This window comes from Ammospiza caudacuta, chromosome 4, assembly GCF_027887145.1.
Source record: "Ammospiza caudacuta isolate bAmmCau1 chromosome 4, bAmmCau1.pri, whole genome shotgun sequence".
NCBI lineage: Eukaryota > Metazoa > Chordata > Aves > Passeriformes > Passerellidae > Ammospiza > Ammospiza caudacuta.
The window spans coordinates 18,948,069-20,101,501 of NC_080596.1; the positions used below are offsets into that span (position 1 = coordinate 18,948,069).

The 1,153,433-nt window shown below is 40.8% G+C and overlaps 1 protein-coding gene across 1 annotated transcript; it reads right to left on the reverse strand.

Annotated features, from left to right (window-relative positions):
* Positions 1-174,823: 174,823 nt before the first annotated feature.
* Positions 174,824-656,986, reverse strand: ADGRL3 (adhesion G protein-coupled receptor L3). The gene is made up of 24 exons (XM_058804039.1): positions 656,738-656,986; positions 567,601-567,667; positions 481,732-481,978; positions 428,716-428,929; positions 375,550-375,659; positions 338,220-339,020; positions 308,143-308,223; positions 270,156-270,461; positions 268,363-268,466; positions 258,782-258,967; positions 256,057-256,095; positions 243,395-243,578; positions 242,453-242,575; positions 240,092-240,300; positions 238,747-238,923; positions 229,166-229,375; positions 228,444-228,664; positions 221,583-221,649; positions 220,067-220,158; positions 203,738-203,906; positions 200,883-201,008; positions 198,203-198,299; positions 182,580-182,708; positions 174,824-177,068 (listed from the first exon to the last, which is right to left on the reverse strand). Exons 3-24 carry the CDS (start codon positions 481,784-481,786, stop codon positions 176,263-176,265), a joined length of 4,506 nt encoding a protein of 1,501 aa, XP_058660022.1. The 5' UTR covers positions 481,787-481,978; positions 567,601-567,667; positions 656,738-656,986; the 3' UTR covers positions 174,824-176,262.
* Between the last annotated feature and the right edge of the window lie 496,447 nt (positions 656,987-1,153,433).

Sequence of the window (1,153,433 nt, forward strand, 5' to 3'; positions counted from 1 at the left end):
GTTCCATGGGCAATTTATTCTAGCGCCTAAACACACTTTCAGTGGTGGGGCTTTTTTGTGATTTTTTTTGGTTGTTTTTTTTTTTGGGGGGGGGGGTTGGGGGTTGGTTTTTTGTGGGGTTTTTTGTTTGTTTGTTTTGGTTTGGTTTTTTGCTGGTTTTTTTGTTTTTTTTTTTTTTTTTTAGTTTTGTTTTGTTTTGGTTTTGGTTTGGTTTTTTTCCATAAAAATCTAATCCAAACCTCTCCTGGAAGAATACAAATATGGAAGTGAGTTTCTCACCCTGTAACCCAGTTAACAGTGCAGCTCTGCTGACCTGATGCACTTAACACCAAAGTTTATCAACACTTGTGTGAATCCTAAATAAGAGAGCAGAGAGCAGAAGGCAGTATATCCCCCCAGCACTACTGAACATAAAGAACCTCCTTGATTGCAGGGCAGAATATTTTGCTCTCATCTCAACTCTACATTCAGCTCCATGCTGAAAGAAAGGGCTGAATGCTGGCTCTGCCCTGACTGTGCACCCACATCACAACAGCTTCTTCACTGCTTTTGAGTCTCACACAAAGGATAGGAAGGAATGAGGATCTGTGGCTCTGCCACTTACGTGACAGCTCATACCTGCATTTGCCTCCCTGGCAATCTCCGCTACTCCTGCTCCCTAGGGCTGAGAGCCTCTCTGCCACACACAGACACAATCCAACCTGCAGCAGTTCTCATCTCAGCACATAACTTGGGGAAGCTGCAGTTCAAGGAACAGCTTGGGAAAGGCACTCCCCAGAAACATGGAGAGCCTATTGCCAGCTGGGGGTGTATGTACAAATCACAAACAGGACAGGCTTGCTGTGGAACGTGCCTTGAGCTTTTTTATTTTTCAGCATCAGTCTCGTTACGTGGTTATGACAATGGGAAAACACCATCAGCTCACATCCCAGGCAGCAGACCAAGAACTTAATGTTACAACTTATAGAGTAAGTTTTTGGACCAATCACACAAAGCAAAAGCATACTGACAGTAGTTCTATCCAACCACTATAGGCATACGTACCTTTAAAACCATTGTTTTAAAACAATGCTTGCTTATTTCAAATACAATACCTACTTGTAAGCCTTAAAAATACAATGCACAGAGCTCCATTATTAAGCTTAGCACTTCCTAATATCTTTCTAGATAAAGTTTTCTGTAGCTTAGGGAGGTATGGTAGACAAGCATTAATACACAGACCATTGTTCTATTTGTCCTTACTTTTCTACTTCTTACATAATTTTTCTGTTGACCTAGCTCATGGCTACTGCTTAGCTCTAATCACAGTTCTGCTGTCTCTGAGGCCCACCTTTTGCAGCTTTCCCAAAAACCTCTGATTTTATGGATTTCCACAGAGTCTTGTGATCTTAAGTGTTTGCACTGAAGACCAAGCTCCTGGAATTCAGTTCCACGGGAATCTGAGCTTTTCCCAAAAAGGAAGCTGCTAGTCTGCCTAATTGCAGGGAAATCTTGAAGACATATTCCGAAGCTTGAAATGTCAGAGAAATGATAGATAAATAAATAAATGGTTTGGAGAAGGATGAGTTTTCAGCAGGTTAGTATATTGTGTCAGTCATCTACTTTAGATTCTGTAAGAGCAGAGAATAAAGAAATAAGGTGTTTGATTAAACATTGGGAAACTCAGACTAAACAGGTATATTAGAAACAAGAACTGCCTCCAGAAATGCAAATAAGGCCACATGCAGCCCTGCCACATCCTATAAGCTCCAGCAAAACTCAGGAGCTGGTCTGGGATGACTGTCACTCAGGCACCATGTAACAGATGAGTGCTGTGTACCAGGGCTCCCAGAAGGCAAAGACAGTGACACTGGGTATTATTAGCACAAGGAAAAACAGCCTTCTTTGAAAAATGTGCCTCTCCCCTACTCAGTAATCAAGGCATGGGTGTGGAGTGCGTTTATTTGATTTATTTGGTTTGGTTTTTTCATTCTGTTTGGGGATTTTTTTGGCAGGCTGTGCTTAGGTATTTGCTTGGGATTTGGAGTTTTGGGGATTTTTGTTTGGGTTTGTTGTTTTTTGGGTTTTTTTTAAGAGAGATTGTGAACTGCAGTTCAAGATCCAATTACATTTTTTGCAAAATTCTGCCTACATTATTGCTACCTTTTCTGCTTCACTATTCCTTTAACTGTGGAAAAATATCTTGGCAAGTCAGTGAGCTGGAGCTCATGACTTATTACCCATGAATTATGGGATCCATCCCCAGTTCAAGTGCTTCAGCTCATTTCTAGAGACAACAGGTGCCAGCAGCTGGAATTTCAGAGCCATATTTAGTCTAGCAGTTAAAAGAAGTTAATTCTTCTGAGTTCTTTCATCAAACTGATAAAAGCTATCCTGAATTTTCAGAAATACCTAGGTTATGAATTTCACTGAAGCATGGATTAAGCTGCTGGAAAAAAATCATTTCCCAGTCTGAAAAAGGTGGTTTCCCTCATTAGAAATAAATACATATATATAAAATTATTTATTGCCCCAAGAAAATTTTTTTAAAGCACAGAAAATCAGGAAAAACAGAATTTTACTGGAAAGTAATTCTATCTGGCTCAATTTTCCGTTTTAAGAAGTTATGGTTTTGATGCAGAACTGACTTTTGAACTAAAACCTGCTCAAAAAGAACATAGTGCTATATCATCTCCATTCTTCTGTGTCAAAGAAACTTAAAGTTGTACTTGAAAAGGACAATGAAGACAATGAAGAGTTAAAAATATGCACTATTTCCTGAGAAAAAGTGTAGAATTTCTGTAGAGAATAAAGCATAATTGCCAGGCATTGATAAATTGTGTAAGAAACGCTATTGATGATTCATACCAGTAGAACTTGCTGCTAAATAAACTCTGACCTTGATACTCCAGAGACCCACTTAGAACATCCTGCAAGACAATGATGTATTTCTCCACACTAACCTTTGTTAGTAGTCTGCCTCTTCAGCTCCTTGAAACAAGCTAGCTCCAATTAAAGAGGAGAAGTGGAACTGTTTCATGCATTTGTTTTAGTGACAGGACACACAGGGGTTATGATGTCACAGTGCCAAGAATATTGGGCAAGAAAAGCTGGGTTTGGGTTTTCTTTAAATTTCAGATATTTATTATTGCAACACTGCAGAAAATATTTCCTTCTTTATGGGGAAAAAAAAAAAGAAAAAGGTAGAGCTGTTAGAAGGAGGGAGAGGAAACAGCATTAGAAGCTGAAGCTTAGAGCTGAAAGGAGGCAGTTGTGGCCACTTTCCCAACCAGTTCTCACCATGCAGAAACAGGGACATTATTTCACTTTCCACAGTTTAGCTTCTGAACTAAAATGTGGAGAGAATACAAAATTTCTCTGAATTCCAGCTTGTTAGGTCCCCATCTGCATGGGAAATTCACATACAACAGAGTTTGGATCTATCCCACCCAAAGGGCAACTCCCAGTAGAGTCACCAGAGAAGACCACCAGAGTCTTCAAGGCAGAGTCTTCAAGGACAACTCAAAGAGAAAACTGAAGTCCCTCCTGATGAAGGCAAGATAGACACTGGGGAAAACGAGAACAGAAAAAGACCAGCACAGTTTAGATGCTGACCTGAACTCTGAAGTGGAGTGAATTGAAAACACTCTTCACCACAGAACACAAATCCAGCAAGTGCTTGAGAACCCCACTAAAAACATCACAGAACACTTGACAGCACCAAAACAAACCAAAGCTTTCCCAGCAGTCTTTGTACAGACCTTTAGTACAAAACACCAAAAAGCCACACCATTGCCAACAGAGCAGGAGAGGTATGGAGTGGCACCTATAGCCTGTGTCACTTTTCCTTTGAAACTGAAAAATTAATCCATACATGTCTGATTAGATATATTTAAGGTCCTCCATTCCTTGTTTGTTTCTGAGACAATCGCAGAAGAGAGACAAGACTTCCAGTGGGGGAAAAAATGTGAAGACTTTTAGACACACTTCTTAATCCCTGGATCTGTGTAGCAGGGAGAAAGGTGGAGGTAGTGAATCTGCACTCCAGCATGTAAACTTCATCTCTGATGTACAGAGACTCCATCCTTTCAGGAAGAAGTTCCTGAGGAAGCAAGCTGTGAAACACAGCCTTTTATCCTAGAGCTTCAGGCAATTTAGGATCAGGATGCAAAGAACAGCCAGGATGGACTCAGTGTCGAGCAGGGAGCCCACACAGCAAGTAGAGCACAGAGGCAATCTAGTCATGGAAGTGAGCAGCTAGCGAAGTGTGCCATGGTGCAGTTTGCCAAAGGAGATGAAACACAAAGGGAGGCAAGAACAAGGGAAGAAGCAACTGTGATGGAAGCAGATGGGATATAGAGGATGTTTCATAGGGTAGCATGAGAGAGACATTAACATGTTTGAAAGCAAAGAGAAAAGACAATGACTGATGGAGAGAAGCACTGAAGGGATGTAGGAAACAGCATGGCTGGTGAGAAGAGGGAGTAAGCAGAGTCAAGGGATTTGCTTTCATGCTCATATATGCTGAAAGGAAGTCTCAAAACATTTAGTTTTTCCTGTGAAGGAAACTTTGTTCTCCTATCACATCCAAAAGGGAAAGCAAGCCTGGTGAGGAGTCAGTTCTGAACTTCCCCAGTGTGCAAGGCAATCTGCTTCAGGCTGACTTCCCTTTGTTTTTAAAGCCTGAGCGGTATCCTGCTACGCCTATGACTATCAAATAATGATGACACAATCAAATTACAAATGAAAGAACGAAAAAATCCCTTGTGTTATGGCATTTCCTTTATGAGTAATTGGTGTGCCTGCAAATGAAGACTACTTGCTGTATTCCCAAAACACAGGCAGTCATTAGCATTTCTGGTTCTTGCCTCAGTTGCAGTCAAAGTGAAGCAGGAAAAACTCAGCTCTTGGAAGAAGTGATGAAGTTAACTGACAACTGTTCTCGTTACCTTGCTATTTATTTTTTGAGATTGGTCCTGCTTGCTATTAAAAATGAATTTCAGGTATTCAGGATGGATTCCACAGTAACTCTATTTGTTTAAGTGAAATAAATGAAACTCTCTTTCTCCTGCAAACATTCAGTGATGAAAAAGGCAAAAAAACATTGATTGCTTGTTTTACATATAGAGTTGTAGCATGCATAAACAATAATGAGCAGTAAATAAAAATTTCTTCCTGGCTGCATAGAAAAAGTAATTTTAGCCAGTTGAATACTAAATCTCTTTCCTCCACCTCACAAGTTTTGCTTTTGTTAAGGACACTGCAGGAAATTTCATTATGAAATGAAGTTGGTGAATGAAACTTCAGCTACTAGTTTCTGTAGAAGAGAACCACTGACCTCTTTGAACCCAAAGGCTCTTATTACAGACACTAATTGTTGCTCTTTCCTACTTTCCAGCTCTGCTGTGCCATTATCAGAAATTAATTCACCTCATTTGTCACTAGCCCTTCTCAGAACAGACTTTTATACATTGCTGATGGTTCAAAAGCTGCTGCAGTAGGTTTCCACAGTGACTTTTATGTCTTTAAAAGAAAAAGTGCACTTGAGGAGGAGTACATATAATGCACAGAAACCTACTATTAAGCATGGACTTTTGAGTAATCTTCCCCATATTTTAAGGGATCGTGCATTTTCCATTTCACTTTATCATAATCTTCAAATCTTATAGGGTTTTGCACTCATATGTATTAAAGGGAATAGACTTCCTTATGTTTCAAGTCTAGAAACAAGACAAGGACCAAAAGTATCTCTAGCTCTTAGGAAACCATGTCTTGTTGAAACTCCATGTTCAGTTTAAGATGCAATATTACAAGATGCCTATTTTTTAATAGGGCATACATTATGTTTCTATTCCCACAATATTGTTACTTCCAGTATATATCATTGTGTATACTTCACTCATGAAAATGTCCTGAAAAACTGCTGGGAGTAGTCCAAATGAGTGTGGGAAAAAGGTTGAAAATGCATGTTCTTTTGAAGAATTTTAACCAGAATGCAGGAAAAGTTTCAAAGCCTGACCTGTAATAAAACCAAAACATCTCATCAGCTGCATCACACTGGTAGTGGTAAAGACAAACACCACCACACATATACAAATATAGTTCAAATAAAAAAAAATGGCAAAAAATAGTACATTTTGTTCTGGTCTTCATCCTTAACTCCACCCTCTAATTAAAGAATTCTGTAGACCAGAAAGTGTGAGACATGGACTACATTAATTTTTTCAGAAAGGTGCCACAGTATTAGCATTATCTACATCCAGATCAGCAAGTTCCAAAGCCTCCCAAGTATCTGCTTTATATCCCTAATGCAGTCTGCAATGTCCTTGCCTAAAGTACAACATCCCTACAGCAACTTGAACATATTCCCCCAATACTCTATGCACCTCAGCTGCCTCATGTCAGAAATTAGTGTTAAATAAGGGTTGGACATATTCATACCATATAAAGTGGGCAAAAGGTAATCATTTCAGTGTCAAAAAATTGAGACAAAACTATCTTTCATGTCATATCCTTGAATGTACATAAAGCAAGCAAGTTTGCTAACAGAAACCCAGAGGAAATGAAAACTATTTCAGATAATCAGTAAGATTCAAAGGAACTTCTACTTTGACAATAACTTAATTACAGTGTCCTGCCCAAAAGGGTCTGCACAAAGCAGCAGATGCAGGAGCCATTGTAATCCCAAGGAAATACAATGGGGAGATTTTTCTCATATTATCTATGACTTTGCAATAAAAATGGACCACCTTTGAGGCAGTGTATATCTTAGTACCTTCTATTTTGGGGAAATAATAACAGAGTGCTGGACCTCTTAGAGAGTTAATTTAATACAACACAAAAATTATTATACTCACAACAAGAAGAATCTATAGAGATGAAATAATGAGGCACAATGCAGTGAATTACAGACATTATATTAATAGTGTTGACATTATTTGTGATAATACTGTAACATGCATTTCACAACATCATGCCCTAGTTTATTACAATAGAGAAGTGAATCTAATAAAAGCAAATCATCTCTCACTGGACCTGAAAATATTTTTCATTCCCCAAAGGAGCGCTTCAATCCTTCAAATCTTCTCTTTAAGGCTAGATCAAAATTGCTGTTAGGAAAGCTGGCCAAAACAGTGTTGACAGCTGAGGAAACGTTAGGGGCTGGAGTTGGAAAGTAGAGATACTTGGTGGGTTTCTATTTCTTTTTAAACTGGGTTTAATCCTGAGTTGAAAACAATCTTCTCCCTCACAGAAAATAACATGTCCACATGAGCTCCAGCTCCATGCACACACACAGGCAGGGCTGAGGATTTGTGCCCCCACTATATCGATTCTACAAAGGTCTGCTGCTATCTCTCAAAGCTGCCTGCCCTTCACCCAGGGACCCCAAAAGTCCTGCAAAGAAAAACCAAACAACTCAAGAGAAGCAGGGTAATTTCTTTTCTACATCTACTTTCAGTCTAAGCCATAAAACACAGAGAAGGCAGCATGGCCAGTAACAACAAACAAGAACATTTGTCTGCAATCTCAGAGAGTTTTGAAGTGGCTTTGTAGAAGAAGGTCAGCCCCTAGTGATACTGGTCTTACATCCCCACTAACGAGGCCATTCATATGAATTTGGTAATGTTTGTCCCAGAAGGACAAGCCAGACTCACATGGGGACTGGGTTTCACTGCAGCTGGAGCTTTTACTACCAGAGACAAGGGAGTACTCAAGTAGATAAATGCCCTCCTATTATAAATCTCTTTGCTTTTTGGACACAGTCTCAAAAAGAGTGACATGAAAGATCTAATCCATATGTAGCTATGGAAACAGAGGTATGTTGTTTCTTTTCATAGCAAGAAACAGCACAAGGACAGAGAGGAAGACAGTAATCTGGTCATGAGCAAACCTACATTTGGAGAGAAGGCAGGGTATGGTCCCCCCTCTTGCCCTGCTCCTCTGGAAACATGGTACAAGGCCAACACAACAGAGTGCAATGCGCCTACTCCCCTTGCATCTCTGACTAGAACAGAAGTGGGGAGAGGGGGAGGAAAGAAGAAAAGATACATCTGGGAAAAGAAAATGAAGTCAGAAACAGAAGCAGCATGGCCTGGTGAACTTCCTTTGTCAAGCATGCTCACTTGTGTTTTCTGACTAAGCCAATTTATTTTTATTCATTACAGAAAGAACAGAGAAGACTCCACAATTATTCACTAGAAACAGACATGGAATAAATTGATCTTTCCACATGATATCACTTCAGACTTAAAATACAGAGAGACATGTGATTAAATCAATATTCTCAAAGGAGACAACACTCTCTAATAGCTGGCTTTAATAATCATAATATTGCAACCCACTGTGCTTTGAACATAGCAATGAATTAGCCACATCAGAGACAAGGACTCACAGGAAGAAGGTAGGCATTAGTATATCATTGTCTTTTTTCAGCTGTGGAAACTGAGGCCAAGGGTTTACTGGCAGCATTTACTAAAGAAGGAGGCACTTAAATACCATGATGCCCCTAACTTTCAGTTTACTCTTACAAGAATAAATGTCTTCTGAAACAAAGGATTTCAGGAAACAAAGCCTAATAACCCAATTTCTGTAAGGATGATTGAAATCACTCAGGATACAGGGAGTCATCTGAAAGGTAACAACTTCTTTAGCTGTCTAATACTACCAGGTACACTGTTAACATCTGTTACCTTTAACAACCCACCTGAGACCAGGTTTGCCCCTGCTTTTAAAAGCATTGCTTTGTCTCATTTGCAAGACACCTTGCCAAGCAGCCCTGGACACACAGGGTTTACATATCTGATGGAGGTTCCTGTTGGTGAGGCTCTCTAATGTCAACACAGACAGATAGGTACAGCCTGAAATCTCAGTTCCTTTCTTCCACACAAGTTCTTGTCCCTCAGTCTTAACTCTGAACACATCTTAGGCGTGTAAACCAAACAAGTAAAGAAAAACATCTACTCTACACCTTGCAACAGGGGAAAATGCCAGCTGTGTGCATATGCAAGGTTTGAGAGAGAAGGAGGCAAGGAAGATATCATCCTGGAAGTTAAAGAGCAACTCAATATAACAGGGGACTGTAACTCTCAGGTGATGATCTCTACACCAGCACACCACACTTCCAAGCATCTGCAGAGCAGGAATGACTGCACATTCCTCTTCTCTGTCAGTGTCTTGCCCCGTAGTGCTCAGGGACCTTGCTATTCTTATGGTAATACCTACATGACATTCAAGCACTTCTTTGTTCCCTAAAAGCTTCATGAGGGAAACACACACTGTCTGAGCAGCAACCAAATCCTGGAGGTCTGTGGTTGCCAAGGAGGAACATGCCAGAGATGCCTGTCCTCGCTGTGTCTAGGCAAGATGTCATATTACTGAAAGCTCACAGAAGCTGCTGAGAGAGGTCTTACTATGCATCTTGCTTGATTAACCAACAAAGTCCCTCCTAGAGGCCTCTGAAGTAGGAGCATTGCCTGTGAACTGAGACTGGATTTATCTGCCTTGAATTTTTTGTCCCTTATCTCCACTTGAATTATGCATTCCAGTCCGGAGCTGCACTCTCGGAGGCTAATCTCCTACTGGTTCCTTTGCTAGGCAACTCAGACCCCATCTCCAGTTTTAATAAGTACCAGCATGTGACATTTGTGGATCAGGATGTAAATAGATTTAATCAAAGTGGCACCAGAGCAGGTAGATTCCAGAATAGATACAGAATTACCAGAAAATTTATCTGAAGCTTTCTATAAAGCTGACAAAAACAACAATAAAAGTCAGAAAAGCCTGAGAAGATTCTCAACCAGAGCATCTTTACTACACACCACACTGTAAAAGATTTCACTATCTTCCATAGGGAAATTTATTAATAAGAAACAGGAAGATTACATCTAGGAAGATTTTAACTATAGCACAGGAAAGCAAACACTTTTTGTTCTTGCTTTGTCTTTTAATCCTGAGCTCAGAGCTGCATTTTTTAGCAATGCAGTTTATTTGGGAGAATTTTAGGTTAGGATGCACAGGATCCCAGTTCTCTCCTTGCTTTGGGCCCAGTGTAATGCTTGCCTTGGTATTAAATACTTCCTTGGTCTCTTGTTTCCCTAATATGGCCTTCCTCTTTATCTTTTAACAAGCACCACGATAAAAGCTTCAAGGGTTTAAGACAGATTCTTTTGTAAATGCTGGTGTTAGGATGATCCTGCTGAGACATGCTGAAATTATGCTGTCTTATGTAGCTTAAGAGTTCTATTATCATTATGGTGTTTCGTACCTCCTCGATGTTTCTTATAGGGAGCTCCTCTAAGCACTGACTGTTCCTGGTCCTTGCAGTAGTCATCATCTGACTCCTGATCCCACCAATCCACTCTTTTATACCACTTGTTCTTATTTGCTATAGGTGTGGCCTGTTAACATCCGTCCTGCTCTTAATCTTTAGTAATTGGCTCAGCTGCAACTCATTGGGGGATAAGATTACATTCCATACCATCTTCATTTACCCATACTGTATCCCCCTACAAAATTACAATAAGGAGGACATGACAGCCAGTTCAGAATTCAGACACAAATACTGACAGTACTCTGAGCTAATAATAGGATTGTATTTTTAGTAGTTAAGCCAGATTTCTGGTTTCAGAAATTCTTGGACAGGGTGCCTATCTTCCCTAGATATAAGCATCTGGAGGATTAGAAGGGAGGCAGGGGCCAGCTGTGCCAAAAAGTGGGGGAGCCATGCTTAATATCGTCAGGAAATATCTGCCCTGTGCAATTGGTGACAAATAATTTACCTGTATGAGAAGAGGTTGGTGTCTGCAAGCAAGCAGTAGCAGACAAGAACAAGCAATAGAATCACATTTTCAAAATGAAGTATCATTCATAAAACACAATCCCCAAATTACCTATCTTGTAAGTCCAGTTTGATCCTGCATGTGTTCAATTTTTAATAGTGCAAATAAGTTTCCAATACATCCAAAAACTCTATACGTATTCCCTGACTTTAGAGCTGAAACTGTTTGAGGTTTTTCTAGTGCCTGATAGCAAATGAAAGCAGCAAATGTTCTGTAATCTCTGCAGCAGTGAAAGATCCCACTGAAGCAGCCTGCTGCTATGTCATGGACATTTGCAATAATCACATTTAGGAAGGGAATGTGACACCACTTGTTCAGAGTAATTGAGCTGTTGCAGAGGTTCGTGCTAGCTAATTAATCACCAGGACTGCTGAAGGGGAAGAATCTTTTCCAGACAGATTTCAAAGCATAGCTGGAACGAGCCTGAGAACTTTTTGTGCTTTCCCAGTGTGTGTGCAGAAAGCAGCAAATTGTGAGGCTGGCATTGGTCCTTGGTGATCAGCAGTGGGCTAACAGTGAAGCACTATTCTGCTGGGGCTGGAAACCCCACCCCAACACTGAATAAACAATACTCTGCCATGAATTTCCTCTGGTAAAAGGAAAATCAAGACAGAAAAACCATAGTAAATATCACACTATGAAGTATCATGACAGGTAATCTGTGTAGTATTTAAAATATTGTAAAATTCACAGCTATTTTTGAAGTTCCTGGTTTTTTTTTTCTTGAGAAATACATGGATTGACAGTAGCTTCCTGTCATTACTTTAGATACGGTCTTGTTTTGTTATCATTAACAATTAGGTGTGATGAGTACATTCAAAAAAATCTTACAAAACACTTTTCAGCTCTTAAGGCCCTGATCCTATAAAGCTTTATTCACATGCATGATGGTAAGCTCACAAACAGAGCTTCTCTGTGCGGCAGAAACAGCAGTAATCCAGTTTTCAGTACATTCCTATAGGGTAAAAATACTCCTTCTCAGATGACTCAAATTCTGCTCAGTAGGGGTTTTGAACTGCAAAAACTGAGTGTGCTTTCATCAATGCGGAAATAACAAAGTAGGGAAAATACTGTATCAAAGAGGAAAAGAGAAAAAATGCTTTCTAGAAAGGATAAACATCCAAGCAATAAGTCTGACACCAGCTCAGCAAGCTGTGTCCAACTTACAGCCCTCAAAAGGCTGGGCTGCTTGGAACCTGTTCCATCATCTTGCAAATCCAGAAGGAAGTTCTCCTATTGAATTAGTGGATAGCAGATTAGGTTTAGCACTTAGCAGACTACTAATTCCATACTCCATGAGACGTTTGCTACATTGAGCCACTAAATCAAAACAATTTGCCAAATCTAGTAAGTATCAGTAGAGATGCAAAAAAGTAGACCAATTGCCAAAGCTTTGGGACTCTGATGGAAATGTCTTTCCTGTTATTCCAGGGAGATTTTCCTGATTAGTCCCAGTGTACACACATGTTCTCAGCCTCTCAGTCCTCCTTCCCCCTTGCTGATACTGCATTCATGGACTTCCTCTAAATTTCCCTTCTGGCAGTTCTACCTTAAGAACACTGAATTTTTTATTTTTTTTCTTAGATCAAAATTTCCTATGACATTCCAAAGTGGAAATTTTCCCTTTCCAGATGACCACTGCTGCTTCAAAACAGACTGTACAAATTTTGATTATGGAAACAACATGTCAGATTTTTCAAAAAACATGACAGTGTTTTCTCAAAGAGGTTCACCCTGTCTTGGGGCACATCAATTGTAATTTTTTTTATTAAACCACAGCACAAATATCTCAGGGTTTATATTCTATTTTGGATTTAAAATACTCTACCACATTGGAAATGGGAAGAAGGGGGGGGGGGGGGGTGCAGGGAGGAGTCTATTCTGTTGCTCTTTCCTCTTTCTTTTCCTTCCCTCACTGTTCTGGGGTGAGGACAATTTGCCCTAAACCAGGACAAATAGCTAACACACACTATTCTGCACCACTTTCCAATGGTGTAGGAGGACCATGAATACCTGTTTGCTCCTGAAGGCTCCAGGAAGAAATTAATATGCCAAAAGACATATTTACCTGAAGGCTAATTCCAAGCAAGCATTCTGTCTCAGGGAAGCAGTAAAGATTGTGCCTGCTCCAAAAGGCATCATTACATGCTTCAGTAACTTTCTTACACTGAGGTTTGAAGGATATAATCTTTAAAAAATTCTCATGCCCATATCTAAGTCATTTTCCTAACTGGCAAAAGACATTTGCTGTTTCAGTATGTATTGCATTCCGTAGAAGGTTAAGCTGAATTCTTTCTGGAGAATTCTTTCTTTTCCCCAAAGAAGCACAGATTTCCTTTATCCAGGCCCACTGAAATGGCTACTCAAGTGGAAAGACACTACCCAAGTTATTGATCTAACTCAGATGAAGCAGGATCTCCTCACCCCACATTAATCAATCCCTTCATCAGCTACCAGCAATTGCAGGGAGGAGGAGGGGAGACACTTCTTGATTTCACTCACAGACTCCTCTCTGGGTACAAGGGGATTATCTTGCACCAGAATTAGGTACAATGGAAAATACCACACTGGATTCAACCCTTGAACCATCTGTATGAAGGAACAAAATGCACAGGAGGACTTCCTGTTCTAGCTCCTTAACCCTACTCCAGCAAAAGGCAATTATTTTAAGTGTAATCCACCTTTTGGGAGGAAGAGGAGGATTATCTGTGTTGCAGTGCACAGACAAGGAGACTGAGGTAATGGAACACTATTTGGTTTCCACCAAAAAAGAGCTGTAGCATAAGAAAGAACCTCTCCCCAAGAGCAATCTGTGAAATGTATTTAAGATGCATTTGAGAATGGTTACAATCACATTTCTGAGCCTCCTGCCAGTGGCAGCTATCAGGATGAAATAGTATCAGTGACACAAACAGCATGACAGCATTATGTAAGAGATTATGAAGCCGTTTCAAACCTGCTTTGATACGGCATTAACAATCAGCGGGAAAAACTTTGTTTAATATTTCAACAACATGTTTAAAAGTTAAACACTTTCATTCCTCTGATGGTGCAAAAGCCTGAGCAGTACAGAGACAGGAAAAGGAGGAGATATTTCAGGTCTTTTGCCTACAGTCTGACAGAAATCTTGTACAAAAACATCCTTGCATCCCAACAAGATGGCCAGAATCAGCAGGAGACCTGATTTGCATCCATTCCCAATGCATTTCCTTATGGGCACACACTGTTTTCCCTTTCATTCTCATGACTTGAAAATAAAGTTTGGGCCTAGGCAAAGAAAGCAATTTTATAGACGCCAAATAGGGACAGGGAACCTGTCTCTAGGCTCTGATATCTTCTGAGCCTGGGGCCCAACCATGGACAAAATTTATTTCCTTGAGAACCTGCAGTTCTCATTTGAGAAGGACTCACTCTTCCACCTCAGGAAAATCTGCAAGACAGTAAGAGGGCAAGGCAGCATATTAAACCCTGGGGAAGATGGGACAAGAAAATGTACCCCTTGAAACATATTGGAGACAAATCAGTCAGCTCCCTGCTTAGAGACTGTGAAACCATAAATCAGTCTGGGTGAAAGCGAGAGTACCATCATTCCTTTTAATGACTCCCTCTCTCCACAGACACACTGGCAATTCAGGGCAAATATTTAATTCCCTTATGATGTTAGAAATTCTTCCAAATATCCTCTGCATTCCTTTCAACTCAAGGCATGCTTCCTGTTCCAAACAACTCCTTTTCTTTTCCAGCTGTTCCGTGCTTTCAAAATGAAAGCACAGAAATACTCTGAAAATGCAGACAGACTTTTAGAGGAGTAATGATGGAAGTAATGAGGCTTAGAGGGAAGCTATGAGTCATGGCAGTGCTCCACATAATTTCCTACAAATGCCAGATATGATGAGAACAGTTAATTCTGGCCGTCGTATCCGCAGCCTCATCCAATGTGTGAGTGATGGTGAAGAGTATCCTCATGGTATCATTCAATCAACAGGCTTTTTTTCTGCCCCATCATCTCTTTGGACTGATCCCCTCATTCTAGATGACAAGTACATATTCTCTCAGTATTTTAAGCATATGAAAAGCAGTAACTGTTTCAGAATGGTGTCAGACATTTTTAAGTACCCTGATAAACTGTATGATATTTTGAAACCATTAGACTGACTTCCTATCCAGAATTTCATAACAAAATGAGAGTAACGTACAAATTAATATGTGGGATTTTTCTGTTATTGTGGGTGAATAACAATAAACCAATTACCCTACTCCATCAGTCAAGTTTACCACTGTCAGGACACGTTATCATCTTGGTATTCAAACAATCTTTGAGATCCTTTTCTGTTCAAAAATTTAGCACATCTGAAAATTTGTTTCTCTCCTTGGCATATTTCTGGCAAAGTAAATTCATGCTATTAACAGGAAATGGTCTGAATTTTTTTCATTACTGTTACCACTGGAATTGTGATTACTAGAACAGAGATCTACCTCCTGCAGAAAAGGTCACAGGTCTGAAGTCTAGATACTGGTGGGGATTAAAGAACACCACTGCAAATATTTCCCTGTCATTTACTCATGGAAACACAGCCTCATCCTTTCAAATGTAGCTGTCATACTTTATTCTTGCACTCTATTAATCAAAATCATCAGTCACAAAACCATGATCACATTGTTGTACAATTAACCAAGTTTAGATAATTTGGGTAATGACTGCTGTATTATTTGGGTATTGTTACTGCAAGGAGATATGTGAACAGTCAATTTCCTACTGAATGTTTAATACATTTCTAATAGGCTGTTTATGCAGTTTTTGATGGCACACTAAATCATCCAGTATTTAACTGTGGCACAAAGATTGATTCAGCTTTGCAGTGGGTGTAGAACAACTGAATCCAAGCAAGAGCTGAAAAATGTGTAAGTTAAGATGTAAGGCTGCCATGCTAGACCTTAAAAGAATATGGAACATTTTCCTATAAAACTAAGATCTAGTTGGGTAAAGTCACATGCTGGATCTAGAGAATGAGTCATGGCCAGGATTCTTGACACGCTCCTGTTTTCTTTCTTTCTCTCCCCTCCCAGTCTGTCCATTTTGGCATACCTTTTATTTTCCACAAATTGAGCTTATTTTGACAACATGCCAAGTAAGGCACAGGTAACTGTTAAAATATTATTAAAAAAGAAAAAAGTAATTTCTGTGTTCTTTGGGACTTCCTACAGTGCCTTTAGCTACCTCTCTCTCAGCTGTGTAGCTGGATGCAGTAAAGATGCCACCAGGTCTATATTCCTCCACCAGGACAATGCCCACGTGGCACTTCACAAAAAGGAGAAAGGGCAGAAAGGGCATCCCCTGGATACAGTCCCACCCTGCACCCTGCCCCAGCCTGGCTGGCATCCAGGTAGGGACACAGGCTATCCCAGCATGATGCATCGCCCTGGGCTCAGCACACTGTAATTACCATCACACAGGTTCTACTCAGCTCCAGGTAAAACTTGAGGAGAAATCAGTTATGCCTTGTTCATGCCACATGAGCAGGAAAAATGAGTGGTTTCAATCTCCCTCACTGCCTTGCTGGTCAAAATGACTTTGTTGCTTTCCACCACCTGCATCTCTCTACACCTCGCCTTGATATCCCAAGACAGGAGCATCAGCCCTGACACTCAGCTAGAAGCCTCCAACTTCCTCCCTCTTTCCATCCTGATTGTATTAGGAGCTCAATGCCTCAATAATTTCCAAAAAAAGTTTGGTTTTCCACTAGTTCTCAAGAACATGTAGTGACAGGAAGGGGTGTAAAGGCTTCAAACTGAAAGACAGCAGGTTTAGATTAGATATTAGGAAGAAATTCTTTACTATGAGAGTGGTGAGGTACTGGAACAGGTTTCCCAGAGAAGTTATGTTTGCCTCATCATTGAAAGTCTTCAAGGTTGGATAGAATTCTAAACAACTTGGTCTAGTAAGAGTTTTCCCTGCCCTTGAATTAGATGACCTTTAAGGTCCCTTCCAACCAAAACCTCTCCAAATATTCTAGGACCCTAATGAAGAAAATGCAAGCCCTCAATCAGAATTAAGGAAATCCTGATGCAGTAGTGTTTTGTGCATATCACAATGTTTATGTGCTGCAGAAAAATATCACAATTCACTCGTACAAGGGCCACATCCTTAGAGATATTTAGGTACTAGACTTTTGCCTATTTATCAAGTGCCTAAATATCTGGAAAAAGATACCTACCCCTAACTGCCAGGGCATAGACACTAAGCTGTACAGTTAGCATTCCTCCTGATTTCACTAGGAGCTCTGTATAGTGAAGCCTTCCCTCCTCCACTGGCACATTTTGTATTTCTCTCCTAGGGAGCTGAATTGAAAATGTCAGTCATCCCCCGCTTCAGAAAAACTTTGACACTCTAGGTTTAGAGAATGCACAGAGAGAGTCAGTAATTATTTATTCTTTTATGTATCTTTTATTTTTCATCCTTTGATTTCTGAGAATCACCAGCTAGATTTCCTGGCACAATAATTATAAATACTTCATGATAGTGTATGGATGTAAAAATTCTATTTGAAGTTTTGATGAGAGTCTGTGATGAAATGTTGGCGCATTGTTTTACTCATCTAGGGACTTCGATGCTACAGTAATTTTCAGAGCATAAAACTTCTGCATTTATACATTACTTCCCACTTCGTCCCTCATTACTTATCATTCACTTTTTCAGCTCAGAGTGTCATCTCCCAGCAGATAATTCCACCAATGTTTTTAATGTGGCACATACTCCTTAAAACTAGAAGGAAGAGAGCCAGACGAGGGGACATATACTTGGCAAGAACACACACATATGAAAGCTTATTGCAGTACTAGAAACATCAAGCAAATGACAAGCTGAAAGTTACCTGTACCCCTGACAAGCAGAGAATGCTGTACAGCACAGGAGGGAAATGTAGCCTGCTCTGCACACAGCTCCACAGAGGAAAAGAAAAGCAATTTCCAAGACTAAACTGCTGTTTAGTCCTGAAAGTCACCACAAAGGTCTATACTTTTGTTTCCTACATTTTCACCTCTAGTTTCCAGAGGCTGGATGACAGGGTTCTTAAATATGTGATGCCAAAAATCCAAAACAAAGTACTTTTATTTTAAGTTGCAGCTGCTAAAGTAGAACTGTAAATTTATCAGCAATGCAAGGCTGGTTTTCAGTTCTGAAATTCAAGTTGGAAAAGCTCAGGCTGTGGCTGGAACTGGTGTCTATCACCTCCCCTGCATGCCTCTTGCAAAAGGCATGCAAGAATATTGAGAAGAAAACTCATCCTTAAAGGAGCACCTTGGACTAGAAAATTACAGCAAAACAGTGGCAACCCAACAGCCTGGCAAAGGCAACATGGAGCAATCTACAGAACATGAGAGGGAAAAGCATACACAGAGTATAAACTCCTAATCTTTTGTCAGTGAAAAATGTATGCAGCAATTAACTCTATGCTGAAAAACCTGTAATTCAAAGATAAAAAACACTAAGGTTTTAGTCATGAGCCCTCTGACACAGCTGAGAAATATATCAGAGAAAAGATACAGCAATATAGTGCTTAGCAGATGCAGCTCAGGAGGAAAGCAGCAGAGATCCGATGGTCAAGAGAGCAGGGTCAGAAACGGAGCCAGATCTGGCCCTGCTGCTCTGCAAGTACAGCTCCAGCTGAACCAGGACCAGAGGTGACTTCCCTGCAAAACGGGAAAACCATTTACTGCCTTGCACACAGCCACCCATCTTGGTTCAGCAGCAGCCTTTAGAAGATGAAGAACTTTTCACTTCACCTGAAGCCTGAGGTGAAGTGAAAAGTTCAAAAGCAGCCCATGTGCCTTTTCTTTCCCATTTCATACTTAACACCCATTCATCAGGCCATTAAAAATTTGCAGATCACACAAGCAAACGGCTTGAAGCAGGGATGCAGAAGGATCAGGAACATAGGCCTCTGAAGTAATTATATCAAAAGCATTGGCAGCAATGAGCTTCAGGAGAAGGAAATGTTACCTTAAACAAGGGCAATGACAACATGGATTTCAGGAAAAGAAAAAAAAAAACCTCGGTTTTACTTCATCCCTTCAAAAATCACATCAGTAGTTCTGAGGCAGAGACCAAAGTGTATGTGTAACTAATATTTCTTAACACTATTAGAGATTTTATTAAAATTGTCACCTAAACTTAGTATTTAATTTTTACATTTTACTCAATGCTTATGATTTGTTTATAATGGTGGCACTTTCAAATCCACAGAAGGAGATAGTGAACAACCAATACAGAAACTTTTATCAGAAAGGTACCTAATTCTGCCAGAGTTCAGGAAGAAAGATGGCAAGAAACAGCTTTGTTCACTTCACAAATTACCACCTCTTTCTGCTTCTTCCCTGAACTGATCTACCTCAAATGTGCTTTTCAGGCTTGACTCAAGAAAACATTTCCATCACGTTTAAATTAAAATAATAAAAACAGTTCCTCCTTTGAAGTCTTGATTAGCATGCATTATATCACTTTCCAGCATGGAAATGACACTGACACTTTTAGATTTTCATTATGAATGTCACACTCAGAACTAAAAACCACAATGAGATGATTCAATGTGAAAACAGTCTTTAAAAATAAAAGACAGAGAAATTCTGATGAGAATGGGGAATAAACCAGTCAAATCTTGATGGGAGAAAGTGCTATGCAGAATGGAATAGGGGAAAGCCTTCTCTTATTAAAAAACCTTTAAAATCATACACTTGGTTGCAATTCAGTTGCTTTCTGTCTTAGTCATGAAAAGTAAACACTCAATCCCATATGCATCAAGACTGGAAAAATCAGAGGCACTTTTCCTTATAAAGCACTTGATTCACTGGACCTTTACATAATTCACTGAAAGTGCAGAGGATATCCAGAGAACTGTCACTCAAGACACTTTCCATTGCCCCATTTGTAAAAAAGCCCTTACATGGGATTATGTAAATTATGTTAATATGAACACACTTATGTATGAACACAAGCCTGTGCCATTTCTGAGGCCCACATACTCTCTCACATTTTTTATTTTATGAAGAACACAAAAACATGACTGCCAAGTTTTCAAGTTATCAACACTACAAATGAGCTTTTTCCATTTGATCATTAATAAAAAAATAGAAATGGTAATAAAAAATAGAAATGGTAATGGACTATATGCTAGTTTCAGCCCATTTAAAAATACCTTTTACTTGATGCATTATGTTTTTATATATCCCAGTCAAATTAAGCAGAGGCTGGCAACTGCATATGGCAATCTGATTAATGCCATAATATGATTTATGTGCTTCATTTTAGTACATTGGGTCATTCTGATTTTTTAAACATATTCCTACAGATGTGAATGAGCACCACATTAAATTCTGTCTCAGACAAAAATCTCCCATTGAGATTGAAATGGCTGAACATTTTCATTTAATGGGGATTGCTTAAGGGACTTGAGTCAGATATTTTTTTAAAGGCAGCCCAACTGCCATCTAAAGGAATTTCCAGAAAAGGCAGTACTAGCAAATAGCAGACATTTTAAAGACACTAAATAGCCATTAAACCGTGCATGTAGCCACATGAAACCTGCAGAGGATACAGATATTTTCAGGCCTGTCAGTCTTCTGGGGCTACACCTACTTGTACCAAAGCCCACTGGCATCAGTTTATCCCAGCTGAGATTTTGATACAGGCCCCAGTGCATTTCCACATTTGCATGAGCAACAGAGCCAAAGACCATGCATCCCAGACAAAGGTGAGATTCCAAATCACTCAGCACTGAGGATCAGCTAGCAAAGGCACAGAACCTCATTGTATTTCTTTCCCCTTACAGCAGCTACTAATAGCACAAGATGAATCTACTGGATCAAGCATCCCCAACCACTTTCAGCTATTTTTTGTACTAAACACACGCAGGAACCTGTCAAGATGGAATGAAATACCTCTTTTTACTGCTGAGCTCTTGGAATGTTAAGAGAAGTAATAACTTGGAGTAATGGAACTTTTTTTTTGCTGTGAGATTCTGTCAAGAATATTTTTTAAAATTTGTTAATCATTACTCTTTTTAACAAATCCACAGAACTGAAGGAGAAGGAATAGTTTTCTAGTCCTTACCTTGGAGTTTTCAGGTGTCCCTAACACTGCTTCTTCTCATGCTGAATGGCAAACAGAATTAAGCCATTACTGAGTGCTGTGAAAATCCAGCTCACTAGTGACTACTTGAATCATCCAAATACTTTCCCATTCCAATAGTTTCAGAACTAACATGGGAAAGTGAGCCAAAAACAGAGTAGGAATGGATAATCAAAATATTTTTTAGATTTCTGAAAACTTTCAACAAGCCTCTCTAACCAGGGGATGGAGGGTGACAACAAGCTAAAAATGCATCTAGACCATTCTGCTGACATTTTTTAGTTTACAAATACATGTTTTGTTCAATTTCAGATATTTCTGTTTTAAAGAATGAGCATGTCACATTTACCTTTAAACTATCTCTGCAAAAGCTTCCTGTTTTATCTCTTCTCCTTGTAGTTTTATAAATGTTTAGGCCTACCTAATACTAAAGACAACTCAATTCATTAACTTTAATTATAAGGGATTGGAGTCAGGAATTAATTTATTGCTTAAGTGTACACAGTAATTATTACTGATGTTAAAAAGGATATTTAATCACTAAGAGGCTCCTATTGAATTATTGCTGACAGCATTGGCACCAGATTACCAAAACTGTGTCTTCAAGGTTCATCAGGATCACACAGACATATGGGGTTTTTTCATTTCTTTATTTTTACATTTTTCACTTTCCCTTGTTTTGTGAGCCAACAGAAATTTTGGCTCCTTGCTGCTGAGATGCCACTGCCAACCATCAGCAAAACCATCCCTCTCTCCTTTAACTGTTTAAATTGTATCTGAGCTGGTTTCCTAATTCATTCCCTATCATTAATAAAATTATTTATTATTCCTATTTTGCTTTTCAATGTTTTCTCCTCTAAGAAACTAAACACAAAGTAGTCAAAGCAATACAATCTTCTCTCCAGTATATGTTATTTTGGACAGACTGGTAAAAGTTGTGATCTCATGCTTATTAGACATATCTAGGTTAATTAAAGGATCAAGAGACGGTGGGTGGTATCAGGAGGCACGACAAAGTTATTACAGCTGCAACACGTGCAACATGTCTCAGCAGTGCAGCATGCAATGTCTCAGCAAGACCAAAATTTTGGACTGCTGACCAAGCAAGAGGTTACTCTGATACTCTGCAGTGAAGATCATCCATCATGAATCTACAGTTCACCCTTTCATTCCCTTTCCTCTGTCAGAACAGGAAGTAGCAACTTGAAATAAGATCATTTCTTCCATGCCTTGGAGCTTCCAAAGTGTTTATAACATGATCATTATGACATTGCCTTTTTCTGTTCAGGAGAGTGGTGTAATATATATCCATTTCAAAAGGCATACAACAACAGAACTTCACATATCCTATTCTATCTTGTCTAATTTTGCCTAGGAACTTTCTACCTAATAGATACACAAAGCTGTTAGGTTCTAGAAAGCAGTCTTCTTTTTGTCAGCTCTTGTTCTGAAAGAGAAAGAAAGAAAAAGAAAAAGAAAAAAGAAAACTCAATCAATCCTGAAATCAGGATGTGTGTTAATATTCTAAGGCAAAACTAGGAAGGTGCATTGTTCTTATGCAGTGTAGAATTAAGGGTGAGGTTATTTAGGGAGTGTGTTCTTACAGCAGGAAATGTTCCAGCTCATTATTCCTCCATTAAGTCACAGAAACAGTTAAAAAACAAGAATTATTCTTTTACTCACCTGTGCTTCATAAACTCATTTGACTGGTAGCAAGCTGTCTAAAATATGTTACAACAAATAATGGTAAGCGACTTTACAGGCATAATTATTATACAGCATTTACGGATTGTTTTCCCTGTGAATAAGAGGTTGCTTAGCTGTTTTATTTTAAAAAATCCAAAAAGTATAAATAAAAAAATGGGTTTTAATATTTATGAAAAATCAAAATAATAGTCTTTTTTATTTACATATATAAAGAATTCAATGCTAAACTAAATCTTGCTTTTCCTATTATTCCTTAACTACTTCGAAAAGCTCTGTTGTACTGAGATAATTTTTAAATTAAAAAAAAAATCCTAATTAATGCAAGAAACTAAGATATTTCTAAAATCTTTCCTTCATTTCATTTCTATCAGCTTAGCTCTCTAGCCAGCTCAGAACATATCTCTTCCCTTTTGGGGAAGTAGAAATACTAGATTGTTGCATTCAGAAGCAGAAGATCTAGGAGAAAAACCTTAAAAACTATCCAGGTTCTCAGTCTCATTTCCCTTTCCCTGGAGACTGAGCACCTGTGTGTTTTATCTGGTTTTCCTGCAGATACATGGCACAATTTCTCAGGAGACCATGAAATGGCTTAAGCCATGCCTGTGCCAGCCACAGGAGGAGACTGCTGAGTTCTTATGGGAGTAAGAGAAAATAGAAGCCCAGGCCAGCTACTCCTGCTTCTGCTCTCAGAAACATTGTTTGTAGAGGCTTTAACCACTCTCTCAAAACCAGATGCAGTTTGCTTCCACTCCATCCTGGCTATGTCACAGGCCAGTAGCATGATTTTCCCAAAATTTAGAATAAGCAAGGAAGGCAGTGCAAAGGTTGTGGCAATTCTCCGGCCAGAGCCAGCCCTTCCTCCCTGCACTTTTGCTGAACTTGAACCAGTATCAAGCTTAAGTGCCTGGCTACGAACATGATATGTCTTTGGCAGACAAGTTATTTTTCTTCAGTCTTCTGGAAATTAAGCAGGGCTTTTTTATTCAGCCTAATAAAGATATGCCAAATCAGAAACAAAAATATGACTCTGGGGCAAATAAAAAACTTTAATTGCTCATGAAATGGCTTCTTGCAAAGAAATAAATAAATTTGAAAAAGAGAAAAAAAGAAAAGAAATATTTTACCCAGTGGATTCCTTCTCTCTATGTTTTATGGGAAACTGAGCAAGTCAGTAAATCTCAACAGGAAGCAGAAATCACAGAGAGTAAGAAATTCTCTGCTGCAGTGAGTTTCTCACAAAGCCTTCCAAGCTTAGGAACCAGCATGTGTATGGTATTCCAGTATTTGCCAACATGCCTCAAAGTCTGCAGAGGTATATTACAAAATTGTGCTTCTCTATAACTGTGTTTTTCCACCACAGCCAGTACTAATAGAAGAGAACTGTTAATAGACAAAAAATATGAGATCACCACCAGTCTACTATTATCCTACAATTCTACTAACTGGTTGTTATCAAGGTGTTTATTTCCTATACACTACACAGCCAGCCTGTAATTTTTGAGAATGCTTTTTGGGAAAACACACAGTTGGCAAGGCAGTCCCACTAGATCAGCTCCCAGAGGTGATCCATTCCTACCCATCTATGCTCACTCCTTGTCAGACTCAGTGAATACTAAATTCAGGAGAACACAAAGATGCCTTAAAGCTTCACAATGGCACACATGGAAAAGAGGAGTTGCCTCCCATTAACTGTGTTAATTAAACATTGAAAGGAGAATCACATGGCCTTCAAGGGCCCATTACCTATAAATACATAAAAATTCAGGAAATGCACAGTGCCTAAGACAAGGAAGCCAGAAGAAGGTGATCACCATCTCCTTCATCTGATCTTTTTTCAATCCACCAATCATGGCCCTCACCTCCTAAGTGACAAACAAGCTCATAACATTTGTCAGACCCTTAAAGGCTTCATCCACATCACAGTTAAGTTGTTCTGGTGCTTAAATACATTCCCTGCCAAAACAGTCCCTGCCTTATTCCTAGCTTCTGGCTAGTCTGTGTTCTGCAGAAACATGTAAACTTCAAATTAGTTTTTTTTGTTGTTGCCAAGCTTTTGTGTCTTCCATATGTGAATGAATAAAATGCATCCATTTAACTTGCAAAATGGCTCCTATTGGGATAATAAAATCTCTATATCAGCTGACATGGTGACCTGTAATTCCAGAGCTGAATTGGACATCCTTGATCAGGACAACACTCAAAAGAAAAGAAGCAGCCAAGTTGTGGGGAGGAAAAAAAAATTAAAGTAATTTGATAAGAGCTGCAAGTGATATAACTTTTGCACAGGTCCTAGTGACTTGGAAATAAGTTTGATTAATTATCTTCACTTGCCAATATTTTTAGAGAAAGTGTAAAGTATGTGCAGAAAGTGTGCAGATTTTATATAAATGCACATACTTGGCTGTGTAAATGATGTCTTTGTCCCCCACTTAAGAATGAAGGCGATAGCATCATCCAATCAAAGAAAGAAGCAAGAGCAGTTCAAGGGGAGAATTATTTTTATTGTAAATTTCCAGAGGGAATTAACCAATTTTCTGTATTATGATAGAATCAGCATATTGTAGATTGAACCTGTAGATAATGTCAGAGCAGAAGAGACGCTTTCAGCCTTGTGTGCCTGCTGAATCTCAAACACAAAGGGCTGCCGTGCTTCTGTTTGCTCTGCAGTTTTCTCATCAATGTGCACATTATTGGACCTTACTGTGGTTGCAATGAACACTTCAGCCTGGCTGTTGAAAGAAGTGAAAATACCCCTTGGATCTTATGCGATGCAGAACTTGGCAATGACTGTCCCTCACTTCAGTGCATGTGTGATGGTGAAAGAACAGGAAGGAAATGAGATCATGGTCATATTCAAAGAATTTTTTTGAGCATGGATATATGCCATGCTGTTTAAAATATTCAGAAAGTCTTTTATTATTATTATTATTATTGCTATCCTACAATCTAATGCTGAATATGATTACTTCAAACAGAAAAGAAGTTGGCAGGGAACTGACATGAAAATAAGGGAAATACTGAATATATAGGAAAAGCAAGAGAGAGCTCATAACCTTCAAATCCTGCTTCCCTACATTCAATTAGCATTCACATTTTAATATGTCTCCTGCAATGCTCAGGAAAATGACACAGTGCCCTTCTGGATATATTTTATTGAAATTGGTGGCTTCAGTCCTAGATGTAATGAAATAGGCATTAGAGATGATATTTTACTCTTCGGGTTTGAATTAATTTTGAGAAAAGCAGGTGTGAATGAATAGGAAAAAGGATGGTACAGAACTACTCACATAGCAATCACCTAAACCTAGCATACAGGTAAATTTGGTTTTGCTGCAGAAAGGGCATGCCTCCCAGTTTCCTACTGGAGTTTCTACCTGTTATCCTGGTTTCTTAAGAAGCAGATAAGGCAGACCACCACAACTGCTAGTCTTGAGGGCACTGAGATAGGTCCAGTTTTGTAAGGCTGGAAATACATGATGCATTTCACATCCAGGAGGCAAAAACAAAAACAAAAAAAAAAAAGGAAAATAAAATTGAGTAGCCCCAGCCTCGGGGGCTACTTGTTAATTACTGGCCCCAAGACTCAGGTATTACAGCTGTTGAGAATCCATTCTACCTTCTAATTTCAACTCTGGTACAACACACTTCCTTATTTAATCTTCAGTGTGGAGTGAATCTGTAATTACTCTTGAATATTTCAGTCATTAATTATCTTGATCATTCAAAATGAAGCAGTGCTTTCAACTTTTCATTACTGTATGTTGTTGTTCCTTTGCTTGAAGGCTGGACACCTGTTACTGTATTTATCAAACATTCAAAGACACATTACTAGACTGTGATCAGGTTTTCTTTGAGGAAATATAATTCATAACCAAGCATGTTTTTAAATAATAGCTTGGTTTTCAGGTCCTTAGTTATCTTCCTCACAGTTCTCCTCAATTTTCTCACTGATTCTTTTGCTATCAACATGAAAATCAAAGATGCATTCCAGCAGTAGTCCTAACAGCAACAAAGCACAGTTTAAACCTTGTACCCCTGTGGTACAATTGATCTTTATACACTTGGAATTCATGTAAGTATCTTGACTCATAAGCACTGTAGGACATCCATCATTCAATATCCCATTCATAAACCAGAGTCCCCAGCTACCTTCTGGAGATCTGATGTCCTAGGACAGAGCACCCACCCGTGTATGTACAGGGAGCATTCTGTGCCTTTTCACAAAATTGTGCTGGAACGCACAATGTTTGCAGATCTGGAATAAGCTGCATACAGCCTGCTATGATTTCCACTTCTTTTTTATTTGCTATTCCTTTAGCCTTAATGTCATCTGTAGATTTTATCAGTAAGGATTTTAGCTTTGTTTGATGAAAATGTCATACAGGCAGAGCCAAGGAGTAACTCATCCAAGCCCCTACCCAACAATCTTAGATTTACACTTTCATTATAAGTTGTTTAATATCGACCATATTGATATTACTTATTTCTGCCTCTTAAGTAAAATGTCATGCAATACCATGTCTGTACTCCATCTTTTCTGCAAACTAGATATAGAAACACTTTTCTGCTTTTCAGAGATATGAGAGTCTGTACTGAAGCACTTTGATACCATGACATTAACAGGCAACAAAGAAATGCAGATATCTGCTTTTAAACCACGTCCATTCAACTTTCTCACAGGAAAGTAACTGTTGAAAAGCATTTACTGCCTTAGCACAAGACTTCACCGCTGGGAAAACAGAGTGAAGATATCACTATTTTTGAAAAGTCAGCCCCAAGAGTTTCTGTAAAGAAAGAGTCCTGAAATCAGAGAGACCAAGAACTGAAGGTAGGGCTCACTGCTAGAAAAGCAGGCAAAGACCTTGTCATGTCAGAGTGCAAATACTGGGGGAGAAATATAAATATGTGGAAGGCTGGGGCTTAAAAATAGGTATGAATGCAGCAGGCCTGTACTAAACAGCAGAGATAATTTTTCAGTCTGGAAACAAATTCTTCAGGTCCTGGATTCTTGGAGGCACACTTTCCAGTATGCCCTAGTTTGCCCAGCTGAGGAAAAATAAGCATCAATTCAAATCCCTTGGTGTTATTGCCTGCTGAAACCAAGTCTTTCTACTGTAACCTTCAGAGAGAATCCTTAACAAAATGCACAGTCTAAAGCTGTATGGATGAAGTTTCAAAACTGCTCAGCACCCCACAGCTCCCTTTGTTCTCGATGGGGGAGCTCTTCTCCCTTGTTCTGAGCAAGAGCAGCTATGAGCACTTCCAAAAGACTAGTCCATAATCTCAAAACCCCTTCAATTTGCAGGATCGAAAATAACTTCTGCAATGCATGCGAATTATAGTGAAAGGGGTGTAATTCACACCAAAGCTGGGTAAATTATTTGTTTATTTATTTAGTGTTGCCTCTTAAGCAAAGTAACAAGGCAGTTTTAGTACCGAGAAACAAATTGCAATAAAGAGAAGTAATACTGAGACACTACAATTATAGAAATAACTGAAAAAATTTTGAAACCTTTGGTTTTTTTTCTGAAATACAGTATATAAGCTTGCAGAATTGCTTCAAGCATAGCAGTTGTTTACTGAAAGAAGCGATTACCATAAAAAGACAGGGACATTTCTAACATCTGAGGAATTGCGCAGTGTCCTGTCCCTGTAATAGACACATGAGAAAATTCTTGCAGTCTCCCTGATCAGCAGCATCAAGAAGTCATGCAGCATGCTAGCAATATAACTGGAAAGAAAACACAAGCCCTTGTATGCACCCATTAGTGCTCTGTCCACTGATAAATCAATAATTCTGAGAGGGCATCATCTCCTTGAAGGTTCAGAAAGGCAGAGATGCAGGACAACAAAGCACCTTAGGAAGATGTCTAGAGTCATCTTTATCCTCTGCAAAAGCATGTCCAGGCTTTTCCTACAGCATCTCTGCTGCCTGAGACTCTGCATCATACCCAGGCAGCACAAGCTCTTACCAGTCTTATTGTTAGGGTGTTTCACCTAACACATCTTATCTAAATCATCCCTTTTCAAGTTCAGCCTTATCACTGCTTGTCCCATCAGTGCAGCAGCCTTTCATAAACCTGCAAACAGTTACAGCTCTCCTTGATTTTCCCTTCACAAGGAAACCCTTCCCTTCACCAATGGCAGAATATTCCTTCTCCACAGTTAAACACAAGAACCTATGAAATGAAACGGCAGAAGGTGCAGTAGGTAGGACAAGGGTCTTGCTCCTCTAGGTCCTGTGATCAATGTGCTTTCTTTGTGTACTTAGGTGCTAGTACTCAGCTAGTGTTTCTAGATGTCATTTTAGCAAAAAATCCCCAAAGTGTAGGTTGGTGTTTCACCCTAGCTGGAGAATCGTGACTGGCCTCAAATGGCTGAAAATCCTCTTTAGCTTGTGATAATACACAGGTCCAACTCCCACAGAGCACTCACAGAAAGTCAGGCAGAGCCAATATTTCCTTAGGAAACTGATTTTGTTTCTGCTTGGTTCCCTCCACAAATTCCAATATAGTCAGTTCCTATCTAAAATTTTCAAGCTAGAAACATTACACAACAATAAAATTGGGAGGTGAGGGATGTGGGGGGTGTGGAGAGGAAACAATTAGTTCAAGAATCCACTGTATAATATGCAAGGTATGTGAATAAGCATGCTAATCCTTTCCTGGATTTCTTTTGCAGGAACTCAGCACCAGCCTATGCAAATGCACTGTAATTATTCTTGTAGTCTACAAAGAGCTCAGGTGTCAGTATCTGGTAGAAAACTTACAGAGCAGGTAGCTGTGATTTTTCTCTCTTGACATGTTCCTTTTTGCTGAGGATTTTTTTGTTAATTGGAAATTTCTCTGGTGCGGGAAAAATGTTTTAATCAGGCATCAATCTTCAACTTAAAGATATAAAGTAGAAAAAAAATGGATTGTGAAACTAAAGTACTTTGACATGATAAATTTCCAAATAGGACCATTCAGGGAGAATTTATGAGCAAAGATTTATATATTAAGCTACCTTTTTTAAAAATTAAATAATATGTCTTCTGAACATCTTGCTTTTCCTTCTCACCTAGCAAAATAATCTATGGCATATTGTCTGCACATTGTCTCTTATCTTGCTATGTGGGTAAGGAGAGCTATGATTTTAAAGACAGTTTCTAGGTGAATTTCCAAAAAAAAAAAAATGGAAAAAAGATATCAGCTACCCTCATAATCAGGTCTGTAAAAGACAGGTACATAGATTGCACCGTATTGCATGAGACAATCTTGCTTTGGGCAAGAAATCATGCTTGACATTCACAGCTTTTCTTCTATACCCAGCTTTATAAAATCACTTTGCAAATGGAGTTTTCCAGAGTAATTTATGGCAAGAGGCTCACAGTCAATTCTGTATGCTTTGGAAAACTCCTCCAGCACCACCCATATCTTCATCCATCATAAAGTGGCTTTCAGAATCTCCTGCTCTCCTTACTTGTTCTGCAGCAGAGATGCTAACAAATGGCTAACAAATTTAGGTTTTCCTGTGGCTGCCAAGATACAACTTAACTTTTCCCCACAGTAGTTGGATTCAGGGAAATCCTTTCACCAACATGTATAAAGACAGGTAGCCATACAGAGGAAGAGGAAAAACCATGTGATTTTGTTTTCCACCTTAAATACAGCCCAAATATTTGTTTGACACATGGAAGGACTAGAATATTAAATATGCTCCAACAACATTTTGGATTCTGGGATGAAAGAATCTGATTACCATAAAAACAAATGGGCTGTGGAGCTCCTCAGGCTGTGATCCTGATAAGAGAGCTGCTGCTCTAAGGAAGCCAGACTACTCTCATAAACTAGATTTTATCAATTCAATTTTTTTTTAGAAACTAATTTGATTTTTCTTTTTCATAAAAGATGAGATCATGGAAGTGACCTGAAGTTCAACAACAATGATAAAAGTGTAGTCATCTGTTGACAGAAGCTCAACATGGCTGAGAGAAATGTAGCAGTGCCAAGTACCAGGGCTGCTATCCCCTTGTCATGCTGTTCTAGTGCCATTACACATTTCCTACAGCAGATGACAGAAGCTGGAATTAATCCAAAGAAGCACCAGCCAGGCCAGTGGACATGACCTTCAGATCCCTGGTTAAACTAAAATAAGGGAGAACAAAGGTGATGAAACCATATTCCTAGGCAGGTCCTTCCAAGTGCTCCTGCCCCTCTGTCCCTACCTTTTATCCCTTTGGGCCTCTCCTTCAGCATCAAGCTCAACAAGCAGCCTAAGCATGGCTGGAATGCGTGAGCACCACTGAGATACAAGGAATAACACAAGCACAGAAAGCTACAAGGAGCAGCTGAGGGCTGGTAGAAGGAAATGCACCTGAGGTGAAGAGCTCTGCTATTGCACATCAGAGTGGCACAAGCCAACCAGAGCATTTGGATTCTGGGATGAGAGTCCCAGAATGGCACATGCAGCTCAGGACTAACACAGGGAAGGCACAGTGATCTTCAGAAGGAAATTGTCAATCTAGAAGACACCACAACATTCTGTTTGTATAGCAAATCCATGAATTTAAACAGTAAATCTGGAGATGAAATACCAAAGCACACCTCTTTATCTTTGGAGCTCATTTCTGCAGTCTGCCTTTGAAGTTCTAGAGCCAGACTTCAAAGATAAACGAATGCAAAAATCCTATTCCTACTTGGGCAATTTTTTAAATTTTACCTTGTGACAATTAAATGAAATCTAGGTTTTGTGATTCTCTGGAGCCCCCTTGTAGAGGGAGTATTTCCAAAGCATTTAAGTAATTTAAGAACTTGGGTAACTTAAGGTAAATAGCTTTTGGCAGAACTAGGAGGCTTACAAAGCTTAGATTCCATTTGAAAAACCCACCATCTCCACACAGCAATCTGTTTTGATCACTATCAACAATTTTCTATTGTTAAATTGCCTTGTCAAAAGTAGCAAAGTAACTAGCTTTGCAGACAAGGCACTGCACATATCAATCATTTCAAATTGCTGTGCTAATGTTTCTGCTCAATCTGTGTAACTCATCTCAACATAAAAGTCTCTCTGTTTGTAAGGACAGGGTAACCAGTGCCAGGAACTCATAAATGTTTGTGAAGAAAGATACGCAGATACCCAGGGGTTGAAGTTAATCCTGATGAGATTTGACACATTGACACAGCAGAGAGCTCCTAACATTTCCTAACATTTGTCTATTTGTTCATAAGAAATACAGCAGCAGCTCTGTTTGCAGATGTACTTAATTTATTTAGATTTCTTCACCTGTGATAGACACTTAGAGAAAGTTCTTATTTGGAATAATGAGCAGATGTAATAAGTCAGCATAGAATACAGCTGTAAATAGTGCTCAATTCTCAGATAACATGTAAATGCAAAAGGAGAGAGTGATCAAGTTCTTAAGAAGCTAAGCAAATGCATTATTCACTTATCTGTTATTTAGTTCACCCTCTATTTTTCCTCACCTCTTCCCAGCAACTGCTGGAGCCAACAGTTAATTTTGACACACATCCCCACCAGAGAGAGGAGCACCTGACTGCTGTCAGATGGAGCTATCTTGTCTGGGGCATTTAAAAGTTCCCCATTAGGAACCAAGGAGGTGTCACCAAAAGCCAGCTAAATTCATCCACTTTGGATGTGTTATGCCCGAAGAGAAAACTCCTTTAGCCACAGAAGGAGCTCTGACTGTTGGCTTAGATGATGTAACCAGTACTGGGGGAGATCAGTTTGGCTCTTGGTGACTGAATGTGCTCCCTGGTTTCTGCAGTATCAGCTGGGACCATCTGCTGTCACCATAGCAGAAAACTGATGGGTCAGTTCCTGGGGCAGGGAAGAAAGGACCATGGCTTTTCCTGTATTACAGCTCTTTTCCAGCTGCTCTTCAACATGCCTCAATGTGAGTGTACACAGGGAGAAAATGACCTCTGCGGTGCTTCACTTATCCTGAAAATTGTTAAAACTCCCTACTGCTTTGACTGCATTTAAAATCAGTATACCACTTGCATTAATAATGGAGTTTCTTGTGTGCTTTCACAGTAGAAGTATCACCTCACATCAAGAACAACACTTTTATTCAGTCTTGCTACAGCGCCATTACCAATTTTCCAATGCATCAGAATATCATCATCAAACCTAGTGACTTAATTTTACTTGCAACCTAACACTAAAGCATGCCACATTTCAGAAAACTCAGCTCTTCCACAGCAGTTTTTCCCTGTGCCACAGGCCTAGGGGTGCATCTCTGCAAGGCAGTAAAGGTGCATGCTTCTAATCACTCCATGCACCCTTCTCCTCCCACCCACTAATCAAACTAAGAGAAGAGAACCTTTGCAGACCATCTCCTGGAAAATAAAGACACACTTCAATAAGTCTGCCTGTGATGAATGACGCCTGGGGGGATTCCCACATCCTATTAAAACTTCTGTGGTTTATAAGGAAAATATGTATAAAGGGCAAACACATATATGATACAAAATTATAGAAGCTATTCAGGCAGGTTTCCATATATCTGAGTTACTACTACACTTTACTGTTTTTTGGTATTACTGCCCATTTCAAGTTGCAAGTACTTGCATTATAATAATTTGCCTGTAACATATGTTATGGGACAAATCATCACATTTGACCAAGATCAGCTGTGCTGTGTTTCAGAGAACAAGATGGAATTACAAAGAAAGGCATCAAGGACTCCAAACTTGTCAGGTTGATTTTTCGATGAGCACAGGCAGCTGACCATGTCAAAGATGCAGGCCTTGTACACCAGGCAAAACAGATGGAACTGAGACGCAAAAATATCCTTATCAAACCCTAATTGGAAATTTTTCTGGATCAAGTCAGCTCTCCCAGAAATTTGAATGTGACAGCAGAATCAAAGCCTGATTTTAGTCCCTTCTTTGGTTGTTTTCTGGCAGATAATTCCTAACAGTAGATCATTAACACTGTACACAGAGGCATATGCTGACACTCTGGAGACAGCAGAAGGGCTGGAAAAGCTGGTTTCAAGGAAAAAGGAGGTAATTGCATCAGCTTCAGCTGGACCAAGATTTCCATCCAATATTGAAGGGGCTGCACTCAGAATTCAAGCCTTTTTACAAACACCTACTACTCAGGTTTGGGTACTTCAGAAACACTCCACTCAGAATATCTAAAATTAGTAGGATTAAATACAGAATGACTATAAAGCTACTATATAGTGCAGTAATATAAAGCAGGCATGCTTAAGCAACAGTTTAGGAAGATTGGCTTGCTGCCCACTGTTTTTACAGTGAAAAACACATAACTTGCTTCACCCATAAAGTGAGCCAACAAAACTCCAAATTTTGATCTACTCAAACAAAACCATCATGCAGAGAGCTGCAAGAAACATCTTCTCATTGACCCACACACAATGAAATTCACTCTATTTTAATCCAAAGAAGAATTCAATTCTATAAAAACACCACATTCCAAGTAGTGCAGTCTCCTGTGTTCCCTGTGCAAGTCCTACTGATAAGCCTAGAGCCTCAAATGTTTCAACTTTTCTTTCTGACCTAATAACATTTACCCAAAGCTTAGAGATTTTTTTTTAATAGGACAGTCAGCTGAGAAAGTAAAACAGCATAATCTTAATTTTCAAGAGGAATGAAAAACATTTTTAAGATAGAAAATTATTTTTCTCCATAGTTTATGTACCTAGAGACCCGTGCCTTGCCAGTGGATCCTCCCTGCCACTGGCACCAAGAGAAAGTAAGGATGCTTGGGTGTCCCACAATACAAAAATCACTACAAAAGGCCTTCAAAACGTATGGAGGGAGAACAACTGGAAATACTGAAGCAATTAAACATTAAGTACCTGCTGTTAAAATGAGAAAGACATTGGCAGCAGGACTTTTGGGCTCAGTTGTCAGTCAGGAATCCACAAGTTCATTAGGAGTAAACTTGAAAGCAAAACTAATCTTTTCACCCTCTCTGCTGATATAAATGCTCCCTTTCCCATTTGATTATGTACAGTTACAAGTGGTTTTCTTCCCTAATTATCCCTACAAAACACTTTTGCAGGATACTTTCTTTGGCATTGTTTGATATTTTAATAGCACTTTTCAGTTTTTCTTCTTCTGTTTAGTCTATACTATTAGATTAGATGAGCATCTTTATGAAGTGTTCTCCAAAGTTCTTTTTTCATCCCTGGCTTTTCTCAGCACTTTTAAGTACAATCTAATACAAAGTAAAGGGTAAGGCAGCTATTGATTATAGCACCGTAACCACCAATGCCACCTCCATAAAGAAGAGATGTTAACAAGATGACCAAAGGTCAAAATTGACATGAGGGGCTCTGATGTGCCAAAGCGTGCCCACACATGCAAGGGCTAGAGAGCACACACTGCTCACCTGCAGATTTACCAGTTATGCTGCTGTGGAAATTAACAGAAAATCCCAGGCAGCAGCCTAAGAAAGGAGAAAGAGATAAAACTGAGGCAGAATGAATAAACTAAAAATATCTGTTGTGCTGGTGCTAGGTACCTGCACCATTTTGTTCTTTCCTCCTTGGATCCTGTTTCAGGAAGCTGAATGTGCACTGGCATTATCCACCTGAAAATATTCCTCCCTAAAACCTGAAGTACTATGGATATCTTGGGAGAAGCAGGGAGAAAGAAGTCCAGAAAGAACACGCTGCTTTTTTTTACTCCTCAGAGCACATAAGGGGTTATGCAACCCCTGATGCACCAAAAGCACTACTCCTTTCACATCAGCTGTAAAAACTGCTGACCACTCAGCACTATAATCCAGGCCACGAGACACACTGAATTGACAAAAACCTGCTGGAAAATGGTACTTTATGGCTTTTTATTTACTGGGCTAAATCCAAATGCATGCAAACCTTTGTAGCGACACACTTTAAACCCAGCAGCTTTATATCAGCCAACTGCTCCTTTTTATGAGACCAACAGTATTTCCAACTAATAAACGAGGAGTCCTGGTACCAGACGAGGTTAGTGCTTGCACAGCAGGCAGCTCAGGGTACAGAGGCTGTTTCTGTGTGAGGGCACTGCTGACCTCCTCTCTGGTGGAATTAACTCCACAGCAAAGCCAGCGTGTGAACCCACCAAGAGGTGGCACTGGAAGGACATTTTATGGAAGGAGCCAGGAAAGCTTCTGCTCCACGGAAGGATGCTGAGAATCAGCCGGCACACAGAAAAAACCTCAGGAACAGCCCGCGGTTCATCTCTTTCAACAGGCAGCCTTTCTACCTCGTTCTACAACTTCATCACACTAAGCCTACTCGCACAGAACACCACACACCCCCTCCCAAAAAAATATCATCAGGATTGTTTTCCTGTTTTTATACACTGCTGAGAATGAATTGAAAAGAATAAAGCCACTAGCAAAACGTTCACGCACAACTCAAAGCTGCTACCAACTTTATGACTCTCTGCAAATCTGTGACAATCCCAAAAACCACCAGGAAGAGCAGACATGTTTTTAGAGAGCTTAAATCTACCACACATGGGGATCTACAGCTGCCATGGAGTAATGCTAGCAATCTACAAATAACAAAAGAAAAGAAAGAATAAAAAATTGCAAATCATGGTATTAGAAGAGTATCTGTAATACTACATATGGTACAGCACTCATGCTTGTAGAGTGTATTTTCACACAAAACTATGCACAAATCTATAAATACATTATGTAAATTCAATTTTAGACACTTTCCCAGTGAAACACTTTAATACTACCCATGATAATATGGGTAGTAGTCCTGAAATAATATATTGGATATTTGTATTCTGGGGAAAGTTTCAGAGTCAAGTTTTTCTTACCAGCAGGTATACAGCAGCTCTCATTTTACTCTCCCTCTCTATCCTTCCTCAGATTCTCCACCAAAGGAAAACAGCAATTTCTGGTTAGCCTGGTTTTGTTTGTTTTCACCCATTCCAACAAACCAATTTATCACAACATATTTAAGGTTGAGTGGATTTATGCACAGTTCAATTCATTATTAAGTAAAAACCTGCTGCAGTTAATGTACTCATAAGTAAACCTAGGTGTGTACATTTACATGACTGGAGTCTAAAATTACGTTACTCGAGGCAAAATTTTGGCTAGGTACAATCTAATTGCTTGTAATATCTTCTGCATATTCAGCATTTGAATTATTTTGGGTAGTTTATTTCTGAATAAAGGTTTTGTGTGCTGACTTGTGTGCAGTGGCCCAATCAATCCTCACACATATTATAAGATGGAAGTAAAAAGGACTTATTTTAACTGACACTTCACATAAGCTTGGTCATTCTGTTTCATTGCCATAGCTGTAACAGCATTTACAGAGGTTTACAGAATATTGTACAGCTCTGGAGTCTTTGGTGCCTGCAGAGGTTCAGAATTCATCACGGCCAAGAATTACTAGATATTTTATTTGTAAATACTAGCATGTCATAATTGCAATGGCACAGTTTTGAGCTGACATAAGTCCATTATAATCTACATCTAAGTTGCTAAAGGGCATCTAATTCTGGTTTACTGTCATTGGGCACAAACAGCCCTGTTGCTGAATTAATTAGCTGGGGAAATTGAGGTTTATTTGTTTGTTTTTTCTTCCAACAGACATCATAGTTTAAAAAAAAATTAAGACCCAGTGCAAAAAGATTAAAAGCCTCATAATATCTGTATGTCAAGCAGCTGAAAACTCACATTTCTTTTGCCTTTATGAAGGCAAAAAAATATATCTGCAAAAAAAGTTGAACTCACCAATTTGTTCCAACAAAATGTTATCAGAGTCTGTCACATTTCAATTACCTGTGTAATCAAATCATAAATGAAAATCACACAGCATTCAAAATACCTCTAATGTTCCAAGTCAAAATATATTCTTTATAGAGAGAGGCAACTCACATCGTTATGCTTCAAATTGATTACCACAAACAGTACCTATAATTAGATATAACTAATGCAATTTAAGGAAGAGAAAACTAATATTTAAAGCTAAACACTGAAAGTAATCTTGTTGCCTTCCAGTCAGTTACTATGCAGAAAATGCACTGTCTCACTAATTTATTATTATTAGAAACATCAGACTCTTAATCTATTCTAAGGACTTAGCAACATATTTAAGGTAGTATTTCCCAGCTGTATTTCAAAGCAACAAGCTTGTTTGATTTTTGCTGAAATAAGAAGCACAGAACTCCTCCACTATTACTATAAATAGATGAACCAGAAGAGGTGGAGCAGGAGTCAGCTGAAGACCACTGCAGCATAACTAATCAACAGGATCTCATTTTAGCTGTCCACATAGAAACAAGTAAAAAAAGAGAAGGATGAATTAAAAAAAAAAAAGTATAACTTTTGAGAAGTGACAGGTGTTATAGAAACAAAGCAACATTTGGCATAATTTCAGCTAATGCATCTTAGGATCCCCAACTAATGTTTGCATCAGGCAAATGACAGGACTCACAAATGTGCAGGCAGCATTCCATAACAATGCCCCCCTCCAAGTCTTTGGGATTCTTCTCTAGCATTCTCAGATGGTTATTTTACACAGTTAGGCCTTTACCCACCCACAGTTTTCCTTCTTACAGCAGGCACTGTAGGTCCCACTACATTCTTGCTGACCTCATCCTATGTTTTTATCCACCCAATAGGCTTCTATAGATAACAGCACCACATGTTTACTGTGGAGACTCATACCACAGCCTCCTTCCCTCCAAATAACTCCAGGGTAAGCACAGGCTTTATCCCCTGAGCTGAAATATCAAAAAGAGATATTTCCCAGTAACTACTCAAGTAGGAGGATGGGCAGAAGTTCCCCACCACTAGGACAACACTAACAGCATCTGCTAAGTGTGGAGGTTTCCCGCTGCTCTTAGCCACCTCCCAAACCCTGCAGAATTCTCTCTTTGCCCTCTCTCAGCCACGCTAGGAATAATAGCAAAACAAGGAATCGCTCTGTTCTCCTCTGAGCAGCAGCTGCTGTTGCTACTCCCTGCTGCCTCCCAAGGGCTTTTCTATCTGGTAACAAAACACAACACATAACCCAAGGCAACGAGGCAAATAGAGCTACCTCAAACTGCAGCTCTCTGAAGCAGGAGTACATGAAATTTCAGCATAACCTCAAGAAGCGAGGGTGCTTGCCCCAGCACACAATTTAGCTTCAATCACACAGAAGAGCCTCACTGATGCTTTGTACACATTTGCAACGTGGTATTTTTCTCATTTATTGCTAGATGATGGTAACAATATGTCCCCTCCCACACTCTAGGAGTCATCATCCCTGTCGAGTTGCCCAGCGACAGAGAAAAGTCACATAAATATCATGTACCACTAGTTACCATGACAAAAGGAGCCTGAGAAGGAGGCAGAAGGAGGTTGGTCCTATACTTCAGACCTATCCTGGGAAACCTTGAAAAGAGCCAGAACTTAGACTAGATTCAGAAGAATGAAAAAACAGCCTACTATGTTATCAACGCACACAAGAGGGCCTGTTCATGCTGGCACCATAAGACGTCTGTTCTCCAGAGCTAAGCTCCAGCTCAGGGACATGGAAGCCTCCCCTGCAATCTCCCAGACCTACTTGCTGTGTGTTACACTCATTGCTGGCTGGTGGGCCTGAGCTACTGTGGTTTCCAAGGTGATTTGTGGGCTGAAGGCCTTGCACGTACAAGCAGGAATACCAGTCATTTAAGCTTGCCTTATTTGTCTCAATTTCCAAGTCCGGAAACACAAGCCCACGATGCAACTGCACCTCATATTGAGCATGAGTCACCCACCTATAAGGAAATGGTCCAAGATCACTTCTACAGAGGCCATTAAACAGCATCTCCCAGGAAGTAACTCACCAGCGTGACTAATTAAAACTTTTGATATCACACATAATGCCTAGTTTTGTCACTGCTTATAATAGCAACAACATTCTGAGTAGTATGTTCATAATCTTTATTTAATGACCAGTATGGCATGTAGAGCCCTATTCCCACACAGTAAGAAGTGGAAGAGGAAATCTTATTACAAAGAGGACTGTCATATGAACAGTAGTGAGCTCTTGTAAAGACACAAAGATCACTTTAAAAACCAGTTCTACATCACCAAGAGGAAAAGCTGTGCTTTTCCATGCAGAGCTTCACATTCTTTAAAATTTAACAGGAAAGAATACTACTGTGTGGATGCTAATCTCTTCCTTTGCACAAAGTACCCAAAAGAAGACTGTTTTAAAGAAGCAATCTGGATTTGGCAGCAGGACAAACCATTCATTTAGAAATCCTTCCTATTGCACCCACATAGTCTGATCCAGCATCCAGGCTAAGGTATTTTCTGGAGGTGCTTAGTGTTTCCTTTTTTACTCTGCAAGACTAAACACCTGACAATCCAAAAAGGAAAAGAGCTGCAGTGGCAGCAGCAATTCTGCAATTTTTACTGTAATGCGAGCTTCAGCAATTTTACTCAACTGACCCACAATTTCACATAGTGCCATCAGCAGCTCTGAGTAAACACCACTGCCTGCTGCCAGGCCCAAATCTAAAGCCTGCCAAGCCCCAGAGTCACAAAAGCATTTAGGGTGGAAAAGACTTCTAAGATCATCTAGTTCAACCTTTGACCAATCACCACCTTGTCACCAGACCATTGCACTGAGTGCTACATCCACCCATTTTTTGAACAACTCCACATCCCTGGGCAGCCTGTTCCAATGTTAGCAGTCTTCCCATGAAGGAATTCTTCCTGAATTCAAGCGTCAGCCTGCGTCATACAGAGTTAAGAGCAGAGAAGTTGACATACAAGAGCATGTACATTTGTGTTTGCATCTGCATGTGTGCACAATGTTTGAGAAACACAGATGTTGAGAGGTACAGATTCACCCTCTGTGCTCTCACTTCAATGTTAGCCTTGGGCAAAGCACATATGAAAGTCACACATGTGAAAATCTGTTAGAAAGCTCAAAAAGATACCTCTAGTCCTCTCCTGTTTAAAGGCATCTAAAGGTTGCACATCTAGTATAAGTTCTTGCTTCTACTAATGTACCAAAAATGTTCAGAAGAGGAGAATACAAGAAGGCCTTGCTGAATGAAACTGGGAGTGGATAAATACCAAGATACACTATGAAGTCTCTCAATACCTCAGTTCCACACTTTCCCTGTGTCCCTGTGGCAGGAGGTAACACAGATCTAAGCAGGTACTGAGCAAGTCATCTCAGTATCCATCAACAGCTTTTCTGCTAGGCTGGATTCAATCCCATGGACAGCAAGGTAAGAAATGTAACAACACATAGGTACAGCCCCAAACTGAAAATCCCATTTGTTTTCTACCAGAGAAAAAAAACAAAACAGCACAAAACCACAAAGCAGCACTATGCACATACGTATCATCTAAGAGATGACCACAGAGATATGAAAAAAATTAGCTATCATGCACTGATATGAGGAATGTAACCAGAACTCTATTCAATAAGAAAATATAATTTTCTCTTATATAAATGGGGTGTGGAGGAACAGCCATGGAAATGTCCTCTGGGAAAAAAAATACATTGGTATGAAAGACAAGAAAGCTACTGAGGATTATTATTGCTCCAATACTTCATTTGATGGTGTTACCACTGATGTTCTTAGGAACTGCAACTTGTCAAACTCTAATACACTTTGTCAATCTTGCGAACAAACCAACCTTAATCTAACTGAAGGTCATCACTCAAAAAAACCAACCCCAAACCAGAGATTGCAATTAGGGACTATAGACAAAGAAGAAAAGCCAGATGTGGAGAAATTAGCATTATGCTTTTACAGCTCCTATGTTGATACTCAACAGATGATGTTGAGTTTTAGTGGACACACCATTGGTTTGTTAATAGCAGCAGTCATAAAAGCCCTAATGAAGCCCCATGAGCACCCTGGCCACAGAAGATCTTGTATTCTTGCATCAGCACCTTGGAAAAAAAAAATCACATCTTTCCTGTATGATCTGCCTTTTAATTATTATTTTGCTGTGGAGGTTGGGTTCCCATTTTGTTTTCTTCCACCTGTCACTACCCTTCACTTCCAGTATTCTGACATCTTGAACTGTCAAGAGTCAATGTGTAAAAGCTCTCAGACTTGATTGTCAAAATACTGAAACAATTTTCTTGTGTTTATCTTCTTTGCTCTCCGAGTGTTTGCAATAAGCCTGCTTCCAGATTCAATGTTTGTGTTTAAGAGGCTGTAGCATTAGCTAGAAAGTTTCAGAGTGCAATCCTAGTGGTATTACAAACTATGAAGCAAGCACAAAAGAAATAACAGAGCTTTCTATAGTCATTTTTTTGCCATGTAACTTAGGAACAAATACTTTTTCTCTCACTCTCTCTCTCTGAGACAGTTCATTTAAAAAGCATCAGAAATTGCTTGCTTTTCTTGTGATGGATTTGTGCTCATGAGAAGAGACAGATAATGCTGGTGCTGCTGTTTAGTCTCTGGGATGTTAGTCTGCCTAAGAGGCCATCCCAATTCCCAGTTGAACAGGCAGGTTTGTAAACTGGACAGTGGCAATAATTGTTAAATGGAAACACTCTCAACACAGACCAGCTCACAGTCACAGTGGCCAGGTAACATCCACACACTCCATGATTTATGTTAATTGCAGCAAAGCCTCAGTGGTGCCAGGCCCTAAACCACAGCATGGGGCTGAAAAATGCACTTAAGATGTTCCTACCTCCTGAAGAAATCTAATAATTAAATCAGTTCATGTTTATATGTTAGTGTGGAGGTAGAATAGTGTTTGCATTGACCTTCTCAGCTGGTTCATCAAATCCAGCTTTCTGCCACTGTAAACACAGTGGCATTAAGTGATTCAGCTCCATTTAGAAGTGCCTTAGCAAGACTGTTGTCCCCTTTACATAAACATACTCGCTGGGAAGCTGTTTTAGAAGCTCACTCCCCTCACTCTGCAATATCAAAATTTCTACCAGCTTCCAGTCTAAGCTAAATTTTTAGGCATTTATGGGCTTTTCTCCCACTACCAGCTGCTGTCATAGGACTTGAGTAGTTAATTCCTTTCCCCAGAATTTATCTCCTACTATTTAGATCCTTTTTTTGTCTCCATATCATAATATTATTGGTTAGAAAGCCACTTTTTCAGTTCCCTAAAATGAGGACATTCTTTCCTTCCAGCCCCCTTGTCCTGGAATCCATCTTCTTTGATCAAGAGACCAGCACAGTGTGGGTGCACACACTTCCCACATCACCCCCTTCTCCTGTGTTTCTTCTGTAATTATATCATTTTTGGAAGAACAAAATGGTACACCGGTGGAAAAGAAGCAGCCTTCAATTGTGGAACACACTGCGCAATTCCTACTGATCACTGATAATCTTGCACTCCACCAACCCTTCCCATACATAACTAGTGTAAAGAACCTTGGGCTTATCATTTTGGCACAAAAGTGCCTTGGTTAAGGCTTTTGGATTAGAAGTGAGGAAAGGGCTGGGAGTGGATTCCTGAAATAAAGCAAAAGAAGATTTGCATTTTGAAAAAGATAAAAAGAAGCATCTTGAAAAACCCCTTTTGAAACCACTTGCATATGGAATCTCTTGCTGAATCTTGTTCCAGAGCTGTTTCTGCATAAACAAGGCAGTGTACACATGGACCCAACAGCACAAATGTGCCTTTTCTTTGCATAGCAGAACTGAATTCAAGTAATGGATAAGCACAGATAGGTTGGGTTCTAGCCAGGGAGATAAATCTGAGCATAGATATAATCTAAGCTGTCTAAGTTACGTAATTTATGATCACTTTATTAGAAAAGTATTGTTATCTGCAGTCGGCTTCTCTGGAACCACAGCCCTCAGCACAGGATATAAATGTTAGCTGCTTCAACCCATACCTGAGAAAACCACATAAGAAGGTCTGACTGCTGGTTTTTTTCATCTACCAAAATTACAGTGGATGTGTGAAACGCTCTTTTTTCTCCATATGAGCACTTTAACTCTAGAATGCAGGAATCCTTAAGGTACTCCTCATTTATCCATTGACACCACAGCAAAATTTTGAACTGGTGTCTCACAGAGACTAGAAACTGAATACTATTTACACTGTACAGGCACAGGTTCATGAGCCCTGCACTTTGTCTTTAAAGCAAGCACTCCATTTATCCAGAACTATGGAGTGTGCAGTTTCACACATCTATCAGCCAGAGTACAGGCTGCACTGAAGTGCTGTGTTTTCCAAGATAAGAACATTTTGATGAACACTGTACGAGTGACTAGCGGGATCACCTATGTGTCCAAACAGGATGTACAGCACTCCAACTCACATCTCATTCTTAAGGGCCATCACAGCCTGTGGAGGGAGCTCAACAAGTCACTGCTCCCACCTCCTACATGGCAAACAGTACAAGTGCTTAATATGTTTGGTTAAATTTTATCATGACGGTGAATACAATATCTTTATTTTTGCCTATTTTCAGAACTCTCCCTTGCATCTAATTTACTTTTTTTAGAAAGGAAAGGAATCTTCCTTCCGTAAGGGTGACTGAGAATGCTCTGCAAGAAAGGATGATGAGAGACCAAATAACCAAGGGAGAAAGTCTGACTGTGGCATGCAGCACAATCTCATGTACATCTTTTCAGGATCTCATCACCCTGTTCTGTCCTTAGCAAAACACAGCCATAAGGACCAGAAGTCTTCACTTATTATGTCCTTTCTAAAAAAAAAAAAAGCCAATCAGAGAATTGCAGGACACACCCAACCTAGAGACATGATAAAATAGGGTGGGCTCTGTCCCTCTGTGTCTGCAGTGTACTCAACTCTTCTGCCAAAGCATGTGGGCTACATACTTTCAGTGCTTAAGGTGAAGAAGTTTTTCCTAATATCAAGCTAAGATCTCTATTGTTTCCAATTAGATTAATTACTTCTTGGCTTAACCTCAAAGAGAGATTCATTTTTCATTGTTCGTTGGCCTTCTCTTGTGAGTTCTTTATGCATGGGAAGAGGGTTTTTTTTAGACTGAACAAGCAGTTTTCTCTTCTTAAAGGCAACATTTACGGCTTATAATTCTCGGCAAAAATGATAAGGAATCACCATGGGACTCTAAAGATGAATCTCCATGTTCTCAGGAATACCTAAACCAGTAACACAAACAAATTCACACTTTTGTCAATTAGAGCAGATTAACTACAACTACCTCTCACACCTGACATTAACCACTCCTGTTAGCATTCCAGAATATTAACAACTGCATTTCCTGCATCACCTTGTTACCTCTACTGTGTATGCAAATAAAACAAAGAGATGGTTCTCTCTCCTCACTCCATATCCCAAACAGTTGTGAGATTCCAAGGGATCACATGTGTCTGAACAGAAAACAAATGTCTGAGTGCCTTTAAGTCAGACCCTCTCTATGGCTTCAGGTAATTGTTTTGTACCACTCATCAATTTACAAAGGCAAAAAACAAAGCAAGAGCTTCTTTATAAAAGGAGATCTGGAAAGAGCATGGCAAAAATTGATGGTGTGGCTGCACTTAAATGCAATTTTCAGCAAGGAGTGCTGTAACAACTCCTTCAAAATAACCCATAGCTGACCACTCCTTAATACTTGTCAGACAAGATTCAGAGCTAGCAGATAAATTCACTTGGCCATTTCTTACATTTACTATGTGTCCACAGAATGCATGCTAGCAGGTATCAGGAAAAATATGTTCACCAATAACTAAATTACTTTTTTAAACCCAGTTCACTTACCTGTCTGAAATCAAAATAAGGCTACACAACCTTTATATTTGCAAACTAATGATCTCCCTGCAACTTCAGTCCATTCTCCTATTGTTGCAATGATTTCTCTGTGGGCTCCATTTAGAGAGCATCAAGGTAGCTGTGTGAAATAGCCAGCAGTCATGCTAGAGAAAAGCTACATCCATTTATTCTGCTGAGAACAAGTAAATTGGCTGGGAAGGTGTCAAGTGTTGAAAATCGTCCACAGGAGTTTCCCCTTACTTTGAAGAATGCATTAGTCATTTGATCGAGGTTTTTAAAAACAATGAGATTTTTCAAAATATCAGAAATATACACATTCTTCATTTAGACACAAGACATATAATCCGAGTATTTGAATGAAATTAAACCAGTTCTTGGAGACAAGCCAGATTCAATAATCTGAAAGGCTCTGTCCTGTCACCCTTTAGAGCTAGTTGAACAAGCATGGAAAACAACTCTGGAAAGCAGCCCTACCCCAATTACAGTCCAAACTTGAATTAATCCACTCAAAATTTAGCAGCTGGGGTTGCCTCAGAGCAGGGACCAGAGTGCTCTGAGTTTTAGTGCAGTTCAAAGGGCAGGTTGTTCGGGCAGCAGGAGCTGCTAGACACTAGAAGATGACCTTTTCCCAGTTGTAACCTTTCCAACTTCCCACCTCAACAACAGAAGCACTACAGAAAGCTGCAGCCCAACTATACAGCAAACTGTGGCCCTGGATTCTGAGAGGCTGAGCAACGCCCACATCCAAGCCCAGGGAGGAGACAACATTCATTCCCACAAGTGACAGCTTTTCAAGCTTCTGTCCTTGTGACATGTCTGTGAAGCAACTGAGAACTGCTATCCCTTTATCATATGGGGCAAATGACACCAAAAAAAACCCCAAAAGTTGTCCACATGTTAGGATCAAGAAGACATATAAACTTAATAGCATGACTGGTACATTTAAAAATCTTTGTGGAACATAAAAAGCAAAGGTTCTCACATGCTGTAGCTTTTCTGCAAGATAATTAACACAGTTGTTCACTCCTTGGCTACTCACACATCACTCACTGGCAATTTCCCACACAAAGTCCAAGTAAAGCACCTGCAATCCATAAGAAATCTGTGCCAAAGCAAGGGCAACTGCCAATATCCCAAGGAAAGGCCATAAGTACAATGCTGTCTTGCCATGCAGCTCAAGTGTGTGCCAACAGTGGAAGGTTCCTAGCTTGGAGGTCTATTTGTAGATCAGTTCCAAGAACAAGGCTCTCTCTTGACCAGGATAGTCTGTGTGCTGCTCCAGGCAGGTGAATATAGTTCATATGACAGCAGTTTCACCTCCTGAAGCCTCCTATTTTCACTGCAAATAAAATTCACAGATAAAAGGCTTGTAGCTACAGCTTGATTTACGAGGCTTGATTTATACTGATTACACTAGAAAAATTACACCGCGGGTGTTGTGCAAACTCCTCAAAAGGGAACGGTAAATTGAGACTTAAATTTGAGGTGTTAGCTATAGAGCAGGTTTGGACACCTTTCCCCTTTTGAACTGAAGAGCGTTAACGTCAAAAGTTAAGAAGCTCATCATTAAAATCAGAATTTTAATCTAGCCTCCTAACCACCACTGATATAAAAAAAGGCAGGCAAGAAACTCTAAAATGCACTTTGACTCCTCATTATTATAATGCAGAGCATTTAAAGGCTAACTTCTCTCAAAGCACCACAAAGATAGGACCCCATCATTGACACAGCAGAGGCCACTCAGGTAGAGGTTCCATCTGATCTGTCCAGAGGATCAGAACAGAGAACACAGCAATAATAACCAATACCTTGGGAAAGTTTACTGTGGACTTCAGCCTGCTCATACTACCCCAAGCAGATGGAAGACCATTTCTGTGTGGATAAGATATGTGAGATGATGAGCAAATCATGATCAAGTTCAATAAATGGGCTCCATAGGCTATAACTTGGTAATGAGTAGTACTGCTAGAAAGGCCAGATAACTGGATCTGAAGGACTAGACATGAGAGTCCCCATGGCTATGTTTCTGTTTCTAATCCATTTATATGCTCACACTTTGTGTGAGGTGGTGCCTAAGCACCAGTCTCCTGCAGGACATCCCAGTGTCAGATGGACAGCATGCAGATCCATCTCCATGTGGGACAGGATTCATTTTCACTGTGGAATCTAAAAGGAGGCAAGATGGTGTTTTCAATGCTGTCTCAGATCACAGACTTTGGAACACAAGTCCAGTTAATTTTAGAGCCTTTACACCACTGAAAAGCATCTAGCTAAGAATGATTTCTTAGATCACTTCAGCTGTGGTTTGGTTTTAACTAAATTAGGACTGTATTTCAAATACAGAAATTCACTGCCCAGTGCCACTGCCAAGCACAAGAGAGACTTACTCAGGGCAAAGATAATTACCATCACAACAAATCCTACAGAAGATTTCCTGAGGCATTGCCACAGGGTAATAAAGTTATAGTCACCAGCAGTGATAATTACAGCTAACACAGGATTCCAAAATGCAAGCATGCCTTCATCTATCTAGCATCACCAGTCTCAGGTCATTGCTATTGACAGAACATGATAATCTGGAAGAATTAAGACATTTCAACACTGCTTCATCACAACATGCTTGAATTATTTAGATCAAAACAGTTGCAGCCTGTAAATCATTTTTACCATAAGTCATCTAACAGAAGGGATTTTATTATCGCTAGTTAATGTATGTGGCAGTCTCCCAGGTAGGAGCATAGCATACAGCAAGCTGCATCTGTATCCAAGCTATTTCAGACCTTGTTTAGCACGTTTTATTCAAGCTCTAAGTTTCCAGAAGTGTGATAACAGAAAGAAGCAGCCTTTTCCAGTTCTCAGAGAAGGAACACTGAGGTATGTGTTGGTGAGAGGTGCAGGGGGAGGAGGGGTACATCCTACCTGTGGGAATGCAATCTTAAACGTCAACAAGTCCTCAATCAGTCATCTGTAACCCATCATTTCTGATCACTGATTGCTCCTAAGTTACATGGCATACAGAGCACTTGATAACAAATTATGCCCTTCATCTCCTAGCCAGAAGTAAAAAGATGTCAGTAAGTCAGCATCAGTAAATTTGCTATAGAAAATATATTTGGTCCCTTAAAAATGAATCCACCTTATCCAAGTTTGAACGGTATCTGAAAAAAAATCTGCCATTTACCTAGTTCAGTTAAAACAAACAAACAAAAATTCCCCCAAAAAACCAAAACAAAAAAAACACCAAAAAACACAATAAAAAAACCCCGCACATACGTTGCAATAACAAACCATTAAAATTTTATATTTAAAAACTTACATGGTTATTGAAGATATAGGATTAGATTCTAAAAACTCATGCCTGATGCACAGATTGACTAGTATACACTCCCAGGGAATACATGTCAAAAAACATATCATATAAAAAATTGACTGAGATGAGAATGAAGAACCAAAACAAGCCTGTCATTCCTATTCCTGGTATTGGAATGCTCAGCATTTGACCTCAAGAATTGGGAAAGGGCCAAAGAAAGACTTGCCTTTCTTTCCAGTTCCATTGGCGTGGAAATCCCTCTTTTGCTCCTCAGAACCAGGATCACCCTCTGGATGGGGCAAGAGACTGACACTGAGCTATGGAAAATGAAAATTTTAGTCCTGTAGCAGGCAGGACTCGAGGGCATATTCAGCCAGAGACTAAGGTACCTCTATGACAATCAGTGGGGACAGAGGATCTGCCAGCTCTTTGTAAATGTCCCATTTAATACTTCAAACCTGTTGATTTGGTCTGTTTACACTCAGAGGATCCAGAAAATCCAAAAGGAGTATATCAACATCTAGAAAAATATTATACTGACTCATGACCCTAATGGAGGGGAGATATGCAGACTGTATTGAACATTGCAAAAGAAAAGAGGCTGATATCAAAGAGTGCAAAAGGATAGGCAGAGGTTCTGGGGTCCAAAAGGCCTCCCCCACCTTGAGCCTGAATCAATGAGCTCTTTGTAGGCAGTAAGGGTCAATTAGAGCATGTTAACATTACGATGCAGGAGGATTCTGGTGAGTGAAGGAGACTGAGGGAAAGTATCAATGCCTACCCAGCAGATCCTGTACTTCCAATAAAGCTGGGGAACAAAGAAATAGAGCTTTTAATAGGCAGCAGGGCCTCACATTCAATAATAATGAGCAGTAAAGGCCTGTAAGTAGTGTCACAATACTGATGGTTGAAGCAACGGGAAAAAAAAAACTTTGCAGCCATTCTGGCAACCTACAAAATGTACAATGGAGACATTTAATTGCCTTATGAGTTTATATATAGATGTAGATATATATATATATGCAAGGATGTCCTTTGCATTGTCAGGATGCAAGTTAAATGCTCAAAAAAAAATTTTTTTTGAAGTCTGTACAAGTTATACTTCCCACAGGAAACAGCAGAGAAGGCTTAACTCTGTTTACTAATGGACCAGACCTTGTGTGAACCTGAGACTGACATCCCAGATCCAGTTGTGAATGTGGCAATCCCTCTGGGGGATGGGCTTCAGAGAAACCAGGCAAAGCAGGGAACATGAACTTCACTTCAAGCAGAGCTCAAGCCAGGAGCCCAAACAGTGAGGGTGGATCAATACCCTATTAGGCTGGAAGCGCGTGAAGGATTGGAGCCCTTGATAAATGCTGCCATGTAGTATGGACTGCTTGGGGAGTATCAGTCTGAATTAAATACTCCTATTTTACCAGTAAAGAATCTCATTCCCAGGAATATGGACTGGTACAGAAGTTAAGAATCATAAACCAAATAATTATGAATATATACACATACATACATACTCCACCATACCATTTCTTACACTTTGACAGCCTCAGTTCCAGAAACAAATGCTTATTTTACTGGTTTTGGATTTAAAAGGTACATTATTTTTTAAATCCCATTAGACAACAAAGAAAAACAATTTTTGCCTTCAAATCAGACAGCCACATAATGGGAAGAAAGGTGCAGCTGTGCTGCACTATGCCACTTCATGAATTGAAAACAGCTCTACTCTGATGGGTAACACATTAGCAAAACACATTGCCACTGGAACAATGGCAAGGTTACAATAACAATGTAATTTTGTTGGAATATGTTGATGAAAGAAGAAAAATCGATTGGTAGAAATACCAAAATATTAGAAAACAAAACAAAAAGCAGAATGGTGGAGAAGTCCAAATCAACACCTTCTCAGAACTGCTAAAATGATGAGATCCTTCTCAAAAAGTTGCATGAATAAATTCATGTGGGAACAGATGTCCAAGGAGTATCAAATTTTCTGCAGTTTAATGGGATTTACATCCCTCTGTAGGCCCCAGTCTAGCGATAAGGTAAAGACCACAATTAAAAATGAAAACAACAACAAAATTTTTCAAGGTTTTGCCTGGAAATTCAGATCAAATGGGTTGATGTCTTGCTGACTGCCTTGATGAGACTCACTTAACGAGTCAGTGAAGGAGTGAGTCCTTTCGAAGTGTTGTAGGGGAAGTCATATCCAGCTAAAACATTGGGCAATTGAAGCAATCAAGTGCATGTTAAAGGGGAAGGAATGATAAAAGCTGATTTGGTGTGTATTTTGCACATTTTACCATCTGTACATGGGTACTTCAGCCAGCAAGCCCCTGGCCATGCCAGTACACAATTTTCAAGATGGAAACTTTATATCCACACTTGGAGAGAGAGTCGCAGAAAAAAAAGTGAAAACAACTTTACATTGCTCTGGTGCTTATGCAGACAGCTGTAGGGCCATTAAAGATTATAATGAGGCACCAAAATCTATCACAAAATCAAAATCTATATGTTTATTGTGTTCTTTCTTGTTACTTTAACTGTGCCTTTTTCAAACAGAGGGTGTGACTTCTAAGAAACGTTCTATGGGTATGTTCATAAGTTTCAAAGGGAAGAATTTGATGTCAGCTAAGGTTAAAAATCCACAGAGAAGTTCACAGTAACTCTGGGTTGGTCGTGAAACCATGACAACAGTGTACCAGAGCAATGGAAGAGTGAAGAGTCCCCAGGAACAGAATATTATAAATCCTTATTTCACTGACAATTAATTGTTCAAATAGACTCAAGCAGAAACTGTAATTGAGTATATGATTAAATAATAACTTGGTGTTAGCTCATAGGATGAAAATATAACCTGTCAAGTTACCCCAGATTATTGTAATGCTAGAAAACACACATGCAGGGAAATTTATATATGGAAATACAGCACAATGAACCAGACCAAGCCCACCACATGCGCATAAAGAATTTAGTTATATAATTGTGAGTGACCAGACACCTCTTTCTGCATTATTCATTCTTTATTCTTTTTTTGGATAAAAGGCTGCCTACTTCCTAGAAGGCCTGCTGGCAGCATTAGATGCCTGGCATCCTATTCTGCAGAATGGTAATTAAACCAAATATCTCAACTCCTTTTGTAGATTGGCTCTTGAACACTGGGTGAAAGAACCCTGCTTTAGGGACAGCAGTATTAACTGGTTGCCTGTTGCTCTATTCAGTGGCTCCATCAAAGCAAACATCACAGTTGGATACCTCACTTTGGTTCCAAATCAAAGAAATGCACTGAGAAAAGCACCAGTGGCCAGATCAGGTTGGCCAGATTAAAACAGGAGGTCAGAAATAGAGAGGTTCATTTTTCATAAAGCATTGTGTGATGTTCTTGTTCAGCAGGAGCCAAAGATGCTATTTTTTGACTGCTACCAGAAGCACTGCATGATTATTTCCATTTCCAGAAAAATTTGGAGGATGCACATTTCCTGTGTCAAAGCCTGCATTTCTGGGTATCCTACTAGTAACAACTGCTGCAAGAGCTCAGAATATGAAGGACTGGGAAGAACAAGGTGTCAAGCTTCGCCCTAGTCCTCCTGTGGTCACTTCACAATTAAAAACACAAACCAGATACCAACAATTATTTTCTTTTGCTTCTGAAAAAAAAAAAACCTGCTAAATCAAGAAATTACTTCTGATTCTGTTTTTATACTGAGCTGTTAAAAATGCTAAATAGTTATCATGAAATTTTTGATTTTTTTGAAATATAAATGCACTCCATATAATTTCCAAATAGTCTGTAACTCCTGAATCACATTCCTCCCACCTATTTCAAAGTTTATTATGTTCCAGGCTTTATACCAAGGTCATCAGTTTGCACACAATGTAGATGTTAGGCTATTTTATTGGCATTTCTGAATGGAAATGTCTCTTGACTATTGATTTGCAAACTCTTGAAAAATCTATACTTTCTTCAGCAGCTGAGAAACAGAGACAATATGGTTGACACAAACACTTTATGGTGTCAGGTACACACAACTATTATTCTGGAGAGCTGTGTTTCAGTGGCTTTCAGTCTGGACTTCATTCAGCACAAATCCTCTTGTCTCTATGGCTTTCATGGGTTCGGCATCCCCTGAAACCATTTACTTAAGTGCCTACAGAAATGTAAACAAAGCCATGAAATACGTCAACAATTACTGTACCTGACCTTCAGAAAGCTATTCTTCTAAATTAGAGTACTCTTGAATGAAGAAATCTTGTGACAAAACATCCAGTAGGGATTAAAAAATGTCCAGAACCAGAGATTCTACCAAAGTCTTTGGCAAATCATGCAGTGTCTCATTACCCTGCAGTAGAGTTCTCCTTTAAAGGTTTCTCTATTAAATGTCTCACAGAATTCTACAAACAACACCAGTGCTTGGCCTTTCCATTCCAGTTTGCCACGAGTCACACAGCTTGGAATGTGACTGTGCTGGCCACATGCAAAGGGTGCATGAAATAAAGGGGTGTTTGAAATGAGCCTATGAAACACATGTTAAATTACTGACTCTCCATGTGAATCTCAGAGCAACTGAATGTTCAGCTCTCATACCTTGCAAGGATCAAAGATTATCAGGACACTCCTGAAAAATTTCATACTCACCAAGACAAGGAGACCTTTAAGTGAAACATGCAATTGCCAGCTTCCCAAAATGCAGCTGGCAGTTCTAGAAGAGATGGTTATGGCCTGCTGACCCAGGAGAACAGCCTCACTTACTACCTTCATTTCTTAAGGAAACTCCTTCTCCATCTTTTCATACACTCCAGCCTTCCTTTACCCTTTTCTTTCCTTCGTCTCCCTTGAAGAATTTACCTATCTACTATGGAATCTTAATTTTTGTGCAGGCAACTTGTGCATCACAATTTATTTCCCTCTGTGGAATATGCTACTGAGTAGCTAAGGCTAGGGACAAGAACAACAAATAAAAGCTCTGGGAAAAAAATTGATCTCGCTGAGAGCAAGGTAGAAAACAACTTCCATTCTAGTCCAGAAATCTCTTCTACTACAAAGCTAGGGTAGTTAAAGAAATAAATAATATTAATAAATAGTCCCATGCATTTTAATGAATGAAAACACAGGTGAATGCAATGCCACCTTTAACATTAACAGCAAAATAAATATTTTAAAAGCAACCCTCCTGAGAAGTCAAGAAAACACTAGGATCCTGGTAAGTGATCCTCTATGACACCCACAGAAATAAGCAGAACAAATCCCTGGATCTAGCTGCAGGGCACTTCATAGCTGAACAACCTTTCCAAACAGAAGGGGATTCAGTTACCCCTGGGGTTCAGCTGTAGAACACCCATCTGTATCTACAAACTGTCAGAGGCAGCAAGCTTCAGTCTCAGCAAACATCCTGATGTTTTGGTTGATGCCAGCACTTCAGCTAAACCAGCATGGTAAATAGCAAGGGTTTATGCAAGGAGAAAGGAAAATGTATGTCTAAAAACAGCAAGTGAGCCCAGGACCTGCAAGTCAGTCAGCACAGCACCTCCATCGAAATCTCCACACACTGAATGTTACAGATGGACTACCATTGCTCTGTGGTAGAGGGATGGATTTAAGCACATGCATTAAACATTTTGTTAAGCTTCAGCCTGACCTGCTGAGATGTATAAACAGACAGCTTCCACTCTGTTTAATCCATTTAAAACATGTCTGACACTTTCAATGCTGTTAACTCTGGTCTTCAGTTGCATCACTCAGCTCCAGTGGCTGAGCCAGCACTCAGGGTCCTACACATATACAATTATCTCTGCTAAGAAAATGTAAGCACAGGAAAGGCCAGCTGGCCTTGGGAGTGCAGCTGGGGGGGAAGTCTGGGGGCCTAGAAACAAACCTTTTTCCCTATTGCTGTGTGCACACAATTCCACCACCACCCTTCTGATTACTACACAAACCCCCTTCTATAATGGGTTTACTTTATATCCTTCTCTTTTCCCAAGAATTCTTGTTAAGCAATCTCCATGCTCTTGTAAAACCAGAGCACAATCTGGTTTCTGTCACAGAAATCACAGTGCAGAGATGGATTTGTTTTCTGTTTTGTCTATGTTACCTCTTAGACTATGCTTTGTATTCCTACAGATACTTTAATTTGGCTTATAATTAGACCCTGCCTCCCTACCTCTGTGCACCTTTTCTCAGCTTCCTTTTCTAAGTGTGAGATCCTAACAATATTAACATTCTCCTCTGGAGCCTCTCGAGATCTTAGCAGTAATTTCATGCACCAATAACGTTTTACTGAAAATAAACAGACCTAAAACATGGGTAACCTGGGAATAATCAAGAAGTCACACGTGTCCTGATGCAGAGCCAGGCTGCCTGGTGACCTCTGTAATTACGTCACTCATTACCATACCCCCAGCCAGCCACTTTCCCTCTGGGTGATGGAGTGAATACATGTCCAACCAGGCAGGCTGAAAAGGTGTGACTGACAAATCAATGAAATCTAATGGGATGGAACTCAGGTGCCACAAAGATTTAGGCTCACCTGTTTTGTTGTAGGAGCTGATGATCAGATTCCAGGTCCTGCAGCAGGAAACTGATTTTTACTCTTGCACAGCTATAACATCATACACTTCAAAGGATTCAAGGCATCTCTTGCATTCCTACTAATCACAGGTCTACCCTAGTAATACCATTCTGGACACAGGCAGATGGGTCTCCACTACTGCCTAAAATAAGACAACTATTCCCCTTAAAATCACCGATGTTTCCACAGCCAAATATCTGTCCACAGGCAGCAAAGAAACCTCGGTCATGTGCCAAGGAATGTGCAAATGTCAAAATAATGTATTTAAGACACAACCAAAATCAAACACCACACACATATACACAACAACACACCATGCACCTCAATTTTAATCCTGCAAACACTGAGACAGATGAAGAATTGGATAGTCTTCTGTCTAGGTACACACAGTAAATCTCTTTGCAATAGCAAAACACTTCCAGGAATCCTTACAGCATACATGCCTGGTGGTTCTTCTACAAATTACAAAACTTGGCACAAGTGCGCACAAAAAAAATCACAAGTTAGCTTTTTAGTTTCAAGACCATCTTCCTAATTGCAACTGGAACTTCAAGGTGCCCGAGATCCCTGAAACAGGGAAACTGATTATTCTGTGGTATTTGGAATCTTGGCTGCTGGCACCTTTTTAAGACGTTTTCAAACAAATGTGCACCAAAAAAACCTCACAAATATATCCTCTCTCAGATAGGAGAGAAATAGGATGAAATTAGTAACTAGCCATTGAGATTCATGCCTGAACAATTTTTCTGAAATTCCATGCAATTGCCAGAAAGAGAAATTTAAAACCCTAGATGTGCAATATTTATTTTCTTAGACATTACTCCTCGTTTTCCTAAAACTTAAATATAATACATTTCAGTGCTAAGCATTCATGTTCTGAGGATTAACTTTCTATTCTAAGGTGGTCCAATAGAGAAAGAAAAGCTACACCAAAGTTCAGTTCATTCATAGCCTTATAAGACAAGTTGAATTATCCTCTGGGACTGATCTCTCCTGTTCACTGGCTTACACCAAAATCTACCTGCAAGCACAAAGGATCTCTGTACGTCTGACTAAGTCAACAGGAAACTGGAAAAGATTTGTAATGCTAGAAGACAGAACAATGCAGTATACTCTCCATCTTCAAGCAAATTTCCTTATCCATAAAATATTTTAATTCAATTCTGTTTCTTTGGTCTTAAACACAACAAAGTCACTTGTCTCAATTTCAGTAAGCAGCTATATTTCTGAATTTGCTGTTAAACTAAAAGAGAGAGTGAGTTTGTGGTTTTCAAAGTTGGGTTTTTTCCCCTTGTTTTAATGGCTTGTTGAAATCCACCAAAGAACAAGTGTTTGCTCTCATTATGTTTCAGTCTTCAATTATAGCATGACAGAGGAGCAATCTTATTTCAAAATTACCTTTTTAATGGGAATAAGTCAATCTCATAATTTATTGAATTCTCAAACTTCAGCTACAATGGCAAACACTGTACATAAGTTAAATCAGTAAGCAATATAAAACCACAGAAATGTAATTAGACAATTTCAACAGTTTTCCTTGTCAAGGCAATGGAAAGCATGCAGATGAATCTGAAATTATACTGAATTTTGTTGTGTTTAACCTACAAACCACCTCATGTGATAGAGAACTCTATGCCTTGAGGTCAACCTATGACAGACAAGTTCTTCAGGAAAAGCTGTTTAAATAGCCCTCACATCCAAGCCTTCATGGATTCATTCCCATTGGCACAAAATGGATTATTATTAATTTCTCCTTCTGGACTTCTCAGTTCTTTTAAATAACACCACCTTGGGTATTAAAGGGAAACCTCCAGTCTGTCATTTTGGCATTAAGAATTCCAAAAAGATGACAACTCAGCTTTGCCAGAGACTTTTCTATAACCCTAAGCAAACTGTTTTATCTTTTCTTCTCTCTTTATCACAGACTTAGATTGCAGCTGCTTTAGGAAAGAACTCCATCTTAGTAGACAGAGTAAGAGACCCTCAACTTAATTTGATCCTCTAGGCACCACTGTAATTACAAAACAACAATAATCAGGGGAAATGATCAAATAATTAATGTGAAAAAAACCCAGAGATGCATCGTATAAATTATTAAAGTAGCTGCAGTTATTAATAACTTCCTAGATTATTGAAACAAAGCCAACAATAAAAATCAAATTTATTTTTGCTACCACTTCCTTCTGTTACCTTCACCCTGTAAGCCTGAAAACTAGAATGGCACATTTAACCTAAGTGTGGAAGCCACCACTGCCAAGTGCTGCCTTTGCACAGAAAACCTTGCAGGGGAGCTTTTCCATCGCAATGATTTGCAAAGTCATAACAATATTTCTATGTCCATATTAAATTTTATAGAAGCCAATTTTTTATTACCAAATGTAAATTTGGGGCCTCTATTACCTGCCACGCTGTCTTGAAATTAGTTCCAAGGTTATGCTGTCATCCCATAACTCTAGAAATTTGTAACCCTAATTCAAGCATTGGAAACAGCACACAGAATGTACAGCAAAAGAAACAATGTACCACTGAGCACAATTTTCTACTACAATAAGCTGGGGAGTGTCTGAGCAGAAAATTCATCTTTCATATTGTACGCATCAGTAGCCCATAAGTGAAGATCTCACTTCTATCAAATGCTCGAATGGTAATGGCTCTTGTGGAGCCCCTTCTGAAGTGTCAGAAGAGAACAGCAATAGTTTTCTGGAGTCCTGAAGCTAATTGTTTGGCTATCTGCAAATAAATGTAAGAGAAACCTGCTTCTGCTCCCAGTCACTTGGCTCTCAGTGTATCCAGTCTTGGCTCCAGGTCCCCTAGCCTCAGCTTCATGCATGAAGGACAAAGCAGCAGTCCTGGAAGATGCAACTTTCAATCCAGTACAGAATAATAGCAGCTTTCAATCCAGTACAGAATAATAGGAGAAAGCAGCAATAAAGCTATAAATCTCCTTAGTTGCCAGATATTAAGTAGAGCAGGGAACTTGGCTGGGCTTTGTGTACCAAAACTGCTAAAAGGTCAGGAACTCCATGGAAAATACTCCACAGAAACAATGTCTGGCAAGCAGCTTGTTAAAGCTTGAGTTTTGCCCGAGCAGGACAGCCCATGCACTTAGCATTTCCCAGCCCCACAATTCAGGTTGCTCTACAACAGAGGGGACCAAGGACTCCAGACTTGTCTTGCACCGCAGCCACCGCACACAAATCAAAAGCGCAGTTCACAAAGCATCCTCACCTCTGTATCACACAGAAATGTGACTCCACTTGGTGGGGAGACAGCAAGGCACACCAGAGAACTTGCTGGCAAGCACACGGTTCAGCTAGTAACTCATAAACAGGATAGCAATAGACTGCAAAGGTCTAAATAGCAATAAAGTAACAGCTTTATTAAATACATTGGCCTCTGGATGCTACCCATCTTTGCATGGTGAAACAGCATGTTCTGTGGCATCTTAAGAGCTCTATCTGTGCACAAGTCTGAAAGAGATGGCCCATTTGTACACATTTCTCCAAGGCAGAAAAAAATGTTAAAATACTAAAAAGAAAACCAGGAGAAAATGTTTGATAAGTCTCTGTTTTACAGAAATTACTGAGTCAAAATCATCGGCTGCTACACTGGGGATGGCTCCACTATTCTTAGCAGCCTAGGTTTCATAACTGTACATAAAATATGCTCAAAATGGATCTCACAACAGTGTCTCTGCCTCCATCCCAAGGCAGTAAAAGTGTTATTAGGTTGTTTTTCATTATCATGCAGGAACTCTACAGGAGTAGGAGGCCCAAGCCCTGACCATCCACAAAAACACAGGGAAATATCAATAAACAGAACACAGGAAATGAAGCAAGGGAAAAAAGCTCTGCTCAACTGAGCAGAACCTAGTCACAGTAGTAAGAGAACCTGCAATCTTACATCAGAAAGGCACTGTTTCATGAGTTACACATGAGGACAAGCCTCTGTGCTAACACCACTGTTTCCTACAGCATCAAACACCTAAGAGAACGTAGCTGACAATGAAAAAAAAAAAATACAGTGAACTCTGGGCAGAGACTTGTTGGCAAGTCTAACATTAGATGTACTGAAAAATAGCAGTGCAATTGTATTCCCCATGTTTTGCTTCAGTCTGTGACTTGGCTTTAATTTGTTGGCTGTGAACATCCACCCATGAACTGGCACACATGGTGATATCGCCCTTTTCCCTGGAGCTGCTTTTCAGGACTAGGAGGAAAATAAAGCACAGTAGCACCCATGTCATGGCTCTTTCATTTTTGTCCACTAGAATCTTAGTGGCGTGAAGAAGAGAGCATGAAGGCCATGACTTGGGACACTACATTTTTATATGCATAATGTTTGGCAACCATAAAGTTTTGCATGATCTTTAACAGTGTGAACCTCATTTTCTGAACACTCAGGTTGAGCCACCTTGTCAAAGAGCAGCAACTAACTCAAACTTCTCTGTTGCCTAGAGACTGCTGTTTGACACCACAGCAGAAAATAACAATTTGCACAATCAAATAACTGAATTGAAATAATAAATTAACATTTTTACTGATTTTAGCATGTCTGTGTCTCTGACTGTATGTCAAGTGCAGGGTGAAGATAACAGTGAGTTGCACTCATGGATAATTTAACTGATTATTCAGTATTATTGCAGGAAACAACACTGGAAATAAGTTTTAGAAAATAAAGATTGTTTTTATAGCAAAATACAGATGGAGTAGAGAATGTACAGGGACTGATTTTGAGCATGAAGAACAACCAACAGCAGGCTGCTACCAGTTCTGCAAGCACTGCTCAGGCCGAGACAGGATTTCTACAGGAAAAACACTAAAGCTAGATCATTCAGCTAAAGCCCAATGAGAAAATATGCATAGAAAAGGACAAAAGATCAACATAAACCCATGTAGAATTGAGACTTTTATAATGAATTAGCATTTGATTTGGGAATTTATCCAGTTTTACCTTTTTTTTCCTTCTTTTTTAATCAGTTTATTAAACACATAGTTAATTCTCTGTATAGGGAGACAAAAACCACACATATCCGACGAGAAGCAACAGCTGTCAGGAGGATAAGCCCATAGTGCAGGGAACTATAATGCACCCACAGGGATGGAAGGGACCTCTCGAAGTTACAGGGCAAACGTACCTCAAGGCAAGCTCAGTTTTGCCCGTGTCAATCCTGATCAATGTCTCTGCCTGACTGGCAATTAAAGAGCAGCCACAGAGACTTCAGATCCTGAGCAGAAAGTCTAATCCCCTGTCCTTTTCTGTTGGAATGCTTTTTCTTAATCTTTTCTTCCAGAAATGTAAACAAATTCCCATGTTACCCACTACAAACCTGGGGTATAGAGAATGAGTTTCCTCCTTTATTTAAAAGGAAGATTATTTCAGATATGTTGATATTCTGATAATCATCACTAGCCTTAAAGTGGAGAAATTTACCTGGGAGCTGTAATACATCTCCCCAGAATCCCAGTGCAAGATTAAGGAGGCAATGAAATAATTTCTGGGGAATGTCCACCCTATTTAAAACTGCAATATTTTCACTATTGTTAAAAAAGAAATTTGCACAAGAAAGTTTTGCCTCTTAAAAATAATGCCCCTTATTTTCTGGTCAGCATAAGATCAGTTATGAAATCTTTTTCCATAAGACAAGATATATTTATACTAAGAATAAAACAGAGCCATTTCATGCTACAAACATAATGCAGCCAGAAGTTTTTGTTCTGCTTTTAGCAACAAATGCCCCAAAAAGACTAAACATCTTTTGCTATTCAAAGAGATCTTTACATCTCTGAAGACAAATTTCCATTGGAGACAAGCCGGACTAGCCAACTTTCTCATCTGAAGGAATAAAAAAACAACAGTGGAAAATCCTGAAGAGAAGCAGATCATAAATAATCGCCCTGCTTGCTTTGCTTTTACTGCATGTCTCCAGGGGATTCAACCAAACCTCCAAGGCTCTCTGCAAATTCAACGTGAGCCTTGGGGTCCCCACAATGTGTCCACCTGTCACAGCAGAGGCTGAATTATGCATTTCCTCCCTGCACCCTGCAGACCCTGTGGTGACCTTCCCTCTTCTCAGCAGCCTGAAGTCTTCTAGCTTTCTCTCAAGGAAGATGAGTGTCAATTCTTTTTCAGGGACTGATTCATGCATGCAAGGAAAGGTAAATTTCTGTATGCATTTGTATAAGCAAGCTCTGGGTAAGGGAAACGGAGAGGAGGATTTTCTGGGAGGCTTACTGCAGATCTGAACAGAAACAGAGCTAAGCCAGTGATCTCTACAGCACAAAATCCACCAGTGTTAATTGTAAAACATAGCACCAGTAAAGCCAAGAAAGCTCAGTGAAGATTAAAGGAAACCATTTTTTAAACCACACTGTCAGCTCTCCAAAGGATCTAACAAACCTCAAGGCAAACAAACAAGCAGTCCAAATTCTGTCCCTCTGGAAAAGTTAGAGCAGCAGATTCTGGGAATTTTGTCACATATGTTGTAAAAAGACTAGCAACATGTCCCAGACTTGACTTACGTCTACACAGAAATGGCAACAGGCCTTATTGGGCAGAGCTTTTTTTCTTGAATCATCATCAAAACTCTCCAGGTCCAACTGAGTGGTCCAGAGTCAGGAGTATTCATTGCTTAGATGAGGCCTTTCTCTTCAAAAGCATATGCCTGGCTTATTAAGCCAGACCCCATTCCTCTGGGGGATGGAACAAAAGAATCCTTGTACAAAAGCAAGAAAGAAAGACAAGCATTTCCATCTTGAAGTAACTCTGCTCAGAAATACATTTGCGTTCAAGGATGAGCTACACACACATCACATGTATAATTATCCTCAAGAAGCAGGAATTCAAGAAGCCTGCTTTTGCAAAACAAATGTGGAACAGCATAATCCAGCATCAAGGACAGCTGTGCTACTACTAGCCCAGGGCCACAAAGGATGGACACCCAGCTCTCCACTTGCACCACCCCAATGGTCCAAGTCCAGGTACAGATTGCATCCACTGCATCTACAGTAAATCTCACTGGGACAGGAGCACCTATCACTGAGACAATACAGGCCTTTAACGGCTGTAGTAACAACATTTCGTCATTCCAAATGACAGAGCAACATTCCAACAGTGCTCAACATGAAGACGGTGAGCTCTTGTAAAGTTCTGCATTGGGAGCAATGGTGATATCAGCTGGTTCCCAAATCAGGCCCAGTCAGCCACTATGGAGGGGAGCATTCCCAAAAGAAAGTGCACTGCCTTCTGAATGGAAGAGCTTTAACAATTTACTGGCATAAGAAATGCAATACTTAAGGGTACTTACTTACAGCCTATTTGATTTAGAGATCATAGAAAACACAAACTTCTGTTTCTTTCCTAATATGACCCTTGACCAACCTCCCAACTGCATTTTAAATTTGAAAGAATCCTTCTTTCAATTTGACACCAAAATGAGGCTGTGGTGATTCAAGATTACCTTATATTAAGTGGAAATTCCAGATTAGCTTTCAGTCAAAAATACCGTGGGACTGTGGTTCACAGTTCTACACTCAGCTTGCAAACATACTCTGGAAATATAAGACCCTAAACAACAGATGATATGGCAAAGCTAGTGGGTGCCACATGGCGAGACACACAGCCGTCAAGGCAGGAAGATGTCTCATAAAAAATTTTTTAAATGTAGTACCAAAAATTGACTATATTTATTTCATACTCCATAGGATTTGGTTCCATTCCCAAATGTTGCTATACCAATAAATCCTCTTTCCTAGGAAGCTGCAGTAACACAAAGGATAGAGGAAATGACACATAAACAATCTGTGTGTTGACAAGAAGGCAATTTTGTAATATGTTGTTATTTATGGCCAACACTCCAGCAGATGGAAGATGCATCAAAATGAGAGTTTCATTTAGAACATGCGGGCCAGGGAGAAGTCTCTGCAGGAGATGTGCACCATGGGAAAACATTATGCACTTCACAGCTAGAGTTGTATTACAATGCTTGTGGTGACATGCTGCAGAGCAGGTAAAGACGCAACAGAGAGAGAGTCTTTTAAATAGGTGGCAAAAGGAGAAGTAAGAAGTGAGACCTTATTCAGAAGTGCACACACCCTGAGCAGCCCTCCTGCTTCCTGAAGGAAGTGGCATATCCCATGACCTGTCCTGCTGGAAGTCTGCCCTTTTGCTCTTTTTGCCCCAGGACTGGTAACATCCCTCACTTTTATGGGCTGAGGTGCTGAACTACGATGACAAAAAGCAGCTGCACAACTTGGCCCTTGCTCTTTCTGCTGACCAAATTTGCATGTCACCCCACCACATTCATTACACTTCCCAGGGGCCTCCTGCCTCAGGCACTGCTGTGAGCACATGGTGATACAGTGCAGGAGAGGAATGGACTGGCCAGTGAGTGATTTCCAGCCATAGCTCACAGCACAGCACGCAGCTCCCAACAAATGCACTTATTTTAGCTGCATCGCTTTCCATCGCATTAGCTCATGCACAAAAGGGGAAAATAAGTTAACAAGGTGAAAATATTTATGCCTCCTCCTCTCACTCCCCACTATTTCATTTCATTCTAAATCAATTTGGAAGCCCTGCTGGCATCAGGGCCCTGGAGTGCTGACAGCCTCAGGGACCTTTCACTATCTGAGAGTCCAACTCTCCGTTTCCCTCTTGAGTGGCTAGGCACCTTAGTCATACCATGGGACACAAAATGGAGCAAAGCAGTTTTAGAACAGCAGTCTTTCTCTAATAACTGATTTAACTTCCCAAACAAAGCTGAAGTTTAGGAGTTTCCCACACACTGAGGCATCCCTATGCATGCTAGGGTAATAAACCCCTCACATCCCTCCCACACCCACTGGCAATTCAACTCCTCACATCAAGTGACTATGTTCTCCAAGGATTAAGTTTGTGGTTTGGCTTCCAAAGCAGTTAAATGGTCTGAATGTGCCTTTTTGCCTCCCTCTGCTGACTCTGAGCTCATTAGCCAATTTCCGTTGCCTTTGGCAGGGAGGAAGCTCCCTCAGGAACATTCATGTTCTTTGCGGGAATTAGTGGGAGAGCAAGTGAAAATAGCATGTAAGACCCTGGCTGGGAGAAGACTGTACCACAAATGCTCCCTCTGACCAAGCCCCAGCGAACCTATGTGGAGTGGCTCCTCAAAATACAAACACATAGGAAATCAGGGTTCATTAGCTCTGCTTCTCTTGAGCTATTCCATTTTTTTTTTTCTAGGCTTCCTACACCTTCATCCCAATTCCATGAAGCTCACCACAAATCCTGCCTGCAATTTTTATCAGTATTCTCTCTGCCTGGCAATGTACCAAGGTGTCCTCCCTTCCTAGCACTTCACTGCCTGAAGAAGAGGGATATAAGCACCATGTTCCAGCAAAGATGCACGTAACAGGGAAAAGATTCAGCACAAGGGGTCACATGGACAAAACAAGGGGCAAAAGGCAGAGGTTGCACCAAGAGAGGTTCCATTTTGATGCAAGACATTTCTTACAGTGAAGCAATCAGCCAGTCACTGGAACAACATCCCCAGGGATGTGGCAGTGTGTCCATCACTGGAGGTTTTCAAGGTGGATGGTCTCATCTAGGCTCCCCTTCCCTCAAAGGTTGGGCCAAATGATCTTTCAAGGTCCCTTCCAAACTTTTGCAATTCTGTAATGCCAAAAGAAAGGGTCTGTCCCTTGCATCAATACCCAATCCCTCACACACCCCCAAACACAACTCATGCTGGGACAGAAACACCATAAAGAGGTTGGGGAAAAAGTCAGGACTAGGGAAGGACTTTGCTTTTGGAGATGCAGGTGGCTCAAATGCACAGCAAATTTCAGTTTCAGGGGTTATTTCTGGAGGTCATACCTCAGCTCTGTTATGCTAAGAGTTGCTAGACAACAGTCTTCATATGAATATAAAATCAACTACCAAGCAAAAGAAGTCTAAAATATTGTTCTGGTTTATCTAAGAATATCTGAACATTCAAATTAAATTTAGCTAACAGGCATGTCCAGGTAAAAGTAGAAATAAAAGTGTTCAAACAAGCTACTTTCAAAATTAAGCATTTCAATATTTCTTTCCAAAATGTTTCTCCTTCCTCTGAGAAGTATTTTCTTTTTGGTTTTGGTAAAATGCACAATTTTCCCTTTCCTTCCACTGACTGAAACAATATTTCACCTAATACTTTTTCCAGGTTTTGATTGGCAAAAAGGTTGCACTTCCTGCTTCACAAAAAATAGCAAGAATAAAAATTTCTCCATTCAGACCAATGAATGGCTTAGGCATTTTTTTTTTAACAGAAAAGAAATCTGCAATTCTGTGAGAGTGTCTGTTTCTTTCCATACAGCTCTTCACAACTTTGCATAGTTAAGCTGCAAATTAGGCTTGGAAAAGTTATGACTTCTGCTTTGCAAAAATGCAAACAGGACATTTTTAGGTCTGAAACCTCAGCAGGCTTAGCTTCACTTTAACTGGAGTTAGGTCACTGGCAGTATTGAGACTGCAAGGATACAGACACAGCCAAACGCACGAGCTAAAATAATCAAACTGAAATGAAAAACTCACAATGTTACGGTAACAGCTAGAGTGGAAAATACAGACATCGCAGGATTCATTATTAAAAGGTTATTCATTATTAAAAGGATTCATTTAAAAGGTTATTTAGAAAGCTCACCAGAGTTGTTTTGGTAGTGAACACACCGATAAGCACCCCTAAGGTGAATTACAGCAACGCTGCTGATGTCAGACTTTCTGTAGAGAGCACTGCCTGATGGCAGAGCAGGGCACCTGACCTGGGCTGCTTGGAAGAGACATCAGCCTAAAATATGCCTAAGAAGTTAGCATAGAATAGATGGAGCAAAACTAGGTAGTTGTTTGTAGTTTTTTTTAAATTAGAAGTCACTTTTTCCCTGGGGATGATTATTAAAAGCCTTGTTTTGCTAATTATAAAGGTTAACCTAATTTTAAACCCATGGAAATTATTCAGGATTAAATTTTGTAAGCTACCTCATCTTATTATCCTACACATCTTTATAGCCCTGACTGCTTTTTCTTTTGCAAGGATCTGGAACCCATTTACCACCATGCCAGTGCCCTTGTTTCAGCCAGCCCACACAACCCGCTTCTTCCTTGGTTTTCCTGCAACAGCTCCAGAGGCACCTGCTTGGAGAAAACCATGTGGTGCCTGGCCTCTTTTGAGACATGGTGCCACCCTCAATCTGTACCTCAGCAGGAACAGTGGCAGCTGGTGGCCCACTCAGCCAGGGTCCCCAAGGTGGTAGTGCACAGAGCCAAGCAGCCATGGGGGCCTCAGGAAGTTTTCCCAAGTGACAGGAGTCAGAAAGCCTCATTTCTACCCCCTCAAAATGGAATGAATAAATAACTAAAACCTGGCACATGTCCCCCCTAAAACATTCTTTTTACACAACTTCTCACCAACTCTCTACAGCCACCTCCATGATTTTTCATAACTTCCCTATCCTGGGAAATCTTAAGCATTGAGTTGTGGACAGGGAAAACCACAACAACCAAAAAAGGCTCTAAATCATGGCTGAAGACAAACCAATGAGTGAGTTACTCACTTTGAACCTTCAGGCATTGCAGCAGCTTCCATGTGTGTAAAACAGCACAACACTCACCTACATGTTTAATAGAAATAAAAATACTTCTGCCAGCTAAACAGCCAGGGAAGCAGACAAACCAACATATTTTAATACAAACAGGAATTGAGCTGTTTTAGCTATTTTCACCTCAAGGATTTATAACATGCCCTGTCCCCCAAGTGTATTTCCTTCTCCAATTTTATTGTTAGCCAGAATACTATAAAAAGGTTTACCAAAGCTTTTCAGATGAAAAAATCAGAGAGGAGAGAAGGTCATGCTCTGCTCATGCACCCAGCATCTCACATCAGGCAGTGAGCTGGGTTGCTCCCTCCCCATCCCCTCTCTTTTGTTCATCATGCCTGCTGTCCCAATTTTTCACATTTAAAATGCACAAGGCAATTTTTGGAGGCTGAAACCAAGAGCCAGGATGCAGGGAAAGCAAGCTGGTGTAAATCCAGAGGTGTCATGGAGCCGTGGTGATTTACACAGGCTGTGCCCAAGGCTCGCTTTGCCTCCTCCGAAGCGCAGCACTACTCGCGTGACCATAAAACAATAAATAACAATAATAAAAATGCCCTGCACGCATTCTGACTTGAATAATTGCTTTCTGTCTTTTCCATTCCCCTCAAAGTGGCAGCAGGACACAGCTACTCCCATTACTTGCTTTGCTAACCAAAAGAAAACCAAGCTCTTAAAGTCATACATCCTGAGAAACATTAGGAATGTGTTTACACAACAAAGCAGAGGCACCTTGGCAGCAAAAGATAACATCTTTATGCTGCCTTGCAAGATCCAACAGGGACACAATAGCAGCAGAGTAGGTTTTGGCACATTAGCCAAGTACTAATTTCTGAGGGAAACCAGGAAGGCTTTCAGCACCTGCTCTAAATCTCCACCTCTTTCTCCTCCACTTCCAGTGCAGAGCCACTTTGTTGCCTCAGACACCAGTAAGTGCCTTGCTGGCTGGTCACACCAGACTAGCCTCCTTAGTGACCAAAACAGATATCCAGCTCGCTGGAAGCATTTGCACCTTGGCTGTGAGCATCTTCAGTGGCTGCTTTACCTGTGTCAATGCAGTACCTACACATTTGCTTGGGCTTGCTATGGTCACACTTATTTTGTTACAAAGAGCCAAAATAAAATTGCCAAAAAGGTCCAGACAGAGAAACCACTGGCAGCCCTGTCCCACAACAAGTGCCTCATTACACAATGACAAATGGTGACAGACGAGTCTGCTGGCTTGCTGACTTCCAGCTGTTGCTCAAGCCTGTCCAGGGTCAGGAGGATAGAATTGCTATCTACAGCTCTAGAGGTCTAACTTTGGCCTAGGACATTCACAGTTTCTCTAATCCTTTCCCTTCTTCTGATACAGCTTCCTGACCCAACCTCTCCTGTAAGTGCAGACATGAGCACAGTGAAAGAAAGAAATCAGTGAAGACCCCTGGGAAGCAGAAAAGCAAAGACAGTCTAAGGGCCAGAGATTCATGCATGTAAAAATCACAGAGAAAAAGGAGATGAGTAACAAATGGTGCTATGAGGGGAAAAAAAACTTGAAATCCATGCAGATTTATACAGCTGGGAGATGAAAGGCAGACTGTCAGACAGGTCTGGCCCTTCTGTTTATCTCTTTGATAGTGCTTTTACCAATATCAACCCCAAGGTTAGTGGTAAAGAGCTTAGGAGCACCTCGCAGGGAATGTGCCACACAGATTAAAATGAGAGTGCAGAACTGGAGGAAGAGGGCCTGGAGAAAAGATAAGATGAAGAACAGAAACCTGCTGCTTCAACAGGCATGTGTGCCTGTGTGGTTTTACCTGCTCAGTGACATGCTGTTAAATTTCCTCTCTATCTTCCAGAATGGGAAAGTCCATACCTATGCAACCATGACAACAGCACAAACACAATTATCTGCACAGTAAAACATGAGCCTTAAGAGACTGATGAAGTCTGATAAAATCCTCTACAAGGTTTGCAGCATGAGTCTCTTCAGCCACTGGAACACGAGTATGAAGTCAACAACTACTGCATGTTTGGAAAAAATTTAGAGGCTCATTCAATATTGTTGGGAACAGCTGAAGGGTTTTTGGTCTAAAAGAATGTATAAAAGAAGCAAGTAAACAGAAAAAAAACACCCATTAATACTAAGCTATCACTTCCCTCCAAACTTGGAAATACACTGACATTTTTGGTATTGTCATTATAGCTTCACCCTGGTATAAGTCCCAACACCTGGAATAACTGCATTTATCCCTTCACCATCACCTGCTGCCAGAAAACATTAAAAAATACACTAATGGCACTTAGCTTTGTTTGAATACTGTAGGAAAAACAAAAGCCACCTTCCCCAAGGTGGGAAACACCACAACAATTCAGAGAGTGCAGTTTTCCCTCTGGCTACAGGACATCTGGAAGTAGTGGTTTTAAGGACCTGAGCTGATTTACTGATTGCTCAGGCCTGCCAGAACCTGGTGTGAAAGTACAGCTCTGCATTAGGCAGAAGTATGTGGAGCCAGTCAAATACACCTCAGAGACGACCCTTCAAGGACTCTTTGTGGGAATAGCTTTGCTAGGCTGTCTGTAATGAGTTATTCTTGCTAACCTTTATATTGCTTTAGCAATCTAGAAGCTCTGAGCAAGATCAGGGCCCCACTAAATTTTTGCACAGCATTCTCAGGCAGAATCCCTGCTGCAAGCCTCCCTGGCTGAAAGCTTGGCATGTTTCAGTGGAGCCAAGGCACAACTCCGACCCAAGCAGAGAGCAGAAAGTCACACAATGCTGTAAGCCTCTAGAGGAGCTTGACATAGAGCACAGGACTCCAGATTCTGCACCCTGCTGCACTAGGACCTGCAATCCTGGCAGACCAGGTTCCTTCACAAGACCCACATGCTGGGTCAGTAGGGTGACCCCTGTAGTAGCAGCTTTGCAGAAGGGCAGCACTGTGCAACACAGGTAATTCTCATGAGCGCAGAGACATGAAGTCAGGTACCAAACACCATCTGCCTCTGACAATTTCCACATCATAAGTGCTTCCCAGCAGGGCAGCTCCAATGCCAACACACACCTTTTGCATTATCTCACCACAGGGTGCTTTACATTTTAGTGTCTCTGTACAGTAGGAGTTACTATGGCTTCCAAGATCCTATATTGCTGTTTTTAAATATCACCATGTCAACTAAAACTCTAGAAGGGGTTGTTGTGCTTCTCAAGGGGATTAGAAGTCCATGCTTTATGACAATAATTATGTCTTTTTTCCTGCCATTGGTATACAGTGAAATGCAAATCAGAAATGGCAACATGCACAAAATTGCACTTTTGGGTTTTCAAGTCACCCTGATTATTTTTCATGCCTTGTCATCCTTCCAGATAAACCATGTCACATCCTCCTCTGTAAAATTTAGCTACCATATACTGATAATTTTATACTACACAAAGGAAAGGTTGTTGTTCCTATGACAATATAGTGAAAAAAACTAAATGGTGATTTCCAAGTCTATGTAAACCCCATTCATCCCCATATCACTTCACATTTGAGGCACAAGCTTACTAAGAAGATGCACTTATTTTAAAGCCAGAGAGGGGCTGAAGGAATGTACAGGCTTTACTTGCAGGACCAGGAGATTAAAGCTTGGGAACTCAAGGAGGGATTTTCAAAACAGCTCAGCTCAGCTTTGGAATTGCTCTGCTTTTAACACAGCAGTGATAAGACTCCCATTGTCTACAAAGTGGGAAGTGCTACTATTTGACTTGGAGAAAGAGGATCAGCAGCATGTGATTTAAAAATGCCCAACAGTTTTGAAGTTCCTGGTACCAGGAAAACATGTTTTACCACTTCTTTACAAAGCCAGCAGGTTGGGAAATGTGGATTTGGGAGGGCTGCCTTGTTTTAAACATGAAAGCTCAGAGCCTCACTGAAACACCTGCCTTAAGAAGATGGAATACTGAGCTGACCTTCAACTTTTGAGACATCATACAATCCAGAAAGTCAGCAACCATAACAGGGGACTGTGATAGTTCACAGAAGCTTATCCTCTTCTTTTCCTCAGTCTTCTTTAAGCTAATTCCTATTGCTATGCTCTGGGAATAAAAAAACTCCTCTGTATGAGAACATTGTGACATTATATTTTGTCCTTTACCTTACCTTGGGTAGAGACAAACTAAATGAAAAGAATGGAAAAGAAATGTCCTTAACATCTGTGTCTTTCTGGGATAAAGTCCTTCCTCTGCTTTTCTAACCCAACAACTTCTTGAGCTGAACTAACTCTATCTGTTGCTGAGTGCCAAAAAAGAAAAAAAACACCTTGCAGAAAAGTTGAGAAAGAGCAGCAGAGCACTGTTAGCAGCAAGTGATTTTATACTGTGGCCAACTGCAGGGGTGGGGGAAAACTTTCAATGGCAGTGTGGTGAAGAGAAGATCAAACAGAAATTGGTAGGAACAATCTTCTTCTATTCCCAGCTCTGTGTCCTATTACACAAGGATGGCAAACCTTGATCAGCATAAAAAGATGTAATAAATGGAGGAGCTTCTGCTCTTGGAAAAGCTCCAGGTTAGCTGACTTGGGGAAAGGTAATAAAAGAAGCCTATTTGTTTTGATATGTTAATCCATCTATCCAGTTTCTGTGGAAGATCAAAGACAGAATTCTGGTCCAGAAAGACTAGTGGACAAGAAGGCTTATCAGAGCACAGGAACTGTCTGACAGAAACAATTCTTTTAAACCACAAACTCAGGGAGTGTGGAGCAGATCAAAACACCAATTTGCATCTGGTGAAGGTGCAATTTTGCTCACTACCACAAGGCACCCAGCTGTACCTTCTGCATTACTGTGTGCATGGCAAGGGATCACAGACCCCCTCCCAAGGGGTCCACCAGATGCACATGCTTCCATCTGAGCTCAAAAATGCCTGAGAGACTGAATCCACTGGTTTGGCACCAGGGGAGGGAGATCAGTTCACAGTGACGATGAGGGACGTTCTGGCAAATGAGCTTTATTTACCCTTCCTTCTCCAGAATGGATGAACTTAGGCACACAGTAAACACCAGCAAACAGCCCTAACAAATGCAACAGAGATTCTTTACAGGCAACCAGGTTCACCCACAGCCCAATTTGAAAGAGCAGGGCCTGAGCAGACAGCTCTGGATACCATGCTCTGCGCCCTCAGAAACACAGAGGCTACCACAGATCATGGTCCATAACTTGGGTTAAATAATATCTATTCATATGGTAAATGGATCCTGTTGTGGCCGTGGTAGTGGCTTCTGGGTACCTCAAATTCCTGAATGAAAGGTTTGCTTTCTTCCCTGTGTTGTTTTCCCCTGCCATATCTTTACAGTTTTTTTCTTTGTTTGCTTAAAAGGAAATGAGCCTAAGGCTGTGCTTGGTTTCTGCATATTTTATTTGATCACACTGTACTTCAAGTATTACATGCCTTCAGTGACATCAGCCCTTAGTAGCTCTGCTGGAGCTCTCTCACACAGAGAGGACAGATTCACTGCCTCCTGTATTTTCAAAGGAATTTTTCCTCTCCTTTCACTGAGAATTATGCAGGAAGCTCAGCAGAACCCTCATATATTCTGCAGAGACCTTTAATTATAAGTTTCTACTAGGTTTTCAGCTAGTACATTGTATCACCCAATGACAAAGTAAGAGTACTTGGTGTCCCTTTGCCCTCCCACTCATACAAAATCACTTTGAGTAGTTAAATTTACACTGTATGTCTGCCCTTAAAGGAGTGCTCCATCTTTAACCTTGAGGTATGTGCATTTCCAGCCTTGTCTGGGCAAGCCTCTTGTTCTCACCCTAAATGCAGCCCTGGTCAGCTTTTCCCAGTAAATTAAATGGGCATTTTTCACATGTGATACAGGATTCTTTTAGCTTGTCCCCAATGCCAAGAAAGAGAAGCCTACTGTACCTCATTTCATGTGGATCTAGAGACTAAGTACTTGCTTTGATACATTACCATATGAAATCACAGAATTAGAGACTAAATCTTTGCCTTGATCCATTACCATTGAAGATCAAGACCATTGAGAGATCACAAGGTAAGTGTGAATTCACTGCTAAGGTTAAATCTTGATCTTGCCTTTTTCCCCCCCTTTTTTCTGTCAGACTAGATTCTTTTCTATAGCCCACACATGGCAGATGAAATATTTCATTTCAAATGTACTTGTTTGAATATAGTTGGTGTCACATGGGATTTCTGATTTAGTGGAGGAATAGAAAACACAATACAAAATAATACAAATGTATGCTACACTTTGCAAATTATAGCAATTGCAATGCCCAGTCCCCAGTCACAATTCCAACATGACTCCCACTTTTGAGCTCCGTAATAAGCTGGCATGACAACAGGCATCCCTGATCATCAGGAAGGACAAGGTGGGTTGAAGCCATTTAAAACCCATTGGACTCCTCAACATTCTTTTTCTAGCTGTCTAGTTTTTTAGTGTGTGTTGGGCTAAACTACAGATTTGCTCCAAACCCCCACCCCTGAAGGTAATGGTTCCCTGCAGGGGGATAAACCTCTTTTAATGACATCAGGGAAAAATTCTGGAAAAATGGACACATAATACCTGGAGCTTTCAAGCAAATGGATAGGGAGATCAAAATCCAGTGAAAAATAAACAAAGACATGAAGAAAAACTCTGGAGAAGACAGATGTCTAGGGACAAAGGAAAACAAACACAAAATCTGTCTCTTATCTTTTCCAATTTCCAGCCACAGCAAGAAGCTGCCTCTGCCTTGAAGGCAGAAGCAGCCACTCTAACAACAAACAGCAGAATGGTTAACACTAAGGAATTCCAAGTTATATCCAACTTTCAGGAGCTCTTTGCAAGAGCATGCAGCTATAATTGCACTGTGGCACACATACATTAAATTGAGATCTTCAAACTATTCATGTAAGCCAAAGAGACAAGTTTAAGGGAGACCAAAGAACAAGAAATTATAGTAGAAACCTTAAAAAAAAAATCACACTGCAGGATGCAGAAATTACATTAAAATCCAAATTATTACTATTAGCAATCAAAAAGAGCACTGACACCTAACTGGCTTTTAGAGCAAGCTTGATTCACGTACTAGCTTCAGATTTATTGAGTCAATTCAGACATAGCCTCCTTAGCGTCAAATAGAAATCTAAACCATCATTTCACCTTACCTGGTGGTGCCAAACAAGGAGCAAAGATTAGTCCAATCCTCTGGAAGTCCACAGGAGACACAAAGCTGGTTGGGAAGCAGAATTCCATGTTCCAGAGACTGAGGAACTTTTGCTTTATGAGACCTTAGTTCTCAGCATCAGTACTGATCTCACACCATCAGACACTGGAATGAGAGCTGGCCAGGGTTTTCTTCTGCTGCTGGGACCATCAGCTGACCACCTTAAAGTTCAGGTGAAAGCAATCTGCAGGAGCAATGCCCTTGATGAATCCTAATGCCTGAGAGGTCTGGAAGGAATCTAGTTTAACTTATTTATAATGCAGGGCAGCCTGAGATGCGGTAAAAATAAGATTTCATCAGTCCTGCTTATCACAAGTTACACATCCACAAATAAGAATTTCACTGGAAGATCTGATGAGCCTTGTTATCTGGATAACTCTAGGCAAAAGAGCTGTGCTAGAAGTAACCAAATCCTCAAGGGCTCCTCTTGTCTGTTTTTGAGTTGAAATGACCTGAAATTGATTTCCTTTTTACATTATTGAAAAACTTAATTTTGTATTCAAAATGGAAACACTGCTGGTTTAGGAATATCTTCCAGGCATAAGCACACCTGGAAAAGCAGCGTTGCCAGCCTCCATGTCCATCCCCACCCACTTTTGCTTCAGCTCCATGGAGAAGATTCAGACATGCTTAAAAACTCAGATAAGAAATGGTTTACTCCCACCTTCCACTTTTAACAGATAAAGTTCATTTGACTAATTTTGTTTTATTTTGTTTAGTCATTTCATTCCTGCTACTCCTCATGGGGTGAATTTCTTCCAAAAGTTATGCATTAGGCAGAGTTTCTGCAGGAAAAGGAAATTTGATCTGCAATCCACAGACACTACTGCTCAATACCAATAAGCAGCATTTTTACTAACAAAAGCACTGTTCAGTTGAAAAATTTGGCATTGCATTAAGAAAAATTAACACATGATTTTGGTATAACTAGAACAGAATTGTAACTAAAAATCTCATCTGTATTAAGAGGGGTAATGTTATGGAATGATATTGTTGCCATCACGGAGTTGAATTTCACAGTGTGTTGGCTGCAGAGGTTAACTATTTTCTCATTTTGTGTACTTTGAAGAACTCAAGCTACACCTCTTAGGCTTAGGTTTTACAAGGAAATAGAAGAAACTTTTGTTTCCAGTTTATTAGGAAATATGGAAAAGTCTAGTTTTAACAATAAATGCTGCTAGAAATAATATCACTTGCTGAGAGCAACTAAATTGGGCTGAAGTTCTTAATCAAGAATTAGACCTGAAATTCCCCTTGATAACTGGACTAGGCCTAAATTACAGGATGTGAAAAGAGCAGGTAAAACCATGTGGAAGAAAGAAAAGTGAGAATGACCATGACATGAAGGGGAGGACAAAAAAATGGCATCCTAGCAGCAGATGACAGTCCCATACAATACATCACCCTCTTTTTTCCTTCAAGCTGTCCCAATAACACACACAAAAATGAGTAAAACAGAAACTCAGGATTAGAAACACATCTACCATTGCCTTTGTCACTTTGAACACTGCAGCATGCAGAGAGCACAACATAAATGTGTTCTCCTGCCCTCTTGTTACAGAGCCTGCACTGAAGTGAGTTCTGTGGGCTCATGGTGTTGCTGCATCAATCCCTGCATTAACCCTGAGGGTTAATGTGCAGAAACTCCCAGGTTAAGCCCTCCCTGTCTCAGTGCCTGATGTCAATGTACAACAGAGCCATCTCATGGCATCTAAACTTGAGTTGCTCCACGGCTGGATGAACAGCATAAAGCCCTGTGCTGGGTCTGAACTCAGCCTCACACTTTTCTTTGGGGCTTCAGAAACTCTCTGATGGATTTAGATCTCCAGCTTTCCTGAATGGTTTCAATAATAGCCATCCAGAGACTGCAGTCAAACTCTAAGGCAGCCTCTGTTATGCAAGGGCAAATATTTTGGGCAGATTTTGGATTTTAACACCAAAAATTTACATCACACCTACATGCATTTGCCAGTTCTACTAAAGTGTATATGGCTCAGAGATGCTGTGTTAAAACATTATCAGGGTGGGGGGGATAAATAATTATTACTTATCTTTTAAGATTGAATATTTTTACTTCAAGGAGAAAAACACAGCCACAATGGAAAATCTGTCTCCAAATGCTGCAATGTGACTACAATCTCTGAGGTCAAGTTGGCCCTTCCCAAAATAATTAAATTCTAAGTTCATATGGAAGGAAAAGTTATTCACCTATGGCACAAGAGAAAGAGGGCTCTAGCATAAATGTTATTTTATATTGTGAGCACTTAGCAAACCCATGCAGCAACTTTGTGCTTAGCAGTGTAACTATCTCTGTACAGCCATGCAAAATAACACAATTATCTTTGGAGGTAAAGGCAAACTGTCAGCTACATCAGGGGAGTTGCTATTAATTTTCATTATAAAAAAAGAATTTCTCTTCACCAACATATTTGATTTTTCAACTCAAATTGGGAATTCCTCTTTGGAAACCACTGCTGTCAATAATCCTTTTAATTAATAATATCCATAATACAATATTTTCTATATTCTGTACCTTAAATCAACTGAACCCTTACATATTGCATTTCTTTCACAACATAATAACTTTCTGGTCAGGTGCTCCAAAAGAATTTAAAGATGAGGAGCACTACCCTAAGAAAAGCAACAGATAATGCTTTAAGGTCAATCTTCAAGCCACAGTGTGGAATGAATTTGGCATCCACTGGATGTCAACGGCGGTCTGCTTTTTATCTGTATGCAGGAGATGGATGTGTGTTATTTTAAAACTAGATCTCATTACTGATTTTATTAGGATAATTTTGCAGGTTTTTAGAGGGGATGGCTCTTTTCCCAGTATTATTATTCAGTGCCTTCTGGTAGCTGATAGAGGGAGCGGTTATCACAAAATGTCAAATGCCAGGAGTGCAGAGACAATGTCCATTATCTCTCTCATTTCCACTACAGGACAGATTCAACAAGTTTGGTGCTCAGTCAGGACTGGGAGGTGCAGGAAATACTGAAGGTAGTCGCAGGCATGGCAGCAGTGAGACCAGCATGATGAGAGAGAGGTTTTGCACTGAGGTGGAACATGCCAAACTGATGCTTGGAAACCATGAGAAGTATCATGTTTAATTAGTGTGGCTGTGCAAATGATGTAATGAGGCATTTGAGAATGAATTTGAATAGCAGTTGGATAAAAAATTAGTGATCAAGATGTCTGCCATCCATCAGAGGCCCAGGGGAGGGGTGCACGAGATACGTTGTCATATGCATCAGAAATGTCAAGATATGGAAATACACACTGACACAGGATGTTGCAAAGAGATGGTGGAGTAGCCAGTTGTAAGGAAAATCTGGGCAGCTGCAAAGTGGAAAGGTGAGAATGGGGCAGGACCCCATAGCACCTAGAAATCCAGTGGTCCCCGATACACCAGTAGTTACCAGTGTGACAGAGCCCAGCTGTGGCCCGCAGCTTATGATGGCAAAATTCAAGATTTCACAGAGTGTCTTGTAGCAAATGCACAGTTCAGGGAAGGGAAGGATAAAAGATGAGATTTGCACAGAGGTACTTCAATGAGGAAATTGCAAATTGCTGCTCTGCAGAAATTTCAAAGTGGTAAAGGTTCCATTATTCATTCACTAGCCAAAAGCAATGGCCAAAAGCTGGCAGACAGCACCATCCCACTGCTCTGCAAGGTCTGCAAGTCAAAACAGATAGTGAGTTATTTGGTGAGGGAGGGAATATCTTTATTAATATTAAATAAATTACACCACACCTCCGTTAGAATTCAGCTGATGGGCAATGTCCAGACCTAGCTACAGTGATTAAAAGACCTCATTCATATCTAATGATCACACACAGTAATAATCTCATTGTAAAAGGCAATCAGACACTTGTTCACTCTTCTTATCTCTGCTCCACATTTGTAGTTACTAAGAAAGGATCTGCCTTTGATCATCTTTTCCTGTGCTGCTCTTTAAGCCATTTCATTAAAGAGCCAGAGTTTCCTGGATTAATGGCCATTTGTCATTTCCCCAAATCAATTTTGCCTTGAGTCTGTTGAGACCTTACAAACATTTCCTCAAATGTTTTCTTTTTTCAGAATTACAGTAGTTACTAATGCTGTGCTCCGATGAGGAGGTTTTATTTAAAAAGACAATAAAAAAACAAGAACAAAACAAAAAAACCCTGCCAGAGCAGCTTCTATTTTTTATTTGAAGGTATGGAAATCTTAAGCAAACTTTTATTTTAAAAATAAATAAATGTATTGATTGACTCCAGTTTTGTCTGCAAATGTAAGAAGTCTTAATTCTTTCAACTTTTCAATTTTCAATCTGATTTTTTTTTTTTTTTGAGTTGCCTCCAGAGCCTGGGCTCAGCCCATCTGTCACTGTTGAGCCCTTTACTATTTCTATTTCATTTATATCTACCACATCTGATTTTTAGGCTCAAGCCTGACTGGTAAACTTTTTTTTAAACTTTTTTTAAAGAACCAAATATTTTAATAAAATCAGTGCCATGCTAAAACCTCATTTTTTTGGAGGGGGAAGACTGCCACCTCCCCTGTCTCAGGGAAGCATAGCCATTTGTTTGTTCATAAAGGAAATTCAGTTGTCCAGACCAGTGCGGGGCTGAAGTTCAGTGCCAGAGCTTTTTTTCAGCATTCAGATTTACCTGGGAGATGTTACTGCCATCCTAGGCTGAGGAGGAATTTTAATATTTAGCAGGAACATGAATTTTGATTTGAGGTTTGTGGCTTTTTCCTCTACAGACAGAAACAACTTCGCAGTTCTTCAGTGGCACAAGACTGTGAAGTGCCATTGGTCATCCCCATCCCGTGCCAAGATTGCTTCCCATGCAACTCCAGCATGCTTGCTAAGAGGCATAACAAATTTAATACAAACCACACAGAGACCTCTGACCCTTTTCAATCAATCCATGCGTTCTTATCCAGCAGCTATAATTTACTCCACTTTTACAGTGGTGGTCTAGAGATGACAAGACACTAAACATTCAGTAATTGTGTCTCAGCTCCTGGATACTAATACAAACAGTGCTGTTTAGGCAGGTGATTCCTTTGCAGAGCTGCTAATGTGTTAGTCATTAGGGTGACACCAGAGACCTAACTGAGGCTCTCAAAATGGTAATTCCAGAGTTGCTAGGCTATGACTGGTATCAGCTAAGACTATTAGCAGGCCTTTCTCCTAAGCAATGAGATCCAGGCAGAAACATTCACCATCCAGATGAAGTTCCTGCAAGTGACAGGTATTTCTCACCTCTCCAGATCAAGTGGATGTGTAATTCCTGTGTAGTTTGGACAGCGGGAGTGCCAAAGCTGTAGCCTTGGTTTGACCTATCGGGTTCATTATTCCTGTCCCTAACTGGGGTAAAAGCACAAATGCTGCTGCTAGCAAGCAGTAGAGGGCCATCACAATTTGACTTGCTCCTGGCACCCCTCTTTAGTGAGCTTGTGCCACAGAGGAACCCCACACTCATCACATTCAATGTGAACTGGCCCTCTTGAAGAGTGGCCTGTCAGGAGAGTTTGCTCCTGCTCCACCTCAGCACTACATTCTGGTTGTCTAATTAGATACCTCCATCAAACACAGCTACAGTTTGTAAATGTGATTGCACTGCTTTGATTTTTCCTGTTTTAATAGTAATTCACCTGAGTGACTCCCGTTCAATGGAGAGGCGCACACAGGTCAGGCTTCATTCAGCTGGGGCGGCTCAGTTCAATCAGCATTCAATTCTCACAGTGAAACCTTCCACAATCAGGACCTGCAAGATGAAATTGTGATAACAAATGGCATTCTTTTTGAAAGAGGCCTGAAATGCCTGACTGGCAAGGCAGAAGGCAGCAGAGAGCTGAGGAATAAAACTTCACAACAGCCCTTGTTAAACCCACAGTGATGTAGCTACCATGCATCTTATTGAAACAATAAAAGCTGTTTTATATGGATCCAAAAAACCAGGGGGTTCAAGGAAATGTTTCTCACAGCTGAGTGGGTATTTCCCAGGACTTGTTGGTTTTATTACCTCATCTGTGTCCTTAGCTATGAGCAAAGCAGTGCTGAAAGCTCCCCATTTAAAGCAGGCCATAGCAAACAGAGATTTACCATCACTCTAAAGCTTGTATAAATTTACTGTGGGCACAAGCTCAACAAAAGCTTACAAAAGAGGTACCTGTGGCTCCCAAATTAAGCCCATTTTCTCTAATTAGCCTCCTTCTTCACAATTTTCCTTTTTCCTCTACTCTTAAAACAGGAAAAAAAAAAAAAAGCAACGGCGATACTGTGAAGGCCATAAAACCCATGTGCTTATACTGAGCAGGGACTTGACATGTTGGAGTTTTGCTGGAAGAGAAGTAAAAATTTCAACTGCAAAATGGACAAGGGAAATTGAGTGTTGTGGTTGACTTGGACATGGTTGTGAGAAACCTTAGCCATTTGCCTAACATTAATTTCCTCCTGGTTATATTCTGAAGGAGTTTGTCCTCTCCTTGGAAGTTAATTCCCAGCATAACTGCTCATTGTTTAGAAGCCAGTTTCTTTTAACTCCTCCTGCTGACAGAGCAAAACCTCATTTGATCCTTTAATCTGATGAAAGTTTTACTGAAAGCAACTAGCACAGAGGTAGTTTATGGCAAATGCTGTCCTTGCTAGGTTACCATTGCAAAGAGCAGGTACAGGTAATTTGTTTGTTAATGTTAAGCAACTGCAACTAAAAGACGTCCTCTAGGACTCTTCTGCAACAGAGGAGCTCTAAGCTAATAATTTTAACAAGTAGACTAAGAGTGAATGGTTCTAGTGATTAGAAATTATTACAGAGCAAAGAACATGGTTCACGTACCCAGAATTAAATCTTGACTCTCCACAAGCTCAGTTCATCTAGCCCTGCTCCAAACTCTCTCAACAGCATTGGGAGAGTGTGTACAGAGAGTGCAAGGTGAAAATCCTCAGTCATCTTTGGGTCCCTGTTTGAATTCTTCAGGACTAGGAGCATCTCATCTTTCCCAGCTCTGTCACATAGGCAAAGGATACCTGCTGCCACTTCCCTGGGGAGCATGAAGCATAAATTGGACCATGCACAGCCTGTGCCAAGCAGCAGAACTATCCTATCCTTTATTTTCAGCAACTTAAAATTTCAAACAGTTCTCCTGGAAGACAGTGATATTTAGGGATCAGAGAGCTGTGGGTGGGGGGGAAGAAATTCCATCATAGGCATGGACATTCAAGGAATTTGTAGTTTCTAAATCCAGATCAAAGGGCCTAATAAAAAGTGCTTCAGATCTGAACAATGACCCAAGCACAGCACTAGGAATTATCTCTGTGTTTTACTTAGCTGAGAAAGAGACATGTTTCTCTGGAGAAGTATGCCAATGCCTTAGACAGATCCTACTCCTGAGGATCTCAGAAAGTTTTTCTTCATCCTCTTGCCCGGCAGATTTATGTACACTTATAAGAAAAATTCCTTTCTGTCGGGTGTGCACTGCTGTTTGCCTCAAAAGAAGGGTGAGCATGGCCATGGCACCTGGACCTATTGGCACATCAGTTCTTGGCAGGAGTTCTGCTGTCTGGAGAGATTAGAGCTCTTCACCTCCCCTCCTTCTCACCACTGGGGCAATCCTGCAGCTAAGCACAGGGTGAGAGGCCACTCTCTGCTGACCATACTGCTCGTGGCTGGAGCAGGGTGGGAGGGACAGGGATGTCCAGGGGGCAGAGGCATTAACCAGGGCAGGCTGGCATCTCTGTGTGCAGCACCTGCAGCCTCAGGGGCTGACCCAAACACACTCCCAGTCAGCCAACAGCCATTTGTCTCCACAAAGCAGTGAAAAAGCATCGTGCTTTCAAACAGTCCCCTGTCCTGAGTTAATTGCAGCAGGGGAAAAAGAAGTTCTACCAGAAGGACAGGGAACTGAACTGCTCACAACTTACAGCCTGCAGCGATGAGCCTGGATAACCAGGGAGGCTCTTTTTGCTTCTAAATACTCATTGATCTATTCACTGCATGCTGAAAAACTTCATGCTTTTATTCTGTACCAACAAACCGTGCTGTCATTTAGGTTGCAGCAGATATTTATCCCCTTCCTGCCTCTCCTCAAAGACATGAATAGTGTTATGAATGCAAAGAAAATACCTGTGAAAAATAAAAGGTCTCACCATCAGTGGAGCCCAAGCTGAACTAAACAGAGCAGGCCTGGAAAATCTTCAGTTCTCCATAAAGACATCATATAGAGGCAACACATGTGTAACACAATACTTGACAGCTTGTTTGTTTTAGCAAAAAGAATTATTATCAAATTACTTTGAAAAGTTTAAACTGAATGTGAGGTTTTTCTCTATTTGTTGTGTGCAAAATGTGGTCATCTTTTTTCTTCACACAGAGACCCTGATTTTTACCTTTATCCAAAGTTAGCAACACTAACCCAAAAATGAATTCAGTGAAGGTGCTTAATAGGACAATAACAATAAATTCCTTCAAAATAGCTCGAGAAAATAAGGACTATTAAGACATGGGAATGATGGCTCAGATAGGGTTTAAGTGATCATCTAGTAGTTGCTAAGCCTAATTTAAATACAAGAAGAATATCACGTTTCATCAGCTTCCATCTTCAGATTTAAGAGCTTCTCAAGTCCTCATTTATACCTGAAGTGTCACTGGCACATACATTAAAGCTGACAAAATCCATTTACTGCAGCAAGCTGTTCAAGTTCATCTCCTTATTTTCTCCAATCATGTTAATTTTCCTTTAGTGTTCTTTGTTTATAAAAAAAGAAACAAACAAGCACTTTGTGTTTATTAGTCTGAAGTTCTTCCACAAACATTTATGTGCATTTAGGAGCTGCACTTGTGAGCATTGCTGGCATTCAGTCCAATTGTTCTTTAAAACTGCCAGCATCTCTGATCCTCTGGACACTGCTGCTCCCCATCTCACAAAAAACCCAAACCACCAGCCTTATAAAACGACCTGCCCCAAATAAACACCTTTCCATAAAGGATGCTCAAAGTCTTATAAAGCCTGCAGCCATCTGATGCCTAAACAGAAAATTAAATGAGAGCTTTATCTGAGGCTTCTAGGCATTACTGTTCAAGGAAAGACATGAATCCTTTCTCACCCTCCCTCAGCCATGGGAAGAAACTCTGTAGAAGACAACCCACACCTTTTCCAGCATCCTCATTATAATCCTTTTTTTTTTTTTTTCCCTAGGAAAAGTAAAACTTTTTCCTGCTCCTGTCTGGGAAGCAGAGACAGCAGCAGCCTTATGATTGATTCTTTGGTATCTAGCAAAGCACATTGCTCCAAAGAAAGCTCAGCACTGGTTTCCTGCCCCTGCATCCCCTCAGGTCCCATGAAACACATATCCTAACACATCTGCCACCTCACTTATATGTGTGAGTCTGACCAGCTTGGAAATATGTTCTTGGGGAAGGACAGGAGGGAGTCAGACATAGAAAGAAATGTCAAAGCAGCCTCATATCCTCAACACAGAGATTAAAAAAAAAAATAAATAAAAAAAAAAAAAGTATTTTTCAGGGGCTTTCTCATTAGGGAAAGAGTATTTTCCCCCAACATAGGCAGAGCCCTCAAAATCCATTTACTTTTCAGAGAATCACTCAGAGTGGTCACACCAGCCCATCCCAAAAGACACATGAAGAAAAACAAGGAAACTTCTTAAATAGTGTCAATTCATCACTGCATCTGAACTCCCTTGCTAGAGAAAGCACAGCACCTCACAACAGCAGAAATACTGGGCTGTGTCCCTCACTGGTGTTAATGAGCTGCCCTCTGGTGATTTATGCTGGCTGTCCTTGCTCCATCCAGCTGTATTTTCAGTGCTGTTAAGAATACACTCCTGGTAAAAATCTTCAGAAATTCCCTGTGGTAACATGACTATTTCTCATTAAGGTATATCCTATCTGCAGGTATAAATCCCACTGTCTCTGCACAGCACCCCACAGCCATCCCTGGAATCCCAGTACCCCCCAGTGCCTTTGCAAGAGTCAGTTTTCCTTCTTTTGCTCCTTTTTCCCTGTAGTCTCACCTTTGCCCAAACTCACCTGTCTCTTGAAGGGAGCCCTGCTCATCTCTCCTCTGTCTTTCTTTGCCTCTTCTTCCTTGGGAGCTCAGCAATCAGGTGAACTTGAAAATGGTTCATTGCTGGAATTTTTCACCCTCAAAGACCTGTAAAGTACATTAAATCTTTTCTTTTAATTTGGTGGTTGTACTTCTATGTGAATGAATGCCTCCAAGGGACCTGAACAGTGGGCATCTCTACCAGCCATACCTCATACCATGCATGGCTTTGAGCAGAGACCTGATTCTAAAACCTTATACTACATCCTAGGTCTTATTATTTGATTTAAAATAATGGTGCATTCCTGCCTTCTCTATCACCTCTCTGCTGTGCATCTTCCATAAAAATCTTGGCTCTCCAAAACATTAATTTCTGTCTCAAGCCTGAGCTTGCCCCTTCCTCTCACACCACAAACCTTGCTGGGCTCTCTCTCACTGTCAGACCACATGTGTGAGAGCACAGTTTGCTTGCAAAAATGATGCTACTAGGGGACAGTTTCTCTCACTTACAAGGGGAAATAAAAATTAAACATAACCCACCAAATGAAGGGATTTTTTACCCCTTAACTTTTTTCTTTATTTCCCTGACAGTTTCCTTTACTTTTTTTTTTTTATCCTCTGCATTTATTCAGGGCTCTTCTCTTCCTGCTGTCTTCAAAACTGTTATGCTCAGATCACATGTAGATCTATCTACATGTCTGAAGATAAGCACCAACAGAAGTGCTCATAAAATCAGCACCCTGACGAGATGAGATCATTTCACACATGCTGTTTGTTTCCTGTTATACTCAGGAATTTACAGTGGCTGCTGGCCACTATAAATACGGAACCATCAAGACAGCTTTTTCATATATTTCACTGCAATAGTCATTGCTGCATTTTTGTCCTTAGAGTAATTTGATTTGTTGTAATCGATTTGGGTGGGTTTTCATTCTTAATTAACTGCTGTTATGATGCAATGATGCAATCCCTGTTCACAAACCAGAGGCCAGAAATGAAATTCAGAACAGGGTAATAGGAAGGGGATGGAGGAGAGCCTTACCTGCAGGAAGGTGAAGCAGTGAGCTGAGGAGCCAATTAGCCACGCTGTTGATTGGTGTGCTCTCATTAGTGCTGTAAGGGGACAAGCTCAATCTTCTCAAGCTTGTGGCCAGCACCCTGCAAAATTTGTAAGGCTTAGTAAAAAGGACACATATCAGTAAGAGCTCCCCAGTGCTGTTTTGGCAGACCCTGCCTTTTGCTGGCAGCTGGGCAAATCTGCCCATCACTTGGTCAAGCAGTGGAAAGCTGAGCCATGGGACTTTACAAACACACATTCACTGCCACCACTGCAAAATCCTCACTTGCAGACAGAGCCCCCAGCTGCTCACCGACACACAGGGCAGAAAGATCTCCAACCATCAGTCTGCCAGTCAGGCCAGTCTTTATTACCTGGAATTATGCTGTTGTATCTCTTCTCTTTTTTTGTTGTTGTTGGTTTGTTTTCATAAGACTATTAAGACCACTTAAAGTTTCTTAGGTGGAACCCTTTTCCATTGCCAATCTTGATTTTGGGAGTGGACCAAAGCTACACTGTCACAGATATCTTTTATGAAAATCCTTTCCTTAGGACTTTTCCTCCTGAGAAGCTGAGAGGCCTCAGGAACAAAATGCAAACAATGATTATCTGCTGCTGTGGAATGCAACAGGTGGATCTGTGATTGGTCTCATGTGGTTGTTTCTATTAATGGCCAATCACAGCCCAGCTGTCTGGACTGTCTCGGTCAGTCACAAGCCTTTGTTATCATTCCTTTTCTATTCTTAGCTAGCCTTCTGATGAAATCCTTTCTTCTATTCTTTTAGTATAGTTTTAAAATAATATATATCATTAAATAATAAATCAAGCCTTCTGAAACATGGAGTCGGATCCTCGTCCCTTCCCTCATCCTCAGACCCCTGTGAACATGGTCACACCATATAAATTCTTCCAGCATACATTAATTGTGATAGTTATTTCAGAGATGTCTTTTGAAAATATTGTTGTACAAGTCAGAAGGTTCCATAAGCTCAGACTTGAGATGAAAAGACTTTATTGGCAGCACTCTAAAATTCTCCACTGCGTTTGCAATGCTGTAGCAGCTGCTACTGTACTGATACAAGGCGTGTTCTGTTAGTCTTTTCCTGGTATTTCTGCTTCAATCAGATAACAGTAAATGCAAAAACACCTGTGTATACCACTTGAGGAACTAAACTAGGTATTATTGATCACAAACAGCACCTAGTTCCCTTTATCTTTTTCCCCATGGAGAAACCAGTCTCCATGAATACTAGGTGTTTTAATCAAACCAGAAAAATGTTTGCATTTGGCAGTGATTTTTGCATGGGTTTTGGCACCCTATGGTTCAAATGCAGTGGGTTGTCATTCTTTTCTGCAGAAAAAGCTTTAAGCTAGTTTTTATGAGGCACCATGGTCCAGATGTTCATGATACCACGGACCTCCCTCCCTGCTCAGGAGTCAAGAGTGGCTACACAGATCAAGCCAGGTAATTTCTGTATCTGATCTTTCCTGTTTACCCCAGAATTGCAGTTTCCATAGGGTAAAAGAGTATTTATAAATTAATTTCTTTCTGGATTTAAGCCACAATATTTCTGTTTCCCACTAGAACATTCTAATACACCATTTTCCACAGGGGAGGGAAATAATCTTGCTAAAAAAAAAAAACACAATACTTTTATAATCAGTCCTAATAAATAGCTCTGGGCACAATCTTCCTTTGCCTAGAATGTATAATATTATGGAAGTTTTTTTCATCTAGTTTCAAGCAGATAAGCTGAGCTGAGCTAAGATAATGGTAAGTTCTCCAAAAATCACAGCCTCCAGGACATTAGCAATTTTTTATCTTTTATGGGGCTGTCCAGGTGAGGAGTAGACAGTTGTCCCCATCAGAAACATTAATGGATTTACAAGGAAGAAATAATAACATTAACAAACTACTCAAGCCATGTATTGTAAGGAGCATAAATAATGCTTTCCTCTTGGAAAAATATCTTTCTGATCCTGGGTTTCAAACTGTGGCATGTTTGTGAAGAAGGCACAGAAAAAATAAATGCACACACTCTTGCCCTGTTTCAGACCTGAAAAGATGCTGTTTAATTAAGTAAGAGGAAACGCTTGCATCTCCAATGAGAAGCTGATCCTCTCTTCTTATTTCCCTTTGCCTCTCCAATTCCTTAATAACAGATGGCCACAGAGGTGTTAATAATATTCCCAGCATGCCCAATGGCAATCCTGAGGAGATCTATATGCTGCTATTTACATTAATTGGCAACATTGCCCCGATGGACAAGCTATTATCTCCCTAATCTTTAGTTGTCTTTGTCTGAATACTTATCTTTATCCAGCCAGTAAAGTCAAGGTCCCACTCTATTGTTTTCTCCCACAGAGGGTGATTTATTTGATAATGTGGTTTCAAACACAATCTCTTCCTAAATTATCCTATCCATTCCATTATTTCTTTTCTATTATCCTGGAAGTCCAAAAGACTAGGTAAAAAAAATTAGGTGCCAAATTCACTGTAAATTTAGGAACTCAGACTGACATCTCTAAATCCTTTTGATGGGATTTTGTGATGTCATTCTGTCTTTCCAATTAACTTGGAGTGGTGTACTGGTGATAAAAAGATTTGGTCAGTATTTATCTTCCAGATATTGAGTAAATACAAGTCTCTCTACTTCATCTACACTTAGTCTTTGTTGCAGAAGCAATGAATATTTTTTTTATTTGATAAAGGTCATGCTTACTTTCTTTCCATGCCACAAGAACACATTCTGTATGTGTGGAAAGTGTCATAACTGAAGAAAAAATAAAATAGTCTGGAAAAGGACTAGTCAAAAATGCTCTTGGGGAAAGCAGTTACATTTATATTATCAAGACAGGCAAGTCTTTTAATGCTGTGATACTGTCATAGCAATTCAAACCTAAGCCACTTTATAAATATTAAATTCCTAAGGAAATGGAAATTCATGGTGTACTAGTTTCAGAACGTTACTTCCACCTGTCACTTAGATCCTGAATGAACAGTCTCTGAACAGCAAAGGACTTTTCCAATATTAAGATGTAGGTGCCAGGTATTTCCTTGTAGCTATGTATAAGAACTTCTTTTTTTTTTTTTTTTTTTTTTTGTTGCTCTGCTTTTCTCCTGAAGGATATGTAATCAGATTTCCTCTCGGCATCATCCTCTGCTCACAAGAAGTGAGCTGTGGCCCTGTTCTGCTGTTGCGTATCTCAATCAACATCTAACACCCAAGTTTAGCAGAAATTAATTTTAAAAACTCTCCTGGCTATTTAAGGAACAGATATTTGAGGCCAACACTCTTTGTTGACCAGTGCTCAAGGCCAAAAAGCAAACTCATTTTTGCCTGGCTAGCATCATAGCGAGCAGGCTGGAGTGTGTGGATCCTGCAGCATTGCACCTTTGGCACTGTTCTCTAGACTGTGCTCAAGACAAGTCATTACAGAGCAGGCAGAAAGGCTGGCAAAATTTCAGCTTGAGATCTCTGCGGAAATACCTGTGGCATCATCCCAGAAACAGCCGTACAGAAATGTCCTTTTGTTGTCATATGTGTAGAGTTACTCCTGAGGGGACCTCTGACTTGCCTGAGCAGCATGTGAGCACCTGCCTGAAGAACAGCTCTTAAAAGTCTCATACAACTCATGCCTTTTACTAACACAGTCCCCAGGTGCACTTAGTTTGCCCCTTTCACATATTCACCCTGAAGGACTTAGTCTATTTATCTGTGTAGTGCTGAGTGAAACTCCTTGTTACTGCCTTAAAAGCTGTGAAATAATGCCTTACTACTTCTTGTCTGGGGTGAGAGCCTTTCTCAACTTTCAGACAACATTTTGCAGACAGCCAAGTAGAGATCTGTGTGCTCAACATCTTGTAATAACTTGAAATCTTTTGCCTCGAACCCACAGCTTTCTCAAGAGCAGGGTCACTGTACTGAAGCAGAAGAGAGCAAAGCCCCAAGCTATCAAGCAGAGTACAAGCAGATTAGGAAGAAATGAAATTCATCAATACAGTGCCCTCTTGGTCAAAAGTTCACTGAGAGAGAAGGGAGCTGTACAATGCACCCATCTTCTTTTAATTGGCTTGAAGCTGCTTCCTGGCACGCTCAAGAAGATGTGGTGTCAATGGAAGCTATGCTAAGGCAGAAACTTTTAATTATTTTAAAATAGTCCACTTCATCTTTAGGAGCTGTGGTTAGGACTCAACAGAGAGAGAGAAAGAGAAAATTAGGGGAAAAAAAAAAAGAGAATAGGCTAATCTTTTCTGGAATAAATCTCTGAATTCACTTCCAAAACTCTTGTGTCCAGCATTATTAGTGCAAAGGTAAGTTCTTCAGCAGCACACGGGAAGAAATAAAAATGCTGTGAACATTTTTGAAGCCATGTATATTTGTGGCTGACTCATTGTGTGATTACATGGGATTTATTTATCTCCTTAACTCAAAAAATAGCGTCTGTCAAGAGGGAAGGAAACAGGCAACATAGAGCTTATAATAAACCACAAAACAACTGTCTGTGGATTGGATATTTGAACCATTAGTTATAAGGCAGAAGTTAGACTGGAATACTGTCACATATATATGACAACTATTATTCTTGAGCAGACATAATCTCTCCTAGATAACTGATGGACAAACAAACAGCAGCTAAAGCAATTAAACCTGTTACTCACCATGAGTAGGTCTGCAGTGGATAACATGGTTTAAAATTATTTTCATTACCTTCAACCTCCCACAGTATGATGTGCGGAAGCAGATAGGGATGTGCACTTTTGCTGAGGTACAATTGCTGTACTCTGAGCCTCTCCTTCTCTCTGAAAAGGGCTGTGCTAAGATAATGGTAAGTTTTCAAAAACCAGTGGAATGATTCTGAGGGGTTGCTACCACAGGGCAAAGATGTATTGCCACTCTGAGTCCTGGGGGGCAGGGAGAGTCCAGAAGACACCAAAGTAACTGAAAGAAAAAAAAAAATGTTTGAAGGCACAGAAAATAACTTTGCAGTTCGTTTTGCAACGAAGAGGCAACAAAAAAGCTGCTGGCCAGAAAGAAAACCCTCTGCAACAACATCCTATAAAGGGCAGAAATGCCTTTATAAACTTTGTTGATTGAATTTTCTCCTACATCTAACAAAGCCTAAAAGCTGAAAATAGAAGTCCCAGGATGTGCCTGGGATCTGCTCCTTTAAACCTACAGTTCTAGAAGACCCATCTTAGAGATGAGACCCTTGTGGAGTGGACACAGGCCCATGATATGTTCACATGGCAAGTTTTAAACTTTGCTGGAGATACCCCATGTAATGATAAACATCATGTAGTTCTTAGCATGGACTATAATGTGTGACTAATGAGGAGTTAATAAGTGTTAAAAGGCCAAACCAACTTTCACTGTACTGTGCTGTTAAAAGTTTTTTCACGTGCTGATTTGTCATTTCTCCCAAATATTTTATTGACCCAAACTTCTTGGCATGGTGAAATTAAGCCACAACTGTTACCCTCTGGCAGACTGCAGTTCCATGTCCTCCTACATTGTTCTGGTACCTATAAGCAATAGAATGTTTGACAGATCCCAACCTACCTTTGTTTTCAGTCTTACGAAGCAAGAGTGAGATCAGAGGAAATACTTATTGCTAATCAAATATTGATGTATTACAATAAAAAAAAATCTGGCCAATTATGAAAAACAGCCTGTTTGTTGTGTTTTTGCAGGGCTCCTCTTCATACCTGTGCCCACTGGGGTTTAGTTTAGCACATCAAAGTGTCTGTCAGGATCAGCATTTCTTCATAGTGCTAACATGAACACTAATTCCCCTTCAGCGCACATGTGTGGAGCACGCTAGAAAAATATTTCTCATTAAAAAAAAAAAAAAAGACAAATTTGTGCTGGAAGGGGAAATCAGACAGAAAAAATAGAAAAAATCCCTGATGGCTTGAACTTTACCAATCTGACAGAATTAATGACCGCTTGCTACAAAGTCTCCATAGATTCTCTCACATGACAGATACCTTCTTTTTGAAGTTACCTGTAACTTTTGGCAGCATGATGTAGCCCTGTACCATCTCAGAGAAGTGTCATATCTGCAAATGTCCCCAGAACAGACGCCCTCAGGCAAGCCTTTCTGCACTCTGCAGATCATCTTGTCCATCCAGATGGAGGAGAAGGTGCTTTCCTCCTCATGGGCTTGCCATCCTGACACCACATTGAGTTTCCAGCTCTGCTGAGGCACCCAGATGGGTCTTGGATGGTGTCTAGGTACATTCAGTGATGCCTGAGCCCAGACTTGTAGCTCACACGTCTGTTCTAAGCACAAACCTCCTTGCAAAGACAGCCCTGCTGGCATGAGGGAGACTGGGCTAAGAGCAGCCCTGATGTGTCAAGTGCAGGACATCATAAAGCATTCAGAGTTAGGGCACTGCTTCCCACTAAAAAGCTCATAACCATCCTGAAAGCCGAACTGCTCAATGCTATAAATAACTGGTTTCCCTTTTCCCCCGTGACTGTTACTGCATTTCTTCAAGCTTCTCAGTTTAAAGTAAGCACAGACAAAAACAATGCACTCCAAGGTGCCAAATTGTACATAAGGGAAAAGCATGTGCAAGAGTGCAAGCTATTCCTGCCAGTCTGACAGACTCACACAATGTTTCCCTCAGTTCAATAATAAATAATCATAACACTCAAGGCACACGTATTACATTAACAAGCGCTGGATAACATAAAAAAAAGATGCTCTTTTTTTTTTTTTTTGGTTGCTGAGACTTAGTTACACAAACTACTTGCCAGAGCTGACAGCTAGAAAGAATATGGAATGCATCTTCCTGGATCTTGGGGGCCTTTCATCTAATTTCCAACTACTGCGGATGCCTCTCGTTTTGCTGCTCTCTTCTTTTGACCCATTTAAGTTGATATGGCTTCTGGAGTTATGGGATAAGGATCACTAGAGTAGATGGAGAGATTGCAGCTGAGTGAGGACCTTCTAACACAGAAGAAAATCCAATAACTTGACCAAGGTGCAGCTAAGGCCAGAAGTCTGAGCAATAAGGATGACCTGAGGGTGTCCAGTGGTCAAGAATGGTCAGGGATCTTTAAAATCATCAAGCAAGGAGCAAGGCAAAGAGACAGTCTTGGTAAAGGGAAACCACAAAGAACACAGTATAACTGAGTCCAAAATAACACAGATAAACCAGGTGTGAGGAAGAACAAGCCTTCAGCAGCAGAAAGCAAGAATAAAGACAAATAAAGACAAGAATAAAGACTAATGTACATTAGTAGATGCAAATGCAGCTACAACCAAGTAGTGGATTGAGAAGCCCGGAGAAATTCCTCTTGCTAGGGGAAGTTTTGTCAGACTTTTAAATGACAAGAGAGGCAACATTTTAAGCTCCCAGGTTCTTTGTTCTCTCAAGTTGTGGAGCATTGTAGATCAGGACATAAGCAGATGGCTCCTGCCCCTTTGGACAGAACATCTGTTATCCATGACAGCAAAAGTATTGACCCGTCTGTGACAAGGCTGTGTCACTGGGTGAATTTCAATTTACTTTGAATATTCACTGAAGGCAAACACATCATAATGACACATCATAACACGCTCTTGTTCTTGTTGCACCACATCTTCCCACATTCTTTATGGTCTCAGAGATCCTGGCAGCATCCAGTAGTTGCTGATCCCAATTCACCTTCCTTTCCTTTCCTTTTCCTTCTGGCTTTTCTTCCAGCTCTGGAAATCAGTGCAGCCATTTTCTTTTGCTCCACACATATGGCTTTGCATTTTAGATAGAAAACCATGCTGGCACTAATGTGGAGTTTGTTTTATTCAGCTGTTTTCCACTCCCATATATACAAAAAGCTGCTTTTAATTCTCACCTCTCATTCTAATGTTTATATATGCCTCTGCTTTTCTGACTTATACTTGCTTTATGACCTTCTGCTCAGCCAGAAATTTGGCAGGTATTTGCTGCATTCCTATGAGGAATATTTCTCTTATCTTCAGCAAAACTGCCCTGGAGATTTTTATCTGGACTGCAGGAGATTTTTATCTGGATTATACCTATGAACATGCTGTCCCTGTGAAAGAAATGGGAGAAATTTCACCAGTGCTGAACCACTTTCTGGGCCTGGATTTCTCAGTCATTTTCAGAAGCTAATGAATAATGAAGACTTGCCTCAAACAACAGAGGCCAACAGGTGAGGAGGAGAACAAATCAGAGAGGGAGTGAGGGAAGCAGGAATAGTTTTGCCTTCAGAAATGAATGCTGAGAGTAATATCATACTCTGACACTTTACTGGCCACAGCTGGAAAACATTCTGCTGCTTTTTAAATATGAAAGTCATTGTATAGTTATATTTCATAATCATGCACACCTTACATTTTTAACATTTCCGGGAAGACTGTTTAAATGTCTCAGCCCAGAGGGAGTGTTTGCCATAATACTGTCTCCTGAAGAGACATAGCCCACAAAGCTCAGGATGGTCTTTGCTGCCAACTGTCCTTTTAGCAAATGAATTCCCATGTGTGGGGGGTGAGGGCTGTGCTGAAGAATTTCACAGAAGGATCAGTAGATAATTCTCCACCAGAATTACAGTTAAATAAAATTTGGTGTAAACTCAGTCTGTCCAGCTTAGACACCAGCTCCTCAGTTTTGCAAACTAGTCTGCCATAGTTATCATAGTTACACACACGCACAGTGCTTTGTATAATTTTCTTTAACTTTTTCAATTACTGAGAACAAAAACAGTACATTAAAGTTAAGATTTTGCACACAGAGCTGCTAGCAGTAAGGCTTCCCTACTGATTTCATGCCATTTATGCTCAGTTGTCCCTTCCATGCTTTTATACAAAAAAGCATGAGCACTATTGTACACTAAATTTAGATAATGCTTTGAATATAAACCTGACCAGACAGGAAGCTTGTACACATTTCATGGTAGGTCTGAAGGTCTTGAGCCATAGTGTGGAGCATGACCACACTACCCAACAGGTAACTTTTGTAAAAATGGAATCCCATCGTTGTGGGTTCCCTCACCTTCACACTAAACAAAATTTAAGCTCTTCCTGCATGCAGCCTTATAGCTACAGCATTCATCTAAGTCTTCTCTCTATTCTTTAGTCTGAATCAGGGCAATTTTTCTCTTTGGATGACTGCAGCTCAGAGGGCAAGGGTATGAACCTGCTTCTTTTTTTTTTTCATCCAAAGCTGGTGTGCTGAACCCCATGAGTTTAAGAAAACAAATATGTGGAAACATCACTAAAAGCAATACATATCTCAAAAAAGTTATGATGTGGCATACATCATATTCTCACAGCAACTAACTCAATCAGAAATGTTCCTACTGGTCCCCATATAGTTTGGCTGAGGGCACCTCCTGTAAGCATCAAAGGTGGCTATTGAATTGCAGACCACGAAACAATTTCTTTGGTACAGCACAGGTGCCACTGCAGTAAATCAGAATATTTCCATGCAATTTTACCAGTTGTGTACCTAACCCAAGGTGTCCCTCTATTTCTGTTACTTATTTATCCAGAGGGTGAAACACAGATATTTTGAGGGTGGAGTGTATATTATATTAAGTATGAGTAGCCCACATCCCTTGGGTATTCACCCAGTGGCAGATTTGTAATTTCCATTTGGAGCTGACCCAACTCAGAAATTTGCCTGGCCGTGACTGTCAGCTGGGTTCCCCATTTCAGTCAAAAGCAGCTACACTCTAAAAGCCATCCAGATTTGTTGGGAAAAAGACTTCACATTCTGCCTTAAAATAAGTTACACAGATGGAAAAATACAGCCCAGGTCTTTCATCATTTGTTCACGTTGTACAGACAGGAGTCCTTAGCATGCTGGAGCAGAGCTTGGAGTACCACGGTTTTACAAAGTCAGAGTAAATTAGAAATAAAATGGATAAAATCTCCTCATAGTTCACTGTTAAAGAATAATCATACAGCATCTGCCTTCATGTCTATAGCTGCATTACAATGAAGGACACAATCAGTCTCTCAAACATACATTGCTAGCTTAGCTTATCATCTCCTACCTCTCAAACTGATCCTTCTGCCTCTATTAAGTAGTTTTCCATTGACATTTTCTGTTCTTTTTCAATACACCAGGAGCTTTTGATGACATTGGCTGTTACAGGACTTTCAAAACTCCATCTTTTTTCATATGAGGAAAATCTGACTTTCTGCTATCTTTTCTTCTGCATTTATCCTTGCATGGTGCAGGCTTTTTGAAACTACTGGATTTCTCTTAATGGATTTCTCTGGAGTTCCAGTCTGCTTCTGTAAAGTTCAGAAAGTATAGGTTGAGAGGAAGAGGAAGGTATTGCTGAATATGAACCTTTTTTTGAAATTTACCTTCCCTTAGGGTGGGGAAGTGAGGTGAGCTGATATTGCTGAAATATTTCTAAAACCTCAGGGATACAAAACTTTGCATTTAATGATAGGTTTTAATGGGACCTTCTACCTGTGAAGTACCTGTAACCTCTCCTTCTAATTTAACTTTCATTTTACCTCATGTATTTATTTGTTCATTTTATGTAGCTGGTTTCTCTTTAACATCACCTATTCTGAGGAAGGTTGTTAACCTGTTATAGATCAGTTGAGTCATTATGCCCATCCTCACCTGCTCTTAATAATATTGCAATTCTGAAATTGGTAGTAAGTCACTCTAGACTTCTCTTCCACCATGGTGCTGTTACAAAACTGCCTGGCTGCTTTCAAAAAGTCAATATTTACCTGTTGGATTACAAAAAACAGAAGGCAGTTTCCATAAGAAGCCACCTCATTCCTCTTTAGGCTTACAATGGCACTAAAAGAAAGTACATAGGAATTTTCCAAGGCTGTAGCTCTTCACCCCACGTGCAGTGCTTACAAGAACAGAGGCCCTTACTCTTGTTGAGCTCAGGTGTTGTTAGCAGTGAGGGCCAGCTGGCACTCAGGAAGGACAAGTGTGGCCTGCAGCTTGCATGCCGTGCTTCTCTGAAGGGCTGGGGCACTAAAACCCCCAGCTCATGGCATTTGCTGCAATCTGAAATGCAGTTCCCCACATGCTGCTTTAAAGTCACAATCAGCAGACAGCAAGAATCACAACTCCTGTAGTGATGACTCCCTCTCTGTGCTCTAGGTAGTTTGGTAATAAGCCTCTCTTCTGGATTGTGACGTGTATCAGGGAGGTTGGACCAGATGACCTCCAGTGGCCCCTTCCAACCTTAAATCGCAGCATCTCAGAATCAGTAAAGTGCTGATAAGTAGGAATCAAAATACTTTGACTCAGAAATGTGAGATGACCAGTGAAGACATGCCGAAATACAGGTATAAATTTAAATACCCTCTGGAAGCTGAGCCCAAATATTTGCAGATAGAATCTGAGCTGATTAGTACCCATAACCATCTTAGATTTTTACTGAGCCCATAATAAGCTCCTCCTTAATGCTGTGGCAAGGGACTAGCATACATTCACTTCTTATTCAAACACTTTGGAAATTATTTTGATTCCAGAACTAATTAACTGGACTATATCTTAATCATTCCTACTAGTATCATACAGACATAAGCAAACTACCATATGATTCCCTAACAGCCTGATATATTTTCAATTTCAACGTAACTAAATAATTGCAGTACCAATTAGTTCAAATGTAAGTAGGAAAAAACATTGGATGGAGACATCTTAATTTAAATATAATCCATTAAGTAAAAACTGCTATTCTAATTAGTGATAATGTAGCACAATTAGGAAATAAAATTTGATTGGTACATTGGAATTTAAACTTAATTAGTAACTGCTATCCTAATTAGTAAATGCAATACGGTTCAAGCAGTGTTTTGTTGGGGGAGAAGTGCATGTACAGTAGAGATGATGGTGAGGAAAGAGGCACTGGGAGAGCTGAGGTGGGGACTGTGGAGCTCAGGAGTTCAGCCAGTGTCAAGCCCAAAGTCCTGCTTCTGAACCAGCACTGACCTCAGAGCAGAGGAGTTCGATCCCACTCAAAAAAGTTGATGCGAGGGATGGTTTGCTGTCACCTTTGGGCAATCTCTCCCTGCAGTTAATTACTTCCACTGACCAGATGGAGTGTCTCACTTTGACATCTACAGTTTTCTGTGTCCAGATCTGGACTGGAAAATTTTGATAAACTAGGGAAAGTAGATGTGGAAGTCAATTAAATTGAAGAGTTCAGCATTTTGCATTAGGAAAATGCAGAGTTGTCCCAGACATAAAGGCACTGCCGTACCATGGGTCTGTACTCTTGTAACAGGGAGGATATGGGAGGAAGGAGTCGAGACCTAGCAGGATCTACAGTCTTATAAAAATATTGTAACATTTATTTCAGTGGGAGAGGGGAGGTGAAAAAAGTTTTCCTGTTGTTTTCATTGAACTCACTATAATTTCAACCTCTTTTTCCTGGAAAACATTTCACCTAAGCCCCTTATTATGTACACATACTTAGCACCATTCTCCATTGTATTACATTGCCTTTATTGACACTGGATTCTGTCTGCTGTTTTATCAGCCAGTCACTTAATGGCTTCAACATTTCAATGGCAAGTTTAGATTTGTGTTTCTGGATTAGCATGAAAATACCAAGAAATTTTATTGTTTCCTAATCACTCCTTTTGCAATCACCTGTGACTATGCAGAACATGCCAGGTTCATGGTTTAGGAGCATTGTATAGACTGCCATTACCCCTTCACTTTGTTATTTATCTTTTAAGAGAAAAAAAATGTATTTGGAATAAATGAATTGCAAACAATTGATAGATAGGAACAAGATAACCAAATTAACTAACCTTTTTTCTCAACCCCTGATATCTTTAAAAGACTAGCCAGAGAATCTCTGTCAAAAGATTATAAAAAAATCTGGTACTTTGTATTGATATTAATATACACATAGCAGACAGCTTCAATAGATTTGTATAGTAATGGTTTCTTTTTATAAAAAGAACTGCATAGTTGTTTTTTTCCTTACTGGATTAATTTATCCAAATGCCTGCTCATTCCATTCTTAATTACAGTTTACACCAGATGCTCCAAGACTTTACTTCAAAAATATTTGTTATATTTACCACTTTCCATCCCTATGGTACCAAGAGCTATTTAAAGAGTACATGAAAAGAACAGAGCTGGTGGGTCAACACTTTCATACTTACATTCCTTAACACCTCTTGTGTGAATATTACCTAGCTTTTGCAATTGGTTACTATTCTTCCTGATAATTTACTTGGAAACCTTTTCAATCAGTAATTTAATTAGATTTAGATTGTCAAAAAAGCACCCCAGAAAGAGATGTTGCAATATGAGAAATCTCTCTCACTTTACTCAAAATGAATTTTTTTAATGCCTTTTTATTACATAGTCTGATCCTCTCTGGTTGCCCCTGACTGTGCCTCAATCATTTATTATCCTTCAGTACTGACAGCAACATCCCTTTTTCTGATGTATGTAGGAGGTGGAAAGTGCATTTAGCAGGCTCAGCTCCACACCCAACCCCCTCTCCTCCTTCTTTTTTTTCCTCCATGGTTCTTCTTAGGGTTTAGCAGTTAACTTTCCAGAATTTGGACATGTCTTTTTGTGTGTGTACATTGAGCATTGAAACATCATTTCTAGCTTACCTTAGTGGGTTTTTTTACCGCACTGTTTGACTGTAATCCATTTAATTTTTTTTCCTCATGGGTAACACACAGTTACTCTGAGCTTCTACTTAAAGCATTTATGCTGTAATCCAAGAATTTGACCCTTTTGGCAGTTCCTTTTATGTATTTATTCCTTTCTGGTTTGCCTGGATGGCTAGAGAGTAAGCTTTTTCATTCTTCCACATTCTCTTTTAATTCTCCCCTTTGAAGTTAAAAATGAAGCAGCACATTCTCTGTTCCTGAATGCAAAGGTGGAGAAGCAAAACACCAGCATGCATCTGCCAAGTACAATGTGGATGTTTTCTCTGCTCAATGTCCTCATAAATGGGTTACACAAATATCAATCAGGAATTTTATCAGGATGACAAGATTGGCTTTGAAATGAGGGTAAGGACTACTTAACCATGAATGTTTCCCTGCAATGCTGTTTTTCTGTAATTTTACAAAATATTTGAGGGCAATAAACACCAGGGGAGAAGGAAAAGCCTCTCATGCTGAGGGTTAAGGCTGGAACAAGAGCAAATACATTCACCTAAGTCATTAATAAATTAAGACTGGCAATTCAGAACATGGTTCATGTCTGTGAATAACAGATCTCCAATCAGAAGAGTAGGTTAGGAAAATGCTAACTAGTTTTAATAGGGGGTCCCTAAATCCTTGGATAAGATCACAAGAGTCCCTTTCTGTGGCAAGGGACTTAAGCAAGGGCTTAATTTGCCAACTGAAAAAGGTGAAAGCTTTCCTAGGTGATTCAGGACATTTTTGTGCCTTTTTCTGTTAGAGGATCCTTCCCTCTGAAAACTTCAGTTGTTGCTCCCCAGCTTGAAAGACAGCTCAAGATCTCACTCCATTTTGGCAGTGACTTTGGCAACATAATTTACAGGAAAAAAATCCAAAGGTTTCTTTTGTTTGTACCAAGTCTGCTACTCTATAATCTCATTTGATGTTCTGGACTCCTGAGTTATAAGACCAACCAACTTTCCCCTCTCGACCAAACTACTTCTAGAACTTTCCCATGTGTCTTTCCCCCAGACACCTTTTTTTTTTCCCCCACATCAAGCAGCCTTGGACCATTTAATCACCCCTTAGAGAAAGCTGTTCCATACTACTAAAATTCCTTCTTGCCTTGCTTTGGAGGTTGCCCAGATCTGCTAGATCATTTTTGAGCTAGACAAACAAATTTCATGCAGCACTCAAGATGTAAAAACACCATGTATTTAAACAGCAGCCTGGGGGGATTTTCTATTCACTTTTCCTAATAATTTTTAGCATAACTACTAACGAGGACTGAGCAGATGTTGAAGCTCTAAAACCTCTTTTCTCACTGGCAGCAGTGACTTTAGAGCCCACAACTACATGTGTTAATCTTTGAAGGTTTTTTTACCCCATGCTGTTGTTTCCAATGTGTTTTTAACATCCTGCAGAAAAAAAGGCTTTGAGTCATCCCAAATGGCAAATTGTCATCTGCAGCATATCAGTCCCTCCCTAATACAGACCAGAAGCCATTCACAGACACACAGCTGCACCCACCCAGTGTTCCAGACAGCTTATCAACCCAGATTTGGGATGTTTTCCTACTGCAGGTCCCTCTCAGATTTCCATTCAAGAAAGTCACGCAAGCATCTGTTCAATACCACTCTAGTTAGCTAAATATTTCAGCAGAAAGCAACCATTACACACCTAACAAAACCTTTTCTATTCAGCAGGATTTCTGCATTTGCTTGAATTTGAGTATAAACTTGGGCATTTTGCTGAGTGGAGATGCCTTCTTGAACAAAGCTTTTATCAAATAAATTAACCAAACAAACCAAGGAGATTTCCTAAATCCTGGGCTTTCACCTACTGGAAATGGGTTGAGTGTGTGCATAGCTTAAGAAATAAACAGATGTGGGAGTTGTCCATCAGAATTATTTTCTGCCAGCAAACATAAACAACTGCTTTATTTTTCCTGTGTGTGAATTGAATTGTATTATTTGTGCTTCACCTGAGTCAAGCTTCACTGAGCAAGAGACACAGACCAAGGGGAGGTCTGGAAGAGAAAAGCAGCAGCAGCAGCCCACCAAGCACACACATTGCCATTACCAAATTTGAATTGAGATAAACCATCAGCATTTCTCTTGAGAATGCCCCTCTGACCTTGGCTTACTGCCACAGGAGTCCCTTGAGGTGTGTGCACAACATTACGGTTTTCAAAAAAATGTAATTATTGAGCTTTAGATTTCCTCTGATAAGTCAGTAATAAAGCCTGAATGCTGCCCTGCAGTTCTGCTTGCCCTTTGGCTGAGAGAAGCAAGAGCCATTTAATCTGCCAGCTTGTGTTTTAACAGGGAACTATTTCCTTCTGGTCCTCTTGTACTGCCCAGGGCATGGAAAACTGCACTCCGCTTTGGGACCTAGTTTGGAGCAGGGACAGAGGTCTTCCTGCAGCATTTCTGAGTGCTGGCACCATGGTACAGCTGCAGCAGGCACAGAAAACATAAAAATCATACCAAAGGAGAAGGTGTTGCTGTGACTGGCAGCTGGAAGCCTGCATTGGGTTACATATGTGCATCTTTGAACAAGCATCAATAGTTTTACCAGTACTGTATAACAGTACTGTTATTTCCAAAAATTACTCTCCAAAGTCCTTTTTTACTGTGCATTTTTATAGCCTCTGTGCAACAGGGTTTGAGCCCCTGACCTCAGCTCTCAGGTAAAACCATGATTCAAAGGCCTAATGGGCAGCCAGCAGGTCCTGCCAAAGTGGCAGTGCTTTTCTGCAGGCTGCCAGGAAGAGCAGGGACACAGGTAAGTGGGAGTAAGGGGCTCACTTAGAGTCACATCATGGACTAATGCTTGAGGGAAGAACATTCTCTGCCTGCTCTGGGCTGTACAAATTGCATTTCTGCTGTATCTGCATGAGCAGAAATTACAGTTTGCCTCATACAATGGACCTGAAATAAGCATAGTGCTCATAGTGAAGGGCTTTTACCATTAGGCCCTAGTGGGTGAGTAGTATTTGTTCCTAGAAAATGATGGTCATGCCCTCTAAACACCCTTTACTATAATACATTTTGATTAAGCATTCTGATAAATCCCCTGATGAAGAGGCAGCCTGCCCTCATGCCACACTAAACACTGTGGAACAGCTCAGCTAATTTCAGCTGTCAAAAAATTAACTACTTAGACACAGCAGTCACTGGGGTATGCTGTGCTCAGGAGAGATTCAGGGCTCAGGCAGGCTTCATTTCCCTCAGAGCTACCTGCCTCACCATGGGAGAGAGTGATTCATCCTAGCCTAAAATAGGTATGTAAACCTGGGATTTGCATCACGCTCTGCTAATGCTTTTCTCTCCTCCTCAGCTCCTGATGACTCTCCTGGGAGCCCAGATATTCAGCACTGACCAGCCCTGGGGCCAGCAGGCTGATTTCAGATAAGTGCCAAGCAATGAGCTTTTTCCCACCCCAAGTAGCCAACCATCTAAATTAAGGAGTAGATTTTCAGAAGAGAGGTTTGCAGCTGTCAGGTCTGCTCCTGTGTGCAAGACAAGTGCCATCCTTCCTTACAGGCAGGGCTCTGAATTGCATTTCAGACAGGATTTTCTATCCTCATCTCTGCCGAGCCACGGGGGGATGTTCTCATTTCAACATACAATGGAGTGTGGCTTTGGCATGTTCTGTGCACAGTGTATTTGACATTTTAATTGATGCCATTTGTTAATTAAGAAGGATAAATGATGACAGGGAGAGAGGAGGAGATCTTATAAAGAATGAATAATAACCTTGTTCAAAAGCAGGTAATGAGACACTGGGTTAAAATTATGTAAGCACTTGCAAAAATGTCTAAATGTTTTTCAGAAATTAGGTGCTGCCCATCTTTTCCTTATCGCAGAAATGTCAGGGAGGGAAATTCATCAGCTACTTACAATGTGTGCTCTGCACTGAAGGGTTTTCTAGCAGAAAAAGCTGTGCAGCCCTGAGTTAAGCAACAGCTGGTCCCCTGCCAGTGTGGACTGGAGCTCACCATTCCCTTTGTCTCCACCTGCCATTGCCACAGCTACCCCCAAGGTCACACCACTGCCAGGCTCAGTCTATCCAGGCTGGGCTGGCCCCCAAGTATGCACAGGAAGATTCCAGGCAGCAGCAACAGCAACTCCCCTCAGCAGTGAGGAAGAAAACAGAGGAGTTGGTAGCATGATGCTCAACACCGATCCCCTTTTCAGATGCACCAGCAGCTGTGTTTGGGGCTTGTTTTGCCTAAATGGTGCCTGTGTTTTATGCAAAGCCCTTTAATAGAGGAGAACAGAGCAAGTCTGTTAGCCAGGAGAGCAGCTCTGCAGAAAAGCAGGTCCAAAAAGCCTCCGGTCTAGCTCCTTTCTGTGCAGATGCACATTCAAGCAGAGACAAAAGGAAAGACCAATCAGAGGCTGGAGACACAGGAAAAGCAATTTTCATCATCTGATGTAGAGAGTAGAGAGAAAAGCTGTCACATCCAAATTTCCAGTGTCAATCTCTGGAAACAGAAAACTCCCAAGCTTGCTGTTTTGGACTGAGAAGGGCTTTTGACATCTAGCAAGAGACAGATTTCATCTAGACTTTCTTGTCCAGTTTGAAGTGGCATTTCTGTCTCCTGCTCCTCTGCCCACTCCGACAGAAGCACTAATACCAGTGTCAGCATCTGTGCAGAACATACCATAAATCCCTGTATCCAACAGACAGCAGAAAAACTGTACAGCTGTGGTAGCTATTTACTGGGGTCTATAACAAGTATATTCTGTGTGTCTCCTAGGATGGAAGGTGAGAGAGTTTACAGAGAGTTTCCATGTTCAGGAGCTCAGCAGCCAAACTGCAGTTTTGGAGGAGCACCTAAAAGATGCTGATTCCCTAATCTGACTCTCCTGCAGAATCTGGGTTACACCTTGAGCATGTTTCCTGCCTTCCCCAGCTCTCAGTTTCCTTCAGGGGGTGAGAAGGCAGCAGTGAGCATTACAGCAGCCTTGTCTGGACTCTGAGATGAGCACCAGCACTGGGGCAGTGGCAGGGATTTCCACACAAAGGTACACTGCAAATTTGCCAGAAAAGTTCATTTTCAACCTCTATTAAAAAAAAAAAAATCTGAAAATTTTGGGGAGGTGATTAATACCAGCTCCAGACTGGTGCAGGCTGATTGTTTATGGGTTTTTTCCTATTTATTTAAGGTTGTTTACTCAAAGCACTCATTTGTTTACCTTGTTGTTTTCTACTCCTTGCATCTGTTCATTTGTTTAAATATGAGCCTCTGTGTTTTCCACTTCTGTTTCCTCTCATTACAGCGGAGCATCTGCTTAGCACTTAAAAAAATAAATCAAAAATGATCTTATACCATGGAGCAGAAAGTTTTTGTAAACTATGAGTGAAGAATTATTATTGTCTGCATAATCCCTTTGATTATTACTATTCATTTAGACTTCAGTCTGACAATAATCTGCATGACCTTGACAAATATTTCTGGGGAAAAAAAAGGTAGGAATGCAGCCTAAGAGAACATCTGAGAGAATCAGCCCTCCCTGAAAATCAAAGGAACAACATTATTGCCTTTCCCTCCCTCTGCCAGTGATTTTAAATTACCTTGAGATGGGGATAGCCTAAAAAAGTTTACATTTTTCCCTGCTAGCCAGAAATCCCAAGAGAAGTTGAACCTGGCTAGATGCGACCCAGCTGCAAAACCTGCGCAGAAAGCTCAGATGGGCACGTTTGTGCAGTGTTTCACAAGGAATGCAACATCACGGTCACCTTCACCAGCCCCGCAAACCTGGCCAAAACTCTCCTTCCTTCCTTTACCAGCGGCTGCTGAGGGCTCTCAGAGTCCTGTGCACTCTCCCCTCCCTATGAGGGGAGCTGGGGAAAGCATCCCCTCTCCCCTTTGCCTCCCTGCCTGCACAGGCAACCTCAGCCCTCCCTGGCTCTTCACCATGAAGAATGCCATCTGACCAAGTGACATTCAGAGGAAATTGTCCTGCTGGTTAAAGGTAACACGCAGTAGCTGTGGAAAAGATATCAAGAGCACATGAGAGGTGAGGTGAGGCTGTGTGTCCCCTTGCTGACTGGCAGCTGCAGGCAAGAGTTATTCATTCATGTAATCAAGCCCCATTCCATGACAACGTTGGGGAGTTTTGCACGAGTGATTAAACCAAGCAGCAGGTAGATGAGCCTCTGTCAGGTTTTCCAGCAACTGCCTAAATTGCCTCTAGGTTCAGCTTTAGGTCTAAGAGGTGATCCTGGTACCAGCAATCCGACTCTGAGTTCCCTCTCCCCATCTCTCCCTGCTGTTACTGCCATCCAATAAATCTTAAAAAAAGCAAGCAAACAAATTTAAAACAACCCCAAAAAAACTCCCACAAAGCAACACCATTGGGACATCATCACATTAGGAAACCCAGCGCCTATGATGAAATATTCAGATAAAAAGCAACTGGGTTGAGTTGAAGGTGGACCAAAACATTATGAATCAAAAATAAATTTGTGTATGCTCCTGCCTGTTTATGCAAACATTTCTTTCTCCCCTCACCAGACACAAGAAAAGGAAGAGTTTCTGCAAAACAAGATAATACTTGTTGCATAAAAGTACCGTTATTCTAATTAGCAGAGGTATTCATGGCAGCGAGTGGAAGAAATCTTTTTCCCTTGCCCTATTCTGCTGTAAAGATGTGCTATCATTTAGAACATCACTTAATTAAATACTAGAAACAAGGACACTTTGGAATTGAATAATTCTTTTCTCCAACAATTTTTTCTAGTGTTCAAATATTGGTCAGAAAAAAACCCTAGCCTTGTCACAGTCATCTGGTAGTTAATTGGTTTTTTATTTAGTTCAGTATTAAAGCATGAACTTTGAGGAAAAAATTAATTCATTGCTCTCCAGTGTGGACAAGTGGCAATGAGTGATTGTGGGGAAAGAAAGAAAACAACTCCAAGCCTTTTTAAAGCCCAAGATCTGATCTTGGTATCACCTCTCATCTTTTACAAAACTCTAGCTGACACAGGAAGTACATCTTTTCTCTGTTAGCATTAAAAAGTAAACTGAAGGTAGGATTTTTCAAAGGCACTCACTTCTTGCTGCTCTCTTGATTCCCATTGAAACCACTGGCGAAATTCTTTACTCCCTGCCCAGAGACCAGAGCATGCCAAGCACATCTGAGCACCCCACACACACAAAAATCAATAAATGCTGGTTTGTGTCATCTAGATTGTGTCAGGTCAATGATGTGGAGACCCAAAGGTCACCTTGACCAGCCAAATCCACTGGGGGGACTCCTCCCCTCGAGTTGCCTCTTTAGCCCCACCACACATCTCTTCTCATGGGCCATTTTTGGGAAGCAGGAGAGATCCTGCTGGTGCTGCCTTTTCCTTTCAGCTTTGCTCCAGTTCAGACAGTTGTGGAAGAGGATTAGCAGGATTCCCCATGGCAGGAGAAGGGAGTGGTGGGATTGCTCTGGCCTGCCACTGCACAGGGCAACACCAACCTCCATGCCAGGGCTGGGCCAAACTGGAAGTCAGTTGTAGGAGCTGGCAGGGCATTTGGGGGCTGGCCCCAGGAGCCACCAGTGCACTTCTTTCAGACAGCAGGCATAGGCACAAGCCAGATCAGTTGGAAAGTGATAACAAAACTTGTATTGACACCAGGAAGAAAGGGCTTAATGCAGGGGATAAAGGACAAAGACCATCTCAGGCATCCAGGGAAGCTTGATTTTATCGAGCAGCTGCTGTCCCCATCCTACCCTTGCAACTGTCTTACACAGCTGTGTCACAGAGATGCTGGTCCCCATCCCACTGATGCTCCTGCATCAGTGATGTCCTGCCAGGCAAGGGTGACTGAAGGCAAGTCACATGTGTGAGACTCTATTAAACTGGAAAAAACCCTGACAGCACATGCCTCTACCAATATTCTCTTAAGAGAAAGGCAGCTTGATAGGGATTTTGGCCCAGTGCTAAAGCCAGGTTAGCAAGGACAAGGTGAGTCTCAATTTCTGGACCCCTGTGGATCACTGTGATCATTAAAAACTACAGCCTACCTTGTTTTATTTGGCTGGTTATCATACAGCAGCTAGCATGGACTGAGGACAGCACTAATCCTGGTGAGAGGGAGTAAGGGAGCGACAGGGATCAAAAAGCTGCTGCAGAATCAGTGGAGAGTTAACACACAAGGAGACTGCAGTCTCTTCATTAGCACCAAATAAGAGCAGTTTTGAAACACATGAAACGCTTTGCTGCACCATCTGTTTTGTCCAGCTAAATTCTCACATTAATCATCTTTATTCCTTGTGAGTAATTCCCTTATGGGAAATCTACTGAGCATGTTTAAATTTATTAAAACTATCACAGTTTATTAAGAGTCCACATCCAGTGTCTTCTGCCTTACACACCTGACAAAGGGGAGAGAAAAACAACTGTAATCACAAAATGGTTTCTTTCATCTCTGTATCTCCCAGTGTCATTCATGGCAGTAATGGGTATTGGTTGCAGTGACATTTCTTGCATGCCCACTGCAGTGTGCCAAGCACCATGATTCTCCAAAAAACATGTGTGAAAACCTTTAGAAGAGATGCAGATGTGGTTACATCTCGTTTAAAGAGGAAAGCTCTCACCTGCTCTCCTCTAAGTTAAAGTACATAAGCCTGTAATTTTTATCCTAATTTTTAACACAGACAGATTTACCAGCCAGCCTAGGTAGGCATCAGCCACTTGATCAACTCTGGATCACATCTACCAAGACAGCAAAAAGAGATTTTGCCTTCATTACTCTGTGCAGGTAACCAAAGGGAGGCAAAGAACAAGACTGGCATCATGAGGAACCAGGGAACGTTTGATACATGGCAGAACTTGGTATCCCAGAGGTCTTCAAAAAGTTCATTTCTGACAGGACAAGGAAATACTGAAATGGTTTCCATTAAGTTTGTGTTGCAGCTGCATGAACAGACAGGGAATTTTTAATGACCGAGGAGTGACTCATTTTTCTGGTGTGAATCATCACACTATCTCAGTTTCCTCACATTAGGAATACCAAAACATTTTTTTCTCATCAGTAACAGAAATTATGTAATGTGTATAAAGGGCTGTCAAGACTGCAAAATCCAAGCCCCTTCTCTTAAGCCTGTCCAACCCACAAGTGCTGTCAGAGGAGGAGCTGTGCTATCCCATCAGCCACGCTGGCAACACAAACCCATCCCACAGGGACAATAGCTGCTTCACCACGCCCTTGGCTGAAGCAAGGGCACTGCAGGGGGATGGCTCTTTCTGCCCACTTTGTACCGAAACCAGCAACCTCTGTGAGGTGCCACATCCCAGGTCCCCAGCTTTTGTCCTCCCTAGGCTGTTGGCCTGATGCACAATTTAGTAAAGCTACCTCAGCTTGGTTTGCATGGTACAGAGAAATAGGAAACTTGAGCACAGCCAGTTCTTTCCAGCCAAAAGCAAACACAGAGTCAATTATCCCTGCAAAACACCCTTTGCAAGCTGAACACACTCCATCCAGGCAACCTCTTTAATCTCTACTGGCTAGTTACTCCCTGCTGAATAAGCTTGCTTCTCCTTGAGGGGGTTGCCAGCCTAACTCAACTCATGTGCCTCAACTGGCAAAACCCACTGAAATGTAAACAGTCCATCCAGGGTGTTCAGAGACACACTCCTGGGTAATTGGCTTCCATAATGATGCATACACACAGGAAACACAGGAAAGCTTCCCCTCAGGTTTGCTCAGAGTACATACAGCTTTTCACCTGTGATGAATAATAAAGAGTTTGTCCTTTTATTCTCCTGCCCATGAATTAATCAGGTAAGGAAAAAGGGGGATCTGGATGAGTGCCATGGGCTAAAGGATAAAAATCCCATGCACACACACAAGGAGCAGGGACATGCAGAAGTGCCATATGGAGAGTAAACAAGCTGTAGTGACCTTCTCGGGCTTTATCAAGTATTCATGGGAAGCAGGCTCATGGGGATGCAAAACTAATAATAATGAACCCACCAGCATCCTGGCATGTTCTGGTTCTCCCTCCTGGCAGCACTGGCTCCCTGTTTGTGTGCCAGATGCCTGTCAGCCCAGCCTGCCTGGTGGCCTTCAGCCCTGTGCTGTTACTTGGAGCTAAAGCAAAGGAGGCTGCAGCCACGTAGAGGATTTCTTTGTATCCAGGCCTTTTTAAATAGAAAAGGGCAGACAGTATCAGACCTTCAGGGAGAGCTGGTAATCCATGGACTCTGCTAATTTAAAAGGTGAAGACGAGCACCTTGCAGCACCAGTGTCAAGTTTTATACTCTCGTGCCTTCAGCACAGACCTTGGGGTTTTTTCCAGCCTCTGAGGAGCGTGGTCATTAGGCAGTTTCTGGAGATCAGGGACAGCATATGTTGCCAAGTCAGTGACCTCAGACATGAAAGGAGTCATCTCATTAGAAGCCGGCCATTCAACCACAGCAAATTACATTTCTTAAAGGATTTCAGCCTTGAATTTTCATTTTACAATATATTTCAAAGGAAAAATGGGACCTCCTAAACAGATAGCTGGAAGAATGAACTATGCAAGATGGGATGATTTTTCTGAAGGACAATGATCCTTTTAAAAGCAACACAAATACACTGAGTGGAAGCGATCCAAATTATGTTGATGTGACTACTTAAGAAAGCTAAATGCAGGCAAGTCTTTACATCATCAGTGCTTTCAGTTTTAATCTCTCAGAAGTAACAAGAAAAAACGGCAATGTTGTCATTTCTTGAAATATAGAGGCAGTATCTTGATTTTGGTATTCTTTGCTTCTCTTGGAACTGTTTTTTTTCTCTCCTACATACTTCAGGTCTCAAAAAAGTTATTTCAAAATAACAGCTGTAATTGCTCAGAGGTGAGATAGAAAGGAGGCAAAGAAGACCTGTATAAAGACTGAGGGGAAGAATTGCTGGACAGCCTCTATAAAAACAACCTGGTCACCGATAAAAACAGAATTGGAAGGTTTTGAGGGCTTATATGCTGCAGAAAGCAACTTAGGTCAGTTGCAGTAACTACCTGAAGGTGAACATTACAGCCATTTCAAAGAGATTTGGTGAGCTCAGAAAATATGTACAGCTCTACAGGGGTAGAGCCAATGCCTTCTGGAGCTGCCATCCCCCCATCCCTGCCCCAGTGGGCAGCCGGGGTTTTCCAGGGTGAACAAACCATTCTACCACAGAGCTGCTGATTTGGTCTCCCCCCTATAATTTCAAATTACTCTTCTATCTCTCACTTTCTCAGGCTATAAAGTGTCCCTGTGATAAGTTAAACAGTGGTGCTGTTTAACACAGAGATCTACAACTTGTGCTTGGGTGGCTGGGGGTAGGGTGAATATGTGTCATGGGGTAAACTGCATTTCTCCTGTACTTTTAACCACTTCCATCATGCTTAGCCCATTAATCCAATATATATGGACACACTTCTTATATTCCAGACACCTGAACAGGTCCTGCAGCTAATAAAAAAAAAAAAAAAAAAAAAAAAAAAAAAACAAACAAAATAAAGAAACAGGGATAAAAGCAGATTGGTTTTTTCTTTGCCCTCATGAGAAACTGCTTCAAGAAAACCACATTCATTTGTGTTTTATTGGTGAATAAATTGGTATTACAGTGCTGGGAAATGCTGAGTGAAGAAGGCCAAAGAGGAAGCAAAACAAAACTCAGCCCTTCAAATACCTGGGAAGGCAAAGCCTGAGGAGAGAGGCAAAGAGAAGGTGGTAGGAATGGATGGAGATCTGAGAGGTTCCAGGGATGAATGGGAAGACAAGGACAAGGAGGCAGCTGTACACAAGAGGCAGTGCAATAACACATTAGTGATTATGACACAATTCTAACCCTTGAGGTTTTTTGCTCTTACTCATTACACACAAGAATTTTTCCTCATGAGCAGGCACAGGCACTCAGGCACGTGTCTGCATCCCAACTCAAGACCAGCATCCATCACCTTGCCAGAAGCAGTCTCTGCCTTCAGACTGGCACACCAGCACTCGCGTTCTAACAACATAATGCTACAATTCCTTATTTTGTCCAAACCATCTCCCCTTTCCCTGCACCACAGGCTCCTAAACACAGGGTTGTATCCCACCTGACCCAGGGGAACACGACATGCTTCAGTTTTAATTCAATCCAACCTTTCTGCTTGCTTTGGTGTTCTTTGCTCAATGTCACAGCAAGAGCAGCTTCCTGATTGCCTTGCTACATGTTTATAATTAATTTCTCTCAGGAGGATTACAGCCAATATTATTACCAAATGCATTTACTAAGTATTGAAGCAGGATTGGTTCAAAAAAGTACATGTGATTTATTTTCTCCCTAGGGAGCAGACATTTGTAAGTAGCAGATTACTGACATGCCACAACCAGAAAGCAAAACATAATAGCAATTAATACAGCATTGTGAAGGAAAGCCTGCCTGCTGCAGAGACTCTCAACAGCAGCAAGCTGACAGCACCCGTGTCACAAAATCTGTTGCAGGACTCAAAATACCAAAAAAGATTAAGAATAAGAGTGTGGCATTTAAACTCCTTGCAGCAGAGACTATCCTTTTATTCTGCTTTTGAGCAGCACTGGGCAGGCAGAGGTCCTGCCCTACAATGGGTGCTACGAGCATCAGCACTAGGGATGAGGGGTAACGCACACCCATATTAAACACCGTGGGTGTTTCAGAGGAACCAAGGCCTTTTGATGGGATAAGTTTCAGAATAAATTTCAATTTTCTCCTTTTTTAAACCTTCTTTTTTTTCAGAGAGAAAAAGAAGAGAGGTATTTTTCTTTTTATCCTTAAAAATTCATGAAGTTGGCCCTCTCCCCCTGCTTTCCATACTTGTTCGCTTAAAATTCCCTCAAATGTGTGACACGGTAACTTCAGCTGAGATTGTCCTTAGGCAAAAGTAGCTTTTCCTGGGAAAATTGGCTTCTGGAGAATATACCTTTGACCAGCCCTGAAGGAATAAAACAAGTGGCCATGGCATGATTTTAAATCACTACTCTCTTAACACAAATCATAAGAAAATGTGTCATGGTCCTACACAGTTCAATGGCCATTTAGCCCTATGCTTCCCTGATGAGCTGCTCTGTGAAAGGAGTGGAGGGGTCTTGCTTAATCAAAAAACCACTGCCTTGCCTTGCCAACCCTACAGGTGCTTGCCAGAGGCAGCTCTGCACACACAGAGAGAACCACAGCATTGCAGCAAAGCTTCAGCTCACCTGGCCTCACAGCCAGGTGTCCCCTTCAGGACAGCTCCAGGTCACATCCCAGGCTCTTCTGTGAGGGTCCTCCAGGAACCAGATTGTGCACAGCTCATCTCCTGCCCCAGGGCTGCCTTCATGCCCTGGAAAGGGCACTGCAAGGTGCCTGTGGCTGACTTGGTGACCCTGAGCCCTGTAACTCTCTAGCCTCTCTCCCTCATTAGCTCCAAAGACAGCACAAGGATGATGACAGAGCATGGGGGCAAACCAGCCACCCTGAAACCCAGAGCGGCAAAAATCCATGCTAACAAGGGCTGGCAAGCCCCTGCCTGTGGGTGATTTGAAAATCAATTCCTAATTGCCCCTGCAGGTATGACCTCAATTGTTTCCCAGACAAAAAACTTGAGATCTTGTGCAAGACAACTGCTTTCACTGAAAAATTACCAGTGAAGATTTTCAGCTCTTCCCAGCAACCCATGGCCAGCAGGGTTGAAAAGGGATAAAGAGGATCTGCCAGAGGATGGGAAGATCCCTCCATCCCCTTCTAATTTATTCACCCACCTGTATAAACAGCACTTAAAAGTTTACTATATGAAGAGGGTAGTCTGCAAATGTTGGTAAAACATTTTTCAAGGCACAGAAAGAAGAGAGAATCAAACTTTTAAAAGCGCATTTTTTTCCATTCCACTGTAGCTTTTACAATTATTTCTATGGGCAAGCATGGGGCTGATATTTGGGGCTGTGCTTGTAGAAATTCTGGACATTGTTGAGATCTTTTCACAGATAACCCAGTTATTGCAGCATGAAAACTTTCACTTAAAGAAAGTGTTTCTGCCTGTGAAAATAACTTTCTGAATCTTGAAATAACCATGATAATAAATATAGAAACTTTCCACCCATGCTTTCCAGCATAATGACCTACAAGGTTTTTAGAACCTAATTAATAATGTTAAAGTGTCAACAGCCTTAACCTTTTCAGTGTCTGACACAGAATATCCCACCGCTGCTGGCAGCTTGTGGTTGCCACAGTTGCCTTTGATGAGCCATGCATTTGAAAGGATGGCATGCTACAATTAACTCTGTGGGTCTGCACTATGAAAAGAAGTGCTGGGATGGCAGGAAAAAAGTGAACTCTTCACCTCCAAATTATACTAGTGGGACTGATTATGGTAATGCCAACTTAATAATACAACAGTAAGCTTGTTCTTCCACTTTCCTGACTCAAAAGTCCACTTTACTTCACAGTGTCTTTTTTTGATAGCAATGAACTTGGAGCCTGGCTCTCAGCCAGGTTTGTGAGCTTTTCCTATCTTTTCTTTTTTTTTTTTTTTTTTTTTAAGTAAACTTCACTCAGTAATGAAAGTAAAGCCTTGATAAAATCATGACAACAACCCAGCTTTTCTATATAGCACTGGCTACCATCAAATTATGGGTATTTAACTGGAGAACTTCTGGCTTTTGGTCTTAACTCTTAGAGTACTAGCTGGGAAGAGACCACTGTATTCAAGTCTGCTTCTTCATCTTCTTTTCCCATTTCCTTTTCAGTTGGGATAGTGAGTCAGATGGACCTGGTGTCTCACCCTGTATGACAGTTCTTCCACTTTTTAAGACAGGACAAAAGTTACAGGACTTTTGATTTGGCTTAAAATTTTTTTCCAAATGCCTCAAAGTTTGCCTTATCTTTTCCTTAGTTTAACTAACTGAGAAGATTTTCCACTTTGTGATGCCTTGGGTTATGGCACAGGTGTGCATTCATTTTGTGCCACATAGCAGTGGCTAGAGCTTATCAGAAGTGTACAAATGTAAATGCTTCCCTGTGTAACCTATAAAGTAGGGGGAACTTGACATCCCTAAGGACAATTTAAAAAGAAAGAGATTTGTTAATAACTCAACTGTTTGCCTGAAAGCCTTAGAAAGATTAATTTCTGTGTTGTTTGTGAAGGCAGAGCAAGAGGGTTTTGCTTGCTTCCTCAGCACTGTAACCCTGAATGTCTCCCAGCAGCAACAGCATAGTTTTATATTGAAATTTGAAGTCATGAATAGCTCATTATAAAACAGCAAGCTGGTCCTCCTGGAATCAGGAAAACAGGGCATGATTTCAAAAATAACACATTTTGGGTTGTCTGAATTATCGGTCTGAAAATTTTGGAATCATATATTTGAGTTTCCTTCCTACAGCGTAAAAGCAGGCCCCTGGCTAGCAGAACCCCTAAGCTTTGGGTCTTCCTACCTCCTGTCTGCACTTGTAGCACTCCTAAAAGACCACAGATATATGTGGGAATCCTTAAGGGGGAGGTAGGTTTTTAAAAGGTGCCTCTGGTGGATACGACTGCTGGTCTCCACTCTCCAAGTGGTAAAGCTATTTTTGCACTGTGTTCCTCTGACTTAGGTTCATAATTCCTGTGGTTTGTTTTTGTTTGTGGTTTTTTGGGGTTTTCTGTCACCCTCTGGAAAATACTTGCAAGGACAGGAGAATGAGGCATGTTCTGTGGGTATCTCTGAGAGACACCTGCACTCTTTTTATCATAGGCTGACTTCATTAATGTAACACCCAGTTTATTCCCTCATTTATAAGTGAAAGTCCAGTTCCCTATGTATTCTCTAGAGAGAAATATTATTTTATTAATTTCTAGTTGATTTTATATACTGATACCTAAAACTTATTCTAATTAGTCTCAGCTTGAATAAAAAAATGAGTCAAATTTCAGCATGTTAAGACACATGAAGCTGGATCAGTTGCAATCTATACCAAGCATGTACATTACCCCATATAGACCCATCTCATAACCATAACTGGCTAATCTGATTGCTTGAGTCCAATTATTTTAAATACTCCTGGCAATCAATAGAGATTCATCCCTATAAACCTATTTGACCCCTTTCCTCAGTGAGACATGATTACACACATAAGAGTCCTCTATTAACCTTTGACAGAGGCAGGAATTAGTGATCAAGTCTGACATACAAGTGGTGGAAAGTTGCCAAGCAGTCTCAAAAAACATCCATCTTCAGAATGAACGCAACACTGTGGCCTCCTAAGAGAACAGAAATTCACCTCACAAGGTGGATACTAAAAGATAAGAGAGGCTTCATTGATCTTTCATTTCTCCCTACTGCACCACTGTTAATTGCAAATGATAAGAGGAAGAGCATTCAACATAAGCAAAGCTTTTCAATATTAACTTCAATAAGTGAATTAGGCAGCAATACTTCGCATAAAATTAGAGATCACTAACGGGTCAAGAAATGCAATTCATTCTCGCTCTGGGCAATCAGAACTCTCTGATGATAGACCTCTGCAACTTACTGGGAGCCTGGTAATTGCTGCCCATTACTGCAAGAATCAGAGTCTGACCTCAGGGATGAGCCAGACCAAAATCTTGGGACGAACCACACCAAAATCCTACTGGATTTCAGTGGCATCAGGGCAGCAGCCTCCACCAGCAGTCCCATCCATTGAAACATCCCAGTCAACGATTCATCCTATGCTCTTGAATAAGACTAAGTCATTTAAACTGCTTCCAGAAGAGCAAGGGGTTAAATCCATCCCAAGGCTATCCTGTTGAAATAATGATAAATCTGGAGCAGTGTTAATTAACAACTGTGAGAGATTCTTTTCCTATTAGCAGTAAAAAGCCCATGACTATTCACAGGCAGCTGTATTTCAGCAGTAAAGGTGTAATTGATATTGAAAATTTCCAGTTAGCTTCTGAATCTCTTAGGCATTGCAAAGCTCAAGGGAGAGAGTAATTCTCTTTCTACAGGGGAAGGCATCAAGAGCAGCTGTGCAGAGGTCAATGAAATAAAGCTAGTGGAGAAAGAGACACAAAGCTTAGAGTAGTAAATATAATCTTATTCCCTATCCCAGTGCAACTTGGTTTAGCATCATGGGGGATTTGTCATACCTGATTCAAAGGTCCAGTGATGCCAATAAAACAGCTTTAACAGAAGCCAATGTATCATGCTTTGAAAAAAACCAGAAACACCCAGAACCTGTGAAAGCACTCAAAAAAACCCCATCAACCTGTACTTTCTGAGAAAAAGAGAAAGAACATACCTACAAAAGTATATTGCAAGGTAGGAAAATTCCATCACAGTCTCCCCCACTTTCACTGTGCTCACAGAGGTTCTCTGAGGGCTGTTACAGAGCCCTGGGTGCTCTGTGTGTGAAGAAATGGGTGCATGCCTGGCCTCAGCAGGAGGGAAGGGCTAATCAATGGTATTGAAAACAGCTGGAGCTGCCAAAGCAGTGCTTGTAACAGCTGAAGGCTTCTGCTGGTGCCTCTTCTCCATATGGCCATGAAGGAGGCAAAGGAAGACTGGAAGGGATTTCTAAATAGAAATCCTGATGACACCTGTAGAAGGACTTCAGTGGCACATATGGGGCAAGCCTACACTGATTTTGTGCTTGGTTTGGCTGTCAGAGGTGAAAAGCAGCTGCAATATATATGTTCATGAGTTTTACATTTTGAGGTTACCTGCAAACTGCCATGTTATGGCACTGAGCCAGTAAGGTCAGTTCTGTGAGGAGAAACCATAGCAGAAATATTAACCTCTAAGGTAAAAAAAAAATTAACAGAATCTTCCTCACATTTGAGCACACACTTTAATATCTGGGTTGGGCTGTGAACAGTAAATGAGCAGTAACTTGATCCAAATTATTTTGTTGATGTGCAGTGAGCTTGCTCTGTCCTTTCCAGTGCCCTAACCAAGCCTGACAGCTTTTGATATTTAACCTCACATCATCCCGTAATGTAAAGGAAAGCTATTACTCCTTCCTTACACAGTTGAGAAATTCACGCAAAAAAAAAAAAAAAAAAAAAAAAAACAAACCCAAAAAAAGAAGTAAAATGGTAGGCTGTCAAGTATTTTTAAATTGATGGGAGTTAGACACCTAAACCACTGGGTGAATTCAGACATTAAAAGTCACCTACTGTCCAGCAGTAATTCCTACTAATTTACAGATTTGAAGGGCTCCCTCCACACTTGCTCTATTTTTTTATTTTTTTATCCTGCAGTCCTGGATTTGGACTGAGCGGAAACAAAGAGTGGGACACAAAGAGTGTGCTGCTGTGTTTTAATGATGTTGAACTCCTGGAGCAATTGTCTGGGACCATGGCAGTTCTGGGATACCCTAGAATAGTTCCTGCCATTTCCATCCAGGAGAAGAAACCATACTAAATCTCTGCAGACTAGTGAAATGCTAAATTTTTTCCCTGCAAACACAAGGAACTAAGAGGTGCTCCGTCTCACTTTTTAACTCTGCAGATATTTTGTGTCCTTAATGTTGCTGTTTAAAATATTCAACACCATGCTTTAAGTATGAGCACTCTGTGCTTGCAGACCTTGCAATAAAACCGATGGTGCCCTCAAAAAAACCTCATCTAAAAGTTTATTTCCAGCAGTACTTTAAAAAGAAGATAGCAGGGTAACAATTCTAGAATTCTGCTGTGAAATAATTACATATTTTATACCTTTTATCTTCCTCTGACGCTGATCTTGTGGGCTTCAACATAGTGGGGTTCTCTACAATTGAGTGGCATGAATATACAAGCATAATTTCTCTCCAGCTCCAGCCATCTAGATCTTTTTACCTGCAGGAGTGGCCACTTACATTTGGGATGGTCACAGAGGTATCCTTGCTGACGTTCAGAGAACGTGTTGTTCACCACAGCAAACTCTGCAGGAAATCAAAGAGCTGTTTTACATCCACCTGTCTGGTGCTGTTTTGTGTATATGACTAAATCCCCTATTAACTTCTTATCTCCAGTGTCCCGGTTTCATCTCCCCCTATTAAATTGTCTCCCTGCAGTCAGTTATGATTTCAGAAAAGTCTTTCAAAATGAGATTTTTTTCTTTGGAAATCAATTCCCTCACAACGGATCAAGTGGGGAAAGCAGGCGCACATGGTGGGAAGTCTCAAGGGAAAAAGAACTGAAAGAACATGTTTAAAAAAAGTTGCTTATGAAATTCATTCATTTCATACTTGACTGCTTCTCTTCCAATAAATAATTGCAGTATGCCAGAGACAGGAAAAGGTCTTGTTAGATCTCTTGGGTCTTCAAAGCACAAAACCTGCACAGCACAGACATGATTCATAAAGGGCTTTAAGGCAATGCAAACACCTTGGCACAACAGGATGCTCTGCAACCTGGTTGGAAGCGCGTGTGGAAATCATGACAAAAGCACATAATGAAAGCTTCCCACAATTGTGTGTGTCCCCACCTCCAAAGTGGGTAATAAATCCCTTCTGCAAGATCTGTGTTCCTCCCTCCCTGTTTGCACTCTGTCCCTCACTGCCTCTCTTGGAAAGGACAGCAATTCATTGTGTGTGGGCAAAACCAAAGGTGCCTCAGGAAACTGTTCTCTCACACACACTTGTGGTGTTTTATCTCTCCCAGTACTGCACATTTGGTTGCATTTTGCAGCTTTCAAGAACTTCAGAGAGAAAGGCCCAATACCTCATCCCTCTAAATAATGCAGATTTTTTTTTTTAAGGTAGTTTGCTTTCAAACTGCTTTGCTGTTTCCTTGTGTTGTGTCCCTCATCCTATCACCAAACTGGTAAACTCTTTTCGATCTCATGTAGACAGATTCAAGTACTGGGCAGCAATGTCCTAGGAAGTCCTAGGATGTACACTCATTATTCTATGTTTTTTGCAGCCTGTGGCACTGTACAACAGCAAATAAGGTGACCCAAGTTGTCTAGGGCATTTTACATATAATTAATCTCCCCATCCATCTTTAATGACTTTCCTTCTCCTCTTAGCCTTCATGTGTCTGCCTATACATGAGCAATGACTGATAGGGATCATTCCTGAATTGTATTGGTGAAAGGGAAAAGAAAATCAGGCTCAAAATCCAGTAGGTGCTTTGGGCTCTCCTGACAGGTACTAAGTGCACACCAATTTTATTAGTGAGTCACACATCTCTAACCTGCTTTCCACTAAGTGGTTGTTTTAGTATGTTTTGACCCACGAAAAAATGTCATATAATTAGGAAAATGATCAACTGAAGTGCAGGCACAGGTGTCTCTGCTTGTTATTCACCCATGCAGCATGATATTTAGATGGGAAACAGCAGATGTGTGTGAGGTGCAGCCTGCAACAGCCCCAGCATCACCATGGAGGAAAATCTCAGGAACAACACACAGAGGTGGCTTGGTCCCACCCTCTGCAGAGCCTTTTCTTCTCTCTTAGGGATCCAAAGCCCCAAGGAAAGCACCTTCACTTCCCTCCTTGTATTTCACTTTGGAGACCAATCAGACCAGACTAATCTTCCTGCACATTGGGTCCTTTCTAGCACATGCCCATGACATTTCAGGGATTGCACCAGGGCAATGGGCCTGTGGCACTCTTACACCATCCTGCCCATGCTGAAATCCATCCTGCAGTTACTCTGTAACTGCTGCCTTGGCCCACCTCCCTTGGGAATAACTGATCACTCTGCTCACAGGACAGAGAAATGCTCCTGGAGCACCTCCTGCACCCAGAAGGATGGGTTCTCAGAGCTGGGAGCAATACTCTACACTATGATAATGAGTGTAACAAAAAAACCAAACTAATTTTAATTAAATTGTATTAACTACACTAGGGAGCTGCTTGGAGCATATGACTTCTGGCCCACACAATTTCACCAGTCCCTTCCTTCTTCCTTCTCAATTTCTTACACCACAAAATTAATTCCTTTGGAAAGAAGAGAGAATTGCCCTTTATATTGTGTTTTAAAGATGACCCTGTGATTAAAAAGCAGATCTTATTTACTTTCAGATCCCAGTAGGATAGCTATACAGTTTCCTGTGCCTTGTCCCTGTTTAAGTACCCAAAGCGATTCTATTTAATCTTGTAAAGTACTAAATAATGGGTGAAGAATGTAAGTTGATGTCACTTTTCAAACCTGCTGCTAAGAGGGGAAATAAAGATACAAAAGCAAGATTCAGCAGCAACTCCAAGCTGTCTCTGACATGGCCAGTGCAATTTCTTCCAGTTCAAGGATTCTCCATTCACTTCAGGATGAGAGCAGCACTCCCAAGTAGCCTTTCTCTGAGGAGAAGGCATTTATTTCAGAGCTGCTTTTGTCTCCTGCCTGCAGAGTAGAGAGGCAGTGCTCTGTTAGAGGCTACTAAATACAAAGAGGAGGGATGGCTGCACCTTGAACAAAAGACACAAACCAGGAGGTGGCAGATGCACCAGCTCTCCTTCCTGGACTGTGTCCTTCTAACCGTGGCATCTGCTGTCAGCAGGCATCAGCAGAAGCTGAGAGAAGTAACATGGAAGAGACTTCATTTATACCCACTGTTACATATTTGAAAGGAAAATTGGGTCTGTTTCTCTCATCTCCACTACCAGCAGGATTTCTGTTGAGCTAGCTACAAATTTAAGACTGCTTCTTTAAAATGTTCCTTGCCAGCATCTAGGAGTCCCTTCATCTCTCCTTTAGCTTCATCTTCCACTTAGCTCTTTGAAGAAGAAAAAATCAATCATTCAGATGCAGCAACTCCTACTTTGGACCTACCCTACTTGGTTGATGTCCTGGGGCCATAAAGGGTGACACAGTGATCAGACAACAGCAAAGCTGAGGATCAGGTCTGAGATCCATCTTCAGCCATACAAATCATCTTTGATGTCCCACAAATGTTCTCCCCAGAGGCACCTTTTTTCTCCAGAGCACTTCCAAGATGCTTCACCAGCTTCCTTAGAGCCTGCAGTGCTTAGCCCCTTTGGGGAATTGCTCTCTGTCACTGATACTCCTCTTCCCTGATTCATTCCTACTCAGAAGCTGGTTAAAAGGGCAGAAAGAACAGGGAAACAGGGAGCTGGAAGATCTGGCTTCCTGGTCTCAAGTCCTGCAGTGTCTGGACATCAAAGGAAGGGCAGCTCAAGCTTTGTACTTGTCTCCTGAGCAGCAGCAGCTCCCATGGACTCTCCTCCAATATACCTTAGTCAACACCAGCCTTGATTTCTCCATGAATTCTTCCCAAATCTGCCATCACATCAGTGTGTTACTCACTGAGCCACTTTAAATGAGCAATTCAGCAGATTATACCTGCAGAAATCTCTGAAGAAAACTTTTATTCAAATTTAAAGGTCATTTTATTTATATAAATGCAGAAAACTTTCAAAGTAGCTCCTGGAATCTTCAGTAATTGCAGATAACATTTCTAGTGAGAACTACATTGGATCCACACAGGTTACACTTCACTACACCTCTGTGCAAAAGAGAACAATCTCAGAAACAAGCTGTTGAGTGGACTTCAGGGAGAACACTTGTTCAGGAAAGAATAGATCAAACTTTTAAAACCCAATCCCTGATGCTTCCTGTCAGGAATGCAAATGTGACTGTAATTGGAAGCTGTCAGCTCCCAGGTAACAGTGGCAAATTAGGGTGAGGAACCAAGGTAAGAAAGTGAGGTTATAAATGGAGACACACTTTGCTGTGGCAGGCTGACACAATCATATGTGAAGGCTGCATTGCAGAGCACTATTTATAACAACACTCATTTGGAACAGCGCTTAACACTATGCCAGGTAGATTTAAATTTAAGAAAAAAAGAAAAAGAAAATGGTAGAGGGTGTATTTTTTTCATTGAGTTTCCTTCAAGTCTCATTTCCTCCCTTCCACCCCCACTGTGGAATTTTCCCTGTGCCTCTGCTGTGTCTTGTTCCATGGTGTTGGACAGGTGCCTTCACACCCGATTTCAGTCTTTTCCCATCCCTTGTTTACGCAGTGCATAACACAGGTCCCACTTTTTTTTCTTTTTGCAGAGGCAACAAGAATTGAAAATGGAAAAACGGCTCATTTTCCTCCAAAAATCTGTTTTAAATACAAATTCACACACTCTAGAGGCTTGTGGTTTAAGCTAGAGTATATCTTACCAAGATCCTGGTTTTCTGAAGGAGGATCAGAGGGTTTTCATGAGGCACAGATCTGTAGAAAAAAAAAGTATAATTATCTTCTCATGCCGCTTTAAGCATTTTTTCTCAGTACTTGGCCCAAAATAAGTCTGTCCATTGTATGAAAACTACTATGGATAGATAACCTCTGAATGCTGTTGAAGATAAAGAACAGGTCAGCAAACAAAGACAGACTTGAATGGGCCAGTCACAGTAACACTGTGGGTAACACAGTTTGGTGGTGTTACCACTCAAAGCCATCTCTGTGCAGGCTCAAATTGTGCCCCTGTGCATACACACCACACCTTTGGCTGCACACCAATTGCTCTCAGAGGTGCCTTGAACTTTGCATCAATCACATGGGGAGCCTAGAGGCCCATGGGGTACAATATTATTAGATGGCTGATATTAGGTTAGAAGGTTCCCACTGTTTTGGCCAGGTCCAAGGGCTCCCACACCATTAATGTGGTGCAGTCCTACCAGTTTAGTACCAGCTTGGCACTGCAGTGTTTATGTGAGGAATGAAGCACTGGAGATGGGTTTTATTACTGGAATTTATTGTGGGGAACAGAACCCTCCTCCTTCTAGGGTGGGACCACTGTCATGTTCAGCCTCCTTTTTTATGGCTGGGAAACATCTCAACATGGTAAGGCTATAATATTTACAGAGAAAAGCTACACAAAAATTTATTAACACAGTAAAACACCAATTTCAGGGTACATTTTATTAGCAATAATAATTACTAATCAGTTAACTTGCTATTTCATATTACAAGACCTGCATTTGCCATCCACTGTCATCGGCTCCCTAAGGCTGGCATAGGTCAGCAATGCAACTCTTGTTTTAGATGGTGGTGCACATTTCTCCCAATTTCCATTGATTACGACTAATTAAGAGTTTATATCATAGAAAGACCAGATAAAATACACTTAGAAGCCATTCTAAAGCTTATGCCAGCAGTGAAATATTTCAAATTAAAACTGAAGAGTATTTTCCACAATATATTACTGGTTATGTTTTTGGGCTTCCCTGCTTTAAAGAAATTTATTAAGATGGAAAATGTCCAGCTTTGAGTCATTTTTATCCCAGATTAGTTATATGTAGATAATTATGCAGCCAGAAGGGCTTGCAGATGCATGTCCCCATGAAATGGCTAAGTCTCTTTGCAGGGTGACACAGCAGTAGCAAGCTTTATGGAAGGGAGAAAACTCTCAGAAAATAAGAGGAAAGATTTTGTCTTGCCCTGCAAGTGTGTGCATCTTCTACATCCCAGCTGGCCACAATAAACTGGTCAACACTGGGGTTTCACCTTAGGAGCCAGCAGGAGACCCAGTGTGCATTTCTGTCCCCTACACACTTTATTTCACTCCCTCCTGCTCTGTGTTAATACCTCAGCCAAATATTTAAATGAGCTGAGACTGAGAATGTCCCACCAATCTGTGTGGAAGGAATAACACAGCTGTGGTTTCAGGGGATTTAGCAGGCAGGGGCTTTGGGGAGCTCACTCTGTCTGGCATGGAGTGTCGGCCTGTGGAGAGCAGCACCTTGCACTGCTGCTTTGATTTTAGCACTATGCTTTTGGGGAAGGTTAGGGCCCTGGGGCTGTGACTTTGCCTCTCTGTGCACTTTTACATCTCAGCCTCAGGCTATCATTCTCTTCAGGTGGGACCTGAGCTACTTAAATCCTTCAATGGCTTCTAAAAACCATTAGATACACTCAACACCAAGGTCTCCACAAGCTCTCTTAGGCTGAAGATCAGACAATAGATGGTATGACAATTAAAGATAATGGCAGAGTATATCTTGAGTCCAGATTGTTCTTCCTTGCCTCTTTTCTAATTTGGTGATTTCATGTCTCTTTCTCTCTGGGCTAGGCACATGACATGAATGTTTCAATAAGAAATTTTGCTCACAAGTTGCATGTGCACAGTCCCACAGGGTGAAGGTATCTCATGATAAACATCCTCACTTACTGTTTGTTATCACTATATGCCAATTTCCTGTTTAATTTAAAATATCTCTTCCTTCCATATTCCATAAAACTGCAATAACCTCTACCATTCCTGTTCTGAACATCAAAAGTCACATCAATTTCTGACAGCTTTCCTTGGTTTACTGACAATATTTAAACAGTGCATATTCTATAGCACTTGCTGTTACTGATTTGAGTTTCACATTTGCCTTCTTGGACACAGTGCTAGAGGAGAACACAGCCTACAGGATCTTGGGTTGTGGTCACATTTTCCACCACAGCTCTCAGCAGGTTCCTGATCCATCATACAGCCAAGGGTAAGCACAGGTTAATAAATAAGTCCATCTATCTCTGACCAGGGTCACTCAGAGTGGTTCCACTTTTTTTTTTTTTTTTTTTTGTTGTTGTTGGGCTGACACAAAGCAGGAGGATGTACTCACTTTACCCACTGCACTAGGTGTCCCAGGCAAAAAAGTAAATTATGGGATATTCCTATAGTTCTCATCCCATGAATGTTCTGCACTCAGGAGTTCTGTTGTGCAGGTTTTCTGAATGGCTGTAACCTATGTTATTTTTCCTTTAGAATTGTTTGTTTGTGTTCCTGCTGAGCAGATTTTTCTAAGCATCCTTTTCTTAGAAGTCTAAAAAACGTTCAGGCTATATGTACTGGTTTGTGTATGTGGATAGACTGGGAATGCTGCCACAGTACCATCCAGGAAACACTTCATGATTATATTCTTTCCAGTTCCCCCAAATTTACAGTCCATAACATCAGAAAATACACCACCAGCAGCTTCCACAAAGAGGCATTTTGTGCCTTGCACTGCTATTGTGATACTGAAAACTACAGCCCTATGGCACAGTCCTGAAGGATATTTATCTACCAGACTCCATAAAATTACTAGTTAGAATTGCTAATTGTTATCATGTGGAAGACACTTAGAAGCCATGGATGGCAGTATATTACCAAAAAATTAAAATTCAAACTCAAAATTGGTACAGCAGAGCTCAAATCCATCCATTTTCTGATGCGTTGCAAAACAACTCACTCTGCTTCAGAATGGCTTCCTCCCCAGGAGACTCCTGCCACCAATACTATAGCAGAGGAGGTCAGACTGGAAGGAAGCACGAAGCAGGCAGGAAAAGGTGCAAGAATCCATGCCCATGTCTATTCACAATGAAAAGGAAGCAGATTTTTCTGAGCATAATAACAACACGTGCTGGAGCCTGTGCATCCTGACGTGGGTGAATGTACCTTTGCAAAAGCAGGTGAGAGCCTTGCCAGCTATCAGGCCTTTCTCACAGCAAAAAATGATTGCTCTGGCCCTCCAGTGTCACCTCCTTGGAGCATCCTGCTGGGAAATATCATTAATGCAGCAGCCCCACTGAGAGAAAAACCAGTGTGGATTCACCACACATGGCCAGTGCCTCGGTGCCAGGCACTTCTATCATTGACTGCAAACATGCCCTTCCAGTCTGATTTTTCCCTGAAAGGAATCATTATGGGATCTCACTGTACATACCCTTGCCTGTCTACCCAAGGGTTTTTAACCTCTCTGGCAATTTTTAGCTACACACAACAAATGTGTGTAGCTCTCACACACATTTAGCTCCTCCACGTGTGTGACAGAGTTGGGTTGTAGGTAGGGAAAAATTCCTCTCTCCTTAGCCCCTGGGGTAACGTCTAATGAGTTTTACTAAGTATCAGCATATCTGCACAGGAAAAAGGCAGTGGAAACCAGGCTTCCTAACTCTCAGCATGAGCAAATGAGTCTGGTTTAATATACCTATTTGCAATGGTCTGTCTGGGCAGCCTGATCCTAGAGGGACTGCAGTGTCAGTGGATTAAGTGTGCAGCACAGGTCCTGTGGATTATAAAGATGCTCAGCCTCAGTGGATGGAGATCCTTAACTTCTGCACACCTCCTCTGGCTTTCTCAACACACAGCTGCAAGGCTGGGGTTTGCAGTGGGATCACAACTAAGATGTTTCTAACAAATCCCTAATGCAATGCACAACTGGTGTTTATTCTGCCTGATCTAGCAAGGGGCTTTGCCTGGATAAAAGGCTGATTGGTTCTGATGAACTATCTGCACATACCTAAATAGAAGCAGGGGTCGAAGGCTGTGCTTCCGAACACAAGAAGTTTCTGTGCACTTTAGAAACACTCATGTTGCTTGTAGCAGCAGCACCTCTGTGGCTCTGGAGAAAAAGACAACTAGTTATTCACAAAATATCCAAATACTGAAATACGAAGATGATGGGAATGTAAGGCAGGGTTTATCAAAAGTCTATTGCAGACAGATGTTGTGCAGTTTTCAGCAAATACTTTGCATTTTGGTTCTCTTCAAATGCAGCTCTGTAAACAGTGAATAGTCCCACTGTTAATGACTGGCTTGCTGTATTTATAGAAAGCCAGATGTTATTTAGCTATGGTGGGATTTAACAAGCAGTCTAATAACTGGGGGCTTTTTTTTTCTCTTCTAATTCCCAGCAACTAAATCAGCAAAGCTTTGTTGCACCAACAATCTCAAATGAGAGGGCATCTACTCAAGGTTCAGCGACACCAACATGACACAAGACAAGGAGGTGGTGCTTTTTCTAGAATAAGTTATGCAATTTGGAGAAAGAAGACCCAAGTGTAAATAGAAACAAATGTTCTAATCCTGCAGTGATTCACTGTAAGATAATTAATCCCCTCTCTGACTCTTTCCTGCTTCCTCTGAATAGAGGCAGTGTTCCCACAAGAGATACACAGGAGCATCAGGCACATTGGGGCTCTACTATTGGCAGCATCATTTGACATTGCTAAGACACTGATAATAATAATTTACCTCTTTTCACCAATCCTGCTGGTGTGGTTGCTCTTCATTTATTTGCTGAGAAAAGGATTTGAGGCCCCAGCAGCTCCGGCCAGCTGTTGTCCATTTCATGCACTCTTCTTCCAAGCAGGTAGTGCCAAGACTCAGAGACAAGGAACAGACAAGGGGGTAGGAAAGAGTAAACAAATGGACAACAGAGGAGAAGTGGTCCTCCAGATTCATTTACCCCACACTGGGGGGGAAAAGGAGCAAATAAAATCAAAGGTATGCTGGCTCTGGTCTAGACTGGTTAGATATTACATTAAATGTTGATGGCAAACTGATGAATACGAGCTAATAGTGCTCTAAATCTTAATTCTACAAGACCCTTCACCTTTGCCATCCTTAGGAGAGGTGGCAGCCTCCATGCTGCAGGAGCTGCAGCTGCCCATGGCACCCAAGCAGCATTTGCTCCATGACCTTCCTGTCTTCCTAACACAGCACCACTGAACTCTAGTGCTCTCCTGAGGCCAGGGCCAACTCAGGCATCCTTTCTAAAATGCCACTTCTGCCTGCTACAATTTCATCACTTCCTTTGATAGTGGGAAGAACATTAGCTCTTGCCATCCTTCTACCACCCACATGGAGCAAGAGGTTGGGGTTCGGTCACTTTTACTTTTGAGAATGCACTGACAGAGCACTTCCTCTACCTCCTTCAGGACGACTGTAAATTTACCTTTTCAGGTGCACACCTCAGCCTTTTGTCCATCTCAATGAGGAATCCTGCTCTGGTTGAGAAGGTATTTTTATTTTCAAAGAGCTAAAGTTTTTAAGGCAAGGCTCTATCTCCATTTACTGGCATTTGCAAGGCTCTTTCATTTGGTAGGGCTTTTTCTATCTCCTTTAGAAAGTCTTGCACAAATACATTCATGGCATTTTGTCCTTGCCCTGAGCCTTGCCTGGAAATATTGCTGCTTTTTCCCAATCAGCTTCTGGCTGGGTATGTGAAGAAATAGAGCTCCCTCTTTCAGAACCTGAAGCTGATTCCTTTCCTTTGCACAAGAAATATCCCAGCAGATATTAGCACAAGGCTGACAAGGCTGCCTTTCTTTCTGGGTTTACTTTGAACAAAGCAGAAATCCATACCTCAAATCTGTGATATATGTGGCTCACACTATCAATGTATTAGCCTGGATTTAAAGAAAATACTTGATCACACCTCCCAGGGGATCTTGAAGCACAAGCTAGGAATGATAGGCCATCTGTCCCCAGATCAGGGAGAAACCTGATGACAGGAGCTGTGTTTGCCCTGCTGCCTTCAATGTCTCATTTTGCATCCTTTCTTTCATTACACTCTTTTCCTCTGTTCCTTCAGACTCCAGCACTCAGGCTTTTGTTCACTCCTGTGGCAGGTAGGGTACGCTTAGCGCACTACCTGTACCCCATGGGAGAAGGATGTCAAACAGTAGCCAGTCTCTCTGGGCTCAGAAGGTGCAGTACTCCATTAAATAGATTAAATAAATTATGTGCTCAGTCTGCAGGGCAAGGCACTGAAAAACAGAAACTAAAAGGGAGCAAAGCAAGGAAATGTAGATGTGGAGCTGAAGAGCCTGCTGCCCTGCCCCACAGAACAGTACTTTCCTTGTCAGGCAGCAAGTCACCTTTGGACAGCTCCATAACAGCAGCTATTAGCTGGATTGTGCTCCTTATTCTCAGCCTTCTCTCCCTTCAAGCTCAGCTGATTTTGCCACTCAGTGCAGAGGAGTCAGAGGCAGATGAACCTGTTGTTGTTAAGAGCCCGATTTCCAATCTTAAAACCCTCTGTTCATGCACCTACATCTGCACTTAGACCTAAAATTGGCACTTGACACCCACTGTAAGAGGTAAGTGCTGACAGGCTTTCTGAATAATCAGTGTGCAGGTGTTTAATTGCTGAATTAAAAACCTGATTTTGAAAATTGAGCTCTAAGTATCTGTATTTCTGTAACCAACTCTACTATCAACTTCAGACATGCATCATGGGAAAATAGTCTGGCTATGAGGGCCTCTCCCATCCCATATTCCTCAAGTGCCCTCCCCTTTCTGCCTGCTCAGATGCAGGGTTGAAAATGGCAAAGGGAATAACCAAAAGCAACTTAAAGCTCTCATCACTTCTGCTTCTGAAAGTCTTCCCATGGATTCCTGTCCTTCCCAGCCCATGTGAAAACTTGGGAGAAGCAGGTAGAACTGGGGTTTATACCTCAGTTACCATTTCAGTGTTGTTTTTCAGCTGCTCTAAATGGCCTCTTTTTGTTGAAAGACTGCAGATGGCATTTGAGCAACCAAATTCTTTTTTTCTTATTTCAAAGACAAAGCCTTGAGAACACTCCTGGTTAAAATCAAAGCTGGAGGACGTCAACTAAGAGTGAAATACAAGATTTCTAATGGCCAGACAACACTGTGACTTTTCTTCTTTTGAATTCATATAATCAGGACTATTGATCTTCATGGAAATTATGTTTTAGGTAAAGAAGCTTTGCCAGGCGCATTGACAGGAAGAGCAGAATTTTGAAAAGGGGTCAGCAGATGATACTGGTTCTGTTCTGGCTCATTTTAGCACTCCACTGTAAAGAAAAAATTGTTCTACCCCAAAAAAATATTTTAAAAGAAACAAAGCCCATTTCACCATTAAACAGCACAAGATTTCCAACACTTCTCTGGAAGAAAACTTTAGGATCTGCCTATGAATGTTGGTTTGTCCAAAGATAAACTGTCTGGAGACACTTACTATTAAGAGAAAATATTGAGATTCGTGTTACCCAACAGCTACTATAAATAAAGCAGGGGAAAGAAAGAGATATTTTAGAAAGGAAGTTAGTGATGTAGGTAAGAGTGTTCTACAACAAAACCAAAACCATCTGTACAGCTGAACGTGATCTCAGGATAGAGAAAAAGCCTTTTTGTTTAAATATCTTTTTCAAGGAAAGGAATCTAAACAGTTTTGCTGGCATTGAGAAGGCACATTTGGGAAAAACTAAACTCCAAGTGCTAGAGATGTGAGTACATAAATTCCTGAGCATCTTTGCTGAACATTCCTACATCAGACTCATATTTTGGATGCTGATGGATATCATAAGTCTGTTTTTGAAGTTGCATAGTTGTAAGTGTTTTGGAATTTTTTTTAAACTAAGTACTGGCACATTATTGGCCATTGCTGGCCCATAATGCCAATCAGCTGCTGGAAAACAACATTCTCCTGTTTCAGAATTTGCCCTTCCACCCATACACACGCACATAAGTTTAACAGTTACCATGGCAGTATACACTAAGATTTCAAAGGCTGTAGATAATAAACATTCTTGGATTCATTACACACTGAAAACAAATGGTTTAATTTACATACTTAGCTTTACACGTGCACTTAGACATACCTGAGTGGAGCAAGACCTCAGGTTTCATTTCCCAAGGTCCCTGCAGATGGTTTAAGTTTAGGGCAGGAATGTTCCAGCTGCCAGGAATATTTCCTCTTGTTGCCATGTAAAACTGTCTCTCCTTGTCCCATCCACCACAGAGAGCAGCTCCTCTCCTGCCTCTTCACAACAGCCTTCATACCTGGCCACATAGCACATCCTAAAGACAAGCTGGAGAGCAAAACATGGGTCCAAACTCTGACCTCAGTCACCTCCTTAAGCAGCATAGCTATTACCTAACACAAGAACTTCTTACAGTGGAGAGTCTTCCTCCATCAGACCATTGTGTGAGAGTGACCATGTTTGACTCTGTATTTTATATTATTCTCTTCTGACCTTCACCTTTCTTTTCAAACAAGGAAGTTTTTTCTTTTCAAGAAATGCCCTTCCAGTGCCACTGTATCATGCTTTACAATTTTACACAATTGCCTTTGTAAGGAATAGTCAATAAAACCCATACAGATATTTCTTCCCATTCTGCATAGCTCCTACTCAAGGTCCCAAAGGATTTCCTCATCCCCACATCTTGACTAGTCCTTTCAACAAACCACAGCTCCCTTCTTTACTCTTCTCTTCCTGTTTTGAGCCTGAGCTTCATCTCTGAAATGACTCCCCACAGTCTCCCAAATGGAAAAATTCTGAATTGTCTCACCAGGAAGTGGCAGATGTGTTTGAAGGAGAAACCAAAAAATTAATGGCACAGGTTCAAAGATTTGTACTGGTCTTCCTTGACTTCTGAACAACCCTTGGGACAGAATCCTAATTCCAACTGCTAGCCCCAAGATTTTGTACCTTCTCCCATGAAATAGATAGATGTAATTTTATAGGCATTATGGCATCTGACACTACCTGTGCCTTCACAAAGGACATGCAGGGAGCTGCCTCAGAAAGTGACAGCAAAGCCCTGCCCAACCTACTGGTCATTGTCACTGCTGTAATGCCAATGGCATGGGACAAAATCCAGCTCATTTATCTCTGATTTAGACACACAGGTATGAGGGACACATGCAGCCTCTTAGAAATAAGTAACTCTCAGCCTTGGAGATGAGGTACAGCTCTCCTACCTGGACAATGAGATCAAGGCTGTCTTGTACACAAAGTCTTTTGAGCCCTAAAGGCTAAATTCAGAGTCCATTTTTTACATTTCTTTCCTCCTCTTTCTAAACAAACTGTTACCCTCTTTCTCCCAAGCACCATCTTCAGGTTTCCTCACTGCTGCACGCTCCTGGCAGCATCCTAGCTCCCCAAGACAGACTTGAAGTGTTTGTCCCTTAGCCCTGAGAAGGTAACTAATAATTGCAATAAGCAGTGAGAGTACAGTGTGTTTTTTACAGGGCCTTGTTGCTCCTCCCTCCATTTCTAAAGTTATTTTAATACAAATAGCAAACATATTTCCTTTTGTAACACAATGCATCCTATTTTGATGAAATATGTACTCAAATTATTCCAAGTTATTCAGGAGCTTCGTTGCTGTTTATTTTCTAGTAATTTTCCTATAAGGAATACAAGCCTGCTTTATTGTATATAGCTCACTCTGCATAGTAGTTCTTGTTTAAATTTAGCTTAGTCTTACCTTACACACATTTAACTTTTCTGAAAGTTTCAGAGTAGAGATATCACTTATTCTCTTTGTTGCTTACACAGATACACGTCTCTAAGAGCAGCTCAGTGAAGACTCAGACAGTGGCTAATTCAATCTTCTGGGTCCTCTGGAGCTTTGATGTGTTGTCAGAGCAATGGGAAAGCCATGGCTAATCTGAATTTGGTAAGGAATTTAATATCAAGCTTAGATGAAATAAATCAGATGGAAAAAATATGGCATCAAACACACATGGTGGGGTGATCATGGGGGTTAACTGGCAACCTTTCCCTTTGATCCTGATCCAAGCATCATTGAGCCTAAAAAACCAGATGTTTGGTTTGCTACCTTAGGAAGAGGCATGGGGTATGTGCAGTCATAAAAAAGAAGTAATGATTTTTTAAATACTGACTACAATGCAAGAACTTTTAAAACTTTCTTTGTACAAGTCTTGTCAAAGACCTTTCAAATCAAGCAGGCCACAGATGAGGTGAATTTAATTGATGGTTTGGGTTGTGTGCAACTTTTCTACATCAAAGTTCTCTTTGGATAATAAAACATTGACTACTTCCATTCCCTTTGGTTCATATTTTTTTAATTTTAAAACTTCACTATTCTTGTCAGTAAGAAACTTTTTCAGGCTCACATGTGGGATCACATGCCTAATTATATTCTGAGGACAGAAATGCAGGAAGAAATTCTGCATTGTGGCCCACCAGCAGCTCTTCTATGCCACAATCCACACACTGTGGTGGGATTTCCCCTCAATGTCTCTAATGCTGCTCAGTTTTATTTTTCATGCCTTCCTATGGGCAGCAGTTCAGTCACTAACACAGTGATTTGCATTGCTGTATAGGAAGAATAGATATTTATGACGATAGGATGGGACCAAAAAACACTGGCAGAATAGTTTGAGTTGAAAGGGACCTTAAAGATAATCTAGTTTCAAAATAGGGGAAACTACCAGCAGCTTCTCAGAGAAGCCACCCCTGTAGCCCCTTTGCTACCAAAACCTTGTCATACAAACTTAATCCAGTGGGTTTCTCTGATCCATCCAACAAGGCAAGCTCAGTAACTATAATTCCAGAAAATACATCAACTAATTCTGTCTCCAGAAACAAGGGAATCGAAATGCTGCTTTAGATGGCAAATTCTACCATGTAGCCTCACTGCCAAACTCCTCCCCTTTATTTATGCCTGTTCCAGAGACCACACTTATAAGAATTCATTCATTTCTTTAAAACGCACAAATTGAGACTAATAACCTATTGTAAGAAGACTCCTGCATTGTATCGCCAAAACAAAACAATTGCAAGACTTTTAATGGGATATTTACAAAACAGGTCATAATAGATACAAAAGAAATGCTCAGCCTACATAAAAATGTCTCCTAGAACATTTTAGAGGTCTGAACACATGACACAGGCGGTGGAAGCCCAGCCTGTTTCTGGCATGCTGCAAAACACTGGTTATAAGATCCCCTTGGAGAACTCCCAGACAATCTGATAACAATCTGAGCTTCTGGTGCTCATGTGAACTGAAGCACCCCAACCCTTTGATGTTTTCTCATCATTAATTAATTCACCATCAATGTTAATTGCCTACACAACACACAGAATTGACAGTACATCGAGGAGTCAGCCTGCCTGTTTTGTAGCTGGCTAACTGGGGATGCAAATGCTTTGCTGCTCTCATTACTATTCTTGTCAGGCCAGACATGAAATAAAAGCAGTGACACTCTTCCCCCCCTAAACACAGTCTGTTGTGGGTGCAAGTCAGATCTGATGGCTACCAACAAGAGAAAATGGACTCAACTGGCATCATGACAGAAACCCACAGACAGTATTTTTTCCCTTTTAATTATTAGCTTCAAAAGATAAACACTGACATTAAGGCAGGCTTAGAAGATGCAGCACAAAACCTTTGTACAGACTCTCACTGTGGGGACCAATTTGCAAAAAATTAATACAAACTGGAGACAAAATAATAATATTTGACAGATGTAAAGCAAAACTGTCCTGGAACAAAGAAGAAAGGACAAAAGGCTTCTTCCTTCACTGCAAAGAAAGTGCATCATTAGCACCATGAATCACACCAAAGTTAGTCCAGGCTCAAGCAGCTCCAGCAGCTCAGGAGCCAGCACAGTGACCCAGTGTGCCATACCCCTGTAATTACAGACTGCACAGCTCTCACACGCTCCAGATGTGCAGCTCTCTGTGCTTTGCCCAGTGAGGTGATGGCATTCTAACCCAAAACATGTGTTGTAGTGTGTTTTTATGTTTTATAATAGTTTTGTCTTTGTATAGCCTTATTTTCCCCAAATGGTTTACCCCAGATTGTACCCCCTCCCTCTACTTGTGTAATCCCTTTCTTTTGCTGAGATCATACCCAAATCCCCACCCTGGCTCTCTGTCAATCACTCAGAATCCCATCCCCTCCATCCAGAACCTTCCATCCAGGACATCAAGTGATTAGCCAGAGGTAGGGGTCAGCCTTCCAAGTGTTGCTCCATACGCTGTCCTAAAGGTCCATTTCCCAGTAATTATACCTTAATTTTTCTTATTGGTCAGTAAAATGTTATCTACTTTAGGTTTCCACCTCCCTTTAAATGTAAGCTTGGCACCTTTCCTGGCACTGTCAGCAGAAGGCCCCCTGAGGTGTGGGAGCTCCAAATAAAACCTTGAATTAACCCCTGCTAAGATTCAGCCCTTTTATCCTCTACCGATGTCTCTGGTGTCTCTTCTGTGGCAAAGGTGACCAGCCTGGCTGCCCTCAGTACCCTCAGGGCACCAGAGAGTGTCCTCCCACTGTCGGCCATCTTGGGGCTGGCTGGGGTTCCTGAGCGGCTCCCAGAGAGACGGAGACAAACATGCACATTCCACAGGCCATGGCCCTCCTGTATCTTCCCCGTGCTGAATTGCTGTGACATGGGACTCCACAGCAGCTCCCCATCCCAAACTCCTCTCTGGCAGCTCAGACTGAAGGGAGGCTCTGCTCCTGTCCAGACCTGGCTGATGTTGGGCAACCCCACAGCTTGGCCTCAAGCTCCTTTGATTTTTCCAACAGTGTCAAATCATCATCCCCCAAACCATTTCAAGGATGGGCCATCAGAGACTGACCTAAACCAGATAAACAGGTTTAAACAGGTTTATCTTGATCTGTATTTTTCACTAAGCCTGACTGTGGGTGCAATTACACCGTGGTTGGTGGTTGCCTTGGCTGCATGAAAAGAATGAATGCCTGGCAGCAAGAGGTGAAGAGAGGGGAGGGATCCCAGGATGGGGGAGTGAATGGCTTCATCCATAAAGCTGCAGCTGGAGCAGGATGTGTGAGCACAGCCTGGATCCTGTTTTGCCAGCCCTGTGCTCAGCCATTCCTAACTCAGCATGGCAGATGAATAAAGCAAGCAATACTGAAGCTATTTCCTTCTGCAGAGATTGCAAAAGGTTGGCAGCCTGATTCTCTTCAAATAACTCAGTCAATCTTTTGCCCTGGGAAGCACGGTTTCAATCTTTCTGGAATCTAGGAGTCTAAAATCCCACTAATGTTTGTGTGCCCAGTGGCAGGGGAATGCAAGCTTCAGAGGAGATTTTGACATCTTTTATCTGTTTCTTTTAGACTCCAAGGGAACGGCAGAGATACTTTACGGCATAATCGACTTTCCCCTGCTGTGAGAAAGGCATGGCAGGGCAGGTCCAAGATGCCCAGAGATCACCAGAAAAGCTGGTTTCAACAGCTATACAAGCCAGTACTCTGTACTACAGGACTCTGCTTGACTGTACTCTAAATGCCACAGCAGCTGGCACAGGAGCTACTCAAAGGCCTCATTTTTCTGCAGAAAGGCAGTGTTTCACACAATCACCTGGTAAGCCAGCAACATTTTTCCCAGCTCCAGAGAACTTGAAGACAGGTTTTCTGCCTCCACTGACAGTGCAGAGCAGATCTACTCAACTACCTCTGTGCCAGTCCTGTCCCTGTTTGACTTTGGGTTTTTCTAAGGCTAAAATTGCAGAATCTCAGTTTCCCCCCTATGTCATCCTTAACACACAGCTAAGAGGCAAACACACGCTCATTGCCATGCTACTTTCTTCCAACACCACATTTTTGTGAGCCAAATGTTGCTCTTTGCAGGACCATCCCTCTTACCATGCCAATTACATGGGGAAGGTTTTGAGGGGTCACAAAAATTTCACTAGGCACGGCTCAAACACTTTGACACAATTTTGTTACTGATTAAATCCCTGTAAAACTGGGCTGACTGCTGTAAGCTTCTGGTTTGTGACACTTGTCTCTACACCTTTCCTGCTGTTTCTAAATCAAGTTTCCAGATTATTGTGCCAGTTTCTGTTTAGATGCTTAGAAGGCCTTGAAGTTCTATATATTTTAATCTATCCCAAATTTTGGGGGGGTTAATCTCATCTGCTCTGGCTCAATAGTAACCCAGTAAACCTTGCAGCCCTGAGGCTGGAGTTACTTTGACATCCCACTTGTGGATGTTCAACAACCAGCCAATAACTAACTGCATTCATTTTCCCCAGCCTAGGAGAAATCCCAGCTTCAGTTTGACAGGGATTATTAGCAGAGATTTTAGGCATACCTTTTGTCTTGCTTTGGTTTCAGGCTTTTATCATCACAGTGCCACTTTGGTCAACTGGTTTGCATCTTCTGTGCTGCAAACAAGGAAGGTGATAATTTGCAATGTTTGCACTTAATTCATCACCTGTAATTGTTTGTGTCACCTGAAGCCTGTGGCACAGCATGGCATCAGTTTGTCCACTCTCGGTAAATATGAGCCACACATACACTGAAAGAAATACCTGTGAGCATTTCATTTGGTGGCACAGTGTAATTTCCTAAGTGCACTCTGAGCAGGAGACGGGTGATCCTTAATGTTTTCTTGCAGCAGCTGCAAAGCCAACATGTGCCAATGCAGATGAGACAACTCTGCCCCAAACAACACAACAGCCCAGGCAAATATTGAATGTTGAGAAAATTCAACTTTGTCTGAGTGCTGTCTTCCCCTTTTTCCAACATATGAGCATCCAGTGAGGAGTCACTGCATCCTTCCAACTCCCTTGTCCCCCATTCCTACACATCTAAGCCAGCCATGGACAGATCAGCACTCCAGGTTCCTGGGCAAGGAAGGAGCAATTAGAGCTACAGCAATAAGCTGCAAACCCTCAGAGTTTCAGCTCTAGAAATGAAGCTGCATCCATAGGCAGGATGGACAACCTGCACATTTGGACATAGAGAGAGCCCCTGGCTTGAGGACCAGGGGACAGAAAACCATTCTGGCAGGGAGATTGGGTACAAAAAAGGAGGACTTGAGTAAGCTCAGAGTAAAGTCACATATAAAACACACAATTTTTGAATCTTAAGCAAACAGAGGTCCTGTTCACCCACTTACTCTGTTTAGGAGCTGGAAATCTCTATCAGCATCTCTTCTGGGAAATACCTGTGTGCCAGCCCTGTAGCTCCACAAGAATGAAAATCTTTATTTACAACTCAGTCAAAAATGGCACTAACCCCAAAGTCATTAACTGCCTGCTTTCTAGTCCATGCCCACAGAACTAGAACAACCTTCCCCCAAGAAAACCTATGAATCCATAGAGGTTAGCTCCAACCCAAGTGACTATTTGCTGGATCAGGTGCTCTCTGTCCTCCTAAAATGAACACAGAAGTGATATCCTGCTCCCCAGCTGATTTAAGGGAACTCTAACCTCATGTATGGCAAGGAGATCCTACAGCACTCAGCTTTGGCACAAACGAGTGAAGTCACCACCATACTTACCTGCCAAGGCTTACTGTAGTCACAGAAATAGATGATTTGGATTTCCAGGAGGATGCACCTGCTTCCCTTTTTTGATTAAGTATCTCATATATTACATGCCTGAAGTCTCTGTGCCATGATTATCCCCTTTTGGGAGGTACAGTCCCTTACAAATAGGTATCACCATTTGGAAAAAAACAAAAACAAACTTGAAAAGCCAAGGTTAAGTGGCACAGAAAGGTAAAATGCCCTCTCCAAAAGCATCCAAGGAACTGGTAACTATGCCAAGTAATTGCCTGTCTTCTCTTCTGCCTCATGCTGCCTTGCAGCATGAATTAGCCATCTGGCCTTCCCTTTCCTTGTGCTTTGCTATGCCAGCAGAGCTCGGCTCCTCCATGTGTGCAGAGTTATATTTAGAGAGAAATGACTTCAGCCCTGTCCAGCCAAACAGGCAGGAGCAGGGGTTTCTGATGCCTTGCTCCTACACAGTCAGACAGGGACAGCAGAGCTGGCCCTAGCTCTGGGCATGCTCCTCTTCCATGGCCTCCAGCCCTGCCAATGCCTGGAAAACAGGGTGGTACCTGATGTAAAAGAGATAAAAAAGGGGAAGGAATGGCAAGAAAGGGCAGTGGCTGTCATGTGCTTTTCCAGAGAGCTCTGGGGAGGAGGCATCTGGTCAGCCTCTTGCTGCAGCCCTCAGTGTCTACAAGCAGAGCATCCCGCCTGCTCTCAGCATCTCCACACAGCCAAAGTCTCTCTGAACAGGAGCTACCTGCTTGGACTGTCTCATGGTGTCACCATACACTCCCCTTGCCCTGGGAGGGCTTTTCCTGTCCCTTAAATCCTGCTCTTGGGCCCTGTCACTCTCCATCTCCCTCTTAACCTATGCAGAAGGAGCACTTATTCCTGCAGCCTCTCTCAGCTTGTTTTCCTTCCCCTGCTCAAAGCTCTGCACCCCTTGCACTTCACTCTTAACAGGGTTTGCAGCTTTGCTTTGGAGCAGGAGGGGTGGGGAAGGATAACAGAGCAGGTTCCTGCCAAGCCAAGCACAATGTACACAAAAGGAGGCATAGAGATGGCAGAGTGCATTTGCAAGCCTGAGAGACTTCACAATAAAATGCCTTTTCTTCTTTTTTGTTTTGTTTTGTTACAGAGAAATAGCAACTGGAGAGGATTCTCCTGCAAGTTTTGTGTGCTCTGTTTGCTGACAGATGGATGATGTCTTGATTTTGAAACCCAAAGACCACAAACAGCATCTGAAAGGCCTTTTTCTCCCATTATATCCAGCAATCTCCTGGCTTTGAAAAACACGTGTAATCAGAGAGGCAGTTGTCAGCAAGCACCAGATGCTGAATTACAGCCAGTGGCCTTTGCAGGCACCTGCCCTTCCTGCTGCTGGAGGGAACATGCAGGGCATGACCTTGGCACACCCCTGATACCTGCCAGGCCCTCTAGTGTGTCTGCAGAGGGTGAATTGCTTGTTTAAGGGTGCTAGGCTTGCAACAAGGGGAATTTCATGCCCAGGGAAGGACCAGTGTGATATTAAACGCATGGTGACAATTATCCCTGCTTGGGATTCACAAAACTCCCTCATTTGGATATGGGGCCAGGAGTGACTTCTACTGGGATTCTGCTCCCCATATGCTGCCTCTTCGTGCCTTTTCCTCCTGTCTTTGAAGTGGTCTGTGGATGCTCTGGGGATGGGTATTCTCTGCATTCTCTGCCCAGAGATGTTGATTAGAGAGCCATTTAAATGCAAGATGTGCACCTCAGTGCAAGCAGCACCTGGCCCCTTCCTGGCAGCAAGCAGGAAATGCCATGCTTCAACATAAGTATCAAGAAAATTTTAAAAAGTTATCCCTGGTTTTCACTTTTTGTGCGCTCTTACCATCACATCATACTAATGTAAAGCGTGTGAGCTTCCAAAGTCACAGTAGCCCAGGTTATGCAGATGGGTCTCACTGCACTAATTCAGGCTCATCTCGTGCCTGCCAAAGATTTGTCAAGTCCCCTTTTCCTTAATGCTTTAAAAACCTCCAAAATTAAGGAAGTAAAATGCAAAACCACAGCAAAGTAACAAGTACAAAGAAGGATTTATCCTTTTCTTAAGCATATGCACCATCCTTTCTCTTTCCTTTTAATCTCTCAAGCTCATCTGACTGCAAAACTCCAAAGGCTACATTAGCCTAACTTGTTCTGTTGTTTCCCTTCCTCTACTCAATCAGCAGACATAACTTTCCTCTGGAGCAGTGAAGCTTTACAAGCTTTTGAAAACTAATTCCTAATAAGGATAAATGAACAGGCTGCCTTCTCTTTCTCCTCAGGCAGCTCCCAGGGTGTCTTCAGAGGAGATTTTGTGGGTCTGAATTCAACACACCACCACACCCTCTGCATTAACTCCTTCTGTCAGGAGCCTGGCACAGCCCAAGTGTGAGCAGAGACCACATGAGATCCCAAGGCCTCAGATCTCACCACTAACCCATAAGGACCCAAAGCCATCAGTCCCCCCAAACCTTCATGAGTTTATCTCCTGTAAGCAAGGCATTTGGCTCCTGGGGAATTCTCAGCCAAAGCTCTTGCTTGTCAACAGACAATATCAATTTTTTTAATCTCTTGGTCCAACGCTGATGTTTTTGTTCTAAAAGCTCAGAGAATCTCCTTAATTCATTAAAGTATATGCACCAATATTCAGGACTTAAAAGACACCCTCTAACTAATTTGGGTTTTTTCACTTGAGGTTGCCAGGCAATATAAACACACATTTCTCTTGAAAACCCAGGTGAAGAAGAGTTTAATGTGAATGCACCCCAGAAGGCACTAAGCCCTTTGTCTGCTGCAGACTGGGCTGGCTCTAAAGCCTCTTCTCCACCATCCCTTGGAGTTTCTGCTGGGGAGGATGCTCACACACCATTCCACAGATGTGTTACTTGCTCCCAAATGAAAGTATGAGGATCATCACACAACTAATATTAACCAGATGTTCAAAGCATGATGCAGGTACCCTCTGCTTCCTCAGAAACCAACACAGCTCATCTGGGGAGATGGCAGCAAATCCTGAGTAACTAACAGGCAAGGGTACCATGAAATCCCCTTCCCAAAGATGCCTGAGACTGAAAGCTGACAGAACATTAATTTAACTTTTTAACCAAAATGAAAACAGCTTATAGGATCTTTTTTCCTACTCAATTATGCAAGCAAGGTAATTTTTTAAAAAGGATATTAGGTTACTAGTGGGTTTTTATTTTAAAAACATATCTACCTGATATCACAGAGCATCACTGCAGAAAGCATATCTGCAGGGTCAAATGGCATTTGAAATCTAAGTAACAAAGCCCACTTCGACAGTTGTTTTCATTGAGCTGCAAATTGATTGACAAATTATTCATTGCACACTCAGACATGTCTATCCTTCAGAAAGGAGAAGCAAGTGTAAAGTATTCTCTGCTGATTTTTATCCCCAAACCATTTTCCTCCTCAAAAGTGTATTGCATTCAAAGAACTCCACGAACAGAAAAGTAATAAAATACCACTTCTGCTGACTTGTATAAAAAAACCCTTTTAAAAGGTTCAAATTTTGATTGTAGAACTGAAATACTGCAAGCCCACAGCAGTTGGGAAAAATACATATAAATTGCAGTTCAGTGTTTTACAACAATTATATTTCAGCTCTTAAACTGACTTGCAATCCCGACAGATTTACTGCACATTCAAATTAACATACCATAGCTGAATCTTACTATTGCCATAACTTTTATTCAAACAGTCATATTTCTAATGGCAGGAACTATGCTTTTACTGTTGGATAATTTTTGCTAAGTAAAATAAATACCCTGTTAGACTCAGGCTTTTCCCCATAACTCAGATGGTAACAGTGCCACTCAGCACCAAAAGCTAAATTGCTCTTACAAAGAAGTTGTGGCATCATGTATTTTTGCTCTTTGGGGGCTGGAGGCAATAGTAATTTAAGAGTGGAAAGAGGTCTGGGAGTTAAAACCATTACCCTGTTCTGGCCTGGGGGCCATTGTCTACTAACATAAAAATGAGTGATGTTTCTGGAGCACCTCAGTGGGACCACACAGGTTTTTGATTAGTTCAGCAAAGTGCCACCAATTTTCCTTTTTGGTCAAATTTTGGGTGTAGGCACAGTGTTGAATGCAATTGGGTTATGGCAATACACCTTGTTACCATCAGCCAGATCCAACTCTATAACCAGTCATGCCCACAGATGTACTTAACTCCAATGGTAAAGGGAAAATGCAGGCTGTTGTGCCTGGGAATGGGCAAAAGGACAAGTGTGGAGAGTGACTTCTAGCATGGTTCATGCACTGCTGTGAGTTTATCACATTTAAACATGTGCCCATTTAGTTTTCCTCTGAGCTTTTACACAGCTGATGTAAGCTCTGATCCCTGCTAACCTTTTGCTCTGTCCCTGCTCCTCACAGGCAACTTTGGCTTAAGGATTTGGCTGCTCTGAGCCTGCAGACCAATACTTGTAGTTGGAGATAATATAAAGACTTTAAAAGGTATTGAGGTGCAGTTTCATGGTAATGCCAACTTATTTTTAAAAGACAAAAAAGCTCACAAAACTTTGAAAAGTATGCCATACCTATGACAAGCTGAAACTTTCTAAGGCCTCCAGAGAGAGTACCTGAAACAAAAGTTAGACAGAATTAAATGAATAAAGGAGCCTTCAAAGGATACACCTTGGCAAATACAAGAGCCCAGCTGTGTCCATCTCACCCAAGACGGACGACAGGTCACAAGTTTTCGCACTTTTATAAGTTTTGGTCCATTTACATATTGGGCTTAATTGTCCAATTACAGCTTCAGGTTGTGCAGTCACATCCTCCCAGATTACTCTCCTCAATTTGCTGTTGTTTACACCTTTTGGGCCTGAAGCTGCAATGGTGTCCTTTGTTCTCAGGCTGGTAAAGGATTATTTTGTCTAACTACCCTTCTCTTCTCTGTGAAGAGAACTTGCTACCATTTTATACGAAGTTCAGAATTACACAATAAGGCAGCACAGAATCCAAAAAATATGAAAGCTAAAACTTGAGGCACCATCTCAACTGTGGGGTTAAAAACTAATATTTACAGTTCACCTGGCCAGAGCTACCACACAGTGATACACATCATACAAAGATTAGTGGTTTGACATTTCAGACTGAAGTCATGGCTCACAAGGCAGAGTCTGCTCTCTTCTCCATGAACCAGCTCAGCCACACCCTGCAGCACTCACACTTCAACACAGAGAGAATCAAGGCCAGTATCTGGAAGGATGTATAAAGATCTCCTTTGTCTCTACGTAACACACATACTTGAAGTTAGCAAATCTAAAATGCAGGTGACTTTCAAACCTTACTGTTTAGGCACTCAAGAACTAAAATACTCAGTATCATCAGTTGTTTAACATGATTGATATGTTCCAAATGAAAGGAGATAGCTTTGGGGTTTCGGGTCAGGTACAAATGCATCCAGCCTCTCTATAAAAATAAAATAGTACTACCATGATTTGACAGACACTATTTCCAAACCTGCAGTCAAAATGGGCACTTCCTCAGCTACAGTGTCTTCCTTTGTCTTCACTGCTAAGAAGCATCACTTTATTACCTTGGGCCAATGCTGAGAAAGGGGAATTTAATAATAAATTCAAAAGATGACTTCATTATAACCTTGCTGGTCTGTTGATAGTTCATACATAAGCTACCATAGGCATACATCAGCCAATTTTTACCATTTGTCAATTTGGATGTCCCATATATCAGTACAGATGGGAGAAAAAAGTTATTATGTCCAATGTCCCTTGCTTACACAAAAGTTCATACTGAATTTGATGTTTCAAATCACACACTTGACAATTTTATTGTTGTCAGTGATAAAGGAAAAAGCTCAAATGAAACCAGTGTCCTTTGCTGTCAAACACAAGGGTATCTCATGTCTTGAATGCCATCACAGGCAGGAAATTGCCTGCCCTGGTTTCAAAGAGAGATTTCTGGAAGAAGAAGGGAATGACTTCTTGACAAACCACACTCTTTTTGAAAATTGTCTGTCAATCAAGGAAACCAAATCTCTGATTAGATGTTAACTCTTTTAAGTTGTCCTAATGTTGTCCACACAGCAAATTTAGGTTTCTATATGCTTTCTTTAGGACAGCATATTTTTATATATGCTTTCTTTAGGACAACGATATTTGTCAGTTGGTTTAGTCTCAAAAACATTATCAAAGTTTTTCAGTCAATGCCTTCAATTTACCAAAAAAACTCCTTGTTTGTTTTAGTCACCATTTATTTAGCATCTCTTGTGCCAAATGTGTTCATTCCCTCAATGCTCAAATAACCCCTTGATTTGATTCAGAAGCCTGTGAAGAGGCTACAACAGTATTCACAGCTCACACCACACTTATGGAAACATGGGGTACAGGAGCCAACTGGCAAAGGCAAAACTCAATAGCACAAGCCTGGACAACAGGAATGCTCAGCAGGGGTGCTGTGCAACAGCATCTTAGCTTAAAAAAAACCCAAATCACACAAAGAAAGAGGATCCCAGCACAGGGAAATCAGATGATACGTGTTTGCTTTGTGATTGCAAAAGCACACATCTCTCATAGGCAGCAGCTGGATCAGTTTTGGCAAAGCCCCTGTCTGAAAACCTGCCCCTTCTGTTTAGGAACCCCACAGCTCCTGCTCCCAAAGATGTGGGGTTTGTTATTTGTGTTTGTACAGTACCTAGAGGAACAACACTAAGACTTTCACCAGGAACATCTCTGGGCATGACTTCAAAATAAATTTAAGCACTGAATACAGAAACTGTGGAGTTACAGAAGAGAAAACAGGGAGGGTCACAGCAGCCCTTCCCTCTCCTCTCTGGGACATCAATTAGAGGACTGACCAAACTGTGTTCCAGGGAAGGTAGAAGGGAGATTTTTTTCTCCCAAATAGCACAAGATATTATTGAGAAATGTAAACTTGAAGGCAGTGCTAAAAAGAGCAGCATGTCATACAGTGAAAAGAGTTAGGATGTTGCCTACAGTAAGATGTTAAAAAAGTCAAAACAAAATCAGGGATCAGACACTTGTGCTGCACTTCAAAGCTGCCACAACAAATACTAACAGGGTTATATAACCTTCTGCTTCAGGATTTAAAGTAATCTCTATGATAAAATTAATATAAAGGTCAGATTAACCAGTTTCTGCCCACTCCACTCTCTCCCAAGGCAACTGGATAAAGTATTCAGAAGACTCTAAAACTGCTGGGAGGTAACTCACTAAATCTTTTCACAGCATGCTCTGGGTCTGATTGGAAGTGGGATTTCAGCCCATGCATCATTTAGCTGCTTTTGCAATTTTTATCTGAGTTGCTCTCTACTCTGAGACCACATCTGGCAATATCTACAAACTCTCTCTACTCATGAAAATGTGATGAATACCAGGGTTTGCCAAGGAGATTCATATGAAATATAACAGCTTTATAATAGTCAATACCCTACCTGTCAGGTCCAAGTGTTTTATTAAAGACCATACTAATGGCTTTTCTCTAATATTACAATATTGAATTCCGTAGGTGGGCTGCACCATGAAAAGAGAGAATGTCACCTTTTCTATTTTTGTAGCTAAATAAATACATATATGCACAGGGGAAATCTACATTAGTTCACTGCGCACTTTTGAAACATCACATCTCTCCTGACACACAGAGTGCCATTTATACCTGGCATTTATACTCCTCCACAGACTTTGATTTCTGGGCTGCCTCTCTGTGTTTCCCTCTCTGCTGAATCTGGTCTGGGACAACCTCCTACTAAAATTGCTCTGTTTCACTCACTGTCAAAAATATTTTCCTCCACTTCCTTTCCAGTAGGGTAGCATTACTCTTGACTAACACCAGCTGCTGACTGCATGCTTCTTTGGAGCATCCTGAAGTGGTGATAGTCAGTGAGACAAGCATGGGATGGGCACAGCTGGAATCTGATCCAGTTGGACTATTCATTAGAGGGACAAAAAGTAAAGCGCCATAATTTAGGCAGCAGCCCCTTGCTCTATCTCCTAACCAAGTCTCTCATCACAGCACCTAATCTCACACTACTGCCCAACACAGTTAATTCCTCCCATCTCTGACCCTTCCTGGTGAAAAACATCTGGTCCTCCCTTGAGATTATATTGCAGACTTCAGCTTCCCCAAAAAGCTCAGATTTCTCCCCAAAAGGCATCTCAGGGAAGGAGCAACCACTTGCAAATGATTCTTGGGTCACAAACACCCCAGTACATCACATCATGCTCATAAACAGAACAACTGCTCCCTACAAACCCAGGACAAAGAAGTTCCTACCTTAATCTCTGCTTGTTTTGCAGGCAGCAGGGCCAAGGCTTGGCCACTGGACTGTAGCATTGACTTGCACTCTCTCACACCACCAGAAGCAAGAGGAGATGCAGCTGCTCTTGAACTCCCCTCACTGCCATTAAAGGCTCATTCAACCTGCATAATTCCTGTTGGAGACAAGTACATACTCCTACAGACTCACCTTGCTCCATAACTTACTCCCCAGCACCCTCAGCCATGGCTAGGGCCAGAGCTTAAGTGGGTGGTATGGGTGGACACCACAGCTGGAGACCCTGGTGAAGCTGGAATAGACAATTAGGTGCCCATTAATTAATGCCATAGTGCCCTGATAACTTTCTACACATGGTGCACAAGCTTGGTACAGCTTGGATGTCTTATTTTAAAGCCTAAATATGGCAGGAAAGGCTGCAGAAGCCAAAGTTTCAGGCTGGAGCAGAAAAACAGTGGCTGAGATCTAGGAGACCACCTTTGCTGTGGTGGTGGGTGGGTCCTGCCACTGTCCCAGAGCAAATTCCTTGCTACAGTCTGGCACTTAGGACTCCTAGGTGTGGCTCCTCCTGTCAAAACTATATTTTTTCCATGTAATACAATCATTACCTCAGGTTTTTTGCTGGTGGCCAGAGAGTTCTTACTCATTTCCACCAGATACAGACAGCATGTAAGGGTGAGAAGCAATAGCTAGATAAATTAGTCATACATGGAATATGAATAGTAAAAAGAAAAAAGAATAAACGCCAAGGGTATTTTTTGGTGCTAAAAAGGTGTGAGTCCTGCCAGCCCCTTCTTCTTTGATCACTGTGGAGTCAAATTCTTCCACATGCTTTGCAGAAATAGTGTGTTTTGAGGGGAATAAGAAGGGAGAGAGAGTTGCAGCTGAGTCGTGCTAAATACTGCATGCAATGGTCCCAAATTGTCTCCCTGACTGACCCCAGTGTGAATGGCCTGCCTGACATAGGGCTCATTTGGAAATGCAGGTATTGAAACCAGGCAGGAACACTAAAGGTTATGGTTCCTGAGCCAACAACAGAAAGTGCCCCATGACACAGCCCCTCAGGATGCTGCCCAGAAGCTGGCAGAAGGAAGCCTACATGTTTTTCTGTAGGTACAACATGTGCGTGCATGCATGCAGGTGAGTATATGCACATGTGTGAGCGTGTGCACACTTGATCCTCTTGTGTTACTGTGAACAGCATGAGAAACAGCAAGGCTTTGAGCCACCAGTCCCAAGGAACAGAGCTGTTCACCCTCTCAGTGCTTAGGGAGGGACAAATCCCTGTCCATCTCCTAAACTGTCCTCTCCAGTCAACAGCAAAATGGAGACCCCTCCACAGGCAGGCTTCAAACAGAAGCAGAGAATACATAAACTAAATGCAGGCCAATGCTCCTTTTCCACTCCTCACCCTAAATGCAACAACAAAAGGTTTAACTGAGGGCAAGCCTCCTCCTTGTGATGCAGCCCTGACCCCAGAAGCAGCTGTGCCTGGATGAAAGGCAGATGTTTGCTCCAGCCAGATGGGGTCAGTGATTCAAAACAGCTGCCCACCACCAGCAGAGCCCATGGGAGTGAGCAGAGCAAACCTCCACAACAAAAAACCAGTAAAAATATCCAATGAGTTGACTTCCCAAGGGTCCCAGCAAGCCTTGGTGCTGTGCTGGGTCTGCCCTCTGCTTTTGGTGGAGCAGCAGTGGGTCCTGCTTCTGTCTTTAATAGGGGGAAGTGGTTTGAGTTGATTTTCTCATTTGTATTCGCACTCAGAAGCAAAAAGCAGATCTGTTCTTCTGCATTCACATCAGGTATCCAGCCAAACCACTGTGTGCCCTTTAGATGGATTAATCTACCTGCTCCCAGCACTGCTCTGCAATTCCCTCTCTGCCTGAGCTACATGGTATTCCTCATCATGCCACAGGAGTTGTGTTCCCACTTCCTCTGCTGTCTGAGCACTCCCATTGGACTGCAGGACACAAGAGAACAAAAGCAAAGAGCTGTGCTGGTGTTGGAGGCCTTTTTCCTGATGTAGCCAGCAGGATTAGTTGTCAGCATGCTCCCAGGCCACCCAGCCCCAAGATGATCAGCATGGCCTGCTCCTTCCTTCTCCACTTCCAAAAGCTAATGCCAAATGAGCCATCAAAACTCACAAGAAAATTCTGAATTCACTTTGCAGCAACTAAATCTTTCCTTGTTACTATGCTATACAGAGAGAATAATTATTTCTGAAAGGCCTTTTCATACTCCATGGAGTTTTAAATAGGCAACACTGGATTTCCCTGAGTTGAAATTGCTTCCTCTGTCAAGGTAAACCCTATGCTCAGCCCCCTCCATCTAATCTTCATTTTGCTGGGTTTAGCAGGCTGCTTCTCCCTAAATGAAAGTGTCCACTGTAACTAAATCAATCATCCATCTAGAGGTAGATACCTGTATTTATTTATCGGGATCAGGAATGCTGTAGATAATGGGTCATTAAAAATTACACTTTTCAAGCCACAGGTATCATGAGCCTGACTGGAAAAGAATGAGCTTTTAGATAAGAAAGGAGGCTTAGGAGGGTCAATTAGGTTAAATTGGTTTGGATCATCATCCTCTGATACACAGGCTTTATTAAAGCCTGTAGTTGGAGACAATAGCTTATCTTCCCTTCAGCACAATTTTTAAAATGTGGCTGCACAATTTGGGGATTGCCAACACACGATATGTACTACCAACAAATCTGAGATTATCAAACATTTGAGCCCATCAGATTACAAAGGCAAAGGTCATTTTGTAGAAAAGATAGGGAGGACAAAAGCACTGTTCTTCTGTCAAGCTATGCTCAAGCCTCTGCAGAGCATGGCTGGCTTGTGAAATAAAACACTGCAGGTCTGAAAGGAGCCAGTCAGCCATGAGTTACCTGAGCCCTTCCCCTCAGCACTCAGATGGGGTTTCCCTAGCCTGAAAATGTTTCAGTGGCTCCAGCAATACCACAATGCAATCTCCTGTTATGAGCATTTGCTCTGGGGAAGGAGAGAGAAACCCCTCTTAAGTCTTTCTCAAACACATTTTCTCATCTGTCTTTCTAGACATCTGTTTCTAAGCAAAAGGAAAAAATATGCTTGCAATGAAGCTGGCCATTGAGCCCAAGGCCAACAAGATGCTCATATGGTTCTCTGCTCCCCAGGGCAGAGAACAGCCCTTTCTTTGACAAGACCTGCAGGAGAAGGGTTCCTCCTTGTTTTCATACTGTCCATCACCTGGTTTTGCTGGAGGGTGCCTCACTGCCCCTCCTCTTCCCTGCTGAGCCACACATCCCTGCTCTGTGGGATCTGGCAAGTGCATTGCAGATGATTTGCTGTACCTCTCTGTTTCCAAACACCTGAGGCCAACCCTTAGGTATTTCAGACAAGAGGGAAGCCAGATTGCTTGAAGGGAAACATCCAGAATCCCATCAGAATGAGTACACAGCACCTGGTGATCATCAGCAGCATTTTTCTTGTTGTGCTGTTGCTCTCACACCTCATCTTTGTGTGACAGGATTTGTAGGAAAGGCATGGGAACTGGGAGCTCTTGAATCCCAGCCTCATTTCTGCTCCCTGCTTGCCATTTGGCTCGGAGCAAGATATCCATAACCTCACACATCCGCTCCTGAAGGCATCACAAGGACTCATCACACATCTATGTTTATAAATAATGGCTTCCACACACAGTATTGTGTCGTTTGCAGTCAGCACCACAGTGGGCTTGGAAAGGGCAGCTCAACCCTTTAACACATCCAAGGAATCCTGAGGACCACTGCAAAGATGCCTTCCAAATAAATCCTTGTCCTTGGAAAGAGACTCTAGGATGGGCTTGGAGAGTTTCCTGTGGTTTTGTTTTATTCATGACATTCCCTCCTCTGCCCCATTTTTCACATGCACTTTTAATATTGGGGGAAAAATAGATTACAAAGATCTATCTTTTTTTTTGTCACTAGAAAGTGCAAAAAATTGTTGAGGTCTGCTCCTTATTTAATTAATCCCAAATATACATGCATGATATAAAGATCAGAGTGTGAGAAAAATATCCCTTTTATATAGAGAAAGTATGCAGTCATAGAACAAGTTTTCTGTAATAAATGTCTGTATTTTTACCATATATTTTATAATGTCAGACACATCTTACATGTATGTGCAATAGGCACACATTTAAAAAGAGAGAAAATGCATGCATTTTTTACCCACATTTAGCCTGAAGTGGCTTCATTATTTATTACTTCAGTTTGCTGCTGCTGTGATTGAGAGCTGGAGAAAGGGAAGCCTCCAAGCAGGGATCATGGGAATATAAAGGGAATTGGCATTCACAAGTTGCTGAGAAAGTCTTGGACTTGTGGCCTCATTTTGACTCCTATCAATGCCAAGTGTAAAATAATAGTCCGATTCAGAGCTAAATACCATCTAGATTTCCCACTGAGTCCATTAATTCTCCTCCTTTATTGTGGCAGAAAGCATTAAATACCTCAGATTAGAATCAGGGTTTCATGCAGGATCTGTATTCCAATTACACTGCATCCTTTCCCAATTCAAGACATTGTATTGATTTGTTTGGGGGTAGGGGGGATTTTTTTTTTTCTGCCAACTTAAAAGAGCAATTTATTCTTTCTTTCTTTTTAGATCAAATTGCAGATGTTTTTGTCAAGCTGCTCCCTATCAGAACTGGTGCATGAGCAAGGAGAGTGGCTGCTCCTGAAGGAATATGTGAGTAATGGATCTATTTTGTCTGGTCAAATCACCTCTCTGCGATCTTTGAGGATTATCATCACCAAAGAGCTCCAAAGTGACACCTGCTAGGCACTGTCTAGCTAATTATTTGAAGCTCTTCTGTTTCTGATGAAGCTTTGGCAGCCAGCCTGTAAAGTATGACTCTGAGCTGTGTTTCTACAATATAATGCTTCTAGGAATGAGACTAACTGCTTTTTCTAGCCAGTGCAAGAGACATTTGCCTCTCTACCACCACAAACACAATATTAAGCAGCTGCTCAGCGCTGCTTTCTGAAGGCATTTCTGTCACTGATCAGCAGAATTTAATAACATCCAGATTTAATCCCTCAAACTCAAACTGGGCTCCCAGCAGAGGCACAGGGTGTATCAAGGGGGTATTTTGAAATTCAAGTTCTCTCACAGGCAAGTGAGCAGCTGGAGCTATTCTGGGTTGAAATAGTTAGCCAGATGAACAGATCTGACAGGACAGTGCCAATTTCTGCTTTAAAGTTTACTTTTTTTTACTTGGTGCTTCACTCTTGTAAGAAGCCCAGAAAAGAGTTCCCTCATCAATCCTTTTTCGTTTTTTTCCTTTCATTTGGCAAACTCAGGGTCTCATTTGAGAAATTCAAAGAAAAGGACTAGTTTGGCTGGAAAAATGAGCAGTCTAGATGATGCTCAGAATATCAAGAAACAGCATCTTTGGGGAACATCAGTTTCTGTGAGGGGACATTATTCTAGAGCATCAATGAATTTCCCAGCAGATGGGAAGTTGCTCTGAGTTGTGTAAGATAGCAGACTCACCCTTCCAGGCTTTGTGGTTCCTGCTAGGAGGTGAACACCTCTGAAGATGGTCAATGCACTCAGTGTTGTCCCAGGCTCCTAAGCTGGGGGCTTCCAGTGGTGGTGAGAACCCTCCACATCTCCTATTCACCTCATCCTTCTCTGCCCAGCTACAAAATAAATAAATAAAGTCATTCTGACACCAAAGTAATTCAAGAAGACAAATGGCCATTAGCTACTCTTCATAAAATTACTTCTGACTTGTGGTGGAAGATGCTTCCTAAGGTGGGTGGGAAGAAATATGGGTTATGCTGAATTATTCATAGAGATTTGCATAAAGCCCAATATGTATGTTACCAAGAGTTGGTCCTATAGGACAGATGGTATCCCTGCTCCTGCTTTATTTTTTGTTACTTTGACCCACAGCATCCTCTCTCCAGCCTTCATTTTGCAGTCTGTGCTCTGCTCACTGCTTTCACAGTTATGTTTGCTCTCTCTTCAGCCCTTCCAAATCCTGACCACTCCTCAGCTGCCAGCTGAACCTCTTCACCCAAATCTCTGTTTCTCCAGCCTTTCAGGTGACCCTGTTTTGGGTCATGGTCTTGTTCTCACAGCCATCTTCTTGCTCAATACACCTGGACTCCTCCCACCTAAACAAGGAGTGTTTGCCAGGTTGGACTGGACTTCACCTCACCTGCAGCATACTGTGAAGAGAACTCTGGAGAAACATCTCTCTTCACCTCAATGAACATATAAATAAATTCCAGAGTGGTGCTTTCTCAAAGTTTATTTTAACAGTGAAATAGTTTGCAAAGCTGACACTCTCAGCCAAGCAATGGCTGTTCCTTTTCACTGCTTACCCTGTAATGAACTCCCTGCTGGAAGGAACCCTCAGCCTCGGGTACAGTGCAGGGTTTTGTACCCTTTCCCCCTCAGCTGAAGCTCCTTGGCAGAGCAGAGCAGAGCCAGATGTCCTTTTTGGCTTGAAAACAGGCTTCCTGGGGGAGGTAGTCCAGTCCACAGCTATTTTTATAGGAAGGAGATGTGGAACTAGAGAAAAATAAGACATGAAATACCTCCAAGGTACCACCTGAGGAAGATGTATTTTAACCTGAAAAAATGATCTCATTTTTGTTTTTAAAACCCACTATTTTTCCTTATTTTTGGGAGTCTTAAAGCCTACCTTAGACACCTCTTCCCTTGCTATCAGTGGTTTGGTAAAGTCATGCCACAATTTTGACATTCTTTGAATGTAAATGAGAGATGCCAAGAACCTACCTCAGGTGTCCTTCACTTGCCATATTACTCCATAATTATTCTAAGAAGAGTGAAGTGACTTCTCATCACTCAGAAATAAGCAAGGCTGTAGGTTTTGTTGGCAAAAAGTAATTTATCCTTGTTTCCAAAACAAATAAGCAAATCTGCATACCTTTTTCTTAATAGTACTGAGCCAGAAGTTCAGCAGCTGGTATAACTCCATGGTTTTCACTGGAGCTGAGACAATTCCCACTGGCTGAGTAATGAATTGTCGTGAGTGAATGAGGAGTGATCAAAGAAACATTTGGTTTCAGTAACATAAGATTACAAGTGACAGATCCTCATTTGGGATTTTTTTTTTCTCTTTCAGTCTCAGCCCTGCATATGGGTAGGGAGATCTTAGAGATATCTTGGCTTTTGCAACCATTTATTTTTTCCCTATGAGCTTGTGTTCCACCTGCAGATAATGGTCCCTGAAAATTTTCCCCCAAAGAAATAATAAATTCAGCATTCAAACTCATCTCAGCAGTAGATGGCACTGCGGGGACTGAAACCTGAAAGGGAAAAACCAAGACTCAAATTTTGCTCTCAGAAAGGACTGTCAGGATTATAATTGCAGTAAAATATCCCATAACATGCAGGTTACCCTAATAAGCATGTATTGATTATAAATTGTTTCCATAATTGCAATTTTAATGCATAGAGTTTCTAAGGGCTTTGCACATGCTTTGTTGTGGAAGAAAGGTTGCATGACTGAGAGCAAATGGGAAGCCTACTAGCAATTAAATTCTAATTTGTGTATTATTTATCACAATACATATCTTATTGTTAAGCTTTTTTGGAGCATTTATCTGGCTTAAAAGGTAATGAAGGAGCTTTCTATTGTAGGAAGCATTGGATTTATAGCCTGCAAAATATTCTTGCTCTTACATAACAGGATTACACTGAGGTTTTTTCTAGGCATAATCTCTATTAGGTATTGTTATAAAATGCTGTTATACTTTCTTTAAGGCATGAACATGTGTAAAAGTCAGATGGACAGAAGCTGTTAACTGAATGTGCTGTATCACTTTGAGAGAAAAAAAGGGTGCCCATGATCTAATCCCAGAGAAAACAAGGTGGCTTCCCATTATGAAGGTGGGCTCATTCCCTCCCTCACAAGAGACCTCCATTTGATTTCAGATTCAAGTGATTCATCTTGGTCTCCTTTATCTTCAATGGCTTTCCAGGGGGAGATTTCATACCCCAATGGCCAAACCTAAGAAGACCCAGGGCTGAACTGGCAGATGTTTATGGCTGAGGAAGCGTGGAACCTGCAGCTGTCATTAAGGCAATTGCTCTAGCACACCTCACTCCAAGGATGCTCTTCCATTCTTTTGGCTTCCCAGGGATTTTAGGGTTTGGGGCAGAAAACTAACACCTCCATTTGGATCTAAAAACCTCAAGTCCAAGGAGGAGCATGTGCCTCCTTTGCAAACCCATACGCAAGAGCAGAAGAAAGGATAACTACACTTTTCTGTATCACAATTATCTATGTAAGTATCAGGCTGTGCTAGTTCTTGGTAAGCAAGCATTTGCTTGGAAGAGGTGGGGTAAAAGATTAAAAAGCTGGAAGTACTTCCTCATATATAAAAATTAAAAAGATCAAGCAAGACATTTTTTCAGTGGCACAACCCTGCCTGCATTTGCAGCTGCAACACGTGCGAAAACAAAAAGCACCACTTAGGGCAAACTTTTCCAAAATAAGATAATCTTATAAAATATGCACTGAAACAAAAGGAAATTAAACCAGTGTGCTCACTAATGATGTGTGTGCCAGCAGCTCGCTCTTCTAGGTGCTGCTTGCAGAAGTCACTGGAAAATAAACAGAAAGCAGGGATGAATGCTGCACCAGGATTAGCTGGGCATCCCACATGCACTCACCAGCACCACTAGGCTGAACACCAATTTTGGGGTGGCTCATCTCATGCCTATACCAACATTATCAATCCCTTTGCTGTTCATCTGCTCATCCTCATTCCTGAGGAGTGAAGGGCTGCTCAAGGAGATGGGACATTTTGTACCAGCTAGGACATTCTAAGTGGTCATTTTATTATTTCTTCTTCTATTTTTTCTTTGCTTTTCAGCCTGTGAGTTCCTGAAACTGAGAACAAGGCATTTTTGTGTTACAATCATTGCTGTTATTTAACCAAAAAAATTTAAAAACAAAACAAAACAAAAAAAAAAACAAAAAAACCCAAACAAAAAAAAAAAACAAAACACCAAAAACAAACCAAAAACCCCAACCAACCAAATGGCAAAACAAATCACCAAACATCAATCTGAGCACACACTGGTAACTTTTGTCACCCTGCCAGCACACGATTAAAAACAACACAACAGAAATTACCTCTGAAAATAACTTACCATTTCCTCTTCAATCTTTTCATCTCCTTTCACTTTGTTTTGGTTGAAAAGCAACAATAGAATGTCAGAGGTGGGAGGAAAGACATTTTCATAACAGAATTGTGGATTATGCAGTGGCTTGGGGAAAAAAACACTTCTTGCCAGTCTCATTTCTATTCAAAAAAATCAGTAGGCTTTCCTATTTTTATGTACACATATACATGTACAAATGTGCAGGTGGTGCCAGCATAATTTTATCTGCATTTACAGAGCATTTCCTACTTTGCCTTTGTCATCCTTGTTGTTTATAAATAATAATCATTATCCCGAATTTTCATTTGAGAAGCAGGTCATGCCAGGAATATAAAGATGCTGGCAACTCATTTACCTGTGATCTTAAAATAAAAACTGAAATGTTCTGCCCTTGAATTGTGTTGCATTGCAAGAAGAAAAAGAGTGTAGTGTTGTTGCCTTGTTTCAGTTTTGGATTTCCCCTGCTTCCAGAGGAATAAAGGGACTGAAGCGTTAAAGGCAGCTGGGTAGCATGCATTACTGTTGTTGTTCTCAAAGAACAAAGCCTTTCTTTTAAAAGATTTTAAGGTGTTTTACCTGCTTACATCCATCTCCAATTCTCTTGTTCCTCTGTCTGCCCTAAAATTCCACAATAATATCTTATGTAAAGGGAGCTTTACTAAATATCATTTCAGAATGGATAAATTGAGCCAAGATCTGGAGCAACACATGGGGTTTCCAGGTGTGGAGATTGAATCACTTCTTTTGCACCCATTTATCAGACCAAAACCAAACCAGGGCTGTCAACTGGCTGCCAAAACATCAACTTGGAAGTTTTCATATCTATATTCATATGTAAATACATGTGATAGGTATCATTACATATTAAATGTAATATATTACAATTTTTGTAATATATATTATGCATTTTATCTTACAATACTGAACACAGTTTTAAGGTTAGCCATTTAAACCCAAAAATTTTAATTTCATGGAGCCCTGGACAGAAGAAATGAGTGTGAAACCTTTTCTTTATTAATTTAAAAAATTCTACCCTGGAGAGTTCTTTTTGATTTTAGTGGGGTTATTCCTGATTTACAGGAGGAGAGAGAGGTTAGTGGAATGTCTAGGGTGGGTGTTCCTGGTGGAGTTTTCCTTACTGTCCATGGCACATCCTCCCTATGGAGCAATGGGGAGAGGGAAGGGAGCTATTGACCGTATGGGGAACTAAATGTAGCTAGTGAGTTGGAATTTGCTGGCAGACATTTTGGTGATCTCACTTTCACTTCTGGTGATGTCCTTTACACAATGTTATCCGTGCCTGTTCACATGCATCCACTCCTTCCCCTTGGTAATTGTGATTCAAGGTGACTTCAGCACAAATCAAATCCACTTCCAGCAGCACAATCTGGTGAGTTTAGCAGTGATGGGCCAGATGTTGGTGTGGGTATGACACTAACAGCTGTGAGAGCCCCAAATCTACCCCAACACCTGGAAAAAGCATTGCAATCTCAGCATGGGTGCTGGCAAGCACTGACCAAGAGATATTCTCATAACCCGCCACTACTTTGTCCCCATGACTCATCTTGTTCCCCCTTCAGTGGGAACTGTTTGAGAGGAGCCAAGACAAATGAAGAGGATCTAATTCCTCGAGAAAAAAACAGAATAATGTGCTAAGCAGTGCGTAAACACTTAAAAATATTTTTCCAGATTCATACATGCCCAGCTAAGGAACAAGCAAGAGTTCAGCCCAGCCACAGATGCAGCACTAAAAAGCCAAACCATGGGGAGCAGCAGACTCAAAAGGAATTGCACATGGCACCCACAGCTTCACACACACTGGGCATCCCTGCACTGCCAAGTCCAATTCTGGTGCAGACAGGGTGTAGCCCTCACACTGATAAGGAGCTAGAGACCAGCTGAAACAGTCCACCCCAAATCTGGAAAGACAACATCTTTAATATATTTTATCCACATAAATATGGATATTGGATTTGTCTGAAAGGCAACATCTTTAGTATATTTTATCCACATAAATACATAGCTAATAATAATCAATATGATAAATGTTTAGATAATAAATGTTAAAATCAGTTTAGGAATCAGCAACAATTCAAGGTGAAGGCACAAGCAAAGCAGGTAGTCAGATTTCACAGTGCCCAACTAATGGTCCTGTCCCACAGACTCCCTTATAAGAGCAGATGGGACTCTCTTCTGCCTTGAATGACTTCAGTTTTTGCTGACAGCGAGTGGGGATTTTACCACTGATAGCAAGCAGGAATCCAGCCACATCAGTGTACATCAGCTTTTACTAATCTTGCTCATGCTGCACTCAAGTGCAAGTCCTCTCCATCTCATTTCTATAAGCATTGAAAGGTACTTAATAGAGCCAGAAGGTCAGGGCTCTTTCAGCACTGACCAGCCATCACAGGCCCTAACCACCCTACTCACAGAGGACTGCAGATCCAATTTTACATAAGATGAATGGCAAAACACTGAGCCTTTGGCTTATCAATTTCCCTCGTTTCCTCATGTCCCTGCATCTGTAACAAAGCAGGGGATAATACACCTTTCCTGCATCCATCACCTGCTGGCTCTCGTGGCTCTTGCCCAGCCTATCTAACAATCCTGGCACCCAGCCTCCCCTTCTCTACAGTGGCCTCTTTTGTCACTTGTCAACTAATTAGACCTCGCAGGCACATTACCAGCGTGGGCAGACAACAAGGCCTAGAACAACTACAGGTTTTTTATTTTTTTAAAAAAAAGCTACCAGATGTTTACTGAGTCTTATCCAAAGGGATTTAATGGCAGCCTCAGCATGCTCCCAACAGAACAGCATCTGCAAGTCTCCAAACAGTGTGATTTCATTAATTCCCCAACAGGCTCAGGTTTCTACCTGGGGCCCAAATTTTTCTTGTTTTCCTCCAAACATTGTGACAGATATAAACAGAGGGGGATTGCCACTCACGCCACTTTGCAGCTAGAAATTTTGCAAAGTTTTAGTGCATCACTGCTCCCCAGTATCAGAACCCTAGTGAAGAATGCCATTGAATTTTGGGACTGGCAGGATATTGAGTCTTTTTATGAGTGTTGAATTGCACCTGCAGGATGAGAGACTAATTGGAATTATCCTTTAAAAAAAAAGGCTAGAAACTAATATGAAAAATGTTGCAATCACTATAGGATGTGGTAGTGAAGGAAGGAAAGGGCACAAGACATATGGCAAGGCTATGGTCTGTACAAATCCTGCAGTCTAGTTCATTAGCAAGGTAGTTCATCTCCACTAACAGTGCATTATTGCCCATTACTGTGGAGAAAGATTGGTCAGCAAGTTATCAAAAAAGAAAGATAAATAAAGGCACCTGTCTGTAAAGTATTACTCCTGTATACCAGTCATGTGCCAAAGCTGTGATCCCAGGTCTCCTGACCATTCCCAGTCTCCAGCAGTTTGACATCCTCCATGCTTGGACTGCCCAATGTTGGCCACTGCAACACATCACAAATGATTTATGAAGCTAAACTGGCTCAGGAAGCCCCTGTTAGCCCACAACAATATTCACACCTCTGTTCCAGGCCAGGGAGACTGAGACCAGGCAATATCTGCTACAGCAGGGCCCAGAAAGCTGGAACTGCTCATAAATCACTGCATCAAGGGAGAGGCCTTTATCAAAGCAACCTTTTTGTCTCTCCTGTATCTGATAGCCACGATTCTGCAATAAAGGCAGAAATACGGCTGCCTTCCACAGGAATTTACTGCAGGGAGAAATCAGGTGGTAAGTTCGATACAAACGTGACAGATATAACTAGCACTCAGCTCTGTGCTGAGGGAGCTTGACCTTACCCCACAGGAAAGGAAGGCAGGGCTGTTTGTGGTGTTTTCCTCCTGTTCCTCACCTGTCACTGCCCTCCTCATTGCCTCCCAAGTTCCCCTAGATTTTACATATATAGCTTTTGGCACTTCTCTTTCCTCCAGCCTTTTGTCCAAGAGAAGGAAGGGAAAAAATGCACCTCCCAAAGGAAGGATTGCCAGACAGCTTGCTGGAGACAGATCTGTGATTTCTGAGACTGGCACAAGACAGAAAGAGTGGTGGCATCCTTAATGTGAAATGTGCATGCAGAACAGGAATTCAGGGGGCCAAGAGGATGCAGCTAAGTTCAGGCATACCTTCCCAGTGGAGGACTGCTGAATACTTTACTGGGATTTTTAATTAACCTATTATAAGCTCACAGTGATTGAAAAAAAAAAAAACCCACAACCATTCAGTGGCTGAAACTAAATTAAATCTTACCTGCACATGTCTTTCACCTGATGCAGTCTGATAACAGGTGGGATACCTACAGTAAAGATGTTTTCCTCTCCCTTGATAGTCTCCCATAATTTCCTTCATCTCAGCACCTTCTTTCTGCTTGCCTATACTCCCTTACAGCTTTCTCCATGCAGAGCCTCTGGCAGCACAGAAAAAACTAGAAAAGTAATATCTATAGCCAGAATGTATTTCATACCCTGCTGGCAACTGGGTAGAATGTTTTCCCACCACATCTGTAAGACACAGTTTGCAGTATTAAAGAGGGGGAGGTCATCTACAGTTGGAACATTGTGATGGAAATTACACATTTTGATCCACAGGTGCTCCACAGACTTATGTGTCTCCATGCAAGTTTGCTTGGAAAAAAGGCAAAAGCTAATATATGGGACACTTTTGGGCAGCCTGTGGGCAGACTGAGTGAATCACTTGCTTTACAAGATGACTGAGTGGTAAACATGGATGGAGGGAGGGTCAGCAGAGCAGTTGGGTCTTGACATGGTGCATTTGATGCTTTGTATGCCCGAGGAGGAGAGAGATGATCCCATGGGTTCCTGGAGTGCTGTATTACCCAACGTAAAACAGGCTCACACTGTCCAGAAGCCAAAACAGTGTCCACCCCATGCCAGGGACCAACCCTGGCACATTAGGCTGTGACCCAGCTGTGCTCAGCTTCCAGCACAGGACCCTGGGCAGCCTTTGGCCTGGCAAAAAGGCATTGCAGGAGGCTCAAGCAGTACCAGTGTTTTTTCTCCTGTAAATGCTTAGCTGCTGTTTGGGGACCAGCTTCTGGTATCCCATTTCATTTAGAAGTCAAGACACACTGAAGCACTGCAGGCTCAAAGCTCTCTTCTTCAGAGGAGGTTGTGATGGGAACAGCAGCTTTCACTGCCTGTAAATGTCTAGGAAAGGAGATACAAAGTCCTACTTTTCCTCACTCTGTGGTTCGACATCTTTCCTTTTCCTTTCTTTTCTTCAGAGGCTGAACCCTGGGCTCATTTGCCACACTTGAAATGAAGGGATTTTCAGAAGATCATCACAACCCCTACAAGTCTCTCTTTGGCTCCCAACATATTTCTTCAGCTGATGGACTCAGGGCACACTGCAAACAGTATTGCACTGGCTGGTAACTCTGCACCTACCTCCTTGAAGACACTGAGGTGCTCAAGAAGCACCTCTTCATCTCTTCCACTACTAAAAAGTGCTTGTGTGACAGCTTTGCGAGGAGAGCAGAATGCAGGAAACCAGCAGGCTGGCACTAGCAGTTCATATTCATCACACAAGCTTTACAAAGAGAAAAGGGAAGCAGAAAACTGGAAAGACTAACCATTTTGGGACCTAAATCCCTCTCAGCTCACCACTGGCAAATATCTTTCTCTGAATTACGACAAAGGAGCACCTATCCGCCTCTTCTTCATACAAACCAGAACAACGTTGGAGCAGATCTGGTTTCAGACATCTAAGAGCACAGGTGCCCAAGGATCTACAATCAGTGCAGAGGGAGCACTTTCAAGGGAAACTGAGCCCAGCTGGCTTTGGACCCATCTCAGGACAGCACTGCAACCCTCAGGAGGGCCTGGTCTCACCACTGGGTATCAGAGCTGGGACATGGTAGTCCCTTCATATGCTCCCTACCTCAATAGGAGCTGGAGGGCTCTGCAGGTCTTGTAAGGTCTTGATACTTCATCCACCTGCCAAAGCAAGCAGGCTGAGAGCCTTGCTCTTCAGGTTAAATCAAGAAAAAGTGAATGTAAAATTGACAGCAATAGCAATTTCAGTGGAATGGTGTATTACTAGCAGTGTTATTGCTTCCACTGCCTTTATTAGAGTGTATACACAGTGTGCAATAATGTAATTAGATTTCACAATGTGTAATAATGATTTTTATGCAATGCAACAACTGTGCATTAGAGAGGGGAATTGGTTCCCATTACAGAGCCAGCACGAATCTTGGGCCAATACTTCATACCTGACAGTGCATCTGTTGGGTCTCAGGTCTGGGCTATAATCCAGTAAAAGCTGGAGAACAGCCTAGTGCAGGGCTCTTTCCACTGTGACTCCAGAAATGCCTCTGTGCTTCCTCCTGCCCCCTGCCCGGGCAGCACCACCAGAGCCCAAGAGAACCCAGTGCACTGCTCCTTCATGACTGGAAGGCTCACAGGAGAGGACAACCCCTTTCTGTAGAGTAAGGAACATCTTTATCTGCCTTGGAGAGAACTATTTAGGAGCTAAGGTGTAGCCACAACACATGAGCCTACCCAGGTGGGAAGAAAATCAGCAGCACAGCCTGAGATGAATGAGGAAGGATGAACCAACACGGGACTAAGGACTACATAGGGCCCATTGCAGAGATAATAAGGAGACAAAAGGTAGAGGGATATTAAAAGTGCTCCTGATCCACAGATATTCACTGCTCCCAAGTGCAGCTGCTGCTGTGTGAGTGGGCTGACATAAAGCCTGGCACATTTTACCCCTTAGCACAGGTGGGGCCAAGTAATTTCCAGTATCACGTCTCCCACTTCAGCCCCTGATGACTGGGCTGGAGCACTTGTGGCATGAGCCAGAAAGGGCACAGCAGTGGCCACTCAGCATGTCCTGCAAGGCAGTGGAGAGCAGCAGCAGAAATGCAACCCTTGGTCCCAGCACACCCAGAGCTTGGCTTAACCCTGCCTGGACAATGGCACCCCAAAGCATTGTGACTTGCTCTTGAAATCCAATTGTGACAACAAATATTTGATGCCTTCAGAATAAACAATTGTCACTTTCCTTTTGAGTGGACTTGTTTTAAATGCCACTTACTCTGTCTCTGCCATTAATGAGCACAAGCTGACCCACTTATTCTCAGCTGCATTTTCCACAGCAAATCATGACTTTACTGCAAAGGTACAGAATATTAGAGACGCAATTTCATTGGCAAGATTTTTTCTGTTAATATTTTCCCTGAACATTTTTTTCTCCTCATCTTGCTAGAATAGAGAATTGCTCTTTTGCAGGTCTAGTCTCACTGCTATTCCCTTGGCTTGAGTGAAATATATATGAGATGACTCAGAGTTTGAACTCTCTGTATATGTTTCTAATACAAAGTCTCTGTGTGTCTGGGGACTTAAAACAGATATTTAATTTTAGATAAGAAATACTGGTGACATCATGCCTTTGATTTCTTTGCTGGATATCTGTGCAGCCTGCACATGGTGAAGCTGTTCAGCCGTAACAGCCTCATTGCTTTTAGGGAGCTGCTTAACATTCAGCAGAGGTGCAGAGCAGCAGGCAGCCACTGGTTCTCACAGGTGGGGCTTAGGGGGAGCAGACCACACAATAATACATATGTAAGGGTAAATAAGGATATCACAAAGAAAACCAGGGTCTTCAAGTCTCATTTTTGTGCAGCTGCTGTGCCTCAAGGACAACAAAGTTCTAAGCAGGGCACATTAGCTTGAGGGTCAGCTAGTCTTACCCCAAAGCCACCTTGCAGATGTTGGTTTATGCCCCCTCAACACAGACATAGGAGAGGTTTAATTTAGCGTCACCATCAGTGACTTCAGCTTCCCACAGCAGCAGATGCTGGCAAGTGCATCCAAGCAGAAGGAAGCATGCACGTAACAGCTTCATTTTTAGCTTTACAGATGAAAAAAAAAAAAAAAGAAAAGGCATGTCTTCATCTTATTTTGAAACATGACTAAAAGCTCGTATGCATGGAGGGAAGCTTGAGAAAAAAAAATCAGACAGACTCCTGCAGCAACACCTTTTAGTCAAGACCATTTTGATGACATTACAGTGACAAATACTCAGCCCTTCCTACAATTTTATACCTTCCTACACAGCAGGTGTTTCCAAGAAGATCTAGGAGAGCTATTAGCATGGATAAACAGGGTGTAAGACAGGAAATAAAATTTAATTGCTGAGACACGAGTCAAACTGCCATACTTGCACATCAACAGAAACGCTTAGCATGTGGGGTGTCTTACCAAGGGGTCCAACAGAGTCATCATTCTTCAGAACTCCAGTCATTATTGAAACACCTTCCAAAAGTTTAATCTCCAGTACAGCCAGGAGTTATAAAACTGCTGCAAGCAGCATCAGCTCCATCACTTTGACCTGCACGAAGGAAAATCCTCCTCAGCACGCCCCCTTGAGCTTGTTAAGGGCTCTTTATGCAACATCCACAGGTGTTGCTGTTACTTCTCTAATTAGGGACCAGAGTTACACCCAGGTGGGCACAGAGCTGATTAAAGCAGCTCCTAGCCTTCATACAAAATACTTATGGTCTGTTTACTTCCCCCCCCCCCCCCCCCAGCCTTTGTCAGGTGCTTCTCCTACTTGCTCTAAAAGAATGATGAACAAACCTGTGGAGTGAGAGAATTTGGTTTGTTTGGCCTGTAAAACAGAAAGCTTAGGAGTAATGTAATAGCAGCCTCTTGTACCTGAGAGAGCCAAAAAGAAACATGGACAAAGACTATTTGCTGCCACCAGTTCTGCAGTGATGGGTTCAATGGCTGTGAGGCACAGTAACCCCTCAGCATCGCTCTCTTATGATCCCATGCTCTTGAAGGTACAGCCCAGGGTGCTGACATGCAAAGGTCACTCCCCTTTTCACACTGCCAGCTGGCAAGTGATATTCCAGGCCTACCTAATACTATTGTAATTTTTTATGTTAATAAAATATGGTTTGGAAAAAAAAAATCACAGGTGTGAAGTATGGCTGAAGACTCAGCAGGGGTGTTTCTGCAGTTCCTCAGGGAGCCAGCAATTCCTTCTGACCCTGAAACCAGAGCCTGTAGGTGACAGGCTTCTCTTTTTTTTTTTTTTTTACTTTTTTTTCCCTCTTTCATTCTTTAAACTGTGGAACAGCATAATATCTAACTAAAGCTCATTGTACATCACCTTACTGGTGTATCGGGTCAGGGAGTCCGTGGGTTAATCCCAGGATGTGTAATGAAACATAACTTATAACTATGTTTAAAACTTCACCTCTTCATTGCTCCACATAGTGCCACTTGCTGTATAACCTATGGTGAACTGCAGCACTCAATTCACCTTCTCTGGACACTACTCATTATTTTATAGGTCTCTAACATGTCACTTCTTCTGTGCCTTTGCACTAAAAATATATCTAAATGGCTCCTAACAGGAAAGTCTCTGCTTTCATTTAATAAATCCTTTATGTCTCCTTATTCCTTGGTCCCCGGGAGAAGCAGCGTGATCCAAGGAAAACACGTGCAATCGATTGGGAACCTGGGATTAAGCCTCCCTGGAATGTTATACCTTTAAACACTCATGGTAGCCCAGCCACTTTCCCAGCTGCAAGGCACAGTGAGCAGATGTTTTCCTTGCCCCCTCTGACCAGGCTTTCCTCAAGCAGGGGATATGGCCCATGTGACTGAAACACAATTTACCTGGAACTGGGATTTTCTTGTAAGATAAGGCAGCAGAAATCACCACACATGTCCATAAGCTCCCGCCTCTGCACTGGCAGGTGGCTCCTTGTTGTTTTGTTAAACCTCCAGCATTTGTAAGCATTGGGGTATTTATATTGACTGTGACACACTACCACTCAGATCTCCTGTATTAGGGTTGCATTGTTTTTTATGTGAAATATTGCAGCAGCTAATTGCAATTACCAGAAAGCATATACAAGAGAGCTTGTTGATTGCCAGTAGACAAAGACACTTTGGAAATCTTGGATTTTGCTATAGATGAAAGCCTGTAAATTTTAAAATAGAAACCACGTTATCGTTTACAATTTCCGTTTGCGAACAAATTCTGCTAAACAAAATTGGCGGCTGATTAAGTAAACATTTATACATAAATAAAACAGTGAAGATCTCTTCAGTTGTTGAGATGCAGCCAGTTCAGTCTCTCGTAAATAATACAGTGATGAATTCTGGCGTTACAGTGCATGATAAAGCTACCTTGCCTCAAAGTCTTAGGCAAACTAATCCATACGCATGAATCAATCAGTTCATTTCAGTCATACCAGCGTTATATAAATGTCACCAAAATCAATGCCTGAAAGATATAACAGATTAATAAGTCCTCATGCGGTACATCTAACTGGGATGCAAACCTACAGCAGATAACTTCACGCTGAACACAGCTATACAAGTAGTTTGAATAAGTCATTTTAAAAGAAAACTCAAGGGCAGGCCTGTAATGAGCAGGCGTGGATGAGAAAAATCTGGTGCATTATTAATTTCAGACAATGCCGAGTTCTTTTTCATAATGTACATTTTATTAATGCTTTCTGTGATAGCTTTTCATACCGGTTCACCACCAGGAGTACAGTAATTACAATGTATTAAGATTCATTCCATGCCTGAGGAGTAAGGAAGTCCAGTTACGATATGGAAAGCGAGTGAAATGTCAATCAGTATTGACTCAGGGCTGGATTAAATCAAAACTCTGCCAGGTGGGTTTGGTAACAGCACCTCCCTCACGCAATCTTCAGTGATTATCTGCCTCCCCCTCCTCACTGCTCATCTCCATGTGTGACCTGTGTGACATCAATATGGATGCAGTGGATGGGATTCATCATTTTTATGAGGACTTGGGGTTGGTCTGGCTCATCTTCACAACTGTCAGTTGTGGGGTGTCAGCCTCTTTTAGGGTTGGAGAGAGAGAGAAACTTTGAAGGTTGTTGTAAACGCCTCCTAACTCCTAACTTCTAGACATAAAGGGTTTAAGGTACAGGATGATGGGATTGTCTGGGAAGAAGAACTACTAGTGAGTGCTCCAATGGAAAAAAATCCACCACTCAACCCAGCTAGGGGATTTCTGCTTTCCTGCAATCTAGTAAAACCAGGGAATATCTTCTTTCCTGTAATTGCTGCCCCTAAGTTTTCCCCATGCTGCACCTCAAACCTCCCCAGGGTCAGGAAGCCTTGGCTTCAGGATTTAGCATTGCCCTTAAGGGCCCTAGAAACCATAAGAATGGTTTCTATATTTCCTCATATCTGTGAAAGATTGTGAACTTTGGAACATTTTGGAGTTACTTGTTTTGCTTAATACACTGGCTGACTTTCAGCACATTTCCAGCACAAAGTCAGGGTGTGTTACTCGTATCTTTCACTATTTTTCTCCCTGGAAAAAAGATTAACAGCCTTCACTGGGGAGGAAACCACATCCCCAATATGATGGTCACCTTGCCTGGGGACACTATACAAGGCTAGAGAAGTGGGCAAAGGAAGAGGTGTCCATATGTGGCAGATGAAAGCACAGTGCCTCCCATGCACTGGTTTGATAAATTAAAACATGTCCTGATAAATATATAAATCACTTGGCACTGGCAGTTGTTAGGTGTTAATGGTAACACACACAGCTGGATGACAGGAGGTATTCAAGTATTCAAGTGGAAAAGACTCCCTGCAGCTCACCTTGGGCCACTGCAAGCAAATTACCACTCTAGATGCCCAAATCCCTCAGGAATTTGAGGCAGCTTCCAATTTCTGTTGATTGCCCACTGCCCATTCCTTGCAAAGCTAAAGGTGCTTTGGCCCCAGTGCTGTGCTAAACAGTGTTTCATGCTATCTGGCTTTTTCATGGGGAAGACACTTCACCTTGGCACTACTTTCCTGCAAAATGCTAAGCTAAAGAGAGACTTCTATGTCCAGAGAAAGTTATTGGGGGTAACTTTCAAAAATATAATGCATGGGCTTTTTCCTAATTTCAATTTCTAATTTCATTCTCTTTTCCTAATTTCCCTGCACTGCATGAATCCTAACAGACTCAGAGTAAATAAGCCTCATTCCCTGGAGAGGTGTGGACACTACTCTGCACTCCTGCTACTGAAGCTGGACCCAGCAGCATTACCTACGACTCCTGGAACGTGTTTGGGTGGATAAAGGGCAGTACAACACACACATCCATTCTCTCTCCTCTCTCATGGACACAGCTACACAGACACAGGGACCTGCAGTGGCTGGCAGCCCCCTGAACCAGACACAGCCTTGCACACGTGTTTGCACAGACAGAGAACTGCACAGACAGGCACTGGCTGACATGGACACAGAACATGTCTAGGCATGCCTCCATTTACCCAGCCAAACAGTTGGCCCAAAGCCATTAATAAGCCTTCAGGGTTTGGGATTTTTTTCTTTTTTTCCTTTTTTTTTTTTTTTTTAAACTAATGCTAAAAGCCTGAGGATCACCACGCTGATGGGGTTTGCATCCCTCTGATGACTTCTGCCCATCCCACCCTCCCCCCTCCCACAACTGCACCAAGCAGTCCAGGTCCTCTGTGGGCTGTAGCTGATTATTTACATCAGCGGAGACCATGGGACCGATGAGTTCACCCTGCTGACAGGGACTAGGGAGAAATGTCTGCTGAATCCTCTGCAGGACAGGTCCATCCTCCTTCAGGTGTCTCCTGCAGTGATGGCAGAGCTTGGCTGCAAGAGCCCACGCCAGCCTCCAGCAGGCAGATCCCGTGGGTTCCCATATATCCATCCCCAGCTGAGCTGATTGACAAACGCTATCTTCAAGATACTAAGGCTCTTTTCTTTTTTTTTTTTTTTTCTCAAAAAAATATTTCTATTTACACAAGACAATAAAATCTGAGCAGCTTTCCCCCGAGAAGCTTTGGCCAAGTGGAGCTGCTGCTGGACACATGCGCCAGTCCCTATTTACAAGCAACAGCTTCGCTTGACAGTACTCTGCTGGCACGTTCAGCTTCTCCTGGTGTAAGGACTACTTCTCTGTCCCTCTGGTCCTTCCCTGGTTGGCTCTTCGCACTGACAGGTCTGTATTTACAACAGCAACCTGGATCCGGCAGGTTCCCCTTTTTACAGCCCAGCCTGAGGGCATGGAGAGAGGCTCAGGTTGGTGGATCAAGCACACTCGGCCATTTTTAAAGTGTTATCAAGTCCCAAAGTCAATGTTCTGAGCAGCTGAAACTAATTTCTTATTACAAAAGACAATTTTCACCTGCTCTGCTCATCTTCAAAAAAGAGACGAGTGGCCAAACACCGAGGGCCCATCCCAGGGTGCTGCCATGCAGTGGGAATGTCAGCTGGCTGCTCTCTCCATGGGGATGCGAGGGTTTGGTCGAGGCCAGCTTCTCCGGCCTCTCCTGTAGCACGATCCCAAGTGAGGGACAGGGGGCTGAGGCACAGAGGAGCTGAGGTGGTGCACTGGCACGGGCTGGCCGGGGCAGGCTCAGGGTCCCCAGGTGCTAGATGACACTGTCCTCCATGGTGACTCGCCTGAAGACCGGCTCCTGCTTGGGCGTCCTGACGCCTTCTGTGAAAAACAAGGGGAGAGCAGGTAAATCCCCGGACTCTGCAACCAACAGCAACTATTTTCAAGATCATTCCCATCCCCAAACAAAGCAGAGGATGCCTTGCTTGCCTTGAAAAGGAAGGCTTGCTCAGGGAAGTGAGTGCATTTATGGGTGAGCATCCCATGGCGAGTCTCCTTCCACCCTTTTTGCTGAATTTGTATGAGCCAGTAGTTTGTTGTACAGCAGCATCAGCCACTGCTGCCCACTGCTCTGCAGAAGAGTGACACCGTGGTGCCTCTTTGCTCCTCTGTGTTTTGCACATCACTGAGCTGCAGCCACCAGTTTGTGTCAACACAACAGGGCTTGTTTGAGCACACTGCATTTTTTCTTGTGTCCCCCTCACCCCTTAATAATAAATATTCAGTATAAATGACTGTAGAGTAAATAGATTTGTTTTGATATCAGACATTATCTGAAGGGCACTTTGCATCCTGAGTGCTCTGCTTTACCGCTGCCTTTATAATCCCTGCAGCCCAAGGGGGGAAAGCACCTCCTTTCACAAGCTCACGTCGGGAGGACACAGCCACACGCACTTTGGGGTGAGCTCATGCAGGCTTTTTTATAGATAGTATTTCAGGGAGATGTTACGGTAGGCTAATCACATTCAAGAAGAATCAAGAGTTATTCTGGAGACATTTTCTAAGCATAAATAATTTCACCCGGTTTCTCACCCTCCCAAATAAATGTTGCTCTTTATGTCATCAAAGGCAAAGTGGTGGGGGCAGAATCAGCAACTTTTCAGGCATCTCCCAGCTTGGCCATTTTGGCTGATCTTTTGGGGTTTTTCTGAGGAGGAGGGACTTTTATCCTTTCCTTGTTGCTCATCTATCTTTTCTTCTTTTTTCCTAAGTAGTAGGAGCATTTTCTTTCATTTCCACTGCTGTTAGTTCAGTGGGCTGCTTTGCACTGCAGTTCAAACTGCCAGCAGTGGAAAATGCCTGGGTGCACAGTGTGTAAAGAAAATAAAAAATCCCACCTATTTAATATGTAGCACTCTACCTGGCTGATATCAACAGCAGCTTAAGCAATGAGGCCTTTTATCTCTAAGTTTGAATAAGCAAGCAAGGAAGTGGGTGAGGGGAAGGTGACCAAAGGGCAGAGCTGAGGTGTTTGCACTGGAAAAAATAATCCTGTTCTATTTATCAGGAAGGGACCCTCTCAAAAAAAAAAAAAAAAAAACAAAAACCCAAAACAAACCCAAACCAAAAGGCTGCTTTGTGGCAAACCATTTAAACTTATATATATATTTAAGGTGAGGAAACCAGGGACTGACCAGAGTAGGCATCTGATAGCCACAGCAAAGATTTTAGCTTGCCTCAAATATGCCTTCCATCACACATGGTTCTAATTCCATATGACTTTGCACTTCTCTCCAGCTGCCTGCAGAAAGCACCTGAGAAGCTCTTTTTGGCATATTTCAGCCAGAGGACAAAGCCTTGCCAGAAGTTTGGGGCTTTTTCTTTTAATACCCTCCCACCCAAAGTTCCTTTCCCCACACCCCCTTTGCAGCTTTTGTGCAACCAAATCCTCAGAGATGCACCGTGCTTCTGCTTCCCAAGTGGAATCCCCAGAAATCCTCCACCCAGTTTGTTGACTGCTTGGTTTTCACCATTCACCCTCCAAAGCCATTTTTTAGTGGATATTGCCACAGACTCGTGCCCACTGAAAGGTGAAGCCTTTGGTGCTGGTAGGACACAAAGGCTGCAGAGCCACTGTCTGGAGTGAGGTTTTCTGCCACAGGGACCCAAATCTAACTCTGCCTGAGATGCCTCCAGGAGAAGTGGGAGAAGATAGGCTGAAAAGAGTTTTATTATTGCTGTAATTTACCCACCAAGCACCCTTCTGCTGGAAATAACCTTTCCAAAGCTGTAACACAAGATGCAGTCCATTGTAAGTCGCAGTCTGAGATATTTGGTCATCTCTACAAATATTGCCATCACACCAGCTGAGGAGGTTGTGCAGCAGCTATGTTTGTGTCTTCAAAGTTGCTATTTGGGGTTTTAAGCAGCACTGCCAAAACACCAAGCATTTGCTTCCAACACATAGTAATTGCTCCGTATACCAATATTTCTTGTTTATTTAGTGAGGCTTTAGCTTGGGTTTTCACATGTGTACAGTGTATTTAAGGAGTAGAAATATAAGAAAAGAAAATATGTGGAGGGTAAAGAAATAAAAAGACAGAAAACAGTTAGGATGTTTTTTTTTTTTTTGTTCTTGGCATTTTCCTGAAGAAGACTATCACCATCTGTCTGGTGTACCGAATACAATAAACAGTAAGCACCTGTAAAAAGCTATTTTGATGAGAAAAAGGAAGATTTCCAAGCTATCCTGGCAAGTCTTGATATTTCAGCTTTAAATAGACTGCCTTTTCTGAACTGGGATGATAAATGATCTGGTGTATGATCCATGCATCCCAAAGCCTTTGGAAGAGCAAAAGTGGCTCTAAGCCAGCTACCTGTGCTGAAGGAAATGTCCCTCATTCGGGAAAGGGAAGTGCTGCTGCCTCCAGTACCTCCCCTGACTGCAGTGCTAGTGTCCCCACCCAGGACAGTCACTGAACAACCCATGGGAGCATTAATGCCTTCCCTGGGAGCACTAATCACAGATTTTATCTGGCTTCAGCTTCACACTGCAGGATGTCCTCCACGCCGTTACCAAAGAGCCCGCAACAACATGACATTGATATAATGTTCATGAGCCCAGACTATTTAAACCCTAAAATATTAATTAAATGAAATTTGCATAGAGTGTAGCCAAATGCAGCAGATAGCTAAAAATAAAGTACTTTTCTCTCTAAAGGTAAGGAGGAGATCAGGGTGTGACAGATGACCAAGCTTGTGCTCTTAGGCTTTCCTGAGACAGGTCTTTAATAAGATGAGCTATCTTTCTATCCCTGTTGACTAGGCAATTCTGCAGGGTATTACATTCTTCATAACCGAGTGAGATCAAGGGCACATGGGGTGTGACAGAGAGGCCAGCTGGTCAGGGAAGGGGGATGCAGGCAATAGGGACACACAGACACAAAAGGACCCCCAGGAGCTCAGTGCCTCCCCCCATCACCACTGTTTCCCCTGGCCCTCTGAGGTAACCCACTGCTTATTACCTGGGGCAAGGAAAAAGATTGGTAAACAACTACAGATTTCAAGGAATTAAAAGCAATCAATAGGCAGAAATGAACAGGACCATGGTAAGCACTACTGCCTACACAGTGCCTCCAAAGCTGTGATGGATAACCCCCATTGCAAGCAACCCTCCAGCCCACATGGTCTTTCTTGGCATGTCTTTTGCCTTGTATTTTTCTTTCATGTTTCAGGGAGATCTTACAGTCTCTGCTGGCCCTTGCAGAAAATGGGTGGGAATTGCCTGCTGTAGTCAAGGTGTCCCTAAGCAGTAAGCTGATGTGTCAGCTCTCTATGGGGTGGTCTGCAATGGGATTATACAGGAAAAATAACCCAGTCCTGCACAAATTAGCAGTGAGTGAAAAAAGGTGTTCATAACTTGTAAAGCATCCTAAGATGATTTTCAGGAAAATGCAAAGCATGGAGCCTTGCACTTCTCCATCCCACTCTTCCACCTGCAAGAAAGGCTTTCTGAAGGGGCAACTCAATCAATGGATTAACATTAACAATCCTCACTCCCAGCATGCCTGGCATCTTAAGCTTCCCAAAGGTGGCCCTGTGTTTCAGAAAATGGTCTGTGTATCAGCTGATGTTCTCATCAGCTCAAGCACTACCTATTTGCCTCTATTTTGTCTGTTTTCAGCTGAAAGTGGGATGCTTGTTGCACTTGAATGATGAAGCTTTAATCTTCTCCCTGTAAGCCAAATCTGGTTTGGTTTTCTTTCCTTTGTTTTGTTAAATGGAGCCCTAGAAAAGATCCCTTGAGTACAGGGCTGATTATCCCCTTCAACCAAGCCTACACAGTTATGTGCCCCAAGCATGAGTATGGATTTAACATCATAATCACTACTGCATTTTCATCAAGCTTTTTTCTCACATTCTTGCCTTGGTTCAGCACTAAGAAATGCCTTAGAAGTTTTCCAGCTCTCCCTCATACCCCAGGAGCATTGCAGGCACTGAGGACTTAACAGTGAGTTGATTTTCACATGCTGCAGTCTGCACAGAAGAAACTGCTGCTAGTCACATAAGAATTGTACATAGTGAGCTACTGATCAACAAGCACCAACCCTCACCATGCCCATAATCAACTATCTGACACAACAAAATCTGTTTTCAAGGGGAAGAAAATGCCAAAAATAATCTGTGTCCTGCTCCCCTTCATAAAACATCCCCACTATATTACCGTCTTAAACCATTTTTGGCTTAATAAAATTAATAATATATATTTTCCCTCTATTTTGTGATTCAGCTGTTTCCTAAGCCATAAGAAGCACCAACAGTGAATCCTGTGATGTCAGAGCAGCCTGGGAGCAGAAATAATCAGCTTGAAAATAAACAGCATTTTTTTGCTATCAAAGTGCTAATAGGCATGGGTAGGCTGCCTACCCATGCATCCCTAGAGAAGGGATGGAGAAGAGGGGAAAAACGCCTGCACATTGATAAACCTGAAATACATAAAAGGGCTGGGGAAGAATGACCATTGGTAGTAAAAGAAGGTAAAGATTTTTCAGTAGGACAAAACCATCCCACAGCAAATCCACCACTGGTTTGTTCTTGCAGTTTCAGAAACACTGGTAAATGCTGTGTTCATCATCTGCCTCCCACTTTATCATGATGATATTTGCTAGGGTGCATCTCACCCTCTGCACACACTCAATTCCACCATACCCCTGAAAAACTATTTTTTGAGTCTAATACAGTAAAAGAGTTTTTATTTTCCCCAAAACAAGAGGTACCTGTTATTTCAAGCCTCAGCAGCCTCTCTTGGGCTGCTGGATGAATTGCTGTGACCACACAGGTGTGAGTAACCTGCTGTACCTGCAACAGTGGATCCACCATGCACTATCCACTTCCATCGCTGCTGGTATGGATAATAAAATCAAACAGGGAGGCAGCATCAAGAGCAAGAGCATAACCTGGCTGGCCAGTGGCTACTCTGCTATGAAGTCAGGTGATTCTCCACTGTTCCAATAGGAAACACTCCCTTGCTGAAACCTAGACCCGGCAAGAGGCACTGCTGCGATCAGTGCATGGTCCCACATGGAGTTTCTTCCCCAAGATATTTTGGCCAGAGTGGCTGCAGGAAGGACTCAAGTGGCTTGAACCAGAAGGCCAAGAATATCACCAAATACCACCACCCCTGGTTCTCTTGCACAACCAGACTCTGCTGAGAAGCACCAAGCAGCACGGCCCCAGTGCGAGGACAGTCCCGGGATGGGGCAGAACTGCTCCACTTTGCTGCTGCTGCTGCTGCATTTATCCTCCAGCACTGGGAATATCTTGTTCAACGGGTGCCTCACCCGCCTGCTCCAAGCCTTTTGGCTTTTATCCAGCATGATAGGACTTGGGTAGGCACAGTTTAGATGGAGGCAGCACCAAGTCCCTAAGCCTAGGCTGTGGGAGGGCTTTGTGAAAAATCACTGAAAATTCATTACCAATCATATCCAGAGGTGGTTATTTCCCCTGTCAACCTTTCCAGTCTATTTTGTGGCTTCCTGTATTCCTGACTGCACTTAAGAGATTTGATGGGGGAGGCTGGAGGGGAGCAGTGAAGTGCCAGTGGGCCATTGGCAGAGGTGGGGCAGGAGGGACCATGTGGCCAAGGATGGTGAGGGTGCTTGGCATATGCCCGGAGCAGGAAAATAAAGAGACAGCAAACAACGACCGAGAAGGCCTAACGGGGACTTGTTTTACTCTTTGACATGCTACCAGCAGTTTTTAATCTCAGAAAACCCAAATTAAAAAAAAAAGAAGAAAATTAATAAAAGAAAAAAATTACAACGATTAAAAGATATGACACGTGAAACACTATACTCAAATCATCCATGTGTTGTTGGCTACTTTATACAGTAGGCACAAAACAGACCTAGAATCACCTGCAACAAATGTCAACCAGTGTTGTTCTTGCCCCTAAACAAGTACCACCAGCCTGATTTTTCTAGTCAGCCACAGCTGCAAAACCTTTGTGCTTAAATTTCTCAGCTTAGGCCTCCTTTCTTCGGCATTGCTCACCCATGCTGTAAAGGAGCGGAGACTCATACTGAAGACATTAATGGAGAGAGGAAGAACAACGACAAAATAAGAGAGATTAATTGTACAGTACATACATACAGTATCTTCTAAATCGTGATCAGTTGTTTATTGGTTGGCAAACAAGCTTCACTTTTACAACAAATATTAGTAATGAGGTCATTCAACTGCTGAGACCGTACAAAATGGATCATAAATTAAAAAAAAAAAAAAAAAAAAAGAGAAAAAGAAGAATTCATATTCCGTGCTGCTAATTTACCTCCAGAAAGCCTATGTTACTTAAAAATCCGGTCAAATAAATAAATTTCCTGTTAGGAAAAATAATGAACAGAGGACTTTTTTTTCTTTTTTTTTAATTAAAAATCACCGCAAAGTACTTTTTAGCTCACTACGCGTCAATCTATTTTCTTCTTAAACCACTGCAGTACAAGTGCCTAAACCGGGGACCAGACTGAGGCGAGAAGGCCCTTTGCTCCTCCAGTCTCCTGCAGAACCCCCACTACAACTACAAAACCTCTCCTCAGTCCCTGGATGTGACCTGAGGGCCTGGCTGAGGGGCTGTCGGCCAGAGATGCTCCACAGGATTATCGTCACCATCGGGTTGTGCACTGACAATGAGGAAGTTTGCCCTGCTCTAGTCTGCTGAAAGGTCTGCTGGCAACATGCCGGCTGAAAAAGGTTATACAGCGAGGAAATTAAAAGACTGCCTTGGCTGAAAAGAAATGGTGATGGTGTTACTAAAAATGGTCCTTAGAAAGTGATGTTTGGGGTTTTTTTTGTTGCCCAGTGAGTTTTTTTTTTACTGGGATGGGAAAGGGACAGAGAGAAGGAGCAGTGGACGAGGCAAAACAAAATTTAAAAAAAAAAAGGAAAGAGTTATGAAAAACCTTGCTCCTACTGGTAGACAAACTTACAAGACCAGCACAACAGAAAAAAGTTCTTATTTTTTTTCCACTACATTAACAGGGACGCAAGTTCTGGAGGAACAGAAAGCAGACTATATGTGCAATGCTAGTATCTGTACATTACATAGAAATTGTTCGCTTCTCTTTTTCTGCCATTAGTTTTTATCATCCGTTAATACAGCAAAATGTAAAATATGCCTTTAGCACAGGATTCTAGGATTCCCTTCCGTCTCATTAAATTTGTTTACGTTTTGTTTGCTCCCGCAGCAAAGGGCGCTGCAGTGAAACCAAGTTGTGAGTGACCATAACCCATGGTGTGATCTGAATTGGTAAGAAAGAGTTTTGCTAGCTTGTTTTACGCAGCGCTCCCACCTAGATGCGTCATCGCTACTAGTTTCAAACGCACATTTTTGGCCTTTTATTATTTTTTTTTCCCTCTTAAATCAGGTCCTTGGTATTAAGAGCAACACAGCATCAAGGATTGTTTAAACAAACACGGCATAACTTGAGAAGGCCACGAAGTGTGCCGTTATCTATCTCTTTCATTAACATAATGAAGTCTGTCTGGAGGGAAGAAGGATAGGAAGATAAGGGGGGCACAGCAGTTACTGTCCTCTCCGGGCCAGCCTAAAAATTCCAGTAAAAAAAGTCTGAGAATTTCCTTTTGAACAGCATGAAGATTTAGGAGTACACACAATATTACCACTGTTTGGATTAACTCAGAACAGTAAACCGAGTGTTACGGAGAGGCTTTTAGTTGTCTCTTTGCTTAATTTTTGCTGAATCTTCTATAGACTAGTGACCAAGTGAGCGGGTCCTTTTGCATTGCCGTCCGGAGAGGTTCCCTCTTTGTTTGGCGGGACTATAAAACCGTCGCTGCTGCCTCGACCTAGCTGGTAGTAAGTGTGTAGCTGATGGACGTGGTTCCTGGAGCCAAGATTGGGCATGCTTTTGTAGTAAACGTCGTCGGCATCGCCACCGCCGCTTTTCGCTGGTGGAGGATCGGTCTGGGTGCTGGCGGTGACGCTTTCCGTCATGGGCATGCCAGCCAGCGCGGGCATGCTGGTGTACAGAGAATCCCTGTTGGGCGACTGCAGGTCGTCCGTGTGCTCGTTGGTCAGCAAAGGGAAAAAGCTCTCGCTGTTGTCTTGAGGGATGCGACGCCGGCTGTAGAGGTGGGGCTGGTGGTTGTCCGCCGAGTACACCCGGGGAGGCAGCAGGGGGGCGTCCGACTCCTCATGGATGAGCTCCAGGCCCAGGCTCTCCTCGTGGGTGAAGGAGGTGGCGTCATCCAGCACGATGGCATCGTCCTCGCTCCCGCCGCCCACGCTGTTGACGAGTTTGTTCATCAAGTTGCGGCTCTGCTCGCTGGAGCGCTCATGGTTGTTCAGGTAGGAAGGGATGTAGTTGGAGGTGAGTTCCTTCAGGATCTTTTTCTCGAGGGCGTTCTCCGTGTGGTTGTACCCACGGTCAAGGATTTGCACGCAGTTGCTGAGGTACTCGCCGCTGGCGATGCTGTAGCTGTTGCCGTGATTACCATTCAGTGGTAGAGTATCCGTGACACTTGTATCCCTGGCATTGTTCAGAAGCCCCTCTGAAAAACATTACACAAGAGAGGGTGACTTGTACAAACAGGACACTCATGCGGGATGTGCACACTCAAACCCCCTTCCTAGGCTGCCGCAGTTGCTGGGGCTGGGCAGCAAGGAGAGCGTCGCGGCCAAAATGGGAGGGCGCAGCTCCATCTAACCAGCTGGTGGTCCAGGGCTTCCCAAAAAAAAAAAAAGGAAAGCACTGTCAAGTGTGTGACTTGATGTGGCAACATCCAGCTGGAAGGATAACCTCTCCTGGCCAGCATTCTCCTACAGCTCTTGCACTCTATGTATTCCTGAGGGAGCTGAAAAATTCATGACCCTGCGCTGGTCCCAACTGCCCTGGCCCTAGGAACTTTGGAGGAAGGGGGCAATTCCTCCCAGCTAAGGAAAAAATATTTGCAGCCCAGGCTAATCACTACCAAAACTTTGTTTGGGAGTGTAGCCTTTCTAGAGGAAAAAAAGTCTGCTCTCCCCTTTCGCTGGGCAGGCTGTCAGGATAAAGACATAAGGACTGAATGGCAGGATTCAGGGAGTAGCAAGGGGGAGGCACAAAGTGTTTCCTGGCCCAGGATTTTCTGGAACAAGGCTAAATGCCCTACCTCTTCTGGCTGAAGGGCACAACCAAAATTATTTACTCCACACTGGCCAGGTGGGGACTTTCTAAAACAATTCATGTTGGGGGCAGCTGTTCTGGGGTCTTGTGAAGCCTTTAAAAATTGCTCCTATTCCACCTGCAAAGTTAAAGCAGTGGGTTCAGCAGAGGGTACAGCAAGTACCATCACTGCCATGGTAAAGGTGGGCTCATGGGAACCTGAGAGGAGTAGCAGGGTCTTGGGGTGTCCCTGCTCTGCCTGTTGCATCTCTACAGGTGTCTCAATGCTGACAACATGAGGCTGGAGCTCAGCTCTTTCCCAAAGCACTACGGGAGATGGCAGGGAAGTGCTTTGAGAGCAATGCCAGCATGGGTGGGGGCAAACGAGAAGAAAATCAGGCCCAGCAGTTAAGCCACCACGCTTTCTTTTTTGGGATCGCTGGTCTCCTTGGAAGGAGAGCAGGCATGGGGACGCATGAGATAACTTATCGACCTCTCAGCTAAGGGCTTCAGGCATTGCCAAAAACTGGCAAGCAACTCCCAGCAAGGCACAGTGGATCAGAGAATCCATTAAACTGACAATTTCAGATGAACAGTTGCTCATACCATGCTTAGTACATGGCATGTGTACCTTCTGAAAATACAGGATTCAGTCTATATCTGCGATGGAGTAGTTGCTGTATATGTCAAGGGCTGGAAAGCGCTACTGAAGGCTTCTTCTTGCTTTTGAATGAAATGCCCCAAATGTGTCGGTCACCTTTTGGGTTTCTGAAGCTTAGAGGGTGCTGCTGTATCCTGGGTTTCCCAGCAAATGAGGGAGCTATGCCAAAAAATCAACTAGCCATCACAGACATAGAGCAAAGCCGTTGATTTTCACGGTGAAAGATCTCCAACCGAGTCACGATGCTTGGGGAGAAATGAAAAGTGAGCATTTTTGGGGGAGGGCTGTATGTAATGGGTGAAAGGTACAACAGCATCTGTTTGATGGTTATGCTGAGTAAGGTATGCATTGAGGCACTGAGCACTGTGCTCCTGCTGCCAATGCATAGATCTGGGGTTTAGTGCAGAAATAAAATGGGAGGCATTGCAAGTGAGAACAGAGTGGGGGCTGCAATGAAACACACCATATAAAAATGCCATGACCTCGCAAATAAAAACACGAAGTTGGGAAAAAAAAAAAGCATACACAACTAAACAATAAACTATGCTGGGTAAACAATACCACAAAAATGAGAAATAAACAAAGGAAGCATCATCTAATCTCATCTATATATATATATATGTAAACATACATATATATATACATACATACATTCACACGCATACACATATATATACATGTCTATTCATAGTCTTTTGATTTCAAAACTGTGAGGGTAATTTCCTTTATTAACTACATCATCTATATGTGATGCAATAAAAGTGAACTAAAAAAAATTACATTTGATATGCAATGTTTAGCTTTACTCCCATACTTGTCTCTCTGTAGGGCTCTAAACGACAGCATGAAGAAAAGGAAAGAAAAAACAACAAGTAAGCTTACAGCGACAGTAGGAGAACATGAGTAAAAAGCAAATTGATGATATGCAGAAAAGAGAGTTAACGGAAATAATTTCCACTGCCCAGAATACATGAATTTGTTATAAGGTTTATTTCAGGTTAAAAATATTGACATTTTAGACAGAAAAAAAATATTTTACGCGCAATAGTCAATAGTCTACATTTTTATTTAAAAAAATTATCACATTTAAACTGTTTTCCAATGCCATTATAAAATGTTCAGCGTGCAACACAAATGAAGAAATAATGCCAGGAAATTTAAGAAAAGTTTAAAGTTGGTAACGGTCATGCTTGAAAAGACAGGCATTGTCAATGTTACTTCCAAAGTCTTAAAATGAATGGCTTTACTTACTGTTAGGTATAATAACCCCTGGTAGCTGAAACTGAATTCTGTTTCCTTACTAAAAATGTTTTGCCGTCCATCTTTTGCAACAGTGCTTTGTAAGAGTATGATTTTGCTCATCATGGGGCTGCTGGCATTTTACAAACTTTGGTAAGTGTGATTTTTACTTTAACCAAACATATGGCAAACTACATGGACTTGGCAAAAAAAGAAACAAACAGAAAAAAAAAAAGAAGAATAGTAGTTTGGATAATGGCATTGCTAGAGGAAACTATTAAGAAAGGCTTAAAACAAGAAAAGTCAGAGAATAAGATGAAGAGGCAGTGATAACGCTCAGCTTCCCACTCCTCAGCTGTCTGTTGGATTTGAAGTAGAGCTTGCTAATGGTCATTAATGCTTGTGGACACCTTCTCTCAGAATTAATTCTGACCAAAGGTGTTGGGATGTTTTCCTGCTTTGGAGAGACTGAGCCAGTGTATGTCCCTCAGCTTCCAATGACAGTGAGCACTCGGCCCCTGACCTACCACCTCCTCCTCCCTCTACACTCTGTGTCCTATCAAGGAATTGCTTATGTCACCGGAATTTGGCCTTTTAGGGTCTGATTCCCCACCTCTTTTCAAGGGTAAGTTTTAGAACTTCCTGCCCCTGGTGATTGCCTGCCACAGATGTGGCAGCTTTGGCTTAAGCAGAGACAGTATTTTAAAAGACGTATCTGGGGAGGGGAAAAGAAACAGTTGGAGCAGATCAGTCCCTTGTTCCTTGGGGTGCCCTGCCCCATCCATGGCCAGCACCAGAAGTGGTAAATGAACGTGCAAAAGAAAGTCACGGCCTTAGTGATGTGGAATGAGTTAGTTGGATGGTGTTAGCTTGCAATGCTCACTGCACGCCAGCCACAGCCAAGGCACACCCAGAGATGATGACAGCATCTACTTTTACAATGCACTCTCCTGGCTTTAGCATTCCTGCTGGTGCAGCATCCCCAGAGGGCCACCGAGACCACTAGGCCTGGTTGGTTTTGCTACCCTTCATTTCTGCCATGGGATCTCCTAATATTCACACTTTGTAACTGTCCAGGGACCTAACCAGTTTGAAAACTAATAGCTATAGCAGTTCTGTGGTCATTAATTAACTCACAGCCTCCTGAAAACAATGGGTTAGGTTCTGCTCCCTCTGAAGTCAATGGCAAAGCTCCAGGAGCTTAAATGGGACCAGCGTGGTCCCATTCTCTTTCTTCACTTCCCATGGATGAAGCCTGGACAGGTTTCTCCATTACTTATCTAACTGTGTTGAACAGAATTGCACTAGCAAAAAAATTATGCTTTTTTTTGTGGAATAACATTCTGTTAGCTCAGGTAACTGTATCAGATTTTAGTATTAAAAATTTGAAGACCATAAAATTATTAAAATAAATGTAACACACATATATGCCCATATTGCCTGGGCAGTAGCACCCAGACCTGAACATCAGGATTCCTCTTAAGGTGAATGCTGACTCAGCATTACCTGTTGCCATTTGATTTAAAAGACTCCCATAACTTAAGGTTATCATGCAAGAAACTAGTCAGAACATCAAAGTTAATTTCCACATTTGCAGTACACCGAAAATCTTAAAACTCAGAGCATTTCATGTTTAACAGTAGCCCCTTTTCAAAAAAGCATTCTTGGAAACAAATTTATTGCACAAAGTTAGCATAGTTTTGGAAATTAATAAACAGCAAAAAGGATAAACACATGTGCTTTCCTTGTGCTTTGAATGCAAATACCCTACTGATACAGTTCAACATCTATTTCTGTCATAAACAACATGCTGCCATAGAGTACAAAGGGGGTTTTCCTGCTTGCATTATAACCATCTGTCCTGGGTTGACTACTCTGAACCAGGACACCATCATTATTTTCCCTCTCTTGGATATCCTTTACTGGGAAGTGATGCCTTCATTGAGAGCTGACAGAGTGCTGGCACACTTGCACTGGAATGCAGTGCTACTCTGCAGTGATTCAGCCACCTTACAAGGAAGACCAAAAAAATAATCCCATGGAAAGGGCAGAGCAGGATGGAGCCACTAAGAGACAGGAGCTGTCAGAGCTCACACTCCCCACCTCCTCAGGCCCTACTTAAACACATCTGCCTCTCCCTCACAGAAGCACCAGGACATCAGCTTACGAACACTGTCCCTTCCCACAGAAGCCAGAGCAGAGACAAACATGTAGGTGACAAGAGAGTGATTTCCATAGCAGAAAGCTCCATCAGGTACAACTGATTCTGCCTGTCTCTTTTCTGTTGCCAAAAGGAGGATATCAAATATTATCTAGATTCACTACACCTTCTTTCAATTATTTTTTCCCCTAACAACACAGATAAAATGTACAAATGCAAACGGCAAAACATTTCTTATTTCAGCTCTGCTCTTTGGAGCTGGCCTACACTTCTTGCTTCAACTGTCATTTTTCTTAGAGATCAAGGGCAGTTTTGTTTTATTTTGCATTTTACTCCCTGTGCAAACCAGTGCACTGCTGGCCACATTTCTGCAGGCCATTTCAAATGAGAGCAGCTTTGGTGGCAAAGGCCAGTTTAGCTTCACTTACCTTCAGTGGTGCTCCTGTTTCTGAAATGAATGGTTTAACAAGGAAATGCGCTGACAACAAAGAGAGGAATGAATGTGTCTGACAAAACACACACACACACACACACACAAGTCCAAAACAATACAAAAGCAAGGAGACTGAAAAAAAAAACAAAATCAAAATACTGTGAATGCTTTGAGAAAAACTGACAAAAGTCTTTCAAAGTGAATTGGATTGCTCATGGAAAAATAGCATCTGGAAGATGGAAAGATGCATTGAAATGAAAGGGAGGGGAGAGGATCTTTTTTTTGTGCCCAGTTCCAAAAAAAAAAGTGTGTGTGCGTGGGGAGAGAAAAAGTAAAAGGAAGAAAAAAAAGAAAGAAATGGGCCAAAATAAGCCACAGAAAATGGAATTCTCACTAGAAAAATTAGAGAGGAACTCCAGCACACCTTGTGCGTTGTACATGCTGACAGAAGGGTTGTTATAGACCGCCGATTCCCCGAGCAATGTATTATAAGGGTTGTTAGTGCCATGAGGACGAAGCAGAGCATTGGTTATAAGATGATTAGCCATGGCTCCTGGAGCAGCCCGATAGAAAGACAGAGAAAAAAAACAACAAAAAAGGTCAATCAGGCAAATGTGGTATTAAAAAAAAGGGAAAAAGAACATTCAGAATGACAACAGTTGAAATAGTCCTGATTACAAGCAGCCAGCTAATTAGACTCAGAAAACTGTATGCCACTAAAGCAGAACAGATGTTACTGACGATGCACAAATCCAAACCAACGCAAAAGAAAATGTATCAGAAAGCGGATAAGCTACATTTATGGTGGTTCCCCAGTTGCTTGGAGTGTAAGCAAGGCTGCGCCCACATGCTTGCTACAAAGAAAGAAAGGAAGATGGCAGCCTACACAATGTGGGGGGAAAAACTCTCCGGAAAGTGCCAAATGAATAAAAAAATATATATATAATGACTAACAGACAACAGCACATTCAACTCCCACTATGTGCTAGGATCTCTTTTGCCAGACCTTCACAACGCATCTAAATCAAAAAAGCAGAATTAAAGAGAAAGGATGGAGAATGCAGCCTCTCCAAAGGCTCTCAGCATTTTTCAGACAGCAGCTGTTTGTCATGTCTAAGAGGGCAAGTTTCACTTCAGCTACTTCTCTGATATCACCATCAAGAGCATCACAACCACCTGAATCCATCCTGGAAGGTGAGAGCACTACAGCTCTGCCAGGCATTTCTACCAGGAATGAGAGTGGCCACAAAGTGCATGTCTCAAGGCTTTCTGTGTGCCCCACAAACACCTTGATTCACCACTCCAGCACCTCTTTGCTGCTATTTCCAAGCACTCAGCCAACAGCTGTCCTTTGATCTTTGGTTTATTTCCTTGGAGACACAGCCTCTGGACCTGTGCTTTTTGGGATCATCATGGCTTGGCAGGTGGCAGCAATTCCTATTGCACGCATCAATCCAGCAAGCAAAGTCTCCCCCTACCTTTTAGCTGACCTACAGGATGAAAAACCCTTAAGCCCTTGCTCTGAACCTTGTCTAATCTCCAGAGACATGACCAAATTAAAAAAACTTGCCCTTCAGGGCCCTTCCTACTGAGTTCTATAGCAGGAAGAATGTCCATGGTTTTTAATCTCCAGGACTAAACTGTAAAGACAAAACCTTTCCACCAGGAAAGTAAGTAATTGGTGGGGCAACTAGAGCTGGTTAGCACAGTACTGTCAGAGGGCTCACATCATCTGGCTGTCACCAACATCCGATATCCTCAACCCAAAGCAGTAACTGAAAAGCCAATCCTCAAAACCAGTAACTCTTTCAGGAACGCTTTTACCAGTGTCTGAGGCATGGAGACCCCCATTTGCCTCTTTCAGGTGTGGAGGTGCCTCTGTGCCAAGGTGAAGGCTGTCTTTGTGGGGCATGTAGGGCACTGGGTACAACTTCTTTGCATGGAGTTGCTGAGGATATACAAGCCCTGAGGTCTCTAGCTAGTACAAATCCCCTTAGCAGGGAGTTCTCTGAAAGCTCACACCTACTAATTATTTACAGAAAGGCAAAACCAGGCCAAACCTCAGGTTAGGTGGAGGCTGCCGTGCTTATATGCAGGCCTGGGATGACATTTCCCCATGTCTCTGCAGGTAGAGGAGGGAGCAGACAGTTTCTTGCCTCTCCCCCATCATCCCCCAGCACTCCCCAGCCCCAGGCGTATGGCATTAGCAGGTCACTGAATCGGTCTTTTGAGCACAGGACAAAGTAGAAGGCAGTGTTGTATGGGGGCTGCATGCCAGGGAGGCTCCTCGACACATGCAGCTGGAAAAAAACAACTTGTTTTCTCTCACCTGATATTTTTGTCTATGCTGATGGAAAGCAAGATGAGCTGCTGTGTTTGAAAATAAGGAAACAAAGCTGTCTCCTGTAAGAAAACATTATATGAACGCTTAACTAAGTAACCTTGAATGTAACTAATAGGTAAATGAGTCAATTCTTTTTTTCTGCTAATGTGTTTTCTCTCAATCTCACATTCATCTGGCATGAGAGACTGTAGGAACAATTTCTCTTCTTGTGCTACTTTTATACCAGTGAGCACTAAGGCCATTAAAATTGTTTCTGCTTTCATCCCACTTTTAATCAAGCCAGGCCATAAAAGATTCAAAAAGGGGCTCACTTTTATACAAGTAATGAGAAAGTCCAGAGTTAATGCCAGCCATAAACTCATGAGTGATATAATCCTCCCATCTGAGATTTAACCCAATCTCCAACTCAGTCCCTATGAGAACTGATATGAAAAATATACCCATAGTGGGCTTTTGAGCACTTTAGCTCGAGGTGTCTTTAAATGCCATCTGCTAGAAAGAGCATCTCACCAATATATCCACACTGATCTTGTCTAGTGAACCCCAGCAGGCAGGAACAAGCTGATCCTACCAGGGCTGGGCAGGAGAAGCTGTTTTGCATGAGGGATGCTCTCAGACTGTGACAAGAAAGAGGGGATCAACCTGTGTAAGCACTTAAATGTAGGTTTGGCTTGCTTACATTTGCCATTTGCCAACACGGCGGGCTCTGCAATGAGCTGAATTCACACAAATATGGCTCTTTCAGACAACTTTTAATACATATCCATGCTTGACTAAAAACTTGGCAAAAAAAAGTTGAAAATACAGAATAAGTAAGTAATTTTTGCTCTCAGATGTGTAAAAGATAGGGCTTGGTACTACAGTGATCCATTCCTGTATGGGGCAACCGAGCAAAAATACTCCATCTTCTGCTTTCCTCTCCCTTGATTTCATAAAGATTTTTTAATTTACTGTTCAAAATGCCACTTTCAGTGGCAGTGCTGAGTAAGTCTACTTGTGCAAATCCAAAACAAACCCTCAGCCAACATGTTTTCATATCTTTCACTACATTCAGAGACCAAACTGGGCCCTAAGCACTCTGCAGCTTAGGTTCCCCTTGTGATGAAGTGGCAAACTTCTTACTCTGTGCACGACACAATAAATGTAACTTTGGCATCTTAAATACAAAATTCCATGTACCCTGTATTCATAAATTTGGGCTCTTGTTTCTTACTACCTGCTCTTGAGTTGCAAAATTCCCAGCCTAAAAGGGTGCTGAGAGAGGATTGCATCCAGGGTCCAAAAAGCCCACAGTTAAAGCTTTTGATAAAACAGTAATACACCACCCCCCCCCACCCCCCAAAAAAAACCCAAAAAACCCCAAAAAACCAGCAAACCTCTCATTATTTGGTTTCTCTTTCCCAGGAGAAAGAATGAAAAACGTAATACCAGACATACATTTAAGTATCATCCTGGCTTTTTTATACCACTTTATCATTGCTATAGCAACCAACGGGACTATTAGGAAGAGCGGATTAGGTCTGCAGATGAGGCAGGAGCAGAAGGAGCAGGTAGACTATGGAACTATGAGCTCATTTGCATGAAAATAGCCTTGGTAATAGAAAGCCAACAAAACCCCAATAAAGTAAGCATGGGATCATAGCAGCATGCTCTCCCACAACACCATGGGCGACAGCAAGGAGGGTTATTCTGCAGTCCTGTGTGCGGGTGTGCATCGCTGGGGCTGCAATACAAAGGTCAGTGCATGTCCAGGTGCCCAAAACCCAGAAAGATCAGGGCTGCAAGTGCCTGCTGACCACCTGGAATCTCCTCCCTGTCAGAGCACTCTTGGGAAGGGATCCCTGGCAGCCATCAGGCCCGGCGTTGGCAATGTGCCTAATATCTTCAGCAGGCAGCAGTAATCATCACTTACTTTTATTTGTTCACTTACTGCTGGATCCTTGGCTCTCAGCATCTGTGGTGCAACACAGACCTCTCCCAGCAAACCCCATGGGTCTGTGTCATCCATGCTTTCCTACATTCCAGCAACAGCAGCCCCTATATAGATCCCTCCTTTGCCATCTGCTGCACCACCTAAGGCCAGCCCACAGCCTCCACTCTTTATTTAGTTAGGGGAACTGCCTTCTATCCAGCTGTGCTGAATCACCTCCAGTTCTGCCAGTCAAAGGCACCCTACTGAAAGCAAATGCATTCTGTCTCCAAACCCCTATCATGCTGTATACGTGTGGGGGCATGGAAAAAAGATGGGCTCCAACCCACAGGTTCACCTTTTTTTACAGCATGATGATATCATCACAACCAGCAATCGTTTAACAGCAGAACTCACACCTCTATAAAAATATTCCCTGCAACCACATTGGTACAACTATAGTCCCAAGTCTCCTTGTTTCCACTGTTATTCAACCAAAGTTCAGAACAAAACACAGCTACCAGGTCAGCTCTAATATCCAAAATTACATTCAAATTTGGGTTTCTGGAAAGGCCAGTGCTCAGCTCAAGGCTTCCTGAGGCTAGATTTCCTCAAGTGGAGGATTTGCAGGCTGTGATCACAAGTAGAAAGAAATGATGGTCTTTCAGAAGGCAAGTATTTCCTGGGTAACATGCAGATGCTCCTGCTCCTCTCACAGCACCGGTGATCCTCACGATCCAAGCACCACAGATCCAGCTGTGCTGGATTTAAAAGGCCAGGAGAAGCCATGGCCTGTGCTCAGGGTGCAGGGGGAGATCTGGAGGGTTGCACTTTTGACTCGCAAACTGACAAAAACTGTTAGGAAAACTAACCAGGACAAAGATTAAAATCCCACAAGTTTTAACATCACTGTAACCAGACACAAAGGATTCAGATAGCGACACTTAGCTGCCTTCTGTGGCTATGAAAGTAGGTATTATTTTAATGACAGTATGCAACCAAATAGAATCTTTTTCTTTCCTTTCCAAGGCAGAAATTGATGTCTTTGATGCAGGACAACATTGAATGCAGAGATAATTTTTTGGAAGAGATTTGTGTAATGACTGTATGGGAAAACTGCACCTTGTTAAACATAAGCGTGGTTTATTCACTCACTGAAAGCAAAGGATGAAAATTATGATGACAAGCACATGTTGCCAGACTCCAGAATGCATCACTCAGGAATAAAATTCAAAAAATTTCTTGTTGGCAGCTGGCTGACAAAGCCACACAGGTTACCTTGAATCATCTGCATAGTCTACCCAGCTGGAAGGGAAATGGATTCAACTGCTCCTCCAGATTTTCTGAATAATACTGTTACTCACCACTGCTCTGCCTGGCTGAAACGGTTTGAGCAGCACTGCTTTAACTGGGATCATCTGTCTGCACAGGCAACACTACCACCATGTATCTTCCTTGACTTCTGGTCTTTTCAATTGCATACCAAAACATTTTTGGTATGTGCATTTTAGCAGGGGACTGGAGAGATTCTCCCACTACTGAGCAGATGTGACAGAAGAGCAGTTTTGCTGAGAAAGGAGAATGGACCAGCTTACAAATTTAATTGGATGAACTATTCAATGCTTTAAAAATGTCCATACAAAATCAGTATTTTCCAAATTAAATGTTTTCACTTTTTGTTCCAGAAGAGTGGCTGGTATAAAAGCTGACTTTGACTTTTTGTATTATTTCAACTTTTTATTAGAGTAGAAACAGAAATAATTTAGAAAAAGCACATCTGCGTCATAACAAAATGTTTCATTGCCTCTGACCCAGCAATTCCAAAATTTAGATTTTCTTGGGCTTTGTTTGTTGCAGGAGGAATTACATGTACTGCTGTGTTTTCAATCAATCTCAGTCCTGCTTCCTCCCTGCTTTGTCAGCAATGTGGCTCCCTTTCCACAAGGTAAGGGCACAGTGCTGTACTCCTGCCTGCTCTGACCCCTGGAACACCCAACTTTTCTTGTGGTTCACATCCACCATGAACCAGGTCCCTCAGCTTCTTGCACACCATGTCCTTGACTTCAAACTGCCCTGCAGGGACAAGTGACAGCCAGGAAGAACATGGACCACTCCCTGAAGGTAGAACAGTTCCTGAGCTGTCAGGAGACATGGTTTAGCTTGGACACAAATGATGTGGTAAGAGCTCAGTCTTCCTCTAAGTGTCCACTAAAACAACCCCATAACACACTCTGCCTTACCCAAAGTGCAGTGAATAGCTCAGACTTGAGTGTCACTGGAATGGCCTCTCTGCAGTGATTTCAGTTTGTAAATTCTGGCTGGTTTTATACTTCATTCATTATAAACTTATTCCATTTTGCTCCCAGGGAAACAAAAGTAAGTTTTTAGGAGTCAAAGCTCTAGTTTTCTTTGAGACTTTCCTTACCAGCACTGTGTTCTTTTCTACAGGTAGAGCTTTCAAGTATTTAATGAATCCTGGTCTTCTATGTGTTCAAAATTTGTTTTTACAATAAATTCAATTATGACAAGCAAATTCACACATTTGCTGGAGGACAACAGGTATTTTCAGTATTTTTCCAAGTTCCTTCCAACAAATGTGCTGACATTTATATTTATCAAGCTCTGTTGTTACAATAGCCAACAGGATTCAGTTAATAAACTTCAATAAACTTCCCTATTAAATTTCTCTCAAATAGGTTTGTTGTCACTTGCAGCATCTAATCTATTCATTGTCAAGCTATTAATACTGACTGCAGTGAAATGGAGTTTCAGTAAATGAGGTTGTTAAGCTCTGGGCCATCTTCTGCCACATGAAACATCCCGTGCTTTTATGCAGAGACAGGGGAGTGAAAGTATTTCTTTGTCTCTTTTTTTCCCCCTTCCTTTCTTTGGCAATGATTTTAGATGACAAACCTTTGCTGGATTATAATCTGCAGGCCATGTTCAAAACACACAGCTAGTCCACATCCATTTATAAGTATTTTCTCACTTGCTAATAACTTTTTCACTGCCTGGAGCAGAAACATTGTTCCAGGATGGGACATTTCTTTGTAACACCACTACCCCTTACAAGGGTTTACACCACATTGTATCTTGACTATAGAAACATGCATTATCCCCAATTGTTCCTGTTTACTTCTCACCAAACCTGAGGCCTCACCGAAGATGTGCAGAGAGCCCTGCCTGTGGTGAAAACTGGACCATGCTTCCAGGAATCTATAAAAGCAGCTATGCTTTCTTCCTTCCTCCTTCACAGTCACCATATCAAGCCTGCTCTGCAGTAATACTCTGCCAGATCTAATACTCCCCAAAGCCTGCTCTGATTTCAGAAATTGCCTTGCCCTTACTTTTCCTCTTTAAAGCTGATCCACCTAATGACTGAACTTCCAATTATATGGCTGTCAATCCTAAAATCAAAGCCAGTTCATAATATCTCCCAGAGGAAGAATGTCATGTCACTCACTGAAATCACTGCAACAAATCTCAGCTAACTCAGTCCCAGGCAGCAGAGAGGCAAAATAAACCAGGAGAATATCAACAATGGGATTAATTTTGCACATAGGCAGAAATAAGAGTTAAACTCCCTAAGTTTTGATCCCTGATGCAGAAAATCATAATTTTTCTAGCATAAAATGTACAGCTGATTGAGAAGGGTGGGGCGGGTTGAAGATAAAAACCACCAGAAGCAATTTCCTAGTCCAAAAGGCTGATGACTTTACCTTACAAAGAGAAAATATTCTTCCGCTGTCACCTACTTGGAACTTCTCTTTACTTCATATGTGATTATCAGGACGGGTCATTTTGAGGCCAGTTGCTGACATTTAGCCAAACCAACAGTTGCTTAACAGGGTTGCAGAGATTTCTTTGGTTTACAAACAGGAATCCCTTGTGACAGAACTGGTGCAAAGGCATGTGGATTACTCCCTCCAAATACACCCTCCATCTAGGCAGTGGGTTCCAGGAGGGGGTATCCATGGGGTCAGGGGAGAGTAAGTGTGTCTGCAGGAGTCACAAGAGGGAACAGAAGCAGCAGAAGGGGGGGAGGATGAAACCAAAGAGCTTCATCAGGAAAATGCCTAATGGTGGTAGGGACATGGAGAGGTAAAGGAACAGCTTCCTGCAGTGGGTAGACTGGAAATTTTTAAGTTCTGATATAAATGGACTATGCTACTTCTTTTGCAGGCTGTCCCTGGAGGTGTGAGCACTAATACAAGCACTCAGGATGCTGGGACAGTGAGCACCCTTGAACACCAATCTGCCCAGTGAAGAGTAGGATTTGAGCAGCTGTGGATGGATGAGAAGCTGGAAAACAGGCCACAGGCTGCCTTTGGATTAGCAGGGCAGTGCTGTCAGGAATTCTACCCTGCTTTTTACCCCTCAATTTCCCCCAAACAAGCAGCACCTCCAAAAACCCCCTTCTCAAGTAGCAGCCTTGACTTCAAAAAAATTAGAAACTGACCAGCTAATCATATTCCAGAGGGGGAAGAGACTGGCACTGCTGCTGCTGTTTGTGGCTAAACCAGAGGCCTCCAGGCTCCAGGACCAATGGACCCCTTTGACACACAGAATAAATTTCCCAGGACTAAGGGCTTTGCAATGTGAAGTATGATGCTCAAGGGCAAGGACTGCTGCATCCCTCAGGTTCGTGCTGCAGGTTGCCCCTGCCAACTCAGCAATGGTCAGCACAGACAACATTAGGCACTGACACCTCTCAGCACTCTGCACAAAGGGACAGGTTGGGGGGAGAGTGCTTTGTTTTAGATTTGAAGCAATGACAGTGAAGAAGTGAGATTTGCATGTTGACAGATGATGGTCTCTGAATGGTCACTGAGGCTGCTGTCCCTGCCAAAGGCCAACACAGGTTCAGCTTTGATAATTCCTCTGCATTTACATCCATCAAACCCTGAGCATGACTGCAAACAGAGCTCAAAGCTTTTACAGCATCTGCAGGGGGTATTCAGTTTTAAACAGATGCGGCTCTTGCTCCACATCACATACCCAACTGTGCAGTGATGGTTCTCACAAGACCAAAGTGTCTGCAGAAGATGGACACTTTTCTTTAGCCCAATTGTCTTTGAGCTGTTAAGTGCTCAGAAACCAAGAATAACGTGCATTTTCATGTCCATGAATATTCTGGTGAGTTCCCTTCATGTATCTACAGATGCATTCATTATCAAGGAGAGCAACTGCAGGCACCTTGGACATCCTGTGAGTCCTCTGCACTAAAACTGCTTACCCCAGAACCACAACTGGAACAAGACATAATGGGGAAAGAAGTGACCATTAACACTGCTGCCAACATGCATGTTCATATAGCCACAACTCATTAATTTGAGTAAGTCCCCACACCCTAAAATGATCTCTCTGAAAGAAATGACATGAAAGCTGACTGACTTAACAGGAGAAACTGGGGCACTGTTTGCTGCCAACTATAAAAAAAATACAACAAATGCAAAGAAAACGGAGGAAGTATTTATTCTCTAATATCTTCAAGCCACAAGAGAAGCCATAAGTGTTAGAGTAGATAAGAAGTGAGACAGACTGTGATAGATTATTTAGTGGTGTCCTCTGAATATCCTACCAAGATGAGCAGAGGCACTTCCATCTCTCCTAGAACTTGGCTATTTGTTTTACATGCAACATAAATTTAGCAGAAATCTCTGTCACACTGGTCACATTAATCCATCAAGGAGCAAACAAGCATCTTGAGAAAGGCTGATGCATGACAACAGTAGCACTTCCACTGTCCAAATTTCCACCTTCTCTCTGCTTTATCTAGGCAGCAAAGGGTCAGCACTGGCAAATGGGTTATAATGAGCAGCAATTGCACTTTGAAGTGTACCAAGGATGGGCTTTGAGATCCCTGGGGAATCCAAATTCTGCTCCTTCCTTTTTTTTTTTTCTTTTTCCCTCCTCCCCTGCTTGCCTGTGCTTTTCAGCACACCAAATTCCACCCTGTTTTCACTGCTGTATTGGCCAGTTATGTCCACACCATGGCACCCATCATCCCTGCAGACAGCTAAAGTGAAACTTCTTGATCTTGCAGCACTGAGACACATCCAGCAGCCCTCATCTCTCAGCAGAAAGGGCAGATTTGGTGACCAAAACCTGACTTACTACAGTGTCTCAGGGCTAACCTATACCTCCTGTCTTCCAGAGTGACAGTCTCCTACCAAAGGAAGAATTTAACCTTCTACTGGTGTTTTCTAAATAACTGCTTCTGAAAAATGCAGGAAAGTAAATCCACCTGAAAACAACACACACAGCTGTCCCTGCTGAATTCACAGTGCAGCTACGATTTCAGCCTGGAAGTCACAGCTTAATTATATTTTTGGGTGGGTGGAAGGAATTTGATGGGAGATTTCATTTAGAAAACAATCAGGTCTCGGTTGGGCTAGAAATCAGGATATTAATGTTCTTCATTTTAATTTTCCTCTCTGACTCAGATTCCCACTGTTTGAATTTGAGCTCAATTTGTTCTGTTCATTATGAAGAAATCCACATGAATTTGACATTAAACTGCTTACCTCTGAAAACAGTAGCAATAATTTCCCTTTTTCCTGTGTGTGTTTCAGATTAAGTCTTTGTGGTTGACATAAAAACACAGAGGAGAAATAATAAAGCAAAGGGAAATCAAGTATTTATTCTGGAATGCTACCCAGAAGAGGAAACATGCAACAGCACTTATGCATTGGGACGAAAAAGCAAGGGGGAGTGACAAACAATACCATATCTCATTTCCATATCCCATTTCAGCCCATTTGCATGGCAGCAAACAGGGAATGAACAGAGCTTTCCTAGTCAGGGATTATATCTGTTGTGCAAATACAGGGGATGCGAGGGCTTTGTGATGGCCCTGACGCGGTTTGCTGGCAGGGGCCTTCTCCCTCATGAATGGACCCTTAGGGCCACATGGATGAATTTGTATTCAGGACTTACCATCCTTCAGGAAGAGCTGCCAGGGGTCCTGGGCTCCCATCTGCAACAGCTTTTGAGGTCCTTATGACCCCCATAGGCCTTGGTAATCTTGATGAGATACACCAGGAAGGCACAGCCCTGCTGGCTCTGGCACCCAGCCCTTGCCTTGTGGACCTTGGACCTGCCTTGTAGCTCAGTTTCCAGCCCTGTCTCTGCCAGTATCTCCTGGTGGTCTGGACCAGGCTCATCCCCTCACCTTGTCCAGGGCTCCTGCCTTAACCCCCTGTGGCCCAAAGAACCATCACTGAGGTTTTGGATGGTGCATGACTCTCCCTCAGCTCCCAGGTGCTCTCTGTCATGACACAGCTCTGCTCTTAGAGCTCCCTGCTGTTTCTTTTCTTTCACACTACTGGAGCAGCAGGAAGTGCCTCCAGAGGACCTCCATGGATGAGAGTGATGGGGATGGAGAGCTATATATATATATATGAAGACAAGAGTGTACATACTCATGTTTCTATTCCAAGACTGCTATTGGGATAAACTATTAAATTTGCTGTCTAGTTTATAAACTAAGAGCTAAGAGTCGGTGCATTACAGCAGGAGAACAGCACTTGACCCAACACAACACACTTCTGGAGCAGTTTCTATTCTCTATGAAATCTGGTGGCTTTACCCCTGCCCCAGTTATTTCTCTGAAGAGGGAAAAACTACTCTGTGCTAACTTGAATTGATATACACAACTCCATCTGAGCATTTTCGTTTTACAAAACACTGCCTTGCACCAGTGACACAGCCCTTTGGCTCTGCTGCTCTTGAGCCTCCCCAAAACAAGGAACAGGCCCTTCTTAAACAGATAACTTCCACTTTTCCTCTGGAAAAAAAAATCATACCACCACTTCCCTTCCCCCAGCTTGAAAACCTGAAGAGTAACAAAGCACCACATAGTTCATAAAGATTTTTTTTCTCACCCAGTTGTCTCATATCCAAAGAGAGACAGTAATTACTGTATTACCTCTCACCTAAGACATGGATAAAAATAGGCTGGTGTCACATTGCTATGACTGCTTGTTTGCAAGGCTGGCTGAGCTATCCCAGAGCTTTTTGACATTAATACTTCAAAAGTACAAACAGACCCATCCCTCACGATCCTGAGGTGGCCAGCTGGATGCATCCAAAGCTCAGACAAGCTCTGTTGCTTCTCCTTCATACATTCCACTTTTGAGCCTGCAAAGCACTGAACTCCAGCAAACAGTCCATCCTACAGGCACTCTTTTTGAACTACTTTTTCAGCACTGCATCCCAGTGCCTGCATTAAGATCACACACCAAACACCCTGCAGGCAAAGGGAAACTTCCTTTTCCTACTTATGAGGTAATCAGCTTGGTTCAGCTTTTACACCTCTGAAGTTTTCAGCACTAGGAAAATAAATGTAGAGCACAGGTTGGATGTGAAATACACAGAAAAAGTATGCAGCCAGACCCAGGGTGTGAAAAATTGGACAGAGTTGCAGAGTGGGAATGCAAGGAGCAGAATTCCCCCTGGATGCTGAAACTGAGACCATGATCATGGGCTGGACAGGCATGCTCTTCATTCGACAGTAAAAAAGGAAACCCACAGCCAGTTTCTCTTCCCTTCCTCCTGATGTCAGTGATAAAACAACCCCAAATTTACATCACTACAAAGCTATAATGAGCAGCAAGGGGAAACAAAGGCAGACATACTTTTTATTAATCAATAATTAGATGCTACCTTCAGGAAATAATCTGAAATAGTCTTATATGCCTTAGGACAGAATAAAGTTTTCATTACAGACCACATTACATCAGGCATATTTGGGGTTATGCATGAAATTCCTGGTGTGATAAATTCAAATAAGTAACATTATGGTCAATTACCTTGGCAGGGAGAGGGCAGAATAGAAGATAAAAGAGAATATGAAGCTGAAAGAGCCATAAGCAGTGTGTTAGCTGCTAAATCAGAAAAGGACATAGCTGTATGTCTAAAGGAGGCATACACTAACTCAGATACCATGTTCCAGACTGATGCCCAGCAGGTTCATGAACGAAGAAGGGATGAGATGTCATACAGAAATGCAGGTCATCATACAGGAAATACAGATAGCTAGAGCAGTCTTGCCTGGGATGTTACCATGTGGCAGGAGGCTGTGAATATGATGAATGGTATCAGGGAAAAAACAGGTTTCAATGAGATAGTACCCCAGTTAGAGGGTGTCTCACTGCTTTCAGCTCCCCCAGCAGAAATATTAAAACTCAGTGCTGGCTCAGGACATGGAGAAATGGAGTCAAGCTCCAAGACCTGGATGCTAGGACAATTCTGGGGACAAAGGACCATTTTCTTCCTGTTTTAGAACACAGACTGCTCTTTGAAGGCTTTGGGGAAATTGCCAGCACATATAGAATGTTTAACTTGGGACAATACAGATAATTTGTGCAAAAGGTGTCTAGGCTGGGAGAGCTGGAGTGGGAGTTTTGAACAGAAATAAGACCCTGTTGTATCAACCTCAGGCAAGGAAAGCTACTGACCATACAGTTCAAGGCTCACATTTGAATCCTCTGAGTCTCAATAACGTGCTTGTAAATAAAACATTAATGAAACAGCTCCTTTAAAGATGAATATATATGTAAATATTAGGAGTAAGACAAGAACTGTGAAAAACACATTGCCTCACTGCTCTGTTCTGACTGCAGTTCTCTGGAGAGTTTTCTTTGTGGAAAGCCCTAAGACCTCAAATGTTGCTTTTCAGCTGAAATAAACAGGATAAAGGGAGAAATACCTGGAGAGAATACTGTTGATGTCAGGTGTTTTTCCATGTGGAACTGACCACCTGCTGCTTTGGAGATGCCATCTCCCATAGACATATTTTTAACCTCCGCTTTGCAGATACTTCTGTTTACCAGACAAAATCCCCCAAAACACAACAACAACAAATATTGTGCCTGCCTGTGTGAAAAAGAGGGAGGATGACCATAGAACTGTAAAACTTACTCAGGTCACTTCAGTGTTCTACCTAAAAGGCTTCCCTTCTAGGACACTTATCAGGCTGTTTCTGTAGCCAGTAGAGAGATTCAGGCCCTTCAGGTGATTCACCTCATCCAGTGAGGAAGGAAAGTATCCTTACACAAGGAAAATATCTGGAGGAAACATGCTTTGAAGATGCTTCCTCTCCCAGTTCATTTCCCAACTGACCTTTAAATAACAGGCACATATTGTAACGGGCTCTCACCACACTGGGATGAATGTTGTCCACTTGAAACCTCTTTGCTTGTCCCAGATGACAGACATACTTGCCTCTTGGCATAGAAAAAAGTACACAACCAAAAAAGGAGAGACACTTTTCTTTTGGTAACAAAGGCAGGAGATCCTGTTTGCTAAAACACAGTCCTTGGTAACCTCAGATGCATCAGAGAGCAAGTTCAACTTCTGTGCTAACTGGAGGAGCAAATATTTAATGCATAACACATTCTGGTTTGCCACTGAGATGGAGCAGTGGGATGGGTGGCTGAGGGAAACAGTGGCTCTTGCTGGAACCTCTGTGTGACAACCAATTCCTCCCTCCATTAGACCCAGACTGCTGCTCTGCAGTCTTTAATGCAGAGACAGAGAGAGATGTGAAGGCCATGTGTGTGGATAAATCAGGGATGTGCAGTAATGAAATGTTATAGTCAACTTTATTAATGCATCTTCAGTGCAAAGGGAAAATATCCTGGCACAAAAGAAGACCAGTGAGTTGAAGAACACTACAGCTCCATGTTACACTGCCTTCCTCCTTTGCACTGATTTGGGCAGTGCATATAATGCTCAGAGAACAGAATCATGTACCCCTTGTTCCCCCACCACTCAATATTACTCAGCACAGTCAGAATCCTTCAAGCCTACCCTCAGGCAAAAATCACCCTAAAATCAGTGAGAATAAAGACTGAATAGGAACCAAAGTACCAGCTCAATTCTCAGCTGAGCTTTGCACACCAACCATCAGGACTGGAAATAAATTGGTTTTCATCGCCATGAGAGAACAGCTAGGCCCAGTAATCCCAATTCTACCCTCTCTTAATTTCACCATCAACTGGACAGATAACACAAAACAGAGTCTGGCATCTGGTTGCTGAGGGTTAATTCATGAAGTAGCTGTATGGAAGAGAAAGGAAACAACCTCTCAGGCTCTTTTTCTTGTATTCTGTTTCCTACAACTCTCTGAAAAACACTTGGTTTAAAAAAGCTGTTCATATTTCCCCTTGTGCCAGACACCACATTTTGTTTGGCATATACATTTTTGATAGCCTTTCCTCCACAGATGTCTGTAAAGTTCACATCAGTCACTTCTTCAAACTAGGTATATTAACACCAACACAGACAATTTTGTTCCAAGCACAGTTTTTCCTTACGTCTGTGTTCTGCTGTTGACTTTTGCTTCTGTAAAGATGACAGTATTGCTACATATGCAGGACAATCAGGACTCCTGTGATGCTTAACACAGGCTGTACAGTGCTGCAATGGCCCATTTTCACTGTCAGCAACGAGGCCTGACACGTCAGCAGCTTCTGGCACTAGCAGCTTTCTGAGGGACAGGGGAGATTTCAACTTTATTTCATTTCTCTCTTTCACTTTTTCTACCTTCTTTCCAGAAATGACAATTCTTGAAAACACACGTGTAGAAATAAAGAAAGAAAAGAAAAAGAAGGCAACAACCACCATAACATCTCCTCCCATTTATCACTGTAACATTTCTTGGGTGGTAGAACAGGATCCAGTGACGTTTGGGGCGAGGAGGAAAAGGCAGGGGACAAAGAGGTAGCATATTTCAGACTCCTTAAAGCCATCAGAAGAGTTAGAGATATGAAAAACCATTTATAATTACCTCTGTTGAGTGAAGCTGAACTGTTTATATCTCCAGTAATAAAGGAAGACTCGGACTGCTTTCGAACTGTGTCATTCCACATCCTACGAATCCGGCTCTGAAGAGGGATTGAAGCACAGCAGGCAATGAATTTTTAGCAGCTGTAGAGAGGTTTCTTTCTGCCTCACTAAGGATGGCTACTGGCATGTCTAGCTCAAGATGAGACTTGCTTCTAGCCAGCTGTAAGCAAGCAGTTGCTGTTTTGTTGTAACCTGCCTCATGCATGTCAGACCCTGCCAGACTTACTTCGTAACACAAATGCCTAGCTCAAAGAAAAAGTGTAGATTTTAATTGCTTACATCTTAATTAAAAAAAAATAAATCATGCATGAGAGAAACTCAGACCCTATGCCAGCTGCAGGTTTACCAATATAGCACCAAATAATGGAAAAATAACGCAAACACAGAAGCACGTGTGCTTCTCATACTCAGACAACTTGTTTCTTATTTTTTGTGAAGTGTAACAGAAGACTTGATTTGTGTCTTGGTGTCCCTTAATGAACTATAGAAGTTTTCTATAGCTATCTTCCATCTTGGGGATTTTAGGGGGGCAAAAAAATTTCTCACAAATGAATGACTTCTGTTCCCATACTGAAAAATCTGTGATGCTTTTGCCACCTGTGGTATAGCTTCTGCTACTGGCAAAAGTGTCCTGAATATGTTGGCCTTCTGTTTTCTTCCTCAAATATGCTGTGAAGTATCTGCTTCTGTGGCATTTACATGACTGTCTCACTCCTCCCCAACTAGACCTTGCAAAAGATATCAAAAAATCAGGCAAAATGCATCTTGTGAGCAGTTCAATCCCAATTCCTGCATGAAGGTGACTGGAGAACCCAGGTGTCCCAGGGAAACTGTCCCTCACCTCATGTCTGTGACTCTGATGGACGTTTTCTCTGGCTGTGTGAAAGTGATGGTAGGTGGTATGGGGGACTAGGAAGCCTTTTTCCCATTGTGACAGACCAAGTTTTTCTTAAGTGCCAAAATTCCAGTGGTTTCTCTAGTGAGATTTTAGCCATGAGAGATTTACCAAGGCCTAATCATATGGTCACAGACTGAAAAATCCTGGATTACTCATTAACCATGGCATAACAGCATCTCCTAATAATGCATTAGCTCTCTATAAATGGAAGTACCATGTGACATGAGGCCCATGATCTTTCAGAGTAATTATTTTTCACCTGGACATTTAATTTATTCTATTTCTCTGACATGATCCATTGTAGATTAATTATTCTGTATTCTATGTGCTTCTCAGAGAATAAAGGCATCTTTGAAGCTTTCCTCCTCATGGTCTTCTCTATTTAAAGTTAGGACCCAATGTTTTCAACAACTTAGGCTGATCTCCATCTATTCTCCATCACCTGTGTGAGGTTTCTCCTGGCTACAATAGGCCTTAGGAACTTCCATCCTTTCAAGAACACACTTCTGCAGGCAAAATAAGACTCAGTTCACCCTCAAAAGGGCTTGTTCTCTTGTCCTGGGACTGGTGAGAGGGGGGGACCATTGAAGTCAACCCTTCTTGGAGAGGAGGGCACCAGCACAGCAGCTAAGTTTTGTAACACCAGAGGCTTTCAAATCAGCCACCTAAATGCTGCTGGATATTTTGAGTTTTGGACATTACTGGGGTTTGAAGGCCTGCTGGAGAGAGATTCTATATTCTATTGCTTTTATTTGCTCTGCATAGCTACCAGACCTTTGAAAACACCAAAGCAGAGCTTTTGGATGACATCTTGGAAACCACTGCAAATAAATAATGATTTGCTCTGAGACATAAATTGCAAATTAGGTTTTCCTGGAAAGTTATAAGCTGTTACTCACTGCATGTATTTTATAATTTAATAGTGGAACTGTCATGTATAATTACTTCCATTACTAATACTGAATAAATTTGTGTTTGGTTTCTATTGATTAAGAAATAAGCTTCTTCATTTTATATGAACTCTTCATCCATAAATCTGCATCTCTACACACAAGTTAGCTTCAAAACTGCTAAGTGTGCAAACTGCACAAAACCTGAATTTTCATGTGAACAAAGGCAACAAATCTAGTAGCTTAGTGAGACAGTCTGACCCCAATGGCTTTCCCTAAGAGGTCTATAGGCTAAGACAAATTGAGTGAGGCACAGAACACACCAAACTACTGCATGTCAGACAGCTAGCTCTTTCACTGGGAAGTCTGCTACAAGACACTTGTAGCCTTTAAATTTTTTTACAAGAAAAACACTCGGGGCTTATAGCATCATTCTTGTACATATTAATAGTTAATAGTGACAACCTTCATCTCATGATTAAAGGATGTACTGGAATGCAGCACAGCTGACAAAATGCTTCCACCTCCTGCTTCCGATGGAGAGCAGGCAGGACACCTCAGGTGATAACTACCAACCTGCCTCTGGAAGGCAAGCCTGCACTTTTTATTCTCAGCAGAACTATTCAGAAGGTTCTTGGAGAGGCATTTAATTGCCATCACATCTCATGGGAGACCACTGTGTTGAGTTCAGGTCTGGAAGTGACGGAAATCTCTGCAGGGGCACTGGGGAGTGGCCTAGGGCAGCTCCTTTGGTGCCGAGAGGAGCTTTCCTCCCAGAATAGCTGAGAAGGGTCTTGGCATGGCCTTGGGACACAGACAAAATTGTGGGTTACCTGTGAGCCTGTAGAATATCTTCCAGGCGTCCTTGACCCCGAGGTTTTTCCTGAGCCGATGGAGCTGTCTGTACTTTTCCCACTACAGCAATGTGTGCGCAGGCATTTTCCGTACTCCTTACGGACCTGGCCAGGGAAAGAGCAGAGGTGGTGAGCAGGCAGCTCCTCCTCCAGCCCACTGCCTTCTGATTGTCAACACAACCCCTGGTTTTTCTTCAGTGTTTCACTGACACAAAACCTGCTGCAGTGTGTGGGAAAGCAGCCTGGTACCCCTTGCAGCTGAGCTCCTGGCTGAGGATGCCACAAGAGACGTCAAAGCTGCTCATGGGCACCAGCCAGCTACAGCATCCTCTGAGGCACATCACAGGAGCATGGGAGAAAGTGCAGGTACACTATTTATGACTGAAAATTAATACTGTTGTAGATTTGATGTAAACTAGCATATTGGCTCATCAAGGCACTAAAAGTTATTGCTTCTGGCAGGGGACTAAGAAAGAAGAATTGCAAGAGAAACATATGAAAGCTATTGATTTTTTTATTAAAAAAAAAGTTTCTTGCAGTCAAATTGAAATTTGAGGAAACAGTAGAACCAGCAGCATTAGAGATTATATTCCCAATGCTCAAGGATGGCTGGAGCCTGCTTTTCCACAGCACTGTGCAAGCCAATCATGCTTTAAATGGGCATTGTAGTCAAACCCGTGCCACATCCTTTGCTTCAGAGGAGCTACGCTGACTTGTGCCAGGACAGGATCTAACCTTCCACCAAGCTTCAGGTGTGACTTTTTATGGGCAGCAATACCCAGAAACCAGATGGGATAGGGATAAAGGTGAGCAGACTGTACTGAAGAAGCCAAAAGAGGGTTATGTTTCCCATTGACACAAAAAAAACCCCCAAGCCATCATGCATGTCCAAAACACCAGTTGCAATTCCTTGAAGCACACGGTTAGCTGTACAGTTTTGCCAAACTCTCCATGAGCATTTCACAACTCTGTGAAGCAACTGTTTAAATAGCAAATTACAGTTTTTTCATTAGGCTCTTCCTTAAGCGCTTGAGACAAACACATACCACAAGTGCCCAATATGCTCGAGTGCCTAATCAATCCTTTGCTGAGAGAAAATAATTCAATTGCTTTAATTAGCCACCCACTGCTCGCCTCTCTGCAGCACTTTGCCAATTTTCTAGGCCATGATAGATAGGAAAGGAAATTTTTTTTTCTCCCTTTAAATAATACCTCCCTCAGCTCTTAGGTCAGAGAGGTGCATCCACCCCACATCAAGGTACCAGCTGCATTCTCCTTCCCTCTGCGCAGCCGTAAATCAGGAACAATTCCACCATTATCAGTGGTGATTTAAGGGTGTAAATTGGTTTAAGACAGAAAAGAGAATGGTTCTGTCATGCTGACTGAGAACCCCACGGGCAAGGAGGCTGTGGAGCAGTGCAGGGATGCTGGGCTAGGGACTGACCCTTTGCGGGGTGCATTGGAGCTGAGAGGATGTACCAGTCAGAAGAGTGCAGAAAAAAAATTCAAACTCCTCACAGAGAAGCACCTGCAGGTTTAATAAGCAATAGTGATGCTTCCTACACTCTTATTATCATTTTGCCTGGAAACTTTCCTGCTGAAAGGTTTGGGATCATCAGCAGGAAGTTGCATCTAGATAAAGCTTTAAAGCTTCTTAAGATGGACAAATCTGAGATGCAACAAGGATAAAACTCTTAACCCCAAAAGTCTTCCTTTGGTTTCAAGAATGACATTTGCACATAGCTCTGTAGATCCTTACGAAGGCATCACTTGCAGAGCTCACTTTTTATAATTTTGATTATGTTCTCATGGGTCAGATCTCCCTTGCCTGTATAGGAAAATGTGAGTAAGAGAGGGGCAAGCCTGTGGCTCTCAACACAGACCTGACTTTACTCAATAGCTATTTCACCAAAAGTTACTGGTTACCCTGAGAAACTGGCATCAGTGTATCCACATAAAGTCTTCCCTACCAGTTCAGTAAACTTTTGAAACTCAAATGCAAATTATCAGCAGACATGCACAGAATTGGAGAGCTCTGTATAACAAAATTTAAGTAGAGAACAAAAAGGTTCTTAAAAATACTTATTACTGATTGTCAGAGGCTGTAAATTTGATCTACATAAACACCGAATTTTCATTCTGTTGTGTTTACTTTTTCCCCCTGGAGTTTATCTAAGTGACTCCACTGTAATCTTGCAAATGTTAATTGGGGCATACTTCAATTTCCACCAAGAAGCACTTGCTGTGCTTGCTTTGAGGAAGATTTCCAAAACACTGCATCAGATCCAAGCAATACAAAGGCCAATGAACCACTGCAGAACACAGGTCCCTCACTTCTCAAAAAAGCAGGGGAAGCAGCCCCTATTACATCCCATCAACCCACATATGCTGCCACAGAAAGGGGCAATTTCCTGCAGGGGCTGCAAATGAGGATGTAAAGCTCCACTTTGCTGTAAGCACTCAGCCACAGGAGCACTTTCTGGATGCTGGTGGATTCTCTTCCCTCTCACACTGGCATGCAAGGAAGGACAATATGGCTGACAGAAGGGAAAGCCCTGACAGCAGGACACTGCAAACTGACAGCTGCCTTCTCCCTTGTCTCTGACACATCTGCCAGGGCCCTGGCTGCTGAAATGCCACTGACACAGGTCCTTGTTAGAACCTCATTCCCCAGCACCTTGCTCGTTTCCAGTCTAAATACCACCCTTATTAGGTGCACGGAGATAAATCTGTGTGATAGGAATTCAGGGCCCACAGACGATGCTATGCTATGGTTGTTAGGCAACAAAACACCTCGTTACCACCTCTCTTGCTGCTGGGAACCATCATCTTACCTTTTTCTGGAGGACACAATGGAAAATGAATATAAACATTCCCTGCAGAGAATTGAATATGGTGAAGAGATACGCCATGATGACTGTGCTTTCATTAATATACATGAGTCCGAATGCCCAGGTCAGTCCTAATAGGCAGAGTAGGGCTATTGCACCTATAACCCAGGACCTGTCAGGAGAAACAAAAAAAAAAAAAAAGAAAAAAAGAATGGGATTGGTTTTTCAGCTACACAAAAGAAGGCATGTGTCTACAGGCAGGAAGATTTTGCCCCTGGTTTTAGCAAGAAGAAAACAGCATTTCAAAATAAATCATAGGGAGCTTTTGTCTTCAAGCTGAATGCAGTTTACAAATCTTCAAGCTTGAGGAAATACAAGGAAATGGAAGTGTTATGAGCATAGAAATCTATCATAACCAAAGCACATTTGTAACCACAATGTCTCTTTTTCAAATATGTAAAAGCAGTGTGCATGTAAATGACATGTAGATGTTATTTCTGCAAATGGAGGGAAAGAAAATAAACCAAATGAAATGACAACTCTGATTGTCACTTTTTTTAGTGTCCACTGGTTTCACAGGACTGCCAGCTGGATTAGCTTCTTTATTTACACTTAACACCAAGACACATGTATTGCTGCATTTTAGCTTGTCTCCCATATGCCTGTAAGCCAGATAAACAGCTACAGGCAGGTGGGCAAGCCTTCCCTGCTTGCCAGATCCACTCCACACAAGGATGTTCTTTGCTATGCTGCTTCACACTTCTTCCACCCTGCGACGAGGGGAAGCGTGTGTACTCGTACAGGCACTCACACACTACATTTGCTAACGTGGGAGCTGCTGCCACACTTCTGCCTGGAGAAAAGGAGGGGCAATCCTTCTTCACATGGGCTGTACCACTAAATCATCACTTGCTCCACCTCAGGAGGGCAGTGGGAGTAGAGGTGTAGTAGCGGTGTGCTCGGCCCCAGATGTTGTTCCAACAAACAGGGGGAGCAGGAGGTTTTTGCTTGCTTTCTCCCACTGACTTTCTACCTGGACAACAGAGCTGGAGACATGGGGTGGCTGCTGCATCTTAGGGGTTTTGGGTGTTTCAGGAAAGCTGGAAGCTCTGTTGGGATGGCCGGTGGAGTATTCCATGTTACCCTGCTAAACAACATTTAGTCATCTCCTAAATTACCCTTTCAAAGACTGATCTTCAAACACCAGGACAAGAGAAGAAGTGTGAGAAGCAGTGTAGGAACTCTGTCCTGCTCGTAGCCTAGTTCTCACATGATGTATTACCTACAACTTTAAAGGAATTGCTGCTGCACAGAGGAGGGAGTCCACTTCTAGCTGGGAAGCAAGCAGCACTTTGAATATCTGCCCTTTACCTGAAGGCTTTGGTTTTCTTCTGCCATCCTCTGTTACCATGAGGTGTAACATCATAAAAATGAATGCACTGATATCCAATATTTGCACCCCTTCCTCCCTGTTTAGCCCTTCTATATCCCAAATGAGACAAGACTGCAGTGAGCCAGCACTTCTGTTTCCTTGTCTGCCCCAAGGCCCCCTGAGGTGCTCCAGGAGGCTCACAGGGACAAAGACCTGCCTATGATTCCAAGCCCCTTCAGCCTGGGTTTGGGCATGTTTGGGCTCCCATCTGCTAAGCAGAGCATGGGGCAAGGGGGAGAAAGATGAAGCAGCAGCAATTTGGGGGCACAAAGCAGCCCTGCAGAGGTCAGACAGACAATCTCAGCTATGGAGATGCCATGGCAGCTACAGCTTTGAATCCTTTGTCCTTTTAGCAGGGGTTGTCACAAACAAAAGCATACCAATGTTGTATTCAAGTCTTTTGTTGTTTGTTTTTTTTTTTCCCTTTAGGTATTGGAATGAAAACACAGCATTAAGTCTTCCACTGAAGTTTATAAAATATGTATTATTTAACCACATGACCAGAAGAGCTCCCTAAGGTAACCGCTTATTAAGACAGTTCTTTAAAAATCACTATTATGGACCTAGCAGACCAGAACAGCTCCTTTGAAGCATTTCCAGTCAATCCCACTAATAAATATTTAGCGTGATGCAAATTGAAAATACACTCTTACAATTCTTCAGGAAGGTACTCACTACATAAAGTTTACAGCTTTAGTCACTTGGGATATTTTTTTCCCCAAGATTCCACCATCAGTGAGAGCATGCTATTGTCCTAGTTGCATACCAATTAATAAAATACAAATAATTTTCTTTTTCACCAAAAAAAAAAAAAAAAAAAAAAAGGAAGAAGAACAAATTAAGTGGAAACCCCCCTCCCTTTTTTTTTTTTTTCCAATTTCCTCTTTTCTCATGCCCAGATAAAAGCTTCCTGCATTTCCAGAGTCTTTTCAAAATTATTCCCTGGAAATCAGAAAAGTATTCTGCTTTAAAGCACAGCCCATTCTTGAATCTGATTAAAGAGCCTTTGGCTGCAGATGTGTGCAGGAATGAAACAGTTATTTAGTGAAGATATTCTACCTTCAGTGATGGAAAGGAATCTGTGGGTTAGAAGACCCCCAACAGTGCAAACTGCACACATTAACAGTGTTGTGCCTCAGAAAACAAGACCTGGTGATAAGAGGATGTGGAGATTACTGTGAAAAGCTCCATCCCGCATCCGCAGAAAAAACCAGAGCCAAGCGATGAAAGAGAACATGGGAATGGTGCTGAAAGGACAAATACAAAGGACTCTTCACCAGAAGAACAAACTGAAAGTCTACTGCAAAGTTGATTTGCTCATATTTTGTGCTACTGCACGTTAATTTTTTGGTTGCAGGAGAAAGAGCGTGGGTGCCCTAAGGTATATAATTTCTAGGCATTTTTGGCTTTCTTCACAGGTTTTTTTTTGGGTTTTTTTTTGGTGCAGCTTGAGGTTTTTATCTTGCTCTTTGTACAGACTTGCTGCTGCTTTTCCATGGCTTTTCTTTCCTGTAGTGAAATTTTATTGCAATAAAGAGACAAAAATATTCATTTTTGATGCCTTTGAAAATCAGTGGTTTACAATTAGGGACAATTAGGAGGTATTCCAATGAGTAAGGAGCTACCAATGCACACAGATTTGCTTGCACTACTCCCATTAACTAGAAAGGGAATCATGGGGAATAGCAGCCATGCACCTTTTTGAAAATTTGCTTCTGTATTTATACTGCCATAAAGCAATCCCAGTGACAGCACAGGGGGGCCAGAGGCTGGTATTGGTAGAACAAGTCTGTACTATGCAGGATTAAATTGGGAGCTTTCACCCTGAATTTAAGTAACATCCAATTACAGAATATAAAACAAATAAGGTGACAATTGGTTGGCAATACACATGCAGCACATTTACTCTGCACCTTAGCTGTATGCCTGACCATATTCCTGCACAGTTTGCTCTTCTGCCTCAAAAGCGAATGACAGAAGCTTTAATGATTTTTCAATATTGATCTGACAGCTGGTTCATGAGACCACACTGATAAATGAAATTTATCAGCCATTCAGGTCATTCTTACTTGATGAAGGGTCTGTTATCCTCATAGCTAAGAATGCATAGACATAAAGACAAGAACACCAACATTAGAAATATAATGACATAGAGAATTGAGTTTACTGCTAGTTCCCCTCCCTTCTCCCACCAGCCATCACCAAAACCAAAGGGGGACTGGCACCAGGTGTGCCTGGAACACACCAGCCAGCCTGGCTTGCTGTCCCAGGGAATTGAAACATGACTGGGAATGCTGGCACAGAAGCAGGCTGTGTGCTGCAGCTACCCCTCCTGGCCACCATCCCACAGCTATCAATGGACTTTGAAATATCTTCCAAATGTCATGGCTGTCACTGGAGAAGACAAGTTTTGAAACCCCAGCATAGTCACCACAGGCAGCTTTCATGTGTTCAAGTGGCAAAACTGAAGCCTGTGGGGCTGGAGCATGTTACAGGAGTATCTTGACAGCCATTTACTTTTCCAAAGTGGAACTTCCAAATTGCCACATTATGAGTCAGACTGCAGCATTCTTGAGGTAATGGGATCAGGAACTTCTAAAGCCCTGAGTGACACAACATGGACCTATTTGCTACCATTTCATGGGGCAGAGCAAAGAAAGGCCTCTGCCAGGCAAGGGTGAAAAGCAGCTCAGTGCAGTGATGAAGAAACCAAGCTGGATCACTCAGCTCCTGTCACTGTGGGGACACAAGATTAGCTGCAGCCATTTTCCATGGGGACTCTCCCTGACCTTCTGACACAGGCTGTGTGCCTAACCCTGCCTGTGTGGCAGGCAAAGTGCAACAACTCCCAGGCCTCCTCTCCCCACTGGCACAGAGCTTTTGAACCTGAGATCCCTCACAGAAACCCCATGGGTGCCAGAGATGGAGGATGGCTCAGTATGTTCATCTCATTACCCCTGGCAACACAGACAGGGCCAGTCTATCCTGCTGAGACCTCCTTTGGTTAACACTGGCAACCTGCAGCTCCCCTACAATGCAATTAAATGAAATGAAGATATGACACAATCTGGACTTGTCAGCCCAGCAGCGTGGGCAGGAGCAGGGCCTGGATTTCTATTGCTGTGTTCACAAACATGCAGGTTTTAGGGTAAAGACTTTATACTGAAAAGCAACCTGCACAAGATTATAAAAGTACAAAATTTGAAGGGTTTTTTTATGTTGCTGTTACTGTCCAGACCCTCACAAAGTTTTTCAGCAACCCATAATAGCATTTCTTCAAGGCAGCTGAAGGCTCCATTTTATCTTTTGTAGAGACAAAATGCAAAACTGGTAAACTCGGATTCCCTTTGAGCTTGAGGCTAACACTTCAAAGCAGCTCAGGAGAAAACCACCAAAAAGACCTTAGCAGTTCTTCCCCTATTTCCAACATGGATGTGTCTAGGCAAACAGGTGACTGTTTGTGAGATTTTCAAAGATGCCTAACTCCCAGTTTAATTCTCTACACACAAGGGCCGTAGAATTTAGTGTCTTGTAGCTCTCATGAAATACAATCCTTTTCATTTTACCAGCTCAAGTGTTGTAAGAAGCTTAACTCTTGTGTTAGCAACAATTTCTGACAAAAATTACTTCAGAATGTTTTGGTTTTTTACCCATGGTGAAGTCTGTGAAACCTATCAATGCTGCAGTAATACTGTGTCATTATCTGCAATACGTAAAACCCATCACTTAGACAAGAGAAAAGCCTTGGAAGAGCCTCAGTTCCCAGAAAAATGGAGGTGCTGACTGGAAAACTGAGATTATATTCACTAGTAGTAAAGGCAAGTAATTGTTGAAGCAGAAACTGTTGGAAAATTTAGCCTAGCACAGCCTGAGATGCTGCATCTGAAGCGCTATCTCCAGATTTGGTTAAATCCATCCAATAGCTGGCAGTAAGGGATATAGCCCACTGCATTTAAATTATGTGACTCTACTCCCCCCACAGATAATGTCAGACTAGTACCCCCAAAGAGGAATTTATCCCTTAAAAGAACAGGTATTTAAGGTAGGTATTCCCTGCAGAAATGCATTTCTCTACAGACTGCAGAGGAAACCTGAATGATGGCTTAGGTGGAGGCTTCACTTTCAAATACCTGAAGGTAAAAAGCTGATCTTTAGTGGCTGCATTATTCATTGAACCTGTGAAATCTTACCTCACCTCCCCTGTGTTTCTTTGCAGCCCAGATGATGGATAGTGGATAGTCTACCAAGCTGTATAAATACCTAATTCATTTTCTAATCTTAAAAAAGCCCTGACTTTACCTTGGGGCAAAGACTTCTTAAGGTTAATTACACATCATGTAAAACTCTTTCAAAATCTTATTTAAGTTAGCTGTCTTTCAATTTCCCAGAGTACCTTCTCCTTCACTGATGAGAAAGGATTGTTCACATTACCTTCTACATTCCTATATTTGGTCTACATTTCCAGACCAGTACTTTTTTAAAAAAAGTTGTTAAAATTAGCTACTTATATCCTTGTTTAGATGCTTAAGGAATTTCAAAATCAATTCATCTTAAGCTCAGGAACCCCTTTTACACTACCTATCCTTTTAAAATCCCAAGAAATAGCTTTTTGTCACCAGAAGACTGAATTGCTGGGATACACATGGACAGCCCAAAACAGTCACAGACAATCTGCAACTTGTATTACATGAAGCAAATTACTTTCATGTACCTGGATTACCAATATCATAAAATGTTAAAGCTTTCACTTTTTCTGCAGCAGGAAGAGTAAGTCAAGAATTTACCTTCATATGAAGATTGGCTCTAAAATGCTGCTGAACACAGAAAGTCTGTTTTCAAAAAGCAGCTATTGAGCTCTCATTTAAAAAGAATAATGGCTGGTCTTCTTATGCTTTGAAGAGCTTTTTTTTGTTTGTTTGTTTTTAATGTAACAAACTGAAGTTTTGAGCCATATTTAGAGTAAACCTAGGCCTTTAATAAGACCCTACATAACTAATTGACTTTACATATTATAATTTTGTACAACCCTTTACAGTTTAACTTAACTTGAATTTATCACTCTTTTGACAATTCCAAGTATTTCCCTATGTCTGTGATAGTAGGAAAAGGCTCAGTAAGCACATGGACTGATGCCTTGGGCCCCAAAATAACTGTTTGGATAGGAAGTAAAAACACCAAAGTGAGTATACAGGACCTTTAGTAGCTGTTAGGGGTGATGAAACCCAAATAAACACAGATGGATGATGTGCCCCCACAAAAGAATTCAGAAAGACCCATGGAATTAATTTTAACATGGTGCAAATAAAGCAGAGAGGCAGATGTTTCCGGCAGGCAAGCAGGAGGGAAACACAAAATAAAGTGTGCTATTGTGTCTCCCCACTGCCTGCCAATATGAAGTAGTAGGGATGCTTTACTTTCTTTTTCTTTTTTTCTTTTTTTTTTTTTTTTTTTAAATTTCAAGGATTAGAAAAGATTGATTTATTGAAGGAGCTGGAAAGTCCAGCACTCCCCTCATAAAGCAAACGGGTTTATCGTTAATTAGTGAGGGAGCATCTTCATGGCAAGAAAAATCAATAGCAAGCAATAAAAGAGTGCTTAAAGGATTTTGCCTTTGCATTTTGTGACAAAGTTACCACCTTGATGGCATGAAGCCAAATGACTTCCTAATCTCCTTCCTTAGGCTGCTGGTGTTCATCACACAGCCTTCCAAGTCATCATTTACCAGTCCCATCTTCTGGCTCCCACACTGTCTCTGACAGTAGGTAGCCAGTCCCCTCAAGACATCTGTATCCATCTCAGGGGTCAGTGAGCCTGCCACAGCTTCATTTGCAGGAGAAACTCCTGCCTTTACATGCCTTGAAGACCCGGCAAAAGGGTAATTTTATATATATTGAAAGCCATAGCCGCTTTTGATTTCCATCAGTAGATCTGCAAATGTTAATCACACAAATGAGGCCAAACCTTCCTTGGCTCTGTGTGATGCCTAAGCCTATGATTTGGGGCAACCAGTGGCTAGACTTTTCTGCCACAGGCAAAGCATCATCCCTTTCTTCTCAACTCACCCATGGAAGTCATGTCCTGCTTTCTCAGACTTGTCCTTAATTATTGCAATTGGAAAGAGCAATTCTGTTAAGTTCATCTCATTTTCTGTAAGTAATTAATTACCCTCAGAATTGCTTACCCTGTTTATTTCCTTCCTCCTCACTTTGCAAAGGCATGGCACAATTATTCAAGCCACACTGATGTGTAACCACATATCTAATTGTTTCCACACTATATGGATTCAGCAAAGCCTTTAGACACATTTGTATTATCCAAATAGCACCATCAGGGCTTGCTGACAAAGTGCTTAAAATGCATGGCCTTTTAAAACAATAATCATGATTTATGGGTTCACAGAAAGATTGTAGGTATTAAATATCTTCCAGGACACTCTCTCAAATCAATAACCACTGATTGATTTTTTTTTTTTTAGATTCAGAAAGGACAACACCTGTCACTGAGAAGATTAGTGCTATACCATCACCATTCAACATTAACACAACCATCACAAAAGCACAGGTAAACAACCAAACCCCCAAACCAAAACAATCAGATATCAACCAAACCCTCCTGTAAAAAACTCAAACAGCAGCAGATTGCAACAAATGAAATCAGGTGCTGCCACCAACATCTCTGTGGGAAAAAGGCACGCAGACAAAAGTGCAGTCTCGGATGTTTTTCCAGCACTAGCAGGGTTTCTGCCTCTGAGGTGCTCATAAACTCGGCCCTTGGGCAAAATATAAATGTGCCATACCTTTTCTTGGTAGGAAGCTTGTACATAATTTGTTCTGTGCCAACTCCCAGTGGTTTTTCTGGGTTTGCTTTCTGCTGCCTGCTCAAGTTTGCTCATGCAGAGATGCAGATGAAGGTTACATTGGAGCAGCACTGAGTTACCAGGAGACTAAAAGGCAGGGTGCTCTCTTACATAGGATCCAGGGAGATGTGAGACAACTTTTGGCTTCCTCAGCCTGATAAAGAGGAGGCTGAGGGGAGACCTCACAACTGCAGCTGCAGCTTTTTCATGGAGGGGAAGAGGAGAAGCAGACACTGATCTCTTGTCTGTGGTGACCAGTGACAGGACCAAGGGAATGGCCAGAAATTGTGTCAGGGGAGGTTTAGATTGAATATCAGAAAAAGGTTCTTCATCCATAGGGGGTTTGGGCACTGGAACAGGCTCCCCAAGGAAAGTGGTCACAACACCAAGCCTGACAGAGTTCAAGAAGCCTTTAGAAAATGCCTTTTGAGTGTTCTCCTGTGTAGAATCAGAAGCTAGATTTCAATGATCCTCAAGATACTCTATCAATCTATGATTCATTGACCATCAGGCTGTGAAGACATGGTGCTCTCTCTAAAGGCCATATGAAGCACAGAGATCATGGCCTGAGCTCTGGGACAATGAAAATGAGGGAAGACATTTCTAATGCCCAACTCAGTACTCCATGGCTGATATCTAAACTTTGCAGGGGGGGAGGTTTTACAAAGGAGGAAAAAGCTATTCCTCATCTTCCAAAGTGTCCAAATAATTGGTTATCCTTGCAAAACACTCCTCTTAAGATTTTTGGTGACAGAGAATGTGCTGTCTGCATGTCCCAAGCACTCTTTAAGCACACTTGCTTCTCATCCAAGCTTATGCAGACCAAACATTGGCTTGGGAGTCCTCTTGGTTCCCTAGGATCAGATTATCCTCTCCATGGATGATTCCTTTCCAGAAGCCATCCTGGAGCTGCTGTGCTCTGAGCCTGCAGTCCCCAAAAGTCACAGGAGTCAAAAAATGCTGCATATAGCACAGCTGGGTGGGAAGGAGAGATTTTTCAGTGTCCTCTTCCTGAACAGCCCACTCAGTTAATCTTTCTATTTTTTTAGTAGGGCTGTATGAAAATCTTTTTAAAGAGATTTAAAAAGATTTAAATCTCACTCTGTACAGGCACTGTTATTTTATTTAAGTTTTAGGTGATGTCCAGTCAGGACATGGGTGCATGAAAACTTCCTCTCCACACCTGCTGCTCCTAATAGGGAGTGCTCATGTTGCCAGACTCTCAGCCCTTACTCCACGAATCTGAGAACTCTGAAGATAAAGGAATGGACCTTTTGCACCTAGATGCTGTGCTGGGCAAGCTCCCAAGAACTGGGCCCTCTCATTGTACTGTGTCCTCCCTCTGCACTCCCAAGCAACCACAAACCCAGAGGTAAGGAAGGATTAAAGTGTTACTGTCCTGCAAGTCCAGTCCTCTGGGTGAATATAATGCAATATTCAGTTCCAGACCCTTTGTCATCACAAACTATTTCCAAGTTGGAGCATTTTATGATTAAACAAGGAAGATCTGGAAACCAATAGAGGATCTTAAATCTCCATAGAAAAAGCTGGAATAATCCTTATTGTCTCCTACTTTGTTTTGTTTCTAAAATGGCTAGAACAAAACACAAATTAATCTTCCATTAGTAAAAGCTTACCTGCTACAAATTATTGTTCTTCCTTGGTAATGTAAGCTCTTCATATCAAAGGAGGAAAAAAAAAATCTTGCATTTTCAAAAGTCTAACTCATTCCCCACTGCATCAAACCCAGGATGTTTACTTTTTTCTGCATTTCAATCAGCTGAGTAAATAAAACTAGACTGGTAAACCTCTGTTCCTGCCAGCACAATACCGCTGTGTTGAATCAAGGATTTAATTTAAACATTTCTGCAGATGATTTTTGGAAGTTCTATTTAACCTTTGTTTTCAATTCTCTACCTAACTCAGGATTTTTTTAATGGCTTAAGCAAACCCACAGGACTGAAACAACAAGCTAATCTGGAGGCTGGGATTAGTCATGTCTCTTTAAATAAAGTACATATGTTGAAGCACGAAAAAGAGCAGATAATCACTTACACCCATACAACATATGGGGAGAGCGGGCTATGGCAACAGTTTTAAAAGAGGCATCTCTTCAAAAGGGGCTTCTCAGTTTTGTGCCTGGTGCTCCCCATCCTTCACCTCCCACAACCTGGGCCAGACTCCCTGAAAGAGCCCAGACTGAGCTTTGCAAGGTTTTATATAGTAATAATCAAGGTTAAATCTTTACATTTGGCTCCCACTTTTGGCTGTTAAGTTGTGCATTCTGAGATTTATTTCTTGCAAGCCTTTGAGCAAGAGACTTCTACGGAAAAATACTACAAAGTAGAGGAGTACGGTGTGAGTTTTGTTTCCACTCAGAAACTTGAGAGAACATATACAATTTTGCTTAGTCTTTAATTCAGGGCTGTGTGCCTTTAGCCGTGGCCATTTGAAACTTCCATGGCAGCCAGCAAACTGAGGAGGGCTCATTTTGGTCATTTGAGGATTGATTTCTGACGGCTGCAATGCAGGACATTTCTGCTTTGTCCCTATTAATGGGATTTGAGCATGTGCTCTTGTGAATGTGGTCACAATGCCTAAAACCAGTATCTCCTGTGTCCTCAGAATAAATACATGTTTTTCTAGGGAATTCCATGTTTTTCTTCTTCAATTTCATTTCATTTTTAATCTTCCATTGTGGAAGATGGGATGGGAGCAGGTTTCCACAAGAGGAAGAAATGTGCAGCACAACTACAGTGATTAATGCCAGGATTAAACTATCTCAAGGTCCCTAATTAATACTGTGCCTCTTTTGCAACAAAAGGTGCTCCTAGCTAAGACCCTGGGCCTAGCTGTCTGAAGGAAAGAAAATTAAATTTCCAGGATGACTTTCAGGTGAGTTTCTACTGCACTAAATGAATTTTTCCAACAAACCCAGGACTACAGCCTCACAACACTCCTCTTTGAAGGGGTCCTCACATGTTGTGCTTTCTAAAGAGCATGCAGGTGGTCTATGGCACAACCCAAGCTAGGCCCTGACTGAGACAGTAACACAATAAAACAGGACAAAAAGGGAAACAAACTGGCAAAGCCCTTTGCCTCTTGCCTTCTTTCTCATGGGTCTGCAACTGCTCTTGGCAGCTACAGCTGATGTATTGCTCTTCCAAAGTAAACAAAATAAAATCTAGTTGCCACATACTACAGCGTAGAAGAATGTCAGGAAGTCTGGTCTGGCCTGGGGAAACACTAACAGCCAGGCAGCACCAGGGAGAGAAGGGATGGATGTCTGTGGGAACTTCAAAGGAAAGGTCCTGTCTGTAAGGAAGAGAACATGATGGCTTCTGGTCTCTGCTGAGAGAGAACCTCTTCCTTCCAGCCATTTGGAAAAGTCCACTGTAACTTCAGGTGCAGCAGCTGCTTGGCCCCATTGATGAACCCTCTTAATTTGCTTGTAGGACCTGAATTTTGTTAGCTGAATGACTTCTCTCCCCTCCCAATTTTCCAGCAGTTTTTCCATGTCATTAACACGAGAGCTTGCAGCAAAAACAAGAGCTCAGATTTCACTAGATACCCTCAAGAGTGCATCTGGATTACCATCAGTGTAGCTTTTCATTTTTTCCCTTCACTATAACCAGGATGATTTGAATGAGCAGTATTTAAATGGCTGCAGAACAAGCACTGTACTGCCATGCATTGCAAAGGCTTTGCCTGAAACCCTGTTTTGCACAGAGAATGGTGGTTAAGCATCTGGAAATGGGGATGGTTTGTTGTGCTGCAGCATCTGGCATGGGGTGGATGGAAACCTGGTGTGCAAGCTGCTACAGTGCACACCTGACCACCTGGAAAGGAGCTGATGGATGGATAATGGAAGAGCCGTGCTGGACTATTTAAATATAATGTATTTTCTGTTGTCACATAAGGCTTCCCACAGGAATGTGAATACGAAAAAGATTCAGTGCAGTCTTGTCTGTGACAATCTGAGACATTTTGCACATCCAGCATCTTCCCAGCACAATGGAAAAGCACGAAGGAGAGCCTCTGAGCCGCTTGGCTCCAGAAATCACTCCACACAGCAGCAACCTCCAGTGAAACAGCCTCACAGCTGCTCCAAAGAATTCCAGCTGCTAACACATCCTCATGAGGAGCCATCTGCTAGCAAGAGTGCATCAATACTGCGCTGATATGCCTACAGCCTCCACCTCACAGGGTACAGGTGCAAGCAGCACAGCAGGCCTTCGCCATCCAAAAAGTTTACGTAGTCCCTGGCTTGAAAGATGAGCCTTCCCTGCAAGCTTGCAAAGGCTGGGGGAATCAATCTTCCAAAACAGCATCTTCCTGGGTACATTTGTTGATAGTAAATTAGTTTGTGCTCAAGAGCCTTTTTGTGCACCCTCTGCATCCCACTTTTAGCCTCAGATAGGCCAGGAGTGAGGTACGTGTGACGTGGGCAGAGCTGCCAAGGACTAAACAATGCTCCTCTCCGTCTCTGCTCGCCTGTGTTTGCCAACAAGCCACACACAGATGAAAGAGCAATGGCCACAGTGGACTTCAAGCACCCAGAAAAAGCCACAGTAAAAGGCTGGGAAGGAAAATCCCCTCCCAGTGTGTGTTTGGGGAGGCATGGTGAGAAGCTACACACACCACCCCAGAGGCAGCTTTTTGGGGTCACTTCATACTAAAGAGATCTTTAAAGGGCAGAAGAGATCCCCATTCTGGATGAATCCTTAAAAATTCTGTGTAAATATACTGAAGACGACATCAAGCAGAACTTCTTCATACGGGCCTAGGTAAAAGCATGCTACTTTTGGGGATGGTACCTCTCATGAAATGGAAACCAATATCTTCCTGCAATCAGCAGCAGGCACAGAAAGCTCTTGCAGCTCTGAACAACATATCTGACATACACAGGCTTACATCTTTTCCTGGCTACATGCCTCAAAAGCAGGACTAGAGCACGAATCTTGCTGTCTAAGTGGGCACAACCCACTGAACTGGCTCAGTGCCAACCTGTCATATAGGGAGGATGCCACTGGCACAGGGTGAAGGACCCACATATGTGGCCACCCTACTTCTCTCCTGAAATGCTGGGCTAAGCCAGAAAAGTTAACAAGGACAAAAATAAACCAGCTCTGTACTCATCAAATCTCTTGCTGGGTAACCCCTAGGTAACCAGTGCCCCACTGCAGGAATGTCACAATCTCCCACGCTGGCACAATAATCCAGGGACTGTTCCTGAAGGTTAGGGAAGTTTATTTTTACAACTTTGCACAGTGCCTACAAATCTATCAGCCACACAACATCTGGTTCAGGCACTGCCCTTTGAAAGGTTTTTCTGTTGGTGCAGTAATTAAAGGTATCCCAGGTGACACCTGATCCCTTATCAAGTTCATTAATTTAAGTGGAGTTATTTGGCTCTCTATTTTCTATACTTCATAATGTATTTCTAACCTTTAAAGTGACATAGGCAAGGACCAGATTGCAGGGGCGCTTATTAACAGCCTATTAAAATATTTTATGGCCTTTATTTTTACGTTGCCATAGGGAATCAAGTATTTTGCTGTTGTTAAACAGGCTCAGGATTTATGTTGCGAGAGCTTCACCACAGCCTAACGCAGAGTAATGCTAGGAAATGAGCTGGGAGAACAAGCTCTCATTCAGCTCTCCATGTGCTGTAAAGCTGTCACATGCAGATGGCAGCAAGGGGCCCTCCAATGCAGGCCCTTGGTTTGGTTTGTTTTATTAAATATAAACTGATACAACGAGACACAAGGCTCTGGGACCTGGGTGCCTTTTTACTAACCCTGTAGACCCATGGAGGGTTGCTCAGATAGGATCTTTGTGGTCCCCTGTGAAATAAATATTCTGTGGCTTTTTATTCCAGAGCTGCTGTAACACATCCATGTTTTGCAACTGACTTAGAGCCAATGACTCTGCAGGAACTCCATGATCTTACCTCCAACAAGACTATGATTGTATCTAGAGGACAACTATGATCTTACTGAAAACTTTTCTCAAGATTGCAAGCCCCTTCCTCCCTAGGAAACCCCCCTCCAAAGGGAATTCCCCTCTCTGTTACAAATCTGTACTTCCTCCTAACTCAAGCACACCCAACACTAAGACAACACATGTCTTGAATTTAGAGAGTTAATGATGTACTGCTTAGGTATTCAGAAATTACAATCAAGTCTGTTCTGAAATGCTTGGTTTGATAAACTTCCTGGGGTGAGCCTGGGGTCTTCCCGAGTTTATATTATGTTGCTCTTATTTTCTCAAGCATAAAAAGTAATTTGTAATGAAGCAATGCATTTGGAAGAGTATCAGCAACATACTTAAAAGTATTTTAATTGCTTGTGTTTTCAAAACGTTTTAATGAAGTCAAATCAGGAATAGACACTCATCTGCCAAAGAGCCTATAAAATATTTTACAATGACATTATAATTGATGCAACTGGTTGTATAAATTCCTGGCATTTTAAACAAAGATACCAGAGATTAGCTCAAGAAGATTATTCAGTAGGCATTTATTATTTCTGCTTTAATTATAAGGGTTTTGTTGTTTTTCTTCTTCCCAGTTTTTAATTTAAATGTCATACTGTAAGATGATTTTGTGTGGGTAATCTTAAAGAGACTGCTCTCAGCGAGCAATCCCACAGCACTAATGCATGACAAGTAGCCATATTAATAAATATTATTAAATGTACCATGCCTTTAATGCCTCATCCAAGACCAAGACAGACTCTCTTTCTGGGATCAATCCTGGACATCCAGGAGGGATTTCTCCTCTAATTTCATTTTACAGCAGAGCAATGGCAGGAAGAATTGAGGCTTCCTGCAGAGCAGACTCCCTGTAACCTGGGTGAACGAGGGCTCTGAGGATTTCTGAGCTCACTGGGGTCTCCTGCATTTGTGCAGACTCCAACTCCCTTTCCTCCCAACCCTTGAGGGAGAAGCTGCACCTAAGACACTAAAACTCCACCCACAGGACCATGCCAGGTCATGGCACACCAATGGCACTGCAAACCCTGCCTGCTGAGAAAGCTTTTTGGGGGGGCCTTGACCTGGTTCAAATTAAAGCTGCATCTGCAAGAGCAGCTAAGCAGTAAGAACAACAGCCTTGCTGAGAGCTGCCTTGCAAGTGTGCAATTCAGACATCTTCTAAAGAGCTCCCCTTATGCCTCTTCTCCCTCTCCTACCACGAATGAGAGAGGAGAACCCACTTCAAGCCGTGCTGCACCACACTCTCCTTTCCTGGGTGAGCACTAAAGCGCTGACTCCCAACAATTTCCTCCTCCTGAAGCTCATTAGATGGTTTTATTAATTAGCAGGCTCCCAGTCTTATCATGCGCTGCACCTGAAATCTGGCTTGTGTTTTTGAAGAGAGTAATTAAAGGCAGAGGTAGCTGAATAAACTGGCACTGACAGAGACTAATACCCTACCAATATAATGAAGCAGCTTGCTAGACAGTAAGATACCCAGGCTCAGATGTTAACCCAGTGCAAGGGCAAAACATTCTTTGGCTGGCAAGCACATCCACCTGCTGATGTGGGCACCCCCAGGAAAATCCTGGATAACTTTGCTGAAAGCAATATCAGACTCCGGGGGAGAATTTGGGTCATGGAATCTGTCAGGGGCCAAAACAAACAGAAAACAAGTAAGGCAGCTGCCCTCAGAGCACACAGAAGTAGTAATAATCAACTGTTTCAACACCTTCCCTGTAGAGACTGCAATAATTAGCTGGTAATTATTTGGCATAATTTCCTTTACGTAGACTAGAAGGTTACCTGCTTCAAGGACAGAAAATGTAGCTTTGCCTCCTTCATGCAAAACTGAATGGAAAATGCCAACAATTGCAGCCAAATCCCAGTATAGTTCTTCATCATCAGCCACTTGGTGTCTTTTAGAAAGCACTCTGCAGTGCCATAGCCCAAGGTATTATCCCTGGTTAGCACTGCTGCTGCCAGAGCTGGCTCCCCCGTTTCGCACCTCAGAGCAATGAGGGAATAAACAGCAAAAGACAGAAACAGGCAGAGAAAAACCACTTACTTGATATTGTCAAGACATCCAGATTCAGGTTTCAGTATGGCAGTATGATGAAACATTTTATAGAGAGCAATCCCAAGGAAGATGACATTAAGCTGTAATGGAGGGGGAAGAAAAAAAAAAGGATTATGTGACACAGCACAACAGGGTGGGGAGAAAGTCAGCTCCTTCTCTGTAACAGATGGGTTACTGTAGGAAATTAGCTTATGGTACAGTTTTATAGTGACTGAATGACAGAGAATTTCTAAGCATTTTATAAGGTGACTTGGGCTGTAGATTACAGGACCGGCGATGCCATAGCCTTACCACAGCTGTGGCACTGCTGATACAAGGCTGGTTCTAACCTCAACGGTACTGCTTCAAAGAGCAGTATGGAAAATTAAAAAGAGTAAGGGCTTCTCTGTGTCTGAAACGTGTACAGGCGTGAAAAGTCACTCCCAGCATCTTGCTCAGCCAGCCCCATTGTAATGAAGCAAAAAAGCATCTTTTTTTGGTGAATACACCTATTAAACACATTGGAACGGGGCAGGTAGGCAGGGAAAGCACAACTGATTGTACTTTGCACAATGCAAAGTTGAAAAACAAAAATAAAAAATTGTTTGATTTTTTCTGTAAAAGATGCGATGGGGTTTCCATGCCTCAGCGCTCACAAGGCGGCCAATTCCTGGAAAGGAGTTTCCCAAAAAGCCCAGTCTAGGATTTGAGACATAATCAAATAGGGAAGATATCTTTTTATGAATTAATTGCTTAAGGGGGGAAAAAAAACCCCAAGAGCTGTAGTTGGTGGCATGGCCCCCTTCCTGATGTGGAAGGCTGCTGAAATGGTTCCCAAGTTGCAGGAGAAGCAGCAGAAGCACAGACAATGTCTTCATTGAAGTCAGAGTGCCTGGTTTTCTGTGCTAGCCAAACTGTAGCCTAGTCAAAACAAAGGATGGTTTATTTAAGCCATATTGTAGCAATTAAAGTATAAGAAAACTCCAGCTGTCTCTGAAGTTGGGTTCTCTACCTTGTTGCTGTGTTAGCTGATATGCTGGCAATGTGCTAAACATGAAGTCACACAAGTTTCAACTTCTGCTGGTTAGGAAAAACCCTCAACAAACTTCTTTTCCAGTTTGGACTTTTCTTCATTCCCCCCTCCCCTGCTCCCAGATTTCCCTTTTCTTTTTTTCTTTTTTTTTTTTTTTTTTTTTTTGCATTATCAATGCAAAACTTCACTCTGGAATTTGAAAGGAGTGTGAGCAGTGAGTGGCATCAAAACAGTGTGGCACCTCTAAATGTCCAGTGGTAAAAACCAAACTCTGCAAGTGCCTGTTCTGAAGCTCTCTGGTCCATTTTGATCAAGTATTTTGCAATGCCAAGAGCCTCTCATAATGAGGGTCTAATTGCTATGCCAGGTAGGGTCAGAGAAGAACATTCCTTTCTCAAATTAATCTGTGTAAATTAAAGATAAAGAGAAAAGGGACAGCAAAAGTTTTATTTCTTGACCTGAGAGATGGAGTAGTTAATTAGGAGTTCTTACCATAATTATCAAGGTCGCTGGTCCTATAAAGCTCCAAATGAAGTAGGTGTCAAGTCGGAGCCAACATCTGTAATGAAACACAGGGGAGAGAAGGCATTCAAGGACTGCACCCAGGACATACATCAAGAGTGAGAGAGTGACAGAGAAGAATGTGAGCTGCAAAACACGCCGGTGGGAGACAGGAAATATTACATTGCTTGTTCATTTAAATGCTGAATTATGTGCCCAATTTCTGACAGCGCTATTGATGGAGTAAGATAATTACCTCTAGAGGAAGCAGGGAGAAAATGGCACAAGGCCTATTTGCTTAGGCCTTCTGCATCTGTTGGAAAAACTCCTTAAACTGTGGTTTTTTTTAAGGAAGGGGTCTGATGAACATCCACAGAACTTCTTTGCTTTGTGCTGCTCTTTGCTCTCCAGCTCTGATGCAATGCAAACTGTCAGCTGTCAAGCAAGATGACATTTCTCTAGCAAGTATATCAGAGAAACTTTGGTGCAAATAGGAAGCATGAATTGGATAACAGAAGGCTGAGGTTTAATTAGGTTCAGCAATTTCCCCTTTAAAGTGTTTTATTTCCCTGAACCTCCTGAGTATTTTGTTTCCACTAATGTTTCCAGGGTTGCATATGGTCTGTGCTATCACAAGAAGTTGATTCATGGCCTAAAACTAAATTATTAATCGCTTAATTTCAACCGCATTTAATACTCCCCACATTTTTTAAAGCCCCTGGGAAATTACATTTCCATTCCTAGTTCATTCCAGGCGACAGGAAGATAAAATGGAAGTGACTCGTTACAAGACAGACAAATGTAAATTCCAAGAAAGTTCCACATGATGTTTAAAATAATATCTTGTCGTCTTTGTAATGCTGCAAATCACAGTTCCGTTTATACACAAAGGACTGAGAAAGCATAAAACCACTCTTCTACTAAACATCCGACAGAATTTCATGATTACGCAAGTGACAGGAACTGTATATATGAATTTATCATGGTGGTGGAGATAGCAGTTCTCACAAATGACAGCTCTAGTGTATGTGGCTAATGCTTTTTCCCTTCCAATGGACTTTGCAACAGGCAGAAAGGTCTGTGCCAGCAGCCCCATGGGAGATGATCAGCAGGAGATGCCTGATGAGAGAATAAAGCATGCCCTGAACCTCTGTGGCTGGGAGAAGCCAAAATATGAATAAATTCAAATATGCAGAGAAAACTTCTCACTTCCCTTCCTGACCATATAAATTTCAGGTCTCATCAGCGTTGGAGATGTATTGATATATACACACACTCATAAGGCTATTTGTCACAAATTAAAATACTGTCACTTCCCTAACTGTCATTCCTGAACTGCCTCTGCAGTTGCTCATCCAGAATCCTCACGTGATAGCAGCAAAATCTTAATGCAAGAGGCAGGCAAACAGAGGCTTTCAGAGCTATTGCTGGGAAATCTTGTTTCCTCCCTGGCTGCTGAAGTTCAAGGTGATTTAGATGCAGCTGGTAATGGAACAACATGAGTGACTCGAAACTACTTGAGTCTGATTCCCTATAGGAAAAGGTTTATGCCATCATGACATCTGTGTATCACCCATAATGCTATCTGAAATGTCACCCAATTGCAACTAGATTTGACAAAGGAATAGAGGTTTCAAGGATAATGAAGTCCCTGTAAAAAGTGCCCCCCCATTCCGAAACAAGGATGTCCGCATAGCAGCAGCTCACATATTTACACGGCGTTTCAGACTTTATACCTACCCCATCCCCCTCAGGAAAAATGAGTAACTGGTGCTTATGCCTCAGCTGCTGCATATAAATCACAGAATATGCAGCCCCATCATTTTTTTCTACTGATAATGAGTGCTGGTGTGTGGGAGAGGACTCAGAGGGTTGTGGGGGTTTTATTTTTTTTTAATGAAAATATTTTGAACTTTTTTTTGACAGTTTAATATTCAAAACATTAAAAACAGGGCAACTCCTGCTGCCCAGAAGTTGGGAACACTGTATTTTAGTTACCATCAACTTAGTTTTCCTTCAGCATAAAGAGTGACCTGGATCTTGGAAAGTTTGGGGAAGAGGAAAAACATAAAACCCTCTCTTTACTTCTTGAAGCACAGTGATCACCCTTCAGTCACATCTGGTGCAGCTGGTTTTGAATGCATATAGATTGGGACATGGGGAAAACCAGGGAAAGCTGAAATACAGAATGAGCAAAAAGCTGTGCCAGGCTCAGCAAAGAAGAGCAAAGCAACTGGTACCTTTTCCAGACAGCAAAAAGAATGAAATTTTCCACCCCACTCCCCTAAAATATCTGTCTCTTCATTTGTAGAAAACAACTGAGGATGTTGTGGATGAGAAACAGCAGAGGAACCAGGTCCTGCCATCAGGGTAAGCGGGGGGCCAGGTATGGAGCAAAAGGAGCCCTAGGAGAGATGCCTTCACCTAAGCTGAAGCGCAGCTTGTGAGAAACAGAGGCGGCTCTTTTAGGCCTCTCTGCACACTTCAAAGAATGCAATGTCATTTTTTATTTGTTTGAATGGAAAATTTGCCTTTCTATGAAACTGTGTACAATACTCAGCCTTGGGGGACTTAAAAAGAAATGGGGTTCTTGGTGGTCATCAGGAAGAGATGAAACTCTGAACCTGTTTAAGTCATACCTCATTAAAAATGCAAATTAAGACCAAAAACATCAAAACACAGGCATCCCGCCAATTGCGTTATGGAGCTGTAAATTGCTAATCAGACAAGTACCACACTGAGCTTTTCTTGCCTTAGAAGACAAAAACCCACACGCACAATGAGCTGCATAAATGAGCTCCTCCAAACAAGGAAGCAATCAGGCAACTCACTTCCCAGAGTTGCTAATCTTGGGCTGCTGAGTTACTTGTGACCCTCCACAAGCAGCTGCGCTGTGAGCACGGACTTGCCACATTATGAGTTTAGGCTGTGCTGCCATTGAGCAAACACTGAGCCTTCAGGGCTCAGTGCAAGGCAAGGGATTATCAGGAAATGTGCATATGTAGGGAATACTGCTCAAAACCCCACTGCTTCTTCTAGGAGTCACCCCAATGCATTCACTTCTCGTGACAAGCTCTGTGGCACTGCTCTCCTTTACTTTTTAATTTCCTCCTTTTCCACAGTGGCAACTCACAATATTCACCTAAGGCTTTGCCCAAGTAATAAAGACTACAAAGAGTTTACTCTATTTTCTGCATGAAGAGAAATCAAATACTAAACTATCCCCGGTGTGCATTAAATATAACCAATAAACAATCATTAGCTGCCATTGGACCATAAAATTTGAAGAGCCCTAAACATATCATGTCGTTCATGGGAGCTCAGTGGTTTGTTTCATGTGGCTGTACAGCCTCCTTGTCAGGGTGCAGCAATGGGATATGCATGCACCAGACATGCCTTTCAAGGGTGCAATATAGGTTCTGCTTAATGGAGTTCAGCATCCACATAGCTCACGCTTCCTCCTCCAAATGCTGGCAGCAGCACTGCAAATAAAACAAGTTCAGTGGAGCCACCCAAGACAGAGCACATTGTTAGATGCTATTTTCTGAGCAGCATTTACATGCATGAAATGTTGGCGCCTGGCTGATGGACTCAGAGGCTGTGTACATACACAGGGCTTTCATTTTGCTTTCTGACAGCTGGATTGCTTACCATGTATATCCTGCTTTATAGCATTCCAAAAGGGGGGAGGAAGGGGGGAGAGACAAAAGAGAGATCCCTGCCATGATGGATTTGATCACCAGTGAATGAATATACCTACAAGTTTCTAAAATATATTGAACAACTCAAAGCGTAGCTGCTTTCCTCTTCAATTTGTGAGAGGCTTTGATATAAAACCCAGGGAAGTATGGAAATATGGAATAGTTTCTTGCTGCTGATTTGGGATGGCCTGCTTCTAGCATAAGTCTTCTCAAAGGCCACTAAAGCCATAATTGAGCTTTTACTGAATTTTAGATGTAAGTTATTTTCAAACACTAACTACAAATGCAAATACTATTTTTTATACTATTTTCCTTGCATTTTGCAGCATTGCCCACCATGACCCTTGACATCATATCCATTGAGGAAATGGATGGACTTGATTAACACATGGGATGAGGCAAATTATTTATCTTTTAATTTATTTATTTTAAGTACAATACCAGGATCTTCTTTTTTGCAGCCTAACTTGAGCTGTGGCCATTTCAGTCCCAGCAGCTGAAGATATGGCCTGCAAGAAATAGTAACCTGGAAGTTTATGAGAGCACTGCCAGAATCTCTTTGGCAATGTGGGGGAATCACACTATCTACAGTGGGGTTTCCTGCTTTTCATCTTCATTTAAGAGATTAGAATCAGAATAAGGTGAGATGCAACATTTCTGATTTATCTCAAACACAGTTGAGCTAGCCTGAATGGGATGATCTTTTAAGGGAATTTTTGCTGCTGCTTAGTCACAAAAGCAAATTAATCTCCTAATATAAGGGGTTTGAACTGTTCTAAAACAAACAAAAAAACAAACAAGCAAACAAACACAAAGAACTAGGAAAAGGATCAATCCCTATCCTTGAATTAATTATAAGTGTATAAGAATATCTTTATGAAGTAGCTACTCCAAAATGCCAATATGAATAATAGGACATGGGATACTTCAAGAAAATCACAAGCACCAAGTGATGAGTAAAGCAACAGAGGGAGGAACAACTGCCTGTTCCTGGCTATGTAATCTGGGCATGTGTTACAGGAGGGTTGGATTTAGAAAGGAAAATGAAATCAAGAAAACCCTAGACTGTGTGTTTAAGCAAATCATTCTGAGATGTATGAATGGTGGCACCAAATGCCAGGCAAAAAACAAATAACACTAACAGCTCCATAAGTCCTGCTTAAACAAATGCAGTAAATAATGGAGGGAGGCAAGTAATATATTCCAGAGGATGTTTTACAAAACCTGGCAAAACCAAGCAACTTCTTGCAATCAAATTATGCATGCCTGGCATACAGTTCACTACAAATTCTAATCAGTTCTACCCTTCTAATAACATTATACTGAAAAATACATCATCATCCATCAACCAGATGGAGCATGATAGTTATACAAAACATATTGTATGGTTTTTATTTTCCTCTGTGAGAACGTGATGAAATTGTACATTCTGGAATTAAAAATTATAAATAAATATTTTAGATTTGCAAATCTCTGTAAATATTTATTTGCAAAATATTATATATACATGTTTAATCATTTAAAATACCACTTAGTGCTGTGGTGAGGGAGACATATTTTATTGGCACACACACAGGACTGCTGCCTCTTCAATGCCAAGATAGCGAAGTGTTCGCCTTCAGGGAATTTCAGCCAAACTTTCTGCCTGCACCTTCCATGCCGTGGAAATATTTTGGCAACGAAGGTCTATTTGCAAAAGCCAAAGGGTGAACAGTGTGGAAAGTAGCCACAAAATACTACACTGTAAACTGGACAGGTTAGGACAGTGCTCCAGCAATGGCAGATGTGCTGTCCTTTCCAGACTACTGGAGTATGTTTGAGGCTCAACGTGCCTGATGTAGGCCACTGTGAAGAGCAATGTCCTCCACAAGAACACCATAGTTAAGAATAAATTTGTCTAAAGGGACAAGGCAAACTGTTTCCATACCTGATTTAATAGGTGCTTATATAATGCTCAAGAGGGGGAGTGAATAGAAGAGTTTGTTGGGGCAGGAAGCAGGTGGCAACTGATGGAAAATCTCCTTCAGAAATGGCAATCAGCTGTTGTGTTACCTATTCTTTGCCCCCTAGGCCTGTAAAAGTCAGTCAAACTACTTTGGATAAATTGGTAGAGATCCTAAAAAACTTACACCCTCCTACCCTTATCTGTAGGAGATTTCCTTTCCTTTCCATGAAGTGTGACATTTATACAAATTCAGGTCGCTGCTCTCCTACTCATGGGAGGAACACAACACAAATATCCATCTGGGAGCCAAGCTTGCCTGCTGGCATGGTAATGGATCATGAGCAGCTCCACTGCTCTACAGATCTGCTTTTTCATAAAATAAAGGTTCATATATACAAATAAGGTTTCAGGCAAAAAATCTGCTGTTGAACCTAACAGAAAATCAAATGCTGCCATGGCCTGACCTGATCTATGCCAAAAAAGAGCTTCAGAACCAACAATGGCTCTTTACTATACATGCTTTCATACTGAGCCCTTAACTCAGTTAAAATGAGACTGGAAAGGCAGACTGACTGAAAAGGAAGAAAAAAAAAAAAGTCACTAAAAACACACTGTTAATCCTATTGTAGCAAAGATGGCAAAGAGAATCAAACATTCAATCTTCCCCTTGTTTTCCATTCAACAGTGTTGCATGATAATCTAACTTGTGCTTTCATACCAGCTTCAGCAATGTTGAAAACACTTAAGAATACTCGTAATGATAAATGATATAGCTGCTCTGATTTGCAAAGAGCCTAATGCATTCCATAGTCACCACCTATTTTGCCTGCAGGCTCTGTTAATTTGATAGAACGGTTTTAAAAAAAGAGGAAGAAAGCAGTATCTTCATCCAAATATGAAATACTCTTTGGTTAGAGAAGGAGGATCTTGCTGATATAGTACCAAACTGAAACTAGGGACAGTGACCTCTGCTGATGTTATGCAATGATGTGACAAAATTTTCCTCGACTGACTTCCCTAGAAAATACCTTTGCAAATCATTTCATAGTGTGGAATTTGTCCTGCAAGAAACACAGAGATAAGGCAAGGCACGCCTCCTGGCTGAGTGAGTTCTGCCTGAACAACTCCTCTGGGCTCCCCATGTCCATTTGTTGCTCCCACTCCCACCTCTCCTGAGCAGGTCCAGGCAAAGCCATGGTCACTCACACTTTGTCTGTGCCGTAGCTCCGGTAGTCCACTGCTGCCGACACGGCCACAATCAGCGCAGGCATGCCGTACCCCACCAAGTAGAAATACTTCCTCCGGGAATGCTCGCTCTCAAACACCTCCACCAGCATGATGTACAGCTGCACACCCTCCAGGAACATCCAGGTGAAAGCTGCCAGGAAGAAGAAGTGCAGCAGGGCAGCGAAGACAGCACAGGCAATCTGTGTGAGGATTGAAAAGAGCAAGGAAAGGTGTTTGTAGCATGATTAATTAATGCAACAGTCAGGTGTACTCTTACTTGGAGGCTTAATAAAAATGAGGGTGTTCTTATCTTCCCTCTCCAAAGGAAGAACTTTTTTACACTTGGGAAATATGTGTGAATTGTTTTAAAATAGTACAAGCATATATAAGTGATACTAAAAGATACAAAGGCAAGCACGTACACATTCATGCAAATAAGCAGATGAAGATGCACACAGTATAAGCTCATTTTTAGAACCTGCTTATTAAACATACACACACATTGACAAGCAACACACATACAGCCCCTGAAATCACAGCAGGCATCAGCATGTGAATCCCAGTTATTAACTAGGGGCCCAGCCCTTTGAGGACTCGTGCATGGCATGAAGACAGTGCTGGAATGTTTTTCACTGGTCAGACACAGCAGATGCACTGAGACAAGAGCCTGTGACAGAAGCAGAAAATGCTTTGTCTCTTACCGGCTGGTCAGTCCGGTTGATGCCGATGAGGAAGAGGAGCTCAGCCACGAAGAGGCTGATGCACAAGTTCTTGTGAATCGTGTTGCGGTCGCTCTGCAGCCCACGGAAGAAGCAGAAGGTGAAGATGCAGATCAGGAGGCAGACCAGGGAAAGCAGGATGCCAACCCATGTGATGAAGTCCAGGAGCAGGTCGTGGACTGCATCGCTGTGCTGAAGGTAAAACAAAAAAATCTCATCAGGTGCATGATGCATGACTTCTAATGCACACAGAGTGAGGTTGTCTGTGGTACAAGGCATGAGTAGCAAAAAGATTAAATGCACCTAAACTTGAACCCTGCAGCAAGAAAGCTGCAACCTGGAACACAGACTCCAAAGCATCTTGCAAGCTGCAGGTGCCCTGAACAGACTCAGACCCCAAAACCTTGCAGAAGCATAATGGTGTTGATGAAAATACTGAGATATCAGGGCTAGTCTTGTGTGCGACTCAATCTTGCACAAGCATGGCAAAGGAGTGCCTGGACACCCAGTATACAGAACCACTGAACAGAGTGATTCAAGTGTAAAAAAGCATTTCATGCTAACAACATCATGTCCAACAAGTGCAAGTCCATTACAACCATTTGCCAACAGTGAAAAAAGACTCTCTTAAAATGTTCAGAGATGTATGAGCTCAGAGGCTTTGGAAAGAAAGAGATTGCTTAATTTTTTTTTCTTTTTCCACAGGGGAAGGAGAAAGGAAGTTTGATTTTTCTTTTTCAAACCCTGGAGTTATATTTTAGAACTCCTGGGAAGTCAGATTGATCCAGAGAACATTACCCAGAAAAAAAAAAGACAGACCTTTTAACATGAATTTGCTTTTAAACTGTAACAGAACAGTGATTTTAAGACAGCCTGGCAAGTGACTGATTCCCTGTGATGAACTTTTAACATGGATGTACTTGAAAGCCATGCAAACAAAGCCAGTGCAAAACTAGGCAACAAAGTTTTATGAGAGTCAGGATAGGTGAACCTTGGCTCTGCTGACAAAACACTGCTGCATTGCTCCTGATCTTACATTGCATGTCCCTCATGGAAGGAGGAGGCACATGATGAGACCTTCCTGGTGAGAGCATTGCACTTCACTATTCAGGCTGTTAAACTCATCCGTAATTCCCCAAGTTTCCACCAGATGTGGTGAAATTATAGATGTCATTACTTAACAAAATGTAAATAAAACACAAGGAATACACGATGAGCCATGAGAAAACTGCTTGGGTAAGTAGTTAGAGTCAATGACCTCGGGAACAGACTGGCTGGAAATCTCTGGGGGCATTTCCCAAAGATCAAAGTAGCTCAAAGCCCAGATTTGTGATCCACCAGGTTGTGTTATAAATGATAACCACATTCCCCACCATTTCTGGCATTTTGATGACTTGGGCATTATGTAGGCTGGCAAACGCAATAGTGTCACACTTCAAAAAGCCAGGGCAAAGTGGAAACATTTTTCTCTCCATAGGATAAAAGCTTATGACAGATGGAGGGAAAAGGTGATTAATTTATCCACTTTCTTTGCCTGCTTGCCAATGATAAAGTTGCATCAAATGTCAGGCCTTTCTCGATATGCACTCTGCTATGTCGGCACACGCAAGAAACATCTCAAACCTTTCAGCTCTTTGGCTTTACCAGCATGAGTGAAAGGCATCAAATGATAATGAAAGATGGGGAGTGATTCTCTGCTCCATCCCTTCCATGCAGGAAGTTTTGTCTCCAGGAAGACTTGGAGGTAGAGAGATGGAGGGCTCCTTTGCCCAAACCCCCTTGCATCTCTTTCCAACTATTTCCAACACCTAAGGAACTAGAGGTCACAAGTCCAATGGGGAGACAAGAAATCATTGTGTGCTTTCTGTGGCTTATGACAGAAATGCCTATTCCAGCCAGCTCATCCAGCAGCGCCCAGAAACCTGACAAGATGAAGCACATCATTTCCCTGGCAGCTGCGCATTGCTTTATCTCAGTGTCATTCCAGATCATCCATCCCTCTTAACTCTGCGGAAAAATGTTAATGCAAACCTTGCACCTTGCAAATCATTCTTTCTTTTCTCTGAGGCTGCAGGGGGATGGCATGAGAACATCTCCCTGAACAAACCCTCGTCTGATTAAATTGGCCTGCCAGGCTGAATGGACCAAGAGCTCTTGGAGAAGGCAGCTAATGCAGGTGGATGCAGGGAGAAAGAAACCAGGCAGACTTTGGCCAGATGCACACACCCCACCCAGATGGGGCCAGATTCATCCATCCCAAGACAAATTTAGCATGGTGCAGGGAAAATTCTCCAAGGGCTTATTCTCTCACAGGTCCCAGCTCCTGCACCTCTTATCACAATACCACAACTCTGCTGAATTTAAGACATGATGCAGGAATTAAAGGTGGTTTTGCTCTTGGAGAGAGATCCCACCATCTAGGTTCTATGCTTTCTTCAGGGAAGGGCTGCTTGCCCAAGAAGCTCACCATGCTTAGCAGTAAATATGCTTCATTGCTGTATCATTATTATTATTACTATTATCACTCTTACTGCTTTTCTTTTTAATATTAATCGTAAAGATAATACTGATTTTATGTAGGCAACACTCATCCCTGGAGTGCTGGGAAGCAACCATAAAAACAACTTCTCCATAATTACAAACTCCCTCCCCAAACTCAGCAAACTCACAGAAGAACAAACAGAAAGGAATGATAACAATGAACTGGGAACAAGAGCAATTTAAAAACCCCTCAGGGGGAAAAAATATGAATTTGTACCTTTTCTAGTAAAGTCCAAGAGAAGAAGTGAGCTGAATTTTAAAGGCTGGGTACACTCCAGCCTGTTTGAGATGCCAGTTTCAGGTGCTACTGCAGAGCAAATGGATCAGGGAAGACTTGATAAGCACTGGCATCCTTCCCATGGCAGTGCCAACTGCTCCCTCAGGGCAGGCACATCCAGAGCTTGTACACCAGCAAGTACAACAAAAGGCAACTTGCCTTTTGCTGGAGACTAAAACCAGTAAATTTCCGCACTGTTATATCAATTGGAATAATATGGGAAAGGGAAGATTTTCCTTGCCATCACCTGATCGCTGTGTGACAAACAAGAAGCAGCATAACCTGGCTTACACAGGTGGTATATGGAGTTCCAGGGTTAAATATGATACAGGGCATACCAAGATTTTGTATGTAGGTCTCAGCCTTCAAGCCTGTTCTCAACCACAGAAAAATGCAAGAAGAGCAAATTTTCTCTTTACCTGTCCAGCACAGTTCAAAACTCCTTGACTGAGGATAAAACAGCTCAGATGTGCATGCTAACCACTGAGTCACAGCATGGTGAAGGTTGGAAGGGACCACCAGTGGGGTCATCCAGTCTGAGCTCCCTGCTCAGGTCCAAGTGGACTCTGTGCCTCTGATCATGACCCTCTGGGATCTGCCATTCCCAGAAGATCCCTAGGAATATCTTTCCAGCACAATGAAAGCCCTAGGGTCTCTAAAGCATCCAACATACATCTGAGACCACCAGGGTATTGACTACAGTCACCTCTTGCTTCTCAATGATCCTCCCAAATACTTGGGCAACCAGCAGAGCCCATGATAAATACCAGACATCAGTCCAAGACACAATTCCTGACAGCATCAACCAAACAACTCCTTGTCCAAACGCACCATGGCTCTCCAAACTGGAGCTACATGGCATAGCATGCAAGACACTGAGGTTTGTTACCACTGAGCTACACTCAACTTCACAGAATAGGGTGACACACATTTTTAGCACAGGAACAACTTATTAAGTTGTTCTTTACAAAAAACAACACACTTCAGTGACAGGGTTTCTATAGTAAGTATGTTTTTTACATTTATGATTTAGAAAATGCAAAGCCCAGTGAAAAGAGATGTCTCTGGCTTTGGGATAAAGACCTGGTTTTTTTCCAGAGGGGCTTAGAGCAGTAGGAGGAGAGTGCTGACAGGGATTTGTGCAGGAGGAGTAACAGGAACACTGGTAGCAACCACAGCAGGGTGAGCAGGCAGCCCCAATATTATCCAGGCTGGGAAAATCAATAAGCAGCTCTGGCAGTGTCTGTACACCACAGCTGAGCTAATAAAAACAAATCCCAGGGAATGTCAGCTTATGACAGAATGGCTCTCTCTGAGATGAACAGCCATTTCCTCTCTCATTAAAAACATCAGCAGAAAAAAACAACAGCCAAACCAAGCTGCCAGCAGCAAAGGACACATTCCTTTGCCTAATCTGTCCTTCCAGGAATGGGAGAAGTAATATCTTTGGGGATGGAAGAATAAGCAAGCAGTAAATAAAAACACAATGTCATCAAACTAGCTCAAATATGACCGCTCTGCGCCTGGTGGGAGCTGGCAGAGTGCTGGGCTGGGCAGAAACCCAAGTGGGACAGGTTTGAACTTCTGTGTATTGCTGATGCTGCTTCTTGGATTTGTAGGTCTTTGGAGGCATGCAGGGTCTCTCTGCCCTTTTTGCCCCATCTCTGGTGGTGAGAGGATTTACTGCTATGACCTGGCTGTAATGCTTTGCTGGCTATGTGCAAAGGGTTACTGAAGAGCCAGATGGTTTTGTATATGTGTCAAAAGCACCAAGCTGGGGTACATGGACTGGGAGGAAACCCCAAGGATTCCTGAAGCGCAGCCGAGCTGGCTAAAGGCATCCCCTGCTATGGCTATGAAAGCATGAGAGGCTTCAAGGGAGATTTTTCCCTTCTGTGGCCAAGAGGACGATGAGCTGAGGGGATCCCTTTGCTTTAGCACTCATCCTCTCCATCTTCCCCAAGGATGCACCCAGGGAGGTAGGCAGCTGTGCTCCACAGTGAATACAGCACCCATGGACCTGGTGCACATTCCCTCTGTGCTCTGCAAATGTGATGTGATCATTGGCACCACCGGGTCCTAACCCAGGAATAAAGAGAGAAAATTCCCACCTGAAGCCTCTGTGCAATATTACTGTCTTCTGACTTTGGCCATTTACAACAAGGCTCAGATCCCTGAGCGTTCCTAAAAGGTTGTTTAGTCATCTTTTCTCTCCTTGCCTTAGTCTGTGAAGCTGCCTTCATATTCTGCATGGGCAACACAGATGAGCTTCCTCCTCTTCTACCCTCCTCAGCAAGACGAAGTCCTCCTAGCAGAACTCTTTCCCACAAACTTCTCCCCAGAAATGGAAAGCCTTTCAGCGACTGCCAGAAGCAGCAGCCATTCTAAGTCCTAGAAACCTCTGTGACCAGAACACAGCTGTATGGGGACAGGTGTGCGTAAAGAAATGGGAACAGACCTCACCTCACCATGTGTCACAGACACTACTGCAGACACAACATGTGGCAAGAGCCCACTAATTCCTCTGTACTCACCAACCCCACTGCAACTGAGAGCCAGCTAAGGTCAGATTCAGTCGCTGAGAGGAGGTGAGGTTAGGAATAATAATTGCATCCATCATGCTGCTCTCCCATGATGGCTGGATTTAGGCAGCTCTGATTACTCACATGGCATCCCAATCCAAGAAATGAGCTACAGAAGTTGTGCCAAACATGGTGTAGACATCCACCCAGCCAAGCTGCCAGAAATGTGAGTTTCTGGAAAAAGCCTGGTCACGGTGTCATCAGCTTCTGCTGTCACAGCAATGGTCCTACTCAGCCCAGCGCCAAGGGACAGCTGGGATGTGGTTCCACCACAGCACAACCACTACCTTTGCTTTGGTCCTCACATTCACCCTGCTCTTGGTCAGAAGGGAAGGGTGCAGCAAGACACAGATCAAGGCTTAGCACTTGCCAGTGTGAGCTACATGAAGTTCAGAACACAGGATCAGCCTGCAATAACTCCAGCCTGCTCCTCTGCTGCTTTAGGCAATGGACTGCTACATTCCACTCAGACTTCATATATTTCTATTCCTTTCTCTCCTCAGCTTGCCTTATGCTTCCACTTCCAAAATAATTAGCACAGTGTAACCTTTTTGTGGTAAAGAAAAACACCTGAAACTTTCCTATTAATTGCAACAGTAAAACACCTTTCTTTTTTTCCTCCTTTCTCTTTGTATTTAAAAAGAAGAGTAAGATCTGGCACTCACTACATACTGATAAGCAACATTTATCTACCCTGGGGGTACCTTTGCTTATTCTGGTTTGGGTGTTTTTTTTTAATTGCATTTTCCCACCAGCTCTGAACTTGTTTTCTGGCTGCATAATTTTCCCATGACACATTTAAGATGCATCTGCTATAATTAGTATGATGCAAAGCACAAGCTTATGAAAAACAACTTGTAAATTTTGAATAATTCTATAGCAATTACATAGGTAGGATGGCTTATTTAACGATGGGATTTGTTCCACAGCATGGAAGCCACCACATTTTTTTTTCAGTGGCTGGAGGGGGACCTGCAGGTGAGGGTCCACTGCTCTTCCCAGCAGTTATGCATCCTGCTTGTGTACACAGCCAGCTCTTGGTCTTGGATGCTGTTATTTTACTCCAGTGGGTGAATAAGAAACTCTGAGTCCAACTTATTTTAACAGGCAGAAAGCATCTTCAAATTAAATTCTCCTCTTAATCAGCTACTGTCCTAGTCAGACCAGAATTGATTCCAGCAACTCCTACTCTTCAAGCACACCAATAAATCCCTGCTGCCATGGTCAGCTGGTGGCATTTTCTGTCCCTTTGCACAAAGACATATTGCTTTTTCACCCTGCAGAGCCAGATGGCCATCAATCACCTCTCCTCAGCCACGCTACCTTGCAGCTCCACCTTGCCACACACACTCTGTTAATAATTACACCTCAGCCCAGAACTCCCAGAGCGGCCACCGAGACCCCCTCTGGAGAACAGGCTCTTGTGCCATGTTACCAGGCAGGGACGTCATTCATGAGCAGATGTGACACTTGTCAAACTGGTGCTGGTTTTTGATTAGCAGGACTATGATGTCTGCTCCCCATGATGCCCAGTTTTCAGTCTCATTAGGCAGGGTGCTGTGGATACTCTTAAAGGCAAAGGATCTTCCCTATGGATCCAAAAATTCAAACAATTGAAGTAAGGAAACTACAAATCTCAATCATGGGAGAAAACTGTTTCTGTTGCAAAACTCCCAGAATATTATTAATTATTGTGAGAGATCCTGGTCATTGCCAGAACACTGGTCTAAGAGGTCTTGCAGAAACACACTACGTCATTTCCCCAAGGATCATTCCACCTCCAAGAAGACTAACAGGTCATGGAATGACTGAGGAATGCCTTTTTGAACCAGCCACAAGATTAAAAAATGGCTCAAAAGCATATCTTTGAGGAGTGAGCATGAGTCAATGAATGACAACAATCCCCATTTGTTTTTAAACCTCCACTATTCCAAACTAGCAGATACTGTGCTGCCAAGACTTTAAAATCAACTCATTACAATGGCATAAGCAATGTCACATAAGCCACCTTCCGTGCCAAGAGCCACATGGTCACCTCCACCATGGAGTGAGACCGTGCCACCAGGAAGAGCAAGGTGACAAGCAGCTGGCAGGACAAGTTGCAAATGTCTGTGTATTTATATCTGAAATATGTGCCTGTGTTATGTGGGAGGAAACCCTGCCCTGCCTTTGCCCTCAGGCCAGGATGATCACTGAGGTGGACATGCCAGGAAGCTGTCCGGTTGTATCGGAGTCAACACAGTGGAGCCAATTTGGCTCCTACAGCAATGGTACTTTGGCTGCAGCCAAATGATAAAACATGACCTGAAAGTCTCGAGGGCAGTTGTTAACACCCAGGAACAGCCACTAGCTAATAGCACACTGGCTTGGCACTCGGGAATCTTCCAGCTGCAGCTCTTTCCAACCTGCAGGATGAACATGGGCAAGGAAGGGTCTTACATACTTTTCCTGCAAGCTGAGATAACAGCAGCTCTACTTGTCTCATGAGGTTTGGATGGAAGTGCAGACAAGGCTGACCCATTTGTAGTCTGAGAGGAGGCTTGTTGAGCACTGGGCTGTATCTGCACCACGCAGCAGGGATTGCCCCCATTCACACCAGTGGAGCGGATCACTGTCGGCACTTCCCAGCTGCAACCCCTGACTTCAGTGACTCAGGCATATCTGTAAATTCCAGGTGGGTGATAATGAGCCAAACACACATTTCTTATGACAATTCAAGCATTTGTAGGGAATTGGCAAAACCAGACCTGGTCTGCAGAATGCCATTAAGCTGTAAATATGTGCTCTGAATAGGCCTTTTCTTCAGGCATCTCCCAAGACAATGGCACAAACATTTAATGGCATATTTCCTGGACTAGGACTGACTCCAGCAGAATGAAGTGGTTACCACAACTTGCAGGAGCAACAGATATATCCTGCCCATCTCAGCTGGACCCAGCTGTTGTGTGAAATGTACCCCCAGGCTCCCAGTTCTTTTTTTGCAGAACTTTTGTCATATATGATGCTCATTTAATACACATTTTATTGCAGCTCTTCACATTCCTCTTCAGATTATTAAGTGGAACAGAAATACACAAAGCAGTGACAGGGGAAGACTACTTGAGAAAAAGCAGTTTTAAAACCATAACAGCTTTTGTGGTTATGCTGGTTATGGAAGTGAATCTGGAAAGTTCTGCCTGCATGGAAGATGCCAGTTCCATATCTAGATCAGAGCTTTGGATTTTGCTGATGTGCCAGGCACATGAAATGGAGACACCACAATAAAGAAAATGACTAGGCCAAAATCTTTTGGGCATCAGGGCCTTCTCTTCTTTTTCCAGCAGTTTAGACTGTTCTCAACCAAAGACAGCCAAGGCAGCTCAGGAAATGGAGGATCATCTTGTCCATTCTCCTCTTCTTGAGTAAAATCCCAAATGTGTGCTTTGGTCCCAAAACCACTGCTACCACAAGGAACATCTACCTCCAGGATTAATTTCTTTAGCTTCAGTGGGGTTAGTCATGTGAAAAGCAGATTTACACCATAGACATAAATGCACGCAAGGGAACCAGCTAGTCGTGTACTGGCCTCAAGTAGATGCCCAGTCTATACAGGATGGTATCAGAGGCTTCCCTCTCATCTGTCACACCCTGCATCTCTCTGTCACACAGTGAGATGCAGGCAATGTATTTTCCCCTCAGCTGGAAGGAGGAAAACACTGTTGGCTCCACACATGCACCTCACACAAACACTTCTGGCAGTGTATCTACAGCTGCCACCAGCAGGACACCCAACCTTGCACCTCATGAGGCGGACTGCACACTTCTGTCCCCCATATTGCTACTCCCTGGTGACACAGGGAGTACCCTATGAGAAAGAACCCAGTCAGGAGATGTTCTGTACTAGTTAGCAAAGGACACAGCAACAGCTAAACCTGCTCACTCACTATTGCCAGCTCAGAGTTGCCCATGCCAAGAGCCCAAGACAGGTTTTGCATTGGTGTGACTATTTTCTGTTTCACCACAGAGCAGAAAGAAGACTTACACCAGATGGTTTCTACTTTCAGAGTTACTGTCACACAGCAACTTCCCTGCTCAGCTCCATAGTAGTAACAAAATGGTGCCACACATTGACCACTTTTCCTGCCCAGTGCATAGGCATCAGCCTGGGAATCTGCAATGCCTACCTTAACTTCCACATGTGCCATCAGGACTGCAAAGTTGGTGAGGTGGTTGCAGGAGCACGTGGTGTGTGTCTTGTTAGTTGTCAGGAGGCGACAGCCCTGGGTGGACCAATACCCTGTCATTGTACGCTTTGTGTAGCTCCAGAATGAACAGTTTGGGTTAAAATTTTCTTCTGACTGCTGCAAGGAAGAAATTAATAAATGCAGTAACAATGATAGGGTCTCAGAGATTTCTAAATGCACTACTGAGGCTCTTTGTAACTCTCACCCTTTAATTTTAGATAAACAATTAGCAGTGGTTTATTCGTCAAGTATTACTTGCCAATACCAGAGAAAGTTAAATTGTTGCTGCACTCTTTGCTAATGCAAACTTACTTCTTTGTTCTTGATTAATTTCAGACATTGACTAAATCCAGCTCTTCAAAACCAGACTGCTTCATTTGCATTGCAGAGCAGAGAAATTAATTGCTTTAAGCAATCAACTATTGCAACGACCGAGCTTGGCTAGCAGGAGGACTAGCTGTCCTCCTTTGTCGGGAGTTTAGTTCAAGTATGGCTTAAAGAAAAAGGCCACGAAGCCATGCAGCTGAGAGAAAAGTAACAGGTAGCTGTGAAGCAGTTTCAAAGCAGTTTCCAGCCTGACTTCTATAAACAATTAGTCTCTCTCAGGCATCCTTGTATAAGCAATAAAGTTCTCAGGCAGTCTTCCCATAACAAAGGTAACATCCTCTCTGGGAAAAGATGGCACCCTGGGAACAGTTATGGAAGTTTTGAGAACCGTTCGTATCACAGTGAGAACACTGATTTTGTTTGATGTAAACAATCTACGGTATTGTAAAACAAAAGGAGTGGTTAGAGTTTTCTCTGTTAGCCTATCATAAAGCTGTATTTTGGAATATGCATGAAGTTAATTAACACTGTTATTTAAAGTGACTGATCGATCAATAAATTCGGAGTTCGATGCATTATAGGATGGTCGTTCTCCCCCTCACTTCAACACTCCTTCACTGTAATTCCACTTCCCTCTAATATCCTCTGCCACCATGATAAAATAACATTATGGTCTATTCTAATTTATTGGTAGTTTTTAATTACAGAATGATGCGTGTCAGCAACCGAGCAATGGGCATCAGCTCAAAGGAGACACTTTCTTTACTTCTACTAATGCAATGTAAGAGACACCTTCTCCATAAATAACACAAAGTGCAAAGGAACAAAAGTATAATTCAAAATCTAATCAAGGACTGCTGGGGGCCTCACAGCAGCCAACTTTTGCATCATTTCATTTCAGAAACAAAAAAAAAAAAAAAAAAAAAAAAAAAGAGAAGTGCTTTCTGAAGTCACACACCTTGATGTGCTTTACAGTAAACACCACAGGATCAGCCAGGTAAACCTTATTGCTGAACTCCTTATTTATTGCTGCTGTGATGACAGGGGAGTTGACAATGACGGAGTGATTGGTCGACATTGCTTCTGTTCCCAACTTCATGCTGGCATTCTCCGTGGAGAGATAGGTGCCCAGGTTGTTGTACAGCACAAAAGCCACCCTGATCTCACCTAGAAGAGAGGTAAGAGGTTAGCAAGCCAGGTTGAGTCACTGGGGTGGCTTTTTGTTTTTCACATTGCAAATCTTTTCTCTTAACCAACTTCAAAACTGCACTGAGAAAATGTGAAAGGACCAGGATGTGGCATATGAAAACCCATCTCTTGCCAATTCAAGTGAGCACCAAGAGGTGCAGCAAGCAGTCCTTGGATAAGAAGGGCAGAGCTCCTTCTTCCAAAAGAAACTTTTATAAGCAAACAGATGAGCGGAAGACAGACAGGGAAGGTGGGCTTATTTTTGGCATCAGGAGGTGTAACTGGCTTCAGAAAAAAAGAGGCCAGGTGGTCCATTTCCCACCTGACATCACTTTATTCTCCTGGATATACCTGGGAAACATGTTTCAAGCTAACATGTTGCACAGATGCAGTATAAAACGATAATTTAGTCTGGTAATAAATTAAGACTATCTCAGGAAAATGTAGGGACAAATCTGGAAGAAGAAATCAAAACCATTCCAACAGAATTCCAATCTCATCTGACAGGTAAAACAAAATTTCAGACATTTCATTTAAAAATATATCTATTCTCTTAATTTGGCAATCAGATAATCAGAAAAACACCATTAGGGAGCCTGCAGAAATCTGAGTCTACCAGCCAACTGTTTTTAACTGAAACCATCTAGTTTGGCTTCTGCTTTGCACATTATTTCACAGTCTATAAATAAGAATGGAATGTGATTAGTTTACCTTAATATGTATTAGTTGTGGAGAGGTATGTTTTAGTTTCTATATGAATCACCACAGCATCTGAGGAAGGTGAGACACTGATGACTCCAAAGGTTCCTCCCAGCCTAAATCCTTTTATGATAATTCCATTTGTAGCTCTTTGGTGACCTCTGGGCATGTGTCAAGCTGGTGAAAATTGATGGGGTTCTGCTTTGAACAGAACTCCACTGATACTGTGTCTCGAAATACAAAACTTCCCTTTCATTGTTGACAACAAATAGCAAAGTCCTGCCCTGTTGGAGTTTTGCTACACATCTTGAGTTTTAAACTGCCTCTAAAAGAGGTACTTCTCCTCCATTCCTATGTGCAAGCAAGACAATGGCAAGACTTTGTGTCTGAACCATCAGACTGAACTTTGTCTAAAATTTTTATGTTCAGACATTTTAACACATCTGGTCTGGTTGTAATGCTGCCCTATCATTCCATGGTTTTTTGCTTTACACAGAGGAAGGTTAAGCACTGGCACAGATTGCCCAGAGAGGCTCGGAATGCCCCATGCCTGGAAGTGCTCAAGGCCAGGTTGGATGGGGCTTGAACAACTTAATCTAGTGGAAAGCGTCTCTGCTCATGGCAAGGGGGTTGGAACCAGATGATCTTAAAGGTCTCTTCCAATCCAAGCCATTCTATGATTCTGTGTTTTGCCTGCAGTGACCAAAACCTGTATATGAGCGTTGTCCCCTGCACATAGATTACATTTTAAAGCAACTCAGAAACAGGACCATGTTGGGCCCACCAATAGAAGCCAAGGAGTTTAAGGTTGGCCTGCACTGAGGCTGTAGAGATCAACAAACGTGTCTGCTCAAACTCCTGATCTGGAAATAAATGGCTTGGCAGGATGAAGACTGCTCGCATAAAACATCATCTAAAATTTATGCTGCACCAGGAGGTTCATAAGATACAGAAAGGCACTAAAGATTTAGACTCATAACAGTTAATCAACCTTTTCTGCCATGTTGGCTCATTATGATATTTCCTACCATTATTTCTTCCCTGTACTTTTCCAGATATTTGTATGATGCCCTGCTGTGAAGCAGTTTACTCAAATGAGCCTCTTATCCCATCTGAAGCCTCCTACTGCAGAAATCAGCACTTAACAGCACTTCTCTGGATTCAGCACTGTGCCCCAGAAGCCCCCTAATTTGAGGATCTGATGCATTTTTACCATCACAAAACACTCTTGAAGGCTGTGAATCACTTATCAATAGAATACATTCCTAGTCAGCCAACGTAGCTTGCAGTCAAGGGCATGAGCAAATGACACCACTGTTAATTTAAATATTAACACAGCAATTAATACTTTACTTATAATGGTTAAACACAAAACAATGCCTAAGGCATGGCTGCCTCATGAGGCTGGAGTGGCCTGAAGTGCCAGACCTACCATTTCGACCATTTTGCTTCAAGGTATTTGCTGACAGCTGAATGGCGCTTCCATGGCCCATGTTCTGGGGAAACTTCAGATCCTCCAGATTCCCATCTGTGCTCAGTCTCGCAACTTCCAGCTCTGTGTGCAGGAGAGACAGACACTAAGAAAAAAATCTCTGCCGAAATGATCTTCAACATGGTATTTCAAAGCTACAAAATGGTGTTCCAGACCAGCTGAGAGGAGGGGAATTAACTTACAATGCTGCGTGCTAAAATGTGTTTGGGCTCCTATTTCTTTTTAAATCTTTGCCCTGAAGAAGTTTTAAATTTAATTAAAAAAAAAAAGGCGCACAAATAAATTCTACTCTCTGTGGAAGACAAAAGACAACCGGTTCTTGTAAACAAGAACCTCAGGATATTAAGGACAACGGTTAAAATGAAAATCTGAGAATACTAGTTCTTTGCCACTGGCGATTGGTACTTTCTGTAAATGTTATCAGTGCTCAGGATCTGTATTCATGGAAATAGAAAGAAGAGTTGTTCTCATTTTACATATGCACAGTGGGAGTGCTGGTGCTTTCCATCATGCTTGTTTTTTAATTAAAATCAACAATCAGCTGAATAAAGACACAAATTTGTATGAAATGAAATACAATTGCCTTACGATGAACAATCCCCCTGTGAAGCTCTGCTCTCGTTGCTCTAGCACAGATTATACCCTCAAAGCCAGCAGTAATAAAGACAGGTCAGACGCTCATTTTCCATGGGATTTCAAGGGTAGAGAGCTGCCTTACTCCTTTAGGCTCTTTTGGAAAGACTTTGAAGTCCTTCAGACAGAGGCCCAAGACATATCTAACGAATCGCTCTCCAATTAATCTAGGGACCAAACCAAAGCCAGGCTTCACAGCCTTTACTCTTCCACTGTCTGCTCCCGGTACTGATGGGATCTGCCCCTTACGGATGTTGTCAGTGTTCTCCCGGACGATGTCTGTCTTCAGCAGGTTGTCAGCCAGCACGAAGGCGCTGTCCTCCACCGTGTCCAGCAGCTTGGTGGCCGCGCGCTGCTGCTCGCTTGCGTTCAGGTCCCTCCACGCATTCAGAGCCTGAGGCTGCAGGAGGTTGTTCACCGTCTCCACCATGGCCTGCAAGGCAGGGGGATGGAGTGAGAAAGGGCTCCAGCAAACCCAAAGCACCACAGACCTCCGACATATGCTCAGTCCCATCCTCCACACACATCAGTTTACAGGGGGATGACAGCATCTCCTTCCCCCACCCATTAGGGAAGCCTGCAATGGAGCAGGACAACTTTTATACCATCAGATGGGACAGGGAGGAAATACTGATATTATTATAAATGCAGGCTGGGAATGGTGCTTTTCTGCTTCCATAATCATCAGCTCTGGGTTTGGAAAAAGGAGGAATTAGGGCAGGTGGGGAAGGAGGGGTAGGAGGAAGATGACGGTTAAGGAAAAATGCAGGAAAAACCCATCTCAGCATCAGAACTCAAGAGCAGGGCTGGGGCACACAAGGAAGGTGTTTGGTATCTGCAAAGGCTACGGTCCCTCAAATATTTCCCAGCACAAAACCTCTGGCAGGCAGCCATGAAGACACAGAGATAGCTGAGTTACACCACTTCATCCAGAGCAGCAGCAGCAGCAGGTGCCCGTAGAGATTTAGATAAGACACTACATCTCAAATCACTGCATTCAGGAAGGAGCCAGCCCTGCGGAAACTGCTTCAGTCCCTCCTACAGTGCACCTTCTGCCCTGGGCTGCCACACAAAGAGCTCTCCCATGGATAACTTCCCACAGGTTAATCTGGATGCACACACAGGATCACACAAAACTGCACTGGTCTCATAACTGCAAAATTACTGCAGTAGAATTTACCCAAACCAAAGGCTTTTCTCCACCTAAGTCCTCTGCTTCCTTACTAACCATAGCTGACTCAACCCCTTTTCAGTGAACATTTTTTAATGAGACCAGCTGTACCAGTTGATAGAAATGATTGTGCAGAGGAAAAGGATAAAAAATAAGCTACTTTGATCATGCTTTCTTCAGCTGGTTAGGGTCTAGTCACCAGGCAGGCCTACCCCACAGAGAAACACCTCCACGGCCAGCTAAGGCTGACTGCAGAAATCAACCTCCCATTCACTTGCTGTTTGTAATGATTTTCTTTATGCTGAGCACATAGGCATCAAACCCACACCTCTGCTCTGCAAGCTGATGACAGTCCCATGGGACTTCAGCATTTTCCAAGCCTAAAGTGTGCCCCATGGGCTCACTGTCATGGGAATACTTCATAATTTATTCCTGATACTGTTGCTAAACCCATGGGTGGAAAGAAGCTGTGGCACAGACCATTCTCCATCAGAGCCCTCAGGAAGAGGGCTACAATGGCAACACGTGGCACAGAGAATCCTGACTCACTCACCAGTCATGGTCAGGTGCAAACGAGCAACGGGAGGATATGATCACATCAAACTAGAATTTATTGCTATATCCACATGACCTTAACAAGCATTTCAATTACAGCAAGGTTCGAGGAGAAAAAAGGCAGCTAGAACTGCCACTATTGGTGCTTTTAATCCCAGCAAAGGTACCTTCTTTGAGTATGGAAGGTTTCTCACACCATCAGGTTTCCTGTTGGGAGATTGCACCATAATTGGGCTCCTCTGACAGCACAAAGCTTCTACTTTCACAGTTACATTTATTCATGGTCAATTAACTCATTTGTTCTTATGCCAAACCTCTCCTATACCATAAACAGAACAACACACTCATTTGGTCTTAAGTGGAACTTGATAAGCATAAAGCAATTTTTTAAACTGATTATTAAACTGATGTTCCTGAATAGTCTAAAAATTATCTTAACACATTTGCTATGCACTTGCAACAAGCAGGTTAAAATTAGTAGTCAAGAAGAAATAGAAAAATCCATAGCATTTAAATCTCATATTTTTCTGTGTTTTAGAGTTTGGAAGCCTGATCTCTGCAGCTCTTAATAAAATTCTGTAGTATATTATGGTAGCTTATCTCTTCACAGGCAAAAAAAAGGTGGTGTTCTTTCCCAGTGACCAAAAAGCTTGATTATTTTGTGGTGCAGCTTCTACACAACATGGTGTAAAGACCTTTTATTCCTGGAAAGCAGAAAATGAGGATTTTTCTCCCCTTTCAATGTTATCACACAATTTGCCTTACCTCCATTTAGCTCAGCTCTTACCATTGTCTTAAATTCTCTGCTAAAACAACATCCTGCACACTTTTATCAATATCTGAATGGTGGAAAATGTCTTTGTAGCAGATCCAGCTCCTGGCTCTGGACAGAAAGGTAATGTCTATTCATCAGAATATGAAACAGATGCTGAAATATTTGCATTACAGTGAAACATCTGCTGCAAAGACCTTACCTCAGAAAAAACTATTTTATCTAATGCATTAGTTTTTTTTGTTTTACATGTGCACATATGTGTGCATGCAAGTTTGAGAGAACACCAATTAAGCCTAATGTGCCGCTTCCTGCACCATGTGCACTCCCCACACAATGCTGAGCATCCATCCTCTGGAAGTGATAACCTGAAACCAGCCACTTCACATTACTTTGGGTCTGGGGTCAAACACAAAAGCTCCAGGAAGATTTCCAAGGACTTTGGGTCACATCCTTGCCATGCATCTGAGCAAAGCTGGTAGACTGTCTTTGTTGGCATTACATCCTAGATTAATTTAGTCCTCAGCTTTTCCCAGAGGGTCATTCCCCTCACCTGTCTCAGTGCATTAATCAAGTGTTCCCCACATTATATTTCTGAGTGCAGCACTTCATTATGGCCGAGTGCTGTGGGCTGAAGCCAAGGAGATGAGGTGCTAATGAAATGTTTGCATTTTGGACAGGAGCTGAGGTAGGTGTTTAAATGAAACAAAACAGCTGTTATAGCAACAGTGCCTTGTGAGACAGAGATGCCAACTGGGAAAAGTTGGGCAGGGGAGTGGGAGTTGTGGGAAAGCAGGCACACACGACAAGGATAGGCCTGTGTTTTTACATTTAAGCTAGGCCTTTGTGATTTACAAGGGTTTGGCACCTGGTCCATTGACTCTGTGGTCTGATGAAGCTCCAGCATAGAAGAAACAGCTGTGCCAAACTTCCAGGAAAACCTCTCAGTGACCAGCTGGAGGAGGTTTAGCCCTGAGAGAGAACCTTCCAAATGCAGAAGGCATGGGATAGGAGAGCTTGGGAGCTGATGGCTTGATAGGTTTTACCTGAGATCCCTGGGGATCCTGATAAAAGTGGGACTTTCAGAGGCAAAGTTCTGACCTAGTTTCATCTCACCCCACTTCTAGCATTTAATGTGCAGCCAAGTAGGGAGCCCAGATACTTTCCAGTTTCTCTTTCCCCATTGAAAGTAGAAGAAACTACCTCAAGGATTATCTCCATTTCACACAAAACCACAAGAGACCAAACCCATTGATAAAGAACCAAACATCTGTTACAGGATGCTGCATGACCTTGATTGAAGACCCTGTCCTTGCTTCCCAAGCTAAAGAACTACATCTCCCGTGGTTTTCTGCTCTTCCTCTGCCTCATCCCTCTTCCAAATGCAACTCATCTGAGCTTCTTGCAAAATAAAAATGCGGGGCTTGGAGCTCAAACATACCTCAACACCACACACAGCACAGCACCAAACCAATGCTGTGATTACTTGGACTTAAAGAGTAGACAGCACACGCACACAGATGCACCAGGAGAAGGACAAAAGTAACTCAAATTAGATCAAGAGAAAGCTTTCATAAAGCACAGCTCGCTTGTTTGTAGGCTAAGATCAAATGAGGGAAGAAGAACATGGCAGAAGGGAGCCAAGAGGGCAGAGTTTCCATCTTTCTGTGCTGAGATACACAGCACAGCTTTATGCTCTCTGTGATGTCAGGGTATCTACACATGCAAAGCCAAACCCTCTAATTACCAGCCTGTAAAGAGCAACCATCCTGGGTCACTGAATTTTAGACACAGTGGACCTTTCATGTCCCCAGCAATGACTGCAACTGGACATCAAGAGAAGAGCAAGACCCTGCTGAGCACAGAAGACAAATCCCGTGATGGTGATGCCTTTCATTATGTGCTTATATAGAACCACAGACTGTATGTTCAATGCAAATAAATGTTAATAAATTGCAGACAGAGAGAAAAAAAAGGGCATGTGCTCATGGTTTCTTGGTTCTATCCTAAGGTTACAAAGAAGAATCAAAATGTAAACCTTCCTTCTTAGACACTTACAAATTGGTATTAAAAGATGCATTGTAAAAAGGAAATTAATTAGAAGCCTTACAGTAATTATGCATTACTAAAAGGCCAGTTGTACGTATCCCCATTGATTTCCTTTGTGACAGCTGCTACATTTCATTAAACTGAATTTTGCTTGTTCATTTATTCTTCTCTTCTCTTCTCTTCTCTTCTCTTCTCTTCTCTTCTCTTCTCTTCTCTTCTCTTCTCTTCTCTTCTCTTCTCTTCTCTTCTCTTCTCTTCTCTTCTCTTCTCTTCTCTTCTCTTCTCTCTGGTGAGAGTACCTGGCTATGTGGCACACAGTTAAAACCCAGGAGGTTTGAACTCTGTATATATCCAATGATACCACATCTGTTTAATTTTCTCTCACTGTACCAACATCCAAGACACCACTCTTTGATTAAAAAGAATTTTGCAATGTAAAATCTCTCTTTAACTGGGACTCAACACTGAAAATCACTCAGAGATGTTAGAGGTACTCAGATCATTGCCAAATTTGGCACTAGACTGCAATGTGCCATGGTGCTTAAGTACAGCAGCCCTAACCTTAGAAAACCAGCAGCTTTTCTAGAGTTAGGATCTCTTTAAACCTTTTTTGTTCATTTTGGCCTCTTGCTGAGCAGCTGATGGAAGATCAAAAATCTCAACAAACCTACAGCTGGAGAAAATAGTGCTTTATGGCAAGTGAATACCAGCAGGTCCTACAGGGAATATTGGTTGAATCCTTCTGTTGAGTAGTTTTCAAATATGCAGTTTGTCCTTCCTTACAAAGGAGCATCTCCTTAAGAAGAGACTGAACACACTTTATTTAGCATGAAACTTACATCAAGGACTTAACTCCTACAGCAGCTTTGGGAGAATAAGACAGTGGCACATGGCAATAAAGTACCACTTTTGCAATGACATCTCTAATTAAAACATCTGGATTTTATAACCTGTAAAGCCCTGCCTCATACCGCTGATGCTTCCTTGATCTCACAGGAGTATCTCATGCAGCACACTTTCAAAAATTAGGATATAAGGAGCTGCAGCCACGTGGCTTTGCATAGGCAGGCTAAAATCGTGGCTGGTGCATGAAGCAAGCAGTGCTTTGGTACCCCTGTGCCAAAGGTGTTTGCCAGCACAGACTTACATAAAGAGATTTGTTCACTCTTCCTGAAAACAGCAGTGCTCAACCTGCAGAATGCAATCACAACGGCACAGCCTCAGGCCATGCTTAAGGCCTGAGTTTCTGGTCCTGCCTGAAGTCTCCCCACAGAGCTCCAAAACAAATGCGTTGTCTTTATCTGAAAAATGCAAACACGTAACTCACCCACTTGTTATAACAGCTTGAGGTTTTGTGGCAAATCAGCAAGGAAAAAAAGCACAAAACTCCTTTCAGGCCCACACTTCACAGTGAAAATGAAAAACCCATCAGAGAGCAGATGCACTGAAATGTTGATATTGTACAATGATCACAACGTTATGCTCTTTTTTCCTTTTTCCTGACTGGAAAGCAGTGGTACTTGAAAAAAGCTTACTTGTCTCCTTGCTCAAGAATAGCTGGTTTTGCTCTGTATTCGTATTAAACACCCAGTGCTAAAACAAACCCATTTCTCAAGCTATCAATATTTGCAAGCCTCCAAACTAATTGAGTTAAAGGCACAATCAATGCCATTGACCACAAATTCTGCCAGCAAGTTCTGCTGGAAGTTGTTTGATTCTTGCCTCTGGCCAGAAAAAGCACCAGTACAAGAGAAACTCCCTTTAACTCTGAATGTACCTGGCACAGTAGGAGGAGAGGACCAGCATCAAAGTATGGATGTGAGGACACAAATACTTCTGGAAAGGCTATTGCATTGAGAGAGACCAATTGAGGAAATGACATGTCTTTTTGGAGTGGTAAATGAACAGCACCTCAATCCCACTACACAGGGTTAATCAATCAAAAGATTACACTCATCCACTGTGTGGGACTTCAGGACAAAAAGAGATGCACATGTCACTTCTTCAAGCTTTCTAAACAAGGAAAATGTCATTTGGCTACATGATGGCTTTAAATCCTACTTCTTAGCTGAAAAGTGCCTTCAAATCTGTCTGACAAGGCTCTTCACTCTTGGATGAGTTTTTTCCTTGACATTTATTATTTTAATTCAAAATCAAAATTTGTCTCTGGTCAAAGTATCAGTAAGCACAATAGAGACAATTTCTTACAGGGAAGCCCAGCCACTGTGTAACGTTTTTTAAAAAGCAACGCTGTCATCACAAAACTGTTGTAACATTCAGTGGAATGGACAAACATATTTAGACTGAAAGGAGCTCAGCCACAGTGAGTGCTTGAAAATAAATAAATCATTAGAATATCTACTGCTAATCTTTGTTACTGCCTTTAAAACTAAGCCAGAAGCACCAGCCTACATCTGGCACCAGAGTGGTGATTGGCAACAAGAGAACTTCCCATGACCATGCAGAGGAATTTCTAAAATTGCTCCACAAATTGAGAGCAAAGGCTCCCAAGAGAAAGCATGCAACCCTCTCTCTTCAACTACACAGAAAATGTTTATGCTGTGGCTACAGGAACTGTACTGACTCGGAAATGGCCTGAATTCCAGCAGTGCTGAGAACTCACTGTAGTGAGAAGAAAGGCACTGACCTTTATTAAAATTAGGCCATCTACAAAATGCTTAACTATGGAATTAATGGTCTATTACTAGGTATGCAAGGTTTGCAATCTTGGCCTTGAACTACTAATAATCTCCTAATGGGAGCATGCAAAAAATAATAGGCAATATGAGAAAGAGAACAAGGTTACAAATTACAGGTTATGGTTTTGCTTTACTTACTATACGAGGAAGAATATTTTAAGGTCAGAAGGCATCCGTACAACTGACATAAAAGGAATTGATTGGGAAGAAGGAAATAACATACGATCTATTTCATCTAATGAGATCTTCCCCGCAGAATAAGCTGAGAACTGCATTTATGAATCATCTGTATTTGCTGCCCTACTGTTTGGGATTTGAAACCATACAGGCAACTGCTACAGTAATTACACTAGGGAAGCAAGCAAGGCTGTTGCAAGAAAGGAAAATGCCTCTGACAGGATATCCACAGCCTTCAAGAAAACTCCTGGGGAGTCTGTGAGGCTCATCCTTTCCTCCAGCGGTTCAAATCAAAGGGACATCTCCCGCTGCTCCCTGTGCCAATTTACATTCAGACTTTTTACCAGGGACACCAGATACCAGGAGTGACTCAGACTCAAGCAGAGAGTAAGCACAGAGCAACACAGAAAACACTAGATTTTTTTTTTCTCAGTTTTGCCATGTGAGAACCTAACCATAGGTATAGCTGAGTTGTAGGTGGATGAACATGGGATCACCTTCCTTTTTAACATTTATTTAATAAATTTTGGAGTCCGGTCACAAACTCAAGGCTGCTGCTTTGATCCTCCTCTCCCTTAACAACAGGCTCACTGCAGCAGAAACATGCAGGGTGAGGATTTCTAGTTTCACTCTTGCTGACACAAATCAAGTGCAGGTTTCTCAAGCTGTGAAGTATATTAAGTTCACAGAGTTTTAACAAAGGACTACCAAACCACTGAACCTCACCATGAGTCACACTTCTTTCAGATGTCCTTTTAATTATATTAAATGAAAGTTTTAGGCACTTTGATGCTGATGGGCAAACATCTCGATCTCTTGAAAAAGCAGCTAAAAGTACTCCCTGTAGCTATAGTTAATATACAACATTGTATGCTCACTGCTAGCCAATTTATTCCAGCCACTTTAACAACGATACCTCGCCTGACAGGCTGTGCAGAATAGCATCAGGAGTCAAGCAATGCACAAATCATCAGAGAACTCTCAGAGTTGTGTGACACACACTGCAGAGCTCTCTGTCATACAGCCAATTAAGTAACCAAACAAAGAACTTGAAAACCTTCATTAATTTGCCTCTTTTTTATACAAATGGAGGTTAGAGTCTTTCTTGTCAGAGGGGCAACAAGAACGCAAGGAAACACGGCATAATTCAATTTGTGCTCCCTCTCAGAGTTGCAAGTTTCTTTCGTTTAGTCTTCATGGAAGCTGCGACCAATCATGCAAGCAAGAGAGAAGTAGGACAAACAGAATTAATACACTTTAAATAGTACTGGCTAAGTCCCAGATGCACCTTTTATCTGATGAGAACTACTAGGTTAGCAAAGAAAAAAAAAAAAAAAAAGTCTCTTCTGCTCAGGTCTAAACCTAATGCCTTGAATCCTCTGAGGAAAGCCTTTCAAATTTTGCTTAGTGCAGCAATTCAAACAGCACATGTTTCAAACAAGAAGTGTTCAGAAAACTTCCAGGAGAACCAGAAGGACAACTCTGCAACCTCCTGCCACTGTCTGCTACCAGGAGCCTGCCATCCTCTCAGCACTGTGGCTTCATGTGTGGCTCTGATGACACCACACCCAGAAGCTCTTGTAATTACCAAGGGGCAGGTGGCACCTCCATCATTGCCATTTGCTATCCAGACAAGTGCAGAGCTACAAAAGAGGGCAAGCTGACTTACAGGGCAGCTCAGAGGATGGCAGGAACCAAGAGCAGCCAACTCCATTAGACGAGGAAGATGCTGCAAGAAGCAACCCTCTGCTGCCTCCTTCCACCCTTTCCACAAAGCTGCCATTCACACTATCTGTTGTATTCACCAGCCTCTGGCTTTAAAACCACTCATACTGACTTTATAAAATAAACCAAAAGAATGGGAACCCTGTGAAGTTTTTGTCTTCCAAGATGCTCATCCCAAACACAGCATGCAATTTCACAGGGAAGAGGCCTCTGCTTTGGCACTGCAGGGAAATTCACTGGCCTCCTGATGCCCCAGAGCTGCAGCCCACAAATCCAAGTGAAGCAAGCAGGTGAGCCCAGATTTGCAATCAGATGCATGAACATGACAAAGAGACTGCAAGCACGGGTGTGGTAATGAGCCTTTAATAAAACCTGTGTTTCCAGCTACTAAATCAGCAAAATTCTCTAATTTTTCCCCCATGTTTAAGTTTTCTGGTTTAATACAGCCTCACTTACTACATTATGTGAGTACTTAGCCTTTTTTTTTTACTTTTTACTACCCCACCTCTGTTCCTAGAGGACAGGGGAATTGCATCCATGGCATTTTATGCTGGGGACCTGAGAAATACTGAGCACATGACACTTAATGAGGGGCATGAAAAAAATCTGTGACACCAAACCCAGTTTCACAATCCCCAAAAGTCAAGGGATTTGTTTTCTACAACTCCAGTGCTTCAGTTTAAGTACAACAACTTTTGGAAAATGAACAAACATCAATTCTGAAAAAATTGAAGAAAATTCATACCAGCTTATATCACAGACCAGCCACCAAACCAAGCCATGCTAATCAAATGCGTCACCTATTGTGATTCACTCTCCCACATGATGACTTTTCCATCCCCTTCCCAAAACAGAGTGCAAGAACTTCAGAAAGGTGGGCAGAGGAGATGTAGATCTCTGCTCTCTAGAAGGCCAACCTCTTTGCCAATGGAGCACCTTGCTGAGGCCACTCTGCCACCTTTTTATACACCTTGCTCAGCTTAGTCTCAGCTGACTGTTCATTAGTATCACCAATTAAAACTCACTTAGCAGTTTCTTGCTATCACCATGACTGAAAAATCTTCCAGCAACTGTCCAGTCATTGTATTAATACATATTCATCATGCCACCTGCTGAGTTGGTTCTTGCTGGATTTTTGAGACTAAAACAGATAATTTACCACATGTGAAACTCAAGAAGCAGCATTTGTAACCTCTATCTGCAGTCAATAAAATCCCTGAGCTTTTAACTCAACAAATACTGTGAAAGTGAACAAATTAAATCCATGTTTGTTTTAAAGGCACCCAAAGAGATGAGGTGATAATCTGATAATGCATTCCCAGTTTTATGTTTGAATAACTTGCAAAATTTCTCCATCCACTTTGCATATTTATTTATAGTAATTTATTTTGGGCTTAAGAGGACTTTACACATCGATCGCTACAGGGGCTCTGTCCTGGCTACCTAAATTGGTTAGCTCAATGAAAACAGTAAGACTGATTTTAGCAATTATTATCTTCTCAGGTCACCCTCCTCCTTCCAAAAAATTACCTTTCCTCAATGGCACTTTTGATATTCACAGTTCCTGGACATCTCCTGCATAAACTTCATACTGCACCTTCCTTTGTCTAGGGAGCACAGAATTGAAGGTACACTTCCAGTCCTCTGAGCCAAATTCAGCCAGGGATGCTCTTCACAGTGATGGGATCAGCATGAGGAGATCATGCCAGCAAAGTTGAACACTCTATTGCTCTGCCATCAACATCACATGTCCCAGTGACTTCCCATGTTCCACTGACTTTACAAAGCCCAGGGGGTCACCACTTAAGATTTGTTGAAAAATCTCTGCTAAATTCCCTCAGTGAGCCCAGACATTTCACTTCCTGGTAAAGGATGAGTAGCCTGTAACAGGACTATCTGCAGTCACATCTAATTGCCACTACAGACAACCTTTCCCTCACTAGATTTTTCTATGACTTTAGCCACACAATTTTCCACCTGGAAGCATACTGTATGAAAATATGTCGAGATACGTTACTTTACCTCCATATAGTACAAAGCAGAGCTGAAAAGGTTCAATTAGGTCATCTAATTCATTCTTCAAGCCCTCTTTTACAGGACTGTCCTCTTCAATATATATAGCAGATTTGTCCATACCCATACTTAACAACTCAAGCAATGAGCTTTCATCAGTTTTTATCTACTGAAGAAGTAGATGCATGATTAATGCTTAAACATGCAAGCAACCTTTCCAAGTGAAAGGAAAGGAGTCCTTGAAATTAAGGGTAAGTTGAAGTTTTTGCAGAGTATTCAGGCTTTATTCTATCAAGGCCAAGCTTTCTGTAGGGTGTATTAAACTCACCAATCGCTACTGTTTGAAAAAAGACAGAAGAGCAGGAGTGTGCATTGGCTCTGTGGAGAATGCCTGTGCAGCCAGGGGAAAGGACAGCTATGGATCAGGTAGCACACAATGTCCCCAACAGGACTGTGCAGCCTCACCATGTTTCCAGTGGTACCAGTACACAAGGCAGCTAGCTTGGGAGTGAGCACTGCACTGCAAACTTTCCTAAATTCCATCAAATGCCTGCTAGTTGGTTTTCTCTGGGATCCCAGATAAGGGATATGTAACTCCATAACTCATCTTTATCCATCAATGTGTATGGAAGGGAACATGTGACTTTATCTTGTGACATTTTCCAAAGGGAAGACAGCCTACCAGCACAGAGGGGTACTGTTTCATTTCTAACAACCTAGAAATCCAGACCATCCAATCCCATTTGCTAAATGAAATTTGTGCTCACAAAATAAAGTCAGTACAGACTGTAGGAAGTGCAATTTTGCAGGAAAATGCAGGTACAAACAGCCCCCTCCAGAAACACAGAATTCATTTATGCATGTTTCACATATGCATATAAATAATGATCAACCACCCATAAGAACAATATCAACATTCACAAGCACAAGACAGAGATTAGAAGGTAAAACATTCACATTTCTTAGAGCAGCATTAACTGTCCTACAGTATACAAATAGATTTATATTAAAAAAACAAACACTGGAGCAAATATTATAAGGCAAGGTGACAGGATTGATAAAATAACTTGAGGTCCCACTCCTGAAAAACCCACAAGTGTGAACTTTCCAGAATGCTGGAGCTTGACTTTGTTCACATCAAACACAATGAAAGCCTATGAAAGTCAGGCCAGACCTGGGTGAACTTTATGGGATGTTATGTTCATCACCCTATGCACTGTTTGCAGCACTCTCCTCCTTCCAACATCTCTCTGTAAGACACTCTGCATTTCATTACAATCTTACCTCCTCCCTCCTGCTTAGTGCTGCCACTTTGAATTGTTCTCAATTTAGAAGTGTATAAGGGGAAGAAGGAAAACTAAGGAAATGCAGGTGGCAGTAGCATGAATGACATGCTGTAAGCAAAATCCAGTTGGTCTGGAGACACCTCTGTGAGCAGCAATTTTGTGTTCTTTACTTGCACATCTCCACACTGTCCTGCTCATTCAGTTGGCCAGATGAAACTTCTCAGATCTCTCTTGTGGTTTTTTTTTCACTTTCTGATTCAGAGATTTTGTCCCAAATTTTTGTCAAGTCTGAGAGAAATGGGGCAGATCGGTGAGGTAAAAAATGACATTATTATCCTGTAACCTTAACCTTAGAACTTGCTGCCACAAAGGTGGTAATAATCAGATTATTCACAGAGACAAGACCCACTTCACAGTCATTCAGTCAAACAACTGGACACGTGTATTAAAAACACAAGAAATACCTGGACATAGGCCCTGCAAGAGCGCTCCCTTTTCTGAAGCTGAGTCCATAAAGAGAGCAGATTAAAGACGGAATAGAAAAAACAAGTTAGTGACAGAACAAGGGAAAAAAATAAAGAAGAAAATGCCTGTGAAAAACCCCTCATTTCTCTCTTAAACAGCTCCTGAAAAACCAACCAAACTAAAGAAGTGAGCGTGAGTTAGTCAGCAGTGGAAAACTGGAAGGACTGGCTCCAGAAATGTGGGTTAGTCCTTTTTCAGTGAAGTGAAGCACACCGGCAACTTTGCAAGAGCAGCTGTTAGATGGCGGAAGACTCTGAATTCTAGTAGAGATACTCAAGACATGGTGTTTTCCTTACAGCTTGGAGATCACACATGACATTTCCATGTCAAACAAGGCTGGAAAGGATGAGGCTGATGATTATTTGCATAAGAGGAGCATGGGCTCTGCAGTCAGACAGTGAAACAAAACCAAGCTTCAGATGAGCAGGACCAACCCCAGGGAGCAAGACTTGGGCAGGACTGCACACTGATACAGCCTGGACCTGCATAGACCCATCCTGACAGACCTGGCAGGCATTCAGCAGCAGTGAGCTGGAATTGGTGAGATCTGCATCACTGCAATGAGAGCTCAGAAAACCAGGCTGTTCAGAGCCACTGGCTTGGCTGGGTTTGTTTTTGCTGATGTACCTGGCTGAAATTGCGCATCAACAGAGATTCAGGACAACTTGTGCTCTCAACACACAGCAGTGCCATCCCATTAGTGCAGCTGAGAGCCAAATTTGTCCTCGAGAGTTTTGAGGCTCTGAAATAAACAAAATACACCCAGGTATCAAGCAATGCCTAATTTCAATTTCTAATTCATCAATTTGGAACAGTAGAAATCTTCCTCTGGGTAAATCTGGCCAGTACGAAGACTTTACAGAAACAAATGGAGATCAAAGAAAGCCTTGCTGAAAATTACAGAGCTATCCACTCGGGGGTCTTCCCAGTCTGAAATGGAACAATTATCACCTTAATTAAGCCTGATCCATTGGAAAGCATAAAGCTTTTAGTGACAGAAAAGTGGTTCCTGAAAGATGACGTCTTTTAAAAATTCTGATTATGCCAGTTTATTTCAATTCATTCTACATCACTTGTAAAAAAACCCACCAGTACAAAACAGCACAGGTGATTACTCTCGGATCCCCAGCACATTTTCTTTAATGATTAAAAGGATATTTAATAGCTAGTGCTTACTCTATTTCTTCTTTCTGACTAAACAGCACTAAACAAAATTCTTTGCAAATTACTTTTTTCCTATTTTTTTTAAATACTCTTGATCAGTGAAGGGGAAAATGGAGCAGTAACTCTGCCGCCTTTTGTTTGCCCAATACTACTTCCAAGTTGAATTCATGCATTCTTAAATGAACACAGAGCAGTTGCTCTTCTAAAGAATTAAGTGGGGAATGAGAGCAAGTAAATTACTGAGCCTGTCATTTGGATCACTGAGTCGCATCGCTGTTTTGCAGGACTTCACGTGGTCCAGAATTTTAATGTGGAATGCAATTGATTTGTATGTGTTGCTTGTGCAAAGCGGATGGCAGGGGGGAGAAAACTGCAGTGGGGACCCCACAAGTGACAGCTGAGCTGAGGAGCTCTGCCTGGCCCAGTCTTCCCCTCCCCACAGTAACTCATTCCTGCCCCCATGATACAACTCCATTTCATGTAACTGAAACAAAAATCATAAAGTAAGATAAAAACAAAGATGAAAAATATGTGCTTGCAAAGCTGAATTGGCAAATGTTGTGTGTGGCTGGGATGCACCCAGAAGAACAAACAGACTAAAACCATGAAACCTGTTAGTAAGTGACATTAATTGCTGGCTTTGCCTAATACTGTCAGACATCACCATCATTTCAACAAAAAACCATGGTATGATTATAACAAATAATGTTATGCTGATGTAACAGTTAATACAATTATCACCTAGGTTGTTATGAAATGGCTAGAAGCAGCACTAATTAAAAGCATCAGGATAACCCAATTCTCAGCACATGCAAAGCACATGAGATGTAGGAGTTCAGCTCCCATGCGACTGAAATCTCAACCAACCCCGAAGCCCTTTGTATTTAAAACAGCGTCAGTCTACAATAATAGCTTAGAAGAAAAAAGACCAGGTTACATCTCTGAAAAGCATTTTTCTTCATAAAACACCTAAAAAATTTCAGGTTTAGCTGGGATCACTTATTCCTCATGTAATCCTGGGACCAAGTTCTGTTCATGCTTACATGAATGCCAGAACTGTCAGAGCCTGATATGCAGCTGAGAACAAAATTCTGTGTCTTTTTTTAACTGGGTGGCCAATATAACCACGTGCTCATAGATACCAGGGTCTGGTTGCTCTTTGTCCTGACAACCAAGCCCACACAATTCATTGTGATAATCCTAGGTAAGTCCTATTCCATGTGTTTACATGAGATTCAGTGCTGAAGAGGGCCTTTCACTAAAGAAACCTTCAGCTTTAAATGTGTTCTTACAGAGCCCATAGCTCATGTTTTCTCCCACAACTGGGAAACTCCTGGCACCTTTAGTGCTATGTAGCATTTCCACTCATTTCTGGAAATGACAAAGGGACTAATAACTCTTCTTGAACCGCGGGCACAGAAACCACCCTGCTGCCATGCAGTCAAGGCGCTCCTCGGGCTAAGTGACAGGCCATGACTAGGAAGGCCGCATGGCTCTCACCTTGTTGAGGCTGCGCGCGGCGCTGTCCTTCCCGCCGGGAGTCAGGTTGCGGAGCTGCACGTCCAGCAGGTTGACGAGCTGCACCATGGCGGACACGGAGTAGGCGATGTCCCCGGCGTACAGGTGGTTCCTGGTGTGCTCCGCCAGCTCCCGCGCGATGTTGGCGGCCATCTCCCCCGACCGCATCTGCGGGGCACAAAGCAGAGGGAAAGGTCGTGATTTATTAAAAAAAATATGGATACTGATCTAGTACCAATATCCAGCTGTGATGGACAAAGACTCTCTAACAGTTTAAAGCTAGAAAGTGTATGTTTGCTGCAACACCAGACAGCGTGCTGGATAGCTCCCAAATACACACTGCCATTTATAGGTGATTACAGAATCCTTTTATCTATACAAGTATTGAATACCCAAAATACAAATGCATATTCATAACTTTGATACAACCCATTCCCCGCTTCGTGTGGTAATTAGTTCAAAAGCTATTAAGCATGCGTAGTTTGTTCCTCAAAATGAGTCAGTGGTCCCTTTCATGGGGATGCTCCCAAAATGAGGAAGTAAATGAAGTCTTCCTCGTTCTGACCTTTCTACCTTATCAATGCAAATATGACAAATGAACTCTTGGCAGAAGTCCCATTCCCTGTCTTCAACTGGTTTCAGAACAGAGGAGGCCTACAATTGTCTTATGTTCCTAAAGTTATTTATCAGTTTCTATATTCTTCATTATAAACCCAGCTAACCAAACATTGTGTTGACAAGCAATCAATTATTAGTTAACTACTAACTCTTAACTTCATCAAGGCCTACCTATTTCTTTTAATTAACTCAAATAAAGCTTATCTCTAACTGAAATCTTAGCTCCTTTAAAATCTTTAAATTCCTTAAAGTTTATGTCTCACCACCTGGCTGCCGGTGACAAGTCACTCCAGTGCCTTCCAACCCCACATCATTAATCAGCTAAACTCCCCTCAAGAGGAAGAAGAAGGAAGACGGAATAGAAGCATTTCCCAAGAAGTCAACTACAACAAGATTCTTCGTGGTTTGATCATGAATAGTTTTTTGAGTACAGTTTTCCCAGTCAACTACAGTGGCTTCAACAATTTCTTCTCACTAGGCACTGTTTTCCATGGGTTTTCCATGCTAAGGAAGGCTTTAATTAGCTTGTCCCACTGGCTTACTGTGCCACTTGAAAAAAACAATGTGAGTAGCCTCTCCTATCAAGAAAAAGCAGTTTCTGATTCCAGAATTTTATGCAATGGCAAAGGGATGATTTTTGTTACAGCTTCTGCACAGCAGAGTTCCATGTAAAAGGAGTAAAAATGTATTACATAACCCAGAGAAACCAGAGCAAAAAGTTCACTATTTCCATCTTTTTGATTTAATAATCAGGAGCTAATTTATCACTTGGCATCACTTGCCACACTAGCCAGTGATAATGAGGCTAGTGACTCTCAACACCTGTAAAAGCATTCCAACTCTAGAGTAAAAGGCTCAAGCAGAGGTCCACTAGAAGGGAAAAGCCAGCAGAGAGGCTGGCTGAATCTTCTACTGAAAGACTTGTATCATCTAGCTGAGCCACAAAACTCACAAAAAACCTGCAGGGAAATTCACTGTGTAATTATTTGAGAAACTCTCACTTTTTCCCTGCTTTTCCTCCTTTTTTGCTCTTCTGCTCTCCCTATCTGGTATCCCTTTCCTCTTCTGTTCCATGGGGTTTTGGGACAAGGCAGCTGGCCCCATCTCCTTTTCATCAGCAGCCCACTACAAAAATACCACTGCAGGTTGCTGGTCTTTTATTCATTATCTACCAGTCTGTGATCTGGAATGCAAATCCATGTGGAATATGCCTGGGACAAGGAAAAATTATACAGGATGACACATAAATGAAGTTCCCACTTCTCTGTCAGACTCAATGACAAACTCTGCTGTGCTTTTCATATGAATTTTCAATTGTCTTATCTACCAACAGCTAGAAATCAGATATTTCTCTTGTTCCCTCACTTTCTGGTGCTTATTATAAAAGCAAGATTCTAGGGAAAGATTATAGGCTGAGCTTCTACCTCTCTGTAAATCAATTAGCTGAGTTATAAATGAATAACTTATTTCCATCAATTTGACAGCAAAAGCCAATCTGATTTAATGAAATCTAACTCAAGATGTTCATATGCTCGTCTTCAGGGAATTAACGCATATGATGATACAGAGAAGATAAATAAAGGAGATAATGTGTTGTTCTTCCCATTAGAGCAATGATAAGATATATTCAAAAACCGAATTATTTCTTTCTTGTTACACTGAAGGCTAATGCCATAGAAACCAGATCCTATTCTTACAGCTGCCTGCTCTCCTAAGCAGCTGAAGGGAGCCACACATCAGCACAGAGGCTGAATTTTGACCTCTGCTGTTGGCTCTCAGAACTTCAAAGAATGACTGCATCAAATCCCTTTACACAGAGAAATCAATTTCTACATTTTCCTGCAGTTCATTGCTGAAGCTTAGCATGTATCATGACACATTGTTTGTGTAAGCTCTGCAGAAAACTGTGTGAATTCAAGATATTTTTTACAGATACACCACAGTAAAACCAAAACCCCCACCACCCAATATTTGACGTTTGCATTTTCCCTTGGACCACACACCTATGCAAACTGGCACACTCAGAGAAAATGCAGCTCAGCTGCTACAAAGGCAAAAACAAGAGTTTTCTTTCCCTGCAGGCTGCTGCTGTTCCTATCTGTCTGCAAAAACAATAAAAGCAGGTCACTAATTATCTCTTTCCCTTTTTTCTTGGACTCACCCTAAAATTGTAAATTTGAGGAATTATACTGTGGCCAAATAAACACAAAAAATAGGCAGCAATGGAAGAAACGCCCGAGAAAAAGGCAAACTAAAGCTCAGTCTGTGAACTCCTGGGACATAGAAGTATTTATCCAAAGTTATCTTACACACCCAGGTTTCCTGAGAACACATATTGGCCATTCTTCTGGGAAAATGTTTTTGGCTGTAATGAAAGCAGGTAATGAAACTACATCCTAGGGCTGACAATTCCGCACCTACACACGGTCACACAGAACGTGCACTACAAGTCACTACAGCAGTGCTGAGACACTCCTTCCACTCTGGCACGAGAGGGATGTCTAGGATGATGGCTGTGTGACACATTAATGCTGATTTCACCAATTCTTGGGAGCTTTTTCCACTGAAATTGAAGTGTCTCCTATGCAGTGCTGTCAAACCCAACTTCTCTTATGAGTCCCAAATGGACTGAATACTCCAGATAAGTATCTGGTCTCTTATAACAACAGGACTGAACCCTTTTTATTTTTCTTTTTTTTTTTTTTTTTTTGTTAATTCTACGTAATGCTCAGCAAAGCTTACTGCTACCCAAGAGGATGCATTACTTACTTCCTTCCTATAAATTACTTCTCCACATCTTCCTCTTCATTATTGCCACATGAAAGATGAGCTCTTTATGTTCTTTCTCCCAAAACATGTAATACTCTTTAACCCAGACACTGACATAGTTACATATGAATACAGCAACAACCCCTGGAGCATCTCCATGGCTCAAGCTGATATTGAGAGGCAAGTAAGATGCAGGGAAAATATGTGTAAGTACCTGACCTTTCTACTGTGAGGCTTGAGAACAATAAAGGGAATTAAAAATAATACATCTCTCCCTGATGTGAAACTACTTTTTAACATTTTCTACCCTGATTATGAAAAAAATAAATTTAAAATCTAAATAGGATTGTGGGATAAAAGAAAATATTCTGTTAAAACCAAATTTGACTCCAAATTTTTTGGTTTTGTGGTATTTTGTCCTATTTTTTTCTTACCTTTTACAAACAGATTAAAAGCAGTCTCGGAATGCTAATTTAAACGAGTGAAAATATGTTTCTTGCCAATAATGCCAGCATACAAAACACAGTTTTACAGGTCTGACAAAAAATTGCTCCCCTCTTCCATTTGGGGGGACAGGATTCAGGCCAGATTTACAAATGATCATTGGCACACCTGAAATCCCTCTGTTCAACACTCTGCTAACATTTTCCAAGTTTGTGCCACTATCTTGCACCTTTTTATGAGTGAAAGGACTCTGAAATAATAGGTTTTGGAGAGGACATATTCTCCTGCCTGTTTCATATATGCCAACAAACAGAAGTGGAGAGTTTTGTCTGGAAAGACAAAGACAGGCTCTCTTGCAGCAGTGCTTGCTGTTTCAGCCCTACCTTTCTCAGAAGAAACTCAATTGCAGAAGAGGACAATAGAATAAAAATGAGAGAAATTGCAAGAAGATAAGTATTTAGGGAGGAAAATTCAGAAGAAATAAGAAATATGCTGAGAAGTGAGCAAATTAACTAAAACACCAAGAGCCATAAAGGCAAAAGTTTTTTCCTGCAGCCTTATGAAGAGGCAAACTGATATAAAAAATAAAAAGATGACATGATAGACCAAACTTTAAAAACAGTACAGATGCACTGGTCAGCTGGAAAGACCACAAAGTTGATGCTGTTTTCTGGAGGAACAAACATCTGACAGGTTTCACCAGGCACCATTAGCTCCCAGCAGTCAGGTAGCAAGCCTGTAAGAGGGGCTGTGGGCTAACTTCTGACACTGCAAAGCTTTCATGGCATTTTTCCTCCCTGGCAGGAATTTCAATATATGTGTCTGCATTCACAGAAAAGAGTCAGAGCATATCTACCATTCTTTCCTTTTTTATTTCTGAATCACAAAAACATTTAGGTTGGAAAAAAAAACCCCTCTAAAATTACCAATTCCAACCTACGACCGAACACCAAAATGTCAGCTAGACCCTGACACTGAGTACCACATCCAGCCTTTATTTAAACACCTCCAGACACAGTAACTCTACCACCTCCCTGGGCAGCCCAGTCCAGAGTCTAATCATCCTTTCAATGAATAAATGCCTCCTGATGCTAAAACCTAAACCTCCCCTGGCACAGCTTGCATCCTCTTTTCTTTTTGCCAGCTGTCTGGGAGAAGAGACAATGCTCTCCATAGATTACAGCAGACCTAGAGAACACTGAAATAGTGGCTATGAAACTATAGTATTGAACCAACTTAAACTGCATTTAATGACTTTTTGAATGAGCCACCCTCTGTGGCATCTGCTCCATCCAATTCATGATGGTGCTCTGAACACAGACTGACAAAAGCAACTTGGATGGAGGATTTCTTTGTGCTGTCATCTGGACTGCAACTGCACCCTCAGAATTGGACACAACAATGTGGGGATGTCTTCCACAAAACCTCACTCTCCCTTGTGACACACACCCAAGCAGATCTACAAGACCTCAGGAAGGTGCTACAAATCCTGAGGTTCACCTGCTCTTTGGGAGTACATGATCCAGGCCACTCAGGAGGGCATGTGCTTTAGATTTACAGATTGAGGCTTTCTGTGCATTTGCGAAGGGCACAACTTTTTCTGTTCTGCTACAAAAGAGGCCTCCTCTCTCCCAGAGGTTTGAAGCTGAGCATTGCAGTGCCTGTCCTCCCAGGCAGCACCCACAGCTGAAAGCTGCAGCAAGGAAGAGATGTCTCCAGGCAAGTCACACGCTGCACTAAGGATGGCACTGATAAAAGCAAGAAGCAAAACAAACAGGCTGAGATTGAATGTGTGACCTCATGATCAGGATGATGCAATGTATCCAAAGCTGACCTTTTTGCTTCCTGTTGCTGCTTGACTCTGGAAATAAGCTGGGTAGCAGCGCATAATTCAATCGCACTGGCAAGTTCATTCTCCCGCTCCGTTACGAGGGCATGGTAGGCACCAACAATAAAGTTAAAGTAAATGTCAGGAGCCCAATGAATTGCTGAGGAGAACATTTGTTCTGATCTTCCATCAAGCACAATAACTCTAATGGAAGCTAGGAAACGGCTGTAAAACCTAATACCATGATGCAAGCAGGCAAACACCCAATCTACAGTCTGAGCACAGCGGGAGAAGGAGAAGAAGTAATCATTCTTACTTCACTACACAGATATGAAAGCAAGCGCAGCATTTCCCTGTCATCCTTTCTGGCTTGGCTGAAATCCCTTCAGGGGACCCATCACCGTTCTCCCTGAGCAGTTTGGATCCTGCAAATGTCAGATTTTTGGGAGACAAAGCAGATTAGGAATGAAGAAACGCTGAGCAGGTATGAGCCCTGGCTGACAAAGAAGTATTTTTACCCATTTTGTCAGCTGTGCTGCAGCTGCAGTGGGCTGAGTGACCAGGAGAGCTGGGGATGCAGGGTGTAACCAGCCCTGCCCTCACAGCACAGCTGGCTTACTGCTCCCTCTAGCTGTCCCCACAGCAGAAGGAAGAGATGCTGGTTTGACTTAGAGGCAGAAGGCTCCATTTTCATCTTTAGAGAGCTGCTGGAGCAAATCTGCAAGCTTTGGGAAGCATCCCATTCACAGCAGGGATGTTAGAAACCAGTGCTTGATTTATGGATGAGTCAGTCTCCATCTTCAAGTACAGTGATGATTTTCAAGCCTCTTGCTTGGGGAGGGAAACCAAATGGCTATTGGTCATTTCATATGTAATTTAAAACTGTATTTACTGTAAGGATCCTACTGAATCTTAGAGGCAGGACATACCCATGTGCCAAAAGATGAGCTGGTGGGGAATAAGACTGCCCTGGCTGAACAGAGAGCTTTGGCTAGAATAAGAAAAAAAATAAGGAAAGCTTATGGCCTCTGGAGAAAGGACAGGTAACAAAGGAGGACTACAAGCATGTTGTGAGGTTAGGAAGAAACATAGCAAGGCTAAAGCTCAACTAGAACTTTTCCTGTCTGCTGCCATAAAACACAATAAAAAATGGATGAGGGAAATATAGTGACAAAGAATGAGGAAATGGTTGAGGTAGTAGTTAATATACACCATTTACACATCCACAGGTCTATGGGGCTGGATGAGATCCACCCAAGGGTACTGAGGGAACTTGCAGAGGAGCTTATTGAGCCACTTTCCATCATTTATCAGCAGTCCTTGCTAACGGGGGCTGTCCTAGTGCACTGGAAGTTGAAAATGCAATGCAATATCATGGAGCAGATCATGCTGAGTGCCCTCACGTGGCATGCGCAGGATCTGGACAGGCTGGATCAATGGGCCAGGGCCAATGGTATGAGGTTCAATAAGCCCAAGTGCAGGTCCTTCCCTTGGGTCACAAAAACCCCATGTAGCACTACAGGCTGGGTAAGGGTAACTGGAAAGCTGCCCAGCAAAAAGCGAGAGACAGCTAGGTGACCAAGAAGGCCAATGGCATCCTGGCCTGTTTGAGAAACAGTGGCCAGCACTGCCAGGGCAGTGACTGTCCCCCTGTACTGGGCACTGGTGAGGCCACACCTCGAGTGCTGTGTCCAGTTCTGGGCCCCTCACTAAAAGTAGGACATTAAAGTGCTGGAGGAAGTCCAGAGAAGGGCAACAGAGCTGGAGAAAGGTCTGGAGCATGAGGCTTATGAGGAGCTGCTCAGGCAGCTGAGGGTGCTTAGCCTGGAGAAAAGGACGCTTGGGGGGACCTTATCCCTCTTTATAACTACTTGAAAGGAGGTTGTAGCAAGGTGGGTGTCAGTCTCTTCTCTTGGTAAGAAATGATAGGACAGGAAGAAACCACCTGAGGTTGCACCAGGAAAGGTTTATATTGGATATTAGAGAGTGGTCAAGAGAGTGGTCAAGCATTGGAACAGACCACAGGGAAGTGGTTGAGTCACTGTTCCTGGAGGGATTTAAAAGATGTGTAGACATGGCACTTAGGGACACAGATTAGTGGTGGATGTGGCAGTGCTTGGCGAATGGTTGGACCCAATGACCTTAGAGGTCTTCTCCAATATAAATGTTTCAATGATTGCAACCCCAACACAAACCCCTAGGTGAGCCTTGCAAGGCTTTCCCCTCAAAAGTCACTCCTGAAAAGTCTTGAAGTTTTGTAACAGCCGTCATTGAGGTTGGGTCACATATCTCAAGATCCCAATGAATTCCCACTCAGGCAAAAAACTTAGATTCAGGGTCATCTCATTGATTCCTCAAGTCCTTTCGACTGACTGGAAGAAGAAGGAATTTAATGCTGAACATAACTAAATTCCTTCAGGAAAAAAGAAAATAAATCTAGTCCCAGTTGTAACCTGCTGGGCATTTCTCAAAACTTGCCTTGTTCAATTTTAGCCTACTTTGAAAGCACGTAACAAATTAAATGGGGCCCATTTGTTACGCAAATGATAGCTAGGGTTTCAAATAAAATAAGCCTAACCTTGATGGAGATTTCATCAGTACAGGCTATTATTTCCCTCTGCTAATGGCTAACGGCCTAGTCATCTTCACCAAGCAGCAAGAGGTCTCCCAGCTGCCTGGGTGAATTATGGCTGGAGTAAGTAATATTAACCCCTCCAGGGGAAGTACGTAGGTCATAAAACAAGAGCTGCACACAGCTGCTAATGCCAGCAAAGGCAGCCTGTGCTCATCAGCTTGCTGGGTGTATGGCAGGAGAGGGACAGAAGGGCTTTGTAGTGGCTGTGCCATATCACAGCAGCCCCACATTAATTGATGTTTTCCTTTGTGGAGGGATGGGTCCTGCACAGGACCAAGGAACGGTCTTGCACAGATGAAGCAAGATAGGGATGACCAGTGCTAGCAACTGACAGATTATTAGGTCTCAGTTTAGATGGGGGGCAGAGAGGAGAATGTCCAAGTGTCTTGTCTATGGAGTGACCCCATCCCACTGACCAGTGGCTCTTTGGGAGCTCTGTGTCACTACTGTGCAGCAGCACAGCTCACTTGCAATGCCAGGACTTGCTCACTGTGGCTAAAGGAGTGAATAAATCCCCACAAACTGCTATAATAAAGATTCAGCCCACAGACTCTGTGGCGTAAACACACATCTGGTCTCTGTTTGTAATGAAATCAGCTGAAAGCACCATTGTGCATTAATAACAAAAATGCTCAACATATTGCTACCAAATAAGCTCTGCTTGTCTTGAACTTCTATTGTCACATGTTAATGCACTCTTAACACTGATAAATGATGAAGTGCTAGAAAACATTCATCAAGGGACTTAAAAGTCAAAAGATAAGCATTACTGCAGCATTGTTTTCCATTCCACCAGTTCTTCTATAATTTGGGCAGAAGTTAAAAACAGAAAGTCAGGGGCACAAAACAAACATTTCACATTGAGCCTGCCTTTCTTTGGTAAAGATTTCTTAACTATGGGGTTTATCCTCTGCTTGCGTGACATGAAAAAATCCTTGAAGATGCATGAAAGGGTGTTTCCTTTTTCAACAACTCAGTACTTTCCATATGTCCACCCACCTCCTCCTCCCTCTTCTTGCCACGAACAAGAAATGTCATTTACTCTAGTTTAACTCCACTCTTTAGTCCTTCTTCTTTGCCTTCCCTTACCCTCTCTGCCTTAATTTCCAGGAGATACTTGCTTTCTCCTTGAAATTCTTGGCTACTTTGCATGGTTTGTGCTTTATGTGTGACTGTTGATTCTTTTGGGTTCCTTGTGTGAGAAAAGCAGGAAGCTGAGCAAGCTCACTGTGCAGACTCAGAGTGGTCAACACATGGGAAGAGTTTTACCTTTTGAGTGATGTGGTTGATCCAGGGTGAAGAGCAGTTGCTAAGATCAGGTCCTTGGGGTTCCCAGATACCATCAGGCGCGAGACACCGGAAAGTTGCAACACCTGTAATAGGAAAGTTGCTGTGCTCAGTGTGACTGGTTGCATTTTGCCCCTGGAACCCCATGTCAAAGGATTTTGGAAGCTTATTAGTGCTCAGGTCTTGAGTAGCAGACTTCTGAGTCATCTCAGTGTCCTAGTCTCCCATCATCTCAGTCCTTTAAGGGCCCTAAGACATAAAAGACCCATGATGTTGAGCAGGAATATTATTTCCAATTTGGCAAACAGCAATTACAGACAGAGGACATGCAGGAAAGCTGCCAGGTACTAAGAAATCAGAAGTAGATCTCAAACACCGAGCCAGCACCTTGAGTGGTCTGCCCCACCACTGGTGATTTGGGATCAGACCCTCATCTTCCTTGCTGCTTTATGAAGATTTTACGTCTCTGAATCATCATTACAACATTTGGGTGGAAACACACAAAAGTTTGAATGCTACAGACGCCAAGATATAATGGCTGGGGTTTACTGTCAGCCCCCAGCTGTCAAGAGGGACTTTAGAGGAGAGTTTTGTTTGAGAAGTGCTGCCCAATCCCTGCTGGAAAAGACAGCAAAATGCCTCAGACTCTTTCAGACAAAGAGAAGTGCATCACTGCTAACGTATCACAGCTTTTAACAAGTTGTGTGAATCACTGAAACTGGAGATGGGAAAGGCTTATTGGCCATCCCCTACCCATAAGTTGAGTTATTATCTTTTCCTTAGTTATTTTCATCCTGTCCTTAGCTCTTGTGCTTAGGAAAGGACTCCCTGCATCCAGCCTTCATTTTCCGTCTTCTCTTCCTTTTTACAGCTTTGGTTCAGAATATCCTTTCCCCTCTCTGGGAATCACATCAGACTTTTGGCGTTAGTTTTACCAAGCAGGGCTGGAAAAGACAGCAAAAATGTTCTTTACCTATTCTCACCCCTGATACCTTTCCATGCTCCTCATTCCTTAACGTATATTTTATCAGTCTGTCCTCACTAAATTCCAGACTGAGTCAGTACTCATACACACAGGTGTGAATGGCTCTCCAGGAGGGGAGATTTAACACTGAGTCTCTCCTCTACAAGTCAGATCCCTTTAGCCCTCATTTTCAGGCAATTTCCTCCATTTTTAAGATTTCTTCTTTGAAAGAGAACTTTTGGGGCTGGACACCAAGACTAGCATGAAAAATAACTATTTTTAGAAAACTGCATTTGTTAAACCACAGCAAACTGAACCGTATGCCAAAACCCATTCTTAGTGCGATTATGTTTCAAATTGAACAGAAAATTTCCAAAAGCAACATTTTTCAACAAAACAATTGTGGGAAGAGCAGAAGAAAAGGAGCAAAATCCAATAAGCAATAAACCATTTTGAAAGATTTGGCTTTGTTTCCCCGCCTCCAGTTTCCCAGCTGATCATACTGGATGCTGGCTGCAGTTAAAAAAAATCACTCACACTGGTTCAGGAGCTTCAAAGTACAAGTTTTGTTGATTTCCTCCCCTGTCCCCTCTCTTAGCAAAACAAGCAAAGAATTAGCCACCAACACATCAGTCAGTGAGTCCAGGGGTTACAAATACAGGCAAAACCACATAAGGCTCATCGTACACAACTTCTGGAAGCACAGGCTCTCCCAGCACATTCCCAAAGGGTTTTTAGTATTGGTTGCATACTGACAAAGTGTTATAGCAAGTGAAGACAGCCTGCTGTGTCCTCCCACCCCCTGACTCACCTATGGAGCCCAAGGGACAGGGCTGCTTGGCCAGCTGGCCCTGCCGAGTGCGGGACCACATGATGTCGCGGGCCTCCATGGGGTCGCAGCTCTCCGCCCCGGCTGGAGGCAGCTGGGAGGAGGCAGGTGGCAGGTGTGTGGTCATTTCATCAGGGACATCGGCCATGGGGGACGGCGTGCTGGTGCTCCTGTTCCTCCTGCCCGAGGCCGACGTGGTGGTGGTGCGGCCTGTGGTGCTGGTGGCCATGCGCGGCGTGGTGCTGGCGGTGGTGCTCCCTGGGCCCAGAGCCCCCGAGGTGGATACTCCTGAAACCAAGGCAGAGCTGGTTAGAAAGAGGAAGGGATACTCAAGCCTAGGTCCTGAGGATGTCCCCTCTGACGGCTGCAGGGCCCTGCAGGGTGTAACTGGAACTACAACTAAGGCAAGGCTTTCTGTACAAGCCGCCTTTCCGAGACAAGCCGGAGCAAACAGTGAGAGAAGCACACAGGTGGGTAATGATCACTGGAGCACAACTGATTTTCCAAAAGCACTAGCATCTGATGAAAATAAAGCAGCACTTTATACCCTCACCATTTTTCTTCCTGGTATTTTAATGCAAAAATCTTACTTCCCATCTTTTAGGGAACACCTAACAGAGAAGTGCTTTTAATTGTTAAGTGGTGCTGAAGACCCGGCTGATTTGGACAGAAAAATGTTTTCCATAGTGCAATTAAAAAAAAAAAAAAAAAAAAAAGGCAACAAAACCAACAAAACCCAAAACCAAACCACAAATCTATTCCCAAAATCAAAAGTGCACAGAGGGATGAACAAAAGGCTGCACTCTGGAGCAAGCCATCAATTTTTTCTGAGGTTCGTGCTTTGCTGCACCATCCCAAGAGCAATGCCTGGCCCCTTGATCTGGAGGCCTCGTGACACAAGCAGAAAAGCACGTCAGCCCAGCCAGATCCTGGAGACTTTAATGCTCAGTGGGCTAATTCATTGAAAACCTGCAATGAGCAGTCAAGCAGCAAGAGGTGGGGAACCTGCTTTAGAAGTGCATTAACCCACTGTACATCCTGCAATAGCTGCACCAAGTACTGAGTGTGTGGGGAATATTGAGGGATGTCCACCTTAAAATTACCTTATTTAACCTCCTGTTTAGACCAAGGTGCTTGCACAGACTGGAGCTTCACAGGGATCTGTCTATGGCTTGGCCTGAAATATCAGGTGGGGGAACTAAAGCAGGCTGCCCCGCGCTGTTCCCCCATCACCCCTGCTATGTCACACACAGCTTGTGGAAAAACTTGCTTCTCCCATCTCCTTTACCTCTCTCAAAGATAAGCACCCTCCAGCTTCTCTCAGCATAAAACTTTTACTCCAGTTCAATGCCAGATATTCGCAACTGCCTCCTCAATCCCCGCCTGAGAAAATTTTGGGCTGACTATGAAATGCAGGTAAAGAAGCGATATAAAAAGGCTTGTTTTGATCCATTTTCACTCTGATTTCCATGCTGTAACACCTCGCTACCATCCCGACTCTACCAGGATCCAAAAAGCCTTCAGTCACTGCTCCATGTCCAGCAACAGGAAATGGAATTTCTACACTAATTCACCTGAGCACCAGGACACTAATCTGAAAACAAGTCTTCAACACTCAGTGATCAGGTTTTCCAGCCTTCTCCTACCACCTCCCTTTCACCGTGAACCCTGAGTTTAAATGAATTCTGAAAAATACAATGCAAAAACCATGCAGATCCTGCATGTTTGTGCAGGATCTTTTCTCTCAGATTTCTTCCAGTTTCTGCTCAAAGCTGCATTCGGTCACCAAGCAATGATTTCCCCCTGATGTTACACGGAGGACTAAAATCAGCAAATATTACACTTTTACTGCAACAGGACTTAATACAAGTAGGTTTTATTTCTTCATAATATAGATTAGCCTGGTAGATAGCAACCTGTAAAATGTTTCCCATTTACTCTTACAATAACAAGTTATTTTCCTTCTGCAAAATTACCTATGCCACGCACAAAGGAACTGAGTAGATACAGTGGATGCAGTTTCAAAGTCAAAGCTAGCAAACCCTGTTTAAAATAATTCTTACAGTCATGTGTGAGCGTATAGAAACATATACTGAGCACCCTGGAGCTCCCCTTGATCCACATGAAGGAGATCTGCATTTTTATGCCTAGTTTTCATTGAAAATCATTGAATATCCCACGGCATGCTGGTTTTGGAATAGCTCTGGCAAGTTTACTGTAGCAGATAGGCACATGGGATTTAATGGCATTTTCCTTCAGCCATAAAAAATGAGCTGTTTTATCTTTCATAAACCCCCTGGCACCAGTGTCAAAATCTCTTTGAGGGCTTGTTCTTCCAACTTTTTTCTTGTTCCACTGGGCTTTCTGGCTGCTTTTGAAAATAAACACATCCACCATTTACATAGGACAAGTTGTAAGACGACATGAAAGAGCTGCCTCCGAGTTGCCTAACGGAGTGAGACGGATGGGATACCACTGAGCTGAGTTCAAAGGTTTGATTATTCCAAGAGTCAACTTGGTAATGAGCTCCAGCAATCATGATCACCATGCTAACACCACCCAGTTTTTCACCAGGAAGCACCACTTGCCAATTTTGCTCACACAACCGTGTGCTTCAAAAACCAAGTTAATTGGTAAGGAGGTAAAGAACAGGGGATCAGGATCATTTACATATAAATGATTCTCAAATCCAAGCAGAACCATGAAGAGACTGCAACCTGTGTAAAAGCACCTAAATCCTGCAGCACAGAACAGAGATCAAACCTCCAGATTAACTCAGGCTGCCAATAAACTGTGAATTTTTAACCTGGGGGAATGCAGCGCTGCAGCACTGCTTCAAGAGAGGGATTCTTCAAACAGTGTTTCACAAGACAATTTTTGCTCCAAGACAAGCATCTTTAAAAAACTCCAACACTACTACAACTAGAAATGTAGAAACTTAATTATTTTATTTTCACTGTTTATTTTACCATGCATTGCCACATCAAGCTGTTAAAAGTTTTTGGATAAGACTCAGTTTTTATTCCTTACAAATCCAAGACTTTGCTGACTCTGTTTCCACGAAGCACAGCACTGGGATAGGAATTTTCAGTGCTCCCAAGAAAGCAATTTATGGCTGTGGAAACATTTCTTCCCCAGAAACACCCCAAAGTGATACTTCACTTTTTTCTTTCCTGCTCTATCTAGAGAGCTGGCAGTAATAGCAGAAGACTAAGTTTTGCCATCATTCAGATTAAAGCTGCAGCCATAAAAAAAAACAAACCCCAAAACATTTCCAGCATCCACAAGGGAGCAATTGCAACTCCCAGAGGAGCCTCTCTCTACTCAGGGCACATTTGACTAGCAAGAAAATAGAAATTTTTAGGTTTTTCCCTTCTCTCTTTTATTTCCCAACCTCCTCATAGAGCTCAGGCTTGTGGAGGCAGATTTTTGCTTTGTGGAAGGAAAATAATGATAGAGATTTGCTCATAGGGAAAAAAATCTCATATAAATAATGGACGGTCTTTTCCCCCATTTCTCTCTGTTCCCCTTTCCTGAAGTGGTGACATGACAAGTGACCAGCACTTTGTATTTGTCATGAAGAAACTCCACCACATGTCATATAACCACAATGTGGTTCGATGCTCTGCTCACCTCATCCTGGTGCTCCCAGACATAGGAGACTGCTTTCCCAAATGGCTCTGACTAGTGTTTTCCTATCACAAAAGCAGCTTTGATTGCAAGAAAGGCTATTTGCTACCTTTTCTCTCATTTTTCTTAAATTTTGGCACCTAAGTCTCCAGCCAATAACCCGGTGTACTCAATAATACTCAGAGATATCATGCACTTTCTGTCCCATGAGTGAAGATAACTAGGTGCCCCTCGAGCAGAAATTGCTGAGAGGATTTCCTGGGTGAGGCTCCCTGGCTTTGGTGGGGTAAAGGATGACAGGAGACATCCATCAAGCTGTCCCCCTGGGGTCACAATCCAAAGGTTCAGCCTGCAGGCTGCGTGCTACGAGCCAGCACTTGCTCACGTAATTGGAAGGAGAGGCTGCACTCCAAGTTCCACGCTCAAGGTCCAAGCAAACCACGATGACTTCACTCTCTGGCGAGTCCTGCATTCCTGAGCCTGATGCTCAAGGAGAAGGGATGGGGTGCTGGCAGCCAGGAGGCCCTGTCTGCTCCCTGTGCTGCACCTAAAGCAGGGCAGGACCAAGTGAGCTACAACTAATCCAGCAGCTCAACAGCAGCAATGCCAGCGTTCTCTTGAGCACATCCAGACTCCATTTATACATGTTGCTGCTTCTCAAAGGTAAATGGAGCACTGAAGGAGCCTTCCCGAAGGCTTCAAGAAGCACAAAATCTGGAGGTCCCTCCCTTTCCTCCCTCCCTGTAGTTTTGCCCTTTTCATATTTGGCGACTACATCCTTTGCTTACAGCATCTCTTTTATCATTTCTTCCACTGAAAGATGGTGCAAGTTGTATTTACATAGCAAATAAGAAGGTTTAGGCATGCGTTGAAAGAAGCATCACAAAACCCCACAAACCTAATACAATTGGAGGATTATATCACAGCTGTTTTTCTCTTCCCTGTCACATAAATGCATCTCATGGGAATTAATTTTCTACAGGCATTTTCAAACACATCTCAGAACATCTTCTGAAACTCCCTAGAAAAACAGTAGTATTTGAAAGTAAATATATTCCCACTTTCTTTCGCCTTTTTTTTTGTTTTTGCGTGTTTTTTTTTTCAAAGAACTCCACGTGAGGTAACAGAAGAGGATGATGAAAAGAAGCACCTACACAGACAGCACCAACTCATTAACACACTGTTGGATTGCAAAGTTACACTGAGCCTATGTTAAAGACATCACCCTGCAAAACCTTCTCATGGTAAATGTCTGCTGGAAGACCAAAAGCCACATGCTGGTGCCACTCCAGAGCTGCGAGCCAGGGAACCGACAAGGTGAGATTAGCCCCTAAATTATGTACAGCTCCTTCCACGTGTTTGAGAGCAACTATGATTTATTTTTACTGCAGGCGAAGGCCAAGTCGGCCTCACATCAAACATCTGAACAGTTCTCCCCTCTGCTCACACATGCCATTATTTTGGGAAGCTGAGCCAGAATCCTGCGTGTGAACATAAGCTCACACACTGCTTTTGGGGAAGTTGGGATTGTGGAGATTTATTTACTGACACTGACAAAGGCTTGCAAAACCCATTGATGGAAAGACTACATATGCAGTGGCCCCAGAGTGCTCAACGTGGCACGTTGTCTTCACCAACACAACTGCACACAGCCCTGTGCTGTGAAAAAGGCACATCAAGTATGATACACAGCTCTTCCTTTTCCTGCCTCTTAACTAACACAAGGGAACGAGGGAAAGCAGAGGAAGATGCTGCATCTGAGAGATCTGAGAGAAGGAACAGCCATTCCCTTGTGGACAGCTGACAAATGGAAAAATCACTTCCTGGATTTTCTTTTTTTCCTATTTCTTCTAGCAGGAGATCAGTTTTTTTGTGCCCAAGGCTACTCTGCCCACATATGAGTGCTCTGCTGGGCTCGTGCAGATGCTGCAATGGATATGGGCCATATGCTGAGTTCCTGTGCTGAGAGGAAGCCTACAGCAGCAGTCCAAGACATGGTGCAGACTCGGTTGTTTCAAGGCACTTCAAGCTGGAATCACTTAACACGCTGGGACTTTCCTCTGAGTCTCAGTCTCAGCATTTAACATAAACAACCAAGAATGAGAGCCAAAGTGGGAGAAGTCAGAAACACAGGCTCAAGCTCACTCAAACTGCCCCAGCTCGTACTTTTCACTGCAGCACCACTCTCAGCAATACATCCAAAAAGCCACTGAATGCACCCATTCTCAACAGGCAAAAGGTTTGCAGAGTAGAGCCCTTTTGACTCAAAACTATGCATTTCTGACAATGATCAACAGTTCATTCCACATGCTGGATTGCTACAGAAAGGCTGTTCTGTCAAAAACATTGTCAGTATTATTGCATATTTCTAGGTTTTGCCTGAAAAAAATAAGAACCCAAACAGCAGCCTGACTGCATTTTCGTGAAATATCAAATTTTATGCTTCTGTAGGACTTTTGTGGGGGTGTGCATATGTCAGCACTTAATACTTTTTCTGTCTCCAAACAGCTCTTAATGTCAGGTCCCCAATTTAGCTGTCATTTGAATAAAAGAAGATACTTCTTTATTTTCTTCTTTTTTTTCCTCTCTGACCCATTCTTCTCCAAGAAACTGGATCCTGCTAAAAATACGCAACTTCAGAGATATCAGACAAAATTTTAACTGTTATTTTACAGCACATATCTAGCAACACCATGAGATGAATGGGTACAGTACAGGAGCATCACCTGTTGTCTTCACCATGGTCCTCTTCTATCAGAAGACAATTCCTAAAGTCTCTGGTTTTCTGCCCAGGACCTCTGCCAAATCCACCTTTGTGAACCTCTAGTACTCTCTGGCAACTGTGCACTGAGGGTATTAAAGCCTTATTGCTTGTTCCAGATTTTGCAACTGATTCTGAATGCAGAAATTTACCTGGACCATTGTGCACAAGACACAAAAGAATTGAGCATTTCTTTCAACATCATGCTGTAATGCTTTTAGAAATGCACATGAACTATGCCCATAGGAAAAGATTACAGAAGAGATGATCTAATAGACAGTAGATCATGATTTATTATAAATGGACAAATCTAATAGTTTTTAGAGTTCAGTTCAAGGGCTATTTTTAGGCACTCTAGCTTCGATTCACTCTGGTTCTCAAAAATACTGTCAGATGTGGTAGCAGTTACTTTGAATTTCTGGATTTGAATGTATAAAATCTGATTTTCTTTTTTTTTTTTTTTTTTCCAATCCACATGTGGCTTTCACACAGGGGAAAAAAAGAAGCATACAATCTTTTTTTTTTTTAAGGACATACCAGCTGTGTGTTATTACTGGATGTATGGAGTGAACTTCTAACCTCCTAAACAATCACTGTCCCTTGGCATGATTCACATCCATCAGAGCCAGTGGTGCAGATCTTATGCACTGTCTTCCAACCTGAATCCTTCAAACTCTATTAAAGAGAAGCCTGGAAGGAATTCCCCAGTATCCCATTGTTAGAGAAATCCCTTTTGATTTGAGTAACAGGTGCTGTCAGTTTTTCATTCAGACCACATTAGGGTGCAGACACGTGAGCACAGCTTTAAGAGATTTATTGGAGGCTCAGACTGCCAGCTTTTGGGGGGTTTTTTATCTTTTAATTAATTAAACCATGTATGCTCTATCCATGCATGCTGAAACATACCTTTTAGTTTCTAGGCAGAAAAAGCAAATGTGTAGTTGGTAAGAGGGAAACCAAATTTTTTTCCATCTGTATGGCAACGGATGTAGCTTCATCTAATGTATGTTTCCCACTTTTTGCCTGCACTTCTCCATCTTTAATTGAACAAGTTGTGTGCACTGTGCAGAGGCATGCCAGATGGAGCCAGTCTCTCTCCAGCAGTTCTCCACCTCTGCATTTGCAAAGAATGGAATCAAGTGCAGGAATCATAAAGTGACTGTTCACGCCCCAGCATTTTCTCATCTACCCAATCAATGTGACGAGTCCTTTGCAGCCAGGCAGTCAGCTTATACCACTGTCCAAAACAGGTGCAAGCTACAAACACAGCTCAATAAAAGAAAACCATCATCTTCAAATAGTCTCTGTTCAACTGTGTGTGTAATATCTCCAATCTAGATGTTAGTCAGCAAGATGGCCAATTGCATTCAGACAAATGCCTTGGACTTTCTTAAACATATCATAATCTGCCTGTGAAATGGCTGGTTAGCTGCTTTCCAATTTGTGAAATGGTGCAAATGCTGTAAATAAAAAAAGAAATTGGACAGCTTTCAAAAAGGACAGATTAGACTTTTCAATTCTCAGTATTCTGTGCTTCCAAGCTACACTCCTGTGATCTCTGTAGTAATATTCAGAACCTGATTGTGTTATGCTGCTACCTTGAGGAAGAGGGCACAGTACAGTTGAGCCCAAGGAGGCACTGGAACTACAAGAAATCAGCTGGAACTACAAGAAATCAGCTCCCTGGCCCCACAGCACATGCGTGTGCAAGGGGTGTCAGGGAGAGATGGATGAAAATTAGCCTGGTGCCACTTCCTCCTGTCCAGCTTGGCAGATTGAAAGCAAAAAGGCTGCTCTTTGCATTACAATTCACCTCCCTTTGCACCACTATCCCTTGGCCCCAGCTTCTCTGGGGCTCAGGATTTGAGGCGCCTCCTGTATTCCTGTACTGGGCTTCCAAATCAGCCCCAATGTCCAGTGTCTCAAGTGTAAACACATTCTGAGGGTGGGCTGGTCAGCTGAAATCAAAACAAGGAAAAGGAATAAACCATAACATATCAAAGGTGAAGTTACAGCTACTCACAGCCTTCTTCCTCTAACCCATGCTAGGACTGACTTCATTGGCATGCAGATCATATTGCATTCCCAGGCATGAACTGGAGACCTGACAGCAGGCCCTGCTGGCTGCACAGTACATGTTACATCCATAGTCTAGAGCAACAGGAATTATAAACCTGCCAGCACAACCTCACCTTTTGCCTTTCACTAAACCCATCTATTTCCTCCTCTTGCTACCCACTAGCTATTTCAAACCTGTTTTAAAATCCAAAATCCATCTCTAAAGCCACCAAAGGTGCTTCCTCTCTACAGGGCATTTGCTCCGCTCAGTCTCTGACTGCATTGGCTTCTATTTTATTTATTTTTTCCATTTACTCTTGTTCGTGTGAGGAAACCAGCCTGAACTGTGGAGAGAACTGACTACTGAAACCACCAGAAATACAGAAATTGTGAGAAAGGCTGCCTTTCCTCATCCTTAGAGCATGTCCTGGTGCACCTTGGTATGGATGTGCTGTCAAGACCCCTCCTGAAAATCAGAGGGCAGGCACAGCTTCAGGCCTCTTGGCCACATCTTGGTTTGGAGCTCAGGTTAGCTCAATCCTGTCCCCAAACTTAGCAGTGGCTTGCTTTCTACCCCTGGAGACACAGATGGAAAGGAGAGAGAGAAGAAAGAATCCTACGCTAAAAAAACAACTTCACATAAACCAATCCTAGGAAGCTGACAAAACTCCCTTGTAAGAATGTCAATATTCAGCTACTTTCAGAAATAAAGCAGTTTCCCTGAAAAAAAAAAAAACAAACATAAAATGCTGCTCAGCTCCCTTTCTAAACTCTTTATCACTTATGTAGAAACGTCAATATATTTTAAAGCTCAATTCTAATAGCTGTATTCATCCTGGCTCAGGAATCTGCCTAAACAATGCTTAACTACAGCACTGGTGTCTAAATTTGTTTTATAGATATCTGACTTATGCAGAGGGCTCCAACAACAAGAGCACCATTAATATTATGAAAAACACATTTACTTCAGCAAAGCAGATTTACAACAAATAAATAAACAGTGCCATATACAGGGTGTTTTAAGGTGAAATGAACTGGGTAGCACTTTCAGGGATCTCCAGTTTTCTTAACAGACTTGAGTACAGGACACAGGCAGCTTGGTGCACTGTCCATGCTGATATCCTAAAATGCCTGGCACGCAAGCAGCTCTCACCCATGTCCCAGAGGCTAATTTTTCATTTGAGGGAGGTCACTGAGGTGCTGGTAGCAATGGTGAATATTCATTCATATGCTCAGCATCTCAGATCTCCACCCTGAAGGCTCCGGAGCCAGAGGCATTGCCATGGCCAGTCATCTCAGTTGAAAAGTCACAGCAGAAACCCAAGAGGCAGGAAGGAACAAGTTCCAAAACATCAGCAAAGGAGGTTTTCCCTAGGAAATTTTTCTCAGAAACATTAAGGGCTACCAGCTCTCATGAAGCCAGCTTTTGGCTGAGCTGTAGTTTCAGACTCTTAGCCAAGGGGCTGATGACAAGATGACAATACATAATGCCAGGATGGAAAAACTTTCAACATTGATTTGTAGCTTTACATCTGTCACCCTTCAGGTTATTCTTATTAATGGATAGCTCGGACCAGCACATTGCAAGGTCAGCATGTTTTTCTGTGTGAAGCCAAAGAATATACCCACTGACCTTTTAAGACTCAGAATTGGGCCCACAAAAGAGAAAAGACATTAAAAACTTACAAGAAAGTGAATAGGAGTAGTGAAAAGCAAGTATCTTAGGTCAAAGTTGTATGCTTGCTTCCCCAGGTTTGGCATGAGGTTTTTACATACAGTCATGTGCTAAAATTTACATGCCCAGGGGAATTACTGGTCCAAACCAGAGGCACCAAATGCACAGAAGAATGTCCAGGTGCTTCTGTGCCACATTAGGGATTTTCCATAATGTACTCTTGGCCTGGAAGCCTAAACTGCACCTGATCCACTTGGGCTACCAACAAAAGCATTGCAGATCCTCACAAGCAACAGCAGAATCTCAGGAAGTTAGGAACTGGCAGAAAAAAAATTAAATAGGATGACAGAGAAATGAAAGAAGCAAATTGTATCCTTCAGAGATTTTTAAGCTGTGTAATCTTCTTGCCTTTTTATAATATATACATCCATAAAATGAAGTACCTGATGTCACTGCAAAGCATAAATTTCATACTTTGAACAAAAGAATGATGTCTCTCATAAGGAAAAAAAATACACATATTCCACATGTGAAAAAAGAGGAGAGAGAGGAGAGACAAAGAAAATCTGACCTGGTCCAATCCACATGCCTTAAAAACATAACTGCTAAATAGCTATATTTGTTTTATAGACAAACACAGACATACAGACTTAACTAAATGTGAACGCATTTCCATAGGACAGCACAATTCAAAAGCATAACAGAAAAACAGGAGGGAAAAAAAAGTCAAGCAGAATGTATTCAATTCTGAAATACAGCAGAGATGTATATATCCTTACAGATGTTTTCTTACTTTCAATCTAGGATAAAACTACTGCTACAGTGCATGGCCAAAGAGCTGCTATATGCTTCTAGCACACAGTCTAAACCTCATTTTGCAGCTCTCACAGGTAACATAAAACAAATGCACCAGTCTACAGTGATTATTAGTTTTCCTTCTCTTCAATATCAAATATGTTCAAATGTTTTTGTTTTGTAAATTTTTTACAGCAGACCACTTAGTCCATGTGTTGAGACTTGTAATGTTATTAGCCCTGAGCCTTTCAAATTCCATGCATGCATCAAGAAGTTTCATGAATTTATAAGGGAAGAAGTATATTAGTTTTTCTAGTCATTGCAGTGCTTCACAGGTACTAAAAAACTCAAAAGCCCTAATATTTTACATTATCCAGCCAGAACTCTCATTTTGTAATAATACCAACCAAAAATCTACTCACTTATGTCATCAAAAGCAACTCTTCTTCCATTATCTTAAATATAAATGAGAAAAACCATACAGCTGAAGCAGACAGAATAATTTATAATGAGAGGAGATCTGTCATGCCAGTAATACTAGAAAAAAATTGAGCATAACCTTGAACTCATTTGGAATTGAAGGAGAAAACAGACTTTCTAGTGTGGTGTTCAGGCTCAAGATGAAAAGGGAGGAAGAAGGTGACCTGTGATAGATCTTCACGGTCAGCACTAAGCAAGTCAAGAAATGCTTAAACTTTTAAATAAAGACTAGGCACATTTTGTTGCTTTTTCCTCTTTAGAGGCTAGAGCCTAAATGACCATGGATCAGACATGGCATTCATTGGCATTCAACCTGGAGATGGCTCAGCAAAATACAAGTTCCAAGTGTAGGCACTACAGTGGCAAGCAGCTCATCCACTATATTTAGCTGCCACAGAGATTGTTCCAAGGCAGAGAGAAATGTGGTTTTACTTGAAGAAAAAGAGAGAGACTTGATTTAGGAAGCTGAGTCAGCCAGTTTACAGACAATAAAAGGTAGCATCAAAAGCCATTCAATTTGTCCAAGACCCCAGGTGCTCTTTGGAGGTGCAGGAGCCTACAGGTTGGTGCAATGTCACTGCCTTCAACATCTCCATGCCTGAGCCTTGGCTGAAAACTGTGCCATCCATCAGCAAGCAGCTTCTGACTTTGCAACCCTGAAAAGCTCAGTGTCTGTTACAGCACATCTCCAGGCTACAAAAGAAACTGCAAGCATCTCAACTATTTGTTTGTCTGTCCTTGGGGTGTTCACTTGGTGCTGGGGAAGGCTTAAGCCTTTCCACGGACAACCAGAAAATCTGGAACTACGGCACAGATGCTAAGAACAGAGGGAAGAGGCAGGGGAAAACTGCACCTTAAACAGCCAACCTGATGTCCTTATTTCCTTCTCCTCCGGCAGAGGACATAATTCATCACAGTCCACAACACACTCCTGGGAAGTGCTGAGATGTGCCAAGGATTACAGTAAAAGAAGAGGTGGACAGGGAAGGCTTTGATCCTCCCGTATTGTTGCATGAGGAAATTATTTGCTAATGCAGAAGAATGAGCCCTTCTTTCAATCCAGGTTATTCCATGAGGAATCTCTTTCTGCAAAGCCTGAAGCTCAGACAAGGTATTGGGCTTGAGGGACCAGCCTTCACATCTTCTGTGCCAAGCTCAGCATGTCCACGGTACACTTCTGAGCACAACATGCAACTCCCTAATCCTCTTGGCAGCAGCCACTCCTACAAGGTCAGTCCCCCTGGCCTACAAGATGCCTTTCCAAATTAAGCTGTTATTTTCCCTTATTAAACATCAGATTTGAGCTAAAACAGCATCACTGATTCAGTTAAACCCTCACTGTCTGCAGCTCTTGTTCGGAGCACAGCACACAGAAATCTCATAGAGACTGAGATGCCTGGTCAAACAGACTCCAGTGAGTTGTAACTAAGGGAGATGCAACTTTATTTTAGCAACATGAATCATTTCAGGTCCAGGGACAGCAATGTGAATCGTGCTTCCTGGCTAAGCTTTTGTCTTCAGTAATAGCAATGTGCATACTGCAGTGAAGACTCAAGAGAATCGCCAAGAGTGGCCAACAGACATTGCTACCCACCAGGGCACCCTGACCTGACAATTATTTGCCACATATAGCTTTTCTTCCACTGGCAGCTGCTGATTTATGTGAGGATAGGGATGTTTAGCTCCAAGAGGCGGTACTATCCACTGCCATTTATCACCTCTGAGGGAAATGGCTAGAAATTGGAAAGACAGTCAGCCCTAGATCCAGCCAGCTTTTAAACAAGACTAAGCAGTCACTGGATTTAAAATCTTCTAAGCAACACAGGATGAGTATGTTTTAACAAAAAGTAAACTTTAGGTGTGTGCAAAGAAAACCAAATTAAATACATAAGGAAGGGACTGAATTTAAAAGCAGATATTAGATTTCTTTTTTCTCTTGTACGCAAAGCAAAGACTGTTCAAGGATGTTTAACAACCTGTTTGGCACCTGAGGTGTGCAGGATTCCACTAGCATTTTATCTAGTGGATAGTGATCACTAGAATATTATCTGTCCATTTCTGTCAAGCTGAAGCAAGCTCAAATTGTGGTGTCTGCCTAAATGAAAAACAAAACCATGACAGAACTGACCCAGGCCAGCCTGAGAGTATGCTGGATGGGATGGGGCAGAGATGAAGAAAAAGGGAAAGGAGATGCAAAGGGTGTAAAATGAGAAAGAAGCCAAATGCAGGGACCAAGCTGACTTAAAAATTCCTTCCCCCTACAATCAATTGTTGGGCCTTTCTAGGTTGCTTTTTCCTTTTTGATAGTATCTAAATCTTAAAACCAGCCTGACTGGATGAAAGCAGTATGAGTTAAGTCAGCGTTACTGAATATTTATCCTTTGGAGACAAATTTCTTTGCAGGGATCCTCCAAGTGGTGAATGCAGTGTTGTATTTCCTTCATCAGCCAACAGAAACATTGCAGTGGTGAGGCCAAGCCCTTGCAGGTGAGAGGATCCCTGCTGGAAATTCAGGCTAACATTCAGAAAACCTCCACTCTCCCTCTTATCCAGATTTCTCTCCTTGCACATCGAATAAAATCTCATTCATGTGGAACCTGCCTTACAGCTCTCTGGGCACAGTGCTGGCTCACCTCCACTAAAAGGGATCTTAAATCTCTATTTTTAGCTCTTTTCCTCATCCCTGGTCAGTTCCAAAACTAACCCCTGCCTGTCCTACTTGTCATTGCCTACAAACCACTTCTACATCTGCCCCTTGGGTAATGAGCTGCTCCTTCCAGCTTGATTTCTCCATTGTCTTCCATTTGCTTTCCTTTCCCAGAAAAGGAAAGGGAACACATCCTCACATGGAGCCTTCCTCAGCCTCATGCCTGCTTCTCAGCTCTCTGTTCCCATAACTTCAAAATGAAGGATTCTCTCAAGGTAAACAATTTTGGGTATCTCCTTTGCTTGACATCTGATGCTACCCCACGACCTCCCTCAAAGTCCAGTGGGCACGACTTGCAGTGTGGGGTGGCATCTTTCTGGCTGATGTGCCACATCCCAGTGGTAATACTTGCTGAGTTACCACTTCTTCCACCTTTGGAGAACCATAACCAGCAGGGAAGTGTTAAAGTCTGGTTGTAGGGTGGAAACTTCATTCATTTCCCCACACCCAGAACTGCCAGATGAACTACTTGTGTTTGTGTGGACCTGTTTATACTCTGTTTATACCTGTATACACTCTTCTTCCTCCTCCACAAAACAAATTACAATTAAAGTTAGCTGTATCTGATCAAACAGCACATGAAAAAGGATATCATAGTAGATTTGCACTCAAAACACCTATCTCATTATAACTGGCATTCTTTAAAGGTTTGGGTATTTTTAAATAGACAGATTGAACCAAAATTGATACCCATAAAAACATTTGTGATTTGACCTTCTACAAGTTATCTGTGCTCAATCAGAACTGCAGGCAAAAACCTGTTTTTTCCAATGATAAGCAAGCATACTAGAAAAAAAAAGTATCTTATGAGACACAATTCTCTAATAACCCAACTTGAAGTCAAGGGCATCCTTCTAGGCCAGAATACATTTTATTGAACAAAACTTTCTAATTAATTGCTGACAATATAACAGCTGTGTCAGCAAAATTTTCCACACTGTCTGTCTCTCCTTGCCACTCTGCCATGCAGCAAGATGGAAGCACAACAAAGCCCTGATTAAACCTTCCTTGTTGCAGGGCATCCTCAGTTTTCTCAGTGAAATATGTGCTCAGTCCCTGCTGGCTGAGGTCAGGCCATCTGCAGCAGGCGTGGAAATGGCATGAATGATGACAGGTAATGATTTAGCCAACATCACCCATCATTTGGGCAGCCAGTCAGAGATACAGATAATGATTAGTCTTACTGCATCCATGCACAGAAGCTTTAGGATGCAGCAGGAGCAGCTGGATATTTATTCCAGGCCTACAGTCTTGGAGGCAGCATGAGGTGTTGGGGAAGAAAACATCACCACACACCTGGCAATATCACAGCATCCTCCAAGAGCTCTCAAGTAAAGAAAGGCTCATTTTATTACCAGGCTTGCAGGCCAAGGATGGAAAGAGCCACAGAGAGCTGAAGAAGTATTTGACCTCTGTAAAGTGAGACAGCTACCCAAATGTTGTCCCTGAGAACATCAATAAGCTGAGACAGAGATGTGCCAAGGGAGAGAGAGTCAAGTGTGTGCTCCCTGTTGGAGCTTCTGCTCCATGGGTCAGTGAAGGAGCTTGTGAAGCAGAGACAAGTTTACTTGCTTTTGTTGTTTGCAATTAGTCCCTTGAAGGGTTACAGTCCTAACCAAATAAAGAAAATTGCCTGGGCACTGAATATTGTGGAAACCACAGTCTCACTGAGAGCAAAACAGCAGGGGGGAGGCAAGGGGATTGGGCTGAGCTCAGTACAGATTGAGTCCTGTGCAGCCGGTGCCATTATGAGTGGGTCAGGCAGGACTTCACAGACTTCCCTTTCTCTTCACTTTTGCACTTCATTATTTTCCCCATAGGAAAAAACAATGCAAACACAGTGGGTAAAACATTTAGGTCGGGACTTTCATAATCCTGATGTTGGTCTCTGAACAAGTGACCCGATTTTTAAAAACACTAAGAAAGCAGTATCTCCCACTGCCTTAAACAAACACTGGCCTTTTCACTATCAGGTTATTTAGGGGTCTCAGCCTTACTTTCAAATCAAGTTTCATATCATATCACAGACTCAGTACTGACTCAAGAGTCCAATCTAACGAAAGGAGATTAGATCTAAGATGAATCCTAAAAAAACTAAGACTCCCAATTCACTCAAGCCAGCTGGGAAATCCTGAGTGCACATTAGCAAGCAGTGACTGATGTATTTACATCACACCTCAAATACCTATAATATCCAGTAAACCACAAACATCCTCCTCATACACCTCCAGGAATGCTCAATTTCGCAAGGTGCTTTTCCTAATCTCTGTCTGAGGGTGTTCCTCTTCCTTGATGGCAGAGGGAGCAGAGTGGATGGTTTAGCCCATCAAATTTTAAATAGCACAAGATGGCTTAAATCCCTCCCATGGCTTGCTACCTCTGTATGTGTCTCTTTGTATTTGCTGGACAGAATTAGAAGCAGGGGTAGCCTTTATTACGGTCAAGTTAGATTAGTGCTCGTGGTTAGAACAGTGTCTCAGGGCTAAGGAACATCTGCTTCAGATTTGCTTTGAAACACCCAAAGAGAGAGCCTGTGCTGCCCTGTTTCTCCCCACTCTCTGGCAGAGAGCCCTGCACCAGCCTACGTGTACCTTCTGCCTCCCACGTCACTGTTCAACTTCCAAATTGACTGTCTTTGGTGCTTGGGGGAAAAAGAAAATCATCTCCTTTCTTATCAGCTTTTGAACAAGTTTCACTGCTGGAAAAAGAATTTCTATCCACGTATTTGTGAATATAGAGGATGTACTCCATAAATCTCTAAAAAATACTATGTGAAATGGAGCATTGATGGGTTTTGCATCTGAACTGAGTCTGACACTCTGAAGCATTTTGGTTTGCCTTTTTACAATAAAAACTGCATCAATTATTAGCAATAATACAATACATGACTTAGGGACATGGAGTACCACGTACCAAACTTCTAACATGGTAGTACATAGTCCCCAAAGCAGTACAGCTGTTATATCTAGACTTACACTTAAGAGCCTAGCATGGATTTAACTCATTTCACAGCCAGAGACACAAACTTTTAAATCCTCATTTGCTCAACTTCCCAGCAGATAGAAAAAAAAAACCAAAAAAAATCCACATGAACACCAGAAGATGAGGCAGGACTAACAGAGGCATCCAGCATTTCTCCCAAGCAGTGCTTACCTAACAACAGAGATCTGCCAACCTCAGGCCACATTACAGAGGAGAAGAGCATGTGAAATGCATTTTGCTATACAGCACAGAGAAAATGAAATAGTATATTAGGGATTAAATGCTGCAATAGCACAAGAGTGATCCTGGTCTATCTCTGTGCTCCATCAGCTCAGCCCCAACAAGGGCTGAATCTGACTTAATCTTTCACACAAACACTGCCACACATTGTTTCAATTGAAAAAGGCTTAAGGTGAGATTTACTTTTTTCCAGAGAAGTTCCTGCAACAGCCACTGTCAAGACTCTTGCATGCACTAAAAATGACAGATACTAAATTATGAAGTGTGTTATATTTCTTTTCAAACACAAGTTTCTTGAAAAAGACTTGCATCATTCTAAATTTTAATTCCGTTCTTGTTTGTCTAAAACAGGCATCTTGTTCCTCTGCTGTCTCACTGTGCTGTAGTTGCTGAGGTTTTCCTAATACTACACACAGACAAGTTGATATTTTTGTATACTTACGAAAAATAGACCAAGCTTTCTCAAACGCTGTTAGTGTTTGTCCCCTCCCTGCATCAGGAGCACATCCTGGTGACAAAAAGCTAAGCAGAGCTGAAGGTACAATGCTACAGACAAAGAGCAATAGGAAGGAAATGTGTAACAGAAATAAATTAGTCTCTTAATGAAAAAGGACCCCGTTTCTGAATAAATGTCCTCAAGAGGAAGGAAAATCTGCAATGAAAACATAAGTTGTATAAAACATAGCTAATTTGCTAAATTGCCTCAGAACAGACTGGTGTTTTTTTCATGAAGATCTCCATGGTGATACCAGAGTTCCTCACATAAAGCACTCCAAAAGCCAATAATATAATATCTGCTGCTTTTACACCTCACTGAGACACCTGGCAGACAGCACTTCATGACCTATACTTGTCTTCCAGGTGCTGGAGGTGATGATCCAACTTTTTGGCTGTTTGATGAGAAGAGATCCGTGTCCAGTTCTTGCTATTTCCAATTTTGTGATTTTTCTTTCAGCTGCCAACAAATTTTCAAACATATGATATGCCACAGATCTTGTGGTTTGGACTTCCTCCAGCACTTCACTAACATCTGCCAAATTCCTGTTAAATCCAACACTGGTTGATGAGCACTTTCCAATGGTGTGAAACTTAATGCAAGTAACTAGTGGAAGCTTGGGAGCAATTAAATTTTAATCAGAGGTAAGTTCAGTTTTCAGCATTGTGAGTTATCTCTAGTGTCTAAATAGCTAATATCTATAATAACCCTCTTCTCCTCTTGTGATCAGCAGCACGGAGCCAGAGAAAGGGAGAAAAATAACAGCTTAAGAAGTGCTCTCCCCAAGAAAGCCACTCACTGTATTAATAACCTACACAGTCTTTCTCTCTGACATGCCATCTGTATCCCAAATTACTCAGTCCTGTTTTCCAGACAGGTCCAAGCATCTGGCCCTCTCCTGGCTGCCCCTCCTCAGCCTCCTGCCCGAGATGGGCTCTCATGCCCAGCCCTGTGAGCAGGCCTTTTGTCTCTCTGCTCTTCAGTGTGTCAGGCCAAAGGAGCAGGGCTAATATTCCTTTTGAAATCCCAGACAGCTTCCTTTCACCCTCCCTCCAGCACACACCAGGTCCTTGATTGCGAGGAAACCTGGCTTTTGTCTGGTTTCTTGGCTTCTCCCTCCATCTGTGCCTGGAGCAGTGGGACATCCCCAACACTGCTCCAAATCCCTTCTCCCCGTGGGCTGTGAATTTATAGACCTGCTGCCAAAGCGTGCCTAATCCACAGCCTTGCCCCTGCTTGTAAACATGCAGGACAGCACAATGCTTTCTCACAAAAGAAATCAAGCCTTTCTACTGCTTGGTAAGTGACACATGCAAGCTACAGTCCTTTTACTATACTGCCACAGTAGGCTCAAAGCTTTCCCACTGCTCTTCCAAGTTCAAAAATCCCCTGTTGCCAACCTAGAGCTATTCCTTTATGCACTCCAGCAGGACCAACATAGCAAGCAGAGCTCGGCACCTCCCAGGCTGTTCTTAATGGAAAATGTAAGCCCCAAAACAGAGCTTGGTGGCTGAGGTCTGGGAAGCATTCAGAGAAGTAGAAGGATCCCTGCAAAAACCACTCTTTGGTATGAAATCTTTGTTAGACGGTGGCCACACCATCAGAGCCAAGCTTCAGGGAAGCACAAAACACAGCAGTGGGCTCCCTGGCCTCAGATGGCTCCACAGAAAGCACAAGAGATAACAGAAGCTGGTGAATTTTTAAAATTTCTTTGTAAGTGAAAATATCCTAAACACCCTCAGCATGTGCAGCCTGGGGAAGTTAGATGAACAGCTGCCTGGAACTGAGTACTAATTCATCCATTTTGCTCTCTGTTAATGAATACAGACAATGGAAAATCAGTAGATGCAAAAACCCCACAATTTTTATGGATTTACAGACTGATTTTCTGTACCTCATCTAGTCATTTTTATGCCTGTGCAAAGTGATGGCACAGTTAGTATAAAGTACTACCAAATTATCATAGGAATATTTTTACCCTCCATTTCCACTAGTACGGCAAATGGCTACAGGTGTCAAAGGCAAAAGAAAATGTGCTTTTTAGCAGAGAAAAGGAATATTCAGAACAAAAAATGAAATGAATTTGCTATCCCCACTGCTGTCTCCAGATAACATGTGTGGATATGCACTGCTTTGTCTACAGAAAACCCTATTTACCTCTCTATCTCTGCCTCAAATGTTTTACATTTAAAGAAGTGTGCGACGACCAGGAGCTATTTAGAGAAAAGCAGGAGGAGCATCAGTCCCAGCTGCAACCCTGTGTTGGAACAGTCTCTTTCACATTTCTTACCTGATAGGACATGCACCCTGCTGTGCATTTCCCTTCCTACATTACAGCCTGCAGCTCAAATCCACCTGGATTAGTGACAAACTGCACTGGGCTCAAGGGGGGATTGAGCACAGAGTGAACAAACCATGCTCTGACTTGCACAGCTTTTCCTGGATTCTGGTTGTAAATTTTTTTAACCAAAAAACACTGTGTAGGGTAAGAGAAACATCTTCATAAAGTCTGTGTGCAGCTATGAGACAATTTTCTATTTTCAGTTAATGGCAAATTTTGAGGCCATGGTTATTATGACAAGACAAATATTCCCATGTGTAAATGCAAAATCCCTTTGAAGATGAATATATACACCAAATCCCAAATATTGCTAGGAAGAGGGAAGGGGAAATGTAATTTCCTGCCAGCCAGTGAGGATAATGCAGTCCAGCACAAAGCTATTACAGTATGCACAGTTGAATAAACTATCCCCCTTCAAAAAATATACACAGAAACTCCTTGCAATGCTTCGCAGACTTTTAAAAGCAAGAAGGCACCGGGAATCATCTGCTCTGACCTCTGTGGGAACCAGCTGGTACTGTTCCAGCCCCTGTGCCAAAAACTCAGGCTCTGGGGCTTGCATCACTGTCAGATTGGTCCAACTGCTGAATCTGCCTGCTGAGAAAACAGTGACTCCCAGCCAGAAATTGGCTTGCCACCCTTTATCTTCGACAGGGGCACTCAGTGCACTGAGTTACTGCACACCTACGCCAGCTAAACCTCAGCATTATTAAGCAGAGCCCAACAGACTCACTATCGATCTCCTTCGGCGGCATTTCTGCACGCACACACACAAAATCCACTGACAAACAAGCAGCCCCACAGAAACTGTAGGTCAAGAACAAACAGACAAAATCTTCCCTTTAAAAAGAAGAGAAAATTCCACCACTCTTCCAGGTGAAATTAGCTGTGTCTATATTAGATATCTGGAATGCAGTGACTACCGCCATCTCCAAAAAAACCATGGCAACCTGAAAATCTGAGAAATTTTTTTCCCTTTTTATTTCTTTCCCTTTTCTTTTCTTTTTTTTTTTTTTTTTTTTTAATGGTTCTTCACACTGCTGAAATTCCTGTGTTGTTTTTTAAGATAACAGTGTGGTGCCTCGGAGGCGCCAACATGGAACGTGGCTGCTGGATGAGCCATTAATAATTTCAGGGCTTTGGGAGATCTTGCACCATGTTTCTTTGGTTTTTTTCACTCAACTGCATTTAATCAAAGACTGCAGCTATTCCTCACTCACAGCCAGTATATCCATCTGTGTGCATTCACCTTTGGAAGTTTTTTCTATCTAAGAAATAGTCACATCCAGCACTATGAGGTGTTTGGACAGCCCTTTTTTAGTTTTGTTTTTTTCCTCTAGTGCTATACAACTTTCTTTTCCCGATATCTTTTTTTACCTTTGTCCACTTAAAGGTGAAATACCATCAAACAAAAGCCAAGCAACAACCTGCATTAGGGCAACAGCCAGGACAGAGTAGCAATTTACAGCTCTCTGCCTGAAGCAAGGGTAGAGATTACTGCCATTTAAACCCACTTCCACCTTGCAATTTCCACCATTTCCTGGTACTTTGCAGCCTGGTGTATTAAAAACCAAGACACCAGAGCCGAGGTCTGACTTGAAGAGAAGCCCTTCTCATTCTGCTTGGGAATTACATCATATTTCAAGGCAATGTACATCTTGCTGTGGACAAAATTAAGTCCAATAAAACCAATTTCCGCTCTGACATTATTTAAACATGGCCACAATCAAATTGAGTAGAAAGCCAAATGAAAAACCCAAACACTAAAGTGATTTCATAGATGAAGGCTGAAAAGCTCCACTGATTTGAACCCCTCCTGCTAAAGATGGATGCCCTGCAGTATATTATGGTCTGTGCACTGTAAAATTCCATGGATTTTTAGCTACACTCTTAATTTTAAGTGGATCATGTACTCTACACTCCCTTCTGCAACAGCTTAAATCCCACCATCCGATTATCTTTTCCTGTAATACCACACTTTCCAGAATAGCAGCACACCAGCATTGTGAATAACCCCCAACAAAAGAAATTTAAGGACAAAAGAAGCATTGAGGGATGCAGCCTCAATAACTACGCAGTGGTTCATTCTTGCTTGCGGCTGCTGCTGGAACTGTGTGAAGTTCCTCTGCCTTTTGAAAAGTGCTGCATGAAAAACTCTCAGTTATCCAGTCAGTAATAGCAGCTTCTTTATAGCTTTCTGACAAACTGCATTGGTTTTTATTAGAGACAGAGGAAAAAAAAATCTTAGTATCTTTGGACCTAGTAAAAGTTGCCTATATATTTGTTTCTTTATTCTTCACCCACCTAGCTGCCCACAGAAAGTGCCAATCCCCGGAGGTTGCAATAGAGTGGCAGAAGAAATTTTTGCTAAACCCTTTCTGATCTCACAGTGATTTGCAGTCCCCAGCTCCAAACCCTCTCATCTAGCACGGTCTCAAACCCACCCCACTTTGCTACTCACCCTGGCAACCCTCACAGAGCTTAAAGAAACAAAGCTCAAGGAAACAAAGCTCACGAGCAGATGCATCCGTGTCATTTACATACAGGGAGGTAGGTACAACAAAGCTTTGAACAGCAAATTAAACGTTAGGATGTGCTTCCTCCTCCCTGCCAGCCAGGCAAGGCAGTGCATGGGGAAGCAGTAGCTGCACTACCACCCTGAGGACACAAAGAGCAGAGCCAAGGCTGCATCTCAGCCCTGCCTGCAGATTGCAGGGAATGTGCTCAATCCTACTCCTTTTTTCCTTCTATTTCTGACTCCCTCCCTTTTTTGGGGGGGTGTGTGAACAAGTGATAGCTCTGTGGAAAAAGAGAACAAAGGGAAGATCAAAGAAGCAGGTAGCTAGATCATTATGTATCCCAGCTGGGACAAGAGTTTAAGCCTCCGGAGCTTACTTGCCAAGTTATTTTAGAGTTATGCCAAGAGAGCAGTGCCCTCTGAAGCTTTCTGGCATAGGAAGTGTTGTGAGGCAAAGCAATGAGGTTTCCAGTGCTGCAGGAGGGATGTCAGGCTGCAGGAGCCATCAACTACACAGGCATCTAGTTAATTCAAGTGCAATTACAGTCAATAAAAGTTTATGTTTCTTACATTTCTTTGGCATCCGAGTCCAAGAGATGCAGATTTATGTACTGAGGTACTCTGGGGCAAGTGGGTGTGGGTGTGTGTGAGGATTTTGGGGCAGAAAGTGGGCTTGCTAAAGATGCAACTAACAACTCTGAGGTGCCCACAGAGCACTCTCTCCCTGTCCTGCACCACGCCAGGGACAGTCAGTGCCTCTGGGAAGAGGCTGTATGTGGACAATGTATTAGAGAAATGGGGGTTAAGAAAACACCCTAGAAATACCACCATGTCCCTGATGGGATCTGGCTGTGGAAAAACCCCAGGACTGTAAGTGTAACTTGGGTTCTTCACTAGGAGCCCGTTCTGCTCTGCTTTTTCTACCTCTGTGTTTGGAAATGCTCAAAGGCACAATATTTTGATGGATGGGAGAACCTTGAGGATGGAGTTCCTCCATTCTCAGTGCTCATACACTGTGCTCTGTATTTTTCCAGCACCTCTTGCACAACTGAATGCAATAGCCTCTTGTTTTGTCCTGTGCTGCTTTTTCACCCACATTTTTCTTCTTTTTCTCTTCTATTAATTTGTTTTTGTTTTTTTTAAGGCTTGTAGCTTTGAGCCACCTCAAAAGAGGGTAAAATGTTCTTTGCTAAGATGTTTTCCCTCCTTCCCATGCCAGTGTTCTCTTAAAACCCAAACCCACGCCTCTGGGAACATGTTTTCTGAATCTAATTTATAATTGTCTGTGCAAAGAGAACAGAAGGAAGATGTTAATTTCACTAGCTACTGATTGCAAAAGTCAATACCCGTTGAGCCATTTGTGCCATTTCTCATCTTGACAATTCTTCCGAAAAAAATAAAATGTCAAAAAGTGCAAAAATATTTTACCCGTGTGTGCAGATTATCAACAATGGTGCCTAGAGAGACAAACACACAAAAGGCATTTTGAAGTATAAATCTATTTCTTTTCTGCATGAAAAGGATAGGACATGTATTTCTGTCATTAGCTGCTGATTTTGGAAATATTTGTACATTAATTATGCTGTGACAGCAATAATTGCCCAGCTCTGCAATTGCCTTTTCTCTTTCCCTTCAAACCTAGAGGTTCTACAGAACCAAAAAACCATTTCCCATTACTCAGAATAGCACATGAAAATAAACAGTCACAAGGTTAGGGTGCACCACGGTTAAAAAATCACTTTCTACAGAAACTAGATATATGTGTGAGTGCATGAAATGATTAATCACACAACCAGCACAAGGAAATGTAAAAATAAAATCTGGTCTCCCAACAGCAAGCAATGGCTCCTAGGCCATGCCCAACTTTCCCCACTGTTTGGAAGGAGCAGTCCTTTACTAAAACCATGCCACAGGAAGGTGGAGGACTTTGTGAGCAGAGCAATGCCTGGAGATGGGACTGACGACATTACTCCTAACAGGACTACCCAAACTAGAGGGATCCTGCTTTAACTATTGGGGCATTCTGTCATTCCTTTAGGAACCACAGACTTTATTCCTCTAAAAGCTGTTTTAGCTCTTGCTCTTGTGTTCAATTCCATTTGCCTGGGCAAGCACAACAAGCAAGAGAGACAGACTGACAGCCCTGTGGTGGGCTGGTCCCCACTCCATCACTGTTGCCTGCTCCCCAGCACTTCAGCTCAGCAGCAAAAGTTAGTGTTGCTCCACCAGTTCCTTGCAATAGAAACACTTTTATATGATTAATGTGTGCTCTACAAACACTACAGCAAAACCAGAGGCTTCAGGCACTCCAACCACTGGGATGCCAGCAAGCAGGAGAGCCTATCCTGAGCAATGAGGGCAGGCTGTGACTGTGCGTGCAGAACGCACTGTTCCATGGGGACTCAAGAAGATGGCATTGGATCATGTTAAATGCCTAGGATCTTAATTTTTTAGTGATTTCAATGGGCAGGTAAGCATCAAAAAGAAACAGTGGTCATTATGTATAAGTCAGGTAAGAGTTTGAGGGTCTGCCTCAGCACAAAGATCTCTTAATTAAGTGCATTAAGTGAACAGCCAGCACAGCCCTGGTGCTGCAGAAGAACCTTCATCTGCCCCCAAGAACCATGTCACTGCAAGCAGCAAGCAGAGGAGAATTGATACAGGAGTTCTGCATCTGAAAGCAGGGCCTTGAGATTTCACTGGGAGCAAAAATAAAAAAATCTCTTCCCACTTCCCTGCCACTCTCCTGCAGCCTTTGTTCGCTCCAGTAATGAACACCTTTGTACAAATAGCTGTAGATTAGAAAAGGAATTAACCTCCAAACAAAGGAGAAGCTTAATTAAGCATTGCACTAAAAGAAAACAGAGAGGAAGTACAGGTTTAAAAAAAAAAAAAAAAAGACAAGACAGCTGCACAGACTTAATTCCATTTTTTCCTCTTGTAGGTCATTTTACTCAATTCAATTTCCTTTCTGTATTTGCACGATTTTGTTGCTGAGGCACTGCCCATCAACAGAAGGGTTTTTCTTGCTTTGCATTCACTTGTGCCTTTTTTAATGCTTTGCATTACAAGCCCTCCATAAAAAAATTTAAAAAAGCAAAACAGATTTAAATTAGACTTTGGGAGCATGCCATTTCATATCCTTCTCCCCAGAGAGCTTCAGCTAATTAAACAAATGATTGCAAAATACTCACAATGCCAACCCTGTCAGCTTATATGCAAAATATCTACGCCAAGGAGTGGTTATTTAACCAAACACAATGTGAGGAACAATGTCCTGTGAAGATAAGCACAAACCTTAGGCTGCGAGGGGACACTTTTTAAAACCATGGGTGGATTATGGGGAGAACATGGATTTTTAACATCCCAGCCCATGGCCTCAGGAGCCAGCAGGCAGAGCCACACCAATCTGAAAGGGACAGGAGCTGAAGATTTGGGTAACCAGGATAAGGAGACTTCAACACATTCCAAAAATGGATGAGCACACTGAGCTGCTTTTGACATTTAGGCTGAGCTCTATATTACTGCTCCTCCTGGACAGGGTAGGAGTAGTTAATGATAATGAGGGAAATATCTGGATTTTTGCTGTTAAATTGCAGCAGCTCAGAGCAAAAGCTGGAAAGAAGCAAGCAGATAGAAATAGGTGCCTGGAGTAGGAAAGCAGGAATATAAATGTTATGGTGATTAGTCTCTGCATAGTTGCTGGAGGCAGTGAAAGTCTCAATTGTCTAAAGCTAAAGGATTTGAAATTTCTCTACACATAAAAACCTTCTTAAAATCACTCCCCTCCCCATTTTTTCCATCCCAGCTTGCCTTCCTCTACTCTAAGCCATGCAGCTTGCCCAACAAGCCCTCCAGGTCCATTCTCTGTGCACAGACTCTGCTGTCTGTTTCTACTCTTTATTTCTGCTGCTACTCTTTATTCCTCCCATTTTCTTCTTTACAACACAGAATGAAGCACAACCTGACTCTCAGGACTGAGTTCTCCATTCCCTCTCACCCCTCCATCCTGCTCTTGTCTCAGACTATCTTTAATTTGCCCAAGACACACTTCCCAGGCCAGGCACCTTAGTTTCCAGAAGGATTTTATCATCAGGTGCATGCAACAAGGTCTAACATAAATTATTGTAGCCTTAGCTAGGAAAAGGTAATATTAACTTTCCTAAAGCTTTTTTAAGGGTCACAAAATCACACTGCACAAGGCTGGAGCAAAAAGGACAGGGAGGATAAGGGAGGAAAGGCTGCTGTACTCATCATGGCAGGGTCAGAGGCTGAAGCTGATGTTAAAAAGCACTCAGAGTTGGGATGCTGGTAAGCATGGATGGGTTTCCCTGCCCTACTTGAGGACTGCTGCTTGCTGTAGTTCTGGCAAACAGGACTGATCTCAGCTGGGTGGACCTGCATGCTCAGCACCCCTGGATTTAGGAGATGAGATTAGCAGGGGATAAGCCTCACCCACCTGACCCAGGTGCAAACCCAGCTCTGTTGCACTAAATGTTTGAAGGTGTGAGGCAGTAGTTACAAGGCAAATATTATCTATTTTCAGGTGCCATGACCATGATAACCCTGAGAATGCTCCTGAGGACACTGTCCTGGCTCAATCAGTGAGGTGCAAGGCACAGCAGAATTGAGGCGAGCTCCTCCCCATCCAGTCCTCCTCTGTGGCTGCTTCATGCCTTGGCAGCAGTATTAATGAGAAAACAGTTTTGAAAGGGGAAACTCAGTTCAGAACGTTCCTTTAGGAGAAATGCCAAGATCCTTCCTTGTTTATTTTATTTGTTGGGTAAACATTTTCATAATGCTTATCAATACAGTCTGTAGAGTGTATTTGTTAAAATAACCAGCATGGACATCAGTATCTTGCCCAGGATTCTGGCCTTTTCTCTGACTCCCTACACTGGAGCTAATCCATCATTTGCCATTTCACTTGGTGTGTGGTGCTGGCCATACTGCAGGCTCTTAGTGAATCAAGCTAAATGAATGAGAAAGTACCAAAATCACATAATAGGCACCAGCACTGGAAATGGTCAGGAAATAGGAATTAAGGATGAATGCGCTGTTTACATGATCCAAACACATTAAGGCGTGAGGAAGCTGTGAAATTCTTCACTGTGCGTGTTTGGTTGTAGCATTCAGCCTGCTTCTGCCAGACTCCCTCTTAGCAGCACTGGCTCCAGATTCCAACTGCTGAGCAATTTTAAAGTTCAGTGAACAAATTGTTTCAATTGTTTGGTTTTCTCCCTTTTTCTGTGTGAATTATTCTCAAATTCAAGCTTAGTTTTCGCTTCTAAATGTGAGCAACAATCTGAGGAGGCTCTAATCAAAATGGTGCATTAACTTCTCCCCTCATCCCAACTTCTTCAATGTACATAACCCAGCCTGCATAGTTATGGTCACAAAATATTAACATAATGTACCTCTTCCTTAGCAACAGCTATAATGTCAGGGGAATGCAGCCCATAATAATACAGCTTGATCTAGAAGCACAATAAAATATAAATAAGCTTGTTCCACTTCAGTGGCACACAGGATTCCACTGTGAAGGGCCTTCATGAATTTAGAAACCTCATCTTCTTTTTACTCTCCAACACAGATTATTTAGAAGAAGATTTATGGGCACACATTCCCTTTTATTCCTGAAAATGAAATGTAATTGTTTACTCAGTAACAGTGTTATTTTGCTGCATGTCTGCTAGTAAATTTGTGGGCATAACACAGTCACACACACACTCATCTGTGGGAAGCAGTGTTCATAATGAGATAAACATGAACCCAGGACTCTGAGAAAATCTAAAGGGGAGACTGCCATGAGAGCATCCATAGTTGTGGTCATTTTCTAAAGAATAAAGCCCAAACAATTTTCTCAAAAAAAAAAATAAAATCAAAAAACCAACAACAAAACGAACAGCTGCAGTGAATTACTGCTAATTAGCATGATTAATCTCTAAGCCTTTCCCTGCACCTATCTGCAAAAACCCCAGTATCCCAAGATGGGTAAGGGCAAAGTCTTCTTCCTGCCCCAAGCCCAGCTGTTTTTCTCCATCCCTGAAAGCTCCTTGGCCAACAGCCCCACAGCTGCTGCACCTGCACGCATGCTGGCCCTCTAACCTTTATAATTACAGCTAATCAACCTTTCTATCTGTTCTTACAAGCAGTAAGATCTTTCAAATACTGCTTCTTGTGAGCTTTCAAGGAGAACAAACTACATCAAGCCACTCTGAAGGCAGCAACAAACCATCTGGAACTAGAGGATAGCAGTCCTTCTCTTCTGAGCAAACACTGTGGTTTTCAAGCCAAATTTACTTGGCTGAAAATCATAAAATATGAGGACTCTTACAAAGGAGCCAAGTTACAATCTTAGCATGGTGTTCCATAATCAGTAAATCAGTATTTAGTAAGCATTTATTAAGGCTAGGATTTCCAAAAGCATTTTTTAAGAGTGAGGTACACAAGTCACAGGTATAGCTTGCTCTCTGAATGGGTTATATCACATCACTAGGATTCCTTACAACAAACAAGACACAAAGAAAAGAATCAAAATTCAACAATTCACTTTGGGGAAATCCAGGGGCCAAAAAAGCCTCAAAATCCAAACATTTTATAAAACATCAGATCACTGTCTCTGGTGGAAATCTCTCATTTCCAATAATACCTTATTCAGCCAAAGATGATTCCAAGAGCCAAGTGCTGTAAAAAAAACACTGCTTACCTACAGAAAATCCCAGTGCACAGCTGAAGAGCCATCAAATAAACACAAAACTCTTTGACTCAATGCTGTCAAGAGTAGTATGTCTGAGCCTAACAGGATTTGCTTGTATGGGAAATCATCTGCCTGCCCTTCTACAGCATTGCTGATTAACTTCTACGAGAACATGGTAAAACTGTATTTCTACATTTTACTGGAAGACAGACAGACTACACCACTGGATAGCCTAGTTCTTCAGAAGTTGCTGTTCCTAACTTGTCATTAACTAGAATGTTTTTAACCTTTCTTTTGAAGGGTTGATTTGCTTTCTGTGAATACATCATCCACGTAGTGAAAAACAACTGCAACAGAAAATCACAGACTCATAGAATAGTTTGGGTTGGAAGGGACTTTAAGGACCATCTGGTTCCAACTCTCCTGCCATGGGCAGGGACACCTTTCACTAGACCAAGCTCCTCATAGCCCCATCCAACCTGTCCTTGAACAGCTCCAGGGATGGTACATCTACAGCTTCTCGGGGCAACCTGAGAATTTGTTTCTCACATTTCTTTCAGTTTAAAGCCATAATCCCTTGTCCTTTTGCAACAAGCCGTGATAAAATGTTTGTCCCCAACTTTCTTGTAGGCCCCCTGAAGGTGCTGGAAGGTCTCCTGGGGGACTTTCCCTTCTCCATGCTGAACAAACAACACCAACTCTCAGCCTGCTTTCATAGGAGAGCAGCTTCAGACCCCTGATCATTATACACTAAAACACATTGCAAGAGTATCACATATTTGAACTTTCATAATAAAAATGTATAGAAAGCAATTTTGCCAGCCTGATCCTTGAATTTGTACCTATTTGTGAATATACACAAGCTCTCCACTGAACAACTGGGATTCTATGTCCCACTACAACACACCCATATGTTTCCAGAAGAATCCTCTAGAAAAACAGGGTTTTCATATCCTCCATCCTTCCAGGGGATGAGGACACATTTCAATTATGTCATGGAGCCCTTCTCTAGACAGGCCCCACATGACACAGTGCAAGAGACAACACAACACACAGCAAAGGATGCAGTGGCAAATCCTGGCTTTCCAGGGGCTGAGCTCCTTGTGGCAGGGAGGTCCCACAGGAAGGGCTACCTCACTTCATGTCCCTTTTTAACATCTCTGGATGTGTAAAATGAAGGCCAGTTATGCCTCTCAATCAAAGCACTACAAACCAATCCTAGTCTCTTTCACACAGGCATGTGGCTTAGGAAATCAGTGAACCTGAAATTTGATCTCTCCTATGATTTATTTGCCATCTTCTCCCATTACACAAATACAAATATGACAGGCATTTTTCTGCAGCCCTGAAATGATTCAGAATTAATACCAGATGACAAAATGGACCATGTACCAGGAGGGGAAAAGTTACAGTAAAAGCTCCTTCCCATTAATGGGACCATTCATTCATATGCCCACTATTCCACAGGGGAGCTGGACATAAATTATGTATTTGACATCTAGTTATAGACGATTATATCTGACATAATGAAGTTATAATGGAAGGAGTTTGCACATTGTTTGGTTATTAAGTGCCCATTTCTTGTCCCTGCACCAGGTGCAATGTTGATAGGCCATACAAATCAACCAGAAGAAATGCCAAAATGGGCTCCCTTACTGATAAAGCACCACACATGTTTATTAATTTAACAGCTTGTCTTATGTCTCCCCCATCTGCTCATTTAAAACAGTTATTTGCCCTATAAATATTTCAGGAAGAGAAGTGTAGCCAAAAATTAGTCTGGCAGAAAAGGAAAAAAAAAAGTTTGAGAATGGGTCTGATGCTGTATGCAGCACTACACTCTTCTTTTCACATTGAACTGGTTCAACAGCTTTTTTTCAAGCTGGTAATAGGACATTCACTTTAGATTAGTGATGCTTGAGGGTGCAGCACCATAGCTGACTCTACTTTCCAGCTGTTGCCATTGTCAGGTGGGTGAAAACTTCCACCACTGATGGCGAGTGGCAAAACCCAGTGCAGCGGAAAACAAAAGCATTGGCTAGTGCATTTATGTATTAGCTTTTGTATATACTTATTAATCTCAAAGATTTTGATATGGTGCAATTTATATTTCCTTTTACTGCTTTTTGGTACAGTGCAATCTTTCAGTCTATGTATGCATCATATAGCTTATATGAATAGTAGTTTGGTAAATATATCTTAGGACTTAGCATAATATTAAAATAGAGACTATGTGATGTTAAAATGCTTTTATGCATATAACTAACTCAGAGAATGGTGTAAGATAATTAGGTAGTTCCTCACATTTGTGGACTATCTTATGATAAGATAAAAGTGACAAAAACCAGATCACCAAGAGAATTTACCGACTCTTCAGGGAGTGTAAAAACAGCAGGATGGAGCCATGAGAAGAAATAAAATACATTGATTTAATCTGAAGGATGGCATGCAGACAAGCCAAAGGTTAAAACCAAGCAAAAGAATTCATGGAACACCTAAACTCACAGGACTATCTGAATATGTATATACTCTTATGAATATGCATGCACCCCCTCTAATGTAACAGTGTCTAGAGAACATTGTTTTAAGCTAATGGTGTGGTTTTTTGTCCATCACCAAAAACACCTCAGTGTGGGTGTTTGTTCCTTTTTATCCCTTATTAAACTTTTAAAAAATCTCAAAGAGTGAGCTCTGTTTCTCACATACATTTTGAGCTTAATCAGGTCACACAATGGCTTCAAATGGCCTACAAAGAGCAGCATTTCAAGGCGTCTTTAAATCACAGTTCAGGCTGATCTCCATAGCAATACTCCTTTACAAGACAGTGGCTAGCTGGTAAAAAGAAGCTTCTTAAAAAGTGCCCTTTTATAATTTTTTTTTTCCAGGTAACTAAGAATAATGGAAAAGGTGTTAAATATCACTCAGAGTGTTCTTCCCCCCTTCCTCAAAATCCTTAAATATTTTCAAGTGTAAATACTTTGAACAGTTTCCACCAGCACACGGGAGTTGGCACTCCTCTTTGAGAGACTTTGTTAGCTCCAGCTTTCTGCTAGAGCAAATGCTGTTATCTTATAAATAAACAGCAATGCCCCAAGGTGCTCCTGTGCAGTGAAAGCACACATTCCAGAAGAATCAGAGCAACAGTTCAGCACCACAGTGAAAACCCAAACGGTGAGAAGCGTGCAATTAACTCTTTCTGACTGTGAAGAGCTGCAAGATGCAAGGTAGGACTTTACTGATGGCAACAAGCAAACTGGAGAAGTACAGGCTGGCTGCAAGGAGCTCTGGTATGATACTTGTTAGCCCCATACATGATACCTAATGACAAATTAATAAATATGGAGCATGGCCCATGCTCAAAGCAGCTGCCTGCCCTAGGAACATCAGTGGACAGGAAGGTGGACATCACAGTACAGACCTGAGCCACAATGGGAGATTTTCAGAGAGCTGTGCATAAAACTGAGAAAAGCATTGTATCAGAGCTCATACATCCCTCCACCATTTTCAGGACCAAAACAAGCTCCATATCTGGCAGCAGATTCCTGTATCCTTCTGCATCCACACCTACCACTCTGCCCAAAACCCACCACATTGCAATGTTGACCTGTTTGAAGATAGATATCCAGCCTTGAATGAGGCTGCCTATCACAAGGGGGAAAAAAAACAAAACAAAAAACCAGAACTCAAAAAACAAACAGCAAAGGAACACAACAAACAAATCTCTGCAGACAGATTCAAGAACAGACTTTGAAACAAGACAGCTGCAAATTCACAGTACACGAGGCTTGTAGTCATTGCAAAACCTTTCCACGGATAGTTCAGGTGTGGTGACAGTCACGTCCCTTCCACCAAACTGGTGCAACATGAGTTTCCTGCATGCCTCTTACACACTGCTTTCCTAAAAGCCACATGGGACAACAGGATGGTGTTGCCTGCCTGCAATAAGCACTCACAGCCCATGTTGGAATGAGGGGGATGCTCTAGTGGGCTCAGGACAGCCTGAGAGATGTCATCCTTGAAAAAAAGGCTGAGCAAAACCAAAGAACATGACCAAGAAAGAGCAGGACACAATACAGCACCCCAGAATTGCATAGGGAAAGGGGAATGAGGGTCCTGAGCATAGGAGACCCCAAATAGCATTCCCTGCATGATCCTTTCTTGGCTTAAAGGCATCAAATTAGCCTCTCCCCTGGACTCTTCCACCTGAATGATGTGAGGAAAATAATATTGCCTTAAGAAGCAGGAAACATATAGCTAAGCCAGAAGGAGCAGGATGAGTAAAGCAGAGGGACACTGTAAAGGACTCCTGAGCTGAGAGAATGCCTTCCCCAGGGGGACTCCAGCAGAAAATGAAAAAGCCTGGAAACAGAGGGTGCCTGGCCAGCATTGGCTCACAGCAGGCAGTCCAGGACAGCACTTCTCTCTTAGTGCTGGACCAGAGAGGGAGAGGCAGGCAAGCTGGGGTCTCAGGGCCGGGTGAGCACAGGATACATGACCCCACATATGTGTCAGCTTGAATTAAGGCAAGGAGTGCCACTGGGCCTCGCTGCCCTGCACTCCCCTTCCTCTGGACCTGGGAAGGAGGGCTGGGGCTGTGCAATCGGCCCAGCTGTCAGATCCTCCTACATCATCTGCAAAGCCATCGACCCTCTCGGGACCTTTGGGAGGGGAAAAACAAATAAGACCCAGAATGCACACTTACAAAAAGCCTACTCTATTTTTGGTTATAGGATTTCACTGTGCTTCTGCTGCGCTCAGGAAAGGTTCTCCTACAGAGAGTGCAAATGCAAAGGGGGAAAAATGGCAGAATGGATCCAGGTTTTGAAGAAAAAAGCACTAAGGGACATCTTCCACTAAGATGGAAAAGAAAGGTGCATACCCAGCAAAACCTCTGGCTCTCTGATGTGCTGTCTAAGGACTAGGGCCAGATTCTGTGTTTATGGAATATGAACCTGATAACTGAGGTTTACAGGAAAAGCTCCCACAGTGCCTTAACACGGTGCCATAACAACATCCCTGGTTAGAGAAATCTGCACAGAAGGATAAGAATTTCCAGTGCCTCCTTTATTTGGTATTTATTTCTAGAACTGGGGACCAGTCCAAAGTTTTGCTTATCAGTTAGTGTTTAGGAAATGTACTGACTTCAAGCATATCAATCTCCAAGATAACCACTCTCTGGACTTCAGCTTAGAAGGAAACCTTTACAAAACATCAGCTCAACAGGGCAGGAGAGTTTCTCGGGCTGTCTAGCTTTAAATGCCAGGCATACATTTCAAATTCAATATGATTCCACATATAGGTTTAAGATCTACTTCCACACAGCTTTAAAAATTGTTTTAGTGCACATATTTGGTGTGTTTAATTCACTTCTTTACTGTGTTTTAGTACCTGGCAGAATTTGAGAATTTAATTTCATTTTAAATTAAATAAACATTTAATTTATTGCTATATATGATAATTCTATAAAATCGCTTTCTAAGCCAGAGTATCAGTGTGACTCTCATCGATGAAACTCCTTGCTATTGTCAGTAGCCATTTTTAAACACTGGTTTAATCTACGGTCTGTGATATCACAACCTAAGGTCTCAGCTGTGCCTGGAATTATTCTGTACAAACAGGATGTAAACACTTGCATAAAAATCATGTAGTCACATCCAAATTGTTGGATTGAAAGGAGGTATAAAAATGGTAGTTAACAGTGCTTCATACACAGAACTAAATTTACAACAGCCTCAAATTAAAAAGCGGGTGGGGATTAAGAGGTGTCTTGATGAAAAATGCTGATTCAAGGCTTCATTTCTATTCAGTGATGTACAGTGTCATTACTGGGTGGCTGCACAGAGCAGTGGCTCAGAGTAATTACCCTGTAATGCACAGTGACACTAATGTACTAGTAAACTACTGCAGTTTATACTCTATTCACCACCAGCGTCAGGACTCTGAAAGGCAGGTAAAAATCCCCTGCATGCATAAACAATGTGTGTAAATGTCACCAGTGATAAAATTTTTAAAAAGGAAAAGGAAGAGGCAGTTACAAATAAATCTGTCAGCTGAGAATTGCAACTGCATAGACCCACAGGAGCACTAAAGCTGCATCTTTTTTTGACAATACAGGAAGGAAAGATGCTTCTCTTAAAGCATCCTACCCAGGTTCTATTTCCATTTATTACAATTAAAACTGTATGGTGGCTGCTTCTTTTTGCCACTCTGAGTGCAAAGTTGGCTTGCATGTGGTGCTCAGCTTAGTGCAAGGGTAAGCATGGAGGGGAAATGAAGAGCACCACAGGAGCAGCCAGAAGCATTAATGGTTTATTCTGACTGTCATAATGCTGCTCTGGTTTTGGAGATCCAGCTACAGGAAATGTGAGGAACACAAGCTTAAGGACAGGTGTTTTTGACTTCTTTGTTTAAAACAGCTCTTGTGGATGAAGCTCGGAACATGACCCAAGCATGTCCTAAGGTGTCAGAAAAAGCAGACAAACAAAAAGGAATTATGAGCCTAATACACTTATGGGGGGGAAAATATTAATACAATATCTAATGGATTTTGGATGCTGAGACTAGAAATGAGACAGCAGAGCTACACATCCCACATTCCAGGGCCAGAGGAAAGCCTTGCTCTTCCCCCAGGAGACAGTGCCAATTACCATGTTTTTAACAGCCCCTAGTCACCAGCTAATAGAGTGATGCCTCCAGAGCTGGCTTTCTCTCTGGCCCTTTCCAATTAAGTTATACAAGAGTATTCAAGTCCTTTGACCAGCACACAGCAGCAGTAATATCAGTTCTTCCACCATGAGCAGCTCCTTCTTTAAGATCTCTCAACCAGGGGGGGTGGAGGCCCTGGTGGAAGCTGTCAGTGTAGCAGTTTATGTTGGATAAACTCCATTTTACCCTCTCTGCAAGCACTGCAACTGTTCTGCCTGACCCACTTTGCCCTGCTCCTGGTGGCACTTCCATTTATCTTGTGGAGGTAGCTCTGCCCTCATGAACAGCAGATCACTGAAGAGTTTTGTCAGTCTTTAGCTCTTTCAGCTTGGAGGAGGCAAGACACAGGTTCTCTGTCCTGCTGCTGTTCCAGCATCCTTCAATATTCTACAGTCTGTTCAGACGCCAAGGCAAGGATTTACACTGACTTATTCTAAGTAAGCTCTGATTCATCACCTCAATGACAGACTAGAGCAAGAAGGTCCTGCAAGTCATAACTGTCTCTGCCTCACTAGAGTGCTCTGCCATAAAAGTAAGGCAGTAAATTTTACCACAGAACTGGAGGTTTTCAAATCACTTAGAAGCAGCTGATGATCTCAAATGCACATGTTAAATCCCAGGGTACTTAACTTAAAGCTGAATGGAGGTTGTGGACTACCAGAAGACTGTGCACAACCAGCCTGACTCATGGCAAGACCAGATTTGGAGAGAGAACTGTGAATCTGGCATCCTCACCCAGAACATGGTTCCACCTCACATTTTTCAGTTAAGAGCAGTTAGGGAAACATGCAGACACAAACACACACCAGCAGCCTTACAGTGTTGTGGCAGAATGGTGACAATTACCACACAGGTGGATTTGGTACTCTTTCTGCCACTGTAGCACCCTTGAAAGAGTGGGAAAAAGGGAAAAAAACCCAAACCTAAGGTATAGAATATCTCTATGCCATTACACTTTGGCTGTTCTCCTCCTCCCCTTCTCTTCCACAACATTCACTGGGTTTGATGTTAATATCCAGTTGCAGATAGACCAAGAAATTCCTTCATAATCCTGTACAATTTTTGCTTTGCTATCATTTATTCCAAGAAGAACAAGCTATTTACTTCAATATGATACCTGAATATTGGCCAGTCTAACCAAGAGGAGCAAAGGGAGGTGTAAGAAGTCTGCACCACCACATATGCTTGCTTTGGGGACAATCTCATTTCCCCAGGCCTCAGGGGCAAACACTGGGGACTCAGCACTAGGGAATGATCCTCCAAATGGGGCAGAAAAATCAAGTGCTTGCATTCATACTACTTTATTTGCACCTTTCAAGCCAGGTACCTGTCTTAGCAGGGCTATTCTGGACTAACTCTGTACATACTGGCTACTAGCATCGCTCCCAAGAGCAATCAGCCCACCTAAAATTTAATTCATCCTCTGTAATGAATGTCCTTACCAAGTGTAGGAAAAAACCCCTCAAGCAACAGCAATGATGACTGAATCTAGGCTTGAACCACTGTGCAACCTTTACTCACCTGAAGGGCAGTGGAAATCTGCCTTTTTGAACTCTGCCAGCAGCTCCCTGTGCCTTTGCACTGCCATTAAGAAGGAAAGGTGCAAGACAGAGGGCAGGACCTGCAGTGTACCTGTCCCTGCAGGAGTGAACTAGCGGGGAGAGCAAACCATCCTGTGAAGTGATGGGATGTTCAAAGCTATGTAATGGGACACGATCATCCTACATACATCTCTCCTGCAGGAATTAATCTGCTCCCTTAATTAATTCGTCCTTGGATGGAGGGTGACAGCTTGGCCATGGAGGCCCAGTGAACAAGTGAGTGATATCCACTCATGGCTGGTTTGGAATGCAAGGAATGGAGACTGTCCCACTGACTCACCCTTGGATGGCGGTCTCTCCAGATCCGAATCCAGGTGGATCGGTGGGGCAATGTAGGAAACCTGCCCATGGTGAGCCTGCCCTGTGGACAAATAAGTGGTTTAGTTCTGCTGTTTCCTACACAGATCTATCAGGGCTACAGTCAAATACACAGCATTTGGATTCAAAACAGTCTCACAAGTATTTTGTTCTGTGTGTTTTTCACAATGAACTTCCATTTGTGGAGGCACCTGGTGACAAGCTGAAACTACTTCCATCTCTCACTTCTTTCTTGCAGAGAGGGGTACTCTGCAGAACTTTATTTACACCTGCTTTACCACTACTACATATACTTTACACCATGTTCTCCTGAAACCTTTTCTCTCTCTATATATATATGCTATAGAAGAGAACCCAATTTCACACAAACCCATTCAATCTGTTAATCTCACTTCAGGAGGGAAACAAGTGTTCCTATGGCACAGCCATTTTAGAAGGAAGCATGGCATGAAGCACAATCCCACCTGTTTTTCCCACCTGCAGGAGACACACATACCATTTTTCAGAGCTCAGCATTGCTTTGACATGAGTGGAAGATTTTTTTGGTTCCCAACACCATCATGCAGTTTCTCTGTTGCTAAAGACTCAATCTTTTTCCAGCAATTTGGAGGTAACTATATCAAGACACTTCTATTTATAATAAAAACACTTTTTTATAATTCATCTATTTACTGTACCAATTTACAGGGTTGTTAATCTCTTCTTCTAAACATGGCAAGTTAATGACACATAGATTATGATAACAGTTAGAGTAACCTTCCCATTTCAAGTAATATTCGTTCTGCAATAAAAGCAGTTGATTCCTCTTAAGAGACACATTCCAAATAATTAATACAGCTCCCTGTTGACACTTGCTGTTGTTGCTCCAAGCAATTTCCAAGCTAGCGTCACAGGCAGAGGAGCAGCAGTACAGTCTTCAGGCTTCTTTGTAATGACATCCAGGAATACCACAAGCACAGTATGCTGGTGCACATAATATGTTGAAAGCATCTCTTCAGGGAGATAAAATATTAATGAGAAAGGGGAGAGGGAAAAAAAAAAAGAAGTGTATCTGAATGTGCAGGTTATGTTTACTGCTTTACACTGAGGATGACTCAGATAATTTGCATTATTAGCCATTACAACAACTGGACGTAATTCAGGTTTAAAAATCTACCGACACATCATAAATTCTGTATTTGCTTTTAAGTGCTTTAACATGGGAAATCTGCTTCAGGCGAATCCATAGCAAACAAGTCACTCTGCTTTCCTCTCCTCGTTTACATGTTAAAAACCCATTTGATGTCATTAGTGAGCAGAAGTCATCATTTAATAATGCTCGGTTCTGCAGCAGAAACAAGCAGACAGTCTTCTATCACTCCAAGCTGCTCAGTGTGCAGGATGATCAGTGCCCTTATAACACAGAACAGTCTCCTTATTTGCTGCATCAAAGATGCCACTGAAATGTAAAACAGCTGAGCTTGGCAGGAAACTCTGGAAATCACCTAGCCCAGCTCAAGGGCAGCAAGAGCCCATAGCAAGTGTCCAATCTGATTTCCAATACCTCTAAGGATGGAAACTCCACAATCTCTCTGGGCAATCTGTACCAGTGCCTTGCCACCCTCATAGGAAAAGAAAAAAAAAAAAAAAAAAAAAAACAGAAAAGCTTTTCCATTATCTGCCTGTAAGAAGAGCCTGGCTCCATCTTTTTTATTCCCTGTCATCATGTACTTATACACATCAGTAAGATCCCTTGGATGATCAGGTCCAGGCTAGATACTCACAGCTTTTCAGCCCATCCCCACAAAGAGATGCTTCAATCCCTTTATCATCATTATGGCCCTTTGCTGGACTTGCTCTGAGCACAACTGCTGACACATGGGTTTTGGGGTTTTTTTGTTTGGTTGGGTTTTTTTTAAATCACCTGCTCTTCCTGGGAGCAAACCAAAAATAAAGAATTATTCTGAAGGCTTAAAGGGCTAGGCTGGAGTAAATAAGATACGCCCACATTACATGAAAGACTAAAACACATTTGTGAGTTTGTTTAGACATTTATTACAATTGAGTAATAACTATGGAAGTTTATTATTGCTTTATTAAGGCTTTTACTTTATATGGAGGAAGCAGTAGCATCAAATGCTCTCTAGTGATAAATGAAACAAGTTGCAGAAAGCTTTTATCTATTTGCTGCTGATGCAAAACAGTACTTGCAAAAAAAAAAATAAAATCAGACTTCTGTTACTACTACTACTATGTACTGCTAAAAAAAACCCCTGACTTCTGTTACACTGCACACTTCTCTCAATGCTAATAAATCAAACTTTGGGTTTTAATGTTCCTTCTCCAAAAAAAGCTATGCAAACAATTGTTGTGATTCATTTTCTGGGCGTGAATGCCAGCTCACTTGTTCTTCAGACTCATCAGTGTTCAAACTGGAGAAACAAAGGGTCTCCATTATTACCTTATGAATCTTTTTAATCAACAGAATCACATTTTTGCTTTGGTTTTACCATTATTGCCAGTGGTGACCTTTGAGACAGCTGAGGGAAGGGAGGCAAGGGGAAGAAGAAGCAAGACCTGGCAATGGGGCTGGTACACAAGCACATGGTCTCCTTGGCTATAATGGCATTAAAAATGCTGCCAACTCACTCAGTTAAAACAAAAAAAAATTACCCAATGTACCTATGAAAGGTTTTGAGACTGATATCACTGGTACAGGTCAAGCTGATCTCAAAGACTGACAGAACGAGCTTTCCCAAGTGAGGCCGACTCCCAGTCCCTGTGGAGTGAGTTCTGCAGTTTCAGGTGCTTACTGCAAGCCCCAGCCCTAGGAATGACGGACTCCCTCTCTTCAGTTCCAGCTACTGTAGAAGAGCACTTTAAAAAATGGATGTTGAGAGCCTTAAAAATAAATAAATAAAAGGCAGAAACACTCCAACACTCCACACCCGTCTCTCCAGTCCTTCAGCTGTTTTCTCTGCACATTGAGTCTGAGCTGACAGTGGTGCAGGAAAAAGAAAGAGACTTCTGACAAACTACCAAAGGTCAAGATGTCTCTGTTGCTGACGGGAAGTTAAGCATGCCTTGTATCAGAACAACTTGCATGGTCTTCTCCCAATCTCACCCTGCCTTTACCCATCTGCTCTTTCTGCAGCCAGCTCCCAGGTAAAAAAGTAAACAGCAATCAAATGTAATCATCAAAGTAATGTTTGATGAAGTTGCCAATTTTGCACCTACCACCTCAGGTTGTGTTCTGTTTCCTTCATCCCTCTTGCCTGGAGAGGCCTGTGCCCATGGCTCCCTGTGAGGAATAATGCTGGAAGACAGCTGTGGATCGTCCCTGACCTGCTTTTCTTGCACCAAAACACAGGGATGCAGGGCTGGCCAACACTGCCTAAATATCAACCCCATCTCAGGTGAGACAGGGCAAGCACAGGTGTGGCACAGGTAGCCACAAACCAGCAGTCTTCACAGCAGCCAGGCCACCTGCATGCACTGTGACAATGTTAAAAAAAACCCCATGTTTGGTAAAAACAATTTTGGGAGCAACAATATGGATATGACCTTGAAAGTCTATCTGGTGACATGCCCTCCTCAGGTAGAGGAAATGAGAAAGATGTTTGTGAATTAGAAAAAGTGCTTGACTGGCCATTATTTTCGGGTCTGACACATGAGAGATACGCTGCATTTTAAAAAGCCAATAACTTAGGAGAACAAAGATAATGTTTTGTGAAGACTGAAGGAAACATAATAGCTTGGCCTAAGGGACTTTTTTTTCTTTACTGTTTTTTTAAAAAAGGAATCTGGATGCTCATAGACAGAAAATAAACATCCACACATCTTCAAAAATCTGCCCCTAAGTGATTTAGTCATCTACAGATGCAATGATATAAAACTACAGAAAAAAATCTGCAAATGCATGGGCTAACCAAGAAAAGTAGCAACAAAGAAGTATCATGTGTGTATCCATTAAAACCACTTCCTGTTGATCCTTTCTGGAAGCATACCCACAGGTTTGTAGCACCTGAGAGGGAAGGCCTTCCTCCTGATCCTGGGCCAAATTTCCAATGCTGGTGACATTTGATTTTTCTAGAGTACAATGCACACTGTCATGTGTGCACTTGGGAAACTCTTCTGCCTGGCCCCTGCTCATTTTCTACCTGAGATTTTCCAGTGCACTATCAAAGAGAAAACATGAGACTGAAAGATTCAAACCCCCAAAAGCAAAGGAAAAAAATCAACATTTACCAGGCTAAAAGGCCTTTTAAAACATTTGGTGACTTGTCTCCTAAAGCCCTGATGATGCCATGGAGACAACCACAGTCACCTGAATGAATGGCTCTCCCTTTTCCCTGCTGCTCCTTTGCTCAGTGCCCATGGTGGGTATGGACAGTCATGCACCTGAACTGCAGTTCTGCCCCACACCTGACTCTCAGCAGCAGTGAGAAGCCACCAGGAGATGTATTTTTTTAAAACAAACATCCTTCAGGCTCTTTGTTCTCAAGGGACGAGAGTCCCTTTTCTTTGCTGTCCTTATCCAGAGGCGATCACTGCAACACATTTTTTTGCTGTCATGTCAGATTACTCAGATTTCCACCCATTTTCCAGCCTATTTTAGCATTCTTTTGTCTTCCGCAGGTTCACCAGTTCCCAAGATCCTTTTTTAGACAACCTAGTCAGCATTTCATGCAGAGGATTTAATTTAATTTCGTGCTGGTATCTCTGATGACCCGTGTTCCCAGGTACTGCCTCTCCTACAACCCCTCTTGTCTGCACCTCTGAATGCAGCACCTCCATGGATTTAATCCCTCATCTGTTAGTCCATTTGCTTGGATCATTAATTAGGTAATACCCATGAAACCACATATCCATTCCTCAGCCTTTCATTTCAGTTCTTCATATATTTTTACTTTTTAAAAATTAACAATAGGATGGACACAAACTAGGTATGCAAAAAACATTCTGAGGAAAATGCTTGGAAAACATAATGACAATTTTAGTAATATCTCTACAGACAAAATATTCTTTACATACTGTGGCTTTTTTCCCCATGTAACTGAAAATAATAATTTTTAAAAGCAGTCTAGTTTGCGATGATTTGATCTATAAAATACAACATTACTTTTTGGGAACATTTATGTAATTCTGTAAATGTGAACATGATTTTTTAAAAAATCCAATTTATTCTCTAGCAAAAGACTACATATACTTTGTTGGAGTGTAGCTTCCTAGGATCATCACTCTCATCCTCTTTCATTTTCAAAACTAGTTAATTTTTTCTTGTCCTTTTTTCTCCCCTCTTTTTGAATCCCATAATATGTAGGCATATATAAAAACATACGAAAAGAGAAATTAAAAAGCTGGTGGGCTTGTTAACAAACTCTTTTGACATGCCATTAAACAAATTTAATTCCGACCTATTACTCTGCATATATTCAGAGTTCTCCTGGAAGCCTTTTTGTCTGCCTTTCATTTACAAACCACCATTCCCTCACTGCCCACCCTTTTCCATTTTGCATTAAAAGCCTTCTTTTTAAATAAAGCTTTTATAAAGCCATTCTCTTCCTCAGACGTGTCAGAGTTAGCACAGATTCTGTCCACTGCTTCATTTATTCATGGCCTTTTATGGAGTCTCTCTCTTTCATCTGTACATCTCTCTTTCATCTCTCAATGCCCTTTTAACTCCTTAGGGTAGCAGCAACTCATGCTCTCCCTGCTCTTCCCTCGCTCCCACGGTCATTTCCCTGTGCTTCCCTCCAAGCCGTGGATGCTTCTGAGTACAAGAAAACCCTCTTTTCCAGGAGGAGCTCTCTGGCTACATTATCTCTGCTCCCTTGCCATTTTGCCTCTTGTATTTCATACCAGAAACTATGTAAGCAAGCTGAAAGGCACTGCAGCAGGACAGAGCAGGGTACCTGCAGTGTGGCTTCCATGAGGGACAGCTGGCTCCTGTCACACCTGCCTGCTGAAAACAGAGGGTACCAACACCAGCAGCCTCAGTGGGCTATGGCTGAGGTTCCCAGTGCTAAAGCAAACTCCAGGCTCAGTCAAAGCAGCTGGCAAATGCAAAGAAGACCTTGGATGCAAGGAAGAAAGTTCAGACAAGAATGCAGGGAAAGGGGTAAACTGGGGAGATGTTTGGCTAAGTCCCTGTCACGCATGCATCTCATGCTTTAGAGAAAATGCAAATCCAAAAGCAGCATCTGGCAGCATGCCTGCATAAGCAGAGGTTGGCCTAGACTTTTCTGAGATGTTACTATTCCTATTTTTAATTTGTCACAACAAACAGCTCTAACCATGAGAGGAAGGACATCAAAGTGACCCTTTTTGATGACCAAACTGTCCCTCATGTGACAGCCACTACCTGGGAGCACCAAGGCTAGGTTTGAGCTACAGGAGAAAATAAGGACTAAAATAGGGAATGGGTTAAAGCCAAATGAATGGCTTAAAACCTGAGTATTAGAGCGGGTAAAACAACCTGAAGCTTTTCACTAGTGGCAGATATATCTTTTCCAAGGAGTATTTAGGACTCAGAAACTCATATTCCAGCTGAAGTCAGAGGTGAATGAGCTTCCTAAAGTCACACCAAGATTCCTCATTTTGATGTGCGATCATCATAATTTATTTTTGGATGAACCTCATCCTTCTATTAAGGACTTCAAAACATTTGAATTTAGCAGCACCTTGGCTCCAGTGATGCTCTGCATCCTGCAGTGCACACCCCAAAATCTACACTGTGCTACAAGAGCCTAGTAGAAAGGCTGGGGAGGAAGAACTAAAAAACCTGGGAAATATTTCACATGTGCCATGATAATTAAACTGTGTTAAAGACCTCCTGTCTCCCTTGTCCCCCCACCATAAGGCAGCAAGGCTGCATCCAGGCCTGGCTTTCCTTAGTGCCCAAAGCAGGGACCTGACCTCCAGGGCTGCACTTTTTTTTAGCTTGTCTCCCCACAGGCTTGCCCAGCAGGCTAAAGAAACATGACATGTTGAATTTTTCCTCCCTCCCAGATGTGCTCACTGCGCTATGAAGTACGATTTATCAGCCACCTGTACTGAAAAACATGGGAGAGGAGGAGGAGGATTTTGGTGCAGAGGGAACAGAGGGATTTGGAGCAACGCAGTCCTCAGAGCCCTGGAGTGGATGACAAATACTGGTCACAAACCACCCAGAGCAGGTTTAGCAATGGCAAATACAGCAAAACCCAGTGAGATTTTTTTAGCCACCTCTCAGAGATTGAATCTGATATCAAGAGCTCTGTGCCAGCTCCTGCTATCCTTACTCTGTTCTTGCCCCAAAAGTCAAACAGGATGTTCCCAACCTCCTCAGTGGGTCAAGCCCAGCCTGTTCTGCCTCAGGTGTGCCTGAAATGACTTGGCATGGAGAAGTTTAGGGAAAGCCCAGCCAAAGACATCCAGTCTATCTCCTGCAGAGCCAAAACCATTCCTTATATTGCTTTGAAAGGTATCTCCTTGGGGCTGTCCACCTCACACTATCAGATGCTGAGCAGCAGATCCCATAATCAGAAGATTTTGCTTTAGTTTTGGCTTTCTCTGAGGGGAAGGAATATTGTTAATTCTTTTTTTTTCCCCATCTCTTTTAGCTGGGTGCAGCTCTTAATCAAGGCTGCAGCCCTGTGTTAGAGTGAACCATTTCACAGCACTCTCCTCTCCCCTGTGGCATGGCCAGACACTCCCATCTCCTCTCCTGGAGCAGATCTGGCAAGTAAGGCAAGCACAGGGCGAGGTAGAGCTGATCTGATGGAAAATGCCCCACTGAAAACAATAATTACTTGTTTTCCACTGGCTCAATGAGCAGAACCAATTCAGGCTGCTGTGGCAGCAGTGCCAGATGTGAGGCATAGGAAAGGGGAAGAGTAAAAGAGCCAGAGGTGGGATGGGGACAGCTATCAGTTTAACCACAACAAAAAACCACAGCTGGGAACAGTGGTGGTATTGTATCTGGACTGCCCCTCTAGTCCCACACCAGACTCTCTCCTTGCCCCAGGGAGACTCCCACCAACTGCAACCTTCCCTCACTGCCTTTCAGACAGCTTTAAATTCACCTGCCAGCATAATTTAAAGAGCGACTCCAGATCAAGGGGTTTAATGAAAGCCAAATGCGTTATAGCACACAGCTCCTCACAGGCAGAGCTCGGGACACAGCCCTGTCATTCTCTTACTTATGCCACTCTTGTTCATGCAGAAAGGGGAGAAGTGGGGGAGAGGAAGAAATCAGGCAGTAGCTCTTGCCATGCTGAGCTTAAATTTCAGTGGCAAAGCATCCAAGGGGTTTGTCAGAGAAATCAGCTGAGATGCTGGATTATGAGGTAGGAGATGTGTCCAGAGCAGACAGGTAGATCTGTGAGTCACCAGCCTGGAGACAGTAATTGAAGTGTCTCGTGGTTTCAGATACTGTGTGATGTGGTCCAAGAATTTGTCACTCTCCCCTACCTCCATTTGTGACAGCCTCCAGGAGATGCCCCCTCCAATTTTGTCTTTATTTTCCAACCTTTATCTCTCCATTTCCACACTGTACCTCCCCAGTACTGCCTGTACTTCTGCTGTGAGCCCCCATTTCATCACAGCCTGATTCCCTGCCTCTCAACCTGCGTCCTCCTGTCCAGCTTCATCAGCTCCATCTTCCACTGCTTTGTGGCCAATACAGCAAACCTTAAATCTTATCTCTCATGGGTCTCTGTGACTATTCCTGCCCGAGACTGCAGCCCTGGAAGGGCTGTCAGACAATAAAGCATAAAAGCATTTTCTTCATTACAGGTATTTTTCGTCAACTGCTCTCCTTAAGGAAGTGCAAAGATGAGTAATCTGCTTTCCCTGTGGGTCAGTGCACCCTAACTGCATTAATCACTTCTTTTGATCTGCAAAAGGAGCCCTGAGACAGGCAGTGCTGCTTGCCTGGCCCTGCATTCCTGCCTGCTGCCAAGCCTCAGCAGTGATGCAATGGGACACTGCAAAAGGGGACAGATTCCATCTCAAAGGGAGTGATCAAGCAGCAAACGAGATTAACACGACATGATTTGATGAAGAAATGAAACAAGAGTGGGTATTATGCTCTGTGACATAAAAGAACAGGAATCTAAGCCATCTTGTCTTTCCTTTTTTATTTTTTTCTCTTGTCTTCTTTCTTATCTTTCAAGATAATATAAGGTATTTCTCAGCATGAAGGACATGACTGCCTGTAGAGAGATTTTGACAACTCCCCTCTGAGTGCTAAAATGCTGTCAGCTGAAAAACTGAGCTGTTTGGGCAAATTGATCCAGCTCTGACAGACTTCCTCTCTGTTTTCATGTTTTCTCTCTCAATCAAAAGCCTCCTAAAGAATCCATGTTTCCAGTTCAATGTCAGGGAACGGGGGAGAAGAGGGGAGATCGCCTGCTTTTGCTGCACTGTTCATCGTTAACCTAGCTGGAGGAAGAAACCTGTGAGAGGAAGAGGAAGGTCTCAGAAGTCTCTTGCACCTCCCCATTGCACACAGACACAGGGTCTGAAGACAACAGTTTCCCTAATTCACTATTTATTTCCCTATATAGTGACTGCATATGGGCTTTCTGCCTGCCACTGAGGACAGAGTCAATACAGTTTGGGTGCAGACATGAGCAGAACAGGAAACTGAGATTACAGGTCTGAGTTTATGTCCAATGCCAATAACAGGCAAACTGCTGGATCAGCCATCCAAAGAAAGCCTTAGTGGATTTTTTTTAATAATCTTTAGGAATCATTTTCCCCTTCCTTAGCCCAAATAAAATGAAATCAAAGCATTTTTAAACCTGGTCCCTAGCTGTGAATATATCTATAACCTTTCTGCATCAGTGACAATTCCAAATACAATTTTTGATGGCCAAATCCTGGGAGCACTCTTACCACTTTACAGCAAAGATTAAGCATGCTCCTGTCACAGTCAGTAAAATAGCATCTCTTCCTATCACCTCGGTTGGGAGCTCCAGAAATGTCCAGTCCTCTACAGTGAAGCAATGCCAAGCAGTCCAAAGTGCTTAGCAAAGACAATTTGGTGCTTTGTTGTTTCTGCACTCTTTTCACCTATGCATATAACACAGTTTTATAAGTTGGTGACTGCTGTTGTGCTTATAGGGTCTTCCTCCAGTTTTTTGAGCTAAGTATCAAAACATTGTGATGTTCATTTCTCCTCTTTACCAATCTAAGGAAACCCATGCTCAATGTGGCCAATTTTCTGTTTTTTAACTTCTGAAGCAGAATTACTAGTTTATGGATTCAAAGAGATTTGAAGTCTGTAGCTTATGAATTTTACTTCTAGTAAAGTCAACTATAGACTTTATAAACTTCATTGTGTCCCTTTTCATTGCTTGACCAAGTCAGGAATGACATAGAAGATTTTACTGTCAGTTCCCTTCATGCTGTCATGCTACACTTATTTATTTCCTCACGGCCAGGGAATAAGAAGTTTGAAATGGGTCAGAAACTGCAGAACCTTCAGAAACTAGCTCACAACCTTCTGAATAACTGTGCACAGAACACAGGTTTATACAGCCAACATCTACGGACCAGATGTTTCATACAAGGTCAAACATAATTTTTTAGTATCAGATATTCTGCATTTGGGACCTGCATTCCTTAAGGCCTTTCAAGCATGTCTTGGGATTATTCTTATCTTAGTTCCCATGATGTTACTGTAGGCCTTTGGATGACAGCTTTGATTATAAGTTTGCACACTGCCTAGAACAATAAGCTCCTGATTGGTACTCCTTGAATAATACAAATTAATTCTCGCCTGAGCCTCCCTCGCCCTGGATGAATCATGCTGGATGTCTGCCTTCTGCAAGGGCAGCAGACAGGTCTGCTGGGGCACTGCTCTGTCTGCCAGCACTGGGGCAAGGGTCCCGAGGCACTGCCACATTGCCTGATCCCCAGGGCCTGGCTGCATACGTGCAGGGGAAGGGGTTGTTGCACTACATCACTTCTGATCTGCTTGTCAGACCCCCCAGAAACTACAGGAAACATCCAGCATGACTGAAAATGAGACCACAGAGTCTGAAAAGTGCACCCAAAATGTTGAGTGTTTCAGCCCAGTTGAAAACTGTTTCAGCTTGTTCTGCTTCAGGCTCCTGTTCTTTGCAGTAAAATATGCTGCTATAAACTTAATAGACAGCTTTAGCTTAGAGTATTTTCCTTTACAACAGACATCATTCAAACTGTCCTTAGTCATACATTCCATCACCTCTGAAACACAATCACCCAATATCTCAATGCAAGAGAACCCTTTAGACTAGAACCCTTTAGCTGCTTTAATGAATGTACAGATTTATATATTCATATATACTGGCCCTGACCACCACTTCAAGCTAAACTTCCTCTAACAGGCTAACCCTTAACTTTGCATTTCAGTTTCTTAAATAATCTCTTGACCGAAGAACTGACAAATCCAAGCTTCAATTATGTGGACAATCTGGTCTCGGGACAAGAAGCTCTCTCTTCACCCTCTTGTGACCCAAGCAAGAAAGGAAGAACACTCCTATTTCTGATTAGGTATCGGACCCATGTGGGATTCTAACTTCTGCAGAATTAGCCTCACACTGAACCCCAGTAATGACCACCTCATTGTTTAGGAACCCAGGATGGATACATGGTTTTTTTACCTTGACTAGAGGAAGAACAGAGCAACCCTGCTCAATCCTTCTTTTGTAGGGTTACATCTAACAGCACTCAGTGGCTTTGGGGACACTCAGAGGGAGGTATGATTTCTGGGTTGGCACCTTGGGATTGAGTGCAGTCTCAGTAATATCAGCCATTCCAGCTCTGATTGACATGATAGTTCCAAGTAACATTGGTCAAATGGCTCGGTGACCGCTACAGCAAGAATTGTGCGTACACAAGCATCTGATAAAAGAGTATTTTGCTTTCGGTAACTTGCATTACAAACTAGCCCACTTGCTGCAGAGGGATTCTAATACAGCATAATCTGCTTAAAGAAAAGAAATAGCAGAAATAAAGAGAAAATTTCCAGTGTGGAAGTACTTCTGACCCCATCATGGCAGTGACACCTTCAGAACAGTGTAATTCAGCTTTCTAAATCTAGCTGTAAGTCCTCAAGCAAGGCAGCTGAATACTAGGCATGCCTCAGCCAAAGGTTCACTTCCCTTCCACAGCCCCTGTGGATGGAGAAGAATGCCACTCATGGAGGTGGCTGTGCTGCTCCCTATGCCAATCTGCCCTTACAAAGTGTGTTAAGGTTGCTTCTTCGTGCAGGAGTTCAAGCTTTCATTGTGCTTTTCCTCCAGGGATGTCCTAATTAGAGATGGGGTTTCCTTCTCAAGTTACTGAATTTGAGGAATCATGCTGCTGTTATTTACAGGCAAATTAAACAGGAGCAAAGATGGACAGAGGGGAGGAATGGAGTGGGGGAAAATGTCCTGGGGTGGGGGGAGGAGAAAGGGACCCATATCCTGATGCATCCACAAAAAGGACAGAACACCTTCACAGAAGGCTGGAGACCTTGGCATCCAATCCTGAATCCCTGTGGTCAGGGAGCAAGTCCTCTGAAAGCTTTTCCTTTGCAAGATGCCAGACAAAAATCTCCAATTAGTTTCATAAAGATGAGAAGCCAGATTGAAAGCTGCCTGTTATTTGACACAAAGGTGGCTTTCTGCTCAGGATAAGAAGAGGTTTAGAAAACACTGAAATATTTTCATTAAGGTGTGGGAACAAAAGAAGAAAGAAAAAGTGGAGGGCAACAAAGTATCTGTGCAGTGGATTGAGGGCAAATGCCTACACTATCTGCTTTATAAGATGGATGAGCAGGGCTGCAGGTTGTCCCCAGGTACCCAGTGTCAAGCTGATTACAAAGGTTACAAATGACTGGAACAAGCTTAGAGCACCCAGGACAGCTAAGAAAAAAAAAAACAACTGTGAAAAAGCCTCATTTTTCAGATGTTTGAAATGACATTCTTCAAAAGTCAGTGCTGGGAAGACATTTCACGTTCAGTCTCAAGCATGTACAAGTCAGGAGCGGCAGCCCTAAATTCTGCAATTACATCCTAGGACTTTTAAACCAAAGAAAAATAAAGCCCACAAGAAATAATAAGTATTACAGATTTAGGCTTTTCTTCACTGTGCCTCAAAGTCTTCAGGACCCATACTTTAAGGCTTCGCTTTCCACTTAAAAATGCAATATGACTTTTATACTTTTCAACAGAGATCACAGAGACTCTGGATAAACCATACCTGAGCTCAGCAATGCAGTCACTAGCACTGACAGCCCTGAAGTTGCACTTCAGAGGGCAAATTGTAGAGCTGTCTTTGTGAAAATTTCTGTATTCTAGAGGGCATTTAGAAAATAAAAGCAGAACACAGTCCCAGAAGCCCAAACTCCCAGGGGTGATCTGGTAACAAAGTCAGGCTGTCAGATTTGGCACTGGAGCAGCTGAGCACCCATGTCCTACCAGCTATGCTGGGATAACCTCTCAAGGAGGTTTGGGATGAGCTGGGCCTGGGAACATCACTGCACAGCCACAGCACCTGGGCAGCTGCAGTCTGCTGGGATTCACGGCACCCTGAAACAGAGCCAGACGTTTCAGCTGCTTGGGGTGTGCACAGGACACACACACACAGATCTGCTGATACAGCTTGAGGTGTTCAGCAGGAGAAATCATATTTGAAACAGCAAGTCAGGTTTTGATTAAACTGGCAATTAAGCAAGCAAGGAGTAGCATGCCCTGGGGCTGCAGAGATGACAAGACAAAAGAGCAATTCCTTTGGTGGAACAAATGGCTGCAACTTTGCTGCCTTCACTTTTCCATGTGAGCTGTGGAGCCAGCCCTCCCCAGCCTTAGACAGGACTGTGGTATAAATAGTACTGAACTGCATTCAGCTGGGAAGAAGCCATGGTGCAGGGAGGCAAAAACTGACACTCTACAGGGATTTGCAATGCAGCAATGGGCCAGCAGCAACACCCATCTTCTGTGCTTCTATGGATCCTCTCTCAAGCTGTTGGTGGGACTCTTTTGCTAGGGGCAGCTGGGCAAAAAGGCAGCCAAGCAAATTCCTGGTGCTACCCTCTGCCCACCAGAAGCTGGCAAGGGTCTTCAAGCCTGTTTATAAAATTTAGCCCATTTGTGATCTTTTCTCAACTAATACAATACTTTTCAGTGAACTCATGCATCTTACATTTTCAATGGGCACAGGACAAATGAGAACTTCACAATTCTGTTATAATCTCCCCAAGCTGATGATCATCTACCAAAATTTCATTAAATAGGAGGTCTCCAAGATGAAGAACTTAGGGTCATTTTAGGTCAGCAGTCCTGCTGCTCAAATTTTAGCTAAGAAAATTGTCAGAGACAAATTAATGCATTGGAAACATCAGAACGGATCAGTATGTTTAACCAAAGGATAAGCTGCAGACAGTGATTGTGTAGACAAACTTTGATATCAGCAAAACCTTTGTGCCCTGGTCCACATCTAGCTTCAGATCAAAGGTCCAGAATTCAATTTAAAATACCCTGAATGCAGCACTAACATGCACAGAGAAAAGCAGGTGATAACCTTACTGTGGGGTGCAATGAAATAAGAAAATATCATGACTGTCTGAAGATGACTTAGAACACTGGATAACTGTTGTCATTATATTCCAAGAGTTCTATTGTCATTACATTGCAAGGGTTCCATATTGCTAGAGTTTTTTACCTCCTTGATGTTTCTTGTAGGCAACTCCTCTAGGCACTGACTCTTCCTCGTCCTGACAGCAACCAACTGACTGACTCCAGTTCCCACCAATCCACTCTTTTATAAATAACACTGTCTTATTGGCTACAGGTGTGGCCTGTTAAAATCAGGCCTGCTCCTACTCTTTAGTAATTGGTTCAGCTGCAACTCTTTAGGGGATAAGATTACATTCTATACCACCTTCATTTACCCATACTGTATCCCCCTACAGATAACAGTGAGCATCCAAGCACTCAGGTGAGACTGATTGGAGGAGGAGGACCCCACAACATGAAGCGGAAAATCAAGCTCTGAGAATGGCAGAAAATTCAGAAAGAAATTCAGCCCAGCTCAAGAAGATGCAGGCCCTGGATCCGTTCCCTGGAAAGGCACCAAGGGTGATTTTTAACCAAAGTTCTTTGTACTTAGCTCTCACAAAAAAAGGCCATACTGACAGTTAACTCCATTGGTCACCTCTCCCTCATCCCTCTACCCCGGCATGTGACATTTTCCTGTGTGTTTCAGCTCCCTTTGCTGGTTTGCTCTCAGCGCGATGCACCCAACCATCAGAAAACCTGGCACAGGATGCACTCCCTGCTAAATGCCAACCCCTCCATTCCAGCCAGGAGCTGAATCTCAGCCCATGCATCTAGCAACACAGATGAAACACAGAGCTTCATCTCAGCAGACAAATAAACACTGGGCAATCCTAGTTAACTCTGGATATCAATCCCAGCCAGGGTGAAACACAGAGATCTGCTCCCTGTGCACAGCTAAGGCACTGATTTTATATAGACAAATGTATCACCACTGGGCACAGTTACAAAATGTATCCTAACATGAGATTTATGAAGATAAAGACTCCCTCCCAGAATTTCAAATAAGTAAATCACCCAGTAATTTGCTTGGCATGATTGCTCCTTTTTCTCCCAAGGCAAAATGCAGAATGTGTGATTCATCTTATTACCCAGTGGTCAGCAAACCTGAGACTCCTTGGGCAGTTCAGCAAGCACTGCCCAGTCTTTCCAAAATTTCCCACTTGCAGATGAAAGTTATGAGCTATGAGAAAGGGCAGAGAATGAAACAGACATGATATAGCCATAGGGATAGCTAGAAAAACATGGAATATTCCTTGTTGCATCCCCTCTAGGTAGATAATCTATAGTTTCCCTGCTCTGCCTAAAAACGCAATGAGTCGAGGATACAAGGCTCAAATCAACGGCACATTCTTCCGGAAAGGCTGAAGGGCCATAATGTCAGTCCATTCCAGAAAAAGAACAGGTCAGAATAACCTGCTCACCAAAGGAAATTACGATGTGCAAGGATCTATTTTTATTATAACCTGGAAGAAAAGACTGAAATTTACAAAGGATTGTGACTTTCACACAATATTGACTCAAGGGACATCAAACCTTTCATTTCCATAAAACTGCCTTTTTTTTTTTTTTCCTTTGGGCAATACTAAAATGTTCTATGTTTAAATGCACAGTTTTCTACATCTAATCCCCAGGGTGGTATAAAAAACTTTAAAACTTAAAAGAGAAGGAGGAGGTTGAGAGCAGCAATGCCACAACTATTGCCACCTGGCCAACTCCTTTCCAGCCTGTGAAAACCAGTCTCTGAATTTCCATCAGGCTGATGCTCTTTCCTCTTCAAAGCCATGTCTGTACTTGGCAGCATCAGAGGCTGCAAACTACTGCCCAACAAATCCAGTCTAACCCTGTCAGAGTTAGAACTCAGTCTTTGCTTCACTAAAAACTACACGAATTGTTGCCTAATTCTGGAACCTCTCAATTCCCTCACAATCTTGCTGCCCCTTTCTGGTCTGGTCTAGGCATTTTCCCCCTCCTGCTAAGCTTGGTATTGACCAGCTGATGCTGTCTGACAGAGCCAAGGACCTTCGCTGCTCTGCCAAAGCCCAAGTAGTCTGGTCTAGAAAAGAGGATCCCATCAGACAGAAAATAGATAAAGGGATAGAAATACATCAATTCCCTATATTGCATTTGGAGTGATGTGCAAAATCAAATTAATTAGATCTGCATAATATCTTGATATTTTGACTCAGGGAAGCCGATCAAATGTTGATATCTATGTGAATTGCTTGGGACAGCTTCATCCAAGGAGAAAAAACCCTTTTATGTCCCTGTCTTCAGTGAGAACAAATGTGTATTTAGCATGAAAATCCTACTTTTTCAAATATATCTCATCAACACACGAGTATATATCCATCTATACATCTACAGTGTGCACAGCACTACTGTCAATAGTGCTCCCTGCAGCAGTAGCTTCAGACAAGTCTGCACTCAATGTTTGATTTCAGATACAAGAAGATGAACAGCAAATAGACCTAAATAAACATCTCAGAGATGCAGGCATGGCTTTCACCAAGCCAGTAGCCACCTCACAGGCCCTCCAGATGCCTAAGAACCTCCCCATAAAAGCAAGGTAATGTTTTTCTGGAGAAGAGTTGCCACCTGGGGACATGGCCACTGACTTCAAGTTGGGCTTTTAATCTGCTAAAATGGAGGAACAGGGCTAACCTTGACCTGGAAGCCCATGCAAAAGCACCAGCGTTTTTTAATAGGTAATGAAACCATGCATATAAAAATCTGGGTAGGCAAGACCAACTTTTTCTTTGATGCTCTGAATTGCCTAAAATATTTTCCTTTTTAATAATGGGATCCAGTTTTCAGGCATTCAGTACAACAAATTTTATGTTGTTAATAAACACATTTGTTTAATGAATATCTCTTGGTAAGCTTGCCTGTAATTCAGGAAACCCAAGTGTAGCCAAGATAAAAATATGCACATACTAAAAGCTCAAATTGAAGAGAAAAAAAAAATCAATTGAAAGTTAAATTACCCATCTTAAATTTCAGTATAAAGGCTACTAGAAATACTGAGCTCTCGAACTTCAATTAATCTCTAGCAATTAAGCCAGAAGGGAAAAAGATTCTTCAGAGTATCAGGAAGAGGGGGGAAAAAAAAAAAGGAAAAAAAAGGCTTCAAAGAGCTCATATCAGCTTTGGTAGGGACGTCACCATTGCTTAAACTCCCATTCATGGCTCTGTTGGGCTGATTAACTCATGCTTGTCTTAGACTCCTCCGGGTTTCTTTTTTCCAGGCATCCGTGTGTGACTGCCTGCCTGTGTGTGGCACACATTTTCCAGCTTCACTTCTCAGGGATTAATCAGCAGAAGTGCTTGTCATGGTTAAATAGTTTTATTTAATTTGCACTGTGTGAGGATATTTGGGCAAAAGGGAAAAATAATCAAAATTTAATTACTTTCTCCCCCTTTATAATGAGAAACAGTTGCAGTCTTTGGAGACTCAGCTGGGAATAGAACATTACTTAGTTTTATTGTTAAATATGCAATAATAAGAAAAAATAATAATTGAAAAAATCAATAATCAATCTCTTGCAGTAGGAGAGTGACAAGCCCAGCAGAGGTAAAAAAGATTTGTATTATCAACAACTGAAGTTTATAAAGATACTGAGGGGACAAGAAAACACCAACACCATGTCAGGAAATATCCAAGGGACTTTGTTACAGGTTTCTAAACAAACAGAAACTTTTACTAAATGCCTCAAAGATGTCACTCCAGTCAGTCATGCCAGCTATGGGAAGTATCACCTTAAGTGGCTGGCCAGAGTCTGTGCCTTGCAAGTTAAAGGATTTCCTAAAACTTGATCACCTCTCCTTTCTTCTAATTACAGGCAAAAATATTAATTTGTTTTCTGTGGATTCCCAGTGGAAAGAAAAGCTTCCTTAGCCCTCCTCTTCCCTTGATTATCATCTTTCCTTACATATTACCTATCAGAAAAGGGTCCAAAGGTTTCGAGGGAAGATGAATTCGAGAAATGCACTGATGCATGTCATATTTTTGATGATTATTCCTTTGGCATATTAAAATCACCTTTAAAATTGGAGTAGGGAGAGGACAGCCAGGCCACTGTAACAAGAGCTTCATCTGGAGAGGACCTGCTTTTACAGCTGTGGCTTTCCTCACTAAAGAAAAGACATTTCTCACTGCTAAGTGTTAACCAGCTGTAGAAGGACACTTCACATCACTTCCCCTGCCCTAGAAGACATCACAGGAGGAGATTTAATGAAACACATAGGGGCCATGGGTCAGCAAGGTGATGCCTGCCATGTTCAATTACAAATCAGGTTGTCTGGAAACCCACAGCCCAAAACTCCCACTGGCACTGCCTCATACCAGCTAGCCCCAACGAGACTTTGCACTAATTTTGGTTAATTCCAATAATTTTTCTTTGTTTACAGCTGATGTTTACTCTGCCAAGAACATTGTGGCAATGACTTCCAAACATGCACAGGACAATTTTGGTCACAAATTCTGCTGTAAAGGGCAAGAGAGGACTTCCCCTAGCCTTCCTTGATACATGCCCATTGAAAGGGTTCCTCTCTCCAATGAAAAGAGGGGGACACATGCCTACCCTCACACCGCTCAATCTAACAAAGCCACAGCCTTACTAAAGCCTCTCTCAGGTGGTTAGTAACCATCAAGAAATGCCTGAAGGTGAAGTTTATCCAAAGTATTGCAAAACATGGGGTTTGAAGGAAAAATCATATTTCAATTAGAATTAAGACACTGATGAGTGCAGGAAATTTATGTCTGCATATTAAGAAAATCACAACCAGAATTTGCCAGTATATTTTGCCATGAAAAAACTAGTGTTAACAAGACTCTTAACACAATTAATTAATTACTCAATTACTTCTTGTATCCTCTACAGTTCATTTCCTTGCATGATCAACATAATTTATTTTTTTTTCCAGAACACTCCTTTAAAAAGAGTATGGGAAACAAAAGTGGGGGGAAAAGACAAGTCAACAATCAGAACACCCATTTGGAATTAAGTCATTCAATACCTTATGCAAAAACTGCTGGAACAAGTTTTTGTCCTTTCCCATGGACAGATGTTTTCATCAAGGAGAAAATTAGAACTTGATGACAAATTCCAAGGTTTAAATGTCACTCCCTGGCACTCGGGTTCAAACAAAGACAGAAGTGGCCTTAAGAGAGCAGTATGCAGGCTCTTCAGATTGGTAAATTTTTTTACATAGAAAGCAGGGTTTACACACACATTTAGTGGCACTCATAAAGTACACATCTGAAAGTAAAGGCTTTCTTGATTTTAGTGCCCAGAAAGCTATTTTCTCATTGCTAGTGAATTATTTGCTATTTTGGTCTATTCAGGAATTTCCCACTGCAGTAACAAGTTTCTAAAATCTTAAAAAAAAAAATAAAAAATCAGACCTACCATTAGCTCCCATAGAAAGCAATCTCCAGAGCACTGTCTGAGCATGGTCCAAAGGGTACGACCCAAGACACACATTTTTACCTTTCTATGGATAATGCAAATAGGCACAATCAAAACATTTATAATGCGAATGTTATTTTTCCTCTTAACTGAGGAGAGAATATCCAACCAAGAAAAGCACTCAGTGAAGTGAGGCACTGATTGTCTGGGTGCCTTTCTGAAGGTACACTTCAGTTAAAGTCAAGTCATTAGGCTCAGCAGAAGAGGAAGCGGATGAAATCCAATCGAATGCATTACAGAGGTCAGACTAAATGAGCTAATGGTCCCTTCTGGTCTTAAAAAATCTATTAATCTAATTTAATTCTCTGTTCTACTCCTCATACCAGAGTCAATTTGAACTCATTTATATGAAAAAAACCACATTACAGCAGCCTTACACAACACTGTGTTCTGACCATGCAGTTTTAGGCTACCCAAAAGCTTCATTTACTCCCCACCGAGCTCAGGAGGAGGTTTGAATTATCCATAAAGAGAACTTACATTTACAAGCAAGGCACCAGCCACAGGCACCTCTCCCAACAGAATGTTGCATGAACGTTCACCTCAAACTGTACAAATCAACCAGAAACTTGCCAGAGCACTCTCCACCTTGGCTTGGTTTTTTGGGCGATGGCATCCTTCACTCAGCCTGATACTTGCCACAGAGAAGAGCACAACGCTTGCATCAAGAAAATCTGTTCCAGTCATTGCGAGGATATTTCTCGTGAATAACTTGTAACACACTCAATATTGCATCAAGAAAATACTTGGCAGTTACTGTCCAGTGAGAAAAGCAAGCACTTATGAGGAGAAGGCCAGAAATATTCACTGCTGTTAATGCTACCAAGGTACTCAATATGCTCCTATCAAGCAAATATATTTTACTATCCCTCAAAAAAAAAAAAAAAAGGAAAAATTTCCCTAATTTCCCTTTCTCTTTTTTCTTTTCTTCTTCATGCAGTTTTCCCTCAGTATTTCCCTCCTCCTGGAGCCTCCATGCTCACATTAACATCACCAGTCATTTGCTTAATTTGGCAGTACAAGAGTGCAAAGCATCACATGAATCCAGGCTGATTGACCTTAGTGAGCCACAGCATCCCCCAAGCACGCCTTGGATAGAGGGAATAATTTAACACAGAGGAGCAGCTGAAGGCCAGCACATGGGGGCTCACAAAAGCTTTTCTTCACATGGTAGGTTGGAAAGATCTTAGGAGTGGGATAGGGACTTCATCTCTGCTGGCATGCCTATTCTTGATGTTGCCTTTACTTTTTCTCTCTGCCTGCAGCTTAGACAGCCCTTTCCCTGTCTCTGTCCCAAACATCAACAGATGAAAAAGAACTGCAGAGCTGCCTAACGCCTCATCTCTCCAGTGGTTGCGTTAATTTATTCCAGCCATTTGAGGGAAGCATGAATGGCACCCCAGTAAGCCAGCTCAAACTGGTATAAAGGCAGCTGATTTCCCATCTTCTGTCATGGCCAGTGTATAACTTCTATACTTTTTAGCTCTGATGTTTCTCTGGGTTTTTTTCCCCCTTCCTTTTGAGCCTCAAGCAGGTGGTACTTTGTGAAAACAGACCCAAGGAGCTATGTAACATAAAACAGCTGGTTTGCCTCTTCAGTGCCAGTCTCTTCAAACTGAATCCTGTATTTCAGTGAAACTTCCCTAAAGTCCTGTTTCCTCTCAGCACATTTTAATCAAGCAAAAATCCTATTTACAGTGAAGAAATCCCGTTACAGTGAACAATCATGACATTGTTTTCTTGGACACATCTCGTTCACCCAAGCCTTTACTGCCCTCCTTTGCCCTCCAATCATGAGCACACCCTTAAAAAATAACCTTTTCAACATTAAAATGTAAGGCAGATATTGCAACTTAAATTCATATGGATATTCACCATTTTTTCCAGCTTACAATTTATATATTCTTTTTGGATGCTTCAGACACAAATCAGGATGTCAAAGGGCCTCTCACTGGCAAAGTGCAATTCCTTCCAGAAAAAAACAGCAATCCACTGCACACTCACTCCTGAAGCCTCTAGCCCAAACTCCCACCAGCTTCAGAGAATTTATCTGAATAAAAGCTGAGCTGAAACTCTTCTGGGATTTTGTCCCAGAGAGTTTTTCATTATATCAACCTTTACTTTTGCACACCTGGTAGACTCCCCTGAAAGAAATCAACACATCTTGATTTTTTCACAACTCAACTCTCTTGCTTTAGTGTAGTTACTAACAACAAAATCTACTTTGAGATGGAGAGCTGTGAAGTGCTTACTACTTTTTTCTTTCCTTAATCTGTGTTCCCCTTTCAGGGGCATTTCACAGCCCTTCATGGCTGGTCCCATTTCTCCCTGAACATGGAGGTCTTCAAACTAGCTACCAAGACTCTTTATGCTCCTTCAACCTAAATTCCCTTCCTATCAGTAATTGATCCAATCCAACCCTACTGTAAGAGTTCAGCTGGATTTATGAGGATAATGCTGACCCTTCCATTCCTCATACATGCCTTTGGGTACTTCTTATCAGCACTGATATACCACTGGAAAGCTGACTTGCTGCTGGATCTGAAGGATGGGGACCTGCCAAGGACAGCACCACAACTGCCTGAAGTCAAGGGAAGGCTCTTTAAAGCTTCCCCTTAAAGGTTCAGTTATTTTGTAGCTGACTCTTGAAGAGCTTCTTGCTCTTCTTTAACATGAGTATGAGAGCAGAAAGAAGGGCATACAATGCCTCCCCTAATTGCCTTGACTCCAAAGCAGAATATGGCAGGGCATCCATAACTGCTCTCTCAGTTAAAAAAAAATAGAAAAAAAGAAAAAAAAATAAAAATGAAGAAAACCTGGCATAGCAGCACTGCAGAGTGGTGATGGTGGCATTGAAGAAGTTAATTAGCAACACTGAACTAGACTTTAGGAGACAAATCTTAATAAGTGTTGCTAAAAATACTGCACTAGTCATTTCCAGAACAAACACAATCAGTGGCAGACGAGGGAGGAGAGCAATCCAGACCCGTGAGCTACCGTGGTGGAGGTATTTTCAGTGGGGAACAGGAATAAAGGCTGCTCATTACAAAAACACAGTGGCAAAACACCTAATACAGGATAACCATTTCCCAAGCCAGGCTAGCGGCTCTGCAGCCAGGCCACACCAGAACTGCAAGGAGCAGAAGGTGTGTGCATCACACAGGGTATCAAGGTGCACAAATATAACCCGCATGGAGAGGGTAATGTCTTGAGGAAAAAGCCTGGCACGTTATTATCTCAGTTTGGCCTGGGATGAAAGAAGCTGTCAGAGGCAACAGCTCAAAAATGGAACATCCAGGAGCCTCCTCTTGGGCTAAAGCCCCAATCCCCCCAATACTGCACACAAGCCAGCTAAACCTGCTGGCCAAGGGATAAATGATGGACTAATCACTAAAATCTTATTTAAAAATTCAACACTGAAAGACTGTCTCTAGTACACAATTCAGTCCCTTTCTCCTGCAAAAAGCAGCCTTGGACACTTGCTACGTGTTACCTCTTGCTCCCTGCTGCTGGCAAACAGCTCTAACCCAAAGTGCTGGCACATTCACAGCTGGGTTTGCTGCTAAGTGGACTGATAAGCCATGGTTGATGTCAGCATGACTCAGTGGCCTTGAACTCAATGAAATAACAATTAATCACTATTGAGGCTGATTCCTCATGTTGAGAAGCTCGCTGCAGAAGAGGAAAAGCCACCATCCTTCACTGGCAGTTAATGCTTTTTTCCCTATGCAATCACCCCCCTATCTGCATCCCATGCTTGCTGCCAGAAACAGCTGTCTCAGCTTTTCAGACACGTTCTTGGCAAGGTCCTTTCCCCCTCATGGTGTTTGACAGGATTATGAAGTGCCGAAGCCTCAGGCCTCCTTTTGTTTTGAAGCTTGAAAGTGAAGCTTTAGCTTAATCATTTTGTCTCTTCCTGCCCTTCCCCTACTTCAACCATCCTGGCTGCCCACCAGCCCAGTCCCCAAGCACTCCCTTGGGAACAGGCCCCCAGCCCATGGATATAGGCAATGGCAACAAATGACCTCCTATGAGGATACTACAGTACCCCAGTTTAGCTCATGGACGGGTTAGGTCTGCTGTTCCATTTTCTCAGGGTGGTTTAAACAGGTGACGCAGAGCAGGAGCAGTAAACTGAGGAAGAGGAAGGCTGCTCCAACTCTGGTAAAGTTATCTGCTCTTCTATGGTAGTTTTATTTAGGAAAGAGGAGCAACCATATATTTTTTCACACTGAAGAGACACTGAAGTTCATCCCACTGCACTAACCAAACAGTATTAATATTTATTACATGCTCTGCAAAGGGAAAATTTTGAAGCTGAGGGATATTGCACTTTTTAAGGGTTTTTTTGTGAAAAGGTAGACAAAAGAGCTCAAACTCCAGCTTTCCAGACAGAAAGCAGAAACCCCTAATTTCAGAAGTCTAGTGTCGTGTGATTCTTTTTTATCATTTTCTACTCAAACACTGCTTTACAAAAAGGGCAAATTTAAAACAGGATAAAAATTAGGAGACAGACCAGGCCTCAAAATGGAGTTTGAAAGCAATACTGTCCCTTTGAGCTTAAGGTACTGTCTGCCCAACAAATGTAGGCTGAAAGGCCTGCTTTGTTGTAAAAGATGTTCTGCTTTTTTCACCTCCAAACTCAGACATCCCTTTCTGCCTGAGACAGCAAAAAGGGACTGAAATATTCATTGCCTAAATGGAACATGAATATGTGGGCAGATATTGGTGGGTAAAAGTCAGGGCTGCAGTCCATACTACACGTTTAGCAGAAGCTCCTGAAAGCAAGAGCTTATCTCTCTGAAAGCCTCCAGCAACACTGTGCAACCAGCAGCTGTCACTGCAAGCAACACACAGGAACACGAGTGAGAGAGGCAGGGACGCTCCTACATGGGAGGAAAGCAACTGGAAAGTAAAAACACAGGAGAAGCAGCAATTAAAAACTCAGCAGCTCCCTAAAAAATGGCCTTTTGTCCACCAGGAGAACTGCTCATCACAAAGGCCGGCCTTTTAAAATGCAGCCTAGATTCAACTTCAGAGATAGCAAAGGTGGCTTATCACAAGGGGTTCTGGAAGCGACAGCAGCTCATATCCTGTGCACAAGTGGGATTTAAGATCCTGCAGCCCTTTTGGGGCATTCCTGGACAGGGAAGCCAGGCGTCGGAGGCGAGCAGCGCAGGAAGCAGCTCCAGCCACGTGTGAGCACATGGCAGCCTTGAAATGTTCAAGCTCCTCTGCCCACTGCCCACATTACTCAGCTGTCAAAGGAAAGGCCTCAGATTTATGATGTGAAAATTACATTTTAACGAGGTGTCATATGTGTTTAAAGTCCTTATTCATCACCATACTGCCACATCTTTTACCCAAGACACAAATGCACTTAATTAGCATATTATAAGGACAGACTGTTCACCTTATCTGCATTGTGAAACTGCTTCAGGAAGAAAAAGCACAGAACAACCCAAACATTCTGACTGAATAAAATACTTGCAATCACACGTCAAGAGAGCATCCCACAATACTTGACAAAATGTGGAAGATAAAAGTGTGACATGCACCCTCTGGTATTCTTAAAATATCAGATATCCATGTAATTTCTGTATCACATTTGATTACCATAATGGCAGTCCACAGTGTTAATATTAAACGTGCAGAAGCCACTTAAGCACATTTAGGCTTTATCAGAAGTCCTAGAAATCATATCAGCATCTTTCTTATGTACTGGGTATATACTTGGGTAATACTTGGGTTTCCTGGACAAAATTTAAAATATCTTCTCGAAAATAGACGGTCTGTGTGTCCCATGTCACTGGGAATGGCTACCAGGCAAGGCCAAAACATGCACAAAGAGATCTTTAACTTGGTTCAAGTTCTTCCCTGTACTTCTCTACTATGGGGTGTGCTACAGTGCCCACCTAAGCACCCAAATGCTCAGCCAGCATATCCTGCGCCCTGGCAAGAGCTGCCAGCACTTGGGCACCTAATGAATTTAAAAGACAGAACTTGTGGTCTCTGTGATGCCCAGGAACCCCTGGCTGGTGTCCAGACAAGAGCTGTGCCTGCTCAGGGAGGTGCTGAGGCACAGAACCAGGAGATGTGTGCTTGCATGCAGCACAGCACTGGGAAGCAGGATGGGAACACTTCACCTTTTTGGAGAGGAAGGCTTGTTGGTATTTTCTTGAGTTTATTTGCACAGAATGTATCGTAAGTGAGTGATAATTAAAACAGGTAACTCTGGTGAATGTCAACTGATTAGGTTGCAGAAAATTTTCATCCTGTCACTACAGCCTTATGTTTCCCTCTCTGCATATGTCTAGTAGGACACAAAAAAAAATAACCTGAAGACTGTTCTGGGTTTAACTTCTTGAAGAATGAGAAGAGATGCAGAGCTATCCTTACTAACACTTCACATTCACAAATTCAATAGAAGCTACAAAGAAATAACCCAAAACCTCTGGAGCATTTATGAAGAAGCATCCTCCAAAAAGCTCATTTTGAGGCCAAACAGCTCAAAGAAAATACACTTCAAAGGCTTTTGGTATCTTCAAGTTCACTTCTTGAGGGCAGACATTAATGATAGGTTTCTTGGGACTTGCAGGCACTGAAGACTGTTTGCTTTCAAAACCACTTTTGGGATAAATGAAAACCACCCCAGACAAAAGGGGGGGAAAAAAAAAAAAGAGCAGGGTAAAACGTTAAAATGCAGCTTTTCTCATTTCTGAGAAAAATGAATAGTTGCGTTTAATTCCATCAAGAGCCTTGAATTGCTTCAAGATTAGCTGAACTCAGCTTTTAGCACTACAAAATATTTTGTTTTCTCTGGTAACTTCAACTGCTGCAGAAGTTGAGCACAGAAACTCCAGGATTTGACATTTACTCTCCCCAAGGAGTAAAAGTTCATTTTTTTAAAATATTAAGTGAGAGAGGCTCTGCAACAGTGAAGGTCTCAAGTATGTTCCAAACCTATATGCACAGATCTTTAATTAAAAATCACAGAAAATGCTTAGACACTGTGAACAGCAAGAGGATGTGAGTCCCACCTTTTGTATAAGTGAAGCAACTCCTGCCAACTCCCAGTTTCTCAGAACAGTTTGGGAAAATATTGAAAATGCTTGATTCTAGGTGAACTGCAGTCACCAAAACCTGTATTTTATTTCAGATATTCCTGAAATGTATGATGCAAGTGATTTCCAATAGGCTACTGGCTATTTAAGTAGTTAAGTATTTCACTTTTCTTGTTATGATCAATTTTTGGTTTTACGAGCTCTTCTAAAACTTCACCCTTAATTGTTTTTTAACAACCCATATGTTCAACCCATCAATTTTACAATCCTTCTTTTATTTTCTAATTAAGCTGATATTGTTTACAAATTTTGCTACTCAAATTGTAACACCATGGAAAAATGCCTGCATTGAACATGGCTCTAATACAAAGAAACACTGGTGATTTTTGAAGAGACACATACCCACAGTCCACTCCATTAAAAAAATCTAAAAAAAATATCCAAACAAAAATATCCTGATTCTTCACTGCTTGTGAAGCAGTGAAGGTTGTATCAGCTTCAGTTCTTGCTCTTTGTTGGAGGGGCTGGGTTTATATCAACCAGATATTTAGTGTTATGTGTAAAGCAATGCAGCATGAAATTTGGTGCTCACCCAAAAATGGGTTGCACTGAACTTGAAAGAGAAAGCACCATGCAGACCTGGTCTCCTTGCTCCTCTCTGCAAAAAAGCCTGATGTCAAGCAACTATTTGCTCACCTGTCCAACCCAAAATCAGTGCTTCTGTCTCACTGATTCATCAAAACTTGTTCCCACTGATCAGGCTATGTGGGTAAGGGAGCAGTAAACTCCCTTAGGGAAGTTTTTTCTCTTCTCTTTGAAATGTCTTGGCCCATTCAAGTTTTCTCATCAAAAAATTCAGCTGCTCTCAGAGCAGACCTCTCCAAAGTCCTCTAAACTTGTAAAAGAGTGAGGTAATAGGAACCTTATGCAGTTTTGCCAGAAAGGAAATCCTGATAATTCTCAGAGAAGAAAACCACAGGTAAAATTCAGCCTTTTATCCATATTACAAAGCTTTGTACAAAATTTGTACACAGGGAATGTCAGAGAAGGCTCACCAGATTCCCCAATACCAGATTAACTCTCTCATGCCCACCATTCAAAGCTAAGAACTGCTTCACCTTCCTATCTGAGGCACTGGGGGATTGTAAATTCTTATCCGAACCAAGAGTGAGGGGCTTCAAATCAGAGTGACACAAAGATAAACCAAATCCTCACAGATAGACCAACACCTGACACACTTTCAGCCCTCTGCAAGGTTTTCACCTACTCTCCCATTTCACCATCTTACACTGCAAAAAAAGGGAGAACAATTTCCTTTTTTCCCCTATTTTAGGTTTTTCACTGATTAAAGCTTTTTTTTTTTTTTTTTCTGTATTAAGGATGCTATTACTGACTATGGTCACCACATGAACAAGCACCAGCAAAGAGTCTGTTATAATACCTGGAAATAATTCACCAAAAATGAGAGAAACTCTGTGAAATGGAAGGGATGCAATTGATTTCTACTCCTTGGGAATAACCAATAGCTCACAAATTGCTCTGCTTCACTCCACCACCCAGAAAGTATATGCTTGTCATTAAGTCAGGAGAAGGAGAATTATTACTTTATTTTTTACTCATCTGAGATCTTTACAGAGGTCAACATCATTGAAAATATCTCTACTCCTTAACAGTCACTCAGTTCTTGTTCATCTGCTTCTTCAAGTTTTCCTTCTCCCCTTCATTACATTTTTATAAAAAAAACCCACAATTTCATTGCCAGTTTACTACTTTTATTCCAGCCCTCCCCAGATTTTCATACCCACAATTTCTTTCATCATCTCTTGATCCACTTGCATTTTATACGGGTAACAAGCTGCACACAGGAAAAGAAAATCTCATCAACAGAAATCTTTTCACTTCTCTTTTGCAATCTAAAGCCCTGAATCTCCTCATCCACTTTGAAGTTTCTTACTTACAGAAGGAAATGTTTCAGAAAAAGCCATGTTATTAGTTGAATACTTTACTGTCCAAATTATACTAATTCTGCCTTTTTTTTTTACTTTTCCAGCCTTTGAAAGTACACAATCAACCACAAGAAATACCTGATACTATGACTTCATCAGTACAGTAACAATCATTTAAAACCACTGAGCAAATCCTGTTTGGAAACTCTTGCAAATCATGCAAGCTTGACCGCAGTGCAGGTTAAGTTTGTTATTAGTAAAGTGGCAACTTCATAAATGCAAAATGATGATGGAATTCCCTTATATATAAGGGAATATATCTAAAGTAACTACCAGCACGTTTCTAACAGGAAAAAAGGTGGAGAAGCTGGGAAACCTCTGGGGACCCGACGATCCCCTAAGATAAAGTATAGTAAGTCACAGTAAGTCATGACATGCTTTAAAATATAAAGAGAAATTTTACAGAAAATAAAGCAAGAATTCAGAGGATTTTGTTGATTCTACTCCTGACTCCACACTTGTGGGTGCATGCTCACAAATTCAATTAGTCTGAGCTTCTCTAAGAAGACAAAACTCCCCCAGCTTAATGAAACAAAGTAATTTAAACTGGTAGGCAGTTTTCCTCCAGCTGTTTGCAACAACATCTTCCATGCTTTGTTTTGTCAAAATTCCTGCAGAAGGGAAAATGATCTGATCATGTACGAAAGACATTTGATTCAGAAGAAAAAACTGCTACCCCTGTGAACAAACCCATGGGCATTTGGAAACTGTTTCAGGCTACTATGTGTAGTTACTCCTTCATTCATTTCATTTCAACTAAAACCAAAAAAAAAAAAAAAAAATCTGCACATAATTATGTCTAATAGCCATTATACATCTGTGGTGGGGCTTTATATGCAGAAACTCAACCAGATCAGTAAGACAGGAGTATGCTTCAGCTTTTCACAAAAATAAATACTAAAAAAAAAACCCAGAAAGATTTTTGGTTTGGTATTAAACCCCTTACCTGCTCTGCTGTCCAGCGGGCCAAAATCCAAGGAGTATTTTACAACGTGATAGTTGTTCCATACATAGAGGAGGTTGTCCCGGGGATTATAATCCACAGCAGCAATGTACTGGTAGGAGTTTGGAAAGGGCACATCCACCATGCTATCCTTGCTTTGGTCAGTGTTATATATGTAGTCTATTTTATTCCCTGTGGCTTCATTGTCGTCATCTTCATACACAGACTTCACCACATATAAAATCCCACAGATCATAAAGGCATTGGAAGCTGACCTCTTGTCATAGGCAGTATCCCACGTCCCTTCGATCCTTAACGTGTAAGGGTTCAACTGGCTAATGACAATTTTGCCATTATTCTGTTCTGTTGCATAGATTACCCAGAGCCCGTTCTCGTCCACGGCCAGGTCGATGTCGGACTTGCCCCCCCAGCGGTAGGGAGAGGTGTCGTGGTAGTTGGCATTGGCGATGATCGCCTCCCCGCTCTTTATCCGGGTCCGCAGGTCGAACTTGACGATGTTCCTGGTCCGCTCCTTGTTGAAGAACAGAGCCCCATCGTACACCACGAACCCCGTGCCGTCCACCCGGTGCGGGAGCTTGTAGGTGGTGGTCGGCCTGCCGGCAATGAAGTCGTCCTTGGAGGAGTATTCCGTCAGCGTGTCCGTCCGGTACGGCGTCCACGGCATGTAGTAGATCTTGTCAGAGGCCTGCAGAGGGTCCTTGCACCAGGCGCCCGACTGGTGGTCAGACTCGAATAAGTGTTCGCTCTGGTAAACTCCCTTCAGCAGTCCAGGGCAAAGAAAAACTGTCGTAGGGGAAAAGAATTTGAAAGAAAAACACAAGTTAATTGCAGTTCAGGGGTGGCTGGCCCAAGCATCTCAACAGATTCTAGTCCCGGAGCAGAGGACACTTGTGATGAGAGGAAACCCAAGAGCAATGCCTTGGAGCTGGAGACTATCCTTCCTGCCCACTGTATCTCTGGAACAACATCTGCTCCATCAAACTGGGTTTTTTTCCCCCCCTGCTTTTTCTATCAGCTGTAGCTCGTTTTCTTATTGCTTTTCAAATCTATTTTTACAGGTATACTTACTTGGACCACTCGCTTTTGTAAACTCTGAAATGAATATGTGCCCCCAAAGGATTTCTGGGTTTGTGTTTCCAAATTATATTCTGCAGTGAATCTGTACCTACTAGGTGAAGGGCTAAACTCCGAGGGAATTGATCCAGATATTTATTTGAACAGCCCACAGAAGAGTGGCCTAGAAATGGAAATAAGAGAAAGAAATTCCCATCCTTACAGCCCAAATGATATTAAATATTTAAAGGATACCAACAGCAAAGCAGAGGTGAATCCCTTAGCAACTCGGAGGAGCATTTAAAGCAAAGGGAGTGTGGGGGGGGAACACCCATCTGGAGTATAACTAGGAATGAGACTTTCCAAGCTGCTACAGGACACATGAAACATGCAGTCCACACAATTAAAAACGAATGACATATGGATGCTGAAAGGAAAAGACAAGGAAGAAAGGAAGAAAGGAAAGAAGGAAGGAAAGGAATAAAGTTTGCTGGAGAGGAACCCAATGTCTAGATTTTAATCAGTTAAAAAATGTCCTGTTAAATATAGTAGTAATTCAAACTTAAAAACATATACATTCTATTGTTACATGAGAGGAGCACAGAGGAGCAGTTTGACTAACTGGGATGCTTTGCTGCTCAGACTTCGGGACAGGGGGGCTGTCAAGGGCCAGGGCACACCCAGGACCTGGGAAGAGGCTCAGCCACTGCCCGGCTGGCCTCGGCCCCATGGGAACACCACCAGCCAGGGGCCAGCCGGCTGGATGGATGGGGAGGCAAGAGGAGGGATGCTGCAGAGCAAATCTGGCCCTGGCCATGCCCACCAGCACCCTCCTGGCCTGGAGGCGCTGCACACCCTTCGGGGGGAGAATACTGGTTGGTTATTTGGAACGCTGATCTCCGCACAGTGACCGTGGCGATGGGATGGGCGGCAGGGAGGCGTGAGGAAGCATCCCACCGCGCACTTCCGGAAGCACGGGGCTGGCAGGATGGGATCCCACATTCACACTTCCTGCTCGGAGCATAATTGATTATTTTTTGTAAATGCAGAAATTGGTAATGTTGTCTGGAGAGCAAGACAGGAGGAAAATCAGATTTAATAGCCAGTATAAAATTATATAGATCCATTGGAGTCTAAGTAACCACGCAGAGTTGCTGAAAAAGGGGTGCCATTTCCAAGAGGCTTTTATGCCATAATTAGATATACTTATGCACATACATATGTATGCACACCTTCCAAATTCTTTGGGGCAGGAAAATGAGTTCTCTAAGCCTTTGAATATAAATTTAATGGAAGAGAAAAGGTGGCACCGGTTAAAAACTTTTCAGCAAACGTGAGTTATCTGGTGAAGTTGAGCAGCAGAGATACTAAATAAACTTTAACAAAAAGGTAGTGAGAATTAATGACAAAGTATTTCAACTAAAACGTTAAACTGTTAAATAACTTAGCCTATACATAAGTAATATATATATATAATTTGAAAGGTATTTAATTACCTTTTTGTTCCACTTCTATTGTAGAGAGAGAGGTAAAGAGAGAAAGGAGAAAAGAGAATAGATTAATGGTACTGTATTGGCCAGGTACTTTTCTTTACCTCTTTCATAAGAAAAGGAAGATTTATTAATTTACTTTGGTATGTGAACATTTTTATATATATATAAACCTTTCCTCTGATATATACATTGGATAATAAGCAGACAAGCTGAACAAAATACAGATAAATTTTAACTTGAGAAAAATCTGGCAGAAGAAAAAAAAAAAAGCCCAACACTTGGGATGTAATGAGCCCCCTGGACTCTACCTTGTCAGCAGCAACCTTGGACTAGTTTCATAGAGCAAAATGAAATATCCATTAAGTGAAATATGATTGATACAACTTTATGTACACAATAAAAATTCCAGGGAGAAACTTTATATAATATACATCTTCATACGTTTTGCCAAAATCCTGTAAAACAGAGATCCCTACCTAAAATAGGAGAATATTAACTTATGACGTGGGAAAAAAAAAAACTTAGGAGAGTCAAATGAAGCATGTCCATGGATGCTCGTAGAGTCCTGTCCTTTGTCTTGGAGAAACACACTTTAGTAAGAGTTGGAAAAAAGCACTGGAAACCTTGTAGCACTTATAAATAAGATCCCAAAGATTCACAGTGTTAACGAGACAAAAATATGTAAGCGCTATTTTCAAAGCCCAACCCCAGAACGTGCTGGATATTTTAGTGTGAATTATTCACTGTGCATCATAATGCTGCTGAAGAGACCGGACAAAGCCCCTTTCAGGTGGAATAAATAAATAAATGAAGTGAACTTATTAATTCCTGAATACTCAGTACTAGTTTCTGTACCTAACAACCTCCTGCAAGAAAGTTTGGGGGTCCTCATCCAAAAGCCTCCCGCAGTTGTGGCACAGGCCCTGACTCCTTCCAGCTTGGTGGGGACCGGACCCAGCAGCCTCCACACCCCAGCCCTGCAGTCTGCTGGTTCCATGGGGCCTCTTCCCCGAAGGTGTAAGAGAAGACAGGCCCCATGAAATAACAGAGGGAGAACTGAGAACTTGCCAGCAAACCAGGATGGCTTTGACAGCAGAGAGATCTCTGGAGAAGTGAGACAGGAATGAGAAGGTGTGCACACATGCTTTGGTTTTGTTGCCCAGAGTCCACCCCAGCCCCTTCCAGGCCGAGACATCTGCCAAGTGTCCTCTGGTGCTGGCATTGCAGAACTCTTTGCATTCCAAAGTCTCGCTCATTTGGATGGGAAATTGCAGGCTTGGAGGAAGAACAATTTCAGGGCAGGGCTGCAAATGCTCTGGCTAGACATGTGGATCTACACGTCCCCGTCCAGAGAGGCATACAGCTGGAGCCAACTGCAGCTCCCACAACGAGTGTTTCCAAACTCCAACAGTCTTTTTACCTGGGCTTTGATTCAGGCTCCTTTCTACCTCGTAACAGGTTAAGGTTAAATGCAAATGTTTCCAACATGTGGCTGTCAGGGCTCTAGGGAGCAGAGACAATGCATTTGAGTGCAATCTGGTTTTGCAAGGGAAGGAGCCAGCAAGATTAAAAGGCTCCAGACACAGCAGTCGGAGAAACCCACACACCACTTGTTCTCCCCATCCTAAACTGTGGCTGGTCATAGTTAAGTAAGGTATTCAGAAAAGCATTAAATGTCCCTGGCAAAAGCAAGAAGGCAATGTGACAGATCCCCAAATGTATGGCTTCACACTGATTCCCCTGGCTGATGGTATACAGTACCTCTGGCAGCACAGAAGGCTGTAATTTACATTTCCAAACGTGCAAAAGCTTTTGTAATGCATTCAAACAACAGCATGATATTGTAAAGCAGGGAGAGAGAAGCTTCTAGAGGAGATAATATATTTGTGACCAGCTGATCTGAGTGACCTGAAGCGTTGATTACCCTTATCATGAATAGCTCATATGTGTTATTAACACTCAGTGCCTCTCTTATAATTCCAAACACGGATGGGTTTTGGTGACCTTCTGAACGGTGCTTCCATTGTACGTGTCACAAACACCTATTTTCCCTCTGCTAATTTAAGACTTAATACTTTTGAATTTCAATAATTATTCAGCTTACATTGGGGTACCATATTTTTCAGACAGGTTCCATGAGAAGCTTGGAGGATTTAGATCGTATAACAATATTAAAAGAAAGGGTCTAATTAGAGTATGATTATCCCTTCAGTTACACAACATACCACTGCAAAACTGTCTTCATAAAGTACTGGTAGAATTTTTTTTAATTTTTCCCAGTTACAGACAATTTTACATCCTGTAAAATGTACTGTACATGCCTGTACCAGTCCACAGAATTGAGTACGGATGACAGCACAGGGTGTACCTTACCTACACAGATCTACAGAAAAAAAACAGGCATACACATCTTTTATTCTTATACTGAGGTCTTCCATTCCTGCTGTCACTGCATGGATGGAGAACAAGGTTATTTCACCCTGATTCCCTACAGTGGTTGCCAGTGCCATTGACTTCAACAGTGTCAGGGGCCAAAAGGAAATCAAGGACCACTTGCTGTGTCTGAGGGGAGTTACTAACAAGACTTTCCACATACACTGATTTTCTCAAGAATTTTCAAATAGAAGGAAAACTGAGGACAACATACAATCATGAGCCACTACAGCCTGTCCCCAAGCAGACTCCTGCTACCCGCTCAAAGAAATTGCACAAAAGCATTAATTAACTGTTCTTACTATTGCTGGGTTGAGGCACTGAAAACACACTCTGGCACAATTAACACTTGAACAACATTAACTGCCCATTTTCTTAACGCCACACTGAATTGCACTCAACTATTTAAGGCACAAGCACACAGTGACAGAGACATATAGAGAGCTGTCTCCCTGGCACTGCTTCAAACCCACACAACAGCAGCATAAAACTCCTGGAAAAAAAAATGTGAGTAGGGGAATGTAAAAAGGCAATTGCAAAAGCAGTGCGAAAATGTGTGCCCTGTACTTAGCTAGTTGTTTGTTTAATTTTGCTTCTTTGAAGGCAGATGTTTAATAGTGGCATAAGTGACATCCACTCCCTGCCCCTGTCCTTCACAGATCTGATTGATTTAACATACTCAGACTAATAATTAATACACTCAGCACTAAAGACATAGTTAATGACAAAAGAGAACAACTAAAACCCCCAGATTTTTGAGGCTGGCCTTAGAAGCACAAGCTGGAGCTTCTTGGCCATGCTGAGAGTGTTTTTCATGCCAGACGTGGCTGCTGCATCTCACATCCACAACCAACTTGACCATATGCATAGGCAGGTAAAGCTGAAAAGCAAATTATGTGTTTCTCCCTAACACATAGCCCCATCTGTGGGTCCTAAATTGAACAGGGATATTTTGTAATATCCCTGTTTAACCTAGGACCCACAGCAAAACTGCAAATCTAACAAGGCACCCCAAAGCATGCCCATGTAGAGCCTGCTCACAGGTGAAAGTGCTCTTCTTTTTTGAAGGCATGGTTGAGTCCTGGAGTCAGAGTAAAAAAAAAAAAAAAAAAAACAAAAAAAAAAAAAAAAAAAAAAAACCCCAAAAAAAACCAAAAAACCAACAAAACCAAAAAAACAAACTGGGCACATGGAAAATTCAGGGCAGCAGCAGACCTGAAATAAATATACCTAAACTCAGGGAATGAAAATCACAGAATCACAAAATGGTTTTGGTTGGAAGGGACCTTAGAAATCATCCAGTTCCAATCACCCAGCAATGGGCAGGGGTACATTCAGCTATACCAGGTTGTTCCAAACCTCATTAAACATGAAAATACTTAAAAAAAAAAAAGGTATTTCAAACCCACTCAACCCCCATATATGGTTTTCTAGAAGAAAAGCTTAGAGAGCTAGCTTGGCATTTATATGACATGCTCTGGCAACCTGAAGTTCAACATGCTGCAGAAGTACCCATCTCTGCTTCTTTTTCTTCTCCCCACACATAATTAAAGTGACAAAAGAGAACACACAGCCAAGTTCAGCGCTCACTCTGTGCAGCCCAGACACAAAACAAAGTACATGGCACCACTTCTCTCATCCACCCACTCCTTCTAGGAAAGCCTGGAGTCCCGCTGCAGTGCAGGTAGGCGGTCACCAGAGCCCGAATGCCTTGATAATGGGAACACAGCCACATCCACTGCAGCAAGCTCCACCAGCACAAAGTCAGATGATATTGTGCCTCTACACAAAGGAAACCAAGCAGCAATACAATGGTCTTTGGGTTCACTGCCTCCAAAGCAACTATCCTCCCTAGAGAAGACACAAGGAGCAGCCTTTGTCCACAGCCTCCACATCAAGCCGTCCCCAAGTCACAGCTAAACTCCAGTCCTGTCAGTCCCAGTGAAACAGTCATTTTCTGAGCTTTCAATGTGAAAAGTTTGAACTTGCAACAGGGGAAAACCTCTTGAGCCTTGGCTCAGGAGCAAGCACAAAGAATGGAAGAATTAGGTTTTCTAAGACTATTTTACAAATACATACGAGTAATGCTATTTTTCCATTTTTTGCTGCCAAGTCTTCCTTTACTTTGATTTTTCTTTTTTTCCTCAACATGATGGGTTTTCTAGAACACATTTAAATGGAGAACAGACCCCATTAACATTGCTGGAATTTTCAGTCCAAGAGCAACCTGACACTTGAATGTAAAGCACTCAGACTTTCATTCTTCAGCCAGAGGAATGAAGAAATTATTCTTATCAAGTATATCACCATGAATTATCTTCCCTGTGGCTGACAATTTCTCTTATGAAAGAACATTCAACCTTGAGCCTCTTCGATGGAGTTCTCCACCAGACAAAAATTATTCTACAAGCTAAGCTTTAAAGTTTGCTTAGGTTTAAACTATTACAGTGCTGGGAGAAACTTAGTTTGTAGCATTATTTTAAGGTCTCAGTAAACAGAGTACTTCCTTCTTCTTGGCTGTATGTGACCATGTGTGCACATTAGACTGCCTCCTGTAAACATGGAGGAAAAATAATGGATTTATTGCACAGGAGACATGCCTGCATTTTACAGCAAATGAAGAGTTAATCCTTTATTTAATAAAAGGGAAGAATAATCTCACTTGCTTAACTTCCAGATTATTTTTCAAATAATATGCAAGCACCAGTAAACAAAGGTGCTCTATGAGTACTTTGAGCTACAATGGCTTCATGTAACACATTCCTGAAATTATCACCTTCTAATTAATTCTGCTGTGAAGTACAGAGATTGGAAACGTCAATAATCTATGCTTTCATGAACCACAACCTAAATTAGATCCTTAAATATGGTATCTATAGATCTGCAGAAATTGAAGCTGTCATTTCTCATAAGTGGATTTTTCTTCCTCCTTAGATTTCCATTCATCTGATAAATTTGTGAAACTTTCAAACCATTAATTTGGGCTTCCTTTAAATGTCAGTGCTTTCAGTCTGTTTTTTAATACATAATAACTAAGTTTAATAGATGTTCACTAAAATAAAACTAAGGATTATTAATGTTAAAACACCTGTCAGTGTAACTTAAAGTCATCAGGACCCAGGAAACCACTAATATACATTAAGTCTTGTCCACTAGACATTTCTGTGAGATGAAAAAAGTTATGGCTTCCTACAAAATTGCCTTGTGTATTATAGATCAAACTTCAGGCTATTTTGGGAGAAAGCCATCATTTTGTTAAGACATTCACATAATGGATGACAGGCATCAGAGGCTCAAGCTCTCACATGGACTCTCCCACAAAATCCAAGTAGTAACAAATGCTTTTCCATGGCACTGTCCCCTTGAGGCAAATTTTCTGTAAGCTTAAATGTTATTACCTCATTCCCTAATTTTAGTTACAAAAGCACACAAAAAATGCCTTTAAATATTTTGTAAAGGAGAACCAAAAATCTCTCCAGCAGAAAGCAAATGAAACTCAGGGAATTCTGAGATTTGGGATTAAACAGATCCATGCTGTGTGCCTGGCCCTGCAAGAGGAGCAAACAGCGAGCTGATTCTCAATGATTTTGCAAACATTTGGATTTCCTGAAATTCTGTGAATAATTTCTGTTCTTTCTTTGCCTCTCTCCTCTCATTATTATTCCAGGTGGCAGTCACAGTGACTGGCTTCTCTGAAGAAGCAGACATTTAATCAGCTTCAGCAGATACTGAATGTGATTGTGCTGCACTTCTAAATGTATTATTCCAAGAGATAAATATTTTTTTCTCAAGTAAAGATAATTCACTTAAGATATAATGAGTCCTGAAATATACTGCACTGGAAAGAAAAGAAGCAGCAGGAATTGTTATATTCAAAGTTCCTCTTCAGAAGGAATATCTGATTTTTTAATGCGTATAAATCTCTTTTGTAGATGAGATTTTATGTTTAGAGCACCATTTCAAAGATAAAGCGACCTGAAAAACAAATTCATCCCTGAATTTGGAAAACAAAAAAGTTGTTTGTGCTATTCAATGTGTTTGCTGGAGCACTGGCCACCACTCACTACCCTCACAAATAGAAAAGTTGCTCTCAACTTGTTGTGCACCAGAATTTTCCTTTGAAATTCACCAATTAAAAAAGAAGCAGCAAGATGAGCCAGCACGAGAAGGAAAAAAAAAAAAAGGATACAGTACAAGTACTGTGCAAAATTCAATTAAGGCTGCAGGTCATTCAGCCAAACTTTCCCTGGCAGTTGGCCTGGTATTGTTTCCAGCACAACAGCAGATGAGTGAGCCACCATTAAATCACAGCAGAATCAGCCACCTGGACATCATTCTCCCATTAAAAAAAAAAAAAAAAAAAAAAAAAAAAAAAAAAAAAAAAAAAATTGCAAAAGAAATGAAAGCACACTCCAGAGAGGGAGGTAAGCACTGCAGGGCTGACCCTCTGCAGCAGTCCTTCCATGGCTGACTCCTGCTGCCAGTGAAGAGCCTGATGCTGAGCCCCCATCAGCCTTTTGCAGCCAAGGACAAACAAGATGCAGAGATCCAGTCTGCCCAACAGAGACATGAATTAGACCTCATCCAGGCTCTAAGCTTCTTTATAAAATGGGAGAGAGGCATGTGCATCTGTGCATTACTTACAGCACCAAAAAAAGATAGCTTAGCTTTTTCACAGAACATCTATTTAATAGTACCCTTCTGAGAAAGGTCTGGGGGCAAACTGAGTATCGAGATGCTGCTCCCCTCCATCAAGAAAGGCTTCTGTGCACATAGAGGTGGACCAAGAGGTGCTAGCAGCGGGGTTTGATGCTCCAGGGATGCTAAGTGTGGTTTTTCATGGTAGGAATGTACATCTAATTCCCAGTGCTACCATCTCAGCCCAGGAGTGCTCAGAGACAGGGTATGGAGAGATGAACTGACAGAATGGTTAAAGACCCACAACAAAACACCTGTTTGGGAAACAAATAACCTTGTCTGGTAAAATCTAACCCCAGAGAGCCCTTGTAATCAAGTTTGAGTCTAGGTCTTACTCCCTTTGCTCATTCAGCCATTGTAACTGGGTCAGATAAATAGACCTGGATAACCACCCCACTTGTTCCTCCTTTTGGGATTTCAAATGCACAGGAATATCACATGGCCAATGCAGCTAACTAGGAATAATTATTATTTGCATGGGTTTTAAAAATATATTTCTTGCCTCCTTACCTGACTTTAAAATGAAAGAAATCCTCAAGTCTCTTAAAGATTTGTCCTCATCCAGGAAAGAGCTAAATCTGGGATGTCAAAAGCCTGACAGAGCCATCAAGGCAAACATAAGATGTCTTGCCTTAAGCAATAGGTGGGAAAGGAAAAATATCTTAGGTGGGAGAGCACTAAATTAAAGCTCCGTGTCTTTTAGTCCGATCTCTCTCCAAAGAGGAATAAACTGTTTGTCACCCTGCCAGCTATGAGACTAGCTATAAAATAATAGATTCCACAGGCCCAAATGAGGCTAATCATGATTGCCAAGGCATGTCTGAGCTGTGAGAAGTGAGTGAAATCTGATGCTCTTCAGAGAAAACATTTATTGAAAAGCTCTTTGCTCTGCAATAAGCCTTGGCAGTTCTCTCATGTCTTGGAGTATCTACCATATTTCTCATTTGATTGCAAGGCATATTGCTGACAGCAGCTGCTATGGCTGAGTTTCCTTTAATAACGCTTTGGTAGGTAAAACACGACTTTTTAGCTATTGAGAGAATGGTCAGGAAGGATTTTGTATCAATTGCCTCTGTCAATAGTACTTATTCTTAAGTGTCTCCAACTGGATACTGTAGTAAACTGCCCATCAAAATCAGAAAAGGATTTCCACAAAGGCAAACAAAGTGACACGTTTGTTTTACCCTCTACGAACTGGTGAGACACCCACAAAGTAACTGGAGAGGGGGGATTTCACTGCAACCACTTTGGAGGGCAAGTGAAGAGCAGGGGAAGGAGATGTTAAGGCTTCAGACCGGTCCTTTGGAACAGATTTTGCAATCTGGTGTAAATTTTAACAACATCTGCTATTTAAAAAGAGAAGATGAAGAAAGGAACCAAGGCGTGCCTTCTAGAATTTTTAGGCTGAAGTAATTAACACAAGTGTGCTGTATGTGTGTGAGTGAGCACATATGTGCACATATGCAGAGGAGTGGCTTCCAACATTTTGGGATTTAAATAATTAACCCAAGCGTGTGTCACACACACATACGCTCACATGTGCAATGCAAAGATGCTGGCACAGCTCACACTTCGAGGCACATTCCTAAAACACTCTGAGAGAAATTATTCTGACACATCCCATCAACAGACTGCTAAGGCAAGCATTGCAGAAAACTGCTTGGGAGCCTTCGCTTTATCTTCTCTTTTGCTTCAGCCCTCAATAGTCAGAGTGAACCAAAGCTCAGCTGAGAGGCAGATGTTTCAGAGGAGATGATGTGCTGATGAATTGGGAAAGGCTCCCATGCCTTTTCCCCAGCTCATGCTCCAGATGTGCTGGGGGATGGGAGGGATTGTGTGCACGCCTTTGCAGTGTAAGACAGGCACAGCCACCTTCTCATGGAGCAGAAGGTGACACTGAATGTTGGGGTGACCCCCCTCAACACCCCTCTGTGCTGTGCACCAGCATCCTCCTCCTTCTCCTCCTCACCGGCTTCCCTCCTCTCCAAGCACTCATTACCCCTTACCTACCCTCCTGTATTTGGGGAGCTGACTGAGGAGCAGAAATGATGCCAGGAGTGCCTACAGTGCTCAGGGGACAGCTGTGACAAGCCAGCCTGCCACCACCTGGGGCTGCCACACTCGGGCACCAGGACAGGCTGTGCTGGGGGGATTCACTGAAGGCAGCACCAGGTAAACCCATGAAGGGAGTACCCTGCAGCTAATGTGTGCTCTGAGCCCAAGTGTGAACAGAAAACCCTTTCTGGGTTTCAGGATTTGGCTCCCCACAGCCTGAATATAGAACTAAGAGGGATGACATTGTGTTTTATGCTTATTTTTAATGAATAAAGTGCTGATATAAAGCAGGAATGTAGCTGGAATGAACTGTCTCTTTAAAGGAATACATCTGAGACCTTTAACTTGCACAGGTATATTCAGTGAAGTAAAAATATTATTCTGCTTGGGAGAACCACAAATTACAGCAATAAAATATATGCAGTGAATATGTAGAAATTTCATACTATTTGCAATGAACTGAATATTAGGCACTGCTAAGACCGATCATTTCGCAAAAAAAGAAACTACTTTATTTCTAATTTAAAGTATAAGAATTTATGAAGGTTGAGGGAAGTCTTTTGTGTGCTTTTGCAACAGCCTAACTTCCAATGTATTAACTGTTCAAAAATTAGGATCCTTGAGGCTCTTGCACATTATTTACTGTGCACATGATTGGAGTGGTCAATGTGTGGTGCTCTCTCTACTTCATAGCCAATGCAGCTATTGCCCCATGGCATCAACACATATTAAAAAAAGTTTAAAAAATCTTGCTAAATGAAAAAAAAAAAAGAAAAAAAAGAAGTGAAATGAAACACACTCATTTTGGTATGAGATAATTCAATAAAACTGTCTACTTTGCTAAGGCTTAGCTTTTATGTAAAACAACACTTTCTTATCTTGCTAGATTCAAAATGGCAAAAAGAATTAAGGGTGAGGTTCAGTTTTCAGTCCAGCTTTTAGTAATCTGAAAATAAGAAACAGTGTTAAAAGGAACGCTTAACAGATCTAGGGGACAGAGCCAGATGCCAAGGCTATGCCTGCTTCACATAAAAATGCCCTTTCTCTCTTGAAATCTCTTCTGGATAATTTAGATGACGCAAAGCCTCAAAAATCAAATTATCCCATTGCCAGAAGTTCCCAGAGGGGCATCAATGGGGCCATGCTTATATGGTGACACAGAGGACTTGGCTCTTTCCTTTCACTGCATCCTGTTCTCTTCTGCAGTTAGAAGGACTCATCCAACAGATCTGATGGGATTGTGCCATGGCCTGAACCTACACACAGCACAAGCACAGCTTACAGCATCTCTTGGGAGAGGAGATGCAGCTTCCCACCAAATTCCTAAATAACTTTGAGGGTAAGAGGGAAGGGCTTTTGAGAAGAGTTGGACCAAGCAGACATGCAAGAAAGGCTGGTGAAAAGGGGCTAAAATTTGAAGTGAAACAGCTTAAGGAGCATCACCATTAAGACCAGTATGGAAACACAACCTAGAGAGCATCTGTTGACACCCATCTCAACCAGGTCTGCTTTTTCCGTGTTCACCTCCCAGACAGAGGACACCAGCAGGATAACAACCCATGTGCTCCTGGCAGCGACAGCACAGCACAAATTCAGATCATACTCAGGCACAACCCAGCAAAGGTTTAGTCTGTTTGGCCTCAGCAGGCATGTGAAAGCCTGGGATGTTGTGCATCTCCCTCACAAACTGTGGGCAAAATCAGTGCCTTCAGTGAGGAGCTCTGTGTAGCCTACCCCACTGCCAGGAGCTCGCGTGGCATCTTTCACAAATGCATACTTTATAAAAATTTAAACAACTCTCAGTGCATTACTATGTTCTCTTAGAGCTGATGCACAAAATAGAAGAAATGAGAAGAAAGTCCCCGTGACAGCTCTACCTGGGTTGACTGAGGTAGAAGACCTCATCTTTATGTTAGTCTAAATTAGCAGAAGACCAACCCATTTTTTAAAAAATGTTCCTCTGATTTAAAGAAGCAGGTACTCAAACAGCAGTTTCACAAAAATCGTGGCACATATCTCAGTTCAACACGATGTTTGTGATAATATCAGATTTTGTGTGTGACCTGAGACACACAGACAGGACAGAAGTGTAGGTATTACTTTGTCTCAGAGACTGCCCTTCTCTGAAAGCTCCAGGGGGAGTTGCTGGGGACTCCTGGCTGCTGGTGCTGTCTCCTCTGGTGCCACACTCATAAAGAGAAAGGAAGAAAGATGGATGGGACTGCTCTGGTGCTGCATGTGTTGTCAAGCCATGGGGAAGGTTACAGCATTGGTCTTGTCACAGCCAACAGGCAAGAAATGCAAGCGGGAAGCAGCCAGCTTTGCTGCCCTCTGGATCTTTTGGTAGACCTGCCAGTTGAAAAATACACCTTGGACTGATGGCTTCTGGACTCCCTATTCCATGCAAAGAGTAGGTGTCACACAGCTCCTCCCTTCAAACTCCAGCAAGTAGTATTTCCATTTTACAAATAAGGAAGCCAACACAAATGCCAGTACCTTGAAACTCTGACAGAGCAAGAAGCAGTGGCCTAGGACAGCTGGCCAGGAGTTTAATTCGCTGTCCACTAGCTTACATCAACTCTTAGTTCACAAATTCTCTAAAGAATATTATCACTCAAGTTTTCAGGATGACAAAAGGGGAAAAATCAGGGATTTCTGCAGTTTTTCCAAAGTCATGCCACAAAGCCAGAGGAAAACTGGACCAGGTGTTTGTGGCACAATTTGTAGTGAATTAAGCAAAACCAAACTGTGTTTGACATATGCACAGCTGTGTGTGAACACAAGGACAGGAAAAATATGTTCAATGAAAAGCTAAGATGACAAGTCTGGTACATCAGAGCTCTTCAGAGATCTGCCTGTCCCACAATAAACCTCCATTTGCTAAACATGTCTCATTTCTTCCTGAAGCACAAGTGGAGACAGAAGCCAGCAGAAAACATCCACAGTGTTAACAGCATGGGCACATTTAAATCTCTTTCCATTTTCTTTATATTTTGAGGGGGAGGACAGGGGTGGCAGTGAGAAAGCTGAGAGTAAGCTTAAAAAATTAAAAAACCAAAAAAAAAAAAAAAAACCAAAACAAAATTAAAAAAAAAAAAAAAAAAAAAAAAAAAAAAAAAAAAAAAAACCAAAAAACCCACTAAAACCATAAACCACTACCTAAATAGGTGTTTCAAAATCATCCACAATTTCCCAATTTCCATCCAAAGCCACATGCCCCTTTGGATCAGAACTGTAATTCTGTCTCAGAAAACTTATCTCACTGCTTACAATTCTGGTCATCTCTGACTGCATCACAACCAAATATAGAGGGAAAATAACAGCCAAAAGAACAGGCTTCATTTTCCTAAAGAAAGGCATGAAACAATCACTTCATTACTTACATTCACAGGAAAAAAACTGCTAATTTAAAAACTCCATACATATTCTCAACTTGTCATGTGGATTCCCTTAAGCAAAGGCCCTGAGAAATAAAAAGCATTTTGTTCATACTTGCCTGAAGTTAGAAAACTAATGAAAAGACTATATGTAATGTAAAAAATTTCTAAAGGATTGGGGAAGAAAGCTGGCTCTTTCATGGATATACCTGGTGTTTTGTTCCTCTTAATCCCATTTTAAACATAAGTAACACAGATATTGCCAAACTGCATATCTGAATGCTCCTGGTTTGCATGCTGGGATTCATAATTTAGTCAAAATGGTGGATCAACAAGCCAGTGATAATATTTCCACTGTGGGTGACACTGCCACAACAGCAAAGATACCAGATGAGGAAATGTCCTGTTCTTTTTGATGGTATTTATCCCAGCAACATCCCACGGCCAGAGCAGAAATAGACAGCAGTCCACTAAGAGAGAAAAGACTGTTCTCCCAATAGCTTGCAAGCTAAACAAACAACATAGTCAAGGTTAATTACAGATTGATTAATATTTCCATTAGGGAACAGTGGCAGGAAAATATTACACACTTTGTCCAAGGAAGCTGCAGCAGAGCTGGGAAATGGTGCCAAAACTGGCTTCCTGTGCTTTAACCATAGTCCAACACCAAGTGTGAAAACCTGCAAGCACAAGGAGCAAGCACGGATGCTTTCCTCAAGGGATGATCACTGCAAATGCAGCTGCCAGCATCCTTCCAGTGTGCTGTGTAGCGTGGCAAGGTCACCTTGCCCAGGTCTTTTTAAGGATGGCTGGCAGAGTACAGCATGGTGGCATCCCTTTAGACAGACAGTAATCAGGTGTAAGAGAGAATTTTTCTTTTCCTCTAGTCCCACAGGTGCAGTGTTGTGAACTCCTGTGGATCACATTTACTCAGGAGAGAGGATGCAGGCTTTGAACACTGATGTCAATGAGCTCTGAACTATCTTCTCAGCTGTACCACTCATCTGGGGGCCTGTCTGCCACCAGCAGAGTCTGCTGGAGAATGTCTGGTCACAGGGAGATAGATCTGCTCTCAGGAACTGAGGTGGTTTGTTACTTTACAGCACTGTTTTCAGGTGTAGGCTTGCAAACTGGCCAAGCCCTTCCTGGTGACAGCCTCCCCATGGATCTGACTCTACGCCTGAATTCATCAAGCAGCAGGAGGGAGCAAAGTGTGTAAGAAATGCCCCTCTGTGTCCCTCAGAAGAAGCAACATCAAAAGCTGTTTATCTTCCTTTGAGAGATGTGCCTGGCCTCAGTCTTTCCAAAGTTAAACTCCCCAGAACAGGCTGCACTTTGGAAAGACATCATTTTAAAACTGGTGCACAACACAGCTGCTCCTCTTTTACACAAGTCAGATCCCAAGAGGAGTGTCTGCAGCACAGACCATGGCCTAAGCCCCCCTTGCCTTCTGGTCACACTTCAACCCTCCATGATGCTGGCAAAGGCTCAGAAGCTGCTCACCCCAGCACCCTGTGGTCAGGGCAGCTGTCTTTGCTTGAACCTGCTGGTGGTGCCCATCCCACGAGCAGGGATAGCCAAGGAGGTGACAGCTTCATCTCTACCAGCATTGTTACCACCAGTGAACCATTGCCAATGAGCTGGGGATGGGAACAGGGATGCTGCTCAATGGGCACCAAATACAGGCAGGCAGCAGGAGGTTGGAACCACAGCCCAACCACAAATGGTCCACGGCTGTCACCATCCTTTCTGTCTCTAACAACAGCGCACCAGGGCATTTGGTGTTCTTACTGATGGCCTTTCTCCCCAATTTCTGATGTCTGCACAGCAGAAGGCTCATAAGTTGCAAAGTAAAAAAAAACTGGAAGCAGATTTGCATTTACACACTTGCTGTACAGCTACTCCAGACTGGCAGATGCCATACTGGGAGAGGAAACATGCCTCATAGCCACTATCAGAGCTGCACCAGCTTGCAGTGGCTCTGAATAAAGGCCTTACTGTTTCCTTTACTAGCAATGCCAGCACAGGCCAAGGATCTCAAAGATGCTACCTTCAAAAACACACAGAGCAGAACCACAAGAAAGTGGAAAACACAACAGCAAGAGCCGGGCTTCAGGATCACTGAGAGACCACACTGGGGTGGCATTCACTGCAGGGAAGAGCAAAATGAGATGTTGAGGTGCTTAAGGAAAATAAATGCCAAGATAGACAGGCACCAATGGGGCACAGTTATGCCCTTTGTTATGTTCTCAGCTTTCCCTGAGCAAGACTGCAAGGGCAGCGTAATGCAGTGAGGCATGTGACATGCACACAATGGCTCCAGAGTCACAAGACCCTCCACCCTGAATTTTCCTACTTATAACAGCAGGAATCTACCCATTAGATTATACAAAAAAGTCACATAGTGTAAGCATGCTGTGGGGACTGAGATAAAAATTAACACCAAACTGCCTCCCCATTCTCCTTGCTGCCCCTGCTTCCCCCAAGAGACAGTGAGATGCAGTTCCTTCCAGGAAAGGGTTAAGCAGCTCTGCAAAGCACATCTTGCCTCCCCTGTTTGTATTTGGTGTGCAGAGAGGACTCCAGCTCTCAGCAGTGCAGTCCTTGGGGAGGAGCCCCAGGTGTGGCTCCACGCTCCAGTTTTTGTTGCTTTCTTTGTTAACACATCTAAAGGGGACTTTGGGTTTTTGTATGCAACATGGGCTTTACAGAGCAGGTCAGGGAAAGCTCCTGCTCACAAAGTCAATTGTGGAAAATGGCACTGCTGCACACAGTATCATCACACCTGGGACCTGAGTGTGGAGAATGCTGAGCTTGTTGACTGTAATCACAATTTTGCTTTGTTTTCCAACCTTTAGCCACAAAACAGCTACGCTTCACAAAAGGAAAACTGAGATGGAAAAGAGAGGCCATCAGGTTAGGGCATAACTTGGCTTCCTCCTGCACCATCAGTATTCATCCAGGTCACACCCAGTCAACACAGTCTGCAATCATGACCTTCTCTGGAAATTACAGCTTTGCTTCCCTGCTAAAATGTTTTATCCAGCAATGATTTTGCAGCTCCATGAAGCATTCCTGATTAGATTTTCAACACTGTTACACATGAGGTCTCTTGTACAGAACAGTATCCACACAGAAAATGTGAAGATCGCCATTCAGCAGTTTTCACTGCACATTTCAAAGGAAAATGGAAAAATTGTATTTATATAGAAAAAATAATTTTGAAGTGCTTGGAAACTCTTTAAAAACAATACTTTTCCTTTTTTTCCCCCCCACAAGTGCATTTAAGCAACACATGTACAAATGAAGCTTTTTTAAGAATAAAAAGTATCTCTAGCACCACATGCTCTCAGTAACTTTAGACCACAATTAAAATCACCTTTAGCACCATCATAGGGCATTGCTCTGCAGTTTTAGGGCAAACAAAGAAGGAACAGAAAGTTTTCAACTGGTCAATTATTAGAATTGGAGATGGGAAAGATGCAAACCAAAAATTAGTTCATGTCAGGTAAAGTCCTCTACTGGACATTTTAACAACAACAGGGAAAGACAGGAGGAAACAGATACATTATGATCAAACTAATCTAAACAGGAATAATGTGGAGTTTATTTACTACATTTTCTAAAAGTAATATTCAGCAGATAGAGGAATGTAAAGTGAGATCTCATACTCAGGGAACAGAAATGCATCTGGAGCACCAACATTACGCTGTGAAGCAAAGACAATGTTTCCTTCCAAAATCCAACACAAGAGAGTCAAGTCATCAGCAAGAAGAAAACAGGACTGATGAACAGCCCTGCAGGTCTTGCCTTTCCCTCCCTACACCTCATATTGCAACACTCCCACACTAAGAATGAAACATCTACATGTCACTGGTCCGTATGTCCCACAGAATTACAGAAAGTCTGTCCTTCCTTAGAATGATATACGGCAAGTATTCCTCATTCATATCAATGAGTTTCATTTTTTGCAGGGAGGATTAGGATCAAGGATTAGCTCTTCTGGATAAAAAGAGATAGTGTGTTCAAAAATTCTAAATAATTACAACTGAACCTTAAACTGAAAATTTTCTCCTTTTTCTTTTGTAATCATCAGTTCCTTTGGCAAGGCTTACATGCCAAACATGCTATTTTTCTCACTCATCTTTTTGCAATTATGCAGTTGCCTGAGCAGGCAGGAATAGTGCAGGCAGCAGGCAGTGTCCACCGCAGAGCACCTCGAGCAGGATAAGCATCAGACAATCAGACATGGCTGCATTAATCCACTCCTGCAGACTAAGCCTTGCAGAGACATGGCCGGGTTTACAAAAACACTGAACGCCTTCTGTGTGCCCAGCCCCAAATATTCCCAGCTTTTAGATCAATTGCATGTTGCAGGGACACACCACAGAGTATGTGGATTCCCAGCAATTCCTAGGTATCAATTTTTAAGTCCAGGTCAGTTAGGTTCTGGCAGGCCATGATGTTGGAAAAGCTCTGCCATCAGGTCCTGGGCTGCTAAGAAAACTTCATCTCTGAACAATCTGATTGGGCAACTCCCTGAGAAACTAAACCAATTTTTGTTTGGATTTAAGCTGAAAGTATGGCTACAAGCAGTGCCAAAATTCCATTTTCTGCTCCATCCCCACTTCAAAAACCTGCCCAAATGGCCCAATGGGAGCATCCACTGGACCAAAATTCAGGACCACATAATGGATTCTTTCTCAACTAGAAAGATAAGTGAGTGAAGCCAAGTTTCTCTGTGTGATGTCCACAGCATCACCCAGTTTGCCAGGCTTTCTCAGAGCTGCCACACATCACCACAGAACCGTCTCCACTGCAGCACTGGGTGAAGAAAGACATCAGCCTGATGCTACATTTTAATTAATTCACAAAACAATTTATGTTTTTTTTTTTTAAATAAAGTCTTAGTCTCTTGTTTTAGAGCAAGAGGTATTTGCATTTTTCATTTATTTAAATGGAACTAACAAGGCACCAACACAATAAAACCTAAAATCAAAGGAAAAAAACCCAAAACCCTGCAACATTCATTTTCTCTTAGGCACCTTCGATTCAACATTATTGTAGCACATTGTCTTTGGAGCTTTAATGCCTACACTTTTATAGACCAAATCAAATCACTCTTATTTTGCTTGAAAGAAAACCTGCAGTTGGTGAAAAGAAGGCTCTAATTGACTTATTTTGCTTTATGCAAAACTATGTCCCCAAATTCTTTATGCAGTAAATTGAATTTTCAAACTGATGTTTATCATATGTGCAGTTGTTTCCACAAATGAATTTTTAAACAATGATACTGGACAGACCACGCAGGCAGAGCTCTTGCCTGATGTTTTTAAAACTAATGGTTGCAGTAAAAATGTCAGTCTGAAAAGGAAGTAACAATTTTGTCTTCCCCTGCTAATTACATAGGTTGGAAAATTGTGTTAGGACATTCATTTATGGCCAGCGTTAATCAGGAGTCATACAGCTGTAGGTCAGAGCAATTATGTGCATTTAGAAGCAAGTCCATCATTTGTGCATATGATTTTTCTTTGTTAGTTAAGAACAGTTTTGCAGTGAATATATACTGTTAGTCTCCAATAAAAGCATATTTCTCCTTATTTTTAGATCCATTACACACACACACACAGTTCATTCTGGGAATGTCTGAAATTCAGCGCGGCAGGCTGTATTTAGAAACAGAAGTTGTTCTCAGTTTGATGCTTTCTTACTGATCGTTAACTACCACACAGCTGGCAATGAAATCAAGCCCCCAGTTGTCTTTTAAATGCAATAAACATATAACTGGGTCAAATTATTGCTGTGAATCATCTTCAGCCACTTTTGCATCGTGTAATTTAATAGGCATTTGTAGAAGAGCTGACACCACCACTCTCTTCTCATTCAATATTGGAAAATTTAACTGGCTACCTATTTGACTTCAGGCAAACACTGACATAAACCAGACAAACTCTCCCCTCTTGACCCTATTGATTGTCCAAAGACAAACACACCATTGGTACCACAAAAGCCATGTGAGCTCTAAGTTAGGCTAATTCTGCATTCCTGAGAGGGGTCACACTTTGGGACTCTCTACTGGTGTGATTAGAAAAAGGTGGTTAAAAAAAAAAAAAGTTTTAGTTGACTGATTAATTGTAAATCCAATGCTCTGCTAGCCAATATCCTTGTGGCATGTTCCAGGAGAGCCTCTGCTCCTGAAATGTGAGGTCACCTGCAAAGAACAGCGTTGGGGTTTAAGAGGCTGAAGCTTGTAAAGCTACAGTCACAGCTGTGCAGGTATATTTATGACAGAGTAAGCAGGAATGTGAGAAATGAAGTGGAAAGAATAAAAGGGGAGATGAGAGGTGAATTTTCAATAAAAACCTCCCTGAATTCAGGCAGAGGGAAAGGATAGTGATAAATAATCTCTCTGGAGATAGCACTCATCTTGACACTACTTAATGGTATCCATACACCTAATTTCCATGGACTGTGGTATCATGAGAAAGACTGCAAACCTTGAGTACCTGGGGCTCCTTCCACACATCCTGAGTTCCAATGAGACTGTCATCCTGCTCAGATTTATGCAGCCCACAAACTGCATGGCAAAGAGAGCCAATGCCACACTAAATGCCATAACTCAACGCTGGGCCAAAAGCATCACAGGAAGGATGATCACAAGTTGGAGTGAAGAAGGAGAAGGGTGCACCTCTTGTGCATCTTCAAGCAGCACGATTTGGGTAGCAGGAGGTGCAACTCTTGCCAAGGTGGCCCTCAGTACCTAAGTCTGCCTTTTCCTACCCTGAGCTCCAGAGCAAAAAAAAATTTAAAAAAAAATCCCTTAGGCCTTGCATAACTGTCACCACACTCCCACACAGGGCCCACAAGGCATTAAATTCTACTTTAAAAAAGGCTGTTGCATTGGAAACTTTTTACATACAGATCTGGGCACAATACAAGGAGTTTGTCCCATATCAGCAAAGAGCACTGCGGAATTCCTCTAGTTTAGTCTGATAAAAGTGACATAAAGTTGATTTCTTCTCATTAAAATAAATATCAAGAGTACTGCTTAAAAAAAAAAAAAAAAAACTTTCTGGTTAACTTTAGAGCTTTGTTTTGATTTATTTATTTTCTTTGCCTGAAGAGAAGGTTGTGCAAATGCCGCACTGTTAAGGGAAAGAAGTCCAAACTTTACATAAGGGCTTTTTGCCCAGTGTCTCTTGGCATGCTTCCTTGAGTTTGAGATTGCTTTGTATGGTGAAGTATTACAGAGTAAGATAACACTGTGTTATCAAGGCAGTAAGGAAGGGCTTTGCACTAAAGAAATTCAGCCAAAATTCCTTTTCAAGGAGAGCAGAGAGCACATTTGAATAAGTACTAAATTCAGCAGGGGAATAACTAATATGATTGGTTTTAAAGACACAGAAATGAGTATTTTGCTGTGTTATGAATGTTAAGTGAGAATTTTAAAACACCAGAGCAAGAAAACACACGCTTTCTACCCACAGTTTCAGCCAAGATGATGTAGCAATTTTATAAATCAGAAAATAAACAAATTATTGTGATTCTATTTTTGAATGGCTACTATCACAAAATACCTCTGGCTCATTTGTTCTGGCAATGTGTCTAGATTCTGCATCATAAACAGCAAATGTTTTTGTAGCAAATTGTATAAGAGCAATGAAGATTTTTAAATGGTCTTCTCTCCACCAAATTAGGCACCAATCCTGCAGATGCCTACACTGTTTGTTTCCAGATAAGGCATGTACATAGAATTTTATATCTATAGCAAAAATAGGCACAAGGTTAAGGGAATTAGTTTCCAAGACTTTTGGTCCAGTTTCTGAGGACTGCTACAGTTCATCTGGACTGCTCTTCAAGAGCCAGGCTTCTAGCCCCAAAAGCCTTTCACCTGCTGTATTTAGAGCAATTATTTCAGTCTTTTAAATAAGGCAATGCAGCAAATGGAGATTAAAAGAAAAACTGAAGGAATACACAGTATTTTCTGCAAAGCCAGGTGTCTGACAAAGCACTCATCAACATCATCATGATATATACCTTGATCTCAGGCTACAGCCAGTTCTTTGCAGCAACATTGCACTAACTTCTTGAAACTTCAAGTAAGAAGTTTTGCAGAAATTCCCTGTCCCATGAACCCTTGAGAAAGGCTGATGGATAGTTGTGCTGCAAACACAAATTTCAGACAGGTGCAGCTCCCAGCAAGCTGAGAAAGAGTAGGATCCTCTTACACCGGAATTGGTGTTTGCATTGGTGTTGCAAAAACGAAGACCGTGAAATATTGCACAGTTTTCCATCGTGCAATATTTCATGGTCTTCGTTTTTTCGTTATTAAAATAGGATGTTATCCAACAAGTGGAGGGGAAGACAAGGTCAGGGATTTGGTTCCCATCTCAGAAGTGGCAGCTAAAGCTGCTGAGCAGCATGTGTTTCTTGTTTGAAACGTATCACTTATTCTTATAAACAATAATATATACCATCTGTTGCAGCCATTCATAATTGATAAGATTTGGGCTGTGTTTGACTGCAAAAACCCATTTCCACATGAGTGTAGATGTTCAGATGAAAAAGTGTTGCAAAGCAATTTGTTTGAGCTTTCTTACCGCACATAACACCAACAATGTACAACTGTCTCCAGGCACTCACATGGGCCTCTGGAAACCCCATTTATCATTTCACTGGGAAGCATCAGCATCTTCCCATGGCAAAAATGGTTTATCTTCAGTTGGAATGGCCATCTAGAGTCCAATTGTTCAACCACTTCAGGGCTCACCAAAAACCAAAGCATAATTGACCAAATGCTTCCTAAACATTGATAGGCTTGGGGTATCAAACACCCCTACAGGAAGCCTCCTCCAGTGCTGGACCTTCTCAGTAAGGAAATGCTTCCTAATGCCAACACTAAGCTTCCTCAGGCACATTCCAATGTGAACCATTCCAATGTGTCCCATCACTGGATGCCAGGAAGCAGAGCTCAGCACCTCCCTCCACCACATCCTTTCCTCAGCAATCTGTAGAGGGTAACAAGGCTGTCACTGGAACTCTTTTTCTCCAAACTTTGACAAATCCAAAGTTCTCAGTGGCTCCTCACAGGAGCAGTCTTCCATCCCTTTCACAGCTCCTTTGGAAGCACTAGAGCACCTTAACTTCCTTTTTATATTGTGGGGTCCAGAACTGCACACAAGACTCAAGGTGGAGGCTGCATCAGTGGTTAGTACAGGAGAATAATCACCTTTTTTGTTCAGCTGGTTATGCTGTGTTTGATGCACCCCAGCATGGGGACTGTCCTCTGGGCTGCCAGGGTACTCTGCTGGCTCACACTGAGCTGTTATCAACCCTCATCCCCAGATCCCCTTCTGCAGAGCTGCCACTCCCCCACAGCAGGCACAGAATCCAGCAATTGCTCTTGTCCCACATTTTGTCCCACTGCCTGATGCTCCAATCTATCTGTACTTCCTCTGCAATGCCTCTCATCACTCAAAAGAGTTTAAAGCAACTCCCAGTCTGGGATCATCAGCAAACTTGCTATTAGGGCAGTCCCATCCTATATCCAGATCTTTGATCCACTAGGTAAATGACCTTGCCATAGAAGAGTACCAAATTATTTAAACAGGGATCTGCCTATGTGAACCCAGGCTGACTGTGTCTGGCAACTGGACTATTCTTTAAATGCCTGTCAGTGGTACCCCACTATGATCTACTTCATGACTTTCCAGGAACTGGGGTTAGACTAACAGTCCTTCTTGTAAATTGGAATAACACTGGCTACCTTCAAGTCAACAAGGAACCTCCCCAGACTCCTAAGATACTTGGTAAATGATCAAGAGGGGTCTTGCCATAACATCATTCCATCAGCACTCTGGGATGATTTCCACCAGACTTGTCAACATTTGGCTGATGCAGCTGGTGCCTTACAGTTTCACAAAAGGGAAGCCACTGCACCCACACACTTATGGTCCTCCACATGAAAGGAACAGAAAGACCAAGGCCTACCAGAATTATTAAAAAATTAGGTAACAAAACCCAAATAACATTGAATGCCTCCCCTTTTTCTTTATCTCCATTAAAGGGGTGATCACCTTAAACAACTATCACTTCCAGTGCTTTCTTTAGACCTTCTCTTGCTATTAAAGTACTTTTTAAAAAGCTTTGTGTTATCTGCCACAACACTGGCTAGTTTCAGCTCTGACTGAGATTTGGCCTTTTCTATCTCCTCCCTGCATGCCCAAACCACAGCTCTGTGACCTTCCTTTAACCAAGGAAAAATGTGAATGATTGTTTTTGTATACTCTAAAACTGGTTTGAGACTTTGTTAGCCACTTAATTTCATTTCTGAGACAAGATGGCAGAATGGACCAGTCCTCTTTAAGAAAGAAACACTTTTCTTTTACTCTGGAAATCTCTCCATATTATCATCACTGCACCACAAATTTCTCCCAAATGTGAAGGCTCAGACTGAAGCTGTTTAATAGGCAAGGCTGCACTGATTTAAATACTGTCCAGTTTCACTCTCTGCATCCAAATTCCCACTGACTCAACAAGAAAACTCCCAAGTGTTTCTGTGGGCTCTCATCAAAGGCATGTGCTGAAAGACAACTACTATATCTCTATTAAGACCATTTAAAAAAAAAATCAGAAAATACCGTCCAAAAGTCAAGACATTATTTTACCTTAAATATGACAATTGAATCAGGTCATATTTTTAATGGATTCTATTAGAAACAGTGACTTTTTGTTTTCAAAGTACCAGCCACAGAATGTAGATTTGTCACTTTCTGGTAATTACTAATATCCTCCCCCACCACAGTCATCTGGAACATATTTAATTATTGACTTCATTGGAAATGTACATGGCACATGCTCACTCTTCTGAGTAAGTCTTTAAATGGACAAAGGCCTATTTGTTTCTCCTCTGAAACCCCAGCCTGAGCATATAAAGGACCCCCCGAATTAGGCTTCTGTTAGTTGCATACACCATATATAAGATGCAAACACACAAGCTGACAGCCATCAAACCTTAAAGCACATGCCTGGCTGGGAGTGTCCCAGTGGTGCCAATGGGAAAGGCAGAGTGAAACCAGGGGTACAACTGTGCCTTGTACAAAACACCCACGTGGCAAATTTATCCCTGCTTTACAGTTTGTGCCTCTGCATCTCATGCCATGGTCAGCATCAGAGCTGCATTTTCTGTGCTGCATTTTAGTAGCTGCTGCCTCCACACCTTCACCTTTATACCGGTTACTGACTGAAAGTCTTTGCTGTTTCAGGTGCTGCCAAACCTGAGTGTAAATACCCAAAGCAGCAGCAGGATACAAATGTGATTATATCGAAGCAGGACTAATTTCAGCCTGTGATAAGGAAAAGACCACCAGTAGAGATACAGTGTAATTTCATACCAAAGGGAGTCACTAGCAACGCCATTCTGCCCTCCCACACGAGGCTAGACTATGAAACTCATTTATCTTACAATTTCAATGTTTTGAGCCACGTCTTACTAATAAAAAATATCTCCAACACCAACTGTACATTGTTTCCTGATTTTTCTTCTCAAAGTCAAATACTCAAGCTCATGTCTGCATTTGCTCCATGGACTTTACATTCCTTCCACCCCTTCAGTTTTGCTGCAGAAATGTGGAACCATCTTTAGGGCTGCATTTAGAATAGCACTTAAATGCACAATTTGCTGCTTTAAATAGTAACATAGGTGGAATGACGCCAGAGTGTTTCCTATACAGACATTAAAGGTAGATTTCCAGGGAAGCTCAGCTTTCATTAGGGCACCTAAATATAATAGACTCATTTTCAAAATCCCAAGAGCACAATAGTTCCTGTTCTGTTTAGTAGAACCATTATTTTGCAGATCTGAACATCTGAGGTTTTTGGAAGCTTTCAGGTGCGTGAGTGTGCATCTGTGTGGTCCTGCAAGCCATTGTAAGGGATGAAATGGAAAAATGCGAGATTATTAATTTTTAAAGAAATAAAAAGGACAAGGCCCCGACGCCGCCTCTCCTGGGATAAAAAGAAAGGACTCAGCTGGATTACGTGGTGACATGCCAGCCCCAGCTGCACCAGCATGTGCACTCCAGCAAAGGACAAGACAATAGTTCCACTCACAGACACTGTTCAAGACACACAAGAGAAAAGAGAAAAAAAACCCCCAAAAAAACCAAAAAAACAAACCAGAGTTAATGAGGTGCAGCTGAATAATACCTTCATAAAAGCAGAGAGAGAAACCAGGTAGACGTCATCTGCAAGGTAAATTAAAATTATACATCTCTGAGGATTATCAGTGAAAATTGAGATCTGGAAGGGAATTTGCTTTTGATATTGGAAGGGATAAATACCCACTGTAAATCTTTTTATGTGGGCTTGCAGAGCGGAACAGAGAAATTAAAGATAAATGAGATTAAGGCATTTTTTAAAACTACATTAGACATTTTTAAGTTACCCATGGAGTGAAAAAGGACTTTGGAGGAGGAGATTAGTTTAGACCCTCAGCAATACATTCATCTGTGAAATCAATTGGAATAAATCTTTTTTAATCTGAATTGGTCATCATTCCACTCCCCACCCCCTCACCCCGCCCACCTCCCCCCCCCACCAAAAAAAAAGAAAAAAGAAATAAAAAGACACACCTTGAAAAGCCCTTTAGAATATTTCTGTATAGTCTGGCAATCAGCCCAGGTAAATGACATGCCATGACTACTTTTAGATAAGAAACCTCTGGAAATAAGTTGCAGGATTTTGTTTGGTGTTTTGTTTTTCAAAAGGATACCCTGGGGAAGGCCCTTTTGCCTTAGTCTTGGTAATTCCTCCCATTTTACTCCTTCTGGAAACAGAAGCTAACAAAAATCAAATACTATGCAGTCCATGTTTGTCTCCTTTGCCAGAGTTGAGGTGCATACAACCACAGTGGTTTCATGCAGGCTGATATTGTTAAAAGTTGACTGGAAATGTTGTTAGGAAGAAAAGTGGAGGAAATGAGGGAAAGAAGTAATACATTCAGATGTATTTGGCTCTCTTCCTGGGAGCCCTTTTAATATAAAGAAACTCAACGAAGTTGTATTTTTAGATCTGGAAAGATGCGTTTTCGTCTTTCACACACTAAAGGGATTTGCCTTAATATACTCAAATTTCCCCCCTCCCTCCTCCTCCCTCATGTGCTAGAAGAAATGAACTTCAATCCTCAACTTAGCCACTGGATACACATATTCTGTTCTCCCTATTGGCCAGAATAAAACCCAATAAATGTATTTCATTTCTTTTGTGGATTTATAATAGCACCTGGCAAGGATGGTCTTAATCTCCTTACACTGCTTGCACCAATGAAAGAAACCTTTGCAATACTTCTTATAAAAGAAATTAAAGGAAAATAGGAATAAAACGTGGAAATGTAAATATTATTTCCATGAAGATCTGTTATAAAACATATGAAATCCATATCAATATCTCCAGAGGGTGCTTGGCATAATAGCACAATTTAGGCAATAGGTTATTAAAAATGGAAAGAAATATATATTTCCCTAAATGATGACAGACTTGTTCAGAGACAATTGGGAAGTGTGGGTTTATGCTTAGGCAGCAAATTGGTTGCAAATATCTACAAGTGTCATGTCAGAAAGAATAGAAAAACACAGCTTGGTACAGATGACTTAAAGCCAGTGGGGTTCTTCCCACTGGTGCTCCAGAAAAGGGTTTGCAGGGGTCAGGCTGCTATGTTTTGTCAGCATCTTTATTAAGGTACAAATCTATTTCAAGCACAAATCTATTTCAGATACTACAAAGATGTCTCACTATTTAGATATGGAATCATCAGCTGAAAAGGTGGGAGGACTGCAGTCTATTACTTTATTGAAGAATATCTCATATTTTCATTCTTCTTTCTATGCAGTATTGACTACAATTCCCTTTTTGGCTGAGACAGTATCAGTTATTTACTATGCTAGAAATGGGTGTGACAAAGATGAGATTTTTGAAAAAAAGCTAACAAATTCAGAAAGCCTCAGGCTATCAGGAACCTGACCCAAAGTTTGCTGACGCTGAAAGAAAGTTTCCCTGCAACTGAATGACCTCTGATTCAGACTCAAAGGCCAAAGGCAGTCGGGCAAAAGATTGAAAGATTTGAAGCAACTTTTAGTTTAAATGAGTAGAATCAAACCAAACCCATACACTTTCTCACTAAAAATTCAGCTGCTATGGGTCAGTATTGGAAAGGAATAAATAGTGCACAGAATTCACACAAGGAATTAAATTACTCCTTTACATTCATAATCTTCATAAAATAACTTACACTACGCATCACAGTTTTCCACCTTCAACTTCCATAATAAACCAATTATAGAGGCCCTCAGGAGAACTGACAGGGCTCTATATCAAGAAAAACAGCCTATGTGAGAAACACATAACAGACCTACACTAAATTCTTTGACTTATTTAAAGTCTGGGTCTCCACACTACAAATTTTCTGAGTGAGGTGAGGGTGGGGGGAGATGTGAATTTTGCCTCTTGTGCTCTACCACAGAAGACTTTTTATATTCTTAAAAAAAAACCCAAAACAATTTCTCCCAGCTGTACAAGCTTCAAAATATAATAAAAATATCAACGAATGTGCAATCAAGCATCCCATGATCATCTGAGAAGTTCACAGGTTGCCCAGGCTGTACCACACTCCAGCTCTCATCCACTGCAGCATCTCAGACCTAAAGGAGATATGAGCACAGCACTGTGGTGACTTTCCTGATAAAGAGAACTTGTGCAACTTAAACACATATGGGAGCAAAACCTGTTGTTCATGGAGATTTCCAGAACCATTGCATGTTTTAAAGACAGAATGCATCACAACATGGAGGCATTTCAAAACTTCAAGCCTAGGACTAGGGAGCAGTGAGCTGGTTCAGGAGAAAATCAGCTAAACACTCAGGAGAGAGCAAGAGAAAAAAATTACTTTTCACACAAAGGCTCATGTTGTCATTGGTGGAAGACATGAAGAAATGTTCCTCTACCTAGAGGAAAGGACAGAGATGACAGAAGCCAGCAGGAGCTGGCTTTTCATGGAAGCATGCTGGAACTCAGAGATGCACCAGGTAGTGATCGCCTTCCTACTGTGGAGATTGCCTAACATGTATCTAACTTATCCCCACAAGAAAATCCATTATGTTCAAGGCTGACAGCACACCTTCAAACCAGTATGTATTACAGACACTGGAAACCATCCAACTTCCTTATTTTAAGCCAAACTCATCTCATATTCAAAAATTAACCATGTTGCCATTTATTTCAGCGTGCCCTACAAAAATGCTCATTTCCCTTTGTATCACGCTACTTCAAATTTTTAAATACCTTTATTTCCCCAGCTCTTAGCTTTCCTTCCCTTCTTGAACATTATGCATGCAACTATTCAGACAGGTCAGCCTGCAGGTTTGCAAAGGCCCATAGTATCAGGTTATTTTAACTAAGAGTGCTTTCCAGTGGGCTGTTGTATAGATGCACTCTCCCCACAAACACACAGTAAAAGAAGACTGATAAGGGAAGCAATATATTCTTTATTTCTGCCTCTCTAGATAAAAAAAATAATAATAATAATAAACAAGCTAGCAAGCAAAGCTGGGAATTTCAGTGAGTACAAAAAAAAATAGGTTTTTTTGACTGCAATGCCAGGAAACTGTAAGCATTGGAAGAAAGGCAATTTGTCAGCAGGAGACAAAGATTCTCTGCTCAGAAATAATCATAATGGATAGTTATGTCTGCTATTGGGTTTTTGGTTTGGGGCTTTTCTTGTTTGTTTTTTGTTTGGTTTTACTTATTCTTCCCAACCCATGCACAAAATTAATATATTTAACAAATCAAACAAAGGAGGCCTGGCTTTAGGAGGGAATTCACTCATTACTAGCCAAAATGCCAACAGTCAGGCTTAATCCCTTGGGAACATTTGCCATTTTCCCTGCTGGGCCTTGAGGGACCAAATTCTCTTGGGAGAAAACAGAAACAAAGCAAACATAAAAACCCAGGGCAAAAGAAAACAGAGAAGCTGCAAGTCCATTTGTTTAACAAAACACAGCCCTGCTCTCAGTGGGCAAACACTGCTTCTCTACCAATGGAGAAGGCAGCAAGAAAACACAGAGGGAAAGCCTAGAGGCCACATAATGGCCTTACAGCACTCCAGAAATAATTAAGAACTGTGTTCTTGGGAAAAGTAGTCTCATTAAACTGTTTTCAGATTGCAATTTTGTCCCATCTTCCCCCTTCTCTCTCCCTTTCTACCAACAATCTTAGAGCAATGAAAATATCAGTTTGCTTTCTAGTGCTTGTATTCTCTTAAAAATGTCATTATTCAATTATCTGTCTATTCACTGGCCCTAAGGTCCAGCAGAGCAGATATTGTGTGCCTTCATTTAATGTTTTTAAATGCACTTCAGTCCACTTGTGATACAATAAAACTTTATTGAATTCTGTTCCCACATCACACTTACCGTCCCTCACTTTTATTGATACGTGAGCCCATCTACTCTTCTATCAGCAATAAAAGGAGTATTTCTAGCAAGGCTGTGACCTTTTCTTCCATCACTACAGCAACTGGGAAATGTGATTTCAGGTTCCATGTTTAAAAAGAAAAAAAGTCGTAAGAAAAGAAAGGATAAAATATGCTCATGTGCTGTGGGTTTTTGTGTTTTTTTTTTTTTTTTTCTCCCTTCCTCTTGTTAGTATTAAAGAAGAAGGAAATTCTCTGTAAGCACCAGAGATATGTGGTGCCTTCACATTAGCCCACACAGAAAGAAACAGAATGGAAAGAACAATTCATCCTTCCCTGGAAGCCATGAGCATTTTTCCCTTGCAAGAAACATCCCTTTGAACAGATCTCCCCAATATCAAAAGCTGATGAAAGCCTGGTGGCCTGGGTGTGAGGCAGGTTATCATCACAGTGGGACATGCCATGCCTGAGGCACCCTCCTGCTGCTGCCATCCTTTCCATCAATGCAGCAATGGGCTTGTCCTCATTGAGTCATCACCCTTTTGGCACTTTGCCCTATCCTATAGCTTAAATTTTCCAATATCCTGTTTAAAAAACAGACTGCTTCTGAAGGACAACAGTGCACAAGTTATTCTGTGACCTCCAAAACCTAGAGCCTAATGGAACTGGGAGCGCAGAATAAACTGAAAAGTAAAGGTAAATCTGAAAACTGACGGTAAATCTGACTCAGGTACACCTAAATCTTCTTTTTGACACTGTGCTGGATCTTTGGGAGCCTGTAAGGTTGTCTCTACAGGGAAATGAACAGAAGAAAGCATTCCAAAATACCTCTCGTGCTTTCAACTAGTATCATTTTCAAAACCCAACTAAAAACTAAATGCAGACAATCCCTAAATGTCAGTCTAAGCCAGCGGGCAATAGCTGCTTGCATGCTGGAATTTACCCCTCTTCTGATCTGGAGTGCCACCCATGAAGGGCAGTGCCACTGCCATGTCCTACAGAGCACATGTTCTCAAGAGAGAAAAGAGAGCCTCAACTGGGTTGTTCACTCCACTACTTCTTCTCCAAAATACCTGCAGAACCACTAAAACATGGACGGCTTGAGTGTCACGTACATACAGAGGCAGCATTAGCAAAACCAAAGGGTGGGTTTGGGTTTCTCACGTTATTGACAGAAAATGTGTGCCCTGGGTTGACTATATGATGCTTTTATCCCCAATCGTCTCATTCTGTTTATGTTGAATAATAAGTTTTGCACCTTTAAGAGTGTTCCAGAGAGTGAAGGGGGGAGAGAAGAAGCGCGCAGTTTGTTTTCAGACACTGCACTCACTCCTCCACATTCCTGCTCCCGACTGCGCTGTCTGCGGATGGACAGACAGTGGGACAGAGCTCTTCTTTTGCTTTTAGTTAGTTTAGCTAGCTGAGGCAGAGGAGTTCCCTGGACTGTTTTTTTTTCCTTTTTCTTTGGACCTCTTGAAACTGGTCTGGACTGAACACCCAGGAGAGCACCGGCAGCTGCAGCTGTGGCCCACTGGGCCAGGCCTGGCCTGCGACAATTGAGGGACTGATCAGAGACTGAGTGAGCTGAGCTACAACCCGGGGTTTTCTCAGTTTGTCATCTCTTTTAGAGTGGCAAGGGGTCTCATTGTTTGATATTGTTTTGGTTTTATTGTTTAATAAACAGTTTTTTTCCATCTTTCTCCAAGGAAGTATTTTTTTCCTCCTGGACCAGTTGGGGGGAGGGGCCGATTGTATTGGCTTTCCCACCAGAGCTCCTTTGGGGGATTCGTCCCAAGATTTGCTCTAAACCTGGACAATGTGTCTAATGAGAGTGACAACTAGCTGGCCAGCTCTCCCAACACCACTGCTCCTCCAAAATTGGGCTCTCTTGCTGGCCACTGGTCTCATGTACAGCTTTGGATAAAACACTCCTTTCTGCACTGGCTCATGGGTAAAACAGGAAGGCCTTTAGCACATTACAAAGGTGAAATAAGAAAAAATTTACTCCTAAATATATTGGCACCATGACAACAGGATTGTACAAGCACCAGAAGATTATAGTGAAGTGTTAGCAATAAGAGTGTTGACCTAGCTTTAAAAACCACCTCCACCACTGCTGTTCCCATTACCCAATTAACTCTGCTCTGTAAAGGGAGAAGGGCAGAGGGAAAGAATGCAGCAGGAAACAACAGAGTACTGGATCAAGGGGACCCTCACGTCAGGTTTCTCGTAGTCACACACAGCACAAAACAGCTCAGTCACCTCTCCACTATGAAACATGTCCACAGCTCTGGCAGTGGCAGACTGCAGGTTTGCAGTAGTATACATTCCGTGAAAAACCATGGAAAATCTCTCTTGGTCAGTAATTACTAAAAGCAAATTCAATTCAAGAAAATTGGAGTAGTAAAGTATTAAATATTAAAGTATTAATACTTAAAGTATTAGGTATTTCAGAAGAAAAGGGGCAGTACTTAAAGCAAGCGTTAAGAGAAATACATGCCACATGCTAAGGCCTGCTTTGAGAAAGACAAAATTATTTGGATTATTTTTTCTGATACCAGAAAAATAGGACAACTGATGCCACTGGAGCCTGACAAATTAGGTTTGCTATCTTTTTACCTGCTGATATCACCTACATTTCACTGTCAGAGGGCAACCTAAGAAGCCCAGGTGTCCTGGAATGATTATCCATTCTAGTAGAAGGCTGCTGCTACCCAATAAAGCAACTACAGGATCAGGAATATATGAGGAGAGGACTGGGCTATCTGCATAATCATCTCTTATCTTGTCCACATGGTGAGAGTAACTGCAGGCTCACAAAACTCTCCTTGTCAGGGGTATCTAGTGAACACAAAGGAATGCAGTGTGTGGGGTAATGAAAAGGAGATTTTACAATATATGAGCTATTGAAGTTAGAGGACACTTAGATTTTCCCCATCTGAGAGGAAAGGGGGATGATTTCCTCTAGAAAACGATATAAGCTAGTGGTGGAAGAATTAATAAATAAATAATAAAATCTCAAGAGAAACAGACTAATGAATGGAGGTTTAAATCCTCCATTTTTTTTTCTTTGGGGGAGGAAATACACTAGCACTATACTGAGCACAAGTGCCTAGGGTCAGTCCTAACAACAGCTGTTAAAGATGACTCCCAAACCCTCTCCTCTTGAGATGCACACACCCTCCCTTCTGCTGCTCAGCCAACACTTGGGTAAACCCACTCTCTGTCCATAAAGAATAATTTGAAACTCTGAGGAGCAACCCATCCAACCAGACAAAGGCAAGCTGGAATTGCACACGAGTACAACTGCCTGCTGAAATATTAATTCCTTTATGGTGCAGCTGAGGTGCTCCTTTAGCAGATGGCCATACGGCCGAGCCCACCACTCCCAAAGGCTGGCTGCACAGGGGCATGTGGGCTCAGTGACAAGAGCTGACCTCTGACAGTAACAGGGCAGAAAAGAAGGAACAGATTTCATCCACCAGGCATGGCTTTGGTCCAGACATGCCTTTGCTGACCTACTTGCCCAGAGCTGACCAGACCTTCCCCATCAATTGGGTGGCTTTCACTTATGGGACACTCATGGGGCCCAGGTGGGGAACATCTATCTACAGCGTTAATCTGACCATTCTGAGGGAAGAAATAGAGGTGCAGCAACAAAGCCAGGCACAGACTAAGGCAGGAAAAGAATAAAATGGAGCTCTAGGTTTCCCACTCCATGCCAGCATTTGAAGGGACACAGTTTGCTTAAACACAACCTAGTTCACTGCTGCTACACAGAATAACAACACATGAAGATTTGACCCAAAATTTCCTAGGTAACACACAACAACAACCTCAGAATACTAGATCCTATTTCATCATGTGCCTGTCCTTTGTCTTCCCCCCCTAACTCTACTTGCAGAGGCCCCATATTTGATTCATAAAGAAGTGGAGGAAGCAGCCATCAAAGCTCCTACCTTAATTGTAAAAGCAGCATGTCAGTTGTCATCCTTCTCCTCCCTACATTCAGATCATTAAAAAATACTCAATCCCTACTGTACATTTATTACTGAGCAGCCTCTCACAAGAGTTATTCTACTTCTTGTACACAGGGCCAATTAACACTTTGGGGTGCAATACTGACATATTGCCTTTCTCACAAGGCACCACTATTCCTCTTTGTTTTATGTGCAACAAAGGCTGTGGAGGGGTACCAGGTAATGACTACTGCTTTACCAGCCCAGTCTCTGGAGGGAACAGCATACCCTCATGCAAATCAAAAATCACAGGGAAATACAACCTGCTGTGATAAGTTGAAACCAATCTTCCCTAACCCTTTCCATGCACAGTGTTGCTTCTGAAATGAAAAGCCTCATTTAGAGTGGAATAACTCTAAACTATAATTTGGAGTATATTCTGCTTCATAGGGTAGATCCTAAGGCCTGATGTCAATCTTTCCATTAAACATGAGTTTAATAGCTCACCCCATAAAAAGTATTCCATCACTGCATTTAGAAGCTTCACAGTTTTGTTTAGAAAAATCAAATCTGGACACACTGAGACTGCTGCCAGCAGAGTATCTGAGTCCCTCAACAGAGAGGTCCCCTTTACTCAGAGAGGTGGTGCTGGGAGTTTCACAGAAACCAAAGACCACACAGCCTGTTCAGGCTGTGGCAGCAGGCAAGTGGCCACCTCCTGCCTGGGGCATAGGGACCACCCCAGGGGCTGTGGGCTCTGCTTTCCCCTCTGCACAGGGTGCCTGCCATTGCTCAGCCACGTCTGCTCTCTGGCAGCCCCTGCTTGAGGCAACAAAGATGGTCTTAGTCCCCGAGCCAAACTCTGGGTTTCAGCAGATTGATGCCTCCTGCTGCTCTCTCAATACAACACTGTGGGTTGAAAGCATACATTCCCATACCTGCTTTATTATTTTGAGAGGTGTGCTACAATAAGCGTTGGCCTGCTCAAACAGAAAACCTGGAAATAGTGCTGTTATTCATCACTCAGCTCTCTACAACTGCTAACAAAAAGTGCACTTTCCAATACTATCATTGTTATTTCCTTTTTCATGTACGCCCTTTTTGGCAGTAGGGCCTTACCTGCATGTAACAAATTTGGTTTCTACAGAAAACAAATTCTGAGGTACACAACTTTTTGTGGCTCTGAATTTCCCACTTGGCACATATTGTTGTCATCTCAGGTGACTGGCTTTCTACCCTCAAAAATTCAGTCTAAATGGCTTGCCTCTAATTTGCCTTTGTAACTTTGGAAGCTTATAAATTAGTACTTTTCTACAATCAAACATCAAATTACCCAAAACAACAGCTTCCTACCTCCTTGGTGATACAATACTGTATTTAAGGCACTTATCAAATGCTATCAATTACATGGACATAGGTCAGTCAAAGCACAATGCTGTATGATTACAAGAATAAACCTCTGTAAAGAGAAGCTGTTAGCCAGCAATAGGGCTTCATTCCTCTGGTTTGCTTTCTCTAATGGGGTTTCCCAAGTGTTTTCCAGAAGATGGTATGTCACTGTTATGCTGTACAGCATGGGAGACATTATTAGGATATTTTTAACCTAAGCACAAACCTGACACAGAAAACAATTTTTCATATCTTATCAGCTCAGTCTCATATGATGCACATGGGCTGCTTTACTCACCCTTGAGCAACAAGAGACAAGCTCAAGGCTGTCCTAATCTCCACAATAAATCTCTACTGAAATAACAAGTGCAAATATATCAGGATACATACTGTAAGGGACACACTCATACTGCACTTCCAGGTACTTGTAGGTCCCGGGGCACGGGTCTGGGAACACATCGGGGCCAGCAACAACTGCACACTGGGTCCGATTACTGCACCTGGAAAGCAACAGAGACAAGAGTCAGGAAACAGACCAGACAGAAGGACAGCTCAAGAAGCTGAGTGGCCCCTGCAGTGTCAAAAAGATGCAGGAGCCAGGACTACAACATCCCCTGGGGAAGCTCAGCAGTGAGGCTGATGGCAAACACCAACATCTTCATCAGCTTATTACCAAAAGAGGAGAGGCATGGTGGCACAGCCCTTCCCCTCCAGGAGGTATTTCTTTAATACTAGCATCCCCAAAAATAAAATGCAAGGACTAAACCAACAACGGCAGCAAAAATAATCATTGCATGTTTTATAGCAGACATAACAATATGTTTTGCAACATTTTATAAAGTGTTCTCTCAAAACCAGTTATCTTGTATAACACTCTTTAAGCCAAAGCAAAGACTAGAAACAGCAAGACTTGAGTGGGAGGAAAAAAAATATCACCAAATAAGCTGTCTAAAAACCAAAACAATGTTTTCATACAAAGCCTGTTAGAGAAACTTCCCAGTCTGATCATTCACAAAACAACACCCTTGCATTAGGCACAAATGGCTAAGCTTTATTCCATCATTCTGCCCACCATGGATGCACCTCCTGAAATGAGGTACTTTTTCCAAAAAGCCTGCTCTCAATGAAGAAGACACAGAAGGAACTGACCCTGCCTGCTGCAGAGAGCATCGTTCAGCTTAGGAGAACAGACACAGAGGTTGGGTTCTGCAAGATGCTCTTCCTGAGCATATACTGGTCCATGTGTAGAAAGCCACATTCGCCTCTGAATTCATGGGACAAACACCTCTAATGTACAATTAGTGATGCAAAAGCATTTAGCAAACAGTGATTCCATAGAGAAAAATCATCTGCTTCTTTGTTTGTTTAAATAAAAAAAAAGAGAGAGAAATATTATTAGTCTTTGATTTTTCTGCTTTTGCACACCAGAAAGAGACCTCCTAAGGGCTAGACCACTGCATCTATTTCCATAAGGATTCTGCCTCCTCTGACATGAAATGGGACCCCTGACCCTTCTGCTGTTCTGGCAGAAGCTACATCCAGCACAGAATTCATTTAGGTCTGCAGTAGAAATGCTTCGTGTTTACCTGAAGCTACAGTTTGTCAGCCTTAATGTGGATTTTATTTGAGCCTGTAAATTAAAATTGATTCATTAGCAATTGCCTTAAGCTCCATAATTTCTTTAATTTTATGGAAAGAATAATAAGAGCGGATACGCTTGCTCATCAGGCTGTTTTGCTGGATCCCAGATAATCCAGAGGGCTGGGACATTCTCCTGTTTTCTAGCTGAAAGACAATAGTTATCACAGCAAGTGACTAGTTTTGTTATACAGACAGAAAAATAATTTCCTTAACAAAAAAGATAATGTCCTCACCCATGCTGGGATATCACAGGTAGCTCAGACCATTCAAGTGGGCAGTTTTCCAGGAGAGGCTTTGAACATCATCCAGAATTTCACTTTCAACAAAAATCCTTTACTGGGTGCAATGTGCCTTTCAAAAAGCAATTTCACTGGTCTAATCAATAGTCTTCCTGGCTGAAGGGACAGCACTGGCCACATTACACAGAATAACAGCAATGGATCAAAGATACCTTTCAAAATCACCAGTAAAGATCCAGAACTAGGAGGAACTGGAGGTGGAGGGAGGAACAACCACCTTTAGGGTTCATCTGTGTTGTGTTTCCTTTCTGTTTGCAAGGAAGCATTTGCTTTGAGTGGTCAAGCATTTCCTTGTGGTCCTTTCTTTTTAATGCAAGAACTTGGCTACATAAAACAGAAGTGAAAATACAACCTGGAAACTTGTATGTGAACAGCACATTTTAACCTCCTCAAATGCTACCTTCTGCAATCTCACCAAAAAGACTAAAAGCTTCATGATACAAGGGTCTGAATGGGGAATGCAGGATGTACAGAAATGCAGAAGCTTTTCCCCCCAACTCTAGGACATCCTGAAGCCCCCCTACACTTTCCTGGAATGGGGGATGGCAAAGCCTACCAAGCACAGGAACTTTCAAAGAAGGTGAGATCAAATTATCAGTGCCACCTTGGGGAGGAAACACAGAAAACCAAATGAAAAACTCTCAAAATCACAAATACTATGTCGTGTCAGTAACTCACAAAATTAACTTTAAAAGGGTTCATATTAAAAGTAAACAAAAAAAACCAAAACAAAACAAAACAAAAAAAAAAACTAGAAAAAAGCAGAACAAAAAAAATCCCACCCAAACCAAAAAACAAACCCCAAAATGAAAACCAGAAGAACTCAACCTCCTCTCTTTTTCACACTCCTTTCCTATGGGCAGCAAAACTGAATCTGGCACTTTGCATTTTGAGCTTCCTTTTATCACCCCAGGGTGAAACACGGAAGTTTCTCATTCCAGCACACTTAAAGGGATGATGGCAATTTACACTAAAAACCATAGGAAAAAACCTAATGCCTGTTCAATGAGCTATTACTGTCAGACATCAGGCTATGGAAATTTTAAGGGGAGAAAGAAGTAAAAACCACTCATCATTAGAACTCTGGTTGCTCTGCCTTTGCTCATGCATTTTATCCCTTTTACAACAGCTTCTTGGTCCCTTCAGCTTTGTCATATTTCTTTCCAGACAGATTAAAGGCCCAGGTGACACTAAGTGACATGCAAAAAGTGACATGGGAAAGGAGATGTGTAAAAGATGATGAATCTGTAGCCTTGAAAATCACAGGGAGAAAACCCATAATGTATTCCTGCTATACTTCATTTCCAGCAAACCAGGCCATGAGCTCTTCCTTGTAAATCACAGGATTTTACATGGAATCTTGGGATTTCCTGGCACCTGGGTCTTGGCAACACTTGCTCCAAACTCCTACAAGTTGTGAGGCTTAGCAGTGGGTATCAGATAGATAATTTTATGCTATTAAAAAAAACAGCTTCCATTTTATTAGTTTGTCCAGCATTTTAAAAACAAACGTTCTGGAGACACAAGAGAACTGAAGTAGCCCCTCAAGCGGTTTAAGCTCACCTTGTTGTTTGTTATTATGAAATCTGACAAGAAATTTATAGCCAGCTTTTTGTGTGTGCGTTGGTTTGTTTTATGCATCATTCCTCTTTCCCTGGTACATCCTGAAGTGCAAGGTGGGCACCTGAGTAAAGACACTGGTTCTCAAAGACCCTCTCCATGTCTTGAGCCACCTCCCTAACTGCTGCTGGGATTTGTAGACCCTTTCTCTGAACCAAAAGTGTCCACTCAGCTCAGCAAGACCAACCAAGAGACCAGAAACCAAAGCAAAACCCAGGATCAGCATTTGCAGCCCAACTTGAGACACCAATTCCTATCTGTTCCTGTACGTTCAGGAAAAGAGAATATTCCAAATTCTCCTGAAGTCAGTCCAAGGTACTTGGCAGCCTTTAAACATCCATCATCTCATAAACCTAAGTTCATGTTATTCGCATCTATGTTTTGGAGAGGAAAAAATCACCCTACTGTGAAAAGTGCAAATTGTTGCAAGATTATTTTTAAAAAAGACAAGAAAAACCCAAACCAAACAAACAAAAAAACAAACAAACAAACAAAAAAAAAAAACAAAAAAAAAAACAAAAACCAAAAAAAAAAAACCAAAACAAAAAAACAAACCAGAAAGAAAGAGAAAAAAAAAGGGGGGGTTCCTATGTTCCTATGCATTCTTTCCAGCTGTATTTATTCCTACTAGTTAAGACCCCCCTTTTTGTCTTTCTATCTGGATATGTGGAAAAGTGTTTAATCTAGAAGTGAGGTGTCAATCCACTGTAACAAATACACCGTAACGGAAAACATGGATTATTTTTGCAGAACTTCTCTCAGTTCCAGTGGAAAATGACTTTCAGGAGTTTTAATGTGAAACAGGAATAGTATTTCATTTGTCATTTGCTTTGCATTTATAGCAGTGGGACTGAAGGAAACATTTGAGTTCAGGACCAGCTGCAGGGCTCAACTCTGCTTACAACTCTCTGTTCAGACTTTAACTAAAAACAACACCAAAACTTCATTCCCCTTCAGCAAACTTCCATTTCTTCTCCCTGGAAATATTTTTATGATTTGTAAGTGACAAGGTCATCTTGTGACAACAAAACAGAAACACTTTAGATGTAAACAGCTGCTTATTCCTGCTGTGATATCTTTAATTTTTTTTTTCCAATGCTGACATTGTTAATATATTTAGCAAGAGATCAAGAAAGGGGGGAAAAAAAAGTTTGGCAGTTTATTTTCAGGCTTTCCAGAAACCTTTAAAGCATAGACACGTCAACAACATCAGGCTAGACGTGTCTGGGGCAATATGTTTGTCAGAACAAAAACGCAAAGGCAGCATAAAATCAAAGATCAATTCCAAACAAAAGCCTTTCAGCATTAATCATGGCAGGTGCAATACCAGCAAGTCTTCCAACTCCCCATCTAGGTGGGAACCAGACAATAAAAGCAGGTGCCCAAACCATGGAGGCAGGCACCTGCTGTGCTAGGGACATCAGGAGAAGAGCAACGAGAACCCATGCCCAGCTCTACCACAAGCCTAGAGGCTCAAACATTGATTTGACCCCAACACATCCTCCTCCTCCTAATCCTCCAGAGACCAGACCTTCAGAGATGAAGCAACAATTCCTGCAACACTGAAGCTCCTGTGAATATGGCACAGTGGAAGCTACTACCTGGGGAAGCCACCTGCCTCCTCTGAATCCTCAGATTGTCAGAGTCCAAACTGGTGTTAAAAACCATGAGGATGAGGAAATTTCACATCCACACACTTAGATTTACAGGGCAGGTACTGAGCTGCCACATCCAGCCCCTGCTCATAGCTGTGCTACCCTCCACCTAGAGCAGCTTCCAACAAGGAAGCTTAATGCCCACGTGTGCCAACCAAACCACTCACCTGTGTTTCATAGAGTGTCTTGTTTTTCTGGCAGCAGTGCTCTTCTCCCTGCCCTCAGCTGAAACACCTACTTTACACAGACTTTATTTTCTTCTGCAAAGACAAGGCAGCCATCGTGTGCCCAGGCACGCTAATATAGCCAAGACATCAATATCTAAGCCTCTTCCTCAAGGTCTATTATGCTTTTCTAATGGTTTTACAGTAACAGACAGACTTAATTCATTATCCTTCATGGCAATGCTGCAAGACATGCTTTTCCTTCCCTGGAACACAAAAATCTCCTCTCTGGATGAGTGCTTTAAGAAAGAGGCTGTCGCAGCAAATAAGTCAGCCAGGAGTGTGTTCTCCCCTGTCAATATATGATATTTCCAAATTAGCCCTTTAGGAAGAGCCAAGGAAAAAAAAAAAAGCCCTGGAAAAAGTAAACAGGAAGCAAAGAGAAATATCACTAAAAAGTGGAGCTCACATGATGGGTTGGAAATAAGGGGTAAAGGGAAAAAAGAAAAGGCAAGCAGAAAAGGGAGGCAGTGGAGAACAGAACTCTAAGCCCCCAGAAAAGACTTGGGTTCAGCACATTTGCTTTCAGTAATGCACTGCACAAAAGCAAAGCTAAATCCCCCACCTGTTTAGCTTCCAGAAACAAAGAATTCCTCAACAGAATCTTTTTCTGCCTCTGCAAAACCTTAAAAGCAAAGCATCTAATGACAGGGAGATGAAAATCCAGTTTCTCTAGCATTTTTTTTCATTATGAATGGGCCTTTTTATTGATCTTTCAGAGCACTGAGAGGCTGGCTTTGCAACCTCTGCTGCGATATAATTATCTGCGGTGTTTAATGCTAGCACAGACGAGTCCCACTACACAGTGCATTTTGTTGTTTTATTGACAGGTTTTAATTATCCAGGTGCTAGAGCTGTCAGATAGGCTGCTTCTTATGTGATCAAACTAATACAGGATGAGGCAGAGCACTCTAATTGCAGCCTCACCTAGTGCCTCTGTGCAGAAATGCCAACGAGATACATTTAAACTGCTATGATTATTGTAAAATCTTATAAAGTTTGATGGGAAAAGGAGTCCTCTTTCTATAGCTCCAACCTATTTAATTCCCCTTGTTATTACTGTATATTGAACAAAGGAAAATTGAAGGAAAACAAGCCTCCAAAACCACCCCAAAATCCCAGCCAGCAAAACACCAGAAAAATCCTGCACAGCCAAACCAAATATGAGCTGCAAAGGTCACCAAAGGGACTACCTTGATATGTTATAGAGAGCCTGGGAGCAAGAAGGAAAACAGGTCCTGGAAATAAATTAAATACCAGGTTTACAGACTAAAAACCAAAAAAAATAATTGCAGTGTTTCAACTCATTGATAAGGCCCTTAAATTTAACAAGAGGCATTTAATAGCAAATTCACAAGATTTAAGAATTTTTAATAAAAATTTGGGGCACTCCTGAACTTGGTTTATCTGCTGAGCTGCCGGGGACACCCCAGGCCAGTAATCTGAGGTCTAGGGCAGGACCTGCCAGCAGGGATGATGTGATTCATCATCAACCTCCAAATGAGAGCTCCCCCAAGCAACAAAAGCTTTTTCCTCTGTGCTTCATCATGTAATGTCCTTTACATTTATAGTTTCCTTGGATTTATTTTGCCTCATCTCCTCGCAATTAGCACAGTGAGGGGAGGAGGTGGAATGCCCAAAGGTAATGATTGTGCAGGGCAACAGGCGAGCCTGGCCAAGTGCCCTGTGCCCACGTGCAGCACCCCTGCAGCTACAGGAAACAAGCCTGGTGAGAGAGACTCTCATCCTGAAAGCAAGAACAGCAAAACCACAATGTGCCCCAGCCACTGGGTGTACTTGGACAAAGAGTTTGGGTCAGCAGGGAAAACAGATCTGCACTGAGCACACCCCAAGCAGTCACGGTGCTGCTCCAGCTGCAGGGAGATGAGGACACGAGCAAGGCCAGGTCTGCAATGCAGGCCAGCATTACTGGATGGTCCTCAGGGCTAATCAGCACACCAGCCAGGCCTTAAGACTGTAAAGCTCATCTTTTAAAGAACTACATCTGCCCTTTTACAGGTACTCTAGTTTTTCCAACTCCATAAACTTCTGTAGCAGCCTAATAAAAAAGCACTTTACAAAACACTGTCGGGTATCTGGAGAGGAGAGCTAACACCTAAAACAAACCAACCAATAAAAGGCTCATCAGTTTAGCCAGACTTAACACTAGTTAAAATAACTGTGAACAGAAAACAATCTGGTTTTTAATTTGGGCTAGGAGGTCAAATTAAAGGCTAAGGGAGATCTGGGCTGAATTTCAGCTGGCACTCCACATTACTTTGTCTTCATTGCCATTTTAACACAAGTCAATGTGAGTTAAAACCCCATTTTTTTCTTCTTTAGTGCAGGTACCCAGAGCTGAAATATCCAGAGCAAGCTGAAATAGGTTATTTTCTGTACAACAGCTCTAAAGTGTGTTCAGACCCTCAGTGTACCATTACCTGCCTGTCACTGAGCCTGCAGCCCAGGGAGCACCAAGGTGCTGCAGCTCTGTAGCACTGTGAGGTACCAACCTGCTGCTCAGCACTGGCTGAGCAGGAAGAAAATTTGACCGTGAACACTGAAAAACTTTTTAAATATATGAAGAAAAAAATCATAAATAAATGTTCCACCCTATTTCAAAGGAAAATCCGGTATTACTTTCACCATATCCCTCTTTGCTAATTGTCACGTTACTGCTGCCATTTTCTGTCACCACCCAGTGCCCCCATCCCAGCCACTCAACAGTTGCTGCAACAGATAAAACTGAAATCAGAGAATATTTTCTCTAAAGGGGCTGAGGTAATCAGTATGCATGGGCTGGAAAGTTTAACATATTAGCCTTTCACCTCTGCAAATAGGGTTAAAGAAAGGTTTGGGGCCAAAATAATTTGTACTGCACTCCAACTCAAATTTGACATAATAACTGAATGAAACCAAAATGAACACGTCCAAACAGCACAGAAGGTCAAGGCTGGGCAACTCCCTGATGAACTAAAGAGTGAACCAAAAGCACACAGGCAGTTCTGCTTCTATAACCCAGAGCAGCATCTCTCCTCACTGCTCGTGCCAATAGCATGGTACTGAGGTGATTTTTAAGAAAAGGTCGATAGATTTTAGTTTAGGTGGCAATTGGCCCTCAGCCTCCTGGTGTGGGGGGAGGGAGGCAGCAGAGTACAGTAAATTTCCAAATGAAACCCAGGATCAACATGTGACAGGTTGTGACTTTAGCACCATGGCTAAAGCAGTTCAGACAAAAAGATAATATTAGTAAAATAACAGCCTCCAACAGCCTGCCACATCATGTGCTATTAATACAGAATCTGTTCATGGTCCCTGATTTTGTACAGCACCTCGTGCAAAGGAGACTTGGCCCACTCTGTGCCTCAAGCATTAAAGCAAGGCAAATAATAATCAGAAACAAAAAGAATTTTCTCAAAAAATAATCCTGAAATGAACTAAGCATGTTGTTCAGTATTCAAAAGTGATTTCTTTTTTTATTTTATTCCAACACAACCAATGCTGCCTCTTTGATCTTCAGCCCAAAGCTTGAATAAAGGCAGTCTGCACTTTGATTCTAAGCTCCAGAGAAATCACAGTGTCACAAAACCTTCATACGCTTCCCAGCTCTGCATTGCCCAACAGATTCAGAAGCAAAAGCTAAGGAGGGGGAAAAAAAAGCCAAATATCAAATGTATTGAAACTGCAGTTGGGAAGTTGCTCAAAATGTCTAAACATAGCACTGAACATTTTTTGGCTGCATGCAGCAACACAGAAAGGGATGGAAGGAAGCAATTTTAAAAACTATGTCCAGCAGTTCCAGAGAGGGTTTCTTACACTGTGCTCAGCACTAGGCTGGGTGAAGTCTAATCACACACCTCTAGCCTCTCACACCCCCATTCCTTCCACACTTGTCCTCCCCAGGGCAGTTTTCAGCATATCCATCCATGCATCCATCATAAGCTACACATGCCCACCAGCTCTTCTCCTTCCTCACCCTCTGGTCACCATCCTGAAAGGGACACGACTTGTTCATGACATACTTTATCCAACTTTAAAACATGTGTTTAAAAAAACAGAGATTTGGCCTAAAAAACTCCTTTGAGAAAAAGTCTGATAGGAAAGGGCCTCTAAACATCTGCAGGACAACAGCTGGTAGGAACAGAGGAACAGGGCTTCTGCAAAACCTCAAGTTTTCTTTGTGACCCTGTGGAAAATACTTTGTTAGTAGAGGATTCACTATTTCATAATACAGAGCCCGCCTGAGAATTAAAGAATTAAACTCCTTGTGCGTAAGACAGCCTCCTTTGAGGAAGCTAAACACAAAGGTCGAGTTTTCCAGAAAGCCTCTGCCTCCCACCAGGGCTGGATTCCTCCAAAGAGCTCAGTTCTTCCTAGAGGAGCTACAAAAAGGCCCAGCTGTTCAAGCATGGCCTGGGACTCCTCAATTCTCATGAGGAGCAGTTGAAGCTGACAGCTATTAAGCATTTTTCAGGCAGCAGGCTGTGTCACTGAGTGCCTACTTTGGTAATCTAACCCAGAGAGTTCCATAGGGGAAAAAAAAAAAATAAGCCTGCACAGGATTGTATGGGAGCCTTAGGTGGGGCAAAACGGGGAAATCCACATTCCAGAGCATGGAGCATGTCTCTGGCAAGTCAGCTTTAAAATATGTGACTGCTGCTGCTCAGACACACTAACTGAAGTCCAGGGAGATGGATGAAAGGGTGAAGATGCAGGATAAATTCATCAGATGTCTCCATAAATCATTTCTATAGTTAACATTTGTTCTCTGCTTTTCATTACTTACATTTCTAAAGCCACTGGGTGCCTTGCTGCAGTGGATCTAATAAAAAGGAAGATAAATTTTAACATCCCTTTTTGAAACATGTTAAAATGATCTAGCTTTCTTTTGAATGTTAATGGCAAGCATTACAAGAAATACAATGTCTCAAAACAATCCACTGGGGCTGGAAGAGAAAGCAGAGTCTCACTGTAGCCTGGAAATTCACAGCCCTGGTCACCATCCAACTGGTTTCAAAGATTTTATTTGTGACCCTAATGTGTTGGGCACCACAACCACACCATCCCACCCCAACAGGTTTCAAAGATTTTATTTGTGACCCTAATGTTTTGGGCAGTTTTGGGCACCAAAACCTGCCCTTGCTTTGCACAGACTCTCTGACTCAAGGGCGAAATTCCATCCTTGAGAAGAGAAGGAAATATTTTTGGAGACCGGCAGTTCGGAAAAGAATCTGAGCTGCCTGACAGCTGTTCAGAGACATGGGATGCCAGAGGGATCCCAGCGGAGCATACAGGATTACACCCATGCACACACAGAGAAAATCATTAAAGTTTCTGTCTCTAAAGTTTCACACTTAATGAAAGAAAGCGAGGGAGATATCTGGAGAATTCTTGGGTTATACTGACAGCTAATGATCCTCCTTTTGCCAAGAGCACACCCTGGGAAACTCACTGGCAGTGATGGGGGGACCCACAGAGATGCCAGTGTGTCCAGGCAGAGGGCAGAGGGGGAGCAGGGAGTGATTCCCTCCAGTTCTCCCTGCTCCATCCCCGGGGAGGTGGGGAATCAAGCAGAGAGCCAGCCTGCTGTTGGATGGCTGGAGTTGTTCTACAACAGAAGCAAGGACCTTTATAAGCGAGCTTAATCCCTAGCAGGTTAAACAAAACAAATGACTGCACGAGTGAGCAATTAAAGAGCATTCCACAGCCAGCCCTGGAAGAGCCTCACCATTGATTAATTAGGTTCAAAGGGCCAAGGCTAACCTCACAGTCCCCTGAGAAAGAGACCACTTAGCCCCTTCTAAAACAGAAAAAAAAAAAAAAAGGAAATAAAATATCAGCATCAGCATTCCTATTTAACACTGGAGCATTAGTCAAACAGCTGGTAGAGCAGTGAAACAATTACTTGGGACTGATCTACATTCAGCTGTATTGTTTTATTACATTCAGGAGAAAAACTTAATAAAGCTTCTGTTACTTAATAAAAGTACTGTTTCTGCCATGCAAAGCCCTCAAATTTGTCAGTGGGGTTTCCCAAGAGAGCATAGCTCCCACCATCACATTCCTCCTGCCTGCATTTGAAGGCTAAGAGGATGGAGGATATTTTCATGCATTAATGCTCCTTGGGGTGCTCTAGCTGTCTCTGCCAGCTGTCACCAGAGGGGAGAGGAACACAGTCACTGATACCTGCCCTGTTATCTTAGGGGACCTACTGGACACCTGGGCAGCATGTTCTATTCCCAAACACATCATGGGCTGGGTCTTGAGTGCTTCAGCATTGCTAGGAGGAAGGCATCAACTATTCACTCTACTGCAACAAGCAAAAAAGTAAACTGTTCCTGGAAAAACAAACAAACAAACAAACAAACCCAAACATGCTGCTGGCCTCATAGCTGCCCACAGGCATGATCCACACCCTAGGAAATTCAGAGGGTGAACAGCCCTTTACAGGGACCACATAACCATTAACAGGGTCTGAGCTGGGTAGCAGGAGTGCACAATCAAGGATACTCCTGTACTAAGAAAACATGTGAAGAGTTCCACCAGCTCATGCCACCAGAAAGACTCCCAAATCTTCCACCCAAAGGCTGCCTGGAATATTAAGGTTCTAAAAGACTGAAAAAGATTTGTCGAAAGGACCATGCTATACATGCGACCCACACTCATCATCTGTAACTCTATCCAACTTCTCTACAGGATTATCAGCCACATGCTACATCCTAACCACCCTCTCCCTAAAATGCTTGTCTTGCCCTCCTTTTGCCCTCACACAAACAGCTCTTCTGCTGTGACTCACCAAAAGATCCAGTTTTGAGGAGAAAAATCTGTCCCCAGCTTTGTGAAAGTAATGAAAGCAAGCACTTGAACTGCAAATAGCCAGACAAAAACACTAACCAGCTGCTCAGACTCTCTGGACTTTCACTGTGGATGCTCAGACAAACTTTGGTGAGGTAATGGGAAAATTTCTCCCTGGTGAGGGAGAAAACCCACAAAGTGTCACTTGCTGAGCAGAGGCCATGGCTCGAGCAGCTTTTCAGCACTGGCACCATGACCAGAAAATGACTCCTGAACCAACCGACTCACGCCGTGCTCCCCGGCCAAGAGTAACTTGCCAATTGGCTTTTGGCCCTACTGAACTCTGTGCTAGGCTCTTGTGACCCTGGAGCTGCTCCTGGATGTTCTAAAACATCCAATTCCCCATGTGCCCTATTGACATTGATATTTCTAAAGCTCCCTCTTCTTTCCAGGAGACAAAGGCACGGGTACAGAGGTGACAGACTCGCACCAAGAAGCAATTCCCCCTGACATGAGACACTGAAGCCCCTCCATCAGCTCAGCAACTCACAGCAAGCAGCTGTTAATAATGCCATGACACCTCCCAGACTTTAAAATCACACGAGGCTCTGAAGTCTGCACTGTCAGGACCATTAGAGCTAAGCACACTGGTCTGATGATGCTTGCAGCTACTCTGTCTCTGCTCTCTGAAGTAATTCACTGCCACAGATTCCGTTCTGTGGACCTGAAAAAAAATTGATTTAATTCCATGGACAGCTGTAAAGACTTAGTTTCCAGTCTGTAGCAGAACATCCTTATGTTGGTGAAGTCCAAACCTTTTCTCCTTGCAAGGGGCTCTGCTTTTTCTGAATGGTGACTTAAAATCCTGCAGTAATTACGTAGTCCATATTGCAGTTTGGTTGTAATAAGGGAAAGTGGGGAACAGATCTCAGGTGCTGAAGAATGTGCAGTCAGGGTTGAGGACATCCCAACTTGCCTTTGGAGTCAACAGAACTCTCCATATATTCACTACTACTAACCCTGATTGCAGTAAAATAGTATGTGAGTGACCACATTTTATTCTCTTAGTGTAAGTTAAGATGCAGGTGGCATCCAAATTCTTCCTTCTTTTCCTCAGAGCATGTATCAAAAGTTAATTCTCTTCCAAATGTTGAGAAAATGAGGCTTTCCCTCCCCTGTGCTTTTGGCAGACCTCATCTCACTCCAGGATTTTTGAAGTCATGTATAAATAGCCAATGCCCCTCCTTGTACTGAATCAGCCAGTACAGACATATGGATAGGGCGGAGAAAGTTCAGTGTGAACAGACTGACAGACAAACCCTAAAATATTGACCAACTAGGAAATTTCCTCTGTCCCAGCCAGTCTCATCCTATGTGTCACTCCCTGTAACCATGCAGCCTGGGAAAAAAGACACTTTGGTTTTCCATCTAATGGCTACCCACCTCCAACTGCCAGGGGCTGGGGCTTGATCCTGCAGCCTCTTCCTTTACAAATGTCCTGACAACTCTCTCAAAGCACCAGCGAGCCTCACCTCACTCACTCCGACACAACCGAGCAAATAAATAATGCTATTTATGCACTGCACACCATTTGTCAACCCATTTGTCATTTCTGATCTTTCACTGCTCATGCACTAAAACTATGTGGGATTTTATTCAAACCTCCCTTGCAGGTGTGATGAATGCTTTATTTATACAGCAGCATTTCATCTCGTGGAACTGTTACTATGCACATACAAGCCTCCAAGTCCCTGTGTGGTGCAAGTGGAAGGTGTAAAGACAGATGACAACTAGAGGCAGCGCCGTAATTAAAGCCACAGAGGGAATCATGGATGGCTCAGCCTAAACTGGGACATGCTTGCCAGGGAAAACACACCACTTCAGATGAAGCATTCACTCTCCATCATCAGGGAAGGGGAAAAACATGGATCAGTTCCCAAAGACCTTCATAAAGGTCGGCGTGACAATGTCTATCCATGCCCAGCTTATCAGAACACCCATGACATCAGCAACAGCTCTGCCTGGGGAGCACATTATCTCCAAGCAAATCACCTCCCACTGACTTCCCCCCGCCAGAATTCTGGTCCAGGACCAAAGAACCTGGAAGAAGGCACTCCTACAAATAACCAGTTATCAGCCATGAATAAATTCCCTTGGGTGGTGTCTTCCAGTGGTCAAAAGCCCAGACAGAGGTGGCAAAGGAGCCCTTATTGAGATTTCTGTTGTGAGGCACAGTGACCTTATAGGGGACATTTCTACTCTTCCACACCACTGGAAGCATGGCACTGACCTCCCTGCAAAGTCTTTTAAGAGCCAAGGAAGAAAAACATACATATATATATATGTACACATACTACTTGTATAACTATTTACTGGCCTGGGAAACCTGCTGCCCAAACCTGCTGAGATCTACAGGGTCTCTTCTGGAAGCAAAGCTCTGTTACAATGAAGGATGTCAGAACCTCTGCCTGGTTTCTACTTTGCATCACAGCCACCACAGTAAGGTGGTTGAGCTCACTCGTGCCATGCAGCACAGCAAATGTGTCCCTGGCCCTTCATAACCATTTGATACAAGCAGGGATGCAGTAAAAAGAGTAAAGGATCAGCCCTGAACTGATCCCTTTGTCTTCTGGGAGGAACTTCCTTGGCAGTTTTTACTGTGTGAGCAGAATCTAATCAGCTCCAGAATGATCTTCCTGGCAGCTCCTGGCTGCTTCAGATAAATCTGCAAGATCTATTATCAATTCTTGTATTTTAGTGGGTGTGGGGTAAAGTAAAGGTGAGAGAAACAGCTATGGACCAATTTCAGGTACCTTGATATCAAACCACTCCTTCCACTTTATTTTTAAATTTCAAGGGGCGGGGGATTCATACAAAACTGTGTAAATAGGCATCAGACTCATGTTTATTGCCTAAGCAATAGAAGATTAGAATTGACAAATGGAGAGGTTTTTGGAGACACAGATGCTACAATCATTTTAATATAATTTGGATTTCCAAATCAGTAATTACTCTATCACATATTTATAATTTTGTAGATGCTACTAGAAATGCTGATGTCTTTTTCTATGCATAGTAATGAGCAACAACAAGGGCTGTTAATATAAAGCCTGTAATGTTTGTATTCATATGTAAATAGGTTATGTAAACGTTTTAGACATTTCTCACTAAAACACTGAGTTCTAATCTAAGTGGCTCCATTCCTAAACTAGAAAATCGCACTCTGCATAGAAATTGTTTACTAGTCTGTCAGCAAAGCCGCCAAAGCAGTGAGCTGAATTTATAGGGGGATTTTCATCTCCCCATCAGACACAACACCAGAGTAATTGACAAGGTTTAAATGCCCAGACAGATATGCAGGTTGTTATTCAGGAATTTGCTTGCATGTGATGTCATACATATTCAGCACACGTGCACCTTCGGCATTACACATGCACAAGCGCAGACACTGTTTTTGAGCACTGAGGAATGCAGCAGTGCTTGATTTAATTAAACTAATTTAGTTAAGCTGATACAAACCCTGGTTAAGTGCGACAGAATCAGTTTAGTTTCTACCTGCTCCTAATTGACTTATGATCAAACTGAGTAAGGTACATTAAAACACCAACGCATGTCTCCAAGCAAGACTAAATTACACGAATTTAAACCCACAACTTCAGTTAATTCCAAGTGATGCTAGGGATGGAAGTGAAAAAGAAAAAAAAAAAAAAAACAAAACGAAGTGGTGTAAAACATTTCAGGGCAACCATAGGATGGTTTTCACCATAGGATGTTACCATTTTTCTCCCCTCTGCTTCCCCTCAAGCTGCAGTCTGCATTTGTCCCAGCTGGTGTGTGGGAGCTTGGAGGAGCGGTCCTTGGGGCTTACACAGGCCATTTGTAACTCAGCTGGAGCATGGAAACACCACCACAGCACTGTCCATTAGGGGAGCTGCTGTGCCTAGCAAAGCAAACCCCTGTCCCTCTCTCCTCTTTGAGCACCATAACATTAACTTCAGTGATACCTGCTCTCAACTCCGTAATGCAGAGGGGAATCACATCTTGAGCCTTTTTCCTTGGTGTCTCTAACAAACCATATCCAGCCTCATCCTTTTCTCTTCTTGATTGTATATATTTGCAAAGATGATGCAGTGCCAGTAAAGGCTTTGGAAAGACAGATCAGAGATTCCCAGGGCTCCAGTACAGCACATGAGTAACTCCTATTTGGAGAGGAGACAATAGATGTCTTCTCTTCATCAGCAAAAATAAAATGGAAATGACAACAAGGATGCAAACATCCTGCTGTTGCTGCAGCAAATCTCAGCATCTTCTACCATCTAGGGATAGTATTTTCAAGATCAGTTTAGTCCTTTGCTTTTGATGAGGCTGTCAAACACTGCCATGGGCAGCTACTGGTGTTTTGACCTTGCTCTCTTCTGCCTTCCCTGCTCCTCCTTCATCCCCACTTTCCCTTTGTTCCACTTTGAAGCACTCTTACACTGCTCAGGGAATGGTATTAACAATGAACTAGCCAAAGTATATTTACATCTCGTGCAATCACAGCTTTGCTCATCCTGCCCTCTTAACTACTGCCTTCAAGCAAGGCAAATGACATCAGTCATGCCAGGGAACAACAGGGAGAGAAAAGCTCGACGTCCATATCCAAGCACTTGAATTATTGTCATTTCCCTGGTGAGCCACAGTGATGTGGGATGACCTGTGACAAACAAGGCAGTTTCCAGTGGAAATTGGGGGCAGGGGAAGGCAGATAGCTCTACAGGAAAAGCATAATAATTTCTGCAGGCCACAAGTGTAGACTCTATTACGCCCCTGCCAAGAACAGTTACTCACATGAGTAAAATTAAGAGCACTGCAGACCAGGTGAGCAAATCCATGCCCACTTTGTTTCCAAGGACAGAATTTCATCCTCATAAGGCTCTGTTTGTACAGTGGAATAGCAATATCGATTCTAGCAGTTATTGCAGTCCCCCAGAGCAGGAACACTGAAGTGAATCAAACCCCCTGTGGTTTTGCCCCTGTGATCATCTTTGTGCTAAGGGCTATTGGGATGCCCAGTGCTAAGAAACTGGGTCATAGGCTGCTTTAGATTTTTATTCCCATTCCTCTTGGATGTGACAAATGGTGAGCACTTTCTAGTAATGCTGTAAGTGCTAAAACATGGTTGCACCTAACAAAAACATGGGAGCAAAAGACATTTTCCTGCTCGCCTGAAACTTGTTCCATCAAGTGAAGTTTGCAGACAAATAAGAGGAAAATGAAAGCTCTTTGTTCCTGTTGGAGAGCCTTCATCTGTAAATTTTAGGAAGTAAAAAATGGGCCACATGGCACATTCGCTCAGACTGGTGGTCTGACATCACTGTGTCACTTAAATATAGCTGTACACTGATCAAACCTGATCAGATTTCTCATTACATAACCTGTTCCAACAAGGACAATTGTTTTCACTAAATCAGCCCAGTGATCCCACTGGGGGACCAAACTTCCCCCTTGGTTTTAAAACACTATCCCTGATGAGTTTTCTGTCTACCTGGCAGACTCTGCCAGTAGAGCATCAACTTGATGCTCAAAATGATGCTCTGAAATCAGGGAAGCATCCAGGACCTTTGTGCCATCTGAGAGTGAGAACCTTGTCTGAAGGAGTCAGCCTCTGTCCAAGGTCTGCACAGGGAACAAAGCCAGAAAATCACTTCAACTGTGTCTGTTAGAAGTACCACAAATTATGATGAATCTAGTTTAGTATTTGTGTTTATTAAAAACAATTCTTGCTTCATCAAAACCTCCTTTTGGCATAGCCATTATCAAACCAAACCTATGCAACAACCTCATGAAGTAAACAAGGCTGGTAAGAGAGGGCTTGTTGCTGGTAGAGCTTTCTTCATCCTCTCTGTAAATCCAGTTACCCAGGAAAAAATATATTATTTACTGACAGGTTTGTGCTGAAATTAGGAGTTCTACTGGTATGGCACAACTTCTTCCTATGCTGTTAACCAGCTGCACTGGCAAAACAGCCAGGGCAGAGCAGCCTGCAGATCCGTGTCCACTGGTGTTTTCTTTTCATGAGGATTCTGCCTCATGTCGGGAAAATCCTGTTCAGACTTAGATTCCTGTGGTGCCAAAATATCCTTAAACATCTGCTCCTAAGACTATCCCTCTGCATTACTTCACAGCATAATTACAAAGGCACAAAGCTGGAGTAGCCCTCACCACCCACTCCAAATCCTCTCTCACACTGCCCGCCTCTTCCCTTATTTCACTCCATTTCAGGCAAATCCTGATTACGCCAACACAAAGGGAATTGGACAACTTTGTTCAGATGCAGCCTGAACAGATTGAGCATTTGTATTCATCAAGGCCTCTGCCTGACTTTTTAATTTTATTTTTTAAATATTAAACAAGGAACTAGGAAGTTTGTAATTATTTCACCAATTAAAAAAAATATAGAGTGCACAAGGTACTAAGAAACTCCATTCTCTCTTTTACAGATATTGCTGCTACACTGTCTTGCATAAGCGGCTCTCCTCCAATAAATGTTTAGGTCCCTACTGAGTGATCCTAAATTCACCTGGCTGTGGCTGGAAGAGAAAATATGAACAAAAACTGAACAAGGAAAAGGTTCCTAATTTCATACCATAATTCATAGGGCTGCAAGGAACATTTGTCTTGTCAACTCATCTGTTTAATCAAAGAACTTTAATCAAACTGCAGCTCCAGAAACCACAGGTTAATGTGGACAAACAATAAGAATAATTAAAGCACTCAAATAATCTGTAGCTTGTCTGTCATCAGCTCCTATGTACACTGGAGGTTTGAGGTACTTTCATCTTCACTTTTTAGTGAGCTGGATCCTTAGCAGGACTCAGTAAATAAAGATCCCATGGAACTACTGCTGATCCCTGATGAATGCACAGCTATTACCTCCACAGGCTGAGCTGTTCCAGTCTCCATGTTTCTTCAGACACACATGCATCCACAGGAACAACCACTGCATTGTTTTTTATCAATGCAGTTAAATACAAAGGGTTGTCACAGCCAAATATTTCTGAGGCACTGTTTTCCCTTGGAAAATGATGAACTGTCGAATCAAAACGCTGTGTGGGAATATGTTGATTCACATTGCCATTTAGGAAAAAACTTTCCAGTTTAAAATGTGTTTTATGCGCTCTTATTAAAATTAATTACATAGCTTTGAAAAGCAAAATATTCTGATTCAACAAACATTTCTTTCAGCAGAAAGTCAGTCTTCTGGACAATTTACAAATGTTTGATCTTGTGTTGATTCAGAATTGTTTACACTGTCACTGCAATGGCAGAAATTCCTGTAACAGTTGAGTGTGCTCTCAGCAAAAGCCAAGTAATACAGCCCTCTTTCACCATCTTCTAGGCTACCTCAAATTGATGTGAGATCACTACATGTTTCCTCAGAATATGTGTCTGTATATTTTTGAGAGTACTACACAGTCACTGATCCTCACCAACTCACTGGCCAGCCAGAGCCCTTCCTTGGTCCTCAATTCTGGACACTTGGAAAACTTGCAGGATTTCAGTAAACTGTCTGAGTAGATTCACGGGCTTTAAAATGCATAAACAAACACACATGAGACACTGATTGAACTGCAGCCTAGGAGGAAAAAAGCCAGAAACAATGCAAGCCTTTTGCAGGCTGCAGGCTTAGGAAAATAAAAAGAATTCAGGTTGGTCCAGCTTCTAAGATCAGTGGTTTGCACACCATTTCTGAGGCACACCCTGCTCCTGCTGGCTGCTTTTTGAGGGAAGCCCCATGATTAGGACACAGCACTTGAATTCCACAGGGCTGAGGGGAATTAAATATTTGTCTGACAGCAGAGGGGGAAGAAGGGAAAAAAAAAAAAAAAAAAAAAGTGAGCCAAAGGAGCTCCTTCCTTACTCTGCAAAGAACTTGAACTTGTACATGCTTACCAAGATGAGGGACGATAGAGAGTTTCAAGTTTCAGGGCATTGTTTATGGTGTAAGAGAGGCCCCTTGTGAAGGAACCTGCAGGAAAATCTATGAGAAAGGGTAAAACAGAGCTGCTGAGCACAAAATCCTAGATGTTGTTACTACAAACAAAATGAAAGTCTATGTGTTGTTACCCAAGAGGTATTTACCAAGATGTCAAAGAAGGTTTGGATGATGAAGAAGTGGCCACTGGAAAGGTGAGAAAATTTTTAAGGTCATTTTTTCTAAAGTGTTAAAAGCAAGAATTGTACTGGCAGAGGATTAAAGTCTACACCTCCCAGTAACTTAGAAAATCCAGAGGGACCAAAAAACCAAATCAGTGAGATGCCCCCTTAGGGATGTTTGAGGGCTGCAGCAGGCACAAGAAGACAAGGACATCTTCATCAATTTTCCCAAAACTGCACTCAAAATCAGCAGGACAGACATTTTAGTTTATGCCTCCAAACATCAAAACTATGAATTGGTGGTGAAAACAAAGGATAAGTATAGACAGACTGCAAACTTTTTAAGAATAAGAGTTACAACTGTTTGGTTACAAAGGTAGTAATTTTACATTTTTCTCTGAAGTTTATCCTTCAGTCATTCTTGTGAAATGGAAATGTGCTGCCAGGACCAATTTATTATCTAACACATTGCAACAGCTATTGCTGTTCATTAGGAGATGCTACAGCAGTGTTTACTCAAACATTCAATAAGAGCAATTTCACTTCCCACCTTAGATTGTTTATTCAGGTACACACTGATATTGATGCTAGCAGGCATCAAGTTGAAAATCACACATTAGAAACATAAGCATCCACCTGTTTTACCCTTGTGTTTTATCACTGCAGATCAGATAAATCAAAGCAGTGATTTTTTTTCCCCTTTCTTCTGCTTTTAAGCATATTCTACTGTATGTTGTTTTTACTTAGGTCAGGAGATGGCTATATAATACATTAGACATTTGCTTTTGCAGACTTGGGAAGGAATTTAATCAGTACATGAATGAGGCTTAAAGAAACAGAAAGCTTCCTAATGCAAATGCAGCTGTGACTGATAAGAAGGACAATGGACAGAAATCCTTGACTTGATTAACTTAGTGACCTAGAAAGAGGGATGTGTCTCATTCCAGCAGGGCAGAACAGAGAAACACTCATTAACTGTTCCTTTTGGCTGAAAGGATCCGCAGCACTCACTTCCGCACCCAAAGGAGCCATTCACCAGAAACTTGGACACACTAGGGAAGCCTTTCTTTTAGCTTCTGGCTGTACAAAGTCGAACAGAGGTACAGACTTCACATAAATAAGTGTCTTTCTCTCTCCCCCTCACCCTCTCTCGCTGCCTGCTTTGGCTTTTCAGATGGTTCAGCTGGTCCTAAACCACATACAGTAAGAAAGATTATTTCAAAAGGACTTGATTAACTTTGATGTGTTGCTTTGTTTTAATGGGATGACTTTTCAAAAGACATGCAAAAACTCTTAACTATTTCATATCTGCACACGCACTGTGTACATCTGCCTGGTAATTGTAAGGGAAAGAGCAGAATGCAGCAAGGCTAATCTTAGTAAGACCTTTAATAATACTCCAGATATATCTTACACCTTTCAAAACCCTGTGGACAGCAGCTAATTAAATCTTTCAACACTGTTCTGGTACAGATGGGTTAAGAGTAGTTATCTCTGCTTTGCAGGTGGAAGGAGAGAAACAATATGGCATGCTGCAGAATTTAAAAGCTACAGTAATTTCCTCTTCCAGCTCATGGCTCTAAGTGCAAACCCCAAAACCCCACAGAGCAGCCCAGTTGCGTGAGAAAAAGGGGTCACAGACTGCCCTAGGGGAGTTTAGGCACTGAGAGAGAGAGGGGACACGAACCCAAAAGCTGCCTCCTGACCCCAAGGACTCCTGCCACAGAGCAACAATGCTGAACAGCACTGACATTTTTCCACAGAAAAGAAATGGAGCACAAAGGTCTCATAAAGAATCAATTAGATACTGCAAGAGAATGCAAAATAAAGGTGGGGGACACACAGAGAATATCAAATGGAGAGGAGAAAGGCAGGAGGATGTTCTCCTAGGGCTGGCTCATGTCCCCACTCCAGCTATCAATGGCCTGATTGGCATGCAGGAGGATGGGAATCCAGAAGTGTAACAGAGCTGGAAAGGAAGCCAGGTCTTCCTTATCTTGCCACGGTGGTCCCATTCCTCCAAATAACAGAGGTTTAGAAAATTAATTAACATGCTGAAAGAAAGTCTGACCACAAGAGCAGATTTCTAATTAGCTGCTGATAGTGCTGGCAGGCTGCTTCAGAGTCAAGGCTGACTCCACTGGCTGCACACAGGGTATGGGCCATGACTGAGTAAAAAGCACACAAACCTGGACACATTTACTCCAGTGATTCATGGATAAGAGGGCAAAAGGAACACATTAACACTGGCTGGTGATGTGGTGGACTTGCAGCATATCACCAAGCATCCAAACAGTGCTTCCTAAATAAAATATGTATGTCTTACTGCCTGTATCAGCTATGCATCTTTCCTTCACTCATTCCCAAACAACAATTTAAAAATAGCACACAGAGTCATGAGAGCTCACCTAAGCCTCAGCCCTGCTTGGATAATATCAATAAGCAGAGCTCACACTTGGCTAAGGATTGAAGGCAGATGTATTGGGGAAGGCAGTGGCAATGCCAGGACTCCTCAAAGGATGGAGCTCTTTCACAATCCCGGACTGGCAGTATGAGAGTTAAATATTTCTGATGATCAAAAGGGCAACAGAGATCTTCAGGAGCTTCACTGCTGTGTCTGATCCCAGAGAGCCAGCCCAGATTTCCACAGCAACTTCAACCTCATCGCTCCCAGCACTACCATCCTCTTCCTCCCAAATGTTTGTCTCCTCATAATGGAAGTCTTCTCTCTTGGGGAGCCCCCTGAAGCTTAAACATGTTTTTCCAACAAGATTGGTAGGCACTGAGGGCACAGCAGGCCACAGCAAGTGCCAGCCCTGAGCACAGAGAAGCTGAAGGCCACCTCAGCAGAACTCAGTGCAGCTTGCAGGGCAGGACAAGGTGTGCGAGGGAGCGGGGCCAGCTCAGCAGAGCACAAAGCACACAGAGAAAGCCAAAAAGCCGCGAGTCCTTCCGGCAGGGATAAAGGAACGGGCCAGAAGGGGATCCCCCTCCTGAAGCAGGAGGTGCCAGCTGCCTCTACCAGACTCTGGCACACAGTGATTGATGGGGGACATGAGAGATGCACAAAGGAAAGGAACTGCCAGGAGAAGGAAGAGCCAGCTAATTTAGCCACAAGAGACTAACACAGCCAAAGTTGTGCTAGGGTCAGGAGCCAGACAAAAATTAGGAGCTTTCACTTGACAGAAAGATGCTTGGCAAAGAGAAAAGACAACTCAGTTTCTTTACAAAAAGTCCGTGGAAGTGGAGGCTGCTAGGAAGAACAAAAGAAGCATTTTTTTTAGGGGGGAAAAAAAAATCCAATCCACCACAAGGTGTAAGGAGAAAGGAGGCAATGAAGGAAATCTGATCTAGAAAGGGAGCAGGGAGTAGAGTGCCTGACATGAAGCTGGAAGGATGAGTTAGTTAGTGGCAAAAGAAAGAGCCAAGAGAGATTTATGAGTTTGGAACAAATCACTTAATTACAGATGGACCAAATAAAGCTTTCACCTAAAATCCACTTCTTAATGCATCTCCCAGATAGTTCGGTGTGTGCCCTGCTGATAAGGAGATAGTTTAAAATAAAAGCACAAATCTCTGAGTATCTAAAACCAGCAATTTGTGGGTCTTAGCCTGCTGGGAAGACTCATGTGACTACAGGCAGCCACATCCAAGCCATTGGTGTTTAGGGGGCAGGAGAGGCAGAGCAGACCCTGGGAGGAGCAAAGCTCTAATTCCAGAGAAGCAGCTGGCAAGGGCATATGGAGGCAAACACCCAAACACACTACCACAAACAGAATCTACAAAAAGTAGCCTCCACATAGTCACAATTAGGGGCACAGGCCAGGCCTGATTACAGAGGAGAAAAAAAAAAGAAAAAAGCCTACAAATATAGCCTGAAACTTAGGGCACGGAGGGGGAAGCATTAGTGCCCCAAGGAAAATTCAAATTATGTTTAATTCAAAGCAAATGACTGCAAAATTGCAGGAACCTCTCTAATCCCATCACTGACACCTTATTTTCAGCCACTTTATCTATTTTTTAAAAATTTCTTTTTCAGCAGGATGAGAAAAAAGATTTTATTAATTGTATTAATAAAATCCCTTGTTGACTCCAGTCCATTCTGGGTGATAACAAATCCTTTCCAGATGGATTGTAACTTCCATTTAATCTTTTATTCCTCTGCCGACCAGCAACCCACAGGGCATGAGAACTCATTTCTAAGCATCCCTGGCTTGGTGCAATTACATCAGGGGTGATTGTAATAGCTCTTTAAGTGGCTTTTCTGCATTTTGAGACCACATTCAAAGTCAGCTTCCTTCAGTATCCACATATAAACAGTGAATCGTGCTCCAGCCTTCAGTCCCATTTGTTAAAACCTCTCTTTCCAAAACTTATCCAAAGATGTGAAGAATCTGCTTACATTAAGTCTGATTCAAAAGTTGAAAGCTTAGATTTGGAGAAGCACTGTGTATTGTACTGTGTTGTATTTACCAACACAAATCATGCTTTCGGGGATGCTCAGTGTAGTCATGAATATATGTCTGCATGGCTAAACCATTGACTGGGGCTGCTTTGTCACATACTTTAGAAAACAGTATTAATATCATGATCAAAACTCACAGGAAATGAGTGAGAAGTGCCATCCTTAATAATAATAATTTAAAAGAAAAGGACTAGACAATCAAGAGCAGAAAATTCCATTTTAGTGCAGATCATTAACTAACCTCTTTGTACACCACAGGATTCCCGACCTTCAACTGAGTCATTAACCAGGCTCCAAAATTATGATAGCAGCCCTCTTCCTCTTTTTCCCCTCTCTCTCCCCCTGCCCCACACAATGAAGACCTCCATCGTCAAAGACTGAGTGAAGGCTCCTCCTAAGCCTACCATGGATAAGGAAGGTGGAAAGAGCCATACAGACAGCAGCTTTTCTCAGCTGTTTTAAACAATATATCCTTTTATCACCACTAATGCTGTCCTGCATCAACTTGAAAGAACAAACTCCTTCTCTGCTCAATGTTAGTTAAGGGATTAAAACAGAATTCCCTCGCTGCAAGCAACAGCCACACACAATACAAATTCCTCAACCTGAAGTAAACCCAAAGAAAACATTTCTTTAAAAAGAAAGGATGTATGGGAGGTGGAGACGCTGAAAATCTCTGTCAAAAAGGAATGTTAAAGACATTCAGCTGTTGAAAACAAAGGAATAACAGTTTATTAATTTACAGGAGAGAACATGCATTTAAACTTTAGCCTATTTTTCCAGGAGCTGTGAAGGACCTTGGGAGTGCTAATGGCATAGCCTAGAGAGATGACCCCACATCAGTGCAAGGCCTTGCTCAGGCTGCCCATTTTGGGCTCCACAGCACCCCCAAAGGGGAATATTCAGCAAAATAACAGTGAGGGGGCTCCCAAAGGCTGGTGCAAATAGCTAGGAGAGAGGCATGAAAAGGCTATCTTGACCTTTCATTTTGCACAAGCTGCACTTTATCAGTACCTTGTGCAGCTGGGTCAGTACATCTCAAGGGGCTGCAGAATGGAAAGGAACGTCCTGAACCACAAGCCCACATTAAGGCACACTTCATTAAGTCTAAGTTTCAATGCAAAAAGAGAAAAAAAATTCTGTTCAGACAAGTTCAGAAAAGAAGCCATCTCTTTCCACTTGGCATAACTATTCCAAAACAACTCCAGTTCCATTAATTTCCCTATGTTTAACTGCTGTGTGCATGAAAAGCAAGTAACAGCCTCACTGAAAGCCACAATGAACTGCTAGGTTAAATGAATTTTGACTCCTCTCTTTACTGGTCACCCAACCCTGCAGTGAGCCAATTAAAATGTGTTTATCTTTAGGACTAATAAAGAATAGCCTTGATAAAATAAATCAGGTTTATATTCCCTAATTATTTTTGTCTTTCTTCAAATGGCTTACCTGTGCTTATTAAAATACCATTCCTGAGCACCTACAGGTAGACAGCTAATGATTTTAACAGGAAAAATATTTCAACCACTATTGTTCAAATGTTGACCACATCTGTACAAAACACATTCCTAATGATAGAATAATTTTACTGAGCAATATGTACAGGGATATGCTAACACTAAGTTCCTAGCTTCCAGAATAAATACACTTATCATATAGGCAGATGTATATAAATGCAGACATCTTTTTCAAAAACAAACCACTTAAAAATACACACACATAAAACCACATAGATAACACAGAAACACACAGGTGAACTTGCACAGTACAGGCACAAAGGATCCAGTAATTTACACAAATGTTGGGTTTAAGGTGCAGGCAATGAGGCAACTCCCTTTGACAGAGCATGCAGCTGATTTTCTGAGCAGGAAAGAAATGAGCAGACAGTCATGGACATGATGCTGGAAGCTCCCTACACTCTCATTGAAACACTGCAGCAAAGAAATCTTGGACAGAGATACCTTAGTATTCAAGGCAAGGAAATAGTCAGTGCTACACAGACTGACATTTGTCTTCTTTTTTCTTCAACCACAAAAATAGCTCTTTGGTTAAAAAGTGAAAACAAAATTCAATACACCATCCACTTAAAAAAAAGTTTTAAAAAGAAACAACAGCTATACTAAGTGACATTAGAACCAAAAACCATACTAGGACACTTCTGATGCTAGGCATCTGAAGAGAGTGCAGCCCAACCAAAACCTAGCATAGATTTCTTAACTGTGGAAAAAGCTAAAAAAACTTTGACACACTTCTCATACTGTACGTTCTTTGCAAAGTAGCTCTCAATTCCCTCTCCTCTTTTGGCTGTCAGAATGAAGAACTGGGAAGCATTTACCCAAAGACTGGCAGAATCTGTCAAAGATTTAGTGGTGTAATTGATAGGAAATCTAGTGTGTTTAGACAGCAGTGACTGACATCAGCCTCTACAACACAGCATGCCAAAATTCTTATGCCATTACAAAATATGTCCAAAAAAAAATGGAGTCCAAGTTCTGGCAGCTTATAATGGCAGCTTGCTTGGATACAACCAAAAGTAGCTTCATCCGAAAGATACAGAACATGGATCTACTCTGTGACATATTAAAAATGAGTGTGTGGCCAGTAATATGCGAAAGGCACTGAAACAGAGACTGGTAAACAGTAGAGCTACACTGGGACAGTGGCATCACTGTCACTACAGGAAGTGGAGAATATCATGTTCTTCAGATGGAAAAAACCCCGAGGAGCTGGATTTAATAACAGTATAACTACCTACAAAGCTTTCCAGCTCCAGTGAGTGCCAGATCATTAGTATTCTTGACTCAGACTGATAGTGAAGAGAAAACTGGAAGCTGTGAACAGAGCAATAAGAAATAGAATGAGATCAGGCTCAAACCACAAGGTGAATTTTAATATGCAGTCCTCACCCAATGGGAGTTTAGTCAAGAAACACAAAATACAGCTGAAATATTTAACAAAGTACAGTTCTCCACAAAGGCATCTGCACACTGCTGTCTTGCACAATATATTGACAATTGGAATCACTCAAAATCTGCTTACCAAGTCTCCTGCCAGCCCTCAGTGTTCACCAGCTCAAACTTACTAGATAAAGCAGTTTTCTAAAAAATGTGAATTAATATCATCATCAAATGGTTGGAAGGCTTCAAAGTAAAGACTGTATTCACTAACACTGGTATGTGCAATATATCTGATGCAGTATCAAAACATGCTTACAATTTAACTGTTTAAAAATTTTAGATTTAACTTCCTTCAAGACTCATTTCCTGTGATATATACACAGGTCTAGCATGAATGTTCAGCTTTTGTATGCAAAGCTATGTTGCATTTTTGCTGTTTTTTTGCTGTATGACTTTTTCAAGATGTCTCTAGGCAGACAAAAGGTTTACAACTCTGAGCTCCCCAGAAGGCATCTGAGAATATCTATTGGGAGACAGGTTTTCAAAGATCAAAGAAATGAAACTTCCTATCCCACAACCCAAAAATATTCATGTTCAACTGAATTATCTTTCCTGGTTTTTGGCTGGCACACTTAAAAAGTGCAGTTATTACCAAATTTCTCTCTGCCTCTGTAAAGTTGTCACTCAGAAATTCGGTAATGCCAATGCAAGTTTGTAGTAACAATGATATAATAAACTTTAATGGTGTAAAGGATGTATACAATTTCAGGCAAAGTCCTTTACTACATTTTTTGAGCAACTGTTTGATGTAATTTTTTAACAGGCTGAGAGAGGTGGGGCTGTTCATCCTGGAGAAGGTCCAGGGAAACCACAGAGCAACCTCCCAGTACCTAAAGGGGGCCGGCAAGAGACCTGAAGAGGAACTTTGTACAATGGCATGTAGAGATAGGGAAACAGAGAATTGCTTTAGGATGAAGATTATTAGATTTTGATTAGATGTTAGGAAAAAATTCTTTAGTGTGAAAGTGCTGAGGCACTGGCACAGTTTGCTCAGAGAAGTTGTCAATACTCCATGCCTGGATGAGTCTTATACATAAGAGCATACATCTACTAAGATTAGTACTATGATGATAAAGAAACTCAAATTAGTTATCAGTGAAAAGTAGAAATTGTTTTTTCCAATATCTGTCATACCTTAAGGAGGCTTTTACAAAAAAAAAAAACCACAGCACCTCTACATTGCAAAATGCAGTGTAAAACTATCATTGTAAAAATCAAAATGGTCAAATACTAAGTGCTTTCATCAGCTTGAGATTAAAGAGAAGAAAATGGCCAGTTTGATAAAGGTGGAAACAAAACCACCAACTGGAAACTTCACAAAGCTGCTCCAGGGTTCCTCTCCTCTCTGCAAAACCAGGTTATCATTAAAGCTGGTACAGACTAGCTGCCCTCACAGAAGCAAATAATGGCCCTGGTCCTGCAAATACCTTGCAAGTGCTTCCAGGACTAGAGTGGATGAATTGAAATAACTTACTTTTTTTCTGGCTTGTGACTGCAGGATCATCTATATTCTGCACAGAAGACAATCCATTGCAGGCAGGCAAACAAATTAGATGCTCTTGGGGTTTGCAAGCTGAGGCTGTTATTTATCAGTAACAACTGCAGTAATTACGCTGCAAATGGCCACCTGTTTAAATTACTCAGGTATTTGTGTTCCAGGCAGACTACTGGGAAATCTGGGCACATGGAGTTTTAAGGAAGGAAGTCCATAGTTCAATAATTGAGTTTGATCTTATTAAATAGAGAAAAATCCTTGGGAAGAAAACATAAACACGTGCAGATTGAGGGGGAACCAAGCACATGAACTGCTTACAACAAGTGGCACATCCTATGTGCTCCTCTGTGAAGCAACAGCTTGACTAAGTGGTTAAGCTGCTGATCTTCCTTCTGCCTCCCATGCCTGTTTGCTCCCCTCTGTGCCCAGCACATCTGCCTTAACTCAGAGCTGCTCCTTGATGTGTTCTGGCTTCCTGGCCTAAATTTAAGTTATACCATTTTGTTCCACATTTCCTTGTCACAATGCGTTCAGGATTTACCGTCCCACTACTGCTCCCAAAAAGACGCTGTCAGATTTTGTGCAGAAGAAATCCGCACATAAATTATTGAGACCACGTCTCAGATCTGCCCTAAGAGCAGCCTTTTGGGAAGGGATTCTAGGACAAACTTCTGGGGAGTGATTTAAAAGGATTTCAATGCATGCTTGTTGAGTAGCTGCTTCAGAAACTTCACCAAAAGCCACTGGATACAGAAATTAAATTAGTAACTTATGCTACAGGATGCATTTACCATCTTAGCAGTGCACACATTCCTCCAAGGGGTGAAGCATGGGGATTCCCAGCACACTGACAGGTGATAATGAAAACATGTTGCATTTTTCCCTTGGGTTTGAGGGCTGGTGGATTTTTCAGGATCAGTGTGGCTTGATGATTATACTTGGTATGTTACCATCAAAATACTGCGGAGATTTCAAAGGCTTCCTCTGCGCCTGTCCATTTGACAGTGTTGGCAGTCTGCAAAGTTGTGGTCCTTAAATGAACTACATTACATTTACTACATAACTTAGGAAAACAGGAAAACAAACTGGTTCATAAAAAGAGGGACATGAAGAGTTTTTTGCTCAAATGGCAGCCTGATAGGATATCGGTTGAGGATGGAGCCCTAAATAATTACTTTAAAATTCAAAATAAGATGTGACAACTTCCTTACTGTATTAACAACTTCCATTTTCTTAAGGCAATGCTGTGATGTGCCCCAAGAAGTTCTTGGATATGGAAGTGCTAAGCTTTTGCTCTCACTATTACTAGTTAGTTTTCTTAGACAAAAGCTTCAGGGCAAACTACTTTCCACTGCTGGTACCCACACTTTACTCAAAGGGTGAGTGATCATGTATTTGTTGCCAACTCTCTGTCAATTTACTTTCCAACTAATTTAATACATCTTGACTCTGAGGTGTTTTTTATTTTCTCCCCTGCTGATATCACAATGTCAGAGATGAAAAGCTCACTCCCATCTTCCAGCTTGCGCTACATTCAAGTAAATTACCAGATATATTACAGAAAATTTGCAGCACTCATCCAAACACTGTCACAAGCAACCCAACAAAACTCTGAACACTTTGCAGAGTCGGGGGCACTGACAAGGCAGGGCTGGAAAGCCAAGCTAACAAACCATGAAAATGTGTCTCCTGTACCTAGCAGGCACTTACAGATGTGTGGGCTGGAAAGAAAAACCAAAATCCTAGGGGGTAAGGGGGAGGAGGGCTGGGGGATGGAGGGTGGTGTTAAGGGAATAAAAGGGAAAAAAAGATACAGAGGTTTTCTTTTGGCTTGGTTTAATAAAGCTAGTAAAGAGATTTGTAAAGCTTTGGCAGGTCTACATGGTTTTTAACCTATTCTTGCCCACACGTGTGAAGAAGGCCTTTCAGAATGCTCAAAAGAAAATAATGAGCAAATGTCTAGTAAAGACTAGGTCAAGCATTTCTGGCTCACCTCTCTAACCCTTTCAGCACAAGCTAATCCTCCTTTGGCACTGAAATAAAGAAATACAAACAGAAATCCCTTCTGCGTTGGCCGCCTGCCTAAACTATAGTGTCTGTAAACTTTCATTGAAAACCCTGTTGGAGTGAAAATTAATTCACTGAAGACAATTCATTGCTCCAACAAGTGACTCTCTCATAACAAGACATACCTGACAGCTCAGCTTGATGACCTATGTCAGAGGAAAAGACACATGTATATACAACACATGGAAACACACACAGAAAATGGGGCATGCTGGGGTCCTGACTTGAAGTTTGCAAGAATACATCAAAGTATGAGACCCATGATAGGGGTGATATTATCCAGGGAAAACGTTACAGGAGAGAATTTATTTCAATTCCATCTTAAGTGCTCTCTAGTGCACACCAAAACCACCCCTCTCTCCAGCATTCTAGCACAATTATTTCCATGCCTCTGGGTAATTAGCACTGATATCTTAGAAACAGTGACAGAAATTAGCTGTGTGAAGGGATTAAAAGCCAGCACTGTGGGTTGGATCAGACCCTGGATCCCAAGATATTCTGAAGAGAGCACCACTACAACTTAAACAACAATTAGCAAGAAATACCTAAACACTGACACAAACAAAGAAACTGTAATGCAGAATGTACAGGCTGCCTGTTCTGACCATCAGAAAACAAAATAGGGTGAAAGCTAACTGACTGAAAAAGTATAAGTATCTGTTTATTTTAATCTAAAACATTACAGAAAAGAAAAGCTTGCTAGTTTAAATTGCTGTCACATTAAGTCATCTGGAAGACTATTCAAGATATCTAGGCTTCCCTGTCCCCCAGCTTAAATGCAATTGGTATCTCAAAACAATTTCAGAAATACTTTTGAATGAGCCAAAACTCACTAACAAGAAGGAAATCAAATGCTACAAAATCACCATGGCTAACCCAAATGGACTGAAGCAAAAGTCCCAGTTGGCAAACCACCAAATGCAATTTCTGACCATTTCCCAATAATTTCCCTTCCATACATCTTCAAGCTATTCAACTGTACTACCCATCAGATGAAATATCTGCATGGGTGAAAAGTGATTAGTGTCAGAGGAGTTCCTCTTTAGGGGCTGAAATACCCAGTGCACTTCAGAGAGGGGGAAAAAAAAGTAAAGGGTAGGACAAAAATAGAGTCAATCATATAGGGTGATGGATAATTTATTACAAGGAGTTTCTCCTGCTTCTCTGGGAGGACTGCAATGTCAACCTCAAGGATGAGAAAATCATCTCAAGGGACAGATCTTGACTGTTACTGGGATTACAAAGACAACAGCTTCCACAGAGGGAAAGCTGTCAGGTTACAGTAGGCAACCAAGGGACAACCAAAGGTATTTAAATTAGATGGTGAAAAACTTATTTTTCCTTCCATCCTTCTTACTTTTCCGCTCTTTTACTACCATAACTGCTGACATCAGTTACCATCTCACCCTTTCCCACTGTGCACTACAGTGGCAATACAGCAGGCAGACCTGCTAGTTGCACTGAAACTGAAATGGTGACCAGCAGACTGCTTTCCATTAAGTTTATATGTTTTTTCCCCCAGTCCTCTTCTCAATAAACAGTAATTTCGTGCATATTGCTTGTGTAAATGTGAAATATCCAGCCCCAGGTTACAACTAGTGACTGTTACAACTAGTGACTGTGACTGGGCCAAACTTTCTAAAGGGTTCAGCTCCTGTTCAGAGCTGTTAGGTGAACCAGTCCATCTTTAAAGGGTCTGGCAAAATCAAGTCTCACTGCTATTCCCCAACAAAGCTACTTTTGAAAATTACATGCCACATTCTCTTCAGTTGTCAAAACACAACTCAAACCAATGCTACCATTCTTCAACTAGAGTCAAGGTTGTACAAACTGTAATTGCCAAATCCCTCAAAACACTAAAGAGTCACACGTTTTGTCACTATAAGCACACAGGAAAAAAAGGTTGAGATTAATTGGATTATTCATCTATCAGCCTCATTAAGACAAAAACATCAAAAAAGCCTTAGAGACACTTCCTGAATGCACAGTAAAATTATGTGTGGGTCCATTCCACAGCCAACTGCATCCTTAACTACTCCTGTGTTTTCCTAAATCTGCTGAACCCATTTCTGAGTCTCCATAAACAGGGGACTAATACCAGGTGTATTATGCAATAGAAAAGAGCTAGAATTAATCTTAAAAGCATTAACAAAATATGGTAAGCAGTAGTGGTGAAAGCAGCCTGACCACAAAGAGCCAGAAAACTCGGGCTACAAAATCCACCTGAGATTCTGCCCTCTGTAAAGCAGGAGGTTATTTGAACTCGTGTTGATGCACCCTGACCAGTTTTAATTGCCTGTTTTCTTTCATCTACCAACTCCCTTGATATTCCTTATTCTTTTAAATCCACACACAGTCCTTCTACACCTCCCAGGTCAGGTATTTCAAAGCCTCCTCCCCGAGCAGTTTACCACACGCCAGAGCTGAGGCCGTGTGTTTCGGCAAAGAACACTGATGCAATGAGAAAGGTTATTTTACCCACGGCTCCTTGAGCATGTGAGGGAGCCTTCTTTTACTGGGAATGCTCTGTTGTCACCTTGGCTGCAATCCTCCATTAACGTGACACGGGAGACAGTGATAAGCTACAGCTCCCACTTCTCTTCAGCTTTTCTTCAGAGAATTAGGAGCTCCGCATCTTGATAAAATGACACAGAATATGTTGCTCGAGAATGAAAGCGATTTTCTAGCCTTTGATTGCTGAAAGCATGCTTGATAAATTGAATGGGAAGGCATAAAAAAAAAGTTGGGAGGTAGTTGAGAACAAGAGATGTTAACAATGAAGCTCTTATGTGAGGAGGATTCAGGTCATCAATTTTCCTTCAGTATGAATCAAATGCTGTTAGCAACATGGAATCGGCTCCACGATAAGACGCGCAGACACGCTTGAGAAATTTAATGCTTCGCCCCTCGTTGCAGAATTTACAGCATTTAATCGACCAAATGGAAAGGCAGAGGCTCTTATCAACTGGAAAGCAGGAGGCGTGACAGGAGAGCAGCCTGGGATAACGAATGCACAGTGAAGTCATAGGGATGCCTGCGAAGCCACTCCAGTGTCTCGGCGGTGCTGAGGTTCTCGGAGTTAATTAAATTACATCTCCCTCATGGGCACAATCTAATTTGGGATGTGATGGAAGTAAGGGTCAGCCTCCATTCTCTTCCATGCCCCAGAGGACACAGAGTATCACTGAGTTAGATGCCTGATGATCCACATCAAGGCTTGCATCCTTACCAGTGAGCGCTTCTGCCTTCACCCACAAGATTTCCTCCTCTTCTGACTCTGATCACCTCTCCAAGCTCCTTTCTAAAATACTTTCCTAGAAACCTCTCTCAGCCACGCTGTGGCCTTCCATCCTTGTAGCAGGGCTTGCTACATGCCTTGGTTCTCTCATTGCTCTCTAAATTTAGTTTGTTAGTACACAATTCAAATCAGGTAGCACTTGCAGCAATTCCCTAACCTCCAAAAAAAACCTTCCAAAACAACAAAACCAAACCATGCATCACTGTACAAGATGATCCATTTCTTCATCAGGCTTTCATGCACCTTTCTTCTCTCTCAAAGGTGCTTACAGTATCTTTTTTGGATCAAAATTTCTCCAAGAGGCAAAAGTACTTGTCAGACCAAAGAGCTATGCAACACACATGCAAGCCTTTATGTGCAGAAAAATCCCAACAATTAATTAAAATTAAGACACTGCTAATATAGACACTGTCATTCTTCCCCATTACCTTCTAAATGTTGGTAAAAAAGGATACCTTGTGAACTTTACAGATTACCCAATATGTTTCTTTGGCATCTATTGATGTAACCATGCATTTCAATACACAAGGTTGTCACAAACATCCAATTTTCTAGTATTTCTTCAGAAACAGAATTTTATTTACTGTTCACAAGTAATCTCTCCCATATAAATTAATACTAAAATAAAGCTATAGCACCCATTTCCACATCAAGCAGCATCTAAGCAGAAAATACAGCAGAAAAAGAAGCTATTGGCAGTAATAGTTTCAAACAGCTATCCAGGGGACTTCTGCCTGCTCACAACAGTGATTCAGCACACAAAAGGCATCTTCAGTAATCGGAAAGGAACCTGCTAGTACTTTTTTTTTTTAATTATGTTCATTGAGTCACAGTGTCTTTTGGCTTCTGGAGAGCCAGGAGGCAAATTTATTCCTCTACTATCTATGGTGCCAGTCCTCCCAACCCATTCTTCCCAGAATTTCTGCACTGACAAGCATTTCATTCTTTCTGTTGATCGAAACCACACATTAAAATGGCTTGCAGGGGAGGAACTGCCCTGTACTTACTTTATTCAATATTTGCCATATCAGAAGGGCAAAAGCCTTGTGTCTGGCATTGATAGAGGAAAGGGACAAGTTACAACTTCACACACAATGCAGCAGATTCCTGTCACTCTCAGCTTTCCTGTACATTCTGGGCTCAGTAACTCTCCTTCCACGAGGATGCCCAAACTCTTCTGCTGCCTTGATGAAGCCACTGGGCCCAGCCAAGGATCTCCCTGGCCCTGTGCTACTCTTGAGCAGCTGCTGTCAGTGCCACTGATGCCACTTGTGATCACTTAGTACAAAGTGATCATCTCTGGCATGGGAAGGATCCGTGACTCTTCCAAATGAACTCACTGGCTTGTGGAAAAGGGGCACTGGAGGAAAAATCTCTGGAAACGGTCTCTGTATTTCAAGACTAGAAACCCAGTCTTCCCTTGAGCCCTGTGGGAATTGCCCACAGGGCTGTGATCTCAAGGTGGCATTTATCTCCTGACAAGCTGAAAGAACAGTTTTCATCAAAGAATAGCATAATCAGGAAAACAATGATTAAAGAATAATTCTCATGCTGTATTCGCGCGTCAATCAATCCTCCAAAGTAAGGTATAGATCCAGACACACAAAGAGGTAATCAACTTTTTAATCATAAGAAGGCTTTTGAATGGCATTGCTTCTTGTTTCAGAAAACAGAATCTGCTGCATTCCTCAACTAAGACAAAATTTGTTTTCTACTGGTTTTTTTCTAAGAAAGCACACAAGAAAAAACTGTAGGAACATAAGAAATGCCAGAGGCTTTGGCCACACAACTCTGCTCCTGCTGCCCTGCTGAAATTCTCATTTGTTCAGTCACCCAGCGCAGGCAACTGAGGTATACAAGTACATAACAATGAATTACCCTTTCTGCAACTTAATTCTTGACCTGAGTAGGTCTCCAGTTTTCATTTTAGGGCGACAAAGAATGAGAATTATTCAATGACCCACACATTGCATGCTTCTGGGTGGAGCTGGGATGAGGAGTGGAGGGTGTGGGAAGCTGCCCTCCCTGCCCCGTTGAATTTGCAAATGGCACGTTTGCATGGGAGAGGGAATCAGAGATTTTGGCCATGCCACTGTCCCTCAGAACTGCTGCCTGTGTGCCTCCCAAACCTCAAACTAGCTCCACTTCACCATGCAAGAGAGCAATTTTGGGAGTCTATACACAAAAAAAGAAAAGAAAGTGGCTCAATTTTGAGTTCTCTGTAAGTGCCACAAAACACCTGTGAGGAAACTGCACACTGTACGATTTTCAAGACCAAAGTGACAAATTCCAGACCATATTATTGTGGGTGCCATAGAGGCAATTAAGCAATCACCCAGAGATAGAGATTATCAGAGAGTCCTGCTGTCAGCAGCAATCAAAGGCATCAAATACATCTGCAACAAACAGGAGCAGCAGAAGCAGAAAGATCAGTGACATCAATTGATTCCAAACAACCTACAGGAAAAGCAAATGCCATGGACAGGTAGGAAGAGATCTCTTTCTACACATAACAGATATATAAACCTTAAAAACCCCAGGTATGCTCACACTGAGAAAAGCAAATGCACAGAGCTGGCAAGGCTGCTGGTTAGGAGAAAAGAAACCTCTGCTATTTTCCCCAAGAGTGCCCAAAAGCTCTAAGACAATATCAAGATGCCAAAAAAAAAGCCCAAAAAAAAAAAAAAAAAAAAAGATAAAAAAATATGCATAATTTTATATATGGTGAAACAGGACAGAAGTAATCAGAGGAGAGGAGGCAAGAATTTTCTCTGAAGGCAAGTTTTACTATCATTGCCTGCCTCAGGACTACTGAGTCCTAAGCATTCCTTCAGCCTAATCTCCATAAAATAAGTATGACCTGCTGAACACTCAATTTTGAAAAAAAAGGTCTTGACAAAAATTAAAATTTATAGTAATAGCACGTATTTGCATATAGTATAAGTGGAAAAGTCATGGGCAAATAGCAAATGAGTACCTATGTGACCTGGTCTAACAAATCCAGAATAAATAATTCCTCCCATCCCTCTATAAATCCTTGGTCCAGTTTGTCCTTGCTGGACACATCAATAAAGCTTTATACCATCCTAACCAGAGGATCAGTTCTACCCTAGCCACCCATCTGAAAGCTTTTCTGGGGGGAAAACAGCTTTTTTCCCCTACCCTTATGTCCACACACACTCACACCCCCAATTATAACACCATTAAGTTCTTCTTTAGCTGTGAAGTTGGAACATTTACAAAGTTCCTGCAGTTTAGAGTAGAAAGCCTTCCCACACCTACAGCTTCAGCCTTCTTACAGGTATGAGTAATAAAACACAATCTGAGAAACAGCCATTCAGGATAAATTCTCTCCTGGAAAAGATGAAAAATTCATTCTCTCCCCAGAGCAAGCTGAAGCAGTCAGGAGCATTCATGTCTTTTTTGCTATCAACTCAATTAAGCACGCAGTAAGGATTGCAGGGTAAAATGTAGCATGTATTTGCATGCATGTAAAATGCAGACTCAAAGAGTCTTAAAATGCCCTTATAAATACAGCAAAAATAGACCAATAAAATATTTTGCAATGACTATTTATGTTTGTATAACAACTCATTATTTCAATTCTCTGCATCAGGGGTTTCTTGTTTCTTTCCTCTACCCCTTAAATAAATCTAAATAAATTATACATTTAAAAACAGGCTATGCATCTATAACAACAGAAACAAATTTCATTTAACATCCAGCTGTCAAAGCCAGCCCTTCTGTCACTCTTTATTCAAGTCTGTTCTACATAATTCATATCATCTTAATTATTTCCTTCTCTTTCTGGGTAGGATGGCACTTAAGGACGAGCCACTTCCAGCACAGTCATTTCCTTTGGAGATGATACGACTGCATGCCATGATCACTCGCAAAAAAAAAAAAAACCAAAAAAAACACCTACACTGATATTTTAAGGTCTCCAGGTGGGGAATGATGTATGTGCAGATGCTATCATGATGGGACCTCACCTAATCCACATACTACACAATAAAAATAGCAGTATATATACATAATTCTGAGTTTTAACACAGACATACCGTGCTATTAATAGCCTCCTTTTTTTCTACTTTAACTCCTGTATGAACAGATGTTGACAGAGTTCATGGGAAGCAGAAGACAAGAAGAGAGCATTAGCTCAAACCAGACTGGTATCTTTTATCTCTTTAATTTTTTTTTTAAATTAAATTCCCAAAATTAAAAACTACTAAGTCTCAGCCAAGGTCCTTGCTTTCCTCCACCACTCTGTGCCAACAGTCAATTAGCATGATTTACAAACAGACCTTTAATCACAAGTATACTAAAATATGTCTAAAGCAGTACAGGCATCATTTTAGAATATCCTATCCCATTTGCACAGGATAAATAATTAAATTGTTTTAAGCAGTCTAATCTGTTAATGACTGAGAGGCCTTAATTTCGGCTACTAAATTTCAAGAAGCTACTTTTGTCGATTCAATATAGTCAACAGCCATAAATCAACTTCCTCACTCTACATGACTAATGAATTTACTACATGATGGAGAAAGACAATTCCTCAAATTAACCAGGTTTCACTGTATAGTGCTCCTCATCCTCCCTACAGCCCAGCACATTTCTCTGCCCTCTCTGTGGCCTCCTGAAAGCTGCAGCAGGGGACTTGCAAACGTGATATTCTGGATCCTGCTAACATCTGCTTGCAGAGATGACCACCGTGATTCAGGAAATGTTCTGAGTTGAACTGAGCTACTAAATCTCAACAGCGCTTTGCATTACCCCAGACCCTCCAGAATCAGGTTCTCCATGCTCCAAAAGCACTGTTAGAAACATCATTGATCACACCCAGGCTCCAAACAAACCTGGGGTTGCTTCCAGTGCACTCAGCCCTGTACTTTTCACCCTGCTCTGCTGCTCGCGTTGCCTTGCACACCATCTCAGGTTACTCAGAGCCTCAGCAAAGCATGATCATTTGCTCTAAGCTGAGCTGAAATGGCAGCAAAAGTCTCCACACACAGGGCTGTTGCCACCTCAGAGCACAGCTCAAGGCCAGGAATACAAACACGGATTGATCTGCCAGCACTGGCAGAGCCACATGCACAGGCCAGCAAAAGCCAGGGGACTCACCTCATTAGGAGCTGGGAAGATTGAAGGGGCTGGACACAGCCACGGAACAAAAGCACTGGAAAACATTAACTTAATTCCACACCAGCTGACTGTGCAATATCAAAGAAATCCCAGCTATACGATGCTCCCCAGCAAAACACAGATTGCCTCTTCAGTGCCAAAAGAGGATTTTACCTACCCACCTGCTTGCCCACATAATGCTGGCAGTAGGAAGACACTGCCAATAGGAATCCCCTCCCTAGGGGTGCTGTCCCCATGGGAAGCACCTCCTGGTGCAGCCACACAAAGGCTGTTTGGAACACAGACACCTCCAAATCAGGGCATCCTGACTTCACTCCAGAGCAGTACAGGACCTACACCTCCATACAGCCTAATAACAGTCCCTGAAACCACATTTTAAAAAAAGGACATAAGGATTACTTAGAAATAAGCAATAATAGCACAGAGAGAACAGAGTGATCACCTGGGAGCAAAAGGATGCTGAGAAGTGCCTAAGAAGAAAGAAAAAGTCCAGCAGAAAGTAAAGCCAGGAGAAAATGAAAAGTATTAAAGCAAGAGTTACAGCTATCTCTGATGCCAAATAATGAGATGATAATAACATGATAATCAAATGAAAAGCCTGGGCAAGAAGGAAAAATTTAAGCAGCTGGAAGTCAAAAGCTAAATTCGTGGGCATGTTATGAAGCCAGCTCCCTTGGACCCCATTTGCCTACTGTGGTCTTACACACAGTGGGCAGAAGTGGGATATACAGTCACAGGGTGAGCTCATTGATCAGCAGTCATAAAAGCTTGGAAGTCATGACACCTGTATGGGATATTAAGGCAGCAATTTTTCAGCATTATATGTGACATAGAAGCATGGGCTTAACAGATATACAGGGCAGCATAACTTTCTTGCTTTCTTTTCAATTTTGAAGAAACCCAAATGACCAACATCTACATCATAATGCAATTTGGATTTGCTAGTCTGCTGCAATACCTTTGGGGTCTGGTGGGTGTTACCAGCTCCTGGTATCAGCTCTGAAGAGACTGTGTGTTGCTTCTGTTTCCTTCTTGATATCAAACCAGTTCTGTATTTGTGCAAGTGCAAGGCAAGAATTGTGCTGTTTTCTCCTTAAAAAAGTCTGTCATTTGCTATTTTTCTGTGCACATGTTGCTGTACTTTCTCATATGCACATCCTTCTCTACATATATGCAGTCACTCTAGATGTATATACAAACATGCCAAATGTTGCACATTAAAGAAAGGCATATTCTTAAAACATCATGCTGCATCCTGTATATTTTGCCAATAGCCATCTGGGAGAGGGAAGGAAGCACAGAGAAACACTTCATGTAACCAAACTAGACTTTGTACACTTCTCCAGAAAGAAAACGTTCTGGCTACTCTTTCTTTTGCAAGTTAACCATTTCTGCAATAGCTTTGCCCAGATAAAGACAACCAAGCTATGCCATACAGCAACCGACTCCAACAGGCCACCACCTTTATTTTCAGTGTATTTTTAAATGCCATAGAAGACAGGACAGGCACATTTTCATAACCCTTACAAAAGATATACCCCTGCAAATGTCAGTGTCCCTTTTTTTTTTAAATTTTCCTGTGTGGTCAATTTATATTTGTATTTTGCTCTAGTTAAGCCCTCCCATGGACCACCAACACCTGATGATGGCTCCTCTCACAGAACAGGGATTTCAAAATTACCCAATGTTTACTTCAGGGCCTCATATTCACAGCTAAAGCCCTTCAGCCATTCCTGTAGCCAATGCTAAACACAACTTTAAATTAGCACCACAGGCACTGCAGTTTTGTTTATCTTCTTACTGAGCAACACTGCACTGTGACCAATCTGTCCTACAGATTTCCTCCTTCCTGTAATGCCCCTAATAAAATTTGTGATATTCAAAAAGTGGTATGCTCTTGGATTTCACATTCCTCTTTCACAGCTGCATTATTCCTGCTGAAACAGTGGAATGAAATTATGCATGGAAACTCTGCTGAGAGTTTTCCTCTTCATGGAAGAAGAAAAAATGCATGACACGCTCAGAATTCAAATCAGAACCAGAAGGGCCCCGATTCCATGTACATGTTATCAATATGGTGCACATTTGGAAATCACACAGTATTTGCCAAACTTGAGGGTGTCCCCCTGGGAGGAAGGGGTTTAATATGTAACCTTGGGTTAAAAGAGGTTACACAATCAGGACTTCCCCTACTAACAGCGAAGAAAGTAAATTCATGGTGGAGATACTCTGCTGCTGAAATGCAAGCAAACACTGGAAGAAACTAACATGATTAAAATACATGAATTAATTATTTTATGCAGAAGAGCCCCAAAACACAGATTTGGCAGGTATACTCTTCAAACTCACTTATTTATTCATTAATTTTAGCGGCCCTGCTGTACTTTGTGAATTATTCTCCATAATTCAAGCAGACATGTAAGAGAGTTCCCACATATTTTAATACATATTCTGGAGTCTCAAAAAAAAAAAAAAAAAAAATTGAACTATGCATCCATTTCCATGGGTGCATATTTGTGTACATCTCCGAAGATGACAGCTGAAAAAGGGAATATTGGGCTTTAATCTCTTATTATGCTGTTTTCCCCCTCCCCTCTTAGTGCATTAATTTGGCAGTAAAGGTTTCTGCTCTCAGCAAAGTCTGAGACAACAAAGCTTCTCGGAGCCCTGATTTTTGGCACCACCTCACTCCTACTTTATGCTTGAGGCTACTTCCCCTCTGACTGATTCTTAATTTGAATAAGCTTTCACTGAAGACTGTATCAGAACTGCAGCAAGTTAATCTTATTAAACCATATGAGTTTAAAAACTCATAGCTTGATGTCAGGCAGGCTGTTTCCAAATTGGTATACTTAAGATCCAAATTAGATCATGAGCAAAATATTAAAAGGCACTAGAGCCATTTAAGAGTGAACTTCCATTTTGAAAAGAAATTTCTGGACATTGAGACCTCAGGACTCATGCCAGTTCAGTGGGAGTCAGGCTTCTGGCTGCAATGAGTGCTTTTAAGTGCTTTTAAACCTTTCAAATTTAAGCTATGGAGAAGGGAATAAAGGAATTTATTTCATCTATTGTCAGTACAAGCACAAATACCTGGGTCATTCTGAAGGATTCTACACCTGTATAAGAAGGTTTCTACACCAAACCAACGTTTCCTGATAAAAAACATCTTTGGGGCACACTGTGTCAGCTGGCATTGAATCTAGCTGATGCAACAAAGTGCCTTTTAAGCACTATACAACAAAACCTCCATCCTCTTTCTCTCCCTTTACTCTATTTTATGGAGTACTTTTGGTTTTTAAGTGTTTACAACTTCAGTATCCCTTCAGCCACCTCTGGGCATAGAAAGCTTCCCTCCCACAATCAATAGACACAGGGGAAGCAGTGATTATGATGCTTGGCTCACCAACCCATGTGGTTTGCAGCAGAGTAGGTGGTGGGTGAGCTGCCCTTGACTTCCAGTGATTTGGTGAGGTGAACCACTGGGTGCTTTTACCACCTGGATGCCATCCAGGCCACAAAAATGAGGAGAGACCTCTCTCTCTGAGCAGAGATTTCCTGGAAGGCTTGTACCTCCACACTGACTTGAGGCAGCTCCTGTCACATGCACGGCTACACAGGCTCCAAAGAGCTCTCTGGACTGCAGCCCACCACAACAGGCACTGCCCTGCATTGTCTGGTGCCTGCCTTTAACTCTTTCCATCTAGCTCCAAGTGCACCTAATCAAACAAAATTGATTTTCCAGAACTCCAGCTAATCCACTGCATTGAAGGTGACCTATACTCTTTGTGTGTTTGCGTCATTAAGGGGTTCGGTGTCTTTTTAAGGTGTCTTGGATATTAGCCTGTGCTCAGCTCTCAGCAGCTTTGCAAATAATTAAAAAGGGTGTTGAGGTGCACTTCTGACACTGGCAGGCTTGGGTTTTTTAAAAGATGTCTTCTTTGCTCCCTGAAATATCAATAATGACAATGACTCATCTGCATTTGTACGTGAAATTTTCCATGACCCATGGGAAAATCACTTGGGATACCAACTTGAGCACACTTCCAGTCCACCAGCGTCTGTGACAAGGTTATGGGGCTCCACTATATGTGACTAAGACCCTGAATGCCTGTAACAAGCACTATCCTTTTTCCAGAACTAGCCTTGCTCCCTCCTGCCACAGACATCTTTTATGAAAAATTCTTTCCTTAGGATTTTTCCTCCTGAGAAGCTGAGAGGCCTCAGGAACAAAATGTAAACAATGATTATCTGCTGCTGTGGAATGCAGCAGGTGGATCTGTGATTGGTCTCATGTGGTTGTTTCTAATTAATGACCAATCACAGTGAGCTGGCTTGGACAGAGAGTCCGAGCCACAAGCCTTTGTTATCATTCTTTCCTATTCTATTCTTAGCTAGCCTTCTGATGAAATCCTTTCTTCTATTCTTTTAGTATAGTTTTAATATAATATATATCATAAAATAATAAATTAAACCTTCTGAAACATGGAGTCAGATCCTCATCTCTTCTCTCATCCTAAGACCCCTGTGAACACCATCACACTCTCCAACCTAATGGACACTGATATTTTACTCCACATATTTGCTAGTATCCAGGACCAGACTTTCCTTTTCCATCAGTACTAGCTGGCACCACTGTAATCGTTTAAGTGGAACAATCTGTTCCAAGCAACCAAGAGAACTAATAATTTATTAGGAGCAGAGCAGGCCTTTTAGGGAAGGATGCAATTGTATTTGTGTGGGTGTAATACTCGAGTTAAAAGGGACATTCTGTGTAATTCAAAGCCACTTGGGAAAAGGAAGAGCGGAAGCAGGCTTTACAGAGAGAAATGACCTCAAACTCTCAAATTCATCACACTTTTTTCTCCCTCTTCTGTCCTTTTGGGTTTGCTTAAAAATGAAGGGTATTCAGGGAGAACAACAAGAACCTTCACACACTTGTAACAAAAATCCATACCAGCTCCCACAAGAAGAAATATTTGAAAGATCATCACGTTCTCCCCTGGAGAACAGAAAGGTTAGAAGCCATATGACAAATGAATACAAGCTAAAGAACAGAAATGGCAAAGGTAGCTTGGATGCCTCTGTCTCCACAATGAGGAAGGATGGCAAAGAAATTAAGACCTAACATTAATTTTTGACACAGGAAGCTATTATCCTGCTGGACTTAGAGCTCCTGCAAGTCACCATGACCAGGGACTTAACGAAACTCAGAAAGGATTTGACCATTTATACAGACAGCAAAAATACAAAATTACTATTATGGCTGAAAATCTAAAAGGATACAAAAAATCTTGGTCATTGGAGTGAAAGGCAATCTCTAACTACGAGGGATCAAGAACAAAAAAAGCATAGGAGTGGCAGAAATAGTCCCTGCCCACTATGGGATGCCACATCCTGCCCTGAGGGAGGCAGGACAGCAGGCACAGGGGCAAACCAGTGACGGCATGGGGACACTCTATTCCCATTCTGGCATCTTTCCTTCTGGCCAGCTCAAAATCCTTCCTCCTTCTCTTGCATTAGTTTTATAGTTGTCTATTGTTGTCTTGCCCGTAACTCAGTCTTCCATTCCTCACAGTGGCTCTGTGATAAAGTTTTTCCCTTCCTTGTCACCAGCCCTACTCTGGGTAAAAGCATGTAATATACTGCCTACCACCAGCTGCAACTCTCGGTAACAGACTGAATGCTGAGGCCATAATTCTGTCTGGAGACTCCACTACTGCCCATAAACCACTCCCTGTCTCCCAGTTTACGATGTCAGCAGGACTCAAGCTGAATTAAGGCTTCTACTCAATATAACTGACACCAATGTATTATCTTATACATAATGCATAGAAGATGGCTCTAATCAAATTCCATATCCTGCCCTTTCTTTACATCACAAATGTGGCCTGGCATTTCTTATGCACTCCACTTACTGATACATAAAATCCTTCTCTTGAATTACAATGGGCAGCAAAACCTGTTCTTGGGTCACCGCTTCCAGTAACTGTCATTCCTTCCCTCTTTTTCCCAAAGAGGTTGAAATAAACTTCAGTTTATCCCTCTAACAAAACTCACACCTAAATTTAGGGACCACATTGAACTGATCATCCAGGAACACTGCCTGCATCAGTCCATATTTTTGATGCTGGCAAGCAAATGGTTTGTGTCTAATGGGCATCTTTTGCCTGTTTGCATTTGGTATCAGCAGAGTGATCACACATAATGCACAGCCAAGCTGTGGATGCCAAACTGCAAGCCTGCAAAGGTGAGCGAGGTCTGCAGGGAGCACTTCCAGCCCTGCAGAGAAGCACAGAAATCCCAGGCACACATGCAGAGGGTGTGGTATAAGCCAGTGCTGGTTATACATGCCTTGGAACGGAATATGGAGCTCGAGCTCCAAAGATTCCACAAACGATGCAGTCAAAAGTGTGCTGAATGAAAGCTTTGAAATGTCCTAGAGAATAGACAATCCCCTGTGTATAAACCCAATTTCGACCTCAGGCACAGACTAACTGAGCTCTTTTGTACATGAAGAAAGAAAGAAGCAAAAGAAAGTGATATGGATGCATTACTTCAAAGCCATCTTACCTCACAGCCCTTCAGACATCATTCCTAACCAGAAAACCAACCAGAGAAGGAGTGTGCATACATCATTCTCATCAAAAGAAACTTTTGCTTTGTTATCTTAAGATAATATAAGTCCACTCAGCCTGAACAAACCTTACAGACTATCTTGCAATGCTTTGCACAGATTTAAGCCTTGTGACAAGAAGACTAAGCACCTGAAGGCCAATTCCTGTGACAGCCTAACATGACTGCCACATTTGGGTGGATGGAAGATGCAGGAAGACTGAGCAAAAGCATCTTTAATGTTTATCGCTTCAGCTACTTAGGTAATGGACAGGAGGTGCCACAGGAAGCATGCAGATGTCACCATGTTTTCTGAAAAATCCCTTCCCCAGGATTTCTTCTCCTGGGAAGCTGAGAAGCCTCAGAGAAAAAAGAAAATAATATTATCTCATTTGCTTGTCCCTGTTTTGCTGCTTTGGAATGTGGTTGGAGATTGTTTATCCAACAGGTGAATTGCTTTTATTTAATGACCAATCACTGTCTAGCTGTGTCCAGACTCTGGAAGAGGTCATGCATTCTTAATTAGTATCTTGTTAAGCCTTCTGTAAATATCCTTTCTCTATTCTTTAGTATAGCACAGTAGAGTATAGTGTTCTTTAATACAATATAATATCATAAAATAATAAATTATCCTTCTAACAACATAGAGTCAGATTCATAATTTTCTTCCTGCCACGGGGGACCCTGAAATACCACATGCAGATGCCTGGCTCTAAACCTTGCTCTTTGGGCACTTTGGATAATGACTGCATAGTACAAAACCTGTTTCAGCCAAAGCAGAGAACAACACCCAAGAGCCCAAAGCTGCATCTTCCCTGAGCACCCTTCTTATAGATCCAGGACTCTGCTACCAGCAACACATCCATCCTTGCCCAACCCTTCCTCCCACGTTAACAATTGAGCTGATGCTCCCAACAAGCCTCAAACACTCAGAAGAAAAACAGATGACAGGAGTGTTTCACAGAGGTCTTCTCCCACTGGAAAAAGCTACGTGTGAAAGGCTGCCAAGGGCTGGCTGGTTCCTTCCCTCTGACAGGCTGGAGGTGGCCACTTTCACACTAGTTAAGTAATAAACCTGGATTTCTCCTGCATGGTTTTCAGCACATCATGTGCTCAGAGATTCTGAGGCCACTTCAAGATATGATTTACCCAAGAGATTATCCTGTGTCTTCTCTCTCTCACTTAAGGCCAGGACTGGGGGGAAACTGGAAAGAAACAAAATTAAATAGCTGGAAAAACTGAAACTTGGAGAACAGCAAAGATTAATTTCTCCAGCATGCCCACATCAAGGAGGCCTTTCGCTTTGGCCACAGGAGCTGCTGGTTGCACATTGCTTTTTCAGTTCCAGTTTGGATTTTCCCAAATAGCAATGTGCTGGAGTCACATGCTAACAGCAACCAAAACCCAAGAGCCACACCACAATACAACCATCTATTTATTTATTTATTGTAAGTGTGGTGTTTTATAGCTGGCCACAGCTACCAACTGGTACCCAGGGAGGCCTAAAGCACTATTTTTGATCCACAAAGCCTTCCATGGTTTGGAACCTAATTACCTTCAGAAGCTACTGCCTCTTCCTCATCTGTTACCATGGAAGCTGCAACGATCTGAGAGGTTTGAGCTGGCAAACCCTGATTTCCTAGGGTACCAGGGCAATTCCAAGGGGCTGTCACTTAAGAATTTACTCTGACATCATTTTCAGGAAAGGAAGAGGCAGGATAAATTAAGACTGTGTAGGCTGGGAAGTAGCAACCTATTTTAGAGTGATTCTACAGCCGAGTGCACAAAACCCCACTAGGACTTACTGTTGTTGTTTAGCTACTTTTGATTTTTTTTTTCCTGTCTTAGTAATATAGTATGGACCCTTGTCCCAGAGTCAAGGTTCAGGTGAAATTAACAGAATTCCCTTCATTTTAAAATCTTTCCACATGGTAAGAAAATAGATGATTTAACCAAGAGGCTTGTTTTCTAACCTTTAAAATCAGAACCCACGGAGCATGAGTTTCACTATTCCCACTGATTTCTGTTGGTTACAAAAAGTGTTTAACTGAAACATTAGTATTTTTCCATATTGATGCTTTTCACGTGGAGATCTCAAAGCGCCAGACTCAGGCTTCCCAGAAAGCCTAGCTTCCCGTTGCAGCATCTCAGTCCTTCAGAAATGTACTTCTCATGCCATCTGTGTGGTAACAAATTTAGAAAAATGAGTAGTATCTTGGCAGTCTTAGCCAAATGTGCTCAGGATGCAGAGGAGGGTGGTGGGGGGTTCCTACCAAATAGGGCATTCAATATCTGAGTCAGAGGTAATGACAGCATCTAAGCAGGGGGCTGTTTTCTAAGAAATATGCCATTAATTTCGTAGAGCCTGACACAACTGTGCTGCAGTTCAGCTGAAGCCATCCCCTTGAGTCCTGCTGATGGCCTTGGCAGTACAGAGCCTCCAGGTCTGCAGCTCTCCTGTCCTCTGCACCTTCCCACTGCAACGAGCTACTTGATACACATAACTCTACAAGAACATCCCAAACTAGTCTGTTCAAAACCAGCAGCCATTTTATGAATGACCAATGTGAATGATCGTATCTGTAAAACACAGGTAATCCTGCCTCTTTATTTCCCAATGCAAGTGCAGATCACTGACATTTGCGAAGTGTCTTGAAAATCACAGGAGATGATAACATCAATAACAGCACGCCATGAGATGCAATATTATTACAATAATAATGGCACTCATTTCAGACTCCTGCATTTTTCAGGTCATCAACCAAAAACATTAGCAAAATAGCCCTTCAGGAGATGAAAAATCTTTGCAGTGTAATGCAAGCTGCTTCATTCAATTTATTTATTCTCCCCTACACTGTGCAAAGTGCCTGCTACCATCCCTCCAACTACCAAGAGAATTGTGAGCGCCCTTCTCACATAAAAGGATTAGGCCTTTGGATGAAACAGAAGGGAAATCTAAGAGCAGCTGACCACAGTCTTACATTCCTGCAGTCTTGTACTTTTTCTAATTTTTTTTTTCCCCTTTAAGTCTTGACCTGCAATCCTCATCAATGATGTCAACACCGAAACCACAGGGACAAGCCATGCAGATCAGACTGAAACCTAAAGGAAATTAGCTCAGCTAAGCTACTGCAGGCCCAGCAGGACATCTAGTAGCTCCCAGCTGTGCCTCCCTTCAGGGAAAAAGCGAGGAGATAGCTGAGCAGCTTTCAGCAGCCCTCATCCCCAAGGCAGAAGTGGTAAGAGCAGCATACAAGAGGTCTGCATGGCTCTGCTGTGGCAAAAGGCAAACGCTGCCTACTTTGCAAACTGAGCTCTCTGGTTGTTGAGAGACATGAGAGTTCCCCAGCAAGAGCCTTCCACATCTTCTAGGGCAGAAAGAATTTTGCTTTGATCTTGAGAAAAACTGCTGAGACCTGTGAACATTTCTCCCGTCTCTTCTGCTCTGCCTGCTGGTTTTGTCATTTTGCCTGGTTATTCCATCCCTCCTTTCCTTCCTCCAGAATAAGAGAAGCAGATGATGGTAGGAGTAGACAAGGATCCAAAAAGCAAAAGGAAAGCCTTGCTCTTGCCTTTAGAGCACAAAATCAAAGTGCTCTATGTATGTGCACCTACATGTCAGGTACTTCCTACTGTTCCTACTGGGACTTCCCTCTCTCCAACCTTTTCAGCATTTGAGGTTAAAGTCTATTGAAAGAATGTTCCAAACTTCAAAGTTAAATGCAAAGGTGGTACTGACAGCACAAAGTTCTGTGAACACACATGCAAAAACCTGATCCCCTCTTCTTCCTTCCCTTGCTTTCAACCCAAGATGCTTCCTTGGTGGGAAGCATCACCAGGAAATTCAAAAAACCACACCAAAAGCTATTTTTCCCCCTTTTTCCTTTAGGGTGCTTTTAATATACTAAACTGTGTTAACACTAAAAAAACAAAGGCAACTCTTACAGGAATAGGAGGCCACTTTTCCCCATTGCTCACAGAGAACCCTGGCTGTTGGAATGGATGATATGTTAATTTCGTGGCACAGTCACTGAAGAGAGGGCATAGAAGTCTCCCATGGCACAGTGCACACAATTTACAATGGGCAGGGTTAACATTTAATTAGTTGTTACAGGCCTTGCAAAGATGTTTCTCCAAAGCAAACATGCTAAGAAATAACTTTTTATCTAATCACATCAGAAAAACTTCAGTTCATAAAGCACACTTTCTGAGCTGCTATGGACAACAGCTTCTCGGATTTTTGAAGGAAGAGCTGGCAAAATTTAAAAAAATAAATAAAAAAGAAAAATCTAAAATAGGACTCAGAGATTTAATGTCCTATAAAATAGCTCCCTACAAGCTCTTTAAATGTCTTTTACTTCAAGCAATACTCCCAAGATTGTAGAGAGTTTCAGGGCAGTACTTGCAGCAAGAACTCCTTGTGTTCCCTCTGCTTAAGGGGGCTCCACAAACACACCGTAAGATTTATGCCTTTCCTTTTCAAAATAACCTCATGTAGTCGTCCGCAAAAATTAATTTATATAAGCATACAGAAGAAAGGAACATGTTAGCTCAGGCTGTTGGGATTTTGGTGGTTTTTTTCAGGCTTTTTTTTGGTGGGGGTGGGCTGGGGGAGCAGCCACTAATATCTACCATAAATCTGCTCACTCACAGCCTCAGCTCACACAGTAACACCACCTCTGTCTCACACACACTTTGCTTCCCATCTTTCCCTCTCTCCCTGCCTACAGCCATGCCAGAATGAGTCTGAGTTGGCTGTGCAGTGTTGCTGATTAAAATTTGCCAGTAGTGAGACAACTGACTATAGAGCCTACAAGGGGACTGTGTATTTATGAATGCAATAATTAATCAATGCATAATAAGCACACACTGCAGATACCACTCTTCTTTCCATGCACAGACAGCTTCAATCACCAAGCAGGTTTCACTGTCACGACAATCCTCAGTTCCCAGCAGCTGCTCCCCCACCCTGCAGCATTAGCAAAGACAATCTCACTGTGTCAGAGCCTGCATTCATCTGCAAACCCACCCAAATACTGCTAGATTGATTAATTTTGAAGGTAGAGGTTTTCAGAAGAAAATGCCATAGTTAGTGCCACAACTACTAGACTGTCACAATTTTCCTTTTAAACTACTTTTTTCAGAGGCTCAGCTGTAAAGTGTGCTCAGAGCTGTGAGCTGACAGACTGGTTTGCATCTTAAGAACATATTTCATTTTAATGGCTTTATTTTTAAATTGTTTCAACTCTCTGAATTAATGGAGACTTAAAAAAAGAAATGAGACTGACAAAAATGCAAAGTAGAATATTTTATTCTTTTTTACCTGTCTTTTAACGCCAGAATTATATTTATTTTCAAGAAACTCAATAGTACCCAATAATAGGACTGCACATCTTTTCCCCCCTTCAGTGTCCATCCCCTTCAGCACCACTTTCTGCTGCTCACATGGAAGAACAGAGATTTTCTGCCACAGAAATGAGCTTCCCTGCTAACTCTGCTAAGTCATTTGAGCCTGCAGTGATGATACCTGCAGGTGAGTAATCACCAGAAGTTTTCATTGCAGTGCCACGGACACAGAAGACAATTGTGTGCCCTCCCTGACCCAAGGGCCAATGTTTATTGCAGATTTGCTACATGTAGGGACTGACCAGAAGGTTGGAGAGCTCTGCATTTGGCTCGGGAGCTGTGGCCTAGAGGACACTAATAAATATATATATAAAAAAAATTAATACTTTGTACTCTGTAACAGGCCACAAAGGGGATGACATGGCTTTATTCTGCCAATATGCAGAGGATTAAGGGCTTCTGCTTGAAGCCACTAACAACCTGAACAGGAGAATTACAGTAATTCCACTAAAACCACACAGAATCCAAGGCACTGGCTGATGGCACGATGTTACCCTTCCCACTTCTCTCAAAAATGCAGCTGGCACAAACCCTATAAACAGGAATTCAACCAGCTACCCAAGGAGGTCCAACTTAAAGAATGGTCTTAGAGGAGCCACATGCAGCAGTGGGGACATTTGTCACAAGACTCCTCAACATTTTGAGACCTAAATACTCAACATGGGGCAGTTTCTACAAGGAAGTCAAATATAGCAGTTAGCATGTGAAACACAGCTGAAACTCATGTTGCTTTACAGCAGTCCATTTTAGTGCAAAGCATTTCACAGCAAACAGCAGCAAGATGCTCCATTAAAACCCTGCACTGCTTTAAGCCATGAGGTCACTGTTAGCACCCAAACACATGTTGTCATGACATCAATTAGCAACACTTTGCCTATGCCATTGCCATTATTAATACCTTGAAATACTAATCTCTATTACTAATTAACAGTCAAATGCACTAAATAATTTTTCATGCATTAGGAATGTATTACTGAATTCAATTACACGTCAAGAGCTGTGACTTATGAATCCTTCCCACAACACCATTTGTGCCAGCAAATAGCCTTAAAAATTCAGCAACATTTAAAAGGTTTTTCATAAACAAGATACCTCTACATTGGAATAAGCTGTTAGACCCTGGCTGTGCAAGAAAGACAGGAGTCTGTCTGTATGTCTGACTGTATCTCAGTTACCACTTCCAAATGCAGCACCCACACTTAACAGCTACAGTCATTATACAGAAATTCAGCAATTCATCAATGAGAATACCAATGTTTGACTAGAAATTCAGATTTCCCTTAAAACAAAACCTGGCAAACACAAGGAAGAATGCAGATGCCTCTTTGTGTCTTCAAAACTGTAAATGTTATTCTGAACAAAAAATATTGATCGTTTCAAGGAGATTACTGGCCTTCTGTTTGAACACAGCACAAAAACTAGTGAATATGCATTTTGAGAAAGATTTCACTTCTACATTCATTAAGAGCCTTGATATTTAGGTATTTCAGAGGGAAAACTGGGACACAGAGAATCAGGATGACTGATGAGCAATACTTACAGGAAATGTTATTTATATTGTGTGATGCTAAACCAACTCGGTTAAACCCACACTTTAGCAACAACAGCTGTAATTCTGTGCACACACATCCACACTAAGCACCTGCATTTCCTCATGCACACACACGCACAAACTGGTGTGTACACTCCGGATTAAAAAAATCAACAGTCAGCAAACAAAGAATATTAAGCACCATACCTTTGAGTCATAATCTTATAGGCATCTGGCAGATAACAGCGGATATTCTCCATCTGAGCAGGATCAGAGTCGCAGATTTTATCGTCGGTCCTGCCATAGTTGGCACTTTCGATCATGATCACATCTGTTCCCGGGCAGCGCAGCTCGATGGGGTAACTCTCGCAGGACAGCTCCCTTCGGACCACAGCCATGGGCACTGGGGCACGGCTGAAAGCTGCAAGGATTAACACACAAACACAGTCAGCACCGGCTCTCCACGCTCAGGCTAAAATTAAAAGCGGAATCACGTTCAGCAGAAGGCTTTACCCATATGCTGTGCTGAGATAGTTTCGGTACCGTTCAGACAAGAGCTGCAGGAACGGGGTCTGATCGCTGGCTTGCTGGCTGCCCAGAGAAATCACTCCTCCACTCAGTGACTTGATTTTCTCATTTTAAAAACAAGCTATAGATCCCTTTTATATAGGGCTTTAGACATCCCTTATTGAAACAGGTAAATAGCAACTATAGCATTGTTACTATTTCTACTTACCAGGTGAAAAACTAGTTGGCTTTGATATATAAAATTACAGTCCTGTGTTGTACTTGAACAAGCAAAGAAAATTTTATGACAGCAAGCAATCCAAGAACCAGGATCCCACCTGCTCAGAAAGATTGCACCTGTCCTACAGCAGATGTAGTAACATCTGTATTGCTCCTGGTCCTTTTCTTAGCCCTTAGAAAAAGTGATCCTAATGGCTTTTGCTGTAGCCTGCAGCATGCCAGGGGATGGCCTGCAGGTTCTGGCAACCATCCCAAAGTTTAGGCCCTGCAGGGTCCTGCTTTCCATGGAAAGGCCAATTTATGGGACACCAGATGATTTAAGTTCAGTCTTAGCTTTGCATTGGATCTGCCTAGATAGTCAAATAGCTGGCAAATACTTGTGAAATTAAAGAGCTCTCAGAAATCTTACCTGTTTTAAAAGAAATCCAGGCTACAGTTTGCAAAAGAAAAAAAAAGAAACACACTTTGAGATGCCTTGAAAAAAAAGCCCTAAAGTATTAGTAAACAATGCCACTTGACAACAAGCAATTGTATTTCCCATCTCTACAGCCTCTTTGATCCAAAGATCTTAAACAGCTTGACGAACGTGAATATATTAATCCCCAAATATCCACATGAAGTAGCTACACATTGTCTTTCTCAACTCAGCCACAGAAGAGCTTTGCAGCTTCCAGAAGATCTCATGGGAAATGCATGGTGATGCTAGGAACCAAATACTTGTTTCCCAGCCTAGCACACCAGTCACAATCTCAAATAAAAGCCAACTCCTTTCCTCCTTTATTCCACAAACGGGGAAAGGATCCATAAAGGTTTCCAGATACAGGGATGATGTGCCCTCCAAGCTACATTTGTACACTTCCAACCACAAAAGTCAACATACAACCCAAGTCTGTCTCTATGTGATGGTGAGAGGTTTAAGCCTCCAGTAGATCCATGGCCCATCTGATACCAGGCATCTTTCAACAACTCCCTTTCCTCCTGCCCCCATTATAAAACCACCAAAATATCCACCCTCCCTAAACCCAAAATCCCATCCAATGTTCTGCTGGTTTGTCCCATAAAACTTTGCCATGGTACATTCACACCAAGTCTGCCTATGGAAAATAAGATTATATTGCTGTTTCTCAGAATACCATTTGACTATAAAGGCTGCCCTATCTGTCAGGCAGCACTCCAACACACTGACTTCCATGAATCCTTCCGTTATTGTCAGTTGTCTCATTTATCTATCACTGGACAGATTCTCAGATCCCGATTTCTGTAAATCTGCAGGGATTACTTTGATATCAGACACTCCCTGGTGTGCCAGAGCTGTGGACTAATTGCCAAGCTCCCACGACAGATGTGTGCTTATTCTTGAATAATAGCTTGCACAATTAGCACAGCTTTAGGGTTTGGATCACTTGAGATCTCCTCCTTCCCTGAGACTGGAGAAACCGTTCTGCCCTGGGCTCATACTGCACCATACATTTGTTAATGCAATAAATTCTCACTGCCACCAGCTTCTACTGTTACAAGAAGAGGAAAATGAAGAGGACAAGCATGAACCTCTAAGGTGCACTGCCTCATTCTACCCTTGGTTTGATACCACTAGTCAAAAAGGTGAGTGGAAGAAGGATGGGACAATGTTAGAGACAAGATTTGATAGAAGAGATAAGCCAGCCAGAAAGGCAGAGTCAGCAGAGCTCAGCAATTTTAGCCTGCCCTAAAACAACTTCAAGAGGTATTAAGTTTGCTTACAGAGGTCTGTCCACAGAAGCCTGCAGCAGGCTCTGCTCTGTCAAACACTGGACTCTGTGGCAGAATGCCAGTGCTGACCAAAAAACTTGTGATGCCAGGATTCTGATTTTGGACAAGAGCTGTGGTGAGCTCTCCTCGCAAGCCTGTTCTGTGCTAAACCTAAGCAGATTGGTGCCATAGGAGGCAGAAGGTTTCTAGCAGCTTTTGGCAGAATGCTGAGGCCAAGGGCCCTCCCTCCTCCTGCCATGTGCTTAGATGACTCCTGTTAACTGCCAAAAAAATGACAAAATGAGGTTTATAGGCAATATTAGCTGTTTGGAGCTATGGTTTTGCCCAGTCCTTGGGCAATTTGGATCATTTTCTCTGGAAGGTTAACACAGGCTATACAAAGGGCAAAGAGAGTTGGTAATACTTTACTTTTTACAGTTCCCACTACAGAATACAAAATTTCTGAGCCACACTATTCAGAAATAATATTTTTGCTCATAATTCCTATGTTTTGGGGTGTTTATTTAGTAAGTATTCTATATCAATTGAACACATAAGGGCTGAGGAAAACCCTGCTTAAAATCACAAAAAATTAAATGCCTGAGAATTATTTATAAAAACTTGGTGTATTTGTCAAACAGCAATACTGTACAAATGCAGCTAACCTCAACTCTTGTGTTATGCTGGAAACAAGACATTAAGAATTGCTAACAGCAATTTAAAAAACCATTAAAAATATTTCTCTACCTCAAATGAGAATATATTTTTAGTGTCATGGGTGTATCTCCTGTACATGAGACTTTACAGCATTGATCTACTAAAATTGGATGCATATCAGTTCCAAGGATGCCCCCTAAACACCCCAAACTAAAACTGAACACTCCTTCCTCAAAATAACAGCTCATGTTCTACTCTCCAGTAAAGAATCTCTGGACAGATGCAAACATTTCTAGATTCAGCTTTAAGCTTCCTGGAATTCACCTTTTTGTCTTTCACATAATCACTTGAATTGCTTGCTCTAAGAAGGACAGCTTTCACTTAGAGGCACCTCCCTGTGGTATCATGGAGTCAACATTTACATTTATTTTCTGGATAAAAAGCATAAAAAATTTAACACCCTGGAAACACCAGAAGCAGCTGAATATTGTAATAGAGCATGATCTGCTATCATGCTTTCTCCTAAAGCAATAGGCATGTTTTCCATCCTGCCATTGACCACCAAATCATTCACTTTGCATGGTGTTTTCTTCTACCTCACTATCTGCAATAAATACTCCGAAAGGAGATTAGAGCCTGGCAGTTTATCTCCTTGTAAACACATTTTTTTGTTGTTGTGCCCCTATATGATAATCTTACTTAATCATTTTTACTGGTTTTCCTGTAAGGAGCAAAGATGTTTTGCTTTTTGCTGTGAAACAAGATACATCAAAGCCCATGTGTGAAATACACAGCACGATTGTATTAATTCATTAATACACTTCTCTCTTCTTCGAGCAGCCCCCTATCTTCACAGTCTCTCATTGAGCTCCTCATTTAATCTCCTAAATAAGTGACCTAATTGTTGGCTTGAAGTCAAGAGGAGCTGATGGCAGCTCACTACTTTGAAAAACAGGTGTCTTTTTCCAGGATCCTATGTGCAGACAGCCATCTAAATACAGAACTTAAAAAGAGTGTTTTTCAAATTCTTTAACGTTTAAATGTGTGCCAACTCGAGTTTTTTAAGTGCAGCCATTCGGTGGAAAATAATCCTCCTGAGCTTCTGCAGGGCAAAGTGAGAGCAGAGGGTGAAAAGGCAACAGATAATGACAGGATTTTATCTGGGCGATTTAGAACTCCTTTGTCTCTGCTAATTTCAGGAGCTGTAAAATTAAGTAAGTCATCAAAATCTTGTGCTTTTTCTCCCCCTCGCTTTTGACCTCAGAACATAATTGCCTCTTGTCATGCCTGCAGGGCACGGGCTTGTAGTTATCACTGTGTGCTTAATCAAATGCCGAAATAGCCTTTAAATTATGTGTTTCCTTGGCTGCTAGAGACTTGTTGAGCTCTGTTACATTTAGAGGCATGATGGTAGTAGATGTACTTTTAAAAGAAAAGTGTGGGTTGATGCTTTTAATTAGGTTTTATATGCAATTTTCCCAGCAAAATCATGTTCTGGCTCAGAATTTTTAGAGTGAAAATTCAGTGCATATTTAAGGGTCATGAAACAAAAGCTGGAATTGTAGAGATAATTATTTTCACAAGCTCTCTATGTGATTTGGTCTGCCCAGCTAAGTATCTGACTTACTGTTCCCAAGTGAAAACAGAGCATGCTGTGGGAAGAGGTTTCCTAGTAATTTGGAAGAATGCTTCTGTGTTTGTAACTTTGCAGTATTTAATACTCCCACAGTTCACCTTGGCTCTGTGGGGGAAAAATCCTGAAGTAATAATAAAAAAAGTCCCCCTCCTCTTATTCTCAAGCCTACTCAGGTGTGGGTAAGAGCGGAAATCCCTTTCAGTCAATGAGTCAATGGGCTCTGTAGGGCTCACTCCACGTTCTGAAGTGATTTTCTAAACCAGGGCCCTACTTTTCCCTACTAGGACATAAAGTCTCCTTAGTGCACAAATTGTTTGCATGCAGACATTGCTCAGTATTTCTTCTCTCTCTTTTCCTTAATCCAAATTACGCCTGGCCTCGGATTTCAAGAGCAATATTGGTAGAAAGTAAAACCTTGAGTTAAAGATGGTGACAACAAACATTTCTCAAGCATCCAATACCACCCCCTTCCCAGTATTTTCATAAATATCAGCAAAGTTCTGACGAACTTAAAATAGCTTGGCTTATCCAAAGTTCTCTGAAATTTTATGATTAATATACAAATACGGAAATACCATTCTTTCTCCCCCACTTTCTCTACAGATGCTGAAAATTAAAAAAAAAAAAAAAAAAAGAAAAAAACAAGCAATGTCTTTTCTAGAGAGACAGAGTGGAAAAGCCTTTCTTCTACTGTCATCCTGCAGTGGGGTTAAAGAAAGGTGCATCCTGCAGACAAAGGCTGGTGCCAAGACATTGCAGCAAATGCTTGCAACATCCATACCCAGCTCCCCCGGGGAAGAGTGGAAGACTGAAGGCAGCCAGCGTGGCTGAAGAGCTGAAGCCATCAGCAGAGCAAGGCTGGACACTCCTGGTCCCCATTCCCAGCTCTCCCCCATGTGCCTCAGCTGATTGCTGTCTCATCTATCAAAATGGGAACATGATCTTATCTCCCCCATTAAGCACTCTAAAATCTGCCATGGAAAGGAGGAAGAGAATTAGATGCATCCTCAGAAAAGTGATGCATGTGGCTTCAGCTTTGGTTTCCCCACACGAATCAAATACCCACATCCTCCTAGATTGTCTTGGGCTTTCTTATTTTATAGATGATATCAAAAGCAATTTGCAACTTTCCTTTGGTCACCTTTACCTTGATTCCCCCTTAGCCAGCAAACAGCCAGCTATGAACAGACTTCACAAACTCAAAGAGCATCTTTTTACATGGTGGTTTGGAGTATACCAAAAAAAAAAACCACACAAAACCAAACAGAAGAGAAACAGAAGGCTGGGCAAAACTCCAGTCAAAGCAACCAAAGAAAAGCTAAAAACCAGAAAATCCTCATAAACTTCCCTGCGCTGTTTATGTGGATGTTGAGGTCAACTATCTTCCATAAATTGCTTACTCTATCTCCATTATAGCACACAAGGGGCACCTGCTAGGGATTTTCTCCCAGCTTCCATAAGTGAAAACAGAAGAGGATGTTCATCTGTAAGTTTATATCTGATGCCCTCCCCCAAAATTAAAAAGGATCCACAGAAAGATGTAGCAAACATGAGAGCATTTTCTGTAGGGATTGCCAAAATTCACACACAATCAGTGAATTTTCCAAGGTGACACAACTACGGATACAAACAGGAGCACAAAAAACTTCAAAATCTAGAGAAGTCCTAAAATTAATATCTCTGAAGCAAATCTCTGCCTCCATGCATAAGCTTAATGGAAAGCACCTTTATTTCCATGGCAGATCTCTTCTGCATTTCTAGGCACACAAGATCTCAAAGCAGGGATGGACAAACAACTGGCTCTTTCCACCACCCTCTGGATGCCCAAAAAGCCCAGGGCCAGCAGCCAGAGGATTGAGCACCATACAGCTACATCCTGGGGTAATTCTACTGCTCACTCTTCATAGCACCAACACTCCTCATGTCTTTGCCATGCTCAGCTGATAAATATCCAAATATCCTTATTCTTTGCCCTTACATTCCCAAACCCTTACCCAAGTATGGAGGAGCTTTCCTTATGAGTAAGAAGCATTAGATTATCTTAGAATCTCTCAGTATCTTCCTAGAGAAGAGAAAAGAAACTCACAGTCAAAGAGTACTGTGGAAGATCACTAGAAAAAGACAACAACAGTGAAGTGCATGCATTTGCACCCAGGGGCGAGTGTGCACAAGGGAAACCAGTCATTGCAAAGCCCTGGGAGAGAAGAAAACGAAGTGATAAAAGAACAAAACCACAGAATCAAGATGGTAGCTCTGAGTGGAGGAGTCTGACAGGAGGAGGTGACTGAGGCACTGTGTGAGGACAGTCTGAGCCAGGGAGACCCAAACCAGGCCTGTGGGAGGAAGCAGAGCACCAGCAATACTGCACTTCCTTTCTCCTTCTCCATTCCCACCTCCTGGGACTCAGGGGCTGCTGCCTCATGGGAAACTCTGGGAACTGCAGAGTTTCAACAAGGCCCCCTCCTCACTTATCTCCCCCTCATGGAGAGGTGAACACGTCTGCAGCGGATCTCTCCACCAGAGCAAGGCGTCACCGAGGGTCACCACCCTCCAGGCTGCTGAAGGGACAGTGCTCTGGGGTAAAGGGAGAGTGTTGTTGGAAGGAAAAGGGATCCTGCTTCCTTCCCAAGACAAACTCTCCTATCTCCAGCCATGGCTCTGCTGCTGGACGTGCATCCATCCAGCTCTGTGCTTGCTGCACCCCTTCATGAGGCAGGGCAAGTCAATAATTCACCAAGAAACTAAACCAGCGGGGGCAGAAGGGAAAGGGGGGCTTTCTGCTGGGCTCATAGAGTTGAATCAGCTCAGAAAAGGTTAGCTCAGGTCATAGGGAGAAAGCACAAGATTTTAAGAAGGAAGGGAGGCTGAATTTAGAGTGCTTTTCAAAAAAACATGACAACCTACCTTCAAATCAGAGGTCAGAAGCACAGTCCCAGCCTGAGCTAAATGTCACTTCAATGAATTTAATTAAAGCAGAAGCAACAAGTTGAGAACAACAGACAAACAAAATGTGGCCTCCAAGGGGATGTTGAATGAAAGTACATTAATATTTAGGCCCCATCACAGGAAAAAAGCTATTCCCAAGTATCTTTTCCTTTGCAGTGGATCATCTAATTTGTAATGAAAGGCACACATTAAATAAAAATGTTCTTTAAATTTACAGGCTTCTTTCATGTGAATTACCTTTCAAGTGTAGGAAAGCTGTGCACAGACAGGGAAAGTGTCAGAGTTTAAAGCCTTCTACTGTGGTGCCTAATTTCTATAACCAACCCTTATGGTAAACTTGCCCTCCAGCCTAACAATGACATTATTAAAATACCTGGCTTTTATATCCTGGTCCATAACATTGAGACATTTGTGTTCTCAATAAAAGAAGCATTAGGTTCTGAGCCACAGGGATGAGTCCTTTTTACAAATCCATACACCACAAATTTCACTGGGGTCCTCAGTAATGAAAAACATGCCACGTAGTTCTTACCCAACTCAAAGTTACTATTGTTACAACAGGCACTCAACTGTCTCCAACAAAAACCCAAAAAACCACAAAATCAGAGAAGCTCTGACTTTGACATTGCTGAACAACCTTGGTATCTCAAATTTAATACAGCACAAATTAATGTGGTGAAGCGAGAAGATTTGAGTAATAACAGAATTTGCTCTATTTCAAATTACTCCAGTGTAGGTTTTAATTGTAGCCATTAGTAAGGTTAATCTTTAATCTCATATAAAAACTTTCATAAACCACCGTAACAAGTATAATCATAGAGCCAGTTAGATAAATGAGCATCAAGGGTTTAGTCTAAGAACATTAAGTAAAAAGAATCTGACCATAATTTTCAGATTTCATATTATGTAATAAGTTCATTTAAAATTACAGTTTGTTTTTGTTCCCATTTAAAACACTAGCTTAAATTCCTACCCTTTCTAAAATAACACAAAGCTGGAATAGCTTTCCTGTTAACAGCAGAGCTATTTTAGTTTTGCCATTGGAATGGGCTCCAGCAGGATTTAGTGGTGGCCTGGGTGGATATTTCCCAGGTGTTCTTCTGCCTCTTGTACCACTGTGAACAGGGAGGTGGCAGCCCTGGGCTACAGGAAGCAGGACGAGGATAACTGCAGCACGCCAAGACACAAATGCATTCCCAAAAGTTGGAGATGAAACAGAGCCCAAGTTTGACTTTTACCTCACCATAGGAGAAAAAAATGGGGGCAGGCAAAAAGAGAAGTGGGGAAACCCCAAACGTAAAACCACACCAAAGTAACTAACCAACCCCAAAAAACAAAAACATCAGGAATGGACCAGGTGAACTCAGCAGGTTCAGCAGTTCTTTTAAAGCTGTAGAAAATTAGACAGGTTGGATGTATCTGGAGCTTTGCTGAAGAGCTGCAAATAATAGACTCCTACCAAGAAATACCTTCGCAAAGTTAAAGTTTAATTTTGATTTACAGCTCCCTGAAAAGCCTCTGAAGGGGAACATTAAAGCTCTTGTAGAAATATCTGCATTATTACAGAAATGATGAACAGCAGAGTGGAGATTACTTTGTGCTGTTTACAGACTTGTTTATCAGAGCAGTAAATCTATTTTTAAGTTTGTACTGCCTAGAGAGGAGAACTATGTGAAATGCAGAGAACCGTCCAGAGAAAAAGACAGGCAGACAAAAAAGAATTTCTACCAAAGTATTAGAGCCTGACACTCAAATATCTGCAGAAAAACCTGGGGTCCCAAATATTTACCATTTAAACCAACTGCTTTACATCAAAGGCCAAAAATGACACCTTTAGCATTCATTTTACAAGAAGTTTCCCAGACCTCAAAGACTAGCCATCTCAAAGAAGTTATATGGCTAAATCATAGATCATTAATAACTGATTTTTCTTTGTTTTTTAGCCATTACCGCTCCTTTGAGTCTCTGCCATGAATAGCAACAGGGAATTTGCTCTTTCCACTAGCCATAACTGTGAAAGTTTTATATAGAAGTCTGAGACTACCTTAAGATCCTGACTTCTCAGAATTGCATTCCATTATTTTTTTAATATATATGCACTTCTTAAACTTTTAGAAAAGCATGGTGCATATGAAACAGGCAAAATGGCAAAATGACATCTGAGGTCCCCTACTGAATTTTTAAAAACAGTGGGTGCTTCTTAGTGTAAATTACCTGTGAGTTATCTACAAAGATAACCCGGCCCCCAGCAGCTGGATGAGGTTTTCCATAGCATGCCATAGATGAGCTCCACCCCAGGAACACTGGCATGAGATCCAAGATCCTTTTTTTTTGCTGATACACTAACAAGAATTACAAGCAGGTTGTGCCAAACCATTCTTTACAGTCCTCGGAATCATGACTCCCCAAACTCTATGACGTTTACTCCCCCTCCTCCTTTGACCTCAAAATATCAAGGATTTCACCTTGAAGTTACTAGCAGCTTCAAAGAGCTTTTCAGAAGCATTCACATTCATCTGAACAGTGGCCAACGTTATTTACTTCCCCTCAGTCTTATAAAAAAAGAACAGTAGGAGAATTAGATTTGGGGAAATAGCTGAAACATGCACACTTGCTCCAGGTAGAAATATACCTGAAATAAAAGCAGATTTTCAAGGAATTCACATATTTTTGTCCATAGAACCCCTTTCTCCTCAGTAGAAAACAGCAAAACATTAAACTAATTAATTACCTCCAGAAAATGGTTCACCTTCTAGGAAACACAACTATAATGATGAGTGATGAAGTTTCCTATTGTGCCCACCTGCTCACAGCAAGCACTGTCCTTAATTATTTTCCCCACCTAATAGAACCTGTGCAAATATTGCTCCAGAAAGATCACATAGCTAGATTTGGGTGTGTGCTGATATAACACTTACATGCACACAATACTGAACCCATCTCAAGGTGAGTCACAAAACAATAATTTAAAAAAATAAATTCTGAAATAATGCTCAGCTGTAGGCTCCCAGAAATGCCCTGAACATATCAACTGCACCCAGAAAAGACAAGTGAACAGCTGAGAGCTTCTGGGCTTTGTAGTAGGGAGGGGATGCTACGCTGTGGTACCATCAGGACTCCCACTGCAGCCAGACACAACAGCGTGGCCAAACTCACCTTGCTACAGTTTAATCTGCCATAAACCACTCTGAATCCTGCCCTCCCGCACCCCACCAGCTGTGGAGGTGTCCCAGGATACAAGTTTCTATTCATTTTCCACTCCAGCCCTCAAAGGGGTTCCCAACAGCCTAATAAGAATTTTAAAAAGCAGCAATAACTAGTGTGAGTAGTCACAAAGACATTGTGCTCGGTTTAAAAAAAAAAACCAACAAAATACCAACCTCATACTGGTTGAAAGCCAGCCCTGCTTCATGGAAGTCCCTAAAGCACTGGATATCATGATTCATTACCTGTTCTATGGGAAACTGTAGGGTTCCTGCAGAACTCATGTGCACAACAGAACAAAATAGGGGTCTGTGCCCCAAAGGACACTTTAAAGATAAGAAGAAATGTGTGCAGGTTAGGAACAGGAGCTACAGTGACACACAAAAGGATAGTCATGCAGCATGAGTAACAAACAGGTGCAGACGCTACACTTGAGGGCACAATGCTCACCAGTTCAATGAAAATATGGCTGAAAAAATTATCTAAGTTGCTTCAGGAGAAAACCACTGCAAACAACTGTGATGGATGGAAGACTCTTTCTTTTTTAGCCTTTTTTTTTTTTTAACACAATCACTAGACTTGTTTCAAATTGTCCTCCTTCAAGAGGTAGATGAAAGAAGTAAATCTTTTGCTGATCTCTCTGGCAGCAAAAACCAGGATATATTTGCCCAGTCTAATCAGAGAGAGATAGTGGGCCCAAAGGCAAAGAAATATTTTTGACAAAATAACCTGATGAAGGAGTCCATTCCTCCTTCCCCTATAAATAAGGTGTCAGAGAGAGCAGGACTTTTTTCAAGCCCCAGCACTGCTGTGACACCAGAGGATGCTTATCAGAAGGGCACAGAAAGGGGTCTTGGAAAACCAAGCACTTGGTAAATCCCCTGTGCTGTTTGCCCCTAAAGGGTTTTGAGGGATTCTTTCCAGTTGAAAATAAAAAGAAAAAAAAAGGCATCCGAGAAAGGTTTCCAGAAAACTTTCTGGGAGATAATTAATTAAATTTCTAATGTAATTATGTTGCAGTACATTTAAGTGCACCTTCTAAATAGAAATTACTTATAGCTAACAAAAGATCCATTTCAAGCACTTTTTCTTCTATCTATAATATCCATTTCCTTTTGTACCTTTTTTAAGCATTGTTCTTCTAGAGTTATTTATACTTCACATTTAGAATTTTCTGCCTTTTCTAAGAATAAAATTGTTACATATTTCCATCATCTTGTGCTCCATTTTCATATTTGAGCAAAGAATTCTGCTGCCATTGTCCCTCCAAGGGAATTTTTGGAGCACAAGGAACAGCCTTCATAAAATAAATCAGATTTTGCTACTTACAATTCTTCTAATGCCCCCCATTATTCTATAATAAAGGTCCTCAAACTGTAGGGTAAAAAAAAAAAAAGAAAACAACAGTTTTTCAAGGGGTAAGAACCTGGGCAAAATACAAAAGATTACTGAACAAGTTTATTGTTGAGCCAATCTTTTTGAGGCACTGAAATATAAGCCCTCATTGATTGTGTTGATCACAGATAAAAAAACCCCCAAACAAACAAAAATCCAACCAAAACCACAAAGAAACAAAAAATTACTTCCATAAAAAACCGACAACAAACAAAACCAAAACCACCAACATCAACAAACACACAGATGTCTATGAGCAAATAACCACAAACCAATTTTACTTGGTAAGAAAAAAAGATCACAGTCCTGACTTGTAACACAAATATTTGAGTGTTTTAGCCAGGATAGCTCCTCATAGGTTAAAATGTTTCACACAAAATTAAACAGAAAGGAAGATTTAAGATTAAAAATGCAGACAGTAAACTGAGAAGTCTGTTTCCACATGACAAAATCCCCAACTCTGCAATCATGAAAAATGGCTTCTTTTGTTAAGTAGTCTACTGTCACTTACAAAAAATTAATTAATAAAAACCGCAGCAGCGTAGTTAACAAGTACAAATTACAGTTTGGAAACACAAACATGCAGCGCTAAAAGCTCAAAATACAAACTAAATAACTGTAGACCATCAAACTAAAAAAAAAAAAAAAAAAAAAAAAAGCTAGCAGAATTTTAAAGAAGCATCAGTATTTTTAAACTAGTAAGGTTTGTGGGTCAAAGACAACCAGCTATCAAGCACAAACTGAACTCCCTACAAATATTCAGTAACTCTCCAATCTGTATTTAGAAAGAGGCAAACAGAATTATTCATCATTCACAGTGATAAAGGGATGCTTTCTGTTCTAGCAGATATTTGGAAAGATATTAATAGCAAAAAACCCCAATATATTCAATCTGAAGAATGGGAGTTTTTAAGAAACCCACAACCCTCTCAGGAATTAAGAGGTGCTGTTTTTTAGCTTGATTTTGGGCACTGGCACTTTGCTACTAACAAGCTTTAGAAAAAAAAAGGGGGCATGAAACCAGACCATAAGTCCACTTGCATAGAGGAAAAATGCATTAGCTGCTGCTCCTCAAAAACTAATGTAAATGTGGAACTGTCATCTCAATCAAAGCATTTCTGGAAGTTCAGCAAGAACCTCATCAGTCCAAAATCATTGCACATACTTCTCGATGATCTGAGAGAAAATAAACTCAGAGCTTGCCAAATTTGCAGTGCAAAAAGTGATAAAATGTTAAGTAATGACACAGACCTTGTCAGTTTTGTAGATTGATCTACAGACTACCTGAGCAGACCATGCCTGAACACAGACAAATCCAAGGCCATGTAAGAATACAAGAAGTGCTCATTATGTCAGACCACAGGCCTGCGAGCAGTCACTCTGAAACAAGACTGTTTCCATAACTGATAACAATTTGAACAACATGCAGCAGCTCAAAGGGCAAACACGATCTCTGCAAGTATGAGGAGGTGAATAATAAGTAGAAGTGGGAAGGTGAAATCGCTCTGCATATGGCGTTAATGAGACCATTCATTCTTGGAAAATACACACATTGCAGCACCCTACACTTTAGAGGGTTTGTCAGAAACTTTGAAAGGGTTTGCAAAAGAACTTAAAAAAAAAATCAGTAGAGCCTGGAAAGCCAATCTAACAAGTGAGCCATCAAATCTACTTAGTCTATTTAACTGGTCTAAAGGACTATTCTGGTCTGCAGGTAGCTACCAAGGGAAGATATTTCTCTTTTATTTAGCAGAAAAAGGCAAGCAAGATCCAAGATCTGGAAGCTGAAGTCTGATACATGGAGATAGAAATAAGGTAATAATTTTAACCATGTGAGCAATTTACCGTAGAGCAGTTTACACACACACACATATATATATGATTTGTCCCTTATCAGCTAAAGTACCTGAACAACGACTGAGTATTTTTCTGGAAGACACCAATACCCGATTCACAAATTACTGGGTGAGATCTCTACTGTGCAAACAGTCTTGCTTGTTGAGTTCCTTGGTATTTTAAGGATCTATGTAGATTTGGGAGCACGAGAACAGGCAGAGGAAGGGCGCATTTAGCTGCATGGAACTCACTGAATTTAATAACTTAGAGTAAAAAAAAGAAATAAAAGAAAACCTAAAAAAGACCCCACACTAAAAAATTCAACAACAAACCCCCTCAAAAAAACCCAAACAACACAAAACCTCTCATACAGAGCTGCTGAGCTTATCCATAATGAGAAGGTTTGTATACTGCCTTTAGTGGTTGTAAATAGAAAAAATAAATGTTTCAGGATGGCTTCTTTGAATGCCCAGGAATAATAAATGGCAAGGAGGAGGAAGGGAATTGCTTAATGCAAACCAACAGATGGGATTTTCAGTCAGAGCATTGCTTTGTTTTCATAATGAACCATAATCTGTGAAATCTAAAACATTTTTTTATTTGCTGCAGTCAGACAAAGACTGCAGTAATGGCATGTGAATTATTTTCTCCACCCTTCGTCCTTACAGAAGGTAACAATGCAGATGCATTGGACCTGGAATAATCAGCCAAAGCTTAGAAGGATGGATGAAAGTGTAGGTATGGTACTATATGTTTAGTAGGTTTGTCTGTCTTGGTTTTTTTTTTTGTTTGGGGGTTTTTTTTGGGTTTGTTTTTGTTTTAAGGTCTATGTTCTGCTGGCAGACCTGTCCCTGACAGTCAGGCAAATCAGCATGCATATATATATATATATATATATATATATATATACATACACATCATTCCTATATTACATCCGGTTACATTATACGCTCTACCACAAAATGGACAGGTAAGCAATTCAATGTTAAGGCACCAAGCCAAGAAAAACTTAAGCTACCTGGAAGCCTGGAACTGCAAATAGTGGCTGCCACATATATTGCTTATTATTTTGCTGAAATCCAAGATTCAGGTTTCAGAAACATCAGACATCTACTTGTGGCTTCTCAGCGCACTTATATTCCCATAACATTTTGCAATATAGAATACTGACTTCTATTCATACATATTTCCCCATGTTATCAAGTCCATCTTCATATTAAAAATAAATGAATTTTAACTGTAAGTAGCTACATATATAAGCACTCTGCTTCAAAGTCATACTTCATCTTTAAATAGCAGCAATCAATACATACACTATATAACCTAAACAAATTTCTATTATGAATTCCTAATGGATGCATGCTTTGGTCATTTTTATTACTAATATATTATTGATTTACAGAATACATTACCACCTTAGGCACTGGGATTTGCTGAAGTCCTTACATTGTGTTTGTAGTTTTAGTCAAAATACGAGCCAGAAGTCAATACCCCATTTACCACCAGCACAGCCCCACTACAGAGTTAGATATTTAATTATGGTCTGACTCTCACAGTGGAATCATAGGTCTTACACTGGCACACATAAGTCATAGTTATTAATGTAAAATTATCCATGAGGCCTGCCTGCCTGTCTTTCACTCTATTGCCAAAACACTTTGGGAGTCACAATTTGGACAAAATTTGCGAAAACACTGGCAGCCTAACCTTGCAGATCCCTTGCAGGGCAGAGTTTCTGTGAAATCAAAGCACCCACTTGGGCTCCTTTGCTCTGAATCAATGAACAGTTTCTCTTTGTTGCCATTCACATCAGGGAGCAGTGATTGACTCCTGCAGTTGCCCAGGAGAAAGGAACCAAACAGCTTTCTTTGATATGAATGCTAATAGCAGCAGACAGGGAGAAGACAGCATGCCAATCAGCCCCGCCACTACCTCCATACACAGGCTGCAGATAACACGTCAGCTGCTACTCGGGAAGGCTTCAGAAAAAGTCTGGAATGAGATGGGCACATCATAATATTGTTACAGAAATCAAATCCAAAGTGTTTGTTTACTGCTACAGGCAGAAATGAGGAGGGGAAAAAAGGCTTTTGGGTTATGGTTACTTTGGTGAAACCATGCCACGTTGCTGGTTTGCAGATCTACGTCACACAGGTGCAACACCACACGTGTGTCTTGCCAGAATATTATCACACCTTGGGCAAGTCAGGCTTTCTGTCAAAAGCCAAGCATAGGAATGGCAGAGAAGCAGTATCACAAGCACCACTGTTTTTTCAGCTGCTCAATGATACAACTCTCCTGTAATCTCTAGATAAGCTACTTCCAGGGAAAATCCAAGGTAACATATTGCTTTTCTGGTTTTAACATCTTTTAAGAGATGGATGAGAATCCATCCCTTGAGGAGAACAGTCTACAAGGACCTTCTCTCCATTTCCTCTTTGTCTTTGTTTTGTTTTCAAACTGATGCACGTGAGGACAAAGGAATAAAATACATACAGAGGATGAGCGCTTTACACCCTTTTTGCAGAAGAACAAACAACTGCAACAGAGACAACAGTAATCAAAAACACGCCTGAGAAAATAACAGCCGCAAAAAGCAAAAGTCATATCAATTGCTTAGGCCTCTCTGCACACAGAAGTTAAGTGAGGTGAAGCGAAAAAGTTTAATTCACTGAGCTGACTAGAATTAAACAAATGAGCCATCTAAAAAGTGGAAGATCAGCTCCTAAAAACCTGCCTATAATGCACCTTGTCACACCAACTTTAAACTGCTTTTTCACCCGCTGCCCCATTCCTTACCTAAAGGCAAGGTGCTCACCCTCTCCTCTTTCATTCCTTTCTCAACAGGGATGCCAGAAAATGCCTTGCAGGGGACACCAAACATGAGCCAAATTTAGAAACTATCTCAGTCTTGGTCTTCATTCCAAAACCAAAGGGGACAGGAAAGCTCCAGCAGTGTGTTGAGAAGTCCCTGAACACAACAATCCATGAAGGGAAAACATCACATCAGTCTTCCCTGCCTTGTCACCACCCAGCCATATCTCTCACTGCAGTGATAACTTGGAAGACCAGCCACAGAACTATGCAAGAGGCCGTCGTAGCAGACACAAAGCCTGACAGATTCAGAACACACCCAGCAGAGGCTCTTTCAGACCAGGGTAGGCCTCTTGAGAAACAGGACATTTTGGAAAAAAACAAAAAAAAACCAAAAAAAAAAAAAAAAAAAAAAAAAAAAAAAAAAAAAAAAAAAAAAAAAAAAAAAAAAAAAAAACCATTTTTACAGCAGTACAGGAAAAAGCTTCCAAAGGCTCTGCTGACAGACATGAGACATTTTATGAGCAGCCTTTTCTGCTTCCACCCTTATTCACTAGTGGCAACAAGAAAACAGGATCAAATATAAAATTATTCTGATGCCTGTTGATGAATCTGTCACACATGGAGACAGTTCTGGAAATTATCCTTGCTTCACCTCCCCCTAGCATGGCTTGTGTCCAGGACCCCTAGGTTACAGAGCAATTGCCGTTTCTGTGAATGTTTACTGCATCACCATCCCTTTTAACACATGCATGCAAAGCATGGTGAAGCTGGTAAATACTGGGAGCTTATTTTATTTCTATGTATCTTGTGCCAGGCAAGGACATGACAAAACTTCATGTTTCTAAAATTAAACCGTATTTATTAGGAGAACTCAACAAAGAGGTGCTGCAATTTTACTGAACTTCAAAGCCATAGACAGTAGTTTGTGGCAGTTGTTTAAATCAAATGTGTTATTTATCCAGATTCACACTGAACAAAGCACTATGTAAGGCACACCAGAACTGGAACGCAACATTTAAACAATATCTCCCCTTCTCATTTTTAAACACACAGCCAACACTGTCTCCGTTGAAATATCTTCCAAACAAAACAAATTCCTTACAATGATTTTTTTTTAATTTCTTTAAATGCAATTTAAAACAGCTATGCAAAAGAAATAAACAAAGAGAACCTACAGGAAACCTTTCATTCCAGCCCAACGAAAAAGCTTAGCTGAATCCCACACAGTGGTTTGGCAGGGCTTTTGGGTTTTGTTTTGCTTCCTTTCCCCCACTTTAATTATTTCAGGAAGGGTACCAGAGCAGAGAGACAGGAGGCAGAAAATGAGGAAGCTGGAGGCTATCAGTAGTGGAGAGCTTGGCTCTGTTGGGTAAACCTGCCCTTACTCTGCACAGTCCCACCTCTAGGAATGCACAGACCTTGGTACAGCCCTTCCCAGTGATCCTTTTTGGCAGCATCTTTGTGCTCCTGCTGTATGAATGCCATCATCTATAAGCCCTTCCACCACAGGTGAGGACATTCAGATACACCGTAGTACTCCTGAAATCAGGAAGCTGAGGGACTCATCCATAGCATAACCATGGCTGGTTTTATCACAAGTTAAGCAGCTGTATTTTCTACTTGGCAACAATTTTCTGCATCTTCCTCAATGGCCTTGGACAGGATGAACTCCTCAGTTAGCTAAAAGGCTCTCCTGATGCTGTCAGCCACACACCAGGGATGGGGCAGTTTCAAGGGATGTGATTTTTCCACCAGCAGTGCTTTATCCTTCAGAAGCCACACAGAAGCATGGATGGAGGGACTAGGAGACAAGGCTGAGACAAGAGGTTTCTTTTTATTTTTATCCTTGCATTGCCCTGTAGACACTCAAATCCTTCAGTTGCGTTCTCACATTACATTCAAATACTGGACAGGGCCCAGATATCTGCTCTGCCCCCTGCTCCAGGGTTGTCCCAGGATTACACCCATGCCCTGCCACAAGCGGTACTGCTGTGTGTCAGCTGCATGAACCTCCAGGCCAAAAGCTCTCCACTCACACGGGCTTGCTATCACAGCACACTTGCATTTGCCTGCAAGGCACAGAATGATTGCGCTGTATCTCACCAAGGCTTGGTCAGATTTCCCTAGGCTTGTATTTTCCACTTATCAGCGTGGCTGGGATTATACAGCAGCTGGCCTGGCAATCCAGAGCAAACTGAACAGGCTGTTGACTCAGGGCATAGCTGTAAAATATGGCAGCAAAATGTTTGGCAACCTCCTCTAGCACCACACACAAAGGGAAAGTAGGTCCCTGCCTCCTGCACTCTGGGTTCCTACAGCCCAGGTCTGCTTCTGCACAAGGTTTTCAGCCCTTCACTGGGTGTTTGAGTCAGCTTTCTCTCCACCCTCCCTCCTGCTCACCTGCATGCATGATGTGGATTCAGTGCTAGGGAGTCTTTAATGTCCCAAGAAATTATGTGCTGGAGTGAGAATTGTCACCCCTCTAAAGGAGTCAACACAGCCTTCTGACAAACTTTGGCTCTGGACAACAGGAGCAGGGCATGCATGGGTGTAATCCCAGGACAAAACAACAAACCCTAGGCAGCCTTGGGCACTGTTTCCAGCAGCAGCTTCCCAGTCCTACCTTCAGCGTCACTGTCCTCCCAAAAGCTAGGAAGGAAATTTTACACCTGTTTTCTTATCTTTATCCCCCACGTTGGTCTGTGCACAAACTCACACCCACCTTTCTCTATCGCCCTGCTCTTGCAAGTGAATTTTGTTCAAAATTAAAGGAGTTTTGTGCTTTTGAGATTTTGCATACAGCTCTTTAATTTAGCTTGATGGTGAAAGTGGTGTTCTTTTTCATCTCCTTTTTATCATACTCTTGCTTGATGTCTGAATTGTTGTACAGAAATGTACAACAATTCTGCTTTGAGCAGGAAGTTGGACTAGAAATTCCAGAGGTCTCTTCAAACCAGCTTGGATGTAATTCTTGCCGCTTGTGCTTCTCCTTGGCACCACCACACCTTATGCTTATTTTTCTCAATCACAGCCCAAACCCAACAGCTACTTCAGGAACAGAATTAGTAAAGATAAAGCTACACCTCCATCACACACCCAGGCTATTTTCACAGGCTGCCTTTCTCTTGCTTCTCTCAGCCTGGCTTCTTTCCTCCTCCTAGCAGGGAGGTTGCTATGGAGATTTCTTAAGAAACAAAGAGAAAAAGGGATACAAGAAACACAAAGCATGGAGAAGGGCATGGAAGAGTAAACAGATGTATCTTTTGTGTTAATAAATCCATTTCCTCCAAATTTTTACCTGGGAAGCCACTGATGAAGAGACCAGACCCTCAAACACTCCTGCCCTGCAGCACATCTCCCATCACATGGCATAGGGACTTTGCAGTGGTGGCAGCCCCTGTGAATGGCACCCCAGCAACAGAAGATGCTGAGCAGAGTTACACTCATGTGTGTCACAATACAAAGCAGTTACAACAAGCAGTCAGAAAGGACCTTAAGACCTTTTTCCTCCCTTTTAGAGCTGTTGAGAATTCTTTAAGTGATCACTACAGGCTTTCAACACTTTCTCCAAGATGCCCATGTGGCTCTCAAACCAAAAGAGATGGGTGGGCAAGACAAAGGAGAACAGACAAGTCAAGGAAAGTGAAGAAAGAATAAAGAAAAAAAGAATTCTGAAAATACAGCAGCAAATAGCATCAGCTCCATTCACAGCAGTACTCGGGGTTGTTCAAAGATCCTGCCATCATTTATCACCAGCATGCTAAGAGGATGAAGAGAAGCAAGGCCTAAAAGAGATCAGAAAACAGGTATCTGTAACTATACTGATTACTTCAGTTTTTCCAGATTATGCCTTGCTTTAGCTTCCTCAAAGCAAATGCCAGAGTGTGGTTGTTGTTTGGTGTTTTCTGAACAGGCTGGTTCAGAAATTCTGAACTTCTCTGGTTACTGACCTTGTTATCTCATTTCCATCATACATACTGATAGGACTTTGTAAGGATCTTAACTAGAGCCTGAAGATAAATGCAGTCCCCAGTCAAGGCTACTTTACACACTTATGCAGGCTCAGTTCCCACAGTGTTGGGGCACATCTCAGGTTGTTCTGCTTGCCATGCAATGAAAGACAGCTCAGTGCTCCTGTCCTCACCCTATAAACCATGGTCTGAAGGGATTATGGGCCAGCTCCACAAGGAGTAGTCAGAAGAACCAGCAAGACCTTTGGTTCAAGGACTGACACGGGACTTCAGCCAAAACCCAAAGCTCACTCTGGCACTGCATCTTCCCTACAAGCCTCAGCTCAGCAATGCTGTCAGCATCTCTGGTTGCTTCACTGCTGCTACAGCAGCATGCAAGCACCTTGGTCCCACTAGTCTGCCATCTCAGGGGGCTTCCTGACACACAGAAAAGAGCCCAAGCATTTCATCACTGGTCATATGGCAAGTCAGTGCAAAGAGCAGGATCCCCAGCTTAGCTGTTTTCACCAGCTGACAGAGCTGGAATCATCTGGGGAAGAAAAGTGACTGCTCTGTCTCTCCCCCTGCCTCCCTGACAGCTCTCAGGACTGCTCAGAGTGCACAGAGGCAGCATCCTGCTGCAAGGCGTGCAGGTAAAGGAACCCACAGGCACAAAGCCCATTATTAAGCAGCAAGTTCATCTTGGAAAAGACATCAGAGAGAAAGAGAAAGCTTTCACATGTCTAGCATTGGTAATAGTATGAAGAAGGTCAGCAAGTAATAGGAAACAATTATTCAGTACTCCTCCTAATACCACAAATGAGGGAAGTGTCAGAGAACTACCTGCAGATCCAAGGGTCAAAAATGAGCACAGTGATGTATTCTTGCACACAGCTTATAGTGGCTTTGGGAACTCACTGTAGCAGGATGGTGTAGAAGCCAGAGACACTCAAAAAGAACTAGAAAAAATTCCCATGGCACAAGGTCCAGCAGTAGCTTTAACCTGACAGTCCAGATGTTATCTCCAGATTAGAAAGTCTCTACATCACAAGATCACAAATATGCAATTGTTCTCATACTTCTTTTCCCTTCACCACATCTGTTGCTAATTACTGCTGGAGACAAGGCATGGGGTAAGCAAGTCTTCAACCTGACCCAATAATTTCCCTAAGGATGTTCTCACTGCTTAGAATAGAAGAAAGAGGAAGGTGTCCCCTGTCATCTTCTGAACAAAAATGAATGATTGTGAGAAAGAAGGGGAAATTAGAGCTAATTAACCTCAGCTGACTTTTAATACCCATCTATAGTGCGGGAAAAAAACAAAAGGAAAAGGGAGAAGAACATGTGCTGTTGTTTTCTCCCCTACACCCTATTGTTCCATTAAAAAAGATATAACTACAGTAGTGTAAAAAGTTATATCCTGAAAAAATAGATTTGCAAAGATTCCACTGGCCTACCACACTTTGCCTGAACTCTGTGCTAAAACTCCTGTTGAGTTCAATGATATCCCTGAAGGGAGGTACTAATGACAGCAGAGGAGAACACACCCCACATGCCAATCCCTCGACTAAAGCTAAAAATCACTAAGGGAAATATTCAGCAGGAATCCTACACACACTATCGGCCTCTATCACTAATTCCTAATGATTCAAGCAGAACAAACAGCTCTGGTTGCTGTTTGCTCACACCAAAGCCAAGTACAATCACAGGAGCACAGCGTGGCTTGTCATCCACCCAAAATCACTGGGAACAGGAGCAGGCTGAAGACCTCAGCTCCAGAACATCCTCAGACTCCACTGTGGCATAGCTAGTCTTTTTATACATAGGAGTGTGAATTTTGTAATATTGTTACATACAGGCCTGTATTTCTTCATCTCACCAAGTCACCACCCTTCAAGTCAAGAAAGAGAGACTTGGCTAACAATTAACTTCCTAACTGTTTAGTAAGAATAGTAACAGAGCAAAAGAAAGACACCCTAACAGTACAGAGGAAGCTGCAGGTTCAGCTCAGCCCAGACTAGACACCAGTGTAAGAATATATCTAGGATATATATATATATTCCTATATATATAGAATATATATAGGAACCCAGCATACTCAGTATACTACACTTTGCTAAGCTACCATCTTCCAGCTCCCACAGGTGGGTGCACATGGCAATAGGCAAAGCCCAGTTAATCCAAACTCTATATTCAGATCCCAATATAATCCCACCACAAGAGTCAATCCCTATGAAAGTGGGCTCTTGCTCTGCTTCCCAGTCACCAAAATATCTTTCCCAATCCACACCCTGCTTCCAACCCTGCAGTAACCAACAACCTCTAAACATCTTCCTCCTGTATGTGGACCAGCACTGTAGGGGTTAATTATAAAATAAATATTGATAAAATCCCATCTATCCCACACTCAGGCAGATGGTGCAGCTGTCAAGCAGTTCTGTCACTGCATAAGAAGAATTAATTGTGCTACGGGCCCTACAGTAAGCTCTCAGCAAAGTTACACTGTAACAGTCAAATTAATTTCCAGACTTCACTTTCTTCTTGCCATTTCAAATTACCATTAAAAGAAAAAAAGATACAATATTTCTGGAATATAATAAAACACTTTCCCATGATCTTTAGCACAGTTCCATTAATACACATCACTTAGCTTTTACAGCTTCTCCCAGCAAGCTTCATGTGAAATCCACACAATGATTCAGGAAAGGTTTGCCCTCACTTCTTCATACATACCATAGGCACTTTTCCACCACATTTTAATCAAATCTGCAGGTTGCATAAAACTAACAAGATGTTACTTTACACTGTCATTCAAGATTTGTCTACTAGATTATGGGAAAGAAGCTTACAGAGTGGCAGAGATGTGTAATGCCATTTTGTGTTTCAAATATTTATATATATACACATAATGAAAATAATGACCTGTAGTGAAATACTAGGGCAGCCTAGACAGTCACAATAACAATTAATTTCAGAAAGAAGCTAAAAAAGTCCTCAAATAACAAAGTCAATTCAGAACCGTCAGAGGAAGAAAATCTCTGAAATAATTATTTTCACACACAATAAACAAGTCAGCCAGAGAAACCTTAGAAGAGTTACTCTGCTTAGCAGAAGTTGCTGAAATCAAGCGATGTACATCAGCATCCAGCTGAAAATAATATCTAGGCCTAAATAACTGGTTACTTCGTTACTCTTTCTTCCTACAGCCTACCATAAACAAAATGGGAATTGCAGGTTTCAGGCTGCTTGAAGTTTCTGAATAATTCTATTTTAGGGCACTGAAAAATATGTACTTTCTAAAAAATAAAAAATATCTCTGAAATTCAGTGCAGGGAATGGAAACACAGATACTACAAAAAAAATCACAAAAGAGAAAGCAAGAGAACTGCTACCTTCCAGCCTGGTCCCTAGGACTTCATTACCTACTCCAGCCATCCCAAATGATCAGACCATTCTGCCCATATCTCCTTTCAGGCAGTGAAGTTTAGATGAACAACACCTCACTGCTCATCTTCAGGACAAGCACTCAGAAGAGGGGTGAGGACAAAGTGACTCACTCAGGGGCTAAAATTGTATCCAAGAAGAAGCCAACCAAAGCTTTAGCAGCCATCCCACAGATGTTTCAGGCCAGCGAACTGATGATCCACTGCTGAGACCAACAAGATTTGGAGGGTGCTGAGGAAATGCGGAACAAAACCGCACAAATTTACAGAACAGGGTTATTGTGTACCAAGACAAAGAGACGTAACAAGTGCTCTAAAAAAACAGAGGTTTGTTCCTCCTGTCATTGTATGCTCACCATTTTACAGTGCGGCTTAAAAGATGTAGAAACGATGATAAAAGCCTGTCACATTTCTGCTGAAGTGAGAGTGAAAATCTGTATGTGTGCTGCTGCTCCCCAGGCCCGGTGGCACACAGGGGTAGCCCCAAGGCTGACGAGCAGTCACAGGCGGCTGTCAGAGACCACCCTGAACTGCTGGAGAGCCCAGCATGAGCTGGAAACCCCATCAGCTGCAGGAGCAACACTTTTTTTGGGACAGCCACCGCTGCCAGGCTTTGAAGCCCCCACCCAGAAGAGGACCCAGTGACCAAGGGCTGGAGGAAATCAGCCTTCCATTATATTTTCACCTGCAAACGAGAGACCATGGCTGAGGGCAAGCCTTGGTTCCAGCAGTCAACCAGAGACCTGTTGGTTATTACAACTGGATGTATTTCTGTTATGCTCACCTGTTGGAGCTCTAGACACACCTAACAAGTGGTGTCTTCTTTGTAATGTGTTATACCTCTTTCTGGATGGGGGAAAAAGAAGGTAGGAAAAAAAAAGCAGCTTTTTCCGAAAGAAGCATGAGTGTGCATCCTCCAAGGTCTGCCATGTGCACAAATGCTTCCCCCACAAAATAATTTGTTAATTATGCATGTTGCATGTGTCTTCCATGCCAAACAACACAATACACTAACAAAAAAAAAAGTGTGCTACCATTTAACCAGATTTCATAATTTCTCTCACTCCAGAAAAAGCACAAAACACTACCTGCTTTACATTTAGTTTAAACCCAAAGCTCTGTGGTTTAAGACACACTATTACTTAGTAATACCAAAAAACTATAAAACCCCCCCACAGTATCTACAATTTTATTCTAGCATAACATGCACCTGTTTTTATGCTTTACTTGACACACAGGTGGATTAAGAAATTATGCTTGTCAGGTTGGTGTTGTTCACTATGCACAGCTCCCAGAAGCACTGGCTGAGAATGTTCTGAAAAAAACTTGTTCTTTCATCAGAAAATGGTGATCTGTCAAAACTAAATCTGTTCATGAGAAGAAGGGAAATTCAGAGAAGTCTTTTTGGAAGAAGGAAAATGCATGCAAAACAAAAACTTCAAATTGTCAGAATGCCCGATTTAAACATCTTTTCAATAAAGAGATTAAGCTAATCCTAAATGCTTTTACATTTTCAAGTGCTTATTTTTTATCAACTTTGAAAAAAGTTCAAATTAAAATACAGTGCTTCCAAACGCTGGAAATCCAGTATTTTCACTGAGGAGTTCTCATGCCCTTTTCCCCACTCCCAAATTATACACTGATTATATTGGAGACAACAACATTCCAGTCAGGATGGGAAAATTTTCCTCTGTTTTCCCCTCAAAATTATTTTGGCACGATCAAAAAAGCCTCTGGCTTTTCTTAGCAGATAGGGAATCTGAACTGTCACAGTGATGCACACAGTCACACTCTACTGAGTTCCTTTAGGATTAGGATTTTATGGAACAAACCATCTCTAATGAATGTTAAAGATGAAAAATAAAAGATGGTGTAAGAAAAACAGCCATGTTTGTCATAAATTTCAATTTCTTTGAGAACATCAGGAAAAAAATATCCCACTGCCTATAGCAAAATCTTGCCACAAATCATACATTTTAGAACTCAGCTGAGGCATAGGAAGACAGAATCTAATTTCTGTTTCTGGTGAGCATAACGTCTGACAACAACTGCAACAAAACAAAAATCTGGTCTCAGGTGAAGTCATTACAGCTACAAAACCATCAAAACCTTTTTCCTGTGAGCTAAAATTACCACTGCCATTTTTACCTCATGCTCCTGACGTTCAAGACATCTGAAAAAAAAACAACTTCCCTTCCAGTTCCTGTCAAACACTGACTCAACAGGGAAAATCTGAAATGCAAGCACCTACCTGATCATGCTCCATCAAAACCATATGGAGAAAAGACAGCACTACCAGGAGATCTTGCAGAACTTTGTTCTCTTACTTGAATGTTTGGGGTTTTTTTCCATATCAAATAGTTTAAATATTATTTTGGGGACTTGCCTAGTTGGAGATTTGTGATTTGGGTACACCATAAAAATCACCATTCAAAAGGCTGCCAATTTGGGGAGCATGAGTTGTCAGAACCATGGTGATCATCACACACTTTAAAGCCTGGAAACAGCTGGATTTACGACAGCCATAGTAGCAACTCACTGTGTTGTTTTTAAAATAGGAAGGTGAGACACGGCAAAAGCAGAGCTGATGGGGAGTACCTGAAGGCCAGGTTCTGCAGGTGACCTTTGGGGCCACAGTGGGCTGTGACATGGGAGCTGGCCCCTGAGAGTGACAGCAGTGGGCAACTCCAGCAGGTCACAGCTGCTGAGCACCCAATTGTGCCCTGAAAACCTGAGCCCTGGGTTATTATGGATACTGCTGATAAACTGCCCCCACAGCCATTATTGCTTTTATGATGGTTTTGAAGATACAGTCAGTGCTACTCATGTGACGAGCATCGTGTTAAAGATGTTTTTAATAAGTGCATGGCTTGATATTCCTGCTGTTACCTCCCTTTTGGCTCAGCCACATCCCCTCCAGCTCTGAGACTAGTGTGAATCTCCAATGCCAGCTGCGCTACAGCATTCAGTTTGAGCTGACTCCTCTGCAGAGTCTCCCACCTTCCACAGGGAGAAAGTTTCAATCTCATGTGGGAAATGAGATCACCCACTACTGCAAGCTTTGCCTCATATTTTTGCAATGCCCTCACAGCTCTGCACTTGGCCTGGGGCGAAGGCCAGACTGTCAGCTGAGCATAGAGCAGAAAACTGAAAACTCCTGTTTTTATTAACAGCAACCTGTTCACTAATCAACACCATGAAATAAAAAAAGCAAAGGGATTTCAAACTTTATTCAAGACCTACTTGGCATGTAAAATTACCTGAAGCACAAATGTCAGTTAATATAAGTATATCCTGGCTGCCACTTGTGGAAAGATAGATAAGCCATAAAGGTCCTCTTAATGTCATTATCCCCAAAACCTGCATGCCTCCAGAGCCACCTGCAATTTCAATTCTTAAACCAACATCGTGCAATGACTGCAGGAAAAGCCAGCAAGTGTGATTCAACTCTGACAAGCAGCTTGGGTTTGTTTGTTTGTTAAAAATTGAAGTAAAGAAAAAGAAAAGACATGTCAGGGCTCCAATTTTATTGTCTCTGTAATTTCCTCATTAAATGTGCATGGCATATATACAGAAAGTCTGCAGGTTTTCAGGGTTCTATCACAAAACAAAAACAGAAAACAATGCCTCACTACCAGTCCCCTGAAAAAAATGAGCCTGTAATGTGAAATTCAGCACAAGATACATCTCTCTGGGTTTTTTTACATGTTATTGTAAGTAATAGTTCTTTGGGCAAATAAAGCAGTTGTTGCTGCACAATTTGATGGCATTTACTTGAGCTATACAAGTCTAACTATCCACACAAAAAAATTTAATAAGCCATGTTTTCTACAATAGAGAAGATAAACAACCACCTTTCCTCATTCTCATTCACTAACAGGAATTTTTGAGGTATAAATATAGCAATAATTTTGTTACCAGAAAGGTAACGCTACCAGCAGGTAAACCATCAAAAAGAGCATTTCTGTTCCACAGATTCCTGAGCAACCAAATTCTGCAGTCTGTTTAAAGCTGGGCAATGGATGAAAAGGATACATTTTCTTCCTTGCTACCTCTGGAGGCAGAGCCCACCACCTCCGTCACTGATTGACTGCTGAGCTGGAAGAAAACATTTGCACGTACCTCTGCTATAACACTGGCGTCACAGCAATACCAAAACCCACGCATGGTTTATAAACAGTATTTTTTAAAGTTAATGCTCTGTTGAACAACAAACACAGATATCTACAAAATTACCAAAGTTCTAACATGATACTTCTTCTCTTCCCACAGATGTCAGTGTCAGCTGAAATGCCTAATTCCTTCTCTGGATCTAGCTGTATGTCCCCAAGAACGCCCGCCCGGGCAGGAGCAGCATGCCCGATCAGCAGGCAGCGCGTATCGCCTGTGCACAGCTCCCCCTGTGCTAAGGGACTGCAGCTGGAAAAACCTGATATCTGCAGAGTCTCCCTCCTTCCAGGCGATGTGCCCAGCATCCCTGAACGCACTCTCCAGCAGTGCCAGCTCCAGGCAGAGCAATGCTGGCACGCACATTAACATATCCAGCAGTAAATATCCGAGCCCAGGAACTTTTCAACACGCTACCCCCTCCTGTTGCCCCAAGCACACCTATAAAATGTTACATCCCCAAGTTGAGCCCAAATGCCTACCCAATTAAAGGAGCTGTCATTTATCTCAATGCTTTTGACATTAGCATGGCACTTCAGCATCCTGCCAATGATATAATGCCAATAGGATCAGATCTTGCTAGGCAGGGATGCAAGGAACACCGTCTCATGATTTTTCCAAATGACCTTCAGTATTCCCCCATATCCTGACTGTTTCATCAAAACTATAAAAAAGACCAAGTTTCAGCAAAGGCAGAGCTGTTCTTTTCACATTACTATCACTACAGCTGCATTGCCATAAACATCCACGGCACCCTTCCCAAGCAAATAAAGGTGACACAGATGGATTTCCCAGAGAACCTAATTCCTGACATATCTTGAGACAAAGAGCCACAGTTCAAGCATTCGAGGGCAAGGGGTCACCCTGGAGACATGAAAAGAAACTGACAGAAAAGGCAGAGAGAAAAAAAGAAGCTATCCAAGGGGGTTTTTGCACAAAAGGCAGCTGGAAAGAGGAGGGGAGTAGGTAAGGAAGAAGAAAGAAATGTTTCAGTGACATATAAAGCAGGAGGAAATAAGAATCTCTACCAAAATGCAGGAAGAAAGAGAAAGCCAGAGCAGAGACTGATGAGAAGAAGCAACTGTTGTGGAGAGCATCCTCACGTGTCTTGCTCAAAATGTCAAGACAATCTCAGTGCATCCACAGCACACTTAACTCCTGGCACAGAGGGTTTGCAGTGACCTTGAGTGGGGAGATCTGCTTAAAGGACCATGAGCTTCCAACATTTAGAAAAGTGCTTTGGAAACAATACAGACCAAGTCCACTGCATTCCCCTTCTGGTTGTTACTCCAAGCCTCATTCCTGCAGCTCTTTCTTTACCAAATTATTTACTAAGTGCATTAACATAAATGGAACTGGAAGATTTATTTTTAATTAAAAAAAAGAGGGGAAGAGACCTAAGCACACTGTTAATATTGCCAATGCTTTTCATGACTCCATTAATAAATTTTAAGATTCACCTTTAGTAGCTATTGTAATAGAGCTATTTTTCATTGACTCAGTGAAATTCCTTTCACATTCCTTTTACTAGGAAAATTAAATGTAAAAGCACATCCGATTTTTTTCTAAAGCAGATACTTCCTCCAATAAGGAAGCAAAACAACCAAATTATTTATCTGCCATGTATAGGAAGAGTGAAAAGAAAATTAAATCATTAGCTTTCTTCAAAACAGGAAAAGAAAGAAATCTCTCATGCAATAGCTATTTTTTCAGTTATGAACATTTTGCCAATTGTAGTCCAAAGTACACAGGAAGTTTTCAGGAGAAGAGGAGGCACTTTCTGCAATTTCAGAATTGAATTTCTCTGCTTCCCAGGTCTTCATGCCCTGCCTAAGACATCCCAACAACTAACATCTCTCCAACACTTGGAGAGCATCAAACCTCCAGGATCCCTGGTCCTGAGGGAAGAGGTCAGAGCCTACCTACTGGTGAGCTGCCTCCATGGATCTGACCCAGGTATTAAAGTCAAAAGATCCAGGCATCATGTTAAGGAAGCTAAGCCACAGAGTACCAAAGAGATGCATTCTAACTCCCATTATCTCCCTTCATTCCCTGGGACAGTCAAGAGAGGAGCAGCCATGGTGGGTGCACCGAAAAGCTACAATAAACTGCAAGTTTCTGAAGCTGCTTCCCAGTAATCCAGGCTTCCCAACATTCACCATGCATATAAACTGCTATTTACACCTATTCAGAGTGCCTCCATGTCCCAAAGTGCCAAACAATGAAGCCTAGGCTTTGAGCTAATCCAACACTTGCTGTACAAAGGAGTACTAAACTGTGAGCAACTGCAAAAACCTAGGCAGAATAAACACCTATTTTCCCCCTGAAGGAAGACTTGAGTAGCAGAAACAAAAGGCTATTACACTTTCAGATACATGTACAAGGGATTACGTTTTCCTTATAAATATAAAACAGAGTGAAAACATAATTTGTTTCAAGGACAATAATTCAAATGAGCAAATTTAGAAATTCTGTTTCATTTGATACCCACGTCTACATTTCATTGCAACCTATTAAACATAGAAGGATAAAACCTTCTATTTCTCAAGGAAGTGAAGTGTGAAAACATTCAGGTTACATCTCTTAAAAAAAAAAAAACACTCTCACATTAGTGCCGTCATTCGTCTGGTGGTATCACACACACTGTCCTTCTCACAGCACCAGCAATTCGAACAATGACCCAAGACTTTGTAAGAGCCCATTAGCAGGTGTGCCAACACAGAAGACAGCAGGAGTTGTGTCCCAGGGAGAGAGAGAGGATTCTGCTGGCAAACCCAAAGGGTGACAGGTCCCCCCCTCATCAGAGAGTGTCCCTTGGCTGGAGGGCTGCCAGTCCAGCCCAAGGGACATGACCCAGGCCACCAGTTGCTCTCCAGATCATCTTTCCTGATCTCCTTGGGGGATTTTGGTTCAGTGCCACTCGATGGAGTGTCAATTGTCACACCGAGGTCCCAGAACAGCTGTCAATCAACAGCTGCAGGGCACAGCTCACCCAGGCAGAGCAGAGCACAGCAAAGCAGGGCTGCTCCAGATACCGCTGCTCATGCATGGGGTTGGAGTGAAACCCAAGGATCTCCAGCCCTGACATCACAGTTCTGCCAGCAAACTGAACAGGACAGGACACTGCCACAAAGAACAGCACGTGACCATCCTCATACAAACTGATATCCTCACATGGGTTTCAGCAACAACGTCCTGCCAGCATCTAGGTCAGGCAAAGGGCTTAGGACAAACCAAGGACCATGTCCTGTAAGTTAACTGGGGACAGCTAACTTACGGTTAGAACTTAACAGTTCTCTTCCTGAGAACAGCCTGGCCACACCATCCACCTGAGAGCTAAAGAAAGTACTAGTACAGTCAAACAGGAATAACAGTTTGTCACCACAGCTCATTTCCTGAGCAAAGTGTGCATCTGACCCCCACTGCAGTCCCTGAAACACTGCCAAGTGATTGGACACTACCATGGCTAAGGCAATGTAAGACCCTGAAGTACACAGAATTTTGCTGTTCTCAAAATAGTGGTGATCTGATCACTGCTGGCCAAGAACGAACAGGTAAGCAATTTCTACAAGTAAAGGATAGAAGAAGCTGAAGACAGTTCTCAGAGAAGGCAGGCAAACTAACAGCCTTACCAGCCATGCACTCAGAGCATTTATATTCTGTTTATACAAGGGAACTATTTTCAGCAGGACTCATTGTTTAAAATCCTTCACACACCCCCATGCAATGCAGCAAGAAAGGTTAAGGTTTCATTCCCCCTGGTGAATTCTGAACGTAATTTGACAAGGGTAAAGCACTGTTCTTGTTCATCAGGTTAAATACAGATCCTGTCACATCACTGGAGGTGCTGTGGACATCAGGCTCTCCTACAGTCCACAGCACGTTTCTGACATTATGTCTCTGTGTGCTCATGTTTCTTGCAAGTGATGGTTTGCAACAGCTTTTATAAAATGGCAACAGAGCTGATATTTGTCTCTGCTTCCCCAAGCACAAACTATACCCACTTCCCTCATTGCATGCAGATAATGTGACCCAGAGCAATACCTCGAAAATTTGGAATAATGGCTGCAATCCTCAGAGTTTGAGGAGGACTGTGAGATTTGAGCTGCCCAGAGCTCCCATAAAAGCAATCTAGCAATGAGACTACTCTGCTTCTGGCAAAGGATGCTTTATAGCACCTCAAAGGACTGAGGTGTACAAGGTTTCTTGTATCCATAAGTCATGTGATCTGCCTTGTCTAAATCAGTAAGCAAAATCATATCAGACCAAATCATGCACTGTAAGTGTAAGAGCTAAACAGAGCCCTTCATCTCACAAAATGCAACAGCAGTGCATGAAAAGCAGGAGTGCTAGTGCAGCCTTTTAAAACACCCTGCACAGAAGGCACAGGTGGGAACACATCACCAAGGGCTCATTTCTGCAGATTTCTGCAGCATGCCATGGGAAAAGCAGGTATGATGGCCTGTTTGCTTCCTGCCGCCCTAAGCACATATCTCCATGGGTAAGCCTGCTGTACAGCCCCAAAAAGTGCTGGAAAAAACAACATCAAGGAGATCAAAGATCAGCACAGAGTCAGATCCTCATCCCAAAATTTCAGCCTCTCCTGACTGCCCTTTGCTCCTCTGACTAGTCTGGTTACACAGCAAAGCCCTTGTGAGCGTGCAGAAGAGGAGGGGAGCTCTGCTCATGCAGGGTGAACCCCTCCATACTTGAAGTGGGAGCAGCAAAAACAATAAGACAGACATAAACAAGGCTGCATCTTCACAGAGGAGCAGCAAATTTGCGATTTCCAAAATGAGAGCTGGAAAAAAGTTCTCATCAAGAACACATCAAGACCTAAATCAGTGTGTAAGGGTGGCTTCAGTGTGGCAATTACCCTGGAAGAGCACAATGTCCAGTCCCCAAAACCACAAGAAGTCACATCAGCTGTCTGCTGTCACAGTTCCTTTGTTCCCATCACTAGCAGACCCAGAGATAGAGCTCAGTTTGGTCCTTCTACGCACACAGTGACTGCACCTCCCCAAAACTGCAGGCACACAATCAGGTCTGATGAGGCCCTGGGAAAACACACAGCGAGGCAAGGGCTGCCACCCTGTTACTTGGTATTGGGAGATGCAAGCCAAGTGTGTTTCTGAACAGTCATTCACATGTGGTTTTAGTAACTGTGTATGACCTTCCACAATAATAACCACAATCAGTGGTGGCATTGATGTTAATTACTTAAGTTTAAGTACAAAACATAATGAGATGATGTGGTTCTATTTTCAGACAGTTTTACCCTGAACATTAAACATTATTCAGCTGATTAAAAAAAAATCGGTTTAGCACAGTCATCTTAAGGGACTTGCATGTTTTAATCATCAGTTTTAATTAGGCTAAAAAGTAAAGTATAAATCAAGGTCCTTTTTGAGACACTCTCAAAAGGCACAAAAAAGGCACCATTCTTTATTTGACTGAAGTGCACATTATGTTAAAGTGTTAATGAGAACAAACAAGAGTAACTGAAATCAGTCTCCTGCTAATTTTCATAATTTGCAGTAGAACACTTTTCTAATTAATAATAGACTTCTAGAGACATCTATGTTGACAAATACACTCAGGCTGCACTCCTTTACCTTTCTGACATCTTTCCTTTGATGCTGATGTACAAGGTGCTTCCACACCTTTTTTTCCTACAAGATGGTTAGCATTAAAAACCTGCATTTTTCCATGAGTCTTCAGATAGCATCAGACTGTCACACTGTTTGTGAGCTACAGATATTTCAAGCTACAGATATTTTCAAGAGGAGGTTAGTAACACCAACACAATTCTACATTCAGATGCATTCCAAAACAAATGCACTTTGTAGCCATGTGTACAACAGAATTTGGGAGAAATAATACATTAAAAGAAAAAGGATATTGTTATTCAGATTTGAATTTTTTTGTGTGTCTCTTAAAAGTACAGCTTAGATGTACTGCCTTCATGCCAGGGGCTGTCACTTGACACAACATTCCGAGTCACCCAAAGCTACATCTCGTGTATCACGTGGACAAACGCATTTGGTGCTCAGGGACAGTGGAGAATATTGATCATACACTGCAGACCATGAAAGCCTTTGGGGCCTTCTGCACTCCATACATTCTTCTGGCTAGGTCACTCTGGCCAAACTTGTCTTACAATAGGTGTAGAAGAACATTTAGAAGTGAAATCTGGGCAAATCATCTCATAAAATGTGCAACTCAGAAGATGAAGGGTCTGCATGCTTGGTACCTCATTGTAAGATACAAACTGTTCTTGTGCTAGTAAAACCTGTCGTCCTGCACAAAAAAGCCTAAGCAGTCAATACTGAAAAATAATCTGCCTAGTAAGCACAAAAAAAAAAAAAACAAACAACCAAATAAACAAACTATTAAAAAAAAATAACAAACCAAACCCAAACATTCCTATCTGCTCCTCAGGTATATTTGATTCTAGCTACTGCCCAGTCTGCCCAGTTAGAATCTATTTATTGTCTTCTAGTGTGTAACTGGAGCTGATGAAAGAGTTGCCCTACAATCACTATGACCACAAGTTCTTCTTGCCTTTGCTCTAGCTCCCCAAAACCTGCTACACACTGACAACAACAAATGGCATCAAATACTAGTAGGTGGACATGTTCCTTTACTAAACTACCCCATGATGTCAAATCAACTAAATGTATGTGAGTATTCCTTTAATTTCTTTCAAAACCTTGTCATCTCCTTCAAAGCACATCACTTTTCCTGATGGTTTCAGCCTGTTGAGCCTGTTCACGTTTCTGCCAGCAGCCCCTCAAGGAGCAGCAAGAGTGACAAGCCAGCAAGAGGGAAGGGGCTCACTGAAGAAGAACAATGCAGGAAAAGGCAAGGAGCATGAAAAGTGACTGAAGGCTTAAGAATTTTGCACACAACAGTCCAGTCAAACCAGCTCTGTAAGGAAGATTTTCCTACTATTTAAGTGCATTCACTATCAGCCCCACTTGTCCTTTACAGCCTAAACCATTACTCAGTAAAACTCAGGTCAAAAAGATGCAGGCAGTGCCTCCAAGGAAGTCTCTCTCCAGGGACCACAACCCTTCCCACGTAACCCTCACTGTTATTCAGTTAATGATGAGTGTGAATCTCACAAGAAGCAAACAGGAAACCAAAACAACTCCGAGAGAGAACTTCACAGGACACCCAATGTTTGTAGTCATCAAAGTCAAATTCTTACTTGTTTTAGACAGGCAACAACTTTAAATCACAACATCAAAAGGCTCTCTGCATTAAACTTGAGGGCAATGCAGATTTTTATTAATTTTAAACACAAGCTGACAGTCTAAGGTAATCACCTATTTCTACAAAGTGGGTCTTTTAAGAAAAACACTACATATCACGAAGCATGCCAAAAAATATCTCAAGATATATCACAGTGATGCCAAATTCAGTGATGCAGGAGATGATTTTTTTCTGACTAACACAGTAATTTATTGTTTTGGGTTTTTTTTATTATTTAAATACTCTAGTCACCTAAAACCAGTCCTGAAGTCATTGAGTACCTTCTGGAAGCTTTTTTTGAAATAATCCAGAAAAAATTAGGCTAAAACATTAAAAAAATAAAACACGCATACATACAAAAAAAAAAGCCAAGAACAACAACAACAAAAAAAACCCACCAAAAACCTAAACAAACAAACAAAACAGAAAATGCTACCAAAAAAAAAAAAAAACCAAGACCAAAACCACCCCAACCCTAAAAGGCAAAAATTAAACATTTCATTTCATTTGGACTCACAATGAAATACAATTTAATCCAAGCTAGTTTTACTCAAGAGTTCTCCTCTGGTTAGAAGTGTCCCTTTTAGTTAGAAAATTGATCTCCCATCCCAAAATGACTGAGAAGAAATCACATTTTTTTTTATATTGCTCAAAATCTGGCCTGGCCATCAAATACTAAAACTCCATTTTTCATGTGCATTTTCTTTTTTCCATCCACCGAGGGCAAATGAAAGCTAAGAGGTTTCCAGGAGCCCTCACAATGACAAAGAGTTTTCTTAACAAGCACATAGTGAATGTCTCCACCAAAACTCAGACAACAGCTGGCTCTGATGGGAAAAATCATGCTGCAGTAGGAAAAATGTCAAACCTCAAAACAGAGGGGGTTTTTATTTAGTTTTTTTTTTTTAATTAAAATAATGAGTAAAGAGAATTATTCCTTGTGTGGATGGTTCCAGTGTTTTCATAGTGTCTCTAACATCAAGAGTTGCAGTAACTATTTGCATTTTAACAGGGATCTGTGAGCATACACTACTGCTGACAGCAAACCTACCTACTAAATTAGCTGATCCAAAACTAGGGAAATACTACTTAATGAAAGCCTTTAAGAGAAGGATTTATTTAAATATTTTTCCTGGATTATTTTTCTGGATATACCCAAAGAGCATTCTCCATGGAGGTCAAAAAGAGAGCAAGGAATAGCTTAGACCTTAGCAAGCTCTAGGATGCTGCGAACAAGGTCATGTTTAGCAGATTTTATCTCAGCTCCTTGGGAAAGGGTATCTCCTGTACCATATGCCTCTCCCATCCCTAGTGATGCACACAGAGACCAGCTGTTGCTCCTATTTAGACACCATTCTATTCACCAGGCAAAAAAAGCATCACCTAGAGCAAGGAATGATGCCAGTAGAATGTTATTTTGAAAATGACTGCCTCCTCAATTTATCATCATCCAAGAGCAGCCAGAACAAGTAGGCAGTCCATTCTGAAAATAAATGGATTAATCAACGAAAAAATAAATCCTCTGAGGCGAAGTGAAAAGGGAGAGAAATTGCCAGGGCATCAGAGTATTACAGTTGCTGTTCTTTGCCTTCTCCACTCCCTGGAGACTGACACAGGAGAAAGCACCTGGTGACCAAGAAGGGTCCCTCCCACATGAAGCACACCCTGATGTGTTCAGAAATCAATCCTCACACAGAGGACAGGGCAGTGCCCATTCCTGCTGAAGCTGTGCAGCATCCCCAGGGGTAGATTTACAGCGTTCTTTGTTTCCATCCTGCAGCTAAGCAACCTTGGGAGGCACTGTAGCTGCAACCACAATTCTGAAAGTTGGTCGTATCACCACCACCACAAAGCCACTGGAACAGCAACACCTGACTGACAGGTACAGACATTGGCACTAGGAAGATTAAATGAAATGAAAAATGAAACGTACTAGAAACTACCCAGCCTGCCAAGACGTTGTGCTAGATATTCCACAATTATCCAGCAAGCTGTCCCTGGCTCTTAAGACTTTGGAATACAACTGTGATAAAGTTAGAGCACCTCAGCACTGTGGGATATCTAGTCGGAGTCAACATGCCAAAGACACTTTGGCAAGACAATTTCCCTTCTTTTTCGTTATAACCTTTGTAGATTTAACCTTGTACCAGCAGCAGAATTAAAGGTCAAAGAAAATAAAAATAGCACAGGATACAAACAGTCATAGTACCTAGCATATCCATAAGGTACTCTGCAGACCACATGTCTGCATTGCAAATTGATTGATACATTCTACATATGTGAAATTTAAGGCACTCAAGTTATGATCCAAAAGAATACAAAGGCAGTCTCAAAGAAAACACAAGAACTAAAGTATCGGCTTACTGCTAATTCACTGGGCTGCAAACTCCTGCCTAAATGCAAATAAATGCTGTGTCCTTTAGGTCAGGTAGATGAAAAGTCTTCTACCAATAAAAGGCATCTGTCAAATTTGCAGTATAGAGATTAAAAGCATTTGAAAGGTAAATCTGAAACCCCAGACTGAAACAACGCTGTGCTTTCATTTAAACACGTTACTCTGCGTGGTTACTATAAAGCTTTTCACTCACAGTGTAATTTAAGGACCATTTGGATATTCTGTTTGGAAAAAAGGTGTCAAATTAAGGAAACCGGTGTCAAGTCCAGAAACTTTGTGAAAATGAAGCCCCATCCGTAATAGCACCCCACAGGCTTTTATTTCAACAGCATTATTATGTAATTGTACTGGTGCCATAGCATTTGCCTCAGAGACCCCCAGCTCCATGAAAAGGTTCCCCCAGCATCCCTGCTCCTGTCAGCCCCAGATGCTGGTGACAGATTACAGGCAGGCAGCAGCTAACACGGTGACACAGCCCAGGCTGTGATGCTCATGTGAGGCACACGGCTGTACCAGGTCCCCAGGCAGAACCTGCCTGCTTGCACACGTTCTTTCACCACAAACTCCCAAAAAACTCACTTCCTTTTCAAACCAGGACACATGGACAGCCCATTTCCCTCACTGCTGACTTGTGACATGCAAGGCCAGAGAGGGCTCTGCCTGTTGAGGATAGCTCTCCTCAGCCTTGCTAATGAAGAGAAAGTTGGGCCAGCAGATGCCATCCACACAAGGAAGCAGCAGGCAGTGACAAACCAACTGCCTATCAGAAGGGAGGATTTTTGGTTTTGTTTTATTCTCCAAGGGTATTGGACCTAATATGAGATCATGTCGATCAATCTTGCAGATCATGTCTGCTGCACAGTATCTCCCTAACCACTTTTAGCCTGTTCTTCTCTTTGGAATTCCATTTGGCAATAAAGGACAGAGAATAATTCAATTTATGCAAGTTTCATCAAAGTGAGGAGCCTGCCATTGGAGGAAACATCCCACACTACCTTCCACAATGAAGGAAAGAATCCAAAATAGAAATCTGTCTCTTACTTATTTTGCCCATGAAACAAGCTGTCTTTTAGGAATGATAAAGTTTATTTAATCAGTAGCTTACTCAAAGGCCACAACAGAAATCTCTACAGTTTTCTGCAAGTATGGATACTGATAAATTTTTTTACTTCACAGGTCCTTCTGCCTTGGACACAGATATGCCAGACATCCTGATGTCAATGTGTGATGTGCACTGAAGTTGCAGGAAAAGAGTTAAGATCCTTTCTTATGTCCCTTCCTTTCTGCTAAAGGGATAGATTGAAAGTGCCACACCAACGATCACAGCCATCACATAACCTCCAAGTCAAGTAATAAATTATTTACTACTGTCCCCTATTTGAAAGGGAGTCAATTAGTTAATATCCCATCAGTTAATACTCAGCAAGGAACAATACCACGAGAGGAACTGGTCTGAACAGCACAGCTCTTGAAACAAAGAGTGCTTTTAAACTGGATAGTGGCTTGAACACAGAGGTATCTTGCTTCACTGAACATCTATTCCAATACATAAGCAGCTACATTTGCTAGCAAGACATCCTGTTGACACCTATTCAGTCCTGCCCTATTTTGGCACAGCAGTCCTGTGCCTTCTGCAGGGTTCAATCAAGTGCTCAGATACATTCAAAGGATTATAATGTGATGTATTTGAGGGCATCAGGCAAAAGCTTTGTTTCCCAGAACAACATCTGAAGGGCAGCAGCCCCTCGAGGGAGGACGCTGCAAACAAAGTTACCCTGGAGACAGTCTCTGAGAAATAGTGACAATTCTCCCCAGACGAGATGGTCTGTGGGCTTGGTATTTTAGATGGGAGGAAATGGGGTGGTGAGTTCTCCACTCCTTGTTAGGGAACCGGGAAGGGAAATGAAGGCGAGGGAAGGAAAAATAACGTTAGGAACTTATTCCAGGATCTTTATAATAAGAAAAGCCCATCACTCCCTCTACTATACAATAGCATCATTTTACTGTCAGGACATAAATAGCTTTCTCAGTTTCTTGGCATGACTTTCTCTTAGACTCTGCTTTCAGCCCTGCAATCCAATAAAAGCAGAGCTCAGTGAACCTCTCTGCTCAAGAACTGAGCACCCTGGATTCACGGTCTTCATTTTGCCAAGCCTTCAGACAACTCTCTTCTTCAGACAAGGAGTTCAACCAGGAGAAAGCACCCCACACATGAAGCCATGAGAACTCATCAGAGGCATCACAGCAAACTGTGTCAAAACAGATTTTGGTTTAATATTGTAAAAGCCAGGTATTCTGTGTTATGAACAAACATTTACCCAGGCTTCCCCAGGAAAAATACTTTTCATTACTATTATTTTTCAACTCTACTTAGCTCTTTCCCACAGCTTTAGCTGCTATTTCTATTGCTTTCTAGGTAGTATAGCTATGGTTAGTAACCATTTCACATATAATGCTCTAGAGGTGTAAGCATTATTACTATATAACCACCAATGAAGGTATCTATAAAAACTAAGGAACATGTGACAGCTCTGCAGCTACCACTTCCACAAGATACTCAGATTGCCATATCCCACTGCAAACTACCAAAAAAAAAACCAAAACCAAACCAATAAATAAATAAAACAAAACTAAAAATCACATACTGCAGTGAAACATTAAAATGGACTTGGCCCCTAAAATGGTTGTGAGTCTAACTCTCGGAGAGGTTCACAACCCACAGCTCCTTTTGACTTCTGGGTTTATTCTTTTTTACTCCATGAATTTTCATGAGTGCTAAAGAGACTGATCTCACCTCCTTTTATCAACTTTTCTGTGCCCTAAGCTTCTCACCATAATAGCGTTCCAGAGTGATATTGGATACACCAGCCCTCCTCAAAAGTTATTCTTGATTGCATTTTGCCAACTGGCCAACAAGGGATAATGAAATTCAGCATGTAAGCACTCCCCCAAGAGCTGGAGAATTTCACATCTGTCATATATTTACTATCCAAAAAAGAAAGGCACTGTATTTGTGCAAGGGCTAGGGCTCTGAGAAACAGGGCTGTCACCAGATGTTCCACAGCTGAGAGTCTGCGCAGCCTCAAGATGTGAGGCTAATCAGTGCAGGCCCTAAATAATTAAGTTACTATGCTTTGCAAGAACTGCTGGCTGTTTAGAGGAGAAAGACCACAATTCAACATCCTACTGAGAGAAAGGCAGAAAGAGCTCATATATTACCATAAGTGAATGGGGGACAGCCAGCATTACCAGGGCAGAATGCACAGGACAAGGTGGGAATCCACATCAAGCCAGACATCAAAATAGAGCAGTCTCACCTTCTGGGGCCCTCTAGGAAGATTTTGGCACCAGTGCCACAAATCAGAGCAGAGAGCAAATAGTCTAAGCCATTTGGGTTTCTACTAAACAACATTCCCAATCCTGTTTTCAATTAAGATCCTCAAGGACACTACACAGAGACCATAGGTTCATCCATTTTGTGCCTCATCTCCTCCATCTTACTGTCTTCCAGCTCTTTAATCTTAGGCTCCTGTGAATTCAGGTATGCAATCTGAAACAAGGGCTGTAGCTGTCAGGATACAAGGACGTGCTTGCAGTGCCTCACGACAACTGCTCTGTGTCTGGAGCGGTGGCAGTGCTGAAGACACACCAAAACAGCTTCTTACAAATAAGAGCTCTCAAAATTTAGGCCCAGATTTGTTGCTTTGTTTTTAAAGGTTACCAAGTTGGAGCTTTTTTGCCATTATTTTTTTATGGCTGATACAGTAACACATGACTTCCAAGCACTTTCATGACCAGGGCTCACAAACGCTAAGGTGTCTGCTGGTGATAGGAATTCATTATGTATTTGGCATTTGGCCATGAGGCCATTTTTTCCTCTCCAAATCAAATTAAGGAAAACAACTAAACATTATTAGATTTTTTAGTCCTCAGAATTCCCCCAGAGCAATATCTAATGGTAAGATTTTTAATTGCACATGCCTATAAGATTACAAATTGTGATGACAGGTTGGATTTCAAGTCACGACAAGGCCATGAACGCATGTCAAATGTTCCTAGCATTATTCCAAGTTTAGAAAGACCAGCTCACTATGGGTTTATGCATATATACAGTATGAAAATTACATTTAAAGGACATAAACACACACAGAAAAATAAAGTCAAGTGGTCTGGATTTTCCTACAACTCTTACAAGTAAGCATTCTTGCTTGAAAACATACTACCAATTACAAGGACACAGAACTGAGCAGCAATGCTGGCAAAACACAGTCTGAGGTGATAAACAGGACTTGGCCATGAGACTGTCTTTCAGAGTGGAGGAATAAAGGGTATTCCTGTTCCCAGGACCACCTACCAGCCTCACTGCTGCCTGTCCTGCCCCAGCAGAGGAGTGGACACGTTAGAGGGAGGAAGAGGATGCTTCTGGAGAAACGCACAGCAAGCAGCACTTGGCTGGGTTAGTAACAGCCCCTGGCTTTGTGGAGCACCACCGTGGCTTTCCCTGCCTGCAGAGACTCCGCCACACGGATTTGCTCATGCACACTCTTGGCTGGAAGGGCACAAAGCTCTCAGCTCTGCCCCAGCCTGACAAAAATAGCCCAGCCAGCCACACTGCCTTGCTCATAAGCCAACAGGCACATCTCCCCCCCACTGCAGAGAGAAGTGCTGCACGAGACTGACATACCAAAGCCAGCTTCCTTTTTGTCATCTACTCCCCTGATACTAAATCAGCCCTTACTGCAGCCTCCAGCACTTCAGTAATAGAAACAAGACGCTGTGAATTAAAAGTTGGAGACAGACCTTCAGCAACAAGAGCTGCAGAGGGGAGAAAAACATTCTCATTTAAATTGGCAGCACTGATGGACTTCTGATTGTTCCTATAAAAGCATGAAGGGGATCAGTCTACCAAGAGAATAAGGACCAAGCACAATGCTGTAACTCTCAGGGCAGGGGAGCTGCCCTCAATCTAGTGAACTCACTGCAAGCACTAAGGTGTGAGAGATTAGCCCAGGGTACCTCTCCTCCATGTTACACTCCAGCTTTCCCCAAAGTAACCCCTCTGGGCTGAGCAAACCAGATTCAGAGTGCATTTACATGGAAACACTGACTTGCAATGGGACTTGGATCAGACTCCAAAAACATTTAGGGCATGGGTTGGACTTTAGGACATGGAATGGACTCAATGATCTTGAAAGTCTCTTCCAATCCACTGATTCTGTGATTAAAAAAACTCAGTATTAAAATGCTATATTTATTTATGGCTCTATGTTCGGGACATTTAAGAACAGGTGACAATTTGACCGAGCTTCTAAAATCCATCAGGCATCTCAGTTTCCACAGATTATCGTAAAGGAGGGAGTGACAGTAGCAAAATTACACATTCCTAGTCCTTACCTCTGCCTATTCTAATGCACAGACTGTCTTTTTTAGCACCTGTGAGTCTTACAGGAAACAAGCTTACACCTCAGGATGTGTAACAAGGCACCCACCACTATCAAGCACTGCAGAAAGCAGCCCAACACAGCAAAGCACAAGGGAATATACAGAAGTATGTGCTGCTGTGATTATAATGCCTTGAGTTTATGGGATGCATTCAGTACTGCACTGTAACTAAAACCCACCAGCCCAGGCCCACGCTTGCCACAATGAGCAGATTGCAGCATCTGTGTGGTGCTGGCCAAAAACCCATTGCACATCCCACAGCTTGGAGCAGAACCATGACAGGGATCATCCTGCCAGGGCCTGGGAGGAATATTCCAGGGAGGCTGCCCAGCACAAAACTGTTTGATGAAATCGGGGAAATTCCAAGTGAGGAAAATCTACTGAAGTCTCTGACATGCTTTTAATTTTTCCCACACCACAGCATCTTTCCCAGATGAGTTGCTCATTGAGCAGCAGGAAACGTCTTCCCAATTCAGAAAAAAACACATCATCAAACATATCCAGTGCAAAAAAATCATGATCAATAAAGGAAACAACTGAACAACAGTAAATATGCCATGGGGTAATAAACATCAGATGGCTCTAAAACTCATTTAACATGGTGGAGTTGATAAAATGGATGTTAGAGGCATCTTCTGGGGAATCAGCAGTTTCATTTGCAATAAAGAGCTGCTTCTTGCTGTTTTTATCTGGGCAAGGGGTGCTCTCCCTAGCAGGAAAACAGCAGGCATAGCCAGAACTCACGGGAGCAGGTTAGCAGCAGCTGAGGAGGAGGTGCAAGAATGCAGGTAGCCATAATTCATTCCCTCACTGTCATTTTTTTCTCATTTTATCTTGGAGTATTTCAACATGCCCAGCTTCAATGTATGAGAGAACTAGGGCCAGAAAATTCTCACAAGTTTTCTTTTCTATCCAACAGTTTAAGCTTAGCTGACATTATTAGAAAAAGAAAGGAGAAATAACAACCCATTTGTGAGCAATCCCACAAATTTTCACATCCAGAAAAGAGGTGTTCCAGCTGCACAGAAAGGATGGACACAGCAAGCTTTTGCATTTAGAAAACCTGGCCATGGCCTCCACCTGCACAGCTAAAAATGATGTCTCTGCCATAGTACTACTCAGCTGCTTTGTCTGTACAGATGTCCTTAGGTCCTGCACTTCTCCATTCACTGGGGGAATGGATGCATGGCCTCTCCCACCAAACCCCTTCAATCAGCCCAGAACATCAGGATCTCTCCAATCCTTGACAGCTTCCTGTTTTCATGAAAAGGAGCTTTATCTGGAAGCTCATCATTAACAAAGTAGACAGGAATCAGCAATTAGCCAAATTAAGGTAACGATGCAATAGGCGAAAACAAATAGGCAATGAGTGGGTAGTTATCTCCCCTGTTCATGAGAATCAGGAAGGGGAAGCTGCTCACTTTTGCTGCTCTTTCTTTACTGCACCAGCCTCATTGGACCTCAGCATGTCCCAAAAAACAGTCCTTTTGGAGTATCTTGCATGTCCAGGAAGACCCAGGACAAAGTCAATTCTCATGTGTAGAAAGCTGCAGATGTGAAAATATTCCTGGTGCTCCATGGCACCTCTGGGTATTGGCTAGGGGATGTCTGTACCCATATTAGTCAGCTCTGAGACACTACAGTTTTCAGTCTTGGTTCCTTAAGGACTATTAACTCCAAAAGGGATGTATAGAGAGATCATTCTCATGAATAATTGGAAAAATCAGGCAAGCTTTTTTGCTTGGTTGTCTTTTTGGTGGTTTTGGGGTTCTTTTGGTTTGGTTTGCTTTTTTTCAAGCATTTGCATCTAATGCCAAACCACAGTAATTGCATCACTTACACAGAAAACCACTGTGGTTTTTCATTGGGATGAAAATCATAATATCCATATCCAGCAGAAGTGAAACAGCTTTGGCCCCATCAATTTCCTGATGAGTTGTAAGTTGCTGAGAACGTAACTAAAATTTATTTAGAGAGTAACTGCCTTGAAAGTACCCACTTTTAATAGCAATCCCATATTTATTCTGTGCTTAGCTATGACAAGGACTAGTGAGGAATAGGGCTATCTAACAGTACTTGCTAGCCAGGAACTACTACAAAAGTGACAGACCCGGATCAGGATGGTTGGATAATTTCAACATCTTCCTGAATTCCAAGAGCAAGCCAGGCAATACCCCAGAGATCCTGTCATTTCAAGCACATGGCTTCTCTTAATTCTTTCAAAACAATTCATTGGGAAGAAGGTTTTAGCCTGGTAACCTTTAAGGCCCCTTAACTGCATGAGCTTTGACTTTTCAATTTTTAAAAGAAAGAATGCTAAAGGTTTATAGAAAGACAAAGGAAAAGGAAAATTAAGAAAGACTTTTAAGGCATTCATGGTCCTTTTGTTTTACCACCCAAGCTGTTTTCAGTTTGGTTTATTTTTTTCCCCAATACATCAGCCTGATCCCTTTCTGATGCTCCTCCAAACTGCTGCCACCAAACCACCTTGTGTTTTTGCTCAGCACTTGCTCAAAATGACCAAATCCAAAATGCACCAGACATCACATGTGCACAGCCTGAACTGGGAGAAGATTGGAAGCCTCAAGAGACTGGCTGCAAGCTAAGCTTCCAGATCAAATCACGTCTAGGTCAGAAACAAAGAAACCTAATCATTCTACATAGCAACTGACTGGCAGCTGATACAAAATGAATACTTAGAGTAAGGTCAGCTTTTTTAGACAGCAGATGTCTGCACCATGACACCTATTCATTACCTAGGGTTATTAACTACACAAATGTAATCTTTCAGGATTTAACAAAACTCCTTATTGCTATTTACACCTCTTTGTGAGAAGCTCAGCATTGCACTTCTCAGTTCTGTTTTTTAAAAACTGACTTTTCTTAAAGAAGTTCACTAATAAAAACATTTTTACAATCACAGTAAAATATAATAGGAATTAAATTATGGTGCAATAATTCACACTTGACTGCACAGAGGCCATTTGGCCTTCATCTTTGTGTCTGAATGTGCTGGGTGGGAATTACTGCACTGTAATTCACATGCTGTCACATCTTATGGCTTGGCTAACACTTGAAAAAATCAGAGCTCAGAGTTGGTCACTAGAGAACAGAAATCAGTCTTGTCAGGAAATTGTTACAAATGACAGAAGCATCAGATATTTCAGGCCTGAAAGGTAACACAGCTTACCCCCTCCTGCTGCTGCGAGCACGTTTTCTGTTGCTGCAGTTCAGGAAGAAACCCACACATGCTGCTGCCATACACCACACATGATAAAAACCATCAAATGTTTAGGATGGGAAGGCACTAAATATCATCCAGTTCCAACCCCCTTGCCATGGGCAGGGACACCTCCCACTAGACCAGGTTGCTCAGAGTCCCACCCAGTCTGGATTTGAACACTTCCAGGATAGGGCATCCACAGTTTCTCTGGGCAACCTGTGCCAGAGCCTCACCACCCTCACAGTGGAACTCTTTGGCTTTGTGGAACATCACAACCTTCCTGTGGCCCCTTCTCTGGGGTTTGTTCAGATCCCTCTGGATGGCATTCCATCCTTCAGGCATGGCAATGCATCACACAGCCTGGTGTCAACAAAAAACTTGCTGAGGATGCAGCGGGTTGATCCCTTTGTCCGTGCCACTGATGAAAACATTAAATAGCCCTAGTCCTGATATGGAAAACTGGCAGGAAAAGGTCTTCTTTCCTCCCTATAGGAGGAAGATTCTTTGAGCAGACACTTGCCAAAAACTGAAGAAAAAACCCCACATTATGCTTAAAATTTCCCTCCTTATTTACTGTGAAATTTAGACATGAACGAATTCGGTCTGCACACAAACCTTTGCATTGCATTATGGCTTAAACAAGAATTAAATAATGGATAGTCTTAAAAAGGTTGAATTTCACCCTCTATCAGTTTATAGATTGATCTGTCATCAGATGGGGAACTTAATACTCTCTATTTTAGTGTAATGCTGCTAATGAAAGCGCTGTAGTCTATACAGAGAACAGCCACCCCCTTTTATCAGGAAAAGTCTTCCTCAATCACTTGTTCCACTATGGAAAAGGTGGCACGGCTGCAGGTAATACAAATTGCCAAGAATAGCAAACATTATAAATATTTCAAGGATGATTAATCTTTAAAACACTGAAGTTAGGCAGAAGCCTGGAAGTCAACTTGGCTATTTCACAACTAATAAAACATGTATCTTGTATTTCATTGTGACTGTATAAAGAGTATTGTAGTAAAAGGCAATTATCCACCATTCACTAGCTAACATAACACTTGTACAAGCATAAAAGAAACACAGTATGTATTTTAAGCAGTGACAATATTTTCACCGTATTAAAATAGTAGTGAGGCGAATGTTCAGCTCACATTAAACAGCACTCTGTCACCAAAGACCAGCCTGCTAGCATCATATATTCCCCCAAGATAGATAATGCAGCTCGCTTTAACAGAATCATTGTCACCAGGCAACTACCAGTGCTGTTCAGTAATAAATATTTCCACTGTTCCCACAGAAACTGGCTCGGCATCTGGACCTGCTAATGCCTGGAGAGATCAGCCTGACCTTGGAGTGCCATCCCTTCACAAGGATGCAGCCCTCGCCATGGCTGTCTCCCAGAAGCATTGCAGAGATGGAGCAGGAGCTCAGAGGGCAGCAACAGGACAGCAGACGAGGCTCTCTCTCTTCCTTGCAGCTGCAGTGACTTGAAAGGACTTCAAATTTCATTTCCTACTCGGCAAATGATAAATTAGCTCAGCCCCATCTCAAACTAATTCTCATATGGAGAGACAAAATGGCATCTGTCCCTAAATGCAGGAAGGTCACTTCACAGCTACGCCACAAGACTGCATAAATGAATTCTTGGAGGCAACCAGGTTTTTTTAAGTTTAGAACTGGGCCAGCAGCATCTGCAGTCCTGCCAGTTTGGTGCTGTCAAGTATCAGTATTAGGCCTTAAGCTTTGTAACAATACCAGGCTCCAGGACTTGACAGGCTTTGTCTGAACTACAACCTATTTTAGCTTAAACTTAGCTCTAATCTCCGAAGTTATTTGAGAAACTTTGCTGCACTTGCAACTTCCCCTGGGATCAGATAACTTCTGTCTGGTCTGTCCTAGCTGCAATGTCAGATTGTCCTGGTTTTGGCTGGGATAGAGCTCATTTTTTCTTAGTAGTTGGTACAGCACTGTGTTTTGGATTTAGTATGAAAATACAGAATCACATTCATATACGAGGCTGGAGGGAAGTAGGAAAGCATCTCTGTGGTGCTTAGTTGCTAGCTGGGCTTAAATCATGTCACAGATGCCGATTGTTTGTCCTGTAATTTCATCCAGGTTTTGGTTACATGATTGTTTAACTTGTTCTGACTCCAGTTTTGCTTAGTTTTGGCCAAGTGTGTGTTTCTAATCCAAAAATCACATTGTATATCAAGGAAAATATTAAGGAATTGAAGCAATCACAGCAATGACTAACCCACCCCATGGATCATCAGGAGAGAACAGTGTGTAGCCCATTAATAAATACAGGGTTAAAATATATATATAAAATAATCCCAAGCAGCTGCAAGACCAGGAGGAAGCAAACCCCAGAACTTTGCCCAAGCAGGATCCAGGATGCTGACAGCTCACTCTCATGTCACAAGCACAAGGCAAGAGCTTAGCAGCAGAAGAAACAGGCAGATAGTCACACCTGTTGATTTTATTACATTTATAACAATCTCCAACAGAAATTGGGCAATCTGGATTATTACTTAATTGGAAAAAGAAGTGGTTGTCCTTTTTAGAATTATTAAAAGAAGCAGAAGTAACAACAATTAACTCAGTCTTTGTTGCCCATCATATAATTAGGCATGCAGTGCAACTCTTAAAAAGTAATTTGCAAATAAATAATAATAAACCAATCTGATAGGATGATAAAAATCTTTCCATACAACAGGCCTTCAGGTCTCTTCCAGAGCCTAAAATAAGTCACTTGTATGTAGACGTGCAAAATTTCACCCCACTGCGGTCGCTGTGCTATCCTTCCTATCCTGCTCCTAACAGCATGCAGCTCTGAATCCCTTTATTTCTATTATTATTTTTGTCCAGCAGTCTGGAAGTCTTAAATCTCAGCTCTGAGCCACACAGGAGCACGACAGCAATGTGACAGAGCAGGTGCACATCTCTCCAGGCTTGCAAACTGAGCTGCTGCCTGTCATGCCCATCTCATTTCAAGTGAACTTTTGACACGTTCATTTGTGGGTGAAGAGAAATCTGCTCTGTTTGGGGTCAAGGGGAGGAAGGCTGAGGAAGAGAACAGCTGCTCATTCCAGAAAACGCCTCTTGGAAATCCACCTGCCACAGGGAAAGAGGATCCATTTGCTCAGGTGTACGTGGGGGGAAACACACACCAAGCAGCACTTTCCCAGGGTCCAGACCTTCAGATGCTTTGGGAAAAGCTTCCAAAGGGGGGCAAAAAGAAGGCAGGGATGCAAAAGTCCTGTCCCCTCAGCAGAGCCCTTGCAAAGGATGAAAAAGGTTTTGCTTTTATTGTTATTGCTGATGGCTTTATTTTATTCCTTGGTATTATTTCAGTCTATCTTGTGTAATTCTCTGGTTTTGTATAACAGGTTTAGTTTTAGGCAACAAATGGATTTACAGGCTTTGCTGTAGCTTAGGAGTGGGGATAGCTTTTGGGGGGGCTTCTACACTGCTCCAGGTTGTGGCATTAGTTGGAAGCTATTTCCCATTCAAGTCAAGGGTAACAGTAAAGAAAGCAGCCACTACACAAATCTATTATTATCTTAAGTATTTCACATGGTTCAGTTTTTTGGTGAGCTACGATTCAAAGGAGTCTGAGCAAAACCAGACAGTGTTGTGCCTGTGTATTTTGGATACAGCAGATTAACATCATCACTGAGGAAATGCAAGGACTCACGACCTTTTCCCCTTTTATGATTTCTACAGCTTATCAACAAGATGACATTGTACCAGGGCACTATTCTGGAAGATTACTTTTCATCTTGCAGATCACTGAAGTATACAGCCTTTGACTCCGTACCTGTCATCACAGCCATCACAGCCCAAGACACACAATCTATTACAAGAAATTATACAGGTAAAGTATAAAAAAAACCAAAACAACAAACCAAGCCCCCTCAAAAAAACCCCAAAACATCAAAACACCACCACCACCTCTCCAATTTATGAGATCACTGGTCTAAGAAATCTGTCAGTAATGCAGCTACCACTCTGGATGAAGAGGCTGTGTCAAGGAACTCAAAAAGGGAATGAGATGTAGCAAGGTCAGTCTGAAAAAGTAGCTCATATCATCTCCAGCAATCACTACAGTACAGGAGCCATTCCAGATCATGAAAGAGGAGCTCAAATGCTTGATTACTGTTAAGCATAAATTCTGAATGCTTTCTGCATGCAGTGAAAAGGGATTACTAAAAGAGAAAATAAAAAAATAAGAAAATAAAAAACAAACAAACAGGGCTTAACTAGGCTATTTTTATAAGGAAGCTGAGGTTGTGGCATGTGTTTGAACAGCATGCCACAGTGCTGAGATGGAAGCTGCATCCTGGCCACTCAGAGATCAGAACAGGGAAAGGCAAATGAAGTTGTTTGGCTCAGACCAAGGGTGTTCTCCCTGCCTTGTTCAAAGACAGCCATCACGCTTCCACCAGCAGCTGATCAGATAATGTGGGTGTTGGGTGGATGGGTGATGGTCAAATTTACCACCACAGCAAACACCCTGTACATTTAGTCTGGAGAGGAGTATAAAGGGTAGAAATATTTCCAGACATAGCTCCTGCACCTCTGGCATTTGCTCATCTGTACTATAATATGACTCCTAAGATACTTGTGACATTTTCATTTACTGGGACTATCAGGCAGGACATTCCAGCTACAGTGGCACTGAGAATCTTAAACAAAACTGCCAGAGGCATATTTGAACTAATAATTGCTTTCACTGTTAATACTACTTAATTATAAAGATTTACAAAACATTTAGCATTTAACTTTCCAGGAGAGGATTGGAGAGCACCTTTTTGAACAGCTCTTTCATTCCACCCTAATTGGTCAACTCAGTTTAAACACTCATTCTAATTTTCAAATCCATGAGGAGCAGTCTTGCATAAAGAACAATAGTACAGATAGCCTTTGTCCTCAAAGGTTATGTAAGGTTGCACTCTACAGACATGTCCATCCAATCATATTTTTTTCGTTTTTTTTCATCACCTTCTTTCCTGTAAAATTTTCCTCCAGTGTTTTAGCACATACACAAAGGACCAGTTGGTAAGCTCAAAAAGACTGATGAATATTTTAAAAACAAGGGCCCACAGCTTACATACAGGGAGTCATGTCATTTACAGACATGCTTCCATTGGCCTTTAATTAAAATGAGATCCTAGGTAGAGTTCACCTTCCATTTAAGAATCATAAAAATCAGGCAGACAGATTTTCCAAAGTTCTGCCCTGAGCATTTAGGAAGCATCACTGCTAATACGAGCTCCTCAACCCTTCAGCACTTGTGAAACCTGGCAGCTTACTCCTAGAGCATACACTTGGGTTTCTCATATCAAAAGAACCCAACAGGCCTCAAAAAATCTTATTTCAAAGAATTGCAGGTGTCACATTTCACTTAAGAGTTTCCTGGCTAATCAAAGAGATTAAATTTTTCTGCTACAGCTCTTTGTAAGATTTGCATGGCCAGGTTTTGGGGAGGGAGGGGCTGGTTACAGGGGTGGCTTCTGTGAGAAGCTGCTTGAAGCTTTCCCTGTGTGTGACAGAGCCAATGCCAGCTGGCTCCAGCACAGACCCATCACTGGCCAAGGCTGAGTCCAGCAGGGACTGTGGCAGAGCCTCTGGGATAACATACCCAAAAAAGGGGACAAAGCTGCTGCTTTGTGAGAGAAACAGCTCTGGAATCAGGGTCAGTGAAGGAAGAGGAGCAGGAGGTGCTCACTCCGCGTGCCAGAGCTGGGATTTCCCTGCAGCCCTTGGAGGTGAAGCAGCTGTGCCCCTGCTGTGGCTCTGTGGAGAGGGAAGCCCAGGTTGGAACAGGTTTGCTGGCAGGACGAGTGATCCCATGGGAGGAATGCAGGCTGGAGCAGGGGAAGAATGTGAGAGCTCCTCCCTCTGAGGAGGAAGGAGCAGTAGAAACAAAATGTGATGAATTGAACACAGCTCACATTCCCCGTGCCCCTGCACTGCTGCAGGGCAGGAGGTAGGGACAACTGGGAGTAAGTTCACTTCAGAAAGAAGGGAGGTGGGAGGGATGGTGTTTTTTACAATTTGCGTTTATTTCTCATTACCTACTCTGATTTGTTTGATAATAAATCCATTTTTTCCCCAAGAAAAGGGAAGTAAAAGTCTGTCTAACTTGACAGCTAAACTCAGAAAAAGAAGCCTTTATGTGTCACCAGAGTTCTTTGTTTCAATAGTTAAGTCATAATGTAACCTGGGAATCTCAAAGACATGAGGTGCAAGCAGGGAGAGAAATCAACATCCTGTAAAAAAAACCCACACCATTAGGAAAAGACAGACAAAATCCTTGCTATTTTCTCTTCTCTTCCCTTCCCCCAGGCACATTTACAGCATTTCTCACTCACCATGGGCAAACGGTGTTAAGAGCATTGTGAAGAACAGCAGCTGTGATGACCACATGACTGTGAAGGAGAGCTTGAAAGTATCCCAGCAAACAAGGGTTCAAATAAAAAGATGAGTGTCCTCCTGCACTTGCTTCCAAACACTTCAACTGTTGTTGGCCTTCAATTCACATCCAAAAAGGAGGAAAAAAACCAAACAAAAAAAATTAACAAAAAAAAAATCCCACAGCCAGTATCCAGAGTCTGAGACCTACAAATGAGAAAGGAAAAGAAAAAACTGCAGTTAGTAAAACAGTAAGATAGATGTTTTCAATCAAGTCTTGCTGCATTTCTTTGCTGCCAGCAGCTGTAAAGGCAAATGTGTCTTCCCCACTCCCCGGCCCTTCAGATGCGTGCACATTCCTACATAAAACAGGAATTAAAACTTATGCCTGCGCAGAGAACCAGTTGGTGGATAACCAGTGCTCTGCCTCCTCTCTCAAAAGAGGGCCCCAGACAGCAGTTTTGAACAAAAAGGCTGAGACTTTTCCCTCCCTTTTGCATTTCTGCCGTGCCTCGGACGTGGATGCTAACGGCAAGATAGCAGGCCAGGCAGTGGGATTAGTAACACAGCTCGGGAGCATTTCCACTGATGATATGCCAGAAAGCCTCTCTCTGTTGGGGCGACCTGTATGGCTTTTAATCACTGCATCTGGACCAGGCTTTGAGCCCAAGCAGAGCCCAAAGTCACCCTTATCCTGCAACCAGCTACTTTCTACTCACTGCTAGTCGAGCTCTGCAGTTATTTATTGTATAACTCAATTCCTCAATTTATTGAGGAATTAAAAATAATGGTCCTGTCCATCCCATGCACTCACAGGAAAGCGCGGGGAAATCTGAATCCGCGCTTGAATAGAAACATTCGCTCATTTAACTGGAGAACGTATTCCAGCTTTCCATCAATTTAATCTCTCCAGAAGGGGCTAGATGGCCACGGTGACTCAAACTTGGCAGGAAAAAAACAACTACACAGAGTTAAACTGCGGCAGCAGTTTGAAACTTAGCTCCCCACTGACTCTGAAATGATGAGGAAATATGAGGAATTGAAAAGTACTTTACATATCTGTTTAGAGCTCCTTAGACTCTGCAGTCTTCACAGTACTGGTCTAATTAAAAATCTCTCCAAAAATCTCTGATCAACAGAAGTTATTCTTCTCTGAGCACAGAAGCTGTTTTTGCCAACTTTTGTTCTTACCCAAAACCAAGTCTGAGCCAAAAAGCTGTATGAAAAAACTGTGCTGCATGCCATTGTGATGCGGGTATATTTCTGAAAGTCTGGCATGACAAAGTGGCCTTTGTTTTGCTTCCTATCTTTACTGATCAACTAAATAAAACCCCATATTGTTCGGAACCAAAGTCTATAAAGAAGCTGCATTTTTTTTTAATAAATATATCTTGCACTGCCAAGATTTTATTTTCTCACTTGACTCTCCTCCCCAGTCTGTCCCTGCAATTTGTTCACTCAAATGTAGCATTTAGTTTCCATAGTTTTTTTCTCATCTCTGTATGTGGGGTTACTAAAAATCCAAGGTCAATTTGAAGTCAAGTGGCTTCTTTATGGACATCTTTGAAATTAAAACTTTGCTCGAGCTGGGACTAATCAAAATGGTCACTGATAATATTAAAAGTATGCTTTTCAAATAGGGAAGAGCCTCATGAATATTTTAAATTGTACATTCTAAACAGTGATCAAGTTTTCCATTTATATTTTAGTAGGCTACCAGTACACATCAAACTACAGCACTGCCATTATTTATGCATGCTTTTTCTATAGCATCCTCTGTGAAGTTTTAAAAGTGAGAAGCTTTTTGTGCTACAAAATTTGAAAAGGCACACAGAGATGAGTGAAAGCTATCCAAGCACAGGTACACTTCCCTGAAGCAAAAGCTCAGCCAGGCAGTGAAGGAGCCAATGTTTGTTTTCGATTTTTATTTGTTTAAACTGAATCAGTTCTGAGTAATCTAAACCTGTTAGAAAGAGATAACATTATGGTGCAGTAAAAGGGTTTTGAGTATAACTGAAGAAGCCACAAATTAATTAGGCTTTCTATCCCAGAGAAGGGATAATTGTCAGCAAATACTTACACACAGCCCTTTAAATTTTTTTTATCTGTCTATGCATTCCTGCATGATAGAATTTGAGGATTTTTTTTCCTATCATCTCATGGGCTGAGGCAGAATGAGCAAAGCATTCACACACCCTCTGCAAAGTCCAAACCCTAATTTTTGAGAACTAATGTCTTGGAACCAGCAGAGCCACAAATATACACTTTATCCTCCTAGAAAGTACATTATTGAGTCACAAAGCTCCTGTGCAAGAGAGGCAACAGGACTAGCTCATCATTATGCACCATTTACTCCAGTTGTAAATCTCACCAAATACTCTCTGCCCTGCCATCCTTCCTGCCAGAGATGAGACCTGTTAGGTGGTGTCTGCACACCCTGGCTGGCACAACCTTGCCCTTAAACTTCTGCAAAGCCTTCAACTCAAGCTCACACACAAATATTACCAAATACACAATGTGCCTGGAGACATGCCAGCTGTGTTTAACAACACAGGGCACCACTAGATTAACCAAGTACATTGGAATGCTGCATAATTCTGGGTGGGTTTGTATTCCATGTAATCAAATAATCACAGCATGTTTGAGAACTGGGTATCTGCAGGGAAACAGCTACATAGGAAATGAGTGGAACAAGCCTTATTCTTAATGGTCACTCAACTCCCACAAGCAGCAGAAAGAGGCCTGCAAAACAAAATTCACTTCATCGTTGGATTACCTCCAGGTAAAGTGCAGCCAAGGAGAGAAACAAGAGAAAACGCTTCACTATCTGTGAACCGTAATGCAGAGTGTTACATTTATTGATGCAAGAAAGGGATACACTATCAGAGTGAAAAATTTAAGAGCTTTACTTAAGGGGTTTGGACTTAAACCCCAAAGATGATGCAGCCTGCATTGATTTAAGAGAAAGTTCTTCTGCTCACTGACCTTTATGCACAAAGGGCTGCCCCTGACACCTTGACAGTCTGATCTGCTGCATCACCCAAACCAGAACCACGTGCTGGCAGTTCCCAAAAATCCAGCTCAAAGTGCTACTGACAGGATAGGAGAAAGCTAAATAAAGGAAACCAAGGCCTCGTAGAGAGGAGATGAGCAGTGAAGTACTCATCAAGGCGTTGCTCATAAAAGAGCATTATAGATACACTGACAATCTCAACATCTACCCAAGTCTGTTCTTCAGCAGTTGATGTCAAGCAGCACATGGAGCATTTTCTGAGCTCATCTGTCGGCAGCCTACAGGGAGGGTGAAAAGAAAAGGAAACCAGTTCATGTGGTGAGTGAACAGATAGGCTGAATTCAAAGCAGAATTCAGAGCAGCGCAAGCCAAACCTGTCAGAACTCCATTTAATTACTGCCTTCTTCCAAACACAGCATTTGCACCTGCACAAAGCTGTTCCCTACCCTTCTCACAGGGCAAAAGCTGCTCCAGGTATCCAGCATTTTCTAAGCAGCCAGGGGAGGGGAGACAGTCTCTTACAAAGGGGCCCATAAGCAAAAGCCAGATAAGAATGCTGGGGTTTTCTTACCCAGTTTTACTTGCAGCAATTTCCTCCCCACCCCTGAAAATGGGCAGAGCAAAACTAACTTAAACAAATCAAGGATACAAAGATTGATTTATATTTCTTTATAGAATAAAGATTCCAGCACTTATTCTCCTCCTCTAAGTCAAAAGTCACCTAATAAGTAGGAAATAAGTGTGATATTTCAAACAAATATAATTTAAATTCACTATTTACGAAGGGAAATTTTGGAAGTAATTAAACTCCTTGAAGCTGATGGTCCAAGCTAGAACCATGGGTGTAATTCCCCATTCTCAGCATCTGCTACTTGAGATTATTTCAGGCAACATATTCAGAATTTTGTTAAGAGAGGGAAGAGAAATAACCCAGCAAGAAAAAAATAAAACATGCAATATCTGCAAAATTAAATTAACTGCAATTTAATGTTAGAAAATTTCCATAAGTAAGAGAATGAGCTGTATTTTGACTCCCATTATGAATGGCTAAACAAAAAAAAGTCTTCAATACATTTGGCTGTAAGTTGTTTGCAAAACACTTTTTTTGTTTTGTTTATTTTTTGCAACATGGCTAAAAAGAAAAGGTTCTGGTCCTCCAGTCTCTTTCCATCTTTATCCTGTTGAAATTCATTTTCAATTCATTTTTTCATTTCAGGTACTCAGGATATGGCTCCCTGGTCACTTTGTGGTGGCAGCAACACAGCCTGCTATGTAAAAGGTTACACAGACATTACCAACGGTGTAACACAGGGGGAGCAGGGCAGCAGCAAGCTGCATTCCTGGCATTTCCACACACACTTTCACTCATAGCCACTCACTGAAGCTACTGCTACATGGTCACTGATAAACAGATTTTTTTATGTGCATTTTTAAGAAGTCAGGAACACGTTTCTGAGATCAACTGAATTGCCTGTAAACTTTTATCTCTGTCTGCATTCAGCCCAGGAGAATGTTCATCCTATACCACAAATGCTTATGAAGTCAGAGCTCTCACTGAGTTCAGAAAAAACCACTTTTGTTTCTCAAAATAATGAGAGTTGTCCACAGCTTTTAGCTCTTCATCTTTCAAGCTTGCCAGATGTGAGGAAGCACTGTGAGAGAGCCAGGGAGCCTTCTTAGGGTGACAGGACACACCAGATTGTGGTGGGTTCAAACTGCTCACACCTACATGTCCTCTTTCTGCACTGCAGACCCTGCTGCTGCTCTCACACCTCTGCTGAGGCTGTGGACCCTGAAGGAAATGACTCAACCCTCTCACCCAGTATGTGCAAAATGACACGGTATTTCTAAGTCACTTCTTCCAAGAAAGACTTAAAATGAGCACTTGCACCTCTATTGCACTGAATTGCCATTCCTGTACATTAATATTCATTTCATCCATCTTGTTTGAGAACCCAAGACCATTCTGCTTGTTATTTCCACCCTTATACCTGATGTAGCACTCTGGAATGTAATTTTAAAAGCTTTAAAAACACACAACAATGACAACAAGGTCTAATAAGTTAGTGTTTATCCTGGATTCTCGGGTATGACTGCAGTGCTACTTGCACTTCCCTGAGGAGAGAGGCCAAGGCAGCAAGGAGCCACTCTCAGCTCGAACCAGGCTCATCAACCACCTGTTTAGGCTATAATTCAAAGTGACAAAGAGCTCTTTAGATGTTCTGCGGGATTTGCTGCAAAATAACTCTCAAGTGTTAACTGAGTTAATTCAATTCAGATTAATCAAGCCTTTGATGAAAAGCACACCCAAATACAGATCAGCTGAATATAGTGGGTCTTGGGGTTTTTTTTTCCTTTGTAGGTGAAATAGAGGCTTTTGTGCTATTCCAGAGGTCAAAAGGGGAACTTGAGCTATCAGCTGCTTTTTGGTTTTCCCATTCAATCCAGAATCAAAGCAATTTCAGCAGAAAATTAAAATTGTACTAACAGCGAAGCCATTCAGACATCTTGTGACTGCACATGGAAGGATGGGGGAAGTAACAGAGAGAGAAAAGTTAAGAGTCTTGAAAATATGGTCTAGAAGCTTAGAAATAATGTACTGAATTGTACATCTGAATATCACAGCTACTCAATGTTCCAGACTTTCTTTAAGTGCCTGCTGGTTATCCTTGGCAATATAATTCATCACAGATTTAAGAGGAAAGTACACCATTCACAAGGTCCCTGCGTGTGTGCAAATATATGATAACACATGCAAAATTTCAAAAGGTGCAGAGTATCATGTGAGGATGTGGTAAAATATGCAAATGTTTGTATTGCATTACCACCCCAGATCAACGGGCTTTCTGAAAACTGATTACAAAAAACTTGGTACTCTCGCTGGTTAAGCACCACCTGCTAAAGCAGATCACAGCTGGCAAGAAGCATGTCAGTCCCTCCACTCCAAACCCATCAGGGCAAAAAAAACCCCCCTGTAAGTATTGGGAAAAGCTATGCAGCTCTTCACACAAGCTGCACAGCACCATCAACTTCTGACCACCTGGAACAATCCTATGTCATCAGCAATCATTGCAACAATCTTCTTAAAAATTTTTGGGGAAGTGTTAAGATCTTTCTCAGAAATTTATTATCCCTACATAATACACCCATCTTCCTCAAATGTTTTAGTTGATAGCACATCTTTATAGAGGGAAAATAATGCATAAGCAAGCACTCTTCACAGTATTGCCAACAGTTATGATTTCATTGCAAAACTCAATATGTGGCAGCTCCTTGCAATAATAAAAATTTCAGCTTTCTTTTCAAGTAAATTTCTCCTTGCAGAGAGAAGCTTAAAAATAGGACCCAGATACAGCTCAGAGGCTCAGTAAACCGGTGGTAAATAAACATAATTCAACATATTTGGTTTGAAATTTGCATGACTTTTAATCAAATCCCGTTTTTTTGTGGTTGTTTTGTTTTTTCCTGTGAATGTTAGAGGATGTCGAAAGTCTGGGTCTGACAATGCTCTCACAATGCTTATTTGCATTCCATAGAGCCTTCGGCAATTCTTCTGTGACAAATAAAACACGTGTGGTGCGTGCACTGAAAATGCAAACTTATCACCAGGGTCAGCATAATTTTAATTTCCCTTTGCTACCATAAACTCAGCTTATGTTTTGAGGCATCACCTCTCCCACACATGCTGGCCCCATTTCTTCAAGAGCCTTACTATGACTGTAATTGTGATGGCACAGATCCTGCACAGGGTCTTGCTTTAACGTGAGGAAGCGACAGCCCCCAAGGAGAAAATTAGCCAATGGAAGTGACAGAAAATTCCATGAGAGTTCAAAGAGGGGAAGCGTAGTCAGATATTGGGACCAGAGAAGGACTACTCCTAAATGCCTCTGGGTGCAGCCTTTAAAATACTATTCAATATTAATTTATCCTCCCTATCTCTCCCTTCCTGCTGTCTCCTTCATACCACCTTTAATTTTCTTCCTTTCCTCTTCCTGGCAGGAAGGGACCTCTGTAACTTGCATTGCTGCAGACCGACGAGCAGCTGCAGATATCCATAGAGAAGGTTTAGTGACATTTACCTCCACTACATGGATGGGATTTTTTGCTGAGGTGTGCAGGGAAAATCCACTTCTCTTTTGCCTGAATCCATCAGGAAGCAGCCCAGAGCTCATATTAGTGGCCTCCTTCCCTCCATGCATCAGCCAGGAACAGCTGTTTGCTCCTCCAAAAGCAGCATTATATCAGAGAAGTTTCTTACTTACAAAGATGACAGTGGACCACTTTTTGTGAGCCCTGCAATTCAGAAAAGGAGGCAAGGGCTGACTTGTGCCCACCCTGGGGCACTCCCCTTCACAGCCCAGTTGGCCCCACAGTTCTTTGGCTACCAAGGTTAAAGAGCACAGTTAAATACATCAACAGCCACAGAGAAGTGATCAATGCTGAGCTGAAGCACAAAGCCTTGCCCCCTCTCTTTGATGGCTTGTTTCATGGGACCTGACAGATAGCAACACATGAACCAAAAATACCAGGATCATGACTGCACTTCTCGTAGGAAGCCATACTTCCGACAGTGCTGGGCTTCCTCAGCCTCTGACTTACTCCAGCTCCACTCACTACTTGCAAAAAGTACTATATGCAGGAATAACACAGGGAAAAGGTACCACTTGACTGAGGTATTGCAACCTCTTTCCTATGTGTAAAATCGCATCCACCGCATTTTTTTATCCTGCTCTTGCTTAGCTTTCTCTTCTCAAATGGACGGTGGCAGATATGACTTGTGTTACTCTAAGAAATTGTAAATTTCCTTCACTTTTTGTACTGAGTAGCAAGCTAACAGGCAGTATAAGGAGGGATAGTAACTCTTCCCATTGAAAATGTACTGCTCTTGAAAGACACAACAGGAAACCACCTTACACACAACACTATGCATACATGCACAATATCAAGAGGAACAAAAATCGCTAGTAAATAAGATTAATGGCAAAAGCCAGATGAATAACACCTTTTTAAAGGAAAGTTATCTAGGAAAAAGATAAGTTTAATTGTCTTTCAGATCTGTTATGATGTAATAAATGTCTATTAATGTTTAGCAGCAAATTGGCTTTTAATGATCATTGCTATTTTTAGCTGGTGGGTGACACGTAGTTTAAATATAAACCAGATTTATGTTTTGCACACCAGGATGACTTTCTCAGATGACTCTCCTTGATTTAACCTCTTCACACCCCACAAGACATTTAATATAATTTTATTTCTAATAGACTGTGAGCCAATAGGATTATATTTGCTACTACCGATGTTTTCAATGAGAAATAAAATCAATGAGGTTTATGCTGAAGATAAGTGTAAGTGATTAGTTAAGTGTAAGTGGCTTGGAAAATATTAGGAGGGCTACATTATTCAAGCAAATAATGCAAATTAAAAAAGACTCTGGATTGAAGTAAAATCTATTAAAAACTCCTGACCTTGCTGTGTTGGAAAAAAATCTTAGCTAGAATTTGTTCTTTTTGGGACTACCTCAAAAACAAGCATTAGTAGGTGAGAAATTTTGTCACATCTTTGAACACAAAGCAGTCAACCTTAAACATTCATACCTACAAAGAAAAAAAAAGAAAAAAAATCTTCTTTTTAGACCTAGAGACAAAGAGGAGCCCAGTAGGTTGCTAGGAGAAAAATAAACAGCACTTGGTGTCGTATAAAAAGAGCGGGCAAGCGGAGCAAAGCCCTGCATACACTGCCTGGGAAAGCAAGGCAGGAACACAGAGGCAGCATTCTGCACCACTTAAAAAAAAAAGAAAAGAGAAAAGATATGCATACAGAATAATAAAGGCTGCATCTAAATTTCTAGGTGTGGTATTCTCGAGTGAGTTGCATACACAGAAAAAATAGCAAAAGCAATAGGGCAAATTAGTGAACAAAAAGTATTTATAGTTCCCTAAAGCAAATGTCTGTGTACTAATAAACAATAGCCTGTTTTTCCACATTTTACTATGTTAATGAATTCTATTGCACATTAATCAAGAGTCGATCCTCTTTGATCTTTGGAGGGGAAATAAAAAGAAAGATATTTAATTACTGCACTCATTTTCTGCACAGATACTTTTGTTATTACTTATATTCTACTAACAGAGGCCACCATCTCACCCAAAGCCTAGTTATGAAAGGTCTTGGGCATTCTCACAGTAAAAAACAGCTTTCTTCCTCCTTACTCCTTCTTCTTCCCTCGTATTATCCAAACAACAAAGAATGACATGAGAACACTCTTTGCAGAGAACAGAGCTGCAGAGAGAGAGGGGCTGGGGATCTCTATGTGTGCCCTTCAACTCTGAAATCAAGCTTCAGCCAGTTAGTGGACCATTTCCAGCCAACTTTGAAAACCAGTCATAAATACTCATCTCTTTAACCCCTGCAGAAGCAGCCCTTCAGAACTGCACCCAATCCAACCCCGGAGGAAAATACCCCTCAAACACGAGCTGAAAGAGTGCAACTTTTCTCTGATCTCCTTCCTAATGAGGAGCATCACATCACTACACACAACAGTGACTTCAAAACTCAAAGGGCCACTGCACTACAGCTGAGAGTCAACACTTCTGGTACTACAAAGAAAACATTTTGTATGAGAAGCTCTGTATGGATAAAATATTTATACAATACAGATCACACACACTCTCTTCCCTTCTGAAGTGAAACAAAGGCCAGATATTTCCAGCTGAAACTCCAAGAGGGACCTTAACTAAACAGAACAATTTAAACCTGGATGGAATTTCACCAGGAGCTTCCAGCTGAAGCCTCCGCTCTCACATCCCAACTTGGCATCATCACAATATATATATATGGTAACCAGCTCTTCTCCAAAGTGACTAGCACCTCAACTCTTGCAAAAGTAGTTTTAAAAGCCAAATACTTGGTTTTTGCAAAAGAAAAGCAAGTTTTGCAGAAGAAAATCTTACTCTAGTAAGCATGTGTGCTTTTTTAATGGGTACTATCAAGTTTTTAAACAGTAAAATACTTGGATGAGTGGAAGGCTAAAATTAATTAATTCCTTGAGTGCTTCCTAGCAGAAATTAATTGTGAGGACAATCAGGACAAACGTGCTTTTGAAGAGAATTGTCTTGGGCGCTGAGTAAGGACTATGAGACACTTGTCCTGTTTTCACGCCTCATAGCTGAGGATGAGTAGCAGCCACCTAAAGAGAAAATGCACCTGTTGTGGAATTTGCCAGTATAACATGTTACGTGCTCCTGTAAGCCTCAAATATATTTCCTAATGACCTATTACACAGTAGCACCCACTGAGAGGGCCACCAGAAAACTGAAAGCAGGCTTTACTACAGAAAGTTATATTAAGTCCCAGAAAATGATGTAAAGAATGGGAAGGGGAAAAGCCCAAATTAAACTCAGGAAATCCTTCAATACCTTTTCCCTCCAATTAAACTTGGGAGTCCTACTTGACTCCCTCTGAAATCATGGGATTGCAACTCATCTTTTAGCTAAACTACTGCAGGAGGAGAGTGACTGCATTCAATAACAATGCTCTCATTGGTAGCTTGTCCAACTGAAGCAGCAATCTTCCATAACATTTTACATTTTAAAGTGTGCATTGAATTTAGAATAATCAAGAAAGGATTCTAAACATTTAACTCAGTCACAGCTATCTGGCAAAATCAAATACCATCTAATACAGTCAGACTGGCTGTGCCACTAGAAAGTCTGCAATGAACTTAATTATTCAGCTTCCATTATTTATAAGGAAACAGCAAATAACCTCATTTCCATGTATCTGAGTATAACAGCTGTAAAATTTGCAGTAACACCTTTATTTGTGGTACCAAAATCCACTTCTGATTTAGCTCTTAATGCCTTGCTTCCACCCAGATAAAAAGTGAGATGTCTCAGCAGTCAAGGAGTAACATTTAATTGCAGGAGTCATATTCAATTCCAAAGAAGAAATTAAGCACCTCTGGCAACTATAAGGCAAGGTAATTAATCAGGTGTATGGGCCTGTCTCTTGTGATATTTTGCATGGGACTCTGTAAACACAAAAATGTAGCTATGCTTGATAGACAACAAAAATTTGCAGGGGGAAGAGGGAGATTTTGGTAACTCCTGAAACATTCTCTGTTAAAGAAAAACCCCATTTCTCATTCCTCTGCAGGAGAAGGTTTCAAAAGCACTGCTGCTCTAACGCCAGCTCATCTGAGGTCACTGGCAAAGTCCTGCTGATTGTTGAAGGAAGATGTACAATCAAGAGAGAGCTTTTGAAAACATCACCCTAAGCCTAGTAAGCAGTAAATAAAACCTTTGTTATTTAAGGTCATAGCTGGAAGTGAAGCTGCAATAAAGTACTTCATTTGATTATCTGAAAGGCAATTCACTGTAAACAACAAACAACAACTCTTTACTACATCTTTACTTTGACTTATTTTACTCTAAGTGGACCAAGCAATGTAGTTTATAAACAAGGTGATAAATGACAGAGAGACATCAACCCTAAATATTTTGCTGAAGAAATCACTCTTCTGTTCATTTTGTTCTCCCTATAAGGGAGATTCACAAGGCTAAAGCAGAAACACTGGGCTTCAAAAGTAACCAAAATTGGCAAATTGTGCAGAAAGATAGATAGTGTCATTGTTTAGCACTTGGCATTAGCATGGATCTGAGCAAGCAAGAACACAGATTGCCTGTGATGGGAAAATCTATGAAATGTAAAAGAGCCAACTGATGGCTAAAAATCTAACATTAAGGTCCTTTCATTCATAGCTTACCTTCCATTCACATCAATTTCATTTCCAAAGCAAAGGGACCCCAAAGAGGCAGTGCTTGAATTGAAAGAGAACTGTATTTCAGCTAAGCGCAAGACCAAGACCTTCTTACCAAGATCCAAATTTACACTCAAGGAAAAAGCCCAATATCTGAAGGTGATTTTCCCCAAAATAACATTTTTCCATTTGAGCTTTGCCTATACTGGTTACAGAAATATGGAGAGAAGACCCGAATTTGGTTTTTGAGAGCAAGCAGGGGTAGATGGCTCCCTGGCATCGGTGTCCCTTCTGACCACACAATCCAACAGTGCCTTTGCCCAAAGCTCACTTCCAGTGCAAACACAGCCAGTACCGCTCTTACACAATCCCACAGAGCCAGGGCCCAGCCAGGGCTGTCTCATTATGGAAGAAAACAGAAATAGCATTCCTAAATTGGATGCGATCACCAGGAACAATTTAGCATCAAATGCTTCAAAATCTGCCTGTAAAAAGCCAAAGCACTGCATGCCAGATTTCAGGCTGCAGATAGCCTTAGGGTGAGAGAGCAGGCCAGTCCAAACAGGACAGTTTGCTGTCAGAAATTTATCAGAGTTCATGCGTTATTTCTTCCTCCTGCATTGGAGATTAAACCCACTGATGTGGGGCTCAGATTGGCAGAGTGAAGGAAGGGACAGATGACCCAAACAAGCACCTTGGACAGCTAGAGGGAGAAAGCCATGTTTGGCAGAGAGCTCCACTCATGTCACAGGTTGACGTCCTCTTCATCCATGAGGGGCTTGTTGAGTGCCACAGTCACATATTGACAGCAGGAAACAAAAATGCCTTTTCATGTTTATCAGGTTGGAAAACTTCCAAGAGTTTTTCCCTCCCTTCTACCTTGTTTTTTAAAAACTCCACTATTGAGAATAACACAGTCCACTCCCAAACACAAAAAAATCAGGTGGTTTTACAAGCCTGAATCTTTCCAAGACCCATCACCTGAAGAGGAAGGAGTTAATCAACTCAGAGACAAGGAAATCGTGCTGGGTTATCCAGCAGCAGAACTGAATTTTTCTCTGAAGCACCAGAAGTTTGTGGCTCACATGACTGGGTATGCCAGGACTTCTCAACCAACCTGCACATATCAGGGAAATCCTGACAAAGTTACCTTAATCTCCTCCTTGAGAATTGAAATTATGTAAGCTCTCCCTCCAGAACACAAAAGATAGAGATTTACTCTAACCCAAGCATTTCTGATCCAAATGACTTTTTCTGAATTTTACCTTTTCCTAAAAATAATTATAAATTTCAATATTTTATAAAAATTAGGTTTTCCTATTACCAGGTTAGAAATTACTTTTTCTGATAATGTTTCAATCCACGGCACTTCATTTTAAGAAACTAAGGTACTAAGGTGCTCCTAACAGAAGATTTCAGTTGTGTTGAAACATTCTGGCTGATACATGATTTTGATTAAGAAAGCCAATTTGCTGGAGAAAATAGTATCCCTGGATTTTTTTCCCTCTCCTCAAAATTGCCAATAACTTAAAGCGATTTTCCCTCTACTCAGAGAGGATATGTGCAATGTGATGACTCAGATCAGTGTTGCATAAAATGGTCAGACCAGTGGGCAGAGTTCTATGAGCTGAGAGAACCAGGAGGAACCACCATGCTGCTGAAAATGAGGGCAGCTGCTGGAAAGCTCTCCATGTTCCTGATTCCCCCACCATTTCTGCTGTGCTTCCCTCAGAAAGAGGGCAAGTCCCTTTTTCCTCATCCTCCTCCAGTGCAAAATCCACACACATTTTCAGGTCAACTTTTTCCTGCCACTAAATGTACTTCATCCTGCATATGCTCCACCTTTTAAACACCTAGAGTGTCCACCCTATAGGGCTGAGCCCCAAACCCACTGACTTTTCCCTCAGAAGGGAGTTCAAGCCTTTTATTACTGTAAGGTGAAACTGAGAGGAACCAAAAGGTGGAGAATAGCTGAGGACACAGACCTCCCGAGAATTCCCTTTATAATTAATTAGAAGTTAGCCACAATTAAACCAGAACATCTGAGTCACACAGTGGGGCTGCTCCCTGGTGGCAAACTCACAGGTACCAGCAGTAAGGATGAATGCAACATCCTCTTTGGTCTTCCCCACCAACTTCAGCATTCCTTGTGCAAAAAGGCACCAGGGAAGAGAATCAAGGGAGTGGAGCATGTCCCAGCACTGCCACCCTCCAGTGCCACACAATTAGCTCAAGCCCTATTCTCTGCAAGGCTCTCTTGTGTTTCAGCTCCCCCTACATCCTTTAGTTTCCTACCTGCCATTAAATACATTCAGACAAGTGAGGTGCCAGACTGGAGTCTTCTTTCTCTGAGCTAATCTGGGCCTTGCTATTCTCATACACAAATGACTGGAAATCAAGAAGAGAGGAAGAGCCTTCCCTACCACTCATGGCACCCCTGGCCAAGCAAACACTATAGCTACAAAGCTCATGTTAGGAATAATTGGGAGTAAAGCTCAGGGCTGTCTTTCAAAAAAAAATTGAATTCTGAAATGGTTCGCATAGTACTTTGGATCCACAGGACTTCCTTGTGTCTCCCTCTCCCACAGTATTTATGCTACCTTTCCTTGCAGAAACAGCCAGCACCTCTGATTCATTTTTGACTACTAATCTTCCACGAGCAGCAGGCTTTTATCCAGTTTAAGAGAAAATGTCAGTCAGGCTGGTTCACCCCACCTAATGAAATCATTGTCACGTACATAGTTTCAGAGAATATCTGCAGACCACACTTAAGACTAAACCAGGACTTAGCAGTTCTCACAGCCCTCCAGTGCCTCTACGTTTTCTCACTGTACTTTAAATCAGCAAAGTTCTTGTGAAATGGAGCAAGCTCCAACCCTTAAAACACATTCCTTTATTTTTTAACCATTGAGTGTCTGAAAAGGTTTTCCCCATGTTAAGGAAAGGGACAAAGAGGAATGCTCAGGAACACCACCACATGGCTATCCAAGGCAGGACAGAAACAACTGTAGGGATAAGCAGCAAAGCCAGAGCTCATCTTCACAAAGCCAGTAATTGTGTCCGTAAGGCCAGCAATTTCAAAGGCAGCCTGCATGAAAATCACTATGAAATGAAAACATCAAATTCGTGTCTCTGTGGTGTAAAGCAAAGCCATGCTGCCTCCACCGTGAGAAAATTAAATCAATACTGTTCCGGGGCAATATTGGGAAGCCACTAACCAAAGAAGCAGCAATGTGAATCTATTGATTCTGTACAGCTACACTTCCGTGCTTCTTTCTTCACCTTCTGAAACATTTCAATCACCTTGCATTATGTAAAACCAGATACTGTAACTCCCAATTAATATTTCCCAAACACCTGAAGTCAAAATCAGACAATTACAAGGACCCTTGGTAGCATTAAATGTTTGTCAAAACACATTAAGAACAAAAATTATTTTAAAATTATTCTGCTTTCTTTAAAGTATCAGGCTGAACACTTAGTTAGAACAACCTCAGGCAACTCAGTAAGGCCACTTGGATGGGTTTGTGACAAGTACTGCCTGCCTGAAAGCTGCTCCTGCTGAGCACACAGGAGTGCAGACAAAGCACATGGCTAAGTGGGGACAAAACCAGGCAAAATTAATGCCTGGGCTTATTTTATTGTGCATCCAGAGATGGATAAGCTTGTCAGCCACTGGAGACTTGCATGTCCCTGTCTTCCTTCCCAGCCAGGTGAAAGGCTTCTGGGGACATATTTACCTTCCTCTCCCTCCCCCCATTGCTCCCCTGGTCTCAGGGTGAAAACCAGGGCAGGATAAGAAAAGAACTGGAGGATAAACACATCGGTAAAACAATAAATACCAGCTAGACAGCTTGGAGGGTCAAGAGATGTTTAGGAAGATTACAAGTTCAAAGACCACAGCAGCAGCAAGTACTGACAGATAAAATGCACCGCTCTTTCTGAAAAGTATATGCAAGTTGCACACATGTATGTTGTGAATAGATACAGTTTTTCATACAAAACTTCAAATTCTAACCTTTTTTATTAATTTTTTTTTCCAAAGGTCCTGGAACATGAAAGCACCTTACTACTGCCTTCCTATGGCAGAGTGCAGCCCCGCAGGGTGCTGAGGAGCAGACCTGGTGTCAGAGGCCTGCAAAGGGACTTGCTTAGCAAGTCAGAGATTCAGGGGTATTGGCAGAAGCAGTGAGGATAGCAAGCCCTGTGCAGTCACTGTGGCCACTGCCTGGTCTTGCTCCGTCCTGGTGGAGAGCAGCAGCACCTCTGGACACCAGGACATTATTTTTGGGGCTGCACACCATGCCCAGGTGGTGTGGGACCCTCCACCACCAGGGTCCCTCGCCCCTGTGGCCACTCCTGACCCCAAGGCTTTCCTCTGATGACCCTCAAGGAGACATTCTCCTCCCCAAAGTGAGCACATTGTGCTCAGCCCCCATGGTGACCCCAGTGCTGCAGCTCTCGCAGACCCAGCAGAGCAGACACAGGTCCCTCATGTTGCTTTCAGACCCCAGTCCAGGGCCTATGACCTTGACCAAGAGGCCATTAAATTGCTAACACAGCTTTTGGACCAGGCAGACAGAAATAATGGTTTGCAGAAGACTCTTTATCTGAGATCGAATGCCTTGAAGCCATCACAGAGCCCCCAAGTGCCCCAGCAAGCCAAAAAGTGTGGGGAGCACAGGGCTGCTGTCCTTCAGCAAGTGAAGGGGACAGACGGCATTTAAATAGTCAAGCAGCACCTACAGAGGTACTCTAAAAACAACACAGCCTTAGAAAAAGCTGGCCCAAGGTCTACAAGGCTTCCCCCTCTCCTCCAGAATAATCAGATTTTAAACATACCCTTCAGAGAGATGGTCCAGTCATTAACAGTAACTGTTTCTTATGTGCATCAGTAAAAGATGTAGTGCTACAGAGACTAAATGGGACTTACAGAAAAGAAGCCATAAATCTTTGTCAGCCTCTCAGAAATGAACACTTAATACAACTAGCTTGGAGTACTTCACTTCTCACTCAGCCGAGGTACCAATTATGGCACCACTATGATATATTTTAATCACTGTTGTGTTAATGGCTCCCACAATTTATTTTATCCCCGCTCTGCACTAATGACCTGTGCTCAAAGTCTCATGATTCAAATACTTCCCCCTTCCAGCTGAATAAAGCAATCTCTTGGATTTTGACCTATGATACTGCTGACCTATTCAAAGACATATGAAAGGACTTCAGACACAGGACCTACAGAATGTTTGGGTCAAAATACAGTTACAATGCAGCCAGCAGGCACTTGCTTCCCTTTTCTTGCCCCTAATTCAAATTCTGGTTTTCCTTGCTTTTCTTCCATCCCAGCACCCAGAGCTTTAATTTCCTTATCAGCATTTCAAGCCTTTCTTTTCATGTTGTAAAAGCCAGTGTAAAGCCAACACACTGCTTAGGGCCACAAACAGAGAGCTGCCCACTAAGCCTCCCTCAGCACCCCTTGAGTTACTAGTTGGGATTAATTTAACAAGCAGTTTTACAGCCTCAAAGGGGGTTCCTATCACATTCCATGGTAGCAAGAAGCCTCCTCACTTCTACAAAACTTGGCTCACCAAAACCAGACCAACTAGAGATATCCTGCATCCCTCCATCCTGCATGTGACAGAAACACATCACTTGGATAACTCTTGTAAAGCAAGGGGATCAGACACTGTGTAAAGTGATTTGGCTAGCCTGGGTTCCTCCATGTGGGATCAAGGGTCACCCAGCAGTGTTAAAAAGCAGTAAATCAAAACATCTTGAAGAAATTTCCCCTGTCCTACCTAAGCCAGGGAACTTGCTGCCACAAGAGGGTGATGAAGCCAATTCACAAAAGCAGCAGATGTTTATATCCCAGTCCCTAATCCTCAGGAGCTCACAAAATCCCTCTGACCAGGTTCTCCTGGAACTATTTATCAGACAATCTGGCAATCTCTTTGCTGCTCAGGATCTAAGGAAATGAGAGAAGAAATTCACACACACACAAGAACTCTCACATTTGTTGCAATAGCAAGTTGGCAATATGGAAGCAAATGGATTCTAACTAGTTTTTGCCCCTGAGAAACTTATAACAGAAGTCATCCAAACAAGAACACAGAGATGACTTCTGTGTTAACAACTAAAAATAAACAAACAAGCTTTTATTCATCTCCCTCAATTTCCATCCCATCACCTACCTACATTCTTTCTTAATTAGATTTTTTTTGTTAAACAATCTTCTTGCTATCTAAAGCAAAAATGACTTTCAAAACCCTTTTTCTTCATGAAGATGCAGTGGGTTCAAGGCACAGCACATCCTGTATCAGTCTTTGAAACACCAGACTTAAACTCAAAAGCCTGAAGGAAAATTCCTTAGTAAACACCCCAGGTGCCCCCTCTGCATGAGATCAGGTATCTTCTAGTGTCATGGCCTTATATCCCAAAAATCAAGCCCTACATAGCTGCTCATTCACTTTCTTCCAAGTGGGAAGGGGGAGAGAATTGGAAAGGTAAAAGTGAGACAATTCATGAGTTGAGACAAAGACACTCTAATAGGAAAAACATAATCAAAGCAAAACAACTAATTCATTCCCAGTTTCCCATGGGCAGACAACTGTTCAGCCATGCCCAGGTAAGCAGGACACCATCATGCACAATGGTTACCTGGGAAGGGAAACACTCTCACTCTGAAGTGTCTTCCCCTTCCTTCTCCCCCTCAGCTCTATACGCTGGGCAAGATGCCATATGGGATGAAACGTCACTTAGGATCGGCTGTGCTGGCTGCGTCCCCTCTCAGCTCCTCATACACTCACAGCCTCCTCATTGGCAGGGCGGGATGAGAGGCAGAAGAGGCTTTGGTGCTGTGCAAGAGCTGCTCAGCAGTGACCAAAATACCCCTGAATTAATTATTAACATTGCCTCATCACAAATCTATACCAGCTACTGTGAAGAAAACTAACTCTACCCTAGTCAAAACCAGCACACATACCCAAAGGACCCTAAATTGTCCTCCACAAGTGGCAAAAACTCCCTCAGAACTGGTTTTATCTTTGGCAGAGCACTGCACACTGCTGTGACAGCAGGTACCCCCTGGACTCTGAAGCCCTGCAGTGCTTTCTTTATGAAGCACCACCATATTACACATCAACAGGGGCCAGTTCCAGGGCTGGATCATGGCAGTGGCTGAGCAGGGAATGGCCCCATGAAACACAGCAACAATTTTCATGGGGAATTGCCTTTTTACTCTCTGCCTACAAAGTCTGTGCCATATGGAGAGCTGGCAAAAGAGAACGGACAGATGTCTGCAGACATTATAGTTACTATGTTAACTGCCTGAGAGTTTATTCATCAGAAGGTGATCACCCTTTGTTCTGGTAAGAATTTCACTTTCTTTGCAGCTTTGAGAGGTTGACAGCAAATCACTATTACACAGTTCTCAAAAAGTACCAGGTGATTTGCAGCCTTGATTAAAAGGCATGGTTCTTGACCTCAAATACCAAACATCAGGCAAAACCTACAAAAGCAGAAGAACTAAGAGGTTACAGCAGCAGAAAAGGAGATGAATTGAAGACCCTCTTATCTTATGTAGGCCCTGTAAATGTTTGTACAGTCAGGTAGAACAGCTGGATGTTACAGTGGTGCTCAGCTATATGAGCACAAAAAGTGCTGCTACACCTAGAGAAGCTTCCTTTTCTGCATTCAGACAAAAGGGAATTTTGGAGCATTTAGACACCACAAAAACACTCCCTCTTTTTAAAACAGGGATTTGGATGTGCATTCCATAGTAAAAAGAAAAAATCCCACCAGAAAAACTATTTACTTTTTATCAGTGTTTCACAGAGACTGAGCTCCCATGAGATGCCCTTTGAGTCAACCTGGAGTTCATTTCCTGGGGACTACGAAGAGCATTAAATGCCCATGTGGTTCTTGGAAGGAAGAGAACAAAATCATTTAGAAAATCCTTTCCAACATTAAACCTGCTTCTGGAGTTTGCATCCTGTAAGCAACACTTCCTGTGAAGGAGTAGCCATAGGCAGTGCAAATCTGCAGTCTCACAAGCTGAAGATGGAAGTTCAAGTGAGAATTCAGCTCACAGATGGGCACAAAGCCCAGAACTTATCACACTGTTTGGAGGCACATAGAGAGAAAAAATAAAGACATCTTCACCCATCATGAAGCTGAGGGGAAGCTACCCCAGCATCATCATCACCTGAGCAATGGATGGACTGCAACAGTGAAATCACGGACATTTGGTCTATGTGAGGAGGGAGAAGTCAACTATTCCTTTTGCCTGGAAGGCAGCCTCCAGACAGAACTTTGCAACAGCACTTACCAGCAGAGAAATCTCAGAAAATAGATGATAGAGTAGGTCGGCAAAAGGGGAGGGAGCTGGTAGCATTTCTCTCAGACTGGCTACCAACATGCCTACAATTTAGACAAGCTGAATTGATGGGACAAGGCCAGCTGTATGGTGTTCAACAAGAGCAAGTGCCAGGTACTGCTCTTGAGTCACAACAACCCATTGCAGCACTGCTGGCTGGGGAGGGAGGCTGGAAAGCTGCCCAGTGGAAAAGAACCCCCAGGATATTGGTCAACAGCAGCTGAACACGAGCCAGCTGTGCCCAGGTGGCCAAGAAGGCCTGTGGCATCCTGGCCTGGATGAGCAGCAGTGCAGCCAGTAGGACCAGAGCAGGGATTGACCTTCTGTACTGGGCACTGGTGAGGCCACACTTCAAATCTCCTGCGCTCAATTCTGGGCACCTCAGTACAAGAAAAACATTGAGGTGCTGGAACGAGTCCAGAGAAGGGCAACACGGCTGAGGAAGGGTCTGGAGGGTAAAGTCCTAAGAGAAGCAGCTGAGGTTGTTTAGCCTAGGGACAAGGAGGTTGAGGAGAGACCCTACTGCTCTCTACAACTCCCTGAAAGGAGGTTATAGCCAGGTGGGAATTTTTCTCTCCTCCCAGGTAAGAAATGACAGGATGATAGGAAATGGCCTCAAGTTGCATCAGGGGAGTTTTGGAAAAATTTCTTCACTAAAATGCTTGTTGAGCATTAGAACAGACTGCCCAGGGAAGTGAAGTATTCCTTGAGGTGTTTAAACAGATGTGTGCAGGTATGGCTCTTCAAGACATGGCTTAGTGGTGGACTTCGAAGTGCTAGGCTTATGGCTGACTCCCTCTTATATGTATTTTCCAGCCTGATTCCATGATTCTATGCAAAGAGGCTTCTCTTCAGCACAGGACACCTACCCACTACCTTTCCCCAGCTGCGGTGAAAGAGTTATCAGCTTCTACCCAGTCCATGGTTGTAGAAGACAGTGCAACAAAAAGACTGCCTCTGTAGAAACAGGCTTCATTAAGTCAGACAGGTAGGAGGATGCCAAAAAAAGATATGTCAGACAGGTAGGAAGACATACACACACACACAAAAAAAAAAGGAAAAAAAGATGAAACAATTGTTCTTTATGTAAGCACCAATGTGTCCTGGCACTTAGTACAATGTAGAAATGATTACTCCCCTCCTTAGAAAAGTTTATCATTTACAGTGGAAGGGGAAAACAACTTTAAACCACATTCAGGGAAATGAGAGCTGTACAGTTTAAAAGATTTTAAAAAATAAATCATTTGCCAGTCTATCATCTATTTCTTCAGGCACTTGATGAAATCTCACCTGCCTGCCTGTTTTGTTTGGGCTTTTTTACCAAAATTCAGGTCAGTCACTGTCCTTTATTCACAGTCCCACAGACATTCTGAACACACACATCAAAGCATCACCTGAAAAACTCAGCTGCCAGACACCCCAGCAAGGCAGGTCAGGCACACAAAAATTTTTCTCTTTTTTTGCCTGTGCAAAAGGCCATGCTGATTCCCCAGAACACAAATCCTAGCCACCTGCGAGGTGGCAGAGAGAGCAGACAACCAAAAGGTGCCATCCCATGGTGTCACCAGCCCGGTTCCCGACACGGAGGTGGGGAACAACAGGTCACCTCCTGCAGGAGCTCCCTTCAACAGGTGCCAAGGATGCCAACAGCACTGGCACACACAGCCTGCCCTCCCCTCCCCACTGCCAGCCCAAACCACGCCTCATCTTCCCAAGGCCCTTCACAAGAGGTTTGTTAAAGGGGTGATTCTCTGAAGGAAAGAACCTGGGAGCAAAACAGAGACTGTGATAATGAACTAAGTGCTCACAAGGGCTTTACTGCCACAGGGGAGGGATGTGTTGGTTTTAAACTCTCAACCAGCAGATGATGAAACACCTCTCCCTGGGGTTTGCTGACCCACAGTAAACAGGGTGCATCTACGCCTGCATCTTTTTTTAAATTCCTCTTACTTTAACACAGTTTTAAAGGAGGCCAACATAGACTGCCATTAATGCAGAAACACCAGAGTAACAACAAATGCAAGGCCAAACTTAATGACTTTTCTTGCTTGCTGCAATGCCTCCACTCACCTGCTTATAATATATGCACAGAGAAGCATGAACATGGGACAGGAACACAAAAAAATCTGCAGCATCAGAAGACAGCTTCCAAGAGCTGGAACCTCCATGCTTGACATTGAGCCAAGATAAAAAAATAAAAAATAAAAATAGGGCAAATGCTGCCTATGTTACCTTGATTCTCTGGGCTTTCTCCACCGTGCTGTCATCCCCTAATACACTTGAATTGCTTGTTTTACATACCACTGCTCTCTAATATTACTGTTGTTTGCCTGAAAAATTGGGGTTTATATTTTTTTTAGGGAGAAAAAACACACACGCACACCCCTTAAGGACTGACTGGATTTTTTTTTTTATCCTTTAGGTTTTTCAAGTGTGGAGAAGGGAAGATGCCTCCTCTTACCAGAATGCTGATTTTTTTTTTTTTCTCATTAAGCTGTGCTTAAGGCCAAAACAGTTAGTATGCCCAAGTACCACAAAACTGCCTTAGACAGACAAGGATTTAGCCTTAGCAGACATTCTTTCATAATTTTCAAGTGCTGTGTTATGGTCTCATCCAAACTGCACTCAGCCACAACAGAGAAGTACTCACCAATATTAATAAATGAGGAACTGAGCTGCAAACACAAAACATTATCTTGGACATCATAGGCTTCCTTAATTAGAATAATAAATTTTAACATAAAAAGCGCTATTTGCAGAGACCAAATTGCTTCTACTGTGATCGAAGAAGTAGAAAATTATGGAAATCAGGCTGAAACAAAAATGGCTTGCAAGCAGAAGAGCAATGCTGCCTGTGATAGCAACTTGCTCATAAATCCAGCATTAGAGCTTCACCTGTCCCAAACACCCTGCTCTGAAACAAGACATCATTTTCCTTGGTGAATCTGTACACACACCTAATTCCATGGTCAGCAGGACCTCATTTGTTCCCTTGTGAGGTCTATCTCAACCTGCTCCTTACTGCAGGACAGCAGCAAATGTATGCTACAAACCAAGGTGTACCAGCACAGGATCTCACAGCCCACACATGAGGCACCTACCTAGCTGCAGGTACAGCCTGTGGGAGAAAGCACACTAAATTTCTCAATCAAGAACTACAACTAGAAGGCTGGTGCAAAATTCTACACCAGTCCCCCTGCCTAGCTTCTTTTAGTTACCTAAAAGAAAAGCAGACAGCTTTTGTTTATCTGGTTATCAGTCAGTTTCAGTCTATGGATATTACTACTAACAAAAGTGCTTTGTAAAAATACTACCATTTCACAAATATAAAAAAGCCCCACAGAGCTAAATAGCAACCATACAACTTTATTCTTTCTTAAGAAAAAGCAAAAAAAAAAAAAAAAACCCATAAAAGCCACCTAAAAACAAACAGTATAATACCACATTTTGAAGTCATTTGGTAGAGCTGAGGGGAGGAAAAAAACGAAAAAACCTAAAGAAACAAGCACCCAACTAACAAACCTCCAGAAAATAAACGATTGTCTGTAGGAAGTACAGGGATAAGAGTCAGAGAAGGAAAACCCAGCACAGCCCATCCTCAGACATGTTCCTGACACAGGGACTACTGTAAGCCTAATGATAATGGGAGAAGAAGGAAAGGATTCCTTGGCAGGGTTCTGCCCAAATATATGTAAGGGTTATAACAACATATTCTTGAGTACAAGGAAGGGTAGGAATAACTGCAATGCTTATGGACTGCCTAAAACTCAGGCTACAGGAGTCCAGAGAGAAGCAGCTTGGAAAAATAAAAGAATTGTGATGTGCTAGAAAGCTAAAACAAAAAAAAACTAGTCTCTCCTAGCTGTAAAAAACAGTAATAGCTAAATCCAAAGTGCCAGGCAAACAATTCTCCATTGATTACATTTTATAAAACAAGGCACTGAGGCACAAAATGGTTTTAAAGGTAGAAACATGGAAAAAGTTAAGGGACTGGTGGCAGACAACAGAGGAATTCACTGGCTATCAATTAATCCACTAGATTACAGCTCCTCTTACTCCACAGACATCTTGCTTTGAGTTTATTCCTTGTTCAGATTACTTTCCAATATTTCTGCTCCATTTTTAAGCCCCTCACAACACACACACTGCCAAGAGCCTATTGATTTCAGCAAAATGGTATGTAGAGCAAGAGGGAAGGTCAGCGCTGCCAGAGCCTCAGCTTTGGGAACCTTCCAGATGGAAGCACAACCATACCAAATTTCTTCCTGCTTGTGCTGGTCAGGTTGTTAAAAGCACTGTGTGTGTACCATGTCATAAGGCCTCTCTGAAAGGGGGAAAGACAGGTCAACAGGATTGTTTAATGTGGACTCAATAGCTACAGAAGAGAGCAACCCTGCTGGAAATGGGCCATTGCTGGGAGCTGAGTTACAGCCACCATTATTTCAGTCCCCAGAGAGCTCAGCAGGCCAGAATACAAATTAAAACATTATAAAAAGCACCAAGCAAGGGGTTTTGTTACCACGTCTGAGGCAGCACTCTGCTGACCTGCATTTAGGTTTCACCACAAATCTGAAATTCGGCTCAAGCCCCCAAGAAAAGTTCAGGGAAGTGTCAGCACCACCCTAATAATGGCTTCGACTTGGGATAATCTGCTTGCTTTTCTCTCACAGTGCCAGCAGAGTATTTATAACTTCAGCTTGAAGCCAGATGTAAATGGGTGATTTTGAACAGTCTTAACTCAAGCCCTGATGCTCACAGAAAGCATTCAGAGCAGCAAATCAGAGTTCTCCAAGGCAAGAGAGGGGGCACAAAAACCCAAATCCATAAGCACGTTCAAGCTCTCTAAGTTAAGCATCACGTCCAATTTAAGTGCTTGACATAAAGTAGAGCTTTCCTCCTACCCTGCTTGGTGATAAGAAGTACCATGGAATGGGAGGGGCAAGGCAGGAAGCAGAGATTTGGGAGCCTCTGTCCTGTTTACGTCCTTGTCCAGCCTCCCTGACATACTTGTGCCAAAGTTTGTCTTTTGTTTAATGTCACATTTCCAAAGAATAAATGTTCTAGTTTACTTAGAAGCCTCAAATTGACTTCCTGATCTTTCAGAAAAGTACTTGGGACCATCAAGAGAGACACTGTTGACTATGACTCAGAATTTACTTTCAGTTTTGGGTTTTCCAGTTGCAAACCAACATGATTTCTCTGGAATAATTTTAGCTGAGTGAAGATTTCAATCCTGGCTCTGCGCCCCACTGCCCTAGGTGGTGTAACATCAAGTAGCCAGAATCTTCAACCTCAATGAGCTCACAATTTCCATATAAAACAGCTGATGGCAGGACACCAAATAATTTCTAGTGACTAATCCTGCCTTCACACGAGCACAGGTCATCAGAATAATGGATCATTTTCATGACTGGGCTCTTCACAGTCCTGACTCATTTCAAGTATGACAAGCATCAGTATAACAGCTTTGAATTTGTGGTCATGAACCCACCAGTTTCCAGCAAGAGCAAGATGTCTAAAGCCTTATCAGTTTTAAGGTAAGACAAATGCTAAAAACAGACCTCTTAATGCAGTGCTTTCCAGATCAGAGTGGAAAGTTTCTGCTTTTGATATTCGCCTCCAGAGTTTTTTCAGAGGATCTGTGAAAAGTGACTGGTCTGAACAAAAGAATCCTTCACAATTATCTAGAAGCCTTTAGAAAAGGCTGATGTTAAATGTCACATTTCATGCTGCTATCTCACAGGCCTCAAGGAAGAACAGAGCTTATGTCAGAGTCTGTATTTGTTTTTCCTTCTGCAGAGATGCACACTTCAGTGGGAAAGCTTCTGCCAGAAAGATACATTTTTTTAGGAAAGATAGCAACATGAAAAGCAGGATGCTTTGAAGATCTCTCTCTCCCTTTTAATTAGAGTTTCAATATATCACTTGGGGTAATAAAACCAGATTATTCCACCAATATTCGAGCTGATCTGGGTTTAGAACTCAATAGTTCTCTTCAAAACCAACAGGATTCTGAAAATCAAGCTGCTGAATGCAAGCAAAGGCTGCAGAATCTGGTTCAAAGGGAAATCAGTAGAAACAGCAGCTTGTACAGAATTCATTTGATGATAACACCACTATCACTGTCCTGCTCAAAAAGACCAAATCTCTGCTAAAGGACACCGATGCTCTGGGAGACACCTCAACTGAGCAAGGATTCAGAACTTCCCAGTTCTCTGGTGCTCCCACCTGTCCTTCCCTACCACCTCAGAGGAATCTGCATTACTCCACACACCTGGCTCTGTAGCTGCCCTCTCTGACTGCTGCCTTTCCACCTGGGCTGCTGGTGTCTGTCTAACCTTGCTGACAGGATGTGTGACTAATCTATTGGTTTGCAAACACAACCAGACTTGCAGCTCTTCCCACAGGCATTTACCAGCGTATTTTGGGAAATGGCTTGCACAGATGGCAGCAGGTTGCTGGAAAACCATTTAATCCTCCTCCATGTGCTCTGGAGACAGCATTATTCTTAGAGCTGGCAGCACTGCCTTGATCTGTTGTACCAAACTGCAGATGTATCAGCCTTGGTATTATTAGACAGTGGCAGTTTCCTCCAAGGGGAAAAAAAAAACCAAAACATCCAAAACCAAAAACCCTACAACAAACCCGTGCCAAGGCATTTTTACTAAACATTGGTCAATATGAGCATACACCTCCCAGCAGGAATGCCAGAAAAGCCCTGGGATGAGCAGAGATGGGATTACACCACAGTGACAAGGGCTGGTCTGCAGTGATTCCTTCCAGACACTTCCACAGACAGCAAGGAACAGAAATGATGCTCAAGGAACAGGGGTCATATGGCTGCAGCCCATGACAGCTCCTGCAGCAAACTGCTATTGCTCATCTAGGGACAAACCTCCTTCTGCCATCAACCCCAGCTGGCTTGGGGACAAGGTAAGCCTCCTCTGCTCCCCAAATCACCCAAAATCCACATGAAGTCCATCAGCTGGCCATCTGTGAGGGCCTGGACCCCATCCTGCAGCATGAACACACGCAGATTTCCAAAGCCCAATTATTTTCTTTGGCTCAGACAACATGCCACAACATGGCTTGTGATATTTTTCCTCCCTAGGGATGTGTCTCAGCACTCCAAACCAGCAGGAGCTAATAGCAAAGCACTGCTGCCCATTCAAGACTACACTGCAGCTCCTTCTCCCCTGGGGATTCACTACCATTGTCCAAATCTAGGGAATGTCCCATAACCAAACCAAAAAATACGATAAATCTCCTTGCAAGGAGTACATTTACCTGTAAAGCCTCCGTCAACATCCTGAATTCAGAGACACTAAGTGTTGGAGATATTTCAAATTCCCTTAACCCACTTTTAAGAAGCACAGCCTGTTCAACACTGCAAAAAAACATTTCTTTCAAGAGGATCCTCAAGTCATCTGTCTGAGACACTACACCTGGGCCAAGCCACCTGCAGCAGTGTGCCATGAAAAGATGAGAGGATCAGAAAGCAACAGCATAAGGAAGCAGTTATGACAGAACAAAATGTCATGGCACAAATGCTGGACATGTTTTAATTGCCATCTGGAAGCAGCAATTTTTTTTTTTTTAATTTTTATTTTTATTTAACCAAACAGCCTTCCTGCCCTAAAAGCCCAGCCTAGCCAAAGGCATGCATGCACTGGGCATGCAGATGACTCACACCCTCATAGCTAGAGAAGTACCTGTGTATGAGAGCACATCTGGCTAAGCCTCTTTCTTATGAATTCAGCCACAAAAATGTTGCAAATGTCAATGAAATTACAGGGAAAAAAAAAATCCCATCAAGAGAATGGGGGGGAAATGGAGCAAAGGCTACACTGAAAGCATCGTATCAGAAGACAGGCTTTTTGTCTCCAGTCAGACCTGTCCTATTCACTACTCATGTCTGGTGGAGCATGCAGTGATGGAGAAGATTTAGAATAGGGCCTATATATTGGAGTGATTTTGTCAGCTTTTAAAGTGCAAAAAAATGCACATAACTTGTTTCAATTTCTAGGCTTTAAATAAGATAAACCCCATACTTTCAGAAATGCAGGAGCCTCAAGGCACAGACATATTTCTGTCAGAGGCGCAACTAACATGTCTGCATACCTGCAGGATGCTTAATCAACCTGACTCAAGTGCCAGAAATTGTGACAAGGGAGTCTTGTCCCACCACAGCTTCACTGCTATTGCTGCCATGATAGACTTGATGAAAAGTAGGTCTCACACTACAATTATAATTACAATTCACAGCACTAGCATGTTTGTACTTCACAGATTTTCAATATGCTTTAAGCTGATACAGAATAAATCTTCCTAACTAATCCCACCTTTAAAGGCGTTTAAGTGATGGAGAAACCTCATTTTCAACTACTTTTAGTGGATCTGCCAGTCCTGACAGGCATGCAGCCACAAACTGAAGGTGTGAGGGGCTTTGTCTGCTCTGAAGGCAAAGACATCAGATTCTCTCCTGAAGTGCCTGCAGCCATTTTCTGCCCAGAGCTCACCTTCATGTGCTGGTCCAAGAGCTACAATGCCCCTAGGACTGGCTTGCTGGCAGAGCTTGCAACCCCAGCCAGTGCCAGCAAAGAGATAAAGAGAGGAGATCACCTCTATAACCCATACAGCATAAACCCACAAAAACCCATGTGAAAAAAAGAGAAGAAATAAAAAAAACCCAAACTGGTTCCGAGATTATGTAGGCAGCATCCAGCAAGCTGCCTCAGGTACCTTAGTGATACATCATAGGGAGCTAATTATCTTCTGCAATTTCCTGCCTTCTTAGCATCAAAAAGCATTCCACTTTGGGCTAAAAATGTGACATTGCACTGTAGATGTCAATCTCCTGGCTGTATAGTTAGTGGTGACAAATCTTACAGCACCACCTTGTACCCCTGCTCTCACACAGTACCTCAGGCTAATTTCCTCTGCTGAACCACCTATTTTTTATGGAAGATTCTTGCATTTTACTGTTGTCAGTATTTGATACACAGCCAGGTCACAAAGATTAATCTGGTAATTTTATTTTCATGATTAATTATCTCCTGATAAGCAGCTTTTTCCTCCACCTTTCATGAGAGCAGTTATTGCTCAGCCCTGCCCTTAACTCATCACATCAAATTTGATCTCTTCTGTCAAACTCTGACAAGTTGAGAGTAAAGTCAGAAATGAGCACTGCCTTGCTGCACATCAGCTAAGCTTAGGGACAGCAGAGATGGAGAACTGACAGTCTGTCTTGAAATTAGCTCCAGAGTCAGCCCATGGCCACAGGAAGACATCTCGTGCTACAAGGAGAGAAGCTCACATTAGCTGGTTGTCCTGAGCCTCTTCCCTTGGCACTGGTGAAAGGATGATGAGAAGAAACAAATGCAACCACCTGCTCTTCAAGAAGAGAAACTCCTTTCTTGTCCCACCTCCTTGCTTCAGAGCCTAAAGGGATGCTGTTTCCAATGCTGTGCCATGCCTTCAAAGTGCCACTGAACCCTCGCTCTGGTGACAAAAGAAGAAATTGCCAGCAGGGATTATAGTGCAGACAGCAGTGGCCACAAACAACCTAATTTTCCCCAGAGGCAGGCTGTGTATGCTTTTTGTTGTTCAGAGCCATCTGCAAGAAACTGGATATTTGCAAATAAAAGGAGATTAGGGCAAGACATTAATCCAGCATCTGCTGCTCATTCATGCTGTCCCCTGAAAGAGCGCCCAGATAAAACATTTAAGTCATAACGCTCGGTTCTGAGCGGCTGGCAAATGAAAAATAAAAAAAATTTAAAAGATAGAAATTAATAGGCACACAAAGTTGTGGTATTGCTTCTAATACCAACTGAGTCCTAGGAGGGCAGAAACACTGCCTGTGGAGCTGTTAAGAAAAAGGGAGATTCCCTTTGGAGAAGGACAGAGTTTCCTTGGCTGTGCCCACCCGTGCACCAAGCTCAAGCAGAGAAGACAATTGTCCAGGAACAGGGTGGAAGCAGAAATGGCAACAGCTTGTCCAGAAACCTCTGTTCTGAGAAAGGCCTCATTTCTTGAAGCCTACCAAAACAGCACAACAGGGCTATTGTTCCCAGAGTTGGATGGCAAAGACTCCTGCTACCCTTGGGAATTGTTGCTGCTGTTGGATGGAAGGGTACAGCAGAAAATCACCCACAGTCTTTACAAAAAGATCTGCTCTGTGCATCACTACACAAGAGAGCGCAAGGGCATCAACCCAGCAAGCTCACTTCTACTTTTTATTTGTTTTTTTCATATTCACAGTAACTATTCAGCTGTCAGTGCTGCTTTTCTAAGGAAAAAAAATTAAGCTTGGGGGAAAACATCCAGTTCAGAAACACAGATGAAAAGCATTTCATCTCTGCATATTGTCTGTTTTTCTACCAGCAGCCACTTTTCACAGAGGATTCTGCCTGACAGAGCTGATAACCACTCACTGCTGCTCAGATTTTGGGCCTGATACCTTTCAGATGTAGCTGGCACATTTGGCGTTCAAAGGCATCGTACACGTGGCACCACCTGCATCCTATGCCTTGGGAATCCAGAGCACTTTGCACATTACAAACACTGACTGTCTACCACTGCCATCTGATGCTTTCTATTCAGTTTTTTTTTTTTTCAGCTTAATTTCATTTACTTTAAGATGGAAAAGAGATGGTTCATTAGAGGCACTTCCCACAGCCTACTTAAAAGCACTGATGAGCTGACACACATTTCCATCGGTTCAGGTTTCATCACTTCACCTCAAGTTGAAGCTTTTTAGCAGATAGCAACAAGCCAGCCCAGTAAGAGCTGCCTTACAACGCCAATCCCTATCCCCCTATCCCTACCGACAGCACTTCTGTAACCTGGAGAATTTCTGCCTTAAATAGTTCAGGAGCACCCTGTGCTCTGCAAGCCAAACCTTCCTGCCACCAGCATTCATTTCAGTTACACCTTGGAAAAAAATAAATATCAATGTTGTTTTCAAGGGAAAAAACTGGGTCAAATTTCAGACAAGAGACCTGGACAGTTAAGACATTCAGGCAGTATCCTCAGAGGAAACACTCCTTAGTAATTTCTGGAAGAGACTTGCAGGGGTTTTAAGAACGCAAGTTTCAAATACATGGAAGAGCTGAGAGCTGGTGTTGGTCAGTCCCACCACTGCACACCAACTAGGGGAAGGGGACACAGCCTAGTGGGTCGGCCAGCTGGTGGCACACAGTGGGGAGACACGCAGGATAGTCACAGGAGCAGCTTGGGAGCAGGAGGTAGCTTACACCAGCCTCACACCACCACCTCCTCCAAGATGACTACTAAGTGAGTTGGCTGCAGTTCCTGGAAGAACTGCCCTCCACAACACACCATCATTTCCCACCTTCCTCTTCCAGTTATGTGAAAGCAGCCTAAGCATCACTCCCCACCCAAGCAACCTTTTGGCATCCAAGTGGCATTAAAGCCACCCTTGCATTATCATGCCATTAGTTTAAATCAGTGCTACAGCCAGTTCCCCGATCAATGAAATGCAGAAACATGACTGCAGGAAGGAATTAGCTGCTGTAATCCCATGATTACATAAATCCCTTTGGTCAATCAGTTATTAATGGCTGTTATATTTATTGGGGTTTATAGCAGACCTACAAACCTGAGCCATTAGAGGTAGACACCAAAAAGGACACTGTAAAAAAGCTGTTTGATTACTGACTCCTCACAGCAAGTGCTGACACAATACAAATTTGGCTCGCTCTCCCTCCTGTTAGCGAGCCTGCTAATGAGCTTGCCAATTAAGAGCCAATCTGAAGACCTTGGAGGGGAAGCTGTCAAGAACATGAACTCCCAAGCCTCCGAGGAGCAGCTGCAGGACTTGTGTTGAGGGCCACCTTCAGCGCTTCTTGCTGACGCCTTTATGTCCCACAACTCATGCCCCTCACCCAGGAAATACAAACACTTGTCACACACACATATTTTGTCTTCTAAGGCACGGACATTGAAAACAAACACATGCTGAAGAGTAAAAAAATCCTCCCTTGCTCCTGGTCATTGCAGAGGTATTACTAGGCGAAATGCCAGAACTGCTGTGAAAGTACAAAATCTTTAAAATAATAATAACAACAATAATAATGAAAAGAGTCACTAATTACACATCATATTGTCTATCTAATTCTATTGGGATGCATTTTGTATTTTTGCACATGTGTATTTCTATTTAAGGAAGCAAGGACAGCTTGAGCAAGAGAATTTGGGCTCTTAGCTCCATTTGGATATTTCTGTGTATGTTCCTTCCCTCATAAGCAATTAACTTAATACGGTTTATGAAAGAAAATGCAAAAGCATAAATCCTACACCAGTCCACAATCTCTGGAAACAAAACTTTAGGACTTTCAGTGGCAGAGACACACTTCAGTCACAGCAACACAACAGGACAGGGTGCAAGCGTGAGAGGGCTGCAAGCATCTCACACATGAGTTAAATCTTTATGTCCAGTACACTCATTTGACTACCTTGCCCTGCCATTTAAGCAATCTCCTTTCAGAACCAGTCAATGTTGCATTTCTTTCTACTTTTCTTCCTGCCCAGTCCTCGAGTAGTTAAGTAACAGTGGTACTTCCAACAGAGAGCTTTGACCAACTTACTTTCCTCCTGAAGTAAGCCCTGGTGACTGCTCATAGAGGGCAAATTTTATTGCAATGCTCATGTTCAAGAGACTGTCAGGAAGCAAACAGGAGCGGGACTCCTGGCCCAGGTTTTCTTCTGGATTTTTCCATCCCCCATTTAATTCATCACACCACATGAGGAGTAACCCTTTGGAAATAACCTTTAGCAGAAAGCTCTGTTACCTATATAAACAAATGCCATAGTTTCTCTAAAACTGTATCATTCCACTCAAAGTAATTATGAGAAAGCTGGTGCTTAATGAAAGTTTGCTTTAATATGACTTATACTATTCATAAGTTTGCTTTGGACAGCATCCAGGTTTTTTAAATTAAATATTAGCAGTCTGTTAGCCTATCAAACAAACCTAAGCATGTCAAGTTAGTATTTTAATAGTGTTTTTTCTTCTCCTCCCAGCCTAGGTTTGGCTTCCTAATTGACTTGCTGCTTTAAAGTCAGTAAACTCAAAGGTCTGAGAAGAAGATGTCACACTTTAATGGTTTAGGAGTGCACGCTTTGTCTGGGTGATTGATGGATCAAATGTGTGCTGAGGAATGCCGCAATGTTTCTTTCATCATTTCTGCTTCCTTCTCATGAGGCTGAAAACTGGACTGTCACTAAATTTCTTCACTGCTAGATCAACAACAACAATAAAATCCTCATTCATTATAAATGTAAAATCCACCTTGGCATCCTGAAGGGCTGTTACTGAGCTGACATTACTGTATGAGCACCGACCAAGGTGTAGGTGAGAATTCATCACCCAGGATGCAGCTGAATCCACACATCAGGCATGCTGGGCTCTCCCTGGCTCATTGCATCCTTTCCTGGCTATTGCCAGCCCCAACCTGCTTGGTGAATGAGATATGGAAGAGCTGCAGAGACACGGCAGCCAAAGGTCCTTCAGAAGCACCGGCGATAAATGGGGTAACATTCACAGGTGACTGGTAAAGAAAGACCGAGGCGTTAATCAAGGGCTGCGCATCTGACAAAAGGCACAAATGCAGATGGAGAGCCCTTATTAAAGCAATATTAAGTAATTTTCAGAGTGCTTTTCAACTGCAATCATTTTACTTTCAGTCCTGCCTAATCAAGTAAAGGACTGCAACATTTCTGATCTCAAGATGAGGGCTAAAAGGTAGAGAAGGCTTCCAAATAATGTGTGTGCTCTCCAAAGTGACTAATACAGACTACATACATATTTGCACACATCTATCAAATTTCCCAGTGCAAGAAAAAGTTATTTCTGACTGCAGGCCCTACCAATGGGATATGAAAGTCAGGCAGGTTCTGTAAAGCCCTGACATCACACTTATTAAACATTTTACATGTAAAGCTTAGTTAACAAATCCACTGACGATGCACAAGCCAGAATAAAAGCCTGCTCCCTCTCCAGAGCAGGGCAGCTCTCCCACATTAAAGGAGAGCAGAAAGGTATTGAAACTCACTGAGATCAGGTAAGGGGGTTGATACAAATGTGGGTACCATCAGGGCAAATCTGCCCAGAGTGTCCCAGAAAGAGAGGACTGCAAGAAATCTCTCGGGACACAGAGTCCAATGCGCTCAAGCACAAGCAGTCAGAGGAAGAATGGGGCAGGAGGGATCAAGAGCACTGCCAATACCCTCAAGCCCTGAAATAGTAGAGGATTTGTTAAATCCCAAAGAGCAGCCCTGGCTGTACTTGGCAAAGGAGGATAAAGCAAAGCCCTGGCAGTTCTGCAAGTCTGGAGAGAGTTGTAGTCCCCTTCCTCTCGCCACATCTGGGGAACACAACTCAAGATGACAAGCCGGGCTGAGCAGTCAGGTACCACAACTTTTTTGTGCCCTCTCAAGGAGCCACAGGCCCACCCACAGCTGAGGCACCAGGGGTTTCAGCAGGATCCAACTTAAACTTCAGTTCAAAGTACCTTGCAAACTTAAATGGGGTTGCTGGGTACTTCAATAAAATCCTTCATGCCCTCCCTCAAATGAAATTGTTTCATTGCAGTAGCTATATCTTTTTCCTTTTTTTTTCCTCCCCATACTATCCATGAAGAAAGAAAAATGTGCTGTGCTTTATCCAGTCTTGTGCTGACTGCATTACATACCAGCAGTGAGGTGCACTCACAGGCAGCAGCTGTGATTTCTCCTCTGCTCTCCACACTTCTAACTTGCACCAACACTCTTGTGTATCTTTGCATTTTAGGCATACCTCTGAGACTGCTCATTTATCTAGAAATCATCCCCACCATAATGACAAGCCAGGAATGCCATTTTTCCTCCCTGGCTCTAAAGAGAGGCAGAGAAAATGAGGAACTGAATAGGCAGGGACATGCCTCAGCTTTGCCTTAGGAAGCCTCAAGGCTGGGGCCACCCAAAAGCACAGTCCCCCTCTCCTTTGGGGGCTGGGCAGATCAATCCCACCTGTGTCCACACTGCAGTGCTGATGATATTTTACTCAGCAACATGCAAGTACAGCAGGGATTCAGCCATATCCAGGGAGAGCTTTGCTGCCTGGCCACAGTCAGGGCCATTTGCAGAGGACAGCTGTGCTTTCCTTTGTTCCCCCCCATCTCTTTTCTTCAAACCTTCCTGGCCTTGCTTCCCCCTCCCATGCTCTGGCAGGGATGTTGAATGCTGATGAGACAATACTTGATACATCTTCAAGCACTTATTTTCGGGCAATTAACTTGGCATCATAGAAGCACTTAAGAAACCTAGCTTTCCGGAGTGGGAGACAACTGACTAAAGAGCTAAGCAAAGTAGTAAATTATTGTCAAATGACTTCAAATTACTAAAAAAGAATGGGGGGAAGGGGGGAGGGGGAAGAAACCAACACTTTGATAGAAAATGCTTGCTGCTGTCTGGGCAAATCTGAGATCTGACAAAAAAAGCCAATCTAACAGTTTCAGCAACCATTACGGTGAGTCCAATAACTGGCCACTATCAGTAGTGCCTAAAACAATTGAGTTTTGCCATTCAAGGCTGGATGCTTTCTTTTCTGACATCTCCTGATTGAATGTCATCAATGCATCCTTGGAAAAATTAGCCCAGGCAAAGCATCTATCTACCTATTTAGAGCACATTACCCTAATGTTCCAAAGGCTTACCAATCACCATGTGGTCTTTCATCACTAACTCTGCCTGCTATAATAATGCTTTTCTAAATTCAGAACCTATTATCAACATTTTACTTATTTACCTGGTCTTGAATTCAATTCAGGGGGGGCAGAACCACAAACCATTAATTCAATTTTTCTTAAACCAGAAATTTTGAAGTTTTCCTTTGTGGTGTTATTTTCCTGTTCCCAAAATGACACTTCAAAGATGTATTTGCCTTTCATCCCTTAGATGCCAACATTAGGAACGGGCCATGAAAAAAGCCAGTCTGGCACATGCCTGAGCATTCCCTCTGCTGGGCACCTGAATGTTCCCTCACATTCCCTAGCTGGCATTGGGAACAGTGGGGATTTTTTGTAGATCAGAAGCATGTTGATTTTGCACACACAGCTTCAGGTTTAAAGTGAATAAATAAATATCAGTCTTCCCGTGCATAGTTTACAGCTACCTTATAACATTTTAAAAACTTTTTCCACTTTGTAGTTTATCCTACTGGCTATTGCAGCCACCTCCCCACCCTGTATGCGTAGTGCTGCTGCCAGTGAGCAACATCCTGGAGCAGGAATTCCAGGGGAACACACTGCTCCTGCAGGCACAAGGGCTGGGGTTGCTTTCAGGAACTAATGGGAACAATGTAGGGACAGGCAAATAGGGCAATAAATTCCTATTCCTCATGCTTTCAAAACCCAAATTAAAAATGTTTTCTTTCGCCTCACTAAATTGACATAATGATGTAAAACACCAGCATATGAAAATCCACAAGGTGCATACAGAAAAACCTGACCTGCCACCCTTCTATCTGCCAGCTCACACAAAGAGGCAGAGATCTCAGACACCCAGACTTATTCCCATTAAATATTCAGTGTTATAAATCAAGCCCTCCCACCTTATATAAACACATCACAGCTCTTGCACAATAACATCCTGCTTGCATACATTTACATTATTTCCTCAAATAAAAAAAAAAATATTCCATGAAACATTATCTGTGCAATCCTCTTAGAAGAGTTTAAAGGAAACAGAACCTAAAATAAAGGCAGACAATGTCCTTAAGAGGAAATATCTTTAAGGCAGATAATTCAGGCGGGACATACAACACTTCCAGGGCTCAGGGGCAAATACAAAGTCACAACTCTCGATGTAACACACACCAAACCTAAAGTCAGGACATGCAAGAGATGGAGAACAAGCCAAGCAGCTCTTCTTTCCCAGCCTGGTTGTTTCTTTCTACAAATAAACACTCTACTACCACCTGGTATGAGCTGGTGTCACTGCAGAGACACAACAGGGGAAGGAAAAAACACACCTGTCTTTCTGTTTTCAGTAAGAAACTAATTTTATGGGTAAACATGAACATTTAGATCAAGGCTGAATTATCAGCTGCACACTAAGCAGACGAACAGCATTCAGGAGGCACTGTTACACCCTTCACCTTCCTCTTGCAGCTCCAGCCCTATCATATACACCTGGGCTTCAAGAGCACCAAACCATGACATGGACCATTGCAGTCCTGCTTCCCAGGGTATCCAACACACCAATTCTGCTGCTGTGAAACACTTTGTAACTACAACAGGTTGGTTAGGTTTCATCCATCAGTTTTAAATTCTGCAAAATAGAAATTACTTGCTCTCCTGGACTTCCCTCACACTTGTGGGCAAGTCCTTATCTTTTTGCTTAACTGAGAAGACCACACATTTCAGCCCCAAGACCATCAAGGGGAAACCACAAGCTACTTTTAGGCATCTGTTATCTCTTGATTCACATGGCCATCCTAGGCTTGACATGCCATTGTCTTTAAGCACCATCTATAGTGGATGCCCAGCCCAGAGCACCAGGATGGGACAACCATTTAGCCATAGCCCTCCACATGCTTTTCCACACTCAAGGAATCCCAGGACTTGAAATTAAGCAACACAGAGTTCTGCATGGAGGTCTTTCCAAAACTAACTGTCTTCATTAGCACCAATCCAGCTGCAAAAATATTAGCCAGGGCTGCATCAATGCCAAATGGGCCCTGCAAGCACACAGGTTTTGTTAAGAGAACCAGAGATATTTTAAAGGTACGGTGGGTTTTCCCTCTGCTGTTCTGGTTTTCTTGGCCTTTCCATCCTCCCCTCTAAGTTCAAAAGCTGGCAGCAATTTAGAACAAATTACTGCGTAGAAGGTATGCACATGCAGATGTGTGTGTGCACGCACATAAACCAGGCAACTCTAAATTTCTCTTAGGGAAAGAATCCCACTGCAAGGGGCTGGACTCAGTCCTTGATGGTCAGAATGGGGCATTTGCTAATTACAGTCTCAGGCAAAAGATTACAATCAGGCAGATGTTCCTCCAGAAAGAACACAGGAACCATTCTATTCCAAAGGAGAATCGAGTTTGGAGATGCTCTAATCTCCCTGTCCTGGCAGCCCAGGTAGCACCAGACCACAGACTGGAGCTCTTGCCCCACGCAGGGGAGGAGGGATTTCAGGCCTGGTCTTCAGCACTTCAGGCCTTTAAAACAAGCACCCTTCAGGAAAGGCAGGCAAGAGAGCTTCCCTTTTGATATTTACGTCACTCAGGTCTGTAATCACCCTACAAACTGCCCTGCCTACATGTGCCAAATGCCACAGCTGCTCTCAACTTTTCATCACAGATTTGCCACAGGACTAAGCAAGCAAATACTTATTTTTTGCCTGTCTCCAAGGCAATACTAAGCCATACATTTCTCTGCTCACATGTATGCCATGAAGCTGGATGAACCAGCAGCATGTGCTGACATATGTGATGCTCAAACTTGTTACACAGATAATAAACACACTCCATTTCATTAATTCAGGGTTTCTACCTGCTCAGAGAGATGCATTTTGTCAAAACCCAGGCTTAAATCACTCAATCTGCAGTAAAAAAGACTACTGAGAATAAAAAACTCTTTGCTGGCAAAACCAAATGAAATGGAGCAGAGAAGGACATAAATCCACAGAGCCTCAGAGCAGGATTAAAAACACCACTTGCCATCCCCACAGGCTTTGTAACCCTCATGAGCCTGAGAGGGATGGATTTCAGCATGTTAAGATCCTAAGAGAATACTGCAAGAAATGGCATGCTGTGGGTGGTTATATGATCTTCTGGTTTACCAGAGAATTTTGTGAACTCCCCCAAGCCTTTCATGGCAGATCAGTAAAAATTATTATGGACATCCACACTTTGCTGGGGATTTTTAAGTCTCTCAACCAGCAAAGACAAGTTCATGGGCTTTACAAGTACTGCTGACTGGCCTGTGCACCTGTTATATTTCATGAACCTTGAAATGAACAAGTAACTCATTGAGAACATAAAACATAATTTTGTTGGAGCAGTTTGTCAGCTCAGAAATCTCAGAACACAACAGGCTCAAGGTGGATTTTAATTTCCACTGGAGGTGTCACCCATGGGGTTTATGAGGTTCATCAACCAACTAAGACCCACACGCATCTTGTAGTATCAAATTTGCTCGCGTTTGGAAGACTCCACCATAATCAGAACAGAGGTTCCAATCTGCAAAAACTTCTATCAGCAACAGGAAAAAAAAGGAAATCTATTACATATATGCCTGCTGTGATGCCAGGGACCTCAAACTCACTGAAGTACATACTGAGAGAATCCAGAGCCAGAAGATAAGGCCTTTGACTTCTCCTTAGATGTTGATGCAAAAAGGGAAAAAATTGCAACCCAGCACTTTGCAAACTGGCACCCAACCCTGAAAGAAGTCTCCATGTACTCCTGTTCAATGAGGAAAACAGGAGCAGATTGATGTACACTTAAACAGGGCCTTTGTGAATATTAAAAGTCCTTTAACACAGCTAAAAGTCTTTCCTGACAATGCTTCAAGCCCTTCATCAGCACAGCATTCTCTTTTTCCCAAACTATTTCTTGGTCAAGAGAGAAACAGCTCATACCCCCACAGGGAAAAAAAAAAACCTCTAATTCCCACCTCCTTCCTCCAGGAATTGGTCGGGAGAAGAAAACAAAATGAAAAAAAAAACTAAATTCCAATTGCTTCATGGTTTTCCTGCAAAGTTTTAATAACTTCCTCCAGCTTGTCCACTCAGTATATCTTATTCAGAGTACCCAAATGAAACTTCAAAAAGTCCAGCAGGACTTCTAATTGCATTGTTTAAAAAGGTTCTGTCAAGGGCCCATGCTAAAAGCAGGTTAGATACTTTCAGATCAAGAACATTTCATGGGTAGACAGAGATTTAGACACAAAAAGCCAAAGCAAGAGAGAACACAGAACTTTAATACTCTGTGGCTACTCGGTGTCTATTAAATAAACACTTGGGTGCAATACAGCACATAGTTTTTATTATCCTTGCTGTCTTGCTTCTCAGAAGTGTTCAAAACCTTGCTCATTATACATCTTTGTGGAACAGGCAGACTGGGGCTCTTCACATCTTTGTGAGCACGCACATCTCAACAGACCACGAGTCTGCACAGTACAGAGGTGTCAAACGAAGACAGAAATAGACTGCCTCCCAATGAAGTTCAAATAAGGAAAGCATTTAATTATGCATACTTCTCCAATGCTTTGGAAACTGCTTTTAAAGGAGAGAAAGTGTCATAACTCAAAGGTATTTACTCTAATGAAAACCTACGATTGTTCAGGCTGTTTCCAATATATTCAAATAAAATAAGATGGGTTGAGATTTTTTTTTCCCCCCCTTCAAGAAGAACACTCAGGAAATTACATCCCATCCAACCCTTCCCCCTCATCTTTTTGTCAGCAAATCCTATAAACCCACAAAATGCCCGGAATTAAACGCTAAGGTTGGCAATCTGTCATTGACATATGTTCCTGCCTTTTTTTTTCCCCACCAAGTCATGAGATAAAGCTGCAGTTTCAGCTTTAGCAGGGAATTTCTTAGCACCAGTTAGTATTTGGTGGCTTCAGCTCTCTCCCTTCCTCTCCTCAGTGTGATTTACTTTGCTATCCCACAAGCCAATTTTTCCAAGAGTCACAACCCAGCTCCCAGAGACTTGGAGGCACTGTGCACAAGAAGCAGCCTGCTCCAAAGGAACACCATCAGCTTCCAAGCATGACACTGGGCAGCCCCATGATACACTGCCCCAACAAAACTATTCCTTCCCTTTGGGAAGCCCTCAGCACAAGCTGTCCAAACATTATTTACGATTTCAAGTGTTGCCTTATTTATGGCTGAAATTCTCCCTGTTCAGAAGAGAGAGACTGAGTAACTTATTAGGAATGTTCCTAGGGAATGGGGGAAAGGGGGAAATGAGATCAGTCATAACTCCAGAAACATTTATAGCTTTTATGCAAAATTTAAAACTGGAGCATTATCAAAAAAGAGGGAGAAAAAAAAAAACCCTAACTCAACCCAAACAACGTTAATCTGGTAGTTTGCCAAACTACAGGTGGGTTTTGTAAGGAGGGAGAGGATTCCAGCTTTCTTGTTTGGAGAAGAAAGACAAGCGTAACTTCTGGGAAGATTAAATACTTGAAGTGGATATATTTACACAATATGTGGGAAGTGTGAACAGATGCTACATAGGAGGCCTTTCTCATGACAGCATCTCCAGAACACAAGACAGTTTTTCATTTGGATTCTGTTTGCGTGGTATGGTGATTTCTTCGCAAGACACAAAAATAATTTTTTGCAGAGCATTTTGCAATTGGAAATACTGGCTTCAAAGGCTTTTCAAATGAATCTGTTAATATCTTTTTTGGTAGTTAATAGAAATAATTATTGTTGTCTTCCTACCAGCACATTCTATTACAGACTGACTGTGTGAATACTGAACTTAAAACCAACACATGTCATTTTCAGTGGCGGTAAATGCAACTGTTCCTACTGACATCTCTCGTGGTTACAGATGCTCCATACAGCTGCAAACTCAGCCCACACCCTCTCGTTCCCAAAACTCTGGCCCACAGTTTGCTTGCAGGAGAGGTTTTCAAATCAATGGCACAGAGATTGCTTCTGGCCAAGTTGCCTTGGAATAGGAAAGGATTAACAAAGCTCACCTGAGACCAGATGGGGAAAGAAATCAATGGGCAAATTAGGAAGAGCAAACAGGACACACACCACCAGAACTCTGTGTGTTTAGCTGGTGTTTATAAAGCAGGGCCCACATCAGTAATGACAAAAGAATGATATCATGATTTGTTTGGGTACAGCTACAGACAGCCTCACTTTGTGAAGAGCTGGCAGCTCCCAAATAGCTGACTTCCAGAGAGTTCAGTTAAATATAACCCTGCTGCCCGAGCCACAAATAAAATCTATTCCATTTAATGTGATTTCAGCTAAATCTGAAGAGTTAACAGCCAAAGAGCTACATATTGATTATGCCACTTCCATTCTGATGAAAACGACTTTGAAGCAGCACCAAGAATCCAATATTTTCCTTAATTCCATTAAGTTCTGCTACCAAAGGCTTTCTATTTATTTTCACTATAAAGTACCCTATTCACAGGTATTCCTTCAAGTTCCAGGCAAACCCAGTCATTTACTGGCCCATACAAACATATCCCCATGCACACAAACACTCATTCTTCCACACACACTCCCCTTTCAATAGCTTTAGGGTAGAAAAAATATAAAGGACACTGAATTTGTTTCAGTGGCTCAAGCCCACAAGGAAATTGTGCCCACTATAATGTTTTCAGGCTGTCCCTTAGACAAGAGTTAATAAAGGCTTCTGATGGAAGCACAGTCACTCATGCTGCTTTATAAGAAAATAGAGAAATTAAAAAGGAAAAAAGTGAGATGCACATGCATTAATACCATTTACACCAGAGAAAATGCCTAGCTAGATAACCTCTTCCACTTCTAATGCTTCACAGTGATTTAGCTCTCTACCCTGAGGATTTGTAGGTAGCTAGGCAGGCAGTTTTAACACTCTCCCCTAGCTCATTAAAATTATCAGTCAGGGGAGTCTGTCTCTTCTGAAGCTGACTGGAACATGATCCACATTTAAGAAATGAAAACTGCTTCCCACTGAGGTCCACGTGGTGCCTGTCCTTGTGCGCAGTTGTAACTAACTCTTAAAATTGGAAAGATATTTTCTTCCATCTGTCACTGCAGAAAAGCTGAGGAGAGGGGATATCCCAAGATGGTCATAAATCAGACTGTGTTATTTGCTGTACTTGTATCTTTAGCTAATCTTATTTTTAAAAAAAAAATCTCATAAATAACACACTTTTCCTCTGGATACCATAAACTGACTGGGTATCACAGTCATATGCATATAAGGCTGAGCTATGGAAAGGGTAAAAAAAGAGAAACAGTGAAGAAAACCACACACCAAATTGACAACTGAGATCCATGGTTTAACCTCTCAGCGGTAGTAGCAGATTTTGATAAGTGATTTTTTTTTTTTTGTACTTGATGGGGCTCCTTAACGTAACAAGCAGCAAAGGCAAAAATGAAAAATCAAAGAAACCTTTTATTACACTCATGAAAATAGCTAAGGTGTAATGGCTCATAAACACAGTCCTGCCCACTTCTTTCATCAAACTGTCGGCCAGGAGATGCCCTGAATGTTTGCTCATTGTTTGCTCTGTCAGCGGATTTCAGCTCCACCAAATTCAGACTGAGAACCACACTCATGACAAAATAATGTAACTGCAAGAAAAAACAACCCAGCAACTCCCCTTAGGTATGAGACAGTACCTAGACAGCTGCAGATGAGAAAGCCAATGATCCCGCCTCCGTACAAAGATGAACAACCTTCTCCCTGGAGAAGGCTTGAGCCCAAGAGACAGCTAAAACCTCCTCTAGTTCTGATGCTGTCCTCTGCACTGCCTGATGATCTTCCAAAGGCAAAAGGAGAAAGCAACTGTGGTAACATTTATCACCTTTTTTATCCAGTTTCAGTATCAAGAGAAATCCAACTGCAATATAACTCCTCACAATCACCTTTGCCAGGAGAGCACTCTTCACTTCTTGTGAGGAGATGCAGAGCTTCTCATGTAAACTTTAGCAGCATATTTAAAATTTTTCAGATTTCCTCCTATAGAAAGCTACTTGCTCCAGTAACAATATGAAGCCAATTTGCATTTTATGTTCACTTGGCTGTATTTTCCAGTCCTCCCACCACATTTGGAGAATAGGCATATGTGGAAGGGAAAAGCTGTACAGTGCCATAATTTTTGACTGGTTCATCAGCCTGACTGCAAGTTGCACAAGTAGAGTTGCCTAAAATGGTGGCATCTAGTTGAAAAAGAAGTCATGATTTAGTGCCAAATTAGTATGCAAGCAGCTAAGCATGACTAACGCCGGGCTCAAGCATAATAATCCTGTCTTCACAAACCCACGAGCTGCCTTAACCTTTCTATACAAAGAACTGTCAGGAGAGACACTATCAACACAAACCAAGTGTGTAAATCCTGCAAATCACACGAGAGGGGGAAAAATGAGCTGCAAGAAAAACAAGGTATAGACATATCATATGTTAACCATTCAAAGGAGGAACAAAACCCCAGTAATTATGTGTTAGCTGGAAAGGTTGATCTCAAGATGGACCTAATCACCAGCAAGAGCTTCACTGGGGCCAGATGTCCCAGAATTATGCCTGCCCCCACCACCCTCTCTCTTTCTTTGCATAGAAGGTAAGTTGGGATCTTGGAAATACAAAAATAAAAGCACAGCCCTCTTCCACACCCAGCATCTCCCTCCTCTGCCTCCTCTGCTCCACAGGGAAAGCCTTCCCCTTCCATGCTCTATCACCCATCAGGTCAAAAGAAAAAACAAAAAAACAAAAAAAAAAAAAAAAAACAAAAAAAAAAAAAACAAACCCAAAAAAAAAAAAAAAAACCACACAAAAACAATTTTTCCTTCATTTCCTAATTTTTCTCTGTACAAGTTACAGACACGGAACAGCACCTACCTGCAGCTGAGAACCAAAATATTAAAGCAACATTCAAAGCTACCCCAGACGGAGTCCCAAGCAAAACTTTGAAAAAGTCAGGGGGAACAACTGCTATGAGAAAAATCTCTCCTCCCTCTTAGTCTGATCCAACAAAGCAGAGCAGCACTGCTTCCTCCAGAAATACCCCTCAATTCAGCACTCCAAGACATTAATATTTTGGCCAAATTTTCAGCCCTCTGTTGTGCATACTGTGCTCCCTATAATGCAAGGCCTCAGGTGTACGGCATAAGTCAAAGCTGAGAGTACAAATAACTGGGCAAGAGCAACAAGCAATCAATCACTGAATGCAGCTCATTCTTAACAAGGGTTTCCTTAAAAAAAAGAAAGTTCTGAAACGCACATGGCTTTTAACTTTGGTTTGGCACACAGAGAGCAGCTTAGTTTCTGGTCACTTAAGCAATGTGTTCCTAAGATCCAGGCTCGCTCCCAACATCACGTTGTCTCCGTTTCTCAGTTCACACGACTTCGACTCAATAAGCAGCTCCAGCCCTCAGCAAACAGATGCCACAGGCTGAGGATTGATCTCAGCTTGCATCCAGCCCCAGGGTCCTCTCTGAGGAGATGCCACAAGGAAAGCTGAGTGGGTGTGAGGGAATGGCATACCTGAGTTACCAGGATCAACATCTGGCTCATAATTCTGCACCACACTTTTGCTTCTTAATGCTTTGATTTAAAAAGTGCCTACTTAGGGGTCCTTAAAGATTTTAAAGTATGGGAGGAGGGGAGGGATGGGATGAAACATAACTTGTAGCATTTTAAGAACTAGCATGTTTCCTCCATAATCATTCTCTCAACTTCAGGGGGACCAGGCTTTAAAGACAAACACAGGTTACTTATAATTCACCGGGAAAGCCCCTAAGAGAAACAATATTAAAGATACACATTAACTTAGAAATAAAACATTAACCCATTCTGCGTGGGCAGACCAGACACAAATTGCAGGAGAGGGTCCAGCAAGAAGGTGGCATCTTCAGTGGCCACAGTTCAGTGAAGATAAATGAAGGTAAGGCAAGGAACAGCATAAGCTATACAGAACTGCACACAGCACCACCAAAATGACAACAATGTCTCTCCTGTGCTGCATCAGGCTTCCCCGTGGCCTTTAAAACAAATGATCTTCCATTTTGTGAATTAACATTAGCACTGTTAGAGCTCCTGCCCACAGTGATAAACCAGATTTTGTCTGACCTCAGAAGCTGAGCTGACCTAGGTTTGGCTCCTGCTTGGGTGGAAGAATAGATTGGGATCCTGAGCACCAAAGGCAGAAACTGTTGTTGGTCAGCTCATGTGTGCTCAACTGTGAAAAGGGTGAGCAGAATCAAACAGCTTTTGAGCTTTTGGGAGCTTTTAGCAGCAGACAAAGACTGGATGAGAAATGCTATTGCAAACACCATTAGTCTCCAGGTCTTTATTACAGCAGTGTCACTCCTTAAGTGCCTGATGTCATTAGAGTTATGCCAGCACCAAACCACCACAAAAAGAAAAGAGACAGGCACATAAACTTTGAGTTTTGTCTGTGCATTTCTGAGTTTTATAACTTCTGAGTTTGCCACACCATGAAGTTGCCATTTGAGAGAGATAATGCCACAGTGCATGAATGCTGGGCACCAGCTCAACTCCAAGCATGACTTTAGAGTCCCTAAGCTGGTCTCTTGTTAAATAAATCACACACAGACTCATGCTGAGTTGCCTCTCTGCTTCAGAGTCTAAAACAAGATACCAATTTGCCTAATGTGCAAAAAATTAAGCCACTCTGAAATTAATTATAAACATTTGCATCACTTTGCTGACATTTATTGACGCAGCAATTTCAGGAGTCAGATTAAAACTCCAGCCTGTCCACTTAAATTTCTCAGACTTAAGAAGTTAATACCTTGTCATATTACAGGTGACATGCTTGCCTCATTCCTCTTTGCATAGCATTAACTACTGAGTTTCTTCAGTGCTTTGGTTGGAAACAAAATGACCTACATACATGTTTGGTATGAACAGTATCATGCAGAAACCAAACCCAAACACCCTCAGTATAGAAGAGATGTGATGAGATTTTTCTTATTTTAATATTTATATATGTGTGTATGAATATATATACACACATAGAGGGTAGTTTGCTGGCAGAATGGTTTTTTTGGGTTTTTTTTGGAAATAGTTGGCCTGGCCTCTTATGTACCAGGAACACAAGCTAAAAAATGTTCTTGGAGCTTTCCCCTAGAGAAAAAAGATAAGTTTCACTCCTGTATTCCACTGTGTTTTTCCAAATGGGATTACACTGTATACTTGTAAGTCTACAAAGCTAGGGATCTTTGTTTTCCCTTTCTGCCTCAGTAGACCTGCCAAATTCAGATAATTCTTTTCTCCCACCTTTTATCCATCTTGCCTACCTACAGCTGTATATCTTTCAAGATGGAAACTGTTTATAACTAAGAGGCTCTCACTTTCAACCTCACAGTTAAATAAGCACTAGGTGCTCTGCTTACATTTCAAACTACAAAAAAAAAAAAAAAAAAAAAAAAAACTTTTTATGAAAATTTACTAAGAATTAAAATATTCCACTAAAAATATTGCACGATGGGTTTGGGGAAAGGAATGGGAGAGTTCATTGAGGGCTCATCTACACTGGAAAAAAGCATTGTGTTAAAACATGATTCTTAATGAGTGCCATTAACAGCTGGTGTCATCTGGCACTGTTCCTATATTTTTTTTTTTCAATAATACTTGCACAGATTTACACCAGGCACAGGCCTCCTTCTCAGTCTATAAGGGAACAGCTGGCTGAAATCACAAATGGCCTCTAAAGGAGGATAAAATACTTTAGGACAGTTCAAACAGAACTGACCTAAACATGTTCCCTCAGAAAAAAAAAAAAAAAAAAAGAAGATAAAAAATAAGACCTAAAAAGTGAAATATTTTCAAAATGCTTTTCCAGACCTAAAGTTTAGCCAATCTAAAGCAACACCAAGCTAGGAAGAACCCTATCCTGTGTCTGCAAAAGCACTGGATTTCCAAAAGAGAAGTACTACAGAAAAAAAGCATCAAGCCAACACATGGTTTACACTAAGTGGCTTATATATACAGAGTATACATAAGGTGGCAGCACCTGAAAAGTGACCCATTCTGCCATGTGCTGGCTTTGGGTATAGGATTTCTGTCTGTGTGCAACCCATAACCATGCATTTCTCACCTTACCTCCTTCCCAACACATCTCCAGTTCAAGATAGAGCAAGTGTGGGGAGAAGGGCAAAGCACAGTCACCACCTTTGCAACTCCTGTAACATTAAACAAAATGCTGTTCCCATGCTACTCTCTGAGAAGCTGTTGAAGATGAATGAAAATAGCACAATGTTTCTTGGCTTAGTTGCCCCCTCCCCCTCCAATTTTATCTCTAATAAATTAGATTAGGAGCTTGAATGCAAGCAGTTTTGTTGGAGAAAAAAAAAACTGCCAGTACTCTTACTTTCTAAAACATGTTTATCCAGTCCTAGCAAGTGGTGCAGACAGGTCATGACATAAAACTTCAGCATGGAGCCCAAAAAAAAAAGGTCAGGGAAGGTCTGATACGTGCTGTTCACAAGTACCAGAGCTACAGGATTTCCCTCCTCCTCCACTGAAACCCTGACTACATTCTCCCATACCTTGTGAGTCAAAATCACTTTCTCCCCATAATAGAAAAAAAATTCTCCCTGAGCAAGGAAAGCCCTGCTACGTGCAGAAGAACAACCACGGTGGATGTTTAGGTTATTTAAGACAGGCATGTTTTTCTTTTCCCTGTGGCAAAATTGTTTAAATGCATATGAAACAGTAGATTGATTGTCGCAGGTAAAAAATGACTGCTCCTTTTTCTTTCCTTGCAGTAACTTACAAGTCATAAAAAATAATAAATTCAGACTTATGTCCTGATAAACAAAACCGCAGCGGAGCATGGCATAATTTCTCCTCTTTTGCTGCTGCCTAACTCAGCTTTCTTAATTCAGGCCATATTTAATCTATGTGTAGGAAACCCACATTTGTTTCTAATAAGAGAATGAAAGTAATGAGATGTCAAGGAACAGTTTCCTTAGGCCAGAGAGACTTCAAAGGTGAGTCTGGCAGCTTGTCCTGCATTTATTGTTTGCGTCAAGCTTAAGATTTTCTAAAGAGCAACTGCCCATTTAAAATAATTATAAGCTGCAACTTAAACCCAAACGGCACATGAATGTATGATAAAACACTTACACCATCATCCAAACTGCGACATCAGCCCTATATCAGAGAACACATAGCTCCAGATGCTGGATTAAAACAATAAGTACAAACTGAAAATGAGCATATAATTCTTTCAGCTAATGCAGAAGGGTCATGCTGCTTAATGCAAAAGCAACATTAAATGAAACTACAGACTACATTGCCTCAACATATGAGCTACAACCACAGACACTTCTGGTGTGCCTATCAAGTATGTCTGTCCTGCAGCAAGAGGCAGAGCCCCCAATAAAAAAAGTATTTCCACTGAGGGATTTTTCTTTTTTTCCTCCTGTATATTCTTTTTGCCAAACTTCTGAGTTATAGTAGATCCGAGAAAAAACAGGAATATACATTAAAAAAAAAAAAAAAAAAAGACACTTTGCTTATGCCACAGAACTGCACTGCTCATTCATGCTGAGTCTTGCTTCTCCTGAAGCCAGGGCAGACCTGTCCAGGAAGGGGAAGCCCTTAAAAATGAGGGCAGCAGCACAGAATAAGGATTAGAATACAAGTTTAATACTAAAAATCAAAATTAAAAGGACTTAAAAAAAAAAAAAAAAAACCTGCAAGGTCCACAATACACAAGCACTGAGGCAGACAAAACTATAAAATAGGCAGCCAATCTGAGTATCACAGGCAGCAGTGCTAAACACAAAGCATACCTTCTAATTGATTCCATTTTCTAATGTGTGTCTGTGTGCATGTATTTATGAACACATACACACTTTATTGTTTATCATCTCTCAGCACACACTCTGAGTCAGCAGATAGAAGGAAATATGTTTGAGCGGTGTTTAAAATGACACCCTTTACAAATGAAACCATCTAAATCCGGTGTTAGAGAATTAATGAGCTTCTCATGTAAATCACACATAATTTACAGTGGAATTTGTTCTTGTGCCAGCAGCCACTTGCACTGCATAATAATGAAGGCAGGGCTTCAGAGACACACGGAGCTCCCCACAGCCTGTTCATGTCCTGCCTCTGCTTTTCCCTGAGCAGCCAGAACACCATAAACCCTTTCAAAGTGCAATAATATGAGGCTTCAAATAACACAGTCTTCATCTTTCACTTCTGGCTGAAAAATGTTGCCACCACCAGGAACGCTCCTTTTAAAAGCTATTAATTCACATTTAAAAACATTTTAAGTTTGAGCATAGCCTCATTTTGGATTGAATATCTGAGACAAACACTGTGTAAGGCATTACCTGTGTTTTAGGCAAAAGGAGGAGCAGTAACAGCATCAAGGGGTGGAGAGGATCAGAGAGAACCACTGCACACCACTCAAGAGATGCAGCCAGTGGTCATGGACTCAGTGCCTTATTGCAAACACGTCAACTTAATTTGACCTAAATTCTATTTCTGTTGATCAAGAAAGCCTCAAAAACCTCACAAAACCAGCTGTGAAAAAACCATTCCTCTTTTTTCTGATAAGAATTACCAATCATTAAATCCTTGACTCACCAGCACCTCCAGCAGCCTCCTCTTGCTGTGCCCAAGCAGGAGCGCTCCAACAAGCTGCTGCAGAACAGGATCCCCTCCAGCACCCAAGAGGAGAAGAGCTAAATACCTCCTCCCCAGGCACAGCTGATTCCACAGCTGAGAGCCATAAGGCCTTATTCCCGACTAACAAGGCAGGGCTGGGAGCCCAAATTCAGCACTGATGAGTAGTGAAACTTCCCCACTCTTTCCCTGAAGCTGTGACACCAAAGCAAAGAAACTTCTTGGTCACTGTCATTTTCTTTGGTTTTTTGAGGATTTATGTGCTTTGTGTCTTTGAGGGGTGCTTGGAGACCCAGCAAGGCTCCCAGGATGCAGGAATGGAAGCAGCAGAGAGGGACAAGCATGGAAACACCTGACTGTCCTTCTCTCCCAAAGCCACAGATATAAACCTGCATCTGCACCACCTCCACAACCTCTTCTAAATGTGTTTACAAGGGCTCCCCTGTCTGTCTCTTTCTGTTATTACAAACCATTCCTATTTGATGCCTGAGCAATGCAAAAGGACATTCCCCTATTCTTTCCTACCCCTCTGCCCAGCAGCCACACAGAAGAGCTCACTAATAACACCACTCTCCCCCTAAGCCCTGGCAGAGGGAGCCCATATCATAAAACCTGGAGGGATCACACTGTCACGTTGTGTGACACTGTGCAGGATGAAGCAATAAAAGCAGGATTTTCTTTTCTTCCTCTTTTTATTTCCCTCTCCAAACAAAGTACACATTCTGCTTGAGGATGCTGAAGGCTCCCAGTGGCAGCAACCACTGCTGTCAACAGAAGTAAACCAGCAGCAGGTCAGGAAATATGCAGAAAAAGTTCTGTAGAGTCCAGCCAGAAGAGCATTCTCAGGTACTGCATATTGCCCCTCACTTATGTTTTTGCTGCTGAAGGTCCCACCCTCAAGTGTTGGTTGGGACAATTCTTACTATTGGACACTGATTTTAGTGGAGTTCTCCACCCTTCTGCCCTCACTGCTAATGGCATTGCCTCTCCCATCCCATCCAGTTGTCTTCATTCTTTTGAGGTTTCTCTGCCCCCTTTGCTCATTCCAAGCCTTCTCTGACATCCTGATTGTCAGTAACTTTTATTAGTACCAGTCATTAAACATCCAGCTTTGAGACAAGACCAGATGCCCAGTGAAACAAATAAAACTCAGTGCAGGGAGTACAAAGTATGTCTTACTGACACATAAATTATGAAGTACCCCCGCCTCCAAGTGGAGCCAAGATTTTACCTCAAGTCCCTGCTTCTCAGCTTAATTATTGAAATAAATGAGCATTTCTTATTTCACTATTGGTTCAAAAATCTCATGTCCAACAGACACGAAGGTACACCTCTTTTGTCACCACCTTGTCTGTTTCTTCGGTTTTTTTCACTTATTTGGCCCAGCAAAACCTCTGGAGGTTAACAGTGGTGAATTCCACTCTGTGAGAGTGCATACATGATGTTCTCTGGCTCATTTTGCACAGAAAATTTGGCACAAGTACGCCTGAAATTTCACTTCCATTGACCTAAAGTGCATCGACATCAAACTTTGTGCCAAGTCCTCCTGGAAATCCTACAAACCCATCCCAGCTGAGCAGCAACTGAACAAACTTCTTCCAGCCACCACAAAGATCTGGGATTTTCTTCCAGTAATGTGATTTCACAAAGGTATGACACAGGCTGGAAGCAAAACGTCCAGGCAGCCCCCCACCAGACCATGAAGTGAGTCCTATGCTCCCCTGAAATACCCATTAAATAAAACCATACTAATATTGGCCATTTTGCCCATGGGTGGTCAGGAAATAATGGGTTAAAGCTCTAGGTAGCCCTGACTTCCCATTTGCTTATCTCAGTGGCCATTAATTGGTCATTACTGGTGGAGACAGAGACCCCAAATGCATCCCTGTAATTGGCTGCACACTTCCACATTGTCCTACCCCTACGAGGGATTCATGGCAGACAATAAAAGTGTAATCTCACACCATATATTCAGAGATTTCCCCCCTCCATAAAATAAAAACAAACAGTAAAATAATCCCTGTGAAATGGCACTTCATGAACAGAGCTGCTAAAGGGGGAACAAGCACATCCCGTTCCCTCCTTCTCTTTGCAGCCTTTCCTCAGGTCCCATCCGCTCTTCATTACACATAAGTAAAATTAATTCCTGCTCTTGTGTTCCTACTAATGAAGCTTCTCGTAGCAGCCCAGAATTACAAACATTTACATAATGGCCTAATTTTTAGAATCAATTAGGAATTTTTAAGGAGTCTTTCCACAGCCGAAGCTCCGCAGCAAGCCAGGTGCTTTGCACGCCTCCCTCACAACTGCAGGTGAACTTCCTTTGACTTGCAGAAGACAGGCAGCACTCCCTTGGCTTTAAAAATCCATCAAATTACAAACATAATGACATCGCACAGGCAAATTCATGGCCTTGAAGGTTTAGCAGACATTTCACCAGATTTATATCAAATTTGAGGGCAGGGGGGGACACACAAGCATCCCAAAAGAAAACCCACAAAAAACAGCCTACCCCACAGCCACAGTGAAGTTTGTTTAAAATAAAAAGCACTTTTTCTCCAGCTCTCTCAGATTTTGGAGTGCTACTTTTTTTGAGTGTTTCCTAAGGAAGCAAGAGCAATGCAAACGCTCTTTTTTGGGTCTCTTTTAATTAGCTTCGCTCCCTCTCTTGTGCCTCTGAATCCAGGGGCTCTTTTCAATCATATTTGAAAGAAGGGCAGAAAGATAAATTGGATTTCTTTATGATTTGTGGACACTGGCAGCTGGACAGAGGAAGAGGTGCCAATCAAACTGCTGCCTAGGGAAAGCCAGGTAAAATTCAGCAGTTGGACACAACTTGAAAGTGGATGGGTGACTAATTAATAGAAGCAAGTAAAAAAAAAATTAAAAGCTAATGTTTACCAGAATGTGAAAACAACAGGATAAAACAGAACAGGAACTATGACACACTGCACACGAAGTCTCACGCTGAAATCAGCTTGAGTGCTGTAACCCAACTCATAAAACCAGGCTCCCTGCAGCTCCAAGCGATGCTGTTCTGTGCTGGGAAGCCTGGCCATGCAGCTCTCCCTCCTTCCAGGAAGGTTTTAGTACAAAAATATTTATCACTATGCAAGAAGCAGCCGAGATGACATTTTCTTCCTCTCCCTGCTTCTTCCTGCTCCCATTTTATCTTCCCCCTTCTACTGCCCAGGGACACGATGGCCTCCTCACTGTGGTCCTGCTTACACTCTGCCGTAATTCTGCTTTGAGCATGGTCCCAGCAGGTTATAGAGGCTCACCAAAAGCCAGGGTGCACCTGGATTCTTAAGGCTGTGTTTTACATACACACATTTTCCCTGCTGTACCCAAGAAGGGGCTTATGGAGCTCACAGCTCCACAGAATGTTTTATCCCTTCCTTTCCAAGCACTCACATTTTGGTTACTGCAACATCCTCTCCTGTGGCCTTGCAGAAAATCATCCTGACACATTTGTTTTCTTTCAAAACGCTGCCACGAAGATCCTTTCTGCACCTTGTTGCTCTGACCACATCCCACTTCCATGTTTTCCTTTTGCGGTTACCTCTGTTTCACACATCCAGAATAAACGCTGTGCTTTTAGCTCCAGGCTTTTTTCATGGCTTACCTCCAACTTGAACATCACCTCTACTGCCTCTACCAAGATGTACTTCTACTCTGCTATGGCACCTTTTCCCCTGAACTTTGATATTTGAAAACCAAACATGTTTTGTCTTATGTTGGCATGCAAGCAGAGACACTCATTGCTAGAAAACTTTCTCTGGTCCTTCCCTAAACCCCTCCCCTTGCTGCAATGCCAAAGATTTTACAGTGTCAAAAAAAAAATCAATCTGGGCCTTGTGAGTGTCACTAAAATCAACACATGCATCTCCACTTGCATTTATTTGGTGGATTTTTAAAAAAACCACTGCTTTCTGGCACGCTGAGGCTGACTTGTAGATCACTGATGGGGATCCCTGGCCACAGCCCCCCTACACCCCATCTAGGCTGCCTTACAATGAGGGGGCTCTGGGGCAGGTGTCCCTCTCTGCTCTGCAGCCATAAAGCACAGAGCACATCTGGTTCTGATCCATGTCTGGGCTTCCCAGATGTTACAGGAACCGGATAATATTTGAATAATAACAATAACATGCCCTGCTGTTTGTTTTACAGCACCTTTGTGGTCGTCAGCGTGCCTTACGTGTTACTGCAATTTGCTCCTTGCTATCTCTACATAGCAGTCTTGCAAGAGTCCTAGAAAGCCTGATTTCCCTTAAAATCATTGAGAATCCAGGGGAAAAACTTGAGGAGAGCTGGTTGGCATTCCTAGCAGCTCTCCTCCAACACAGTTTTATATCCCTGCTCTCTCCCAGCTGGCTCACCTCCTGCCCTGTTTATTTTCAGCAGAAGGCAGGAGGAGCCCAGATTTTTGGAAAACAGAGATGTTTCTGGCTTTCATCAGAATCCACAGAGTTGTGACCAGCATGGACAGAAGAAACCACTTGACAAGGGGTTTGCAGGACAGCAAAGCAAAGTCACAGGGATGTTTGTAGGAGCAAGCCCAGGAGACCAAAGGGCTGCTTCAGCAAGGGCATCATCCCTGCATCCTCAGGGAGCAAGCATCCCAGGGAGAAGAAAACTGGCTTTATGTACCTCTGAGTTCCTCAGGCTTCCTTCAAAGCAATGTAAGGAAGTAATTTTGGGAAAAGAAAAAAAAAAAAAAAAAAAAAAAACACAACCCACAGACAGTTAGACATTTAAATTATTTTCTCTCTGCACACTGTATATCTTGATGAGCTATTTGGCATTCCAAGCCTTGTGTCTGCAAAGAGAATAAAGGAAGACAAAATGTTCTGCAAATGCAAATATACAACTCTACATTAAGCTGAATATCTGCTGATATCTCTATATAAAATGAAAGCAGTGCTTAAATTCTAGTTCTGGAGTACCTGAACTACACAGAGGAAAAGCAGTTCTTAAAAAGATCTATTATTGAGCATTCTGCAGGATGACACATCTGCTTATTAATATACAGTAGGCTGGGAAGGCTGTGGCTGTGAGTGATGGATTCTCAAGTACTGCCTGTGTACATCAAATCAGATCGCTTTTTGTCACAGGAAAAACACAGGTCTGGGAAACTGAGAGCGGGAGAGAGAAGTTTTCACAACAAAAATATAAGAGTAATAATTATTAGCTTCCACTGTTTCTGCAGACAAAAGGGCAATCACTTTAATTCTTCTGCATCTTGGCAAGCCTCTTATTTTTTAACTCTAACAATTAGCGTGCCGAATTATTGTGAACCAGGATGCAATTACAGCAGAGCCAGGGGGGTGAGGGGAGAGACAGGGGCAGAATGACTGCATGCTCAAATTATTTCACTGTAAGGAACATCTCAGTGAAACCAGCTCAGGCACACTAGTAACAGAAGTAAAACACCATGGAAGAAGATATGTGAATCTAAGCCCTCCACTCCCTGTCCTGAATGTGCTTTGTGAGAAACAGAACTATTCCTACATCCCTGTCATGGATTTTATATTTGCCACTGCACTGCTGATAGGAACCAATATAAAACCAAATGTTTCTTCTTTGCTTCCAGCTGATGTCTATTTAAGACATACATACATCTCATGTCACCAACACCCTCAAATCTTAACAACAGGTTTTCCACAGCTTTTCTTTTTTAAATCAAATATTAGACATGTGCGAGTTCTACATTATCTTGCAGTTGCATAAGCTTCCAGCCATGAGAAAATTACCATCTTCACTGAAATAAGTAAGTTCTGCTAGCAGGTTAATATTCCTATAATTTTGAAAATATTTCAGAGGAGGGAAAATAAAATCTAAAATCAATTTTTGGAAATTAAGATAAAAATCCATATACTTAGTGGTTTTGTTCCCAACTACCTTTTCCCCATATTAATGTTTCTCATACAAACTCTTACAAATGGATGCTGTTAGCTTCTGAAGGGAAGGGGACATTCAGAGCAGCACAAGGCAGTCAGAAACAGAGGACAGCCTGGAAGGAGGGAGGACTTCAGCATTAATACATTTGGGACTCTATATACACACAGGTCACATGGCGATTTTTAACCTTCTTCAACCTGCAAAAAATTTTGACAAATGCTTCAGTATAGCTCTGTATAAGATTTAGAAGAGGTCCTCAATGCCCTCATGGCCATAGACTCACCCAGGTCAGAGTGGTGGGGGTGTGTAAATTTGCAGTTGGGTCAGGTTTGCTCACAGAGGGGACAGGGTTTGTTGGCAGCTGCTCAGGGTGGACAAACCTTTGGCCTGGGCTGTAAGGGTAATTTTGCACTTCCCTTCTCCAGCACAGCACATACATATACATTACCCACATAAGCATGTGCATGGTTATGCAAACCCTCACAGCCAAAACACTCGACTCCACATCCGTCTTTCCCTGGGGAGCAGATGAAAGAGCGTGTACAGATGTGCACCGCTGGAAGCTATTTGGAAACCGCAGCAGTAAGGGCGATTCCAAGAAACAGCCGAGGAGAGAAAAACAAAACCACACGAAACCAAGGCCAGTCAGTGCATCCACCTGAACCAGTCAGATTGATCAAACAGATTTGCTTTGAGTTAAAAATGACCTTAACTGGGGTGTTATCAGTCCATATATGGGGACACATAACACACTTTTTTTTTGTAGTGAAAACACGTTAAGGAAGAAAAACCATGAGAGAGTTCCTCCAGAAACCCTAACTGTGAACTTCCCGGCACAGCAGCAGCTAAGCCCCTGCCTTAATCATGCATGTGTTTTGCATTATTTTTTATTGACTTTTCAAACTCATAAAATGAGAAAATAAAAGAAAATCTCAGTGACTAGCCACACAACCAATCTTTCTGGTCCTATAATCCCACAGACCTCTACAACACAGTTTTATTTTAAACACCTGGGTAATCCTGTTGAAGTCAGGGAGATTACTCATGGTTGTGGAGTCAAAGACGTGACTCACCGGGTGTCCCCACTGACAGACAACGAACGATTCCCACGGAGACCCTCTTGAAACACACAGCCATCATGATAAATTTTTTTTCCACACTTTTTTAAGGGAAGAGCTAAAATAAGAAGCAATGCAAGCATGAGACACATCGGCTGCTCATCTCAAGTCTGTGGAAAATCAGAAATATCTCAAAGCCAACTGGGGAGCCAGGGATGAGATGAAATGTTAATGCAACCCTTGCCTGACCCACAGTCACACTGTAGCAGCTAAAGCCATAGTGGATTCTAGCAAAAATGAATATAACCTGCAGCATCTTCACAGAGACTCTGCAAAATACAGGAAGGTCACTGACTAAGTAAACATCAAACGAAGGATTATTGTAATTTATAAAGAAGCGGGACCAGGAGGAAACCAGGCCAGGCAATTTCCATCTCCACTGAGGTAGGATCATATCTACCTGTTTGAGCTGAAGGGAATCAACTCCTTCAATAATAATTCCACTTAAGGTCAGTAACCATCAGTCTGATGCCCTGGAAGCAACACATATTTCCCAGATACCTTTTTTCTTTTCCTTATTGCTTATCTACAGTTCAAGTGTGGACTTCTTCCAGCTGTGATAATTGTTTAAAGTCACACAAACCCTGGTCTAATATTTCAAGCATCCAGATTTGGCTTCTTTAATTGCAGCTTTCTGTGACTTCATGATTTATTCATCCCAGGATGCACTCAAAAGTCTAGCGTATCGCTGACATCCCCACGCAGCATACTGTTAGCTTTAAAATTTCATAAACCACCATGTACTTGACAAGTTGAAAAGTTAAAAAGGGTTATAAGGCAAGGGGAAAAAAAACATGCTGAGCTCTGATCAGCTCAGCCCCCAGAAATCCAGGCTTTTCAGAAGTGCAGCACACAGTTTGGTATTAAAAAGGGAGACTATTACAATATTGTCTTTATGGCCCACACTTCCCCATCCCTCAGCTGAGCTAAAATACATGTCTCCTCTTTAATGAAAGCCATACTTACTTCATACACACTGGCTGTAAACTATCAAATAGGGTCTCTGTCTAATAATAAATTAAGTCTTGCTTGCAGATTTTTTCAAGACCTTTGAAAAGAAAATGGCTCGTGAGGCCACTCACTCCTGCATGGCCACATCAGCAGCTAGGAGACACCAAAACCTGCCCTTCACCTCCACACAAATCAGTGTCACCTACACTCTGGGTTCAGAGTGCTCTGGGCAAAGAGAGGAGAAACCCTGCACATTTGGAAATGAGGGGGTCTCTTAGTCCAAATGACTATGCAAGATGCCTTCTTTAAAAGAAGCCCCTTTGCAGAAAAGAAGTGCCAGCAAGTTCTTCCTGAAAAGGTTTCTGTGAGGGTAAATTAAAGTTCTCAGCCTACAGGCAACAGAAAAACATTACAGGCAGACAGAGACAACTTCAGATAGAACAGAAATAAATGCATAAATATGACTTATATGTCAATATATAATACCTTACCAACATCATAGGCATTAGTTGTGCCCTATAAGGACCAAGAGACCTTTTTTTCAAGTCCACTGAATTATCCCACCAGCTTTTATATGTTCCCCCTGATGCTTGGAACTTTTGCTATTCACAAAGCAGGTTGCTCTGAGGAGCAGGCAGTAAAATGACAAATACAAAGTAAATGTCTTTTCATCTCACCAGTGATGGAGCAGCTCTCTCACACTTGCCTGGACTCCCTTGGAGATGAAGGGGCTTTGGCCATATACATGGACCACCATGTGAAGGTTTAGAGGATGACAAAACTGCCTTTCAATCGGTTTTCAAGTCTATAAACAGCACTTTGAGAGCTGCTTACATTTCTGCTGTCCTGTGAATGGATTTCTTCAATGGGAAAGCAACAACAGTCATTCACTTTCATCCCAAACAAAACAAAAGGACCACGGCTAAACCAGAAACCATTTGTGTACAGCACCAGAATATTTGATTACCACTTCTGAAAATATACCTGCATAGCATGAAAAATCTCCCAGCGGACCACGCTGCGCTGTGTTTTTATTTTACAAATGCAAATTGAATTTAAGCAGCTTTTGCAAAGCCTGTTTTGTTAAGAAAATCAGCCAGCAATGTGATGTAGCCCTGCCTCTGTTTTGCCTACATTAGCAAGGACAGGCTCCAAGCTGCAGGATGGGGCAGGGGGCAACAAACAGGCAGGCAGTGATTTGGTTTCTGCACCAAACCCAGAAATTAGGCAGGCCAGGGAGAAATTTCAAGCTTAGTTAGTGAACACTAAGCTTATAAGAAAATACATATTAATACAAAATGGGCTGCAGTGGGCTTTCCTTGAAAAGCGATGCTGCAAACTCAAACAGAAATATAATTTAATAAAACGCAGTGAGATTCAAGCAAATAATAAAACCTGCTGTGATGAGAAGACTAAATGAAATTGCTTTTTCTTGTCCATTATACCTTTATTTTTGATTAGGGAAACAAAAGCTGGGAATCAAAATGTCAGGCTTTTTCATCCCCAATGGGTTCCTATGGATACTGAAAAGGGAGAAAGTGCCTTGACCCTGGCAAAGATAATTAGCATAACTCCAGTGTGAAAAACAGGTAGCTGCAGTCACACAGCTCACACATGGATGCAGACTTCTGCAAAGACCCTTTAACAAAATGGCAAATATTATCCCTAACTTGATTTCTAAAATGAGTACATAAAAACACATTCATTTCATGCACTTTCCATGACACTTCATTACCTCCCAGAAAATTATATGCACTGGCTGTCTTCTCTTCCATGCTAAAATATACACTGCACCCCATGCTGGCTCTTGTTCCTTACACACTGCATTTTGAAATATGGAGTAGAAACCTCCTCAGGCAGAGAGGGTAAAGGAAATGTATGATTCAATAAAGCTAACTGGCATTACATGCAAAACTCTCCTTGTGCTACGCTCCCCAAACTCTTACCCTCTTTCTGCTGAGGCCATTAAAGCTGTTAAGTTGTGTTTCTTGTAATTTCTGTCCCCATGATTCTCTACCAAGAAAGAAAAGGCTGATTGAAAATCTCTGATCCTTCCTGAAAAAACACTCACTTGCATCTGCCCAGCAGCAAGCCTGCTGTCATGAGCACTCTCTCCATAAATCTGTCATCCCATGTCCACTCCCTCCCAAGTGCCACTTGCATGGAGAAACAAAGCCACGTCACTGGGTTACTCTTTTAATTACCCTTATTTGGATGGCAGTGACACCCAAAAGGCCAGCCCCAGCTTTGTCAAGTATTTCTTCAGTCATCCTCATGTGAAGTTCACTAAAGTAGGAGAGTCTGTTTTCTCCTCTTTCATGCCAAAAGGTGACTGTGTTGGTGGTGGTGTTAAAGGACAAAACACACCATTAGGTCACTCTCTAGACTGCCAATACAACTGTCTTTCACTAGGACTACCACAGCCTATATGGATAAGATGATTAATCACTTCAACTCTACCAGCCATTATTTCTAATTAAAAACCAACCCATAAATACCTATTTTATCACTAGGTCTGTATGGTAAATAAATTCAAGTGGTCAGTAAAACACTCACAAAGGAAATTACATTTAAAAAATGACTTTTCATTTCCAAGTGTATCTTCCTAATTAAAATGGCTGTTTTCCATACATATCCCAGCAGCACAGTCTGCAATAATTTAAAGAGTCTTTGAAAGCACAATTCTCAACAAACCCATTAAAGAAACTTCTTACCATCATCTGTTCAATGGAAACTAGAGCATTTTAATATTATACCACACTTCTCAATGTTGACACTTTACAGCTTCTCTGTCTCCCAGCCAGGCAGTGAAGAACTGAAGTACGAGCAAAAGGAGAAACATGCAAAATGTGCAACTTCCTGAACAGGCAACTTCATACGTTCAGATTAATTACCCTCCAGTGCTGATGACAGACACAAATCTGTATGGGTAATTATGTCAAACCTTCTTTCCAGGAACATCTCAAACCTAAGGGATTCTTGGGGCACCTTGGGGCTTTCCTGGTAAGGAAGAAAAAACTTTTTTTTTCAACAAGTGCAAAGAAGCTGCTTAGAAGGAACCCCCCAGGGAGGGACTGCCAGGCCAAGACACAGTGTGTGGTCGGCACAAAAATGCAGATGTTAATACCCTTCTAATCATCACTTCACATCTAGCACAGTCATAACTTATTCTATATACACAGGGCTGTTACACAAACTCCTCTGCCTTAGGAGCCCCAAAAGGACCCACTCCTGAGAAAGCAGAGCAAAGTCCTCCATTCCTAAAGGAGCATGTGACAAAGAAACGCAGCCCTGCTCCTTGGTACAGCTCCAGTGACCAGGGCAGAAAATGGGACCAGAATCCAAGGGGTGTTTTTCACCTTGTTTGAGCTTCCAGAGGAAGAAGCAGAAGGACCGCGCTGGGCACGGGCAGTGTTTACATTGCAAAGGAAGGAAGGAAGAACAGTTCAACTGAGACATGAAAAAAGGCAAATGCTGCAAGCAAAGCACAAGCTGAACTGCCATCTATAAATATTTGAATTATTCTATGAAATGTTTCAGAACATAACAAACAGCACTGGGATTTATATTAAAATGATCCCTCTGTGTTGTTCCTGTATGTGTGCATGAATCATACATATTATTCTTTAGTTGCACTGTGTATAAAATTATAGATCATATAAAAAGCTAAGGACCAGAGTTTCAGAAATGCTCAGCACTCATTTAGATACTAGCTGTCAGCAGGGACTGCTGGAGAAATCAGCTGACTTTATTTTTGAGGACACCAAGAGGATGGCAGAAACCACCATCACACTCTTGAATTTTGCTGATACACAGCCTGGATGTGAAAACTTTTCCAAAACAAGGCCACTGTACTTATGCTCTCAAGTGTGTGCTAAATGCACTTGAGAAAACCTGACCCTAAACGGGCAATTTTACCAATGCTGATTCTGCTAAAAACCACAACAAAGTCATAACTTAGCATCTATCCCAACTACAGCACACTTGAAACACTCATAATGTGCCATATGTATTACTAGTTATTTATTCTTTAATATAAACACTTAAAAAATTAATTACATGCTCTGTCAGAGCTGTCTAATACATAGGTAATCTCAACTATAAAACACTGCTGTGCTCTTTTCTGTAATTACCCCCACCTTTTGAAATTACCTTCAGATGTTTGTTAAGGGACATTAATGTCTCTGAAATCCAGCAAGAGATAAAATGTTGCACTCAGTTCAGTGCCATGTATATAATTCCTGCACCATTAACTGGCAGCCACTAATTTTATCGTTAAATGACAACACAATTTTATGGGACTTTTCCAGAGACCAATTATTGTAACTCTTACTACTTTGGGAGGACACAAAAAACCCTCAACTGCATCAAACCAGTCTATCCTGAACTGCAATTCTTCAGCTCACATGGTTTTTATAAGGCTTTAAGTGCACTGCTGTGGGGGTTTACAGCGTGATTCTCCAGCTGCTTCACGGGCACACAGCGGGAACAGCTCTGGCAAACTCGCCTTCAGCACCACTTCCACCAAGATGCAAAGATCTCCTTGGGAATAACAAGCAGCCAAATGCTGGAGAGTGCTGCACAAAGGTGCACTGGACAACAGGGCATGGGAAAGCTGGCTTGGATATAGAGTCATGTGCACTGAAAAAGGAAGATATAAATGTGATTTTAAGTAAAACCTAACAGATGACCTTTCTAGCTTGGGATCTGTTGAAAATTATCTCTACACCTTGGAAATTATGCAGGAGGAAATGAAGACAATGAATTTAGCGAGAGGTGTTTTCCCTATTTCATTAACTGCAGGGTGATTACCAATCAGTTGTGAAAGTTATTAAAGCAATTTGTAACTTTAGGCATCTAATGGCATTTATGCAGGAGGGAACTGGCAATCAGCACTACCTAATTCAGCTTGAGGTGTTTCTGGTTTTTAATATATCATAAGCGAATTATGCCACATTTGAATCTGGCTCTTAGTTGGCACTGTTAATTTCCACATTTTAATTTGCAATGACGACAAAGGATGGCATAAGACTGTTTCTCACCCTCTTTGCCTCCCCTTCTTAACATATAGTCAAGAAACTGCTCAATTCCCTGTTTTTCTCTCGAACAAATAAAATTCCTCCTGAATACGCAAAATTCCTTCTAAAGAAATAGAGACCTGTTAACTAAAATACTTTGCTCCTATTCAACTGGGACTCCTTAATTCCCTCATTTGGAACAAGATGGAATAGAAACAAACCTGGATCAAAGCCCAGTGAGGGGCTGCTGTAACAAATGCATGTGCTTTATTCCACAACCAAGTTGAGGAGACTTCAGCATCCAGATCTTCCTCCACCTACTTTTTACCCTGTCCAGACAGACTCTTCCTCATCATCAAGCTGAGGAGCTACTGAAGTTAATTGAAAATTAAAGCACAACCAGCCAAACAGTCACCTTTTACAAAATCTCAACTAATTAATGTACCAAACACAAAATGTATATGGCAATCAGTTAGACATTAATGGGTTTTCTTGTTATTGTTTCTGAAATGTGGAATAATTCTAAAAAAAACCAAATAAAATAGATACCACATAGCTCTTTGGTTCATAATTGTCCATTACAGGCTATTTCCACCTACAAGACTATGTGCTGGTATGTTCTCAGTTGGCGCCCTTTTGCTAAGAAATAACTGAAATCTCAACTGTCTGACATTTAAATATAATATTGACTTTTGAATTGCTATCTTAATAGCATGTCTAAGCAGCATGAATAAAAATGTGCTGTGCAGAAATAGATCTATTTCCACCACGGAAAAAAACCTCAAAGAACTCAACAAAAACCCCCACTCCATAGGACTATTTTGACTGCAGTAATCCTATAATTGTCTTCCCCACTTTCTAAGATTTTTTTTTTTCCTTTCCAGGTGTGACAGTAAATCTGTCTTTCATCATTTTTACAGACCCCAGCCTATGGGCATTTGCTGAGGTATGTGTCTTCATTTCTGACACCAAGTACTGCTGCATTTTTGAGGAAGGTTTTGGGAAAGAGTCAAGCAATTCTACATGTTTCTGCATCCTCACAGACATGATACACTAACTCAAATAAAAATGAAAATATCATAATTTTTTTGTTTGTTTTATTGACTTGCCACTAAGTAGCTCTTGGTACAAACAGGGAGATCTGCTGGCTCCAGATACCTCTTCAAAAAGGTATCGCTTTTGAAGAATGGTTTCTGTGATTTAAAACCTGAGACCTTCAACTCTTACTTCTCTATAGTCAGCAGGTTTAGGTATCCAACCTAAAAGCAAGGTGCAATTAGTGCCTGCAAGATGTTGGTTAGGGATGGAATTCACAGGAGCATTTCTCCACATAGGAAACTGAAAAATCATCCTTGTGTTCTGGCATTTTCCAGGCTCTGCCACCTACCTCTCCATGCTGAGGAAGGATGAACACAATTTTTCCCTTTAAGGGTTTTCAGTCTACATTCACCAAAAAAATGCAGTGTTACTGCAGGAGAGCACGGTATGGTGGGGCAGATAGTAGGTTGATTTGAAAATGACTGAGAAAGGTTTTTTCTCCTTACTTTTAAGTCTCCCTACTTTAAACTTACTGAAGTTTAAAATTTGAAACGTTCAGGTTGGCTAATCCCCTCTGGGGCTTTGCATTACTAGTTAAAGTTATGACAGTAAAAAGACCTGGATTAGAAGTGGTTACAAACTTCAGCTTTCTGGGAGATAAAATGGATGGGACAGCACCAGGGGAAAGAAGTTTCATAAAAATTCCAGTTTTAATGGCGTGACACAGGTAATACTGCAAATCTACTCTGCTGTTTTGACTTCTTTTTGCGGTGGGGAGGGTTATAGCTGCACTTTAATGAGCAGTGAATGAATATCTGCATGGGTAAAAAAAAGCCACAGGGTAGCTCAGTCCTGTGGGTGGGCAGAAAGGAGTTATATTGGGATTTTAAAGAAAATCAGTGGCTGTCCCTGTTGCAGGCATGAGGGAACACTGCACTGCAGGAGAGAGAATAAGGGAAGCATCCTTCCAGCTTTAACACCAATGAATCAGGACATGACTGAAGGAGGGACAAACAAATGTGTAGGGGTTTTTCAGCTCTTGTGACACACACTAATCCTGAGCTGTAACCCAGCAATCCACATAGCCTCTCTCCTCCCTGCCACTGCATTGCATCATGAAAACCACTGAACCAAGTTCACAGCCTAACATGGGCAGTTCCAGTTATCTATCAGTCCTGTCCTCAGGGAGGGAAGAAAAAAAAAAAAAAAAAAAAGGAGAGAAAAGCCAAACAAAACAACAAACCCAGGAGACACGGGTGAAAAAATACTGGGGAAAACCTCAAGAAATAGTTAGCCTGTTTTCAAATAGCTATGCATATAGCAGTTATGTATGTATTCCGGGGGGGAAAAAAAGAGGCACAAGTTGTCGGACATTCATTTTGGGCATTTTCTAAAGCACCTCTTACTGCCTTATACAGCAGTAGTTTTATTTGTACATTGTGTTGATTTACAGCCGTCCCTTCTAAAAACAAAAAAAACCAACCCTGCCTATTCTCTCCAAGAAGGTTTAAGCGTTTAAACCTGTCACTTCTTCAGAAGAATTATAAATTGGTCTATGAAGCCAGTAAGAAATAAAAGGGGAAAAAAAAAGAAGTCTTAAATGGATAAGTCATTTCAGCAAGCTCTCTACTATGTCTTTTTCACATTACATGAGAAATCTAATCAAATGCTTCAAGGGGGAAAGGCAAAGTAGTTCTCAGGATGACTATATTTGACCTTTCTTCCTTCAAGGTGACAAACAAACAAACAGGATGCTAATTATTGTCTCAGCTTGAATCTGCACTTGGAAAGAAAAATCAAGTTTTGCTTAGCTAAGACTATGGGGAAAGCTGTAAACTCTCAGGAACTTTATGGTTCATCTTGACTTTGTCATGGCTTTTGACGTCCAAAAAAGCATTCACTCGGGACACCTTCCCCAAGGTTAGAGTTGGAGCAGAGCACAAGCATCCAACTCCTGCCAGCTCTACTCTGACCTGCACAACTGGAATCCACTTGGTGCAAAACTCAGTATGATCAGCACTGGGTATATATATGGAAGAACAGCGCTGCCAAACATGCCTCTGATCAGAGGGGAAAACACTGGACTTGTCTCATCAAATAAGGGAGTGGAATAATTGAGCCTGGCTTTTGGAAGAGCCCATCTGAAGACATGCCTTTTGGTTAGGCAGTGTTCCCACCACACAGCCCTTGATGGAAACCACAGACTGTGGTCACCTAAATGACTGCTTACACCACGTTGTCTGGTTAGAAACCCCCTCTGAGGCTGACCCAGCCATGTCTCCTGCACCTGTCCATGCAGCCATGTGGGCAGCAGAAATTAGAGTTTAAGGCTGCTTTTGTGTAAGAAAAAGGGCATTTTCTCTCCCTGTCTGACCTTGAACTTTATCAGGGCACACATCCCCTTCAATCCTCTTCAGGGAAATCCTCAGCCTGTCGAAGATGATGGCAAACCTCCATCATCAGCAAGACAGTACTTTCAGTACTTAAAACTTTCAGAAAATTAAAGCCACCACAGGGAACTCTGAAAACCCGTGGGAATGAGAAGCCCAGGTCCCAGGCTCTTCCCTTGTATAGGTGTGCTACAACACTTATCACAGTCAATCCAATAGACACATTAATCAATTAAATGGTATTAATGGTATATTAATGGTATTGGGAGTTGCTAAGATGTTCTACTTGCAAAGCTCTTGGATTGTGACTATCCTGATTTCCACACAAAAGCCAGATCCCCACCACACATACAGGTGAGTTTTTTGGTGCAAAGTAGCACAAATACTTGCTGTGACAGGAAGCTCCAAGCAAAGAAAGGAAAATGTTCCCTTAATAGCTCTTGATGTCTACACAGCAGAGGTATTTGGTCATTGTCATGAAAATTTTCTAATTCGAGCTGCAGCACCAGCAGATTTGCTTAATACAAACACCATGGATGTATCCACCTGTTCACCCTTCAGCTGAGATGTATATGCAGCTTCTAGGAGCCATGTCATGGGTTTTGAAGAAGAATATCTCACTGGAAAGAGTGAAGAAGTCCTGCTCAGGAAAACACTTGCACAACATGACCCAAGCCTGGGCTACTTGAGTATTGAGTGAAAAATGAATCAAAAGCAAGAGGTCAAGGCACAGTGAGAAACATGTGGAAGGAAACACAAACAAAAAGCCTTTCAGAGAAATCAATGCCACAAAGAGAGGTAAAATTACCAGTGGTTCTCCCAGTGCCACTGTTTTTTTGCTCACCTTACAAAAGCTCATGAGCCATATTTTGCCCAGGAAGGCAGGGTTCAGCAGTGAGTTTAAAAAAAGTCAAGTCGAGGGTCAGGAAATAGCTCCTCAAAATATAATGTGCTAGCTGCAACACAGAAAGTGCTTTTAGAGACACAAAAAAAGAGTTATGAAGCAGGTTCTTTACAACATGTTGGGAAACAACTTTTGTTTGGTGAGACTGCTCCAAGTATCTCTCTTCCTCCTTGTTCTGTGCACTGGCACTTAAGCTACAATGAAAAACCATCTCATGCACCTTTAAATATTTCATTGTTTGAATCAAAAATGGCTCTACTATACCTTAAATGGACAGAGGTTGGTTTTTATCAGGAGATACTGCAGCAAATCTTTTGGAAATCTTTTATCAGTGTTCCACTTTGCAACATCCCCGCTGTAAATTTTACCATGAGGAATTCATTACATAATTGGATGTGGCTCTACCCAATTTATTTTTGCTTCCTGAGAATCCAAACATAATTCATGATTCATGTATAAATTATATCAGGAGCAAGTGATCTGAGTGCAAACTGCATATTGAATTAAAGAAGACTGAGCTGCTAACTTCAGGGTGTAATATTTTCCTTTAAAATGGAGAACAAGTATAGGAAAGACTTTTGAGCTTCCCTCAATATGTCAGAGAGTGAAACACAGCAAGCCCAGAGGGTGAAGCCTCTGTCAGGCAAAGACAATGGAAAATAAAAATGTACATTAGTAAGCATGTAATTTAAATGCAAACTTCAGTTATACCAATCCAGAAAATGTTAATCAAGACAACCAGACAGCAGGAGCTGGCACTGCAGAGAGTTACACATTGGGGTATTGACGAAGATATTCTCTAATTTCTTTTTCCCTCTCTCTCAGCAGGTGGGTGTATTACCCAAGATAGCAAGAATAACAGGAGTTTCTAAATGCTAAACTCTTATAAAAAGGTTTTACACCCTTAAATTTGACTAGAAATCATGATTCCCACTTTCAAAAAAGCAAGATGAGGCTTCCGACTTTGCTTTTCTCTCTGCCTTGTTTTTTTTTTTTTTCCAGAAGGGCAAAACTGAGCTAGCTGGAAAAGATCCACATGTTTTGACATTTAATCAAAACTCCAAGAATATAAAGCATTACGCAAAAACAAAATTCCCCCCAGGAAACCTCCGTTATTTCAGAGACTGTGAAAACAAGTCAAAGCTATCTAGGAAACGGTTTTCCATCAGTTGGTCTACTACAGTCCTTGTGAAAGGATTGAAATGCTCTGCTTTCTCCTCTAGTCCATTTTCTCTTGATAGAAAACCTCTTTGCTCATCTACCGGTGGAAGTCACAGGGCTGGAAAGCACCCAAGAGGAAGCAGTCAGGCAGGGAGCTCAGCCAGCTGTGGAAAAGTCATGCAGCACTTGGGAAAGACCACCCAGCTCAGGATGAGTGAGCCAAACTTGCAGGTTTTAACAGTGTTAGATCCTTCTGCATGATCTGCACTAGAAGCGACCTTCCTTTTTTGATGTTTCCAATTCACCCCTGAAAAAAGTTGACATTTTCTGCACCAGCCAAATCTTCTTCCCTTTCTACCTTTCCACTGCTGGAAACCAGGTTCAGCTCACACACTTTACAGCAGCCCCAACAGGACAGGGCTGGAGCTGTGGCAGAAATGGGCATCTCCCACCAGAGATATCACAGCCATCACCAGGGAGCACCTCCCTTCCTGGGGCCAGAGAATCCTCCCATTGGAACACAGGGCCTACAGAATCCTTGGGATGGCACATTATCCTCAGGTATGACTGAAATAGACTCAGACTAGAAAGAGGAAGAGAAAGCCAGAGGAAGATTACAATGACTGTATATTTGCTGAAGCACTGAAAAACACCTAAGGGGCTTTAAAAGAAGCAAGCAATAATCAGCAACACTTTTACTCAAACTGAACCTTCAGTTTTTCACAGAGCTGCCATCACTTACACCTGGGACCAAGGAGATTTGAAGAGAAGGGAACTATGGATGGGAAATGCGAAGAGAGGAGATAATGACCCAAATATCGAAGCTGATGGAAAACAAGAGACTGGGAATACAGGCAAGTCTCACTACAGGGTAGCCCACGGAGGATACAAAGAACTAATGCACTATATATCTGTAGCTGATGAAAAATAGGTTTAAGTATTTTAGGAATTCATTCCTAAGCCTTCTTCGAGGGCCTGATTCAGCATCTGCTGCACTCAGCTTAGCCATGTAAGTGCAAAACCACACACTAGAAAAGAAGTTACTTGTGCCTTTGTAAGACTGAAAGAAAGCATCAGGCTTCTTTTACCTATAGGAAATTCAAACTAGCCTTCCTGGAGAAACCCACCTACAAAGACATTGACCAATCTTTCCAGAAGAAGAAAAGACATTTTATGCACTTACAATCCTGGCCTATTCAGCTCCCAGCATTCAGCTCTAAAATACAGCAAGGTTTTGACAGTCAGCTACCTAATGCTACTAGGCATCTCTTCACAGCAAATTATTTCCAACATGGATGGGAAAAGATCTTGGTCATGTTGTTCTCTAGACTCATGTGGAGCAGAGCTGAGCTTGCAGAGTCATTAAAATGCTAAAATGCCACCACAGCTAACAGGGGTATAACTTACTGTTATTTTTAAGTGAATACAGAAGTGCTTTGAGAAAGCAGTTGGAGGCTACTGAAATACTGAAGTCCAGTAATGGGAAAAAAACATCCACAGCATCATGGCCATGGGCTGACTGTAAGGTCTTCTGCTTGCTGCAAACCAAATCAGAAATGTGCTGCAACAAAGGAGAAGAATGGAGCTCACATCCCATGTTTCAGAGTGACTTTTAGAAACCAATGGCCTTTGCTATGAGCCACACCTTCCTACATCACCAGTGGAAAATTATCCACACCTAAACACACAGACACACATACACACGTAAGAAATATTCCAGTTTCTTATTTACAAGCAGTGGGAATTATTTCTATTCTAAATTAGACCTTTGTAAATAAATGTAGAATTACAGAGGCCTGATAGGAATACCAGTGAACAGCTTGACTTTCAGTGTTTCAAATAAACCAAATCATGGCATTCAGATCATATGAAAGCAATTTTTCTGCAGAAAATTGGTTTTGCAATTCTCAAGCTCTCTGTAATAAAACTCCCTATAGTGCATTTGGGTGTCCACTGATTCCAGGGACTGATTTGGGCTATATGTTTGCAATTATTTGGTAAGAATATACCAATGACATAACTCTTATGACTACACAGGCTAAGCTCACCTCTTAAAGAACAATGCTTGGAAGTGTGTTTTTTTCATATTAATCCTCCACACACTTTAAGTAATTTATGGTTACTTAAAGTTTTACAATTCTAAAAATTCTTTGTAGACTAAACCAGATGTTAATCTTAATTTCTAAAAAGCGTTCTTGAACCCAACAGAGAGATAGCACCATTGATTAATAACCAAATTTTCTGTCATGTCATCTTTGAAGGATAGTTAAGGAAAACTCCCTTGTGAAATGTATTTTTGAAACATTACTGATGTCTGGATTTCTTTGATTTTCCTTGCTCTCCTTTCACTGCTTCCACTCCATAAAAGCTTCTTTGCATCCTTCAGAAATTGCCTTCTTTAAAAAAAATAATTAAACAAAGTTCCTAAATAAGTCTGGCCCTTTGACTAAAATTACAATTAACAAGCTATGGGACTGAAACCCGTCCCCAAGGCAGATGCACAAACCCAATAAAGTAAACTGGAATAGCTACTGTTGACCTCAAAAGCACCAGAGTGGCCACTGCAAACTTTACAAGAATTATTTAAGAAGTAAGTCACTAGACACCCATTCAGAAATCAAGCAAGCTATTCAAGGTTTACCCTTGCTATATCTTTTAGGTAATATGAGAACCCACCTTAGCTATCATTAGATTGGGAATTTTTATGGCCTCAATAGTATCACTTAATATAAAGCAAAACATGTGATGGCCAGCTATTAAAGAAACAGCATTAAATATTTAGATTGCTTTTGCTTGTAAAATAAGCCAAAATTAGTGCCTCACAGCATTCCACTCCAGCAGGATATTATTTTAAAGGTGGCTATAAGCAGCAGCAACCTCTGCAGCTGGGACACAGGCAAGTACTCTGTTTGGTGGAAGACCTAGGAGTGTTGGCCACCGACATACAAATTTACATTCTGGAATCTGACACCCTCTCTCCAGTCACTCAACTGTTTACCCTCCTCTTTGTCATCTTCCCTAAATCCTGGCAGACACGGAGCATCTGCCAGGAGGTCGTGCTGACATCAGCAGGCAGGTACCATGGAAGAGCTGCTCTGATCCTGTGATGGCTCCAGCCACACAATGGAACTGGCACCTTCCTTGGCTTGCTTGGTGCTCGTCAGCCAAACGGGAAAATGCAGTCTGATTAGAGGCTGCTTTTGCAGCAAGTGCCAAAATAAAACTTTCGCCTTCCAGAGGGACGCAGATTATTTATTAGCAATTATTTCTCTTGAAAACCCTCTTTTCCAGGAAATCATCTTTTCTCTCTTCACTTCAGAAAGTTTACACACAGCTTTCCAGGATGTCACTAAAGTGCGAGCAAACTATTTACATTCCTGCCATATGTCTATTGATACCCTGCAGCTGTCTATCTAATTTACAATTAGATACCAAACTCCTGCTTGCATAACCATTTGCATGCTTCCCCATTACATGTTTTTTAACACAGTTAAGCAGATGTCATTTTTTATTTTTTAAATCTAGCTTATTTTTTCTTATCTTAAATTTGTCCATGTCTACACATTTTTCCCAGTACAAGATGAGATGGATTAAAAACAAGCATTCAATGCCCTGGGTACTGATAGGTCATCAGAGAGACAGCACTACCTCCAGCCTTGTAGGTTTTTAAGATAACAGCTGTATGAAGTCATCATCAAGCTGTCTCATGCAGACAAGGAGACTGGACCAGTAACTCCACAGATCCCATCCCACAAGCTTTCCTGTAACTTCCAGATCCTGCCCTATTGGCACAGGGAAGGAAACAGCATACCCTACTTCTTTCTGAACTAAGAGCCAAGCCACACACAAGAAACACAGCCCTCCTCCCTAAGAGCCTAGCTGTGCTTTCAGAGCTCTACAGACACTATAGGCATTAAAACTTGAATTCTGTGTGCATCCATATACCTGCTTTTAAATTCAAGCCTGTGCTGTGACTGACTTCATGAGCTGAGCAATGACAATGCAACAGCAACACTCCTTAGAGCCACGCTGCAGCACCAGGCACGAAGTAACCCACCCATGGGAACAGAGACTGCACTTCCACTGCCTCCATGGTATTTCTTGGGCATAGATTCAATATTCAACCTCCAAATGCCCCCCAAAACCACCTTTTGCAGCTCAAAGGGAAGATACAACTGAGATAATAACTCCATGCGCAGGCAGAAAGCTGGAGCACAGAAAAACCTCTTGGGAAACCTCAGTGGATGAGCACTGGACTCGTGTGTCTGTGTGTGCACACAGCTCCTATAAAGGATAAGCAAGTTTGGAATTCTCACTCATTTGGTATCCCCCAGCATCCCTCCATAATTGTCATGCAAAGGAGGATGCAACCTCAGCAAGGCCTGGGGAAAACCTCAGCATATTTGTCTCTGCAATGAAAGGCTGACAGGTATTTTTCTAGGGCTCCAGGGGGAAGCAGGGAAAAAAAATTAATTTCCTAATCCAAATAAAAGACTTGGAGATTTTAATTCTTTCTTCCCTACCTGAACTAGTATTAAAGTTATATACATATATCAGAAAAAATCTAATCAAATTTTCCTTTCTGGTGAAACAGCATTCTAGACAGAAAGTTATTTTAGATTAATTAAAATAAGTTACATTTGATGAAAAGAAGAAGCCTTTCCTCTTCTCCTATTAAAATAGAGTAAGAGTTACAACTCTAAATGCAAGACATTGAACACAAAAAAATATTATCAATTCCGTAACTATCAAGAAGACATCCTGACATTTTCCAAATTATTTTTGTCTTACTTCCACTCAAAAGAAAACCCCATTAAAATTAACGAGCTTTAACAAGCAATTTTGTTTTGAAGAAACAGCCTTTTCTAAGAGAAAATTGTTTCAATGGATTTTTTTTTTCTGTTTTGATCACTAACTAATTATTCGAAGACACTGGAGTTCTCTGATCCTGGACATATGACATGGATTATAGTGAAACCAGCTGGAGATTAAATTTCTAACTCACATATGGAGCTCATGACCCTCTTTATGAATCATCACACCGTTTGTTTAATATTTAATGCAACTCTTAGTTACTCTGAAGAAAACGTTGAACAACAGGGGCCCATAAAATTAAAATCACACAGCAAAATCACAGCGACTTGCAAGCTCTCTCTCTTCTTTGGGACTTCATCAAAAATCTGTCTGATCTAGGTTCATTAAGTTTATTTTTTCACTCCCGAGACAGTAAGATATGATGGAACACTAAAATTTCATATAAACATCTTTGATTATAGCTTTCAAGCCTCAAGACATCCAGCCTTGCCTTTCATGCAAACCTAGGCATGGTAATATCTTGAGATTAAAAAGAAATATTTCTGAGCATGCTAATCTATTGAAATCTTAGGAAGAGCGGGAAATTAAAACTGTGCAGTTCTAAATATAATTTTATATCTTAAATGAATAGATCATGCACACTGGAAAAGCAACTGTCTCAGTCATAGTGATCTCTATTTTCTTGGCTCCTTAACTCAGCATCATGAACAATAAATTCAGAACACTATCAGTAGGATCTCAGAGAATGCAAACCTGCCATCAGGAATATTTTATCTACCTATTTTGGCAAAGCTAAAAGAAATACATTCTTTCTAAATATATCTGCATAGCTTCCAGAAATTGCCACAGTGATAAGTGCTATTAAATGGCACGTGTGAGAAGTTTAAAGCTTGACTACCACCTCCTCACCTGAGCAAGGTCAGCAAAGCCAAGCCAAAACCCAGCTCCCCACCTATCAACCTGAATCTGTCTATTGCTAAAAGACCTGTTTCCACTCAATAAGAAGACACTTCTTGTCTCCAGCTTTCAGAACAAATCCCAGATTCACATCCAATGAGCAGAATCTCTTTCCAGACCTGTTATTTTCTGGCATCAAGCATCCCTCTGCCTTCCCTGTTCCATCAGGGCTCCCACTCTGACTTACCCGCATCATACCAAAAACTTACACACATTCCCACGCCTGCTGGATTGATACAGCATGAATCAAGTCATACAAGGCTCATGTGGTTCTCTGCTAATAATTTGGCATCAGTAGGCACAATCTTTTAAAAACTCCTTTTAATGTAATGCCTGGTTGAGTGGATTCAGTGTCTGGAGTTGTGTTTCCCCTCAGAAGTGGAGCTCCAGGCGAGTCTCAAGGCAGAGGCAGTGTTGATTGCCTCGTGCCAGAGCGTGTTAGGTGTGCAGCTGGGAGATGCTGGTGATTGTGCCAGCTCTAAATGCTGCTGCTGCTGCTGCCCTGCCTGTGCAGAGCCAGCAGCAAGGGATGGGTGAGCACTCCTCATCCTCTCCAGGGCAGGTTACTGCAGCCCATGCCAAAGGCTGCTGATGCTGCCCTGAAGAGAAGATGGAAGGCTTTCCCACAGTCACTTCTGCAGCTCTGCTGAGCGTCTTCACTCCTACCCAAGACAACATCAGCATGGGCAAAACGTTTTTTCACATGCAAAGAGCTGCCCGTGTAGAGCAGAGCACTGTGGACCTCCAAATCTGCATGTGCTGCAAGTGGTTTATTCATTTTCCAAGTGAAAAGCATGCAGCTGCAGCCCTGAGTTCTGCACAGCCTCTGTGCCTCAGCACTGAGCATCCCCACAGCATCTGTCCGGCTGCTCAGTTACTGTCTCTGCAAGCTTGAACCCATCTGCAGGGGTAGATGGGGAAACAGAAACCCCAGGCTGCCCATCCACCCAAGTAGGGCAGCAGCAACATTCTTCCACTGAAAACACCAAGCACCTGCTCAATGGAAAAAACAGGTAACTAAAAGAGATTTTTCTGCCATGAAAGCACCTGTTGTGCTGTGCTCTGCTGAATTATGTATGTAAGCACAGACCTCCCAAGCCCAGCAACACTGTCCTTGCCATCTCTTGTGGCTCCGCAGTTTGCATAACTATTCCAAGCAGCACCTTCTTGTATGCTCCCCAGCAGAATTAATTAATGTTTGCACAGTACTTTGAAGATGAAAGTACTAAGTGACTGCTAAATATCAGGCCAGATTCTCAGCTGGTTTAAAAAATAGCATTTGCAGTGCAGCATCTGGGCCAACAACCACCCTGGCTCATTAGAGCGACTCTGTAGCAAATGCGGAGGAAAAAAAAGAATTGGAAAAAAAAAAGGAAAAGAAAGCAGAAAAAGAAGAATGTATGCAGAAACAGAGCACTGAAGTAATAACCTTCATGCCTTTCAGAGAATCCCTTTTTCTGCAGGAGAAGAGTAAAAATCTGCAGAGCCACGGCACTGTTCTCCTTCAAACCTCCTTAAAACTCACCTCTGCTGAGATGCCTACAAATCATCCAGCACTGATTAGCCAGCTGATGTACTGTGACTTCTGCACATTACACTTATCATAACCATCCTGCTCTTAATGCTGGCCCATCCCATCTGTTTACTCAACCTGCTGCTTCTTTCCTATCCTCTGCCTTAAGCATTTGCAGGTTTTTCTTTCTTTTATTTGGCGTCAGGCCTAGCCCAGGGATACACTGACAAAATGTCTTCAGTCTTTTGCAGGATCCATGTAATAAGGACATGCAAAAGTCATTCTCAAAGGATTAGCCTCAACAGTTTTAGACCCACTTACTCAGTGTGTTCCTGTATGAAATGGTAGATATAATGGAAAACAACCCATGACATTTAAGTCACACACAAGTTATACATAGGCAGCTGTATGCTTTTACAAAAGGCATTGTGTTGCTGCAGTTCAAAGGTTAAACTTCCTGCTTATGCTATGTTATTTGTTGGGGTTTTTTTTAATAGCAGAAATTGCTCTTAAAACCGTAGATATGTGGTCCTAGAAAAAAGAGAGAGGAAAGGAGGCACCTGCAGGCTGCACTTATCTGATGTCAGGACACCACGGCTGATGGGAGAAGCACTTCCACCAGCTGGACATGTGCAGGATGAAGCACCAGCAATGAGTAATCTCTGAGGATGAGGTATCAGAGTGAGTCATCTCATCCATCACAAAGGGACCGATACTGCGTGACTTGGACCTGGTCACACCTCTCATCATGGCCCCCACATGATCTGGGGGCCAAATCAGGCTCATTTTCAAGAAACACAACTCCACTTATTTCAGTGGGAAGTCACGCACACAAAGGGGGTGGGTACTCCTTCCGTGGCCTCAGCAGACCCTATATTTTTTACTTGTTCACTAAATCAGTCACATGTACCATTCACAGAGATACAAGAGGAGAGCTCTCAAGCTTTTTCCCACATGCAATTCACTCAAATGCCTAAAAAGCACTTAACTGGTAGGTATTTAAATTAAAATATTACACCAAAAATAAGCTTCCATGCTGAGATTCCAGCAAGTGCCAAAAATCCCAAGGACACTACCTTCCTAAGAATGTAATTAAAAAAAAAAAAAAAAAAAAAAGTAAAACCAAAGAGAAAACTGGGCCCAGTAGCCTCAAGCTTTTCTACTATACTCCCTTGGTGCAGCAGTACTGATCAAAACCTGAGAGGAGAGGAGAGGATGCCCTTACCCACCCAAAAACAGGGAGGCTGCCCATGTTGACACTTGGCCAGTAGCAGAGACTCAAGCATGCATCCATGTGAGTTAGCTTCCAAGCCTTGTGCCTTGGGCAAAGCTGGATATTATTCCATCTGGTTGCAGATCTCTCCTTCCCAAGTCTGCTTCATGCTTCTGCTGTCTAAATGAAGCCTCTCTCCACTGAGAAACATTCCTTCTTGCCTCTTCAGCATGACTTAGGCTGAGGCTCTGCACTCATAGCCCTAATCTCCAGAGAGCGGGGATGAGATTTTCAAAAGCACTTAGTGTTGACCTACCTCTGCTCCAAATCAGTCTGATCATATTAGGTTAACTACATTTAAGTTTGGCCATGTATATTTTGTAATAATAAACTTACCCCAAAGAAATGCTGCTGTTTTAATACAAGATTACAAGACCTGCAACTATATTTATGCATCTCAATAAGGAATCTGATTTTTCAGTTTCAGATCTGTGGAATTATTTTGGGCATGTTGAATATTTATTGCTGGCAGAACAGAGGTCAATGCAATTATGTCCCCTCTAAATTGAGTGCTAAAGAAGTACTACACTGGAGACCTTAAGGCTCAAAACTCCAAAACTAATGCTTAAAATTTATAAAGATCTCAAACCAGCCAGAATGTACTTTTTTTTTAGCATACACGAGTGGCTCTGAACAATGAAGATCTAAATACTAATACAGGACTTGATCTTTCACCTCCTCCTTATTTTTTTTTTCCCCAAAGAATTGCCAAGCAGTGAGTGTTTCTAAATGGTACAAGAAGTGACTGTCAGCTGTCACCAGCTTTTTTCCAACACACAAACACTGGAGAGCCATTTCTCAACTTAGTCCATATGGCACCTTCAGAAAGACCAGAGTAATAGTTGAGGAGTTTTGACCATGAAGCTCACACAGTGTAGGACTAAATGTACTCTTACAGATGAGATGGTTTTGGGGTTTTTTTAATTAGTATGTTGAACTATCTTCTGCTGCATTTTCTCTTTTGATATATATATTTTTTAACCGAATCCATAATTGGTCTATCTAAATGATTGACAACAAAGGTGAAGGAACAGTCTGTTAGTCTTGACTGCTAGAGTAATGAATAGAGAAACTGACATGTTAAATTTCTTCACCTCCAACTGGAATTATAAATTATAGACTTCTTTTACATTATCATAATACCAAGTTCATCTTAAAAATAGAATGATTCCTTGGGGGTGTATTTATAGTGAAAAAATACATATCTAATGCTGTACTTAGCATACCATCATATTTTAATAAAATTGGATTGATTGTTCCAATTTTGTTCTTATTTTTGGAAATTAAAAAGCAGAATCAGATCATCTTACATTTTTTTACAAGATCCATCGTTTTGCTCCTGCAGGACATGCTAAAATTTTCAAAAGCTCTCTTTAATTTAACATATCCTTCTGCTCTCCCTACAGCTACTTGGCACATCGCATCTCCCTAGTTTGGCCAAGGGCCACTTTATCTGAGTCTGTACAAACTTTGCAGGGAGTGGAACCGAGATCTGAAGAAGTCTGTGGAAATAAAGTTTCTACCCCATAAAACCCCCTTCATTCAGCCTTCATCCCTAAGCAAACAACTTCAGCGAAACAAATCATTGTGTCCAAATGAATCAGTTTGTGTGAAAGCAAACACAACCCATCAATAAAAGCAAAGCAATAAACAACAGGGAAATGTCTCCGAGCCAGACACAGCACATGCAGACTCTCCAGTGTATTTTGCAGGAGAGGGAGGGGAGACAGCTCTTTAAACTTCTGTCTAAATTAGACTCAAGTTCAAATCATGCTGGTACAAAATCTCAATGCCCAGCTCCTAATGCTTTAGCTGCCTGTGTAATGCAGAGAAGACAAAGATGATCGGCAGGGTGGGATGGCAATAGGAGGGGGTAGATGCAGTCACTCAGGCCCCAAGTCCTGTCCTCCACCCCACAGGAGGCCCAGGCAATAAAACTCTCAATCTGCCCCAGATTCTTGACAGCATCTATGGCAGAGCTCAAGTCACATCAGAGCAGGGGCAGAGGGAGACACCTTGGACACAGTTCTTTCTGTTCACCTGAGTTTTCCACCCTTTAATGTATACAGCCCTGTTGGTAATGCTGCTTCCTACTGACATTTCTTCCTTCCACAGGAAAAAATCAGCCTCAAGTCATCTGCATGATGAATTCCCCTTCAGCTCTCATAAGTGCTGCCTGCCGTCAATTATATTGGTGTGCCTTGAACTTATAAAATATTTTCAATTTGCAGAACAGTTTTGACATGGGGAGAGAGGAAGGGACAGTGAAGAACAACACGCTTCAAATAAAATTTGGCACCATTCAGGATTTCTTCCACCTCAGAAAAAAAATCCTCTAAGACACAAATAAATTTATCTTATTAAGTTATAAGGATATCTTCTCCTAATAGTGCAATTAGCTTTCATAGGAGATAGGCCCATGTACTGTCTTGAGAATAGACTCTCAGGCACATATAGCCATGTAATATCAGGCACACTTCTCTCAAATTAAGGGAAGCATTTGTCATTTCCAGTGCTGACACTGAAAAAGCAGTGTCTTAAATGTTGTATTAGCACAGACTCCCAAGGGACCTCCTGAGCAGTGCCTTTCAAGGAGCAAAGCCCAGCACTGACTCCTGCAATTCCCTTTTCCCTGCCTGAAGGAGAAGCACTGCTGGGGAGCATCCTTTGCACAGGAGGAGGCAGCAAGGCCCACAACACTGCAATGAGCTTGTTAACAAGTCATGGCTAAGACATCTGAAAGAATGTGACACTTTACCTCCTGCAACCACATCAGGAGCCTCTGCAGCAGTCCTATCCCATCCTGAACTCCCACAGACATCCAGAGCTCATTTCCTCCCTCTATTGCTGTGCTCAGTACAACGTGCACAGACATACCCTGTGCATCACCTACCACCCTCCACATCAGGTAAAAACAACTTTGTTGTACTTCAATTACTGCAGGCTTGGTAAATTGCAGTCCTTAACCACCATTAGTCTGTTCCCCATCATTTAACACAACTATCTGCCATCTCCAAACAGATTTAACTGACTATTGTATTAATATGCTGTATTCAGCAAGTGAAGAAGAAAAGGCACTATTTTGGTAACCATTCCATGTTTGCCACCAGATACATGATGGAAATGTGTCCAGGAAATGCTTACTTGCCCAGTATCACCCATGGGTAAGTGCAGACACTCTTCAGTTGCAAAGAAGCCACTAGAAAACTAGAAAAAACTGCAATGAAACCAAAGCCACCCTATGGACCAAAAACAAAAAAAAGCAAACAAAAAAAAAAAAAAGCTGGCTATTACTGCCACACCATATCCAAGCACATAGTGCAATGTTCTATTGCACACTTCCAATTAGTATGAAGCTGTTTTGGTGATATCAGCACAGGCTCACTGATCCCTCCCACTCCACAAACACTACACAGTGATGAAATCTGCTCTAATAGCTGGGTGGCAGCAGTTATCTTTGCCATTGGCCATTTCTGTAACCCAAAGAGAAGGTGCATTTCCAGAGCACGATTTGCATTGCAGATGGGCAAAATCACCTTCTGAGGGTGTTCATGTTTGTCAACCAACCAGGACAAGGCTCTTCATGCAGTTATCCTGGCAGAGATGCATCCTCACCCAGCTGGAACCCATCAGGGATTCCCCTGGGCTAGGCTCCAGGTGGGGGACAGGAGGACAGCAGTAACAGCACTCAGAGCTGCTTTCCAGCTTCTCTTCAGCCTACACTGTTTAATATCTGGAACATCTAATAATTACTATTAATTGCACTTAACAGCAAACTGTAAAATAAATGTGAGGAATGCACAAACAAACCCTGGCACACCTGCAGCTTAGCCCTTGTTCTTCACTTGGTTCCAGCTTTACCATGCAAAGTTTGAAGCATCTGTTAAAGATGTACTACAACCAAGCTTTGCAAAATCCATCAACCTGCAAACCTTGGTAACAAAACCAGCCCAAGAGATGTAAGCAGCAATCTGAGAAGATACTCCCCAGGAATTAGATTTTGTAAACAAACATTTCAGCTAATTGCTTTCTTGTTCTTAGTGCAATGAAGGCCCCATTTAGCCAAAGCATTTGTCTAGAGAGCTTAGTTTCTTCCATCTAATGAACGTTGATCTTGTCTTAGCTTCGGCTGGTATATCATCAGAATCAACATGAAATGCTAATGGAGAGAGATGCTTAATATCATTTCAAGTGTTTAAGTTACAACTGCAGCTATTAAGGCAAATCCATTTTACCTGTTCCTCCTCAGGCTCCCCAGTGAGACAGATTTAGAAGTTTCCACGGGGAGTAGTGATTCATAATGGCTACACAGATGAGAGAAAAAGCCTTTCACCATTAATTACAGCCAGCGTTCTCCAAACCCAAGTTGGTCATTTCGCTGGCACAACACATAATTAGCAAGGCTCATTTTATTTCCTTGCCTTCACAAATTAGTTCACTTTTGAAAAAGCAAGGTGGCTGCCTCCAGCAGCATGGATAACCACGCCAACCAGACAGAAAAATAAGGCTTCGTCGTCCAACTTGTAGTCCATGGCAGAAAAATGCAATGGGTCCCCTGGTTTTCATTCCCCTTACTGGCCCAATGCAGGAATCAGTGTTGCTCCCTGTGGCATCCCAAACAGGAGACTTTGAGGTACACCCATTTAAGACAATCATGGCCAGTCATGTGGATGTAGTTCTTGGCAGTAGGAGAACCTTCCTCTATTTCAGCTTTCCAACTGCTCACTCAAAGTGCAGGACCTGCAATAGCCAGAGCAGCGAGGAGAAGAAGGATGCTTCCTGCTCCTCACCTGAAGAGGAACCATCCCCAGCAGCATCTTCACAGAGTATGCTCTAGAGACATCACAGTAACAGAAGCAGGGGATGATGATGTGTAAGAGATGCTGGACTCACCAACACAGAGAATGTTCTCAGACACCACCTGCATTTTAAAGCAGGACTGTTTCCTTCTTTGCTCAGGCTGCCCCTTAATCTCTTTGAGGAGCAACTTCTCCACAGCAGAGGCTTCTGGAGGATGTACCTGCCAAGATCCCAGTTTTGAACAAGGCACCCAAAATAGTGGTTGGAGCCCCGCTAGACAGAGCATGCTGCTGGAAGCTATTGTTGAAAATACTACAGTTATCCTCATGCAGATTTTAAAAGGCCACTATTTATGCATGTAAATTCTGAAGGGCATTAGCAGCATCACTGACACACGATGACAGCCAGCCCAGCTTTGGGAAGGGAATAAGCAGCAGCAACTGCCTGAATAATTGATGTGCTTTTACTCTGCCCCATGGCCCAGTTATTACATTGCTCACTCTCTTCAACTGCCTGTGGTTCCTAAATTAATTAGAAATCTTAATGTCATGGCCAGCCAGTTAAAAAAAAAAAAAAAAAAAGACACAGAGAACAAAAGAAGAGAGCGCTTCTCATGCCCTTGAGCCTTGGGATTTCTTCCTTGGTCTGGCCACGCAGGAAGCCAAAGCACAGTCTCAATTTCTGCAGCTTTGGACCCCAGTAACTGATGCTAACAGCAGCACAGCATTAAATCTACTCCATCTGCAAAAAGCCCCACTGCATGGGAAAGAACATCCCCATCAAAGTCACTGCCTCTGTAAGATGGGGCAAGGCCTTTCCTAGGGGCTGACGCATGCACAGAGCAGCTCCTGCGTCTTCTGCAATGAAATACATCTGATACACCCCTAGCCCAGCCATCACAACCAAGCGCCACACAGCACCAAATAAAGAGACACTACTGCAGTCTGGAGGAATAGAAGAGCTCATGGCTGTTCTGCTCACACAGCTGACAGAGCTAAATGACTCTGTGGGATCCTGTTCAGGGGATGAAAAAAAAATTGCGTGTGACTACCTGACCTCACAAAAGAGGAGAACAAATACAACAATGTGAGCAGCCATTTTTTTCTACATATGTACCATTACCTACTTACAATATTGCCTATGTGAAACTTTAAAACAACACCTATAGCTTTCTAGACACCCAGTAGGAATAATTCCCATGTTTGAGCCACATTGCAATAGCGTGGGTAGCTGTGTTTCAAGGCCTTGAAAAGCACGCAGCCATGATGAATGTTGGCATGTTTTTAATCTCTTATTTGTAAAAAAGAAATACTGCTTTTTTCAAAAATCTCTTTACAACTGTCCAAAAAGCATAAATAAACATAAATGACTGAATTTGTAGAGATAATTTTAAATTGCATGGATAACTTAGACTAATATTTCACCCTCTTATAAAAGAGTAGTGAAATACCAGTGAGGTATTCAACAGTATGGTGGAGTCTTCTTCTTTGCCAACACATTGTGGCATACTGTAATCTGCACCACTTTTCCATTATTGCCCTGGAAAACTCAGTATTTTAAAGAAATCTGATTTTTCAACCTTTCTTTTTGGCATGGATAAATAGACTTATACTTGGAGCATTGAACTGCTTGACTCCCAGTACAGTTATCTTACATCTCCTATAAATGTCAAACACCCAAACAGGACAGTCCCACAGGAGAGAATGAGCTGGTGATGGTAACAGAAAGCATTACAAAAGTTTAAACGACACTAAAAATCCAAATGGAAGTATCCAACAAAATGAATCCCATTTGTTTGCAGGTGGAAGGTATTTCTAAACAATTTGACCCCAAATACAGGACAATGTAGTTCTCAAAAGTTTAATGCACTTTGACCAAGCATTTATTTGGTCCAACAGCTTCCTCTTCTGTCTGCTCTTTTTCCTCTGCTGTCATAATTTTGGACTAACTTGATGCATGCAAAGAGCACCACAAGAAAAACACAAATGGTTCCATGCAAGTTGCAAATTTAGGCCATTGAAGTATTTTTCAACATGCTTCCTGAGACTACACTTCTATTTGTAGGGTGGAAAGATGGACTTTGAGAAAATGGTAATGCTGATACATGGAGAAAGCAGAATTGTTCCACCCTATGATTTGCCTGTGTTTCTCATCTTGGCTTCATACTGCCTCTAAAATGCACATGCTAATTATCAGCAGTATGGCACTGCAGATGTAGTGAACACAAGATGTCACTCACATGCATTTTTCAAATCCAAGCAATGAAATTAAGTGTCTTGTAAAAACATGTCATTTGTTCATACTGAAAGTTTCCTGACCCCAGCCACATCTGCTGTGTCCCTCTCTTCATATCCATGTTTTTTAGTCTCACTGGGCTTGCTTTGCTGTATTCAGTTTTACAGACCTTCACATTATATATTTATTTTGTTCCTCATACTTATATCTACTGATACAGTTTTTACTTTAAAGTCATTACATTAATTACAACAAAAACTTACTGAAAGGCTCAGCTCATGCAGATTCCTCAGCTCAACCCCAGTAAGAATCACGCCCGACACAGACTTTAAGGCAGAGGTGAGCTCCTGGTCCCTCTTCTGGATGACCACACAGCTGAAGGAATGTACCAGCTGAACCAGGAGCACCACTCTTCAACATGGCCATGCCTGCCTTGCCCAAGTTTTCCTCCAAAGAGGAAAGAGTGCAAAACCACTCAGAGCCATGTAGGAGTGCTCACCTCTCAGCCTTGGAAAGCAGGTAGAAGAAAATACAGGAGGATGGCAGCAGTACGGAGCAGCACAGCTCTGCTCACTCTTTTTGGAGCCTGCTCTTTCAAGATGCAGCCCCTGGCAAAGTGTCTCATGAAAGTTTGATGAACAGCATTTTGTTTAACACCAGCAACTGAGCCACAGCCCTGCCGAGCTGCGCTGCACCAACAAAATGTCACGACCCAGGAGGATGGAGAAACTGGATTGCAAGAGGCAGGCTTGCAGGCAGCAGAGGAGCTCACGACCTCTGGAGCAGGGTGCAGCACCCCACAAGCCACTCCCGGTCACTGAAACACGAGGAGGCTGCTGTAACACTGATCCTCACTGAGCCTCCTCTGACACTCGCCCAGCAGGCTGCAAGGCTCCACCAGGCAGCCCTGCAAACACAGCCAAGTCTGCAGCCCTTTTCCCATTGGCACATATAAGCCTTGATATCTCTTTCCTCCCCTTTTACCCTTTCCACTTCTGTAGGTACTGAAAATATTCACAGTATGCTCTTCCCTACCATTTGCTTCAGCGTTTTCATGCTCTGCTGCTTTTGTTCCCCTGTTCCCTTTACGCAAAGGAATATTCTCATGAAACAACTGCGCCTGCATAACTGAAAATACACAAAACCCATATGCAGACACGGTGCTGGAGGCTCATGCAACGTGATCAGGTCTAAATATTTTAGCACAGCAAACAAATGAGGCTCAACAGTATGGTCCAGTAATTACCTTTTCTTGTTCTTCAGGTTCGAGAAATCCACACGTTATTTTTTGCAGAGTACTGTATTCAACATTTCTGGAAAAAAAGAAAACAAAAAATGTTTATACTGGCCTCTGAGGACATATCAGGCACTTGTGAACTTTCTGCTATGCATTTACCAGAGAATAGAGCAATGAACTGATTTTGGTCAACAGAACTGATTTTTGAAAATTAAGAATTTTTAATGTCTATGAAGTAGATCTCTGCATGGGAAAACAGTAGTAACACATACAAAACAATGGTCAGAGGAAAAATTGGTGGACAATATCACTGCCAATAATTAAAAAAACCTCAGAGATGTAAGTTGATATCCAACACACATGCAGGTATGTGAGTATCTCTTCCCACAACAGGCTCCGGTGTGATCTGGAGAAACTATTGTTAAACCAGACAAATTCTCAGAGGTTTTTAGAGGTCACTGCACCAGAATAAAAAACATCTAGTTTGAAAAGAAGTTAAAATAAATGATGATTGCAAGGATAGTAATTCCTTTTCCTTGGCAGCTACAACTTAAAATTTCTCTGTCCCTTTACATCTTCAGTATTTTCTTCTAATTACAGTGTTAGATGCTAAATATAACATTAATTGACAAAACAATAAAATGGACAGATCCAGGTCAGCCTCCTGGAAGTGTTGGTTTTATTAGGATTAATTGCACATGAAAAATTGCTCCTCACAGTTGGGATTGCCACAAATGAAACTTCAGTGAGAATCAGTCTTGTCAGAGTCAAGCTGGATAGCACGAGACCCCAGGACCTCATCCCAACCCAGTGAAACAATTAGAAAATATAATTAAAAACCCATGCAAGGGAAACAGCAATGAGTCCTGCCTGAATTTTGCTTCCAACATCATCTACAAACCCAGCTCATTTTCTGCAACCTGTAGAGGAGAACACAGGTCATGTTGTTTGAACAAAGTGTATTGAAATGAAAAAAGCTTTACAGTCTGATTAAAAAAGGACCCAGTGTTACACTGGGGCCAATTGTTCCAGTTACAGCAGTGAGTCCCCAAGCCTTTCCCAACCAGGGCTCTAGCACAGCTTTCACTCTGCTGCCATGGTTCCACACTCTGGACCACCCTACACCTTCAAAAATTTCAGACCAAAACAAATGCTCCTGAGGCTCCAGTTTCACATTTGAGCCAATCCAGAATGGTCTTGCTTTAATTTTCAATGACAGAAAAAGAAAGCTGCCCCCCAGCTCTAAGCACTCCTCAGCAGATCCTCCCCTGAGAGCACGAGAAGAACAAGGCTGAGGCATTGGTCCCTAACGCATAATTCATCTTATTTATGTACTGAAGGAGCAATTGCTTGCATTCAGCAACCTTGGAAGTCAGACAAGTAAATTAAAACTTAAAACAAGGCTTGAGAGTCCGGCATGCATGCTGCTTTTTGAGTGATTTTTCTATAATAGGCAAGTATGGATGCTCTGGAAGAAAAAGAGACCTATTCCAGCTTGACTGTCAGCAAAATTGCCTCTGTAAGCAATAAACAGGCTTTGGATCGCCTAGGAAATTTACAGGCAAACTCAGGGTAAGGCCAGTTATTATTCCTCACTGTACAAATGAAAAAGTCTCTAGATGTACGGACTATACGCATTTTTAGCCTTAGATTTTGACCAAATATATACAGTTTCAGTAGTGTAGAGCAGACCAGGCAACACCTCATAAGGACATCCATATACTTTATTTCCAGGAAAAATGCAATTTGTTTAGACTACTCTACTTGTGCTTTATAGCAAAACCTTTACCTGGTTCCAAGAGGCTTTTGGAGAATAATTCTCATTTGATGGCAGCAGTACAGAGCAGACAAATTTGCCTGTTTTAAAGAAGTTAATGTTTGTTACCCCATTGCCTTGCAATGGCTTTTAAAATAAAATTAAAACAAGATCTTTGTTTCATTTATGATGCCCCACATTTCACTTCTGCTTGAAGCATAAAGGACTAGAGATAGCACAACATACTGTGGTTTATGGCTCTTCTGTGCCATTTTAGGATTCAGCACATGCTCTTCTCCCAGCTCACCTTTATTTTATCATAATGTCAGTGTACTGACTGGTAAATTTTTCCTGCCTTCCCTTCCCAAATGCCAAATGTGTAACCTTGAGTTGGCCTCTGCCACATGCACATTTCTATGCAGATCTCAAATGCAGAGTGGGGAATTCTTGTTCATATTAAAATTGGAAGGGAACCATAGAGGGATTCATGCAAGAGGAAAGATCTTGCAAAATACTTGTAAGACAGTCAACGCTCACTGGCAGTGGTGTACTGCAGGAACTACAGGGATTTGGCATTAGCCGTAAAACAGAGAATAAACACACTAAAGAAAGAGGCATTGCTCTACCTCTGACTCCTACTAATACTCAGAGCAGTGCAGCTCCTGCCCTTCATGCAAGGGAACCTTGTTTTGATCCCCTTTACTGGTCTCCAGATCACCTGACTAACCAGCTTGCCCTCAAACCTAGAGTGCTGCTCAGAAAGCATTTGCTGCTTCTTTTCCCCAGTTCTCCCCTGGTCATACTCTGCTTGGACAATTTGGAAAGTGGTCTCTCTCAGGCTGCTAAGGAGAGGGGAAATCACCTCCCTCCCTTGCTTCATCCCATATTACTCCGGAGCTCCACCTGCCAAGTTTACTGCTAAATGAATAATGGAGATACTTAACATAGCCCACTTTTACTAACTTGATGGTGGTGTTATTTTGGCCAAATATTTCTAAATTCTCTGCTATGGTGAATAATGCAGAGGACAAGGGCACATTGCTTTGCATCTCAAGATGCCACAAGAAGGGTAAATAATCTGCAAACTGGCATGCTGTTGCACCTCCATCCCAAACCAGAAGCTGCTAATAAGGAGAGCAATGATAAACACTTTATTTTGGCAACAGCAAAGGCCAGGAGGAGAATCCATCAAGAAGGGATGACTCACTCTCAAGGATCTGTCTCCACTGCAAAAAGCCAAGCAGCCCAATTTCTGCTGTAAGTGCTCAAAACAGAGGGACCCACAAAAAAGAACATTAAGTTTTAGGCAACCAGTAGGAGGCTTCTGAAAAAGCCTTGTTTGCTAAAATGTACCAAGCACCTCGCTTCTGGCTGTACAGAACCAGAGGAGTGAGCACCCAGCGCCATGATTTTTGGGATGAAAATCCACATGGAGCAGCTCTGCCTTGCTCCCGGGCATCAGCATCTCTGCATCAGCCCAAGGAAACCCAATCAGCAGCTTTCACCCACAGTGACTTAATTAACAGGCACCCTACAGATTTCTCCAAATCCTCCACACTGACACTCTCCATTACCAAGCTCTTTTGATGAAAGTGATTAAAGCTAACAATTATAATTTCTTTTAGAAATGCCCCTAGAGGCTTTGGCGAGGCTCAGGCTTCATTGTTCACAGAACACAGCGCAAAGAAATCTCTCTCCTGAAGAGCTCATCCTCCACAAAGACAAGGCAATCAAGGAATAGCAGAAAGAAAGGCAAGGAGACAAAAAATTTTTGCTCAAGGTCAAAAAGCAGGCCTCTGACAGAGCTAGAACAAAACTCACCTCCTCTGGAGTACTCATAAGGCCATGCTGACTCTCAAATACTACACTGATCAGCTAATGCTCTTTTTTATCAAGAGCAGGTGAAGTAGTTCAGTGTTACTTGCTGTTCTGGTTTTGATCATGTCTTTTTGAGGTGGCTCTCCAAGCAAAGCTAACCATGACAGTGAAAGGGTTACCTCCCCTTCACGTTCCAAAGAAATGCTTCCGATACTTTTTCATGCAGATTACTGACAAATCAATCCCCCTCAAATTTTTTATTCTTCCATCAATGCTCTCAACCAAGAGTGATTGCTCAAGCACCCTTCTCAACCTTGCACTTCCAATTTTTTTAAAGAATGGTCAATCTCAATATGCATAATTATAATTGCAAATGAATCGTTTCATCTTGCACTCTTCTGTTTTAATGGGATTATGTACCGCCAAATCTCTACAGTAACATTTAAAGTAAAAATGTCCTACGTCATTCATGTGTGGTTTAGATATTTAAAACATTAATATGTAACGTGTGGTATTATGAAAGGTTAGATTTCTAACTACCTGGCTCAGTTATGACACCATAAACCTGATGTAATCTTCACTGATTACTAGAAAAATCTTTCCAATGCAGTATAACTGTAATTTGATAGAACTTCTTGACATACAATTAATCAGCAAGAGAGGGGTCTGTTGTGCTTTGTACAGGGACAGAAGAAAGCACAAGCGTGCAAAGTGAGTGAAGCTTTTAGTCTTTGCAAACAACTTCAGTGCATAAAATATTAAAAGCAATGCTAAACTAATCTCTGGCAAGAAGTGCAGGCAATTCACTACAACTCGTATTACAAATGCCTTTGGTTTACCATTTAAAAAACATTAGAGTCTACCATTATGGTTGTGTATCATAGTGCTGTACATTAACCTCTGTAATTTTCTAACATGGTATATTGCAGAAACACAAATTAGGCTATCTGGCAAAAAAAGAGCTTAAAAAGACGCAATATTTAAAGAGAGCAGACAGGAAAGCTCCTTGCTCCTTCCTGCCAAAGACAGCAGGAGAAAGTCCAGTCCTCTTTTCCTCAAAGCAAATGGTAAAATCCCATTAATTTCCCCTGGAACCGGCAGATCCGCAGCATCTGGGAAAGGATTCAGTCTAAATACATCGCAGACATAACAGATGAATGATTTGGGGGAAAGGGGTCGCCTGCTCTCATTTTAACACTTCTGTGTAACAGGAACAGAGCAGGTCATTTCTGTAAGCTTGAAAATGCTTTGTGAGCTTCCAGTAGGATTTTCCCTTCAGAACTTTTTGCCTTCTGTCTCCATTTTCTTCTTGTTCATACACTTAACAGCTTTAAAATCTGATGAGTGTACAAGATGCTTAAAGCCTACGCTTGATTTTTTACTGTTGTAGGACCCACATGGATGAAATATTGTTCTCTTTAGGATTAATAGGAAAACATTTACATTTTATGTTTTTTGGAACAATTATGTCTTCTCCACTAAAGAAACAAACTGGAAGCTAAATTTTCACTTTCACATAATATGGAAGTTTTTGTAGCAAGATGTCTATTTCAGCTACTTGAAAATAATAATAATAATAATAAACTGTTTCTCACGTTGGCAAATTATTCTAATTTCCATTATGAAATTCATCCACTCAGAAATACATCTAATAACTAAACCAGAAAGATTTCATTTGGTTTTGTTACCATTTTCAAAGACTCTTTTTTTTTTTTTCCCCTTGGTGGGATAAGAGACTTCTAAAAATACGAAAAAGAAGAAGAAAGAGAACACAGCCCAACACCAAGACAGCAGCCCTCACCCAGGGCGTGCTGGAGTCCTGCTTCTTCTGTGCAGGATGCAGAACACAAACCTTGCTGCTTCCCCTACAAGGCCACTGACTTGCTGCTCTCCTTCCTATAGAACAACTTGGCTCCTTTCCCTCACTCTCCACTTCTAATGCATCTGAAGCTCCATCCAAATCCAAATGCTTCTGGTTAAATATATTGAGTTTGAAGAGAGAAAGGTCAGCTCCATTTTGTCTCAGCTGGCTCCAGCTCCCAGCTGTCAGGACCAATGGGTGCAGGGGTTAAGCGAGACTTTTTGAGCCTGTCTTTGAAGCAGAGAGAACCCTTTATTTCAAGCTGGTATCCCAGAGATGTTTTTTTTTTCCAATAAATATACTGGTTCCAAGTGGTTTTTGAAGCAAGCAACCAGGCAGCTGTGTGAAACTCAGGACCTGGTATTGGAAGATCCAGAGAGCTCCCTGCAACAGCAAGGCATTTAATGAGAGAGGAGAGGGGAGCCTGGAGCCCTGCCAAATCTAATCCTGGTTATACGTGCCACAGCTGGATTTCTTCAAGCAGGGGCTATTACACTGGCACACTGCTGACCAAAATCTTCTGTTTCGTGTAAATTCTCTGCAAAGACCTTAGGAGATAAAACTGATTAATCCTAATTAAAATGAAAATCAAGGAAATGACACAGTCTGTTGAATCTACTTGATGAATCAAAAGCTTCCCTCATTTCTATGTTAATTGTCTTTTTACAAATGTGCAGCCCTCTCATACTCACAGAATAATGTTTTCATATTTTTCTTCACTTGGAACATTGCAGGACAGATGTTACAAAGCAACCAGAGAGCCCTTCTGCATTATCAGGCCCCTGCAGAAATGCCTAGCTGGGTGCTGACTCCTTTTTCAGACTTCTCATGGCTTTCATTAAAAAAAAAAATAAATTCCAGCCTGCAGCAGTGCAGCAGCCCAGACACTGAAGGTAGCACAGGACCAGCACCAGGCAGGACACAGTGCCTTCCAGCATGCTGAAAGGTGTGCAGGATGCCCCATTAGCACTGAGCAGGGAATGTACCATAAGTTAATTTCAACCACCACAAGCACACAAAATCCCTGCTCTCCATTTGCATGAGTCTGATAACACTTCGAAATGTCACCACTGGAGTTTTTATCAAAAGCCTGCTTGCACATAACACCGTATCACAGAGAGGACATTTGGGAAAGCAATCAACCTGCAAAGACATTCTTGAAGTACAGAAATGCAGAACAGACCCTTTCAAGGACAGTTCAACTTAGGATGGGAGTGATTTAAAGAGGAATGAACCGGCACACTGTTAACAGCAGCCAATTAGGAGGTGGAATGCATAGAAAGGTCTCTATAGATATGTATGTGACACATTAAAGAGATCCACATTCCCTTTGTATCCAGTCGAAATCCCATCTTGCTTAAACTTGTAGGGGTGCAAAACTAACCTAAGTAGTAAAGGCACACTGGACAAAATCCAGAATCAGCTGCATTACTTGCTTAGACACCATTTATTGTGGTTACATTTTATTATACAGTAGTAAAAAATTACAAGGCAACATCCTGTGTTATTTCCCGCTGGGATAAATGATACAGATGTACTATTAAACCTCAAAACCAGCACCAGTCTGCCAGGCTACATTCCATTTGTGTCTTTATAATGTGTCAATAGGCTGACATTTATGCCTTCTGATGGTAAAGCGAATTATGTTATAGACATTTAAATATGCCATAAAATGCACTGCACAAACCTATAATTCTCCCAGTCTTTACCAAAACAACACACACAAATCAAAAATCTCACCAGACACCAGCATCTAAACTTAGGACATATTGGTTTCCTTTTTTTCCATGCTAAATTGATTTTTGTATTGCTGTCAGCCCCAGCTGACACTGGGAAGGCACTCATGAAGGTCTGCCACAATTTGCAGCCCAAGGGCATCCTAAACCATGGAAATGCATCAGAAAGGGATGGTCCTACAGAGATCTCACTGCAGGTCACACACTTAGTGTCAACTGAGATATTATCTAAGCATGGTCAGTGGGGCTGAGGGTTTGAGGGACATCAAGTTCAGTAATTCTGATTTAAAATGAGCTCTCTCTGCTTAGCCACCACCAGCTCCTTTGAAAAAGCCAGCCTGGTGAGAAATCGAGACAAAACACTCATAGACTGGCTATTCAATGTCCTTCTTGTGAAAACTGTCAAGATAAAAACACCAGCATATAATGCATATTTTAGGCCCATCATATTCTTGCATTAATACCATTCACCCAAGATTATTAACTTGAAATTAGGCCCTAAGATATGCAGGTGGCAAAATCAGACTGGGGAACAAAAAAATTCATCCTTGGGGCTAGATGGCCAAAATTTAAAAGCCCATCCATGGCCGAACTACACGGGCTGTCTGGGCTAGAAGCAGATTGGAGTAACTGGAAGTGGTGAATGGGGATGCATAAACAGCAAAACACTATGGGTTTGGTCTAAAACCAAAGAAGCCCCAAGGCTGTGGTTGAAGCTTTTTTTGCACACATCAAATTCCTCAGTAATATAAAAGATAAGTAGCCAAAAGCAAAAGAGGAGTTTGGAACTATGCAGCCTGGAAAGGCAAGCTGGAAGGAGGGCTCCACGCTCCAGTTACTATCCCTCTAGCAACTGGCATGTGAGGATAAGGAAAAGCTGCAAACACACCAACTCCATAGTATTCTGCAGGGATCACATCTTGAAATGATTGTAATTGGAATAAGGGGTACTGATGCTTCAGGGACTTGCTTAAAAAAACACCCTTAAAAGAAAATTATCATAGAAAACAAGTCTGGGGTATTTTGCCTCTGAGAACATTAAGAGCTTAATGCATTAGAAATGCAGCTGCATCAGATACTGCACTAGGATTGTCCATGATCAAGCTGCAGGCAGGAAAATGCCAGGCTGAGCCACTTCATTACAGTGCTTACCATCAAAATGAGATAGAAAGTGGCTGCTTCTCCACTCTGACAAGTTTTTAATTGCATCTAGAAATTACCTTCTACTTTAAATTTCATTTCGAAATGGTGTCTAATAGAGGCTGCTCAAGATGAGTTTGTCACACTTCTAAATAATTATTATTAATGTGACACTACCGTCTTTCCCTAGAGTTTACACCACCTAAAGTGTCATTGAAAAAATGTCCTTATCATTAAACTTAGCACCAAATGTGACTAAAATGCAGAATTATCCTGACCTTTTTTAATTCCAAGTGGCTTAGCAGTCACAGTCCTCCTCCAAAAGGAGGCCCACCACCTTTTCTGTTTTGGTGACATTAGTGAGCTTCTTTTGAAGGACAGAAGAACACCTTCCCACATCAGAGCACAACAAACACACAGGCCCAAGCTTAGATGACATTCATAACCAAGACTAAAAAATATTAACAGGCTGCATTGCCTCAAGACAACACAGTCCAATCTAAAAGTCCCAGTATGACCAGATTTTCAAGAGCACCTTCTACAAGCTCATTCCATGAGACTTGCATCCTACCACCAGAGAAGACTGCCAACTTTTCAGCATCGACAAAGCATGAGCCTTGGAAATTCTGCACCACCAGGACCCGAAGCCACCAGAAAAGCAGAGGGTCCCCTATGCAGACATCCTCATGAAATCAACTATTCAACAATCTGCTACATAAATTCAATGAGAACCCTTCCGGCTCATGATGAAGATCTTAAAAAGGAAGGAAATAAAGGCTCCTGCTCCTTCTAAAGCAGAAAATAAAATTTTCCCAAAAAGAGGGGTTCCAAGGAAACTACACAGCCACACCTTAAAAAAGCTTTCTTTTGATTTTCTACAGGGCAAACCATCCCACAAGTTTTACAGACCTGTAAATGCAGCTAATTTGGACATTAAAGAATCTCTGTAAATGTAACATAAATAAAAAAAAAGTAGCAGGAAGAAATCATGAGAGGAAAAACCTTAATCAGTGTCTCCTCACACAGTTATTACATAATATTAGGGTTCAATCACCTTTACCCTGAGACATGCAAGATATGTGAAGACTAGCATATAAAGACATCTCTGGCTACAGTTGCTTTGGAACTGACTTCAACCATCTTTGTTTTATTACCTCAGATAGCATGATGTCATCAGAAGCCTTTTAATGTCTTTTAAGACCTTCACCAGTTTTCTTAAATTATTAGGTGTGAATATGTGCATGTGTGTGGCATTTCTTTATTCCTGCAACCATGTGATAAACTGCAGTGCCACAAGGTAAATTGCATTCAGTTTACAAATCTGACCTCCTCACTTGAACTCTGCCTGCTAATCCATTTCAGCTGGGACTATTTCTAATATGCCATACTTCCGAACAGCTTTCAAACAGCTGTAGGGGCTTTTTTTTTTTTTGTTTTTAATGTGTGTTTCAAAATGGATTTCACATTAGAAGTGTTTTCTTCTTTGCACCAGAAAGTGGAACAGATTACAAGCAGACGGACCCTGGCTCCTTGCAGCTCCAGGATCGAGTGTCAGACACATCCCAAGCCAAAGGGGAACAAGAGCTGCTGTAGGTGTCCAGGAAACTTCTGTGGCATGGGGTGCTCATGCCTTTAATGGTGTGCCTCCAACAATATCTGCCACACACCTGCAATCCCATTAAACTCCTCAGGAGTTATCCTCCTGCATCACCCTGCAACAGCTTTAATGAAGGTTTAGACACTCAAGCCTGGCTTTCACATGTGTCATGCAGGTGAAGCATCTCCCTACCATACAGGGCTCTCAATTAAACCAGGTGCTGCGCCACTACCTGCTCAATTCCAGGCAAGCAATAGGGTAATGCTCCATTTCCACAAAAACTTCTGGAATTCAGAACAAATGCCTCAAGTTATGTGCCATTATGCAGAAAGGGTAATTAATAAGCAAGCCAGTTTTGGGTTTCCCTTTGGAATAGATGAATGTGTTTTAATTGTTGTTAGTTTTCCAGCAGCAGCACAGAAGCACCTCTCACTTACACACATTTTTCTCTGTATGTTTGAGAAGTTCACTGCTTTTCAACAGCTTAAATTATTTAATTTTTTTTTAACTTTCTAAATATCCTTTCTTGGTTCCACACTAATTTTTTTTTTAAAAGGTAAATGATACAGTCTTGTTTGCAGTTAGCCAGCATAAACAAATAATCTCTCAAATCATCTCCCACAATTTTTCACAGAAAGGACAAGAATAAGTTTTTTAATAACTTGCTTAAATACCCGTGACAGAAGAGTCCCCCTGCTGCCAAGCTGGCATGTGCCATGCCTGAGCAAACAGCGAGACCACCGCTTTCCCGGCCTCTCCTTGGATCTCAGACAAGATGGATGCTCGGAGTAGCACCTCTCATTCAGCTGAGGGGTGCATTTAACTAAGCAAAGCAACCAACTGCACAGTTTAAGTATGAATTTAACTCTACATGTGCTCTGAGATACCAGGACCCACCAGCTCATGCTGCCACACCATCCCTAATTCGGGGTGTAAACCTCAGCATGACTCCTGCATGAAGAAAACAAGCCAGCCACCTTCTCAGCCTCAAACAAATGAGAAGTCCTAGCAGCCTCCATCAAACTTGTGTGGATGAAAATTAAGGATGTGGTTAAGGGCCCTTGCCAGACTTGGGTCTTGCTGTATTTTTCCCAAAGAAGTTTGATGGCATCAGATGTATAAACATGACTGGCTTAAGCAATTAGACCTGCATTTGCTATAAACTCTGCAATCAAATATTCATTTCATTTTGCAATGTCATCAGTAGTCTGACATGAGCAAAAGCAAATTAAAAATGCAGGAAAGTATTCCAGGTAATCATATGCTTTTTTAAGGAGCTAAATTACTTATTTAAATTACAGAGACCCACTGAATGGGATGGCTGTGAAAAAAACCTATTGCAGGAACTGGCAGAGACACTGGTTTCGAGTAAATCAAAACTTCTGTGTGATGATACTTGATAACAAAAACACCAATTAACAGGGTGGGGTTTTCTTACCCATTCCAAGCCCACATTATGGATATTCTACTTCTAGAAAACTGCAGTTGAAGCCAATAGTAAAAACTTGACCTTCTAGGCATATTGGTTTTGGCTGATATGTTTTCCACAAGCCACATAAATTATTAACCCTTTTTCAAATTGAAAATAAATAAATAAATAAAGACATTAAGAAAAAGTGCACTTTCCTTGGGTGAGCCTTTGAGGGCATTCTGCACATGGAGGTCTCAAAGGAGAGCAGTTTCATTCACAATTGGCTTGTGTTTAGATATATGAAAGGAACAATCAGGTCTTAATATGATGAGCTGAGCACTGCTCAGGATTTCCTTAATATGGAAGAGAAGATCTTACTAATGGTTTGACCTGAAATGAAGAAGGCAGACCTCTAGTAATCAGAACAAAGAAGTGCTTTAAATTTCCCTTTTATTTTTTTGCATTAACCATTACAGAGGTCATTTGGTCAAAAAGCCTCAGCAGCTGAACACCACAGAGAAATGCATCTTCTGAATCTGCCCTCTGCTGAACCTCACAGGGGAACCCCATTCCTGCTGGTGCTTCTTCATTGATATGGACAAGTACAAACAGAGACACAGTACCCAAAGCATTTCACCAGAGCAAGAATATTGGTTGAAAAAGCATCAAGTGAATGACAACAGTATGTTTAAACAGTATGAGGAACAAAAAAAAAAAGTGCTAGTCAGTTAGCAGAATATTTAGAGGCAGCATGCTTTCATCCAGTATTAGATTTACCAGTAAAAATCCTGAGCAGAAAAATTAAAACACATTTGGTAGAGTTAGGATTGAGAAACACTCTCTTGATTGACTGGAAGTGCTGGTGAGACACTAATGACCCAAAAGGAAAGAAGGATGGACAAACCCATGGCTGGTCACAGATGTCAGTGGCTGCTTCACACCAGACCATGAAAGCTGAGGAGAGAACCACCCTGAAAGGCAGTCTGTACACACACCTGACCAGCATCACAACTCATGCTCAACATCCTCAAATGTATCTGCTAGTTTATTAGCTCATCAGACACACTCACACCTATTCCTACATCTGGAACAAGTGACTCCACTAAAGCACATCACATCAGGGTGATAAAAATGATAGCAACTGGTCTGAACCGGGATACCAGCAACCTCTGATGGCTGATATACATTTTTCATGTTCATTCTGAACTGTTCTAAGAGGTCCCAGTGCCCACAGTGATAAGCAAACCCTGAGGAGTAGATGGTCCTTCAAGGTAAATGCAAGAAGCAGCTTGCAGAAGCCCATCTCAAACCCTCGCTTAGCGCCAGCAGCACCAAGGAGCTCTTTGTAAGACCTGTCTCCACAACTTCTGGACTGTATTTCAGTCATTCACACAGCACCAGCAGAGAGAACATAGCAAAAAATCTGGGCTTGCAGCATTGAACAGAATGTAGTATATAAAGGAAGCTGACAGGAAGGTGCATTTTTGCTGAGCAGTATCCGATAAATAAATTATAAAGGACTGTAACTGCTAACTATTAAGAGACAGATTTATATGATTGCTAAAGCTTTCATAGTTGAGGAAGGAATGTCTAATAAAACAGCACAGCTGTGATTTAGCACGGTGTTTAAATTCATCGTTACATATATTTTGTATTTCCGACTGGTCTTTGCTACCAAGTCGTATATTGGCTTTGCCTGATATACGTATCCTTTTTTTGCATATGTAATGACCTTATCAGCTTCCAGTAGAAAAGGCAATTTTAGAGCTATCTTCTCCCAAGGTTTGCACTTAACTATGCCAGATGACTCATCCTCTGTACTAATAGACACAGTGAATCCAACAAGGTGAAAAATGTTAAAGGCTGGGATTCTGCACGGCACAGTAGGAGGATGAAGAGCACAAAGACATTAAACTGAAAGGGACTGTCTTACCCAGCCAGGCTTACTGGGAGTGGGGGGAAAAAAACCCCAACAAACTTCCTCATATATTTATATATAATTTGCTAAGATCTTATAGGTCCTTGCATGTCAGGCCTAGATCATCCCAGAAACGCAGGTTGAGGTTCCCCAAATTGGTCCTAAAACCTTCAGTCACCTGGATAAAGTGGTCAAGACTCCCAATACAGCTTTGAACATCCACAGGGGTTTTAGGACCTCTGGGGAGGAGCCACTGGCTGTTTCAGCACATCTGAGATTTGCAAGGCTGTGTTTTCAAGCCTAGCTTTGAGCAGCATTCCCCAGAATCCTGTCCCACCTTCTCCCATTTCCAGGCTGGAAGGGACTTCTGGCTCAGGTGCTCCGGATTTCTGTGTAACACCAGCCAAAGGATTTCAGCTCAGTGCCCCAGCCACAGTGAGTGCAGTCACTGCTGGTCAGTCTGTGCCTCATTCCACAAAGAGGGAAATTAGTAGCAACTCCTGCTGCAAAATTTGAAGGGTCAGGGGAGAGCTACATCTCACTGTGCTTGCACTCTTCAGTGTCATCATACACATTTTACCCTAGCCAAAAAAGCAAAGGAATGTGCAGGATTTGGTGCTGCAGTTACACCACAGAACTACACATGAAGACATCTCAGTTGAATACTGCAAAAATCTCTTTCTCAATGAAATCTTTTCCCCATACTTTTCATAAATATTTAAATAAACAAAACCATAAAACCACTACAAAAACTCTTTGTCCAGTTGCAATGTTTTAAAAATAATATCCAAACCATGTTTTTATTGGATTTAATTCATGTTGAAGCGTAAGTGAACATTTAGGCAGCATTTATCATCTTCAGAGCACTGTGCAAATTCAAGTTAATGCATGATTTGTGGTCCTGCTCAGCAGGCCTGCAGCCCTCTAATTCCTGAGTATCTACATCCTTCAGCCTGACTGGAGTCCTGCACCCTGGTGAGCCAAAAACCACCTCAGCACTAGCAAGCTGCAAGGATTTCACATCAGCAGCAGCTCTGGACACAATGCAATAAAATCCTGCTGCTGTTCATCTCTGCTTCATAGCAGACCCCACCTTGGCGTCACAGCTAAGATTTAGTTAACACAGCTCATAAAATATTACTCTATCCACCTAAATAGCAAAGAAAAGGGGGGATAAAGCCAAATAAATAAAACATTTTACAGAGAAGATCTTTTGGAGCATTTTAGCAGCTCCTCTTTTTTTTCCCAAATAATAGAGGACTTATCCTTGAAGTTGCTTACAAGTTAGTGTTCCCTTTTAATCACAGCATTGTGCAGAGTAAATAATTGTAATTGTCTTGCACATTGCTGACTACACCAAGAGGAATACAGCAAGGAACACAGCAAGGAAAATGGCCCAGAAAGGGGCTGGTACATCTCACATCATCAGGAATTAATAAAACAGAGGCTATATTAAAGGTAGAGAAAGGTAGAGAATTTAGTATCACTGCAACACGGGTAACCGAGTTTCTGACATCTGCCAAATATTTGTCTTTCCTATATTGTAGCATATAAACCTATGCCCAGGTGGGTTCCCAATCCAGGGGGTTAAGGAGGGGAATCACAAAATCAAGCACTTGTTACAAAGACAAGAACATAGAAAAGACAACTGCATTCCCTTGAACTGTGACAAACCGAAGGACACTCCTGCTTTTCTGAAAGCACTAATGCTGCTGGTATTTCCCATGGGACTTGAACTAGACTGGATGGAAGGCAGGTGTTGTCTTATATATCAAGAGTTCTATCATCATTATAGTGCAAGGGATCCATTGTTGTCTTATATATCAAGAGTTCTATTATCATTATGGTGCAAGGATTCCATATCCCCAGAGTTTGGTACCCCCTCCGTGTTTCTCACAGACAGCTCCTCTAGCACTGACTGTTCCTGGTCCTTGCAGCAGCCATCTGACTCCTGATCCCACCAATCCACTCTTTTATAACACTGTTCTTGTTGGCTGCAGGTGTGGCCTGTTAACATCAGGCCTGCTCCTGATCTTTAGTAACTGGTTCAGCGGCAACTCATTGGGGGATAACATTACATTCTATACCACCTTCATACTGTATACCCCTACAGGCAGGCAAGGCACAGGCCCCTGTTTCCAGAAAAAGGGTAAAAATCAATCAAAAGGTTAGAGAAACCATTTGATAGTCTTGTGCTGCAATCAGAGCCATACTGCTCTGAAGTTGTCTTTGGGATATTTGTAACAGAATTTCCTGCAACAGCAGGAAGTCTCAAAGTGCTTCAAGGCTTCCAGGTCTTTGAGGGCAACCAAGAGGTTGGCATTTTTGACCAGAAGGCAGAAAACCTCCCAAATAATGCCCTGTGTTCATTAGAGTTGTCACAGTAGGATTTTGCGTGCTTCCTGCATGTACCAAGCCTCAGCAAGGAGTAGCAGCACAGCCAGCTTTCCAGGAACTCCAGGTACCAACAGGCAATTGTGAGGCACAAGGGACAATGCTGCTGGGTGCACCTGGTGCTCCTCCCAAAGCTATGCTCCTCCCGGCTAGCATAGTGGTCTCACCTTCATATTTTGTTGGGAACAGAAGCAGAAGGCCTCAGCAATTTGGCTGAACCCTCTAAAGGGAAAAGACAATTGATTTGCAGATATTACATAGCAATGATCCTTTTTCTCCTGTTTCCTCTCCTGACCTGCACCATACCTCTGCATTCTCACCCACCAATGTTTCTCAGGACCCTCTGAAGTCAAGAGCAGCAGTCCTCACATAAAAGCCAAATCAGGATGGGGATCTGTATCTATCAGTCAGCACTTTTCCTGCTATCAAAACTAAAGAAAACCCAGAAACTATGCACACACAAACACTGAGGAGAAAAATGCCATCTCTCACCACTACAAGAAATGGACATTTAACATTTTGCTTCACAAGGACAGGTGGAGGCAGGACTCTACATTGATCACTTCCCCTGCAGAGCAACTTCCTAGGATGCTGCAGTGCCTTGAAAAGAAGCAGCTGGCACAGGGCACAGAATAATGGAAGGTGAGGTGTCTGCAGCAGGTTCATACCCACAGCAGCAGGGATTGCTGGCCCCACTCTGGCACTTTCAACACAAGGATAACTAGGCTTCAGCATATCATCTGTTCCTCTTGCTTAAGGCCAAAAATATGCTACACTGCTTGGTGAGCCCAAGGGGGAGGCTTTTATAACTACATTATGCCTTAGCCTGGAAATGAGACAACACTGGGAAAACATACTTAGGAGGGAGGACTGAGCAGACTTTCCAATTCCTTCACAACAAAAAAATCTCCATAAATACCAGTAAGGCATAAAAGAGAGAAAGCAGTGGGACCCCAAAACACAGGCTTGCTTCCAGAGTCCACACAAAGTTTTTATACCTTTTAGGTATTTCATTTCCCAGGGAGGAAGAACTGGCACAGGGAGGCAGCAGCACTGCACTCCTCTGCAGGGAAATTGGACTCACATAACTTCTCAACTCGACTGGGAGGCAGCCACAGAGCCCCAGCAAGCTGTGTGGAGCCAGTTTGCATCTGGAACCAGAGATGCCTTCCCTCCCCAGGAGAGTCACCATGGCAAGGTCAGCAGGCACTGCTCAGCCAGGCTTCCCTTCCTTCCTCCGCTGCGCATGGAAGTCAGCCAAAGGCAGCTTCAGGCCTTGGAGAAATCAAGAACCCCAAGTGCCAGTTAGTTTTTTTTCACAGGTAAATAAGAGCAAAGTGCCCAGAGGAGATGCTTGGCCACTGAAGTGCGTGGAGTCATGGCACGGGGCTGCTCTGTTTACTCCAGCCAGGGAGTCCCTGCAGAAGGTTGGATGCTATTTTTGAATTCTGCAGGCTGATGAACGAATTCCTGAGGCAGGGAGCCTCACAAGGGACTCCACTGCAGGCAAATGAACGCAGCTGTGCAAGGAAAAAGCATATTCAGCAGAATGTGGCAGGGCTGGGAGGCACTCAGAGCCCAGCAGGCAGAGCTGGCAGCACCCAGGGAGATGAGAGAAGGCAAGCGCTGGGAGGCACAGGGCACTCAGCAGCACTTCAAAGAATCACAGCATCATGGAATATCCTGAGCAGGAAGGGACCCACAAGGATCATCCAAATCCAACTCCAGGGCCCACACAGGACTACTTAAGTGGAAACCTACCAACTTCTCTGCTGCAGTCCCTGGCAAAGGGAACTGATCCATGACTCTGGCCTTCCTAAACTGGATGCTCCCATATGAATGATGCTGTCTATTTCTCAGATGCCTTTTCTCCTTCCTCCTGAATGGCAGTCTGCACTGCCCCTTTCCACTCAATGCACACACTGCCAAGAGCTTTCTGTGAAAACCTGAGTTGTCCTGAGGAAGAAGGTGCTCAAAGCATTTGTGCCTTCCCAGTCAGCAGCAGCATCTTTTTCTCTTTTGGGCAACCCCCATCCAACAGGAGTATATCTGAGAAGCTGAAGTAAGAGCTGAACTTCCAGAAAGATAAATGAAAGCTGAAGTGACAACTGAGGATTCCCACTGCAAAAGTTTAGTGCACATAACCCACAACTGAAGTCAGGGGAGCTGGTGCTTCAAATAAACAGCACAACACTCTCTATGAGGGCAGGTCTGACCCCAAACCTGAAGCCAGCAGGTACAGTTCTCCAACCCTGACTTCCCCATCTGCAGAGTCCCACAAGCAAATACACAGATAGATAGACAGATATTTTGCAATAGTCAGGAGAAAATAAACTCAATAAACTCATGACTGTTTCTGGAGCATAGCAATACATCTGAAACAGCACAAAGGAGTCAAAATTGCATTAACCGCATCCTCAGTATTTTAACACTTTGCTGGTATTAAATATGAGGCCAACAGCCAAGGGAATACAAAATACTGTAAAAGGGCTCACTATATATCCATTTTCCCTTCTTACACCAGTGGGACAGGGTTCAGGATGTGAAGTTACAGCAGTGTGGAATTACCAGGGGACAGGGTTGAGGTCCCAACAGTGCACTGATTTCATGCTTTCTTCAAGTTCTTGAGCACTTGGCTCTCAGGAAGTGTTTCAGAAAGGATTTACCCTCTGCTACCAAGCAGGTTAGCCTTGCTGAGAGGGAATGATTCCAGAGAAGAGGAGAGATGACTACTTACCTGATTTACTTAAATTTCCTAGTGAATATACATACATACATATATATATATATATACACATATTTAGATGCATAGATACAGATATATATGTATGTGTGTGTGTGGGCATGTATATTCAGAACAACTGACACACCATGGTCTTAGGACTAGGAAACATAAGGCTTTCTTAAAAGGATGAATTGTTGACTTGACAGGTACCATTCTAAAAAATTAAATCAGAAAATATTTTAAATATTCTACTACCAAGTCTGCAGTTTGACACTGAGGTTCTCATACCCCTGATAAAACTATTTGATTTGGGTTTTTTTCTATGATTGCAGGAGGAAAACACAGAGCCACAACAGCAAATCTTTGAAAGACAGAGGAGAAACACAAAGCAAGCCATGCAAAACCAGATACCAACCCTTCCAGTCCATATTTAGGTGGTATTTACACTGCAGCTGGTTGGGGAAAAATAATAATTAGGCAATCAGGTCACTTTAAGGATAAAGCATGGCCCTTTGACTATACGCTACACACATCCTCCTTCTTGCTAGACACTTAACCTATCTTTGAAGGCTGCAGAGAGCTGACTAAAGAGAAACACAGCATTTCACTATTCACTCCAAATTATGCCTTTTGCTTGTTTACTGGATTATTTTCAAGGGCTGCAATAAACGCACAGACTGCCTAAAGGTTTACACTGGATTTCTTCACCATCTTGCTGCATTTAAGGCCAATACAAAATAAAGAGGGGTTTTTTTCCCTTTCTTTTTCATGTTTGGTACAATTCCACTCTGACAATCCAACAGCATGTTGTATTGCCTTGGGCAAGGATACACTCTAGTAAGTTAGGAGAAACAAACTGCACAGTAACATCTTATAACCATCTAAGTTGGTTTTTGTATTCAGATCTTAATAAAAAGAAGTTACAGTAAGAACTGAGATCAGGACAATGATGTTCATCTGCTACAGCAGGTGATCCCAGACAATTTTCCACCAAGGGCAGAAATTCCACCTTTTTTCCTACAGGACTTCGAACAGATCTGGAAGGGGTCTGGCTACCTCACATTCTTGCCCAAGAAGGGGCACCATGAAACGATCAGCACCTTGCTAGAAGCCTCCTCAATGCAGTGCCACAAGGAAGTGCTTCAGGCTGCACTCGGGAATGAGAGGGAGCAGTGGAACTGATGAGTCACAGCATGGAACACAAGGCATGGCCACACCAAGTTCTTCATGCTCCAGGAAAAAAAGGACAGCCAAAGTGGGGAGCATCAGCAAGGATGCACCAAGAATGCTGTTTTTTGGTGCCTTTTCCTGTCACAGCACACACCCTGCACACTGAACAGGCACGCAGCATCCTGGCTGACTTGTCCTGTGCTTACAGAGCCCTCTCTGCTCCTGCCCTTTGAAGGCTGCACTTGCTTCCTGTAGCCAGAAAATGAAGTGACAAAAAAAATCAGTAAATTTAAGACTCCAACATTCCGACAGAGGGGTATTAGAGCAAGATTCGAAATATTAAAATCATTGTTGAAGGATAATTTGACCTGCATAACCACACATTTTCTCAAACATTTATAATCGTTTCCATGGGGCAGGGTGAAAAGAAGAAAGAAAGCATGAATTTCAACCATTTTTAAAATTCATGTGATTTTTTTTTCTTATTGGAATTACCTTGATCATTATGACAAAGACACTGTTAATTCCAGGAGAAGGAAGAATAGGAACATCTACTTTAAAAATAAAATTACAGAAAGGTATGTGGCAAAGTACCATTCTAAGTATCAAACATGAAGATTTTAAGCTTAAGCTCACAGGATCTAACAGTTATGCTTATCCTTTACAGGCATACAACATGGATTTTCACATTTTTCAAACATGGATTTGTGATTCAAAATAGGGAGTGGGGGGAGACACCGAATTTTCTTGATGTTTGGAGAGGTTCATGTGTTTACTACCCTGCTTTCCACCCACAACAAACACACGTTTTAGCAACCAACAGTTGGAGAAACAGAAGCTGCCAGTGAAAGTCAAATATGACATGCAGAAGACATGTCATTTTTTTTTTCCTTTTATGCTAATACAGAAAAGCTTCATCCTTTAGACCCTGGGATTAAATAGGTATGTCTGAGTCCCTCGTTATCAGATAAGCTGCCACCCAGGGAAACCACAAAAGATAAGGATACAATTTTTGGCTTTCTCTTGAAAGGGACCATGACCCTTCCTTCTGTCCTGAGTGGAAGGTCCCTGATGCCCCAGGCAATACCCAGCCATGCCCTGCTCTTGCCTCACCACCAAAGTCACGGAGAGAAGAGCTGAGGAAATTGCCCTAGTGACAAGAAAGGGCAATGTGCTGCCTCCCCAATGCACAGCAGCACCTGTGGCCACTGGAAACATGTACATCCCTTTCACTGCCAACTTCCCACAAAGCAAGCGTGTGTTTTAGCTATTATACCAAATTATAAAACACTGTTTATTCATCTACAATCACTTTTACAAATGATACACTCCTGAGAGTCACTGGAGCCCTGTTGGTCATGGTAACTGGCAATTTTAGAGAAAGCAAAGAACCAGATGAATTTGCTTTTAAGAAGATTATTTAAGAGCCACTCAGTCTAATATGTTCTATAACCATTCCCCAGCAAGGCTAATTGCAGACTTTCAAGCAAACATTTTGGCTTTTTGTTGCAGTATATCTGTTCAAGCCAGGATGCAACAAAGTTTGGGGAAGCTTCAACAATGGCTCCTGATGGTGGAATAACACCTCAAACTTCTCAAGGGCATGCCAGGTTAGGTTTTCTGCTACTCCATTAAATTTTTAACATAGCTTCAGCAAATAATGAGTTTATAGACTGGGACTGTTCCCAAATCAAGGCACCTGCAGACAGTAATGAAGTAAAAATGCAAAATGCCCATTAGTGGAGTAAGTTACACGTTACCCATCAATCGTTCCAGAGACTGACAGTCACAGGAGACCATTTCAAAGCCAATATGGGAACTGTACAGGCAGGAAAGGGTCAGGATGGCAATAGTGATACAGTGGAAGGAAAGTAGCACGCGAGCTGTCGTTCATTATTTTACTACTATCAGAGTACCCAAAAATCCCAGTGGAGTCCTAAGCTCCAGCCTGCTAAGTACTGCACACAGGTAAAGTAAAACCCCTTCTGCCCTGAACAATATATATTCAATAAGTGTGAGGACAAAGACCATGAAAGAGGCAGTGGTGCTGTCCCTGCGGTGCGGATGGCCAAGCAGGGCAGGAGGAGGTTATGCCCTTTTGCAAGGTCACATGAAAAATCAATGGCGTGCAAGCACAGGTCACCTGAATTGCAGAATGGAATCCACTGCAAGGCCAGCCCTCCCCACTCTGATGTCTGGGCCAGCACTGCTAAATGCTGTGCTTAGGCACTTCCTGCATCCTCCTGGAATGCTACCATGAGTTGGGAATTCAGCAGGGAAATCCTTCTGAACACCCTGTGAAAAAATGAATGCTTCAGAGCTGTGCTCTGAGCCTCTCTCAGGATCTTCAGACCCAAATGATACGAGACATAGTGAAAGAGACACCAAGTGTGGAGGAATACACATCCCTTGAGGGACGCAAAATCTTCTGACAACTAATCAAGATCTCTCCAGTTACAAAACTCTGTGCCACACTTGAGACTTGCTCATTTGTAGCAAAATTACCTAAAAGTAGGAATGGTTCAATTTACAGAGAAAATGGTGGTATAAGCCACTAAAAGCACAGTGATCCACAACAGAAGGAGAAAGATACTCAGCATTTTAGCACTCCCTGGAAAAGCTGATCCAGGCTCAGCAGGATGCCTGGCTAAGGGAGGGGCAGAATGAAGCCCAGCAGCATTGTCACCCCTGGCCCCTAAATGCAATGTTCTCTATTCCCATTAACTTTCACAACTATTAATATCCCATTCCTCTCTGGAACAGGATGGTGAGTCCTGGTATTTCAGGGATTTGAAAATTGACCCAAAATCAGTAAAGTTAAAGCCTTACCTGCTGCAAAAACGCTTTACAGTAAACGGTAGGATTTGAGTGGCATCTCTGTAGCTGTTCCCTGCACTAACTGTAGATCAACTGGGTGTTTTATACACTTTGGTGAAAGGATTTTTCCTTGCTTCTTAGGATCATCATAGCAAAGAGAATATACCTCATCATTTTCCTTCTCTGTCAATCCCAGCTATTTATCACAGAGGCTAAGAGTTGACTCATTAATGGGATAAGGATTCCTAATCTATCAAGAATATATGCCAACAACTAATCATTAGATCCTCTGTAAGCCTATACATTATTTACTTTTGACATAACACATCATATAGCTTTTTCTTTTACTCAAAAATCGTTTCTAGACTGACACTGCTCTTGAATGGAAGAAGAGGGCAACAGAAGGAAAGCTGTTTAACACCAGAAGAACCAGAGAGTCTGTATCAGGTCCTCAGACAACTTAAATCAACATAGGCAGTGACCTGATTTTGGTGGCACTATGCTAATTTGCACCAGCTGAACACCAAGCCCATTATCAAAGATTTAGAAATGAGCAAGCAGATGCAAAAAACTCATTTGGCATTGAAAGAGTGGCTGTAAGAGGCTCTTACAAGGTTTCTTACTGAAGTTTTGCTTTTTATGGCCCCACTAATGAGTACCTAGCTTCCCCACAGATTCTGAGTATCAAGTGCTTGTGGATACTATGGCACAGGGCTCTTCTTCATGGTTACCAATGTGGAAGGGGTTTGTCACATAGATGATTTTCATGCACATCCCAAGGAACCAAGTGGCTTGAGAGAAGGACAGAAAGGGTTTAAAGCAATGTCCCTTCACTCACATTACCCATTGTCCACCCTTGCACCCATCCTGCAGAGTTTCAGCTCAAAAAGGAGCTTGGTCATCCAGACTTGTTTGCTTTTATTGTTCTGGAGGAGATGATAATCCAGACTCAAATAAGAAGATAACTTCCTTATTTAAACAGCTACACATATTCTCAGCCTATTTCAGGAACACAGGGAAGATAACACACAGCTCCACTTTCCAGGCTTACCATGCTAAGAGGATAAAGAGAGAACTCTTGTTAATACTTGTGCCTAGACAGTAGAGCATTATGGCTTGGATTCACAAAGGGATTTAGAACTCTAAGTCCCACTGAAATCAGGAAATGAATGGGACTCAGGGTCCTAACGGCCTTTGAGAGTCCCTGTCTAAGTGCCTCCTCCTTTTGAAGCCAATGGGAACAATGCCATGGCATTAAACAAGGGCAGAGCCTGCCCACGAAGTTTTAACTCTATTAAAAGACACAGGGTTATGTGGTGACAAACAGGCACAACGCCCCTGGTGAAGAGACTTTGGCCCGAGTGCTTTTAAAGCTTCCACTGCGCTCCATCAAATGGAGCTGAAGCAAAGCCCATACACGTCAATGAGAGCTTTGCAGCAAGATTAAGATTTCAGTCCAGGTCCTCGAGTCAGAGGCAGAGGAGTTGTCACTGGGAAGACAAACTATGCTATTAGCAAGCCTGGACCATGCACTGTTACTGCATAAAGCTCTCTGAGCAGGCAGGGAACGGTGCACAATGGTGCAGTTCCACCCTTTGGTTTTCCACGATTAAAGCTCGGCATGCTCTAATCCACACTAGCTTTAAAAACACTCCATGAAGTAAATGCAGCCATGGTATTTGCACTTCATTCATTATTGCTATTTTGAATACATTTTTAATAAAGATCAGTGGCACGTGCTCCTGTAGAATGAAATGGGGTTTCCCAGTGCAGGTCACACCAGCACTACTGACATTTTCTACACTGCTAAGGGGAGAAAAAACCCAACCCACCTTCTGTACTCCTGAACACAGCATAGGAGAAATAAACAGCATTCTCTAAGCAAGTACCAAATGCTTAAATATGATTAGCTGCTGCTGCTACACTCATTGTGCTGGTATAGTACATCCCTTTTGCTGATACAGCACCAGAAAGCTTCATAATGTAAGACAAAAGTACACCATGAAAAAACCTAATGGAAATCACTGGCATAGTGAATCCCTTTAACCAGGCACTTACTTGAAGGCTGCAGTTCCTCTTTCCTGTTCCAGCAGATCAAGAACTTCTGTATTGAGGCTGATACACAAGCTGCTAAGTAAGTGCTCAGCCTCATCTGTGGCAACTTTTTGTTCCACTTGGTCCACAGCATATACCCAAGAGCACCATGAGGCTCTTTGACACAACTCAGCCTTTCTGACAAAAGGTCTTTCCTCACAAAGCATCCCTGGAATCTTCCAGTGTGTGCTGTAGACAATTTGACATGGAGTCAAAAAAGATACATAACCACTGCAGCAATGCTATCTCAGCAGCTAGAACATGTAGCTAAACCTGCCCCTGTTCTACCTAGTCAGGAGGAGTGAAAGAAAAAAGTTTTGTTTTTTTTTTTAAAGGAAATCAATAAACACCAGCACTTCATCTCTGCTCAATTTAGCCCTTTCTGGAATCACAGATAACTCCTGATGGCAGTTGTCCAAAGTGTCCAAATTCAGACAGTCTGATAGCCCTTTCAGTAGGGTTAGTCTTGGTGGAGACAATAATCGGGCCTCCCACGACGAATTTCATTCAACGAGCGGTGCTGATTACGGGAGTGGTTCGAATCATCACACTGTATTGACCAGAGATCAATTTTCAGCTTGAGGTATTGTGGAGAACATATAGTACACAGCTAAGCTAAAGGCAGGGAGTAAGGACTCAATAGCCTACCCAACCATGTCAAATAAAAGCCTGAACAGATAGATGCTACAATCTCTGCCCCCTGAAGCCTGTGGTTTTAAAGATACAGGCTATTATGAAATGGAGCCCGAGGAACTATGCTTCATCATTACCTTTTTGCTGCATCATTAAGATTACCATTTGGTCCCTCCACCCCAAATCTATTTCAGTCAAGGTGATTTCACATTAAAAAAACAAAAGACAACTTGCTCAAACAGCTCTTCCTTTGATCCCTTCTCTCCTTAATCAAAATTCTCTGAGGCAGGTAATGACAACCCTTCCCGCTGCAGGTGCCTCAGCCACCAGCAGTGAAATGTTTCCCACCTCTACCCATAGGAAGAGGAACCACAGTGCCAGGTTCCTGCGCCAGGAGTCACCACTTTCAGCTCTGACCCCACACCACAACAATCTTTGTAAACAGGAAACACCTAGTGATGCTATGTTCCCTGAAAATCCCCATGCTGCCAAGCATTGCTGGACACTTCTGGATTTTCATGCCTTTAAGAATACAATCTATCCTAAGAATAGTCAAAGAAAGAAAAAGGTGCTTGAGAAGGGATTCCTTTCCCAGTTATGCTCACTGTCATGTATATTACAAGATCACCAGTTGTGTAGAGCATTCAAAAAGGAACAAGGGCTTGATCCAGCTCTGTGGCAAAGAAAAGAAAGTCAGGGCCCATTTTAGGACATACAGCTGCAGTGGCCTCTCTGCCAAGTACCAGTTCTCAGGAAAACAGCTTTCACTTAGGGAAAACCTGCACCAAAAGTAGTTTTCTCCCTTGCTCCTCCAGGCCCCAGTGCCTGGTTGCATTCCTCAGGAGGATGCTGGGATTCATCATCACTGACACTGGGAAGGGAGAGAGGCAGTGGGGCAAAACCAGACATGGAGCCTTGCACAGGTGCTCCCAAATCTCCACAGGCACCTTCTGGATGGGAGAATTTGCAATGTCTGTGCAAATGCAGCAACTCACAAGCCAGTTTGGAAGCAGGGGGCTTTGAGCTGGACGAAACATGTGTTTTACTTGCAGGGGGAGAAACTGAGAATCAGGAACAAGTGTGGGACTTGGTCTGTTTGCACTGAAAAGTGACAGTATCTTAGAGGGTGGAGGTTTTTTTTAAGTGTACAAGCGTAGAGAGCTTAATCTTGTAGAGATCAGGAACTCTTGAATTTTTCTAACAAAGATTTTTCTTACTCATCTATTATTTATGGAACCTATTTTAATATTTCCACAGGGCTCAAAGAACAGTAATACAGTGTGTCTTTTAAAAAGGAAGAGAAATTTGAAAAAGGGTAATCTAAAAATCACATCAAATCACAGGAAAAGTGAATTTAGCAGTCACCAAACTGCTTACAAAATCATTGAATACCCCACTGTGCTATAACAAGCTGTGGTGTAGCAAGGAAGGACAAATTCACAAACTTCCCCACCAGTCTATACTCAAGCCTTACACAGAAAATAAAAAACCAAGAGAAACTCACAGCTAGAGCAGGTTAAATCCCAATCTTTCACAAGTCAGCATCTCTACTGAGTTGACTTCCCACAACCACACACAAAAAGCAGGAGCTGATGCACATGGAGTAATTCAATGTTCTACATAAGATCCAACTGTTTCCCTTTACTCTCTCATTTTATATTTTCTTCTTATGTTCTTTAAACCAATTAAGTCCTCCTATTTGCAAAACTTACTTTTTTTTTTTTTTTTTACCTTTAACAGTTCTGGAGTCTTTTTTGTTTTTTCTACAGCCTTATTCCCCTTAGTCTTAAGTTAAATATAAAATCAAACTTAATTTGGTCATGAATGGGTAAAGAAATACAACAGTGGTCTAGGGAAAACTGCATTAAATGATCCCATGCAAACCTAGCTGTAAGACAAGAACTAGCAACAGGAATTAAAAATAGGGAGATGTCAGAGGATGGTTTTGGGTCTTTTTTCCTTTTGCCTATTCTTCAACCTGTCAAAAAGCAAATGTAAGTCAAGGACCAAAATGAAGTAACTAGGGTAAAAAATAGTGCTGAATGCTTGAAACAAGACAGTGAGTTCAGTTTTAAGAGATTCAGCTTACAGATCCCTCATCTACATAAGCCCTCAAACAATGATGTGTTCTAACAGGGTGAAGTGCTAAAACGCATTTGAGCTGCAAACAGGGGATTGGTATCCTGCAGTGACAGAAAATTACTGCTGGACGACAGGGCCTGCAAAGTTAAATTGCATTGCCTTAAAGGAGAAGAAGATAAGAGTACTGCTAGGCAATGCAGGCTGCTATACAGTAGAGTATAACGTGCACACACCAGGATCCGGGGTCTCTCTTATTATTCTGCTGTTGTAGTGGCCAAGGCATGCCAAATGAATTAAGGAATTTCACAGTGACTTAGAAGAAAAAATAATTTCAATTTAAGGAATATATATATACACACACATATATATAAACATGGCCTAGGGCTTTACAAATCACAGAAGTCATTAAAATATTAAATGAGAAATTTACCTGCTATTTTTACAAGTTGCCCTCTGCCCTCACAAATAACAGAGGGTGTGTTTGTACTTTTCTAACCTCAGCCAACTACACCAGCTTTTTCAGAAGATATTCCTGTGCCTTTATTTTCAGCTCCTCCATTCTGCAGTGCTCTGTGTTATGGGGCAGCACTTTTCTAGGGCTTCCCCCTTGTATTGTAATGGATCAAATATTTGGATTTTTCTGCTTCTTACTATAACAAGCATCTTTAGTTATCTACTTGCTTGTTTCAAAAACAACTACTTTCAGTGCGCGCAACAATTTGCCATCAGACTATTTTGTTTAAATACTGCACATTTGTCCTTTAAAAATAAAATCTTGTCTTTTAAAAACGTAAGTTGGACATCTAACAAGTGTGACTCACAAGAGTCTGCTGGAAAATCACTGAGCCATGCCACTCAACTTTAATTGTTTCTTATCTCCTGAAAAGTTCATCCACAGTTGGCCATTTTAGCTATCCAGAGATACATTTTAAAAATAAGAATTTTCGTTTCTGTAACATGAAAGTCTCTGTTAATTAAACAAATTCAATGAGCACTCCTGCAGACTGGCCAAAGCTTGCATCAAAATGAAAAGGACTGAGATAAGAAACAATCCAACACAACCCCTGTTTCTACATGAAGAATTTACTGCCAGTCAAGATGTCAGCACTCGGGGGCACATGGAGATTGCGAAAATGCCGTGATTGCTCCACACACACAATTCAAGCAGATACTTCTTCTGGCTGTTACCTCTGCACCTTCCCCATGACATGATTTACAGCTAGCCTGATGAAGCTCAGCCAGCTAGGGCTGAGACACAGAAACAATCTGGTCCATGGCTGAGGAGCACTGAGCACCTCCAAAACCTGTTCTGCGTTAACCTCTGTGCCTACTGATGGATTTCAGTGCCCCGGGCTTCAACTGATCAAGGGTCTGTCAATACTTCCCTGGAAACAGCCGCCCGTCCTGCAGCACAAGGGCTCATTTGAAAGACCCAGTGTTGATTGCTAACATGTGTCCTCACTTACAATATTTTATTTCATGGTGAAATTCAGATGCAGTTATGATTTTAAAACACTGTAGCTAGCGGTGGATTTGAATGGATAAGCAGACTAAGCATAGTTAAAAGTCCCACTGGGAAGTCTTAAAAAGACTAATTTTTGAATATGCAAACACTTCATGTCACTCAATCCTGATAAACTCCAGTTGCAGGAGCCCACAAGATGAAGGCAATCTGATATTAAACAAAGCCACTAACTGCAAGAATAGTAATTCAGAAAGGATTTATACTGAGGAATTTATCCTGTGCAGGTTTCCTTTCAAACACACTGCTGCTTGGGCTCTCCTTCTTTTCCAAAGACCTAGTATATTGTTCTTTTGTGACCACTTTAGTCCCCTATAGTAGTTTTTGACATCTGCATTAAACTACCTTACGTATTCCCATCTTTTTTGCACTAAGTAGAAGAAAAGGAAACTCTGTTTCTCCTGACATACACAAAGTCACACAAATAAAAATACTATTACAGCTGAAAGGAAGAATTTGCTGCTTGCTTTGTTTGCATTTAGAAAGCTTATCACAACTGAAAATACACCTTGCCTGCTAGTACTAAAAACGTGCTAGTGGCGATGCACAGCATTTGCAAAATTATTTCACTCTAGCTTAATGCTGCAATCAGAAGTCAAAGAACTATCAGTAGCTTGAAAGAGTAGGGGATGATTCCAGACATAGCCTTCACCAGGAATGCAGGCCAACAGGGAGCATTTGGAGCAACCACCCCTCAGAGAGATTTATTATCAAAGTCAGGACACAGAACCAGTTTGGTTATTGACAGCCAGGGTGTGTGCCCTACATACTGCTGTGCACCGTGGGGGTCACACCCTGACCCAGCCGCACACTCGGATTGAGCGGCTCTTCCAGTGCTCTCATCCTTGCCCTTGCTGTCACATTACTCTAAGTATTATGGATGATAAACCAGGGGCTGCTAAGCTCTGACTGAGCCTTCCACTAGCATTAACTGCCTTCACTGAGACTGGGGGAGAAAACCATCAGATCTACACCACCAGGAAACGTGGCAAGAGGCAGGGGATGGCACAGATATGGCCAAACATGGCATCTTCCCCTCGGCATGAGACGCCAAAAAGCCCCACAACCCAAGAGAGTGGATGTGCCTTCAGCATCCCTTCAGGGCAGGAGACAGGACTACTGATTGCAAAGCTTAAGATCACAGAGTCCCTGTCAGTATATCCGTCCCCGGATGTCAGCAGATTATATAAATACGGCTACAAAGGTCTGCAGGTTAAATGGAAAGATGTTAAGTGTCCTGGACTGCAGCAGTGGGGTGGGTTTGCTCCTTTGAAATCTATATGTTTAAATTTTACTTCCTCTCTCGTTAGCCTGATTTGAGACCACCACCACAGTGCTATTTTCTCATTTGGCCAAATGCACATAGACCATTTTCAGAAATGGTTTTTGTCCTTGAGAACAGACACACAGCATCTTTTCATGGTACCTGCAGCTCACAGAGATCACACACCGCTTTAGAAGCGACTCAAACCAACAGGTTAAGAGCAGCCTAAGGAGTCAGGTCTCAGCAAAGGGTCATCCACCACTGACTGAGGACATTCTGAGCTCACTGGTGACCATCAACAAATCAGCAGGAATGTGGTCAAACCAAGAGTACTGACAAAACTAAAATCGCCATTATTGTGCTCTGTTGAGGAAAACAGACAGAAAGTTGAACTAAAACACCTTCCTGGTGATTTATGGTCAAAGCTCATACACTCTGGTCAAAGAAAAAAAGTCTGCTCAAGGTTTTAGCTCGGTTTGTCCTTTGCTTAAAAAAATAAACAAGTGCTTGAACGCAAATAGCTGACAATGAAAGAAGAAGGTTGATCAAGCTCTTAAATTTGCACAGGAGTTCAACAGAGCTACAGGATGCAAAAAGGCAAACCTGCTTTTTTAGTGTTTAAAATACATTAACCCAAATAATGACTCATTTACTCCCTGATTACTGAAAGATGATTATGCACATTGAAGTATTTTGTGAATCTGCAACAATAAAAAACTATGAGGGCATTTTAGAGAAAGTGAAACAATTATCCTTCCCCCAAACTTCTTCTTTAAAAAAATAAGGACTTTTTCTCCAGAAAATTACTTCCTCTCTGAAAAAAAAAAAATCTTCCACCTGGGAAGATAACCTTATGGTCAGGAGAAGGATGTGTGAAGGATATTGGAGAGAGGAACAGTAGCTCTAAAAACATGGATAAAAAGAGTGAGCTCAGGTACTTAAATGTGAACATAGCAAAGGTGCAGGCCCCACAAAAGTAGGGGGTTGCCACCTGAAAGCACAACTCCTGCCAAGCAGTTTCTAGATCATGGTACACAAGGTGGTATCTCCAAATAGTGCCCCGTCAAAAAGAAAGTTATATCCAAGATGCCAGATTAGCAAAGATACTAATAGAAGTGTGCCTTTCCTTCCTGAATGAAGCAAGCTAGCAAAGACCACCAGTTGTGCTAGAGAAAAAGGATTTCCTAAGAGCAAAGAAGCAGAACTATGAGAAAGCTCAATCCACACCTACACTATGGTGAAGTTTCTCAGCCCTGGCTGAGGCACAGAAGGCACATAGAAATCCAGTGTAAAAGCAGATGTAGGAACGCAAAAAGAGACTCAAAGTTCATATGAACAAATTGCAAAAGTCAGTAAGTCAAACTGGTACTTCTTAACTCTGCTGGTATCTAGAATGCAAGGCAGGTAACAGGAAAAACAAGTGATTTGGGCAAGTGAAGTGCAAAATACAAGATTGAAAGGAATTTTTCCTGAATAACATGAAAACTCACAGACTAAAATAATCAAAATGCACCAGATACAGGAGATTTAGAGACATGAGAGTTTGAGTTTGGAGGGTCTGTTCAGAGGAGGATAACCTGGTTTGATGGGTCACCAAGCACGCTACAGCCAAATTAATCTGGATACACTGCAGAGAGGCTTCCAAAAATAGAAGCAAGGCCTTCAGCTCTTACCTCTTCCAAAGGAGAAGAAAGTAGAAATGCCTCCCTGACATGCAAGAAGTGCTCTGAGAGCTGGAGGAGGCAGGCACCATATGAGGAGATATCACTGAGACCCAGAGCTGGGGGAAATCACAGAGGAAAATAACCATTTAAGAGCAGCTGCTCCTAAGACAGAGTGGCAGCTCTCCCCTTCCTGGAGGACTTTGCCACATCTGTGTACAGCAGGAACAGCTGCTGCCTTTGTCAGGGAAAAGGGATGCTGGAGTGCAGGAAACCCAGAGAATGTGCTGCCAGCCCTGCCCCAGGTTCAACCATTTCTCCAGCAGCTCCCAGCTTGCTGGCATTGAAAGCATTGCTGTTGCATCACACTGTAACTGAACAGAAATGGATTTTTACACAGTCTTCTTTATATATCTTTAGAGAGTGTATTTCTGGAATGCTTATGGCATATCCATTCTAGTAATGAGACTGCAAGATAAGCTATTTGCTCCCACACTCATAGTAAGTTTAATTCATGGGAAAGTTGTTGCAGCTTGATACTTTGCCAGTCTGACACAATACATCTTTGTAGCTCCAAACCCCCTCAAGGACCAAGAGCTGCTCAGAAGGCCACAGCAGAGACCCTTCCAGGGTGAATGGAGAATCCTACTTAACTGACCTGATGGACAGGTAGATTTGCCCAAGGGAAACCAAATTTTGGGGTACAGGCTTCAGGAGGAGCTTCCGATTGGGCACAGTGAAATGCTGGAGAGAAGGGAGAGGCTGCAGCCCCCATGCCTACCTGCCTGTCCCCCTCCTGGGGTGGCACAGCTGAAGGGGTTCCCAGCATCCAGACCATCATTTCCCAGCAGTTTCCAGGCTAATGAGTCTTAAACAAAAGATTCAGCTGCTCAAAGGCTGGTGGCTAAAATGGAGCCATCAGCAGCCTAAATACTCACCAGGCTCCTTTTATAGGCAGCAGAGATTGAGTAAATAGAGTCAGGGGAATTCAGAGAGTGATTCATCTTGACCCAGACAGAAATGTCCAAAAAGCATGTACAAAAAGCAAAGTGCTTGCCAAGAGGGCAGGCCAGCAGAAATGATGCTTGTCCTCGCAGCCTCTGCATAACTTGTGTAGCTATTGCATAAAGATGTAATTATGCTTCTCAGACTTCTGTTTAATTTTGCAAAGAGGGCCCCAGTAGCTAAACTGAGTAAAGCAGACGAAGGGGATCAGGCCTCACCCTTCACGTCCAGGCTGCATTCCGGACTTTGAAAAGGGAGATGGAACACACCTCAGCATGCAGACTCTGCAGACAGCATTCACACAAGGCTCTGCCCTGCTGACAGAGCTCTGAAACTGCACCAGGATGCTGGCTAAGGTCTAGGAAGCTATGGCACAGACAGTTTTTTAGGAAGCTCGAAGTAACCCAGGGAAAAAAAAAAAAGATTGGGAAATCACAGAATCATTACAGATGGAAAAGTTCTCTAAAATGTATGTAAGTCAATCATTAACCTCGAACCACCACAGTCACCACTAAACCATGTCACTCAGTGCCACATAAACACAGTTTTTAAACTTTTTACAGTGATAGAGATTCCACTGCTTCCCTGGGCAGCCCATTCCAATGAATCACAACCCTCTCAGGGAACAAATTTTTCCTGATGTGCAATCTAAACCTCCTCTGGCCATTTCCTCTTGTCCTGTCACATGTTACCTGGGAGAAAAGACAGACCCCTACCTTTATACAACCTCCTTTCAGGTAATTTTAGAGAGGAATAAGATCCCCCTTGGTCTCCTCCAGACTAAACACTCCCAGCTCCCCCAGCTGCTCCTCATTAGAGTCATGCTCCAGACCCTTTCCCAGTTCTGCCACCCTTCTCTGGACACACTCCAGCACCTCAGTGTCTTTCTTGTAGGGAAGGCCCCAGAACTGGACACAGCACTCGAGGTGCAGCCTCACCTTTGCCAAGTACAGACAGACAATCAGACAATCCCTGCCTTGGTCCTGGTGGCCATGCTGCTGCTGATCCAGGCCAGGATGCCCATGGCCTTCTTGGCCACACATACTGGCTTGTGTTCAGCTGCTGTCTCCCAGCATCCCAGGTTCTTTCCTCCCAGGCAGCTTTCCAGCCACTCATATTCTGCAAAGGAACTTTCCCCATCAGAATCTATTGCTTCTGCTTTTTTTTAATGTCTGTCTTTACCGAGCATATTTAGCTCTACTGCAAGACACATTGAGATTTGGCCATGAAGACTTCAGCCCATCTCACTTTACAGTGTACCTTGGGTATTCTGGGGAAGATAGGAGGGGATTTTTTATGTAGGTTCATAAATGCTGCCTGAAAGACCTGCTAGAAGAGCCCTTTGCCTCTCTCCACTGGTGAAGCCCAACATTGACTGAAACACCCAAGAAAGCCATTACTCACAGCACCGCTCTGACTCTCCGCCTGGCAAGCATCAGAGGGAAAAAAAAGGGCATTTCCAACCTCACTGTATGAAGACAAAGAAAGTAGACATACACTCTAAAAGTTAAGATCGGGCAGAGAAATGAGTAAGAGGTGGAGCCGCTAGGGAGTGACTAAGAAATACTTTACAAATAATCAGGCTAAAGCTGCTGGACATGGAGGCTGGGGCCCAGGCCACCTGAAAGTCATCAAAACCATGCCCTTTTGAGATGCTTCAGCTATGTAGAAAGCATAGTCAGCGCTGAGCACCTTCTAAAGAGAATGAAGCAGAGAGGTGTAGAAATAGAAGGAATAAGGCTGGGAGCCAAACTGGGGCGTAGGGGGTGTGGAAGGAGGGAGGACAAGGCACTTTGCTACATGTCAAGTTAGGAATGTGGCTCACAAGGCCTGTTGTTTGGATTTGGAGTTGCACAAGAGGTTAGGAAGCTCAGATCAACACCGCCTCCAAAAAAAGGCCAACAAAACATGTAATATGTAAATAACTGCCAGCTGTGCTGCCACAGAACACCCAGCTAAGAGGGGGTTCACTTGAGCTAGCAGCTCTTCAAGGAGAAAAGAAAACACAGCCTCTTCACCAAAGGTGCAACAGCTGAGGACATTTTCCATTACTCAAAAAAAAAAAAAAAAAAACAAAACAAACCCAAACCGAAAACCACCAAAGAAATGGGAAAAAATAGAAGAAAAAGAAACAGACAAATAAGTGCTTGACCATAAATATGGAGTGGCCACAGCACGGTGGAGGTGAGCTCAGTGGAGACGGCGCAGATCAAAGCTCAGCTCCACCTTGGAAAAGCAACACACTCATCTCCAAGGCACAGAGGAGGTGGCAGGGTACAAGGAGCTCCTGTTGCTGGACTAATATCTGAAAACAAATGACGTTATTTGGAGATACAAGCTCTGTATCCTTCACCAGGAAGAACAACAGCTACAAATACAATTTAAACACTTTTCTTCTCCCTTTCTATTTTTTGCTGCCCAGTGTATGTAGGAAAAGGAGTGAGGCCAGCTGGACGGGACAAAAAACCTGTGTCCAGAAAGTGTATTCATCCTCCCAGAGAAAACCTTCACCAAACCTTTGCAGACTCTGTCTTAAAATTGGCTAACACCAGTCTTTAGGAGCATTTGTTCACTTCCATATTGTTCTCACGCTCACTTAGAAAAAGAAAAAAAAAAATGAACTAGTTTATTTTTTTTTTTACCCATCTCCCATAAACATCCAAGTGACTTCCTCTAATAGACAGAACTGCTTCCACAATCAATAGTGGGTTTCAGTTGCATGTGGTACTATCTGTGTAGGCGAGAAGAGTTCAGCAAAAGGTGGCAACATCATGCACAGCCTGTCTGATGTATGGAAAGCTATATATCCCTGAAAAGCCATAAGGCAGCTTCCCTTTGCTCAGCTGAATCAGCATGCAAATTTCACTGAGATGAATGAGGCAACGGCACAGGCAGGGTGTATCACTTCAGATTTCGGGACAGAATGACATCTGGATAAAGCCATCCTGGATTAGTCTGCTACCAGGCAGATTGCAGCACAGATACCTTGCACGATGGGATACTGATATTTGCATACTGCACGGGAAGCCAGCTAGCACCCTGTTTGCACAGGAGATGGAAGAAATAATCCTGCCTCACTCTGAAAATTACATTCCTTATCCTAACTACAGAGAAAGAATGAAGCCTCACACTAATATTTTTATTAGGTTCTTGGATGCACTCACTTGAAAAAACAAAGCAGTTACACTAAAAGATACACATTCGCTCTGCTGGTCACTCATTTGCAATCCTACTTCCACACCACAAATAACCACTTTGTGCTTGCTGGGCTGTGTTATCTCCACAGCTATACACATATATGCTAATACACCTGCAAAGGCATGGCAGGTGAGCATCCCAAATCCTCCTGTCAATATGAATGGAATACAGAAGAGATAACTGAGAAACAAAACATATTTAAAAAGCACCAAAAAAATTGGGCAGAACTGAAGTGTTTGGTCACATCAAAAACATAATTTCCTGAATGGCCAGGTTCATTCCAAAACAGACACTGAGCAAAACCAATCACTGACTTCGACACAGCCATGTGTCAAAAAGCAGAAGATAGCAACACTGTTCTTCACATGCAAGAACCTCTGTTTATTAATTTATTATTATTTTAATGCAGAAGCAGTTGTCCCAGTGCTTATTATTTGGCTGAATGAGCTGAAGTGAGACTCCCCGGGCAGCTGCTGACATAATGAATGATTGTGTGGTGAAGCCCAGAATGTGAATGATGAAGAATTTTGAAAGGCTCTGGAATTTGTGAATAACAAAAGTAGCTACAGTCCCCAAAATCTCACCATTTGTTCTCAGCAACAAAGGAGGACTCAAAGGCCTTTGTTTAACAAAATGATTCAAAAACAGGATACGAAAGGAATTAGGGGTTATCTCTACTGGCATAATACAGCAAGCAAATTGTGTCCCCAAGTAGGAAGAGTTATGAATGCATTCTGTGAACGTATTGTTAACTGAATTACTATGGTACTGTTTCTTTTATCCCTTTTCCAGTACTGCTACGACGTTTCCTGTGTCAGTAATTCTCAAGGTCTTAGGGCCTTTCAACCCAGACTCTGCAAAAGGGGAGCTGCTTATTCCACAGGAGACTTTGGTCCTCCAGTGTGCAAAGGGGAAGCACCTGACCATACAAACCTGTTCCCCTCAGGGCTTCCAGCATGATGCCTTGGCATATCTCTTCACCAGTATTAAAAATAAGTGCAGTTACAATTACCCTAAATAAATATTCAATCCAAACAAGCAAACGACAAAAAAAAAAAAAAACACCAAACAAACAACAACAAAAAAAGAAATAACCAAGCATCACAATCTTTTTAATGGTCTCCAGTATGGGACAAGAGCTTGATGGTGCAAGGCACTGGATGGGCAGTGGAAAAAGACAGCCATGCTCCAAAGCAGCTTCCTTCCCCCTCGAGGGGGAAGAAGCATTCCAGTTTTGGAGCACTTACTGTGGGGATTACATAGGAGCTCGGTGAAAGACAATTGAACCTGATGAAGATTCATGCCACACTGACAAGTGCTATCCAAACAAATATAAATTCAATTAAAAGCCTCTGTTGTGTGAGCAATAAACTGAGAAGTGTTCTGGATCAAGGAGTGGAAAGCCAGCTCACCCATGAAGGTTGTCAGGCATGAGAAATTAAGACAGCAGACCCGAGCAGTGCTGATGCGGAAACCAAAGGCGGGCACCATAAATCAGAAGGACGGCACTCCTGGGCAAGGGGAGGAGGGACCAACACCCACTGAGGGACACATCCAGCTCTGCTCCCTCTCTCTCATGCTTGGGACCATCAGCCGAGGGACTGGCAAGGGTCTGACCTCCATCAGGCTCCACTGCCCACTGGATGAGCTCCACCAAAACCCTGCCATGACACACACTTACAGGGATAACATCAAGGACTCCTGCACAGCATGATTACACTGGTTACCTTTCCTTGCATTTAGGCATTCGTTTTATTAAACCATGCACTCCCTACTGCAGCAGCCAAAGTCAATAGTACCTGGGGTGTCTCTTTTGCCAATTGCTATAATGCCGTAGCTGCAAGCAGTGCAATAAAACCCTGCTTGTGCTACACTGACTGCCTCCAGTCGATGTGAATTTGGCAATCCTTTCAAAGGAACCAGGCTTTCACCTTGGGATGCTACTTAGACCTGGAAGAAAAAGTCGCCCTGACATTAATTTTTACAGGTGCCTCATCAGCTCATACTGTCTCTCCAAGGAAACACTGATTAGACAACAATAAAAATGGAGCAGAAACCCATGGCTAAAGAGCATCTTCAGCTCCTGGCCTCCTTCAGTCCCCTGGGCAGTACTCAGAGAACAAGAGGGATTCATCAGCATATCTTTCTAAAACACTCAGTGCACCTTTGCTGACACTGGGTGCTAAATATAATTGCTGAAACTTATTTTTGAATGAATGGTGAAATCAGTACTAAATATTCCAATTCTAGGAGCTGCATCAGAATTTAAAAAAAAAACTAAACCACGTGACTCATGGTAAAAAAGATAACAAGATATGACAGCCACATTGAGAAGTAGCCTAGAGAACATAAGGTGAAGAAAATCCGCTATCGAATTGTCATGCCCAACATGAAATAAAGCCCCTAAAAACAATGCAGGGCTGAGGTGGCTGGAGACTTATGTTTTCTGAGTAGTGACATCTCCTGAAATACTGTTTAACACCTGTTATTAATCCTGCTGCCTTGGCACATTTACACCATTACTTCTTCCATCTCAGCTACAAATTCAAGGGATCACACCTGAGCCTGGCATTAACCTATGGAAGCAGCACAGTCAGAGTTCACCCATCCTGTAAGTTTAAAGGGAAGACAGCTATCTAATTCCATTCTTATGAAGACTGAGTGACATGACTTTGCTTGACAAAGCAAAGCCAGTTTATTACAGTTTACCAGTATTTATAGGTCACTACATCGGTACAAAATTTTCCACTCTGACCCCTTTGTCCCAGTGCCCTTTAGAAACACAATCTTCTGATTATTCTTCTTGCACTGGTAATGTCTTTTGTTATCTCTTTTGCCAGTAAAGTCCTTGGTGCACCTTCCTTTGTCAAAGCAGTCAGCATCAGAGGGTCAGAGTGACCAGACATGATGTCTTCACTGCTGCTCTTGCCTTGAGTTTATCTCTCCCTTGGCTTTCACTGTACCAGGGCCAAAAATTCTTCATGCTACCCAGTTCAGCTTCTGCAGCTGTCTGATCTCCAACAGACTCTGTTTAAGAAAACTCCTAATTCCAGTCCCAGACCTATCATCCTTCCCTGTCCACCCCACTTCAGCCTTTTGCCTTCACAAATGGTAATTTATGGACAAATATATGGCGTGGCAGTGACTGTATTTTAGCTGCTCATTTCTGTTCTCTTAATATATTAAGCCTCCCAAAAGGCAGTGGAGAAACAAAGTTTTCACTATCTGCTTTTTAAAATTGCCAGAATGGTAAATAATCACACCAGCAGTACTGAAAATACAAGAACCTGATGGAAAGTCAACTACTAAAACATGGGAGAAGATGCCCCCAAACAGAGCTGGTCCTCCCAGCTCAAAATTGTCAATTTATTACTGATATTTTTGCACTGGGCTTCACTTGCTCCACACCACCCTTTTAAGCTCTTATCAAAATTCAACAGAAATTTCATCATGCTGAAGCAAAAACATGTTGTCTTATATATCAAGAGTTCTATTACCATTGTAGCACAAGGATTCCATATCCCCAGAGTTTGGTACCTCCTCAATGTTTCTCACAGGCAGCTCCTCTAAGCACTGACTGTTCCTGGTCCTTGCAGCAGCCATCTGACTCCTGATCCCACCAATCCACTCTTTTATAACACTGTTCTTATTGGCTGCAGGTGTGGCTTGTTAACATCAGGCCTGCTCCTGATCTTTAGTAATTGGTTCAGCTGGAACTCTTTAGGGGATAAGATTACATTCTATACCACCTTCATTTACCCATACTGTATCCCCCTACAAAAACATCTCTCCACTTGGTTCTGCCACATCAAAAACAGAGACCCTAACAGGCCATCCAACAAGAGTGTCATAAGGTTCAAACCATGACTGCCTTCAATGCCCTGACATCCTCCAAAGAAATGCTGCGTAGGAAGAAAGCAGTGGAGCCACACACTCTTGGGAAGTGGGTCTGCTCTTACCATGCCAGCACCATCAGCATCCCATCTGCACAGTGACACCAACAAGAATGCCTGTCCCAAAGAGACACAGAGGAAGGTAACAGAGCCAGCAGCAGCTTGGGGAAAAAGCAAGCAGAGTTGGGTGCTGGTGACAGCAGTGCATCCTTGGGCAGGAATGCTCATGTGCCTCTTTTCCCAGCATCACCCTGCCAACATACAAAAACTGGGTTTAGTCCCCGAATGTTTCAGCTCTTCTGATCTCAGTGAACATTAATGTGTGGACAATAGGCTTAGCCCCCATGTCCCCACTGCTGCGCCCTGTGCATGACCTTTAATTGGCAAAGGACACAATGGGAGACAAGGGCCAATTCAGAGCCGCTCCTGCCGACCATGTCACTTCTTATTTACTCTTGCCAAAGCACAAGCACCACTTGTCTGGGGACACAAAAAAAAAGGGGAAAAAACAGGAAAAAAACTTATGAATTTACTTTGTTGGAGCTCCATAGGAAGATGTGAAACATTTGGGCAAAATGAAGCTCTATTTGATCTTGTTACCTCAGTGCAAAAGCAGTACCCACGGGGCAGAGGGGAAAAGAGATGCTCAGCATGAAGGAATGCTCTGGCATATACTTTATTTCTCCAAGATATCTACGGATGGTATTTTTACCTTATGCAATAGGAGTCTATTAAATTTTATGCTGTAAATTGAACTCTCCCAGTAGTCTTCAGGAGTACTAAAAAAGGAATATCTCACTGGTTTTCCACTCTTTTCTCAAATTTTACAGCAAAATAAAAAACAACAAGAAAAGGAGCTCTGCTCCCTGATGAAAACAGTAGATTCTACTGCACTTCTTTGTGTTGGGAGTCCTATTCCCCAAGCCCCCTGGTCCTTTCTAGCTCTACTCCCCTGACATCTCTAGACACTTTCCCTCTCCTCCCTCCATATTTCATGTAGAAGATATTCCATTCAATTTAATGAAAATGGAGAGTCCCCTAAGTGGGGGCTGTGCATAATTCAACTCTGGTACTCTGTGACTGCATCTCCTTTAGAACAGCCATAGCCTAAACGAGTAAGAAGGAGCAATTTTCCCTCTGGGAGACACAGCACCTTTCCTATGGCCCAATCAGCATTTTATTATGCTGGTTGCACAACGCATTTTGAGGTTTGGAGCACTCTCTGAAAACTGCAACATTTGTTCACATATAAATAAAACTTTCCCAGAAGTAATACAATACTAAACGAGCTATCATTTCTTCAAGTGGGTTGTTTTTCTTTTCTGCTGCTGATTTTTATGCTCGTGGTGCACATTAAAGGTAGCCTCACCAGACAGGTATAGTGCATTAGAATGGAAATGTCGATATGGTGAAACAGTATGTGTCACGTTAAACAACATTATTATGTGTATTTATACTCCAGGAGGCAGTGACCACAAGATGAAATGCAACAGCAACTTATCTGTCCATTAATAAAAACTTGTACTTCTAGCAAGTCAGGTGTCACAGCAATGCACTGCATAAGACCTATTACTGGCAACAGGAATGGTCATTTATAAAAATGCTATATTTAGAACTATGTGTTAAAGTTACACAGCAGGTCAAGAAGATAAATTCTGGAAATAATTTTGCCTTAAAAAGTGAATGTTTAAAGTTGCTCATCTCATACAAATACATTGCTTAGTGCTTCTTAAATTTTCAAGATTCTTATCGTAATGATGCCTCAGCTATGCACGCTTGGGACTCTTAAAACTTCAAAATGATCAAGTGAACATTCCTTCTCTGCATGTCACCTCAAGCACCCACCAAAGAGGTCAGTCTGGAGCCCACAGGGGTGTCAGTCCCTGCACAGCTCCAAGATAAAAAGCACTTAGATAAATTAACCAACACAGCACAATCATTGTTTCACTTGTATCTCACCTAAATACTCACATTTCTACACTATTTTTCCTCTGGATACAAATTATTCCTAGTTAAGATATGGAAAAGCAGACTTCTATAACTCAGCCTTAGTTATCTGAGCTTAAAATTTAGAGAATTACAATTATGTCCAACAGACAAAAACTCCCTTCCAACCACAGGCTAGAGTAATGGAGTTAAATGAGAAATGCCACAATCCTTCTGATCTCCAAAGCAGGCAAGGCTTTATTTAAGCCACTACCAGTATCCACTAGCTCTGCCCCTACTAGGATGGGAAAACAATACAGTGCTATTTCCCAGGTGGCCCTGAAAACAGACGACCTCACTCAGTGCCAAGGCTGTTGCTTGGAGTTGGTACAGCAGCAATGACCTTAAAATCTTGTTCCTTTGATCCTCCTTTACCAAGATTGCTCACCCACACAGCACCATGAGCCAGCTATTAAGCTGACTGGCCCAGGGAACAAGCTTTCTCTGCCCCTCACCTCCTCCCTATCCTCCTGGATCATGGGATAGAGTTGTGTGCATACCCTAAATATCAGCAAAGCTGTTTCCCAGCAAAGGGAGGAGGTCATCAACAAGCTTCTCTGGGAGGTTCTGCTCAACAGTTCAGCATGATTCAGATCACAGCACCTCCCTCCAATATCTCCATAATTTCCTCCTTTTCTCAAGGTCTGTGAGGGCTGCTGAAATGTTAATGACCTATTCATCTTGCCCACACGTAGGAACAAAAATATCTAAAGGAAAACATAAAATTATTTTACTGCAAGGCTGCGTGAAGAGATGCAAACAGGACCTCTATTCTACAAGGAGACTTGAGTCCTTGTAAAGCTTAAGTGGCTTTTTAGGAAACACCTTACACTTTTTAGTATTAGTAAAAAAAAAACAAAAAAAAAAAAAAAACCACACAACAAAAAAAAAAATCTAAATATCATCAGATCCACCAGGTAGAGCATTTAACTGCAAGATAAAATTCTCCAGGAAGTTTTTCACACATGAACAACTATGACTAGATGTCTTGAAGGGGAGAGGCTCAGGGATATGAGCATCACTTTCTGGTACCGAAACATTTCCTAGAAAGCCAAGGAGACTGACCCATTGATAAGAAGGTGGCAGGTTTTTAAAGTGTTTTATTAGCCCTTGAGGAATGGCAGACCAAGAGACTCTTACCTTCATGCTTTTTTCTCATGACACCCCAAGCTTTGGGAGGGGAATGAGCCCTCAGTTTCTGCTCATCCAGCTCAAGTAATTATCCTATAAATTGTGGAGGGCTGTTGTATCACTTAGCAAGCACACTTTCCATCACCAGCACCACATTACACTAATCTTACAACCACAGACACAATTTCCATGGCTCAGGGGGAGCCAAATGGGAAGGGAGCCAGGGCACCTACATGACTCAACATATCACCGTGTCTTAGCTCCACACCTGTAAGACAACAGAATGGGAAAATTCCATGTCAAAAATTCATGAAGTGATCAGCTATGACAGCAAAGAGGGTCAAAATATACAAGCAGACAATAAAAGGCTCCTCCTGTATCCAGGGATGCTCAAATTTCTGTTTCACAGTAATAGTACTTCCTCATCAGTGGCAAGTTGTTCTGTTGATACTTCATGAGCAACGTTAGGCCATTTAGAAACACGAATTAAACATTGAAGCAGAATTAATAAATTATTATTATAAATTATAAATAATCAGACATTTTGACAGCTATCATACAACTGCTACTAAATGAGAACCCATCCCTAAAAATTAGCCAAGACACAGTCAAGCAATGAGCAGCTGTTCATGTTTCCATTTTGAGCAATGAACAAGTTTTAACAGGGTTTGTCTGACAGAACCATCATCATCTACTATGTGAAAGTGAAGCAGCTTCAAACCTGATACATGCCAAAACTCAGATGCCCAGCTCTCTTCACAGTAAACTAGACAGTAACAAGAACAGGACCAACTGGTCCTCAAATTACTCACAAAAGGGGACTGTATTTAAAATGAAGAGCTGTATTACTTCTTAGTAAGAAAAACTACAAGTTGAATTGCATCACTTATGCACCAGGATAGCTGGATAAATGCAAAATATATTAAAATATTGCACTTCATTTGATAGTGGAGACAAATAAGAAATGCTTACCTGCACAGCTAGTAAAGCATCTTTTTACAGATTGCTGATGATACATCACACATAAGTTTAGAAAACTACAGACCTAAGCAAAGATTTACTGTGTCATCACTTGGGGAGTGTAGAGCCATGAAAGTTGAACAGAAAAAATGAAAAGCCACTTTGGTGCACGCACCTCTGTCTCCAAATGGAGCAGGAAGCACAGCTGGGGATCTGCCAAGGCCGCCAAGTCCTCCATTCACCCAGACAGACTAATGACAACCAGAACAATCTTTGGAAAGGTCAAAAGCAACCTCACCCAGTAAAGCTCTTGCTGCTACAGGCAAGGTACATCAAAACTAACAGATTGATTCAAAATTCTCCCTGCTGTAGAAAGCTGGCCAATACTTTTGGAGACAAGATACTGAACTCAGCTAAAACCCCACGTATCCCAACTCAGGACAGATCTTGGGTCCATGCTCAGAGGGAGAGCTTTACAGTAGGAAAACAAGAATCAAATCCAGCTCCCAAGGGACTTATTCTTGGCTCCCAGGGCAAAAGAGATGACATGAACTCATCACCCACCTTAGCAATAAATGCAATTACCACCCTTAGGAATTCACACCAGCTTGGGATCAATTCACACTGTTTTCTAATCCAGCATGTAATTTAGCCTCTGCCAATATGGCTTCATTTTCATATTAAACTCAATGGCATTTTGCTACTTAAAAACACATTTATGCTATCAATTGATATTTCACAGGAAATCAAGATTGATACCACCAGACAGTCTGGAATATAAACCAGAAGTGCTATAAAAATCACTCATCAAACAATTACTTGAAACTTAGGAATAGTTAAGAGAAATCAGGAATCTCAGTGCAGCAGCAAACAGCCTCTTTGCAGAGATGTTTGCAGCATCCCACGGCGAAACATCAAGCCAGCAAATCCTTCCTGAACTAATTGTGGCTGCTTCCAACTTCAGAGCCCCCTTCTTTGGAGCTGGCAAGGCTCCTTTCCCAAACTTCAAAGCTGCAAGACCTCAAAGATGCTTTATAGGGTTTACACTGGCCCACAGACCTGATGTATGGGGTTGATACTGGCCAGCAGCCCACGGATTCTCACACCTGGCCGACAGACTCCTGCAAAAGCTAGGCTTTGCTCCAGAAGCTGCAATCTTTACAACCGTTTCAAAGTAAGCATTTAACTCTCTGAAAGTTTTCTCCTTTGAAGAAACCTCGTGCAGGGACTTGGAGAGGTCTGGAGGATCTCTGTAAATAAAGCTGGTGAGAGGGGGGATAAGTGTGTATGTTTGTTTAGGAGGGTTATGTTACATCTTCTACACCACCCTGTATTTTAAGGCAGGAAAATCTGCTCAGAAATGCCTTCAGAAAGAAGCAAAAAAAAGATTTTTGAGTGGAGAAGAGCTAAATTTAGCAGGTGAATCCCTCAGCTTTTCACGGCATCCCAAAGCATGCTAGCTGGCAGCAGTATTCAGAAAACAAACCCTTAATTCCAATATTTAGGGTCTAATGATTGTTAAATACTCCTAGAACCAAAACAGGCTCCCTAGGTTGATTTTTCTTTCACTTTTTATTTCAGCTTGTTCCAGCATTTATTATTATAGGTTACTTTTAATCGCAAACCAGTAGGAAATTTCAGGCCCCCTCTGGATAGAACATGTGAAGCCAAAGGCAGTATCTCATCTATACACCTCTATCCCAGGAAAGCAATGCTTCACAAGTATTTTTACAGGCACTCAGAACCGCCTACTAAGTTCAAAATTGTTGCCACACTGAGGCTGTGATTCCAGGTAAGAATCCAGGGCAGGAACTTGTCTAGCTTTAACCCTGGCTTAAGCTAGAGCAATGAACTCCCATGGAAGATAAATGGAAATGGAAAATGGTAGTCATGCTCTGTACCGCTACTTACTTACAGCAAGTACTCAGCCATATTTTTTTGACTGCTCTAACATTAGAGGCAGATTTCAAAAGACCCATCTCCCATCCAGCCTATCTTTAATGGTTTTTCTGGCTGGACCCCATCAGCAGCAATGGAAGCTGGCAGAAAGCAGACAGCAAAGGATAGATGAGGATTGTTTTAGGGAAGAGTTATTTTCACCCAATGTAACTCTCCAGCAGACAACATTCCTGCTATGAGGCACCGTCTTGCCTTTGGAAAGTTCATCCAGCTTTTCTCCAAGGAAACCCTTCTAAAACCCACTGCTATGAGATTTACTGCTGCTGCTCCTGCCCCAAATGTATGGGTTTGTACAAACAAAACACTTGAAAGAAAATAAAAACATCCAACCAACCAAATAAAAAAAGCCAACCAAACAAAAAACCAAAACCACATGACAAACCAAAAATATTTTTTAAAAGACATGGAAAAAATGTGTGCCAAGATCACAGCTTCACCTGAAACTGAAATCAGATTTTTCTGCATGCAAAGCACTACAGACATGTACCTTGACACAGATAGTCAGCAGTAGCCAAGCTGGAGGCAGGTTTAGCCCTTCCCAGCAAGCAGGATGCAACCAGCCCTGCAGAAGAGCCTTGGATCCCTCTGAGTGTGAATTTATTTTGATAGTCAGATAAGAATTGATCAGCCTGCTTGCCTACGGAGTGATAATACATGCTGTATTAACTGCAGGATGCTTTTGTAATTAAGATTTCTGTATCACTTGAGGGAAGCACACCTTCTTGTGAGCTGCCTTTCAGAGAAATGTAGGGCCTCCATGGTTTCTACTATGAAACAGAAAAGGCAGTGGAAAATGATCCTGGGCCAAAGGAAGTGAACTTTAAGTTACACATAGGAAACCTGCAATCATTTCAGATTATCAGCAGCACCTAAGCAACTTAGAAAAATAAATTCCCACAGCTTCCACTGGTGGGTCTGCCGCTAAAACTGCTAAATATGATTTCTCTAAGTCCTTCATTGACATAAGCACACAAATCCCACTGACTTCTAAAGTGCCCTAAGTGCTACCAGAAAGAATTTTAAAAGGTGTTTAGGTTCCTATTTCACCCTGAAATCAACAAGAATTAGCCACAGACCTTCAAGAATACTCCCCAAGGGCAATGAACAATTAAACCTTCATGTTATTTAAAGGAGATTTTTAAAACTTCCTGACTTACTGATCATTCAGTTCCTAGCCTGGGTGAAAAAGTAAGAAAAAGGAGATGGAAAAAAAATAATAACAAAAAACAAAATAGAAAACCCCACATTTTCTCTTTTTCTAGCAATGTTTTTCTTTGCGTTACTGATTTTGAGAAACATAAGGGAAGAGCAAAACTCGGAAGCAGAAAGTAAATCAGTAGAAAGGTTTAAGAAGCTCACTAAGACACTAAGCAAAATATCTAAATTTATAATTTCTGCTAACTTTTTCACCGGCATATTCCAGGGTTTCTTCACTCGGTCTCATCAACACAAAAACCAGCAACTCAAGTCCTACCACTGAAACATCTTCTTTCAGAGAAGGAAAGGAAACACTGATTTCAGAAGATGCTGGGGGTTTTCTTGAGATAAAAAGAAAGATACCGCGGGAAGAATTCGCCATAACAGGTAGTGTTTAAATGGGGGATTTTGTCTTTGACTAAGAGGATTTAAATACCTGGCTGGGCAGCACAACCTACATGGCTCAGTCTGTGATTGCACAGGGAGGGCTGGAAATCAGCTCATGGCATCTACTGAGTGTTTCCCAACCTCCAGGACTGTCTGCAAACCCTGCCTAACAACTGGCTGCAGCACAAACAAATACCTCAACAACTCCGAAGATAAAGTCTTTCAGCTCCCGGAGAACTGGTTGGGTGATTGTGATGCAAACCATCACCGACCGAGGCGGTAAATACGGTGGGGAAGGGGTGGGCGGTGGAGGGCTTTGTCCAGCTCTAAAACGGGACATTTAGCATTCCTGGCTAAATGTTTGCCCTGTGGATATGGAGGGAGATGAATGCAGGGAGATGAATAAAGTCAACAGCCCAGAAAAGCTCGGCTGGCTCAGAGCAGCACCAAGGAGCATCACCCTTGAGTAAACTTGGGAATGGCACAGCCGGATTTGTGCTCATCCTCCTCAGGCTTGGAGCAATGGGGAAGATGGAAAACTACCTCCTCCAAGGACTGACTGTGAATTTTAAAGTCTAACATTTAAAAATGCAGTGATATCACTAGCGAAAGCATGAAATAAGTTACTGAAACAGTTATAAACTTTTCTCCACAGAAAACATAAAATAGGAAAATTTTCCATAAATATGCTGTGTAAAAAACAACAACCGAAGCTATTTTGGAGAAAATGAAAACTGTGCTTTACTGCCAACATTTCTGATTAAACAATTTACTCAAAAAGCCTATTTTATGATAAAACAAAACTTAAAAACACTGACATTATTGCAAAACATATGTCTTCTGCAAAGATATTAAAAGCTAGGTAGTAAACTTGTGCTCCATTTTATTCCTTTTAAGGTTAAACAACCTTTTTCTTTTAAGAGTAAATTGAGACTCAAAGTCCAAAATTACTGCTTTTAGAATGCAAGAGTACGGTAGTTTCAGATCACAGTCCCTGTACCAATTTGTTCAGAATATTCTCTTTGATTCTGTTTGCAAAACTACCAACACACAACATTTTTATGTATTTATGCTCTGTACTCAGCAAGATCAGGGCTCGTGCAGGAGGACCAATTTGGGAAGTGGGAAAGGCAGAATGGCTGCGTTAAAGTGAAGAGGAGGAGGAGAATTTGCCTCAGTCAGGATTTGTCGCAAGAGCCCTGCTACCAGTTAGCAAGAGATATTGCTTTATTTCTTGTTTCTTTTCCACTACTAGAAGCTGATTTTTAAAAGGGTGTGTACTGATAAGCTAAGGAGGAATGGCTTCAAACTGGAAAAAGGCAGATTTAGATTAGATATTAGGAAAAAATTATTTACTGTGAGGCTGGTGAGGCACTGGCACAGGTTGCCCAGAGAAGCTGTGGCTGCCCCATCCCTGGAAGTGCTCAAGGCCAGATTGGATGGGGCTCTGAGCAATCTGGTCTACTGGAAGGTGTCCCTGCCTATGGCAGGGGGAGTGGAACTAGATGATCTTCATTGTCCCTTCTAAACCAAACCATTCTGTGATATTCAACTTTTTTTGCTTTTTGTGTGCACAAACTTTCGGTGTATTTTTTTTTATAAAGACAAGTGACTTTCTCCCCATTCTTCTCTGTGTTAAGACATTTTTCTGAAGGAAACAGTAAAACTCAAACAGCTGGGCCACCACCCAGGAGCACACAAATGCTACTCAGGGCAAGACCCTGGCAAGCAAGCCATCCATTTGCCAACATTTAGATGCATTTATATGTGAAGTGTACAAAATTGTTGGGCCAGAAGCTCCACATGAGCTTCTTTGCTGGCCCATGCAAAGCACTGCTGGTGTACAGAATGCATGTTTCCACCACGAAACAGGGCCAGTAGATAACGGCTAGCCCAAGTAGCTTAATGGTTAATGCCTGACTCTTCTACTCTTTGCTTTCACCCAGGGGCATTTAAATGCAGGGAAAACACTTGTGCTGTGCTTGTCAGCTGGGAACAGGAAGGATGAGTACATTTTTGGCAGGGCAAGGAGGGATCAGCCCCACAACTACTCGAGGCATTGCCCCTACTGCAGGCCAGTGAAAGCACATTTAGAGAGCCAATGCCCTACCAAAGCCACCTGCAGTGCCAGCCTCAGTGGCAGACAGCAGGAACTCCTCCCTTTGGAGGAACCCTCCATCTGTGCATCCCTGCTGGAAAAGCAACCCCAGCTCGTGGCCACACCAGCAAGCAGCAAGGAGGCAACGCAGCAGCATCCACCTCTCACAAACAAAGAAATCTGATCATCCACAGTAATTTCCTTAGGATAGATTGCAGCAGAAGCCTAGAGCAAAATTAACTGGATGTTCTGTCAAAGCCATTAGACCAGGACTGAACTCAAAGAAAATTATGTTCACTGATGCCTTCATATTTACTTTAGAATGCAGTCATTTTGACGGGTTCATGAGGTAGAAGATCTCATTTTATGAAGGTCTTAAGGGACAAAAGGAGCAGAAATATAACATGCTGCTGTCTCAGTCAGCAAAATGATCACAAAATTACTTTACAACTGACTTTCAAAACTACAAATCCAGTTATTCTGAGTAATTTCAGCCTTTTAAAAAAGATACATGGTGCTTCAGGTTGACCAAAAAAGCAACAAACTCAATAAGTATGATTGGGACAATTTTCCTTCCTTGTAAAATGATGTTTCTGCACATAACCACCTTCATCTCCTTCAGTTCAAGAGCAACTTAAGGAGCACAGCATACCAACCACACAGCAAAGAACAGACTTCATTTGCAATCGAGCCACCAATTACCCCAAAACCTTGTTCAGATTCACTGGGTACCAACCCAGGATCTCCTTCACTTCTTTATGAACAATTTCTATCCAGAATTAGCAAAACACCTAAATTCCCAAGACTTTTAATCCCTCACATGTAACTACTTGCCTGCTCAGCATCAAAGGCATGCACCAGCCTCTCTTTCAGGGCAACATCAGCACCAGTGAGCAGCACAAGTGATTTTCTGCGCTCTTTTGTCCAAGAACCTTGCCAGTAATGCCAGGATGGAGCTTTGGAAAGGCTCCTCCTCCCTGTGGCACTAATGCTACCCCAAAAGGTGGCTAAACACACAACAGGGGTTTACAGAAAACTCGTAGGAGGAACTGCCTTGGAAACAATCTCTCCTCTGCAAGTTCAGTACAGTACAATTAGAAAAAAAAATCCTGGCTGCAATTACTTGGTTCCCCAGCCCTGAAATTACTACAGAGCTCTAAACTTGTTTGTATGCAGGAGGTGTGCTGGGGAACAACAAAAACAGTGCTGTCCCATGTTGAGACTTTCCACACTGCAGAAAAACTTGCTGTGAGCACAATTGGGTGCATCTAGCACAATGGTAAAAAGGAGAGAGTTGTTGGTTTTTTTTAACATTTTGCCTATTTCCACCTGCAGTACTTAAAAGGTGATGCCCTTGAAATAATAATAATGAAAAATATATATAAGTCCACTTTTTTCCTTAATTTAAATTAATTATTTTTTTAATTTCTGCCTCCATCACATTTTAATTTCATTTCCTATTCTTTGCTTTTTTTGCAGGCATTTTAAATAAAACCCTTTGCTCTAATTTAAAATTAAAATAATAAATACTAAATAAATAAATAAATAAAAACAACAACAAAGCCCCAAGAATTTAAGGAAACTGGAATTGGGGAATTTAATTAATTTTAACCCCACTGTGCTTGCTAGAATACGAAAAAACCAACTAAATGCAATAAAAGCAGCATAGCCTGACTGCTGACTGCAGTTAATGCATTACATCTGTATGAAGAGCCATTTTTTTTAGTCTGTCCATACTATTTTCCCTTTCTCAAGCCCTTTCAAGGGAAATCGTCCACCATTACAAGCTGAAGATTCACCTCAGGAGTGTAGGGAGGAGCTGGAGCAGCATTGCCTGGGGTCACCCATGGCTTTCAGGGAAAACCAGAGGCACCACCCAACCAAGGGCAGAAGAGCTGAGGGGGAGCAGAAGCCTGGGACCCCTGACCTGGCTGAGGCACAGACAGCAGAGATGCTGCTGGTTGATGTCTGAGGCAAGAAGGAGCTGTTTCTGCAAGCCCCAGCAAGCTCAGGAATTTAAATCCCTTCCCAGGAATCCATGTCACATGTGCCTGGCCCTGCCCTGACGTCAAGGACAACCTGAATTAAACGAGGATGAAATAATTAGGCAAAAAACATCTTGTAAAATTATCAAAGTACATCTGATATCTGAAGCACACAACATTACAATAACTGCAACATCTGCATAACCTGTCAGAAGCAATAGAAATAAATGAACATTTCTGTTATTAGTGCTGAAGCTGTCTTTAAACCCATTAAAATCACCATAGCCTCAGACCCAGGGAGCAGAAAGGTGCTCTATGACATCTGTGGTGACTACATGAGGAATCTGATCAAGCTGGTAGATACAACCTTTCAAGCAGGCAGAGTGCTCTGAAAAAGTTATTATTTCTGGACAAAAAGAAGGGAAAGGAAAGGAAGGAAAAAATTATTAATTCTGCATTTCCACTTTGAGCAAAATTAAATCCCTCCCCCTGAGGAAAAAAAAATCAGAAATCAAGTTTTTAAAAAAAATTAATAAGTATGAATGTGGCTCACTAGAAATACATGAACTGGAAAAAATAAATAATAAAAAGGAAACTCAAAGCAAATCTTGTGGTCAGATCAGAATACTTGGGTTTGTTGTAATTAAGATTGATTTTAATGGATAAACGTTGATTTTGGCATCCTGTCTCCCGCCCAGAAGCATACACTTCAAATTTCTGACTAATATTTGCATTTCAAATTGCCCAGAAAGTGATATCATCTTAAGTTAGCTCTCTGGGACCTACAAAGCAAATAGGTAAACTTGAGGCTCCTAGAGGAAGGACAGAACTCCCTGAAAGAGAGAACTGCGTCCTGCTCTTGTTAGTTTTGCAAACATGTATAGGCAATGCACATATCCAGGTGTGCAAAGAGCAATTTTACCACTCCAAGCTGAGGAAGCGGAAGATATATATACTCTTGAGTATATCTGTGTATATATGTATGTGTACATATGAGTATAGAAGCACAGAGTAGAGTAGTGTATCATGTATATGAGTGCATATTGAATATATAGTAATATATATATGTGTATATATATATTATATATATATATTATATATACTATATATATAATATATGTGTATATACATATATATTATATACTATATATATATAATATATGTGTATAGACATATATATACCTATATCTATATATTTAATCTGCATCAAGTATAGGCCCTAAGGTGTCAAGGTCCACCCACCCTGACACCCAGACAGATCCAGCCCAAGCCCCCTCCCATGCTGAGCCAGAGTGGGACACTGCTGCTCTTCCTGTTTAAGTGAGCACTGCAAGAGGCTCCTGCAGAGCACAGCAAATCTGTTCTCCAAGCACCAAATGTTCTGATGAATGCCAAACAACAGGAGGAAAACGTGGCCAGCCAGGAGCACAGGGAGGCAGAGGATGATTTCAATAGCCCCCCTCTCCTGCCTTGAAGCCAGCTCCAATGTCCCACACTGGGATCTGAGCTGACTCTCCAGTGCAGCAAAGCATTAAAAGCTGCTAATCAGAAAACTTCCCCCTCTACCAGAGGAGTCAAACACAGGTAATTCATCTCACCAGTAAAATCACCCAAAAATAAACTAGGGCTGGCTGCAGTCCCATGAGACTGCCAGAGGTGCACCTGTCTGTAAAGCAGACACACCCAGAGCTCCACAAAAGGTACACCTAAAGCTCTATATAGGACATACCTAAAGCCGAGCTCCTGCCCGGCTGTTTATAAAACTGTGAAGGGCAAAAAATTCCAGGAGACCAGGTGTGAACCAAGAAGTGTGCTTTCATGACTGTGTATCTCCTCCACAGGCAGGAGTCTTGTCTGATAGAAAATAAAATGAGAGAGGGAGAGGATGGGGCAAAAGAAGCTCTGTAGTGCCAAAAGCAACCCAAGTAATACAAGTAACCCAGATAACACAAGTAACCCAGCTTTGACTTGTAAAAACGTAATTTTTTTCAGGGTTCTACACTTTGCAGTGATTCACAGCACTGCTCCTTTCACAGCCAGCAGCAGGCAGCTTGCTCACCAGCTCTCTCAAGCAAATTGGTTTGCTCCTAGGGGCAAAAGCAAGTTCTCTTCTGAAGAAATCCCCAGGACTCAGCTTTTAAGGATTATTTTCTGTACTGGAACTGTTTATTATCTAAAGAAATTTCAGGGATGGCTACACATCCATCCCTCCCTCTCATGACCTAACTATATTTCCACCTGCAGCTAGGACGGTTTGGGGTGCACGTGTGGCACACAAGCTTGACAAAAACAAGTCATCATCCAGCACTTTATAGTTAGAACTCCTGAATGCAGCTTGTGCCATTGCCAAGCTGTTCCTTTTAATAATGTATCTACCGTTTGATGCTGCGAAGATTTTCCAGCATGTAATTAAAGTCCAGGGAAGTCCTGCAGGCAGCAGTAAGATGAAACTGATACAGTGCTATGTAAAGCCTAGCATGTAGGTTATACAGTTGGTGGGTATATATAAATATATATATGCATATAATATCTTCATTCCTTTACACACCCATGCCTTCTCAACATATTATTAATAGCAGCAGAGCTTGGAGTGCTGCATACGTAGGAACTCTGTTGATGTAACATTTTGCATGTTTATTCTCAATGGATATTTGTGATTAACTCTGCAGGGCATTTCTTTTGTATCTCTGTTGAGAAAATATTATTAAATGGTAATGGCCCCCCTTCTTGCAGGTGGCCTGCAGATTTTGTGTGCTGTTAAAAGATTAGTTACAAATCAATCTGGAAAACCGAGTAAGGACAAGGTTCAGTAATTTAATGAGAGCTCTGATACAGTCCTCCTTCTGAAGTTCTCCTCTTTTCTAAGGAACCTGGTGACATCAGAGGCCAGAGACTGCAAAATCACTCATAAAAATCTTACTGAATTTTTCTGTGAGGTCAGTCACTCACCTACAGCCTGGGTGGCAAAAGTATTTGATTCCTGTCAATTGCAGCCATGACCCTGGGTTCATGTGAATGTTTCTCTGTATAACTCTTGAAAGAATTCTTGAGAAATTAGTTTGCTGTGTCAAAATTTCATGTTCAAAATTTCATGTTACAAAGAATAAATTCACAATCCTCACTGCCATTCAATGAGACCAGTGAAGTTGATTTACCTGTGTTTATATAAAGTTGAGCACTAGCTTCTGATTAAAACTAAAATGATAAGAAATGAGCTGAAATGTCAGCCACCATCCCACAGCTCATCTACAGCATCACAGATTAGAATTTTAAAATGGGGTATAAAGAAATGTCTGCCTGCACACAGCATGAATATGGAAAGCATTCATATACCAAATCTGTGTTCTCAGCCCTTCCTCCAAAATTCTGTAGCTTTTTCATTAGCAAGTAAATAAATATGTGCAAGAGCCACACTGTGCTCAGCAATGAATAAATGACCCACAGCAACCCAGATAAACAAATCTACATGCACATCTCCTCCCTCCCCAAGACAGTTATTATACCCTCTTTCACTGACTCAAGGAGAATAAATCCAAACTCCTACAACTTATTGAAGGTAAACTATTGCAGGGCTAGAAATGCCAGTTGTTGCCTGTGTGCCATGATCCAGAGTGCCCAGCCCTGCACACTGGGGCACCTGCATCTAGCACAGCAGCCCCCCTTTTCTTCACCAAAGCTTAGCTAAAACAAGACAAAGTATGCTCCTTCCAAAGACAGCAAACCAGTCTCAGAGGTTCTAAAAAGCACTTGTAATGAAGAACCTTTCAGCCAAAATCTGTTTCTCATGCATTTTTATTTATTTTTGGTATCCACCATTTCCTCAAAGTTTAATGGTCCCAGTACTGGGCTGCATCTGCTTCTCCTCTAAAACCAATGGCAGCACATTTAATGATTTACTGTAATTTGAACTAAGCATGGCTCACAAACCATGCTGTAAATTTAATCCCTATTTCACCTAAGAGACAAAATAAAGTTTGAAAGAAACTGCTCAGAACAAGGCAGACCTTTAAGCAGCTCTGCAGTTCACTGAATTTGGTTACTAAAAGAAGATTAAAGTGAGAACCAAGGGGATAAATAACTGAGTTAATCCCTATGAGCTTTCTGTGCAGTCAGTCCTGACTTCCTTCCACCCCAATGGCATTTCAGGTGTTCAGTGCTTGAAAGCCATGAAGCAGCCCCCAGGAAAACCAGGTGAGTGATTCACAAAGTAATAAATGCCTAAACACAAGAAGTTTGGGAGTCTTCTCACTTGTATTTGGATGCCATCATTTTTCAGATCCATAATTAAAAGTTTCCCAGGCAGTTACAAGGTGAAGCAGCCAATGTGCTGAGATTGCCCTGGGACCACACAAACCTAAGTGACAAGGCTGATGAAAAAGAGTGTACACTGGAAGATACATGATAAAAATTATGATAAATTGGAAACAAGAGGGTTTTCACCTGGTGCAACAGCATAGTATGAAATTTGCCATTTCCTTCATTCAAGTTCTATCCCAGAACAGCAAGTAATCAAAGTATAAAGAGAGGGTATAAAACAGGCTTCCTCAGTGTTCCAGAGACCTCCTTTCTTATGGTGAGTCTGTAAAGAATCAACATTAATAAGGTCCCAACTGGAGTTCAGATTCTGGGAATTAACATGCTATCAATAAATAATAAAAGCCAGCATGGGAGAAGGAGAAATTTATGGCCTTGTCACTGCATGGGAGGAAGCAAAAAAATAATAATTAAGAGAAAATTGGATACTGCTTGCAGTACTATCTTCAAGAATAAAAGCACTCCTGCTGATAGAGCTGAGATCTGCTGGCTATCAGACAAAGATGGGGACACTCACTCTTTTATTTGTATCATTGCTTCTGGCACCAAGGTACTTCAGAGAGAGCTCAGAGCAGGGTTTTGGTCAGCATGGTAACACATCCTAAATGAACACAGAGTGCAGTAAATCTCCACCCACGGCACTCTGGCCTGGCCAGACCTCAGCTGTGCTGCACCACACACTGGCAAACCCTGGCTGCCCAGACAGGCAGTGCACAATGCTCACTGCTGCCTTCAGTGAAGCTCTCAGTGAAGCAAGTGTGACTCAGAGCCCACTGTTGCCAAACTGGGACACCTCCTGTGAAACTGCTGCTTTCCGTGCATTATTTTTAGCTTTCTAATTATACAGTTACCAAACATACCAGGAAGGCTGAGTGGGTCCCTCCTTAAGTGGGGGTAAAAAAAAAAAAGAAAAAAAAAAGTGGCAGCAATACGAACTAATTGAGATGGTTTCAGTAAAGGAAAGAAAAAAGTGACTACCAGCATAGGAGGTGATAACACACCGAAACCCACAAGTCTGACAGAACAAAGAGCTCTGCAAGAACACTGTTCAGGTAACACACTAAAAACACAAGCTGGATGCAAGACTCCCAGGGCCAGCTCTGTGCTACTCTCCACCCACAGAAAGCATGGGCGACCTGAAAATCAAACCATAACCTCCCCATATATCCCGGGGCAGGGGCTGACATTTCCAAGCACCTGGTGAGCTGTCAGCAGCCAGAGGAATCGGTATAATAGACTGTCTATCAGCAGTTAAGTTGTATCATAAGCTAGTAGTAATATCCTATGATGGTGCCTTTTAATTTATTTTTAGTGCTGTAACACACAACAGCACAGGAAGAATACATTTCCAAATGGGTCTGCTGGCTCACAACCTCATTGCATTTCTTCTCTAAAAGGGTTATAGGCTGCTGGCTTCAGGGTAAGGAGGACTGAATATTTACAGCATGGCAATTGCTGGGGATAGCCTGAGCCTCTAATCACTCTGACAGTGGATCCACCCTTTGTCATCACAACATGAAGTCTGACTGCTCCTTTCTTGCAAAGTTTAGCCACAAATATTAAAAATATGGATTTAATGCAGTTCAGATGCCTCATGTGAAGTCAAATCTAAGAGAAGGGTCCTGTCTGATTTTCAGATTTCCACTGCAATGACTTATTTCAACTTCTACATGGCAAGGCATGCCTCCACAAAGCCTAACAAACCAAATCCTAGGATTAATCACTGCAGTTTTCAACATTTTCCTTTCTCCACTCCTGCATGAGTTCACAGACCATGACAGCCTTGAGTTCACACTACATAAAGTTATCTTTATATCGTTCAAAATCACAGAAAATCTTTAAGTGCCATCAAGTTTTTTTCCTCAAAGCTCTATCATACAAGTGAATTAAAAACACACACAATGCTGCTATCCTCTCTCCCTTAGAAGGCTCCTTCCAAAGCCAGGATTTTTATTGAAAGCAAAACCAAATTTTAAAAAAGGCAGTGCAGGCTGCCTCTGCTCTGAGCTCCCTCCTCTCCCCACCAGAGCCCAATAGCCTCTCTCCTCTCTTCTCATCTGCCTGTGATGTCCCAGGAAATTCTTTCTATCAGCTTTAAGACAGCTGGATTCACACATAGCTATTTCCCCCCCAGGATTTTGTCAAAAGGAAAGAATTAAAAAAAAAAAAAAAAAAAAAAAAAAAAAAAAAAAAAAAGGCAGCAGCAGTTGCAGAAGGACCTGTCTTTGGAGAACATGGCTGAAATGCACAGCACATCAGAGCATCCAGACAACACAGCAGCTCCTCCACATGTGCTCTCATCTTGCTCACCTGCTCACCTGAAGCTCTTATTTCTTTTTTCTTTTTTCCCCTCTCCACTTGAAGGTTACTATTTCTGCAGGCCGTTGATGTGCAGTCAGAGAAAAGGACTTTACAACACCAAAAGAGAAAACCAGAGCTGGAGAAAGGTCACATTATTACATGTCGGGAAGCTTGTTTGGTCCAGTTAGGTCCTTCTCTGACTGCAGGTGGTAACTTTACCTTCCCAGACAGCAGTTTACCTTAAAATAAAATAAAATGTAGCAGATGTCACCAGAAATTGCAAACTGTCAGAGTTCCCATTCACACAGCCTCTGAAAGTAAAGGCTTATCACAGCACATGGCTGCCTGAATTTCTTGATGCAATGACATCACTGGCAGCATCCCTAACTAAAATGCCAGCTTGCATTCATCCCACTGTCACACTGAAGTTATGGGCCATCTATTTCCAATGGCCAATTCATTGAAATAAGAACAATCTCTAGAGTAAATATGCATTTTATTTCCAAATCAAACCTCATTTAGTACTAGCTGGCTTCAAATGGGATGAAAAAGACACGGCTGCCATTCCTAAATGCCATAAACCAGTTGGACTGGGGCCACTGGGAGGCTGGTGGGATTTCATCCTTCTACCTACTTTGCTGAACCAACTTTGAAGGCACTGGGCACACACTAACAACCAAATGTTTTGTGGCAGCCCTGCTCTTTCAGGACCAGCACAGGTATTAGAACTGTAATAGGAACCAAAGAATCACCAGACTGCATCTCCATCCACATTTTCCATAGGCCCATGTCTTCTCCCAAGGAGTCAATGCTCAGACAAAGACACCACCAGCCAGTGCTTGGCCCCCATCACCATCTGGGCAAAGGAGGCCAAAACACTATTAACAGGTCAGCAGAGATAAGCAGGATAGGAAAGCTGGCAGGAACTCTCAGGGAAAATACAGAAATACCGAATACCCTTTAACAGCAGTAAGAAGCATCTCAAGAGGACTGGCACAGGAAATCTGCTAAGCTTCTCTGTAGAGAGATTTCATCTTATTTCTTGAGCAGTCTATTTTCAGACAATTTCAGTGACCTTACTTAACAGAGATTATGCTGTGTTTCAATTAATTTTTACAGCATTATAATTAATATTTTGGTGTCTGCTGGAAAGCACGCTGAGCTGTGTAAAACCCACATGTGCAGCAAGATGACAAGTGCTGTTATCGAGGCGGAAGGAAGGAGATAAGAGCCCTCCAGCCTTGCCTGGCAGGGCACAGCAGCAGCACCCCTCCAGCTGACTGCTCCTGCGAGGGCTCAGCACAGAAATGCAGCAAAGGTCAGAGCTCCTCCTCAAATACCCCAGTAGCGCTAGGGTGGGATATTTTCCCAAGCCAATGGATTTCCACACGCACCCACACCCCAAGCAGAGCTTCTCCTCACCACCTGCTCAAATAACCGAGCCCCAGAAGGTGAAAGCATCCAAATCAGCACAGCTTATCCACATGCAGTTTGTGTAAGTGCAACCTTTTTTTTCCACTCCAGAGAGCCAGATCTTAGCCCATCTGGTCAGATACACTAATTCCTCTGTATGCTGATCACCACCCAAGTAAACCATTCTCACACCACTACACAGGTTTCATTTTTGCAGGGTTCATTTCTGCTTCTGTTTCATCCTTGGGTATGCAGGAGGACAGAAGACTTTGCATGATACCATTCCTACAGATCTCTGCTCCTGACATACTGCATCTCCAAACCAACTTCACCACCCTCATTCACACTCAAGAAAAACTGAATTCTATACACCCACATTAATAAACAAGACTGAATTGATGGGACACTGAAAAATCTGGAAGTTTCTGGGTATGCTGTTAGTTCAGGAGCAGTGCTTTCCCTCAATGCAATAACAAATGCTCCATTTTGATTTCTGCTGTTACTGATTCAATGAGTCCCAGCTGTTGATGCTTGTACCAAGCAGGATTATGGCACAACTTTGCAAAAAGATTCACAAGCACATCAGCTCCACTTTCTAAAATCTCAAACTCAGAACAATGTGACAACAACTGAACTGTACTTCACGAAATTCAGCAACAGTGCAACATTTGAACACAGCCATGAATGCACACTCAAATAATCTAAATCTTTGTAAGGGATTTTGGTAGGATGCTGCATGGGTGAAGTACCACCATCAGCATTGCTAGAGGCTGTTCAAAATGTTCTTCCTGAATTTGTAACAATTCAGGAGTGAGGGGAAGACACACAGGGAAAAATTCTAATTGTGACAACTCAGCAGTGGTGATTTGTGACTGAGAAATAACCTGGCACAGAGGGCAGGAAGTCCAACTACAGGAAGGGGTGAAACTCTCTGGAAGGAGGAGTGCCAGGGAGAGGAGGACTTCTTACAAGGGAGAGAAGTTTCCCTGGGTGTTAAGAGACAGTCTCAGCAGGGTTTTGTAGCCATCCTGGAACTGAAGCCTCGGGGGCTGAGCTCAGGGACACCTTTGGGCTGGGGGTGGCCTGTGCAAATACTCTTGGGAGGCAGTTTTGGTATTTGCTTGTGATGGAAGAGTCCCTGTGGAACCAAGTATTTCAGTAGGACTCTGCACACATACTTAAACAAGAATGTGTGCTTAATTTGTCTCAACAGGCACTACAAAAATTTCCTACTAATTTTTTTAACAGTACTCAAGAGGAAAAAAAAAGTAACTTCTAATACCATGTACAAAATTGGAAATTCTGACCTTACCAAAAATACTATTACATAACAAACTCAATCTGACACTCCTAACTGCAGGTTACCTGTATTTAGGGGCAAATGAGTTATGAATATTGACTCTGGGCTTGAACCTCTTCAAATCACCAGCCAAGATCCATTTCCAGGACAACCCTTTATCTCATTGTTGGAGGTGTTCTCCTCCAGACCACTTCCAGCACTACCTGGCCTATACAGAGCACAGGAGGTGAGGCAGCAGCTGCGTGGGTGCAGGTGGGGAATCATCAACCCAAGCAATGACAGGTGAAAGAAAACCAGGTGTAGCCTAATGAGCAACATGAGCAAGTGCAGACACTGTCCACTTCTTTGTTTACACACACAACCTTCCTTTCAATTGCAATGGTGTAATAAATGGAAGTATTCAGGACATTGCAAGCAGGAGTAACATTCACTGTGAGCTCCAGCTTTACTTTTTTTCCCTCACTCTGAAATAAATTAGATGTGCTGCTGATAGAAGAAACTGGTTTGCATCTCTATGAACATGCCAAACAGGAGAAGTTAAGTTTAGTGAAATGCAAAGACTGCAATCAAAATGTTGTAAAGGTTTTGTCACGTGCTTTCAGCAATCAATGACTTCCTTGCCATCACGTTTAGAAGCAACATGAAATATGTCTTACATCTCAGGTTCAGAGTGACAAAGAGGTCAGACAAAGCAAGGAACTGAGGTCAGTTCAGCAGGTTGCATACAGCTGGCTTGCTCCTACCATACAAGGTTTTGTAAAACACTTGCCACAAACCAGGGAGATGTGTGCAAGCACAGAACAAATATTGTAGTTTGAGCAAGTAGGCATGAAAGGAGCATATACAAGTCAATATTTTTTGGCAGAAGTTACATATAAAATGGGAAGAGTTGAACACAGCTCTTGAAAGCCAGGGGGGAGAAAGAATCTTAAAGATTTTTTTGTAACTCTCTTGCTGCCATAGGAAAAGAAGTGATAGCACACAGCTGATAGTTATTCTGACCGTAAAGCCAGAGACAACTAACAAACTAGTACACTTACTGTAGGACATAAATTCTCAAAGTATTAACCATTCTTAAGGCCCTCTTAAAAGTGGATTTAAAACAGGAAGGAACAGAAGAAGAGAACAGGAGGGAAAAAGAAGAGCAAAGTTGGCCTTAAGACTGAAGTACTGATCCTGCCACAAGCAAGAAGCAAATGCCAGTCCGATATATTTTCATCTCCCCTCTCATGAAATCATCTATGCTCTTGCATCCATATATTTCAGCGACCTCTTAGAACCATAGAATTATTTAGGTTAGAAAAGATCTGAGATCAAATTCAACCCAGCAATGCTAAGTCCAAACCATGTTCCTAAGCACAACTACACATCTTTTAAATACTTTCAAGAATGGTGACTCCACTACTTCTCAGGGCAGCGTATTGTAGTGCTTTATAATCCTTTTGATGAAGATTTTTTTCCCCTGATATCCCAATCTAAATCTCCACTGCTGCAAATTCAGGCCATTTCCTTTTGTCCTGTCACTTGCTACTTGTGAGAAAAGACTCGAACCCCACCTGGCTACACCCTCCTGTCAGGTAGTGGTAGGGAGTGAGGTCAAACTACCTTCCTTATGTATAGATATATATATCTTATAATGCAGGTCAAACTGACCTGCATGGGTCAAACCACCACCTCCAAAGGAATTTATATCCACAAGGCAGAACGCAAGAGAATTTAGGATTCCTGACTGTGTCTGCATCTATCCTGTTTACCAAATGATACACACTCAACGGGGACTTGAATTCCAGTGGATATTTCAACAGATTTCTGTAAATAAATAAAGATACTATTGTTCCCACGTCTGTTCAACCGTAAGTCTACTAACTCCTATTGTCTTTTATCTGAAGGATTTCTCTTCTATGACTGGTGAAGAGTGGAATGGAAACCTCAAGCCAAAACCATGCTGAAGGCTGAACTCCATCGGCATATTTATACCTTAATATAAGAATCCTTCATTATTGGCTTCACTGTCTGTTTAGACTGAATTGGAATGCCTCCTCTGAGCCTCCTTTTGACCACACTGAACAACCCCAGCTCCCTCAGACACCCCTGTGCTCCAGACCCTTCCCCAGCTCCATTGCTCCTCTTTGGAAACAGCAGAAAGATCCATGAACAAATAGCTGTAAAAGGCAGTATCTGCAAAAGGCTTTCCTGCAATACCACTTAAAAACGGGTGACATTGCTTTACAATTCACTAAACAACATATTTACTCAAAGGCTGACTACATATGTTGTACTTAGATGTCACAGCAGATTACTCACTAATTACACTAGGAAAAACCCAAGTAATTACTGCAGACTCCTTCCTCTGGTGCAGAAGAGGTCGGAGACATTCATTTACATGACAAATGATCAGGCCTACAAGTAGCAGTGGCTGCTTCCAGCACAGAAGGACCCCTCCTCCGAAAAAGTGCCATTAAATAATATTTTTTTTTTTCCACACTGTATCAGAAATGCAGAGACTGAAAAAAAATTAGGAGCTCTTGCTGGTAAGGAGTCAGTTTGTTTAGGGCAATGGTGCAAAAATCAAATTGTTTCTTAATATTTTATCTGATATTTCAGGCTGATAAAAACTTCTGCTACTGAATGAAAGAAATCATATTACCAGGGCTGATATCCATCAGAAATATTTTGAACTGAATATGTGAACTGCTTTTAACTGAGTTTAAATCGATAACACCACTACTGTGGTTAGTTTTATTGAATTGTACATTGGAATAATATAATCTCAATTATATTATGATGGCAGTATTACCCTCTCCTACGAGCTGTATTTATTCAGCAGGAAGGTGAGGTGTGCCACCTCTTCATTTGACAAATCAGACACACACCACTGTTCTTAATGCTACTTTGTGGAATGATCATTGCAGGTTTACACTGCCACATATGCACCAGGCTCTTCCCTCAAAAAGCCAACACCTTGAAAAAGCTTCATTTTTGATGGCATGTCTTTTTCCTTTTAGAAATAAAGCTCTGGAGGGAAATTTAAAGGGAACTACACAAACCAACACAAACCAGCATGTGTTAAGTGCCTAGGATCCTCCATGGCTGTTTCCAGAGATCCAAGCAGGGGCTTGGAAGCAAGAGGAAGTTTCTTTGCAGGGGGTGGTTATGCTTATAAGCATTATTTATATATGCAAGATGACAGCTAAATCCTTCTTGCTTCTCCCTGGTGGAAATGCAAGAGGGGAGCAGCCCAACATCTGCTTTAAGCATTTGAATTTTTTGTTACCTGTAAATACTCAGCTGTAAAGTAGGAGAGAAAAAAATACTAATATGGATTCTAGGCTCATTTTTATGTTTTCTCTCAAAAGATTTTCATTTTTAAAGCATCATTTCATAGTTTAACTTGCATAACATTTGTCTTTTCGTCTTTTAGAACTCCAATAGAGTTTAAAACCGCAAGGAAGTGGCAAGCAGAAATAACTCATCATCCTAAAACAGCACTTGTCAGGGCTGAATTTCAGAGCACCTTGACAAAGGTCGTCAGAATCATTAAGTGCATTTTACTGGGGTTTAGATGCAACAAGGAGACCAAAGCCAGGAAGAGTGACGCATGCACACAGGGCAGGAATAGAATTCTGCTCTCCTACCCGGCCATGGGAGCAGTGCAAACTCATTCTATATCCTAACACTATGACCATTACCACAGATGGGCTCTACAGAAGGCTCCCTTTTTCCCCCCAAGCACCAATGACCAGCAAACTCTCAACCTCCATTCCTGCAATACCTATAATTAAGCAGCTTTTACTTTCCTTTGATGTACCAAAAAGCAGAACTACTGATTTTTGTCTATTTGTTTGACTAACAGTCACAGAAATCACCATTGTCTTCAATTACCTTTGCAGGATTAAAAAGGATTTTTTTCCCCTTTGCATGGATACAATGCTACTGGATAGATTTCCCCAAAGTAATCAACAACCAGGTTTTAAGTCTCTTATTAGCCAGTGATGTTCTCTTTCCATTAACTTGGAGTCATGCTTGTCTTTCACCAGCAGGAAGGGAAAGGTCTCATTTCTCGGAGACTGTAATCCAGATTACATTATTTCCTGTACCTGGGTCCTTCTGATACACACATTGTCTTGCTTCCTCCTACATTCATACAAAACTCCTCCAATATAAACCCTCAATTCTGCAAACAGGCATTAAGGCAATGTTCTTTAAATTAAGAACATTTAATTTGTTCTTTAAATTAAGCTGAAGTGGGACTCTAAGAGCCCCAAATGGCACCTTCTTCAGGTCTCTTAGGTCTCTTCTACTCCAAATACCATTCCCAGAGACATCCATGTCCACACACGCTGCTGCCACTGCAGTGTAGCCAAGAAACTATTAGCACTTTGCAGCCTTCAATTTAAGAGCATCAGTGTGTGACAATTAGATATATTAAATTCTGTTAGGCCAACAAAACTTATGATTTAGCTAACAGAACGATACCAATAATTTATATGTATTTTTTTAATCAGTGATTAATCCGCTAGACTTCATGCTTTGATCATGGTACTTGTGGGTTTCACTTTTCCAAAAAACCCCATTACAGATATGCAGGCAAGTGCCAAGTTACACCACTACCTATAATTTCATTCTCCTTGCTGCCAAACTGAGCCTGGGTCTTTTACTATGCGTACAAATGCTAATTACAGCTCAACACTAATGCTAATCCTGACATCTGCTAATTAAAAGATCACATCTTCTGCAGAGTCAGCAGTGCTATTCAAATGAAAACATTAATCAGTTTAAAATTTAAAAAAAAAATCAATCAACAAAGCAGGAATTTTAGTTCCTTGGTTCAATTAATATCAAAGTGCAAACTGAGAGTACTCAAGAGCAAGTGTCAGTACATTCTTTGGGAATATCTAATGTTCGGTGAAAAGGAAAACTTTCAGCACTGTGTGATTTTTCTGTTCTCAGTAACTGTCCACTTTCTCTCTTACACCTTCGTTAATCCTCCCTTCTCTGCAACCAGAGCACCTCAGAAAACCAAGACCAGCCCATACCAACATCCCACAGTAAAACCAAGGCAAGCACAAATATCTATATGTGTACATTCCAATACCTAAGAAGTCCCACTTCAGCTTCATGGGACCATCCTCTACAGCTAACACATGGACCTACAGGATCTGGGCTGTCATGGACAGCTACAACCCATTAACACACTCACTAACAACATCTTGGACAGGACAGTCCAGATTTGCTTCCCATTTCAGCACACACAGTAGGCAGGGAAAAAGGATAAAAAGCAGGATGCATCCATCCCATGAAATAAACACTGAAATGATAAAATCCCACCAAAAAGTCTACACAGGGCTCCTCAATTCACCCATTCCTACCTCAAACCCTGCTGCTTTACATCTTGTCCCCAGTCCTTGTTTTTCCTTTAAGGGATGTCCATCCATTCCTCCTGGAAGAGCCTCCTGCACAGTACCTTCCCTCTCTCCATGAACTGAGCTGCTGCTTTCCAGACCCAGCTTCCAGGTTGCTTCTTTGATTTCCTCAGTGCTTGGAAGCCATGGTGCAGGTGCTCCACAGGCATACTTTGTGCGCTGCTCAGAGCTGAGATTATGAGGACATTAGAACCAGACAGACTACCCTAATTTCCAAGGAAATTAGAAGAAAATTGAGCTTTTGAAGAGATGAAGAGAAGGTGCAACCCAATGGCCTCCCAACAACAGCAGTCTCCTACAGACCAATCTTTTAAAAACCACGTTATTAAGTGCCAAAAGGACACCTATTGGTAAAGAGGAATGGGAAATCACCTCAAAAATAAAAATATATAACCTTGCCTTAGTGGGGTAATACTCCTGCAACCCTCCAAAAGAAAGAAATTTCAGTATCAGAGAAAGCCCACGGAGCAACAGCAGCTTCCAAGGCAGCACGGGGCAAGAAGAAAAATAAGGTTTTCCATTCATTTAGCATGCTGCTGCTCAAAATTTATTTAAAATAGGCTGCATTAATTTTGCTGGATCTCAACAGAAAAAAAAAAAAAAGTTCTTGAAATTTTTTATACAAGTTAATATTTGTATTTATGAGGAAACCAGAAATCAGGTTTACTGCCTTTTTAACAATGTTAATATGAAAATGCTTTTTTGTAACATGCCAAGGTTTTCTCCCTTCTCAGCTACATGCCCTGCAATTGCCATCTTATCTGCACTTTAAAATTTCCACTCTGGTGAAGTCTTACACTGTAATATATCTTTAGCTAATAATACACTGCAGCCAGTTATAAATTAATCACATTGATAAAAGGTCTAACAAAGTTACCAATATCACTCTGTAATGCACATGCAATATTACCAAGTCTTATTTGAATAGAATAGGCAATTCAATCAAGAAAAAATGTGACAGAGACTTCCGACTGCAAAAGAATCTTAAATCATTAATGAACCTAAGAATTTAATGTATGCAAATTAAATTATATATGCATATTTCAATGGGCTAAAAGTTTATGTGCATACTTTACTCAGGAATCTGCCCTGTGATACAATTAGAAAGAAATGGTGACAATTCAGATTTTTTATTACTTTGGACTGTAAAGTGTTCATATAATTTATGTTCACCTAAAAAGGTACAAAACCCCATCAATTAAAGCCAGGCTGCAGATGGTATAAATAGACTGCACCCCCACTGAAGGCGCTATAAGCACTGTCTCAATACATCATTTGAGGTTCAGGTCTCACTGGTCTCCACTTGTAAAAAGCAAACAAAACCTGAGGTTATGGAAAACCTGGCACCAGCCTGCACAAAATTCAAAGAAAATAATTTCAGACCTCTCCTCCTCTGGTAATCAAATTCAGCAGCAGGTTCAAAAGTTACCAGGGCATGGCATAGAGGACACTGACCTGTACAACCATTAAATAAGCCTTCTCTCCTGGCAAATCACTTTTTAAAGGCAGGAAGGGAATATGTGATAAAATATTAATCTTATTGATTGTGCTCTAAGGAAAAAAAAGGTTAGAATCTGATTGCAGAGGATATGACAGCTTGTGGCTACTAAACATCTCTTCAAAATTACTATGTTGGATTTTTTTCCCTTTTTAGTAAAGCAGGCAAAAAAACCACTCCCCTAATTAAATGTCAAATATTTTTGACTTCTGAAATCAACCTAGTACTTCCTGCTATAAGCCATTTACTGGGAAGACAAAAATCCAGGCAGGCAATGGGCCCTCCAGGAAACATTTTTACTCCCAAGCACAAAAAATTATATTCATAAAAATACACACATTTATGGTGCCACAGTGAAAAGCATCCCTTGGAGCTCAAGGCAGCAAACAAGAAACAAGATGTCATTTTCCAGTTTGAGGTAAATGTACTAACTTAATACTGACTCCTTTTTTTATTCTGCTTTTTCTTTTTTCCTTTTTTTTCTCCCAACAGACTCCCAAAGGAGAAATCACAGCAGAGGGGAAGTTCTGAGGCAGATGTTCCCAATGTGTGGTACCACGTCCAGCTAACACAGAAATGGCACCCACGGAACCAAAACTGAGCAACTTCACCAGGGGCACAGCAGCAGCAACTTCTGCCAAGATGCTGAGCCCTCCCCATCTGAGGTGAAAATCCAGTTTTAGGCTCAAACCCCAGAAAGCCAATGCTCACCTAAAAGGAAGGATTTAAGCCCTGTTAGTGCATCCGTATAAAAGCTTTGTTGAATTAAGGCTCTGCCCGTTTACAGCTCTTCTTGTTATCATTTCTCCCTGGGCTATCACTAAATCACACAGGATCTAATGACCTAATTAAAACACTTCTTAACACTCACAGCATTTTTGATGCCAGCTTTCAACACAACTAATGGCAAATGAAGGTTAATAACTGGTAATTATCATACCCCTTTTAAAGATTTTGTTTTTAAACAAAGGAGTGAAAATATAAAAATAAATTACTGCAAGGAAAGAGCAAACATACATGCAATTCCTGAACACTGCTAAAAACCATTCCCAAGAACAGCAGTTGTGGCTATAAAAGCCAAATATTAAAAACACTCAGTGCATTCAAGCAGGATGAATCTTAAGACACTGCACATTCTCAGAATTTCAGCTTTAAAAAAGCCACCTGTAGAAAAAGCTATCTATATACTAGTTTACTGATATAGAAATCAAAACTGATATCTTGCCAAGATACATCTACTGAAGTGCAGATACAGCTACTGAAGTGCTTCCTGTAACTTTTCATTGTTCTGTAAACAAGCTGCCTCTTTGCCTTTCATATACATCATGCCAACCAATCCCCATGGCCCATCTTTACTCATAGAGCTTCAAACTTACATGCTTTAAAAAACAAACAAAGGACAATCTTTAAAGATGTAATAACAAAAACCTCCCACCTAACATGACACTACAGAAGCCTGAGCAGCTTCATGAGCAGTTTATATTAACAGCTGCTGTAAAACCAGTAGGAACACAAGCCTACATTAAAATAATATTTGAGCTTTTCACAACAAGAGACAAGCAGATTTGCAGAAATACAAAATAGTATTCAGAAAGGAGCCTGTGCTTGGACTTGTCTATTCAAGTGTGTCCTTTAGTAGCAAAGGCTGCTCACAGTGCAACACCCCAATGCCATCCAGGCTCAATCAGTTCTTGCAGAGGCAGATGCTAAGTTGCACTGAGCAGAGCCTCTAGTGTATGACAAGCTCTAAACAGAAATGCAGCTTTCTCCAGTGAAAAGATTTGTTCAGAGTTCAAATTCACAAATATCAGGAAAATCACTGAAAATACAATTCAACTGAGATAAAATTAAATATCATGTTTAAATCCCTTGAACCCTGGTTAAGTCAGCAAGTGTTGCCTAGGAGAGTAACAGAGATTTCTGAATTCACACTTAGGAGCTTTACAGATCTATAGCCTTCAAACTGCTCCAAGATGTTTTTTAATGCTAATTAATTTTATTCAAGATGAACACACATGTCTTTGTGACCCCTCAAGGAAATTTTGGGAAGAGATCTGTTCAAAAGTACTTCACTTGGCCACTGAAATTAAGGGGACAATGCTGACCTGAAAGTAATTACAGGTGTTTGATGCACTGATAAACTCCTGGCAAATGGAGCAAAGTAAAAGGAGTATGCTCTAAACAGACAAAAAAAAAATCATTAAAAACTGTAATGAAGCACACATATCTTTTCAGAAGACTAGGGAAGGCATGAATATACTTCATAATCAGTGACTCGAGACAAAAGGACCAAGATCAAGGGCTACCAAGCAACCTTGAACAGAACATTCTCAATTCTCTCCTCAATGAGAACTGTTCATTTCCAGCTAAAGTGGCTAAAACTTTCAATATTATTCACTTATTCTTCTTTTTTTTTTTTTTGAGGTAACGAGTCATACAAAATCATTCATTGGATCTAACTCCATATTGCTTTCCTCCAATTTTTTAATTAGATCTGACAATTATTACCATAAAGCATAAATTATTTTTAAGCTACACTGAAGTAAACACTCAGCAACATCTGCTTTGCTTTCATTGTTTATTAAAACTTATTCAGAACAACAGAAGTTCTAAATGCTCCATCACTAGTTTGTACTATGAATTTAAATACTTCAATCAACTCTCCTCAGAAAAAGCAGGCATACACCATTTTCCATCAAGACTAAAGAACAAAGAAATCTTCCCTTGGTCCTCTAATGGGGCGAAATCATCCAATGGCACCACAGAACTTCACCAGCTGCTAAAAAAAAATACAAAAAACTTGGCCACCATTGTGAGACTGCTACTCTATGCTCCTAAAATCCCCATCTCCATCCAGTTCCAAAGTCAGGGCTGCTCAAGGATTCAGTCACCTGCTTACAAAATGAAAACCAACAGTGTGGAGAAGAAACCAGCACCAAGTAATTAGTAACAGGGGAGTGAATTTAGTGCTATGTATCTGCAATATTGATGGATTCAGGCATGTGCCATGCATATATAGCTCTGCTTTGGAGATGCAAGATGCAGTTTGCTCTCTCACCTCTCTTTCTCCAAAGTTCTGTGCAAGTTTCAAAAGGAATTTGCACCATCATGAGGTTTGACTCTGTTAGTTTTCACTGGACTATATTAGAAACAGCAGGAAGAAAGAGAGTAGAACACAATTTGGTAAGCAAGTTACCATACATATACACACACATCTAGAGAATCACAGAATCATCAAGGTTGGAAGACACCTTTAAGACCATCAAGTCCAACCATCCACCCAGCACTGCCACTGTGACCCCTAAACCACTAAATCATCACCCAGCAGCAGATCCAGACACTTCCGGAACACCTGACAGTGGATCCCATCAGGGCCCACAGACTTGTGAGCGCCTAACTGGCAGAGCAGGCCACTGATCTTTTCCTCATGGATTGTGGGCACTTCATTCATCTCCTCATCACCAACCTCCAGCTGTGAGAGCTGGGTATCCTGGCCCTGACACTGAACACTGGGGCAAAGAAGCCATTAAGTCCACGTGTATGTATGTACACATTCCTACTCGTACTCCTGTGTAACACACATCTATGCCATGCTCAGCATTCCCTAGGGCAGGAGACAACCAACACATTGGACACTGACCTTAAGATCACCTAAGACTAGAAACAGGAAGGTTGAGAGAGATTCCAGCACCGCAGAGCAAACACCATAAACACTGTGAGCAGCTCTGCCCTGTCCCACAGCTTGTGCTACTGCTAGGCAGCCACACAAAAATTAGCAGTAAACCAGCCAGGAAGCTGATCCCAGGTGGAAACAGCCCAGCAAGATTACAAATTCAACAGAGATTTTCAAATTAGAGCTTCATTTCCCAGCCTGGTTGCCAATACAGCCACAAAAACAGATGGGAAATGAAGAGGGTTGATTTGGGGGTGGAGGGGAAGCAGTCAAAACTTGCACTGGAACATCTGTCCAAACTGCAGCTCTCAGGGAATCAAGGAAGATAGAAAATTATTTTTTTTTCCTGAGTTTCTGAAGAGACTAGAAGGACCTACATATACCTTATTCATAGGACATAGCTTTGTTAGATAAATCATTAATTTGCCAGACATCAGGAGCTTAGGGCTGCATTCTGGGAAGTTCCTCTCCCACCCACTGGCTCAGCATCCCAGGGCACCTACTCAAGGGATGCCTCCCCACACGAGTCAAGGCAGACACATCTCCCACCATCTGCCTTTTCAGACTTTTATGTTTGCAGTCCTTGAAAGAAAAAGGGAGAGCAGAGGTGCAATTGCTCAGGTTTGCAGGTTACTCCATGTTCTTGAGGAAAAAAAAAAAAGTCTTGGAGGTACAAAAGCCCCTGCTGGGAGTCCTACACCTAACATACAGAACTGCACAGGAACTAGCAGGAGGAATCACTCGTGTGCCACCACAATTGCATTTATTTTTGTGATATTTAAGGTACATGTCTTACACCAGCTGAAGTGAGAGCTCCTCCTGGGCACAAGCTCTGTGAAGATCAGGGACCATTTCAATTCCTCTCCATGCACTTCCTGATGGATCAGCTTTGCTCTGCCAGGTACCAGCTTATCACACAGATTCACATTTGAATTGGAGATGCACTGCAAGCCAAGGAGAGTAATTTCCTGGGGTGGGATTCACCTTCTCCATCTTAAGGTATCTGCAATGTAAATGTCTCTATCTGAGTTTGGCACCTTAGGCTCCCTTTACAGTCAGTGAAGAGAAATAATCTTTTTAGGATGCGATTCATCTGACATATTTTAAAGGCCTACATGAGAAGGAAAGGAATCATGTCTCAAAAGTGCCTGCCTCTTTCCATTAGACAGAAGGTCAGTTTAAATGATTAGCTCTCATACAGACATCTCAGACCTGACAAACAAAACTTACCTCATCTTTTTGCTTTTAAAAAACAAAACAAAAACAAAAAACAATTCACAAAAAACAATCCCAAACAAACAAACAAACCCACACAAAGCCCATTCCAAAAGAAAAACCTCAAAATCAAAACAAAAGATCACAAAAGCCAGACACACTGATCCCATGGCAAAAGTGGGATGCAGAATAAAAGAATAAAGTTATAAAAATACCAATTAGCTATTCAAACAAGGCAGAACAATGCCCGCTTCCTGCCCACCACACTTCAGCACCGCAATAAAAGCTCACTAATGAGCCAGCTAACCACACCAGGCTTATTCACTGCCTACAGCAGCGACCAGCTGATCGACCACCAAACGCGTCCCAGTGGATGCTCCTCCCCAGCTGCAGCTCAGCCCAGCTCAGTGTCTGGGCAGATGCCACAAGAGCCAGGCAGGCTGCTCACCGGGACCTTCTTCTAGATACCTGACCAGCTCAAATAATTTTGTTCAGGAAGAGAAAAAGGCAATGTTGCAAGAGTGCCATACGCATCAAAAAGCAGCCAGCAGAAGCTCAAGAAATTTGGAGCCAGGGTTAGTTGTAAAGAAAAGCTAAGCATTTGTAACTAGAAAAATATACACAGGCAGGATCCAAGCACCAACCACTATTTCTGAATAAAGCAATAATTTAAAAAAGAAAAGTTTTGTGTCTTTATTCCTTTCGTATCTTAACTATAACAGGTATTATTTCTGGAACAGCAACAACATCTAAGATATCTCCAAAATTCACAGGCTTTGGCACATTGTGATTTTGGTGAAGTTGCTGTATACTTGCAACTTCCCACTGGAGTGTTCAAACATCATTTTTAATCAGTGGCATACTTAGAGCTGTCCAGAGTGAAAAGACATGAAATGATAAAGGTCAGCACGTGGGCTGAAGGAAGTTCAGCAGATGAATCACAGGGCACAAGGGAATTATACCCTGTCACACTCGTACAACTGAACTCAATTCTTCTGCTGCCTGGTCCTGCAGGCAACAGTCCTGTTAATCATAACATTATAATATACACACAATACCTAAGAGGTGCATAATAACCTCTAAGTTATCAGGTATCAGTAAAATAAAAGTGACGAGACATTGTACTTTTAAATGAAACTTTAATTTCCTCCATATTTTAGCAATATTACGAGTCACCACTAGATTACTTTTCAAATGTGTCTCCACATTGAATGAAGCAGATATTTTCAAGCCTCTTTAAGCTGATTCACCCTTTACATTTTCAGGCAACCTCTTACATGACTAATGTGCAGGAAAATTCAAGTCCACAACATTCAGCTCTCAATTAGAGGCTATTTTTAATTAGCTACAAGCACTATATCCAAAGACTGTATCAGCAGCAACTGGCCTGAATTAACAGAGTTTTTGAGGAAAACAAACAAAGCAAGCCCACACAAGAAAACCTCATCTGGCCTTCATCCAAGCATGCAAACTAAGGGACATTTCCATATCACTCTGAAGATTTCAGTGCACTGGCCAAAGCCAAATTAATAAGGGAAAGACAGCTTCTTCTCAGTTTAATGACAGAAACTGTTTCTTTGCCATACCCTTACCTGACAAGAACAGTATAGAGACAAGCACAATAAAAATCATACCAGTACAAAAAAACAGGAAACACATTTTTCACTGGTCTCATATCCTAAAATGTAAATAAGATGAGAACTGATCAGCAAGGTGGTGGGAAAACTCAAAAGGGAAGGATAAAAAAAAAAAAAAAGGCCCCATCCATGTCTTCATAATCTCTTCAGTGCACCCAGAAAATGGAGGCAACCACAACGCTGCCTGCTCATCCTCCTCCATGGATGAGCACACACCGACACCGCTTTTGCCATGATGTGACACCAGCACCGAGAGCTGAACATCAAAGGGCAAACATTGCAAGGCTACATCAAGATTTCACAACGTGATTTATTTGTGGCTCCCAGCAGGTCTTCCCAGATGATGAAGTGTCTTGCCAGCAGCTGAAATCTTGATACTGAGACCACAGACCTGCACTGAACAAAGCGTTGCTCCTGCTATTATTTTATCCCGTCCTGCTCATGAAAGAGGTCCTGATTAATTTAAATAATTGCTCCTTGTTACAACAGCACCAGTAGATACACATTGATCATCTTTACACACCCTGGATGCTGGACATAATGAGTCTGGAAAGGAAAGTGGAGAAACTAAAGAAAATGGAATCTGCATCCAGCTAGGAAAAAGCTGGAGTAGCCAGGAATCAGCCCCTGCTTTGCTGGAAGATACTTTGTCAGGACACAAAAGGATCCTCTTTTCTTCCTCAATCAACAGAAAATTAGCAAGGAGGCTGGAAACTTAACATAATTACACATCAACCTTTGAACCTTATTACTGCATACACACACAGGTTTAACTGTATGGCTGTCATTAGTCCCTTACTCCCTAACACAAATTAGCTGTGTTAGGCAAAATTAAGCAAAAACTCAATAGGAGGAGAAAGCAAGCAATGCTACCAAGTGCAATAATTAGTATGCACTGCAGCTGGACACCTTGTGCTGCCTCCAACATGGGCACTATCCACTTCTAACAGGTTTTGTAGAATCTGACAAATGGGGTTCCCTTGAGCTCTAAGGTGGAACTTTCCATTCCCAGTGGGATTTGCCACCGAGAGTGCTGGCACATCTGGGATCTTCAGCCTCAAAGTCCACACAACTGTACCAAGTCCTCAAGTTCTTCACAGGCAACTTCCAGATAGGAAAAAGGACTATAAAACACCTCCTGCACCCATGCACCTTTGCCAGGGGCCACCACATCTCTCAGGATGGAAGCATCACTGCTGCTTTCACAATATGCACAAACCCCACTAGCACACCCAGGACATGAGTCAAGCAATTTTCTTTCTAATTTTAAAAAATAGCTTAGCTTTAGGAGCAACCAAATGCTACTAAAGAATGCCACCTCCCTTTTTTAAACAACCACCTGAGACATTTATCAGTGGTGGATTTTTGGCTCATTATCGAGTCCCACCAGAAGTTCAAAATTAGGGGAAAAGCTCTGCAGCACCTACATAAAAAAAGAACAAAAATTTATGATATTACAACAAGATATCATTCTAAATTAATAAATAAATTATCAGACTCAGTTCAGGAACAGATACATATGGAGTTACTTGGACCAAGTTAACTCTATAGAAGAGCAGATGTCAAGTAGACTTCAGTCCAGTGAATCTTCCATCTTCCTTTTCCTGTCTGACTTGTAGCTTAAGGAGAACATAATGTGACCATTACTTTTCCAGCAGGCTGTGCTTTCATATGTAAATTTTATCTCCATAAAGGACCATGTTGAAATGTTTGGGGTTTTTTAAGGCTGGATTATAACCTGGCTTATAATCAGGGACCCAGATGAAACAAAGCCTGTCTGAGCACCTCACTGAGCTCCAACCAGAGCCAAGAACACCTGCCATCCTTGTGCAACCAGTAAAATGGCTAAAAACGCAGCTCTCCTTGCCCTTACCCTTCCTCCTTGTCTGCCACCATCCCAGGATGATGATTTCATGGCCAGCAGTTTCACCACCCTCAGTACCAAACCAGCCCTGGGGACACCATTTAGGATGCTCAAAAAGAATAATGTTTGCTGGTCTTTGACCCATGGCTGGCTTGCAGTCTCTGCTAAAAAGACAACTCATATCCAGCTGCAGATGTATGGAAGAGCTCCTTAAAATATGATGGTCATATCATGCTTACAGGCCATTCTCTTCCTCAGCATACCATATACACCAGTCACCTTGCAAGGAGAAATTATCCCTGAAGCTCAGGCAAACATGCAGGGCTCACAGACACATGAATTCCTGTACTTCACATCCAGCCTCAAAAAATCTGCATTTGGTATCTGTTGGGATTAGCTGTGCACGAGGACATAAAAAATATATGCATAATTCTAAGTTCTTAGAAAGTCCTGAGAGCTGTCTAGCTCCTAGGAAAACAATCCCCTTAACCCAAGACCAAGAAAGGTGGGCAGCTGGAGCATCAAACACTGGAGGGTCCTAAGGTGGCACCTCAAGACACCATTAAGGCATGGAACTCACATCTTCTCTCAACTCCTATAAGGAAAGGTTTTGGGTTTACCTCTAGAAGGAGGAATCACTTAATCACCATCTAACCTGATGTAAAGACAGCTGCTCTACAATGCAGGGAAGCAGTGGGGCAGATCAGGATTGATCAAAACCCAGTTTTGCAGCAGAGGCACTCTGGGGCTCCTTTCCTTTAAAAGTGGAATTCCTCCTTCTTTGCAGAGGAAGGCTAAGTCACTCAGAAAACTCACACATCCAACCTTCAAAGATCACCACAGCCCACTACTGAAAGAGAAAGTTTAAAATAATATACTTCCAGGTACTCATGTTCTCAGCTTCATATTGGGAAAAGCAAGTCATGTAGCTGTGTGTCAGCACCTGAAAAACCTGTGCAGTTCACACATTCAATGAATTTTTATCCCAGTGAACTGTATGGAAAACAAGGAAGTTGACTGTTTTGTTGGAAAAACAGATATATAGCACTGTATGTCCAATAATGTTTCAAAATTGAACGCTCCTGTGGAATATTTTTTCCCTGGTGAAGCGAAAAAAGGGTTCCACAGTAGCTGTGCCAAAAAAAAAAGCATTGTGCTTTCAATTGTCATGGTTTAAGCCCAGCTGGCAACCAAGCCCACACAGCTGCCCACCTGCTCCCCACAATCAAATGGTTCACACTAGAAGTGAGAACACTCATGGGTTGAGATAAGGGCAGTGTAACAGGTAAAGCAAAAGCTGTGCAGGCAAGCAGAGCAAAACAAGGAATTTATCCACCACTCCCCATGGGCAGCCATCCCCCAGGTAAGCAGGGCTCCACTGCACACAGTGGTTACTTGGGAAGACAAAGTCACCACTCCAAATATCTTCCACTCCCTTCATCCTCCCCCAGCTCTTCATGCTGAGCATGATGCCATATGGGATGAACTATCCCTTGGGTCAGCTGGGATCAGCTGTCCTGGCTGTGCTCCCCTCCCAGCTCCTGGTGCACCCCCAGCCTCCCCGGGGTGGGGTGGGGTGAGAGGCAGCGGAGGCCTTGATGCTGTGCAAGAGCTGCTCAGCAGTGCCCAAAATACCCTGAATTATTGACAGTTTCCAGCACAAATCCCAAACACAGCCCCACAACAAATACTGTGAAGAAATTAACTCTAGCCCAGCCAAAACCAGTGCACTGATGATAAAAACATGTAAGATGAGAATATTTACCCACATTTCACATCTTCTCATTGTGGGACACAAGAGGGTAAACACCTGGTGGTGAAGTCTCCCTTCATCTCACTGACTTGGAATCGTCATAAAACAAAGGACTGCTTAAGGGCATCAGCACTGATGACAGGAGTCAGCTACCATCAACTACAGCAGCACTGACCACAGGAGTTAAATCCCTGCTTGGGGATTTGTGAGTTTTGATTTCTTTTACTTCTACAAAATTTAAGCATCTTAAAGCTCTAGCTAAAGGATAAGATTATTGATACAGAGCTAGATATATACGTGTATCACTTGATATGCCAAACCATACGCCAACAGGGAAGTCCTGAAGAGTGTAAATCTTGATCTGAAAGTAATTCTCGGCAGAACCAGGGACTGAATCTGCAACATGTGATAATTTCCCTAAATTCTATTCTCACACCTGTGGTCTTGTGCTATCTTCTCCCCCCAATCACATTGCAAAACTCTACACAAAAAAAACAAAAAGTCCAACCCCAGAACACGTTGCACAGCTGTCTCAATGTCACATCTATTATTCAAGAAAGGTCTCATTGAATAAATGTCTGTTCAGAGGCTCTAAACAAATTTCATTTCTGAACACCACTGTCTGCAGCCCAGCAAGCCATTTCGCCAAGATAAGATCACACATTTAATCAAACGCTTCAAAAAAGAAATACACACCGAGTTTGCTTAATAACATCAAATAATAAAAGTGCAGCACTGGCAGCATACTAATTTTTAGTGCTCTTTCTTCTTTGAGGTTGTCTCAATAGTCAAGGTCAACCGTACATGGGATTTCTTCTAATTAGGGCTTCTGGTAATGGAAGACCTCTGCCTACTCTCACCACTTAGCCATGGTTTTCCCTACAATGAAGACATCTCTCTTTCATTTTAAATTAAATCACTGCAGCATCCCACCCAAGTACAGAAGACAAAACTGCATAACTCTGCTAATTCAATAGAGGACGCAAATGAAAGAAACAAAACCCACAACTTTGTGGTCAACAAGCAATCATCCACACAAATATCTATGGTATAAAAGTAGAAGTGATTTACAGGAGAAAAAACCCCCAAAATGTGATTATCTGCTTGATGTTTAACTATAGCTCCTACTGCATTACAGCACAGATCTATTTTGAGTTAGAAACTGGGAGTGGACTTGGCATCCCTAGGCCAAAACATACTTTGCTCTTTATTGTATTGTAGTTGTAAGAGGAACCAGCTCAAAACTCCAGCATTACATTACTACTACTGCAAAATACATCTGTATTACTACAGACCAGACCTAAATTGTATTCTTCACTAACTTGTCCATTACTCAATTTATTACTAATTACTTATTTATGCATTTAAGTAATCACTTTACCACAATGACAACTGCTGAAACAGGCTTCACCCCCAAATTATGTGAACTTGGGATAACTGAGGACTCTTGCTGTGCTCAAGCCTGCAGTTTGAAAAGGGTCAAACAAAAGCTGGCATCCTCACCCTTACAGCCTGGCTCATAGGTTATGCTGGGCTGCCCTTTGCTTCCTCGGGATGAGGGAGCAACCAAGCATAAAGGCATTGGAGAAGACAACCCCCCATCTGCTGCTGCCAAATCTTAAGACAAACAGTGAGGCAGCTCCGAGATATATTCCACACCATATCACATTTTCTCTGTCAAAAACATCCCCGCAGACACTGCGGAGGTCCAGATTCTCCTCTTGAACAGGAAAATTGCAGCTTAGCTTAGGCTGGCATAAACAACTGCTTGAGTCTATTGGCAAACATCTTTCTACATGTTTCCAACATCTTGAGTTTCACCCAGGGTCTCAGCTCCACTGCAAACACAGGGCAGCTCAGCTGGGAATATCCTCATGTGCTCAGTGATGTGTGCCTGTATTTCTCACCAAAACAAGGTTACTTACATAGGTATCATTCCCTTGTTGCAGTGGATATTGTCTACCTCGACTTCAGCAAGGCTTTAGACACTATCTCTCACAACATCCTCACAGGCAAGCACAGCTAGTGGGGAAAGGATGAGGGTACAGTGGAGTGGATTGAGAAGTGGTAGAATAGCAGGTCCCAGAAGGTCACAGTCACTGCACAGGGTTCATCTGGAGGCCTGTCACTGTGCTGTTTCCCACAGGTCAATACTGGGCCTGGTTAATCAGTGACTTGGACAAAGGGACAGATGCCCCCTCAGCAAGCTCAGGGATGACACAAGGCAGGGAGGAGTGGCCAATCCCCCAGAGATGCGCAGCCCTTCAGCAGAAACCATCTGAAAATCAGCAAAGGCAAATGCAGGGTCCCACACCTGAGGCGGAATAGCCCACACACCAGCACAGGCTGGGGCTGACCTGCCAGAAAGCAGCTCCATGAAGAAGGACCTGGAGGTCCTGGTGGACAACAAGCTGTCCACAAGGCAGCCAGGTATCCACATCTTGTGGCCAAGCAGGCCCATGGTATCCTGGGATTCATTAGGAAAAGCACTGACAGCAGGTCAAGGGAGGTGATTCCACCCCTCCACTCAGCCATTGTGAGGCCTCACCTGGAATGCCGTGTCCAGTTCAGGGCTCCTCAGGACAAGAGGCACGGAGCTCCTGGAGTGAGTCCAGCGGTGGCCAAGAAAGATGATGAGGAGCCTACAGCATTAAGGGACTGGAGTATTTATGGAAGAAATTCTTCACTGTGAGGGTGGTGAGGCAGAGGCACAGGTTGCCCCAGAGAGGCTGTAAATGCCCAGGCAATGAGTGTTCAAGGCCAGGCTGAATGAGGCATTGACGAACCTGGTCCAGTTGGGAGGTAACCCTGCCCATGGAAGGGGTTTGGAATAAGATGATCTTTAAGGTCCCTTCCAATTCAAACCATTCTATGATTCCATGATCCTGCTTCTCTTACTGAGATATAAGTAACATGCTAAGAGAGCTGGGCCTGTTCAGTCTTAAAGAGATGACTGAGAAGGGATCTCATCAATGTCTGTGCATATCCAAAGGGAAGTGTCAAGAGGATGTTTCCAGCTCTTCTTGGTGGTGCCAAGCAATAGGACAAGAGGCAATGGGCAGAAACTGAGGCATAGAAGTTCCACCTGAACATGAGGAAGAACTTTTATTACTGTCTAGGTGACCCAGCACTAGAACAGATTGCCCAAAAAATGAGTCTGCCTGACTGAGGATATTCAAGGACAGTCTGGATGCAAACCTGTGCAATGTGCTCTAGGATGATCCTGCACCAGTAGGGAGGTTGGATCAAATGATCCAGTGCGGTCACTTCCAACCTCATCCATCCTGTGATTCAGTGATTTCAGCCTCCCTTTGAATATCAGTGATGTTGTACAGAACAAGGCTCCCCACTCCTGCAACTGAAAGGCCTCGCACAGACTTCAGAAAGACTCATTGCAAACTGGTGACCTACTTAAGGAGATCTATAAAGTGCGTTATGATTGTAATTGTGGGTCCCTTGTCAGAAGGTCACAAGTTATCCCTCTATGCAGCATAATTGCTATATTTCAAATACCTATCAGGAAGAATTTTACTCAAGGAAGTATATGTCATTTTGGAGTTGTACCAAATAAAGCAGCAATTGTAACATTACATTCTTCTCAAAAAAAAAAAAAAAAAGACACACAGACATTCCACACACCTGCATCCATTAAAGATAATCCAAAATGACATTTTCTTGAAGAAGTCTGTGCTGTGGGAATTGCAAGTGCAGTAGTCACATCATAATTTCCCTCGGAAGGAAGTGGGATAGATACATCAAATTTTCCAACTATTACAGCTTGTGATTGCAATATCCAAAATCCAAAGGAATGACATTTTAGATTACATACACAGTTCCAACAAGCTTTAGCTGAGAAACAATGTCCAATATAGAAATCTGTGGTCTGCTGGAAACAGGAACGGCTCTTCTCTGGATACTCCAGATAAGCTATCTACTACAGGATTACAGACCAGCACTATGTACCTCCAGATAGACTTCACCTTAAAAAAAAATTCAGGATAGAATCTCAAAATCTTTTGTAAATGCAGGGAAAGAAAGGAGGGAGACAAAACAAACAAACAAACAAACCCAAACCAAAAATGCAAAAGAACGCAGCAACAGAAGTGGTAAGTAAGGATTCACATTACACAGCACATATGGGTAAAAAAACCACAACATACATCTTGCTGAAACAAAAACACCCAAACAACAAAAACCTGTGCCCTTTGAAGTGAGTGGCGGGAATCTGCACCATTTTGAAATCACAATGTTTCGGTCAGTAACACACACGCAAGGGCAAAGCAAAAGAAATTAACATGATCCCTGAAATTCTCAACTGTCTCCATCAGTGAAATGTATTCAAAAAGACAGCTACAAAGGGTGCTTTTTTATTTCCTTCAGCAGTCTTTGGAACAGAAAAAAAACCCCAAAATTAAAAAAAAAAAATTGTGGGGGACAAGGAAAGGGGGAAAAAAAGAGAAAAAATCCAGAGAGCTACTGAAAATGTCCTTAAAGGGTCAGCTGTCACGGGAATGCATTTGAGTATTCAAGGTACCCACCCATGCAGAACATCAAAAACTGGGCTTGGGTCCCTCCCCTATTCTCACGGGCTTGAATCAAGGCTTGGTTTGTGACACTGAAGAGCAAAGCAGGGCAGTACCTCTGCAGGGCTCCTAAAGAGAGACCCACTGATCAAACAGAACAGGGGCACTGCTTCTGCTTAGGGCCTCTCTTGTCTCCCGGTGTCCTCCAACATAACACACCTATTTTAGCACTAAAAAAACAGTTAACAGCTCAGCAGCTCCCAGTGCTGGGCTCTTCTGAGCTCAACTCCCCATCTAACCTAGGCCTGCCCAAAATTAGTATTAGCAGCATACTTCTAGCTAAAATGCCCCTTACTCCCTGCATGAAGGAAAATGTTGACTTTCCCAAGTATGCTGCAAACAGCACTTCTGCAACACACTGAAGCTTCTCTTCCTCACTCTGAGGGCAATGAAAAAATCTCATTAAGGCAGGCTTGGGATCAGCAACTTCAGAATGGAAAAAGCCTGCTACAACAAATAAGCAAGGACCAGAACTAACTCTGATAAAACATGTGGTTGCTCAACAAATCTGAAAATGTGGTTGTTCTATTTTGGTGTTGGACTATTAACCAAGCAACTCAGTTAAAATTTTACAACTGCAGGCCCCTGCACAACTTATTGTCCATTACTGCACTTACCAAAAAACAATCAGAAAAAAAAACAGGGAGAGTTTCCAGCAAGACAATTTAAAAAAAAAAAAAAAAAAAAAAAAAAAAAAACACAAAGAAAACCAACTCTATGCATCAGCACCATCATTTCACAAACAAACCTGTGTATGCACACATATGGACATACACATGTGGGTACATTTATGTTTTGGGTATAGGTGCAATTCTCAGATTTCACCTAAAGCCAAAACTCTATTTCATTTCCCCAAGTTTGACAAAAAAATCAGAACTGAGTCTGTTCCCCAAATCATAGTATTTATATGTCTATATATGTGCCTGCCCATGATAAACAGATGTTCTAAGACTGCATTAGTCAGAAGGTTCCTATTCCCCGAACTTTAAACAGTGCTCATTGATGTAGGGGCCTCACCTCTGTAAGTAGATTCTTGGTTTCTAGGGAGTGGCAAAGGGACTTACTGTAAAAACTCATATATATTGTGTGCAGTGACTCTCACAAATGAATTACTTGCCCTTGGTACAAAACCACTAAGAGTCTTACCCAAAGGGGCCAGGTTTAGACTAGACCACCTTTCAGAACAGTGCTGGGCTGTGTGGCACCTTTGAGCAGGACTTTGCAGTAGGGCAATTCAGAGCTAAATTTTAAGCATCACTTCCACAAAAGCACAGAGAGTCCTATTTCATTTCATTTTAACTTTGGGTTGCTGTAAGAAAACACTCATGTTGGTCTTTTGTATTTATGACACCCTGTTCTAAGTTTTAGAAACACACAGCTCCGTTCCAAACTTCAAAATCAATGACTCTACCTGATATAAATCAAAGCAACTGCAATCAAATCAGTAAAGCTCTCACAATTAATAGTAGCAAAGCTATAATCCAAACTACTCAAAACACTGTGCATAATATTTCAAAGCTGCTCCCTGACAGGTACCCACTGTAATGAATCGGAGTTGTGCTACAGGCCTCTGAAGCATTAGGTTTGTAGCCACTGAAATAATTCCTGTGTAATTACTCACATGTTGACTAACGTGCTTTAAAAAAATAATTTTCAAAAATCCTGGCAGAGTGAGCACCAATGGATGCTCTGTAAAGGTTTATTACTCTTAGGCATTTAAATGAAATCTACAACTTCATATTGCCTAACTGGGACAGCTGCCAAACTCCTCTTTGCTTTTTTCAGAATGGCGTTTATTTCATGACCCTTGAAACTGAAAGCTGTCAAGCCTCAAACAAAAGTGTCTTGATTTTAATTTTGGACTGTTTTCACAAACACATTTTAGAAGTGTACACAGATTTCTACTCTTCCTCTGTGTTCATTGCTTTGTTTGGCCTGAAATGCCACCTCTGGCAAAGATATTACAAAACAATTACTAGAAACTTGATGCTGAAGCAGGGGAATGGTTTTGAAAAGACACCTCATCTGAGATTCTGGAGCTTCCCTTCAGAAGATACCACATGTGAGATTCTTGAACATCTTCCCCTCACAGGGAAGCCAACAGAAGTGCTTCACTGACTACATTGGGAGCTCCCATCACAGACGTAGCAGTGCCTCCCTCGGATGGGAGTGGGCCTGAAGAAGTAGAGATTAAAAGCTCAAAAAGGGAGGGGGAAAAAAGACTCAGATAGAGGAAAACAAGGGTTTCAGGCAGGCTGAAAAAATCCCTCACTGAGCACCACTTAGTAAGTAAAACTGTGGTCCACAACACTATTAAAATGACATTTCCTGAAAAGACTAGCTACCTTACTATAGTTACAGATGCTTGGTGCAATGACTGGTAAAAGCATCTGCCTTACAGGCAAAATCAGAAGGCTCTCTAAAAAGACTGCTGAAATAAAAGCTGTAGTGACAAGGTGTCTTCAGAGAAGTTGTCTTAAAAATGAACACTTAGCTTGCAGACAGGAATTTTAGACTGCACTGTAGAGATTATCTAGTGAGGAATGTAAAGCAAGCATTACACTGCAAACCTGGAGGCCAAAACCAGGCAATGAGATAACGTCCTAGATAGGATCACATCACAGATTTGAGTAGGAGGTAGTTTCTTTGCCATTAAAGTAGGCAAGAATTAAAAGTAGATGCTTAAAAGCAAAGTTCTCCTTCTACTTCATCAGACTGTTCTGGGAGCTTCCACTGACACTGAGCACAAGGATGAGATCAGGGAGTGCTGGAGCATCTCAACACCTACAGAAACAGGACACACTCACACGCATCCCAAGCAGGGATTAAAGAGCCTCGCATTAAGTGCTGGTGAGGAGCGTGACAAACATTTGGCAAGGCAGGCATGACCCCAGGAGATGAGGCAGCCAGAGGCTAGCACTGTCACACCCCCTCACTGGGACAGGTACATTCCTACAAATACACCAGTGCATACTGAACTCCTGCAAATGACAATTTCTAGCTCTCCATCCTGCAACTGAAAGCACTGCCTGAAGACATAGCAGAGACTGAAGTGTGGATGTACACTCAGAATTTGGCATCATGGTGCATTTTTCATATTCCCATCCCAGCAGGAGGGCATCTATTGAATGAGAAAAGGACCAGCAGGGAAGAAATGGGCGTCCATAAACATCTCTCCAGAATGTCGATGCTCACCAGCACATCCTACTCCAATAAGCAGCCCATCAGAAGGGGCAGACAAAACCTTCTTTATTTTGCAGGGCTGCCTTGATATTTCACTACAGTCCTCAGCAACCCATCAATATTGTGATGTCTATCTCTCAGATGATCGCCACTCCAAAAAAAATTAATTTTAGAGTTGTTCTTACAAACCTCTTGTGATGTGCAAGATGCCTCTAGGGAATTAAAATCTTTATCAAAATCACTCCAATTGCAGCATTCAGCCATTTCCACAATCACCAAGTAATATAATTACAACAGGAAAAACATAAAAGAAACTTATTTAAAGCATAGAAATCCTTATTCTTATCCTCCATGCTTTAGCTTTTCTCTGATCCATTCTTGCTCCCTGAATTCCATCTCTTTCATCAATCTTTAACCCATCTTTTATATTGTGTCACACATTAAATTGCTTCCTAGTCAATCTACACCAGTCCCAACACTATTAGTATTAAAATTATTAATAAATCACCCATTCCTAGGACTTCTTCATTTACAAAGACTTCCCTCCCCCGTGTGCATGAATAAATGTGTTGATGATGCATCCACTCATGCTCTGAATGTGAAAACCCTGACGGCAGCATCAGGCCCTCCAGCTGAGTGCTGCCCAAAGCTAAAGGTCATGCACATTCCTGTTCAGTCCTGACTGATCATACGCTCTACCTGCCTCTAAATATCTATTTATTTATGTTTCTAACAGCCCTGCAACGCTGGGCTGAGACATCCAGCTCATCAGTCAGCTGGCTGATGTGCATGCCTGCATTTTCACCTACAAACCTGCTTGACTTCCCTCCCACCCAGCAAAGAGCACCAGCTTCATGTTAGCACCAGCAAGTACTGGGCAATTTACTTTCTGTTTCAGGAGGAAAAAAGCCTTTCCTGCAATCAGTGCTTGCACAGGCAAGCTGAGCACCTCTGCCACATCACCCCCGACTGGGAGGAAGGATGTGCTCCCCATGGCACCCCAACCTGGGGGATGCACAGCAAACAAAGGAGGGGGGTGGAGGACTGGATCCGGCAGGCACGGGGACAAATTCACATATCCCAGGCTAACACATAAACTACTTCATCTCCGGGGGGCACCAAGAAACTGAAACACCAGCTCCCACGCTTGTCACAAAAACACATCTCCACGAGGACTCGGTAGCCTCAACTCAATAAATACCATTAAAATCTCACTGCCTGCAAAGCAGCACTCAATGTTTTCACTATCATCAATCTACACTGTCATTTATCTTGTTCTGGAATTCAATGCAAAACTAAACATACCTTCTCTTTACCACCCCAAGAAGAAAAGGGAAAATGCATACTTATTCAATGACAGAAATTATTTGGAACTCACAGGTGAACACTAGCTTTACAGAAAGTTCAATCCTTTTGGAAATAAACATACCAGAGATTTCTACCCACTTTATTTTTTGCTAGCAGGTAACAAGACAGCAGTCACTTTATAGTAAACCAAGCCTAAATAAAGGAAAAGTACTCTTAAAGTACTCTTAAAGAGTAGGAACCAGAGCAGCCTCGACCACAACAAGGGGGTCTGACTCCTGTTCTCTCAGAGCACTTTAATCTTTAGGAAAAAAATACAGCTTTACCATGGAGCTCTAACCTGAACTTTGTCACCCAACATTGGCATGGATCTAAAGTGACAACTGCAGACTTTCTGACAGCAGCCCATTTTAACCTGTAACACCTGGTTTACTCCCATGAAAAGCTCCATGGAAGAATTCTTCCTAATGAATGCACAGTAGAAGCCTGTTCGTATTGCAAACCCCTGGAAATGATGATTAATGAGCTCTACAAAGCACATGCTACTACTCAATACCAAGCAGGCAGCATTGGCTGCGCTCTTAAGAGGCAGCATTCCACAATGAAAATGGATTTTATTTCTTTTCAACTCCAGGGAAGATTTCTTTTCGGTCAGCTTCGAAAATTCTGATCCTACACTCTGGAATAATGAATGCTATAATACAGATAGAAATTGCAGCCGGCAGACTACCTCTCTGCCTTATATCAAGAAACAGATGGCATTTTCGCCTTTTCCCTTGCATCTCAGCCTCCCTCTAAGCAGCTGGCTGCCTGGAACCAGAACTGTGAGAGTGAAAATGGCAATAACTCCTAAGGAGTGATCTAAACAGGAAAGTAAATACAATAGACATGGGCTGTTTTGGTTAAAACGATAATGAACTCCACAGTTGACAAGTAGAAACAATACACTGCTGTTGGCCAAAATACGAGTTGTTTTAACTACCGCAGAGAAGAATCTCATGCCTATCAGGAAAGGGAGAGAAAGAGAGGCTCCTTTCTTACCTCGCCACCCCTCAAGCAAGACCACACATCTGCCTGTCTGTAGGGGAAAGGGTAAGGAAGAAAGCCCAACTAAATGTATTGGAGGTCAGCGTTACTTCCCGGGACAACTCCGGGTGCAAGTCTGCTGATCAAACTCAGTCCAGGAAGACAATCTCCCAAATACCCAGGGCACATCTCTGGGGTAGTGTAGCTACATCTTCATTAGCACTAAGGGGCACCAGCTGGAGGAAGGCTCCTTAAACTGGGAAACAGGGCTGCTCTCCGGCCGGTGGTTCCTCCCCGCCATCAGCCTTACAGCCGGTACCTCCAAGTTACGCGGTCAAATGATTGCAAGGGGAACACAAATAAATAATTAAGGGAGCAAATAAAACAAAGGGTTAAAAGCAAAGCGGCATTAAAAACGCAATTCCAGCTATACATATCGGCCCTTGCTCAAAACAAACGCCAGCCCTGTACTGAGAAGAGGCAGCAAAGGCAGCCTCACGGGCAGGAGGTGGGAGCTCCGCACATCCCTACCTACACCGAACGCTCCGCTCCCCGGCTGCACGGCAAGGCGAAGCTCGCTCCCCGCGTCTACCTGTAACCCGGGGCTGCTGGATTCACACCTCTGCCCAGCCCCTCACATCCAGCACAGGCAGCCCCCAACACGCACCCCCAATTCGGCAGCATCCCCCCTACTCATGCCCCCCGATATCCAAGAAAGCAATCGCTTCCCGAGGCAGCCTTCAGCGATTAAACAGCAACGCAGATCCACGAAGGAGCGGGCATGAAGACGGGGAAGGGGGGGAGAAGGGGGGGGAGAAGGGGGGAGATTGAGGGAACATAATGAAACTCACGAATTCCTCAGTGTAACACCAGCAAACCCCCCGGTCCAACGTGGTGCCTTTCACAGAAAAAGACCAAGAGAGAGCAAGAACAAAACCTACCCGGTCCCCTTCATCTCCCCACTGTCTTTTCCACCCTAGCTGCCCACAGCCAAACCAGGCTGGAGCCTACAAGGCATTTCCAAACAAGATGCACACCCCTCGTCTCCACTGTCGCCCAGCATGCAGACCCAGAGAGATGCTCCCCCGTTACCTGGAGGATCCAGCCCCCCTGAAGACAAACTACCCTTATTAGAGCATAATTCAATCCAAGCGTGCGCCCAGGGCGGCCGGCACCCTTCAGCCCAGCGCAAGCGGGCAAGGGAGCAACTGAGGGCCAGGCAAGGGCTGCCGAGCATCCATCCATCCGCTCCTTAGTTACCTTTAGTCACCTCCGGCTCCTGAGATGCGAGTCCCCATCAGATCCTCAACAACCTGCAGCAGGGAGCTGCTGCCACAATCCAGCCATTAAAACCAGAGGTGGGAGTAGGAAGCAGACCTGGCCACAGTACCAAAGCCCCCAGCCAGGAGGAAAAGGGGGCCGGACGAGAAGCACGGACGTCCCTCTCAATCAAGGAAAAATTAAAAAAAAATTAAAAAAAAATAGAAAGAAGTAAAAGTCTTTCCTTTTTTGCCGTGTTCTTCTGCTACACAAGCTTCCTCCCGGAGGACGAGTGTGTGAGGATGGGGGAGGCAATCACTCCCTCCTCTTCCCCGCCGTCGCCGACCCCTCTGGACGAAAGCCCCGCTCCGATTTACCTCCTCCAGGTGGGCAACTTCAGAGCAAGGTGATGTCTCCGGAGCCGGCGCCAGCGGCCAGGCGATTCGGATGCGGCAGAGTCATTGCCTGTGCTGCTGCTGCCGCTGCTGCTGCCGCCGCCGCCGCTGCTGCTGCTGCTGGGGAAGAACAGCCGCTGCCGAAGAGACCACCAAAAAAAAAAAAAATAAAAAAGGAGAGAAATCTTCCACCATCCCCCTTTCTCTCTCTCTCCCCTCCAGCACCAGCCGCTCTTCGCATCCGCTCCCCTGCCCGCGGCCCCTCGCTCCGCCGGGGCTGGGGGACACAAAGGCGCCCGCGCAGAGGGAGGCGGGTGGTCCTCAGCCCCCGGCGCTCCGCAGACACCCTGGATCCTTCCTCCTCTTCCTCCTCCTCCTCCCGCTGCGGAGACCGCCAGCCCCGGCGCGGCGCGACGCGGCTCGGGCGGGCGGGCGGAGGGGGCGGCTACGCGGGCGCGGAGGGGGCGGCTGGGCGGGCGCGCCCCGCGCGGTGCTCAGCGGGCACGGGGGGGCCGCATGGCCGCCCCGCCGGCTTGGCACGGCTCGGCTCGGCACAGCGCACACGCTCCGCACACGGGCAGCGCTCTCCGGGCCGGCGGGACCCGCGGCATCCGCGTCCCCCGCAGGGCCGAGCCGGGAGCGGGCAACGGAGCCCGGGGAGGAGGCGGCGGCGGGCGGCGCGGCGCTGCTGCCCTGCCCGGCGGCGGCCGCACGGAGCCGGGCGGGCGGCGAGCCGAGGGGCGGGGGAGCGCCGAGGGCCCGGATCTGGGTTGCGCGGACGCGGGCTCCACCTAGCAGCCGGCCGGCACCGCACCGCACCGCCGCGCCCGCACTGCCCGCACCCGCTGCGGTGCCAGCCTCCGGCCCGCACCACCTGTCCCGCAGCCCCTCCCGAAGGATCCCGCACCGCCCCGTTGGACGCTCTGCCCCTGGCTCCCCTGCCAGGTAGCCAATGGCAGCCTCCACACTGGGCACGGACCTCGCCGCACACTGGATCTCCCACGTCCCGATTGGCCGCTTGGAATTTTGTGCCCATCCGAGCGGCCAATTGCAGCCTGCCTTTGCGGCACCGATCCATCGCCTGTGCGGTTCCCTCAGCCGCGATTGGGTGCTCTGCCCGCTGCTGCCCTCCCAGAAAGCCAATGGCAGCTTGTGTTTCCAGCTCAGACCCATTCCCCGCTAGATTCCCCAGCTCACCATTGGCCTCTCAGCCTGTCGTCCCCATCCAAGCAGCCCATCAGACCCTACCTGCTGCTCAAGGATGGTCTCCTTGCTGCCCAGCACAGGGATGGGGCTCAGGGCAGCCTGGCATCAGCTGGGGCAGCAAGACACACTCTGTCCTTGCCCTGGCACCCTCAGCATGTGGGAAACACAAATCCCCTCGTCTCCTGAGAGTCAGGAACCTCCAGGAAAAAGGATAAGAAGCCTGCCTTTGTGTTAACATTTGTAATCTTACATGCTTACATGGGATCTCTGGAAATAATGGTGCTTGACTGAAACATGCTAAAAACTTCCCTCACAAAGCAAATTGTTTGTTTCATTTTGGTTTGTGAGGGAAGGACCTAAACAAATGAAGCTCTTTTAACAACAAAACAAACAAAAAAGTAGATTTCAGAAAATCATAGTTTTCTAATTGCCTGAGTGCAACACACCACACTTTATCCCAGTGACCAGACCTGTCCGGGGAGTTGCTTCTGCACTCCCAACTTTGACTCTAGCCAAGAGAGCTGGAAGGGCCCAAATGAGGCCTCCTGGTCCAACCCAATGGAAGATCCACTCAGTTAATTATCCTGCTCAGCTTTTTCCTTAACAAGCTCTTAAGTATCCTTGACGATGGAGACCTTGCAAGGCCATTCTTTTAAATGGGATAAGGGAATTAAGTAACCTTGTTTGTTAACTCAGACCATGAGTAAGGAAGATGCTCACACATGTTCCTAGCTGAATTGCTAGTTAGGCAGGCACAGAAATATGTATTTAAGGTTAAGAACTGCTATTCTGGATGCATTGATGTGCAGTGGAAAATTAGTACCAATAAACATAAGTGCTGTTTTCCCAATAATAAAATCAAGGCCCATTCACTGACACTGCAAAAATAAAGAAAGAATATCGACTGTGGTCACGGAAGGGAAATCTACAATTTTTAACAGATCTATCTCAACCATTTCCAATAGATCTCTGCAAAGTCTTGTTAGAGAACACCTCCCCTTTTGCTACATGGCTGCAGAATATCCACATGTCCAAGTGAATTATGCTCAATCTTCTACAACAATTTGATTTAAGAAAAAGAAGATTTCAAAGCAATTAAAAAGCCGTTGTTCTTTGGACCTTGCATTTGACTCACCAAAATTATTATTCCCAGTGGAAAAAGTCCTTGGAGAATCTACTGCTTCATCTTTGGGAAAATCCTTTTTGTAACAGCCTTTCTTCCAGGGTCTGCATGGAAGGGAAAAACAAAAAATGAAACAAATAAGCAGAACAACCACCAAAAATCCCCACAACACCGACCAACCAAACAATCTCACCCCCAAAAAAAACCCAAATCAAACTAGCAAAACCCCCAAATCTTGAATACTGCTTCTGCTGAGATGCTCAAAGATATGAGATTCTTCAAGACACAATTACCTCTCTGATGATATTCATCATTCACCATACATGCTCTGGGAATGAAACAAAGCCCTACAACTTGAAATTATATTTTCTCTATATCTTTAAGCTCTGTTTTAATGCAGAGATGAGAATGAAATCAATGTTCAGCCAGTGAGTAACAAAAAGACAAAAATCCACTAAGTTAAGTGTGGTGGTGTGGGTTTTTTTTTTTCCCTCTCATAGCACTGCATATAATGAAGATGGAAAAAACCCAGTAAATTGTGGGGGGAGGCAAGGAAGAGCTTCAAAATGCCACCAGCCTGTTGCGCTGTTGGTGCTTTTTAAAATCATGTCTCAGACTTAATGCCGTGAGTCACCCCAGAAAAACTTAGGCACAGAATAGTTGCAGTAGGTTGTGCAGTTGTCTCCAGAGGCAACAGCAAGATTATTCCCCAAAGGATATTTTCCCAGTACTTTGTCCAGCAAAACTTGAAATGTGTCCAGGGATAAGGTTTCCACCAATTCCCCTGAGTGATTACTCCCCAGTCTCATATATCTCACCATTTGGAAGATTTTCCTGCTGTTCAGCCTACATTTTTGCATTTCTTAATTTCATACTATTACTTGTGATTATGGCCCAAATTAATCAAAGTATTTCAGTGCATGCTTAAATTTAGGTATGTGCTGAAGCTCCGCTGAAATCCTGGACATTGGTGTTTTGCAGGGCTGATGGATCTGCACATGTTTTAGCACTGTGCTGAATTGGGACCATGCATCATGCAAAATAATTATCTTTCTCTTACATATTTTTAAGCCATTATCCTTCCCCTGCTTAATTATTGATTAGATAAGCTATATATTTGAGCTACTTAATCTCTCCTTGTGTATCACTCTTTCCAAGAGTCTGATCATTTTTCTTTTTCAGATCTGAATTCCCTGAAACTCTTCCATGTTTTTTGAGGACGGGTAATGAGGTATTGCAATTTAATGACATATCCCAGGTGTGATTACTTAAAGAGCAGTTATTCTGTGCGGTCTGAGGATATAACTTACCTTCACCAGCAACCCCAGAGCGCATTGATTTGTTGTGCTGCTCTATCATTTTGTAAGACTCTATAATCTACTCCTATTCTTTTCCATATCCATCACCCCAGCATTCAGATATTTTTTACTTGCATAGGCAGACAGCATTCAGGCCTTGAAATTCAGTGTGGTGTTTTACATTGGGAAACCTGTAACAGAACCAAATTGCAACCTTAGAGAGGTTTCCAGAACACTTTATTCAAAAAAAAAAAAAACCAAAAAACCAAACTCTGTTTCAAGTTGTCTTGTTTGAATCTGTTCACCCAGGATTTTGAGTTCCCAATCAATTTACTTCAGGAGGATTTGTCACACATACCAACCTGGCACCGTGGTGTCTGCATCATTTGTTGCTCATTATTCCATTATTCCCCAGGTAGATGTGGGGCTTTAATGATAATTTCATTATTATTTTGAGGTTTAAAAGTGGGTTTACTGAGTTGTAATTGACAGTGATTTTGATTATTTTCTTTTTTTCTTTCTTTTTCTGAAGATATGTCCTATTTGCTTTCTCTCTTTCTCTCATATTTCCATTAACTTCCATAAACAACTGTCACTGAGCCATTACATTCTGTAATGAATTACCTTATTGTCAATGATGCATGTCATCTGGACCAATTCATGGATAGACATTTCTGTTTTCAGCACCGTTACCAGTTGTCCTACACAAAGCATACAATGTTTACTTTACTTCATGATCAAGTATTATGGTTGGTTTTCACCATTTTTTTTTCAATCTGAAGTACTGTCATGACAAAACTACATGAATTTTTAAAAACAAATGCTGTGGAATGATACAAATAAACATCACTGACTTCCTCCTATAGATCCAGCAAAACTTAGCTTATCTCTGATAAACCCACATTTTCATCATAAAATCACAACAATTCAAGCAGATGGATGGATGGATGGATGGATGGATGGATGGATGGATGGATGGATGGATAGATAGATAGATAGATAGATAGATAGATAGATAGATAGAAGAGATGGATGGATGGGAACACTGAATTAGATTTCGACAGACTCCACATTCTGTGTTTTCTTCTCCACCATCATCATCTCCTCTGTGGTCCTGGTTTAGGAAAGTATTGTAAGATCCCTCCCTGCAAGGGAAGCTCCTCATGTTTTTGCATGCTGAATTTTCCCACACTCATTTTTAGGCATGAAATTCATCAGGATTGATTGCACTGGACTCAAGCAAAATTCCAAAATAAGGAGCAATTCAAAAGCAGAAATCAGTGACAAGGCTCATATTTAGTCTGACTTTTTTAGTCTCTTCCTCCTAATATGTACCTTAATTTTTCTAGGTGCAAGAATAACCTCAAAAAATAACAGAAGACCCCCTCCCATATTACATAGAAAATGCAACTGATAATGATTTAATTTTGAAAACATGGGCTGTCAAGAAAATGCTTTGCATTTAAGGGATTGTTTAAGCCATAGCATACTGGTCACCCATAGTAGATTTGCAGTAGCATGGCACCAACAGAAAAGCCTAAAGGAGAGAAGGTGCCATGGGATGGCTGGTCCCGTCTAACTTAGAGCTAACATATTTCCTTGCAGCCTGTTCATGTCCAATGCCTTGTGCAGCAGAAGATGGGTTCTCAGTCTCTCAATAACAGTGTGCTGGTTTCAGCCGGGGTAGAGTTAATTTTGTGCACAGAGGCTATTATTGGGCTGTGTTTTGGATTTGTGCTGAACACAGCGATGATAATCTAAAGATGTTTCTGTTATTGCTGAGCAGGGCTTGCACAGAGCCAAGGCCTCTTCTATTGTTTGTACTGCCACGTTGGCAGGGAGCTGGGGATGCACAGGGGGTTGGGAGGAGACACAGCCAGGCCAGGTGACCCAACCTGACCAAAGTAATATTCCAGACCATGTGGCATCATGCTCAGTCTATAAAGTGGGGTGAAGAAGGAGGAAGGGGGGACGTTTGGAGTGATGGCGTTTTTCTTCCCAAGTCAGGTATACTGGGGGACCCTGCTCACTTGGAGATGGCTGAACACATTGCTACCCATGGGAAACACTGAATTAATTCCTTGTTTTGCTTTGCCTGAGTGTACTGCTTTTGCTTTCCCTATTAAACTGTCTTTATCTCAACCCACGGGTTTTCTAGCTTTTGCTGTTCCAATTCTCTCACCAGTCTTACTGGTGGGGGAGTGAGTGAGCTTTTGCATGGGCCTTTGTTGATGGCTGAGGTAAACGATGACAAACAGAAATATGCCTGATTTTCTTTTGGTATTCCTACTCTTTTGGTGGGTGTCAGTACTGTTTCAGTGTTTCCTGAAGCAGAGGCAGTAGGGACATGGAAAGACTTCCTGGCATAGATAGGGTGTTGCCCTGAAAAGTGCAGTATTTAGTCCAACTGGGAAGGCTGTGCAAACCCACTGTGGAACGCTGGTGGTGACTCATGGCTTAGACATGGATTGCAAAATGGCCATGCATAAAGGCTGTCTGAACTGTTGACTTGGATCTGTCTGTAGTCAAGGTAATAAGGCAATTAGACACAAAAATCATTAATAATTTAGCTTAATTGAAACCTAACAATATAGACTTCCTCTGCAATTCCAAGTTATTTCAACTGTTTGGAAAGCATGACCTGTCTCTGTTGTTCTAGTACATTTGTAATGTGGGAGAAAATAGAAATTGTCACTAGAATTTCACTTTAAAGAACTTCAGTTGCTTTTTTTTCCCGTTAATTTGAACCCATGAATTCTCAGAGCTAGCTCTGATTCTATTTTCAAATAAAGGCTCTTTTTGTGTGTGGATAAATTAGGCTGTAAGATGTAACTGGCTGTTGTAGAGCGGGGGAGGGACTTCGATGCAGAAGTCATGTTGAAGCAGATGGGGGTGCTGAGCATGCTTCAGCCAGGCTAAATGGGAAGAGCAATTAAATGCTCTTCCACACAGTTATTGCTGAAACAACAGGAAGCAGAAATAGCAGAGTAAATAAGCTGTGCCATCAGAGAGGTTTCCCTGGAACTGACAGCAAATTTGGAAGCAAAGGGGTTTGTTGCTTGCAGCTGCTGGTGAAAGTCACAAAAGTTCAGGGAAACCAGGAAAAACCCCAATAAACAGCAAAAGCAATGGTTTAGTTGAGATGGAGAAGCAGAATGATTTTTAGGACCAAAAAGGTGGACAGCAATTTCTGGGCTGCTTGTTGATTTACTCTTGTAGTATTCAGGAAAATCAGATGTTCTTCGAAACCAACAACACACAGATATTGGTGCCCATACTCCTTAGGAAACCAATAGACTGACCTTTATCTATAGGGCACTTGAAAACATTCATTGCATGCTGCAATTTAGCCTAACTCCATCAGCCAGGATCATGGAGCCTTGAGGCACTGGAAGAAACCATGTCCCAGCCATGAGCAAGAGTGGCAAATCCACCACTAACACAGAGTTACCATGAAGGATGAATTGTACTAATGTCCAGAAGGTAAGGTGCCAGTTCCACCCATGAGAAAGTGGCAAATCCACCACTAGCACCCCTCACAGTGTTACCATGAAGGATGAACTGTTCTGATGTCCAGAAGGTAAGGTGCCAGTTCACATTGCTTGCTGGGCTGGAGAGAAGTTTGAGCTATTGGGAGAAATGTTGTGCTGGCCCTGGGGACTGCTGGGCACGGTGCTTTTGCAGTACTATTAACTATTTTGCAGATACTATTAACTGTCTATCCTGTAATGCTGATATCATCTGTAAACACTTATCATACCTATCTCCTGGCAAGCAGGATAAGAGAGAAAAAAACACAAGGGAAAATACCACTCTTTTTGCAACTCTGTGGGAGGATTTAGAGCCATTTGGGAACCAAAAGTAGGAAATTATCACAGCTGAGAAATTGGTGTTTTAAAGGTACTCTCAGAGGACTTTGACTGCCATAGTATAAATTTAGTATTCATGGTATTAATGGAAAAATTCTAAACTGAACAGGAAATTAACTTTCTTACTTGAGGTTATGCTGCAGTGGTAAAGTGATCCTAATTATTTTTAAGACTAAATGCTATTGCTGAGGGTAAATCAGGTTTCAAAAAGAAAGAAATCAATAATGCAAAGATAGATTTTGAAGATTTCAAATAATAAAACTAGGTAGAGTGGTTTGTGTCAAATACAACTGAAAATCCCTTCAGTGAAACGTGCATAAGGCTCAGTCTTGAGCTGATACCTCATGCATACAATTTAATGAATAAAAAACATAAATTAAATAAGATTGGGTCAAAACATAGACAAAGGGATTATACCGAAAATCAGAGCTTTAAGAAATGGGTGGTTGTGCAGACACACGCACATTGATCTTTTTGGTCTTCTACATGACCTTTTTGCCTCCTGGACTCCGTTTCAGAAATCAGTAGAATGATTTTTTATTAAGTTCAGTTTTCTTTTAACGCATAACAGCAGTCACTGAAATAATGGCTTTTTTTACCCCCTACTGTACAGTTGATTGGCACGTCCTTGTTTCACACATTCATTTCATAAATCTTTTAATGCTTCCTCTGATTGAGTCACAGGAAAATGATCCAAGACAAATGGGCAATCTGATCCTCAGATAGTTAGCACAGTGCCTGGCAGCTGAAGATAAAGCAAACAAAACACCAAAGTGTACCAGCAGAGGCACCCAACAGGAAGAGATGACTGAAATGCAGAAAGGGCCATAGGACTCCCACCTGAGGGCTGTGTGAAATGCTGAGTAGCCCATTACCAAGGTACTGATACCATAACAGTGCAAAAAGGGTGACAGTGCCAGGTAGTCTTGAATGTTCCTTAGCATGGCTATGTATGTAGCCAGCTAGTTTTATGTGCTCATTAGGGCTTTAGAAGAAAGGTCTTGCTGAGACAAATGCTGAAAGGGAAAGAGGAGCAAGCAAGTTGTACCTAATGTCTTTCATGAAGGATAACAGGGTGGACTATCTAATGTTATCAACCAGCACACAAGAAAAGGGGGTCAGGGACCTCACCTATTCAGCCAAATGGAAATCAGACAGCAATCAATATCTGGAGCAGATATCAAAAGAGGTTTTCAGGTGCATAATCTCAGCAGAGACCAGCAGGAATTGTGTTCTAAAATCCATTACACAATAATCCCTACTTTTGCATGGCTACAAAGAAGAATAACAAACATATGGTGAGGTCTATAGGTAGCGTGGCACTAGCATGTGTAAAATGTGTAGTGGAGCACATCTTAAAGCCTAAACTCATCACTTGGTAGCTTTGGCTGAGCAGGAGTTTATTATTCATAACTCTAAAATCCACCCCATCTCATTTCATTGTCCAAGCCATACAATCAATAATTCAAGTATGAATTTTAAGAAGATTTCCAAATTAAGCCAGACACCCTAATGTGTAGGACATACCACACCAATTAGTATACACAACAGCTTCTCAGTGAGCCAAGATGAGAGCAGCATAGTGATTTGGAAAATATGGATATCATTATACTGAAGAGATGCTTAGTTCAGTAGGTAGGGAATAAGGTTCAAGCATTGGAATTGCTTTTCAGATGTGACCCTCAATATATTTTGGGGATTTGTATCCAATGCCAGGCCCCTGTAAATTGACTGGCAAATTGATGTGTCCTGAATCACCAGGCTCTTTCACAGAACACAGCTAAACCCCTAAATATCATTAACATTATTAGAATATGAGAGCTCCCAGTTACCTGTATTATCCAGTACACCCTTTTCCTCAGGTGCATCTTACTCAGTTTTAGCTTGTTCAAATGATCTGTGCAAGGAGGAAACTGCAGTACAACTGTTTCTTGCAGTGTTGCTTACCTGGTGCCGCATGCTTGTTTGTGACATTTTCTGGGCACTAGATGGCCTGGATGTGGCAGTGGAGAACATCATCAAATATAATGCAAACAGCAAAATTCCTGCTTCGTGGTGGACAATCCAGGATGCCTATGATAAATTTAAATCTAGGTTATAAGTTGCATGCCTTCTGCTTTTTGGAGCACTGACATAGAATAGCTTTTTTTAACAGGACCCATAAAAACTCCTTGTAGTTTACATGTACTTACATGTTAAAGATTGCAAGCTTTTGTGTGCAAAGGAGGGAGGAGTCATCTCTCCCTGTGAAATTCATGGTCAGTCTGAGGGCAGTGTAACATCACTGGCCCCACATTGCTCTCTTTCAAGTTAAAATAGGACAGCACTGTGATGTCCTATTTTAACAACATTTTTTGTTGTTTTGTTTTTATTTATGGTGGATTTTTTTGTTGGATTTTTCTTTATTTTATTTTGTAGGTTTCATTGTTTGCTTTTGTTTTGGTTCACCCTGTTTAATTCTTTTATTTATATAGTTTTATTTACTTTTAATTAGTTTCACTCATTGCCTTGTTGGCTTTGTTAAATATTAGCTGTCCACACTCATGTTTTTCTGTATTTTAGGTCTTGGACTAAGGATTCCTGCTAGGACTGCTGACCTTATCGATCAGCTAGTTGAGGTGTTACCTTTTTTACTTTAATGTGGCTGTCCTCTAGCTTGGAGGGTTCAAGACAGTGGGGTTGCATGCTCCTTGGTGTCCCTCCAAGTACTGACATACAGGTGGAGATTCTGTTGCTTGGCTCTGTGACCAAACACCTGCAGACTGATGGCTTTTCTTTTGCTGACCTTGAGCATCCCCCTCTTACAAATTCCTGGCTGTCTTTTACACCTTTGAAGACAAGCATATTTACTTTAACACATGTGTTGAAAGGGAACTGTCATCTCTAAAGAAAAGCTGTTGTTTTATTCAGGAAGGGCAGTAAGATACAGCCCTTCCAGTGGCGATCCACATTTTCCTCTTTGGCTGTGTATCCCAATCCCTGGGCTAAACAGAGGCTGAAGCAGAATAGTCCATCCAGGCTGCAAAGCTGATCCTACACATAAAAGCTGAAGGGAATGGAATGGCCAAGGCAGAAACCTGTGTCTCTCCTCTTCAGGCCATATCTGTACCTACCTAACCTTCGTGCCTAGTTTTCCTGTACCAATATTGGGCAAGGAGAGACCACCCACTTCATCAAGCTGGATCTCATGGTGTGGCAGACACCAACACCTCAATGTTCATCAAAACCAGCCAGGTTTTTGTCTGTAGTATATAAATGCTAATCAGGAGCATATATTTCAATAGATGTGTTAGCAATATCTAGAGGGCACTGTTAGTGCTGCTGTTGTATCTCTTTTTCTGTTATACCATCCAGGTTTTCAGGGGATCCAATTCAAATCCAGCTGTCAGTGAGCTTTGGATGCTATTATTGTGTTTTATAAAACCAAATGGTTTTGGGAAGGTGCATTGTTTATGTTTGTATTGTGCACAGTATTGTTTATATTTTTATTTATTTATTTATTTCTATTGTATTTATATTGGTTTCCCCAACATTTTTTTTAGTAATTGTAATTATGGTTTCTGTGTCATTGCTAGTCATGTGTGTTTGTATTATGCTGCATTCTCAGTCTGGTATTTTCAAGAAGTGAACAAGCAGTGTCCATGAAGATACAGTCTCCTTCCTTCCTTTCTAAGCCCACCACACTGGATCTCCTAGCATATGCCTTATGGCCATTAGCAGCCAAAAAAAAAGTCTCAATGGAATTTTTATGCATCAGTATTTCTTACTTGGACTAAGATTGCCACAAATCCCCTACTATTCTCTTATTGTGATGAAGCCACTTGTATTTTGTACCTCTTGCAGAATGCCTGGTGCACAATTTGACAGCCTTTTAGGTTGCACCTTTTAAAGAATCTCCAGCTGTATTGTTATTATCATAAACTGAACTGCTAATAGTCTCCAAAAGCTGGCTGCAGTTCTTATGCTCTGTACTTCCTCCCCTCTATTTTCACTTTATCATCACCCATACAAAGAGCCCATTCCTTTGCAGCCGTAATTAAGCTCTCAGTTTCTCTTTCCAGTCCTTCTCTGACAGCGATTATCATGTCTTATTTTTTGCAGTTGCTGAAGCTGTCAATCCTTCCCAGGAGCCATGTTCAGGTTCACAGAAGCAGGAAGAAACCACGGAAGAAAGTCCCAGAAGTTGGTCATCATTTTAGAGATAAGGTCTGATCAGGGAGACATGGCTGCTTAGTTGGGGAAGATTTAAAAGCAGCATATGGTTCATGTTCAGGATATAAACAGCTTACACACACACCCTGCCACCACACACGTGCTCCAGCTGTCCCCCTAAGCACACATTGCAACATCAGCACAAACACTTGTGGTATTTTTCCTCAAGTACTCTTTCACCCATTTCAATTTCAAGAACTTTCTTGACATATGGAGAGTTTTGGGTTTTTTTCACAGTTAGTAATGCTTTCTGGATTTCTGCTGCACAGCCTGATGATGTTTCTCCCTTGAGGCTATTTAGATGTTGAACACCATAAAAACAGCCCCAGTAAAGCCAGGTGAAGCTGCAGCCCATGGTGGTCTGGCTTCTTCTGTGTCTGGCTCCATCCAGCACTGTGACTCTGAGTCCCAAAACCTACCATCTCCTCTCAAGTCATGTCTGTCCATAACAAGAGTCCAAAACCACTTGCTCGTTTATCAAGGGTGAAGCTGTCCATAGCTTTTATCACCTTTGTCATTCTCCTCTGAATTTTCATCATATTTTGGTTGCAGGTGAAGGAACCAGAGTGTTCAAAATGGGCATGAACTTTGTGGTTGTACTGGAGTTTAACAGTATTTTCTGTTATCTGTCTGCTCCTGTAAAACCTCCTATGATTTTACTCAGCATTTTCCAGAATTAAGCTGGTGTTTTCATGGTCTTGCTCCTGGAAGTTACAGCCAGCTTAGAGCTCACATTGTTCACTTGTGTCTTGGATTGCTTTTTCCAAGGTGCATCACCTTAAATCTATTTCCAATGGGTTGCACCTGTCATTTTATTACCTAGCTTCTCCACCTTCAAAAATAACCCGGTAAATGTTTGGTCAGCCCTTGTTTTCATTAGCTTGACCAACTATTTTTTTATTGGTATCTTTTCATTTTAAAAATTGGCCCTTTTTTAGACTGTTTATAAACATGGGGAACGCACAGCTCCTAACACACAGTTTTTAGGGACTCCATCAGTGAGCTCCATCCTCCTTAAGAACAGCCATTAACTCCTACAACTTGCATTCTGTCTTCAACTGCTAACATATGCAGGCACCTCCCCTTACTGGAACAAGTTTTTCCAGCTAAATTGATCCATCATTTCCATTTGTCCCCAATCTACTTTTTAAAGAATTGGAGCAGGTGTTTTTCCCTCTATGCTAGCCCTAATAGGACATGTAAGACACCAAAAGGTAGAAATAGCAAAACCAAGAGTGTGATATGAATTTTGTACTCAAAATAAACACAACACTTTGTCACATAAATGATTGCCCTGCTATCAAGAAATATTCCCCTATTCTCTAAGAACAATTAACTACACAAGGTTTACAGTACTGGAAGGCATTTACTTACAGACAATGTAGAATAATTTGCAGACAAGGTTGATTGCACTGGCAGGGTTTAACTGAAAAATAAAACAGAGCTACACATTGATTGAGGCTATCTAAATAAAACATGAATGGCTTCTAATGAAAACAGCAGGCAAAATAGCACTTTGAGGCCTCAGCAACAACATTTTTCTCAGTATGGGTTGTGAGGTATCCAGAGCAAATAAGGTTCCGTGAATCATTTACTTATTTATCACCTTAAGACACATATTTTCAAGTTTATGGATTTATGAAATTACCTTTCACCTCCTCACTTCTAAAATTTAGAGTAACAATTTGACAGATTAAAAAAAATTAATGCTAGTATAATCAATGGAGTGCTGTAGGTTATGTCAGAAGAGCTGCTGTCTCTGTAACACAAGCAATGCACCTCACCATGCAGCACCAAAAGTCACCTTTTGCTCTCCCTGCCACTCTCCCTAAGAAGCAGCTCATCAGCTGGGGAAAACAGGTTCATGCTTCCTTCAATCTTCACTGCTGTTTCCACTGACTCGTGTGGAACTACTCTGATTGTCTGGCTACCAGTGCCTGGTGATGGATGGAAAACTAATCTGAGACATGCCTGTGGTTCTTCTCAAGTATGAGTGGAATATTTTTATTCATTTGATGTAGTGGGCTTTTATTTGACACCCAGGCATTTCACTTCTTCTGTAGTATTCCACTTTCTTTGACACTGGCATGCAGCTCCAACAGATTTCATTATGTTTCTGTTTACTTATGCTTTAGTATCATTAATGAGGATGTTGCCTAAGTCAAGACCTGCCAGTAATCTCTGTGTATGCTACCTGACGGTGCCTCTCTGTTTTATGTGCAGTCATTTAGCACTAACCTGAGCCATGGACATCTTGCCAGCTCCCAATACACTTGAGAGCAAAGCTGGTGAATAATTTATTAACTAATTTGTGTCTTATGTTCCTGCATGAAATACGTATCAACAGCCTGATTGTTACTGATTCGTTTCTTACTTGAAAAATTCAAGGAACACTTAATGCAAACATGTTTTAGTGTGTGGGTTGTTGGCAAAGTTCATTAGTACAATCGAGACTAATACTTTCTCTGATGTGATTCTGAATATACCTATATTTATAAAATGTCCATGGAGATTTATTCTTTATGAGATGTGCCAGAGATGCCACATTTCTTTTACTTTACGTGTTCAGAGATAACTCTGTTGGTACTGGCTCTTTCATTTTTTTTAAGGATTTATTTCTGTGTGAAGAGGTCCTATCTCTTACTTTGGTTTTCCTTCTGAAAATGAATCCCATATTCACCTTTCACTAATATATTGATCAGTCCCTGGTTTGTTTTCAGTTTTCAGTAGTAATTGCTATAGTAGAAAATCAGACTGTTTTTTTTTTTCTTGAAACACCTCTCATTGGGAAATTGATTTTTTATTATGTTTTTTAAAAGAAACTATCTATTCAATCATTAACTGTTTTGTCCTTGTTAGAAAGCTGATTTTAGTTTAGCAAACAAAATGTATTTTCCAAAGATTCTTCAGAAAATATTACAATGTTAGCTGTTTTTCCTCCCCTTGTATTACTTGGGTGGGAAGGTGGGAGCAAATCATCATAATACCTTGAGATATCCAGAACCAGTGATTTGCATATGGATGTATATTACTCTAATATTAATACATACATTTCTTAGTTCCCAGGACTCTTCCTTAAAATGTTTTTTCTCCTTCATGTTCTTTTCAGTAAATTCATGCCCTACCATAAAAGCAAAAATTTGCTGAAGCCTCTATAATATAAACTGATACAATGCACACAGGGAAAAATACATCTCAGTTTGAACTCTGTTACACTCGGCCCATTTGGAGTTGCCCTGCACTTTCAGGTTGATGCAATATTTTTATTTTATCACCTTAGAGCCAAAAGCTCCTAGGAAGTGGGTCTGTCATGGCAAGAAAGGGCTGCCTCTCACAGGCAGGTGGAACAATTCCTGTACATCAGCCAGTAACCACAGCCCAGCCTTCTGCTGAGAAAAGGACATTTCATTTCAAGTGCCTAAGAGCAGCAATGTCGGTGAAAAAGGTTGCTATAAAATGACAGATGCTTCACCACCAGATCGTTCAAACAGGATGAAAAATAGCAGGGGAAGAAAACCCCAACAAAACAAAACAACAACAAAAAAAAGTCTCAACCTAAAATCCAAACAAACCCCAGATCTGAAGCACAATATTGCACTACTTCAGTGTATGCTCTATTTTCAGAAGGTGCTAAGGAAGCTGAAGCACAATAGGCAATGATTTTTACATTATTCACAACAAAAAGTATTTGTAGAATAATGCAAATACCCAGTGGCAGCCTGCGGGCTGTTGCTGAAGGGTAAATGTTTACAGGAATGCTGGGTGTGAGGCTGCACTGGGTTGGCATGGCACAGTTCCCAAAGCAGAGGGGGTACAGGGATGGCTTCTCTGAGAAGCTGCCAGAAACTTCCTCTTTGCCTTGCAGGAGGGAGTGGTGGGCAGGAAGGTGTTTTTATGATTTCACAGAATCACAGAATAACAGAACAACCTAAGTTGGAAAGGACCTATGAGGATCACCAAAGCCCAGCTCCTGGCTCTGCAAAGCACACCCCAAGGGTCTCATCATGTGCCTGAGAATATTGTCCAAATATTTTTTAAACTCTGTCAGGCTTGCTGCTGTGACCAGTTCCCTGGGGTGCCTGTTCCAGTGTCCAGTTGAACTGGCTGAAGAACCTTTTCCTAGTATCAAGCCTAAACCTCCCCTGACATGTCATTCCCTCGGGTCTTGTCACCAGAGAACAGATCAGTGTCTGCCCCTCCACTTCCCTGTGAGGAATTGGTTTTACTTCTCATTATACTTTTCTGATTTTGGTTGGTGAATGCCAAATTGATCAGGCACCTGAAGAAACTGGGAGGCAGCTGTGCTTTGAGAAACATGGGATGTAGGAACAGAAAATCCAGGAGAACCCACTTTTTCATGACTACAGAAAAAATTTCCAAGACAATCCTATTTTCGATTGATAACTTACTTCCTTAAATGTAGAGTTCAAACCTGACTCTTAGAAAAACCAGCTAAAGCAGCTGTGGATAAAAGACAAAAAATAAACATCCACCTCCATAGGGGTTCCTACTCCAGTCACCAGTCATCCACACAGGAGCCTTAGGAAAGGCCAGTGGAAATGGGCACGTGCTAATGTACACAAGTTTTAAATTTTTTTTAGAAATTAAGTTTCTAACTTCACTGCCATACCCAACTGGTAACAACTTGAACTTGTCAGAGCGCTAATCTTGCTATTGCTCCATTCAAACTATGTTTAAAATACATGTATTGTGAGCTATACATATATTTAAACTATGATGAAGTTTAAAAAAAAAAAAAAAAGTGGTGTGATTTTGTATCTTTGATAGTCTTTTAACTGCCAAGCTCCTCCCTTCCACCCCACAACAGTATGGGATAGTCAGCCTTCCCACTTACTGAAGCAGTGATTTTTTTTTTTTCTTTGATCTTTTTGCAAGCTAAGGCAAAGCTGCTTTTCCTGGCATGGGGTGGAGGTCCAGGAAAAGAGAGGCTCCCTCACATTTGCTTTGAGACTCTTGGAGAACTTATAAATACTTTGTGACTGCTCTTAGAAAAATATGAATTTAGCAACCACCTTCTTTGGGGATGGATCCTTGGCTTGTGCAAACTGTCAGAGCTGAGTTGAAATCAGCTACGCAGTGTGGCATTTTGCTTCAGCTCCATGCTGTAAGTCATTAAATCCCAAACTGAGAATGGCTGTGTCAAAACCCTTGAACCACCTGCTCAGCCAGAAAAGCAGCAAAGTCTAAGGATTTAGCTATACTAGATGCACACATGAAGATAATTCTGGGAAATTAAAATCCTGCTTGAGTGAACTTATGCATTTTGATTCTGGGAGGAAAAGAGGGCATATAAGTGATTTGTGTGCAAGACCCATTGCCTTTCAGTTCAGCTGGGATCACCACATATCATCCTTAGCCATGAAAATCCTCCCAGCTGCCATAAACTGCTCTGTATGTGCACACCTTATAGTGTAGCTGCAAGTAACAAAAAGCATCCTAGAAGGGGTCACTTTTTTTTTTTTTTTTGGTTTGCTTTTGGACCATAAAGTCACCAGAAGGCATGGACAGCAGGAAGAGGGATTGATGTTCCCTGTCTCTTCCAATCTGAGAAGTAGGAGGCATCAAATGAAGCTAGGCAAGGCTAGTTTTGAAGCAGAGAAGGAAAATCCTTTTTCACAGCCCTTGGCATTAGAATGGAGGACTCCAGGTCACAGAGCAGTGGAGCTGCTGGTGACTCATGCACATGTGAAAAAGCAGTGGGGCACATTCAAAGACAAGAACTGCTTTAAGGGTTGTCAAATGCCAAGCCTCCCACACCAGGTGTAGCAATGCACCCTGCAGCACCTGTGAGAGCCCTCTGATCAAGTACCACTGTGCTTGTCCTATCCATATTTCATGGGGGAGGATACTGGAGTGATCAGCTGATCCACTACCCATTTTCTTATATTCTGGTTGTTCTATGCAGTAGCTCTGCAATATGACTCCTACACTGTTGCCTGCTGGCAAATTGTTTGTATGGTGGATGGACAAAACCACTGGATTCTCTGGAGAACTGAACTACAAATTAACCATCTTCTGCTTGTTCTTTAGCTTGCACTTGAGTTTTGCCTCTGCATTCAGTTGTGTCTGTTCATGAAATTTACCCAGACTCATGAGTAGCCTTGTGTTAATGGAAGCTTCAGTTTTCTGTGGATAAATTATTTAGGGAGAGGAGGAATGGAAGACTGTTCTCTATTGAGGACTAGGACTTTTAAAAATAGATAAAAAGAAAAATAATTCAGGAGTTATCCTGGCAACAAAAGATTACTTCATCAAAATAAACACAACTGAAGGAACAAAACATTGTAGAAGCATCCATAAGCACACCTATATTAGCAAATTGAGACAATACATTTCTGTGGGAGGCTAATGTAAAGAAGTATGTTTCCCTTGTGAAAAAAATCTGTGATAATATCTGCTTGTTTTACCATTTTTCAATCAATCACTTTTTAAAATGTGTCATTCCCTATCTATATGGTTTATTCAGGCTGAAGTGTATATGTAGTCCTAATTCTATCTCCATTCCCATGGCAGTGAAAAAATCATTATCTGATTATACCATAAGTTGGGAATTCAGGTTTCAACTTGTTTTGTTTGAGGGATTCGTTTTGTTTTTCTTCTTCTTTTTTTTTTTTTTTTTTTTTTTTTTTTCTCTGTGGAGAGATCTTCTTGTTGCCACAGCCATGCAACAAGAGATGATTCATTCTGGATGGGAGAAATCAGCTGTGTCATGATGGCAAGGGGAAGAGCTTAGGTTAGCATAGGAATTATATCTTGCAGGACTTTTATTATACATTTGTATATTATATTTGTATATACTTTTATTCTATCCAATCCTATGTAAATGTATTATGTATTTATGTAATCCAGCAGGATTTAGATGACCCTAATTTTGCTGATGGTTACTGGATGTCCCCAGATATTACAGAGCAGAACTTCACCTGGTTTGGGAAGCCACTGCATAGGTGATAGCAGAGACTTTGACAAGTTCTGGTTCAGCCTCAAAGATTTGAAGACTCTCTGGCTTCTTTTATCCAGCACAACTTCTGCTTTACAACATTTTTCCTTGGTGCAAATAGGTTCTTATCCTCAGGTAATCCTGTAAATTTTCCCACTCCTCTGAACTTGCCCAAAAGTGGCACAGCATTTAGAAGGAGACACAATTTCTCAGTGAGGGAAATTAATTATCCATGCCACCCATTCTTGAGTTTTCCAAAAAGAAAGAGATTAAAGTACAGTTGTTCTGTGCAATACCTGCACTCTTAAGAATTAGAGAGATTGCAAGTTATTTGATTTAGCCCACCAATGGTAATGACATTTAGTTACCACAGAGAAAATTCATGCTGCATTTAGTAATTCATAGTCCTGATTATGAAAACCTATTCCTTTGTGTTGTGATGAACTAGCCTGGGAAACCAGACAAGGGAGTCATAAAATGGTAAGAAAAAACACGTGGCCAAGCTGGGGTCAAGTCCTATTGAGTTTCTTCTCTTCAAATGAAGCAAACATTTACCTAGTAGGAGGGATCAGGCTGACATGTAGTGGACTATAAGAATGCTAAATAGAAAAATTAATGAGAGATTATCACTATGACCTAAGATTTGTAAGAATTATAAGAGGGCACCTGTATGACACCAACTTTTGGCCTGTTTCCCTTCCTGAAGGCAGGCTGGCTTAAATGGGAATTGAGGAAATTCAACTCGAAGTATTTTTCAAAAATCTGAAAAGCAATACACACAAGCACAATTTCATGGTACCAGCTCTACAGCTAAAACAATGCATTTCATCATGCCAAGCTCCCCTCTTGAGGCAACCTTTAGAAAGTGATTGCACCCAGCAGATTAAAATCCCAAGGATACAAGGGAACTAGATTGGAACTAGAAGTTCTTTATGGTCCCTTCCAACCCAAATCATTCTATGATTCCATATGTTTTTCAACCTATCTGAAGCCTGTGATCTACCTTGCTGTTCAGGCTGTTCCTTGAAATGAACATCAAAGGATTTTTGAGGTCTTGCCACTTGGATTCAGCCCCACAGCCTGTCTTAGCCCTTTATTTCAAATTCTATCATAACATGGCTTTTTAACATCTACACCATCTACTACACAAGAATAGAGGGTTTTGCCTAATTTCCTGGGTTTTATAATACCTCTCTGCTCAACGGGCCAAAAGACACATATTTTATTTAGAATGAAAGTTTTCTGTTCCTGTTCTTGCCTTCAACTAATGCTTAGACTAACACCACTTCACAGTGACCATGGTGAGCCTGTATTATGGTCCATGTATTTTTTAAGAGGCTGACAAGGAACATCTGTCCAGGCAGGAAAAAAGCTGTGGAAAAAGTTACGGGGATTAAGTTTTCTGCATTTTACATTATAATGACATTTCCAATCACTTGAGAACCGCATGATTGCCTTTCATAGCTCCTGGGAATCTTGACTCAGTGAGTGAGAAATGTACTCTTAAATAATGGCACTCGTTCTAGATTTTCTCCTTAAGAATGCACCGGACCTTAATGAATCAGCTTTTTCATGCAATCCCAATCACTGTGTAAGTCTGCCCTCTGACACTGCCTGCATGCAAATCCTTCATGCATAATTCTCAGCACACTGAATTCTTTTGGTGAAAAGTCTGCAGGTTGCTGTCATTGTCAGCATCTCTCCTGGTCTGCAACTTCACTGCCATTTTGGCTGGGCTTTTTATTTGGTTTATTTTTCCTGTTGATCCTGGGTTTTTGGCTTTCTGATGCTATATCATTCGTTACCAACAGCAACCATATTCCTCCCAACATTGAGAAAAACATCTCTTAAAAATGGAGCAAGGAGAGGAAATGTGGCACTGGTCATTCTTTCAGTCCTTTGTCTTGTACTTTAAAAACATTAATTTACATTAACATATGCAATTCCACAGGCAGCTCTGAGCCTTATCAGCCTTATGAATCTTAGGATTGACCATGGCTCTGATTAGAGTTTCGGCTATGCAGCTGAAACACACAGGTGAGCCTGACTTTTTTCGCATACCGGAACGAAAGGACTCCTTCCTTTCCTTCCTGTTAGGGGAAACTGCCAGGAATAAGCTGCTTTGAAAATGTAGTTGTCTAAAGGCTGAACCAGGGAGATAGCATTTTTTGGATGATCTAACTCCAGTTATTACATCATGCTGGCACAAGAGGGGAGCTAAAAGCTAGCAACAAGCTAGCATTTAAACCAGCTATAAAACCACAGAAATGCAAGGTATAGTCTTTGAAGTTTAACAATGAAAAACATCCGATTCCTACTTTTATTTCCTGCTTTTATACAGAAGACTTAAATTTTATATGAGATTGTTTTCCCATTGCACATTACTGCTCCTGCACATTTCCCCAAGCAGTACTGGTGCCTCTGCACTGCTAAACCCATCAGACTACTGAGAACATGGGTCTGGAACAAAGAATGATCTACTCTAATTACTTTTAGGAGCAATTGTACTTAAGAAGCCATGTATTTATTATGAATTGTTATGTTTTCCTTTATCCATACATAATGAATTTATTACAGTTGGGCAATTTAGTACACCCTTGTTTTCAATTTAATTGGATTCTTTTTAATGCCCACATTTAACCTTCAAGCTGAAAGGTCTGATATTCCTTTGAGAGTTGTATTTTCCTTTTTCCATATTCCACATTTATATCTCTGTCTCTGTTGTGAAAGTTTTGTATGTTCCAGGTGGTTATGAGGCTAAAAAACAACTAATTTATGCATGCAATAAAATAGCTTATTATAAAAGCTTGTCAAAAACATAGAACTAGAGTCAATGTATTTTTGAACTTCGAAAGCTACTTTCATGTGGAAAAGAGTTTTAAAATTTTAGCTGAATGCAAAGTCATTTTCTGAAAAAAAAAGTCAGATTTAAAGATGGGACATTCTACTAATTCTTTTTTCTATTTCCTACTTTCTAAAGACAAGATGACAGCAATTTGAGATAAAGCCAGAAATGTTTACACCAAAAAATTGAGGGGAAGCAAAATTCCTAAAAATGTACTGAAGTAATTTTTTTCAAAAACAATTACAATCAGATATCAAATAATTATAATATATTATTAAAATGACTATTTTTTCTTTCAGCTAAATATTTTAAATCACTTGAAATTTAGAATTGCTAGATTTAAAACACACTGAATGGAACAATAAACTATGCCATTGTTTCAATGCCTCCATAGAGGTCAGAATATATGTCCATACTGACAGTTCCAGGAACTTATTCCCACATCCTCAACCAACTTTGTTGTTGCTGCTGAAATCATTGGGAGCTAGTTATCAAAGTACCTTGGCAAATGTGCTTCTTGGTGCAAGACTACTTTGGATATTTCTGACATCTTCCTTCAGATTTGTCTACATAATTTGGTTGATGCATTAAAAAAATCACAAACACTTAAAGCATCTGGGATAAAAATTATATTAATCTCATCTCTTTGGTGATTCTGCAATACATCTTGCTTTAGTTATGTTTCAATATGAATATTCAATAATTAACTTTAAGTTTTATTAGCCTCTAGATACAAGGGGGAAGATATATTAAGACAATGGTCATAAAACTGTGTCAAAAGATTCATGAGATTTTATTGATGCTGTGTTTCTTCTCTTTTCATGATCAAGATTAGAACATTTCAGTCAGGCAATCTACCAGCTGTTGTTCATATTTCCAGCAAGAGGTTTCCAAAGAGCTGAAACTTTTAAGAGTTTAGGAGGTGGCAGGCCTATTCAGCTTCACTGATATGTCATTAAATGCAAATGTCTACATTAGTACAGCTTTAAAGTTCAAAATTCAAACACATAATTCATGAAAACTGAAAGCTAAAGTTCCCACACTGATGTTAAATCAATCGTACTGCTCAGATTATGCTCATTCAATTGTACATTGAATTGCAGAAACCAGGCAGTTGAATTAATATCTGCACACTCTGGCCAACTTCAGCACAGAGCCTTAGCAGCTGAATTAACCAGCCCTAACTCTTTGAAAAGTGAGCCTGGACCAAGGGGAAGGGACACATGCACATATGAAGATAATTCTGGGAAACTAAAATCCTGCTTGGGTGAATTTGTGGGACTAAGAATGCACAGATGTGTGAGACTGCAGTTCACATCTGACTTTGGGGTTCTTCCTGCTCTGAAAACTCAAAGAAACGTCCCTAATACATTTCTCCACATCTTTGCGGAAAGGTTTTGTCCTCCCTTCTGCTTAGACACAAAACAGTTCAGACAAACAAACAAACAAGTCTGTAGCAACAAAATGCCTGAGAGATGGGTTTTGAGACAGGAATTTTATTTCTTTGGTCTTGAGCCGGCAATCTGAGCCTGTCTAAGCATTTCAATACATGACCTGTACTAGGCCCTGAGGGCACTGGCCATGCTCCTTCAATCTGAAGGACAAACTGACTTCTGCTGCTAATTTAAATCACAACAGAAAGCAGCTAAAGAGTTAGGGAGGGTCCTGTCATTATAGGGAGTCATGCTTTTTTGAATATCCCAATTTTATCCCACCCTTTCATGTCTATTTATTATTGCTGCTTTCTTTGTCCTCCAGTCCTGCAGCCTACTCCAAAATTCCCATACAATGAGTTCGAGATATAAGCAGTAGTTTATTTCCTTACCAGAAACTGGCACTTTTGGTGGGAAGACTAATAAAGCTTCAGTCAAGTGTCAACCAGAAGACTCAGTCTATTGCTTAAACGCTGTGCAATAGTCTTGTAGGCTTTTGATTTGCACCAGGGATTTATTAGTGGGTGTATTACACACCACTCACACTCATCCTTCCCCACCCACTTATAGCTTCAAAGAATTGAGTGCCACATCAACAAGGGTATTCACAAAGCATTTTGTACTTGCTGGACTTGAGCTGTAGGATAAGGAGGAAAAAGAAAAAACAACAACCCAACCAAAACCAACAAAAACCCAAACCAGACAAACCTGTAGTGTAATATTACCCAAGAGATGGTGATGTCAGCCTGTTAAGCTTCTTGCACAATTTTATAAGTGAACATTTTTGTTCTTGTAAAACTAAGCGAATTGTTTTCTGGATTGAATATGGCCCATTCATTTTTTATAAACCCAGCATTTCATTTTTTGCTTCTGATTTCTGATTATTCAGGCTTTGCATTAAGCTGCATAAATCCAAGTACCATTCTGGTTTGACAAATTCTTATTTTGCTTCACCTTCACTGGAATGGAGCTTTTCTGCAAAAGTATTTTACATTATGGAACATTAAACAAACGTAAAAGTGATAATTGATTCACATATTACCAAAACAAAATATCATTTTTTTTATACACCAAAGCAGCTCTAAGTTTTGGTTTGCCAAGTATTTCTTATTTTTAGGTGAAATTCCTCCCCCCAAAATGCTATAAATTCCTGCAGAAAAGACATGTAGAAACTCTATGTTTTTCAACCGACTGACTTACAATATTGCAAAACAGTGAATTGTGTGAATAAGGCTGCTGGTTGGCAACTTAAATTTAAATGTAATATATTTAACTTGCAATTTTCTACTGAAGTTTAGGAATTTTATGTTTGGTTACCCAAGCAAATTTAAGTGTGCTACGCAACTGCTATCAAAATTGTGGCCAGTGTTCATATTTCCAGTGTCAAATGAGGCTCAGTGTAGGCTGCAGTTTTCTTCTCTTGAATGTTTTGGGTTGTTTTTTTTTTTTTAACTTAAAAGCAAATTTGTTTTGCTTCTGGCCTATTTAGAGTTTGTTTTTCACTATTGCAAAGCCCCTGGGAAAAGCACATACATTTGCATGGGTGTAAATATAATTTTGCACTTTCACATGCATTTTCCAAAGGAAATATCTGGGTATTTGCCCCAGGACTGGGATAATACTCTCTGTAATTTGGCTGCTAAGCTATGATGAGGACAGTCCTTCCAGCTCTGGGTGTCCAGGGGGAGCTGCAAGAGGTGACATCCCCAGTGTTGCTGGAGGCTGGTTAGGGAAGCAACCCAAAAAATGGCCACAATCCCATCACAAGATACAGGAGTGTTCACTAATGTCAAAAACCATAATCACAAGGAGGAGAAAAATTATAAAGCAATTATAATGCTCTGTGCAACTTGGATTGAACTGTGCAGGATGTCTTGTTACTCTATCCTTACCCCTTTCTTCTTCAGGCCATAGGGAAGGATACAACGAAAAGTCAAAGTGCTTAATTTTATAAAGGAGTGCACTCCTTCCTACCTCCAGTTCAAGGCCTAAAGAGTTTCAAAGAGTTAGAAAAACAGGTAAATCAAACCTCTTAAAAGAAATTACATGTTTTTTGAGGGGCCATCCTATACAATCTGTTTGCAAGTGATCCCCCAGCAAGAAGAGGCTGAGATTGTTACAGAGAGTGGCAAACAAAAACAAAAACAAAAAAAAAAAAAAAAAAAAAAAAAGCCCAACCAACCAACTAAACAAAAAACCCCACCAAGACAAACCCAGAGCTCAGGATCTGAAAGATACTTGAAAGCTTTCTGCCTGAGGGCATGAATCTGTGCCTAATTAATGAGGAAAATTTTCCTAGGTACAAATTATCCACTAACACTTTTGCTCTGCATTTTCTTCTATTGTCATCATTTGCATCCTATTCTGGATGCCCCATGGGCATATGGGACCAGCAAACAATAATCTAAAATGGTAGATTACAGCATTATTTCTGCTAAAATCCTTTCCTTTGTTAGTTTCCTAAATAATCTGTGTGTTTATCTGCATCCTGGTGGATCCAAAACGGCAATTTTCACACACAGGTTTCTGTATATTCCTTTCTCATGGAGGCCCATACAACCTCAGTGTTCTCAGGGTTATTTAAAAATAGCAGCCTCATACAGACGTGGGGTATACGTTTCAGGAGGTCACTTTTTGAAGACAGACAATGAATGTTGAATGAGGAATAAACAAATACTTGACCAAGGAATCACACTGAGGGCTTCACAAGAATACGGACAGTAAAAGCCCCTAAGCTCCTCCAGGAGGTATTTATAGACAATTTAGGCAGGAACGCTCTTCTGGTTTGCATTCAAGTTCAACAGCAACATTCCATAAATAGGCTCTACAGACAAAAGAAAAGCATAGCTGAAGCCTAAAGATAGAAAGCTGTTCTTTCAGAGTTGCAGATTTTTTATCATTAGCTCAGTTACAGTAAATCTTATTTGGGTGACTTGCAGTAGCAGAGAGGTGACAAAGGCAAACTCCTTGATGTTCAGTGTCTTCAGAGCACTCATACAGCTAACACACTTTAATTCTCTACTTTCTGCCTTGTTTATTGGATTCTTTTAAAACTAGATGCTTTTAAAGATAAAATTGCTTCTTTTGCTAGGAAATATCATAAAAACAAGTGCTCTGCATTAATTCACAAACCAGCCCCACATTAAGATACAAATCACACAAGCTCAACAGGGCACATCCTCCCTTCAGTTCTAGCAGCATTAACGTGGCATACAAGAGTTAATTCAATTAACTTCATCTTTGCAAAGAAAAGAACATGTGTTGGCCCAGGTACCCACAGAACCTCTGTGGAGTAATGTCAGTGCTCTCATCAAGGCAGGTTGCAATGATAATTATATTGTGGTGGGTTGACCTTTGGTGACTGCCAGCTGTCCACCAAGATGCTCAATCACTTATCTTCCTCAGTTAGACATAGGGCACAAAATACGACAAAAAATCTTGTGGGTTGAGTTAAAGATGGGGAGAGCACTTGGAAATCACTGTCATGGGCACAACAGATTCTGGCAAAATTAATTTCTCTAAGCTCACTGATGATTCTGCTTTGGCCAGCTTTGAGGCCTTCTTGGAGGTACCTGGAATTTTCCAACACGGGGACAGCTCCTGATATTTTCTCACAGAAACCACCTCTGCAGCTCCCCTGCTACCAAAATCTTGCCATGTAAGCCCATTAAACACATGAAAATCCAGCAGGTCCCAGTTGAAAAAAATCTCCAATCTTGCACCAGAAATAAGAATCTGAATTTCTTATGCTCCCTGGCTAAATGGCTAGTATGTTTAGTGGAGAGAGTAGGGGGACCCCAGGCATTGAGTCATGCATTTTCCAGAAGATATCCTGGACACAGGCTGTTTAAGTGTCAGGAAGGGCCTGGACAGCAGCAAATTGAACTGTCAGATGGGTCTGGTGCTGGAGGTAGTTCTCTGGTGTGTGAAGGACTTGGAGTTAAGTCCTCAATCTTCTACAAGCAGTCCAGTGTGACCTCAGCAGGCCTTAGCTGCCCATCTGGAATACAGGATGCATAACACTTCTCTGCTTGACAATGGTGCACTGAGAATTGTTGCATTAAAGGTGAACTGTGAATTGTTGCAGTAAAGGTCAGGCACATGGCACTAAGGTAAAAGGAAACCTAATTATAGAAAGCTGAAAATACTGAAGGTAAGAAAGAGTTTGCCTGTGCTATATTTCCCTACTAATGCAAGAGTTAGAGCAAGATTTGATCAAAGATCTATTCCAGAAGATATTACATAGCAATGACGAGGATGTGCATTGCATGCAGCAGATGGTGGCATGAGACAAAAAGGTATTATTATCTCAGTGGTTTTTCTTCAGATTCATACTCTTTAAAAAAAGCTTTATCTGTGCATATATTAGTGTTAGAAAAGAAAGACAAAAGAATGGAGGATACTGCAAAACAAATGCGTTTAACCAAATGTTACCAAATAATTAATAGAACTAATCATATAATCATATGCATGTTTTATTCAAGTAGATTGCCAGCTGAAAAGTAGCCTTTGTTAATAAGATATTGTAAAAAGGTCAATAAAATAGCTCCCATCTGAGAATCCTGAGTGTGCACACTGAAACCAGTGTACCTTTGTACAAAAATCAGTGCTGAAAAACACATTAAAATCTGAGATGTGTGGAAAAGTGGGAGTCAAAGTGCCTAAACTTTACTCCCTGATATTTCTTAGAGCACCTGAGTCCATTTCTCTGCATCATACTCTACAGAGCTGTAAAACAGCTGCAGTGCATGTCTCTCACAAGAAAGGTTGAGACTCCGAGTCAAACAGCCATGGACTTTGTCGGGAAAGGCACTTTGTTCATACCAGAATACATTTTCTTCTAGAGCCCTCCTAATTAAGGGCTTCTATCTTTTTTTCCTGAAGGTGAAAGCTTGCCTTTCTTTGAGTCAATGGGAGTCTTGCCATGAATTTTAGCAACACCAGGATTGTGCCTTCCATGTACCTGCACTATTATCCTTTGCTGCTCTTTCAGATACCACTGAGCACAAAACTTGGTATCATAAGCTTCAGAAATGGAAATAAAATTAAAAACCCCAGCAGATACTGCAACCCAGTCATATAGATTGACCAATGACCCTCAGATGGGGGAGAGTACCTGAGGGGAAAACCAGATGCAAGTACCAGCAGCTGCCCCTGAACTGCCCTTGCTTAGGTGGGCTGGAAGAGGGCTGAGCTGCAAACATCCTGACTCTTACCACAGCTGCCTTCAATCCTGATACTCCCCCTTCTGCTGCAGTCTTGATCTAATTAAACTGTCATCACACTGTTAAAGTAATGCTTCCTGGGCATTTTATGGAGCCTGGATGAAGTGGAAAAAGGGAAAATGAAGGATTCATTGAGTCCATGACACAAGGAATCAACACAAGGTGTGCTGGTATCTAATCCCACCATAAAGTTAAAATAGATTTAGAAGAGATAAGGGAGGGAAGGGAAAAAAAAGGAATGTTTTTCACGATGAGTTAATTGCCTGACCTGTTTTCATAGGGGGTCACGGTCAAGCTTGAAATCATGGCTTTGAACATTTTTGTGCCTAACAAGGAAGAATTGTATCAGCTCACAGAGAGGAGCTGTGAGCTTTGGTCCCAGCAGTGCTGCAGGGGCTGTTTGCCTTGTGGGGCACCAGGACTGAGAGGTTTTCCCTGAAGGAGATGAGTGCACAGAGGAGCCATGGCAGTGCTCGCTGCCCAGGCTCTCCTGTACCCCTGCCACTACAAAGCACATACACTAAGACAGCCTGCTTCCATGATTCCATAAGGAATCCATAAGGAAACTGAGATTTTACATCTTTTCCCCTTGACTGTATTGCTTTCCCCTCTGCTACCTGTAATTTCCTTATTTTTTCCTGGCCTTGTGCAATGAATTTGTGTGCAAACACCTCGGAGTCAGCCAAAACCTTAACTACATGATTTGAATTTTCTTACCCCAGTGGCTTCTTTTACATTTTAAGGGTTTTTGTTTGCTTGTTTGTTTGTTTTTTGGTTTGTTCTGTGTGTGGGTGGTGGTTTTTTGGATGTTGTTTTTTGGTTTGAGGGTTTTTTTTAAGATTTCAAGCTGTTTTCAGTGCTTAGTACATAGGTTCCAAGAGCCAGTTCTCAGCACTTGGTAACTCCACATCTTTTATTTTCAATTGTGGCCTCCAGTTCATTTCAGCACACCACACATATTTGTACTATGTGTTAGTATGGTAGGAAGGACCCAGCAGTCAAATGGCAAAAAAAAAAACCTGGAACTGCATTTTCACAAAGCTGTTTTCAGGATCCCCAGGGTTTTCTAATTGTCCAGGTAGCAAATATCTGCCATTACTCTCCATGCAACAGCGCTTATTTCTGCTAAAGGCCCGACATCTCCTGAAGGAAGTGTGGAGCCTGATGGTGTTTAATTAGGACTCTAGCTTGTGTTTTGCACGTAGCAAACTCCCTGTTGCAAAATTGGCTTTCCTCTGCTGCATCTCTGGTACCAGACACAACTGGAACCCCATGGCAGCAAAACACGTGCAGCACAGGAGAAATGGCCAGCTCCTGTTGGATAGGGGTACTCCTCATAAGGATAGGATGTGTGCATGGAATGTGATGTGCCCTGAATAACAATAACACCTTGTGCATATGCCATGGATGAAGAGAGGTTTCTGAAGGATCATCACACATCTTCAGACCCTGGGTTGAGCTAATGGCTGCTGCTCTGATTACTGTCATGATATTGGGGTTTTTTTACATCTCAGGGAGTTATTAATAACTGTTTATTTTCTAGGTGGTAACTCCATGGAGGTTTTAAACATGGAGAACACCAGAGCTGCAAGAATCAAGGGTGCTCACATGAGTGTCTCACCCAATATCACACTTGCGACAGCTCAGGCTTGAAATGCCTGCAGATAAAAGCACCAGGGGAGAAGGAAAGCAGAAAAGCAGATCCACTGCCATTCATGGGAACGAAGGTATTTTTTGCCAGGTACTTTTGTGAGAGCTGAAGAGATCCCTTGCGGATCAAACGGAGCGCGTCTTTAGGGAATTCTGAATGCACTGGTGTGTTCGCGGCGGTGGCGGCCGAGCCATCACAATAAGGTACTGGTTGTTAGCCTGCCCTCAATCATCAGAGCCACCCGAGCTGCCTGTGTGTAGCCTTTTGGTTCTCACTGCTGTGATGTCTTGTTACTTAAAAGAAAGCCACTGAAGGGAATATGACTGCCAGAAGAATAGCACGCTCTTGCTTCTATTCCAATTACCGCAGCGCACACAAAAAATAACATTGTATTAAGAAAGCAAGAATTAAAAACCTAATAATGTGAAGAACAAGCTGGAACATATCCAACAGAACATTTCTCTGTCAGAAGATAAGGCTTAGCTAAAAATCAGAATACACTTTGGAAACGTGTCAATCCTGATAATATTTTTCTCAGGGGCCAGTTAACTCTCCAGTAATTGCTGGAATTGAAATAGCATGGATTTTTTCAATGCTCTGTTCCTATTGATTTTGAAAGTTGATTCAGCCTGTTTAACTTGCTTTATAAGCATGCCTCCTGTATGAAATGCTCCTGGATTACTGCTGCTGGACACAAATACAAACATAGCCTAGCTTCCCTATATGCCCTTCCATTAATTATTCTGGTCCACTGCTTTGCACCTTGTATATGTATTTTGGCTGAAATTAAACAAATTAGTTACAAACAGATCACTCTGAAATTAGAGGGGAACAAATCAGAACTTGCTCCCTGGAAACTGATCCGAAGATACCTTAACCTAACAGTAAGTTTTAAACTTTTGTTCTGTATTTGTTATGGCTGTGATTTTTAATTGCACTTTTTCTCTTTTTCTGTCACTCAGATAAAAAGGGGCTATTTGAAAAACTTAAAAAAATATTCCTTCCTTGCTGCTTCAAATAAATGAAAGTCTAAACTTTTCTTTCTTTATGGTAATTTTAAAAAAAAAATTTAAAGCCATGAAAATTATACAGAGACAAAATATATTTGGCTCATTGAATGTCTTTGAACAAGATGTGGTATAGTTTTTCAGTTCTCTGTGACATGCAAACTTTATGGAAAAGTATGGTCTTTATTTAGCCAAAAGTAAAAAAAAAAAAAAAAAAAAAAAAGGGAAAAAAACCGTCACCTTGAAGTCAGACATTTACCTAAATACAAGACCACAAATGTTTTTGGTTACTGTAACAGGAGGGGATTTGTGTTGATGTAGCCAGAATGCTCTACAGGAAAATCTGATCCTATCTTTAATGTTCCTATTTAGTAAACACATCAAGTAATATTCTGAATATGCATCTAATGGCTTTTATAACCTTTTACAAACTAATTATAAAATAAGCACTACCTGGAATTAGGCAGTCATAACTAAGCTGGGGAAATGCAGATATGCACTAGCTCTAAGCAGAAAATTGATGTGCTATCTTCCAACACTGAGATTTTTCCTTCTGTTGCACTTTGGGCTTGTCTGTTTTAGCCTAAGCAGCCAGCTATGAGCACTAATCCTACCCTGAGTGAGGAAACCCAACCTCCAAGAAGAAAAGCTCCCAGTTTCCAAGCCATACTGGGGCCTTGGTACAGCACATCCCTGGGCCAATTCACAGGATTGAGTACAAGAGAGTGGAAATAGTCCTTAGCAGCAGAATTAAGCATGTTCTAGCTGGTCAAGAAGCCTTGCATGCTGCTTGCTATTGAGGGAACATTGGATGCCATCCATGGGAATCACCCCCAAATTTGTCAAAGGGTAATTATTACTAAATTCTATTTATATTAATGATTATATTAATAATTACACATTATTAACTGCTACACACTAATTGCCTGATAATTAATTGAAATAATAGATGTGAATTGTTCTATATTATTTAAATAAATGATTATATAGAATTTAAAGAAGCAAGTGAAGATAAAATATTTTAAAAGCCTGGACACCAGCAGCTGATGCTCTGTCTGGCTTCATTGGCAGGACCTGGCTATCCAAAGGCTTTTTTCTTCCTGGGGATTGCTTGTGTCACAGTGAGTTGGGCTGTGGAGAAGCCCTGAAGGACTGCCTGTGCTGGGGAAGCCTCTGCCAGTGTGGTGTCCACAGTGCTCCCTTTGCTCCCTCTGCTGGACAATGCCTTTGAGCGACTGGAAATCAGCAGAGCCCAAGCTTGGCCTCACTGCCAACACTGAGGGCACCTGCTTAAAACACCTTCCTGTAAATTCAAAGGGAAGTTTTACCGAAACATTTTTGGTAAGGAGAAAGAAAATTGCCTCCTACGAGCAGGCATGGGTAAAGGAACTATTCTGGAGTTTTCAGCAAGCAGGAAAAGGAGAGCCTCCAGGAACAGCTGCTGCTCAGATTCTGTTTCCACAGCTCTGGGGGTAGCTTTAAGTATTTCTGCTATCCTCATTAGCAGGAGCACACAAAATACTGCCTACTCTTTCTTTGCAGGGGATGTAATAGAATTTAGGCAGAAAAACTACCTGGGAAACTTGGGAAAAAAGGATGGGTGGGGAAGTTGAGAGGGGTCCCTTTCTTCCCTGTGAAATTCCTTCCCAAGCTGTAGCTGACAACAGGACTCAGAAATTTCCTTTTGAAAAGCACGTTTGTGACCTGCCTGGTAACATTAGGGACAAGGGTAAGATGATAAAGGTGATCTACCTTAAAAGTGAATGCAAGTGTAAGATGGTGGAAAGGGAGCCACTTTAGCTCTTCCCAGGTTGTTATGATATAAACAGTGCTACTTTGAATAAAAATAATGCTTTAAATTGTCTGATAATCTGGTGTATAATTAATCTTTGCAGCACCCCTGCTAGACAGTAAGCTGTTACCAGTCCAGGTCTACAGAAGATAAAAGTGAGGCAGGAATATCGAGAAGCTGGTGCTGTGATTTGTGATTTCAGACATCCTCATCTGCTGTGACCTTTCAATAAAACCAGGTGATGGCTCATTGTGTCTCTATTTATGAGGGCTGCAGTGTTTTCCAAAGTGCTAAGACCACATGGCAGTGAGTGCCCTTTGTCCAGCAGTTTAGGACATGGCATTATTACTAAGACTCACTGCCCTTTAAAACAAGACAGCTAAGAGGTAGCACTAAAACAATGCCAACAGTTTCAAGTGGAAGTCAGTGTCTCACAGCCTCCCTGTAACCCATGTCCCTGCTCAAGCATTGCAGCCCATCTGTTCCATCAGCCACATGTTAATACTGTGCACATACTGTGCCTGGGAAAACCAGGACACATTAAGGACAACTTGACATTCCCAATTCAGAATTTCCTCTCTGATCTTTAAGATGTCTTCTGTGCCCTGGTAATTTTGAAATTAGACAAGGACTATCACAAATACTTTCCTCATTTTCCAATGCAATATAACCACAAATATTGCAGTATTTCATTTTGGGTCTGTAAGCTGTAGTGTGTACAAAACTTAAACTGAGTGGTTTTTGAATCAAAAGCTTATCCTTACAAATAGTTTCTGTGGGACAGCAGACAAGAAATCTCACAGTAATCTGTGTATTCAAGCCTCACTTTCAGAGGAAGGGACACAGAAGAACCAAGGGCTCACTGAAGAACCAATCTCACTTAGGGATTTCTCTAAGACCCAGCTCTGGCCCTGCAGCTGTGTCCCTGCACACCCAGCCTGCTCTCTTTATAAACTCAGAGTCAGTCCCACATCCTACTTTAATAACTATAGACAGAAGATACACAGAGGCTATTATTGCCTCCACTACAACCACAGTGGAGACTCAAACGATGCAATCCAAACACTGCCTGAAGTGAAATGGACACACTGAAGAGGAGAACCAGCATAGGAGCAGGAGGGTGGGTAGAAATAACAGCAGCAAAAAAACCACTTTGATTCTGGACAGCAAAATGAGAGTATCACTGAGGTGGGAAGGGCAGAGATGGCTGATAGGTTCAAGGGGATGGAGAGAGGTGTGTTCTCCTGGAGCCTCCCACCAGGGCACATTCCCCATCCTGCTGTAGGGTGCAGCCACTGCCCCTCCCAGAGCCACCATCAGATTTGTCCATGTCACCTCATGGCTGGGTCTAGTCTGTCTGGCAGGTTGTGTAGTCTTGCTGCAGGCTTTTTTGCAGGACAAAATCTGCTTCTAAAGCAGGATGCACTCCTAAACTGTCCCAGAAGGGGGGTGGGAGGCAGATGCCCGCTCTCCCTTGAGTCCTCAGGGGCACAGGGAGGCTTTCTCTAAAGGCCTCTCCCTGGAACTGATCATGATATAGAATTGTGCTCCTTCACTGCTCTTCTCCCATTTAACTGAACTTCCCTAATCTCGCCACACAAGGGAAAAAAAAAGTAATCTCTTTAATCATTGTGATGGCTGTGGCACAGTGTGATTATAAGGCAGGATATGGATGTCACAGATATTGTAGGAGACTTACATATATCTTGCGGACAAGATGACACCAATAAAATTTATAAGCATGAAAATCCTGTCTCTGAAAGCCTCACTCTCACCTTCCAATAATTCAGTGGAACTCCAGGCTGTGTGTGTAGCAGCGATTTTGGAGTAAAGGCTTTGTACCGCAGGAGTGGATGAAGACAGAAGCTGTACAGACATTTAAATGTGCCTGGACAACCTCCTTGAGAGATCCAGTTTGAGATTTACTTGATTTACAAGAAACTGGAGACAGCCCCAGGTAGTGATTTACAAGATTTTTAGAAGATTGATAAAGCTACAGTATCCTGGGCTATTGAACACAGCAGCAGCTGTTGTCCCAGACAGAGGATTACAAGTAGCTCTTAATGAGTTGTTTAAACATTTCAGCATTTTATTCTTTTTATGCACATAATTAAATGAGGAAATAAAAGACAAATACAAAGTGATCTTAAAAATAAAGAAACAATATGAAAGGGAAAGGAAATTATAGAGAAAGAAATTATACAGCAAAAAATAATGGCTAGAACAAAGCGATTGCCATACACAGATAAATTATCTGGTGTATTTCATCTCTTTGTACTTGCAGACTGCCTGTGAGTAGATCATGACTTCTTCAGAGCTAATAACACTTAGAACTCCACTAATGAATTACTGATCACTTTCTAAGCTTCATAACTTGACCTCTTTTTTTTTTTTTTTTCTGTGCGTGGAAAGTGTTTGCTCTTCCAATTGCAACCCCAGAGAGCCCCAAAACTCTCTGCAACACGGTTTCCTGCATCCTGTAAACATCTGCTCTAATGTTTGCAGGCATGAAGTTGCCCAAGCCTTGTTTGATGCTTCTGCATCTGAGAGCACTCTGGCTTTGATACCACGTTGTAACTGGGGCTTTTCACACATCCAGGTTGTTTTTGGTGGCTCCCTCCTGTGCCGTGGCTGTGGTGACTGACAAAGTGTCAGCTCATCCCCAAATCACTTTTACTAAGACATTTCCAGGGAGACTGGAAATGTCCAGTTCCCTCCTTCCACAGGCTCTGTTGAAAATTAAAATTTTGCTGCCTGTCAGATTTGCTTAAGAGCAGACAAAAAGGTCCAGAAATTTTGGAGAGAAAGAGAACACAGACAAACTGCATGACTGCCTAGCTTTTCTTTCTACAGGAAAGTATAGTCATAAAGAAATTACCAAATTATCATCATCGTTAACCACTTGCAAAGGAGTACTTAAAAGGAAGAGGCTGAAACACGGGCATTGCATGAAAATGTTCTCCTCTATCTGGCATGATAATCAAATAAAATTTCCCATAACTTCAGTGGAAGTGAGTTGGCAAGGCAGGCTGAATGTGTCCCTTGGTGCAGCACAAGATGCAATTACAGTATGCAGTAAAACTGGTAGAGATGAAAACCAAATATTTTCCTCACCCCAATATTAACTTGAGTACAAAAAGCTGTGGTGTATTTCTCTTCTCCAGATATAATAATTTAGGAAACTGCTGCAAAACATTGTCAAAAAGACATTTTTTTTCCCAGATGATCCACTACAATATTGTAGAACTCTTATTTGGTGCCTTTCTACAAAGCCATGTGGATTTGTTTTCAGTGATTTATCTCTGTTACCTAAGAAGCCAGTGCTTTAGCTCCCACTATCATAACAGTCTTGAGCTGTCTTTTTGCCTAATTGGCCACTGATCTTATAACCATTCTTGCTGCCCGTCGTGCTCTGCACTCCATTTATTTCAGTGCAGCTTTGCTAGGGTACAGAAGCATGGGTTAATAGCCCCAGCTGCAGGATTAGAGTTTATAGGGATCTCATATGGAGGCAGTTGAAAAACACCAATTATTTTTCATGGGAAAGTTTTTCATCTTAAAAAATGCCATTGAAAACAGCCTTTTTTGTTACCAATGAAAAATGAAACTGAAAACAGAAAAGACTGACCAAAGCAACAAAAAAGTGCATTTTCCCCTATCTTGTTTTTCTGTAAGATCTGTTTCCAAAAAACAGGGAAACAAGAATGATGCCTTTCCAGTGAAAGCCCATTTCACACAGAAAGTCTTGTTTTGAGAGAAAAGTTACCAGATAGCTTCTCTAAATAAGGCCACAGGACAGCTGTAGGGCACAAAGGATGTGGACCAGAGTCACATTCAGCAGTGCAACCAGTAATCCCTTTAGCTCTGCTCTTACTAAACCACACTGCAGTGCTACAACTATGGAAAGCCCTTGAGGAAAGCAATAGCTTCTAAAATGCCTCTCTAATGTCATGTGAGCCTTTTTTTGGCAGCCTCTCATTAAGACCTGCCCAGGCCCTTTCTTGCTTGGGTTGCAGGTTTGGGAGAGATCATAGTCAATACTTGCTGCAATTTGATTGGAAGACTGTCAGGCTCAAAGTAATTCTTTCAGTGACACTCTCAAACCTCTGAGATCAAAGGTGCTGACTGAAGTTGGTTTTCACATCGAGATTACAGCATTATTTGATTTCATAGCAGTGTAGTCCCCAGAGAAGACATGAGTTGATTATGCAGTAGTTCCAGGAGTGCCTCAAATCTCCCAGCGAGAGATGAATTCCATAAAACCAATTTTAAAGAAAGGACAATTGACCCTAGTGGCATTTTTTTTTTTTTGTTAGTGGTGTGTTGTTTTATTTTTTTAGGAAAACTGCAAGTCCTATTAAGATGCTGTACAAATAATTGAGCCTGACAGCCCGTGGCTTCAATAAGCTCTCTGCTGGGGGTGGGGGGAAGTCTAGAAGCCAGCTGAGGGCAAGGCTGTGGATCACAGGCCCCACACTCTCATTTCAAAGGTACACTGCTAAAACACAGGCAGCTTATGAGACTCCAGGGAGCAGCCTACAGAATTTTGCTGCAAGTCTACAAACAAGTTCATGTCCCTTCATACAGTGTAGAATAGAGGTGCAAGTTTATGAATGGAGACAGCAAAGAGTGGGACTTGGATCTGTTTAATAACCACATCACAACTTAGAAAGCCATGTACAGACAGTGTTAGGTCAAGTTAAAGACCAGTAAAGGATACAGTCTAGCAATGAAGGCTTCCAACTGCTGTATGGCAAAAATTACTGACACATACTTCCTACTCTAAGATTTTCCTTACCAGAAGAATGAAAATAGCATTTCCCCAACCTATTGTTGTGCCATCCTGTGGGCACAACTTTCTCTGCAGAAAAAGGTGAGTAAGACAAAAAAAACATCAGCTCACACTAGAACTTGTTTATGAGTCTATAGATCTCCTCTTGGGCAGGTAGTCATGGAACAATACTTCACATTAGCAGAGGCACTGTTGCTTAGAAATCTTTATTCTAGATTCTATTTCTAAATTACATTTAGAAATCCTTGTTTAAAAGCAAGTATGTAATAAACTTCTGCATTGTTTTTGAAATTGCTTTGATCATATATTGTTTTCAGAACATGAGGACAGGCATCTGGCCTGGGGGAGTAAAATGGCACAAACAATTTCTTGCAGTTAAAAAAGGCACAGTAAAGTATTTAAGGAGGAAAAAAGTACCAAATGTGTTGGTCATTGTTATTCAAGAGTTAAATGTTGTGCAAATATTCACATTAATTGATGTTTAAAAAAAAGGAACAAATTTTAAATCTTTCTTAGATGCTGGGTCTAAAATTGAGCTGTCAGCAGAGACTGCGTGGCAGAATCCTAGGTGAGTTGGGCTGTGTGTGCAAAGAATTACAAACTTTCCTATTCCAGCTAATAAACAGGAAAGAGATCTGTTTTCTCAAAGGATGGCCATCAAAATGTTTCTTGCCCTAAGCAAAACATGAGAAACCTAACATGAGATGCTAACTGAATTCTCCTCAGCACATGCATATATCCAGCATCTCAGGCTTTTGTAAAAATAATTACAAAATGAGAATTTGTGAATCACACAAATTACACATTATACTGTGTTTAAATTTCTTTTAAGAAACAAATACTTTGAAAGAAAGGAAGTGAAGCCTCTGAAGGAGTATAAAAAGCATCAGGTGCTTTTGCACTTTAACGTGCTAAGAGCTTATCAAGTCTCTTTTTCAATGAACAAGATCACTTGAAAGCTCACTGGTCAGTGAGCTATTAAAATCAAAAGGAGTGGGAGGAGTCCAGTGACCGAGTTGGCATTGCTCTCAGGTACAGGCAACCAATATAAAAAATAACTAATTATTTTCCCCCCAAAACAGATTTGAACTTTTTCTTTCGCAGCAGTTGCCAGCAGGATAATCTTATATGTGAGACCCAAGGCAGGAGAGGATAGCAGACAGTTTCTTTGGAAAACAGGACAGCAATGAAGCAGCAGAAGAAATAGAAAGTATTTTCTTACTGTATATTGTTGAGAAGTCTGTCTCTTGCACATAGCTTTGGAAAATTTAAGAATTCCCTAATGAAAACGTACTTAAGCTGAGTAAGCCTACAGACATGTGACATCACCACTAAAGACACTGTTCCCACCATGTCATTAAAGGAAAGATGTGGTCTCCAACAAACATCTTGGCTAAAGCAGCACTGGCTGCACAACAGTTTGGAGAAGGCACTAAGTGATGAGCCTGGGAGCACACAGCTAAAACATAGTTGCATTTATAGCAGCCTCATAAATTGCTCTTTTCATAGCCAAAAGGGATTTTTTTTTTGGTCCATTTATTTGTTTTCAAAAACAATTGAGTCCTCCCCTGTTATCACCCAGCATGTGGCATGTGAAACAATCATTAAGTAGAGTATTTAAAAATAAACATTTTGAACAATATATGTACTTTATTAAGCCAAAAGTGGCACTCTGTCAATGTGTTGATTTTAAGCCAGCAATGGGCAGCACCAAAGCACTCAGGATGTGTCTTCAGAAGCAACTTGACCAAAATAATAAAGGTTTCTAGTTGTTATTTTACCTCTGCCCCACAGCCTACCACTGCTTATATTTACCATCTTCAGTCTTTTGATGAGTTCCCCTTTAGATGAGCTCCCCTTTAGATGAGTACTAAAGTACTAAAGGCCTGCCTTTCTCCTCAAAATAATTCAAAATTGTGGACACATTATTTTCTTGGTAATTTTTTTCCAGTGCTGTAGAAATTGGGGTGAATATTAAGAAATTCCAATTTCCTTTCAGAAGAAAAGGACAAAATTTGACCTTTTCTGTCTTATTAAATTGTACTCTGGTATCTCACCTCTTCCTAACCGTGTTTCTCCCTGGCTGCCCAGCTCCATGTGGCTTTTCCCTGGAGATGCTATTGTGGAACCAAAGCTCTGGATAGTTCACCACCTCAGAAATTTCTGCAGCCAAGTTTTGAGAAAGGCTGGTTTGGTGACATGTACAGTGGAATGAAAATCACATATTACTGATGAGGATTTTTTTTTTTTTTTACCTGGTGGCACCAGGAGATGTTTGCAGAGACTGACAGTGTCTGAATACTTATCTTTTACTGCAGGTATGCCTTGAAAAGTCTTGATTTTGTGTCAGCTTTGATTAAGCATGGCTTGTCTCTCTTACATGAGACTTTGTGACAGGTTTTCTGTCTTCCCAGCATGCTTGTTGTAGGTGTTCTCAAAACTTGGTGGCTCTGATCATCTCTTCCTTTATTCTTACTGGTAACATGGATGAAAACATCCCTCTTTTATTTTGTAAGGCACTAAGGAAAATGCTCATTTTCTGCTTAATGATTACAGGTGGAAACATCATATCCTACAGGGAAGAAATCTCAGTCCCTTGCTTCCAACATATTTTCTTGCTATATTCCTGTATCACTCTTTTCTCCTGTCCAGGGAAGAGAAATGCTCAGGATGAGAGGTCCAATCAGCTTGTTTATACCAGTGCCCACAAAGTTAAACTCATTAAAGCAATTTCCCAGAAAGTGCTAACAAAATAGAATGATGACATGTGGGATCATGACAGCAATAGCCACAATTCAGTAGTTTACTCTACATTAACATTTTCATATTTGCCCTTCCCTTTAATAAAACTTTAGGAAAGAGCATGAGTAGTAGAAGCAATAAAAGTTTAGCCAGACTTCAGTTTAGTATCAAAAAAAGCTGTATAATTCTGATGAGCCTCTGTGACAATCTCAGCAAGGAGATGCAGCCCTGAGGGGCATTTTGCCTGACAGCTTGGGAGAAGGCAATGTTATCTTGTCTCTTCAGTAATGCCTCCCTGAACAGCAGCTTTTCCCAACTCCACAACCCCAGGGCATGGTGGATCGAACAAATGCCCCTTTTGGACCCCATACCATGTCTGGCTTACCCAGACATGATGAAAAATGCTTGCATGGGTGACCTCTGGGCTACCTGCAGGGCTGCCAGGGTCTGCATGAGCTACAGGGCAGGATGTCCTGTGCTCTGACACCCAGGAGGGCAATCCTTGCTGGAGCTGCACACACAGTGAGCCAGAGCATTGCTCCAGCAGCTTCAGATGGCACCCTTGTTTGTACCCATTTTTGGCAGGCACTTTCCCTGCTTCCAGACTGGGAAGTACTGGGAGGACGTAAGCAGCCCACCCTCCAAGAATTCAACTGGTCCCCAGTGATGCCTTAGAGATGTGAGTTGAGCAAGGATGCAAGACCAATAATCCCAGCCTTTCCCTCCTATATTTCAACTTCAGGTTTTGCACAGGTGTAGGTATCAGCTCCCCATTCAACAGCAATCTGCATTTACTGACTGTACTGACTGCACTGGAGCTCAGGAACACACCCAGGATTTAGCCCTGTTTTTTCCATCACTGTATCAGCTGACTCAGAATATTGACTTTAGTAGGTGAAGAACAGATTTATACATGTCTGTCTCCCCACTACAAATCAAAAGAGCAAACTGGTTTTGCACCCTGCAAAAACACAGCCCTCTCCTGCTGAAGCCAATTCACAGAAAACACTGCATCAAATACATTCAGGAGGCTGACAAAAACTATTTTGTACAGATGTAAGGTGGGTCTAGCAGTCTGTCTTTGATTTTGACTCAAAGCATGCATTTAAACTGAAAAAAAAATATCACATTTTCCTTTGAGCTTACACTTTAATATTTCCTGCCTCACAAAAAATGAATGGAACTAATAAACATGGCAATATGGGGAATTCAGATTTTGATGCTTTTCTCTGCAAGAAATATAGACATGTGTCAAAGCACAAATAGAGGCACAAGTTAAACCAGCCTGCTTCCTGCTCCTGATAACTGGGATGCAGGAAAGAACTGCTTCCTTACACAGGTTGCACTTTTCAGGGACTTCCACCCTGGACTCTGGTTCCTTGCTGGGAATAGACTTGCCAGCATTTTGCATCACTTTGTGGTGGATATGGACTGATGATTTTCAGGACATGATGCAAAATGCGGTTGCTATTTCCTCAGGCTACTGGAGATCAGGAAAGATAGAGTGCTGACTTGGATGTGATTAGACATCTCCTGTTTATCTTTCTGGCTACTTTTTTTCTGATTATGAAAATAGCAGAAAATTTGTTAATTTAATGTGCATCTGGAGCAGCTAGAGGCAAGGGCTTTCCCCAGTGGTGTGTCAATACCGGTAAAGAAATTAAAAATATCAGGACTATGATGCATCACACAAAAATAAAAACCATTTGATGCGCTGCAGGTCTGATCATTCAATCCAGACCTTCAGCTTTACCTACAGACACCTTTGTTTGTCTGTTTAAGTCACCATTCCAGAAAGTAAATGGGTGAGAGGGCTGATGATTGGCTTTAACTCTCTCTCTCCGTGAGCTGCCCGGAGTGGCCTGGTAGCCAAATTGCTTGTAAACTCGTGTAGTTGTGAGAGCTGTCCCAGTAGGTTGCAAGACTTTAATTTAATCTCAGTCCTAGCCAGATAACTAATGGGAAGTGATCAACCAGTTAAAGATGTTTAATCATATGGAATACTCTGAAGTTATTTACAGCTATGTGGCACTGAGCTTCCTACCCTGGCACTTAGCTCTCCAAACATGTTCACTGTCCAAATCACCCAACTGCAGCAGATAGGTAACACTGCCCAGTGCCCACCAATGGCTCTGAAAAGCAACCTAGTCAAAGCCATCTGCTTTTGATCATTTTGGGTAGGGCTGGGTTACTTAAATCCTCTTGCTACGTTGCCCAGTTTCAGAATTATGTGAGGCAGAATATATGTGTGGTGGCACATATATTAATAATAAAAAGTGTTCTGTTCTAACCCTCTAAACACTTCCAGGGGTGCAAGTAAATGTGCATGCATATACAAATACATTATATGGAACTGCTCTGCAAGAGATCCATGGCCACCTGCCTTTTCCTCTTTCCACTGCCCCCATTTCGGTAGATATTTAGCTGCTGAACATTACCTTGAGACTTTGCTTCTGAAACAGAAACATCTTCCCTCTAATACTGCTGTTCCAGTCCACATCCAGCATGAAACAATGCTGATCCTTAAAATGTTACCCCCTACCTCCCTAAAAGATGAATAGAAAGTTTCTTTTTGTCAGAGAGGCACTACTAATATTTTCTTGTATCACACAGCACAAGCCCTACACCAAATCTGCACAATGGTGGACACAATTTTAAATAATCTCTCTGGTTTTTTACCTGCTGTCAGTCAGCTGTTCAGCAGCACAGAGATTTGCAACAGGCTCAGAGGTGTTAGCTCTCCCCAGTCTAATTGTAGTGACTTGGCACCCTTTTCTGCTTCCTCCAAATCAATTCTTCAGAAAACACACAGATGACTCAATGAGAACACCAAACCACATCCTGAGACTATTTGACTTGGCAATTAGCAAGCACCTCTATGAGGAGTGATGGAAATACTTATTTTCAAGAGTAAGGGATAAACCTCCATGCTGGTTAGTGAATAAAAAGGAAGTTGACAAATAAGATGCCATTAAGAAAAGGTTAAGGTAAGGTCTTCCTACAGAGAATTGAACTTGGAGCAAGCTTGAGATTTGAACAAAAAGTGATGTGGGAAAAGAGAAAGTAATCTACAGAGAAGACTTATTTTAGTTTTCATATTTTGAATTCCTTCCATGCATGGAAAAAGGTGGAGACTTCTTCCCAAGGAAAAAATGGCTACACCCAGGAACAATCAATGAAGAACAACAAAAAAAATGCGTAAGGAATTATCAGTGTATAAGAGGCCAAGTCAAAAGGAAAAAACAAAATTAGCATGTGAGGTCCTTACGGATTTTAAAAATATAAGATTGCAGAAAACATGTCATTGCAACTTAGGGAATCTTATCTTCATCTTTAAATGCCCTCCTTCCCCATCCACAAATTTCACAAAGTACATGCCTGCATTTTTTGCTAAATCCTTTTTAAATGTACAGCACAGCCTGTCCAAGTCCCACAGAAAAATTCCAAATGTTGTACAGCAGCTGAATGCAGAGCTTCCATTTAACTCTGCATTGTGGACTCCTCATCCCCCATGGGGAGTTTAATATATGGTTTCAATTCCAAACCAGCATCACTTCAGGGACATCTTCTGCCTTTATTAATGCAGCCCAAGAGATGATACCCCATCTATTGAAAGCAGCTTTAATAAAAAAAGGAGTTTTTTCAATAAAAAAACTAAACAATTAATTGGACACTTTTGAACACAGGTATATTGTACCCTCATCACAGGGTGTTAGCTCCTTGATTTTGAAACTGATAAATAGGGTGTCCTTGTATTCTTTAACCATCCTCCAGGGAAAGCAGTTTGTAAAGTGTAAAATTGCTCAGGCACAAATATTTATCACAGATCCAATAAGATTTTATGTGCCTTGTAACTACAATATTGCATGTTTTATGCTCCTTCAATCTTTGCTTTAGACTACATCCAGTTTATTCAGTAGAGATAATTTCACAACCAGTGGAGATCTGTAAACAATATTTTGTTACAGCCCCATGAATGCTAGCTGCCATTATTTCCCCTGTAGCTTCAGTGAATCTTTATTCTTCCTGAACATGCATTGTTCATGTTCAAAAAATGCCTGATACAGAAGGCATAATTATCTTCATTTTTATGGGATTTGTCATGTTTACACAGTTTTCAGTCCATATAGAGGCTAGCCACCGTTATAATTTTAAGTACCTGGCTAGTTCATATCGTTCAGTAGATGCTGCTTTGTAGAACAGAACATCTTGTCCTTCTTTAGAAATATGGCACAGTGTCACAAAACCCAGGTATGCATAAAGATAGGCTCCATGCTGCCCCTTTGATATAAAGGCAGTTAATGGAGGTATTAAACAGTGCAGCTTTATGTGTAGAGCTGATTTACTCCGTGCAAATCAGTGCAAATCACCCCTCGTCTGGGAAGCATGGCTTGAGCACTTCTGTAGCTGTTGGAGTTAGGGTTCCCAGATCCAGGCTCCAGTCCGGGAGTTTTACATTCACACACAGGCTGTGGGTATCTGAAAAGAGCAGTGTGGCACTAAGCCACCACTACTGGACCACTCCTTTCTCTCTGCTGTGCCAGCATGAAGAAGGAGCTGGAAATGGGAATTAATTTGACTGCAAAATGAAGCCAGTGCAGTCAGGGCAGTGGGATGAGACACGTGCTGAAGTGGCCATGCTTCTGGCTGTTCAGCACAGGCTAACATGGACACATTCACCACCCCAACAGGGAAACTGCTACATACCTTCCAGCATGCTGGGTTGGGAAATGCTGCATGAGAGAAGGCTGATGCTTGACACTGCCCAATTGCCATTTTCTTCCATGCTTTTTCCTTAGAGTTTTATGCCTCTGTCAAGGCTGTATTTCTCCTTTTGAATCCTTGGATCTGCTATCCCTTTCTCTCATCTTACATATCATTTAGCTCATGGACTTTATCATATCTTAATGGCAATTAGTGAAATCAAGCAAGGTCACACAGCTGCACTGCTCCACATGGAGCCTTGGATAAGCCAGCTGAAACCAAAACTGAGGGTTGGAGAGGCTGCTTGTTTTATCCATGCAAACTCAGTCAACATCATCTGTGCTCTGGCAATAGCTGTGTTAGCTTCCAGCTTCTGCTCCCTTCCCCACTCTCATGGCTCCTGTGCTGCTTCAGCAGCCAGCTAAACAGAGCTCTCCCCCACTCTGGTTAGGAACAGAGGTATTTTCAGTTCAAACGACCTTTGTTTTATAACAAGGCAATAGCAAGTAGCGTTTGCTTAGGTGAAGGTATCTTAACTGCCTCTGACAGGCTGTGCTGAGCAGATCATAAATAGGCCTGCCACAGCCTGTAGGCAAAGGCACCATCTCTGTCTGACAAAGAGGCAGGGCACAAACCAAGCCAAGGCTGAGGTATTACTCTGTTGCTGGGAGCAAAGCACGAGCAGGGCCTTGATGTGTGTGCAGAGCTTGTTACAGAGCATCCCTGCACATGGCAGCTGCAGGGTCCTGCTCCCAGAGCCATAGCAAGAGATTTTCCCTTGACTTTCTAAGGAGCAAGTGTGGCTTTGGAACCGTGGTCAGCATGTCTGGGTAGCAGGGTGCCCTGACACAGCAATCTGCAACTTGTTTAAACATCCTACAGAGACGTTCTGCATTATTATTTATAAAGATGGCATATTCAGGGTATTTCTAAAATAATTTGGAGACATTAATTCCCTTGCAAAGCATCCATTAACTGCAGGCTATTATAATAAATAAGTGGCGTAATTATCAGACTAATTGTCCAAAAAGCTAAAACAGTAATTTTAACGAATATTTCTGCTGCTGTCTTAGCTATCCCACTCTGTCTGGAAACCCAGCAGCATCACAGCTCCCTGGCAGAGGAGACCACCCCACAGTTCCTTTTGCTTTGAGCTTTTTCCCCAGGTCTACTTTCTTAGCATCCCTTTCCACATGTCTGTCCTACGTGCTTCAACAGCACTTGTCCACCATCAATAACTCAGCAGCAGGTGCATTTTATTCCCATGGCCTTCCGCTGCTTCCCACATGCCACAGTCTGTTCTCCCTGGCTCTGCCTTCCTCAGCAGAGGGAAGAGGAGGCATTTCAAGCCAAAGAAAACTCATGGTATGGCTGTCCTGTAATCTGAGGTGGGTAGAAAGAACAAGCAGTATTTCTCACCCTCTTTTTATGGCCATGGTCACCAGGCACTTCAGTTGCTATCTTGGTGTATGTTACTCAAAGAAGAGGTGCTGAATGACTCAGGGAATAATGATTTTTCATTGTCAAGTGATCCAGCACTATGACAAACAAAGCACTTCCATCTTCTCTGGTATTTGATTATTGGCTTCTTCCAAGTGTGCCCAACAGGGCCATATTAACTTGTAAAGAAAGGAGGGTAAGACTCTCAAATTTACAGGGAGTTGGACAACTCAGTGGGAGGGGAAAGGAACACAGGGAAAAATAAAATGCAGAAGTGTCCTTCTGAAAGGCTTGGCAACCTGCCATAGCCACAGGAAAGTAGAGGAGATGAGGAAGAGGAACAGGTTATAAATTGGAAGGGTCACAAAGCTGCAGATAGCCTGGATTTTTCATAAGACTGCTGTCACTTGGTAAAGGAGATTGATGTTCCTCAGGTTCTTAGACAAATGTTGTTTGAGAAGAAAGTGAGTGAGAGGTTAGACTGGATAACCTCGAGAGGTGCCTTCCACTCAGCACTTCTGTGATTTAAGGAGCTGGATCACAAAGGACCAGAGACCTTTAGTCATGCACAGGTATGTGAGAGAAGGATGAGGACAGACATGCAGAGGATGGAGAACAAAAAAGAAAGCGATGGATAGTTTTTCCAAGCAAAAAACTGAAAAGTAAAAATGGAGCAGCCATGGAAGCTTTTTGCAACTTTCCTCTTTCCTCCTGTTTTCAGAGGCAAGTCTACAGGTGACCTTTTATGTTATTTATTTAAAGATAGCAAAATACTCTTGAATTATCAGCAGATGAGCAATTGTGGAGGTATTCAGCTTCCTGTCTGATGTCAGGTGGCAAGGATTGCTCACCTTCCTCCTCCCTACTAAAATTAGTCATGAAGCTCCTGGTGACTTCACTGAAAGGTAGTCTCAGCTTTCAAACACCTGGAAATCTCCATCCTTCAATACCCTGGTAAACTTAAGGTATAAAAAGGCTAAAAAACTACAGAATGGAACTTTTTGAATTTAGAAAGCATGAGGTGTTTTTCAAAGAAAATATAACCAAAGACATTATTTCTTTCCAGTTGGGAAAAAAATCTTAAAACTCTGTCTGTCCACTGCTTTTTCTTCTTGTCTTCAAAAGCAGCATTCCCTACCATCCACACATACATAGAATAAGCACTTTGTATTAATGTTGTCCCAGGATCCAACAGATAAATCCACATGAAAATAGCTGTTTTCTGTTGGATGGGTTCTGTGGGAAATTTCGGTATTTTCCAAACGCTTTGGTGAGACAGGAAGAAAACACCAAAAGACTGCCCCAGCAGCCTTCATCCATGCCATCCACTCCATCTATTCCAGCTACAGAGGTCACTCCACAGTGGACAGGTCAGGGACATTTTAGCCCATTGAGGCTTCTAATGGGGTGAAAACAAATGAGATTGAAAAAACAGATGAGATTACTGATCCATCAAATTCAATTCCCTGCAGATCTGAGGAGCTGAGCCTTGATAGCTCCTGTGTGTGACACCTTCTTCAGGCCTGAAGCAGGCTAGACACATCCTACACACACTGACTGGCATGACAGCAAATGGAGATCATATTATGGTTTTGAAGGGAAGGAAAAATGCAATGCTGATTTCCATTTCTTTTCATCTCTGATGTTCCAGAACATACACATTCATATAGCCAAGTCCTCCAATGTATCACTGGGCAAAAAACCAAGACTGAGAGGTTTTGCTAAGCCTGTTTCCACAATTATGTTCCTCCCTCAACACAGACATGGAGATGGCCAAATTGAAACTGAAGGCTTCAGAGGTATTGCCAGGTCTGAAGAGTTGAATAGATATTATAAAACAAAACCCAATAATGAGTATTATTCAAATAAGCCTCCTCAAAACAACAACAAAAAAAAAAAAAACCCTCAGATCATATTAACCCTTAAAAAAATTGTTTCTGTTACCCAGAGAGAAGGAACATATTTTTACATTTCCAACTAAAAAAAAAAAAGCTTGCTAAAATGCAGTATAAAACTTTAGGTAACACATTCACTGTTGTCACTGGTGGTATCTGCAGCTTGGTGTAGAAATCTTCCCTCTGTGCTATCTCAACTAAGGTTTCTTAACATTTCCCAATATAATAACTGGCTTTCTTTTTGAACATGTTCTCCTCTACAGGATTGGGTTCTGATTATATTTTTGAAAAAAAAAAACATATTTTCAATGAGATAAAGGGTTTCAGCAGTGTCTCAGCAGCAGCAGAGGCACTGAACTAGCGGGCAGGATCACTGCCTGCCCTGCTTGTATTTTTAGCAGGTTAGATTTGGTCTGACAGCACATAATGTTGTTGTTCCCAGCTCCTTGGCTGATTGCTTGACCTGGTTTCTAACCCAAGTAACCTTCCTGTGTCTCCCTCCAGCTGAGCAGCAAGGACACTATGCTCTGTGCCATCTATGCACACCATGTGATCCATTTTGTCAGGCTAATAAATACATATTTAGGGCAGAGATTTAACAAGGGACTGCTCATATTTTTTCCATATTGACCACTCTCAGGACTACTTACTCAGAGATGTTATAAATACCACATCCATAATTTTTGTGCCATTGGGGATAAACTATCTGCTGTCACTTTTGCTAGAGGCTTGTGATACTGGTGGATTACACTGGTGATTCATCAAGTGGTATTTGGCTGCATTTGCCTTCCATTTTGCATTGAATTTTTCATCATCTTTGTTCTTCAGAGGCAGAGACTTAAATCAATGTTCTTCCTGGACTGGACACGTGAGCATCTTTGAACAGCCTGTACATAAGACCTAAGCAACCTCCTGTCTCTTCATGTTGGGAGCACAGGGAACTCTAATATTTTCCCCAAGCTTTGGGGATTTTTTAGGCTGGTTTTGGTATTTTTTTTTCCTCCTTTTTCCCTTCCCCCATTTTACTGGAAGTCAGGATGCTGTGGGAAAGGCTGGGGACGAAGACTGAAGTGAGGAGGACAAATAGCAGTGAGTTGGGGTAGATGAGAGGATTGACTGGCAAAGCAGAAATTTGCTGTATCTTTCATAGATAAGGCAAATAGAAGCAGCATCAAAACTGTTAAGCTGCATATTATTCATTTTTATATGCTGCTAGTAGTTACATTGAGCCCTTCTCATCACCTTCCATATTTTTAATATCTTCTGGTAATGTGATAGCTCCTGATCACTCCCTTAACCTCTGCAGACCAGAAAAAACAATATTCAGAATATGAAACCATTGCAGTTTTCAAGAGGTAAAATGGATAAAATTTCAATAGGTAAATTTGATTTAAAAAAAAGGCAGTAAGGTGTTCCTGTCACTTCTTCCAAAGAAAGCAGAATTCCTTTAACAGGAGGAGGAATTTTCATTTTACAAAAACTCTGAGCCTGCAAGAACTTCACTGCAGCATTGGATACTGTAAGCTCAAATCTCTCAGCCTAAACAAATAAATGGCAATATTGAATAGACAGTCAAAGAATCATAGCTCTCAGGGAAACATCCTGTGTCTCAGATAATAAATCACAAGGAAAATATTAAAAATAAATAAGGACGATATTGAGCTTTTACTCTTCTGCTTCCTTGCTATCCCAGGAAAACCAGGAGGAAGTTATCCCTCATGCAGTTCTGAAAACCAGCTTGAGGTAGGAGGCAGCAATGGCACCCATAGTTTAATCAGCCATGTACTCTATGGAGCATTGCAGAAGTGGATGCTAGAAACCCCAAGGTTTTACTGAGATTATTCACTCCTGCATTACTGCATTTTTATCCTGTGTATCCAACTGATTTCAGCATGAAACTGGAATACTTCAAAGATGACTCAGACCCACTACTTTAGTTTCAGTGGAGATGGCATGGAGACATCTAGGAAAGGAAATTCACAATTTAAACTCCTCCCGTCCTTGGAGCAAAACATTGATTAAAAAATAAGGCTCTTTCTGAAGAGTTCTGATCAGAAAGTAGAGGTTAATGGCTAAAAAACAGAAAAGCAGATTAAATGCAGCCTTTAGAAGGAAGTGTGCCATCTCCTCCAGACATGATGGCAGGGTACAAACACAGCAAGGTGATGGCAGGAACCTGACATTTTAAGTGTCAAAATAAGGGTGGTTCTGAAGCTGAAGTTGGCATAAAGAGGCTCTGGAGTTTCAGCATTTTATGATCTCCAAGAAACTGATGAAAGGGGATTTGAGAACGTGTTTCACTTCACTCTTGCCCTTCATTACATAGCATTAAATCATTCCACTAGTCATTTTCAGAAGTACCAAGAGAAAGATCTTTTCTATTTTGTGTGTATAAAATAATTCTTCCCTGAGAACAGCTTAGAAAAGCTCATTTCTTACTCCTGCCCATCTCTAGTGCTCTGTTTACACTGGTTCACAGGGCAGCAGAGCAACTTCTCTTAATTCTTGCCATCTCATGAACCCAAAGAACTAATGGTCTCTCTTGTCTTGTAAGAATTGTTTTGAACAGAACTAAGCCATAGTAACTAGAGGTCTTCTATTTCTTAGAGGGTTTTGCCCTGTGTGGAACGAGCTATTGCAGAGACTGCCTGAAACAAGCATTAATGTATAAACCCTAAAAACACAGGCATCAAACTGCATGAAAGCACAGGCAGCAAGAAACTGCTTTGAAGCTCCAGCAGCTTGACAGCAGAAAAAACCCATTTTTGAAGTGACATTCCTGTTCCCTGGTGAGGCTTGCATTGAAGAATTCTTGGCATTAGCACCACCTGTGTGGTCTTACTGATAGGAGGAGTTTTATCCTGGTTTGGGGAAGGAAGAATTAGAATAGAGCTGCACCCAGCAGGAGGAGGTGCCTTCCAGTCTTGGCTGAAAAGTCAGCATAGATGTTTCAGCAGAATCATGACCTGCCTGTCTCACTGAACACCACTTTGCCATGTTTGGCAAAAATATATTATCTTGTCAACAGGGGATAAAAAGGGGAAGAGGAGGAAGAAGCTACAGTAGGAGTCATAGCACGAGCTGACTCATGACATTCTCATCAGCTGCATTGTCTGGAACCTGTTATCCTGTTATCTGCTGAGCCCCAACAGAGCCAGCACACAGTGAGCTCTGCTGGGAAGCCACACACCTCTGCAAGAGCACAGTGAGATTAAGCAGGCTGGTTATGCCCAGGGAATCACTTGAGGCTTGTTGCAAAACCAGTTTATTCTCCTGACTGTTCCCAGCCAGTTTCTCCGTGGGGACAAAGCACTTAAGGAGCATATTTTATGCATCAGAGCCATTGCAAAGTTGCAAGGGATGCAGGATACCCTCCATAAAAATCCTGGACACTTTGTCAAAAGCCTGAATCGGGGAGCCAGCCTCTATTTCTTGAAGTAGGACAAAGCAGCCTTTTGCTCCCACAGTTACCAAAGTAACACAATCAAAACCCTAGAGTTGAAATGAACCCTCATTTGTCAGTGACCTAAGAGACCAGGTATCATAAACAACTCAAATTCCTCAGATAATTGTTTCTCTAACAGCAAGCAACAAGTGATGAGAAACTGCTAATAAATGCACACATTTCCACTTCTACTTGGAAAGTAGCTCAGCAGAGAAAGACCAACACCAACTCCTATGTGAAATCTGTACTCTGAGCATGGCAGGAACCCATGAAGGTGGAGGATGACTGGAAAAGGAATAAATGGCACAGAAAGTCCTCTCCATCACTGTATCTCCTTATCAGACTTGCTGGGATAATTCAAGGGTCTGACTTGCTGTAGGGGCTTCATGGCAGACTTCTCTGAGCTGACAGCTTAGTCTATGCATAGACTGTGCTGAAGGAAATCAATTACAGGGCTAATGATTATTGGCAAGAACAAATATGAGCTAATGTCTTATCTGTGTGGGCTGCTGATTCATTGCTAGCTCATACACCAAATATTTTAGGCCCAGGGAAAAGGTTGATAGAAACATCTTTGATAGAGCTGAGTTTGATTTTGCTGTATGCAATGCCCTCCATGCTGGACATGGTCTTTTGGAAAGGTTAAGACATCCCATAGTTAGGGTTTAACATGTGTACTCAGCTCTAGGACACCCTGATCAGACAGCAAACACAGGACGCTGCACACCCGCTCTTTAAAGAAATTGATGCCTTTATACTGTAACTCAATATGTGTGGCTCTGTCCTCTGGAGAATGACCAGCTTGAGATTCTCCCTTCAGAGGTAAACAGCCTGAGGGCTTGGTAAAGCTCTTGTACTCCCAAGATGTGGTCCAAAACAAGGCAGAAAATGTTTCAGCCAGTTACCAACATAACCAATGTAAAATAGAGATTGCTTTAGGATACCAAAAATCGAACTTTTGTCTTTAATTATCCATCAGCACTATTCCTTGCCCTCCCTTCCTGTAGCTCTGAAACAAATGCTATTTAACTTCATTAATACTGGAATGATGGATATTTACTTCATTTACACCAACCTCCACTGCAAACAAAAGAAGTCAGAGATTTAAAAGCATTCCTGTAAGATCAGTTGTGGGGCCTCTTGTCCCTGTTACAACTTATAAATTTTAAAAGGGACAGTTCTCATCTCAGAAAGCCCCACAGTCAAAAAAAAAAAAAAAAGAAAAAGGAAAAAACTCCAGTACTCTGAAGACACAATTAAGAATGCAGCAACACAATTGTGTTATGTAGTTAATGCTCCAAAGTGTACACTGCTTCGATTCTGACCTTTTAATACTCCATTAAGCTATGTAAATACAGTACCAAGGAATGTGCCCTGCTCACAAGCAGTTTGTAGCATGGCTAGGATGCCATACTGCCAGTGGGCTGACACTGATGAAGCCTCTTTATTGATCTGCACAGAGCAGACCCGCTGTGGAAATTGTGTTATGGCCCCCTCCCCTTTTATTGTAATATCTCTTTGACTTCATCCTCTGGGTCAGCAACACAACAGTGCAAATCCTCTTCCCAAATAGCTGACTTAGAAACTGAATTAACACATTTGCTATTAAAGCTTGGCTTGTTCCCACAGCCAGGAGAAGGACAAAGGAACAAAGGGATGCTTATGCACATCTCCCATGACATCGCAGCTTTTCCATGTTTAAATTATCTGCCTTCTGCTCTACTGTAGCAGCTCTTTATTTTGTTTCTTCACATACACATTTATCTGATGCATTAGGAAGAATGAATAGTTTGGCAATCAAAGGACCAGATGCAAAAGTGGTCTTACGAAGCAGTTGAATTATTTCCTGCAGATAAATCACCTGGGCCATGACCTTTTCTATCCTCATTCACCCACCTAACTTCTATTGAAAATGCTCACTGTTCCCAAATATTTACCAGATAATTGATGGCAAGGAAATAAACCAACACTTCTCCCAGATTACCATGCTACCCTTGATTCAACACAACAGTCTCAGAGCAATCAATTTATGTGTGCGGATTTTTAAAACGGGAACAAAAAATTCTCTTCAAACTTAGCTATACAAAAACACTATCAGGAAGCCAAAGGGCCCAGGCTACACAGATTTCCTCACTCATCATATGCTACAATTGATTTCTTCTCATGTTTTTTGATAGTATTTTAAGTTTCAGCATCCTTCCTGGGACAATAAACAAGTAAGTAATCTAAGTATCAAATATAAAAAAAATTGATTTCCAGACCAATAGTTATATGGCAAAATTGGACCCACAAGATTAAAAAATGAATCTTTAATTAAGGAAAAATAAAACAAAACTAAAACCATCCCTCTCTGAAAGTCTCCTCACAAACACAGGGAGGTTGACAAGATTTTTTAACAAAAAATTTTAAGCAACTTATTTTTGCTTCAGGCAACATACTTTGATGAAGCTGGAGGGGATATGAATCATATTTAGGCAGAGCCATGTAGAAATACACTTAGTGTGCAATGAGTGCACAATTGGACAAACCAAAGCTCCAACAAGAATATGCTTGCACATAGGGTGAACTTAGCCTTTTATCAACACTTCCCTGAGAATCCAGAACCAAGGAGTGTGAGATCTGAACTGCTTTCTGTGGCCTTACATTCAGCTCAGAGCTGGCAGCATAGGTGAAGCATAAACGATGCTGAATAGATGCTATCAGATCCTATCTGGCTGGGAGGAAATTGGTAAGGACACAATCTGCATTCATCCAGGTCTATATATAAAGTGTGATTTTGGCTGATCTCTTCAGGATATCAAATGTGGAATGTAGCCTTTGCACCTGTAACAGACCCAAGAGTCCCCCAGCACAACACCCCTCCACATCCTCTTTCTCTGACACGTAGGAAAACATCGGTAGTGTCATCCTAGAGGGGACCTCAGTTGGAGCAGTAAGGGAGTGGAAGAAATAACAGCCAAATACACACAGAAAGCAGTGGCCAAAACAAGGTGGCATCAAAAAGTTGTTCCTGTCAGGAATAGCACAACCTGCCTGCAGTGAACACAGCTGGGAGGACACGTGAGTGGAAGGAGAGGGAAGCGTTTCCAGTTTGGACATGCTCCCAGGATTTTGAGTCATGACACATGCAGCTTGCCAAAAGTGCTCCTGCAAAGGCTAAAGAAGGGGAAGGTGAATAATTTTAGACATTTTCTCACATTATTTAAGCTCACAGCTGAATTTGGTTCAAGCTCCTGTGACTGAGAGGTAGAAGCCCCACTGCTGCTGCTGTAGCCATAAAAATCACAAAGCCCACCCAAGGTCCATCCAAACCCAGCTCAGTCATGTGGGGGCATTTACACAAGACTTTGCTTTCCAACACTGCCAAAATGCAACCAAGCTACACCAGAGAGGCAAGAGCTGAGAAATGCTTTATTCAACCTTTTCTCACCTCCACCACTCAACTCTGTTAAAGCATTTCCACCACTAGGAAATGCTAGGGGCTTTGCAGAGGTCTTTGCTGACTACAAATGCCAATGTAGCCTTAGGCACATCTTTAACACATTTCACAGTCACCCTATACCCACAGAAGCACTTCATCCAGTCCATAGAAAGCCCCTTATAGCAAAGAGCTAGCAGGTCTTCTCACCCTCCCACCCAGACTGAGATAGAGCACACTCCTTTACTACCATAGAACAGATACCACCTAGCTTCTCTAGCCATCCTTCTTCTAGCTGCATAACCCCGTAGAGCCAACACCACAAACTGCCCTTGATTTAAGGGCTGCATTTCTTCATCCTGCTAAAACCACTGCTTCACCTGTGGTAATGCCCTGCTGCACCTCCCTAGTGAACTTTTTGGGCAAGTTTCTTCACTGATTCAAACCAGTGGGGCCACACTGATTTCAAGAGGGCTCTGCTGGTTTTCAGTGTCAGCTGAAGACATATTTCCTCTGGCTGCACATTGCTCAGTGGCTTTCCCCTTTTATAGTGGCAAGTTACAAAGCACTGTTTGCAATTATGCATTTCTATCACAAGGTACAGATAGGATATTAGTCTTCTGAGGCTTTCCCTCAGTCCCCCCACACTCCCTGCTCAGTCCTTGAAAAGGCCATTTGAGCATGCAGTATTAATCATCTGCTGTGCAATAAGCTTGGAAAAATGTATTCTGGCAAATCACAGGGCCTCCAGAGGAGCTGCCTGTCTGTGAACAAGCAGCTCCCATCCATTACCAGGCAGTGACAGACGCAGCTCCCCTCTTATTTGCCCCATCAACATGCAAACAGCGACTCAATTCAATTGTGAGAAATGGGAGGAAATGATCTGTATTAATAAATGGTGAGAGCATGAGATCATTGCATTTCAGAAAATAAGATCAAAACCACTGCACTCCCTTCATTGTCTCATTTGATACCTTCCCCGTGCTGTTAATGCAGCACTGGGAGTAATTAAGCTTGTGATGAAGTTTCATAATGAAGTCACATCACTCAAAACAATTAAGACAGGAATTTTGTGCACATTGTCATCTGCCTTCACTAGTGTTTAAAGGTCAAAGAAACATTTCATTAGGAAAAAAAAGAGAAGGTAAAAAAATAGATAAACTGCAGTACTCTCTGTGGGCATGTCTGAGAACAATGAGTGCAAAGAATAAGGGTTCAAATGAACACACAGAATCCCACCCACCTGGATGGCAAAGGCTGTGGAAATGACCTGCCATGCTCCAATTGTGTCTCGAAACCTTAATCAGAGGTAGAACCTTCATATCCTACCTGCTCTGAGGAGATGTGCTGCTCTGGTCCCAACCTGCTTATGGTCTGGTCACACCTGTAGACAATAAAAAGAGAGGTCAAAGAAGACTTCAGGAGTAGTAACCAGGCGAGGATTAGCAAGAAATGAACACAGATAGCTCCACTGTTACTGAAATGAGAAAGCTCTTCCAGTAGGAAAAAAGTCACCAAAATGTAAACTCAATTGCACAAAAAATGCACCTTAAATTCTGCCAACTTCTCTGGTCCTCCTTCTCATTACATTTCTTGCTGGGAAGAGTAGTAAAAATGCTATCATGTGAAACTTGTTCTCACCAGATTTTGCTTATTTGGTGACAGGTTTCAGCATGGATAAAAGAACCAGTGTTGGAATCCAGCTTTAAAACAATTCCTCATCTGCCTTTATCAGCATACTTTAAAGAATGTAATTAGACTTCAGCAACAATACCTTCTTAATTATAGCCACAAGCCCCCTCAGATGGGGAGGAAAGCACATTCATCTTTACTGTTCCTGAAGTGCACTAAGTGATGGGAAACATGTGAATTTATGGAGCTCTTACAAATAGCTGTCAGATGCACTCCTACTTATTTTTATTCAGCTAATTTTGTTTCTCTGGATGAATTTGGGAGAAATTTACTCTCAGGAGGAACAAAGTAGCTTTTTCTCTCAGACAGTCAGCCTGGATGTTTGATTAGATATAGTTATCACTGGTGTTGATGAGCCAAGGAGAGGGGGAAATCAGGCTGGTATGGGACACAGCTGGGGAAGATTATTTTCAGGTGTGTAGCAGGCTGAACAAGGCTCACATAAAAACATACAGGTCTTTATCACTTTTTCTTAGGGTGCAAAGTCCTTTCAAGTCAGGAAGCAGAAAATGACCTTTCCATGAGTTGGAAGTGACATGTTGTGGAGGGGATGTGACTCTGCTCACTAGTGCCAGGTAGTTTCTGAGCAGTGAAAATGCTATCACCTGCACTATAGTTATTGTAATTTACCATTGCTTTATGCTGAGATCCCTTCTTGGGCTATTTGCAGAGGCCTGCAGGGTGCACAGCCTGACCAGTCCAGATGTGCCATTTTCGGAGCCACTTCCCACAAGGACACTGCTGCCTTCTCAGCCTGCACCTCCAAACTGGAGAGGAGAGGCTGGGAACAAGTCACTGCCATCAGGGCTGATCTCCATTTCCAAAGGCAGTGTAATCAATGCTCCATTGCTGGTATCTGGTAGTGAGAGCAGGCAGACTTATTTTGCAGAACACTTTTGCCTCAGCAGAGAATAACAGTTTTTAAAATAAAAACATTTCATGGGAGGATGTCAATTTTAGGATTTTTTTTTTTTTGTTTTTTTGACAGGAAAATGTTTAAATGAGCCATTTCTATTTTCTTGTTTGGTTTTGAAAAGGCATGAATGTTTCATTTCAATAATGTGAGCACATTTTGTTTCTACTTTTCCAGTTCTGTTTGTTTCAGCTTGCATGGCATCATTAAATATGAATGATAATATTGAATTTACACACCTCCTTCATTACATGTATCCAGCATATAATTTTGCTAATGAATTATACAATTCAACCATTACCAAAATGAAATATTTTTTATTATTGAATGGGATGTTTCCATACTACTTGAGGGAACAGAGTAGAAGCCATCTAAATGAATAATTTCTGAAAGTTGAGAATTCATTTTTACCAGCATTTTTGGTTTGGGACCTTTCTGTGAAAGCCACTACTTCTACCAGTGGAAGGTGGACTGTCTCTCTCAGGCCAGTTTGAACCCAATAGAATGTACAACTGCCTGGATTTTTCCCATCATGGATTGATTCCTAGGACTCCCTCCGCAGAGGATTTGCCTTCTCCTCCTCTTCCGCAGTGTGTACATATGATCTGTGAGATGCCAGCTGAAATTTAGGGTACACGAGCACAAATACAGAAAAGGGATTGAACAAGAATCCATCCAATATGTTGCTGCTCCTCCTGCTGTGTCCCTGAAAATCAGAGCTGCTCTGATTGAGGTACCTATTGAGTGGATTTGGAACATGGGAAAACTTCCAATTTGGGGGCATTAATTATGCAAAATTAATAAAGTGAAGATAAATGCATTCATCAGCTGACTGTTCAGTCCAAAATGTGAAGAAACACAATTTCTCTCCTCTCCAATAAAATGAAATCAGAAAATTACTTAAAATAGTAACTTGAAATTCCACAGTTATATCAGTGGAACTGTACACAGAAGGGAAGAGGTACACAGCTCCTGGTGGTTTCAGTAAATTCTCCTATTCAAATTGAGGAACATTGTAGCCCATGCTTTGGAAATGCTGCTTAGTTTTACTGTTTTCAGTCTTCTTCACTAACTGCTACAAAAATAAAAGACTATTTCTCAGTAATATCCTGGCCTTTTTCTTTATGACTGCATTTTGATTACACACAATATTGTCCTGTAAAATTGCACATCCTAATCAATAATAACCACTAAAGTAATTTCAAAGTATCATTTAAATCCAGCCCTAATTTGATTTTACCCAGCATCTGCTTAAGTATGCCACTTAGCATGTAATTTCATTCCAAAAATTTGATCTGTCAAAACAGCATTTTGGAGGACTATTTTTACTGACTGTACCTCAGTAATCCTGCATCACCAGTGCTCCCTTTACAAGTGAAAGGATTCCTTTCCCTCAGCTGCTTCCCTTGATAGCAGTCTGGTCCTGGTGAATAATTGGTTTGTTCCTTTTCACACATCACTGTGAGTAATGAATTTCCACCAAGTCTCACAACTGCTTCTAATTGCCTCCTGAATGCCATCACTGGCATGTTCTAGGATTCTGGTTCCCTCCACATAAGATCAGGAATATCCTCTGCTTTTCTCCACAATCCTATTTTTAACTACCTTGATCTGACTTCCAGGGCTGGAAAGGGAGGCTATTGCCATCCACATCTCCCTAGGGATGGGAGCAGCTGGTCCCATGGTTAAATCTGACCTTCAGGGAGTTAATGTTATGGTCACCTCCACTGATGTACCAGCCAGGATTTTAACAAATCTGCTGGTGATGTGTGATTCCTGGTGTGTTGGTTTGCCATCTTATACATCAAGAGTTCTATTACCATTATAGCACAAGGATTCCATATCCCCAGAGTTTGGTACCCCCTCGATGTTTCTCACAGGCAGCTCCTCTAGCACTGACTGTTCCTGGTCCTTGCAGCAGCCATCTGACTCCAGAGCCCACCAATCCACTCTTTTATAACACTCATTGGCTGCAGGTTTGGCCTGTTAACATCAGGCCTGCTCCTGATCTTTAGTAATTGGTTCAGCTGGAACTCTTTAGGGGATAAGATTACATTCTATACCACCTTCATTCACCCATACTGTATCCCCCTACATTGGTTGATGGGACAGGATCAGGAGCCTCCACAGCCAAAATCAGAAGTGCTTCAGCTGTTTTGCAGTGTGCTCAATTAGTAAGTAATGTATACACCAGAAGCATCCACTACACTCTCCCACTGCTTTGTTCATGCTCTGCAGCTAATGGGAGCAGCAAAACGCATGTCAAGGTCTGAAATAAGCCTCTGGCTTTAAATGATTTTGCACCAAGGACAGAAAACCTGACCCAGCTTCTCTTTCCCTAGTGTTTCAGGGGAAGCTAATGATTCTGAGCACCTCAATTTTTGGACATCAGACTTGATGCCATCCTCAAAGGGAATGGAAAAGAGAAAGAGCAGAGCACACATCTCCAAACATTAGACCTCTTTGAGGCATTTTGTTTTCTGTTTCAACAACCACTTCTCACTTTCAAAAGACTCAGCTATATTTTTTGACAAAGTCATTTTTCAGTGTAGCACTGCATTAAAAAGCAAAAGAAAAATATGAACATCTAGGATGTTCAGAAATCTTTTATCATGTCTAATAATAAACCAATTATTAGTTTTCTTGTCATTCAGCTAAATATTTTGAATTGCAAAAGTTTCTAGCTGAGTTTGTTTTCATGTAGCTTTAAAAACGCAACCCAGATACTTCTTTGGAATGCACAGGTGAGCAACTGACATTTCTAACCTGATCGCAATTATTTTGGAACACATTTTATACTGCAATTAATTATAGCATGGGTCAAAACCAGAGAGACTCTAGAGAACCCTCACCTCTCTAAATTCTCCACTACACAAATGTTATTTATTTTGCATTTCACTTTTTGTTTTGGTTGGTTTGGTTACTCTCTTCCTGCATTAAGCAACTTGGAAGAATGGCTGAATGCAAAAAAAAAAAACAAAACAAAAAAACCTAAAAACCCAAACCAAAAAAAAAACAAAAACAAAAAACCCCCACTTTTAAAAGGGAAATATTCCTTCCAAATCTACAGAAAACCCTACGCAGGTGAGGTGCCCATTTGGGTACATAACAGTAATCTCATTAAAGAGGATTAGGAGTTAAAAAGCCCTCACTTACTGTTCCATGTAGGTGCAGCATCAGTGTAGGTGCTCCTCGTTTGTTTATGTGCAAAGTAAAACAGGTTAGCTTTTTTTAGCTTTACTGCTGTAATACCTCTTCCTGAGGTGTCCTGTTTCCAAAATGGATCTTTACATGACCTGGCTTTTGGTGCTGTAATTCTTGACCCTGCTTCCCCTCACCTGCTGCATCAGCTTGCTCTGGGAATTCAGCAGCAGTCACATCCAAAAGTCATTTCTACAACTTTCTGTATGGGTTATTGTTGTCTTATATGCCAAGAGTTCTATTATCATTGTAGTGCAAGGATTCCATATCAACAGAGCTTCGTACCTTCTCAATGTTCCCCATAGGCAGCTCCTCTAGCACTGACTGTCACTGGTCCTTGCAGCAGCCATCTGACTCCACATCCCACCAATCCACTCTTTTATAACACTGTTCATATTGGCTGCAGGTGTGGCCTGTTAACATCAGGCCTGCTCCTGATCTTTAGTAATTGGTTCAGCTGCAACTCTTTAGGGGATAAGATTACATTCCATACCACCTTCATTTACCCATACTGTATCCCCCTACAGATTATTGCTGCCAGTCTTTGACAGAGAGGGTAAAAAATCAATGAACCACCAACTCACACTCACCAGGAATCCTGCACCATCCTAGGGCTATATTCCTTGACTCCTGATAGCATAACCTTTTTTCTCTGGGCAACCTGGTCCAGTGCTTCACTGTCCTTTGATTAGTTCCTTTCCTCTTGAAAAGCCTCCAGAAGTTGGATACAATTTTCCCTGTCTTAGTCAGTCTTTTTTTGATCCATTTGGTCTCCTGGACTGTTTCTTAAGCATTTGGTTCATAATCTCTCAATGTCATGGCAAAAGTATGACAAATTCTTTATCCCTCAATGCTCTTCTGCCCTGACCAGATATCTTTTTTAAAGTCTACCTTTGCACAGCTGGAAAATGTGAGCTTTGGGCAGAATTGGTTTGTCTGACCTACATGATATAAAGGTGAGCCTAGAAGAATATGGGTAGCACCTTTCTTCATGGGAAAATTTACTATCAAAAACCCCCCTAATGCTGTGCAAATAAGCTCACTTCACACTTTGCTGAGAGGGAAAAAACTCATAATTGTAAATTTTATGATTTTAATGTTGTCAAACCCAAATGTCAGTTTTCATTTTGAAAAGCATTTCATGCTGCATTCTATAATACTGTCTTTGTTTTTTAATAATATTAGTGAAGCAGACAAAATTTCCACTATTTTGTTATTTTACTTCTTTGATTTTCTCCATTTTCCTGAGCTCAGACAAGCCTTTTCAGCATTTTCTCTCATGGAGAATTTTCAAATAGTCAGCTTTAAGTATTAACTAAAACAAAAGGTGGATGTCAATAATCTCAGAATCCTGTCCTCCTCAAGGAGGAGCTCACTAGAGCATTACATCACAGTAGATGATTATTTGGTCTCCCTTACCTTTAAAAGGTATTAGTCTATTAATTTTAGGTCAGCTCATAATTTCTCCTTTAGACTTTAGCTTTAGTTTAATTTACCTTCCTTTTTTCTTGTTGATTTCAGGTCATCCCTCTAAAATGGACTACAGCTACCTCTATTTACTTTCATCTTCCTTCTTTGCAAATATTTTTCTTTCTAATTTCTTTCTGTGACAGCACTCCATCCACTTTGAGCGTTAGTTGTTTTTCAGGAGAAATCAGGGGCTACCCCATATTTTTCTTGTTGGACATTTATTTCAGGCAGACTTCAGCTCTTCTTTGCATTGTTAGCTGCACCTCGTAGCATTATCATGATCATTCTGGCAGACAGTTTGTTACCTTTACTGCACACCTAGATTAGGGAAGGTAGGGTGGAGAAGACTCACAAGGCAGCTATTGTATGTGTTTCTCCTAGAGCAGTTCTCTGAAACTATCAAAATATCTGTCAAAAGGTTATTCATATTTTCTATGTCTCTTTTGCCCAGCGTTTTATGTATACTTTAAGTCATGAACAACCTCACAAGAAGTTTGCATTCACAAGAACCAGGTCTCAGTCCTGTACCAAAGCCAGCTGCAAGAGAGCTCATATCACAGCTATAAGCAGTGTTACTCTTGATAATTCCTCACAACTTCTAGTGCTGTCAATAATTCAGGCAAAATAAAAAAGTCCATTCAAATCTGAAAATATTTCATTGCACTGGTTGGTAGCATTGCAAGTCTGCAGCTCTCAATGTCTGATCTGCAAGCTTGTCATACCACAGCAAAGTATTGGTCATGAGCACTTTAAAACATTTGTGCAAGCCAGCTGGTTTGCGTATGGGAAGTTATTTTATTATTCAGCAACACTGCGATTTTACAGTGCCTGCGAGGACAGCAGTGTGCTTAAACATTTCTGGTTGCACTGGTGGATCACTTAGCTGTTGTATAATCTTTACATAGCTCCACATAATCTGTTAGAACTAAATTATGCCATGTCTTCCTGCTCATATTATATGTCTTTCCCATGCCTTTACAATCTCTAGAGTTTGCAGCTGAGAGTTCTAATTAGGTGTGTCTACAACTCTGGAAAATTGGTCTTCCATCTTATTTTCATGTTTGGATTCAATTTACTATGTTGAAACAATTGCTTTGCTCTGGGATCTATCAATGTTTTCTCTTCCAGGGTAAGAGAGGAACTTGGATCAGTCACAAAAAGTAAACGACTATGAGTATCTTGCATGAAACTTACAGTTTGCTTGGAGATTCTTGTGTTTGTTCAATGCACAGGAACTCACACAGAGCAATGCCATCACCTATCTTTTATAGGCCTATTTTTATACATGGTTTTGTTCAGGATGTGAAGTATTTTGCACAGGAATTTAAGAGCTCCTGCAGCACATGCTCTGTAATTTCAAGGCCACCTAGGATTTCTTTTTTGTCTCTCTTTTTGGCACAATGCACACAAATGTTTAGACATCATCCTGCCTGTGCTAATATGAATTAGTAACATTAAGAATTTTACTGGGTTGGTTGGTGTTTTGGTTGGGGGTTTTTTTCTGGAAAAACAATACAGTGCTTTTTGCAGACACTAGGTTAATTTCCTTTTCCTTTCCCTGCCCTCTCCCTAGCATGGCTGGACAGGTGAAAGTAGAGCTGAGCCTGAGGCAGCTCAAGGTTTAGAGCTCAAAAAACTGAGTGCTGAGCAAGACAGGCTGATGCTTCCCTGCACCCTAAAGTAACTTTAAATGTGGCAGCCAGGTTAATTTTTTTCTTTTTTTCTTTTTTTCTTTTTTTCTTTTTTTCTTTTTTTCTTTCTTTCTTTCTTTCTTTCTTTCTTTCTTTCTTTCTTTCTTTCTTTCTTTCTTTCTTTCTTTCTTTCTTTCTTTCTTTCTTTCTTTCTTTCTTTCTTTCTTTCTTTCTTTCTTTCTTTCTTTTCTTTCTTTTCTTTCTTTTTTTCTTTTTCTTTTTTTTTGTTTTTTTCTGTACTGTCTGTGGTCAGTGTCAGGGAGAGCTGTTTGTTATGGAGGGGTCCAAATGAAGGATGACTCCTGCCAGGCCTTTGACAGAGGCAAAAAAAGCCTCATTTCCTGGCTAACCAGGAAAGACAGAGGCTCTGAATACATTTATTGTTAAAACATGCTGTTACTTGGGTTTTGAGCTCATTTGTGCATGAACTGCCATTTAGTTTTGCAACTGGGCAGTGACTACGGAACTGACCTAAGAATGGGTTTTCATTGAAGGTGATACAATATGAAAACAAATAGTAATAACAGCCACCAATGCTGTTGGACTGCACATTTAGCCTCTGAGTGCCCAAGAATTATACCTTTAGCCAAATAGAGATAATGCTTGAACATTTACGGAGAGTTCTTGGAAATGTATGAAAGTCTGTTTCCACAAACAGCTTGCTTGGTCAGGAAGTGTGTGAAAGCATGGAGTAATTTATGAAAATAACCTCCAAATATCCTGATTCTCCATCCCTTTCTGAGCCCTAGCACTGCCAGGTGATGTCACATGCTGGACGGAAGATGGGATCAGTTCCTTTGTCTTGCTGGCCTTCACTGTTACAAGGATGCATTACTGAACACATAAATATATCTAATCAGGGTTTTTGGTGCCCAGAGCATCATGAGGAACAACAAAATCCCAACAGCCTGAAGCGGTCAGACACAGAACATTCAGCACCTACAACAACCTCCTTCCTAGTGCACTTCCCATGGGAAGAATCGCTCCTTTCCTATTTCCTCACACAGATGGCATCTGCAACTTGGACATTGCAATCCAATCAGATGCAAAAAACTGCCTTGGACACTTCCAACTGGGGCCAAAAATGGAAGTATCACTTTTTTTGTTGTTGTTGCCTTCAGCTGATACAAAATAGGTGCATGCATTGGGACTCTGGCTGCTAAACTCTGATGTGAGAATCTGTACTGAGCACCTGCTTTTCCTGAAGTAGTACATCTTGACAAATTACATAATCAAGAGCATCATGATCCACAATGAGTCTCACAAAGATTGTCGTGTTCTAGTACACCCAGCACAGAAGTGGGAAAAAGAGAAAGTCTTTTAAGCACAAAGACTACAGCAAGCTGAAGTCCTGTGCACTTGGCAATCTCAGTAATCCGCAAGAAGTTAAATAATGACAGGGTGCATGCTTTGAATCCTGCAGATTGTGGTCTTGAGGCCACACGTTGGGCATTCCTGGTATTTTCTGCTTTTAAAGAGGATGAAGATTCTCACCTTCTGCTGCCTCAGTATCGGGTGACTGCAGGCTTGCACTTAGCAGATCCAGAGAGAAAACAGCAGGGTCTTCTGAGATTTGTGGGCCTGTAACATCCTCTAAATCATCACAGTGCTCCCCCAAACTTGCTTAACCAGATTTTCCAATCACTGCAGTAGTCCAAGGGGAGCACTTTATGTGCATTTTATTAAGCAGTGAATAAAGGAGGAGCATGGCTCACTCAGTATGTACCTCAGAAGATGTGAGTGCTTGGCCTGCCTGCCAGTCAGCTGCTTGTGCATGCAGAGAGCAGCTTATATTCACTCTGAATGCTTCTGTTAGATAATAAGAAAAAACATTGCCACATGTATGCAAAATGCTGCTCTCAAAGACTCCTCACTTGGCCAAATCTGAGCTCATTTTCACCAGGATCCCCACAGGGCTTTCTCAGCTAGGCTGCCTCCCTTGCCAAGCTGGTTCTGCTGGCAACCAGCTCTTGCAAACTTCCTATAAAACCTCTTACAAACTGAAGATTAGTCTGAACACCAGGAGAAGTGCACTCTTTCCCTCTCTAACACAGCATGTATTCATGTTTGCAATAGGAATTATACTTGCTCTATGTTTGCTCTAGCTCTGCAGAAAAGTTCCAATTCAGGAGGAAATAACAAAAGTGCTAATACAAAATGTATCATTCAAACACACTGGTGATCTTCACTCCAGGTGCCAGTGGCATTGAAACTGTGATAACTACAGTTGCATCTCTCTCTATCCATTGGATAAAATTGTTAAGGCAAGTGATCCATCTGATTTGCAGTGATGAATACACCTTTCAGCGTGTTTCCCTGTCCTGAATCACAAGGTTAGTACAAAACCATACTGCTAGTGCTGCATACCTTTTACTATAACAGCTTAATTCCCCACCCTCCATGGGCCTAGGACACTGGGATGGAGATCCCACCATCCCAGACTTGTTCCTTGGCTAGTCCTCAGCTGGGGACCACAATTCTTCTGCTCCAGGGAGCCAGCCAGATTCCATGAGAGAATATCTCACCTCACCAGCTTCATGTTAAAGATGACACGTAGTCAGGTAAGCACTCACATGCTTTCTTTGTCCAGGTTTTAGATGAGCTGTTTCCATGGAAATAGGTTGTTTCTGCTTATTGATGCCTGTATTCTGCTGGAAACCCTTGCTTCAACCTCTTTTTTTTTTTTTTTTTTTTTTTTTGCTGGGAATGGCTGCAGTACACATCTTGAGGGCTCCTTGTCCTTAACTTTTACTTTTCCTTCTGATTTTATATACAAAAAGTTTAGAAGATCAACCACTGATGGACAGAAATGATTTGCAATGCATGTAGGGGTTTAATGAAAAATAGCACACAGCATTAAAAACATATGCTGCTGATTTTAATAGCAGCACATTAGCAAAGCAGGTTAAACATTTTTGTCTGCTTCTTCAATTTATCTGTTGCTTTTAAGAGTCCTCTGCAGAGAAAATCCTTTTAAAGAAAAAAAATATTAAGTTAATAGGAAAAAAAAAGCACTTTGTCAGAAATTATTCAGGAATGTCTTAACATCCTTTCAAAAGGTAACCATTTCTCTAGGAAAAAAAAAAAAAAGAAAGAAAGAAAAAGGAAAAGGGAAGGATTTGCTTTTTCTTTCTTATTTCCCCCAAGGGGACAATAGCAATCTTTAGCAAGTTGCTATAAGAGAGAGGGAAGAAATTCCATTGAAAAAGATGGCAAGAAACAAGGTATTTTCAAATACATCTCTTCACTAGTAATGTAACAGGTCACAGGACTGCAGCAGCAGGTGTGTTGCTTCACAGAGGCAGGACCAGTTATAGAATATATACCAAAGAAAAGAAAAAGATACCAAAGAAAACTATATGGCTACTTTTTTGCTATCTGTCTTATGACTGCATGTAATTTCTTGGTAGTGGTGAAGAAATATAATAATAATAATAATAATAATAATAATAATAATAATAATAATAATAATAATAATAATAATAATAGTAGTAGTAGTAGTAAATGACAACAAGTTTTTCTACTGTAATCTGGGGAATCTCTTAGAGGAAACTAGTGAGCTGGGTCTAATGATGCCTTTGGGAAGAAGACTGGTATTGTTTTCATTTTACACATGATGAAAATGATAGATGAAGTGTTTAAATGATGCAAAGGGAAAAATTAGTTTCCCTCTCCACTGAGGAGGTTTGGCATCAAATATCTCAAATAAGATAGTTTTGTTATACATGAGGAGGCTGCATTTGGGAAGAAGTGTTATGTCCTTGCAGGACAGCCCCCACAGTTCTCTCTGGAGCAGTTGAGTTAACAAACTAACCAAATTCATGAGTTTGGCTGTGCAGAGGAACAGATATGAAATGGATCCCAAGAAAAGCACTGTGCTACAACCACAGGTATCCAAACCTGCATCTCCTTGACAAGGGAGATGCCATGCAGGTTTTGTCATGAAACAAAGGGATATGGGGTTCTAAGTGCTTCTATTCAAATAAATGTATTTGTTCCAGAGGAACAGAGGTGGTGTGATGATACATTGTAGCAAAAAGTACATTGCAATTACATTGTGATGCTCGTCATAGTCATTAAGTACTCAGATTAGCTTCACTGTCTCTCTCAATTGCATCAATTAGAGCTCTACATTCAATTTTCTGGGGTAATTTTGTTGGTGTGGCATGATGAAATGGTGCTTTTACCTTCCATATGCTAATTTTCTTACTTGTATTTGTACTGCTCCCTTTTATTAGCTATAGTCATCCTCATTACTGTTGTCCAGACCTTGTCCATGTTATAGCCATATTGATTTGCCTCCTTCCACTGTGCAATAAGCAAGCCCTGGGTATCTGATGCAGCTGAAAAATCAAGCACAATTCAGCTATGATTTCTCCTCAATCTGTACTTCCTGGCCCCGTCTCCTCTTTCACTTTGTGGAGATTTCTTCAGCCACATCTGAGCATCGCCAGAATAAAAGTGGAAATGTTTTGCTGAAAGCAGCTTTTGAATACATGCTGTGAATTTATCAGCTCTTCTGTGCCAAACCTCTTGAGGTAAAACTGATCCTGCATGTGCAGGATAAACATTCCCTGTTGACATGTTAAGTTAGCAAGCCTGCTGAGTTATCCTGGGTTATTATCTTCCCCAGCACTGGAGGTGGAGACTTGAGGTAGATGCATAGCTCCATGGCATTAGCCTTCACAAATTTGCCATTGCTCTGTGAAATATTCTGTTATTAAAACATGAAAAGCAAAAGGAAAAACACCCCAGAAAAATCTACCTGGACAACTGTGTTTGGAGAACAGATGATGTGAAGTTTTGCATTTTTCTGTGGCAAGCGGACAAATAGTTTTCTACATTTATAAATCAAAACAGCAATATTTGTAGCATCTGTTTGGCTGTTTTAGCCATCATTATAACAAATGACCATTCAATCAATACTAAAGAGCAAAAATTGTCAGCTTGGCTGCAGAACCTCTTTCTATACCACAGATTAAAATTATTTGCTTTTCAATGACTCCTTTGTGCCAAGGATTTGAGCTCTGCTAGGGAAGCTGTTTTGCAGTGTGGGGTTGCTGCAGAGCAGATGCTGGGAAGCTGAGCCCCAGCTCTGCTTTTAATTACATGGGGACGGACTTTGGAGGTTACACAGCTCCTCCTGTCTTGGGTTGCTGCAGCTTGGCAGCACCCAGGAGCTGCACCCAGGACCTATCCTTGCTGTATTTTCTGATTGTGCTCTGATGAACTCCAAGCATGTTGAAGACAGAAAAGTATGCAGCAAGCTGGCTTTGTTATAGGTGGCACTGATTTATTTCCCTGTGAGAAGCTGTCTGCAGATCATTGCTTGAAGTTCATGTTATGTACCTGAACTGCAACTTGTACTTCCAAACCTTAGTGAAAACATACTGCCTTCTTTCTAAAATGTGTTTCTATTTTATTCGTTCATTAATATTCCAAACAACTTTTAAAGTTAGAATATAAAAGGAAAAAATGAAAAGGTTTTTCAACACTTTTCTGTTTTTTTTTTTTTCATTGTGATATTCAGATTTAGTCAACAATAAAAGCTTAAAGGTGTGAATGCTGTGAAAGAACAGTTTTGTGAAGCCGCCTGACAGGATTTGTAAAGCAAGAGCCCTTTTTTGCCTTTCTCTGCTCTCTGATTTATCTTCAGCACTGATGTATCAAAGTTGCCCAAGTCACCTTTTTTGTTTTTTTTTGTAGACTGAGAGAAGTCTGTGTGCATTTTATTCTCTCCCTTAGCTTAAAACCAAAGACCTGCTAAGTCTTCATGGTAGTTAAGGACCATTTTGCCCTTGGTTTCAGTGAATTAATGCTATCAGTATTAGATAATCCTGCTCCTAAATGTCAGTGAAGTGATGTAGGGCAGATCAGCCACTGGTCTGGTTTGGTTCTTTCCCTCCTTAACCAGGAGACAAACAGGGTTATCCTGAACAGACAGACCTGCTTAGCCTTTGCAGATGCTGGCTCAGGTTCTTGCCAGCACCCAACATCCCATTTGCAAGTATTCTTTTAGCTTTCCTGCATGGTAGCCCAGGACAAAGCAGAGCTTGAGTCTGATGCTTGAGATGACTTACTGTGGGCTTCTCAGCAATCTGAGCAAACTGAAAATGGACCACGTAAAATGTTGCTCTTAGCAGATATTATTTACAGCCGGTCTGACAAGATGAATCCAAAGTATAAATCAAACTTTGGAGCACAAATCTCGTTAGCTGCCATGTTAGTAAATCAGCTCACCTAAATAATCTTGAGCTTTTGACAATGATGCAGCCTTCTGGATTGAAAATTCAGCTCCTGCTTGTGCAGTGAACTTGATCTGCTGACATTTCAAAGGATTGAGATCCTATTTCTGATGGTTCAGTTTATTCTCAACTATAAACTATTTTGAGCAGTAGTGAGCTGAATACAAACAGTTGATGTTCAGGTCTGTCTCCTCTGACTAAGCAGAGTGGGTTAGGGAAACTGTGTAATTTGTACATGTTTCCCAGAAAAAACAAGAAGCAAACATGGTAATGTGGGGAGACAAATAACACAGCGCACATAAAGAATGTTCCAGGGAACTGCTTTTATGTTCATTTTAACTTTTCCATTTGGAAAGAAAATCTGATGTTTTAAATCCATACCTCCAAGCTTATTCCCAGAAAGAAAAGCCTGTGCTAGAAAGAAGTGATTTCTGCTTTTCACTGAAGGTCTGGTATTGTTTGACAATAAATTGTGTTCTATACAGCTTCAATTACTAACCCACTCAGATCTGACAGCCCTTAATTATCTGAGACATGATCTACTAAAATCTACATCTGGAAATCATGTCAATTTTTGCTTTTGGCATTGGAAAGTCTGACTTAATGTTAAACACATACTCTTAAATGCAAAGCTTTGGGAGAAATTAGTGCAGCTGAATACCCTTCTGCAGATTAAATGTTAAACTAGATTGCACAGGCCTTTTATTTAATAGTTACAATGTTTCACCACATTTCCATGTGCTGTACTCTCTCCATAGATCTATTGGTTGATTTTGTGTCTCCCACAGATCTGACGCTTGCTCTTCTGGGATCCTGTCAGCACAGCTGTAATGCAGAAATACTCCCCAGGACTCAGAGCCTGGCTGTTTTGTCACTTCTGACTAGGCACACTCGAGTTTCTGATAGATTTGCCTCTTTTCCAAAGCTTCTCAAGTTGCTTAGTCTTCAAGTAGCCATGGAGGAAAAAAATATGTACCTTATGCATATAGCTAGGGATTTTGAAAAACTAGTACCCATTTGGCTTAATGAATTAAAACTTGATCTCAGCACATCTAAGGTACTAGCTAAACCATCAATTAATAGATTTTCTCATCAATACATTGAAATATCTCAAAGGTGGGTGCCAAGACGATGGTGCCAGACTCTTTACAGTGCTGCCCAGTGACAGAACAAGGAGTAATGGCCTAAAACACAAGTTCCATCTCAACATGAGGAAGATTTGCTTTACATTGGGGCTGGCAGAGCACTGGAAAGGCAGGCCAGGGAGGTCATGGATTCTTCTTCTCTGCAGACATTTAAAACCCACCTGGATGCATTCCTGTGTCACCTGCTTTAGGTTACTCCCCTCTTGGTAAGGGGGTATGAGTAGATGATCTCCAGAGGTCTCTTCCAAAATTAATAATTCTGTGATTCTCTGATTTGAGGGCTATTGGTAAAAAACAACAAAACCCCCCTAAACTTTCAGAAAAGCACATGGAATAAAGTTTTCCAGTCTATGTGCATTCTGAGTATTTCTTTTTCTGTAATAAGATGCTGAAATGCATTCCTGGACTATTCACCAATGGCCTGGTTGGCAAAATTGGCAACTGCAGAATGTGCCTTCAGATTGAGGGGTTTTTACCCCATACTTAAACTGGTAAAGAATTCCAACAATTTCAGAAAATAAAATTTTTCTCAGTTTAATTAGACTAACATTTTTAACAGCTTCTCTGTTTATGTTGATAACTATAATAATGATAACCATGATGACAATGATATCATCATAATAATTGTAATAATAATAATAACAAGCAACAATAATGATAATAACTTGTTGTTTTGTTGTGGACATGCTTGCCATGCCGATTAGACCATTTACTGATAAATTCAAACCCAAGTGGCCAATAGTATCTGGCAGTGCAGATAGTACTGCAGTGTGGTATCATACAAGAGCTATCATACGAATGAAAACCATCAAAGTTTGGCACTGGATGCTCTGTCCAGCCTGTTGAAACCCAGTGAGCTTTACTGCTGAAATCCTTGAAAGACTGGTTAGAAAACAATGCAGAAGAGGGAAAGGACGGGGCTCTGCGTGTGACGTAGTTACAGCAAACAACTTTTTTCTTGCTCACCACATTCTTACTGAAACTCCTAAAAGCCTTTAAATATTTAAACAGAAGCAGAAGAGTTGAGAAACTAGTTTTTCTAAGGGACATACTTATGGCAACAAGGGGTTTCTGAAGGTAAATCTAGACAGTCACTTCCATCATTATGAAGAAGTTGAAGGATATCCTGGGAGTGGTTGGAACATCAGTATTGAAAATTGAACATTCACAGTGTCTTTCTAGCTCCACAACAAATCTGCTATGAAACAATGATTTATTTCACTCCAATATTCCTTAAAGTTTGCAGGGAAAGCTCCTCAACCTGCCCCAGTTCCTGGGCAAAAATGCTGTTTTGGTGGGATGTAGCTCTACACCACCTGTTTCTGACCATTCTGTGGTCCATCAGAGCAGACACTGCACTGCTTACTGCTCCAAATGTCTGCCCAAATGCTTTTTTCCTTATTTGGGATTTATACATCAGGTTTTACACATCACATCAACCCACCAAGGTTAGAGAAGTCACACAGAAGGACAGAACCAAGCCACAAGATTTTGTGCAGCAATTAAAACAACTTTATTGAAAAATGTCAGTTGCTATCTTTGGTGACTTAATAAACACAGAGCCATGCTATTTGTAATGATCAAGTTCTATTTTGCATTATTCATGCAGGCAGGTTTTCTAGTAGCAACCAAAAAAGACAGAAGTCAGTCCTAGTGAAAACATGATTTAACTAAAAGGCAAGTGAGATATTTTGAAAAAAAAAACACCTTAAAGATTGTGACTATCATTATTTTCCATGAGAGTGTTGTTGGTTAATATTTTCAAATTGGCCCTCATAGATTCATTTTAAGTGAAATAGGTGATATTAATATAAAGCCATATGTTGGCAGGAACTAACTTTTAAGGCAAAATCCCACATATTGCAATGTAAGTGCAAAAAAAATGTCATCAGAGTGTCAGAGAAAATATCTATGTAAAATCCAACATGCAAAGCACATTTCTTTTGTAGCACTCAAGCACAAGTTTGATGGTATTTATGTTCCCACACAAAAAGACAAACCAGGGCTGTGTCATGTTTCATGTCAGTTAATGCTTTATAGTGAGGCCTCAAGATTTAAATATCCAAGTGTCTTGAATTAACAGTGACAGTGTTATCTTCTACTGTTTCATATACTTGTTTATGAAGGACATGATTTCAAGCAAGATTTGGCACTCCCACAGACTTTCTTGCCCTCTTCTGAATCTTGGAAAACTGCTGATATTGAATCTGTGTCATGGCTTTTGTTTTTGTAGCAACAATTTGTTGTCCTCATTGTGGATTTGTCTTCATTGCAGTCTCCAGCTGAACGAAGGGTTGGTTGTTAAAGATGAGGTTTCTGAAACAACAGCAGCCAAACAGTTGAGGGAAAAAACCCTGAACTTCATTTGGACAAAAAATCTCTCTAAATCTTTTAAAGTTTATTTTTATGAGATATTATTATTTACTTATTAAAGAAACAGAATAGTTAATTTGTATCTCATTAATAAAGACCAAAATCAGCTAATGATTTCACTTGAATTCATCTGTGAATCTTTTTGTAAAGGGCTGTATTTTCATGGTTCCTGCCTTGTTAACATCTTAAAACAGGGGAGGTTGGATTAATTTCTCTCTAGTCCCTAGATAGTATCAATGAAAATATTGAAAATGTCCTGTTTTTTCAAGTCCAGAAGCTATCCTGAGTTTTTTGGACAGATCTAATTCCCTTCTCATTCTTCCAGTACCTTCCACACTTGCTAGTTATTTTTCTCCTCCCCCTGTTTACATGCAGCAAAATTATTCCTGCTTCCTCCCATCTCCCTGGTGAGCATAGATGTAAGGAAGTCATTGAGATTTCTGCTTCTGTATGCTTGCCCTGTCTTTCAAAGCCCTCAGTGTTCGCTCAGCAAGATTACTGCTTTCTATGACAGCAGAAGCTTTTATTTGTCTTCACAGCTTGTGCTGGCCTGGTTTCATTTTCACTGGTGGTTGGCTAAGGCTGTACCTTGTATTCCCTGACTGACACGAGGTTAGTGTTTCATCTGCAAGGTTATTGTCTTTATGCACACTTATTTTCTCTATCAATCCTTGCATTTCCCTGATCACCTGGGTTTGTTTTTACTATTGACAGTAAAAGCTTTTCCTTTTTTTTTTTTTTTCCTGTGCTGGACACCTAAAAAACTGCTTCTGAGGGCTCAGCTCTCCTTTCCTCTGCCTTATTCCTCTTTTCTCTAGCAGGTGGTTTTTACCAGTACAAACTTTTCTGCTTTTCTGCCAGATTTTAATGGTTGAACTGGACACTGGCTATCCATTTTGGAGATTATCCTGCTCTGTGTTTCTGGCAAACACAGACTGACATGTGAGAACCTCATGGAGTTATGTAAGTGTTCAGTTCTACTGGTGCCTGACCTGTAAAATATGATTCTCATTCCCTATTGCTCTTAGCTGTGTATCCATATTGAATTAGGTGGTTTCTGCAGACAAAAGGGAACAAAATAAATATGGTGACAACCAAATAGAGAAGGCAGAGTGCTGTTTCCTGTCCTCCTGCCAGGTCTTTCCTCCCAGCCAATGGCACTTCATGCTCAAAAGTGCCAGAGGCATTGCTCACTCCAGCAAACATCCTGGGGTTAATCACACAGTGAGTGGACAGGATTTTCCCTGTGTGGTTTGATACAGTTCAGCTTGAACCATGTGAGGTGATCTACAGCATGCCCTGACTGTTGCACACATGCACTAAGGAAAGCCATGGCTGGGCTGGGACTGTGCAGTACAGATGAGGAATGCTTGTACCATCTAATACCAAACACTGAAGAAAGGGGATTGGCAGGAAAACACTTTTTTATCAGGTGCATCTGCAAAGGAAGAAAGCAGGAAAACAATCTCATGCTCAGGATAAGGATAACAATCTCATGTCCACCCTTTTTCCTTCAAAAGCTGGACATTTAGTTCATCATTTCTGTATCAGTGTAGAAGTTAGAGCTGTCAACAAAGATACACAGCAGAGAGTGGAGAAGGAGAGCTGAAAGTTTTCCCTTTGAAAACTTTCTTAATAAATTGGCAAGAGGCTGTTTGAGCTGGAGTAGCTGAGCTGCTGAAAATTTTCTTCTAGCAGAAAGGAACTCAAGTCCCAGGGACTGGCTGTAGCAGGAGAGGAAGCTGAGAGGGTGGCATAGCAGGCAGAGCACTCAGGTGGCACAGGTTCAAGTGTTGTCTGTCCTCATGGAAATAATTTTAAGTTTTATATGAAAGGATTTCTGAAACAAACCCGGGACACTGTTTCCAAAAATGAATTCTAAACAGCAAAGTTGTAAAGGTTTTCTTCTGCTTTCATTTTACACCTTTCTTCCTGCACTATTTAGGCGACCTAAGTATTCTTCCTAGGGTAAATAGGGAAAGCCATCAGAAAACAAGATCCACCTTTGCATCTCCTGGATTTCATTCGTCGTGTTCACACATAAAGAAAGCCATTGCACAAGAAGGGTGAAAGATGATTGAATACTTGTGATCAGCTTAGAGGTTAAATGACTCTTTATTGCAGATGTCCCTTTTTTCCCCTCCCCAGAAAGTAAGGCAATATTTCCAAGGTCTTCTTCATCTGTAAAAACAACAAGAAAAAAATCAGACACAGTAACTTGTAACTTGGGAGTACAGCAAATGTCCACATCCAGCTCATTTCTTATGTGATGCCTCATTTCCACAACCTTGCCAAGTACCCACTTTTGGCTGGAGTGTTTAAAATGGTGACTCCAATCTGCAGCTGTAGGTATAAGCAAGCCATACACTAACTCTGTGTGAATAGTCTGAACTAGCAACTGGAATATTTTTTAAATTAGATGGACTCAATGTTTAGCTTCTGGGCAGTTCATTTTTGATTTACTCTGAATCCACAAATTGATCTGTGAACAGCCATTGCTTTCACAGAGGGATTTGATTTGTAGAATTATGGGCTAGATTCATCATACTGATGACAGATAGATTTTCATACTTTGGATTTTATTAATGGCATGTTCTTTGCTTGTTAACATTCAAAGGAGATCAATCACAAGGCATTCTGGTGCTATTGAGTTTCTATGGAAAAAGGACACCATATGTTGAGGCAGGAGTAGAGGTCAGTGTGTATCAGTCTCAGAGAAATACAATACCTTACTAACAGGAAATAATTGGAAATGAGTCCAAATTTCAGCCAATTCATGAACATCACTCTTCTCTTGGAAAAATCTATGTGGACTGAAATGCATTACTCTCAAAGCTTTTTTGTTCACAATGCCTTTGTTATCTCCCACCCCCATCTAAGAGAAAAAAATGTAAAATTTGTGCAAATAAACCTTTACCAAGCACTCCTGGTGACCAGTCCTGGGCTCAGGTTACTAACACCCAGTGCTTTTCTCCAGTTATGGACTGACATATGTCTCAAAAGCCTAGTATTCTACTTATTCTCTGGAAAAATCAGCTGCCACTTCTTTGAGCATGCATCATTTAACTCATTGAACCTATGCCACAGCAATCAGTACTATTAGGGGAAATGGTATTACCTTTCAGTAAACTTTTTATAAAGCCCAGGATACGCATTTTCATTATTTCTGGAATTCAGTACTGTGGTTTAAAAAGTTACATTCTCTATAAAAATAGGTAACTGAATGAACTGCATGGTGCTCTGTCCAGCTACAGAGCAAAGAACTCTGAAGTTCAGCAGGACTGTTTAGTGCAAGATCCCTGAAATAACTACAGAGTAATTTTCAATACTGTTCACTTTGGGTGAACTCCCTGTTACAAGAATCCAGAGCTGCTCATCACTGACCCAGCCAGCCCTGGTTTTGGGAGCTTGTGATGAGGTGAAATGTTTACTTTGCTGTTTGCAAACTCTTCAGAGAATGGAATCAGTTTATTAACTTCAATCTCCAGCCAATTCACGAGAGCACAGGAGGCACAGGACCCTGGGAGGTTGCCCTAACAAATGCAGGAGGCTGATTAATACATTGTCCTGGCTTTAATGTTAGCAAGTTTCTTAGCAACAGAACTGCCTCAGATGATCACATCCCTCATTTGGGAAGACTGGAGTATTTAGTTGTCCAGAGGACACTTAAAATAGATTGGGGGGAACAAGATGGCAAAAGATAAGTTGTCAAAGACAGGTCTAGTTCCTCTGCACAGTGTTCTTTTAACTGCGCCATTGATTTCCCTTTTGGCCTTTTTGAGAAACAGAGCCATCATTTTTTCCCATCAGACCTTTTGCTCCTATTGAGACTGATGCCTTTTCCTTGCTCATTGATTCCCATTGAGCCAACAGAATTCTGACACATTATTTGGGAATTGCATGCATAATTTTGAAGGGAAAGCTGGAAGCAAAGAATAGCCTGGCACACACAGAAGGTGGAAATACATAATAGGTATTTTGTGCTTGATCAGAGGCAAAGGAACAGATTTTATTCCTCACAAGTTTTTCTGTACCTCAAAATTTATGCTGCAATAAATTCTATTGGACATTATACAAAGAACTACCTTAGCAAGTGCTGTGGAAAAATGACGGAATCTTTGTTTTCAAAGACGTTAGGCTGTCAATTTGAAGGCATTAGTTATGGAAAATAGAAGTGCATTGGGCCCTGTTTGAGAGTCACCTTCCCTGGAATCAGGAAAAAGCCTTGAGCTCCTTGAGCAAGGACCCTGAAAAGCTGGCTTGATGGGATTTATCTGTGCAGACACATGCAAATGAGTGTTTGACTTTGTAAGCCTGACCATCTATCAACTGAATACCCAGACAAATAGAAATTTGAAATATTATTTAATTTAGACATATTGTATTTTAGGAGGTTTCTTTCCCATTTTGGAAAATGCAAGTTAGGTAAATTCCTGATCCTTTGACAAAGGCTGAGAAACAACATGTAGAACATAAAATATAGGGGATTATTTTGTAAAGGCGTGATTGCAAACAGCAGGACAGGTTTTCTAAACCCTCCAGTGCAGAGGTAGCTCTGATTCTTTCCAGAAATCTGATGTAAAAATTCTGTTTGCTTCGTCAGGATCAGACCAGACCTTTGCTGGCTGTTTTCAAAATCCTAGCCTGGGAAGTATCTGTTTCTTTTTCTCTATGGGAAAGAAAATATAAAGGTGCAACAAGAAGCCAGTCACACTTTCCACAGAAAACACAATTTTTCATGGATATATAGTAACTATAAAGAATGCACCTTCCAGGGGTCAGGGGTTGAACTTGGAGTGCTGCAACATTTCAGGCTCCGTGAACTTCCCTGAACTCCCATTTATATGGTGGCATCCATAATTTCTCCAACCTTTTTTGTGCTAAGCAATACCTTTACTGTTCATATTTCTCCTTAGAGATGTACATTTTTATTAAAATATGAACCTGATTTTACATACGGTTTCAATAGAAGGTTTTATGTGTATTATTCTCATCTACTACTTTTGACACAAAATAAATTTATGCTAGCAAAGCCTTCCTTTGATGGCAGCCATGTGACTGCAGCCTCAGGAGTGCATCAGGTGGCAATGAAAATGCAGATCATCCCAATTCAGACTGAGGCCATCTCCCAGGCTCATATCAGCCTCTGCAGTCTGGAGTTCTGTGGGTGTATTGCAGGATTTGGGATGTGCTGAACACGACACGTACCTTACCTCACAAGTTCTCATTTGGCTTTTGGCCAAATGATACTGTAAGTGGAAAAACACTCAATTAGATGAAGATACATCTTAATGAACTGCTTGCTGCACATCACCACTTGGAAAAATCTTATGCTAGACACTTGTTAAAAAATACAGCTTCACATATGGCAACTTAAAAGACGGTCTTTTTGCTCTGTAGTGAGGAAGGGCTGGGTTCTTACAGGCACTGTTTTCTCCAGGATCAGTCACATTGCAAAGGGCACATGTAAACAACCTGAGGATGGGATGAGCCCTCTGCAATTCCCCAGTTAGCCCTTGCCCTCCCTGTTGGTGCAGACCAGGAAAGGTGCACACCAGGCTGTGGCAGACTTGTTTGCTCCCAACTGCAAGAGGTTCACAGGAGGGAAGAGTCTCATGATGCTCCCAACCCCTTCAAAGTTCCTGAGGACTTCCTGGAATCTGCAGAGGTGGATTGCATCACCCACCTCTCTGTAAATAGCAGTGCCTCTGTCAGTGTAGTCTGCAAGCACTGTGGGGTAAACAAATGTTTTATCTTTTTATCAAGTGTCCTCTAAGTTCAAATTACGTCAGCATGTGATTCATACAAAAGCAGACAGAAGAGAGAAATCCAGTAATAGAAATCCATCCCTCCTCCTCTGCTAAGGCACAGTGACCTTTATGAATATAATGTTTTACTACCTTTATTATGTGGGAGAAAGCTGCAGTCTTCTTTCATATCTTATTTTGGAAATTCTTAAAGAAAGGGAAGATTAAGGATAAGCAGCAACCTCTAGAATTTACAGATCACAGGTCAGCTGTCCTCTTTCCCCTCAACAGAGATCATGAGGACTATTGTTTTAATTTCTTAGATTTGCATTAGATAGAATAAATTTAGATTAGATAGAATAATTAGATAGAATAGGTTTGCATTCTTATTTGTTCCCTTCACTTCTAGGGATTCATTTTCCCGCTGCTATCTTGGACCTTCTGCACAGAGCTTCTCATTAGAGTTCAGGGGTTGCCTTGCCTGTTCCTGATCTGAATGATCCCTCTCTGGAGGGAAGGGCGGGTCTGATTCTCCCACAAGAGGAGGAAGAAGAGTGAGGAAGAGGAAGGACACTGAAGTTTTCAACTGAGACTACCAAAAGCTCTTTCAGTGTTTGTGACACTGCTCAACTCTAGCAGCAGTTGAGTCACAGCAGAGCCTGTGCCAGGTCTGCCAGGGCAGCATATTCCTGATTTGTAATATCCATATTCCAACCAAAATCTCTGTGGCCATCATGTCCTTCATCTTTGAGTGCTATTCCCCCATCCATGTTTTCTCAGAAAAAAAAAAATAGACTTTGTGGGCATTTGGGTAATTTCTTCCTTCAGCAGACTGAGTGGTGCATGTGTTTGTTAGGTTAAATGGTATAGGCCATCAATTCTCCCTAAAAGGAGGTATTGGAGTGGAGACCATTAAATAAGAGAGTTACAATGATGGTCTCACTGAGCTCCTTTAAATGCTTAAAGTGGCTGCTCTCATACACTTCTGAGCATTTTAATTCCAGTTTCTACCACTAGACTGAAAAATTCTTGCTTGAAACTTGAAAGGATCTTGGATTTGTCCTTAAGACCTGCAACTAAGACACAGGCTGCTTTTATTTTCATGGCTTATTGGGTTTGCTTGATAAGTTTTTTGCAGTGGTGGGGCAGGGTTACAGGGATGGGTTCTCTGGGAAGCTGCCAGCAGCTTTCCCCCAAGTCCAACAGATCTTCTTTTCCTGACCCATGAGCTTTTTAAAAAATTTCCCTTTCTCCATCTGTTTGAAGAGGGAGAGTGAAAGAACAGCTTTGGTGGACACCTGGCATCCAGCCAGGGCCAAACCACCACACAGCTCTAGAAGTGACAAGTCGAGATTAAACTTGTTTGTTCACTTTATGCAGCTTAAGTGTCTCAGCTCTTGATTTTGTGCCTTGGTCTGACTGCCCAGATCCACATGACTCTTCATGCCAACCCATTTCATCTGGGGACAGAAGGATCCACAGCAGCAATGGATTAACAATGCCCTTATCTTGTACTGTTACAACCCACAGCAAAGCTTCCCTTCAGCGTTGCCAAACTTCTGCAGACATGAGCAGAAAATGCAGGCACACATGGGAATATGTAGGTATAATATTAAGTGTCTGAATTGTAGATTATTCCAATAATTAACTCAACCAGCTACTTGGTGATCTACGTTGAATTATTAAATCTCTGGAGATGCATGCAGAATCAGATTTAAAATGACAGGTATGCCTAATTATAATAATTGCCAGGAGAGGATTTTATTACAGACTTTTGTGGTCTATTAAGTGATAAACTAGTTAATCAGCAGAAGAAGCCTTTGGTGAAGTTGTGTAAATGACACTAGACTGGAAATGTTTTATGGTTTAAAGCCTGTGGCTTTGCCACTGGGACTTTCTGAGGCTACTGATGGAATTTATACAGTGCCAAAGGAAATTGAAAGCAAGAAGGCAGAAGGGGGTTCTCTGTATCTTCATGGGCGGTTGGTTGCAGTGATATTCAGAGTTTCTGATATCTGGTATCTCTGAACATCTGCACAAGTAAGTTTTTGCTTATAAAGATGTTTTCCAAATCAGATGCATACAAGAATAAGTCTGCTGTGACCATGTGGCTGTTGAGACTCAAGAGACTTCTTGTGTGGTGAAGTAGAGAAGGTGTGGTCAATTTGGGGCTTAGGGATTTCCAGAATCAATTAAGATTGTGGTAGAACCTCTGAGGACCTTCTGCAAAGTGCCTCACTGAAACCCCTTTCTATGGTCTGGGGATCCAATAGATGCTCCTGGAAATCTGAGTCATGTCAGACAATGAAATCATTGAAATGAATGTGTGCCACTAGATAAGTATCACAACACAAGTATCAATTCATTACAGAAAAAAAAAAAAAGTATTCCGGTGATAGGAGAAAAAATACATTTGCATCAGGAACATAAGTACTTTCCATGGCATTGCTTCCTATGCAGGACATTAATCCTGCACAAATCTCATAATGAGAAAATCTTCTCATTAAAACACAAATTAGGAGAGTTGTATGAAAGGCCTGAAAGACCTGGGAAGAGATACTAGTGTTTCTTTTTGTCTAGCACATCTCCCCTTTATCCATATGCAGTTTATTTAGTAGGATTTAATAAGCTCAGTACATTTTGGTTCTGAGATTTAAATAATAGAAATAAATATACCCTGGAACACAACAGAGATTGTAAGGGATTTCACACCCTTAACCTTGTAATCCTTGATTATTATAATGTGGATAATAAATTGGCTAATTTTGTCTACAATAGGGTTTGTCAACATCTGCAGGAGTAATACATTTTGAATTAGAATATTCCAATTAATGCATTCTTCATTTATTTTTATTCTCTTTTTCTTTTTGCAGAATCCTAAAATGTATTTATTTAAAGATTATTTTAATTACTTCATTAAGCTCTCAAACATCATCATCTGATTTTTTTTCCTATTTGGAAGGGGAAAAATAGTGTTTCCTACATCTGAGCTACGATAGGTCAAAGAGAATTCTCCTACAAAACAAAATCAATGGCATGCAGAACTAGTAAATAATATGAGATAAATAATCTAGATTTTGAAGGTCAACAGCATGCCTGTGGGAGAGAAAAATGTATGCAAGGATTACCATTCAAGTACCGTGCCTGTTCTGGAAGGTCTCGTTACGGATGTTATTCTCCAGTGAATTCCCAGAACAGGGAGCAGTGATGAGTTGTGCCTCCCCAGATGACTCTAATTAACAACTCAGGAGTTGCAGATAACTCTAATTAATAGAGTTGCGGCTACAGGAGCGAGTGCAGTAGGTGGGCAGCGAGTGACAAACGTGGCCTTACAAGAAGGCGGCCGCTGCAGCCAGACACGAGCTGTGATGGGAGCTGGGAGGAAGCTGGGGGAGGAAAGGGACAGGGAGGAAATCAGGAAATCAGTGCTAGGAATGTCTCCAGCCTGCCTGGGCAAGAGGATATTGCTGAGTAAAATCCCCTAAAAAAAGCTCCTGGTCTAAGCTTGGCTGCGGGGATTGATCAGCCTTTTTTTCCTCTGTCAAAGAAATTGCTGAATTTTAATCCTGCCCGCAAATGTCTTAAAATTATTAATGTTGGCATTTACATATTTGATTTTCATATGTGACTTGGTAGGCTTTGAAACTCTACCATGTCCTGGCTGCAACATGAAGACAGCGGAAATGAATGAAAAAAGAGAAAGAGAGTGAAATAATGTGGTGGTGATGATGATGAAATAGAAAAGAAAGTGTTGGTTTGGGCAGACAGAAAACAAACTTTTATTAAACCAAAAATCCAAAAGGAAAGAGTAGAGTGTATTCATAACATGTTGGCAAGCTTTAAAGTAAATGAGTTCTCCTAGGGCTTCAGATTGTTGATTTTTTTCCCCATTTTGAATTATGAACAGCGCTCCCAAGTAAAAAGTGGAAAACTCTACTTAAGAAGACATTGAAGTACTTTGATGTTGCAGCCTACAATTTTTTCCTCAAAACATTTTGTCAACTTCAGCCCAAAAATTCATGAAATCACATTTTTGAGCTTTTTATCTTCTGAAAAGAATTTGCCCAGCTGTATTTTCAGACTTCAGTGATGAAGAATACATCTACATCCTTCAAGTCTCAATGCACGTTTGCTGAATTGATATCCTAAACTTTATTAATGCACTGCAGTTGCAGCAAGTTTCAGGCATCCACCACACTGTTGTATTCCAGAAAGCACTCCTGGTTATAACAGTTTCTAGGGATAGCAATTCTCAAGGAGACCCATCCAGAACTGGTTTTCCTCTATCTCTGAGCTTCATTAGGTCTAGATTTTCCAGTGGAGATGTGGGTCACTGTCATATGAATTTAGTTTACTGAAAACCAGCTCATTTTAAACTGCCTTCTGCAAGGATGGCAAAGAGACCATGGATTGCCCTATGGCTGGCTGCAGTACAGAGGACAAGTGAGATGAGCAGGACAAGTCTGTGCTCCACTTTGACCAGCTGTATTTAAGCACAACATGTAGGAACTATAGGGATGGAGACATCACCTCTAGCATAAGAGAGAAGATCAGTGTTTGCATTCCCAGCTTTACCATGCCTGGTGAGTGTGACCATGCAGTGGCAAGCTGTACACACTGCTGAGGTGGCAGCAGACAGCATGCAGCCACTTTGACGGACAAGGCTATTGAAGCCTGAGACCTCTCCGGAAGCTGGCTGGAGCAGATTTAGATAGAACCAGAAAAACACTGCAGAGAATCCCACTTACTGTGGTCCATCACTGAAATAAGAGCAGAACATCTCCATTTCACACATCTTCATAGGAATTTGAGAAATGGAGTGGGTGCCAACACATTGTACTTCTGAACATTTGTCTTGCTGTGATTTAAAAAGAAAACAAAACCACCAAAATGCTCTTTGCTTTGCCTCCATCTTTGTGCTCAAAGATAACATTAGAGCCTGCCAATTTCTTCTAAACCTGTTCATACCCTTTCATTACCCTCAGAAATATCTTTATTTGCAAATTTTTAGAATGCATGAAATTATACACACTTGATTTCTGCTAATACTCTATACCTGTATTTTATCTGCCAATTACAGCAAATAGAAAATCTAGACAAGCATGAATGCAATAAGATAATGTCTTTTAGCAGTAACTAATTAAACCCTAAAACAAAACATGTTCTATTTAAGGGATAATGTTCATGGCACTTGAACACATCAAGCAATAAGCTGCATTTGTAGTTGATTAAATGTCAGAGTGAATCTGAAACATCTGATAATTGCAAAAATAATTTCATGCAATATACTAATAAGATGAAAAGATACAGTTTTACATTTTGTGAAGTATAGATGAGAACACCCTGGACTTACAAAAAGAAGGAAATATTTGCTCCATAGGTCTCTTGGTGAGCTGTGTGGGTGAGGACAAGCATCAGCTGAGCCAGGGGTGTTATATACACCTGTGACAGCATTCTTCTGCTCCTGTACTGTGCCAGGGCTTTCACAGGGCAAAAAGCCATACTAATTTCAGCATGGATGGCCTTGGTTTTGATAAATAAGAGATTATACTAAACACTCCTGTCAATTACTAAAGGGAGGGCATGAAGCACATTATGACAGTGTATGGAAAGGTCTAGCTAATAGCTCTCTGCATCTTAAATTTCTTCTCATGATTATAGTCTGATAAATTAGGCTTTGAGTCTTCCCCTGTCTCAGTCTCAAGTGCTGCTGAGAAGGTTCACCACAGAAAGCTGACTCTTAATCCCAACACGAAACAGAAAAGTCCTTATTGCATGGCATTAATTTACAAAGGCTCCTGGGATGTTCATTCTTAAGTATAATCATTGTCAAAGATCGTGCGTGGAAAGGAGACGTTTCATTTACTTTTCTGTTGCAGAACTATAAACAGCGTAGTGATTTATTATAAACTTGCTGTCCTTTCTCGAGTCCCAGATCTCAAGTTTCCCTGTATAAATATTAATGGCAGCAATCTGTTTGGTGTAACGTGTGAGCTGTTGGATCACACAGGCCCGCATTTTCTGGACCCGACCTCATTTGCTCACACCCGAGATTCCGCACCCTGTTGCGTTGCCGATAATGTCAGACTCCTTGGAGAGGGAATGCTGTGCACTCTGGGGCTCACGATTGGCTCTCGTCCTTCTCCTGTCATCAAGCAACTCTATAAAGCGTCTTGAAATGGGAGAAATCTGGCTAACAACATCTCAGTGCCAGATAATTATCAGATGGTGACTACCCACGCTGATTACCACTCAAATTAGAGAGGGAGTTTAAAGATGAATTTGTGTGTTTATGTGGGGGTTAAGCTTGGGGCTCATCTCTGCCCAGGCTCCTCAGTAGGAAATGCAGGTATTATATTTCCTCTAGCAGGAATGCTGAGAATTCCTAGCTAGACCATGGAAAAAGAAAAAAATGGGCCTCAGTCCAAACTGTTTTAAGAGGAAGGAAAAAAAACCCCAGTGTGCTTCCTAACTTGGCTTTGGTTCATGTTTAACATCAAGGGAAGCTATTGCTGCTGGAGGCTCTGTACTGAAAGCTGCATTCATGGAAGTTGCACTGTCCCCTTCTGTTGCCTCTTGGCCAAGTGATGTTTCATTTCTGGGTTTGTAGCAGTTCAATATACATTTCTGGAGGGAGGGTCAGGTCACAGACCCCAGCCCAATGCTTTTTGCTCACTTAATGGGTAAATGCTCTGACTACAGACTGGGGGAAAGAAATGGGAGATACAGACGGAGTCGGGTAGGAAAAATCTCAGCCAAGTCACCATTTAGCCCTTTAAGGATTTCCAGCTGCTCAGTGCTTTACTTTACAGAAGAAACATCAAAGAACATTGACTGTCTTTGTAGCCAAACTCCTCACAAGTATGGATGACTGTATTTTTAAGTTATCCTTCTGATACCGGGCACAAATTTTTAACTGAGACTTCTACTATGTTTTACCAAGCTGCTGCATCTATCAAGGGAAATCAGAATATTACTGACAAAGGTATTAATTCTACACCTCAGATTTTTAACTAGATGAACCTCTATTCAAGCTGGATTCTTCCAATCAAAGCCACAAGGGGATCTGTGGACAGATGCAGAAGATAAGTGCCACCACTGTACCTTGGCCCTATCACAAGGGAGTTATTTCACAGCTTCTACTAGTACAAGAGCATCCAAGCCTCATTCCAAAACATCCTGCAGTACCTCAGAGGTGATGTGGGTTCCAAGGTCATTGGAAATGTCACAATTGTTATATTAGCACACAGAGAAATTAATCCTCATTGCACAATTCTGTCATTCTATTGTTTGAATGATTCCCTTGCTTATAATGTTAGTTAATCCTGTGCTCAGTCCTTTTCTTTTGTGTCAGTGGGTTTCTCTTGTGTTCTCCTGCTGGAATTAGCTGATTTCAGCACAGTTGCTGAGTTGTTTTTCCCTGAGGATTCTTCCTATCCATTATTAGTGTACCCCCAGCTTTGTTTACCTCCTCCCAGGTCTGAGATAACACTCGGACAATAGTACCACCTTTATCTTATCTCTTATCTGAAGCTCCCATCAGATGGCCAGTCAGAGTTCCAGGAATCCATAGAGGCATATTTGGGTCAGGGGAAAGAAGGGGGAACAGGGGAGGCAGCTTTGGTGGTCTCAGAAATCCACCACATCTGTCCCATAACTCAGGGTGATCTTTGCTTAACACGCTTTGCCACAGCAGGAATTTGTGATCTTGAGAGTGTTTAAGACAGGGAATTGTGAACTCCTTACACGGACGAGAGTAGAAAAAAGCACAAAAAATAGTTTTGTGGTGGATCAAGATGACTGTCCAAATAATCACAATATTAATGATCATTTTAGTTGGAAATATGAGACTGGGGATTCATAGGCCAATTTGCCTCAGTGCAGTTGAAACAGGGATGCAGTACATGGTACTGTTCCTGTGAATTCTGTATCAACATTAAAGAAATCCAGCTGACACTGAGCAATTAAATACCATGTTGGCAAAACTGGATCAGGACCATTTTTATTATCTTTACATGTGGTTATCTGCATGTTAAGATGGTTAAAGCTATTATATCTCATTTCAAGGTGTATGATGGTCATGACACAGGTCAGGTTTCTCAGCTGACTTCAGATGACATTCCAATCTCTGCTAATTATAAGCTTACAACATTTCCCCTTACACAACAGTCAAAAACTTGGAGTATTCTTTCAGTTTATGAATTTAAGATTTTAAAATCTAATTTATTAGGAACTTCTGCTGGCATAACTTAGTTTATAGCCCTATTAGCTTGGGGTGTTTAAGTGTTACACAAAATAACAGTAGCATTCAGACAGATTCCTGAGGTGCAGAGCCATAAATTTTGACAGCTTTTTATTTGATGAAAGTAAATAGTGTCATTTTCCACTTTATGAACTCCATTTGACATACATTCTGATCTTAAAAAATTTCTTGCATTTGAGAATGGAGAAGATGGGCTGCTCAAATTCTCCATGACCAATAATTTATCAAATCTGTCTCCTGTTTTTTCTACACATACAGAAGCCCGTTCTGCTAATGTCCTCCAGTGTTTAAAGTTAATGGGCTATATTTGGGGTACTCTATTATCTAAGATATGTGATAAATATTAAGAATTAAAGATGCCTTCTGAAAGGGCAACAGAATGTATTATTAATCAAAAGAATAAATCAGTTTTTCCTCTGCTATGTCAATCCTTGTCTATTTAAAGAGGTTGCCAATGTTGCAGTTCTCTCATCTTGTTATTAGTGGAGTTCCAGATGTTTCTGTTCCTGAGGGGTTTTAGAGAGTTTCAGCGCTTCTACATCTCACTCCCTGGAAAAGGGAGAGATGTGTTCTCTGGTTCAGGGCTCAATGCTCCATGTTGATAACAGAATAATACTAACTTAGAACACAGACCCATCTGCACTTCCCAGTGCTCCAGCCACCAATTTTATCCTCTTAACATGATGATAGCAAGCAGATTCCTCTGTGCCCATGGTAAGCAGAGGCAGCCCTAATTCCACAAATTCACTCTCTCCTGTTGGGCAGAACATGAGGGTCATTAGTTATATGAGGCTCATTAGCTAGGTTGGTCTTGGAAATCACACCAAAAGACTTTGTTGGAAGAATGATGGGGTCCATATAAATGGGACTGCTGGGAAACACTGCTGGATTTCCAGCTAGAGAGACTTAGTGCCTGCTGTTTCTGGAAAGCAAGTTGAAAATGTTACTGCTCCACACAATGTGCTTCTCCCTGTGCATCCAGGTAGAGGATACAAGACTTTATGAACCTTTTATAGAGGCAACACCTTTGTGAAGAAACACTGCTTTGTGTTGATGATACTTTTGAAAATAAACAGCAGTGTTAGATGAGGGGGACAGCTGTGAAAGTCAGGTTTCTAGATGGTACTTCATTTTTTTTCACAAAATATAACTGTGCTCAGTGCTCCCAGCTGGCTTTTCTCCCTTAGGAGAGAACACCCTCACATTGCAACATGCTCCCCAGCCAGGGTTAAGCTAAAATTCTCAAGTAGGAGGAAAACAAATTTCCCTCTTTAACATTGGTCTGTTCACAGATCAGCACTCAATGAGATATTGTCCCACCCTCCACATTCAACACCAAGGAGGTGAAGCTGAAGGAGGTGCCTAATTTTTTAACACTGAAATTCTTACTTGAGTAGATTTAGATATTCTGCTCTAGCTGAAGCCACTGATGTCATACAGAGATTTTAATCCTCATTGCTACCCATGGTTTGAAGTCTATTTACACCTGTATTGCTAAACTAAAATAGCATGAAGAAGGGTAGAAAATTAGAGGAAGAAAACAATGAGAGAATATTAAATATAGTCTCAAGTCTGATGCAAAGACCTCGTTGTGGAGATAAAACACTTTTGTTGTTTTGCTGTATATTTTAGGAGAGAATAATGTCTTAATTCTGGGCCTGTAAACATTTGCCTTTGAGATGTTTAGAAGCCTTGGTCTCTGCCACAACATAATTATACAGCACAGAATAATTATTTTACAGTCAATTAAGTACACTAAATGTGCATATTTAGGAAACCTGATTTAAACGTCATCTGTATCATGCTGCATCTCGACCATACCACAATTCTTCCATCTGAACCAGAGACCAATTACTTTGCTAATTAAGCTCAGGGGTTCAGCCAACTTCTGAGGGAGTGCTTGAAACTTTTGTTTTGTCATCGAAATTATGCCAGCCACAATAACAGGGCTTGGCTCTTGGTTTCTGCTGATTCCATAAAGCCAAAGAGAAATTTCTTTTGTAGAGTTCCCTTTTATTAGCACTACAGCTCAGGCTCCAAATAGGAACCCTGAACACTAAATTTTTCTTATGCAAAGAATTACATTTTTCAATCATATAGTCAATAAAACCCAACATTTTTGCAGCAGACCAAATTCATAGCATGCACAGGTATTCAGTTTTTGATAATGGCTGAATGATGGTTTATGAAAGCTTTTATTAAGAAAAATAACATATTCATTTAGAAGACATCTAGTGTTATGGGAATTTCTCCAAATCTTATTATAATATTAGAAGGATGATTAATATTATGGCACACATAAAATTCTTTCATCTTTTCTGAGACACAAGTTCTTTTCAGTCTATGACTGACTGTGAAGAGGAGAAGGATATCACTGCAGGAAGGAAAGTGCGTTTTGCTGATTTCCCTCCAAGCATTTTGACTGCACTTACTTACATAGAGAATGTCTGATTTGGTATTAGACTAAGAAAGTGATATAACTGACTTCAAACCAAACCAGAACAAGAACAAACCAAAAGACTGAAATGTTATTAGTACTATGACTACTACTACTAGAAAAAAAAATAGACTGAATCTTTTAAATAAATGTCAGTCCCAAACTGTCTTGTCACATGGAGATCTAGTCCTTCAGCACTTCCTCTAAAAATATTTCATTTAAAAAAAGAAATCTTTTAATGAAACACCTTTCCCTTTCCCTCCCCCTCTTCACCTTATATGCTTAATATTTCCTAGGTTTTTACCCTTATCAGTTACAGTAGGCAAACACAGCCATGAGCAGTACAATACAAAAGGCCATCAACCACTTGGGGCTGTTATATTTAGCAAGGCAGATGCTCCCTTAGTAGCACTTGGCTCCACTTAACATTGAAAATACAGCTGTATTATGGGAAAGGAGAAGGAAAATTTGTAATAGTACAAATCTCTCAGCCTGTTCTGTGATCAGTCACAGTAAATCTCTCTCTGAAAATCTCTGTCACATTAGATGTTTGTGAAAATATAGGTATCACTTTGTCAGGCATGTCAACAACAGATGACAAGGATGATCTTTTTTTGATTTCACTGGGATGCTCTCAGCTTGCATAACCAAAGACTGGTGACTCCTTTCAGAGTGTCTGAAATGTTCCCTCACTTTTAGCTCCTCAAGCAAAACATCCTTTTCTTCATTCAAGTAACAAATGGATTTAAGACATTTTCCTGAAGCAACCTGGGCTGTCCCTGTTTTTCATCAGGGGCTTAGCAGTGCAGCAGAATGAGTATTCAGTGTGATGAATTGGGTGTGGGGAGAAGGAAAAAGATGAATGAGCACAGACACTGTCAAGGCTTCTCTGGTAGAAAATGTTAACGATGTGCTTGGAGTTTCCTGATAAGTCTGTCAGATGGCCCATTACTGGAAAAAATCTTCCCTTCTGACACCATGTTGATGTGATTGTGGAGGCAGAAATGGGAAGTAGTGGCACTTACAAAATACAAATTGCAGGTGGTTTTTCTGTCTGGGGTTCAGATAAGGCACTGAAACAAAAGTTTCTCTGCTTTCACTCTCAGAAATGCAGCCACTGTACCTAGGCATGAAGGTGGAAAGGATTGAGCAGCAAATGAAACTGAGTTTTTGCAGGAGTACAAAATGAGAGAGTTGTGCTCCTGCCTGTACAAATAGAGCTTTATTAAGCTACTGTATGAGGGAAATAAGATCATGAGCCAACTCATTGGACTTGCTGAAAACACTTCATAATTACTTGCAAATTTTTTAATGCAAGTTAAATATTAAGAGAAGCTTTGAATCCAGTTGCTCAGAGCAAACATCTTCCAAAGCTGAGCAAAAAAAAAAAGAGAAAGGGGCCAACCACATTTGTTGATTTAGGTGTGAAATTATTTCTACATTCTTTTAATTTTAGGCAAAAGATTAGCAATATCTGTCACAGATTGCTGAGGACTGTCCATTAACTGCAGAGGCCAAAGCACTTTTTCTTTGAGTGGATATGCTATTTCTGCTCTGTAACATTAATTCTCTACTCAAAAGCAATAAAATTCCTCTAGTTAACCTTGAAATAAAACCAGATTGATTATTTCTGACATGTGGTATTGAAATCAACACCCTGCTGTGGAAGAGGTGTTGAAGAAGGGCCTCTATCTTAAATGAAATACTGCTTCCCTTGTGTAAGGAAGAGATTAAAATCCCAAAAATGCAAACTCTGGCAATTTGATAATCAAGAAAAAGAGATAGCAGGGGCTTGACCTTTCAGCCTAGCACAACATCTTTTCTAGCAGTAGTATTTGTTGAAATGCTGCCAATTACTAAAGACTAGCCATTGCTTTCATCCAGCTGCCTGCCTGCCATCCTTCAGCAGAGGCAGCGTAAATACTGCCTGCAGAGGGAGGAGATGAAGTGAGGATGGATGACTGCTCCAACCCCCAGTCCACGCTAGAGGAGAATTATTCCTGGTGTGGAGGAGCCCTTTTGCCTTTGCATGGACGCAGCCCAGCTCCAGCTCTTGGGTAGAGCCAGTCTGCAGGCAGGAACACCTCAGCACTGACCTTACAGGGTGAAAACAAGTGCTGTCCATTCAGATACAGGAGAACAGCATTCCCATTCCAGCTCAAGAGCAAGGAGCAGCAGAAGGAAACTCCAGACACCTGCCTGTGTAAGTGCAGGAACAGCTCTGGAGCTCTTAGTACCTCCAGAGCATGGCAGAATTTTCTCTTTCAAAGTTATTTTAAGTTCAAAGTTATATGAAAATCTTTGCAATGGTGACTACATAATAACTTTGTCTTATAAGAGACTATAAAAGAGTAAACAAGACTCTGTCCTGGGAAAGGAGTCAGAATTGTCCCCATGTGAGCTGCTCAGAGGCCATTTTTAAAGTGTAAGGCCTTAAAGTCAGTGTACATTTTGTAGAGTCAATGCATCTTTTCCAACTGCTAGAGCACAGTCCAAACTGCATCAAAATGATCAGAATTATCAAAATTATGCTTTTTCTCATGGCCATGAGAAATAAACTCTGTCAAAGAAGGGCTTTGCATGTAAACGTCCCAGTTCCAAATCTGAACAGTTGACGTTCAGCCAGAAACTCAGGGAATGAAACTTTGTGCAGCAAGTGCGCTACAGAAAATCAAAACTGAAATAAAACTTGGACAGTATTTGGCAATTACAGTTTCACACAGACACAAAACATGCAAAAGATTGAGAAGTTTTCAGAATCAAAAAAAGGGAACTGATAAAAAAAGGGAGCTGATAAAAAAGGGAGCTGATAAGCTGATAAACCTGATAAAAATGGAGCTAGAAACACAAGGATCTGTGGAATTTATTCTTGTCCTCAGTAAGCATGATTTTTAACAAAACAATTTTATGCTGTGGTGTTTTTTCCCCCACAGGACACCAGACTCCTCCAAAGCACAGGAGGGATAATGTCTGTGGATGGATCAGGCTTGTGGAGTGAAGGAGTCTGTTGTTTGTGGGCTTGCCTTCTTCAATTTGATTAAAACCTTGCCAAAAAAATTCTGGCATCTCTGTACTTTACAAAAATTGCTCCACCAGATGGTTATTATTCAGCTTGTGGGGGAGGTGCTGGGGGAGTTGTTTAGGAATCCGGAACTTTTATGTGCACATGTCACCAAATTAATAAGGACTGCTTCTCTCAGAGAGGAGCTGGATTGCCACAGTGTAGGGCTGGAAATAGCAGTGCAGGGCTGGTGTCTGCTGCAGTTACCTTGCTCTGGCTCTGCTCCATCAGCACTGTGGGATGTGTCACACGGGCATCTGGGAAGAGGAGAGGGTGTGGGACATGGAAACTGCTCTAAGGATACATCCTTCAAACAAAACAAGCTGTACTCAGGATTCAGCCAGACCAGGACACCTGTAGGTGTTGACTGGGGACTCCTGCAGGGATCCCTGAGGTTCCCTCACTTCTTGACAATCCTGTTACTGGATGAAAGTGAAAATGGAAATATTTTCAAAATTGATTTGACAAAAGGAGAGCTCAAACACATTTCTGGAGTTGGGCCAAAGGTCCAACTGTTCCACAGAGCCCAGTGAGGAACATGAAAGTGCAAGTGTGTTATCCTGCAAATGGAGGATATAGCCAGGAACTGGTTTCCCTAAGCTTAGATTTACATAACCAACCTTTCTGCTGAGAAATTCCCCAGTGTCAGATTTTGTCTTTCTTTTTCATTTCTAACACACTCTAACACATTTTAGCATCTTTATTACTCAGATTTTTTTCTTTTTTAAATTGCAGGAGGACAGGGAGAAGAAATTAAGGATTAGAATTTTCATACTAAGGTTTGAAAAGACTCATCATCTCTGCACATAGGGGAGAATTTGTAGGTATTTTCTTACTCTGAGACTGTTATTTAGGTGGAGTTTCTAGTCAATGAGTTTCTAATGAGTCAGACTAGTTTCTTTAAGAAGTTCAAATCCTGCATGGTCTGTATGTGATCTCTAATGAAGAAAATTTTCTTAGCTAGAATAAAAAGAAAACTTAATCAAGAAATAAAATCATTCTAATACAAGTGGTCAATGCTATCTTGGGAATATGCAGGCTATTATTTTTAATGGCTTGTGATGAGTGCAGAGTTGTTTCCTTGTATTCCTGTGACAAAGACATGCAGTCATTCTGTACCTCTGCCCACAAGAACAGTGACCAAAGATTCATATGGATACATTGCCATGTGCTAACATCTTTATTCATTTCCTCAGGTAGTTGCACCAGAGCCCTGTTTTAGCTTGGCTCAGTGAACAGGAGCCAGCAGGTGTTGAGTTTGACAGATTTGTTTCCAGCCAGGCTTTGTCTGTTTTGGAGTCATGCTCTGTCTTTTTTCTGGGTCCAATTCTGAGCCACTGAAGCCAGGAGTTATATCTTATCTTTAACCATGGCTCAGGCAGAATCTGTAGGATGTTGTGTCAGAAAGGGATCTAGGTACTCCAGTAGCATGAACAATCATTATTTAAGATAATTGATTTCTGTAAAGAGGCTGCTACCAATTGTGGGTGCTGAGTGCTTCTGCTACCTGCACCCTCAGTTTAACTTTGCACAATAATTTGAATAAATATGTGTGGGTGTGGAGGGTGGAGTCTTTCAAAATGCTCATCACTATCATGAGTCTGCTGGCACTGATGTCAGGAGCAGACTCCCTCTGGAATTCAGATATCTGATCCAGGCCAATGCTAAATGCTTCTGAAAATCCCAGCCTTACCACCCATTTATTTTCATGAATCCATTTCCTTGGAAAATGGAAAACCAAACAGGAATTTTAGAGGCACAATGCTACTGTCATCACAAATCCTGCACACTCACCTAACATATTTCAACCTAAAGAGTATAAATATGCTCAGGCTGTACATGGAGTGCTTGGATATCCTGATTAGCAAGTGAATGCATCAGGGCATTCTGCTTGGCAGAAATGTGTTGGCATCTCTGACATGCATCAGTTGCTGAGTTACTGGACAGTGTCTGCAGCTGAGCCTCTGAGCAAGAACATTAAGATGAATCTCCATTCCTCACTATTATCTCATGACAAGTTTAATATTCACACAAAGAAACTAGGATATCACTTTTTGAACTGGCAGATCCCAAATCACTGCTTACCTACTTTTGCAGAATAAAGGCCCAAAGTGACCCTGCCAGGATAGGTGGGACAGGTAGTTATGGATTTTAGGGGCTGGTAAGCATTCATCCCCAAACCTCACAGGGTGAACATTTTCCTCTCTGAACTCTGGAAGAAAATTGAGATTTTAAATGCATGGGAGGATAGAGAACTGTTATCATAAAATAAAATAAACTTTTATGTTATAGCAGAAGACAAATGACCAACATAGGCAGGAATGAACGCACACACTAAAGGAGCAGAACCACAGTAGCACCAACTCTGTAAAAACATGTGATTCTTCCATATTTTGTGTCACAGACATGGCCCTGTTAAGGACATTGCATAGGCTCCTGAGCTCAAGCAGTACCTGGGAATAAAAGGCTGTCAGAGCAAGAGGAAAGGGAGGCAAGGTTGCCAGCGGATAGCTGCAGGTGTTTGTCTAAAACTGGAGCAGAAGCAGGAGGAAAAAGTCAGGAAATGAAAGGACAATCATATGCTGTGGCCTACCAGAGTAGAGAGGAAAGCAAAAAGTTACCTAAAATGTGGAAAAAGGAAATACATTTGGTGAGTGGAAAATAGCTGCCAGCTGCAGACTTTCAGAGTGAGTTTTAAATATTGCTGAGAGTACATTGCTCAGAAGTTTACTGAATCTTCTGGGCATAAAATTTCATTTAGCACATTGCATTAAAGTGCTGCAGCTTTCTGCAAGAGTGGCAAAGTTTCTTACACAGGCTTGTGTGCTACACCCCTTGTGATATTTGGCAAATTTGTGCATAAAGGAATCTGACATGCATCTCCCAGGTTATTCCTCCTTCCAGTCAGGCAACTACATGTGCATAATCAATGGCTAAACTTTATAGTCTCTTGGCTTGTGTTTCTTTTGTACTTTTCTTATTAGATCAGGAACAAATTTTGAAATAGCTAGAAAGTAATGTTTTTCCTCTGCAAAAGTCTCAACCAAAAGCAATTTATTTTGTTTTCATAGCCCATTGCAATTTATATATATATATATATATATATATACATATATATATATGTGATATATATATATCTTGCCATAAACCTGATATGCTTTGATTAAAAATATAATTGGTGTAAGTTTCCATTTAACTTAAAAGCTATTTTAAATAGGAAAAAAGTTTTCTCACACAATTTCTTAACCAAATTGAAGAAAAATTAGGTTCTTACAGTAATACAGATTTGCCACAACACTTGTCACCCTGATGGACTTCAGACTTGGAAGTCAGACCTTACAGGGAAGTAGCTGGGGAAATATTTAACAGCTAACCAAAGGCAGTGGATGGGTACAGGTCAGAAATATAATCTTTGAAGTGATATAAAAGAAGACATTTAAATATAAAGATATGACTTTAGTTGGAACCTCAACCTTGGCACAACCTTACCTGAAGGTGGTTTCTAATTGTTTAACATGCCACAATTCTTTTCTGAGTATTCAGCAAGTAAGGTACAGAGACAAGCATTGTATGAGGGCTGTTTCCTTGTTATTCAGAAATGTTCCAGTTCTTGTTAACTTTCTCTTTAAATGTGTATCAAAGAGTTAAATATCAATGAAATGCCTTTCAGAAAGTCAGAACGGATAAAAAACCAAAACCTGCTTGGATCTGAATTTTAAATGCATGATAAAGCACTGATGGATGTTTTATTAGGGTTTTGGAGATTTTCTTACTTTTTTTTTTGGTAACTGAGAAAATCTGACAAGAATTTTAGCTGGGAAGTTTTCAGAGGCCTGTTAATTTACTGCTCTGTTTATCTGTGCCTTCTGTGTGCAGCTGCAGAGCATTATTGTGTCAAATGTATTAAAATGAGGCACTGATTTAGTTAGAGAAACTCTGCAGGAACTGATGAAAGCAATCTCTTGAAAAACCAGGGAAATATGCTTCTCCAGAGCTCTTAAAAGGGACATTTTGACAATGCATCAAGCAATTTGGAAACAGAAATGAAAACCCACCAAGCTGCTGGTTGGTACTGCCTAGGTCATTATCCCTCTGTAATGTCATAACATCATAACTCAATACTCTCATCTCATTCAGAATCCACTCACATGTGTTTAACCTGAGGTCTGAGTTTAGGCCTTGCTGATTTCACTGGGAGTTAAATCCACACCTAAGTTCACAGCAATATGAGAAATACAAACATTAATTTGAGATGCATCAGATGTGGGAGAGGGTGTATGCTGTGAATATGCCTGTTGGGCTTGACGATATTATGCTTGCACTGCAGGGAACCTGGCACCTCTGATCCTAACCGTTTCACTGGGAATTAGACATTTAAATAACTCCAGAGAACCAAAACAACACAGTGCTAAGGTGTTTAGGCAGCTAATGGTGCAATCCACACTGCCTGCTAGGATTTCCAAGATTGGTAATGTACTTAGTTCCAGCTGGTTTAAAAAAATACCCAAACATTGCAATTCAATAAGTCACATACCTTCTAGCAACAACAATTTTGTTTCCTTACAAATGCTTCCTTATTAAAATGTCCCATTCAAATAAGTGTCACATGATTTGCGTAATAACATGTTGCACATCTGTTCATTGTAGCTCCATTTGGATTAAGGGAATGTGAGACACTGTGCAACACTTGCATTATCTTTTCCCATTGTTTTATGGTCTGAAAAAGCTGCAAAACATTTGAAAAGAAGTTAATCTAGGTGTCTAGTCTTCATAGTGTGTAGTTGAGGGCTGTAGTAGTGCTTTAGCTGAGCACACATGGTCACTGCTTGAGGAAAGAGCAGGGAGGGACTGCACTAAAATGAGGAACTGTCCAGCTCCTGCAAGCAGGCACCCCATGTCCAGTGCATTCTGGTGCCTGTGTATTAAATATTGGTGTTTTAGGAAGAACTCACATGGATCTTACATGTCATCCTGACCACAATCAAAATCTGAGCAAATGCCAGAGTGCCCTTTTATTTCCTCTTCCTTCCTCACCAAATACTATAAATGTGAAGGTTGCTCTGACAGGCACTCTGCCATCTCTGAAGTTCCAAGGAAGGAGAATTCCCCTTGGCTTTGTGCATCCTGATGCCTCTCTGCAAGCCCCTGCCCACAGCTTCCTGCTGTCTGAAGGGTTAAAGTCCCTCACACTCTTGACTTACTTCATATAGGCACAAAAGTTTTATTTGTCAATATAAATAACTCAACCCTCTTAAAATCCTGTTAAATTCTTTTCCTCAACAATTTCCTGTGACATTGAATTCCATGGACTGATAATGTGCTAGTTTAAAACACTTTCCCTTCTGTTCATTTCACATTTTCTGCCTGTCAATGTAATCAACTTGTCTCTTGTAATTGTGTTATGGGGCTGGGACTGGCTATGGAGGAATACCAGATCTCTTTCTCCTGAACTATTATTTTGGGTGGCCATTTTATACTCTTCCTTCCTAAACTAAGTAGCCTTGGTTGTTTTAATTCAAAAATTTAATCTCTCTTCCACTCTCTTATCCCCTGTCCACCCAAAACTTTACCATCTGTGGCACACAGGAGTTTGCATTTGAGACAGACTACCCTGTGCACAGTATTAATGGGGGAAAAAAGTACCACCAAATCATAAAATTCTAGTCTGTTCCACTATTTCTTTTAGCAATTCTTGCAATTTTTATAATTTTGCCCAATCATTTCCTTGTTCTGAAATCTCAGCAGCACGCCAGCCTGCAAATGATAAGTGCTAGATCTGTTCCTGAAGTACTCTGGGTAATTCAGATCTCTAGGTAATTTAGATCCCAGCAGTGTGTGAAAAATAATTAGGCTTTTTCTTGCACTCCATATCACTTCACATTTATCTAATTTAAATTGTAGCTGCTACCCAACCTCATTGCTGATATGTTTGTTCAGTCCTGTTTGAGTGCAGATAGCAGCTATCCTAGTGGCTCTTGTGTTGTTAACAGAGCCTTTCTTTAGTCCCCAGAGGCAGAGCTAAAAGGATGATGGGATTAGTTTCAGATACTAAAGGTGAGGTGTTAGGTAATTGTTTGACCTGTAATTTGCCTCATATAGAAAATCTGGGATATGTGCAATCCTTGCTTGTAACAAAAGTGTTACTATCAATATACCTAGGGAAGAATGTGTGAAGTTTTATTGTTTGATTTTTTTTTTAACTTCTCCAATTTATTTATTATTTTTTGCTAGTAGAATAGTAACAGGACAGTTCTTAGGTCTCTGTGAACTGTTTGACCTAATCTTGGAATCATGTCTTCATTCACACCCACTTATCAAAACTTCTGGTGAGGTTTCTTTGAAGCTATAAAAAAGCTGTTTGGGTTAGAGGAAAAGGGGATGAGAGTGACTAAGAGATAATGCACAGACTGGCAGTGTATGCTTCATTTCTGTATTAACTGAGTGAAACATGGATGTTTTAACTAAGCTTTTTTACAGATTTTGAATTCATTGGAGCTTCAGCCTAAAACATCCACATGTAGGTGCAGATGAATTTAAAGTAAATGTAATGGTCAAATGAAGTAAAGTGTTGTAAAACTACCTCAGTGTTTTTCACATGGTCTGTTACCATAGCATCTAAACAATTGTGGCATAGCAGCACTGGCAGCTGGTGCTAGCTTTGAGAATACTTCTAAATTCTTTAATAAGAAACTTCTGGATTTTATATTAACAGGCTTTCAAGCCATTCTTATTAGCACCCACCTACCTTTTCTGCTTGTGTTCAGCAGATTTTTGCAAAGATCTGACAGGATTCTGTTGTCAAAAAAGAAAGAGAAGCACCAAAGATATGGCTGGTTTTCAATCTGGGATCATTGGCACTGCTGCATGGACTGCATGAAATACATATTCACCAGGCTGTCCAAAGAGCAGCAAGTACCCAAATACAGTGCTGTGCTTGGATTAATTGCCTGAGGTACTTCTTAGTATCATATTCAGCATTAATGGACTCAAGTGCCTTGCTATGTTAGCAGTTTGATCATTGATAGTGAGACAAACTGGCAAAATTTGTTTGTGGTTGGCAGTATTTAGTAAGCATTTGATTCAGATTTGGTTGAATGAGGTCACTTTGACACTGTTACCTTCAGAGCATCTCAGGTTTTTAAAGAAATGGTCATTGGAAAGAAATTATGATCTGCTGAGATAGATTGATGTAAACTGTAAGTCCTTCAGAAGCCTTGCAGTTCCTAAGGTTACATCTCTTTCAACTCACCTTCCCTTGAAAGCAAAACAGTCAGCTTTTTGTCTTATTTTATCCAGAAAATCTAAAGCATGTAGTTTAGGCATAGTAGAGAGTAATCTGAACCTGCAGAAAGCCTGAAATGCCCAGAATGGGCTGCTGGGCAATGCTTCAGTCAGTCAGATTTTACAGACAGGACAACAGGGCAGAGCTAGACAGCTCTGTGTGGTGCCAGTGTTTTGTAGGGATAACACTGCCATAATCTGTCATGGATAACTGTGTGGTGATTGAGCTGCTTGTGCTTAGCTGCCCATTCCCTTCACTCTGACCCGAGAGACCACCAGAAGAGGAAGCTCTTGGCTGGGAAGCTGTTGAAACAGGAATATTTGAGCCAAGGCTGCAAGAACAGGAATAGAGAGCCTGGATGTAAAAATGAGCAGGAAACTTTTATTGTCCTGTTTTGACTCTAGCTGCTGTAAACTAAGAGAAATTCAACAGTCTTGGTCCAGTGATTAAAGCAAGACCATCTGGATAGAAACTGACTCCCAAACACCAGTGCCAGCTCACACATCTTTAGTAAATATTTGTGGATGGATTGCCCAACTCATCCAAGATCTGTATTGAAAACATTCACTTCTCTGGAACTATAGGAACTGCTGAGCTGAAGGAATTTACTCCTGCATTTTCTTTTTTTTTGTGTCAATTTTTTCCTCAGTCCTCCTTCTGGTGGACTTTTGAGAGTTGAGAGCTTTTTTTTAATTATCAGAAATTATTGAAGAGTTGCCTTTTCTTGTGAAATTCCTTGGAGTTTGTAGCAATACCACCATTAAACATTTTCATATCAATGGGTGGAAAAAGAAACCTGTAAGTCTCACCCTGTGAAGGAGCAACAGTTCATTTATTTAGAAAAAGATGACTGGAAAGGGAATGTTTGATAAAAAAAAAAACTAAGTCCTCGTATTAACTACAGGCAGCGAGGGGAGTACCATGGATATTTTCAAATGGTATATCCCACCTGCCTTACACAAAATGGCATGGTCTGCCTCTGCAGGGAAATGCCTCCATAGTCTAAAGAGGGAGTCTGGTGACAAGCTTATCCAAAATCCCATGTGGGACTGCTAGAATAACTACTTTAGGATAAGAATGATCATTTAAATATTCAGCATTAAAATGTGGTATCACAGGGTTTTTCTGAAAACCACCATTAGCAGCGCTTAAAACACAGTCCTTACGTTGTGATTGGGCCTACAGACAAAGATCTAGAATATCTTCGTCTACAAAGACTACATTGAACAGGGTGATGGAACTTGAAGGAGATGCTGCTTCTCCTGCCTGCAGGACAGAGAAGACTTCCTTCATAAACCACACAACCTAAGCCAAGTTCACCAGGACCAGCCTGGTTTTGACTTGTGTTACCTGTTCACATACCAACACCACGCATCATGGAGGCCTCCAAGACTACCCTGAGAATGTACAACACAGAGAGTAATCCTCAGAAATGCAAACCAGTCAACTCCTTTTCATTTTCACACATAACTCCACGTTCTGTACCTGACAGTGAGGGCACAGCTGCCTCATGCAGAGGATTTTGCAGTATGTTAGTCTTGCAATGAGCCACCTTGAAAAAGATATTTTAATGTCTATTCCATCATGCTCCTGCTTACACTTAGGCTGTACCTCAGATTATAGAAACGACACCTTTATCATCTGGATTCTTTCCCTAAGTCTACCACAAATGCAGTACAAGTCCCTATCACCTCTAACTGCCCTCCAGCCCTCAGTGTGGATCTTTACGGAGCACTACAGCAGCACTCTGAGGGACAAGCACACGTTAACAGACTCATAACACATGAACATCACCTGTAAGCACTGCCCACACATCTCCACCCTTACACTGCCTCATCCTCCACTGGATCGTTACAGGACCTGGAGCTTTCATATCCAGTGTGTAATATACTTTAGCAAGCACATGGAACATCCACAAGGAAGTTGCATGTGTGAAACCAACCAGCACACAAACACCAGGGTGAGTGAATAATTGATGGAAAACACTCAAAGATCTGAGAAAGAATATTTCTTACAAACCCTTCATTTACAATTTTTGAAGGGAAGTTTAGGAAATGCTTCAGAATAAATATGTGCAAACTAGAACTCATAATACTATTGGAAATAAGGAATTGATTAGAGAAAATATTACTTTTACAGCACATTTTGTAGCACTTCTTGTTTCCATGACTGCTATTTCTCTCAAGTTCAATTCATGATCAATCACCCCTCTCCTTTTCTCATAGGAGATACATATTTTATAATCTGTTTTGTTGCAGATGTTTCTGAGGTACCTGGTGCATTTTCTGTGAAATTATCTAAATGATTAACAAATTCAAAGTGGTTGTTCTCAGCCTCCATGAAACTCCAAAGGCCTCTGCTTTTCTTTCAAACTTGAAGAAGAGCCTGTACACTTGAAAACTCATCTGTTTTGGCTAGGCCAGTAATTAAAAAAAACCACCAAAACACAAACCTCCTTCTGGTTCAAATCTTGCCTGGCTTAGGAATGCTCTTTTAGAGTCAGTTATATAAGATGCAATTTAACACATGCAAGTCATAGGATCACAGATTAGTTAAGGTTGGAAGGGACCTCTGAAGATCATCTAATCCAAACCCCAACCTTTTAAGCACTCAAATGTATGTAAAAAGTATTGTGTAAATGTTACACGGTGTTTATTCATCACACCATTCAAACTGATTTTAATCACCAGAAATTAGACTTCTTTCCTTTGCAAATATTTCTGAACATAAAAACAATTTGCTAAATTGGATAAAGCTGTCTGTGGCCTGTGCTTTTAAATAGAATGAAAATACACATTTTTTTCCCAGTGGTTGCACTTATTTGCTTGGTTCTGATCCATCTTACTCTTTCTTCTCTGTGGTTTGTTTGATGACCAAGAAAAAGCCCAATATAATCAACTTGATGTTGTTGTAATGGATTGGGTAAATGTATTTTGATTTTTTGTGTATTTTGTAGCTGGCAGATGTGCTCAACATTTATCTGAAGCAGCTGTGGGTACAAAGGTGGGTCTATCTGTTAGTTACTGTTTACTTGAGGAAATTGGTGATGGCCTTGGTGGTAGCGCTGGTTCTGGGCTGTGAGATATGAGGCTTGGCAGACAAGTATCTTCTTGTCTCTGGGGAATAGAGAAACTGTGGGTATAGGCTCCATAGTGGGAATGCCCTGCCTTGTGCCTTCATAAAAATGTTTTTCCTGCCTGTGTTTCCCTCAGTAGAGCTATTTGTTTGAGTGATTTGTTGGTACTTAAAGAGCAGGCCAGTGTATAATGCTGTCTAATGTCATAAATTTTCTACATTTCAAACACACTTGGATAAACCTTTCAGGGAATAAATATAACACCAAAGCCCAGCAGTTGCAGCTTAAATCACTTGTACACAATGTGGTCTATTTTTTTCTTAATGTATCTGCACTTGCTGTGAGGGAATTGGGCTAAATTTGCAACAGAGAAAGTATGCTGCATTACATTTACAGGTTTCACAGCCTTGGGCATGGGAGAATTGGAATTGAAATACTTATTCCCCTTCCCATCTCCTGCGCTTACTGAAAGTTTGGTTGTCTGAAATAAAAAAAGAATATCCTTAATTCAGACAGTGATGAGTGTTGTTAGTTGGCACATCCAAGTCCAGAATATCAAAAAGATGAGCAGCATATAAGTCCTCCTGCCCTTAAATATGGTAAAACTTAAAACATCCCTGAACTGTGCACTGTACCAGCTGATGGCTGGGATGAATCAGAGCAACCATATGGCAGGGAGGGAGTTGAATGATGAAGCATGAGGCTTAATTTTCTAAGCTTAAGAAGGAATGTCAAATAGTCACCAAAATAAATAAATAAATAAATAAATAAGTAGATAAATTGATGTTGGAAACTGTCTGAGTTCAAGAGAATGGTGCTTTGAGTTGGCTACATGCACAGGCATATCGCACAAACACACCCAGTGTTTTTGAATGCTGTGCTCATCTGCTCTTTTGAGCAGCCTGTCGAGCACATTGGGTATATAAATATCCTGCTCTGTGAAACACTCTGTCTGCTGCTTATGATTCCAGCAATGACAACATGAGCTGGTTTGTTGTGGCAGGGTCACCTCAGCTGCAGTGGTAAAGCAAGGGGATTTCGTGGTGCATTTGGGATTTTTGTGTGTAGGGAGGAATCACTGATGTTATTTCATTGAGACACTTGAGTAGAATATTTCTGTGCCCCTTCATTTAGACACAGCCTTTGTTGGTTTAAGATTACAGTGTCCCTTTCAGTTTACAGCCCCCTTTACTGATGCAGCAATTTCTGGGCTGCTCTGTGGCCAGCTATCTATTAAAAACCTTAGGTAAGGTAAGGCCTGTGACATTTTGTTGGCAGAGAGACAGACATTTCCAGCACGTGAGAGTAAGCAGGAAAAAGAGATTAGTCTTTTGATGGTTTAGAGCTCCCTGATTTGAACCTTAAAAGAGTCCTATCTGTTCAATATCTCTTTAAAGAAATAGCACTGGATTTATCTATAATTTCATGAGGATCTATAGTCCTTCCTATTAGCTATTTCACTTTATAGGAAAAGCCTAGGTGTACCTCTTTGCAATTTCTCTGAGTCCTTTTAATATACCTTGCGCCACACTGAATCAATCACACTGATGTTGCTGAAAGGGAGTGTGGTGGCTTGTTTTGTTTATTTCCACAACCAGGGAATATACTCCCTGAGCCTGCAGAGCATCTCCAAAAGCACTCCTCTTCCTGCTAGTCTCACAAGTCACAATGAGGAAAAAACACACTTCCCACTTTCTCCCTGAAACTAAGAAGAGCATGTGGTGTGAGGTAAAAATATTTCCAGACATCCATAACATTGTACTCTTAGATAATTGCTTCTTTTCTCAAATCAAATGCAAAATCCTAGTGTTTGGGTTTTTTGCCCCAAAGCTGTTGTGTCAGCCAAAAATTCTGTATTAGAAGAAGTATACTCAAAGAAAACTTGATTTCTGACATGTTTAATTGTCCAAATGTCCCCTGTTAATGTGGGCTTATGTATACTGTGGACCTCTTGAACTGCAGGAAACAATATATTGGAATTAATTTGGGGGCTTTGTGGCATTTTGAGGAACTCTTGCGATCCAAAGACTCATCTTTTAATTTCTGCACAGCATGTGCATGGCGTTTGCTACCATAAAGAGGTCAGATGAAGTCAGTGACTGTGTGGGGGAGACTTGCTGACAGCAGCAGTCACCAAACAACTTCCCCTGCTCTTGGTCCGCTGCCCTGACAGAGCAAACCCGCACAAAGAAGAGGCAGACGGGTTTGTTCTCCTCTCAGAGAGCCATTGAACATGAAACGAGCTCCTAGTGCCATGCAAAAGTCACAGACAGCACAACTGTTCCGAGGGGATAATGGGGTTTTTGTAGTCAGCTCTGGGCTCGGTGCTGTTTCTGCTGACGGAGCCCCGCAGTGTGGGGCATGGTAAGCCTATAGCAATATCCATAGCCCAGAAACAGAGCATGAACCTGTGACCCTCCCTGCCTTCCCTGCTGCACAAAAGCCACCTTTCTCATGCAAATGGGCCTCTTTTGTTTCCTGGTCTCAGCAGCAATGATGTCATATATTCAACCATCTCTTATTTTCCGAAGTGTATAAAGCGCTGGTGAATGAAAGATAGGCAGGGGCTTGAAAAGGAAATCTCAGCAGCCGGTCAGAATTAGAGTCCAGCTTTATTAAATATCGTGTGTCCTGCCCACACCACCTTCAAATGCACTCCTTTGGGCAATTGTTAGAATGTGTGAAGGTAGAAAAATTGTCACCTCCCGAGCACTGGGATCCCTAAAATGATTTTTTTTATTTTTAATTTTTTGGGGGTGTGATTCAATATTAACTAAATTTTCTCAACCAAGATATAATGTACTGCTTGTCAATTCCAGTTAAAATCACATGGTTTCGATAGGAGAGACTCATTTCAAGTGTTCTCTTTTGGCACCTAGCTGTATTTTTTGATTTATTAAGACAGGATTGCTTGCCAGTTACCACTGTAAGTAAGACCATATCCAAGAAAAAAAAAAAAAAAATTACAAGAACATGGAAAGCAAAACCTGTGGTGTTCAATTAAATAACCTTCCTTTCTTTTAAAGGAAAAAAATCATCCAGGAAATTCAGGAAATATACAAAAGTCTTTTGAAAAGCAATTTAATTTTAAATTGAAGCTGAATGGCTAATTAACCACTGGTTAAAATTCTGCTCTGGTAGGTTGACTTTGTTGTCTTGCTCTTCAAGAGGGAATAAGAATCTGAAAGTTGAGCAAGAAGAAAAAAATTTGCAACATTTCTGTAATACAACAGGGAATTTTACAAAGCATTCCCTTGTTCTATATGCCAAGATCCAGCCAGAATTAGCATGTTCTAAAAATAATAAGAAAATCTGTTAATTATTTATGTCTGCTTACTTGACTATTCATTAGGATATGTTTGTTGTCACTGCAAAGACAAAACCCAAAAAATTGCTGCTACCAAACCTGTTCCGGTATTTCAGTTTGTTACAGCAAAAAATGGACCAGAGCAGGCAGAGGCTGTAGGGGAACATCTTTTTCAGCATGCAGGGGAGAGTATGGAAAACAAATAGAGGGCAGCCAAAGATGTAATAAACAGAATTTATGAACCAATACATGTACATCAGTTGTATTTGTTAGGGCTCTGAGCCTTCAAAGATTTATGTCAGGGGACTACTTGGAGTACATAAAGCCTTTCAGTATCACTGCCTGTGTTATCTCTGGGTGTTGAATTCGGATGTTTAGGTGTCAGTTGCAGAAATGAAAGAACTTATCAGTGTACAGATAGGTAACAAACAATTTTATTATTTTTTTGTTAAAAGAGTGCCTTCTGTCAACTTACACTTCTTAAAGGTAGGTCAGGTCCTCAGCTGGCACAAAGCAGTACAGCTCAGCTGAGGTAAATGAGTCTTTCAGTGCATGCAGAGTGATCTTTTGCTGATCAACGAAGGCCTTCAAGGCAATAGACAATACAGCAAATGAAATTCCTGTGCTAGGAAATACCAATGGAAATAATATATAAATACCAATCACCATGGGAAAAATAAAGTAAGAAACCCATGACGCTGGAGGAGACTAAATCAGAAGGGGATAATAATATGTGGATAGTGAGGATAGATTTTTTTTAATAGGGCACCTATCTTGTCAAAACTAAACCTGGACCTGAGATCAGTAGTCACCAACGTGAGTTCCCCCAAAGATTCACATGGGGAAGTATACCAGGTAGCCCCCTAAAACATGAGAGAATCAAATGCCTGTGAAGTGTGTACAGGATGCCACAGAGTGCAGAAGATGCAGATGAATATTAAACTTTTATTGCCCAACAGAGCTGCATACCCATCAGTCTATCTGCTTTTCCAAAAGGTGCTGCTCTACATTAAGGGATATTTTCCATTTCTTTTTTTTTGTTGTTGTTGCTTTGGGTATGTTTTGGGGGTTTTTTACACTTTATGCAGCAAAGCCTGTAAGATTCTTTGGACCAGATAAAAGAAGCTGAAATCAGATGTGACCTTCTCTTGTCATGGTTCGGGCAGTTGTCCTGGGTAGCTAATGCTGAGTGATGTACAGCAGCTGGAGAATGGGTGCAGGCTTTCTAAGTGAGGATGTTCTCTATTTTACAGTAAACAATCACTGCATAATACCATGAAAGTGAAATTTTAAGAGCTTATGAAGTGCACTAGCTTGCATGATTTCATGTAATGATTCATTCAGGAAGTGGAGCAGTTTGTAAAGTGTAATGTTTAATCTGTTGATTACTAGAAAGTATTCAGTTAGATTACAGAAAATATTAATGAATTAATGCTCTTTTAAAAATCTTGCTTAATGTTTACTCTTCAAGCAGCCACACTTTGAATGTTTTACATGATGCTGAGCTTTAGACTTGGGTTGTGTTGTTCAACTGCACTTTTTTATCCACTCCAGTGGACCCACTTGGAGAATAGGGTCTTAATGGAGGGCAAGTGACAGTTTGAGAGCTAGGTCCAATTTAAATTCATCTAGTTGTTAAAAATAACAATTAAAAAAACCAAAACCAAAGCAAATCCCAATTCATGTAACATGCCTTTCCCTTCCAATCCAACTATGCATTTGTCACCATTTCTGATGATTGGTATCCAAAAATATCATGGTAGAAAACAATCAAAAGACATCCTTGCAAATGCTGAATACCCATCTGAAATACTCTGTTCCATTTATCCAGTCATGATTACTGGTAACAAAAGAAATTGTGTCCTCTTAGAACTTTCTGATAAAGATATGTTCTGGGGATGACCGTGTTAAGGTGTTTGCCACTGGAAGAAATGAATTCAAAAACTTCTGGTGTATTCTGACCAAATGGACAATGCCTGTGATTTATTGTGACTGTGCTTTGTTGATGTCAGAAATCCTTTAATTATCATATTCAGTGTAAAATGAAAAGCTGAGCAAGAACTACAGCTCAGAAACCAGAGGGTGAAAACCAGAGGAGATGGAGGAGAGGCTGTCATCAGGACCTCTAAAACGCCAAGTTCTAAGATCTGAATGCTGCAAAGCCTCCTGTCTCTAAGGCTAGACCTACAAAGTTAGATCTCAGATAGGTCCAGTACCAAAACAAGTGAAGGAGGATCTGCCCTATGTCTTGTAGTTCACTAGAATCTATTTTTCCTCATTTTTGTGTTGTAATTTTAATTCAGTTGTATGTAGTTATTTCAAAACCATGTATATTTTGTTACATATCTTCTGTTATCTAAAGCTATAGTGTAGGGGAAACAAAAGGAAAATAAATGATACCTAACAGCTTCCCAAGAAAACAGTCAGTGTTTTTACAAGAAGGAAAGAGAAGACAGAGACATAAAACAGAAAACAAAGATTTTTATGATGGGCTTTAAAATAAGAATCATAAAAGTGATGATGGGAGCAAAGAAGTCAAAAAAGTTGAACCTGAAAGAGAAAACAATATTTAGGAATGACAACAGAGAAGAAAATATGCCAAGGTCATATGAAAAGGATAAACAGAGAAAGACAAGGAGACAGGAAGGTTTTGTTTGAGCACAGAAATTTCTATCAGAATTCAGGGAGATATGCAAAGAATAAGAAAGAAATGCAAGAACAAAACAAATAAATACAGTAACTAGAAAAGCACAGATGTGCACAGTTGTTTTATCTCTGCTGAAACTACAAAGCAAAAAGAGGGCTTTTGAAGAACAGCTTTTTAAAAAAAGAACAACAGAAACCTGCCTGGCAGTTCATCTGACTTGCAGAAAGTTTAGAAAGGATAGTAAAATAAATTGTGACTGTGTTTCTGACCAATCTTGATCTCTGACTGTATGCCTGCTTTTGCTTGAAAATGTTGCCTGGTTAAATCCTTATGCAGTAATAGTTCTCTTTACATGAGCATAGAAGACTGAAAATCCTGATATACAAATGGAAGCTTGGTATTGTTTATCACTTGCTGTAGCAAACCAGAAATATTTCATGTTATGCTCAGTTCAAGCAAGGATGCTACATAAATCTCTATGCATTTCCAGAGTAAAGGAAGTAGGTTCCAAAACATCAAGGATACACTGCCATACGTTTGGAGCTTATGATCACATTATAAGGATGCAATTTCCAGGCTACTTCTTACATTATGACACAAAGAGCAAGCTTTTCCCTTTTCTTTAAGAGTGCAATTTATGGCAATCCCCCAAATAACTTCGGACAATTGCCTTTGAATAATCTCTAATGTAATGCCTGGCACAATGCTGATTTTACATCCACTGGAATAACACAAGGAATACATAATAAGCTTTCTGTGAAACTATGAACCATAGCTTCAGTCATCTGGAAATTGTTGTAAGGCTTATATTTGCACTTCTGGTTTTTCTAAAGTATTCCTATCAAGCATTCAGTCCAAAACTTCAGAGTATAAGAATAACCTATGTACATTGCTTGTCTGTATGACATGTCCAGAAACTTATTTGTTTCTTTGGTTTGGTTTGGTTTTCTTATTTTTCCCACAGGGAAAACATTTCAAGTCCTGTACCAGCAACAGGCATATTAAATAGTGTGTCTCTGCTACTGCACAGCCCATCTCTTTAGCACTTCACATGAAAAGTTTCATCCAAGTCCCTGGGTGCTGTGTCATATCCTGAAACATCACTCAGCAGCCACTGCCTCTACCTGAACAATTCCCCAGACTTGTTGCAGCAAAGACTTTATTTTCAGGTATTGAGTTCCCATTTAAACAATGCACAATGCTTATTTCTGTTTCAGCAAGATCATTTCAATTTGGGCAAATACCTGGCCATATGCGTGGGCCCTAAATTATTAATAATCTTCTGTCCAAGCAATACTGATCTTCCCTCTTCCAAAGCTATTGGTGAGATTATTGTTTGCTCCTGAACAGTCTGAGGTCCAGTGCAGACAGCATGTAGAAGTGTAGCCTAGGAAGCAGAAGACAGGTAGGAGAGGGCCCCATCCCAGGCAGGAGTAGAAAACAGCAGTCATTTCCTGGGTAGAGCCATGATGGTTGTGTTTATTGAACAAAGCCACTCTGTGGTTGAGAATTTTTCAAAATTCCAAAATTTTGTTCACAATGTCTCACTGTTTCTCAACTTAGTGGCAAAGCTCACGCTGACGTTTCTTCTGTTGAACAGTTTCTCCCTTGAGAATTCTTCTGGAGTTCTGAAGTTTTGACTATCTGCTTCAGTCTTCAGTTCACCTGAATAATTCACCCACACCTATTTTAAACAAAGGTTATTTTGTAAAGAATGGGTAAGCAATGGCAACCTAGCCTCAGACATGTCATCAGCACAGTTGTTTATTTCCCTTTGAGCGCACATCCCTGGAAACCAGATGTGGATCACATTTACTGAGCTACACTGTACAGTATCGAATCTGAGTTTCCTATACCCTTTCTCTTTGCATCAGCAATCCTGGTTTACAATGAAGTTACCCAGGGCACCCGAGGGGACAGGCAGGGCTGAGATAAAAAGCCTCATTGAGAAGGAGCTATCAATTAGCGGACACACATTTACCATTCAAGCTGCATTAGAAAGTAATTAAATGTAAGCGGTCCTTCATTCAAAGCTTCAGGGGCAAATAAATAAACTTAGTGGAAGCCACAGCTATTAAATGAAGACATGGCATGGGCAGTAAACAGCAGCAAAAGACTTACAGAAAATAAACTCTTTCATATTAGGCTTGGGGAGGGGGCATTGCAGTGGACTGAGCACAGAAACCTTGCCCTAGACTTTGGAGGCTCTTGCTCACAGCATCGTGCAGTTGAGTTTTGTTCTCAACAAAGGGCTGGGGTTGTAAAACCACAGTGAAACCTCTGCAAGCTGACAAGACTTATTCTCTGGGCACAGGGTGAATTTTTCAAGGCATTACAAGTAAATTATTAGTTTATGTGTTCCAATGAATTAAACTAGACTACTTAAAAGACAGGGAAGTTTCATGGTGTGGGCATGCATAATTAGAGCAGCCATGCAAGATAATTTCTCTTTGCTGATGCCAGTGGAAGACAGGGAAATAAACCATGGTGTCTTTACCAAAGTGATTTGGTTTAATCTGGGCCAAAGGTATTCAAGAGCTCTTGTTGAAATGACAGTGGTATTGCATGATATTCCAAAGGGACAAGTTAAAATTTCATTTGTGCCAAGAGGATGCACTGCCAAGTCTTGGTGTGTTTGAGCTTTCTCATATTTAACGCTGAATTTGCTGGGCTTGTTCGTTGGGGATGATAACTAAGAAAATTCATGTGTTGCTTCACTTATTCTAGAGCATATAAAACAAATTGGATCTTTAATAGCTACTGGCTTAAATCAAAATCTTTTAAGCCCTAATGGGGGAATTATTTAACGCTTACCCCTTGCAGTGAAAGCTAGTACAGAAATATTTTCACGCAATAATCACTCTTGGGTACATCTGAAGAAACTTTTGGGGTTCAGTCCCATACTGCTCTGGTGAGCAGCCTCTGCCAGTGCTGTTTGATACTTTGGCTCTCTAGAAGAGATTTGAACCTTCAAAACTCTTCATGGCATTGATCCCAGATTATGTTGCTCATTTTCATATTATATACACAATCTGAGATGTCCTCTAGGTTCTCTTTGTTGTCAAGGAAGTTTGGTAGGAGCCTCTCTTCAGAGATTAATTTATGCATTTCCCTAGGACTGACTGTGAATGAATCCGTTTTGTTTCAGCCTGGACAACTTATTTTTTAGGCAAGCAGAAACTGGGGTAGAGGAAACACACCCTTGCTCTCCATCTCCCTTGTGGAAGAAGCACAAGGTATTTCTCTTTCTTCCTGAAGTCTCTCCCTTTTTCTGAGTGCTGCTTCTACAAAGAAGGCAAATCTCCAGGAGAAGCACCTGTATTCACACTCAGGTGTCACTCCAGCTTGCAGGATCCTTACACAACATGCACACATCTGACAATATTGGGTCATGGGTCCTATATTCTCTTCAGCACAGTTATATGTACATAATCTTACTGTGTTCTTTATTCTCCTTTTTATCCTGATTCCAAAACTTTATTCATGCTGAAAATATTTATTTTAGGACTTCTCCCTATGGCATTTGCATATATACTGGAAAATTGCCATATCTTTATTATTTTAAGATTTATAATTAGTTTAGCTTTTGTCTGATTTTTATTTAATGTGGATTCCTGTCCTTCTACAGTACATTTTATCTCTGTGAAGCCTGATTTCAGCATATTTTCACCCTTCTCCGTAATTCTACAGAAGCAACAACCTTTGTTTTTTTAAGATGCGTTTTCAGCTCTGTCTCAAAATTGGATGCTACTTTTCTTTGTGATCAGTGCAAGAAGCAAAAAAAAAATCTCTCATGCTTTTTACTCTAGTCCAGTATTGGCTGAATTTTTAAGGTTTCTCCTGCCCTCATAGCTTTCACTGTGTGATTTGTGATCTGATAATCTAGTCCACTGAGCACTGAGCTTTGTTTCCAACATGTTGAGATTGACCTATCTCCTTTCTGCAGACTGACACCACTTTTTCTCTTCTAAGCTTCAGTCAATGACATCTAGTAATATTTTCTGTATGCCTCCTCAAAAGTCCTGGGGCAACTAACGTTAAATTATGAGTGCTGCAAACTCTCCATCTTTATAGTAACATGTCTTGTGTAAATGTAAAGTCCCTGGACTTTTGTAAAGGCTTTGGTTTCATGTACAAAACTTGTCTCCCAAAGCTGGTGTTCTTTCTGGTCATGCAGGAAATTTTGGGACCCACATCTGATAAACAGAATTGTTCTTTCTTACCTCAGCTAGGCTGTTAAACAAATCCAGTGGAACTGCCTTAATAATGCTAGATTTAACAAATCCTCTTTTCTCTCACCATCAATTAATTTTCATACCCAAACAAGCAGTGGATTTCTACAGCTGCACTGGAGCTTCTCCTCGCCTCCTTCTCCCTTTCTCATGATTAGGCAGTGTCTTTCTGGCAAGATTTAGGGTTTTACCACACAATAAAAATGAGTCCTCATCAGAGCAGCAGATTCACTAATATAAAAACCAACCAAAGAAAATGTAAAGGGTAAGAATGTGGCTTTGTCTCCTACTTACTCCAATTAAAACTGGTGCTGTTGTTAGTGGATTCTGGGAATAAATTTCCTGGCAAAAAGAAAGAGGAAGATATTGTGGGAGTTTTCTGGCCTATCCATGTAACTTACTGGGACACTACAAGGCCTTTGACCTTCACACTCCTGCATGAATTTGGATTAAAAACCTCTGGGTGGTTCAGCTTTCCAGAGCCCCATTGCGCAGCAGCCCCCAGCACTGAGTGTGTTCAGCAGCCACAGAGCAGCACAACACCATCAGGGAGCCCACAAAGCTAAAGCAAAGAAAATCCTCCTTCATTGTCACTTGGTAGAGGTGATTACCAGAAGTTACTGATTCCTTTTGGCTCAACCCTGCTGCTGTCATCAATGTCCATAGGAAAAAAAATAGTGAAAAAATACCCAAAGCATAAAATATTATGTCTGGCATTTCAAAACAATGCTACTAAAAAGCTGATGGCAATTACAATCTTAACATTACAGCCACAACTTTGCACATACCTCTACCTTAAACAGAAATTACAGGCACTATGAAAGCTCAGGTATAAATATCAAATTCCCTGTGGTTTTTTATAACCTTTTTTTTAGGATTCAAACAATTGTTTCTTTTTATCTGAAATTCTCCAGGTCTGTGATGCCTTAAAATGCTTAATATATTTGACATGACACATTATTCTATGTCACTCTCAATTGCACAGGCTGCTTCTTCAACTGGTACGACAAATTGTCACAGGGGGAGAGGCATCAAGAGGAAAGGAAATATGCATTTTAATTTCACCAGGGCAGTCAGGATGTGAAGCAAAGGCAGGTGCATTTTATGTGTGGCAGTCTGCAAAAGTAAAATCTTTTTACTAGATAGGGAAATGGAAAATTTGGGGGGTGGTTTTCCCACAGTCTGGGACATCTGGGGTTTAATTGTACAGGACGTAAATATCTAAAATTAATATTCTCCCCAATAAGGTCCCATTTTTTTAGGTGTGCTTAGTGCAGATAAGTGGAAATTTTTAAGAGGCAAACTGCCTGAAAATGCATACATGCAGAGTGCTTTTGAAAGTGGAGCATCTTTTTTTTTCTCTTTTTTTTTTTCAGCTGAAATAATGCATGCATAGTAGAGCAAGGCAGGTAAATGGGGTGACAGGGATGCCTTGTAATGAAGTATAAATCAGGAGCTCAGTGCATTTGGATGGGCTGTGGTATCTCTCATGAATTCACTGGCAACAGGGTGGCATATAGGGAGTGAGAAACAGGAAATCATCAGCAGGTTTTGTTCTGTGATTTGCCTCAGCGACACCACGACAATATTGGCTGCATTCCCACAGGGCACAAATAAAGCAGCAGTTCAGGAAACCTGACGTTAGTTCACAGAAATCTGATGATACCCACCGAATTTCCCACTGCTGTGATAATGCAGCTCCAGCCAGCTGCTAAATTTCCTTCTTGTAAATCCTTTCCAAAGTATAAGGGAAAAATATCCACAGTGAGCAGAGTCCAAACCAGACCAGTCTCTCCCATTCTTCAGCCTGTAACATATCCAGCTGGGCTTTGGAGGTGGGATTGAAGAAATTATGATTTGTCCGAAGTTCAGGATTCCCTTGTCAAACACTTTCAAACACCTTTTGTGCCTTTGTGCATCCAATAACTTTCAGAGGCAGGTGTAGACTGAAGCAAGGGTGGTGCTGCCTCTAATAGAGAGAGCATTTGGATAAGCTCTGCCATATCAGCCAGCAGTACACCCCATATCCCTTGCCAGGAGTTTAGGGGAAATTTAGGAAGAAATCAGACAGTTATGCAGAAATTAGACAGTTATTTGCTGCCTAAATACCTCTGGCCCCACACTTTGATGCTGAGTATTCATAGGCACTATGAACATATGACCATGGCCTACAACTGAGTGGGTTAAGCTTGAGATCTGAATGTGATAAATATGAAAAGGAGCACTCTTATGTAGTCTGAATGGAGCTGGATTTATCTTTCTGGTCTCTGCACTAGCTTTTCTCTTTTTTTTTTTTTAATCTAGTTACATCTGGTTTTTTCCCTCACTTTACCATATATATTTTTATTTCTTGACTCAAAGCTTTCAGGAATGATGGTGACTTAGAAGAAGAGTTGTTAAATAACATAAACTCAAGAATTTTGGTTATAGAACATTCAGATATTTCTAAATGAAATTAGGTTTTATTTCCAGCTGAAATTTTTGGCCATTTGGAAGGAGAAATGCCAATTTAGACACACTGGCTGGCATTGCTGGCATCCCATCAACTTGCCAGATCAGAAGAGCTCTGGCTTGACTATGGTCATGCAGAAATGCCAGTCAAATGGTAACTGCATTATAATCAATTTTTGGGATTTCCTGTGAATGTAGTGCTCTCAACACAGCAAATGAGATATTTCACAAAGCACCGAACTCAAAAGGACAAAACACAAGAACATATTTCTAGACAGAAAACATTGGAAGAATATGTGTGTCTGCTCTACAACTTCACTGGACTCCAGGATCACTATCAGCATGCATTGGAAAAGCAGCAATTCTGCTATCTTTGGAAATGCTCAGGAATATTCCAGGCAAGTTACTGAAAGAGCAGGATTATAAAATTATTGTGCTTTTTAGCAGGTCTGAGTGCAGGACTGTGTTTGCAGATGGCAGGATCAGTGTTCAGTGTGAGCTGTTACCCACCATATGTCTAAAAAGAGCCCTAAATCCCTTATCAGGCCTTAGATTATTCACTAATTTTGCCCTAAAATTTATATTTTCTCTTTGTTAAGAGCACATACTCAGTGCATGCACATTTGCTACCTTTTCTCACTGGTATAGCAAGCTAATATCAAGCTTTGTAAAAATAATGATTTATGAAAGGTAATGAATGCTACTTCAGCTTTAAAGTAAAATTATTGCAGCAAGAATGATATTTTTTCAGTTTGTCTCTTAAATCTGGGATAAAGCTCCATATTCTCACTTGAAATGGGCATGCAAAATTCCCAGGCAAAATTAAAACAATCAAAAGTCGAAATAAATGGCTTTTCAGTTTGAATGATGGAACTAAAAACAGAACAAGTGTGCCAGTGTCAGGCTTCATTGTGAAAAACAGAAAATATAATTTGATACGAGAGTGGCCCATCATATTAGTTGGTTTTGGTTGAGGCTATTTTTTTTAATTTGGAAAGTTAGTTTTCCTTTTTTAACATTCAGAAAGCTATTTCTGAGAGAGCACAGTAATGTCATAAAGATTGTTTTGCAGGTCTACTCTCACCAAAATGTATAGCCAGAAAGCGCTACTTCATACTGCTGGTTCAAACACTGTTTACAAAATTCTCTCCATCTGTCAAATGAAAACAACTCAGAACAAAATAGATTAGAAAGTAAATAGTTTTAAATATGCACATGCATACATTCTTCTATACTCCTGTAACTCTGCTGATTATCCACAGGAAATCTCCTTGTGTTGTAAAGTGTTAATTTTTTTATCAGCTTACTATCTCGTGTTTTCCAGGTGGGACACTGTGAGATGGACTTTGAATTAATTACAGAATGACAGATGTGCAGAAGACAGGCTCTAGATTAGATGTGGAGACCGGGAGTTGATTGTGTTTCGAATCAACTCCGACTGTCACGTGACAGTAGTGTATTCTGTGCCTTGACAAACTTATAAACAAGCTGGGCATCATACACACAGCTGGACATTTCACCCCAAAATCAACTCCCTCAAAAGACCCCAAACTAATCCAATTCAAATCCTTAATTAATTTAAATATAAACTCTGCATTCGGAATACAGCCACTTCATCCCAAGGTGGTGGTACTGAAAATGTGAAGCAACTGAAGTTAAAATGTGAAGTAACAGATGGTTAAAATCCAGGCAAAAGTTATTACCATAAATCCAGAATAATCCTAACTATCCTTTCTCAGACTTTGCAGAAGTGTTCTTATTCATTTTCAGCATGATTGGTACAATTTCTAGTCCAAGATTTTCCAATACAAATGGAAGAAAATTATTGGATAAAGTTAAAATAGGCTTTAATGACCATGAAAGCAGCCTACAACTACACTGTGGAAGAACAATTTGCTATTTCTTCAAAATACGTACCAGTCTGTCTATCTGTCAACGCCCTTAACATAGAGTATATATAAATTTGTGTATCAAAAAGAAGTACCTAAGAGTTTGCTTCTGACAGGTGCTGAATGCCTGACAGAAGAAGCTCAGAAACTGTCAGGATCCTACTCAAAATAGATGATTTTCACAGACAGCAGAATAACTGTGAAAGAACATTCCTAACCTCAAATAAATACCAGTTTACCAACTTCACTTTCTGATCTGAATTGAAACAACACAGCATTGTGTATACATAAGACATGTCCTATAGTTTTTCTAATTTTTTTGTATTTAATCTTTGAATTTATAGACAAAAAATTGTTAAAGATTAAGTAAAATTGTTGTTTATTTGTTTGCTTTTACGTGCAGTTTTGCATAACTGAAACTGAAAAATTCTCATGAAATGCTTATTAATTTGCATCTTGTCCCAGAGTTAGGATTTGACTGAGATGCAATGAGAACATTTCTTTTGAGATCAAACTGGTTCAGAGGAAATTTCTGCCTAACCAAGTAGGGAAATATCTCCAAACCTCTGCTGACCCTCTGTAGTCTGGACTAGAATCTGATATTAAGTTAACATTAATTATCTTAACAGATATTATGGTATTAAACAGTACAGATACCTATACAGAGCCCTGAAGGAGAGCCTTCATTACCGATCCCCCTCTGGACTCTGAGGTGTTGACTGCTCTCCAGATGCAAACATCTATCCAATTCCTTATCCATCTTAGAGCCCACCAATCAAAACCATATATCTACAATTTAGAGAGGAGGATGTCATACATGACAGTATCAAAGAAGTCCAGAGGGATGGCATCCATCATTTTTCCCTTGCCCACTGATGGAGTCACTCCATCACAGAAGGGCACAGGGTTGGTCAGGCAGGACTTGCCCTTGGTGAAGCTGTGCTGGGTGTCCCAAATCACCTTCCCATCCTCCATGTGCCTTAGCACAGCTTCCAGGAGGAGCTGTTCCATTTAAATGCTTTAAAGTTGTCTTTGCAGTCATTTTACGTGTTTAGCAAGTCAATTCTGAAATTAAAAATAGCTTTGTGTGTGCATGTATACTTGTTTTTTGTTTGACTATTTTTGCAAACTGTTGGAAATAAATTTCAGATTGCACTGACATATCATGCAATTTATGCAGAGGAAAGTACTCAAACATTCTTTCTTTTGTTCAGATTAGATAGCGTTTATTACAAAATATTGAACTCTTTGCGTGTGAGACAAGGTAAAAAAGAAAATTCACATAGCTTAACACATTCTCCACCAGATCTTAGTGCTTAATTTTATGGAGATTTGCATATAAACACAGATAAACGTAACAAGACACATCATTGCTGAAGGCTACTAACATTCCTGCATACATGAGAAAATTAACTGGCACCACAATAACTTTGTTGGAGAGCTATGCCCAAGGAACTCCCTGCATATTTGATTCTGAAATAAAAGTGACTTTATTCTAGAATGATTATTCCCTCCTGGAAGCAGAGTAATTATTCTGGAGTAAAATTGCTTTTATTCTGGAGCTGAATATCTGCACTGGGGAGGTATTCTAGAATAGTTAAATTATACCAAAATAGCAATAATAGAAGTTATTACAGAACAGCTCTGCTGGTTAATTTCCCCCGTGTAGAGCAGACCAAAGGTTGAGTTGCACCGGAATGTATCGTACATAATTATGTGAGTGATTGCTGTAGAGTAAAACAGATTTTAAAGGGAATTACTCCCTTTTAAGACAACTCCTCATACTCCTCCTTCATCTCCCTCTTTCCCCCTGCCCCAAATAAAATCCCAGTTAATTAAGCCCTGCAGCTAAGAAAGTGGAAAAAAAAAAAAAAAAAGGAGTAAATTCCAGGGCAGGACAGCAAATTATTGTAGCCAGCCCCATCCAAACTAGAAGAAACATCTACAGTTGGCACTACGCTGTTTACTGTCTCATACATGTGTCACTCACACTGGGTTGTCCTCCTTTCCATTCACAGTGACAGCAATCATCATCCAGAAACAAAACCCTCTTGTGTCTGTTCTTCCTAAGCTGTAGCTGTTTCAATGGATTTCACTTTGTGTCCTGCAAAGTGCCAAACCCCAGAGTACCCAGTGTGAATCTGCCTTTCTGAAGCAATTCTTGCACTTGGTGCCCCATCCTTAGCTAATGAGAAATGGGGGAGGGAGGAAAGAAGGAACTTCAACCACTTAAAAACAGGTACTTCAAGGCAATATGGTGAAATAAACTAAAGGTCTGTACATATGATAAACCTCAGCTCTGTAGGAAGGCAAAATGATAATGATAAACTTGTGGGTTTTGTCAAGCCTCTACCTCCTATCAGGCTTTTCTTTGCCTTTCATTCCTGTGACTGGATAGTTGGGTCAAGTCCAGGATTTGGACTTCATTAAAACTAAAACTCTTCCATATAATTAAGGCTGTGCACCAATTCTTGAAGTAAGAAACAAGCACTTGCACTCTGTTCTGCTGTGGTGTACACTGGGTGTAGATCAGGGCTCCCTGACTCCTCAGGGGTGTAAATGAGCAGCACTCCTAGGGGCACAGTCCCACTCTGTGGAGGTCTGGCATGGCTCTGGAAGCCTCTGAAAGATTTATATTATCTACAGAGAAAAACAGGTCAGAGTAAAGGTCTGTGAGGGGAGAGGTGAAGGGGAGCTTGGTGGAGTCTGTGCATATCACAGTGTGAAATAATCTCGCTGTAGCAGGATCCCCTTGGGTCTGAGAGCTGTGTTTTGACGGGTGTGTCTGTCTTCCCTGCTTGTATTCTGACATGGAAGCTCCACTTCCCATGCCAAGCAGTCTAATGCTTGCAGACTATCCAGCCTTAAGCCCTTATTTTATGTGCTGGCAACCTGCTTGCAGTATGTTAATGTTTTGTTGATGCTGAGTCTTTGCTGGCTCTCATTAGTTTTAGTAGGATGAAGTCTCACTTGTGAGAGATAGACAGTGCATAACCACAAAGATGATGCCGGTTTTATTTTAGAAGTCACATTCTCATCTGCTCCCAGCTGTTTTTCAAGTAATTGGATTAATCCTGCAAGGCCTAAGACCCCAGGACTTTCATGATGTCCCCAATCTGTTGTATGTTTAAAACATGGACCCTGAAAGGTGCTTTGTGGCTTGGGGGCCTCTGATTTTCAGTGGTGAATTGAGTGCCCCTGTGTGCTGCATTCTAAAACTTCAAAATAGCTAAGAAACAGAGTAGAAAAAGCTAGTTATTCTTGAGAACTACAGTTATGTATAAGAACTACAGTTCTTTTGCCCTGTAAAGAGGTTATATAACTTTCTAGCTTTCAGATGCCTGACTTCAACACTGTAGTCTGTCAGCCTGTGAAAACAAGACTTGGGTGATCATGCTGTCAGTCCATGTCTATTTGTCTGTTGTCCTCTGATAGCTTTTGTACATGTTGATTGATGTCAGTGAAGGGTGACTGAGGAAGCCAAAGTCTTATAGATGCACAGCAGCACCCAGGATGGGCTGGTCTGTCAATTTATGGTGCCATTAAAAAAAAAAAAAAAAAAAAAAAAGAGAGAAAGTTTTACGTGGTGCATTCAGGAAATTTTCAAAGGCTTGTGATCAAATGAATCAAGTGAGACCTTCAAGAAAGGAAGCACGTTATCTGACCCAAAGGGAAGTGGTTCATTTATTCTAAACGAGAGGGCCGTTGATCCCTTTGGAAGTCCTGCCCATTCAGAAGCCTGATAAATGCACAAATCTGCTCCATAGTTCACGCTGAATTTCACTTCAAGTTTTGCCCTCTTTGTATTTGTCTCACCAGCTCTCTGAGTTTAAAATGTTGTGTGTGCACATTCCTTTCCCAATTCTCCTCCCAGAGAGTCAGGCAAATTGCACATGGGTGTTACCAGCAATGTTCTAACATAATATTTATCAAAAATAAATTACCTGTGTTCCAACTTTGTCCATTATTTCTCACATGATTGTTCATCAGTGTGATAGTAACAGAGAGTACTACTGTAGAAAATGCTCACTGTTTGGCTCTCCCAGTAATCTGAGCTCAGGGAATTTCATAGTACCTTTATGTTCTGAACAAAGACTGTATTTCATCATCAGAATACTGCTTCCTCATTTTAAGACTTTGACACAATTGTATTCAAGTTTACAATTCTAGTCCTGTCTTAAGAGGTTGTAAATTTAGGGTGGTAACAACTACTTCAGCTTATTAAGTGTCCTTGCTACATATACATAATACTTTTGGGTGGTGAGGCAGAGATAATAGGTAGGAACTCATACCACTGCAATCATACATTAAAGCGATCACCAGATTAAAAGCTGACACACCACTAAGTCATAACAGAGTAACAAGCCAGATGAAGTGAGCGGCTCCCGGCTCATGACCTTGCCTTAGCCTTCACAAGAAAAAGGGGATTCCTGGAAGTCTCACAGTGGTTCTCCAGCCTCTGCTCCTCACTGCCCTTGTGACACTTTTTCTACTGCATTTTTTTGCTTTTAAATTACAAACTTTTTAATGTTTAAGAAACACTGTTTTACGAAATAATTATTAAACTTTAAATCAACTAAATAATAGCTATACTGTCTACATTTAAACTCCTTGCCATGGAAAAGCTCAGGTGAATCTTTTCTGTTTCACTTATAGTATATCTTCTGCGAAACTGCAAGTCTGTGATGGCCTAGCCTTTCTTTGACAAAATGTAATGCATGCCTTTGTTTAACATGGTTTTACATCTCTAGTTTTACCTTATCCCATTCTCAGTAATTGAGGGCCTAAGCAGCCACTTCTCTGTCCTAGTAACAAGGAGAAAATGCTGAATTTTCTGGTCTGCTGGTTTAAGCTAAGTGATGGCTATGCACACAGTATGGCACTACTGATGGTATAGTCAGGCTCGAAAAAAACCCAGCGTTTCACTACCTTCCACCTTGTTTTGGGCTCCTTTAAGCTCTGGGGTAACACTGAAATTTCTTTACTATTTTATACTTATGTGACACACTGATGCCAAATCAAGATAACTTGAATTACCATTGTATGCCTAAACCTCCCATTGAGAAGAGATCCAGCAGTTCTCATAAATTCAAAGACTTAGATTGGTCTGCTATGACCTTTTACTATTGTTCTGGGGTGACTTTTATGATGCTTGTATCCCCCTTCATTCTGTTTATCCCAGAAATAAGTTTTGCACCTTTAAGACTGGTTCCAAGAACAAAAGGGGGGAGAGGAGAAGCACAGAGTTTGTTATCAGAAACTGCACTTGCTCCCCTACATCCTTCTCCTGGCCTGTGTCATGTGCAGCACAGACAGTGAGAGGAGCTCTCCTTTACTTTTAGTCAGTTTTTAGCTGTCTGAAGCAGAAAAGTTCCCTAGACTGTAGTTCTTCTTTTCCTTAGAACTGTTTGAAACTGCTGCAAACTGAAAACCCAGAAGAGTACCAGGAGCTCTCACCTGTAGCTCATCGAGGCCAGGCCTGGACCGTGGCATTTCCAGCGCCAGAGGGACTGATAACAGGCTGTGTGAGCTGAGCTACAGCCCATGAACAAAACTTTGTGAATTAGTAATCTCTTCAGAGTAGAGAGAGGTTTTAATATTGTTCAATTTTTATGCTGGTGAATGCTTTGCTGTTAAATAAGCAGGATTTTTCAATTTTTCTCCAAGAAAATCTCTTCCCACAACACTTGAAAGAAGGGCCACTTAGATTTACTTTCTAGAAGAGCCCCTTTAGAAGTTTTCTCCCAAATTTGCCCTAAACCAAGACAACTACCACCTCCAGTACAAAACAAACCATCTTGTTCATACTTTCACTGACTGGACTATGCCTTTGCAAAGACCAAGCAACAGCCAGGAAAGCAAAACAAGAGGCTTCCTGCTAGGCATTCTTCTCCAACTATTACCCTTCTATCCATAAGCCACAGGTCTGAGGACTTTTGGGTTCTGCCCTTTAATAGCTTCTCAGTTAGCAAAACCAGATTTAAGTAGGACAGCTCTCTTCCCAGGACAGATTTTGACGGATATTTGCACATTAAATGTCAAACAGAAGAGAAATTTTCTTGCTGGGGTCATTTGATAATGTACTGTATTGCTCAATGCAACTGCTTATCTGGGGTTGCAGAGGTTATTTGCTGCAGGGAAGGCTGAGAATGTCATTAGAGCACCCTGCCCTGAGATAACCTGCAGCATATCATTAAACCATCTAATGACTCTATGGCCCATTGACCTCCATCACTCATTTGTTAACAATGTTTGTTATTTACAGGCACTAGGGAAATTACTGTTGAGTTATTACTCAACCTTCCCTTGCTGCTGCCATCACAATACCTGGTGATATCCAACAGGAAAAGTGTAGAAAGCCAGTAAATTTGCTTTGAAGATATGATCTGGTGTGGGTATGAATGAAGTTTGTAGAGGCACTTATTGAGTCCCCCTTGTTGTCATCACCCCACCCCACCAAATCTAGTATCTCACTCTGGTCACTGAAATAATATTTTCACTGAGCCATGCCTTGCCATCTAGCTTTGGGTTCCACTGGATGACATTTTCTCTTAAAAGCATGTTATGCAACAATCTGGAATGGAGATAAATCCAGTGATAGAAGAATACATAGAAGCTGAGTGCATAGATAATTGGTACTTGTACTGAAAATGTCACTTAGCCCCCAGATTCTTAAAGTAAAGCAATTGGGACTCTTAAATTGCTATCTTCTTCTGCAGATGTGAAGTATTTGTAACCCCTCATATTACAATATTTCTTTCATTAAACAGGGTATTTTCAAAGGTACTAAAGGCTATTAAACAGCTAAACCTTACTGGAACTGAAAGGTACCGGCTTGGATTTTTGTTTAGTTGTGAGATTTTGGAAGAAAAGTGAAGAAAAGACAGTTGTTTATTTTGCAGTTAATATGCAATAAACAAAACTGATGGTGTTTTCAGAAAATATTAAGCTTTCCCAGTGGTGAAAAGTCTATTCAGCAAGTTAAATTAACCTGCTGTTTTTCCCAAGTATGAGCAATTGAACTTTCTTTTGCAGTAAATGAGGGCTAATGAAGAATGTGAAATACAGATGGAATAATATTCCAATCACGTGCTTGCTTGCAACCTCACAGAGAGGGGTATAGCTTTCACTGCCTTCAGTGAATTATGACAGTACAGAACAAGGCATTGTGTACTGCTAGAATTAATTAGCATTACTGGCTCCATTTGAGGGTGACCAGATGTCCACAGCCAAAGCAGGACACCTATCTCTTTGTTGCCAGCATTTCAAAAGGACAACAACGTGTAAATCAAGCCAAATTATGTTTGTACTGCAAAAATTACTTCAGCTTTTGGGATTTTCCTTTGCAAAAGGGAGCAATAACATAAACAAGTGGTGTTTGTGCTTGAAAGAGTCTGATTTTGTTACCATATCTACTGCAGTTTTCCTTTCTAAAGCAGGAGTGAGTTTGCAGGGTTCTTCAAAGTCTCAGTCATTATTGCTTCTTCAATTTCACTTCTTCACCATCAGCAAAACAGGGTTAATAAATAATAATATTGTAAGTGTAAGAGTGTGAAATACAAAGGAATATGTCTGGGATACAGACCCAGCAAGAATAAATAATCAGACCAGTTAACGACATTCAGGGCATCAGCTCAAATCAGTCTATAGAGTACCACAGTTTAAGAATAGTATTAACAAGGCATAGTATTAAGTGACTAAACAGCATTTTACAAAACTGAATAAAGGTGCAACCAAACAGAAGGTCAGTTTTTGCCATCTAATAATACAGAACTGATCATAATCCAGGGTACAGCAGCAGCCGGGAAAAGCTTAGGATGATGATGGACAAATGAATTACCGCAGCTTAATGACATCAGCAGAGCTGCAGGAACTGACTGGAGCAGCCTCCTTTGCCACCAGCAAATGTTATCTAAAATGCATTAAACTAATGCATTAATCTAAACCACAATGATCCTGCTACACTACACTAATTCCATTCAATTTTGTGTCACAACCCCTCCAACTTTTTGCTAGGTTTTATTTAAGCCAATGCAGGTTCAGTCACTGACTTCAAAACTCCAGATGCCCAACACTGGGATTCAGTGGAGATACTCAATTCAATGTTACCTTCGTCAGATTCCAGAATAAAGACCCTCATGTTCAAATCCATCTTGAAGAAATACTGTCTCAAAGCACTCCCTTCACTCTTTTTCACTCTGGTCAGTCACTTAGTAGGAAAGCTCTCTATGGGTGTCTCTATTTTATTGTTGATCTTCAAGGTGTACCATGATATGCCAGAACCAAGTTCCTCTGAAATATTTTTTGCAGTGAAACTGCCACCATACCCCTCCATAAAGTAATGGTACTGTTTTTAAGCTAGGAAATATTCTGATAATCAGTCCCTCCTACTTTTGAGTACAAGTTTGAGAAGAGGACCCAACAGAGATATTTCGTTTGCAAGTTTATCATGAAGATTTCAAAAGGCACAGAATCATGGTCCCTGTGAAGTCATTTAAAGGGTTAAGTTTTCTTAGTGTACGAAGTGTTCCTTTTCATCTGGGATAGTCTTGCTTCATCTCTCAGCCATAGGAGCTCATTAAGACTCCTCCTGATCTGTTAATAAGCCACTATTCAGATCTCTTTATGCTTCCAAGTGTGAAACTGCAAACTCATTTTGAATGGAACACTGGCTACTTTCTCTGTTATCTTTTACATCTACGGTCAGTGAAATCTTATCAAGAGTGGACATGTAATTAACATGAAGAATAAATGGAGTAAATGACTTTCATGCAAGCAGAAGCCCTGTGAAGTAGTGAGATGGTAACAGCACAGACCTTCCCTGCAAAGGACCAGCACAAGGATTTCTTTGTAAACATGTACTTGGTGTAGCACCTTAGAAATAAAATGGCAAAGAGGTGATAAGGGACCTGTCACCATCATATTTTCTGAAAAATCCCCTTGCCCAGGATTCTTCTCCTGGGAAGCTGAGAAGCCTCAGAGAAAAAGGAAAACAATTTTATCTCATTTGCTTCTCCTGTGTTTTGCTGCTTTGGAATGTGGTTGGAGGTTATTTATCCAACATGTGAATTGTTTTGACTTAATGACCAATCACGGTCCAGCTGTGTCGGACTCTGAGGAGAGAGTAACAGGTTTTTTATTATTATCTTTTAGCCTTCTGTCTGTTTCCATTCTCTATTCTTTAGAATAATTTACTATAGCGTTCTTTTATATAATATCACAAAATAATAAATTAGCCTTTAAGAACATGGAGTCAGATTCATAATTTCCTTACGACGATGGGGGCCCCCAAAAACACCACAGGGACCATCTTCTGGGAAGGCCAGTGAGGCATAATTTTGTTGCAAATAGGTCTAACTCAGCTAGTGAGCAAGACAGGAAGTGGGCTTTTTGGGAAAGAACTCACATGGTGCAAAGAAGGAGCTATGTCAAAGTGAATGATCCTAGGCTCCTTCTGTCTTCAGAAAGTGGACAGGCATGATGAAGAAACAGCATCAGGGAAATAGGACAGCACAGTACAGATATTATGGATGGATTTCAGATCAACCATGTATAGAATCACTTCTGTGGGTTCTGTGCCTGTTTTTAACTATCAGATGTCCTTTGAGGGTCAATTTATAAATCCAGACAACCTGCAAGAAATGGGAGGTGAAAAAGGTGTGCTTAAATTGCTAGACCATGAGGGTATGATAGCCCTGGACTTTACTTGTGGGTCAATATTGCAATATAATCTTGTGTCTCCCAGGAAATAATCAGGTGGAGTGGTCATAAAGGATGTGGAAGGGAAAGATGGCACTCTGGCATTCTCAAATCAAAGCAAGGCCTGGGACTGGCTTCCTGGAATTTGAACACATCAGTCAGGTAAGCTTGCAAATAGGAAAAGCTTACCAAAAACTGTATGTCAGAAATCTCCTATTTAATAATTACCTGCAGACTGTGACAAAACTACTTCTTGTCTTTGTCTCAGCTTACCCAAGGAGGCTAACAAGTGTGAGGCTGACAAGTCAGGACCCCAGTGAGGGGTCCAAATCCAAGCCACAGCAACATGACAACAAATGATCATCTTTTAGCTGGAATTTTATCTCTTTTGGATGTTACCTCCTCTGGATCACATCATTAAATGCACAACAATCTGCTTTTCAACAGTACACTTAATAATTGGAGAGTGTTGATGCTAACTGTGCTACCAAACTTCTCTTTGGTATTGTTCACTACTTTACTGTTTCCTTGGTAGTCCACAGAGGTGATAACTGTGTGTAGAGTGGGTTTTCTTAGGGTTTTATTTTTAAAAATCTTTGTAGTTATTGTCTATTTCTGTTACAGCTTTTACGGTGTTTCAGTGATGGCTTGACAATTTTTATTTTCAAATTGACAGTTCCGATAATGATGTACTGCTCAGGAAATCTGTAAATCTTCTGGTGAATAAATCTTCTGTATATTTTTATTTAATGTATTTGGCAGCATTTTAATGGATTTAAAATTCCATTTATTGTTCGTGATACTGTGTGACAAGGGATGGATTCCAACCACTCCTTTCCCAGGAAACATTGCCTTATTACTTGATGCAGAAATACTGCTTTTACATATAGGCTACTTATCACAATTTAAACTTGCCCTCTGACAGTGATTCACATAAACCTTGTGTGCTCTGTGGCCAAACTGGGAAGCTCAGCAAGCACTCAGTATTATCAGATTCTCATGTTTCAAAGGAAAATATATGGATTATGATTAAATTAAAGCTGCTGTTCCTGTTTCCTGCTGTATCACCTTAATATTGCCCAGTCCAAGAGCATCTCCCACTGTGACCCACATGGAGCCTCTCTGTCTGACCATATCTGCTTTTCACATGCATCTGGCTGCAGCAGGGGAGGAGGGAAGTGGGAGGAGAAGGGCAGGACACCCAGCATCTCTCTGCTCTTAGGCATGCCAGGGCAAGAGGTTTTTGATGAGTACTAATAATTCTAATTTGTTATTCAGATCTGGTTTTGTGTCTGCAAGGATATCCTAACCTGCTCAAGCAGACTCACCAAGCAAGCCAACATTACAGGCATATGTCATGGGAAAGGCGACGATATTGCCAACCACAGGATTGCACAGGATTCCATTCCATCAAATTCTCATTCAGGTCTCATAAAAATCATTCTCCATCTTTATGTAATACCCTTCTTCATACTGAGAGACTGCTTTGAGAGGCTTTGAAGACAGTAGGGGTCCGGGGGTTGCCCACAGGATTTTTGATTAGCTCCCATAAGTTAATCATGAATCATGATTGCTTCTACCCACACTTACCTATTCCTGTCAGAGCTACTCTTAGCAGCAGTTTTGTGCTTTTCTAGCTTCCCACAGAACTGAACTGTCATCAGGGAGACATGCAGTCCTTAACAGACCCTCTTAACAAATGAGTGACCCTAATTTCACTACCACAGCAAATGCATTCACTGCACAGCTTCTTTGTATGCCGTGTTCCATGGGAATGCTGGCCTGTTAGTTAGCCAGCATGGACCAGTCAGCACATATTAAATGGGCTTCCATGCATTTCTCTCTCCTCTCCCTCCTCACTGCCTGTGCATCCAAGGGGTACTGCTTGTGTATAACCATGGATGCTACTAACATGTGGTGGCATGAGAAATTTGGGACGCAACTTCCTTTCTCCTCTCTACCTGTGGTTGCCCCATCATCCCCACTGGCCTGGGGCGCCACCAAGGGAAGAATGTTCCATCCAGATTCCTGCCAGTTTTGTTCACCAACAAAAAAAAAAACCAAATCAAAACAAAAAACCCCAACAAAACCCCCAAACAAGTGAATGAAACATTTTCATTCCAAAATGTTCCAGAAAGGGCATGGGAAGTGGCAATACTGCAATTCAGTCAGAAGATTTTTATTTTACATTTGTTGCTTTTCTCTTGTGATTTAGAACTGTCTGTCCTCAGTATTCCTTTATTTAGTGTGTAGATGCAAGGGCAAGAACCCAGAAAAAATCCATTTTTCTCCCCTTCTTTTATTCCTCTTGGTGAACTTGCAGAACCATTTTTTGTTTGTTTCTTTTTTTAAAAAGAGAAAAATAACAAAAGTGGCAAGGAAAGCCCTTCACCCTCTAATTTGAGCAAAACAGGTGTTGGACTGTTTTTATTCCAGTGAAGTAAAGTGTTGTTACTGCTGAACAGAGTGATTTTTTTCTGCAAAATAGAACTCTGATGTGGACATTATACCAGCATAACTAAAATAGAATCAGATTTGTTTTCTCCTCACTCACAGTAGCTACAACTGCCAACTTTTCTGTGCAAACAAGCCATCCTAGTGTCATACCTGGATTGTGGTTTTGCAGAACCCTTTGAGACAGCTGTCCTTGCCCATTAGTTTCAAAGCATTTCTGTGGTTGCCTAGACAAATATACAGTGGGGTGTCTAATCTGGCTGTAGTGCCCCACTGCCACTAAATTCAGGAAATTACACAATGTGGAAAACCTCTGGCTTGCAAATACTCTACCAGAGACTCTGGTGAATGCGAAGTCCAAGGGTTAATTTTAATTTAGTAGAGAATTTTCTGTTTAAAATGCCAGAAAAGCTGATGGTAGTAATGGCCTGGATGTTCCCATTTTTATCTATTCTTTCTGTTTCAGAGTATTATTTGCTGTCTTTTCTAGGTCAGATGATAATAGCTTACCAGGGAGATGTTAATGTGGAAGAAGGTGTTATACCATAGAAGCATAGAATCATAGAATCATCATAGAATCATCATAGAATCATCATAGAATCATAATGGAATCATCATAGATTCATAGATTTGTAAAATGGTTTAGGTTGGAAGGGCCTTAAGTATCACTTAGTTCCAACCCCACTGCTGTGGCAGGGACACCTTTCACCAGACCATTTCACTGTATCGTATTTCCCCTAGATATACAACCTCATTGTGTTTTTTCAAGGACTGGGGCTCATCATGAACTGCCTAGTTTCAGTGTATTTTTGGTCTTTTTATTTTGCCTAAAGTTCATTTACTAAATTTTTTTTTTTTTAACAATCTGTTAATATTTCAAGATTCACACTATCAATCCTATTTTCCCGGACAGAAGTTAGCAGAGGATATGGTATAAACCATATCAAAACTCAAATAGAAACATCATGCATGGTAAAATTTGCTAGAATACAATCATCATTAAATCATCCATGAAGTTATATTGAAATTATTTAAGAAATTATAACTGTGATGTTATTAATTTTGACTTGAGAGAGACTAATTAGAACTTGTTCTCTTTGTCACTATGATTGATACTCTATTGGCTTGGCTAAAAATCTTCTGTTAGAAACACTACAAAATATTTTGGAGAAATAATAATAAGAAATTAAATAGGGGGTGAGTAATATCAACTATGCTAAGTTTAGTGATATAATTTCTCTCTCCCATCAACAGCTAGTCATACAAGTCACATCTAAGGAGGTCACAATCATGTGATTTGTTCCACTGAACACAAATCTTTGATTTTCTGCTGCTAGCCATAAATTCCTTTGCCCTGTATTTAGAATAGTGCTGTGAGCAATTCTTCTCTTCTAGAACAGATTGTGAGGGCTGAAGGGATTCATATTTCTTGCAAACAGCCACCCATTGTTGGAGGTTTGTTTCCTTCCTCATATCCTGGTATGGATGGAAAGAGAAGTTTATTCTTGGCAGGACTCTCCACATGGTCAATTTTTTCCACTTTCCCAAGAAAGGCTTTTGTCTCTGTGTCTAGAAATGAGAATAGTCTCAAAATTGAGACAGGCCATTATGTAATGAGATCAGAAGGAAACTCTTTCCCCTATGCTTGTAAGCTTCAATTCTGTCTCTCACTAGTTATTTTTAAGGTGTGTATCCTCATGACCCAAGGCAATCCATAAATTGTACATTACTAAAAGCATTGAAATGGCTTGAGATAACAGACTTTCCTGTAACAAGAACAGACTGAAAAAAGATTTCCAAGAACTTTTATAAGTTCCTGTATTATTATTTAATTATTCCATTTCATCTATAATGGCACAACCATGAGACAGGAGTTCAGTTGTAACTGTTTGGCACCTTCAGGCAGGCCTTTCCCTCTGCATGGAGAACTGGGCTCTTTTTGCTTAACATGATTTTTCTATGTTAATGTTAATGTTAGCCATCTTATCCAAACTATTCCTTTCTCCTGGTAATTTTATGGTCTGTGGACAAAGCAACCCACCATGCCTCAGCATGCTGAAGTACCTCTGTAATTTTCAAAATTCCTTGAACAAGTGTCCAAAGAGTGTCTAGATGAGGCAAAACACGAGTTCTTAGATGACAAAACTCAGACTGACAACACGAGTCCTGTCATAAAGGAACCCAAATTGCATTTAGAATCTTCCAAAGTATTTTAAAACTCTTATTATTAAATGGCATTATTTACTTTTGTGAAGTAAACTTACTTGTCAGCGTTTTATATGTGGATTTATATGAAGTGTCTTCAAACATATGAGGTATTTTTGTAAAACTGGTGGGATCATTGAAAAAGCTCTTGTTTGCCTTCCTAATTCTCCCTTTGCTGCCATTTAAGAGTGGTGAAAAATGTGCTCACTCTAGCTTGGACAGAGATAGTCCAAACTAATTCTATGCTTTCTTTCCAAGTAGTTTGATCCAAAAATCCATTGAGGTCATTGATGTTTAAATTGGTTTTGGCCTCCAATGGAAACATATAAGAGCTCATTTTGTAGCTTCAGGCCTTGTGCTAGTACCAGGCATAAGTGCTATTTATCCTTTCCATGCATAGAAATCCAGCTAAAAGAAGCAGCCAATTATTTTGGTCCAATTTTTCATGGTCTTCATGGAAACGAAAGAAGGGAACAAAATCCACTTATTAAAACTGGCGCATCTCCATTTTACTCAATTGGGTCACAGTTCATTTCATACATTCCTAAAAAAAATATACTTCTGTTGGGAGAATAAGCAGGAATAAGATTTATCATTATCTAAAATGACATACTTGTAGATGGACACCAGTTTTCAATGTACTTTTAGCATATTTTTCTTCTAAAATATTAATAAGTATGTTAAAATGGAACTTTTTATGTTTTATCCTCTTCCTGGACTACCACAGTATATTCAAGATGACTAAACCATTCCTAATTCAGTTCTGCATGATTCAATCAAACACATCCAATTAGAATATTAGATGACAAAACCTAAAATAAGTTAAAAGATTTAAAGAAATCACACTTCCTCCTCTAAGATTAGCCATTGGAGAAAAAGCTTATTAAATAAAACCCAATTAGTGACACAGTAAAACATTCCAAACAAAATCCCTAACTGTTACCAAGTTAAATGTTCAGACCTTGCTACAGATGAGTAGACATACTGCTCTGGCATGGGTTTCAAAATATAATTATAAATGTCAATCAGGGACATTTTTTTACTTAATACTTAATTTTTTCCCTGTCTCCCTCTCTCTTTTTTTCTTTTTCTTTTTTTTTTTTTTCTTAAAATCTTCAGTGATCTTATTAAGTAAAGGGTTTAAGTTTTTGAACCCATCACTGATCATAATGGCCTCTGCTTCTCATCCAAGCAGACTTCTTGCAACCTCTACCTGGATATGGAAGAAGAAACAGCTCCTTCCTTACACTGCTTTTTCTATAGTTTTTGCATACTGAGTGTCTTGACTACCTTTATTTTTTTCCCTAAACCCTCCATTTCTCCATTATAGTGAGAGCTGTGTCTTGTTTCTTTCATAGAGTAAATATTCAGAGGTCTGGAATCCAAAACTTTATAAAACATTACTTAAAAACCATGGCCTTGTAAGTGCACTTGTAAATGTCTTTAGCCAGTGTGTCTGCTGTCATACCTTTGAGACAAATTCCTTTCTTTTTTGGATTTGATTTTAAGCTGAATCTGTTTTACAAGAAAAGCTGGCCAGAAAATAAGAACTACATTTTTGTGTTACTGTTGGGGTTTTCCAGTGCAACATGCTGCAGCTGGGCCAGGATAACCCCTGGTTTCAACATGGGCTGGGGGATGAGCAGATGGAGAGCAGCCCTGCCCAGAAGGACTTGGGGTGCTGGTGGAGGAGAGGCTGGACATGACCCAGCCATGGGCTCTCACAGCCCAGAGAGCCAAACACATCCAGGAAGGACAGGCACCTGCTGGAGTGAGTCCCAAGGAGACCACCAAGATGACCAGAGGGATGGAACACCTCTCCCATGAGGAAAGGCTCAGAAGAACTGGTTTTGTTCAGGATGGAAAAGAGATGACTTCTGGGTGATCCAATTATGGCCTTCCAGCACATGAAGGGAGCCTACAAGAAAGATGCAGAATGACTCTGAGGGCATGCAGTGACAGGACAAGGGGAAAGGGCTTTAAAATGAAAGAGGGTAGGTTTAGACTAGATGGTGGGAAGTTGGGAAGAAATTCTTTTCCAGGCACAGAAACAGATTACCCAGATGAATTGTAGATGACCCATCCCTGGAAGTGTTCAAGGCCAAGTTGGATGAGGCTCTGAGCAACCTGGACTGCTGAAAGGTGTCCCTGACCATGACAGGAACTAGATGATCTTTAATGTCCCTTCCAAGCCAAGTCCTTTCCATGCCATAATTCTATAAAATTTGTCCTTGTTCTTCATTAGAACAAACAGTTAAAGAGAGCCCAAAGTGTGTGGGAATGAGGAAATTCAGTCTACACTCCAAGAGCCCATACTCAGAATGTAGGATGAAATAATTTCTATCAAGAAGAGAAATTATAGAACAGAGATATATCTGAAGGTATCACAACAGTTGGAGCAAAACATTCCCTGAAGTATTATCTTTTTCTTCATTTTTTCTTCAAATCACCAAGATTTATATGTGAGAGCTGGAACTGTGACTTTTATAAAGCTTTGAAAAGCATTTCAAGTATTCTTTTATTAATATTTTTGTTTATTTTTAATTTCACTGCATAAATAGACAACAATTTCTAGCATTGTCACAAAGCCATTTAGGCAGATATTATTTTAGTGCTCTGTTTCTAAACTCAGCTATATGTCAGAGGCTGTTCAGACCTTCTTAATGCTGACTGTAATTGCCATGATGAAATTTGTGGCTGTGTCCTTTGAAATAGGATGGTTTCAAGAAGAGGAGCAATGATTCCCTCCTGACATAGGAAACCGCAAGCAAATATTGCCATGATATACACCCATTATTGCTGACTATTTGTGTCAGTGTTCTCTCCCTCACTGCTATCTGTACAATAAATTTCCCTCCTTTAGGTCCCAAAAATCTGCTCTGGTGAAATGTTACAGCTGCATATTTGTCCAGAATTGTCAAAGATTAAATCTGGTTAGATTTAACTTAGCATCTTTAGAGCCACAACAGCAACCTCAAAATAGATATCATATTTGGACTGTATTTTTGTTACTCTTGGACACAGCTGCAAGGATCTTGGTGAAGGGCTAAAACTAGGTTGGGTTGTTCAACCTTTCAGCCCCCTGCTCATCTGTCAGTGGTGAGATAGAAAACTCATGAACTGGTAAACATGTCCACAGCATTAAGGAACTGAAGATTATTTCATACATGTTCTCATTCCACCTTTGAATTGAAATAAAACCTTTCAATGCTTTCCATCTAGTCCCCAGTAAAAGAGGCTTCCCTGAGGACTTCTCTGTCCTCAGGGACTGGAAGATTAGATCTGCTCTCCCTTTTCTCTCCTGATGGAAAGTATCCAGTTTTGTCTCTCAGTCTGTCCTCCATGTAAGATATCTATTAATCTATTAGGGATCTTCTGGTTTTTTTTTTTTTTTTTTGGGTTTTTTTTTTTTGTTTGTTTGTTTGTTTTTTTAATGAAAACAGGTTTTCGAGAAGTTGTTGTTTGTTTTGTTTTGTTTTTAATTTTGGGGGTTTTTTTAATACATATGTGTGATTAATCCTAGTTCTGATGCGCCACAGAGGCAGGCAGCCTTCTCTTGCCTTAGGTGATAATACACAGCCCACTTTTCTTCTTTTCTTGTGTTCTCTCCACACACAAATACCAACAGAGCTAAGCCATTGTAAACAAGAGTGTAGGAGCAAGAGCCTTGAATAACCGCTGAAGAGGAAAGATTTACTGCTGAATAGATGTGCTGGCTGCCAGCACTGAGACTCATTTTTCAGCTGTTCTCCAGGCTGTTAAATTATCAACAGGTGTCCCTAATAGGAGAAGTGGTAGGTTGTTGATGCTGCAGTGCTGATTCATTCTCACCCTGGGTGCACCAGCACACCTTCAGAGGGAGGTGCTGTGGCAGCAAGGCTGTGGCAGGCAACCTGCAGTGTCTCTTCTTCCAGACACCATTGCTGTGCTCTCTGAATCTGCTTCTCCCACAGGTCCCACTTTTACAGTTCAATTGGCATCAAAATAAGGCACTGATAGAAGACCATCACTGAGAGGCTGGTTATTTGTCTTGGAGTTAGTATAAAAATTTCAGAGAATCCATGCCAGGAGGCCAACTTCTTCAGGATTAGATGTACAGATTAGCATAACTCTGATCTTAAATTAGGAAATCTTAAAGCAGGGAACTGAACCTAAGTTTCCAATTTTACAGACAAGTGGCTGTTATTACAGTCATTTAAGTTTCTTTCACATATAACATTGAAGGCTCCATTAAATTTATCTTCACAAACAATCTTCAAATATGGATGTCATGGAATCATAGAATGAGAGCAGAGTAGCGGGGCAGAGTTCCTTCTCTTGCCCTGCTGACCATGGTGCTCTGGCTATGTTTGTCTTTCTGGGATCTGAGTGCCCATTTGGTTGAAAGGAACCTTAAAAATCAGCCAGTTCCAGTTCCAGTTCCAGGCAGGGACACTTCCCACTAGACCTGGTTTCTTAATGCCCCATTCCCTTGAACATTGCCAGGGATGAGGCATCCCCAGCTTCTCTGGGCAGCCTGTTCCAGCATCTCACCACCCCCACAGTAAAGAATTTCTTCCATATATCTAACCTGTATTTTTCCTCTTTCAATTTGAAATATATTTTGTTAAGCAAGATTATTACTTTCAGGATAGCCTTGGGCCATACACATATCAAAGGAAAAGAAACTGTCCAAATGGGCTTGTAACTAACACAAACCAGTATCCAAATATGCTAAACTTTTCTGTGAACATGAAAGAGTTGTTTGAACCGAAAAAGGCAACTGGACTGCAAAACAGGCTCCTACTGATGCTATCTACCTGTGTAATAAATCAAGTAACACTACATTATCTCATGGTCTCTTCTTGTTTAAGAAGCAGATCTGTGATTGTGACACACTTTAGGAAAACCATGGCATCACCCCATTACACTCGTGCTTTAGATGACAGATGGTTACAGATCTGCAGCCTGCATGTCCAAAATCCAAGACATCAGTATGAGGAATTAGTCTCATATGTAAGGTATATGTGAATATGTGAATGGTGAGAATGTTACTGTGCTTTAAAAAAATGTTTTTAAGGAAGGCCACTGGTGGCAGGGAAGCAGTGGCAGTGTGGGCACTGTCTTGTAGAGCTCAATCTGATGGTTTCTCCATTCAGGCCTGTATTTGCCCTCAACAACAGTTTTACTTTCTATTTCACAGGGAGATAAGGCTAATGAACAGACAGTCAGACCTATATCCCTTCTAAAACACTTTGCTGTTGATATGGTATAAAACCCTGAGCATTTTCCATATCCATATCTTTGAATGCTTCTGAATTACTGATTCTAACAACACTTTGTAGCAAGGAGTTTCATAAGGGAATGTGTAGGATGGGAAAGCTTTTCTCATGATCAGCTTTCAATTTTCCATATTTAGATTTCAAGTCTTGTTTGTGAAGAAGATTTTCTTCCCTTTACAGCACATTTGGACACTGTGGGTACCTTTATCATAGCAGATTTTGCATTTTTAATTTCTAAAATTAATAACATGAATGTTTGACTCTCCTTAAAGAGACATTTCTTTACACTTAGTTAATTCCCAGAGGCAATTTCTATCTTTGGCATATAGTTCTTTGTGAAGAACTACCTCTGAAGTAGCATTTTTAGTATAGGCTTTCTTAATTATCTTTAAATTATTGTAGCTATGCTTATCTTGGGTTGGGGGAACAGTCTAGCTTTTTTTTCTTTTTTAAGGATTAAATAGCAAATTTAAAGCCTATTAAAAATACAAATTATTCCTACTGCATATGTTACTTTGTCAATATTGAATTTCCCTTCTCATTGCAGTTCCCAATTTTTTAGTTTGTTTATGTGTCTTGGAAACTGATAAAGTCTGATATCGACAAGGGAAGGTGAACCTTTTTCTCATGTGATGGTTTATTCACTTTTTCAAATTTTAAAAACTTTTGGTTCTTCTTTAAGGTGAGATGAGTTTGTGTGGTTAACAGCAATTTGGTCTTTTCACTAATGAAGAGGACTGCATCTTGCTTCTTTGGAATTACAACAAAGACTGGGCAAAGAATGAATTTTACAATAAATTCTAAATAAATATATGAACATGTTTATCTGATGAAGCTAATTTAAAATTGGATGCAGCGTTCTAGACATAGCATTAAGCATCAGTACCTTTTTAGGCAGAAAAAAAAATACAGTTATGCATCTTCTTCAAATGTTCTTTGTATTCAACCCCAATGAAAGCTCTAGTGTCAAAATGGGGCAAAATTATAATTTTATTTTAATGTAATGTAATGTATCATTTACAGTAACTGTATTCAGATCTCAGAAGTCACATTGTATTTATTGCACATTAATCATCACCTCATTTCTACAGCATAGTTTCAGTAAAAGCAGTCAGTTCCTATTTTGTTGGGGAGGGTATTCCCACAACTCAGCTTACTTATTTTAAATTGAAAATTACTTATTAATTTCCCGGATTTGTAATACCTAAGTTGAAATAGTTACAGTGTATCTCTGATGTTTGCTTGGTCTCTTCCTCAAGTTGACTCAACACGCTTTAAATTTTCCTGTTACTTTCAGGAATTTTAGCTGTTAAAAATGCATTTTCAGGGGTCAGATTTCTACTTCAGTGGGAATCCAAATATTTTCAAGTTGGCTGCATGGCTGATACCAGGAAGATTGTCACTTTCTGGAAATTTTTAAACAGCCTTCCACTTTCAAAAACATATTTGCTCCATGGGAACTGTTGTTAAGAGATTTCAGGACTGGAAAGGCTTCAGGCCTCCAAAAGCTGAGATTGTGGTGGGCACAGAGTGAGCAGTTCTCTAAAATGTCTGTGATGTACAGAACAGTGGTGCTATAAACAGACACAACAAGTGCAGCTGCCAATACTCAGCTCTGTGCAACTTTGCCACATTTTAAGGCCTCCAGCCAACACTTTTGACAGTAGTTTGTCTCAACCTGATGTTTTTATTACATTTGCCTTATATTTGAGTCACAGCTCAAATGATTAATTAAATTAGGGAGGAATTAATTCTGTGGTCTTTTTTTTTTCTCTTTTTTTCTGTAAAGTCTAAGCTGTTCCCAGAAAAACTGCACTTTGTGCCTCTGAAGAGAACTTACAGCATGGCTGGCTGGTCTCAGAGAGATATATTTCAGGCAACTTTTGTGTCTAAGTTAGAAGTGTCTGACAAATCTGCCTTGGAGTGAGCTTAATACAGGATTCCTTGTGTGCTGCACTGCAATTCCCTGAGGAGTGTCCCTGTTCTGGGCACTCACAGCACAGGGGCAGTGCCCCAGGAGCAGCCAAAGGAGGGGTGGGTGTATGAATCCTGCATCTGCTCTCCAAGTGGCCCAAAAGAGGCACTTTGCCATGCAGGGCTGAACAAAACTTTCCTGGTTACTCCTCCACAGGGCTGCCAGAAAATCTCTGGCAACTGACATAGAAAGCAGAGAGACTTTAATCCTTAATTTCCCGGTTTGATTGTGGGGAGGGACAACTGGGAGATGCAGAACTAGAGGAGTAGGTTGTACCCCTCTCTGGTAATGGCTGCAGTGATGAGCTGCAAGGCTAGATGAAGAATTGCATAATTGCGTTTAACATTTCTAATTAAAATCTACCCAGACTATTTCCCTCACAGTGACTTCAGCTGCAGCTTCTTTCTAATCCCTTTTCTCTGCCTCCAAAGCTCAGTGAGGCCCAGGACAGGCAAAATCTGCTCCTTGCCCAATAATAGAGCAAAAGTCCAAAATGCTAAGGGCAGGGATTTCTGACAGGTGGTGGAAGTGCACACCACACACCAGTACACTGCATATGATTTTTACCCTGTCAGCATCAAAGATATTGGTTTGGTATGTTCACACCATTACCTATTAGCCAGATGTCAAAAAGTCAGAGACGCCTAAAACATGTTGGACTGATAAATTTTTGCCTGGCTGCAGTATCTGAACTGATAGTAGCAAAGGCACTCGATGATTAGGCAGAGGGACACATAATAGCTATAACTGCTTGAAATTCTTTAAAATAGATGAACTGTAAAAAGATGGCACATGCAGAACTCATAATGAGACTTATGTAGAGTAAGGAATCTGTGTGCATGTGTTTGGAATGTTATGGCCACTTTGCTGGTGTCTGCCACGTGGGAGTAGCATATGAATTCAACATTTTCTATCACACCACTTCATCACATATTTTCTCTGTGAGTTTCTATGTGTAAGTACATTTATGCATCTGTATCTCTCCCTGTGTACCTCTATCTGCAATGAACATCTGAAGAAAAGAAGCATTCCTATTTTTTCTAGGTTTTGAGGGAATTGTCCTAGCTATCCTGCTTACAGGAAAGACTGAAATGATCATATACAAAACAATGCCTGGATCAACTTTATTCTATTTAGATTCTATGCATAAAATCCATCCACATCCCACCTCTTCCCTGTCTACCTGGATATCAGTTAGCTGATGACTAGTTAAATATTTGTCACCTTGGCTAGTTTAATTTAGAAATCATTTCCCCTTAAACCTCACACAATATCTATGCTTCCAACCCCAATGATTCCTGTATTCTGTCACTACCAATCAAGCTCACTGAAAAATCATATTTTTATTGCTTCCAAAGCTGACAGTAAGATCTATGTTCACCAAAGAGAAAGGTTAAACAGTTTTTCATTTTATTATTCTTTTCAGATACAATGAAGCATCATGAAAACCCTAGCAGTCATCAATGCTGTCATGCTAAATTAATTAAAAAAATAATTTTTAAAGGAAAAGCAGGAGATATTTGAGAAATACCTAACGCAGTATTTTCATTTTGTCCTTAATTGTAACAGACAGTTGCTACTTCCTGTTTCACTTTTCAAGGATGTTTTTTTTGGTTTGGGGATGAGCTAGAAGTAAAATGTTACCGGGTCTGGAAAAGAAAAGAAGTGAAAAACCTTTCAGTCTGGGAATTCACCTGTCCAGTTAGAAACACTTCTTTTAAATCTTTTGCATGAAATGAGTAGAGGATGTCAAAGGAAATGGAAGTTTGTTTCAGCTATTGGTATGAGAAAGTAGATGTGAACAGCATTAAGTGAGTGTACAGAAATACTTTATTTAAAGATAATAATTACTCATAGATGTTTAATACCTTGTTTTAAGTTCCAAGAAGTCAATAGGTTGCTTATAATTGTGTGTAACATTTCCCACTGACATTTTCATGAACACATGTTACGTATGCTGCTCTTGTTGGTAGCATGACCTAAAATATCTGCTAACCAACTATTAACCCTTCAGAAGCATTTATGCTTCTCTTTGCAACATGTAGTGAAAGCAAAGAGAGCACAGTTGCCATGTGAAAATATATATGAACTAAAAATTCCAGTGCCCCGTGGGGGTAGGTATTTAGTGTCAGTTCTTTCATCCATTCTGAACATGTTCTTTTGTCTCTTGTTTTCAGTACTAAGGAGACTAAAGGCAACCTCTGTTAAATAACATCCTGCTTAAAGATACTAAGGAGGGTATTTTCTCAGAACATTACAGTTTTTTCTGTAAAATGAAAGTTATTAACTGATTTATTATTGTAAGAGAGAATCACAGAATGGTTGGGGCTGTAAGGAACCACTGGAGGTCATCTTGGTCCAGCTCCCCTGCCTTAGCAGGCGATTCAGGATCTTTTCTAGACAGGAATATCAGATTTATCTCTGGAGAGGGACACTCCAGAGGGCTTCTCTGAGGTACCTGTGCCACTGCTGTCACAATCACAGTGAAAAGAGTTTTCCTGTTTTCAAAGGGTAAAAAACTCCCTGTTGCAATTTGTGTCTACTGCCTCTGGTCCTGTGACTGAGTACCACTGAAAAGAGCCTAGCTCCATCTAACTTGCACCATTCCTTCAGATATTTTTGCATATTGATATTGATTAGGTCCCCATGAAAATAAAATACAGTATTTTGGCTTTTTAATGGTGATTTCAACTTGAAACAGATAAATTTTAAAAGATGTCTATCAGTGGCCTTTGTCAGTAGCATGGCCTTCAGCAATGACATCTAAATGCCAAGCCTGACTTAATTTTGACAGAGAGTTTATTTATCTCTTTATGCCTTCTATATTCTTTTGTTCTAGCTACTGGCATTTGTTACTTCTGTAGAAGCTGACCTACAGCATTTATCTCTTTCTACCCTCAGCAGTACAGGGGCCTGGTGGCACACTGGATGTTTTACTCTTTGAAACCTTCCCCTGTAGTACAGCTCCCCTGTTATTCTCATTTTGGTCTAACCCACCCTATGCTTGGCTGTGTTTCTCACAACGTCCTGATTTTCTTGCCCACCGGAGTTTGCAGGATGCAATCTGGGGCTCTGTCTGAGCTTCTCAGGGAGCAGCAGTCAGCACTCAGCTAAAACAAGACCCAAGTTTGTTCTAGATTTTGTTTCAGCCTTTTAGAGAATCAGTCCATGCTATACTGAACATTTCTGCTCCTGGTCTCTTCACGGGCTGAGCCGTGTCCTCGTTATGGTTGGCTGAGCTTCTGAAGGGTGAAAGAGCTTAACCCTGGCAGCACCAGTGATGAATTTTACAAGGAAAAATCACCTGTTCTGCTGTTTCTACTTCCTCTCCTTTCCATTAGAAGGTTTAATCTCTTTTGCCCTTGTTTCCACAGCTTTTGCTTCAGTTTGTCCTGTCCTCTGAATTGCTTCTCTCATTTAACTATAATTTGTGGGGCAGGCTCAAAGATGCCACAAATCCACTCCATACCTTTGTTCCTATCTCTGTGCTATTTTCATAAGGACAGAGCACTGAAAAATAATAAAAACAAAGTTTAAAACTCACTAACATTCCAATTATTCTTCCATATTTTTGTTTTTACTTTTCCTATTCCATCCATAAATTGCTTGATATTCTATGGTGTTCCCTTGGTGTTTTGGCTGCATCATATGGAGCCCCAAGCTAAGGATCTCTAAAACTTATTTGGAACTTGTGAGTTCTATTATAATATGTAAATATTTAAACATTAAGATATTTTGCATAGCTCTGAGAAAATATTTTCATATTCAACATGTCCTAATTTCTCCAAAGTAAGAAAAGTGCATCTTGTTGCATTTTTAGATGTGCTTTCCTTAGTGGGTGTAAAGGACCTCAGAAAAAGGCAGATGTATAAGCCAGTGCTTTATTTCTTTTAGGCCCTGGGTAGCCAGAAGAGTGCATAATGTGTGGAAAGTGATGGATGATGGAAAAGGATTGCTGATTCATAGGAAGGGTGGGAAACCATAGCAATTCAACTAAAGCCAAATGATGTTGGGAAAAATGGTTTTCTAATCGGGTCTGGACATGCTTATTGTAAAGAGGCATTTCTGAGTGGAAAAACAGCCCTCTGCTTTTCATACAGGAAGTGGAGAAAAGAAAAAATGAAAAGAAAGAAGATTTTCATTTTATTTTACCCTGTAACATATTTGTCTTTGGTCCATTCACTACTTGTTTGTTTGTTTTGGGGTTTTTTTACAGTTTATAACATGATTTTCATTCTTTCTTCTCATATTTATTCCCCTCAGCCCAGCAGAGTTAATGGAGATTGTCAGTATTTCCAGTTTCATTTCAATGGGTAGGCTCGGTGGAACAAAGGATTATTCAAAATAATCAGGGTGGACAGATTCTGCCCTGGCACTTTTCAAAGGATTCTTTCTCAGGGTTAAAGAAAGAGAAATATTTTGGCTGACTGTCTTCTTTAACTTCTGCCTACTTTGTATTTGATATTTGGGAATTATCCCAAATGCTGTCCAGTTCTCTGAAGGGCTGCCTGAATAGGAAATGCCTCCTACATAAAGCAGTGTGGCTTTAGGGGAAGAATTGCTGCTTGGTGTGTTGATGTGCTTTCTGCTGATGTAGTGGGGTTCAGTACTTTATAACTGTCACTTTCAAATTTTTCTGTGGACTACTAATAAAAATGGGGATTAGGGAATACTGCTGATCCCACTCCAAAACAAATATTCCTACAGAGAGGACGAACATGCAGTTTGTTTGTATCTGCTTGGAATTTAAAGAAGGTGCACTGCAAATAAAATGGCAGTGGATTTACTACTAGAGGGGTTTTCCACTTCTGTTTTGCCTCAGCCCTACAGGTGGTGGTACAAGATTTGCAGTTGTTCCAAATCTTTCACATACTGATGCTAACTAGACTGACCTCCTTGACATGCAGTGAGAATGTTTTTCATCACACAAACAAGAGTAATTTCCATTTCCGCATTTTAATTCTTCCCTTTTCACGATGAATTTCTCTCTTCCTTCTATCAGCAGTAAATATTAGTTCTATAGGGTTAAGATAGTCAAACACATGCATATAAATGGGTTGGTTTCTTTGAAATTGTATGAATCTCTTCCAGTTCTGTACATTTTGTAAAAAATATTGATAAAATTAGGCTCAGAGTTTACTGGCAGTCATTGATTCTGTAGCCAAAGATGTGGAAGAGTTAAATTGCAAGCACAATTTCTTTATCCAAGATAAAGTGGGTAAGACCTGCAGGTTCACACTAGTCTCAAAAATTAGGATTTGCCATTGACTTTCCGAATGAAATAACTGTTCAACATCTCAGACACAAACATTTAGACCTGGGTTTCCAAAGGGTTTCTCTGGTATTTCAGATTAGCCCAGTAAATTAACATTAGAATTTCTGGGACTGCTGTATGTGTTTTAAAATCTATCTTCCACATAACTTTTGCAGAAGCATTAGGTTTATTCTCCTTTTTCTTTTTCCTCCCATACATAGTAACATACTTGCTGTTATATATTAGCATATTTGCTGTTGCTCCCGAGCCAGAGAAGGTTTGTTGTGTGTTGTTTTTAAAAAATATTGTTGCTTTGAGATTTATAATGTGGCTTTCAATCTGGCTTACTTGTTGTACTTCCAAATAAGAAAGAGTTCTTTCTATTCCTTTGGGAAACTGCTTAATTGGGATGTATTAGAAAATGTATTGTGCAATAATAAGAACTGTTTATATAATATGAAATACTCACAAGGATTAACCAAACCTACCACAGTCCCAATAGAAATAATATCAAATGTCTTCAGTTCAAGGACATATGTCAGGCTAGGGGGTTTTGGTTTGGGGTTTTTTTAATAGTGAGGATGCTCTTCTTTTGTTGTAGGGTTTTGCACTTTGGTATTTTTTTCCTTTTGAAGGAACCATCTTCTTCCTTTCTACTGTATAAAATGTCCTCCAGATAGGCAGAACTGTACATAAATTATTCTTTCAGGTAACTGTTACAGCATCAAGGCTGTCCAGGAAATTGCACTGTCATCTGAAATGTTCACCGAGTAATGGGCAGCCATTTTCTCAGAGAAAAAGGTCATAAAGAGATGAAATAATGATAATTAATACCAATTACTGTGTCAGGCCTCTCTTGGGATTTTTAACATTGTGATCAAGGAGCTGCTTGGAAGGAAAGATTTGTGGCTGGAGTCCGTAAACCCCACAGGTATTGCTTCCAAGAAGGTGGATTTCATCCCCTTCTGAGGCACAAAACACTTGACATTGTTTTACTTTGTCAATAATGAAGTATTTGACATCTATTCAGACACTCCATATGCAAAGCTTTTTTCTGATTTAGACAACTCCCTTTAGTCTTCCTTGGTCAAATGCACCAAATATAGAAAACAGTGGCTTTCCAACACAGAGCTTTTGAAATGCAGGCATTTAAATACCAGCTCTGCTGGCCTTGTCAGTGAGCTTTCATTTCAAGGATGGAGATTTCCATGTGCATCCCTCTGAGCTCCATTGCTCTTCCTAGAAAGCAGGAAACAAGCCTGAAGGGTTCTGCTGGTCAGCACGGATAGAAGGGGAGCAGGGCAGTGCAAAGATTTGGGGACAGAGGGGAAGGAGAGGTGCCCTGAAAGAGGAAGAAGCATGGATGCAGGTGTTTGGTGCTTCCTGGCACCTGGTACCTGCCCAAACCGATGCCAGGGCTGCAGAGGAGGAGTGGCAGCATGGGCAGCTGGGACAGAGCAGACAGCAGGGTCAGGGGACAACTGTGGTGGAAATCTTGCTGCATTCTGTTCCCACCCTGTCTGATAATGAATGCCAAGCATGTGTGTTAACATTGCTGAGCTAATTATCTCTTGGCACTATGATAGCAACAGTTTCCAACCTCATGCTGAACTGTGTGGGTTTGCCATAGCCATGAAATTGTATCAGACAAAGAGAAATTCAAATTTCCAGGAAAATCAAGTGTGCATACAAAAGTAAATCCCAGCAGGGCTGAGCAAAGCATTGGACTTCTCTAAAGATAGCCAGGGGTACAAAACTGTGTACATGACTTTAATTTATTCAGATCATAAATGAACCAATAGAAAGCAGGACAGTGTTGGAAGTCATACTTGAAGAATATCCATGCCTGAAGAAGCCAAATAAATTGAATACTCAGTCTGGTTTTCCTCTCCAAAGTACTCAAGTGACATGAGACAAGAATTCACATTCATGGAAGACTGTGGGATGGGAGAAAGCCCTTGGTGTTGAACAGTAATATTTGTCAAGCTCTTGGTGAAGAAGACTTCCTTATCTTTTCAGAAAACAGCATCCTTCTTTTTCATCCCTTGAGAAAGCATTAGTTAGGTTTGAATTTTGAAAATTTCCTGACCTTAACACAGCCATTTCCTGAAAGAGGAAAGAACTCAAGAAACAAAATTCTGTCTTTCCAGCAGCATGTTCGTTCAGCGAGTCTTTGGAAGCGTGCAGTAAAACATGGAGAACCTTTCACTTATAAGAGCTTCCCACTGGGTATTATGGATTTCAGTCTAAAGCTAACAGCTTTTGAAGATCCTCCTCCTACACTCTGTTCTTGTTTGGCAGCCTCTACTCTAGTCATATGGAACAAGGGATGGTATTTCAAAATGTTGTGGTTAGCTTGTACAACTCTATTGTCCATCTTCTGCACGAATGTTGCAGCAACATTACATATGGCTGCTGTCTAGGGGGCTCTTAGGAATTCAGAGTCAAAAAGATTCTGCCTTAGGCTATGAGGTAAAGTTAGAAGAATGAAATCTTGAAACAATTTAACCAAAGAATTTTTGGCATATCCATACAGTCTTTTGTTTGATCTGCAGCTTTGGTAAGAAGAGACAAAATAATAGGAGGATGCAGGAGGGTAAATAATAATATAGAAACAATTATAAGTGCCATTCTTTATTTATATTAGTAACTCTACTTTTACTTTAAAAACTATGTTCAGTTCTAGGTACCTAATCATAAAAAGGATAATGCAGAATTAATTGAGGTTCAACAAGAATGAAGAGGGGAATAGGAAAATGCTAGTAAAAAGGATGGTTGAATAAATTTAAACTTACAGAGAAGGTGTGTGACTGCTGCAATTCATAATAATGCTGCAACTGCCATTGATCTTAATTGAACAAAATTAATGGCCAAACCAATCAAATGTGACACAATGAAATCATAGAAGATAAGAAAAGGATATCATAAAGGGGGAACCTGCAAGTGCTGTGCAGAGGAGCAACTAGGAACTCTAGATAGGAGCAAGTAAACTTGAACTTTCTGATGAAATGAATGTTTCTGCATAAGATACACATTAAATTATGCTTCTCACAACCATCAGAAGCTTGAAGGCCTTCAGCCTTTTCAGGGACTAGGAGAGCTATGTCCTCCTTATTGAAAAGCCAAGAACCTGAGCTGCAGTGTCACTTCTAAAGCAGCATCAGATTGTGGAGGCTTCAGGCCTCTTCCAAACACTCAGACCCTGAGGCACTTGACATCTTTGTGGCAGATGAGGATAAACATTATTAAGGTTCAAATTGTATCTCTTTCTTTGTGGCTTCTTGCATGGTAAGGTGACAGTCCCTCTCAGAGGAACAGGAGTTCATGCTGGATGTTTTGGATCTGCCAGGAGCTCTTGAATTTCTACAGCCTAGTGGAGGAAATATCCCCTGTCCCATCCTGTAACTCTTTCTTTGCAGGGCTGATTGGTGTTTCTGCTCTTTGTGCAGTCACATGGTGCCATTCTCCAAAGCTCCCCGTTAAAGCCAAACAACACAAGCTCCCGTTTGTGTTTCCAATTACACACGTGCTTTAAATCACCCCTGGCAGTCACAGAGCTGAGCCCTGTCTGCACCTTCAGACACGGGTGAGGCATTGTTTGATGTCAGCTTTGCAGGCTCCTGCTCAGTAATGCACGGGGGCTCTCTCTGCCCACGGCCATGACTGGAGACAAATGCCTATTTCCTATCCAGTGATCCTAGGACAACCCACAGTAGCAGGTATGTTTAAACCAGATTGGGGTTTTCCAGGGGTTTGGCGCTTTTTGGCTCTTGCCTTGACACTGTTTCTGCCTTTGGTAACCATTTTGTCCACTTCACAAATGCGGTTTTTAATTGTGAAATTTTTTGCCTTTAGTAAGTGGGATATGAAAAAGTATGCAGAAACAGTAAAAATTAGGATGGAGTTTAAAATAGGGTAAAGATGATTGTTTTGAAAGCATTATCTGGAAGAAAAGGAACTGTGAGGAATAAAAAATATGACTCAATCTGTATAACATTGTGTCCCATGTCAGGCTGGGCAGCTTCCAGAAATCCCTTCCAAAGTAACTTTTTAGTTGATGCTGTGTTTCATCATGTCATAGAGTTGTTGCATGGGCTTTATGGCAACATGGATAGTACCCAGGCAAGAGGACAAAGATTTCTTTTGCACAGTGTCTTTATATTCCACTCAATTGAAAAAAAAAAAAATTTTTTTCTACTTAACCTTACCCATGTGTAATTCTTCACATGAGTCTTCACAGAATTACAGGAGCAGTATTGTATCACTGATGTGAAGGAGCTCCAGTTTTGTGTTGAATGTCTGTTACTCCATTTTAAGCTTTTCTGAAAATAAATTATATCAATAAATTTTGAGGAGCTAAGGCTTGGTATCAGATGTGGCAAGTTATAATCACTCAGCGTATTTTGATCATAATGAGAAAATTCACTGCTCCTCCTGTCACTGCTGCAAGGGATCAATTGTTCTGACAGATGTACACACTTAGGAAGTGGGAGGAATGAAAATGTTGCTAACATTAATTAGTGATGACTGCATTTCACCATAGGTGGATCTAAAACAAGCAAATTCCTGAGTTGCTTATGCTGGACTGTCTTTTGTCTTAAAAAAAAAAAGTTCTTTTTTAGTCCCATGAAACACAGGATGATGCATTTGATTTATTATAGCAGAGCCTTAAGTTTGTGACTGCTACTTGTAATCAGAAACATTGTTTTGCTTTGGTATTCTTTTTTAAATAATATTCTGCGTTAGGATCAGGTGATTGATGTGATTCCAGTTTAGTTTAACTTGTCAGATTGTGTAATGTAACCATAGCATAAGTGTAGGAGATGCATGACTGGCTCTGGCTGACTCAAAGCTGATTGTGCCAAGGGAATTTTATAATTGTCTACCAGAAAAAAGTGAATTTTCAAAAACATTACCCAAATTTTAGCTTGGCTCTTAAGCAAACACATTTTACCTCTAAGCCAGTTACATGAATACACTTATTTCATTCCACCTCTACTATAATTGTTTAGGAGACATCCACAAATATACCAAATCTGTTCTTTCACACAAAAAATACTAAGTCTTCTGACAGAGAATTCCAAGGGTTAGGAAAGAATTTTATAGCATTTCTTTCAGCATTTTCTACCCCCAGTCTGGGCTATGTGAGCAACAAGGCCACTTGATTTTATAATTTATAGATTTGGCTCAGTCTTTTATGCAACTTCCGAGTTCATCTCTAAATTAAACAGTTGCAGTCTTTTCCTGCACAATGATCTATTGAGCATCTCTCAGTCTTTGTCGATGCTTTTCTTTACTATTTTTTTTCCTTTTTCCCTGCACTGTGGCAGGATGTGTCCCGTCTCTTTCCCCACGGCAGCCTGCTTTGTCTGCAGTCAATGGAGTGAAGTGTAGGGTTTTTCTGCCACCATTAGGGTGGGAGGCGTACCTGCAGCCGCTCGGAAACAAGGCTGGAGGGGGACTGAAAAAGGCAGAAGGATGCGGACTGAAGAAGCATTGTCTTTTTTGTGAATAGCTTTCAGAATTTTGGAGCCAAAATAAAAGAGGCTACAGCCCTTTGCTTTTGCCCTGCAGCGCAGGATCAGGGCAAAAAGGCATCATTGCAGGTAAAGTAGCAGGGGGTGAGTGGAAACTAAAATACCCACTTAAAATGAGTGAAAAAAATTACTAAGAGCACTGTGTTTGCTCCTATCTGAAACCAGAAAGTAGCATGAGGGCAGATTATCAGATGAGATTAGGAAAGCACTTTGCTGGTACTATTTAGGAAGCACTGTATAGCTAATGTAAGTATAATATCATATCTAATCCCTGAACACAAGCTGAGCTTCCCATCCTTGTAAATTACCTGGCAGAAATGGCCTGCATTGCTCTCAGACATCTGAGTTCATGGCTATTTCTAACATACCAGTAAGGCTTGCTGCAAACCAAGTGATTCCCTTTTGTCACCCAAAATCTGTGACATAATAAATCCATGAGATGTATTTCCAGAGTCCTGTCTTCACCACAGACCAAATCAGCACTCTTCAGAGCAAACCCATGCCTTCACCACTACCCTTTTTATTACTATTTTGAGATGATTTTAAAAAATACCTTTTCTTTTATACAGATTACAACCAAACACAGGGAGAAATGTCACTTTGTTGGAATTTATTTTTGTCAAGTCTGTTTTGCAATTGTTTTCATTACAATGAGGAATCTGTTTTCATTTTTTTCCCCTCAGGCTTTAAATGCAACTAGCATTTTCTCAGAAATCAGTATAGATGGGTCTCAAGATTCTGAGATTTATGATTACTAAAATATGAAGAAATCAAACACTGTAAAATTTAAACTTTAAAGAAGGCATGTCTAAGACTGCAGCCCAAGAGATACTGGATGAGATCAAGTGTCCATCCAGCCCTGTGTCCTGTTTTATTCCAGGAGCAAGAAGAAATATTCAGTGAAAGAACCCTGAGGTACAGAATTAGTATTAGGCTTGAGTTGTATGTCAAGCATATTTCCCCCACTGCTACTCTTGAAGAGGACTTGCAGCTCCCCTATAATCTCCGTCCCTGGCAGTAGAAGGATCAGGCAGAGAAACCTTTGTCTCACTCAGCTGCTTATTGATTCTTGGACAAGTCACCTAACATAGCTCTGCCTCAGTCTGCCCACATGGAAAATGGCAGGGATGATGCTTTGCCTTTGAAAAAACATTATGGGGTCTGCAGTTAAGGGAAAAAACTACGGATACTCATGGCTGGAGCATTATCCTTTGTTTCTTTGTCTCTTTGGCCACTTCTAGGAGTCTTGTGTCTGTATATTACTACATATATGTCCTTGCCCAGAACTGCTAAGATTTTATGACAGGAAAATTTTTGGAAAATGTTACTGTCCCTTTGTAAGGGTTGTTTCCTTGCCCAAATTTAACAATAATTGGCTATTTCTTGCAACCACTGTGATGACTACCCTTCTCAGACAATATATAGTGAAACTAGGCCTACATGAAAACATAAAGACTATGGAAAATGTATTTAAGGGCTTATCTTTCTTAGGTAATGGCAGGAAGCTGATGCCAGTGAGAAATTTCTATAGTACTGCTTTATTCACTGAAATGAATCAAAATTCTGAGAATTACACCTCTTTCAACAAAAAACAAAATAGCAGACATCATCAATTCCCTGTTGTGTTTTGGTTTGGTTTTGATTGATTTTGTGCATTTGTTTGGGGCTTTTTTGTTTGGTTTGTTTGGTTGGGTTTTTTTTTCTTTTTCATTTTTAGTACTGAATTGTAAGGATAATATGGGAATACAGGCAAATCCTTATCATATCCAGTAGTGTTGCACCTGCCAGCTAAACTGTACAGTCCCTTCCAACCCAAACCATTCTTTGGTTGCCAAATTTGGCACTAAAGCAATGCATGTAAAGAAGACATGGATGCTCAGGAGGTCTGGCTGTTTGGGAGGTTTCTCAGAGTGCAGAAAAGAAGCTGTGTACGTTGACTTATAAAGATTTGTCATTGATTCATTGTTCTGATGCTGAGGTTCTATGAGATTTTTATAAGGTATTAGTGAAACTGCAAGTAGTATTAATGTGGAAGTGAGAGGAACAGACAAGAAGTAATATTTCTCCATGCAATAAATACTCCTATATATGTGTATGTACTGGTACACATATGACACTTTAGTGTTTTAAGTTAGTATGAAGCTGAAAAGGTACCAGAGAGTGTCTCTGAGGGGATATAACCATTTTCAAAATGATACCTTGAAAATGTGTGTATATTGCCTGCCAAGGACAGGATGCTGTGAATAAAGAAGGGATAACAAGCTGTTAGACCAGCTTTGTGAAACTGGGTCTTTGATCCCAGTAATAAAGGACACCAATTTTACATCTTCATCCTCTTCATGTTGTCCTTTGATTTTATTGAATAATTTTAATAGGGCTAGTCAGAAACATTTAAGAAAAGAATCTTTGTGAATGGGGCCCTTCCAAAGAAGATGGTTAACAGCTTGTCTTATGGCCTGCTTGTGTCCCACACCGGTCAGCAGAGATGGTTTGTTTTTGTAGCTCTCTCTTATGCCTATTTGTGCTGTGTACACAAAAGGTGCAGCTGTGCCAACAAGGACAACCTTATATTGTGATCAGAACCCCGAAGTAGAAGATTTAATGAATTGAAGATTTTCAAGAAAGTGTTTTCCTCCATAGAGACAATTTTCATTGAAAGCCTTGTTCTAGCTTTATCCACAAGGTAAGCAGCATAACAGAGAGAAGCTGTTCTTAGCAAGGAAAAAAAAAAAAAAGAAAGATGAAAGCTCCTAGCTGTCTCATCATAATTACTTCCCCAGAAAATAGTAATACACTACAATATATAGAGTCTGCTTTCAATTTTCTTTCTTAGAGATACATATACATATATTCTGCTGTAGTAGCTATCCAGTTTTTAGGAATTGTTTCACTAAAAGTGAAGTATTGAATTTGGGACAGAATTTACATTGTATGACATTTATCTTAGGACTTTCTGTGTTGCAGCTGTATTAAAAAATTGCTTAGAGTATGCATGAGTATCAGGACTAGAAAAATGCCAACAAAATATTTCTTCTCATGACTAAATTAAAAAGTTTAAGATTGGTTTATAACTGAAGGAGAAACTCCACAATAAATGAGGGTGGAGCCACAATTTAGGAACAGAAATTTGAGATATTTAAAAATAAAATCTGATTTCTCTGATTCAGAGGAAACCATCCAACCAAAAACTCATTTACTTTACCTCATGTGTACTAGATGACTCCACATAGATTCCTGTCCTTTTGGCCAGCAATGTCAGTAGCACATCTCAACCAACTTTAGGGTCACACTGTCACAGCTTCAAATTTTGCACAAAGCAGTATGGAGAGAAAAAGCAAATGAAAACGTAAGAAAATGGTAATGCATTTTTTTTTTTACATCCTCATAGATTTGTAAAGTTTTGAGCAACTATTCTAAAATCATCAGGCAAAATCATTAGCATTGCTTTGCCTCTCAAGTAACTGCAAAGTCTATCAAGCACATATGTGGAGTTCAGGCTGAATATAGTGAATAACATAACCTTAGGTAATTTCTGATTCTGTAAACACTCACTGCATGGAGGGACTTGTCTAGTTTTTGGGTTTAAAGGGAGATAGCCTACCAAACTACATAGATCATACTCTCCAGACCACATTAACAGTGTCATTCATGAACTGCAGCCATCTATCCAAAAGAATAATGAATTCCTAGGGGCCAAATTCAATACTGCAGAAACTCTTGGGTAGTAATGGCATTACATCAAGGTGAATTTTTCCTCATTTAGCTAAATATAGCTAATTGAAAAATTGTGAAATATGCATGTAACACATGCATATTTAAATTTAAGACAGCTTTCAAATGATTTTTGTTTACAACTTACTGCCTTTTTAGTCTTCCACTCTTTCTTCTTCAGAAAATAAAAATCCATGGGCAAATTCCAGGAGACTGAATGCTGACTCTCATGGCTTTGTGTGCCTTTTCCCACCTTCTCCTGGAAATTACAATGAAGAAAGATAGAGCATGATGCACGGACTTTCCAGGAGTCTGTCCATAGATAAGAAAATAGAAACAATCAACCTTGCAGATAGCAACCGGCCAGATTCCAATATCCTTGAAAAAAAAAACATTTTCCAGCACAGCTGCAGTTTTCCAGTGAAGACATTTTAGGTTTTTTAGATGGAAACTTTTAATTTTGAACTGCACATGCAGAAACATCAGAGGGACTGTAATTCTATCCTCAGCAACCAAGGGAATTTAAGAAAAAAAAAACAAACCCCAGAAAAAGCAGAAAAAAAACTTAGACCAACAAAAAACCCCTGAAAAAGCCCTCCAAAAAAAAGCCCCAAATACTAAAGAGAGTTTTGCTTCCCTAAATGTTCTTCGCACATTCTTGCCGCCGCATTCCACATGTGTAAGGCACCATATCTCATTGCAAGTTCAAAATTGTTCAAGGAGAAGAATCCAAGGAGGTAGGGGCAGAGGGAAAGAGAAGCAACTGCCTGTATTCTCCTTACCTTGTAAATATACACACTCTCAGGGTATTGCTTAACAATAGCTGTCTCTACAGGTGGCCTAATTCAATCCTCTTAAAGGCCATGTGAATTGTGGAAGATGCAGCTTTTGCAGTGTAACTTGAGCTTTGGAACTGGTGGCAAGGCTTTTTTTCCAAAGTAGCTACTTGTCAAGAAGTCCCACAGAATAAAAACTATATAAGAGATTTTAATGGAGGACATTTTTGGAGGAATGCCTATTTTGCAGAATGAGTTTCAGAGATGATGAATCTATTCTGTACAAACCACTAAATAATGGAGCAGAAGACCTGCCTTTTGTAAAGAAATTAGAGAGGGAGCCTAAAGGTGAGATAGCAGGAAGCTCAATATATTGTGTTTCATTTTCTCACTGTTCTGTTTCAAATTTCCATTGCAGTAGGTGCAGCTGAAGTGGAAAACTAAGTTAGAAGAAAAGAAGAGAAAATAAATGTCATCCATTTTGAGGAGATGCATCCTAAACTCCAGGAGAAAAATGGAAATAGCTAAAAGCAAGTACTTGAGTATGTTCACAATAGAGAGATGATTTTTTATATACAGTGTATGATAAAAATCAGCAATGCTTTAAACCATGAGAAAACAATCATGCTCTTCTGAGTATAACTAGTTTATCTACCATAAATCTCGATAAAATAACACTTGATTGAATAAATATGGAAAATATTGAGATAGGAACTATTCAGAGCAGAAGAATAGACAAAAATTGGAAAAGGACTTTCCAATGGTTGCTACTTGGGTAGCTTTTTTCAGAGCCACACATTTCCTTCTAATTGCAGTGAGCAGGTGACTTGCTGGGATCACGCTTGCCAGCTTTCTACAGGAGATATTCCTACTGAACTCCTATTTGAACTCCTAATTTGACAGGGGTAGAAAAGGGAAAGACAAGTGACCATCGCTACTAATGAAGCACCTTTCAAGATACCCAAATTCTCTGTGGGGATGAAACACTATTGAATTTATGTACTTCTGCAGTCAGTGATCCCATGCAAGAAATTTTAACTATTTATGCCACCTGAGATGAAGTCGCCATGATGCTTTCAAAGGCTTTTTGTAACCTGACTTTTGTTGGCCAGAGTAAATTTTGTACAACAATCGATGTGCAGAGACAATGTTTCATTCCCTATTTTTATTGCCTCATTATTTGCTGCTTAAGGCATACATTTATTGTCCTAAAGGGTTCTGTGCAGCACTATGTAGGTAATATTAGGAGTATTTTTCCATAATGAAAAAAAATGTTGGATGAACTGTATGGCATCTGGAACACAGAATGGGTGGATTAACTTGTGCTCAAAAGAGTGTTAAGTATAAGCTTATCATCTCAGCCTTTCTTGTAATCAACAGAGAAAGCTCTAAAACCAGAGGTTGATTCATTCCCTTTCAACAGAGATGGGATGAATCACCATCTGGAGGGTTAATGTCTTTTTCTGTCTAAAGTTCTAAAGTTAAGGTTCAGGGAGGTAAATCCCAGCCTATTCAGATTATTTTGAATTACATAATAAATCTCTTTTATTTGTCCTTCAAAACATGGATTGAAATGACCTTGCACACTGTGGTAAAAAGTTAACCTTAACATTTTGGTGAGCACTCTTTCGTAACTTCCACAGTCTGTGCAGGAGACCTTCCCCAACGCATGTACACTCATTGCCTCCACAGGAGTTTCATCTGTTAAGTTTGGAATGACTATAGGTGCCAGCAGTCCCAGTCTGCTGATGATTCAGAGCCTTTTTGGCAACAATCACCCAGGCACAGCTTGTTAGACAGAGCATCCTTGCTCGATGACTTGCATGCCACATGTGCGGTACGTGCTAGAATCTGCTGCAGCGTTTGCAAGGTGGAAGCTGCTCAGAGCCAAGCTCCTCATCCTCGCTTGCAGAATTGATAATGTCATTCAGTGACACCAGCTGGTGCTCTGGAAGGGGATTACAGAATGCAAGTGAGTTCCTGCAAGGTGGGAAAGAGTTCCTGTAAGAGCTTTCATCCTTTTCCCAGTTTTGTCTAGATCTTGTAAGTGTGATTTCTTTTAATGAGTTCTAGAGGTGCCACCTTTCTCTTGTCTTCAAAACTGGCATTTTGTATGCCAAAAAGCTATGGCAGTCATACAGCACGCATGTTCTATACATTTATCCCAAAGAAAGGAATAACTAATGATTTTTATGAACCTTTTCCAAGTACTATGATTGTGTTGGGAAAATACAATCCAGCTAAAGCTGTAATAGTTGTTTAAACAAGGGTAGTTGTGCCTTCTGCAGTGATTATGACTTTTCTATGGCCATTATAGAAGCATGGAAGGCAAACCCAGTCAAATGTCCTTTTCATGAGATAATTTAGGAAGATAACTTTCCTCACAGTGGTCTTGATAAAGTATCAGTAAGGGAATTTGAATGTGGCCAAATGTCTATATATCACCATTTATTCTTTGGACTAGACTCATTAATCAAAAATGCAGAGCATGTGTCTTGGTATGGTAAGATTCCATCTTACTCTGTATCTCAAGTTTCAATGTTTGAGTTTCCTTATAACACTTTATCTGATGTCACCATACAGTTTGAATGTGGCTGTGGAGTTTGGTGGTTCTTCTCTGGTCTCTAACTTTCCACTTCAAGCAATTGTTAGTATGCTTCTAAGTAACTTCGCATCTTCCACGAAAACTAATTCTTTGGTATTATATTTACAAAATATTCATTGTTGTATGTATCTGAGGAAAAAAGAAAGATAAAAAGGTATTTCCATTTAGTCATCTGAACATGAGATTTCCATTGAAGAGTCTAATCCTCAGAACCATAATATGTAAACACTGTGCATATATTTGCTCCCACTATTTTCTGTGCTTTCAAGTATATAAATAGTAATAACTGATTGATCCAGCTGCCCACCTATTCTACAGCATTTCCAATAAAGCTCCAGTATCTCAGTTTTAACATTAAGAATCTTCATGACTTTAAGTTGTACGACTGCCTTGTGTTGCTCTTGTCTCAGAGGAGTGCTCTGTTACTCAAGTTAGATGGTTCCTCACAGTTCCTTGTTTGAAATGCTTCCAAAGGATTTTGAAGACTCAAGGGGGAAATTATTTCCAAGCTGCTCTAAGAAAACTCTTCATATATGACATTATGATTGGGTTATAATGACAACGCACTTCAGAGCTGCAGTTTGATTGCAAATCTGAGATGCACTCAGAGGCATATTCTATACATTAATATCCCAAGCTTACAGTAGATTTGCCTTAGATTACTTAAAAGTTGCTTTTTTTTTTTTTTTTGAGGTTGCTTATTTGGCAGAGTACTTCTTGGCTTTTCTCCTGCTGCTTAATGCCAGGGATGGTATGCTTAGGCTTCAAACTCTCAACAGAATTGCAGACATTGTGAAAATCACAGAACTTTCACAGAATTGTGCATGTAGGAACAGAAATTCACCTAGTACTCTATTACTGAGTTTTTACTTCAGAAAGCTTATTGGACCAACTCCTGCAATGGAAGGGCTTTTTACTATAAAAGACCAACAACCTAATGACTAAGCGGACATAATTCAAATCTTGACTCAGACGACAGCCTACTGTCTTTTCTCACAGGCACATGAGTGTTCATCAAGTTCAATGGAGATACAACAATTGTAAACATTAAAAGATTTAAATAATCTGGGACCCGTGGTTTGGTTTCATTTCTTTATATACCATCCTTTCTTCTCTAGATATGAGAGTCTGCCTGGGTTAGTCAATTTTGGATTACTGTTTTTTCTTTAGAACCATGGTTGAGGTCATTCAACCCAAGATTTTCATGATCCTATATGTTTTAATTGATCCTGACTGGTTTCTGTCAAATCCAATAACGAGATACAAATAGCATCTTGTGCTTGTAGACAGGGAAAAACCCATTCAGATGAAACATTTGGTGTTGGAAATGCCTTGTAGTGAATGTGTGCATGACATTGCAAGTCATCACCTTCAGAAAAGAAAGAATTTGCTTGGACAAATTTATTAAGTTGATCAGTAACTCTACGGTCTCTATTCCTGTGACTTCCCGAACTATTACAACTGTATTTCCTTTCAGCAATTTTGTAAATTCATATTTTTATTTCTTTTATACTAATATGACTTGAGGTAAGCATTATGTCGATGTGATTGTTCACCCTTTATGGCAACCCATGGTTATAAATGTAATTTTAACAGTGCAGTACCAGGACACAGGGTTTACTGGATCAATATATTTTTAACTGGAGTGCTCCAAAATAACAAAATCAGCTTCCTCTCCATGGAATTTTACCATTTTTGTCTTCTTGGCATTGCTAATATCCTTTTAGTTGATCGAATATTCACCTCAGTTCTGTTTGAGTAAGTAATTAGCAAACTGTGCATTCCTTAAGGCAAATAGTCTTCCTCATCTTCAGCACAGGCTGGCTTGAAGATAAATGCAGAGAATGGCTTTACTGTTGATAGGAGTGAGCCAGGCAAGTTCCCAGTATGCGGGATGTTTGTGGGCTAAGTGCCTCCAAACCCAGGATCCCCCAGCATTTTCTATGCTTTATTGGTCTAATATTTTGGCAGCAGACTCTGTGGAGCAGCACACCTTTAGTGGATCTGGATTCTGCATCTTAGACTGCCTGTCCTGTTATTTTCACAAGAGTTTCTGTTGCTCAGGGGTAAATGATTCAATGTTCCATTCATTGCTGCTGATACCCTGAGGATTTTAGCAAAGCAGAAGTGGAAAAACCTTTGAATTGCACAAAGATGTAAAAAATGGCAGAGAAACCAATGTTTCTAAGCAATCCATTCCAGGAACATACAAAACAGTTTGTCTAGTGTCCTAGATAGATGTTGTATCTTTAAATAATGAATAAAGCAGTGCTTAAATCCCAGTTTTCACAGTGAATAGAGAACTTTCCTTGATAATTCCTTGAATTCCTTGATAAAGATGCTTTTGAGGAAATGGCAACTGAAAAGACAGTTCAGAAAACCAATGGCCATTTTCCCTACAGAGAAGAACAACACGTAGAGAGTCTTCTTAATTTTTTCATATTTATTTCTTTTCCTTTACTGTTTTAAAGAATGTCAAAGAGTAGATCTTAAAACGCCCAGAAGATGGGATCAGTGCTTTACAACCTGCCACATGCACTTATCAAGGGATGAGTGTTTCAGAAATCCACTTGCTCAGGACACAGGGTTAAAGAGGTTTCAGCACTATTCCCATTCTTGTGCTGGGAAGAATTAGCAGTTGAGTGACTGTAGACATTTTGTCACTTTTCAGTGCACTCACTGAAATATGCCCATTAATACTAATGGGAATCTCCCACATGCTTAAGAGATGGAGAGTCTTCTCTGTATGTTCAAATAAGCAATTCCTTGGTCATTCATTATTCTGTTTCCACTGAAACAGGAAATTTCTATTCAGTAAATGCTTACCTCAGTGATAGTTTTGAAAGGATTTATTTGATAACTGGAAGGGGTGAGGTGGAGAGAAAGAAAAAAGGAAGGGAGAAAGAAATATTGGCAAAGGAGAAAAGGGGCAAATAAAACCAAGATGCAGGTTTGATTTTTTTTTAGCTAACTATTTCCTATGATCTACTATTTTTGTCATTTTCCACTAAACTCAGAAAGTTTGCAATAACCTCCTCACAACAGTTTTATCAAAAAGGGAAAGCATGGTTCCAGCTATAATGTCTGATGGACAGCAGCATCCCTCCAACAGCTCAGCTTTACTCTTTGTGGGGAAAGAATAAAAGGAAGATGGGGAGTAAAATGGAAATTTCATTTCACAGCAGTATTTGCTTGCCCAAATCCATACAGCTATAGCTTATGCACTCAGTAAACACCTCTTAAGACACAAATGCATCTACAATAATGGTATGAAATTTACTCCTGCTGGAAATGTTCAATTTATGGTCAATATTTTTCCCTAAATCTGGAAAGTGGTAGCCTAATTTAGATGAATCTGGGGAAAACCTCAGCAGCAGAAGGATCCACTTGTTCAGCAGACTTGTGGGATTTTGGCCCTACATTTTCTCTTCACCAGGACTTGGTGTGCTTGAGAGCCCACTGACTAGGCTAGGTGGCGGCAGTCTTTTCAAGAACAGACCTGTCAATCTCTTTAGGGCCTGATGTGACCAGTCTGCCACTGCATTTCATGCCATGGCACTGAAGACACCTTTTCTGGGCAGATAATTTCATAGAACTGCAACTCAGTCCTGTCTCTGGTAACACCAGTCTGGCCACATAAGGTTGGGACTCTGTGAGGTTGTTTCTGGTTCCCTGTGGCTAGTATTTATTTATGTTTAAATATATGCCATTGCTCCTTAGTGGTACCTCATCAGTGCTTTGCATGAGGACATCTCACAAATGCAAGCTGTGAGACTAAGGAAATCCATGTATCCTGCCTGTTTAACAGATCCCCTAGCTTCACATGGGAAGATTAAGGGGAGATTTGAAAATGTGGTCTCTGAGTAATATTTCTGAACAGCTGGTGGTCATAGAACCACAGCAAATGATTTGTGGAAGGTGTTACCTGTTGGATGTCATGGTAGAAATGCCAGGAACTGAGTAATGGTGCTTGACCTGCCCCTTCTCTCCCCAAAAACCTGTGTATTTCTCGGGAAAAGGGCTTTCCGCTTCACCATGTTGTGAGATGCTACCTTCTCCTCCTTCTCACAGCAGTGAGGAAGCAAGAGTGACCATCTTCATCCTCCACTGTGCTGACAAACAGTAGTGGAGGCAAGGCTCAGTGCCTAGAAATTAATAATGAATTGCAAGAAAAAGGGGACAGCAGCCTGGGCAGGTGGAATAGGATGTTTCTGTATCTCAGACTTCTGTCTCTGGTATCTGGATAATGAGAAGAGAGGCCTGAGAGACCTCTTTAGATGACACCAAACCAAAAATTCCCATGCGGAATTTTTTCATACCGTGTTCCTCAGGAGGATCTGATGGGCTGTGGATTAAGGCCAGGGAGGAAATGGCAGAGCCACCTGGAAACTCAGAGGGCACAAAGCTCCCTGGAGGTGTTGAACTGCTGGACTGCTGACTGCTGTAGGATGAGTTTTTCCTGTCTCTCTGTTGCAGCTGTGCCCTTTCATAAGTAATTAATAATTATTTAGACAAGAAGAAGCACAGTGATTAGAATGCCTGGTATATTCATCTGGGGTGAAGGACAGTGTCAACTTTTACCTCTGCCTGATTCATTACGGGTATCTCAGTGTGGATTTCCTACATTCCTAGGTGGTTGTTTCTCTACTCATTTTGCTTGATAGTTTTGAGCAAATGTAACTGGTTTGTTCCTTGGTATAAAATCTGGAAGTCTTGCTTCCCAGACAGATATTCATGCTCATGAAAAAAATGGAGAATATTATATTAAGTGGTATTACTTGAAATCCAGTGTATAATATCTATAAAAATATAAACTTTCTCATACAATGTCTGACCTTACAAGTTTAAAGGAGATTTTAACTTCATTTTTATTTGCTTGCATATAACTTGAAAGTCAAACATTACAAATGAAAAGTTGTATCAAATTAAATTGGATGGTCAAATTAAACAGAAGAAAGTTTTCTCAAAAAATGAGTTCTGGTGTAGTGGAGAAAGTAGTAGAGAAAGTACATAAACACTAAGAACAGTGATCCAAACCCTCTGAAACAAAAACAAAAGCTGGTGTGTATAAATGTTTTATGGAAGGGTCTGAGTGTGTGTTCTCAAAGAAGATGAGAATATCCTATATTCTATCCTTGGATATAGTAGTAGCTATATAACTCTAACTATCCTTGGAATAGTAGTAGTGTTTGGTAAAATGCTTATGGAGTTGGAATCTGAGCAGTTCCCCAATAATCCTGCTGCAGAGGACAATTTTATCTATACTTATGTGTGACTCAAGGGACACTGGTAATACTCTACTCTTTTGTGATGTTTATGAGCATTTTATTAATATTTTAGTTGCAGTTAATGGATGTTCCACCAATTTTCCTCACACGTTAATAAGCATTTGCTAAATTTTTAATTTCCGTGGCTGCAAACTGATAAATTGTTTCTAATAAAACCCTTCAAAACCATCCCTTTTTATCTTTCACAAGCTTCAAATATATTTTTAGACACAGTGAGGGAAAAGAGCTTTGCAAAATTTCTGTATTTTTCCAGTGGAACATTTTCAAGTTGTTCATCTTTTACAGCTCTCCTTTTAGGGGTGAAGCAATAATTTTTGCTTATAGAACTCCCATAGGAATTTTTTCACTGTCTTAGATTGATGGTCCATGTAGCCCAGAGATGCTTTTTCAAGTGGACACTTGAGCCTGGCTGCTACTGGTGCAGGCACAACTAAGTTCACTCTCACAGATGACGTTTTCTGGAGATATTTAATTTTTCAGACTCACCGCTTTGTATTCTCCTGGTCTGCTTCTCTCTGCTCCACTGGTGGCTGCACACCCCCGCATATTTGCTGATTTTATGTTGTAAACTCGCTAAGTTGTAAGAAAAGTAGGAAGGATCACACTGTCATCCAATTTCGAGACCTCAAAAATGTTTTCTGGAAGTCTCCTCAGACCACCTTAATGAATACTAAGCAGGAAATTCAGTCTTGGGAAGATAGATGCCCTCATAGTCTAAAACACATAGTAAACTTTCTGCTGATCTAAGAGAATTCATTTGGGAGTGAAAACTTTTACATCCTTTTTTAAATCTAAGAGAAAATGTCCACAATGTTCTGTGAAGGGCTGACAAAGAAGGAAAAACAGTGGATCATTTGCTATTTCAACTAAATAAGTTTTTATCATATTCCACTGAGATGAGGTGAATAAAGGTCAGTGTATAGTTGGCTTTAATTTTGCTCTTGTCTTAACTTAGTCTAGAAAAGACTCTGTGAGCCGTTAAAAGAAAAAGCTCTAAGGCTAATACATTGCTGAAAGGCACTGCTGTTCTTAGTGGTCAAATGTGTTTCAAATTAATTTTGTTTCAATGTATTGATGCTTGTATATTTAATACTACTTAAAAATATCTATGCTTTGTCCATGCCAAACACACTAGACTTTTTCTCTTCATACTGAATTTGAACACCACAATGTAAAATTGGTGGTGATTACTCACATGTGGGACCTCAGCAGACAATCTATGGTAGAAATTATTTTAACCTTAATGTAGCTGCATTGATAACATCTATGACTGATGCAAAAACCTGTCTGAGAATTAAATTATATCAAATAATTTCACTGTGGTTATTTGTACCTGTTCAACTTTCTACTCCTTCTCTCTCAATTTTCAATGCTAATGTTCCATTCCCAAACAGGCTGAAGATAACCTAAAAGAAGAATCCTGCAGCTGAACCACCTTTGCACTTTACTGTGGGCTTACTCTCTCCATAGCAAAGATTTTTTCCACACAAGAGGTCTATATGGAATCCAGCAATTTTGATGAGGTTTGTAAAATACTTGATGTGATTTTTAAAAGTTTTAATGCCTTTGTTCTGCTTTGGCTAGATACTACTACTTAAGGAAGGAAAAGAGTCCAAAACCACATAAGGTAATCTTTTCCTCCAGGAATTTAAACTCTATTCTAACAGTTGCTTCTCAGGAGTAACTCAGCCTTGAGTATTAACTAAGTCAGAGCTTGGAGAAAAATCCACTGATAGTGTTGCCTCACTCTTCTGAAAGTTTTATCTGAGCTCAAAAATGCGATGTAGCAAGTCTACTGAAAAATCAAAACTTGTCTGCAAGCTACGAACTGGAATCAAGAAGTGTTTTTGTAATACTTTCTGCTGGTAGCTCCTGTAACAACTACAATTAAAAATCTCCCATATAAAGAAAGGCATTTAAATATATGCAGTGAGTGCTAACTGGCCAGATAACCTGTGTTTGAAGTGTGTGGCACAAACATGCCTCAAATGTGTGTGCATACACAGTTAATAAGTTTTCTTTTCTTTCCTGGAGCAAAGCTCTTTCAGCACATTGAGTTCCTTGTGTCAAAGTGAATTTTCAAGTACTGGTGGTTTAGATAGCACTGACCATATCAAATAGTGTTATTTGATCCTGTCCATTCTGAAATCTTTAACATCTAACACCAAAGTCAGCTTTCTTTCTTCCTGTGTGCATCCTCCATGTGTGTCCATCCTTGTAATGAACTTCTTTGGCTGAGCTTCAGCATTTCAAATCAAGTTTAAGAAAAAGAAAAGAAAGGAAAGAAAGGAAAGAAAGGAAAGAAAGGAAAGAAAGGAAAGAAAGGAAAGAAAGGAAAGAAAGGAAAGAAAGGAAAGAAAGGAAAGAAAGGAAAGAAAGGAAAGAAAGGAAAGAAAGGAAAGAAAGGAAAGAAAGGAAAGAAAGGAAAGAAAGAAAGAAAGAAAGAAAGAAAGAAAGAAAGAAAGAAAGAAAGAAAGAAAGAAAGAAAGAAAGAAAGAAAGAAAGAAAGAAAGAAAGAAAGAAAGAAAGAAAGAAAGAAAGAAAGAAAGAAAGAAAGAAAGAAAGAAAGAAAGAAAGAAAGAAAGAAAGAAAGAAAGAAAGAAAGAAAGAAAGAAAGAAAGAAAGAAAGAAAGAAAGAAGGAAGCATCCACAGACAGGCAACAAATCTGGTGAAGGATCTAGAGAACAATCTTTTGAGGAGCAGAAAAGGGAACTGGGATTGTTTAGCCTGGAAGAAAGGAGGCTCAGAGGAGACCCTATCACTCTCTATGACTATCTGAAAGGAGGTTGTAGCAAGGTCAGGACTGGTCTCTTCTCTCAGGTAGCAGGCAATATGACAAGAGGAAAAGGCCTCAAGTTGTACCAGGGGAGGCTTAAACTGGATATTAAGAAAAATTTCTTCACCAAAAATGTTAGGAAGCATTAGAAAGGGCTGTCCAGAAAAGTGGTTGAGTCACTACCACTGAAGATGTGTAGGTGTGGCACTCAGGGACATGGTTTAGTGATGAACCATGTTAGGGCAGTGTTAGGTTGGACTCTGTGATCTTGAAGGTGTTTTCCAACCTAAATGATTCTATGATGCTGTGATTCTTTTCAAATCAGTCACATTTCCTGAGTTAAGAGACAAAGCTACAGCTGGTCTGAGCTACAGCAGATTCAATTCCTCACCTTTACAGTTTACATCAAGCTGCCTTTGCCTTCATCCCATGTTCCCTTGTCTTGCAGGTATGGCAGAAGACATGAATTTAGCTCCTGTAGCAACCAGCAATTACAAACCCTTACTTCTGCTGAGACTCTTGGGTTTGGTCCAGTCGAATTGAGGGGACTCAAACTGGTAAGTTTGCAACAGAGATTGTCTGGAATCATGTCAATGGAATCATTAAAATATAACTCAGAGGGTTCAACTTTTACAGGAAAATAGAGTATTTTGCTGGAATACTTTCATGATCTCCATGACATTTTTCCTCAGGAACTGCGGTGGGTGGTTTCTAATATTGCTGTGGATGAAGGCACACACTACACATAACTGAAGGTAATAAGACATGCTTTAGCATGGTGAGTCTCCTTACAGCCCCCACAGACCTTCACGTTGTTCTTTGGAAGAACTAAGCTATGTATCCTATCTCTTGCTGCTCCCTACTATGGCATAAGCACCACTACAGAGGCCAAAAATATTCAGGTACTCCAAGTGCATCAGCTCAGCTTCCCACAAGGATAACCCCAGATCACTGCTAGTGAACAAAATCAGGTGACTAAAAATCATGTGCCAAATGAAAATTGTTTTGTTCATGGAACACAAAGACACTCTGTGCATGCTCTGCTAGTTCCTGTGGTCCTTTGGTCATGACAAAAGTACATGAATAATTTACTCAAATTTTCATGGGACCAATGTTTACTTAGAGCAGCATCTAGTAGATTCCTATTTTCTCTATTTTTCTATCTGTTTAACCTGCTGATATGTTGGGAATTTAGCTGCTAGAGACTGGAAAAGTACAAAGCCGTGGCTAATTCCAAGTCCTGCACCTGCTAGATAGCGTGTCCTTGGGCCTAGCTGTAGTATAATAACAAATAGTGAAAGAGACATGAGAAAAGAGAGATGTAACCCCTAAGGAATGAGGAAGAGTTCATGGTATAGTTTAACCAATAGATTGCTTGGCCTACAGAATATTCATAAGCTTATTATTTGCTGTATAAGTGTTTGATGCTTTCTTCAATAAACTGGACCTGTGATGAACCAGCTGGTGTCCTGGTCCCCTTCCTATGACACTGATATTTCAATTAGATGGTCAAGCATGGGAAGAAAATGGATTCCCTTCCCCATGAAGACATACTTCTTTAGATATGTTAATAACTTATAGTAGTTTATTGTACTTCTCCAGTTGCTAGAGATGTTTATTAATTTGTTTCATCTGGGCTCCTTCCTCTGTTCCTTCTTCCTTGTTACCCATGGGAAAAGTGACTACCTTCTTGTCACTTCTGTAATATTAATGCTTCCACTACTGGAAGAAAAAAAATCAGTGTTTTCCTGGTCTTTCTTCTCTTCTGGAAAAAAAATCTTATTTCTTTTTATTTTGCCCCTTATATTTCTTTCTATGACATATTTCAAGAACATATTTTTGATTCTAGAAATGGATGTATTTGAAATCCAGCTGGAAATTTTGTCATAGCCTAACAAGTTGATTCGGGTATCACTTTAATATCTATGAACACAAATGTGTAAAAGTCAAGCTCCTTTCATTGGAATCCTAATTTGTATCTTAACACATTCTGTGACACATTAATAGTTTAGATTGTACATGCCAGGTAACAGAAATTCTTTTAGTGAAATCTTAATTTCATTACATATATGAAAGAATATATTCTTCTGTATTTATATTAAATTTCTTATGCAGTTAAAATTCTTTCCCAAAAGATTTATTGAATCTGTAGGCTATATTCTGCCTTTCAGTCATGGACCCTGTAGAATGATAAATCGTATTTAAGATTCAGGCAGAATCTTATGAGTGGAAGAATAAATGCTCATATTGAAACATATGGGCAAGCAGGATCTCCTTGAGTGTGCAGCAGCAACAGTTTGGATTTCTGGTACCTCAGTGCCCATGCTGGGAGACAAATTCTGTTGTCTGAGCTACCTCAGACAACAGATCTTTTTTCCCTGCTTCTGACCCAAGGAAGGACATTTGAGAATCTTATGAAAAAATAAAAGGAAAAGTGGAATGAAGTTCTAAAAGGTAAGAAAAAAGTGTGCAATTTTGTGTGATGGGATTTGGTTTTATTCTGTATTTGCTCTACCAAAAGGACTGAAAACATCAAGGGATTTTCTCCCTGCAAGTGAATGCAACTCAAATCATCACAAAAGGTTTCAGTTGGTGTCCACATAAGGAACTGGTCCAAGATAAAGTCTGAATTTTCAGCTAGTAAAGATTAGATTGAGACCAGCCAACTTCTGTACCACTCTATAATGACCTGTATCTTAAGAAGAGTGTGGGGTAAATATGAGCAAATTGTGATGATGCTTCTCTTTCTTCTGAGCACTGTATGTTCTGCTCAGCGTGCTGCTCATCCACCTTGCGGGGATTAGTCTGTGACTTTCTGCTAAGCTCTGAAAGTACACAACAGGCCTTAAATCTAGGGTGAACTACACAGGTCTCCTCTCTCTCCCCTCTGACACACACAGGCTATGAGAGAACATTTAACAATCTAGCTTCAGCAGAGCTAATCACTCCTCTCTGCAGGGAAAGTCAGGCAAGTTTCTGTTGCTGTAAGTCAGTGTCGACACCAGCCATCTGGCTCCTCAATCTTTCCTCGTTTAATGGCACTTGCCTTCCATTAATTGTTCCAAGGCCATTTCTATTTTCCATTAGCCCCTGCTCTTAAGCAGATGGTTTGAAACAAATATGCTCAACAATATGAGTAAATTTACAGGCAAGCAAGGGCTGTAGGGATGGCTGAAACTACCAAAGAAAATGGTTGCCTTCACTCTGATGTGGACATTAATATTCCTGTTCCTTTGGACAGGAGAGTTTTTCTCGTTCTCTTTAGGCTTCTTGTGGCTGTGCTATACCTGCCTGTCATGAGAGCTCTGCTTGTGTGTTAGTCTGAATTCTGCCCTTGTTTTCGAATATTATCAGAAGCAAACAAATTCCTTACTAAGTATCTGAACTTGCTTAATTTTTATGGAAACCTCAAGTACCCTTTTGCAAGTAATGATGTCTACATGAACAAAGATAATAGGAAGTGTTCACCTTTAAATGTATTGTCATTTTCAGAGAGCAGAAAACAGGGAAATGTTTTCATTTGCATTTTTTGTTTCCTGCTACAATTATCACTGTTTTTATCAGCTTTATAAACCACTAGTGCTTTTGCTGCAGTTATGCCTTCATAAACCAAAATGCAGATCAGCTGAAATCATGACATGGTTAAACTGAAGGTAACAAAATTCTTGATGCAGTAGCAGATGGCTAATCAGGCAATATCACTGCAGGAGCAAATTATGTGCCACTGGCATCAGCACCTGTAGCTTTGTACCCAGGCTTTGAATAAGAAATGCCAAGCAGTGTGGCTTTAAGTTTATGTTCTCACTGTAATCACAAGATAGACATCTGCAAGTACAGGTTCTGCTCTGAAAATGCAATTCAGTACTCAGGTAAAAGGGTTCGGGTGCAAATTTTGCCAGTATACGTGTGATTTCTTTTTTCTTTTATTTTGGGAAACAGAAGTTGGACTGTAGAACTGGCACGGGGAAGGAGCAGGAAGATTTTTGTGAATATGTCTGTTATGGTAGTTCATGATTCAAAGAGAACTGAACTATTCATATGGCCATGACTGTGCACCTAAGAATGAACATGGTCTTGCTAAATATGAGAGTGGGTCACAGCAGAAGGCCCATCTAGGCCAGTATTCTCCTCTTCATCCTGGATGCTACTGATCAGCAGCAGATACTTACATAGGAATATGAAAAGTGAGAGGAAAGGAGATATTCTTGCAGGGATCAGATGAAAAGCTGCGCCACTTCTGTTGTTTACTTGCACTGCACTGTCCCATGTTGAATGAATATAATAATTATTTTTGCTCATTACTGTTTCTGTTTCTTTGTCTTCCAAGTTTTGCTTGTATTGTGTTTAACACAATAGGGAAATACACATCAGGATCTGATGAAAATATAATTGTCTTTTGGCAGAGCTCTGTATCCTATTTCTTCATCTAGGTGTGCTGTTGCTTCTTTCTCCTCTGTTGCTAGTCCAGCTGGGATACAGGAATATGCATTGAGTTATTTTCAACAGAGAAGAGACAAATTAATTTTCTGCTACAGAAATCCAAATTAGTGATGCAGAAAAGTCATTTAAATACTGTCCCTATCTCATCTGTGGAGGAGGATTGGTTACTGCAAACACAAATATGTCACATTTACTCTCCTCATTAAAAATCCTGTTCTTGAGAATACATGTGGGTAAACAGAAGGTAGGAGTTTTCCCAAAGGAAATAAACCAAAACATGGGCCAGATCAAACTTGTGCATGTAGAATCATGGAATGGGTTGGAATGGAAAGGACAATGAAATATCATCTATTTCTGAACCCTTGCCAGGAGCACATTCCACTACCCCAGCTTGCTCATAGCCCCATCCAACCTGGCCTTGCACTTGGCCTTGTTGAACTTCATGAGGTTCACACGGGCCCAGCTCAAGCCTTTTAAAGTCCCTCTGAAAGCCCCTTCTCTGTATGGAACCCACTCCACCACACAGCTTGTTGTCACCTGCAAGCTTGCCAAGGACGTCCCGAGTCTCATTACCTGTGTTGGATATGAACATATCAAAGAGCTCTGGTCTCAGTACAGACCCTTGAGGAACCCTGTCTTTATCTGGTTTCCACCAGTGCATTGAGCAGCTGACTTTAACTCTTTGGATGAAGCCTCCCAGCTAAGTCATTATCCATCTAACAGTTCATCCATCAAACCATATCTCTTCAATTTAAAGGTAAGATTTCTGTGGATTGCCATGTCCAAGGCCTTACAGAAGTCCAGGTAGATGGCATTCGCAGATCCTCTTCCCCTGCCCACTGATGCTGCCATTCCATTGTCAGTCACCATTCACTCTTTGTGAAGCCCTGTTGGCTTTTTCTAATCACCTTCCTGTCTTCAGTGTTTCTGTTCCACAGGCTCACAGAAGGGAGGCTAACAGGCTGGGAGTTCTTTTTTAATTTTTCTAGAAAATGAATGTGGGTTTTTTTGCTTCTCCATTCACCAGGGACTTGGCCTGACTGCTGTGACTTTTCAAATACGAAGGAGAGTGTTTTGGCAACTATATGATCCTATTCCCTCAGGTCCCTGGCACCCAGGATCCCATAAACTTCAGGTTCCTCAGGTGGTCTCAAACTGATTTTCTCCTATGATGGGAGACAATGGGATCAACCTTTCCTCTTCACTGCCAGGGTGAAAGAGAAAAAATATATTACTTGGACAAGCAGTATTTCATTTTGACACTCTCTGCAAGGTCCTTTCCAGCTCATTACATGCAAATCAGAGCATTCCTTCTTTATCCTATTCCTGGGAAACTCACTTTCTGTGTACCTTGAAAGGTTGTACTATAAAAACTGCAGTGCATGATGATACAAGGACACAATCATGATGGCATTAAAAAGGACCTGAAGAGTCATATTTGTGGGTCAAGATGAGAAAGGTGAAGTTATTTTCAATGGGACACAGAAAACTCTTCTTGGAGTCACTTTCATGCCTACTGAGAGGATCACTTGTGTTATAGCTGCTGCTCCTCTATTTATTCAAAACTGGACTAGAAAACACTCTTGAGTTAGATGGATCTGAGAATTAAAAAAAAAAAGTAAAAAGGTATTTATATATTCATGTACTCACCCACGGACAAGATTGTTCTTATTGATGTGGTCTCATCTTGCTGTGCCATTGCAGAAGGGTTTGAAGTTTCATCATCAGAATCTTAGAAAACCACCAACCAAAAAAGGCAGTGCCCACTCCAGCTCTGATCTCTTTTAACCACTGATACACTCAATGAATTTTTGCACATATGTGTGGCATAGTTTGTATTGCTGGACACTCTGTTGCTCATCTGCCTAATTTACCTAGGGATTGGTGAACTGGGCTTATAATGACCATATTTTTGCCTTCAGGAAGGATGAAAACGTCTGCAATGGCTAATCTGTATTTCCTCACTGACTGAGAAGCATCTCATGATAACATTCTGAGGGATGAGAGATTGCTCATCTTAAAAAGAAGTGATTCATGGTGCTTTAGAAGCAACTTCTACTCAAATTCCATGCATTTTCAGAAAACTGACACCCTCCTCATCATGTAGAGGTGTGAAAGTATGGGTGCACGCTGATATCATAGCTCTTTCATGAGCCAGAGCAACAGGTGATTGCTCATTTTTGAAGGCTCTCCATCTTTGCTCCATTAGCAGCGCACATCTGGTGCTCCATGAAGGGATTTCACATGGAGAGTATTCTCAATAAATCTCCCATTCTTCTTGGTAGCAGCAAGGTCCCAGTTTAAATCCTCTTTTAGTTTTGGGCTTTACTGTTCAAAAAAATGACAGGATGTGGTAAGAGATGACAGGTGTATAAACACCTGATGAACAAGGCTAAGGAAGATGGAGCAAGAGACTTAGAGGCATCCAGTGGCAGGACAACAGGCAATGGGCTGAACTATAGAAAAATTGAAAACAACTGAAATATAGAAAATTCTGTGTAAAGAAGAAAGTCTGTCATCCTAAGGTTGATTGAACATGGGGACAAGCTGTGTAGAGAGATAGTGCAGTCTCCATCCTTGGAGATCTGAAAAAAAGTAATGGATGGAGTCTTAGGCAACCTTCTTTAGCTGACCTTGCTTTGTGTAGGGGAGGCTGACTACATGACCTCAGAGGTTCCTTCCCACCTTAGTTATCCTTTGATTCTGCAGATGGTTTTGGGCACTCTTTTTTTGCAAATGCAGGCATTAGGCCTGCATGTAATTCTCTCTGCCAGTCCTATATATATTTCTGTTTTTATTATATCTCTGTGGCCATGCAGGTATTGTAGATGGATATGTCTATTCTGGTGAATTTTCCAACTCTTTGTACCCAGAAGTTACTTTTGATGTTCCCTTGTTGTGATGATAATAGAGTTGTTTAAGGTCCTGAAATACCTAACATGAGTGCTTTTAGTTGCCTGTTTCACCACAAGGCCATTGTAAAGTAGGAACAAATATCTTATGTTTGGCAAATTAGAAATTGTTAAAAGGGTGAACATGGTGGCCATGCCCTGAGCTTGCTCTCTCTTTGTGAGTAATACTGATTGAAAGTGATAAATGGCATATGCAGAGGGAGGAAACTCTTTGTGAATAATGACATTTCTCTCTTCCACAAATCAGTGTGCACTGTCCTGGTGCTCAGCAGGAACAAACATCAGTCTCCACAGTCTCAAATGCAATTTTAGGTTGTATGCTTGTAATAATTCCCCTCCAGATGACAGCCTTTAGGACAGAGAATAATATCAATACACTGAAGAACTGAAACTTTTGCCATCTTCAAATCCTTCAAAGGCATTGAATCAGTTGGTGTCAGTCAGCCAGATGACCAGAATGGTGTGTCTGTTCATCAGAGATGGTTTCCAGCTTCAGCTGGTGCTACAGGGGCAGTTTGGAAACAGTGTTTGCTTGTGATTTGCATTCCGAGTTAAAGAGGCACCATGCTGGCTGGAAGCCAGCACACTTGTGAGGTTCTAAGGGCCTGAGAAAGGAGGGCTCCAGTTAATTCCAGGATGGAACTGCAGCACGTGGGGTTGTTGAGTCCTTGAATATCCATATTTCCACTCCTCTGCTTTGCTCTATTTAAGGAGTTTGCTGGGCTCAGCATTATTTTGCAAGTACTGTGAAGGGTGCCTTTTATCTGACATTGCTTTTAGCATGGGAGGGGAGGTAAACTGAGGTCCTTGTGCCATTTGATCTGCATGACACTGCTCACTACCAGAGACAACTACCTTCCAGAGAGGGTCTGTGAAGTGCTTTTGTCTCTTTCTTGACTTTCATCTTCTGTTATAAATGCCTTGTAGTCATGGTTTCATTATAAATGATATATATAAATCTTTCACAAAATGCAAACTGAATTTGTCAGCTCACAGTTTCCCCATTAGGGAAATTAATCTATAGTATCAGACTGACAGTGAGTAAAACTAATTTGTTGGATGTGTAAATTCAGTCCAAAATTTCATTTTGACCAATTGAAAGATTTCTATTGATTTCAGTACACTTTGGTTCACACCCTTTAAACTGTAGCACACTGATCTAAACATCAGGGCATTCAGGTGTCTATCTAGTGAAAGTAAAATAGAACAAACCACATAGTGTCATTATACATTATCACATAGTTATTTGTTGCTGATCTCAAAAGAACTGATCTGCATTTGCTCAAGATTTTATATGTAAGAGAGAAAATACATCCCCCAGAAGCTGCTGGCCTGAAAAAAGCTGATGAAAAATGATATCCTCTAATGAATGAAAAATATTGAAAACGTAATGAAGATTACATGTATACTGCATGGTAAACAAACTCCTCCAATTATTTTGAAGGGCCTAACTGCATAAAAAGAGGAAGATAGATGTTCTTGCTAACACCCACATCTTACTACACGAAAGGCAAAAGAGAGATAAGGTGGAAGACTGTGAATCCGGTACTTTAATTTAGAAGAAGGGAAGGAAAAGACAGGGGACTGTACATCCAAAAGATCTCAAACAAAGGTGGAGTCACTGTGAAATATAAAATTTATAAAATTCAGTCATGATACACAGGAATTTGAGCCAGGTCCAAAGAAACCTATTTCAAAATCTTTATCAGAGGAAGTAAGATTAATAGGGATGATAATTTGTATGAATTGCAAAAATGTGTTTTCTTTGAAATTATCAGCAGTTGGATTTTTATGGTTAAGTATTGTATTTGGCATCCATTGAAAACTCATTAATAGAAGTATGGTTTGAAGAAGATTAACCTATTCAAATCCAAGGGAAACCTGCAGGAAAAAGAGCCTGAAATGCTGAGTAAATATTTAACTGAAAATTTAAAATATTTCCATCTTCAAAAAATTAATTTTTTATTTCCAAAATATTTGAATTTGACACTCTTGAAGTGCAAATTTCAATCTTTTGCTTTTAAAATGTTATTCTTCATTAAAAATTATCCTTGTAGAAAACAAAAGAATGTCCAGATAATAAGTAACCCATGAACGTAGAAAATAACACCCAAGGTGAGGGTGAAGGGGAGAGAGGAAGCACAAATTTTGCCATATCAGATATTATCAAGTACAAAAGCCCTGCAACGAAAATACTCTGGGCCTAATAGAGAGTCCTTTGAAGTCAGTGGGAGTCTTTTCATTTACTTCAAAGGGCTTTAGATCAGGCCTTATTACAACAGTATAAATAATGCAGCATGAGCACAGAGAATTGGGACTTGGCACATGGGTGTTATGAAATATGGAATATTGACTTGTTCTACATAAAATTGGTCATAATAACAATGGTTTGGAAAAAGAAATCTCAGACACAATTAATCTAAGTAACAAAATTATTAAAGTTGTTAACTTTAGAGTTAATAATTTTGATTGGGCTGTTAAGTTTGGTGGTAGCAGTTTAGTAAGCAAAGAAAAGGTTTCATTTCTGAGTACCCATAGTTTCCATTCTGCTGTATATATTCTTAGGGGAAAAAAGGTTTATTTAAAAAAATGGCAGTTTAGTCCAGGTTTTTAAATGCTGATTTTTTTCTTATGCATTCTACTTGTAGATTAGTTTAGCCCTGATTCTCAGATTATTTAATGGGACATTTGTGGAAAAAATTGATCTTTTACATAAGAATGAATTGTAGTGTCATACCATAGAACTGAGCACTTTGTCTATTCTTTTACATTGGTCTTTTAAATGAAATCTTTCAAATATCTGTGTTTTCAATCATTACTTCATATTTCTCTGCTGTGCTTCTCCTACTTTTAATAGTAACTTTATTTACTTTTAGCTTTGTTTTCACTATTGCATTTCAGTGCTGTGCTATTTTGCCTTCGTATCAACACAAATTTCATCAGCTCATAAAGGAGCTGTGATTAAATAATAGCTGGGAGTCTCGTGAAGTATTCATTAGTTCTCTGTATGTCAGAGTCACACTGTGGTACTCCCACAGATGATAATTTGAGAGGCATGGAAGGGGTATAACCTGCACATCACTATCAAATTTAGCAAGTGCAGAGAGAGCAGAATTACAGTTCCTTGATACTAAATTGTGCCCTGATTCAGCAAAGCATTTGAACCCATGTTTAATCTTGTATGTACACCTTGATTCTGTTGAATCACTGAGTAATGCAGATTTAAATTCTCTGATGAATATGGAATGAATATATACTTTAAAACAAAGCATGTGTGTTAAGTCAATTTATTAACTCAGTTTTCCATGGTGAGCTATCCCCTGGAAAGTCCTTTCTCCAATTTCTTTTTGAAGCCCTTTTTTGTGTGGCTTTTTTTTTGTGTTGCCTTTTTTTTGGTTTTTTTGGGGGGGCTTTTGTTTGTTGGTTTGTATGTTTAACCTTCTTACTTTTAATATCAGAATATAAATTATAATAGAGCTAAATGCTGTCTAGTTGATTTGTTCATACCTCAGGGGTTTGGTAAAGAAAGTGTGACCTTTATTCTAATTTATGCAGGGAGAATGTCTCAGCTTAGACTGCAATAAAGTTTTCAACCCCTTATGATTCTTTTTATTACCTTTCAAACTCCTTTAGGAATCAAGTCCATGTGCTTCACAAACCCGTCCTCACTCCAGGTGCCTCACTGGAAATCGGTTTGGCTTTCTGCTGAGGGTGTTTTTGACCACTGCCCCTCAGCATATCCCGCTTTGTCTGGGTGGACTTTGATTTCCCCTGAATCTACGCATTTCCCAGGCGAAGCACATCCTCCCTTGCAGTGAACTTCAGCAAGTGTCCATGGCCACTGGGCTGAGATGGATGTGAGAACCAGCACCACACTTGCCAGTGGTGCTTCATGAGCCAATGCTGGCTTGCTAGAGAGAGGGCACAAAGCAACACATATTTTATATCCCAGTTGACAACTCTGATGTGCTGCTCCTTCAAATAAGTAACTGGATACACATTTATCAATGGGTAATTTAATTTCACTGAGCACAGTACTGCTCAAAATCCCAGAGTTGTGTTGAGTTGCTTGAAAGATGGAAGCACCTGGATGGATGCAGCCCTAATTTAGAGCCCCGTTGAACACATGCATGTGAATTTGTTTTAGATTTGTTTTGTGAGTTTGTAATTAAGGATAATAATACATAATAATAATATGTATCTTTACTTTTTTGCTCTGAGAAAGACCAAGCTTATTTGAAGCTTATTTTTATTATGAAATAGATGTGATTAAATAACTTGTGTACTCCTACTTTAAAAAATACTCACATGGCTTCTACTGCCTTACAGAAAAAAGTCCCCTACCGTCCTCCAAATAAAACAAAACCAGAAAACTTCTGATTTCCCACTGCAAATAACTGATAATTTCTGTCAACTCTGATCTATTGTAATATCTAATAAATAAGGCTCGGGTAAACTCCTCTTCTGTTTTTCTGTTTATCTTCTTGTCATTCTCTTGTTTTTCTTAATCTGTTTGTTTTTGTTATTTTCCCTGTGGTCTTTGCTTGTATCTTTTTGAACAAACACTCTCTGTCCTGTCCTTGCTTCTCTTTTCCCACTCATCCCATCCTTTTTTTAACTTCCATGATTTTATTGCTCTTCCCTTCCACCTCATCTCCTCTAACTCCACAATCTCATTTCAGTAATGGCTGGTATTGCTTCTTTCACTCTCTGCCCACGTACCACCGTGGAATCAATTCATCAGGTTTCCTGATTGAAGACTCTTCCATCTCTACAAAAACTTTGGCTTGAAAGTGATACTATGCTGTATCAGCTGTAGTTGTCAAATCCTGGCACCATGACAACTGGTGGCACACAGGTTTTATTCTAAATTTCTGTTCACAGAAAGGAATCTTCATTGCAAATACAGTGTGTAAGTTTCAGGGGAAAAAATATCTCTTCAATTTTTCCTGCAAAATCCTTAAGTGCAGCTTCATTCATGTGATATGTTTAGGAAATAATAGATTAAGTACTTCAATATGTAAGAATATATAGATATAGGGGACATATTACAGAAGATGGCTCCCATGCTTCCTGGTTTTGGATAGTAGTGCCCAGGAATTCAATTGTCTCTCTATGCCAATTTTCAAAGTGTCGTGGCTTTTTCTTTGGCGGCACAGATTTATCGTTTTTTTTAATCTTGTCACCAGATTACAAAACAAACTCTATTGATAACAAAAAAAAAAAAAAAATCTTCAGCTAATACATGAATCCAGGAACTCAGGGTAAATAGTCAAGGATGAGCACCTTGATAAAATGAGGAGTTATCATGGCTGGTAATTTTTTTCCCAGAATGAATTCTGAAGCTGTGAGTGGCAAATTAAGAAATAACAAAGAAAACTATAAAGCAACACATTTAAAGATTCTACACATTTGTCAGTAGAGCTTAACAGCATTAACACTAATCTCAGCAAATGTCTCTGTCCTACAGCAATTTAATCACAATGGTCACAATGAAAACCTCGTATTGTGTTCCACATGTAACTTCTGTGTTCCACAAGGTGATTTCATATATCACTCAAACTTCCCATAAAAACCAGGATCCTGCTACTCCTTTCAGTTGCTCTACTGCTCCTTTTCTGTTCATCAGAGGATGAACAGGAGAACACATATTTATTAGGTCTCATTACCCTTTACCTCTGTAGCCCCTTTACACCTGGTAACCACTGCACTTTGGAAGGGGGGGGGGGTTTCTGTCCAACACATGGTTTAGAGCTCTTTCTGTCCATGTTTTTTTTTCTCCCTGGTATATCCTGCTTCAACATGAGTAGCTCAGTTTTGAGCAAGGAACCTGTGTCTGACAGTACTGCACAGGTGCTATTTTAAACTCCCTTTATTCTTCAAAACATGTAGAGGTTAATTAGCCTTTACAGCTGATTAAAACTGGATATGTTAGGAGAGGGCCATGATCAAAGAGCATGTGAAGAAATTTATGAGTGACAGGACAACCTTCTATGACAATATTTATTCTCACACATCTAGCTGCCCTCCTGACACTGTGTTTAGAATTCAGGTTAAGCATTGCATATCTCATTAGGAACTGGATGCTGGGCATGTTCTGCAAAAACATTGAACTTTAGGAGCTAATGGCATCCATCTACTCCATTTGCCCTCACTTTAACATCAAAAGATTCTCCCACTGTGTTCTTGCACCAACTCAAGATACTAGATCTGGAAAAACTGTACTAGTAGAATTAGTATTAGTAGAACTGTATTAGTAGAATTCTACTAATTGTAATTTGTTAACCTTGCAAAATGTGACCAAAAGGAGCCTCTGAAAAGTGCCTGAGGTAAAATCTGAGCACACTTGATGATAATAATAATAATAATAGTAATAGCGGGTTAATATTGCATAACTTTTATTTGTTCCATCCTCTAGTAGAATAAAAAATTATTTTCTTGTATCTCCTCAAAAAGGATTATTCCCCCACTCTACTTCAGTGGAAGGGAATGATCTCCAATGAACAAAGTGCTTAGGGAATCAACATCATAAATAAAACTAATGTATTTATTCTATTCAGGGTATTAGGGAGTTAACACATGTTCAGGAGGTCGTAGGACACAGGAATCTCCTTGCTGTGGCACTCTTCCTGGGTAAGCAAGGACACTGTGGTGAAACAGCTTAAATTGAAACCTGGGAAAGATTATTGCCTGTAGCTTTTGTGAGGGAGATGCTCTTTGAGCTCTCTAAAAACGATGGAGTGTCACTATATGGACAGAAATATATACAGAGATATGGAACATGGAAAGCATTGATAAACACAGCTGGACTAGTTCTGCTCCCAGGTCCAATCTAGTGCCATTTTTGCCACCAGCAAAGCATATATGACACTTCCCTGCTTTTGGACCACAGGGCTTTTCCTGACATAGTTTGTCTGCCTGTTTAGAAAGGTCTTTATAGTTCTTTCTTCCAAGCCCTTCATTCCTTAAATCCTTAAAATCCTGACAACCTCTTTCAGAAAAAAGGTGCTTTGGAAGGATGTTGAGTAGGTAATTCTACCACCCGTGTCCTGAAGAACCACCTCCTTTAATTTGTGGCTTTATTGTCCTCATTTGATACTCTTGATGCTTATACTGGAAGAGAGTGAATAATCAACCCCTCTCTAGTCTCTGTGCGTTATTCACAGTTTTTTATCCAACATATCTTCAGCTGTCTCTTGCCCAGATAGAGAAATTCAGTCTACTCAGGAGGTCATTCCTTGCTTGAGAGCTACTCCAGAATTTCAATATCACTTGTTACCTTTGTTAGACTTCATCCAATTCCCAAATTTGATTAAAAGGATGTGAGAACTGTGGATATATATATTGGTGACATAATTATCTTTCCTGGTTCAATAAACAATTGTTAGGAAGATTATAATAATTTAAGTATTTCTGAAAATTGGCAGAATTTTCACTTCAGAACAAACTCCCAATTCCTCCACAAAGAACATCAGATGTCTGGCATGTGTATCTATGTATGCAGTTATATGAAAGTTACAATCAGAGCTCCATCCTTGGAAGAAGAGAGGGAGATTTGTGGTGATGGTAATGGAAAATGGAACAATAAATGTCCTCAGAGAAGAGACTCCATTTTAGATGCTGCTGCACAATAAAGCACAGTCTTTGTGTGAAGGTGATCTTTTGGTCCTCAAACTTGGATAACACTTCCTTAGACAAGTACAAATATCAGCTTCTGGTCAGAAAGTGGCAGTGATGGATGTCAAATGGATCTGGTGGTAGACTTGAAGTACTTATGACTCACTCTCAAAGTATTTCTTTAATATCTGTATGGTTTAAACCTGTTTGGAATAGCCAGGTAGTCCCTCACTGACTTCCAGTTCCATTTTTAATCTTTTTTCTTCAGCTCTCCAAAGCAGACATATTAATTAATGACTTCCAGGAAATAAACTGGAGACTACAATGTCCATGAACATTTCTAACCTGACAATATCTTTTCAGTGGCAGCTGATCATGGACCAAATTTTTATCCATATCCTAACAGAAGAGGATTTTTTAGGCTATTAATATTTCTCTCTCTCCAATTATCTTTCCAATACACCTTTCCCTAGAGCATAAATTTTTGCCAGGTCATTGATACTGTTCTGCAGAAAGTAGTACAGAAAAAAGATTGTACTTTGTATGCTGGTAATTGGTTAGCACAAGAATTTACAGTGATTTGTGTCATAATTTTTCTAATTTACACCTCCTACCTGCCTCTGATTGCTTGTAAAATCTCCAGTCATATTTTTCAGCCACTTTAAATAACTTTCATTTCAGCCTGCAGACACAAAGGTGGCATATCTATAATGGAAGTTCCAGACTTTTAATGAAAATGCTTTTTGACATAAAGACAATGTGTGATTTTGAGTAAGTAGCAGGCATATGAAGATCAAAAATTTTAGGTAGGGTCAGAAATGCACAAAGCATATATGTGTAATGTAATTTTTCCTAACTTAGACTTCAATCAGATTATTTGCATGCTAAGTGCATTGAAGATGAAACACCTTTGGACTTTGATTTGCCCCTGGGCTGAAAGATGCAATCACACTTTGTTACCATGTAGAAACTCATTATATGGTGGAAGATACTTAAAAAACTAGGAAAATGAAAAGGTGGATAAGGAAGTTAAGCTTATTTTTTTTCTTATTTTCTATAGGTAGAAATGCTACTTTTAGAGTAAAGATTTAAATTTCTTCCTAGTAGCTTGTGTGGGGCTATGTTTGGGATTTGTGCTGAAAATTGAGCCCTGCTCTCTTAGGGATGGCTAAGCACTTGGGAAATACTAAAGGAATTTGTTATATATTGCTTGCTTGCACAGCTTTTGCTTTACCTATTAAAGTATCTTTATCCCAATCCACAAGTCTTCTCAGTTTTGCCCTTCTGATCCTTTCCCCCACCACATCTGGTGGGGAATGAAGTAGCAACTGTGTGGTGATTAGTTGCCAGAGGACACCTTCTTATTCCTTACCTTTTTAAAGAGGGAAAGGAGCTAGAGCTTTCTTTACATTTTTGATTCTTATTAGGAGTATTTTATTAATCCATCTATTTTTAGCCAGAGTCCAACAAAGTATGATGCAGTCATTAGCCAGTGATAGGAATTTTCTGCATTTTTCTGCACTTCAGCAATGAAGTGAACTTGACACAAATGTTCCTTCCCTTAATGCTTGATTTTCCTCATAAGAGAACTGGAAGATGATCCTTGTGACCTTTTTGAACAGGAGAAACATTAAATAACATCAAGTGGCTATTTGCAGTCTGACAATTTTATTAACTTTATCCTCTCTGTCTCCTGCAATCTTCAAATCAAATTGGCCTCTATGGGGCACTGCTAGAATTTCTATTTGAACTCAGAGGATTGGAAGAGGTCAGGCAGACATCTACCAAGAAGTAAAGCAGAGAGAAAGATAGAACCAAGTAACCTAAAGCAATTCACATTATTGAGATGGTTTGACTTTTGGTCACATCTGAATAGTTCTGTTGGCAAGGAAAAAAGAATTGTTGCCATGAAAGATTTTTGAACTGAGAGGAAATAACTGCTTATTTTATTTTGAGGAAACAATGTTTTTTAAGAAGATCATGGGACTGTGACTTGTGACTGAAGGCTTGGGCTTCTCCCTGCCCTCAGCCTTTAACTGGCCCTTAATAAGTTCAGCCTCTGAAACTCAGTTTTTCCCCTGTAGAACTAATTTTTTACTTTCAAATGCGTCTTAAGGATTGGTGTCCTCATATGTGAAATATTGTTGGGTGACTGTATATTCAAGTGTCCCTCCTGCCAGCCTTCACAATTCCAAAGCAAAAAGGATTCCTCTGCAATTCTGCTGTGCTGGAACTCAGCGACTTGAAGAAAAATTTCTGTATTTCAGAATAGAGAAGAAGAGTACAAGGATGTCTTTACAGTGCCCTCCTCAGAAACTCATCCTGAGATAAATCCAATTGTTTACTCATGAGGAAAAATATTGTGCTCTCTTGCTTTTATTAGGGGTCCTACAAAAACGTTTCATCTGAAAGGCTGAGCAGCAACATTTAAATGACTGGGAAGCAATAGAATGTGGTGTGTGAGAGAGAAGGTGAGTTTGCAAAGCCTCCTCTCCATGGAGCATATCTCAGCACAGCTGTCCAAGGCAGCAGGCTGGGCTGACTCCAGAGCTGAAAAAGGAGTGACTCAAAACCTCCCTGACAGCCCCCCTGACAAAATTTGCTCTGCAGTGTGTAGTGCAACACAGACCAGCCTGGAGCCACTGGACCTGGTGTGGGTGCTAGTGGAGGTGTTTTTCCTGCCCAAGCTGTCAGGGGGATGAGGAGCCATGAGACTCCAGAAAGGTGCTCTAAGCTACTGAAACAGATGAAATGGTGATGAAGGAGAGAAGTTTCATCTGTTTCAGTTGCTTGGGCTTATCTTTAACAGCCTGAAACACTTCTACTGTCATTGTATCGACTGGCAATACATGAGCACAAACCAAGAAATTGTCATCATCTTTTTCTAGTCTCATAGTTCATTACAATACTGCAAAAAACCCCAAGAAATGTGCTTACATGTTTTCTGTCATGATGGCACATTACAATTACCTGGAATGTGATCGTTTCCCAAATATAGAGAAATGACACTCAATAAAACAATTAAGTTGCAACTTATGAATGCAGTTGTGCTGGTAATTGATGACTTAACTAAATTTGCCTAAGTATACAATGATTTGCAAGAAATTCCGTAATAATGTAATTAAATTGTGGTACGCTGATCAAGGTGAGCTTTATAACCTGGGGATATTAGTTTGTAGAAAACTATTTTGCTGTTGTTTCTCTTATCTTTGACCATTTCTTCCCAACATGAATAATATCAAGGTGAAATCTGTCATACACTGTGTATTTGATTTTGATTTTTTGTTTGCAATCAATTCATCTGCAGTTCACTTAGCAGAAACTACAGGTCCTTTCCTGGTATTAAAGTGTCTCTGATTCAGGAATAAGTTTAGCCTAGCAGTTATCCATGTTTTGTGTTTTACCAAGGAGATAAATGAGAAGGGAGAGCTGGTGACAACTAATATGTAAAAGACTGAGGTTCTTTGCCCCAGTCTTCGCTGGCAGTCAGGCTTCTCACATCTCTGAGTCCCCGAGCTCCTAGGTGTGGGTTGGGGGACAGAAGTCCCTCCCACAGTAAGCAAAGAGCAGGTCTGAGACCACCTGATGAACCTGAATAGCCACAAGTCTATGGGGTCTGATGGACACTCTTAACAACCGGGCCAGCAAGAACCTAATGAAATTCAACAAGTCCAAATGCAAAGTACAACACCTGGGCTTTTATCTTCTAACTGGTATCTTATTGGAGTTTTTTTTCCAATTTTTTTCCTCCTAGATGAGCTTCTATTGCCTGGACAATTGCCCTGTAAAAGGCCAAGCAGTATGTATTTAACTTGTTTTCTTAGTTTAATTTGCCAGAACTCCAAACCTGTGATAACTCAGCAGAAAAGAATCTGGCTTATTATTTCAGACTGTGGAGTTCTGCTGGAGATACATGCCTTGAAACCTTTGCAGTAATGAAGTACACAGTCAGAAAGGACTACCACACTTTGCTGAATACAGATAATTTCCTGAATATGTGTCACAGTGGTTAGAAAGCATGAGGAACTCTAAAGAAGTTCCTTTGATACCTCAATCAGCAAGAGTCACATTTTGTGCCTAGGGAAGCTGAGAAGCAGCAACCATGACCCCAGATTTTATGAGGAGTAATCCTGAGACACATTACTCAGGAAATCCTGGAAGTGAAAGGGAGCCAGTGTTGACATCAGTATTTACTTATCTAGCAACAGCTCCTACCCATCCTTTAGTGGTATTGACACTGTAGCTGGATTTTAGGAGAGCCTTTTCTAGGCACAGGTTCAGGTACAGTAGCTCTCCTGCAGATCCCTGTGTCTGGAGATGTTTTAGAAGGTAAAACAATAGGAAACTTATAACTGACAGAAGGTGTACTGAAACAAAATCATCTTGGAAGCTCAGTAGCTTCTTTCATTAGGCAAATGTCCTCCAAAAGCTGTATGACCTTAAAAAACTGCTACGTCCATTTAGCACCTTTTCTGAAGGAGTTTAAACAATTTTTAGTCTCTAAAAGAGGCACTTTTGTCCTAATGCTTCTTCTGACAGTAACACAGAACTATTGCTTGGACAAAAACGGCTGCTACAGAATATTCTATTTGTTTTTCAATTCCTACTTCTTTTCCATTTCCAGTGAAGTCTGCTTGTGTCTAAATTACTTTTAAAACAGCTTACAGCACACCTGCTCGGTGGAATTATTCCCACCCCTTGCTGAGAAGGGCATTGAGATGCCTGAAGCCAGAGCAGAGTCCATGCACTCAAAAAAGACAGAAAAACAGAAAAAAGGACAAATTGTAACCAGTCACTAAAGCTTCTCTCCCCCTGCATTTTACCCATTACTTACGAGCTCTGGTTTCTCCTAATTTGTTTTCTACATGTAGTTCTCTCTGTTGTGCATCTGCCTGATTCACTTCTGTTGAGGTAGCACCCACAAAATCTCACAGTGCAGTTTGCTTCTTCCATGAACTCATTCTGTTCTTTCTGAATGTCTTTGGCAGACTTCTGGTACCACTACAAAATATCTATTTGGTTTCCATTTAATGTTTATGGGCCTATGTGCTGATGGTTTGCTTCTGTTTTGAATGGGCCATCTCTTGCCTTTTGCTGTCAACACAGAGCTGACCACAGCAGTGAGACAAAAGACGAGGTGCTCTGGACAGCCAGGGGTCAGTGCTGCATGTCAGCTCTGTCAGACTTATACAGTCTGGGTGAGAAAGAATGAAACCAAAGCTTCTGAATGGGCAGGCCCGAAGCTATTTGTTGTGTTTTCAGCATTCTCACCGCCCTTAACAGCCTCTAGGCCACCACTGCATGGCACACACTGAGAAGGGGAATCTCGGTCACCCAGATCAGCTGCCAGGCTGCAATCAAGAACTCAATGAGACTTGAATTAATGCATTTGATCTCTGTACTGTTTAACTTAAATAGATAAGAGACCAAGAGCTTTCGACCTTTAGAGGAAAAGGGACAACTATTTCCTTTGGTTTACATTAAAAAGAGACGGGGGCACAATTTTTTCTCTTTTCTTTTTTTTTTTTTTTTTTCCCTTTCAAAAGGGATATAACATTTCAGGAAATTCAGTCATAAAAGACTAAAATGAACTCACAGAAGAGCTATGTCTGGAATTTGTAAAGTACAAAGGAAAAGGCAATTAGCTACCCAAATCCTATTGAAAGTCAATAGCCTCAAGCCACTTTGAAAATCCCAGCACATAAAACTCCCTAAAAGCAAACTGTGCAGTAAATGTGAGTGAAGTAGGGAAGCAAAGAAAGGAATAGGGAACAGAAGATATCTGTTAGGCAAAAACAGGTGTGGAAGTACATGCCATTGATGCAGCTATGATGGAAGCTGCACATGCACTCAGATTTTTCTTCACTATCTCATAACTCATGTTGTTGCAAACAAAATTTATCACTCTTTCTTCTGTAAGTTGCCTGTAAGTCTACTCCAATCACTAGGGATGTGTGTCTATGGGGAGCTTGCAAACTGCTCCCATGATTGTTAGTGGTTAACACTGGTAAAAACCTTTTTTGTAAGGAAACACTCCTGAAAGGGAGTGGCTGTGCAACTGGACTGCAAAAAAGCACAGAAATTTGTCAATCTGATGGTTCTTACCAGAAATATGCATTTTCCAGCATACGGATGGGGGGTTTGGGTTTTGTTTGGGTTTTGTCTCTTTTAATGAGGTTCATCCCCTCCTGTGCTTTATAAAGCGGCATTGTCTGCCACTACTTTTATCCATCTGTGATGCCAGAAGAGTTCCCTTGTTCCCTCAGTTGAAAATTGTGGATTTTGCTGTGGTAGATGGCAGCTGATATGGTTTTGAGGAATGCAGGTTTTGCCAGTAAAGCCTAAATCCTCCATAATCCCTGCTGGAAGCACATATGACTTTTGGTGGAGCTGAGCACAGAGGCTTTATTGCTGAATGATGTGTAACCCTCTATTAATTAAATAAGCAAACGTCCACAATCACTTGCCAACACATCATATTATCACGAGGGGTGTAGGATGTCACTTTTGTGCAGACCATCTGGAAATGTGAGCCGCTGCTTCAGCAGTTATCAAAATCTTTTCTCATGAATTTTAATTTCACTAATAAGTGTTACCACGTAATCACTAAGAAAGGTTTTGGTGTGATTTGTCGGCTGATTCCTTCAGAGTAGGACACAATCATTTCCAAATAGGATGCCTTTCCATGAAATAAATAACAATTCAGTCATAAATCGGCAGAATGGCAGTGCAGAAAATGCTTGAATTAGGATACAGTAATAAAACCAAATCCCAGCATAAAAATAAGAGTTTTTTTCAGACTTTAAAGAGCTACATGCACCTGATATTTGATGGGAGGGGAGTTTTATTATGGGTCACAGCAAAAGGGTGCACCTAAATCTTTTTGCACTGACTTAGGTGATTTGGCTCCTGCCTTTCCTCTGTAGTTCATTCCTTCCATGACTATTCAGTGAAAACACATCACATTTCAACTAATCTGCTTTCTATTAGACTAGGTAGATATGATTTTGTAATTAACCAGAACGTAATAAAATCTGGCTTATCATTAATCATGATTAGCTTAATATTCTATTAAATGAACTTTAAAATGCTTCCAGAAAGCGGAATGCACATCCAATGAATGGTAGAGATGCCTGTGAAACCCAGTTAGTAATATATGGAATAATAACTTTGCCTTGTGTTGATGGACCATTTTGGATGTTGTTATACTCCACATGTGGCATCCAGGAACCACTTCTCTGATGTTAGCACTTGCTCTTTATTCATGCACCCTGTCTCAGCACTACAGCAATGGCTGTTTCCTTCCTTAATCTTAATGGAAGGCCTGATCCAAGACTTGCTAAGGCCGATGAAAAGCCTCTCATTTATATTCCTGCATTTTGGACCAGGTCCACAACTTACAGCCGGCAAGATAACAAGCATTCCTAGATCACTGAGCCATCATTTTGACAATTATGATAACATTTTTGTTTTTTTCAAAGCAAGTGACTTTCATGAATTATGACAGTGATTACAGTATTCAGCTCCTAGATGGGAAATTCTTGCAAAGGAAAAAATGTTAGAGCATATCTGATAAGCAACAAAAGAGCATCCTGATACACAGCCAGTTTGTTTTTCACAGATCTGTTGAGGAGCTTTGTCACCTGTAGGAGTGTTTAAAGATGTGGTGCTAATTCTTAGCAGTGGTAAACACCTGCAGGATGTGATGCTTTCCCCACCACTAAAGAATCCATTGAGCTGTGCAATCTTATTGAATCACAGGATGGTTAGGGTTGGAAGAGACTTTAAAGATCATCTAGTTCCAATCCATTATCAAGGACAGAGACATGAATAATAATAATGGATCATGAAAAGAGGGGCCTTGGTTTGAAAACAAAGCATGGCTGTCAACTGCTTGATACCAGTGTTACCATGTTTGGCAATTCTGCAAACAACAATACCACGTTTATTCATCATTTGTTGCAGGAAGAGCAAAGAAATATGAGGCTGTGTCCTGACAAGACACGAGCCTTACTGTTCACTACAAATTATTTTTCTCAATTCCTATTACCATCCCATGTCACTCTGAAGGACTAGCAGTCCTTTCCTCAACTTTGGGCTCCCAGATACTTAAAGACCAAGGTATTATCACAGTGTGGAAAAAAGTTTCACAGTAAAAAGGATTTGGGGACTGGGCATTTATCCCATGGATCGTGATGAAGCTTTGTTTTTTGGATATGATCTGAAAGTCTAAGTCATTAGGAAGTAACATTTTGTAGCTTTCATTGATTTTCACAGGGGAATTATGAAGCATCTCCATTTTATTATTTTTGATGCTTGAGATAGCTTTATATGATACATATAATAACAATATAAATGATGATAAAAATATATCAGTAATAAATTAATTCATGCATCTGTACTTTAGTAATTGATAGCATCCTGTTGTAGTAAATACTGATCGTCAGGTTTTCTCCTGATGACTTCACTCTCCAGATAAGCTGGTTGATGTCAGAATCTCAGCAATTCTCTGAAGTCCTCATCAGAAAGGACACTAAGGTTTGCTTGTTTCTCTAAACCTTATATTTTCTGAATTTTTAAAAATTAATCCCCAACTAGCTATATTGATATTTCATTCAAAATGTTTACCTGGCAAGAACCATTTTTCCTGGAATATTTGGCAATATATTCTGGTGTTCTTCCTTCTGTCCTTTTGGCCTAACAGATCCCGAGATATGAACTATATAATTTGTTGGAAAGATGAAAATTGATATTTAAAAAATGGTATTTTGCTTTGATTTTATGGCTGTGGGGCAGAGATTTGTTTCCTTATTTTCCCATAGCTAGGTTTCATGACATCAAAGGTCGTGTTAGAGAAAGAGTGTCTAGAAATAGATGGGCAGTAATGGTTCAAATGTTTAAGGAGAGAAATGGATGCTGACAATGAATGTTGCATGCAAAATATGAAGGACACAAGTTCATAAGAGTCCAAGTCAGAAGGAGTATAAGAATTAATTTTCAAAATTTTATTAAGCTTAACTTGCTCAAATTCCAGCTTATGAAGAAAATTTTTCCCTCAGTGGCTTTGAGTTTTCAAAATGGCTTATTTTTAGCTGAAGCAATCAACACTTGTGGCTCTGCTGACAGATTTTGTGATGAGGAACAGAGGTTTGTTGACAGGGAGATCTTGCAGCACGGTTGTGTCCACAAACTCTGAGAACACGGAGATTTCTGGAATGAGAGAGTCAGACAGGGCCATCTTGGAGCTGCAGCTTGTGGAGCATGTGGAGCTTCCTAGGGAGGAACCCATCCAGTCTCCTGCTTAGCTGTTGGCTCACAAGGAATGTCACCCAACATTCCCAGCTGCAAGCTCTGTCTCACAGATGGTGCCACCCCCATGTTGCAGAGAGGCCCAGGAGTGTGACAATAACTCTGCTGCATTGCCTGCTGTGGATCAGCTGGTGCTGCCACTTTGCTCAGTACCTTCCATATGGTGCCATGGAATAATCCCTTACCTAACAAATCCCACCAAGTCCAGCCTGAATTGACCAGAAAAAGATCTACCTGGGTCACTATCACACAAGCTGCTGTTACACAATTTTCCATGCACCACTTATTCTCTAAATTTCCTCATGAAGCAGGCAGAATAGCATGATAGAGGTCAGGGTAAAGATGAAACAGTACTTGTTGAACATCTCTCAAAACCTCCAGCCTGAATGGACCCATTTCACCAGCCCCTTGTTTTGGCTAGCTCTACAGTGGCCACAGTTTCCAACATTCCCACTGTCTGGTCACTTAACAGAGAAGAAAACAGGGCAGTGTTTGCTCAGAATTACAGGAACAACTGTATTTTTGATAGACCAAATTTTAATGGCAGTTGTGCTGGGAGACTGTGCCATTAGCATCCTGTCAGTCAAAGTAATACACCTTTTTATCAGGCTTCACAGACTGAAAGAGAATTGTGGCCTCACCTCTCCCAACTGGCAAACATAAAACTGAAGCAGCCTTGGCATGTTACATATGTGGGAGATTGAACCATGATAAAGGAGGAGGACAGTTTCCAGCTTGGCAGGCCCTGGAGGCATGCATCTGTTCTCAGCCTGAGCCATCCAGTACCATCTCAAGCTCTGAATACTCCTTCTCCCCTGGCACCACAGGAGAAGCTCATTATGCAGTACTATCCCTTTCCTCAACATGTCCCCCAAGGTATGGAATGAAATGGCCAAGTTACTTTCATTGCAGAGGTAATTATCTGCATTTCATCCAGCAATGAGGCTTTAGCAGAAATACAAATGGAGCAGATTTGGTCTATTGAGCAGAAAAGGGGAAATGATGAAATGTAACAGCTCAATTTTGTTTGATACCCTGCTGCTGTTCCTCCATCTCGGTTTAATTCCAGCCTCAGTATTCCAATATAAACAGCTCTGTGGCTTTTGCTACAAACCAAGCCCTTACTGGGGTACTCAGCAGCCTGGAGCTAAGGGGTCTGAGGCTTTTCTAAGACCCTACAGCTGATGTAGGGCATGGCTTAAGGGCTGTTATGTAACTTCACAAGTGCTGACCCTCATTAACACGATTGTCATTGCACTCAAGACTGCAGCAAAGGCATAATTAGAGCCTGGATTTTAGGCATTGGTTCATAACTGTTGTTGCTGATTGCTCTGTGTGCATATTCTGCCTCTTGTGCTCTGCCTCCTCCATGCACCACTCTTCAGTGGGAAATGTTTCCAGTTACATGAACAACTGACATCCAGGCACAGCCACATCACATCCTGGGGACAATTGTAAGCCTGTTGTAAAGGCCAGACTTAATCTCTGTGCAAACTGTAATTCTCCAGGTGTGGATAGCATGTGGAATTGGAAATATATTTTTCATTTTGCGCCTTGCTCAGGCCCAGAGAGGCCTCCATGTACAGGCTGGGAGAACATCAAGTGCACAGGTCTTTTGGAACCTGTGAGCCACAGTAGACACACTATAAAGTTTCCTTTGCAATTGCCATGTGCCAAGAACGTGCCAACAAACCCCTTCCATTTCCCATCCATAGAGTCATGCTTTTTAAGCAGAAAAGTTAGAAGATTGTATAATTTTATGCCCTGCATTTATTTTAAACTACCTTCTTTTGCAGAGCTGGTAAAAAAATGCCAGTTAAGAAAGTTGTCTTTGTAGTCATAAATAGCTCATTTGAGTATTTAGGGAAAGATGTGCTTATCAAAGTTGAAATAAAAGTTTAGTGGCAAGTAACATTTAACTTTAAAATTACATTTTATAATTAAATTTTATTTTGGCTCTGCTGCGTGCCAGAAAGCATGATGGAGTGTTTGTTATGGTCTCAGCAGAGCTTTCCTGAGGATGATTGTCCTGTACTGGCAGGAATGAGGGTGAGAGAGAGACAAAGAGCACAATCCTAAACAGGTTGGGCACTGATTGACAGCAGCCCTGTGGAGAAAGACTTTGGAATATTGGTGGCTAAAAGAACCATTAAGATGAGCTGGCACTGTGCACTCACAGCCCTGAAAGCCAAGTGTTTTCTGTGGTCATCAGATCCAGAGAGGTGATTCCTTCCCTTGACTCTGCTCTCCTGGGACGCCAGCTGGAGTCCTGTGAAAAGCTTTGGTGTTCCAGTGCAGAAAATTAATGGATTTGTTAGAGCAGGTCCCCAGGAGGGCCATGAGCATGATCAGGGACCTGCAGCACCTCCTCCATGAGGACACTCTGAGGGTTGGGATTGTTTAGCCTGGAGAAGAGAAGGCTCTGTGAAGCCTTACATCAGCCTTTCTGTACCTAGTGAGGGGTCTACAGCAAAGGTGGGGAGCATTTCCTAGGGATTGTAGCAATAGGGTGATGGGATGGGTAGTGCTTTAAACCAAAATAGTGTAAGTCTAAAGCCTGGACTTAGGGAAGAAATTCTTCACTAGGAAACTAGTGAGACACTGCAACACACCTTCTCCACAGCAGAGAAGTTGTGCAAGACCCATTCCTGGCAGTGTTCATGGTCTTGTTGGATGGGGCTTTGAGAAACCCTCTCTAAAGTCCCTGTCCATGACCATGGGTGTGTGAACTAAGTGGTCTTTGAAGGTGCCTTCTCACCCAAACCACTCGCTCTGGTGGTTCAATGATGATGATAATAATTCTTCCTGGATCTCAGTTAGAAAGGTCCAACAGCAGCTGGCTTAATAAAACTGCTGTTTTAATAAAATAGATGATTGAATGAATGATAGACAGGTAGGTAGATAGATGGATGGATGGATAGATAGATAGATAGATAGACAGACAGACAGATAGATATAGATAGATAAGCATATATAGCAAGAAAACTTCACATCCTTTCAGATGCTGGGAACTCTGTTTTTGTGCATCATTGGGCAGGCCCTGAGTGGATTTTCTCACACGGCAATTGCAGAGCAATTGGTTCATCTTTTTGGTTCATGGAGAGAGAGGGTTTTTCTTTTTTGTTCATCAAGCAATTGTATAAAATTTCTTACAAGAAAACAACTTTATTTCTAAAGGATTTTCAAATGAGAGCTTCTTGCAAGGCTGTGAAATAAAGCCCCAGTTTCAACCACTCATATTAGGAGGATTAGTAGCAAGGGTATAACTCCCTCAAAGAACCAGCTAATCAGAAACATAGCACTGAAGTAGTTTTCCTGACAGAGTCTTCTCTTTTCCTGAGTCTTAACGCTTTAGTACTGAGCTACAGCACTGAAGTTTTTCTCAGCTGCAGTACTTCTTGATGTCCTGTTTTCCTGACTGCTTTCCAGTGTAGATTCATGTTTCATTGAACAAAGAATGTCATTGAAATACACTCCTCAAATCGTTATCCAAGCAGGCTACCCAGTGTCAGATATGCACATAGCTATGTGCTGAAAGTTATCACCGTAAGGCTGATCTGTGCTGACATCTGTGCATATATATTGTCTAAATAGGGACACAAAGGACACATTCAGCTCTAAGTGGTGATGCTGGACAATTTTCAGAGATCAACAAGAGTGGGCAACAAGAGCTGCTGGTCAACCCAACGGAATAAGCAATAAGTAAGTCCAAGGGAATAAGCAAAAAGATTACAGGAAAGTTTAAAACAACTTCCTGGGGAGAAAAAGGATAAACACAGTCCTCCTTCATTAATAATTATTTACTGAAATTTTAACATTTTAATAGAGGCACTGAAGGTAAAATGTTTAATGAATTTTAAATGTATTTTACACTGAGCAAGGTTTTAATTTGGTCTGTTGTTCTTATTTCTACTCCCTTTTCCTACATATTATTTCACAAGAAAAATTCACAGTTTGTCTTTCAAAATTAGTATATTTCTCCTTCTGGTGAAAAAGAAGGATAAAAATTCAGATCAGATGGCTTGGTACCTCAGTTAGTAGAGTGCAACCTTTTTTTTTTCCAGAGATGTGGGAAACCACACACACAAACAACAACAGGAGGAGAGAAAGAGTAAATAGTGCTCTTCACATGCAAGCCTTTTTTGCAAAATCATAGTAAGCTATCTGACAGGCATAACTACAAAATATAGGGGATGGTAGTGTTAATAAGGTGCTAAATAAAAAAAATATTATTTAATCTGCGCACCTTTACTAATATATCTTTCTGGAAATCTGCTTTCAGAATTTATAGTCACAGCTGTGAAGACAGAAAGTGCTAAAGAAAATGCAACTCTCCCTCACAGTTGTCACAGGGCAGGCTGTGATAGTTTTAAATCACAACAGTGTAGGATGTAGTCATGGAAAAAAAATACAAATCTGATTAGATGCATGCAACAGCTTTGTCTACTTAATATCCAGACTGAGAAATTAGTGTTCATTCAGCAAACTGGTTTGATTCCAGCAGTGGGAGTTTTCAATTACTAGAGCTAGATCAGATCCAGGGATAATTTAGTATCAGCACATTTCTGATTGAAGGCTTTGTGCCACAAAGCATCTGACGAGGCTAAGAGGTTCTTTTCTTATGCTGTTTCCTCACAATTGATTTCTCTCCCTGCTTTGCATTTTCACAAAATTAATATTTTATCTTTGCTAATTTAATGCCATTCTTACTTCTGCTTATGTGTAATTTCTTTCCTCTTGGCAAAAAAAAAAATCCTCACTGGTACAATTCGCATACAAGAAGACTGATATTGAAAAGGAGGATGGCAGAAAGAGCGAATCTTTTCTTACAATTTGCGATTCTTCTCAAACCGCTCACATTGCAATAACATCTATTTTGAGTGTCACCAATCTTCCTAATGCTCAGACTGTAGTTAAAATCTTCATGAGTTCAAAGACAAAAACAAAGTATCTAAACCAGCAAAAGGGAGGCATTCAGAGCTAAGACCTGTTAATATTTCTTATGTTTCCACTGCTCTGTCAGAGTGTGGAGTTGTAATTACAGAGCCTATTGGCACAAACTGAAAGTGATGTGCTCCTTAACAGGAGCTGCACCAGAACTGAGCCTCCACACCCATAGGTTGGTCCCTGATAGTTGCTCAAAGAACTGTGATCCTTTAAAAAGTCTTGTGCAGTTGTTCCCAGCCCTACTGCCTGACAAGAAGACATCCTGCCCAAACTTGCCAAGTGCATTTACTGAAGAAGCAAAAATAATGACAAGAGAAGCAAGATACATGCCAATCAATCACCAACCCAATTTTGGTAGCTGCCTGTTTTCATGCTGTTAGATTAGGGCAGCACTTAGCAAGGGGCTTGTGCATATGAGATGTGCAAATGCAGACTTGCCCTGCACTCTGAGCTGCTCCCCATTATCCTAGATAGCCAGTGCAAGGACAAGTTGGACAGTGGTGGGAATCTGTGCCTGCCCAGCTTTGACCATGCTCGATTTTCCAGCTGCTCTCCTGGCAGCACAGTCCAGTCTGCTGTGGAGCTCTGCAGCAGGATTAATTATCAAACAGTCTTTGTAAACAGCAGCATTTTAATGGGCTGCCAGCCTCTGCCAGGGTTGTAGCTCTGCCACAGAGAGATAGGAGAGGTTAACAGCTAATTGTTGATAATTTTAATATAAATATGCGTATATGTGTGCATGTATATATGTACACACATATTTTCTACCAGTTTTCTAGCTGCTGTTTTCTTTCTTATTTCCCACTTAACCCCTTTCATACAGAGACTGCCATGAGGAAGAAGGGCTGAGGGCTTGGTGTTTAACCTTGGGAGCACCTGAGAGGAAGGAGGTGAATGCTGAGGGGAAGAATATAATGGGGAATGCACAGAGGGAAGTAAAATACTTAGGCAAGCAAGTGATTGAATCACTGACTGGAACAACCAGGTCTCTGCTGGAGATTAATATGAATGAGATGCTATGCTTCATTGACTGTTTACCTAATTTCTTTAAACACCAGTATTGCTTTTATGTTGCACTTGCCTAACTTAGCTGCAACTTGGTATTTAATCTATAAAGTCATTATTAGCTGAATGGTGATTGAAAAGCAGCAGGAAGATACTCTGATTATGCCTTAATTATTGCCCTGCACCTGATCTTCACAGAGAACATGTATAGTCCCACCCTCCCCTGTTGCTCTCAGCATCTCGTATCTGAGTCATAACTAATGTTATTGCATGTGTCTAAGAAAAGAACTAAATGTGTTTCCACTGATTTCCAGAATAAGCTGTAAGCCTACAAAGCTTTGTTTGCCTTCCCCTCCTTTCTGGTCCTAGGCATCAAAAGGAGATATTTGGTTAATGGCTAATTAAACACTTCCATTGAGTAAGTCAGAGCTTTTTAAACCCACATCTTCCTCCCTGCATACTGTCTGGAATCAGCTGAAAGTTTTGAATTTGCATTTTGCCAAGTTGCCAAGTTTGCATTGACACAACTGGAAAGTTTGAAATAAACTGAGATAAAGCAATCCAGCAAGTTCTTAAACCAATGGATATGAAGCAGAAAAATTCCTCAACTGTTCCTTCAGGTAGAGACTTGCAGATACATCCTTGATAATGAGGTGCCATGCTGATTTATTAGACCAGGTATCACTTAAACTGTAAATCCTAATGAAGGCACAAAGAGCTATAGAAAGTAGGAGTCAGTGGTTTTTTATTAAATTAATATGCCATCTGCCTTTCTTATCTCCCAATGAATTTAACATCACCATCTTTGTAATTAGCACTGAAAAATAGCACAATTCCAGGAAACCAGACAGCAAGACATAGTGGATTAGTTTTGCATCCCTTGCTGAGCTAGCATGGGACCACAACTTGGGCCATGTGGCTTTCTGGCAGGGTAATTTTTAACCAATATCAGTTCCTATCCATGAAAACACACAAACATGGAGACCATAGTCATAGAATCACAGAATCATTAAGGCTGAAAAAGACCACTAGGATCACCAGGTCCAACTATTAAGCTGACACTGCGATACTGTCCTGGTTTCAGGCAGGGTAGAGTTTGTTTCTTCTCAGGAGCTGTTACAGAGCTGTGTTTCAGATTTGGAATGAGAATGGTGAAGATAACACACTGATGGTTTGGATATTTGCTGAGTTATGTTTATCCTAAGTCAAGGACTTTTATTCCCCCTTGTCTCATGTTCTGCCAGTGAGAAGATTTGAAAAAGAAACTGGGAGGGAGCACAGCTGGGACCGGTGGCCCCAACTGACCAAAGGGATATTCCACACTAGGGGATGTCATGCCCAGTGTATAAACTGGAGGAGTTAGCCAGAAGAGTGGTTTATCTAAGCTGGGGAAGGGTGGTCTGGCATCAGTCAGTGGGTGGTGAGCAATTACATTGTGGATCTCTTGTTTTTCCCTTTTATTATTATCATTATTTATCATTATTACTGTCTTTTACTTTATTTTCAACAATTAAATTGTTCTTATCTCAACCTACAAACTATACTTTGATTCTCCTCCCACTAGAGTAGGGGCAGAAAGAGTGAGTTGCTATGTGGTGCTTAATTTCCAGCTGAGTTTAAACACAGCGTTTGTCCACTGCTCATGTCTCCAAGTGCCCCATTTATGTGTCTTTTAAATACTTCCAGGTATTGTGACTCAGCCATTTACCTGAGCAGCCTATATAAGTGCTTGATAACCTTTTTGTGTGAAAAAATTTGTCATAGTATCCAGTCTAAACCTCCCTTACTGCAACTTGGTACCATTTCTTCCCATCCTATCACTTGTTTCCAGGGAAAAGAGAATGACATCCAGCTCTTCACAACCTCCTTTTGGATAGCTGTAGAGAGTGATAAGGTCTCCCCTGACCCCCTTCCCTTTAGACTCATTCACCCCAATTCTTTCATCTGCTTTGCATAATATTTGTTCTCCAGACCCTTTACCTGCTTTGTTGCTCTTCTTGAACATTCTCCACTCCTCAATGTCTTTGCTGTGATAAGTGTCACCCAGGTTATGCACATTACCACAAAAAACTGAGAACATCTTCCTCAACCTGAGGCTACAGGTTCATGTCAACATTTAAATCCCTGGAGGGGAAATCCATGTCTGCATAGGAAGGGGGACCCTTTCCAGCTCCTTTATTCCAGTTCCTTTGTTTCTTTCCTACACTCTCAGCAAGGAGCACAACAGATGCAGAGTAATGCCCCTTTCATGAGACCCTCATAAATGTAATGATGGTTCATAAATAGTCATGATACCCTTGTAAAAATTCATCAGTGGGAAATATTTGGCCTGAAAATTTGGAAGGGGGAGGTAGTTGTCTTTTAAGGGATAAGCTTGTCTGCTTTGTTGAGAGTCCTCATCAACTACTTCTTTGCAAAGGAAATTGCTGGAAGATGAATTGGCAGTTTCAGCTCCTTCTACAGTGAGCCATTAGAGAAGGACAGATACGTTGTTAAAAGCAGACAATTTTTAATGTTTGCAGACTGGAAGAAGTGGAATTCGCATTGTACCTCTGCTTCTCAAGAAGAGAGGAAATGCCAAGTTATTTCTCTACATTACAGAGAACTTCACCTAGCTGCAGTTGTGCTGACCTGCACAGGAGGGAGGCACAATTTACCACTCAAGGCCGTCATCAAAACTTCCCTTGTTGCTTACATCCCTAGGAGAAACCACTTGGGCTACTTGCAAATATTTAGAGATTCTGTGGTGAAAAAAGAAAACAACCCACAAGGCTGCCCAGAAAATTGAAAAATACAAGTATATATATATATATATATATATATATATATATACACTGCAGTCCTGCAGCTCCATACAGATTTCAAACTGTTTCATCTGGTGACAGATACACATTAAAATTTGGAGGGCAGACTTTCTGAAAAATCTATTTCTAAGTCAGGTAAGTACTGAAAACATGATTTTTCCTCATTCAACTTTTAAGAAATTAGAAAGATATTGATATGTGTTCACTGACTCAAAAAAATTAAAAAAGGGTTGTTTAAAAGGGTAATTAAATTTTATATAGAAAATTAATAGTTCAAACATAATTTGTAGGTTTGGAAGTTTTTAATTTATAAAGGGTTCTTTAAATATGGCTCACTTTATTTTAATGGGCAAGATGTACTCCTTTTTCTTTAAATACCTTTCCATTGTTAGGCTGTCTTTCTCCAAGAAAAGAAACAAAAAGTTGAGATAAAATGAGCTATTTTGGTTTAATTTTTAAGCAAAAACATTCATAAAGGGCAAAAGGTGACTGTTGAAATTATTTCATTTTGAATGAAATAATGCTGCTGCGAACCGGTGGCATTCAAAGGAACATTAGTTCTTTTGCAATAAAGGTAATTGGATGAAATATCATTGCCACAGGCCTCTTTTTGATCAAAATTCCTCAAAAAAAACCAAACCACACAAATTTCCACCTGCTCTACCAAGATATTTTTCAACTTTCTTCAAGGGTCAGCATCCTGTCATAGCAGCAGAATAAGAAGGACACAGTTTTATCTATCAACTTTGTTCTGTGACCCAAATTATCAGTTTACATAATTGCTTGGCAACCACATCACCTCACTAGAACAGGCCAGGTTTCACTACTAAGAACCTCAGCCAAAAGCACACTTCTCACTGGCTATGCCAAGCTTTGACACAATTCTCTGTGCAGAAAAGGAGCATCCCTCCTAACAGCTCATTTAGTGAAACTTCCAGCCAAGCACTTCAAAGAACATAGATTAGAAAAGCAAAGCAAAGCAAACAGACACTTCTGGACTGGCTATGAAAGGAACTTTTACTAAGTCAAGTAAGCTTGGAAAGAGTCATGAAGCAAGAGTGTTGTAAAGCAGGGACAGACATGACTAGGTAAGTTGTAAGATTAAAGAATGCTACAGAGCTGGTCTAGCCTTTCCAGAGGATCTCTTGAATCTTTTCCTGAGGGGTCAACCACTTTTCATTGTTTGCCTATTTTTTTTTTTTCTGCACAGATAAACAGATAATTAGGTCAGTGGGGGAATCTTATCTGTAGAGATCTGTGCTGGCATGAAAGGGACAGGCAAGGTTTTACTCGTAATCATTTTCTGTTCCCTGCTTTGGAAAGGAGCCAAAATGCTTTTGCCTTCTAAAGCCTGGACCCTCAGAGTCCAAGGAGAAAATGTAATTTTCTGCTCTGCCTGACTAGGTGTTACTATACAAGCATGGCTCTCTTCTCTCTCAAAAATACAGCCCTGTTTAAGTACAGTTGTTTTTCTCAAAGTTAACTGCTTTCTTTGTCTCTCACTAACGAAATGAAGAATCACAGAATTGCAGAATCACACAGAATCACAAGGTTGAAAGAGACCTTCAAGATCATCGAGTCCAGCCCATGCCCAAACACCTCAACTAAACCATGGCACCAAATGCCACATCCAATCTTTTTTTAAACACATCCAGGGATGGTGACTCCACCACCTCCCCTGGCAGACAATTCCAGAACTTTATCACTCTTTCCATAAAAAACTTTTCCCTAATATCCAACCTGTATTTCCCTTGGCGCAGCTTAAGACTTTGTCCTCTTGTCCTGTCAGTTGCTGCCTGAGTCTCCTTTTCTCCAGGCTAAACACCCCCAGCTCCCTCAGTTGTCCCTCACAGGGTTTGTGTTCCCAGCCCCTCACCAGCCTCGTTGCCTCCTCTGGATGTGCTTCAGTGTCTCAAGGTCCTTCCCAAACTGCGGGCCCAGAACTGGACACAGCACTCAAGGTGTGCCCTCACCAGTACCAAGTATAGGGGGAGAATGACCTCCCTGCTCCTGCTGACCACACTGTTCCTGACACAGGCCAGGATGCCCTTGGCCTTCTTGGCCCCCAGGGCAAACTGCCGGCTCCTGTTCAGCTGGCTGTCACCAGCACCCCCAGGTCCCTTTCTGCCTGGGCACTCTCCAGCCATACCCTGCCCAGCCTATAATGCTGCAGGGGGTTATTGTGGCCAAAGTGCAGGACTCGGCACTTGGACTTATTAAACTTCATCCTATTGGACTCCGCCATCCAACCATTCCAGGTTCTGCAGAGCCCTCTTGCCTTCCAACAGATCAATACACGATCCCAGCTTAGTGTCATCTGCAAATTCACTAATGAAAGGCTCAATCTCCTCATCCATGTTGTCAATAAAGACATTGAACAGAGCTGGCCCCAACACAGACTGCTGAGGGACACCACTGGTGACAGGCCCCAGCTGGATGCAGCACTGTTCACCATCACTCTCTGGGCCCGGCCATGCAGCCAGTTCCTAACCCAGCACAGAGTGCTCCTGCCCAAGCCGTGGGCTGCAGCTTTTCCAGGAGCGTGCTGTGGGAGACAGTGTCAAAGGCCTTGCTGAAGTCCAGGTGCACAACATCCACAGCCTTTCCTGCATCCACCAGGCGGGTCACCTGGTCATAAAAGGAGACCAGGTTGGTCAAATACAACCTACCCCTCCTAAACCCATGCTGGCTGGGTCTGATACCCTGGCCATCCTGTAAGTGCTGTGTGATGACACTCAGTATAAACTGTTCCATAACCTTACTGGGTACTGGGGTCAGGCCAACTGGCCTGTAATTACCAGGATCCTCCTTCTCGCCCTTTTTGTGAATGGGCATCACATTGGCCAGCTTCCAGTTCTCTGGAACCTCACCAGTGAGCCAGGACTGCTGGTAAATGATGGGGAGCGGCTTCACAAGCTCATCTGCCAGCTCCCTCATCATCCTGGGGTGGATCCCATCTGATCCCACAGATTTATGAACATCCAAGTTGCTCAGCAGTTCTCTGACTGCCTCCTCCTGGACAACAAGGGGACCATTCTGTTCCCTGACACCATCTACCCACCCAGGAGGACAGCTGTCCTGAGGACAAGACATCTTCCCACTCAAGACCAAAGCAAAGAAGGCATTAAGCACTTCTGCCTTCTCCTCATCTGCAGTTACTGAGATCCCTCCCATATCCAGTAGAGAGAGAACAAAGATTGGTCTTCTTACCCTTCCTTTTGCTGTTAATATATTTGTAAAAAGATTTTTATCATCCTTCACAAAAGTTGCCAAATTAAGTTCAAACTGAGCTTTAGCCTCCCTATTTTTTTTCCTACATGCCCTGGCAACCCCCTTAAGTACTTCCTCAGAGACCTGAACCTCCTTCCAAAGATGATACATCCTATTTTTATTCCTAAGTTTCTTCAAAACCTTCAAAACCTCGTTGCCCATCCAGGCTGGACTTTTGCCTTATTGACTCATCTTTTGGCACACACGAACAGTTTGTTCCTGTGCCCTTGAGATCTCACCTTTCCCGGACTCCTTTGTATTTAAGGGCTGCTTAAATGAACTCTCTGAATGTTTCCTAAACAGGCCAAAGTGTGCCCTCTGTAAGTCCAGTGTACAAATCTTAGTGATGTTTTTCCTGATTTCACCAAATATCAAGAACTCTATAATTTCATAGTCATTGTGCCCCAAGTGCCCTCCAGCCACCTCATCTCCCACCAGCCCATCTCTATTTGCAAACAATAAGTGTAACGCAGTTCCTCCCCAGCTGAGACAAAAAATTGTCCTCCACACTCTAAGAACTTCCTGGACTGCCTCTTTTCTACTTCGTTAAGTTCCCAGCAGATGTCTGGTAGGTTAAAGTCACCTACAAGAACAAGGGTTGGTGATCCTGAAACATTCTTCAGCTGCTTACAGAATAGGTTGTCCACCTCTTGTTCCTGGAACCCAGACCTTTAATAGCTTGCCAGATCATTTCATTCTGGGGCAAATCAATGAAGTGCCCCTTCTTAGAGGTACTGAGGTTTCTTAGAAGTCTAAGAAGCTCTGATTTATATAAAGGTGGAGGAGCAATCAGTGGATTCTCCTGAACCTTTCCTCACTGTCTGTCACAACAGGAGATCCAGCTCACTCCACACCCATCAGCTGGCAGCTAGGAACCATCTCATAGACAGCACTCCAGACAAGTAGGACTTGCAGTTGGACATTATTTTGGCTTGCAAATGAGTTTATCTGCAACAAAATTTGATGTTTCAGAATTGTAAATGTACCAGAATATTCATCAGATGGATACAGAATATTTCATAGTTTGCTTAAAAAATCCTCAGTATTCTACAAATTTTATCCAAAAAGAGGAACATGTCTTATGATAGGGACATCCAGTCAAAATTGCTCTATTTTCTGAAATCTGTGATTTGCAAGAAAGTGTTTATGAATATATTAAAGACTAAGGATTATTTGCAGACATTACTCAGTGAATAACTTTGAGTACCTTTGAGAAAATTGTCTTCACATTGTGAACACTTCACTAATGGAAAACAGCCAACATTTATAAATTAATTATAAATTATTTACTCAGCTTTAGTCACAGTCTTCTTGGGGAGGAAGAGGAAAATACTTTTTGAAGTGCTGTTTGATTTCTCATCTTTTGTAGTATTGGTGTTTTATTGCAGAGGTGGTTGTGTGATGATCATGGGACTTCTATCTATTTATTCTCTTAGAAAACCTTCGGGCAAATCAATTAGGGTAAGCCCCATGCAAGACCTCCTACCAAAATATTGGCTGGCTGTACAAACCCAGCTCTATGCAACACATCAAGCTGCCTTGTCTGGTTAGGCAGGATACTATTTTGAGATTTTTGGCCTCCACAAAGACAAATGACAAAGTACGTCCTGAAAAGAATCTCTCCTCTGCTCTAAATTTACCTCTGTCTACTTGAAAACAGCACTGAAATTGTGCTATTTACTGTTCATTATTTACTGTTGTCCAACTAAAGGCAAAAGTGCTGTCCTTGGACAGTGCTCAAAGACCTGTACCATTTGAAAATTGACAGAAGTTGTTCCTGTGGGCCTCAGAAGGGCACTTTGCAGCACTGCTTCCACTGCTTGCACCAATTCCACCACTTCCACTGCTTCCACTGCTTGGATCATGAGCCTCATGTCTTTCCCACTGGTCCCTTGCAAAGGCAGCATATGCTGCATTGTCACGATCCATGGCACTGCCATGGCAGGCACCATCAGAATATAGAATAAAAGAAGTAAACCAGCATCAGGATAAAGGTTTGAGTATTACAGCCAAGTGATACCAAAGATACGTTCAATAAATAAAATTGTGAAGAAAATGAGGGATTTCCTGAAGGGTGCTTCATAATTAAAACAGACATATGTGCTGAGAAAAAAACAACAGCAAAACTAATTGGCCTGTTTTAGGGCAGGATAGGAATGCTCATATTTATGCAGGGAACATAACTGTGTACAGGTCTACCTACTCATTAGAGGATATGAAACTTTCATTGACAGAAAGATTGTAATTACAGTATAACCACCTTTGGTCTGGAAACAATTATCTGCTAGGGGTAGGGAAGCAGCTTACTGTTTTTTTGCATTCTTCTGGGAATGAAATTTGAAGCATTAAGAAAAATTCAGAAAATAGTTTTGGAAAGATGTGCCTTAGAGTTTGCATATGCTAAGCAGGAAGAAGATAGCCCATTTTTTCCTCTACCTACATGTCATGTTACAGCTATACAAAAGAGATGATAAAATGCCTGATCGCCCAGCCACAGTAACAAACCATCAGCCCCAGGAGTGAAGCTACAGTCTCAGGGGCTCTGGATTAGTGTCACAATTTACCTGGTAAAAAGTGTGTCCTGAAGAGTACAGAAGAGGATGAGATTCCAGCAGGTTTTCCCGTCAGCTGAAGGCAGAATAATTTTTCTGCCTTGACTCTGTGCTCTGTAGAGCATCCTGCCTAATACCTTCCAAGCTGTGTGCCAGCTCTCTGGCCTTTTGATTCACTGTCAGTCCGAAGGGGTGCGAGTGCTTTTGTAAAGAGCCTTTCAACTCACAGGAAGCTTGAGCGGATGATGTGAGCTTTTGAAAAAGTCTGGAGGCCTGGCCATGCATACTTATGTCTGCCTAATTTAGGGAACTCAGTGCACCAGATTTTGTAGGTAAGCTGATTTGTTTCTTGTCTAGAAACAGGTGCTTGGTTAGAGCAAAACCACTGACATAAAATGACTCATTTTTTAGTACTGTGAGCAATGTGACAACACCACTTGCCTGTGGTGTTACTAATAGAGGTTGAAAATCAGTAGGAATAAAAGCCTAAACTCAACTAAATCTAGATGTGATGCATTGAAACATTAGGGGAGAATGCTCAGCTCTTATTCTTAAACCTTAAATACAAATGAGAATGTTTCAAGCTTATTTTTTTCCCTGACGTATATTTACATATATATAAGTGTTTCCACACTCTTTTATAGCACAACATTCTGCAACAGCAATTTTCACTGTGGCATTACTAAACACAGAAGGTCTGAGCAACCATGTGTATGGATACAAATACACACACACACACACACACACACACACACACACATATATATATATGTAAAGACACACAGGTATCACAGAACCCAAACATCTACAGTGCCATCCACAGATATTTATTTAAGTAACTGAAATTACCACAGAAAACCAGGTAGCAGGAATTTGGTTTGCCCTAGAGGACCTCAAAACTGCTTCTCTGTCCTTGAGTTTGGCATTTTCAGTGGTGCTGTTGGGTAGGTTTTGTGGCATGTCACACAAGGCCAATCTGCCAGCCAGGACAAGGGGAACAATTCCCTGTGCCCCTACCCATTTCCTAATCTCCCTAGTCCCGGGGACCACTTGCTAATTCCTGGGCAACTGTGCGGAAAGCTGGCAGCCCTGTTGCACGCTGTATCTAACAAGAAATTCAGAAAGGTGAGGTTTAGGTGAAGTGGTCCTAGGTCATGTCCTCAGCTCATTCACATGGAATGTGCTGTTATGGGCACAAAGAAGAGAGAAAAACAAGGAAAATGGGAAGTACCATTTAGGGCAATGTAAATCACTGTTGCCTGTGACTTATTCTAGTGAAGCATCATAGAGCAATGTTCCACCAGCAAACACCTGGGATTTAAATATCTCTCATGTTTAATTTTGCGTCTTCTGGGGTGAAGGGCACACTAATCTGCTTGGAGCATTCTTCACCTGATTAATTTAATAGATTGCATCAGGTAAATGTAGATTTATTTTCCGATTTATATGTAAATTTTCAAGAAAGTTGTGTTGTTTATGAACTTGGAGACATGGGGTATCATTTTGTCAGTATCTGTAAGTCACTGCCTTGTTTTTCATACTTCAGTAAAGCATTCTGGCATAGCTTCTACATTGTGTTCCCTTGCAACTGAACAGAGAAATGTTTAAATATATATAGAATGTTATTAAACTCAATGCAATAGAAAGCAAAGCTTTCAGACTTGCTTATTTCTGAGAGAAAACATATATCATTTTAACATTTTGGTTTTGACATGTAGGACAATATAAAAGCCTTTGGAAACTCAGAGTTCAAAGGGAAAGTAAAAAACGAAACAAAAGCAAAATATTTTTAACAGTTATTTAAACACTTTCCTAGCACTATCCTCCAATGTTGGAGAAAGATAAACAACTGAAAAGCAGCTTTATAGCAGTGACCTGCAATGTTACTTAGGGGCTAATGAGTGGAAGGAACTTGTCTTTTTCTTTCATATTACAGGTATTAGATGCTACAAAGCACTGAAAATGATACCAAGCTCTATGGATACCAAAAGAAGGATGCAAAAACTCTGCATTATTTTAACCTCAGAACTATAAATGAATTATTCTTTTTACTAGACCTTCCAAGTCCAAAAGCACATCTTTGCTACTTTCTATCAACTGCTGTTTACACACAAAATGTAGAGTAAGAAGTCCCTTTGTTCCTAAAACCAATGATTTGTCCTGCTCCCACGCTATCCTTTGGCAACTTGCACACTAAAAATGCTTAGTGGGAGGTTCACAATGCTGTATGACATATGTTTATATGTTTAACTCTTTTTATCTAAGTTGCCCATCCCTAAAATTACCTTATTGTTGTCCCTCTTCTCCCTTTGTTTTTATAACATTTTAAAAATATTTTTTTACCCTCTCCTACAGTTAGATTTGAATGGCATTATATATTTCATTATTGTTGCATTAAAGCTCAAAAAGTTAATAAATGTACACAGGGACAAAACTGACTAAGAAAAATGTGGTTACTATGGGAACATACATTACAATTTAATCTGCTGTAACATCTAAAGAACCTCTAGGAAATGCAAGGAGACATCCTTTAAAGTCAGAATTGCTTCAGCTGCTCTTTACTTCTATTTTTATGGTCATATTCTGAATCAGTAAATCCTTCTCCCTGTTTCACCAAGAATGCCCAATGAGGACATTGTTAAAATCTGTCACTAAGGGTTTGGTTTGGGTGGGGGTATGTTTTTTTCCTGATCCACACCATCTCACCTTCCTTGTAAATCAGAAGTTAAGTGAAGGACTTTTTGGGTTTGGATTTGAACTGGATTAATTCCTTCATTTTTTCTCTGTTTAGGAAATCAGAAGTAACTAATAAAAAAACTTTAGAAGCTCATTGAAAAATTAGAGACAAGAGAATCAGTGCAATTCAAGAAAAATACCTCACTAGAAAACTAATGCATGATAAAAACTTTAAACACGAAGACAGAGATCTGCAAAACAAATTAAAGCAGCCAGTAAGAAGGACTCCCCAATCCAGAAAGGGAATCCAGTGTCTGGGTGAGGGATTTTGTGTTTCTTTGGTTGGGTTTTTTCCTGAACTGCTGAACTACTTCTGATCGATCTCTCTCTTAGATACAGCTTGAAAGTCCACTGCCACCTAAACTTATGAGATAAAATTTCTTTCTTCACCTCTTATGCCTGAAAGAAGCCATGAATGAATAAAGAGGGATTCTAATTTAGGAGAAGGGGATTATTTTACACAGAGCTAGGCTGTGAACCAGTGCTCACTAAGGTGTGATTTTAACAAAGGGTGGGTACATTCAAAAGCCACCAAGACGTTGAAATATGAATACTTGTTCAGTGTTACAAACAGAGCCATGAGTATAACTTCTTTTGAAGGGACTTTTCTTTGCTAAAAAATAACAAAGAGAAAACAACCCACATTCCGCACATATCTTGTGTTGCTGAGATTTTTCGATATTTCAAAGAGAAAAGAAGACACTTGAGAGTTTTTGAAATTCCTTAACCAACATTTCTTCAGACTGCTTTCTTCACAAAAAGAAAAGAAATCTTTCCAATTTGAGATAAAAATTAGAGATCAATTATGAGAAGAATTAATTGCTAAGGATTTGCAAATTGACTTGTCAGAATATTTGAAATATCTAAATTTCCATCCCATTTTAGGCATAAGGATGATTCCACTTTATAGAAGAAGAATTTATTTGTTGTGGCTTTTAATTTTTTTGGTTAGTACCCTGAAAACAATGACCATTTAAGAAAAAAAAAAAAATATGAAATCCTTACTCTGTACTTACAACCATTGGAAGAAGTATTTGACCTTCCAAGATTATTAGAATAGCTATATTCTCAAGCTTTTGAAAATTGATTCAATTACTAAATTATAGATGTCGACTTTTCTTATATTCTTGGTTTCCTCAAGTAAATATAGTCATAGTTTCACTGCTGGAACCAGTGTTAACTACAGTTTCAAAATAAATTAATGACCATGAAGATTTTCCTTTATTTCACAGAGAAATTTTTCATTAAGGTGTTCTGTATGTACATGGACTTTGTCTTTATATGGGTAAATCTTGAAATGCCAGCAAAAGAAAAATGTATGCCGGTTCTCCGGCAGTCTGGAGGGAAGTATTCAAAATCCCACCACTAGGGTGTATCCCAGATGGCCTTTTCTCTCTCAGAGCTCAGTCCTGGCTAAAGGCAGCACAATTTAGTCCCCTGAGCAGCAGCTCCTGGGCTCGGTCTGCCTGCTACCGCGCTTCCAGCTGCCTTCAGTCTGCTGCAGCCCCACTTCAGCCATTTAATTTTGATTTTTTAATTTTTTCAGCCCAAAATGTCGTGCCCAACGGAGGTTTTCTTCTGCTTCCACTTCCTAAGGGCTTCACGAGGTTCTTGTTCTTAGAGAGCAAGGAGAGATAGTTTTGGGAGAAAATCACCAAGGAAAAGGCTGCTTCCAGCACTGACTGCTCATCAGAAGAGGTTTGCTTTTCCCAGCAGCTGGGTTCTGCCACAAGGAGAAAAGTCTCCAACATGCTTGGACTTAAATTATAGGGAAAACAGCTCCAAATTCTTTCCCCCTCCACCCTCCCTGCTGCTGGGGTATAACTGACCCATTGTCTCAATCACTCCCTGAGCACCAGCCCAGGCTCCCAGAGGTGTTTTCAGCTGCAGGCTGCATCTATTCTCTCTTACTGTCAGGTTTAGAAACACACATTCACTTTCAGACTCCAGACAGGGTGAATATCTATGTGTATGTGAGGGAAAATTCTCATCTGCAGGATACTTAGTGTGTTCCCAATCTGCCCCAGCAGGAAGATGGCCTGGCTTTCCTCCCCAGTTACCAGATTAACAAATACAATAATAATAAAAAAAACCCTGAAAACATGTTTTTAACTATTTTCCTAAGGATGCCACTAGCAACTGATGGAAGCTTTAGTATAGCTGTATAGTTATTTAATACCTGATCACAGTCACACAATACCCACTGTGTCAGGCAAAAGACTATGAAATTGCAGGACAAGAAAGAAAATATTCCCCATTTTTTTTTGTTATTGCCTCTCTCCATTTCAGTTGTAATATATATATAGTCTAAAAACAGCTGTCATCTATTGACTTAAGGAAAATATATGCATGGCTTACATCATCTTTTGGATCAAATCACACTTTTCCTCTCCTACTCCTCCAGGCCAGCATTTTTAGAAGGACTGAAGGACAAAGAGTTTAAGATAACATCTCCACTCCTGCCATGTTACTCCTCCCTAACCTTGACTGTGCAGCAGTGAAGGCAAGATAAAAGCTTCATGGCATGAAAGGAGTAAGTAGAAATCTGCTACCCCTTTGCACAGACTGAAACACAAAAAATCAGCTGTGCTGTAGACATGCTGAGTGTGCTATATCCAGGACAAATAGCAGTACACCACCACATATTTCCTGACCCTTCACTGTAAAGTTGTGTGGCTGCAAAGTTATGGGAAGTAAGGAGTATGGAAGTAATCCCTCCAGCAGGAGCTGATGGAACATGCATGTATCCTGAATTGTGACTGTCATAGCCCAGTCTGGTCTCAAACCCCACCTGCAGGGTCTGCACAGCGTTCTGGCATTTCACACACTCCAGACAGCAGATATGCAGTCATGGACTTTAATATGGATAACCTTAACTGCTTCTGTGTTATTCCCAAGGTTCCCCTGGATTTATTCTCCTTCCACTGATTTAATCAAATCAGGCATGGAATATCCTTGAAAGATAAACCAGAGTGAGACAATGTGCAAAAAACTAATTGCACAATTCAAAGACCCAAGCCCCAACTTCTGCTCATCTCTCCCAGCACCCCATTTAGGACATGGACTTTCCTGGGCTTGTGCCCTCAGTATGTGCATGCTTTCCTTTAATGTTCCAGCTTAATAAAAATTGTGACAGTCCTTCAAAGGAATACTCTGGATTTTTTCAGAAGAAAGCTTATTGTCCCAACAGTGGCCTGGGACCTGAAATTACCAACTGAACAACTGTGGACAAGTAATCTCATTTTCACTTTGCCTCAGTTTCCTCCTTTCGAAAAGGCTTTGTAACAAGTCCCTGGTGTCACAAAATATTTAAGGGTAAGAAGTAACATGTTATCACACATTAATATAAAAGCAGGTTGTGTGTTTTTTTCTGCATTTAATTTAATACACGGTGTTATTTTCTTCACACATTATTAATTCACTGTCTCATGGAAGTTTTGTGTAGCTCACAATAAGTTGGATTCTATCCCTTGTGAAGGTGGTATTGATGGCTCCTGACAATCCTTTGACATTATTTCAGCCTAACTATAAACCATATGAGTTATTTCAGTCTTCTCATTCTCTGTCAGCATAAAGAGAATTTTCATTCCCGATCTGGGCTTCTCTCCCTCACATACCTATGAAAGCAATCTTTACTAAATACATTACTCAATAAGATCTCCCCCACTCCAAACCTACAGCCATTTCTAATGCTTGTCTCAACAATCTTCCACTGCTACATTTTTGTGGAAGGGTTTAGAATGTTTATTCTTATCAAGAATGTAAGAGCTGGTATCTGTTTGTGTCTGGAGAAGCATTTTTTCTGGGCCTGTGCCAAGCTATCTTCAACAGCAGTGAAAAATACTACCATCACAATTGCATGATTGTGGTCCATTATAATGGAATTAACATAAGCCATGTAGAGAAGCATTTCAAAGCACGACATTTTTGTACAATAACCTGATTTGGAGCTATCACTGGCTGAGGAAAGACTACATGAGGATTTACATGATACCCTCTGTTAATACACACTCCCATGGTGTGTCCAGGAGCAGTCAGATGAATGCATTTGTCTCAACCAATTCCTACAGATCTGAGGGAAGCCAAGAAAGCAAGGCTGAGCTCAGGGGAACACAGTGCTTTGTGACTGAAGTCAGCAAAAGTTAATCTCTTATCATATATCTGATGACAATTTCTTCTGAAATGGTATAGAACATTTTTTTGAAGATTAAATCATCTTCAAATCAAAATGAAATATATTTTTGAAGATGAGATCTTTCAAGGAACCATGTTTTTTGCAAGCTTCCAGTCTTTGTGCTTTCTCTCATGCTAGATTTGGATTTCACAGCCTATTAGAATGTAAAATATAATTTTCTCTGTATTCTTCAGCTCATTCATATACCACATCTAGAGTGTATATAGGCAATCTGATACAGAGTCTGCAAACCTCAGGCTCAGCCCGACAACTAACAACTTCAGAGCATTCAGGAAGCCAGGGCACAACATGGTCTAGCTACCTGAAGCAGCACAGAGACACTTTCTACAGTATGGCAAATATGCCCAAGAATCACAGCCCAGGAAAATCAAAATAATTGGAAGATAGTAAGAAGCTCAAGATTTTTAAAACCGAGAACAACATTTCTACAACTGCTGATTTGTTTGCCTCTAAGATTTGCCCAGTCTCTACATACACCACCTAGTGACCAGCAACAAATTCCAGACTTCTCTGTAGCTGTCAGCAGTTGTCCCCTTGCCCACCTCATGCTGAGTCCTATTGGGTTCTGTCTGAATGCAGAATTTAGGCCTCCCCCAGGGTGATGCTGCACTACAGAATATTATCTGGAGCTGTACTAAAAGAGATCCTGAAATTAAAGAGAGTTAAAATTAAAGAGTTCCTTCCTGTTATGCGTTTGAATAAAAGTCTTTTATTTAAATTGCAAATAAAATTTTCCTGGAACAAGGACTGAATCTAGGCTTCATCTCCCCTAGGCTAACCTAATCTTTGCTGCTGCTTGCTTGATCTTTCCTCATCTGTTCATCAAAATTATAGCCATGCAGGACAAATATTTCTCAAAAATAAAAATGGCATGTGGGCCATTGCAGTTAACAGCTACTTTGAAGGCAAGGAACTTCCCTCCAAAAACTTTTTGTGGCCCCAGAAAACTGTCATATGATAAAACTACAGAACTGGAATCCCTTCATTGATGTGCCATGGTGCAAGACCAATAATTTTCAAACAGACACTCAATGAAGAAGAGAGCACCAAGAGTCTCAGTCACTTGAAGTGACAGACTTCAACACACTCCTGATTTAATGCAAACAGGTTCCCTGTTCCTGGCTGTCATCAGTGCTTGTGGGAACAGGCTGGCATTATAGACACAGCACACAAAATCACGTGAGATGCCACAGTGACTAGAAAGATAACACATCATCAGCATATCAGAGAAATTCATCAACACACAGGAGTGAAGGAGCTTTATTTACATTCAGGGTAACTCAGCACTGAGTCACTGTGAGCGTGGTGAATGAGGGTGAAGATGAGCAGCACCAGGAGTTGATGGATTTGCCTCAACAGGCAAAATATCTGTTGCACAGTGACAAGGAGGAGAAACGAGATAATGAGAAGAGATGCAATTTAAATTGAAAATAAATATTTTATCAAGCCTAAGAAGCCTTGGTAAGGTTGTTACTCATGATTTCAAAATAGCAAATGGTTAATTTAGTGTTCTTTTGCTGTGAACAAGTAGGTCTGATACTGGCTGAGTGGTTAGCTCGCTCTTATAGGGCTGAAGGAGAGATCTTCAAAAGAATACTTTTACATGTGCCTTAGAAAACAGGCAGATGTAAAAAAGTTTTTGTCAGATACACTTGGAGGAAACTGCTTTGAAAAAAATTGACCTGTGATATTTTTCAGGATTTTTCAATATTCTGCCAGATGATAGGGTGACATGGAAAAATCATGTCATATCATCATGGAAAAAAAAAGGCTGAAAAAAATGTCATTTTGGGGCAGTCTCAGGGCCAAACAGATTTGCCTTCTTCCTTGTTTGGGGACAACTACCTCCTGATGCTCCATGCAGGACATTCCACTAGACTTATTCCTCTTATTCTAGCAGACCAAATTCTTCTAAACAGAAAAATAAGAACATTACACTTAAAAGTGACAAAATAGATATTGGTTTAAAAGTTTTTTCTACTTTGTTTCTACAGGAACAATTCAGAAAACCTGAGAAAATTTTTGGAAATTTTTCTATATTGCCAAATAAATATTTGGCGTTTTTTTTAAAAAATGGATTTTAAGATATACCAGGGTGCAGCTGGTAGCCTGTGCTCCAGGGGCCATGTGGTGCTCGGTGAGGAAAGGTTTGAGGCTGGCTGCACACCAGGAGCAAATGTAGCCACACATATCCACACAGAGAAACCTGGACATCTGTTTGCACCAGTCTGGCCAATTAGGCAACAAGGCGAACTCTCTGGGTATCTTGCTGGTGTTATCAAGGATGAGCCAGGTGATGTCCCACAGTTTGATATATTCAGAATCCTTTAAGCTTTGGATATTGAACCAGATATGGCTCTTCTCATTGTAGTACTCTGTTCCAGTTCCTGTTTTTATCAGCTGTGCATCAACTACCTCTTCCTTTGCAGTTTAAATAGATGCTAGCATCTATATTCAGATAGCCCTGGGACATGAAGTGTTTATGCCTTTTTAACTGGGGAGAGGTTTCCAATTTGGTGTCTAACATAGACAAGATGGGAGGTAGGTTTAGAGGAAATGTGGTTTATTGGAGCCTCCCACAGTTGCCATGGAGTGCAGAGGGTACCTACCCTCCTTGGTGCTGGCTTACCCCTGTTACAGTGGCTCCCATTTCCCAAGGAGCTGTCACCACTGGAGTTGGGGATAAAGTTTAGGAGTTATCACACAAAATGTGGAGCCAGTCTGCTTGTGACAGAAACTGGGGGAGAAACCTAAGAAGGCAACCATGTAGAACTCGTACAAAACTGATGAGAATTACTAATTTTTTCTGGTGTACATAGTGGCTAAGCTATGCTGAACAGAAGTTGATGGCTTGCAAGGCAAACATCCCTAGTGTCCATGCTATTTTTTTATGCAGTCTTGAGTCAGTTCAAGCTCAGGATGTTCTTCTGGCAAATGATACTTGGGTCCCTCCAGGGCTTCCCAGCTGATCAAATGTTGGGATATGTCATCATTGCTGGATGAAACACAGAGCCCCAGTATTAAGAAAAAAGGAGAGAAATGTGTTTTTGAACACACACATGGCTTCCCCTTCAGTAAAATCAACTCCATTTTGGACAGGGTGTTTGAATCCTGACCTAATCCGTGCCGGGATTAGATCTCCAGAGAAGTTGGTTCTGATCCAGGCTCTCATCCTGACTTCAAAGCAGCTCTGCTGCTCTCTGCTACCTGGCATGACCACTTGAATGAGCAGATTTTCAGATTCAAGAACCTGTCTGCATATTTCAGGCCGTGGCTATTTCACCCAGGCACGCAGTTTTGGTAGGAATCTGACCATTCAGTTGTTCAAGGGAGCAAGAGGATGGACTGCGTAAGAGAGAGAAACTAAAAGGAGGAAAGTTTGCTCACAGTAAAACACATGTGGGGATACGTCTGGGAATTGGATGGTTTGTATCCTCTCTGGATAAGGCTAGCATTCTTTCCTGGAGCACTCACTGATTTTTGTTGTCAAACAGCCTTCAGCAAGTGATATCCTGGAGCTGGTGAATTCTATTAAGAATTCTCACATTTTTACTTCCAAAAACTACTGACAGTTCCTTTCAGGTGCCAGAGTACATCAAATCCCATCCCTAGGATCATTAGCTTACACTGGCAGGACTGAGAGTTTGGCATAAGGCAGGATTAGCAATTATGTTAAAGATTTTTGGCATGCCATTCCTTCACATTCCACTTGCAATTAATTATGTCCAAGCCTACCCGATGTGATGTTGAGGCCACTTTAGAAGGGTAGCATCAGCTTTTCTCTTGACATATTTGCATTAAATATAAGGACTTTCCTTTTTAAAACAGGAAAAGAGGGGGTTGTTTGGGCCAAAAATGATGCAAATAGTCTTTTTCAAAATGTGATACTCCCAAGTGTGTAGTCAAACACAGAACAGTTACCATGGTAACACAGTTCAGCTTCTGTTTCCCCAACTGGATGATGCAATACTGATTAGTTATGCTCATGTTGGGATGGTTTATTTGGTGAATTTAGTTAAAAACTGGCTTTTAATGGACACTTGCATAGATTTGGTCTATGACTAAATAGACCAAAAGGCATGTGAATAAGGTCAGAGCAAAGTTTTGTTCTCAGTTTTTGAAAATCTTCCCAGTAGTTTTCTACATTAATTCACCAGTAGATATTGATCCCAAAATAGAGGCTTCAAGTGAGATTCATAAAATTATTTCCTACCATTACTCAACATCTTACAGTTTATGGTAGAACTTTTTTTTGGGCCATTCCTAAAAGCATTTCAGAATGATCCTGGGAAACACCTCATTAGGTGGTGAAAGATTGCTCTAGACTCATCCATAAGACCTCTTTTAGTTGTGTGTGACCTCATGTTGGAGAGCCAAAATCAGCTGAAATCTTGAGTTTGCATTTCAAGTTATGCTTTACCAGTACCTGAGTCTAAGAGCAAGGTAGATTCCAGCAGTCCCCAAATGAATAAAGAGTCCCAAATACATTTAAAGACATTTGAAAGACCCAGAGGCAGAGGGGCCCCTTGGCATGAATCCCAGAAAAGGACATCTAAATACTTTAGAAAACCCCACCTGGCACATACTGCACAGTTTCAGGAGCCCAAAATCTTCACAAAGGGGATAATTTCAGGTATCTCATGCTCTTCTCAATAATGAAGTCTATGGCCATCAATCCACTCCCTTCACAGCAACTCATCCTTAATTTTACTCACTCCTTCTGATTGTCTTACATTCTTTCACTTGGTTCTCTTACTTGCTTGATGTTAACATCTCAATCACCAAATAACTCAGGTTGGAAAGGGCTCTCTGGAGGCCTTGGGTTCAAATTTTTTCAAAGCACAGCTACATCAAATGAGATTTCACAGAATCCTGTCTTCTCTGGCAGAGATTAGTTACAAAATTATCCAAGGATGGAGACTCCACAGCTTGCTCCAGTTCTCAGCTGCTCCCACTGCCAGGACCCTTTTTTGTTACATCTCATAATTGTTAGCCTGTGCTGCAGTCTGTAAAGCATTGTTTCTTATCCTTGTGTTGCAGACCTCCAAAAAGTATTTGGCTTAAAACTCTGCGTAAAGTGAAAACTGAGTGTTCATCTGACCAGATTTTTCCTCCCACATGTCTTCACTATGATGCTTTCACAGACATTTTGAAAATTAAGGTGATTACATGGTATTTTTAACATTCAATGTAGTAGTGATATTGCAGAAAGACAGTTTTCTGCCTTAGCAGCAAATCTAAACACATGGGGGTTTTACAACTTTTATCACATGGAGAACTTTTATTTCTTCATGGGATCACAATTTACTCAAAAGAACTTCTTGAAGTTTTCTGTTCCACAGTGAATATATTTTTAAATGTAAATATATGCATAATATAAGCATTCATGCTGACACAAGTGGGTTTTTCAAGGTATCCTATTAAATCTAAGCATATGCTTAACTTTTATCTAACTAGAAGCAGCCGCCTAAATTTCGATTTTTTTTTTTTTCCTGGCTAATTACTACTTGCAATTCAGTTCATAACTACCAAATGGAAATTTTTCAGAAGTGTTCTGATTTTGCTTAGGTGGAATATCCTGCACCACAAACTGCCTCTCTGCCTTTCTGAAAAACTTGTGTCATGAATGTGTATGAACAAGAAAGCGCAGCTAAGGCTTGTGGCCTTATTCTTCATGTTTCCACGCTTTTCTTTTTCCTGATGTTTAAAGCAATTAAAAAATAGTCTTCAATATGATCTCAGTGCTGGGAAGGGAGAATAGTTGCGTGAGTTCAAGAGCAAAGTTTTTATCAAATCCCCTCAGCAAAACTGTCCATTTGAAATGTGCTTATGATGAGAAAATTGGGGTGGTTTTTTCACTCCTTTTCACTGTTTTCTAGGAAGCTGTTTCCACACCGAATTTACAGTGAGGTCAGGCATGGCAGCTGTGGATGACAAGCTTTAGAGGTGCAGCACAAGATGTGTCAAGGCAAAGGTGGGTGATCTTGGGATCAGCCTGTGCTTTGAAAATCCAGCTGGCAAACAGCTGAACTTCACGTCCTGAGCGGGCTCCTGCTTTATTCCCCTTGCTAACAGAGTGGCCATCTGGAGAGATTACATGTAAAGCCTACTGGAAAAAGAGGCTTTCACACTGCAATCATCTGAACAAACTAGTTTTTCATCTACTAAAGGAGAGTGAATGAAAAGGTGCTGCAGAACCGACTCAATTTACATGTAGGGAAAATAATCTAGCTGACATGAAAGTGGTTATCAATACGAATTTTATGGACCATATTTACATTGAATCAATCTGTGTTTCCACTCACACAATTTAATAACAGGTGAGTCTCTCTACAGGGATTGCATAGGGTTATACTAGACCTGAACTTCATCTGGCATGAACTGGGATAACCAGACTGAAGGACATGTGATGTGCAGACTACTGCAAGTCTGGACTGTTCTGCAGAGATGTAAGGAAAGATGTATCCTCTTTCCAAATGGGAAACCCAGCAAAGTAAGGTGTAACCACCAGGCTGACTAAAATACTATGTCTTGGAAAAATACAATGAATTTGCAGCCCGAAATCCAGTAAAAAGTTTCTCTCTGTTTTAAAACAAAATTCCCCTTTAAAAAACGTTTCCCTTAGTGTACATAAATTTTCCCTTTGTTTCCTAGTAGGGTGGTATTCAAAGTTTTAAGTTAAAACATTTTCAATCCTGACCTTTAATGCCACCTGGGCTCCTTAGGGAAGTGCTTGTCTCTTCTTTTAGAGTCTATGTACTGTTCTTAAACTAAGAACTTGTGGATACAGTCACAGTGTTGTCTGGTCCAATTTGGTTCTCAGTTTTTCTGGGTGGAAGCTCCAATAAAACAAGGCAAGGTCCCTGTCCTGCACAGGCACTCTCATTTTCCCCCGGTGTGTTTTGGGTTGGATTAGATAACTTTTTAAGGACATCACATTTGTGCAGGATCTGTACACTGAGAATGGTCCCAGAAACTGCATCAATTCCTCCTCTTTCCCCTAAGTGCCAGTGGCAGCCCTGATTTGTCTGCCTTATCTGAAGTGCTGTGATCAAGGCATCGATTCATGTAATCACTTAGAGCTACAGCACCATTACCTTATCTTTGGAAGATGCATATTCCCATGAGAATCCCTTGTTTTGTACTGTTAATTATTGTTAACAGTGATCTGCAGATGACTGTCCCCTTATACAATTTCTTTCTTTGTCTTCCTTTTATTGGAAGCTGCCAGAAGCATTTGGTTTAGGATTGATACATACTCCAATACTGATCAAACACAGCTTTGATTTTCCTTTGTTTCCTTCTTCTCTCTATCATTGGTTCAGTTACATTTCAGGAATGATGAAAAAGGCTGGCTGAGAACTAATTATAAAAAAGCAAGTTGGAAGAAATATGATTTGTACCATTGTCCTTTATCTTTCAAGCAGCTAAAATGATCACTAATATTTCATAAATGAAAGGGAAAAATTAAGATGCAACTGTTAGAATTGGGCTGTATTATAAATAATGGTTACTAGGGAGATTTCAAAAGAGCTCAATTTGGGAGCATAAGAGTCTTTGAGAGAAACTGAGCTGTGTACTCCTAAATACCCCCCATAATGCTGAAAAATATTCCCTTAAATCATTAGATCACTTTAAAAAGTACAAAGGTCAGCATCATGCTGAACCACAGGTCTGATCTGGTTCCTAAGTGACCAGAGTTTGCAAACTGTGGCTTTCCATCCAGCATACAGACTCATCTGCATCTTCTCTTATACAGCTACTTTTCCTGGGTATATTGTTTTTCCAAACAAGCACAGTTCTGTAGACCTTTCTGTTTCTCTGTAAATTTCTAGGCAATTGATCCTCTTGCTTCCTTATCTTCCATCCCAGGTCCTGCCACTGTTTCCTAACTTTCCTTCATCCATCCTCAGCTGCCTTAGTGCCCTCCTCACATTCTGCTTTGGTCCTGCACTTGTTCCAGCTGTACCAGCAGGTAGTCCTACATAAGTGGTACAGCAAAATGAATTCATTTGAGACCTGCTTTGAGGTCTTTTCCCCCAGTGCTGGAGTGGTTTAAATGGTGAGCCACTATTTCAGCTGAAAACTAGCTCCATTACAAAACAGAGTTCCTACAGATTTTGGCTCTTATGATGCATCATTATTGATTTCTCTGTTGCTTCATGTTGATTCATCTCAACTGAAATGTGTATTTTTGATATAAAGTAATTCACTGGTGTCTCCATTTTTGATCTGTAATTTGAGAAAATGGCCTGAAGTAATGAAAGGCACTGTTGAAAACCAAGGCTGCTTTCAGTCTAGGCAGGCTTGGAGGGTATTTCTTCATCACATGGCAGTCACTGTCAGTTCATCAAAAGAAAAACTTTCTTCCCGCTGATGATAGCAAAGGTATAACGCAGTCCATGTTTCCAGCGTCCCACCCCTTTTTTCTAGATTGTGTTAGTGCTGACCAAAGTCCTCTGGGTCCTGAGAGTGGCCAGAAGAGATATTCTAAGGAGGAATATCAGCAGTCAAACACACAGCAGCATTTCTGTCATGTGCTTCCCAGCCTCCATCTTCCTGAGATGGATGTTGTTTTTACACCTAACAAAGCTTCACAGTGCAGTTCTCTTCATTAACTTTTCCTGCCTCCATGTGAATCCCCTAAACTATCTGCAGCCAAGCTTTGGCCAGGAGAGCCACACACAAGAACTACCTCTTGTTTTTAATCCATCTCCTGCTATTTTCACCTGACATCCTCATTTCCCTCATAAGAGGCATAATGAGCAGTCATTTCCCTCTCCACTCACACCAGGGGCACTTGAGGAACATTAAGGAGCACAAAGCACAAACATTTTAAAGACTCATAAATTAGGAAAAGTTAGAATCCTTTCAAACAAGAAAACAAAGTTTTCTCACAGTTTCACACATATTTTAGATGAAGAGTGGTGATGATGAAAAAACAGTCTCTTGAGCTGAAGAGGAGTCATAATCCTGCACATCTAGGAGATGGCTGCACTTAGCCTTGAATGAGGCTCTGTGGAAGGATCTCTGGATGGTGAACATTAACAAAGCCCCTGCATACTGTTTGTGAGTTTTCATGTACATTAAAAAGTGATAAGCTGGCCACCTACTGTTCATATTTTCGTATCAGATGGTTTTGTCTCACATCAAGAGAAACTAAATGATTTTCGTTTAAAACAGATGGCAAACTGTTGGCAGGAGCTTTAGAGGCATCAACAATTGTAAAGTAAAGTAGGACTCATAGGACAGATGAGAAATTAAATACCCAGTGCTAGAAAGTGACCTGAAATTAAATCCAAGGTATAGGCCATCACACAGCAGGGTGTTGAAAACTTTCCTGCAGATCTGCATTCGGCAACTAGCTCCTGTCTCTTTCAAGGACAGAGCAAAAGTCCCAGTTTGAAAGAAGATTGCCTTTTTGAGAAATGAAAATTCACATCCAAGTCTGGCTGAGGTTATTTGCATGTTTGTCACAGACTGTTTCAAACAGAGTTCCCGTCGCTCCTGAGCCAGGTGAGAAAAACTTCCTGGTATGACAGAACAGCTGAAACAAAACACCATAAAAGCAATTTGTAGTAATAAAAGACAGTCTGCCAGCCTACCAAACAGGAGTGTAGGAAAGATATTTCTGAAAAACACACACATCTAGGTTATGGCCTGCAGGTCACCTACCTGAAATCCTGAGTTAAACACCTGGCTTGGGAAATTCTGCTGTTGGAATGCACTGGCACGTCAATAGGCACAAACATGCTGAGTGCCATGACTGAAAGTCTTGCATTTCACCTTGCCTCAGTGCAGTGTCCTCCTGAGCATGGGGGCTGCTTTCCCTCTGGTGCAGGAGCTGCTCCTGGGATGAAGAGCAACTCCCATGACAGTGAGCCTGCCTACAGGCTGTCCCTGCTGCAGGAGAGGAGTCTGAAAGCTGCTACATAAATATTCCTGCTGCTTAGAAATGGAAGCATAGGCCATGGGCTGTTTAATTCAGTCTTGAGAAAGCCAGTCAGGCAGACATGCAGAGTGACAGCTGTTATGTGGCTCTCAGTTGAGGCTAGCCCCACAAGTTTTTGTCACAGCACAAAACACTCTTTCTATGTGCCAACTAAGACATCCCCTACCATTATTTTCACTGCCAATAAACCACCATTCCTAAACACACTTGTAGCATCCCTATTCATCCCTTCATGACATTCTGAGCTTTTGATCATCCTGACCTTTTGTTCTCATCCTTTTGAGAGTTCTGAATAACTGCAAGAATATACTAATTTAGAGGAAATCCAAAATAAGTGCTCGGGCTTTATTCCTCCCATAGGCTCTACAAGTTAAAAATTGCTTTGTGTCACATTGAGGTTGTTTAACACTTTCAAGAATTCCCAGGATTTCAAGGCTCCTCTTATTCAGGGAGATAGAAGTTTTCTTCTGCATAGATGTATTTTAATTATCACCTTGCTAGTAAGAGAGAGGAGAAAGACAGTCCTTCCTGAAAAGGGTAGATGTACATTCGGTTTCTCACAGGATCACTCAGTCCCTTTTCCTCACACTTTCTCATAATTGTCTAGAGAACCAGAAGTCCTCTGTAGATGAGCTTAAGCTGAACCAAATGCTTTTCAACCAGGCAAGTTTTTCTTAAGCTCTTGGTCTCTCCACACATAGCTCTATTCACAGCCCTCCTGGACTCCTTTTACAGTATCCAGATTTCCCAGTTTCTCCAAAGAAGAGACATAGTTAAGTGGAATCAGCAGCTGGGTTCCCATTTTCACGTGAATGGTTGTGTGCCACTGGTTTAACTGATTTTGCTGGTTTTTTCTGCATCATTGGGATGAAATTATATTTCAACTCAAAAAAGTTGTACTAAATATTCATGTAATATTTTGATTTTTCACATTCTTTTGAGTACCCTCAGAGAGTTTGTTGACAATACCAAACGGAGAGGTAGAGATGACACATTTGAAGGAAGGCATGCCATTGTCATTGTCTTTTATATCTTTTTTATATCTGAGCTGATGCCATATGGTATGAAGTATTCCTTTTTTTCAGTTTGTGTCAGCTGTCCTAGTCCTAAAATGTGGTCCCTTTATGTTCTTGCTCTCCCTTTTCCACATGCAATCGTGCCCAAAATACAACACTGCTTTTATCTGCATCTCCAGTGTCCTGTTGCTGGAAGCAATTTCATGTAGTAAAAAATCATCTTTTTTTCCTTGAGCAGAATTGTGATCACAGTGCACACACAATAAAGCATCTTCATCTGGCCTGGGCTATGAATGTACTTCAAACAGTTCCCAAACTTTCTTGGAACAGCAAAACTGAAAGCAAAACCTCTGACTCAACATCAGGCTGATACTCCACAAGGATCCTGCTCTGTTTCCAAACCAACATAGCTTAAACCCAGGATTCCTCAAAGCACTTTGGAACTTCAGAGATTTTGACCTGAGCCTCCAGGATAGAAAAGAAGCTGAGGACAAATCCAGTTTGCAGGATGACTTTAGATGTGACAATGACTTTGCCAAATTCTGCTCATCACATTCAGGGTGCAACCCGGGCTGCAAACCCCTTCTGTGAGTGCCTGACCTGGGGACAAACCAGCTTAGGATAAATCACAGTGAAATAGAAGAGAGGATTCTGGAGCAGAGGAATACCAGTAGGATTAGTACACTGTCCCTGCAATGGTGGCTGCAAAGAAAATCAGCCATCCTCCTCCAGAAAAGACAACCAGTTTGTCTGGGCACTGGCTCAATCTTTTGAAGAGTTTCCCTCCTCTTTTTATCACTCTCCTCTTTCCAGAAGGAGCACTGACATCAGCATGTACCAGGTCCATACAGCAGGCACCTGATTCAGAGGGGTGTAAACAGTGCTAAAGCCTCACAAAAAGTCAGAAAAAGATCAATTTTCTTTCTAAAATTCTATGGCACTCCCATCACAACACCCTCAAATATGCTGCAAGTACACAGGAAAAAACACCCTCTTTAACTACCATCAAGTCTTTCCTTTTACTTTTGATTTATTATCTGCAAGGTTCTTGTATATGGATTGCCTCTACACAAGTGAGTTTGGATTTAACTGAATTTTGTGTTTTTCCCTAAATACCTGGAGGCAACCTGGTATGCACACCCTGTGGTATGAATTAATATCTATTACCTCTATCACTCTATTTTATTCAGCTAGCAGAACATCTAAGTAGAAAGGCTTCTTTGGAGCTTTGAGCCTGTCTAAATGCCTCAGGTGCTTTCAAAATTTTTTATTCTCCGTGAAAAATGCATCCCCAAATGATAAATCATTGTGAAAAGTGAACAAACAGCATATCCAGCTTTGTTCATTAACAAACAGTGTTGTCCGTGAACACAGGGTATGTCAGGCTGCACTTATCTAGCTCATCCCTTCTTTTTAAGAGCAGCCAACATCAGATCCTTCAGACAGAGGTGGGAAGAACCAGTGCAGGGAAAATTTACTCACCGATTGATCCTGCCCTGATCCCACAGATCCACTATGGTGCCTCGGGCTGTGGGGGCTGAACACCACACCCTGGCCTATGAAGTGGGAACAACAGGATGGGAAGCATGGCACCAAGGCAAGTATCAGATTCAGAGAATCATTAAGGTTGGAAAAGATCTCCAAGACCACTGAGATCAACCTTCCACCAAATGCCACCATATCAAATAACCACAGCACAAAGCGCCTCATCAAATAATTTCTTCAATAATTCCAGGGATTGTGACTTCACCACTTCTCTGAGCAGCCCTTCCTAATGCTTGATACTGTTTTCAGTGAAGAAATTCTTCCTGCTGTCTAATCTGACCCTCCACTGGTGCAGCTTGAGGCTGTGTTCTCTTGTCCTGGGAGAAGAAGCCAACACCCACCTTGTCATATTTTCTGAAAAATCCCTTTGCCAGGATTTCTTCTCCTGGGAAGCTGAGAAGCCTCAGAGAAAAATGAAAACAATAATTATCTGATTTGCTTCTCCTGTGTTTTACTGCTTTGGAATGTGGTTTGGACATTGTTTACCAACTGGTCATTGCTTTATTGGTTTCACATGAATTGTTTTGATTTAATGACCAAGCACGGTCAGGCTGTGTTGGGACTCTGGAAGGAGTCACGAGTTTTTCTTTAGTATCTTATTAAGCCTTCTGTAAGTATCCTTTCTCTATTCTTAAGTATAGTTTAGTATAGTATAGTATAATATAATATAATATAATAATAAATTAACCTTCTAAAAACATAAAGTCAAATTCATCATTTCCTATCTCTGACGGGGGACCCAGAAAATACCACACCACCTGGTTACAATCTCCTTTCAGGAAGATGCAGAGAGGGAAAAGGTCTCCCCGAAACAGTCCCAGGCAGGAGGACACGACATATCATGAGGGAAGAGGGAGCACAGCATATGAAACCTGCAAGCCAACCTGCCTAAGATCTGCCAGAGAGTGTGGGGATGAGATTTCAGACACACAACTGGAGCTACAGGAACTTTGTCTTCTGCTGCAGGATGATTTGGAGAGTTCCTTGATTGAAGTCATATTGTTCTGCTCCTGAGCCAGGGTGAGCTGAGCGCCATTTTGTAATGTGCACCATTTCTGCTTCAGCTAGAGAGACAAAAGGGCTGTGTACCTTCCTTGCTGGCAGAGAGAGCAGGAATGATTTGCAGTGAAACATTTCAGGTCTTGGTGATTGGTGCAGAAGCTTATATAGTAATTGTAGGGTGCCCCCGAGACAGGAAATGATTAGCATTTGACTCCAAGGCTTCAGAATGCCGAATATTTGTTTTATTAAATCTATATTATATTACATTATACTATATTAAAGAGATAGATATTATACTATACTACATCATATTTACTTCTAACAACTATTGAAAAACTTGTGATTGTCTGCTGACAGTCAGGACACAGTTTTGTGTGATTGACTAAGGAAACAAAACAATCTTCAGCAGAATCTAATTACTAAATTCTTTCAGGTAAATAATTTTCCAACACATTCCACATATGCAAAACAACAGGAGCTGAGAATAGAGATAAAATTTTTTTTTCCCTTCTCTGAGGCTTCTCTCTGCCTTTCCCAGAAAATCCTTGGGAAAAACTGTGCTTTGCTTTTCTCTGTGAAGAGAAATGTGGCCACAAGCTTATGTGTTCATTTCATATTAAATTAGTAGTTCCACACAAGAATAATAATGGCATGAAGAAAATTAGAAAATTACTGGATGGAAGAGAGAGAGATCAAAAGCCAGGCTATCACAAATCCCAAGGCTGCTGAGAAATGAGGCCATCTTGAATTAGAAAAAAAAATAAAATTAAAAGGACAAAAGAATCCCTCCAGGATCTTGCTTTATTTCATGATTGTAGAGGTTCAGGTTGTCAAGTTATTTGGAATCATACTTAAGCATTACAACTTTCCAAACTACCTCTTTATCCAGCAATTCAAACATAAGACAGAAAGGCTTTGAGCATCACATTTCTAGAAAAAAAAAAACACTTTGAGCAAAAATATTTTCTCTTTGATGGGAGAAAATATTCTGAAAATTAGTTCATTGCAACATTGATTTTTCCATCTGAAGAAGTCTCTCATTTGAAATTCCTTGCCATCTTTGAGAGGCTTACTTCACTGTATGTTTTACTACAGTAAAACAGTAAAGAAAGATGCAATGAAAGCAATATCAGGAGACACTCTTTCCTCTGTGTGCTTCAAACGTTGCTGGAGAAGAGAACACATCTCATGTCAGGAAAGGGGATGCAATCAGCTCCAACAGCACTGAAGAAGCCAGGGCACAGAAATACCTGGGGGGTCTAACAGCCTTCAGGCCCCGTCAGCATTTATTATCCATAAAGGAGATGTGATCATATAAGAGGCTGCACTGTGCAAACCACCTATATTTTCTTGATTATAGTATTTGTTAAAATTCTTGGTTAGAAAGAAGAGCAATGAAAGTTGAGCTAGGGCTCTGAAAAGATTATTCAGCCCTCTATTTTTTTGTGGAAAAAAATTTAAAGAAAAATGATAAGACGCAGAAAACTGTAATTTGTCTCTAGCTCATCAGCTGAACGGCAATTGCTTAAGAGGCACATTACAAATACTATCATAAGTGAGAGTATAATGCTGGAACATGAACTTTACTGCAAAAGAATTATTTATCTATATGATGTGCCAAAGAAACAATATTAACCAAGTGCTCAAGACTACAAGTTTTACTTGATTGCACAGCAAGAGAAAATTCACATAAATCCCCTGTGGTGAAAAAACGTAGTAATGGGAAATTGCCAGCAACTGTTATTTACCTGGGAATTGGTCTTAAGCTTTCTATGGTGTTTGAGCTCACCTTCTCCATTCAGCTGTTCTCACAGGGCAATGCCCTCAAGACCTGATGATTTGGTCAAGCCAAGGATGTGAAAAAAGCAGCTGATCTACAGCAAAACCTTTTCATGGCTGGGAAAAATCACTTTTGAATGACTTCAGAAAAATCAGAATGGAATAAATAAGAGCAGAAACATTCTACAGCTGACCTGATTTTTAAATTTATTTTCTTTTTTTTTTAAAGTGATTTCTGTAATTATTTTACATTTAAAATAATATCTGAACCATGCAGCCAGTAACAGATTTGGAATCACAGCCTTATTCCTGACACAAAGTCCTCAGAATAAGGGCAGGATCTTGCTGGGTCATGCAGCAGCACCCCCTGCTTCCCCTCAGCTGATGGGGCCTGATCTGACATTACAGCTGTGCTCTCAGGGCCAAACTATTGGAACTGCATTAGTGCATTTTTGTTGTGTGGTTGCTGTATTTCTGGCTCTGTTTTTTGGCCTGCACTTTAGTCCTTAGCTAAACCTTTCACAAGATTTCCTCCAGACTCAGGGAAGTAGCCTGTTCACAAGGCACAGCTGAAGCTGAAACATCATGTTTGCCCACAGCAGTAAGCCTTGGCAAAACATGAACATAAGGGATAAGATCATCAGCTACTGTGGACAAGCTGTTGAGGATCTCCTCCTGCCTTCACGGAGAGCTGGGAGCCAGGCAGTCCCTTGTGGACACTTCAGCTGCTTAACACAGCACTGCTGCACCAATTAAATTCCCTGCCACAGATGCTAAAACCACCAGAGTTGCTTAAAAACTCTAATCAGCACCACAGTAGTGATATCAAAATGGTAATGGTGGTGTGTGTGTTTGACAGAATGAGTCCCTCGGGAGCCCAAGTCGCTTCTGCTCTCTGAGCCCTAAAAAATTCTGTGTGTAATAGGGAGGGTTTCTTTCCCTTTGCTGAGTGCCGTGAAAGGCACAAACTGAATCTGCAAAAGCCTTGGCAGAGCAAATGTTGTAAGATATAATATTCTCAGAGCACTTCAGCAACTGCTCAGTGGTTATGCCAGTGGCTAATGGTGCATTAGCTGAGTGCATTGGAGGAGATGTGTGCTACACCTCTGAGTGGGCTGAAAGCAGGAAAATGTTTTGCAGGATGTGACAAGTACAGGGTAAAACAAAAATGGTGCCCCCCCGAAACTGCAGGCCTTCTTTTAGTGAGACCATCTGAAAAAGAGAGTCATTCAACACTGGAAACTCCTGGATTTTGAGGGATTGGTTTGTCTGTTTAGAGTTTGGCAAAAATATTCTCAAGGGAGCACATCTGGTCTCTGCCATGGCTGGCAACTGAAAATAAGTCAACTTTACCATAAATTAGTTCAAAAAAATTTGAATCCAGTAATAATTCTTGAAAAAATTAACAACCTTTTAATAATAAACAACCTTTTAATATGACTGCAAGTTGTTTCAAAGCAGCAAAAAATCTGTCTAAAAGCAAGATGAGTGAAGCATTTGCAAGTCTGGAAATTTGATATTAAGTAATTTAGATAACAACTGGCATTGCCAGCTATGTTGTTTTGTTTTTGTTTTGTTTTTTTTTTTTTGTTACTTTTTTCATACAGTAAACATTACTCTTTAGGATCCTGTTTCTAGAACAGAGGTGCCAATTTTACTCTCTCTGTTTGGGTATTTCTGGGTCCCTCATAAGCCTATTTTTAAGTGAAAACTTCTGGGTCAGATCTTGATGCTCTGGGCTTGCCCTCCACGCACCTAAACTGGTCAGCTTTCGTGGGAAGAAAGGGAGGTCTGTGGCATCCAACTCAAGCTCACCAGATTAAGGACAACATCAAAAGGATTTGCATCCACCTGGCTAAAACAAAGCTAAAAAGGCACTACCCAATCTATCTTGGGAATCCCTGGGAACCACCTGGGAGCCTAAATTTCATATGAACATGGTGTTTTTCACGTCCTGTCCTGGCAGCGTCGGTTTATGTGCCACTAAATTAATCCCATTTCATTTTATGGAACTGTTGTGGAGCTGAACATACTTTCCCAAAGCTGAACATACCTTCCCATATATTTGTTCATGACCCATTTCAAAATCAAAACGTGGTTTAAATACTTTATACACCCATTACTTTTTATTATGAACTGCTGCTCATACGGACAGCACTGAGTTTTATGACAACATATCATTTGATGGAAACACTCTTTTGCTGTAATATCACCCCCTTGGATAAGAGTTTCTCTGCTGCACTACACAACACCACTCCACTGCAAACACAGTTTTTCACCCACAGTTAAATTGTTGGCAAGAAGATCAGGCTTTTTACTATGGTCTTCTCAACCATTGAAAAATACCGTGTTATGTTTGCTTAAAAATATTTTTCCCCTTTTTATTTTATTTTCTTCAGTTAAGAGATTTTTAATTTTTATTTTTACATAGAAGACAAGAAATGGAAATCAACAAAAAGTGTCAAGAATGAGTAACAGGCAAATATGAAAGCAGAAAGCACTGAGCAAAATTGACATTTTGACCCAAATTCTGTTTACTTGGTCTTCATGAGACAAGGTTGGACATGGGAGTATTCCTATGAGAGAGAAAAGTCAGAAAACCTGGTTCAGAGGAGAGGAGGAGATGGCAGCAGCAGCAATGCAGCTCATTTGAAATGCTGAAATAGAACTGTCCTTTCTAGGTTAGTACCAACCAGCAGGAAAGCTGACTCTGTCATTGCCAAAACACCATTTCCAGTATTCTAAAATCTGCTGTCCCTGTCTCTTAACAAGCTCTGAGCACTTGTTCACAGAACAGAAATCCTGTTATTCCAGCCAGCCCCTGCCTCTGCCTTCTCTGATGCTTTCACTGTAAGGACACATACTTTCTGATTCAACATTTATATGCAAGAATCCTTTACAAGCTCCTTTTGTTTCCCTGCCTATGCAAACACGCGGGCATCAGTGCTGTGACATTTCTCAGCAGTTTAATTATCTTTTTTCCATCATGTTGGGCTGAGACAGGAAGAATTATCTTACTGAATGTTTCTATTAGTGTAGAGACTTTGAAGAATATTTCTACTAACAATTTTGATTAATTTCTTCTGTTTTTCAAGGATGAGGCAAATTTTATTGCCCTATGTTCACTTTCTTGTGTTTTGTCACACAAAAAAATGCATCAAATGAAAAAGAAGGGATTTCATCTGGTACATTTTTTTTCAAGTATAGACCACACATTCTTCACAGACATATACAAAACTAACAAACTAACACAATTTTTGTGTTCAGTAATGCTGGCTCAAAAATAGTAGCATTCCACTGCACAGTTATGCAAAGAGAAAACAGAAACAGAACAAAACTTCCCCCATCCCATTGAAATCTTTCTGTATTTATTATTCTCAGTACAGTAGTTGGGTTTTTCAGACAAACACCGCACACAGCAGTCAAAGTACAAAACCCAAAGAGCACTTAAGGACACAGAATAGGTGTCAGTCACATTTCATGTGTGCACTTCTCCACCGGAGTGTTATATTTCTTCTGTGGGGGGTTTGTTACAGCTAGCAATTTTTTCTCTGTTCAGCTCTTTATTCAGTAGAAGAAATAATCAACGTGATCTGATTGTTTCTGTGATGTATTCACAACTTCAAGCAGAGAAAATAATAATTGCAGACACATTACCTGTAGAAAATTAATTCTGATTTATTCAGATTGATATATGGACCACACAAATGTGAGCTTCTCCCCTGCTAGTAAGAACTGAATGAAGAAGAAAAAACTTACTGGATTAGGCAATGGTAGGAAGCTGAATAACTTTTAAAAGTGAAAAAAATTCCAAACTGGTAGAAAGAAAATTGGCTAGGAAAGGTTCAACAAGATGCCTTCAAGAAAAAGTAGATAAAGAAGAAGCACTACTGTGTAAGACCTGTGGGAAAGCAATTAAGATATTTGTGTTGATAGCCACAATGCCCAGATGCCAGCAAATTATCTAAATCTGCAGTCTACTTTAAAGAAATTGTACTTGTACCTCATTGTGTTTATCTTGCTTTCTTGCTCTGTCATTGCCTTATTGCCAATCTTTCTTTCCTATTTTTTCTTTTCTTTTCTTTTTTTTTTTTTTTTGGTAGAGCTGGGAAGTGTAACTTTAGACTCCAATCACAAACACTAATGTAGATGCTGTTATTAACTCTATTTCTCCCCAACATTTTTTCCCCTCTCCCTGTATTAATCCCTGTGAAAGCATGGTTCCTCTGAATTTAAATTCCCTCCACATTATATTCCTGGCTGACAGCAGTCTAAAAAGAAACCCCCACAAACAATAGAATAATACTCTTTTTGAAGTAAAAATTGTTATCACATCAAGTTTCAATTAAGTTGGCCTGAGATCATAGTTTGATAACAGCAGCAGAAATATTAAATCTGTAGACATTTAGAATTTAATTTCTCATAAAGCTGTTCAGTTTATTTACCAGCTGCCAAGAAGAAACACCCATAAAAGCCTTTCTGGCCAGAGACAGCTAGAAGCTTAGAAAATTTGCTTTTGTTTTGGCCATAAAACATGTTTTCATTCAACATTTCTCTCCCTCTCCCACAAGAAAGGGATCATTCTTTGCACAAGCTGTTTTTCCTTGGGTGAAATACCTAAATATCTCAGGGAAATGCTTTCAGGTTTATTTCTAATGAATTTAAACCCTCCTGGCTGCTGATGCTGGTAAGCCTCAGCTCTGAGATGTCCCAGGGAGATGAGGAGCACACAGCACCACTGTGCTGTGTTTCTGAACCCTCTGGCACATTCAGAACTACTCCTGTGCTGGGACTAGGACTGGGTGAGCTGTCTGGGCTGCAGATCTTCCCCACAGCCTCTGAGCTTTTGAACTTGGTAGATATTTCCCCACTGAAGGGAAAGTTTGCAGCAATCTCTCAGGACACTGGTAATCCCTGCCTTGACAACCATATTCCACTTTTCTCTTGCTGCAGCTCGTTTACGCACACACTTCCAGCATGTTTTCACTCAAAGTACCAATGATAAAGAAAATTGTATCAAAACAGGAAACTTCCACTGCTTTGCTTCAGAAAGCCCGAGCTCCTAAAAGCGCTGTCAGACAGCCAGTCTCCATCTTGATGATCTCTTTTCATTCTTCCTCTTACCTTTGGAAATTTTCTCTGCTTTTTTATCCTTAAGGATGCTTCTGTTTTAAAATTAGTATTACTGTTTCAGATCAGCATCACAGAGGCAAAAGAATGACAGAAAATGTCAGGTATTCTGGGATACTACTCTCCTACAGCCTCTAACTGCCATTAGATACTAAAACCCTGTTTAGTAAATTCTCCCATGACAATTAGATACCTTGTTTTTTGTAAGGTGCTCAATTGTTGTAAACTTAGTTTAAGTCCCCTCTGCATATTTTGTTGGGTTATTGGACTAACTGGGAACAGAAGTTGCTGGGGAGTCTGTGCCTATGCTCAATGCTGCTGCTCTGTTTTTGATAACTGCATTTCAAAGCCTCCACTTGCAAAACAAGGATGACAACAACTCCTTGAACTGCTATGTAGAATGTGACCAAGAAAGGAAAAAAAATTGGTGAAAGTTAGGTCAAGTGTTAGAAAAAAAGCCTTGAACATGGAAGGCATTAAAGCCATCATGAATCAGAGGATAAGCCCTTTCCCAGCTTTTAGAGACTACAACGAAACATTAATGACTGGCCATGCCAAAATTTGTTGGGCTCAGGAGATGACCCGTGAAAACCACACTGACACTCTTGAGTCAAGCGAAGTGTTTGGCTGGCCTTGATGGATTTTTATTTATCAAATCCCCTATAAGCTTTATGTTCTTTACTGGACCTGAAAAAAGCTATTTTAAAATTAGCAAAAGTTTTAAATACCATTTTACTTCTGACTTAATTGCAGTTCAGCAGGGGCAGGTAAATCGAGTGCTGGAAAATGTCAAAAGGATTGATAATAACAAGCAGTGTCAGAGTTGAGAGGGGACCTGGACTGGTTTTGAAGTAAGATATTTCTGTCTAATAAATTTCAAGTGAAAAAGGAAATTTGCATCTCTGTTCTGTGTATAATGGGACTTTCCTTTGGCAATGGATGGACGGCCATATGCTATGCTAGACTGTGCTAGATCAGGTACACCCAGATTAAATTGGGCTGGGCACAGACTCTGTCACCAACAACACTGAGAATTAATGATCCCAGCAAGGTCAGTGCCAGAACACCCCATGGTGTCAGTGGGGCCAAGAAAAAGTCACCAGCAACTCATTTTTATTCTGGTCCATGTTTCAGTATTTTTTCATCTTCTTCTTCCCTGGTAGTGTTAGATGGGATTACTTTGAGGTCCACTAAAGCTTACAGACAACAACAATGACTTTCAAGACAAGGAGTTTAGCACGTGGAAGTTGTGTTGCTTTGTGTGATATGTGTAAAGTTAGATATCTATAGTTTTGATCTACATATATTAGTTGTCACTGAGGAAGGACATTCACTTTTAGCCTTTCTGGCCTATTTCGAATGTCTCGTTTCTATTGAGTTTACGTAATGGGTTTGCTGGCTTAGCCAGCACCAAAGCCCCACAGCCACTGTCTCACTGCCCTGACCCCTGCAGGATGGGGGAGAGAATGGGAAAAGTGAGAAAGCTCATGGGTTGAGATAAAGGCAGTTTAATGGGATGGAAAAAGAAGAAAATTATAATACTGCTAATAATGGTGATGAAAGATGAACCATGCAATTGTTCACTGCTCACTGACCAATGCCTAAGCAGTTCCCAAGCAGTGGTCTCCAACCAGTCTCCCCCATGTTTGTGTACTGAGGGGGATATCAAAATGGCATGGAATATCCCTTTGACCAGTCTGGCTCAGCTTTCCTGGCTGTGTCCTCTCCCAGCTTATTCTGCCCCTGCAGCCTCCTCACTGGCAGGGCAGGAGAAGCTGACAAGTGCTTGACTCTGCTTGAAACACAGCTGAGCAATAATGCAAAACATCAGTGTGTGATCAACATTATTCCCATGCTAAATCCAAACCATGCTATTTTATCATCTACTAGGAAGAAAATTAACTATATTCCAGCCAGAACCAGCGTAGCACAGGCAGCTCATTTCTCCAGTACAAAGTCTGGGTAATCAGCTCATACACACAAATCTCCATCTGGTCAAATGAGACAAAACACCCCTCTGTCCTATCAGAGAGTGTAACTCCTTCAGATTAATATCCATAGTGCCTTCTGACAATATGCCCTTCTCTAGTGTCCTTACAACATGGCAGGAGAGAAACGATGGATACAAAGAAGTTTGGGGAGAAAGTTGTTTTTATCTCATTTCCTTCTCTCAAAGCTAGTAAAATTCTTAAGCAGCACAGAGGCTGTTACTAGACTTAATTATTGATTGTCAAGGATCCTTGAGACCTTCCTAGGGAAGCCTCATGATGAGTACAAACTACTGTTCATCATTATTGTCACTGAAATATTTACAGGATGAACGTTTTCTATATGCATCAGTTACTAACCCAGCTCTTGCACTTAGAGCTTTGAACCAAAATTAACTTCTCCAAAAAATAGTAACACTCCTACTGGTGCTGTTTATAAGTTAAGTCTGAAACTTGCATCTCACAGCTCAGAAAGGAGAAATATTTACTTCAAGTATCTAATTTTATTCTTTTCTTCACCAGCCCAAATAGCTTAGAATTATATTTTGCATGTACTTATTGCAGTTTGCATTACTCTGAAGCCACTTGGTGTAGTAGAACCACCTTTCCAGAGCAAACTTTATGCATAAAACTGACACTGAGTTAAATATCTATCTGTATTTAGAAAATTTTCCCTCACTATATATTGATGTTTATTTTGCCAACTGCAGACTGTGACAGAAAGCCACAAGAGAAAGATCTAGCCAAGAGAAAGAGATGTTGTTTCATTCGTAAGGCTCAGGTCTACAATAATGTGAAAAGGAAGTTGCCATCTACTTTTTATTTCTTCAGGAATTATTATTTTTTGTTGAGTTTTCTAAGAATTTTTTAAGCAATCTTCTGCCTCTTCTATCCAAAGCAGTGATCAGAAATATTTTTGGCCAGAAGCATGGCTAAGGCCAGATACAAACATCTCTAGATTACTTGAAGACACCAAATTGGACATTAGCTATTGCTGTTAACTGGCTGTGATTCTGTGTTGGCATAGAGTACATTTAGTTTTGCAGCATATACTCCCTCATTTCCATATAATCAAATGTTTACACTTCAGCATAAACAGAAAGTTTTATGTCCTGTTATGAAGAATTGCAAGACCCTTTTCTGCCTCTGCATGTAATAATGCAGTTTGGCCAACCAGACTGATTTATTCTGGATGAGAAAACAGCCTGATACATGTGAAAACCCCTACACACAAGGAAGAAATATATCTCCCAAGTTTTTCTTAGGAATATCCTATATAGGTTAGAAAGTATAGGGAAGATGAACTGTCTGTTTCTAACACCAGAATTTATTTTGCCTTCATGTTGTTTTTGCAATATTGATAATTGAGTATGTTTAGGATCTGCTGGCTTTTGTAAGCTGTTACCAGATTTAGCTGTGTATAACCAGAACTGAGTCTATTCAGCTTTACGCCAAACTGTGAGGTCTCAGGGCAAGGGAAATGTGAGTTCAGCTGGACTGACATCCTTGTGGGCAACCCTCCTTGCTTTTTGCTTTGTTTTTCTGAACCAATGTAGTTTTTACCACCTTCCTGAGGTAGGTTTAGATCAAGACATGTAGCTCTAAACTCTCAACTGATTCACATTCAAGGGTGAGATGGTGGGTTTTCATAGCATGGCCTTTTTTTGGCAAAAATGCCATGTGTCAGATGGAATGGGCGCTAAGGACATTGGATATCATAGCACCAAAAGTGAAAAAACTCAACCAGTGTTGTTAACTATTGCAGTTCAGTTGCAGGCCTAGCAATATTTATAGTTTTTCTGAACATTCTAAAAGGCTCTCAGACAGCCTTTCATATTTCTTTATTTTTCAGGCTTCTTTATTTATTTCAAATGTATACTTTTAGCCTTCTTGCAAATAGGAATCATTAGTGTTAACACAGAAGACATATAAAAATACAACACAATGACCAAATATCTTTCACTGGCTAGAAGTGGTGCTTTTTATCCAATGTCATAAGTTCAAATATGTCACTGTTTTTGCATCAAGGATATAGCATGAAATTATATGGTTCTAGGGAAACAGCCTGTCAGAAGTTTTTCATAGGATTCATTAGAAATTTTTTTTGCTCACTGAAAAGTAATTCCGATTTTGGGGAGATAGGACTGCATCAAACAAGATCAATTTCAGAGCACTTTGACAACATTTCACTAAAGCTGAAGTCCTAATTTTAGAATTCATTTTATATATCCCTTTCAACCGGCTTGTTTCTTCACCATTTTGGCATGGGCACTTATTTCTTGAACCAGACTATTTTAATGGTTTGAAATAAATAGAAACTCTAGAAAATTCATTCCTTAGCACTGGATGTGCATAAGGAAGCTGCAGGCTGACAGCATAGTTGTAGTTTTTAAGCTATCAATTACAGCCTTCCTCAAGTACTGTGCTCACAGGTGTGACAGAAATCTAGATAAGACACTGTGTGATATACTCCATGCAACCATCCATCCTACATTTACTCTCAAGCGAGTTTCTCCACTAATCTGTTATTTCTCTGTATATCTCATGTCAGCACACCACAGATTAACTCCCTGAATTCCGCATCTGTCACCTTTTGTCTGGAGATGCATTATTTTGCTTTATGTTGTCCCATTGAAAGCCACAAGTCACAGCACACCTCCTTTTAAGGATGAATTGGAGTCCTTCCCCTGTGCACTGCCCCTGCAGTGTTAGCCACAAGCAGGTGTTCAGAACTGTGTATAAAAAAATAAGGGAATGTTTAAATAAGGGAATGCTATAAAAAAATAAGGAATTATTCCTCTACCTGTGCTAACACTGCAGTGCAGCCAGCTCCAAGGGGTGCGAGGAAATAGCAAAATTAGAGTCAGAATTGGGTTGTATTTCACTGGTGTTGTCTCAATCTGCCTCAGGGACCTTCAACTCCTGAGATCTGCTGATAGTGGAGGAGAAGTGTGTGGTGTGAGAAGGTGAACACCTGAGCACCCCATACAATCATTGAAAGTTTAGCACTTCCTATACATTCTGAATATAGCAGATTTCCATTAGCAAATATTTCTATTTCCCTGGTCTTTGCGTTCGCCTTTTCCTCTCATAATGAGCTTTCATCACTGTCTTTAGAGAGAATTGAGGCAAAATTTCTTGCTCAGCATGTCATAATTAAACTACCCTTAATCTTTGGCCCACCCTCACAGATTAAGCACTCCACTTGTTACTATTGTTATATTTTATTGGAAAGAAGAGAACTTTCCGACTTGGGACAACTCTTCTCTTTTTGACCTAAAGGAAGGTCAAAAACCTTTCAATGCAAAGTTGTGTTCTCTCAGAGAAAGGTTCAGCTCTACTGTAAATCTCCCAAATGTGTTATTTTCACTGGCACAGCATTTTGAGGTAAAGATACAAATTATCTCCATTTTCAGTGGTCTATCATTCATTCAGTGCTCCATCCTCATGGGTGCAATGATCCATGAAAGCTTGGACATGCTTTGCACAGTGGCTTCTTTAGTACTCCACTGCAATAAGGATAATGCATCTAACAGTCAGAGAGACTGTATGTGACATTTTGTGACACAAAGCAAAGCTGCAAGGGGATGCGGGTCTTATAACAAGTCTGTGCTGAGCACATCGTGGGCCTTGGCATTAATTCACCTTTAACAGGCAGGTGAGCCATGTCACTGGAGCGTTTCAAGTATGTGAAATGTAAAACACCCCAAATTTCAAATTTCTCTTAGAGGTCACCTTCCCTTGACCCAGTTGAAGCTGATATTGTGGGTAAGAGCGGAATAGTAGTGATGCAATATTGCAAATAGTCATCAGTACTCAGAATTGTAGCAGAAACTTCTGTGCATCAGTCATGCCAAACAATTGAACCTCCTAATCCCAAAGAAAATTTGTGCACTTAATAAAATTTGTGCATGTCCTTGAGAAAATGTTTCTGTGGTGTTGGGTAAGTAAGAGAGCAGCACCTCCTGCTTTCCCTCAGCCTGTACCTCCTAGCTGGTAAAAGGCTCCTTGCTCATTCCAGCTTTTCAATGGGAGCAGCCAGACCCATCCTAATCCTCCGTTCCTCACGTTATTCAGTGGGGGGTTGTGAAGCACACAGCAGCAAACATGCTCTGCTCTGTCTGGGGTAGGTCCTCCATGGTTACCCTTGAAAGATCACCCTCCTTTCAGCATGACAGGCTGAACAGTCCTGGCTGGCACCGTGTGCCAGGAGGCCAAATGGACTCAGCCTCCTGAGGGCTCAGCTGTGTGACAGTCACATGCTTTAAGGCACAGACCCTGGGGTGCAAGCTCAGTGTCAAGTTCTGAACCCTATGTGCAGCAAACCCAAGGTTGTAGGGCAGGACAAGGGAGAGCTCAGCACACTGAGTGTGGACCCTGTCATAGAAGCAATCCACCCAAGCTTATGCTTACAAAGGAGCAGAATATTTTGTTAAGCTACTTGAAATAAAACCAGCCTGTGTTTCCTTCTAGCAGGACCTGGGGCTTTGCATCCCAGAGCTCCTTAGGGGAAGGAAGGACAGGAGGGAATATTATGCAGATGAGTCCACCTTTACTCCAAACCCCAAAAAAAGTACTGTGATCATTTCTGGGAGAGAGAGAAGGACCTGGAGCAAATCCAACTGGATGATGCACTTCAAATTCCCCTGCAGTGCCAATTACCACACAAATAAAGCTAAGATAGTTTTAAGGATGAGACTAACTTAAGGGTAAAAAATAAAACATTACTGAGACATTATGTATGTCCTAAAACCCATCATTACACAGTCAAGAAATTATCATCAATAATTTCACTTAATTGCAAGCTAGTTTCCTCCTTAAATATAACTTTCACACACACTTTCAATTATTTTTAATGGTGTGAATAGCTTGAAGAAATTTGGTTATTCTCTAGGAGAACTAAGAACCTCCAGGACAAAAAACCCAGTAGCACAGATGCTAAATTTCTTAAAAGACATAACTTAAAATCAATTTTCAATCCTAAACTAATTAATGGCTTACTTGTAAATTCTAAAATAAGTTAATTCCACCCTGAGAGAGGCTGTAAATTGAGGAGGATGCAAGTTTTTCTGGTGTAATGTGAAAGGTTGAGCTTAATTTTAAATGTAACATAAAATTCAGACTGTCCTAATGGAGGGGGGAAGTGATATCTCTAATAGGGAAAATCTGTATTATTTAAGCTGTAGCTTAATGTCTGAGATGTGGGTTTGAATTTTTGCCCTTTCTCCCTGCTATCACTCTACTTTAATGTTAGGAAAATTGCTCAGAATGTTTCTTCCAAATTGTATAGCAATTAATTATTGCAGTCCAGCTTCATAAATATTAAGAAAATAATTTAGATATGTCAGGACTCAAGGCCCAAGCAGACACAGAAGTATTTAGAACAAAGTTCCCTATAAGGTGCAGCAACCACTGACATTTAACAGCACTTATAGCTACTTCTAGCAAAGCTTTATTTTGTTTCTTTGTTTGTTTGTTTATTTGTTTATGAACTACACTGTGTGGCAGAGTTTAGTGGCTTTAGGCAGGGCAGGCACCTCCATTCAGACTTAGAGCTTCTAACAGTGAACCAGATTCTTCTGGGCCCAAAAAGTCGTTTTCCTGGTTCATGCCATGATGCGTGGTCTACCAGAGCCTAGGGCTCCCGGTGGGCACATTTCTAGCTCCTGCAATTCACCTTTAACCTATCTGTTGGAATACTTTCACATAGACCACAGAAGAGCATCTGGCCAGATGTTTGCCGGAAAATTAGGAGAGAAAGAGTCTGCCCACAAAAATTGGATCTTCATGATAACATAGGAAAAGGATTTTACTTAAACATACAATACAGAATCCTGAAGCATGAGCTAAGGCATGGCAGATTCAAAGTGCATATGATGATCATGCCCATGTAGCATGAAAAATAAAAAATAAATAGTCACTGAATTCTAAATATGACATTATGAACAGCAGCAGAGATTCCACCTCATCTGTTCAGGCTCCATGGTTAAGTTTCAACAACAGTTTAGACATCTGCTGATGGACAATACACTTGAATGCCAGAATGTCTCCCTTATTACCTTCACCAATAAAAGGGTTTCTAGGAAAGAAAATGGAATATAATATTTAAATTTTCTGTTGAATACATTTATTGGGTAGAGGGCACCCCTAGTGTTCCTTCGCACATTTTGCACTTGAAAATCTCAAACTCCTCTCTATTTCATATCTCTGGTATATTATAATTGTACAGCTTTATAGCTTTAGGAAAGAATAGGTTGCATTGATTTAGGCACACAGACTGTAATAGTTAATTGTATGATAGTCATTGTTTTCCCATTCTATCCCTATGGTTACAATAAACTATTAGTTTACATTAAATAATGTAACTAGATTCACTGTCACTCTAAGAATTAAATTATAGGTCTACCTAGATTAATTTCCAGCAGTTACAATGATTTCCCCAATGAAATTATTCATTTCAGCATCCATCTAAATTGATTTCTTTGGGGAAAGAAGATAGGAAGAAATATGCAAGTGCTAAAACTTTCCTTGGCATAAAGTGATACAGTCAGTTGAATATTGTCTATAGGCTAGCACAATATATGGCAGCACTTCTGATATGAAAACTCTGTACAGCCTGTCTCCTTCATATCTGAATGTACAATCCTTATAGCAATGCAAAAAATGTTCTGTATCATGTAAAGATATTTTCTGTTATCTTTATGTTAATGCAAAGCTCTTCCACAGTCAGAAGCATGTTTACAGATCTCAGGACAGGTGGCACATCCTAAGCAATCTGTAAAGCTACAAATTTGGTGGCATCTTTATGACTCAGAGGATTCTCTACAACATTATGTGTAAGGCAGGAAATAAGTTGTCAACTTACACATCTAATTCTCGTGGCTCTTTTTTGTTTGTTTTGTGCAGCAGTCGATAGCTGCCTGCACTGCCTTTGTGCTCACAGCTGAGCTGCAAGATTTTAAGGGAATCTTCATGGCATTATTCCTCCATTTTAAAGACAGTGTCCAAAGTACAGAAAAATAATACAAATGTCCATGTTCAGGATAAGAAAACACAAGAATATATCTGATTGTTGAAATCAAAGATTAATCCAAGCTGGTGTTTTGTCTTAAGATAAGCATAGCTGATCCTTCCTCACCTGTGCTATCTCATGTCCTAAAACCAGCTTATATTGTCATCCTGGGACAAAGAGTCTGGTCATCCTGCTCATGGGCACTGGATATGGCCTACAGCTCTCTGAACTGATTTATTCTTAAGCTGTTTTTTAAGGAGTTCTACAGGTTAAGTGTACAGAGCCTTCTCTTCTCTGTGCTGAACAACCCCAATGCTCTCAGGCTGTCTTTGTAGGAGACATGCTCCAGGATTCTGGTCATCTCCATGGCCTCTTTTGGACCTGCTCTAGCAGAACCACATCCTTCTCATGCTGGAGGCTCCAGGGCTGGATGCTGCACTCCAGGTGGGATCTCACAAGGGCGGAGTGAGAGGGGGAGAATCACCTCCCTCAATCTGCTGGCCTCAGCCCCTGTGGCCTCACATCAGCTGTCATGTCATCCAGGAGCATTAGATCACCTCTTCTGAAAGGAAAATAAACACCAAAAGAGTGTCTAGAAATGTTATTGCTTATCATAGTCATGTCATATCACAGAAACAGATGGGAGCAGTATATTCAGATTAGTCACCAGAAAAAGTTGTGATGAATTCTAGAAGCAGCTGGCAAAATTAGGTGGAGGTGGGATGAACTGGCAGAACAGTTCAATAAAGGACTGTTGAAGGGAGAAGAGAACAGAAGGAATAAACACAGTGAGGGCATATTTTTCAAAATATATTCTCACTCTATATCCCAAGGCTGTGAAACAGAAAAAACAGAAATGGTACAGAAAATTATAATGAAATTATTTAATGCATTGAGATAATATGAAGATTGCATTCTCAGAGGGAATCCCATTCAATTCTGGTTATCTACAGGGAGGAAAAAAAAAATAAGAGACAGAGATGGAAGAGGTTCTGAAAAGAGGGAGAACCACTGAAGAAGGTCATGTGGGGACTCTTTCACATGAAAGAACTAAAGTGACAAGAGAAGAGAGGTAGAAGCATAAAAAGTGGTTGTTGCCCATGAATGTTTTAGGGAAAGTGAGTTGTACTTCTCTTAGCTCTGTATTTATAGGACATATTCAGTGAGCTAGAAATGTAACAAAGAATGTTATGAAGGAGCAGATCCCTTTTTTTTTTTTTGATATTTTCTCTTACTTCTTCAATATCTATATACTACAAACACACAAAATTGCCATTAATGCCTTTTTTTATGATTGGCTCTGTCTTTCCATGAGCCAAGAAGAGGCCATCCTCACCAAACACTAACTGCTCCAGGAAGAGCTAATCCTGGCAGAAAACTTTGTGCTTGTGTAAAGCTGGTAGTGGCAAGTTGTTCAAGTATTTGTGTAACACTGATTCCAAATTGCTTTGTTCAATAAATGACAGTCTCAATTAACTCAGTCAACTACAATCGAAGGTCAGTTTTCAGTCCTGCCCTGAATAATTCTATGACTCTATCTAAAATCTCAAGTGCAACTTATTTCTTCTTCAGTTAAAAAAAAAACAAAAAAAAAAACAAAAAAACAAAAAAACCAAACCAAAACCAAAAAAACCCAAAACTAACAACCAAAAAAACCCAAAAAACAAAATACCCAATAAAAAAAAAAAACACACCAAAAAAATGGAGCTCATTACTTACACAAATCAGACTAATATTCTAGTCTGCCTGTAGAAAGAACAATTTGTTTAGTATTTCATCCAGCTTGAGTTCAAACTATGAATTTATTCAACCTTTCAGTAGGGAGGCTTTCTCAAGTCATAATGTTGTACTTCTCTGCAGAAACACAAACCACTTGTGACCACTTGAATTGAATTCCAAATATTTCTCCAAATCAAATTATACAGTAACAGAGTGTTTTGACTACACATTATCTGTATGGCAATTTGCTTGTTATTGATGCTTGTTTTTATATATATATCTACAGGCAAGAAATACACATGGGGGATCTAGAGACTAACTGGAAAATGAGCTTTTTTTTTATTTCTAACCCCTAGTCCTAAACTATTAGGATTTCTTTCCAGCTGTGGTGTGATGATTTCATTTTAATTGTGTGCTGTGCCCCATTGTATTACAGTCGTGTATACTTCTGAACAAGCACACTTTAAGTTCTTCCCTCTTTTTATTGGTGCACCATGAGACAAACTTCTAGAATACAAAACAAAAGCATTTTATTTTCGCAAATTGACAAAACTTTCCCATTCAGGTAGTACTTCAAGACACCTAAAGTTCTTAAACTGAAATTTTTGATTGCAGGGAAACAAAAGCTGGCAATAAACTCTGTCTCAGAGGGGATATTGTCCCTCTATATTCAAGAGGCACATGCAAAGTAGTGGAAAAATCAGCTATACTTTTCCCATGAGCTGAAAATGTGACATGTAGAATACAGAAAATGAAGTGGATCAGGTAGGAAGATGGTAGAAACATGGGCAATAAGGTGTACACAGTTATAATGTTTTGGACTTCTGTTGGAAAGTCTGTAGAAATGATCTCAGCATCACGATTTTGCAGCTGAACTAGTTGATATCTGGGAGTAGGTGGACACAAAATTATACTGAGATTGCCTCATGGCCCACCACTAATTAGGATTTCTGAGCATGGTATTGCCTTATGACAGTGGGAGGAAAACACTTTCTCCTGAAGAACATCTAGTGTCTATAAAGAACTTGTGTATCAGTTTTAGTTATTCGGTGACTTTTTCTTTCCAAGCATCATGCACATCAGAAAATTAAAATTAAATGCCCCTGTTTCTTTATAGTAGTCTAAATTCTGTTTGTGGTTGTGTATCCATGTACTGGATGCTTTCATTGAAATGTGAGATGTACACTGGGTTTAAGGCAACTTGCTTTGATTAATTCTGTTTCCAATTCAATACTTCTCTAAGTATTGTGAGATGCAGTCAATAGGCAAAGAAAATGTTCATAAATCAAGTGAGGTCACTTCTGTAAATATTTTGCACAGCTTTTCCAATATAGGAACTGACACTGTCAGATGGCTGCTGCTGAAGATGTGTTGGCTCAAACCCTTTCAAGGAAAAAGGTATAACCCTCTTCCTTTCACTTCTTCCAGTGAAGAAGGAAGGAGAAAATTATATGGAGAACTATACAGGTATTTTTATCTCTGTTCTTCCACATGCCATAAGGAAAAGCAGGTCTGTGATCTTGCACCAAAATAAACACCAAAACAGGCAAATGTAGTCATGATAAGGGTAAAGCATCCTGGGGGCCTGGTGAGATATGAGGTCTGCAGGAATGCACAGACAGCTACTTCTTCATCAGGTTAAAAGAACTTACAAAATGCTAAGTGGCAGAGGGAAATAAAAGGCTTATTAAATGTATCCCCTCACCAGGACACTCCCTGCCAGCAGGCAGGAGAACTGCAGAGATTGCAGGTGGCCAAAAGGCAGGGGGAGTGATGAGTTTTTGCAAACCCACTTTAGCACAGCAGTCCTTGAGGGGAGTAGGAGGATGTGTAGGCAAGCAATATAAGGGCCACACATGCACAAACCAACCAAATGTCACATGAAGGTACAAAAATATAAGCTGAACTCATTACCACCTGATCTTAGATAAATTAAACTGTCTTAATAGAGGTGGCTCAAAAATGATAATGTTTCAGTGGAGTTTTGTTTATTGACACCATCTGATATCCTATGATATTGCTATGGTAACTGGAAAAAATACCCTGCTACTGGCATTTTGTGTTAAACGACTGCAGTTAATGAGGAGCCTGTGTTAAAGGTCACATTCTCAGGAAAAAAAAGAAGCCTTTGAAAAATGCCTGCTAACACTCTCACTTAAAGATAAGTCTGGTTCAGCCAGACTGCCACAAACTGTTATGGACATCTTTTGAAAGGAGGGAAAAAAAAAAAGGGGGGGGGGGGGGAAATCTCACAGTAAGAGCTAATGCATTCTCTAAGAATTATAGCTGTCACAATCCAAATGACTTGTACAGTTTTCATGCCACTAAAACCATTTGGAAAAAATAATAATTGCTTCTCCATGTACAGAACAGAAATTTCTTCTTCCTAGTGACAGTTTTAACTCCCAATTAGTTTGAAAATTGAAGCAGTCGTTTCAGAAAGCTGGCACATGGCATTGGATGAACCAAGATGGCTTGAGTGTCATCTGCGGTTGACTTTTGCAGGCAGAATTCCAGTCATAGCAACAGGACATTTGCATCAAAGACAGACACAGAAAAATTGATCTCAGGAAGAACTCTGAAAAAAAGATGGGAATATAGAACCATAGCTCCCAGGAAACATATTGCATTTGAGTGAAATACTAATTTTCTTGGACAGCCAATGTAAGTATACTATAAAACATACACAAAACCTCCCAAAATTCCAATTCATCTCAGAAATAATTTTTAAAAGGGAAAAAAATTTTGTATTGGCTTACAAACTACCCTCCTTCTGTATTTCAAGTGAAAACTGTTTTGCAGAATTTGGAAAGTTTTCAGAAAAACATGATCCAGTGCCTTGACCAGCTAAAGGACACATATTTGATATCAATTGTTTGTCCCCTTCTTTCATATGTCTTCTGTCCATATAAAACATTCCCCACAAAAGTGAATTACCCTTCCTGTATATTGGATATTCCAAGGATACTGAGATGAAAGGGCAGCTGGATATTGTGGGAATGTTCACCAAACAAAAGTCTAAATGAATACTAGAAAAAAAAAAGTAAAGAAAAAGTAAAGAAAGTAAAGAAATAATAAAGAAAAGTAAAGAAAAAAATCTAACTGCAGCCTGAGCTGTTGAGAATGATGTAAATAATCCATGAGAAAGCTGTTATATCCTGAGCCATTGGCAGTGCTGTCAGTGTATTTTTGATGACATCTCCTGTTGTCATCCAAGGAACTTTTCACCACAGACGGGCAGCAAGTGAGTTGACAGTGAAGCGAATCTTTTGGAGGGGGTGTGGAGCAGCACAGTGTGGGAATATCAATCCCAGGAACACTCTGAACAGGAAGACACTGTGATGTGGCAAGGGCCACAGAGGCAGGTTTTCAAAACGTGGGTGCTACATTCTGTGTAGCTCTCAGGTAGGAGGCCAGAAGTGGAGACACAAAGTCAGTCACATCTCAAACCCCAGCAGAGACTCATCCTAAGCTGGCTTGTGCTTACTGCAGCTGTGATCTTCAACCTTTTGCGGTTCACAGGATTTCTCCAGTGGAGATGTGAATCACTGCAGGGCATGTCTGCCAATAGTGGGCTTGCTTTACTGAATTACCTTTCAAATACGCCTGTGCTTAGGCCCCCAGCACTTCCCAGATCAAAACTGACACAGTATTTTGTGCTACAGCAATGCCCATCCATGTTCACCACTTGTATCTTCATTATTGTATGATTTGAAACACTGAGAGACACACTCATCTTATAACAGAGCTCCTTCCTGACAGATGAGCTGTACATGCTACCTTGTCTCACTATTTTTGACTTTTTTAAAAATAAATTCCCATCTCAGATGAGTTTAAATGCCATGGTTGCTTTGTTGTCCACCTCTAGTGCGACTAGGAGACTCGGTAAAACCTGAGTTGAGTGTACCTATGTGAAGCCATCATTCAGCACAACACAAATGTGTTTAAATCTGCCCCTGTGGGACATCACCTCTCTGGAGAAAACACACACAGGATCACCAAACCAGGAGATCAAGGCCACTGTCCCCTCCCCAGCATCACCAGGAGGATGAATGGCCATTTCCCTCCCCCTGCCCTGGCTCTGCAGGTGGGAAGCACATTAACAAGCAATGCAGGTACTTACCCAAAGCCTAACACAGAAAGAAAAACCTGATCTTCCCAGCCTCCCAGGGCACTCTGTATATCTTCATGGGCCAGATGGTAAATGCCTTTTACTATCCCCAATGGAGGCACATTTCCAGCAGCACTCAATACCTGTTAAGATCTGTGAAAAAGAAACCTATTTTTTATCTGCTTTGTACCCAGGCACCCAGTTATTTTATTACTATGCACTTAAACATCTGGCTTTAAAATATTAATATTCAGCTCTAATCAAATTTTAAATTAATTGTCAAAGTTTTCAGATACACAACTGCAATGTATCACTTTCTCTGAAACAGGAGTCTGTATAATTATATTATTGGATTAGCAGTAGTAAGACAACATCTCTTTGTGGAAGGTTTTCCTTCAAATTTTGTGACAGATATCTACTATGGTATGCTAGGGGACAAAAAATAGTTTTAGGCTTTGATTTAATTGCGCCAGGTTACAGACATTTGAGAGAGGCAGGGGTCTTTGCAGATGAGATCTTTAATTCCTGATTCAAAAGTAGAAGAATTTTCATTCTTAACCCAAAGGAAAATGGAGGAAAATGAGATAAAATACCTGTTTTCTTTAGTAATGCCAAATAAAACCTTTCTGCAATATCAAGACAATAAATAAAGTTGCTGCTATGCTTGGAAGAATCATCACCAAATGCATTTGCAGGCCCTTTATGAGGCTGTTTGGACAATTCCACATCAAGCCCTGGATCTGGGCCCTTGACAAAGCAGTGACTGTATTAGCAGTCAGCTGTAAAATACATCCTGAAGAGACCCAGAGCTCAGCCTGAAAGGTTTGGCAGTAGCAATATCCAGTAGACTGGTAGTCATTAGTTCCAGATGATCTACTCTCCTGGACACAGCAGAGGTTCATTTCAAACTATTTTAATTCAAGAGGTCTCCTCATAATGAAAATGAAAAGCCTGAGGTGAGAGCCATAGATTTTATGACTTAATTCTTCAGTTTTTATGGTGTCACAGCCATGTCAACATCACAACTCTGTTAATGTTTTTATGTTTCATTGAAGAATTATTGTGGAGGCCCCTTCTAGGCTGCAAGTGGCTGCCTCCTATAGACTCTTGGCCATGTCTTGCATTCACAGAAGTGAGGAAAAAAATAAGAGTCACCTCAACACCCTAACACCCTCAGAGGATACCCAGAACTCTAGTGCACAAGCCTTTGGATTTGTCTAAACAAATAGAAAACAAAGAGAATGCTTCAGATCACTGAGGAATGCCTAACATTGCCTGCATGGAAATTAAGTATCTTGTTAAAATTACCAAATTTTTTATATTCTAGAATACAAGAGTTAGAACAATACATCACTTGTCCTGGATGTCAGAAACACAATTGTTAATTTGCCACTGGCATTAAATAATATAAGCAGAATGCATTTGATTCCCTCTAAATCCTTATAATTTTACATTACATTTTCTTTAATTTAGAAGTGTTTGTCAGTGTCCAAGGGTCTAAATTCAGGCCCAGCAAATAGACTCAGTTTTGCCAGTTAACATAACAACCTCATGTTGTTACCTCAATTTTCATCCCTATCTGCCTCATATAAAGTGAAAATGTACACTGTTAACTCTGCAAATCCTGCCATGCTGGAACCCAAGCTCTCCAAACAAGCAACACTACTGATTGCTAATAACACAGGAGAGTTAATTAATAAATAGATCTCTTTGAAAACATCCTACATTGCCCTTTTCCAACCAACATGGCATATTTGTGCACAATCTCTTATTTGAAGGTGTTTATTAGAGAGACTACATATTTTAATGGAACCATTTAAAGAATTAGAAGATAAATACAAATTCCCAAGCAGCTCTTGGTATAATTTAAAAGAATACTTTATACAGTGAAATACAAGCATCACCTGAAATAACCAACTACACTGAAGGATAGCGTAAATTAAGACATCAGCTAATCCTGTAATTGTCTAAAATTTGGTATACAGAGAAACTATTTATTGTACAATCATTGCCCAATGCCAAGCTATATTTGCATCATCTGACAGCTAGGAGACAAAATGAACTGTGTTATTATTTCCCAGAAATCACAATGTTATTAACCTTCTTGAAACTATGAACATAGGTCTGTTTCAAATAAAAGCATATGTGACAAGCTTCCTTAGTGAAAACATTGGTTCAACTTAGTAAAAACAACTGGTTCAATTTTTCTTAGTGAAAAATTGGTTCAAAGAAACAATATTTTTAGTGTGGGGTCTTCTTTTCTGCTGCAAAGTGAATTGAGTTGAAATAGAAGCACCTGCCACACACGTGTAAGTCCAGGTATCTATAAAATCCTAATTTCCCTTAGCACTCAAGAAAATGTACATGTTTCCTAACCTATGTGTTATTCTGACTGCCAGCAAAGACCTTATTTAAGAACTAACTCTGAAAATCAAGGAGGCCAAAAATAGTTTCAGATAGTCTGACTGGAAAAGAACATTGCTCTTTTCTTATTTTCATTCTACATGCTGCAGGAAAGAAGGAGTGATATTTTGGTGATATTAGACCCTTTGGTTTTATTCAGGATGTGCTGGTATCCTCCTCTAACAATTCCACAGTAAATATTTTAGTATGTGGACCACAGAAAAATAAACATCCCCTTAATTAATACATGAAAATGGAATGTGACTCTTTTTCCCCACTTAGCCAATACAGAAAGATCCCCAATCTCATTTGGAGTCTGGGTTATGACAGGAAAAGAACAATAAGGTTTTCCATTTTCCTTTCCATCAGAAGACCCTTTCAGCCACAAAGTGAGGACTAAATGAAGGATAAAAACTCGTACTTAAATGAATTCAAGATAACTCACTAAAATCTTGAAATACCTTTAGGAATTAAGCTCAAAATATTCCAGAAAGCAATGTAGCATCTTTATATATTAGTGGGAGTAAGTTAGTGCTGAATTATTTTAAAATGTATTTATCTTCCCTAGTTTCATCAACAAATGTTATTAAATTTTAATGAGTAAAAATGGTGCGATAAAACTAATGAAGTCAGTTTTACCAGGAAAATGCAATGAAGTGGGTACTGCTTATTATAAAATAAATATTTATTCAGTACTGTTTGTTTTATAATTTAATAAAAGGAAGATTTTTGGTTTTCTTAGTTTTGACAAAAGCTTCCAGTTTAAAGCGAGGTCTAGAACAATAAAAGAACAGCTCCATTTAAAGAAAAGGGTGTTGTTGGGGACCCTGTCAAGGACTTTATAGAAGAAGTCCAAATCAAAGACATCTGTAGCCCCTCCCTTGTCCACTGCTGGAATCGCTTCATCCCAGAAGGCCCCTGGGTTGGCCAGGCAGCACTTGTGTAACCCCTTCTCCTCCATGTGCCTTAGGAGAATCTGTTCCATGATATTCCCAGGCACAGAGGTGAGGCTGACAGGCTGGTAGTTCCCAGGATCCTGCTTTCTGCCCTGTTGGAAGGTGGGTACAAAACTTCCCTTTTTCCCATCATCTGAGACTTCACCTGACTGCTGTGGATTTTAAAGTATCATGGAGAGTGTCTTGGCAACTACATCAGCCAATTCCCTCAGCACTCTGGCTTGACCCATGCACATTCAGGTTCCTCAGGTGCTCATGAGCCTGATCTTTGCTTATTGTAGGAATCACCTTGTTACCTGATCTTTGCTTATTGTAGGAATCACCTTGTTAGCCCAGTCCCATCCTGCCATCCATCAGCTCTCAGGAAGAAAACAAACCACAAACCACAAATCAATGACAAAATAGCTGACTGGACATTGAGCCACCTATGGTGTAGGAATGGATTATCCCCCTCTAAATTATGGCAGCCTTGGAATCAGAGTGAGTGATAATCTGCAGCAAAACTTCATAACTATGGGACTTGACATCAAATAGCCATGGCCTTATAGACCCCCCTGGTGTCCTCTTGGTCACTGTTGTATAAAGGAAGCAGAAATGTTATGTTGATTTTCTGGTAGCCCTCCTAGACTGGTTTGTTTTATCTTAGAAGGATCCTGTCATAATGTCATTAAACATTCCAGAAACATTCCTGTGCAGGGATGTTTATGTCTCCTTTGGAACAAGCTCTTCCAAAGCTGCTCTCATTAGCTACTTCAGGCTGTCAGCACAGAGCTGCCAGCTACCTGCACTGCCCTGGGCTGGCCTGCTCATGCACTGCTTGGCTTGCTTTGGCCAGATTCAGAGCAGGGACTCTTGCTCAAACTTCACTTACCCTTTGCAAAGGGTGTCGCCGAATGTTTTGACACCTGCTAGGGAACAGCTGACAAGAGCTGCTTAGGCACAGGGGTTGTACTAAACCTGGCTGAGCTCTCATCAGTGTTAGGAAGCAGCTGCCTTTTAAAGTTATGAATGTGACATGAAATGTAAGACATGACCAAATTATTTTCTCTTTGGACAGCAGCGTTTAAGTTATGTGCTTAAAATGTTAGAACTTAAATGGTTCATGCTGAAATCCAGCAGTTCTTCTGTATAATTTATCTTCCTTTCCCCTGTCAGAGGGTTATACTCTGCACCTAAAGGTCAAGCATTGCTACAGAAAAAGCTGAACCAGCCCATGGGTGTTGTGGCAATTATCTTAGTCAGTGAGTGAGATTATTCTAAAACTCCATTGAAAAAACCAAGCAGAACATGTGGATCTGGGTATGTGTGCATTCATAGACATATATGTGAAGATGTGCAACATATGAATGCAGAGGTGCGCTACAAACCTCTGGTTTTTAAGTTAGTTACTCTTTAGAGAGGTAAACCAAATTCTGCTGTGCAATTACAGCTGACATTCCAGTAAAACCAGCAGGAAAAGAGAAATACAACACAGACCATAATTTGATTCTGGGAACCAATATGTAATGAAAATCTCTTGTTTTCTGTCATTTTTCTTTCTCCAAATCTTGAAAATAAGCACTATTATATAGCAAACTTGAAGATGGACCATGGATTTTCCTTCTTTTAGAAATTCCTTCTCAAACATTTCAGGTTTTAGAGGCAATTGTCTAAAGCTGAAGGCATCAATACTTTTTAAAGGTAGAATATACATCAATACAGAAGTACTACTATTGTTATACCCAGGTCCACTTGTCAGGTTAGGGGAAGATTGTTTGATTTACTCTGGGCTGTGTGCAGAAGAAACACAAAATTCTCAGGAGCTTTGATAAACTTTTTCTTGCACACTTTAGGACATTAAGGTCGAATAAGGCACTTGGCAAATTTGAAAATGTAGCCATTTTGGTTAGGAATGCAACAGCATAAAAACATAAAAATAACACCTAAGAAAAAGTATAAGGGAAAAGAAAAAAAGAGAAACATAGGATAATATTAGAACGGTATGCAGGGACCACCTCTGTATCCCCTGAAAAGACTTTTTTGACTTGTTTGTTGCAATTTTGATGTCTATTGGTCACAGTGATGGTCATAGTCTTGATCCCTCAGGGGTGAGGGAAGCCCCAAAAAACACTGAGTTCAATGGGTTAATATACTCCCAGGTTTGGGTGGGAATGCCAGGTACCTCCCCTGGGCCCGGGAGTTTTACACTGTATGGAAACTCCCTTCAATTCTCTACAAACTCTAGCACCCTACAAATTTTCCTCCAGTCCCTGACTGGAGTTTGGAAGTTTTGGTCATGTAAATGAGATTATCAACACAGAACAGATATTATACATACACATATACATAAACACCATGACTCATCTAGACAGAGAAATTTCACAGAAACATATTCATTAAACTCATATCTATCACATCTACTGAAGGATAAAATACCAGTTCCATATGTGTAATACATATTTAATTACAGGATTCTAATTATCTTCCTTGTAACACACAATAGCCAGTAATTCTGTAGTAATTCTATAGATTAGTTATAAGCCAGCTTCTTATCCATCTGTGCGTTTCCCTAATAAACTCTTCACATTTTCCTTCTCTACCCCCACTCCCTCCCCTGCACCCTTTTAGTCTTAGACCACAATCATCCTCCTGAGACCATGACAACAAATGGCCTTGTCAAGACTCCCACAGTTTACCAGTTTTGTCCTGCTTTCCCAGAATTACTGACTCTCTCTCTCAACTGGAGGTTTGCACGAACACAGTAATCAAGTGTTCACACAACTGTGAAAAAGCTGAAAATGTACCCAAAGGATTTGGAGCAACTCAGGCTGCAACAGTATTGGAACAGCTCTACAGCCACAGAGCTGTGCACACCACTGCTTTTCTCCTCCCTCTGCAAAAACCTTCAGTGTTGAAATTGCATGTGTAAGTGATGTGTTCCCTTGCACTGTATCAGCAATTAATTTTGCTATGATTCAGTTTCGTTGTTAGCTAAAGAGCACTGCACAATTGAATAGAAGCACAGGAAGCGCCCAGAGCAGCCCTGGCTATAAAGGTCAGTTTGCTTTTCCTCCAGATGCAGGCTGGCTGCTTTTGTGAAAGAAAAAATTCAAAGACAAAATAAATGGAGACAGCAGGAGGAGCAAAACCAGGACTGCAACAGTGACCTGAATATTACAGCTACACTGCTCCCAGCATACAGACAGAAACTTGTCCAGACATTTGGCCATCATATCTGCTTCTCTTCTGCATCCTACCATCCACTTCTGTATTGTCCACCTACAGTAACACCATTTCACACCTTAATAGTCTACACTTCTCTGCTGATGCGTAATCTGGTAATCCCTTTTCTTGCTTTACGAGTGCATATCCAAATGCCACCTCTGTATATGCCATGCTATAACCACTTCCTCAAGAGAAGGATAAACTTTGCTGGGGCCAGCAATGAATGACTGGGAAAGCTTAAGAACAAGGAAAGTGTGTAGGAATACTTTCTCAAGGTACACCACCCACTTTGAGAAATTTGCAGACAAGAGATTTCCTTGCCTTTCCCACTTCCCCTCACCCCCATATCTGTTCAGCCTTCATTTCCCTCACACCATGACCTCTCTACACCAGTTACTGAAAGAACCATTTGCTATGCAGACATTTCACAGCCTCCTCATGCATAATTCTCTCCTTGAAATTGGGTGTTCAGGCCCCATCACCTTTCCATGGCAAGGTCCTGATCTGATTTTCTTCCCTTTTGCTTTTCTAGGCTCTCTCTGTGCCCTCTCAGCTCTTTTTTTCTTATCATTCCTTGACTATTCTGGATGAGCTGATAGAATTTTGGGATTAAGTCTTTCACTTTTCCCTTCAAGACACATAACAACAGATGCTGTCCAAATTCAGCATGGCACTGTCAGCAGGGATGGATGTGCGCTCTCAAGTGATACCCTCATCTACCTGAGGGTGTCTTCATGTGGCACTTCAGAGAACATCTCAAACTGTGTCCTGTGGGAGAGTAAGTAAAGTCTCATGGGATGGTTTTCCTTGAGAGAGCTCCAAAAAAACTTGTGGAGTTGGGAAGTTTTGGACCAAACAGAATGTAACCAGAAGTAAATCCCACAGGATATATGTAATGGGGATGCGAAAACCTTCAGAGTTTGTTACTTCAGTTCCTGAGGATCTGGCCCTGAGATCACACCTGTGACAGGTTAGTACAGGGAGATACCCTGGTCCTACTCCCTGTTCCCTACCCCAGAGCAGTCATTCCCTGTGGCACAAATGGACAGAGAACCAAGCTCCACTGCAGCAGGAGAAAAAAAAGCTTGCACACAGAGAGCCAAGAATAGGCTTGCTGAAAGTCAAAAAGACTGAGTGAAGCTATGTGGGATTGCCTTCTGGTAATCTTCATAGTATTGTCTGAAAAGTCTTCATGTAGCAAAGAAAAATGTCAGGGGTACATGTCAGATGTGTCCCCCATCCTGCAGCATGTCACAGGCCCAATGTGCCCTGTGGCAGAGGCAGCATTTCTTGTCTCTTGGCCTCTTTGCACAAAGAGAAATTTGACTTTTTTTGGCAAAATAAGCTTTGTTATTGGGGGTAGGTCTGGATGTGGTGTCAGCCTGACCAGTTTTACAGATGTGAGAGCCAGAATTCACCAGAGGGATATAGAGCAAGGCCAGTGCAGGAGGCTGAGCTGCACAAGGCAGAACAATGAGCTAAGACACTCACAGTCCCCACAGAAACCTTATGGGTAGATCCATGTGGTATTTTCTGGAGTCCTCTGATGAAGGGGGAATGAAGAATCTGACTCCACGTTCGTAGAAGGCTAATTTATTATTTTATGATCTATATTATATTAAAGAATGCTATACTAAACTATACTAAAGAATAGAGAAAGGATACAGACAGAAGGCTAAAAGATAATAATAAAAAACTCATGACTCTCTCTTCAGAGTCCAACACAGCTTGGCCCCTGATTGGCCAATAAGTAAAAACAATTCATATGTTGGATAAACAATCTCCAACTACATTCCAAAGCAGCAAAACACAGGAGAAGCAAATGAGATAACATAGTTTTCCTTTTTCTCTGAGGCTTCTCAGCTTCCCAGGAGAGAAATCCTGGGCAAAGAGATTTTTCAAAAAATATGACGGTGACAGACCCATACGGGACCATGAGTACTAAACCACAGAGCATTCTGAACTTTCTTTTGCCAAATACCCTTCTAACTCCTTCTGTGACTGACACACAAAAACCCCCAAGAAAATATTTTGGTTCAAAGCAATTCTGTATATATTATCCCCCCTCAAGCCCAAGATTCTTGGTTCAGGAGCATTTTTTCCTGCTCCACTTTTCCATTCGTTTGTATCTAGCAAGCTGTCTTGGAAAGAAGGTTATTTATCTGGAAGCTTAACTTCAAACCAGTGTGTGTGAGATGCACCTTAGTCTTTTATCCATTCCCTGAACAGAACCATCTACGAATAGATAATCTCACAGCCTACACTGTTGGTGGCCCTCTCATCACACCCCACTTCCAGCAGACTGTATCTCAGCTGGAGGTATCTGAAAAAGAGATAGGTGGAAGTGGAAAGCAGAGCACACAAGAAATACTCATGCTGCGTTTATATCCTCCCAGCTCTGCCTCTCTATAAATGGCAGTATGAGATACTTAAATCTTTGTGCAGCAAACAAATCACCTTAATTGAACACGGTTTTCATTTCAAAACAAGCTGTAGAGCTTAAGGCTGAAGTCCCCTAGAGAAAATGGCCCTCTGATTTATATCAGTGCTGTTAGAACTAGAAGCTATTTACAAGGTTGCACATGGATAATGCATGGTGAGAGCAGCACAGTTGGAAGTCATTGAAAGAAAGTAAATGAAGTCCCTTTAACAATGGCACATATACAGGAAAATGTTTTAATTTGTTACCAGTACTGGTAATACTGCAGAACCACCTCAAATCAGCAAGTACTTCAAGTCCTGGGACAGCTTTGATGCCACCAATTCCATAAAAAACCTGCCTCTCCCAAAAGGTGTTAAACCCTATGAATATGCAAGGCAACACGGTAGCACATGGGATGGTGTTTAAGCTCTGTGCCATGCAGTGTGAAGCTTCCTGAGCTGTATCTCAAACACAAAGTCTAATCCAGTTCAAAGGACACCAGCAGGTATTGCCTTATGGGAACCTACTTAAAAACCCAGTCAAACAGCAACACAGCGAGGGAGAATTTCCTGTAGCACTACAAAAGGACTCCTGATTCAAGCATAGTTCCAGAATTAGTGTGTTGGACTACATTTTTCAATACACAATAAATTTGCCCTGAAAAAACCCCAAGTGTCAGATATTTTGGCTCTAACTATGAACACTAAGGCAAAATTAATTGTGTGGACTATATAGACCTGTGACTGTAATAAACTAGGAAGGCTTTCATCTTTGGATGCTGAAATTCAGATAGGGTTATTAGTGACAGAAAGATTTAAGTGAACCAAGCCCTTCAGATCTAGCTGGGTTGTATAGACAGGTAATTCAACCCAGCTGAAGGATCCCATCCCCAATCCCTTCATCCACCTCCAGGCAGACAGTTCATTCCACACAAGACAAGGTGGATGATGCATCCATCCCTGAAAAGAGATCTAGACAAAAAATATCCCAAATTTGAGAAGATGTCTCACCCTCAGGCAGATCAGCCTGGGAGTGCAGTGCACGTCTGTGGCTGCTCCCACTTACATCAATATCAGAGCTGGCACAAGGAGTCACTTCTAACAGTGGGAGAAACAAAAAGCAAGTAAGACCTTGCTGAAGCATTCCATATCTAAAAACCTGCTTGTCGTGGTTCAGCCACCCCAGGAGGCAGCTAAAACCCACAGAGCTGCTTGCCCCCTTCCTGCATGTGCCAGGATTTGACTCTGCGCCATGCTTCCCCGTGGGACATGCAAGAGCAGCAAGCTTTCAGAATGGATTCATTGATCTAAAACCACTGACTGCCCCCTGCAATGCTACAGAAATTAAGGACAGTTCCTTTTGAGGGGTCTGACTACTGCTACACTCAGATTCAGCCTGGAAACATTCACTTTTTCAAAACAAAAAATCACAAGATAACATTCAAAACTGATTTCAGGCCACTTTCACAGCAGAGTTGCTTCACTTCAATGACATCTTTTTCTAAGCTAATAAAATGAATATAAATCTGTATTTACTGAGTACAAACCTGTGACCATTTACTCTTTCCAGAGCAGTTAGACAGGAAAGTCTGATGCAACTTTTTTGTTTGTTCCTTGACTAACTGGAAGAGCTCATTTCTTGTGTTCCTTTCAAAAAATCTCAAAAACACCAAAAACCCCAAAAGCTCATTATAAAGCCCAACTTTTATTTGCTAGAGTAAGAGCTCTGAGTCATCATAGTTTTGTTCACATTTTACAGCTATGTAACTTACATTAAATTAGTGGTGCTATGTCACTCTTCAGCCAAGGTGACTGAAATGTCAGCTCAGACCTAGGAAATCTAGTAAAAACATATTACCAGGCCTCCCAGTAATCCACTGGGAGGATTTTGCCTGTCCTGTCACTTGCAGAGCAATGTGATCACAGTGTATTCACATAATACTAACAATCTAGCTGATTATCTACAACTTCCTCTTCAAGTAATTTAGGAGTTATTAAGAAAAATTGCTGGGTTTTTTGTTTTCGTTTGTTTTGTGTGTGTATGTGTTGTTTAATCCACAAACCTGAGGGGTACGTTTTGGAAATACAGTCACAATTAAATTATTTTAAATCAAATCACTTTTGTAGAGTTATGCCGGTGCTTGTAGTACAAGATCCAAAGCTATTTTTCCTTTAGGGAAAGGATTAGGCTTGAATACAATTACATTTGTACTCTTTATACATTTTATACATTTTGTCCGCTCTACACAAGCACTAAGCCAGTCACAGCACTCACACACATCTACTTTATACAGGGTTTCCAAATTGCAAATCTTGCTTCTCAAGAGGTGCCAGGAGTGAGCACAAACCACCAAGCTTGCCAACTGCTCCAGCTATGCAGGAAACTCTTTAGCAGGGCTGTTGACATGGTAAGCAAAACATTCCCTGTCTCTGAGTGGTAGGGAAGGTATTCCTTGCTCAGCTACAGGTTTTGTCATGGATCAGAGAAGGTGACCACAAAAATCAAACATCTTTTTTCAGGCAAACAAGTTAGGTGACTTAAGCAGTCTTATGAACCAATATCATTTGATATTACATTACAAGGCCAGATACAGCCTGGTCTGATGATTACAGAGAAGGAGGGCAGTGAAAGTGACATCAATACATAGATGTTGCTTTAGCACAAAAATGGGTTCCTGGGAGAAGCACAAAACACTTTTGCTCTCCTTTGCTCCCAACAGGAACTTGTCTGACAAGTAAACTGTGGAGAATGAGATTATTCTCACTATCATCAAACACAGTTACAGACATTTGAAGAACTGATCACTGCTTTTGCCAGAACTGGAAATTCCATGCAGTCATTCTAGTGGAAGAAGAGAGACCATTCTACTTTTCAGCATGGAATGAATATACAAGAGGGCAGCTGGGATGAAATAGTGCTCATATTCCATCCCAGATTATCAGACATAGCAAAGTGGGGCATTTTTCTTCCAATTTCCATCAGCTGAAGATGTATTGGAAAGTATCTGGGTTTTTTTTTAGTTCTTAGAGTCACCATAATGTTATGCACCTCCCACACTGCCTTTTCATGCAGTTGTTTACTGAAATCTGCTTAGAAAAATAGAAGGTCATAGTTTGTGCAGTCAACTCAGGACAGATGAGTGGAGTGTGGGGAAGAGGAAATCACAGCAAGAACAACAGCAGAGAATTCCCAAAAATCTAGGTTTTATTCTCCTCCTGCATGTATTTTTTATTGTCTAATTGTGGCCCAGTGAGACAGCCCAGTCAATTCCATACCCCACTGATCATTTGCAGATTATATATTTTAACAGGAGGCAGTCCCTACATCTGGAACTACTCAATCAGTCTGAACCTTTGCTTGACCCTGTAATGTAGCAGTCAGAGTTAAATCCAAATTTGTGTCTTGTCCTGCTTGGGGAGACTGCAGGAGTGCAGGCAGGGTAGATATCAAAGTGAACAGGAAAAATCACAGTCTCCAGAAGCATTAGTTGCTGTCTGTTGGCAAGCAGAAGAGAGTGGCAAATGTGAGTCCTCCTCAGTGAAAAGCTTTTAGTTTGCACTGGAAATAGCAAGCATTACAATACATGTGCCAAGAAAGGTAAAGGGAAACAATAGCTAATTTTGATCTTGTGCCATTTGGATGAAGAGGGAATAAAGACTAAGCTCAGTTTGTCCCAAGCCCGTTAAGTTCTCAAACAATTTGGAATATCTGGATCTCAAAGACAGCACTGAGGCCACAGAGGAAGTTTGGGTCAAACCTAGAAAGTCAGACTGCTTTCCTAGACTCCTCCCTCAGTGCTGCAGCCACTGGATGAAGTTTGCAGGGGTTGTTTGAAACACAGAAGTATGCCTGGTCATCACTACTACAGAGCTGCTCTGCCTCTGAGGCACAGCCACAGGGACCGGCGTGTTTGGGATCCCCCTCTCGGGTCCATTAGCTGTTCCTGCAGTAAGAGGTGCAGCAAACTCTCACATCAGGGTGCTGACATGGTTGTCTTATTGCCCTGCCTCTTCTACACCAAGTGTAGGAGGATACAGCCCATTCCCACATCTCAGACTGGGAGATGGACCCCTGGAGCAGATGCTGGGAAGTGAAACCCATGGGCTCAGCTGACCACTGAGGAAGAAGGGACCTGGGAACATACTTTGTGCCTATGATTTGTTGCACATGCAGAGAACTTCTTCCCCTGTAGCATTGTTCAGCAGCTGCTTTCATGCATCTTTTGTTTTGCTCTCTTCTGTAGGCTGACAGCTCACAAAGCAGCACACATCTTACTGAAGTTAAGCACCATCTCCTCTCCCATTTAATGGTCCATGTGCTAGGTGCAGCTGGTTTACAGGTCACTTAGCATCAGAGAATCCTCCAAATACTGTTGCTTCATCATCAAAAAATTGCTTTGAATAACACTAGTGGTGATGGACAGCTGTTCCATTAAAAACTTGTGCATCAAAGCTAATTATCACTTACATATTGCGTAGTATTCTGGAAAAAATATGCAAAAAAGTTCACATTTGAATGACACATTTATGGTCATTTCCTGTGTGCCAGTTGAGCAATAAAGACTCCAAATCACTTTCACATCAGTTGGTGTTCTGTGTTGCCTTTAAACAACAGACTTTGAAGTAGGCAGGCAATGTAAAGGGACAGAATCAAAGTCAGTGTATTATGGTAATGTAGCCAGGTAACAGTAACTGGTTGTTGAATATGTAAGAGCTGCACTTTCAAAGACTCCATATCCAGAAATGTGATCTCCAAGCAGAATTTCTTGTACACTGAGTGGGATTTCTTTTGGCAAGATATAGTTGACTACAGGCCTACATCTAAAACTATTATCCACAAGCACAGTTCAGTTAATAGGTTAGGAAGTGGAGGGGAGGGAAATTAAACCCTGATTAGCTGGAATGACACAGCCTCTCTAATGATTATGCCTTCTGAGATTTTTCTCTAGGTTTCCTTAAAGACCTATCTGAGTTTGCCGGCGGCTATGCTAATTAGCAACGACGACAAATTTGGAAATGAAAATTAATTTTACTTCATACTCAGATCTCTTACATTCTAAGTTAGGTACAGTCTGTATGTGCCCAAGAGTACCCAAATGCATGTGTTCCTAAGGGCTGGAGTCAGCTGTAGATTAAAGAAAAACCTTCTTTAATTGATCCCTTAGAGCAGCAATGAATGGAGCAAGCATGGGATTTAACCCCAAACACAGGAGTGTTCCCAGACTGTGATATGGCTCATTTAGCAGTGCAGGTAGGCAGAGCTGAGAATCCAACCCTTAAAAATTTGGAGAATTCAGTGACAAAGTTACAACTATCAGGAAGTGTTTTCTAAAGAGGTAACAGTAACGAGTAAAGCAATTTTTAATGCCCATTAGAAAACTGTTTGATATAAGAAGGTATCTAAATTCCTTCCCTAATTCCTCCTAGGAACAGTGTGAGATGACATTATCCAGCCTGCTGAGAAATGCTTTCTCCACCGTGGCCAGGGCTCATTTTGACTCAGAGAAGCCTGGGAGGATTTTGTTCAAGTTGTTTTTTCAGAAGCAATCTGCCAAACACTCAGCCTGAGCTTCAGGACTCACTCAAACACAATACAGGGACAAAGCAGAAACCAGACCAAATCTGCAACTTATTGTATGTTTTTACTCTCAAAGTTAACTTTAACCCCAAGTTATTCAGCAGGACAGTATTTGATTGTAGAAAGCCATGGTATCAACCTAACATTATACAATTCAGTCAGCAATATTCCTAGAAACAACTCAATGACAAAAGAAATCCTTCAGGACTATACTTGGACATAGTAATGAAAAATATTTATCATGTTGTCCACAGACAGTTCAGAAAAAATGTTAGTTAAGACTGTAAAACACAGCAGTGAAGTTAAGCTTTTAAATCTGTACTCAGTAGAGTAACTTCAAAGTTTTCTGTCAAAAATAAGGCACATCCAACCTGGCCTTGAACATTTCCAGGAATGGGTATCTGGGCAAGCTGTTGCTTGCTGTGTTGTTACCCACACAGTAAAGAATTTCTTCCTTATATCTAAATTAAATCTCCATTCTCAGTTTAAAGTCATCACCCTTTGTCCTATCACTGCATACTCTTGTACAAAGTCCCTGTCCTGCTTTCTTGTGGGCCCCCTTTAGGTACCAGAACATTGTTATAGGGTGTCCCCAGAGCCTTCTCATCCCAGCCTCAACAGCCCCAAATCTCTCAGCCTGTCTTCAGAGGAGAAGTGCTCGAGCCCTCTGATCATCCTCTGGAGTCATTCTAACAAGTTCACATCCTTCTCATGTCAGAGAATAGCAGGATTTTGCACAAAAATCAGTCCAGGCGCATTTAGGACTTGCAGACAAAATGATTAATTCTTATTTGCTCAATGAATGAATAATAACAGTAGAGGTGAGCTCTCAACATGACCCAACAATCAACAAGTACAGGCATTTCCTATGGGAAATAAAACCTTAAATTCCAGAATTAAGGCTTTTTGCAAGCACCGCTTTCCAAGTAAATGGATATAAATCTACATATGCTGAGAGAGTCATGGTTAAACACAGCGAACTTTTTCCTTTCCTAGTTAATGCCAGAATCATAGCCAAAAAAAATAAAAATTACTGAAAAATTCCATCCTCTTAACACTTGCAAAGCAGGTAAACCCTAGTGTTGATTTTGCATCTAGCTATTTCCCACACCACAATCAGCCCTAGTATTTATCTTACAGCAGTGCTCTGGAGGCTGGCTCTCCTCCTGCTGCACTGCAGCAATTAGCAGCTGCTGAAGCATTTAAACCTAACAGCCCCAAGGCTCACAGGAGCAAGGCCTGACTGAGAGGTACTTCAATGAGACAGATCTTGCTGCTCTCCTAAAGAAAATATCCTTCAGACCTGACCTCAGAATAGGTCTAAAAGTTAGTGCCTTATTTATTCTGGAGTTTGTCTGAAAAGGGCAAGGGGGTAAGAACCAGTGCATGACTGTTCAAGCTCTAGTATGAGTATCCCTGCTTGTGAGACTCTTTCAAGATGATAATTTTGCTGCTACTACCACATAATGGAAGTATTTTTGCTACTCCAGTTGTCAGCTGGCTTATATTTTAACCTCTAAATGGTAATATGTGCTAAAGCATTTTGCCAACCTCTGTACATGACAGACTGTGGATAAATCCCTAACTGCAAGAAGTTCTCATCTCACTGATTGGAGTATGACTCTTTAATGACTGGGACAACCTATAGCATTTGCATAAGTGATATGTTGCTAAATGTGTTTCAAAGGCTTTTTATACCTGTCTCAGCTCTTTGAATGGTTCAAGCAAAGGCCTACCTTCACCATAAGAAAATCTAAACATGCGCATTTTAAAAATCCCTACAGAAATAACATTATCACTGGAAAAAAAATCACCCAAATCAGAATGTAAATCTTAATGCAATCTTCACCTGCACATCAACACAAGTGTAGTGGAGATGATCACTTCATCACAAGTGGCATTGCCTGCAGGGCTGGAGCACAGGGCATCCTTCCTTCTTCACTCAAAGCAGCCATTGCACATCAGCTTCCCAAGTTGCTCTGCTCAGTATTTTCATCCAGGCTGTCATTTCCCAGCCTCTCACCCTTCCATGAGAGTCCTCCTTCCTCAAACAGCATGCAAAAGCAGCAACTGTTACATGAAGTAAAAGAATATTACTTTACCATCTTCCTCATACAGTCCTTCCATTTATCTTTCTAACTTCCCATGAACCTCTGGCAATCCTTTTGCAACTACTTCTAATAAAACTTGTTCACCCTATTTGCCTAGGCAGAAGCTCCACAAGCAGGGGTTAAGTTTCTTACAGTGATTTTTTTTTTCTTTTTTTTCTTTTTTTCTTCTCCCTTTTTGTCTTTTCTTTTTTTTTTTTGTTCTTTTAACAGTGAAAAGCATAGCAATATTTGTTTTCAGCAGGCCCAAGGGAGCAGTCTTGTGCCTTAGATGAAGTTAAAATTACACTGCTGGGAAAAATTATGCCTTAGTAATATAGATCCTACTAAATTGCCTTTAACATAGTTATCAAAGTTATTTGGGAGAAACTTCAGTGTTGGTTTGTGATGATAAAAAGAGCTACAAGAAAAAGAAGATCCAAAACCCCTGTATGCAAGATTCACGCGTCTCTTGACAAAGACATTTAAAGAAATCAATTCTAATTTCTTTCTGAAGCCCATATTTTGGCAAAGGAGCACAAAGCCACAGATTTGGTTTTATTCTTTCTATTAGAGTACGATATATACTGTCCCTGATGCACTTGCTTATTTTGGTTTGAAGAGAGGAGAGAGGATAGAATAGATTCTGATAGCCCAAGAGACAACTGTTTTCCAGGGATACACACATGCACAGTTCCTACTGAAATCTTCTCAACTGCTGTTCATTTATTGAAGTCACCAATAGCCATCAAATACCAGCATAGTTTGGCATCCAATCCATAAACCTTGTTATGCAGACAACTGCTCTGGAAACACACATGGACATGCATCCTCAAGTCTTCATCTTTCATTACACAGCACCATGCAAAAAAAAAATTTTACATGTTTGTAAGGGACTGCTGAACTTGGAAAAACAATCTCTAGTTTACACATATGTAAACTCCCAAAATAGCAAGAATTTTATTCCCCCTATATTTATACACTGAAATTTTACCTGCATTTTATTAGAACTTGGTCTTCACCGTTCTTTCCCTCCCAGAGGGGAAAATTATAAAAGAAAAGACTCGTCCAGTTTCTTCTTCAGATTTGGTGTTGCTGTCCTGTTGCAGACAGAACCAAAGTAAGACAACAGGGTAGGATTTTGATCCTTCAAACCATTGAGGTTCCTTGAATTCTGTTCTGTTGCAAGACTTTCACATTAGTATGAAATAAACTCCAGAGTAACAACTGACACAAGAGGAGGATTGCACTACAGTCAGGTAAAGGAGGAAGTGTCAAGCAAAGATAGAAGTGGGGATAGTGCAAACACCATTGGGAATGTCTGCTGTAGTCCTCTAGAATCCCTTCTACTCAGCAGAGATAAACTGGTGCTTCCAGAGCTAGAGTCAGATCATTTATTTTAGATGGATGCCCCAGCATGAGGTGCTTGTTCTTGCCTGCTCAGTGGCCTGTGCAGCGGCTCCATTTGAGCATCTTTCTTTCTCTTTGTAGGGAACTTTATGCCACAGGAACAACCCAAGAGGTTCTGCCTTGGATTCATATAAAGGAGCAGCTTCACATTCACCTGCATGCAACACATAATATTGGGAAGAAGCCTTAAATCTAGAACTGTTCAAAGGCTTTGTAGAAAAAGGCTGCCTCTAGTGGGATAACTGAAGCACAGAATAAATATGAGGTACACAGGGACTCAGGTGGACAGTAGTATGGTCATGAATTTATCACAATTCCCCTGAAATCCAGTGGTCTTTCTATTAGTTTTCATGACTCTTCAGGCATGAAACTATGCAGTTACTCTAGTCTTGAGCTTGAAACAAACCACTGACCTCTCATACCAGTACCCAGGGGAGTTTAAGGACACAGAACCAGATGGTATTCCCATGATTACCAGAAATATCTGGTTACCAAGTAAACACTTCAAAACAAACATAAAAGATATTTCCACACTCCTGGCAAGATCTATGCTTGCCTTCAGTGTCTTCCACCTGACACCCAAAGCTCTCTCCACCACACAGATTACACTGTACTACAAGGTCTTTCATTCTAATTAAGTTGTACAACTAACTACAACTGATTTAGCAGTCCAGAAATATGTGCCTTCAGCTACCTACAGCCAGTGAATAGTCCTTGGATCTCCAGCAACAAATATTATGGGCTGGGGCTTCTTGCACACTGCCCCCCCACAAGTCAGCTAAGCCCAAGTAGTCACCCATTATTACCTCCTGCTTTCCCTCACACCGTGAAGAATCAAGTTTCAGATAAATTGAAGTTTAGGGCAAAAATATTTGATAAAAAGAACTCCACAAAGTAAAAAAATCTTTATTTGTCTTTCTGTTCTTCAGAAATTCCCAGCCTTTCTAAAACCTATGAGATCATTATCTCCAAAAGGACTCTCTCAACTAGGTATAAGCTAGAAAAGTATTAGACATGGTATTTCAATACCTAGTCTCTTTGAGATAATCTGCCATTTGATAACATATATAACGTATCTTCATTCATTCATTAAATGCAGTCTTTTCTGCTCTTCATATTTATCCTTAATTTGGCTTCTTAGATTGGCTTGGAGAGACCATGACGTGTTATCAGGCCTCTCACAGGCAATTCATGATCTGTCATATCCATATTTTCTTGGATGCAAGACTCTTCTAAATATTCTTATTGAACACTCTGAAATCTGCATTTGAACTCTTTTTTACAGGTATATTATATTAAATTACGTTATGTATATATTATATTATATTATATTCTATTCTATTATATTATATTACATTACATTATATTATATTACATTACATTACATTACATTATATTATATTACATTATATTATATTATATTATATTATATTATATTACATTACATTACATTACATTACATTACATTATATTATATTATATTATATTATATTATATTATATTATATTATATTATATTAATAACATTTATTGTATAATACTCTTAAAGTGTTAACACACTGCAGGACTGATAAATGCCCGTAGCATGGATTCTTCTGTTAATTTTCTGTGTGTACCTGTCCATGGAGATGTTTCTACAAACACACATCCACATGCACACAGATATGCAACATTTCCTATCTTCTAGCTTATATGTTGCAAAATAAATCTTACCTCATGCATCAACACTTACCCTATCCATCATATAGGTCAATCTACACAAAAATTGCCCCAGCAATGCCTGTGCCACGTCACCCTCACTTGTGAGAGCTGCCAGTTCCTGGTGGGTCTCTTATCCAGTCTACAATCCATGCACTTGTGCTGCCTTTGCATAGAAATCACAGTTACTTAAAATAGTTAATCAGATGGCTTATAATGAACAGACATGAAGAGGGGTATGAAGTTTTAAATAAATCTGACACATGAACATGGAGCTTCTGTTATAAAGGAGAATATCCCAGGTTTTGTCCACATTAAAGCATCAGGCATGGCCACAGACTTGACATCTTTCCAGTTGCACCCCATAGAAACCTCAGGTTCTAGAGAAAAAAAACCACTTAAAATTGCTATAAACTTTCCTGAAAGCCAGCCAGGTAGATACATAGCTCCTACAAAATTTGCAATGTACACTCCTCTGGCATCTGAGAAAACCCAAGCCTTCATCTGGGTGTGCATCCACACCTTTTTACTGTTCTTTTACAGGATAGACAAGAAATGAATTTGCTGCAAGTTAATTAAAACCATAAATTCTACATTATTGCATGGGAGAGAGCCAAGTGGAAAGGAGATAGCTGACTGTCTTGCACACTGGAATCTCTAACCCATCCTACAGTAACTGTATAAACCCGGAGAGCAGCACAGAAATACAGCCTTCAGGCAAAGTCCAGACTGATCCGTGCCCAAGGTTCAGGTCCAGGACCTAAAGCTGTACATTCCATGGAGAAAGACATGCCATTGTCCAAACATGTGCCACTATGAAGGGAGGAATGATTCATCTCAGCAAAATTGTAGGAAAGTTAGCTGAATTCTGGTGCATTCAGTGACAGAAATGTGCTGGGGAACATGCATGGTACAGCACTCCTAAAGTTTACATTTGAACTAAGAGCAATGTTAAATGTGCTCCCGGTTACTGAGGGATAGAACAGTTTACTGTATTTTGGTGTTTATTAGGGGTTTTGTACAGAAAGTGGACTAAACCAATCTATCCACTTTTTATTAAAAACCCCAGTACCTTGAGGGGAAAACCATTTATCAAGTTTCTATTCTTCCTCAATAGATATTATTGAAGAATTTACATGTGAAGTTCATTACATAAATTTTCCAAATTGCGTGTTAATGAAAAATTGCAGGAAAACATAAGATGAGTGCTTTAGAATTATGGAGTTACCACTATCTATATTTTCATGATTTTTATTTTATTTCAGTATTATTCAGGTACAAGATTATTCAATTAATCCTTTGTAACATTATGTTCTGCAAGGAAAAACAAAAAACTGTTACATTAGGGACTTTCTTCATGCTGCGGAGTTCAAAAGTGTTTAACTGGTGTGCAGTTTTGGATCAAAAGTAGTATCATCCTCCTCAGCAACTCAGAAGTTGCACATTTTTTATCAATGCTTTAGGTGAACTTGGAAAAAGTGATTACAAGAAGGTGTCTCTTGTTGAAAATTGGCAATCATCAGTCACCATTAATGTTGATCTGTTTGCCCAAAGAACTTTCCTCCTTCAAAAGACAACCAACAGCACAATGCAGGTGAAGAAAAATATCAAACCAACCTCTGTAAGAAAGGGCTGAAACAACCAGATGTGTAGGGGCAGAAGCATTCACCATTCCTCAGTTTTCAACATAGTCAAGGATTTCCTGCCAGACAGGTAAATCCACCAAGCTGGAGTCACTGAACTTTAAGCACATGCTTGGCCTAGGATTTTTTTTTCTTTTTTTTTCTTTCTTTTTTTTTTTTTTTTGTGTGTGTGTGTGTGTGTGCGTGTACAGTTTCCTCCTGGAGTCAGAGCTGGATTACTCTGTGAAAGGGTTTAGGTGTCACATCTGTCTCTGTTTGCTGATACCTAATAAACAGAGATTCAAACTCCAGGCTTGACATCTTTTCCAAACTGCTCTTCTTTTAGCTGTGACAATTCATGACATGTACAGAAAGATCCAGTTCCTTTCTCAGCTACCAGATTTTATGATAATGAATGAATGTAATCCAATTTACTTTCTTCCAAGAAGGACAAATTAGCAGCCATATTCCATATTCAGATTACTAAACCTGTCCTCACATGGATAATCCCATCTGCCAGGGATCAAAATACTTGTCTCTCCTTCAAGCACACCTAGGTTGAAGGGGCAGGTGGAAGCAAAGTCCTCTGATCATCCTCAACCTCAGGCACATGAGGGAATTATTAGTTCCCTACCCCTCACCAAAATGGTGAAAAATGGACAGATGATATGACTTTCATCTGCATTTTCTGTGTGAAAATGCACCATGCAGGTTATTATTGCCTGTTGCCCTTTGGTTTTGAATCCCACGCACAACACTTTTCCTAGAGCTTTTTGCTGCTGGCTATCACCAGCTACAAGGAGAGGAGCTGGCCGCAGTGCACAGCATGCTGCTGCACGCCAGGTGCTCCTTTTAGCCCTGCTATATCCAGCTCTTCCTGGAGAAGCATCTCAGCCAGGTCCTGAGAGTGGCACAGGATGAGTTAAGCATCAAGCAACACACATCATTCAAAGCTCCTACAGACGGCTCTTGTGACTATTCCCTTTAGTGGGGAGCATGGAACAACGCATGAGACTGCATAAAACATGTAGCCAGACCTTGGGTGCGGAATAATCATTAATTGCAGTAAAAATAGAAATATGTGAAAGTCCTTCAGCCTTTTCCTGTGTCTCCACAGCTAACTCCTTGCCTCAGCCACTTATTTTTCAGCAGTAAAGACAATGTATGAAGCACAGGAAGGCCTCAGAAGGAAAACAGTCTTAATCTGTAATCCTCATCTCTTTTATCACTTCATTTCTCTCCTCCACAATTTCCCTCCCACTCTTTAGATTCATAGCAAAAATTACCTTGCTTGCCTTAATGCCATATACACATGATTACTTGAAAATTTCCAGCCTAAATACAGGTCTTCCAAAATATTAATTAATTTCTTCAACTGTCAAAAAACTTCAGTCTCTTAGCTATCCATTATCCAGTTTCTAACATTAGAAACTTTTAGACATTCTCTTGTCTATATCCTTAGTGTGTTTTCAAAATAAATTTTCCCTCCTCCACTGTGCAGAGGTGTGTTACAGGGTATGTCTTCTGTCTCCTTTGTTGATTTAAACCTAACTGCTAATCCAGCTTGGATTACAAAAATTAGCTAGTTCTTATTCATTCTCTTTAGCAGTCCTTGAAGCCTTCTGGCAGTTTTTTTGGTCTTGGATTTCTGAAGTGACTAAAAGGAAATAAAACAGTCAGATGCATTAATTACATTGTTTTACCTCTATTCTTGGGACTGTTGGGAAAGCAAATATTTCTAAGTAATATGTTTTCTCCCATGGGATTTTATGATAGTCCTCAGTACTAGCACTAACCCTTGGCACAACTGAGCCATGTTGGCAGAGGGTGTGTAAAGCAGAGAATGGGATTAGAACACAGATGTTCACATCTCTTTATATGAAGCAGTTCCTGCTGACTGGTGGTATAAAATCAGTTCTAATTAATAAAAAATATGTGTGTAGTGCCATGATTGATGTTTGACCACAGTGGAGCATTTCCAGGGTATGCAAAACCTCCTCCTCAATTCTTTTCTGCTGTTACCCCACCAGGAGCTCTAGCTCAGGAGTTTTCCCAAGAAGTTCTCCCATTTTTCCGAGACAGCCATCTCACCTTCACTAAGGGCAAATCCTGCCTGACCAATCTGGAGTGATGGCAATCACTGACAAGGGAAGAGCACCAGGTCACACATTTAGACTTCTGTAGGGCCTTCAGCATAACCATGTTGTCACTCTACATCCTTCTCTGTAGAGACATGGAATTGAAGGGTGGGCTGTTCAGAGGATAAGGATGGAGGGATGTGCCCAATGGCTCAATGTCCAGCTGGAGGTCAGTGGTGAGTGGTGTCCCTCAGGGCTGTGGTGTGTAACCAGTGCTCTTTAATGTCTTCATCAACGACAAGGAGAGATCCAGTGCACCCTCAGCAAGTTTGCTGATGACATGGGACTGAGCAGTGCTGTTGACACAGCAGAAGGATGGGATGCCATCCTGAGGGACTTGGACAAACTTGAGTAGTGAGCCCATGAGAACTGAATAAAGTTCAAAAATGAAAAGTAAAGATACTGTATCTATGCACAAAAAGAAGAGCTCCCAAATATCTTAATCCTTCTTTCATGCTGCAGGCACTTACAACTAGAGAGATGAATACTGTACATTTCCTTATACAGAGAAGATTCTCTGGTAAGCAAGAAAATAAATGGGAGAAAATAGAGAGTGCATGAAGGAGACAGAGAACTAAATAGAGATGTAAAATATTGCTGGTCAGAAGAAAAATTTGATAAATAGAAGTACATGACAAATTGGCATAACGGCCCTCAATACTGTCTGTGATTTGTTGGAGATCTCTATCATGAGCTTTCATGTATAAATAATTCAGAGCAGATTAAAGTGAGGTTCAGCAGTGGAATTAAATACTTACTGACCAGATGAGCTCATAACAGCACAAGCTTCTTTGTCTGTCTGTTAGTAATGCAGATTTCTTCATTAGTAGGGTAAAAGGCAGTCCTGAGGAAGTCCTTATCTGATTGAGGGACCTCTCACAGAAGGATCTTGTGGGTCAAAGAACAAGGTTAGCACCAGATTAAAACCAACAAGCAAAAAAATCTCATGCTGAACCCCACCAATACATTGCAAGGCAAGAAAGAATTTCTGAAGAGGCCATCAGTGAAACCACAGGCCCCATGGAGTCTGATGGGGAAGGGCTTCTCCTTAGTTTGGTGGATGCTGTGAAGTTTCACATTCTAACCTGTGGTGCTGCAGCTCTGCCTATCCTCTAGACAGGTAGAAGTGGATCTCCAAAGTGGATCTCCATATTTAAAACCCCATTAAAAAGGAATGGAGCCCAACTTGTAACAGGAAGCACCTTGGTTTTCAAAACTCCTTTAATCACATTTTGAGGAAAAGTTGTCAGCGATGCAAAATTGTATACGGTGGTGATTCTATAAATATGTTTTAGAATAATAAATTACCTTGCATTGAAAGGGCTGAGTACTGAAAGGGCCAGTTTTGTTTTATATTTTTATCAATAATCAGGACAAGGGGATAGAATGTACCCTCAGTGATTTGGCAAATGACACCAAGCTGGGTTGGTGTGTTGGTCTGCTGAAGGGTAGGAAGGTTCAGCAGAGGGAACTGGTGGGCCTAATCAATTGTATGAGGTATGACCAACCTCAGTAAGGTTGTAAAGCAGTAATTGGTTTAGTGACTGTTTTCATGGACAACAGATCAGTTTCCAAATTTACCAATCTCCATAAAAGTTCACAGAGAGTCTCTGCCCCACCATTTACTGTGGCCACACAACAGCCAATTTGAAATTCAGTGCAGTTCTGGGAGCATAAACCTCAGTGGAAGATTAGAGAGATGAATACCTTGGCTTTTGGCTAGTCAGTTGCAATGTGCACTCATGAAGCACAATTAGCAGGCCCAGATGGTAACATAGAATGTTAAAGGGAAGCAGACTGCAGATGAAGCACGTGGAAATGGATAATTCAGCTCTCATGCCTCCCTGTCTTTGAAGCTGCAGCTACTGTAGCCTTAAGTATCTCTAATGGGAAGTTTTGCATCTGGTGAAGATTTATGTACAAGGCAGTTTTCCTAGAGCCACTTAAATGTGTCTGTATTTCTTCCACAGAATGCTTACTGAAGATTTCAGTTGTGCCTTTCAGTCTGAGCTGGATGCTTGGAAGCTGGGATATTTGATGGTAAAAAACACAGAATTACTGTTTTTCATGAGGATGAATGAAACTACACTGAAATAAAACAGATGAAAATTGGCAGGAAAGTAATGTCTGCAGATGATCCTGTTTTCCCTAAAAGTGGGATTCATCAACTGTGTGCAGTCAACCAATCTCACAGAGACAACCGATACAACTCTTTAGATGTCCTTCTATTAAAAATTAAGGGGAAAATGAAGAGCCACCAGCTTTGAGAAAAAAGGTAGCAACCTAGTCTGCTTTTACAGGACAGCCTCTCATACAACAGAAAGTACAGAGGGGCTGCTAACAATTCAGTTTGTTGTCCAAATGTTTGTCTGAAGGCTGCAAAGCGTGCACATCCTCACCACCGTTCTTTAGTGTTGCAAAACTGACACCCTGACCCTGAAAATCACCTGTTGGCCAGGTCTTGGCTGCTTGGGAGTACCTGCATGGTACCTGCATGGAGGAGGAAATGCTTCACAGGAGTGCAGCAAAATTCTCTTCATCCTTACTGCTTTGCCACATCCCACTGCTTGCTCAGCCCATAATCCAGGTGCAATATGAACCTCGTTAGCAGGATAAAGGTGAATGCCCCTAAATTTAAAGGCCATTAGAATGCCTGACTTCAAGCAGAGTACAAGTCAATCTTACCCTTAACTGTTACTGAGAAACAACATCCATCCAAAAAATAAGATTTCCTTCCAATGTCTTCACTTGTTCACTTGTGCCTCAAATTAAAAACTTAGAGAGATTTAATAAAGGATGGAATCTATCACACTCAATGGTAGCTGTTTTTTATTTGTCTTGACATGTTGACATCTAGAGATTTCAGGATTTGCTTTATGCCAGTTTATATGAAAATATATTCTACATCATCCACAGTTCCTTTCAAACTTATGACATTTAGTTAATTTAAAGCCAAAATATTTTTATGAAAAATGCACAAATAAATGCATGATTGTATCCCTTTATGAATGAAAGCCTCATTTAAACCACAAATATGCAGGTCTGGCAAAGTTTCTGCACCTTAATCCCATTTTCCTCTGTTCCAAGAGCTCAGCTTTTTGTTATGCTGAATTCTCTCCAGTCATGAAAACCATATCAGAGCTTCCCCTGTCATTTCACTTCCTTCCAGTTCAAGCTGGGAAGCACAGAGCATTTGAGATTCTAAACTCATTTGTGTACCAGCTCACCAGCCACTTAATTTTCATTCATGACTCCTTACAATAAAGTGAAAGAAGAGACTTTAGCCTAAATTGTGATTTAAGCTTACAAGCATCATTTCAGTAAAGGAATAAGACAAATAAGCAAACACACACCAACATAGAAACACTCCCAAAACCCTGCTGTGAAAGCATGGGGTAAATTGATACAAAGGTCCCTGCTTTATGAATTATCCATACAGTTATTAGATATTTTTTTCTTCACCATCCTTTTTTCCCCTCCTCATCATAGATGTACTATATTAACTATGCTGTTGAGTTGCAACAGCAAAAATTCAATGTGTTCATTGAATTCCTTTCAAGAAGCACAGAAAGACCATTTGACCCCTCTGGGAGTGGGGAGGGTTGCTGTGCTGAGGGAAGTTCAGTGCCCCTTCCAGGGAGGCAGAAGAGGTCGAAGAACATTCAGAGACTTTGCATGCACACTGGGATCCACAGCAGCCCGAAGGAGCAGCCAGAATCCAAAAGGGATTTTTCTCCAAAAGGAGAGGAAAAGGTGCCTCACTGCAGCAGCTGGGCACAGGGCTTGCTGCCTGCAAACACTCCTGGCTGCTACTCATGCTGTGGCAATTCCTCAGTGAGGGCTAAAGCAAGGCAAGAGGCACCAAGCAGATGCTTCAGTGCTTCCTTCAAGGTGGAGCTCCAAATAAGGGGAAGGGAGGAAAAGAAGTGTTTGGTCTTCACCCTGCAGAGAGGAAACATTATTATGTGGAGCCTTAGGAGAGAAGTAATTGCTATGCTAATGATTACTGAAGGAACTGACCTTACCAGATTTGCCCACCAAGAGGACCCTGCCTGTATCTTTGCTAGGATTAGACACTGTTTTGCTCTGGTTTTCAACAGATAAATCTTCCTTCATCATTAGAAGGAAGATGATTTCCAGAGCCCTTATTTTTTAAATTATTTTCCAGCTTTTTCCAAAGTTACTTCTGCTCCCCCTTGCATTGGCAACCAAACATATACGACCAGAGGTGCTCAGCACACATCAAAATGGAGAAACAACAGAGCTGGGTTTTAACTCTGGCATTCAGGAAAAAGGACAAGGAGCAGCATGGTGGAGAAAACGCTGTTCGAAATCTCCATAAAGGCATACCATTTCAGGGGGAAAAATATCCTCAATTGTGGATATGAGCAGTGCTCTACCATTTGCTCTTTCCCCCTGTTGTGCACTCAACCTTCAAAATTCAGCTGCCAGTTGGTGCTTTTAATTTAAAGCATGTTCATAAGTAAAGAAGTCTCCCTCCAGGTTCATTAGAGTCACAGGGTATTTGGCAAGCCTTGCAGCAAGAATGAAATGACAAATATGCCTTTGCATCTGAACTCTCAAGCCACAAATAAATCAAACTAAACAGGCTTTCAGAATTCAAAAATCACCTCAAGTGAATACTGAGCTTTTAACAGTGATGAGAAAGTAAAAAGTGCTTTCTTTTCATGTACATGGTAGCTGCAGGTTACTTAGCTTGCTTTTAAATGGTCCTTTCATTTCCTAGCAGCTGTATCAGCTGCCATTACCTCCTGATAGTGAAGGGACAGTGAATAGTGAAGCTAAAATCACCCCAATACACTTTGTGTAAATGACTGCATTTTTGTACATTGCCTTTACTGACATTAAAATATACCTGGCCACTTGTTGGGTTTTAAGCTAATAATAATAATAATCCTCAATCCTTTAGAAGGAAAATACATTTAACAAACTGTTTGTAACTGAGAGAATATGACAACTTCAACTTTCAGTTGATCAATCAATATTTAAGACTTCTAGGTTTTTGTTCTTTCAGCTGGCAAAACTGCTCTCAGTCACTTTTGCATTTTGTACAGACTCTGCTGAATTTCCTCAAAGCAGGGTCATTAAAAATAAACAAACAAACCAATCCCACAAACAGCACACCCCCCATCCACTCAGATGCTTTCCTCACACCATTTCACTGAGATCAATTTCCTGGGTCTAGTTCTTCATACAGGTGCACAAACAGCTGTGCTGGTACAATCAAGAAAACACAGGATAAAGTGTTAAACAGCGAGGGGGCTGGGAAGGAGCAGAAGGAGATCTCCTGGCTTCAGTGCAGCAGACAGTAATTCAGGAGTATGCAGGCAATTGTGTATGTTTATTCTAATTTCCTTCACCAACTTGCAGATCAGCAAGTTCTGGAGCTTAGTACTCCGGAAATGTTATGAAACAAAACTACTTCACCCAGCCTGAGGCAGTCCCTTGACAGAATGGGACTAATTCAAGGACTTCTAAGTTGTGCATTCAGTAACTCCCCTAGGGCCTGGCATAAACCCATCATCAGACATCTCTGAGTCATTTCATCACCTGCTTGTTTGATTTCAAAAAGGATTGATATTGCCAACGAGCAATTTTATCCTTTCCATTCCCAGGCTGTCCCTTTGTAATTGTGACCCTCCAACAGGTGCATTTCCAATCTGCCTTTGATTCAGATCTGACATATAAAAACCAATGGGTGACATTAGCTAGTCAAACTAGTAATTCAAAGTTTATGTAAAGTTTACTCTAGCTGGAAGATAAGGCAGAATCCAATTCAGGATAAGTAAAGTTGTGTGGAAAGGCAATATTGCATTTGACTTAATACAGCAACAGCAAATTAACCTTTTACCATTTTCAGAGCAGCAAGTTTATCAAAGGCCAGTGATGGGGATTTTTGTCAAAGTTCTGGGAGTCTTAACTCAGATCCAGCATGACCCGAGTTTTACCCGGAATGGTGGTTTTGTTAAGGGTTATTCCCCTGCCTCCACCTCAATCTTTATAATTGATAAGGAAATAAATAGAGAGAAAAACAATCACTGTATCAGCATAGCTCTTATGTCAAGCACAGTGTGCCTAATACTGCAGAAGAACTTTTCCAAAAATTTCCAATTTTGATAATCCCATTTAGGATGTTAGTGAAAGAAACACATCCATGCATTTTAAGATTTTATTCTGTATTGCCAGGAAAACCAGATGTCTCAAAATGTGAGTTACAATTCAGGAGAGAACCAAGAATCTATTTTTTTTTCTCATTATAGATTTTCACGCATATAATACTTGAATATTTTCATTGAGGATATATTTGATGAAGATCTGCTCTACAATTCTCTGTCTCATTGGGCAATTAGTGGCTTCAGCAACTGGAGCTGGAAAAAAATAACACTGCTTGCAGGGGTACCTAATCATATTCTGAGCCATGTAAACACTCATATGGGCACTTTGTGCAATTTGAAATCAAATTATTTATGTAAGTAAGTAGAAGTCAGCTGAAAACCTGGGGCTGCCAATGGCCATCTTGGTGTCTGTTATTTTAAGGAAGTGCTCTCTTTCCTATGATATTTTCTGATAGCAAGATGAAGCCACGACAGACGTTAAGCACGCCATAGTGAGGGAATAGCAGTGAAGTGCCAAAAAGAGTTCATTTAAAAAATAAATTGCTTATTTGTAAGCAAACAAGGCAAAGTCACAGTTTAAGCAACTGCTTTGGAATACAAAATAATACAAACTCATAAAGTTGTCAGCACCCTGTAAAATAGAGCTCCATAACACTGTTGGGCTGTGAGTATAAACCACGTAGGAGCTTCAGCCCTGGAATGCATTACACATGCATATTAGTCTCTGCCTCAAGGTAAAGCAGGAGTTTAGTACAAGGTTGGGTAGACAGCTGTATATATTTTAATTTTTTTTTTTTTTGAGAAAAAGCACATAAGGTCAAAATGTAACATAACTGGAGTTAGGGTGGGAGGAGAATGGGGAGGTCACAGAAGCAGAAGACAGTTGAGAATGTGAGGAACATGGCAGATGAATGTAGATGACTTGATGGTTTATGAACCCCAAATTATACATTTTTAAGCTCTAAACAAGTGTAAATCTGCATCTGTTGGAAAGAGACCCACTAGCCAGTAAGGCCAGTAGTAGTTTAGGAGCACAAAGATTTCAGACATGATAACCAATTTCTATTGTGATCTACTGCCTTCCTAGTCCTGGGACAGAAATAAGAAAACTGTTTTGCTTTGCATTATTGCCGTCCTGCCATTCATTTGCCTAAGGGGATGAAGGGAAAAGACAAATTCAAGGTTTCACATCAAACACTGGTTTCTGGCTTGATCTAGCCGTCTGGAAGATTGGCATTTCATGCCCTTGAACAGTTTAATCTCCTTTCAGAAAAAAATAGGAGGTCTAAAGGAGGACTCCTTTCCTTTAGGTTTGTATGAAGTATCTGCCTGCAACAAGAAGGGGTACAATCAAGCTTAAAAACAGGAATTTAAGACCCTAAATCTTTTCATGCATACAACAAACATTTGTGTTCATAGTAAGGATATCATCTCTTGCCTGGTTTTCTCTGTCACTTTGTAAAGAGACTTCAGTTCAGAAACAAATTCTACTTAGAGAACAATGTGATGGAATGCAAAACTGTTTAATCTTGGACCCCAGAAAAGACATTATCTGAAGCCATGTTGCTCTTGAGAGCAGTGTTAGAGACAAGTCTGAACAGTGCACTAATCACCATCAAAACAGACTCCTGAGAGGGGAATTTCAGGTTTTCTGCCTGCAGAATTAGTAAGGCAGGGGTAAAGACTGACTCCAGGTTTCCTGGAACTTTAAGTCTTGGCTCATAACAGCCAAGGTCTGTGGAGACAAAATCTCACTCCTGCCATTATTCCCATTTATCTATCCCTTGGTGCTATCCCTAACCTTTCCCTCCTATTACAAAATACAAAAAAATGGAGACACCCCACATGATCATACACTCACAACGTTTGAAACAGACTTCAGGAGGTCATCCAGTCAGTCTCCTGAAGAAAGCAGTTCCAATGAGAGCAGATAGATCAAAAATTGTCCACATTTGACATCTTGAAGGATTCCCCCAGGGATTCCTTTTCAGATGAAATGGAAAACCTGACTTTGACACTAAACCTTCCAAAATGCCACCATTCTGAAACTCTGCATGGTGACAACAGAAGGACTATGATACATTTCCCAATGCCCAGAACTCAGCCACACATTTTCTTAAACAGGTCATTAGTGTCTGTAATTAGGCTCTTAATCTGTACTACTGAAATTAAAGCAGTTAAATTAAAGTCCCTTCAAAAGGAGAATTGAAGACAATACAGCAAAACTTGAAACTTTCCTGTCTTCAAGGCAAGCCACTGGATCTTCAGTTCAGTGGGTGCTGAGAGCAAGCACCCCCTCTTCTTCTCTACCTGTTCATCCAGATGCCTCTGAAGTAACATAAAAATCTCCTGACTCTGTTCTTGCTCCTAACACATTTAAGAAAGTTTAATACAATTTGGTGCCTTGTTCTTCATATTTTTCTTTGCCCTTTCTGCTTCCATTCTGAAGTATTATTACATTAGACGCCCTGAGAGGTCTTCACCAGAGGACAAGGCAAGAACAGGAAGATAAAATATGGGGCATTAAAGCAAATATCAGCTGTTTCTGAAAAGAACCTGGATGATTTATTTTTTTACTTTTCAACCAACTTTTAAATTTTTTTTACAAAAGCTCTACCACTCAGACTGTAGGGGTATTTTCCTCATGTCTACTCTCTTAAAGGGTCTACTTTCTACACCAGAAAGCACCAAAGCCAAGGAAACAGTAACCTAATTTGTGGAGAGTGGGAGATTGGGAAGATGAGATTTATTGTGCTGTCTTCTAATGAAGAAGTAGAAAAAGACATTTCTATAACTTTTTCTCATTCACCATCCCTTTTGACTATCACAGACCAGGGGCAATGCATGTTTCACTGCCAACTTATTGATTGCAATGACCTCAAAAATAACACTCCTTTGCACAATACCTGAACAAGTTCATTTCTTGTAGATGGCAGACTTTCTCATTTGAGGCCTTGTTGTTGTCTCCACTAATGGATTCCCTAACAAAACCTGAATTCCATTGTCTAAAAAATATCTTCATTCAGGACAGACAAATAGTAGCCCTACTGATGTCTTTGGAAAAAATAAATACCCTGAAATATCTCTCTCATTACTCACTAGCTTTTTAATAAAGAAAGCTATTTCCATCTCTTGCTGGCATTCAGATCTTACCCAGGACTTCACAAGTAGCAGACTCCATTAAATGTCTTGCATTCCCCTAATTACACAGAAATCTTTCAATGTAAATGTCTCCAAATATTGCACTGGAGCCACAGCTGTGCAGCATCCCATTAGCATCTACTTGGTATTTGTTGGAAACAGCTCCAAGTTTTCTACCACAGTTCTTCCTCCAGAGGCTGCTAACCCCACCCACAAGCAAATAACCTGCACTGGAGGTTTTGTTGCAAGAACATAAATTAAGATATTTTGCCTTTTCTGATACTTGCTTTTGAGGGCTAGGTGCTGGTGGTATTCTTTTAATTATTCAGGTATTCTGCTAGTCCTTAATTTCACACAACTTTAAGAGTTATTCCAAGACCACGTGTTTTCCATGAAGCATGGGACAAACTTGTATATCAGGGGAGACAGCACAAAAAAGAAAAAACAACCAGCCCCACACTGACTCTCTCACCACTCATGACAGGACACCTAGCACACCAGGAGAAGGTTCATGTACAGAGATCACCAGTACCTGAATGGTAGTTTGTGACATTTGACTGGGGACAACATGTACAGGAAGAAAAAAAATTCAAGATGGCACACATATCACTGCTCAAGCATGCGGGAAAAGCAGGTGTCAAGGAAAGACAAGTGGGGTGAAGGAGGCTTTAAGTTTTATGTCATCAAAAAGTGGATGTTCATGCAGGGTGTGATTTAGCACGCCATAAGCATCCTCAGCGGTGTTCTTACAGTTCTCTGCAGCTGAGCAGACCTTTCTTTCCATCCCGGGCTGCACAATTACCGTCACATAAAACACATCCTCAGGACACATGTAGGTATCCATGCTCACAAAAGGGAGCATATAATAGTCTACATTCAGCCTGCATTTATCTCAAAAAACAGTGATGTCATTAGGGCTAACACTGTTTTTCCCTAGAACTGGAGCTAAGTCAAAATAATCACACAGCTGGTTACCAAGGTTTAGTCACAGACAGCACTTCTAAAGTCACCATAACTCAATTATGCTCAGTTGAGAACTCACAGCCATACTTTCAGGAAAGAAGTTGTAAAGGAGATGAAAAAGAATGTTTGTAAGGAATAAGCCAACCTTACCAGCCAGAGATCAAAGCTAACAGTGAATCAGCATTCATTTCATCAGGCCCCTGGAGCAGATTCCTCTCTGCTCTGCTTACAGCATGTCAGAATCCCTACAGCTTTCCATGAAAGCTGGAGCCATTTTGTCTTTCACCAACTTGATTAATAATCCAGACAGGAATCAAAATGAACTGGATTTTATTTAGTGTGGAGGGAATATCAAAGATTATTTGGATATAGGAAAAGTTTAATTCAACCTCCTAACAATGGTTACTTGGGGTATTATAAAAAACATTGAAACAAGGAAATTTCATTTGTGTACAAAAACCAATGACAACTAAAAGATGTAATACAGCTTCAGGTACAAATTTTCACAACTGAAGTAGAAGATCAGCAGCATTCTCATATGAATGCTACAGCTCTGGACCCTCCCTTTTTCCATGATGTGAACAATAAATTCATCTGTTAAAAAAAAAGGCTTCAGGCTCCTATCAAAACCTGTCACAAAAACACACAGCTGGTGTTTGACAGGTTGGCTTCCAAAGTTAATATCATATATTGAGCTCAGAATTAAATTTGAGCATAATTCACTCATATGCTCCTAAACAGACCCTTCAGTTTAGAAATTAAGGTCATTAATTGAGCCTGCTCTTCAAGTTTATTGCTTCTTAGACTGTGATCACTGAAATTATAATTCTTTTGAGGAGAAAGGTACTCCTGGAACAAAAGCCGACTTCAGAGATTTGTATATAATACAGACACAGGCCCCTTAGCTTTAACTGCCTTTCAAATGGCTTCTCATCACAGATGTGCTGTGGTTTAACAGGTAATATGAAGTCCATTGCAAAGCATGGGAAGATATTTTCTTGCCATCTCCAAACAGGATTAAGAACTCCCTTTTTCTTTTTTTTTTAAAGATGGAGACTAGATGGTCACATGTAATTAGGTGAAAAGGCAGTCAATAAGCACTCTTCAGCAAAGTGTAAGTGTTGTAATATTGATCTCCACTCCCTCTACCTCTACAGAAATTACTGAGGATAATATGATAAGCAAGAAAAAAGATTAAATAAACGTGCTTCTGTTCCACACAAAAAAAAAAAAAAAAAAAAAACAAACAAACAAACAAAAAAAAAAATCAACTGAACAAAAAAACCCCACAAAACCAAAACCCAGACACAAGTATAAACTCACAACAAGTTTTGTTCAAGAGCTGCATGTTTAAGGTATCAGCTTGTTTCTATGCATATGGAGACTGTAGTTCAGAGGTCTTACATCTCCAGCCTTTGTTCCCTCTTCTCCCTTGGGAAGAATTCCAGAAAGGAAGCTGAACTTTGGGGGAGATAAATGCACCCTGAGACACGAGGCTGATCTCAGACCTCAGGCTCCGGAGGAAGAAAGGTCACCTTCGACTTTATTTTCTGGCATGACAGACCCAGAAGAGCACAAGGAAAGCCAAAGCTGGCACAAATGTGTCGTTCTGCCTCTGGCAGAGGCACGGGAGGTACCAAACAATGGTAGGAATACTGATTGTCTGAAGTGAAGGGAAAGGAAGGACAAAGGGAGGAGGCAAAAAAAAAAAAAAAAAAAAGGGAGAACAAAAGAACAACATGGAACAGGAGAGAGATGACAAATTATGCAGCAGATGCATGTGCATTAACCTTGGCAGATGCAGGGCAGAACTCAGTGGGTCCAATTCTTGCATTTACTTTCCTTCACCCCAACACAGCAGCACAAGAATCAAGCACAGGACATCCTTTAGCCAAAATACTTCAAACCAACCCAAACAAAAATGCTGTCAAATATCAGAGATCTGTAGCCCCATTGGCTGATGCTTCACTGTTGTTTTCTTTTCCTCAATATTTTAATTATTTGCTAATTCCTCCTGGGAAACTTGTGTCCTAGTTTTCTCAGGAAACACAAGGCTTCATAATTACATAAACCCCTGACTATTTCACAGTTAAAGGAGCAAAAATCACAAAAAATCTCTGTGAAGTTTAAAATGTTAAACACGTATAAACTAACAGCATTAGGATTTAAAGGAGGCATGCAGAGCATTGATAAAAATGAACAAAAATAGAATTTAAAATCCTTTATATCAATTTAGGTCCTCTAAAGTTCTGTTGATTTAGAAGGATGATTTACCATTCAGATTGAGAGATAGAGCACTTCTTCACATATTCTATTGTGCATTTTCATTTAAGTTATATCATGCTTTATATACTCTGTGAGCAGTGTTTTTATAAGGAAAACCAAAGTGAGGCAAAAGTGTGCAAACTGCTTCAAAATACAGACACCTGATATTCATTACACAGTGTTTCTTTTCAATTGGCCAGAGCAAGGTCAAAGTAACATCATAACACATGGAAGTCTGTTCCCTTGCTGAACAAACTATAATCTGGTCTCTTTTTACTTCTTAGATTCAGCAAGGGCAAGTACAGGGGGGACCACATGAGTTCTGTCCCTGCTTTACTCCCACATATATTTTATTTTGTGGGCATTCTTCAGTCACCGTTCACTTCAGGTTTACTCCACATTTCTTTCTGTTACACAACCCTTGTAGTTCTGTAGTTTTAATACGGAAAAGAAGGACCTTCAATTTTTATAGCACTTTGAAGTGGCAGACTGTTGGTAAGACTTTAGTTTTTTGACAAACATTTATAAAAATTAGACACCCAATGGTCAGAAGTGGTTACAAATTAGTCTATTTCATGAGCAAGACAGAAGTGCTTCCTCAGAGGTCAGGCACAGCTCTTCTGAAATGTGAGGTGTTTTCCTGAGGTGTCATTCACTTTGCAAGCAAGAATTACTCATAATTTTAAAAAAATTGGTTGGTTGGTTTTTTGTTTGTTTGTTTGTTTGTTTGTTTGTTTGTTTTGTATGTGGTTTTGGTTTGGTTTGGGCTTGGGCTTTTTTGGCATTGCAAAATATACATTCCCTTCCTGGCACTGTAAAGTGGACACCTCAGAAGAGACAGGACAGAAGCTGTCCCAGCTGTACTTGCAGGGAAAAATCAAAGGAAGCCTTGTTAGATGTTGATCCAACTTAGTTAAATTAAACCCCAAATCAGAACCATTATCTAATAAAAATCTTTCAGAGGGGCTGCAGCTGAGCTCTCAGTGAATCAATTCTCAATATTAGGTAAGAGACATCCTCTTTGACAGCTATAATGGGAATTTCCAACTGAGCCAGGCTGACGACTCTGCCACCTCCTAGAGCCACTTGGACACCACAGGGACTATCAGGTTCATCCAAGGTCCAGTTCTGGTGTGGCCAGAAATTCAGGGAGGGACACAAATCTCTTGTTCTCCTTCCTCTGGTGACCAGGTGTCACTTCCTTCCTTAACTCAGGCTTCCTCAGAAGATCCTAAACTCTTCCTACCCCTAAATAAGAAACACCAACCTATGGTGGGAGGAAACATAAAAGGATGGACAAGACTAAAGTCCAGCAATATTAAAGGTAGATCTCTCTGACTGTTGGAAAGATTAAACTTGTCACATCACTGCAAATGGCTTGTTCCTGTGCCAGTTCATGACAACAGAATCTGTCTTTTCCCCATTAATAGATGAAAGCTTCTGCCCTGTCAAGTCTTGACCTTTGGGTTCCCATGACAGGCTGGCATGTAATATGTCTATATTCTGCCTAGGAGTCTGTGTGAGTGAGTGTGTGGAGAGATGAGAATGCAGGTTTGAGGGGCATTCTGTTTTATTTTTTGTTTGTGTACTAATTGTAATTTACTGCTCAATATATTGGTAATTAAGGAAAAAAGTTATCCTTTTCGTCTGAAATGATGTTATTGCATCCTATCTCTCCCCTTGATCCAGGAGAGTCCACAAGAGGCTGGTACAAGAAGAAATTGTGACTAATGAAGAATAGTTTCAGTCTTGTGTAATGAAACACCACACTTCAAGGTCCATTCTAGAGAGAACAATCTTTAAACCCACTAAGTTCTTATAAATATAGGGACTTTTAGAGCAAGCAATGCTAATTCAGAGTTTGTAACTTGTACAGTTATGCTCTGGTATAGTTATGTGTTAACAAAGAGGCGAGGAGCTTGAATTTTCAATCTTACAGGACAGGAACACAAAATTCAGAGTATATTACTCACCATTGACCCCATGGCCAGGATTGCCAGTCCATATGAACAAAATCCCTTTCCTCTTCTTCCTCAACCCCTGAATTCCTTAGCCCTTCCACGGCATCTCTGAAGAGCAGGCAGTTTATGAGCCTGCATGTACACAACAACCTCTAGTGATCAAAGAGGTAACTACAGATGACACAGGCAGCAGGAACTTTTCTTTGTTTCCAGAGTGCAAGACCTCTTTCTCAGAGTGAAAAATACCAGGATCACAACATTTGTGACAAAAATCCTGAGCATTTTTAGCATCTAGGAAGGACAAAAAGTGCTGACAGCACCCACAATAAAAGTCTTCTAATCACAGAGATTTAATTTAAAAAAAAAAAAGTATATACAAAAAAAAGTATTTATTCCATAAAAGAGCCCTGTGGACCTAGCTATTCATGAAGAAATGAGAGCCTCAAAACTCTCTGTGCCCATCAAGGAGATTTTTTTTTTTCCAGCAGGGCGAGACAGAAGAGACAAAGAAGCTGTAGGTCAGCTGGCACTTTATTACTTCTTAGGAAGCAGAAGAAGATGAGAATATTTCTGAAAAATCCTTGCTGGGTACAGAGAATGAGAATCAATCACTTCATTCAAGTGCTTTGGTGGGAAGTATACTTTGCAGAGAGCGTGGCCCCTAACACCCCATCAAAGATGATGCCAAAACTTTGTGACAGGACTGGTAATAAGAGCTTGATTGTCAAGTTAATAGAAAGATTTTATTCACTATAACACAGCTTTTGTACAAATTGCTTCTAGACTCTCTGCATATGTAGACTGGTAAAAAGAAAGCCACAGAGCACTGAATTTTAAAAGTGCTTTTAGCTTTATAGATAAGAAAGGACCTTTTAAGTGAAAAGCATGCTCCTAAGCAGATTTTTCATCCACTCTCCTGCTTCACAAATGTGCTCTCCAAGTTAGTGGCATAAGCTTTCTGTCCCTGAACTTCTGCTTTTAGACTTCCTCCATTTACTAAAAAGCAAGTTTCTTGGCATGGTTAGAAGGAATTGCACTCTGGACAGAACTTGTTCTAATTTGTCAGCTGCAGAAGGAGTCTAAGACAGCCAAACTTCAGGTAGGGTTAATCTCAGCTAAGGGGGTAAGAGAGTCCCATCTCTGTCTCTGATTTAGCTTACACCCTGTCCAGCCACTTTATACCCTTTTTAACAGTACTCCATGGGCTTAAAAAGATCTGACTCCACTGTTACCAGTTTAACCAAAGCCTTCATAGTCCTCTCAACCATAGTATCATTCACACCATTTCACTAAAACTACATTTTCATTCATTTATACATAGGAAGCCAAGAGAGAGAAAAGTACTATTAAAAAAACCCAACAACAAAGAAGCAGAAATCTTGGCAAATTTATAAATAGCTAGAAGTCACCAAATAAAAGCAGCCTCTCAATCTTACTGCTTAATTTGCAACCCTTACATACTTGAAAAAGAGAAACCCATAAATTTCCCAAGAGCATACACATCATTCCAGAGCAAAGCACTCACTTCACAGAAGCATTAACACAGACTCAAAATAAACCTTTCATATCCACAAGCAATTTTAAAATACAAAGGTGTGGGGGAATAGTTTGGGTACATGTTCAAAAAAGCTTTTGGAAATCCTTACAGCTGCCTCTGGGCCCAGCAGACACCTTTACCTTATGCCCTAATGCAAAGGCAGCATTTTTGCCAAAATTTCTCTCCTTGGGAGGAAGGAACAGACCACAACACCCCACTCACCAGGCCATAACCACCTGGCGAAAAGAATGTGTAATCCTTCCTACCAAGGAGCAAGTCAAACCACGTCATCCTCCTGCAGCCCCTGACAAGAGAGAGGGACGGACAATCCTCCAGAAGAAAATGAGAAAACATTTCCAGCTTCATTGAGGCCTAAGTGTCCCAACACTCACTGTATCTGTGCCATCTACAGATGTGCAATTTTCTCTTAAACAGCTAAGTGCAAGCTCCAGGGAAATAAATCTTCCATCTGTTATTTTAGACACAGATCATATCTAATGCAAACATCGAGGAATAGGATCTTTCCTTACTCCCTCCCCACGGGTGCACTACAAACACTGGGCTCTTTAAGCAGCTTCCCTCCCCCCTTTCTTGAGGAAATTTTTCCAAGTTTTGATAACTGCCTTTTGGCTGGACATTGAAGAACCGATCATTTGACTTTTTCCATTTCAGAAAATAGGTCTTTGTTGGCCAAGCTTTGCTCCACTTGTGACAGCTTATGTGAAAGTGTACTATTACAACTGCAATAATTTCCCATTTTGGAGTATAAATCAGATGCATTCCCATTGTAGAGATCACTTTTTGCAACCTCTTTTCATTCATGCTTGAATATCATCAGAAAGCAAAGAAAGCCTGTGTGTGGCTTTTAGGCAGCAAGTAAATATTAATGTATTGTGCTTTAACATGTAAGCTTGTCAAGGTGCTGCAATGGTAAAGTGATTTATAAAATGAAAAATCAATATGAATAAACTCCAGTGAATACACACCATGGATTTATCTGTAGCAAGGGGCAATGGGGGACCACCTTTCTGCTGTATCCTACAGCTACAGAATATAGTTCTTCTAATAGAAAAACATGTTTTCCATTACAGTCCATCTAATGCCACTGAAATCTGGCATCCCATCAACTCAGAGAATTAAACAAAGCCCTTATTTGCAAATTCACTTCTGCTGTGATTTCACTACAGTCGGTACTGCTGCAGAATAAACATCATGCTGACAAATTGTATTGGGTCATTTAACACTCAGATGTAGGTGTTAATTCTCTGAAGGACAGACTTCAATTAGATGGCATATTTATATGTTTTTTTTCATTCAAAATCATCTTCAAGGTTAATGTATACACTGAAAAATGGAAGGCTCATCTACTATAAGAATATTCAGATACTAAATATCCACAGTAGAGAGGAAGTGGCTGGATCTGTGATTTAGCTTTGAGTCTGCTTCTGGTTAGGATGCCATTGCTCTGAAATAGCAGGAAAATAACTGGCCTCCAATAAAATCAAGCAGTCCTGGATAATACATTTCAAAGAGCAAAAGGACAGAAATTAATGATGCAAAAAAGATAATCTCCCCTAAATCGACCAAACTGACAAACAAGCCAACCAAAGCCAAACAAGAAGATAAAAAACCCCCAATTTTTAAATGGATATAGAAGAGTCTTAGAAATACTCAATTAAAAAAAATTAATCTCATCTCTCTTTTATGTCTCTGCATGTTACCTTATTGTACTGGAAAGAAAACCCTGAAAATTCCTAGAATGGAAGATACACTACCATGTCTGCTCTTAATTTCAGCTTTTGTCAACATAAACTGCAATCTGCATTATGACTGAATTTACAGCAAGGTAGAAAAGTAGCCTCAGGACTGTTAATATAAAAACTCAGCTGAAGCACTTATCTCTTAAACAGGAACACACCTAATGTCAGAGCCTGAACTATGTATCTCTAGATTCACTTTATTTCATAGTGGCTTAATCCTGTTTAGTGACAAAACCCATTTCTTTCATCACCCTAACTGTTGCAGGCTGCTTCCTATTCTTTGTTTCAAGCCATGCAGCTTTTTGTTTTTTCAAATATGTCTGGAACTATAATAGTACTGTGAGCAGAGAGAATCAATGTGGGAGAAGAAGAAGAGAAAATAAACTTTGCCATAATCTTCGATTAACTCATAGAAAAAACTTAGTACATGATTTGCAGAGTGCCCTTCACAACTCTCCAGGCAAATTAAGCAAATTGAAAATACAAATATGTTACAATAATAAGAACAATAAACCTTTCTAGCCCACGACCCTTAAGCAGAGTAACATAATCTCTCCTCATCTACCAGAAAAAATGACTCCTGAAATTTAGAAGGGCTGCGAGACACTCAGTAAACTCTTTTCAGAGTTCTCCAAAGAAAACTCTGCATTTTCTTTGGTGTTTCTGGTAGAATATAAGTTATTGGCGTGTTTCACAGTTGTTCCAAGTTGCTGCAGAAGAATGTGGCTGTGGAGATAATGACTTGGATTTGGTACAGCAGGGCCAGCTGGTCACCAATTCAACAATACTCCAATGTACTCCATGTCACCAACAAGCTCTAATCACAACTGAGATGTGTAGATGCTCTTCTTAGATAAGGAAACAGCCTATATAAGTAATATCAAAGGTAGTAGCAAATCCAAAATGGAATCCATAACCTAGGAAATTATTAATTTCTGTGCCCTGTCCATTCTTCGCTCTGACTACCAGGACTGTCCTTTCACTCACCTGCACTTGGGTCCGATTCCCTTGACAGTGAAGTTCCCATACCAGGCAATTCAATCACATAGAATGAAGACTCAGGGATCTCTAAAACTGGACGTTTAGTAAGCAGGAGGATCCAAGAGAATTAAATACTTTCAGCATTGCCATGCCATGAGCTCTGGTTTCCACAACTGACTGCACTGCACAGGTATAGCTGCTGGGGTTGGAGTCCTCATGAAGCAGAGCTTTTCAGCAGAGCGTCACCAGCTACCCCAGTGAGTGATGCACCCTGTGCCCCAGCAAAGGCAAAGAAGTCACAATATTCACAAAATTTTTTCCTCATTTTCTATATTTAGAAATTTTTGGAAGTGATATAAATGTTCCAACCATGCCTGTTTGGTGATTCTGTGAATACTCTGGGTGTTTTAGACTAACCTACCCTAATGAATTGAGGTCATTCATTAGGGGAGGTTAGTCTATAGTGACAAGAATACTTGTCACTGATGGTCGGAACTCAGCACATCCCTCTGGGTGTCCAGAGTTGCCGAGGACCCTGTTGGGGGGCTCAGAGACCTTGGAATGCTGCCCAGAACACCTGGGGATTTGGTTTTGACCCTTGGATCAAGTTACCAACTTTGTATGAGGACATGAAAGTCACACAGGTTTGAATAGTGTAATAACAAAATAATCACAGGGTGAAAATGTAGATTTTAGGATTTTTGGTATGGGGGTTATGGGGACAAAATGGAGGAATCTGGGCATGTCTAGCCTTTCTTTCTTCTTCTTCTTGTTCTCCATTTTCTGCAGTGATGTTGGCACTTTGGGATTGGTTTAGAGTAGAAGTGCAGTGTCTAACATAGGTTATAGGTATTGGGAATTAAGTGTAAATATGTTATATGTAGTTTGTAGTATAAAAGGACAACACCGCCTTGGGGGCAGTCAGGATGCCTGTGGTTGCCTTGCTGAGCAGACCTCCGCTGGGCAGAAAGAAAATTTTATAGATAAGAATTAATCAGGACCGAAAAGTGAAGAGTCCAAACTCATTCTTCAGTTGCGCGGGCTGAAGCAGAGCCATCTTACGCATCTCAGGGCAGCAATTACCAACAGCAACCTGAGAACTGATGTTTTTTGGTTGGTATCTAAGAATACTTGTTATTAAGCCCAATACAATTTAAAGCATAAGCCTTTTTTGAGCCCAGGTATGCTTCCAGTTATCCTGAGAAGGAGGTATCCTTGTCTTTCAGGCAGTAGATAGTCTGAGATGATTAGTTTTACAGTAGCTGCACTTCCCTGACAAAGTACTGTTCTGAATGAATTAATGGCGTAATGAACAAATGAGTCATTTTCTGACACACTAAATTAAAACAAGGACTGGATTTATGAGCTGTGCAGTGGCTCTCAGGGTGACATGCTTCTTTAAAAACAATTTCTGTTTCTTTTTAATGGGAAATTGCAAAACTGACATAAGCTACCAAGACCTGAGAATTTAATATCTATTTATTTGATATGCTATGACTTAAAAGGACCTAATGGAATTGCAACTAACTTCCTTATGTTGCTTTGAAAGTATTAAGAGGGAAACATTTTACTGAAAAGAACAAGGGAGTTGAATGAAGTCAAATAAACATGCATTTATTACCTTTCTATTCTGATTTCAAAGGAGGTAATAAATTCCATTTACATACTGTGAGCTGAGGAAAGCAAAAGTTACCAGTAAATATGATTTTGGACAATTTATGTTTTCCAATATTTTATCCATTATCATCATAATATTCAAAGATGTTTGAAAATCTTTGGAATTTGGATTGTAAACCAGCTGTTGAAATTATTCTGGTGTTTAATCACTTCCAAATAGTCAGTTGATTAATCACTTCTGCTATGGGGTTTCATATGAAATTCCTTAATTATGTGGCTTATGTGAGCAGTGAGCATGATACAAGTGAAAATTTCACAAACCCGACTTCAAAAAATACTTTTGTTGGTGAACATTTAAGCATAGCAACATCAATTTTTTGATATCTACCAATACTGTATTTAAGTCAGTAAAATTTCACACTTGTATATTTACAGAACATGATCAACAAGAAGCCTTTCATTATTGATATAATTAAGAATTTGTGGACAAATGCACTCCCTATTAAATTACATCCTTGCATGCTTCTCATTTGTAAGGACTGCAGAAATGACAGAAAATTTAATGCTGTCATAAATATGTTTTCTCTTGTAGAGAAAATAATGAAAAGGCATGTAGTGTACATCTGTAAGAAAAGAGAATCAGGGGAGTGACTTTTTTGCCTGTTTTATATAGAGCTTGCTTTGTTTCATAACACTTTTTATACAGAAATCTATGCAATTATGTGCCAGGTGAACTTCCCACGTTTATCATCTTCAAAGCACTCAATTCAGTTCAGAATAGGACCCATGTATAAATACACTTGCACAAGATGCCTTGGAGCACTTATGTGATGATCAGAGACATTCTATGGCAAAGAGATTAAAATATGAAATCTTTATATCTTAAGGTTAGAAGGAGTGAGCTGGCTATTTTATCTAAAATTGAAAGAGAAGGGGAAAATGGAACAATCTATTTATCTATAACCAAAATGGTTGCAAAGTTAAAAAGCTAATAAATGTTAGAATTTAAGGCACTCTAAAGTGCTGGAATTCTGCTATCCTGTAGTTTCATTTTTCTGAATATTCTTACTTTTATACACACTTTTGTCTTATCCTTTTTATATGGGTTTTGGCTATTCTATAGTAACTATCATTTCCCTGCACAGAGTCAAGATGAAATGTCTGCAGAAAAAGACCTTTCAACCACTATCTCTGAAGAAAAGAAAGTGTTTGTTAGAGGTGAAACATCCATGTTTCTCAGGATAGCACAAGCAAGTGCAAAAATATCTGTGGGGCCCAGTGAGGCCATTTCCATTTCCATTTCCATTTCCATTTCCATTTCCATTTCCATTTCCATTTCCATTTCCTTTTCTTTGGGTCTGTCTGTAACTTGAGCCCCCCTGTAATGTCAACTCTGAAGAATGTGATACTATTAGTGAGTTATGTTACAATACTAATGTTTTTCTTCTTACACAATCTGGTATCTTTAGATAATGTATAACCCAGAAGGCCAAAACACCCACACAGTTTAAGGAGAGGATGGAGCACATCCTTTTCGTGCTGTCTCCTGGAAAATGAAAACTAAGCAAATATAAAACTGCTGGAACTTCATGAACCAGGCCATGTAGGTGTGTCCTCAATGAACCTTTACAGTGGATAAGTGATGCAATTTGGTTTCCTGCTTTTATAGCCATTGATGAGAAGGAAGGCACACGTCCAACTGTCCTAGAAAATGTATTTTCCTCAGTCATCCCCACTCTTATGGGGTCTTATGTGGTCTTATGAAGGATTACAATAATGTTTGGAAGAATGGCTTGATGCTTGGTGCTCATATGGAGTTATAAAAAGCAAAACTTCCCTTGCAGTGTCAATAGCTGGATAATAGAGGTACTTAGAAAAATACAGTTTTGCTTCTGTTCAAAATCAAAACAGAAGAAATCAAAAAATCCCAAGGGAAACATTAAAATTCCATTAAAATATAATTTTGTTGAAAATAAGAAAATGTAATCCTTATCAAGAAATGTGTTTGTGGTTCTCAAATGGACTAAAAATGCCTTTTAAAAATACTGATAAAATTTCATTTGCAACTGAATCTCCCTCTCAGAAAATTCAGTGGCCTCTTCTAGAGCTCAGGACAGGCCACCAGCTGAATGAGAAACAAAGAATAAGTTCTCTGAGACCAGACTTACATGCTAGACAGTGCAATCCTCATTAATTCTGGTGTTCTGAGACTGAAATCTACCCAGATTATGTCAATGGCACAGTTTATTAATAAAAATGTCACTTCAGCTTCTTGCAAATCCCTAAAAAATGCTGTGAACACTGAGATCTCATCTTATTTGCTGTCTGGATCAATCCATGCATTCATTATGCGACTTCCCTGTTGCAGGTGACAAAATGATGGACAGGCTTAAAATTATCTGATTGTTTCCTGTTGATTTTGTTGCACTGAAGAGGTAAACGACAAAGATGAGCTTCCCATTATGATTGGAGTAGCTGAGCTTGGCAAAAAGTGACTCCTGACCACATGTACCACCTGGAATGAAATGGCGCTGTGATCTAACAGTGTTTTTCCCTGCTGCACACAGGCACGTATAACTCTAAATATATCTGATGTGGCTCTGACATTCCATCTCATCACACCCTGTGCTGTGCTGTGCAATGCGCTGCAACAGAAGGATGCACTGGCATGACAAGCTGCCAGCTCTAATAAAAGTGTACAGAAATAGATGTGCTTTCAGCTGAGGAGGCAAACTCCTCACTCACCCAGAGGTGTGCAAATAAATGGCAGGCAAGCATGGTTCATCCTCCCTCTTCTGAGCTGGTTTTCTTCCACTCCACCCCAAATCAGTCACTTGGCTCATGGTTACCACAACACCATGTGGTCAGATTGCCATTGTTTTCAGTGTGTCCCTAGATAAAAACAGCTTCTCTCCTGTTAGTTCTAACAAGGTAAAACTTGTCCTCATTGAAAATGGGCTCTCTTTTATCTTTATATATATATATAACTTCAGCAAAGACACTCAGGAAAGACTAGCAGAAAAGAGATGCAGCAGAGAGACAGATACACTACAGGGGGTGAAAAGAGAAGAATATGAGGCACAGGAAATAGTAAAGCAGTACAGATATTGAAGTTTCAGAGAATAATAAGTTTAGATGGCAGAGCAAATGGTAACTGGATTGGGATGGTGAAAACTTGAGTGTTTAAAGAAAATTTGCTGGTTCTTTACCTTTTCATGCAGCCTCAAAAGATATATATATATATATATATATTATAAGGAGAGTTAAAGGTTCTTTTCAAACAAGCAGCAAGCCTATAGCATCCTATAGCTTCTCTCAGCCTATAGCTTCTCTGAGGGCTGGCAATGTATTTTGGAAGATTTAATAAGAAATAACTTCATGTCCCCCACTACAGTGGTAGTAACCTGTGTCATATTAAGTTAAGGTTTTGAGTTATGACTGCCCTTTTCAGAATCCCTTTTCAAGGGATATCTTTTTTTTAATGAAACTCAGCTGGGAGAATGATGCATAATATAGCATTTTTTAATATTTTCCCCTTTGGTAAATGGCCTGTGGTTGTGCTGAATGTTGTTCTTGCTCAAAATTTAAAAAATCAGTGGACTTGTCCCAAGTGATGGCTCAGGAACTCATGTACTCAGTACCTTCTTTGCCTGCATAGTCATCACCTGGATTCTTTCCAAATGCAACAGTCAGATTTAAAACTGAGCAGTTGACATTCTGCAAATAGCCCCAGACATCTTCTTTGATTTCAGAATGGTGACAGCTCATGAAAAGTTCACAAAAGATTACTGAATATACCACCTAAGGAGCTGTCCAACAGCTACCCTTTTCCTTTGCTGAATGTCTGATCACAGGAATTTCTCCACATGGGTCTGAAAAGTGTTGCCAACCAGTCAACAAGGAAAATAAATTCTTGAGGGTATCTTACCAAAAATTAATTATCTCTGCATAAATTAATTTTTCAGGCACAGTAATTTTGAAAAATTCAAGCTTTTTAATTTATCTCTCAGGCAACATCTATTATAGTAACATAAAATAATAAATAATAAATAATACTAACATACTAACCATACCTTTGTTTTCCAAGTGAAACATTTGTACTCTGTTACCATCAAATATATGGCGGCTGAACTGCTTGGGACTTTCTAGCTGGAAGAGGCTCCTGGAATATCCAGAAATTCTGGAACACAAAAGGTAGAAATTCCACTGGATTAGCTGCATTTTGGTGATAGCAGTTCACTGCAAACTGGAGATGGAGAACTGTCCCCTTTGGGCCTTTCCAGAAGATATAAATGATCTTCTATTCATTTTTAGGGTTTCTTTTCCTTTGTATGATTTAGTTATGATGTGCCATACACAATATTTTGCAGGACCTAGCTGAAGGAAAGCCAAATAGGAACATTTATTTTTAAACTTGAGAGACAGGGATTAAAAAACAAAACAAAACAACTGTTTTGTTTGGGTTTTTTTGGGGGGGGGGGGGGGGGAGAGGGTGTTTTGGTTTTTGGGGTTTTTTTTAAATGGTATTTTAGTATCTAATTCCCCCAGGTGTTTTTCATTGTCCCACCCAAATATGTCTGGTATTTATGATAAGTGAAATTGCAAATTCCACTAATCTTTCAGTTAAAAAAGGTGGTATTCTTGGAGCCAGACATTATATTTAAAGATTTGCCAGTGATGCTATTCTTGTCTCTTTTTTTTTTTTCTCCTTTAAGCTTTCTCACAGTTATTACACTTCACCTGGAGCTCCCCCCTTCCTCCAAAGCTTAAAAGCAAAATCAAGTGATTATCAAAGTACCTAATAGCCACAACAACTAACAAGTTAAAACCAAGTTGTTAAACTCATAGGAAAATGAGCAAGATTATTTAAACTAGGAAAAATATGTAAAGCCATGATAGAACTTTCTCTGATGTGCTGAAGTGCAATATTAATTTCACTTTTCAAACCTCTTTGTTTTAATGATTATATGGTCCTTTGAGGATAGCTCACTTGAAAATCCTATACAGAATTAGCATGCTGTCCCTTGTTTAGCTTGTTAAAATGCTGATGTTTGCATTTTAAAGTATTCCTGATTTGTATATGGAGTACAGACTGCTTGTTGCTATAGAATTACTGATACTAAAAATAAACAAGCAATTACAGAGGAGAAAAGCCATGTTCAGAGACAGAAATTATTAAATAACCATAGTTGCCTTTCCAACCCGGTTTAGAATATTTGAAATAACAACTTGTGTCCACTGACCTTCCCTTCTCCTACAGCTTAGGAGATTGTGAGGTGTGATTAACCAGAGCCTACAACAGAAAGTTGAGGTTTATTGTGCAAACTCAATGCCTAGGCAAAGACAGCAAACAGAACTTGTGAAAATTTTTGTCAGGGAATTGTCCTTTGCAGCTTCCACTGCTTCAGATACGGAGAGAATTTGTGCGGCCTTATGTGACCTCAGCTGGCTAAGGTAGCTGGGCAGCTGTCCTAGGCTGGTGAATTAAGAGAGAAGTGTTACCTGGAATGCAATTCCAATTGACCCAAACCAAAAAATTTCCTCAGTCCTGCCACTTCCTGAGATGATTCTGTCTGTGCAGGACCTGGAGAGTCTTTCTGAGGGAAAGCAGTCAAATGAACCTGGGCATTGTCCTTATCGTCAAGTACATAATGGGGGTAAAATAAGTTCTGATGGTTTTGCCTTGTAACAGCCTGATATTGCAAGCCTAATGTTGTTTAAGAACAATTTTTTTGGGTTATTTGTTCAATCGCTTGATGCAATGCTAAATAGAAAGGACAGTAACTATTTCAGATTTTTGCATTCTAAATAGATATTACAACCAGAGAGAGCACATATTAAATTAAAATTGTAGTAATCTTTAGCTTTCAGGAAGAAGTAAAATCCTGCCCAGGGAATCCTTAATGGATGCCATTACAAAAGGCATAATGTGAGCATCAGTTTAACTTCAAATTTCCTGCTGAATGCTTGCTAGAACTCTGTCAACATATCTTTCATGTTTCCTTGCCTATTTGTTCTGCTCCTTCTTTTAATAATATCTCAGGAACTTGAAAATGAAATATGGTTTATTATTGAAATCTATTTTGCCTCAGCTTTTTTTAAGCACATATTTTCTTGCTTTTGCAAGAGTGCCAAGCACCTGGATACAATTTGGCTAGGAGTTTTCAGGGGGCAAGGGAAGGTATGAAAATATGTTGGAAAAAATATAAGGAAATACAGCATAAGTATTTCAATGCCTTAAGATATAAGAGAGGGCTGCTCTGACAAGGTTACAGGCTACAATCCTAATCCTTTGACAGGTTTTATCAAAGCTGAATTTAGTTCTGCTGCTAAGACAATTTCGAGAACAACAAACAAAGTAAATATCTGCACACAAAATCCATCTTTCTTGTCAGCTCACTTCAGGTACTGAAGGCTGCAATCGTGTCAGGTCTCTTTTTCAGGCTGAACAACCCCAATTCTCCCAGCCTTTCCTCATAGGAGAGGTGCTGCATCCCTCTGATCATCTTGGCCTCCTCTGGACTCATTCCAGCAGGTCCATGTCCTTCCTGTGCTGGGAGCCCAGAGCTGATGCAGGGTTCCAGGTGGGGTCTCACCAGAGCAGAGCAGAGCAGAGGGGCAGAATTCCCTCCCTGGCCCTGCTGGCCATGCTGCTCTGGATGCAGCCCAGGACACCTTTATAGAATTCAATGTGACCCCCGTGGCAGGGAGAAATGATGAGGAGGACAGCACTGATATCAGAAGGCTCATTAACTACTTTGCTATACTATGTTATTCTGTACTATATTACACTACATCTAAACTGAATCTGCCAAGCACCCAACTGCTCACAACTGCACTGAACTCACGACTGTCAGCTGACTGTACTGAAACACACACTTGGCCCTGAACAGCCAAGGAAACAAAACACCATCACCTTGGGTAAACATCTCCATATTGCATTCTACTTTGGCACAACACAGGAGCAGTGAATGAGATAAGAATTGTTTGGATCATTCTTTTCTCTGCTTCTCTCAGGTTCAGAGAATGTGAATCCCACACACCTTTGCCTGGCTGTGAGCACCCATTGGTGACTCACGTCCAATCTCTGATTTCTGATGCTGAAATCAGAAATCTGGTCTGGAATACAGAATCTGTGCCTTGTAGTTAAGAGAAAATGAGGGGATGCATCACCTGACAGAGTTCGCACAATGTTATCATTTATAAAGACTTCTCAGTGCACTGGAGGTGAAAGGGCGTTAAGGTAATGATAGATGCCCTGGAAATTGATATTTAACACTTACCAATCATTTGAATGTGCCTCTTCCTGGGCACTATAGCCAGATTTTTGGCTTTGTGCTCCAGACAGACAGAACAGATCTCTGACTGAGAATTCCCAAGATATTTCCTTTATTTGGAAAAAGATACCACCTCACCCAGCAGCTGCTGTGAGACAAGACATTCTATTTAACTCTTATCAGTGAGCAGTGAGATGGGATACTCTGACAGTTTATCCTGGTATTCCAGTTGAAGATGCCTGTATATTTTTTGGGAAAAACCCTCCTAAAATACTAGTCCCATACAAAAATCCTTTCCCATGAGACAGCCTATTTTGCAAGGCCTTTCCCTGTGGTAGTGACCAGAGCAGGGGTGAGTTAATGAGCTGTTCTGGTTGTTGGGTGATTTTTTGTGTTACACCTGGAATGAGTTGTCTCCACTGTGACCCAGAGCAAGATTCAGATGATGAGTAGGAAGTCTGTCATTAGCCTCAATGAGCTAAGGAGGGAAAGGGAATTGCTCCAACAATCACCCAGAGACTGCAGAGTTGCAAGATATATAGGAGATTCATCCAACAGCTCATACAACATAACAGAGCACAAATTAAGATCTTCTCACTCCCAGTCAATAGGTCTGGGCCGGTTGCATGGTGCTGTGCATCTTCCCACCAGTAAATTGTTCCTCCTTGGTTTGCTTCTCTCCATCCTGGCATATTGTGTAATTTATTTACTACAAAGAATTTTCAAAGTAATGATAGTTTACCAGTCTTGCTCAGGCAAAAAGATTGTTGTGAGATACAAGTTTCTAAGCACTTCATAAATACACATTCCTCAGAGCCATTTCCTTCCATATACCTCTTTCCCAGGACAGCGAGGCAGGGGGTTGTGTGCTAACAGGGTTGGGAATATAGAAAACATATCCTGTGAGTTGTAACCATTGTGTGTGCTGCTGTGATGTAATTAAATATCCCAGATCCCCAGGGCTTTGGTACTCAAGTGTGTGAATAAAACATAACTCTTAGCAAAGTAAGGCCTTTGTGAAATGGAGAGAGTATAAAGATAAATTGGGGTCCCAGGCCAATTACTTCATTCATATTATTTCACTCAATTGTGAAGCCCATTGCATTTTCCAAATTAATTGAATATTTGCATCCTTAATTAGAGTCACTATTAGGGAGATGAAATGGCTCTGTTTTTCACAAAGGACAATAGCATTGTAAACCTGTCTTTGAAACTACCTCTTATTCTTGACCTTGGGGAAAAAGACAAACACATATACAATTCCCATTCTGCAGCTGACCCACAGCCCGTGCAGGAAACAGGATGCTCTGCTAAATGTATTGGGGCCATGAAGGGAAGCTGGAAGTTCAGAAATGCAGAGACAAGCTCAGTGAAGAGTGGGTTATTTTTTCTTCTTCATTTTCTTTCTTGTTTGGTGGCCAAATAAAAAAAACACACAAGCAAACTGTGCTTTGCAGTTTAAATTTCTGTGTTTGTGGATAGTCTCTTGCAAATGAGAGAAACTCTTTCTTTGCTGACCTGGTGATGCATTTAAGAGGTTTTGGCAATTTGGATGTGTTTCAAGCAAAAAGGTTATTTCTCTCTGCCACACCACCTTAAAGTCCAAAACCTAGATATCAGGTGATTTCTTGCAAATTATATTTATTTTTATTTGGTTTTTAAACAGAATTTTAATTGTGTTGTGGAAAAAAGCTTTTAAAGGAGTCTAAGTGCACCCTGAACTCTAAAAACTAGGAAAGAAATTATAAAGAAAAACTTTTTTTTTTTAATGTGAAGACAAATAGTTGATTTGCTAACATCTTATTTTGTAGGGTGTGTGGATGCTGGAAAGTCAAGAAGTAGAGAATATAAGAGCTTTTTTTTGCTCTGGATGTTCATTAGACGAGGCATAAATTGAAGGGAATTATTGGGAATTACCCTTGGGAATGTTTATCCATACCATTGTTCAGATGTTCTTTTTAGCTGCCATTTCAGTTACAAAACTGAAGGACTACAATCTGCTGTGAAGTGATGATTAGTAAAGTCAGGCTAGTTCTGCCATAACTTCACAGTGAACACTTGGAGCTAATAAAAACTCCTAGAGAAACTTACCTGGAAATAAAGTTTCTTTGCTGGAAAATGTTTTCATCTTATTTTCCATGGAGCGTGTTGTGTCTTCAAGAAATGACATTAGCTCAGGAAGAGGGGACAAGGGAAAATGCCCCAACGCACTGATACTCACAAGCACATGGTATCTTATGGAAATGCTTTGCTTTCCCTGTGAACTAGCTGCAAATCAAACAAAATTAACCCTCTCAGAAGTGATGGCTTCTGCAGTTTTGCTGCCACTGGTCAGGTTAAGCTGGAAAACAGGAACTTCAATTTTCTCCCTACTTAGCCGTATTCTTTGAGGAATTAAACATACTTTCAGGTGTTACATGATCCACTGATGAGTACAGATTTGGAGTTAGACTCCAATGTCTGGAAATTTACTGAGTGACCTGAAGGAGAGAAGGAGGGAAGTTGATGACTGGGAATATACCTGTGTAAAGAGTGTATTTTGAAGCACTGCTACTGATAGAGAGATGAGGTGCCACAAATCTTGACACAAATCTTGTAACACAAAAATTCAGTGGCTAAATTGTTTGGTTTTGAAAAATTATCAATACCAAAAGTATTGTTTCCTTCAACTGCACCTGTCAAGCCAGAAAAGGTAGCTCTGAAATGCCAACAAATTTGAGACAATCATTGGAAGCACATTCCCCGTGTCAGCACAGCCAGCTGAGCTGAACATCCTTACTCTCTGCTGTGCTCTTTGTCCCTTCCTTTTTTCCAAGTGAATTTGGACATCAGTCATGCAGATTCCAGCAATAAATTTTGGCATAGGCCACTTTTGTTCTCCTGACATCAGGAGCACGGGGAAGATTTACATGAGCATAGAGGTTGGCTTGCAGAAGTTGTTGGCACCTCAAGTTAATGTCTTGGAAAAAGGATGTGCTTCATCTTCTCAAAAAAGTTATTTTTAAGGAACAAGATTTTTTTCTTTTGGCATGGATCTTAGGATGGAGTGTGATGAAAAAAGTTCTCTTCACTGGGAAAAAAAGGAACACCTCTCTTGCAATTGTTAAAAGGCAAATAAAATTTAAAAAATAGTTCCTTGTTTTTAAATAGAAACTTGAAAAGGGGAGAGAATCCTTCCTTTTATTCCAATTTAGGCATTAAAAGCTCAGAAATTATGTTTTCCTTTCCCTGTACAGTATGATTTTTACTTTCCCCACTCTTAAGGCCACACCAAAAGTACAGTGGCCAGTTGTGGGATGCCCAGTACAACAGGGACAGGGATATTCTGGAGACACTCCAGTGAAGCTGTGCAAAGATGGGGAAGGGACTGAAACACCTCTCATATGAAGAAAGGCTGAGAGACCTGGGACAACTCAGCTTGGAGAAGGGAATGCTTTTGGAGGGGGCTTTATCAACGTGTGAAAATACATGACAGGAGGGTGTAAACACTGTGAAGTTGGGCTTTTCTCAGTGATGGCCAGAAGCAATGGCACAAAATGGAACACAGGAGGTTTCTCCTGAGTGCCAGAAAACACCTTTTTACTGTGAGGGTGACCAAGAACTGGCACAGGTTGAGCAGAGAGGCTGTGAAATCTCCATCCTCCATGATATTCGAAAGCAGCCTAGACACAATCCTGGACAACTGGCCCTACTTGAGCAGGGATGTGGGACCAGATGTTCCTTCCATGCTGGATCATTCTGTGATAATATGGTTACAAATTTTGCCACCCTGTATATTTCACCACTTGTCAATTCCTTCTTTTAAAGTAGTAACAATCCAACACTATTACATGAGGAAACAAAATAAGTGAGTTTCTGTCTACTAATTATCATAGATGTCACAAGGCCAGTGACACATGTTGCATCTTAGGGATGTCAGACTAATTAAACTTAACTCATTTGTACTGTGACTCACACATGTGAGAAGATCTAAAGTAATTATGGCCAATTCTGGATTTTGGAAGGCTAGATTCAGTCAGGGCTGGGACACAGGTTATATCCACCTACCACAAAAATATATTCTTCAAATATTGCAGAAGAAAAAAAAAAGATGAAAACTGCTTTCTTTCCGTTTAAAATAGTAAAAAGGCATGAAAAAAACCAACAAATTTCGTACCTGTGTGAAATCTGAAGAGGGAATCAGATTATCAGAGTGACACATTTCAACAAATATATTTAAATTTAGCTTAAAAATAACTAAGCACTTTTTTCAAAGGCAATTAGGCTTCCTTGTTTTTCAAAGTACTAAGTGTAGAAAAAGAAGCATAGCCATTTATTGCAATGGAAACACCTCCTGCCTCCCCACACACACCCCTTCTCCACCTGCTTTAGCTGCAATTAAATGTCAGGGATGGGGACATGTAGTGATTTACTAGGATAAAGAGAAAAAGGAGAGGTACCCTTCTGGATAAAGAGCTCTTCTCCTAAAGTGTCCCTTTTAGACACTAGGTGATGGTTTATTTCAAAAGCTTCAAAGGTCAGAGTCTAAAATTATCCATATCTGAAGCAGAAGTCTTTTGGAGGGACTTTTGATGTACAGATTCATGAGCATCTGGTTGCTAGGGCAAAATTTGGATAGCAGTCATACAAAGATAACAACTCTTGAAATTTAGGGAAGAGCTAACTAGCTTTTCTTCCTCTCTAGTTCCTAAAGATAAGAAATAATCTTTCTCCAGATCATACAATTAAAACACATGGAGCAGATGTGTTTAGCTGATAAAAATGCTGATAAAGTTTTGGTTTTCTGTTTTGTGTGGTTTTTTTGTTACCATAAAGGGGGTATCTTTCTTCCATTTATAAATGCTGAAGAACAGAAGAGGAAAACAAAAGAGAGTTTTATTTTACAGATTTGGTCTTCCAAAATTCAGTGTAAAGAAAGATAATATTTAAGCCATAATAAAGCTTAAAATAATTGTCTTTAATAATTGGTACTTTTTCATGGATCCTAAAAGAGCTGAATGATTTTTAAAAAAACAGCTTTGGTTTTGTACAAGTTGTAAGCTGAAGTAAGGCACTATATTGCATTTACAGTTTTTGTTTTAAATATTGAATAGCTGTATGTGTACAAGGATTATTAATAGAAAGTATGATTAAGAAACATATTGCAAGCTTAAAGGGAAACTGCTACAATGTTTGTAATGTGCTGAGGCCCATTGATTTTCTATAAAAGAAATGTAGACAAGGAAAATGAATATAAGTTGTAGATAAGAAACAAAAATATTTTTAACATCTAAATAGATCCAGAGATTTCTATGGAAAATTCTTGATGTCCAGCTGTTCCCACCGTATTGGGTAGGTATGTAGATGTGGAAATCACTTTAATATTTATTTTTTAATATCTGTGGATAAACTTGCACCCGGGAAAGCAGGTGAAGACAACAACCTTTCTATGGCTCACTCATGCACAATACCATTCCTTGGTATTCCTGCTTGTTTTGCCTCTGGTCCAGGATTTGCCAGGATTTCCCAGTGCGCTCCATCTCTGTATGTCACCCACTGTGCCTCTGTCACACGAGTCACCCCAGGGGATGGCTGTGCTTGTAACCTCTCCTGGGTAAGGTGTGTTTTCCACACTCTTTGCAATGTCCCATGGGCATCTGACTCAGTTCCATCCCTAAGACAAGAAATTGAGCCCTTGGCAATCTCACCTTAAGTTCAATGAGTGACGTAAAGAAAGTGGCCATGTTTTTCCATAACTCCTCCATAACTGACAGATCATGCATTATCTAAATCCAATGCTCCCTTACTTCCTTTTCTCCTTTTCTTGCACCCAGAAAAGCTCAGCACTCTTTTCTGTGAGGAAGAAAGTGTTTGAGTTTCCTTAAATCCATGCGATGCACCCAGAAAATGTGCACAAAAACCCTTGAAGTGTCTCTATTTGGCAGAATCCTGTCTTACACCTTGTCTGTGCTACACAAATTGCTATCTGGAAATTAGAGTTCAGTTAGCAGGAGGAAATGAAACATTCTTACTACAGAAAGAGGCCCCTAAAGGTGGAAAAATGATCCGATAGGGGAGTGATAGCATGACAGTAAACAGCTGGATTGCAATAGCTAGATATCCCTGACTTGATCAGAACTGCCTTTCTATGTTATGGATAGAAATTGAGGTTACAGCACTAATCCCAATCCTAATCCTATTTAACAAAACAGTCACTGGATTTCTTTGGACTAGAATTTTATTCTGATTCTTTGCATAGTGGAAAATTGGACCAAGAGGGCTCTTTATGCAAGCTCTCTGACTTTTGCATGGCTAAAAGCCTTTGTTGTTGTCTTTGTTTCAGAGAGGAACATTTCATCCTAAATAAAAGACTGTGGTTATGAATTATGTACTCTATTGTCTAAACCTCTGCTACTCACTTCCATGTTAACACAGAATCTCATTATTTTCCTTTTCCCTGAGTTCCAGAAGGTAAAACACTTCAAAAAATTCTCAGATTAATTCCTACTTGTCTGCCCCAAAAAGCAAACTGTCCAGACTGATAAGAATTATTAAAAGTTAAGTCCTTAGTGAATATGAATGAGAATTGCATTATTCAGTATATTTGAATGGCATTATTTCATAATTATACAAGAAATTAGAAATTTGTTCAATGTAAATTTGCCCAGAGCAATGTTTCACAAATTTCTGGCAAATATGGTTACTGTTAAATTTCTGTTACTATGACAATGTAAAACAGCTTTCTGCTGCTAGGTGGTTTTTGCTAGTTTTCTGGTGTTTTCAGCTTGAATAAAAAATAAAAGATGTATTCCATTGTAGTGAAAGCATTGTGAAGGACCAGTGTCGTGGCTACAGAAAACATGACACAGACCAACATCTTGAATATAGGCAGTTGTTGCTTGCAGTTTGTAGTCCAGCAGACCATGAGCCTTTTCTCCTTTCATTGTTTTTTTAAAGAATTCTTCTTTCTCATTGTTTAAGCTTCATATTGTTATCTGAAATATGAGCAGATTTTCATGCCAGTTCTGAACAGAATAACAATTTTGCAGACAGTGATTACTGAATTATCAGCTTTAGATGCTGTAAAGGGGGTTACTTGTTTACTACAGCTCTAAATGCAAGACACCTTTGAATACACCAAGATACTAGTATTTGTTTGTTGTTGTAGTAGTATAACTCTCTGGTCTTCAGGTCCCCCACCCTCCAAGCACACCATTCTCAAATAGAAATTACACACAAATATATATTTCCATTCAAGATGAAGACAGAATATAACATGTCATCTGTGTTACAGGATTATGCATATGCTGAGATTTTTGTGATTTTTATCAGTGATGCCTTTCAAAAGCCAGGATGATTCCTTTTCTAAGTATTGTTCCTAGCTAGAGAAGCAAGCTGATGTTCTCCCTGCTGTGTCAACAAGCAAGGTCACAACATCACAAGATCAACTTGTGTGTCAGATTTTAGCAGACATGGTGTCCTATTTGTGGATTCAAGAGAACTTTTGCCATGTGCTTTTATCTTCGTATTTTGTATGAGACTGAAACAATTGTTTCACAAAAGTTAGAGGAAGATGAACATTTTAAAAAATAATACTAATAACAATATTATGTATGTACAAATGTGTTGGATTTTTCCCTATTTCATTAACAGCTGAAGGAACTATGATTTCATGGCTCTGTGACAGCCACTCTGAAAGCACCTGTCGGGCACAGACTGTCAGTTCACAGAAGCAATCTAAGTACTTAAAACTTTCTAGTTCCTAAAACTGACATGCTTATAGAAGATGGACAACTAATTGTGAGGCACAAGATGAACTGTTTTGCACTGGTAAATTTATTATTAAATAGCCATCAGCTCTTAGCTCTAGAATGATGAAGCACTTGGTGATCTCCTGATGCTATAACATGTTTTTTGTCTATTCATTAAAACCATGTGGTGTCCATGTCTTCAGCTAAGTCTCCCAATTTTGAAATGTCTTTTCTTCAGTAGCAGAATAAAAGTTCCTCATGTAAATATTCTGTTAACTGAAAAGTCTATCAAGTAATGTACTTGATGTTGAAGTACATCAAGTACATTACTTGATAGTGTACTTGATACATTACTAGATACATTACTAGTAGTGTTGAAAAGTCAATATATTTAATTTCATTTTTTAGGCTTTTCTTTATATTGTTTCATAAATATGAAGTCAAGAAACTACTGAAATCTGTTATTTCAAAATAGAAGATTAGAAAGTTTTGTTCCACAAAGATCAAAATAAAACACTGTCATCTTTCTAAACAGTTTTTTTTTTCAATTTTAATTTCAGGAAACCATTTTAGAAAACCATTTACTTTTGATGAACTGTCTTTTTAATTTTTTTTTTAATAAAGTTTATTGCAAGAAGAAAAATCTGACTAAATATATATGTATCAGTAAGAAGAAGTACAATTTTCCCTGTTGTCAACATAAGGACTGACACAAATGTTTAAAGGTTAGAAGAATTAATTCTAAAATCAAAGGAGGGAAATGTGTGGAAGGACCATTATATATCTCAGAAATCACATGTATGGAGAGAGGGGCAGGCATGAGTGAGGAAAGAGAGGTTTTTCTACAGTGACCATCTGTAGGAGCACTATAAATGTTAACTTTTATTTGAGGAAAACAAAACCCAACACACACACAAAACAGCAATAACAAACCTTCCCACATGCTTTTCTCTTTATAGTAATAATTTTGATAACACAGTCGAAATACAAGCTGACTAATGGCTGCAGAATCTTAAATTTAACAGCTCAGAAGTGAGACAGACTTTGCAGCCTGGTACATTTTGGGACTGCCCAGAGCCGAGCACTTCTCACAGCAGGACCAGCTGAAGGCTCAAAACATCCAATGCTGCAGGACAAGAGCTCCTCAATCCATTCTAGTTTCAAAATGGGCTAGCCAAGACTACTGTCTTAGAGTGCAAACACTGCTTTATGTCAAAACACTTTCAGGAGCAACAGCAACACCAGAACTTAATGAATTTCATAGATTGTGTTCCTGCAAACAGAGCACTGATCTTTTTTCAGTTTGCTGTTGCTGGGTAAGGATGTGTGAATAAGGCATCAAAAGTGCTGATTCATCAGCTGAGCAGCTCAGTAACCAAAGCCTAGGTGTCTGTGGAGATATCAGCATAGAGAGCCAACACCCAGCTTCCTGGGCTTCTGGTATCTGGGGAAGTAGAACGTTGTGAAGTAATTTTGCATCATTCTCAACCTTCATTAACTTCACTAGATTCTGCCAGATTTTTCTTCTAGCTCATTAATAATACTTCAATAAGTGTGGTGTATAACATTTTTCCTCTGTTTGCTAATCCAACAATCAATTTTTATTTTCTTTATAGGCACGGTTAAGGAACATATATTTCTTTTTGTAATGTGCTTATGATACAGAAAGCCTTTGCTTATTAGTCTATAAATATTTATTGTGCTCATCAGTTTACTGATGCATATTTTGTCTGGTTTTCCAGGGAATGTTTTTGGATTAGAAAATCCCTTTCTGCCCTTTCCTAGAATGTCACAGAAGAACTTCTACTGATGCTCTGCCTGTCTCAGATTTCCAGACCATACACCAGGCCTGGACTTATGTAGGACATCACTGAGATATTCAGGATCTCTGATCCTGGTATCTGCACTGCTACAGGAGTCACCACATCACAGCACCAACCTGGCAGCCTGCCTTTGTCATCTCCACAGGGAAATGGGAAGTGGGATGAGCTCCTGGCTGCTCTTGTTCTCAGAGGCTTGGCAGATATCTGCCCTTGGCTGGGGACAGGCAGTAGGAACATGCTAAAAACCAGCCTTGCTCATGTCTCCAATGTGGCCAGTGCTGAGGTCCAGTTGCCAGAAGATGTCTGGCTGCTTTCTGCTCCTCTCTCCTGCCTCCCTGTAGTGTGGCTGGCTTGAAATAAGCAATTTCAAGCTGTTTGCAGTGGCTGGTATAAAACTGGTGATTACTGTGTGCTGCCAGCTTTTTGCCTGAGGCACCTGTGGAAATATTTGGGCTGGTAAAAGAACCTGAAACAACGTGGTTTTTTTAGAAAAAAAATATTTTTTTAAATTCCCAAAGAAACCCGCAATGCCAAAACACCAAACCTGAAGATTCATTCGATCTGCTGACCACCTAAAGGAAAGTAAAATTGAGCCTTCTTGTACTGGTATGATTAATTGCATGGAATTTAGCAATTCCAGGTGCCAGGTTCTGCATCCAGGACAAAGCAAGGCCAGGCAGAAGTGTAAATAGGGAGAGGAATGGCTGGAGAGGAGCCTGTAGGAGGCAGTTTGGGAATATTGGTTGGCAGCAGCTCAGTGTGAGCCAGCAGTGTGTGCACCAGCAGCCAAAAAGCAAACCCCATCCTGGGTACATCAAACACAGCACAAGCAGCCCATCAAAAGAGTGATTATCTCAGGGCTGAGACAGCCTCACCCTGAGTGCATTTCTAGGGCCCACAGTTTAAGCAGGGTGTCAAGGTCCCTGAATGCATCCAGAGGACAGCAAAGCTGGTGAGAGGGCTAGACAGCAGAGCAATAAAGAGAAAAATATCGTGTCTCACCAGACCTTCTCTTTGCCTTCTGCTTTTATACACACTTATGTATGTACAGACACATATTTTTAATGAATTGTAGCTAAATAACATTTAAAAATGGTGTGTGGACAATTTATAATAGTAAAACCAAAGACACAAAAAGCTGGTTAGAGGCAATTCTCTGAAGAAGAGTGTCTTCCTGGGTTCTGTTTCCTGTCTGCAGGCCAACACACCTTGGATTAAGGGTCTTGCTCAAGTAGAGCATCTGACTTCTGCGTTTGGCTCAGTATAAAACAGCAAAGATATTTCTGATAATATGAAAATATTCTGAGATGCTACTTTAGTCTTGTCACTCACAGGTCAGAGCCCACAAGTCTTCCTATTAAGGTGATCCTTAGATAGGCAGCTTCATCAATACTTTTAGATTAATTCCTTGAATTAGGTCTCTTCCCTAAATTAATTTAGTTGTGGATGTCTTAATGTTGCTATAGGTCTTGGCTATGAAAATAAAGTGTGTTCATCTAAACAAATTTTCTTTGTAAAGGCACAGGACTGAGAAAGGAATACACTGACAGAAACAGGGAACACAAACACAAATGAATGTCAATTTTTTTTTTTCCACTGACAGGAATTATTTTATTGACAGCTTTAAATAAATGTGTTAAATCCACATGCTCTGAGGATGCCTGTAGTCCCAGAGGAAATTAGCATAATTGTATCTAGACACCATTGCTTGAATCAGCACAGGGAATATTATTCCTCGTGGAAATGTAGCAAATTATGAAAATTCATGCAAAAGTTTCCATCATTTTTCAGACAACCAAAGGCAGAAAATGACAATAGCTTGTTTTCAATCAGCACCCCCAGAGTTGCCTTCCAGCGGGTCAGTTCCAGCCTGTGCTGGTGCCAGGGGTTGTTCTTTGCCAGGAACAGCACCCTGCACTTACCTTTGCTGTTTCAGACAGTTCTTTGCCCATTTCTCCATCCTGCTGAGATCCTGCTGAAGGGCTGCACATCCCTCTGGGGAACCAGCCCCTCCTTCCAGCTTTGTGTCATCAGTGAGATTCCTGAGGAGGAATCTTCCCCTTTATCCACATATTTGATTAATAAGTTAAACAATGCTGCCTATTATTGAGCTCTGGGGGGACACCACTACTGACAGGCCTCCAACGAGATATTTTTAAAATAAAAATGTAATTTGAAAGTTGGTTTTAAAAATAATTTGGTAAGGAAAGTTATCGTTGTGCCGCTATAGACACACCCACCATGAAAGATTCAGCCCATCTACTGCAATTTGCAATTTGAGATAGCAAGAAGCAAAGAAACATGAGAATGCAAATTAAGCTGGAAATGGATGACTGTGGCAAACCCCTAAGGGCAGCTGTAATTCAGAGCTCTAATCCTCCTTAAGTTACATCCAGGTCTGAGGTCCAGAGTAATGTGTTGGAACATCTACCTTGCCTTTTCCAAACTTAACCCCTATTCTCTCCACAAATTCAGTGCTTATGAAAGGTCACAAAAAAAAGCAGTAGAAGAAATGAAAGGCAAAAGAAGATCTGCTCAGATCACTCAGTGTCCAGATCATCCCAGGGAGCATCATATCCAAAACTATGAGAAGCAAAACAACTCAGCTGCACTTTTAAGCCTGACACAGAGGAAAGCTCCCGACTCCATCTAGAGGTACACAACCTGTACTTAAGGAATGCACTCTGCAATCAACATCCATTTCTGATAAGTACAGCCAGTAACCTGTAAATCAAATTATATACTGAGGAATGAATGAGTGGAGGAATGACACTGAGTGTCAGGGCACTGAAATTGCAGATAGCATTCAGTGTAAGGCGAAACAAGAAAAAACAATCCTGATATAAGTGTACAAAGTTCTGAGCTGACTGGTACCACTTAGGAAGGAGTCATGAGGTAAAAACAGTTAACTTCATGAAAATGTAAGTCTTGTGTTCAGCGACACTCAGTAGGCAAAAAAAGAAGTTTGGAACCTGTTAGGAAAGGAGCAAAAAGCAGATTATGGCATTAAATGTGTGCAGCATCTGAATCTCCAGCACTGCACAGAGTTCTAATCTTTTCTAAAAGACACGAGCAACGCAAAGAGGGGTCGAGATGGTGACAAGATGAGCAAAGGCTTTAGCAGCAGGAACAACTTAAGGATTAGATTCATCAGCCTGGAAAAGGAGTGCAGCAACCCACACAAGCAACTTCTTTAGAGGCCTTTCAACTCTTCTGTGCCATCAGTGAGAATACATATGAGAAAGAAGAAAGGATACAGTTGTTTCAGACTTAGCAAGTTTGAGAATAACAATCACTTGGATCTTAGAGGTAGGATGTGGAAATTTTGGGTTCTAAGGCTCTTTGAAGATATAGCAGTCTTTGAGGCTTAAATTCTATATTCTGGATCAGATCGCAAGTAGTGTGAATTCAATGATATTTTTAAATTGAAAAATTTAAGACTTATAGTGTGCAAATTAATTTTCAAAGCTTTCTTATTAAAAACCTAAATTTTCATATGCTTAAGCATCATACCTGCTTACTCTGCTATATCAATATCTAAAAAATAATGCTTACAGTTAGCCAGTTACATTACTTTCTGCCATGCATGCAATGCTTTCAGACCCTCGAGTTTCAAATTCTTGTAAACGCTTTGAGAGGATACTTGGAGCTTTTTAAAGTATGCTTGTCCCATTTTTTTACTTTCAAAGGGCATCTGTAGCAAAATCCAAACTGCTGTCTGGGAAGAACAGATATTCTTTCAAAATAGGCACAAAGATTGGACACTGGTATGACTGCCAAGCCCTGAAATCCTTTCCTTCCCAGAGAGGCTGGGGGTGTGGCATGCTCAACTCTATTTCTTTGACTGGGAGTATTTCTTTGTCTTGGAGTTTCTCAGAGCCCATTTTGCTATGCTTACATGAAAAACCATCAGGTTTGGGGGAAAAGAAGGGGGACGGGAAGTTCTGCTACTAAAGTCAGCAGCACTAAAAGCTTTGTTAGGAAGAAGACCAAAATCTTCAGGTTACAGTCAAAGGCTTTGTCCAGTTTACATATTGATACCAAACGCCCTGCCTGAGATATTTTCTCTTTTTTTCATAGGAATTATTAAAAAAATACTGATTACAGTAGCTTTTAAAAAAAATAATCAAAATGTAAATATATATAAATTGCAAAATTACAACTGTATTGTAGCAAATAAAGCAAAAAATCTGTCAGCACTTGTTATCAGGCACAATATGTATGAAAGATGGTTACCAATTAAGTTACTGTGAATTGAATCTGTGCATTACATAATCATTCTCATTTCTTTGAAACAATGGTTGCATTTAAAGATTAACTCTTTGAAAAAAGATGCTAAGTGATCATTTAGCACAAGCTTTTTGAAACTTTGAGTTCCATTTCTCCACCCTTTATGATACAGGCATTAGTGCAAATACACAAGTAATATTTAGTTGTTGTGGTGGTTTGACCAGAACATCCCAGAATTCCAACTTCTTTCTGGTCAAACCAATGGGTGCTTGGATTTTGATATTGGCACCTGGGGTAGCCAGTGGGTTTTAGGACACACCTCCGAGAACACACAGGGGTTAAAAGCAGAGTTTCGGCCCTGGGAGGCTCTCTTGGGACTTCGAGGGACCGAGGTCGGAGCTCTCCCCCGTTCAGCTGCTGCCGCTGGGCGGGGGAGGGGCAGCCATGCGGTAGGCCTGGGCCTGGACAGACATGGGAGTGAGGAGGCCTTGGATGATGGAAGGGTGGAGGAAGAGCCCCAAGAGACATCGGACAGCCTTTCTCCCCCGCCCCCCCCGGAGACAGAGAGAGAGAGAGCGAGAGTGCAGCCTGCGTCGTTACCTTGAAATTCAGTAAATATGTGCTGGCAGCAGGCAGCCCAGCTGAGGAGATGGGGTGGGGGGGGGGGTGCAGCCAGGAGTCCGGCCGCCTGGAGGAGTTTTTAACCCCTTTTGGACAATGAAAACCTTACAGAACATTAACCCTTCCTAGACGTGTGATAAGAGTGGAGGAGGACGAAGGAAATGAACCAGTGATGGGGGTCTGGACCAGAGAGAGAGAGAGTGAGAGATGTTAGAAGAATGGAGAAGATGGAGTGGCATTTTATGCTGGACTCTTTTGTGTAGCCATGGACAGAGCTATGTTTCCGTGAGATACAGAGACTGAGTCCAGGGGGAGAAATGTCCCAGTGCCAGAGAAGATTCAGTGTGGGTACCCCTCGGCCCCAGGGGGTATATAAAATATGGGGGGGACGGATGTCCCAAAGGTGAGAAGGTGAGATACTGTGTTTTTCTGGAACTGGACAAAGCATCCTTAAAAAAAGACAACCCTGGAAGCAGCCCTGATCCCTGTTCGGTGGTGAGAGCACCGGAACAAGGACGGAAGAGGCCACCACGACACACGGAAGGACTCCCTCTCTCTTGAGGAGCTGAAAGTCTGAGCAATCTGAAGGGTGGTGTTGGACCTAGAATTGGTGATTTTTGGAGGATGTATTGTATTGGGAATTTAGGGGGGAGGAGGAGGAGAGTGTTTTTGTGAGGTTTTCATTTTCCTTGTGTTTTTTTTTTCTTTTGTGTGTAGTTTAGTAATTGTTTGTGTGTAGCTTAGTTAATAAAATTTTCTTTATGTTTAAGTTTGGAGCCTGCTTTGCTTATTCCTGGTCACATCTCACAGCAGACACCGGGGAGAAGGTGTACCCATGGGGCTCTGGCTTTGCCAGGCCCAAACCATAACAGTTGTGTGAAGCCTTTCTCTCTTCCCTGACCACAGGGCACATTTTATTCAAAGCTCTCTGTGTCTGGAATACAATATCTATACAAAAAACTTGTCTGGTTTTCTTCTTTTTTTCCCACCTTCAATTCCTGACAGTGACACCATGGAAGATGTCACCACTAATGAATATTCAGAATCATGAGTATCATTACTTAGCTAGAGAAGACACTGGATCTTAAAACATTCTGAGGTTTTCAAATAAGCTACATAGTAAAGTGTGGTGTTTCCAGGCTTAAAGAACAGACTGGAAAATGCCATCAGATAGTGTCTTTATGTAATTTATTTGCCAACATCAGATTCTTTTAAGAGTCTGTTTACCACAAGGGCAATACATGGTGGGAGGTTCATAAATAGGGGAGCTGTAAGGCTGATTTGTAGCAGAGACCTTTCATGCCTCCTATTTAAATCACCATGAATCCTCACACTGTCTTGCTCAGGGTTAGGTGGCAGAACTAGTTTTAAGGAAGGGTCCCATCTAAAGGGATTGCTCAGCCCCAATGACAGCAGCCCCAAGACAGCAGAGCAGCTTTTGCTTCATAATTCTAAAATGCTTTGACCAAGATGTTCGATGGTGGCTGGATTTAATTGCAGTCTTGGTGGAAATGCCTCAGTTGACATTGAGACAAGTGCATTTCAAGAAATACGTTGTAACTGTGAATCAGCATGCACAGTAAATTCAGAGTGTGTAACTGCAGCCCCAGCCTGTCCTTCACATATCTTTTTGGGTATTTTAAATGAAGAATAATCATAATAAGGACATATCCTAATCTCAGAGCAGATATTCAAAGACTAGAATCCATTGGAAAGTATATTTAAAGATAATAAAGAGTTTAAAAGAAAAAAAAAAAAGGGAAAAGAGGAAAAAAGGAACAAAATTCGTAAAAAATTCAGATATTAACTACAACCTTAAACCAAAGTCTTTATTGGACCCTGCTTATCACCAAATGACTCCTGCTGTACACAGAAAAGATCTAAAATTTCCTTTTGTGCTTGCAGTGTAAATGATCATGCAATCTACTTCCTGGCTGGCTCCGAGGAGCTCATGAACAATGCAGGGTATACATTGAATAAATCCCAAAGCCCATAGGCAAATTTTAAAGTAACCTCGAACAGCAGTCAGGCAAATTGCAATCTTGGTATCACATTTGCATCTATGCCTCTTTTTGAAATCCTACTGAGATCAAGACACACATTGGAAGGGTGTTTGCCAGCCACATTCACAGCCTCTCATGTGAATGAAACAAAATTAGGCAAAGGATACTGCTGGGAGTTGAGGCATGAAAGATTTCAGAGAGCCTGTGTGAAACAGAAGCTAATCTGTACATTAATGTATAAAAACAAGGCTCATGTATGTAGGGCAGAGGAAGGAGAGGAAGGAACCACAATATCTACACTGCATCAGTACTGAAATATTTAAGTAATGAAATCCTGATGTTTTTCATGGATAAGGCGTTTTAAGTATTAGTCAAAGAGCTGTCTTTGATAACAAGACAAGACACAATTAAGCTAGCTCTTAATGATTCACATGCCTAATGATATTTTTCAGCTATTTATAAATTTGCAGCAGTTATAATTAGTAATGCTATGAGTGATACCTCATCATAGAATTAGCCATAGTGCTTTTACTCCACAGAAATTACATTAACTTTGGTAATAAATCTGTTTTTCTTGTCATCCTGTAAACTTAATAGGGAATGCTTCTCACTGAGAAAACAGATTGATTAAAAAGGTATCCTGCACTGACACAGAGCTGGTAGTCAGGTTGAGTGGAAGTATTGAGGTAGATATTCAGCTTCCTCAAAGGGCAGAAGCAGCTGATCACCTTGACAGGTTTGAGCATTACAAAACCCAGCAGGCATGAGGCACAGAAGGATCTGGGACTGTGAGGATGGAACAGATGCTGTGCCCCTACACCCATCACTAGCAGTACCTAAGTAATTCCCAGTAACTCCAGATCTCTTTAAAACCTCAACCAACCAAGCCACTTTAGTGAAGCTTTCCTTTCCTTGGCTTATTTTTATAACACATCCCCTTACTTGTTAACAGAGCTGTCTGGGCCTCAGCTAAGTACAGAATAATCCATTGACAAGACACCTGTAGCAGACATTTCTCCACAGAAATCCTTCCTTTCATATTTCTATGTCTTCGGGAGCCAGAGGCCCCCGAAGAGAAGGTAAACAATTATTATCAGCTGCTGTGGAATGCAATAGGATTCACCTTGATTGGCTCATTTTCTATGTTTATAATTAAGAGCCAATCACCAGTTCAAGCCAGGGGACTGAGTCCTTGGCCACAACTTTGTTGTGGGTTCTTTTCTATCTCTTCTCAGCTTAGCTAGCTGCTCTGCAAACCTCTCTCTATATTCTTTTTAGTATAATTATAATGTATTATATCATATATTAATAAATTCAGCCTTCTGATCAAGATACAAGATTCACCGTCTCTCTCTCACCAACTGCGACCCACACAGGTCGCGGTAATATCTGGTGACCCCTCGTGTAAGAGCAAAAATTAATCTGATAAGACCAGAGGAGCAAAATTGCTGCACTGGGTAAAAATCCTGTATGTGTAGCATTTGATGGTTGCTTTGAAGTGACCTCAGAAAGTGGATTCAAGCCAGGAGCTGAAGAACTGAAGATTTGGACAGAGTTCACAGCCAAGGCTGACCACAAAGAGAATCTTTCTTCTGGAAAACGATCAGGAAAGATGATGGAAAAGAGCAGCAGACCTGTGGAGCTGGCCAGAGTAAGCTGGACTCTTTCAAAAGGTACTGTTCACTTTTCTATCCCTGATGAACCAGCCCTTCGTAGCTTGTGGCTGTTCGTATGGCAAACACATGCCTTGCCAGAAGAGATTCAATTCTCCTCTTCAGAGGAAAAGCTTATTGCCCTCTGGAACTATTAGTGCAGAGAAGATGGTTGCTTTTTGTCAAAAACAGATATCTATGGGTTCTTTCGATGGGCAAAGCTTTTTGGGTTCTTTACTGATATTCTGTATGCTTTGGATGTTTTTGTCTGGGAGTGCATGGACTCGATTATCCAGTGCGTCTACCTGGAGGGACGCGTGTTGCCTTCCATCTACTCAGCATTTATAAAGCTTTTCCCAGTCCTGAAGCGCAGAGCAGCTTGTTTTCAATGGATATCTAACTGTTATGGCCAAGCTCCGTTTCCACCACCCTTGGCAGAAGACCCCGTGGGTGACGACTTTGGGCTTTTCCCCCCCCCCTGCTTCGCGGCGGGGGGGGCCGAAACTTCGCGGCGCGAAGAAGTTTTTTTTACTCTTTCTCCGGAGCATGCTCAGATGGAGTGTTCTCCTTCCCCCCCTTCTCTCTCTCCAGGGGGATGGGAGCGGCCGCTCAAGCCAGCGCCGGCCTCTCAGACTCCGCCTTCAGAAACGGGGGCGGCACCGGTCTCCGAGGTTTCCTCCACGGCCCTGCTAGAGCCGTCACTCCAGGAGATCCCGTCTCCGCCTCTCCAGGAGGTCCCGCCCGCGGTGGCACCGGTCTCCCTGCCCCCGCCAGAGCCTGTGTCGGAGAAGGCCGAAGAGACAGCACTTCCGCCGATTGACCTGTTGCTAAGCAACGGCGACGCTCCGCTGTCTCTCCCAGCTCCGCTGCTGCCAGTTTGCACTGCGACGGCGACTGCGACTGCGCCTCCGCAGAGGACCCCAGAGTCAGCAGCAGAAAACGGAGTTGAACCTGCGGGACCCTCGAAGCAGCCCGCGGCTGATCCCACGCTCAGCGCGGTTTCCCCCCCGGTTCCGGCTCCCTCCCCGGTTCCGGCTCCGTCCCCGCTGCTTCCACCGGACGTCCCAGCAGCCGCCCTGGAGGCTGGTCTCTCCTTCAGTGGAGCAGGGGCTGCCCGCCAGCTCACTGTTGTGGCAGTCCGGCTGCCGGCTTTCAAGCTCGGCGGTTTGGGGGGTGGTTTTTCGGGGATTGTCCCATGGAGGCCACCGCCTCTCTTGTGCCCTAGCGGCGAGGGGGAGGGGGCTCCCGAAAGTTTTGCCTTTGGTCCCCAGCCCAGTGGGGGTGGTGCCGTGATGCTGTGGGAAACAAACATTCCCAGACCCGAGATGAAGATTCTCGGGGCAGCTTCTATTTCCCTGCTGCTGGCATGCCTCAGTGGTTTAGGGGAAAGGAAGCGTCTCACTACCCGTGCTGCCATTGTGCTGGCAGCAAGGCTCAGGCCGGTAGGAATGCAGAGCCTTCCTCATGGGTTTCGCCCGGGATGCTGGGCTCAGGAAATTCCTGGGCCGGGCCCACTGCGAGGCCTCTTGATGTTTTTGGGGATTCTGGTTTGTCCTACCGGTCCGGGTCCCCCTGTGTGAGCCAGTTTTGGGGTTCCTGGTCCAGTATGGGCCAGGGCCCCCAGGGCCTTTCCTTCTCTGGCACTGCTCTGCTCGGTTGCTGCTCTTTTGCTTTTCGATCCAAAAAAAAAAAAAAAAAAAAAAAAAAATATTAAAAATTAAATAAAAAAGATTGAAAATAGGCGGGCAGCAGCTCTGAAGTGCTGAAGCACTAAAGGGCCAGAAAAGGACATTCTAAAAATTGTTCAAATTGTTTCAAATTGTTTAAAATTGTGTTATGCTGTTTCAGGACAAAAAGGACTCTAAGGACTCTCAGATGTCCAAAAGAAACGACTTCAGCTGATGGACTGTTCCTGAAACTCAGCTGCATGGACTTGAATTCTCTTTGCATTGTTTCTTGCAATTTTCTTATATTGTAGGATTGTTTTAGTGAATTGTTGGTATTCTATATTTTATAGGTGAAGGAATTTCCTGTTCATTCCACATCAGCATTTTTCTTTTATTCTTATACAATTTAGAAAGGTGAGATGTCGCAGACATTTCTCCACAGAAATCCTTCCTTTCATATTTCTGTGTCTTCGGGAGCCAGAGGCCCCCGAAGAGAAGGTAAACAATTATTATCAGCTGCTGTGGAATGCAATAGGATTCACCTTGATTGGCTCATTTTCTATGTTTATAATTAAGAGCCAATCACCAGTTCAAGCCAGGGGACTGAGTCCTTGGCCACAACTTTGTTGTGGGTTCTTTTCTATCTCTTCTCAGCTTAGCTAGCTGCTCTGCAAACCTCTCTCTATATTCTTTTTAGTATAATTATAATGTATTATATCATATATTAATAAATTCAGCCTTCTGATCAAGATACAAGATTCACCGTCTCTCTCTCACCAACTGCGACCCACACAGGTCGCGGTAATAGACACCTCCTTTCATTTCAGAGTTTATCTAAGGAAATCATGCTAAGATGTAAAAAGAAGAAAGGAGCAGCTTGGTCACCTTTACATATCCATCACTCTACAGCCTCTAGCACACTGCAGTCTGTAGCACTGATAGACCAGAGAAAAATGCGGACCAGGAAATATTAAGCTACTTTAAATGACAGTATATAAATTCAATGTATGTACTCATACATTCATACCCATGTATATAAGGTACATTATCATACATCCACAGTTCTAGCAGATGTTTTCATCTAAAATCCATTGCTTTGCTGAAGGAGGCAATGTTTCCAAAGAATAAAAGATGGAGAGGGGTAGAAACAGAAAATTCTCTTCATAGGGCTTTTATAAGGCTATGACAGAGAAAGGCAGGCATCTCACTGTGTTGTGGCAACACGCCATGCCATATTATCATGCTAAGAGAGTAACGGGGGGACCTGGTCTGACCTTCTGCAACTAAAAACTTCACATTCTGTGTCTCACTGAAGCAAACTGAGAAGGCTAGAGGCTACAGCAGAGCCATGTTTTTATTTTTAGTCTCAGGTATCTTCACTTGCATCAGAGCAAATCCAACAAATGCAATGAGACTCTGTGACATCGCCAGTCAGCATATTGTGTCAATCAAGGCTGGGCTTGGCATTTGACTCTGTGAGTGCTCCCAAAGAAGACTCAAAGATATCAAAGTAACACTGCAATCTGTGATTTACTGTGATTATTTTGCCTTAGTTGGACAGAAATGTGAAAAACTGCAATGAGGACCAACTAGGTATGTTTCTTTCCCCACAGCAGTGAATATTTTTAAATGTGTCCTTCTGGACAGAAAATTAAAAGCTGAAGCAACTGATGCCCAACTTTTATTCCACACAAATTCAGATGGCAGCTCAAACACTACTTTTGTAGTGAAAGTAGTGTTTGAAAATGGACTACCTGTCCATTTTCTTTCTGGAGGAATAAAACCAAATAAATGTAACAAAACTTCAAGCCACCAAACATTTTACAGTGACATCATCCATTTTGACTCCTGCAGTATTCATTTTCCAGTCAGTGCTGTATACAGTGTTGCCAACTACAAAAGAGATACTGGAATGAGGGCATGGCCCCTTATTGTCTTAGCAGTCCACAGAAAATAGAAAAGAATATTGGGGATTTTTTTCCTGTAATGATTTTAGCTGTCTTTGTAGTCATTACTAGGTTAAAAACTTGTAATTTGAAGGTGGGCTATATATTTGAAGAAGTATCATTTCAAAAATTCTAGAACCTACACCTTCAAATGTAAATCCAAAACTCATCAGGTTTCTGACTTCCAAAGTTGCACTTAGTCATCTAATATCGCTGAGATCTCTGACAAAATAACCATTCAGATATTTAAACCCAGGAGCAGGGTAAGATGCTGCTAAACTATTTTACTTACTTATCTCAGTGTGGGATATTGGTGATTCTATGATGCCATGAATAAAAAAAAAAAAGAAGTGTGTATAGATTTAACTGAACTTGAGTATATGAATATATACTTTTATAAATACATGCAACATTTTCTTCCTGTCTCTCCTAACTGTAGTTTCAGCAATGATCCCCGAAGGATCTGACCCAAAGGAAGGTTATCACAAAATCTCAAAGTGATTGAGGTTGGAACAGACCTCTGGAGGTCCTCTGGTCCAACCCCCCTGCTGAAGCATGACCATATAGAGCCACACAAATTTAGAACTTGCTCAGGACTGTGTCCAGAATGGCTTTGGGCTCTATCCAAGGATGCAGACTCCAAGCCATTTGCTGTGGCAATTCTAGTTCTTTTTGCACTCCTAGGCATGAGAAGGTTTGCTTCTTCATAGCTCCCTAACAGAAGGAGTTAAGTTCTGATATCAAGTGATGGCAGATGCTTTCACAAACCAAAGTACTACAGACTTTTACTTGATGAAAGCAGCAGTTGCCTCTTTGCAGGATATGCACTAGCTGAAATAATTGCACAAGCATTGATATAAAGGTGGGTCAAAGGGGAGACAAGAGAAGAAAAGATAAAAAGGGGAAAAAAAATTAATTCCTGTAACATCTCTAATGCCCCAGCTGCTTCATGGCATTGGCTGAGCAAAACAGAGAACTGCAATGAAAAACTGAAGCAAATATAAAAAGTCCCAGCTGTGGAAAATATTACACAAATACTCCTCCATATTGTGTAGCTCCTGAGCAAATCTGTACATCAAGTTTATGCCCATCCTGGAAAATAACTTCATTCCTCAAGACAACAGACACAATCAACATCCAGAGCCATTCTACAGAGAAGTATAATGTGTTTTCAGCAGAGTCTTAAAACGTGAAACTTCTTGTGCAAATGAAATGTACAGTTGCTATTCTCACTGATGAAAGAAATGAGTCAACAGACCCTTTCAGAAAAAGTTGTTTTGCTCACAGATACTCCCACAGCAGTAAGCACTGGCTTGTAAAATAGGCTTTGAACCCTGTTTTTGCTCCCTTTTTAATGAATAGACACAGTGGGCAGCACACAGCACAAACATCTGAGCCAAACAGAATCGAGTAGCAAGTTTACTTGGCTTTATTTGTTAAGTGACTTTTTACTAATGAAGAAGCCTGTAAACCTTTTTGTTGCAACCCATCAACAGGGACTATTATCAGGGTCTCATAATGTCAGCTAGATTTATTGTTGTCTACCAGGCATTCAACCAAATGAATAGCTCTGTGCACAATTTCGTTGTAGCTATAATTTCATATATAAGTCATATGCTGCATAAACATTTCTCAAGGAAAAAGGTCAGGTTATGCTCTGAAGGACAGTCTCTGGAACAACTTATAAAACTCATGAGAAAGCCATAACATTTTTCTCCATGCTAAGGGCTGGATTCTGATTTCAGCTGTTTTAATATCATATCTCTTGATTTAGACCAATATAAATGAGATAGATATGGGGTTTTTTCAGAGTTATTTTGAGAATGTGAAGTTGAGACAGTCCTAAAGTAAATGTCTTTATTTCTTCCACAAATTGTCACATATCATCTGTAAGAAAAAAATTTACCTGCAAGTGACTGGGGGGACATGGCAACTCAGGCTTAGGAGAAGCTTCAATGCCCATATTGCTTTCAGTGCTTAATATGACACTTTTGCTATGACAGTCAAACAGAAACTCAGACATGAATAATGAATTAAAATCTCATTGAAACTCCACCCAGAGTGTGAACTCCAACCCAAACCCCTGATACCTGACATAATTGATAACTAATGCCACAATTTCTAATAAAAACAAATTTAAATCCTCTAAGCAGCTGCCATAAGGGAAACAACATAGGCAGTAATTATATGAGGCTCAGGCAAGCAAACACTTCATCTTTTATTAATTCTACATATTTAACAATTGAGCAAAGGGCTTCAGTTTCCATTCTTTCCATGTATTGTGTGAAGATTTTACCTTTGAAAAAGAAGGATGCTTTATATCTTCCTCTTGGAGAAAAGAAAAACAACAAACTACAAAGCAAGGAACCTAAATATTGAACAATGAATTGCTGAAAAATTCAGACACAGACTGAATGTTGAAGGGCTCAGTCTTGAAGCATTATTTGCTAATTTTGGAGCAAATGTTTAACCACCAGAGTAAGATTTGCAAGTTTCTGATAAGGCTGATGATTCTGTGATAGATTGTATTATTTTGCTCTGACCTTTTTCAATGTCCTCCCTTCTTCTTCAGAAGTGTAACGTACTTGAGAATTCAACAAGCTACTTCAAAGGATTGTTCATTCTTTGTGGAGACACAACTCTTTGAAGTAGGGAGGGAGAGCAAAAGCCATCTCTAAATTGTAGTTGAATCTCACATGCAAATTCTGGGACCAACTCAAGCATGAGGTCCTTATGGCTACTATGTACTTCTAGAAATGCATGGTGCTATTTATCTGCAATGTAATTGTGTCAGTACACACAGCCTGAGTTGCCAGCATGGCTCCAAAGCCTGCAGTGGAGGAAGTCCTGAATCAGGGAAGTAGAAGGAAGTGAATACCACTCTTGTGCTATATGTGATTGTAAAAAAGGAAGAGATAGCAAAGAACTGCAAACACACCCAAATAATAAAAGTGAAATAAAATTTGGGTTTCTCTTCATTTTCACTGTAGACAAAAAAAGTATGGTCTAAACCCATTAACACACGATGCTTGTCTTTTACCTCTTTAGGTGGAAAACCTTTTTCTGATATCCAGCCTAAACCTAGCCTGACTCAGCTTTATGTTGTTTACACTTCTCTTTTGTGGTAGTTGACATTCTCATATTTGGGGTGCACTGCAGGGCAGCTGGTTGCAAGGAAGAGGTGAATTTGATCATCCCTCACTGAGCTTCATTTTACATGTTGGATTTGATTATGCATGCATACAGGAAATGCCTCTCATAGATGGTAGCTACAGGGTGTTAATAAAATCATACATGGCTGTTGTTTTCCAAGTTTAAGAAGCAGACAACTGCAAGTGAAATGGCCTGAGATTCTTTTTGCTCTTGAACCTTTGCTGAGTCCATTTCAAAGTAAAGGGAGGGTATGAGAGGGAATCTGTGTTGCATTACATTTTACTAACAGAGAGCTATTATACTGTGCATAAGTATCTGCAAATACAATTTCATGCTCTCTAACAAGACATGACAAAGATCAAAATTTCCAGATTCAGAGAGAAGAATGGCATTAGATCAGAGGACTTTTAGCTGACATGAAATCGTAATGCTATGCATCGCTTTATCCCTGTAATAACAACCACTGTGCAAGTATAAACCTTTCCAATGCTGCTGGGACAGTCCTTTCAGATGTCCTGCTCTGAAAGTCATCCCAGATGAAAGTAGACAAACCTAAGGGCAAAGAAAGGGATTAAATCCATCTCCAGAAGGCCAGTGGGTTTGCATTTCCATGGTCAGTATCAGTAGTCAGAGCTTTGTTTATTCCTCTGTGCCTTTTGCAGTTAATTTTACATGTCAGCAATGGTATCTCTTATAAAACAACCTCTTTTCAAAAGCTTGCATCATCCCAGTGACACTTACTGTTCTGAGGATCCTTGCTGCATTTTTCAGTACTTTTGAGTCCTCTCAGTGTCTCTCAGATTTAAGTCCCAAATCAGTATCCAGTGAATTGAACAACCTTGAAATTGAAATTGAAACCACATGGATTTCCAGTTGTAGGAAGTATGTCTGCACACTTCCTAAAACAGTTAAAAAGGCAGATCTATGTTGAGTCTTTTGATAGCAGAAGCTCTATCATTCTTTTCTCAATAACTTACTCCTCTAAGATCAACTTTGTGATTAAAATCCCTCAGATATTAAGGCCAGACATCAATTACCCTCTCTGCCCAGTGGTCATGGTTCCATTATATCATCAGGAGGATCAGCGTGGCCAAATCCTCACTCACTGACCCTGTCAGTGGGTTCTTGATTCACTCAATGCCATGTTTGAACAAGCAGGTTTATAGCCCAGTTGCTGATGTAAATGTAGTTTAAAATAAATCCCCTCCCTAAAGAATTAGTTCACTTAAACAGAGCAGAATTATGAATGGATTAAAAAGGAAGAAAAGAGGAGATAAGGTGTCTTGGTGTTTCACCCCTTGAAAAAACAAAACAAACAAACAAACAAAACAAAAAGAGGAAAAAAAGGGAAAACTGAGGTTTGAAAGCTAGCTTCTGCCATCTCTGGTCTTTTTCCATCTGATAAACCTGTCAAAACATGGTTTGAAGTCAAGTCTCCTGCAAGGCAAGTGGGTAACCATGCTAATCCCTGAGCTCCTGGCACTCCGGGGAGAGATCTTGCACAGTGTTTTGGCAGTTGCTGGTTCTCTCCTGCAGACATGCACTCCAGGTGGGAAAGCCATTTCCTGTCTCACTTCACTCCAGGTTTAATCAAATCCTCTTCCTCACATTATTTATAATAAACCCCTTAAGTTTCAGTGTAACATTTACTTTAGCACCTGAAATAATATTCTGTAAAATCACTGCTCACAATAAATTTATACAGACTAATAAGTAGTTTGTATTATATTGTATTCTATTGTTTGCATTATATTGTGTTATTGCATTTTTTTCCAATAACACAGCATAAATTTCTTGATTGGCTCAATATACCTTCCCACCATTTGTAGTAATGTGACATTTAATTGAAAATTTTGATAACATTTCTTTCAGGAAACCCTGATACTTCTGTAGAAGGGTAACAGGTTTCATTTCCATTTTATCAGTATGGGAAAACAGGTCATATATCACCACTGTCTGTAAAGAATCACCTCTTGAAAGAATTGGATGACAATTTTGCAGGGATTATCCCCAAATCTCCCCATCCCTGCCAGGAGGCAATAATCCATACATGTTGTCCCTTCACTGCACTAATGAGTCAGACTTGCAATTCATAAACAGACAGTGGGAAAACTTTTCCTTGAAAACTAGCCTCAGGCTTTGTCTATGGACTGAAGCTCAGTGATGCTGTGAGTAGGCAAGAAATTTGGAAAGCAATATTTATAGGACTTTCAGTATGACCACCCATCTCAAGCGTTGATTGCTTTAAGCATGGATGAGAATCATTGCAAGCTACTTCCTAGGGGAAAATCTGCCATCCAAGGGTTCTGAGCTCAACCTCAACAAAACAGATGATGGAAACAGAACAACTCTCTGCCATGACAGCTTGTTTATAGGATGTAATCCTCTTAAGTTATATATCAGGACAATAATTAACCGTTCTCAGGAAAAAAAAAAAAATCACAGCTAAGGTTTTATATTGAGATCATGTCAAAAAGTTTGCTTAAATGACTTGTTCAAGTTGCCTTTGAAAGTGGCATTACCACAGAACACAACCAAACCTTGGAATAATAAGATTTTGGTTTCATTTGCTTTATGCCTACAACTTTCAAAAAAATTTTTTATGCTTCTCAGGGTGTTTTTGCTGCTAGCTTTCAATTATACATCATAATTTTAACAGAGGCTATTAGCATTCTCTGATACTTGGTGCATCTCTCACTCAAGAAAGGTCTTAATGCAATCCCTCAAATAACAGCTCATAAGTACAGCCAAAGCTGTCCTCTGAAGACAGTGACTGGAAGTATGTTATGACATTTTCAGAGACACTTTAATTAAGTAAGTTGCAGGATATGATTGCCATCAGTCAATAAGGCAAATAATTTATCTATTCTAGATTGCAGAGGCCAATTATGAATCTGGAAAATTATGTAAATACCTTCCAAATCGGCAGTGGTTTTTTAGATTTCTTAAGTAAAAGACAGAAACTATTTGTTTTTATGAATTTATTTATAAAGGGGACCTCCAAGGCTTTGGGCAGCAGAGCATTGGGCAAGTACTGTCTACAATTTAAGCGGTTTTTACCCTCAAGCTTAAAAGTAGCTGTTAATTACCAATTTTTGCCACCCACCCCAGTCATCCTTTCTTAGCACTTTCATTATTAATTACTAACAGCATTCAAAGCTCTGTTGTCTACTTCAGAAGAGGATTGACACCCCAGTAAATCCATTTTCCCTGAGCAATCAGACATCTGTTCCTCCCGAAAATGAGCTATTTCTTGAATGCTGAGTAGCTTCAGCCAGTAATTCTATTGTGTTAGACCACTGTATATATTTCCACCTCCAGTTGTTTTGTTAGACACAATAAAGGATGACACTAGCACAGATGAATTCCAAATAACATGGCTAATTAAATACAGATGGACATGCCATTCCTACCAATGCCTCTCAACATTCACAGGACACATTAACCAACATTACCTGGTTTAAACTATTTAAAAGAATACTACCTTATTCCTTCACATTTCCATCTACTGTTGAGAGATATCAGTTGTCCAGATTAAATAAGTATGTTTTAAACAGAATGAGTTGCACAGAGTTACAATACTGTGGGATTTAAGATGCTATTTGCTTCACTTTGATTACCACAACTAGCTGGATTTGCTGAAGCCTCAGGCTGCAAGCTGGGAACTTTCACCCAGACACCTTTTCAGCCAGAATGGAGTTGATTTTCTTAGTACAGTGCTGTGTTTTGACTTTGCTGTGAGAAGAATCCTGATAGCACACTGATGCTTGGATTGTAAGTAATGCTTATTCTGACTCTAGGGCTTTTTTAGTTTGCCATACTGTGCTGTCAAGCAGGTGCACCAGAAGCTAAAACCAGGAGGAGAAAACAACTGCCAGCAGAAGCTGCAGCTTGACAAGATTAGGACAGTGAATGGCCTGGCTGCAAGGACACAGAGGAAGTTTCCACAAGGTAGAGGAAGACTGGGAGATGAGGTGATGCACAATAACGAAGCCAGTAGATCCAGTGCAAGTCACAGGAGTTGGCTGAAAGATGAGCTCAACTCAAATCCTGGCATATCAAACATGTGTTTTCCAGATCAGAGGATCAGTGCATCAAAAATCAACATATGAGAGAGCTGTTTATCTGGGACAGATGCAAAAGCTGCAGTTGATGTACTCATTCTCATAGTCCAATAGCCTGAAATTTCATTATGATGGAAGCACAGGTTTTGTGCTTCCATCTCAAGCATATATATTTTATTTCATTAACTTCTTGCACTCCCAATGATATCTGAGATCAATTGCACTTGCAGGTGATCCTCTCCATGAACAAGGACTTCTTTTATTACAGTTTGAGAGACACTGAAAATATAGAGAGTTTATCTTATTGCTGAGTTTGATCTATGTTGTTTATACAGTAACAAAAATCTTCAACAGAGAAGCAAATCACTTACATACAAGCAATGAAAATGCTCACATTTTAATTTCATCTCATATTTAACATTTGTTCCTCTATGAGCAATAAATGACTTTTATTGCATGCAGTCATTAATTTCTATTAACAGATATTTATGTATGAAATTAAATATTTCATATATTCATTAATTTTATAATTTTAGAAGCTAGCCACTCTGATGTGCACTAATCAGATTTTCCATTTTGTGTGAAATTTAATTTTTTAATGGGCAGTAATAATTTTCTCTGCCTAATAAGTCACAAAAGGTGCTCTGAATCCTGATCTCTCTAAATATAAAGCTGTCTTCATCAGCTTCAGCAATATTGTCTTGCACATTCACTGAAATGGATTAATCCCCTTCAACATCTTCCGCTTACTTCAATCTTTACCTAGATTAATCAGACCCTAAAATGTTCTTGTCCTAAAAAGTTTCTTGCTTTTATTATATGTTCATCACAAAGTGCACTTGTTCATCCCCTTGGCAGAGGAAGTTTCTGAGCAGTAGCTGTGGGTACCTTTCTGTCAGGACCAGAACAGTGTTGTAGCGTGAAGTGTGAGACACCCAGTCAGGAGATTATCAGGGTAAAGGTAATTACACCCTTATTCCCATCCACCTAAAAACTTGTGTTCAGGAATTCTGTCTATTTTACTTTTCCAGCTGTAAAACACTGAAAAGAATAGCACATCTTTTCTTTCAAACTTCATTGGTCAAACTTTCTGATATAGAATGATTTAAAATTAGGGTTTTCCCCTGTCCTTTAATACAAGGTAGGCAGTTTTACTAGAGAAATATATAGAAAAAATATTTCTGTGACATTCCAGTATTTCCCAATCCTGAGCTTTGTTTAAAAAAAAACGCAAAAAACAAACAAAAAAAACCAAAATAAACAAAAAAAGCCCAACAAGTCAAAACATTAGACTTAGCACTTGAGTAGAGAGATGCATAGGCCCAAAGTGGAAGAGCTGCATTTGTGTAAAGCTAAAAAAAAATCTGGCGATTCTGGCTCGACCATGGCTAATTACATTGCTTCCTCAATCTCACAGCATCATATTTATCAAACAGCAAAAGTGTCAGAATGGAGAGATCACTCACTCAAATAAATTAAAAGTGGCTATCATAGGGGGAAATGTATTCCAGATAACCACAGCCTGCTTGCCAGAAGGTTAAATAAATAAATAATTAAAATATGACACTGCTATGTCCTTCACCATCAACAGTAAATTAAGGGCAAGATAAGGCACCTGAGGAAAACTGGAAGAAGATTTTTTGTGAAACTGTGAAGGTATTTTATAGCTATTTGCATTCTCACTACAAGAATGCATCAGTCTTCAAGATGTTTAAGTACATGAGCCATTGGAAGGCCACAGTCATAGGTACAGAGAGAGCTTGGGAGACATCTCTCCTCCCAGAGAGCAGTAGCAGGAGAGGAAAGTGGCTTAATCCACTCCCAGCACTCTGGTCTTCTGGCCTTCTGAATTTCAGATTTTAAGTGTTGATGTGACGTGCTTTGAAATCAACCCCCGGCTCCTCAGAAGTTAAAGGAGTACAGCAAATATTGCTGTAGTGTCAGAGGTGGTGTGTGAGACAGTGCTTCCATTGTGAGTTAGTTCCCTCTGCTTCATCAAAGTCAGGAAACTTCATTAATCACATACCTTCCCATTTCCCATTGTAGTTCTTGGCTGGAGTTCCTTTTGCTGACTCATCAATAAAAAATGCACCAAATCCCACTTTGATGGAATTTCCTCTGCAACAATAATCCAATGTGAAGCCCTTTAAAATCTCCAGCCTTCAATGGGCCTGAGGCTGGCTCCCCAGTTTGAAGGTGGGTGTTTCTCATAACCTGGAAAACATACAAAAGCCTGATCCAACTTTCCATGTGATGAAGTTCTCAAAGGCTTCATCTACTAATTGGTGTTTCTTGTGCAAAAATTGGTGAATAAAACTATTTCTCAATAATTAATAAGACATTACAGCTTGAGAGAGAAAAGTGTAGTTATTACAAAGAGATCCATTTGTGTTTTCAGTTTTCAATACTGCTTGGAAGTTCTGCCTGGGAGGAAGGCCTCCAAAAGAACTGTCACATCTTTTGGTGGCCTACGTTATAGAAATGTCATCTTCTGAGGAAAAGAACTAGTATTACCTCCAAGATACTGACTTCAAAGTTGTCTGTTGCCATTCTGCACTCTGACTGCCTTTCATCTCATTAGCAAGCCAGGAAAAATGACGCAAATGACAGATGCCAATTACAATTCTTCATTTCCTCAATTCCTTTAAAAGCCTTCTTCAGATATGGGTCCAAGCTCCACTCTTCTGATGCCATCTTTGCACTAAATATATCAAGTAGCCCAACAGTGTGTGTTTAGCTTGTGCACTACACTGGCAATCACGTAAAATGCAGCGATTTCAGAGAACTTTTACAACTCTGGAAACCTAATGGTGAAGTGAAGAGTTCATTGTGCTTCTTGGACTGTTCTCACTGCTCATTTAAGACCAGCATCCAGCATGAGCAGGTTGCTCCACAAGGAACCAGTTATGTAGGTCATTTCCATTCCAGCAAGCCTCTCTAACCATAAGTTCATTCAATGGAGGTTACTAGATATATTTAAAAAATAAAAAGGATGTGTGTATATATGCGTATACACACACATATGTATGAGACAGACCACAGATATTTTTCTGGGCTCTTGGAAACTGCACACCTTGAAGTGGTCAGACCAAGTTCTGACTGATTATGAGTCATTATGAGGCAAGATTGATTAGCACATGGCAACTCCCATGGAAAAAAGAAAACACTGCAAATATAATTTGTTTATGGAACCTGAACAACCTCACACAGACATCAAATAGGAAGACACAAACAACCATAAAAATTACAAACTCTCTTCACCCAGGGACTCAGTGTGGGCTGAAAAAAATCTGTTGCCTTACACTACCTATAAAGCTGTAAGGAACAGATGAACCTTTTCTGACAAAACAAACAATCAAGCCAATCTGGACATAAATATGATTCCCAAATGAAGACTCAATGTCTAGAGGAAATTGATTAGCAGGATAATTGCTCATGAGAGCAAGTTTGCTTCCATTATCTATGTCCAAAGACATTTCTTTCCACCTTGTAGTCGCCGCATGGATTGCTCAGGCTGTTTGCAATTTACTTGCAGTCACAATGTGCAATCAACTTGTGTGCTTCAAGTTTCTTCCACAAATGCAGGCAACTAACTGGAGACTTAATCAGGAAAAAGATTCCCAGTGCAAAGTTTGACTTGTTCTCTTCTGAATTGAGCTGAATTTTTATTTCTTATCATACATATCATAAGGAAGATATAGCTCAGGCCTTCTATTCTAAAAGTGAAATATATGTCAGAATGAGGCAAAATACAGAAGAAAGTTCTTTGTTTCTTAACCTGACACACCCTTCCTACTTCTATTCATTTTCCTTCATCATCCTCTACATCCTTTTGCCCTTTTTTTGGCTTTCCTGATGTTCAGGTTTCCACCTTTTACATTCAGACTCAAAGGCAATGAGGGACTTTATCCTATTTTTTTTTTCCTAATGAAAATTCAGTCAAAATAGGTGTCTTACCAACAAGAAATTGCTTTTCATAAAGCATCTCAATTTTCTACAGAAAACTAGTTTTCATAGAGAAGTATTTTTGAGCTTTTTTGGCTACGAATGATGACTTGTTTATCAAATAAAGTGAATGTTTCTGACCAAAACTTAAGTGACAGCTTACTTATCTCCAAAAATAAACATATTGCTATGAGGACTGAATCATCTCAATCTGGTTCTTTTGGCCCTGCATCTCTTTGCTGAATTTTCTGGTAAGCTTTTCCTGTATTTAAAATATTCATTGCATCTCTGCCTGACTTAAATCTGATAGCATCTATAAAAAATGAGTGCACTCTGCAATGTCTCCCTCACAGCACTAATAGGATATTTCCCCTTTCCCAGTCAATGGGACCTTCATCAGACTGACATGTCTTCTCAAATATGATGGATAGTGGCTTAGCCACTTCCTTGACTGGCTCTCTCGGGCGGTCCCATGGACTTGTGCACCTTCAGGTTCCCTCAATAGTCTTCAGTCACGAGGGACTGTCTCCTGTGAGAGGGATCTCAATCTGAAGTAGAGGAACAGCGTGGGGAGAAAGGAACATTGGAGATGCAGTGTTGTGAGAAGACCACAACACCCATTCCTCATCCTGCTGCGCTGCCTGCTGGGTCAGGAGAGAGGGTGAGCCGGGCAAGAAGAGGGAGTGCTGGAAATGCATGGTGGAAGTGGTGTTTTTATGAATGGTGGAGTGGTGGAAGTTTTGGTTTTATTTCTTGCTATTCTACTGCTTTGTTACTGACTGGCAGTAAATTAAATTTATTTCCCCAAATAGTTCTTTGTGCCACTTGTTTTCCTCCAGTGTGCTAAGAAACCCAGTATAAGGTCTTCCATCTTCCCTGCAGTTTCTTTTCAGTACCACATGTCAGGAAGTTCACCCTGAACATCCCACAGGATCAATATATCTGGGAATGCAGAGTTCAAACATGCCTTATAATCTCAATTTCCTAAGTGAGAGACTTTGAGCTAACATCTCTCTTTAGTTATTTGCAAAGGCAAATCCACAAGAGCTCAATGAAGAGGTCAGGCCCCTCCCTTGCACTCAAGTCCCAGGAGATGATGTGACATTACCTGACACATGTGAGGTGACAGAGAGCAGCTGTGTGGACAGCCACTTTTATGCCTGCTGGTTCCCATTACAACCCTGAAAAAACCAAACTAAATCCGTGGACACACACTCTCAAAAGAAAATAAGAAACATCTTCACAACACAGAGATTGGCACACCTGTGCTCTGCCTCACTTGCTCTCTTGGAATCTGGAGACAGCAAGAATCCCACTAGAAACCCCAATGAGCCATGAAGTATGGAAGCACCTTCAGGCACAGCAAAAGAATAGGAAAATTTCGGGGTTTTTCAGCTCATCCATGATCTTTTTTTCAATTTTAGCCGCAAAATGCCAAGTTTATCTTTCTTCTCCAACTGCTAAGTGGCTAAGAAAAGGCTAACACAGTAAACAGCCATGTGATTCATGGCACCACTTCCCAATGCTTGCACTATGTACATATATGTATGCCTCAGCAGCAAATTCATAGCAAATTTGGGTCAAGAGTCAGAAAGTTTATGTACAAAACTCCATAACCCAAGTCTGTTTCAGCATCACTAGTTTAAATGACACTTCACACTGGCAAGTAGATGAGCCAAAAGAAGATATAATAATTGCTTAGGCATGCCTAAAGCAGTGTAACAGCCAGAATTATCTAAATTAGCTATGTCAGAGAATTTACAGCCATTGGCATGTCTACATTAATTGACCTGCATCCTGCCCGAACTGTATCACCCATATAAACCAAGAATTTAAATTGCTGTTGTGGAAGTTAAGCATTAAATTAATTAGTTGCTGAGTTTACTGGAGTCTGACTGCTAATAAACAAGTTGCCTGGACACTATTTGTAAATTAAATGTACTTAATAGTGTTGGTGATAAGTTTGAGAATTGCTTTATTCAAAAGTTGAGAAGAAAAACAGAGCAACAAGTCAGAAATCACATGAGAGAGAGCCTAGTGCACTTTCTCCTTGAGAAGCAATAAAGTTATGGATGAAGCAATAAAGTTAAAGCTACACTTGGCCCACGCACTTCTAATAGTGTTTTGCTGCTGGAAGTGCTTCAACTGCTGACATAAATATCTTCCCTTGGGATATCCCACACCAGTTTTTCAAGAATTTCAAGCTGTGGTTTATACCTGCTGTCGCCTGGTGATGATCTGTGCAAGCAGCAGTAACAGAGGTGTGACAGGATGGAAAGCACATAGATCTGCTATCCTGCCAGTCCACACAGACCCAGTGTGCTGCCTGGTGTATGCTAGCCAGTCAAACTACAGGTTTAAGTTTGAATTTCTACAGCTCTGAAGAATTTTTGCTCTTAAAACAGCTCTGCTTTTTGATGGTAAAAAATTAGCATTTTTAACTATTGCAGAGACCTAGCAACAGGACCCAGGGAAAACTGCTGCAAAGGTCTCTCCTCTCATGCACTTGCCCACTGAGAACTGGAGATTGGTATCATTTGCATGTTCATGTTTCAGCAGAGCCCAAGTTCATTCCACTCGGAGATACTCCAGCATGAGGTTTGGGAATGAGCCACTCAGGGATTTGCTCCCCAGTGGGCAAGCATATACATTGCATACACATTGCAGCTTGGGTACCATCCTCAGAATCCCATGCTTTTCAGGAAAGAGACAATAATTCTGAGTGTAAAGGAATGTTCTTGATTCCCTAGAAGTGCCCTGAGATGTAAGTGGGCTGTGTTACTCCATTCCTTTTGCTTGAAATGACTTCTGAGTAAGAATCTTCTGCCAAAACAGCTTTGTCAATTAGTTGTTCTTGGCTAACAGGAGGAAATACGAGCATGCTGCACGGTCATGTATAACATTTTAACACCTCTCTCCTGTCATCTACATGAAAGTGCATCCCATTACAATAAAAACAGACTGCAGGAAAGGAAAACAGTGCTCAGCCTGTGTATCAGCAGAGCGGATGAACAGCTTAGTCTGACAGCAAAAACAATTTTGCTGCTCTGCTAAAAATCAATAAATTAAAGGTAATTCTTCCTTTTTTGCTGTATACTTGTGTTTTGAGTACAGAGCTCTGAGACACAATCAGGATGGTATTTAGATTATTTACCCTTAGAACTGTTCAGTGCTTAAGATGGAAGTATCTCTTACATCCAAATGCATAATTCCAAAAGAATTCAACATGATTAATGCTTTTGCAATCAATACCAAATGAAGTGCAGGTAATTTGCCACTTGTTTTAGAGCATTTAGATTATCCCTCTGTGATATTTTGATCACAGATATATACACCGCTACTTTCTGCAACATCAGCATAAGTGGAGTGATAAAATCCAAGGGGCAAGAATGAAAAAAAAGGCAGACCTGCCAAACAGAACCACGGGGGTCTCTCTTCTTTTCTCAAGAAGTAAATTCATAAAAGTTGATTTTTACAGTAATTTTCTTAATATCTTGTATTAATAAGTCCAAATGAGCATTGGATAGCAAACCACGACCACCATACTGTCTACACGCGCTTGACTGGCATCTTTTACTCAACCTTTATGCCCAAACATTCCTTGATCTGAGCTGGACAAGGATTTATAAGTAAATTTCCTTATTGACTTGCCCACAGGATATGCTATTACACAGAAACACCATAGGCATTGCTACCCAGAAGAAGAACACTTTTACTGCCTACAGCATGGAGCTGACCCCACAACCTGTAGCAACCTGAATTTAAAGCAAATGACAATTTTTGTTGCTAAAGGAAAGGAAGACAAAATGCCAACTCTAAATCCTACTCAACAGTCACTCTGACCATAACCACAACTCAAACCCAGACCAAGACCCCAACGCAGATTCTGATCCTAGCACTGATCCTGACCTTGAACCTAATCCTAAATTTAAACCTAATCCCTAACCCCTAACTCCCAACCCTCACACTAACTCAACCTTAATTTTAAACCTAATCCCTAATCCAAATATTTATCATAACATTACCTAACCATGGCCCTAACCTCTACCACTAACCCCTAGCCCTAATCCTAGGAAGGGAAATTCAGGATACAAACATATCCAGATTCCACAGGATATTAGTGTCAGACATTCATGACCCCTAAGCTGCTGATCCATTCAAGACAGGCTCTGCCTCAGTGTTGTATAAAGGTCTTGAAAAGTGGCTGAATTTCCTTTTTTTTACCCCAGTCCATGCAGAAGGTAACAGGGAGAAACATGTCAGAATCAGAAGTGTGAGAAATATGACTTCTGAGTCAAAGGAATTAACTGAGGTTCAATGGTAAAATACCTCTCACTTAAGTTAGGAGGGTTTTGGGGGAGGAGAACACACACAGGCAGAGTCTTCAAACCTAAAACCAAAACAGACAAGTAGCTATAGCAGAAAGAAGAAAAAAGCTAAAAAAGATAGGAGATCACTGGCTTATCAGACTTAGTTCTGATTTTTAGAAATGAGACATGGCAATGAGATTGTGACATTCAAAGTAGCATTGTCAAGAAGCAGCAATAATCCAGCAGGACCCCTTGATCCACCACCATCAATTTTGAGACATCTATCTATGTAGGATTCTAAAGATTATTAAAAGGTTTTGTTCTTTACATTCTTGTGGGATGAACCACTATTCTGATAGTTTATTGCAAGGAGGACAAGTTCAAATATTACAGCGTCTAAGAAGAGTATTAAGAACTAGAGCAGACGAAAACATCCTTTCTGGAACAGACCAGATAAAAATCTTTGTTACATTATTCAAGGAATTTGTTAAGATGACTAGTCAAGGAAATGGAGAAAAGGAAATGAGTGAAATAATATGGGGCTATTTGGAGAAAAAAATCAGCCTAATCAACAGTCAAAACCAGTTAGAGTTGTTGCAGCTGTACAAACCAAACTCTTCAGAAACTCATCAGTAGTTTTGTATCTTCACTACAAGGCTAAGTAATGTTTTAAGGGGAGCTGATTGCTGCCAGCACAAGCACTGTTATCTTGTCCAGCTGTATGGCCTGGCTCACTTTATAACACAGCCTTGCAATTCCTTTTCCTGCCTTTCTGCACAGCAGGGACACAGATTCCTGAAAGGCTTCACAAGTGGGAAGCCAAAAGGAAGCAGCCAAACAGCATCCCCAGATGCTTCCATCAGTCTTAAGAAGATGGATTCTGACACCTTCCAATGCTTTACCAGGAAGAGTTTGAGCTTAGGTAAGTTTCTTTCAGCCTTTGCCACAAAAGCATCTTGCCAGTGGTGCTCCAAGCCTGGTTATGGGCTGCAAGGAGCAATTCAGTCACACTGCCAAACCCTGAAGAGACCAAACAGATGACTGAGGAACCAAATTGCAAGGAACACAGACTTTAGACTTTCAAGTAGAGAAAGTGACAGCCTTGAGATAGATATTTCCATGGTATTAGAGATTTAATCATCTGAATATACTGCAATGCCACAGATTCCATTATATACACCAAAGGCAACATCATTGCTCATCATTTCGCTCACCATTGCTCTCAAAAAGACAATTTAAATGAGGAACTACATATGAAAAATACTATTTAGAGATGAGTAATATATTAAAATTATGTTTATTATCTTTTCCATTATTCCTATAAAAAAGCGCAGGCACATGCAGGTGGCTTTACAGTATGATTTTTCCAAGTCCTGAGCAGTGTAACTCTCAGAGGCCACCAATTAACTACCTGATATCACACAATTCCCCACTGTGAGGTTTTGGGAACTGTGCTCCGAATCCACGGCTACCAAGCACTGCCAGGCAGAGGGGCAGAGCAGGTTTGGCACTTTCTGTGCTCCCAGTAGTCACACAGATACACAAAATGGATTCTTCAAGGATGGTGAAGCAATTCCATGCTTGTCTGCAATCACAATGATTGTGATTGCTATTTCAGTCATTTTATCCATAATGATTTGTTACCCCTTCAGCACAGGTGCATTTTACACAATTGCCAATAAAATTGCAATGATTTCAGAACCCACGGGCAATACATTTCAAGCAGTTATATTCAATTTTAAGTCTTTCCGTAAACAAAAATATTTTTTAAAATCCTTGTCACTGGCAAAGCATTAAGAAAGGAAACCAAGTTGTCTTTTCATCTACTTATTAAAATTAACTTTGATTTATTTATTAAAAAATAATTGACATAATATATTATTCAGAACTTTATATACAGAATTAAGTAGGATGTAAAGCAAAGGTTATTTATTTAAAGAAAAGTAATAGATATGAAAAACTGCTGTCATTCAAGAGTAGCAACAAAGTTGCAAGTATATTGAACGTCATATAGCCCTGCTCCTGGAGGGAAGCCAGCTTTCCTGCTGTTTCATGTTCCCTTCGTTAAGGACTTGACTAGGAAAAGAAAATCCTAGCTCCCACACATTGAAAAACACTGATTTATCTACAAGAAATTATTTACTTGTTTAAATCCTTTCAAGAGTCATATGCCATAGAGCTACTACTCTTTTTTCTTCCATCAAAGATTCACAGACAGCACCAAGGAGGGAGGATTCTCACAGTTCACAGAGCACAGGGCGGACCAGTCTCTCAAGTCTTTCAGAATCCATCTGAATGGAATCATCAAATCAAATCCTTCTTGAAAAAACAGCCAAATTCAACCTCAATGTTTCCTGAGTTTCTTACTTTCCATCTCTCACACTCAAGAGGTTCCCCAGGACCTCTCATCTAACATGATGACACTTGTGCTGGGCTTTGGGATCAAGCTCCTGATCTCTCTGTCTCTGTGTTGATGGTGAAATATGATCCCTCTGGCTCAGTGCCCAGGTTTCCTGGAGAACCATCCTCATGAAATGAGCCAGGTCATAAGCCAAAAATGTGGGAATCTGGATCAATCATTCAAGATCAATGCCTAAATTACACATTTTAACAGATATAGATTTAGTCTCCTGCATGTCAAGGTAGGTTCTCCATTCAGAAAATGACCCTCAGGATTATCCTCTGTACTTGTACAATTATTTATTCCAGTGACAACTGCTTGAATGACAAGAACCTGTGGCTTGGATATAGGCTTATGAAAACTTTTCATAGTCCCAAAGAAATTTATATGATTGAAACTAATATGTTTGTCTATTTGCCTCAGATTTGCCTGAGTAGACTTGGTGGAGTTTGCTCTGCTCGGGAAGCTGGTGCTGGACTTGAACTGTGTTTCTCCAAGGAACTTTGGACTGTTTTATTTATCTCACACTGCACATCTGAATTTTCCCTATTGCTTATCCAATAAGATAATTTTAAGAATTTAAAGTCCTTTCCATGCACTCTCTTTATGGAATAGGTGCATATAATCCAGCCAGTTCTGGGTCCCAGGACAGATGGCATCTGTTTTCCATATCTTGGGTCATGTCCTCCTTTGCTTTAACTTCTAAACTTTCCAATTTCCTAAATCTCACTTAGCCATTCTCCTCTCTGTAAGGAAGATTGAAGATCTGTTTTCTTCCCCATCCAAGCAGCCCCCTGGCATCTCATCTGTTAGTAGGACTGAAATCAGTACAGTGCACATCTGTGTGTCCTCTCTCAACTCAGAGCCCTGTTATCAAGTTGTAGGTCTTCCTTTGCACAGACACATTCAGAAAAGGACAGGAATTTTATGCTGCCAACAACTTGGCAATCAGGCACGGCAAGATGCAGTGTGTGGATTCTGTTTGAACAGAGGGCATGCACCTTCTCCTTGTCAAGAGAAAAGGGGAGCAGGGTTTGCTGGACAGCATGGTAGGTACCCAAAAAGGGGCCATGAGAGGATGGTACAAGATTAGGGAGGAAAACACAAGAATTGCCATAATCCCACTGCCTGTGCAGTGTAGGACTCACTGGCCAAAGGCTGTCACTGCACAAGGGGCACTTTTAAAGCGTGGCACCCTTGCCTAGGCAGGCTGCAGAGCAGGTGCCATCATCAGCAAATGACAGCAAAGAGAAATGCTGAACAGCAAGCAGCACACGGTGGCAGTGGCACAGAAAGGACAGAACACAACTTTCACCTGAACCTCTGTGGCTCCTGGCTATGTCATTTATCCTCCTTTCTCAGCAAAATAAAGAACTGACTATGCTTCCCTACTTTTCTTTCACTGCCCCTTCATCTCATGTCTTTGTTCTCCTCAGGCTACAGACGTGGCTCAGAAACTTAATGAGGGATGGGAAGGCTCTTCCCTGGGTAGAGAGATTTAAGTAATTAGATTGGCTGCTCCACAACTCCCTTTTATTTGCTGGGCACTGAGTATATCATGTTTTCTGTAGGTATTTTCTAGTTACTGAGATCTAATAAGTATTAAATTAATGATCCTGTGTAAAGTATCTCTTGTCTTATTTTGAAATTAAATCATCAGTCTAAATAGGTGAGGTGAAGGAAGCTAGAATAATAAGTGTCTATTTTTTAGAGAAATTATTTGTGTTTCTCAGGACTGAGGAAGTCTAGGGCACAGTAATAATTTTATTTATTGGTTACTGTAACTTCAATTATACTGATCTATAATAAGTCCTTTAAAGGTTAATCCTGAAATGCCACTTGCATTTCTTCTTGCTCTCTTTTGAAAGATTAATTTTCCCTCTAAGCAGATCCAAACTCTCACAAAACCAATTGTCATGATCACAGAGCTGGCTTGAGTTATGAGAAAACAAGTACTTTGCTTCCACTATAACCATTTCTCACACCTTTTGTCTACCCAAACATATTACAGCTAGGAAAAAGCAATTGGACAGTTTGCAACTATAGCTAACACGGAAGAGTAGCCTGACAACTGAGCTGATTTTTCAAGCCCTGTGGTGAACATGTTCCTCCCAAGTGACAAAAGCCAGTACAGCAATGATCTCCAGGGGAAGTTTAGATCAGATACTAGGAAAAATATCTTCACTGAAAGTGTGGTCAGGGCTTGGAACAGGCTGCCCATGGGAGCAGTGGAATCACCAACCCTGGAACCATTCCTTTGGGATATGATTCAGTGGTGAACCAGGTGGAGCTAGCTTAATTCAATGACCTTAGAGGTCTTTTCCAACTTTAATGATCCTATGATTCTATGAAAAATAAGGAGAACTGTAGTGCCAGGTCCTCTAGGCAACTTCAGACAGACAACAAATTGAGTCTTTCAGGCAAGAGGCAGAAAAGGAGGTAAGTTAAACAGAGCTGCTCTGTGTAAGCTTCCACAGCAATCAGGGGCAAAAGGCCTGTCAGCAATTTACAGAAAAGAAGACAATAGATAAAATAATAAATAGGAAAAAATTATCAGGATCTGCCTTTTCTTAACCCATGCTGACAGCCCCTGCTTCCCTGGTTATCCTTTTTGCATGATGACACTCAAGATAATCTGGTCTATAACTTTCCCTGGCACCAAGGTCAGGCTGGCAGGCCTCAATTCCCAGGATCCTCCTTCCAATCCTTCTTGTAGGTGGGCTTCACATTTGCTAACTTCCAGCCAACTGGGACGTCTCCAGTTAACCAGGACTGCTGGTAGACAGGAAGTTAGGATGTAAACCTTGTAGATCTAAACCTAGTTTTGAAATGTCCAGCCTATGAATTCACACAACATGCCTCATCTTCCAATTTTTGCCAAGTTGTCCAGATTTATAGAATTAACTGACGCCAACCATTATCAGGATATAGTCTTGAAAAAAATACCAAGCAACAACAAAAGAAAATTAATTTCATAGTTTTTTAAAGCAGCCCTGAAGTTCTTCAATGTTCTGCATTGGTGCACTGATTAGGTTATATTCAGAAATTTCAAGTTGATAAAGCTGCCCAAGCATCCCACAGCTCTGGTTGGTTAGGCTTGCTGTTCTGTCTAGCCATAGGAAGCCGAAGGAAATGCCAAGAGATATGTTCCAACAGTCCGTGCTTAGAAACTGAAATAACTGGTCCAACTTGAAAAAAACATTAATTCTCCAGCAGTTCTTGGGGAAAGCCTTGTCATTTTGTTTGTTTGCTTGTTTTTTTGGGTTTTTTTTTTTTTTTTTTTTTTTTTTTGTCTTCTATGGAACTTTTCCAATTAGCTTGTAGATATCTTCACTTCTTTTAGAGGAAAAATATTTTCTCTCCACTGGAGAAGAAGAGGTACAAGATTCTCCCAGGAAGTTTTTGAAAAGGTCTTTACCCCATTTGCTGTGACTTACTCAAAGTACAGCTGAGTGGGAGTTCTGCTTTGTTTAAGTTGAAAGCTGCTCATTCTTTTCTCCATTACACAATTCAAGGGGCATCAGAAAATTATAGTGGAACTATTCAAAGCCAGAAGGAGTGGGGAATAATAAGAAAGAATATTGCTACTCATTAATTAAGTCCTGTCTCCTTTGTGATCTTAGCATTACAGCTCAGTCAAGCTGGGAGAAGTTTTCCTTTCAGTCTCAACAACAAACTTCCTTTTCTTTCCTTTCCTTCCATCTGAAAAATAACTAGCATTGCCATAAACATCCCATTCTTCTCATCTCCACACTGGTCCCCCAACACACTCACCCAGTGAAATGGAAAATGTAGATACTATTCAGTTCTGAAACTAGTTTGATCACACCCATGAGGAGGTCTATTTAACATTTAATCCAATTTTGCAATCCACATATATTAATCCCCATCATCTATGCCTAGCTAATATTTGTGCAAGAAGAAAACACTACATAGCTAAGGAAAGCATGAGCTAACCACCTCTGAATATATTTTAAATGCAAATATTTTTGCCCTGTGTCCAGTCCTGCTGGCAGGTCATTTGCAAATCAGGTTTCAGTGATAGGGTTTTTTTTGGTAAATTATAGAAAGTCATTGACCCTGAGTAATGAATATTCTCTATATAATCATGAATATATCTTTATATAAATATATATTCTGCTGTGTAGCAGTACCTGAGCTGATTCTGAAATGCTGTTGTGGTACCTCCTGCCTGCTATAGTTCAACCACATAATGATCCCTGAACTGTATTTCCCATAATGTCCACCTTCCCAGGTCTTTGCTGGGATATGTGGTGGGTGTCTAATATATGGATAAAGAGATTACATATATTGTAACAGCAGGAGGAAGAAATAGCATATTTTGTATCACAGGTCCAGTTATATTAATACTGGAGACTTTATGGGTAAAGGGATCCAAGGCATTATGCATTTTCCTCCAAAGAGTAAGCTACTTCTGACTTAGATAAAAGGTATAAATTAATGAGAAAAAACTGGAGGAGGCTAAAGACATCCTAGCACAACACTAAACCTTGGTCTTCCTCCAGATTCTTCAAGGAATATGGGGAAAATGTCTGATTTAAGCAAACCTAGAATCATTGAATTACAGAATGGTTCGGGTTGGAAGGACCTTAAAGACCATCTAGACCAAGTCCCTGGACATGGTCAGGGACACCTACTAGACCAGGTTGCTCAGCCCTGTCCAACATGACTTAAAACTCACCCAGGGCAAAGGTATCATAACTTCTCTGGGCAACCTGTTTTAGGGCCACACCACTCTGATGTGAAAAATATCTAAATTAAAGCTACATTCTTCAAGTTTAAAGCCATTACCCCCTGTTGTATGCCTACATGCCCTCATACAAAGATTCCAGCTTTCTTTTAGTGCCCTTAGGTATTGAAAGTATGCTAGAAAGTCTACCCCGAGATTTCCCTTCTCCAGGAAAAACAACCCCAACTTTCTCAGCCTTTTAGTATAGCAGATGCTCCATCTCTCTGATCTTCTCTGTAGCCTTCCTTTGAACTTATTCCACCAAATCCATGATTGACCTCCTTCTGTTGGGGGCCTCAGAGCTGAACTCCAACTGGGGTCTTATGAGAGCAGATAGATTTTATCACCTCGCTCAACCTGTAGGTCATACATCTTTTGATGCAGCCCAGGTGCCCTGGTTTCAGGCAGGGTAGAGTTAATTTCTTCTCAGGAGCTGTTGCAGTGCTGTGTTTCAGATTAGGAATGAGAATTGTGTTGATAAAACACTGATGGTTTGGGTTCTTGCTAAATCATGCTTATCCTAAGTTAAGGATAGTTTTTTTCCTCCCTTGTCCCATGCTCTGCCAGTGAGAAGGTTTGCAAAAGAAACTGGAAGGGGGCACAACTGGGACCAGTGACCCCCAACTCACCAAAGGGATATTCCACACCATGGGATGTCATGCCCAGTACATAAACTGGGGGGAGCTACCCAGAAAGAGGGGCTGATGTGGGTTCAGGAAGGGGAGTCTGGCATTGGTCAGTGGGTGGTAAGCAAGTGCATTATGCATCACTTGTTTTACCCCTTTTATTATCATTATTGTCATCACTATTTACAATTATTTCTGTATTTTACCTTATTGTCAACTATTGCATTGTTATTATCTAAACCTACAATTTTTACTTTGATTCTCCTCCCCTTTCCACTGGGGTGGAGGGGGCAAGTGTCTGAGTTCTGCTTAATTTCCATCTCTGGGCTTCAGCCACAACACCAGGACACAGTTGGATTTCTGGACTGTAAGAATGCAGTCCTGGCTCATGTTGAGCTTCTCAACTCAGTAAGGAGTATTGCTGCAAAAAGAGAGTCACTTCACAATGCTCAAATGTAGAGAACACTTGCAGTTCACCTAAAGGAGGAGGAAAGTGAAAGGTAGAAGTATTTTATTCCACTCAACTTTTGGGACTACAAGTATACATGAAAAGTGCTGACTTTTTAATGTTTGTTCATTTGGATTTTTTTCAGTTATTTGCAAGTATTTTGCAATCTTTCCCAATAACAAGAGGGGGGAAAACTCTTTGCTGCTTCACTAGTGGACAGGGAACAGTTTCTCTTTCTTATGATTTTCTCACTAGCTGTATTTTCCAGCACTGTAGATTTCAGACTGGCCTTCAAGGTCAAGGAATAAAAATGTATTTGAATTCCACACATCTCTAATTGGTGCTGAAGAACGTGATTCTCAAGCCTTTCAACTTTCTTTTCACTTTGAGCACTATTTTATTGTAAGAATACCAGAAATGTGTCCTAGTCAACACTGGGGAAAAAAATAGTAAGGAATCAATACAGGTAATAAATACAGTCATCAGCTTGCTGCAATACAAATTCAGATATGGTACATATGTTGAAGAGGTTTCATTTACCTTCATCTTTGATGAAAAAGCTAGTTTCTGATTTTTAATAGGGTTTTTAACATATTTCTGATTTGAGACAGTAAGAATGATTTAATGAAAATCTCAACCTCAGTTGGGAATGTTTTTGTAGTAAATTCTTGCTGTTCCAGTATCCTCAGAATCCTGAATTATTTAAGGCAACAATTTATTATTTTCTCTGTATCCAGTGAAGTGAGACCTTGTTCTTTCTAGTCACATTTATTTCTATTAATTGTTATTACTGAGAGGAAGGAAATATGACAAAAAGGATCAAAAGTGTATGACAGCTAAGTAAGTGATCATCAGAGGTCCTTTTGACCTGAATTTTCAAGATGGTGTATGATTGCTAATCAAAACATTACAATTACAACAAAATCCCTGTCATACATCTTAAAAAGCACACATTTGAAATAATTTTGACAGTTTTCCTGCACTTTTTGTGTGCAAGAATGCCCAAACACCCAACACACTGATGCACTTCTGTTTGAAGTTGGGCTTGGTTTCTGAACTTTCTTTTCTGAGAAAGAACTCTTACTGGTAGCAAAGACTCCAAGCAGTCAGGCTGTGTTTAAACCAAAATGCCTGCTGACTGAGGCACACAGTTAAGAACTGGAAACTGCAGAAGTGGGAACACACGGGAAATTAAAAAAGTTGAGCAGAAGAGATATTTCCTCACAGTAGACAAAAACAAGTCAGTAAACCCTAAGAATTCATACTCGCAAAGAAATCATGCACATTCACCTTAAAAAAAAATTAGTGGTTTCTAGAGAACTTTGGAGAGCGTGGAGAACCACTCTGCTTACAATTATTTGCATGTTCCATATTCTGCAAATCTTACGCTGTGAGATTTGTGATATGACAATGTCAGTATTTGCATGCAAGCAGTATATTTTTGAGTTGCAATTTTGTCTGGCCCTGCTGTTCATTCCTCACCTGGAGCCATAATGTGCTCTCCTTAACATCATAATCACACAGCAACCCATGCTGGTGTCACAAAAAAAGGGCTATGGCTTCAGCTGAGTGATTGGTAGGAACAGAAGGGTTTACATAAAGAGAGATGCTGTCTGCATGCAAATGTGTCCATTTAAGAGGGGAAAAAAAACCAAGTGAGAGCCATTAATTACAAAGCTGTATGTTAGCTGAATTGCATTCCCATGGAATATTTTTCAGGCTCTTTGAAGCATTCAGCACATCTTAAAAGAAATAAAGAAGTACAAGCTGGCTCCAAATCTCTGTTGTTATCATCTGGCACAGACAACTGGATTCTGGCCCACCTGCAATCTGCAGGGAGTTGTGGTTTGCCTCTTGCTCACTCTGCGAGGATGCTGTGGATTCACTGTATCTGTTTTCATCATCCAGTCCCAGTTTCAGTTCATTTCTTTATGGGAAACTCTCTGTGCTCAAAGGCTGAGTATGCCAGAGAAGTGCCCCAGAGTCTGGCATCAGCTGTTATCAAATAAAATATTTGAACAGCAGATGGACATTAGAGACCTTGGTTACTCACACAGCAGGTGCCAGCTGAACCTTAACACCACTAAACAAGCAAGAAATGTGCACTGAAGTTGGTAGTCAGGCTGTTATGCTCTGCTTTCTCCCAAAGGCAAGGAGCATGAAAGCACATCTACACACCAGGGCATGTAACCCTGCTCCCTCAGCCAGAAAAGCTTCTTGCCTTTTCTCCATGCTCTCAGGTTATGCTTTAAGGCTGCTTGGACAGTGTTTAAACAAATACATGAAAGCCAAATTGAATGACAACACTCAGAAAAGGAGTGGACTGTTTTAAACCTTTCTCAACACTCTCCAGCCTAGCAAATGGATTGGACTCTGCCTGGAAGCTGTTGACAGGACCATCTTCAACTAACCTGAAACAGAAAGGTAATTAATTCACCCATCAGCTTGTATACTGAAACCCTGCCCCAGCAAAAACCAGGGGCTGATAACAGAGGCAAGTAAAAGTAATAGGAATAGGGTATTCACATAAAGGGTCTCTAGAAAAATCTAGTCCAAGACCAAGGAGGTGCCCAAGGACTAGATGTAAGTGATACAGGCTTAGGCAGCTGATAAAAAATATCTGTCCTCAGCTCCCTACAAACTGAGTTGAGCAAGTACACAGGGAAAATGAAAATGAATATGTGGATCTCTTTGCACTGATGGAATCAGCCTCAAATGACTGGTCCTCTGCTTTCAATACTTCAACTTGGTGAATAAACCACTGGATGAATTCAAGTAGCTGCAATTTTGGGCAGTTAAAGTGGGGTTTTTTACATGAATAATTTTGTAGAAATCTCACAACTCATTGTCCTTTAAAGAGAACTGAAACAGAACTGTTTTGTGTAGACATTCAAAAACAATTGTTTTAGAGTGTGATATAAGTTTTTTTAAATAAACTTTTCTGTTCTCATCTTTAAAATTTAATTTCATATAGATAGTTTTTATCCTGGTTTTCTCTTCTGAAACTGAACTGAAACACACAGTTCTTCAAAACTGAAAAATTACAGTATTAAAGACTACTTTAAGCCCTACTTAAGGAATGAGAACAACTCACTATAAAATTATTTGATTTTGCTATGAACATTTTACTGAAAATGACAATGTGGAGAAAATTTCAATTGAAATATAGTAAGATCTAAGTCTGAATAAATATATTTTTCTTAGTATTAGATACATGTTGATTAATTGCTGAATTACCTTCCTTGCTGCATAACTTTTGACAGCCTAATTCAAGTCTACATTACAGTTTCAGATCTTTTGATCTTGATCTCAGAGATTATTTGAAAAAGTTTGCCAGCTGATGAGCTGCTGAGAATCTGATAAACCAAAATGAAGACTGCTTAGACTGAAAAGATTTTTATGCCTTTCCATTTAGAAGAAACTCTTAAACTCATTAATAATGGCACTAAAAACACTAGTGCTGATAGGCAATGGAGCTGGTCATTAAACTTTCCAACAGAAAACTTTTCATTGAAAAGATGAAAATACTCCAAAGCCTCAGTCTTATTGAGAAACTAAAGGAAAAAATTCAAGATTCCCTGTTCCATCACAGAAGGCAATTAAAAGAGGAGTTTAGATGGATTCCATTGCTGCCACTACAGCCTCTGGAAAAGCTTTGGGAGCTGCAATGGCACCAGAAGTTTTCTTCTTCTGCTAACAAATATATAAAAGGACATATCTCCCAGTTTTACACCAAAACTTACACCAACAGACCAGGCCAACACACAGTCCTTTAGTGAGAGTAATATTTGACACAAGATGTCTTTTTTCCTTAAGTCACCTGAGGTCTTACACCTTCTAACTTACACGGAACACCAGAGCTGTGCTGGGTGTCATCTTCTCAGGGTTCTCCTATACTATGACATTAACTCTGCACTTTCTACTCCTTTAGACAAAGCGAGGGATGAAATACTTCCTCAATTATTATTTTTTAAAATAAATAGCAGAATTGGCAGTTCTTAACTCACTCTGTTCTTTGCTAGTAATAAATATGCGTAGTACAACTTTCAGCGATTAATTCACTCTGCAGATGCATCACTCCAGACTGTTGTTATGTATTCCAGTTCTCACATTAGTTTTCTGTCTACAGTCGGGTAGGGTTGTGGTTTGGGTTTTTTAATCTGTAATTTGCTTTTTTTGGTGTCCGCACTAGCAACTGGGAGAAAAGTTGTTTCTCTGTAGAAAATTATTTGGCTTTAAATTGTCACAGTTGTAACCAAAATATAGCAATATCCTGAGATACCTTATGTCAAAGAACAGACTTTGTTTTGAGCCATTCAGGAGATATTTCGTAGGAGAACAAGGTGTTCTACCCCAGGGTAAGAGAACGTGATGGAAAAAAACCAGCACAACTGTGTGGAAAGAGGGACTTCCCATTTCTGGAAAAGTCTACCTGCTCTAGGCATATTGCTTCAAACCAGGCAGAAGCATTCATATCTCAAAGTTTCCACACAGTTATTTCATAAAATTCCATGCCCATGATGTCTGGGTGGCCAGCTGCATCTGTAGTACTATCTCTGGTTTGTGTCATTCTTTGTTTAAAATTATGTAAATATGAACAAATCATTACTTTCCATAGGTAAATATTAACACTTACATCCTTCTTTCAGCCAACCAGATTAGTGGATTATGAATACAAAGACAGCAGCACGTGGTGAGAGGAAACATCAGCCCACACACAGGGAGGTTTTTGTGCTGCAATTCACTTTTACAGCTTCTTTACATTAGGATTGTAAGTTCTTTTGCTCTCAAAAAAACCCCTATTTCTAGCACAGTACAATAGGCCTGATATTTCACCATTTCATCACAAGTTGCACTTAGTTGTGTTTTCACCTATCCTTTCAGTAAATTCTTGTGAAAACTGACACACAGTGCTCGAAAAAATGTATTTAAAAAAGCAGGACATTACAACTGTAAGAAAGCTTTTTCTAGGAAAAAAAAAAGATGCATACATGAGCAAAGGCCAAAGAGCAGTATTTAATAGTAAGACAGTGGAGAGAAAAAAGGAGATGCACTATAAAGCTGAAGTCTAAATGAAACACATTAAGAGGGATAGTAAACACTGATCTATGTAATGGACACCACAAATTCACTGCCCATAAAAGTAAGTAATAAGGAAATGCTGTGTGAATGGAAGAAAGTTTAAGCACAAGGGATACTGTTAAAAATTTTATGTATCTCAGGGCTGATATACAGCATGCAAGGGATATGCCTTCAAGGGCATAAAGGCTTTCCCCTGTGGTACATTATCTGGAAACCATTTGTAAAGTAGAAGCACATTATTCAAACAACCACAAGAGAACAGTTTTTTAAGGGTATGTATTTTCATACTTTCTAGAAGCAATAAAGGAGCTGTTGCTGTGGGTGATTTTCAGTCAGTTTAAAAGACATTGCTTAGAGAGGAAGGAGGTCTTGTCATGGCATGCACTAAGGCAAGAGTCCTGCAGAACTGAGACACTGGCATCACTCCTCCAAAGAGAGAGGCAATGGAAAACTTCTGAAGGTCTTCAGTTCTGGCTGTCTCCACTCAGAATGGCTACACAGAGCATTTTAGTCTGTACTCAGTTCACTGAAAATGTTGCACCTGAACTAAACAAAAGGAAACAGAATTTTCCAACTATAAAACACTTCCAAAATGTGAATTGGTTTAAAATGGATTAGTGGCTGCCTTGCCAGTTTTTATTAATAAGCAAAACAATGTGATAACAGTCCAACTTTTGTCCTATTTTTGATTTCACATTCATAATTCTACAAAATTCCTCAGAAAATATAGGAACTAAAGGCTAAAATGCACTGTTCAATAAGGCAGTTCATAGCCACTGTGTTTTCATTAATTAAGAGGAGTGTAAGATGATAGCTTTGGAGACAAATTATATTTCTTCTCAACAACTGAAAAAAAAATGCAGAAAGCAAAATTCTTTTCTGGAAAAATTATATTAATGGGGTGTTGAAGGAGGGAAAAAAGATAGATACTTCTTGGGGTAACACGTTCCTCCATAATATCTAGTCTGAACTTACTCTCTTTCAGTTTGAAGCCACTTCCCCTTGTCCTGACACTACATCTCTGGTAAATACTATTCATCTTGTCAACAGTAGTGATCTCCAGCATAAGGTAGGGGAAGACATTAGCTTTGGCTGACGTGGCATTTCTTCAGGTTGTGCTTGTGTCACTAAATTAACTGTCTATGGATGCGTTACAGTAAATCACACCAAATAGAAAAAAGTCCCAGAAAGTTAACTAATCACTTTTCAGTGGGTAAATATTTAAGTGCTTGCAGAAGCACTTTTCTTTTTTCCAGAAAGATCTAGCAACTCTTTCCCCAAGGTATTCAGTGGAGCTCAGGAATAATGCAAATGAAATGTTTTGAGGGCCTGTGCCTTAATTTTTAAATGCCTAATTTACTACATGGTTTCTGGCTACAGGAAGAGTGAAGTTTCTAGTGAAGTCTCATGTCTCCAGTGGGCCTCCTCTCTCAGTATTCTCTAAGTATCTCAAAACAGAAAAGAACGGGTACTGCTGTGTTTCCATCCTGCAGGTTTTAGGAGGCTCTTTCTTGAGTGCCTAAGCCCATAACTTCATGGAAGCTATCAAATAAAACATTTTTACATCATCTATTCTGTCAATTTTGATGGAACCATTATGGTTTGAAAGTGGGTTTGGGACACAGAGTTGTAAATACAAAGCTACACTCCATGATTGTATTCACTGTGATTTTTAAGTCAGACAAAAATCTGTTCAGTGTGCACTGAGACACAGAGTTTCAGAGGTACATACTCTTAGAGCTCACAAATTATTTAATTGGCTGCATCTGAATTTTAGGACTCTGACTAAAGTAAACATTTTGTTGAATAATTTCTGTTTTTAAGAGGATTTTCTACTTCAGTAATAGAGAGGCTCTGTGTGGAAGAAAAGCCCAGACAATGCTGAAACAAAGCAGAACTCAGGCTTAATTCTCACTTACTTAATACTCACAAACCCCAGTGTTGAGAGCCACAGTCCCCCAGATTTTCAGCAAGGCTTGGTTTCCGAATTTGGAGTTTCTGGCTCAAGAGGAAACTAAAATGCACTTTTAAGTTTCTGAGTCAGCTGACATATGGAAGCAGTATTTCTCTTGTATCATTTTAGGAGTGGGAATTAGACATTCCCTTTTTTGTCACCTGTCTACGCTAAACAGCAATTTCAAGAGTAACAATGCGAGGTGTTTCTTCATGACTTGCACACAGGAGATTTTCCAGAGGCTTTTAGGAGAGAGATGGGAAGGAAAACTCTCAACTAGTTCTTCATCTGACATAACCTGATGGAAACATGGTGAAAACAGGGAATCTTGTGAATTTACATCAGCCTCCAGACTTTACATTAATGAAGAAGTGCCATTAAGCAGCTACATGTGCTCTCACCTGTATGAGCATTATTGCAAATGAAGGCAGGAAAGCTCATCTATAAAAGTCAGAGTGGATGGCAAATCAAGCTAAGTGAAGACTAGGATCATCAGACATGCAGGAGAATGACAGCACAAACATGACTGATTTAATGGGAGGGAATACATTTAATTCAAAGTGACAGTGAGACAGGAAACCAAGCCAGGGGGCTGAATACAGAGACATATGGACAAAAAGACCAAGGGAACAAAATTATGCTAGCCAGATCAGATTACCTGAAAGATGAATAAGTTTAGACACTTACAGCTTTCCCAAGACAAGTTGTCAGTGTCTTGAGACCTCAAATGCTATCAACTCATTACTTTGGGTAGAGACACAGTGGAGCATTATGGAGCAGCTCAGGATGCAGAGGTGACCAGTTAGCACTAAGAATGATCTCAGCGGTGAACCGGCTGATATACAGACAACGGTACCTTCTGTGTGATTTGCCAATGCCTTCTTTTTAATCCATGAATAGTTTAATGATCTCCTGCTCCTGTAAGTCATCAGAAAGAAAGGGATTCCTGCAGGTTAGCTGCAACAGGAAAGTCAAGTCTAGCACTGGCATGAAATGCATACATTTGTCTAAAAATGTCTGACAGCATGAGGTGCCTCAGAGGCACAGAGGGGTGAAATGACTTGCCTACATCTCTTCCAGCATTTCAGAAAAGAGTCTAGTGCATTAAATATGTCTAAACAGTCTAATTTCAGATTCATCCCCACAGGCAACCAAGAATAGTCTTCAAGCATATGTGGATGATAATAAGATGCATGTCTTTACTATCACCACTCCTCCCATGTGGCTACACTTATCCCAGGAAGAGGAAGGAGGCAGGATGGAATTACCTCAACACAGATTCAGAATTCAGGCTCTTTGAAGGCTACAGTGCCTTTGGATTCATTCAGTCTCAGGGGAAGAAACAATTCCTGTTTATTGGGAGTTGAAGGCCTCTCACTGATGTACTGTTTTAGCTCTGTAAGAGAAAGCTAACTGAAAGCAAAGAGAGCAATAATACTCTGAAACAAACTTCAGAAGACAAATGTGACATCCATCAAATCCACTTGATCCTAGGTTTAGTAGTTCAGAAAGATTAATCCAGTAAGGGGTAAGACCATGCTTCTAAATTAACAAGGACCATGCTTGATTCTTATGTCCTTGAACACCCTTAGGCACAAAATTCCGTGTGATTCTGTGTGGCCTTGAGACACCTGGGTGAAAGGCAGACAGAAACAGAGCAAACGGGTGGCAAAATTCAACGCTGAGCCCAAGGGCACTCAGCATGGGATCCCAAGGCACTTCAGTGTCCAGAACCATCTTTCTCCTTCACCGGTTCCTGTGCATGCTGTGAAGCTGGTTCCAGTCCCTCCCCAGTAGAGTGAGGACTCTCCGCCTCCAAAATCTTTGAGGCAAAAAAAGGGCATCACACATAGAAAACCATCACAGTGGGGAAAATGAATGTTTTCTCAACACACATCAACACCTGCCTAAAAAACTCCAAAGCTAATACAGAAATATAAAAGGCAGAGGAACATAAATCTGCTAGGTAGAAGTAAGCTATGGAAGCATACTGCGGAAGTACAGAAGCATACTAGGTATTATTACTTACCTAAATGAAAATGTGGAATTGGCACTCCAAACCTTCATTGAGAAATGGTAATTGAGTCAAAACTAGAATGTGAGACCAGTGACTTTCTATGAAGGGAAAATTTTCATTTCTTTCTTACAGTTGACATTTCAGCTATGACTTGATTGTGTTGGGTAATCTGTGCATTCTTGTTAACAAGCAGAAAGCCCCGTGTAGCAGAATGTTTTATATTTTTTTCAGAACACACTTAGTGTAAGAGGAGATTATTTTCCTGAAGTTTTTCCCATGACTATCTCAATGTAGCTTTATTTAAATTTTCTTTTCACACGCACATGCACTGTCCATTCATTATCTCCATTTACTATGGCAAGGAGGGCTGAGCTCCTGTGCTTTTGATATCCTGAGAAAGACAGAAAAAACTGCAGAGCTCTCATCCTCCTCCCCACATATCTTCTGAAATCCTTGAACAGAATTAAACTATAATAGGTAGGTTGCAGAGCTCTCTGGCTTACATCATCAAAGTTCCAGGATAAACCAAGTCTCTTTATACCAGACAATGTTGAGCCCTGTTTTAAATCAATATTTCAGCTTTAACTGCAGGCAGGAACTTGCTCTTTGAGTTGGTTATAAAGACACAAAAGAGTTACTCTTTGTTTAGAGATGTGGGGAAAAAAAGGAGATTCTTCTAATGGGCTGAAAAACTTCATCCCAGGGGCAATAGAGAAGGATCTTATTTAGAAATCTGCAGAATCAGCCATCACAAAACAGCTGGAGTTGGAAGGGATCTCTGGACATCATCTGGCACAACCTTCCTGCTAAAGCCAGCTCACTGAGAGAAGGCTGCACAGGAACACATCCAGGCAGATTTTGGATACCTTGAGAGAAGGACACTCCAGAACCTCTGCGGGTGACCTGTTCCAATGCTTGGTTATTCTTGACACTGTTCCTCATTCTTTCTGTGCAAGGCTTGAGGCAGAGCCTGTGGTCTGGGAAGTCTAAGACCTCTTTTCCACTAAGGAAGAACAGAAAGCTGCTCTGTACAGGATCTCCCAGCTGTGTAACCAGTTACTCAAAACAGGAAAAGGCTCTGCCCAAACCCCAGATGCTGAGGAGGGAATTGCACAGCTTCGAGAAATACACCTGGGAGAAGGAGCAACAATGGGACAAAGCATGAACACATTTCAAGAGGATGCCTAATAAGAAGCTTAAGGTTGTGGACAAAGGAATTATTTTCCAGGACTTGAATTCTTCCATCCACAAGGAAACAGAAGCACAATACTACATTTGAAGCACAACTTGCTTTCTGCTGCTAAACAAATAAAGATGTAAAGAGCCAAACTTTGTCTCATGATCTGGGTGAAATAGGAGTTTGCTGTATTTAGTGCCTGCAATTCTTTAGTTTGTAAGTTTTATGATGCTTATGTTCTTGTACACCTGGATTCAGGTGTTTTAAGTTCTGGGCTCACATTGTCCACAATATAGGACTATTAGAGATGTCTTATGCTGGACACTATTAGAGATCTCTTATGCATAACCCTGAGAAGGGCTTTCAATTAAGATTTTCAGTGCTGCAGGGTTGAGAAAACCAAACCCAAGGAGCTTTGATATCTTGACCAGTATCTCATAGATGTATTGCTTCCCAGAAAAAAAAAAAAGTGTAGAAATAGCATGTACATGTCTAATCTCTCAGAGGAGATAATAAAGTGTAGGTCAAGAGCACAAAAGCCCTTTGCAGGCAGAAAATTCAGCTTGTTCACACTGGAGGTTGTAATAATTCCTAGGCCAGATTTCAAATGCACCTTATGGAAAGTATTTTTTAATACTATGAAGTAGTAATTTAAAAATCTTTAAACAAGCACCAGTAATTACCATTGCCATATATTCTTCTGTAAGATCAGATAACACATTATTGTAGGTAGTTCAAACTTTTAGCTGTAAAAAGGTCACAGTGAATCTCAGTTTCATACACCTGGCAGTATATTTTAGAGGATAATATTCATATTCCTTACATATTGCAGATGTTGTGGATGACTGTCTCAGAATTATTTTTTCCTAGTAGGTGGTAGATTGTTTTGTATGTGTTCTATATTCAAATATGGGAAATAAAATCACTGAGGTAAAAAAAAATGCTGTTTATCCATTCCAGATTAGTAGGACTGTGAGCATTTGACCAGAGAAATGGACACAAATATTACAGCAATTAAAGGGTGGAATTCTTATCTACCTGAATTCTCCACACCTATCCACTAATATGAATACTTTAAAAAGGTCTTTCTAACAGAAGAACTGACCTAAATTTTTTGACAGGTTGGACACATTTTGTTTAGAGTTCAGAACAAGATAAGACTGATGTAGTTTTTAGGTAAGATGGGGTGCTGATATTTTGATAGAACCACTTCTGCGTAGAAATTATGGTATGACTATGGAGACACAGCTTAAAGGAGGGGACACACTCGTTAAATCATGCTCTGAAGATCTGGGATGAGAAAAATATTAATTTTTTTCTTTAAGAGAGGGCTAAGGAGTTGGTCTGGGCAAGATGAAAAGCAGATAGGGGATCTATATATCTGGCTACTCCAGACTGCCTTGGGCAAGCAGGGATTTACACGTGCACTTCAAATGATCTCACAAATGGCTCATTGACTTTGGCTGGAGTTAAGGTGCAGTAGCTCAAAGCCTGCTCATATTTCTGATCTAGTTCTGGTTCCAATCAGAATATTTTTGAACACTTCCAGCTCTTTAAGCCCTTAATGTGCATACATTTTTGTCTAATGCAGAGGAGAAAAATATTGCATGTGTATTTGCATTCATTTTTCAAACTATTTATATTTCCTTTCATCCTGTGAAGGTCTAATGGTTTCACGATGAATACTTGTCCATTCATATGTAGATGTAGGATGCAGATAAAATATGACAGAAATTTCCACAAAGAAGAGATTGTATTTTATGCTGTGACATTTCTATTCTTTTCTTCCCTGAATGCTAGATGCTTTTTAAGCGTAGAATAGATACATTTAATACGGAAGCTTTTGTTTCAGAGGGGAAAGGTGGCTGGTGATGGGAAAATATTACAATAACAAAGAATACAAATAAGAATTGTTAGCATTTATAAACTGGCTTTTCTCCAAGTGTCTCAAAAGCACATTACAAGCAGTAGCTAAGATTGAATCTCTACCCTAAAATAAAAGGGAACCTTTTTTCCTCTAAAAACCAAATTCTGGAAGTAAACATGAAAGAGATGGAGGGGCACAGTAATGACCCAAGTTGTATACTTACAAAATGTCTCTCTGTTTTCTGCATTTATGCTTAAAAATGTCTGACAGATAACACTTGTCTGGAAATTAAAGTTGGTATATTTCCCAGCTTGCTTGTAGTTATATGCCCTTATTATGAATAGATATGGAATTGTAATGTGCCTAATTACAGCTTTATTACCAAGACAAAATATATTTTATCCTATTGTCTTTCTGAACATTTATTATTTTATGAGTTAGCTACCAGATTATTCCCAACTGGCAAAGGGTTCAATTAGCAGGTCAATGACAATAAAGCTAATGAATGACAGTGCTAGCCTATTATAACACTGAGGAGGGAGTTCCATGCTAGAGAGCAGAACTACAGTTGATGTGGTTTATTAGGGCAATAGTTCTCTGCAGGTTTGATGAGATTAAGTTCCATTAGAAGAAGCTTTACTTAATTTTAGGGAACCATGTAATGAGCTTCCAATCCATCACACACATGTTTTGTTACTGGCAATATGCTGGGGTAATTATTGACATCCCATTCTGTTGCTGCCCCATGCAATGATGCAGAAGGAACTGTGGATGTCTAAAAATCATGGAGAACTTAAAACTATGTTTAAATGCATCATTCTAGATAGCCAGAAAGTAAGGATGCTGGTAGAACAAGCCTAGTAAATGGCTGACATCAGTAAATATTGATGTTATATTGCTTGGAAAATGATATGACATTTAAGTCTTGTGCATCCACAAGAAAATAAAGTGAAATGGAGTAGTCACATTGAAAATCAACCATTAGAACTGAACTCATCTGCTCAGAAAGATATATTTTCTGAGTACCCACTGCAAAACAACTTTGCTACCAGCTATTGAATATTCACTAGGAAATGCTTGGGGATCACCTATAATAAAGCCAGAATTATCCACAAAAACTGCTTACTGAATTATGCTTAATACCAAATACAACTAAGAGAACTGCAGCTTGCTTGTTGACAATACACTTACCTAAAAAAAGCTAAATTTTTTGTGATGATGAATTGCTCCATTCATTCCAATAATTAAGTCGTAGTTCTCAGTCCAGCTAGGTCAGGATGGACTGTCCATGAGGAATTCGCAACTTCCAACAACAATCAAGTCCAAAGAGAGCTGGATCACCCCAAAGACCTTGCAAATCGGAAGGAACATTTTGAGGGGAGGGTCATAGTTTGAAATCCATCTCACTAAACATTTCTCATAAACCTCTTCTGGAGTAAGAAGGGAGATCATTTTAACCACACAGTACCCAGCTATTGGAAAAAGTATCCAACCTCCTGTATCTTCCAGTCAGTGGCAACCCTACACTGTATGAGAGACTGAGGAGTTTGATAGTCCTGACTTGGGATACAAAAGCCTGAGAGGATTTCTACCCTGTCTCCTGAACTAACAACCCAGGAACATCTGTCTTTGTGCTTTGAATGTGAAAGCTGAGTTCAGTCCCTTTTCAAATGGGCTGCTAATGCCCCAAGTCTGTGTCAATTGGGGTGAGGTGTGCCAGAGTCAAAGCTTTATAAATGTACACTGGTTTTACACCTAAGCTTACAAAGCCCAAGATTTCTGAGACATCCTTTCACACCATGGAAGAGAAATATTGAGCCAAGATAGCAGTAAGACTCTTACAGCTTCTTTTGTTTCCTTTTAATCCCAAGAAGAGATCATGATGTAAATGCTAAAATCTTCTGTGTCCATTTTTTAAGCTCATTTGCCTAACAACTCATGTTTACACAAAATGCATGCTGGATGCCCTGGAGAGTTTTCTGACCTACTTACTAAAAGCAGTGCTGAGTATTTGTTTTCCTTAAATGAAACTAGACAAGTTCTCAGGTTTAATGTTGTTTGTTTTGTCCTAAAGATAAATAGACAAGGCAGAAAGTAGACTATAATGACAACCTTTGGTTTCCATTTATTTTCTTTGAAGGCATGACCATTCACAAATGGTCAGCAACAGAAAGTCCTGCTTCCACAAACGTTTAGGCAGCCTAACTTCCTTGGGGTACCAAATTGACAAGAGATGTGTGCCTTCTGTGATACGGTTCTCCCTTATCACGGTCTCTCTGTGTCAGGATATATTTGTAAGAAGTTGACAGCAGTGACAGCATCGTCCAAATGTCTGGGATGTGGTCTCAAAATCTAGAATTTTGAGGAGTTGGAGTAATTTCTCTCTACCTCTTTCATGTTCTTTTCTAGAAATCAATTTTAGTCACACCATGAAATTAATATGAACCAACGCTAAGTCAAAGGTCTCAGCAGAATAAACCCATGTTCCACTCTCAAAACAATGTAAAATACTCTAGTTCATTCTATTTAATCGTTATGAGTAACCAAATAAGCAAAAAGCCCTGAGCAGCATGTGTTGCTAGTTACAGAGGTGGGAATTTACATGAAAACCAAGTCACAGATAGCAAATCCTCTTTGATATTCTTCTGCATTGACTTCAATGGAATAATACTGAGGACCTTGTTCAACTGTCTAACAGACTTTGGACTTTCTTTTAAGCTATTTTTAAAGAATATTATAATAAGACCTGCATTAGATATTGAATTAACTATCAGGCTTTTGATAAATAAATCAAATCCAAAGTTCACAAACTCTCCCCTTCCCATACAACAAGCTAGAACTTACTTTAATTATGCCCCATTACTTGGCAAGAAATCAAACGAATAAACAATAACTCTAGGCCATGCAGAGACATTTTTCCCATAAATTACCTTTTTTGAAAAGTGTTGGAATTTGCTTAGGACTTGCTTCAGACCCTGCACCCAAACATTTCTGCCTAGATCTGTCTAGATTAGTCTTGTTATCCAACGAATAAAATAAACAGCTTAAATTAGCTAGGTAACATATTTATGCCTGAAGTGATGGTGTCATCTTTTATTTAAGTAATAATACTCTATGATATTTAAGCAATAATATGATAAAATAAAAATATATCAATATATAAAATACATTAATAATACAATAGAAATGAAAATTATTAATAATACAATATACAAAATTTAGTAGGCATAAAGGGGGTATGAGTGCCTCTGAAAATATATTATAATTTAGAATCAATTTAAAAAGTGGCATGTTCTCTTGTCCCGTTTGCTTCTGATGGTGTGGGGAAATGACATATCCATAAATCAGACTCCACTAAGCATAAGATTATTTCCCCAGGACTATCATTCATGCCTCAAAAAATTATGTCATTATTAATAATTTTGTTAATTATTAATTCAATTACTATAAAATCTTAAACAAAGGATTTGAACATTTGTTTCTTCTAGGCTTTAACTCCTTTAAACTGTTTTTAAACCTCTTGGTTTAAAACCAGCTGCTTATTCGGATTCATTTTTAGAATTCAATACTGATCAGTTTCTTTTAGATATTTAATGTGTGGAGGGTGTAATGTTCAATACCAAATTATCTTATTTAAAGATAGAATATATTGCATAAAACAATAATATTGTAAGTTACACTTAGAAAAATACACAGTAATAACAATATAGAGTTTAATCACAATATCACTGTGATTCCCACTGTCCATCTTTTTGATGCTGTGCATATGCTGCTTGAAGCCATTGCTTTGTTCCGAAATTTTTTGGTCTGATTTTATGCTCTATGTTGTCTTGAGTCACAAAATGACTCCATGCTTGTGGGCTGGCTAAGGCAGGGCAGTCACATTGTTTCAGTGAACTGAGTTTCATGGGCACATCTCCCTTGGCCGTCTCTTCTGAACCTTCCTCACAGCCATGAACAACAGAACATTGTTTTCAGTGTTTGGATGAAACTGAAAGTGCCACTAAATACAGGGGTGCCAGAACAGGACTTGAAAAGATTTGAACATTCAACAAAGATTTGAACATTCCAACAAACATTCATGCGAACTTTCGAAAAAGCACAAAATCTACAGAAGGCAAAAGCTGATAAAATTGTGAAAGAACTCACAGAAAGCAAAATCAGACACAGTAACAAAGAAATAAATAACTGAAATAATTTAAAATGCACTCTTACACTCCAGGGGATTTTTATCTTTAATAATGGCTTCCAAAATAGCCCTTGTGCTCAAGGTTTGAGCTGTAAGATGAGTGGAGTTGATGAAAATCAATAAGAAATACAGTTTCTTTCAGCAGCTGAATATTTCAAAGAAGGGAAAGCATTCTGTCTTGTCCTCTTTGAAGTCTGTGCTTAGAAAGGGTGTGCTCATTTCTGAAATGCCAGTGATCTCCCCTGCTCTCTTTAAGACTCGGTAGATGTCAAGGATGCTCCCTCCACACATGGCACAACTGTTCAACTCTACATGGAGCTGAGCTTTGAAGGAGTAAAACAGGCTTTAAATAACTTCCTTCTGAAGCAAGAGATGTCTTTATTTCTTTGTTATGCTCTTTCAGAGTTGCTTTAAGCAGTGCATTCAGCAGAAAGGCCCTCTTATGATGGGTAATTTAATTTTTACCTGAATCTGCCCAATCCAGCACAGCTTCAAAGAGGTCATAATTCCATTCCAAGAGGGAGTTTGCATTTTTAAATATACATCAAAATCAAATGTTTCATTAGAGATAGTGTACTTTTCACACCTCTTTTAACACTGCAATACAGCTTTTCCTTAGGGACAGGAAGTTTTTGAGGAAGGGAACAGAGGGCAATGGAATCACATATGTTTTAAACAAAAAAAAAAATCTCAAGTGAGTTATTTATTTGCCCAGTTAGGAAAAGGCAATGATTATGCTGTACTTTTTTATGAAAAAACCCAACCAAGCAAACGACACACTAAATATTTAAATAAATTTTCAGAATTCTGTTTCCTTGGATGATCAGCAACTTCTCTGCAGTGATGAGCTTCCTGTCCTATAGATTGAAACACAAACATGGCTTGATACTAAACATTTCTGAAATAGTGGGTATTAATTCAATATGTTTTTTGAAAGGATAAGGAGTCTTTTGTGAAAGGGTCTCATGATCTAGTCTCCCTTCACTCATATGATTTTAATTAAGCAGATCCTGTTTCCTCAGTGAAAAAAAAACATCCAAATATTTTCCAATCATTTTATGTTTCAGAGAGTATGTACTGGCACCTGGTGCTGAGTCCTGAAGAGGGACCATTTAATACCAATTGATTGGCCGGTCTTCATGGGTTTCTGTGGTTACAGAATTCCTGAAGAAATTACCCTAGGCTACATGGAAGTGCCTCAAAATGCAGGGATCCCTGTTTCCTGCTTGTACCTATCTCTTCTGGAAAGCTCCTCTTGTAACTATCCCTATTCTGCCACAGAGCTGCTTGATCTCTGAAAATTCACTTAAACCTGGCTGCACTGCCAGGAGCTGTGAGCCCATTGGAGATTGTTCTTTTCTGCATCACAGAGCTGAATATGAAAGTGTGGGAGATACACAGATATCACGAGAGTATCAATGTAAAACCAGCTGGATGGCTGCCTGATAACCTCTGCACAGCAATATTCAAAAATATGGCAGTAGGGGACCAGACACTGCTCAGACTCAGAACTAGTTTATGCCTCCAGAAATTGAGCATCCCTGCCTGCTTTTCTTATTTCACATGAAGAGATACTCAGGTTTGAGGCAATTGCAATTTTGTGGAGCAGTGAATCCTCTCCTTTCCACATTCAGATTTCAGACTCATAGGCCCTCCATGGAATAACTGTCATGAAGAAATTTTGGATCCAAGCTAGCTGACTAAACTAAACGCATGTCTATAAATTACTGATGTGTCCATCTACCTTCTGGTCTAGTTTCCAATGCTCTATTCCTTCCTTCCTATATCCCTTCAGTCAGAGTTCCCAAGATGGCACACTTTCAAAGAACACAATATATATAAATGTTTCAAGCTGGCTTAGCAGAATTTTGTTTTCCAGCTGGTGCTTTCTTCATCTTCATCTTTGAAAACAAGCATGAAGAAAATGCACTTTCACTTTAAACAGTAGGGATTTTTATCCTGTCCATGTTCCTCTGGGCATGAAGGTTTGTGTTTGGTGTGGTACAAGTAGGACAGACAAGATGTTCTAAAGATATAACCAAGAAAACATCTGAAAGGATATCCCACTTGAGATAAATCGTGGAAAATAAAGTTTAAGATAAAATTAGGGATAAAATTTAAAGACTTTCCCTGAAAGACAGTCTGTGATACATCTTGTAGATGTATCAATTGGTCTAACAAATAATACCACAGCTCCTTGTAAACCTTGCTTCCTTTATACAAGGAATCATGCACAAATTGGGTGAACTGTGATGGCCAAAACAACAAGGACTGAACTGGGAATTTTCAGACAGGATGAATGGTGTTTAATGCCATAAGCAAAAGAATTAGGGTTTCAATATCATGGGTCTAACACACTCACATGCAGTGCAACTGGGAAAGGAAAATTTTAATGCCTACTCACCAGTGGAATATAATAGAATACCATTCTCCCTAGTAAAAAGGGTACATACTGGTAGCACATAACAATGTGCAACATAATGTATCTTAAATCCATCTTCCAAGGATGGTAAAACATTAAATAATTTTGGATGATAAAACCACTGTTTGGAGCCTTTCCTCCTTTCCCTGGATACAGCAGTCATAACATTGACACTAACAAGCAGTTTCTTTTTACCTGTTTGCCCCTTGTTTAAATGCCTTTATTACCTTCAAAGTCATCCAGCTCTATGCATATTAATTTATCACAAAACAGGGATTCAAAGACAGAATATGGGGTTTCTGTGCATCAGAAATGTGTCGAGAAATGCTGAACATCAATGGACAAGGGAAGTAAAGATAAAAAAAGAGAAAAGAAGTGGCAGAAGGGAGTCAAAGACTGAGAAGAGAAATGCAATGGAAAGGAAAATTGTGGTGCTTTTGCACAGAAAGATTAAAGAGAGCTGTCTGAACATGGGAGCCGCACAATATGATGAGCAAGGGAGCCTAAGCTGTAAGAAGGCATCCAGGTGCTGCAGAAATTTGTACCAAGGAAAGAAAAGAAGGAAGTGAGTTAGCAGAAATGTGCTTGGACTCTGGCCATTGATGACTGAGCTGCTAGTAAGAAAACTGTTCTTTCTATCACCAGGATTTATAGCAAAACACCAGGGAAAGACACTACGGGGAGGTGAAGGTCTTGCTGCAGGTTGAAGATTGGCAGGAGCACAAAGGCAATGCTCAAGAAATGGCTCCCTTGTTAGTTGTGAGAGGCAAAGCCTTGGTCTAAAAGACCATGTCCTCTAAACAGAGAAACTTCATTATCTAAGAGCATGTTGAGGTATGCAAATAAAAAAGAAATGAAATTGTTTCTGTAAAAGGCAGATGTCTGGACAATCCTGGCTATTAGCTTGCACATGCTTTTGCTAATATTTTGGTCAAACCACGTCAGCAGCTGTCTGTCTTTAGAGAGAAAGGATAATAAGCACAGAGCTGAAGTTTTCTCTAGTAACTTCATGTTCTGTGTCTGTCATTAAGACAGGATTTCTGCTCTTAAAATTGCAATTACACTTGCCTTTTTTTTTATACAGAACTTATTTCAGTCCTGAACTGTTGATGAAACAGTTGATGAAACTTTCCCATGAAGCTTTAAGTAAGTTTTACAACTTGATAAACACTTTAAGCTTTCTTTTTTTCTAGTAACACAAATACATACATTTTTGTAGTTACACAAACACATACTGTGATGGACTGCTGTTACAGAATGTGGAAAACAATCACTGCCATCAGTTCTTGTTCTGTAAACATGCAAGAAAATCCTTAGCAATGGGGAGGCCTGCTGATCTCAGTGCTATTCCATCCGTGTGTTCACAATATTGCCTGCTTACAGAGAAAGCTGTATGCATTTATCATCTTTACTCTCCCACTTCCTGTGGTATTCAGCAGGCTGTTGATAACAACAGATAGCAAATTGAGGATGGAAAAGGATATGCACAGACTTAATATAGATCCTTGGAATAATATCATTATGGGGCTGTTATTGATGTTCCTCCTGCTTTGAATGCTTCAGTGTTTTGTACACTGTTGAAGCGAGATAATGGATTTTAAGGGGTAGATGTCAAAATTGCACTCAAATGCTTGGCCAAATTATAGCTCTGCGACAATGAAGCAGACAACAGTTATTAGGCAGACTCTGAGAAGATTAAAAATCCTGTAGACTCCAGTGATGACAGCTGTGTCATGGTTCTTTAGTCTTTAGCCTGAGATCTGGGGCTCACAGCTTACATGCTTTGCAGGGATTGAACTGAGACTTAAATTATAGAGGCTCCACAACAAAGGGAGTGCTAACAGGGGAGATGAAACATGTAAATGTCTTCACCCTCACCTCTGATTTTAAGGAATCTGTGTAATAAAAGGTGTCAATGTTGGTTTAGTTTTATTCAGATAGCAAAATAAAACTCTTAACACATTTTAGTCTAGAACAATTGACAGACATCAAGTTTTGATTAAGGTTCAAAGGACTTCTGATATTTTGCGTTTTTTCACAAGAACCACCAATTGTACTTTTGCTAGCACTGAACTGCCTTGGCTGCCTTGAACAGAAGAGCAGGCCTTCCCTTATTGTTTCAGCCTCCTAGAACTGTTAGAAACTAACAGTAATTACTAACATTGTAATACAAAAATAGGCTTGTTTAAAGCCAGGCTGGAGCAAGCTGCAAAAGTGTCTGAAAACTTTTCCCCTACCTGACCACAGTTCTGTGGGCACCAGCAAGGATCTTTGTTTAAGAACCCTTCTTGTAACCATACAGTTACAATACAGGATGTTTTGAAGGGTAATTCCCATCCAGAGGTGCCACAAAGGAAAAAACATCTGTGATGGAGGGGCATTTTTATATTTCCCTTGCAGAATCAGTTTGCATAAGTGGGTGTTCATGCATGGACCTACAGGAAATGTGAACCCAGGTCTTTGGGTGAGAATTATGTAGTGCAGAAGTATCGATGACCCCCTTGGGGAAATAATGTGCTCTGACTCCATGATTCAGAAGGCTAAAAAAATGCTTTATTAAGCTATATTATATTACATACTATACTATACTACAGAAAAACACGTGACCCTTTCAGACAGACACGACACAGCTTTGATCCAGTTGGCCAATCAATCCAAACAACCATCAGCAGAGTCCAATCAACAAATCACTCTAGGTAAACAACCTCCATAACACATTCCACAAGTGCCAAACAACAGGAGCAGCAAGTAGAGATAAGAATTGTTTTCTCTTCTCCCTCTGAGCTTCTCACTGCCTTCCCCAGGAAAAATCCTGGGAGAGAGAATTATGTCTCCCTCTGTTTAGAGAATGTGAATAGCACACAGAAGTCTTCTGCTTCCCCTGCTGTACATGACTTGTTTGTAAAATAATTTTCACCAGGTTCCTGAGAAAGCCATTAGGAGATCCACAAGCTGTCAAAAGTCCAGATTTAGTAATGATTTAGAACATATCCAAATCCTTTTTTTTCTTGTCAATATGGCTACACAGAGTCCCCCAGAAAGCAGAGCTCAGCTAAATTTGGGCTGTACATTGGAAAAGGAAATAGGGAGACAAAAAGCTTTGGAGGTTTCTTGGAATGTGTGGTATCAGTGGCTGCTGGCAGACACTGAGCTGGTGTTTGGAAGTGCACCTGGTGTAGTGTGAGTTCAGAGCCCACTAAGCCTGGCTTGCTCAGTGGCCTAAGGGCTGCCATATCAGGTCAGGTTTCGGCAGGATGGTATTGTACCCCCAGAGCAGCCATTGTGTATGGATGAGTTAACTTTACAGTGTTTGGCCTTCATTTTCAGGAAAATATAAATTCATTTTCTCCAGAAACCTTAAAACAGTCCTGCACTGCAGGCTTAGAGTGGAGTACCTTCTGTCCTTTGCGCTGCTCTTATTGAAAAAGTGTCCCAGAAAAGCAAAAAGAGCTTGTGCTGGTGATTACTTCAAAATGCAGACATTTCTAGAACATGGAAACAATTTGTTATTATGCTCATTGAATTTAATTGTTAGATTCTAGTACCTGAGAACATTCTCCTGCTTAACCATGTGTGCAAATGAAATTTTAATTTAATTTGTTTAATTTCATTCTGTACGTAGATGGTGTTTAGTAAATTTATTAGGATTCTTTTTATACTTTGTACTCTTTGCTAAAAAAAGTGATAGATTAGTTAGTCATTCTGAATAAGCAATTTGTCAAGCCTGTAAGCCATATAAAACTAAGTGCATATATAATTTATTGCCTACTCTAGTGGCAGAAATAATGTACATTTAGCAAATTCTAATTAAAATAATCAAGAGATTAATCATTTGATAGAAATTTATTAATCAGAATTCATTCTCTTTAAAATGTGTTTTAAACTCAGAATACTATTAACCTGCAACTTAGTAAATTAGAATTGTTTTTTTCTTTTTTAATCAGCAATTTAATAAAAAGTCTGGCAAAACAGTAACATATCTATAAAATGTATTTTATAATACTTCCTGATGTTACATACGAAGAATCATTATCAGAGCAATTTCTTATATTATATTTTGGATTTAATGTAAGGTACATTTCATGAAAGTTTTTCTTGGTAAGTATTGTCATATGGAAAATATCTGCAGCATAACTTTTGGTGCAGACTACTTTTCATCAGATAGAATTCATCTTGTTTGTCATAGCCTAATTTGCGTGCATGTACAAAATGCAGACAGAAAATAAGTTTATTTGGAGGCTAATGGACACCAAATGTTGTTAATTTTACAACACACAGGTTGAGAGGTTCTCTATCCAGTTATAGTATTTATCATTAAAAACACATAACTTGAAGAATGAGCATTTTTTAACTTTAAATTTTGATTACCCAAATTAACAGGACCACAGGAAAACAGAAGATGAAAGTCACATTTGCAGCAGTCCCTGAAGTATCTTGATTGTGCATTGCAGGAAGAAATCACTGTTTCAAGTTACTCATAAACCTTCCCTTTTAGGGAGCTGCTAAATGACATGGATCTGAACATGCCACAGAGTTTTGGGTTCAAGTTGTGTTCTAAGCCAAGAGAAGCCAGTATTTTGACTAAAACTAGAAAGGTTTTCATCTTATGAGAACTTTATCATCCAAAAAACTGAACTCATTTTAGACTGCCTTAACTAATTATTGATTGCAAGATCCTTATCATTTTGAATTAAATATCCCAGAGAATCCCCAACACTGTAAATTAAGAAATGTTTTGTGATAATACATGTCTCTGTGACACAAGCAACCTGTGTAGCATGTTGCTACATCATAAAAAGAACAATCTTTTTACAATTGCTCTCTCCTAACTTCCTTTATCAGTAAATACACAATGAAATTGATCTGGGAAAGCTTAGTGACATTGGGGCTTTTCTTTATCCAGAGCCGGGAGAGGCAAAGAAATTTTTTTCCTTTAAAGAAGCTACTAAAGAAGTTACAAGCATATCAGCTATGGTGCCTGAAGAAATACTGCTGCAACAAATTATAGAATAGAATTTCAACAGACATTACACAGATATTTGCAGATGCTGCTGTTGAAATAAACAATTTTGAAGTGCACAGGTTTTCCATTTAAGGACAGGTAAAAAAAAAAATTGCAAGTAAATTAAACTATATCTAGGTTATTTTTAATAAATCAAATGTTGAAATGGAAATCGCTAAGACACCTGCAACTGCTTGCCAAGTTTGAAACTTGGGGGAAACAACCCTTAAACACTAAGAGCTTTTTCAAAAAATAAAGAAGCATACACTCTTTTCCAAAATTCCTACATGGGATCTGAGTCCCATATCAAATGCAAATGAAAGCATCAACTGCAACAATTCAATGTGACATTAATTTTGAACATGCTCAGCCAAGACAACGTTTAAACAAAGATTTCTACTGTATTAATTATGATCCTTGCAAATGAGTGCTAAACTCTGCATTCTGATTACTGCAGGGAGATGTACCAGCCATTCTCAGGGCAAGGCTGGCTAAGCACCTGCCTATCTGAATACACAGGTATTTAAACCTCTTTGGAATGCAAAACCAGGCAAAAAAAAAAAAAAAATCTTCTCTTGCTTCCTCTTTTCTGTGCAGTCAAAGTACCCTGAGAGATGTCACTACCTCTGCTTCTAATAGTACACAGTGCATAGAGAAATAATCCTGTAAAAGTTGACTGTGATTTATCAAAAGCAGAAAGGAAGCAGAAACCTGTCTACTGTGACCAACATGGATCTGTACATGGACAAAACACTTTGAAATGAAATGTATAATCTCTCCCCCATGGAGTTATGTAATGTTTTATTTGATAATAAGAAAATATCAGTGTATATGTAGATGAATCCCTATCTAGCTAAGCGGGGTTTTTTATTGTCGAAAAATAGATTTTATCTAGAGTTATATATTTTGGTTGACTCTTGCTATAGTTTCAGTTTTTCAGCAAGAAAACTCCATCTAATAAGAGATTATTTATGTCTCATGCATTGTGATCTGTCTTGAAATATTTGGACTATTTTCATCCTTTATAGCCTATATATGCTACATGCTAACATATTAACATTTGAAATTTAATTAATTCAGTGTGATTTTTCACCTAGAGGCCTGAATTGACTTCTTTAGTTGTCTCTGAAGCAATATCATAAGTACTAAAAAATACCTTCATGCATGGGGATTTTATGTTTTTAACTGCATTATATGTTTGGATATGAATGACAATTGCACCTTCCTTTTTTGCAGGAGATTTTTTTCATTAAGGTTTTATACTGAAAATAGGTGTGCAAAATGTTCAGATTTATAGAGGTGTTGAATCTTCTATTGGTCTCACATCAAAGGCTTTATTTAGTAGCTGTGAGGGATGAAATAAAGACACTTCAGCTTAGGTGCCAAAGTACAGATTTCTCTTGGTGACAACCTAAGGCACACAAGTGGGAACATTTTGGCCCAAGTTTCAAATTCTTTTTTTCCCCCTCTTCATCTAAGATGTGATGTCATGTAATCAGAATCTGTCATTCCATCACCTCATGGGAGTTCTGCAGTCAGGCTGTCACAGTTCAGATTTAGTCTCTGTATAAATTATATTAAGCAGCTTAAGAAAACTTAAGTAAGTAAACTTATTGCTTCACCAGTGATGAATACATGATCTTTTGGGGACTTGAATGCTTGTTTTTCGTGTATATTTCTCTTTTGTCTGTTAAAATAGTCTACCATTCATATTCTGTATCTTAGCATTTTTTGCTGTTGGTACAAAATATGCAATTTAACTCCACTGGCCCTTTTTTTCACAAATTCTATAGGGCTAATAGCAACTGGCATGCTTCAGTGAATTGTTTCTTAGACTTCAGGGCTAGTATTTGAGAAAATATATCTATATGATCTATATCTATATATTACTTTTTTCCCCACAAACTTCCTGAGGTTCTATTGCCTTCTGTGCTCATTGCCTTTAAGCTTTTAAGTGTCTACACTTGGTGGTGAATTCATAATTTTCCTCTCTTTAAATGTAGCCCCCAAAATCTTGCAAGTTCTTCTTACAAACTATGAAATATTTCTGTGCTTTTTGCAAATTTAGTCCAAGTATAAAGGTGATTGTAACTCATAGGAGGCTGCTCTGTTGTGACAACCTTCTTTTTATTCAGGTAACTAATTGCCAGTCAGCTGCTCCACTGACAACCTGACTCTTTAATCAGCTTTGTGCCTGCACACCAGCAGTGTTTTCCTATGTTTTGGACTATGAATTAAAAGATATTATCACTTGCATGCAGAAAAGCCTGGAGTATCAAGTGTGGCTTTTTTCTCCACCCACCCTTGGTGCACGCTGTGTGTGCTCGAGCGAGGACTTGCTTGTGTGTAACAAGGAAATAGGGTGTCCATAAATAGTCCATAAACTGGGGCTGTATTTTCACATATTTTTATGATTATGTAAATTGGTCACATATTGAAATCTGATAAAACTCATCATTATCAGATATTATGTAAATACTGGATGGATATGAATAGTCCCTTTATCATGCTGTGCAGTGTTTTGTCCTCCACTATAATAAAGGTAACAATGCTTGTCTTAAAAAGGTCCATTGATTTATTATTTTTTGTAGCTCCTTGGATGGAAATTAGTGTTATTTGTAACTTTACACAGTCTAAATAATAAAAGTTATGGGCTACTGGGAGACTTGCCCTTTTATTTAGAATAACACTTTTGTGTTGAACTTATTGCTTATGCTTCATTTTGTTCCCCGTCCCTAGATTAATTTTACTTAAAAAAACAAAAACAAAAGAAAAACTAAAAGAAAAAAATAAAAGAAAAAATAAAATCAAAGAAGCCACAAAATAACTTTCTGCTGTACTTTGGCTGTTCATTTTTTACATTAGTCTTTGAAGTAAAACTGCCCATGGGTTTTTTTAATATTATTTTTACACATAAATGCCTTCATAAACTTTCCCAGTACTTCTTTCTCAGGCACAGTTTCTGTGTTAGCCAAACTCAGGTTCAACATTTATCTGTCCCAGCCATTACTTAAGAACCATTGGTCTGAACATCTGCTCCAGCTGAAAGGTCCCCATGAAAGCTTAAGCAAAAGAAACCAAGTTAGATATCAAAACTAAGTTTGTTATCCATAGTTTTTAGGTGAAAGTTACATTCAATGTCTCTCTTTTTTTTGTGGTATTTTTTTTACACCTATTCCTGATTCACACATTCACATGACCACACTTTCTTTGCAGATGCTTGAAAGAACATTTTTTAAGATATCCACCTGGCTGGGCAGGAAAGTTCTAGCAAGTTAATTGCTCAGGAGGTAATCTGTTGAAAACAGGTATTGTAGTTGAAACCTTACACCCAGATGTCATGGATGAAGCTGTGCCTTCTCTTGTAACAGAGAAGTACCAATATATTTATTGATATAAAACAGTGATTAAACAAAGTTTGGTTGTTTATTACCGCGCCTGAGTGGGCGCTGGTGGTGAGAGAGAGATGGTGAATCTTGTTTCTTGAATCAGAAGGCTTGATTTATTTATATATCATATATAATACATTATTACTATACTAATAGAATAAGGAGAGAGGTTTGCAGAGCAGCTAGGCTAGCTAAGAATAGATAGAAAGAATCTATAACAAAGTTGTGGCCAAGGACTCAGTCCCTAGCTTACACTTTGTGATTGGCCCTTAATTATAAACATGGGAGCATGAACCAATCACCAATCAAAATAGGTGCCCCTGTTGCATTCCCCAGCAGCTGATAATAATTGTTTATGTTCTCTTCTGAGGCCTCAGCCTTCCAGAAGACACAGAAATCTGAAAGAAAGGATTTCTGTGAAAAAATGTCTGTGACAGTTGTTCATGTGACAGGGGTTTAATAAGATCCAGTGGCAAGGCACACTTGATAATTTACTGCATAGATAAAACTGCAAGGGACACACCCCACTGAGTCGTGAGTTTCAGAAAGGACTCCTTTGCTTTTTAAACTCCCTTCTGAGGGGAATTTGGGTGCAGCTGGATCCACAAGTAGTCTGAGATTGGCCAAAAGTTTGTGTCTAAAGGATTATGTGTCTACAATCCACCCTTTATATCACTTATCTGAAATTTCAAAGTTTAACATGCTGTTATTCAAATCTGTTGCAAGGAATTGCGCTGCCTCAAGGAGTGACTTTGAGAGGCTTCCCCAGTCAAGGGGAGATCCTGGTGTGCATGGAGAGTTCTCCTGCCTTGCTGGAGAGTGCACCAGGCTGTCTCCTAGTTATGGAGTAAGATGACAGAGTTATAGTCATCTTTGGATACCAGCTGAACATTGGGTTCTTGCGTGTTTAAGCTTGAGAGACTTGGAGAGGTCTCTGGGGAGACCTTGTGACCTTTCCAGGCTCAAAAGAGACCTATAAGAAGGATGAGGACAAACATTTTAAAATAAATAAAATTGCCCATAATAGCTGTGAGTAAAGCAGGGAAAATACAAGGGAAAAGCCAGCTTTGACCAGTCCTCATGAAAATACATTCCTGAAATACATGACAGGGACATAATATTTTTCGAAGCACTTCTTCCTATGCAAGTTCAGCAATAAACAGTGTGCTGGATCTGTAGCTGATGTGCACTGAGTTATTTCTATTGAAGTCAATGATTTACAGAGCTGAGGATATAAGCCAGTATTGTAATAGTACAGCTATTTTGAGACTTGGCATACTAACAAGACACCATCTTAAATGAGGTGTGTCTATAGGAGAGTTAATATTTAAAATATGGAAACATTTGCTTGTTGTCTCACATATTGAGATCTGGCTACAGGGGAAATTGTTCTCCTATTTATAAAGTGGTGATTACTTAAGTAATGCTTTAATTTGGCAGATCCCAAACTCCAGTCCTGAGGATTGCAGCTTCAGAGGGCAGCTTGGGATAACTTGATTTACTGGGGATGGTTGGCTGCCTTGCATTTCCCCCATAATAAAACAGGGGATTGCTTGCTGAGCTACTTTATCTTAAGAAGAATGAAATTGTCTGTGTTTTGGCTAGAGAAGGTCAGTAGATGCTTTCTCTCCTTCTTTCTCATATGTTGATTAAACCTTATGTGCCATTGGCAGAGAGGAATTCTGGGCTGCCTTGAGGGGGCATCTGTGGTGTGCTCCCTTTACCAAATACATTCTGGTTAGAGATCAAAAACCTGCCTGCTCCAGCAGACAAACATGCAGGTCTTGTATTTCAGCCTGTGTCTCCAGCCTCTAAACTGCTGCAGAACAGGCACCAATCAGGCAAGGACAGTGAGAGGCACAGTGCTGCCATGGGCTGCAGCATCTTCCTTCAAAGGGACTCCTCAGCATGTGTGGGAGAACAGTCCTGAAGATGTTCTTGCCACTGCTTGAGTGTTCTGCTGCTCCAGGCTGGACATTGCCATGCTGCTGCTGAGTAGCACTCTTCAAGCAATGATTACTTCATATGAACCAGTCGTCCTGCTTAATCAAAGAACTTCAAAAATTAATTTAATTAATTAACTAAAAGCAGCAATTTAATTTAATTTAATTTATTTTTTTTCCCTTCTGTTGCACCCTGGAGATCTAAGTCTGCTTGGGGTTCTTTTGATTTAAGAACTTCCTCGGGAAATGAAATCTGGGATTTTCTTCCTTTGCATGGCTATGGGCTTGCCACAGTCTAAATGAAAGTACAACGTTGAGAGAGAGTGGTGTCATAAAACTCTAGAGTAGCCTGCTGAAGCTGATGCTGAAAATGCAATAATTTTATAAATCATAGAATACCTCAGGTTGGAAGTGACCAGTAAGGATCTTTGAGTTCATGTCCCAGATAAAAATTGTATTTTCCGGGCAGTCTTCTATTGGAAGACCTCCTGTGAAGGGACTAGCTGAGAAAACAGAGCCAGTCTGTCTTTGAAGCTGCTTTATCTCCTCAGTCTGGTCTCAGGAATTCATAAGTTGACCCCTGTGCCCCACAGATACAGTACTTTCCTATTTCTTATAGATTTATTGTTTTGTCTTTGTTTAACACAAAATATATGTCATTGCCTGGTTCCTATTTGTATATAAAATGTGGCAGTTTATCTCATGCCTCAGTTTGCTCTCCTCTGTTGTATATCAATTCTAAAGAATGTAAACAAATCTATATTTCTTAATTTGCCTGCTCCTGCTACTTAGAAAGGAAAAACTCAAACAAAAAAAAGTTACACATTTAACCTGCGTTTTGAAAGGTGAATATTCTGATTCATAAGAGATTAATTATTGTTTTCTGAGTTAAAAAAAAAAAAGTAATCCTTTTCTGGGTAGATGCTTCTCCTAATTTATATAGGAATTTTACACTGTATTCACAAGGAAGAATTAAAAAATTTCACCTCTTTTTCACTGACAATGCACAGAGGAGTAGATGAAAGGGTGCAGAGGTGGAGACTCATGGATCTTAAAAAGTTTAGTTGCCAGCCATTCTCTTGATCTAAAAATCCTGATTATGTAAGTTCAGGATGGTATAAGAATTCACTCAGGGAAGTTTTTCATTCTTTTTATCATGCAGGCCCCAACACTTCTTGAGGCTGTTGAGTGTCTCTTTAGTTGGACATCCCGAATTTTAAAGTACTGGATTGAAGGTTTTGTAAAGATTTCTTTGCCTGTTGTGATGTTTTACTTGCTCTCTACCAAAGGTCGTGGATCAGCTAGAAATAATATGTAAAAGTGCTGATGGAGGAGCTTCATATGAGGAACAGGAAATGTACAGGAATTAGAATACTTGCAGATTGAAATAAAACAGATTGAAGATTTTCAATGGCACTGGAGATTCATCTATTTTCTAGTTGGGGGAAATGTAGATTAAAAATAATAACAATACCAGAAATTTGTTTCATAGTGTGAAGCACCAATAATACTGTAAATAAAGTGAAATTCCTATCCTAAACTCACATTCTTGAACTCAACTTTTTCCACTAAAATGACAGTCACAAACATTACTGATAACTTTTTTTTGGTCAATTATTTTTTTATATTCAATAAATTTCATTACATAAAAGTTCTATTTCTTTTAAGTTGAATGCCTCTCATACTTTGAACTTTTACACTTCTTTTAGATGCAAATATTTGCTTTGGGGAGGAGGTTTTTTGATGTGTTTTATTTAAAAAATTTTTGCTTTGTTTGTTCTTGGTTACTGCTGCTACTTCATAATATCTGGTGAATTTTTGCAATGTCTGAGAATGCATGCTGGTAGAAGTAGCAAGTAGTTTTTTAATTAATCCCAAAGTCTTCTCACTCAGTATGCAGTCACTGCAGTTCCATCTCTCCAGATATTTTTCCAATTTAACATGTTTTTGACATGAAATTTTCTTAGGAAACAAAGTTTCTTCCACTATTATGAATTATTCTGCAAATTAAGAACCAGAAAAGAAACCTGTATTTTGCTACGCCATTGGATACTTCAACTTTTAAGTTAATTAGAAAATAAACTGCAAAGATGTAGCTCTGAAAAGTACTGATTTAGGCTGGGAAAATTCTAGGTAGGGGTTTTTTCTGTCTTAGGATGTAATTATTATTTTTTTATGTCTTTTGTTGTTATCTGTTAAATCTTTATAGACCTCAAAAAGCATTGAAAAAAGCTCAAAAGCAAATAACATTCAGAACCTTGGAATCAATGTTTTATTCTGCTATGTGAACCTGGGGCTATTTCTGTATTTTACAGTAAATGATTGATCAGTGAAAAGAATCCCTGAGCAAGGACTCTGAATGTGACTCTTTCCATTTTCCCCAGCTCCCTGGGTGTCTAGCTACTAAATTCAAGGTTTGGTCTCCAATAAACTAATTTCTTTAACCTTTTTTTAATTCTTTCTATGGTTAAGTTGTTTTGATTCTCTTCCCATAAAAGCGAAAAACCCCACCCAAAACCACCTCCTTTTGATTAGCTCGAACTCTGAAAAAACACTTCTCCTTTTTATTGCAACAAAGAGAATTTACTGACAACCTATAAGTCTCTTGACTGGAGAGAGGATTTGCCAGAGAAACAAAAACATGCAGAAGTTATTTGCATAGTCATGCCTTGGGAGCGTGGTCCATGAGGAAGCACTCTTTGAATTAAGCCCCACTAGGTGTGAAACCTCTGTTGCTAAACTGCTTGTTATTCCTTTGCAGCAAACATCACCATTCAGCATCTCAGTCTCCTCATCTGTAAAATAGAGTACTGGTATTTATAAAGTAATTTGAGTACTCTCAGTGAAAAAATGCAGATACACTTAAGCGGCAAATAGTATAAGAATACCTTCCTGTAATTTCATGCTTCATTGGGTTCAGCTTTATACCAACAGCCAACTAGAATATTCATTTCAAAATGAAAGATTAAATCTAATGGTTCTGGTTATGAAAATATCTTGCTACCATAAAGCAGTGTCTTTCTGTATACGTGCTTGCTTCCAGAAATGTTTCCATCAATGTGTGGTGAGATTTTACTTCTCTGTTGTTCTGTTACCCAGTCAATGATCAGTGTGTCCTGATGCTTCACCAAGTTATTCTGAATTTTTTCTTTATAACAGGAGCCCTGTGTCATGAGAAAGGGAGGATTTCCTCAGATCCTCTGTGTTTGATGCTCTATCAGTGCCTCAGAAAAGCTGAGACCCCTGTGCCAAACCTGTCTGTCAGTGTCCCCTCATGGGGACCCTGCACAGAGCAGCCCAGAGGTGTAAAATTCTCTCCCTTGGCTCTCAGATGTGCAGTCAATAAAATAAAGATCGCATGCCCACTGAAGATATCTTTGAGATTGTCCTGGTTTAGGGCAAATTTGGGAGAAAACCTCCAAAAGGGGCCCCTCCAGAAAGCAAACCCACACAGCCCCTCCCCTCAACCAGTTCTGGAAGGATTCCTCAGAGAGAAGTGGAAAGAACCTGTTTATTTAACAGGCACAGCACCCCTCAGCACACAAAAACAATACCAGGTGACAAAACTCTTTCACTGCTCTGAAAAGGATGACAACTTCAGAAAGTCTCTCCTGGGGGTGGTCGCTGTGTTCTCAGTCCCTCTGGCGCTGGGGCAGCTGCTGCAGCCACAAGGCGCAAACTCTCAGTGTTCCCAGGTCCTAGTCCAGAGCAGGCTCAAGTAGGTCCAAAAAAGGGAAAGGAAAAACAGTCCAGGGAAAAATTCAGACTGCTTAGCTAAACTGACTAATGAGCAGAAGCAAAAAGCAAGAGCAAGAGCAAAGCAGAAAGCCAAGCAAATGTACTGCCCTGTCTCTGTGTCCCAACAGCTGTGGGGGAGCAGGCTGACAACAAAACCATAACAAAACATTCGCTCTTCAAAGCCAGTCTGGAAGGCACAGAACATAATATTCAGCATAAACAGAACACACATATGGGGATACAAGCATCATAACGTCACCCCAGGACAGGGATGCAGGTGTGAGTTAGTTATGACAATGACAATACCATGAGCAAAGTTCACCTGAGGAGAGTGATTTCACCACAGCAGCAGGACATCTCCTCTCTCCCTTGGTTAGCAGCTGCTATGTGGTTTATCATCTGCCCAGGAACATCAAGTTCCCATTCCTGCAGGGATTGGAACAGAACCTGGCCATGGTGTCCTCATTCTGCTCCACCCTTTGTTTAATCTCCCTTAGCATGTATTGTGTGGGGAGTGCCACAGAGGTTTAGGGCATTGCATTTAGCCACTGCATTTCACCCTAGAATTCCCTTATTATTAAAACTTTTGTTGGAATGCAAATGTAACTTCCCAGTTTTCTCTAAGCTTACCTCCTGTCATTTTCCTACACCCTCCTTGTGCCTGTTTGCTTATAAATTTAAACAACACAAACCTTATTCAGTATAATAAAAACAGATTTTATTTGTTGTCATGTAAGTTACTGCAAGACAGGAGTGTTCATAATTTTTTAGCTTTTCTCTTTTTTTTTTTTTCCTGGAGAGTAATGAAAGAAGCAATTATTTTATAAAGCAAATCACTGAAGGTAGATGGTAACAGCTCCCTGCTGAGCAGTTCTGTCATTTGCCAGGTGAGTTCCTACAAATTCTAACTGAAGTACTGGAATGAAGCACTTTTCTGAAGCAATTTTATAACAGGAAGGCTCAGAGCTACTCACAGTGATTTTTGGTACCTATTTGAACATGTACTGAGCATATCTATCACATGTGACATTGCTGTGTCTTCTGCTAGAGATAAAAAAGGAGCAGCCCTCAATAGCAGCTACATGGTGGGGTTAAAGGGCCAACTTCTGTGGATTCATTGTTCTTTTTGCAGTGTTCCTCACAGGAATGAAAAAGATCCCAGTGTTCTCTGCAGAGAAGATAACTCCCCCTTAGGATGTTTAGTAGTTTTATGCAGCCCAGAGAAATTTTTACTGCTGAATATTCAGTAAGTTATTTACAACCAATGGGACACTTCAAAGACAGGATTTTTTCCAGAATAAATTCCTTTAAATGTCACCTGGTGGCTATGTCCATTAATATTTTTCTTAAACAGAGATTGGTTTTATGCTGGACAAAGTGCATATTACAGTTCTGCTGGGAGTGCAAAGGACAAGTCCCATCTATGATTTAGTTTTGCCTAAGCAGAATTTGTTAGAAGAAAAGCAAACAAAAAGACATAAAATATGTGTCAGTTGTGCTAATGCAAAATGTTGGCAAATAGGCCATCAGGAGTGCAATAATATTCATATCCTTATAGTTCTATTTTATTCTGGTTTATTGCATGGGCTTTATTGTAATGGTGTGCTGTTGGCATTACAGTATGTTTTCTTTTTATTTCTTCCATGTGATCTGAATACAGTGAAGAAGTGAAAACTGGTCTGCTTTTACCCAAGTACTTTGTGTATAATGTGGGAGGGAGTAGACAAGCCCAAAACTGAGATTTATTGAAACTTTCAGAAAATTATGCTGATTTCTTCCCTTATACATCTTTGCATCCAAATCCCCTCAATGAAGTGGAAAGGAAATTACCCGAACATTTTAGTATGTTTAGTCTAAGCCAAAGTCATTGCTACTGCTCCTTGTTTTGTAGGCAAAATCAAAGGGAAAGCAAGACAAAAGAAAACTATGTTGAATTTTAACACAGTGACTTGGAATCATTTTCCATCCTGCCTAAGATGTGCTGTCTGTAATTGGCCCAGATGGCACTGTCTCTATTAAGCAGCTTTTCATAAACTGATAACACAGTGGGCTACAAATTCCAGCTGTGCTGCTTTGATTGTGTTTACTGAACTGCTAGGGCCTGGTGCTACCCATATATTACACACAAGAACTGTTCTCTCACACTATACCCTGGTTTTCCAGTTTTATTTCTCCCAATATGTAAACAAGGTATTTGCCACTGCAAGGGGAATGTTTCATGTCTTCTTTCTCTCTGCAAGGATCTGGTCTCTGCATATTTTTTATCATTTTCTTCTATATTTTTTGCAGCTATTAAGCTGAAAGAAAGTCTCTGTGACACCCTGTAGCTTTAATGCAATAATATTTGGTCAGTAATATGGTGACTTTGATATAATGGCTGCACCTAGTGCCTCCTCCTTTTCATCTTCTGTGAGCTGCTGCTCCTATTTCAGAATCCCTTTACTTCATGTTTCTCTGGGCCCCTTTGCATTGTGTTGGCTGAGCAAACCAGTTCTCTGAAAGGCAGGTTTCTTGTGTGAAAATATGCTGCTCCTAGTGATCTTTCTGTTAGAGCAGCACAGTTTTAGGCTGGATGCATTTTCACTGCTGTAATGATCCCTTATCCTTGTGTGACTTTTTGTCAGCTTGTGTGAGCATCTTCGTGCTCCTGTAGCTACATGGACGTGTAGACTGGGCTGCAGAACTCTGACAGTCCCACTGTAGCCAAGGCAGCGCAATTTGTGTTGGCAGGAAAGCTCTGGGGGAGTTTGATACACTCTTAAATGCAAATCTTCCCAGAGCTGACAGTGCTGCTCTGTGGTAGCTGTGCTCATCTGCTCTGTCAGTGCTGAGGTGCAAACCTTCTTTCCTGCCTTGTGCTCTTGTGTGGTGAAGTAATTGCTGCTCTGCCTTGGTGTTTTTACCCTTTTCACATCCCTTTAACAGCAGAACATGGGGGAGCAGCTAGTCTGACTTGCTCATTCTTAGGCAGTTCATTATTTGTGGGTGGCAGATGCTACGCAAATACTTTAGGGAATGACATGCATGGTAAGCAGAGCCACTGTGGAATTTTTTAATGAGGAGGTCTTATGAGCTCTAATTCAGTATGAATCACTTCTGCTTTGGATCCTGCACAGTGCTTTTGTGTGCCTGACACCTACCATGGAGCCCCAGCAGCATCCAAGAGCTCCAGCTGACTTCAAAGCTCTCTGCAGGGAGGCCTGGAAATACACATAAGTCACTGCACTCAGGAAATTAAAATCTTAGTTGACAAGACAGAGGAATGAAGGATGTTTGTTTCAATTTATGTACTGGGGACTGATGTGTGAAGAGAAAAATACATCCAAAACTGACACTTAGGAGCCCACGTTTTCTTCAGCACAGGCATAGGTTGACTTCCAAAGCGGAGCTGGTCAGAAAAGGTCTACTGGAATAAATTGTCCTAACATGATACAAAAATTGTGAGTTCACTTTTATTTGGGTTAAACTGAAATTTTTTATGGCTGCATGTAGCTAGCATAGAAGAGGAGGGCAAAGGAGGGGAAGAAGCATTCCCTGCTGCGAGATAGGGAATGGCACTACCCTGGGAGACTTAGATAGCCCTGAGTACGACGCCATGAGGTGTTAATTCCTATATTACCTTTATTTATGTGTTCAGGTAGATGCTTAGGTGCAAAAGTTGCTTTTATTGGGTGAAATAATTTTTTTTAAGATAAAACCTGCTTCTGTTCTATTTCATCTTCTTTTACATGTTTTTGGATTTTGAAAAAAAGCTTATGAAAAGATTAGAGAATGAAACTTAAAAATTAATCTGCTTTCCAAAAAAAGCTAAATTTGATGAGTAAAGATTCTGTTTTACATGTAGAATTGACATTCTATTCAGTAAAAAGTATTCCATTTTTATTTTGAAATGGAATAATGTTTTTCTTTGGAGAATTCATATCAAGTGCAGAAATGGATTATCTCCGATGCAGATCCTTAGAGTATCATTTCTGAATTTTTGCAATACTTTCATTTGGACTTAGCTGCAGAGTCTTGAAGATATGTCGGCGAACTTTGATAGTCAGATGTGTTCCTGTGGATATTGGGCACTCTGGGATATATTGCTTGCAAAGTGTTTGTTAATAACATTAACATGTTCCATCAAGTCTTCATAAATGATGTTTCAAGTGATAACTTGTTCTAGTATAAAAGCTTTAACTCCTTTTATTATCAATGTTTCATTTAAGACTATATTAATTAAGAAGTAAATTTCCTGGTGGTTATTTATGTTAAAGATTTTTTATATTTACAATTAAGTAGAGAATTAAGTAGAGAAAGTGATGAGAAGCTGCTGACAGTGCCACCTTTGAATAAAGTTTCTCTTGATCCCTAATTTATGGAATGCTCAAATATGTGCACTGTGTGTGCTCATTTTGTACTTTTCTCATAGGTGTACCCTGTTACTCTGGGCAGTGTTCCTGTCACTGTTCTTATTAAGTATAAAGTTCCTTAAGGATACCTCAAAAAATGGAATCAGACCTCAGTAGTGTCACATAACCATATCTAATACTTTAGTATTTATTGCTCAGTTTGCAAATGTCTAAAATCAGGTTATAAGTGTACAACAAGCAGGATGGTTCTTACTCAGGGGAGTAAGGTGGTCTTGTTTAATGTAAGGAAAGCTCTGGGTATTTTTCACTGGTGTTCAAAGTCCAGTCCTCTTCATCTCTGCTGTGAAAACCAACAGAATGTTTAGTGAGGATTAGGAAAGGTATAATGATTTCTCTGGGTGTCTATACATCGCTCTGTGAAGTATAAACCCTGGATACATCATAGCCATTTGAACTTTTTATACTTTTGGGTACCATTCTTTCACAGTCTTTGCATAGCAAGATGTTTTAGGAGATGAAGTTCACAGTCAAGCTCCTTGGAAAACTTCCTTAAGTATCAAATGTGTCATAATTCCTGAGCCTGGAGCATTTGTAACATTCAAGGGTTTTAGTTTCAGCAGTTGGCCTGCTAGAAGACAGAGGAAAGAAAACATTTTTAGAAGTGGAGTGGTTCTGTTGCCACGTACTGTCATTTGCAGTTATGTTGCTTCATATTTGTAAAATATTTTTAATAGAATCTGCACTAATTTATTTTATAATCTAGATGGTTCAGAAAAAAAATCAAGTTCAGGATAGTAAGGTTATTGCAGTTGTTGTGATGTGGGACTACAAGCAAGATGAAGCTCTGTTAGAAGAGTGGTATTTGATATGATTGCAGGGAGAGCAGACAAGCTTCTTTTAGACACAGGTCCTTTGAGCACACAGATCCTTTTAGACAAAGAAGACAAAAGCAAAGTTCAAGCAAATTATGATGGGAACTATTGCTCTGATTTTACAGTTCAGTTTTCCCTGGCCTTTGCTTGGTAAACAGTGTTTAGGTTTGCTTCCTTTTTCAGGTAACAAAATGATTTGGCATTTCTTCTCTTATTTTAATCCTAGCATTTGGTAGCATCCATTCCTGTGTCCAGGAGGATTTTGGTCTTTCAATAATCTATCTGGACTAAAGCTAAGTGTTAGGTGTCTTATTCCACAACTGCAAGTTCTAAATAGCAGTGTTATCATTTCACTAAATCCCCAATACTCTAAAGATATAAATCAGGAAAGCTGGAGAGAGGTGGTATCAAATACTTTGAAAAGGCAATTTTAGAATATGAATTCATAACAAAGATACTAAAACTGTGAACAAGACAGAGATATTGGTTTTATTGCTCACAGAAATTTTCGTGCTGGCTCCCTTCTTTGGCACAGATGCCAACAGCTTCCCCTCCTCTCTATTGACAGAGGTTAACTACCTCTCCCTCTCTTGTGGTCCAATTGATTTATGTAATTAGATCACATTAAGAGTTATAATCATTAACCTGCAGTTAAGCTGGATTGTTCTAATCTTTCTATGAATTTATGAGAGAACACTAATTGCAAAATTTTGTCTGGTTTTGGTTGCTGTATCAGCTGGCCTAACACAAGATAATTACATTTGAGTTTTACCTGTGCTATTTAAAACCTATGGCATAATATGAAGTATTTTCAATATTTTATGATCAGTTTTCTAGGCAACAAAATTTTCTCAAATTGAAGTAGTATGGTACAGAACATGATTATATATTAATATACAAAGCTTTAATGTATCCATATTAGATGATTTTTTTAAAGCTATCTTCTGATATTTTACGTTTGCTGTTTACATAGTCATAGAATCATTAAGGTTGGAAGGCAGTTCTGGAGATGATCTCATCCAACCCCTTGCCAAGGCAGACTCACCTGATGTAGGTGACACAGGAACTACAAATAATAAAAAAATTATGATTATGTTTTCCATTATATTAAGTGTTTGCTTTTTCTATGTGACTGGAAAGGATTTAGAAGTTTATGTCTGTTGAAATCAATATTATCCAGGTCTTCCTTATCTATGACTTGTGTAGTGCACAATATACAGTGCATGCTTAAAAATGAGTATAAATATTCAGATGAAAACTCCCAGTGTGAACAAAACAAGATATTCATTCCTATAAATGCATGATTGCATTTAGTTCCAGTTCTACTTAATCATTCAGGAAAATCCCCATAACATTTGTTATCCTTACAAATAATGCAGTGCCATGACCAAAGGAGATGAGTAGATTCTATAAGGCAATCTCCTGTGTGCAGTTATGCAGTGCTGTGCAGGTAAACGTGTGGGGCTGTGATCCTAAAGCATTGGCAAAGGTTTTGGTTGGCTGCAGAGGATCTAAGCTCAGGATTTAGGTGCAAGGTATTGTGTTGATCTGCTTTGCTGTTGTTACAGCACGCTTTGTTCATCATGCTGCAGTGCTGTGGTCTTGGACTGAAGTTTTTTAAGTGCCTGCAATCCACAGCTATTCCTTCTCATCCCAAAAGGGCAAAGTGGAGGGAGGCAATAGCTTCTGTGGGTCAGTACAGGGAGTTCAGGATGAAGAAGCAGCACACAATAGGAAGCATTAAATAGTGTTTTAGCAGTCACTTTGCCCAAACCAGTTTCCTTTGCATTTGAAACTGCTTTGACCTGGCAATAACAAATGTAAAGATAATGGCAGTTTTGAAGTACATAAAATACATTGTCATTTAAAAAAATCTTCATTTCTTTTTGTGTTTTTTTTTTGTTTTGACCCATGTCACTGTGAAAATGTCACTCAAATGTAGAGTGAAATATTCCCTCTCCTCCTCTCAAATCTGATAACTTCTTTTTTTTTCTGCACTACATTAATGCATATACGATCCATGCTCATGTGGAAGAGAGATTTGTCTGAATAACTCCTGGAACTTGTGCTCTTAATCATGAACAGTGTTACAGATGGTGGGAAACCTCTGTTGTGAGTAGGTGCCATTCTTTGTTGCTGTACAGGCATAGGAATAAAAAGTCTGACTGACCAGGTCAAAAATCTGCAAGTATCGCTTGGAATTTGTTTTAACTGACAAATCTGCAATTTAATTTGTGATGTCAACTTCCCAAGGCTCCACTATCACCTGTACACGTTTGCTTCTTACACAGTCTTGTTACAACAATTAGAGTCAGCAGATATGCAAAGGTTGCAGATGAAAATACTTTTACAGATGGAAAACAGCTCTAGAATTCCATTCTAGAACCACCATTTATAGCTCTAGAGTCCCTTTGATGGATTTTCAAATGGTTTGTATCTTATTCTTCTATTTTATCACATAGAAACTGGATAGAACAGAAACCATGCTTTCTCCAGCTTTTAAATCAGTTTTTGAAATTCTTGCTGTTGGGTAATTTATATATGATCCCTTAAGACCTCACAGAACACTTCAGACAGAGGAAGTTTTTAAAATGGGAGTGTGGTAGATAAATAATTTAAAGGTAATCTTTATAGGTGTTAACTACTTTGAGGCAAGGCAAATGTTTTCTTTGAGATTTATAGAAAAATCCAGGGGAAAAGAAAAAGAAAGGGATTTACATGTGGAATATAATATTACCTTGCAGAACACTCGGTGATTCTGAAGCATTTTCATTTGATTTGAGACAGTAATGCCCAAATGGAATTTTAATATAAAACAAGTTGCAGTAAACATGAAAAGAGCAAGCCTACTATAGTTGGAACTTTTAATGTTGCTTGTGGCTCCAGCGTCGTCTTCAAACCAACTGAAGTGTACCACAGCAAAACAAAATCCTAGCTCAAGAGAGATTAAAAAAAAAAGATATAAAGGGCTAGACTAAATTATGAATTGAATGAAATAATTAATTTATTCACTTACAGAAGCTGACAATCATAGTGAATGAGAGATATGATGAATTTTTCAGTCTTTATCAGCACTGAAACATCAGGAAGCCCTGGACATGTATTTTTCATTTTGCTGCACTGGGATAAAAAAGGTTGTGTCAAAACTAAGGTCCCTGCCAGGCATGCATGATGTAGTCTTTCAGAAAAAAAAAAAACAACTCCCAAAAAAAAAATCCAAACCAGAAATAGCACAAAGTTAATAATTTTTATCTGACTTAAATGATGACACCTGACAGAGGGTGTTAATATTGCATGCAGAGGGTGAGACTGAACTGCCTCCTCTGGGCCCTACACATACACACACACCATACCCTTTCCCCCATACACCCTTTCTTCTAATAAACAGTCCTTAACTTCACCTGTTTGCCCCAGCTCCTCTGTTTCTTTGGCTCTATACATGCAGTTCCCAGTTAGCATGGATCCATGTCTGTGAGAACTTTGGCATTCCACAGCCGAGCGCTGCTTTGGCAGTTCCAAGCTGCTGGAACCAAGTCCCATTTCTGCTGGAGTTCCTTTCATTCCTGCACTCACTCACTCACTCCCTGTGCAGTGAAGCCTTTAAGTTTTTTAAGACTTTTTTTAAGTTAAGTGCATTTCAATATTACTTGACTGTAAAGGAGCCACAGTTCAAATCAAGTTGCTTTTTATTTCAGCTGAAGTTACGACTATTGTGCTCTCCAGAAATGTCTTCTGAAAACCCACGTCATGAGAATTGATTTTTCTCTTCTGCCTTGAGTTTTGTAGCCTGCACTGAAAGTAATGGCAATGATCTACTTATTTTTAAATACATTTCAGGTTCTTCTGAACTCCTTTCAGTAGGCCATTTAGGCATCTTCTCACTCTGATTTTGTTATTAGAGCTAATGGAGTGGGTTTTTGCTGATCAGCCTTTAAAATCTCGTCAGGTTGAGGTGATTTGTAAACTTGATGTCTGCATTTCATCTACATTTTTATTATCTGCCAAGATGTAAACTACATTCCAGTGTCCTGGAATGCCACGTTCTGACCTCCTAGATAAATCATCGTCCTTTCACTCATCATGGTAATATTGCTAATAAGTCTGTGGCAAAGTGGTTTGACTTTGGTCACATCAGTTGGATTTGGACTTTGGAAATTAGTGATTGACTAAGCAAGGCTTTCAGTCCCACTTAGTGCAGTGTGAAGAGAAAAGAGGAAATGAAATATTTTTGATCTCCATGTCTTGGAAAGACGTGCTAATATTGGTTTGAAACTGAGTAAATGAATCCTATACAGATGGGAATTTTGAGGAGTGGGATGTTGAGAGAGGAGGCTGACTGAAAATGGATAAGGGAAGACAATATTTGATGTTCATTGGGGGAAGAATAACAGACTTGAAAAACTGAAATGAGCAATGTATTTTGCAGCTAATGAGGAGACTGAGAAGGATGACAGCAATTTCATCTCAGAGCCATATCTTTATATTTTTTATTTTCTTTGACTTTATTTTTTTTCTATTAAATTACATTAATTTTAGTTTTCTTTGACTTTTAATTTCAAATTTTTTTTCTCTTTTCTTTTCTTTTCTTTTCTTTTCTTTTCTTTTCTTTTCTTTTCTTTCTTCTCTAGTTTATTTTCATTCATTTAAAATTATTTTTATTTTATGAGATAGTGTAAAAAAATAAAGAATAATTTAAGGAAAATAAATTAACTTAAAAACCAATAAAATAAAACTAAACTAAGTAAAATAAAATAAATGAAAATTGAACTAAACTTGAAATAAAATTTAAAATTTTTGAATAAATAAAAAATTAAGTGTAATAAAAAATAAAAAAAATTAAAATTACATTAAAATTAAACAAAAGTTTTTAGTTAGGTCAGCTTGGCTTTGTTTGCTCTTTTCATTTGCATCTTCCTAAGCATAATCAAAATCATTAAAGGACAAACTCAGGAATTCAACATAAACTTAGAAGTGACTAGACTCACTGGACTTTCATATGTATGAGAAGGCCTTTCAAGTGACTTTTCCGTTGGTATATTTACTGGGATCAAAATGTATTTTCCATTCCAAAGTGTCTGTCTTGAATATTTCTTGCAGAATATCAAATTGATTCTCTTCGTGCACAGCCCTTTTTCTAGGATGAACTACTGCTAATGAATGAATCTTGCTAAAACTTTTTAAAACAATTTTTTCTTCAATTTTGTGCTTATAAATTACTGAAACACAGCTGAAGGCCTACTGCACAAACCTGCTCAGTTTTATAAGTCTGAAATGTGCAGGAATTGCAGTGCATATCTGAAGGTATGAGAAACGTCACCTTTAGTGGCCTGTGGTTTCCAGTGCTACTTCCTTGTTCCGTTTATGGCTTAACCCCTGATAGTGTGTGCATTCATTTTCAGTGTTGTGTTTTATTTCAGATTTTCTGGTTTTGCATAGTTGCTTCTGACGTTGCTCATTAATCTGTTCCTTCTGCAGCTCCTTGGACTGTTACAGAAACTGAGATTTAAATTAGCATCAAGTCTAATGATTACAAATCCCTCTAATGGTCTAATTTTGCAATGCATAAACAGTAAAGAGAAGATGAGCAGCTGTTGGCACAAAATAGCAGTAGGTGTTCATGTATTTAAGTAGAGATGCACCAAAGGTCAGAAATTAGTTTCATATTAAGTAGTTGTGTACTACTGGAGGTTAAAATAGAGGGGTACAGCTCTCCACTTGGATACATGTAAGAACTCACACACATATTTCCCCTTTCTCTCAGTGATGCAAAACACAAAAGGTCTTAAATAATCATAGAAATACCTCTTGTGAAGCAATTCAGTGTGTTTGTCTTGCTGGCAGAGGAGTACAGGCATTACTACCATTCCTCGTGGAACAGAAAGATCAAGAGCTGCCACTGTCACACATGAAGAAGTGAAGGAGACCCTTCACAGAAAAACAGATTTGTATATGAATGGGGGAATGAGGGAAAGGTCATTCCTATGATTATTGAAGTAGAAATTGTAACAGTATTAATGATCACCAAACCAAAATTTCTGTACATAAGTTTGCAGCAGGGCAAGGGAATAGATGCCAATCTTGAGTTAGAGAGTAAGGCTTGGATGTGCTGCCTTTTGACTCATTTTACCACATTTGATCACTGACCTGAAAAAAAGAATAGCATTAGAGTGTGTCTGAAACCTAATTGTGCTTGGGTACAGTTAACTAGAACATTTCCTGCCAACTTGATGGCAAGAAACTCATACAGCAAATATTGATTTGTGCAATTCCCAAAGAAAAAGGAATCAGCTCTCTATCAGTTGTGGAATTTCATGCTAACCAAAAGAATGAGGTGAATTTCACTTCAAGGAAAACTCTTTTCTGAGTGTTTTTTAGAGTGGATATGCGGGCATTACTATCATTTAATACCTTGAACCAGGGAAGCAATTGGGTACTTCATAAATCTACCTTATTGAGAAAAGCACTTAAGCACAAACTTAGTCTTTAAACTTGATTACAAATTTTCCTTTCTGGAAAGGGTGGGAAATATTTTATGACTTCTAAGGCAATCTTACTCCAGCAAGACCATGCACATTTCAGATCTGTAAGAGGCTTTGTAACACAGTTTACTATTTCTAGATGTGAAATTGTTGTCAGGAAGGGGAATGAGAATAATGCCACAGATGCCTTCTTTCATAAAAATAATTCTTATCCTTTTTGCAAGATTGTGATACATGGTTTGGAAAGGTAAAAACTACCTCCTTTTTTTGCCCCTTTTTTTTTCTGTACAGGGAGCGCTAACAACAAACCCCTTTCCCAGTGTTTGTCACAGAGTGAATACCATGGTCTAACCCAGAATGGCAGAGCTTGAGTGACTTGAGACCAGGACACAAAGCAAGCTGTGAAGGGATTCACAGTGTGAAAAGATTTACAATGTGAAATGTCTGGGATGTGAAAGCAAAATTTATTCTCTATGATATAAACAGTGTCACAACTCCTATTATAATTATGCACTGAAGCAGACTGAGATGAAGATTTTACTAACACATCTAAACTGTCCTTTCTTTGTTGATTTAGACCAGCAACAAAAATCATTCACAGGTTCATGTCCTTGTGCTAAGCAGCACTAAGTTAAAAGATAAAATAAGAGAGAGAAAAAGATAAAAAGACCAAAACCCAATGAAGAAAAAGATTGTCTTTTCTTTACATGAACGTTTTATTCTTCTGTCCATGGTACTGATAAATAAAACTAATAAATATGTGTTCTGCTTCTGGACAATTTACTGTTTGGTCACTCCTCAGCAGAAAATCTGCTTTTCCTTTTTCCCTGGCTCCTGATCCATGAGGTTCTTCTTGGTGGTCTTACAGAGAGTTTGAATCAAAATGGTGATAGCAAGCAGAACAAATTCCAAAACTGTTAAAATGGCTCAGCACTAAACTTTCTAGAAAGGCAAACTTGTCCAAAGGCCCATAAGAGATGTTTTAGAGGGAAATGATAGAGCAGAATATGTACCACATATGACACTGATTCCTGGTTGTTCAGGTGTGATGGACTTTATCCTCCCAGCATAAGATTTAATTTATATCCTCATTACAAAAATGTCATAGCTCTGACAGACAGACCAGGCAGCAGCACTGTGGTGTTTCCTGCTTCATCCAGGGCTGTGTGTGATGACCAGGTCACTGCTGTTTGCTCTCAGTGATGAGTGTTTTCTGCTTGGAGCAGGTCAATCCGATAACCAGCACCAGAACTGTGCCCTCTTGGAACCAGGGGCCAGCAGTGTGAGCTGGGGAAGGAGGGGAGAACAACTCCATGTCCTAGGACAGCTCATCCACAGTGCCTTCACTATGGTTGAGAGACTGAGCTGCCACTCTGTGGTACTGCCTTCTGTGGCATTCATGGGCTCAAAGTATTCCCAAGAGAAAGCTTTTACTTTTACCTTCATTGTTTTATTAAGGTTTGGGGCTTCATGGTGATTTCCTGGAGCAGAGTTTTGTCAGCTGGATGTGATGCTTAGCTGCTGACTGGGATTCAGGCCAAATGGAAAACTAGCAGCAAGATGACCTGCTCACAATAAGTAGAGCAAAGAGCTCTTGATCCTCGTGTGAATGGCTTAATCTGTTTTATACTGCAGTTTTCCATCAGTAAAACGGGGATAATTGCACTCTACTGCCCTCAGGGGTGCTGTGAGGGTAAACACATTGCAGGTTACAGAGTGCTCAGAGGCATTGGCTGAGAGAATTCGAAAAATATTGGGAAAGAGAATAATTTACACAACAAATAGGCAAGTCAGAAGCAGAGATAGGAACGTGCTGGGCAGAGGCTTTGAAATTCACTTCCCACCCCGCACTCAGATTGAAACTGCAAATTAAAGTAAGGCAAATGTAGTGCAAAATCAGGGTGTGCTGGTTCTGAACCGGCTCTGTGTTGGCTGCTAGTGATATTACTGACTTTCCTGCCATCAAAGCCATTACAAATCTGCAGCACCAGGGAAGGTACCCCCAGCTGGGCCCCCCTGGACCCTGCTAACACACACTATTCCCTATCAGTGCCTTGAAGCTGCCAACAGGCTAGAAGGCATAAATGAATCTTCTGCTTGGTGGGGTTGAAGGGCCTCCTTGGCCGTGTTGGCCTAGCTGGATGACACAGTGTGGCTTCCTTGAAGTCTTTTTTTCCAGGAGAGAATGCCAGAAAATGAATGGATATTGAGATACTGCAATGATATGGAACCATTCACAGGTTTAGTTTCCTTACAATGCAGCAGACAATTCTAAAGTTCTAGGGCAAAGAGGTTTCCACGGTTGCAGAGACTTTTAGGGAAGATCACAAAATGTAATAGATCTTCTATGAATAGATTTCAGCTGACTGGGAGGACACATTTCAGGATACAGGAAGAAGCCTTTCCATTGATTTCAGGGAATTTTATTGCAGGATGCAAGTGAAGGAAGAACACAGCCAGATTTGTGCAGAAAGTGCTAGGTGTCTTTTGGATAGAATTTGCAACTGCTAATGTTTTCTCACCTCTAAAGCTTGCTGTAATGGTAGGCTTGCTGGGGAATGCTGCTCACACTGGGTCAAGGTGAAATAAAAATAAGAAATCTTTGCTGTCCCTACTGTGAGAGGTACAACTTGCTACTATTTTTCCTTCTGGCAGGACTTTGGAACTGACTGTATCCAACAAATGCAAATTGCGATGCTAATTTAATTAAGCAAGCCATATGAAATCAGAAAAAATTACAGTCCGTGGTCAAGAGCCGTTTTTTATTTATTGGCAGTACATCAATACCTAATTGGAAAAGATTACATAATTGCTTTTGATTGTGATTTAACCCCAGCAGGGAATTTGGCCTTACATAGACACTAGTTCAACCTCTCCTCCACAGGGAGATAAAGGAGAGGATCAGAATGGAAAAAGTGTAAAAAATGATTTGAGGTGCAGTTTAAGAGGTAAAGTGAAAGTTGTGCACACAAACAAAGCAAAAAAATCCAACACGTGGCCCCTTAAAAGGTACTATGAAGAAAATTAACTCTATCCCTACTAAAAAAAAGTACAACAGAAGACAGAACATGATGCCTGAAAATCTATTTTTATCTTTATTATGGTGAAATCTGAGTATTTAATGACCTTTCATATGCTATATGTCTGGTGACACAGGACATTTTAGAGCAGTGACACAGGACATTTTAAACCTGAAGGACAGTAAGGACAAGGGTCAGAACTTTGCCATTTTAATTACAGGTAAACAGGTTGCCACAAGCTGACTGCAGTTCAAGTTACGACCACAATACAAGGCTTTTGCACTGCTATCACTTTTGTTATGCAAGCCAATGTAAGGGTTAATGGAAAAATTAAATCTGTGAAGTGTTGTATAGATTGGAAAGTGTCTGACTCTGAACTTGAGATGCTGAAAGTGAGGCTTGTGATTTCTGCACTTCAGTTTTATCTTTTCTCATTTCATTCCCTGACTTCCAAAGGCCTGTCTTTGTGCTTCCCTTCTTGCTCTTTTCTTGGCCACCAACAGAACCTGTGAATGGTGAAGGGAGGATCAGAAAACCAGGGATGCTGTTTCTTCTCTTCAGGTCTAACTTTTGCCAGTTTATGCTACATTTGTGTCAGTTTTCAATACTTGATAACTAATTGCATTCCTTTCTTCTGTCTTTAATATAACTGTCAGGATTCACATCAATCTGTCAAATATCACAAGCCAGAGTTTAATGCATATTCACTTGGGAGCTGAAATTTGGGGATGGGATTGGTTGGAGGGATTTCTAAGCAACCTCTGGCTTGATTTATGACTCAGGTATCTCAGGACTTTAGAGTGCTGCTATTTCCACAGAAAGAGCACAAAAAAGAGATTGTGGTACACTGTAAGCTGCTGTTTGCTTGGCCACCAACCCCAGAGGGAAAAAGTGTTTATTGATGTTTGGGAGTAACCTCTTGTGTTTCTGTTTGTGTCCACCACTTCTCATCCTGTCACTGAGAACCACTGAAAAGAGCCTGGCTACATCATCTTTATACCTTGCCTTCAGGTATCATCTAGATTTAGTAGATTAATCAGTTAATAAGGTTAGTAAGATTTAATGAGCTTTAATAAGATTAATTAGATCAATCATTAATAATAATCCCCCCAAAATTTTCCTTTTCCACAAAGAAATCTATTTCAGCCTTTCCTCATAGGAGAGATAATCTAATGATTTTTGTGTATTCTGTTCAGTAAATCCATGTCTTTCTCAGAGCTGCTCCTGTACTAAAGGTTCATACCACAACCCCTAGCACTTTCTCTTGCAGGACTTTAGAAGATGGAGATTTGAGAAAAAAGTAACAGAAATTGCTGCTGGAATCAATCAATTGTGAGACATGAAAGTTGGTGCTGTAATAGTGTGGAATGGAGTAAGCACAGCACTACTTTTCAGCAGGACTGGAAAAAGCAGAGTGGGAATACAGGATCCAACTGTAACCTGACATGGACACTATTCTTGTCAGTCTGGGCTGATTTCAGTGGCAAAAGCCAGTGCTGGTGAGTTTGGAATAACACATGAGATAAATAAAGGAATGGGGCAAAAATAAATTCTATTTTATATTAAAAAGCTAATCTAAATGCTGTTTTCAGTCATCCATGAACATGTGAGCTGACTCAGGACTGGAACAGCTTACATTTAGAGGTTTTTTTTGTTGGTTGCTTGTTTCCTTGTTTGAGGATTTTTGTTTGGTTTACTTCTTTGGTATTTTTTTAAGACTGTGATCATAATTACTGCAGCGCCATACTGAAGGGACAAGAGAACCTGTCCACAGTACTGCAGCTTGATGACATTTATTTTGAAGTTTTATAGTATTAGGAGATTTTGCAGGTGGATTTTTTTGTGTGTTTGTTTTCAAGCATGATTTTCACACAGAAGAATATTCAAATACTTAAATAAGCAGGTATTAGAAACACAGAAAACATTTAACTCCCTGAGATATGAAGATACAGGGGATTTCCTGGAATAATGGAAGAGAAATTAAATTTAGCACTTAAAATGAAATACACAAACATTACACATGATTCAGAATTTCACCTGTGCTTCCAAAATTGCTTAAGGGAAATGAAAAAAATTAATTAAAGGAAAATTATAAGGGAATGAAAAAAATAATTAAAACAACAAACAAAATTAAAACCCCAACAAACTAACCTGCACTAACAGCTAGAACTTTTGAAAGAAGAAAAATGTTTGCCAGCCCTGGTATACACTGCCATTTTATCTAAATAAAATTCAGTCATGTCCATTTGTTGGGAAATAGTGTGTTTCACATGACAGTATTCCAGACATATAGTTCAGTAACTTGTGTGTGTGCACATTTAGAAGATTAAAGGTAGGCACTTAAAGCCTTTTAATGGCTGAAACTTTAGCTTAAGTTTAGCATCAGTCCTGCTTTTTCATGAATCAGTGCACTGTGCTTTCCAGTGCAGCATCCTGACTTCCTCAGAGATCACATTGTCTGCGGCTTAAAATATTCTCACAATTCAGAGTTAACACCCCTGTGCAAACAGAGGGGAGCTTTCAGTTCTGGGCTGCTTTCTCCTCACTCTTCCTGCTGTTCAACATGTCTGCTTTGGCTTTCTGTGCTTTCCTGTGAAGCCCTATGGCATCCTTTCAGAACAGACTTGCTGAAGTTATCTTTTCAAGTTCATGAAAAGTTCTTCATGAAGCTGTCACCATAGACTGAAGAAAGCCTTTTCTTTCATATATCAACAAGTGTTGCTTTTTCAGTGGTTTCATTTATTTATATCACTTCCTCCTATTTTCTTTCTTCAAACCTGCATCAATACTTGCATTCCTTGACAATACACCTTCTCAGCCCCCTTATTTTAAATTGGAAAAATGCACCTTTGTCCCCTGTCCTTATATAGGTTTGCACAGCATTTCCTTCCCTTATTTTGCATGCATGCTCCTGTTTCTGAAACCATGCTAATTACCTTCACCTCAGTGCTACAGAGGTGCTCTTGTTACCAAGGATAGCTCATATTATCACTGTTTTCTTAATCCCCCAAGGACTGATATGGGGTTAAAGTGAGAGCAGCATCCCCAGGAACTCAAAGATATTTTCCCCTGTATTATTTATGGTTAGATATAAATAATATTAGCTATACTGATGATTCTGTGGAAAAGACATTCTTCCTTCTCTAAATTAATTAGCTAATGCAGAGCTGAAGGTTGTCCAGCAGACGCAAAAAGGAGGTACACCATCCTTCTCGAAATTAAAGAGCTCTGGGGGGAGGTAAACTGAAATTTGTTTACAATAAGTGATCATTCTTATTTTAATACATCAAGCTGTCAGCTTCTTTTGAAAATAAATGAGGTAATTTCAAAGTTAGCAATTAATTTTGTTTTTATTAATTGATGAACTGGCGACTATGGGATCGCTAACCAAACAGCTTTTTTATCATTCCTTTCCAACCTTTCTGTTCAAACTTATTTAAACTCTCTATTGCAAACTCTGGGAGGCCTGTGGTACATGTTTGCATGCTTACCTCAAAAGGCCAGCAGCTAACTGGCCATATGAGCACACCTGAGCAGTGACAAAGCTCTACATACAGTCACACTGGATATTGCTGCTGATCTGGGCACTTGTGCACTTGATCCACCCACTTCTGATGGATTGTGAGGCTGAATTGCTCACACAATTTGTAGCAGAAGCCTTGGAAGATCCAGTTGTGAGTTCAGGCATCCAAGATATCCTCACAAGGACAGTAAGGAAGAGCTTTTGGTTTAAATGTACTGATGTCCTGGTTCAGAGCAAATTTGGAAGAAAATCCCCAAAGGGGCTCCTCTAGTAAAACAGATTCAATTGGCCCCTCCCTCCAACTGGTCCAGGAGAAAATACCTCCTTGGAGAAAAGTGGAAAAACCTGTTTATTAAACAATAAAACCTAAACAATATTAAACAATAAAGCCCCTTGCTGCTCCAAAAGAGATGACAAACTGAGAAAACCCCCTCCCTGGGTTTCAGCTCAGCTCACTCAGTCTCTGATCAGTCCCTCAATTGTCGCAGGCCAGGCCTGGCCCAGTGGGCCACAGCTGCAGCTGCCAGTGCTCCCCTGGGTGTTCAGTCCAGAGCAGTTTCAAGAGGTCCAAAGAAAAAGGAAAAAACACAGTCCAGGGAACTTCTCTGCCTCAGCTAGCTAAACTAACTAAAAGCAAAAGAGAGCTCTGTCCAGCTGTCTGTTCATCCACAGACAACACAGTCCAGGAGCAGGAATGTGGAGGAGTGAGTGCAGTGTCTGAAAACAAACTGCGCGCTTCTTCTCTCTCCCCCTTCACACTCTGGATCAAAGCTTAAAGGTGTAAAACTTATTATTCAGCATAAACAGAACAAGACGATTGGGGATAAAAGCATCATATAGTCAACCCAGGACAACTGAGATTAACTTTCAGCAAGTTCATGTCTGGTGGTTCTGTTGGGGCCTGTTGTCACCAGTAGAAGCTTTCCCACTCATGAAGGGTATGAGAAATATCTAAACTTTCTCAAAGGATGTTGAAAGACTCTGTGCAATAATTGAGAGCTTTGGATCAGAGCCTGAGAGTCTCTAGAACTGATCCATGTCTTTGACCTTTCTTGACAGGACTCCTGGTAGTCCCTGCCAGGAGCACAATGGTGGTTTTGAAGTCCTGGGAAACTGCAGGATGTTCCCATCTTTCTGAAGCAGAGAAATCAATGAGGGAGTGAGGAACATGAGGAGGTTTGTTAGCATCACTTAGGAGGAGGAAATGAAAAAGCAAGGGTAATTTAGAAGTTTCTCTGTCAAGAGCTGCTTTATGGTGAAAAGCGAGGGGCAGGACTGGAAAGCCTATAGTTCTTTAGGTCAACAGATAGTGTCCATGATATTTTTTCACAAAAGGTAAGGCTTTTTTGTGCAATTTAGGTCAGAAAGTGGAGATGGACCTGAAGATATGTCTGAAAAACAGTGGAGACTACTGCTCTAGGTACAAATACACAGCTCCCTCCTTCCTTTAACACACTCTTAAAGGCACAAACCTACTCTTGCAGGCTACACCCTTGTGCTCATATTCACATAGTGTGTGACACTTCAATCCCCAAACCATTCACTGAAGTACATGAAATTAATAAGCATCTAACTTTCCTATAAATCACTGTCCTACCAACAGACAGAAACCAGTGGGAAACAATGTGCAAAATATGTCTAATGCATTTTTCTCCCTTAAAAAATAGATAGGCCAGGCAATACACTGCAGACCTTGCTGGGTCTACTGGCAGACTGTAGCACTCAGATGGTGCTGCTGTGCTGGGCAACATATAAAGCTCTAAGTCAGAAACACAGGCAAATTAATGGGGCAGAAGTGGTCCCTTAAGAGTATGCTGTTAATGATCAGCTTCCTGTCATCATCATCATCATCTCATCTAATGGCTCACCAGCAATCTTGCCTAAAGGTCTTTATACTGAGTTTTGTGGTAATGTGCACGTCAGAACGCTAGCAATGAATTTTTGTTGCTAATTTAGAAGGCTGGGTACTTTGCAGGACTTTTAGATATTCCGTTTCAGCAGGTCCTTCATAGGAAAAGGTCACTAGTCGTTCACTTCTTAAAGAAAAACAAAAATCAGTAAATACTATGAGGCCTTTGCAGAATAAAACTTCAAAGAAAATAAAAAAGAAAAAAATAAAGTAAACAGGGACTGAACCCTGATTTATCTGCAAACAGGATTGTCAGGAATTAAGCAATTGTTTGGAGACTTGGCACTGAGGGTTTATTGAAGAACAGGCCACTGTGGATTTTAAATTTTTTTCATTTTCTTCTTGCCTACAGTTTAGTTTAGCTTTCATTGTGAAATGAATATGCCTTATGTTTTTATTTCAGATATCTTTCAAGCCAGTTTGAAAAATCCATAACACATTAAAAAAAATTGATCAAGAAAAAATGTTTAAATAAACCACCTGTCAACCAAGACAAATGCTCACTCATTGTTAATATGATAAAGGTAAAATCTCTTTCTCTTTTGATAGTACCTTCCATATCAGTTTCTGTCATGCTGTTGATCAAACTCTGGATTTACCACAATCCTTTCGTGAGTTCAAAAATAATATTGAAAATTGAGATACATATATTTTTCTTGCTATGTCTTGCAAATGTTAATAAATTGCCAGGATTTTCATCTCCCTATGCACTCTCATCTCTGAAGAATAGGGGATGTAGGTATATGGTGAGAATTGCTAAGTTTAACTCTTGTTATTACTTCTGAAGGAAAACATTTTGCCAGTGTAAGTCACCACAATTCACCCATTGTCCCAAGGAGTCTTCAGAGTGGATAACAAAACATTCATTTAAGCATTTAAATAAACAGTTATGTTTTCAGAAGTTCTGAGTGTTTCCTATGGAACTCATCCATGTGCCTAAATAGATGGGTTTTTAAGAGCCCAGTGCCTGCAGCCATATGAAGAATGAAAAAAAATTACCAGTTTTTTCATTAGAACATTTTGAAAACTTTCATCCTTTGTTTTGTTGGCTAAAAGTCGACTTGACTAAGTTGGAGTTGAGCTCCTTTGGAAATGTGTTCAATGTGACTCCTGAGCACTCTGGAATAACTCTCTGCTCAAAGTTCTATATAATTTATATGAGTCTGAATCAGTGTTTCTTTGCTCTGTTTGTCAAATTTAGGAAATAATTCTCAAACACAGGTGGATGTTTTCTGCGTTGGTGTTTAGCGAGTGAGCTGTAGCAGAAAAAAACTGTGAGGGCCCTTGTCATACACATTATTATTTAAACCATTGTCCTCAAAGTGACATTATTCTCGAATTTGCATGCAAATCCCTGTTATCAATCACTGCAGAGTTTGTGTGGAACGCTGAGCAGTTGCATTTCCAAGTAAAAGAGGTTGGCTGTGGACATGCTGAATGGTTTGTTTTGATGGTGAGGTACGAAAGTCTGGTAATGGTGACTGCCATCTCAGGAAAAAAAAAATGCCCTCCAGGAGGATTTGAGGTTTCACTTTCAAGGGTAAATATCCTCCTCTGCAGAGTGAGTATTTTGCCATGGCAAGACACCTACACGTTCCCGTAAGCGGATTTTCCAAATTATGTCTTTACTTCGTGCCCATTGCATTAGCACAGTCACCCTGTCACTCAAATCCCTGTAATGATCACTTGTGAACCATTTACACCCCGTGTTTGGCTGGCTGGTTGCTGCTTACTCAGTAGGAAGATTATTGATTGCAGGTGCTTATTAAGAAAGTACAGAGCAATAAGCTGTGAGAGCTGTTGATAATTCAAAAGGTGAGGCTGGCAATTATATAGGGATCAGGGGGATTATTATATACAGGGCCTAGGAAAATATGACTGATGGATGTGGCACTGCTGTTATGACTGCTTGAAATAAAATGTATCATTATTGATTTCTTTTGTTGGTCTTTTTTATTGCATTTTAAATCTACATATTTTTCATGCAAACAGTCTATTCTACACTAGAGCTAGAATATGCTACTGTAGCTTACTGATTTATGAATATATCCGTCTTTTATAGTATTTTCACCACTTGCTACACATTTTTTTTTCCAATTTTTCACTCCATGGTAACTATTTGAACAGGACAGAAATCAAGTGTCTGATTTTGAATTTTGCCACTTCCTCTGTTGCTGCTGTTATACCACATTTAATTATTTTTCTTCTAATGATGCGAAAATGAAGAGTGAAAAAAAAATTTTAAAAAGTCCCATATTTTGGGCATCAAATGTATAGTGAATAATTTTTTTTAAATTATTGACTCATGCTTTCACCTGTCATGTCAGGTGGCATGTTTAACCTTGTAACATTTTTCCTTGGTTTAATTACTTTTCTTAGTTTTCTTAGTTTTGCATTAATGTTCCTCCTGCTCATTTCTTATGCCATTCCCAGGTCTTACATGACGATATTAATTAACACCAGAGAATATTAACATCATTAACATGGTAACATTCCTAGTGAAAAACATAGAAAAGAAAGAAAACATTTTCTTTAGAGAAAAGTCCACTGGCATAGCTTAGTTTGTACTTTCATGAAGACCCACTCTATTGGAAATTATCTCAATTCCCACAGTTTGTAAACCAATGTTGAATCTAGTTCTAGAAGTGGATTTCCTTTCTGCTCTGCAGAACCACAAACAGCCTAAAGCTTTTTTTTAGAGCAGAATTCCAGATACTCAGGTGTTCTCTATGTCTGCAAAAATGTCATATACCTTTCATTCAGAATTATTTTTTTCTGGTAGTTTCCACTCTTATTTGTCTAATAAACAAGGTTTTTACCTCCAGTGTGGTTTGTGTTAATGGTGGAAAGAAGTGGGGAAATAGCAAGAAAATTCTATGCAGTTGCATGCCTTATTATTCTGCATAAAAGTAATATTCTGGGAGTCTGTCAGCTACATAAAGCATCACTGCCACCCCACTCTCTTGTTTACTATTTTTGCATGCAGGATTTGGTCTTCTTATCACAGCAAAAAATCTATTCAGTCATTATTTGGGTAAAGTTGACTTTTAGCCAAATCCAGAACGAGCCCCACAAGCCAGAGGCCTAATCAATACCACACTAACTGCTCCATTAATCCTCTTTTGCTGCTATTTCCCTCTCATCTTTCCAGGAGACTGTTGTTACCTCAGAACAGATAATTGATTTTTTTTTTCCTAGGTAATAAATGCAGCAGCTTTTCAGCAATACTTCCCACACATCCCTGTAATGCAGGTCCCTATCATGATGTGACTGAGCAGAGCTCCTTCCTGATTATTCCAAAGCTGGATGTGCACCTAATGCAGAAATCCTCTGCTGTTGTGACTGTCAAATAAACACAACTGGCTCATACCTGGACATTTCCACCTCTGATACTGCAGTAAGACAAGCATGTTCTCATATGCAAAGGAATTTTGCATGATTCATCTCTTACATAAAAGGCCTAATAACAGCAAAGGACTAGATAAAAAAAGTTGGGGCTGAAAGAGTTCTTGGGCTTAAGGCTTTTAATTCAAGAGATGATTTGTGTGCTGCACACAGAGTCCTGAAGTGTTTGGCCTGAAAGTTCTGGTACAAGTACAAAAGCTGAGCAGAAAAATTTAAGGCCAAAAAGATGTGGGCTTTGTCCTCAAAAATGAGACTATGTTCCTGAAAAGTAATGTAACACTAAGCACTTCCATTACTATTAGGAACAGTGCTGACTTGCTTCAGTTTTGGACCTCATTTAAGCCTCTTCTAAATTTTTATTGCTTTACTATAAGAAGTGTCTGTTTGATTTAAACAAAAAAAATCTCAGTTTCTCTTTCCTGTAATTCCTAGGTACTTGCAGCTAGGATGTGGATGACAACTCCAGCAGAAGTAACAGGATTTTTCTACTGGTGATGTTCTCACAAATCAGGGAAAAAATTAGCTTGTGCTTATTTGTTATGTTTAGTATTTTTCTCCAAAAGACTTGTTGGTGTTAATGGCCTTTAATATTAGGAAGAATTTCTTCAAAGAGTTGGCTAGTTATTGGAATGGGCATCCCAGGGAGGTGGTAGAGTCAGAGCACTAGAAGAAGGACTTTTTGATGTAGCTGGGTGTATTATTGACTTTAAAATACATTTGTGGCCAGTGGGAAGTATGAAATCCTGACTCGATATGATATAAATAAGCAAAAGAAGCTGAAAACAATGAAGACATTCAAAAATCACTTAAAATATTCCCACATTGCCCCTTGGAGAATCTGTAAAGTAACACAACTTTTGAGAACATGACCATTCTATGTTCAAAACAACCTCTTAAAAATAATAATTCTTGTCTTAGCATCTTACTTACATTAGAAAAATGAAAAAGCAAAAGTAATTATTTTAATTCATAGAACACTGGGCACTGTATCAAATGACAGTGTTATGCCAGTATTTATATTTTGGGACAGTATCACCAAGCCACAGTTATGCCCAATGGCCAAAATACATAAATACATAAGTGGATGAGACTGAACTTGAGATCAAGAGTTAATCTACATTCAGAAGATAGAAAAAAAGGGGTAAATGAGCACTATGATTTAAACAAACCTTTGATACATGGCTTTTCTGTGCAGTTATTACTCATGATGTACATTTTTCCCCAGCAAATAAAATTAAATTACCAAAATGACTGTAACTCTTTTTGCTTAAATCAGAAGACAGAGGATGGTCAGATCATGATAGAGCAGATCCTTGCTAGAAGAACTCACCAGAATCTGAACATCCTGCAGGAAACTTCATGCTTCTTACTGAGGCTTGTCAGAATTTTTGTGTTTATAGAGGGATTTGGGGAAGTTTGCAAGAGTCAAACGTGCATGGCGCAGCACAGCTCAACATAATCAATGTAACTCCATGTCTCCTTTTTCCAGCTGATGCTAATGTCACTCAAGAGAAAAAATTGTTTAGTTCCTCAATAAAACCCCAAAACTTTAGTACTAAAGTATTCCATGTGTTTTAAGTACTTTTCCTCATGTAGAATAAGATATAATACTTGGCTACAAACACTGCTTATGCAAGTCAGAATGTCCATAATGAGTATTAAAACCTCTTGTAGCTTTCAACAACAGGTTGTGCCCCTGTCCAGATTTCTATATCCTGAGAAGGCTCATAGCACCACAACAACATTAAAAGCAGAAAATGTGAGTAACTTCTTTAGGCAAGGATTTCTTTATTAATTTCCATTAAAGTAGGGTCACAAGAGGTCTTTTATTAACTGATAACAGCGGGTTGGGATTGATCAACACTCACTATCTGCAGAGCCATCAATTAGTCCCTGTGAAATAGAGATTTCAGAAGTACCACACTGTTAACAAACAGCTCTTGCTGTTCTCACTTTAAAATAGTCCTGCTTTTGTACAACAGAGGGGGCTGGATACAAAATACTCAGCTGAAGGAAAGACACATGTAATGCTTCTGCTGTCAGTTTTAGCACTTGTCCTGCTCCTCAGAAGAGGAGCATCTTCTTCTGCATCTTCCATGTGGTAGTCAATGGCAATAATGAGCTTTGTTAGTAGCCAACAACTCTTCTTCGATGGCCCTCAGAATAAGAATTCCCTTATCTTGAACCTCAACAAGCATAGCAGGCCTTTGGAATAAGATCCTCCTTGGTGTCTTACGACCTTAGAAATTATCCTCATGACACCAAAGAAGTGGATTAATTTTTTTTTCCTTCTGCTACTTTCAATAAGTACTGCAGCAAGTGCATATAAGTTGATATGGTGCAAGGAAATGTTAAATTCATCTCATCTTTAGCTGAGAAGAATACACTGAAGATAAAAGCAAAATAAAGACTGCAAATTAATTTGAAAGTATTCTAAAAGGAAAAGTAAGGCTAGTTGTCAGATAGGAGAAATTAAATTAAAATAAAAATAAAATTATATTAAATTTAAAATAAACCAAAATGTAATAAAATAAAATAATATTTAAATTACATACAAATAAATAATATTAAAACACTAAAATTATATTTTATTAATATTATGTTTTCTTTTACTTTAGTTTTATTTTATTTTATTTTATTTTATTTTATTTTATTTTATCTCTTTTTAGTTTAGTTTAGTTTAGTTTACCTTCCACTGATTAAATCTACTTTTCTTTTGAGTGAAAAGCAGAAAGCACAGTGCTCTTAAATGCATGAATGAGACTGGCACCGAGCATTTCTGAGCAGATGATCCTCTCTCTCATTGCTCACCTTCATTTCATCTTCTTGGTATTTTTTCCATGTCTCCATGCAGTAGCACTGAGAACAGACACGTTTACAACAAAACAGGAGAAAACTGGGTGATATTAGAATGAAATACCATAGAGATTTCTTTATGCACACCACACCCCCCCCCACTGGTTTGGTTCACATTTGGAGCTTGTAAGCAGCAAGAGCAAAGTTATCAATCTGTCAAGAGGAAAATTTATAGCTTGATTGTAAAACATAGGGGAGAGCTCAAGGCAGTCAATGCTGTAATAAGGCTTATGATACTGTATTTTGGAAGTTCTTTAATTTCTCCTAGAATAAAGAAGTATTGAGAACTTTTAAACTTTTCAGTAGAATTTCTGCTAAGCATAAATTTACTCGTTTCACAAAAAATCTTCTACCAATAAAATACATTTAAATTTTGGCATGCTAAATACATTGAATGTTCTTTATTCTGCTTTTTCTTCAGTAAATTCACTTTATATCCTTACATTAGTCCCAAAAATTTTTTGCATGTTTTCATTATGGACAAATAGCAAAAAAAGCAAAATACATTGCCATGAAAAGTTAAATCTGGATTTAATGGGTTTGACAGAAGAAACTAACTTTTGGATTGCTTGGTATTATGCTATCCAACAGAAAGCTTTTCTGCAGGAGAGAAGTCTGAGGTTTAACTGTAAAGTATGAGAAAAAAACCTTTATTAATTTTGCCTCAGGAAATCAATGAGTTTCACTCTTTTTTAGGTGAATCTTTATTCTTTATCCCCCTGTCTGGCCTCAGAAACTAACTCCCCATATACTTTGTCATATGATTTACAGGTTGTTGGTTTGACACACAAGGACAGTAAGTCAATAGTCTCTCTCTGAAAATCCTACTGAGAGTTAGGGCTGTCTGGTATTAGATGTGCAATCAGAGCCAATCTGCTACTGAGCAGTTGTACCCTCTACTTTGTATAGAAGCACCAAATGGAATAATTTCCCCATAGTATGCTGAAGGCTTGTTACTGAGAAGTGCAAGGAAATTTGGATGGAGTTCTGCAAAGTTCTGGATGATTTCATCAAAAGCATAGGAGTATCACCTTGGTAAATCTTCATTTTCAGTTTCATTACAGAGGCTGGTGGAGTTTCTCTTAAAAATAGCATTAAAAAAACCCCATAGTAGTCTTGTATGCTCAGTGTTTGTATGACAATATCTACTGTAAATTACTTACTTAAAAAAACAATGTTCCAGTTGAGAACAGAATTTTAATACTGACGTCATGATTAAGGTTTTGGTCTGTTTCTGGTAAGAGAAGATACAGAATCTTTTGCTCTACTTCCACTTGGCTAACTATGTTGTTACCTTCAGCAAATTCTTTTTGAAGTAAAACCCTATGGAGCACTAGCTGTGCTTTATCTTTTATTTCTTGACAAAGAGAATGAATATTTTTGAGATATTTCCTATTTCAGTAGAAAATTATCAATAACAAAGACTAACCATGAAAGTTGCTGATGTGAGAGAAGTGTTGTGTGTGTCAGATGAAAAATGCATCTTGGTGCACAGAATATATTGCAAGGTTCTTCAGCTAAGAGCTACTTCAGTGATTGACTACCTCTGACAACAACTGCATCAGGATAGACAAAGATTGAAAAGTACTTTGTATTCCCAAGAGCATTTAAAAGTTTTATAGAATTAGTAGGATTCTTGGAGGAGTTTTAGTAAAACTGCAGTGGACATGGCTGTGTCCAAGCTGTTCAGTGAGCCTCATCACTGGGAACTGCCAAAGGTAAAACCTAACCTTTATAGATCAAAAGCAGTGAAGGGTCCTGCAACAGTTTTCTCTGAATTGCAGTCCATGATTAATCTCTCTGCTTTGATATTAGTGAGCTAGCAAAGAGTTTGATCCCTCATAATCAATGATTCTTTGGCAGATGTTGAAGTGAGTTGTGCTGGCTTTGTTTCCTGAGCCAAATGGGAATTCATGCTGTCATTTATTTACTGTTTGCTGAAGGGAACATTTTAGTCAATGATCTCATCACATTTTTGATATTTCATTGTCTCAAGATGGTTGCTTTCTTTCTGGATTTAAAATTATTTATTTGCTTCAACTGCTGTGCAATTTAAATTAATAAATAAGATTTGGGTAATTTAAGTTGTATGAAAGCTAGAGCAACAAAAGAACAGACAGGTTTTACCTCCTGATTTTCAAAAAAAGAGCACTTTTATTCAGAGTCGAGGTTCAGGTTTGGTTATATGTAAGGAAAGAGACAATTCTGAGTATTGCATGCAGAATTGGGACTGAGACTGATAGAACTAAACTAAGCTCTGGAAAAGCAATACAGCAGAGGAGTTTATCCATGATTCTTTGCCTTTTCAACCCTGTCAACCTAGCCAGAACCGATAGCTGCTGGTAAAGCTAAGCCTCAGTGGAAATCTTACCAAAACTCATGGTTCAGGTGGGCTACAGAGAATTAATCTCCCTGTTCCATGTCCAGTGTCTTGTGGGGACAAACCTCCTCTTGTTCCTTCTCCTGACCTTTGAGCTGTGAGTGAAGCCAAAAGGAAAGACCTGTCCAGGAAAGTCAGTTTGTCCACATCTCCAGAAATGTCTCACCTGACAGAGTCAATTGCATTGTCATAATGCACTGGCCACACAGAGTGTGCTTCTAGATGAGAAGTCTCCTCTCTAGTTTGTGATACCCTCTGATGTTATATTTTAACATAATAAATCCTTAATTTATGACTCCTTTGCAGCTTTGCCTTTTAAATTAATTGCCCTGTGGAATTCTCTACATATTAATGCTGAGTAGAGCTTCTTGTCTTATGAATTATCAAAACACTGATCTGAAGGAAATGAATGATATGAAGCATAGAACAGTACTTAACAAATTGTCTTCACTGCATGTTGAAATCTTCCTCTGTGTGCTTCATTTCAATCTGTTCATTGCTCTGTGACCTTTAGCCCCCGCTGGGGAGAAGCACATGTAACCTTCCTGAACATTTGGAACTCCAGTTTTGCTGAAAGAAGTGTCAAAAGCCTGGCAAACACACAGCTGATAACACTGGAAAGCTGATGCTATTCAAGGAAGGGTTGGCATTTATTTGTGCTTTCAGCCTCACCCCTGCATGCAGCTTTTTGGGATGTAGCAGCTTCTTTTAGGTTTCTGCCCATGGAGATTTGACATGCATTTCTTGAAAACATACCTTCTACATAAAGGGAATTTTTCAAGCATTTACAATGGAAGAAGAAATCCTAACAGCTCCTGGAGTATCTTTATTAACAAATTATTTAATTCAGGAGACAGTTTAATCAGAATACATGACTTTGATTCTCAATATGTTTAAAACTGCAAACATGCTGTGTTTTGGTTTCTTTTGGTTTCTTTTTCATTCCCTTTTCTTTCATTTCTCATCCTGGATATAACTGGATACACAGATTTCCATTTGTAGATTACTTGAGAAAAGCCAGTGGCACTAGGAACAGTTTGCTCTTAACTCATATCCTCCTTTCTTCTCTCTTTCCCCATCTCACCACCCTTTTCCAAAGCAGAGAAACTTCAATTTTCTACTCTTGTAATCTGTTTTCAGATTTCTAGGACTTCTTCCCCAAGCCCCAGGAAAAAAAAAAAAAAAAAAAAACCACCCCATGACCATGAATCAACTCAAAATATGAATGGAAGAAAATTAAGAGACCAAGGATTAGAGTTTTTACATGACAGTAGGAAATAAATGACAAAGGAAAGAAATTTGTAATGCCTTTTCTTCATTGTGAGTGGGAATAAGGACTGTTACCTGCTGCATACACAGCTCTTCAGGGAACTTTGGAGAACATTATAAGCAATACATGCGCTATGTATGCATGCTGATGCTTTAGCTAAGCCTATGCTTGAGGTTTGGAGCAGTTTTACATCTGTGATTCATGTGTTTTGCTTGTGCTTCAGTACCTGGGGTAGAGGAAGACATCACACATACCCTAGAGATAACAGCTTGGTGTACTTGGACCATACTTAGTGAAAACAGCTGTTTCTCCAAGGCTCTTCCTTCCTGACAGCTCATAGAGCAGATTTCCTTTTGCTTTCTAACAAAAGCTTTCTAGCAGCTCTACTTAGAGAAGCTTAACTTTTCTTACCATTTGTGAAAATTTCAGCATACTGAATCCTCTTGCCTGGCAAACCTAAACCTCTCCATTATACTGTCCATTATATATTGTGGAAAGAGATTTTCTTGGAAATAGAATGGAAACTGGTCTGTTTACACGTCTCTTGCTTTTGGAATCACATTGTATTTTGAGGCATCCAAAACATTCATGATACCTGTGCGAAGATTCACATTACCTGTTTGGTTCCATGTTTGAAGGAAATCAGAGAGGGTTATTTACCTGCTATAATGGAAATAGCATCATTGTCTCTGCCTTACTTTGTCTTTTTTTTGGTCAGGGGATTTTGGGTCGGATTTAATTGCATGGAGTTGCTGCAGCATTTCCATGGGACTGCAGCAGTAACAGCTGAATGGTATTTTAGAGTGTGAATATGCTTTGGAGCCTTCCACCACAGTTTGTTCTTTGTTCTTTGATTTGTAAAGGTGAAATAGTGATTGCACAGATCAAAAGTTGACTTATTTTCAAATAAGGATCTGTTTTGGTCAATCAATAGGCTATCACCTTTTAGACTGCAAAAGCCTTTTGAAAAGACTTTTTTCCATTGCTGTCTCAAATCCCCATTTGAGAACAGCTAAAAAACATGTCAGAGTACTTAATTGTCTGTAATGTAATAAGAAATATTTAGAAATATTTCCATTCTGGAACAGGTTAGATTAAATCTCCAGATATGAAGGCCATTTGTACTCACTGGCTTTGTCAGAGTTGTCTAGAAAATCCTACTACTTAATGCATGACAGTACATGCTAAAGTACAAGCTGTGAGCATAAACCAGCCCCAAATAATCCCCTCCTTTCAAGCCTTATTCTAAGCAATTTTTAAAGCATGGTAGCCTCAAAGTGTTCTTGTCCTCTGTTCCTGGATTTGCAACTAAACAAAATAATCATGTGGCCATACAAAGCCATCTTTCATTCATGCATTTGGAATAAAGTCATATGACTTCAGAAAAAGAGTAATTCCCATTTGTAAATGAAAGTTTTAGGGATGGGTAAGAGTCTGAACTTAAATAAGGTAAATATTTTCCTGAATTAAAATAAGGTAAAAAATTCAAGGTATGAAAATATAAAAAGCTTTTTATTTTCCCCTTTATTGCTTCAGTTATTTTGCTAAATAAGCTTGCCCTTTTTACAGCAATCCATATTGAGAATAAAACAACACAATCTGAATTACTTTTTACATATTTTCAGTCATGAATACATCTTCCCAATTTTCTGCCTTTGGTCAAACAGCTGTATCAAATCCAGAAAAGAGTGTTTCATAGCATAAAAAAAATCCTAGTCAAGATTATGATCTCATTGTGTTCAGCATAACATAAATAAATATCTAACACAAACCCTTATATTTATTTTTTTTTTCCTGGAAGCCAAGTAATTAAGAACAGACTTTGGGTACTTGCATCTTTAATTTTGACTCTGTGGAAATGCCACCATACCATGGCCATAATTGGGACATGGGGAAAAAACCCACTTTGCTGGCAAATTCAGTAGACTATAATGGACTGCATAGGGAGTGAGGTATTTTAAAGAAGAACTGAGACATTCAGTGTGATTTTAACCTGTGTTTTTGCTGCACTTTTGAAATTTCAGACTCTGAAGTGCAGTTTACAAGTGATAAAATTCAGTTCCCTAAACCTCAGAGGTGCTCTTTGAAAATTATCTAGAGGGTTAGGGCTCCTTTCAAATCCGTTGTTTTGTAAAGACCTCTTTCAGAAGAGGGTACTTTAGCAAACACTGCTCAACAGGATTGTAGAGAAAGCTGGTCTGACAGGCATGCTGCAGGGAAACAATGATTCATGGTGCAGGGATGCTGGGTGTTGGCTGGAAAAATAGGAGACCTGACCTTTCTTCATGTCATGGGGACAGTTTCTCCCTCTTTTTCCCTGGGAAAGCCCTGGCTAATCATGATTTCATTGGAGTCCATCCCCATCTGAAATGTCTTGTCTATGAGTTGATTTTGCATTGACATGCCCTTAAAATTAGCTGTTTGAATACTGGTTGCCAAGTAGCCTATGTGATAATGATGAGTTAGAATTAATTTCTGAGTATTGCTCATGTATTTATTTTTTAAAAAGTTTTTGAAACTCAATGAGACTAACAGCAGTTAATACAGTACCTACCTCAACATTTCGTATATGTCTTTCTTTTTCTACAGAATCCCATTTCAATCAGTTACTTAAAAGGTCATGTTTAATATCACATCAAAACTCCTACAGAGAGATTTATTTTTTTTCTGATGCTGGTAATGTTAAGCAAATACCCAAGGTTCTGGTCACTTCTTGAGTTCATTCTCTGTTTAAACATTGCACTCAAACTTACTATGATATCTCAATGCTTTTTGACAGTTTATATTTTGAAGGATGTTTCCAGTTATCACTGAAAAACCCAGCACAATGATATAAAAGTACTTCTGACATCTGGATGAAGTGTGCATGGCTCAGTAGTAGTGCCATGTAGTGCCAAGACTGAGGAGAGATGGCAAGATTTCCACAGGCATGTTGCTAAATCCATCATTCGGTTATTTATGGCCTTCAGTGAGAATTATTAATTATATCTTTAGGATCTTTCTCAAAATCCTAGATGTGCATGATTTTGCCTAAGTATTCCTCCCCTGCAAACCAGAGTTAACTTCTTTTTCAAATCTTTTGGCTTTGGTTTTTTTTATGTAACACTGCTGTACTTTCTATTGCAGTAAAATAATTGCTGTAAAAGACAAATAAAAGGCAGTAACTTATATGCTAAAATCTCTAACCACTGAAATTCTGAAGAATAACATTTGTTCTTTTCCTGTATGTAGGTAGGAAATCTTGTGTAAATGAATAACCAAAGGAAACAAAGCAAAGAAGAAAAAGCAGTGTATTGTAACACTGTTCTCCTAAGTGGTGGAAGTGGACTAACAAAGCAAGTTTTTAAACATAGAGAATGTAAGTTAAAAAGAAACTAGGGTAAAAAAGATGCAAGCAAGACGACTTCTGCACAGAACTTTGTTTTAAATAAATTGGAGAAGAGCAAGCAGGTCTTGACAGGTGGCATAAAACAGATTGGGTGAGCTATGGAGTAGATGAGGGTACGAACAGCACAATGATGTTGCCTCACTTTTGAAACAAGCCGTGTAGAGTTTTTCTAATGTTCCCTGCACAGACTGAGGGACAAGCAAGCGAGTGAAAGCACTCCTATTTGCTGCTAATCCAAATATTTAAATAGGCTCTGCTCATTTAGCAACAAACCCTGTTCCACCATCCTTTTCAGAGGGAACAGCAGGACCAGCATTCGTCATTATTGTTTCTAATGTGCAGAATAAAAGAGGCATTTTGAGATTCAAGACCCACTCTGCAGTGTAACATAAAACCTGGGCTTTTAATTAATCCTTTCCTGTTGGTTTGGGGTTGTTTATTTTTCTTTTCTTTTCTTTTCTTTTCTTTTCTTTTCTTTTCTTTTCTTTTCTTTTCTTTTCTCTCCTCTCCTCTCCTCTCCTCTCCTCTCCTCTCCTCTCCTCTCCTCTCCTCTCCTCTCCTCTCCTCTCCTCTCCTCTCCTCTCCTCTCCTCTCCTCTCCTCTCCTCTCCTCTCCTCTCCTCTCCTCTCCTCTCCTCTCCTCTCCTCTCCTCTCCTCTCCTCTCCTCTCCTCTCCTCTCCTCTCCTCTCCTCTCCTCTCCTCTCCTCTCCTCTCCTCTCCTCTCCTCTCCTCTCCTCTCCTCTCCTCTCCTCTCCTCTCCTCTCCTCTTCATTTAACACTAAATGATGATGAGGAATTCTCAGAATGGAAAGAATAGAATTCTTACCTTGAGATTTTCCAGTTTTCCAAGAACTTTTGTAATCTTTGCCTTTGGTATGACATAACTGAAATGTTTGGCAAGGTGTCAATTCAAATTCTTTTTAATTTGTTTGCAACTAAATAGAGCTAGAAACCTTCCTGTTAGCCATTATTTACAGCAACATCTATTGCTAAACACAACTGACATTTTCTTTTTGGGGCCCAGCTTTCACTCACTTAATCCTGGAAAAGGCTTTAACTCTGTGGTCTGAAATTTCCCTTCCTGGGTATTTGCCTGAAGCTTAGATGCTTTGATTACTGGGAATATTGCTGATACAAGATTCATTATATTGCTCATGTTAACCAGCATATAAGCAAGTTTGCAGACTTGTCAATGTGAAAACATAGTTACAAAAAGCCAGTTTGCAATATTATGTTTTCATGGAATTATTCCCATTATGTTTCTTCACACAGCTATTGTACTATAAGAAAACACACAATAAAAATTATGCAATTTTGTTGTTAATGTTGGAGACAGAAATGCGACAAAACACGCCGAGGGTCACACGAAAACAGCCAACCTCTATTGAGGGCTCATCTCCTTCTATGGCATTGAAGGGCCACATGGTTAATCCTGATTGGCTGAACCAGTTGCCACCCAGCCAACCAGCCAACAGCTACCCAGCCAGCCAGCCAATGGCTGCCCATGCCCCCAACAGCCCAGGCCTGCTTCTCAACCGCCCAGACTAGCCAAGTTATATAACCAAGGTAATTACACAATTAGTGATTTAATCAGTTATGTTTCAGTTATAAAATTATAGTTAGGAGTTCTTATAACTGTAAGGCCTTCAAGCCAACTGTTAGCCACCACATAATTAGAGATGCTTAAGAGACTTTGGAGCAAAATTACCTGGACTTCTCTATTTTGGCCTTTCCTACCTGTGAAGTTACTCAGCCACAGTAATTTCAAAAAAGTGAGGACTTTCAAAAAAATGTGGACTTCTTTCAAAAAAAATGAGGACTTACAAAAATCTCTTCTGTGCAAAGGTGAAAAAAGTAGTCTGTCCTGGGCTTTTTGTTCAAAATATAGAGCAGAAAGCCTGCAAGTGAAATACTAACTCTGTAGGCAGCTAATTTGCTTTGATCTGACCCCAGAGTCATTGCATCATTAAACTCAGTTGAATTTTCATCTTCTAAAATTGTTCTTTCTTTTTATGTAAAGTTAATAGGAAGGCAGCAGCTGTCTTTTTTTTTTTTTTTTCCCAACCAGAGGAATGGCATATTTAGGACCAGATTGTTCTGTTTTCATGTACCATAACGTTTTCACAGTGTGAGGATCAAACCATAGGTGTGTTGCACCAGGAAAGCATGGAGAGCAAGAACAAATCAGGCCTCCAGATAAGATGTATTCAATAAATCAGCCTCCCTGAAGTACTCCACCAACAATGCCCGCATAGGCATGTTAGAATATAATTTTTTTCAGTCAGGGTAGTAAAGTGTCTCAAGAAAGTACATTGCAGCCCAGGTAAGCCCTTTTTCAATTGAAAAGAAACAAATATTTGTGATTGTCTGCAGGATTTCTGAGGCCAAAATACCAGGGTTATTTTGCAGCAAGTTGATACTATCCTGGGAAAATAAGATATGTCAGGTTACCAGGTATGTATGAAACACACCTCATTGCACCTGAATTTCTTGTCATTTCAACAAAAGCACCATTCAGCTGTATCTTGTCTGACAGTTAAGCTACGTACAATGCCCATTTTATTCAAATGAATGGCAGTAACCTTTATTCTGAACAAATAGCTACCCTGCCAGTGTAAGGGCTGCTTTGTATCCACAGTCCCTCTGTGTTAACTCCTCATCGGTTATGGCTGAGCAATAACCATTGTTTTCCCCTTTCTCCATCCTGCCAACTGCTGTTCCAGCAGTTCCAGATCTGTAAGTGATCACTGTATGGGTCATTTGGTTTTTGTACATATAAACTGGCATTTTGAGAGCTGTTATTAAGATCTACGAGTAATGGTATCTGGCCAAATTTTTGCACTGTTTAACTCCAAGTATGTTTTCCCATGATAGCATTATGTGAAATAACACTGTATTGGATGGCAATTCCACATGTAGAAATGGAACTTCTCTTTCTGAATTCTCACAATCATGCTGAATTTTTGCAGGAAGCATTGGAAATTGAGAAGGGCAGGATTTTCCAGATAGTTTGATGTTGACTTATGACCGCCATCTCCAAACTGCATTTATTATGTGGATACCATAGCATGTAGAAATGGAGTGGGATGAAAATGGTTTTATTTTTTTCTGCACATTTTATCATTTTCAGTTGAACTATAGCTAAAATTAATTATTATTAATGGGTAGAAATACATATGGCAATAAGGAACTTGGTAATCTAAGAATAATAACAAATATGTGCATTTAAATATTTCCACACTGTGCTTAAGTTGTAACATGAAAATAGACTTTATTAATGGGTGAATTTCTGAGTAAATTCTTATAGGATAAAACCATAAGACTAGTCTGTTGGAAAACATAATTTCCCACCTGCACAAGGAAGTAGGGCAGGGGAAGGTTTTATTTCTGTCTCTGTCAGATCCTCTCACCAACCCAGCTTGGGAGGGTGCTTGAATTCACCCCTTCCTCAGCTTTTCACCTGTGTGTCAGGCCAGGTTCCTTTCTAAGGCAAACAGATACTCATTACTCTTTCTCGTTTCTCCCTGATGGCCACTGACAGGACCTGAGGGAACTGCTTGAAGCTTCACTGGGGCAGTTTAGACTGGATACTGGAAAAAGCAACTTAACTCAGAGTGTGGATGGGCACTGGAGCAGGCTCCCCAGGGAAGGGGGCACAGCACCAAGACTTCCAGAGTTCAAGAACAATTTGGACAATGGACACCTGGACACAATGGACACTTCTTTAAGAGCAAGAGTCAGATTCTTGTATAAGTTCTTTCATTTTGGTAAATCAAAGTCCATATCAGTTCAGGGATAAAAAAAAAAAAAAGGCAAGCAACCTAAACTATGACACTAATGCATTTAATGCATTTAAAAATTTTAACTACTCTGATGAAAACTTTAATGGATGGGAATCAAGACCTTGTATTCAGAATCATAAGCTAACACTTTTCTTGCTTTTTAAGTTACTGTGTATGAAATGCTAATTCCTTCTGTCATGGATTAGCATTTCAGGGTTTTATGCTACTAAAAATGCATCATCTTAATAGTTACTTGAAGTCTTTTGTTCAGAGTACGGGAAATGCACAGAGAGAGCTCAATCTCAATTTGGCAGATGGAGTTCATGATACTAATTAACAAAAGATATTTTATTGAAATAAAGATCCATTTAGGATGAAGCTTTGCACAAAAGTAATAGCCTGAATTTCCATGGTCTAAGACCATGTACCTTCTAATTATGTTTAATTTTTGCTTTAAACCCAATTAACTTGTAAGTAGTCAAAGTACTGCTTTTATAACTAGAGCATGACAATAAGTGTTCCTGAAGCAACAAAAAAATTAAAGAAAAGGATGTTAATATTGCACAGGTCTGTGAGTTCCTCCTTGTGCTTGAAGCCCTAATTTCTGGCAATGTGTTTTCCTTAGTAAATTTGATTCCTTCCCAAAGTGGGGAGTGTTTTTGAGTCTGTAGCCACCTAAGAGAGCTCTCATAATACACTTAAGAGATGCTATTGGTCCAGTAAATGCATTAAATGCATTTTGTGTGATGCCCTGTTAGTAGACATAAACTGAATAAATTTCACCTGTGTTAATGTGTCCCAAATCTGAATCAGGATACTGATCTGTTTCTGAGATTCCTGAGCAGGACTGTCCAGGGAGCAAGGCAGCTTGAAGTGTACCTATCACATCTTGTGGTATTTTCCGAGACCTCTGACATGGGGAGGAAATTATGAATCTGCCTCCATGTTCTTAAAGGCTAGTTTATTATTTGATGATACTATATTATATTAAAGAATACTAAACTAAACTATACTAAAGAATAGAGAAAGGATACAGACAGAAGGCTAGAAAGATACTAATGAAAACTCGTGACTCTCGCTTCAGAGTCCGACACAGCTTGGCCATGATTGGCAATTAAGTCAAAACAATTCACAGCAGAAACCAGTGAAACACCCACCTGTTGCTAGACAATGCCCAAACACATTCCAAAGCAGCAAAACATAGGAAAAGCAAATCAGATAATTGTTGTTTTCATTTTTCTCTGAGGCTTCTCAGCTTTCCAGGAGAAGAATCCTGGGCAAAGAGATTTTTCAGAAAATGTCACAGTGACAATGTTTGTCCTGAGACCTGCAACACAATGCAAGTGGCAGTACTGTCTGTAAGCAGGTCTATTGCTTGTCAAAGGGGAAAAGCTGCAGTCAGGTGTTATATAGAATGGCAAAGCCTGTAGGAATATTGGCTGCTGTTAAAACAAACTCATGATTATAACAGTTTCTCCACCATGAGCACAGAAGCACATGTGGCACCCTCTACCAAAGAGAATCCTCTGACTCTGGGAGAGGAAGCTTTTTGGAATTTTGTATATATTTGTGTGTTCACATTTGTCTCTTTTGTGTAATTTTGTATATATTTGTATATTTTGTATTTATTTGGTATATACACAGTTTGGGTTCTGGGGCTTATTTCCCATCAGAAACCTCAGCGTGGAAGACTTGTTAATTGCGCGCCTCCTTTAAACCACAAAGCCATTGTACAGCAAAGAACAGGACAGATGCAAAGCAGTGATTAATTGATTTTGTGGATTGATGGCCAAATGAACTGTCTGACTATACTGTCCTTTCTGTGTCACATTCAGTTAAATAAATAAAAGAAAAAAAACTTTCCCAAAGTCACAGCCATCAAAATGCAGGCTGGCCATACGCCATCAAGTGCAGGCACATGCAGCAAAACTTGCCAAAACTGACCCCACTGAAGGCCAAAACAGATAAGAAGGACTTACAAACACGCTGGAATGCAGATTCCATCAAAGGAATTGCAATTGGAGGAGAAAAAAAGAAAATGTGGGAAATTTTGTGACTCTAAGAAAATGGCCCAGGATTATATCAGGGGCAGTGCAAAGGACCAAAACATGCCAAAACTAAGCTCACAGATGTTGCAAAAGCAGGGGAAAAAGACAAAAAGGAAAACAAAACTTGTAGGAGAAGATATGAGGGACATGGCATAGATACTTAAAAAAAAGGAAAAAGTCTTTCCCAAAGTCACAGCCATCAAAATGCAGGCTGGCCATACGCCATCAAGTGCAGGCACATGCAGCAAAACTTTCTAAAACTGACCCCACTGAAGGCAAAAACAAATAAGAAGGACTTACAAACACGCTGAAATAGAGATACCATCAAAGGAATTGCAATTGGAGGAGAAAAAAAGAAAATGTGGGAAATTTTGTGACTCTAAGAAAATGGCCCAGGATTATATCAGGTTCAGTGCAAAGGACCAAAACATGCCAAAACTAAGCTCTCAGATTGAAAAAAATATAAACCTTTTGCTGTTTGTTTCGGTAATTTTTACCCTTTCTTTTTTCCCCTTTATTACTCCAAGACTTGAATAAACAAGGCATCTTCTTCCAAAAAGTTGGTAGGAGACAGTTGTCTGGAAAGGGAAATGATGAAATTTACACTTTTGAGCATTCAGTTTTAAGGAATAGCCTAACTTCCTCCTAAACTGTTTCACTTTTGCATGTCTCATCAGCATCATAAATATAGAGGACTCCTCTGTATCTTAACTATCATCTGGGACTGAATTAGTGTAACAATCCACCATAAGGTGCAAGTAATGAATAAATGTAAGTCAGCTCTTTTCTTAAGATGTATTGCTTTGGAAGTTTCTGCCATAAATTTTTAAAGAATTTTCCCTCCCTTCTGAATTAGACATCTGCCAAATTATCATGAACCATTTTGGATAGTCTGCAAAGAGACCTGTTTTCTGGACAGTATAGTGAAATTTCTAATTGAAAGCCGTTCTGTCTGCAGAAATTTTTGTGTGTAGGTCTACTGTAATAACATGGGTGGGAGGAGAAAAAAGCACAAGCTGTCATTAGAATTCTGCAGATACCAAAATGACCTCTAGCTGTTAGAAGAGCAGCATTGAAAAGTACTTCTATAACCATCACAACAAAAATACTCTTAAAATTGCTCTTACCAAGGCACTTCTCAACTGCAAAAGACTTCATAGCACCAAACCAAACACTTGTGTGTGTTCCCAAATCCCAGACATGAGTACAGACTGGGAGAAAAACTCATTGGGAGCAGCTCTGCAGACAAGGAGAGAGAAGGACAGGGGAACTCTCATGGATGGAAATTTGGGTGGAAGATGGCAATGTGCACCTGTAGCCCAGAAAGCCAGTTCTATCCGGGGAGTGTAGCTGCCAGTTGTATCCTGGGCTGCATCAAAAGGAAAGGTCGGCAAGTAAAGGGAGGTGATTCTTCCCTGCTACTTCACTCTCATGAGACTGCATCCAGGTCGGGAGCCCTGAGCACAAGAAAAATGTAGACCTCTTGGAACAGGGCAGAGCTCAAGCCAACCTCACTCCATGCATCAAAGTGGTTTAGGCGTCCTGAAATGAATCACTCTGTTTCATACAGCAAGAGAGAACAGTCTGTCCTGCAATCCTGGAAATGGAAATCTCATGCCCCGACTCAGAGAAATGATATTAAAATAATATTCCTTGAATATTCAAGGACTAGACCCTGAAACTACTTGTCAGCAGAATATTTTTTAAGAGTGTTTCCCAAAGTTACTTTATCATAGCGAAGAAATATTGAATATATTTCAAGGTGGTTTATGGAAGTTATTTGTTCCTCCAAAAAACCTAACTTTGTTCTTATTTTCTTAATTGACCACAGTAATGGCCACAAACAGGCCTTTATAAACCTCTATTTGACGTCACTTTCAGTAAGATCTGTCAAATAATCTCAAATTGCTACATAGCACATGTCTGTCTCTGAGACAGTTTTCAAGTCATGCTTAATATTCCCTGAAACAGTCTCTTTTTAAAAAAGCAGTCCAATTGGCCTATTTTGGATGTTTTTCAGGGAATGGAGGGATTTTGAAACATTTCTCTCTATTGACAAAGAAGATAGTGCAGTGCCAGTTGTGTGTATTGTACAGGTCTGCACTAGGTCAGGTAAACACTGCATTTGAAAGACCTCATAAACCTCTTGAGTTTGCTCTTTAGCCTTCAGCAAAGCCAAGGTTTCTCAAGTTTTTCCTAGAGATATCTTTAATTGTTAATGGAAAGGTCAATTATTCAATGCATTCTCAACATTAGTGATGTTACTCAGCAGCAGTGTCTCTGAGTCGATGAAGCACTAGATGAGATTTTTGTTCCCTGATCTCTCCCTGGCTCACTGGGGACCTCTGTCTTCTAATGTTTGTATTTTTTGTGAAGAAAGAATAAAAAATCATACCCACCTCCATTGAGACTAACTGGACTGTATAAATTGTTATTAGATCTTCTGTTATTTTTTTGAATCAGACTTCTCCAATATTTTTATGTTTAATTTTTGAATTATTATTAGATTAGATGGGGCCTTTTTGCTTGTCAGCACAGCAGAGAAGTTAATAAGTAATTGTCTTTTTTCCATTCTCTGGTGTTGTGTTTGTGTTTTGCATTATCTTCATCATCCTTCTTGGGGGTTCTCCAGACAGCAGAATGAGCAGAGATCAGCAGGAGGCTGGCTTGAAGTGTGGGTAGGAAATGTGAATTTGGCTGATTCCTGTCAGCACAGACCTCTCACAGTGAGCTCAATCATGTAAACCTACCAACATTTATTAAGGGCAAAAAGAAAGTTCTATCTTTTCCCCATTATCATCAAGGTTCACAAGGAGCAGGGGACTAAAGAGGAAATCTTTCTCCATGCATGTTTTACATTACTTTTGAGAAGTAAAGGCTTTCAAATGGTGCCCTTGTGCAATTCCATTGGACACTGTGTAGTTGTCTTGCAGAGACATGTGGAAATTGTCATGGACTTTGGGAGCCCCAGAGTACCATTAAGCCCATTTAAAACTGTCTCAGTCAGCAGAAAAAAAGGGCAGATTGCAGAATTTCTTTTTCTCTTGTCTAGATTAGAGAAGAAGGATGAGGTGCAGTGTCTGGATCCTCTAGATGACAAGTAATGGAATGATTCTCCATCAAAATTGTAGTTTCATCAAAATCAAGATACTTCACAGAAATGAGGTTTTGAAGACAAAAAAAAATCAAACAAATTGCTCAGATATTCATTTTACTTAAATCAAGCCATTGGCTTTCCAAGAGAAGCATAAGTCATTTTGATAAGGCGATCATTGTTGTAATTCCAAATAATTTAATTTGGACAGTAATGCTAACATTTATTTTCACAGCACATTATATTTCATGGATTGTATTTAATATTTGAATATGGGTTAAATCTAAGCTAACTAAGGCTAGAAACCAAATCCTGAACATCCCTGGGTTACATTTACTGTTGTAGAGGGCAGTGGGTTCTTTGAGTGATTTATGGGTAGGAAGAGAAGGACAGATCAAAGAAGGAAAGGAAGGATGGAACAAGGAAGTACTTTTACCCTGAGGCTGAATAATTGATGCCCAGAAGAACTAACAGACTCACCAAGACCATAATCAGACTGTGGCAAATTCAGAAACTGAATTTAGAGCCCCAGAATATCTCTGTTGATGAGACCATCTAGGGAAAAGAGATTAGGTACTTTTCTATTTTTCACTTAAAAGTTGCATTGGTGAATGCAAATATCTAAGAAATTTATATAATATTAATAATTTCATATTTTTTGTGTTTGGGTTTCTTCACTTTTGCTACAACCTGAATTGTGACTTATAGTTCTGCTTCTTGTTCTTAACCTCATTCAATCTTACCCTCTGAAATGTCCAACCTGTTATCTGCTGTCCTCAAATAGGCACTAACTCTGGTGAAAACCAGATTCAGAACAAACCAAATAAGGTGGGTTTTTCTCACAGAAAGACTTTAAGAATAGAATCAGACAACCTAATATTTTGCCAATGTTTTTTAAGCATCCCATACCTCAGACAGATGTGCTGGTGGAACAGACAAGAAAATAGAATCACGAGTGGACTACTACATTTGTAAGGCTTCAACAAATTTGCTAATATAAACTATAACTTAAGAGAAGAAAAAACACCTTGAGAATGTTAATTTCACTTGAATCATAAGACTCTTCCTCTTTTGTTTCTTTATTCACAATCCTACTCTCTTGCAATTGCATTGTCATACTTGCAAAGAACCAAGTCTCTTACACTCAGAATGAGAACTTTTGATTCCAATTTATTCAGTAATTTACTCACATCTTCTACCATATTTGTAATTTACCTCCCTGCCTTCCAGTATAATATGTGACAAACATAGTATGCACTAGCTGACACACAGCTGCATGATAATGAATGCTTTTTTGGCACTACAGAAATGTGTTTACCATATTTCACAGAGAGAAGTGTCATTTGCAGTTATTTAGTGAAAAAGAATCAGAGATTTAAATACTTCATCTTTTAAAACATCCATAAAAAGAATGGCTCTAGTGGCCCAAACCCTCTCAATACCTGTCTCTGGCAGTGGCCATGCATTTAGGAATACACAGAATAGGATTAGGCTTTTCCCTTTACTTCCTCCATCTTCCTACAGTCTGTGGCTTAGCATGCTCATATAGCTTTTTTTTTTTCCCAGATTGTTATTTTTATTAGCCCTCAGTAATATTTTGTTTTTCATTAATTTTTCTTCAATTCTATTGTCTCAACAACTTCCTGTCATAGGGAGTCTCCTGCTGTAACTATATGCTGTGCTTTAAACAGTATTTCCTAAAATTTCATTTGCTTCCCATAGCTTTTGGGCTGCTAAAAACAATGAGTATTGATTCCCAATTCACATAACTCATGTGCTTATAATTTTATGTACCCCTGTCATGCACCTGTTCAGTTGCTTTCCAAGCTGCGCTGTTGTATCTATTTAAATTTTCCTCAGAGAGGAGTCATTCCATGCATTAGATGATAACTTATTTTGTGTGTTTTCTTCTGTGTAAGAGTTAGGGAAACAAAAGATTAATTACACTAGATATAAGAAGACAAGAAGACTGAAGCAGAAACAAAATGTTGCTGCATGTGTAGTGTGTGATTTGAAAGTAACCGAGGGGTAGCTAAAAATAACAGGTCAGCAAAGTAATGCAGAGATGCAATTTCAAGGAGGATTAATGAAATGTTCACAAATTAATCTATTGAAGACAACATGTTATCAGTATTTAAAAAGTGATTTGGTCTTGATTTAGTTCTGAAGTCAATAGGAACAGTGGTTGGCCAGCATATGAAAATGCCATTCTTAATGGCACAGCTACACTTTGAGCTCCCCTGGATGGCTTGTTCTGGGTGTGCAATACAGCAAATAAAATGGAAAACATTCACTGGGCAGACACAAACTTTGGCTATATTGTGCAGACATAGGAGAATAATATGTCTTTTCAGATAGGCCCAATACAACTAATGCAGTGACAACAAAGCGACGGGTAGAACACAGAAGAAGAAATCTGCAATTAATATTTAATTTAACTAATTTAGAATCATGGAATATCCTGAGTTGGAAGGGACCCACTAGGAACATTGAGTCCAACTCCTGACTCTGCACAGGATCATCCCAAAAATAGCACTATATATTTGAAGGCATTTTCCAAAGCTTCTCAAACTCTGTCAGGCTGCTCCTGTGACCACTTCCCTGGGGACTCTATTCCAGTGCCCAGTCACACTCTGGGTGAAGAAATTTGTCTTAACATCCAACTGAATCCTCCCCTGCCACAGCTTCAGGCTGTTCCCTCCAGTCCTGTCTCTGGTCACCAGAGAGGAGATCAGTGCCTCCTCCTTTCCTCACAAGGAAGACGTGCATTGTCTTTGCCTCGACTAAGAAAGATCAAATCCTTCAGACAGTTCCTCACATTTCCTTTTGTTTGTGGTCAATTTTGAACAGCTGGTTTAATGTCTTGGTTTTTCCAAACAAGGAAAACCTGAGGCCATAGTCTGCTATATGGCTTTAGAAAAAAAAATGTGTGCACAATTCACGGATGAAACAAAAAAGAATCTAAAACCCTAAAGACCACATTATGGTCAGTCAAAGAGGGTGTATAATGTGCTTACATGTAGAAGGCCCCCAGCTAGTAGAATTCCTTCAATGTACAGCTGAATTCCCACCCAGGAGCTCCAGAGCTGCTTAGGAACACAGAACTTGTCAGTAACCAAATAATTTTTATGCTGTGTTTTGAGAAAGGTTCTAAAACAGCTGACAAAAATTTTGAATAGTTTTGCTCACATGCATTTCCCTTTCATTAAACATTGTGTCTCCCTTTTCTCTGTTCCTTTTCTCTCCTACCAGTAAAGAAGGGTGAGTGGAGGAGAAAGGAGAAAAAAAGGGTACTCCTGCATGTTGCAAAATTGAAGTCAAGGCTAGTATAATACTTCTGGATATTTTTCTCAAAAAAGCCCTCCTAGAAACGACACTAAAGTGATGGTTTTTCCCCAGCAGTTTAGATTTAATAGAGACACTGTTGACAAGTCCTTACTTTGAGTGTCCCACTTTGAGTCCACCAAAATTACCAGGAGGCAAGGAGAGGCTGGCAAAGACAAGATAAATGAGAAGGTGCTGAGCAGTAAATGACAGCTGCAGCTGAAAAAGGACATAAAACTTTCTTTATGGTGGTATGGCAAGGCAAAAAAAAAGTAAATTGAGGGAAGGTGTCTTCTGTAACAGCTGTGTAATGGTGTAACTCTGGAAATTCTCCAGCTCTGAAATGATTGTATAGCAGCAACTGCTAAAGTAGTTTATGCAAAGAAATATTTGCCGAATAGAAGCTCTAACCTTACTAGGAGATATATGGCTGGGCTTCCTATGGCAAAACTTGGTATGTGATACTAGTTGGCATTTCAGGATGGACAGTAGGTGCAACTTCCGCTTTTATTACAGATTTGCTCTCGGTCTCCACAGGATTGTTGCAGGAGCTGTGCTCTGACCCTTATCCTGGCAGTAAGGAAGCAAGCAGTGGTTCCCAGGATAAGCCCCCCTCACAGGCACCTTGGGCTGGTCCTTAGTGCCAATTGTCACTCAGTGGAGTGTCACTACAGGACTTGTAATAACAGGAACTTCTCAAAAGCATAGGTTAACTCTAAACCTGAAACACTAATATAGAAAAAACTGTTTTATTTCAGTGCAAGGTACATTTGGATCGCTGCAAATCTTAGAAACCTTACCTCAGGAAAGGATTCTTGTGCTTTCAGAGAGGTTGGAAGTCAGTTGCTTGGATTGGAGTTCCAATTTGGCTTTTATAATATAAGGAGAGATGTTTGCAATGCAAATCTCCCACAAAGAAAAAGGAATGATCCACTTTACTAAAGCAACAAATCCTGCCATAATCTTGCTAACACCATAAAACCCAGTTTACTCAAGCATTTGATGCATTTTTGTCCCCATGTCTTAAGCTGACAAGGCAGGATTTACAAAATGTTCAGATGGGACAAAAAGCAAAGAAAAACTGTGAAATCCTTTGGGACTTTAATTAGGCTTTTGTGGAGCACTTAGTAATGAGGTCATTGACTGATTTTCCCCTGCCCAGTACTACTTTCCATGCTTTTCCACTGTCTCTTCAGCTGTGGCTGGGATCACTGGTGTTCTCACACAAAAAATTAGCAGATCCACCCCACCATGAAATTTAGTTTGGAGTTTGGTGACCCTTCATTCCTCAGGAGCCATGCCAAAGATGAGAGTTTGTCTCCCCTGATCTTTCCCTCTGTAATCCTGTTATTCCCTTGGCAGCACATCACCTCCATCTTCTTGACTTAGGTGGACCTGTTATAACCTGCAAGGGAAGTTTTTCACAACTTCTTGTAAAGATTTGGGTTTAAAAATAAAATCATATTGCAAATCAGGATAAAAGGCTGAAATCTTGTAAGCTTCTGCGACTCAAAGAGTTGAAGGGGAGAAAACAAAACTGCTGAAATAAAAAATTAGCCCTAGCAATTCTGGTAACTTTTTATCATCTTATTATGCATTCATTTAAATTTTTAAACAAAATGCTTACAGCTGAAAAGTTTTACTTATTTTAGGAATGAAAATGTGGTATTTCTGAGCATATTGTTTCAAAATTAAGCATTCAGAGAAAATTTCATGGAAATTTCAAAGAATTGGCAGCATCAAATGTAAATCTAAATACAGATAAAGAGAGGGATTTGTTGAGGTCCTTTTATGGGGTAAAAATCCCCTTTAAAATGTGTGTGTAGTCATTTTAGAAAAATAGTGATCTCTTATGGTCCTTGGGTGATGGAGCTTCTGCGCTAAAGTTCAAATGAACTACTGATACATCAATGTTCTTTCAAAAACAAAAACACCTATACCTCATACTCAAAAACAAAATGAATTCCATATATTTCTCTCATAAAAAAAGAAACTAATAATAGACAAAAAACCTAAATCTAAAAAAAAAAAATCTAATGAAGGAAAAAAAAAAGTCTTCATTTTATCCATTTTATAGTGTATTGATTACTTTACCAGCTCTGTAAGGCAAAAATAACTTCTCTGGAAACTAACAGCATGCTGAGTAAAAAAGGTTTTGTTTCTAGTATTGATGCACAAGGAACAGAAGGAACACATAGCATCTTCGTGAGCATGTGGATAATAATTACCTAAGAATAGAGGATATGCCTAAAGGCAACAGGAGGATGCTTAATTATTATTGAAGAAAGCCCAACAGGTATCTAGGAATAAAATTTGTGGTTTGTCACCTGCTGGGACTAGAAAACAGCAAAAAGTGGAACAAAGAGAAGCTCTCTGTGCAATATAGCGAATACAAGACCTGCATCTTTTTTTACTACATCTTTATCTAGGCATGTGAAGGCCAGCATAGATAGGAAGACAAGTAAGGTTTTATTATCTTGAGATCCTGGTGTAAAAATCATAATCCCTCCTATAGCAACAAAGAATTACTTACAAAAATACCCACTGGCATTCCATTATTTTTAATAGTTTTACTCTGAGGATTTTTAGCAGCAAGTATACTCAGGAAAAAATTAGCATTTGTTTACAAGAATATCCTGACATAATGATAGTGTTCTTATTTTGTTACTCTCCTGTATATGTTATGAAATGCAAAAACTTCCACATATCTCCCACTCCAGTCATATTCTATCTAGAGAAAGAATTAACTGGAGATTCATTTATGCACTATTTGAAATCTTCCTCAGAAAGGTCAGCCCCCTGGAGAATTGATAACAGCAGTTTGTTCAAAAGCATAAGTAACTGTTTGCATCGCCTCTTTTACTAGTTGTGCTAGTTCTTGGACTAAATTAGCCTTGAATAGAAGTGTTTGAGTTGATGTCTCTAAACATTTTCTTTTAGTAAGGTCTGGGAGATATTTGGTCCCACTTTGCTCCCCACACCAATATAGAAAGTTTTGTTTGTGTGTGAGGAAGTGTTTCCTGCTTTTGCATGAACAATGAATTTTGGTTTTGTAGTTCAAGTAAAAATTAGCATATTGTAAATAGCTTGTTATTTAGTTCCCTCTGGCCCCTGCCATCTTCTGAGTATAGTTGCAGTTACTTTCAATTCTAACAGTGACAGTACATGCTGGCTGTGTAATGACTTAATATTAATTAATTAATTAATTGAATGAGGCTCATTATGTTTTATAGAACATTGCAAAAACATGTGCATAGTCCTTACATCTAGTGTGATGTGAAAGCTGCAGAACAGAAGACAGATAAGCAATAAAAAAAACTAAATCTAAAAAGACTTTTGCACAGGCAGGACTAAGCTCAAGGAGGTTCAGATGCTCAATTTGATATGACTCTGACTGTTGCTGCAGTTAGTCAGATACTATGGGCTAGATGCAATGTGTTTCAGGGTCAGCTGCTCCAGCCTTTCCTAAGCAGACAGGATAATTTAAAATCTGTGAACCTTTCAACGACAGATACCATTAATTCATCACTACAATCTCCCTTCCCTACTTTGCCCCATCTTCTGTTCTTAAATCATGATGGATGCCAGGCTTTTCCAGCCTGCTACTTCATGCTGAGGAGTGCAGCTTGCTCTGCATTTCATCCGAAATATCCTGGAGGATATTTTGGATGAAAATGAAATGAAAACAGGCCAGGCTGGATGGGGCCCTGAGCAACCTGTTCCAGAGGATGGTTCTGCCCATGGAACTAGCTGATCTTTAAAGTACATTCCAACCCAAACCATTCTATGATTCTATGAAAACTATGGAGCTGGACTAGCACATGATGAGCAGCTGGTATCCTCCTGATAGAAATTTTCAAGTGTATGTATAATTAGTGACTGTGACACTTATATCCTTATCATTTTATATATTGAACACTTAATCCACTTGTATTGATGTATTCTGTTTAATCAGGATGCAAGAAACAGGCTATAAAAATGACTGCATTAATAGTACATTTTTTAATGGGTCATTCACAGTGACAGGAGATGTTACACTCCTCAAAAATACTTTTGCCTGCTGAAAAACTTTACTGTTATGGAGGAGAGCTATTTATAGCTATGTTGTTTTGGTAACAAAAGAAGTCGATCTGGTTGAATAATTTATTGCAAGGAGTATTAGCTGTGAATTTGGTTCTATTTTCTCTTCAAAAGTCATTCATGAAATAACCTGATTCTTTTTGTGAATGAAGAATGTTAGTGTATGGGTTATTCTGTTGAGCAATTTGTAGGATTCCTTCTGGCTATGAGAAATTTTCCACTTGTATGTAGCTTCCTCCAGCATTCCTTGTTTTCCAGGGGGTTTATTCTATCAAAAGCAAACTTGTTTCTTTCCCTTCAGTGGAAAACAGAAGTTTGAAAATATATATATCTCATATATATTTCTGCAACAACTAGTACTTGCCTGTGGATAAAGGTCTGCAGGTCAACCTGAAAAATAACACTTCCTCTGTCTACAGTGCAAATAAAATTACTTCCTTGAAAATTGTCAAAAAGAGGTGGCAGTATTCACCAGAAACTTTGTAACTAAAGTACCGTCCAGTTTTCAACTGCATTATTAATTTTGATGGAATCCACTACATCCATTTTTCACCCATGTCTAACAGGATGTCATTAGTGGTATGCAAAGGACATTAAATAAGAAAATCTGAAATACTGTCACAAAGAGTCCAGTTATGTCACCTACACTCATCTAAGTCTTTATGAAAAACTCCTACGTACAGCAGTGAAGGTTCAAAGCAATGGGAAGGAAAACTGAAAGTGCCAATTTTATCTGGGCACCTGAATCTCATTACTAGATGTTGAATGTCATTACTAGATGCTTAAGATTTAAATCCTCAAAGATATTTTGGTTCTCATTTCAGAAGTAAGTAAGGACATAACGCCTTTAAGGAGCTGAGCCTTACTTAACCTAAGTCTCTATAAAAGAAAAAGATAATCAGATTCCTAAGTATTAGGCTTCAGTTGGAAGTTTCCATATTATTATGAATTAGCTGAAAGTAAAAAATTACACAAAAGCACAGAAAGGAAAGAAGGCTTCTCCTCTTTAAAAGTTTTCATATAGGAAAAGTAATCAAGCAAAAAATCTGGTCTGAAATGCTGCCCTTTACTGAGGATTGCCTGTTCTACCAGTGAAGGCCATTCTGGGTTTGAAGCCCATTAGCATTTATAACCAATACCAAGGAAATTTCAAAATAATAAAAAGAAGGTTTCACTTTGCACTTTTTGTCTTGTGCTTTGCTATGAGCTTAATACAGACCTTAACTTCATTGGACTGACACTGACCTAAAACTTTTTCAGTGAATCACCAAGTTTTGCTGGCAATTTGCTGAGACTGCTACACCACATTTGGTAGGAGGATAGATCTATTATTAAATCTGAATCTGCCATCTGAACAGGCTTAAATCATGACATACTGCAAATAGCAGGGGAAACAATACAATGATAAATAAAAGAGATGTGAAAGAAAAAGGAGGGGAATATCAAATGGTGAAAATACACCCCAGTAAAGAGAAATCTTTTCAAAACAGGCATTAATTACTGTAAAATGACTACAAATGACAAATTCAATTAAGATGAAGTGATGCTCTCACAACAAGAAGATATGACACAAAGATGTGATAGAAAACATAATGAAAGCAAGACAGCAGCACAATGTAGAAGAAAATTAAAAAACATCGGATATAGCTGGTAATTAAGGCTTTTTTCTTCTACTAATAAGTATATGTGTATTTAGTTTTATCAATGGTTTCAGTGAGGCTTTTCACATCCTTTCAGTGAACACATAAAAAAATCACAGAAAATAAAAGAGGTTTGAAATTCTTGCCCTAAAAGAAATCTAGAGGTGTTGATGAGAATTTGCACCCATAATTTTTTTCATAGTGAGCTCTCTGGCAGTATTGAATTAATCAAAATGGTACAGTGGACATTTGAAATCTGGTGTGTTGAGCTCATTAATTGTCTTTAAACTTCAACTAAAGTTTTAGACACAGGCATGAATGTGATGATAAAATTCTTGGATTTGTGTTTAATCTCTTGTACAAAAATAATTCTTCTAGAAGTTCAAACCAAGAGGATGCCAGTAATCATTCAGGGCTTTAAACTAAGCAGGAACTTAGCTATATGTTACAGGAAGCTAATTGCACTGAATGTTTTCTGAGAGCTTCACATACTGGACGAAGCAAAAGCAAATTTTATGGGAGAGGAAGTTTTCACAAATCTCATTCAAAAGTTATTTTGTTAGTACAGCAAAATCCTGAAACTGACTGCTATTTTCCAATCTTAATTTGGGATATAGGTGCCACCCACCTGGAAGTCCTGGTGTACTCAGTCTTGTGCTCAGCTTTAAGTCAGCAAGTTTAGGCTTTTTTTAAATGTCTGCGTAGTGTATACTTAGCATAATGTGTCTGCTTTTTCTTATCTTCTGTCTTTCTATATGTTACACAATCAGGGTTTTCTAAAACTGTGTCAAAAATTAGAGATTAAAAATGAAAAGGGGAAAAAGCAACAGTTTCACTTCAGGGTTTATGTCATAACCAACTTGTCATCAAGATTAATGTCTTGGAGCTCCTGCTTTCTCTAAGGATAATAAAGTTATCTTTAATTTTCTTATAATTTGTTTTAGTTTATATATCCTTCTTGGCTTTCCCATTTTTTATCAGAAATAAACACAAAGTCCTGTGGCAAAACCACCCTCTTCTATGGCCTCAGATGGAAGAACCCACAAACCTACACCTGTTTTTTGAGGGAAGACTTTATATACCCCTACTTACTTGCATAAAGATCCAGAATTTGGCCATCCTGAAAATCACGTTGGCAGATTACTGGATCTGATCATACATCCTTTCCCAGAGTGTCAGACTTCTTTTCCCTTACTCAAAATCAGTGGGTGATTTAGGGCTTCTCCACCAGTCTTCTGTTACCCACTGTGGTGGATCCACAGCTTCAGGCTTGGTGGAGAATTGAAGGAATCATTATCAGAGTGCATCTTTCTAGTTTAAGAAATCAAACTCTTGTGAAGTTCTGGGATTAATAGTGAGCAATGTGATTATAAAAATCCTGCCATTTTCTACTAAATCAAGCAATTCCAACAGTTCAAAGCAATTGTCAGATACAGGTAGATGACAGTAGAGATTGACTGGGTAGAGAGACAACTAATCACAAGAGATGCATGTTGGCACAACCTGTGTTGGTTGGCTTCAAGTCCTACAGAAAGACAGACACGTAGCAAATGTCAGCCATCTACAGATGTTTTCCCTTAATAACAGGAAAAGCAGTGCAAGCATGGCAAACTGGAAGAAAACATGTATTTTACAGCTGACTCCCAGAAAAGGTAGATAAACTGCAAGAAAGCATTGATGTTAAAAAAGAAAAAAAAAAGCTAACAATGAAAAATGTACAGAGGATGCACTAGACATAGGAGCCAGAATAGGCACTAGAATAAAATATCCAATAGCAGGCCCTTTGCAAATCAGAATCTGAGAGCTGTGAGTGAGAAAGTTGTTTGTTGCAGGAGTGACGAGATCTTAAAAGATTTGATATCACTAATGTGGGAGCTCATTTCTTTCTGCAGCAAGGACTATTCAGTTCCCCCATTACATGATTAATACTTGATGAATATTTCACTTTTAAATGCAGGCAAAGAAAAGCAGCAGAGTTTTACTTCTTAATTAGCTTCTTGCTTTCTGTTTGCAAAGTCTGTATGTCATCTGATCTGCTGGGGTTTGTCTCGCCAGAGAAACTGAACACTTATAAGTAGAATATACATTCAAGGTGTTTGTAGCCAGAATAATTGCTTTTAAGGGAACTTTCACCGTAATTGAGAAAAAGATCATTTGAAAAACAACCTCAAAACTGGTTTAAAACCATAAGAAAGAGTTATATTCACCACAAAGAGATTATGTGAAATATGGGACCTTATGTATAAGCTTTAATACAGGAAGGTAGAAAGGGTTGGAATACTTGGAGAGAAGAGAGTTCCCAAAGGAAGTGGAGGAATGCCTCAAGAGCTGGCACAAGGTTTCTCATCAAGAATAAAAATTAAGATAAATGAGGATACAAAGTACAGAGTTTATTATAAGGGAATATAATAGCAATAGCATAATCTAATTTAAACTCGTCCCTCATCCCACATTAAACTCTAATGGAAATTCACAACCTTTTATTGTCTGACTAACTGTACACACATATCTGCCTCTGAATTTGAGTCAGCTGCCCTGCATGGAAACGAATCCAAGCTGGTGTCCCTTGCCTGCTTAGAAGAAGAATGAAGAATGGTTAGAGACCATGCAAGCAAATAAAGAGTATATAAAATATGATAGCTTATACTGGTATTTGGGTGTTGGCTAGACCAGATTGTGTAGCTATGAAAGTCATTCAAGGTGTGGAATTCTCCATTAAGAAGTCTCTCCACTAATATTTTTTAACTGTTGAGCCTGGAAGCCACGTTGTCAGCCTGGAAGTCATGTTGTACATATGAAAATGGACACCTAAGCTGTTTTAAATTATGTTAAGATAAATTCCTGAAATAGCATATTTCTAAGTCATTTTGGCAAAGTTCATACCAGTCATTTTGCAGTTATGTAAGGAGGACTGAGTGGTGGCTGTTTCTATTCAATTGTCATTTCAGAGGATTTTCATTTTTTATCTGGGATAGAATGGTGCCACTGGGAACCTCACTGACATCAAGGAAACAAAATTCAAGAAGATGTCCTCCCAGATCAAGAGTTCAAAAAATAGTATTCTATGCATACTCAATGCTGCAAAATTTTGCAATAAATCGTTCTGCCAAGAATAATTTTGCATTTTAAAAACAGAATCCAATGCTTGGATCTGGAAATGTAGAAATATATAAAAGGTTAAAAATGTTCTGAGATTTTTGAGAAAAGATCAAAAGATTTTTTGTCTCCCATCTGCAAATCTCTGAATGAAAAATTTTCCAGATTTAGAAGTATCCTTTCAAGATTAAACTTAAACAAAAAAACCCAACCAAAAAACAACAGGAAAAAAGCCCAACCAAGCTCTTGGAAGTGAAACGTATTTCTCTAGAAGGAAATTAACATTTTAGGGTGGTGTTTCCACATTCTTTCATTTGACTATCTAGCTCAATGACTGCAGTACATCATTCTGCACTATCAGTCACATTTGCATAATGTTAGGATAATGCGTACATTATTTGCAACCAAGCCACAGAGATATTTATGTATTCTTTTCTTTTCTTTTCTTTTCTTTTCTTTTCTTTTCTTTTCTTTTCTTTTCTTTTCTTTTCTTTTCTTTTCTTTTCTTTTCTTTTCTTTTCTTTCCTTTTCTTTCCTTTTCTTTTCTTTTTTCTTTCTTTCTCTTCTCTTCTCTTCTCTTCTCTTCTCTTCTCTTCTCTTCTCTTCTCTTCTCTTCTCTTCTCTCTTCTCTTCTCTTCTCTTCTCTTCTCTTCTCTTCTCTTCTCTTCTCTTCTCTTCTCTTCTCTTCTCTTCTCTTTTCTCTCCACTGCAATTCATACAAACATAGGTGGCTACAATAATGAAGAAAAAGAGACCTCCCCCATCTTCCAGAAGTAGTTACTCTTGTAGTGGTCAGGAGTACAGCACTTGAAAAAATCACTAAAGCCAAAGGGTTTTCTGTCAAGAAAGTGACCATTAAATGTCTGATCATTAAATGGCATATCTGTGCGCATTACAGATTATGTAGGTGAATGGATTTTGTCTTTCCCTGTAAAAAGCAGCCTGGGGGGCACTGGTGACCATGAGCACAGGGATCAGGGCAGGCAAAGAGAGCTGCCCTCAGTCACCACAAGACTGTGGAGTTCAGTATTGTGAGAAGGCAGAGCAAGAAGATAGCAACCAAGGACTTCAGGAGAACTAACTTTGGCTTCCTCAGGGATTTTCTTGGAAGAATCACATGGTCCCACAGGGAAGAGGGATCTTAGAGAGTTGATTAATATTCAGGGATTACTTCTTCCAGGCATAAAAACAGTGCATCCCAATAAGTGGGAAACTGGGCAAAAGGAGCAAGAGACCTGCATGAATCAACAAGGAACTCCTGTCAAAATTCAGATACAAGCAGGATATGCATGTGAGGTGGAAGCAGGGATGAATGTAAGGATGTGGTCAGAGTGTGCAGATAGGCCATGAGAAAGCCAAGGCCAGTTTGGAATTAAACCTGGCCCAAGGATGTCGAGGAATGCAAGAAGGGTTTCTTCAAATATGTCAGTAACAAAAGGGAAAATGCATGTTTGCTACTGAATGGAATGGGCACCCTGCAGAGGTACTGCAGATAAACCTGTCATACTCAAGGCCTTGTTTGCTTCAGTCAGAACCACCAAGGCCAGCTCTCAGGGATCCCTGACCCAGGAGACCAGGGAGAAGGTCTGGAGGAAGGAAGATTTTTCCTTGATCAAGGAGGATTGGGTTAGAGAATAGCTCAGCAAAGCTGATATCCATAATTCCAGGAGTTCTGATGGGATGCAGTTCCTTCTGATAAAGTATGTTGATGGGAAGACCATCAGAAGAATGTACTTTTAATAATTTATGCTCTTTTATTAGTGATGAATAGGGAGGAAAAAATGTAAGTTCCTGAAAAATATTCTCCATAGAACTGCATTATACTGTTTTATATGTGCTTCAGGAAATTGAATTAGGGAAAGTCAGCAACTCATTGTTCAAAATTGGATCTGGATGATTCTCTTTGTCATATGGTTTAGTTTCAGGCAATCCTGTGAGCAGGAGGGAATTTGGCTTGATGATCCTTATGAGTGCTTTCTAACTTGAGACATTCTACAAAATTCTAACAAATTCTCAAATATCACATCAATGAATTGCTCTCAAACTCTAGCCTTCCTGTTTGATCTCATTTGTCAGGACTTTTTTACATTTGCAAAGCTGCCAGGAGGTAAATTGAGCTAATTGAGAGAGCTGAGAAAGATTTGGAGAGGGAATATACAGAAGCTGTTCTTCCATCAACTGCAATTTAAAGTCTTAGTTAAACATGAAGTCAAAGGACTGTAGACAGTAGGAATGGTAGCCAAATGTTCCTTGACCTCTGCATCTTTTACAGCAGTACTTGAAAATTATGTTGGGGATTTAATTAGCACTGAAACCCAGCATTAATGAACTGTAATACTCATAGCTTAAAGAAGATTTATATTCTTGACAAAAAAGCACTGCATGTGATCGTCCTGAAAATAGAAGATCCACAAAGATAAAGTATCAAATAAGTATCCTCTAAAAGGCATTAATGGCTTTCATGGTTTAACTCTGTCTGATCTAGCCAGTGTCAGAGTTCACTTTGCACTTTGACATGGAAGCTGCTGCTTTCATGAGCCTCGAGGCATTGATCCATTTTGTTTAAAAAACACTGAGTGTGTATTTATTCATGTTTCATTGAACACAGGGAAGTGCACTTTTTTGTCTCATCTGCTTCTTTATTTCAGTACCATTGCCTGCCATGAAATAAAGACAAAAACTAATGGATGTAATAAATAGAACTGTGAACTCAATTGCAACAGACAATAATAAAAATAATCAACTGCTTTGTTTATTTGCTGTGTATTGTTTAAAATGAATATTCAAGAAGTAAAGACATTTGTTCAATCTGTCTCTGATACAAATATTGGTATAAATGCCATTAAAAAACACAAATTAGGTACTTCAGGCTTGGCAGTTTGCATGGCATGTGAAGCATAAAGAATGGATTTCCTAAAAGAAATTAGCAACTGAATCCTGTACACATTTGCATATAATTTCTAGTCCCATATTTTTAAGAATATGCCTTCAAATCATGATCAGAAATATTTGTCTTAAGGTACTGAAGGGAATGAAAGGCCAAATGCAATTAATAATGTTCTGAGTTCCTTCTGCAGCATGCACCACCCCTTGCCAAAGAAGAAAATTGTAATCTCCATAGAAATTCCTTGTTAGAAAAGATCCAATTGTATACTGTGGAAAGGGGGAGTGAAGAAACAAGGAATGACAAGACTTCCATTAAATATAGTGGTTAAAAAAAAAAAATTAACCTCAGGATGAATGGAAAGATTTACCCTCAGTTAAGGTTTGCCCTCCACCAATAAACTCTCTATGAAATGAGCAAGGCTGAAAAAATTCTGCTTCATTCTTATCTCTTTTTTGGTTTTGAGTAATATAATCCATGTTTTCAAGCTAACAATATAAGGATACCCTCCTGCTCTGATTAAACACAATTCTAGATGTCTTATATATGAAGCATGTTTTATCAGCTCACCATTTATAAAAATATAAGATTTGTCAATTAAATAGGCAAGAATGAGTTCCAGTGAAAAAAAAAGTAGCTGTAAAAAATTTAGATCTTAAAAAATACATAAGTATTTCTACTCTACAAGTCAATTAAACTGGTACACAATAATGTTCCTTTGCACAAGTTGTATATTTGTTTTCTGTCTTGCTTTTTCAAAAAATCTTTGCTTTAAAGTTAGGGATTAGTACAATGAGTACATGGTGCATTTTTAACAATGATAATAATATAGAGCTATAATTTTCAAAATATTAATTCCTGTATCAGCAACAGTGAAATATTCAGTCAAAGAAAATTGCAGCAGCATATAACTTCGATGAGCCTTAACAGAATAAGTAAGTTTCCCAGTCACACCAGTTTAAATGTCAGAATAAAAAAATGTAAGTTTAAAAGCACATGTTCATGCAACAAGATCAAGACAATGTCAAGCTTTGCTTAAAAGACATTGATTTTATTTTTGATAGAAGAACTAGGAACAACGTCATGAAGGTCTAGCTCCTCAACTGAGGTTAAAGGAATGTAGGAAGCTGCCTTGTGCTATGTGCTGTGGCAAACTTCTGCCACCTCTGTAGTGATTTCTAAGCAAAGATCTTTTAAATACCTCCCTAAATCCCCAAAGTGTCCAGAAATATTTTTTTTAAATCTTTTTGTGCCCGGAGAATACTTCTGAGGTGGTTACTGTGAGAAGTCAGTAGGAGGAAGAGATACCCAGTGCATCATTATCCACTCACCAAAACCCAGAGGTGCCTTCACTGTGTCACTTGCCACTTACCTTGGCTCATTGTGGAGAGAGATATTGGAACTATGTAAACACAGGTCCCAGCCTACTTACAAAACAAGGCAAAAAGGTTTTTCCTCCATAGATACAGATAGTATTGGGGAAAAAAATGTTTATTTCCCTGTTATCATTATTATTTAAAAGCCATCAGTACAATGTCCTGTTGTAATAATTCAAAATCACTTTGACAAGATGAAATACATTAAATCCAGGATGTTTTGTGACCCTGTTCTGTGCTGTCTGCATGGCAAGTTTTGCCAGCCCAGATGGCCTACAATCCAGGGACTGTTAGATTTGTTAATTACTGTTAATGACTGTTACAGGTTTTCTTTCTCCGTGCTTGACATACCTACTGATTGGCAGCACAATGGAAGAATGTTCAAGGACCAAAATACAGCCAGAATAAATAATGATATGATGCAGTTTCTTGTTAGGGTACACCTGAAAAATGTCCTGCTTTCTACTCAGCACTGTAATATAACCACCTCATTTCACTTTGATTTCAAAGCAGTTGGGTTGGGATGTGTCTGTATGAGGAAAGAGCATTGTTCTTTCCTTGTCTTATGACCTTGTCTCGATTTGACCCTGTGCAGAATTCCATTCTTTATTTACCTTCTATTTTAAGTGTTGCTTCTTATCTTTCTAGGTCAAGAGGATTTAATTAAAAAAAAAAAAAAAAAAAAAAAACCACCCAAAAACCAAAACATGATCGAATAAGAGCAATGAAAACATGATGTATTTTCCAAAGAATTCTTTAAGATTAAGAGGTTAAAATAATAAAATATGTTTTCAGTTAACCTAAAAGAGACATTGCATTCCAAAAATATTCCTTTGGTCTCCCAATGCAAATATATGACTCAGTTATTCACATAGATGTTTATCTTAAAATAATAGCACTGGGAATATTGACACAGCAACCTATCTGGCATGATGATCTTTCAGTGCTTCTTATTCCTCTATAAATCCCTGCTGTTTCTGAGGTTTTTCTTGTTGTTTCTGAGGTGTTTGTATTTATCCAAAAAGTACCTTCAGACAGCTGTCCACAGCTTGGTGTCAGGAATTATGAGTAATGCATAAATCAGTTTCTGCTGAACCTTTATCCTGAGATTGGCTCCTCCAGCTCAGAGGTCAGCTTTTTCTACTCTGTTTGTTTGTTCTTTTTCCCCTGGTGCAGTTGCTGAGGTTGGGGGGAAGTGGCACCTGAGCCCTCACACTCTCCAGGAGGCTTCCCTTCACACACTCCACCCCTCCTCAATCCCTCATGGTAACCTCTTTGTGCTGTATGGAATGAGTATATTTGTATTTAGTGCTTAGCGTGAAACACTCAAGCAACGTCTCCCAAAGCAGGATGTGGCTGCACGTGCGTTTTTTCTCACCTAATTATGTGCTATAATGGCAAATTATTCTGATATGCAGAACAGAGTCAGTTGGCATTTCCCAAAAGCTGTAATCCTTCTTGATTTGTTTTTCTCTCCTGTCCCTGTACAAGTCAGTAGAATTGCCCCACAAGAGATTAAGGTGGGTTGATGGCATTCCTTAAATCTGAACATTTTTACAATTGTTGGAAAAAGAATCCTTTGCTCCATTTTTGGCTGCTATACCTCCTTTCCTATCCAAACAATCCCGTTGGGTTAAATATTTCCCTGCACTGATACTGAGCTAAGAGCTCAGCTTGTGATTTTTCCCCACTGAAAATTTCCCAAATGGAAATGGATTTCTAACTTATAAAGGAAATTATGTAATTTGCACCAGTTCAAATATACCATGCATCTGTCACACTGTTTATACTGAATTATCTTGTGTCAGAATACAGCCTGTCTCTTTCACGGTGAGACTTATTTTGACACTACATAGACACTGGGGTTTTGATTCCTGTGCGATCTGTGATGTGCTCTGGGATAGGAAACTTGATTATACTTTCTATGAAATAGTGAAATATGGCACAATATAATAATAGCTTTAATGTGAAGATAATTTCTAGTGGAATTTACATATGTGGCTGGAGGGTGGAAAATTTTTTTGAGGGCAACTATTCAATAAACAAAGCTGTACAGTAAGCTAGGCATTGTATCTTGAGACGTAAAAATAAAACACATTTGTTACACTTAGCCCTAAGCATTCAGCATGACTTTCCTTCAAATTATTTGTAATACTCAGGAAGGTTCAGCTACTAATTTATCAGCAGTTCTGGCTAACTGGGGAGATCCCAGGTGACTGGAGGGTAGTAAATAGGACACCTAGCTACAGGAAGGGCCAGAAGGAGGATCAGGGAACTGCAGGGCTGTCATCCTGATCTTAGAGCTGGGATCTTGAATGCTGTCACGGGATGTACAGGACAGCCATGGGATCAGGCCCAGACAGTGTGGGTTTATGGAAGGCAGGTCCTGTCTGACCAACCTGATGTCCTTCTATGACAAGGTGACCCACTAAAGGAATGAGGCTGTGGATATTGTCTACCGGGACTTCCCCTGTCACAGTCTCCCACTGCATTCTCCTGGAGAAACTGGCTCCTCATGGCTTGTGTGTGCTCTTTGCTGAGTTAAAAACTGTCAGGATGCTGGGCCCAGAGAGTGGTGGTGAGTGGAGTTAAATCCACCTGACAGCCAGTCACTAGTGGTGGTCCCCAGGGCTCAGTTTGGAGCCAAGTCTGTTTAATATCGTTATCCTTATCAATCATAAGTAATCATAAATAAGTCATAATCAATAAAGTCCTTATCAACGGTCTGTGTGAGGGGATCAAGTGCACCCTCAATAAGTGTGCAGATGACACCAAGTCCTTATGGCCATAGAGTTCCAAAACCATGTATCCCATACTAATGAGAGACTATTTCTGGTAGACTTCCATTTAGGAGCAGGGGTGGAGAGAGTGCTCTTTTTTGTTGGAGAAAATTATTTATTTTCCAAGCAATGTTACATTATAAAATGTTCATTTTGCTTATAAGCTGTTCAACCTGAATCCCTTCTGTAGTGACAGAATGGTTTTCATAAAGATGTGGGGTGGTGTTTCAAATACTGTTTTTGACATGTTTCTGAATTCTATATAATAATGCTAGGATACATTCCCAGTACATATTTATTATGTATTTAATACTAGTACATACTGGGAAGGTCAAAGGCAAAGAGGATAAATGACAATTAATGGAGGGTATTCGTACACCATTCTAAATTGATTGGCAAGATGAAGGAATTAAACACATTATAAGTAAACTCTATAAAGAGAAATAGTAGCTATAAGAAACATTGTAAACAGCAACAGATAGAATCAGAAATCACAGACAGGAAGATAAGGTGGTTTCTGTGATGCAGAGATAATAGAATACATATTGTGCAATGCTCAGGGCTGTTTGATACAAATCATCCTTCACCTTTATATACCTGCCCCACTTTAGAAGAGCATGGTTAGAGATTGATAGATAAGTAAGGGCATATAGACATGCACAGAAAAGCATAATTTTATTATGAACATATCATCCATTGTTAAGCTCCAACAACAGCAAAAATTCACTTTCCTGTCAGGTGTTGGTCTGCCTGAGGGTAGATCAGCCGTAGGTAGGCACTACTGAGAGGCCTGGACAGGCTGGATTGGTGCTCTGAGGCCAATTGTATGAGATGCAGCTGGGTGGCATTCTGGGTCCTGCACTTGTGTCACAACAACCTCGTGCAGTGCTACAGGCTTGGGGAAGGGTGGCTGGAAAGCGTCTGCTGGAAAGGGACCTCGGGGTGTGGGTCATCAGCCCCCATGAGGCTTCACTGCAAATGCTCTCTTCAGTTTTGAGCCTTCTCTCTGCAAGAAGGACATTGAGGTCCTGGAGCACGTCCAGAGAAAAACAGAGCTGGTAAAGCTGGCACAAGTCTTGTGAGGAGCAGCTCAGGGAGCTGGAGTTGTTTACCCTGGACACTGAGGGCTGACCGACTTGTTCCCTACAAATACCTGACAGGAGGCTGCAGTGAGATGGGGGTTGCTCTCCTTTCCTACATAACTAGTGGTAGGACAAGAGGAAATGGACTCAGGTTTCACCAGTGGAGGTTTAGATTAGATTATTGGAAAAATTTCTTCACCAAAAGGGTGAACAGGCACTGGAACCACCTGCCCAGGGAAGTGTTTGGATCATCATCCCTGGAAATGTTAAAAAAAATTGCAATAGATCACTAGGAGATATGGGATAGTGGTGAACATTGTGGTAGTACTACATTATTGGTTGAACTTGATGATCTTAGAGATCTTTCCTAACTTTAGCAATTCTGTGATTCTATGATTAAGCAAAATTCTGTGGTCTGTGCACTTTAATTTGCTCCTGGTAAGACTTTGCTATTTAAGACCAAATAGCCAAATTTACATTGCTGTCTCTGTATCTGTGGTCTACATTCATGTAATCTATATTTAGTTGAGGATCTGGCTCTGTCTTGATGAATCTGGGAAGGAAAACACTTTTGACAAATATCTTTTGAATTCAGGGGTTTATTTGTTTTTCAACCACATCTTTTGGTGGATGCCTCACCTTGAATGAATATTTCATGGAACAATATCAGAGGCAGCAATGTTACGAAAATGTGCACATGTGAAATCCCATGCTTCATCTTGAGGCTGGGAGGTGACATCTTCTGTACCAGCCTTCATGATTAAGGAGCGTGCAGGTCCATGAAGACCACCAAACATCATAGTTTGTGCACCACTGCAGGTCACAACTGAGAGCCAACCCCACCTCTCTTGGAGGAAGAGTGTGTGAAAGTCCCTGATGCCAACAGACATTGCCAAATACTGAAGGGAATGTGTAGTTTTACAGTGGAATAAGCAGGTAGATAAAGTGGGAAACAATTACATCCTGTAAAGTGGAAAGGGGTTACATTTAAATTATTAAATTATTAAATTTTTTATCTGTGTATAAGAGAGATAATGACATATTACTTTAGCTATTGTAAGTATATATTTGTAGCTTGAGTGCAGAAATAGAGACTTTGATGAGATGAACAATGTCATCATTTGTCTCTATTTTGAATATTAGGGAAAACATGCAATTATAGAGTTGGAATGTTTGAAGGAAATTTGAAGGAAAAGTTGCCTAACCATTTTCATGTGGTCTCTGTGCTCTTTCTGGAGAAACACAATGATTTCTCTGAACACATTGCAGCGCTGACTGTCAAAGCAGTATTTATCTTACAGTCCTGCCTCAGCAAATTCTGCTACAAGTCCTGACAGATTGAGAAGGTTAGTTATTTGTAGATCCTTCACTCAAGGATTACAGCCTGTGTCGACAATGAGACTGAACCTCAAAAGATCCCATGGGTCTCAAAGATTTAGGTAAGTGCTGAGAACATCTAAACCACAAAAACATTGCTATCTTTTTGCAAACTGCAATTTCTGTTTACAAGCTGAACTTTTAACCTACCGCTCCCTGAATGTGCCCCCTCTCACTATCTTCCAACCCTTCTTAATCATAATCTTAAGCATTTAGCTCTCTGATGCACCTTCTCACCTGTATTTTTACAAAAGAACTGGTGTATACTGTGTCCTCCCGCAGGGCTGAGTCTTCTTTGTGCAATCTCTTCATTTGGGCTTGGGTTTTGTTCTAAGGCACAGGAAGAGTGGTGAGGCAGTTCAGGAATTGCACTTTGCAGTCATCAAATTGCAAACTCTTGTAAGTGAACTGTGAGAGCCGCTGATAGTAGGGCATGTGGTTGATAATACTGCAGGAAATTTCAGGTGAGGGTCATTTGATGAATGTATATTATCACACAGAGAAGCTGAGAAAAAGGAGAGTAAAATGGTAGGAAAATGGGTGTTTCTTGCAGCCACTCGTGTATCAGGAAAGGGCGATGAACTTCTGGAAAGAGTTGTGCTTTCTATCAAGGGAATAAAGAAATGAGCTCTCTCGTCCTTGTCCCATTTAATGAATGAAAACCTGTGAGATGAAATTACTCTGCATTTTGTACCTTTCTAGATCTTATAGAAAGCCAATGAGAAATACTGTGTGATTTCACTACACAGGATCATCTAAAATTGTAAACTGATATAAGTCATTGAAGTTAAACTGATATTTCCTATGAAGGAATCTGGTGTGGAGTGATAATGCAGTAAAAACACTTCAGGTTAGTGTGTCTCTATTTGAAAACTGCCAGGGCAAAAACATGCATAGGCTCAGTAGAACAGATTTTCAAGAATTTATGCTCCTCTCTGTTTTTTCAGAATCCCTGGATCTTAAACACTGCTACAGAAATAATTTGAAGAGTGCAAATATTTAATTATACTTTATCTGAATATTAAATACACAGTTAGTTTTTGTTGCTTGATAGCATTGATAAAGCTTCAAAGATGAAAGAGAAGGTAACTAACTGGAGAAGAGTTGGGAGCTGGGATAACTTCTCTATTAGTAAGAAACATTAAAAAGAAGAAGCCTGAAATATACAATACATCACAAACCACATAGTGAGCAGAAGGCTGTAAGGCAAAAAGCAAACACAGGTCACATTTAGAGATCTTATTTAAGAGCTTATTTCCATTTTATTCAGAATCTGTTTGAATAGAAGGAAGATAGAGATATTTGTTCTAAAGATATTTGTTCTAACATAGAGCAGGAAGCATTTCCAAGATTTTCAGCTGTAAAGGATCTTCACAGGGAGTATGTAAGATATTGACACATGTGAATGATGGCGTGCCTTTGGGCATGACAACTAAAACAGCCATGAAAATTGAATCTCTTATAGTCTTGGAAAAAATAACTTCACTGTGCTGAAGGATTAATTTCCAGCTCATAAGTAAGAATATCAGCTCCTGTTTTGATAAAGTAGCAAATCTAAAAGATTAAAATCTCCCAGACATCTCCAAAGCATCCACAAACCAGTGAGCCCAAAGAGCTTTCCTGTGCTCTCAATGTTCATATGAAGAGCAAGGAATTCCTTCTGCAGCAATACCTTGAACTTGAAGATAGACATCTGGATGTATAAAAGTCCTAAACTGCCTCCTTTTTCACATTAAGTCAACCAAAATCTTAAATGTTCTAAATCAAGCCAATTTGAATGGAGAACTTAAAGATTGATTTAGGAACTTTTAGACAATGGCCTCAAAACTTGACCTAGCATTCAGACATAAATTTCAGTTAGCTGAAAATTCCTATATGATTTCCAAGGGCCTCTGCTCTACTTAAATCTGTAGCCCTGCACCTTTTCCTAGTGGTCAGGGGAAAATGTAGAAGATCCTCACAGATTATTAACCCAAAGAAGGCATTGAATGCAGAAGGTACTTTAATGTAGAAACATTCCAAAGAAGGCACTTTAATGTAGAAACATCTTTGAACAGTCTCTCTCAGTCACTGAATCATTGTGAAATATTTCCTTTCTGGCTGGATCCTCACAAGATGAAATATTTCAGAGTGTGGTCAGTGCCAGGTCATGCCAGGTGGTGCAGATCCAAATTACTGGAGGGCATCATGGACATGTGGTGAGGTACTTCTGTCTCTCAACTTCTAACATGTCTTTTTGTTTGTTGTCTGATGTGTTCAAAAATTGACAAAGTTAGGATCCATTTCCACTTCATAATCACATGGGAGTGTCAGGAATGAGATTTCTTTCCTTGTGGAAGCAGAGGCTGATTTTCCACTCATATCTTTGCTTAAATTGGTAGCAAGCACAAGTGAATATCTCTTTTAGTCCTTCCTCTTTTCCTACTATATCTATTTTTTCCTGTGTATCTCCTGGGAAGGCAGAGTCTGTGAAAGTGAATGAACTGAACTCAGAACACTCTGAGCTCTTCCTTTTCCCATAGCAATGCTTGCTACCATAGCATTTTATGTGATGGGAGACTCTTTATTATAAACAAAAGGCTATTTTCTCACTCCATTAATATTCAATATGTTTTCTGAATATTTTTAGCCATACAGGTTTTTTAAAAATAAACTGTTATGTTTCTTACATTGCCACATCTTACTGATGTTTCAAGAACATGGGGAAAATTCTTTGTGTCTGATTTTGAAAATGCTGGAATCAGTCTCTTTGCAAAAATCACAATCCCCAAATTAACTGTCTAAAGATTTAGAGAAAATGTGGGTTCTAATAACACCTTGAGAGCTTAATATCTAATCCCTGAAACAGTTGGAAAGGTGAAGGATCCATTAATAATGGCTTCTTTTTTTCATTGATTTGATCAAACCAAACCATTTAAACTGACAGCTGTTGTTTCCCAACCTGTACTGGGGGCTGCACCATTACAGCATAAAATGTGAGCTGCTTGCACTTGGAGATGAGTGGGGAATCTCTGCTTGTGTGGGCACAGAACAGCTCAGCACAGGATTGGGAGAGCTGAGCTTATCAGTGTGCTTGCAGCAAGTGGTCTGGATTTGGCTTTAGGAGGGCTTCAGATCCATTTTGGAAAATAACTTTGGGTGGTGCCCTTTACACGGGTGCAAAGATACTTTTTGAGAAGCTGACAGCATGATGGGCTAAAACTGAATGACACAGCTGTTGTGCTGGTTCTGAAAGAAAGTGGGATTTATTGTGGCATAAGAGCAAAGGGTAAGCTCCTTTGCTCCTTCTGCTTCTCTTCTTGTTGATCAAGTAGCAGATGTGATAAAAGAGGGATTCAACATCCAGTCAATATCATAGCTGTATCCAGACATGGGATTTTGAGAAGTGTCTTGTTCTGCATGTACAAATGTTTCTTACCTTCTTTATTATATACTCTCTTCTTTTAAATATATATATATTGTGCTTTTTCTTTTGCAACAGATTGCAGGTTTCCATCCTACCAGCTGCTGAGCACTTCCAGCAATGCTCTGGCTGCTTTCAGTTTGGCTGTATGACCATGGCACCGAGGACTAAGTCCTGTTGGTTTTGACATTGCCTTTTTCTCTTCTTGCTTGAAAATGCTGTACCTATCTACCTGCTCCTGCTAATGAAGGAATATAGAAAGAGCACCAAAATGCAGTAAAAAACCAAACAAAATCCTGCAAAAGTGGGACTGGACCATTTCTCAACACAGCTCTGTGGCAGCACAGTTTAATGTTAGTTGTGAGCTTGTCCTAGATATAAAGCCACTGTGGAGTGCAGCAGGCAAATGCCAGGCCACTGGATTGCACCTAATTAATTTATGAGATTACAATACTCCTGTCCAGTGCCAAGCAAAGTTTTCTGCTGGCACTGACTGTTGCCAGAGTTGCAGTACTGAGCAGGGTTAGGCAGCTGCTAAATAATTCATGGAGTGTAGTGTGTTTAAAAAATGCCTTCTGATAAATTTCCATTTTTATAGACAATCCAAGGAGTCAATATACCTGTCTGACTTTGTATCAATAGCTGTAAGCTCCTGGCTGATGCCATGCCTTCCTGAGCAGCCTGCAGTACAGGGAACATGAACACACGGGGCTGTCTCTCAGTATTCTTCTACATCATGCAGGCAATAAAATTGTTAGGGGGCTGACTGTTGCCTAAAATTTTTTCTATATTGAAAATATTTATTTTAGCTTTTTTTTTTCTTTTTCCCCTCAAACATTTGTCAATATTTTTCATTTGGGTTCTTTCCCACTATGAAACAAAAAAAACCCCACCCCTCTATATTTGTGCATTTATGCTTTGGCTAGGCACTATTTCTGCATAGCCCTTTTGGTTTTATATCTGCAAAGGTGAATGCCACTGCCCTGCAGTGCAGTGCAGTCTGGTGATAGCAATGAGAGCTGAATGCTCTCACAGAGTTTGCAGGCATTAAAGGACCCACCAGCAGCTGGGTGACACTGGCAGGGATTCAGGCAGCAGTACCTGATGTCTGGGCACTGCTGGATGCTCTGAACCCAGCTCTACTTGTTCTCTTGCCAGCCTGAGGCTGGCCAGTAGCTTAAATACAATTTTGTGAGTCGTTTCTTTGCCTAATGGATGCTAAAGTGAAGTCTGCAAAATAAGTCTGATTTAATTTATAGAAGAGGATCATTATGTGTTTCTAACGGGAGTTCCCATCCAGAGATTTTGTCCAGGAGCCCAGGTTGGAAAAAAAGAGTATTTCTCTGATTGTGCACTCTTCTGGTTACATGTCAGTGCTTCCATTGGCTGTACTGGATTCCTAACAAAATTATCTCCAAACTCTGAATGACAAGTGCAAAAAATTAGGGGTTGTTGTTCCAAAGGAATTGCAATCTGGATTGCATTCTGAACAATCTCAGATAAAGCACATTAAATAGAGATATGCATGCATAGGAGCAGCAGTTGCCTCCTGCATATTCAGAGGCAGTGCTTACTATTCTGGAGTCACAAAAGAAACAAAGCTATTTTTCAGGTATAAATCATGCCAATTCTCTTGTCTCCATAGTCTTCTAAACACCTCTAAAAAAAATGCACTTTGGATCAAATTTGCCAAGACACAAAGTGTGCACTTATAGGTATTAAAAATTTGACACCCTGCCACTTCCAAACATTTTAAAAGCCCATCCTTTTTTCTTGCCATGCTTTAGTCCCAAGTGACCACTGATTTAGATGAATGGTCATTCTGAAAAGAAATGCAGGAACATGGGATTAAGTACCAAGCAGCAGGAATCTAAAAGAAGAGACAAATTAAATGGGTGACTTACTAGCTTAATAAATTCAGTATATATGAAAAAAAAGTGTTTATTTTGAGGAGGATATGCTTTCTAACAGACACCAGAAAGGGAAAAAAAAAAAACCTCTGTTTTTTTTCTCTGCTGTTCTCAGTGGGCTTCTGTGCCATTTTTTCCCAAATTTCAGGTAATCATGTAGAAGCAGACACTGAACTAGTAATAAGGTCAAATCAAAAGATTTACAGTACATTTTTATGACTCACACACTCAAATATGTAATACTAGTGATGAGGTAGATAAAAAGATCCTTTTTGGTCAGATCCTACAGCTGGGTTTTATTTTCTTTACTTTGGGCTGTATTTTGTGTGTGATGTATTAGTTTTCTCCTAGAACATAATATTTACACACCCCTAATTCCTGCAAAATGCAAGTCTTTATGACCTCCAGGGATTTTTCTATTCCTGAATGCTTTTACATATTGTAAGGTTTAGAGGGTAGTACTCTGTATAATATATTTCTTAGATGATAGTGCTTGTTAAACCATATTGAATGCAGCAGTTGCTGGCCAAAGACTCCACACAGTCAGTCTGGATGGTTTAGGGTTCACTGTTAATGAACTGCCTCAGTTCAGTTGAAAAAAAATTAAAATAAATTAAGGATAATTTGGGTTAAATTCTTTAGACAGAGTTATACAGAGCTGCAGGTTAAATAATATGAATTTTAACATATTTCACTGAAATTTAAAATATTTCTGTCTACTAAGTCCAGGCTGATTAAAAGATGAAAAAATGTCTTTCCTCCCAATGCTTTTTTGCTAGACTGAATAATGTTATAGATAGACTCCTGAAAGACATCAGAGTCCTAGCTGGGATGCTCATGCAGCATAGAGCAGGTGGTCATAATTCTGAAACTTATAATGAGCACAGAATCAAATTAGCTAAAATCAAATGCTGTTTGCAATTGGGTGATTAAGGTATGAAACAAAGAGTACACTATAGTAGGATATATAATAGAGATACAATACTATTCTGCACTACAAAGCTAGAATTGGGCACTGTAGCTCACAGCTTAAAATTAAATTATTCCAATTTCTGTTTCTCCAAGCACAGGAATTCTGTCAAATAATGAAGGAAAGTTCATCTTGCAGTATTTTCTCTTATTAAAAACACATTGTGCAGTTGTCTGTGCTATACACTCTCGGTCTGCTGTGGTCCAATTCCTTCAGTACATTAACGTAATAAGGACAGAAGATAAGATACAGATGATAATTGTTGTGCTTTTTCTTCTCTGTTCTCCTTTATTGTTGTTTCTAAGTCTTGGAATATTTAGAAGGCACAGAAAATGCAAGCCATTACAGTAATTGCAACTGTAATTTAAAAATGCAATTTGGTTGTGAATTCATGGGTATATTTCCAGATATAAGAGAATGACAGACCTGTTTCAACCTGAGTTGTAGGGATGAATAGTTTATGATCCTCCTTTAATAGTCCTTTATCTCTGCTTTGGGTTTTTTTGCTTGTTTTTTTTTTTTTTGGTTTTTTTTTTTTTTTTTAAGAATCCCTCATTTTCTACTGGGCTTTAAAGATTTGCTCAATGCTACATAAACTCTGTTCAGGCTCGTATTTGAAGGAAAAGTTAACGACTTGAAACAAAATGACAAATGTATCAGTCACATTTTCCCATTCTGTATACTAGCAGGGAGAAAAAGAGATTATTTCCTAGGTTTACAATTAAAATTAATGAGGTGCTATAAACCAAAATATGTGCTTCAGGATGAGAAGTGGTAGATTATAATCAATTTTTATGTGTGTATGTAGATTATAATGAATCCATTAGATTGCTTTTATATTCCTGTTATTAATGGTTTCTCTGCTTTGCTTGGCATTTTAAACTCACGTAAGAGATTCAGTACCTTGAACAGCACAAATATTAATTCCTGAGGAAGGAGGAATCAATATTTTACCTTCTATTTAATTGAAATTAAAGCAAAAGCTTCCTGGTCACAATTTTGAGGATACCCTTGAGAAATCCTGAATCAGATTTGTCTTAATTTGGGGTGGTTTATGTCCAGGAAGCTGTCATGAAAGGAATTCAGAGAATTTGCAGCATCTATGGCTCATCCTACTGACTTCCTCTGGAAAAAGCCTTGGGCTACAGCAAGTCTTGAGTTGCTCACTGTTTCCAAGCCAAGGCTGGTTGCATACAAATGGTGAATACAAGGCAGGTAGTGTGCTCCAATACTCTTTCCATTTCCCTGTGTGCTGATTGATCACTGTCTGTGAATATCTTTGAGCAAAGTTTCTATAGATTAGCATGTGGATTAATTCTTGGGTGATATTGGGTGCTTTAGCCTGATTTTCAAAGAAAAAAAGTTTGAAATCATGTTTAAAGATCCACAAAGTATAAATGGGCTGTGTCCCCTCAACTTTCTTGGACAATATTACAGAATCACAGAGTTTAAAGGGATCTCTGGAGATCATCTTCATACTGCTTCTTGATTTAATTACTGTTAAATAACTGTTAAAGTGGAACACTTGTCCTCTATGAAATTTAGTCCAATTGGAGCCCATACAAAGCAAATGTGTGTTTATGAGTGTTTTTCTGCCAAAACCCTTCATAAATAAAGGACTTGCAGGACTTTTCAGTACTTTCACACATTGTGATGATGGTCTGCTTTAATCTACACAGCTTGTCATTGAGTTTATTTGGATTTTTAAAGAAAACTGCATTATCTTCTTTCTCACTATTTTAATTTGATTATAGTACACCAAATAGCCCAGAAAACCAGGGAAATAGTACAAAATAATAAAAACTGTGGCATGATCTATGCATAATGCACACACTAAACCTGTGTAAGAGAGATACCAGAAAATAGTCATTTCTTATTTATAGCTCATCACTGTAAAAGATTTGATATCTATTACTTCAGTGGGATTAGGGCTGCTTTTCTGGAACAGGAGCTCACATATTAAGTAAAACAAAAGAAAAGATGGAACTTCTTCAGGTGTGAAATAATTTAAAATCAATGAATATCAGGTAATGCAGTGTCACACAGGGCAAGGGGGAGGAAGCTCTGTGTTAGTAGCATCCTAAATTTTAACTACTCCCAAAATTGTGTTACAGAAGGCTAACTGGCACTTCTATGTAATTGCTGTTCTAAAGTATAGCTAAGAAATAAATGGATCCTCTTAAACTTCTTAGTACACATAGTACTAGAGATTTTAGGCATTAGTGTATGAGTATTAAAACAAAAATAATTTTGTTCTAATTAGTCTCATTCCATGTCTCCTGCTCTTGATCATATGAGTAGAATGACATGGAAAAGCACATGATCTGAAATAATCTTTTTTTCATCTTCTGCAGCTCTCTTTCCTTCTGTACACAATGTTTCTGTTTTCTATTAATAGACACTGAAATTATGTTTACTTTTGTAAAAGAAAAGCTAAAATTCTGACAAGATTTATAAATATCTGGGTTGATTGACACAAAATACCTGGGGTAACTGGGCAAACTGACCAATTGTAACATAACACATACAGTAGCTATGTCTGCAAATTGTTTTGTTTTTCTTAGCAATGTTTTCAGTTGCAACAAAGCTTGTTTGGATTTTCTGGGACACAGCAAGTGACAGAATATTCCTTCTAGCCCTTGCAATCTATGAATGCAACTCCTTCTTGGTAGACCATGACCTTCTATATAGAATACGAAATCTCTCATCTCTGTGATGGCCTACTCGATGCCATTTGGGGAATATTGCTCTCCTCTAAGCTAAAACATTCCAGGGCCCTTTATCCCATTTATGTCTGGGTTTATGTAGCATATAGTAAAATAGATAAAATTAAATTAACCATCACTCAGGAGGTGTTGCAATTCTAAACCAGTCCCTTCATCTTTCTGTCATGATTTAACCCCAGCCACAACTGAGCACCACACAGTGGCTTGTTTACTCTCCCAGCAGCAGTTTCAGGGAGACAATCAGAAGGGTAGAAGCTAAAACCCTGGTGGGTTGACATAATAAGTAAAGAAAAAGCCACAAATGAAGGCAAAGCAAAACAAGGAATTTATTTACATCTTCCCCTGGACAGGCAGGTGTTCGGCCACCTCCAGGACATATCACATGTAATGGTTACTTGGGGGGACAAATGCTCCCCATAACTCCCAATGTCCTCCCTTTCCTCCTTCTCCCCCCTGATTTATATGCTGACCATGATGCCAGACGATCTGGAACATCCCTTGGGTCACTTAAGGACAGCTGTCCAGGCTGTGTCCCTTCCTAGTGTCCCATACATCTTCAAATTCTTTTGCCAGTGTGACAGTACAAGGTGCAGAAAAGGCCTTGGCTCTGCTCAAGTCCTGATGAGCAATAGCAAAAACATCTCTACACCTAAAGCATCTCAACACCATCATCACTGTGTTCAGCACAAATCCAAAGCACAGCCCCATGACAGCCTCTGTGAAGAAAATTAACTCTACCTCAGCCAAATCCAGAGCACTTTCATATGTGCAGCATCACTCACTTACCTGTGAATTACCAGTTGTCAACACCACAACACTGCCAAGCTAAAGTAGCTTGGTCTCTGTTGCTGTTACCCTCAGCATCATCTGCCAGAGGAGAACAGCATCACATAACCTGGTGTGGTGCCCAGCAGAGTAATGCAATTTGACAGAATGCACCACTGAGGAGACCGATTGACTGATCTCTGTTGATGTAGCTCTTGGGCAGGCAGCCTGAATTCTGATGGATTATTTGATGAGATGAAGGACTGACTAAAAGAGGGCAAGTGTAACTGCATGAGTCACATCTCTAGATTATCCAGTAATCTCCCAGACTAGGGGATTCATATGGTTTCATGTGCCTTTCTGGGGTTTTTTTTGGCTCTATTTTTTAACACATTTTGTGTCTGTTTTGTCTGTTTGGTGTAGAGCTGGGTACACTGTAAAGAATTTTCCATATGCTTTAACTGGTATTTAGGGCTTAAAAAATAGTGCTAATTCAGTTTTTCTCCGTAGTTTAACCTGATACATTTTCCTGTTTCTCCTACTTCTTCCCACTGCTGTAGCTATACACCAGAGAGACAGAATGCTGGGCTAATGATGATGGAAAATATTTGTATTGTATAAGTAGGAGTGATATTGATGACACATAAACACATGCATGCATTCCTGTCCAAAAGGAATACAACTTTCTTCTCCATGATTCTCTTCTCAGCCCCTGGGCAAGACATTTTAATTACATTGATTTCACAGCACTTTAGTTCCAGTTCCTAATTCACACTAGCATGCATTATTAAAAAATGAAGACCTTGTCCCCTTGGGAGGCTTTTCTTCCAGCTTTTTCTTGATAGAATATGTCAACTTATGCCTTTCATAGGTTTTCTATCTCTGTGTTCCTGGTGCTGTTCCTTCATATATTCTATTTCAGGCCTAATCCAAACAGGATCCTTTGCAGGCTAGAATTGTGTGCTATACTTAAAACTCAACTGCATTATTTATTATGGCTTTTAATTTTTTTTTTTTTTTCTGTTTTGATTTGGATTTTAGCTTTTTTTTTTTTTTTTTTAGGAACTTAGCAATTCTTTGTGTATGGTATCTACATGTTTACTTACCAGCTGCTACTTTTTAATTGCCTGTCTTCATAACTGTGAATAGGCATTCTGTGTTTTCCTTCATTCTTCACTGGTAGAAGACCCATCAATTTATCCATTTTAACTCAAAGAACACCTCCCTGTCAATTCCACAATCCCAAGTCATTATTAACAATGGAGTATGTGGGTCCCACTAATGGGATCGTTGCTGCCCAAGTCAGTAGTCAAATATTTTTCATACCAATTTGAAAAAGCTAAAACAATCTTCGTAGCATAAAGTTTAGGAGGGTTTAAAGTCTTAAAATGAGCTTAAATTTTTGCAGGCATCTACAAATGCCTATGGGTCAAGGAAATTATGAAACATTAAGAAAGTGCCGTCATAAGGTGTAACAAATATTGCATCTATAAGGTTCTCACAGGTTTTTATTTTAAAACTTCCATTTAAATGCAAATTCTGTCAATTAAATTGTATTTTCATTACTTTGTTAGACTACAGTTATTGCTTTTCATCTTTCCAGGTCTGGCATATGGTAAGGACAGGGGTCATAGTCTCCTGAAAGTGCCATTGAAATCAAGTACCCATCTTCTGCTGAATTTCTGGGTGACACATGTTTTAGGGAAGACCTGAAGAGTAAACAAAACAAATGCTAGAAAAAATATTGTGTCATAGCTATAGAAACCTTCCCATTGAAAAATAAGACCCTTCCAGAAGTCATCTCATCTAAATGTAACCTTTCATAATAAGCACTTTAGCCTGGGGTAGTTATTGAGACTTCCTTCACCATGAGTGGAGGAAACTTTGTACTGCTTTGGGTCATCTGTCCACTTAAGAGAAGAGTCCAAGACCAGGGAAAAGTGCTTCTCTAGCATAAATGACAATCTCTAACACTCAGATATTAGGTATTATGGATTCCATCTTTATTTTCTGTTCCTTCCTGCTGTTTCTCAGGGTCAGGCCTGTTTTTTTTCTGGCCAAGATACAAATGCAAAGACACATTTAGTGCATCTCAAGGATGGCAAAGGACTCTCAGATCTATCACTTTGTGTTCAGTTAGATGTCATGGGAGGAGACTTTTGCAAAGGAATATTTATGTGAAAATCCTTGCATAGATTCTCTTCTGTTGTGTGAGAGCTGACTCTCTGCCCAGTCCCTTGTCTGTGGCTGTCCTTTACCCAGGCAGCTGTCAGTGTGAAGCATGGCTCTGATCATCCCTTTCCTGACTCTGTGCCCTTCCAAAGAAAACAACAGCCACGAGAGCCAACTCTCCAGGCTTCTGCCACCCACAGGGCTCGTGGCCCACACAGGAGAGTGAGGAATATCTTTACTCCTTTGTAGAACCTTGCAGATACACAAGGCTTTCTACGGACTTCTTCATGTATGATGAAGCCTGGTCTGTCTAGAAGGTACCTGCTCACAGTGATTTTACTTTTTCTACAGATCACCATCAGCAGGGATAAAAAATTTCCTGGGCTAATCAGAAATAACATTATTGATGGTTTTCTGTGGTTAACCTCCTTGCCATTGGATTCAGACAAACTTTACTCCCATGACTTAAAAAATTGTTTAAAGGCCATTTGGTAGATGTGAATAGCTAGCTACATATATTGCAGCACTATTATTATTATTATTATTATTATTATTATTATTATTATTATTATTATTATTATTATTATTTTGCAATGTTGGGAATTGCTGGGAAAGAAATAGAGAAGAAAATGGAAAACGTCTTTATGCTGTTATAAATTACCAACGTACATTGTCAATATGGTGTGTGGTTGCTCCTTCCCCTGCTTTTTTTTCCTCACAATTGATACAGTAAAAGGTGATCAGAAATCTGGAAGCATCACAGTAGTTTTCCAGATGAATAAGCTTTGAGTCCTCAGCTTTGAAAAGACATGACTGGAGTCTCTAAAATCAGATGTGCCAGGTGAATATAAAGTGAGTGCACTCTTGCTTCTGTCATAAGAACACAGTTGCAACAAATTAAATTTGGGGAGAAAGGGATGGTGAGAACAAACAGAAAGAGATGTTTCTTCACCAAACAACTAGTTAAGTTTTGTAAAGCTGCCAATATATTGAGGATGATAAAATTTTACATGGTTGCAAAAACAGCTCATGATTTTTGCAGAAGAAAAACACACCAGTGGTTCTTAGGTGCAAAGTCAGCATGTTTATGTCCAGAAGTCATTTAATTACAAATCATTGAAGTCTGAGAGGGCTTTCTGGGAAAATATTGCTGTATACTTGCTTAGTTCTTATATTCTTCCCTACTAGCTGTTCTCAGAAATTGATTACAGAACAAGAAAGATGTTTGACTTGACCCATTCTAGTTAAATTTTTCCATTGCTTCTTTCTGCCCAAAGAAATATAATTTAGCTGTGATCACTGATTGTAGTCACAGCAATGACTGTGTTCTGGCTGTCATTAAGTTGGGATAACTACCAGCCCTGACAACCTACCCCAGATGTTCATTGCCAGCCTTTCTCCAGTGTTTATGGTGCCCCTTACCCTGGGATAACAGAGCACAAATGCAGGTGTAGCCATTGCCCTTCTTCTTTCTGTCAAAAAAATCCAGATTTAAAAGAAGCAATTTTTTTGTTATCTTGCATCACTTGTGCTGAGCTGAGTTAGGAGAGGAAGTAAAAGAGCAGCCTGGTTCTAAGTGAGCCATGCAGCTGTTTAGCATGCTAATTATGCAGGCTAATGCAAATTAAGCTCTATGAGTTGAACATCCTTTTGCTCCCTGCTGCCTGCTCTGCCTTTGCCATCAAGACCAGGTCCCCTGTAGCAGGGCTGACGGATGCACATGCAGAACAGCTCCTGCAGCACCACGTTCCACACATTAGAATTGACTGGGATCCATTGCTGGTTACCTCTGAGTTGAGCTTGAGTTGACTTGGGATGTGCTGCAGAAATAGACCCACATGTGGGTTTAAACCACAGCTGAGCTGAGAAAATTTGCATGAATTTTGGAGCAACAGGATGGAAACAACAGCCTTTGTTCAGATAGCCTTGGAGAGAAAACCACATTGTGTAGGAGACAGAGTCAAGCTTGGAAATATGTGACTTACCTTGTGGGAGTTGGTATCCCAAATTAATGCACTGTAGGACTGCAGAAAAGGTGTTTTCTTAACAGTAAGTGTCTTTGCTAATTGCTGCTGCTTGCATGGGAGAAATGAAAAGAAATATTCATGGCCTTGAAAGAGATTATCTTCTGTACCAAGGAACTTCCTTTAAAGAGTCAAAGATTGAAAACCACAGGTCAGATTTTATAAAATGAAAAATAAAAAAATCTCTACTAGAAAATAAATTGCTTTTAAAACTTGTTTCTAAACTAAAACTTTATCTTTTTTAATCATATGCTCAAGATTTAAGAATTCCAATTAGGAAGTATGCAATTTCCAGTTTTAAAAAAGTCTTTTTTTTTTTCAAAGGCACTGCACCCCATAATTTCCATTAGAAATAATTTAGAAGTTTATCTCTTGAAATCAATTTTATTCTGATTTTATCCTTTGCACTCTATTTTAATTACATTTTCATACCAGTTTTACTGCTCCATGTCAGAATCTGAATGCCTTGGGAAAAAAAAAAAGCATTTTCAAGCCCAAAGTCATAATTTCTGATCAGATTTGCTTTTCTGCTGCTATCTTGTTGCCTTTGTAAAGACATAACTGTAAGTTATATAGTAAGATATTGATTTTTTTTTTTAGAATTTCTGTGTTTTATATCTTGGTAATAAAATGCAACTTTTTTTTTTCTAATAAATGTGTTTTAAAGAGTTTCCCATATCTTTAACAAACACTGGAATAAAACTCCAGAATTCCTGATTAAGAAAACATGAAACACTTACTAATGAAATGCCAAAAATGAGACACTTGATCTGTGTGAAATTCCTACTTGCTCAGTAGCTCAGAGCTGACATAAGTAGCCCACAGGTCACATGTAAGTGCCTCTTTGTCTGTGATATTGCCACACATGGGAGGGGATATCATCTGTTTACCTTTCCTCAATCTGCCCTCTGTGTCCTTTAGTCTTTTAAAAGAAGTCAGCTTATCACAGTGGCTGGACCACATAGGTGTTGATTTATATGCTGTCATCTCTCAATTCATACACCTTTGCGTTTTTTTTCTCACATCTTTGTTTCATGGTTCACATTCTTTTTCAAAAGAAATGTTGAATTTCAAAAGAAATTAGAATATTTACCCCTAAAAATACCCAGCATCTGCAAATTGCAGATGAAGCTTATATTTTTAGCATCTTTAGTGCCCCATCTGAATGATGCATAAAATGATGCTCTGTACTTCCATGAGAGACAATATTCCTGAAGGAATCTTGAAGAAGATGTATTTATATTTTCTTTTCCATATACTTATTCAGAATCTGAACACATTATAGAAGAAAATTTCTTAATGGGAGAATCAGGAGTGGTCTTTGTATACAGCTTCATTTTCATTTGAAAATGCTAAAGGCTCTGCAGAAGTGCCTTAATCTCATCCTGACTTTCTGGCAGGAAAATCCTTGTTCCTTTTAAATCTCTTTAATGTCAGTTAGGTTTCACAGAACTGTAAAACCATCCAGCCAAAAATGGAACTAGAAAGATCCTCTGGTCCAACATTTTTTGGGAAAGGGAGTCACCTTGAGATTATCTAGCACACTGTACCATTTCACCTTGAAAAACTCCAAATTTGCCTTTAAAAAACATCAAAACAAAATTTTAAAACAACTCTCCTGTTTTTGCATTGCTGCAAGACCCAGCTGCAGAGGTTTTGGGTCAGTTTAATAGATGGACTACCATAGATGTGTGCTAAGCATTTTGAAAGATAGAAAAGAAAAAAAAACAAAAACACTTTTATGAAAACAAAAACGTGTCTTTTTTGTTGCTTGGATTGTACTGGTGAGGTGAAAGGATATCCTGGAGGGTTAACTCCTGTAAACATCCTTTTTAAATGCACAACAAGGAGACTTAATAACAATATCTGCAAAAAAAATATAACTGTAAACTATATCAGTAGTTTTACTGACTCTACTGTGGCTGATGTCAGTAAGATTTAAGTAGTTTTAAGTAAGCAAAAAAACCGCAAAGTTAAAATCATCAGAGGATTGATTTTGTTTGGTGACAAAGTGATAAAAGTGAAGAGCAGTAAACATAAACCTTAAATCAAGCAACAGTTTCTCAGTGCACAGCATGAAGTGAAGTCTCTTAGACTGGCTTGAGGAGGAATTAATTAGGTAATGTATTTAATGAATCTAGAGTGCTTTGAGGAATATAAAGTGCTTTATAAATGCTATGAATTTTATTTCTTAATTTCTTAATTGTGTATTTATTTACTTTTAAATTATGTAAATTCCAAAGCAGATATGAAAAACATCAATACTTCACTTCTTTGGGAATTCAGGAGCTCAGTCTCAGAACTTCTTGTGAAATATCTAGGGAGTACTTTTAATACTTTTAATTTTAATAGTTCTGTGCAAATTGAAGCACATTAGTTCTATCCTTAAATGATTTCTGCTGGTGTTGTAATGAATCACTGGGCAAGTTTGCTGCAAAAAATACAAAACACAGTGTCAGAACCCCACAGATATTTGCACTCTAAAAGGCCCAAGTTCTCTTGCTCTTTACTTTTGTGTATCACTGAGTAAAGATCCACACACACTGCACAGAAATTATCTGAGGGAGTACAAGAACCCAGGATCTCCTTTCTGGAAAGTAATTGCCCTGCCTACCAGTCTATAGACTCATTAATTAGGTAATTTTCTCTCATTCTCTCATTTTTTTGTTCTTCTTTTAGCATTCACCATGGGCACATGGTGGTGCATAGAGAAAAGGGAGACCTTTGACTTGTGGCTTAATACAACTCTGCAGGACATATGTGTGTTCTAGGAATTGTTACTCACTATGGCTGGGGCCATCTCTGCGATCACAGTGCTGAGGTTGTGGAAAACGGAACTCTCATGGAATTTTGTTGCCTCTTGGGTGATTTCAGTTAGCAGAACAATTTAATTATCAAGGGACTAAATATAATTTGAATCCCCAAAATCTTGCTTTGAACCTCTTTGTTAATTTCACTAATTATTGTATCAGCTGTTTCTAGTAAACTCTGAAAATTATTCCAGACTAATATGAATTGCAACAAAAAAGCTTCTCCTAAATATTGTCTGGAGTTAGCAATGATCTCAAAATTTATGGTTTCTCAATTTTAATGGAAAGCTCCAATTTTTCACTAGAGAGTGACTTTGCCAGCGCATTTTGCTTCTGTAATAATACTTTCCCTTTTGTTCTTCTCTCTCCCACTTGCATATTAATTTGCTTCTTCTCCCATTACCCTGCTGACTTTTCCATTCCTCTCTGTGTGTTACAATCACTTTTATAAAACCCAGCTGTCTGGCAAGCTCCTTCAAGCCCATTTTCTTGTGCACCACTGAACTGATTTTGACAATAAATTGCTCATGGCTAGGCATGTATTCTGTGTGAACTAATGCATGAACTGCTCAGCTTTTGCATGAACTGTTAGGTTATTTTAAATTTTCTCACAATAATGAAGTACAGAACATGCAAACTTTTGGATCATGTGTTCCCCTTGAGGCATTTGTTTTTACCCTCTGTTCTGCTGGCTGAGTTTTCCATCATGCTTGTGTGCATCTAGACTACAGAAATTTTGCTTGGTCAGGGAGGTCTAGGTTAGAGAATGTGTAGGCAAACTCAGCATCCACAAGCCCCTGGGCCCTGATGGGATGCATCCACAAGTGCTGAGAGTTGATGGACACCATAGCAAGGCAGCTCATGATCATCTTGAAAGGCTGTGGCAATCAGGAGAGGTGCCTGAGGGCTTGAAGGAAGGAAATGTCACTCATGTCTTCAAAAAAGGGCAAGAAGGGAAGTACCAGGCAGTCAGCCTCACCTCAATCCCTGCAGAGGTGATGAAGCACCTTGTTCTGGAGGCCATCTCTTTCCCCATGGATGGCAAGAATGTGATCAGGGCAGTCAGCACGAATTCATTAAAAGTTAATAATGTCTGACCAACCCAGTTGCCTTCCATGACGACAAACCACCTGCATGGATGAGGGCAGAGCAGTGGGTATTGTCCACCTGGGCTGCAGCAAGGCTGTCAGCTCTGTCTCTCACAGCATCCTCACAGGCAAGCTCAGCCAGGGTGGCTGGGAGTGGGCAGTGAGGTGGGCTGGGCACTGAGGGACCAGCAGAGCCCAGGGGTGGCAGTCAGTGCCACTGGGTCAGCTGCAGGTAACTGCACAAGCTTTGGACTCCTATTATCAGCCTCTATCACCTTGCTTAAGAACTCTTGTCTTGGGAGCCAGAAGTTCACCTTTGGCTCCTTCAGTTATTGTATACGTAATATTTGTAAAGCATGAACAAAATAAAATTAATTCACTCATAAACCAAACATTTACAGACAAACAGCTGACCTCAAGTGATCCATTGCTTTATTTTTTACTAAATAGTTAAATTACAATCTCATAGTCTCTGATTTATTGGTTTTTATAGACTGCTTCATTTTCAGCTGATGACTGGGAATTTCTTTTTATAATAAGCTTTTTTTTCTTTATTGAGAAATTATGGTGAGTTGCATGGGAATGATCAGTTTTTTTCTGAGAAAGTCTTCTTTTTTTAATGATTGGAAAGCATTTAGAAGTTGACTAAAGATCCTCTTTGACATTTTCAGAATGAAAACAGAATTATTTTTTTATATTACTTTCCTCCTGTGATGCTTAGTCATTTTTGTTTCAAAGAATAAAAAGGTCAAACCAAAATGCTTTGGTTTAAAATGAAATATTTGAAATTATTAAGTTGTAACCTAACAAAAAGTTTATGAAACAAAATTATTGTTCCTGCAGTTCATCCCAAGGATAAAAAAAAAAATCACAGTCTGACTAAGGTTTCTTATTTGGGAAAATCAGTTTTTTCACCATGTTTCTTTTAACTTTCATATTCACTTTCATCCAAATCTATTATATTTTCTTTCTTTTCAAATAAGAGAAAGAAAATGTCTTGAAAGTGCCTGGTAGCAAAAGTTATTTCATAAGAAAATAAAAATTTTCATTTTCCCCCTTAACCATACAACTACTAAACACCTTGCTCTGAAAAATTAAAACAAATACTTCCATTTTGAGATACTTTCTCATGCAGATGGGAAAATGGCTACGGATCACAGACTTCATTCAGCTTCCTCTTTTATGGTCATTTTTGATTAAGAAACTCTTCACTTCTAATAGCTAATGTGTAAGTAAAGCTAATATGCTCTGAGGTTTTAGCTGCATAGATTTTATCGCATCCTAGTGGGAATGCTGTGCTCTGGGTTATTGGTTTGCCTCTCACAGGAATCTCAGGTCCTACAAGTGTGCTGTCACACAGCACACAGCCCCAGTTCTGCTTTTGGATATTGCAGCAGGCATGCAAGGCTGAGGACAAAATGAAGCAACAGAGTACCAAGGGAAAAGCAAATCAAGAGTTTTAAGTTTTGCACTTCCAGTGACATGGAGAAAGGATTGCTCTTGTTCTGTTCGTACTGAACAGCAATTATTTTGTGGTGATGATCACAAATTATCCTCATAATAATGAATCTTTGCTAGGGTTTTAATACTCCTAATTTATTACGCATATTTGGCATATTATTGACAATCATTACGTTGATGGTACTACTGACCATCCCTGCAGTTTTGTCAAATTGGAAACTGATTTATAACCTCAACATGTAGATGCCTTTATTGAACAAACATATAAAAAGCCAAAAATAATATTTTCCTAAAGCTATTAGGAGGGAATAGGTGTCCTTGAGGACGGGTAAACCTGAGCTCCTGCTGGGAAAAAGGGAAGATGGGTCATCCTTGCAGTACTAAGGTGCATCCCACAGCAGAGCAGAGAATTGTGGCATACAGGAAAGTTTCCTGAGCCAAGGAAACCCCTGAGTAAAGACAGATTCTTTAAGAGGGCCTGTAGGGATAGGACAAGGAAGAATTTTAAACTAGAAGAGCGTAGGTTCAGACCATATACAAGGAAGAATTTTTTTTACAATGAGTGCATTGCAAAACTGGAACAGGTTGCCCAGAGGGGTTGTAGATGATTCATCCCTGGATATATTCAATGTTATGTTGGACAGGGCTCTGAGCAACTGGCTCTAATTTACCATGTCCCTCTCATTGCAGGACTGGATGAGCTTTGGAGGTCCCTTCCAACCCCAAACAAGCTGTGATTCTGTGATTCTGTGTGTTTTGCAGCCACAGGTGGTCGTCCCCTGTCCCAGAGGTGTCCCTGCTCCTTTGGCTTACCAGAGGGTCAGCAGGGTCAGGCAGGGCTCACTGTTGAGTGGGTGACCCAGTGCAGGCAATGGGGGCAGCAGCAGCCATGGACAGGGTGGTGTTTGCAGGAGTGGCCTGCAGATCAGCTGTGATCTGCTGCTGAAGCACAGGAGATGCTACCAGCTCCTCAGCACGCAGGAGAGTAACTTAAAAGTAAACCAAAAGCATCTTTTTAAGGGGAATTCTCATTTCACTGCTGCAAGCATCTTGCTGTGTAGCAAGAGTGACTCATCCAGGGAGAGGTAGGAGCAGGACAACAACTGAGATGACAAACTATGTACTGTGACACTCTGAAATGGCTTCTGGGTGGCTCTCTGAAGGAACTGACAGGCTTTGTGCCACTGTCAGCTCCCTTTGCCCCCTGCTCACAGATGGCAGGCTGACAAGAAGGGAAATAGCTGCACTTATCAATGCAGTAAAAGATTTATGTCAGGAGATGGGATGCCTCCACCATGTGGGAAGTCATGGTGTAGAAGCACTAAGTAGTTTTAAGCAGCTGCTTAAACATGATCTCAGATAATTATTGCTGTTATAAATAAAACAGCTGAACAGCAATAAAATACAAAGAGCTAGGCTCATGTCAAACGCTGCATGAGTGAACACTGTGAAGAAAAACCATTTTCACTGTCCTTCACAGAGTCTGGAATGAATAATGTCCCCGTATTGAGTGGGAATAATGAGTAGAAGTCAGTGCACCATGGAGCAGGGACACAGCTGCTGCCTCCTCATGGCTGGTGGAACCATCAATGGGATGAATGTCCTGATCCCTCAGAGAATGCAGGCCTGACAGGGAATTTCTTCTTGCTGGAGACAGACCTTGCTGCATGTCTTGGCTCTTTTCAGGTTTTGGAATCTAAGACAATCAATGTTTTCTGAGTTCTTATTTGTGATGAAAATATACCTCATTGAGACATCTGTGATTTCAAGAACACAGTTTCATCCTGACCTTGAAGTAATTCTTCTCCTGCCCTGAACAACACCTCCTGATCTCAGTGCCATCACTGAATTGGGTCATAAAAAGGATTCAGTACCTTTCAGGATCAGCAAACCTGGCCCATTTGCTTATTATCATCTGATGCTGTTTTGCTGATGTGAAGAATTTCTCTTTTCTCAGCAACTTTCTCAGTGAAAATAGAGCAAGGGCTCAGATGCACCTCAGGATCATTCTCATCCTGCTTTCTTTCCTCACCTTTTTCATGGGCCACAGGCAGCAGTAAGTCCTCTCTTACACAAATTCAGAGGCAACACCACTCTGCAGAGACACCACAGGAGTATGAAGAGAGCAAGTGACCATTTTACAAGCTGGTTGCATAGAAAGTGTGCAAAGGGCAGACAAATTATTTTATAAAATAAATGCATAATGGCTGTAAGGCAGTTTCTGAAAATACTTAGAAGTATGCTCTCTGAAAATGTTAGTGTAATCCTAAGGGTGCTTGAAATAGTACTTTTATAAAAATAGCAAAAGTGCTGTTTATAAATTGATTTGTAGAGTATTAACTGTACTTTGTCATGCTATTGAAAGATGATCAGCTTTAAGGCACAGATAAAAGACCTCGCAGCTCAATTATTTAGATGAAGAAACTCTAAGTATTCCTCACATGAACCCTCATGTTGGAAATATGGGACAGTGATGTACTTATAATTTCCTTACCATAATCAATACTAACATGGCCCCAGTATTAAGATAGAGATTCACTGCTCTGGAGCCAATGCAGAAGCTGTGCCCTACTGGTTCACAGATTCCTTCAATTTCAAGGATTTTGCTGTCATGATGATACATGGAGACATGTAGAAGAGATGAAGACAGGATGCATGAAATACATTACGTGTTTATAAAGTTATGCAAAATGAAACAATAACAATGTTGGGGGGCAATAACTTCTTGTGTAGCTCCAAGGCTGGCATTCATCCTTCTGCTGCTGTGCTTCTGCTTTCCTCTTCTCCCTGCTCCTTTCAGCAGGGAACTATCACTTATCAGGAAGACATATGATATTTTGGGTTTAAGGAACATTTAAAGGTCATCTAGTCCAACTTCCTGCAATGAGCAGGAGGGATATCATCAACTGGATGTGTTTGATCAGAGCCCTGTCCAAGATAACACTGCATATTTCCAGGGATGAGTCACCTAGACTCTTTCTGAGCAACGCGTTCGAGTCTTGCAATACCCTTATTGTAAAATAATTCTTCCTTATATATAGCCTGAATCTATTTTGTTCTAGTTTAAAACCATTCTTCCCTGTCCTGTCCCTACATGGACGGTTGAAAAATCTTCCCCTCTATTTTTTCTAAGTTCCTGTAAGCTGCAATAAGGTGTTCCTGGGGCCTTCTGTTCTCCAGGCTGAACCCCAGCTCTCTCTCTGCCTTTCCTTAGAGGCGAGGTGTTACATTCCTCTTGCAGGACCTCTCATCCCTGTCATGATGGGAGAGTACTGGGATGGTGCAGGATATTTATGAGGGAGTGACACAGACCCTTGCTTTCAGCCATAACTCTACAAAGCCTTAAATATGCACCAAAGTATAAAAAAATCACAGTGCATGATGATACTATGAAGGTGTTTCCAGAGTTGGCTCCTCGGAAACTTCATATTCATCTGAGGAGAAGGGCAGAAAATGGATTTTATCTGCCATTAAAGGGAAATTGATACTTTCTCTTAGCAGAGTTTTCTCTATTGATGGCTGGCCACACTTTCATGCTTTGTTGCTTTAACTCCTAGATTATTGTTTAGACCCATGCAAGAGGAAGCACAAACAGCATCAAATTCCAGTAGTGTTGAAAGTTTAATTGGTGTTGATAGAAATTACTATTCAGTGTGCTGGTTGTTTTGCACAGGCCTTCAACCCTGAATGAAAACAAAACAACCAAAATCAGCCCCCAAAACCACTTTAGTCTGCTCACTTTGCCACTCGGACTTTATCTACTAACTTCTATAACAAAATCATGACTTCACTGAAATTAATGGGAAAGTTCCACGTACCCACTGAAAGGTAAGATTTGCACCTGGAATTTTTCAACCTAAGTGCTGGTTTCAAAGTCTCTTAAAAAGTGTGCTGGTTTGTTTGCTTCAGACGATTTAATGCCTGGAGAGACCATTCTTCAACTTCTATCTGATCTCCAAAGCCAAAACCCCGTAATTTATTTCTGGAATCCTTTTAAATTTTTGGACCTGGGAACCATTTTTGGCTGGTTTTACAAGCTTCAGTGAATTCACCAGTTCGTGGCTTGTTGAAAGAATTAACCAGTCATCTTTACAAAGAGTTGTCCAGATGGAATGGAAACCTCTAAAGACTCACATTTATCTTAGTGAACTGGTGCTAGATGAAAAGGCTGATAGGTACATGGTGCTTTCCTGGATACAGCCTATTACCAGTGTGTTTGGCTGAGGAAGTTAACTACAGCATTCTCAGATGTGATGAGAACCTCTCAGCTTTGCCGCTGCTGGTTAGCTTCATTCCAGAATCAACAGTGATTTTACTAACAGAGGACTTCTCAAAGGCTTTTCCAAATGTCTTGCTTTAGATGCCTAAACCTTAGAAGCAGTTTAATTTAAATAAAAGTTGGCATAATAAGTAAAAAAATAAATCCAATAAAATGAGTTGCTCAAGTGATGTATGAAAATAATATGGCAGAAAATCAAACTCTGCTTTCCTCTCTTTGCTTTTGTATTGATTTCAAGGAAAAGCAGCAGTTTGTTTTCCTGGCTTACTTGCTCATAACTTCTCAATTTTATTCAATGATTATAACCTTGTTCCATTGCAAACAGTTATTTTATGTATGGAAAATTTAAACACGTACAGATTCGTCCCAACACTTAACTTTTATTTGAGAACCCATATTTTCTGTGCTACAGAAAATACATCCCAAGTATCTTTGACAATCCCTAGCTCTGATGCACAAAAGAGCACATACTCTTAACCTGTAGTGCCTACATCAAAGAAAATATTTACTTGGCATCATATAAAAACCTAAATTACTCACCAGCAAATGTCCTAGCATTCTGTCAGTTTGCAATCAGAGTTGCACTGATCCTGAAACAGGAGGGACAAGAGAATGCTTAAGTCCTTGCTAGTAGGAAGGAGAGCATTCAAAGGACTCACATGGAAAGGAACAAGTTCAATCATCCCTAGTTCTCTAAAGAACTGGAGTTGAACCCAGAAATATATACAAAATTATGCCCCCTTCTCTTCTGTCAAGTTGCTTCATTCTGAATGCTTTGTTGGACCATTTACAATAGTGGCAGGCAGCTTTAATTAAATGTTCGAAATTACTGTGTTCAAGAGTTTCTCTCCTAGCAATCCACATATTTACCCACTGAACAAGTACTTCGTCACTTATGTTTTATCCCATGCATTAACTAACAGACTCCCGAAGTGCTCTCTAAATGGCACAGACTTACTCCAACCATGATTGCTTGAAATCTGGAGCAATGCGGATTTATGCCACACTCTTTACTTGAAACATATTTACCTTATCACCCAGGGAAATGCATTTGGGCATTTTTGATAAAGGCTGCGTTGTAGCTGAAGCCTTTTTCATAGTTGATCTCTGGTGAATCCTAATGCGATTTTAAACAAGGAGTTTAATCCATGCTAATTCAGCATGGTGTTTGCCATGATCTTGTGATTGATCTGTATAACAGACTTATAGCTAATCTAAAACTGCTTGTCCCAGTCTTGAATGTAGATTGCTAGATGCTAGAAATGCTAGAAAGGAAGAATTATTTGTGATGAATTCTCCTATCTGCACAAGAAAAGTTTTAAGCTGCCTTCTCCTGAAGAAAAGTCATTGTTTTAATTAATTAATATTCGTATCAAAATCTATGACAAAAAGATCCAGACAGCATGGAACTCCCTGGTCCTGACGTGGTTTGAATGTGAAGGTAGACAAGACACACACTTTTATTTACAGTGCATGGTTTTGGAAGACCAGTCTACAAAACAATCTACAAAAAATCTATGCCTGAGGAGAGAGATAAATTAACATGCATGATGTGGCAACTAGAAATATCTATGAGTAAGGTTATATGATGGACAACAGTCCTTCTGGGGAAACAGGGCTGAGGGACCAGAACACATTCTCCTAAATTGCAATGAGACTGCACTGCTAAATCACAAAAGATCGATATGTTTGCACAATTACAGATAGCTGCTCTTCAATATCTTTTTCCAAATTTTTCCTGCCAATTATAAAGCTTCTTGAATGTGAAGATTAAGTGTGATGATCATCTTATAGTAATCAATTTGCTTTTAATATCTGAGCAGGATTTACAGACTGAATGTAATCTGAGCGTTTTAAAGCTTTTCCCTTGGAACATGCTGTCATTACATTCATTAAAATACCTCCTGTGGAGTCAGCTTTTATCAAGTAAATTATAGGACTTATCATCCATTTGGCATTTTACAGCTTTTGATCACACATTTCTCCATGTCAGAAAAAATGTATAGGTACTATATAATATTGTGCTTCACCAATCTGCTGTTTGATAAAATAGATTGAGTGTAGCACCAAAGAAAAATAAATTGTGCTCAAGTTAAAGAAAAGATAGATGTGGATTTTAAAAATTCCATAATGGTCCTAGAACACAGCACACACTGTCTGCTTTCTATTTGCCCAGTACCAACAGAAAAAAGGTTTGTGAAGAGCTTGTGTGGATGTGTGATGAGAAAAACTATTAGAAATTTTGCTCGTCTTTGAAAGTCTTCAATGCTTATGATAAATGCATCTGTGTTGAAGACAAAGTGATCTCCTCCACTCTTTTCTGCAAACTGGTGATATCATTGTAGCTGAGTTCACAAACCTGTCTCAATAATCTTTCACTCAATAATCTTTTCCCCTCAGATTGTTTTATCCAGCCATCGACTGATGGCTTTGTGATATTTGACCTTGTGTGAACACATGCAGGAATGCCTTTCTTTTGATATCTTGAAAGTCAGACAGAATCCTGAATATTTCCTTATCATTTTTTCCATGGTCAAATTTAGATTGTTTAATACTACATCCTACTAAAGCCTGAGAATACACAATATAATTTATAATACCACTCACACATGAGTAGCAGTTTGTATTTGTGGATGAATAAAATGTAAAGTTTGGCCTCTGAGATGTAAAGACAAATTTTTATATTTGTGTATTTTGCTACACGAATATATATGTTTGTTATTTACTAGGGTCAGGATTACAACTGAGAATGTTTTCTGGTTATGTGACCAAAACACATTGTGTACAGGTGAAGCATGAGCTTACTGAATCACATAACCTCTGGCAATTCTGTTTCACAAATAAGCATTTAATAGGGAGTGAGAGAAAATGAAGTGTTATACTATGATGTGAATCCTAACCTTGCAACCCTGACCTCTGGATACAGTGAAATGTGAAGTGTAATGTCATTCCATTTCTCCCTATCAGATTGCCAGGAGATGGAGTATTGTCATTAAAACCCATTTGAAGTTAGCTGCAGGTTTATGTGAAACTGAAAATCAGTGTTCTGGGAGAATGCAGCACAGGGATGTTATTTTCTACCTTTCTTCTCTGACTTTTCTCAAACAACATTAGGACAGTTGTAACACTCCTCTTTCCCTCATAGTCAATCTACTCCCACCAGGAATAGGAAATCTTCTAATAATAAGCTCCAATTTAAATATACAGCACCAAGTGAGAGGTACAAAGCAGGTGAAGAGAAGGCAGCTGCAGAAGCAGCAAATTACACTCCAAAGAATATGGAACCTTTTTTCATGCAAATGTTTCTAGCAATAATGAATGAAGAAAAAAAAAACATAATTTCTATAAAGCCTGTATAAATAAAATGTTTTTCTTCCTTGAGATACCAGCAACTCTTCAGTGCTTAATGCCTCCAAGTTTGGGTATCTGAGTACTCCATATATCCACATGTATTTATAATACACATAACACAGGAATTGATCCTTCTGACTGCAGTGGGCTTTTGTATAATTTGCTGAGACAGGCACAGAATCATGCTTGATTGCAAGCAATGCTTTGAAGACTCAATAATTGACCATTTAGTCTAGGATAAACCAAAAGACCATAAAATGGCATGATAACATCCTCTGAGGGATTGCAAAGATATTTGAAGAGATAATTTTTAAACAACTTTGACAGTCTTCTGGACCAGTTCTGCCATCCTTAGTCATGACAAGTAGTGTTTGATTCTACTAACAGCTCTGATCTGACAACTAGGGCTCTTTGCAAATTAAGTACAATTCAGTATAAGCTAACATGGCAAAACTGTATTCATGCTTTGCTGTGTTTATTTGTTTGTATGCTTATCTGTAGTTACATGGGGAAATGGTTTGCTGCTACTGATTTCATGATACAAAAATAAAATGTGAGTGTATTTTTCTGAATGTATTTTTCGAGAACCTGCTTTTTCCACTGGGATTTCTCTGTATCATGAGAAAAAGGATTGCAGTCTGACTAAGTATCCATGTGATCTTCACCAGTTTAGGGTTTAAGGACTGAATAAGTACAAATTCTTTGGAAAGGAGTAATGTTCACACGTGATAGCCAAGGAGCTAAGGCACATACTACATGAAGGATTAGAATAAAAGAAATTGAGGTAAGGGGTGAGACTAGTGCCCTAGAATCCAAGTGGAAGCAATTTTGTTTTCTGCTAGAGTCAGCTTTTATTGTCTTTCTCCCTATTAAGGAGGACTTCAATGTTTTTCTGGTAGTTACAGCTTTGCTGTGTAATCCATGAATTTATAAATTGCCTCAATTTCTCTTTTGTAGTTTATTCTGAAAACTGATGATGATAACCTAATGCTCTCTCAATTGGGCTTTCACTCTAGGCCATCCTATCTAGCAGATTTTCTTAATAAATATGATTATTCATAGGTATTTGATCAACTAGTGCTTTTGAAGAGACAGGAAAGATTATGAAGTGTGAGAGGAGATAAAGTGAGTGAAGTGTCACACTTGAGGAAGGTGCACAAGTGTGTTACTTTGACTATTTTTATAAGTGTGTTTGTATTTTCACTTAGAAGACCACTTACATTGAATATAATGCAATATGTCATTAAAAATGGTGCCTTGAGAAACATTCTGTATATAGCTGCATGAAAATATGGAAAAGTATTTTAAAAGGTTGGATTACTTAGACAACCTGACATTGTCTAAGTCAATTTTAATAAATATTAGTGTGAAATATATGTCACATAGTTCTGCTAAACACAAACAGGTGATTATTAATTGTGCCATTCACGTTCTGGAGGACTGCAAACGGAGTCTGCAGGTATTCTTGAAAGGCAGGCAGAACCTGCCTCTTCAGAGTCTGCAGGTCTTCTTGAAATCCATCTGCAGACTTCTGAAGACATCTGGATACTTAAAAATAATCAAACCCTTGTTGAGTCACTCCCAAAATATTCTGGCTGTGCTGTACATGCCTCAGATCCTTTTCCTTCATCGAATACATCTCTCTCCTCCAAAAGTCATCCAAGTTCAGACTGCTGCTTGGAGTCCTTAAGGAGAACCCTTGAGTCATGCAGTCAGGAGACAGGACCAGCACAGCACGATTTCACATCTTGGAGTGGCTCTGCGGCTGGTGAGCAAACACCTTGTCAAAGAGGACAGCCTGCAGGTTGTTTACAAGACAGTGTTTATCAGAGAGATCAGACCACTGCACAACTCCAGGCAAGTCCTGATTTGCTTCTAAATAATTTACCCTGAAAATAGATGCTAGGCTTAATGAATTAGAAAGAGAATGGATTCCATGCTAAGCACGGTAGCGTGGCTAATTCACCCTCAATGTTTTGGCAGATGCTGTTGTGAAGTATCACTGAGGTTTTCTCTGGGCTAATACACACCCACTGGAGGGATGTCATGTGGATAATTCAAATTACCTCCTTTCATTGCAGAGTGTCTTGAACAGGGTTTACTAACAGTGCCCTGCCAGACATTTAATCAACAGGTGCTGACCAGAGTTGGATGTTTAAAATGGTCAGTCCTGAAAAGGTGAATTATCCTGCTGAGCAATAAGCATGTCATGATGGCACACACCCTCTCTCTTCTGGGTAGAGAAATGAGACCTCCAAAGGATCTTTAAGCATCATTAAGTCCAATTACATTCTTAATAGCACAGACTGTTAAAAAGAGTCTCTTATTAAGCTTTTCCCCCTTTACTCATCCACGCAAGGTTGTGTTATGTCCCAGTTCTCCAGGTCCAAAACAGGTTATTTTTATACATGGGTGGAGAAGTAAAGGGTTTTTTGCATAATACATGGTTATATCAGTTTATTAATTATTAAAGCGTATTAATACTTAAAATGGCATTTACATTAGTAAGCGAGCTGAATAATTTAAAAAAATTAAACTTAGTCTCTCAAGCAGTAACTTTGACTATAAGTTATATGATAAACATTTTTAGTTTTTATTTATTAAGTGGTGGCAATTAATTTGAGCAAATTTTAGTGGCAGGGTGTAAGAGATGGCCTACAGTAATTTTTTTCTAAGTAAATTTGAATGTGATGACAGTTTTGTGAAATAGTAAAATTGCATTTAGGTCTCTTTGTCATTAATAACCCAGAGAGATGTAGGTTGAATTCTTATCAGTGGCAGACCAAAATTTGAATTACTTCCATAAGCAGGGAGTATAGATGATAGTAGTACTGTAAGCAGGCCCTTACATTTATTAAATGTCTTCTGCATGGCACAGAGTGATACAAAAGTGGCACAATTGCCTTGATGTGAATTCAAGACCAGGCTGAGCTGCTTTTGCAAACTTCAGCTGGTGGCATTCCTGGGACTTCAGAGAAAGTCCAAGATGGGGTGAATAAGTATGGGAAGACCAAGAAAGGATCTGAAGGCCTGAGGAGAAGAGGCTATATTGAACATTTCCTCATCAATAAAACAGAAACTTCTGTTGGACACTTCTGATGGGAACATTTGGTGTGCTTGATGGAATTTGTATCAATACTCCTCTCTCTCCCTTTGACAGTGCTCACTTTGCTTCCCTTGTGCTTGGGAGCCAGCAGGATGTTTGCCACTACCACTGCAGTGACCTGAGAGGTGAAGAGTTCCTGTGCTCCACCAAGGAGGAAACTGATGTTGGTCTGAACATGATGGCTTCAAGCTGTGGGTGTTTGCTAGGAATCTGCCAGACCTCTCTGCTGGCTTTTTGTCTGTCACACTGGCTGACAGAGAAGTTCCAGGCCAACAACCTGATATTTACTTTAACTTTCATGTCAAAGGCCATATGTCACCTTCAGTGGAATCCCCTCTAGAGGCCCTCATGGTATTGATAATGTTCTTTCTGTCCCTCTGCTCCACTCTGGTGTGACCCCCACCTTCAGGGGTGCATCCAGCTTTAGGGTCCCAAGCACAGAAAGGACATGGACCTGTCGGAGCAAGTCCACAGGAGAGCCACCAGTGTGATTTGAGGAGTGGAATGGCTCTCCCACAAGGAAAGGCTGTGAGAATTGAGTTTGTTGATTCTGGAGAAGAGCAGGCTTTGGGGTGACCTTATTGTGACCTTCTAGTACATCAGGGAGCCTGCAAGGCAGAAGGAGAAGGGAATTGTTTGTTACGAGGGCATGCAGTGATAAAACAAGGGGGAATGGCTTCAGGCTGAAAGAGAGTAAGTTTTGGTTAGATATTAGGAAAAAATTCTTTTCTATGAGGCTGGTGAAGCACTGGAACAGGTTGTCCACAAAATCTGTTGATGCCCCATCCCTGGCAGTGTTTAGGCCAGGCTGGGTAGAATCCTGAGCAAGCTGGTCTAGTGGGAGGTGTCCCTGCCCGTGGCAAGGGGGTGGAATTGGGTGATCTTTAAGGTCCTTTCCAACCCAGGGCATTCTATGACTCTGTGGTTCTGTACTCAGATTCCAATGGGAACTCAGCCCAGTAGAACTTGGGAAAAGTCCTATTCACCTCATTTCTTCCAAACCAAACAGGCAAACTCAAATAGTTTCCGCTTGGAGCTGGGCTCCTCTGGGGCATGGAGCCACTCCCTGGTAGCCCAGCTCCAACAGAAGTGAGCTCCACTGTTTCTTTCAGCCTTTGGTTTGCATTTTTTCTCTATAAGTTTAGGAGTTTAACTCAATGTGAGAAAGACAGAAATTACCAGTAATTAAAGGCATTTCTGAGCACACAAGACTATCCCCATAAGGGGGTGACTCAACCTCTTGAGGCAGATTTAATTATTGTCACCATTCCTAGGAGGCAAGATGCTTTAATGAGAGGGGGAGGAAAGTAGAGTACAACATTCTCCCAGAATAAAAAATAATACTCTGCACAGTTTCATGACTTTTCCAAAGATGACATATTACCTGGATAATCCTTCAAGAACTCTAAAAGATTATGTGCAGAATTATGAGTTTTCAGGTTCTTTTGACTTTACATTATCAGACACATCAATTGCATGACAGCCAGGGTGAAAATTACTATTTTATTGCTGGTTTTAAATCTCTCATTTTTCTCATGGAGAGACTTGATCATTTGAGGCCAGCTGTATGCAGCATGTTTGAAAAATATATTCCTTTACATGTGGTAATGAAGACCACAAGATCCCACTGACTGTGTTTAACTGCCCTTGTGTACATATTAAAATCCGAGAAGTATTTCTATTTATCAAAAGAGACAGAATTCTTAAAGCATGTATGCAGAGTAAGATGCAATCAGATATAAGGTACAATTAACAAAGCCAAAAAAGAGAAAGCATTATTAAAGATGTTTTAGGAGATATATTTCTGGAAATCAGTCTTGTAAATGAAAATTGAAAGGAAAAACAACTTGCATAAAGGGCAGGGGAACAATCTCTTTGTATTGGATGAAGCAGAGTGGAAACAAATGAAGTTGAAAGAAGAATAAATATTATTTTTATTTTAAGAAAGGAAATAATTTTGAGTGTAGATTTTTACATGGTGTTTCAGAGTTCTTCAGTACAGTCAGACCAATGCAGTCAAATTAAGCTCCAGAAGGTGATCCCTCAGGAGGAGAATAAGGTGATAACTTTGAGGAAAATTTCATACAAGTAAAGGATTGCTTTGCAGCTGGATACCTCAGCTTGTATCTAATCCAAATGTGAGCAGCATTTCAGAAAGGACAGTAATGACCAGCAGGGTGGTCACCACTGGGATTTTATGAGTAATAGCATTAACAGTGGTCTCATAATTTGAGTTTTTGCTTTGACATGTGCTTGCCACATTTTGGACTCAGGCAGCTTTGCAGTTGGGGAAGAAATACCTGTTAGAGGGTTCAAAGAAAGTTGTTTTATATCTCTCAGAGGTGATATCAAAATAGTTTCTGACTATGGCCTTGAGCTGTTCTTTGAGTGATTTTCACTAAAAGGACCCCTAGACAGTTTGAACCTAGCACTGGTTACTACTGTCAAGACTTGCCTGAGGAGCTCTACCCAAAATAAAACTTTGTTACCTCATAGCAGATGTGTGCAAATTAGTGTTCAGAAAATGCTTGCAGTGCTCTGTATGAGAGGACTGGTGTGAGCCTGAAGTATTTTTGATATTCTCTCTACAGAGAGGGCTTTGCACTCTTGACAATTATTGATTATTGATGTCTGGTCTGGCTCTTCCAGTTTTGCATTTTTGACTCTCACTCTTCTTTTCATAGCATCCTGTTTGGAATGCCATTACCCAGACTCTAAATGACTGATCATTTATATGCATTTCAAAGCACTGTCTTTGTTTCTTACCTGGAAACACAATGCATGTTACTGGATACATTCTGTAACACATCAGCATTATATTACACCATCTTTTGTTTGGATAAATCAGCCCTGAGATCATCCAGGAACAAAGCTGGCATCTGGAATTTATCTTCTGTGAGCCCTCTTAAGAGTGGGGAGAATATGGCAGGAACATATAGAAGGCTAAGTGGGAGAAGAAACAGTACAAACAAGTGAATTCAACTACTCCATTTTTTCTCCCTCTAGACAGTCATAAATATATGTTTCAAAAGCAATTTGACTTATGAAAAGAATCCTTTGCCCATAAGAACAGTCTTCCCACTAACATATAAGCCTGAGCTACTTGCAGCTCCCTGTTACCTGCTTGCTGTTTCTTATATAATGACTCCATTTGCTGAAGTTTTAACATATATCTTGACTGACATCCTTAATAGTGGACATTGGACTCCACTAAAGTCCTGCCAAAATCAGCAAGAACTGGTGGAGTTAAGATACCTTAACCACATGCATATTTTTTAGCATGTGAATTAAACCATTGATCTTAAAGGGATCAAAAGTGGCAGAGAAAGTTTTCTAGCTGATAAGTAGGTTACAGAGGAAAGGCTAATTTTAGGGTTAGTTCAGGAAAACAAGCAGTTCGCGGTATGGGTATGACAAACTCTAATTAGCATCTCTGAGGAATTAGAGGAGATTTGTAGAATAACAGTTCATGCACTGTTCGTACTTTAAATAGCAATTTGGTCTGAGTGTGATTATAAATAAGCTTTTGCTTCTCATTAATTTTCTACTTGATTACTTAAGCTATTGTTCAAGTGCAAAGCAGAAAGGAAGCATTAGAAGCTGTTTACACCCTGCAAATGATAGCAGAAATTACAAAGGAAATGTACAGTAATGAATAAAAGGACATTGATCCATGTGTAAAAATGTTGTGCCTGAGTGAGATTAAATTGTGCTGATTATTTTAATGCATCACTGGGAATACATAAGTAAACCACTGAGCAGGGTGGCACAACTTCTTATTGATGTTTTTGCAAGTATTTTTTTCTGTATGCCCTGTCTTTTTCATCTGTAATACTTGCTGAAGTCCCTCTTTTGCAAATCTGTCCTTTAGACTTGGTAATAACAAATTATGTAAAACTGCTAAATATACAATTATTAAACTTCTTAAACATACTTTAAAACCAAAGAAGATTTTTTTTCTTGCAAACTTTGAAGATAAACCCTTGAAACAACTCATGAATTATGAGATTTCTCATCAGCCCTTACAGTTGCCTCAGCACATGGAAGAGGACCAAAGTCTCTATTCCACATCTTTTGTCAGCTGTAAATTCTGACCCAAAGTAGCAGAGACTCTCACTAAGCCCCATTAACATAATAATTTTCACACCCCTTGGGATGAAAACAAAGAAAAATTCATGTGGTATAATGCATGCATGACCAAAGTTGCCAAACCCCATCTTTTCAATGATAGAACATCCACAGCTCCCCTGGGCAACCTCTTCCAATGTCTCACCAGTGTCTTGTAAATAATTCCCATGTTATAGCCAATGTAAACCTGCCCTCTTTCAGTTTAAACCCGTTGCTCTGTCACTACAGGCCCTGGCAAATGTCTGTATTTCTTATAAGCTCCCTTTTATTATTGAATGGACACATTAAGGACTCCCCAGAGCTTTCTCTTCTGCAGACTGAATAGCCCCAACTCTCTCGGCCTTTCTTCATAGGACTTGTTGGTTTTCACTTCAGGTCTGATGTTTTCTAGATATTTCTGTGTGATTTTTTTGATGACCAGATGGAGATTTTGAAAATCAGAGAATTTTTAAGGAAATACAAGAATTTTGTTGCCAAAATTATAGGGACTCTCCTTTATTCTGAAATATTGTGGCTGTTAACTGCTGTCCAGGATGTACAGACAGTACATATTTCCATCTCATGTTTATCAAAAGCCATTGATAATGCCTGTGAAATATGCCTAAGTCAAGTAAGAAAATGAAGCCAGTCAGGACTCTTGGTAGCATCACTGGCATGGTGGTGCTAGAATTTTTAAATAGCTAAAAATTGATTGACTACAAAGCCATGTCCTGTGAGGGATAAAACGTATGAGTGCATTTTAGCATGTAGGAGTTTTTAAGTAGTTATTTATTTTTAACTCAGCACAAAATCCTGACAGGCCACCTCTTTCATGCAGCATATCTCTTGTTATGTCTGAGATAATTGCACTTGAAGTGCAGCAGCCGTCTGTAATGCCTGATGAGGAGGTCGATGTCAGTGCTGGAGGAGTCATCTTTCATGGCATTTTGGGACAGAAAGAAGATGTGTTAGCTGTCCCACTGATGTAGACTTGCATGAGTAGAAATTATTTCTTTCTCTTGCACCAAGGGGCGAGTGAGCAGTGACTTAACCCAGCCTTGCAATAATTCACAGCTCAAAGGAAAATGAGAGAAGATGAGAAGAGGTTGATTTATATACTCTGTGTGCTGTTTGCAGAGAAGGGCAACACAGTCTAATATCAGAAAGGAAAAATGTCTGTGCAGTCAGACCCACACCCTAACAGTGTTTGCATGAGTACTGATTTAAATGGCCTGTAAAGAAAAATGTATGTATGTTCTGACAAACTGCTTTTGGCTATATGTTGCATATTGAAATACCATCCATTACACTACAGACTAAAATACTATGCTCAATATATCTTATATAGTATGTTCTTTGAGAAGACTTGAACCATGGGTCTTGAATATCTTAAAACAATTTATATACAATTTATAAGCAGGACTTAACAAAGGTTTCAAACTCAGCCCTAAGTACTTTTAATTCAGCTTTCAAAGATAAGATAGTGCCATTTTTTTTGAGTTCCTGAAGTTCCAGAATGTGAAGTCAAACTAATTTTTTGAGATACATTAATACCTAAATGCCAATCTCAGTTTTGGAAAAATAACTTCTGCTCAAATTGGCAGTTTGGTCCTTGGACACAACAGGTGACTAGGATGCAAAAATGAACAATTTCTTCCTCCATGAATAGTGTGTTCTGCACAGTGCATTATCTGGAAACATCAGTTTGAAGCATTACTCTTGTGTTCTTTTTTGTCTAGTCATTTGTTCCCCTGGATTTTAAGCAGGTGCAATGTATAATTACAAACAGTAGAAAAAATTGCTTAAAATGTGCTAAGTAGCTTTGAATTCTTCCTGCTCATAAGCAAAGCTGGTGAAATATCAAATTAGTTGTACCAGAAAAATGCAGTTGTCTATAGGCATAAATTATCTAGAGGGGAAAAAATGAAGGGGTTTAATTACAGCAAAAATTATAGCAAGCTGAAATGTCACTGCAAACAGAATTTCTAAGGGCTACATTGGGAAACATCAATATTTAAAGATATTCTTCAGGACATTTCCAGCAGCTCAATATGAAACATCTTTGTCTACTTAACACATAAATATTATAAGATGTTGATATTTTGCACACATAGAAAAACACCTTAATTCACCACAGGGAAATCAGGTGTAAATGTCTTTCCATGCTCACCACACTGCCAAACTATTGGAATTTTAGGAGATATTTCAGGCATAGAAAAACTCACAGTTGTGTTTGATAGCATTTCAGGTTCTAATGTAGCCTTGACTTCTAACAAAATCACTTTAGAAAGTCAGCAGCTCTAATTCTGTAGCAAAATTAACAAACCTGATACCATGAAACTAAATAAAAATAATAATAAAAAAAAATCTTTCAAACAATGAGGTCCAGCCATTTTGTTTCTTTGACCATTTATTCATTTTTTTTCCAGAGTAATGATTGACTTTGATGGGGCAAAGAGTTTGCAGCAACCTGGGACAACAAACACCAGTCTCAAATCTTCTTGGTGTCCTAAGCTGGCCTTCATCCCTCCCTGTTGCCCGGGAGCAAAGGGATGGTTGTGCCATCTATTTGACAATCCGGTTCTGTGTATTTCATGGATTTCTTCATATCAGAAGAAATCTTCTTTGTGACATGAATAGAAATGATTGGGATAGATTTGGCTAAGGATGGTTTAGGTAACATCTGGAGAGCTCATCCAGTTGCTGGGTTTTTTTCATGTGGTTTTCATGATGTGGAAATTCAGAATTAAACCCAAGGTCTGTTCTTTTCACTTGCCTGCACTATTAATGCTCAGTGGGGGCTGCCTTCCACAGCTGGAAGTGTCCTGAGCTTGGTCAGAGTAAGCCCTTAATATTGCACAGTTTCCATTTGATCGGTATCAACAAAGAAATTTCTGCAAGTAGCAGGTCAGGTTATCAATATTTAGTTCAATGGAATGCCTGGAGGATTTCCTCAGGGCAGAACTAACATTCAGCAGATTTAGAGGAATTTCCCTGGGATACAGTTGAGTATTTGACATCTCCTCATAGGTAATGGAACTAATCTCGACAAGATGTTTGCCAGCAGTTCTCCAGATAATTGCTTCAGCTCAGGATAGAAGTTCAGAAGAAATAAATTTTACCCATCTTCCAAAAAAAAAAAAAATCCTCTTTTAAATTTATCTATTCAGTTTTGAGCCTGCTTTCTCTATTTTATCACCTGAAAGATAAGTGTCTACATCACTTTTATTGTGTCCAAGTAGGTTATTATGGGATGTACCACTGACAGGCTCTATAAATAATTAACCACAGCTATGCCATCGCACCTTAGGGTGGAGGCTCATACTTAGCAACTCAGGACAAATGGCAAAGCTGTGGAAAGTGATGTACAAGCCTGCTTGAAAATACTGCAGAAAGTAAGAGTAAGCTTGTATCTCAGTAGGAAAATCCAGTCCAGGTTAAAATCTTTTTTTATATCAATTCAGCTATGTCACTGTCACTCTAAGAAAAAAATAATTGTGGTCACTGTCATGTGTGACAGTCATGAATTCCATTTTAGGACAGCAGAAATGAAAAGAATTGCCAAGCTATCCACTGAGATCAGTGGAGCTTCTCTGGACAGCCTAGCCATAGAGGCTTACCCCATTTGAATTCCTGCTGGTTAGCAGCAGTGGAAATGGGGCTTGAAAAGAACAGATATATCAAGACTTTGCTATTTTACAGATGTCATTGAACTCCTTTCTCAGGTATTTAACATATTTTGAACATTTTACTCTAAGAAGGGAAAAAGGACAAACTTTCTTGTGGTCATGGAAGTTATCAGACACCTTTTAGCAGCATGGATTGTGTGTACTGTTTCTTTCACCCTTACTTGAATCTTTAAATTTTGGGTTGATTTGGTTCATCTCATGTTATGTAGGGAAGATGGTGAAATTCCTAAGGGATGTTTTTGTAAAACCTCATTACTTTTAATGGCCAGAATTTAACTCATTGAAGATGACTAAAGGATGCATTTTTGAACACTTGCATTTAGTTTCTATTTAGTTGCTGTAACAGAGCCAGTGTTGTTGACAGTGTTTGTATTATGCTGTGGACACTAATTTGATTTAATAGCACCAACTTCAATTAGAAGCAATTAATTCTCACTATTATTTGTGCAATGGAACCATATGAGTGTAATGAGAATATACTGAGAAGCTCTGGAAACCTGGGTAGACATTATCAGTAAAGTGCATGTAAGTGTGGCAGTAACCATCTGGATTTCCCCAGTTACCCCTGTATGCTTTGCCTAAGTGTTCTAGAAAGACTAATGTCCTTGATTAGTTTGGAAGCACAGATAATTAATTACGCTTCAGCAGCCAGAAAATATTTAAAAGCTTTTAATAGCTCTCATATAAAGAAAAATAAATTTAGAATAAAACCATGAAAACATTGAATATGTGACCAGCATAAAGTGGAGTTTCCAGAATTATATATTGTCAAGGAATATTAACAACTGAAGTAACTTTTCTTTTCATGGAATGCATAGTGTATTGTGCTTGAATGCTACAAGGTGAAGCTGCTTTCCACAAAAATTGCCAAGTCACCTCACAAATATTAAAAATGGTTATCTAAAAAGTTATTTACATTTCGTTTGCACACATGATGAGTGTCTCCAATGTCTAATTTAGATAGGACATTTGATTTTGTTTTGTTCTATTTAACCTGGGATTTGCTCAGTCTTTCATCGTGGCCATGCTGTTTCTCCCTAAGCTAGCCTAAAGCGCCTTGAAGATAGTAAATCTCAAAAAATTACCTTTTCTTCAGACTTCATGTATTTTCCTAGTAATGAGATGCAGAAAGAACTTGCTCCAGGTTTTGAGAGATGTGTGCAGAGCAGATATGTGGTAATGTCAGGCAGCCTCATGTGAGACCTTCCTGGTTCTTTCTGTAAGAAGCATAAAGGGAAAAATCAAAGAGGTGTGTGAGATGTTGCTGTGTAGGGAAAAAACAGGTAGGACTGGTTGCCCAAATTAATCTGTTTGAGAATGAGGAAGGACTCTCCTAGTTGGTCAGTCCATGAGGATCTGAAATAGCTTTTAACAAAGGTGCTGGATTGGTAGGTCTTCTGTTTGGAGATGGACATATGCCACTACACAATTAAGTCTTCTTTAATGACCAGCAGAAGGAAATTTTTAGAAAATGGAGCAGTGAAGATGCTGTATCATTTCTGTCAGCCTCCCTCAGTGTGGCTGCTCTGCCATCTCTCTCTTTTTCCTTGTAGTTAACATGGATAAGTCCCTTTTTTGATCTTTTTTCATGCAATGTATTGGAGAAGTTGGGGACCTAGGGAAGAGGGAAAAGGTGTTCTCAGGATGCTAAAGTTACATAAAGGTGCACCATGAATGATCTGGGTGAGAAAAAAATTTCAGAAAGTCCTCACAACTTTAGAAAGTTCTTTTCATATTTTGGCATGCCCATTGAATCATGCCTGAAATCTTAACTGCTTCCAAAATAGACGCATCTCCACTGGTGGTTCATGCTGCTGTGCAAAACAGCCAAAGAACTGGCAGGAAACTATAATGAAATGCCTTGGGGCAAACCCAAAGGATCCAGGATAGTTCAGAAGATAAGTGAAAACAGGTCTTTCTTCACTGAATTCAGAGTGCCCCTGTGGCACCACTACGGCATTGCTCATTTTTTGAGTAGAGGAAAACTTTGTTTCTTTTATATGTGATGCTGTATTTGATCCTATCTCCCTAACTGTAATCATATGTCCTTGTCCTTAATGCTGAAAGGGGAGAGACTGGGTGAACCCACAGCACACTCTGAAATATTGTGCAGTGTGCTGGATACGCAGAACAACAGAGTGGTTTGAATAAATTACAGCTCCAGTCTTACAAAAGGATGAGTAAATTCCTTCAGGACTTCTTAGAGGTTGGTTTTGTGTATTTTGCCATCAGCACACTACAGTTGTACCATTTTTTGGATATATGATGGAGTTGCACTGCAGTTAAAAGAAAGAACAAAAGATGTATTTGTTGCTCCTAGGTTTTTAGTCCGAGGATTGTTCAGCTTTTAGACTACACTGATGCTCAGGCTGCTATAGGGCACTGCCTACATAATGAAGTGTTCTTACATGAAGATCTGTGTTTATGATGCCCAATTCATTGTTCACTGAAGAACTGGGATTCCTCCTGTTGTCTTGAGTGGCATTATGTACATGGGCAAAATACATAGCCTAGGAGCAGTGATATCATGGAGAAGCAGGGGAATAGTGAAATTCCTGAGGTATTTTCCTCTGAAGCTAACTATAGCCAAAAGGAAAAGAGCAGAGAAGGATTTGGTGTCACAAATTCTGTAGATTATGTGTTACAAATAGTAATGGAATTTATATAAAAAGCCCAAAAGAGGACGTTTCCACTGCATAGTTAACCAATGTGCATAAAACCTTCACTCAGGACAGATATCCACTCCAGTAATGGGTAGTCACAAATCATTTTTCAAAGAAAACAATATAACATCAGAGATCTTTTTTCCTGCCTTCTGCTAGTGAGGGCTACTTTGAGAATGGCAGGCAAGCAGTCTTTCCAAGTCATTTTTATGTCAGCTATGAATAGAATGAGGCAAAACTGTGAAATTAATTAAAACTTGTTTTGTAGCTGATCAGTCTTTCATTTCTCATGTCCCTCTTTGGGATAAAAGGCACGGAGTGAAATAGCAAAGGAGGGAGACAATTAAAAAAGTCTAAGCAGAGAATCTGGCCTGCCTTTTGACATCTGTCAGCCCTCATCTACTGCGACCATTCATAACCCAGCAATACTGTAGGACCACAATTTTGGAAATGGGGTGCTTGCAATTGTTTTATAGATAAAGAAGAAAATTTGTCCCTGCAGCTTAAAGTAAATGAAAATTAGTGTAGGGCTGATGTTCTAAGAGTGGATGAGAAAGTTCTTTTGCATTGTACTTTAGATGTGAAACTAAAGTGTGCAAGACCTAGTGTTATACTCTTAGGCCTGAGATTACCTGATGTCATAAAACATGATGACACAAATATTGCTCATTTATGTCACTATAAAGATAAGTTTATAGTGGTACGATCAGCACTACCATTTATGCTATCTAACTTCAGCATTACTAATTGTATCACTATAAAGCTATTTTATAGTCATATAAACAGTACAGATAATGCTGTCAGGCATCAGCATTAATGTTTCAAATAAACCTACAAACACTTTATCCAGATATCTTTTATGGTGCTAATATGCAAGCATCAGGGGCAAGCTCAACATTGTAGTCTGTGATACTGTGGCCAGTTATAAACCAAGAATGAGACAAGGGAATGCCCTTGCACTTTTCTCTACCTGAGATATTTATTGCCACATTTGTTTTTCATAAATGTCTGACTATTACATCTCCAACTGGGGATGTGCAGCAAATACAGCTCTAAGTGTGGGTCACGCTCTGAGCACCTGCAAGCAAAAGTTTGGTTTCTGGGTGAGGGTTTGGTAGAGTTCTGTAACTCCACTTTTTTCTGGAAGAAATAGTGGAAGTTTAGATGGGAAAGTAATGTTCTTTACTAGAGAGTACATTGTTATTTTTGTTGCCTCTTGAGCACAGCAAAAAGAAAAAAAAATGAGACCCTCTCTGTGAGAATTATTATTGAGTCTTGTTGCCAGATTCATGTGTCATCTATTTCTTCCACTGAAATTCTTGAGTGAGATAATACCTCAGACATGTAAAAGAAAAATAAAAGGAAAAAAAAATCTCATGTCTCATACACTTTTACTGCTAATTTGCAGCTCTAGGTCATAAAGCTGAAAGCATCCAAAAACCGTGATAGGTTTTATGCATCCAGCAGCAAAGGCAGTGACAGAATGCAGGGGTGCACATAATTATTTTATGGTTTAAGGGCTATTAAGCTCAAAAATGGATGACACAGTTCCACATGCAATGTGATCTCATAAACTTCTTTCTTTTTCCTGTAGAGTGTCAGGTTTAATGAGTTTTACAGGAAAACGAGCAAGCCAGCAAACAAACAAAGACTAATACAGGGAAGTCTGCTACAGTTGTTGATCAACCTTTCAGGTTGCACAGAGACATTGGCTTAGGGCAGTGAGGATGGATTGACACCCATGTTATGATACTTCATTGCTTTTGGTTGTGACTAGCAGCAGGAAGAGCAGATTGAAGCCAGGAAAAGAGTGCTCCAAGATGCCAAAACAGGTAGGGAAGCTCGGCAGAGGTGATTGTTTCTTATCGTGGCCTGTGTGGACAAGTCAGAGTTGCAGCTTAGATGAAATGCTTCATTTTTCACAAGGCTAAAAAGAGGGAGAATAACTTTTCCCTTGTATCTGAATTGTTTGAAAATTGCACAAGTAGATCCTAGAAGGGACTTGCAGCACTGCTCCTTATTCAGCCCATCATAGTGGTGCACACCAGCCTGGGCAAGAGGAGTTTCACAGCACTCCCAGTACACACACATGGATAGCAAGGAAAATGCCATTCCAACTGCAAATTTTTTGAGTAACAGTACAGCCTCCATCCACTTCAGTAATGTAATTGAACTCTCAAACTTCCATTTAGAAGACTCTTAGAAATCCAAGCATTTCTGCAGTTTTTCCTGTCTGCCATTCTGTCCTGGTCTGCCAGGTCCTTTTTGAAACTCTCTCATATATAAGCTTGTAAAGGGCTTTTCAAACGGATGCCTAAGAGCTGCTGCAAAGGAAAAAGAGATCTCTGCATTCAGTATCACTTCTATTTGATATTTTTCATAAAAAGTAAGATGAAAAAATGACTGTTTAAAATTCTCTCCAGTATACTGATTTTGTGTTCTGCTTTGTACCAGAGTACTGGTGGTGTTCAAATTAGAGAATTGAAAATTTTATAAAACAGGCCTGCATAAAAGCAGAATTCCTAGAGTCAAACTTCCAAATGGTGAGGGCAAAAAGCTTAAGATCTCCAGACCAAAAATTTTGAAGCAGTGAAATGCAATGTATTAACCTCCTACTCAAATTTTAACCAAAAGGGGAAATGTCCTACTTAGGATGGCCTTGGAATACAGGTTCAAAATGTGATTTCATTAAAACATTAAAAAAAGGCTGCAAGAGGAAAGCAGGAAAACTTGGTCAAGTCCCCGAAGTGCCTGCTTCCATGTGTGCAGCCCTGCTGAAAATTCAAGGTGTTTATTTCAGCCTCCTAACCAGGGTGCCTCAGAGACACAGTAGTGTGCTTCCCACAGTGCTCCTTCCAGACTGTGACCCCTCTGGATTGGTCAAGAAAAAGTGAGGATCTATAATGTCATTTGGGATTCTCTATGAAGCCCATTCTAAGGAGGATGCAGTTTGTGATTATAAGCATGAAAAGGAGCCTCTCATTGGAAAACAAGACTTTTAGTCTAGACCTATTTAGCACATTTTTGTATGGTATGATTTCTAAATTTGATGAATGTAAAAAAGGAAAAAGCAATATCTTTTAATACTTCACATCAAGTCAATTTATTTTTTATAATTGGCTTTCTTTAAAGTAAGACCTCACACAGAGAAGGAATTTATGTAATCTGTTGATTTAAAAACAAGCTGACAGACACAGCATAAAATTTGCCTTATGATTTGTATTTTTACTTTAGCCACCTTGATTATTCCTTCTAAACAAGTAAAGTTAATTAAAAGAAGCTCTCTGTGTAGAATTTAGTCAGTTACAAGGCCATGGAATGCTTTCAGATTAAAGAGTTCACTTTCCTCTTCTGAAATGAGTAGTGATGCTTTAATATGACTTATCATTGTTGCACCCTGACTCTGTCTCAAAGAGTTTTCATATGGTTTGAATGAAAGGAACTCTCCAGACTGAGAACTTTCCAAAAGAGATGAGGAGAGAACTATCCCATACAATTAAAAGTTTGGTATCTCGCTTAGAAAAAGAAAAAAACATGAAAAGAAAAATGAAAAAATATATGCAAACATAATGAAAATAGCTGTACATGATTGGGTGGTTCTTATACTTCAGTTTTGGTGGAAACTGTCTTTTATATGGCTTGTAAAAGAGAACATATATGTTTAAAAAGCAGTTTGTTGGTTTTTCAAATATTTCGTCGTGTCCTATTTTTTTTGTTTGAAATGAAGTCTCTCTATTTGATGTAACTATAACAAATCTTTGAAAACATGATCTGAGGGTATTCAATGCAGATACGTATGCTCAACTATGCCAAGAGCTTGAAGCTCTAAAAACAAGAACAACTTCCTTCCACTTTAACGCAGACACCACTGATGACTTCCAAATATCACCATGAATTGCTTACCTCTTCATTGAAGTATGGAAAGGAAACAGCAGAAGTAAAGATCTGTGTGATCTATTCCAAGTGAAAAATCTCTGCCCTGTCAGGAGAAGGTAGGATTTAAATGCTCAGCAATATGTGAAGTCTATTAAGGAAAGGCAAAAACAAGGGATGTTTTCTTGCATTTTGAATATTTAAGCAGTCTCTGCAAAACAATCTCAGTTTGACTGCTTTGTGGACATCCCATTTACTTATTTTGAATAAGTAGGCAAAGATAAAGTTGTACAGTATTTTGCAATTCACTCTCTTATCAACCATCACTGATATCTCAATTTATGACTTCCACAGATTGAGACATAAGAGGGCACTGAGCAGGAACATGTTACAGAGGCCAGTCGAAGGGTTACTCAGAACTTGATATTTTCCCTCATTCTTTGTCAGATCCTTTAGTGTGTCAGAGATGTGAAAAAGGGTCCCAGGATGAGGTTAACTAAGGAGTAGGCAGGACTAGCAGACCTGGCAGTCTGCTCAGGGCATATATCCATTTTTAGTGCAGTATTCTGAGGGAGGCAGATCAAGAGTTGAAGTAACACAGGGTTGGGCAGTTGTGTAAAGTTTTAGATGGCCCACCATGCTGTTTGGTCTGTTTTGTGAAACACATTGGGGTTTGTATTATTGTATTAAAATACTCAAGACTTTCTTCTTTGCTGAAGAGGCACATATCAGTTTTCAGACAAAAGATGCTGAACTTCATTGAAGGCCCTGATTTTAACACACTTCTGAGAGTTACACTTTTAAAAAAGGGTGGGAGGGAAGAGATTAATTAGAAATTCCACAAACTGTAGCAACCTCTGCAAACAAAACCTTTGCTTTCCCCTCAGCTCTGTGCCATATTTTCTTCAAAGCAGTGGACACACCAGCAAGGAAAGGGGGGCAGAAAATACTTTCTCAGCTTGGCATTCCTTTCTCTGTCCCAGCTGAATTGTTTTTCCAAATTGCCAGGAAGAGGCAGGCGGGTGGCCCTGACCCCACGCCGTCACCCTGAGAAGTCAGGCCCTTTCTTCTGCGTGGTCAGCTCTAGGCTGGCTCTTTCCTTTCTGCCCTGGGGACCAGCCATGGCACAGGCACCAGAGATGTTCAGCACAGCACATTTAATCCCTCATGCTGACTCAACTGCCTTGCTTTCCTCCTGCTGTTCCATTAGCCTCCTGCTCATTGTAGCTATTGATTAGAGTGATACTTGACCCTCTTCCCAGCACTCTCTTAAAGTCTACATCTTCCCTTTTCTCTTGTTCACTCACTGTCTCTGTTGTTTTACTCTGTCCTTTAAGCAGCGTTGCTGGGGGATATTTTGCCAGTGCAGATGCTCCCCAGAGCCAAGTATTGGGCTGTGTCTAATTACTCCTCTAATGCACTGTGGTGAATCAGTCCTTTTTCCCAAGCACTCGGGGCAGTAAGAAATAATTCATGACAGCAGCAGAGCTGCTTCACAGAAAGCTGGGAAGGGCAAGCCAGGAGCTGAGTTTACTCAACACAACCGAGGGGCAGATTCAGGTACAGGGGTTTGGAGCCCTGTAGTACATGGTCTGAAGTCCCACATACTGAAAAGTCTGATTTCAAGGGATAGGTCCCTCATAGTTTTTCATTACAGCTCCTTCATATTAGGGTTGGTACTTGCCGTTCACATTAACTGTGCACTCCTACCCTTACGGAGTGAAGGAATTAGGCAATAAAAAGTCAAAAGCAATCAAAAAGCAAAAGTAAGAGATTGAGTTAGGGAGTTATTGAGACAAATGAGCTTCTGGTTTATTCTTAAGAATAAGAATGTAGGGGTACTGGGCACCTTATATATGAGACATGCATCCCTAAGGACCTCCACTGGCATCTAAAGTAAGTTCTTCATTGCAACTCACTTGTGTTTTCTTTTAAAACTTATGATAAACTCACAGGTGAGATTTAATGCTTTATCTTCAGGTATGTAATACAGAGATTCATTTTTTTAAATTATTCCCTGACACATAGTGGTGAAATTGCTGATAAGGGGGGAAGAAAAGTACCTGTTCAAGTTATGATGTGGGGATTTCTGTGGTCCTCCCCATTGTAACATGGACAGCACGGGAGGGGCTGGGTAAAAAGTAGAAGATAGGAGGAGGATTGTACATTGTTCAGGTGACTGGCAGCTGGGAATAATTCTTGATATGCCTGTGTGAATAGCAGGCCAGTAATCCTCTAGCACGGACTGAGTTTAATGGTGCCTGCATCTCTGGTTTTGTACCTCTGCCCAGGCGTTCTTTGGGGATCTCCCAATTAGCAAAGTAATGAAAATAAATTTCCTCTTTGCATTTGAGCCACGAGTCTGTGGTTGTTCCAGCTGCCTGACAGGGTCAGCTCACACAGCCAGAGAGACTATTCAGGAGAGGGCACTTTTTGTAAAACGGACAAAATACACATTTCACTGTGTTGTGCATACCTGTCTTTCCACATACTAACTACCCACTACAACAACACACATAGTGTGTGAGCTAAAGGAATCAATAGGAATTCTTTCCAGGGCTGGAAATATAGATTTCACTGGTGAAATACAGGGCATTTACCAGTCTGTTCAATACAGCAGGTTTGCTTTTGTAACTTTATCTAAATTTTCTTTTTTTTATATTTAGAACAATGCAGAAGCAATATGAGACCATAAATTTTAGAAAGGTGATGCTGCCTTTTACATCCTGGAATAGGCATCTTTCCTTTCCATGCTGAATCTCCAAGGTCAGAGCATTTGATCACTGCTGAGAAGAGTTTTCTAAAACTCCAGTAGCATAAGTCATTGTGCTTCTCACCTTTTCTATTTCTGCGATTCCATTGATTTCCACAGATCTGAGTTACAGCCACACAAAACTGCACAAAGCAGAAGATAATTGAGCTGCTTACAAGGACACATCCTTAATGACAGAAAATAATATTTGCCTGATCTTAAGGTAAACTTTCTGCATTTTTTTTCAATTCTTCTATCCAAGACATGTTGCTTCCTCACCTTTTAGAGCATTTCAACTTTTTTTTGTTGGTATTTTTTTCTGCAAACTTATAGGAGAGACCTCATTGCTCTCTACATCTACCTGAAAGGAGATTGTAGTGAAGTGGTTCTCAGTCTTTTTTTCCCAATTCATCCTGGAAAAACAGTGAGAAATGGGGAGTACTGGCATTTCCTTGGTTACCAGAATATTTTGGTCTCAATCCTTTTCAAGCACTCTTAGTTCAGTACTTATGTCAATGACATCTGAGATAAAAAGTCCTCTGCTGGGCAAGGTCATTAAAATTTCAATGTATTGTTTAAGAATCAATAGAGGAGTATTTAGTGCAGCCTTCTGTGGCTGAATGTTCAGCAGGCTTAAGAATGGAACTGCATCCTTAAATATTTTTGAGATCAAGGCCCTTTCCTTCTCCTTGAATAAATCTATTCAATTAGTTTATGAGATTTTGATTTCTTTCTCCTGCAGTTTTCTTTTAATAACAGTTTACTATAGGACTATTCAAACAGTAACTAGCATCCTGTCTGCTCCCATCAAATAAATCTGTAGTGATTTATCCCATGAATACTAAGGAATAAACTGTAAGATTGTGCATGTGCATTTTTTTAAGAGCATTAACATAACTGTGTTTTTCTCTTGGATTTTGCTTCTTCTGGCTTTACTGTCATGCTAACAAAGCTGAGCCGCATATGAGAAAATAGCTTTATCTTCCTCAAATACCAATCTCTTACAAGTGTTCCTGCAAAAGAATGGCTTTTGGAATATCTCCCAAACCAACAGATTTCAACTCTGTCAGCTTTCAATGGAAAGTAATTTTAGATTTAAATTCCTTTCACTGCAAACATCTTTTCTGTGTGCCCCAAGACAGTCTTGAGCACTGTTGGAAGAGAATCCCTGAAGTTCATTACAAAGGATAAAATCAAAAAGAAAAGGATTATGGTCATGATTTTGTCCTTGATCCCAGCTAGCTCAGGAGTCAGGCTGCTAGGATCTGCTGAGTTACAGGACTTTGCAAAATGTAGAGAACCCAATACATGGCCTTAAGTCATCATGACCATGTGGTAATTCTGCAGTCATGCATTGGATCTCCATTTAGGATTGGAGACCCATTCCTGCCTCGGTCCAGACAGAACATGAGATACAGATGAATGGTTTTCCTGAAGAATAGAGCCTGTCTCAGGGATTCCAGCATAGGGAGAATGGAAATTATAAACTCAAGTTTTCCAGCAATTTAATCTGCCCATCTCCTAGCATGTTGTGCTGAATGAGACCCTTCTGCTGCCCCCAGGCTATGTCAAATTAGTGGATCCCACTAAATTCACTCAGAAGTGAGCTTGGGAAGCAGGAGGCTGCAGTCTGTTGAAGAATATCTTTTTCATTTATTTAAGAACACCGTCTCTCCTTTTGGCTTGCTGTTTTTCTCATTCCTTTGTCCTTTTCTTCCACTGAGGGAAAGATCTCCCATATCTGATATTCTCAGAAGTTAGGAAAAAAGAGCCCAACTGAAGAATGTTACTTCCTGTATACAAACATAACACTTTTAAGTATTGCAGGTGAATTTGACAGGGCCACAGATCTCATGGAGAAGTAAACAACACTAAGCAGGTCAAAGTTAGTGTTCGTTGAAATCAGAGGGGAAGTTCCAATCTTCCATATTCTGAAAGCCTCAGCTTTCTTTAAGAAGGAGAGAGGTTAATATTTACTAAGAAAAAATGAAAACAGAGCCTATATGAAAGACTTGTTGAAGAGAGTCAGGAAAGAGCTGAGCTCAATGGAACAGCTCTTGCTTTCATTTGACACCAATTTCAGCAAAATGGAGATTTCACCTCTCAGAGATAGAAGGTCATGTAGTCTGTGCCACATCCTGTGGCAGAGTCAGCTCAATTTTAATGGCTTCATGGGAAATTTCATATCCAAAGCATGCAGAGTGGCTGTCAACTTTACAAAAGAATTTTCATCTACCTAAGAATATATAACTCAATGACTGTGTGCAGCTAAAATTCATTTAAATCAAAGCTGCATGGAGGTGGGCACATAAACCAGACTGGGGAGTGATGACATGTATAGTCCTAAACCACACAGCAGAATGACAGGAACAAATACTGCTGTAATTCAGTTTTGTATATTATGGAGACAAAGAAGAAAAAAAACCAATCCTTTTGTTCAATAACTCTGCAGGTCATATATATACAAAGGCAATATAGTGAGAAGTTTGCTTCTGAGCCTTTTCCACTATTTACTTCTACTGACTCAAATTTCCCTCTTCATGGTCACTGCCATTTGCCTTTCCTGACTTTGTGTGGAACACCTGAGGTGGTGGTAATACTTGAGAAAGTGTGAGTATGTTGGTGATTCCATACCCACATGGCAGCTGTGTCCTTTCCTGATTATCTGCTGTAACAGGTAGCTTTTGAAGGATATAAAAAGCAAAATTCAGATGTTACTTCCTTTTGAAATTGATGAACCAAGTTGACTTGTATCTGGAAAATGTACAGGTGAAAAAGTACTGGGAATGCAAATGGAACTCAAGATATTTCAGTTGGAGATAAATCAGAAAATACATATAAGAAATTTATAAAATACTGTCTTTAGAGAAAGGGACCAGACACTTAAACTTGACCTTTTAAAAAAAACCAGAAAAAATAAATTGTAAACCCACATAATTAGAGCTACTTGAATGATTTAAACTTCAGAAGGGCAACTAGAGGAACAAGAAATTACTGAACCAACAATGTTAGGATTTGGTTATGTGAGAGTTTAATATATCCACAATGATTGCAGATAGGGTACAAAAATAACAAGTAGGTTTCAATATGCTTAAAAGAGTTTAAATCATCTATAAATAACCTGGAGTCAGAAGGAAACCTTTATAGCCAAGGTACTTCATGAATTTTTAGAGAACTTTTCCCTTCTGTCTTTATAGCAGCCAGCACCAGCCTTTTTAAGAGGCAATGTAGTTCATTAAATATCTCTCAGCACTAAGCAAAAAATTGTATTTTCTCTGTTCTTCACTTCTCCTCAAACATTCATACAGGGCCATATTGGCCAACTGCTGGAGCACTTCATGGAAAATTTGCAGCAGGAATCTCCACATACTCATAAACACTGCCAGCAAAATGCTCTGTATGCCTCTGAAAATAAATAGTTTCTGAATAGATACATGAAAAGCCAGTGGCTTGTGGAACTGGATAAATCCTTGGGCTGTACACTAGCCAAAATATAAAAATTACCCTGCAATCCAGCTGGGGTTACTATATAGTCTTCTATTTTAAGAGATTCTTTTTACAAATTTTATTAATAGTGATATTAATTTAATTTAATTTCATTAATAGTGGTATTAACTTTGCAGCTTGGACAGCTCCAGCACCACTTGTGCTCAGTATTGTGCACAATTATTGTGAAAAGTAATCACTTTTCCAACCAATCTACAAGATGACACCCACTAGACTCATTTCACATTTTACCAAAGTTTCCCTTTCTCTGTCCACATTTGTGCCCTCATTTATCTATTATGTCTTTTCTCATGTTTTTATCTATTTTAAGCTCCATGTTCTTTGGGGTGATAAAGTCTCAGACTGCTTTCACTACAATTCCTAGCAAAAGGGGCCAAATCTGCAACAGTTAAATAGCAGGGGGGGTTGTGGTGAAAATAGGACTGGAAGATAACTTAAAGGTTGTCTGCTGCTCAATTATCCCAGTGTCACTCCCTGTAGGACCTTTTTATACCGGGATATGGAGAGAATTGCAGCTCCTGAGGCACGCTTCCCATGTCGGAGGGAGGCCATTACTTGTATCTGATACCCACAGCTCCGCATCCCTCATTAGATTAATCACCCCTCTCTGCTGAGAAGGATCAATTCCCCTGCTTTCCCTCTTGTGTGAGTTTAGCAGCAGAGCACTGTGACTGCCTTTTGCTGGATTTAGCTCTGTGCTTCCAACTGAAGATGTAAAAGTCTTCTTTGAGGCCTATTTACCACAGTGACAGAAATGACAGAAATTGGCAAGGAATTTTTAACAGTGATTATCTTTTGCCTAATTGGAATCACCATCATTACCACTAATAACTTGGCAAGTTGTTCAGCTTGCTTGTCCATGATGAACAGTGGTCAATAGCTTCTATATCTTCGGAGGCTCTGCTGTCAAATGCAAGTTCTCCAGTGAGTCTGGAGCGCTGTGGAGATCAAGGAGCAATGGAACCTTAATGGATGGTTATCTCTGTGAAAAATATAGCTTGTTTCCATTGTTTCAAAGTCAAGGGACAAGTCTACACAGTCTGTCAGCAGAAGATTTTCAACAGGACTCATATCTCTAGGCTGGCAGGTGCCCAGGCTAGATTTGCATCAGGTGGGAGCCAACCAGTGGTTTTAGTGGTGGGGAGCAGAGAGGCCACTGGCCCAAACAAATTAGATTTAGATTAGATATTAGGAAGAAATTATTTATTGTGGTGGTGGTGAGACCCTGGAACAGGCTGCCCAGAGAAGTTGTGGATGTCTCTTTCCTGGAAGCGTTCAAGGCCAGGTTGGATGGCACTTTGAGCAACCTGACCCAGTGGGGAGGTGCCCCTGCTCATGGTGAGGGATGAAACCAGCTGGTCTTCTAGATCCCTTCCAACCCAAACCATTCTGTGATTCTGTGATGTGCAGCCTGACTTCACCATGTTTCATTTAAGCCAGGTATCCTACCATGGGCTTTCCTCTGGTCAGCACTACCCTTGCTTTTGGGTCCTAATTCTGTGCTAAGCTAAACTTAGATATTCCATCAGATCTCCTTGATTTTAAAAAGCCATAGAGATCTCTGTTAAATCATGGGAGTGAGCATGGCTGCTTCTGTCAGGACAAGAGCCATCAGGTTAAAAGGCTCTACACATGTGCAGAGCATGTCATCAAAGCCAATCCCAGCTAGTGTCTGCTTTGTTTCTACTGGGGAAAAGTTGCAGCTCAACACACAGACTGATTTGGGGATTTGGGAAGCAGCCAAGGTTGAGGATAATTGGAGATTCAGGAAGCCTGCCAGCCTTTTGTGCCCACCTCTGTACAAGCTGACAGGGAACCTTAGAGAATTGTTTTCCTCTTCCTGTGTCTCAGTACCCCCATTTGAAAATAATATCAGTCTTCCTTACAGTATTTAAAATGCATGAGGAGCTGAATATCATTACACTTACTGACTTTTACACTAGAACTTTGCATGCCAGCAAACAGGCACAAAACCCCACCAATAATCTTGCAATTTTGCCATCACACACTTGACCTGTGTTTTAAAATTCCAACTTTCCTTAGTTCACATAGTGAAGAGCATTTGAAATTTTTCAGAGGAAGCCCTTTAAAATCAAAGCACCCAGTAATAAAGACAAACAAAGACAGAAAGTATTACTGTTTTTCCAACAACCACATTTACATCCAAATATTTTATGCATGCAAAAATATTCATCCGTGCCTATATCTTTTTTAGATTTGTTTAAAATGCAGATAGCTAGAAAAGCAGTTGCTTATTACATTTTTCATATACACTTTCAAGGGTGATCTACAGTGACTCCTTTTCTCCCAGATAGTAACTAATATTCTTTTCTCTTTTGTTGTTTATGTTTATGGTGCAACTTGTGACCAGAGATTTACAAATACCTGACTATTTATTATGCTGAAAGAACTTCTTCTTTATTAAATGCCTGTCTTTAATATTCATTTCCTCCATCAGTTAGGTATCAATAATAGACTCTGTGATTAAATTTATGGCTTACAGCATTTGCTTTTAACCCTGGGAAAATAATATTTTATATTTTTTGGTTAATCTATTTTTCATTTTTTGATTAATCTATTTTTCTAGCCTACCTTTTTCTGTCTCTTCTAGTTCCTGTTTCCTATGATGTTATATTTAAAGATTACTAAAAATGGTTATCTGTTGGAAATGTCAAATATTACCAGCTATATTTCCTAATTTTTGTATAACTAGTATAAAATTTACAAGCAAAAGTAAGCCCCTTAGGAAATGCTGTGCTTTGATCTTTCTAAATTATAAAATCTGCATTACCATCAAGTGAAAAAGGCTGGGTAGTAGTCTGAGTTGGTGTTTAATGGGTAGATAAACTTCTGCCATTCCTAATATATTGTTTTTATCTGAGATCTCCTTATATTAAATGTGATACAGACTTTTCATCCAGAAATAACTTGTGTTGGATTAGTATGCCTGTGAATGGCTGTTCTATCCCACCAACCCACCTAATTACCTGTGCTGGAGATATTGATGAGGGTTTGGTCACTTAGTTGCAGTGTCATGCCCAGCGCTGTCTGTGGAGTTAATTCTGAGGGGAATGCTCTTCATTTTTGTTATCCTTAATGAGAACTAGGAGAGAAGGCTCTGCATTTATTTAATGAGAATGTCACGGTTTCAGCAGAGCTGGAGAAGTGAATTTGAAAGGCTGATCTTTATAATGAACCAGAACATTGCCAAATCACATCAGCCATGATATGGAATTGGGGTTTACAGCTCTGTGTCTTACAGGAGGGTGAATAACTCTGCTCACATGAATTCTGCATGCTTAAACATATAACCTCTTGTCTCTTATGGAAAAAATTGTTCATTATATACCTTTACACATGGTATTGATCACATGAAAGTGTGTAGTAGGTTGGCAAATGCTGTTCAGGGAGAGCAAGAAAAAGAAAAAAATTAGCACTGCTGTATACTTCATGTTTTCACTAGGAACTTGCTCTTAGAGACAGAGCAGGAACTGGCATGGCTTAGGCAGTAATGTACTAAAGTGATTTTGTAAGACCTTCCTGATGAATGTTATATTACTTCTAGGCATGATTGAAATCCACAGGATTGACATTGTAAGTGAGGCAGGATCCCTTTGAAACAAAGAACAGTGCTTGGTTTGTACCTCAGGTTCAGCTGACAGTGGAGAGGATGCTCAATGCACAGATGGATCATAAGTCCAAGACAGTGAACTGCTTCCTCAGTCTTGCCTCTCAGTTTTTCACCAATTCTGGATCTACTGTTGAATGGTGAGAATATCTGCAATTTTTCTTATGTAGCAAAGCCATGGGAAGATAATTAAAAGCATGTTCTTTATTATTATTCACAGGTATGATGGAAGAGGGAACCTGAAATGCCTGAAAATTGCAGAATGCTCAAATAATTGTCTTATGACTAAAGAGTGCCTTGATGGTCTCTCCAGAAAGTTTACTTCTATAGGTGGTCTAATCCATGTGGAAGAATGAATTAACGTATCCAACTGGCATTTTCTTTGTTGTTTACATGTTGTAGGGTCTTCTCAGGAATTAAGTGGGATTGTTTCAGCTCAAGTGAGATATGAAGATTACTTAACTCTACTCAGAACATAAGCACAGAGATATTAACTGGGCCTCATCCTCCTCTCCTGAAATTGGTGGGTGCTCTTAAAGATAACAGTAATATGCCCCTTATTTGCTACTGCACAAAAATATTCTGTGGTAGATAGCAATATACCTTCTCAGTTAAAGGAATTTTTCAGGCCTGCATCTGACAGATGCAGGAAGTCTACAATACCATTGCTGCTTCAGTCCCTATTTTTGATTTTACAGTTCAAACAGAGCCCAAAGAAATTACTGGATTCATCCCCACTGATTCAGCTAATACTGAAACTGCTGGAAAGCTGGTATAGATAATGTTCAGGCAGTGTGGACTGGGTTTAGCTGTGCCACACAGCCCTCTTGAGCATTCCAGCTTCCTTTCTGGTTCATTTAACCAAGGGAAAGCAGCTGAACTGATCAGCCCAGGCCTCCCAGGGAAGCTGGAACTTGCAGAAGAAAGTTGTAGAGTTCTCCAGCATGGGAACAGCCATTGGCTGCTAACAAAGCAGGGGGATATTGCCAGCAATTCAGAGTGCCTGCTAGTCTGTGAGCAGTCTGTTTGTGTGTGTCTGGCACTCAGGTGAAACCTCAGGTGACTTTCATATGCTCAGCAATGCCCTGACTTCTGCACATTCAGGTAAAGTCAGATACAATGGCAGGCAACTTCTGGTACTGAAGCTAAACTTCTGGGATTGTTCAGACAAACTGGTTGTTAATGCAGTTAAATAAGTGGGGTGATGATGAACATCCAAGCTACAAAAATAGCAGCAGCTACTACTTACAAAGCCATATGATCTCAAAGTCTACCCATATACATTACATACAGCCCAGATTATAACTCCAAACTCTGCTGAAAATACAGCTATTGTTGGGGGCCTGACATTTTACCATATTTTTCCAAATAACCTGTTACAATGGATAGAGCAGATGCTACTAATTTTCCTTATCCTTCCTGATCATACAGATGGTCCAGAGCCAAAGATTTGGGTTGCTATTTTCTGTCTACTTTTTTGTTGTCCACACCTTATCTTTATTTCAGATTGGAATTTGAAATCCCAGTGCCTAACAGTAACATATTTGGACATGTTGTCTAGCTAGGACAATGCTTTACCTGGATTTGAATTTGATCCAGGCCAACCAGCACATTGGAATGGAATGGAATGGAATGGAATAGAATAGAATAGAATAGAATAGAATAGAATAGAATAGAATAGAATAGAATAGAATAGAATAGAATAGAATTTCTATTCAATTAGTTGCCTGACAACTAATTTCATCCACTTCAAAGGTTATTTAAAGAAACCCTGCCTATATTCTCAGAGAGCTCACATCATTGCTCCACTGAGGGAATAGCTTATGCCTTAAACCAGTTTTTCCTGCCCCTTCCCAAACTCTGAGTGGTATCAAAGGCTCTAGTTCAGATTTCTTTGAAAGTTCTTTCTTCTCTTTGAATCTGGAATTCAGTGTGA

Excerpts from the sequence above, each read along its gene's own strand:
- ADGRL3 (XM_058804039.1), bottom strand. The coding sequence starts at position 481,786 with ATGTGGTCATCACAGCTGCTGTTCTTCACAATGCTCTTAACACCGTTT. Across the intron at positions 268,467-270,155 it reads CTGTCCCTTGGGCTCCATAG|GTGTTGCAACTTTCCGGTGT; the intron begins GTGAGTCAGGGG and ends TTCCTATTACAG. Across the intron at positions 240,301-242,452 it reads GAAGCAAAATGGTCGAAATG|GTGAGATCAGGGTGGCTTTT; the intron begins GTAGGTCTGGCA and ends CCTCTCTTCTAG.